This window comes from Rhinatrema bivittatum, chromosome 11 (genome assembly GCF_901001135.1).
Source record: "Rhinatrema bivittatum chromosome 11, aRhiBiv1.1, whole genome shotgun sequence".
Classification (NCBI taxonomy): Eukaryota; Metazoa; Chordata; class Amphibia; order Gymnophiona; family Rhinatrematidae; genus Rhinatrema; species Rhinatrema bivittatum.
In genome coordinates, this window is record NC_042625.1 from 1103100 (window position 1) to 2218378 (window position 1115279).

Here is a 1115279-nt window from a genome sequence, read left to right on the forward strand (position 1 = left end):
CACTCACAAGGCAGGACACACATTGGACCTCATCTTCATCAACGACAGCTTTTCCATCTTCTCCTATCCCAATTGCTCGCCAGTCCCCTGGTCAGACCACCAAGTCATTCACACTACCCTCAAGATAAAAAACCTCCCAGCCCAAGCCTCCGCCAAAACCACCATACATTTCAGGAAACCATGTCCACTTGACTTACTCAGCGAACAGATCTCCAAAGAACTAAGCCAGCTAGACCTCACAGACGCAACCACAGCAACTACCTCATGGATCAATCTCACCAATAAAATTGCGGATCAAATCTGTCCAACGACCACCAAAGTAATACAACCTACACTTAACAGAAAACCTTGGTTTACCCCGGAACTTAAATCCCTAAAACAAACTCTAAGAAATAAAGAACAAAGCTGGAGGAAAAATCCATCCACTTCATCACATGCTACCTATAAATCCCTCAATACCTACAGGAACGCCATCCACAAAACCAAGAAAGATTTTTCGCAAAAAAAATCCACAATTTCATCTTTGACTCAAAGGCACTCTTCGCATACGTCTCATCACTTACCAAACCATTACCTCCTTTCATTCCAGACCACCAAGCACTTAAAGCCAACGAACTCGCCAAATACTTCAAGTCAAAAATCTCCAACCTAACCTGTTCTTTTACAACCCACAACCTCACACCATCACCCCACCTCACAAACCAGCCTCAACAAAATTTCAGTCTAGAGTCCTTTGAACCCACCTCCGTGCTCGAGGTAGAAAATACCCTCAAGAAACTCAAACCGTCCTCCCACCCTTCAGATCCACTACCAACAAACCTGCTTATCACCATCCCAAATACCATCGCAAAACCACTAGCGGAAATCATTAGTACCTCTTTATCACAAGGCATAGTACCCAACCAGTTAAAGTTAGCAATTCTCAAACCGCTTCTAAAAAAACCAAACGCCTCTCCAAAGGACACAGCTAACTTCCGGCCCATCGCAAACTTACCTTTGATTGCCAAACTGATGGAAAAAACGATCAACAGGCAACTTTCATAATACCTTGAAGATCACAACATACTCTCCCTAGCTCAGTACGACTTTCGTAAATCTTTAAACACCGAATCCCTTCTTCTCTCACTCACGGACACCATCCTCTTAAACCTGGAGAAAAAACAATCCTTCCTGCTGGTGCTTTTAGATTTATCTGCAGCTTTCGACACGGTAAACCACACAATACTCATAGACCAACTAGCAAACATAGGCATCAAAGGTTCTGCTCTCAACTGGTTCAAGTCCTTCCTGTGCAACAGGTTCTATAAAGTTAGGATAAATAATAAAGAATCTCTCTCTGTCCTGTCAGACCTGGGAGTCCCTCAAGGCTCCTCCCTCTCACCCACTCTGTTCAACATCTACCTCATCCCACTCTGCCAGCTTCTCTCAAACCTCAAACTCACTTATCTCTATGCGGATGACATACAGATTCTCATACCGATCACAGAGTCCCTGCAAAAATCTATTACCTACTAGAATGACTGCCTTCAACCAAACACCTACTCTCCAGCCTCAACTTAGTGCTGAACGCCAATAAAACCGAGATGCTCATTATCTCCCATGACTCCCTCACCAACCCAGCAAGCATCGCTCAAACCACAAGCTTAAACAATTTCTCACCTGACGTCAGGAATCTAGGAGCATGGCTGGACAATCAACTAAATCTAAAAAAATTCATAAACACCACCACAAAGGACTGCTTTTACAAATTGCAAATCCTTAAAAAGTTAAAACCTCTCCTTCACTTCAACGACTTCCGCCTAGTACTACAATCCATTGTCCTAACAAAAATTGACTATTGCAACTCTCTCTTATTCGGACTCCCCTCCAACTCAATTAAACCCTTACAGATGGTCCAGAACGCCACCGCCAGAATCCTTACAAACTCCAACAAAAGAGAACATATCACCCCCATTCTCCGCAACCTACACTGGCTACCTATCAAGTACAGGATTCTCTTCAAAGTCCTTACCATCATTCATAAAGCAATTCACAAAATCTCTCCCATCAACTTAAAGTCACAACTTCGACCTCACACATCCTCCAGACCCATCAGAAACGCTTACAAAGGCACACTCTATGCACCGCCTGCAAAAACTTCACTTAGGAAACGAGCTCTATCCGCTGCAGGACCCCACCAATGGAATGCTCTCCCCCCAGACCTACGACTTGAACCTAGCAATCCAGTGTTTTAAAAAAAAGCTAAAAACCTGGCTCTTCAGCCAAGCTTTCCCAGACACTTAAGCAAAATCCAATTGGATATCTCCACTGTATCCTCGTGCTCCATTATTCAGTATCCCTCTCTACTAAACTTGAATTCCTAGTCAAGCAGTAGCTCGAATTCTCCATCAGCAGCCCTCAATTTGGAACTTACTTAAGTCCAGTTATTCTCTCTTATGCCAGCTATATTTCATGTCATAATTACACTCTTATCACATGCTTCCCTCCCTACCACATTGTTCAATTGTTTACGATTTTTTGGTTTACATTTTTCTGTATAATGTGATTTAATTTGTTCAAATCGTTTTTAATGTATTCTATTTATAGCCCCTTGACATGTTTGTATATCTCGGAGAGATTGATTTACTGTTTAATTGTTTTTTATGGAGTTATCCTGTTCAATTGTTTTATGTAAAACCTAGGGCCTCTACTTAGGCCTTGGGCATTTTTCTGTTGTTCTGTTCCATGTAAACCGGTTTGATTTGTATTTCTTACAAGAACTTCGGTATATAAAAATCCAAAACAAATTAATTAATTAATTGTATCTTTATAGAACATGTGGCTCAACATCAAGCATTCAGGGTAGTTCATGTACATCCAAATGAAGATTGGCTAACAAAGAAAATCAGTGGGTGCTCAGTGACCTGAGGCTATGTCTGAACCCTCTATGGTCATCCCAAGAGCATTTCCCTGAATGGTTTATATTTATTTATTTATTTAACACGTTTTTATACCGACCTTCATAGTAATAACCATATCAGATCGGTTTACATAGAACAAGGGTATAACTGAAGCAATAAATAAAAGTAATTAACAAGAGAGGTGAATAAGGCAAAGTTACATTTAACAAGCAGTAAAAACTTGGGAAGCTTAAATAGCTGGAAGAAAGGTAAAGGCAGGAGGTAATTATAACGTAATACAATAAGGAATTTGGGTTAGAGCTTAAGGTGCTTTAACTTGTGAGTGCCAGGGTCCTTCGTTCGAAAGGATAGAGGACCTCTATATATACCTATATATGAACTGACACACAAGAATGCAGAGGAAATATTCCTTTTGCAGTAGAACTCCCGAGTGCTAGGTTTCTTTGGATAGTTTTGCTTCTTCACCAGCATGACAACAGCCCATCAGCATCAGGGTGTGTTAGTACATTTCCAAACTCCCCCTCCCCTGTTCATCCCCACAAAATATCTGAAAAGCATTCTTCTTTCCAAGTCCCACTATTCAAGCAAATGATAAAAAATAAAAAAAGACAGCACAGCCTCATTTCTTTACCTTGTTAAAATTTAATTGAGTGTATTTCACTGTGCAAGAGAAACACACAATGGAAAACGAAAATGAAATTGTACGTGGTATGAGGTTTTATGGCAGGGACCATTAGAAAGTCTGCAACAATGGGTTAACACGATCCAGGACTGGTCTGCTCCATGATGCCCCCACAAAGGTCAGCGGTGGCTGAAGAACCCTTGGGGAAAGTTAAACTTAAAAGGCTTCATCCGACTGGGACCCCTAGGGAAGAAATTAAAAGAAAGAGGGCCTCAAAGGATGGGTAACATTCAACACTGCATCAAACATTTTGATTTATTTATGAAGATTTGATATTCTGCTTTTTGCCAGGTTTGGTCTCAAAAGCAGATTACAAAAAGTAAGACAGTTTTACTCATACACCTGAGAAATTAAACAAAAATGTGCTGAAAGTGTTTGCTTCTGTTTTGGCTGAACGTGTCTATGGCTCAGACAGAATTTTTGAAAACTCTCAGTGTGAACTACACTGTGGTAATACACAAACCCCAATCCAGAAATACCTGGGTCATACCATGGGATACTCCCATCAGGATATGAAAACATATCCTGATGGGAGTATACATTTCTAGTGAGGATTAAAAGAAAAATTATAGAATTAAACCCCAATAGTGAAAAACTGCTGGAAGCTGCCAGACTTCCTCATTGCTTCCTAGATGCCAAGAGGGGACACCCACTTGACAGCAGAGTTGCTTACCTGTAACAGGTGTTCTCCCAGGACAGCAGAATGTTGTTCTCACATATGGGTGACGTCATCAGACTGAGCCCTGTCACAGAATACTTTTGTCAAAGTTTCTAGAACTTTGACTGGCACACTGAGCATGCCCAGCATGCCATAATCCCTGTGGCCACAGGAGTCTCCCTTTTGTCTCATTTGTAGCAAAAGGTGCGAGCGAAAAAATAAAATAATAAAACGGTTTCGGACCCAACTTGGCGGGGTGGCGGGTGAGTTTTGTGAGGACTACATCCTGCTGTCCTGGGAGAACACCTGTTACAGGTAAGCAACTCTGCTTTCTCCCAGAACAAGCAGGATGGTAGTCCTCACATGTGGGTGATTAGCAAGCTACAGGCTGACTCATATTTATGTGGACCAACAGTGTACAACTTGTGCAATGGGCCCAACAACTGGTGTACTGTTGGGAAAAATGAGGCAGCCTGAAAATCACAGCAGATGGATGTGCAAGAAATTGGGATTATACTGGAAATAAGTTTTTCAAGACGGATTGGCCAAAGGCAGAGTCTTGATGTCCTTCCTTGTCCAGGCAGTAATGTGCTGCAAATGTGTGGAGAGAGCTCCATGTTGCAGCTTTACAGATCTCAGCAATTGGTACTGAATGAAAATGTGCTACTGATGTTGCCATGGCTCTTACTGAGTGCGCCTTCACTCGTCCCTAAAGGAGAAGGCCTGCTTTCTCATAGCAGAATTCGATACAGTCTGCTAGCCAGTTGGAGAGAGTTGTTTGCCCACTGCAACACTTAGTTTGTTTTTATCGAAAGAAGCAAAGTGTTGGGTGGATTTCCTATGGACTGCAGTGCGGTCTAGGTAAAATGCAAGTGCACGTTTACTGCCCAAGCTGTGTAAAACTCTCTCACCCTGGTGAGAGTGAGGCCTTGGGAAAAAGGTGGGCAAGACTACAGACTGATTAAGGTGAAAGTCGGTTACCACCTTGGAAAGGAATTTAGGGAGAGTGTGGAGGACCACTCGGTCATGGAGGAACCTTGTACAGGGGAGTATACGACAAGGGCTTGTAACTCACTGACCCTTTGAGCAGAGGTAATGGCTACTAGGAAAAGAACTTTCCATGATTTAACATTACAGGAGTGCAAAGGCCCAAACGGGGAACACATGAGTCTTGTAAGTACTATGTTTAGGTCCCATTCAGTAACTGATGGCCAGAGAGGGGGCTTAAATTGTAGTAGGCCCCTCAAACAGACTCACAAGGGGTTGCACTGTTATTGGGGCATCCCCTATTCTCTTGTGGTATGCTGAGATGGCACTGAGGTGTGCCCGTACTGAGGAAGTCTGGAGACCAGAGTCTGAAAGGTGCCAGAACAGTCTTGTATGAAAGGCAGTCCTTGAATGCATATAGATCATAATGTATGGCTCGAAGCTCTAGGAAGTTGATTTGAAACTTTGCTTCAAGTTGTGTCCAAGTACCTTGAGTTTGAAGGTTGTTCACATGAGCTCCCCAACCCAAGTTGGATGAGTCTGTGGAGAAGGTCACTGGAGGAACTGGTTGCTGGAACTATAGACCTGTCAGCAAGTTGGCTCTGTTTGTCTATCAGGTAAGTGACAGACACAGCTTGTCGGTTACATGGATCAGGGATGAAAGAGGTTGAGTGGCTTGGAGCCACTGAGATTTCAAAGTCCATTGAGTTATTCTCATGGCTAGCCTGGCCATAGGAGTGATGTGGACCATGGAAGCCATGTGGCCCAGCAACTTGAGGAATTGATGGGCTGAGGCTGTTTTGTATGTGCGCAGAGATGTAGCCAGTTTGGAGAGTATGTCTGCACGGTCATTGGGCAGGAAGGCCTTTGCGACTGTGGTGCCCAAATCTGCTCCGATGAAGGTAAGGAGGTGAGATGGATTCAAGTGGTATTTCTGGTACTTGATTAGAAATCCTAGCGAGTGTAGAAGATTCATAGTGAGCTTTAGAGAGTTGAGAGCTCCTTGCTTTATTAGCCAGTCGTCCAGGTAAGGAAACACAGCCGCTGCTAGGCATTTTGTAAACACTTGAGGCGCTGAGGCCAGACCAAATGGCAGAACTCAGTATTGAAAATGTTTGTGACCCACTATGAAGCACAGATATCTGCAGTGATGTGGGAATATGGCGATATGTGCGTAAGCGTCCTGAAGGTCCAGCCAACAGAGCCAATCTCCTTGTTGTATAGGGGAGATTGCGGAGGTCTAGAATGGGGCGGAGACCACCCGATTTTTTTGGAATCAGAAAATAACACGAGTAGAACCCTCTACCCCTCTGTGTCAGAGGGACGGTTTCTACAGCCCTGGTTCGCAGAAGGGTGGAAAGTTCTGACTCTAGAAGCAATGTGTGGTCTTTTCGGGCACAGAGTGGATTGGGTGGAGAGTTCGGGGGGTACTGTGAGGAAGTTTAAACGGTATCCCTGGGCTATGATGGATATTACCCATTGATCTGTTATGAGGCGCCAGTTGTGTTGGAAGTGGCGTAATCTGCCTCCTACGGGTATTTCTGGGTTTGGTTTCATTGACGATTGGCCACTGTTCTCTGGAAACGCATCAAAATCCAGAGGCTGGAACAGCTTGTGGGGCTGGTGGTGCTCTGGGTGCTTTGGGCTGGTGTGTATATTCCCTCTGAGTGGCTCTGGCTGGTCTCGCTTGAGATGCAGGAGGATAGTATTTGCGTGAGCGGTACAATGACCTTCTGGGGTCCCTTCTCAAGCTTTTGCGGAATGAGGAGGGAGTGTCCGTGGTAACTGTAAACAATTGATGTAGGGTCTCGTGGTGGTCCTTCAACTGAGCCTCTGCGTCCTATATTTTATCTCCGAAGAGATTGTCTCCAGTGCATGGGAGATCAGCAAACTTATCTTGGACCTCAGGTCTTAAAATCAGAAGCTTTCAGCCAGGCCCATCTTCTAGCACTGATTTCTGTTGCTGACAACCGGGAAGCAGTCTCGAAGGAGTCATATGCCGCTCTTACCTCATGCTTCCCTGCTTCGAACCCCTTTTTGGATGATGGCAGTCAGGCTTTCTTGCTGTTGTTGAGGCAAGGAGTCCACAAAATCTTGGACTTGCTTCCAAAGGTTTCTCTGATACTGGGTCAAATACAGTTGGTATGAAGCTATCCGGGATACCAACATGAAGCCTTGGAAGATCTTTTGACCCAGTCCATCTAGGAACTTCTGGTCTTTACCAGGGGGAGCTGAGGAATGCGGATGTAATCGTTTAGCTTTCTTCTGTGCGGATTCCACCACAACAGATTGATGAGGCAGTTGTGGTTTCTGAAAGCCTGAGGCATGTTGTACTAGGTATGTTGCATCTGTTTTTCTGTTGACTGGTGGAATACTGCCAGGATGCTCCCATAGGCGGTGCAGGAGATCCAACAAGACTTCATGCACTGGAATGGCCATAATTTCCTTGGGGGCATCAACAAACTGCAGAACCTCCAAAGTCTTGTAACGAGTGTCCTCTTCCGTCACTAGGTTGATGGGGATGGTTTCGGACATTTCCTTGATAAAGTTGGTGAAGGAAAGGTCTTCGGGAGGAGAAGGCTCTGAGAGCAAGTCCTCTGATGTGGAGGTATCTGTGTCCACATCCTCCCATAGGTCATAGGGAGTTCCTGAATGAGGGAGAATGTCCAACATTCCAGGGTGTGTGGGCATCGATGGAGGCCTCGATGGAATTGATGGCATCGAGGGGAAAGGTGGACTTTAGGTCCCAAGAGCCCCGATGAACCTGGAGTCGGACTAGAAGTTGTGTCGTCTTCCTCCGAGGAGCCCGGAATAGGTATTGGGAGCTGCGGGTGCCGATTGTACAGGCTGAGTCGGGAAAGCACTAATGAGTATATTGAGTCGATCCAGCAATGGTGCAAACATCGATGGTTCCGGGGTTGGTGCCGGTATGGGGGCCGGCATCGATGGAGGTTACAGGTTTTGGAAGGCATTGAGCACTGCCTGGCGAACAAGGATGTCCAGTTCCTCCCTGAAAGCTGGTGTGAATAGTGCAGCTACAGGGGGAGACAGGCTAGGCGTTACTGGCCCTTCCACAGGAATTTGTGGAGGCTCAGTACCCAGCACCGATGTCGGTGGGGAATGCCTCAGGGTCTCGGGTGCAGAGGAGAATGGGGGCTCCTCTCCCATGGCCCTTTTCGAAAGCGGGTTGATGGCCATCGATGCCAGCACCGGGCATGGAATTGCGTCTGTGCCGGTGCTTCCCTTGGTGCTCGGTCCGGTCTTTCCCCTGCACTGAGGTTGACACTACCGATATCCCGGATGGCATTTGTGACGGACGGTCACCGTCTCCCTGCTACCTTTACTCGCCAGTGATGACTGGGCAGAAATCGATGGAGTTAACTTTAATTTAAAGAGAGTCTCCCATCTTATCAAGACGGGCACATCTGCCTTTTGGAGTCATTTGGGCGCAATCGGGGACACTGGCGGACATCGTGCGATAGGCCCAGGCACAGAACACAGAAAGTGTGAGAGTCCGTAATTGACATTGTTCGCAGACACTCTGGGCACTTTCTGAACACGGTCACCATGCCAGGGAAAAAAAAAAAAGGGACGTGAAACGGTCAGTGACCTGAGGGAACCGAATGGTAAGGCGGCAGGAACCGACCGGAGACACAGGAAAAGTACTCACAGAGCGGAGGGAACGAAGTGCGATGGGAGACCCCTGTTAGGGAACTTTTAAAGAAGTAAACTGAGTTTTCCCGTGAGGAAAAAAGGTGAGAAATCTCAGAGAGCTCCTAACCCGCGAGGCAAACTGCAGTGCGGAAAGAAAGACTGAAGGGAGACCCCTGTGCCCACAGGGATTATGGCATGCTGGGCATGCTCAGTGTGCCAGTCAAAGTTCTAGAAACTTTGACAAAAGTATTCCATGACAGGGCTCAGTCTGATGACATCACCCATATGTGAGGACTACCATCCTGTTTGTCCTGGGAGAAAAACTACATAGCATGTGTGAAATATGCATACTCTTTTTATATGTGATTTTGCTTTTCTCAGCTAGTCAACATAGAGCATTGCTATGTTCTCTAGGCCTTTTATGCCGACAGCACCTTTTCCCAGTGCAGCAGAACTAGTTCAGGGTAAAACCCTACATCCCTGGACCCAGGCTCAGTTCTTTTGGAGTTGGGTTTCTGTGCTTTTACTTTTAGACTGAATGCAAGATATAAAAATGGAACAAAGGTTCTCTCATTAGGCATCACAAGGTAAAAATCTGTAGTTACTGTTTTGAGAAGCACACTGAAGATCACTGCAGCACCCAGTCAACAGTAATCCCTTTCCTCTTACACTTGTATTTATTTTACCCATCTTAACCCTTTCTGCCAGGGCTCAACAGCTGAGATGAAGCATTTAATTCTGCTCTATGCTTCCTCTTTTACAGTATGATATGGCTCTCTGGCTTAGGGGCATGGGAGTGAAGGAAGGCAGTGGCAATGCTGAACCTACCTGACCAGGCGCAGGCACATCTTCTCCTGGGGGAACTCCTTGGGCCCCTCCACGCTATTGTCATGACTTTCTGTTTCCAAGTAGACGTCAAGCCCCATGCATAGACGCTGCAGCTGATTGGTCAGGAGCTGGTAGCCTGGCTTGGGCCTACACAGCTCCTTGTAGTAGACATTAACTTCGCTCTCTAGGGCCTAAATTGAAACAGATCCATCATTACTTTATCAGCGAAAAAAGATTTTTCTTTTAAGATCAAGAAAGAAAGAAAAAAAGAAAGGTAAGCATCAAGATGTGTCCTTCCCCCATCTTCCTTTCATACCTCAACATATCCAAGAGGATATCCAACTGCACAATTCTCTTTAAAGCACTAATCTCAGGCCTTTCCTTCTGTCCTGTTACATCTATACACAAAGCTGCCTTTGCAGGTGTTTCACTAGACTGAAGTATATATATTTAACCATGATCTATTTTATAACGTATAAGAAAATTGGTTCTTACCTGATAGTTTTCGTTCCTGTAGTACCATGGATCAGTCCAGACCATGGGTTATGCCTCCCTTCTAGCAGGTAGAGACAAAGAAAAACTTGAAAGGCACCCTCACAATCTGGTGTGTCTCCTGCATCCCTTCAGTATATAAAGTATCAAAGCAGAATAAGACTAGCAATGAATCAAGCACGAACAGAACTTTAAGAACGAACATATTTATTTATTTATTTATTTAAAGGCTTTTATATACCGGAGTTCATGTACTAGTACATACCACTTCGGTTTACACAGAACCAATATTGGAAAATTACATCAAACAAGTGGGTATAAAATAACAAGGCTAACTTTGTAGGAACTTAGAACTTGAGGTAAAGGAGAGAACAGGACCAAGTGGTAACATGTAACCATAGCTTTCTTTCCTTGTGACCCTTCCTGGAACCGCTCCATAGGACAAACAAACGATTTGAGAGTCTGAAAGAATTTGTGACTTCCAAGTAACATAACAAGGAACGCCGAACATCTAGCAGACGAAGTTCTCGTGCATGTGGAACATCATTCGACAAATTAGGAAAAGCCGGAATCTCAACAGATTGGCTTAATTGAAAAGATGAGACCACTTTGGGCAAAAAGGACAGAACCGTTCGGAGAGAAACTCCTGAGTCAGAGATTCTCAAAAAGGGTTTCCTACAGGAGACAGCCTGCAACTCAGAAATTCAGCGAGCTGGGCATATAGCTACCAAAAACACCGTTTTCAAGGTGAGGTCCTTCAATGTCACCGACCTAATGGGTAAAAACTGCGGATCACACAATACGCGAAGAACCAAATTAAGACTCCATGACGGACATACCGGACGGACAGGGGGCTTCAAATGCCTTACTCCTCTGAGGAAACACACCACATCTGGATGTGACGGCACCGAGCTACAAACCAAAGTGCCTAAGGCCGCCACCTGTACCCGGGAGTTAAAAGGCAAGCCCTTGGCTAAACCACATTGCAAAAAGCTTAACATCTGAGCAATCGTAGTGTGTCTGGGAAAAATCTCTCGCTCACGCCACCACGTCTCAAAAAACCTCCATACTCTAATGTATGAGAGAGAGGTAGATGTTTTCCTGGCTTGTAGCAGTGTAGTGATCACCTCCACATAATACTCCTTCTTTCTTAATCTCCGCCTTTCAAAAGCGAGCTGCCTGGTTGAAAGATATAGGCCCTTGACGGAGAAGACGCAGAAGATGCCAGAGTCGTAGAGGGCCATCCATGGCCAGATTGATGAGATCCGCAAACCACAGATGTCGGGGCCACTCGGGAGCCACGAGGATTACCCTCCCTGGGTGGACCTCTATTCTGCGAAGCACCTTGCCTACCAGAGGCCAAGGAGGGAACACGTACAGGAGAACTGATGTTGGCCAGGGAAGTACTAGCACATCAACCCCCTCTGCGCCATGATCTCTCCTGCGACTGAAAAAGCGAGGAGCCTTGGCATTTTCCCGCGTTGCCATCAAGTCCATGTGGGGAGTCCCCCATCTGCGAAAAATGAGATCCATCGCTCTGTCCAAGAGTTCCCACTCTCCGGGATCTATGTGCCTCAGACTCAGGAAGTCCACTTGTATATTGTCCTTCCTGGCGATGTGAGAAGCTGCTAGCATCGCAAGATTTTGCTCCGCCCAAACCATGAGTAGCTCCGCCTCGTTGGGTACAGCCTCCTTGACGGTTGATATAGGCCACCACCGTCGCATTCTCGGATAGGACGAGAACCACCTGATGGCGTAATCGGGGGAGAAAATGTTGCAAGGCAAAGCGAACCGCTCTGGTCTGCAGGCAATTGATCGACCATCCGGACTCCTCCGGGGACCAGCTGCCCTGAACTGAAAGATACTGGCAAACAGCTCCCCAGCCAGAGAGACTGGCATCCGTGGTCACCACTATCTAGTTCGGAACTTCTAGATTTACCCCTTGAGATAGGTTGTGTGGGCAAAGCCACCACCCAAGACTGGACCTGGCGTGATCGGTGAGTGGCAGAGTGAATTGGAAATTCTCCGACTTGGGTTCCCACTGGGAAAGCAATGCTCGTTGTAACAGTCTCATATGAGCAATGGCCCTGCGTACCACCTCCAGAGTAGATGCCATCGAGCCGAGAACTTTAAGGTAGTCCCAGGCCCTGTGCAGCGGGAGTGCCAACAAGCGACGAACTTGCCCCATCAATTTGTTCATTCGGTCCGTCGGGAGAAAAACTTTCCCGACCAGAGTCGAACCGGACTCCCAGAAATTCCAACGTCTGAGAGGGGACAAGATTGCTCTTGGCCTGAATGATTACCCAGCCGAGGGATTCCAAGAAAGTGGTGACCTTAAGAACAGAAGAACATGCCATACTGGGTCAGACCAAGGGTCCATCAAGCCCAGCATCTTGTTTCCAACAGTGGCCAATCCAGGCCATAAGAACCTGGCAAGTACCCAAAAACTAAGTCTATTCCATTCTACTGTTGCTAGTAATAGCAGTGGCTATTTTTTAAGTCAACTAAATTAATAGCAGGTAATGCACTTCTCCTCCAAGAACTTATCCAATCCTTTTTTTAAACACAGCTATACTAACTGCACTAACCACATCCTCTGGCAACAAATTCCAGAGTTTAATTGTGCATTGAGTGAAAAAGAACTTTCTTTGATTAGTTTTAAATGTGCCACATGCTAACTTCATGGAGTGCCCCCTAGTCTATTATGCGAAAGAGTAATTAACTGATTCACATTAACTCGTTCTAGACCTCTCATGATTTTAAACACCTCTATCATATCCCCCTTCAGCCGTCTCTTCTCCAAGCTGAAAAGTCCTAACCTCTTTAGTCTTTCCTCATAGGGGAGCTGTTCCATTCCATTTATCATATTGGTCGCCCTTCTCTGTACCTTCTTCATCACAGCTATATCTTTTTTGAGATGGGGCGACCAGAATTGTACACAGTATTCAAGGTGTGGTCTCACCATGGAGCGATACAGAGGCATTATGACATTATCTGTTTTATTCACCATTCCCTAATAATTCCCAACATTCTGTTTGCTTTTTTAAGAACATAAGAACATAAGAAAATGCCATACTGGGTCAGACCAAGGGTCCATCAAGCCCAGCATCCTGTTTCCAACAGTGGCCAATCCAGGCCATAAGAACCTGGCAAGTACCCAAAAACTAAGTCTATTCCATGTAACCATTGCAAATGGCAGTGGCTATTCTCTAAGTGAACTTAATAGCAGGTAATGGACTTCTCCTCCAAGAACTTATCCAATCCTTTTTTAAACACAGCTATACTAACTGCACTAACCACATTCCAGAGTTTAATTGTGCGTTGAGTAAAAAAGAACTTTCTCCGATTAGTTTTAAATGTGCCCCATGCTAACTTCATGGAGTGTCCCCTAGTCCTTCTACTATCCGAAAGAGTAAATAACCGATTCACATCTACCCATTCTAGACCTCTCATGATTTTAAACACCTCTATCATATCCCCCCTCAGTCGTCTCTTCTCCAAGCTGAAAAGTCCTAACCTCTTTAGTCTTTCCTCATAGGGGAGTTGTTCCATTCCCCTTATCATTTTGGTAGCCCTTCTCTGTACCTTCTCCATCGCAACTATATCCTTTTTGAGATGCGGCGACCAGAATTGTACACAGTATTCAAGGTGCGGTCTCACCATGGAGCGATACAGAGGCATTATGACATTTTCCGTTTTATTCATCATTCCTTTTCTAATAATTCCCAACATTCTGTTTGCTTTTTTGACTGCCGCAGCACACTGAACCGACGATTTCAATGTGTTATCCACTATGACACCTAGATCTCTTTCTTGGGTTGTAGCACCTAATATGGAACCCAACATCGTGTAATTATAGCATGGGTTATTTTTCCCTATATGCATCACCTTGCACATATCCACATTAAATTTCATCTGCCATTTGGATGCCCAATTTTCCAGTCTCACAAGGTCTTCCTGCAATTTATCACAATCTGCTTGTGATTTAACTACTCTGAACAATTTTGTATCATCTGCAAATTTCATTGCCTCACTCGTCGTATTTCTTTCCAGATAATTTATAAATATTTTGAAAAGTACGGGTCCCAATACAGATCCCTGAGGCACTCCACGGCCCACTCCCTTCCACTGAGAAAATTGTCCATTTAATCCTACTCTGTTTCCTGTCTTTTAGCCAGTTTGCAATCCACGAAAGGACATCGCTACCTATCCCATGACTACTTTTCCTAGAAGCCTCTCATGAGGAACTTCATCAAACGCCTTCCTAAAATCCAAATATACCACATCTACTGGTTCACCTTTATCCACATGTTTATTAACTCCTTCAAAAAAGTGAAGCAGATTTGTGAGGCAAGACTTGCCCCGGGTAAAGCCATGCTTTGTTCCATTAAACCATGTCTTTCTATATGTTCTGTGATTTTGATATTTAGAACACTCTCCACTATTTTTCCTGGCACTGAAGTCAGGCTAACTAGTCTGTAGTTTCCCGGATCGCCCCTGGAGCCCTTTTTAAATAAAGGGGTTACATTTGCTATCCTCCAGTCTTCAGGTACAATGGATGATTGTAATGATAGGTTACAAATTTTTACTAATAGGTCTAACATTTCATTTTTGAGTTCCTTCAGAACCATGGGGTGTATACCATCCGGACTAGGTGATTTACTACTCTTCAGTAGTAAATTTACTACTCTTCAGTTTGTAAATCAGACCTACCACATCTTCTAGGTTCACCATAATTTGGTTCAGTCCATCTGAATCATTACCCATTAAAACCTTCTCCGATATGGGTATCTCCCTGACATCCTCTTCAGTAAACACTGAAGCAAAAAAATCATTTAATCTTTCTGCGATGGTCTTATCTTCTCTAATTGCCCCTTTAACCCCTCGATCATCTAACGGTCCAATTGAATCCCTCCCAGGTTTTCTGCTTCGGATATATTTTTAAAAGTTTTTACTGTGAGTTTTTGCCTCTTCGGCCAACTTCTTTTCAAATTCTCTCAGCCTTTCTTATCAATGCATTATCCTGTTTTCTTCTGTTGAATCCTTCTTCCAATTTTTGAAGGATTTTTTTGGCTAAAATAGCCTCTTTAACCATGCCAGTGATCATTTTGCCTTCTTTCCACCTTTTTTATTGTGTGGAATACATCTGGACTGTTCTTCTAGGATGGTTTTTTTTTTTTTTTTTTTTTTTTTTTTTTTAACAATGACCATGCCTCTTGTACTTTTTTACTTTTGTAGCTGCTCCTTTCAGTTTTTTCTATTTTTCTCATTTTATCAAAGTTTCCCTTTTGAAAGTTTAGCACGAGAGCCGTGGATTTGCTTACTGTCTCCCTTCCAGTCATTAATTCTAATTTGATCATATTATGATCACTATTGCCAAGCGGCCCCACCACCATTACCTCTCTCACCAAGTCCTGTGCTCCACTTAGAATTAGATCTCAAATTGCTCCTCTCTTGTTGGTTCCTGAGCCAATTGCTCCATAAAGCTAATTTATTCCATCTAGGAACTTTATCTCTCTAGCATGTCCCAATGATACATTTACCCAGTCAATATTGGGGTAATTGAAATCTCCAGAAATCAGCAGAAGCGACCTTGCACATAAGCAAGCACTCACATAAACATAGTGCAAGAACAAAGATACAGTTCCATCCAAACTTCACAATTATTTTTATTGTAAGTTCAGGTATTTATAGTTCATTTAAGTAAGGCAACTCCAATCAAGTGAACATGAAGAATACTTATAAAGTCCCCCGACGCGGTCCGCGTTTCGGGTGAGCTGCATCAGGAGGGACCACAGCAAAATTTTTGTCTTTAAAGTTGACATCAGGAGCGTAATTGAAATCTCCCATTATTTCTGCACTACCAATTTGGTTAGCTTCCCTAATTTCTCTTAGCATTTCTCTTAGCAGGCTGTCTCATCATCTTGACCAGGTGGACAGTAGTATACTCCTATCACTTTAGTCTTCCAGAACACACAAGGGATTTCTACCCATAAAGATTTGATTGTGCATTTAGTCTCATGCTGGATTTTTATCCTGTTGGACTCTATGCCATCTCGGACATAAAGCGCCACACCGCCTCCCGGGTGCTCCTCTCTGTGTGGATTGCTTCCACACTGCATTCCCTTGACTTTGCCCTGATGAGCCAATCATCCAGGTAGGGATGAATGAGGAGGCCTTGTCTTTGGAGGGAAGCCGCCACAACCACCATGACCTTGGTAAACGTACGGGGTGCGGTCACGAGACCGAAGGGCAGAGCGCAGAATTGGTAATGCATTCCCAGGACCATGAAGCGAAGGAACTTTTGAGGATCTTCGCGGATGGGAATGTGCAAGTATGCCTCCATCAGATCCAGAGAAGCCAGGAATTCTCCCTTGCATACAGTCGTGATGACTGAACGCAGAGACTCCATGCGAAAGTGCGACACCTTGAGACTTGTTTACCTTCTTGAGGCCCAAAATTGGCCGGAAGGATCCCTCCTTCTTTGGCACTACAAAGTAAACAAAGTAGTTTCCTTTCCTCCAGTGTTCTGGAGGAACCGGCTTTACCGCTTCCAAGGCTAGGAGACATTCGAGAGTCTGATGCACAATCTGGCGTTTGGCTTGTGGACCTCGTGGAAATATTAAGTAGAAGTCTCTGAGAAGCCGAGCAAATTCCAAAGCGTAGCCTTGTTCTATTATGCTTAGCACCACTGATCGGAAGTAATTCTGGCCCATGCCTCGTAAAACTGGTGCAGGCGACCCCCAACCCGAGGGATCGAGGGATGGGCTGGCCCCCATCTCATTGTTTAGTTTTGGAGACAAGAGAGGAGGAAGGACCCCCTCTCTAGAGATTCTGCGTCCCCGAAAGTACAAGGACCAGGCTTGGCTCCTGGCCAACGGATGCCGCTGACCGGCTGCTTGCTGCCTGTTCTGCCGAAACATCCACTGCCCCCGAAAACGAGAGCGGGAGGATGGGAAATCTCTAGAGGGTTTCGGTCTGTGCGCTGGTAACTTGTGTTCTCCCCCAAGTACTTTATCAATTGCTCCAAATCATCCCCGAACAAACAGACACCTTTAAACGGAATAGCCCCAAGCTGAGGTTTGGAGGAAACCTCCGCTGACCACTTGCGGAGCCACACAAGTCACCATGCCGACACTGCCGACAACATGGTGCGAGCGGAGGTGCGGAGCAGGTCATATAGTGCATCCGCCCCATATGCCATCGCAGCTTCCAAATGCTGCACCTGCTCGGACTCTCCCGGAGGAAGAACTCTAGACATTAGCAATTGCTGGATCCAGCGCAGGCTCGCTCGCAGCATATAACTGCTACACACCACCTCCCGGATACCCAGGGCTGACACCTCAAAAATGCGCTTAAGCAGGACTTCTAGCTTGTGGTCCCTGAAGATCCTTGAGAGCCGCCGAGCCTGTGACTGGAATAGTGGTCCACTTGAAAGAACTGCAAGAATAAGGAGTTCTAATTCCTCTCTCTGGAACAGATGAACCACCTTGGGGTCATCTCCATTCAAGGGGTTCTGTTTCCCCTGGTCATCATCCAATTCCCCCCCACCCCGGGAGGAGAGACCCCTGCATCTACAGCCGCACTACCCAGAACCACCGGAGCGGCTGAGCCTCCCGAAGCCACAACGCCTTTTAACTTCGCGACCCTTAGAGACGTGGACACATCCGTGCACTTGGCTACCTTGCGGGATGATCCCTGCGCAGGTCTCAACAGCAAAGCAGCATCTTGCGGAGCAAAAAATGCTTTATGCATAAGGAGAACAAAATCTAAAGAAAAGGAATCAGAATCAACATCCTGTCCCCCTGGTAAAGCAAATGTTGCTTACCTGTAACAGGTGTTCTCACAGGACAGCAGGATGTTAGTCCTCATACATGGGTGACATAGGATGGAGCCCAATCACGGAACACTTCTGTCAAAGTTTCCAGAATTTTGACTGGCCCCTACTGGGCATGCCCAGCATGGCACTAACCCTGCAGCCAGCAGGGGTCCCCCTTCAGTCTTCTTTTTTCCACGCAGCAGTAGCTGTTCCGTGATTGGGCTTCATCCTATGATGTCACCCATATGTGAGGACTACCATCCTGCTTATCCTGTGAGAAAACAGGATCCTCCTGTAAAGAATCCTGGTCCTGATCTAAAGTATCCTCAGGATTGGCAGGGACCGGTGAAAGCGCTGGGGGAAGCTCCCCCACCCCCATAGCTCTTGCCTCAGCTTCAGGAAATGTGTTTAAGATGGCTTCCGTCCCTGCACTGAGGGGAAACTGATCAGCCAGAAGCTCCCACGGAGCAGAGCATTTTTGAGCCCCTCGAGGCTTGGCTAATGCTGCAGACCCTGAAAAGGAGCTGCCATCCCCTTCAAGTAGGCAGCGGGAGCAAATACCAGCCCTACAAAGCCGCGCGGATGATTCTCCACATGCCACACACAAAGATGGCCACTGCATCGTGGCGGGGGACGGGGGGGGGGTGTCCTGGATTGCAGCAGAACAAAAAAGAAAATTTTTGAAAAATTTCGATCAATCACCACGGGGTAAGAGAGGGACTGCACCACCAGAAATCTCTTCCCCAGCACCTTACCTGGCTGGAGCCCCGCGGAGTTACCAACCCCAGCTCCAATAACCTGCCACCAGAGAGGATGACCCCGCAGGATCTAGCAACCCCTCTGGCAGGATAGGGAAAACACTCCCCTGTAGAACAGCTTCTCTCTCTTTTTTTTTTTTTTTTAAACTTGCTTGATTCAAAACTTATAGCTAGTTCACTCAGTTAATTTTAAGGGATAGCCTAACCCCAGAAACAGGGCAAGACTACAGGGTTTACATCACCTCCATCTGCTGGAGACAGAGAAATACTGAAGGGATACAGGAGGCACACCAGGTTAAGTGAGGGTGTTTCCACCTGCTGGAAGGGAGGCATAACCCATAATCTGGACTGATCCGGGTAACGTAGAGGGAATACCCATTACACATTATTGACTCCTCCCCAGATGTATATCTTCATCTCCTTCCACTATATTATAGAGTCAATGCTCTCGCTCTCTTTCTCTCTCTTTATATATATTTATATATCTATATCTATATATATGGAGACATTTTCTTACCTGTTAATTTCCTTTCCATTAGTCCTTCTACACTGAACCAGTACCATACAGGTGTGTTGTTTCCCCTTTACCAGCAGATGGAGGAAGAGAATCCTGTTTTCCTCACATGACATCATCTCTACTACTTAAGGGTGGTGCAGTGCAGCAGGGATCCAGTATACCTCTGACAAAGCTCCAGATCAGATCCAACAAGCTAACCACATTAGAAAATGTTGAGATTACTTACCTGATAATCTCGTTTTCCTTAGTGTAGACAGATGGACTCAGAACAAGTGGGTATAGTGTGCTCGTGCTAGCAGTTGGAGACTGATCTGACGTCAGCACGGGTACATATACCCCCACAGGAAGTGAGACAATTCAGTAATCTTCCTTGCAAAAGCTGTTATGGATATATGTGTACTGACGATCAATGAAATAGTGAAAACAGGATTCCCCTGACCGATTGATAGTAGCTGGAGACCGCCAGCATTCCCAACTGGAAGGCGTCGACCCCTGGTAGAGTGGACGCACTCATGTAAGAAGTGATAAGGCTTACCTTGAATCGGTGAAACCCCTGTATACCGGCAGCCGGGCGGGATGCTGAGTCCATCTGTCTACAGTAAGGAAAACGAGATTATCAGGTAAGTAATCTCAACATTTCCTAGCGTGTAGCCAGATGGACTCAGAACAAGTGGTATGTACAAAAGCTACTCCCGAAGTGGGCGGGAGGCTGCCTGAGGACCGCGTAGGACCGCCCTCGCAAATGCTGTGTCCTCCCTGGCCTGGACATCCAGACGATAAAACCTGGAGAAGGTATGGAGGGGGAGGACCATGTCGACGCTTTACATATTTCTGCGGGTGACAGCATCCTAGATTCTGCCCAAGATGCTGCTTGGGCTCTGGTAGAATGAGCCTTGACTTGTAGAGGTGGTGACTTCCTGGCCTCTACGTAGGCCGCTCTGATAACTTCTTTAATCCAGCGGGCGATGGTGGGCCGAGAGGCCGCTTCTCCTTGTTTCTTGCCACTGAGAAGGACGAACAGATGGTCTGTCTTTCGTACTGTTTCTGTCATTTCCAGATATCTGGGCAGCAATCTGCCGATGTCGAGATGGAGTAACAAACGCCCTTCTTCTGATTTCTTCAAACCCGCCATGGTTGGCAAGGATATGGTTTGGTTGAGGTGAAATTGTGAGACTACCTTAGGCAAGAAGGATGGAACCGTGCGAAGATGGATAGCCTCTGAAGTGATTCTAAGAAAGGGATCACGGCAGGACAGCGCTTGTAGTTCCGAAATGCGGCGTGCTGAACACACTGCCAGCAGGAACACCATCTTCAAAGTGAGAGAACGGAGAGACAGGCCCCGAAGGGGTCTGAAGGTGGATCCCACGAGGAAATCCAAAACTATGTTGAGGTTCCACAGGGGCACTGGCCACTTCAGTGGCGGACGAATGTGCTTGACTCCTTTCAGGAAGCGGGAAACATCTGGGTGAGTGGCAATAGTCTTGCCATCCCTCCGGGGACCTTAGCAAGACAGCGCAGCCACTTGGACCTTGATGGAGCTGAGGGAGAGACCCTTCTGAAGCCCATCCTGCAGGAAATCCAAAACAATAGGGATTGTGGTTGCATGTGGATTGGTGCCGTGAGTGTCGCACCAGGCTTCAAATACTCTCCAGATCCTTACGTAGGAGAGGGATGTGGAAGACTTGCGAGCTCGGAGGAGTGTATTTATCACCGGCTCCGAGTAACCTCTTTTCTTCAGCCTAGCCCTCTCAATGGCCAGACCGTAAGAGAGAATTGAGCCGGATCCTCGTGGAGGATGGGACCCTGACGTAGCAGGTCCCTGAGAGGAGGCAGGGAAAGGGGCTCCCCCTGCCAGTAGTCTTCTCATGTCCGCGTACCAGAGTCTTCTTGGCCAGTCTGGTGCCACTAGAAGAACTAGGCCCTTGTGATTCTGAATCTTGTGTATAAGGGCGCCCAGCAGGGGCCACGGAGGAAAGGCGTATAGCAGAGTCCCTGGAGGCCATGGCTGAACCAGGGCATCGATCCCGTGAGAGAACGATCTCGCTTGCGGCTGAAGTACCTGGGTACTTGAGCATTGGACCTGTCTGCTAGTAGGTCCATGTCCGGAATCCCCCACTGATCCACAATCATCTGGAAGGCTGTGGGGGACAGCTGCCATTCTCCCGGATTTAGGCTTTCCCTGCTGAGGAAATCTGCCGCGGTGTTGTCCCTTCCGGCAATGTGGACGGCGGAGATGTCCTGGAGATTTGCCTCTGCCCAAGCCATCAGCGGGGCTATCTCTAGGGATACCCGTTGACTTCTGGTTCTGCCCTGTCGGTTGATGTATGCCACCGTGGTGGCGTTGTCTGACATCACTCTGACTGCTCTGTTCCTCAACCTGTGGGCAAATTGCAGGCAGGCTAACCGGACTGCCCGAGCCTCTAGACGGTTGATGTTCCACCCCGACTCTTCTCTGTTCCAACGCCCTTGGGCGGTGAGCTCTTCGCAGTGTGCTCCCCATTCGCTCAGGCTGGCATCTGTGGTGAGCAGAATCCACGTGGGGGAGGACATCTTCGACCCCCCTGCTCGTGTGGTTGGACTGCAACCACCACCGTAGCTGAGTCCGCACTCTGGCTGGTAGAGGTAGATGCATGGAGTAATTCCGGAAGCGGGGGCTCCATCGAGAGAGCAGGGAGCGTTGTAGAGGTCTCATATGGGCCCTTGCCCAGGGTACCACTTCCAGGGTGGATGCCATGAGACCGAGAACCTGCAGATAATCCCAAGCTATGGGCCGACTGGCTCCCATCAAGGACCGTAGACGGTAGTGAGACTGACTTTGTCTGCCTGGGTGTCGAACTGGACTCCCAGGTATTCCAGTGATTGGGAAGGCTGTAGGCAACTCTTGTTCAGGTTGACTACCCATCCCAAGCTTTCCAGAAGGGCGATCACTCTGTTGGTTGCCCGATGGCTCTCCTCTCGGGATTTTGCCCTGATCAGCCAATCGTCTAGGTAGGGATGGACAAGGATTCCTTCCCATCTGAGCGCCGCTGCTACCACTACGATCACCTTGGTGAAGGTCCGCGGTGCTGTGGCTAACCCAAAGGGCAAAGCCCGGAATTGGAAGTGTCGTCCCAGAACCTTGAAGCGTAGGTAGCGCTGATGATCCGAATGGATCGGGATATGCAGGTAGGCTTCTGACAAGTCTAAGGCCGTGAGGAACTCCCCTGGCTGTACTGCGGTCTTGACTGAGCGCAGACTTTCCATGCAAAACCTCGGGACCCTTAAGTATCGGTTGACTGACTTGAGGTCTAATACGGGCCGGAAAGTGCCCTCTCTTTCTTGGGTACCATGAAATAAATGGAATAGTGTCCAGAATCCATTTCCCAATCAGGTACTGGGATTATGGCTTTCAAGGACAGGAGCCTCGCCAGCGTAACTTCTAATGCCGCCTTCTTGTGGCTTGGACACGGAGACTCCACAAACCTGTCCGGAGGGGCGTGATGGAAGTCCAGATAATAGCCCTCTCGGATGATGGCGAGGACCCACTGGTCCGACGTTATCTCGACCCATCTGGGGTAGAAGAGGGTTAACCTGCCCACTATGGCTCCGTCCCCTGGATGGATCAGCTGATTCTCATTGGGAGGCGCGGCCGGGACCTGAACCCGAGCCGGCTCCCCTCTTGTGCTGCTTGGTCCGAAAGGACTGGTTCCTGGCCTGAGGACGAGGTGCCTGGTAGCGAGTCCTATAGGGAATGAAGCGTTGGGAGCTTCTGCCTCTGGATGGCCTTGGAAAGGTGCGCTGGTTCCTTTTGAACCTGTCTTCCGGCAGTCGAGGTACTGGAGAGGCGCCCCATGTGCTGGCCAGTTTATCAAGGTCGCTGCCGAACAGGAGAGAGCCCTTAAAGGGCATTCTGGTGAGGCGTGTCTTAGAAGGAGCATCGGCTGACCAGTTCCGTATCCAGAGCTGCCTCCTGGCTGCTACTGAGGATGAGACCCCCTTGGCTGTTGTACGGATTAGGTCGGATGCAGCATCCGTGAGGAACGAGAGAGCGGACTCCATATCCGCTGCCGGCGCATTGTTCCTGACCTGTGACAAACAGGAACGTGTCACCACTGTGCAGCAGGTTACGATCCTCAAAGATAGAGCTGCCACCTCAAAGGTCTGTTTCAGGATGGCGTCCAGTCGCCGGTCGTGATCCTCCTTGAGGGCCGCCCCCACCTCAACTGGAATGGTAGTGCGCTTGACCACAGCGCTAACCAAGGCGTCCACCTGAGGGCACGCCAGCATATCCTTGATTGCCGGGTCCAGGGGGTACATGCCCGTCAGGGCCCGACCCCCTTTGAAGGAGGCCGCTGGCGCAGCCCACTCCAAATCTATCAGTTGTTGTGCTGCTTGCAGGAAGGGAAAATGGCGGGCTGTAGGACGAAGACCTTCCAGCACGGGGTTCTGTGTAGCTGCCTCCATAGTGCTGGGGCCTGGAATAGCCAACTCCGTCAGGCACTGAGATACCAGGTCGGTGAGATCTTCCTTGGGAAAGAACCGCCTCATAGTTCGATATGACTCTATCCCCGAGGGAAGTTCCCCCTCCTCGGGGGGTTCGGACTTGTCCTCCGAGACATCAGGGTCCACCTGAGCTGGACTGCCCGGAGGCGGCTGCCCATGATAAGGGCGAGAGGGTCCAGGGGCAGGGTCAGCTGGAGTGGCAGCAGGGCCTGGACGGGAAGCTGACTGCATTTTGTACAAAGGCATGGATCCCTTTAAACAAATCCACCCAGGAAATGGAAGCGGTCTCTAGTCGTCTGGGTACCAGGTCCCCCGGGATCCCTGGTTGTTCGAGACTGCCTGCTAAGTCCGGGGTGGCCCCCGGGGAACTGTCGACAAACCTCGGTTGAGACTGGTCCTGGCCCGAGGCTCCCACGGCCTCCTCACATTGGGCACAAAGGGAGTCTGGCTCCTCGCTCTGCGTGGCTCTAAGCTGGCATGCTGAGCAGAGGCCGAGAGCTTTCACGCCGGAATCAGGAGGCGCCGCCGCGGGAGACACCGGGGCGTTTAAATGTTCCATCGCGGCTGGCGAATGCAGGACGCTGGCGCTTAATAATATGCGCTCAATAATATGCGCTCAATAATATGCGGTCAGCAATATACCCTCAATAATATACAATACGCGCTCAATAATATGCGGTCAGCAATATACGCTTAATGATAGACAACATGCGCTCAATAATATGCGGTCAGCAATATACGCTCAATGATAGACAACATGCGCTCAATAATATGCGGTCAGCAATATACGCTCAATAATATACGATGTGTGCTCTATAATATGCGGTCAGCAATATACTCAATAATATACAATACGCGCTCAATAATATGCTGTGAGCAATATACACTCAGTAATATACAATACTCGCTCAATAATATGCGGTCAGCAATATACTCAATAATATACAATACACGCTCAATAATATGCAGTCAGCAATCTACATGCAATAATATACAATATGCGCTCAATAATAGGCGGTCAGCAATATATGCCCATCAACAGGCGCCTATCATGGGCGCTCAATACCTGAACCAGGCCAACAAAATGGCAACCTCCACGGCGTGCCGCATGCAGGCAACGCCGCCGATCCTCGTACCTCGGAGACCAAAAGTAAGAGATATATGCCTTACCTGATCCTCGGCGCTTCCCGGGCGGTCTCTGGCTGCAGGGGAGAGGGGAAATACCTTCACCGCCGCGCTTGAGGAAATGCACCCGCTGCCTCTAAGTCCCCGCCGGGACCGAGGCGCCTCTCAGCCACGCCCGAGCCCTTCTCGCTCGGGGGCTAGATCCCTGCCGTGATTCGGCCACCGGACCGAGGCGTAGACCTCCGAGGGATCACGGAAATCACCCCGGGAAACTCAACTGGGGGAGGGACCAGAGGGTATCACCGCAGGACTGCAGGGCTCGTTGTTCTGTAGAAATTTAGCAAGTAGAATATAGAAAGTAGAAAGTAGTATTGGAAAACACGCTCAGCGAGCGTGCAGGCTCTCCAAACTGTTTTGGAGACGGAAATTACTGAATTGTCTCACTTCCTGTGGGGGTATATGTACCCGTGCTGACGTCAGATCCGTCTCCAACTGCTAGCATGAGCACACTATACCCACTTGTTCTGAGTCCATCTGGCTACACGCTAGGAAACTGCAAATTTAACTTGAGAAGACTTTCTGCGGTTTCCAACTTAACTGGAAAATAGATGGAAAGAAAACTATGTAAAGCTAGGCTGCAGACAGAAGAAAACCTAGCCCCTGAGATGAGTCATCCCCGCTTCCTGGAAGGGTCCTGGCCTGGTGCAGCAGGACTAATGGAAAGGAAATTAAAGGTAAGAAACTTTCTCCTTTCATCTCGTCCTGCTACACCAGTCCAGTCCCAAACAGGAAGAACCAAAGCCCTACCTATTTGGATGGGAAGAAGCAAGGGCTGTCTTGAGAATCCTGGCTCCGTATGCAGAGTCCTTCCGGGCCAAAACATCTAGCCGGTAATGTTTCACAAAGGTATGCAAGGAAGAATAAGGGGCCGCCCCACATATGTCCGTTGGTGAAACTACCTGCACCTCCTCCCAAAAGGACGACTGCACTCTTGTGGAGTGTGTTTGAATCCAGTCGAGAGGCCTCTTGCCCTCTAGCACATAAGCTGAGACAACAGTCTCCCTTATCCAGAAAAACCAGAGTGGCCTTAAAGACCGCTTTCTCCCTTATATGGACCTCTAAGGACTACAGTCTATCAGACTTGTGAAAAGCATTTGCTACCTCCAAATAAAGATTGATTAGCTGCTGAACATCCAAACTAAGAGGTCTGAATTTGTCTCTTTGCTCTTCATGGGAAAAGGCCAGGAGAGACACTGCTTGATGAACATGAAAAGCAGAACTTATCTTTGGGGAAAAAGGAAGGAACTGGGCAGAAGGTGACAGCATTTATAGAAATAATCAGAAAAGTATCATGAGAAAACAAAGTTTGAAGCTCTGAAATTCATGGAGTGAAACAGATATCTACCAAGAAGGCCACCTTCAGGGAAAGATCATTCAAGAATGCATTTTCAAAGGTTGGAAAGGAAACCTCAACAGGGCCCTCAACACCAAATGAAGATCCCATGAAGGGACAATTAACTCAAAAGAGGGGACCAAAATCTCTTGAATCTCCTAAGGCAGCGCTTCTCAACCGGTGTGTCGCGACACACCAGTGTGTCGCCAAGCACTGGCAGGTGTGTCGCGTGCTCCCGGTCTCCCCCGCTGCTCTTCCTTCCCTGCTGCCGTTGCCACTGGGCTATCAGTACGTTCAAGCCCAGTGGGAACGGCAGCGGTGGTAGAAGCAGCAGTGTGGCACCTGCGGCTGGCCTTTTCTTCTTCCTGCCCCCCCCCAGTGACCTGGAACAGGAAGTGATACGTGGTGCGCGGGAAGAAGAAAGAGCCGTGCCGAGTGGAAAAACAGCAGCAGCAGTGGCAGCAGCATCGGCCCCCGAGCAATCGAAGCAGCCGGTAATCGGGAAAGGAGACAGCAGCATGAGCCTCCCGCAGCTGATGGGATTCTTCTTTCTTGGCCTGCGGGGGCCGGAGGAGGAGGCTGCTGCAGCTACCATTTGTGCTGGGGGGGGGGGGGGGGGGGGAGTAAGTGAGCCAGCCTGTGTGTGATTGAGAGAAACTGGTCAGAGAGCTGATGTGTGTGTATATGTGAGAGACAATGAAAGTGACTGCTCAGGGAGGTGACTGATGTGTGTGTGTGTGTGAGAGAGAGAGAAAAAGCATGGAAGTGAGAAATCTAGGTATGTGAGAAAGCATGGGTGTAAGAAGCCTGGTGTTATTGGGGGGGGGGGGGGGGGGTGTGAAAGAAAGCATGGGAGTGAGAAGCCTGATTATCAGATCGATACGGTAACGTGCGGTTGAAGATTTCCCGTCCGTAACACGCTGTGGGCGCACAATTCGGACGCGTAAGGCGATCCTGCGATACAGTCTCCAGTTTCACGCGTCCTTAGCGCTTCTTAAAACAGACACATAACCCTTTCCGCACCCAGCATGTATATATGTAAATGAACAAATTAGCTGTTTAATGAAGGAATTAGCTATTCCCCTCCGATACTGTGACGCGCGCTCAGATTATCTCCTTAGTAACCCGCTATTTTGCTGCGGACTTAACGTGTTAGTTTACCGCCTACCCTCTACTAGGTGTTAGTGTGGTGTTCGAACAGCTACATAGCGGAATGTACCATGGACGACCTCTATATATATATAGTTGCAGCGTAAAGTGTAAAAAAACAAAAATATGTATAAATACCTGTCACTTTCCTAATCCCCCAGGCGTGCGGTCATCCAGGCGGTGGCGGGAGCTGGCGGGCGGGCGTTGGGTCCAGGCGGCCGGGTGGGTGCCCGTTCATCCAGGCGGTAGCGACGGGAGCCGGGGGACGGGTGGGCACGCGTTTGATCAAGGCGGCGGTGGGAGCCGGCGGGCGGGTGGGTGCGCGTTCGAACAAGGCGGCGGTGTGGGCCGGCGGGCGCGTGTTCGATCCAGGCCGCGGGCGGGTGGGCGCCCGTTCATCCGGGCGGCGGCGGCGGGAACCGGGTGGGCGCACGTTGGTTTCAGGCAGCAGGCGGGCGGGCGCCCGTTCATCCGGGCGGCAGCGGGAGCCGGCGGGCGCGCGTTCGAACAAGGCGGCGGTGTGGGCCGGCGGGCGCGTGTTCGATCCAGGCCGCGGGCGGGTGGGCGCGCATTCATCCAGGAGGAGGGAGCCGGCAGCGAAAGCGGCCTCCGGCAGCCCCCGCCGGCAGTGAATGAATGCGCGCCTGTGCGACCCGTGCGATTTCGGCGCTCAAGGCAGTCAAGATGCCGTGACGTCGGGCGTCGTGACGTCACGCCTTGAGCGCCGAAATCGCATGGGTCACACAGGCGCGCATTCATTCACTGCTGGCGGGGGCTGCCGGAGGCCGCTTTCGCCGTCGGCTCCCTCTGCCTGGATGAATGCGCGCCCACCCGCCCCCGGCCTGGATCGAACACGCGCCCACCCGCCCACCGGCTCCCACCACCGCCTTCATCGAACGCGCGCCCACCCGCCCGCCTGAAACCAACGTGCGCCCGCCCGCCTGGACCCAACGCGTGCCCACCCGCCTGCCGGCTCCCGCCGCCGCCTGGATGACCGCACGCCTGGGGGATTCGGAAAGTGACAGGTATTTATACATATTTTTGGTTTTTGGTTTTTTACACTTCCTGGTGCCTGTCATTTCAATTGTCAGTTGAAATGACATTTGAAATGACAGGTACCAGCGCACCCAGGTTACTGTATAGGCGCTGTATTAAGCGCCTATACAGTAAAATGGGTTGCGCGGGCCTAACCCTTCGCCTAGCGCTTCACAGACGGGGCATGCATTTGCATGCAATTAGAAGAGAGTATCGAGCGCTAGGTGAAGAGAACTGTGCGTGCGGGGAACGAGGGTGCGCCTGGCAATGCCGCACTCTTTCAAACGCGGCATAACTGTATCGACCTGCTTGTGAGAGAAAGCATGGGAGTGGGAAGCCTGTGTGTGTGCATGCATGAGAGAGAAAGACTGGTTGGTAAGGTGACGGTGTGTGTGAGAGAAAGACTGGTGTGTGTGAATGTGAGAGAAAGACTGTGATTCAGGGAATAAGCCTGTGCACGTGGAGAGCGAGCATGGAAATGAGAGAGGGACTGGTGTGTGTGTGTAACAGAGAGAAAGTGATTATGGGAATGAGAAGCCTGTGCATGTGAAGAGTGAGCATGGGCGTGAGAAACCTGGGTGTGTGTGAGACACAGCATGGGAGTGGGAAGCCTGTGTGTGTGTATACATGAGAGAGGTCAGGTGACTGGTGTGTGTGTGAGAGAAAGTGATTATGGGAATGAGAAGCCTGTGCATGTGAGAACAAGCATGGGAGTGAGAGACGAGTGTGTGTGTGTGTGAGACAGAGAAAGTGATTATGAGAGTGAGAAGCCCATATATGTAAGTAGAACACGGGAGTGGGAAGCCTGTGTGTGTGTATGGCATGAGAGAAACTGTTCAGGAAGGTGACTGGTATGTGTGTGTCAAAGACTGTTTGGGAGATGATTGGTGTGTGAGAGACAGAAACTGGTCATGGGGGCATGACTGGTATGGTGTGTGTGTGAGAGACATGGGCACTAAGGAAGAGGACCATGAGTATAGAGCTTAGCTTCTACTGCTGCTTCTGGTTTGAGCCATGGCCTGCATGGAAGGGAAGTAGGAGAGCTGCTGGAGGGGGTAAGTAAAGGTGGCTTTTTAAGTTTATTTTTCTTGATTGACTGCCATTTTAATTATTTAATATTATGTGATGTCTGCTTTTTGAAATATTTTATTGGTGTTTGGAGAATGTTTAATAGTTTTTATGAGTTTTTAATTGTTGGATGTTATTCTGTTCATAGCTGTTTTGAAACATTTATTCTGCTTATTAGTAAAGTTTTACAATTATTTCTGTGTGGGGATCTATAGCTGCTTGCTAGTTCTGCTTTCCTAATAAGAGGTGTATTGGTTTTTCGGGCCTGATTTAATATTTGTAGTGTTGCCTTTTTATAGATAGGATTGCTCCTGTTTGAGTGTATTCCATAATACAGGTGTAACTGTGTGCGGATTAGTTTATGTGCATTACTACAGATCCTGGGAGTATGTTAGGTTGGTTCAGTGTCTGTTTGGAGATGAGATATTTTACTAGCATGTAAGCATTTGTATCAAGTCTTATTTGTTGTGTTTTCTCAAGAGGACACGCATTGGTGGTAAACTGCTGTCTTTTCATAAGTAGGGCTATTGAGCCTGGAAGTAGAAGGAGTTTGAGTTGCTGTTACTGAGATGACACGAGAACCAGAATATCTTTTTTGTAGGGTGAGTTGTATGGTGTTGCAGTCTGGGAAGCTGCAGTCCAGGTGTGAACCCTTGAACCGAACTACCCTGGTTAGAGTAGCTCGGGAGGCGGAGCTACAGGCACAGGTCTTCACCCGGGAACCAGGAACCCCCCAGGAGGAGCCCGTAGGGTCCTAGAACCTTGTCACTTAGGAGCACAGATACAGTCTCTATAGAGAAGGCCTGGGCAAGAGTAATCCACAGAGTCCAGCAGCAGGAAACAGGAAGGCCCGGCGAGAGCGGGGCAGTAGATAGAGTCTGTAGCCTGCTGAACAAGCAGTAAAGAGCAGGCCCGGGATCCGTAGTATGCCGCGGAGCGGAGCAGACAGGTAACAGGAACAGAGTCTGTAGTGGAGCGTAGGCTGTGACCTGCTGAAGGCAGGACCGGGGTCAGTAGCGTGCAGAGAGCCAGACCGGGCAGAGAGTAAGGAAGAGAAACCCGAGTCAGGCTGACAGCCAGTCGATGCAGTCTCAGGTGCAGGCCAAGATCGGAGGCTGGCGGCAAGCAGGAGCGGAGTTGGGCACAGCTGAGGTCAGTGGCAGGCGGCAGGCAGAAGCGGAGTCAGGAACAAGCTGAGGTCAATGGCAGGCGGCAGGCAGAAGCGGAGTCAGGAACAAGCTGAGGTCAATGGCAGGCGGCAGGCAGAAGCGGAGTCAGGAACGAGCTGAAGTCAACCGGGAAGCAGAACAGCAGAAACGCAACTAAGAACTACTAACAGTAGCGACCCTCGTTGCAAGGCAATGAGAAGGCAGATGAACGCCGGTTAAATCAGGCTTGGGGCGTGGCGTAGTTAGCCCAGGCGGGGCCAGACTTCCGGTGACCGTACGTCCATAATGCGCGTGCGCGTGGCAGCAGCGAGATGACCCGGTAATGGCGGACGCCCCACGGGCCCAGCAGAGCCGCGGAAGCGGCGTTCCTGGCATCGGAGGTGAGCTCTAAGTTCAGCAAAAAGAGGGGAAGCGGTGGAGACCGCAACATATGGGGAATGTCATAATTCTGCTTTACATCCATTGTTGTGGGTCAGGAGGGTTCCTGTGGATGCAAACTGTACTTTTACATCTAGCCCCGTGACGATCATGTGTCATGCATGTGAGAACCATCTGTCAGGTGTGTCCCAACAGAAAAAAAGGTTGAGAACCAGTGTCCTAAGGAACCTAGAAACATCAGGGTGAGCAGCTATAGTCACATTGCTCAGCCTCCCACAGAAGCAGGAAACAGCTACTACCTGGACCTTCAGGAAATTTAAGGAAGATATTTGTCCAGCCCTCTCTGGAGAAAAGCTAGGATGCAGGGAATCACAGCCTGTCAGGGGATTCTGACCTAGCCTCACAAAAGGCTTCAAACAAGTAAAAAACACAAATGTAGGCCAAAGAGGTGGATGATTTTCATGACTTCAAAATCACAAACAGGAATATTCCTTCTTAGTTTCAACGGGTCCTGAGGGGCTCGTCCTGAGCCACCACAGGGAGGTCCTGCAGAGAGTAACACTGCAGTAAAACTGTACAAACATTTGTAAGACATCTATATCTCCAAGCCCTCTCCCCCCCTCTCCTTCATCCACCCTTACCCAATATAAATGGATAACAGTCCACTGTGTGGCAATCTTCCATCGTCTGCAACCTAGGTCAGTCATTCAAAATTAGACTCCTAGAACAATGAGGTAATGTTTGCAGGTAATAGGTCCACACTGACAAGAACCTCTGTCGTTGCTGAGGAGAGATTCGAAGGCCATATTGTCTATCTGCATCATGCGGTGCATAGAAGTTCAGCACATCCAAAAGAAGAAGAATTAACCGCTTCCCAACCATAGTCGCCTTTTTTTTTTTTTTTTATAAGGTGGTGAGGTCCCTGACCCCGTACCAGCAATGGGGAGGATACAGTCAAATAAAAGTAGCTTTGGGGATAGGGGAAGTGTAAATAATTAACAATACAGCCCCAGAAGTGCTTAATCAAAGGGCATTCCCAAAAAAGGTGAGATAAAGTCCCTACAGCCGTATGACATTTTATACATGACTCTAAATCTAATATTTTAGATAGATACATATGCTCGACACAGAAACGTAAATTGCATTTCCCTGTAATACATATTAATAGATGTTGCTGAGATTTGCATAAAACTGGACCCAAGGACTGACGTAGCAAGAGAAAACAGACCATCCTTGCCCCATTGTTCCGCCAGAACAGAACAGATATCAATTTTGGCCTTTTTTTTTTTTTTGAGGCCTCTATAATAGGCCACTAGGGAGAGCAGTTTCTGGTTATCAAAAGAAAACAAATTATCCAAAGCACGAAAGACAGTGGACAAGGAGTTAACGTAATGTTGCACCTGGAGATAGGAAAATAGGTGAGAGGACAACTCGTAAAGATCTCTCAGGTCCTGGAAAGGAAGAATTCCTTCTTCTTGTTCCAGGATATGCCCCAATTGGATGATACCCCGGTCCTCCCAGTATCGAAAGGCAGCTGAATGTAATCCTGGGGAGAACTCAAAATTACCCCTTATCGGAAGTAATTATGAGTATAATCGTGGTATGCCGAGCATCTTGGTTGAATGGATCCAGGCTAAACGAATGGGCTCTAGTAATACATGATGTTGTATGTTCCGCATCTTTCCCTCAGCCACTGCAAGGGTATATGCGGCTTTTTACCACGCCAAAGAAATAAGCGCTGGAGTTTATCCAGAGCCCTCAGATCCTTAACTTTAAACTGTAGCGGATTATTCTGGAGCACATAGAGCCATTTGGGGAGAAAGGAAAATTAGTTTCTTACCTGATAATTTTCGTTCCTGTAGTACCAAGGATCAGTCCAGGACACCTGGGTTGTGACTCCGCACCAGTAGATGGAGACAGACTAAAACTTGTGGGCGGAGCCATATATAAGCCCCTGTGCCAGTCACAGCCCCTCAGTCATACGTAATGTCAAAGTAGAAAAATCCAAAAGCCAACATAGCTAACCATAGAAAACTTACTAAGTAAACGAAAATAACTCCAACACCCCTACAGGAAAACAGACTCCCCAACCGGGAGAGCGAACAAAACAAGGGGTCAGCGTATTATAAAAACAACAATGAGCGGACTCTCCGTTACTATAGCGCAACACTGCGGGCGGGATCCTGGACTGATCCTTGGTACTACAGGAACGAAAATTATCAGGTAAGAAACTAATTTTCCTTTCCCTGTACGTACCAGGATCAGTCCAGGACACCTGGGATGTACCAGAGCTAAGTTATCGAGGGTGGGAAGCAGAGAGTCCCGCTCGGAGTACCCTCTCTCCAAAACCCCCAGCATCAGTAGCCTGAACATCCAACCGGTAATGTTTAATGAAGGTATGCAACGATTTCCAGGTAGCCGCCCTGCAAATCTCTTGAGGCAACACCTGAGAAGATTCCGCCCAAGACGCAGCATGAGACCTCGTCGAATGAGCACGAAGACCCACCGGCGGTGATTTACCGCGCAAAATGTACGCGGAACCAATGGCCTCCTTGAGCCAACGGGCGATCGTCGTGCGGGACGCAGCAGAACCTTTCTTCGGACCCGACGTCAACACAAACAGATGATCCGACAACCAAAAAGAATTTGTAACCTCTAGATAGCGCAGAAGAGACCTCCGCACATCTAGTTTTCTCAAGTCCCTCGATTTTGGATCTGAAGACTCCCCTACCGCGAAAGCGGGAAGTTCAACCGATTGATTCAAATGAAAAGCCGATACGACCTTAGGCAGAAACGAGGGAACGGTCCTCAAGGAAACCCCCGAATCGGAAATGCGCAAGAAGGGCTCCCTACAGGACAGAGCCTGCAACTCGGAAACTCGGCGAGCCGACGCAATCGCTACCAGGAATACAGTCTTCAACGTGAGATCTTTGATCGTAGAACGCTTCAGAGGCTCAAAAGGAGCTGAGCATAAAGTCGAGAGCACCCAGTTGAGGTTCCAAGACGGACAAGGAGGCCGCAAAGGAGGACGGAGGTGTTTCGCTCCCCTAAGAAAACGGGAGATATCTGGGTGGAGAGCCAGGGAGACTCCCCGGACTTTACCACGCAAACAACCAAGCGCCGCTACTTGGATCCGAAGGGAACTGCACGCTAAACCTTTTGCCAGCCCAGCCTGGAGAAAAGATAAAATATCAGGAATAGTAGCGGAAGTGGGATCTAGACCCCGCTCTACGCACCACTCTTCAAAAACTACCCAGACTCTAACATAAGCCAAAGACGTAGACTGCTTCCTGGATCTCAGCAACGTGGCAACTACCGCATCTGAGTAACCTTTACGCTTCAATCGATTCCTCTCAAAAGCCATGCCGCGAGACAGAAGTGATCCGCATCCTCTAAACAGACGGGGCCCTGACGAAGGAGCCCCGGAAACCCCTGTAGACGAAGGGGCGCCGCCACCGACAATTGAATCAGGTCCGCAAACCACGGACGGCGCGGCCACTCCGGCGCCACCATGATCACGTTGGACGGATGCAATTCTATGCGCCGTAGGATCTTGCCAATCATGGGCCACGGTGGGAACACGTACAGGAGCACCTCCGCCGACCAGGGAAGCGCTAATGCGTCGACCCCTTCTGCTCCCCTTTCTCGGAGTCGACTGTAAAATCTCGGAGCCTTTGCATTGTGCCATGTGGCCATTAGGTCCATGTGGGGCATTCCCCAAGTTCTGCAAATGTAAAGAAACGCCTCGTCCGCCAGCTCCCACTCTCCGGAATCCAGGTGGTGCCGGCTGAGGAAGTCCGCCTGGACATTGTCGACCCCTATGTGAGACGCAGCGAGATCGCTGAGATGCCGCTCTGCCCAGGCCATCAAGGAACGCGCTTCCTCCGCTACTTGAGGGCTTTTCGTCCCGCCCTGGCGATTGATGTAAGCCACGGTGGTAGCGTTGTCCGACAATATCCGGACCGCCTTTCCTCGTACTAGGGGTAGAAAAGCTTGCAATGCCAGACGGACCGCCCTGGACTCCAGGCGGTTGATAGACCACCGGGTCTGATACTCTGACCACAGACCCTGAACCGATTTCCCTTGGCAAACTGCACCCCAGCCGGAAAGACTGGCATCGGTGGTTACCACCATCCAGTTGGGAACCAGAAGAGATACTCCACAGGAGAGATGCTTGGAATCCAGCCACCAGCTCAGGCTGGAGCGCGCGTGACTCTCGAGAGGCAGTGGAAGATAAAACTCCTCTGAAACCGGCTTCCAGCGGGAAAGCAGTGAAGACTGCAGCGGCCGCAGATGAGCGAACGCCCAAGGGACTAGCGCCAGCGTGGAGGCCATAGATCCCAGAACCGTTAGGTAATCGCAAACTCGCAGACGGCGTAGAGACAAAAGACGCCGCACCTGAGACTGCAGTTTGCATATCCGTTCCTGAGAGAGAATCACTCTGCCCCGTTTTGTATCGAAAACGGCTCCAAGATATTCCAAGGACTGAGTGGGTTCCAGATGACTCTTGTTGTAATTGACCACCCAGCCTAGGGACTGCAAGAATTGTATCACCCTGGCTACAGCCTGCCGACACAACCTCTCTGACTTCGCCCGAATCAGCCAATCGTCGAGGTAAGGGTGAACCAGGAGGCCTTTCCGACGCAACTGCGCCGCCACCACCACCATCACTTTCGTGAATGTCCGAGGTGCTGTCGCCAGGCCGAACGGAAGAGCCCGGAACTGGAAGTGTCTTCCCAGAATGCAAAAACGCAGGAACCGCTGGAACGCTGGTTGGATGCCCACATGAAGGTATGCTTCTGTGAGATCTAGTGACGCCAGGAATTCGCCTGGCCGCACTGACGCGATCACCGAACGAATGGTCTCCATCTTGAAGTGAGGGACCCGAAGGCATCTGTTGACTCCTTTCAGATCCAGTATGGGTCGGAAAGTGCCGTCTTTCTTGGGGACTATGAAGTAAATGGAATAACGGCCCTTGCCGTACTGATCGGCCGGAACCGGAGAGATGGCCCCCAAGCTTTCTAGTCTTTGAATGGTATCTAGCACCGCCGCTTTCTTCTTGGGATCTTTGCAGGGCGAGACCAGGAATTTGTCCACTGGGATGCGAGCAAAATCTAACTCGTAACCGTGTCTTATCACATTGAGGACCCACTGATCCGACGTAATGCTGGCCCATTCCTTGAGGAACAAGGATAGACGCGCCCCCCACGTTTGGGACAACGTGCTGAGGACGCAAGGAGGGATGGGCCGGCCGAACTTCATTGCGAAGGCTTGGACCCCGCACCCGACGGGGCTCCTCCGTGCCTGCCAAAGCGTTTGCCTCGAAAGGACTGCTGCCAGTGAGTGTTTCGAGAAGAGGACCCGGTGGATCTTTGCGGCCTGGACTTTCGGGGTCCCAGGAAACGAGCTCTGCTGGAAAACGAAGAGCGCGCCCGGGCCCTATCCTCTGGCAGCTTAAACGCTCGGTTCTCACCTAGTGAAACCATTAAGTCATCTAACTCCTTTCCGAACAGCAATTTCCCTTTGAAGGGTAACGCCCCGAGGTGAGCCTTGGACGAACCATCCGCTGCCCAGTTGCGTAGCCAAAGAAGACGGCGTGCCAACACCGCTGCTACCATGGACCTAGCTGAAGTGCGTAAAAGATCATGGAGCGCATCAGCCCCATATGCAATAGCCGCTTCCAACCTATCTGCTTGGGAAGCCTCCTCCGGAGAGAGACCCGCATTAGCCTGCAGTACCTGGGCCCAGCGCAGACTAGCACGCATAGCAAAGTTCGTGCAAATGGCAGCTCGCACTCCTAGGGCGGAAACCTCAAAAATCTTTTTGAGTTGAACCTCCAACTTTCGGTCTTGAATATCCCGGAGGGCTGTTGCTCCCGTGACCGGGATGGTAGACCTCTTCGTGACAGCGGACACTGCCGAATCCACCTTCGGGAGTCTGAGGAGCTCCAACGCCTCCTCCGGTAAAGGGTAGAGCTTATCCATGGCTTTGCTGACTTTCAAACCCAGCTCTGGAGTATCCCATTCCTTGAAGAGGATATCCGTGGATGAGAAATGAAAAGGGAAGGCGACCGCCGGCCCTGTGAGGCCGAGCAAAACGGGATCCATGTTCGCCTCCTGGCGGACCACCACCGGGGGAGCCTCAATCCCCAGCTCCTGGAGAATGGCTGGGATGAGAGGTGACAGTTCCTCTCTGCGGAATAGCCGCACCACCTTGGGGTCATCCCCATCTAAGGCTTGTGCACCTTTCCCTGCACTAGGCTGTGCCGTTCCATCCGGTGCTGCCGTCCCGGCCCCCATCAGGGGCTCTTCGGAGGCCTCCGTATCCGTCCCGGGGGAATCCTCGGAATCCAATTCCTGCGGCAGCCCCCGGGGAAGCCGCTTCCCCCGGGACGAGCCCTGGGCGATCTCCGCACCCTTCCTGGCCTTCTTTTTCCGTGGCGGGGACTTGCGGATAGCAGTACGCGAGACATCCCCCCGTATGCGCTTGCTGCGCTTATATCTGAGGACTTTGCGCAGCAACAGCGCAAAGTCCTCAGAAAATTCTCCGGAACCCGCTGAATCGCTACTCGAGTCCCCCCGGGACCGAATCCCCTCCGAGGGGACCTCCCTCGCCTTGTCACGCTGCGGGGAAAGCGCGGGAGGTAGAGACGAAGCCCCCACCGTTTCCCTGGAAATTTCCCGGCCGGTGGCCAAAATGGCCGCCACTCCCGCGCTAAGCGGGAACAGGTCCTGAGGTGTGTCAGAGGGGCCCCCACCTCGCGGCGGCGATCGCGCGACCCGGGACCGAGCCCCGCGAGGTGCTGCTGAGGTACCCTCATCACCCGGGACACAAGCCGAACAAAGGCTGTCCCGGGAGAGACGCGAGCGCGCCGAGCCGCAGGCCCTGCACTGCGAACCCCGAGGCATGCCGACGAACGCGGGAAAATAGAGACGCGCTGACCAAAATTACCACAGAGGAAAAATATTTAAAATAACTAAGACGGCGCAATTCGGCGACCTCCCCCCTGCTGGCGACGCCCCCCCACCGACAGAAACGGAGCGGCAACGCCAAGCAATGGAGAGCCGGAAGAAAATAAAAGTAAAACTTTTTTTTTTTTTTTTACACAAAAAAACGCGCTGTCCCTGGTTCTGAAAGCCCTATTTCCTGCAGGGGTGAGTGAACCAGGCTCCCTGGTGTCACCCTTGTCGCTGCCACTAGCTCAGCCGGGTCCTCAACCCTGGCAGCAGCCTCAAACGGGGGAGGGTAGTCCCCTCAGGACCTCTCAACTCCCCTGGGAGGCAGGGCACCCGGGAAAGAATTAAAAAACAAAACCCAATTTAGCACAGAACAATTAAAAACTAACAAAACTAACTCAAAAATCAAACCTGACTAACCACCAGAATCAGGTCAGGCAGGGCTGTGACTGGACCTGCACCATCTACTGGAGACAGAGTAAGACTGAGGGGCTGTGACTGGCACAGGGGCTTATATATGGCTCCGCCCACAAGTTTTAGTCTGTCTCCATCTACTGGTGCGGAGTCACAACCCAGGTGTCCTGGACTGATCCTGGTACGTACAGGGAATAACCATTTTAAATAAGTTTATCTGATCCCCCAAGGAGTGTGGTAAATCCTTCCAGGCTAGCAGCCTCTCCTATGTGGCCTGCAGCAACGGAGAAATATTCCACAGATATAATTTGGACAAATCGGTGGAGAGTTGGACTCCAAGATAACGAATCGTATCCACCACCCAGTGTAGGGGGAAGGAAGTACCCCACCGCTCCTTAAGGGTGTCTGGGAAGGCAAGGGCTTCCGATTTGTCCCTATTTATACAGAGACCAGAAAAGGTCCCAAAAGCCTGGAAGGACTGCAACCAATATGATAGGGAGTGCTGGGGATCTGTCAAAAAGACCAATATATAATCTGCGAATGCCGCATATTTAAATATCGCCTCGCGAAATTTGATCCCCTTTATCTCCTTGGCTGCTTGAATGAAAAGAAGAAGGGGTTCTAACGTGATGAGAAAAAGTAAGGGGGATAAGGAGCAGCCCTGTCTAGACCCTCTCTTTATCGGAAAGGGCTCGGACATTGCTCTCTTCACTACAACGACCGCCATTGGGTCTATATACAGCAAGCAGATCGTGTCATGAAAAAAGCCCTCTACACCTATATCCTGTAAGCACTGAAAGAGGTAACCCCAGTCAACTCTATTGAACGTCTTTTCGGCATCAAAACTCACCACCAAGAGGGCTCCTCCACCCTTCCAATCAGAGCCATTGCGTTAAGCACCTTACTTATGTTAGTAGAGCATAAAGTTTTCGGACAAATCCCACCTGGCCAGGGGCAATCAGCGATGGTAAAATCTCTGCCAAACGGTCAGCTAAGATCTTTGCCATCAATTTTTGATCGAAGTTCAATAAAGAAATGGGATGATATGAGGCTGGGGATAATAGATTTTGCCCATTTTAGGAATAAGAGTAATATGAGCGGCATTGGTATGCGCCGGATAAGCGCCTGACTTAATTAAGGCATTAAACGCTAGTGTCAATGGAGCCCCCAGCAGATCCATTGTGCATTTATAAAATTTGGCAGTGTATCCATCAGGACCTGGGACTTTGAAGCATTTCACTTGCCTAATTGCTGCTGAAACCTCAATACTAATAGGATCATTCAACCAAGAACGCTGTTCGGGAGTAAGGAGAGGTAAAGTAATCTTAGAGCAAAATTTTTCTGAAGCATACAAATTCATATAGTATTTCCGGAAGCTACTTAATTTGGTAGGAGCGTCATTGACCATCCTGCCCAGAGGGGACTTCAAGGCCATCATGTATCTAGGGCTCTTTGAAGCTGTGATCAAATTAGCCACCAGCTTCCCTGATTTATTACCATACTGAAATAACTTAAATTGATAATATATTAAACTCTTTTTTATCCTTTGGTGAATCAGGGAGTTCAGCGCTACCTGAATTGACAGGAAGCGCTCTTTATTGGCTCGAGTGTGTGCTGTAATTAAAGACTGTTTTGCACGCTGTAGTTGAGCTCCCAGGGCCACTAAGCGCTTATCCATCATCTTCCATTGGTGGGCTAGATAAGAGATAATATCCCCTCGTATCACTGTCTTGGCAGTGTACCAAAATAATATAGGGTCGCTCACCTGTGCACTATTGAGTGCGGCATATTCCCATTTGGTCCGCAATAAGTTTTGAAATTGAGGATAGTCAGCCAAAAAGTAGGAGAAACGCCAGGGAAGCAGTGGATTTTTGGCATCTGGCCCCAAGAGCTCAAGTCAAACAGGAGAGTGGTCTGAAATAATAATATCGTCAATACCCGTATCTACAATTTTAGAAAAGGCATGGGAGCTTACCAGGAGGTAGGCCAGTCGAGAATGAGTGGAGGGGCCCTAGATACATGCTTGAAATCCCTCTCTGATGGATGTAAAGTCCACCACACATCTATCAGGTGTAGAGAATGCTCCAAAAAAGCAATCCCTTTGCTAGGCCCTCATTCCTTAGGATTAGGCTGGGACTTATCCATGAGGGGATCCCTTACTGCTTTGAAATTGTTCCCCATCTATCAAAGTATGCATAGAATAGGGGAGTAAAAGATTGTAAACCTCTCAAAAAAATCTTGGGTTGTAATTATTTGGGGCATAGAGATTACCCAAAACCACCAGGGTGAGATGTAAATCTGCAATAAGAATGATATAACGGCCCAGTGGGTCTTTAGTTTCCCGCTGTACAGTCAGTGGTAAATTTTTGTGGATCAAAATGGCCACGCCCGCCGACCATGTGGATGATGGACTGCCCCTGCCCACGACTGGCATAATTTTTTGTGTTCCGGGTCAATAAGGTGTGTTTCTTGTAGGAACACAAAATTGGCAGATCTCCTGCTCAACCTAGTGAGATTTTTAGACCTCTTTACAGGTGAATGAATACCACAGAGACAATGCGGGTCCCTTGCTTAGTCATCCAGGTTGTGAAAAGACATCAACCAAGTTGTTTCCCCACTAAACAGAGGAAGGGAGACCCTCCCAGCTGGAGTCTCCCTCCCATCCAAACAGATCGGTTGCATTCCAAAAGAATAAGCAGAAATATCAGCAGCACAGTGTGAAAACCCATCAGTTAACTGTTCTAAACCCCCTCTCGTAACCCACCCCCTATTCCCCTCCCTCCCTCCCCATTACTACCATCCCCCCTTTAATCATTATCCCCAATGTAATCAAGATCACCACTATGCCTACAGGTCACAGGTCCACCATCCAGCCCCATCCAATAAGGCAGTGACAGCATAGCAAAAAAGAACAGTAAGTACAAAAAGTGTCAAATAGCTTAAAAAAAGAAGAAAAAAAAAGGAACTGGTGCAAGTTACCCATGCATGTGTGCTAAAATTATAGCCAACACACAAAAAAACAATCCATAGCCCAGGATCCACAGGGCTCAGGAAAAATTGTAGGATCTGTTCAGAGAGTCCTGGGGAAAATAGTAACAGCAACAACAGGTCAAATGCCGAGAACAAAAATGTCACTGTTTCCAACGCTGGATCGAGTCATCTGTGGCTTGCACCTTCCAGCACTAAGGACACATACAAAGATAAAAGGATAGCTGCACCTCAAGGGATATCTCCTTCGGTTTCATCAGGAACGCTCGCCCCTCGTATCTTCCGGTCACTCAAGAAGTTTTGAAGCTCTCCCACTTCTGTGAACCACTTCACTCCCTCAGGGGCCTGCACTCATACCCTTGCAGGGTATACCATGACTGCGCGGATCCCCATAGCAAAGAGCTTGGTGCAGATAGGGGGAAAGCCCAGCGCTGAGCAGCCAAGGTTGCCGAGAAGTCCCGGAACACTAGCACCTTTTTATTATTATAGGCCAGGGATTTCCCAGATCTTAAAACACGCAAAATTTCAGCTTTATGGGCAAAATTGAAGATCTTGGCAATTACCATGTTAGGTTTGCTAGCACTTGCCCCTTTAGGCCCCAGCCTATGAGCTCTCTCAATGTGAAGGGGACCATGGGGGCGTGACAGGCCCAGTTCTCGGGAGAGCCAAACCTCAAGAAAGGAAGCTAGGTCCTTCTTCTCCAGCAACTCTGGCAGACCCACGAAACGTAGATTTGAGCAGTGCAAATGATTTTCCAAATCATCACGGCGATCAGCGTGCTTAGCCAGTGCTGCTTTTAATTGCACTATTTCCGTCTGAGCCATGTGGAGGCCATCTTGATCATCCGACACCCGCTGTTCTATCTGGCCAAAACGAGCCTCATAGCCCGCGAAGGAATCAAAAAGTTCATTTAATTTGGCAGATATTTTTTTGTAAATTTTGGCTCTAGGGCACCTACCACTGCTGGTTTGATATCGGCGGCTGCTGTCACGTGTGCCGCATTGGTGGGCCAGATATCATCTTACGGTGGTGGTTCGGCCGGTCGGGCCTTCTCCCTCTCTTTATTTTTCTTTGCTACCTGTGACGTCATTTGACCCAGGTAAGCAATTTTCCAGGGCAGCAGGGTCTCGGAGAGCAATGGATGTCGCTGAAGTAGTCAGGGAGCCGCGATGGATGGGGCTGGATTAGCGAGCACGGACCCGGGAGGGGAGCTCATATCCACTCTCCTCAAAGCATCACCGGAACATTCCTTCTTATGTAACAGATTCCGTTCAAGTGCCAAGCCGTAAGACAAATTGGAGACATATCGTCCCTGAGAGAAAAAAAAAACAGGATTCCCTGGGAGATGCAAGGGACGATCCACCTGGAGATGCATCCAGGTCTGAGTTACCAATCCTTTGTGAACAGGATGACGCAATTGTATTCTTCCACCTGAAGGATCCTTCCTATGAGGGGCCATGGGGGAAAGATGTAAAGCAATTCACTTTTCAAGCGATGTGTGTTGCCAACAGAAGATTTTCCTCCACCCATGGGAAAAGCAGTCATAAGAAAATTATTCCTTACCCGTTAATTTTCGTTCCTGTAGTACCATGGATCATTCCAGACAGTGGGTTATGTCCTCTGTCCAGCAGGTGGAGTCAGAACAAAAAATTCCCTGGGGAGGTTCTATATAACCACACCTCCCCTGACTCAATTCTCAGTAAATAGACTATCAAAGCCAACAGAGAAGAGAAAGACCAGAGGGATCAAGTTAACGAACAAAACAATCTCTGGAACAAATGTCCAGGAAGTAATTTTAAAATTAACAAACCTTAAACATTGAAACTTGCAAACAGTACTGCGTGGAAGAACAGTTCCACAGTACACGAAGAACAGAGAGCAAAAGAGATAGAAACAGGTAAGCAGGGATGTCCCACAACAAAGTACCCCCAAGTCTAGGGAGGGTGTCTGGAATGATCCATGGTACTACAGGAACGAAAATTAACGGGTAAGGAATAATTTTCTTTTCCCTGTACGTACCAGGATCATTCCAGATAGTGGGATGTACACCAAAGCTTTCCCATCATGGATGGGCCATGGACAGCCCTGCCCGAATGACCCTGTCTCCTAGACACCCATCCGAAGGCGCCCGAACATCCAGGCGATAATGCCTGGTAAAAGTGTGGATAGACTTCCAAGTAGCCGCTCTGCAGATTTCCTGGGCGGGTACGGAGGAACTCTCAGCCCAGGAAGTTGCCTGAGCACGGAGAGAATGAGCCTTTAGAACCAACGGAGGAGACTTACCTGCGCCTAGGTATGCCGCTACGATCGCTCCCTTCAACCAGCGAGCAATAGATTGCTTCGAGGCCATGTTACCTCTCCGAGGTCCTGACCAAAGAACAAACAAATGATCAGAAAGTCGAAACTCATTCGTAATCTCCATATAGTGCATTAATACTCGTCGTACATCGAGCTTGTGGAGATCACCAGAGTCTGTGGAGAGAAAGGAAGGAAGTTCCACCGACTGATTAAGATGAAACCCAGATACCACTTTAGGTAAAAAAGAAGGAACCGTACGCAAGGAAACTCCACTCGGAGAGAAGCGGAGGTATGGCTCCCGGCAAGATAGAGCCTGTAACTCCGAGACCCGTCTTGCTGAACTGATCGCCACCAGGAAGACTGTCTTGAAAGTAACATCTTTAATGGTAGCTGAACTCAAGGGCTCAAAAGGCGGACCGCAGAGGGCCCAGAGTACCAGGTTCAAATTCCACGATGGGCAGGGCGGACGGATTGGAGGCTTCAGATGTCTCACTCCCTTCAGAAAACGGAGAATATCCGGATGGGAAGAGAGAGAACTTCCCTTCGTTTCCTGAAGGAAGGCTCCAAGTGCCGCCACTTGAACTCGAAGAGAATTATAGGCCAGACCCATATCCAAACCCTCCTGTAGGAATGAAAGAATTTGTGCCAACGAAGCCTGTGGGGCCGAAATGGCTTTTAAGCCACACCACTCCTCAAAAACCTTCCAAACTCGAACATACGTAACCGAAGTAGACGTCTTACGCGCCCGTAGCAGAGTGGATATGACAGACTCAGGGTAACCGCGACGCCTCAGCTTCCGCCATTCAAAAGCCAGGCCGCAAGACAGAAGCGATCTGCCGCTGGAAAAAATATTGGTCCCTGACGCAGGAGCCGCGGAAGGTGAGCGAGGCGGAGCGGATCCCCCACCGCTAACTGGAGAAGATCCGCGAACCACGGTCACCGGGGCCATTCCGGAGCCACGAGAATTACCGGGCCCTGATGAGCTTCTATTCTTCGAATAACCTTTCCCACCAGTGGCCACGGTGGAAAGACATACAGAAGACACTGACGTGGCCAAGGAAGTACTAGCGCATCTACTCCTTCCGCTCCGTGCTCCCTTCTTCGACTGAAGAAGCGAGCGGCCTTTGCATTTCTGGCGGTTGCCATGAGATCTAAGCGTGGAGTTCCCCAGCGCTTGATTATCAGGGCCATCGCGTCCTCCGAGAGTTCCCACTCTCCGGGGTCCAGGTGGTGCCTGCTGAGGAAATCCGCCTGAATGTTGTCGACACCCGCTATGTGGGAAGCTGCCAGACGAAGAAGATGAATCTCCGCCCATTCCATCAGTCTGTCTATTTCCAAGGACACCAGATGACTCCTTGTTCCTCCCTGCCTGTTGATGTACGCCACTGTGGTGGCGTTGTCCGACAGTACCCGAACTGCTCGGTGGTGAACCAAGTGTAGTAAGTCCTGAAGTGAGAGTCTAACGGCTCTTGACTCCAAACGGTTGATGGGCCAGGTCGTCTGTTCCTTCGACCACCGTCCCTGAATCGAGGTGTCCAGACAGACCGCTCCCCAGCCTGAAAGACTGGCGTCCGTGGTCACTATCATCCAGTCTGGAGACTCCAGAGACACTCCTTGAGCTAACTGGTGAGGGTCCAACCACCAGTCGAGACTGTACCTTGCAAAGTCTGGGAGGGGAAGCTCCACTTGATAATCCTGGGACATCGGCTTCCAACGGGAAAGCAATGCTCTCTGAAGGGGCCGAAGATGAGCAAAGGCCCATGAAACCAGGTCGATGGTGGAGGCCATGGTTCCTAGGACCTGAAGATAGTCCCACGCCCTTGGAACCTCGAGTCAGGAAAGTGAGGATCTGCTCGCATAGCGCCTGAGCTCTCTCCGCACTGAGAAAGACCATGGCTTTTCCTGTGTCGAAATGAGCTCCCAGAAAATCCAGTGTCTGAGATGGATGCAGTCTGCTCTTTGTAAAGTTGACAATCCAAGCGAGCTCCTGAAGGAGCTGGACTACTCTTTGGACTGCTTGAAATCCCTGTTCCCGAGATTTCGCTCTGATGAGCCAATCGTCTAGATAAGGATGCACCAGGATTCCTTCTCTCCTGAGCGCAGCCGCCACTACCACCATGATTTTCGTGAAGACCCGGGGAGCCGTGGCCAGTCCGAAAGGCAGAGCCCGGAACTGAAAATGCTGTTCCAAGATCTTGAACCGAAGATAACGTTGATGAAAATGGTGGATCGGGATATGTAGATACGCCTCCGTGAGATCCAACGAGGCTAGAAACGCCCCTGGATGTACCGCTGCCAGAACCGAGCAGAGCGTCTCCATGCGGAAACGAGGGACCCTGAGGAAAAGGTTGACAGTCTTGAGATCCGAAATGGGTCGATAGGTTCCCTCCTTCTTGGGAACTATGAAGTAAACAGAATAGTGACCCCGTCCCAACTCGGAAGCCGGAACCGGCACTATCGCTCCCAAAGCATGGAGACGATCCAAGGTCTGACGTACGGCCTGACGCTTTGCGAGGGATCCGCAAGGAGAAAACAGAAACCTGTCTGGTGGCGTGTGTACAAAATCCAACACGTAACCTTGTCTTAGGATGTTGAGGACCCATTGGTCTGAAGTGATTCGGACCCATGCCCCGTAAAAGAGCGAAAGTCGACCCCCCAGCCGAGGAATCGACTCGAGGGTCCTCCTGGCATCATTGCGGTGACTAACGTGGTCGGTCCTCTGGTAACTTATGAACTGTATTCTCGTTAAGTGTCTTAATGATCTGATCCAGATCTTCCCCAAAGAGGAACTTACCTTTGAAAGGGAGAGACCCCAAACGGGTCTTGGAGGAAGCATCTGCAGACCAATTCCTTAACCAAAGGAGACGGCGCGCAGAAACCGCAGCTACCATGGCTCGTGCCTGTACTCTGATGAGATCATACAGGGTGTCCGCTCCATAGGCTACCACGGCCTCTAACCTGTCCGCTTGTTGAGCCTCGGCATCTGGAAGAGTCTGCGAAGTGAGAAGTTGTTGTACCCACCTGAGTCCTGCACGTTGAGATAGAGAACTTCAGATAGCCGCTCTCATGCCCAGAGCAGAGACCTCGAACACCCGCTTCAGGAACACCTCTAGCTTCCTATCTTGAAGATCCTTCAAAGCTGTGCCCCCGGTGACAGGGATGGTCGTGTGCTTTGTTACTGCCGAAACCGCCGAATCCACTGCGGGCACTCGAAGCAGCTCCAAGAAATCTGCCGGTAAAGGATATAATTTATCCATGGCTCTACCCACCCTGAGATTGGCCTCTGGAGTGTCCCACTCTCTGGCAATTAGCTGTAAAATACTGTGATGGGTGGGAAAAGCCTTTGCCAGAGGTCGAAGGCCCGCAAGAAGTGGATCCCCCTTCTTGATATTCGGGTCTGGGACCACAGGCTCAGGTGGAGGGTCAATATCCATCTCCTGTTCATCTCCAACCCCTCCTGCCGCTGGCTGCGGCGGTAGTGGAGGGACAGGGAAGGACTTAGAAGTTCCTGGAAGCCCCTCAGAGAAAGACCCGGTAAACTGTGTGAAGAGTCCCCGTAAGGGAGGAACCGGGCATGGTCGTTTGCTCGGAGGAGGATCCCCCCTCCTGACAGGGAGTCTTTGCAATGCATGAAAGCCCTGTTCATTAGGACTATAAATTCAGGAGAGGAAAAAAAAAAAAAAAATTACCTGAGTTCACAGAAAGTTGACTCTCCGATAGTGCTCCGGTAACTGGTAGAGAGGAAGAAAGTTGAGTCTCTGCGCCCTCAGATGAAATACCAACGCATGAAGGAGGAAGCAAAATGGCCGCCGTTCCCGCGGTCTGCGAGAACGGGGCTTGCCTCTTTCTACCCCCGCGGTCCTGAAGCCGCTCTGAATCTCCAGGAGCGGGGCTGTCCTCCCCCTCAGACGACATGAGCAGTACAAAAAAAAAAATCTTTCTTGAGAAGAAATTTGCTCAGATAAGGACATCGCTACCCACTACTGCCGCTGACTCAGTGAGGAGAAAGCGAGGGGGGGGAGGGGGGAGGAAGTGAGGTGCAGTTTGCGCCGAAATCGCTGAAAGAAAAAAGCAGCGAAAAACGCCGGCACGGCTCTGAAAACCACCCACCGGCCCCGAGAAAACCGTCGGGGAATGACCCTTCCCGACGGCAAGCGGCCCCGGGGAATATTACGTCGCGGGGCCGCGGACCGGGTAATTCCTCACACCAAAAAAGGCGGGGTGGGTTCGCACCAACACAAGTAAGTGGGGAGTGAAATGGCACTACCGATATGCACCCTCAGCCGTGAATGCTGTTACAAAAACTTCCACGAAGCTGTAAAACAGAAAAGACACTTACCTTCAGCCCTATAAAAAATAAAAAGAAATAAATAGGGGGAAGGAGGAATATAAGTGAAGAGAAAAGAGAAAGCCTGTCAGCAAGTCCCTGTTCACTGAGGAAAGGGTTTCCTGTCCTGGCTGTCAAGCTATACAAAACTAAATCTTTAAATTTAATAAAACTTGATCCCTCTGAAAGAAGAATTAGAAAATTTAAGACCTTAAAGGCCAAATGCTGGGGACCTCAAAGTCCCCTGCTCACACCTGCTGGAGTCAGAACTATACTGGGAATTGAGTCAGGGGAGGCATGGTTATATAGAACCTCCCCTGGGAATTTTTTGTTCTGACTCCACCTGCTGGACAGAGGACATAACCCACTGTCTGGAATGATCCTGGTACGTACAGGGAACTCCTCTGATACACCTCAGCTTCTAGTTCCCCCCTGGCGAGTCACATAAGCCACTGCTGTTGCATTGTCTGACAGAACCTGGACAGCCTTGCCCTGGAGCAAAGGGAAGAAATATAATAGGGCCAATTGGATGGCTCTAGTTTCCAACCTGTTGATGGACCATGACGCTTCCACTGGAGTCCATTGGTCCTGGTGCCCATCATCACCAGAACCCAGGAAGGCATAACTAAACTTCAGTAATTGTGAGGGAACCAGCCACCAGTGGAAGACTTGCAAACAAATGGCCTCAAGGGAAGCTTCACTCCATAATCCTGGGACTGAGAAGACCAATGGGTAGAGAGGCCTGCAGAAGCCTCATGAGAGCTCTGGCCCAGGGAACCAAATCCAGTGTTGCCGCCATCACCTCGGGTACTTGCAAATAGTCCCAAGTGATGGGAACTGGGAGATCCAACAACCTCTGAACCTGCAGAACTACCTTGGTTGCTTTCTTGTTCGTAAGAAATGCCTGGCTGCTCTGTATATCAAAGCATGTCCCCAAGTATTACAAGGATGGTATGGGCTGAAGGTTGCTTTTTGCAAACTTGACCTTCCAGCCCAAGCCTTTTAAGACATGAAACACCCTGCTGGACACTTGATAGGCTTCCGGAAGAGACGATGCCCATATCAGTCATTAAGGTATGAGGGGATCATGACGACTTAACGCCTGAGAGCTGATGCCGCCACCACCATCATTACCTTGGTAAATACACAGGGCACAGTTGACAGCCCGAAAGGTAACTTGCAGAACTGAAAATGCTCCTGCAGCACACAGAACCATAGGTATTTCTGATCCTCTAGACGGATGGGGATGTAAAGATAAGGCTCTGACAAATCAAGGGAACTGAAGTATTCCCCCTGTCGGACTGTTGCAAAACAGGGCAACATTTTCATTTGAAAGCAAGTAACCTGAAGACTGCAGTTCACCCCCTTTGAGGTCCAGAATAGGATGAAAGAACTCGTCCTTTTTGGGCACCACAAAATAGATGGCGTAACGACCCTAGCCCCACTTGGAGGCAGGGACTGATACCACTGTAAGAGTTAAAGCTCCAGAAGGGTTTCATGAACTGTCCACTGCTTGGCTGGAGAGGAACAAGGGGAGACCATGAATGCATTGTGAATAGGCTGCTGCACCTCCAGTGCAGAGTATCTCCAGTACCCACTGATCTGAAGTTATTTTTATTTATTTAAAGCTTTTTTATACCGACTTTCTTGATACAAATCAAATCAATTCGGTTTACATGGAGCAAAGACCTTAAAAATAACCATAAACATTAAACCATAACTAGATGAAGTGAAAGTTACAATAAAACAAGGAAGTACAACTGGGAGATGGAGATGTAGAGGGGGCAGAAATAGAGAACTAAGTAAAATTGTGTATTTGGGGAGAGCTACGTAGGCCTACGTCTGAACTATGACTAGGTTATGCTATAGTAATGATAGTCTAGGTACAGGGGAAGGCTTGACCAAACAACCATGTCTTACGTTTTTTTTTAAAGTCAGAAGACAGGATTCCTGCCAGAGGTTTGGGGGTATGGCATTCCAGATGGAAGGACCTACTGTTGAGAATGCCCGTTCTCTGATGGTTGATCGGTGCACGACTTTGTTTGGGGGAGCATATAGAGAACCCTTGTAAGCTTCCCTCATAGGTCTAGCCGTGGTGTGTAGTTTGAGTGGAAATTGCAGGTCAAGGGGGGCCTGATGGTAGATGCTTTTGTGAATAATAGTGAGAGATTTGTGAAGGATTCTAAAGTTAACTGGGAGCCAGTGCAGATCCTTGAGTATAGGCGTGATATGATCTCTCCTATTAGTATTTGTCAGTATTCTCGCCTTCGCATTTTGGAGCATCTGGAGGGGTTTTATGGTGGATGTTGGGATACCTAGAAGAATAGAATTACAGTAATCTACCTTGGAGAACAGGATATTTGGGTCCACTCTCTGTAGAACGCCTGCAAGCGACTGCCCATCAGGATTAAAAGCGAATGGACCCGCTTACCCTCATGAGGCAGACTTTCCAGACCCGAAAGACAGGCCAAAATCTGGCTTGGGCTTCCTAAAGCCATAAGGACTGACTCTTGCCTCTCACTGACTGAAAATTATGGGAGTAGCTGCTGAAGGACTGCCAACCTGGCCTGTAATACATGGAATCATGAAACTGCCATAAGAACATAAGAAAATGCCATACTGGGTCAGACCAAGGGTCCATCAAGCCCAGCATCCTGTTTCCAACAGTGGCCAATCCAGGCCATAAGAACCTGGCAAGTACCCAAAACTAAGTCTATTCATGTTACCATTGCTAATGGCAGTGGCTATTCTCTAAGTGAACTTAATAGCAGGTAATGGACTTCTCCTCCAAGAACTTATCCAATCCTTTTTTAAACACGGCTATACTAACTGCACTAACCACATCCTCTGGCAACAAATTCCAGAGTTTAATTGTGCGTTGAGTAAAAAAGAACTTTCTCCGATTAGTTTTAAATGTGCCCCATGCTAACTTCATGGCGTGCCCCCTAGTCTTTCTACTATCCGAAAGAGTAAATAACCGATTCACATCTACCCGTTCTAGACCTCTCATAATTTTAAACATCTCTATCATATCCCCCCTCAGCCATCTCTTCCTCCAGCTGAAAAGTCCTAACTTCTTTAGTCTTTCCTCATAGGGGAGCTGTTCCAGTCCCCTTATTTTGGTAGCCCTTCTCTGTACCTTCTCCATCGCAATTATATCTTTTTTGAGATGCGGCGACCAGAATTGTACACCGTATTCAAGGTGCGGTCTCACCATGGAGCGATACAGAGGCATTATGACATTTTCCGTTTTATTCACCATTCCCTTTCTAATAATTCCCAACATTCTGTTTGCTTTTTTGACTGCCGCAGCACACTGAACCGACGACCTCTACTGGCCCAGTAGAAGGACCATCTCTTATTTTCTGGAAGTTGCTGTGGCTTAGGATCCCCCAGGTTCTTCACCAACTTGTCTAGATCCTCACCAAGCAGCAAGCTTCCCTTGAAGGGTAATTTGCCCAGTTGCGTCTTGAGCCAAAGTAATCAACTAACAGCGACACAGAGGGCCACTGAATGAGAAGAACTATGGAGCAAATCTTAGACAGTGTCCACCAAAAAGGTGGTGGCCGACTCCATCCCTCACCATCTCCTCATTCTCCGGGAGCTGCTGAATCCAGTGCAGAAGAGCGCACCACAACCAAGGCAGAAGAAATAGAAATTTGAATAGCCACCACCAAGGAAGTGAACAAGTTTCCCAATGGGGACTCCATCTTGCAATCCTGAGAATTCTTCAGTGAAGTCCCCCTTCCACTGGAATGGTGATATGCCATATCTCCATTGTGACCAGGGCATCCACTGCAGGAGTTTGGAAAAACTTCTTGCTCATGGTGGAGGGAGGGGATTCAATTGCGAGTTTCACTCCTCTCAGTGCTGACTCAGGAGATTCCCACTCCACCAGAATCATCTCTTCTACCTTGGGGTGAAGGGATAAGGCTCTAGTGGACTTCTCCTGCCCCTTAATAACAAGATGCCATATCGGTGAAGAGACTTCATCTCCTTGAGGTGGAGACAAATAATCACTTATTTAATCAAAAATCTGAAAACTTCAGATGACAAGTCCCCCAGGTTCACAAACATTAACGGACCTAAGGGGAAATTTTCAGGAACTAGGATGGGAGGCACCTCAGCCCCCCAACCTGCCTGACTCCAAATCAAGGAGGCCCGCAGTTGCGGGAATCTCAGATAAAATGGCCTTCCAGATGCACTTGCTGCTGCCCAAGTGGTAGGCCTATCAGCTGTTGCTGCTGCCTGGCATGCAGTACAAGGAAAAGAGCTAGCCTACACCATGAGAACGGACCAGGAACACTCATCTAGAACTTCATTCAGGAAGAAGCAGGAAAGGCAGGCAGGGCCCTTTTCAGCTGCCGTGCAGCACGTACCCCACAGGCCCTGCATCAGAGAGCATGGTTGGCTTTGTATATCATGGGCGCTCTGCAACTCTCTCGCACGCATCTCTGCAACATTCGCAGCTTTCTTTGCCCCTGGAGTTGGCCTTCTGCTGTGTCCCAAGAACAATCAGCCCTCCTGGCAAACAACGACAGGTACCTTTTACTCTTTCTTTACCCATAAGAATATAAGAACTTGCCATACTGAGTCAGACCAAGGGTCCATCAAGCCCAGCATCCTGTTTCCAACAGTGGCCAATCCAGGCTCAAGTACCTGGCATAAGAAAATAAGAACATAAGTACCCAAACACTAAGCAGACCCCATGCTACTGATGCCAGTAATAGCAGAGGCTATTCCCTAAGTCAACTTGATTAATAGCAATTAATGGACTTCTCCAAGAACTTACTCAAACCTTTTGTAAAGCAAATGTTGCTTACCTGTAACAGGTGTTCTCACAGGACAGCAGGATGTTAGTCTTCACATATGGGTGACATCACAGCATGGAGCCCAATCACCGAACACTTTCGTCAAAGTTTCTAGAGCTTTGACTGGCACCTACTGGGCATGCCTAGCATGGCACTAACCCTGCAGCCAGCAGGGGTCCCCCTTCAGTCTTGTTTGAAAGCTACAGGAAGTGCCGAAAAATAAAATAAGAAAACGTAACAAACCCAACACCGCGGGGTGGCGGGCGGGTTTCGTGAGGACTAAACTCCTGCTGTCCTGTGAGTACACCTGTTACAGGTAAGCAACATTTGCTTTCTCACAGGACAAGCAGGATGGTAGTCCTCACATATGGGTGAGTACCGAGCTGAGGATGTCCTAGAAATGCACCAAATATACCCAAGATGTGCAATAGGCATAAGGACTGGGGAAGAATTTGGAAGAGGGCATCCTGAACCCTAACGGGCAGGCAGAAGGGTGTTGGTACGTCAAGTTGTAAAAAGGTTGCGCAAGACACTGGCAGAAGATGGAATCTTGTCTTCCTGCCTTGTCTAAGCAATAATGGGCTGTAAAGGTATGGCGATAACTCCAGGTAGCAGCCCTGCAAATGTCAGGAAGCGGCACAGAGTGTAGGTGTGCTACTGAAGTTGCCATGGCCTTCACAGAGTGTGCTTTAACACGGTCTTGAAGTGGAATGCCTGCTTGCTGATAGCAAAAGGATATGCAGCCCGCTTACCCACAGGCTGCCCCAATTTGATGGAATGGAAAGAGACAAATAATTGAGTGCTTTTCCTGTGGGCAGCTGTACGGTCTAGATAGAACGCTAGAGCCTGTTTACAGTCAAGGGGTATGCAGAGTCTGTTCTCCTGGACTGGAGTGGGGCCTGGGAAAGAAGGTAGGTAGTATAATGGATTGATTAATGTGAAACTCCGATACTACCTTAGGTAAGAACTTAGGATGAGTGCGGAGTACTGCCCAGTCCTGCAGAAGTTTAGTGTAAGGCGAATAGGTAACTAGGGCCTGTAACTCACTAACTCTGTCAGCAGATGTGATTGCCAAAAGAAAAATCACTTTCCATGAGAGATAGCGAAGATCACAGGATTCCAGAAACCTCAGCTGGATCACCAATCTGTGGTTGTAGAATCGGCCCAAAAGAGGGCAAAAAGGTAAGGAACAGAAATTCCTGGATGCCATTGGCCAGCGTGTCTTCCAGGGATCAATGCTTATCTCTCGGATCGCCTTTTACCAGCTGTATATGACCCAGTACAACAGGGTCTTATTCAAACAGATACAGGACTTTGCAGAGTCCCTGCCTCAACAATTCCAGGAACAGCTTCAAACCCTGGTACACAAGGGTTTCGAGGTAGGGAAGCATGAAATAAGATCCTCTTATGATATTTTCGACACAGTCTAGAATTTCTTTTTGAGAAGATCCAAAAGAACCTGGTAAATAGGGATGGAGGTTATTTCCTTGAGAGCATCCAGGAATTGTAACAGCTCCATAATTTGGTGCCTATCATCTTGCTCAGTCTGTAATTCGAAGGGAACCAATTCAAATATTTCCTTCACTAAATTTATGAAGGACAAGTCCTCTGGAGGAGAACGCTTCCTACTTTCAGTAGGAGAAGGTGGCAATGGTAAATCATCAGTGTCTTGAGATGAATCGTCAGTCCAGGTGTCATAGGGATCAGCACCTGTCACTGTAGGAACCTGAGAAGGACGGGACGATGGTATTCCTGAAGATCCTGGTCTAGGATCTGAAGGCATCGAGGGAAGTACTGCAGGCACCGATGAAGGCATTGAGGGCATCGATGGATGGATCGGTGGCGCCGATGGGCACATCGGCATCGATGGTTGAGGCATCGGAAGGACTCCCGATGGAGGAATGCAGAACAGTGTTTCCCCTCCCAATAACAGGGTAAGCAGGGAAGGCACTGGAGCCATCGGTGATCCAGGATTCATTGGTGGAAAAGAACATAAGAACATAAGAAAATGCCATACTGGGTCAGACCAAGGCTCCACCAAGCCCAGCATCCTGTTTCCAACAGTGGCCAATCCAGGCCATAAGAACCTGGCAAGTACCCAAAAACTAAGTCTATTCCATGTAACCATTACTAATGGCAGTGGCTATTCTCTATGAGTGAGTGAGCGGCTATGAGTGCTTCCATCTTCGAGAGCAGCGGTGCCAATGCTGCCGGAATGGGATCGATGGTCTGTTCCACAACCAGCACAGATTTCGGCGCCAGGGGACCTTGGAGTCTGCATCGCCTTATCGATGGCCTTCTGAACCATCCGGTCCAGTTCTTCACGGAGACCTGGAGCAAGCAGCCCCGGCTCCGGAAGGTAAGAAGGAGGCAGAGGCATAGCCGGAGGGACACCATTAAAGGCGGAGTCGCAGCTCCCGATACCCATCCTGGTGAGGGTTGCCTCAGTGACCCGGTCGCAGAAAGGGTCGGGGCCTTTTCTGGACGGGGTTTCTTCAGTGGCGGCTCGGACGATGGTGAGGTTGATGATTTTCCTTCATCGATGGTCCGAGACTTCCGGTGTCGATGCCAATGTTTCTCTCTATGATCCCCTTGGTCCTGAGGGGAGTAGAGGTAGTCAAAGGCCGAGATGTCGTCGACGCCGGACGGTCACCGGCCGGTGGCCGATACTGGCACGAAGTGGACGGTGCCAGTTCAGACGTCGATGCAATAGACAGCGTAGGAGTTTGAGAATGGAAGAGAAATTCCATTTTCTCCATTCTGGCCTTGAGACCTTTTGGTGTCATTAAGGCACATTTGGTGCAAATCAGGACATCATGCTCGCACCTGAGAAACATTACACAGACTTTATGCGGGTCTGTAATGGACATGGTGCGAGTACAGTCCAGGCAAAGATGGAACCCCCGACACCATGGCCTTTGAAAAAATTTAGCCGCGGTATGGTCAATGGCCAGTAGGCCGCGAGGGCCAAACTAGACGGGAATAGACTGAAAACGGGTAAAAACTTACCGGAGCACCACGGAGTCAAAAATTCGAAGGAGGGACCCCTGTGGGGTATGAAAGTATTTAGTAATTCCGTGAGGAAAATTCATGTCAGTAATCTCTGTGGAGCTCCTTAACCCGAATGGCTACTGCTGCACGGAAAAAGGAAGACTGAAGGGGGACCTCTGCTGGCTGCAGGTTTAGTGCCATGCTGGGCATGCACAGTGGGTGCCAGTCAAAGTTCTAGAAACTTTGACAAAAGAGTTCTGTGATTGGGTTCCATCCTGTGATGTCACCCATGTGAGAACTACCATCCTGCTTGTCCTGTGAGAAACCCAGTTACATTAACTGCCCTAACTGCATCCTCTGGCAACAAATTCCAGAGCTTAATTGTGCACTGAGTGAAAAATAATTTTCTCCGATTAGTTTTAAATGTGCTACTTGCTAAAATCATGGAGTACCCCCTAGTCCTTCTATTATACGAAAGAGTAAATAACAGATTCACACTTCCCTGTTCTAGACCTCTCATGATTTTAAAGATCTCAATCATATCCCCCCCCTCAGCCATCTCTTATCCAAGCTGAACAGCCCTATCCTCTTTAGCCTTTCCTTATAAGGGAGCTGGATCTATCCCCTTTATCATTTTGGTCGCTCTTCTCTGTACCTCTGCAGCTCTGAGCTCGATGGCCGCATGGAACACTGTCCAACCGTGTGATTCAAAGCAGCAGTCAGGCCATATAATGCAGAAAGAAGACCTGCCCAAGGCACCACTACTCTCTCCACCTCCTGCTGCTGATCAGCAATGGGAGTGGAGAGAAGAAGAGAGAGAGAGAAGGGATGGGGGAAGAGAGAGAGATCACAAGAATGGCCAAGCTGGGTCAGACCAATGGTCCATCTATCCCAGCATCTTGACTGACAGTGGCCCAGCTTCATCAAATGAAAGCCAGAGTTCATGTAAGTACTCCCTGTCGATCTCAATACGTGTGACGTCTTGGCCTCCACCTTATCTCAATATCCATATCTTTCTTTGTCTTCCAGGAATGCATCCAGACCGCTCGAACATTAATCTGCTGCTTGTCGTGACTACATTTGGCAGCAGATTCCATAGTTTAACTACCTGCTGACTACAGAAATACTTTCTCATGGTTGTCTTGACCTGCAAGCATTTACTTCATTAGATGTCCCCTGGTTCTCATATTTTTGGACAGTGTAAATAACTGCTTATTTGTTCTTTTCTATTCAAGATCTTGTAGTCCTCCATCATGTTCCCCCCTCCCCCAATTTCAGCCTCTCTTCAAATAAGATATGCCCCAATCCCCTCACCATTTTGGTTGCTCTTCTCTGGGTTCCGCCACATCCTTTCTGAGATGAGGCGACCAGATCTATACATAGTACCCCAGGTGTAGTCACACCAGAACCCAATACAGAAGCTTGATATCTTCAGATTTGTCATGGGCACCTTTCCAAATTATTTCTAATATACTGGTTTTTTTTGGGTCATTGCTGAACACTGTGCTAGAAGCAGGCAAGGGCTGAGAGGCGGGGGGGGGGGGGGGAGTGTGGAGGAGGGAAAAGGAGAAGAAGAGCAGGACACCTTCCTCTCAGGAAAAAGAGAACTCCTTCCCTTCACTTCTTTTTATCCCCCTCCCCCCGAGCTCAACCAAAGTCCCCTCTGGGACTGGAAGTGTGCCACTGAGCTCACACTGCTGGTTGTGGCCTGGCTCTGGGTCCAATCCCTAGATCTACAGATGATCTGCTGCACCACCCAGTATTACCATCCTGCTGGAGACAGAAAATACTGGTTTCCTGCTGTACTGCATAACCCCTAAGTAGTAGAGATGATGTCACATGAGGAAAACTGTGTTCTCTGCCTCCATCTGCTAGTAGGGGGAAACACCCAACCTGTATGGGACTTGATTCGTGTAGGACAACGAGATGGAAATTTTTTTTTAGTTGTCCTATCCCCACTGGAAGTTCACTCCCCTCCCCCAGACCATAGTACCTCACAGCACCTTACCCTTATGTTATCATCATTGCTGGAACTTCTCTCCCCCTTCCAGTGCAGGCACAAACTGAAGATGGGGGGGATGGCAGAGTACCCTGGGTTCATTGCCACCACTGCTTGCAGTCTGGCTGAAGAGACAAATCAGGAATACATATCAAGTATTTAACCATAATTATTACCCAGAACTTTCAAACATATCAACAAAACAGTAAGCATGATTCTGCTGAGCATCTAATTAAAAGCATCAGTACATCTTTTACTAGATGTCTGCTCAGCCTGCTCTCTATAAAAATGCTTTCAGCTCCCAGAGGATAAACACTAATTAATTGACCAGAAGGAAACAGAGTACATAGAAATTGTGGAAATTAACACATTATAGGTGCCCTCTAGAAGCAACTTCATTGCCCAAATCAGGTCATATCACTTGAGAAAAGTCCCAAGTCTTGATCTTTGGCTGAGAAAGCAGGCTCATCTGCCTGTCCTTGGAAGAAAATCAGACCTGTATTATGAACACTGAGGGAACTGAGCTACAGCCAATGAGTAGACACGCTTCATACCCCTTTTATTTTTGCTAAAAAATAGGATTCACTGCTACAAATGATCAACCCCTGAAGGGTCTGCAGCCCACTCAGGCAAATGGAACAAAAAATATGTCATCAGTAACTTCCAGGCACCATGTCTGTATCTTCTGGCAAATTTAGTAACAAGTATGGAATATCTATATGCAACAAATGAACTTCTCTGTAAATCAGTTCTTTCTTCCCGTCCACTCATTTCATGACAGATTCCCAGTCAGTGATAAAGGGAAGAAAGACCACTATGATTAGAATACGCACCCCTTTTCAATAATGGTTTTTTTTAACTTATTTAACAAATGTTTCCAATACACAGGAATATAGAGCAAAGTAAACACACTGCTTCAGTAAAACATCAACAAACATTACAGGCAATAGCAAGTAATGACTACCCCTTATAACAAAGCATTAATCAGCCATTCTGGTAATAAGTATGATAAGGGCCCCAAATGTTTTGGTACTTAAAGTTTCCATTCTTAGAAGCAAAACCTACACACTCAATATCCGCTATTTCCCCAGGGCTAGATTTCCAAAAGGTGGCCATAGTGAATCTAGCAGCCAAGAGAAGCTGACCTACTAAAGGTCGATGCTTCCTTGGTACCATAGAGTCCACCTATCTACCAAGTAAGCCAAGTTTAGGAGTAATACCAATAGGGAAGCTCAGTATATCAGCAACTTCCTGCGTTACTTGATTCCAAAAATGACACACACTTTGGCATTGCCAACACATATGCATATATGATCCCACTTCATCACAGCCAAGCCAACACAACACTGCTGCATCCCCATATATCCTCCCATAAAAAAAAGAGGTATCCAGCGCCATCAACCAAATGAGTTTCTAAACCTTGGAGTCGTAAGCAGTCCCCAGATCCGTGTTCAATTTCTGAGATGTTTCTTCACCAAACCTACAAAGGAGTATACATAGAAACATAGAAATGACGGCAGAAAAAGACCAATCGGCCCATCCAGTCTGCCCAGCAAGCTCCCACACTTATTTCCCATACTTATCTGTTTCACCGACCACCATGTTCAGGGCCTTTGTTGGTAACTGATTCAAATTTCCTGCCACCCCCCTGCCATTGATGCAGAGATTAAAAGAAAATTGGTTCTTACCTGCTAATTTTTGTTCCTATAGTACCAAGGATCAGTCCAGAGAAGTGGGTTGTGTATCCCTACCAGCAGGTGGAGTCAGAGAGCAAAAACTTTGTGCACTGCCATATATACACGAGTGCCACCTGCAGTCCATCAGTATTGACCTGTACCCAAGACAAACAACCAACACTAACGGGCAAAAGGTCGACCAAAAACCACTTTCCCCGGCTTCACCCCAAGGAAACCTCATAAGGAAATCAACCGTTAGAAAAAAACAGCTCCAACAATCGTATTCTGCAAAAAAGGAGCTCCATGAAAAACCAGGCAAATTCTAGCCAACACAGTCTTTCAGCAACTGAAGTAAGGGGTGGACCTCTGGACTGATCCTTGGTACTATAGGAACGAAAATTAGCAGGTAAGAACCAATTTTCTTTTCCCTATTCGTACAAGGATCAGTCCAGAACAGTGGGATGTACCCAAGCCACTCTACACTGGGCGGGAACCCGAAAGACCCGCACGCAGAACACTTGCACCGAAGGACACTTCATCAGAAGCCTTAACGTCCAATCAATAATGCTTAGTAAATGTGTGCAAAGAGGACCACACTGCCGCCTGGCAGATCTCCTGAGGTGATAGTAACTGACACTCCGCCCAGGAAGTAGCCTGAGGCCTGGTGGAATGAGCTCGAAGACCCAAAGGCACTTGGCGTCTGCAGACTAAGTAGGCTGAAGTAATAGTCTCTTTGGGAAGAATAGCCTAGTGGTTAGAACAGTGGGCTATGAACCAGGAGACCAGCATTCGAGCCCCGCTGTCGCTCCTTGTGACTTTGGGCAAATCACTTTACCCTCCATTGCCTCAGGTACAAAACTTAGATTGTAAGCCCTCTGGGGGATAGGGAAATATCTACAGTACCTGAATGTAAACTGATGTGATATCTCAGATCGAATGTCGGTAAATTAAAAAAATAAAATAATAATTTAATCCATCGAGATATGGTCGCCTGTCCCCTTTCTTTGCGCCCCCGAAAAGAATGAACAAATGATCGGAGCGTCGGAAGTCATTGGTAACCTTTAGAGAATGCACTAAGACCAGACGCACATCCAAAAGAAGAAGATCCTTGTGTCCTGAGGCAACCCCCTGGAACCCTGCGGGAACCCCGGAAGCTCCACTTTCTGATTTACATGGAAGGCTGAAACTACCTTAGGAACAAAGGAAGGAACCGTGCATAACGTCACCCTATCGTTGTGAATCCGCAAAAAAGGGTCACGGCACGACAGGGCCTGCAATTCAGAAATCCGACGCGCCGAACAAATGGCCACCAAGAACACAGTCTTCAACGTCAGATCTTTCAGGGAAGCTGTGCGTAGAGGTTCGAAAGCAGCGCCACAGAGCACACACAATATGAGATTTAAACTCCGATCTGGACACACCGCACGGATGGGAGGCCGTAAATGTTTAACTCCTTTGAGAAATTGGGAGATATCCGGGTGAACTGCAAGCAAACGACCATTAACTCTGCCCTGCAAGGCACCCAAAGCCGCTACCTGTACCCTAAGGGAATTGAACGCTAGTCCCTTAGTGAGCCCTGTTGCAGAAAGTCCAGCACCCGAGAGATATCCATAGATAACGGATCGCAGGACCACTCATGACACCATGACTTAAAGAACTTCCAGACTAACATAGGCCATAGAAATGGCCGGGCGCCGAGCCTGAAGAAGGATGGAAATGACCTGCTCGAATAACCCTTCAAGTGTAAACGTCGCCTCTCAAAAGTCAAGCCGCGAGAGAGAAGTGATCCTCCCGATCTGAAAATATGGGTCCCTGCCGAAGAAGATGCAGCAGCAGATGAGCGAGCTGCAATGGACCTTCTAGACTCAAAATAATGATCCAGATAATACCAGACACTTCTGTACTCAACAAAAAATATTAATAGTCTGGCTGGAAAATGGATTGTATATGTTTGAACTGGGGAAACCTCATAAAGTGCCTAAAAGGGCTATATGGATATGCCCAATGGCTACTAATGAGACTCTAGCTCCAACTTAGTGGTTGTTAGAGAAAAGTTATTTATAATCATTGGAAAACCCCAGAATGTACAAGTTGCTCAATCTATTATTCTGATGGCTAACTTGATAGTCCAGTGCGAGTCAGCTGTGGTGGTATACAAAAATTAAATGTTATACCATAAAAGACTCACAGTTATGACGCCAAGATATTGTATACATAACTTCATGCAATAAGTATTGTAATCCCGACAGTGCAGTGTTTCGAGTAAATCCTCTATGACTCAGCTGTGAAAATGTGCCTGGAACGATATTCAAAGTTATACAATCTTTATCATGATGTGATAATACATCTATGTACAAAATGGCAACTTATAGATGATTAAGAACTCACTCTTTAGGTGATGGCAAAATTTGCTCCTTCACATTGAGTGCTGTGCTGACGCTGAAAATGTCGCAGTGATTATATCTTCTTGGTCAGAGTGCTTTTTCTCTCTTAGACTAATATAGCATGAAATGAAAAACATTTTTGATGGACCTTCTAGAACCATGCGAACCAGATCCGCGAACCATGGGAGTCGAGGCCACTCCAGTGCTACCAGTACCACTCTGCCCGGATGGAGTTCTGTGCGACGGAGAAGCCGCCCGATGAGGGGCCACGGCGGGAAGGCATAAAGCAGAATCCCCATGGGCCACGGACACACCAGAGCGTCGAGACCCGCTCCCACCGGCAGCTGAAGAATCGGTCTGTCTTCGCATTCGCCTGAGTTGCCATCAGATCTAATTGTGGAAAACCCCATCTGGCGCAAATAGGTTCCACGCTTTGGAGGACAGTTCCCACTCTCCTGGATCGAGTTGCTGTCTGCTGAGGAAGTCCGCCTGAACATTCTCCACTCCGGCGACATGAGAAGCGGCAATTCCCTTGAGATGACGCTCCGCCCAGGCAAACAGGAGTCATGCCTCGAGAGCCACCGCGGGACTTTTTGTTCCTCCTTGACATTTGATATAAGCCACTGTCGTCGCATTGTCGGAGAACACTCTAACCATTTTGCCCCGAACCCAGGGAAGGAATGCTTGTAGGGCAAGTCGAACAGCTCTCATCTCGAGACGATAGATGAACCAAGATCCCTTCGTTGGCGACCATAGCCCTTGGGCTGATCTGTCTGCATACACCGCGCCCCAACTGGTAAGATCTAATTCTCAGTGGAGCACAGGACTTGGTGAGAGAGGTAATGGTGGTGGGGCCGCTTGGCAATAGTGATCATAATATGATCAAATTTGATTTAATGACTGGAAGAGGAACAGTGTGCAAATCCAAGGCTCTCGTGCTAAACTTTCAAAAGGGAAACTTTGATAAAATGAGAAAAATTGTTAGAAATAAACTGAAAGGAGCAGCTACAAAAGTAAAAAATGTCCCAGAGGCGTGGTCATTGTTAAAAAAAAAAAAAACAAAACATTCTAGAAGCACAGTCTAGATGTATTCCACACATTAAGAAAGGTGGAAAGAAGGCAAAACGATTACCGGCATGGTTAAAAGGGGAGGTGAAAGAAGCTATTTTAGCCAAAAGATCTTCATTCAAAAATTGGAAGAAGGATCCAACAGAAGAAAATAGGATAAAGCATAAATGTTGGCAAGTTAAATGTAAGACATTGATAAGACAGGCTAAGAGACAATTTGAAAAGAAGTTGGCTGTAGAGGCAAAAACTCACAGTAAAAACTTTTAAAAATATATCCGAAGCAGGAAGCCTGTGAGGGAGTCAGTTGGACTGTTAGGATCAGGGGTCCCCAACCACCGGTCCGCGGACCGGGACCGGGCCGTGGGAGTTTTTTGCCGGTCCGCGGCGCCAAGCACCGGCAGGTGTGTCGCGCGCTCCCGGTCTCTCCCGCTGCTCTTTCCCTGCTGCCGTTGCCGCTGGGCTATCAGCACGTTCAAGCCCAGCGGGAACGGCAGCGGTGCAAAAAAAAAAAAAAAAAGCTGTGGCATCCGCAGCTGGCCTTTTCTTCTTCCCGCCCCCCCTCCCTCTGACCCGGAACAGGAAGTGATACGCGGTGCGCGGGAAGGAGAAAGAGCCGTGCCGCATGAAAAAATAGCAGCGGTGACAGCAGCATCGGCCCCCGAGCAATCGAAGCAGCTGATAATAGGTAAAGGAGACAGCAACGTGAGCCTCCCGCGGCCGATGGGATTCTTCTTTCTTGGCCTGCGGGGGCTGGAGGAGGAGGTGGTGCAGCTACCGTTTGTGCTCGGTGGGGAGGGGAGAGGAAGTGAGTGAGAGAAAGAGAGAGAAGCAGGCAGCCAGCCAGCATGTGTGTGATTGACTGGTCAGAGAGCTGATGTGTGTGTGTGTGAGACACAATGAAAGTGATTGCTCAGGGAGATGACTGATGTGTATGTGAGAGTGTGAGACATTAGTCAGGGAGGTGACTGATGCGTGTGTGTGAGAGAGAAAAACCATGGAAGTGAGAAGTCTGGGTATGTGAGAAAGCATGGGCGTAAGAAGCCTGGTGTTGTGGGGGTGAAAGAAAGCATGGGAGTGAGAAACCTGGGTGAGTGTGCATGCATGAGAGAGAGAGACTGCTTGGTAAGGTGACGGTGTGTGTGAGAGAAAAAGACTGGTGTGTGTGAATGTGAGAGAAAGTGATTATGGGAATGAGAAGCCTGTGCATGTGAAGAGAAGTGAGCATGGGCGTGAGAAACCTGGGTGTGTGAGAGACACAGCATAGGAGGGAGAAGCCTGTATATCTGAAAGAGAACATGGGAGTGGGAAGCCTGTGTGTGTGTATGCATGAGCGAGATCAGGTGACTGGTATGTGTGTGTGAGAGAGAGAGAGAGAGAAATAAAGTGATTATGGGAATGAGAAGCCTGTGCATGTGAAGAGTGAGCATGGGAGTGAGAAACCTGGGTGTGTGTGAGACACATCATGGGAGGGAGAAGCCTGTATATCTGAAAGAGAACATGGGAGTGAGAGACTGGTGAGTGTGTGTGTGTGTGAGAGAGAGAGACAGAGAAAGTGATTATGAGAGTGAGAAGCCCATATATGTAAGTAGAACACGGGAGTGGGAAGCCTCTGTGTGTGTGTATGGCATGAGAGAAACTGTTCAGGAAGGTGACTGGTGTGTGTGTGTGCCAAAGACTGTTTGGGGGTGTGTGTGATTGGTGTGTGAGAGACAGAAACTGGTCATGGGGGCATGACTGGTATGGTGTGTGTGTGAGTCATGGGCACTAAGGAAGAGGACCATAAGTATAGAGCTTAGCTTCTACTGCTGCTTCTGGTGTGTGCCACGGCCTGCAGGGAAGGGGAGTAGGACAGCTGCTGGAGGGGGTAAGTAAAAGTGGCTTTTTAAGTTTATTTTTCTTGACTGCCATTTTAATTGTGTGATGTCTGCTTTTTTGAAATATTTTATTGGTGTTTGGAGAATGTTTAATAGTTTTTATGAGTTTTTAATTGTTGGATGTTATTCTGTTCATAGCTGTTTTGAAACATTTATTCTGCTTATTAGTATAGTTTTACAATTATTTCTGTGTGGGGATCTATAGCTGCTTGCTAGTTCTGTTTTCCTAATAAGAGGTGTATTGGTTTTTAGGACCTGATTTAATATTTGTAGTGTTGCCTTTTCATAGATAGGGTTGCTCCTGTTTGAGTGTATTCCATAATACAGGTGTAACTGTGTGCAGATTAGTTTATGTGCATTACTACAGATCCCGGGAGTATGTTAGGTCGGTTCTGTGTCTGTTACCGAGATGAAATATTTTGCTAGCATGTAAGCGTTTGTATCGGTCTTATTTGTTGTGTTTTCTCAAAAGGACATGCATTGGTGGTAAACTGCTGTCTTTTTATAAGTAGGGCTATTGAGCCTGGAAGTAGGAGTTTGAGTTACTGTTACTGAGATGACACCAGAACCAGAATATCTTTTTTGTAGGGTGAGTTGTATGGGGAATGTCATAATTCTGCTTTACATCCATTATTGTGGGTCAGGGGGGTTCCCGTGGATACAAACTGTACTTTTACATCTAGCCCCATGATGATCATGGGTCAGTGTGCCATGCATATGAGAACCTATGGTGAGTTGAGTCACATTCACATTATAAATGTCATAATTAAATAAGTGTGCACTAAAATCCAACCCCCTCCATAACCCCGCCCTCATATGACCAAAGCCCCGCCCCTGCCCCGCCCTGCCATGGAAAAATGGTCTTGCTTGAAGCCGGTCCCTGGTGCAAAAAAGGTTGGGGACCACTGCGTTAGATGATCGAGGGGTTAAAGGAAAATTAGTTTCTTACCTGATAATTTTCATTCCTGTAGTACCAAGGATCAGTCCAGACACCTGGGTTGTGACTCCGCACCAGCAGATGGAGACAGAGCAAAACTTGTCGGGCACTCCTACATATAGTAAGGCGCCACCCACAGCTCGTCAGTCTTACGTAATGTCAAAGCAAAATTGCAAAAACTCCAACTAACTATACCGCCCGAAAACTCCGGGCCGAATCAAAGAACCCTCCAGCTGGATCAGAACTTCCAGAACCAGAGGTCCAACAACATACAAGAAACGTACGGTAGAGCCCAATCGAGCGGACTCTCTTCATCAGAAACACAACTACAGCTTACGTGGGCGGGATCCTGGACTGATCCTTGGTACTACAGGAACGAAAATTATCAGGTAAGAAACTAATTTTCCTTTCCCTGTATGTACCAGGATCAGTCCAGACACCTGGGATGTACCAGAGCTGAATTACTGAGGGTGGGAAGCAGAGAGTCCCGCTCGCAGTACTCTCTCTCCAAAAACCCCCCGAATCCAGGCCCTGAACATCCAATCGAGAGTGTCTAGTGAACGTATGCAATGACTTCCAAGTCGCTGCTCTGCAAATTTCTTGCGGCGACACCTGCGAAGATTCCGCCCAAGAGGCGGCTTGTGCTCGCGTCGAGTGAGCCCGAAGACCCACAGGGACAGCCTTCCCCTTCAGTATTTACGCCGAAGCAATGGCTTCCTTGAGCCAGCGCGCAATCGTGGTAAGTGACGCTGCCCTCCCGCGTTATGGGCCTGACCACAGCACAAAAGATGGTCCGAAACCCGAAAAGGGTTCGTCACTTCCAGATAACGGAGCAGCACTCTGCGGACATCGAGCTTCTCCAACATCTTAGCGTCAGGATCAGAACGCTCCCCCTCCGGAAAAGCGGGCAGCTCAACCGACTGGTTCAAATGGAAATCTGACACCACCTTCGGGAGGAAGGAGAGAACCGTCCTTAGGGAACCCCAGAATCAGAGAAGCGTAAGAATGGCTCCCGACAAGATAACGCCTGCAATCCAGAAACTCGTCTCGCCGACGCGATAGCCACGAGAAACACCGCCTTAATAGTGAGGTCCTTTAGCGGCGAACGCCTGATGGGCTCAAAGGGCGACGTACACAGCGCAGAAAGAATCCCATTGAGATTCCATGAAGGACAGGGATGATGTAATGGGGACCGCAAAAGCTTAGCCCCCCGAAGGAAACGCGCCACATCCGGGTGATGCGCTAGAGAAAAACCGTGCACCTTACCTCTGAGACAACCAAGCGCCGCTACCTGGACCTTAAGCGTACTGCAAGATAGACCTTTAGCAAGTCCCGTCTGGAGGAAGGCTAGGACATCCGGCACGGATGGCAGCACAGGATTTACCTCACGAGTTCTACACCAATCCTCAAATACCGCCCAAACCTGAACGTAGGCGAAGGACGTAGAACGCTTCCTAGAACTCAGTAAGGTGGGTACCACCGCGTCCGAATACCCCTTATTCCTCAAGCGTTTCCTCTCAAAGCCAGGCCGCGAGACAAAAGTGATCCGCGTCCTCCAAACAAACGGGTCCTTGCCGTAGAAGAGCCGCCGCCTCTCGAAATCTGAGGGGGGGTTCCCTTGCCAACTGCCGGAGATCCGCGAACCAAGGGCGCCGCGGCCCCTCGGGCGCCACCATGATCACCTCCGCCGGATGCATCTCTATTCGCCGAAGGACATTGCCTATCAGTGGCCAAGGAGGAAACACGTACAGGAGAACGTCTGTGGGCCAAGGGAGCACCAAAACATCTACCCCCTCGGCTCCCCTTTCTCTCCTTCGGCTGAAGAACCGCGGAGCCTTGGCGTTCTGAGCGGTGGCCATCAGGTCCATGTGTGGCCTTCCCCACCTTTTGCAGAAGAGGTGGTAGGCACCCTCCGTCAGTTCCCACTCTCCCGGGTCCAACCGGTGTCGACTGAGGAAATCCGCCTGGACATTGTCTACTCCGGCGATGTGGGACACTGCGATGTTGCTGAGATTTCTCTCCGCCCAGTGCCTTAACTGCCGGGTGTGCTCCGCAAACGCCCGGCTCCTCGTTCCCCCATGGCGATTGATGTAGGACACTGTAGTCGCATTGTCCGACAACACTCTGACCGCCGTCCCTCTGAGCAACGGGAGGAACGAACGCAGCACCAACGTGACCGCCCTGGTCTCCAAACAATTGATGGCCACTGCGACCGAGCTTTGGACCACTGTCCCTGCACTGAGCGGCCCATGCAAACCGCCCCCCAGCCGGAAAGACTGGCATCCGTGGTGACTACCGTCCAGCTGGGCATGAGCAGGGACACTCCGCGAGTCAAATTGTCGGAACTGAGCCACCACTGTAGACTGGACCTCGCCTGCTCCGTGAGTGGAAGAGGGAGATGAAACTCTTCCGACACCGGCCGCCAACGGGAGAGCAATGCGGATTGCAATGGGCGCAGATGAGCGAAAACCCAGGGCACTAACGCGAGCGTTGACGCCATTGACCCCAGTACCATCCGGTAATTGCAGACCTGAGGCATCCGCAGGGACAACAGACGACGTACTTGACCTTGGAGCCTGCAGACACGCTCCGTGGAGAGAAACACCCTGCCTCGCTTCGTGTCGAACAGTGCTCCCAGATATTCCAAGGCCTGGGTGGGCCCCAGCCGACTTTTGGCAAGATTGATCACCCATCCGAGGGAGCGTAAGAGCTGCAGGAGCCTGTCGACGGCCTGCCGGCATTGAAGCTCGGATTTGGCCCGGATCAGCCAGTCGTCCAGATAGGGGTGCACCTCCGTGGGGCGGTGGCCAGACCGAATGGGAGAGCCTTGAACTGATAGTGTCTGCCCAGGATACGAAACCGAAGGAACCTCTGATGACACGGCTGGATGCCGATGTGAAGATAAGCCTCTGTAAGGTCCAAGGATGCTAGGAATTCTCGTGGACGAACCGAAGCTATCACCGCCCGGATCGTCTCCATTTTGAAGCGTGGAACGCGCCGACACCTGTTGACCCCTTTTAGGTCTAGGATGGGTCTGAAAGTACCCTCTTTCTTTGGCACAATGAAGTAAATGGAGTACCTGCCTCGACGGTGCTGCCCCGGGGGAACGGGCATTATGGCTCCTAGGTCCTCGAGCCTTCGCAGCGTATCCTGGACTGCCACTCGCTTGCCGTGGCCCTTGCAAGGGGAGACAAGGAATTTGTCCGCCTGAATTCGTGCAAAATCTAAAGCGTAACCTTGTCTTAGTACGCTGAGGACCCACTGGTCTGACGTTATGCTGGTCCATTCCCTGTAAAAACGAGCCAGCCTGGCTCGCACATTTGGGACAAGGGATGGAGCCGGAAGAGGAGAATGGACCTTCCTCATTTCATTGAGAGGCTTTGGGACCCGATCCCGCCGAGGGGCCGTCCCGTCTCCCAAACTTTCTCCCTCGAAAGGACTGAGACCACGACTGCGACTTTCCGGGACCCGAATGGTAGGAGGACCCTGACGACCTCTGCGGCCGCGATTTTCTGGGCCCCCGGAAACGGGCCCTGTTAGAGAAAGATGTCCGGGACCGGTGCCTGTCTTCCGGAAGCTTGAAAGCCCTGTTCTCTCCAAGCGACAGCATCAAATCGGCCAAGTCCTTCCCAAACCATAACTTTCCTTTGAACGGAAGCGAGCCAAGCTGAGCCTTCGATGAGCCATCCGCCGCCCAATTGCGAAGCCAAAGGAGCCGGCGCGCTGAAAACGCCGAGACCATGGCTCTCGCCGAGGTCCGCAGAAGGTCATGCATAGCGTCCGCGCTGTACGCGATCACCACCTCAAGATGGTCCGCCTGTGCAGCCTCTTCCCCCGAGAGACCTGCATTGGCCTGAAGCACCTGAGCCCAGCGCAAACCTGCCCGCAAGGCAAAATTACTGCAGATAGCCGCGCGGACCCCCAGGGCCGAAGCCTCGAACACCTTTTTAAGCTGGACCTCCAGCTTTCGATCCTGAAAATCCCTAAGGGCCGTGGCACCTGTTACCGGTATCGTGGACCGTTTCGTGACGGCGGACACCGCAGCATCCACTCTGGGAAAAACGCAGAAGTTCCAGCGCGTCAGCCGGCAATGGGCACAGCTTCTCCATGGCTTTACTCACCTGAAGTCCCAACTCCGGGGTATCCCACTCCTGGAAGAGGATATCGGTCGCCGAGAAGTGAAAAGGAAAAGCCACCGCAGGCCCTGTAAGGCCCAGCAGCACCGGGTCCATTTTGGCATCCGTTCGAGACCCCACTGGGGGAGCATCCACTCCCACTTCCCGGAGGATCGCCGGGATGAGAGGCGCCAGCTCCTCTTTCCGGGAACAAGCGCGCCACTTTGGGGTCGTCACCTTCCACCGCCGGTCCTTTGGAGTTCCCAGGATGCACCACGTCCTCCTCGGAGGGCCCCCCAGTTCCCCCCGGGGGCCTTACATCCTGATCTTCCTCCACGGACGAAGCCGACACGGATTCGGTGTCCTGGGGAATTCCCCGTAAAGGGCGCTGCTCTCTAGGCGGGTCCGTGGGCCTCTGAGGACCCTCCCCCGCCCTCTTCTTCCGGGGCTCACCTATCGCCGATCTTCCTCTTTTCTTCTTAGACTTCTTATATTTAAGAATCTTTTGAAGCAAAACCGTGAAATCAGAAGAAAAGGAGGCCTCCGAATCCAAAGAGGCCTCCTCAATACAGCGCTCCGTCGGCGAAGCAGCCCCCCCCCCCGGGGAAGCCCCCCCGGGGGCCCGCTGCTGCGGGGAAAGCGCAGGAGGGAAGCCGGGCTCTGCCGCGGCCTTCCTCGTTGCTTCCCTCACAGAAGCTAAAATGGCCGCCGTTCCCGCGCTCAGCGGGAACGGCTCAGCAGAGACATCTTCCCGCGGGCCCTCACGTGGCGGCGATCGTGCCGGCCGAGGCCGGACCCCCCGACCGACCTCAGACGGCCCCTCGCCACCCGCCACGCAATTCGAGCAAAGGCCCTCGCGCGAGGTCCCCGCACGCGCCGAGCCGCACACGCGGCACGAAGTTCCCCTCGGCATTCGCCGCACTGCCGCGGCCCACAAAGACAATTTAATTAAACTAAAGTAAATTAAGGAACCTCAGCGGCACTGCCCGGAGGACGGCCCACCCCACCCCGCGACCGAGACGGAGCGAGAGGACGGCGAACCGGACGACAACCAAAAAAAATTTTTTTTTTTCAACTTTACTTGTTGCTGGCCCTGGTCCTGATCCTTCTGGTCCAGCGGGGGTGAGTGAACCGGGCTCCCCGGTGTCACCCCCGACGCTGCTGCCAGAAATCGGCTGGGTCCTCAACCCCAGCAGCAGCCTCAACCAGGGGGGGATGGTCCCCTCAGGACCTTGCAACCCCCCTGGGAGGCTCCCAGGACCCAGGGAACGTCCTCTTCAGACTTGCTGCTTTTGAGAAATATAGATGTCCTTTCCCTTTTTTTTTTTTTTTTAAGAATCAAAATCCCTGACTAGCTAAACCGCACTAACCAGGATCACCAGAGACTGTGGGTGGACCTGCCCCATCTGCTGGAGACAGAGAAAGACTGACGAGCTGTGGGTGGCGCCTTACTATATGTAGGAGTGCCCGACAAGTTTTGCTCTGTCTCCATCTGCTGGTGCGGAGTCACAACCCAGGTGTCTGGACTGATCCTGGTACGTACAGGGAAAGGGGCACTTAGAGAAGATAAGACCATCGGAGAAAGATTAAATGATTTCTTTGCTTCGGTGTTTACTGAAGAGGATGTTGGGGAGGTACCCGTAATGGAGAAGGTTTTCATGGATAATGAAAGCAATCAGGACATGAGAAACTGGCTCCGAAAGGTTGAGAGGCTAAAGAATTAACCTTTCAACATCCAGGCAGTCAGGGACAAGGCCTGAAGATTGGGGTGGCGTAGGCACCCATCGTTCTGAGTGATCAGAAGCGGGTCCTCTCCCAGGGGAACGTGCCTGCGAATGGAGAGGTCCTGAAGAATCGGAAACCACACTTGGCGTGGCCAGTGAGGGGCTATCAAGATCATGCGTCCCTTGTCCTGATATAGTTTCACGAGAGTCTTCGAGAGAAGTGGAAGTGGAGGGAATGCATATAGGAGACCGGCTGCCCATGAGAGGGAGAACGCATCTCTTGGTATTGAGTGTTGGCTGCGAGTGAGAGAGCAAAAGTTCTCTACTTTGCGGTTTTGAGGTGACGCAGAGGTCTATGTGAGAATAACCCCAATGTTGGAATATTGAGTCAGCTACTGTGGGGTTGAGGGACCACTCGTGTGGTTGAAAGGTGCGACTCAGCTTGTCTGCCAACACACTGTCCACTCCCGGCAAGTAGGTGGCCTTGAGGTACATCGAGTGGGAAAGGACCTCCGCCCAAATCTGTGCAGTTTCCAGACACAGGAGGTAGGAACCCATTCCTCCTTGTTTGTTGATGTACCACATGGCCACCTGGTTGTCTGTCTGAATCAGGATGACCTGGTTGGAAAGGCAATCCTGAAACACCCTGAGAGCATATCTGATTGCTCGTAGCTCCAGGAAATTGATTTGGTGTTTCGCTTCCTCTGGAGACCAGGACCATTGAGTTTGTTCATTGGCAACATGTGCTCCCCAGCTGAGGTTGGAGACATCGGTTGTAAGGGTTATTTGAAAATCTGGAGATTGGAACGGAAGGCCTTGGAGGAGATTGGCCTGATTTTTCCACCAAGCCAGAGATAGGAGAAGTGAGTTGGTGATGTGGACAACAGCTGACAGTGGTTGAGATGATTGAGTCCGCTGCATGACTCTCATGGCTAGACGAGCCATGGGAGTGACATGTACGGAGGATGTCAAGTGTCCTAGCAGAACCAGAAAGTGATGTGCAGTTGAGCGTTGTCGGGACTGCAGGTGATGGGCGAGAGAGGAGGTAGTGAGAGCTCGTTCTCAAGGAAGAAATGCTTTTGCTTTGAGTGTCCAAGTCTGCTCCTATGAATGATAGGGTTTGTGATGGGACCAAGCTGGACTTTGGATAATTGTTGAGGAGCCCTAGGGAGATTAGGGTATGCAAGGTAGGACGTAGGACGTCAAAGCAGCTTGCTGGGTGGGAGCCCTGATCAACCAATCGTCGAGGTAGGCGTAGATGTGGACACCTTGAGTTCTGAGGAATGCTGCAACTACTACGAGGCACTTGGTGAAGACTTGTGGTGCAGATGCCAGGCCGAATGGTAGCACTCTGTATTGATAGTGCTTTGGGCTACGAGGAATTGCAGAAATTTGCAATGAGATGGGGTTATTGCAATGTGTGTGTAAGCATCCTGGAGGTCTAGAGAGCAGAGCCAGTCTCCCCTTTGCAGAAGGGGAAGGAGGGAACCCAAGGTTACCATCGTGAACTTTTCTCTTTGTAGGTACTTGTTTAAGGCATGAAGATCTAGGATTGGGCGAACGCCACCTAACTTTTTTGGGATTAGAAAGTACCGAGAATAGAATCTGAGGCCCTATTGGGAGAAGGGCACTGGTTCAATTGCTCTGGACTGGAGGAGGAGGGAAACCTCCTGTTCCAGGAGTGGTGAGTGGTCGGATGTTCCTCACGTCAGCCGAGGTAGGGAGTCCGGTGGAATGGCTAGAAAGTTGAAATGATAACCTTGAAATTATGGTAAGAACCCATTGGTCTGAGGTGATTGTGAGCCAGATGTTGCTGAAGTGGTACAATCATCCTCCCACTGGTACATGCATCAGTGGAAGCTGCATGCTGCTCTCTAGGAAAGAGTCAAAAACCAGATGCAGGACCTGGTTGAGGGATTGTCTGTGGTTTGTGTCTGCGAGGCTGTCTGGATTGACCTTTCTGGTAAGGCTTAGCAGAGCGACCTTTGGACGGTGGAGGATAAGAATTCTTTTGGCAGTAGAAAGACTTTTTGGGATCCTTTCTAAAGGTTTGCTTAGCAGGATATTCAGAAGGCAACAAGGAGAGTTGGCGAAGAGTCTCATGGTGATCTTTGAGTTGTGCCACTGCTTGTTGTATCTGTTCACCAAAAAGATTGTCACCAGTGCAAGGCAAGTCTGATAGTCTGTCGGACCTCAGGACGAAGGTCTGAAGATTTTAGCCAGGCCCACCTCCTTGCAGAAATAGCTGTTGCTGATATCCTGGAAGCGGTGTCAAAAATGTCACATGCTGAACTTACTTCATGTTTGCCCGCTTCCAACTCCTTTTGAGCCAGGGCAAGTAATTGCTCTTGAAATTGCTGAGGGAGGGACTCGGCAAAGTCTTGCATTTGTTTAAAGAGGACCCTATTGTACTGGGTCATATAAAGTTGGTAAGAGGCAATGCGGGATATAAGCATTGACCCGTGAAAGACATGCCAACCTATAGAGCCCAGGAACTTTTGCTCCTTCCCTGGAGGGAAAGAAGAGTGAGGCTTGGTGCGTTGGGCCTTCTTTTGGGCTGACTCAACAACCACTGAATGGTGATCCAATTGGTTTTTTTGGAAACCTGGAGTCGACTGGACCAGGTATGTGGTATCTGCTTTTCTGTTAACTGGTGCCACCGAACCAGGATGCTCCCAATTTCTCTTTAGAAGATCCAAGAGGACATCATGGATAGGGATAGAGGTGATTTCTTTCAGAGCATCTAGAAATTGCAGAATTTCCATCATCCGGTGTCTATCATTTCTGTCTGAAGCTGGAATGGAACCAGTTCAGACATTTCTTTCACAAAATTGGAGAAGGACAAGTCTTCTGGTAGGAGAGGGTGGTGCTGGTAAATCATTGGTGTCCTGGGAGGAGTCATCGGTCCAGGTATCATAGGTCTCATCACCAGCACCCCTAGGATCCTCCAAGGGATGGAATGTTGGTATCCCTGAAGGTCCTGGGCTGGCCACCGAAGGCATTGAGGGAGTCACCGGTGGTATCGATGGCAGCACAGAGGGCATCGATGGACGGGACGGTGGCACCGATGGCAGCAAAGACTGAATCGGTGACATCAATGGCCGGGGCATCGGTATGACTCCTGATGGAGGGAGTAACTGTGTTTCTCCTTCTTCTGCTGATGAAAGAGGGATTGGAGAGGAGGGCACTGGGTCCATCGGTGCTTCCGGATCCATTGGTGGATAGTAGCGGTGCCAGCACTACTGGAATTGGATTGGTAGCCGGTTCAGGAATCGGCACCATCATCGGAGGAATCTTGAAGCCTTGCATCGCTCTGCCAATGGCCTCTTGATTCATTTGATCCAACTCCTCTCGGAAACCTGGAGCGTGAAGCCCCGATATCTAAGGAGGAGGCAGAGGCGTAGCTGGAGGGACCACCGTTGGAGGTGAAATCGCGGCTCCTATCACTGGTCCCGGTGAAGGTTGCCTCGGTGACCCGGAGCCAGATAGGGATGGCGCCTTTTCTGGATGGGCTTTCTTTGGCGGTGGCTCAGATGATGGCGACGTCGAGGACCTGCCTGCGTCGACGGTCTGAGACCTACAGTGTCGATGTCGATGCTTTTCTCGAGGATCTCCCCGGTCCTTTTCCTGAGGAGGAACAGAGGCCATCAATGGCTGTGACGTCGTCAATGCCGGACGGACACCGGTCGGTGCCCGATACTGGCGCGATGTAGACGGAGTTGGTTCGGATGACGTCGAGGCTATGGATGGTGTCGGAGTTTGTGACCGAAAGAAGTTCCATTTTCTCCATTCTGGCCTTGCGACCTTTTGGTGTCATAAGGGCACATTTGGTGCAAGTAAGGACATCATGCTCGCTCCCAAGACACATTGCACAGACCTTGTGAGACACATTACACAAACCTTGTGAGGGTCAGTAATGGACATTGTGCGAGTGCAGTCAGGGCATCGATGGAACCCCAATGCCATGGCCTCTGAAAAAATTTAGCCGCAGTGCGGTCGACGGCCAGCAGGCTGCGAGGGCCGAACTCGACAGGAATCGACCGGAATCAGGTAAAAAAAACTTACCGGACCACTGCAGAATCAAAAATTGAATAGGGGGACCCCTGTGGGGTAGTAAATTATGAAGTAATTCCATGAGGAAAATTCCTGTCAGGAATCTCTATGGAGCTCCTTAACCCACATGGCTACTGCTGCACGGAAAAAAGACTGAAGGGGGACCCCTGCTGGTTGCAGGATTAGTGCCATCCTGGGCATGCCGAGTAGGTGCCAGTCAAAGTTCTAGAAACTTTGACAAAAGTGTTCAGTGATTGGGCTCCATCCTGTGATGTCACCCATATGCGAGGACTACCATCCTGCTTGTCCTGTGAGAAACCTATGTCAGTAAGGCGATCAATTAGGATGTTATGACTGACGGTGTCAAACGCTGAGGAGATGTCTAGCATGGCGAGGATAAATGATTGGCCCTTGTCCAGACCTTTAAGGTATCAGTTAGGGTTTCTGTATTGAAGAGTTTCCGCAAGCCAAACTGAGATGGGTATAGGTGGTTATGTTTTTCGAGGTGATCTATAAGCTGCAAGTTGACTACTCTCTCCAAATGTTTAGCAAGGAATGGAAGGTTAGATACTGGTTTAAAGTTAGCTGGGTCTGAAGTGTCTATGTTCGGTTTCTTTAAGATATGTTTGAGGATGGCTCGTTTCAGAGCAGAGAGGACCAGCCCTAGGGTGAGAGAACAGTTAATTTCTGATAAGGGTTTGGCTATTATGCCCGGAATGGTAAAGAGTGATTTTGTAGGGATAGAGTTCTCAGGGTGAGTAGGTGGTTTCATTTTGTGATTTGTGATTTTATGGATTTGTGATTTTATGGATAATTGTCAGTGATTTGTGAAGGATCCTTCAGGATCCTTCACAAATCACTGACAATTATCCATAAAAATATTCACCATCAAACTCCATTAGATCTTTCACACCCTCTCAAATTGCACTCGACGACCAGACCCTTAAGAGATGCCTACAAGGGATCCTTACAAGTTCCCCCTATCAAAATAGTTCACCACTCAAACATCAGAGACAGGACATTCTCTATCACAGGACCCTCCATATGGAACGCCATGCCTCCGGACCTCAGGCAGGAAACCTGTCTACTAACTTTTAAAAAGAAACTAAAGACATGGCTATTCTGCCGAGCCTTCCCAGATACTAGTTCTACAGTCTGATTTAAAATCATATCACTTATGTAAATTATCAAACGCTAATTTTGCTCACAACTTATCATGAGGTTTGGCCTCTGCCTCCATCCCATACTCCATTGTATATAGTAATTTATTGTATATAATAATTTCTCTTTCGTTCTCCCCCTCTTTTTTTCCTTCTCCCAGTTAAGGCAACCTTGTTATAATGTAACTTTTATGCTCCTTCTAAATGTCTCTTGTTGAATTGTTGGTTATAGTTCTGCTTAGTTCGATGTAAACCGAGTTGATTTGATCTGTATCAAGAAAGTCGGTATAAAAAAGCCTTAAATAAATAAATAAATTTTCTTTAGTAGTATTGATGATTTATGTAATCGTCATTTAATCTATTGTTGAATTTTGTTATTTAATCTCAGTTTGAGATCTGTATTTTCATGGCCTTTCCTTGGTTATTGTTATCCTGTTTCCCCACTATCCCTTGTTATAATGTACTTTCCACTCCTTTTGTTAAAATGTGAACCAGCATGATGTTTCTGACTAATGCCGGTATATAAAAGCAGTTAAATAAATAAATAAATATCTCAGAAACGGAGGTGGTTTCAAAGGAGTCTAGGGAGATGCATGAGTTTTTGTGAGTGGTATAGGAAGGGGGGAGGGGAACTTTGAGATGAGGTTGCTGATTTTGGTATGGAAAAAGGATGCTAGTTCATTGCATTTGTTTTTTGCATCGTTGTCTGTGAATATGGGGGGGGGGGGGTGCTGACTTTGTGAGGAGTGAGATGTAGGCGAAGAGGGCTTTTGCATCGTATTGGTAGTTGTGGATTTTTTGAGAGTAGCAATCTTTTTTGGTTTGCAGGACTGAAGTTCTGTAGGAGTGGAGAGTGTGTTTGTAGTCTGCTAGAAGGATAGGGGAAGGGTCCTTGCGCCATTTCCTTTCTTTGGTTCTTAATTGTTGTTTAAGAGACTTAAGTTCTGCAGTGAACCAAGGTTTTTGTGTAAGTGAATTTATTTCTTTAGAACCAATAGGACAGATTTTGTCCGCAATGTGTTTGGTAATCCTGTTCCAAGAGCGGTGGGCTCTTGGAGACTGGATCAGGAGCAGAGGCTGGAGCAGGAGCAGTAGCTGGATCTGGAATGGATGTATGAGGGGCTGTTAGTGAGGTCCAATTTCTCAAGTTCGTTTGTGAGAGAGTGGATTAATTCTTCTTGAGAGCATGGTTTCCTGTAGTTGATGATGTTGCTTTGTTTTTTGTTGGGACGGAGAGCTTTATTTATGGTAAACTTGGAAGTTATGAGCAAGTGGTCCGACCAGGGAACTGGGGTGCAGGTGAGGGCTTCCGCAGTGATGAGGTGGGAATTAGTGAATATTAAATCTAAGGTATGGCCGGCTTTGTGTGTAGGGCTGGATATGATTTGGGTAAAACCCAGGGCTGAGATAGAGGATAGGAAGGATTCACAGGAGGGGTATAGGGGAATGCGGTCAACGTGGAGGTTGAAATCCCCAAAGATGATGGCAGGAGTGTCCATGTCTATCTTATCTGCAATAAATTTGATGAGAGGGGAGACACTGCTGTTGAGGAGACCAGGGGGAGTGTAAACAAGGCAAATTTGAAGTTGCGGGGATTTGAAAAATCCAATTTCAAAATTATGGGGGGAGTTAACCGACTAAGGGATTAGTTTCAATTCTTTCTTTGCAGCCAATAGGAGACCACCCCCTCTTTTTTTTGCCTGGGGAGGGAGTGAATATCGTAGAGGTCAGTGGGGAGTTGATTCAGTAGTACTATGTCGGTTTGTTTGAACCATGTTTCTGTAATAGCATAGATGTCTGGCTGAGTGTCTAGTAAAAAGGTCATTCAGAATCAGGGTTTTTTTATTTAGAGATTGGGAGTTGAAGAGAAGGAGTGATAGTGTGGTTAGGCAGAGGAATTGTGCTGGGGGGGGAGATCATAATGGGTACTAGTGATCTCAGGTTGGAAGGGGAAGAGAGGGGGTAAAAAAATTTTCGGAGATAGGGTTGGTGGCTAAGTATGGGAATGGGGTAAGATTCCATGTTGGGGGTAGGAGTGGGTGAGTTAAGAAGTTCGGGTGGGGAAGAGGAAAGGAAGAGCACTAACCCAGATGCTGGGGGGGGGGGGGGGGGTGTGAAGTGTATAGCAAGGGGAAGTGAGGGACGATGGTGGACAGACAGACAATCAGTCTTTCGGAAAGGTTTAGAAACCTCCAGATACCTCAAGACATCTCTTGACCTCCAAGGGACGCAACAGGCGATATTCTTCCACATTTCTATCCTTATCCAAGGACAGCAAGGAAATGGACTGATTCAAGTGAAAATCTGAGACCACTTTAGGCAAGAATGAAGGAACAATATGCAGCTCTATCTCTCCTGGAGTCACCTGAAGGAACGGCTCCTAGCAAGACAAGGCCTGAAGCTTGGTAATGCTTTGCGCATAACATATTGCCACCAGAAACACTGTTTTCAAGGTCAGTAACCACAAGGAAAAGCTAAGCAACAGTCAAAACTTAGGGCCTGACAAAAAATCCAACACCAGGTTAAGACTCCACAAGGGAACTGTAAACGCAAGGGAGGATGAAGATGTTTCACTCCCCTCAAGAAACGAGCCGTATCAGGATGAGATAAAGATTCACCATTCACCTGGCTCCTGAAACAGGCAAGAGCTGCAACCTGTACCTTCAAGGAATTAAGGGCCAACCCCTTATTTAACCCATCCTGCAAAAATTCCAAAATGAATGGGATCTTAACTGAACAAGGAAGAACACCTTGATCCTCACACCAAGCCTCAAACACTCGCCAAACCCGCACACAGGCTAAGGAAATGGAGAACCTTTGAGCTCGTAGCAAGGTGGCCATCACCGCAGAAGAATATCCAGCCTCTCCCGAGCCCTCTCCAGGGCCATACTGGAAGACAAAACAGAGCTGGATCTTCGTGAAGGACAGGCCCCTGCTGCAACAGAGTCTTGTGCGGTGGAAGATGAAGGGGGGAGTCTCTACCAGAAGTCTTTGCAGATCTGCAGATCATGGTCGTCTGGGCCAATCCAATGCCACCAGGAGCACCATCCATCCCCCTGTGGCCTTTGATCCTGCAAACTATTCTGCCCAATATGGGCCACAGGGGAAAAACATACAGCAGCTTGTCTTCCGGCCAGACCTGAATGAGAGCATCTATATCCAAGGACTTCAGATCTCTCCTGCGACTGAAGAATCGAGGAACTTTCGCACTACAATAAGTCACCAGCAGGTCTATAAATGGAAGGCCCTCAGCAATCCACTAACAGCTGGAATGCCTCGTCCGACCATACCCATTCTCCAGGGTCCAGACTCTCCCTGCTGAGAAAGTCTGCTCTTACATTGTCTTTTCCTGCAATGTGTGATGCTAAAATCACCTGAAGATGCATTTCCACCCATTCCATAAGTTGGTCTATCTTCTGCAATAAATGCTGACTCTTGGTTCCTTCCTGCCGATTGATGTAAGCCACCGTTGTTACATTGTCAGACATTATTCGGACCACTCAACCCTGCAGTCTGCTGCTCAACTGCAAGCATTTTATTTATTTATTTATAAACTTTTTTATACCGACATTCGTGGGAACATCACGCCGGTTTACAAGTAACTTTGAAAGATTAGAAAATACAATGAACAAGGAGGGGGGAAGGTGGGGCAGGCTGAAGAAATAGGAGGCAGCAGTTGGGAATTCAAGAGAGTTAGTGGAGAAACAGATAGGAACAGTACCATTACAAGGTACAGACGGGTGAGTAATCTTAACAAGTGAACAAAGTGAAACCATGGAGTATGCACAAAATTATCATGGGATATGTACAATAACAATAATTTTACAAAACTGTCATAATTTGGGGGAGCAAGGTAAGCACCATACAATGGGAGATACAGTAGCCAATTTACACACTATATTATAAGGCTGAGGGGGAAGAACTAAATTAAACATCGGCAGGAATTCTGTATTATTCTGAGGGAACAAAGTGAGTACCGTACAATAGGGGGTACATGTTGTAAAGGGAATATGCTAAAGGACGGTATGAGGGGCTGTATGAAATTGTAACTAGCCTGACCGCCCGGACTTCCAGCTGATTGATGTTACAGAGAAACTCTTCTGTATTCCAGTGCCCTTGTGCCTTTAGCTCCTGAAAGTGAGCTCCCCAATCTTGGAGGCTCACATCTGTTGTGAGTACTAACCAGTCTGTCCATTTCTCAGATGATCCGCTTGCAACCACCACTGGAGGTGAAAGCAGGCTTCCATCGGCAGTTGAAGCTGAATCGAATACCCCTGAGACTGCGGATTCCCACGAGAGAGAAGGAAAGCTCTGAAGTGGATGCATATCGGCACCACTTCCAGGGTTGATGCTGGGGGGGGGGGGGGGGGGGGGGGGGGGAGTGAAGTGGTTGATGCTGGGGGGGTGAAGCTAGTAACTCTGTTTGATGCCATCAAACAGAGTAACCAGCAGATGAGACTACACTGTTGGGCGTATATGCTCTTCAAGAGAAGCACCAGAGATACTAATTTTTGAACGCAAATTTCTTGCAGAAAATCTTTGCCCTGCATTATGTCAAATCACACCCCCAGATGCACCAATGACTGAGCTGGCTGAAGATTGCTCTTGGCTAAGTTATCCCCCCCAACAGAGCTCCTGTAACAGGGAGATCACTGGGTGGGTCACCAGATGGCTCTCTTCCAGAGACTTGGCCTGAAGCAACCAGTCATCTAAATACGGGTGTACCAGTAGCCCATCCTCTCTCAGTTCTGCAGTTACTACCACTATAATTTTGGAAAAGGTTCTGGGAGCGCTGGCTAGACCCAAAGGTAGCACCCGAAACAGATAATGGCACTCCAACACCGAAAATGCAGAAAACGTTGGTGCTCCACTCAGGATTATGGAGGTAAGCCTCGGACAGATCCAAGAAAGTCAAGAATTCCCCTGACTGCACGGCCATTATTACTGAACGCAATGTTTCCATGCGAAAATAAGTCACCTGCAAATGACTGTTGACTCTTGAGATCTAGGATGGGACGAAAAGAGCCCTCCTTCTTGGGCACAATAAAATAAATGGAATATCTACCTGTATTTTCTTGAGATGTGGAACTCAGACTGAGAAGCCTTGACAGTGTACACTCAACCGCCTGTCTCTTCTGCGGGGCATGACAGGAAGACACCATGAACACATCCCAAGGAATACTGAAAAATTCTAGTGCCTATCCTTCTCGTATCACTTCCAGGACCCATTGATCCAATGTGATCTCGACCCACTTTTGATAAAAAAGAGAGAGGCCTTCCCCTATCTCCTGTTCCCGGGGGTGCAAGTCAGCATAGGGAGGGTCAGGAGCCCCTTGTCCCCCCTCAGCTGTCAAGGACGAAAAGACTGAGACCTGCCAGAAGGACGAGTCCTCTGAAAGGTCGTCCCTCTGTAGGGACAAAAATGCTTGGAACCTCTGAGACAACCCCTCATACCAAAGGGGCGTTGTAATTGCTTCTTATCCTCCGGCAACCGAGGAACCGGAAACTTGCCCCACTTACTGGTCAGTTTCTCCAACTTGCTCCCAAACAAGAGTGAGCCTTTAAAGGAAATTTCATAAGACTGCTTTTTGGAGGTCACATTGGCTGACCAATTCCTCAGTCATTACTGGCATCTGGCCACTATTATCAAAGCCACTCCCCTGGCGAAGATGTGGACCAAAGCACAGCCTGCATCTGCTAAAAAGGCAGCAGCGGTTTCCATAACTGTCCTTGAAGACACTCCAGATTCATCAACATCCTGCTATCTGCTGAGTCATTGCCTCTGCTTCAAATGCTTGCTTAAGGATGGCCTCAATTCTCCTAGGATGTAGATCCTTCAAGGCTGCTCTCCTCCCTTCACAGGGATATTTGTCCGTTTAGAGACAGCACAGACAAGCGCATCCACTTTCAGAAAACGCAGATGCTTTCTCGCCACTGGATCCAGGGGGAATAGGCCTTCCAAGATCCGACCCCCTTTAAAATTTGCCTCTGGGGCATCCCATTCAAGATCAATCAATTCTTGAATGGACTCCATAACCAGGAAAAACAAAAGGCTGTATGCAGACACACCAAAATGGGATTTTTCCTTGGCTCAGACATGGAATCTGCTCCAGGAATTCGCAGCATTTTCAGTGTCTGGGAAATCAGGACTGGCAATTCATCTCTATGAAAGAACCGCAACATAACCCTATATGGTTCTAATCCTGGAGGAATTTACCCATTCTCCAGGTAGTCTGAATCTGCCTCTTCATCCATGCCCTCTGGATTTCCTGTCAGAAGCACCTGCAGCTTGATGAGTACTTCAGCATTTAAACGTAGAATCAGAAGAGGGAGAGGCCACCACCTGAGGAACTGACCCGACAGGATTGGAAGGAGCTGAGGACTGTGCCTGAAGAAAGAATTTTTTCAGGGATTGAAATCCTACCCAAGAAAAGGCAGAAGGATCCATGCCAAAACCAGGAGGCACCTGTGCTGTGCCCACTGATTTGCTGTCTCCTGCTGAGAAACCAGTCAAAGGAGTTCCAATATCAGGTGTTTCTCCTGACCCATCTTTACCCATAACCTCATCAGGCTGGGAAGAACCAGGCAGTAAAATCAGAGGAAGATAATTCTCCCTGAGCTTCTAAACAGTGCTGACACAAGTTAGAGGGCATGCTAGGCTGAGACATCCGAATATGACAAGCTGCACACAAGGCAAGGCGCTTAGGTATCTTAGCTATAGGTGCCATCATATATTAAGATTTTTTTTTATATATATGCGTCCAAAGTTTAGGCTTCCAAGAACTAGGCGTCCCAACTTAAGCGCATACGAACGTACATCCAATTTGTGAGCAGATAAGCAAGCATCCAAGCCAGATGCCACTCAACCTGGACGCCCAAGCAGATACTCAACTAAGCATCCAAAATCTGGACGCACAGCCTGGATGCACACTGAGACGCACCACTGAACTGACATCCTATAAAAGGCAGCCGAACACACAGGCAAAAGCACGCAAAAACACTGTTGCAGCCTACCACATGGCGCACAGTGGCCTCCGAGCAGGGCCTAGGCAAAGAGGCTGCTCAACCTGCTAGGCTGCCCCCGTCCCTGAACCTCCCTTGGGGCAAGACGAACGTCAGAATGTCGTGCCGAGCTTGGAGACCGGGGAAGGGGAATCCATAAACAACCCCCCCTTCACTGTCTTTGTAAGTATCTTATTTTTTTTTAAACTTACCTGAGCTCAGCCCTTTCAGGCTGAGTACAGAGATGGTCTCCAGCTGCGGGGGGGGGGGGGGGGGGGGGGTGTATCTGCTGTCACTGCTGTGCTTGGCTTCCTGCATCCACTGCCTTTAAGCTGTACAATCAGCTAAGTCAGGAAGCTGATCAAACAAAGGTAGACAGGTAGTCTTAGTTGCAAGAATAATTTATTGAGGACAGAGGTTGTACAAAAAAACATAGAATGCTCAAATGGCCCATAGAAGCACTATAGTGCTGTTGATGTACTTTTAGCATTACAATCTTTTTTATGTTTATGCAGTAACTGAGTGTTTCCTAGTTTGCATACACAATACATAATTCTGTTTCCAACAATTCCCTGTTTTTACTACATTCAGCGGAGTTGCCATTACTTGAATAAAGGAAAATTAGTTCCTTACCTGATAATTTTCGTTCCTGTAGTACCATGGATCAGTCCAGATTCCTGAGTTTTACCCCCCCCCCCCCCCCAGCAGATGGAGACCGAGAAGTTTTCAAAACAAAACTCCGCCTTATATTGGATGGTGCCACCTACAGTCCGGCAGTATTACTCAATGTCAAAGCAGAATGGCTCTCAAAAAACCACCATAACTATGTACAATAAAACTTCAACAAGAAAAAGAAATAACCGGTTCACTTAACCCTCCTAGGAACGGAACCTATAGAATCACTTGAGGACAGTCAATCCAATTTCTGAAGATCTGAAAACAAATCAATCAATAACTGAGTGGACTCTCCCTTACTTCCATGCGTTCCCCAGGCGGGACTCTGGACTAATCCATGGTACTTCAGAAACAAAAATTATCAGGTAAGAAACTAAATTTTCCTTTCCCTTGTAGGTACACGGATCAGTCCAGACTCCTGGAATGTACCAGAGCTTTCTTACCTGGGATGGGATCTGGAGAGGCCCGCTCTAAGCACTGCTTCTCCAAAGTCTCCTTCACCCAGTGCCTGAACATCCAGTCTGTAGTGTCTGGCAAAGACTTCCAAGTCGCCACTCTGCAGATCTCCTGCGGTGAGACCATTTGACACTCCGCTCAAGAAGCCATCTGCAAACGGGTAGAATGAGCCTGAAGACCAAACGGTACAGGCTTACCACGCAGCAAATATGCCGAGCCTATAGCCTCTTACAACCAGCGTAAAATCGTAGCTTTAGATGCCATATTTCCTCATTTTGGACCAGTCCACAGCACAAAAAGATGGTCCGTCACACGAAACACATTAGTAACTTCCAGATAATGCAACAACGCCCGAACATCCAGCTTCCGTAAGTCTTTAGACATAGGGTCTGACCGATCCAAAACGGGAAATGACGGAAGCTCCACTGACTGATTCCCGTGAAAAGCAGACACCACCTTTGGAAGAAAGGAAGGAGCCATCCGCAAGGACACACCAGAAAACAAAATTCTCAGAAACGGCTCCCTACAGGATAAAGCCTGGAACTCCGATACCCTGCGAGCAGATGTGATAGCGATAAGAAAAATCACCTTTAATGAGAGATCCTTTATTGTAGCCGTTTTCTGAGGCTCAAAGGGTGCCGTACACAGAGCTGAGAGAACCAAGTTCAGATTCCAAGAAGGACAAGGGTGCCTGATCGGGGGACGTAAATACTTTGTCCCCTTTAGGAAACAAGCCACATCAAGGTGAGCAGCCAACGCCACGCCTTGAATGGAACCCCGCAAACAACCAAGAGCTGCCACCTGAACCCTCAGGGAACTACACGATAAGCCCTTGGCGAGTCCGGATTGTAAGAAACCTAAAATATCTAACACTGAAGACAGAGTAGGAACAATTGCCAGGTCCACGCACCAAGACTCAAAGATTCTCCACACATGCACACATGCAAGGTTGGTGGATGTCTTGCATGACCGGAGAAGTGTTGCCACCACAGCGTTTGAATACTCTTTGCTCCTCAGGTGGCGCCTCTCAAAAGCCATGCCGCTAGACAAAAGCGATCGACCTCTTCCAAACACAAGGGCCCTTGATGGAGAAAGTCCGGGATCAGTGGCAACCGCAGGGGAACCACCACTGCCAGATTGACCAGGTCCGCAAACAAAGGCCGTCTCGGCCACTCTGGAGCTACGAGGATGACTTCTGCTGGGTGTATCTCCACTCTCCTGAGCACTTTGCCTATCAGCGGCCAAGGAAGGAAGGCGTATAGCAGCACCAGGGCATCTACCCCTCCTGCTCCTGTTTCTCTGCGGCAACCAAAGAAGTGCGGAGCCTTGGCGTTCAGAAACGTTGCCATGAGATCCATGCGCGGTATGTCCCATGTGTCGCATATGAGCTGGAAAGCTTCGTCTGCGAGATCCCATTCCCCGGGATCGAGGCGGTGCTGACTGAGAAAGTCTGCCTGAATGTTGTCAACTCCTGCTATGTGAGATGCTGCAATACTTACTAAATGCTTCTCCGCCCAGCTGATCAGCTGCCGGGCTTCCGTGGCCACTGGCTGGCTCTTGGTTCCCCCATGGCGATTGGTATAAGCCACCGTGGTCACATTGTTGGAAAGAATTCTGACTGACTTCCCCTGGAGGAGAGGGCAGAACGCTTGCAACGCTAACTACACTGCCCTGGTTTCCAGACGATTGATAAATCACTGAGATTCTTCCTGGGACCATTACCTGCTATTAAGTTCACTTAGAGAATAGCCACTGCCATTAGCAATGGTAACATGGAATAGACTTAGTTTTTGGGTATTTGCCAGGTTCTTATGGCCTGGATTGGCCACTGTTGGAAACAGGATGCTGGGCTTGATGGACCCTTGGTCTGACCCAGTATGGCATTTTCTTATGTTCTTACTGTCCCTGCACAGACTTCTTCAGGCAAACTGCTCCCCAACCGGAGAGGCTGGGGTCAGTGGTCACCTCCAGGGGAACTCCTCGGGATAAATTGTCCGAGATGCCACCAAACAAGACTGGAGTACGCCGTATCCGTAAGAGGGAGAGGTAAATGAAACTGTTCGGAGACTGGATTCTAACGCGAAAGCAACGCTGACTGTAAAGGACGCATATGAGGAAAGGCTCAGGGCACCAGCTCCAGGGTGGAAGTCATGGAGCCGAGAACCCGCAAATAATCCCGCACACTCTGGGGAGACGGTTGGCCAATAAGTCCCACACTTGTGCGTGTAGCTTGACAATTCGGACCGAGGTAAGGAACACTCCCCCATGTTGAGTGTCGAATAGAGCCCCTAAAAACTCCAAAGACTGGGTGGGCACCAGTCGGCTCTTAGCTACGTTGATCACCCAACCCAGTGATCGCAGAAGTTGAAGCACTTTGCGAATTGCCAACTGGCCGAGTGACTCTGAATTTGCCCGAATTAGCCAGTCGTCCAAGTATGGATGCACCAGGAAACAAAACAAATAAATATACAGTGGAGAAATTACATTCAGTCATAAAAGATAAAAACAGCTAATTTTAAAAGAAAAAAATTACAAAAATATAGCTTCAAATCCAGAATGGGTCGGAAGGATGCCTCTTTTTTGGGGACTACGAAGTAAATGGAATAACGCCCTTTTCGCTGCTCCTCCTGAGGAACCGGGGTGCTGGCGCAGAGTTGCAGAAGGCGTTGCAAAGTATCTTGTACTGCCTGTTTCTCTTCATAACTGCATGGGGAGACCAGAAACCGCCCCGGAAGGTGTTGTGCAAAATCTAAAGCACACTGGTCCTACATCACCCTGACCCATTCCTCATAAAGCAGGGACAATCTGCCCCCGACAGCTGGAATGGGTCGGCGCCCCTTCTTTGGGAAGACTTGGCCCCAGATGCGACTGGGTAGCCCCGGTTCTGCCAAAGCATCTGCACGAAAGGGCCGAGACCAGGACTGTTGGCGACCAGACGCTTGCCGAAAGGAAGAAGCTGGAGTTCTGGCCGGACGAAATCTCCGATTCCCTCTGAATCAAGACCGTGAAGAAAAGAAGCCCCTCGACTTGGGCCTATCCTCTGGCAGTCTGTGAACCTTGTTCTCCCCCAGGGATTGAATCATATCCTCGAGGTCCTTGCCAAAAAGCAATTTACCCTTGAAAGGCAACGACCCCAGCTGAGTCTTGGAGGAAATATCCGCCGACCACTTTCTTAACCACATGAGCAGACGAGCAGAGACTGCTGACACCATGGATCTGGCTGAAGTCCGTAACAGATCATAAAGTTCATCCGCACTATAAGTGATCGAAGCTTCCAGATGCCCTGCTTGCTGTGCTTCTGCATCGGAAAGACCAGCATTAGCCTGTAACCGCTGAACCCAGCGAAGGGCCGCTCGTAAGGCTAAATTGCTGCACATAGCTGCCCGCACTCCCAGTGCCGAGGCTTCAAAAATTTTCGTGAGCTGCAGCTCCAACTTTCTATCCTGCAGGTCCTTCAGGGCTGTAGCACTCATAACCAGGATTGTGGTCTTTTTGGTGACTGTGGACACCGCCGCGTCCACCTTGGGCACCCGCAGTATGTCAATTACTTCCTCCGGAAGAGGATATAGCTTATCCATAGGCTTGCTAACTTTCAATCCCAGATCTGAGGTATCCAATTCTCTATATAGCAAGTCCATGGCAGAAAAATGAAAAGGAAAGGAAGTAGCCGGGTCCCTCAGACCCAACAACACTGGATCCATGGCCCCTAGCTTGGACTCCTCTGGCGGCCCATCTATGCCTAGCTCACACAGTATGGCAGGAATAAGCGGAGCCAACTCCTCCCTCCTAAACAGACTGACCACCTTAGGGTCATCTCCTTCCACAATGTGAGAGCCTCGTGCTGGATCCTGTGGATGTTGATCAGGGTCTATATCCACCCCCATAGGAGGCTTGCCCTGCGGGTCCTGGTCCCCTGGGTCCGTATCCTGACCCGTGGAATCAGTATCGGTCTGATGAGCCCCTGTATGCAAAGGGTGCTTAGCTTTGGAGGACCCAGAGACTCCCTTAGACTTAGACCTCTTTCGGGAAAGAGACTTAAGACCACTAGAGGAAGTTTTACTCCCAGCCTGCAGCTTCCCTTCCCTCCTGGCTTTAAAAGTCTTAAGGAGAAATAAAATAATCTCCAAGGAGAAGGAGGAAGAGGAGGAGGAGTCAGAAGCCCCCTCGGGGCTATCCTCCATTGTAGGTGAGAGAGGCTGTAAAGGTTTGCTCCCCTCCAGGAAACCCTGGCTGAGGAGAGAGAGGAGGAAGGAGAATCCTCTCCCCCAGGGCTGCACAAGTCACTGATCTAAAACAGGGGTCCCCAACTACCGGTCCGCTGACCAGGACCGGGCCATTGGGGGTTTTTTGCGGATCCGTGGCGCTGCAGAAGAGGAGCAGCGCGGCCCGAGAAGACCAGGGCCGCTGCAGAGCCCATCCTGTGGCGACCCATAAAGAAGAGGCCCAGAGGTGAGAGAGAGGCTGAGGGCCTGTAGAGTGCGTATATGTGCGCGTATGAGATGAGTTGAGAGATTGTTTGCGAGAGTGAGTTGAGAGACTGTGTGTGGGAATGAAGACCTGAATGTTTGCAGAGAAAGCATGTGAGAGCCTCTGTGTGTGTGAGAGTCAGACAGCATGTGCCAGTGAGAGACTGTGTGTATGAATGATTGTATAAGACAGACATGTGAGACAGAGCGATCGCTCGTAAGAGAGAGAGAGAGAGAGAGAGAGAGAATGTGAGAATGAGAACCTGACTGTTTGAAGGAAGAAGACAGATGGAGAGAAAAGAAATAGAAAAAAAAGACAATATAAAAGGAATTGGCAAAAAAAATAAGAAAGGGAAGGTGGAAAAAAAAAGCTGGTGACCAACCGATTAGAAAACTAAGATCAGACAGCAAATGTAAAAAAAATAAATTACTTTTTACTGATTGACACATGTAATCTTTGGGAATGTGCAAGAGTAGCACTTTCTCTATGTGGATCTCACAATGTACAAGATCAGCATGGAGGAACTGGAAGCCCTCGGGGCCTGCACAGAGGAGGCAGCAGAATGGGCTTCAGTGCCAGTAGCAGCAATCAGCACCTCCTCAATAGCCATGTGGCAGAGGAATGAGAGAGGCTCTGAGGTTGCTGGCAAAAGAAAGAGAGGGGGTCTCTGCCTTTAGTGTGTGCATGTGTATGAATGGGAGTCTGCCTGGGGGTGTGTATGTGTGTGATTGCATGGGTGCCTGCCTGAGGGTGTATCTGTGGATGAGAATGAATGGGTGTCTTCCTGGGGTTTGCTCACAGCCAGGGGAGGTCATGAGAGGGAAGGCGTCAGGTGGAGGAGAGAGATGTGAAGTTTGGAAAACAAGGGAAACAAGCCCGGTGCTCCCACTCATTCTGAACCTATGGTGAGTTGAGTCACATTCACATTATAAATGTCATAATTAAATAAGTATGCACTAAAATCCAACCCCCTCCATAACCCCGCCCCCATATGACCAAAGCCCCGCCCCTACCCTACCCTGCCATGGAAACATGGTCTTGCTTGAAACCGGTCCCTGGTGCAAAAAAAGGTTGGGAATCACTGATCTAAAAGACTCCAAAATGGCCTCCGTTCCCGCTGAGTGCGGGAACGGAGGCCATTGATCTCGGTGTAGCTAACACTGAAGGAGCTCTAGCAGCCTTGCCTTTAACCATTTTCGCGGCCCCAGAGTATTCCCCCCGGGAAGACCCGCTGAGCACAGCCCCTCCCGAGAAAGACATGTCCGGGCCGAGCCACGCCACATGCACGGCAGGCAGATGAGCGCAGCATCGGGCAGCGGGCCTGAGAAAGCTAAAATTCAATTCTGTAAAAAATAGAAAAAGAATTGCGGTCTGCCCAAGCGCCGAGTCAGGGAGGGAAGAGAGCTGCAGCGCCAGTGACACTGACAGAAAATCAAAACTTTTTTTTTTTTTTTTTTTTAAACTTGCCCAGCAGTGGTCCATGGTCCTGATCTGGCAGGGTGGAGTGAATAGGGCTCCTCGGTGTTGCACCCAGCTGCTAGCTTGGAATAAGAGGGCCCTCGACCCTGTATTGCAGCTGCCTCAACAACCAGCGGGGGATGGTCCCCTCAAGACCTTACAAACCTCCCTGGGAGGCTCAGGACAGGAACTGCTCCTTTTTTTTTTTTTTTTTTTTAAATCAAATTTAAAAAGTTTTACAGACCGAAAACTCTCTAAACCTCACAGAACTCACTACTCTAACTCCAATGAACAATCAGCAGACTGTAGGTCTTGCACCTCCACATCTGCTGGAGACAGAGAAATACTGCCGGATTGTAGGTGGCACCATCCTATATAAGGCGGAGTTTTGTTTTGAAAACCTCTCTATCTCCAGGCGAGGGGGGGGGGGGGGGGCCAAAACCTAGGAGTCTGGACTGATCCGGGTACGTACAGGGAATACATTTTCTTGAGGATATTTATTTATCGAGTTTTATATACCGCTCAGTTTCGCCATCACAACGGTTTACAAAGTTTCGATGATTAACAGAGTTTCCAAAAGGTACATATGGTTGCTAACATAAAAAGATATTAATTTATAAACTTAGTTTAGATGTTACTCTTTACATATTTTAGTTCATTGTTATATCATCTTGGGTTGAGTTCACTAGGTTTTTAGCATTGGAGTTCATCGAGTCATTGGTTGAGGTGATATGCTTTGGTAAACATGTATGTTTTTAGCTCTTTTTAAAATGTTTTTAAGTTTTCTTGTGTTCTGAGTTTGATTGGGAGGGTGTTCCAGAGTTTAGGGCTTCCTAGAGAAATTGCTCTATTTTGCGTTGAGGTGAGTTTATAGCAAGTAGGTGGAATCTTTAAAATACCTTTATTTGCTGATCTGAGGTTTCTGTTTGGAGTATGCAATTTTATGAATGGACTTAGCCAGTTTGTTTGTTTTTCATATATTATTTTATGTAATATGGATAGTATTTTGTATTCTATCCTAAATTTTATTGGGAGCCAGTGTAGTGATATAAATGTAGGAGTAATGTGATCATGTTTTTTTAGATCCAGTGAGAATTCTTACCGCGTGTTCTGCAGGATTCAACTTACCTCTTAACACCCGGATGGTGTTAAGAGGTAAGTTGAACAGGAAGGAGTTACAATAGTCCAGGTTGGAGAAGATGAGTAGTTGGAGTATTGATCTGAAGTCGTTGGGGGCGAGGAAAGATTTTAATTGTCGTAGTGTTAGGAGTTTATGATATCCGTCTTTGATTTTAGTTGTGATGTGGTTCTTGAAGGAAAGTTCCTTGTCGATTATGATTCCTAGATTGCGGGCATAATTGACTGGAGAGATAGTCACATTTTGGTTTATTAGGTTGAGTGGTGGAAGTTGAGGAGTGCTGCTCTTTCTATTCAATACAATTATTTCAGTTTTATCGAAGTTAAGGATGAGTTTCATGTTGGTTAGTATTTGTTTTATTCTGTGGCTATTTTTTTGTAGGTTTCTTCTAGTGAGTTGTGTATTGGGATTAATATTTGTATGTCATCTGCATATATAAAGTGTGTCAGATTAAGGTTTGAGAGGAAGTGGCATATCAGAAGCAGATAAATATTGAAGAGTGTCACTGATAAAGCGGAGCCTTGGGGTACTCCGGTGTCTAAGTTGTTTTTTTTTTTAAAGGGTGTTGTTGATTGACACTTGGTAGGTTCTTTGTGATAGGTAAGATGTGAACCATTGTAGGTTTTTTTCTTTTGCACCAATTTCTGATAGCTGTTCAATCATGGTGGAGTGGTGGATGGTGGATAGGCTGATGCTACCGTGGCTCCAGTATTATTAAAAGAAATTCACATTCAGACCGAGCAAACCTATTTCCATTCATTACAATCCATATACTCACAAGCCCCTGATGCAGCCCTGTTCTCGGGTGAAACTCAGCCAGAGTCTGGCCATTTGAGCATTCTATTTTTATTTGTACAACCTCTGTCTCCTCAATAAATTATTCTTGCAACTAAGACGACTGGTCTGCGTTTATTTGATCAGCTTCCTGGCTCTAAAAGACCATCTGCCGTATTGTTTTTTGCAATCAGCTAAGTCTACGCCAACTGAAAAACCAGCTACCGGACCCAAGGCATCTGCTGATAGAGGTGCCTAACCCACTAGTCCTGAATCCATCTATTCACATGCTAGGAAATCTCACCATATCACCTTCTCCTATACACTTCTCTCCTGTACCTGTTCCTCTTTCGATCACTGTGGAAAAGTACATGTGTGTAGCTTCAGCCAAACCAGCTTCCATAACCTCCTTTGTGAAGGACAGATCCTACAAGAGTGGACAGAAGAGGAATATCAGCTGGATCAGAGATGTCATGACAGTATCCCACTGTCGTACAAGAGTGAAAGAGTACCTTGGTGGTTAGAGCAGGGGGCTGTGAAATCAGGTATGCCAGGGTTCAAATCCTGCTGCTGCGCCTTGTGATCTTGGGAAAGTCATTTCAACCTCCATTTCTTCAGGTACAAACTTAGGGCCTCATTTACAAAGCTGCCATTAGGCTGGTTACCGCAGGCAGAGTTAACACTATATTTAAAATAATATGCGTTATTCTGCCACAGTACCTCATGTTTACTAATCAGCTCATTAGCGTTTTCCAAAATGGTGCCAGCCAGCAGCTTTCCTTTGCCCCATGACATGACGGGCAGTCAGTTTCACTGGGAAAATGGCTGCCATGAGATTCAGAGCCACCAGGGTTAGCTTGGTAGGTCTGGGGGGAAAGGGGAGGGGGACACTTTTTTGTCAAAGCATAGAGGTTGAGGGTAGGGGTTTTAAGAAATGTAACTTTTTTTTTGTTACAAATTTGGCCACCTCAGAGGTGGCAGGGGAAAACAATGGGTCTAAGGAGACCCAAGGGGTTTGTAACACTTTGAGGGGATATTAGTCAAGGTCGATCAGCTCCTTTAAGGCATGGTGTCCCCACAGTTCTGAGGTAACCATCATGCGGAATTATGATTTTATGAATGTTTAATGCTAAGTCACCTATGTAAGAAACCACAAAAACAACGCACACACTGTTTTTAGAGGGATATGAATATCAGAATTACACAAAACATGATATCACCTCAGAAAAATGTTCAAATGATTTTTTTTGACATTATTGCAAACCGGAGAAAAATCTCTCACTATTTAAAAAAACTATCAAATGCAGTAATTTATCCACCAACAAGGCAAAACACAAATTTTTAGGGGAAGAAGAGGAAGGTTTCATACAATTTCATATCATCGCATCCAGCAATGTATGGCATTTTTAATCATGAACCAACCTCCTCCAACCCGTGAATGTTTTTTTTATTTTTAACATGATTAAATTTAGTGAAAAAAATCTTAAAACTTTTCCTTAGAATATTTCTTCAAGTTTTTTGTCACCCACAATTGGGCTTTTTTTTCAACCTTCAATTTTTCAAGAAGCACCAAGACCACTCTCAATAACGCCGACACACAGTTTTTTCAATCTTACAGCAGGGAACCACCCCGTCACTTATCTGTGTTAGAATATTTCTTAGAGCTTTTCCACCCACAATTTGGCTTTTTTCAAGAAGCACCCAAACGATTCTCAATGACGCCGACACACAGTTTTTTTTAAATTTTACAACGGGGAACTTGCCCTTCACTTATCTGTGCACGCTTAGAATTTTAAATCCATGTCCATATCCCGACAAGGCCTCATTTCGAATCGTGGATTCTTCATCGGGGAAGAGAAGTTCTAATCCAAAAATTGAAAATTGTCCGGCGTCTTCACATATTTTAAAACGCCAAGTAAATGGTTACCATTTTAATTTAAAGCCCAGGCTGACATCACTCTTTTATTCACACAAAGCCGCTTCAAATTGAACCATTCACCAGAGACGCTTACAGCGTGATTACGTGGATTATACGAATTGACTTGAAATCACAGCAAGGTATTCCATTCCAGATCTTCATTTAATCCCCTAGGGGATTGCGTACCCAGAGTAAAAATCCAATAGGCTTCCCTTAAGTCCAATAAATGTTTGCGATCACCTCCCCGCGAGGAAACAGTTACTTGGTCTATAATAGTCCATTTTATCTGTGAAAATGAATGTTCCTTTTGAATACAATGTGAGACTATAGGAGCAGTTAACGTCGCTCTTTGTAATCGGGATTTGTGCTCATTCAATCTAGTTTTTATGTTTCGAATAGTTCTTCCAATGTATATAATCAATCTCCAGTTTACAGCTCAATGGTCAGATAACACTATGACATTCTTGGATGTTTTAGTGATTCGTCATGGGGAAACATTAACCACTACTGTATTCAGGAAACCATCAGATCGTAACAATTTGTTAATGTTTCACAGTCACCATGCTTATTCATTTAAGTGTGGGCTGCCTACCAGTCAATTTTTTCGTATACGGAGAATCTGTTCGACTCTTGCAGAATTTGAAATGCAAGCAGTCAAACTTAAGGAGAGATTTTTATCCCATGGATACCCACAAAAAATTGTAAAAAGGGCTTACAGGGCAAAGTATTCCGACAGACAAGCTCTGTTGTCATATAGACCTAAAAAACAAGAACCAAACTTAGTATGTGTCCTTAAACAAACTACAGCTATTGCTAAGTCTATTAGAACAGTGGTTCTCAACCTTTTTTCTGTCGGGACACACCTGACAGATGGTTCTCACATGCGTGACACACTGACCCATGATCGTCACAGGGCTAGATGTAAAAGTCAGTTTGCATCCACGGGAACCCCCCTGACCCACAATAATGGATGTAAAGCAGAATTATGACATTCCCCATACAACTCACCCTACAAAAAAAGATATTCTAGTTCTGGTGTCATCTCAGTAACAGCAACTCAAACTCCTTCTACTTCCAGGCTCAATAGCCCTACTTATGAAAAGACAGCAGTTTACCACCAATGCATGTCCTCTTGAGAAAACACAACAAATAAGACTGATACAAACGCTTACATGCTGGTAAAATATCTCGGTAACAGACACAGAACCGACCTAACATACTCCCAGGATATGTAGTAATGCACATAAACTAATCCGCACACAGTTACACCTGTATTATGGAATACACTCAAACAGGAGCAACCCTATCTATAAAAAGGCAACACTACAAATATTAAATCAGGCCCTAAAAACCAATACCCCTCTTATTAGGAAAGCAGAACTAGAAAGCAGCTATAGATCCCCACACAGAAATAATTGTAAAACTATACTAATAAGCAGAATAAATGTTTCACAACAACTCTGAATAGAATAACATCCAACAATTAAAAACTCATAAAAACTATTAAAAATTCTCCAAACACCGATAAAATGTTTCAAAAAAAGCAGACATCACATAATATTAAATAATTAAAATGGCAGTCAATCAAGAAAAATAAACTTTAAAAGCCACCTTTACTTACCCCCTCCAGCAGCTCTCCTACTCCTCTTCCATGCAGGCTGTAGCACACACCAGAAGCAGCAGTAGTAGCTAAGCTCTATACTCATGGTCCTCTTCCTTAGGGCCCATGTCTCTCACACACACACCATATCAGTCATGCCCCCCATGACCAGTTTCTGTCTCACACACCAATCATCTCCCAAAGTCTTTGACAAACAAACCAGTCACCTTCCTGAACAGTTTCTCTCATGCCATACACACACAGGCTTCCCACTCCCGTGTTCCACTTACATATATGGGCTTCTCACTCTCATAATCACTTTCTCACACACACTCACCAGTCTCTCACTCCCATGCTTGTTCTATCCACATGCACAGGCTTCTCATTCCCATAATCACTTTCTTTCTCTCACACACATACACAAACACACACACCAGTCACCTAATCTCTCTCATGCATACACACACACAGGCTTCCCACTCCCATGTTCTCTTTCAGATATACAGGCTTCTCACTCCCATGCTGTATCTCACACACTCCCAGCTTTCTCACTCTTCACATGCACAGGCTTCTCATTCCCATAATCACTTTCTCTCTCTCACATACACACAAACACACACCAGTTACCTGATCTCTCTCATGAATACACACACACACAGGCTTCCCACTTCCATGTTCTATCTTACATATACAGGCTTCTCCCTCCATGCTGTGTCTCTCACACACCCAGGTTCTCACTCCCATGCTCACTCTCTTCACATGCACAGGCTTCTCATTCCCATAATCACTTTCTCTCTGTTACACACACACACATACACACCAGTCTCTCTCTCATTTCCATGCTCACTCTCCACGTGCACAGGCTTCGCATTCCCTGAATCACATTCTCTCTCTCACACATTCACATACACACCAGTCACACCATCACCTTACCAACCTGTCTCTCTCTCATACATGCACACACACACAGGCTTCCCACTCCCATGCTCTCTCTCACATAATCAGGCTTCTAACTCCCATGCTTTCTCACATACCCAGATTTCTCACTTCCATGCTTTTTCTCTCTCACTTACACAGAAGCTGGCTGGCTGCTTCTCTCTCTCTCTCTCATTCACTTCCTCCTCCCCCCCAAGCACAAATGGTAGCTGCAGCAGCCTCCTCCAGCCCCCGCAGGCCAAGAAGGAAGAATTCCATTGACCACGGGAGGCTCATGCTGCTGTGTCTTTTCTCGATTACCTGCTGCTTCAATTGCTCGGGGGCCGATGCTGCAGCGGCCGCTGCTACTTTATCATGCGGCACGGCTCTTTCTTCTTCCTGCGCACCGCGTATCACTTCCTGTTCCGGGTCCGGGGGAGGGGGGGGGGGGGAGGGATGCAGGCGCGGGAAGAAGAAAAGGCCAGCCGCGGGTGCCACAGCTTCTTTTAGCACTGCTGTCGTTCCCACTGGGCTTGAACATGCTGATAGCCTGGTGGCAACGGCAGCAGGGAAGAAAGAGCAGCGGGAGAGACCGGGAGCACGCGACACACCAGCCGGTGCTTGGCGACACACCAGTTGAGAACCGCTGTATTAGAACACACTGGCACATACTGAGTATTCATGATGTGTTTCAAGAACCCCCATTGATTGTTACCTCTAGGGGTAGCAACATTAGGGATTACTTAGTGCATGCTCAGTCACGGGCACCATTTTCAGATGTAATCAGTGTTGTCATTGTGACACTTGCATAGAGAGGGATGAGTGGCAAGATCCAGTGTCCGGTTACAAGATTAGGAGGAAAACACATACCACTTGTAACTCGAATTATGTGATATATGCTTTATGGTGCAGTTGTCCTAAAGTATACATTGGAAGAACTATTCGAAACATAAAAACTAGATTGAATGAGCACAAATCCCGATTACAAAGAGTGACGTTAACTGCTCCTATAGTCTCACATTGTATTCAAAAGGAACATTCATTTTCACAGATAAAATGGACTATTATAGACCAAGTAACTGTTTCCTCGCGGGGAGGTGATCGCAAACATTTATTGGACTTAAGGGAAGCCTATTGGATTTTTACTCTGGGTACGCAATCCCCTAGGGGATTAAATGAAGATCTGGAATGGAATACCTTGCTGTGATTTCACGTCAATTCGTATAATCCACGTAATCACGCTGTAAGCGTCTCTGGTGATTGGTTCAATTTGAAGCGGCTTTGTGTGAATAAAAGAGTGATGTCAGCCTGGGCTTTAAATTAAAATGGTGACCATTTACTTGGCGATTTAAAATATGTGAAGACGCCGGACAATTTTCAATTTCTGGATTAGAACTTCTCTTCCCCGATGAAGAATCCACGATTCGAAACGAGGCCTTGTTGGGATATGGACATGGATTTAAAATTCTAAGCGTGCACAGATAAGTGAAGGGGAAGTTCCCCGTTGTAAAATTTAAAAAAATAACTGTGTGTCGGCGTCATTGAGAATCGTTTGGGTGCTTCTTGAAAAAAGCCCAATTGTGGGTGGAAAAGCTCTAAGAAATATTCTAACACAGATAAGTGACGGGGTGGTTCCCTGCTGTAAGATTGAAACAACTGTGTGCTGGCGTTATTGAGAATGGTCTTGGTGCTTCTTGAAAAATTGAAGGTTGAAAAAAAAGCCCAATTGTGGGTGACAAAAAACTTGAAGAAATATTCTAAGGAAAAGTTTTAAGATTTTTTCACTAAATCTAATCACGATAAAAATAAAAAAAACATTCACGGGTTGGAGGAGGTTGGTTCATGATTAAAAATGCCATACATTGCTGGATGCGATGATATGAAATTGTATGAAACCTTCCTCTTCTTCCCCTAAAAATTTGTGTTTTGCCTTGTTGGTGGATAAATTACTGCATCTGATAGTTTTTTTTAAATGGTGAGAGATTTTTCTCCGGTTTGCAATAATGTCAAAAAAAATCATTTGAACATTTTTCTGAGGTGATATCATGTTTTGTGTAGTAGTTAAGTCGCCTGTAGCATTGCACCAGCAACTAATAAATAATTTGCAGGGATAGTAAAGCTGGGGTATTTCCCCCCCCAAGAGTATTTTACCATAGGGAAAAATACTGTGGGGTTTACAAAGCAGCGGTACCAAAACATATTGTGATTTAGTGAATGAGCCTTCTGGGGATAGGGAAATACCTATAGTGCCTGAATGCAATCCTCTTTGAAGTGCCACAAAAAAGGCAGAATGTTGAGATTACTTACCTGATAATCTCCTTTTCCTTAGTGTAGACAGATGGACTCAGAACGAATGGGTATAGTATGCTTGTGCTAGCAGTTGGAGACGGATCTGACGTCAGCACGGGTATATATATCCCCACAGGAAGCGTAGCAACTCAGTAATCTTCCTTGCAAAAGCTGTTATGGATGTGTGTGTACTGACGCTCAGTGAAATAGTGAAACAGGATTCCCCTGACCGATTGATAGTAGCTGGAGACCGCCAGCATTCCCAACCGAAAGGCGGCGACACCTGGCCAAGGGGATGCTCTTATGTAAACAAATGACATGGCTTACCTTGAATCGGTGAAACTCATGTACACTGGCAGCTGGGTGGGATGCTGAGTCCATCTGTCTACACTAAGGAAAAGGAAATTATCAGGTAAGTAATCTCAACATTTCCTAGCATGTGGCCAGATGGACTCAGAACGAATGGGATGTACAAAAGCTTTACTCCCAGCCCGGGCGGGAGGCTGCCTGAGGTCCTTGTAGGACTGCCCTCGCAAATGCTGTGTCCTCCCTGGCATGGACATCCAGACGGTAGAACCTGGAGAAGGAATGGAGGGAGGACCACGTCGCCGCTTTACATATTTCTGCAGGCGACAGCATCCTGGATTCTGCCCAAGATGCCGCTTGTGCTCTGGTAGAATGAGCCTTGACCTGTAGAGGCGGAGACTTCCCGGCCTCTACGTAAGCTGCTCGGATAACTTCTTTGATCCAGCGGGCGATGGTGGGCCGAGAGGCACATTCACCTTGTTTCTTCCCGCTGTGCAGGACGAACAGATGGTCCGTCTTTCGTAATTCTTGTCTCATTTCCAGATATCTGGGCAGCAATCTGCCTATGTCGAGATGGCGTAATAGACGCCCGTCTTCAGATTTCTTCAAACCCGCCGTGGTAGGCAAGGATATGGTTTGGTTAAGGTGAAACTGTGAGACCACGTTAGGTAGAAAGGAGGGAACCGTGCGAAGATGGATAGCCTCCGGAGTGATTCTGAGAAAGGGATCACGGCAGGACAGCGCTTGTAGCTCTGAGATGCGGCGTGCTGAACACACCGCCAGTAAGAACACCATCTTCAAGGTTAGAGAACGGAGAGACAGGCCCCGAAGGGGTCTGAAGGTGGATCCCGCGAGGAAATCCAAAACAAGGTTGAGGTTCCATAGGGGCACTGGCCACTTCAGTGGCGGACGAATATGCTTGACTCCTTTCAGGAAGCGAGAAACATCTGGGTGCTTGGCAATGGTCTTGCCGTCCCTCCTGGGACCATAGCAAGACAGCGCAGCCACCTGAACCTTGATAGAGCTGAAGGAGAGACCCTTCTGAAGCCCATGCTGCAGGAAATCTAAAACAATCGGAATTGTGGTCGCATGTGGGTTGGTGCCATGAGTGTCGCACCATGTTTCAAATACTCTCCAGATCCTGACGTAGGTGAGGGATGTGGAAAACTTGCGAGCTCGGAGGAGTGTATCTATCACTGGCTCCGAGTAACCTCTTTTCTTCAGTCTAGCCCTCTCAATGGCCAGACCGTAAGAGAGAATTGAGCTGGATCCTCGTGGAGGATGGGACCTTGATGTAGAAGGTCCTGGAGAGGAGGCAGGGGAAGAGGCTCCCCTGCCAGTAGTCTTCTCATGTCCGCGTACCAGGGTCTTCTTGGCCAGTCTGGTGCCACTAGAAGAACTAGGCCCCGGTGTTTCTGAATCTTGTGGATGATGGCGCCCAGCAGAGGCCACGGAGGAAAGGCGTATAGCAGAGTCCCTGGAGGCCATGGCTGAACCAGGGCATCGATTCCGTGTGAGAACGGATCTCGCTTGCGGCTGAAGTATCTGGGTACTTGAGCATTGGACTTGTCCGCCAGTAAGTCCATGTCCGGAATCCCCCAGTGATCCACAATCATCTGGAAGGCTGTGGGTGACGGCTGCCACTCTCCCGGATTTAGGCTTTCTCTGCTGAGGAAGTCTTCCCGGCAATGTGGACGGCGGAGATGTCCTGAAGATTCGCCTCTGCCCAAACCATCAGCGGGGCTATCTCCAGAGATACCTGTCGGCTTCTGGTTCCGCCCTGACGGTTGATGTATGCTACCGTGGTGGCGTTGTCGGACATCACTCTGACTGCTCTGTTCCTCAGTCTGTGAGCAAATCAGAGGCATGCCAATCGGACTGCCCGGGCCTTTAGACTGTTGATGTTCCACCCTGACTCTTCTCTGTTCCACCGCCCTTGTGCAGCGAGTTCTTCGCAGTGTGCTCCCCAGCCGCTCAGGCTGGCATCTGTGGTGAGCAGAGTCCACGTGGGGGAGGACATCCTCGACCCCCTGCTCATGTGGTTGGGCTGCAACCACCACCGTAACTGGGTCCGCACTCTGGCTGGTAAAGGTAGATGCATGGAGTAGTTCTGGAAGCGGGGACTCCAGCGAGAGAGCAGGGAGCGCTGTACAGGTCTCATATGGGCCCTTGCCCAAGGTACCACTTCCAGGGTGGAGGCCATAAGGCCGAGAACCTGCAGATAATCCCAAGCTATGGGCCGACTGGCTCCCATCGAGTACCGGAGACGCGTCTGGAGTTTTAACCTCCGCTTGGTAGTGAGACTGACTGTCTGCCTGGGTGTCGAACTGTACTCCCAGGTATTCCAGTGATTGGGAAGGCTGTAGGCAACTCTTGTTGAGGTTGACTACCCATCCCAGGCTTTCCAGAAGAGCGATCACTCTGTCGGTCGCCCGATGGCTCTCTTCTCGTGATTTCGCCCTGATCAGCCAATCATCCAGGTAGGGATTGACAAGGATTCCTTCCTGTCTGAGTGCCGCTGCTACCACTACGACCACCTTGGTGAAGGTCCGCGGTGCCGTGGCTAACCCGAAGGGCAGAGCCCGGAATTGAAAGTGGCGTCCTAGAACCTTGAAGCGCAGGTAGCGCTGATGATCCGGATGGATCGGGATATGCAGGTAGGCTTCTGACAAGTCTAAGGCCGTGAGGAATTCTCCTGGCTGTACTGCGGTCTTGACTGAGCGCAGAATTTCCATGCGAAACCTCGGGACTCTTAAGTATCGATTGACTGACTTGAGGTCCAATACGGGCCGGAAAGTACCCTCTTTCTTGGGTACCATGAAATAAATGGAATAGTGTCCAGAATTCGTTTCCCAGGCAGGTACTGGGATGATGGCTTTCAAGGACAGGAGCCTCGCCAGGGTAGCTTCCAATGCTGCCCTCTTGTGTATGGGGGCACGAAGATTCCACAAACCTGTCCGGAGGAAGATGATGAAAGTCCAGATAATACCCCTCTCGGATGATGGCGAGGACCCACTGGTCCGACGTAATCTCGACCCATCTGGAGTAGAAGAGGGTTAACCTGCCCCCTATGGCTCCGTCCCCCGGATGGATCGGCTGATTCTCATTGTGCGGCACGGCCGGGACCTGAACCCGGGCCGGCTCCCCTCTTGTGCTGCTTGGTCCGAAAGGACTGATTCCTGGCCTGAGGACGAGGTGCCTGGTAGCGACTCCTATAGGGAATGAAGCACTGGGAGCTTCTACCCCTGGAGGGCCTTGGAAAGGCGCGCTGGTTCCTTCTGAACCGATCTTCCGGCAGTCGAGGAACTGGAGAGGCGCCCCATGTGCTGGCCAGTTTATCAAGGTCACTGCCAAACAGGAAAGAGCCCCTAAAGGGCATTCTGGTGAGGCGTGTCTTCGAAGGAGCATCGGCTGACCAATTCCGGATCCAGAGCTGCCTGCTGGCGGCTACGGAGGATGAAATCCCCTTGGATGTGGTCCGGACTAGGTCTGATGCAGCATCCGTGAGGAACACGAGAGCAGACTCCATGTCTGCTGCTGGAGCATTGTTCCTGACTTGTGACAAACAGGAACGCGTCACCACTGTGCAGCAGGTTGCGATCCGCAAAGATAGAGCTGCCACCTCAAAGGTCTGTTTCAGGATGGTGTCCAGTCGCCGGTCATGAGGCTCCTTAAGGGCCGCCCCCCCTTAACTGGAATGGTAGTGCGCTTGACCACAGCGCTAATCAAGGCGTCCACTTGAGGGCACGCCAGCAGTTCCTGGATAGCCGGTGCCAGGGGGTACATGCCCGTCAGGGCCCGACCCCCTTTGAATGAGGCCGCAGGTGCAGCCCATTCTAAATCGATCAGTTGCTGTGCTGCTTGCAAGAAAGGAAAATGGCGGGCTGTAGGACGAAGACCTTCCAGCAGGGGGTTCTGCGCAGAGGGTACCGTAGCGCTGGGACCTGTAATATCCAACTCCGCCAGGCACTGAGATACCAGGTCGGAGAGATCCTCTTTAGGGAAGAACCGCCTCATGGTTCGGTATGGCTCAATCCCTGAGGGAAGTTCCCCCTCATCCTGGGGTTCAGACTCGTCCGGTGAAGCATCAGGATCCGTCTGACCCGGACTGTCTGGCGGTGGGAGGTCCTGCCCACGATAAGGGTGCGAAGATCCAGGGACAGGATCCACAGGAGCTGCAACAGCAGCAGGAGCCACAGCAGCAGCAGCAGGGCCTGGACGGGAAGCTGATTGCATCTGTACAAAGGCATGAATTCCCTTAAAGAGATCCACCCAGGAAATGGAAGCGGTCTCTAATCGCCGGGGTACTAGGTCCCCCGGGATTCCAGGTTTGTCGAGATGGCCCGCTAGATCCGGGGTAGCCCCTGGGGAACTGTCAGCAAACCTCGGTTGAGACTGGTCCTGGCCCGAGGCTCCCACGGCCTCCTCACATTGGGCACAAAGGGAGTCTGGCTCTTCACTGTGCGTGGCCTGAAGCTGGTATGCTGAGCAGAGGCCGAGGGCTTTAATGCCAGAATCAGGAGGCGCCGCCGCTGAAGACGCTGAGGCGTTCTGTTCCATCGTGGAATATATGCCAAATACAATAGGCACACAACAATATGCGACAGCAATGTGCGCTAAATAGAAGAAGCGCGCAATCGTATGCGGCAGCAATATGCGCTTAATACAACAGGCGCTGAATACAACAGGCGCACAATATTATGCGGCAGCAATATACGCTTAATACAACAGGCGCGTAATACAACAGGCGCTCAATAATATGAGGCAGCAATATATGCTTAATAGAACAGGCGCTTAATACAACAGGCGCTCAAGAATAGGCGGCAGCAATATACTCTCAATGCTATCCAATATGCGCTCATCAGTATGCGGTCAGCAATGGAAGCTCTATGCTATCCAATATGCGCTCAGTAGTCTGCGGTCAGCAATATACTCACAATGAAATACAATATGTGCTTAAGCAGAAACAGGCGCCTATCATGGGCGCTCAATACCTGAACAAGGCAGACAAAATGGCGACCTCCACGGCGTGCCACATGCAGGCAACGCCGCCGATCCTCGTTCCTCAGAGACCAAAAAGTAAGAGATGTATGCCTTACCTGATCCTCGGCGCTTCCCGGCTGGAACCCGGGCAGTCTCCGGCTGCGGGGGGAGAGGGCAAGTACCTTCACCGCCGCGTTTGAGGAAATGCACCCGCTGCCTCGTCCACGCCGGGACCGAGGCGCCTCTCTCGCCACGCCCGAGCCTCACCAGGGGGCTACGTCCCTGCCGCGATTCGGCCACCGGACCGAGGTCTTAAACCTCCGGGGGATCGCGGAAATCACCCCGGGAAACTCAACTGGGGGAGGGACCCCAAGGGTATCACCGCAGGAGTGAGGGGCTCGATGTTGCTGTAGAATTTAGTTAAGAAGAAAGTAGAAATAGAAAGTAGATTGGAAACACGCTCAGCGAGCGTGCAGGCTCTCCAAACTGCTTTAGAGATGGAAATTATTGAGTTGCTACGCTTCCTGTGGGGGTATATATACCCATGCTGACGTCAGATCCGTCTCCAACTGCTAGCACGAGCATACTATACGCATTTGTTCTGAGTCCATCTGGCTACACGCTAGGAAATATAAAGAAATCATCAAAGATGCCTGGAAAATATTGTGGCACAGAAGAGAGATTTTCTGAAAAAATCGCGTACTAGCCAAAATGTTTATTTATTTATACACTTGATATTCTGCTTTTTCTCAAAGCAGATTATAATCTAATTGCAATTAAATACTTAGTATAATAGTGCAAAATTAACAATCTAATATGGAACAGGGAGGAGGGCTATAATGATGATCAGAAATATATGAGAGATTAATTTGAATATTTATGGGGGGAGGGATGGATAGGGGAATTGGGGTAAGTAACTCAGTTCCATAGGATAGAGCCATTAAGACAATCTTCTGTGGTGACTAGAAACCAAGGGACAATATTTTTTCCCCTTTTTTACTTGTGTCGATTTGTAATTTTTTTTAATACTTTTTTGGTTTTACAGGATTTTTAAAAAATGTTTTGCCTTTGTTTATTCTCCCTCCAGGTCTCTCTCTCTCCACTCCTCCCTCTCTTTCTGATCTCTGCACTTCTTATTCCCTATCTCTCTCTCTCTCCAACCTTACCAAATTTTTCCCCCAGACCCACATTGCTGGCAACAACAAAGGCATCTTTCCCACCAGGCTCATTGCAGCTGCAGCAAGAGCAGACATATCTTTCACTGGGCCCAGGGCAGCTGTGACAGGTAACAAGTTAACACATTTTAGGCACCCAAGATTTTTCCAGCTCTGCCAATTTCAATAAGAAATTGGCAGAGCTGGAAAATTTCAATAAGAAATTTCAATTTCAATAAGAAATTGAAATAAGAAATTTCAATTTCAATAAGAAATTTCAATAAGAAATTTCAATTTCAATAAGAAATTTTTTCCAGCTCTGCCAATTTCAATAAGAAATTACTACTTACTTGATAATTTCCTTTTCTTTAGGACAGATGAATCCAGAACAAGTGGGTTGTGCACCTGTACCAGCAGATGGAGATGGAGCAAACTGATGTCATGGTATATATACCCCTGCACTGACAGCCTGCCAGTATTTTCTTCAAAAGTAACTGTGGACAGACTAGCAAAAAACTTGATTAAAAACAGATAACCATTTCAATACCCAGCCAACAGGCAACACTGAGCTCAGATAAGACTGTAGTAACACTAGTCTAAGGACTGGAGTAACACTTACCAGTAATCCCTGTAACACATAAGCACCCAGGAGGATCAATATGCAATCATTCGACAGCCAAGGGAGGGAAGCTGGATTCATCTGACTCTCTTAAAGAAAAGGAAATTATCAGGTAAGTAGTAATTTCTCATTTTTTAGCATCCAGTCAAATGAATCCAGAACAAGTGGCATATATCCAAACTACTCTCAAATAGGGTAGGACGATGCCCATGGTCCAGTCAAAACCGCATGAGCAAAGGCTGTGTCCTCCTGAGCCTGCAAATCCAGACAATAATACTGGAAAAGTGTGTAAGGAGGACCATGTCGCAGCTTGGAAGATGTCGACGGGAGACTTCTGCAAATGACACTGCCTGAGCCCTAGTGGAATGAGCTCTAACCTGACAAGGCAACGGTTTCCCAGCATCCATGTATGCAGCCGTGACTACCTCCTTAATCCAGCGAGCTACTGTAGCTCACGAGGCTGGCTCTTCCTGTCTAGTACTGCCATGAAGGACAAACAGGTGATCCGACTTCTACAAAGGCTCAATAACCTCTAGATACCTGACAATATGTCTCTTGACATCCAAGGATCGCAACAGATGATACTCCTCTGCATCTCTCTCTCTATTCAGAGATGGACTGATTCAAGTGAAACTCAGTGACCAACTTTGGTAAAAAGGAAGGAACAGTATGCAGCTGTACTGCCCCTAGAGTCACCTAGAGAAATGGCTCCCGCTAAGGCAAGTTCTGCAGTTCAGAACAAATTGCCACAAGGAACACCGTTTTCAAGGTCAGCAACCGCAAGGACAGAGTATGTAGTGCCTAAACGTAGGACCTGCCAAAAAATCCAAAGCCAAATTAAGACTCCATAGGGACACCGGAAACCGCAAAGGATGAAGAAGATGTTTCACTCCTTTCAGAAAATGGGTCATATCAGGATGAGCAGACAAGGATCCACCATTTACCTTACTCCTGAAACAGGCGAGAGCTGCTACCTGTACCTTTAAGGAATTAAGAGCCAAGCCTTTATTCAAGCCATCCTGCAAAAATTCCAAAATGAGCGGAATCTTGACCAAGGAAGCAAGAGTACCTTGATCCTCACACCAGGCCTCAAAACTCTCTCCAAATCCGCACATAGGCCAAGAAAATGGAGAACTTTCTAGCTCTGAGCAAGATGGAAATCACTGCTGCAGAGTATCCACGTTTCAGCAAGCGAGCCCTTTCAAGGGCCACACCGTAAGACAAAATAGAGTTGGATCTTAGTGAAGAACAGGTCCCTGCTGCAACAGGTTTCTGTGTGCTGGAAGTCAAAGAGACAAATCCACCAGAAGCCTCCGCAGATCTACATACCACGGTCTCCTGGGTCAATCTGGTGCATCCAAGAGCACCATACCTCTGTGGCGTTTGATCCTTCAAATCAATATGCCCAACATGGGCCATGGAGGAAAGGCATACAGTAACCTGTCTTCCGGCATAGATTCCCAATGACTTTGGATCTCTTCTGCGGCTGAAGAATCGCGGAACTTTCGCATTGCGCAAAATCGCCAACAGGTCTAGAAACTGGAGACCCCAGCAATCCCGAATCAAATGAAATGCCTTGTCTGACATCTACTCTCCTGGGTCCAGACCCTCCCTGCTGAGAAAATCTGCTCTTATTTTTATTTTTTTTTTATTTTTAATTTTTATATACCGAAGTTCTTGTAAGAACTACAAATCAATCCGGTTTACATAAAACGATGAAATGCCCAAAATAGAGAAAGGGGCTTTACATGGAACAATAGAACAGAATGCCAATTTAACATAGTAATAATAAAATATTACAATATAAATACAATGTAAATACGAGAAACGTTTGAACTCAAAATCGTTGTACAGTTAAAAAGCCATAATGGTAAAACTCGGTGAGGTGTCCCATAATTTAGGTTTATCCTCCCGTCTAGGCAGCATTAAGAGTCTGGGAAGGCTTGGTGGAAAAGCCAGGTCTTCAGTTTTTTTTTTTTTTTTTTTTTTTAACTCTTGATGACTTGGTTCTAGTCTTAGATCTGGGGGGAGCGCGTTCCATTGGTGGGGGCCTGCTGAATATAGTGCTCGTTTACTCAATAATGATTTTACCTGTGGGGCATGCAGTGTGCCTTTGTATGCGCTTCTAATTGGTCTGGAGGATGTATGCGGTTGAAATTGAGTGCTTAACCTGATAGGAGCCAGTTTGTATGTCGCTTTGTGAACGATTGTGAGTACTTTATAGAGGATCCTGTGTTTAATACGAAGCCAATGTAGGTTACGAAGGATTGGGGTGATATGGTCTCTTTTGTTAGAGTTTGTGAGGATTCTAGCGGCAGAGTTCTGTACCATCTGTAATGGTTTGATGGTATTGGTGGGGAGACCGAGAAGAAGGGAGTTGCAATAGTCGAGCTTAGATAATATGATAGAATGGAGTACTAGCCTGAAGTCGGTGAAGTAAGAGGGGTTTTTAGTTTTCTGAGGACTTGCAGTTTGTAGAAGCAGTCCTTTGTGGTAGTGTTTATTAACTTTTTTAGGTTTAGATGGTTGTCTAGCCAGGCTCCAAGGTCCCTGACGTCAGCCTTGGAGCCTTACATTGTCTTTGCCTGCAATGTGCAAGGCTGAGATCATCTGGAGATGCACCTCTGCCCATTCCATAAGTTAGAAACATAGAAATGACAGCAGAAAAAGACCAATAGTCCATCCAGTCTGCTCAGCAAGCTTCCCATGGTAGTATCTGCCGCACTGTGCATGTTACCCCCATGTATCAGTCAGTTTTGCTTGATATGTTTTGCTTATGTTTTTTCCTTAAAGTCTGAGCATCAGAACCCCAGACAGTTGGGCCACCATCTCCTGGATTTTTTCACCAAAGAGGTTATACCCTGTGCATAGGAGGTCAGCTAAACGATCCTGTACCTCTGGGTGGAAATCGGAGGACTTCAGCCAAGCCCATCGGCAAGCGCTGATACCAGCTGCTGATAATCGGGAGGCCATATCGAAGACATCATATGCCGATCTGACCTCATGTTTTCCAGCGAAGCCTTTTTTAATGGAGTACAGCTGTTCTTGAAGCTGCTCTGGGAGGGACTCACTAAAGTCGTGTAGTTGTTTAAACAGGTTTCGGTTTTACTGTGTAATATATAGCTGATATGACGCAATATGCGAGATGAGCAAAGCCCCGTGAAACACCCTGCGGCCTAAAGCATCAAGAAACTTCTGCTCCTTCCCAGGCAGTGCTGAGGAATGGGGCTTTGGACGCTTGACCCTCTTCTGGGCGGACTCCACCACCACCGACTGATGTGCCAATTGTGTCTTTTGGAAGCCCGGCTAAGGCTGGACTAGGTAGATTGCATCCGTCTTACGGTTCACTGGAGGAACCATTCCAGGATGCTCCCAGTTTCGCTGAATCAAATCCTGTAGAACCTCATGGACTGGGATGGACATGATTTCCTTTGGAGGATCTAGGAACTGAAGTACTTCCAGCATTTTATGCCTGGAATCCTCCTTCATCTGCAGTGTGAAGGGAATAGTCTCTGCCATTTCCTTGATAATGCTAATAAATAAGAGGTTTTCTGGCGGAGACTTGCGCCTTTCCTCTGGAGGTGATGGCTCTGACCGGACCTCAGTTGAGTCCTGGGATTCAGAGGAATTGTCTGTCCATGGATCATAATGTTGATAACCCTGCATCCATCGGTGGTCTTATTGGAAAAACTGGAACTCCTCCGGCTGGAGGAGGTCTTGGCATCGGTGCTGGCATCGATGGACCTGGCCTTGATAAATTGAGGTCCGGTATCTGTACCGGTCGCAATGGCACCGATGGCATCGGGGACTTCACCGGTGTCCTCTATGCGGGCACACCCGAAGGCCCCGTAACAGGCTCCGGCCTCGACGCGTCTTCTTTTCCCGATGAAAGTGGCATGGGCGTCAATGGAGCCATGGGGATCGGTGATTTTCTCGGGCACCGATAAGCAAATCAAGCTTATCCACGAGAGAAAGCAGCATCAGTCCGGCACGGGCACCGATGCTGGCGTTGGTGGTCTCGGTAGGCTTTGGACAGCCTGAACCACTGCCTCTTGCACCATCCTGTGCAATTCCTCTCGGAGGGCTGGGGTGGTGAGCCCCAGGTCCGGAGTGGGAGGCAAGGCAGGCAATACCAGAAGGTCCACCGGTCCCGGTGGAGCTTCGATAGCTACGCCCACCGAAGGCGAGGGACGCCTTGGTACATCCGGCTTCGAGGGCAATTTATGCTCCTCAGCCCGGGTCTTCTTCTTCGGTGGCTCGCTCAATGATTACATCGAAGGCACCGGTCTCTGATGTTTGTGTTGGTGCTTCTCCCGGTGTTCCGCTTTACCAGACTCCGGCATCGATGAAGGAGATGCTGAAGATTGAGACACCAATCGGGACTCTTCGGCCTCGGAGCGACGCCGATCTTCACCGGGGATGGAGGCGATGGCGCCTGTGGAGATGGACGCTGAAATAAAAGCGTCATTTTTTTCCAGCCATGCCAGACGGCCCTTTGGGCACAATTGGTATATGTCTCTATGTCGTGCGACACTCAGAGACATAATACACAGACCAGATGAGGGTCCATGATTGACATAGTCCTCGAACAGTCAGGGCACTGACGAAAATCCATCGCCATCGTGGCCGTCGAAAAAATTTTTAGGCTGGTCACGGACGGTGCCGACAAGGCCCACAGCGGTCCCCACTGGGAACAGACCGAAAAACGGGGCAAACTTACCGTACAACTCGGCAATCGACGGTGGAGAAAGGAGACCCCTAGGGGTATAAATGTTTGCAAGTTTTGAAGTAAATTTCCTGAGGAGAAAATTCCTGTCAGGATCTGTGAAGGGCTCCAAAATTCTGCATGGCAATAGCTGCGCGGAAAAAAAAAAAAAAAGAGACTGAAGGGAGACCCCTGCTGGATGCAGCGTTAGTGCCATGCTGGGCATGCCTAGTAGGTGCCAATCAAAGTTCCTGATGTCACCCATATGTGAGGACTACCATCCTTCTTGTCCTGTAAGAAATGTTTTGTCACCTCGCTTTACCTGTTTGGCAGTCCTTTACTTGACCTTCTGCTTTCCTGATTTCTTTCTTCATCTCCCTCAGTTTCACCAGGTATTCTTCCCTGTGTTCTTTTTGGGATCTTTTATTCTTCTTGAACTCTTGTTCATTTTGCCTTTATTTTTTTCAGCCACTTCCTTTGAGAACCAGATCAGTTTCTTTTCCCTCTTACTTGTGTTTACCTTTCTAACATATAGAATTGTTGCCTTTGTAATAGTTCTTTTCAGTTTGGTCCACTGTTCCGCCTCAACCATTTTCTCCCAGGTTTCCAGTTTTCCTCTAGGAACATTCCCATTTTGACAATGGTTATTTGAGAAATTCAAAATTCGGGTCTTTGTATGTCTTTTACAATATCAAACCATACTGTCTGATGGTCACTGATGCTCAGGTGGGCACCTACTCGGATATTTGAGACACTATCCCCATTTATAAACCACCAGGTCAAGTATCTCACCCTTCCTCATGGCTTCCATTACCATTTGTTTGAACAGGGGCCCTTAAAAAGCATCCACTATCTCTCTACTTCTTATAGATTCTGCAGATGGGATGCTCCAATCCATATCCGGCAGATTAAAATCTCCTACTAGCAACACATCTCCCTTCTTTCCCACCTTTTGCATGTCTTCAACCAGATCTCTTTCCAGTTCTTCTGTTTGAGTTGGAGGCCTGTAGACCACACTGATGTAAATGGAAGCACCATCTTTTTTTTTTTTTTTTTAAGGACAGCCCATAATGCTTCTTCCCTACCCCACGTCCCTTGTATTTCAGTGCTTGGATATTGTTTGACATAAAGAGCTATTCCTCTACCTTTTCTGTACTCTCTGTCCTTCCTAAACAAGTTATAGATAGGGATGGCCTTATCCCAAACATGAGACTCCGTGAACCATGTCTCTATAACAGTAACAATATCCAAACCCGCTTCCACCATTAGAGCTTGAAGGTCTGGGATTTTATTGCCCAGACTACGGGCATTTGTGCTCATAGCTTTCCAGCTTCTCTCCTTGGACATTTTTCTGCCTTATTCAGCTGATTTTTGTTAATTTGTTCACTCATTTCTTGAAGATGTTGGGGGTGACATTTCAATTTCCTTTTGCCACTCCTGTCCTCTAGTTTAAATGCCTTGTGGTAAATGATTTGAATTTTTCACTTAGGATCTATTTTCCTGTACAGAGAGATATAAGCCATCTTTGATATAAGGCTCTTACTGTTCCAAACATGACCCAGCCCCCAATATATCCAAAACTTTCTTCCTTACACATGGTAAGATGTGTAAGGAAGATGGCAGCCATTAAACCGTTAAAGCCATTAAATTTAAGCCATTAAATCAAGATGGCAGCCATTAAACCGCTTCTAAAGAAGCCAAACGCGGATCCCAATGACAAACAACTTCAGACCGATCGCAAACCTACCATTCTTAGCCAAGATAATGGAAAAACTAGTCAACTCGCAAATTTCAGACTACCTCGAAGACAACAAACTCCTCTACCCCTCACGATACGGGTTTCGCAAAGCATCCAGCACAGAATCCCTCCTGGTATCACTAATGGACCACCTGATCCTGGGCCTGGACAAAGGCCATTCATTCCTACTAATCCTGTTGGACCTTTCAGCTGCCTTCGACACTGTCAACCACTCCAGCCTCATAAATCAACTCTCATCCATTGGAATTGCAGGTACCGCCCTAGCCTGGTTCAAAACTTTCCTTAACAATAGAGGATACAAAGTGAAAATACACAATAAGGAATCCTCCTGTTTCAATGCCCCCATAGGAGTACCACAGGGATCCTCCCTATCACCTACCTTGTTCAACATATACTTACGCCCACTGTGCCACCTTCTAACGGATCTCAACCTCAAACACCTGATATATGCAGACGATGTTCAGATAGTGATTCCCCTTAAAGAATCACTAGTCAAAACACTTGAATACTGGGAATCTTGCCAATCAAAAATCAATGACCTCCTCTCCAGCCTAAATCTCATCCTAAACCGAACTAATTCTCATTACTCCTGAAAACAACAATCTCCACACTCACACTTCAAACATCCCCCTATCTTCTCAAGTCAGAGACCTAGGAGCCATTATTGACAATTTGAACCTGAAAGCTTTTATAAACCGCACCACCAAGGACTGCTTTTATAAACTACAAGTATTAAAAAGAATTAAGCCTCTATTCCACTTTCAAGATTTCAGAACCATACTTCAAGCAATAATCTTCGCAAAATTAGATTATTGCAATGCCATACTTCTGGGCCTTCCATCTTCATACACCAAACCGCTACAGATGGTACAAAACACAGCGGCTAGAATCCTTACAAATTCCAATAGAAGAGACCACATCTCACCCATCTTAAAAAATCTTCACTGGCTCCCCATCCAAGCCAGAATCCTCTACAAATCCATCACCATCATCTACAAGTCAATCCATCACCACACCTCCCTGGACCTTCAACATCCGCTTAGCCTTCATATCTCTCAAAGACTAATCAGAGAAGTCCACCGAGGATCCCTCCAGGTACCGAACACAAAATCCACCCGACACACAACGGCAAGAGATCGGGCATTCTCGACAGCCGGACCCTCACTCTGGAACTCCATCCCCACAAATCTGCGCCTAGAACCCTGCCTACCAACTTTCCGCAAAAGATTGAAAACCTGACTATTCAAACAAGCCTTCCCCGGACAACTCATAACCACCTCCAACTCCTGCAACAATGTTACCATTTGGTACTGTAAATAGTCATTAAGTTATTTATCTTATCCCCACACAACTCTTTTTACTCCCCACTGTTCCTCTTTTTTCTCTTTCCCAGTTATTCTACCCCTGGTTTTTTGTAACTGCTTCCCCTTTGCACCAGTTTAGTTCTACTGTTCTATGCACCCCTTGTTTCTATGTAAACCAGCATGATGTGACCTGTTCATGAATGCCGGTATATAAAAAACCTAAATAAATAAATAAATAAAAATGGTTTTGAGCCATGCTTTGAAATTATTTATACAACTTAGCCTATCCTTCCCCTTTCCATGAGCAGGTAATACTTCTGAAAAGGCAGTCTTCACCAGGTGCCTAATCTGCTTACCCAGAGTCTGGAAATCTTGATTGCCTTGAGTATCTGATTAGCATTTCTATCAGCTAAAGATCCTGGAAGGCATTTAACTATAATGTTCCCCTCACAAAGAGTTCACAAATTAGTGCCTCTGATGACAGTCTCCCAGCACAATGAGCTTCTTCTTATGGTTTTTGGTTGTGTTATGGAATTTCTATGCGCATTGGGTTTCTTCTTTCCTTTCCACATCAGTCCCCATTACTAGACCTTCTTCATTTTCCAATATAGAGAATGAATGTTGTACTTGTGTCACTTGAGAGTGTCTCTACATCACAGGTCTTATCCTACCACTGTAATCCATTTATTCTTGGTTTTCTGGATGCTCTGTGCAAATGGAGGGCATCTGGGCTACACTATTGTGAAAAATGGGAGTCTTTGGGTCACAGGTCTTATCCTACCTGAACCAACTTTAAACCCTTTGTTTCTGAATCTTTTTTGGGGGAGGCGAGGAGGGGGGCGGGAAGATTCCTGAATGCTGTAAAATGGGTGAGGCTTCCTTGGTTCCATTTTTATTGTAGCTAATTCAGCTTTAAGGTGAGCTAACACCATTCTCATTGAGGAGACTTGTGAACAAATGAGGCAAATCCTAAACTTACAGATGGTTTGCTTCAAGGTAAAGGTTCCACAGTTGTTACATTGAATAATAGTCATCTTGTTCATTTGATTTGATAGAGAACTCCTTTAATACAGCTGCAAGGTTGATCTATTTCCTGCAATACTTGTTGGCTCATAGTACCACTCTGCCAACTGATGTAAGCCATTACACTGTCTGACATTATTAGGACTGGTCCACCCTGCAGTCGAACTGTAAATATGCCAACTGGACCGCCCTGGCTTCCAGCCGATTGATGTTGCAGAGAGACTCTTCTGCACTCCAGTGCCCTTGTGCTGTCTGCATCTGACAGTGAGCTCCCCAACTAAGGAGACTCGCATCCGTTGTCAGTACTAGCCAGTCTGGTGGGGAGAGGGAAACTCCCTTCCACAGACAAGAACATAAGAATATGCCATACTGGGTCAGACCAAGGGTCCATCAAGCCCAGCATCCTGTTTCCAACAGTGGCCAATCCAGGCCATAAGAACCTGGCAAGTACCCAAAAACTAAGTCTATTCCATGTTACCATTGCTAATGGCAGTGGCTATTCTCTAAGTGAACTTAATAGCAGGTAATGGACTTCTCCTCCAAGAACTTATCCAATCCTTTTTTAAACACAGCTATACTAACTGCACTAACCACATCCTCTGGTAACAAATTCCAGAGTTTAATTGTGCGTTGAGTAAAAAAGAACTTTCTCCGATTAGTTTTAAATGTGCCCCATGCTAACTTCATGGAGTGCCCCCTAGTCTTTCTATTATCCGAAAGAGTAAACAACCTATTCACATCTACCCGTTCTAGACCTCTCATGATTTTAAACACCTCTATCATATCCCCCCTCAGCCGTCTCTTCTCCAAGCTGAAAAGTCCTAACCTCTTTAGTCTTTCCTCATAGGGGAGCTGTTCCATTCCCCTTATCATTCTGGTAGCCCTTCTCTGTACCTTCTCCATTTTATTCACCATTCCCTTTCTAATAATTCCCAACATTCTGTTTGCTTTTTTGACTGCCGCAGCACACTGAACCGACGATTTCAATGTGTTATCCATTATGACGCCTAGATCTCTTTCTTGGGTTGTAGCACCTAATATGGAACCCAACATTGTGTAATTATAGCATGGGTTATTTTTCCCTATATGCATCACCTTGCATTTATCCACATTAAATTTCATCTGCCATTTGGATGCCTAATTTTCCAGTCTCACAAGGTCTTCCTGCAATTTATCACAATCTGCTTGTGATTTAACTACTCTGAACAATTTTGTGTCATCTGCAAATTTGATTCTCTCACTCGTATTTCTTTCCAGATCATTTATAAATATATTAAAAAGTAAGGGTCCCAATACAGATCCCTGAAGCATTCCACTGACCAGATGATCCACCTGCAGCCACCACTGCAGTTGGGAGGAGACCTCTATCAACAGAAGGAGCCGAACTGAATAGTCCTGAGACTGCGGATTCCACAGAAAAAGCAGGGAGTGCTGAAGAGGGTACATATGCACCCTAGCCCAAAGTACCACTTCCAGAGTCGCTGCCTTTAAGCCAAGGACCTGCAGGTAAAACCATACGGTCGAGCGCAGAGTGTTCAACAACAGATGGAGTTGAACTTTTGAATTTGGGCTTCAGGCAGAAACATCTTACACAGAAATGACGGCAGAAAAAGACCAATCAGCCCATCTAGTCTGCCCAGCAAGCTTCCACACATTTTCCCATACTTATCTGTTTCATCAACCACCAAGTTCAGGGCTCTTGTTGGTAACTGTTTGATTCAAATTTCCTGCCATCCCCTGTCATTGATGCAGAGAGTAATGTTGGAGTTGCATCAAAGGTGAGCATTAAGACTTAATGGTTAAGGGTAGAAACTGCCGCATCAAGCAAGTTACTCCGATGCTTGTTTACCCAGACTGCACAGATCAATGCCTTTTAGGGTGTTGTCTGAATGTAAATCCTGTGTTCCACATTTCCCCCTGCCATAGCAGCACAAAGCAGAACTGTATATGCATTCAAAGTGATGTATCAGGCTTAATTGGTTTAGGGTAGTAACCGCCGTAATAAGCAAGCTACCCCCACACGCTTATTTGTTTACCAGATTGTGAAGTTCAGTCCTTGTTGGTTGTTGTCTGAATGCAAATCCTCATTTCCCCTTGCCGTGGAGCAGACAGCAATGTTGGGGTTGCATTAACCGTGCGAAGGCTTATTGAGTAAGCGTAGTAATCACCAGGTAGTAGCCACCATTCCAGCAAGACCCTTGGTCTGACCCAGCATGGCAATCTCTTATGTTCTTAAGCCATCCCCCATGATGCTACTCTTCATTCCTATCCTCTAGCCTTTATAGATCCACAGTGTTTATCCCATGCCCCTTTGAAATCCTTCACAGTTTTAGTCTTCACCACTTCCTCCGGAAGGGCATTCCAGGCATCAACCACCCTTTTTATGAAGAAATACTTACTGACATTGGTTCTGAGTCTTCCTCCCTGGAGCTTCAAATCATGGCCCCCGTGCCTTTTACCTGTAAATAAAATTTGTCATGAAATCTGAAATAATTGTGTGTTAGGGCTAAAGATGCCAGCGTGACTAACAATGAAGTTGGAGTCATAGTTTGTATTCTTAGTCGGCGTAAGTCCTATATAGCATCCTGACGTTATGTTCAATTTGTTTTAGCTTTCTTATTGAGAAACCCTGTTGGTGTTACCCTCCCGATGCAGCCCTAGGCGAAACACGGGACCGTGTCGGGGGACGCCGTAAAGCATTGCTTTGGATTTGAATCAGTGGAGTTGCCTCATAAATGAATAAAAATCTTTATTAACTTTGAAATCCATTTGGAGTCTTTTGTCAGGATTGACCTTCTACCTGCACTTTTCGTTTGTGGTAATTGAAGTCTCCCATTATTACCGCACTACCAATTTGGTTAGCTTCCCTAATTTCTCTTAGCATTTCACTGTCCGTCTCACCATCTTGACCAGGTGGATGGTAGTATACCCCTATCACTATAGTCTTCCCCGACACACAAGGGATTTCTATCCATAAAAATTCAATTTTGCATTTAGTCTCATGCAGGATGTTTATCCTGTTGGACTCTATGCCACCCCGGACATAAAGCGCCACACTGTCCCATTGGTTATCCTATTTCCACCATGTCTCTGAGATGCCAATTAAGTCTATGTCATTCACTGCTATACATTCTAATTCTCCCATCTTACTTCTTAGACTTCTGGCATTAGCATACAAACTTTTCAAAGTTTGTTTTTTGTTTGTATTTTCATTCTGCTTTTTAATTGATAGGGATAAGTTAGAATATTTTAGCTCAGGTGAGTTTTTAGTTACAGGCACTTGGACTACTTTTCTAATTACTGGAACCTCACTGTCAGGATGCCCTAATTCTAATGCATCATTAGTATCCTTTGAAGATACCTCTCTCCGAACCATGCGCTGCTGAGCGACTGTCGGCTTTCCCCTTTGTTCTAGTTTAAAAGCTGCTCTGTCTCCTTTTTAAAGGTTATCGCCAGCAGTCTGGTTCCACCCTGATGTGATTTCGACCCCCTCTGATAAAAGAAAGAGAGAAGTCCCCCTATCTCCTGTTACCGAGGGTGGGTCGGCAAATCTTCATTGGGAGGTTCGGGAAGTTCCATTATCTGAACCTGCGAAAGGACTAAGACCTACTGAAGGGTCGAGACCTCTGAAAGATCACTCCTCTATAGGATCGAAAACGCTTGGATTCTCTAGCACGACCTCATGTTAAGGGAGCGCTGCTTCTTATCCTCCGGCAAATGAGGAACCAGAGATTTGCCCCACTTACTGGCCAGTTTCTTCAACTCGCTGCCAAACAAAAGCGAGCCGTTAAAGGGCAATTTGGTGAGATTAGCCTTGGAGGTCACATCGACCAACCAATTTCTCAACCATAACTAACGCCTGGCTGCTACTATCGAAGCCACCCCTCTGGCTGCAGTGCAGACCAAATCATAGCCCGCATCTACCAAGAAGGCAGCAGCTGGTTCCATAACTGCCCTGGAATTTACCCCAGAATCATCGACCTCCAAGCAAACAGCAGCCAGCCACCAAGGAACAACAAGAAGCAATCTGCAAGGTCATTGCTACCACTTCAAATGCTTGCTTAAGGATAGTCTCAATCTTTTTATCATGAGCATCCTTCAAGACTGCTCTTCTTTCCACAGGAATAGTGGTCCACTTAGAGACTACACACACAAGTGTATCTACCTTCGGAAAATGTAAACACTCTCTTACCACTGGATCCAGAGGGCGCAGGCCTTCCAAAATCCAACCCCCTTTGAAATTAGCCTCTGGTGCACCTCACTCAAAATCACAGGGAAAAAAACAAGAGGCTTTATGCAAGGAAACCAAAATGGGATTTCTTTTTGGCTCAGACACTGAATCTGCCCCCAGGAACTCCAAGCATTTTCAAGGTCTAGGAAATCAGAGCTGGCAGCTCATCTCTATGAAACAACTGTAACAAGTTCTATATGGTTCCAATCCAGGGGAATTTCACCATTCTCAAGAGAGGCAGGATCAATGTCATCATCAGTGCCATCTGGCTCTCTATCCAGAGGTCTTGCTGCCGCTCTAGGAGTACTTCGGCGCTTAACGGAAGGTCCAGGCAAGGTTCCTACCTGCTCCTCTGCCCATGGAGCATTGGACAGGGCCAAGCACTATGCCTGAAGAAAGGATTGCAACCCCTGGAAAAACTCTATCCATGAAAACAGAGAGATATCCAGACAGGAGGAACCTGAGTTGTATTCACTGAGTTACCTTCCCTTGCTGAAGGAACCAGTTAGGGGAGTTCCAAAATAAGGTGCTCCACCTGAGTCGTCTTTATCCAGACCCATATCTGGCTGGGAAGAACCAGTGAAATCAGAGGAAGACAATTCTCTCTGAGTATCAAAACAGCACTGGCACAAATCAGCAGGCACACCTAGCTAAGACACCCGAATATGACAAGCAGTGCAAAAAGAAAGACGCTTAGGACATTATGGCTGACAGTGCACTGAGCAGCGGCCAGCGTTTAGCTGTTTTAGGTTTTTTTTTTATTTTTATATGCTCGTTCAACTAGGCGCTCAAAAATTATGCGCCCAACACTTAAGTAAGCACCTAGTTGTGTGCACCTAAGTGGCCAAAACTTAAGCACACAAAAAACTTAAGCGCACAGTACCATTTGTGTGCAGAGGTACGCATTGCTTAATGTGAGTGCACAGATTACAAGGCTGCACAACCTGGACGCACAGCTAGGTGCACATGCCGGACAGACAATCCTGTAGATGGCAGCCTTAGAAGCGGGGCAAAAACCCATTGCGGCCAACCACGCGACGCACAGGGAAAAGCCTCGGCGTGGGGCCTAACTTAAAGAAGCTGCTCAATCTGCCTGGCTGCCCACGTCCCTTGACCTCCCATGGAGCGGGACAAATGTTGGACCGGCATGCCGCGCATGGAGACCACGAGAAGAGGAAGTCCTACACAACAAAAACCCTCATAAGTCTCTGTATAATCTTTTTAAAAACTTACCGGAGCTCAGCCTTACCTAGCTGAGTACAGAGATGGTCTCTGGCTGCGGGCGGGGAGAGGGCATGTGCTATTACTGCCACGCTCGGCTTCCTGCACCCGCTGCCTTTCAGCTGCTCAAGCAGCTAAGTCCAAGTTGGCTGAAAATGAGCTAACAGACCAAGGCACTCATCTGAGGGACCACGGAAACCACCTCAGGAATTCTCAACTGTGGGAGGGACCATTTGGTATCACCGCAGGAGAGCGGGGCAAATTTACTTCCTGAATTCTCCTTTTCTTTAAAATGAATCCCCAGTAGGGAGAAGCACATCCACCATCTGCTGGAGACTGAGAATACTGACAGGCTGATGTCGCTGCAAGAGTATATATACTGTGACATTAGTTTGCTCCATCTCCATCTGCTGGTAGAGATATACAACCCACTTGTTCTGGATTCATGTGACTGGACACTAAGAAACAAAATGTACCTGGAACTCTGAGGCTTGAGAACATTAGAAATGTTCCATGCATATTTCATTACCAAATTTCCACAAAAGGAAAATCATTTCCATGATGCTCCTGTTCTCCGACACCTGACACTCCCCCAAAATGGAGCCAGAATGCCATATCCTAAGACAGCAAAGAACGAACATACTTGTATTGCCATTCACCTTATAATCTTCATAGGTGATTGCACTCCACTTCATCAGGCGTGACATGATCTTTGTGGGAAAAAGATGTAGGCATTCACTGGAGAGTGGCACAATGCCATGCTCTAAAAAGTAAAGAAAATCAACCAGAGGAGTAACAAGCACAGAATCTAACCATGTAGGAACCCATGCTGCTCGATGGATTTTAAACCCTGCTCCTTCAAACTGCTTTGGAGAGTCCAGTGCGAATGAGATAGTGAGATGAAATTATAGCAGGATTACACAGAGCAGTGAGACAAGGTATAAAAGGAATTTTTTTTCACCTGCTAATGAACTGGCCATAGATGTAGTGTGGTTTTTTTTTTTCACCTTTCCCTGGATTAGCAAGGACAGCAAGTTTTTAAGGCAGTCAGACGGTTGGACTCAAGTTTTTGGTCTTCTATCAATTTGACAGACTATAGAGCTAAGTAACTGCTCCCCTTTCCCCTTCCCCCACTAGACACATGCTTAAGAGAACCACAGCTTATTCCCTCCTATTGGAAAATTCCACTATTACCTCTCCCTGAGTTGTGAAATTTTGGCCCACCTCCACCTTAGCACATTAACAGAGCTGAGCCTGTTGAAGAATGAGGGACAGAAAAGTTGCTGGAGTAAAGAACACCAAATGAACAAGACAACACATGAAGCATAAGCCTGAAATCTGCTCCTTATACCCATACGCCACCTCAGACCCAATGCTCTTCATTGGGATGCAGAGGAGTTGGCTGAGAAGGGGATGAAAAAATGTATTTACCAAGCGAAGAGAACTGTTTGTGTAGAGCAAGACGGGACATCAGCCGTGTCCTCAGTAACTTTATGGTCTTCTCCATATGACTGGCACTCAAGGAGTTATCGGCTGTCACTACAAACTGGACGGGGAAGAACAGAGCGACCCATTACACACAGAGTTTATGAAAACTGTCTCACCCTCCTCCTAGTACTACTGTCATCCTGACCATTTAAGTCCACCTGTCAGCAAGCCTGTCAGCCCTTCAACTAGAGGATGGTCTGAAGGAAACAGAAAAGGGGCATAAAGCTGGGATACTCTGAATGCCCTTACTAAATTTGCAGATCGTAAAGGGTCATAATTAAAGTAAACCCAGACATGCTGAGCAGTGTTTGGACAATGCCTCAGCACAGCACCTATTCTCTGCCCTTCTGTTTGGTGTGCTATAAGAGCTGATGCATTCTTAACAAGATGCAAGAGGATGACTTGCCCAGCAAGAGACTGGAATCTCCTATGTCACAGCAAAAAGAATGGCAATACCTTAAAACAATTCAGCTTCTAGAAGCAACTATCCTTTCCTGCTCTTTACCCCCACCCTCCTCTGGGATGTAGTTGACTGAGTCAGAAAGAAGCAGCTACACAGGAGAAGGGCTGGAGCTTTGCACCTGGGGATGATCTTTGGGAAAATGCAGGCCACCCAACTTCTGTACCCAGCTGTAGGGATGTCCCAGCTCTGACACATAATCACTCAGGCTCAAAATGCTGAAATACAAAATAAACAAATTTAAAAAGGTAATATAACACAGAGCTATGCTTTTCATTTCCTACTCATTTTCTTTGCAGAATGCTGGGGTTTGGGAAGAGGAGATTGGATTGATGTGGACAGCAGATAGGTCAGACATATGTTTATTTAAAAAATGTTTAGACTACCTATTAACATTACTTAGGTGGTTTACAAAAGAACATTCATAATTTGAAACAAATAAGTAAAACACAATTTAAAACTCTTCTATACTAAAACAAACAAGCACACAAAATGGATTCTTGTAAAAGCAAAAACAAAATCATAAATCAAATACTTGAAAGACAAAAACATGCTGCTGTCAACAGGTTCCATCAATGTCTCATTTCCTCTTTGAACCTTTTTACACTAAAACAGGGAAATGATCATGATGAAATCAAAAACCAATTCATTGGGCTCTACCATAAGCTCTTTATTTTGAATAAAAGTCAGTTGGGACTGATACAAAAGTTGTTCAAACTTTTTTTTAAAGAAAAATAAGGCCACCCTGGTGACTCACTGCCATGCGGAAAGACCTGGGTTTGATTTGAGTCAGGTCTTCCACTCTCTGGGTTGGCAGAGGAGGCAGCATTCACAGACCCTGGAAAGGACTAAAAAGGGCGTGGCAGTCATTGTGCAATGACGACATCTAGTGGCTGAATTTAGGGCCACTGACTGGAGGGTTCAGAAGGAGCTCTGGTGCATGGCCCTCTCAACCGAGGGCTGACTCTGAAGACTGGACTAGGAGAGTTGATATAAGAGATGGAGAACACTCCCTAGGTATTTGTGAATGAGAGCTTGTGGTGCTGTATCCCAAACCCCAGTTCTGCTTGAGTGGGAAGCCCAAAAAGAGCACAAGAAAACTATAGCATTGAGGCATAGAAGATTCAAGTTTAAAGTCTCCTGTTCAACAAGATTGGTTGGGGTACACACACCATGAAGGTAATATGCTGATTCCAGGGCAGGAGGGAAGAAAGTTGCTGGGGCGACCTCTCCCAGTCAAAGGAGGGGTGTTGAGGGCAACTATTCGCGATTTTCCCCTCAGTGCTCTTGGCTGTGGGGGCATGTGAAAGGTACAATTTTTTCCCCATCTTTCTAATAAACTGGACTTAATCAAAACATAGAAGTGAACCCAAGAAAACACTTCTCTCATCCTCCCACGCGAGAAGTGTTTGAGGAAAGACCATGAACAACGTGGCCAAGTCCTCAATACTTAAAAGTCTAGGTGTTAGTCTGCATTACAGCCTGCTGCCTTATGCCACAGGTCCTCCACTGCCTCTCTTTTCTCTCAGTATTTCCCCCCACCACGTTCAATATAAGAACACCACAACAGTAGACAAATCTGGATTATTAAAAAAAAATGTAGCAGCCAATCGGCTTACCCAACTTTGTCAAACTGGTAGAGGTTGGCTGGATTTGGAGTTTTCTTCCCATGGTCCCCTGGGTAAAGACAGCTTAAAAAAGAGTCTGGAGACAACAAATCCCTGTTGGAAAGGAAGAAAAGGTTTAACAAAGTAACATTAACTTTGGAACATAGTATGTTTGCGGATAAGGATCATTTGACCTAGTCTGCCTGGTTGTCCCTGCCAACACTAACCTAGTTCTGGTCTTCACCCAATTTCTCCTAAATGCTAAGGGAGATCTCCCAACTGTCAGCCATACAAGTTTAACTACTTGCAGGAGGTTGCTCTGTATTGCGTTTGCTTTTAACCGGGAATGTAGCCAAGTCATCCTGCCATCTCTCCCAGTTGTATTTAAAAAAACAAAACGAATCCAAGCCCAACCACTGCTCTGTACTGGGAGATCCTTCCAGTTTTTTCTGGGAGCTTGTTCAAGACACATCCTTTGGTCAGTGTAAATAGGCTTTGACAATTCCCCCTTTTAGCCCACTATTGCGCATTATATATGGACCCAAAGTCTCTAACAAGTTTGTGTTCTCCCACGGACCAACATCTCTGACAATTGAAAAGAAACTCTTGAGAGGGATGCCATGTCACCGGAAATGCTGATTTAAAAAAGTCGGAATGTCATTTTTAATAGGTGAGTGGGCTGATCCTCTCCTCACCAATGTTAATCCTGTCAATAACACATGCACAGGACATTTTATGTTCGGAAGACAAACCATGTGGTTAGGATCACAATGACTGAACGTCAGAGTTCTCTTAACACCTCACGTATGACAGCTCCTTTAGTCATACACCATGTAGAACACTCATGTTTTCTGTTACTTACAGTATATGTTGACAGGATTGAAACTTGACTGGCACGAGGAGGGGAACGAGTCTCTTGCCTACTAAAATTAGAACAGTGATGGAAGGAAGCTCAAAACATTAACATAGACTGGCTAGAATTCAGAACAGAATATATCTGTCTTCTTGTAATTCTGTTATGGAGCTTTTTAAAATTATATTAGAGATACATTTTTTATTTCAAATAATATGAAAAAGTTTCTTTATTCATGCATACAATTTTATTTGCAGACACTTCCAGTGACATCAGTACGTATTTATGACCATTTCGGCTTTTTAATTTGCCAGAGAACACAAACTTGTTACAGACTTTGGGTCCGGACACCATTATTGGATAAGAAAGAACGTGATCAGATAAGTGATGTTTATGTTTATTATTTCTTGATTAATCGCTATATTTGTAAAACAGAGCAATGTATATACCTAGATAGGATTTTAGACAGTGCTGGGGAGGAGCCGGCTGTCGTGGTACATGTGGGCACCAACGACATAGGAAAATGTGGGAGGGAGGTTCTGGAAGCCAAATTTAGGCTCTTAGGTAGAAAGCTTAGATCCAGAACCTCCAGGGTAGCATTTTCTGAAATGCTCCCTGTTCCATGTGCAGGTCACCAGAGGCAGGCAGAGCTCCGGAGTCTCAATGCGTGGATGAGACGATGGTGCAAGGAAGAGGGATTCAGTTTTGTTAGGAACTGGGGAACCTTTTGGGGAAGGGGGAGTCTCTTCCGAAGGGATGGGCGCCACCTTAACCAGGGTGGAACCAGACTGCTGGTGCTAACCTTTAAAAAGAAGATAGAGCAGCTTTTAAACTAGAACAAAGGGAAAGCCGACAGTCGCTCAGCAGTGCATGGTTCGGAGAGAGGTATCTTCAAAGGATACTAATGATGCATTAGAATTAGGGCATCCCGAAAGTGAGGTTCCAATAATTAGAAAAATAGTCCAAGTGCCTGTAACTAAAAACTCACCTGAGCTAAAAAATTCTAACTTATCCCTATCAATTAAAAAGCAGAATGAAAATACAAACAAAAAACAAACTTTGAAATGTTTGTATGCTAATGCCAGAAGGCTAAGAAGTAAGATGGGAGAATTAGAATGTATAGCAGTGAATGATGACATAGACTTAATTGGCATCTCAGAGACATGGTGGAAAGAGGATAACCAATGGGACAGTGCTATACCGGGGTACAAATTATATCGCAATGACAGAGGAGCACCCGGGAGGAGGTGTGGCGCTTTATGTCCGGGATGGCATAGAGTCCAACAGGATAAACATCCCGCATGAGACTAAATATAAAATTGAATCTTTATGGGTAGAAATCCCTTGTGTGTCGGGGAAGACTATAGTGATAGGGGTATACTACCGTCCACCTGGTCAAGATGGTGAGACGGACAGTGAAATGCTAAGAGAAATTAGGGAAGCTAACCAAATTGGTAGTGCGGTAATAATGGGAGACTTCAATTACCCACAAATCCAGCATGCAAGGAAAAGGTAACAAAGTCCACCGTAGAGATTATAATAATTTTTTATTCAACTAATTTTCTTCAGCATTATTAAATGGCAACTCCATACATCTTCAAAAACAATAGTTAAAGTCCCCCGACATGGTCCGTGTTTCACGGTGGCTGCATCGGGAGGGACCCACAATCAGTATCATCTATAACATAGAAAACAATAACACTGATGGACCTTATAAATATGGCTATATAACTTTTAACAGGTTTACACAATCAAACATACCTTCTGTGTACATCATGGAGCGCATCGGCTCACACAACTCATGAACTATTTGAAGAGGTAGTCTTGGCGCCAAAAACAGCAGCTATCGCGATAGGTTCGTCAGTTAAGCCCCGCCCCCACTGTAAGCGGTTCAACCAAACAGATGCCATTCTACGTCCTTGTTTAGACCCTTAGGATGGACAGAAGACAGTGTAAAAATCCACTTCTGTTCCTGTCTACCCAAAATTTCAGAGTAATCCCCTCCCCTATATGGGGGGACAACCACCTCTAAAACTGAAAACCACAATTCAGCAATAGTGTGTTGGTGTTGAACCCAATGCGTGACCAAAGGTTCATCCATCCTAAGGAGACGAATGTTTGAACAATGTTCTATAATGCGGGTCTTCACCATCCTAGAGGTCTTCCCAACATACAACAGAGGACACGGGCATTGTATCACATACACAACGCCCTTAGTAGTACAATCTGATGTGTTTCGAAGTTTGAAGTAATACCCAGTGTCAGGATGAGTAAACGAGTCTGACTGGCTGGTATGGTTACACATTGTACAGTGCCCACAGGGGCCATGTTGACCACCCCTGGTATCCCTCACTTGTTTATTAAAACTAGCATGTACTAATTGATCCCGGAGATTACTACCTCTCCGGAATGTAAAACGTAATGGTCCCTGAAAAAGCGAGGCTAAAGATAAATTCTCCCAATGTCTCCTTATCATTGTTGCTATAGCCTTACTCGCTATTGAAAATGGTAAAATACAATTGAGACATTGATTATCATCATCTGGTGAAGGAAGAAACAGCCAGTCTCGATTGGCATATAATGCCCTTTTAAACGCCTTTTTCACCACTCGCGGAGGGTAACCCCTATCCAAGAAACGCTGAGACATCAGCTGAGCTTGCCCTAAAAAATCACTCCGGGATGAACATAAGCGTTTCAATCTTAAAAATTGTCCTGTAGGGATATTATCTTTAAGGGGTTTAGGATGACAACTCGAATAGGCCAATAGTGTATTTCTATCAGTCTCTTTCCTAAATAGAGTAGTGACGTACTGATCCTGTTCTACCGAAATAATATCAAGAAATGCAATTTCTGAAGCGTGAATGCAAAAATTAAATTGTATGTGTGGGTTTAGGGAGTTAAGCCAGTCATAAAAAACAAAAAATTGAATATCTGATCCTGTCCAAATGATCAGAATATCATCAATGTACCGTAGCCACAAAGCCACATGAGAAAACCATTCTGAAGGGTATACCAACGAAGATTCATAGTGATCCATGTACAGACAGGCAAGAGAGGGGGCCATCGTGGCCCCCATTGCCGTCCCTTTAATCTGTTGATAATAGTTCTGATCAAACATAAAAAAATTCTTGGTAAGAGCTAAAGTAGCAAGTTGTACCAAAAATGAGGTGGACAGCCGGCGTGGAGCCGGTCGTCAGTCCAAAATATTTTCAATTAATTGTAGTGCCTCTGATTGGGGAATGTTCGAATACAACGAAATAACATCAAGGGTCACAAAGAAAAAACCACCTGACGGGACAGTTGAATTAGACAAAATCGTAATAAGGTGTGCAGTGTCCTTAACATAAGATCGAATCTGGGCAACAAACGGCTTTAAGAAAATATCAATGAATTTTGATAATGGCTCTAGCAATGAATTAATTCCAGAGACTATGGGGCGGCCCGGGGGGTGCACCAAAGTCTTATGGATTTTAGGCAAAATATAAAATAAGGGCATAACCGGAGTGGAGTTCACCAAGAATTTAGCTAAATTGTGCCTAAAATCCATAAGACTTTGGTGCACCCCCCGGGCCGCCCCATAGTCTCTGGAATTAATTCATTGCTAGAGCCATGCGATGCGCTCCATGATGTACACAGAAGGTATGTTTGATTGTGTAAACCTGTTAAAAGTTATATAGCCATATTTATAAGGTCCATCAGTGTTATTGTTTTCTATGTTATAGATGATACTGATTGTGGGTCCCTCCCGATGCAGCCACCACGAAACACGGACCGTGTCGGGGGACTTTAACTATTGTTTTTGAAGATGTATGGAGTTGCCATTAATAATGCTGAAGAAAATTAGTTGAATAAAAAATTATTATAATCTCTACGGTGGACTTTGTTACCTTTTCCTTGCATGCTGGATTTGTTGATATTTATTGATGTGCAAGGCATTTTGCTTCATGTCTTTGCTTGGTTCAGACTTCATTTACCCCAATATTGACTGGGTAAATGTATCATCGGGACACGCTAGAGAGAGAACGTTCCTGGATGGAATAAATGATAGCTTTATGGAGCAATTGGTTCAGGAACCGACGAGAGAGGGAGCAATTTTAGATCTAATTCTCAGTGGAGCACAGGACTTGGTGAGAGAGTTAATGGTGGTGGGGCCGCTTGGCAATAGTGATTATAATATGATCAAATTTGATTTAATGACTGGAAGAGGAATAGTGTGCAAATCCAAGGCTCTCGTGCTAAACTTTCAAAAGGGAAACTTTGATAAAATGAGAAAAATTGTTAGAACAAAACTGAAGGAAGCAGCTACAAAAGTAAAAAATGTCCAAGAGGCATGGTCATTGTTAAAAAATACCATTCTAGAAGCAAAGTCTAGATGTATTCCACAATTAAGAAAGGTGGAAAGAAGGCAAAACGATTACCGGCATGGTTAAAAGGGGAGGTGAAAGAAGCTATTTTAGCCAAAGGATCTTCATTCAAAAATTGGAAGAAGGATCCAACAGAAGAAAATAGGATAAAGCATAAACGTTGGCAAGTTAAATGTAAGACATTGATAAGACAGGCTAAGAGAGAATTTGAAAAGAAGTTGGCTGTAGAGGCAAAAACTCACAGTAAAAACTTTTTAAAATATATCCGAAGCAGAAAAGCCTGTGAGGGAGTCAGTTGGACCGTTAGATGATCGAGGGGTTAAAGGGGCACTTAGAGAAGATAAGGCCATCGGAGAAAGATTAAATGATTTCTTTGCTTCGGTGTTTACTGAAGAGGATTTTGGGGAGGTACCCGCAATGGAGAAGGTTTTCATGGGTAATGATTCAGATGGACTGAATCAAATCACGGTGAACCTAGAAGATGTGGTAGGCCTGATTGACAAACTGAAGAGTAGTAAATCACCTGGACCGGATGGTATACACCCCAGAGTTCTGAAGGAACTTAAAAATGATATTTCAGATCTATGAGTAAAAATTTATAACCTATCATTGAAATCATCCATTGTACCTGAAGACTGGAGGATAGCAAATGTAACCCCAATATTTAAAAAGGGCTCCAGGGGCGATCCAGGAAACTACAGACCGGTTAGCCTGACTTCAGTGTCAGGAAAAGTAGTGGAAATTGTTCTATACATCAAAATCACAGAACATATAGACATGGTTTAATGGAACAAAGTCAGCATGGCTTTACCCAGGGCAAGTCTTGCCTCACAAATCTGCTTCACTTTTTTGAAGGAGTTAATAAACATGTGGATAAAGGTGAACCGGTAGATGTAGTATACTTGGATTTTCAGAAGGCGTTTGACAAAGTTTTCATGAGAGTCTTTTAGGAAAAGTAAAAAGTCATGGGATAGGTGGCGATGTCTTTTCGTGGATTGCAAACTGGCTAAAAGACAGGAAACAGAGAGTAGGATTAAATGGACAATTTTCTCAGTGGAATGGAGTGGACAGTGGAGTGCCTCAGGGATCTGTATTGGGACCCTTACTTTTCAATATATTTATAAATGATCTGGAAAGAAATACGACGAGTGAGAAATCAAATTTGCAGATGACACAAAATTGTTCATAGTAGTTAAATCACAAGCAGATTGTGATAAATTGCAGGAAGACCTTGTGAGACTGGAAAATTGGGCATCCAAATGGCAGATGAAATTTAATGTGGATAAGTGTGAGGTGATGCATATAGGGAAAAATAACGCATGCTATAATTACACAATGTTGGGTTCCACATTAGGTGCTACAACCCAAGAAAGAGATCTAGGCATCATTGTGGATAACACATTGAAATCATCGGTTCAGTGCTGCGGCAGTCAAAAAAGCAAACAGAATGTTGGGAATTATTAGAAAGGGAATGGTAAATAAAACGGAAAATGTCATAATGGCTCTGTATCGCTCCATGGTGAGACCGCACCTTGAATACTGTGTACAATTCTGGTCGCCGCATCTCAAAAAAAGATAATTGCAATGGAGAATGTACAGAGAAGGGCTACCACAATGATAAGGGGAATGGAACAGCTCCCCTATGAGGAAAGACTAAAGAGGTTAGGACTTTTCAGCTTGGAGAAGAGACGGCTGAGGGGGGATATGATAGAGGTGTTTAAAATCATGAGAGGTCTAGACCTGCTAGATGTGAATCGATTATTTACTCTTTCGGATAGTAGAAAGACTAGGGGGCACTCCATGAAGTTAGCATGGGGCACATTTAAAACTAATCGGAAAAAGTTCTTTTTTTACTCAACGCACAATTAAACTCTGGAATTTGCTGCCAGAGGATGTGGTTAGTGCAGTTAGTATAGCTGTGTTTAAAAAAGGATTGGATAAGTTCTTGGAAAAGTCCATTACCTGCTATTAAGTTCACTTAGAGAATAGCCACTGCTATTACTAGCAACGGTAACATGGAATAGACTTAGTTTTTGGGTACTTGCCAGGTTCTTATGGCCTGGATTGGCCACTGTTGGAAACAGGATGCTGGGCTTGATGGACCCTTGGTCTGACCCAGTATGGCATTTTCTTATGTTCTTAATCTAACTTTAATCTGTTTTCCCAAAATAATTTGCTTTCACTCTGCTGAATACGAACATAAGAAATTGCCATGCTGGGTCAGACCAAGGGTCCATCAAGCCCAGCATCCTGTTTCCAACAGAGGCCAATCCAGGCCACAAGAACCTGGCAATTACCTCAAGCAGCTTGTCTACTAACTTTTGAAAAGAAACTAAAGACATGGCTGTTCTGCCGAGCCTTCCCCGCCACTAGTCCAACAGCCTGACTTAGTATTGTTCCAGCAATCATGTAAATAAACAAGCGCTAAATCATGCATATAAATTATTATAAGGATGCTTACAAGTTATCATGAGGACGGCTCCTTGCCTCCCTCATATTCTCCCGTGTATTTTATACTCTATCTTCATTTCCCTTCTTACTTCCTACTCCAAGTTAACACATCCTTGTTATAATGTAACTTTATACTCCTTCAAACTGTTTCTTGTTATTGGTTGGTTATAGTTACTGCTTGTTCGTTGTAAACCGAGTTGATTTGATTTGTATCAAGAAAGTCGGTATATAAAAGCCTTTAATAAATAAATAAATAAGCAAGCAGCTGCAGTGGGAACTAAACCTATCTGTTTCCTGTAGCAACTTGGATCTGAGACCTCGCATCCAGTCCGTCACATTTTTGTGCTGCATACCAAACAGACAGATCGATACTCTAAGGCCGCGGTAGAAACAGTGCGGCAGTGCCAGGCGCACCCTTGTTCCCCGCATGCACAGTTCTCTTCACCTACCGCTCGATACTCTCTTCTAATTGCATGCAAATGAATGCCGCGGCTGCGAAGCGTTAGGCAAGCGTTAGGCAAGCGTTAGGCCTGCGCAACCCATTTTACTGTATAGAGCGCCTATACAGTATCCTGGGTGCGCGGGCCTAACGCTTCACGGCCACGCTGGTATCTGTCATTTCAAATGACATTTCAAATGACATTTGAAATGACAGGTACCAGGAAGTGGACAGTTATGTTCTCCGATGCTCGGCAAACTTTCCCCCAGTCCCCGCTCACCTGCCCTGGCCGCGTCCGGTCTCCGGTGCAGCCCCAGTCCTGTCCCCTCCTCCCGAAGCAAAAAAAAACCAAACCGAAAAAGTAGCAAGAGAGCGAGGGGAGAGACGGGCAATCCTAGGCTCAGGCCTGCTAGTCCCTTCTCCTCTCCTCCCGAAGCAGGGCGCGAAAAGCAGCCTTGCTCCGGGAGGAGGAGGGGGGGGGGGGGGCAGTTTAAAGCGACGAAGCGACTTACTTTTGCAGCCCCCCCGGACATCGGCGATGACCTCGGCTCCAGCCTCCAGCTGTCAGACAGACGCATCGCACGTGGGAAAGCGGCCCCTATGCGTGCAATTGGCTGCTCAAGACGTGACGTCACGACGTTTGGCGTCACGGCACGTGACGTCACGTCTTGAGCAGCCACTTGCACGCATAGGGGCCGCTTTCCCACGTGCGATGCGTCTGTCTGACAGCTGGAGGCTGGAGCCGCGGTCGTCACCGATGTCCGGGGGGGGGGGGGCTGCGGCGCAAGGGGAGAAGACGCAACTTACTCCAGCCAGCCCCCACTTCGGCAGCTCCCCTTCGGCAGCCCCCCTACGGCGGAGACGGCAGTGTAAAGCGAGACGGACCTTCGGCGGAGACGGCACTGTAAAGCGAGACAGACCGCGGCTCAAGGAGGAGGAGGAGAGAGAAGACGCAACTTACTCCAGCCAGCCCCCACTTCGGCAGCTCCCCTTCGGCAGCCCCCCTACGGCGGAGACGGCAGTGTAAAGCGAGACGGACCTTCGGCGGAGACGGCACTGTAAAGCGAGACAGACCGCGGCTCAAGGAGGAGGAGGAGAGAGAAGACGCAACTTACTCCAGCCAGCCCTCCTCCGGACAGCGGCTCCTCTGCCTCCCAGCTGCCGGCGAAGATAGACGCCCGAACGGGTAGGCCCCTCGTGCAATTTGACCTCAAGGCGTGACGTCGCATGCCGTGACGCCAAACATTGTGACGTCACGCCTTGAGGTCAAATTGCACGAGGGGCCTACCCGTTCGGGCGTCTATCTTCGCCGGCAGCTGGGAGGCAGAGGAGCCGCTGTCCGGAGGAGGGCTGGCTGGAGTAAGTTGCATCTTCTCTCTCCTCCTCTCCTTGCGCCGCGGTCTGTCTCGCTTTACAGTGCAGTCTCCGCCGAAGGTCCGTCTCGCTTTACACTGCCGTCTCCGCCGAAGGGGGGCTGCCGAAGGGGGGCCGCATTGGATTTTTTTTTCGCTTTTTTTTTTGCTTCGGGAGGAGGGAGAGGACTGGGGCTACCCCGGAGACCGGCACCCATGGACGCGACCAGGGCAGGTGAGCGGGGGCTGGGGGAAAGTTTGCCGCTTACCCTTACTCCTGCCTCTAACGCAGGGGTAGGGGTAGGCGGTAAACTAACAGGTTAAACGTGCGGCAAATCGGCAGGGAAAAAAAGCGATAGTCGGAGCGCGCGTCACAGTATCGGAGAGGAATAGCTAATTCCTTCATTATACAGCTAATTCGTTCATTTACATATCATATACATGCTGCGTGCGGAAAGGGTTATGCGTCGGTTTTAAGAAGCGCTAAGGACGCGTGAAACTGGAGACTGTATCGCTGGATCGCCTTACGCGTCCGAATTGTGCGCTCCCAGCACGTTACAGACGGGAAATCTTCAACCGCACGTTACAGTATCGACCTGAAGGTAAAGGCTCAAGCCATTTCAGCCAGGGAATCTCTACATACTCATTCGATGTATACGTGGTAATGCATTCCAATAGCAGCTCATTTATTCTATATATAACCATGTAAGTCACCAGTAAAGACTACATTTTAATTCTGTAATACTGCACATTTATTCTACACATCAGTGTTTTTCTTTGCTATAGTTAGTGAGCACTTTACTTATATATTTACATTGCCTGCATTCTGATATTTACTAAATATGAAATATGCTATTTTATTTATTACTTGGATTCCCTGTACGTACCTGGATCAGTCCAGACAGTGGGTTATGTCCCCAATCCAGCAGATGGAGTCAGCCCAAAGCTTCGAGGGGGCGTCACCTTAAGTACTACTACCCCCTCTGCAGGAGTTCAGTATCTTCTGACTCCAGCAGATGCGAGTAGTGGAATCTGGGCTTGCTCCCGTTTCCTATCACCTATTTCTTTTGCGTCCCTTGTTTGGGGCTCTATTTTCTGTAGGTTTGGTTAGATTGTTTGGATCAAGTTGTATTTAAAAAAAAAAAAAAAAAAAAAAAAAGCCAAAAGTTAATTGAGTAATTGGAGAGGCGTGGCTTTCTTCTTGCTCTCTGTCTCTCCCTTTCCTCTCTACCGGCGCTAGTCGTTGCTGCTCCGGGGTAAGTGAGATTTTGTTTTGGGCTGTTTTTCTTTTCTTCTCCTTACAGCTAGGTTGCACGCGGCTGCCGGTCCTCCGGCCTGCTAGCGTCTTCACCCTCTCCCGCGGCCATTTTGCGGCTCCTCGTGGGCTGCAGCGGGGAGAGGGCTGATCGTCACCAGCGGGTTGTGCGGCCAGGAAGGCCCCCCCGCGGCGCCGTTTTTCTCTTCGGCGGGTAGCGCAGGCCACCAGGGCCCCCCCGCAGCGGCGATCCGTCTCGCGGCCCCCCCCCCCCGGGTTTCCAGGCGTTCTGGGCTGTCGGGGACTGTTTCGAAACTTGCGCTCCGGATGCAGAGGCCAGCGCGTTGCTCGGCCTGTGGCGACCCTGGATCGCGCGTCTCAAGGGAGGGAATTTGTGCGCGGTGCCTCCCGGGGGGGAAGGCACTTCTCGGTCCCTCACTCTTCGGTCCTCCATGACAGCCTTGCCCCGGGCGGCGCGGGCCGGCCCCTCCCCCATTCCTGGCGGGAACGGCGGCCATCTTGCATGCGCTGCGCCCTGAAGGGGCCCAGGCAGCGCGGGGGGATGAGGAAGCTTCGGAGGGCTCACCCCCGAGGTTAATACCTGAGACAGACCCGGAGGAAGGCCCGCTGGGGCAGGGTCCCCCGGGGCCCCCACCCGCGGAGGTCCCCCCGACTAGACCGGGGTTTTCCCCGGAGTTTATCCGTCTGATGCATACGGCTTACCTACAGGACCTGGCTGCGCTCTCGGATCCGCCACCACCCAAGCTACCGCGACCTTCGTCCTCCTATCCGGCCCCCCCCGCTCCGGCGGGCGTGGGGGCCCCACAGCCCCCCAGCCAACCACGGCTCCCGGTGGGCTCGGGGGGACTTGGGTCGGCACCAGCTTCCCCTGGGTCGGACCCTGCGACGGCGGGTCAAGGGGACTCCACTTCAGAAGGTGAGGATCCGCGCACGCTACGTCTCTTCCAGCGGGAAGAGCTGGATGACCTGATCCCCCAGATCATTCAGGGGTTGGACCTTGATCCTCCGCCGGATCCGCCAGCTCCCGTCGCGCCCGCTGTAGTCACCTCCTCAAAGAAGGGAGACCCGGTGCTGGCAGCCCTTCGCCCGAGGGCTCGGGCTTTTCCCATTCACGAGTCGTTCCTGCAGCTTCTCACCAGGGAATGGGATGCCCCGGAAGCCGCGCTGAAGGGCAGCCGCGCCATGGAGAGGCTGTATCCGCTGCCGGAAGATTTTCTGGATCTCATCAAGGTACCCAGAGTGGACTCCGCGGTGTCGGCGGTCACGAAGAGAACGACTATACTGGTGACGGGTGGAGCAGCGCTAAGGGATACGCAGGATCGCAAGTTGGAAGTCTTCCTCAAGCGGGTCTTCGAGGTCTCCGCAGTGGGGCTGCGGGCTGCAATGTGCAGCTCGCTTGCCCAGCGGGCCAGTCTTCTCTGGGTGCAGCTATTGCTCACGTCCCAGGCGTTGCCACCCGAGGAAACCGCCCAGGCGGATAGACTGGAAGCCGCGGTGGCATACGGGGCGGACGCTTCCTACGATCTGTTTCGGGTCCTTGCCCGCTCCATGGCCTCGGTGGTGGCGGCACGTCGACTCCTATGGCTACGCAACTGGGCGGCGGACACGTCCTCCAAGTCGAGTCTGGGTTCCCTGCCATTCAGGGGTAAGTTCTTGTTCGGCGAGGATCTGGACCAGATCATCAAGTCTCTGGGGGGAAAACGCGGTCCATCGCCTGCCGGAAGACAGATATCGCTCCACCAGGGCTTTTTCGTCCTCCAGGACCAGAGCCAGAGCGCAAAGGCGCTATAGGAGTTATAGGCCGGCGACGGCTCGGCCCCCTGCCCCCAGGTCTCAGCCCTGGTCTCGCTCCTTTCGCGGGCGCCGCCCCGCGCGCCCCGCTTCCACGGCGGGACAACCTTCACCCAAGTCCTCTCAATGATGTTCAGCTCGCCCACTCCGCCGTCCCCAAGATTGGAGGGCGGCTGGCGTTCTTCTACGAGGAGTGGGTGCGGATCACCTCGGATCAGTGGGTCTTGGACACCATAGGACGCGGCTACGCTTTGGAGCTTGCCCGCGCTCCGAAGGGTCGGTTCATCTTCTCGCCCTGCGGCTCGGCCATCAAGCGAAGGGCGGTGCAGTCGACGCTGGACAGACTGTGGGAGATAGGCGCCATTGTGCCCGTACCCTCCGGAGAGGTGGGCTCGGGCCATTATTCCATCTACTTCGTAGTACCAAAGAAAGACGGCTCCTTCCGCCCCATACTGGACCTGAAGGAAGTCAACAAGTCCCTCAGGGTGATCCGGTTCCGCATGGAAACGCTGCGTTCGGTGATCGCGGCGGTACACCAAGGGGAGTTCTTGGCCTCCTTGGACTTGACGGAGGCCTACCTTCATATCCCCATTCGCCAGGAGCATCATCGGCTTCTACGGTTCAAGATTCTGGATCAACATTTCCAGTTTGTGGCGCTTCCGTTCGGCCTGGCAACGGCCCCACGCACCTTCACCAAGATCATGGTAGTTGTGGCGGCTGCCCTTCGGAAGGAGGGTATTCTAGTTCATCCTTATTTGGACGACTGGCTCATACGGGCGAAGTCTTTTCGGCATGGCCAGGCGGCAGTGGCCAGGGTGATAGAGTTCCTGCAGTCCCTGGGTTGGGTGGTGAACTTCTCCCTCGTGCCTTCGCAGCGCTTGGATTTCTTGGGGGCGACCTTCGACACCCGTCTGGGGGCGGTTTTTCTACGACAGGACAAGGCGCACTCCCTGCGGGAGCACATACAGCGGTTCTCTGCATTACCAGCTCCCACCTCCTGGGACTATCTACAGCTCCTGGGGGTGATGGGCTCCACCATCGACATGGTTCCTTGGGCATTTGCGCACCTCCGGCCGCTACAGAGAGCACTCCTATCCCGCTGGAAACCACTCTCGCAGGACTACCAGGTGATACTCCCGCTGCCCCAGTTTGCACGGAGCAGCTTGGACTGGTGGATGGTCCCGGAGAATCTGGCTCGCGGCGTGTCCCTCGAGCTACCAAATTGGGGTAGTTGGTTACCACCGACGCCAGTCTCGTAGGCTGGGGGGCAGTTTGCGACCGCAGCGCCACGCAGGGGACGTGGTCCGCGGAGGAGTCGACGTGGTCCATCAATCGTCTGGAGACCAGAGCGGTCAGGCTGGCGCTGCTTCACTTCCTGCCGCTCCTTCGGAATCGGGAAGTCAGAATCCTGTCGGACAACGCGACCACGGTGGCCTACATCAACCGACAGGGCGGCACCCGCAGTCCGCAGGTCGCGCTCGAGGCGGCGATGTTGATGCAGTGGGCGGAACGGCACCTGGCCCGTCTGGCGGCCTCGCACATAGCGGGCGTGGACAACGTCCAGGCGGATTTCCTCAGTCGCCAGTTTCTGGATCCCGGAGAGTGGGCCCTCTCCGACGCGGCCATGCAGCTGATCGTTCGGCGGTGGGGTCCCCCCCACCTGGATCTTATGGCATCCGCTCAAAACACCAAGGCGCCTCGTTTCTTCAGTCGCCGGAGAGAACGGGGGGCAGAGGGCGTCGATGCTCTCGCGCTCCCGTGGCCGGCCGATCTGCTTCTATACGCGTTCCCCCCGTGGCCACTGGTGGGAAGGCTACTACGACGGATAGAGGCTCATTGGGGGACCGTCATCTTCGTCACGCCAGAGTGGCCGAGACGACCTTGGTTTGCGGACCTCCTTCACCTAGTAATCGACGGACCCATCCGGCTGGGACATCTTCCCCGCCTCCTCCACCAGGGCCCAGTATTTTTCGACCAGGCAGAACTCTTCTGTCTTGCGGCCTGGCTTTTGAGAGGCGTCGCCTCCGACTACGGGGATACCCGGAGGCGGTAGTGTCCACGCTGCTGCACTCCCGAAAGACCTCGACGTCGGTCGCCTATGTGCGGGTCTGGAAGGTGTTCGAGCTGTGGTGTACCGGCCTGAACACAAGACCCTCGGAGGCGTCTGTCTCTCAGATCCTCCAGTTCCTACAAGACGGGGTGGACAAGGGGCTCGCTTACAACTCACTTCGGGTTCAAGTGGCCGCTCTTGGCTCCCTCCTGCGCGACGGAGGATCTCTGTGGCGACACCCGGACATCGCCCGTTTTCTCAAGGGGGTCAAACATTTGCGGCCTCCACTGCGGAATCCTTGTCCCTCTTGGAGTCTCAATCTGGTACTGCGTTCCATGTCAGGACCTCCGTTTGAACCGCTGCGGAATGCAACAATCAAGGATCTCACCCTCAAGGCGGTGTTCCTGGTGGCCATCTGCTCCGCACGGCGTATTTCGGAGCTGCAGGCCCTGTCGTGTAGAGAACCTTATCTTCGGTTCTCCGATTCGGGAGTCTCACTTCGCACTGTCCCCTCCTTCCTTCCGAAGGTGGTGTCCACTTTCCATGTGAATCAGACGGTGGAACTTCCATCGTTCTCTTCGTCGGAGCCGCGGTCTCTTCGTCTCCTTGACGTCAAGCGCACTCTGAGGCTCTACCTGGAGGCTACGAATGATTTCCGGACTTCTGACCATCTCTTCGTCCTTTGGTCCGGTCCCCGGAAGGGATCTCAGGCCTCGAAGACGACCATTGCCAGATGGCTGAAGGCCGGCATTGCCGCCTCCTATATTGGGGTGGGGCGGACTCCCCCACCCGGCATCGTAGCACATTCCACACACTCTCAGGCGGCCTCCTGGGCTGAGAGCCGCTCGGTATCTTCGCAAGAAATATGTAGAGCGGCCACCTGGAAGTCGTTGCACACGTTCTCGAGACACTACAGACTACATCTCGCCTCGTCTGTCCAGGGACACTTTGGCGAACAGGTCCTCCGAGCAGGCCTCGCAGGATCCCACCCGGGTTAGGGAAGCTTGGGTACATCCCACTGTCTGGACTGATCCAGGTACGTACAGGGAAAAGAAAATTATTACTTACCTGCTAATTTTCGTTCCTGTAGTACCATGGATCAGTCCAGACGCCCACCGCATTTGGGTCCTAGGTCCTATTCCTGCTCGGCTGTATGTGGATGCTGATTCTGTTCAACTGTGTCTCCCGTTACAGTAGTGTCCTTACTGCTGCTGTTTGTGTTTCACGTGTTTCCAGTTTTGTCACTGTTCTTTTCATCGTTCTCTTGGAGGTTGACACGCTATGTTCGTGCCCGACCACTCGTTGGTGGGTCGGTTTCAGTTTCCTACGTTAACATTCAGCGGCTTATTGTTGCCGTCTTGTTTCAACTTGATCCAAGCAGGGGGTTTCTGTTTACTCGGGCTTTGATATACTCGATACTGAACTCCTGCAGAGGGGGTAGTAGTACTTAAGGTGACGCCCCCTCGAAGCTTTGGGCTGACTCCATCTGCTGGATTGGGGACATAACCCACTGTCTGGACTGATCCATGGTACTACAGGAACGAAAATTAGCAGGTAAGTAATAATTTTCTTTTAATATCCCACTTTTTTGAATATATAAATTCACTCAGCATATTAGAAAAATCTGCTTAGAAATGGATCCTTTGTGGCCTCATATTTTAAAGGAGTAAACAGGTTTGAATAGTAGCAGGATCTCAATACAACCGGACAATAAAGTAAAAAAGTGTGCCTTAAGGCCTAACTCTAAATAATCTGCAGTCACAAGGGAGCTCTAACTAATATATAAGTACAAGTGACTAACCTTCCGCTTAAGATGTCAGTAAGGACAAGAGTTTGAAAAGGAAGAACGTTCTTACAGTTATTTGTAGGAAAGTGCAGGGGAACTGTGCATTGTAGATTGTGACGCAGAGAATGCCAGAATGACTGAGGTGCAACGTACTAATCTGCAGCCGAGCTCCGACCAGTGCTAATCTGTAGCTGTGCTCTGAATAGAATCTGTTCTTGTGGCGGGCAGGATTACTGTTTTCCAATAGACATTGCTGAATTCTCCTGTTCTGTTTGTGGCTGAATAATATTACAAAAAAATAATTATCCAATAGATAGTAATCTTATTTCTGCTGGTTCTTACTCTTTTTGGAGTGTTATGGTATTATTTTGCTAGTTTATTATTTTTGAAATCCCTGTGTGTTTTTAAAAGAGGGACTTAGGACTCTGCGGGTATAGTGTAATCAGTTGCTTAGCAAGTGGTAATCAAGCCAAGCACTATTAAGTCCAGTTACACATAATGGGCTGGATTTTAAGAGGTACGTGTGGGCTTACATTTGTGCGCGCAACCCGGCGTGCACAAATGTACGCCCGATGCAGCTGCACGCATGTTATAAAATTTGGGGACGGTGTGCGCAAGGGGAGCCCCGATGGCTTTCTCCGTTCCCTCCGAGGCCGCTCCAAAATCGGAACGGCCTCGGAGGGAACTTTCCTTCCGGCCCCCCACCTGACCCACCCCCAGCCCTACCTAAACCCCCCCTCACCTTTGTTTTACAAGTTGCGCCTGCCTCTGGGAAGGCGTAGGTTGCGCGTGCCGGTGCGTGATCCCCCGGCCTAGCAGCCCTACAAAGGCCTCTGGCTATGCCCCTCTCCGCCCCTTTTTTCAAGCCCTGGGACATACACGCGTCCCGGGGCTTGTGCGCGTCACCGGGCCTATGCAAAATAGGCTTGGCGCATGTAGGGCTTTTAAAATCTGCCCCAATATTCTAGTACAATGTACCTGGTTCTAGCACCGCTTCCCTGTTCCTGCTTTTGGCTAAATATAAAAGTCTAATTTAATCTAACTTTACTCTGTATTTTCCCCTATATAATTTGCTTTCTCTCTGATGTTTATTTCCACTCACCCTCCCACCCCTAGTGTGTTTTCTTTTACAATATTTCTTCCAAGGGCCTAGGGTAATTGAATAATATAGGCCTGAAGTACCAATCTCTTAACTAGCTTATTATTCTCTATTAGCAAAATGGCTTTTATTCAGTGCAACGTTGTGATGCTTATATCCCAGGGCCTATCGTTTGGAGAATTGAGGGCCGTCTAATTTGCCTTCAGCTGTCTGGCATTAATAAGGAACTAATGTACCTGAAGGAGATATTATACAAGATTAAAATAATCTTCCCTTCCTTGTAGCATCCTGTGTGTGTCTCAACTCTCACAGAGGATTCAGAGACCCAGGTATAAATGGTTTACAATGGGCTCTGGTAGAACAAGACCTGTCACTCTGAGTCACCCAGTTTCCCCAACTTTGAAGCATCTACCACCACAGAGAAGCCTGACATCTAGGATTCAGAATCCCATGAAAAACTGGATTACAGTGGACTCTGGTAGAATAAGGCCTGTGACAAAAATATCCATTCTCCCCGCCGTACCCTTACATAATGCATTTTCTGCATTGGAAAATGAAGAAGTCCAAATAACAGAATATGAAATGTCGTCTGAAAGGGAGGTAGTCACCCAATGAACCCAGAAACCCTTCAACATGATTAAATGTCCTAAAAGAAAGCTGCTTCTGCTGGAAGATTCAAAGGAATCAATTGGGGAACTCATTATGATGGGGACACAATAGCTAAATGTCTTCCAGGATCCTCAGCTAACAAGGTGGTCAATGTATTATAGAAGAAAGAAATCTGATATCAGTGTTATAATACATCTGGGGACCAATGACCTTGCCAGAAACTATGCCCATAAAGTACAGTAAGATTTCCAAAATCTAGGGAAAAAGATTAGACATATGGCAAAGACTATTGCCTTTTCAGAAGTATTACCTGTTCATGGAAAGGAAAGGTCATGCCATATAGATAACTTCAATGCCTGGCTCAAAGCCTGGTGTAAAAGAATGTGGATTTGGATACATTGGAGGCTGGGACGGTGTATGGAGCAATAAAAGATTATATGGTAATAATGGCCTATATTGTCAATGAGAGGAAAGAGAATGCAAAGTGAAAAATTGAAATGTATTTTATTTAATTTATTTAACTTTTTTTATACCGACATTCGTGGGTACATCATGCCGGTTTACATGATAACTGAAAGAGGGAAAATACAAGGGGGGGGGGGAAGTAGCAAGGAAGATAAGAGGAGCGAGCATAGCAAGGGGAAAATCAGACAGAGAAAAAATTAGGAACAGTACCTGAAGGAGAGCAAGGTACAGAGGTGGAGGAATAACCGAAAAAAAGAAAATAAATAACATTGCAAAAATATACATACAACAAGGCACTAATCATTGCAGATTATAAGTTCAGGGAAAAGATATATACCATCTAAAAGGAAACTGAGGTATACTATCAAAAGCACTAAATAAAAGCTATATACAATGTTGCTGTCAATAAAGGTAAGGTGGGCTAGGAACAGGAGGAGGGAGGGTAAATGAGTTGCAGGAGTGGGGGAAACAAAATAGGTTACAAGGAGGAGAGGGGAGGCAATGTGTCTGATAAAAATAGGGCTCTTTCTCAGATGGAGAAAGGGAGAGGAGGGACTAGGTAGGGTCTGGATCAGGATAGGCCAGTCTGAAGAGCCATGTCTTGACCCCTTTTTTAAATTTCCGGATGCAAGGTTCTAGTCGGAGCTCAAGTGGCATGGTGTTCCAGAGGGTGGGGCCTATGATGAATAGGGCTCTTTCTCTGGTGGAAGTGTGGTGTGCAATTTTAAGGGTGGGGGTGTCGAGAATTCCTGTGAGAGCGGTTCTGGCAGGTCAACTGGAGGATTGGAAGTGGAGCGGCTCTTCGAGCCAGGAGTGATTGTGGTTTGTGCAGGGAGCTGTGAATAATGGTGAGGGTTTTGTATCTGATGCGGGAGGAGATGGGTAGCCAATGGAGCTCTTTAAGAATGGGGATGATGTGGCTGGCTTTGCGGGCGTTTGTGAGGATTCTGGCCATGGCATTCTGTAACATTTGCAGGGGTCTAATTGTAGAGTAAGGGAGGTCTAGAAGTAGGGAGTTGCAGTAATCTATTTTTGATAGCATGGTCGCTTATAGGACTGTGCGGAAGTCTTGAGTATGGAGCAGAGGTTTGAGTTTTTTTGAGGATGTGGAGCTTGTAGAAACCACCTTTTATAATTGTTGATGTGGTTTTTGAAGTTTAGTTGTTGGTCTAGGGAGACACCAAGTCTTGCACTGAATAGGGAAAGGCTTATGGGGGTGAGGTCACAAGCCGGGGGGGGGGGGGGGGGGGGGGGGGGGGGGGGGGATGTGTTCCAGGTGATTTGATATGAGGAGGAGTTCGGTTTTAGAGGAATTTAATGCAAGGTGGAGGTTGGAGAGGAGGTTGTTAATGGAGGTTGTTGAAGGATTTGGTGAGAGATTCTTGAATGGGGATGATGATTTGGACGTCGTCAGCATATAGGAGAAACTTAAGACCAAGATCAGAGAGGAGATGGCAGAGTGTGGAGGAGAGGGAGGAGCCCTGAGGGACACCTTGTGCAAGGGGGATGTGTGATTCGGATTTTGCAATTCTTAGTGTGGCCTCTATTGTTGAGGTAAGAGGAGAACCAGTGGAAGGCGGTGCCTGAGATGCCAATCTCAGTTAGGCAGGTAAGGAGGATTTTATGACTTACTGATAGTGTCAAAGGCTGACGATATGTCAAGGAGGGCAAGGATAAAGGATTGTCCGTGGTCCATGCCCTTGAGGAGGGTGTCAGTGAGTGAGAGTAAGAGGCTTTCCGTGTTTCGAGACTTGCGGAACCGAATTGAAAAGGGTGGAGGATGTTATGGCCTTCCAAAAAGTCAGAAAGCAGGGAGTTGACTACCTTTTCCATAAGTTTGGATATGAAGGGAAGGTTGGATATGGGGGGCGGGTTAGTTTGAGGGGTTAGTGGGGTCAAGGGTAGGGGTTTTTTTTTTAGTAGAGGCTTGAAAACTGCAAGTTTGAGGGGGTCTGGGACTTTGCCGTGGGAGAGGGAACAGTTGATTATGTCGGCAAGAGGTTTCGAGATGGTAGAGGGAATGGACAGGAGTGCTTTAGTGGGGTGGTGTCGGAGGGGTGGGTAGCAGGTTTAATTTTTTTTTTTTTTAGAATGGATTCGATTTCCTTGGTGGAGGTTTTATGAGAGAAAAAATGTGTGAAGCTTGCTGGGCAGACTAGATGGGCCGTTTGGTCTTCTTCTGCCGTCATTTCTATGTTTCTATATTAAATCAATGGATCCAAAGTTAGCATAGGGATTATTTTTGGGGAGAGGAAAGGCTGGGGTGGGGTTAGTGGTGAAGAGTAGGAGGATGTTTGATATTTTATTTTTGAAGTATAGAGAGAGTTCTTCGCATTTAGTATTGTCTTGTTCATCTATGGCGGGGGGGGGGGGGGGGGGGGGATAGGTTTAGTGAGTTCTGCCACATACGAGAAAAGAGCATTTGCATTGAATTGGTAATCATGGATTTTTGCAGAGTAATAGTCATGTTTGGTTTGGAGTGTGGAGCTGTTATTATTTAGGAGAGTTGTGGGTGGATCCTTGGGCCGGTGGCAGATGACCACGCCCCCGGGGGAAGATCCCGAGAGGGACCACAGGTCAGGCTCAGAGTTATAGAAACATAGAAATGACGGCAGAAGAAGACCAAACGGCCATCCAGTCTGCCCAGCAAGCTTCACACTTTTTTTTCTCTCTCATACTTATCTGTTACTCTTGGCTCTTAGTAACCTTTTGGTTCTATTTCCCTTCCACCCCCACCATTAATGCAGAGAGCAGTGTTGGAGCTGCATCTAAGTGAAATATCTAGCTTAATTAGTTAGGGGTAGTAACCGCCGCAATAAGCAAGCTACACCCATGCTTATTTGTTTACCTAGACTATGTAATTCAGTCCTTGTTGGTTGTTGTCTGTATATAGGTCCACTTTTCATTTCTCCTGCCGTTGAAGCAGAGAGCTGTGCTGGATATGCATTGAAAGTGAAGTATCAGGCTTATTTGGTTTGGGGTAGTAACCGCTGTAACAAGCAAGCTACTCCCCACTTTTTTGTGAATGCAAATCCTTTTTTCCATATTCATTGACATCCTCTAGACTTTATGGATCCACAGTGTTTATCCCAAGTGCGTATATGAGGCAGATTTGTAACTCTTTAGATTTAAATAGGCCGATTTCAAGCTTGTGGGGGGCTTTGATGTTTAGTAGTTTGAGTTTAAGATTTTTTTTGTGGCAATGAGGCGGCCACCACCTCTTTTTATAGGTCTTGGGATGGAAAAAAAGTCATAGGCATGCGTAGGCAGCTGGTTTAAGAAGACATGGTCAGTGTCTTTGAGCCAGGACTCTGTGACAATGCAGATATTGGAGCTGGAGTCATTGAGCATTAAAGAGAGATATAGCAAGGGTGGTGAGGCCAAGAAACCGTGTAAGTGGTGAAATCATAATTGGTAGCAGAGATTTGCGCTGAGCAAGGGGGCAGAGGGAAGAGGGTATGGGATGTCTGTGGGAGGGGTGAAATAAGCGAGGGATGGCGTACATATTCAGGGGGGCCAGTCCAGTGGGGATGGGGGGCGCAGGATCCTTGGTCGTGCTCCTTAGGCGTGCGACGCCTTGGGTCGTGGCCTTAATGTAAAGAAGATGGGTGGGAACGCCTCCTGATGATGTCACCACGTGGGGGGCTATCAGCGGCTGGTGGGAGGTGCAGCTTTGGTCGGTGCGGCCAGCTCTGGACCCTGACGGGTCACTCGTCGATTGCGAGAGCAAGGGACCGGGCTCGGGCAGGTCACAAGGGCAGCGAGGCAGCGGCGAAAAGGAAAGTAAGTAGGTCAAAGTCTTACTTTAAAGCTGTTCGATGGGAACACCTCCTGATGATGTCACTACGTGGGGGGCCATCCGCGGCTGGTGGGAGGTGCGGCTTTGGTCGGTGCGGCCAGCTCCGAAATCATACATTATCAGGCATTTAAACTAAGGAATGGGGCTTGCAGGAGGTGGCCAGGGAACTTGGCATGTTAGCCCCAAGCAAAACAGGAAAAGGGAAGAGAAAGTAACAATCAGTTCAAAAAAATGTAGAAAAGTTGACTGGGAAGAGCAGCTGGAAAGCTATGACTACAAGTACTCATAGTCTGGGTAACAAAATTTCAGACTTGCAGGCGCTAATGGTTGACGCGGACATAGTTCACTGATTCTCATGACTGGGATACGGCCATCCCGGGCTATAACTTGCTAAGAAAGGCCAGAGAACAGAAAAGGGGGAGGAGTAGCTCTTTATGTCAAAAACTATTTAAGCAACTGAATTACAAGGAAGGTGGGGTTGAGAAGCAGCATTGTACCTGAAGACTGGAGGATAGCAAATGCAACCCCAATATTTAAAAAGGGCTCCAGGGGCGATCCGGGAAACTGGCCTGACTTCAGTGCCAGGAAAAATAGTGGAAAGTGTTCTAAACATCAAAATCACAGAACATACAGAAAGACATGGTTTAATGGAACAAAGTCAGCATGGCTTTACCCAGGGCAAGTCTTGCCTCACAAATCTGCTTCACTTTTTTGAAGGAGTTAATAAACATGTGGATAAAGGTGAACCGGTAGATGTAGTATACTTGGATTTTCAGAAGGCATTTGACAAAGTTCCTCATGAGAGGCTTCTAGGAAAAGTAAAAAGTCATGGGATAGGTGGCGATGTCCTTTTGTGGACTGCAAACTGGCTAAAAGACAGGAAACAGAGAGTAGGATTAAATGGACAATTTTCTCAGTGGAAGGGAGTGGGCAGTGGAGTGCCTCAGGGATCTGTATTGGGACCCTTACTTTTCAATATATTTATAAATGATCTGGAAAGAAATACGAGTGACATAATCAAATTTGCAGATGACACAAAATTGTTCAGAGTAGTTAAATCACAAGCAGATTGTGATAAATTGCAGGAAGACCTTGTGAGACTGGAAAATTGGGCATCCAAATGGCAGATGAGATTTAATGTGGATAAGTGCAAGGTGATGCATATAGGGAAAAATAACCCATGCTATAATTACACAATGTTGGGTTCCATATTAGGTGCTACAACCCAAGAAAGAGATCTAGGCGTCATAGTGGATAACACATTGAAGTCGTCTGTTCAGTGTGCTGCAGCAGTCAAAAAAGCAAACAGAATGTTGGGAATTATTAGAAAGGGAATGGTGAATAAAACGGAAAGTGTCATAATGCCTCTGTATCGCTCCATGGTGAGACCACACCTTGAATACTGTGTACAATTCTGGTCGCTGCAACTCAAAAAAGATATAATTGTGATGGAGAAGGTACAGAGAAGGGCTACCAAAATGATAAGGGGACTGGAGCAGCTCCCCTATGAGGAAAGACTAAAGAGGTTAGGACTTTTCAGCTTGGAGAAGAGACAGCTGAGGGGGGATATGATAGAGATGTTTAAAATTATGAGAAGTCTAGAACGGGTAAATGTGAATCGGTTATTTACTCTTTCGGATAGTAGAAAGACTAGGGAGCATCGCCATGAAGTTAGCATGGGGCACATTTAAAACAAATCGGAGAAAGTTCTTTTTTACTCAACGCACAATTAAACTCTGGAATTTGTTTCCAGAGGATGTGGTTAGTGCAGTTAGTATAGCTGTGTTTATAGGTTTATTTATTTTTATACCGCTATTTCAGTAAAACCATCATAACGGTGTACAATAAATTAAAGTAAGAAAATACAATGCATCATCAAATCATATAAAATAACAATAACTAAAACATAACACTAAAAATTATTAATTACTTAAGGCAAAGTTAAGATAAGATAAAATACAAAAGTAGAAAAGTGCTGCAATGATGTCATATTCCGCTGTCACTGTGAGTCCAAGTACGCACGTTTAAAAAGCCATGTTTTAAGATCTGCTTTAAATTTCTTAGTATCTGCTTGCAGTCTAATTTCTTCAGGCAAGGAGTTCTACAGTTATGGGCCTGCTATCGATATTGCTCGTTCACGAACCTGACAAAGATTTGCAGTTCTTATTGTTGGTACTGTTAACAGACCTCTATTAGCTGAGCGTAAATTCCTCTGAGGGACATACAACTGAACTGTTGTGTTAAGCCAATCAATATTTGTACCATGAACTATATTATGAATAATGCATGCCATTTTATATTGAATACGATAAATTAATGGTAACCAATGTAACTTGATCAGTATAGGAGTTATATGATCACTCTTTTTTGTACCTGTTAGGACGCGGGCCGCAGCATTTTGCAGAATTTGTAATGGTCGAATGACACTCTGTGGTAACCCTAATAAGATAGAGTTACAGTAGTCTATGTTTGCAAAAAGAAGGGCTTGCAATGCTGATCTAAAATCATTTGGTTCCAATAATGGTTTAAGTCTTCGAAGTGTTAATAATTTAAAATAACCATCTTTTAATTTTGTTGCAATATGCTTGTTCCATGACAGCTCTGCATCAATTGTAACTCCTAAATCTCTAGCATGCACAGATGGGATAATTGTTGTATCCTTATCAATAACTAAAGGTGGAAGATTTTGTTGTTTACTTTTTCTAATAGAATTATTTCTGTTTTTTTCATATTCAACACTAATTTCATATGTCGCAGCAGTTGTTGTAGGGTGGATAAATAAAGAGTTATAATTTTATAAGTCTGTTCCATTGTGTCTCTAACAGGTACAAGAAATTGTATGCCATCCGCATACATATAAAAATTCAATCCCAGCCCACTTAAAGGTGACAAGTAGGTAAAACATAAATGTTAAAAAGGGTGGCCAAGAGAGCGGAGCCCTGAGGTACTCCTGTTTCAAGAGGGTATTTTTCAGATAGTGTATTATCAATTTTGACCTGAAATGAGCGATTTTTAAGAAAAGATACAAACCAATTTAAAACTACACTAGTAATTCCGAGTTCTCTCAGGCAGTCCATTAAAATACAATGATAAAATAAAGGAAAAGCCAGATCCTGTAGAAGAGGGAACCAGATCTAGCGCAGCCAAAAGGGCGCAACCAGGATCATGATGCCTCAGTCCTGCTGGAGTTTCTGAAGTGTCTTTGAGGTCAGCGGTAGGAAAGGGTAAGCGTACAGTAGACCGGTGCCCCAATGATGTGAAAAGGAAGACATCAATCCACCTTCTTACTCTCTGGGGAAGCAAACAGGTCTATGTCTGGGGTCCCCCATCCAGTCCGCAATCTCCTGGGGTTTAGGGACCATTCATGGGGTCAGAAGACCCGACCTCAAGTAGTCAGCCAGGATATTGTCCGTCCCCAGGAGATATACTGCTCGGAGAAGATGCCATTCTGGAGAGCCCAGGACCAAATCTGGACTGCCTCTTGGCAGAGGAGGAACGCTCCTGTCCGTCCTTGCTTGTTCAGGTACCATATCACCACTTGATTGTCGGTCTGTACCAGGTCCACCTTGTTGAGCTTGTGTTCCCTGAACGCTCTCAGGGCATAACGGATCTCCCGCAACTCCAGGACGTTTATCTGAAAATACCTTTCTTGCACGGACCACAGATCCCTGAGTGTTGAGACCCGCAACATGGGCTCCCCAACCCGTACGAGGTGCATCCATGGTGAGAACAACCTGGGGCTGAGGGACCCAGAAGGGCATTCCCCTCTCCAGACTGAATAGGGCTTCCCATCACGCGAGGGATTGCCGAAGGTGAGTGGTGATCAGGACATGAGCCCAAAGGTCCTGAGTAGCTTGGCACCACTGAGAACACAGTGTCCACTGTGCCCATCGAATGGAATGACGTGAACCGTCGTTGCCATGTGCCCCAAGAGGAGCAGAAACTGGTGTGCCGAGACATGAGGGCAACCGGAGACTACCCGGGCCAGGGAGGCAAGGATCAGTGCTTGGTCTCTTCTCAGGACAGTATCCAGCCTGGCCCCAAAGAAGTCTAGCTGTAGCGAAGGTTGGAGATAAGATTTCAGACAGTTTATTAAAAATCTCAGACCTTCCAATGCCTCTCGTCTGGAATCACTCTTGATGAGCCAATCGTCGAGGTAAGGGAAGATATGTACTCCCTGCCTCCAGAGATGGGCTTTCACTACTGCCAGGCATTTTGTGAAGACACAGGGTGCCGATGCTAGGCCGAAAGGCAGCATGTGATACTGGTAGTGTTCTTCCTCTACCAGGAAATGCAGATACCTCCGATCCATAGAAAAAATGGGGATATGGGCATATGCGTCTGAGATTGAGGGAGCAGAGCCAGTCCCCAGCCCTGAGGAGAGGAATTACTGTTCCCAATGAGACCATCTTGGATCTTTCCTGAACAATAAAACGGTTTAACGCCCTCAGGTCCAGTATGGAGTGAAGGCCACCAGTTTTCATTGGAATCAGGAAATAAGAGTAGAATCCATCTCCCTGTTGGCCAGGTGGGACCGGTTTGAACGAGCAAGCCATTAAGAAGATGGCGAGCTCTACTTGGAGTATCTGCTGGTTCTCTACGGTTCTCCCCTGAAGACAGAGGAGAATAAGTAGGAGTTTGTTGGAAATGCAATCTGTACCCCTGCCTCACGAAGGAGAGGACCCAATGGCCCAGGTAACTGAAATTCATTGCTCGGCAAAGAACTGGCTCGAGCTCCCTGGCCACCAATCAAAATTTCATGACAAGAGTCTGAGGAGGGGCTGGGGCTGGACGGGGTGCACCGGGTTGCTGTGACCTCGGCCTAGCTGGCACCTGCTAGGTTCTCATTCTGGACACTGGCGGATAATATTTGCATGGCCGGTAAAAGGGCTATCTTGAGTATTGCCTGGCAGGCTTCTTGCCAGAAGGCTGGGTGTCTGAAGTGCTGGCTGACAACTGTTGAAGGATCTCGTGATATCCTTCAGTTGTGCACCACTTCTTTTTGTCCCCATAAAGGTTCTCCTCGTACAGGAAAGACCTGCCAGACAGTCCTGCACTTTGGGCTGGAGGTCGGAAGCACGTAGCCAAGCCATGTAACAAGCACCAATGCTTGCTGCTGCAACCCTCAAAGCTGTTTCAAATGCATCATACGTCGAGCTTACATCGTGTTTGTCACAGTCAAGGTCTTGTTGAACTATTCTCTGAAACTCCTCCCGAAATTGTTGCAGGAGACATTCCCCTAATTCCTGAACCTGTTTCCAAAGATTTCTGGAATACTGGCCCATATAAAGCTGATATAAGGCAATCCTGGCTGCTAGCATTGAACCTTGGAATACCCGGCATCCAAGAGCATCCAGAGCTCTGTGCTCATAGCTGGTGGGGCCGAAGCATGAGTCCAGAGCCTCTTTGCCTTTTTTAGGGTTGATTTCACCACCACCGATTGGTGAGGGAGCTGTCGGCGCTCAAAGCCGGTGGTGGGTTGGACCACAGACTGCATCCGTTTTGCGTTTCACTGGAGGAATGGAGATAGGTCGCTCCCAGAACTGGTTGACCAGCTCCTTAAAAATATCATGCACTGGTACTGCAACAATCTCCTTAGCAGCATCAATAAATTGCAGGATTTTTAGCATCTTATGGCGAGAATCCTGTGCAGTTAATAGTTGGAAAGGCACAAATGCCACCATGGCCTTGACAAATCCCTCAAAGGACAGATCCTCTGAAGGGGATTTCCTTCTTTCCTCTGGCAGGGAAGGTTCGGAAGGTAAATCTTACGATTCCTCCGTGGAGGAGAAAGACATATCACCTTCCCAAGGATCATATGGGGCCTTTCCCTTTACTCTGAGATGCAGGAGGTGGAACCCCGACCTGAGCCCTAAGTTTTGAGCCGGAATGACTCGGGGGCATTGATGGAACTGAAAATAGCACTGGAGGCACTGGTGAAATCTGGAGCCGTGGCGGCACCGATGGATCCTCAGGCATCGGTAACGCTGGGGGTATCGAGAGCACTGGTCCCGATGGCCACGGGAGTGCTAGAGGCTGGTGGGGTGTCATGCGCGGCTTGGGTGCCATCGACCCCAATGGACGCTCCTCATCCGAGGAGTCACTCACCAGAATAGGAGCCAATGGAGGCAGCATGGATGCTCCCTTCAATCATGAAAGCGGTCAGGGCATCGGCCCTGGCTGCATCAGTAGGACACCGAGCAGCAAGTCCAGTCACTCCAACAGAGGCACAAGCATCAAAGGAGTTGGCTCTTGCAGCGGTTGCTGTCTCAGTGGAACCAGAGGCTCGATGCCCTGCAGGGCACGGCTCACCCACAACTGCACGCGCCTCTCCAACTCCTCCTTGAAGGCTGCCGAGGACAAGACTGCTGAAGGAGGCAGTGGCAGCAGATCACCCTCGGAATCACGGTTGGGGGGGGGGGGGACCGAACCTTCCACCGGCATCAGTGGGGAGCGCCGTGGTTCCTCAAGAGGACTGGAGAGTGCGACTTCCTCAGCACGGGACCACTTTGGGGGAAGCACAGAACCAGTCGATAACTTCCCGTAGTCTGATGGCTTCGAGGAGGAAGGCCAGTGTCTGTGCTTCCTGGACTTCTCCCGGCATTCATCTTGGTCCTTTCCTGGGACTGACACAGATGGAGAGGAACCCGATCTGGACCGCAAAGATATAGATCGTGATCAGTCCTCTGCCACTACCTCGGGATTGAGGAGCGGTAGTGGAGGAGATACTAAGGAGGTCAAAGCCAAGACTTGTGGAGTAGAAGTCCTGGACCAGACAAGGGTTCCGATTTTTTGGCACCAAACAGCTTCTCCATCCTGTCCAGGTGTGCCCGGCAACCTTTTGGGATCACCTGGGCACGAAGGTCACAGACATGGACATCTTGTGCCACCCCAGGTGTAGGACATAGACCTCGTGGGGGTCTGTGATGGACATCGTCAGGCCGATTAGCTTGGGCACATTGGGCAAAAGCCCAATGATGTCTTGGCAAAAAGAATGCGGTGCGCAGTCGATGACCGGCAGCCACCAGGAGGCGACGCCGTCAGCAACTGCAAAGAACCGAAAAACAAATCTTACCAATACCAAGGGAAAAACTTGAGAAAAACAGGCAGAGGGACCCAACGGGACTCAGAAAGAAAAAGATTTGATCGAAAAAATGCAAGCTCCACAGTTGCGAGGTTTCAGCTTCGCGGAAAAAAGACTGAAGAGGGACCCCGTGTGGACAGTGGCATGCTGGGCATGCTCAGTGTGTCAGTCAAAGTTTCATGTGCTGGACTCCAACTAATGTCACCCATGTATGAGGACTACCAAGCTCCTTGTCCTTAGGGAACCATTTTTACTGGTGTGATCTACAGGCCACCGACTCAAACAGAAGAACTGAACAGAGAACTCATAGAAGACATCCAAAAGGTGGGAAAGAAGGGAAAAGTGTTTGTAGTTGTATATTTTAATCCTCTGGATGTGGATTGGAGTATCCCTTCTGAAAAATCTATGAGAAGTAGAGAGATAGTGGATGCTCTTCAAGGGGATCTGCTCAAAGAAATGGTAATGGAACCCATGAGAGAGGGTGTGATACTTGATCTAGTGCTTATTAATGGTGATAATGTCTTTGATGTTTGGATAGGAGGCCACCTGAGCACCAGTGATCAACAGAAGGTATGATTCGATTTTGCAAATAAGATACAGAATAGACACATGAAGACCCGAGTATTGAATTTAAAAAAACAGACTTTGTCGAAATGGGGACGTTCTTGGAGGAAGAACTGGAAGATTGGGAGAAAATGGGTGAGGTGGAACAACAGTGGGCCAAGTTAAAAGGAGCTATTACAAAGGCAATAACTCTATATGTTAGAAAAGTAAACAAGAGTAAGGAAAAAGAAACCAATCTTGTTCTCTAAGGAAGTGACTAAAAAAAACCAAAGGCAAAAAGAACAGCATTCGAGAAGTATAAAGGATCCCAAAAAAGAAACAGAGAAAAATGTTAAAACTGAGGGAGACGAAGAAAGAATTAAGGAAAGCAAAAGGTCAAGCAGAAGAAAGGATGGCCAAAGAGGTAAAGTGAGAAGACAAAACATTTTTCAGATATATCAGCGAAAGAAGGGAGATCAGAAGTTGTATAGTGAAACTGAAAGGTGACAAGAAGCAATATGTGGAGAGTAACGAAGAAATGGAAGAAATATTTAACAAATATTTCAGTTTGGTATTCACTAAAGAAGAACCTGGAGAAGGCATGATGCTGATTAACAAAACCATAGATGGGGTTGGAGTAGACAAAACTCTGTTTACAGAAGAGAATGAATGGGAGGAGCTAGGCAAACTGAAAGCAAACAAGGCCATGGGGCCAGATAAAAATCACCAGGATACTGAGAGCGCTCAGAGATGTGCTGGCAGGTCCACTTAAGGAACTATTCATAGATCCCTGGAAATGGGAGTGGTGCCGCGGGACTGTAGAAGCGAGGTGGTAGTCTCACTTCACAAGAGTTGTAGCCTTGCTTCACAAGAGTGGTTAGAGAGAGGTGGCCAGAAACTATAGGCCGATTAGCTTCACATTGGTGGTGGGAAAATTAATGGAGACTGCTTAAGTAAAGGATAGTGAGCTACCTACAATCTGGTGGGTTGCTGGACCCGAGGCAGCATGGATTCACCAGAGAAAGGTCCTGTCAGACAAATCTGATTGATTTGTTTGACTGGGTAACTTGAGAATTGGATCGAGGAATAACTTCCCATGTTATTGTTCCCCCCTCTCGTTAATGCCTTGTTATCATGTTTTTACTGTTCAATGTAAAGCGCCATGCCGTGCGTTTGTTTTTGCGTTACAATGTGAACCGATATGATATCCTGGATGAATGTCGGTATATAAAAATTTTAAATAAATAAATAAATAAATAAATAAATAAAGAGTGCTAGATGTGATTATTTATTTATTTTTCAGCAAAACCTTTGATATGGTCCCACATAGAATGCTTGTGAATAAAACGAGAAGCTTGGGAGTGAGCGCCAAGATGGTGGTGTGATTTACAAACTGGTTGATTGATAGAAGTCAAGTGTGTAATTGTAAATGGAACCTACTCTGAAGAGAGAGCTGCATTAAGAGAAGTGACACAGGAATCTGTTCTGTTCAATATCTTTAAGAGTGACATTACAGAAAGGATAGAAGGTAAAATTTATCTAGTTGTGGATGATACTATGATCTGAAATACAGTGGATACACCTGAAGGGGTAGCGAGAATTAAAATAGATTTAAGAAAGCTGGAAGAGTGGTCGAAGATTTGATAGATGGGATTCAATGCTAAGAAGTGCAGAGTCATGCATCTGGGGTGCAGTAATGTGCATGGACCAGGAGAGAGATCTTGGGGTAATAATGTCTGGAGATCTGAAGATGGTGAAACAATGTGTCAAGGTGATAGCTAAAGTCAAAAGAATGCTGGGCTGCAAGGAGAGTGGAATAATCAGTAAGAAAAATGAGGTGATAATCCCCTTGTACAGGAGCTTGGTGAGACCTTATTTGGAATACTGTGTTCGGTTCTGGAGTCCATGCCTGAAGGGGGATAAAGAAAGAATGGAGGCAGTCCAGAGAAGAGAGACCAAAATGGTGTGGGGTTTGTATCAGGAGACCTATAAGGAGAGGCTGAAGGATCTGACTATGTATACCCTGGAAGAGAGGAGATACAGGGGAGATCTGATACCTGAAAGTTTTTAATGATGCACAATCAAATCTTTTCTGTTGGAAAGAAATCAGTAGAACTAGGGGTCACAAAATGAAACTTCATGGAGGACAACATCAGGAAATATTTCTTCATGGAGAGGGTGGTGGATGCCTGAAATGCCCTTCCTCCGGAGGCAATGAGGATAAAGACAGTGAAAAAATTCAAAAGGTCATAGGATAAACACTGTGGATCCGTAAAAACTAGAAGATGGAAACGACGAAAAGAGTGCATGGGAGTAACTTGCTGCTGCAGCGGCTACTACTATTAACCAATAAGCCTACATACTGTTAATGCAACTCCATTATCACTCTCTGCTTCAATGGCAGGGGGTAACAGGGATTCAGACAGTAACAGAGGGCCCTTACCTTTACGCTTTGGGAAACTGATAAGTATGGGGGTAACCTGCATGGCAGATACTACCATAAGTTTGCTGGGCAGACTGGATGGACCATTCGGTCCTTTTATGCCGTCATTTCTAGGTTTGTGTTAATTTCTCTTTTCTTCAGACCGACTGCAGGCTTTGCATCTCTACCAACTGCTGGAGACAGAGAATACAAACTGACTGCAGGTGGCACACCGTCTTATGTACCACTGGTATAGTAAAAGCTTTTCTTCTCTATCTCCATCTGCTTGTAGGGGAGAAAAACTCATGTGTCTGGACTAATGGGACAATAAGAAACCCTGAATTGTGTTAACGAAGCCCCCAGCAGTGGCTAGCTGGTAGACAGAACCACAGAGTATACCAGTAGCCTAGTGGTTAGAGTAGTAGGCTATGGAACCAGGGAAACTAGGGTTCAAATCCCACTGTGGCTCCTTGTGACCTTGGACAAGTCACTTCACCTTCCATTGCCTTAGGTACAAAAAATTTGGATTGTGAGCCCTATGGGGCTCACAATCCAAATTTTTCAAACAGCTCCTAAACCAGATGGAATTGGTTATAAACACTGACAAAACTGAATTCTTACATCTTGAACGTAAAAACACTCACCACACACAACCAACATTCACAATCAAAAATATTCAAACCACCGAGTTAGCAACAAAAGTTAGGGATCTAGGAGTAATAATTGACCCTGAGCTAAACATGGAACAACACATCTCACAGAAAATAAAAGAAGGTTATGCAAAACTAATGATCCTAAGAAGACTAAAACCTCTTAACGATTAACAATTTTCGCACAGTTCTACAAGCAATGATATTCGCTAGCACAGATTATTGTAACTCCCTGCTGTTAGGACTACCTCAATCTACAATTTGGCCTCTGCAAATATTGCAAAATTCCGCTGCCAGAGTTTTGACAGGCAAAAAAAAAAAAAAAAAAGAGTGATCATATTACAGGAACACTTGCTGAACTCCACTGGCTTCCAGTTTAACAAAGAATACAATATAAAGCACTTTGTATAATCCATAAACTAATCCACGATGATAAAGCCAACTGGCTTAACACGGCACTGCGCGTGCATGTACCACAAAGAAACCTGAGATCTGCAAATAAAGCTCTTCTAACTGTCCCCTCTGTCAAATCAGCACATCTCACGCAAGTAAGGGAAAGAGCACCGTCACTGGCTGGCCCCGTGCTATGGAACACCATGCCACTCGAAATAAGACTACAGAGAAATGTGAGATCTGCTAATAAGGCTCTTCTAACCATCCCCTCTGTCAAATCAGCACATCTCACGCAAGTAAGGGAAAGAGCACTGTCACTGGCTGGCCCCGTGCTATGGAACACCATGCCACTCGAAATAAGACTACAGAGAAATGTGAGATCTGCTAATAAGGCTCTTCTAACCATCCCCTCTGTCAAATCAGCACATCTCACGCAAGTAAGGGAAAGAGCACTGTCACTGGCTGGTCCTGTACTCTGGAATACCATGCCACTCGAAATAAGACTACAGACAAATCTGAAATTATTCAAAACTAATCTGAAAACCTGGCTTTTTAAACAAGCATTTTATAAAGATAAAGAAAAGGAGAAAAATAGTTGAGCAATAAGGATGCACCAAGCTAGAAGTTTTTAGTAACCTACATAAGCATATTAATGTTAAAATCAAACTGCCTAATTTGTTCCTAACAATCAGGTTTAATTTACACACCTAGTTTATTATTTTACATTGTTACCGTACTATGATGGCACACGAGTAATTTGTAATCTATACCACCCATATTTCTCTTTATCGTGCCCTTCTGTAAACCGTCGTGATGGTATTTAACTTAACGACGGTATAGAAACATTTTTAAATAAATAAATAAAATAAATAAATACTGTATAGCGCTCTATACAGTAAAATGGGTTGCGCGGGCTTAACGCTTCATGGATGCAGCTTGCATTTGCATGACATTTCAATACGGTATCGAGTGGTAGGTGAGCCGGATTGTGCGTGCGGCAACCGTGGGTGTGCCCGGCACCAACGCAGCTCTTCCTACCGCTCCTTACTGTATCGGCCTGTTAGGAAGCCACCAGACGGACTGCATCAGCCTTTACAACAGGCTGATGAGTTTCACATCACTGTCTAATCTTTTGGCTAGGATACAGCTCCTTCTGCTGGAAATCTCTCAATAAGTCTTACTAGTGCTTTCATGGCCCATGCACAGTATAGGACTGATCTAGGCAAGATTGCATAAACATCTAATTATTAAGTGAGACAGAATCTAGCCCTAAAAAATAAACCACTGTGAATGCTCCTTTCCTGTTGCAAAACCATGAGCAATAAGAATGCATTTTAATTTTTTTATTCACATTTTCCCTCTGACCCTTCACATCCCAGATGGCATACCCCAAATGACTCGTTCCCTTTCTGTCTAAGAAGGAAGTCTCTTCTCAGTCTTCCCCTCAACTCTGCTTCTTTGGCTCACAGGTTCACTACAGTAGTGGTATTCATTTCCCCCCCCTCTGTGCACTTCAGCTCATTCCTCCCATAGTGCATCTGATCCTTATCCATGCCAGACAGATATGATGCACACTGGACCTTGAGCCAAGGGGCTGGCCCCAAGACAGAAATTGTATTCAAAGTTCAACTGTAGGCCACAATAGGAGATTCCAACAGAAAATGCACTGCCTGTCCAGCAGAACTGAAGCACCAAACTGGGGCCTCTCCCAACCTTGCATGCCTTGAAGCAGCTTACCCAGCACTGACAGCCATGGCCAGATCTGAAGCAGTCGTAACTTTGGATTTTACAGTCATTATGTTCAGGTTCATGAGGTAATAGAAGGTCAGATGGAGAATGCTGTCATCTGCAAAAACAAGACAGTACCAGATTAATCTCAGGATTTTAAAATCCTGTATCACAGTTTGATATCATGCACCACAACATATGCTGGTTCCCCTTCTCTCAGATCAAAATGTACAAATTTATAACAAATCAGAAAGTATGCAGCTCAAACTATTAAGATTTAACGGACCTATTTAAATTATGCCTCTTAGATACCCACAGACAAAAAAAAAAAAAAAGTAAAAATCCCTAATCTGTCACTTAAAAATAAAAACATACTGATCTGATAAGGTGATCCCTCCACAGCAAAACTATGCAGATTAATAGCAGGCGAGAGATTCCTACTCTCTGTACATCAGGATACAGAAATGATCAATTTACAGAGCTTCAACCCTTCCGCAGCCCCCCTTCCCTCAAGGAGATTTTTTTTTTATATAATTGTTTCTTTATTCACTCAATATCCTCATGAGCAATAATACAACAACTTCCTCTTGAATACAATGTTTTGTCATATAAGTAACCCTTTACCTTATCTGTCTCTCCCCTCCCTCATCTTCAATTACCCCCACAATGTTATCCAAGCCCAGTTGTCAAAACCAAATTGAAGCCCACACTGTACAATGAACAGTGACTATCACGAGTCTAGTGCTTAGAAGTTTGAATGTTATTCTTCTCCAATCAAGAGTGGAATGGATCCCTTATCACTTTAAATCTAGGGATAGTATCATGCAGCAGAGCAGTCAACTTTTCTATATAATGTATCATCTTCACCTGGTGGTAGACCACAGGAATTGGTAGTGGTTCCACTTTTTTCCACCATGCTGCTAAAATACAGTTAGCAGCTATTGCCGAGTAGGTGAATAGTCTGTTTAGAAGGTTGCAAGTACAATGTAAAAAGTTATACCAAGGACAACAACAGAGACTGTATGTTTCTCAGAATTAAAAGTTTTTTATTCTTATGCGCATAAAGAAGTCAGATCCAAAGTTGGAGAGCCTGATTTAATCAGATATCTAATTGACTTTACTTAAATACACTTCTTGCCCAGGAGAGTAGTACAACACTCCTTTGATTTAAGATCACAAGGTGAAAAACATTTGCTGACATTAACATTCCCCTAAGTGTCCTGAGAATACTAACCAACCTTGAAGACATTTTTTTTATAACTCTTCATTGTGGTATCTAACACTACAAAGAGATACATTTGTCTTTCTGTTATCTAAGTGTGAGACAGTTTCAGACACAGTTTCAAAACTTAGCAATGCCTCCTGGAACTCTTCTGGTAATTTTTCCACTAACAGATGCCTCTAATAAATGTTATCACAGTCCCTCCTTAGGGTCCAGGGGGCAGTGCTTGTCTTAAATTTCTATTATACCTTCACTCATAGTGCATAACCTATTAAATTATTCATCTGAGGATACATTCTGGGGCACTGTAACGGGCCGATACAGTAAAGTCCGTGGGAGAGCGGACGAACACCCGCTCTCCCGGCATGCGCGATTCTGTATTTAAATTAGGTGACTCGGTAAAAACGGGGAAAAGGAGGTGCTAGGGACACTAGCGCATCCCTAGCGCCTCCTTTTTGACAGGAGCGGCGGCTGCCAGCGGGTTTGACAGCCGACGCTCAATTTTGCCAGCGTCGGTTCTCGAGCCCGCTGACAGCCACGGGCTCGGAAACCAGATGCCGGCAAAATTGAGCGTCCGGTTTTCAACCCGACAGCCGCGGGCCGAATTCAAAATTTTTTTTTTTTTTTTTACACTTTCTTTTACTTTTTGGGACCTCCGACTTAATATCGCTATGATATTAAGTCGGAGGGTGCACAGAAAAGCAGTTTTTACTGTTTTTCTGTGCACTTTCCCGGCACTGGAAAAAATTAGCACCGACCTTTGGGTCGGCGCTAATTTCCGAAAGTAAATGTGCGGCTTGGCTGCACATTTTACTTTCTGTATCCCGCACGCATACCTAATAGGGCCATCAACATGCATTTGCATGTTGAGGGCGCTATTATGTGCCGTGGGTTGGACGCGCGTTTTTCTCCCCTTACTGAATAAGGGGTAAGGGAAAACGCGCGTCCAAGAGCAGGGTAACTGTATCGGCCTGTAAGGGATGCTGAGACCATTATTTTTAGGCATGCTTCTCTTACATAACATAAAAATGCATTGAATGGATACACATAAAAACAAGAAGGAATACTAATATTGTTATAAGTATTATTAGTAACCTTTGGCCCAAAAGTCTTAGCATTTTTTTTCCCCAAACCAAAGACATCCCATGAGGGATTTTTGTGTGTCAGTAAAGTGAGTAAGGTGTGATAGTAGAGTATCTATGGCTTGCATGTGATTTTCTAATACTGCCATCATTATTAATATAGGAACAAGAAGAATTTATAAATTGACAAACCCCCTCCTTTGTTAGCAAGCAACATATCTAGCGCCATATGATTATCTAAAACTATTTCTTTAAGAGACTTAATCTCTTGTTGCATTAGTCGCATAATCTTCATTGTTTCGTTCATTGTGACTTCCACAGTGGCAGAAAGATTTTTTTTAAGTACTTTCAAGTTCAAAAACTCCTAAACCAGGAAAAAGGTTCTCAAGTCATGAGGCGGAATATTCAACAAAAGAACTTTGAATCTTTTACAACAGTACATCCCACTATATCCATAATAAAAGTAGAGACTCAATCCCAGAACTTTTGTATTACAGGACACAACCACCATATATGGAAGAACATCCCGCATGCCCCACAACCACATCAACATTTACCATTGGTAGTTGGATACATGCTTTGCAACTATGCAGGGGTCAAATACCATTGATATAATAATTTATATCAATTCTCCACTAATGAAGAGGATGAAGAGCTACATCCTATAGAAAGAAAGGTGAAATTACTTCTTACCTGATAATTTCATTTCCTCGAAGTAAGACAAGATAGACCACACCAGTGGGTTGTGCAGCCAACCAGCAGATGGAGACAGAACAAGGACTCGCTAATAGTCATCCTCATATAACTCTGCTCAGGCACCAACCAGCCAGTATTTCTCCAAAAGCAAACTGTGGACACTAACCACTAAAGATTTACAATATTATCACATCCTACAAACACTATTCAACTTAACCTTGTGGATTTTCAAAATTTTTTTTTTTAAACAGAAACATTGGACTCAGCTCTGCTAACAATAGTCCCTTAGGACAATCGGAGTATCTTAGAAGAATGGAACTCACTTACCCAATTTGTGGGCAACCAGCTGCATGAAAATTCCTGGAACCTCATTTCTTTCTGAACAAGGATCTAGCAACATAGAAGAAAGTTGGCCATCCTCAAGGTAGCCCAGGGCAGGAAGGTGGACTGGCTTGATTTACTTCGAGGCAAAGAAATTATCAGGTAAGAATTAATTTCACCTTCTTCTTCATCCCAGGCATGCCAATCCACACCAGTGGGATGTACCAAAGCTATTCTCCCAAAGGGCAGGAGGCTGCCTGAGGCCCAAGCAGCAGTATCCAAGCAAAGGCAGAATCCTCTCGCGCTGCCACATCCAGTCGGTAATACCTGGCAAATGTATGCAAAGATGACCACAATACTGATCTACAGATTTCTACCAGAGGAAGCAAACGCAATTCTGCACATAAAACCGCCTGAGCCCAGGTTGAATGTGCTCTGACTTGTTTCAGAGCTTCCTGGAATCCACATAGGCCGCTGTCACTATTTCCTTAATCCAATGAGCCACTGTATCCCAAGAAGCTGCCTCCTTTTTCTTCTTCACCCCCTGGTGAAGAACAAAAAGCCTATCAGATTTCCGAAACTAGTTTGTAACCTCTACATAATGCAATAAGTGCCACAGAACATCCAACAGCCACAATTTCCTGTATTCCTGACCATCCATATCCTTATCCATGGATGGTAACACAAATGACTGGTTTAAGTGAAACTCCGAAACCACCTTCGGAATAAAGGCAAGTATTGTCTGAATCTGCAACTTATCCACAGTGATAATCAAAAAAGGATCTCTGCACGATAAGGCTTGCAATTCCGAAATCCGGAGCAACCAAAAACACCATCTTCAGAGTCAGTAATCGTATGGAAATACCCAGAAGAGAACAAAAGGTCGAACTCGCCAGAAAGGAGAGAACCAGATTCAAATCTCACAAGGGTACTGGGAAACGCAAGGGAGGTCTATGGTGTTTTACTCCTCTCAAGAACCTAGATACATCTGGATGAGAAGAGAGTGGTCTCACCTGCATGTGGCCCTGATTACATGCTACAGCAGCCACCTGCACCTTCAGCATGTTCAAAGTTAATCCCTTACTCAGACCTTCTTGCAAAAATTCTTGTTTCCATCTGAAAATGTGTAACCCCTTTGAGATCCAGAATAGGTTGAAATGAACCCTCTTTCTTGGGAACCACAAAGCAAATGGAATAGTGCTCTGTGCCCTCTTGATCCTCTAGAACTGGAACCATCGCTTTTAGGGCAAGCAACTGTTGCAGCGTATACTGGAACGCTGACTTCTTTTCTACTGAATTGCAGGGGGAAGCCATAAAAGTGTTAGAGAGGACGGATAAGTTCCAAAGTGCATCTATCGCGCACTACTTCCAAAACCCACTGGTCAGAAGTGATGTGGGTCATCTCTGATAAAATTGAGACAGGCGACCACCTGTCTCCAGTACCAGGGGATAGACCCCTAAAATTTAAGTGGGAGGAATGCAAGGTTCCGGAAATGGAGACGCAGTCTTTCCCTGGCCAAAAGGACTGAGATCTCCCAAACGTCTGAGACCTTCGCTACTCGAACCTCTGGAGGAGCGAAAACGCTAAGTCTCTGAAATCGCCCCTTGGCTTGAGAAATCTGGGGTGGGGGGGGGGGGGGGGTTTCGACTTCTTATCCTCCAGTAACAGAGGAAATTTTGATTCTTCCCATCAATCCCCCATCTTCTCTAACTCCTCTCCAAACAAGCAGCACCCCTTAAAAGGTAACTTTGTAAGGTTCGATTTTAAAATAGTATCAGCAGACTAGTTCCATTGCCACAGGAGCCTTCGAGCTGCAATCACAGAAGCCACCCCTTGAGCGCCATGTGCAGCAAATCAAAGCATCTGCCAGGAAGGCAGCTCCTGGCTCCAGGTATGAGCAATTCTCTCACAGAGCTTCCTGGGCTAACTATAAGCCGGACCTGGCCATCATACAACAGCAAGTGACGATTTGGAGATTCATGGCCATCACTTCAAAGGCCTGCTTAAAATAGCCTCAATTCTTCTGATCACAAGTGTCTTTTAAAGCCGCACCTCCTTCCACCAGAATGGTTGTCCTCTTGTCACAGCACAGACTAATCCGTTCACCTTAGGAAACTGGAGAAGCTCCCTTGCTTTAGGGTCCATAGAATACAATCCTGCTAAGGAGCAACCTCCTTTAAAATTAGCCTCAGGTGTACTCCATTCCAAATCTATCAGTTCCCAGACAGCCTCGTTCAGATTTAAAAACTATGATGCCTTGTGCAAGCTATTACAGGGTTCCAACTTTGGATCTTTGGCCACTGCCAGAAAGTTCTCCTCACAGCAAAGGGCTTTTAAGGTCTGTAAAATTAAGTCTGACATCTCGTCCCTCAGAAAAAGCTGCAGCATAGTTTTATGAGGCTCAGCATCTGGGGGAATCTCCTCTTTCAATAATGGATCATCGGGATCCTCCACCCGAGGATTCCGACTCCCCATCTGAGTCTCCTAAAAGATCCCTGCCCTCGCCTTCCCCCTCAATCTGCTTCCTTCTCTTCTTCCTCCTGGAAGGAGACAAAGACTCCCAGGAACACTTTCTAGGTCCTAAGGAGGGAGACTTCTGAAGCGGGTGACCCCTAGTCTCTTCCCGATGAGCTCCTTGCTCCTGACAAAAGGCCTGGAGACCACCCATGAAATGGCATAAAAATCCATCCCTGGGGTAGACAAAACCCTCTCGGAGCCCACTCCTGAGGGAATTAGTAGAAGATGAGGTGGGGAAGACTCCTCAGCCATTCTGGTAGGAGGCGCCACCATAACCTCTGCCTGTAAAGCAGGGGCCTCTGAAGTCCCTGCAGGAACAAACTCCACTGTAGAGACATTCCCCTAGGCCTCCACACACTTGACACACACTCAGTGACCTCCTGGGAATATGGACCCTCATATGGCATGCTGAGCAGATGTGAAGCTTCTTCCCGTGCTGCTCCCCCAATGCCATGTCACACTCTCTCTCTTCTTGTAAAAGCTGAGCAAACGTGTCCCACCATGTGCCTCAGCAGTTCCTGCCAATGAAAATGGCACCTACCACGTATGGCTTTGCCGCTGAAACTTTGCAGATTCTAAAATTAGCACCGCAGCACTCCTGAATAGCACGGCTGTGATTGCAGCTGTCTGCTACCCGGCCTACAAAGGATCGCGACGGCACCTGCCCCCAGCACTGCTCGACATGTGTAGGGGGTTTTTTCTCCAATAAACTTTCCTCAGACAAAACCGGCAAAATAAGAAAAGGCAGGGAAAGAGTAAAGGAAAAAACAGCAGGACCAGACAGAGAAGAGGACTATGCAGCAAGGCTGAGCCCAAGGTCTTCTTATCCTACCGGATCTCTTCTGCTGCCTGGAGAAGGGCTAGAGCCACAGTCTTCATCTCACTCCTGTCCTATTTTTTTTACTTGTCTCCTGAGATAGTTTCTCACATACTCAGATGGCGCTACTGCTTTCACCACAGGGGTTCAAACTGGCCTATTCAATCCAGGCAGGCCAGGATCTACAAGCACAGATGCATGTCCATGACCTCCTGGAGGCAGGGAAAAACTGGTTGGCTGGCGCCTGAGCAGATGACGGTGATGACAGCAAGTCTTTGTTTTCCGTCTCCATCTGCTGGTTGGAGTGCACAACCCACTGGTGTGGACAGGCTTGCCTGTATGAAGAACAAAAATTCCACACATCTTCATTCCATACTTCTCTAATATAAGATTCCCATGCCTCTATATGACTAGATTTAGCTGGCAAAGCTTTATCTATCATCGAATATATTTTTTATATTATCCTCTTAAGTCTATCAGCCTTATCGCAATACCCCTCAAATAGCGACTTCCCCTATAATAGATCAGCTTTCACTTTCCCTGAGTTTATGAAGTGTGCTATTTGTATATATGCATAAAAATCCTCTGCAGAAATCTAATATTGTTCCAAAAAATCTTTAAAATTCCTTATCCTCTGGCCATTCCATAGTTGTTCCAATTTGTCTAGACCATTTTTTCCCCATATTTGGAACACACCATCCTCATTAGCTGGCGGGAATTTAGGATTATATGTTAGGGGTGTTCTCAAAGTACATCGGGAAACAGAATCCTTATTCCATTCCCGTTTACCAGAAATCCAAAATACGGCCTGTAGAGGGATTACCCCTGCAAAGGCCTGCTCTATCACCACCCACTGTTTTCTTTCAACTACCTTGTGACACTCCACCACTGCTTTGAATTAGTATGCCACATAAAACCGCCACCAGGATCAGTGCAATACGGAGGCTTGTTGAGCACCGGGGAGTTGAATAGTTATAGAAGAAATTACTTTTTGAAAAAGGATGAAATGAGAATGAATAAACCCTGAGGAAGACAGCATTTGTCGAAACTTGCGCAAGTCGGGATTATTCGAGACATTTCAAAGCTAAGTACATCAGTTATATTTCCGACGGTTGAATGAATGGTTAAAGTGTGTTTTACATGAAGAAAAATATATGGACACAGAATTGAAGTTTAAATAATATATAATAAAAATAAAGAGAGGGGTTTCTCTGCAGCCCATCTCATAAGATTTTTAAGAAAAATACATTTCGAATAAAAACAATGGAGGCTGGAGGGTGTGTTTATGATTAAATTATTAAAACAACAATGGCACCAAGGGGGGTAGCCCATTAATATATGAAACCATCCCCTGCTCTCCTATTAAATTTAATTGAAGTATAAATTTCGAGTAAGGCAGCAGAGAATATCCTAAATAAATATAAGTACCAGGTGGAGGGGTTTTGTTTGACATAAAATTTCTTAACATCTGGGACCCCTAATCCCCTAACCATTTTAAAATGATATAGTATAGATTTGGCTAATCTCAGCATCCTACATTTACAAATTGCAACAAAGACCTTCCTTTGAAAGCACTTCTATACAGCATCCGAGAAGGGGCAATGTAATGTCAGAAATAAGAAGCAAGTTTGGGTAGATTTTTCATTTTTACTGCAGCCACCCTACCCAACCGGGATAATGAATATTTTTCCCATTTATCCAAATGTCCTATGTAAATATAAATGGTTTGCATTATATTTCAGTTATGCTAGACCTCCTTACCTCTCTGTTTCTTGTAATCCAATACTATATAATCACAATGTTTATTGTAAATGTTTCAGATGAAATTTAATGTGGTTAAGTGCAAGGTGATGCATATGGGGAAAAATAACCCATGCTATAGTTACACAATGTTAGGTTCCATATTAGGTGCTACAACCCAAGAAAGATCTAGGCGTCATAGTGGATAACACATTGAAATAGTCGGTTCAGTGTGCTGCGGCAATCAAAAAAGCAAACAGAATGTTGGAAATTATTAGAAAGGGAATGGTGAATAAAACGGAAAATGTCATAATGCCTCTGTATCGCTCCATGGTGAGACCGCACCTTGAATACTGTGTACAATTCTGGTCGCCGCATCTCAAAAAAGATATAATTGCGATGGAGAAGGTACAGAGAAGGGCTACCAAAATGATAAGGGGAATGGAACAGCTCCCCTATGAGGAAAGATAGGATAGAGGTGTTTAAAATCATGAGAGGTCTAGAACGGGTAGATGTGAATCAGTTATTTACTCTTTTGGATAATAGAAAGACTAGGGGGCACTCCATGAAGTTAGCGTGTGGCACATTTAAAACTAATTGGAGAAAGTTCTTTTTTACTCAATGCACAATTAAACTCTGGAATTTGTTGCCAGAGGATGTGGTTAGTGCAGTTAGTATAGCTGTGTTTAAAAAAGGATTGGATAAGTTCTTGGAGAAGTCCATTATCTGCTATTAATTAAGTTGACTTAGAAAATAGCCACTGCTATTACTAGCAACGGTAACATGGAATAGACTTAGTTTTTGGGTACTTGCCAGGTTCTTATGGCCTGGATTGGCCACTGTTGGAAACAGGATGCTGGGCTTGATGGACCCTTGGTCTGACCCAGTATGGCATGTTCTTATGTTCTAGAATATCGTTTAGTATCTGAGTCTTTTTTTTTTTTTACAAGAGATTGGGCACTGAATAGAATTAAGGAGAAGTGAGTGGGGCTTTGGAACGAAAGTAGGCAGCACTATAGATTGATTTAAATGAAACTCAAATACCACTTTCAGTAGAAATTTAGGATGAGTGTGAAGGACCACCCGATCATGAAGAAATTTTGTGTAAGGGGAATGTGTGACCAGCGCCTGTAGCTCACTGATCCTGCGAGTAGACATTAACGCCAGAAGGAAAAGGACCTTCCAAGTTATATGCCACAACTCGCAGGAATGCAGAGGCTCAAACGGAGGTTTCGTGAGCTGCGCTAAAACCACATTAAGGTCCCAAGACAGGGCCGGTGGACGGAGAGGAGGCTTCAGGTGAAGCAATCCCTTCATAAAGTGCACCACCAGGGGTTGTGTCGAGATAGACACATCCCCTGTACCCCTATGGAAGGCAGCCACCGCACTTACATGCACTCTGATGGAAGAGGCTTGTAAACCCGACTCAGAGATGCCAGAGGTAGTCTTAAAAACTGATTTGTGGGGTGGTGAACCCTAGGTCCGGAGTGGGAGGCATGGCGGGCAATACTCGAGGGTCTACCGGTCCTGGTGGAGTCTCTGTAGCCGCGCCCACCAAAGGTGAGGGACACCTCTGTGCATCCAACTTCAAGGGCAATTTATGCTCTTCAGCCCGGGTCTTCTAATTCGGTGGCTTGCTCGATGACGCCACCGGTGTTGCGGAAGTTGAAGGCACCATTCTCCGATGTTTGTGTGTGCTTCTCCCGGTGCTCCGCTTTACCCGACTCCGGCATCGATGAAGGAGATGCCGAAGATTGAGACACTGATCGAGACTCTTCGTCCTCGGAACGATGCTGATGCTTCGCCGGGGATGGAGTCGATGGCACCTGTGGAGACTGACACGGAAATAAAAGCGCCATTTTTTCCAGCCATGCCCGACGGCCCTTCGGGGTCAATTGGGTACAATTGGTACATGTCTCCACGTCGTGCGATGGCCCAAGACATAATACACAGACCAGATGAGAGTCCGTGATTGACATAGTCCTCGGACAGTCAGGGCACCGATGAAAATCCGTCGCCATCATGGCCGTCAAAAAAATGTAGGCTGGTTGCGGACAGTGCCAACAAGGCCCACAGCGGTCCCCACCGAGAACAGACCGAAAAACAGGGCAAACTTAACGTACAACTCGGCAATCAACTGCGGAAAAGGGAGACCCCTAGGGGGTAGAAACCTTTGCAAGTTTTGAAGTAAATTTCCTGAGGAGAAAATTCCTATCAGGAACTATGAAGAGCTCCAAAACTCCGCGTGGCTATAGCTGCACGGAAAAAAGAGACTGAAGTGAGACCCCTGCTGGATGCAGGGTTAGTGCCATGCTGGCCATGCCCAGTAGGTGCCAGTCAAAGTTCTAGAAACTTTGAAAAAAGTATTCCTTGATTGGCTCCATCTTGATGATGTCACCCATATGTGAGGACTACCATCCTGCTTGTCCTGTGAGAAAGACCAAAACTGTGAAGGACTTCAAAGGGGCACGGGATAAATACTGTAGATCCATAAAGTCTAGAGGATGTGAATGAAGAGAGGGTGGCTTGCGAGAATGACGGCTACTACCTGGAGATAATACCCTTTTTCAATAAACATACACACGGTTAATGCAACTCCAACACTGCTCTATGCTTCAACGGCAAGAGGAAATGTGGAAAAAAGGATTTGCATTCACAAAAAAGCGGGGAGTAGCTTGCTTGTTACGGCAGTTACTAACCCAAACTAAATAAGCCTTATTCTTCACTTTCAATGCATATCCAACGTAGCTCTCTGATTCAAAGGCAGGAGGGAATAAAGAAAAGTGGATATATATTCAGACAACAGCCAACAAGAACTGAATTGCACAGGCTGGGTAAACAAATAAGCGTGGGAGTAGCTTGCTTATTGCGGCGGTTACTACCCCTAACCAATTAGGCTAGATTCTTCACTTAGATGCAATTCCAGCACTGCTCTCTACATTAGTGGCGTGGGTGGAAGGGAAATAGAACCAAAACGTTACTAAGGGCCAAGAGTAACATATGTATGAGAAAAAAAAGGTGTGAAAGCTTGCTGGGCAGACTGGATGGGCCGTTTTGTCTTCTTCTGCCGTCATTTCTATGTTTCTATGATATTCTCCATTATCTTAAAAAGTGCATCCCATCGAAGGCTTTCAAGGCATGGACATCAAATAAGATAGTGGAAAGATGTTGATTTCTTGCATAATGGATCAACCTCTGACGTCATCTGAGTCATCCGAGGGCGTTGGGGGGGGCCATAAGCATCACTAGGACGCTTGGGCTGCTCCTGCTCATCTTGCCTCTGACAACTGAGGCTCTATCTACTGCCTCACTGTGCTGCCGTATTCTAAGCGCCCCGGGACATCCAGCGTTGCTGTTACCCCCCTGAATCGCAGAAGCCCGCCCTCTGATGTCATCCGAGGGTGTCGAGGGCCATAAGCATCGCCAGGAAGCTTGGCATCGCACGCCAAAGGCGTGCGGTCAAGGGGCCTGCCCCTTGATGCGCCCCTTTTTGCGAACAGATTCATCACACGAATGACCGATACCTTCAAGATTTTATTTATTTTTTTTATACCGACCTTCATAGTAATAACCATATCGGATCGGTTTACATTTAACAAGGGTATAACTGAAGCGTAACTAAAGAAAATTAAACAAAAGAAATGAATAAGGCAAAGTTACATTCAACAAGGATAAAGAACTTGGAAGCTTATGTAGCTGGAAGGAAGTAAAGGTGGTAATAATTAAGAAATACAATAGAGGATGCGGGTTAAAGCTTGAAAGTGCTTTAACCTAGAGGTGCCATGGTCCATCGTTCATGAAGATCAAATGCCGACCAAGAACGATCATCCCATTCCAGTCAACATGTACCATGGAATTTACATCCCAGGTTACTATAGATCAACTAAGGTAAAGGTGTACAAGGTAATTCTCAACAAACAGAAACAGAAATGTGACGCAAATTCCGCTAAGACTATCACAAATTGTCTTTTTCTCTCTTTTCTATTAATTAATGTACAATCACTAACAAAAAAAGTATGTTTATATCAGACATGCTGATAGATTATAAACCGTATTTCTTAGCCATTACTGAGACATGATTAAAAACCAGCGATATGGTTACTGTTAATCAGATAGATTAATAGAATACGATATATTCTCTGTGCCAAGACTTTTGCGCAGAGGAGGCGGCCTAATGTTAATTATCAAAAAAATATTTAAAATGAAGCTTGTTCCAATCCAAATAAGTCAAAACTATGAAGTAGCTATATTTGTTTCTGATCACCTGCAAATATGTTTAGTGTACTGTCCTTCAGGACTCTTAGAACATAACGTATCGCCGATCATTGAACTGTTCGTTGCTAACCTAGATCCTCGAAAACCCTCCATAATCCTTGGATATTTTAATGTACACTTTGATGTTCATCTGTGACATGCCAAACATTGATAGATGCATTACTATCCCTGGGATACAAGATAGAATCCACAAAACCATCACACAAAGCTGGTCACTCATTGGATGTAATTTTCACCAACTTTAACCTAGTGAAAAAAATACAGACGAAGATATTCACCAGCCCTGTGGTCAGACCACTTTCTAATTAAGGCGAATATTACTTTTAACAAAAATAGGGCACATAATTACGCTAATAAATTTTCTTTTATCGGCCTCCCTTTAACATTGATACAACACAATCTTAGAACAGCAATTGCCCTCTATAGACATTTCGAATACAGCAAATGCGATACAGTCATGGTTTTCAACTATAAACAAAATAGCAGATGACACAAATCTGCGAAAAACTAAATACATTAAAACTAACAAAAGATCAAACCCATGGTATAACAACATTAAAGAAACTAAACAAAAACTTAGGGCGAAAGAACAAGCGTGGAGAAAGAAAAAGTGTACTCTAACTTACTATCTGGTATATCTTGCCCACTACAAGAATTTAATAAATAACACAAAAAAAGGATATTACAGTAATAAAATTAAAACATTTTCAGGAAACCTGAAAATATTATTTGAAATAGTTAAATTAACCACAGACCCAACTCAACCTGACAGATACCAATGAAAATCTTAGCCAAGAATTGACTATGTTCTTCAAAAATAAAATTGACCTGATAATCTCAAGTTGTGATAAAACTCCAAATGAAGACATTAAGATGAACAAAAAAAGACATCCCAAGTTGGTCAGGATTTAAGGAAACATCAGTAGACAAAGTGACTAAGCTGATCCAGAAAAGAAATCCCGCACAACACCCTATTGACGTGATTCCAATTCTAACGCTAAAACAGATGGTGCAAACAATTGCCCCAACCATCTCTGTCATTACTAGCCTATCCTTATGCGAAGGTTTTTTACCTACAAAATTAAAACAAGCAATCATTAAACCAATTCTGAAAAAGAAAAATCTTGACAAAATATTAAGCAACTACAGACCAATCTCGAATCTTCCCTTCATTGCGAAAGTAATTGAAAAAGTTGTCTTAAAACAATTAAACTAACATCTAGAAAACGATGTTCTTATCCTACACAATTTGGTTTCCGGAAAAATTTAAATACAGAAACTTTGCTAACTTTCCCTACATGATTTTGCTCTAAGAGGTTTTGATACCGGTAATACATTTCTACTGCTATTGATTGATCTCTCGGCAACATTCGATACCGTTGACCACAAAATGATGATACACAGATTAAATTAAATTGGAATAAGCTGTGACTCTAAGTCCCGGAGCTCCCAAAACACCAACCCCGCCAAGGGGCATTGCGTCGGCCACTGTACCAGGCTTGATACCAACACGGATGGCGTTATTGGAATCAAGCCCGATCGAGGAGGTAAAAGATGGAGAGACGCTATTGCTTGGAAGGGCAGGAGGAAATGCCCCTCCTGCCGTTGAAAGGGGCCTCTGTTCAATTGGTAACAGAGTGTTAACCGGCGAAAGAACTGCTCCGGTTAATGGACTTGAAGGTTCTCCCTCATTAGTTGGCATAGATACCTCTAGGATCTCTGATGTTCAGCCATTACAAAATGTGGGGGATCCATTTAGTGGAGATACTAGTAATGTAACGTTGGAAATGATATGGAAGGCAGTGAATGTAATTCATAAAGATATTGGGAAGTTAAATTCAAGTGTAAGTGATATGCAAAAAGTAATATCAAATCTGAATCCCTTGGTTGTTAATAATGAGTTGGCAATAAAAAAAGTGGAAGATGAAATGACCCAGTTAAAACAAATTCAGACTACTATTATACAGGGGGAAACAGTGCTCTCTAGAAAAGTAGAGATGCTGGAGAATAACATCAGACAAGTAAATTTGAGGATGGTCAATTTTCCTAAGTGTAGATTGACATCCCCAAAGGAACAACTGAAAAATTATTTCCAGGAGATTTTACTTTTATCTCCAGAGAAAATACCAAAAATAGTAAGTGCTTATTTTATAAACTGGAAAAGTGCTGAGGTAATACTAGATCAGCAAGAAACAACATTAAATGTAACAGCATTAATAGAGACATCTTTTAGTGCACAAGTTGAAAGGAGGGGTACATTGTTGGTAAAATTTTCCCTTTCGTCTGAAAGGGAAAAAATTTTGAAAATATTTTTGGAGAAAAGATCCTCCTTATATCTTGGCCAAAAGATATGGGTATACCCTGATGTTGCTAGGGAGACTCAGCAGAGAAGAAAAAAGTTCCTAGTATTAAGCTAACCAAGCGAGAACATTCGGAATTAACATCGCTGTTAGATTTCCATGCAAAGTAGTAATGTATGTTGAGGGTAAGAAATATATTTATTTTGAGCCAGAACATCTTGAGAAATTCCTGCTGGAATATCAAAGTCAAAAGAGGGAAGCTTCATCTAGTCCAGATACATTGGGAATGTAGTTGAAATCTGCCTAACCCTTATATTTAGCTTTGTTTTAAAGGAAGTTCCTTGATCTTTTGGTCTATAACTTGCTTAATTTCTTTTCCCCAAGTATCTAGTTTAATACCTTGGAAATAAGGAAGATAGGTAGTCAATTAATAAAATGGAACAAATAAGATGTATGTATTATAATACCTTATTTCCTTTCTGAAAGTTCAATTGTATTATTGAATTATGTAATTTGAAAATTTCAGAAATTAAAAAAAAAAAAAAAAAAAAAAAGAAATTGGAATAAGCGGTAAACCATTAAAATGGCTAACACTTTTAAGTAACAGAACATACCAAGTTAAGATCAATAACGTCTCATCTGAAACTATAAATCTTGATACTGGAGTCCCGCAAGGGTCCACGCTATCAGCGACATTATTCAACATTTATTTAATTCCACTATGCCATCTGTTATCAGGACTCGGATGAAAATATTACTTGTACGCTGATGATATACAGATTATAATTCCTGTCACCAATACATTTGAGAAATCTTTCCAACTGATATCAATATACTTAAATATAATCAAACTTCTAAATCAAACTCAGTATTAATATTGCAAAAACAGAAATAATCTTGTTAGAAAGAAAAACATCACCAAACAACATTAACCTGCCATTTAACTATGAGCATTTTCAAATTAACCTAGCACCTTCAATTAGAGACCTAGGGGTCCATTTAGACCAAGATTTAACTTTCAAAAACCATATTGCCAACAAAACAAGAGAAGGTTATTATAAACTGCTAATACTGAGGAGATTAAAACCATTATTAAATTTAAAAGACTTCAGAACAGTCCTACAGGCATTAATTTTTTCATCCACCGATTACTGTAACGCCCTATTTTTTGGACTACCTTATTCCACAATCTGACCGTTACAAATCTTGCAAAATTCTGCCGCAAGAATATTGACAGGTACTAATAGAAAAGAGCACATCACCCCAATCCTAAGGGAACTGCATTGGTTACCAATCGAACAGCGGGTACAATTTAAAACCCTATGTATTCTCCACAAGGCGATACACGGGGATAAGGTTGAATGGCTGAATGGACGATACGCTTACATACACCGCAAAGAAATTTAAGATCTGCCAATGAAGGCCTGCTATCTATTCCATCCATGGTGTCAGCAAAATTAACAGCTGTTAAAGACAGAGCCCTGTCATTTGCCGGCCCTAAAATCTGGATCAATCTGCTGTGGACCTACGATTAGAAACAATTATAGCAATGTTTAAGAAAAAAATCAAAACATGGCTTTTTCAACAGGCATTTAATGAAGGCGACAATAGAAAATAATATAATCAATGAGTAGCAGGTACTTAACCAAGGAAAAAACAGGAAAAAAAAATGGAAGATGAGTAAGCCATGTTTGTCAATAGTTGTGGTGTGTGTTTTCTGTTTAGGAATTTTGAACACAAATTGTAACTGAATTTAAAAATGATTAGTAATATTGTTTTATTGATTTTAGTTGATGTATGTTATCTGTAAACGAATGTGAACTGATGTAAACAGATATGACTGTTTTACCAAATACCAGTATAGAAATTCCAATAAATAAATAAACCTTTATAATCTTGTGGACATTATCCACATCCATATGGCCTGGCATAAATCCAGACTGATCTGTATGAATAATTAGGTAAATTACTGCCCTTAAAACAGTGAGCTAAAATTTTAGCTAATATTTTCAGATCTATATTTATAAGGGATATTGGTCTGTATGAATTACACAAAGTATGACTTTTCCTGTCCTTTGGTAACACCCGCTACATTTGCTGATCGCCCTCAAAAAAATTAAACACTCGTTCCAAGGGTTTAGCTAGCAACTCTTTAAAAGTTTTATAATATTTAGGTGTAAATCCGTCTATTCCTTTAACTTTTCCCCCTTTTGTATATATGTATGTTACAGCTTAAATACATGGGCATGTTTTGTGCAAGTACACACGGCGTGAAGGCAGCCTAAGAAACAACGAGGATGGTGAAACTGTACAGAGAAACGGGATATTTGAGTCATGAGGAAAAACCCACGAAACATAGAACAAGGCGGTTCAGAGACTGTAGATAAAGAAGGAAAGGAAAAAGCAGTGCATCATGGACTAGAAAATAAAAAAAGTATATAAACAGCGAACCTACGTAAAGGAACTAGAGTAGGTTTTGGGACTTCCCCTGAGTTGGTGGAGCCCGCTACTCCCAAGAAACTCTATTATTTGCCTCTCTTGTTATAATAAAAGCTTCAGTATTTTTTTTTATTTTAAAAATTGAGTCGGTTGCAGATTTATTTCAGACGTGTTAGCGAACATTTTGGTGACCCCGACGTGATCACATGATAACGGGTAAGCTTAGACCTACCAGACCGCCGTGATAGGGGTAAGTATTAGTTTTGTATATGCTTTTTATGTGCCTGCTTTTTTAGTTTAATACAGTGTTGTGTTGTGCTAGTGCCCTATTGTGTAGAAATGCTGAAGCGTTTAAAACGAGATAAGGATATTGCTAATGCAGATCAAGTGGCAACTCCAGTACGCCGTGTTATTACTTTTCATAAGCCCAATAAAAAATTGATTCAGAGAATACATGACAAATGGCGATGCATTTCTAGCCTGGCCAGCTGGGAGTTCATTCCAGATGCCGCACTTGATGCAGATGTTGCAATTTATTCAACATAGATATAGCATGAAAGAGAAAAAATTAGCAGAACATATTCAGCTACATAGTTGGTTTATAATGACCAAAACGTACCTGGAAAAACAAGGGAAAGTCCCGTCTGATACCCCACAGCCCGAAGAGAAGGGAGACTCAACGAGGGATTTACCCTGCCCCCCCCTCCCGTTATGCGAGTAGTCTCCACCTTGATTCTTTGCCGTCCGTCTCAGTCCTTGTGGCACAGACCCCCGATAGAACTGAGCTCCAGTCACCGCATCCCCCCATAACCGCTGCCGGCTATAAGCATTTATATCCAGATCTGCCTACCGCAGGGATAGATGGAGTAATAGGAGGAAATGGAAGGGTAAAGCAATGATTCCCAGAACGACGTTCAAGTGCGTGTATAAAGGGGAGCGATGAGGAATTGTGGCTTGATGTTGAGGGATACGTGACGTGTACCCCACTTTGTTCTCTGATGGGGGATATCTCGAAAAGATGGCAAGTCAGGAAGGAGGAAGGGTATGAATCAAAAGGCGAATGGGGGAAGAATGAGTTGAGAAGTTTGGATACTGAACTTCCGAAACACCAAGTTGAGATGAAGAAAAGTTATGATTCACAGTGTAAATCTCCGTTTCAACCCTTATTGCTTATTCCTCGTACCCCTGAGGGAGACACTGAGGGTGTTGATGCCCAGGGTGGGGAGAAACCAAAAACACATAGGATGCATTTAAGAAATAAGACTCCTAGCGACGTATCTGTTCATCTTTAATTTTGTACATATTGTAAATATTATCTTGTAATTTTGTTTTTTGTACCTATTGCTATATTTTTCTTCTTGCTTCCTCCTCTCCCAGTTGTATTTTTCCTGGTTTTATTGTAACTGCTATTCCTGCACCAGTTCAATTCATTTAGTTTTATGTTCATTACACTAAATGTTAAATGTAAACCGGGTTGATGCGACTACTAGTCGTGAAAGCCGGTATAGAAAAATATTAAATAAATAAATAAATAAATCTTGTCTAATGAGTTACGTAAGCAGTGAACCACTCCTGCCTAGGGATTATGTTGCGAGGGAGGAGGCATCATATTTTTATGTAGATCCTTGGGTTAGTCATTTAAACGCTTGGACTTCATGTCTGGCCCCCCAAATGGCAGTTTACCCGATTGAGGGCGATCTGACTCATGAAGTGATAAAAACGGCCTGTAGCACTATCAGGGGATCCCCGAATCCGGATTGGTCGTCTAAATTGCAGTCATATATGACTAAGGGGCTGATGGTCTGGGAAAAGTACGAGGATAAATATCCGATAGATCTTACAGAGTCCGTTAAGGCTCTGCCCATTTTAGTTAAGCAAACCTCTCCCACCCAAGCACCTATGAATATTTATCCATCCCTGGTCATTTGCTGATTTGCAGATTTTGTTAGCCAAGTTACCTAGCATCTTGAGGGGAACAGGTCCTTGGATCTGTGAGTTCGAGAAACACACCAGTGGCTATCAATTAGCACTGGGAGACTAGAAGGCAGTTATAGCTCAGACCCCAGGTGTAAATACCACGGTCGTCTGGACCACTGCCGGCAGGGTGGGAGCTATTAATTCAAATCAAATCAATGGGGATGGGTTTAATCGGCATAGATCCACCTTATGGCAGGCTCTACGACAGCTATACCCTCAACAAAGGGATTTTGCACGATTGACTGCAGTTAAGTGAAATCCAAAGTCAGGAACGTTTGATGCCCATTTACATGTATTTCAAGCAGTGTATCAGCAGAAAATGGGGGGGGGGGGGGGGGGGGGGGGGGGGGGGGAGGCGTTCAGCTTCCCAAATCAGCTGCCCATTTTCAGCCATATGTTTGTGCAATCATTACCAGAAAAATTGTGAACTCCCCTTTTAAATGTGGTAGGATTACAAAATATGGATTGGCCTACTATGCATAGTCATTTCTTACATTATTTGCAGAAGTTTGAGGAAAGTTTGGCAAAACCGGGGGAGGAGTTAATTAAAATTACAGACAAAAATTTGTTCACTGCAAATTGCAAATACTGAAACCCGCCCACGCCCAGCGGTAGCTCAATCCGAGGCACCATGAAGGCATACTAATGGATGATCAGGGGAGGAAAGGCCCACAAGTAATGTATGTAAATTCTTCATCTATGTATCCCAACGAGGAGGTGGTATGCGGGGATGTGGCTATGATAGGAGGCAAGAGGGGAGGGGACAATGGGATCCAATCCCTGATTGGCCCTCTCCACAGAGATGCAACCCCCAGTTGCAGTGCTGGCAATGCGGTGACTTTGGCCATCTTGCCCGAGAATGCCAAGGGAATAATGGTACTAATCAGCCCCGCCATTGGAACCCTGATTCCTGGCAGGAGGAACCCAGTAGAGGACAGGGAAGAGAAAACCCATATGGGAGATCCAGGGAATGTCCCCAATGATGCACAGAATCTACCATCGTATTAAGTACTATCCACATAGGTTTAACTGATGTGCAAGTTACATTGCACGTTAACAGGAAGTCTACCTCTTTCTTGGTAGATACTGGGACAGCATATTCAGTATTACAGAATCTCCTTCCTACGATAGAATTGTCCCGACGGACGTCTCCCATTACTGGCTTTACAGGAGTAACTTAACATGCCTTTCACCCAGGAATGCCAGGTAAAGTAGCAAGGTAAGGTACGGACGGGGACCTTTATATATGCACCGCAGTGCCCAATTTGTTGGGGAGGAATCTACTAGCAAAATTCAAAGTACAGTTAAAATGCAGGGAAGATCAAGGAGAATCTTCACTTTTAATGGGCTTTGCGACAGAGGCACAAAGGGCCAGGGACCACATTCTGGCTCAGATACCTCCGAGGGGTGGGGGGTCAACCCCAGAGATGGGAGAAATAGGACTAAGTATAAATGCCCCAGCTCAGAAATGTTGAGATTACTTACCTGAATCTCCTTTTCCTTAGTGTAGACAGATGGACTCAGAACGAATGGGTATAGTATGCTCGTGCTAGCAGTTGGAGACTGATCTGACGTCAGCACGGGTATATATACCCCACAGGAAGCGTAGCAACTCAGTAATCTTCCTGGCAAAAGCTGTTATGGATGTGTGTGTACTGACGCTCAGTGAAATAGTGAAACAGGATTCCCCTGACCGATTGATAGTAGCTGGAGACCGCCAGCATTCCCAACCGGAATGCGTCGACACCTGGCAAAGGGGACGCTCTTATGTAAACAAATGACATGGCTTACCTTGAATCGGAGAAACCCATGTATACTGGCAGCTGGGCGGGATGCTGAGTCCATCTGTCTACACTAAGGAAAAGGAGATTATCAGGTAAGTAATCTCAACATTTCCTAGCGTGTAGCTAGATGGACTCAGAACGAATGGGATGCACAAAAGCTTTACTCCCAGCCTGGGCGGGAGGCTGCCTGAGGACCCTGTAGGACTGCCCTCGCAAATGCTGTGTCCTCCCTGGCCTGAACATCCAGACGGTAGAACCTGGAGAAGGTATGGAGGGAGGACCATGTCGCCGCTTTACATATTTCTGCAGGCGACAGCATCCTGGATTCCGCCCAAGATGCCGCTTGTGCTCTGGTAGAATGAGCCTTGACCTGTAGAGGCGGAGACTTCCCAGCCTCTACGTAAGCTGCTCGGATAACTTATTTAATCCAGCGGGCGATGGTGGGCCGAGAGGCCGCTTCACCTTGTTTCTTTCCGCTGTGCAGGACGAACAGATGGTCCGTCTTTCGTACTTCTTGTGTCATTTCCAGATATCTGGGCAGCAATCTGCCTATGTCGAGATGGCGTAGTAAACGCCCTTCTTCAGATTTCTTCAAACCCGCCGTGGTAGGCAAGCATATGGTTTGGTTAAGGTGAAATTGTGAGACCACTTTAGGTAGAAAGGAGGGAACCGTGCGAAGATGGATAGCCTCCGGAGTGATTCTGAGAAAGGGATCACGGCAGGATAGTGCTTGTAGCTCTGAAATGCGGCGTGCTGAACACACCGCCAGTAAAAACACCATCTTCAAAGTTAGAGAACGGAGAGACAAGCCCCGAAGGGGTCTGAAGGTGGATCCTGCGAGGAAATCCAAAACAAGGTTGAGGTTCCATAGGGGCACTGGCCACTTCAGTGGCGGACGAATATGCTTGACTCCTTTCAGGAAGCGGGAAACATCTGGTTGTTCGAGACTGCCCGCTAGAACCGGGGTAGCCCCTGGGGAACTGTCAGCAAACCTCGGTTGAGACTGGTCCTGGCTCCCACGGCCCGCTCACATTGGGCACAAAGGGAGTCTGGCTCTTCACTGTGCGTGGCTCTAAACTGGCATACTGAGCAGAGGCCGAGGGCTTTAATGCCGGAATCAGGAGGCGCCGCCGCTGAAGACGCTGAGGCGTTCTGTTCCATCGCGGCTTGAAAATGCAATATGCGCACATCAATATGCAGCAGCAATCTGTGCTTAATAGAACAGGCGCTCAATAGTATGCGGCAGCAAAATGGTGCTTAAGAGAACAGGCGCTTAACAATATGCGGCAGCAATATGCGCTTAATACAACAGGCGCTTAACAATATGCGGCAGCAATATGCGCTTAATACAACAGGCGCTCAATAATATGCGGCAGCAATATACGCTCAATGATATCCAATATGCGCACATTAATATGCGGTCAGCAATATATGCACAATGATATACAATATGCGCTTAGTCATAGACAGGTGCCTATCATGGGCGCTCAATACCTGAACAAGGCCAACAAAATGGCACCCTCCACGGCGTGCCACCGATCCTCGTCCCTCGGAGACCAAAAAGTAAGAGATGTACGCCTTACCTGATCCTCGGCGCTTCCCGGCTGTAACCTGGGCGGTCTCCGGCTGCGGGGGGAGAGGATAAGTACCTTCACCGCCGCGCTTGAAGATTTTCACCCGCTGCCTCTGAGCCGCCGAACTCGTCTCGCTTGGGGCTAAGTCCACGCCGGGACCGAGGCGCCTCTCAGCCCGACCCGAGCCTTTCACACTCGGGGGCTAGATCCCTGCCGCAATTCGGCCACCGGACCGAGGCCTGGACCTCCGAGGGATCACGGAAATCACCCTGGGAAACTCAACTGAGGGAGGGACCTTAGGGTATCACCGCAGGAGTGCGGGCTTGATGTTCCTGGAGAAAGTTTAGTAAGTAGAATAAAGAAAGTAGAAAAATAGAAAGTAGTATTGGAAAACCCGCTCAGCGAGCGTGCAGGCTCTCCAAACTGCTTTGGAAACGGAAATTACTGAGTTGCTAAGCTTCCTGTGGGGGTATATATACCCGTGCTGACGTCAGATCCGTCTCCAACTGCTAGCACGAGCATACTATACCCATTCGTTCTGAGTCCATCTGGCTACACGCTAGGAAAATATCATTGAAACAAGAGGGGAGAGGACCGTTTCAGGAACAATACCCCCTACCCGCTGAAGCGTTGCCTCATATTCATAAGGAAATAGAATGGTTAGTTTGGGAAGGGGTGTTTGAAATCTCGAGATTACCCTTTAATACCCCGCTTTTTCCAGTACCTAAAAAGGATGGGAGATGGCACATGGTGCAGGATTTGCGTGCGCTGAACGATTTGACTGTACCTCTATTCCCGAATGTAGCCAATCCAGCCACTTTGTTACATAACACCCCGATTCATCCCTATAAGACTACTATTGACTTGTCAAATGCTTTCTTCTGTATTCCATTGGGTTTGGAGTCACGCCCCCTAACAGCTTTTCAGTTTGGACCTCATGCCTATCAGTGGACTCGTTTACTGCAAGGGTTTTGAGACAGCCCCACTCTTTTTAGCACCCAGTTGAGTCAGGATTTGGCCAATTTTAAACAAACTCTACCTAGTTTTGTTACTTTGTGGCAGTATGAGAATGACATAAGCGCTGAGAGACAGAAGCGCTCTCTTTGCAGTATATGAAATAGTTACTGTTGCTTTTATATGAATGTGGGTAAAAGATAAACCTGAACGAATTAAAAGTAGTGCAACTTACTATTACCTTCCTACGGGTTCAGCTGAATCCCGGCTCGCGTATGATAAGTAGTGATATAGTTAAAGCCCTGGTAAACAGGCAGGTCCCTGAGACTGTTACTGCGATTCGTGCCATATTGGGACTTTTGAATTTCTGTAGTTTGTGGATTCCGGGTTTTAGTGAGCGAGCCCTCTTTTTATATGAACATATCAAGGGAGCTGGTAAGTTCCCAATTTCCCTAACTGAAGGGGAGCGGCAACAATTACAGCAGTTGATCTCAGACGCATGCGCAGTACCTCCTTTGCATCTGTATGATCATGCACAGCCTCTTGACTTATGGGTGACGCACAGGTCTAAGACTTGGGAGGCAGTAGGTCAGCAGGCGAATAGAACTGTCATGTATTTATCAGGGAAATTCTCTCCAATAGAATTAGGAATGACTACTTGTGAACGCAGGATAGTGGCCGCTGTTGCAACAAGAGAAAAGACCCAACACCAGATTCTGTATGCGGAAGTAGTCCTGCATATATCACATGACGTGGTGTTCTTACTTAACTCCAACCAATTGATGTTGACATCCTCTCGAATGGGAAAATATACGGCATTATTATTGTCCTCTAATACCACCTTGCGTCCATGGGAAAGTAATGCCAACCGAAGTGGCCAAGTTGCAGGACATTTTAAAAACAGCACCTGCAACTGATCATGTCTGTACTACTGCCGAAATGGATGATTTGATCCTTTTGTCTAACGCTATCCCTGATGGTCATCACTGGTTTGTTGATGCAGGGGAAGGACTAGGTTCTGGGACTGGTTTTGGGGCAGTTCAGCTAGAGTATAACAGTAGCTATGTGATTCACCAAGAATCCTTTAATTTGCCAGATGAGTGGACGGCCCAGGAAGCAGAATTATGTGCTGTAACATGGGCATGTACCCACCACTTAGAAACTTATTCAGCAACGAATGTCCCAGCCCTAACAGTTTACACAGATTCCCATTATGTATACGCTTCTATTCATCATTATTGGAAAAAATGGCAACGTAGGGGAATGTTATCCAGTTCTGAGGCGACACTTACCTCGTTGGATATGTAGCATAAATTGTTTATCACTCTTCTAAATTATTCATCAGCTCATATCCCAGTAAGTATAGTTTGGGTTAAAGCTCATCAAAACCCATCTCTTTCATGGGAAGCATATGGGAACCAATTAGCAGATGAGGCCGCTAATCTCATCTGGTGGTGTTCTTACTTAACTCCAACCAATTGATGTTGACAGCCTCTCGAATGGGAAAATATACGGCATTATTATTGTCCTCTGATACCACCTTGAGGGGAATACCATCAATTCAGCTGAAACCGCACAATGCGGTTTCAGCTGAATTGATGGTATTGATGAGGGCTCAAATTCAGAGAAAAGAAGTTGGGAAGAGGACCCAAGAATATGTTATTGGCCCTGTGAGTCCCCTGATGTAGGTGAAACCACCCCTGAGGAAGAGGAATTGATCAATAGGAAAATTCCCATTCAGATTGTATATTATTTACAGCAGCAATACATGCAGGAAGAGATACAAATGTTGGAAATGGCAGAGGCAGTGTTCCAACTGTATCCACATGAAGATTGTTTGCTGTATATTCACCCTTCAGGAAAGCCATGCTTACCATTGGCTGCTATTCATCAACTGTAACCGTATTTACATTTACCAACACATACTCCGGCATCGCAACTAATACAATAGTTTCAGGAAACCTGGTGGATCCCACAGTTAGCGTGCATTTGTCATGATTATGTCCAGACATGTACTATATGTCGTACAGCTTTTCCAAGGAAAGGATGTAAGATTTCACCAGGGTCTATCCCACGACCAATGGGACCAGGTTTGGAATGGCATTGTGATTTCACGGATATGAGCGAACTAGTGGGCCCTTATAGATATTTACTTGTTTGTGTGGATGCTTACTCTCAGTGGGTAGAGGCCTTTCCATGTAGGAAAGAAACAGGTGCAGAAATGGCAGAGATAATTCCACGTTTTGGTTTTCCCACTGCCATTGTAATGGACAATGGATCTCATTTTGCTCACCAATTAATGGAAAGTCTCACTTGTTATATGCAGTGCATTCACCGTCGAGTGTCAACATATCGTCCTACTAGTAATGACCTAGTAGAGAGATGCAATGGGCTCCTGAAAATTAGACTTAGAGTACTGATGATGGATTTGAAAATGGATTGGTTAACGTGTTTGTCACGGGCCCTTCTGTATCTGCGATAGGCACCATCAGCTAAACATAATTTGTCTCCTCAGATTTGTACTGGACGACCAAAGCCATGGAAGCAGTTAACAGACATTATGGGTCCAGATAAATTTCCAGCTTACTGGAGAAATGTTTTGTATGCTTTACGATATATTTTTTCTATTTTAACAGCTCCTAAAGGAAATCCATCTCCACCTGAGCCCACGACCATCAAGAAGGGAGATCTGGTGTGGCGTACTCGTTTCACCCACAAAAAGTGGAAGGATCTGGTTTATTTTGGCCCTTTTCAAGTAGAATCTGTAACCCCCACTGCAGTGCATTTGAAGGGAGAGACTGTTTGGACATATATCAAAGATATTCGAACTGAGGGAGACAAAGAAATTAATCAAGATGGCAAAAAGTCAAGTGGAAGAGAGGATTGCCAAGGAGGTAAAGAGTGGTAACAAAACATTTTTCAGATACATCAGTGAAAAGAGAAAAGTTCAAAGTGGTATATTGAAATTGAAAGGTGGAAAGGATCAATGTGTGGAGAGAGACGAAGAAATGGCAGAAATATTAAATGAATACTTCAGTTCTGTGTTCACTAAAGAGGACCCTGGAGAAGGACCGTCACTAGTTAACAAGAAACTGGAGGGGAATGGAGTAGATGTAACTCCATTTACAGTAGAAAATGTATGGGAAGAGCTGGTGAAACTGAAAGTGGACAAAGCCATGGGGCCTGATGAAGTTCATCCCAGAATACTGAGGGAGCTCAGAGATGTGCTGGCGGGTCCGCTGTGTTACCTGTTCAATAGATCCCTAGAAACGGGAGTGGTGCCGAGTGATTGGAGGAGAGCGGTGGTGGTCCCGCTTCACAAGAGTGGGAACAGAGAAGAGGCTGGTAACTACAGACCAGTTAGCCTCACTTCTGTGGTGGGAAAAGTAATGGAGTCACTGTTGAAAGAGAGAATAGTGAACTATCTACAGTCGGGAGAATTGCTGGACCAGAGGCAGCATGGATTCACCATTGGAAGATCCTGTCAGACAAATCTGATAGACTTTTTTGACTGGGTAACCAAGGAATTGGATCAAGGAAGAGCACTCGATGTCATCTACTTGAATTTCAGCAAAGCTTTTGACACTGTCCCGCACAGGAGACTGGTGAATAAAATGAGAAGCTTAGGAGTGAGTGCCGAGGTGGTGGCCTGGATTGCAAACTGGTTGACAGACAGAAGACAATGTGTGATGGTAAATGGAACTTTCTCTGATGAGAGAGCAGTTTTAAGCGGTGTACCGCAGGGATCGGTGTTGGGACCGGTCCTTTTCAATATCTTTGTAAGCGACATTGCGGAAGGGATAGAAGGTAAGGTATGTCTTTTTGCGGATGACACTAAGATCTGCAACAGAGTGGACACGCCGGAAGGAGTGGAGAGAAAGACGGGATTTAAGGAAGCTGGAAGAGTGGTCGAAGATATGGCAGCTGAGTTTCAATGCCAAGAAGTGCAGAGTCATGCATATGAGGAGTGGAAATCCGAATGAACTGTATTCAATGGGGGGAAAAAGGCTGATGTGCACGGAGCAGGAGAGAGACCTTGGGGTGATGGTGTCGAATGATCTGAAGTCGGCGAAACAATGTGACAAGGCGATAGCTAAAGCCAGAAGAATGCTGGGCTGCATAGAGAGAGGAATATCGAGTAAGAAAAGGGAAGTGATTATCCCCTTGTACAGGTCCTTGGTGAGACCTCACCTGGAGTATTGTGTTCAGTTCTGGAGACCGTATCTCCAAAGAGACAGAGACAAGATGGAGGCGGTCCAGAGAAGGGCGACCAAAAAGGTGGAAGGTCTTCATCAAATGACTTATGAAGAGAGATTGAAGAATCTAAATATGTACACCCTGGAGGAAAGGAGAAGCAGAGGTGATATGATAAAGACTTTCAGATACTTGAAAGGTTTTAATGATCCAAAGACAACGACAAACCTTTTCCGTAGGAAAAAAATCAGCAGAACCAGGGGTCACGATTTGAAGCTCCAGGGAGGAAGATTCAGAACCAATGTCAGGAAGTATTTCTTCACGGAGAGGGTGGTAGATGCCTGGAATGCCCTTCCGGAGGAAGTGGTGAAGACCAGAACTGTGAAGGACTTCAAAGGGGCGTGGGATAAACACTGTGGATCCATAAAGTCAAGAGGCAGTCAATGAAGAGTGGGTGGCTCGCCAGAATGATGGCTACTGCCTTGAGATAATACCCTTATTCAATAAACATACACATGGTTACTGTGACTCCAACATCGCTCTAAGCTTCAACAGCAAGAGGAAATGTGGAAAAAAGGATTTGCACTCACAAAGCGGGGAGTAGCTGGCTTGTTACGGCGGTTACTACCCCAAACCAAATAAGCCTGATACTTCACTTTCAATGCATATCCAGCATAGCTCTCTGCTTCAACGGCAGGGGAGAAGAAAAACTGATACTTCACGCATAGCTCTCTGCTTCAACAGCAGGGGAGAAGAAAAACAACCAATAAGGGCTGAATAACATAGTCTGGGTAAAACAAATAAGCATGGGTGTAGCTTGCTTATTGCAGCAGTTACTACCCCTAACTAATCAAGCTTGATATTTCACTTGGATGCAGCTCCAACACTGCTCTCTACATCAATGGTGGGGGTGGAAGGGAAATAGAACCAAAGAGCTAAGAGAAACAGATAAGTATGAGAAAAAAAAAATGTGTGAAGCTTGCTGGGCAGACTGGATGGGCCGTTTGGTCTTCTTCTGCCGTCATTTCTATGTTTCTATATTCGTCGATAATTGGAGTTTAAGTGCCCAAAAGGAAACATTTCATAATGAACGTACTATTACTGTTTGGTGTACTCAGTTTTCCCTATTGTTATGCATACCCTTTACCTCTAATGAATGTTCTAGAAAACTTGTGGGTAACATTTACTGTGGCAAATTGAACAACTTAATATTACCAACTATCTGGAATGTGCTCCCCATTTATTTTATTTATTATTTTTATATACTGACATTCGATCTCAATTGAGATATCACACCGGTTTACATTCAGGTACCGTAGGTATTTCTCTATCCCCAGAGGGCTTACAATCTAAGTTTTTGTACCTGAGGCAATGGAGGGTAAAGTGACTTGCCCAAGGTCACAAGGAGCGACAGCAGGACTTGAACCCTGGTCTCCTGGTTCATAGCCCACTGCTCTAACCACTAGGCTATTTCTCCTCCCTGTTACCCCTAAATTAACAAACATACAAGCAGTTCCCCTGTCAAACATACTAAGTCCTGAAGATTTCTTTGTGAGAAACGGATCCATTTGTACTTGGGTCTTGCTGAATGTTCATTTCCCCTCTTTGCCTGCGCAATCCCCTCTGATTTGGGTATTGTTCCCATGTGTTTTCAGGGCAATGTATCAAATGTGACACCCCCATGGCAATGTAATTACACCTATAATGTAATGAATCAACAGTGGCAGGCTGGCCCACGAACCTGCATTCCCCAGGTTTTACCCTTATCTCCATATACTACTGCCTCGCCCTTTACCACCACCTCCTTGCCAACTCCAATGTTCCCAGTTACTTATGACAGATCCCCTGAGACAACTTTGTCGTCACCATTTAATGTCACATTAAGCTTGCCAATGCCTGCTCTAAAGTGGATAATGGACCAATTGAAAATGGGAGTTTTTCAGACAATCGGACCTATATGGTATGAATGTAATGGGAAAACAAATTGACAAATGCCCAGGGTACCACTCTTTACACAAACACAATTGTCCATGGAAATTTTTTTTACTCCTTACTGCCCAAACGGTCAAGATGGATTACAGACGTTTCGTTATCCCATAATAGGACATTATTGGCTATGTCAACAAGAGAGTAAAGTACAGTATTTGGCACACACTGTGCTTCCCGTCCATTTCCAATATTGTGCTCTAGTAGAGGCTCCAGCTTTTACTAAATTAATTCCTTTAAACCCCAGCCATCAGAATCGTTTAAAAAGAGATCTAAGTGCTCCCTCTGCAGTCCCTGAGGATGAGGCCATACAGCTTTCATTAGATTACATAAATTCAACGTACCCATTGACAAAAACTTGTCTGGATGCCCTGTCTTGGACAGCTTGGATACCAATTTTCCAAACTCCCACCAGTGTAGCCAAATTAGGTATGGCCATTAGACGGGCACAATCTCTATTGCATGTTATGGCTTATGAATTGGGAAATGCCCTTTCAGCTGTGGATAAAACCTTGAATGAATTAACCTTAATGACTATGTATAATCGACAAGGATTAGATTATGTTTTGGTAGCCCAAGGTGGTCTCTGTACAGTACAGTACATAGTTCTGAATGTTGTACTTTTTTTTTTTTCGCCCACCGGAGAGAGACCTTGCAGGCTCGCGCTGCCGGCGCCACCCATCGGGGTAAGAGCCCCCTCTTCTCCCGCCGCCGACCGACCGCTCCAAGGCCCCCCAACATCCGGTGCCTCCCGACCGCGACAAGAACAGGACCCGCCCGCCGACGCACCTCCCAGCCAATCGGACGCCTGCGCTGCCCACCTACCTCACCACCGCGACGCCGAGGGTCTTAAAGCAAGGCCCGTGTGCCGGGCATCGCGCACCCGAAGGAGCGCGACCTAAGGGGCCTGCCCCTTGGTGCGCCCCGGCCCTTCGGGCCAGAACAGACCTCCCATCCCATAGATTCACTGGCTCCTCAAGCCATCCCAACCATCCCAAGGTTCCCTCCCTGTTCTAGACCTACCAACCATTTAATATGCAGAACCCAAGGATCCCTTAGATCCCTCCTAGCCCCCACAAGGCCTAGACGAAGGCCAGACTACACCGGATCAACTAAGATAGCCCCCCCTCGTAATGCCTCTGAAAGGCGGACCCCCTCCCTCCTCCCCCACCCACATTATGGATACAGGACACCCACGAGCCGCTCAACGCTTCTACCCTCCCTACAAACCCTACCCATACTACACACCAGCTGGAAACACATACACAGAAGACTCCTCCAGATCCCCCTACTACAAACCCCCCATATGGCCGCCCTATCCATCCTCACCCTCTTACTACTAAACGCACAGACCATTACAAAGAAAATCCCCATCCTAAACGACCTCCTTTGTGACCTACATCCAGACATCCTATGCATCACAGAATCATGACTCAAAGACACAGACACCCCGCTCATTAGTCAACTTCCAAAAAACGATTACAACATTTTCTCTATACCCAGACACAAGAAAAAAGGAGGCGTCTACTGTTCCTAGCCGCCAAAAAACTCAAATTCAGCTCGCTCCCCATCAATTCCCTACTGCCTGTTGAAATCAGTCACTTCGAGTCCAAATCCCTTCAAATCCTGCTGATCTACGCCCCCCCCAGGCGCCCTCAACTAAGATCCCTGCCCCCTCATCGAAACCATCGCAGCCAGTATGAACACCAGCCACCCCACCATTATCCTAGGAGACTTTAACCTCCACCTTGACAAGTCTCCCTTCTCCCCTTCATGTGAACTCTTCCTCAATTTGCTAACAGCGATGGGCTTCATACATATAATAAATTCCCACACACAGAGATCAGGCCACATCCTGGATCTGATCTTTATTAACAACAAGTTGGAGGGTTTTTCTCCTGGTGGACGTGTATATTACATTGTGAACTCTGCATTGTGGCTAAGTATATTTTTTGATTATTGCAAGGTTTTTGATTATTGCAAGGTTCTGTGATTATTCCTGTGGGTTTTAATTTTCTTAGTCTGTTTCATTTCTTTATAGTTATTACTATTACTGTAGAAAGTAATTACTATTACTGTAGAAAGGTTCTGTGATTATTCCTGTCTGTTTTTAATTTTCTTTATAGTCTGTGTTTCATCTCTTTATAGTAAGTTATTAATCTAGTAAGTTGATTTGCTGTTTGAATAAAGCTAGAAGGAAAAAAAAAACAAAAAACAAAAAAAGAAACCTCCAAGTAGACAGCTCTCCAGCTTTTAAAACACCTTTTAAACTCTCCCTTGGAGTTAGTTGGCACAAAAAATCGGTTCAAACTAAAAATTGGGGCATAAAGACTGTTTTTTAAAACAATTGACCAAAAGCAAAGGCAACAGTCCAGAAGTGCCCTACTTTACCCAGCTTGTCCCAGGCTAAACTGTTTGACTCCATCCCTCCCTACCCCTCTACCCGCCCACCCCTGGGGCTTGTTTTCTAATAAAGACTGCCTAACTTCCCATTGGCAGCGAGATAAATTAGTACATTGGTAACAGTCAAGGAAATACAAATCACAAACTACCAAGATGAGGACTATCCAATGTAACTGCTGTAGAGCCTTTATTCTGAGGGAAAGCATCTGGAAACTTAGAGCTTGCCCAATTTGTGCACAACTCTCTTCCTTGAAAATGGAGCTGACAGATAAAAGCTCAATTAGCTTCAATTAAAAGTATTACACCCACATTGCATTACACAGATAATAATTCCCCAATATCACGGAAAAACCAGGAGTCAAGAAAAGGAGATCCATTACCCTCAGGTAGGACCCAAAGTCATCCATTCTTGACAGATGAGCAGCCAACAGGTACACCCTCCCACTCAAACAGGTCATTAAGAAATTCTTTACAATCCAGGATTACAGTGGGCTCTGGTAGAATTAGACCTGTGATAAGGAGACACACAATGTACCAAATGCAAAAAGAACAAGCCCTCTCTATATTAAAAACTGAGGAAGTTCTTGAAAAAAACATTGCAGTATTACCAGAAAAGAGAGAAAAAACACAATGCATGCAGTATTTCAAGATCCATAACCAAAAGAAAAATCTAATTGAGATGGATAACTCTGTCAACAGTGGCACAACTACAAACAGAAAGAGTAAAGTGAATAACAAATCTCAACTAATATCTCATAAGGAGTCCAGGAAAAGCAATAACCTTAAAGAGAGTACCTGGAAGGCTATGACCACAAATGCTCATAGTTTGGGAAATAAAATCCCAGATCTGCAGGCCCTAATGGCTGAGGCAGAATTGGACATTGTTGCTATCACAGAAACATGGTTCACAGAATCTCATGAATGGGATACAACAATACCAGGCTACAACTTGTTAAGGAAGGACAGAGAGGATAGAAAAGGGGGAGGTGTGGCTCTTTATGTCAGAAACAACATCCAAGCATCTGAGCTACAAGGAAGTTGGGGTAAAGAAGAAGCTCTATGGGTCGACCTAAAAAAAGATGACGGAGTGTCCATTTATATTGGAGTGGTTTACAGGCCTCCAAACCAAAAGGAAGAGCTGGACAGAGATCTGATTGAAGACATCCATAAGATAGGTAAGAAGGGAGAAGTGGTGATCGTGGGTGACTTTAATATGCCAGATGTAGACTGGAAAATCCCCTCTGCAGAAACTAAAAATAGTAGAGCAATAATGGATGCCATGCAAGTATCTTTGTTCAAACAAATGGTGTTGGAACCCACGAGAGAAGGTGCTATACTCGACTTATTGCTCAATAATGCAGATAATGTCTCAGATGTCCAGGTGGGCGCCCACCTCAGCAGCAGTGATCATCGAACGGTATGGTTTAATATCACTAATAGAATAGGGAAAAGAACCACAAAGACCCGAGTTTTACAGTTCAAAAACACAGACTTTGAGGAAATGGGAAAGTACCTGGAGGAAGAACTTAAAGGATGGGAGAACGAGAGAGATGTGGATCAGCAGTGGACCAATCTAAAAGGAGCAATCACCAAGGCAACTGCTCTATATGTTAGAAACGTAAAGAAAAGCAAAAGAAAATTGAAACCTATCTGGTTCTCAAAGGAGGTGGCTGACAAAATTAAAGCTAAAAGAACAGCATTCAAGAAATATAAAGGATCCCAAAGGGAGGAGCACAAAGAAGAATATTTGTATCAACTAAGGGAGACGAAGAAAACAATCAAGTTGGCAAAAAATCAAGCAGAAGAGAGGATTGCCAAGGAGATAAAAAATGGTGACAAAACATTTTTCAGATACATCAGCGAAAAGAGAAAGGTCCAAAGTGGTATAGTGAAATTGAAAGGTGGTAATGATCAATGTGTGGAGACAGACGAAGAAATGGCAGAAATATTAAACGAATACTTCAGCTCTGTGTTCACTAAAGAAGACCCTGGAGAAGGACCATCTCTACACAACAAGAAACTGGAGGGAAGTGGAATAGATGAAATCCTTTTACAGTAGAAAATGTGTGGAAGAGCTAAAGAACCTGAAAGTGGACAAAGCCATGGGGCCTGATGGGATTCATCCAAGGATATTGAGGGAGCTCAGAGATGTTCTGGCGGGTCCGCTGTGTGACCTGTTCAATAGATCCCTAGAAACGGGAGTGGTGCCGAGAGACTGGAGAAGAGCGGTGGTGGTCCCGCTTCACAAGAGTGGGAACAGGGAGGAGGCTGGCAACTACAGGCCGGTTAGCCTCACTTCGGTGGTGGGAAAAGTAATGGAGTCTCTGCTGAAAGAGAGAATAGTGAACTATCTACAGTCCGGAGAATTGATGGACCAGAGGCAACATGGATTCACCAGGGGAAGATCCTGTCAGACAAATCTGATTGACTTTTTTGACTGGGTAACCAAGGAATTGGACCAAGGAAGAGCGCTCGATGTCATATACTTGGATTTCAGCAAAGCTTTTGATACGGTTCCACACAGGAGACTGGTGAATAAAACGAGAAGCTTGGGAGTGAGTGACAAGGTGGTGACCTGGATTGCAAATTGGTTGACGGACAGAAGACAATGTGTGATGGTAAACGGAACCTTCTCTGAAGAGAGAGCGGTTTTAAGTGGTGTACCGCAAGGATCGGTGTTGGGACCGGTCCTGTTCAATATCTTTGTGAGCGACATTGCGGACGGGATAGAAGGTAAGGTTTGTCTTTTTGCGGATGACACTAAGATCTGCAACAGAGTGGACACGCCGGAAGGAGTGGAGAGAATGAGACGGGATCTAAGGAAACTGGAAGAGTGGTCGAAGATATGGCAGCTGAGATTCAATGCCAAGAAGTGCAAAGTCATGCATATGGGGAGCGGAAATCCGAATGAACTGTATTCGATGGGGGGGGAAAGGCTGACGTGCACGGAGCAGGAGAGGGACCTTGGGGTGATAGTGTCTAATGATATGAAGTCTGCGAAACCAATGCGACAAGGCGACAAGGCGATAGCAAAAGCCAGAAGAATGCTGGGCTGCATAGAGAGAGGAATATCGAGTAAGAAAAGGGAAGTGATTATTCCCTTGTACAGGTCCTGGTGAGGCCTCACCTGGAGTACTGTGTTCAGTTCTGGAGACCGTATCTACAAAAAGACAAAGACAAGATGGAAGCGGTACAGAGAAGGGCGGACCAGGAAGGTGGAGGATCTTCATCGCATGACGTACGAGGAGAGATTGAAGAATCTAAATATGTACACCCTGGAGAAAGGAGGAGCAGAGGTGATATGATACAGACTTTCAGATACTGAAGGTTTTAATGATCCAAAGGCAACGACAAACCTTTACCATAAGAAAAAAATCAGCAGAACCAGGGGTCACGATTTGAAGCTCCAGGGAGGAAGATTCAGAACCAATGTCAGGAAGTATTTCTTCACGGAGAGGGTGGTGGATGCCTGGAATGCCCTTCCGGAGGAAGTGGTGAAGACCAGAACTGTGAAGGACTTCAAAGGGGCGTGGGATAAACACTGTGGATCCATAAAGTCAAGAGGCCGCCAATGAAGAGTGGGTGACTCGCCAGAATGATGGCTACTGCCTGGAGACAATACCCTTAGTCAATAAACATACACATGGTTACTGTGACTCCAACATCACTCTAAGATTCAACAGCAAGAGGAAATGTGGAAAAAAGGATTTGCACTCACAAAGACGGGAGTAGCTGGCTTGTTACGGCGGTTACTACCCCAAACCAAATATCCAAATTACTACCTCCACCTTCCTCTATTCCTGATGCCTTTCAACTAGCTTGATCACTCCATTCTTATACTTCACTTTCAATGCATATCCAGCATAGTTCTCTGCTTCAACAGCAGGGGAAAAGAAAAACTGTTACTTCACACATCCAGCAGAGCTCTCTGCATAAACGGCAGGGGAGAAGAAAAAAGGGTTCGCACTCACAAAGCGGGGAGTAGCTGGCTTGTTACGGCGGTTACTACCCCAAACCAAATGTACCTGATACTTCACTCTCGACGCATATCCAGCATGGCTCTCTACTTCAACGGCATCGGAGAAAGACTGATACATCACGAATTTCCAGCATAGCTCTCTGCTTCAACGGCAGGGGAGAAGAAAAAAACTGATACCTCACGCATATCCAGCATAGCTCCCTGCTTCAACGGCAGGGGAGAAGATAAACAACCAATAAGGGCTGTATAACATAATCTGGGTAAAAACAAATAAGCATGGGTGTAGCTTGCTTATTGCGGCGGTTACTACTCCTACTACCTCTAACTAATCAAGCTAGATATTTCACTTGGATGCAGCTCCTCCACCGCTCTCTACATTAATGGCGGGGGTGGAAGGGAATTAGAACCAAGAGCTAAGAGAAACAGATAAGTATGGGAGAAGAAATGAGGGAAGCTTGCTGGGCAGACTGGATGGGCCATTTGGTCTTCTTCTGCCGTCATTTCTATGTTTCTATGTTTCTATGTAACTCCCCGCCCACCACCTCCACAGTTCCCTGGTCAGACCACATGTTAATAGAAACTATGCTCCAAGTGGACCACACCCACATCCACACGCAAAGAGACTATAAACCTATAATCTTCACCAAGTCATGCTCCAGCGAGACCCTAGAAAAAACCTTACCTGGGGCCCCTCAAGCACCTGGACACCACTAATGCCATTAACGCAGTCAACTCATGGACCACAATCAACATGGAGACAGCGAAAAAGATCTGCCCAACCATTGAAAAAGATATCGAAACCACAGCAAAAAACAAGTCACCCTGATACAACTAGCACCTCAAAAACATAAAACACCGACTAAGACAAGCAGAAAAAGCTTGGCGAAGCAACCCCACAAACCAACTACGCGACAGATATAGAACACTCCTATACATATACACAACAGACATCAACGAAGCCAAACGGAACTTCTACTCCCAAAGAATCCACAACTACCAATACAACCCGAGAGTCCTATTCAACTATGTAACTCAGCTGACACGACCCATCGACAACCCAATGTCAAAAGAAACCCCAGCCATATTCAGTCACAGCTTCGCCCAATACCTTATAGACAAAACAGCAAAACTCAATCCAAAAGTCTCACCAATCAACCCGGAACCCTGCCCACAAACACTTACAGCAGCAACATGGTCGCAGTTCGACACAGTCGCCTCCATCGAGATGGAAAACATGATTCGAAAGATCAACCCAGCAGCACACCCACTCGACCCCATCCCAACAAAAACCCTTAAGCTAATTCCGAACTGCCTAGCCAGACCCATCGCAGACATCACCAATCTCTCCCTCGAACAAGGAATGCTCCCGGATGCCCTGAAATGCACTGTATTCAAGCCCATTCTAAAAAAAACCCAACTCGACCCTTCCATCCCATCAAATTACCGACCCATCTCGAACCTACCGTTCTTGGCCAAGATCATCGAGAAGACAGTCAACCAACAACTCTCAGAATTCCCAACAACTCTCAGAATTCCTGGAAACTCGCAACATACTGGCTCTCGCTCAACACGGCTTTAAAAAATTCCATAGCACCGAATCACTACTCCTCACCCTCACTGACACTATACGATGAGGATTTGACAAGGGCACATCCTTCCTCCTGTTCCTACTGGACATTTCCGCTGCGTTTGATACCATCGGCCATAAGATTCTAATTCACAGACTCAGCGGCACCATTCTCCAATGGTTTCAATCATTCCTCACAAACAGATCTTTTAAAGTAGTCCAAGGAAATACAACTTCAGAAGTAATCTCCCTCCCACAAGGAGTCCCACAAGGCTCCTCCCTATCCCCACCCTCTTCAACGTCTATATGCTTCCACTATGCAAATACTTAGACAAAACATGACTCACATATTTTCTGTATGCCGATGACGTACAGATCCTGCTCCCCATCAAGGACAACATCGGCAATACCTTAAAACAATGGGAAACACACCACACAGACATAACCTCCATCCTCTCAAAAATGGCACTGACACTTAACCAGAACAAGACAGAAATCCTTCACCTCTCCAGAAAAGCCACAACACCCACCCCCGATCCCACAACTCAATCCAACTACAACATGCTCTCAGCGGTTAGAGACCTCGGAATTACCCTGGACCAGGAATTAAACTTCAAAATTCACATCAAGACTGATAAAAGAAAGATTCTATAAACTCCAAATCCTGAAGAAACTCCAACCTCTACTTCACCCCCCAGACTACCGGACAGTACTGCAGTCCCTCCTGTTCACCAAGATAGACTATTGCAATGCCCTCCTAACCGGCCTCCCAGCGTCCACCCTCAAGCCCCTCCAGCTCCTACAAAATGCCGCCGCGCGGTCACTAACTAATAAGAAAAAGTCAGACCACATCACGCCAGCACTCAAACAACTCCACTGGCTGCCCGTCCCCTTCAAATCCCAATACAAAATACTCATGCTCATACACAAAGCAATCCATAATGACAAAGCCAGCTGGCTACAAGGACCACTGACCCCCCCGCAATCCCACCAGAAATCTCCGCTCATCCAACACATGCCTACTCCACATTCCCCCCCACCAAAGAAACGCCATAGAGTCTCCACTAGAGAAAGCACTGCATCCGTAGCAGGCCCCTCACCTCTGGAACAACCTTCCACCTGCCCTCAGGACTGACCCCTCCACACCTACCTTCCGAAAGACCTCAAACCTGGCTCTTCCGGAAAGCATTCCCCCCAGAATAAATAATCCCGCCACGGCCACGGCCACCCCCCCACCCCCCACCAACAATCCCCCTTACCACCACCCCCCCAGTTCCCAGTCCAGCCTTTGTACATAATTAACCTAAATCTGAATATATTCTGTAATAAGTTAAGTTAACAAGCATGTTATTTTATTATACCATCAGTTAACCTGCTGTATATAGTTAGCTAAGTTCTCAATTTAATATGTTATACTGTATCTTGTCATCAAGGCCAGCCTTAGACATTCTGTTATATGTAAACCGATGTGATATACCATATCGAATGCAGGTATAGAAAAATAAACAAACAAATAAATTGTGACTAATCATTTTCATATAATAACCAGTGCTATTGAAAAGATACAGATACTCGCTAAGTTTAAGGTTTTTTTTTATACCGGCATTCTTGAAATCGTTCACATCATGTCGGTTGAAAGTTGAAAGTAGAAGACTTCCAAGATGGACTTAATACAGATTGGCTGTCATCAATTGTTTCATGGTTTTCAGGATTAGGATCTGGACTACGTGGCCTCATAAGCTTTGCAATAGGTTTGGGAGGGATTTTTCTTCTAGAATGTTTGTGTATGCCTTGTGTCTGTTCCTTTATTTCACAATATCAAAACCAATTATCAGCAACAATGACTCAAGCCACTGAAACCGAAATTATGTCTACTTATACAGCTCTAATGGTTGAAAATGGAGAGAAATATACTAATATGCATTCCTCTCAGGAGAAAGAAAGGGGACTCTGTATAAATAGTATACTGAGCAATGACGGGTAAGATCTCTTGGGGATGTTAATAGAACACCCTGCAGGGGACGACCTAAGACAGCCAGATACGGGCCGAGTCTTCTAGTGAACAATCTCCAGGCAGAATTCTTCAAGAGGGGAATGTATAAATGTATGTTAGAGCTTAAATACATGGGCATGTTTTGTGCACGTACACACGGCGTGAAGGCAGCCTAAGAAACAACGAGGATGGTGAAACTGTATAGCGAAACGGGATATGCGAGTCATAAGGAAAAACACGCACAACATAGCACAAAGGACAAGGCGAGGTTAGACAAAGAAGGAAAGGAAGAAGCAGTGCATCATGACTAGAAAGTTGTCAATAGACCGCCCTCACCTCATGCTTTCCGGCTTCTAGGCCTATGTTGACTATGGCCTGTGCTGGTTCCTGGAATTGCGTAGGCAAAGAAGTAATAATTTCTTCCATTTGCTTCCATAGGTTCCTCTGATATTGTGTTATATGCAATTGGTAAGCAGAGATTTTTGTGTTCAAGATGGCACTTTGATACACTTTTCTGCTTAATGAATTGAGAAACCTATGGTCTTTACCAGGCGGAGTTGATGAGTGTGGGCGGGTACGTTTAGACTTTTTCTGTGCAGACTCTACTACCACAGACTGGTGTGGTAGCTGTTTATGATATCCTGGAGCTGTCTGCACTAAATAGGTTGTGTCCACAAGCTTATTCACTGCGGGGACAGAAGATGGATGCTCCCAGATGCGGCGTTGAAGATCCAAGAGAACCTCATGGATTGGAATAGCCAACACTTGTTTAGGCGGGTCTACAAACTGTAGAACCTCTAGAGTTTGTTGCCTGGTATCTTGTTCTGCTGTTAGTTTGAAGGGAATGGAGTCAGCCATGTCCTGTATGAATGTTGAGAAAGAAATCTTCTGGAGGTGATTTTTTTCTCTGATCTGGAGGTGAAGGTTCAGACATGAATCCCTCAGAAGACTGCTGGTCATCCCAGGAATCTTCTGGGTCATCTCTATAAGGAGACCTTGGAGGAGATCTGGGAGGGTAACGAAGGCCTGAAGGGCCTGGTTGTGGATCATCAGAAGAAAACAAATGTGAAGTGTCCTGAGGCTTTGTTGTTGGCAGGTTGTCGATGACATTTTGATATCTTTGTAAAAGACGTCGATAGAATGCGAGATCCTGAACTTCAGGAGGCTCAGATGATGGTTGCCTCGATGATGTAGTGGTTGTCATCGATGTAGTCGTCGGTAGAAGTGTTCGAAGACTTCGACGTTGTTGGAATTGAGATCGGCATCGAAGAGCCAGATGGTATCTGGGCGAAGAAGGACGTCGATGACGTGATGAGTCTCGGTGTCGTAGTGATTGACTCCATGGTTGTCCTCGGTGCCAACAAGGACACCGGCATCAGCGGGATCGCCAGAGGTGCTTGATCCTTTAAAGCCTGAATGACCGCTTGTCTGATTAGATCAGACAATTCCGGCTGTACAACTGATGGAATCAGAGCAGTTGTAAGCGGTGGCAGAGGCTGCGATGATAGATCCTGTGCAGACATCTGTGGAGGATCTGGCATCGATGGAGGCAAAGGCCCAGGCGTTGAGGGGACCGCTATTTCCTGGGTCCGTGGCCGCTTTGCTGTCGATTCCTCCTGGGACGTCGATGCGGACGACGATGGTCGACGATGCCAATGGCCGATGCTTTAATTTAAGTTGGTCGGTTCGACTTCGTTGATGCTGTGGACGATGGCGAGGATGGACGATCGCCCGATCCGTCCGGACGAGATTTCTTAAGTAATGCTGCTTAGTCACTCCGGCCGGAGACGACTTCGTTGATTTTGAAGGGAAGGAATCAGTTGCAGTTGGAACCAAATGTTCCATTTTTTTCCTGCCTAGCCTTTCGCCGTCATCTCAGCGCATTTAGGACAAGTATTCACGTCGTGCTTTTTCACCAAGACAGAGGACACATTCAAGATGTGGGGTCGGTGATCGACATGGTTCTGTTACATATAGGGCATTTTTTGAAGCCCGTAGCCATTTTGTTATCGACGGCAGTCGAAAGAGAATGGGAACTCGTGAGAAAAAAAGTTTCCAAAAATGAGAAATCGAGACCGAGGGTACTCACCAGCCAGTGAAAGGAACCCCCTGAGACTTCTATGAGAGAATATTCGAAAACTATGGTCAGTCAGAGAATGTTGTGAAAACTCACAACGGCTCCTGTCCCGCGATGCCTGTAGCAGCGCGGAAAAGCGAAGACTGAAGAGAGACACCCTGTAGCAGAGAATATCATGGCATGCTGGGCATGCTCAGTGGCCTCACAGGGCCAGTCAAAAGTTTCTAGAAACTTTGACAGAAAGTTTTCCGGCACTAGGGCTCTGTCGGTGACGTCACCCATATGTGAGGACTAGCATCCTGCTTGTCCTGGGATAAATAGTTTTTTACTCCCATTCTTTCAACAGTCACATCAGTGATGGATAAGCTAGCCACCTGTATGACAAAAATCAAGGCGTGGATAACAGACAATATGCTGGCCTTTAACATCAGAAAAACGGATATCATGCTCCTTTCCTGATCCTTTTTTTTTTTTTTTTTTTTAGTAATGTCCCCTTATTTGAAGGCATGAAACTTGGGGGCTGTCATTGATTTTTTTTTTTCTCGTCTCTGAGGCCTCATATTGGGTCTCTGGTTCAATCTTATTACAAGCTTTGCCTGCTGCGCCCTTTGAAACTGCTTCTGTTATTCTGATTTTTGCACTATCAATCAATCCCTAATCTAGTTATCCCTGGATTACTGTAATGGTCCGTTCTTGGGACTGCCCAACTCTCATCTTCATGCTCTTCAACTAATTAAAAATTCTGCAGCTCATCTAATGCCTGGTGCCCTTCTACGTAGTCACATTTCTCCGGTTCTCTCCGAGTTGCAATGGTTGCCCATCATATTTTATTTATTTATTTTATTTATTTAAGGTCTCTTTTATACCGACATCCGTTGACACATCGCATCGGTTTACAAAAAACAAAAACATTTGGGCAGAGCCCTTACATATAACAGCGGAACAAGATTAACTTTTGGGCGGGGCCCTTACATATAACCAATAGAGTACATTAAACAGGGGGGTGAAAACTAGCTATAAATATAACTCAATATGAGTAAACCAACTATATACACAGATAGGAGAGTTCAAAGTACAAAAAACAGCAGGCAAATTCTTAGTCTTAGGCACGCACAATTCAAAACTTTAATTTGTATGCTTATCTTCCTCTGTTTAGATATACCAGCCTGTAGTCTCCGCTCTACCTCCCAGCTTACACTAGAAATTCCCTCTCTCAAACAAGCATGGTTCTCAGAGTACAGCAAACATTTTTTCTACTGCGGGCCCAGCCCTATTGAATAGTCTCCTGCTGTAAATTAGAGAAGAGAACCTGTTTCCTTTTAGAAAGCTGCTAAAGTCTTATTTATTTGTTTACCCTGGTCTTTCCTGACTGATGTGATTCCCTTCCATCTCCTACATTTTATGTTTCTGTAGCTTTTGCTCCTTAATTGCTAGTGCTTCTTAATATTAAGTTATTGCTTGTTCAATTTTATTTTGTATGGTTTTTTATACTCCGTTGAGCTGATATAAGGTTGTATATATAAACTAATAAGGTGGCCAGACCACCTACTTCCTCAGAACACAAGTCAGAAATTACTTTGAGAGTACAGTAGGAAATAATAGATCAAGAGTATGCTTCTTATGAAGTGTAAGGAACATAACAAGCTGAGATAAGCCAATAGAAGAAACCGAAGCCAAAGGTGTTTTACTATCCTGACTTTAGAATAATAAAAACATACCATACTGTCAGGCCGATACAGTACAGTGCGCTCCGGCAGAGCGCACTGTTAACCCGCGATTGGACGCGCGTTTGACGCACTAGCTTTATCCTTTAGTCAGTAAGGGAGGGGTAATAGCGTGTCAAAAACGCATGTCGAAACCCCCCCCGAACCTAATAGCGCCCGCAACATGCAAATGATATTGATAGCCCTATTAAGTATTCCCGTGCGATTCAGAAAGCAAAACGTGCAGCCAAGCCGCACATTTTACTTTCAGAAATTAGCGCCTACCCAAAGGTAGGCGTTAATTTCTACGGGCACTGGGAAAGTGCACAGAAAAGCAGTAAAAATTGCTTTTCTATGGACCCTCCGACTTAATATCATGGCGATATTAAGTCGGAGATCCCGAAAGTAAAAAAAAAGTTTAAAAAAAAAAAAAGTGAAATCTGCTTGCAGCTCGAAAACCGGACACTCAATTTTGCCAGCATCCAGTTTCTGAACCCGTGGCTGTTAGCGGGTTTGAGAACCGACGCCGGCAAAATTGGGTGTCGCTGTCAAACCCACTGACAACCACCGCTCCTGTCCAAAAAGAGGAGTTAGGGACGCGCTAGTGTCCCTAGCGCCTCTTTTTTCCCCGCGGGCCCTCATTTGAATACAGAATCACGCGCACAAGCCACTCTCCTGTGCGCGCGCCGGGAGAGCGGGCATTCGCCCGCTCTCCCGCAACTTTTACTGTATCGGCCTGCGTGTCAGACAGAGTCCATCAAGCCCAGCATCCTGTTTCCAACAGTGGCCAATCCAGGCTACAAGTACCTGCCAAATACCAAAAAACTAAGTATATCCCATGCTACTGATACAAGTAATAGCAATGGCAAGTAATAGCAGTGGCTATTTTCTAAGGCAACTTCATTTAGAGCAGATAATGGACTTCTCCTCCAAGAACTTATCCAAACCTTTTTTAAACCCAGCAACACTAACTGCACTAACCACATACCCTGGCAACAAATGTTGAGATTACTTACCTGGTAATCTTCTTTTCCTTAGTGTAGACAGATGGACTCAGAACAAATGGGATAGTATCCGCGTGCTAGCAGTTGGAGACGGATCTGACGTCAGCACGGGGTATATAGCCCCACAGGAAGCGTAGCGATTCAGTAATCTTCCTTGCAAAAGCTGTTTTGGATGTGTGTACTGACGCTCAGTGAAAAGTGAAAAAGTGAAAACAGGATTCCCCTGACCGATTGACAGTGGCTGGAGACCGCCAGCATTCACAACCGGAAGGCATTGACACTGGTAGAGTGTACGCTTGTATGGAAACAAAGGCCATGGCTTACCTGGAATCGGTGAAACCCACATACACAGGCAGCTGGGCGGGATGCTGAGTCCATCTGTCTACACTAAGGAAAAGAAGATTACCAGGTAAGTAATCTCAACATTTCCTGGCGTGTAGCCAGATGGACTCAGAACAAATGGGATGTACAAAAGCTTTAGCTGAAGACCATGTAGTACCACCCTCGCAAAAGCAGAGTCCTCCCTGGCCTGGACATCCAGACGGTAGAACCTGGAAAAGGTATGGAGGGAGGACCACGTCGCCGCTTTACAGATTTCTGCCGGCGACAGCATCCTGGATTCAGCCCAAGATGCCGCTTGTGCTCTGGTAGAATGAGCCTTGACCTGTAGAGGCGGAGCCTTCCCAGCCTCCACGTAGGCGGCTCTGACAACTTCCTTAATCCAGCGGGCAATGGTGGGCCGAGAGGCCGCTTCACCTTGCTTCTTTCCGCTGTGTAGGACGAACAGGTGGTCCGTCCGTCGCAGGTCTTGTGTCATTTCCAAATACCTGGGCAGCAATCTTCCGATGTCGAGATGGCGTAATAAACGACCTTCTTCAGATTTCTTCAAACCTACCGTGGTAGGCAAGGATATGGTTTGGTTAAGATGAAACTGTGAAACCACTTTAGGGAGAAAGGAGGGAACCGTCCGAAGATGGATAGCCTCCGGAGTGATTCTTAGAAAGGGATCACGGCAGGACAGTGCTTGTAGCTCAGAGATGCGGCGTGCAGAGCACACCGCCAGCAAGAATACCAACTTCAAGGTTAGAGACCGGAGAGACAAGCCCCGAAGGGGTCTGAAGGTGGATCCCGCGAGGAAATCCAAAGAAAGATTAAGGTTCCATAAGGGCACAGGCCACTTTAGTGGCGGACGAATATGCTTGACCCCTTGCAGGAAACGAGAAACATCTGGGTGCTTGGCGATGGTCTTGCCGTCCCTCCTGGGACCATAGCAAGACAGTGCCGCTACCTGAACTTTGATGGAGCTGAGGGAGAGACCCTTCTGAAGCCCATCCTGCAGGAAACCCAACACAATAGGTATGGTGGTGGCATATGGACTGGTGCCGTGAGTGTCGCACCATGCTTCGAATACTCTCCAGATCCGTACGTAGGTGAGGGATGTGGAAAACTTGCGAGCTCGGAGGAGTGTATCAATCACGGGCCCCCGAGTAACCTCTCTTCTTCAGTCTAGCCCTCTCAATGGCCAGACCGTAAGAGAATTGAGCTGGATCCTCGTGTAGAATGGGACCTTGACGTAGAAGGTCCCGGAGAGGAGGCAGAGGAAGAGGCTCCCCTGCCAGTAGTCTTCTCATGTCTGCGTACCAGGGTCTTCTTGGCCAGTCTGGTGCCACTAGAAGAACTAGGCCCCGGTGCGTCTGAATCTTGTGGATGATGGCGCCCAGCAGAGGCCACGGAGGAAAGGCGTACAGTAGAGTCCCTGGAGGCCACGGCTGGACCAGGGCATCGATTCCGTGGGAAAACGGGTCGCGCCTGCGGCTGAAGTATCTGGGTACTTGCGCATTGGACTTGTCCACCAGTAAATCCATGGCCGGAATCCCCCAGTGATCGACAATCATCTGGAAAACTGTGGGGGACAGCTGCCACTCTCCTGGATTTAGGCTTTCTCTGCTGAGGAAGTCTGCTGTGGTATTGTCCTTCCCGGCAATGTGGACGGCGGAGATGTCCAGGAGAGTCTCCTCCGCCCAAATCATCAGTGGTGCGATCTCCAGAGATACCTGTCGGCTTCTGGTTCCGCCCTGACGGTTGATGTAGGCCACCGTGGTGGCGTTGTCGGACATCACTCTGACAGCTCTGTGCTGCAGTCTGTGAGCGAATCGAAGACATGCCAATCAGACTGCCCGGGGCCTCCAGGCGATTGATGTTCCACGTTGACTCCTCCCTGTTCCATCGCCCTTGCGCGGTGAGTTCTTCGCAATGTGCTCCCCAGCCGCTCAGGCTGGCATCCGTGGTGAGCAAGGTCCACGTGGGCGAGGACATCTTTGACCCCCTGCTCAGGTGGTTGGACTGCAACCACCACCGCAGCTGGGTCCGAACTCTGGCCTGTAGAGGGAGGTGCGTGGAATAGTCCCGTCGACGGGGGCTCCAGCGAGAGAGCAGGGAATGCTGTAGCGGTCTCATATGAGCCCGCGCCCAAGGCACCACTTCCAGGGTGGATGCCATGAGACCCAGAACTTGCAGATAATCCCAGGCCATGGGCCGACTGGCTCCCATCAGATACTGGATACGCTGCCGAAGTTTCAACTGTCTCTTGGTCGTAAGACTGACCGTGTCTGCCCGGGTGTCGAACTGCACTCCCAGATATTCTACTGACTGGGAAGGCTGTAGGCAGCTCTTGCTGAGGTTGATTACCCAGCCCAAGCTTTCCAGAAGGGCGATCACTCTGTCGGTTGTCCGAAGGCTCTCCTCTCGAGATTTCGCCCTGATCAGCCAGTCGTCTAGGTAGGGATGGACCAGAATCCCTTCCCGCCTGAGTGCCGCTGCCACCACTACTACCACTTTGGTGAATGTTCGTGGGGACGTGGCCAACCCGAAGGGTAGAGCCCGAAACTGGAAGTGGCGGCCCAGAACCTTGAAGCGCAGGTAGCGCTGATCTGGATGGATCGGAATATGAAGATATGCTTCTGACAGGTCTAATGCCGTGAGGAATTCTCCGGGCTGGACTGCGGCTTTGACGGAGCGCAGAGTTTCCATGCGAAACCTCGGTACCCGTATCGATTGACTGACTTGAGGTCCAGAACAGGCAGAAAAGTGCCCCCTTTCTTGGGCACCATGAAATAAATGGAATAGTGTCCAGAATTCACTTCCCAGGCAGGTACTGGGACGATGGCGTTCAAGGATAGGAGCCTCGCCAGGGTAGCTTCCAACGCTGCCGGCTTGTGCAGGGGGACACGAAGAGTCCCACAAACTTGTCCGGGGGAAGATGACGAAAGTCCAGATAATATCCTTCCCAGATAACTGCGAGGACCCACTGGTCCGACATGATCTCGACCCATCTGGGGTAGAAGAGGGTCAACCTGCCCCCTATGGCTCCGTCCCCCAGATGAATCGGCAAATTCTCATTGTGGGGCGCGACCGGGACCCGCGCCCGGACCAGCCCCCCCACTTGCGCTGCTTGGTCCGAAAAGACTGATTCCTGGCCTGAGGACGTGGTGCCTGATAGCGCCCCCCTATACGGAACAAAGCGCTGTGAACTCCTGGCCCTGGAGGGCCGTGGAAAGGAGCGCTGTCCCCTCCTGGATCGATCTTCCGGCAGTCTAGGCACAGGAGAGGCACCCCAGGTAGTGGCTAGCTTATCAAGGTCACTGCCAAACAGAAACGAGCCCTGAAAGGGTAACCTGGTGAGGCGGAGACTTAAGAGGCGCATCAACTGACCATGCCGGATCCAGAGCTGCCTCCTGGCGGCTACGGAGGATGAAATCCCCTTAGCTGTAGTCCGGACCAAATACGACGCGGGCATCTGTGAGGAAGGAAAGAGCTGACTCCATGTCAGCCGCTGGAGCGTTGTTCCTGACCTGAGACAAACAGGCACGTGTCACCACGGTGCAGCAGGCCGCAATCCGCAAAGAAAGAGCTGCCACCTCAAAAGTTTGTTTCAGAATGGCGTCCATTCGCCTGTCATGAGGCTCCCTGAGGGCCGTCCCCCCTTCCACTGGAATGGTAGTGCGCTTGACTGCCGCGCTAATTAAGGCGTCCACCTGAGGACACGCCAGCAGGTCCTGGAGAGCCGGTGCCAAAGGGTACATGCCCTTCAGGGCCCGGCCCCCTTTGAATGAAGCCGCCGGCGCCGCCCACTCCAAATTATTAGTTGCTGAGCTGCTTGCAAAAAAGGAAAATGGCGGGCTGTAGGACGAAGACCTTCCAGCAGGGGGTTCTGCGCAGAAGGTACCGAAGCACTGGGACCAGTGATATCCAACTCCGCCAGACACTGAGACACCAGGTCGGAGAGGTCCTCCTTAGGGAAGAACCGCCTCATGGTTCTATATGGCCTCAATCCCTGGGGGGAGGTTCCCCCTCGTCCGGGAGTTCGGACTCGTCCAGCGAAACCTCCTGGTCTGATTGATCTGGACTGTCCAGTGGCGGGAGGTCCCGCTCCCGATAAGACTGGGAGGGCCCAGGAACAGGATCCCTAGGCGCTGCCACCGCAGCGGCAGCAGGTGCCACAAATGCAGTCACCACAGGAACAACAGGAGCAGCAGGGACAGCAGGGCCGGGACAGGAAGCCGTCTGCATCTGGACGAAGGCATGAATCCCCTTAAAGAGATCCACCCAGGAAATGGAAGCAGCCTCTAATCGCCGGGGTACAAGATCCCCCGGGATTCCCAAGTGCCCGAGACTGCCCCCCAAATCCGGGGTAGCCCCAGGGGAACTGTCAAGAAACTGCGGCTGAGACTGGTCCTGGCCGGAGGGTCCCCCGGCCGCCTCACATTGGGCACATAGGGAGTCTGACTCAGGACTGCGCGTGGCTCTAAGGTGGCATGCAGAGCAGAGGCCAAGGGCTGTAATGCCTGCGACAAGCGGCGGCGCCGCTGAGGATGCGGCCGCGTGCTGATCCATTGCCAAGTATAACAATGCGCGCAAAAATATATGCGGCAGCAATAGGCGCTTAATACAACAGGCGCACAATAGCAATAATATGCGGCAAGCAATAGGCGCTCAATACAACAGGCGCACAATAGCAATAATATGCGGCAGCAATAGGCGCTTAAGACAACAGGCGCACAATAGCAATAATATGCGGCAGCAATAGGCGCTGAATACAACAGGCGCACAAATAGCAATAATAAGCGGCAGCAATAGGCAATAGGCACTCAGCACTAAGCAGTTAGCAACATACGCGCAATGGCATTCAATAGGCAATCAGCAGTAAGCAGGTTAGCAATATACGCTAAATGACCTTCAATAGGCTTTCAGCAGTAAGCAGTGAGCCCAAATTACGCTTAATGGCAGTCAATAGGCTCTCAGCAATATGCGGCTAACAATATACTCACAGTGGCAGCCAATATGCGAAAACAATACAATATACGCACAAGGAGGAAGAAAGCCGCGCCTATTACGGGTGCGGAATACCTGAATAAGGCCACAAAATGGCGTCCTCCACGGCTTGCCACGCCGCCGATCCTCTAGACTTCGGAGACCCGGAAGAAGAGATGTACGCCTTACCAGATCCTCGGCGCTTCCTGGCTGGAACTTAGGCGGTCTCCGGCTGCGGGGGGAGGGGCCACCTCACCGCCGCGATTGAGGAACTGCACCCGCTACCTCGTCCATGCCGGGACCGAGGGCCCCGAAGCCACACCCGAGTCTCCCCCGGGGGGCTGTGCCCCTGCCGCGGTTCGGCCGGACCGAGGACTTTCACCTCCGGGGGACCACGGCAGTCACCCCGGGAAGCTCAACTGGGGGGAGTGACAGAAACGTCCCCTGAGGAGCGCGGGGCTTAAGAGTCGTGTATAAAGGTAAAGTAGAATCTAGAATGATAAGAAAGAGAAAAAAATTAAAGTAGTCTTGGAAAGCACGCTGAACCAGCGTGCAGGCACTCCAAACTGCTTTGGAGACGGAAATTACTGAATCGCTACGCTTCCTGTGGGGCTATATACCCCGTGCTGACGTCAGATCAGTCTCCAACTGCTAGCACGCGGATACTATCCCATTTGTTCTGAGTCCATCTGGCTACACGCCAGGAAATTCAAGTGTTTAATTGTCCGCTGAGTGAAAAAGAACTTTCTGCGATTAGTTTTAAATGTGCTACATGCTAACTTCATGGAGTGCCCCCTAGTCCTTCTATTATCCACATTTACCCATTCTAGACCTGTCATGATTGTAAACACCTCTATTATATCCCCCCCTAAGCAGTCTCTTCTCCAAACTGAACAGTCCTAACCTCTTTAGTCTTTCCTCATAGGGGAGCTGTTCCATTCCTTTTTTTTTCATTTTGGTAGCCCTTCTCTGAACCTTCTTCATCGCAATTATATCTTTTTTGAGATGCGGCGACCAGAATTGTACACAGTATTCAAGGTGTGGTCTTCACTATGGAGCGATACAGAGGCATTATGACATTTTCCGTTTTATTTCAATGTTCCCTTCCTAATAATTCCTAACATTCTGTTTGCTTTTTTGACTGCCACAGCACACTGAGCCGACAATGTCAATCTATTATTCACTATGACGCCTAGATCTCTTTCCTGGGTGGTAGCTCCTAATATGGAACCTAACATTGTGTAACTATAGCATGGGTTATTTTTCCCTATATGCATCACCTTGCACTTATCCACATTAAATTTCATCTGCCATTTGTATGCCTAATTTTCCAGTCTCACAAGGGCCTCCTGAAATTTATTACAATCTGCTTGAGATTTAACTACTCAGAATAATTTTGTATCATCTGCAAATTAGATTACCCCACTCGTATTCCTTACCAGATTATTTATAAATATATTGAGAAGCACGGGTCCTAGTACAGGCCCCTGAGGCACTCCATTTCCCATCCCCCTACACTGAGAAAATTGTCCATTTAATCCTACTCTGTTTCCTGTCTTTTAACAAGTTTGTAATCCACGAAAGGTCATCACCACCTATCTCATGTCTTTTTACTTTTCCTAGAAGCATCTTGTGAAGAACTTTATCAAATGCCTTCTGAAAATCCAAATATACTACATCTACCGGTTCACCTTTATCTACATGTTTATTAACCCCTTCAAAAAAGTGAAGCAGATTTGTGAGGCAAGACTTGCCTTGGGTAAAGCCATGCTGACTTTGTTCCATTAAACCATGTCTTTCTATTTATTCTGTGATTTTGATCTTTAGAACATGTTCCACTATTTTTCCTGCCAATGAAGTCAGGCTAACTGGTCTGTAGTTTCCCGGATCACCCCTGGAGCTTTTTTTTAAATATTGGGGTTACATTAGTCACACTCCAGTCTTCAGGTACAATGGATGATTTTAATGATAGGTTAAAAATTTTTGCTAATAGATCTGAAATTTCATTTTTTAGTTCCTTCAGAACCCTGGAGTGTATACCATCCAGTCCAGGTGATTTACTACTCTTTAATTTGTCAATCAGGCCTACACATCTTCTGGGTTCACCGTGATTTGGTTCGGTCCATCTGAATCATTACCCATGAAAACCTTCTCTGGAACGGGGTATCTTCCTGTGACGGGGTCACTATGCTAGACTGGATAGGAAGAATAGAGCTAGGAACCAAAGTTCTAGAAGGGGGGGAAGGAAAATACAGCAACACCAGGCTAGAGACGTCCCTTGGTTCCTTCCCCCGGATGTTACAAGGACAGAAGAACCACAGGTGTGGGAGGTTAAGGGTGGGGACTTCCCTGGAGCCAATCAGCTGGCGGAGGAGGAGGACTTTCCACAGGATAAAAAGGACTCCCTAGTAGAGTAGACTCAGTCTCCTGCGGGGGACCGAGGAGGAAGGATCGGATTTCCTGTCTGCTCTGGGAGACTTTGGGGCTGGACATTCCCCGACCGTGTGAAGGACTGCCGCAAGTATCACAGAGAAGGTGAGCGCAGGGACTTCTGTTGTTGGACGTACGACAAGGATACTTTGCCTGGAGGACTGCCGGTGGGTGGCTGTATCTCTGGGGAAGGGTTGAGGTCCCAGAGGTATGGAGGGAGGTGGCAGTTAGGCCCAGTGGGGCCGGACATTTGAACTATGGACTTTGAGAGGGACTTCTGAAGCCAGTGGTTGGAAAGTGAGTTGCTGGCTCAGTGGGGAAGGCATCTGCCTTCCATCCAGGTGGTGAGGGTTTAAATCCACCTGGGGACATTTAAACTACTATTTGAATTTCCAAGGGACCAGGGAAGCTCGGTCAAGGTTTGGACCCGGGAACGGACGCAAGCAGAGGGTGTACAGACCGGTGAATGCGTCTCACTTCCCAACATCCTCTTCAGTAAACACAGAAGCAAAGAAATCGTTTAACCTTTCCACGATGGCCTTATCTACTCTAAGTGCCCCTTTAACCCTTCGATCATCTAACGGTACAACTGACTCCCTCGCAGGTTTTCTGCTTTGGATATATATATATTTTTTTAAGTTTTTACTGTGAGTTTTTGCCTCTATGGCCAACTTCTTTTCAAATTCTCTCTTCACCTGTCTTATCAATGTCTTACATTTAACTTGCTAATGCTTATTCTTTATCCTATTTTCTTCAGGTGGATCCTTCTTCCAATTTTTTAATGAAGATCTTTTGGCTAAAACTGCCACTTTCACCTCACATTTTAACAATGCTGGTAATCGTTTTTTTGTCTTCCTTCCACCTTTCTTAATGCGTGGAATACATCTAGATTGTGCTTCTAGGATGGGGTTTGTTTTTTTAAATATCGACGCCTGTTGCACACTTTTTACCTTAGTAGCTGCACCTTTCAGGTTTTTTTTCGGTTCTCAGAGGGGTTATCCACCGAGGGTTATTAAGAAGGCGTTCAAGAGGGCGCTATACACGCACCGGGAATGGCTTTTCACACCACCCATGGTCACTGATGATACGCCCCTTAATTGTATCCTTCCCTTCTCTGTTGTTGGTAGGACCATAGTCAACATGATTAAAAGGACACTGGGCAGCTCTTTCCCTTACTGAACTAATGCACGGATCACTCCGGTTCACTTTTAAAAGAGGGGACTAACTTACGGGACCGGCTAGTGCACACAGCGGAGTCGATCTAATGACCCGCGTCCAGATGTGAGAGGTCAGCATTCCCCCTGTGGCCATTGCACTATGTGCCGGCACACGGAACTGTTTACAGAATTTACACACCCCAAGACTGGACGAGTGTTCAAACTTTTTTCTAAAACTGACTGTACTACCAGAGGAGTTGTTTATGTGGTTAAATGTCCTTGCCCTCTGTTATACGTGGGCAAGACCTCGCGCATGATCAAGACAAGAATTATTGAGCATTGCTGTAATATTAGATCTTCTAGAATTGATGAGCCCCTAGTATCGCATTGGCTCCAGGCTGGCCATTCCATCACTGCTCTCTCCTTCCTGGTCCTGGAGGTGGTCTCATGCCCCCGGCGGGGGGGGGGGGGGAGACTTTGCCGGGATACTAGGTCGGAGAGAGCAACGCTGGATCTTTACCTTAGATACAGTCTTCCCCAATGGCCTCAACAAGGAGATAGAATGGCACCTATTTTACTAATTGGCTATTAATTCTACATGTGTGGTACTGTGTGTTCCTGTTTTCAGCATCTCGCGAGAGTTTCCCTTTCGCGCCTTTTTGTCCTTTAAATGGCTGTCACTGTTATAGGGCGCTTGCGCTCCTGAGGTTAACTACAAAGGTATGTACTTTCCATTTTACACTCTTCTGTTTGCAGCCTTACCTGTTCCATACCTTATAGATGTTGTTTTATTGTAGATCATAATATGCTGTGGTCCTTCCTGATGCAGTTAACACGAAACACGGACCGTGTCGGGGGACTTTAAAATTTCCTTTTGTTCACTTGGAATGGAGTTGCCTTATTGAATGAACTATGATGGTTTGGACATATAATAAAAATATTTCTGAATTTTGAATGGGACCTTATTTCCTTTCCTGCACCAGTTTATCTGGGTAATTGAAATCTCCCATTTACTGCACTACAAATTTGGTTAGCTTCCCTAATATGTCTCTTAGCATTTCACTGTCAGTCTCACAATTTTGGCCAGGTGGACAGTAGTATACTCCTATCACTATAGTCTTCCCCGACACACAAGGGATTTCTACCCAAAAAGATTTGATTGTGCATTTAGTCTCATGCAGGATCTTTATCCTGTTGGACTCTATGCTATCCCAGACAAAGTGCCACCCCGCCTCCCAGATGCTTCTCTCTGTCATTGAGATAATTTGTACCCCAGTATAGCACTGTCCTATTGGTTATCCTCCTTCTTCCATGTCTCCGAGTTGCCAATTACGTCTGTCATCATTCACTGTTATATATTCTAATTCTCCAAACTTACTTTTTAGACTTCTGGTATTAGCATACAAACATTTCAAATTGTGTTTTTTGTTTGTATTTTCATTTTTGCTTTTTAATTGTTAGGGATAAATTGGAATCTTTTAGCTTAGGTGAGCTTTTAATTACAGGCACTTGGACTACTTTTCTTATTATTGGAACCTGTTGGGATGCCCTAATTCTAATGCATCATTAGTATCTTTTGAAGATACCTCCCTCCAAACCATGTGCTGCTGAGGGACTGTCTGCTTTCCCCTTAGAGCAGCTTTTAAACTAGAACAATCTCCTTTTTAAAGGTTAGTGCCAGCAGCTGTTCCACTCTGGTTAAGGTGGAGCCCATCTTTTCGGAAAAGACTTCCCTTCCCCAAAAGATTCCCCAATTCCTTACAAAACTGAAACCCTCTTCTTGCAACATTGTCTCATCTACGCATTGAGGCTCTGGAGCTCTGCCTGCCTTTGGGGACTAGCACGTGGTACAGGGAGCGTTGTGATGGCCAGTCTGAACGACAGTATATAAGAGCTTAATAAATAAATTTTCAGAGAATGACACCCTGGAGATTCTGGATTTCAACTTTCTAATTAAGAGCCTTAGTTTGGCTTCCAGAACTGCCCTCCCATATTTTCCTATGTCCCTGGTGCCCACATGTACCACGACAGCTGGCTCCTCCCCAGCATTGTCTAAATTCCTATCTAGGTGACGCGTGAGGTCCTCCACCTTCGCACCAGGTAGGCATGTTACCAGGCGATCCTCATGCCCACCAGCCATATGACTGGAGAAATGACTTACCTGAATTTCATTTTCCTTAGTGTAGACAGATGGACTCAGGACCAATGGTATAGTGTACTCCTGACAGCAGTTGGAGACTGATCAGATTTCAATCTGACATCAGCCCCAGTACATATACCCTGCAGGAAGTGCAGCTCTCAGTATTCTCCTCGAAAAGCAATTTGTGGATATATGTATGACTGAATAATTTGGTTAATTTGAACTGGTTGAATTGGTTATAGCTGGAGACCATCAGTGCCCTCAACTGAGAAACGTCGACAACCGGTAGGATGGGTGTCCTAGCTGGAGGAAAGTATAGCTTACCTGTGAATCACTCACACTCAGGGATGTCACTCGAGGATTCCATGAATAACGGCAGCTGTGGGTAGGATGCAGAGTCCATCTGTCTACACTAAGGAAAACGAAATTATCAGGTAAGTAATTTCTCCATTTCCTAGTGTGTAGCAGATGGACTCAGGACCAATGGGATGTATAAAAGCTACTCCCGAACTGGGTGGAGGCTGCTCGTGGCCCACTTAGTACTGCCCTTGCAAATGCTGTGTGCTCTCGAGCCTGAACATCCAGGCGGTAAAACCTGGAGAAGCTGTTGATGGAGGACCATGTCACCGCCCGACAGATCTCGGCGGGTGAAAGCATCTTGGTTTCCGCCCAGGACACTGCCTGGGCTCTAGTGGAATGGGCCTTGACTTGCAAAGGTGGTGGCTTGCCTGCTTCTACGTAGGCTGCCTTGATGATTTCTTTGATCCAGCGGGCTCTGGGTGCTCATGAGGCCACTACCCTTTGCTTCTTCCTGCTGTGAAGGACGAACAGATGGGGGTCGTACGGATTCCCACCTTTCCAGGTATCGACTAGGAGTCTGCCGACGAGGTGGCGTAGACTGAGGACTCTTCCGAATTCTGGCGTTGGTAGTGAGATGGAAGTGAAAAACCACTTTGGGGAGGAAGGATGGGACAGTGCGTAACTGGATGGTTCCCGGGGTGAGTCTGAGGAACGGCTCCCTGCAGGAAGTGCCTGTAGCTCGGAGGATACAATGGGCCCGAACAGACTGCCACCAGGAAGGCTGTCTTCAATGTTAATAGTCGGAGAGACAGGCGCGACAAGAGGTCTGAAGGAGGCTCCTGCTAAGAAATCTAGGACCAGGTTGAGGTTCCAAAGAGGCATCGTCCACTTTAGGGGTGGTCAGATCTGCCTTGACTCCTTTCAGAAAGCGGGAGACATTCGGGTGGGAGGCTATGCTGCCGCTCTCGCTCTTGGTTCCGTAGCATGACAATGCGGCCACCTTGATGGAGATGAGAGACAATCCCTTCTGTAGTTCCATTCTGCAGGAGTTCCAAAATCGCATGAATTTTGACTGAGCAGTGGAACGATGTCGCGGTCCTCACACCAGGCTTAGAATACTCTCCAAATCCTTATGTATGTTAGGGATGTGGAGAATTTGCGTGCTAGGAGCAGAGTGTCAATTACTGCCCAAGTATCCGCTCTTCCTCAGGCGAGTCCTCTCAATGGCCAGACCATAAGAGAGAATCGAGCTGGATCCTCGTGGAGGATCGCTCCTTGTTTGAGCAGGTCTCTGTGTGGATGGTAACCCTGTCAGCAGCCTTCGCATGTCTGCTTGCCACGGTTTTCTTGGCTAGTCTGGAGCTACTAGAGTACTGGTACCCTTGTGGGTTCTATCTTGTGGATGATTGCGCCCAATAGGGGCCATGGCGGGAAGGCGTATAAGAGTCTCCTGTGGCCAGGTCTGTACCAGGGTATTGATTCCCTGGGACTGGGGTTCCCGCCTGTGGCTGAAGCTGGGCACTTGGGCGTTGGACCAGTTTGCCAGGAGGTCCATGGTTGGTGTTCCCCAACAGTTTACTATCAATTGGAATGCTGTGGTTGACAGAAAGAAGGGTCTAGACTTTCTCTGCTGAGATAATCCGCAGCGATGTTGTCTTTCCCCGCGATGTGGACGGCCGAGATCTCTTGAAGGTTTGCTTCCGCCCATGACATTAGGGGGGTCTATTTCCAGAGACACCTGTTGGCTTCTGGTTCCTCACTGACGGTTGATGAAGGCCACTGTTGTGACGTTGTTCGACATTAGTCAGACTGATTTGTCTGAGTCTGTGTTCGAACCCGTAGGCAGGCTAGTCTGACTGCCCGGGCTTCTAGGCGATTGATGTTCCAACCTGGCTCTTTGTTCCATTGCCCCTGGGTGGTTAGCTTTTGGCAGTGTGCTCCCCATCTTGTGAGTCTCGTTTTGGAAGACAACTCTGGCCGACCAGTTTCGGAGCCAGAGGTCTTCTGGCCTGCCACTGCTGATGACACTCCTCTAGTTGTGGAGCGCACCAGATCAGAAGGGGCATCTGTGAGGAATGATACTGCTGGTTCCAGGGCTTCCCCAGGAGTGTTGTTCCTGGTCTGTGATAAGCAGGCACGCGTCACCACGGCACAGTAGGCCGCGATCTGTAGAGTCATAGCGGAGATGTCAAGACTGTTTGAGATGGATTCCAGACGTCTGTCTTGAGCATCCTTGAGTGCTGCTCCTCCCTCAACCGGGACGGTAGTGCGCTTCGAGACCAACGGCATCCACTTTCGGACATGCCAGGAGATCTTTGGCAGCTGGGTCCAGAGGGTACATGGCTGCCAGGGCACACCCCCCTTTGAACGTAGTCTCCGGGGCATCCCATTCCAGGTCAATTAGCTGCTGGACGGCTTGTAATAGTGGGAAATGATGGGAGGTCTGACAGAGTCCTTCTAGTATGGGATTCGTCTTAGGTTCCCCCGAGGCACTTGTGCCCGGGATAGCGAGCTCTTTCAAGCTGTGTGTGACCAGGTCTGGAAGTTCGTCCTTGGTGAAGAAGCGCCTCATGGTTCAGTGGGGCTCTGTCCCCGGAGGGAGCTCCCCTTCCTCCAGTGGTTCTGATTCATTATCAGAGTTGCCCGTGCCCCGAAGGTGGGGCTTCTGGGCGTTGGAATCACTTCCCTGGGCATAGATGGTCCCAGGATATTGAGGTCCTCTGGCAGAGGTTGTGGCTGTATCATTGAGGCCCCGGTTGCATGTGGACAAAGGTATGTAGGCCTTTGAAGAATTCCACCCAGGAGATAAATGCTGGGTCTAAATTAAGAGGCGCTCTGTCCCTAGTGAGCCCCGTTTGAGGGAGGGTCCCGCTGGGGGACGCTAGGTCCGGTGTACTGTTCGAGAAGCTAGAAACTGGTACCGGCTGGGGATGGCCATGGGCTGGATCCCCAGGGCCTCCTCGCACTGTATACACAGGGCCATGGCCTCCCTCATGCTGCGCAGCTCTAATGTGGCATGCAGGGCAAAGGCCCTGAAGCCTTGAGCTTCTTTTCCGGTGGTGCCATGGTTTTGCGCGCGTAAAATAAAGGGCCCAGGTGGCTTAGTTATGCGCTCGGTGCATGGTAAGGTTGGTACGCACTCAGGGAGATGTGCGTGCTGTTATAGTAAACATAGAAATGACGGCAGAAGACGACCAACCGGTCCATCCAGTCTGCCCAGCAAGCCTTACACTTATTTTTTCTCATACTTAACTGTTTCTCTTGGCTCTTAGTAACCTTATGTTCTAATTCCCTTTTCACCCCCACTATTAATGTAGAGAGCAGTGATGGAGCTGCTTCCAAGTGAAATATTACGTTTGATTAGTTGGGTAAGCGGCAGCATAGCTCTCTGCCATGAAGCAGAGGGCAATGCTGGAAATGTGTGAAGTATCAGTTTTTCTTTTCCCCTGTCATTGAAGCAGGGAGTCATGCCGGACATGCACTGAAAGTGAAGCATGCCTTGAAAGTCACATTAACTATCATCAAATATTGAAAAGCCTAATAATTGGTAATACCTATAGCCCATGAACCCATCCCTGCTTTTTTTTTTTTTTTTTTTTTAATTGGGAGATGGATGCCCTTCATCCTTCTACTCTGTGAAGGTGGACACCTACCACCGCCACTGGCATCCCGCTCCGTTAATGCCTCTGTGGCTACTGCCGCTCCATGCAGTGTTTTACTACCTGCTCTTTATATGCGTCCTCTAGAACTGATGGATCCCATCCCTGGTTTTTTTTATTATTTATTTAATTGGGAGATGACAGCCCTCCATCCTTCCACTCCGTGAAGGTGGACACCTACCACTGGCATCCCGCTCCGTGAATGCCTCTGTGGCTATATGCAGGCATATCAAAGTTTATGGCCCAGCACAGTAAGCACGTGGCTATGCGCGTTGCTTGGGTGCACGGTACTTAGGCGCGCACATGGTAGTTGTGCGCACGGCTCGCCTCTGTGCGCACGGATCGGGGCGGCGAACAGATCAAAATGGTGCCAGCGACCACTGCGGACAATATGGCGACCACATCGGAGGGTCTCCATGTAGGAGGACCCTCTGATCTGACCGGGGTCTAGCCCTGCTAGGGCAGATCAACCCAGTGGCACTGGTCCCGGCTGGTGACCTGTGCGACTCCTCGAGCTTCAGAGACCGGAGGACTTTAAATGGATTCTACCTTACCTTGTCTCAGCGCTTCCCAGTCTCGTTCTGGGCAGTCTCCGGCTGCGGGGGGAGAGGGAAAATACCTTCACCGCCGCGCTCGAATTTGCACCCGCTGCCTCTCAGCCTCACCCGAAGCTAGGGGGGCTAGGTGCCCGCCGAGGGTCGGCCGCCGGACCGAGGCTTACCTCAGAGGGATCGCGAACATCACCTTGGGAATTCTCAACTGGGGGGGGACCCAATGGGTGTCACCGCAGGAGAGTGGGGCTTGTCTGTAGAGGTAAGATTTCTTCTTGTTTTGGTTTTCTTTGCTAAAATACTCTAACGCTGTGCTAGCGTGCATAGAGTGCCGAACTGTTATGGAAACGGAAAATACTGAAGAGCTGCACTTCCTGTAGGGGTATACGTACTAGGGCTGACGTCAGATTGAAATCTGATCCGTCTCCACCTGCTATCAGGAGTACACTATACCCACTGGTCCTGAGTCCATCTGCTACACACTAGGAAATGTCTACATTCCTAATAATCGAATCACCAGTTATGACGGTTGACCTAACCTTTCCCTCCTGGGCAGTAGCCCTGAGAGACACATCCTCGGTGTGAGAGGACAATGCACCACCTGGAGAGCAGGTCCTTGCTACAGGATCCTTTCCTGCTGCACCAGGTTGATGCTCTACGAACATGAGACCATCTTCCTCCAAGGCAGCACCAGGGCTGCCAATCTGAAGTTGGGACTTGGCTACTATGTCCCTAAAAGTCTCATCTATATACCTGTCTGCCTCAGCTCCTCCAGGTCTGCCACTCTAGCCTCCAGAGATCAGACTCGTTCTCTGAGAGACAGGAGATCTTTGCATCAGATGCACATGTACAACTTCGCACCGGAGGGTAAAAACTCATACATGTGACACTATGCAAAAGACTGGGAGGCCCCCCTGTTGCTGCTGGACTGCTGCCTTCATATCAGATTTGTTCAGTTCCTAGTTAAGTTTTAGGTTCCAATGGGAGTAGGAATTTTCTAATTAGGGTCCTTTAATGTATTAGTGTATGCACTATATGTCTGGTAGTGGCCTACAGGGGAATGATCAAACTCATTAAGATATAGGGAATTTATGAAGTAAGTTAAAAGGATATTTTCGGGGGGGGGGGGGGGGTTGTTATTAGTGTAAACGTGGCACCTGCCTATAAATTAAAGGATGAGAAAGGGGTGGGTGGGTTGGAATATACAAGCACACTAACTTCTGTTTATTAGCTGCCTTACTGACTATTAAAGCACAAACACACTAAATAATATACCCCAATAGTTTACTTCTCCCCAATAAGTTTAAAAAAAATTTCCCAAGCAAACTTACTGATTCCTTTCAGCCACCAGCAAGGTGATCCTTTCCTCTCAATGCTCCCACTGGATTGTGGGTTACTGAGCTCTTCCCTTGCATCTTGTGCTTCTAATATTGAAATACCCTATATCCATCAACTTCCCATAGTGCAAGTATAAGGAGGAAATAAAATTTAATAAAACCTCAACAGGGTATGCACTCACATCCTGGGTATAATATAATAATGCAAAAGCCCAATAATCTACAAGGACCATTAAACCTTCGCTACCATGAGCAACTTTGTTAGGTGCCCTCAGTCACACATGCAAAGATCCAGATCCCAAAAGCCCCTGATCGCAAAGCTAGGCTCGGGGGGGGGGGGGGGGGGGGCGCAGTAGACTGTTGCCCCAGGAGCTGCTCTACTGGGGGAAGGAAGTGCAGTGACTATCACCCCAGGATTATTCCCAACCCAATAGACTTCACCTAGCATAAAACCAGGACTCAAGTCGCAGCATGGGATGCTTACCTACATCCCCTGGAAACAGAGAATACTGGCAGGCTGAGTGGCAGTATGGGGACCCTATAAGTAGTGATGTCAGTAAACGTTGTTCTCTTTCTCTCCCTGCTGGCTGGCAAGCAACAACCCATGGACTGGTCTAGCTGAAGAGAAAAGTAAGTTTGCTTATCGTAAATGGCGCTTTCCATAGACAGCATGATGATTAGCCATGATCTGTGGGTGACATCATCTAGAGGCACCACCAAACAGATGTTTCTCCATGCTAGTAGAGCTTTGAACTCAACTGTGCATGTGTGGGAGTTCCTGTGCAAGCATTGCCCTCAAGCCTCCTCAGTCTAAACAAAGTTAATATATTTAGGGCTAATTCATCCCATCTCCAGAAAACATAGGTTATGACAAAAAAAACTTCTTTTTTCCCCCATTGATAAGCAGGCTAAATTAGCCATGATCTGTGGAGAGCCCCAAACTGAGGATTGCATCAGAGCATTTTCTGGACTAAGCAATCCAGATTCCTTCGTGGAGAACAGGTTATGTAAAATTGCTTGTCGAAACTTACTGTCCTTACGAGGTTGTTCAGATAGCAATGGGACATGAAGGTGTGAACTGATGACCAAGGTGCAGCTTGCAAATGAACTTTAAGGGTGCTACTCTAAGATGAACCACCGCAGAAGTCAGAGCTCTGAGATGAGGTTGGACTAAGTCTGTTATTAGCAACCTTGCTAAGATGTAGCAGAGCTGAAACACATTCTGCTAAGCTGGTGGACAATGTATGATAGGCAATTTTGACATCAAGTTTATTAGTGTTACATGTAACCATTAAATGAGAAGCCTGGTGATGTAAATGAGGTTTTTTTTATACTAGATGAAGACAACTTCTATAATCTAAGCTATGAAGGATTCTTTCAACCTTTGGTTGAAAATGTTTTGGTTGAGTGGGGAGGACCACCTAACCATACATATATGTATGGTATATAGCGGTCATCAGCTTGATGTTGCAGACTCTCACAGCTAAAGTAAGTTATGTGAGGAACTAATAATTCTTCTGCATTGAACTGAAAAGGCGGCTCCATGGGTTTGAAAAAGGATAACCTTCAAGTCAGATGGAAAGGGGAAGTAGTTCTGCCGAGGGCTAAACAGCACAAGCCTTTGCAAAATCAGATATCAGTGGATGAGTAGAGAGGGATTTAGCATGAACTTTGAATGTGATATCCACTAAAACATTAAGATATACTTTCACCAGCAGTGTGATAGGCCTGAATCAAGTACGTTAGCATGTGCTTGGACTCGGAAGAAAAATCAGTCAAAGGTTTTCTGTTGGTACCATTTGGAATAGGATCCATGAGAAGGTTTAAAACTCTCTGGTGGATTGCATTCTATTTAGAACCAAAATGACCTCGATTGTTCTAGACAAGATGAGCAAGTACTGAACGATCAACGTCCAAACCATCAGATTGAGGTACGGAAGACTTGGATGATATATTGTTCTTTCATTTTGAGTTACCAACCTAGGATGTGTCCCGGGTTATGCTGAAGCTATAAGTAAGGAAGTACGGTTGTGAAGCAGCATTCGCAATCGGCAATAGTAACAGAAAAACAACCCTAAGGCTTGTCCCCCAATGGAGGAGGAAAATGCTCTAAACCAGCCTGAGATTACTGGGTAGAAATAAGAACAAACCAATCTAGTTATCTGTACTGTATCGATGCAAAATAGGTCAAACAGCAGCTGAGCCCCTAAAAGAAATAATTGACTGGTTAATTGTTATAAGGACCACTGACACAGTTGGAACACTGAGGTAATCTGGCAACATTTTGGATATTTCTGGAAGTTACAAGGTTTGTAGGAGAAGCCAAAGTCTGGTTGCGCACTCCTCAATCTTGAACATTTCCTTGCAGAGAGGCTACGAGTCTGCACCTCCCTGTTTCCTGTCACAAAACAAGCAACCTGATAGGCTATTTGAATTAAGATGCCCTTCCCTTGAAGACAATGTGTGAACTTTGAAAGATCGTATCTGAACACCCTTAATTTGGCAGAATGATTTCATAGTAGTTCCATTTCTGAGACTAGGTGCCCTAGGATCAAAATGATCCCATGTGAGTGCCTCCTCCCTATTGAGGTGGCATCCTTCTTCAATAGGGAGGAGACACTTAGCAAGAACCGATGAGGAAGAGCACAAGGCAATGTGCTGTCTTGAATTACGAGGAAGTTTTACCACTAGAAAACACTTTCACCTTGGAAACCTGGACGGTGGCAGTTAATGGTTGATGGGTCAGCTGATCTCACTGAGAGCAGAGACTCCTGTGTAGATAATAGAGATAAAGACGAGTCAGTGGGACCATATAGTTGCTGCCATATCTATGTACCAAGAATTGCTCTAGCTGTTGCACACTGGGCGGTCAGTAACTTTGTAAATGAGCAATATCACCGTGTATGTGAGAATATTCACTCCCTGCAGTGACCATAAAGTCTGAATTTTGCAGATTACAGGCCGTTTTGTGCAGGAAAACACAATGCTTATTCTTGAGTTAATTGACATTAGCCTGTGGTCCAGGTACAGGAAAGAACTTTAATCTCCTGCGACAGTGTACAGTTACTACTGTAAGGCATTATGCAAAGCCTCTTGAGGCTGCCGATAAGGCAAATGGGAATACCGATTGGAGCTGCCAATAAGGCAAATGGGAATACCCTGTGTACTAGTAGTTGGAAGAATCTACCTTGAAAGGAAGGTAGTGGTGAAGTGAAGCATGGACAAGTATATGAGCATTTACATCCCTCAGCTTGAGAATGCATATCCATTCCTACTTTTGGATATAAAGGAAACATATACAAAGGGAAGATGATGTTTGTTCAAGACCTCAGATCCAGAAATGGGCCTCAATCTTCAAGATTTCTTAAGGATTAGGAAATATGGGGGAGTAGAAGCTTCAGCCATGCTGGGACCCAGAGACTGGTTTTATCATTGGTTGATGAAAAAGTGAATGCACATTATGGTTAGACTGTGTCAAGTGACACAGATATGGATAAAAATTCAAGCAGTGTGGAGGAGAGCTGGGAGAAATGCAAATAATATCTAGACTCCACAATTTGGAAGACCTAGAGGTCCTTGGCTATCTGATGCCATGCCGCAAAGAAGATTTGGATCCTGTCCTGCTCCAGAACAGAGTTCAGAGGAATGAAAAACCGGGCCTGGGCATACACTAGGCTTGTTGTGTAGACTTAGGTTAATGGCATTCATGCTGCCAGGGTGTGGCTGGAGGTGGTTGCCAATGTTGGGCTGGAAGATGCAGAGGTTGTATTGCTGAAAAACCAGAATTGTCTCCTATGAAGGTATGACTGTTGGTAAGAGTAGAAAGCACTCAGGGACCAATAATAGGGTTCTTAATTTACCACAGAGACCAGGTACATCCAGTGACTTCTCATGGAAATTATCTTGGATGTTATTTGCCTTGATTTATGTCATATGCTGAGCTCCAGCTGAAGCATGAAAGAGTTGAAAAGGTTCATAGATAGAACTAAGAAGGTGTCGAATGCACTCTTCCACCTTCAAAAGCGGTTGTGGGTAATAAAACCCATCTTCCACACATTGCATACCAGAGCTTGAGTCTCTAATCAGGAGCTTTCTGCTCTCAGCTTAGAATGAATAAGGGCTGTAGTAGTTGAAAGGTGTAGATACGAAAAGCCCTTTAGCAGTTGGCCTGCATACACCTTCTCCCAATGCATTGGTGCGCCATGCATCGAGCATGTCCCTCAATGTGCCACGTGTCAAGTGCATCCCTTGATGTGCATCCATCAGTGCACTGTGTGATTTTGACTCATTTCCTCGATATGGGCTTTGACTACTTCATCTTATCATGGATGTCGTTCTGCAGCCATTTTGAGGCAGCACAAATTTGTTCATTATTTTTTGCAACACTGAAAATTGCAGATCTGGGTGCTGCATAGCAGCAAGGCAACTAAAAGTGAAGAAACTGAAGGAAAAAACAATTTTAAAGGATTTTGGAAAAAATACCTGGAGAGACCATACACGTCTGGGCTGTGCTCAGACAAAAACAGACGAGGCTCTCGAGGCCAACACCTGTGTGGGAACTCCTGCACATGTTCGGTAGAGCTCAAAGCTCTACTAGCTTAGAGACAAATCTGTTTGGTTTGCTGGATGACGTCACCCACAAATCATGGCTAATTTAGCCTGCTTAATCGACAAACAAATTTCTCCATGGTTTTCCACCTGTAAGGGTGCTTTGAAAAGGTTTCCTTTGAAGCCAGACTAGTTTGATGGAAGTAAAGAAATAATACAGAAATGAGACTGCACTGATCAGACTTGTAAAAACTCTGCAAGGCTGCTGAAATGCTAGAAACATATGCTAAAGTCGTCATATGCTATCTGACGACTTGTTTCAATATAACGCCATAGCCGCGATTGTTCAGTTTACAATGGAAACCGATATGATTTGATATTTTTTTCAAGAATGTCGGGTATATAAAATTCTAAATAAATAGTTAGAAAAGTATGTTAAGAGTCAGCACTGAGTTTCATTTCTGACTTCTGGGGTCAATTTACAAGAATCCTATCTCAGCATATGTGAGATAAAGCGCAGTTGCTTACCTGTAATAGGTGTTCTCCTAGGACAGCACGATATTAGTTCTCACAGATGGGTGATATCATCAGATGGAACCTGACATGAAAAACTTTTGTCAAAGTTTTAGAAGCTGTGACTGGCACACTGAGCATGCCCAGCATGCCATTATCCACATGTCCACACAAGGTCCCCTTTCAGTCTCGTAACATAGCACAGTTACAAGCAAAAAAATAAAACAAAAGGCAGGATGACCCAACTCCGCAGGATGATGGGCAGGTTTCCTGAGGACTAACATTCTTCTTTCCTAGGAGAACATCATTACAGGTAAGCAACTGCGCTTTCTCCTAGGACAAACAGGATGGTAGTCCTCACAGATGGGTGAATATCAAGCTCCAGGCTGCTCCCGGCAACAACTAAGACCAACAGTTACCGAACAAAGTGCCGACAGGCACAACTGTGGTGCTGTTGGTCAGCAGGGGGACAGCCTGGTTCCCAATCGGGGGCCTTAGGTAGGAAGAGCCGAAGGCACTGTTGTCTACCATCCTTGTCCAAACAGTAGTGGGCAATGAAAGTGTGCAGGGAACTCCACGTCGCTGCCTGGCAAATGACTGTGACCGCTCACAGGTGGGCTACCGATGCCACCATGGCCCTCAGAGTGAGCTTTGATTCGGCCTCTAAGCTGAAGGACCGCTTGTGCATAGCAGAAGGCAATGCAGTCCTCCAGCCAATTAGAGAGTCTGTTTATCCACCGCAACTCCCAGCTTGTTATCGAAAGACACAAATAGCTGAGTGGATTGCCTATAAACTGCTGTGCATTCCAAATAGAAGGCTAGAGTCTTCTTGCAATACCTCATTCCCATCCTCTGGATGGGAATGAGGCCTCAGAAAAAAGGTGGGAAAGACAACAGACTGACGTGAAAGTCAGTTACAACCTTAGGCAGGAACTTGGGGTGTGAACGCAGGCCTGAAGCTCACTATGATCTGAAGGGATCGCCACTAGGAATATAACCTTCCAGGTGAGGAACTTCGTGTCACAGGAGCACAAGGGCTCAAAAGGAGGGCACATGAACTGCACCAGGACAATGTTAAGGTCCTAGGACACAACAGTAGGCCAGAGAGGGGGCTTTAGTTGAAGCAGACCCCTCAATAAAGCGACCTGCGATAGGCTGCAATGACATGGGTGTGCCAGTGCGTACCACCGGGGTGTTGCTAACAGCACTTAGATGAACCATGACGGAGGTGGTTTTAAGGCCAGACTCGGAAAGGTGCCACAAATAGTCTAGGAACCTGGGAAGGGGGCAGGTGAATGGATCTAAGCCATGCCCCACCTACCAGGCAGCAAACCTCTTCCATTTCAGCCTGTAAGACTTCCTGGTGGAAGGCTTTCTAGAAGCCACCAGCACCTGGGAGACACTTTCGGAGATAAGGGGCTGAAAGATTAGGCGCTCAACATCCAAGCTGTCAAGGCTAACGTCTGGAGGTTCAAATGGAACAGGGCAGCCTGGTTCTGAGTTATCAGATTGGGTGCGGTCCCCAGTCTGATAGGATTCCTGATCCACAGATCCTGAAGGAGAGGGAACCATACCTGCCTGGTTGAAGTTTTAGGAGAGTCTTCAAGAGGAGCGGAAGAGGAGGATTAAATGGACAGTTTTCTCAGTGGAAGGGAGTGGGCAATGGAGTGCCTTAGGGATCTGTATTGGGACCCTTACTTTTCAATATATTTATAAATGATCTGGAAAGAAATAAGACGAGTGAGATAATCAAATTTGCAGATACAAAATTGTTCAGAGTAGTTGGATCACAAGCAGATTGTGATAAATTGCTGGAAGACCTTGTGAGACTGGAAAATTGGGCATCGAAATGGCAGATGAAATTTAATGCGGAAAAGTGCAAGGTGATGCATATAGGGAAAAATAACCCATGCTATAGTTACACGATGTTAGGTTCCATATTAAGAGCTACCACCCAAAAAAAGATATCTAGGCGTCATAGTGGATAACACATTGAAATCGGTTCAGTGTGCTGCGGCAGTCAAAAAAGCAAACAATGTTGGGAATTATTAGAAAGGGAATAGTGAATAAAACAGAAAATGTCATAATGCCTCTCTCTCCATGGTGAGAGCGCACCTTGAATACAGTATTCAATTCTGGTCGCCGCATCTCAAAAAAGATATAATTGCGATGGAGAAGGTACAGAGAAGGGCGACCAAAATGGTACGGGGAATGGAACAGCTCCCCTATGAGGAAAGACTAAAGAAGTTAGGTCTTTTCAGCTTAGAGAAGCGAAGGCTGAGGGGGATATGATAGAGTGTTTAAAATCATGAGAGGTCTAGAACGGGTAGATGTAAATCGATTATTTACTCTTTCAGATAATAGAAAGACTAGGGGGCAACTCCATGAAGTTAGCATGTGGCACATTTAAAACTAATCTGAGAAAGTTCTTTTTCACTCAACGCACAATTGGACTCTGGAATTTGTTGCCAGAGGATGTGGTTAGTGCAGTTAGTATAGCTGTGTTTAAAAAAGGATTGGATAAGTTCTTGGAGGAGAAGTCCATTACCTGCTATTGTTGACTTAGAAAATAGCCACTACTAGCAACGGTAACATGGAATAGACTTAGTTTTTGGGTACTTGCCAGGTTCTTATGGCCTGGATTGGCCACTGTTGGAGGCAGGATGCTAGGCTTGATGGACGCTTGGTCTGACCCAGTATGGCATGTTCTTATGAGGGTACGCTTACAGGAGACCCTTCCCCCAATGAAGGGTGAAGGTGCCGGAGGCTAGACAGCCTTCCCCATTGAACAGGGAGCAAAAGCTGTTCACCTTGCAGTTGTACGGGGAGGTGAAGAGGTCCACATCGGGGTTTCCCCACCGGTGGAAAATCCAGGCCCCAACCTCCGGATTCAGAGACCACTCTCATGTGGCTTAAAAGAGCAGCTTAGGTGGTCTGCCAGCATGTTCAGAGACCCGGGCAGGTACGCTGACAGGACCCAGGACCAGATCTGTACCACCTCCTGATAGAGGAACAATCCCGTGCTTCCTTGCTTGTTGATATACACATCACGACTTGGGTGTCCATCTGAAGTGGAAAGCCCAGAGAGCGTAGCGAATCGCTCGAAGGCCTAAGAAGTTTATCTGGCAGAGAGCTTCCTAAGCAGTCCAGTGACCTTGTATGTGAAGGCTATTCACATGGGCTCCCCCAGCCCTGAGGGGAGGCATCTGTGGTAAGCACCACCTGAGGCGGGGCAGCTTGGAAGGGAATCCCCTTCTCCAAATTGGAGAGATTCTTCCACCAGGATGGAGATATCTTCAGAGGTTATGTAATGGAGACACAGGCCTTGAGGTCCTGGGATGGCTGCTGCCACTGCGATCAGTTTCCATTGAGCCCTGCACATATAAAAGCAGGCTAACGGTGTAATATGTACTGAGGCTATGTGACCCAACAAGCAAAGCAGAAGGCAGGCACTCAGACTGCTGTGCACAAAGGTTGCCAACGAGGCTAGGGCAAGGGCCCGATCGCATGGCAAGACTGCTTTCACCTGGACCGTGTCCAGCCTGGCTCCTATGAAATTCAGCTGGGGAGACAGGCAGAAGTGAGATTTTGGGTAGTTGATAACAAAACCCAAGGACTGTAGCGTTTGCATTGCTTTTGACAAACCAGTCGTTCAGGTATGGGAAGATGTGCACACACAGCGCCTGAGATGCATGGCCACCACTGCCAGGCACTTGGTGAAGACGCGGGGGGGCTAAAGCCAAGCCAAAAGGCAGCACCCTGGGCTGGTAGTGAGCCTTCCCCACCACAAAGCACAGATACTTTCTGTGGTCGGGGAAGATGGCAATGTGGGTGTAGGTGTCCTTGAGATCGAGGGAGCAGAGCCAGTCTCCACTTTTGAAGAGGGAAATCATATTGCCCAGAGAAACCATTTTGAACTTTTTTCTTGTGAGAAATTTGTTCAACACCCTGTGGTCGAGGATGAAGCGCAAGCCCCGCAGTTTTCGGTATGAGGAAATACCTCGAATAGAACCCTCAGCCCTTCTGGGGGCAAGGAACGGACTCTACCGTTCCTGCCGTGAGAAGGGCAGACAGCTCTATCTGAAGTATGACTTGGTGGATGGACATGGGGATGAGTTCTCTAGGATCCTTCTGAAATTGAGACAATACCTCCAACTATCTACTGAGATGACCCATTGGTCTGACTTGATGGCCACCCAGTGGTGGGCAAAGTAAATAAGTCTGCCTCCCACTGGGGGATCTAGTGTCAGGAGTGTGTCTTGCTGACTTATGGTTCCTCGCCTCTAGTCAAAAGCCCGTAGCCGAAGCTTGATGGGGCCTAGGTGATCGCTGTTGACAAGAACGGCTCCTAGAGCTACACGGGGTGTGCGAGTCCGAGAGGTGGGGGGGATAATATTTCCATTGCTGGTAAAAGGAATTCCTGGAACTTGGCCTGGAAGATTTCCTGGCAGAAGATGGAGGATCTGAAGCACTAGCGGAGAGTTGAAGGGTTTCGTGGTGATCCATCAAATGAGCTACCACTTCCTCTGACCTTATCCCCAAATAGGTTTTCACCTGTACATGGGAGGTCAGTCAACTTCTCCTGCACCTTTGGTCGAAGGTCGGAAGCACGGGAGCCAGGCCATCCTACGGGCGCCAATGCACATCGTAGGTGGATCTCATATTGTGTTTTCTGGCTTCCAGACCCTGCTGGACCACAGCAGAGAACGACTTCTGTTGCTGCTGTGGCAGGTGTTCTCCGAGTTTCTGGACCTGTTTCCACAGGTTTCGGTTGTACAGGGTCACATACAACTAGTAGGAAGCGATATGGGCGATGAGCATAGTGCCCTGAAAACCTTCCTACCCAAGGCATAGAGCTCCCTATGTTCTCACCCGGGAGGAGCAGAGGCATGGGTGTGGCAGCGTCTGGCCTTTATCAGGGTGGACTCCACAACTATCAATTGGTGAGGGAGATGATGCCTCTCAAAACCTAAGGCCTGCTGAAGAAGGTAGGCGGCATCTGCTTTCCTATTCACTGGAGAGATGGAGATAGGGTGTTCTACATCTGGAGAAGAGCCTCAAAGATGTCATGAATGGTGACAGCCACTATCTCTTTAGGGGCGTTGACAAATTGGAAAGCCTCCAACATTTTATGTCACGCATCCTCCTCAGTTAGAAGCTGGAAGGGTATAGCTTCAGCCATGGCCCTGACAAAACCCACAAAGGAGAGGTCCTCTGGAGGAGAAAGACGCCTTTCCTCCGGTGAAGAAGGCTTTGACAGGGGGTCGTCCAAGATCTCAGAAGAAGATTCTGAAAAATCGTCCCCCCCAACGGGTCAAAAGAGCCTTCTTCCGGTGAGGTGGAGAGAGAGACCTGCACGCTGGGATCCTCATCCGGTTCTACTCTTGGGTAGATTTGAGACACAAAAGAACTTTTTCCTGGTCGAGAGGGGGAGGTGGAACTCCGCCCCAGTGACGTCATCGGTGAGTGCCCCGGGACAGCTATAAAACAAGGGCACAGCGGCGCGCAGCCACCGGCGCGCGCCAAAGGGGCGCACTGCCGAAGCCGCACACCCCTGGAAGAAATTATGGGAAGGAAGAGAAAATAAAAAACATACGCCTCCTCGCCTACTACCCCCATGACAAAGAGAGTCGGCCCAATGGACTCCCACGTGGTGTTTGCTGGTGAGTCTGCTGATGGGGAAATAATTGAGAGGAATGCCTTGCTAGGAACCACTCAAACCCCCATGGCCATACAATCTTCCCCATCCCCCGCACGAGAAGCAACAAATGCAGCCAATGAAGTTATAGTCCATACGGGGGGGAGTGACACAAACCCTTAGAGGTAATGGATCACCACCGGAACAGACTATACATTCAGAATTGATAACTTTGGGTGGCGAGGCAACTGATGCTTGTGTTAAGGTTAAATGCCCATCCATCATTTCTGAAATAAATGGAGAAGAAAATATTGTTGAACCAGAAAAGGTAACATTGCTAGATGTATGGAAATTGTCTGTTAAACCCTGACATTTTCTTGTCTATCTTATGTCAAATGTACAGACCTTTTCAGTGGAAGAGAGGGAAAAATTTGTAGAATTGGATAAAAGAACTGAGAGACTAGAGCAGGAAGTTGCAAAATTGAACCCTGTAGAAAACAAGTTAGACTGTAAATGTTGCTTCTATTAAAGACTATGATATTGCATAGTAGATTAGAAAGCCTAGAGAATGAATTAAGATCTGGTAATCTTAGATTACTAAATTTTCCTATTTCTAGACTGCTGTCGGCAGAGGAGTTATATAAAAAATGTGGTGGAAGTATTGCAGTTTAAAGTAGAGAAAATACCTTTAGTCTCTAGACTATATTTACCTATAAGAAAGATATAACAGAACCAGGAGGGTGGTGTGGACAATTTAGAAATTTCTGCGGACAGAAAATACAAGTCTTCCCAGACGTTTCTCATGAGACTCAAGCACGGAGGAAACTTTTCCTATTGATGAAACAATCGGTGCTAAATATTGGGGCTAGTTTTTTCCTAAAATTCCAGTGTAAATGCCAGATTTTGTTTCAAAATAATAAGTTTATATTTCTTGATCCATCCCACCTGCAACGCTTTATCTTAGATAAATCTCAAGCTTTATGAAAGAGTAGTGAGGGGATATTTGATTGTATAAGAGAAATGTCAATGTTGCAGAGTCAGTAACTCTTCTCAATGTGGGCTGGAATACACTATTTTCTTTTTAAAAGTTGTGATGTAAGAAATGTTATACTTGATCATTTCATTGTAAATGTTATAATTTGAAAAAATATTAAAAAAAAAAGCCTTCTTCCTCGCTGAGGCCACTGCAAGTCCTGCGAAGGTGAGACCTGTGTAAATCCCTGTTTCTGAGCTCAGAGGGAATCTAAGGCACTGAGAACACAGTGGGAATCAATGGTCCCACCGGTAACGGGGAGACTGGGGGTTGAGGGAAGTCAGAGGGCCTAGCAAAGGCTTGGGGAACAGAGGCTTCGGGACTGCAGCACCGGACGCCTCTTCCTCCTCAGTGGACCCAATGATGGGGATTGCTCCCAAGGGAGGCATTGGTGGCTGCTGGGGAATCAGAGGGTCCCTCGGGCACTGGCTGCGTCGGGAGGGTGCCCAGGACGACATCCAGATTGTGAAGCAGGGGCACCAAGATAAATGGCAGAGGCTCCGGCAGCGGTATGAGGGCCGGTGGCAGGAGCAGCTCAATGCTACGCGGAGCTCAGAGCACCACACTCTGCAGTCCAATTCCTCCTGAAAGTCCAGTGAGGAAAGGGCTGAGAGAGGGGGGGCACGGTGCCTGGCACCAATATTGATGGGGAATGCCTGGGCCTGCTGGGTTTATTAGAGGATGGGACCTCTAGGTCATGGAGTTGCTTTGGTAGCAGTACAGCAGCTGCCGGTATCGCACCGGAACCAGAGCCTTGCGCAGACTGTGACCGGTGTGTTTGCAGGATTTCCCATTGTGCCTGGCCCAGTCTTTACCTGGTGTAGAGGAAGCAGAGGATCCTGATGTCCTGGAAATCAGTGAGATCATGGAGGACTGGTCACCGTCCCCTCGATCTTTGGAAGATGACACCGGGGGTGTGGCGAGGAGGAGTACTTCAAGTGGCTCTTCTTGACCCCTGGGTGTCAATGACTGACATGAGTTTTGATGGAGTAGACTTTTTGGGTCCAAAAAGTTTCTCCATTTTATCGAGTCCAGCACAAAAGCCCTTGGGAGTCATCTGATCGCACGTCATGCGATGCCCCCAGGCAGAGGATGCAAACCTCAAATGGATCCATGACAAACATGGTCCGTGGGCACTGGGGGTACCAATGGAAGCCGGAAGCCATGAAAAACAGCCAGCACGCAGTCAATGACCAGGGGCCACCATTAAGTTGGACGCCGGGAATCAACTGCTAAGATGGAAGAAAAATGTTAACATACTGCGCAGAGGAGGTACACAGACCGCGAAGAGGGACCCAACAATGAACTAGGAGAAAAAATTGCGAATTTAAGTGCAATAAAGCAGAGCTCCAAACACCGCAAGGCAACTGCACCATGGAAAATGAGAGACTGAAGGGGGACCTCGCGTGGATGTGCGGATAGTGGCATGCTGGGCATGTTCAGTGTGCCAGCCAAAGCTTCTAGAAACTTTGACAAAAGTTTTCCATGCCAGGCTCCATCTGATGATGTCACCCCCATCTGTGAGGACTACCATCTTGCTTGTACTAGGAGAAAATTATAAATGCTAACCAGTTAAGAAATGTTATGCAAACAAACCAATTAATTCACTGGTATGTAAATTAAAGGAGCTGACCTATTTAATCTATTGTATCACCTTATCAAAAGACTGCTCCTGAATTGCCTTGGTGGTAACTGTACTCATATCTCAATAAAGATCTTTTTCTTTTAGCTGTTGGTATTAGGTGTTTATTTATAACCCACAAGTTCACAACATACCTAAGCATGTAAGGATGATCACAAATGCTGTTCCCAACTCTCAACTGACTTTGCATGCAAATCTCATTGATGCAGCAAAAATTCCCGCATTCCAATTCCTTCATTACCTTTGCACTTGAGAATGAGAGAGACAAAAAGCGGGTGCCTCTTCAGCATCTCCTTCCGTTTGTCATCAAGTTGAACACCCAGCGTTGGGCGCCTGCGTTTCTGCAACACAAAACCACCACGCCATCATTTTAATCGCACAGTCTCCCTCCACATTCCAGTAAATCATGACCCTGCCTACACACTGGACAGTAAAGATACCAAGACACTTAACAAAAGCAAACGTGTCAGGAATACTCTTTCTACTGACATCTGCTAAAAATTCCTGTATAGAAAAAAAAACCCAAAACAAATTAAACTTAGAAGTAACTCAGCTCTGTACTCTCTACTAGGGATGTGAATCGTTTTAGGACGATTAAAATTATCGTCCGATAATTTTAATATCGTCTTAAACCGTTATGGAACACAATACAATACAGATTCTAACGATTTATCGTTATAAATCGTTAGAATCGTGAGCCGGCACACTAAAACCCCCTAAAACCCACCCCCGACCCTTTAAATTAAATCCCCCACCCTCCCGAACCCCCCCCAAATAACTTAAATAACCTGCGGGTCCAGCGGCGGTCCGGAACGGCAGCGGTCCGGAACGGGCTCCTGCTCCTGCATCTTGTCGTCTTCGGCCGGCGCCATTTTCCAAAATGGCGCCGAAAAATGGCGGCGGCCATAGACGAAAAAGATTGGACGGCAGGAGGTCCTTCCGGACCCTCGCTGGACTTTTGGCAAGTCTCGTGGGGGTCAGGAGGCCCCCCGCAAGCTGGCCAAAAGTTCCTGGAGGTCCAGCGGGGGTCAGGGAGCGATTTCCCGCCGCGAATCGTTTTCGTACGGAAAATGGCGCCGGCCATACGCGTATGGCCGGCGCCATTTTCCATACGGAAAATGGCGCCGGCAGGAGATCGACTGCAGGAGGTCGTTCAGCGAGGGTTCCGGCGCCTCGCTGAACGACCTCCTGCAGTCGATCTCCTGCCGGCGCCATTTTCCGTACGAAAACGATTCGCGGCGGGAAATCGCTCCCTGACCCCCGCTGGACCTCCAGGAACTTTTGGCCAGCTTGTGGGGGGCCTCCTGACCCCCACGAGACTTGCCAAAAGTCCAGCGGGGGTCCGGAAGGACCTCCTGCCGTCCAATCTTTTTCGTCTATGGCCGCCGCCATTTTTCGGCGCCATTTTGGAAAATGGCGCCGGCCGAAGACGACAAGATGCAGGAGCAGGAGCCCGTTCCGGACCGCTGCCGTTCCGGACCGCCGCTGGACCCGCAGGTTATTTAAGTTATTTGGGGGTGGGGGATTTAATTTAAAGGGTCGGGGGTGGGTTTTAGGGGGTTTTAATGTGCCGGTTTTTCGATTTTTCACGATATTTTACCCCCCCAAACGGCAACAATACGATTCCCTCCCCCTCCCAGCCGAAATCGATCGTTAAGACGATCGAGGACACGATTCACATCCCTACTCTCTACACACAGTTTCCTGTGGAAGATTTTTCAAGATTCTGCAGCAGTTATATATGCAAATTTGCATAAATTTTCCATAAACCTTTCACATCACTATGCAAAAGAAATCAATTTTTCTATTGAAAATTTTTCACATTGTTTAAAAAAGGAACTATATATAAATACAAAATTCACAATGTACAAAAATCAACTATTTATCAAGTAAAGAGAAGTTACAAACTTAGGGCCTGATTTACTAAGGCATTTCTCCCATTCTGTGTCTATGGGAAAAAACCTTTGTAAATGACTCCCTTAATTTGTGAAATGTCACTTGTCTTACAATTATCTTTTTTATATTTTCTTGAAAAAATCCTTGTCATATCTGAGCACATGAGCTTATTTATGCTAAACCTGCGCTCAGAGGTTTTTCATGCTATTAATCATCTACAGCCATTTTTGCAAATTACATGACATACATACATATACACATACATACAGACACATATATACCTGGTGCAGGCGTTAATAGCCGAGTGCTCTTAAAACTAGTACAGAAAAGCAGAAAACTGCTTTTCTGTACTGCCTCCTACTTAATATCGCTGCGATATTAAGTAGGAGGAAAAGCAAAACTAAATAAAGTTTAAAAAAAAGTTAAAAAAAAAAACCCACCAACAGTCGGGTGCAGGAAATGGATGCTCAACTGACAAGTGTCCATTTCCTGAACCCCCTGGCTGTGCAGCTGCACGGCGTTTAGGAATATAGACGCCAATAAACTCTGTATCGGTTTTCCTAACCGGACGACAGACGCTAATCGGGTTCTTGTTAGCAAGGAGGTGCTAGGGACGCACAAACGACCCTAGTGCCTCCTTGCTAATGCGACCCCCTAATTTAAATAGTGCATGGCGCCCCCTGGGGGGGTCGCCTGGGGCCATTTCCAGCCACCACCGACCTGGAACCCAGCGGAGACCACGTGAGCAGTGCACCCTTTCCCCGAGCTCCACTGCCCAATCAAAGGGCCTGAGCCACACTGACGCAAGCACCGGGAAAAGCAGATCTCAGCCCTTTAAATTCAGGGCTCCTCTCTGCGACTTTCCTTTGTCTCCTGCTCTCTTCGGCTCACGCGATCAGCATCGCCTCTTCGGAGCAAGAGCCACACGAACCAACGACCGCCATTTCCAGCCACCACCGACCCGGAACCCAGCGGAGACCACGTGAGTAGCGCACCCTTTCCCCTGAGCTCCACTGCCCAATCAAAGGGCCTGAGCCGCACTGACGCAAGCACCGGGAAAAGCAGATCTCAACCCTTTAAATTCAGGGCTCCTCTCTGCAGCGCCGCACACCGGGCGTCACGCGCACGAAGGAGCGTGACCTAAGGGGCCTGCCCCTTGGTGCGCCCCTTCATGCTCCCTTTTTCTCCCCTCCCCCCCCTCCCTTCTGACCTCAAATTCCGCCTGTCGCACCATTGTACCTCCATCAATTTCTTCATAATATTTCTCGCCGAATTCACCATTTGCTCTGTCTACGCTGCTTGCACTCCATCACCAAAGCTCTCCAAGCCACTCATTTCTCACACAGCTACGCTTACTCCCCCCCCCCCCCCCCAGGGGACTGGTATGCGCTTAACTTCTCAGTACTCCACCTCTAATGCCAACTGCTCAGTACTGTATCTAACTCTGCTATGTCTTATTGTTAGTATTGCTCTGTATTTTATCAGCTGTTGTACCTGGTACCATCGCTCTGTAATATAGCTATCAAATGTTTATTTACTGTTCTGTACCAATCCCACAAGTCAACTTCAATCCGCTGCTCACCCACCCCTCCTCTTCCCTCTCCTCCCCCGGAGGTCTCTCCCACCATGCCCCCATACTCCCACCCCACTCCCACATTTTTCCCCATACCCAGACCTCCACCTCTTCGCCTTAACCCACAAGCACAGCGCAAATCCCTCCTCCCCATCCTTATCTCCCCTTTAACTCATCTCCTTGGCCTCACCACTTTAACCCTCATGCTATTTAATGCTCACTCCATTACCAAAAAAACCCACATTCTAGATGACCTCATCCACGATTACAAACCAGAAATCTGTGCTGTTACGGAGACCTGGCTCAAGGACACAGACACTGTTATACTGAACCAGCTCCCTACATTATCCCATGATATCTTCTCCATCCCCAGACCAAAAAAGAAAGGAGGTGGCATCCTCCTTATCTCTAAAAAAACACAAACAAAAAAAAAACCCACCTCAAACTCAGGCCCATGAATATCAACCCCCCACCTAAACTGGAAGTCAGTCTATTTAAATCTACCAACCTCCAAATCTGCCTCATCTATGCCCCCCCCCCCCACCCCCCGTCTCCTGGAACAAAACCCCTTCCCTCTCATCGAACTCATATCCAATAATATAAACAATGAAAAACCTGCCATAATACTGGGAGATTTCAACCTCCATGTAGACTTCACTCCCCTCTCACCGTCCTGTGAAACCTTCCTCACTGCCCTGCAAGCCCTAGGCTTCACCCAAACAATTTCAGCCCCCACACACAAAGCGGGGCATACACTGGACCTCATTTTCACCAACTCCTGTATCCAGACCCCATTGCCCCCTACCTGTACCGTGGTCTGACCACGCTCTTATTGACACCCGTATTACCCTTAGTGCCACTAACCCCTGCAATCACTCACAAAATAACAGCTCCTTCTCCTATCGCAACACCTGCAATACTGAGGAGCTCACCTCTTCTCTCCGAATCCATGAACAACCTTGACTGCTCCTCTCCTGACATTGCACTCAGCTCTTGGGTCAGCATCACTCAAGACATAGCCGATAAGATATGCCCCATCATCACCCGTAAGCAACGCACCTCTCCTTCCAATAACAAACCCTGGTACACAACGGAACTTCACCAAATGAAGTACAACCTTAGACTCAAAGAAAGAGCTTGGCGTAAAGACCCTACCCCACAGCACTCCACTTCCTACAAATCCTACCCTCACACCTACCGCCTTGCCATTCAAAATGCCAAACGAGACTACTATGCCTCTAAAATCCATCAGTACACTTTCAACCCTCCTATGTCGCAGCCCTCACCAATCCCTCCACCCCCATCATCGCTGAGGAAGAAACTAGCATGAAATGCGAAGAACTCGCTTGTGTCGTCCACAACAAAATAGCTAACATACTCCTCAGGTTTCCCCCTGCAGCTACCCACATGCCCCTCACTCCCAAGCCCAACCACAACCCTCCCTCCCCGAAAACTTCGACACCATTGACCTCATCTCATCTAAGGAAATAGAGGCAATTCTCAAAAAATCCAAGCCTGCATCCCACCCATCTGACACTATACTCACGAAAACGCTACTCTCCATCTCTACTATTATTGCACAACCCCTTGCAGATATTAACTGCTCCCTGACCACTGGCGCAATCCCGGATCTCCTCAAACATGCTGTAGTCAAACCCCTCCTAAAGAAGCCCTCCCTTGACCCCAAAGACCCCTCCAACTATCGTCCTATCTCCAATCTCCCTCTCATTAAAAAAATTATGGAGAAGGTAGTAAACACCCAGCTCATGGAATACCTTGACGACAATAACATACTCCACTCCTCTCAGGTTGGCTTTCGCAAAAATCTAAGCACTGAAACCCTCCTATCTCTCACGGATTTCCTCCTCACTGGCCTTGACCAAGGTCATAATTTCCTCATCACTTTCCTTGACATTTCAGCAGCCTTCAACACGATAAGCCATGATCTGCTCATCTCCCACTAGTCGACATCGGCATTTCTGGCACTGCTCTCCTGTGGTTCAGATCCTATCTTACTAACAGACGCTTCTCTGTAAAACTTGGCCCCTCAGAATCCTCCCTTTTCACCCTATCGCAAGGAGTAGCCCAAGGCTCCTCCCTCTCCTCCACCCTATTTAACATATACTTCCTCCCCCTCCGCCATCATCTATCTGATCTCGGACTCAGATTCTATATCTACACAGATTATGTCCAAATCATCATCCCTATCCGTGAATCTCTAACTGCCACCCTTTCCTTCTGGGAGAAATGCCTTGCCTCTATTAACACATTGCTCACCTCCCTTCAACTCACCCTCAATTCTACTAAAACTGAGCTCCTCCTCATCCATAACCAGCAGACCCTTATGCCGACCCCGTCTAACGATACCTCATCCACCTCGCTCAGCTCACAATCCTCTGTACGAAACCTAGGCGTTCTAATTTACCCTCATCTGAGCCTCAAGAGCCACATTAACTCAGTCATAAAAGGAGGTTTTTATAAGCTCATGGTCATAAAAAAGCTCAAGCCCCTACTCCATACTCATGATCTCAAAACTGTTATCCAAGCTACCCTAACATCCAAGTTGGATTACTGCAACTCATTGTGCCTTGGCCTCCCCTTCTCCACCATCAGACCTCTCCAGATACTTCAAAATGCGACAGCAAGGATAATCAGTAACGCACGTAAATCAGACCATATAACCCCCATCCTCAAAGACCTACACCTATCCTTGCTTCTTTTGTCGTCCGCTCTTTTTCTGCGCGTGGTTTATGAACCTCTGGTTTCTGATTGGAGATGATCTGCGGGTTGGGAGCCCCAAGGCAACTGGAGGTGGTAGGCTTCGAGCCGTGGGGTTTAGATCCCAGGTTTGGGCGGCGCCGCGGGGGTCGAGAGTGGCCCGGTAGTGCAGTGGGTGGGTAAGCCACTAGGATGGTGGGATTGGAGGCAGCCGAGATGGATAGGAGCTAGGTGCGGTTTAGGCGGGTAGTGGTAAGATGAGTTTGCGGTGATGGTGTAGTGGCTTCTCTCCGGGGCTGCACGAAGGGGCGCACAAGGGGGTTTGCCCCTTTGATGCACGCCTTTGGCGCGCGGCGCCAGTGCTTCAATTTAAAGCCCTTTCGGGCCGCGTGTGATGGGCTGGCCGGGATCGCTGTGATTGGCTGGATTCAAGCTGGCCGGCCACACGATGGGCCTTGGAAGGAAGCCGGATGTAGCCGAAGCGTCTCGCGGTCGGTGTCAGCCTGTATATAGTTTTATTAACATATATGCTATTTCCTCCCCAACGCATCTATTGTAAATAGATCCTTGCAATCTATGCAATTCCTCCTTTCCCTCCCCCATGCAACCCTTTCAACTCTTCATTCCCCTCCCTATATAAAATATACAACCCCTCTCCCCTTATACTTTCCGTCCATCTTCATTCCCCTCTACCCCCTTTCTTTCCCCCAATCATTTCTCTCAATACCATTCCCAGTTATCCAACAACCTCTATTTAAGTCTCTCTATTTAAGCATCGTTCATTGTATAGTTTATTTAATTTATTTTATTCACTGTTTTCCTATAAGTTCTATGTAAAGCCTCTGTTTTGCTGATTTTGAAGTTATAATGTAAACCGAACTGATGTTTTCCTACGAAGTCTGGTATATAAAAACCATAAATAAATAAAATACACTGGATCCCCATCTCCTCCCGTATCCTGTTCAAAACCCTCACCATCATACATAAAGCTATCTACAAGCCTAACTCCCTATGGCTCAATGAACCACTTCAACCTGCTCAATCCACCCGCCCCACCAGAACAAACCTCAAATGCACCCTACAAGTCCCCACACTTAAGAAAGCCCGACTCTCAGCAACAAGGACCTGTGCCCTCTCCATTGCGGGCCCCACTCTTTGGAATTCTCTTCCTCCCAACCTACGTCTGGAGCAATGCCCATTTAAATTCCGAAAATTGCTAAAAACCTGGCTTTTTCACCAGGCCTTTCCAGATTAACACTTTTGACACCACCGTCCTGCCCACCCCCCATCTCCAGCCTACTTAATCTAATAAACTTGTAACCCTGTTAAACCCTATGTAATCAGTATAAAACAACCCTATAGACCATGTAATTCCTGTCAGTTCCATTTGTAAATCTGTAAATCATGTAATCCTGTATATTATGTATATTCCCATACTTGTTAATCATGTTACCTCTATCCTGTTTCTCTCCATTTGGTTTGTCAGGTTCGCTGTTATGGAACCTTCTTTCAGTTGTCCTCCCCCCCATCCCTGTTAATTGTACTTTCCACCTTTTGTTTTCATGTAAACCAATATGATACGTACTTTAATGTCGGTATAGAAAAGCTGCTAAATAAATATTAAGAAAATGGGCGCTGACTGTTCAGTGCCCACGTTCTGCGCATAATTATTGCATCAGCTCCTAAGCTCGTACCCTCTTGATCCCTGCATGCTGCCTGGGAGGGGCAGAGTTGGAGCATGAAGCCTTGAATCAGTCCTGCAGAAACAAAGTAGCTTCTTTCAGGTGACTGAATTACTTGATAGGAAAGAGCATTTGTTGATTTAGGACAGATTGTAAATTATGAGGCAACAGACTAATTATACAGGAACAGCAGGAGCCTTGGGGCACTGCCTGCACTGTTACAAATCTCTTGCAATTTAACTCTAGAGCAGTGGTTCCCAACCTGGGGTCCATGAGAACATATCAGGGTTCCTCCAGAAGGAATGCCAGAAAGTTTAGCTAGGAGAAAATGAGCCGGCTACTGCTACCTGGATTAGTTGAGCTGCTGCCACAGGCCAAGAGCATGAGAATTGTTGAGATTACTTACCTGATAATCTCGTTTTCCTTAGTGTAGACAGATGGACTCAGAACAAGTGGGTATAGTGTGCTCGTGCTAGCAGTTGGAGACGGATCTGACGTCAGCACGGGTACATATACCCCCACAGGAAGTGAGGCAATTCAGTAATCTTCCTTGCAAAAGCTGTTATGGATATATGCGTACTGACGATCAATGAAATAGTGAAACAGGATTCCCCTGACCGATTGAAAGTAGATGGAGACGGCCAGCATTCCCAACCGGAAGGCGTCGACACCTGGCAAAGGGGACGCTCTTATGTAAGAAGTGATAAGGCTTACCTTGAATCGGTGAAACCCATGTATACCGGCAGCCGGGCGGGATGCTGAGTCCATCTGTCTACACTAAGGAAAACAAGATTATCAGGTAAGTAATCTCATTTCCTGTCGTGTAGCCAGATGGACTCAGAACAAATGGGATGTACAAAAGCTTTACTCCCGGACTGGGCGGGAGGCTGCCTGAGGACCGTGTAAAACTGCCTTTGCGAATGCTGTGTCCTCCCTGGCCTGGACATCCAGACGGTAGAACCTGGAGAAGGTGTGGAGGGAGGACCACGTCGCCGCTTTACATATTTCTGCAGGCAACAGCATCCTAGATTCCGCCCAAGATGCTGCTTGGGCTCTGGTAGAATGAGCCTTGACTTGTAGAGTCATCAGAGCGGCCTCCACGGAGGCCGCTCTGATGACTTCTTTAATCCAGCGGGCGATGGTGGGCCGAGAGGCCGCTTCTCCCCGCTGTGAAGGACGAACAGATGGTCAGTCTTTCGAACTGTTTGTCATTTCCAGATATCTGGGCAGCAATCTGCCAATGTCGAGATGGCGTAGCAAACGCCCTTCTTCTGATTTCTTCAGGCCTGCCATAGTTGGCAAGGATATGGTCTGGTTGAGGTGAAATCGTGAGACTACCCTAGGCAAGAAGGATGGAACTGTGCGAAGATGGATAGCCTCAGGAGTGAGTCTGAGAAAAGGATCCCGGCAAGACAGTGCTTGTAGCTCCGAGATGCGGCGTGCTGAACATACAGCCAGCAAGAACACCATCTTCAAAGTGAGAGAACGTAGAGACAGGCCACGAAGGGGTCGGAAGGTGGATCCCGCGAGGAAATCCGAAACTAAATTGAGGTTCCACAAAGGCACTGGCCACTTCAGTGGCGGACGAATGTGCTTGACTCCTTTCAGGAAGCGAGAAATATCTGGATGCTTGGCAATGGTCTTGCCATCCCTCCTGGGACCATAGCAAGACAGCGCAGCCACCTGAACCTTGATGGAGCTGAGGGAGAGACCCTTCTGAAGCCCATCCTGCAGGAAATCCAGAACCATAGGGATGGTAGTCGCATGGGGATTGGTGTCATGAGCATCGCACCAGGCTTCAAACACTCTCCAAATCCTGACGTAGGTGAGGGATGTGGAGAACTTGCGGGCTCGGAAGAGTGTGTCTATCACTGGCTCCGAGTAACCTCTCTTCTTCAGTCTAGCCCTCTCAATGGCCAGACCGCAATAGAGAATTGAGCCGGATCCTCTTGAAGGATGGGACCTTGACGGAGCAGGTCCCTGAGCGGAGGCAGGGGAAGGGGCTCCCCTGCCAGTAGTCTTCTCATGTCCGCGTACCAGGGTCTTCTTGGCCAGTCTGGTGCCACCAGAAGAACTAGGCCCCGGTACTTCCGAATCATGTGGATAAGGGCACCCAGCAGGGGCCATGGAGGAAAGGCGTATAGCAGGGCCCCTGGAGGCCATGGCTGAACCAGGGCGTCTATCCCCTGAGAGAACGGATCTCGCCTGCGGCTGAAGTATCTGGGTACTTGAGCATTGGACCTGTCCGCTAGTAGGTCCATGTCCGGAATCCCCCAGTGATCCACAATCATCTGGAAAGCTGTGGGGGACAGCTGCCACTCTCCCGGATTTAGGCTTTCTCTGCTGAGGAAGTCTGCCGTAGTGTTGTCCCTTCCGGCAATGTGGACGGCGGAGATGTCCTGAAGATTCACCTCTGCCCAAGCCATCAGCAGGGCTATCTCGAGGGACACCTGTTGGCTTCTGGTTCCGCCCTGTCGGTTGATGTATGCCACCGTGGTGGCGTTGTCTGACATCACTCTGACTGCTCTGTTCCTCAGTCTGTGAACAAATTTCAGGCAGGCTAACCGGACTGCCCGTGCCTCTAGTCTGTTGATGTTCCACCCCGACTCTTCTCTGTTCCACCGCCCTTAGGCTGTGAGTTCTTCGCAGTGTGCTCCCCATCCGCTCAGGCTGGCATCTGTGGTGAGTAGAGTCCACGTGGGGGAGGACATCTTGGACTCCCTGCTCATGTGGTTGGACTGCAACCACCACCGTAGCTGAGTCCGCACTCTGGCTGGTAGAGGTAGATGCATAGAGTAATGTCGGAAGCGGGGGCTCCATTGAGAGAGCAGGGAGCGTTGTAGAGGTCTCATATGGGCCCTCGCCCAGGGTACCACTTCCAGGGTGGATGCCATGAGACCAAGAACCTGCAAGTAATCCCAAGCTGTGGGTCGACTGGCTCCCATCAAGGACCGGAGACGCGTCTGAAGTTTTAATCTTCTCTTGGTGGTGAGACTGACTGTCTGCCTGGGTGTTGAACTGGACTCCCAGATATTCCAAAGATTGGGAAGGCTGTAGGCAAATCTTGCTGAGGTTGAATTCCCATCCCAGGCTTTCCAGAAGGGCGATCACGCTGTTGGTTGCCCGATGGCTCTCCTCTCGCGATTTCGCCCTGATCAGCCAATCGTCTAGGTAGGGATGGACCAGGATTCCTTCCCGTCTGAGCGCCGCTGCTACCACTACAATCACCTTGGTGAAGGTCCGCGGCGATGTGGCCAGCCCGAAGGGCAAAGCCCGAAACTGGAAGTGGCGTCCTAGCACCTTGAAGCGTAGGTAGCGCTGATGATCCTGATGAATCGGGATATGCAGGTAGGCTTCTGAAAGATCTAAGGCCGTGAGGAATTCTCCTGGCTGTACTGCGTTCTTGACTGAGCGCAGAGTTTCCATGCGAAACCTCGGGACCCGTAAGTATTGGTTGACGGACTTGAGGTCCAGGACGGGCTGAAAGGTGCCCCCTTTCTTGGGTACCATGAAATAAATGGAATAATGCCCAGAATTCATTTCCCGTGCAGGTACCGGGACTATGGCTTCCAGGGACAGGAGCCTCGCCAGGGTAGCTTCCAATGCTGCCTTCTTGTGGATCGTACACGAGGATTCCACAAACCTGTCCGGAGGGAGATGATGGAAGTCCAGAAAATAACCCTCTCTGATGATGGCGAGGACCCACTGGTCCGTAATCTTGACCCATCTGGGGTAGAAGAAGGTTAACTTGCCCCCTATGACCCCGTCCCCCAGATGGATCGGCTGAATCTCATTGGGAGGTGCGGCCGGGACCTGAGCCCGAGCCGGCTCCTCTCTTCTGCTGCTTGGGCCGAAAGGACTGGTTCCTGGCCTGAGGACGAGGTGCCTGGTAGCGACCCCTATAGGGATTGAAGCGTGGAGAACTTCTGCCTCTGGAGGGCCTTGGAAAGGCGCACTGGTTCCTTTTGAACCTGTCTTCTGGCAGTCGAGGTATGGGAGAAGCACCCCATGTGCTGGCCAGTTTATCAAGGTCGCTGCCGAACAGGAAGGACCCCTTAAAGGGCATTCTGGTGAGGCGTGTCTTCGAAGGAGCATCAGCAGACCAATTCTGTATCCAGAGCTGCCTCCTGGCAGCCACAGAAGATGAGATCCCCTTAGCTGTTGTACGGACTAGGTCGGATGCGGCATCCGTGAGGAACGAGAGAGAGGACTCCATGTCCGCTGCCGAAGCATTGTTCCTAACCTGTGACAAACAGGAGCGCGTCACCACTGTGCAGCAAGTTGTGATTCGCAAAGACAGAGCTGCCACCTCAAATATCTGTTTCAGGATGGCGTCCAGTCGCCTGTCATGAGCCTCCCTGAGGGCCGCCCCCCCCCCCCCCCCTCAACTGGAATGGTAGTGCGCTTGACCACAGCGCTAACTAAGGCGTCCACCTGAGGGCACGCCAGCATCTCCTTGATAGCCGGATCCAGGGGGTACATGCCTATCAGGCCCCGCCCCCCTTTGAATGAGGCCACCGGTGCAGCCCATTCCAGATCTATCAGTTGCTGTGCAGCTTGCAAGAAGGGAAAATGGCGGGCTGAAGGACAAAGACCTTCCAGCAGAGGGTTCTGTGTAGGTGGCACCGCAGAGCTGGGCCCCGAAATATCCAACTCCGCCAGGCACTGAGATATTAGGTCGGAGAGATCTTCCTTGGGAAAGAACCGCCTCATGGTTCGATATGGCTCCATCCCAGAGGGAAGTTCCCCCTCCTCGGAGGGTTATGAGTCTGTCTCAGAGACATCAGGGTCCGCCTGAACCGGACTGCCCGGAGGCGGTGCACAATAAGGGCGCGAAGGTCCAGGGGCAGGGTCCACTGGAGCAGCAGCAGGAGCAGCAGCCCCTGTAACAGCAGGGCCTGAATGGGAAGCTGATTGCATCTGTACAAAGGCATGGATCCCCTTAAAGAGATCCACCCATGAAATGGAGGTGGTCTCAAGTCGCCTAGGTACCAGATCCCCCGGGATTCCCGGCTGTTCAAGACTGCCTGCAAGATCCGGGGTGGCCCCTGGAGAACTATCCACAAACCTTGGTTGAGACTGGTCCTGGCCCGAGGCTCCCACTGCCTCCTCACATTGGGCACAAAGGGAGTCTGGCTCCTCGCTGTGCGTGGCTCTGAGCTGGCATGCTGAGCAGAGGCCGTGAGCTTTCACGCCGGAATCAGGAGGCGCCGGCGCCGCCGCCTGGGACACCGGGGCATTCGATTGGTCCATTGCGCTAAAGTAATATGCGGCAGCAATATGCGCTTAATACAATAGGCGCTCAATACAATATGCGCTCAATGCTAAGCGGCAGCTATATACGCTCAATACAATATGCGCTCAATGCTAAGCAGCAGCTATATACGCTTAATACAATATGCGCTCAATAATATGCGGTCAGCAATATACGCTAAACACAATATGCGCTCAATCACATGCAGTCAGCAGTATGCGCTCAATACAGGCGCCTATCATGGGCGCTCAATACCTGAACCGGGCCAACAAAATGGCGACCACCGCGGCGTGCCGCATACAGGCAACGCCGCCGATCCTCAACTTCGGAGACCAAAAGTAAAAGTTGTGCGCCTTACCTGATCCTCGGCGCTTCCCGGCTAGAATCCGGGCGGTCTCCGGCTGCGAGGGAGAGTGGAAGTACCGTCACCACCGCGCTTGAGGAATGCACCCGCTGCCTCCCAGGTCCACGCCGGGACCGAGGCGCCTCTTAGCCCACAGGCTTGGTCCTTGCCGCGATTCGGCCACCGGACCAAGGCCTAAACCTCCGAGGGAGCACGGAACTCACCCCGGGAAGCTCAACTGGGGGAGGGACCAGTGGTATCACTGCAGGAGCGCGGGGCTCAATGTTCCAGTAAAGATTTTAGTAATAGAAGTAGAAAAGTAGAAGTAGATTGGAAACACGCTCAGCGAGCGTGCAGGCTCTTCAAACTGCTTTGGAGACGGAAATTACTGAAGAGCTTCACTTCCTGTGGGGGTATATGTACCCGTGCTGACGTCAGATCCGTCTCCAACTGCTAGCACGAGCACACTATACCTATTTGTTCTGAGTCCATCTGGCTACACGACAGGAAATATGCGCCTAATACAACAGGCGCACAATAATAGTATGCGGCAGCAATATGCGCTTAATACAACAGGCGCACAATAATAATAATATGCGGCAGCAATATGCGCTTAATACAACAGGCACACAATAATAATAATATGCAATATGCTCTCAGCAATATGCAGTTAGCAATACACGCTCAATGGCATTCAATAAGCTCTCAGCAATAAGCGATTAGCAATACACGCTCAATGGCATTCAATATGCTCTCAGCAATATGCGGTTCGCAATACACGCTCAATGGCATTCAATATGCTCTCAGCAATAAGGCAATATACGCACAAGGAGGAATAGAGCCGCGCCTATTACGGGCGCTCAATACCTGAACAAGGCCCACAAAATGGCGCCCTCCACGGCGTGCCACGCCACCGATCCTCTGTTCCTCGGAGACCAGAAATAAGAGATGTACGCCTTACCTCTCGCTTCCCGGCTGGAACACGGGCGGTCTCCGGCTGTGGGGGGAGAGGGCAAGTACCTTCACCGCCGCATTTGAGGATATGCACCCGCTGCCTCGTCCACGCCGGAACAGAAGCACCTCATATGCCTCACCCAAACCTCGCCCGGGGGCTATGTCCCTGCCGCGATTCAGCCACCGGACCGAGGACTTAGACCTCCGGGGGATCACGGAAGTCACCCCGGGAAACTCTACTGGGGGAGGGACCTTAGGGTATCACTGCAGGAGTGCGGGGCTCGATGTTGTAGAAGTAGTAGTTGAAAAAAAAAGTAGAAAATAGAAAGTAGATTTGGAAAACACGCTCAGCGAGCGTGCAGGCTCTCCAAACTGCTTTGGAGAGGGAAATTACTAAGTTGCTACGCTTCCTGTGGGGGTATATATACGCCCGTGCTGACGTCAGATCCGTCTCCAACTGCTAGCACGCAGATACTATACCCATTCGTTCTGAGTCCATCTGGCTACACGCCAGGAAAAGCTACTTTGTCTAATTTTCAATCATTAATTGGGTCCTTGAATTTTGCGTGTCGGTTATAAAAATGGGGAAGGTTTTTTTCTGTCTATTGTCCAGGGCCACTGCAGGGGTTCACAGGAAATTTCACCACATTCACAATACTAAATGCATTCGTGCTGATCTCCATGTGTGGCACACCTTTTTGCAGCCACAGAAGATGATGGGTCACTATTTGGCTGGATGCTCCCGTGTTGAGTCAGAATTGTTCACAGTTATGTCTGGGGGTTAGGAATTTGGGGTTTATCAGGGCTCTTGATGTTCTGCCCCCTGGCCCCAATCATTCTGTATTTGATTGCAAAGAGCCTTTTCAAACATTGATAAAGATATGGTTCCTACTGAAAATTTGGGGTTAGCACACTTCCTTCTACCATAATGATTTGATTTGTTTCCTTTCCTTCCCTAAGGAAACTCGCTGACTACAGACTTAACTTCTCATGCCGCGTCGGCTTTCCCCTGCCGACCCACGGCATATAGCGCCTGACCCAGTCATTATAAACCACTGATTTCATATGCAAAAGCCCGCTCTGTGTCCTATTTATAAGATCTGATAACTCTTATGCCAAGGTCTGGTTTCCTTTGCCAGCCTGCAGCAAAAATCACAAAAAGCGCTCTGCGTCTATTTATAAGCATGTGTACATCTTTATCTTGGTTCCATTTTACACAATTATAGTGTTCCCTATCACATACAGTCACCTCCAAAGTCTGTTTGCACTGAAAAATTCCCGTAAGATTTGCACAGTGTCTGGTCCCCCTGACACAGCCCTGATGCGAAACACAGCTGTGTCGGGATCCTTGTTTCTACACCATTAACCACAACTTCCTTGATTTATGTGTACCATTGATATGACTATCTACAATAAAGATTTTTCTTGTTAAGACATATTGACCAGTGATTTTTATTTGCCACACATTAACTATGTTGCTTATGAAGAAAATAACATTCCTAGAGTTGTTCCCCATAGTTGTTGCTTTGTTTGGGGGAATAGACTAAAGGATAAGAAAGTGATTTTCTGGTGTAACAATCATGGGGTGGTTGAATCAATTGATAGACAATTGGCAAAATACATGTTAATATCAAACTTATTACTGAGGCCTTATTACTTATTGCTGTTCGGCGGGATCTGGACGACTGAGGCCTTACCGTCGGGGGTAAGGCCTCAGTCGTCCCGATCCCGCCGAACAGCGCACGCCGCCGATCCGCCCCCCGCTCGAGCTCCGCCCCCCTGACGCGGAGAACAGGGAAAGGCCTTTAAAGCCTCCTGCTAGGCCCAGACGCCGCGCGTTGCGCGCCAAAGCAGCACAACTAAAGGGCCTGCCCCTTAGTGCGCCCCTTCGTGTCGCCCTGCTGTGCCGCCCCCCCTGCTAACTCCCTCCCTACAACCCCTTCCCCCAACTAAGCTTTAACCATACAGGACACCGCCTGCCCACCTCACTCTCCCACAATGGAGACACCACTCCACCTTCCCAAACGCTACCACCACCTCCATCAACTCCCCCCTACCCATAAAAACATCCCCTTCAGACGCCTCACTAACATCCCGACCAATCCCAACATCCTAAGATCCACACTCACCTTTCTCACCCTCCTCCTCATCAATGCCCAGTCCATCACCAAAAAAATTCCCATCATACACAACATCCTCTGACTCACTACCAGACATCTTCTGCATCACAGAATCCTGGCTGAAAAGCACCGACACGGTTCTCCTAAATCAACTACCCAAAAACACCTATAATATATTCTCTATCCCCAGACCCAAACGAAAAGGAGGCGGCCTACTTTTCCTAACCCACAAAAAACACAATTCACATCCCACTCACTAAACCTTCCTCCCCCCTTCGAGACCAACCTAAATCTAAAAACCTTCAAATACTACTCCTATACGCACCCCCCGGTCTCCTTCAGCACAACCTCTCCCCCTTAATCGAAACCATAACCACACATATCAACCTACAGGAGCCAGCCATCATTCTGGGGGATTTCAATCTCCACATAGATACCATCCCCCCCATCAGCCACCACTAAACTCCTCCTTCTCAACTATGTCCGCCATGGGCTTCTCCCAAATTATCAACACTCCCACTCAAAAATCCGGCCACACTCTAGACCTACTCTTCATCGACAACAAAATCTCATCACCAGACTCCCCCACTACAACCCCCATCCCATGGTCGGACCACAGTCTCATCCAAGCCAAGCTACAACTCCGGCGCACCCCAACAATTCCAAACAAATGCATCATCGAATACACCAAGCCATGCTCCAGCGATGACCTCGCCAAGTTACTACCGGAAGCATTAAAGAACCTCGACAAAAAATGACACCAACACTGCCACGAATGCCTGGATATCCATAAATGAAGAAATAGCAAAATCACTATGCCCCACAGTAACAAAAGAAATCAAGACATCAACGAACCACAAATCCCCATGGTACACCCCAGACCTAAAAAACACAAAGCGAATCCTACGGCAATCTGAAAAACAATGGAGAAAATCACCAACCACAGAGCTAAAGGACAAATACAGAACCCTCCTCCAAAAATACACAGCAGATATCAACACAGCTAAGCGAAACTTCTATTCAATAAAAATACACGAATACCAATTTAACCCCAGGACACTCTTTTCCTACGTCAAAGAACTAACCAACTCAAATCAAAATGACTCAGCCATGGACGTCACCACCATCTCCAGCGAAAAGCTAGCTCAGTACTTCAAAGACAAGGTCAACACCATCATCGCCAAGATTCCACCACCTCCAGCCCAACCCGAAGCAACACAAAATCACTTAACGCTACGTGGTCAAAATTCACTCCGGTTGCATCAACTGAAATTGAATCCATCATCAAAAAAACCAATCCTGCATCCCACCCCGTAGACCCCATCCCCATTAAAACCCTAAAGCTTATCAGCTCGACCATAACCAAGCCCATCACCGACATAATCAACCTTTCACTCGAACAAGGAATATTCTCGGACAAGCTCAAAGACGCAATAGTCAAGCCAATCATCAAGAAACCACAACTTGATAAATCTGATCCAGCTAACTACAGGCCGGTATCCAATCTCCCATTCTTAGCCAAAATACTAGAAAAAACAGTCAACAACCAACTGACAGAACACATTGAAACCTTCGGCATCCTACAATCTGCACAGCATGGCTTCAGCAAACTATTCAGCACGGAAACCCTCCTTCTTACACCGACTGATACCATTCTCAGAGGACTGGACCAGGGTCAATCATACCTCCTGATACTCCTAGACATATCCGCCGCATTAGACACCATCAACCACAGAACCCTCCTCACCAGACTCAAAGAAATCGGACTACAAAACACTACATTCAAATGGTTCGAATCTTACCTCACAAACAGCTCATACAAGGTAAAGATAAACACCTCGAATTCCTCCAAAATATCCATCACACATGGTGTCCCGCAAGGATCATCCCTATCATCCACCCTTTTCAACGTATACCTCCTTCCCCTTTGCAAACTTCTAACAGACCTCCATCTCACATTTTGTATACGCAGACGACATCCAAATATTACTCCCAATAAACAAAACCATTGAAAGCACCCTAGACAGATGGAACCAAATTAGCACAAATATAACGCTTCGACTATCACAACTATCCCTCTGGCTCAACCAGAACAAGACAGAATTCATACTCATATCCAATGATCACCCCTCCGCCTCCCTCAAAATCAACACCTCCATAAAGAACACTGGGGTGCAACTCACACCAGCCACAAAAAATCTGGGAGTTACTATCGACAAGGAACTCAACTTCAAGCACCACGTCTCCAACATGATCAAAGATGGTTTCTTCAAGCTGCAAACACTGAAAAAGCTCAAACCCCTTCTCCACGCTCACGACTTCAGAACAGTCCTGCAAACAATAATCTTCGCGAAAATAGACTATTGCAACACAATACTCCTCGGTCTCCCCGAAGCCACCATCAGACCCCTTCAACTACTACAGAACGACGCAGCAAGGTCAATTACAAACATAAAAAAATGCAACCACATCACTCCCACACTAAAAGAGCTTCACTGGCTTCCCATCAACCAAAGAATTCAGTACAAAACCCTCACCCTCATCCATAAGAAGATAAACAACAAGGATATGACTTGGTTAAACAATGTCATACTCCCTCATTCCACACACAGAAACCTCAGGTCCTCAAACACTGGACTCCTAGCCGTCCCAAACTCTAAAACAGCAAACCGTTCATCAACCCGCAAACGTGCCATATCCATGGCAGGCCCCGCACTCTGGAACTCTGTCCCACCCCCCCCCCCCCCCTCAGAAATGAACCCTCCACTCAAGTCTTCAAAAAAACATCAAAACATGGCTCTTCAAAAAAGCCTTCCCACCAGACACCTAACTCACCCCCCTCAGCACGCAACTCTCCCTGAAAGCAACTCCACCTACAGCCTCCCACAACCCCTCCCTCTCCCGGTCTCACTTTATACCACCACTGCTGTGCAATTTTAGAGCAATCCTGTAAATATCGCTTTCCTCATCGTTAGCAGTTATCTGCTTTCATTGTAAATAAGTAGATCTTGCTACCTAGTTAGCCACATGTTCAGCCTATTGTTTGTTCTCTTCAAATACCATGTATAGTCTCTTGTTCTTCCCTTCCTGTTACCAAGTTACAAACAGTTACCATGTTATAATGTAAAATAAGCAAGTCATGCCTTATTTGTTTTAGTTACATGTAAATCGATGTGATATCTCGATCAAATGTCGGAATATAAAAATAAATAAATAAATAAGTTACGGGAATTTGTCTTTTGCTGTATTCTCTTGACATTGACTGTTTGGCCCAGAGACATTCCTAGTGTGGATAATTGTATTGTCGATTCTCTATCATGTTTCCAGCTTTCTCAATTCCAGGAGTTCGTGCCAGATGCAGACCCTTATGGCTTTCCAGTCTTAGGTTACCTATGGAAGTTTGGGTCCCAGAAGCATGGTGTTTGTTGCAAGCATCACTAGCTCCTTCGACACAGAAGGCCTATATTCAAGGACACAGGAGGATGTGGTATTTTCTGACAGGATACTCATTCAGGTACTGATGGTCCAGTACCTGAACGAGTTATTGTTGGCTTATATTGTTTCAGCTCGCTGCTCGGGAATGTATAAAGTGAGAGAGTTTCTTCCCACATGGCTTGTTTTTCCTTCTTTATGAGGGCTCATGGCAGGAGTTTTCTGGCATTGAGATTTGTCATATGTCAATTGGGCTAGGAATGCAGGGTCTACTGGCTGGCGGCACCCAATCACCCATACGGTCTTGCTTGAACGTGGCTGGTACTGGTTGATGTGTGCCTTTCGAAGAATGAAACTGCTTTTTTGGTTTGCTTTTGGACTAATATTCTATGGTATGTGTATTAGTGAACTTGTTCCACCCTCGGGAACCAGAGGGATTCCTGGTGGAGCATGTATAACTTCAGGGCCAGCAGGTTGTCCTGTTTATACATTGTTCAAAAACTGATCAGCTCGGTCATGGGGGCTCTATAGTTCTAAAGCTACTGAAGGTCTGGCGACCTGCCCTGTTAGCAATGTTTGTCGTTATTTGAAGTGCTGCCTGCCTGGAAGGGCTCATTGTTTGATACATTCCGATGGTCCGCCTTGATTAAATACCGGTTCTGTATGGTTTTGAAAATATATTGTCTGTAGCTGATTATGCTGTGGTTAAGTACGAAACATTCTTTTTGAATTGGTGCAGCCACCAGAACTGCAGAGGCTGGCCTCCTCGTTTCCATTAGTCAGTAGATTGGACGATGGCAGTCAGGGATTTATCACTCCTATGTTAGGAAGAACATTCATGATGAGTGAGTAGTCTAACACTCTTTTTGCTTTTCAGATATGCTGTTTTGTTGTATCCACCTGGATCTTTGGCCATTCCTTTATTCATTGAGCGGCCAAGTGAGTTCGTGTGCACCCCTATGGTTTGCATCTGGGTTTAGATGAAGGAATCCAGGTGGGGGAATCATGGCATGTGCTGGGACTAGCTGCTACCACTACTCTCTTCCGTGATTTGTTCCATGGCTCCTCCTGAGATCCTAATTGTGCATTTAGGTGGCAATGATCTAGGCCAATGGACTTGTAGGAGGCTGATCGACGTAGCTCACAAGGAATTTGAATTGCTTTTGCGCATGTTTTCACTCTCAGTGGTGTGTTGGTCAGATATCATCACTTGGCCTAAGTTTAAAGGTCAAGCTATGTGGGGCAGATGTCTTAGGAAATTGAAGCAGCAGACTGGCTCCTTGCTGCATTCACAAGGGGGTTTTCACATTCATCATGATTGATCATGGGATGATTGTCCTGGTTTATTTTGACTGGACTTATAAATCTGTCTGACATTGGTCTTAATCTGTTTAATAACTCACTGCAAGAGGCCAATGGTGTTATCACCCAGTGTAGATCAAGGTTCGCATCTTTGGGGGGGGCTTCATATAGTTCTTCGACTGTACTTGTTTGTGGTGGAGTACCCACGTGATAGAAGAAAGCTTTAGTATTTGGAGTCTCTGGTGGAGGTGATGGATTGTGGGCTGGGTTTATACTGTGGATATTTGGCTCCTTGCCTGTGGCAGGTGCCAGAGATTAAACTAGCCTAAACAAGGATCTCAGGAGGAGCCACTGACATGTGACCTGGGGGTAGTCTTAACTTGCTGGTTGTGATGGTTGCATAACCAGGGCTAGTGGGGATGGATTAATTGGATACAGTTATGTTATTTTGCTCTGGTACTGAATTCTGAGCATTTAACCTCCTATATTATTTATTTTTAATTTTTATATACAGACATTCTTGTATAATATACAAATCATATTAGTGTTGTGCAACTATTTGCAGTGGATAAGAGGGGAAGGGAGCAGGTTGAAGGCTAGTCCAGGGTGTCTTCATATGACAAAAAAAAGGTGGAAAGAAAGGACTGACACATTGTACACAGACAATCTATGGCAACCTCAAAGAAGGATCAGTCCAAGCTGTACAATCAGGCATGGTAATGTCAGTAAACATGTTAAAAAGTTTAGTTACTTAGAAAGCTAAAGCACTGTTATGGGTAAGCGGTGTTTGGGTAGATTCTTGGTACTGAGGCAGATGACCACGCCCTGAGGGGAAGAGCTCGATGAGGCAGCACTGTACTGGGGTAAGCGTAGACACACAAACACAGTGTTAGTTATTTTATTAAACAGCTTGAAGTGTACCACCAGAGGTGGCAGTAGTAAAGTAGTCTGGATATAGCAGTCTCAGGACCATCGGCAGAGAGGACCCTTCTCACGTGGTTGGTATAGGAGAATTCCGGTGTAGGTTTCCCAGTAAAGCAGCACGGTGGATGAGATTACTCACTAGATAGTTGCTGTTGGTATGCAATTCCACCAGGTTGAAGAAGTTGGTAACGGCACAGAGGGAGGGAGAACAGGCCCCAAGGAGCGAGTACCTGATGCCTGTAAGGCACCTGAAATAAAACAGAGGGCCCCCAAGGAGCAGGTACCCAGGTTAGCAATACACCGAAGGGCAGAGAGAGCTTCCAGTGGCAGCACCGAAGCAGCAGAGTAGCTTAGACCGGCCGAGACCAATCCTTTGCTAACTCAACGAGTTAGCAATATAGTACAGGCTACATACCTGGATGGCGCGACGTCAGTAGAAGGGAATGCCCGCGAGTTTCGCGCCAATGCTGGAATAAAGACGTGGGTGGCGTGCACACGCACACCCTAGTAGACCTTTGGGAGGCAGCACCATAGCCGTTTCCGGGGACGCCGGAGAGGTCAGCTTGTAGACGCGGCAGCAGCCAGAGCCTGAACAAGGTAAGGCAAATAGGGCAAAGCCCTTTAGCACCGGACACAACAGTACCCCCCGTCAAAGGGCATCCTCTGGACTTCCTACCTGGTCTTGATTTCTGAGGATGCATCTTGTGGAATTCTTGTAGCATCTCTTTATCCAGTATATTAGCCAAAGGCATCCAAGAGTTATCTTCAGGTCCATAACCTTCCCATGACAGGAGGTATTCCCATACTCTGCCTCTTTTTCTTATGTCAAGGACAGCATCTACCTTGTACTCGATGTTTTCTCTAACAAGACACCTGCAACTACACCAATAGACGCAGAAGAACTCACTAAGGATCAATGGCTTCAATAATGAGACGTGGAACGCATTATGAATCTTCAATGTAGGTGGTAGCTTCCTAATAGTCTGAGAATGGGAAAAGGTCCAACGAAGCGTGGAGCGAAGCAAGCTGAAGGTATTTTAAGTCTAAGTGGCTAGCCAGACTTTGCAACAGGCTGGAAATCTGAAGCCTTGCAGTAGTGAGCATCGTATCCTTTCTTAGCTCGAAGTCCTGCTTTGAGAAGTATCTCTTTGGTCTGAGTCCAGAGTTGTTTAATATCTTTGGCAGTAGATTGAGCTACCAGGGACGACACAGTGGAAGGGGCAGTGGTGGCAATGGTAGTCGTCCATAAACCACTTCAAATGGTGTTAATCCAGTGGATGTTGCTGGATGAGAGTTGATGGCAAATCCAGCCCAGGGCAACAGTTCTGCCCAATCATTCTGGCAAGTGTTCACATAGGCACAAATGAACTACTTGAGTGTCCTATTCATCCTGTTAGATTGAGGATGGTATGCTGAGGTGAAATCGAGAGAAATGTCCAACTTCTTGCACAATGCCTTCCAGAATTTAGCTGTGAATTGGACTCCGCGATCGGAGACTATGTGCTTAGGCATGCCGTGTAGGTGGAAGATGTGCTTGATGAAAAGCTTGGCAAGCGCCAAAGCTGTGGGTAAACCAGGGAGAGCCACAAAGTGAGCCATCTTTGAGAACCGATCTACGGTTACCCAAATCATGTTTCCTCCTGAAAGTGGTAAGTCCACCACAAAGTCTGGCAATGCATGTCCATGGCTCGTCTGGTACTGGTAAGGGTTGGTAGACCCCAAGGACGACTGGGTGGCGTCTTCTGTCTGGCACAATTTGCGCAGGAAGCAATGTAGGAGAATGTGTCTTCCTTCATGGTGGGCCACCAGTAAAACCTTTGTAGTTTAGACAGAGTTCTGCGTTGACCAGGGTGTCCAGCCAGTTTAGAGTCATCAGCCCATGTTAACTTTTTTCTGAGGTTCTTGGATACAATGGTTTTACTTGCAGGTACTAGGTGGGTAACTGCCAAAATGATTCTTTGCGGGTCAATGATGTGTTGAGGTTCCTCTGGGATATCCTCAGAGAGGAATGAGTGCGATAAGGCATCTGCTCTGATGTTTTTATCTCCAGGGCGGTATTTCAGCACAAAGTTGAATCTGTTGAAAAACACAGAGACCATCTCGCTTGCCTATGGTTTAGGCACTGTGCGTGGCGGAAGTACTCCAAATTCTTATGGTCTGTAAAGACTGACTTGATGTTGCATTCCTTCGAGCCAAGGGCCCCACTCAGAATGCCATCTTTATTGCCAGAAGCTCTTTATCTCCTATTCCGTAATTTTTCTCTGCAGGAGAGAAGCAACAAGAGAAAAATGAGCATGGTTGTAAGGCCTTGGAAACCCCAGCTTGGTTTAGCATGGCCCCTACGCCAACAGAAGGCTTAATGGGATCTGGGTGTCAGACACGGCTTGCTCAAGAAGGCATCCTTTAATTTCTGGAATGCAGAAATTGCCTCCATGGACCAATTAGCAACATTGACACCTTTTTGTCATAGCTGTAAGCGGAACAGTGAGCAAGGATTAGTTCTTGATGAAAGACCTGTAATAATTGGTGAAACTTAAAAACGTCTGAGAGCCTTCAGACCCGTGGGTTGAGCACAATTCTTTATGATCTCCAGCTTCTGTGAATCCATCTGGAACCCATGGTTGGAAACAATATAGCCCAGGAAAAGCACTGATTCCTTGTGAAATTCGCACTTAGACAACTTAGCATAAAGATGGTTCTCACGAAGTCTTTGCAGCACTCTTGACATCCTCCATATGAGTGGTCATGTCTTGAGAGAAAATCAAGATGTCATCTAAGAATATGACGACACATTTGTAGAGAAGATCCCTGAAAATGTCGTTCATTAAATTTTGAGAGACAGCCAGGGCATTGCAAAGGGCATCACTAAATATTCAAAGTGACCATCCGAGGTGTTGAAGGCAGTCTTCCATTCATCGCCTGCGCAAATGCGAAGATGTAGGCTCCTTTAAGATCAAGCTTGGAAAAGATCTTGGCTCCTTGTAGTCTGTCAAATAGCTCTGAGATGAGAGGTAGCGGGTAACTATATTTCACAGTTATCTCATTGAGACCTCTAATCTATACAGGGACGTAATGTTCCGTCCTTCTTCCCCACAAAGAAGAAGCCTGCACCAGCAGGAGACTTGGAGGATCTTATGAAGCTTTTTTGAAGGTTTTCCTGAATATATTCGGACATGGCTTTATTCTTTGCCACAGAGAGAGGGTACATCCATCCCTTGGGTAGTTCAGTATTCAGCTTCAGATTAAAAGCGCAATCATAGGATCTGTGAGGCGGCAGTATGTCTGCAGCTTCTTTAGAAAAAACATATTGGAATGATGCATAGTGAGGCGGCAACCCCAGCATCACTGGGGTAGTTGGCATGCAGGATATAGGAGCGACCTCCATCAGGCATTTACCATGATAATCAGAGCCCCATCGTGAAAGCTCCAGCGTAGCCCAATTGAATTGAGGTATATGCTGCTGCAGCCATGGTAGCCCCAGCACTATAGGGTGCATGACCTTCTCTAAAATAAAGGAGGAGATAGTTTCAGAGTGGAGAGCACAGGTCCGCAGACATACTGGTTCGGTGAGCTGGGTTACTTCACCTGGCAAGGGCTCTCCATGAATTGAAGATAGGAGTAGCGGAGACTTCATAGTGGTAGTGGGAATCTGCAAGTGCTCCACTAATCGTGGAAGAATGAAGTTACCTCCTGCCCCTGAGTCTACTAGGGCAAGAGTCTGATACTCTAAATCAGTGGTTCTCAACCTTTCTAATGCCGTGACCCCGCAATACAGTTCCTCATGTTGCGGTGACCCCTCGCCCCGCCCTCGCCCCGTGAGGGTGGGGTGAGGGCGGGGCTTTGGTCATATGGGGGTGGGGTTATGGATGGGGTTGGATTTTAGTGCACACTTATTTAATTATGACATTTATAATGTGAATGTAACTCAACTCACCATAGGTTCTCACATGCATGGCACACTGACCCATGATCGTCACGGGGCTAGATGTAAAAGTACAGTTTGTATCCACAGGAACCCCCCTGACCCACAATAATGGATGTAAAGCAGAATTATGACATTCCCCATACAACTCACCCTACAAAAAAGATATTCTGGTTCTAGTGACATCTCAGTAACAGCAACTCAAACTCCTTCTATTTCCAGGCTCAATAGCCCTACTTATGAAAAGACAGCAGTTTACCACCAATGCATGTCCTCTGAGAAAACACAACAAATAAGACCGATACAAACGCTTACATGCTAGCAAAATATCTCATCTCGGTAACAGACACAGAACCGACCTAACATACTCCCAGGATCTGTAGTAATGCACAAACTAATCCGCACACAGTTACACCTGTATTATGGAATACACTCAAACAGGAGCAACCCTATCTATGAAAAGGCAACACTACAAATATTAAATCAGGTCCTAAAAACCAATACACCTCTTATTAGGAAAACGGAACTAGCAAGCAGCTATAGATCCCCACACAGAAATAATTGTAAAACTATACTAATAAGCAGAATAAATGTTTCAAAACAGCTATGAACATCCAACAATTAAAAACGCATAAAAACTATTAAACATTCTCCAAACACCAATAAAATATTTCAAAAAAGCAGACATCACACAATTAAAATGGCAGTCAAGAAAAATAAACTTAAAAAGCCACCTTTACTTACCCCCTCCAGCAGCTCTCCTACTCCCCTTCCCTGCAGGCCGTGGCACTCACCAGAAGCAGCAGTAGAAGCTAAGCTCTATACTTATGGTCCTCTTCCTTAGTGCCCATGTCTCTCACACACACATACCATACCAGTCATGCCCCCATGACCAGTTTCTGTCTCTCACACACCAATCATCTCCCAAACAGTCTTTGGCACACACACACCAGTCACCTTCCTGAACAGTTTCTCTCATGCCATACACACACACACACAGGCTTCCCACTCCCGTGTTCTACTTACATATATGGGCTTCTCACTCTCATAATCACTTTCTCTGTCTCTCTCTCTCTCTCACACACACACACTCACTCACCAGTCTCTCACTCCCATGCTTGTTCTCTCCACATGCACAGGCTTCTCATTCCCATAATCACTTTCTCTCTGTTACACACACACACCAGTCTCTCTCATTTCCATGCTCACTCTCCACATGCACAGGCTTCTCATTCCCTGAATCACATTCTCTCACATTCACACACACACACCAGTCTTTTTCTCTCACACACACCATCACCTTACCAAGCAGTCTCTCTCTCTCATGCATGCACACTCACCCTGGTTTCTCACTCCCATGCTTTCTTTCACCCCCACAACACCAGGCTTCTTACGCCCATGCTTTCTCACATACCCAGACTTCTCCCTTCCATGCTTTTTCTCTCTCTCACACACACACATCAGTCACCTCCCTGACTAATGTCTCACACACACATCAGTCATCTCCCTGAGCAATCACTTTCATTGTCTCTCACATACACACACACATCAGCTCTCTGACCAGTCAATCACACACAGGCTGGCTGGCTGCTTCTCTCTCTTTCTCTCACTCACTTCCTCTTCTCCCCCGAGCACAAATGGGAGCTGCAGCAGCCTCGCTGGCCAAGAAAGAAGAATCCCATCAGCCGCGGGAGGCTCGTGCTGCTCTCTCCTTTCTCCATTACCGGCTGCTTCAACTGCTCGGGGGCCGATGCTGCAGCCGCCGCTGCTACTTTTTCGCGCGGCTCTCTCCTTCCCGCGCACCACGATTCACTTCCTGTTCCGGGTCACGGGAGGGGGGGGCAGGCGCAGGAAGAAGAAAAGGCCCAGCCGCGGGTGCAGAGCTTCTTCTAGCGCCGCTGCTGTTCCCGCTGGGCTTGAACGTGCTGACAGCCCGGCGGCAACGGCAGCGGGAGAGACCGGGAGCGCGCGACCCCTGCATTTTGGGCGTTCGACCCCCGCCGGGGTCGCGACCCATAGGTTGAGAACCGCTGCTCTAAATGTCCGCAGATAAAGGATACAGGAAGAGAGAGCGGAGGAGAGGGGGCAGTAAGACCTAAGAAGAGTCTTCCCGCAAGACTTAGGTCTGTCAGTTTCCCGGGCATATAGAGCATGTTTGAACAGCATGACCAACTTGTCCACAGTACATACACAGCCCCAGTTTCTTCCGTGTTCTTCTCTCTTTAGCTGTCAGATGGCTGCGGCCTAGTTGCATTGGTTCTTCCTCGCCAGCCCCTGGGACCGGAGGAGCAGGCCTGGGTGTGGACTTAACTCGAGTTCCACCCTGAAAGGGTCTTCTGGGAGTCTTGGTCTCTTGAACCTTGTCACGAAGTCGGCGATCAATCCTCGCCAACTTCACTAGTTCAGTTAAGGTCCCAGGCATTTCACGAGCAGCGAGCTCTTCCTTCAGACGAGAGTTCAGTCCTTCAAAGAAGAGGGTCCTCAGGCATTTAGGGTCCCAATGTAATTTAGATGCCAGTGTCTTGAATTCGATAGCGAAGTCAGCCAAAGATTTATTACCTTGCTTCAGGTGAACCAGAGAAGATCCTGCAGTGGTATAGTGGGCAGGGTCATTAAAAACTGATTTGAATAGCTCAAGAAATCCTTCAATGTCATGTAGAATAGGATCCTTGTGCTCCCACAGCGAAGAAGCCCAAGTCAACGCTCTTCCGTCCAGATAAGACAAGATATAGGTGGTCTTGGCATAAGCTGTGGGGAAATGGCTAGGTTGCAAGGAGAAGTGCATGCAACTCTGCATCTCCAAACTTCCCGCGAGAAGCGAGTAGGAGCAGAGATGTACAATAGTCTTGACCATCACTTCTGGCGGTGTAGCTTCTTTACCTGTGGTGGTAGGTAAATTCATCTGTGTGTGCAAGTTGAATGCAGTAATCAAACTCTCCAGCACACTCTGCTGTTCGGAGATTCACTGGGCCAGGCCTGGAATGGCCTGAAATGCGGTGAGGTGAGCCAAATCCATGGAGTTAGCAATCTGTTATGGTTATTTGGGTGGATTCTTGGTACTGAGGCAGATGACCATGCCCACGGGGAGCAGCCCTGTGAAGAGCCACAGTACTGGGCTAAACGCAGATTCACAAACAGTGTTAATAATTTTATTAAACAGCTTGAAGTGTACCACCAGAGGTGGCAGTAGTGAGAGTCTGGATGTAGCAATCTCAGGACCCTCTGCAGAGGGGACCCTTCTCACCCCGTTCGTATAGGGGAATTCCAGTTTAAGTTTCCCAGTAAGGCAGCACTGTGGATGAGACAGACAGAGTTAGACTACTCACTAGATGGTTGCCTTTGGTATGCGATTCCACCAGGTTGAAGAAGTTGGTAGCGGCAAAGAGGCAGGGAGAGCAGGCCCTGGAGGAGCGAGTACCTGATCCCCGTAAGGCACCTGAAATAAAACAGAGGGCCCCCGAGGAGCAGGTACCCAGGTTAGCAATACCCCGGAGGGCAGAGAGAGAGAGAGCTTCCAGCGGCAACACGGAAGCGGCAGAGTAGCTTAGACCGGCCGAGACCAAACCTTTGCTTACTCAACAAGCTAGCAACATAGTACAGGCTATATACTCGGATGGCGTGACATCAGTAAAAGGGAACGTCCCCGAGGTTCGCGCCAATGCTGGAATAAGAACGTGGGTGGCGTGCGCACCCTAGTAGGCCCTTGGGAGGAGCATGGCGGGGGGCAGCACCATAGCCATTCCGGGGACGCCGGAGAGGTCGGCTTGTAGATGCAGCGGCAGCCATTTTCCCAAGGGAAGCGGGAGGAGCAGTGAACAAGGTGAGGCAAGCGGGGTGAAGCCATCTAGCATTGATGGACAAAACAACCACATCTGATGGAAAATGTGATCACAAGGTCAAAAGGACTGCAATTACCAAAAATATTTTCCAGAAAATGAACATTTAAGCATAAAGCTCACCATCCAAACAAGGAGGATATGATGTTGCTATATCTAAGTTATCTTACTATATGGATCTAACAAGACATTGATAAGACAGGCTAAGAGAGAATTTGAAAAGAAGTTGGCTGTAGAGGCAAAAACTCACAGTAAAAACTTTTTTCAATATATCCAAAGCAGAAAGCCTGTGAGGGAGTCAGTTGGACAGTTAGATGGAGGGGTTAAAAGGGCGAGAAGATAAGGCCATCGCGGAAAGATTAAATGATTTCTTTGCTTCGGTCTTTACTGAAGATATGTTGGGGAGGTACCCATAATGGAGAAGGTTTTCATGGGTAATGATTCAGATGGACTGAATCAAATCACGGTGAACCTAGAAGATGTGGTAGGCCTGATTGACAAACTGAAGAGTAGTAAATCACCTGGACTGGATGGTATACACCCCAGAGTTCTGAAGGAACTAAAAAATGAAATTTCAGACCTATTAGTAAAAATTTGTAACCTATCATTAAAATCATCCATTGTACCTGAAGACTGGAGGATAGCAAATGTAACCCCAATATTTAAAAAGGGCTCCAGAGGCGATCCGGGAAACTAGAGACCGGATAGCCTGACTTCAGTGCCAGGAAAAATAGTGGAAAATGTTCTAAACATCAAAATAACAGAACATATAGAAAGACATGGTTTAATGGAACAAAGTCAGCATGGCTTTACCCAGGGCAAGTCTTGCCTCACAAATCTGCTTCACTTTTTTGAAGGAGTTAATAAACATGTGGATAAAGGTGAACCGGTAGATGTAGTATACTTGGATTTTCAGAAGACGTTTGACAAAGTTCCTCATGAGAGGCTTCTAGGAAAAGTAAAAAGTCATGGGATAGGTGGCGATGTCCTTTCGTGGATTGCAAACTGGCTAAAAGACAGGAAACAAACAGTAGGATTAAATGGACAATTTTCTCAGTGGAAAGGAGTGGACAGTGGACTGCCTCAGGGATCTGTATTGGGACCCTTACTTTTCAATGTATTTATAAATGATCTAGAAAGAAATACGACTGAGATAATCAAATTTGCAGATGACACAAAATTGTTCAGAGTAGTTAAATCACAAGCAGATTGTGATAAATTGCAGGAAGACCTTGTGAGACTGGAAAATTGGGCATCCAAATAGCAGATGAAATTTAATGTGGATAAGTGCAAGGTGATGCATATAGGGAAAAAATAACCCATGCTATAATTACACAATGTTGGGTTCCATATTAGGTGCTACAACCCAAGAAAGATCTAGGCATCATAATGGATAACACATTGAAATCGTCGGTTCAGTGTGCTGCGGCAGTCAAAAAAGCAAACAATGTTGGGAATTATTAGAAAGGGAATGGTGAATAAAACGGAAAATGTCATAATGCCTCTGTATCGCTCCATGGTGAGACCGCACCTTGAATACTGTGTACAATTCTGGTCACCGCATCCCAAAAAAGATATAATTACGATGGAGAAGGTACAGAGAAGGGCTACCAAAATGATAAGGGGAATGGAACAGCTCCCCTATGAGGAAAGACTAAAGAGTTTAGGACTTTTCAGCTTGGAGAAGAGACTGCTGAGGGGGGATATGATAGAGATGTTTAAAATTATGAGAGGTCTAGAACGGGTAGATGTGAATCGGTTATTTACTCTTTCGGATAGTAGAAAGACTAAGAGACACTCCATGAAGTTAGCATGGGGCACATTTAAAACTAATCGGAGAAAGTTCTTTTTTACTCAACGCACAATTAAACTCTGGAATTTGTTGCCAGAGGATGTGGTTAGTGCAGTTAGTATAGCTGTGTTTAAAAAAGGATTGGATAAGTTCTTGGAGGAGAAATCCATTACCTGCTATTAAGTTCACTTATAGAATAGCCACTGCCATTAGCAATGGTAACATGGAATAGACTTAGTTTTGGGGTACTTGCCAGGTTCTTATGGCCTGGATTGGCCACTGTTGGAAACGGGATGCTGGGCTTGATGGACCCTTGGTCTGACCCAGTATGGCATTTTCTTATGTTCTTATGTGATATCTACTATGGAAAATTTAATCGAGGCAGCAGAGATATGGGTAGAATTTAATATATAAATGGGGATGTTCTTTATAGAACAAGAACATAAAGGGCAATTACAGTTCTTAGGACATATTTTGAGAAAGTAAGTAAAAACCTCATCCTATTGGGTAAATAGTAGATAGTACAAAACTTTGCTGTACGCCTACTGACTGGTGCAAGGATGAGTGACCACATTACCCTGGTCCTTGCATCCTTGCAGTGGCTTCCACTGAGCAGCAGAGTACAATACAAGATTCTCACAATAATTCATAAATTACTCCATAATGATTCAGTCCCATGGTTCAATGCTATACTTTGCTTCTATAAACAGATTTGTACACTAAGGTCAGTTAAAAAGCCAGGAGATTCCATCAATTTAGGCTGCTCACCTTGAGTCAACCAGGGAGAGGACCTTCTCAATTGCAAGTCCAAAACTATGGCACTCCCTTTCTGAATCTCTCCGTTCTCTCATGGGGAAAACCATTCTTTAGAAAAACCTCCTTTTAGAGCATTTCACCATTCAGAAATGTGTTGAACTGGTACATTGTAATCTAGAATTAGGGGAAAACTGTTTCATTGTCAAATGGCATGGCTGTATATATGTCCTATTTGATTAGGAATGTTTAATTTGTTATGTTTGTTTAATGTGAGTGTTATCTCTATGTATGTTTAGGGACTTTCATTTTTGGTTTTTATTGTTCATTATTTTTCCTGGGAATTTATCTGGGTTTATTATGACAAGAACAAAAACAGGAGAAAATCAGATGAAAAAAATGACATTTTTCCAGGTAAATATCAGAGTTTATTTTGGTTGACAGAAGCCAGGACAGTAAAATATTAAACAGTTGCTTCTGGTGGACAGGGCCTGCTTTTAAAACGCCTTTATAGCACCGGGTAGCTGGTACTTTGGCTCAATGTTCCCTCCAAGGTGTGACTAGGTGTGCGCAAATTGTTTTGTGTATGAGCAACAATTTTTTTCAAACAATTTTTGAGTGCCAGAATTAGTGTTGCGTTTCTGTATATAGCACAAAGAAAAATTTATGTGAGCGACTATGTAAAACTTATGAGCGATGCTCCGAAATATATGAGCGATCGCTCACATGCTCAGCTTAGAAGAAACTATGCTTTGGTTGCTTAATGGGCGAGGAAGCCAGACTTGAAACTTGGTATGGGTGGCACTGAAGGGCAAGTGCTTTCACTGATACTGAGACTGAAACACAGCATGCACTTTGGCCCACAGTGGCTGGAGGCCTTGAAACACTGCATCTGCAGCTCTGAAGCAGTTTTTTAATCATCCTAAAATCCAGGCATCTTCACAGATCTGCATACCACGGACACCTGGGCCAGTCCAGTGTCACTAGGAGTACTAGCCTTCTATGGCCTTCGATCTTGCGAATTATCCTGCCCAGCAAAGGCCACTGAGGAAAGGCATAAAGTAATGTCTTCTGGCCAGACATGTATGAGAGAGTCTATTCCCAAGGACTAAGCATCTCTGTGACTGTAGAATTGAGGAACCTTCGCACTGCAAGAAGTCACCAGCAGATTTAGGAATGGAAGGCCCTAGAGATCCACAATCAGCTGAAACTCCTCAGCCGACAACACCCACTCTTCTGGGTCCTGACTTTCCTTGCAATGTGAGAGGCCGAGATTATCTGCAGATGACCTTCCGCCCTTTCCCATAAGCTGGTCTATTTCCCACAACACTTGCTGATTCTTGGTTTCTCCCTGGTGATTGATATAGGCCACTGTCGTCACGCTGTCAGACATCATGCGAACCGCTTGATCCCGCAGTCTGTGGCTGAACTGCAAGTATGCAAGCTGTACCACCTGGGCTTCCAGGTGACTGATGTTCCAGCGGGAGGCTTTGGCATTCCAATGTCCTTGGGATTTTAACTCCAGACAGTGAGCCCCCCTCCCCCACAACCATGGAGACTCGCATCTGTCTTGAGTACCAACCAGGTCGGAGAGGACAAGGGAACTCCCTCTCTGAGATGATTCTCCTACAACCACCACTGAAGGTGGGAGCAAATTTCCATCGGTAAGTAGAGCCAAACTACATAGTCCTGAGACTGTGATTTCCAACGAGACATGAGAGAGCGCTGAAGAGGACGCATATGCGCCCTTGCCATTGGCACGACTTCCAGAGTTGCGCCATCAAGCCGAGCACCTGTAGGTAGGACCACACCATCAGGCGCATGGTGTTCACCAACTGGCGCACTTGAGACATCAATTTCTGAATCTGAACTTCCAGTAGGAAAACTCTGTCCTGCCCCATGGCGAACCAGACCCCCAGATACTCCCAACAACTGGGATGCCTGAAAATTGCTCTTGGTCAGGTTCACTACCCAACCAAGCTCCTGCAATAAGGAGATCAATTTGTGTGTCACCAGGCAGCTCTCTTCCTGAGACTTGGCTTGAATCAGCCAGTCGTCCAAATAAAGATGCACCAGGATCCCTTCCCATAGCAAGGCTGCTGCTATGACTACCATAACCTTGGAAAATGTTCTGGGAGTGGTGGCTAGACCAAAAGGCAGCACCCGAAACTGATAATGGCATCCCAGTACTGCAAAGTGTAGAAAGTGTTTGTGTTCCAATCTGATGGGACTTCGAAGGTAAGCCTCTGACAGACCCAGGGAGGTCAAATTCCCCTGACTGCACTGCCATAACCACAGAATGTAAGGTTTCCATGAGAAAATGAGTCACCTTCAAATGATGGTTGACCCTCTTGAGATCCAGAATGGGAAGAATGGAGCCTTCCTTCTTGGGCACAACAAAATAAATGGAATATTGCCCCATGCTTTCTTGAGAAGTGGGCACCAGAACCATAGCCCTCAGCCTGAGGAGCCTTTGAAGTATGAACACCACTACCTGCTTCTTCTGTGGGGAGTGACAAGGGGACACCATGAACGTGTCCCCGAGGAATACTGCGAAATTCCAGCACATACCCTTCTTGTATCATCTCCACGACCCACTGGTCTGACGTGATCTTGACCCACCTCTGATAAGAGAGAGACGCCCCCTATCTTTTGTTCCTGAAGGTAGGTTGGCAAACCTTCATGGGAAGCTCGGGAAGGTCCGCCACCTAAGCTCGCTCCTCTCTTGGGCTGTTGGGGACAAAAGGACTGAGACCTACAAAAAGGCAGAGTCCACTGAAAGGTTAACCCTCTGTAGGGACGAAATCATTTGGAACCCTGGACACAACCCCTCATACCAAAGGGGCGCTATAACTGCTTCTTATCTTCTGGCAACTGAGGAACTGGAGACTCGCCCCACTTACAGGTTAGTTTCTCCAACTTGCTCCCAAACAAGAGTGATCTTTTAAAGGGCATCTTGGTAAGATTAGCCTTGGAGGCTGCATCAGCTGACCAATTTCACAATCAGAGTTGATGCCTGGCCACTATCACAATCCACTTCTCTGGCCAAGATATGGACCAAATCACAGCCTGCATCTGCTAAAAAGGCGGCAGGAGGCTCCATAACCACGCTGGAATTCCCTTCCAACTGATCAGCTTCCTCAGAGAGAAGCAGACAAAAGTGTGCCACTAGGGCACAACAGGAAGCAATCTGTAAAGTGATCGCCAATGCCACAAAGGCTTGCTTGCTTAAGAATAGCCTCAATCCTTCTAGGCCGCTCCTTCCTAGATGGGGATAATCGTCCCCTTAGAGATGACACATACCAGTGCATCCACTTTGCAAAACTGCAAACACTCTCTCACAGCTAGAACCAGGGGGTACAGGCCTTTCGATATCTGACCCCCTTTAAAATTTGCCTCTGGGACATTCCATTCCAGATCAATCAATTCTTGAATGGCATCCATCACAGGGAAAAAACAAGAGGCTTTACATAAGGAAACCAAAATGGGATTCTTCCTCTGCTCTGACATGGCATCCGAACCAGGGACACCCAGCATCTGGGAAATTCAGGGGCGGCAGTTCATCTCTATGAAAGAACCACAACATGGTTCGATACGGTTCCAGTCCTGGAGGAATTTCTCCATCTTCCAGAGAATCAGGATCAACCTTATCACTGCCACCCGGATTCCTGTCAGGAACACCCATAGGGAGAGAGGTGAGCTCCCGTCCTTAAGCACAGAACCAGAAGGGGAGGGTGCCACGAGCCGAGGGTCCAACCGAAAAGGAATGGGGGAAGCAGAGGATTATGCCTGAAGAAAAGCTTTAAGCCTTGAAAAAATTTCACCCTAGGAAAAGCAGAGGGATCCAGACCAAGCCTAGAAGGAACTGGAGGAGTCAGACAAGGGTCAATCAAGGTCTGGTGTTCCTCCAGTCAAGGACATAACCAACCCATCATCAGAATGGGAGGAGCCAGGCTTAGCAAAATCCGAGGAAGACAACTTTCCTTGAGTGTCTGAGCAGCGCTGACACAGGTTAGAAGCCAGGTCAGGCTAAGGAACCCTAATATGATCTGCAACACAAATAGGAAGGCGCTTAGGCTTCTTGTTTACCAGTGCTATCACAGCAGTAAAAGTGCATCTGAAAGGCTCGCACTCAAAAGGGCTATGTGCACAAAAAATAAGCGCCTAGAAGGAAGTGCGGCAAGGAGCATGCACAACTTGCGCGCCAAGCTAAACGTGTGAACAGTTAAACTTGTGCGCGTAAAAAGCGCGCCCAAAAACCGAGCACACAACGCATGCTCAGAGCCAGTGGATGGCGTTTAGAGGGCAGCAGAGTGAAAACCGCTGCTGCGGTCTAACATGCAGCATGCAAGAAAAAAGCCTAACTGTGGGGCCTAGCCCACGGAAGCCGCTCAACCTACCAGGCTACCCAGTTCTCCAACTCCGAGAGCGGGAACGAACATCGGTATGGCACGCAGAACACGGAGACTGGAGGAAGTCCGGAAACCTCTCTGTGTTTCAATGGTAAAAACTCATTTTTTTTCAACCTTACTAAGCTCAGCACTTATTGGCTGAGTACAGAGACAGACTGTCTGGCTGCGGGGGGAGAGGGCATCTTCCGTCACCGCTGCGCTTGGCCTCCTGCACCTGTTGCCTTTCAGCTACCGGACCAAGGCACACCTCTGAGGTACCATGGAATTCACCTCAGGAATTCTCAAATGGGAGAGAGACCTTTAGGTATCACCACAGATAGCAAGGCTTTCTTTTTCTTAATTCAGATTTCAAAATTCTCCTTCCAAAAAATTTGAAGCAATCCCCATAGGGAGATGCATGTCCACCATCTGCTGGAGACTGAGAATACTGGCAGGCTGGGGTCACTGGAGGACTATATATACTGTGATGTCAGCTTGCTCCGTCTCTATCTGCTGGCAGGGGAGCATAAACACACTGGTCCCAAGTCCATCTGTCACGAGTTAGGAAATAGTTTTCTCTGTTTTACTAAATCCATATCCATGTGCTGTTCTCAGAAACTCTCCTTCTGAAAAGTTGGAAGGGATATTTCCAATCCCCCATTGCACAGCCAAGATGGACAAGTAGGGACAAAAATCACATGAATGGAGGAAAGGGAAAATTCAATCAGCACATACAGCAAAACACAGCTCCCCATCCTTTTGAGAAAGATGTTCCATTGTTTCTATACATCACTGCACACAACAAATTGATTCCTTACCGTGGTCTGTTCCTCCTCTGCATCAGAATCACTCTCATCATCTATACAGCCAAAACAAAAAAGAAAAAAAAGAATCTTAAAGAGGAAGCATGAAATTCCTGTTGACAGCACAACTCTGCACATTTCCTTTTGCATCTAACAAAAATTCTCACATCCTCTGTTTAAGCAAGCCTTGCTGGGAGCCAAAGCAAAAAACCTCATGCAAAAAACCCACAACAGTTTTACCATAAGGAGAAATTAGTTCTTACTCGATAATTTCATTTCCTTGAATCCAGCCAGTCAAGATACATGAGTTATGCCTCCCAACCAGCAAATGAAGACCAAGTATTTGGTTTGCTGACACCACCTCTTATAGGCTCCCCGGCTGACCTTAGCCTGCCAGTATTCTATGTAACAAGCAAAGATAAACATTTTTAATATACAGTGGGCCCTCGAGTTACGAGCGCCTCTGGTTACCACCAAAATTTCCGGTTTTGAGTTATGATCAAATTTCAAGTTACGACCCATGTCACGTGCATGAGGTTTGTTTGTTTTTTTTCGCGGATTGGTTGTAATTGGCCCTTTGTTACTGCCTATATCACATTTTTTTTGTCTTGGAAGGCAGGACTTCTACAGAGATTGGCTGGCTGCTGCTACCAATGGGTCCATCTCAGGTGCACGTGGGCAGACCCGGCACAACATTGCAGCAAACAGCACTCAGCTGGCAAGGTACAGTAGATGTGCTCAGAAGTGGTGGGGAGGGGGCAATGAGTGTCTAGGGTTGGTGGGTTTTTTGTTGTACACCTTTTTAGATTTCTTAAAAAAAAAAAAAATTTCTTCTCCCTGCAGAACAGCACTTTTATCAAAGAAGTGTTCAAAATGGCCCCAAAGATAAAGAAAGCAATCACAATCGAAAAGGAAATTGTGCAGAAATTTGAGAGTGGCTTTCGAATGACTGGTCTCGCTCTCATAATACAGCATGTCAAAATCCATTTCAACAATCTTACAAAGAAAAGATTTGTACAAGGAAGTTAGTGTGACTAGAGGTGTCACTCAAATTAGTAAGTCACGATCAACAGTGACAGAGGAGGTAGAAAGCCTATTGCTAGAGTGGATAAACGAAAGGCAGATGGCAGGTGATTGCCCAAGTGTCTAATTTGTGAAAAAGCTAGGGCTATAAATGCAGATATCAAAGGATAAGCCATCAATAAGTGAACATGGCGAAATATTTTGTGCCAGTAAGGGGTGGTTTCACAATTTTAAAGCGAGAACCGGGGTTCATAGCGTAGCTAGGCATAGTGAAACTGCCAGTTCTGATAAAAAGGCTGCTGAAAATTACATACCTCACTTCGAAACAATGACACAGAGAAATGGCTTTTCCTGTAAGCAAGTTTTCAACTGTGATGAAACAGGACTTTTCTGAAAGAAAATGCCCAAGAGAACATACATTACCCAGGAAGAGAAGAAAATGCCAGGCCACACGCCAATGAAGGATAGGCTAACCTTATTGCTATGTGCCAATGCGAGTGATGACCTCAAGATAAAGCCTCTCTTGGTTTATCACTCTGAGACCCCTAGAGAGTGTTCAGAAAACAATGTCGTGAATAGGTTAGGGGTTATGTGGAGATCTAACAGAAAAGCCTGGTGGCCGTCCTTTTTCTTGAGTGGATTAGGGAGGTTTTCTGTCCTACTGTACAGACATATTGAGGACAAAGGCTTATTACTCAAGGCTCTCCTCATCATGGACAATGATCCTGCTCACCCATGAGACTTGACAACAAGTTGGCTGAAGAATTCCCATGGCTCACAGTAGAGTTCCTCCCAACTCCTCTTCTGCAGCGTATGGACAAGAAGGTCATAGCTAAATTTAATTTTAAAAACTTTTCTATACCGTCGTTTAGTAGAGCACCATTACAACGGTTTACAGTTAGGCACAAATATGTTTGGTTTCTAAATTATCCAAAAGGTGCCAGTATTATACGGTTACATAGTTCAATAATATACACTAAATGGGGAATGGGTGTGGTTACCATTTATGATTGTTAGCATAATCATATGTTTATACTGTCTTTCTAATATAAGAAGCTATACACCAAGGAACTGTTCCAGAAGTGCTTCCAGATGGTTTCAGATACGGATTTAACCCTTAAAGAATTCTGGAAGGAACATTACAGCATCCTTTCATGTGTGGGGTTAGAGAAATCCTGGACCAATATCTCTCAAAGGACATTGAGATCTGCCTGGAAGAAAGTGTGGCCTAAAATTATGGAAGAGCGAGACTTCGAAGGAGAGGAGCCTGAGCCTGCAACTGACCCTGTGGTTAATGACATTGTCACTATAGCCAAGTCCATAGGCTTGCAGGTTGACAGTGCTGATGTTGAGAAACTGGTGAAGGAACACTCAGAGGAATTGTCTACAGAAGAACTTCAGCAACTTCTGGCTGAGCAACAGCGAATGGCAGCCGAGGAGATTTCTGAAGAGGAGGAGGAGGATCAACAATTAGTGCAGCAAATTTCCTCTTCTGGAATTAAGGAAATCCTGAAAAAATAGACAGAGCTACAAACATTTGTAGGGAAGACCCACCCAGACAGAGCAAAAGCCAATCATTGCATTCACTTGCTTAATGATGTCATGTCATACTACAAACAGTGTTGAAGTAAAGACAGAAACAGACCTTAGACCCGTTTCTAGTTGCGAAAAGGTTGAGACCAAGTGAGCCAGAATCAGGTTCTAGTGGGCTACAGACTCCCCCCAAGGAGAGGAAGGACACCAGAGACACATATTCCAGATGTTCTTATAGAATGGGACTCTCCTTCCGAGCAATAACAACCTTCCATTTTGTCCTCCCCTTCTCCCTTCCTGCAAACCAAAGATGTCAACTTTTAAATAAATAAATAATAAACTTGAATTGTTGTTTCTGGTAGGCTAAGCACATTTTATAACTTTTTGGTGAGTACACTAGGGAAGTATTGGTGTTTGTTAATTACAGAGTGCGGGGCTCATCTTCAGGTAGGTTTCTTCTATGAATTTAGTCGTGTAGAATTTGGAAACACGCTCAGCGAGTGTGAGGGAGCTCCAAACTGCTTTGGAGACTGAAATTACTGAATTGCTGCACTTCCTGCTGACGTCAGATCCGTCTCCAACTGCTAGCATAAGCACACTATATCCCACTTGTTTTGAGTCCATCTGCTACATGCTAGGAAATGGATGATTTTAATGATAGGTTACAAATTTTTACTAATAGGTCTGAAATTTCATTTTTTAGTTCCTTCAGAACTCTGGTGTGTATACCATCCGGTCCAGGTGATTTACTACTCTTCAGTTTGTCAATCAGGCCTACCACATCTTCTAGGTTCACCGTGATTTGATTCAGTCCATCTGAATCATTACCCATGAAAACCTTCTACATTACGGGTACCTCCCCAACATCCTCTTCAGTAAACACCGAAGCAAAGAAATCATTTAATCTTTCTCCGATGGCCTTATCTTCTCAAAGTGCCCCTTTAACCCCTTGATCATCTAACGGTCCAACTGACTCCCTTACAGGCTTTCTGCTTCGGATACATTTAAAAACGTTTTTACTGTGAGTTTTTGCCTCTACGGCCAACTTCTTTTCAAATTCTCTCTTAGCCTGTCTTATCAATGTCTTACATTTAACTTGCCAACGTTTATGCTTTATCCTATTTTCTTCGGTTGGATCCTTCTTCCAATTTTTGAATGGAGATCTTTTGGCTAAAATAGCTTCTTTCACCTCCCCTTTTAACTATGTCGGTAAACGTTTTGCCTTCTTTCCACCTTTCTTAATGTGTGGAATACATCTAGACTATGATTCTAGAATGGTATTTTGTTTAACAATGACCACGCCTCTTGGACATTTTTTACTTTTGTAGCTGCTCTTTTCAGTTTTTTTTCTAACAATTTTTCTCATTTTATCAAAGTTTCCCTTTTGAAAGTTTAGCACGAGAGCCTTGGATTTGCACACTGCTCCTCTTCCAGTCATTAAATCAAATTTGATCATATTATGATCACTATTGCAAAGTGGCCCCACCACAGTTACCTCTCTCACCAAGTCCTGTGCTCCACTGAGAATTAGATCTAAAATTGCTCCCTCTCTCGTCGGTTCCTGAACCAATTGCCCCATGACAACTAAATATATCAATCCAAACAAAGACAACAGGAGACCCTGGTTCACACCAGAGCTAAAAAAACATAAACACGAGTTGAGATGCAAGGAACAAAATTGGCGAAAAAACCCATCTTCAACCACCCTCCTCATCTACAAATCATGCCTTAACTCATATAGAAACGACATCAACAAAACCAAGAGAGTATTCTTCTCCAAAAAAATCCACCACCTCATTTTTGATTCAAGAGCTCTTTTCTCCTATGTTTCAACCCTCACAAAACCCCCGGCGCCTACCATTCCAGACGATCAGGCTCTCAACAAAGCGAACGAACTGGCAGACTTCTTTGACAATAAAATCACCTCACTCCTAGCCCCCCTCAAGGAACCATCTACACACCCAAACCACGTAATCAACCTCAGCTCCCAATCATCGCGATCAACCACTCAACAACCATCACACTCAACAGATCAACAATCATCGCACCCAACCGTCCAACAACCCAACACTTCAACAGTGCTCGACACTTTTGAGCCCACATCCACATTAGAAATAGAGAATATCCTCAAGAAGATAAAACCATCCTCTCATCCATCAGACCATATTCCATCCAACATACTGAGTCTGATCACCAACACCATAGCCAAACCTGTAGCAGACATCATTAACTGCTCTCTCACCCAAGGACATGTCCCGAACCAACTCAAGTTAGCCATGCTCAAACCGCTCCTCAAAAAACCCAACCTGCCCACCTCAGACCCAGCTAACTTCAGACCCATAGCAAACCTCCCTATGATAGCCAAAGTTATGGAGAAAGTTGTTAAACAACTTACAGAATTTCTTGACGAAAACAATATCCTCACCTCAAACCAATTTGGCTTTCGTAAGACTATGAATACCGAATCGTTAACAACATCATTATCAGACACTATTATCTTCAACCTAGAAAAGGGCCAACCTTGCCTCCTCGCTCTCCTGGATCTCTCATCAGCGTTTGATACCATAAACCACCCGTGCCTCCTGCAACGCCTAATGGACATTGGCATCACAGGAGCAGCTTTCAACTGGTTTAAATCGTTTTTGGAGAACATATCATACAAGGTCAAGATAAATAACAAAGAGTCTCACACCATCGAATCCAAGAGGGGAGTACCACAAGGATCATCACTCTCTCCGACTCTCTTCAACATTTATCTCCTCCAGCTCTGTCAACTACTCACCAACCTTAAGCTAAGACATTACCTATATGCGGATGATATTCAAATCCTCATCCCCATAGAAGACTCCCTACACAAAGCCATGTCATACTGGAATAAATGTCTGTCAGCTATCAACAACCTACTCACCAGCCTCAACTTGGTCTTAAACACAAACAAAACAGAAATCCTCATAGCACCGGAAAACTATGCCCCTCCCACACCTTCTAACACTAGCCAACACCCGGTTACCTCCATGCACTCCACCCCGCAACAAGTAAAAGACCTGGGAGTCATCATGGACAGCGGACTCAGTCTCAACAAATTCGTTAACACAACAAAAGAATGTTTCTTTAAACTTCAAACATTAAAGAAACTTAAACCACTCCTCCTATACAGAGACTTCCGCATGGTATTACAAGCCATCATACCCCCAAAACTGGACTACTGTAACTCTCTCCTCCTAGGCCTACCAGCATGCACCACCAAACCACTTCAGATGGTCCTGAATGCCTCGGCAAGAATTCTCTCAAATGCCAAAAAAAGAGATCATATCACCCCAATTCTCCACCACCTCCACTGGCTTCCAATTAAATACAGGATCCAATTCAAGTCTCTGATGATGATACATAAGGCCTTATACAACAACATCGCTCCGCTCAACTTAACGTTTCAAATTCAACTACACACATTCGTGAAACCGACTAGAAGCACGTATCAGAACAGACTAATCACCCAACCAGCGAAATCCTCTCTGAGGAAACGTGCACTATCTACAGCGGGCCCTTCACATTGGAACTCGCTCCCTCCAGACCTTCGCCAGGAACCATGCCACGCTACATTTAAAAAGAAACTTAAGACTTGGTTGTTCAAACAAGCATTCCCTTAGAGCTAAGAACAGGAAGAAAGTCACTTTCATTTTATTCGCTCTTTTCCCCAGCCCTAGCATATAACTCCCTGAAGAGACAAACAAATACTGAACTGTACTTAATAATCATGTTCTGGCGCCTTTATATAATCAGATATACATATATTCATGTTGATATAATATTTTTCACGATGATATAATCAGATTACTTATATCCATCCTTTATACAATCAGATATACATATATTCATATTGACAAACATATAACCATGTTATTTATTTATTAACTTGCTTGTTTATTAACAGTTTAGTATTATATACTATTTTGCTTACTTCAATTAATTTGTTCAATGTAAAAATTTGTTTACTTCGTTTAATTTCTGTTCAATGTAAACCGCTAAATGAAGCGATAGTTACGGTTCCTTGTAAACCGGGGTGATATGTATATTATACAGGAACCTCCGGTATATTAATTTTTTAAATAAAAAATAAAAAAATAAAGCTGTCATTTATTCCATCCACGAACGTTATCTCTCTAGCGTGTCCCGATGATACATTTACCGAGTCAATATTGGGGTAATTGAAGTCTCCCATTATTACTGCACTACCAATTTGGTTAGCTTCCCTAATTTCTCTTCGCAAGCAGGCACATGTCACCACGGTGCAGCAGGAGGCGATTTGCAGGGTCATTGCTGCGACATCAAATGATTAAGGATGGATTCCTGACGTCTGTCCTGAGCATCCTTGAGTGCAGTTCCTCCTTCGACTGGGATGGTAGTGTGCTTTGAGATAGCGCAGACCATGGCGTCCACTTTTGGGAACCCTAGGAGTTCTTTGGCCGTTGATTCTAGGGGGTATAAGGCTTCTAGGGCCCGTCCTCCTTTGAAGCTGGCCTCCGGGGCATTCCATTCCAGGTCAATCAGTTGTTGTACGGCCTGCAGCATTGGAAAATAGCATGAGGCCTGACGAAGACAGAACAGAACTGGGTTAGTCTTTGGCTCCGCTGTGGAACTTGCGCCAGGAATGGCCAGCGTCTTCAGGCTCAGAGACACAAGACCTGGCAGCTCGACTTTGGAGAAGAACCGCATCATGGTTCTGTATGGTTCCATCCCTGGGGGGGGGGGGGGGGGGATTACCCCTTCCTCCAGCGAGTCAGGCTCTTCCCCCCCGAGGTGTCTGTGTCCCCCAGGGGGAGGTTTTTGCCCGGCTGGGACACGTCTCGGGGGTCTGAGAGGGGCTTGGAAGATCTTGCACTTCTGGTGGAGACTGTGGCTGTCTCGCAGGCAGCACAGATTGTGCCTGGACAAAGGTTTGTAGCCCTTTGAAGAATTCCACCCAGGAAAAGGTCCCTGGGACCATATTAAATCCAGTGGAGTACCCCGAGGAGCCCATCTGAGGAGGATCCAAGCCGGAGATAAAGAGGTCCGGGGTACTATCATTGGTAGAGCCGGATACCTCTACTGGTTGAGGGGGGCCTTGCTTCAGTTCCCCCCCGAGTTTCTTTGCACTGCAGGCATAGGGCAGAGGCCACTTCGAGTTGCATAGCTCTCAGGTGGCAGGCTGGGCAGAGAGCTTGTCCCTTGGTTTTCTTGGCCGGCGGTGCCATGACTTGTGCGCGTGGAGCGGCTCAAAACCTGTCTGTGCGTGTAGGTATGCACGCCAGGAGACAGTTGTGCGCTCCGGGTGCACCGACGATGTGCGCGCAGGCCTATCTGTGCGCCCGGCACCATTGTGCACATCGCTGTGCGCACAGCACAGATGCGCGCAAGTCCTTTGTGCGCCTGGTTCGCCGCTGTGCGGACAATACGGCGATCAAGGGGGGGAAATGGCGCCGAAGACCACGCGGGCAAGATGGCGATCCCCCCAGAGGGTCTCCACGTGTGTGAACTCTCGCGCCGGATCGGGGTCTAGCCCATACAGAGCTACTCAATCCGATTAAAGATGCCGGAAGGAAGATCTGTGTGGCTATCAGAGCCTCAGAGACTTTAAGAAAGTTTTCTACCTTACCTTGTCTCGGCGCTTCCTGGTCTCGTGCTGGGTGGTCTCCGGCTGCGGGGGGAGAGGGAAAATACCTTCACCGCCGTGCTCGGTATTGCATCTGCTGCCTCTCAGCCATGCCAGGGGCTACGTCCACGCCGGGAACCAGCTACTGGACCGAGGCTTGCCTCTGAGGAATCTCGGAAATCACCTCAGATATTCTCGACTGGGGGGGGAGGGACCCTTAGGTATCACCGCAGGAGAAGTGGGGCTCGTCTCATAGAGGTAAGATTTTTCTTTCTTTGGTTTGGATTTTCTAACGCTGTGTAAACGTGTGTAGTGTCCCTAACTGCTTAGGGGACGGAGACGAAGAGGTTAAGGCTGTTCAGCTTGGAGAAGAGACGGCTGAGGGGGGGATATGATAGAGGTGTTTAAAATCATGAGAGTTCTTGAACGAGTAGATGTGAATCAGTTATTTATACTTTCGAATAATAGAAGGACTAGGTGGCATTCCTGAAGTTAGCAAGTAGCACATTTAAGACTAATCGGAGAAAATTCTTTTTCACTCAACGCACAATAAAGCTCTGGAATTTGTTGCCAGAGGATGTGGTTAGTGCAGTTAGTGTAGTTGGGTTCAAAAAAGATTTGGATAAGTTCTTGGAGGAGAAGTCCATTAACAGCTATTAATCAAGTTTAATTAGGGAATAGCCACTGCTATTAACTGCATCAGTAGCTTGGGATCTTCTTAGTGTTTGGGTAATTGCCAGGTTCTTGTGGCCTGGTTTGGCCTCTGTTGGAAACAGGATGCTGGGCTTGAAGGACTCTTTGTCTGACCCAGCAAGGAAATTTCTTATGTTCTTATGAAATACTGAAGAGCTAAGCTTCCTGCATGGGTATATACCTTCACCGCAGACAGATTGAAATCTGACTGTCTCCCAACTGCCATCAGGAGCACACTATACCCATTGGTCCTTAGTCCATCTGGTACACGCTAGGAAACATTTATTATATTCTATTTTTAGAATTATTTTATATTTCTCGAGGAATGTATAAATAGAAATGTGGAGACAAAAACTGAACTAGAAACAGCAAGAAGCCAAACTCTGTATGCAGTGCAACAACACAAAAACTTTAGCTTTATGGTCACTTTTTTCTGTATTTGGTGAGGCTGTTCGTGTTCTGCGTGTGTGATCCAGCTAAGGGTGTTCTGCAAGCTTCTAGTTTCTTGGTAGGGATCTATAGCAGCTTGGCTTGTTCTGTTTTCCTAATAGGAAGTGTTTTGGTGTTTAGGGCCGGGAGTAAGTTTTTCAGTGCTGCCTTTTCATAGGTCGGGTTATTACTGTTTGAGATCCATAATGCAGGTGTTACTTTGTGCGCATTAGTTTGTGTACATCATTGCAGATCCTGGAAGTCTGTTAGGTGCTATATTTCTGTTTTGCACAGAATGCAGAGTGGCTTTTTTGGGTTTCCATATTTGTAATTTGTGGTGTCTGTTCTTGGTGAAGGTCAATTCTATGTGTGTGACAGAGGTGAAGTATTTTACTAGTATGTAGGCATTTGTATCAATATTATTTGTCATGTTATCTCAATAGAACATGTATTGGTGGTAAATTACTGTTTTTTCATAAGGAGGGCTATTGCACCTGGTAGGAGAGAATCTTTATGTTGCTGTTACTGAGATGACACCAGAAATATCTTTTTTGTATGGTAAATTAAACGGGGAATGTCATAGTTCTGTAGCCATTGTTGGGAGGGTCAGGGGGGGATCCTGAAGATACAGAGTATATGTTTACATTTAGCCCGTGATGGTCATGTGTTCAGTGTGTCACGCACGTGAACCATCTTGTCAGGTGTGTCCCGACAGAAAAAAGGCTGAGAACAACTGGTTTAGAGCACAGTTATTACATGTTTTTCTTTTTATAATTTAGACAGTCAGCTTTGACTAGAATTAAGGCCAAGAAATACACAAAGGTAACCAAGAGAAAGATACAAATGCAGGAAGTGGCAGAGAAAAGCTAAAACATCAAGCAGCAACTTGTTTACCTTGAGAATCTTCTGGGGGTTTGAAGAGAGCCTTGGCTTCTTCCACGCTCCCTTCAATAGCAACAGTCAGTTTCTTATCTGCAGAGAGGCATAAGGCTTGAAATTACCGTATAGGAAAATAAAGACATAAATCTAGAGCTGGAAAGAATGTGGCTCAGGACCCAGGTAACTCCCTAAAAAAGGGGACTGCTGGAGAAAGGCAATGTTACCAACAGGGAGGAGGGAACGTATGTAGGACATAGAAAACTCTCTTAACCAAATACTTCAAAAAGAGGATGAATGCATATCTCAGAACTCATAATTAACACCCTCTCTTCCAAACTCTCCTCTACAATCTCCCCCCTTCCCTGCCAAAACTGTATTTGGATCCCAAATTCAGAGTCTGTTTCAGGGTTCCTGGTATGACCACTGTCAGCACACAGTCTCCAACAGCATATTATGATGCAGCTGACAGAGAAAGCTCTCTCACTTCTTAGTCTGAGAACATTATTCACTCTCTCGCCTTAACACATTGTTTTCACTACATACAGTGACAATTCCTCCTCAGACAGATCTCAAGCACTAAGACAAGCTGTACAATTCTAAGGATTTATAGCTTTAAAGACACAGCAGGACCAGCAAAAACAGTGAAGAGGGCACAAAAATGGTGCACTGATACCAAGAAATCTCAGCTCCACACACCTCCCACTCCCTCTGTGCTTTTACACACAAGAAAAGACATATACTCACCCTGCCTATAGGGCTGGGAGGAGTGTTTCATCTGGGCTGATGTAAGGAAAAATGAAGATTGAGAGGGAAGTAAAGACATGAGAAAGATGGCAGAAATAGGGGAACACAGAAAGGACAAAGATAAGGCAAAATGATAAAGCGGAAAGTTGGAAAGGAGAATAGAAAGTAAAGAGAAGTGGGAAAGGAGAGACATGGAAAAAGACAGACGAAAACAGCAGTAACAATCAGAGAGACTATGTTTAAACATGACATATAACCCTGGCCAGACATGCCTTCTGACATCGCACTCGTTTAAAGGGGTTATGAGGCATGCTGAACATGACTGACTTTACAAGAAGATCTGAAGCTAGATTTGAAAGGCAGCACACAAAAAATAATGCATCTTGGAATACTGCTGAACTATGTAAACAGATTTGACGCTTTCTGGATTGTGCAAACACGCAGTGACCGCACTAACAGAACAACATCTATAATGCAGCTAAAAACCACGTTCCAGTTCTGGACACTTCAGGTTGCAAACTGTGTTAAGATATTCTAATGATATCGCACAGACTGATCCAACAGAGCTTTCAGAACAATGGGAGTGATTCCTGGAGGGACAGACTTCTAGGGCAATGAGACTTCATTACAATATTCCCATCTCTGAATGACACAGAGTACAAAACCTCACATCATACACACTGCAGATACAGGAAACAAGATAAGAATGTTTTAATTAGGCTGCTTCAGAGAAAAGGACTGTGATAGCAGCTTTTTGTAACTTATTCATTATCTTTCACTTTCATCCAGGCTGCAGTCTCACACTCAAAAGGTAGAACAGAGAAAAGGCTTTACTCTCTTCCATTTTCACCTCAACTGTCTGGGGCATTCAGAGTTTCTGCAGAGTCCTGGATTTAGGAAGCACTTGAGCAGAGCAAGTTTCATACCATCAAACCACCACTAATGCCCTCATTGACTCTGCAGTGAGAAAGAGCTTGGATTCCAGACTAAGCCTGGCTGTGCCAAGATAACCAGTCAGATGGCAGAATCTGGCCAGGTGGTATATCATAGCTGGGATTTCCAATGCATTATGAATATCAATAACTCCTACCCTCTTGCCCCACCCTCATCCTTTTTTTCCTCCCATCCCTCCATTTCCCTGTTTCCTCCCTTGTGCCAATACTCACCACAAGCCTGATTGTAGGAACTGGCCTGGACAAAGAGCACATAGAGAGGAGGTGGCAGGTGTTGAGCAATCTCATACTGCTTATGCGCCTGGTCAAAAGGCATGGCTAGGTATTCCTGTACGGACAGCGAAGCCTGGTAGAGGTACAGGAGAAGGCAAATATTACATAAAACAAAACATAAGTATGGGAGGCTGTGACCCTTTTTTCCCTTTTTAACATGTGCGGTACCAGGTATTTAGCCTGGGCCACCTTAAATCCTACAAAGAGAGAAAGCTCTGTGGGCAGAACCCTGCTGGGATGGGGATAAGAGTATAAGCCCAGCTGGAATCAGGAGACACCAGCTTCTGTAACATATTCTGACCTAAGTTGAAGTTGCATTGTCAGTACACTGCAAAGGTAGGTAGTCTACTGGCATGTTGATTTTCTGTTTATGTTAATAAAAATTAAGATTGCATTAGAAAAAGTTGGTCAGTGTGGTTTTCTGTTCCAGCCCAGAAGATTTGCTTGGTCATCCTCACAGAGGCAAAGAACAAAAACACACATATAAATCTTACAAAAGATTAAGTGTGTCAAACATTTTATGACACACTGGGATAAAGGAAAATTAGTTCTTACCTGATAATTTTCGTTCCTGTAGTACCAAGGATCAGTCCAGACCATGGGTAAAGCCCCCGTTCCAGCAGGTGGAGACAGACCAGAGTTCTGAGGCTGCCCATATAAGGACGGAACCCACCCAGGAACCCTCAGTATAACCATTGTCAAAGCAGAAAGGTATAAGATCAAGCAAGTTAACAGGATAACTATAAATGTAATTTAAACCAATAAATAACAGTACAACTGAATGAACTGTGTAAACTAAACGCTCTTGTATAACTACCCTTGATCATCGTAACGATGCTTCCGGTGGCTATAAGCAAAATCCAGGAAGCCGATGCAGGAATCAAAGAAATCCTATAAGAAGGAAAAAGACAAAAAATACCTGGAAAAAGATTCGAGCGGACAGAAAAGAACGGGCGGGTGTCTGGACTGATTCTTGGTACTACAGGAACGAAAATTATCAGGTAAGAACTAATTTTCCTTTCCCTGTACGTACCAGGATCAGTCCAGACCGTGGGATGTCCCAAAGCTTCCCTACATAGGGTGGGACCTAGATAGTCCCGCTCGAAGAACCTGCCGACCAAAGGAACCAAAGACTGGAGCCTGAACATCGAGGCAGTTGTGACGAGCAAAAGTATGAAGGGATTTCTATGTAGCTGCCCTACAAATTTCCTGCGGCGACACAGATTGAGACTCCGCCCAAGAGGTCGCTTGAGAACACAAAGAATGAGCTTTTAGGCCTTCAGGAACTGCTCAGCCCTTGCAAATGTAAGCAGAGGAAATCGCATCCTTCAACCAGCGAGCGATCGTAGCTTTAGAAGCTTGCTTCCCCCTGTTGGGTCCACTCCACAGGACAAAAAGATGATCAGACACACGAAAATCATTGGTGACCTCAAGATAACGCAATAAGACTCGCTTAAGTTCTAGATGACGAAGATCACCACCACCAGAGGCTGCGATATCCTCTGGAGAAAACGCGGGAAGTTCAACGGACTGGTTAATATGAAAAGACGAAATAACCTTAGGTAAGAAAGAAGGTACAGTCTTGAGAGAGACGCCAGAGTCTGAAAAATGCAAGAAAAGGTCTCTACAAGATAAAGCTTGAAGCTCGGACACTCTCCTGGCTTAACAGATAGCAACCAGGAAAACAGTCTTGAGAGTGGCACGACGAAGAGGTTCGAACGGAGCCGTACAAAGAGCTTGAAGAACCAAATTTAAACTCCACAAAGGACAAATAGACCGGATAGATTCCAGGAGATCCAAAATGGCGTCCAGCTAGGTGGTAGCGTGAGGAAGCACTCCCAGAGTTGAAACTATTTCTTAAGAAAAATGCCTCACACAAAAAGAAAAGGGAGACTTCGAGGGGAGGCTCCGATAACCCCGATTTCAGCCCTACCTCAATCTGTGATAGAGGGCTTCTTCTCGCCGGTCAGTCGTTCTCCGGGTGAGGTGTCCGCGATAGCCGCTGGACTGGAGCAGGTTTCAGAGGCTTGGGCCTTGAATACCACTCTAAGATCCCGGAGCTCCCGTGGCTCCCCAGCCTCCGACCTACATACAATCCCTCCTTCCGGGTCAGAATGCCCAGTCCGAAGTGTGTGCGGCACCTGGCCCCCACGGAGTGGAAAAGAGGGATACAAATGGGGAGATAGGTCCGGAAGCAGCGATAGCAGCGAATCCTCGGCAATTGCGGCCGAGTGAGGCTGGAGGAAAAGATCCTAAAGCTGCACCGCAAACATCAACGCCGGAGAGGCTGGAAGAAATGGCGGCGGCCTTGGAAGATAGGCATGAACGCCGCCGAGAAGCTCCGGTAAGCATTATTCTACCTACTTTCTCGGATCAAGTGCAAAATATCACCCTGGAGAATGTCTGGACAGTGTTATTAGAACTAAAAACCCAAATAGTGAATATGTCATCTATGATTTCATCTACGCAGTCGCAAATACAAAGATTGGACCCTGTTGTTAATCAACATATAGAAAAAATTGAAAATGTACAAGAACAAATGGATCAAACAAATGGACATCCAGATCGTGATACCCATTAAAGAATCCTACACAAAAACATTGGTTCACTGGGAAAACTGCCTCTTCGAAATTAAACATCTCCTGGCTAACCTAAACCTAGTTTTAAACTCCTCTAAAACAGAACTGCTTCTCATCTCCCCAGATAACAATGCCATCTCTAATCCTCCAACTATCCCAACTACTACACAGGTGAGAGATCTAGGAGTATTAATTGATAACCGGATGAACCTTAAAGCTTCCATCAACAGAACCACCAAGGACTGTTTCCACAAACTCCAAGTTCTGAAAAGAATTAGACCACTCTTCCACACTCAGGACTTCAGAACCATTCTACAAGCCATCATTTTTTCTAAGATCGATTACTGTAACTCTATCCTTCTGGGCCTACCTTCCTCCTATACTAGACCCCTCCAGATGTTACAAAACGCTGCAGCAAGATTACTGACAAACTCCAGGAGGAGGGACCATATATCTCCAATCCTAAAAGATCTCCACTGGTTGCCTGTTCACTTTAGAATCCTCTACAAATCTCTTTCCATAATATACAAAACCATCCATCAACTCACCCCACTCGACTTACAAGTCCCATTCCAAATTTATAACTCCTCCAGACCAACAAGAGACACACTCAGAGGATCTCTTCAAGTGCCCCCAGCCAAAACTACCAACACATTACCTTGAGAGATCGGGCCTTTTCAACAGCCGGCCCCCTTCTATGGAACTCCATCCCACCGGACCTTAGACAGGAGCCCAGCCTCCCAACCTTCAGGAAGAGACTCAAGACCTGGCTGTTTAAAAAAGCTTTCCCGGACACAGATTAATTCTATTCAGCCAGATTCTACCACTTCCACATGTAAAAATGTTATTACTAATGTAAATACCTATACCTAATGTTATTCTCTCCCTTTTCTTCTCTCCTCCCAGTTCTATTACCTTGTTATTTGTAACTGCTTCCTTCTACACAAATAGGTTATTGAATTGTTCACTGTACACCCCTGTTATATGTAAACCGGCATGATGTGTTTGCAACATGAATGCCGGTATATAAAAATTTTAAATAAATAAATAAAATAAATAAAGGAAGTCCAGTCTGGATTAATAAAATCTGATAAGAATAACACAAGGAAAATTGAAAAAAATGGAGAACCAGGCCAGGTATAAAAACCTGAGAATATTGAACTTTCCTTGTGTAAAGTTGATTTCGCCTCTGGAACAACTTAAAAGATATTTACAGGAAAATCTGCAATTACCTATGGAAGGTATACCACCTATTGAAAAGATTTTTTATGTAAACACTGGGAAGAAGGCAGGAAAACAACAGGATATGGAGATACAATCGCAAGATTTTGGAAATCTAACAGGCTTCCTGGAACAGTCAATGGAAGAACAAATTGAGTTTCGGGGAACTCTTTGTATTAGATTTGTTTTTTCCTCAGATAGAGACACTATTTTGAGGTTATTCTTGAGAAATAGGGATAAAACCTATTTAGGTGAGAAAGTTTGGATCTATCCGGACTTATCCAGGGATACGCAAATTCGTAGAAAACAATTTCTTCGTATGGCCCAGGAAGTTAAAAACCTGGGTGCATATATGGTTGTTCGCTATCCTAGTAAATGTGTATTAAAAATTAACTCTCAAAGATATGTGTACTTTGATCCGCAAGATTTACGTAGTTTTCTTGATTCCCGAATTGCCTTAAATAATGCTACCTGAACTTCCCACGGGTTATAGAGGTATATACTGACCTACCTCCCTTTTTTTTTTCTTTATTATTTATAATTTCTTGCTTGCCTAGAATTAAGAATTATGGATCTCCCCATTACCTTATAAATGGATGTATAATCATAGAAATGTTTTATTTCTACAAGAAATATGATTCTTAAATAAGGATGTTAATTTCCGAATGATTATACGAATTATTATATTGATATGTATATTTTCTTTTCTTGTATTATTGTGTTGTTAATGCAGTGTGAAAATCAATAAAAATTATAAATTAAAAAAAAAGAATAGACCGGATAGGCGGCTTTAGATGCTTAGCGCCTCTGAGAAAACTAACATCCGGATGAGAGGCTACTGGCTGACCTTCAATGGAACCCAGGAGGGAAAAAAGCGCAGAGACCTGAACACGCAGGCAGCTGACCGAAAGACCCTTGGAGAAACCTTGCAGAAGAAAAAAAAAAAAAAAAAAGTGTATCACCGCAACAGAAGGGGAACGAGCGGATGCGCCCAAATCCTCGCAGACGTTTTCAAAAACCTTCCAGACCCGGACATAGGTAAGCGAAGTTGACTGCTTACGAGCCCTAAGGAGGATAGCAATGACTTCTTCCTTATATCCTCTGCGTCTCAAACGTCTCCGTTCAAAAGCCATGCCGCTAGACAAAAGCGATCCACCTGGTTGAAAAATATGGGACCCTGATGCAGGAGATGGGGCAGATAACTGAGACGAAGAGGGCCGTCCGCAGTGAGATTCACTAGGTCCGCGATCCACGGCCGTCAGGGCAGTTCGGGTGCCACGAGAATGACTGGTCCGCAATGGAGCTCTATTCTCCGAAGAACCTTCCCCACTAACGGCCACGGTGGGAACACGTAAAGAAGAACATCGGAGGGCCAGGGAAGAACCAGCGCATCCACTCCCTCTGAGCAATGCTCCCTCCACCGGCTGAAGAACCAGGGAGCCTTGGCATTGGCTAGCGTCGCCATGAGGTCTAGGTGAGGGGGACCCCACCTGCGCACGATTAGATCCATCGCTACGTCTGACAACTCCCACTCGCCGGGATCGAAATGTTGTCGACTGAGGAAGTCGGCTTGGACATTCTCCTTGCCTGCTATGTGGGAAGCCGCCAGGCGATCCAAGTGCCTCTCTGCCCAGAGAAAAAGCTTGCTGGCCTCTAGCACCATTAGACGACTTCGAGTCCCCCCTTGTCAATTTACGTAAGCCACCGTGGTGGAATTGTCTAATAGCACTCGGACCGCTTTGTGGCGAATCAGAGGAAGAAAAAACTTGAGAGCCAGGCGAACTGCTCGGGCTTCTAGACAACTAATGTGCCACAGAGACTGGGACAGGGACCAGAAACCTTGAGTCACATGGGATTGGCAGACAGCCCCCCATCCGGAGAGGCTGGCATCCGTCGTTACTATGACCCAGGAGGGAGTCAAAAAGAGGCATCCCCTTGAGAAGGTGAGCCGGGGAGAACCACCATTGTATATTGGCGATGGTAGAGTCGGAGAGAGGGAGAATCTCCTGATACTGTTCTGACTTCAGCTTCCAATGGGACAACAATGCTCTCTGTAAAGGACGCATATGAGCAAACGCCCAGGGGACGAGATCGATTGTGGAAGCCATGGTCCCTAGAACCTGCAGGTAATCCCACGCCGTGGGAAGCGGAAGAGTGCCGAAAGTGTTCAACTGATCGATCAAGTTGAGTGTTCGCGAGCCCGAAAGAAAAACTTTCCAGACCCGAGTGTTGAAAAGAGCGCCCAGGAATTCTAGCTCTTGTGAGGGCCGAAGAGTGCTTTTGGAGTAGTTGACTATCCAGCTGAGAGATGTGAGAAGGGCTAAAACTCTGTCTACCGCGAGCGTACAGAGAGCGGCGGACTTAGCCCTTATCAACCAATCGTCCAGGTAAGGATGGACTAAGATCCCTTCCCGACGGAGAGCTGCCACAACGACTACCATGGTCTTGGTGAAAGTGCGGGGGGCGGTGGTAAGACCGAATGGGAGAGCCCGAAACTGGAAGTGCTGGCCTAGGATCTGAAAACGAAGAAACTTTTGATGTTCCTGACGAATGGGAATGTGAAAATAAGCCTCCATGAGATCTAGGGAAGCAAGGAACTCGCCGGGACAGACCGCCGCAATTACTGCCCGTAGAGTTTCCATCTTGAAACGGGGAACCTTGAGGGCCTGATTGACCCTTTTGTGATCCAGAATGAGGCGAAAGGAATAGTCCTTTTTTGGAACAATGAAGTAAAATGAATACTGGCTGGCGCCTTGTTTTTGCACCGGAACCGGAAGGATCGCTCCCAAATCCTGAAGTCTCAAAAGGGTGTGACAGACCGCAGGCCATTTGGAAAGGCCACAAGGGGACACGATATATAGATCCGGCAGGTCCCTGGCAAACTCTAATGCGTATCCGTGTTCTATCACATCGAGGACCCAGAGATCGGAAGTGAATTTGGCCCACTCCTCGAGAAACAGAGAAAGACGCCCACCTAAATTTCGTGCAGAGGAATGGACCGGCTGAATTTCATTGGGGAGCTGATTTAGTGGTAGTGAGTTGCTGATGGCCATCTCGGAAACCTAGACGGCCACGAAAGGAATGGAACCAAGACTGGGACCTGGACACGCCTCCCCTGGGAAAGGAGCCGCGGGCTCTGCTAGCGTAACGGCGGTTCCCCCTGAAGCGAGAGCGAGTCGGGAAAAAAAAAAAAAAAAAAAAAGCTTATGGACTTTGTTTTCACCCAAGGACTTAATAAGCTGTTCCAGGTCCTCACCAAAAAGCAACTTGCCCTTAAAAGGAAGAGTGCCCAACTGAGCCTTGGAAGAAGCATCAGCGGACCAATTGTGTAACCAGAGAAGACGCCTGGCCGAAAAAGCAGAAACCATAGCCTTAGCTTGGACCCGAAGCAAGTCATAAAGGTCATCGGCACCATAGGCTATAGCACCCTCTAAACGCTCAGCCTTCGCAGACGGGAGGTCCTGGGTGCTGAGTAACTGTTGCATCCACCTAAGGCTTGCCCGCTGCATGAGACTGCTGCAAATAGTCGCCCGGACTCCAAGCGCTAAGACATCAAAAATGCGTTTCAAATAAAATTCAAGCTTACGGTCTTGTACATCTCGCAATGCAGTAGTGCCCACCACGGGAATGGTAGTACGTTTTGTAACAGCAGTGACAGAAGAATCTACTTTAGGGATTTTTAACATGTCCAGGCAGTCCTCAGGGAGCGGGTATAGCTTATCCATAGCCCTACCAACTCAGAGGCCCGCCTCTGGGAACTCCCATTCCCTGAGAAGCAGGCGGTGCATAGGGTGAAATGGGAAAGTATGCAGTAACGCCCTGAGTCCCGCCAGGACCGGGTCCGCATTTGGTGACATTGCAGCTGCCACAGAGTCATCTGGTGGGGCATCAATTCCCAACTCTTGGAGAATGAAGGGAATAAGGGGCTCCAATTCTTCCCACTGAAATAAGCGCAGGACACGAGGGACGTCGCCCTCCAGTGGGGAGGCTTGGGTCGTATTATCAATATCCCCTAAATCAAGCGGGTCAGAGGGAGGCGGGGGGGGGGGGGAACACCCGGAACCACCCGAACCCTAACTGGACCCTGTGGGTCCGGAACCATATCAGGAGACCACACAGGGGGGAAGGAAACCACTGAGGGGGGGGGGGGGTCTACCTCCCTTTGTAAACTTGCTAAGACTCATGTAATAAAAGCACAAAATCAGATGAGAAACGGGTCCGTGCTGATTTTTTTTTGTGGAAGGGGGAGAGGGGGCAGGAGAGGTGAGGGGGGGTCCGAGCCACCCCCCCCCCCCCCCCGAGATCGAACCGGGCTCAAATCAGGGGGAAAATCGGATCCCTAGCCCCCAGAGAAGCAGGAAGTGTTTCATCTGAAAACACCCAAAATGGCCATTGCTGACGCGCGTTCCCGGGACGGAAACGGCTTTGAAATTCATCGGGGAGCCCTTCCCCGAGGTCTAAAAGGTGGCGGTTCAATAGAGGAGCCCTCACCCCCTGAAATGCACCTTGAACATACCCCTTCGCGGGAGACCGGCTCTCCACAGCCTCAACAGCAAGATGGCCGCAGCATACAGCAGGGAAGCAGCCGCTAAGGTAATTAAAAACAGCTGAGCAGGGAGCCCCTGAGGAGCTGGGCGGGAGATTGAACCCCGCTCCCTCCTCACAAAATAAACTGCTGCCTTTTATTTGATTAAATAAAGTATATAAAATATATATTCTGTGAAAGTGAGTTTTCTTTTTTTGTAAATAAATAATTTACAGAAGCAGGGGCATGAAAGTCATCCCTGAAGGCTCAACCGAGGCACGTGCATCTCGGGGCACGGCAGCAGTAAACGTGGGGAGAGGGACTGGCACCACCAGTATCACCCACACTAGGTCACCAGGAAGGGAACCTAGGCTGACAGAAATCAAGGGGCAAAGCCCCCCTAGGAACCCTAAGAGCGAGGGAGACAGAACTGTCTGCCCTGACACAGTTAGTCAGAGAAAACTGACAAAAAGAATTTTTTTTTTTTTTATTATAATAATTAAGAAGTAAACTAAAAATGTACTTGCGTGAGCTTGCCCCAGAGAAAGAAGAAAGACAGACTACGGAGGGCAAGCTAAACAGGGAACCAAAGGGTGAGCTGTTCCACCTGCTGGAGAAAGACAAATACTGAGGGTTCCTGGGTGGGTTCCGTCCTTATATGGGCAGCCTCAGAACTCTGGTCTGTCTCCACCTGCTGGAACGGGGGCTTTACCCATGGTCTGGACTGATCCTGGTACATACAGGGAATAAATTATTTTGGAGTGTGCCTCCAATATGAGTGAAAACTCAGAGCTGAACTAGTTTTAACTTTAGTCACCTCAGAGCTTGATTCTTATAGTATCAAGCTGTCTACCTCAGCTTTTTTCCACCTGCTTTCTTTTTTTATCAACATCTTTTTTTAAGTTTGCACGTATTCTTAGAATAAAAAGCAATGCTTCCCAGTTTGAGAACTTTTCTGCCTCATGTCCCCCATTTGTGTTGTGGTCATATTTTGCATGTATTCATGTGATATACGCAAGGAATTCTTTTAAGAAAGAGGCCAAATATGTAAGTTCTCTTTAATAGTTTTCCTGTATACTTGTGTTAATGTATTCTGCCTTGAGGCGACTGTTCAGTTCCTTGTAAACCGGTGCGATATGTATTCTTTACAGGAACATCGGTATATAAAAATTAAAAATAAATAAATAAGAGGAACTTAAAAAAAAACCAATATTGCCTCAAGAATTACATCAGAATGCTAAGAGATTCTTAAAGATTTTAATCTGCCAATTAAATTAAAATCAAAGTGAATGTTTGTGGTTTAAGACACATCTGTAAACTGAGTGACTGGACTAGAAAATGCAAAGTAGAAAACAGGTGTAGAATGTAGGCATGCCATTCAAGCTGCACTTCCTCAGGAGGCATCAAAACTGGATGCAACTGGAAAATCTCTCATGCTGGGGTCCCCAAGCAGTTCAATGATTAATTGAAATAGGAGCTCGCCAGGCACATTATAGGTAAGGAACATGATTTACATACTACACAGTCCAACATGTTGGTCCCATGCCTGATGACAGTCCTGGCAAAGGACTAAAATGTTTGATTGCATGTTATGTAATTAACTAATATTTATTTATTTTTTTTTTTATTTTACCTATAGTATGCCCAGCTGGCTATTACAATTTGACTAGAAATGTTGGCTCCTTTGATATTTATTATCAGTTAGAGAAACTATCTACTGTATAATGGTGACAGCTGTGAATGAAGGTCACTAAGAATAAACTGGACAACAATAGTGATGTATGCCTGTACTATGAACACAATCAAATATTTGTGGAAAAAATAGATTTTTTAGAAAGCTGGCTCATTTCGAATTTGTCAGTCTTTTTCTTAACCCAGTAGTTTCTATCTCCTCCTGTAGGGGTGAGCCTGGAAAGGACAGCGTCTTCAGGCTCAGACACACGAGATCTGATAACTCGTCTTTGGAGAAGAAACATCATGGTTCAGTATGGTTCCGTTCCTGGAGGAATTTCCCCTTCCTCCAAGGAGTCTGGCTCTTCCTCCGAGGTGTCTGTGTCCCTTAACGGGACGCTTTTGCCCAGAGGAGGCACATCTTGGGGAGGTCGAGAGGGGCCTGGAAAGTTTTGTTCTTCCGGTGGAGACTGTTGCTGTGTCACAGGTGGCATTGATTGCGCCTGGACGAAGGTTTGCAGCCCTTTGAAGAATTCCACCAAGGAAAAGGTCCCTGGGTCTATATTGAATCCAGCGGTGTTCCGAGTAGCCCATCTGAGGAGGGCCCGAGCCGGGGATAGAGAGGTCTGGTGTACTATCATTGGTGGAGCCTGATTCCTCTACTGGCTGAGGGGGGCCTTGCCTCTGTTCCCCCAGAGCCTCTTCTCACTATAGACACAGGGCAGAGGCCACTTCATGTTGCACAGCTCTCAGGTGGCAGGCTGGGCAGAGAGTTTGTCCCTTGGCTTTCTTGGCCGGAGGTGTCATGATTTGTGCACGTGGAGTGGTTCAAAACTCGTCTATGCGCTTATGTGCGCGCGCCGGGAGGCTTATTTGTGCGTGCCAGGTGCACCAACGCTGTGCGTGCCAGGTGCACCAACGCTGTGCGTGCCAGGTGCAGAAGATGTGCGCGCTGCTGTGCGCACAAGTGCGCCGGGCACCGATGCACGCACAAGTAGTTTCTGCGCCCGGCTCACCGCTGTGCGAACAGCTTAGATGTGCTGACAATACAGCGATTGGGTTGGGGGGGGGGGGGGAAATGGCGCTGACGACCATGCGGGCAAGATAGCAACTCCCCCCCCCCCAGAGGGTCTCCACATGGAAGGACCCTCACACCGGATCGGGGCCTAGCCTGGACGGGGCTGCTCAACCCGATGGCCCAGACACCAGATGGTGATCTGTGCGGCTCACCGAGCCTTGAAGACCGGAGACTTAAAGTTTTCTACCTTACCTTGTCTTGGCGTTTCCCGGTCTCAGGCTGTGGGAAGAGAGGGGAATACCTTCACCGCCGCACTCGGTATTGCACCCACTGCCTCTCAGCCACTCAGGGGGCTACGTCCACGCCGGGAACCGGCTATCGGACCGAGGCTTACCTCTGAGGGATCTCAGAAATCACCTCAGGAATTCTCGACTGGGGGAGGAACCCTTAGGTATCACCGCAGGAGAGCGGGGCTCGTCTTGTAGAGGTAAGATTTTCTCTTATTTTGGTTTGGATTTTCTAATGCTGTGCAAGCGTGTGTAGTGTCCCAAACTGCTAAGGAGACTGAGAAATACTGAAGAGCAGAGCTTCCTGCATGGGTATATGTAGGCTGACGTCAGATTGAAATCTGACTCAGTCTCCCAACTGCTATCAGGAGTACACTATACCCATTGGTCCTGAGTCCATCTGCTACACGCTAGGAAATTAATGTTTAGGTACTTGCCAGGTACTTGAGTCTTGGATTGGCCACTGTTAAACAGGATACAAGGCTTGATGGACCCTTAGTCTGACCGAGTATGGCATATCTTATGTTACTGGAACAGCCTGATGGATAGGCTGGCAATGGAGTTGCTGCAGACTTGGTGATTCCAATTTAACTTGAAAACATTTTGGTGGAGGGGGCACGGATACTAGAACCACATGAATTATCTTGTATAGGGCTTATACAAGGATAGGACTGTACAAACATCAAACAGTGGCAAGTCAGACACGTAGCGCTCAGTTTCCTGCTGTGTCACACTCTGCAGACACAGCAGGAGAATCTGAGGACAGACTCAAAACCAGGGTATTACCTGCATGATAGTGTTGAGACGGGGCTGCAAGCTGCTCAGGTACTCTTTTTTCACATCAATTTCCTTCAGGATCTTCTCCTTGTTGGCCAGACACTGCTTGTACTTCTCTGCCAGCCTGCACATGGGGGAATAAAAGAAGAGACTGAAGAGGGACTCTGCATGGAGGTGTGGTATAGGGCATGCTGGGCATGATCAGTGTGCCTGTGCCTAGTCAAAGTTCTAGAAACTTTGACACAAGTTTTCCACATTGGGGCTCCTTCAGATGATGTCATCCATGTGTGAGGACTACCATCCTGCTTGTCCTCGGAGAATGATAGTATTTTATTGTCATACAGGAAATGCTGATTTCTTCAGCATTTTGGTTTCCTTTAACCAGTTGGGATACAGTGGGTCATACCAGCTGATCCTTTCCCTAGGAATCATATGGCGTGAGACCAGGAACTTCCCAGATTTCTTTCAGTAAATATAGGAAAACTGGTTCTTACCTGCTAATTTTCGTTCCTGTAGTACCACGGATCAGTCCAGACCGCTGGGTTATGCCTCCCTTCCAGTAGATGGAGACAGAAAAAAAACTTGTGAGGCACCCCCTCAGTCTGGTGTGCCACTGAATGAACATATCAAAACCAATCTTAATAACCAATGGCTATATCAAACAGTTGCTTAACAAAAACGGTGTAAACTATGTACAAGGAGGGAGTAATTTGATATTCAACTTGAATCCTGTCCTCCTCTTCAAAATATTCTGCAGAATGAAAAGGACAAATAACTCCGAACGGACTCTCCAGACTCGAATACCCTGGGCAGGCGTCTGGACTGATCCGTGGTACTACAGGAACGAAAATTAGCAGGTAAGAACCAATTTTCCTTTCCCTGTACGTACCTGGATCAGTCCAGACCGCTGGGATGTACCCAAACTGCCCTAAATGGGGTGGGACCTGGAGAGTCCTGCTCGAAGAACACTGCTGCCAAAACAGTCTACATCCGGAGCTTGGACGTCTAAACTGTAATGTTTAGCAAAAGTGTGTAGAGATTTCCAGGTAGCCGCTCTACAAATCTCCTGCGGCAAAACAAACTGACTCTCAGCCCAAAACGCCGCCTGAGATCGGATTGAATGAGCCTTTAAACCCTCCGGTACTGCGCATCCGTGACATATATATGCCGAAGCTATGGCGTCCTTCAACCATCGGGCAATATTAACTTTAGATGCCTTATTACCCTTCTTAGGACCACTCCCATAAGACAAAAAGGTGGTCAAAACAACCTAAAAACACTGGTCACCTCCAAATATTGAAGCAGAATCCGCCAGACATGCAATCTTCGCAAATCACGAGCCTGAGGGGAATCCTGATCCAAGTCCGTGAAAGCCGGCAACTCCACAGTCTGAGGTGAAACCCCGATACGACCTTCGGTAGAAAAAGAGGGCGCCGTCCTAAGGGACACCCCTGAATCTGAAATCTGCAGAAAAGGTTCCCTACAGGACAATGCTTGAAGCTCAGATATACGTCTCACCGAAGTGATAGCCACCAGGAAAACCGCTTTGAGCATTAGATCTTTCAAAGTGGCCCGTTTTAGAGGCTCAAAAGGAAGGCCGCACAACCCAAGGAGAACCAGATTCAGACTCCAAGAAGGACACACTGGTCGAACTGGGGGGTTCAAATGTTTAGTACCTTTCAAGAAACTCACCACATTAGGATGAGCTGCAAGAGATATTCCATTAATCTTACCCCTTAAACAGCCCAGAGCCGCTACCTGAACCTTGAGAGAACTACACGCCAAGCCTTTCTTCAGCCCCTCCTGCAAGAACACCAAAATATGAAAATGGAGGTACAACTCGAGGACACATTCAACCCGCTACACCAGGAATCGAAAATCTTCCGGACGCGAACATACATGAGCGAAGTAGAAGTCTTCCGTGCCTGTAGTAGGGTGGAAATGACCGAATCAGGATAACCTTTCTTCCTCAACTGCCTCCTCTCATAAGCCAACCAGGCCGCTAGACAAAAGCGAGCCGCTTGATTGAAAAATACTGGACCTTGTCGAAGAAGATTCGGGAGATGACAGAGCCGGACAGAACCGTCCACCACTAAGTTGATCAGATCCGCGAAACACAGCCTCCGTGACCACTCCGGGGCTACAAGAATGATCAACCCTGTATGGGCCTCTAAAGACCTTGCCCACCAACGGCCAGGGAGGAAAGATGTAAAGCACAATGTCGCAGGGCCACGGAAGGACCAGAGCATCCACTCCTTCTGCCCCTTGATCCCATCTGCGTCTGAAGAATCGAGCCGCCTTTGCATTTCTGAGTTGCCATCAAGTCCAGGCGAGGCACCCCCCACCAACGAGATAAAAGATGAATCGCCTCCTCGGAAAGTTCCCACTCTCTGGGATCTAACTGCTGGCGACTGAGAAAATCCACCTGGATGTTGTCGACTCCGGCTATGTGAGAGGCCGGTCCACCCAGACCATTAGCCTTGTCCACCTCCGCGAACACCGGACTACTTCTCGTTTCCCCTTGACAACTGACAGAATTCGCACCAAATGATAGAATTCACACAGATCGATGTAGCACGAGAGGGAGAAAACTGCGTAATGCCAGGCGTACTGCTCTGGTTTTCAAGCGATTTATGGACCATTTCGCCTGCTGACCTGTCAATCGCCCTTGCGCCCCCCCTACCAGAGAGGCTGGCGTCTGTCGTTACAATCACCCACTGAAGTTCCTCCAGGTCCATCCCACACCGCAAGTGGTCCAGGACCAACCACCAACTGAGACTGGTCCTGGCAGGTTCCAAGAGCGGTAATGGGATCTGGAATTCTTCCAGCTTCGGATCCCAGCGAGAAAGCAACACCCTCTGCAAAGGTCTCATATGAGCGAAGGCCCAGGGGACTTACTCCAGAGTAGGCACCATAGAACCAAGTACTTGCAAGTAATCCCAAACTCGGGGCAGCAGGGACAATAGACGCAGAATTTGCGCAGTTAGCTTGTTCTGAATGAGAAAGACTTTACTGACCGACATGTTGAACCAAGCGCCTAAGAAGTTCAGGACCTGGATGGGACTAACTGGCTCTTGGTAAAATTGACGACCCATCCGAGAGTGAAGACTGTGCAAAACCAACCGAATTGCTATCCTGCAAAGCTCCTCCAACTTTGCTCGGATGAGCCAATCATCCAAGTAAGGATGAACCAAAATCCCCTCCCGCCTGAGAGCCACTGCTACAACCACCATTAACTTGGTGAAGGCACGGGGAGCCTTCGCCAATCCGAACGGGAGCGCTTGAAACTGATAATGTTCGCCCAAGATCATGAACCGTAGAAACTGCCAATGACGCTCACGGATCCCTGTGTGAAGATACGCCTCCGTCAGATCTAAGGAAGCCAAATATTCGCCAGAGTGGACGGCCACGACTGACTGACCGCAGGGTTGCCATGCAAAAATGAGGCACCCGAAGTGCTCTGTTCAACTTCTTCAGATCCAATATTGGATGGAATGAGCTTTCCTCCTTGAGAACCACGAAATATATGGAGTATCTGCTGGTAGTGTGCTCCGCCGGAAGAACCGGGATTATGGCTCCCAGGGCTTTCAACTGGGATAGGGTTTGATTCACCAATGACCGTTTTCGCACAGGACCCGCAGGGAGACCCCAAAAACAGGGCGAGCAAAAATCTAAAGCGTAGCCATGTTCGATGATGCTTAGAACCCACTGGTCTGATGTAATCTTGACCCATTCCTCGAAGAACAGAGAAAGGCGACCACCAATCACCGGAACTGGGGAGTGGGTCATTGGTAAGACTTTATTCTGGAAGATCCCTGAGGGCCTCCGTGCAGGGAGGCCTGCAGCCACGAAAGGAATGAGTCCAAGCCTGAGACCTCGCAGACGGCTGACGTGGAGTAAAGGAAGGGGCTCTGCCCTATCGAAAATGGTGCTGCCCCTGAAACAGAGGGAGAGCTGAACTGAAGGCACTGGAGGGTCTAGGCTTATCCTTCAGTAACTTGTACACCAGATAGTTCCCAAACAAGAATTTCCCTTTAAAGGGAAGATTGCCCAACTGGGACTTGGAGGAAACATCAGCGGACCAGTTGCGGAGCCAAAGAAGTCTCCTGGCCGAAACTGCCGAAGCCATTGTGTGTGAGGAAGCACGAAGAAGATTAGGCATCTGTGGTGTATGCAACAGCCTCCATGTGATCTGCCTGCTCCGCCGGAGTCAGCTCCTGCACGGTGAGCAACTGTTCTACCCATCTAAGGGTTGCCGTTTGCATGAGGCTACTGCATACTGCCACCCAAACGCAAAGCGCCAAAACTTCAAAAATCCGTTTAAGAAGGACCTCAAGCCTTCGAACCTGAAGGTCCTTAAGAGCAGCACCTGCCACCGGAATAGTCGTCCACGTAGTGATGGCTGAAACGGCTGTGTCCACCTTAGGAACCTTAAGGATATCCAAAGACTCCTCCAGCAGTGGGTAGAGCTTTTCCATAGCTCAACCCACAAAGACTGGCCTCCGGAGCCTCCCACTCCCGGGTCATGAGCTGCAGCAGCTTTGGGTGAAAAGGAAAAGTCTTAGGAGGGGCCCACAGTGGTAGCCTCCGAACTCTGCTGCGGAGCCTCAATCCCTAATTCCGTCAGAACATGAGGGATCAAAGGATCAAGGCTCCTCTCTTCTAAATAATCTGAGGACCCGCAGATCATCTCCCTCCACTGGTGCGGACTCAACATCCCCGGTCCCTATTCCCGATGAGAGGGTCCTGCGAAGGGGGATTCGGATTGGAAACCGGAGTCCCCGATTTGTCCGAAGCTGCATGGCCCGTCCGCATCCTGGAAGAATCTTGACCCTTAGAAAGTCTGGCAACCTTTGCTGGAGCCGGTCAGATGGCTGTAATTCAGCCTCAGCCTCTAAAAATGCTTCGTGCATCAACAGCATGAACTGAGAAGAAAATGGGTGCTGCCTCTTTAAGGTGACCCCCCGGGGGGGGGGGGGGGGGGGGGGAGAGGTCAGAACCAGGGGGGAATCAAGCACTAAGTTCAGAGGCCTGACAGGGCTCAGATTCGGTGGGGAAAGCAGAGGAGGGAATTCCACTCCCCCTGCATTGGAGCGTGGTGGAGGCAAAATGGCCACCGTTCCCGCGCCGGACGGGGCAGCCTGAGGCCTGCAAGTGTGCAGATTCTTCCCTGAACCTCGGGACCGCGAGGAAAATGCTCAGATATAGCTCCCAGACAGACCTTCACCACCCGGAAGGCATCTTGAGCAAAGGCCATCGCGGGAGAACCGCACCGCTGGCTCCCCACATGCTGAACAGGACTAATCCCGCAGCATTCCCACACGGTGCTGCAATAGCAAGAATCCAAAAAGTAGCGAAATTGCTCCTCCGGAGCCCCGGGAAACCTGGCTGCAAGTACCAGCTTTTTTTTTTTTAAAGACAAATGTCGCACTCAACCAGGGGAAAAAAACAACCGCCAAGACGCCCCTGGGGCAGCAATAGTGGCACAGGTCACACCCGAGGAATTACAGCATCTCTGGGTGCTAAGGGGAGGGTCCAGCCCACCGGTAAAGAGTCAGCTCCGGGTAAGTCGGCTCACGGGATATCCAACCCCAGCCGTGCCTCTACCAAAGGAATAGCCTTAGGAGGGCTTATACTGCTCACCTCCAGAAAAAACAACTTTTTTTTGCCAAAGGCAAAAAAATAAAGGCACAACACCTTGTATCTATTTATTTATTTTAAAAGGATCGGGAACACAGTTTCTGCCACCTTCCTCTGCTGGAAATAAGAGAAATACTGAAGGATCGCAGGTGGCACATCAGACTAAGAGGGGGTGCGCCTCAAGTTTTTCTCTGTCTCCATCTGCTGGAAGGGAAGCATAACCCAGCGGTCTGGACTGATCCAGGTACATACAGGGAAACAATTTTTTTTGAATACCATTATTGAAGAATTACACTTCACAAAGGAGAAAACACACAATAATAAAATGAAAGAGAAGCTGAGCACAGAAATTAGTTTTGAACTTGTGTCATCAAGGCTGCTGAGTAAACACAAAATATAGACGGTTTCCATTTTATTTTGCTGGGAATGTTACAGCATAAACCTCCATATGAATGTGAGAAACCCATTTCTCTGTGCCCAAAGGTTCCTAAATCATTATAATCCTTTTGCCTTGAAAAGTGGCAGGGTCCCACAAAAGTAAGAGGATGTTCCATTTAATAAGAAGAACAAGTTAATGAATTTTATCTGCTAAAATCTTCCAAGTCCATTGAAACAGTCCTAACTGTTTGGGCACCACGTGCCTGCTTAAAAACGAACATCCAAGCTCACCTTGAAATGTCACCTCCAACAACATTTGCCCCTGGGGAAGTGAGAGGTGGTGAATGCTGAAGGCTTGTATGTGCTGAACTTTCTCAGGGTAGATACAAGTGTATTAGGCACCCTAGGTGAATCTTACAGCCTTGTGTCTCTCCCCTCCAATACGCACAATAAAGGAAAATTGGTTCTTACCTGCTAATTTTCATTCCTGTAGTACCACGGATCAGCCCAGACTCCTGGGTTCTGTCCACTCACCAGCAGATGGAGGTAGAAAAAGTTCCAACTGACTCCACCCCTTCAGTGAGGTGCACCAACAGTATGTCAGTATTTAAATGTAACAATGCAGAAGAACTAAAAAACCCAATTAAGTAGCTAACTGCTAAAAACTGGGAGAACATTCCATAAGAACCAGAAGCACTGACCCAAATGGAGGCAGAGCACTTAACATAAAAGATGATATGGGAAAATACTTATTTGCAAAGTAAATAACAAGAACGAGCGGACTCTCAGTTACCCTTAAACTGAAATGAGCGGGACTCTGGACTGATCCGTGGTATTATAGGAATGAAAATTAGCAGGTAAGAACCAATTTTCCTTTCCCTGTACGTACCCGGATTGGTCCAGACTCCTGGGATGTACCAGAGCTCCTTTACACAGGGTGGGGACCCTGAGAGACCCGCTCGGATAACCTCTTCACTGAAACCCCCAGATCCTGGAGCCTGAACATCCAGGCGATAATGTCTAGCAAAAGTATGTAAAGACTTCCAAGTCTCTGCCCTACAAATATCTTGCGGAGATACTTGCTGACACTCCGCCCAGGAAGTTGCTTGAGAACGGATAGCGTGAGCACGAAGACCAGACAGAAGCAACCGACCATGAAGTAAGTATGCTGAACCAATAGCTTCTTTTAGCCATTGGGCTACAGTAGCCCTAGATGTTTTGTGCCCTCTCATGGGGCCACTCTAGAGCAAAAAAAGATGGTCTGACAAGAAAACTATTAGTGATCTCGAGGTAATGCAATAGACTGCCACACATCTAGCTTTCTCAAGTCTCTAGACTGAGGATCCAAAAGCTGTGAAGCAGGAAAAGATGCCAGATCAATCGACTGATTCAAGTGAAAGGAAGAAACCACTTTTGGAAGAAAAGACGGAACAGTTCTCAAAAAAACTCCAGAATCTGTAATCCTTAAAAATGGCTCCCTACAGGACAAAGCCTGAAGCTCAGAAGCTCTACGAACTGAAGAAATAGCCACCAGAAAAATCACCTTTAACGTTAGATCCTTAAGAGTAGCCCTTCTCAGAGGCTCAAAGGGCGTCGCACAAAGAGCTTTAAGAACTAAATTCAAACTCCATGAAGGGCAAGGATTTTTAAAGGAGGTCGCAAGTGTTTTGCTCCCCGAAGAAAATGAGCTACATCAGGATGAGAAGCCAGAGCGACTCCTTTAATCTTCCCATGGATGCAACCTAGAGCTGCTACCTATACCCTGAGAGAACTGCAAGATAAGCCCTTAGCCAGACCAGCCTGCAAAAAAGATAAAATGTCAGGAATCAAAGTCTGAGTAGGAACCACGTGATTGGAAAACTCCTCAAACCCTGACATAAGCCAGGGAAGTAGAGGTTTTTCTTGACCTGAGAAGAGTAGTGACCACCGCATCACAATAACCCTTATCCTTCAAACGACGCCTTTCAAAAGCCAAGCCATTAGAAAGAAGTGATCTGCCTCTTCCAAACAAATAGGACCTTGGCAGAGAAGATTCGGAAGGTCCTGAAAGCGAAGCGGACCGTTCACTTTGAGGTTGACAAGGTCTGCAAACCAAGGACGTCTCGGCCATTCTGGAGCTACCAGAATCACCTCCAAGGATGAGATTCTATGCACCGAAGAATCTTGCCGATGAGAGCCCAGGGAGTAAACAGTGGAAAAGGGTAAATAGTGGAGTGCCTCAGGGATCTGTTCTTGGACCGGTGCTTTTCAATATATAATATAAATGATCTGGAAAGGAATACGATGAGGGGGGATACAAAATTATTCAGAGCAGTTAAATCACAAGCGGATTGTGATTCATTACAGGAAGATCTTGCAAGACTGGAAGATTGGGCATCCAAATGGCAGAAGAAATTTAATGTGGACAAGTGCAAGGTGTTGCATATAGGGAAAAATAACCCTTGCTGTAGCTACACGATGTTAGGTTCCATATTAGAGCTACCATCCAGGAAAAAGATCTAGGCATCATAGTGGATAATACTTTAAAATCGTCGGCTCAGTGTGCTGCAGCAGTCAAAAAAGTAAACAGAATGTTAGGAATTATTAGGAAGGGAATGGTTAATAAAGTGGAAAATGTCAATGCCTCTATATCGCTCCATGGTGAGACCGCATCTGGAATACTGTGTACAATTCTGGTCACCGTATCTCAAAAAAGATATAGTTGCGATGGAGAAGGTACAGAGAAGGGCAACGAAAATGATAAAGGGGATGGAACAGCTCCCCTATGAGGCAAGGCTGAAGAGGTTAGGGCTGTTCAGCTGGAGAAGAGACAGCTGAGAGGGGATTTGATAGAGCTCTTTAAGATCATGAGAGGTCTTGAATGAGTAGATGTGAATCTGTTATTTACACTTTCGAATAATAGAAGGACTAGGGGGCATTCCATGAAGTTAGCAAGTAGCACATTTAAGACTAATCGGAGAAAATCTTTTTTCACTCAATGCACAAAGCTCTGGAATTTGTTGCCAGAGGATGTGGTTAGTGCAGTTAGTGTAGCTGGGTTCAAAAAATGTTTGGATAAGTTCTTGGAGGAGAAGTCCATTAGCTATTAATCAAGTTTACTTAGGGAATAGCCACTGCTATTAATTGCATCAGTAGCATGGGATCTTCTTAGTGTTTGGGTAATTGCCAGGTTCTTGTGGCCTGGTTTGGCCTCTGTTGGAAACAGGATGCTGGGCTTGATGGACCCTTGGTGTGACCCAGCATGGCAATTTCTTATGTTCATTGGCCAGGGAAGAACCAAGGCACCTACTCCTTCTGCCCCTGGCTCCAGACGTCAACTGAAGCAGCATGGAGCCTTGGAGTTCCAGAATGTTATCATCAGGTCCATGCTCGGCGTGGACCACTTTCCGCATACGAGATGAAATGCTTGCTCGGAAAGTTCCCACTCCCCGGGATCTAGACGATGACTACTGAGAAAGTCTGTTTGAAAGTGGTCGAGCCCGGCGATGCGAGACGCTGCAATGCGAAGGAGATGTTGTTTCACCCATGCTATCAGGAGCTGAGCCTCGAATGCCACCACTGTCGTCGCATTGTCGGAAAGGATTCTGACTTCTCCTGAAGAAGCGGGTGAAAAGCCTGTAAGGCCAGCCTCAACGCTCTGGTCTCTAAATGATTGATCGACCAACGAGATTCCTCTGGCCCTGAACAGACTTGTCGGGACAAATTGCCCCCCAGCCGGATAGACTGGCATCTGTAGTGACTACTATCCACACTGGAGCCACTAGGTCTACTCCACGATGCAAATTCTGCAATAGGAGCCACCAATTGAGACTGGAACAAGCAGAGTCTGTAAGAGGAAGGGGAAGATGAAACTGTTCAGACACCGGATTCCAGCGGGAGAGCAATGCTGACAAGCATCTCAAATGAGCAAAGGCCCACGGAACAAAGTCCAAAGTGGAAGCCAAGGAGCCTAGAACCTGTAGATAATGCCAGACTCTGGGAGAAGACTTGGACAACAAGACTCAAATCTGACCCTGTAATTTGATGATCGTTCTTATGTGAGAAAAATTTTCCCCAGTTGGGTGTCGAACAGGGCACCCAGAAACTCCAAGGACTGGGATGGCACTAAGTGGCTCTTCGCCGGGTTGACAACCCAGCCTAATGACTGCAGTAGCTGAAGAACTCTAGACACAGCTGAGTGACAGATGTTCCGACTTCGCATGAATGAGCCAATCGTCTAGGTAGGGATGAACAAAGAATCACTCTCTTCAGAGCTGTGCGGCTACTACAACCATTATTTTGGTAAAGGTTCTGGGCACCATGGCGAGACCAAATGGGAGAGCGCAAAATTGGAAGTGGTCCCCCAGTATCGAGAACCGGAGAAATTTCTGATGTCGGAATGAATTCCTATGTAAAGATACGCCTTGGTGATGGTCCAAGGAAGCTAGAAACTCATCTTTGTGGACAGATGCTAAGACTGCTCTTATGGTTTCCATGAGAAACCTTGGGATTCGCAGACATTGATTGACTCTTTTTAAGTCCAGAATGGGACGAAGTGTGCAGTCTTTCAGGTATGAAGTAGATGGAATAACGGCCTTTTCGTCGCTCCGGAGGTACTGGCACAATGGCCCCTAGCTCGCTTAGGCGATGTAAGGTGTCCCACACTGCCTGACATTTGAGCGTAAGCGCAAGGAGATATGAAAAAACGGTCACGAGAGCGCTGTACAAAATCTAAAGCGTAGCCTTGTTTTATCACAGTAAGGAGCATTGATCAGATGTAATTTTAGCCCATTCCTCGAAATAGAGAGACAATCTGTTTCCCACTACCGGAACCAAGGAACGGACCGGCCTCATCTCATTGAGAAGTTTCGCTCCACCAGAGGAGGTCCTCAAAAGGACTGAGGCCAAGATTGCTGTCTAGCTGTTTGTTGCAGAAAAGAAGAACCTGAAGAGCCGGAGAAGCGAAACCTGTGGTTTCCTCGGAAACGGTATCTGGAAGGTAATGATCCCCTTGTCCTCAGGCAGACAATGTACCTTATTTTCTCCTAAGAAATGAATCAAGTCTTAAAGATCTTTCCCAAAGAGTATACCCTTAAAAGGTAAAGATCCCAATTGAGCTTTGGAAGAGACATCCGCAGACCAGAGTCTTAAACCAGAGAAGTCTGCGGGCAGAGACAGCAGAAATCATCGATCTGGCTGAGGTATGTAACAAATCGTAAAGAGCGTCAGCACGGTAAGCAACAGCGGCTTCCAAATGCCCAGCTTGAATAGCTTCGGACTCAGAAAGAGAAGAATTATTCCGCAGGAGCTGAACCCAACGGAGTCCTGCTCTTAAAGTGAAACTGCTGCACACAGCAGCTCGGACCCCAAGAGCCGAAACTTCAAAAATCTTTTTTTTTTTTTAATTGACAATTTTTATTGCAATAAACTTACATACATAACTCATTGTCAACTTATAGTACTGACACGTAGTCAACTTCAGATATCATTCAACATATTCGCCAATGAAACATAGCTATCGAAACTATACAACCAAAGTTTGTCATTTGCCCCTCCCCCAGTATCTCCCCGCCTAAATCCCCATCCCTCCCAACCACTACCCTCCTGTGGGGCCAGTGTGATGCCCATTTACCATATCATTCCTGTAAATACTTTATGCGGGCCCAGGTCCTATAAAACAGATAGGGAATCTCTTCTAATAGCCGTCAGATATTCCATTTTATAAAGTTTCCATCATTTAACTAGTACAGAGCTTTCCAAAGTGTTTCGTGACACTTTAGTGTGTTGCCTGCAGTGTGCCGCGCAAGTCCGGTGCACGTGAGGGGGCAGAGCAAGTGGAGGTCAGGGGGAGCCAATGCGGCAGACGATGGACTCATCTCACTGGCGGCTGAGAACTACCGCTGTGCGCCGGACACACACAGCGGGAAGATCGGCAGGGCCGTGGTGGAGCTCATGTCACCATGGCCCGAAGAAAAAAAGGTTGCGTCCAAACCTGCAGGTGCTTCTCCTTCCTGCCCGCACGGCCCCGGAAGAAAACATTGCCGGAGCTACGCGGGCAGGGAGGAGTAGCATCAGCCGCGTGCAGAGGAGCAGCACTTACAGGCCGCCGTGAATCTCGTCACAGCAGGCTGCGAAGAAGCGGCGGCCTGGTAGCAGGGCCACTGCAGAGCCCATCCTGTGGCAACCCGTGAAGAGGAGAGGGAGAGAGAATATGCAACAGTGAGAACCTGTGCTTGAGCAAGTCAGCATGTGGGAGTGAGAGAGAGAGCCTGGGTATGTGAGAGTCAGATAGCATGTGCAAGAGAGAGACTGTATGAATAATTGTGTGAGAGTGAGAGCATGAGAGAGAGAGTGAGAGCATGTGAGAGAGCGAGAGAGAGAGTGAGAGAGAGAGTGAGAGAGAGTGAGAGAGAACCTGTGTGTTTGAGGGAAGATAGATGGAGAGAAAAGAAATAGAAAAAAAGACAATATAAAAGGAAATGGCAAAAAAATAAGAAAGGGAAGGTGGAACAAAAAAGCCTGACACTAACCGATTAGAAAACTAAGATCAGACAGCAAAGGTATAAAAAAAAAAAAATTATTTTACTGATTGGCACATGTAATCTTTGGTAATGTGCAAGAGTAGCACTTTCTCTATGCGGCTCTCACAATGTATGAGATCAGATAGAGGAAGTGGAAATCCATGGGGCCTGCACAGAGGAGGCAGCAGAATGGGCTTCAGTGCCAGTAGCAGCAATCAGCGCCTCCCCAATAGCCATGCGGCATCAGTGACAGTGGCAGCAGAGAAATGAGAGAGGTTCTGAGGTTGCTGGCAAAAGAAAGAGGGGGGGGGGGTCTGTCTTTAGTGTGAGAAAGATTGGGAGCATGCCTGGGTGTGTGTGTTTGTGTGAGAAAGATTGGGAGCATGCCTGGGTATGTGTGTTTGTGAGGGAGTCAGTGACAGTGAGAGCATGAGTGTGTGTATGAGAAAATCCAGGGGAGTTAAGAGTTTGTGTATGGGGGGCAGGTGTGGAGGGGGAGAGTGTCTCAGTGTCTGTGAGAGGTTATGGTGGGTATAAGAGCATGAATGTGTATGTATGTGACAATGTATGTGTGAGAGAGAATGGACATGTGAGTATGTGTGAGAGAGAGGATAACCTCCTAATCCTCAATACCAGGGTGACTGGAAATCAACAGCTCCCATGCATGGACAGCAGGGGCTTTTTAAAATCCTTATTAGTTTTAATTATTGGGTGTTATTTGATATATGTGCTGTTTTTAAATATTTTCTTGGTGTTTGGGAAATTGTAAAAAATATATGATTTTAATTAATAGAAATTCTATTTATCGGTAGTTTTAAAATATTCTTTTATTAGTATGGTTTTACTATTATAACTGATGCTTTATGTTTCTTGATTTTATTTGTTTTATATGAGGAAAGGAAAATTAGTTTCTTACCTGATAATTTTCGTTCCTGTAGTACCAAGGATCAGTCCAGGACACCTGGGTTGTGACTCCGCACCAGTAGATAGAGACAGAGACAGAGCAAGATCTGTCGGACTTGGCTATATATAGCCACGTGCCTCACCCAGCCCCTCAGTCTTACGTAATGTCAAAGTAGAACAAGCTAAATAACTAACCCCAAAGGGTCCCAATTCAAAAACCCCAACAGGAACCAGGCTCCTCAACCGGAGAAGCAAACCAAGGAAAACCAGAAATTACATATCAGATTAGGTGAACAATCAAATAGCGAGCGGACTCTCCATTACTTCAGAAACACGGGTGGGATCCTGGACTGATCCTTGGTACTACAGGAACAAAAATTATCAGGTAAGAAACTAATTTTCCTTTCCCTGTACGTACCAGGATCAGTCCAGGACACCTGGGATGTACCAGAGCCAAATTACCGAGTGTGGGAACCAGAGAGTCCCGCTCGGAGCACACTCTCTCCAAAACCCCTAGAATCAATGGCCTGAACATCTAACCGATAATGCCTAGTGAAAGTGTGCAGCGACTTCCAGGTAGCCGCCCTGCAAATCTCTTGAGGCAAGACCTGCGAGGACTCTGCTCATGAAGTCGCGTGCGATCATGTAGAGTGAGTCCTAAGACCCACGGGCACCGGCTTACCCCGTACCACATATGCCGAACCGATGGCCTCCTTGAGCCAACGAGTGATTGTAGTCCGGGAAGCCGCCCCACCTCTTCTCGGACCTGAAAATAGAACAAAGAGGTGATCGGAAATCCTGAAAGGATTAGTGACTTCCAGGTAGCGAAGGAGGACCCTCCGCACATCTAGCTTCCGCAGTTCCCTGGATTTCGGATCAGACAAGTCTGTAACCGGGAAAGCAGGCAGATCAATCGATTGATTTAAATGAAACGCCGACACAACTTTTGGTAAGAAAGAAGGAACTGTCCGCAAAGAAACCCCTGACTCAGAGATCCTCAGGAACGGTTCCCTACAGGACAACGCCTGTAACTCCGATACTCGCCTCGCCGGGGCGATCGCAACTAGGAACACCGTCTTCAACGTGAGATCCTTGAGTGTCGACCGCTTGATGGGCTCAAAAGGCAACGAGCACAAGACGGAAAGTACCCAGTTGAGATTCCAAGACGGGCAAGGATGGCGCAATGGAGGACGCAAATGCTTAGCCCCTCTAAGAAAACGCGCTATATCCGGGTGTAGTGCCAGAGACACCCCATGTACCTTGCCCCTCAGGCATCCCAGTGCCGCCACTTGAACCCGTAACGTGCTACACGAGAGACCCTTAGCAAGGCCAGCCTGAAGAAATGCTAGGATATCGGGGACGGAAGCCGAGATAGGATCCAGGCTACGCTCTACACACCAGTCGTCAAAGACCTCCCAGACCCGGACATAAGCCAAGAACGTGGACTGCTTCCTGGCCCGCAGCAACGTGGAAACCACCGCATCCAAATACCCTTTTCTCTTCAGACGCTGCATCTCAAAAGCCATGCCGCGAGACAAAAGTTATCCGCATCCTCCAAACAAACGGGGCCTTGACGGAGGAGCCCTGGAAACCCCTGAAAACGAAGGGGAGCATCCACCGAAAGTTGGATGAGATCCGCGAACCATGGGCGTCGCGGCCACTCCGGCGCCACCATGATCACAGTGGACGAGTGCAGCTCTATGCGCCGAAGCACCTTGCCTATGAGCGGCCACGGAGGGAACACATACAGCAACACGTCCGGCCAAGGAAGAACCAACGCGTCGACGCCCTCGGCCCCTCATTCCCGCCTTTGGCTGTAAAATCGTGGGGCCTTCGTGTTCTGGAACGTGGCCATCAGGTCCATGTGTGGCGTCCCCCACCTTTCGCTGATAACACGAAAAGCATCCTGTGCCAGTTCCCATTCGCCGGGATCCAAGTGATGACGACTGAGGAAGTCCGCCTGAACATTGTCAACTCCGACGATGTGAGACGCCGCGAAGCTGCTGAGGTGGCGCTCCACCCAGCTCATCAAGCGCTGCGCCTACTGCGCCACTTGTGGACTTTTTGTCCCGCCCTGGCGATTGATGTAGGCGACGGTGGTAGCATTGTCTGATAACACTCGGACCGCCTGTCCCCGAATCAGGGGAAGAAAGGAGCGCAGCTCCAGGCTTACCGCTCTGGTTTCCAGGCGATTGATATTCCACTGAGATTGAGCCAAGGACCACCGGCCCTGCACTGACCTGCCCAGACAAACCGCTCCCCAGCTGGAGAGACTGGCATCCGTAGTGACCACTGTCCAGTCGGGCACGAGCAGAGACATTCCACACGTTAAGTGATCCACTTCCAGCCACCACTGCAGACTGACTCTCGCTTGAGCCGTGAGCGGCAGTGGAAGATGGAACTCCTCAGACACTGGCTTCCAACGGGAAAGCAATGCTTATTGCAACAGATGCAGGTGGGCGAAAGCCCAGGGCACCAAAGCAAGCGTCGAGGCCATAGAGCCCAAAACAGTCAGATAATCGCAAACCAGTGGGAGCCGAAGCGACAACAAGCGGCGCACCTGACTCTGAAGCTTGCAAACCCGCACCCTGGAAAGAAACACCTTGCCCTGCTTGGTGTCGAACCGGGCGCCCAGGTACTCCAAAGACTGGGTGGGAACCAGATGACTCTTGCCGAGATTGACCACCCAGCCCAGGGAGCGCAACAGATGGAGGACCCTGACTATCGTTTGCCGACATCGACTCTCGGACTTGGCCCGAATCAGCCAATCGTCTAAGTAGGGGTGCACCAGAAACCCCTCCCGTCGGAGCTGAGACGCTACCACTACCATTACCTTCGTGAATGTGCGGGGAGCCGTAGCTAGACTGAAGGGAAGGGCCCTGAATTGGTAGTGCCTGCCCAGAATGCAAAACCTGAGGAACCATTGATAAAACGGTTGAATGCCAATATGGAAGTACGCTTCCGTGAGGTCCAGGGACGCTAGAAACTCGCCCGGGCGGACCGAGGCTATTACGGACCGAATCGTCTCCATTTTGAAACGGGGAATGCGAAGACATCTGTTTACCCCATTTAGATCCAAGATTGGCCGTGACGTGCCGTCCTTCTTTGGTACAATGAAATAAATGGAGTAACGGCCCTCGCCTCGTTGGCCGGGAGGTACTGGAAGTACTGCCCCCAAGCATTCCAGGCGCCGCAGAGTACCCTCCACGGCTTCACACTTCCGTGGACACTTGCAGGGGGACACCAGGAACTTGTCTGTGGGCGTCCTTGCAAAATCTAACGCGTAGCCTCTTCTTATCACACTGAGGACCCACTGATCCGATGTTATTTTGGCCCATTCCTCGTAAAACAATTCCAGCCGAGCTCCTACGTTTGGGACGAGCGACTGGAGCTGATGCGAGGTATGGACCGGCCGCCTTTCATTGGAAGGGCTTGGACCCCGAACCCCCCCCCCCCCCGGGGCCCCCCCTTGCCTACCGAACCGTTTCCCTCGAAAGGACTGCGGCCAGGAAGAGGATCAGGAAGAACCCGCACGGTAGGAGGGACCGGAGGACCTCTGGGGCCGAGATTTCCTGTTCCCCCGGAACCTGGACCTACTAGAAAAAGAAGATAGAGTCCGAAACCTATCTTCAGGTAGCTTAAAGGCACTGTTTTCCCCGAGGGACATCAGATCATCTAACTCCTTGCCGAACAACAACTTGCCCTTGAACGGTAGCACCCCGAGGTGAGCCTTGGACAACCCATCCGCCACCCAGTTGCGGAGCCAAAGGAGACGCCGCACCGAAACCATGGATCTGGCTGAAGTGCGAAGGAGGTCACATAGAGCATCAGCGCTATAAGCTATCGCCACCTCCAGACGGTCGGCCTGCGTGGCTTCTTCCTGTGATAGGTCAGCACTGGCCTGGAGAACCTGGGCCCAGCGCAGGCTCGCCCTCATGGCGAAGTTACTACAGATGGCCGTTCGGACCTCCAAGGCCGATACCTCGAAAATCTTCTTCAGCTGCAGCTCAAGCTTCCTGTCTTGTATGTCCCTGAGGGCCGTGGCCCCTGTGACCGGAATTGTCGACCTCTTCATCACCGCCGACACTGCCGTATCCACCCTCGGCAACCGGAGAAGCTCCAGGGCATCCTCTGGCAGTGGGTAAAGCTTATCCATGGCCTTGCTGTCCTTCAGACCCAGCTCTGGCGTATCCCACTCACGGAACAAGATATCGGATGCCGCAAAGTGGAACGGGAAAGCCACGGCTGGTCCGGTGAGACCCAGGAGCACCGGATCCATGTTTGCGTCAGGCCGAGATACCACCGGAGGTGCTTCCACCCCCAGCTCCTGGAGGATAGCCGGTACGAGGGGGACCAGCTCATCCCTCCAAAATAGACGGACCACCTTAGGGTCATCGCTGTCGGCCTGCGCGCCTTTGCCAGTCCCGGGCTGAGAGGAACTGTCCCCCGTAGCCCCATCGACCCCCCCCCCCCCGGGGGCTCTTCGGCCAAATCTTCCTCGTCCTGTGACGAGGAATCCGAATCCGTGTCCTGCGGCACGCCTCAAGGGACGCTTTTCCCTAGGGGGTGCGAGGGTTCTTCTGGAAACCGCTCCGGATTTCCTCCTCCGGGATCCGGAGCCTCCTCCGGATCCCTTGGCACGAGATTTTCCCTTTCCGTGCTTGCGGCCCTTGTACCTTAGGACTTTGTGCAATAAAAGCGCAAAGTCCAAGGAAAAGGAGGAGTCCGACTCCGAGAAATCACTTCCGCTGGCCTCCACCGGTGAGTCAGCCCCCCCCCCCCCCGAGGGTGCCCGTTGCGGGGAAAGCGCGGGAGGCATGCCGCCATCTGCCGCGGCCTCCCGCAAAATTTCCCGGGCTGACCCCAAAATGGCCGCCACTCCCGTGCTGACAGGGAAGAGATCTGCAGGCCCATCTGCAGCCTTCCCTGCACGCGGCGGCGATCGCGCCGACCGGGACCAGCCCTCCCGACCGGCCCCGGACGGTCCCTCACCGCTGGCCACACACGCAGAACAAAGCCCGTGGCGCGGCAGGCCGACCCTCGTGGCATCCGGCGGGACCGCAAGTCAGAAGAAAGAACCTGAAATTAAATTAATTTAAAAATAAAAACCCGCGCTAAACAGCCCCCCCCCCCCCCCCCGGCGAAGAGAGCCCGCGAAGAACGGAGAGCTGGTGCAACAAAAATAAAGGAAACCTTTTTTTTTTTTTTCTTACTGACTTGGTGCTGTCCTCAGTCCTGAGGCCTGAGCTCCTGCGGGGGTGAGTGAACCGGGCTCCCCGGTGTCACCCCCAACGCTGCTACTAGCAAGCCGGGTCCTCGACCCTAGCAGCGGCCTCTACCAGGAGGGGATGGTCCCCTCAGAACCTTCAGACCCCCCTGGGAGGCAGGACAGCCGGAGGATCTTCCTGCTGCTGTTCCCCAACAGCAAAATCTATCTTCCTCTTTTTTTTTTTTTTTTTAAACTTACAAGAAAACACTAAAGAAAACTAAGCCTAACTACCTACCAGGCCTCGCCAGAGGCTGTGACTGCACCTGCACCATCTACTGGAGACAGAGTAAGACTGAGGGGCTGAGTGAGGCACGTGGCTATATATAGCCAAGTCCGACAGATCTTACTCTGTCTCCATCTACTAGTGCGGCGTCACAACCCAGGTGTCCTGGACTGATCCTGGTACGTACAGGGAATGGTGGTTCTCTTTTTCCATTGTTATACACAGAGTCTGGCTTCTTGGGGTTTCCATTTCAGTTTTTGTCTAATTTGTGCTCCTTTATTTTGTACTCTGTATTTGGTGAGGGTCTGTCTCTGCTCTGTGTGTGTGAGACCATGATGAAAGATTCTGCTAGCATAGAGATCTATAGCAATCAGGTTTGTTTTGTTTCCTCCTCTGCCGTTGAAGCAGAGCGCTATGCTGGATATGCATTGAAAGTGAAGTATGCATTGAAAGCCAACTATCAACAAATACTGAATAAGCCTAATAATTGGTAATACCTATAGCCTATGAACTCTCCGTTAATTTTACAAACTCTTACCCACCCATGTTTGTTTTTTTTGTTTGTTTTTTTAATTTGGAGATGGCAGCCCTCCATCCTTCCGCTCCGTGAAGGTAGAACACCAACCACTGGCCACTGGCATCCCGCTCCGTGAATGCCTCTGTGGCTACTGCCGCTCCGTGCAGTGTTTTGCTGCCTCCTCTTTATACGTGTCCTCTAGACCTGATGGATCCACAGTGTTTATCCCATGCCCCTTTGAAGTCCTTCACAGTTTTGGACTTCACCACTTCCTCGGGAAGGACAAATTATCACTTACAACATATATATCATATTTGCATACACTATTGTGGTGCAAACAAGGAAACCCGCAAAAGAAACTTGGAATCCATATGGTATCAGGCCTATTGTAAAGTATGTTAGGGTAGGCACTTGGCCTTCAGCCAGCCATAAATCTACAATTACAATATACTAAACCTCCCAAACCAAAACACTAACTGCCAGCATTCAAACAGTAAGAACCCTAACCCATGGAAATGCAAAACTGCAAATATAGCTCCAGTCCTTAAAGCTCCAATTCACATCCTATTAGGAAAACAAAATAAGTTAGGTTGTTATAAATCGCTGCAAAACTACACAGTAGCAGAATACCTCACTTTCGTCACTCACGCAGAGCACAGATAGACACTCGCCAATTACAGAATAGAGAGACCAAAAAGTACAAACAGAAATTGTCACACAAAAACTGAACCAGAAATCAATGGAAAAAAATCACCATTCCTCATAAAACAAGCAATACAAGCTTCTAGATATGCTCAGTAAGTAGGGAGTCCAATGTTGAGATTACTACCTGATAATCTCCTTTTCCTTAGTGTAGACAGATGGACTCAGAACGAATGGGATAGTATCCGCGTGCTAGCAGTTGGGTATATATATATCCCCACAGGAAGCGTAGCAACTTAGTAATCTTCCTTGCAAAAGCTGTTATGGACGTGTGTACTGACGCTCAGTGAAAAGTGAAACAGGATTCCCCTGACTGATTGATAGTAGCTGGAGACCGCCAGCATTCACAACCGGAAGGCGTTTGACACCTGGTATAGTGTACGCTCTTATGTAAACAAATGACATGGCTTACCTTGAATCGGTGAAACCCATGTACACAGGCAGCTGGGCGGGATGCTGAGTCCCATCTGTCTACACTAAGGAAAAGGAGATTATCAGGTAGTAATCTCAACATTTCCTGGCGTGTAGCCAGATGGACTCAGAACGAATGGGATGTACAAAAGCTTTACTCCCAGCCTGGGCGGGAGGCTGCCTGAGGACCGCGTAGGACTGCCCTCGCAAATGCCGAGTCCTCCCTGGCCTGGACATCCAGACGGTAGAACCTGGAGAAGGTATGGAGGGAGGACCACGTCGCCGCTTTACAGATTTCTGCAGGCGACAGCATCCTGGATTCTGCCCAAGATGCCGCTTGTACTCTGGTAGAATGAGCCTTGACTTGTAGAGGCGGAGACTTCCCGGCCTCCACGTAAGCTGCTCTGATAACTTCTTTAATCCAGTGGGCGATGGTGGGCCGCGAGGCCACTTCACCTTGCTTCCTCCCGCTGTGCAGGACGAACAGATGGACCGTCTTTCGTAGTTCTTGTGTCACTTCCAGATATCTGGGCAGCAATCTGCCAATGTCGAGATGGCGTAATAAACGCCTTTCTTCAGATTTCTTCAAACCCGCCGTGGTGGGCAAGGATATGGTTTGGTTAAGATGAAACTGTGAAACCACTTTAGGTAGAAAGGAGGGAACCGTACGAAGATAGATAGCCTCAGGAGTGATTCTGAGAAAGGGATCACGGCAGGACAGTGCTTGTAACTCTGAGATGCGCCGTGCTGAACACACCGCCAATAGGAACACCATCTTCAAGGTTAGAGAACGGAGAGACAGTCCCCGAAGGGGTCTGAAGGTGGATCCCGCGAGGAAATCCAAAACAAGATTGAGGTTCCATAAGGGCACAGGCCACTTTAGTGGCGGACGAATATGCTTGACTCCTTGCAGGAAGCGAGAAACATCTGGGTGCTTGGCGATGGTCTTGCCATCCCTCCTGGGACCATAGCAAGACAGCGCAGCCACCTGAACTTTGATGGAGCTGAGGGAGAGACCCTTCTGAAGTCCATCCTGCAGGAAATCCAACACAATAGGGATTGTGGTCGCATGTGGATTGGTGCCGTGAGTGTCGCACCATGCTTCAAATACTCTCCAGATCCTTACATAGGTGAGGGACGTGGAAAACTTACGAGCTCGGAGGAGTGTATCTATCACGGGCTCCGAGTAACCTCTTTTCTTCAGTCTAGCCCTCTCAATGGCCAGACCGCAATAGAGAATTGAGCTGGATCCTTGTGGAGGATGGGACCTTGACGTAGAAGGTCCCAGAGAGGAGGCAGGGGAAGAGGCTCCCCTGCCAGTAGTCTTCTCATGTCCGCGTACCAGGGTCTTCTTGGCCAGTCTGGTGCCACTAGAAGAACTAGGCCCCGGTGTTTCTGAATCTTGCGGATGATGGCGCCCAGCAGAGGCCATGGAGGAAAGGCGTATAGCAGAGTCCCTGGAGGCCACGGCTGGACCAGGGCATCGATTCCGTGTGAGAACGGGTCGAGCTTGCGGCTGAAGTATCTGGGTACTTGAGCATTGAACTTGTCCGCCAGTAAATCCATGTCCGGAATCCCCCAGTGATCCACAATCATCTGGAAAGGCTGTGGGTGACAGCTGCCACTCTCCCGGATTTAGGCTCTCTCTGCTGAGGAAGTCTGCTGTGGTATTGTCCTTCCCGGCAATGTGGACGGCGGAGATGTCCTGAAGATTCGCCTCTGCCCAAGCCATCAGTGGGGCGATCTCCAGAGATACTTGTCTGCTTCTGGTTCCACCCTGATGGTTGATGTATGCCACCGTGGTGGCGTTGTCGGACATCACTCTGACTGCTCTGTTCTTCAGTCTGTGAACAAATCGAAGGCATGCCAATCGGACTGCCCGGGCCTCTAGACGGTTGATGTTCCACGCTGACTCTTCTCTGTTCCACCGCCCTTGTGCGGTGAGTTCTTCGCAGTGTGCTCCCCAGCCGCTCAGGCTGGCATCTGTGGTGAGCAAGGTCCACGTGGGTGATGACATCTTCGACCCCCTGCTCATGTGGTTGGACTGCAACCACCACCGCAACTGGGTTCGCACTCTGGCCGGCAGATGAAGGTGCGTGGAATAGTTCCATAGACGGGGGCTCCAGCGAGAGAGCAGGGAGTGTTGTAGAGGTCTCATATGGGCCCTCGCCCAAGGTACCACTTCCAGGGTGGATGCCATGAGACCAAGAACCTGCAGATAATCCCAGGCTATGGGCCGACTGGCTCCCATCAAATACTGGATACGCTGCTGAAGTTTCAACTTTCTCTTGGTAGTGAGACTGTGTCTGCCCGGGTGTCAAACTGTACTCCCAGGTATTCCAGCGACTGGGAAGGCTGTAGGCAGCTCTTGCTGAGGTTGATTACCCAGCCCAAGCTTTCCAGAAGGGCAATCACTCTGTCGGTTGTCCGAAGGCTCTCCTCTCGAGATTTCGCCCTGATCAGCCAGTCGTCTAGGTAGGGATGGACCAGAATTCCTTCCCGCCTGAGTGCCGCTGCTACCACTGCGACCACCTTGGTGAACGTCCGTGGTGACGTGGCCAACCCGAAGGGCAGAGCCCGAAACTGGAAGTGGCATCCTAGAACCTTGAAGCGTAGGTAGCGCTGATGATCCGGATGGATCGGGATATGCAGGTATGCCTCTGACAGGTCTAATGCCGTGAGGAATTCTCCTGGCTGTACTGCGGCCTTGACGGAGCGCAGAGTCTCCATGCGAAACCTCGGTACCCGTAAGTATCGATTGACAGACTTGAGGTCCAGCACAGGCCGAAAGGTGCCCCCCCTTTCTTGGGTACTATGAAATAAATGGAATAGTGTCCAGAATTCACTTCCCAGGCAGATACTGGGATGATGGCTTTCAAGGACAGGAGCCTTGCCAGGGTAGTTTCCAATGCTGCCTTCCTGTGTATGGGACATGAAGATTCCACAAACTTGTCCGGAGGGAGATGATGGAAGTCCAGTTAATATCCCTCCCGGATAATGGCGAGGACCCACTGGTCCGACGTGATCTCGACCCATCTGGGGTAGAAGAGGGTTAACCTGCCCCCTATGGCTCCGTTTCCCAGATGAATCGGCGGATTCTCATTGAAAGGCGCGGCCGGGACCCGAGCCCGGGCCTGCTCCCCTCTTGCGCTGCTTGGTCCGAAAGGACTGATTCCTGGCCTGAGGATGTGGTGCCTGGTAGCGACCCCTGTAAGGAACAAAGCGCTGTGAACTCCTGCCCCTGGAGGACCTTGGAAAGGCGCGCTGGCCCCTTCTGAACCGATCTTCCGGCAGTCTAGGCACTGGAGAGGCACCCCATGTACTGGCCAGTTTATCAAGGCCGCTGCCAAAGAGCCCTTAAAGGGCAATCTGGTGAGGCGTGTCTTTGAAGGCGCATCAGCTGACCATCTCCGGATCCAGAGCTGCCTCCTGGCGGCTACGGAGGATTTATTTATTTATTTAGCAGTTTTTTATACCGACCTTCATAGTAGATAACCATATCGGATCGGTTTACATTTTAACAAAGGGTAAAACTGAGGTAACAATTCTGGTAAATAATAGATAAAGGAAAAGGAATAAGTCAAAGTTACAATCAACAAGGTATGGAAAACTTGGAGGCTTAAAGACAAGCTGGAAGGAAGATAGAGGCAGGTAGAATAAATATAACATGAAATCCCCTTAGCTGTTGTCCGAACCAGGTCTGATGCAGCATCCATGAGGAACGAAAGAGCGGACTCCATGTCAGCTGCTGGAGCGTTGTTCCTAACCTGTGACAAACAGGCACGCGTCACCACTGTGCAGCAGGTCGCGATTCGCAAAGATAGAGCCGCCACGTCAAAGGTCTGTTTCAGAATGGCGTCCAGTCGCCGGTCATGAGGCTCCTTGAGGGCCGTCCCCCCTTCAACTGGAATGGTAGTGCACTTGACCACAGCACTAATCAAGGCGTCCACCTGAGGGCACGCCAGCAGGTCCTGGATAGCCGGTGCCAATGGGTACATGCCCGTTAGGGCCCGGCCCCCTTTGAATGCGGCCGCTGGTGCCGCCCATTCTAAATCTATCAGTTGTTGTGCCGCTTGCAAGAATGGAAAATGGCGGGCTGTAGGACGAAGACCTTCCAGCAGGGGGTACCGTAGCGCTGGGACCTGTAATATCCAATTCCGCCAGACACTGAGACACTAGGTCGGAGAGATCCTCCTTAGGGAAGAACCGCCTCATGGTTCTATATGGCTCAATCCCTGGGGGAAGTTCCCCCTCGTCCGGGAGTTCGGACTCGTCCGGTGAAACCTCCTGGTCTGATTTATCCGGACTGTCCAGCGGCGGGAGGACCCGCTCACGATAAGGGCGTGAGGGTCCAGGAACAGGATCCCCATTAGCTGCCACCGCAGCGGCAGCCGCAGCCACCGCAGGGCCTGGACGGGAAGCCGTTTGCATTTGTACAAAAGCATGAATCCCCTTAAAGAGATCCACCCAGGAAATTGAAGCAGCCTCTAATCGCCGGGGTACAAGATCCCCCGGGATTCCTGATTGGTCGAGACTGCCCGCTAAATCCGGGGTAGCCCCTGGGGAACTGTCAGCAAATCGTGGCTGAGACCGGTCCTGGCCTGAGGGTCCCACGGCCTCCTCACATTGGGCACATAGGGAGTCTGGCTCTTCACTGTGCGTGGCTCTAAGCTGGCATGCAGAGCAGAGGCCAAGGGCTTTAATGCCTGAGGCAGGCGGCGCCGCCGCTGAAGACGCTGCGGCGTTCTGATCCATTATAGAAACATAGAAACATAGAAATGACGGCAGAAGAAGACCAAATGGCCCATCCAGTCTGCCCAGCAAGCTTCCCTCATTTCTTCTCTCATACTTATCTGTTTCTCTTAGCTCTTGGTTCTAATTCCCTTCCACCCCCACCATTAATGTAGAGAGCGGTGATGGAGCTGCATCCAAGTGAAATATCTAGCTTGAGTAGTTAGAGGTAGTAGGGGTAGTAACCGCCGCAATAAGCAAGCTACACCCATGCTTATTTGTTTTTACCCAGATTATGTTATACAGCCCTTATTGGTTGTTTATCTTCTCCCCTGCCGTTGAAGCAGGGAGCTATGCTGGATATGCGTGAGGTATCAGTTTTTTTCTTCTCCCCTGCCGTTGAAGCAGAGAGCTATGCTGGATATGCATTGAAAGTGAAGTATCAGGCACATTTGGTTTGGGGTAGTAACCGCCGTAACAAGCCAGCTACTCCCCGCTTTGTGAGTGTGAATCCTTTTTTCTTCTCCCCTGCCGTTTAAGCAGAGAGCTCTGCTGGATGTGTGAAGTAACAGTTTTTCTTTTCCCCTGCTGTTGAAGCAGAGAACTATGCTGGATATGCATTGAAGTGAAGTATAAGAATGGAGTGATCAAGCTAGTTGAAAGGCATCAGGAATAGAGGAAGGTGGAGGTAGTAATTTGGATATTTGGTTTGGGGTAGTAACCGCCGTAACAAGCCAGCTACTCCCGTCTTTGTGAGTGCAAATCCTTTTTTCCACATTTCCTCTTGCTGTTGAATCTTAGAGTGATGTTGGAGTCACAGTAACCATGTGTATGTTTATTGACTAAGGGTATTGTCTCCAGGCAGTAGCCATCATTCTGGCGAGTCACCCACTCTTCATTGGCGGCCTCTTGACTTTATGGATCCACAGTGTTTATCCCACGCCACTTTGAAGTCCTTCACAGTTCTGGTCTTCACCACTTCCTCCGGAAGGGCATTCCAGGCATCCACCACCCTCTCCGTGAAGAAATACTTCCTGACATTGGTTCTGAATCTTCCTCCCTGGAGCTTCAAATCGTGACCCCTGGTTCTGCTGATTTTTTTCTTATGGTAAAGGTTTGTCGTTGCCTTTGGATCATTAAAACCTTTCAAGTATCTGAAAGTCTGTATCATATCACCTCTGCTCCTCCTTTCCTCCAGGGTGTACATATTTAGATTCTTCAATCTCTCCTCGTACGTCATGCGATGAAGATCCTCCACCTTCCTGGTCGCCCTTCTCTGTACCGCTTCCATCTTGTCTTTGTCTTTTTGTAGATACGGTCTCCAGAACTGAACACAGTACTCCAGGTGAGGCCTCACCAAGGACCTGTACAAGGGAATAATCACTTCCCTTTTCTTACTCGATATTCCTCTCTCTATGCAGCCCAGCATTCTTCTGGCTTTTGCTATCGCCTTGTCGCATTGTTTCGCAGACTTCATATCATTAGACACTATCACCCCAAGGTCCCTCTCCTGCTCCGTGCACGTCAGCCTTTCCCCCCCCATCGAATACAGTTCATTCGGATTTCCGCTCCCCATATGCATGACTGCGCTGAATGCTTAATAGAACAGGCGCACAATAATTATAATATGCGGCAGCAATATTCGCTTAATCCAACAGGCGCACAATAATAATAATATGCGGCAGCAATATGCGCTTAATTCAACAGGCGCACAATAATAACAATAAGCAGCAGCAATATGTGCAATATGCTCTCAGCAATAGGCGGCCATGAAAACAGCTCAATTGTATGCAATATGCACTCTGCAATATGCAGTTAGCAATACACGCTCAGTGGCATTCAATATGCTCACAGCAATAAGGCAATATACGCACAAGGAGGAATAGAGCCGCGCCTATTACGGGCGCTCAATACCTGAACAAGGCCCACAAAATGGCGCCCTCCACGGCGTGCCACGCCGCCGATCCTCTGCTCCTCGGAGACCAGAAATAAGAGATGTACGCCTTACCTGATCCGCGGCGCTTCCCGGCTGGAACCCGAGCGGTCTCCGGCTGCGGGGGGAGAGGGCAAGTACCTTCACCGCCGCGTTTGAGGATATGCACCCGCTGCCTTGTCCACGCCAGGACTGAGGCGCCTCGAATGCCTCACCCGAACCTCGCCCGGGGGCTGTGTCCCTGCTGCGATTCGGCCACCGGACCGAGGACTTACACCTCCGGGGTGATCACGGAAATCACCCCGGGAAACTCAACTGGGGGAGGGACCTTAGGGTATCACCGCAGGAGTGCGGGGCTCGATGCTGTAGAAGTTTTAGTAAGTAGAAAAAGAAAGAAAAAGTAGATTTGGAAACACGCTCAGCGAGCGTGCAGGCTCTCCAAACTGCTTTGGAGACGGAAATTACTAAGTTGCTACGCTTCCTGTGGGGATATATATACCCCGTGCTGATGTCAGATCCGTCTCCAACTGCTAGCACGCGGATACTATCCCATTCGTTCTGAGTCCATCTGGCTACACGACAGGAAATGGAAATTTAGAAGGGGGGGTGCAGTTGTTGCCAGCAGTGGTTGAATTTTGGGGGGCCCATGGCTCCCCCTTTCCGCTGCCTATGCATCAAGACCATATGATGCCTGTTCCCACCCAAGAAACAATCCGAGAAATCCTTGAACTGGAACTTGCATTTCAATACACATCACTATATCCTATACTTGAGTTGGCACAGTATTTCAAAATCATGTGGCAATGCCCACCTCCTCTACCTACTAAAATATATGAATTCAAGAAAGCAAGAAATAAGTGTAGGGTATTTCTGAGGGAGTCCGAGATTATAGGGCTGAGCAGTTGTGTAGATGGGCAGACTAGATAGGTGCATGAAGGCAGAAAAAGGCCATCCGGCCTATGTAGCACTGGAATAAGAGAAAGAGAATCAACTGTTGTGTGAGAAAGCAGAGCATCAAGAAAGGACAGCAGCTTCCAAGGCTCAGCACAGCTTGCCATACTTTACCTTTTTCGCTGCTCCAGTTCCCAGTCCAAACGAGCCAGGGTTTGCTGGTGGGGATCTCCGATTGTGAATTCAGGTTTGCTGATCTCAACAGGAGCTTCTTGATAGAACTCCTCCACACTTACCAGGTCAATCTCCTCATGCTTTGACCTGCAGAAAAGTAAGGAAGAAGTGAATCAAACCTAGACAAGCAGGAAAATCCCTCCATTGTCTCAGGTACAAACTTACAGGTCAATCCAGTACCGAGCAGTAGGAAGAGCTGCGTTAGTGCCTGGCGCACCCGCGGTTGCCGCACGCACAGTGCAGCTCACCTACCGCTCGATCCTGTATGTAAATAGCTTGCAAATGCAAGCTGCATCTAAGAAGCGTCCGTGAAGCGTTAGGCCCGCGCAACCCATTTTACTGTATAGAGCGCCTATACAGTAACCTGGGTGCGCGGGCCTAACGCTTCACGGACACACTGGTATCTGTCATTTCAAATGTCATTTGAAATGACAGATACCAGGAAGTGGCCAGTTCTCCGACGCTCGGGATTGTCAGCCCTCTCCCCTCCTCCCGAAGCAAGGCACGAAAAGCAGCCTTGCTCCTGGAGGAGGGGAGACAGGACTGGCAGTGTAAAGCAAAAAAAAAAAGTAGCAAGAGCCAGGGGGGAGAGGACGGGCAATCCTACGCTTGGGATTGCCAGTCCCCCCTCCCAAAGCAGGGCGCGAAAAGCAGCCTTGCTCTGGGAGGAGGGGAGGGGGGACTGGCAGTGTAAAGCGATGAAGCGACTTACTTTTTGCAGCCCCCTCCGGACATCGGCGAGGACGACCGCGGCTCCCCTCTCCTGCCTCCAGCTGCCCGCGAAGATGGACGCCTGCACGGGTGAAAGCGGCCCCTGTTCGTGCAATTGGGCCGCTCAAGACGTGACGTCACATGCCATGACATCACGCCTTGAGCGGCCCAATTGCACGAACAGGGGCCGCTTTCACCCGTGCAGGCGTCCATCTTCGCGGGCAGCTGGAGGCAGGAGAGGGGAGCCGCGGTCGTCCTCGCCGATGTCCGGAGGGGGCTGCAAAAAGTAAGTCCGCTTCATCGCTTTACACTGCCAGTCCCCCCTCCCCTCCTCCGGGAGCAAGGCTGCTTTTCGCGCCCTGCTTCGGGAGGAGGGGAGGGGGCACTGGCAGTCCCGAGCGTAGGATTGCCTGTCCTCGCCCCTCTCTCTCTTTTTGGCGTCCATCATCGCAGGCAGCTGGAGGCAGGGGAGGGGAGCCGCGGTCGTCCTCTCCGATGTCCAGAGGGGGGCTGCTGCTCTCCTCGCTGCTTCGGGAGGAGGGGAGAGGACTGGGGCTGCCCCGGAGACCAGCACCCATGGATGCGGCCAGGGCAGGAGAGCGGGGGCTGGGGGAAAGTTTGCCACCTACCCTTACCCCTGTCTCTAACGCAGGAGTAAGGATAGGCGGTAAGTTAGCAGGTTAAACGCGCAGCAAAACGGCAGGGAAAGAGAGCAATAGTCGGGGCGCGCGTTACTGGATGGTAGGGAATAGCTAATTCGATCGTTTACATGCAATATACATGTCGCATGCGGAAGGGGTTGCGCAGGGATTTTAGGACGCGGTAGGAGTAGGTTAAAGGGGATAGTGTATCGCGGGTTGGACTAACGCGGCCAAAAAGTGAGTAGAAAGCCGGTTAGGAGCAGGGTAACCGTGGCCGCCCTTTACTGTATTGAGCTGTTAGATTGTAAGCCCTCTAGGGATAGGGAAATACCTACAGTACATGAATGTAATCTGCTTTGAAGTGCAAAAAGCAGAATATAAAAAATCTAAATAAATAAATAAATCTAAATAAATTTCAACACTGATGGTTCCCTCAGACTTTTGGATTCCAAAATACTAAACAGAAAAATGGCATGATGATAGGGACAAATTAAGGGCATCTCATTTCTGTTGAGATCCCATCTCTACTTATTAGAAGGCCACAGAAACTGGACAGATCTACAGCAGATGTTTACCACATAAAAAAAACAAAATGATGAAATTACACAAAAGATAGGAGAAGGGAGGGTAAGGAGGATCTTTTCTCCTGCACAGCTCACCATATAACCACAGGAAGAACATATAAAATGTTAGTGCCCAACTAGAATGCTGGAAATTAGTGCCCTATAAAGAAAACAAAAATAAAAGCATTCACCACAACGCACTGAAAAAGTGCACATTAGAAGTTTTGAAAGAAAAAAAAACTCAGATCAATAGCAGAGGGTGCTCTGTGAAAGAAAGGGGACAGCAAAGCCTCTCAGGGTGGAACACACTTCAGGACAAGCTACGTATGATCAGGTTTAATAATTAGCTTTGGCACCTCCGCTAGATCCTTTGGTTCAATGTTAAACGTTCTCCAGCTAGGATGTGCTGGCAACCATCATTTTTAATTTGAAGCACCAGAACTTTAGGAAAATGGATTCTTACCTGCTAATTTTCGTTCCTGTAGTACCATGGATCAGTCCAGACCGTGGGTTGAGCCTCCTGTCCAGCAGGTGGAGACAGACCAAAACTGTGAGGGTATCCTCTATCAGGACAGAGCCTACCCTACACCCCCTCAGTATAAAGTACTTTCAAAGCAGATATAACTTCCCAAAGATCAAGCAAGCAATAAGAAAAAACAAATTGAACAAGTGAACAATTGAAAGGATTCTGTATGAATAAAATCGCTCTTGCATACAATTTTATTTTCATCTGTTAGATGCTTCCATTGCCTTTAGTAATAGTAGACAACAAATCAGATAATTGAAAAAACCTGTAGAAAAAGACAGAACATTCGAGCGGACGTATCAGATCTAGTACAGGCGGGTGTCTGGACTGATCCATGGTACTACAGGAACGAAAATTAGCAGGTAAGAACCAATTTTCCTTCCCCTGTACGTACCCGGATCAGTCCAGACCGTGGGATCTCCCAAAGCTTCCCTAAACCAGGTGGGACCGAGATAGCCCCACTCGAAGAACCTGCCGCCCGAAAGAGCCAAGAACTGGAGCCTGTACAGCCAGCCAGTAATGACGAGCAAGAGTATGCAGGGATTTCCATGCAGCTGCCCTACATATTTCCTGCGGAAAGACAGATTGACTTTCCGCCCAAGAAGTAGCCTGAGACCATAAGGAATGAGCTTTTAAGCCTTCCGGCACTGGCCGACCCATACAGATGTAAGCCGATGCAATGGCCTCCTTTAGCCAACACTCTATAGTGGCCTTGGAAGCCTTATTTATTTTATTTATTTTTAACTTTTTTTTATACTGACGTTCCTGTAAAAAATACAAATCACACCGGGTTACATTGAAACTGCAAAGTCGCAAGGAGCATTACAAGGAACAAGGGATACAAATAACGGAGCAGGGAAGTAAAACTAAAACTGCAAATCTACACTAAATTCGTCCTTAAATATAATCGTTAACTACAGAAAAGATTAAAGTACATTTGAAAACAGAATGACAGATACAACCTTAATGTTGAGATTACTTACCTGATAATCTCGTTTTCCTTAGTGTAGCCAGATGGACTCAGAACAAGTGGGTATAGTGTGCTCGTGCTAGCAGTTGGAGATGGATCTGACGTCAGCACGGGTACATATACCCCCACAGGAAGTGGGGCAATTCAGTAATCTTCCTTGCAAAAGCTGTTATGGATATATGTGTACTGACTATCAATAAATTAATGAAACAGGATTCCCCTGACCGGTTGCCAGTAGCTGGAGACCGCCAGCGTTCCCAACCGGAAGGCGTCGACACCTGGCAAGGGGGACGCTCTTGTGTAAGAAAATGACATGGCCTACCTGGAATCGGTGAAGCCCATATATACCGGCAGCCGGGCGGGATGCTGAGTCCATCTGTCTACACTAAGGAAAACGAGAGTATCAGGTAAGTAATCTCAACATTTCCTAGCGTGTAGCCAGATGGACTCAGAACAAGTGGGATGTACAAAAGCTTTACTCCCGGACTGGGTGGGAGGCTGCCTGAGGACCGCGTAGGACTGCCCTCGCAAATGCTGTGTCCTCCCTGGCCTGGACATCCAGACGGTAGAACCTGGAGAAGGTATGGAGGGAGGACCATGTCGCCGCTTTACATATTTCTGCAGGCGACAGCATCCTAGATTCAGCCCAAGATGCTGCTTGGGCTCTGGTAGAATGAGCCTTGACTTGTAGAGGCGGTGACTTCCCGGCCTCTACGTAGGCCGCTCTGATAACTTCTTTGATCCAGCGGGCGATGGTGGGCCGTGAGGCCGCTGCTCCTTGTTTCTTCCCGCTGTGAAGGACGAACAGATGGTCCATCGTTCGTACTGCTTCTGTCGTTTCCAGATATCTGGGCAGCAATCTGCCGATGTCGAGACGGCGTAACAAACGCCCTTCTTCTGATTTCTTCAAACCCGCCGTGGTTGGCAAGGATATGGTCTGGTTGAGGTGAAGTTGTGAGACTACCTTAGGCAAGAAGGATGGAACCGTGCGAAGATGGATAGCCTCAGGAGTGATTCTGAGAAAGGGATCACGGCAAGACAGCGCTTGTAGCTCTGAGATGCGGCGTGCGGAACACACTGCCAGCAGGAACACCATCTTCAAAGTTAGCGAACGGAGAGACAGGCCCCGAAGGGGTCTGAAGGTGGATCCCGCGAGGAAATCCAAAACAAGGTTAAGGTTCCACAGGGGCACTGGCCCCTTCAGTGGCGGACGAATGTGCTTGACTCCTTTCAGGAAGCGAAAAACATCCGGGTGCGTGGCAATGGTCTTGCCATCCCTCCTGGGACCGTAGCAAGACAGCGCAGCCACCTGAACCTTGATGGAGCTTAGGGAGAGACCTTTCTGAAGCCCATCCTGCAGGAAATCCAGAACAATAGGGATAGTAGTCGCATGTGGATTGGTGCCATGAGTGTCGCTCCAAATCCTGACGTAGGTGAGGGATGTGGAAAACTTGCGAGCTAGGAGAAGTGTATCTATCACCGGCTCCGAGTAACCTCTTTTCTTCATCCTAGCCCTCTCAATGGCCAGACCGTAAGAGAGAATTGAGCCGGATCCTCGTGGAGGATGAGACCCTGACGTAGCAGGTCCCTGAGAGGAGGTAGGGGAAGGGGCTCCCCTGCCAGTAGTCTTCTCATGTCCGCGTACCAGGGTCTACTTGGCCAATCCGGTGCCACTAGAAGAACTAGGCCCCGGTGCTTCTGAATCTTGTGGATAAGAGTGCCCAGCAGGGGCCACGGAGGAAAGACGTATAGCAGGGTCCCTGGAGGCCATGGCTGAACCAGGGCGTCGATCCCATGAGAGAACGGATCTCGCTTGTGGCTGAAGTATCTAGGTACTTGAGCATTGGACCTGTCCGCTAGTAAGTCCATGTCCGGAATCCCCCAGTGATCCACAATCATCTGGAAGGCTGTGGGCGAGAGCTGCCATTCCCCCGGATTTAGGCTTTCTCTGCTGAGGAAGTTTGCCGTGGTGTTGTCCCTTCCGACAATGTGGACGGCGGAGATGTCCTGAAGATTCGCCTCTGCCCAAGCCATCAGCGGGGCTATCTCTAGGGACACCTGTCGGCTTCTGGTTTTGCCCTGACGGTTGATGTATGCCACCGTGGTGGCGTTGTCGGACATCACTGACTGCCCGGTTCCACAGTCTGTGAGCAAATTGCAGGCAGGCTAACCGGACTGCCCGTGCCTCTAGACAGTTGATGTTCCACCCTGATTCTTCTCTGTTCCACCGCCCTTGTGCGGTGAGTTCTTCGCAGTGTGCTCCCCATGCGCTCAGGCTGGCATCTGTGGTGAGCAGAATCCACTTTGGGGAGGATATCTTCGACCCCCTGCTCGTGTGGTTGGCCTGCAACCACCACCGTAACTGGGTCTGCACTCTGGCTGGCAGAGGTAGATGCACGGAGTAATTCCGGAAGCGGGGGCTCCAGCGAGAGAGCAGGGAGCGTTGTAGAGGTCTCATATGGGCCCTTGCCCAGGGTACCACTTCCAGGGTGGATGCCATGAGGCCGAGAACCTGCAGATAATCCCAAGCTATGGGCCGGCTGGCTCCCATCAAGGACCGTAGACGGTAGTGAGTGACTTTGTCTGCCTGGGTGTCGAACTGGACTCCCAGGTATTCCAGTGATTGGGAAGGCTGTAGGCAACTCTTGTTCAGGTCGACTACCCATCCCAGGCTTCCAGAAGGGCGATCACTCTGTTGGTTGCCCGATGGCTCTCCTCTCGTGATTTCGCCCTGATCAGCCAATCGTCTAGGTAGGGATGGACCAGGATTCCTTCCCGTCTGAGCGCCGCTGCTACCACTACGATCACTTTGGTGAAGGTCCGCGGCGCCGTGGCTAGCCCGAAGGGCAAAGCCCAGAATTGGAAGTGGCATCCCAGTACCTTGAAGCGTAGGTAACGCTGATGATCCCGATGGATCGGGATATGCAGGTAGGCTTCTGACAAGTCTAAGGCCGTGAGGAATTCTGGCTGTACTGCGGTCTTGACGGAGCGCAGAGTTTCCATGCAAAACCTCGGGACCCTTAAGTATCGGTTGACTGACTTGAGGTCCAGTATGGGCCGGAAAGTGCCCTCTTTCTTGGGTACCATGAAATAAATGGAATAATGTCCAGAATCCATTTCCCATGCAGGTACTGGGATTATGGCTCTCAAGGACAGGAGCCTCGCCAGGGTAGCTTCCAATGCTGCCTTCTTGTGGATTGGACACGGAGATTCCACAAACCTGTCCGGAGGGAGGTGATGGAAGTCCAGATAATACCCCTCTCGAATGATGGCGAGGACCCACTGATCCGACGCAATCTCGACCCATCTAGGGCAGAAGAGGGTTAACCTGCCCCCTATGGCTCCGTCCCCCGGATGGATCGGCTGATTCTCATTGGGAGGCGCGGCCGGGCCCTGAACCCGAGCCGGCTCCTCTCTTCTGCTGCTTGGTCCGAAAGGACTGGTTCCTGGCCGCGACTCCTATAGGGATTGAAGCATTGGGAGCTTCTACCTCTGGAAGGCCTCGGAAAGGCGCGCTGGTTCCTTTTGAACCTATCTTCCGGCAGCCGAGGTACTGGAGAGGCGCCCCATGTGCTGGCCAGTTTATCAAGGTCGCTGCCGAACAGGAGAGAACCCCTAAAGGGCATTCTGGTGAGGCATGACTTTGAAGGAGCATCGGCTGACCACTTCCGTATCCAGAGCTGCCTCCTGGCAGCTACAGAGGATGAGATCCCTTTGGCTGTCGTACGGACTAGGTCGGATGCGGCATCCGTGAGGAACGAGAGAGCGGACTCCATGTCCGCTGCCGGAGCATTGTTCCGGACCTGTGACAAACAGGAACGTGTCACCACTGTGCAGCAGGTTGCGATCCGCAAGGATAGAGCTGCCACCTCAAAGGTCTGTTTCAAGATGGCGTCCAGTCGCCGATCGTGAGCCTCCTTGAGGGCCGCCCCCCCCCCTCAACTGGAATAGTAGTGCGCTTGACCACAGCGCTAACACCAAGGCGTCCACCTGAGGGCACGCCAGCATCTCCTTGATTGCCGGGTCCAGGGGGTACATACCCGTCAGGGCCAGACCCCCTTTGAATGAGGCCGCTGGTGCCGCCCATTCCAAATCTATCAGCTGCTGTGCTGCTTGCAAGAAGGGAAAATGGCGGGTTGTAGGACGAAGACCTTCCAGTAGAGGGTTCTGCGTAGATGGCATCGTAGTGCTAGGGCCTGTAATAGCCAACTCCACCAGGCACTGCGATACCAGGTCGGAGAGATCTTCCTTGGGAAAGAACCGCCTCATGGTTCGATATGGCTCAATCCCCGAGGGAAGTTCCCCCTCCTTGGGGGGTTCAGACTCGACCTCCGAGACATCAGGGTCCGCCTGAACCGGACTGCCCGGAGGCGGGTGCCCACGATAAGGGCGCGAAGGTCCAGGGGCAGGATCAGCTGGAGCAGCAGCAGGGCCTGGAAGCTGATTGCATCTGTACAAAGGCATGGATCCCCTTAAAGAGATCCACCCAGGAAATGGAAGTGGTCTCTAGTCGGGGTACCAGGTCCCCCGGGATCCCAGGTTGTTCGAGACTGCCCGCTAGATCCGGGGTAGCCCCTGGGGAACTGTCGACAAACCTCTGTTGAGACTGGTCCTGGCCCAAGGCTCTCACGGCCTCCTCACATTGGGCACAAAGGGAGTCTGGCTCCTCGCTGTGCGTGGCCCGAAGCTGGCATGCTGAGCAGAGGCCAAGGGCTTTCACGCCGGAATCAGGAGGCGCCGCCGCAGGAGACGCCGGGGCATTCGAGTGCTCCATTGCGCGCTGAAGAATCTGCGCTCAATAATATGTGCCAGCAATCTGCGCTCAATGATATACAATATACGCTCAATGATATTTATTTATTTATTTAACATTTTTTATATACCGAAATTCTAGCAACAATGTTGCTAATCATTTCGGTTTACATATAACATTGGAGTGACTTAACATGTGAGTCTTACATGGAACAGGAAAATGAACTTGGAGAAAATTGAATAAATATTAATAACAAATAACATTAAAACAACAGTAGAATAGACATGTTATATACAGGCGATTAAAATGAATCAGTTATGAATAAGATATCTGCAAAATAGACAAGAGGGATTGGAAATTAATTCTTTAGTTGTTGAGCTAACAGGTATTATATGGCATAGACCTGGAGAAGGGATTTGTGGAAAGTACTCAATCGTAGGCTTGAGAGAAAAGCCAAGTTTTAAGTCTTTTTTTAAAAGTGAGGGGGCATTGTTCAAGCCTAAGATCCGAAGGTAGAGAGTTCCAGTGGATCGGACCTACAGTGGAGAAGGCTCTTTTGTTTGACGAAATTTTAAGTGGAGGGATTTTCAGAGAGCCTTTTTGCGCAGTTCTCAGTGGACGGGATGAAGTATGTGGCTGAAATGGGATCCTGAGGTCTAGGTATGAGGTTTTGTAAATGGTATGATATACAATATACGCTAAATGATATACAATACACGCTCAATAATATGCGGTCAGCAATATACGCTCAATAAGATACAGGCGCCTATCATGGGCGCTCAATACTTGAACAAGGCCGACAAAATGGCGACCTCCGCGGCGTGCCGCATACAGGCAACGCCGCCGATCCTCGTACCTCGGAGACCAAAAGTAAGAGATGTACGCCTTACCTGATCCTCGGCGCTTCCTGGCTGGAACCCGGGTGGTCTCCGGCTGCGGGGGGAGAGGGGAGATACCTTCACCGCCGCGCTTGAGGAAATGTACCCGCTGCCTCTAGGTCCACGCCGGGACCGAGGCGCCTCTCAGCCAGGCCGAGCCCTTCTCGCTCGGGGGCTAGATCCCTGCCGCGATTCGGCCACCGGACCGAGGCCTACACCTCCGAGGGATCGCGGAAATCACCCCGGGAAACTCAACTGGGGGAGGGACCCGAGGGTATCACCGCAGGAGTGCGGGGGCTTGTCTGTAGAAGTTTAGTAAGTAGAAAGTAGAAAGTAGTATTGGAAGACATGCTCAGCGAGCGTGCAGGCTCTCCAAACTGCTTTGGAGACGGAAATTACTGAGTTGCTTCACTTCCTGTGGGGGTATATGTACCCGTGCTGACGTCAGATCCGTCTCCAACTGTAGCACGAGCACACTATACCCACTTGTTCTAAGTCCATCTGGCTACACGCTAGGAAAACTTGTGTTTCGTAGAGGTGAGGTAAAGGGAGGGGGGAGGAGGCAAGGGGTTGGATGTTGTAAGGGGGGCGGTCAGCTTGATGATTTTGTTCTCGAAGTATTTGGCAAGTTCAGTGGCTTTGCTAAGTGCTTGGTCATCCAGAATGATGGGTGGGGATGGTTTGGTGAGAGCTGAGACATATAACAACAGGGCTTTAGAATCAAAGATTAAGTGATGGATTTTTTTTTGCAAAGAAATCTCTTTATTCTAAGGATGGCGTTCCTGTAGGCATTTAGGAGGGATTTGTAGGAAGCTAGTGTTGTGGTAGAGGAGTTTTTACGCCATCTAAGTTCTTTGCTTCTTAGATCTTGTTTGAGGGACTTCAGTTCTGGGGTGAACCATTGTTTCCTGTTGTCTGGGGAAGGTTGTAGCACTTTGGAGATGGTTGGGCAGGTTTGGTCTGCAACTTTATGTGTAATATTGATCCAGGAAGTGATGGCTGCACTTGCGTCTGAGAGGTCGAGTTGGGCTAATTCCTTGGAGAGCTGACTACTGAGGTGGTCTGTAGAGCAGGGTTTCCTGAATTGAACTGTAGTTTTTGGGAAGGATTGGAGTGGGTGTTCTTTGATCTCTAGAACCGTGGAAATGATCCGGTGGTCCGACCAAGGGACCGGTGAGCATATGGGCTTAGTGGAGATAGAAATGCCTTCATTTATGAAGATAAGGTCCAATGTGTGGCCAGCTTTGTGGGTTGGTCTGTTGACAATTTGTCTGAATCCCATGTAGCTGCGTGAGGATAGTAATTTTATTTATTTATTTATTTATTAACTTTTATTTACCGACATTCGTGAAGCACATCATGCCGGTTTACAAAGAACTCAGGCGGGAAATACAATGAAACAATATAACAATATAACAATAACACATTAATAACAGAACCAACAATCTGAATACAAAGAGAACCAAAGGATCAATGATAACGGGGGGAGGAAGGGGGAGGGAGCGATGGAGGAGGATAGGCAGGGGGCAGGGTATGGGGAGGGAGGGAGGGTATTCACTAGGAAATAGTTTATTTAAGGGGAAACTGGAGGTGCAAAAGAGAGAGAGGTGTACTCGGGGAGATGATAACGGCCAGGAGGCCCAAGGATCTAGGGATGGCTAGGGGGGTAGGGGTAATGTTTCACAGTTGGGGGATTTTTGGGAAGCATCAACGTGCATGTTAAAGTCACCCATTATTATGGCTGGTTTGTCAGAGTTGATATGTTTAGCGATGCATTCAATAAGGGGAGAAGGGTCAGATTCTAGAATTCCTGGAGGAGCGTAGATTAAGCCGATTTGGAGGTGATCGGATTTGAAGGAGAATTCGAGATTGGGTGTTGTATTTGCCTGTTGTATGGCTAGACCCAATCCTTTTTTTGCAGCTAATAGAAGCCCTCCTCCTCTTTTTTTGAGTCTGGGGATTGAGAGGTGGTCATATAATTGAGTGGGAAGCAGATTCTTCAGTACTGTATCCGTGGGTTTCAACCATGTTTCTGTGATAGCACAGATGTCTGGTTTATTATTATTAGAAAATAAATAGTCATTAAGAATGTGAGTTTTTTTTCGTGAGAGATTGGGCATTTAATAGTGTAAGTGAGAAGAGTGAGAGACCAAGTAGTTGCGTGACCGGAGAGATCATAATTGGAATTAGCCTCTGTTGTCGGATGATGTGAGGTGAAGAGGGTTTAGAGTGACTTCTGAAGTGATTACTGATTATGGGGATAGCGAAGGTGCACATCTTTGTGGAGATAAGGGGAAGATATGGGTGAGACTCCAAGGAGAGAGTGGAACTGCTGAGGTGCAGACGGTGGCAAGCTCAGGCCAGAGAAAGCCTGCGTGGGAGTGTGGGTTTTGTGCAGGAATGACCAGGTTTAGACAAAGATCTGCTCTGCGAGGTTGAACTTCGGGGTTGCACGAAGGGGCGCACAAAGGGGCAGGCTCCTTTGTCACGCGACGCCTGGAGGAGGAACTGGGATTAAATCCCTGGCGGTCGGGTGAGGTCACCAGCGCGTCTTAAATTTGATTGGGTGGTGTCTGGCTGAGGCTGGGCTCAAGCGCCGGCCGTGCAGCCCTATCTCCCAGCTCCTACTGTTCCTTTGGATGTCCGTCGGGTCCTGAGGATCGTGGTGAAAGGGGTCGCCTGGAGGAGGAACTGGGATTAAATCCCAGGCAGTCGCGGGCACTCCACAGAACAAACAAGAGGTCAGAGATCCGGAACTCATTTGTAACCTGAAGGTAACGCAGCAAGACCCTTTTCACATCGAGGTGCCGCAGATCATCCCCAGCTGTATTTGCTACTTCTGACAAAGAAAAAGCGGGAAGTTCCAGGACTGATTGACATGAAAAGACAAGACCTTCGGCAAGAAAGAGGGTACAGTCTTAAGGGATACCTCTGAATCCGAGAAACGTAGAAAAGGCTTTCTGCACGACAACGCTTGGAGCTCTGAGATTCTTCTGGCTGAACAAATGGACACCAAGAAGACTGTTTTGAGTGTCAAATCCTTGAGCGTAGTCCTCCTTAAGGGCTCAAAAGGAGTTCGCAGAGAACCTGGAGAACCAAGTTAAGACTCCACAAGAAGTAACCCGGACCGGAGGATTCAAGTGCTTGGCTCCCCTGAGGAAACGGATGACATCCGGATGAGCCGCCACTGAAAAACCATCAATGGTGCCTAAGAGGGAACAGAGAGCGGAGACCTGCACTGGCAAGAAACTGAACGATAACCCCTTGGCGAGACAAATCTGGAAAAAAGAAAGGACCTGGGGAAACGAAGCCTTACGAGCAGAGATACCAGAGGCGACACGCATTTTCAAAAACCTTCCATACCCTTACATAAGCAAGCGAGGTAATCTGCTTCCTGGCCCGCAACAGAGTGGATATAACTTCTTCCTTATATCCCTTCTTTCTCAATCTCCACCTTTCAAAAGCCAGGCCGCTAGACAGAAGCGATCCGCCTGATCGACAAGTACGGGACCTTGCCGAAGAAGAATGACAGGCCCGCGATGAAGCTCGATTCTTCGAAGTACTTTGCCCACTAACGGCCAGGGAGGGAACACCTACAGAAGAATGTTGCGGGGCCAGGGCATCCACCCCTTCCGCGCAATGTTCCTGCCTGCGACTGAAGAACTGAGGAGCTTTCGCATTGGTCATGGTGGCCATCAGATCCAAGTGAGGGGGACCCCACCTGCGAATGATCAGGTTCATCGCTGCATCTAACAATTCCCACTCGCCTGGGTCTAACCAATGGTGACTGAGGAAATCCGCTTGAACGTTCTCCTTCCCCGCAATATGGGACGCTGCTAAGTGCTCTAGGTGATGTTCCGCCCATGCGAAGAGCCTGTTGGCTTCCAGAGCGACTAGGCAACTCCTGGTGCACCCTTGTCGATTGATGTAGGCTACAGTGGTGGAATTGTCCGACAGGACCCGCACCGCCTTGTGTAGGAGTAGGGGAAGAAAGACCTTGAGAGCCAGTCGGTCCGCTCGATTGATGTGCCAGCGAGATTGGGTTGGAGACCAATACCCCTGAGCAGACTGGGTCTGACATACAACTCCCAAGCCGGAGAGGCTGGCGTCCGTTGTTACCACGATCCACTGCAGTGTAGGAAGGGATATCCCCTTCTGAAGATGGGCAGGAGATAGCCACCACTGCAGTTCTGCGATGGTAGACTCAGAGCGGCAGAGGCGTCTGAAACTGTTCCAATACTGGTTTCCAGCGGATAGCAAAGCTTTCTGTAACGGACGCATATGCGCAAAAGCCCAGGGGACCAGACCGATAGTGGAGACCATGGACCCCAGAACCTGGAGATAATCCCAGGCCGTTGGCAGGGCAAAAGAAAATTGTGCACTTGGACCCGGTCCTCCAGAAGAAACACCCTGCCTACTCGAGTGTCAAATCACGCCCCCAGAAATTCCAATGTCTGGGAGGGTTGAAGCTTGCTCTTGGGAAAGTTGATGACCCACCCCAGAGAGGTCAGACACGACAGGACCTTGCTGACCGCCAGCTGGCAAAGAAACTTTGATTTGGCCTGGAGAGCCAATCGTCCAGGTAAGGATGGACTAGGACTCAGTCTCGATGCAGGATGGCCGCCACTACTACCATTACCTTGGTGAAAGTGCGTGGCGCCGTGGCAAGACCGAAGGGGAGTGCTCGAAACTGAAAATGTTGGCCTAGTATCTCAAACCGAAGATACCGCTGGTGATCGCAGTGAATCGGGATGAGTAAGTAGGCTTCCATCAGATCGAGCGAGGCCAGGAATTCTCCAGATCGAACTGCCGCTATCACCGCCCTCAAGGTTTCCATCCAAAAATGGGGAACCTTGAGAGCCCGGTTGACGCGCTTGAGATCCAAAATTGGACGAAAGGAGCCCTCTTTTTTGGGCACGATGAAGTAGATGGAATATTGGCCGGACCCTTGTTCTTCCACTGGGACTGGAACTATGGCCCCCAGTTCCAGCAGCCTGCGCAGGGTTTGTTCAACAGCAGGCCTCTTTCGACTTCCGCAGGGGGAGACCAGGTGAAGATACGGTAGGTCTTGAGCAAAATCTAATGCGTAGCCTTTTTCTATCAGCTCTCGGACACACTGGTTCATTGTTATGGTAGCCCATTCCCCGAGTAACTGGGACAGTCGTGCACCTAAGTCTCGAACAGAGGAATGAGCCGGCCCCATCTCAATGAGGATGACGACTTGGTGTTAGAGTGTTGCTGGCTACTCTCCCTGAAAGGCCAAAGTCCTCGAAAGGAATGAGGCCAGGATTGAGATTGGAAAGCATTACCCCTCGGGAACGAGCCCCTTGCCCTGGTGGAAAAACGGAGTTGCCCCCTAAATCTAGTGCAAGATGGTAAGAAGGACTTAGACTGTTTCGGGCGGTCCTCTGGCAACTTATGAACCTTATTTTCTCCCAGGGATTTGTTAAGTTGCTCTAGGTCCTCACCAAAAAGCAACTGGCCCTTGAAGGGAAGGATTCCCCACTGCGCTTTGGAAGAGGCATCCGCAGACCAATTTCTCAGCCAGAGGAGGTGCCTGGCCGAGACCACGAAGACCATTGCCTTGGCTTGCACTCGCAGAACATCGTACAGGGCATCCGCCCCATACACGATCGCTCCCTCCAAGTAATCCCCTGCTCTGCCTCTGCAGACGGGAGGTGTTGGGTGCTGAGTAATTTTTGAACCCACCTGAGGCTTACCCGCTGCATGAGACTGCCGCAGATTGTCGCCCAAACTCCCAAGGACAGGACCTCAAATATGCGTTTGAGGTAAAATGTAGAGATTACTTACCTGATAATCTCGTTTTCCTCAGTGTATGCAGATGGACTCAAAACAAGTGGGTATAGTGTGCTCGTGCTAGCAGTTGGAGACTGATCTGACGTCAGCACGGGGTACATACACCCCCACAGGAAGTGCAGCAACTCAGTAATCTTCCTTGCAAAAGCTTTATGGATATATGTGCGACTGACTGATCAATTAAATGAACAGGATTACCCTGACTGATTGATAGGAGCTGGAGACCGCCAGTGTTCTCAACCGGAAGGCGTCGACACCCGGCAGGGTGGATGCCCTATATAAGAAAGCATGGCTTACCGTGAGTCAGTGAATCCCCATGTATACCGGCAGCCGGGCGGGATGCTGAGTCCATCTGCATACACTAAGGAAAATGAGATTATCAGTAAGTAATCTCTACATTTCCTAGCGTGTAGCAGATGGATTCAAAACAAGTGGGATGTACAAAAGCTACTCCCGGACTGGGCGGGAGGCTGCCCGAGGTCCATTCAGGATTGCCCTCGCGAATGCTGTGTCCTCCCTGGCCTTGACATCCAGACGGTAGAATCTGGAAAAGGTATGGAGGGAGGACAACGTCGCCGCTTTACAGATCTCTGCAGGCGACAGCATCCTAGTGAGCCTTGACCCGTAGAGGTGGTGGCTTTCCTGCTTCTACGTAGGCAGCCTTGATAACTTCTTTGATCCAGCGGGCGATGGTTGCCCGTGAGGCCGCTTCCCCTTGCTTCTTCCCGCTGTGAAGGACGAACAGGTGGTCCATCTTTCGTACTGCTTCTGACATTTCCAGGTATCTGGACAGTAGCCTGCTGATGTCGAGATGGCGTAGTATTCGACCTTCTTCCGACTTCTTCAAACCTTCCGTGGTAGGCAAGGATATGGTTTGGTTGAGGTGGAAGTGTGAGACTACTTTGGGTAAGAAGGAAGGAACTGGGAGAAGATGGATAGCCTCTGGAGTGATTCTGAGAAACGGATCATGGCAGGACAGCGCTTGTAGCTCTGAGATGCGGCGTGCTGAGCATACGGCCAGCAGGAGCACCATCTTCAAGGTTAACAAACGGAGGGACAGGCCTCGAAGGGGCCTGAAGGCGGGTCCCGCTAGAAATTCCAAAACTAGGTTGAGCTTCCACAGGGGCACTGGCCACTTCAGTGGCGGGTGAATGTGTTTGACTCCTTTCAGAAAACGTGAAACGTCTGGGTGCGTGGCGATGCTGTTGCCGTCACTCCGGAGACCGAAGCAGGATAGTGCTGCCACTTGAATCTTGATGGAATTGAGGGACAGACCCTTCTGAAGTCCATCTTGCAGAAAATCCAAAATGATGGGATCTTGGTGGCATGTGGATTGGCGCAGTGCGTTTCGCACCAGGCTTCAAATACTCTCCAGATCCTTATATATTTTAGCGATGTGGAGAACTTGCGTGCTCGGAGGAGTGTATCTATTACCGGCCACGAGTATCCTCTTTTCTTCAGCCTAGCCCTCTCAATGGCCAGACCGTAAGAGAATTGAGCTGGATCCTCGTGAAGGATGGGACCTTGCCGCAGCAGGTCCCTGTGTGGAGGCAGGGGTAATGAATTCCCTGCCAGTAGTCTTCTCATGTCTGCGTACCAGGGTCTTCTTGGCCAGTCCGGGACCACTAGAAGAACTGGGCCCCTGTGCTGCTGAATCTTGTGTATAATGGCACCCAGCAGGGGCCATGGAGGAAAGGCATATAGCAGGATCCTGAGGCCATGGCTGTACCAGGGCATCGATCCCCTGGGATAGAGGATCCCGCCTGCGACTGAAATATCTGGGTACTTAAGCGTTGGACCTGTCCGCTAGTAGGTCCGTGCCCGGCATCCCCCACTGATCCACAATCATCTGGAAAGCTGTGGGAAGTCTGCCGTGGTGTTGTCCTTCCCGGCGATGTGGACGGCGGAGATGTCCTGGAGATTTACTTCCGCCCAAGTCATCAGGGGGTCTATTTCTAGGGATACCTGTCTGCTTCTGGTTCCGCCCTGTCGGTTGATGTATGCCACTGTGGTGGCGTTGTCAGACATCACTCTGACCGCTCTGTTTCGAAGTCTGTGGGCAAATCGCAGGCATGCTAACCGGACTGCCCGTGCCTCTAGTCGGTTGATGTTCCGCCCCCCTTGGGCGGTGAGTTCTTCGCAGTGTGCTTCCCATCCGTTCAGGCTGGTATTTGTCGTGTCCAGGTTGGGGAGGACATTCTTGACCTCCGGCTCATGTGGCTTGGCTACAACCACCACCATAGCTGATTCCGCACTCTGGCTGGTAGAGGTAGGTGTACGGTGTAATGCTGTGATTGTGGGCTCCATCGAGATAGGAGGGCGCGTTGTAATGGTCTCATATGGGTCCGTGCCCATGGTATTACCTCCAGGGTGGATGCCATAAGGCCGAGGACCTGTAGGTAATCCCAAGCTGTGGGTCTGGTGGCGCTCAGCAGTGCCAGCAGACGATTCCGGAGCTTTGATCTCCTCTTGGAGGTCAGACTGACCTTGTCTTCCTGGGTGTCGAATCGGACTCCTAGGTATTCCAGCGACTGAGAAGGGTGTAGGGAACACTTGTTCAAGTTTACAACCCATCCTAGGCTTTCCAGAAGAGCTATAACTCTGTTGGTTGCCTGGTGGCTCTCCTCTGGTGACTTCGCCCGGATCAGCCAATCGTCCAGGTAGGGATGGACGAGGATTCCCTCCTTCCTGAGGGACGCTGCCACTACTACTATGACCTTGGTAAAGGTCAGCGGCGCGGTGGCTAAGCCGAAGGGTAAATATCAGAACTGGAAGTGTTGGTCCAGGACCTTGAAGCGTAAATAGCGCTGATGATCCCGATGGATTGGGATATACAAGTAGGCTTCCGACAGATCTAGGGATGTGAGAAACTCCCCTGGCTGTACTGAATTTTTGACAGACCGCAGAGTTTCCATGCGAAAGCTGGGGACCCGTAGGTATCAGTTGACTGACTAAGGTCCAGGACGGGCCGGAAAGTGCCCTCCTCCTTGGGCACGATGAAATAAATGGAATAATGCCCAGAATTCATCTCCCTTGCAGGCACTGGAGTTATGGCCTTTAGGGACAGGAGCCTCCATAAAGTAACTTCTAGGGCCGTCCTCTTGATGGGCGAACAAGGAGATTCCACAAACCTATCCGACGGGAGTCGAAGAAAATCCAGGTAATAGCCTTCTCGGAGGTAATCTTGACCCACCTGCGGTAGAAGAGGGATAGCCTGCCCCCTATGGCTGCTACCCCCGGATGGGTCGGCTGATTGTCATTGTGGGGTACAGCCGGGACCCGAACCAGAGCCGGTTCCCCTCTTGTTGTGCTTAGGCCGAATGAGGTGCTTGGTAGCGAGTCCTGTAAGGGTTGAAGCGCTGAGAGGTTCTACCTCTGGATGGCCTGGTTCCTCCTTGACCGGTCTTCCGGTAGACTGGGTAATGGAGAGCCGCCTCATTTATTGGCCAGTTTCTCAAGGTCGCTGCCGAACAGGAGGGATCCCTCAAAGGGCATTCTCTTGAGGCGTGTCTTGGAAGAGGAGTCGGCCGACCAATTACGTAGCCAGAGCTGTCTCCTGGCCGCCACTGAGGATGACACTCCTTTGGCTGCCGTACGGACTAAGTCAGAGGCTGCATCCGTGAGGAACGAGAGGGCTGATTCCATTTCTTCTCCCGGGGTGTTGTTCCTATAGCCTGTGATAAACAGGAAAGTGTCACCACGGTGCAGCAGGTCGCAATTCGTAGGGACATGGCTGCCACCTCAAAGGCTTCTTTCAGAACGGTGTCCATGTGCCGGTCATGTGTATCCCTGAGGGCCGTCCCCCCCCTCCACCGGAATGGTGGTGCGCTTCACAATTGCGCTAACTATGGCGTCTACCTGGGGGCACGCCAGCTTCTCCTTGGTTGCCGGGTCTAAGGGGTACATGCCAGCCAAGGCCCGACCCCCTTTGAATGAGGCCTCTGGTGTATTCCATTCCAGATCGATTAATTGCTGGGCTGCTTGTAAGTGGGGAAAATGGTGAGACGTTTGGCGCAGGCCCTCTAACAGGGGGTTCATTCTAGGTTCCTCTGGGGCGTCATAGCTCGGGATAGCCAGCTCCGACAGGCATTGAGAGATCAGGCCTGGGAGATCCTCTTTCAAAAAGAAGCGCCTCATGGTCCGATCCCCGAGGGAAGTTCTCCCTCCTCGGGGGACTCGTCTTCCTCAGGGCAATCTGAATCCCCATAAATGGGGGTTCCGGGTGGCGAGTGGCCGTGCCTAGGCCTTGAGGGTCCAGGGTCCGGGTCATCCGGTACGTATGGACCCGCTCGGGGAGCAGCCTGCATTGTGACAAAGGCATGAATCCTCTTGAATAATTCCACCCATGAGAGCGAGGCAGGATCTGGTCTGAGGGGTACCAGGTCCCTCGGGTTCCCCAGCTGCTCACTGCTGCCTGCTAGGTCCGGGGTGTTCCCTGAGGAACTGGCAAGTACGCTGGGCTGAGACCGGTCCTGGCCTGGAACTCCCAGGGCCTCTTCACATTGGGCACATAGGGAGTCTGCTTCCTCGCACAGTGTGGCTCTGAGGTTGCATGCCGAGCAGAGGCTCATGCCTGATGCTGGAGGGGCCGGCTCCGCTGACGCATGGGCTCTCTTACGCTCCATGTGCGCCTAGGAACAGACGCTTATCAGCGGGCGCCTATGAACGCGCACCTAACAGCGTGCACCTAACAGCGTGCACCTAACAGCGTGCACCTAACAGCGTGCACCTAACAGCGTGCACCTAACAGCGTGCGCGTAGCAACAGGCGCCTATTGCGCGGTGACGAACCAGGCAGGAAAATGGCGACCTCCGTGGCGGATTGCCACATAGGCAGACTCTGCTAATCCTCGCTTCCTCGGAGACCAACAAGTAAAGATGTACGCCTTTACCTTGTCTTCGGCGCTTCCCGGTAGCGACCCGGGCGGTCTCCAGCTGCGGGGGGGAGAGGGTGAGTACCCTCACCACCGCGCTCGAGGAAGTGCACCCGCTACCTCTGGGCCGCGCCCAAACTCATCTCGCTCAGGGGTCCAAGTCCACGCCGGGACAGAGGCTGCCTCTATGCCACGCCCGAGCCCTTCTCACTTGGGGGCTAGGTCCCTGCCGCGAGCCGGCCACTGGACCGAGGCACTTACCTCCGAGGGACCACGGAAATCGCCTCGGGAAACTCAACTGGGGGAGGGACAGACTGGTATCACCGCAGGAGTGCGGGGCTCGTCTTCAGGTAGGTTTCTTCTATGAATTTAGTCGTGTAGAATTTGGAAACACGCTCAGCGAGTGTGAGGGAGCTCCAAACTGCTTTGGAGACTGAAATTACTGAATTGCTGCACTTCCTGCGGGGGTATATGTACCCGTGCTGACGTCAGATCCGTCTCAAACTGCTGGCACGAGCACGTGATAAAACTACTTGTTTTGAGTCCATCTGCTACACGCTAGGAAAATGTAGATATTACCAGCAAGATGAATGAATCGGGATATGCGCATATGCATCTGGAAGGTCCAGGAAGCACTTTCAATCTCCTTTCTGGAGAAAGGGAAGACCGTACCGATGGGATACATCTTGACCTTTTCCTTCTGAAGGTGAATGTCCAGTTGTAGGAGATCTAATATTGGTCAGAGGCGTCGACTTCTTGGGAATGAGGAAATATCAGGAGTAGAATCCCAATTCTCTTTGTGATTGAGGAACTACTATGGCCTGGTGAAAAAATAGCCCTTGTATTTCTGTTTGAAATTGTCACTGATGTTGACAGTCACCAAATGAAGTAGTTGGGGGAAGGTAGGCAAAATTGAGATGGTATCCCCATTGCACAATGGAAAGGTTCCTTCATAATGGATTGCCATCATGAAGGACCAATGGAACCAATCCTCACTCTATGCAGCCCAGCATTCTTCTGGATTGCCATCATGAAGGACCAATCCTGCCCCCCAACCCCCACCAGAATTTGCTTCTCGAGGGTCAGTGGCGTTAAACTGTGCAGGGGGAGACCAGGAGGGAGTGCGGCGAGTGGGGCTGTCTAGAGGAGACCGGAGGCCTGTCGGGGCCGGAGGAATCCTGGAGTGCAGACGAGGCAGGCCGAGGACATGCCCCCAGTGACGTCATCAAGGCCGACGCCGGAGGCGGCATAAAATCGCCTCCCTGAGATTCCTTACTTGGGAGACCAGGAGGGAGTGCGGCGAGAGGTACCTGTGGCTGTCTAGAGGAGACCGGAGGCCTGTCGGGGCCGGAGGAATCCTGGAGTGCAGACGAGGCAGGCCGAGGACACGCCCCCCTGTGACGTCATCAAGGCCGACGCCGGAGGAGGCATAAAATCGCCGCCCTATGGCGCGCAGCCGCCTGCGCGTCGCCGAAGCCGCGAGCGCCAAAGGGGCGAGCGCCAAAGGGGCGAGCGCCAAAGGGGCGAGCGCCAAAGGGGCGAGCGCCAAAGGGGCGAGCACGGCTTTGCCCAGGAAATCTGGACTTCTGTACCAACGAGCGGCTACCCCTCCTATCTCCACCGGGGGATTCCATTAAGAAACGATCCACTCAGCTAAGTACAAATAAACTTTTCTTTTTGAAGTTTTCTTTGCTATGCCTCACTCTGCCCGTAAACGAAGGGCTAGAGAGAGGCCTATGCTAGAACCACTAGCGAGTCCGGTGCTGGGCCCCATGGACGCCCACATCAGAAGGGGAGTTATAATACCGGGTGATGTTTCATTTGAAGGAGTGCAGGAAGGCACAGCACCCCTTCGTGACTGGGAGCTCTCATTATCCCCGGATCAGAGGTCCCCCTCTGAAAACCCTGCAGTGGTAAGAACTGTACCATTTAAGGACACTCTGGCACCAGTGCAAGATGGTGACCATGATGTAGTTCCAGGGTCAACTATGGACCAAACTGCAGTGATGGCCAGTAGGGCTAATACTTCAGAGGGGGGAGTTATAGATGAGTTGCTGATGTCTCAGGAGAATATAATAAGTTGTGATGTTCCTGAAATTATTTCAATTGATAGACCATCTGAATTTTCTTTAGAAATCATATGGGAAACCTTGGTTGTGTTAAATAAAAATGTTATTTTATTTATTTATTTATTTATTTTTAATTTTTATATACCGAAGTTCTTGTAGGACTACAAATCACTCCGGTTTACATAAAACAAAGAACTGCTCAACAGAGAGTGGAGCTTTACATGGAACCGTAGAACATATGGAACAGTATAAATGGATGACAGTTTAACATAGTGAAAAATAAATAAAAATAATAGTTTAACTGGTAATAAATAAAGAATTATATTATTTACTATAAGCGGTATAACTGTTTAAAGTAGAAATAAATATTAACAATGCTAAGTATATATATGAAATAAAGTGAATTTTTGAACTCAAAGATAGTTGTCCAGTTGCAGATTCATAAAAGTAGTACTTAGTACAGTGTCCATAATTAAAGGATACCTAGTAATTAGGAAGTCTATCAGTCTCTGTAAATTGAGCGTCTGGGAAAGCTTGTTGGAAGAGAAAAGTCTTCAGTCTTTTTTTGAATTCTTGGTGACTGGGTTCTAGTCTAAGATCTGGTGGAAGTGTGTTCCACTGGTGTGGGCCTGCTGAAGATAGCGCTCGTTTGCTCAATGATGATTTTATTTGCGGAGCATGTAGTGTTCCTCTGTATGCGCTTCTGATTGGTCTGGAAGAAGTGTGTGTTTGGAGTTGAGTGCTTAATGTGATGGGAGCTAGTTTGTTTGTCGCTTTGTGGATGATAGTGAGAACCTTATAGAGTATCCTTTGTTTAATCGGAAGCCAATGTAAGTTCCGAAGGATTGGGGTGATGTGATCTTTTTTGTTCGTGCTAGTTAGAATTCTAGCCGCTGAATTCTGAACCATCTGTAGTGGTTTGATAGTGTTGGCGGGTATACCTAGTAGCAGGGAGTTACAATAGTCGAGCTTAGAAAGAATGATAGATTGTAGTACTAGCCTGAAGTCGGAGAAGTAAAGGAGGGGTTTAAGTTTTTTTGAGGACTTGCAGTTTGTAAAAGCAGTCCTTTGTGGTGTTTACGAACTTTTTTAGGTTTAGATGATTATCAAGCCATGCTCCAAGGTCTCTGACGTCAGATGAGAACGTGTTGTTTGCGTTTGGTAGAGAGAGGCTGGAAGAGATTGTGAGTGGATCCTGGGAGACAATGAGCATTTCGGTTTTATTAGCATTCAATACTAAGTTGAGGCTTGAGAGTAGGTTTTTGATAGGCTGTAGGCATTCGTTCCAGTACGTGATGGTTTTTTGAAGGGATTCTGTAATCGGAAGGAGGATTTGTATGTCGTCTGCATATAGGTAATGGGTAAGCTTAAGGTTTGAGAGTAGATGGCAGAGAGGGAGGAGGTAGATATTGAAGAGGGTGGGTGAAAGTGAGGATCCTTGCGGGACTCCTTGCTCTGTAAGGATTGGATGCGATTCTTTGTTATTTATCCTTACTTTGTAGAATCTGTTGCTTAAGAAGGAATGGAACCATCTGAGGGCTGTACATTTGATCCCTATGTTGGCTAGTTGGTCTATAAGAGTAGAGTGTTTTACTGTATCGAATGCAGCGGAAAGATCCAGAAGAATGAGCAGGTAAGATTGTTTTTTCTCCAGATTAACGAGGATTGTGTCAGTGAGAGATAGTAAGAGAGATTCGGTGTTTAGGCGTTTTCGGAATCCATATTGAGCTGGGGATAGAATGTTGTGGTCTTCCAAATAATCTGACAGTTGCTTGTTGACAATTTTTTCCATCAGTTTGGCGATGAGTGGTAAGTTTGCGATAGGTCTAAAGTTAGCTGGGTCTGATGGGCATGCGTTTGGTTTCTTTAGTAATGGTTTCAATATTGCCAATTTTAACTGGTTATATCACAATTTTAACTGGTTATATCACAATTAAAACCTATTGTGAAAAATATAGGAATATTGGAAACTAAGATTAATAGAGTAATACTTAAGGATAAGGTGAGAGATCAGAAAAATGTTCAGGACTTAAAAAAAATATCCCTTCAAAACGAATTCATCATAAAAGAGAACCAATTCTTGATTAGGAAGATGGAAAACTTAGAAAATCAAACACGAAGTAAAAATTTAAGATGATAAATTTTCCTAAGTCACCAACTCTATCAGCAAAAGAAATGTGGAACAAATTTGCTTTAGAATTTCTTAAGATTCCACAAACAGCACTTCCTCCCTTAACTCAGATATATTATGTTCCAGCTTGGAAAATTGATTCCGAGAAGGAACAGGAATATCAGTCTGTAATGCCATTGAATATTACTGAAATTCTGGAATCTACTAATGAAGAGATGGCTCAACCAGCCACTATGATAATTTCCTTTCTTTTAAATTCAGATAAAGAATGGGTTCAGAAATTGTTCTTTAGGAACATTAAAGAAAAATTCTGTCATTTAGATGTCAGAGTGTTTCCAGATGTTACAAAAGAAACACAAAGAAGGAAAGAATTTCTTAATCTAAAACCTAAATTACTTCAAATGGGTGCAATATTCAAATTAAAATTTCCGTGCAAATGTTGTATCACATTCAAAAAAGTAAAATATTACTTTTTTCAACCGTCTCAATTGGTGAACTTTATAGCTAGTAAACAGATTGAGTTAACTTAGGGACTGAAAACAACTCTGTAATAACACGTAAATTCTCTGTATAATGAGGAAGCAACCCTAGTGAGATCGTTTATTTCATGAATTCTTATGTAATGTAGATGCCTTAATAATTATTTCTGGTTTGTAATCCCCTATTAGTGAGGACTTAGAAATATTTGGTTGTTGCAACAGATTTCTTCTATATATTAGCAGTATGATAGTGCTTACGAATGTTATGCAAACCATACATGTACTCCAAAATATGTTTGTTGTATTTTGAAGAAAATTATTAGAAATAAAGAATTTAAAAAAAACAAAAAAAACCCAAAACTGTGCAGGGCTTTGGCCTGTGGCTGTTGCACAAGCTTCGGCAACTTATGATCCATTGGTCTTCCCCTTGTAGAGGGATGATGGAAAGGGTTACGAGGCATTTGTAGTTTAGGTAGCTGGTATTATTGGAAAGGCCTACAAGGATTCCTGGAATACGGCTTTTTACATTGAAAAATAGAAATGACGGCAGAAGAAAACCAAACAGCCCATCCAGTCTGCCCAGCAAGCTTTCACACTTATTTTTCTTCTCATATTTATATGATACTCTTGGCCCTTAGTAACTTTTTGGTTCTATTTCACTTCCACCCCCGCCAGCGCTGTAGAGAGTAGTGCTGGAGCCAGGGCCGGTGCAAGGGTATTTGGCACCCTAGGCAAACCTTACAGTCTGGCGCCCCCTCCCCATACACAATTTTAAATTATGCATTTATAACATTTTACATGAAAAATGACATTCTGAGGTAAAATTAATATACAAGTTATGATAATTTCATGCACTGTTGTGATGCCAACAAGAAAACTTTGCATCTTGGAATTCATATGGCATCATACCTATTATGATATATTTCAGCATGGTCTTCCCGTACCAACACAATACTATCTGCCAACACTCAAAGAATAACAACCCTACCTATGAAAAAGAATACCAAAAATATTACACCAGAATTTAAAATATCAATACACCTCCTATCAGGAAAACAGAACAGGCCAAGCTACTACAGATCCCTACAGAGAAACCACATGCTAAAAGAATGCTTCATCTCAGTCTTTGCATGCAGAACACAAACCCTCACCAAATACAGAATAAAGCCACATAAAGTATAAATACAAATGTGCAGACAAAAACTGAACTGTAAAACGCATCATGCCAGACTATATTTTTGTTTTTCCATTGTTACACTAACAATGGAAAAACAAAAATGTCACCATTCCTCGTGAAACAAATCAATAAAATAAAGATATATAAATCATTAATCAATTATAAAATCATACAAATAAAATAATTTCAAAACAGCTGATGAATAGAATATCCAATAATTAAAGATGCATTCAAATTTTGAAAGCTTTACCAAACACCAATAAAATATTTCAAACAGCAGACACATCGCATACTACTCAATAATTAAAATGGTAGTCAATCAAGAAAAATGAACTTAAAAAGCCACCTTTACTTATCCTCTCCAGCAGTTCTCCTACTCCTTTCCCTTGCAGGCCATACCAGAAGCAGCAGTAGCTGCTGAAGCTGTCCTCACAGACCTCTTCCTTAGGGACCACAACCAGTCTCTTCTCTCTCTCACATACATACCAGTCACACCCTCAGGACCAGTTTCTGTTTCTCACACACCAATCTCTCCCCAACCAGTCTCTCTCTCTCACACACACACATCATCTCCCTGATCAGCCGTTCTCACACATACACACGTCACCTCTCTGGCCAGTCTCTCTCAATCACACATGCTCTCGTTTGCTCTCACTGACAAACAGGCTCAATCCCACACATGCCCTCTCTCACAGTCCTCCCTTTGGGATCTTTTATATTTCTTAAACACTGTTCTTTTATCTTTTATTTTATCAGCCACCTCCTTTATGAACCAGATAGGTTTCATTATTTTCTTGCTTTTCTTTACTTTTCTAACATATATATATTAGTCGCTTCAGTAATTCCAAAGGGACACCGCAGCTCAAGTTGTCCAAGAGGAGCCACATTCGAGACTGGAACGAGCATATTCTGGAAGAGGAAGATGAAATTGCTCAGACACCGGGTTCCAATGGGACAGCAATGCTGATTGTAAAGGACCCGAAGATAGTCCCAAATTCTAGGAGGGTGTTTGGACAAAAATTCTCAAGCTTGTCCCTGTAGCTTGACAATACATTCCCCTATCAGAAAAAAAAAACTCTTCCTCGGCTCATGTCGAACAAAGCTCCTTGGAATTCCAAAAGACTGGGAGGAAGTCAGATGGCTTTTGGCTAGGTTGATCATCCAACCTCTTGATTGCAGCAGCTGAATAAGTCTGTGAACCGCCGCACGGCAGAGAGTCTCTGACTTTGCTCGAATCAGCCAATCGTCTAGATACGGATGAACATCATAAGAACATAAGAAAATGCCATACTGGGTCAGACCAAGGGTCCATCAAGCCCAGCATCCTGCTTCCAACAGTGGCAAATCCAGGCCACAAGAACCTGGCAAGTACCCAAAAACTAAGTCTATTCCATGTTACCATTGCTAATGGCAGTGGCTATTCTCTAGGTGAACTTAATAGCAGGTAATGGACTTCTCCTCCAAGAACTTATCCAATCCTTTTTTTAAACACAGCTATACTAACTGCACTAACCACATCCTCTGGCAACAAATTCCAGAGTTTAATTGTGCGTTGAGTAAAAAAGAACTTTCTCCGATTAGTTTTAAATGTGCCCCATGCTAACTTCATGGAGTGCCCCCTAACAGATTCACATCTACCCGTTCTAGACCTCATGATTTTAAACACCTCTATCATATCCCCCCCTCAGTCGTCTCTTCTCCAAGCTGAAAAGTCCTAACCTCTTTAGTCTTTCCTCATAGGGGAGTTGTTCCATTCCCCTTATTTTGGTAGCCCTTTCTCTGTACCTTCTCCATCGCAATTATATCTTTGAGATGCAGCGACCAGAATTGTACACAGTATTCAAGGTGCGGTCTCACCATGGAGCGATACAGAGGCATTATGACATTTTCCGTTTTATTCACCATTCCCTTTCTAATAATTCCCAACAAAAATTCCTTCCTTCCGCAGCTGTGCCGCTACCACAATCAAGACTTTGGTAAAGGTCCTGGAGCCGTGGCAAAACCGAACGGCAGAGCCCGAAACTGAAAATGATCTCCCTGGATCGAAAATCTCAGGAACCTCTGCTGGTCGGGCCAGATACCGATGTGTAAATAAATACGCTTCGGTGAGATCCAGAGACGCTAGGAACACTCCCACGTGCAAAGCAATGACTGATCTTAGGGTCTCCATGCAAAAATCGAGGTACTTGAAGGCATCTGTTGACTCTTTTCAAGTCAAGAATGTGTTGAAAGGTGTCTATGAGGTAAATAGAATAATGGCCCTTCCGCTGTTCCGCAGGAGGCACGTGAACGATGGCTCTCAGCTTGAAAAGGCAGTGTAATGTATCCTGCACCACCAGACACATTTCCGCATGGGGAGACGAGAAAGCGGTCTCAAAGGTGCCGAACAAAATCTAAACCGTAGCCGTGCTTTATCACATTGAGGAGCCACTGGTCCGATGTCAGCTTGGTCCATTCCTCGTAAAACAGCGACAGTCTGCCTCCCACATTTGGAACAGAGGAAGGGACTGGCCTCATCTCATTGTGAGGACTTAGGCACTCCTGCGGACTGGGTTGACCCAGGCCTGCTGAAGCGATGGCCTCGAAAGGACTGCGACCAGGACTGCTGCTGGCTGGAAGACTGCCTAGACGTGGAACACGACGATCTAGAAGACCGAAATCTCCGATTCCCCCTGAACCGGGGTCAAGGAGTAAAGGAAACTCTAGTCTTGGGTCTATCCTCTGGTAGCTGATGGACCTTGTTCTCCCCTAAGGAATGGATCAGATCTTCCTTTCCAAACAGCAGCTTGCCTTTAAACGGTAGAGATCCCAACTGAGATTTGGAGGAGACATCTGCAGACCAGTTTCTCATTCAGAGCAGTCTGCGCGCCGAGACAGCTGACAACATAGATTGGGCCGATGTACGGAGGAGGTCATACAAGGCATCCGCACTGTAGGCCAAAGCGGCTTCCAAACATCCTGCTTGAGTGGCCTCCTCTTCCGAGAGAGACGAAACACTTTGTAATCGGACCCAGTGAAGGCTTGCTCGCAAAGAGAAGCTGCTGCACATGGCAGCCCGAACTCCCAGTGTGGAGACCTCAAATATTTTCTTAAGCTGAACCTCTAGCTTACGATCTTGGAGATCTCGAAGTGCCGTCGCTCCTGTCACTGGGATGGTGGTCTTTTTTGTTACAGCAGACATAGCCGAATCCACCTTGGACTCGAAGAAGGTCCAGGGCTTCCTCCAGTAACAGATATAGCTTATCCATCACCTTGCTGACCTTCAATCCCAAATCCAGGTTGTCACATTCACGAAAGAGCAGGTCGGTTACTGAGAGATGAAAAGGGAAGGATTTGGTTGGCCCTCGAAGGCCCACTATAACAGGATCAATATTCCCCATCCGAGAATCTTCCTGCGGAGTCTCAATACCCAATTCCTCCAGAATTGCCGGAATGAGCGGCTGGCTGGCCGGCCGGCCCGCCCCCCCCCCCAAATCCTGATCATCCAGTTCAGAATCCACCAAGGAGTCATCCAGTGGACGGGATGGCACAGGCCGAAGGGGGAAGCTGCAGCCTCTGCATATCCACTTTCTCAGGGGGTCTAGGCAGTTTCCTAGGAGGGCCCGACAGATGACACGGCCCTGGAACCTCTCTTTGCGGGCCTTAAAAGCCTTATGCAACAACATAATGAAGTCAGAGGAAAAAGAAGATAAAGAGGAATCAGATGCCCCCTCAGGGCTGTTCTCAGCCACATCAAGTGAAAAATCTGACGGGCTGATGGATGCTGCGATAATGGGAGGAGGAGACTTCCCCTCCCCCCCACGCTGAACTGGAACTGGTCTGGAGCGTTGCACTGCAGCGTCTCCCCTGCTTGCGGCGCGGCTTAGACTTCTTTATTTTGGCAGCTCCGGATGTTCCCTCCCCCCGAGAGGCAAGCTGAGCAAAGGCCTTCCCTAGAGACGCGCAGGCACGTGCCTCCGCACACTCTACAGGCCAAACCACGTGGAATTGAAGCGGCTGCCGACGGCAGAAAAACAGCAAAGGAGCAAAAATAAACTTTTAGCGCGGCTCACCCCCAGCGATAGCACTGCACAGCAGGACAAATGGAGAGAACGGCCCTGTCAGCGAAGCTCTGCTTCCTAAAGTAATTTTAAGCAGTCATCATTGGGTCCGGTGGCTCCTGGGGTGAGTGATCTGGGCTTCCCGGTATCACCCCAAAGCGCTAGAGGATGAAGTAAAGAACAGGGTCTGAGGCCCCCACTCCAATTGCCTCAGATACCAGGGGGGATGGTTACCTCAGGACCTGCCAACCCCCTGGGAGGCTGTTTTGAGCTCGTAGAAAATTATTTTTTTGGGGGGGGGGATGGAAAGGGTTACGAGGCATTTGTAGTTTAGGTAGCTGGTATTATTGGAAAGGCCTACAAGGATTCCTGGAATACGGCTTTTTACATTGAAAAATAGAAATGACGGCAGAAGAAAACCAAACAGCCCATCCAGTCTGCCCAGCAAGCTTTCACACTTATTTTTCTTCTCATATTTATATGATACTCTTGGCCCTTAGTAACTTTTTGGTTCTATTTCACTTCCACCCCCGCCAGCGCTGTAGAGAGTAGTGCTGGAGCCAGGGCCGGTGCAAGGGTATTTGGCACCCTAGGCAAACCTTACAGTCTGGCGCCCCCTCCCCATACACAATTTTAAATTATGCATTTATAACATTTTACATGAAAAATGACATTCTGAGGTAAAATTAATATACAAGTTATGATAATTTCATGCACTGTTGTGATGCCAACAAGAAAACTTTGCATCTTGGAATTCATATGGCATCATACCTATTATGATATATTTCAGCATGGTCTTCCCGTACCAACACAATACTATCTGCCAACACTCAAAGAATAACAACCCTACCTATGAAAAAGAATACCAAAAATATTACACCAGAATTTAAAATATCAATACACCTCCTATCAGGAAAACAGAACAGGCCAAGCTACTACAGATCCCTACAGAGAAACCACATGCTAAAAGAATGCTTCATCTCAGTCTTTGCATGCAGAACACAAACCCTCACCAAATACAGAATAAAGCCACATAAAGTATAAATACAAATGTGCAGACAAAAACTGAACTGTAAAACGCATCATGCCAGACTATATTTTTGTTTTTCCATTGTTACACTAACAATGGAAAAACAAAAATGTCACCATTCCTCGTGAAACAAATCAATAAAATAAAGATATATAAATCATTAATCAATTATAAAATCATACAAATAAAATAATTTCAAAACAGCTGATGAATAGAATATCCAATAATTAAAGATGCATTCAAATTTTGAAAGCTTTACCAAACACCAATAAAATATTTCAAACAGCAGACACATCGCATACTACTCAATAATTAAAATGGTAGTCAATCAAGAAAAATGAACTTAAAAAGCCACCTTTACTTATCCTCTCCAGCAGTTCTCCTACTCCTTTCCCTTGCAGGCCATACCAGAAGCAGCAGTAGCTGCTGAAGCTGTCCTCACAGACCTCTTCCTTAGGGACCACAACCAGTCTCTTCTCTCTCTCACATACATACCAGTCACACCCTCAGGACCAGTTTCTGTTTCTCACACACCAATCTCTCCCCAACCAGTCTCTCTCTCTCACACACACACATCATCTCCCTGATCAGCCGTTCTCACACATACACACGTCACCTCTCTGGCCAGTCTCTCTCAATCACACATGCTCTCGTTTGCTCTCACTGACAAACAGGCTCAATCCCACACATGCCCTCTCTCACAGTCCTCCCTTTGGGATCTTTTATATTTCTTAAACACTGTTCTTTTATCTTTTATTTTATCAGCCACCTCCTTTATGAACCAGATAGGTTTCATTATTTTCTTGCTTTTCTTTACTTTTCTAACATATATATATTAGTCGCTTCAGTAATTCCAAAGGGACACCGCAGCTCAAGTTGTCCAAGAGGAGCCACATTCGAGACTGGAACGAGCATATTCTGGAAGAGGAAGATGAAATTGCTCAGACACCGGGTTCCAATGGGACAGCAATGCTGATTGTAAAGGACCCGAAGATAGTCCCAAATTCTAGGAGGGTGTTTGGACAAAATTCTCAAGCTTGTCCCTGTAGCTTGACAATACATTCCCCTATCAGAAAAAAAAACTCTTCCTCGGCTCATGTCGAACAAAGCTCCTTGGAATTCCAAAAGACTGGGAGGAAGTCAGATGGCTTTTGGCTAGGTTGATCATCCAACCTCTTGATTGCAGCAGCTGAATAAGTCTGTGAACCGCCGCACGGCAGAGAGTCTCTGACTTTGCTCGAATCAGCCAATCGTCTAGATACGGATGAACATCATAAGAACATAAGAAAATGCCATACTGGGTCAGACCAAGGGTCCATCAAGCCCAGCATCCTGCTTCCAACAGTGGCAAATCCAGGCCACAAGAACCTGGCAAGTACCCAAAAACTAAGTCTATTCCATGTTACCATTGCTAATGGCAGTGGCTATTCTCTAGGTGAACTTAATAGCAGGTAATGGACTTCTCCTCCAAGAACTTATCCAATCCTTTTTTTAAACACAGCTATACTAACTGCACTAACCACATCCTCTGGCAACAAATTCCAGAGTTTAATTGTGCGTTGAGTAAAAAGAACTTTCTCCGATTAGTTTTAAATGTGCCCCATGCTAACTTCATGGAGTGCCCCCTAACAGATTCACATCTACCCGTTCTAGACCTCATGATTTTAAACACCTCTATCATATCCCCCCCTCAGTCGGTCTCTTCTCCAAGCTGAAAAGTCCTAACCTCTTTAGTCTTTCCTCATAGGGGAGTTGTTCCATTCCCCTTATTTTGGTAGCCCTTTCTCTGTACCTTCTCCATCGCAATTATATCTTTGAGATGCAGCGACCAGAATTGTACACAGTATTCAAGGTGCGGTCTCACCATGGAGCGATACAGAGGCATTATGACATTTTCCGTTTTATTCACCATTCCCTTTCTAATAATTCCCAACAAAAATTCCTTCCTTCCGCAGCTGTGCCGCTACCACAATCAAGACTTTGGTAAAGGTCCTGGAGCCGTGGCAAAACCGAACGGCAGAGCCCGAAACTGAAAATGATCTCCCTGGATCGAAAATCTCAGGAACCTCTGCTGGTCGGGCCAGATACCGATGTGTAAATAAATACGCTTCGGTGAGATCCAGAGACGCTAGGAACACTCCCACGTGCAAAGCAATGACTGATCTTAGGGTCTCCATGCAAAAATCGAGGTACTTGAAGGCATCTGTTGACTCTTTTCAAGTCAAGAATGTGTTGAAAGGTGTCTATGAGGTAAATAGAATAATGGCCCTTCCGCTGTTCCGCAGGAGGCACGTGAACGATGGCTCTCAGCTTGAAAAGGCAGTGTAATGTATCCTGCACCACCAGACACATTTCCGCATGGGGAGACGAGAAAGCGGTCTCAAAGGTGCCGAACAAAATCTAAACCGTAGCCGTGCTTTATCACATTGAGGAGCCACTGGTCCGATGTCAGCTTGGTCCATTCCTCGTAAAACAGCGACAGTCTGCCTCCCACATTTGGAACAGAGGAAGGGACTGGCCTCATCTCATTGTGAGGACTTAGGCACTCCTGCGGACTGGGTTGACCCAGGCCTGCTGAAGCGATGGCCTCGAAAGGACTGCGACCAGGACTGCTGCTGGCTGGAAGACTGCCTAGACGTGGAACACGACGATCTAGAAGACCGAAATCTCCGATTCCCCCTGAACCGGGGTCAAGGAGTAAAGGAAACTCTAGTCTTGGGTCTATCCTCTGGTAGCTGATGGACCTTGTTCTCCCCTAAGGAATGGATCAGATCTTCCTTTCCAAACAGCAGCTTGCCTTTAAACGGTAGAGATCCCAACTGAGATTTGGAGGAGACATCTGCAGACCAGTTTCTCATTCAGAGCAGTCTGCGCGCCGAGACAGCTGACAACATAGATTGGGCCGATGTACGGAGGAGGTCATACAAGGCATCCGCACTGTAGGCCAAAGCGGCTTCCAAACATCCTGCTTGAGTGGCCTCCTCTTCGAGAGAGACGAAACACTTTGTAATCGGACCCAGTGAAGGCTTGCTCGCAAAGAGAAGCTGCTGCACATGGCAGCCCGAACTCCCAGTGTGGAGACCTCAAATATTTTCTTAAGCTGAACCTCTAGCTTACGATCTTGGAGATCTCGAAGTGCCGTCGCTCCTGTCACTGGGATGGTGGTCTTTTTTGTTACAGCAGACATAGCCGAATCCACCTTGGACTCGAAGAAGGTCCAGGGCTTCCTCCAGTAACAGATATAGCTTATCCATCACCTTGCTGACCTTCAATCCCAAATCCAGGTTGTCACATTCACGAAAGAGCAGGTCGGTTACTGAGAGATGAAAAGGGAAGGATTTGGTTGGCCCTCGAAGGCCCACTATAACAGGATCAATATTCCCCATCCGAGAATCTTCCTGCGGAGTCTCAATACCCAATTCCTCCAGAATTGCCGGAATGAGTGGCTGGCTGGCCGGCCGGCCCGCCCCCCCCCCAAATCCTGATCATCCAGTTCAGAATCCACCAAGGAGTCATCCAGTGGACGGGATGGCACAGGCCGAAGGGGAAGCTGCAGCCTCTGCATATCCACTTTCTCAGGGGGTCTAGGCAGTTTCCTAGGAGGGCCCGACAGATGACACGGCCCTGGAACCTCTCTTTGCGGGCCTTAAAAGCCTTATGCAACAACATAATGAAGTCAGAGGAAAAAGAAGATAAAGAGGAATCAGATGCCCCCTCAGGGCTGTTCTCAGCCACATCAAGTGAAAAATCTGACGGGCTGATGGATGCTGCGATAATGGGAGGAGGAGACTTCCCCTCCCCCCCACGCTGAACTGGAACTGGTCTGGAGCGTTGCACTGCAGCGTCTCCCCTGCTTGCGGCGCGGCTTAGACTTCTTTATTTTGGCAGCTCCGGATGTTCCCTCCCCCCGAGAGGCAAGCTGAGCAAAGGCCTTCCCTAGAGACGCGCAGGCACGTGCCTCCGCACACTCTACAGGCCAAACCACGTGGAATTGAAGCGGGCTGCCGACGGCAGAAAAACAGCAAAGGAGCAAAAATAAACTTTTAGCGCGGCTCACCCCCAGCGATAGCACTGCACAGCAGGACAAATGGAGAGAACGGCCCTGTCAGCGAAGCTCTGCTTCCTAAAGTAATTTTAAGCAGTCATCATTGGGTCCGGTGGCTCCTGGGGTGAGTGATCTGGGCTTCCCGGTATCACCCCAAAGCGCTAGAGGATGAAGTAAAGAACAGGGTCTGAGGCCCCCACTCCAATTGCCTCAGATACCAGGGGGGATGGTTACCTCAGGACCTGCCAACCCCCTGGGAGGCTGTTTTGAGCTCGTAGAAAATTATTTTTTTTTGGGGGGGGGGGGGGGGGGGGGTTACTATTCCCACAGATCTGACATGACCTAGACCTTTAAAAAAAAATAAATTGTTAAACTGACTTAAGACTGTAGGGTTTTGCACCTCCACCATCTGCTGGAGACAGAGAAATACTGACAGGCTGTAGGTAGCACCTCGGGGTATAGGACAGAGTCCACCAACACTTCTCTGTCTCCATCTGCTGGAGGGGAGACAAAACCCAGGAGTCTGGACTGATCCGGGTACATACAGGGAACACACACTAAACAGCAATGTAGGAGACCCGTGGCTGAGGCATGTAAAGGGATCTAGAGGGCCCTTATAAGGGAAAACGTTGAAGTCATCAAGGGGTGCCACAGCTCTTTTCAATAAGTTGATGTCAGGCACCTGCGTACCGAAATAAGAGTGGCAGAGGCAGCAGTCCCAACGGCATCCTGCAATGAGAGAGAGCTCCAGCAAGGTAGATCTGGCTATTTGTGGCAACAGAGGCAAGTACGGCAGCCTGTGGGAATGTCTCACAGGCCACCAAACGTAACAAGTGGCTTAATGGGGAAGAACCTTAATGGCTTTAGCAAAGTGAGGTCATGCTTTACTAACATTCGAATTCTTTGAAGGTATGAATAAGTATGTGGATAAAGGTGAGCTTACGTGTATAGTGTATTTAGATTTTCAAATGTAACAGATCTGGATGGTGGACCCTTAATGACAAGGAGTGGTTGATGCAACCTAATGGAAAACCCGCTAGGTCCACTGCATTGGCAGGGGGGCACACCCTGTGATAGGATGGATTGGAACGTCACCTATACCAACCGCCTTCCCCGCAGGTTGAGCCCTTGAGTTCTGGTGGCCAAGTCTTAGGTAGGTCCCTAGGGAAGTAGTAAGAAAGGAAAATTAGTTTCTTACCTGATAATTTTCGTTCCTGTAGTACCAAGGATCAGTCCAGACTGCTGGGTTGTGCCTCCCCTCCAGCAGATGGAGTCAGAGAAAAGCTGAAAGGCACCCCCTAGATATACCGGTGTGCCTCCTGTGATCCCTCAGTATAATTGATATCAAAGCAGAAGGAAATAATTAAATACTTCCGCTGAATAAGTAACCAATTCAACCCAACCACTGACCAGATCAAGTAGAAACAGTGCCCCGAAGGACATAACACACACAAATCCCTATGTGTCTAAACAGAACGGATGCCTCGAACCAGAGACGAAACTTAGAACAACTTACCGTATAAGATGCATTCATACTTATTATCCAACATGGCAATGTAAAACACTGTGAATAAAGTAAGCAGACACAGAACAAGGTACGAGCGGACTCTCCTGAAAAAGACTTGGGCGGGCGTCTGGACTGATCCTTGGTACTACAGAAACGAAAATTATCAGGTAAGAAACTAATTTTCCTTTCCCTGTACGTACCAGGATCAGTCCAGACTGCTGGGATGTACCCGAGCCGCCTTAAATGGGGTGGGACCCCGAGAGTCCCGCTCGAATGACCGTGCTTCCAAAGAACTCTCTGGCGGACCACGAACATCCTAGCAAGGACTTCCATGTGGCCTCCCTGCAAATCTCCTGTCTAGACACGAACTGGCTATCAGACCAGGAAGTCGCCTTAAGCCCATCAGGGACAGACTTACCGCAACCAATGTAAGTGGACGTGATTGCGGCCTTCGACCAGCGTGCGATAGTTGTCCTGGAGACCGGAAGACTCTTCTTGGGCCCATGCCACAACAGAAACCGGTGATCCGACGGTCGAAACTCATTAGTTACCTCCAAATATCGCAGGAGAACCCGACGGACATCCAACCGCCTCAAGTCCCGACCTTGCGAGGACTGTAACTCCTCCTCGGAAAAGGAGGGCAAATCCACTGTCTGATTAACGTGAAAAGGCTGACACCACCTTAGGCAAGAACGAAGGTACGGTACGCAGGGACACTCCAGACTGAGAAATACGCACGAACGGTTCTCTGCATGAAAGAGCCTGAAACCCCAAGACACGACGCGCCGACGAAATGGCCACTAGAAACACCGTCTTGAGCATCAATCCTTCAAGGTAGCCCTCTTAACCTTCTTAAAAGGGGCCGAACAGAGACCCAGGAGCACCAAGTTCAAGTTCCAGGAAGGGCAAGGGCTTCTCACCGGACGCAAATTCCGAACTCCACGCAAAAAAATCAAGCCACATCCTTTAACCTTGCCCCTCAGGCAGCCTAGAGCCGCCACTTGAACACGAGAACTGTAGGCCAATCCTTTTTTCAAACCATCTCGAAAAGGAGGTAAGGATATGGCCCACTGAAGCCTGCCGTGGTGCAATATGTAAGTCACGACACCCTGAGTCAAAAACCTTCCCTACCCTCGCATAAATCAAAATTGTGGAGGATCTGCGCGTCCGAAGGAGGGTAGATATCACCGCTTCCGAATAACCTTTCTTCCGCGACTGTCGCCTCGCATAAGCCAAGCCACTAGACAAAAGCGATCCGCTTGATCGAAAAACACCGGACCCTGGTGAGGTAGATTTGGGAGATGACCTAGACGCAACGGCCCATCCACCGCTAGAGTGACTAGATCCGCGAGCCATGGGCGTCATGTCCACTCCGGCGCCACGAGAATCACCGGACCGCAATGGGACTCTGCGCCTCAACACCTTTCCCACTAGAGGCCACGGAGGAAACACATAATCCGTGCTCTCATCTTCGGCTGAAGAAACGTGCCGCCTTGGCATTTAAACGAGTCGCCATCAAATCCAAGTGCGGAGTTCCCCATCACTGAGTTATGAGATACAGCGCCTCGGCCGACATCTCCCACTTTCCCAGGTCTAGTTGCTGTCGACTGAGATAATCGTTGCTGTCGACTAAGATAATCCGCCTGAAGGTTGTCCACTCCTGCAACGTGGGTGGCCGCAATACGGGATAAATAGCGTCCCGCCCAGGCCATTAACAATGACGCTTCGGCCGTCACCGGACAACTCTTCGTGCCTCCCTGTCGGTTTATATATGCAACAGTAGTCGCGTTGTCCGACAACTCGCACCGCTTGACCGTGAATCATTGGAAGAAGGTGACGCAAGGCCAGACGGACCGCCCTGGTCTCCAGACTGTTGATGGACTAGGAGGTCTAGTGAGGAGACCACTTTCCCTGCACCGCTTGGGAGTGACACCCAGCCCCTCCAGCCGGACAGACTGGCATCCGTCGTCCCGACTATCCAAGGTGGAGGTTCCAAGTCCACCCCCTTCAAAAGATGGTCCGGGATCAGCCACCACGCAAGGCTGGACCGGGCCGGCTCCAGCAATGGTAACAACATGTCGTCCGCCTCGGACTTAAGTGTCCCAGCGAGAAAGCAGCGCTGTTTGGAAAAGCTGCATATGCGCCAAGGCCCATCTCCAGAGTAGACATCATATGACCAATGACCTGTAAATAAACCCAGGCCGTAGGCAGCTGCAGATCCAACAGAGATTGAACTTGCGCGATCAGATCGACCAGCCGCTGATGGGGCAGGGAAACTTTGCCCAGCTCAGTATCGAATTGGGCTCCGAGAAACTCCAAGTGCTGAGTTGGTTTCAACTGGCTCTTCACGAAGTTGACTACTCAACCTAGTGACTGAAGCTGCTCTACCACTAACCAAACCGCTTGCTTGCACCACACTTCCGATTTTGCTTGGATGAACCAATCGTCGAGATAGGGATGAACCAGTATCCCTTGACGGCGCAGAAAAGCCGCGACGACCACCAGAACCTTGGTGAAACCCTTGGGGGCAGTCGCTAACCCGAATGGAAGGGCTCAAAACCCAGCCCCATGAACCTCAGGAGCCTCTGGTGGCATTCCTGGATGCCAATATGGAGATGCGCTTCGGTTAGATCCAAAGAAGCCAAAATTCTGCCTTGTGGATGGCCGCAATGACAGACCCCGCAGTGTTTCCATACGAAAACGGGGAACCCGTAAGACCTTGTTGATCTGTTTTAACTCCAAAATCGGCCTGTAACGCGCCTTCCTTCTTTGGAACTATGAAGGAAATCGAATACAGGCCAGTGCGACGCTCGGCTGGCAGGACTGGGACCACCGCCCCTAGCGCCCGTAATCGGTTCAAGGTTTGTGCCACAGCTACCCTCCTTTCCGGAGGGCCGCAGGGGAACACCAGGAAAGTATCCCGGAGCGGACAAGTAAAATCCAACACATAACCGCAACTTCCCACGTCGAGGACCCACAGGTCAGAGGTTATCTTGACCCATTTCTCCCAAAATAGGTACAACCGACCCCCGATTCGCGGAAGCGAGGAATGGGTCTGCACGCCTTCATTGAGTAGCCTTGGTAGGGGGTGAAAGCCTGCGAGGATCCCGCTCGCTGCTGTCTCTGGGAAAAGGCCCCGCCCCTCCCCAGGCGGAACCGGCGCTGGCTACGAGCTCGACCCCTGGAATTCCCAAAGGAGAACCGGCGCTGGCTACGAGATCGACCCCTGGAATTCCCGAAGGATCGAGACTGCCGGGGCTTGTCTTCAGGTAGCTGATACACCTTGTTGTCCCCCAAGGTTTTGATGAGTTGATCCAGCTCGTCCCCAAACCACAATTTTCCCCGGAAGGGAAAGGAACCCAGACAGGACTTAGAGGAAGGATCTGCCGCCCATCGACAGAGCCACAGCTACCGCCTGGTGGCTACAGCAGAAGACATAGTACGAGCTGAAGTCCGGAGAAGATCATATAAGGCATCCGCCATATAGGCCACCGCAGCCTTCCTGCAATTGGCCTGCTCCGCCTCATCCGGCGGAAGATCCTGGACTGTAAGCATCTGCTGAATCCAGCGAAGCGTGGCCCGCGGTATGAGGCTACTACAGGCCGCCGCCCGGACACCTAGGGCCGGCACCTCAAACATACGTTACAATAAGACCTCCAACTTTCGGACTTGGAGACCTTTCAAAGCTATCCCCCCTGTCACGGGGATGGTAGTATGCTTTATTACGGCCGTGACCGCCAAATCCACGAATTTTGAGAAGGTCCAAGGACTCAGGCGGCAATGGGTACAGCTTATCCATGGCCCTGCCCGCAAAGAGGCTTCAGGAATTCCTGTATTCCTTATATACCCCCCCCCTCCAGTTGACCGCCCTCCCCTTATTCCAAGGAGATACTCAATGTAAATTGTAAATTGTTAATTTATTATCCTCTTGTTATGACTTACTTGTTTTCTTTCCTTCCTACTGCTTCTTGGTTACCCCCTCGCCCAGTTACTCTCCCTGTTGAAATGTACTTTCCAAGCTTTCAGTTATTATGTGAACCGGTATGATGTCCCCACAATTACCGGTATATAAAAGTTTCTAAATAAATAAATAAATATACAATCTGCAGGGGTGAAAGGGAAAAGTTCACAGGGGTCCCCTCTTCAAAACATGCTGTATTAAAAAAAAAATTCAATTCGTCCTTCCCAATAAAGGAAGGACCTGGGGGTCAGCCCCTTCTACAGCCCCCTGACTGTAGGGATCCGGTACCTCCAGAACTGCCGCAGCCCCCTGCGTGTGAGGACTTCGAACCCCCTTTCCCCCCAGCTCTGGTATGGACCTGGGAATCCTTGGGGGGCCCCCTCTCCCCCCAGCTCCGGTGCCGACCTGGGAATCTTCGGGGGAGAGGGTCCAGCTGCCTCCCAACCCGTCTCTGCCTCCAAAAAGGGCTTGTGCCTTAAAGGCACAAACGTCGAGGAAAATGCCCTTACCAGGTTTTTTTTTGTTTTTTTTCCTGCGGGTCGGGAGGAAGGGGGGGGGGGGGGGCGAGGAACCTCAAACCCGGTTGTGCTCTGTGGGCTAAGCGCCTGCGGGGAATCCTCCTCCTCCGACGCTATACCTACTGATTTCAACGTGTTCAAAATGGCCGCCGCCTCCTCCTCTATGGGAGGCGGGGCTGCCGACCTTATTCCAGCAACCCTCCGGGGCCACGCCGAAGAAGCAGGGGAAGAAGACCTGCGGGCAGCGCTCGGCCCCCAAGAGGGTCCCTCGCCCCCGGGAAGGCATCGGGAGCAGAGACCCTCTCGGGAGAGTCGCACCCCCGCCTCCCCACCGGCCATGCAGGCCGAAGAACGCAGTATGGCGACACGAGGAGAGAAGCTGCCACAAAAAGTGCGCCAAAAAGGTAAGCACTACACAGTTGCAGAATCGCGCCGGGTGAACCAGCCACCCCCTCCGGAGTCCCGGGACCGATCGATGGCAGGCTGGGGCTGAAATGAAAAGGCTCACTGCCTGCCCCCAAGCAGGACTCATGCGGCCGCAGAGCACAAAGGTTTTTGTTTTTTTTTTAAAGATGAATTAAATCTGAGTACAAGCCCCCTTCAGAGGAATCCTCTGGAAGATGTGCACTGTGGGGGGAGGGTGACCGGCCCACCAGTAAGCTCTCCCCCTGTCCCCTGGGACTATCCTAGCTCCGGGTAACTAGTTAGAGGGCAGTGCCCTACAAGCCTGCCCGCAAGATTGCTACCTCGCTGCGCAAATACCCCAACAAACAAGACCAGCTTCCCTTAATCCAAAATCAATTTTTTTTTTTTTTAAACTAGACAGACAAGGAAGGAACAAACTACTTGATCTAGTCAGGGTTAATTCCAACAAACAAAACCTGTAAATAATGTAGAAAACAGAGAGATCAGGACCGCAGGTTATGCCTCTCAATCTGCTAGAGTCAGAGAAAATACTGAGGGCTGGCAGGTGGCACACCGGTATATCTAGGGGGTGCCTTTCAGCTTTTCTCTGACTCCATCTGCTGGAGGGGAGGCACAACCCAGCAGTCTGGACTGATCCCGGTACGTACAGGGAACAAGAGTCTGAGGCCAGACGGAAGTGGGGGCAAATAGACCAGGAGTACCAACAGAAGGGTCCAAGATCAAGGCAGGGAGCAGACAATGAGAACCATGAGACGAGTCAGTCAGAGCAGGCAGTAGACAAGGCAAGGTCAGGTCCAGGAAGCAAGAGAATGGTCAAGATCGAGAACCAAGGTCAGAACTCAGGAAATCAGGCTGAGAAAGGACAAGACAAGACTAGACTGAACAAGTACAAGATGGGGCAAGGTAGGGACTCAAGAACAAGGCAAGAGACAGAAACAGGAACAAGGAACTCTGAGCAAGGCAAGAACAAAGAAACAAGGGAACACGCACTAATGAGCAAAGCATGACAGGAGACCTGTTGCTGAGACAGGGAACTGTGAGTTTAGATTCCTCAAATAGGCCAAGCATGCGACAGCATACCAGGGCACCATGAGCCTTTCCTGCTATGGGCCATTTGTTTAAGTGCACCATGCCCGCATATATACAGGAAGGCCCGGAGGAGACTGAGCAGGATGATGGTGTCTAGGAATGGCAGGCCACACTCCTCTGCATTCCCTTTTGTCAGCGTCCGTGCCAGGAAGGAAGACCTACTAGGTCTGGGTGCGTGTGGCGGGACCATCCCGTGGGTCACCAAACCTAACATCAGAGGGCATCTAAAAGTCTTTTCTCAAAAAACTAAAAAGTCATGGGATAGGATGTGATGTATTATTGTGGATCGGAAACTGGTTAAAAGAAAGGAAACAGAGTAAAACTAAATGCAGAAAGGTAAATAGTGGAGCGACATGGATCTACCCAGACCAGTATTTAACATTCATTAACTATCAGGAAAAGGGAGCTATGAATGAAGTGATCAAATTTGTTGATGACATACATCCCTCTCCCGCTAAATAACTGATGGTGCACATGCTGCCTCCCACTCACTTAAATTCCAGACACTTGGTGATCTCTTTCTGCAGGTGCATCACTTCATAGAGCAGATTCTGTAGCTGCAAGTGATATGCATCCACTTTTTGTTTTGCCTGCAATGAGAAGGCAGCAGGGTCACTAAAAAGATGAGAAAGTTTATAGAAATGCACCAATTACAAAGAAGGTTGCAGTGAGCTTTCCTTTTATAAAATACTTAACCATGTTCTCTCCCCTATGAGATTGACCCCCTTCCACTGCCCACCACTCTCACCTCGTGGGACCAGCCTTGCCCGGGCCCCCGCTCTCACCTATTGGGGCCAGTCTTGCTCTTCTCACCCAGACCCCCACTCTCACCTTGTGGGTCCAGCCTTGCCCCCACTTTCCCAAGCCTCACTCTCACCTCGTGGGTCTGATCGCGTCCCTTTTTCAATCTGATGTGAGCCAAGCGATTCAGCTTCTTTAAGCTCATGAAGTGCACACAGCTCTGAATGCGCCGTTCCTCAATTTCAGCAGTCTGAAGGACAGAAAAGAAGCTTGAAAGAACAATGTTTTAAATTCATATCATCTCAGTACATTAGATATCAGTGCTTTTTCTGTACTACATCAAAGAAACCAACCACTTACTGCCTTCTTTTCCAAAAATAAAGTAGTCTTATTGCCATATTATTGTTGCTAATTAATGTTTATTGTAAACCGAGGTGATGTTATTAACGTGCCGCGGTATATAAAAAAGAAAATCACTAAATAAATAAATATCCAATCAATAAAAAATTCCACATTAGGCTGGCTCAGTGGCAAGAGCTGTGCAGTGTCATGCATATCCAAGCTCAAGTTACAGACCAGTCAGGGCTGGGAATGCCAAGGCAGCATTCACAGCCCCTTGGGAAGGAAAGAGCTGCAGCCCAGCATTGCGCAAGCTAGATGGGTCTTGCAGACCGCATATGCTATATTGCTGTTAGTTCAGAAAGCTGTAGTGAAAGCAACAATTGGCATATGAAGGACAGATTGTTAAACTAACAATCTAACCAGTTATTCTTTCCTATCTCTTCCTTCTTCTCCAAGTTCTGTGACCCTTGTTAATTGTAACTGTTTCCTTCGATCACCACAGTTTTAGTTTGATGTATTTAATGCACTCCCGTTTCATGTAAACCAGCAAGATATGTCCTCATGATTGCCGGTATATAAAAACCTTAAATAAATAAATAAAAAATAAACTGATCATGAAATGCAACTTCAGGACCAGATGGGGTTATGGACAGGAAAACTGGTTCTCATTTGCTAATTTTCGTTTCTGGAATACCACAAATCAGTCCAGACTCCTGGGTTTTGTCTCCCTGTTAACAGGAGACAGAAGAAAAATTTTACTGGCACCACTACCCAAGCCAAGATGAGAATAACTAACAATAACTGAGACCCTCAACCCCCCCCCCCCCCAACAAGCAGAAGGGAGGCGAAGCCTCTATGTAAAACTCATTCCAGCATCATTAAGTAGATCATGTGGCCAAACAAACTGCCATGACAAGCAGACGGGGTTCTGGACTGATTTGTGGTATTTCAGGAACAAAAATTAGCAGAAACGAACCAATTTCCCTTTCCTGTTCATATCCCATATCAGTCCAGACTCCTGAGATATATCCAATGTGATAGCCCCACTCGTAATACACTCTCTCCAAACCCCTCAGAGTCTGGATCCCGGAGAAAGTATGCAACTACTTCCAAGTAGCTGCCCGTCATTTATTATGAAGAAACCAGCTGACTATGAGGTTGCCAGAGCCAAGTGAGCCCCTAGACCCTACGACACCAGATGGCCTTTACAAATATACAACGTAGTTAATGTGTGGCAAATATAAATCACTGGTCAATACGTCTTAACAAGAGAAGTCTTTATTGCAGATAGTGTCACAGTGTTACACATAAATCAAGGAAATTGTGGTTAATAGTGTAAGAGCAAGGTCCCCGACATGGCCGTGTTTCGCTTCCCTGCTGCGTCAGGGGCTAGACACTGTACAAATCTATAAACAAAAAATATAACAGTATTGAGCAGGATGGCGAGCAAACTTATAATAAACGTTTAAATAACTTAGGCCTGGATTCATCATTGAATGATGAATCCAGCAAATACGGGGGGGCGGGCCTGCGAAAGCCCGCAGCCTTCGCACCACCGTGGTGTCTTCGCTGCTGGCTTTCACACCGAATAGCGCCACAGTGAAAGGTGGTGCTATTCGGCGCGCTACTGGCGATGATAATGTTACTAACCTTACTGCCGCCAGCGAAGACACCGCCGAGTCTGCCCCCTCGCTGCCCCGACTCCGCCCTGAATCGATTTTGCATCGTATCATGTGCGATAAGTCTTTAGAAAATCCCGTTAGTGAGGAAGAGTAGAGCAAGTGAGAGGGAAAAGAGAAAAAAGGGTAAAAGGTGACATTTGAAACAAAGCAGACAGATGAAATAGCAATTGGATTGAATTAATTTTTAAAGTTGATGAACCAAAAGGGTGGGGGTGGAGTTGAAGGGGGGAGGGGGAGAAAAAGGACAGGGAAAAGGGAAGATGGATGAAAGAAAGGACAGAAAGTAGATGAGGGGAGAGGAGTTGTGATTGATATACCTTACATACAGAAACTTTTCAGATGAGTGTATATGATCTAAGGAACACAAAAAAGCAAAGGTGAAAACAAATGTATGACTAAATGGATCTAAAAACGGAGAATAGGAGATAAAAAATAGGAATGATTTACAGGGAACACTATAATTGTGTAAAATGGAACAAAGATGTACACATGCTGAAAAACAAACATGAAATTAAAGAAATTACAGAAATCAAACCAGAATATAAAATAGAAGAAATTCCTGAAAGAGAAAAATACCTTATAAACAGAGATGCAGAGCGAGTTCTTGCATTTAGAAAAAGTTATTATAATGGCATGGTCAAGTGCTTTTTGCTGCAGACCGGCAAAGGAAACCAGACCATAGCATAAGATCTAAGAGACAAGAAAGAATATGAGAAGCATGAGATTAAAGAAATCCAAACAGAAAATATATAAAATCGAAGAAAATTCTAAAGGAAAATTTACCTTATAGATAGGATGCAGAGTGGGCTCTAGCATATGAAACAGTGGTTTATAATCACGGGGTCAGATGCTGTTTGCCGCAGGTCGGCAAGGGAAAGCAGACTGCGGCATGAGAAGTTATCAGGTCTGAATAGATGAGAAGGAATGTGTTAAAAGGAATATATTTTAAAAAAGATGGGGTAACTGACCCAAAATCGGCATTAAAGCAAAGAACCCAGGAAGGCGAGAGTGACCGCAGGTCGGCTAGAAACACAGATCCCAACAAAACTTAAATATATAAAGACAGTCCAAGAGGGAAATTAAACTGTAGAAAAAACTAAATATAGTATGAATGCCGTACTTGATGGGTGAAGGTGCAGAGAGACAGCTTAGAACATTTTTAGACAGTAGAAACTGTCTTTATCAATGTTTGAACTGTCAAGAAGGAAAAAAGGGGAAGAACATGAAAAGTAAAACCATGAGAAAAAAAACCAAACCTAACAAACGTTATGGATACCAAGGCTTACAAGGCTTTGTACAATCGAATAAAGAATAGCGATACTGCAAACAGAACTGTACAAATTGGCTTTAAATAAAGGAAAAAACGGCACCAAAAAGGATTAAGAACATAAGAAAATGCCATACTGAGTCAGACCAAGGGTCCATCAAGCCCAGCATCCTGTTTCCAACAGTGGCCAATCCAGGCCATAAGAACCTGGCAAGTACCCAAAAACTAAGTCTATTCCATGTTACCATTGCTAATGGCAGTGGCTATTCTCTAAGTGAACTTAATAGCAGGTAATGGACTTCTCCTCCAAGAACTTATCCAATCCTTTTTTAAACACAGCTATACTAACTGCACTAACCACATCCTCTGGCAACAAATTCCAGAGTTTAATTGTGCGTTGAGTAAAAAAGAACTTTCTCCGATTAGTTTTAAATGTGCCCCATGCTAACTTCATGGAGTGCCCCCTAGTCTTTCTACTATCCGAAAGAGTAAATAACCGATTCACATCTACCCGTTCTAAACCTCTCATGATTTTAAACATCTCTATCATATCCCCTCTCAGCCGTCTCTTCTCCAAGCTGAAAAGTCCTAACCTCTTTAGTCTTTCCTCATAGGGGAGCTGTTCCATTCCCCTTATCATTTTGGTCGCCCTTCTCTGTACCTTCTCCATCGCAATTATATCTTTTTTGAGATGCGGCAACCAGAATTGTACACTGTATTCAAGGTGCGGTCTCACCATGGAGCGATACAGACGCATTATGACATTTTCTGTTTTATTCACCATTCCCTTTCTAATAATTCCCAACATTGTTTGCTTTTTTGACTGCCGCAGCACACTGAACCGACGATTTCAATGTGTTATCCACTATGACACCTAGATCTCTTTCTTGGGTTGTAGCACCTAATACGGAACCCAACATTGTGTAATTATAGCATGGGTTATTTTTCCCTATATGCATCACCTTGCACTTATCCACATTAAATTTCATCTGCCATTTGGATGCCCAATTTTCCAGTCTCACAAGGTCTTCCTGCAATTTATCACAATCTGCTTGTGATTTAACTACTCTGAACAATTTTGTGTCATCTGCAAATTTGATTATCTCACTCGTATTTCTTTCCAGATCATTTATAAATATATTGAAAAGTGAGGGTCATGTGACTGTAGCTGGTCCAATGAGGAAAAAGATACAGTAAGGGAAGAGAGGAAGGGGAGGGAAAGAAGGGTCAAAACAAAAGGATGGCTAGGTAGGGGGTGGGAGTGGGGAGGAGAGAAAAAAAGGAGGGGAAAGGAACAAGAAAGAATTGAGAGAACTGCAAAGGCATCAAAAGGTATATAAGAGGGACATACGAGGAAAAATGTAAAAGAAAGACCATTCAATCTCATGGTTGAGACCATGGGGATTTCAGAGTCTAATTCATAAATCCGAAGCCATGAGCATCACTTCACCTGGGTGTCTATTTGCCGTAGCACCCTGCCCAGCAACAACCATGGGGGAAAGACATACAGAAGAATCTCCAGTGTCCACGGTAGCACCAGAGCATTGATTCCTTCTGCTGTGTTCTTGCCTACGACTGTAAAAGCACACCGCCTTGGCATTTTGTCTTGACACCAAATGTGAACCGGAGTGATATTTATTTTATTTATTTAAGTTTTTTATATACCAACATTCAAGACAAAAGTCCCATCATGCTGGTTCACATGAAACAGGAGTGCAAAATAAACTTAAACTTGAACAATAGTGCGGAAAAGCACTATTGCTTTTCCGCACTATTGTATTGTATACAATAGAGATATGTATTGTATACAGGAACTTCCGGTATATAAAAACCAAAAATAAATAAATAAACACCATCAAGTGCATGCAAAGCGTTCCCCACATGGCCCAAACAATACATATTGCTTCATCTGACAGCTCCCATTCTCTGGGCTGTAATTTTTGCCTGGTGAGAAAATACACCTGCACTTTGTCCGCCCCAGCTATGTGAGATGCTGCCAGAACTGTCAGGTGCTGCTCCACCCAGTGAACCAAAATTGAACCTCCTGAGAAGTCATCTAACTTTTGGTCTCTCCCTGTCAGTTGATATAAGCCACCATTGTCTGACAGAACTCACACTGACTGATTTTGTAACCATGATAGAAAAGAAAACAAGGCTAAATGCACCACTGTATTCTCTAAACAATTGATAGACCACAATGCCTCTCCTCCTTTGTCTACTGACCCTATGCAGTCTGGCCCTGCAATCCCTATCACCCAATCTGGGATTTCCAACACCATCCCCCATTCCAGATTGACCCAACCAAGCACTCCCCACCCTGAAGAGATAAGGAATTTTCAAATCCTCTGATAACAGAATCCAACAGGAAGGGAGCGCTCTTGAAGGGGCTGCATATGCACAAACTCCCAGGGAACTAGATCACATCCAAGGAACTAGATCTAGCATTGATGCCATAGACCTCAGACCTGCAAATAATCCCACACTCTGGGCACCTTGAGTCACAACATGTAGTGAACCTGACTCCGCGAGAAACATCTTGCCATTCCGGTTGTCAAATCAAAGTTCCTGGGTACTTCAAGGAATGGGATGGCATTAGATAGCTCTTCACTAGGCTCACCACCCAGCCCTCAATCTCTCTAGGATCTGTGGACCGCCAGCTAACAGAGGTCCACCGACTGTGCCTGAATGAGCCAGTCCTCCAGATAAGAGTGTACCAACATTCCTTCCTTCCGAAGGGCTACTGCCACCATCACTTTGATGAATGCACATGTCACAGTCACCAAACCAAAAGGAAGGGTGCAAAAGTGAAAATGGTTTCCCAGAATCATAAACTGCAGGAACTTCTGGTGCTCCTGCTTGATTGGGATATGTAAGTACGGCTCTGAGGTCTAGTGACGGCAGGAACTCTCCATTGCGAACTGCCACTTTGACCACGAAATAAATGGAATACCGACCTTTTCCCCATTCTTCTCAGGGAACTGGCACAATCACCCTCAACTGTCACAAGCGGTCCACTGTGTCGCGAACTGCTGTTTGGTGCAAGTAGCGCAGGGGGAGACAACGAAGGCTTCCCAGATTGGGCATGTAAAATCTAATGCGTAGCTATCATTTTATCACTCCCAAGACCCCATTAAGTCCTTTGTGATTCTGGTCCACTCCCCATAAAAATGGGCCAATCACACCCCCCAAAGAGCCAGAAGAGAAGAGAGGACTGGCCTCATTTCAATGTGAAGACTTACTGTAGCTCCCCCAGTTCCTTGAGTAGGGGTATGTTGGGTCAGCTTTCACCCACCTTGTTAGGAATGAGGTAAGCGAGAACAAGGTAAAAGTAAAAATAATATGTTCATTGATATACAATCTTAGTAAAAGTAACAATTAAGCATTAAAGATAAACAGTTCTAAGCATTGAAATAGTGCTAAGAATATACATGTGTGTACACTGTATCTCGGCCAATACTCACAACACCCTTTTAGTCATCAGCCTGGAAAGGAGAGAGCGCATCACAGGCGAAGGGGTCTCATCACTTTGCATGTCTGCAAAGGAAATTTCTCTCTCTCTCTGGGCCATAGCTGTTTGTCTTTTATAGCCTAGTGTAAACAAGTGTGCGTGCCAAACTAGACTGTGTGTATGTGGGACAGGATTACTCACTATCCTAGAATCAGATCTATGCCAACAGTCCCAGGCTAAACTATGCATTCCAGACTCAAGCATGGTTTAATCAGGTCATCTTTTCTCTGGGAGAAAAAACATGCTGTGCATAGCTGATTCTGCAGTTTCCCTTACACACCTTGAAAAGACTAGGTCCTGCCTGAGCTTTGCCTCTGTACTGCTGATATCATCTATACTCTTTAAAGCATGAATGGGTGGGAAATGGAGAAATTACTTACCTGATAATTTCGTTATCCTTAGTGTAGACAGATGGTCTCAGGACCAATGGGTATTGTGCTCTTCTGCTAGCAGATGGGAGACGGAGTCAGACTTCAAAGCTGAAGTCACGCTATATATACCCATGCAGGAAGCTCAGCTCTTCAGTATTCTCCTTGAAAAGCCATTGTGGATGTATGTTTGCTTAAATAACTTGATTAAACTTATTTGAACGAACTGATTCAACTGAATTTTTTTTTTTTTTTAAACTGGAGACTGCCAGTTCATTCAATCAATCAACACAGACACAAGACAAACTTTGGGTGTCTTGAACTAGGGGTAGGCATGGCTTACCCATATTAGCTTAGTCTCGAGGTTTGTTATCAGAGGTTCTCGTTTTCTGGGGCAGCCGTGGGCGGGATTGCTGAATCCATCTGTCTACACTAAGGAAAACGAAATAATCAGGTAATTAATTTCTCCATTTCCTAGCATGTAGCCAGATGGACTCAGGACCAATGGGATATACAAAAGCTACTCCTGAACAGGGTGGGAAGCTGCCAATAGCCCACTTAGTACTTCCCTTGCGAAGGCTGTGTCCTCCCTGGCCTGAACATCCAGGCGGTAGAACCTGGAAAAGGTGTGTATGGAGGACCACATCGCCACCCGACAGATCTCGTTTCCGCCCAGGAGACTGCCTGGGCCCTCGTAGAATGAGCCTTAACCTGTAGAGGGTAAGGGTTTTCCTGCCACTATAAGAACATGCCATACTGGGTCAGTCCAAGGGTCCATCAAGCCCAGCATCCTGTTTCCAATCCAGGCCATAAGAACCTGGCAAGTACCCAAAAACTAAGTCTATTTCATGTTACCGTTGATCCAGCGGGCTATGGTTGCCCGCAATGCCGCTTTCCCTTGTTTCTTCCCGCTGTGAAGAACAAACAGATGATCCGTTTTGTTCACAGGTTCAGATCTTTCCAGGTATCGGACCAGGAGTCTGCCGACATTCAGATGGCGAAGAAGGCTCGAGTCTTTTTAAAGTTAGTATTGTTTTCAAAACTGAGAGAAAATTCTGAACAGTATATAGCCACAGCGGCATTCAAACACTGCACGGAGCGGCAGTAGCCACAGCGGCATTCAAACACTGCACGGAGCGGCAGTAGCCACAGCGGCATTCAAACACTGCACGGAGCGGCAGTAGCCACAGCGGCATTCACGGAGCGGGATGCCAGTGGCCAGTAGTTGGTGTTCCACCTTCACGGAGCGGAAGGATGGAGGGCTGCTATCTCCAAAAAATAAACAAACAAAAAAAATAAAAACAGGGGTGGGTAAGAGTATGGGACAAGGGGGTGGCCTGCTTGTTACAGCGGATGCTACCCCCAATTGAGCTGGATGTCACTTGGATGCAGATACAGAGCTGCTCTCTAAATTGGGTGGAGGGGAATTAGGGCTGGAGGGTACTGGAAGCCAATAGTAACAGGTGGGAGAGAGAAAAAGGGAAAAAAATGGATAAAGTGCGTAGCTTGCTGGGCAGACTTGATGGGCCGTTTGGTCTTCTTCTACAGTCATTTCTATGTTTCTATCTATTGTATCACAAACCAATTATCTTGTTTAAAAAAAAACTATGTACCAAAACATTGTGGCACCTGTGTAAATTGATATATTTCGGCATCCTTATTTTATGTGCCCTATTGTAAACCGTTGTGACGGACCCTTAATGATGGTATAAAAAAAGATTTAAATAAACAAGTAAATAAATAAATAAATAAATAAATATGGAGATGGTAGTGAGATGGTTTGGTTCATGGGAAACCACTTTTGGTAAAAAGGAGGGGACAGTGCACAGTTGTATGGTTCCAGGCGTGAACCTAAGGAACTGCTCCCAACAGACTAGTGGCTGAAGTTCGGATATGCGACGAGCTGAACATATTGCCACCAAGAATGCTGTATTTAAGGTTAAGAGGCATAGTGACAGACCGTGTGTTGGTCTGAAGAAGGCCCCTGCTAGGAAGTCTAGTACTAGATTGAGATTTCATAGAGGCACCGGCCACTTTAGAGGTGGTTGGAGTTGTTTAACCCCTTTCAGGAAGTGGGACACATCTGGATGAGTTGATAGTCTGATACCATCCACTTCGGCTCTGATGCAGACCAGTGCAGCAACCTGGACTTTGAGGGAGTTGAGAGACAACCCCTTCTTCATCCTGTCCTGTAAGAATTCCAGGATCATGGGAATTTTGGCTGTCCGCAGGGGGATCCCGCGGTCTTCACACCAGGCTTCGAACACTCTCCAGATCCGTATGTAAGATAGGGATGTGGAAACTTGCACACTGAGCAGGGTGTCAATAATGGCCTTTGAGTAACTGCGCTTTCAGGTTAGTCCTCTCAAGGGCCACACCATAAGAGAATCGAGATGGGTCTTCATGGAGGATCGGGCCCTGCTGGAGAAGGTCCCTGTGTGGAAGTAGGCACAAAGGGTTCCCTGCAAGTAGTCTTCGCATGTCTGCGTACCATGGTCGTCTTGGTCAGTCTGGGGCAACTAGTAGGACTAGCCCCCTGTGATGCTCTATCTTGCGGATGACCCTGCCCAGTAGTGGCCAGGGTGGGAAGGCGTACAGGAGATCTTCCTCTTGCCAGTTCTGGACGACAGCGTCGATTCCCTGGGATTGTGATTCTCGTCTGCGGCTGAAGAACCTGGGAACGTGGGTACTGAGACGGGTTGCCAGTAGATCCATGGCTGGGAGGCCCCAGCGATTTACTATCAGTTGGAAGGCTGTGATCGACAGTGTCCATTCTCCCAGGTCTAGGTTCTCTCTGCTGTGGTAGTCCACAGAGATGTTGTCTTTTCTCGCGATGTGGGAGGCCGAGATCGCTTACAGGTTTATTTCCGCCCATGCCATGAGGGGGTCTATCTCTAGAGACACCTGCTGGCTCTTGGTTCCTCCCTGGCTGTTGATGTAGGCAACTGTTGTCGTGTTGTCAGACATTACTCTGACTCGCCCCGGAGTCTGTGGCTGAATCATAGGCCCACTATTCTGACTGCTCAAGCTTCTAGGCGGTTTATATTCCATTCCGTCTCTCTCGTTCCATTGTCCCTGGGCCATCAGTTCCTGACCGTGTGCTCCCCACCCTCGTAGGCTCGCATCCATGGTGAGCAAGATCTAGTTCGGTGGGGATAGGTTCACTCCTCTGTTTAGGTGGTCTTTCTGTAGCCACCATTGGAGCTGATCCTGAACCCCTGCTGTTAATTGGAGGTGAATTGAGTAATTCTGGGACAGTGGGTTCCATCGTGACAGTAGGGGGTGCTGGAGCGGTCACATATGGGCCCTTGCCCATGGAACGACTTCCAGGGTTGATGCCATGAGACTGAGGACTTTAAGGTAGTCCCATACACTGGGTCATGCCTTGGTCATCAAACTTCACAATTGTCCCATCGGTTTCCTTCTCCTTGGAGGGGGGAGGAAGACCTTGTTCTGTTTGGTGTCGAACCGGGCCCCCAGAGAGGGCTCTAGGCAGCTCTTGGCCATGGTTCACGACTCAGCCAAGCTCCTGCAGTAGGTTCTCGACTCTAATGGTCACCTGCCGACTCTCCTCCAGAGACTTTGCCCTGATCAGCCAATCGTCCAAGTAAGGATATACCAGGATCCCTTCTTTCCTCAGTGTTGCTGCCACAACCACCATAATATTTTGGTGAAGGTCCTTGGGGCGGTTGCTTGGCCAAAGGGTAGTGCCCAGAACTGGTAATGGTGACCCAGTATCACAAAACGCAGGAAGCGCTGGTGATCCTGATGGACTGGGATGTGAAGATAAGCTTGGGAAAGGTCCAGGGAGGTTAAGAATTCTCCCGGTTGTACTGCCATTATAAATGGAGTATAGAATTTCCATGTGGAAGTGTGGTACCCTCCGATAACGGCTGACGTTCTTGAGGTCCAAGATGGGCTGGAATAATCCTTCCTTCTTGGGGACGATAAAATAGATGGAATAGTGGCCAGTATTTTGTTGGGGCATGGGCACCGGGGTTATTGCCTTCAGACTGAGTAGTCTTGCAAGTGTGGTTTTCTACTGCCAGTCTCTTGGAGTGGCAGGGTGATCTCAAAATTTGTCTGGAGGGATACTGTGGAATTCCAGAGAGAGCACCCTTCTCGAATGATGTTTAGGACCCACTTGTCTGATGTTATCTCGACCCATCTTTGATAAAGGGGGTCGACTTGCCCTCTTCTATCTTCTTCCTGTGGATGAGTCAGCCTCTTCTCATTGTGGGGTACGGCTGGAGCCTGCCCCTGAGCTTGCTCCCCTCTTGGTGTGTCTGTTCCGAAAGGACAGGGACCTTCCTGAGGGGCAGGGTGCCTGGAACTGTGTGTTCTTGTAGGATCTAAAGCACTGCGATCCTCTGCCCTTGGTTCTTCTGGGAGAGGAACGCAGAGGTCTTTTATTCCTATCTTCTGGTAGTCTGGGCACCGGAAATTTGCCCCATTTGTTGGCTAACTTCTCCAATTCGCTACCGAACAAGAAAGATCCTTTAAAAGGTATCCTCGTGAGATTCGCTTTGGATGTTGTGTCCACCGACAAATTCCGTAGCCATAGTTGTCTTCCGGCTGCCACTACTGAGGCAATGCCCCTGGCTGGGGTGCACACTAGATCTGAGGTAGCGTCAGTGAGAAAAGAGGCTGCGGGTTCCATCGTTTCTCTGGACGTAGTTGCGCCTCTGGAGAGGAGCAAGCAGGAACGTGCTACCAGTGCGCAGCAGGAAGCAATCTGCAGTGTCATTGCTGTTGCGTCGAAGGCCTGCTTAAGGATGGACTCCAATCGTCTGTCCTGCGTGTCCTTTGGTGCTGCTCCTCCCTCAACGGGAATAGTTATTCACTTCAAGACTGCACAGACCATAGAATCCGCTTTCAGGAAATGCAGGCATTCCTTAGCCACGGGTTCCAGAGGATATATGGCTTCCAGGGCTCCCTCTGAAGCTGGCCTCCGGGGCATTCCATTCTAGGTCAATCAGTTCCTGGATGGCTTCCATCATAGGAAAGTAGCATGAGGCCTTACCGAAGGGACCCCAAGATGGGGTTCTTCTTTGGTTCCGCCATAGGGTCAGTGCCTGGAATTCCCAGCATCTTCAGAGTCTGGGAAACAAGGGCTGGTAATTCGTCCTTGTGGAAGAATCAAAGCATGGTTCTATATGATTCCATTCCTGGAGGGATTTCTCCTTCCTTCCAGGGAGTCACTCTTCATCTGAAGTGTCTGGATCTCTATTAGGGAAGTTCTTGGTTAGGCGAGGCATGTCTCGAGAAACCAGGAGGATCTTGTGCTTCCGGCAGTGGTTGAGCCAGGTGCGCAGCAGGGGCTGGTTGCGCCTGATCAAAGGTTTGCAGCCCTTTAAAAAATTCCACCCAGGAGAAAGTCCCTGGATCCATGTTGATACCAGGAGGAGTTAGAGTAGGGACCCCAGAGGAGCCTTCCTGTGGGGGGAGGGGGGGCCCCCCCGAGTCGGAGATACATAGATCTGGGGTACAATCGTCAGTGGTTCAGGACCCCTCTCCTGGCCGTAGGGGACCAGGCTTTGGTTCCCCTTGGGCTTCTTTGCACTGCTGGCACAGGAAGGACTCCAGGTTGCGCAGCTCTTATGTGGCAGGCTGTGCAAAGGGAGTGTCCCTTGGCCTTCTTGGATGGCGGTGCCACTGTTTGTGCGCGTGGAAAACTTCAAACGAGGCTGTGCGTGTAGCTATGCGCACGGATACGCTTAATTGTGTATGCTGAATGTGCACGTCTCAGTTGTGTGCGCAGCTCTGCGTGTGCCTCTATGGTCGCATGGCTGGCTTCGCATGTACCACAAGTCAAGGAAGAGATATGGCGCCACCAACCACGCTCGCAAGTTGGCGCGCCCCCCCCCCCCCCGAGGATCTCCACTTGTGTGGACCCTTGCACCAGATCGGGGCCTAGCCCAACTAGAGCTGCTCAACCCGATCGGTGCCCCTTTAAACCTTGCCAGAAGAAACGCTCAGTACAGCTATTCGAGCTCTGGAGACCGGAGACTTAAATTTAAAGGTTTTTACCTTACCTGGTCTCGGCCCTTACCAGTCACGTGCCGGGCGGTCTCTAGTTGCAGGGGGGGTGGGGGGGGAAGAAGAGGGAAATATCTTCACCGCCGTGCTCGATTCTGCACCCATTGCCTTTCAGCCACCCTGGGGGCTAAGTCCACGACTGGAACCGGCTACCGGACCAAAGCTCACCTCTGAGGGATATCGAAAATCACCTCAGGAAATCTCGACTGGGGGAGGGACCCTTAGGTTTCACCACAGGAGAAGCAGAGCTCAACCTTCTTTAAAGGTAAACTTTCTTTCTTCTTTGTTACACTATTCTAGTGTGTGGGATAGTGTCCGTATCTGCTGGAAACTGAGAAATACTAAAGAACTGAGCTTCCTGCACAAGTATATGTAGAGTGATGTCAGCTTTGAAATCTGACTCAGGACTCCCATCTGCTAGCAGAAGAGCACAATACCCATTGGGGTCCTGAGTCCATCTGGCTACACGCTAGGAAAGGATTATTTTACACAATTTTGGCTTGTCCTCTGGCAATATATGTTCCTCGACTCTCCCAGATGCTTCACCAGCTGCACTAAATCCTCCCCGAACATGTCTGATCGGGAAGGTCCGTAGCTGAGACTTTGACCAACATCTGCAGATCAGTTTGTTAACCAAAGCAGCCACCTGGTCGAAACTGCCATCATAACTCTGGAAGATGTCTTGTCATACAAGGCATCCACCACATAGGCCACTGCTGTCTCCAAATGCTCCACTTGCTTCATGGAAGATCTCGTTCACCTGCTACTACTGAACCCAGTGCAAACATTCTCCGCATAAAACTGCTGCATATTGCAGCCCAGATACCCAAAGAAGAAATCTCACAAATCCTCGAGGTGAATGTCCAGTTTCCAGTCCTGCACATCTTTCAGCAAGGTGGACTGTCATCGGAATTGTGGATTTCTTGGTCACTGCTGAGACCAAAGCATCTACCTTCGGAAGCATCAAAAGCTCAAGTGTTCTCTCTGGTAACTGGTACAACCTCACCATTATCTCAGGAGTGTCGCACTCCCCAACAACCAGCTGCTTTACAGACTTGTGGAAGGGAAAGGCCTTAGCCAGACCTCTCAAGCCTTCCATGACTGAGTATAGCCTTTCCTGGTCCAACTCCACCTGAGAAAGTTTGATGTCTAGCTGTTTAAGCACATGTGGAATCAAGGAAGACAACTCTTCCCTCTGAAACCGTCGGACCACCTTAGGGTCGTCCCCTTTAGTCACCAGCATATTTTCCAGATCCAGATTTGAAAAGTCCTGCGGAGACCCATCTGGTGAATCATCATCGCCTTCAGAGTCTTAAGAGTCCTCAGACTCCTCCATGGGGCTATCTTGTTGCCCAGCCAAGCCTAGCACCCTCCAGTTGTGGAACGATGTCATTTTGCAGAACTCTAGTCACTTTGCAGCTGACCCTGGGTATGAGAGTGCTTCTACCCTATTGCCTATCTAACCAGATAGGCTCTGTGGAGGATTAACACAAATTCTGAGGAAAAGGCCTGAGATTCCTTCAAATCTTCCTGCATTAAGGCCTCCTCATCTTCTGAGGTTTCCAGCCTTCCACTGGACTCCGCACAGAAGGCAATAAGGGAAGCAGGGGATTTTCCTCCTCGGGAGCCTCCTGTGCTGCCATGACTGCACTCAAGATGGCCATTGTATCCAAGCGCACGGGAAAAGGGTCTGCGGTGGTTCTCGACAACCTCTTAGGCCTTTTTTGTGTTGAAACAGAGTCTGCACTCTTACAGTCCAAAAACGAAGTCTGCACTGGCCAAGCTGCCTTCTCCCCTGGAGATGCAGCATGCACACATATTCCCAAACGAGTGGAAGGCCCTGCCATGATCCTTGGCCGGTGCCATGAGTCCCACACATACGTGCTGCCTCCTTGGCACTCGCCACAGCAGACTTGGCAACGCCAGGATCCCCAGCTACCACCAGCTCTCATCCATGTCTGGCGTGATCACCGACCACTCACTTAACCAGCCGAAGTCAAGAAACCTTCTCCAAGCCCCTGTGTAAAACAAATCAGGTCATTTCTAAATTACAAACTTACTGGAGTAAAATACAATGATTGTTGGAAAGAGTATTAAATACTGACATAGAATGGTCAGGTAAACCATTGTATTTACGTTTGTATGAATAACCTAGTACATTATACAGTGGAGAAAAAATTGTGTATATTACTTTTATTAGCTAAGAAAAATATATTGTCATAGAAGGAGGAAGAGGGCCCCATTATATGAAACATGGAGTGGATTAATATGTCAGACAGCATTTTCTGAAATTCAAAGAGATAAAGATATCCCATATCAGACAAAATTAAAATAAATATCTCCAATTGTGGAAAGATTTGAAATTATATATTAAAATGTATTTACAGGGAAATGATTTTAATAGAAAAAATTTATATAAATTGTTGAAACCTATTCTTTTGGGTTTCATATAGATGTGGGGGGAAATAGTTGGGGGGATGGGTGAAAAACTGCAGATATTGTTAATGTTATATAGAGTCCATCAAGCTAGGGTGAGAGAACATTTGGAGTGAGGAAGGTCTCAAAAAGATGCCATTTCTATGAAGTCAGACCTTCACCAAGGTGTACTGTGCTGTTTGTACATCTAACTCTACAGGCGAAACTGGCCCCTAAACCCTAAAGCACCACCAACACCTCACCTCGACCTATTAGATGGCCCTCCTATAGTGATATAGCCTTATAGATAGGCTCGCTCGCTCTCTATCTCCACAAGATGCGAAAAATAGGGCTTATCGCAGGGGTGCAATAAGTTTACAACACCACGCGATACTACCAAAGTGAAGCGGGTATGTTATCGAGTGGTGCAATAATTCTAAAATTTCCCTAAACATGCCCTTTTCTTATTGCGGGCGATATCAATATGTTAACGCATTTTGTTGAATCTAGGGATAAGTTAGCCAATTTTCCAGATTTATTTCCCCATTGTTGTAATTTATAAAACCATAAATTTGCCTGTGCCTTTTTAACAATATATTTAACTCCTGCTTTGTTTTAAATAATCTTGAATTGTATCAGTCATATTCAATATGAATTCTACGTAGTCCAGCCAATTGTTTTGAAGGAGCTAAAAATGTTCCTACCATTTTTTTCTTCGTTTATTAATGCAAAATGAAATAATGTGATGCTTTAATACTACCTTAGCAGCATTCCAGAACAACCTGCTTCTATTTTGTCTAAAGAATTAAATTCTTTATATTCATCCCATTTTTCTCTTGAAAATGTAAACAACCATCTTCAGCACAAGCCAAGGAAGCATTCCCCAAGATCCATACCCAAAGATATAGTTATGAAAACCAACATAAGATTAGAGAATGCAATATCTAGCATCTCACTAGGAATCAATTTATCAAAAAATCACTCAGATAATATAATCAATTCTTGAATAAACTTTATGCGAATGTGAAAAAAAAATATTCTTGAGCATCTATATGAATAAAACAGGCATCAATTAAATGCAATTCTTGCATCAAAAATCCTATTCCTATATCAGCCTGATATTTTTTTTTGTATTTTTGCTGGCTTACAATTTACAAGTGGGTTGCCTGTAATATTAAAATCACCTAATATTAAAATCACCACCTAAAATCAAAGAATGTGTTTCCCATTGGATCTTTTTGGCTACCAAAAAGGAAAAGAAATTATGAGAACAGTTTGGTGCATATACATTAAGTAAAATATATTCATACAGTTTACCCACATATCGGCCCCTTGGATCCAGTAGTTTATATTCTATTTTTACTTATTAAAACAACTCCCCTTTGTCTACCCAAGTATGATGCAAAATGACACCGCCTTACCCATTCGACAATTTCTGATGTTCTAAATTTGTGAGATGTGCATCTTGAAGAAATGCAATATTCACCTTTGTCTTAATTCAGAAAGCATTTTTCCCCTTTTTATTGAAGAATGAAGACCATCTATATTAAGTGAACTTATTTTTAAATCGCAATATTCTATAAGTATATATCTATATAAATAAAAATGTTAAATAGTTTGGACAAAATCACTAATCTCAGAAACCACTGAACCGATTGCTTTCAAATTTGGACACAAACTTCATTTCGCATACAGGAAGGTTCTTCTGTACTTACATTACAGATAAGTCACACCTGTGACAGGTAAAATAGGTTTAAAGATTTTTTCCAGAAAACAGTGACATCTGCTGGACGTAAGCGCCATCTGTTACACCTTACACTAACAAACGCTACACTAATCATTTCGCCAGTCCAGGTCCACGTTTCACTTCCATTTTAACACATTCGCGCACTTTTTTCACCGGAAGATAACTATTTCCTTTACAGATAAAATACACCCACCACCCTCCTCACACCCCCCACACACATGCCAAATTGATTTACTTTCCAGGCCCTCACAACACACACAAAACCTGACAGAAGTCCGGGAGGCTCCAGCGGGGGGCCAGGACTGGTCCGGGACACATCTCCTGCACTACGGCCGTCGGCTGCCAGCAATCAACATGGTGCCGATGGCCCTTTCCCTTACTATGCCACTCGGGGACACCAATGGCGGCAGCAGCCCATGTGACATAGTAAGGGTGAGGGCCCCTCGGCGCCATTTTCAGGACTGGCAGCCGGCGGACCTTTGCCCTTACTATGTCAGAGGACCTACCGCTGCAATTGCTCCACCCCACTGACATAGTAAGGGCAAAGGGCCATCGGAACCCGTTTCAGTGCTCACAGCCGACGGACCAATGCCAATACATCGCTCCCGGACCACTCCACAGACTGACATTTTTATCAGGTCTTGGGGGTATGGAGGGTGGTAATTAATTTATTGCGAACATCTTGGGGAGGGGTCACAAGGGGGGGGGCAGGTTTCATTCATTCGGCAACTCTGGGGGGGGGGGGCAGGAGAGTGTGGGGTGGTTAGTTTAAGAGAAAGTTTCTCATAGGGTTGTTTTTTGGGGGAAGGGAGAGGTTCACACACAAATGCATACACTAAACTTGCACGATCTCAGGAATGCACCAAAATAGCCCTCCCCAGATCACAAAACAAATTTGGGAGTGCAAATTTGGTTAGGCACTCCCCTATTTGGCTACATAACGTGCACAGATGCCCAAGGACAGACCACATGTAGCATCAACAATAGAGAGATTACTTACCTGATAATCTCGTTTTCCTTAGTGTAGGCAGATGGACTCAGAACAAATGGGTATAGTGTGCTCGTGCCAGTTGGAGACGGATCAGACGTCAGCATGTAGTACATATACCCCTGCAGGAAGTGCAGAAGCTCAGTAATCTTCCTTGCAAAAGCATTATGGATATATGTGTGACTGACTGATTGATTAACAGAACATGATTAACCTCACCGATTGACAGAAGCTGGAGACCACCAGTGTTCTCAACCGGAAGGCGTCGACACCCGGCAGGGTGGATGACCTATATAAGAAAACATGGCTTACCTTGAATCGGTGAATCCCCATGTATATCGGCAGCCGGGCGGGATGCTGAGTCCATCTGCATACACTAAGGAAAACGAGATTATCAGGTAAGTAATCCCTCCATTTCCTAGCGTGTAGCAGATGGACTCAGAACAAATGGGATGTACAAAAGCTACTCCCAGACTGGGAGGGAGGCTGCCCGAGGTCCATTTAGGATTGCCCTTTCAAATGCTGTGTCCTCCCTGGACTGGACATCCAGACGGTAGAATCTGGAGAACGTATGGATGGAGAAGAACGTTGCCGCTCTACATATCTCTGCAGGCGACAGCTTCCTAGTTTCTGCCAAGGAGGCCGCTTGTGCTCTGGTAGAGTGAGCCTTGACCTGTAGAGGTGGTGGTTTTCCCACTTCTACATAGGCCGCCTTGATGACTTCTTTGATCCAGCGGGTGATGGTTGGCCGTGAGGCCGCTTCTCCTTGCTTCTTCCCGCTGTGAAGGACGAACAGATGGTCCGTCTTTCGTACTGCTTCTGACATTTCCAAGTATCTGGCCAGTATTCTGCCAATGTCGAGATGACGCAGTATTCTACCTTCTGACTTCTTCAAACCTTCCGTGGTTGGCAAGGATATGGTTTGGTTGAGGTGAAATTGTGAGACTACTTTGGGTAAGAAGGAAGGAACCGTGTGAAGATGGATAGCCTCTGAAGTGATTCTGAGGAACGGATCACGGCAGGACAGTGCTTGTAGCTCTGAGATGCGGCGTGCTGAACATACAGCCAGCAAGAACACCATCTTCCAGGTCAACAAACTGAGAGACAGGCCTCGAAGGGGTCTGAAGGCGGATCCCGCTAGAAATTCCAAAACTAGGTTGAGGTTCCACAGGGGTACTGGCCACTTCAGTGGCGGGCGAATGTGTTTGACTCCTTTCAGGAAACATGAAACGTCTGGGTGTGTGGCGATGCTGTTGCCGTCACTCCGGGGACCGTAGCAGGATAGCGCTGCCACTTGAACATTGATGGAACTGAGGGACAGACCCTTCTGAAGTCCATCTTGCAGGAAGTCCAAAATGATAGGGATCTTAGCGGCATGTGGATTGGTGCCGTGAGTTTCGCACCAGGCTTCAAATACTCTCCAGATCCTTATATATGTTAGTGATGTGGAGAACTTGCGTGCTCTGAGGAGGGTATCTATTACCGGCCCCGAGTTTCCTCGTTTCGTCAATCTAGCCCTCTCAAGGGAAGGACCATAAGAGAGAATTGAGCTGGATCCTCGTGGAGGATGGGACCTTGCCGCAGCAGGTCCCTGTGTGGCGGCAGGGGTAGTGGATTCCCTGCCAGTAGTCTTCTCATGTCTGCGTACCAGGGTCTTCTTGGCCAGTCCGGTGCCACTAAAAGAACTAGGCCTCTGTGCCGCTGAATCTTGTGTATAATGGCGCCCAGCAGGGGCCATGGAGGAAAGTCATATAGCAGGATCCCCTGAGGCCATGGCATCGATCCCCTGGGATAGAGGATCCCGCCTGCGGCTGAAATATCTGAGTACTTGAGCGTTGGACCTGTCCGCTAGTAGGTCCATGCCCGGCGTCCCCCACCGATCCACAATCATCTGGAAAGCTGTGGGCAACAGCTGCCATTCCCCTGGATTTAGGCTTTCTCTGCTGAGGAAGTCTGCCGTGGTGTTGTCCTTCCGGGCGATGTGGACGGCGGAGATGTCCTGGAGATTTGCTTCCGCCCAAGTTATCAGGGGGGCTATTTCTAGGGATACCTGTTGGCTTCTGGTTTTGCCCTGTCTGTTGATGTATGCCACCGAGGTGGCATTGTCTGACATCACTCTGACCGCTCTGTTGCGAAGTCTGTGGGCAAATCGCAGGCACGCTAGCCTGACTGCCCGTGCCTCTAGTCTGTTGATGTTCCACCCCGACTCTTCTCTGTTCCACTGCCCTTGGGCGGTGAGTTCTTCGCAATGTGCTCCCCATCCGTTCAGGCTGGCATCCGTAGTAACCAGGGTCCAGGTTGGGGAGGACATTCTCGACCCCCGGCTCATGTGGCTGGGCTACAACCACCACCGTATTTGATTTCGCACTCTGGCTGGTAGAGGTAGGTGTGTGGTGTAGTTCTGTGATCGTGGGCTCCATCGAGCTAGGAGTGCGCGTTGTAATGGTCTCATATGAGCCCGTGCCCATGGTATCACCTCCAGAGTGGATGCCATAAGGCCGACGACCTGTAAGTAATCCCAAGCTGTGGGCAGAGTGGCGCTCAGCAGGGCTTGCAGACTATTCCGGAGCTTTGATCTTCTCTTGGAGGTCAGGTTGACCTTGTCTTCCTGGGTGTCGAATCGGACTCCTAGGTATTCCAGCGACTGAGAAGGCTGTAGGGAACTCTTGTTCAAGTTTACAACCCATCCTAGGCTTTCCAGAAGAGCTATAACTCTGTTGGTTGCCTGGCGGCTCTCCTCTGGTGACTTCGCCCGGATCAACCAATCGTTCAGGTAGGGATGGACGAGGATTCCCTCCTGAGGGACGCTGCAACTACTATTATGACCTTGGTAAAGGTCCACGGCGCGGTGGCTAATCCGAAGGGTAAAGCTCAGAACTGGAAGTGCTGGTCCAGGACCTTGAAGCGTAAATAACGCTGATGATTCCGATGGATTGGGATATGCAGGTAGGCTTCCGACAGATCTAGGGATGTGAGAAACTCCCCTGGCTGTACTGAATTTTTGACAGACCTCAGAGTTTCCATGCGAAAGCTGGGGACCCGTAGGTATCGGTTGACTGACTTGAGGTCCAGGACGGGCCGGAAAGTGCCCTCCTTCTTGGGCACGATGAAATAAATGGAATAATGCCCAGAATTCATCTCCCTTGCAGGCACTGGGATTATGGCCTTTAGGGACAGGAGCCTCCACAAAGTGACTTCTAGGGCCGTACTCTTGATGGGCGAACAAGGAGATTCCACAAACTTGTCCGGCGGGAGCCGAAGAAAGTCCAGGTAATACCCTTCTCGGATGATGGCGAGGACCCACTGGTCCGAGGTAATCTCGACCTACCTGCGGTAGAAGAGGGATAGCCTGCCCCCTATGGCCGCGACCCCCGGATGGGTCGGCTGATTGTCATTGTGGGGTACGGCCGGGACCCGAGCCGGTTCCCCTCTTGTTGTGCTTAGGCCGAAAGGACTGGTTCCTGGCCTGCGAACGAGGTGCTTGGTAGCGAGTCCTGTAAGGGTTGAAGCGCTGAGAGTTTCTACTTCTGGATGGTCTGGGGAAGGGGCGCTGGTTCCTCCTTGAACGGTCTTCTGGTAGACGGGGTAATGGAGAGGCACCCCATTTATTGGCCAGTTTCTCAAGGTCACTGCCGAACAGGAGGGATCCCTCAAAGGGCATTCTCGTGAGGCGTGTCTTGGAGGAGGAGTCGGCCGACCAATTACGTAGCCAGAGCTGTCTCCTGGCCGCCACTGAGGATGACACTCCCTTGGCTGCCGTACGAACTCGGTCAGAGGCTGCATCAGTGAGGAATGAGAGAGCCGATTCCATTTCTTCTCCCGGGGTGTTGCTCCTAGCCTGTGATAAACAGGAACGTGTCACCACGGTGTAGCAGGTCGCAATCCTTAGGGACATGGCTGCCACCTCAAAGGCTTGTTTCAGAATGGTGTCCATGCGCCGGTCATGTGTATCCTTGAGGGCCTCCCCCCCCCCCCCACCGGAATGGTGGTGCGCTTCACAATTGCACTAACTATAGCGTCTACCTGGGGGCACGCCAGCTTCTCCTTGGTTGCCGGGTCTAAGGGGTACATGCCAGCCAAGGCCGGATCCCCCTTTGAATGAGGCGTATTCCATTCTAGATAGATTAACTGCTGAGCTTCTTGTAGGAGGGGAAGATGGTGAGACGTTTGGCGCAGGCCCTCCAACAGGGGGTTCACTCTCGGTTCCTCTGGGGCACCATGGCCCGGAAGAGCCAGTTCAAACAGGCATTGAGAGATCAGGCCTGGGAGATCCCCTTTCAAAAAGAAGCGCCTCATGGTCCAATATGGTTCAACCCCCGAGGGAGGTTCTCCCTCCTCGGGGGACTCGTCGTCTTCCTCAGGGCAATCTGAATCCCCATAAGTGGGGGTCCCCCGGTATGTATGGAGCCGCTCGGGGAGCAGCCTGCATTGAGACAAAGGCATGAATCCCCTTGAATAATTCCACCCAGGAGAGCGAAGCAGGATCTGGTCTGAGGGGTACCAGGTCCCTCGGGGTCACCGGCTGCTCACTACTGCCGGCTAGGTCCGGGGTGTTCCCTGAGGAACTGGCAAGTACGCTGGGCTGTGACCGGTCCTGGCCTGGAACTCCCAGGGCATCTTCACATTGGGCACATAGGGAGTCTGCTTCCTCGCTCTGTGTGGCTCTGAGGTTGCATGCCGAGCAGAGGCTCATGCCTGATGTTGGATGGGCCAGCTCCGCTGACGCCGGGGCTCTCTTACGCTCCCATGTGCGTCTAGGAACTGACACTTATCAGCAGGCGCCTATGAACGTGCGCTTTACACCGTGCGCCTAACAATGTGCGGCTAACAGAGGGCGGCTAACAAACCAGGCAGAAAAATGGCGACCTTGTCTTCGGCGCTTCCCGGTTGCGACCCGAGCGGTCTCCGGCTGCGTGGGGAGAGGGTAAGTACCGTCACCGCCGCGCTCGAGGAAGTGCACCCGCTGCCTCTGGGCCGCACCCGAACTTGTCTCGCTCGGGGGCCAAGTCCACGCCGGGACCGAGGCTGCTTGTATGCCGCGCCCGAGCCCTTCTCACTCGGGGGCTAGGTCCCTTCCGCGAGCCGGCCACAGGACCGAGGCACTTACCTCCGAGGGACCACGAAAAACCGCCTCGGGAAACTCAACTGGGGGAGGGACCGACTGGTATCACCGCAGGAGTGCGGGGCTCGTCTTCAGGTAGGTTTCTTCTATGAATTTAGTCGTGTAGAATTTGGAAACACGCTCAGCGAGCGCGAGGGAGCTCCAAACTGCTTTGGAGACTGAAATTACTGAATTGCTGCACTTCCTGTGGGGGTATATGTACCCGTGCTGACGTCAGATCAGTCTCCAACTGCTAGCACGAGCACACTATATCCCACTTGTTTTGAGTCCATCTGCTACATGCTAGGAAATTTCATAATGCCTCTATAATCGCTCCATGGTGAGACCGCACCTTGAATACTGTGTACAATTCTGGTCGCCACAAATGCAGACATGCGAAGACTGCTGACAGGGAGCCCCCTCCCGCTACCTCCACACAGAGACTTGCTCCAACAGGGACCGATCCTTCACGAGGAACCAGCTCTATTCTCTCTTACGGTCTCGCCTTTGAGAGGACTCACCTGAGGAAAGAGCGGATGCTCGGGGGCAGTAATTGACACCCTACTCAGAGTACGCAAGTTCTCCACATCCCTAACATACATAAGGATTTGGAGAGTATTCGAAGCCTGGTGCGAGGACCGCGACGACATACCATACTCAGTCAAAATTCCTGCGATTTTGGAATTCATAAGAACATAAGAAATTGCCATTGGGTCAGACCAAGGGTCCATCAAGCCCAGCATCCTGTTTCCAACAGAGGCCAGAACCAGGCCACAAGAACTTGGCAATTACCCAAACACTAAGAAGAACCCATGCTACTGATGCAATTAATAGCAGTGGCTATTCCCTAAGTATAATTGATTAATAGCCATTAATGGACTTCTCCTCCAAGAACTTATCCAAACCTTTTTTGAGCCCAGCTACACTAACTGCAATAACCACCTCCTCTGGCAACAAATTCCAGAGCTTTATTGTGCGTTGAGTGAAAAAGAATTTTCTCCGATTAGTCTTAAATGTGTTACTTCCTAACTTCATGGAATGCCCCCTAGTCCTTCTATTATTCGAAAGTGAAAATAACAGAGTCACATCCACTCGTTCAAGACCTCTCATGATCTTAAAGACCTCTATCATATCCCCCCCTCAGCCGTCTCTTCTCCAAGCTGAACAGCCCTAACCTCTTCAGCCTGTCCTCATAGCAGAGTTGTTCCATCCCCCTTTTTTCATTTTGGTTGCCCTTCTCTGTACCTTCTCCATCGCAACTATATCTTTTTTGAGATGCGACGACCAGAATTGTACACAGTATTCAAGGTGTGGTCTCACCATGGAGCGATATAGAGGCATTATGACATTTTCTGTTCTATTAACCATTCCCTTCCTAATAATTCCTAACATTCTGTTTGCTTTTTTGACTGCTGCAGCACACTGAGCCGACGATTTTAAAGTATTATCCACAATGATGCCTAGATTTTTTCCTAGGTGGTAGCTCCTAATATGGAACCTAACATCATGTAACTACAGCAAGGGTTATTTTTCCCTATATGCAACACCTTGCACTTGTCCACATTAAATTTCATCTGCCTTTTGGATGCCCAATCTTCAAGTCTTGCAAGGTCCTCCTGCAATGTATCACAGTCTGCTTGTGATTTAACTACTCAATTTTGTATCTGCAAATTTGATATCCTCACTCGTCATATTCCTTTCCAGATCTTATATATATATATATATATATATACAGATCCCTGAGGCACTCCACAGTTTACCCTTTTCCATTGAGAAAATTGACCATTTAATCCTACTCTGTTTCCTGTCTTTTAACCAGCTTGTAATCCACGAAAGGACATCGCCTCCTATCCCATGACTTTTTAGTTTTCGTAGAAGCCTCTCATGAGGGATTTGTCAAACGCCTTCTGAAAATCCAAATACACTACATCTACATTGCAGTACATGTACTACAATTCAATAAACTATAAATTGAAAAAAGAACAAACCAAAACATAACCGTGCTTTAGAATATCCAGGACGCACTGATCCAATGTGATTTTGACCCACTCCTCGTAAAACAGGGAGAGTTGTCCCCCAATTCTGGGCGGCAAGGAGTGGCCCGGCAACCCTTCATTGGGTTGACTTGGAAGCAGATCCTTGTGGCAAGCCCCCTCGAGGGGGATCTGCGGCCACGAAAGGAATGAGACCAAGATTGAGACTTGGTAGAGGGAGGACGTTGAGAAACAGGTCTTGACTGTGAAAAATGTTGTCTTCTGAAACGGGCCCTAGAGGAATTGAATGTCCGAAAGCTTGTGTACTTTATTCTCCCCAAGGGATTTGATAATCTGCTCCAATTCTTCTCCAAACAACAATTCACCCTTAAAGGGGAGAGAGCCCAGCTGCGCCTTGGAAGAAGAGTCTGCTGAACAATTGCGGAGCCAAAGGAGACGTCTGGCCGAGACTGCCGACACCATCGACCTGGCCAGGACCCTCAAGAGATCATAAAGCGCATCCGCCGAATAAGCAATCACCGCCTCCAGGCGTTCTGCTTGCTGCGCTTCTCCAGGCGGCAACTCCTGGGTACCGAGCAACTGCTGTACCCATCTCAGACCTGCAGACCACTGCTCTGACACCCAATGCGGACACCTCAAAGATCCAGTTTTTGATCCTGCAGGTCACGCAAAGCTGTCCCCCGTCACCAGGATGGTGGTCCTCTTAGTGACCGCCGACACCGAAGCGTCTACTTTTGGGACTTTAAAAAGTTCTAAGAATTCCTCCAGGAGAGGATATAACTTATCCATAGCTCGGCCTCCTCGGAGATCCCATTCCTGGAGAGCAGCTGCAGCAGCATGGGATGAAAAGGAAAGGTTTTTGCAGGCGGACGCAATCCCGCTAACACAGGATCACCTTTTGACGCCCCCGTTTTCAAGCCTGAGGGGTCCTGAGGTGCATCTACATCTAATTCAGAAAGTACATGGGAAATAAGCGGTTCAAACTCATCCCTTTTAAAGAGCTGCAAGACTCTGGGATCATCCTCCTCCATGTGCATACTGGAGAAAACTCCATCCGGGTCTGCAGCACCATCTTGGTCTGGATCTGGGTCGACCGGAGCTGGGTCTGGTAAGTTGGGAATGGGAACTACTCGAGCCAGAGAAGAACCTGAGGGAGTCCACGAAACATCCCGGGCACCCTCCAATCTGGTTACCTTAAGGGGGGGGGGGGGCGCCCAGAAGGAACGCTGTTCTGCTGAAACATGTGGGCCAGGTAAGTGTTATGCATTAATAAAATAAAATCAGCCGAAAAAGCCAGTGGGGGATGGGCCTCATCTAGGGGAACAAAAGAGCTAAGCCCTGGAGTTATCCCCGAAGTTGAGGGGTACCCCGGGGGGGGGGGGGGGGGGGTCCACCGGAGTCAAAACGGGCAGAGGCCAAGCAAAATCGGCATCCAGGCTGCCCTGTGGATGCGCTGACAGATGCATCTGCATTCAAAATGGCCACCGTTCCCATGCTCAATGGGAACGGGGCCGACGCCCCCAGGAGGAAGACTGGCTGAAAAATGACTGCTCGGTCTGCTGTCTGCTCTCGAAGAGCCCTCCCCGCCAGGGAGGCATTTGGTGCAAATCCCCTCACAGGAGAGCAGAGTCCCAGGCTCCCCAAAGGCGGCACATCGTGTCCCTCGCAGCATGGGGGAAGGGAAACAGCTGAGGCGCTGACAAAAAAAGAAAAACTGCCCCCGAAAGCGCTCCTGGCAGCCGCCAAATGAAATGGAGCCAAAAACATCTCTGCGGACGACCACAACGGCCCGTCTCACTTTATTTTATTTATTTTAAATAGAGCTGAGGAATGGCGCCTCAGCCCCCAGAACCCAGAGGAATGGCGCCTCTCAGGTCAGCCAGCCTTAGGGTAGGGGGAGCGGCTGGACCACCAGCTTACACCCCTAGGGCCAGGAACGAAGGAAAAAAACCTTAAAAGAAAAGAAAACCTACCTTGCTATAATTACACAATGTTGGGTTCCATATTAGGTGCTACAACCCAAGAAAGAGATCTAGGTGTCATAGTGGATAACACATTGAAATCGTCGGTGCAGTGTGCTGCGGCAGTCAAAAAAGCAAACAGAATGTTGGGAATTATTAGAAAGGGAATGGTGAATAAAACGGAAAATGTCATAATGCCTCTGTATCGCTTCATGGTGAGACCGCACCTTGAATACTGTGTACAATTCTGGTCGCCGCATCTCAAAAAAGATATAATTGCGATGGAGAAGGTACAGAGAAGGGCAACCAAAATAAGGGGAATGGAACAGCTCCCCTATGAGGAAAGACTAAAGAGGTTAGGACTTTTTAGCTTGGAGAAGAGACGACTGAGGGGGGATATGATAGATAGAGGTGTTTAAAATCATGAGAGGTCTAGAACGGGTAGATGTGAATCGGTTATTTACTCTTTCGGATAGTAGAAAGACTAGGGGGCACTCCATGAAGTTAGCATGGGGCACATTTAAAACTAATCGGAGAAAGTTCTTTTTTACTCAACGCACAATTAAACTCTGGAATTTGTTGCCAGAGAATGTGGTTCGTGCAGTTAGTATAGCGGTGTTTAAAAAAGGATTGGATAAGTGCTTTTTCTGCACTAATGTTCAAGTTGTTAAGTTTATTTATTATATTCTGCACTCCTGTTTCTTGTGAACCAGCATGATGGGACTATCGTCTTGAATGTTGGTATATAAAAGACTTAAATAAAATAAATAAATAAATAAAGTTCTTGGAGGAGAAGTCCATTACCTGCTATTAAGTTCACTTAGAGAATAGCCACTGCCATTAGCAATGGTTACATGGAATAGACTTAGTTTTTGGGTACTTGCCAGGTTCTTATGGCCTGGATTGGCCACTGTTGGAAACAGGATGCTGGGCTTGATGGACCCTTGGTCTGACCCAGTATGGCATTTTCTTATGTTCTTACCTTAGAAATAATACAAGCTTATTTTCAAGGCAGCAACACATGCAAGCTTAAGAGCCTTCTATTAGTTTCCTGACTAAAAAAAAAAAGTTTGTTTTTTAAACTTGATCCATTCAAAGAAAAAAAAAAAGCACTGTGAGAGGAAAGGGAAGAAAAGAATTCTACAAACTTTCCTTAAAGATTTGAAAATTTAAGTGGGAACCGCAGGTTCAAACAACCTTTATCTGCTGGAGACAGAAGAATACTGATGGGACGTAGAGGGTGCTCATGGGTAACTCCGAGCACCTCACAAGTTTTTCTTCTGTCTCCATCTGCTTGAATGGGGTTATAACCCATGGTCTGGACTGATCTGGGTACGTACAGGGTAAAGTCTATTTCTGAGGAGAACATGTTGCTTTTTCCTGAGCTTAGGATCGTGAAGTAAGGTGTGAGGGCAACTGAAAGTATCCTGTAGCAGACAGGTCCCTGCACCCCTAAACTTGCTTACATAAAAGTACAAGCTGGTTGGAACCATATCTCCCAAGTCACCTACTATATCTATCCAAAGGCCAAGCCCCAATACAGGCAAACACCAGCACCTTACTTTTTTTTTTGATGCTTCTTTAATCACTGGTTTCCCCAATGTTGCTTAAGAGCTGTCTCTTAAGCTTTACAATGTGAGTCAAAGCAAGACTTCAGGTCTGTCAGAATGGGAAGTGATATCAAGTGGTTATACCATGTTTCAACACATGGCCCATTTTATTGCCTTCAAGAATACCACAGACTGCTGTATTTTACAACAGGGTGCACATAGGTTTTTCAGAAAAACTCACTGTTACCTAGCATAGCATTCAACGCTTCATTGCTCCTCACAATTATTCAGCTACGAGCTTGCTAGAAAGAGTATTTGCTGCTTACACTGTTGCCTTTATTCTTTAGGTCTTGGATTTCGGCCATTAGTCTCTGCAGATCCTGGCAGGTTTGCTTATAGAGTTCATAATCCTTGCTGGGGTCCCGTAAATCCACTTCTGCCTCCTCGCTGTAGTACCTTCCCTCCTGCAAATGCCAGCACATACAGACACTTCAGAAAAAAATCCAGTTCCCCATCCTCCATCACCTTTTTATCTTGTTCTCAGTAAGTATTCCATCATAAGAACATGCTGAGACTGACCAATGGTTCACTAAGCCCAACATCCTGTCTTCCACAGTGGCCAGTCTGGGTCACTTGGAACAACCAAGTAGATCCTAACAGGAAAGTTCATTCCCTATTTTAAACGTCATGTACTGAAATGGCTAAAACCATTATTAGAATTTAATGACTTCAGAACTATTTTACAATCCCTAATATTTTTGACACTCGACTACTGTAATTCTATTTGGTTTACCATCTTCTAGGGGGCATTCCATGAAGTTAGCAAGTAGCACAATTAAGACTAATCTGAGAAAATTCTTTCACTCAATGCACAATTAAGCTCTGAAATTTGTTGCCAGAGATTGTGATTAATGCAGTTAGTGTAGCTGGGTTCAAAAAAGGTTTGGATAAGTTCTTGGAGGAGAAGTCCATTAACGGCTATTAATCAAGTTTACTTAGGGAATAGCCACTGCTATTAATTGCATCGGTAGCATGGGATCTTCTTAGTGTTTGGGTAACTGCCAGGTTCTTGTGGCCTGGTTTGACCTCTGTTGGAAACAGGATGCTGGGCTTGATGGACCCTTGGTCTGACCCAGCATGGCAATTTCTTATGTTCTTATGTTCTTACATCCAACCTCTTCAGATATTGCAGAATACAACTGCCAGAGTTCTGTGTGACGAAAACTTTAGATTACACCAACACTTATTGAACTTCACTGGCTCCCAATCAAATTTAGAATTACAAAGTTTTATGTCTAATTCACAAATCCATCGCAGGCCCTAAATTATGGAATCAATTACTGAGTGAACTAAGGACACAAAAAAACATTAAAGCCTTCAAGAAGACCATGAAAACCTAGCTCTTTAAAAAGGCATACAACACCTGAATTAGATGACAGGCGCTTGACCATCAGCCTTATATTTTAGTTTAAATTTTATTTTTTTACTTTTATTGCAATATTGTATTGAATAATTTAATTTTTAGATTTAGTTATATTTCTGCTTTTTAATGTCCATTGTATGAAGAATGTTTTGTAATTTACTGTTTTATGACCGTTAAGAATGAATTAACATGTAACAAATGGGTCGATACAATACCATGCGCTGGCTGCAGCGCATGGCTCAACCCGCAATTGGAAATGCGTCCATAACCTCCGATGCAAAACGGGAGTTAGCGCGCATAGGTAATAGCGCTCATCACATGCAAATGCATGTTGATAAGGCTATTAAGTGTGCTTGAGGCACACATTTTTACTCACCAAAATTAATGCCTACCTAGAGCAGGTGTTAATTTTGGAGGAGCCCAAAACGTTTTCAGAAAAGCAGAAAATACTGCTTTTCTGTACTTCCTCCAACTTAATATCGTGGTGATATTATATGTCAGAGGAACTACAAAATTATAATATCCCAAAAAAAAAAAGGGTGTGCCAGCAGACAGGTTAGGAAATTAACGAGCATCCATTTTCCTAACATGTGGTTGTTCACAGGTTAGGAAAAACTGAAGCTCTAGAATGGAGCATCCGTTTTCCTAAGTTGTTGACAGCCACCTCTCCCAGGCACCCGCTGCCGAGGAGGTGCTAGGGGCACGCAGTTTCCCCTAGCACCTCCTTTTTACTGCAGCAGCCCATTTGCATTTCGCATTGAGCATCCCAGAGAGGTGGATCAAGAGATTAAGGGGGGTAGGTGCTCAATCATGAGCGCCCCTTTAAAGTGCGCCGTAATAGCATCGGCCTAAAAATGGAAAATATTAAAAAGGAGAAATTACTTACCTGATAGTTTCGTTTTCTTTAGTGTAGACAGATGGACTCAAAACCAGTGGGGTTATGTGCTCTTCTGCTAGCAGATGGGAGACGGAGTCAGATTTCAAAGCTGACGTCACCTTAGATATAGCCGTGCAGTGACCTCAGCTCTTCAGTATTCTCTTCGAAAAGCCATAGTGGATATATATTTGCTTAACTAATTTGATTAAATCTGATTCAACTGATTTCAAAAACTGGAGACCGCTAGTGCACTCAATCAATTAACGCCGATACCGGACATTGTCTTTTTCAAAAGTATTGGGACAAAGTGAACTATTTGGGAATATTGTTTAGTGTGGGTGTTTTTAATAGTCAGTAAGGCAGCGAACAAACAAGTTAGACTGTATTTTTAAATGGTCAGTCTGTAAGGCAACTAGTAAGCAGAACTGAATGTTTGTATTAAAAAAAAAAAAAAAAGTAGCCAGAAGCTAGAAATAAGCTAGGAGCAGTGCATACCTAAGTAACGGCTCGATACTGTAAGACCGCGGCAGAAAGAGTGCGGCATTGCCAGGCGCACCCTTCCTCCCCGCACACACAGTTCTCTTGACCTAGCGCCTGATTCTCTCTTCTAATTGCATGCAAATGCATGCCGCGGCTGTGAAGCGTTAGGGAAGGGTTATGCCCGCGCAACCCATTTTACTGTATAGGCGCTTCATACAGCACCTATACAGTAACCTGGGTGCGCTGGTACCGGTCATTTCAAATGTCATTTGAAATGACAGGCACCAGGAAGTGTAAAAAAAAACAACAAAAAAACAAAAATATGTAAAAACCTGAGTTATAAAAAAAAATAAATTTTTAAATACCTGTCACTTTCATGCGGTCATCCAGGCAGCGGCGTGGGTCCAGGCGGGCGGCGGCGGGATCCGGGGGGCGGGTGGGCGTGTGTTCAAACGAGGCCGCGGGCGGGTGGGCGCCTGTTCGATCGGGCGGGCGGCGGCAGCGGGATCCGGGGGGCGGGTGGGCGCGTGTTCAAACGAGGCCGGGTCGCACAGGCGTGCATTAATTCACTGCCGGTGGGAGTTGCCGGAGGCCGCTTTCGCCGCCGGCTCCCGCCGCCTGAATTAATGCGTGCCTGTGCGACCCGGCCTCGTTTGAACACGCGCCCCCCCGCCCCCCCGGATCCCGCCGCCGCTGCCAGCCGCCCAATCGAACAGGCGCCCACCCGCCCGCGGCCTCGTTTGAACACGCGCCCACCTGCCCCCCCGGATCCCGCCGCCGCGCCGCCGCCCGCAGCCTCGTTTGAACACGCGCCCACCCGCCTCCCCCGGATCCCGCCGCCGCCCGCCCGATCGAACACGCGCCTACCCGCCCGCGGCCTCGATCGAACACCCGGCTCCCGCCGCCACACGGCCCTCCGGCTCCCGCCGCTGCCTGGATGACCGCACGAAAGTGACAGGTATTTAAAAAAAAAAATTTTTCTGACAGGTTTTTATGTGTCCCACAGCATTACATTTTCTCCCTCATCTCTATATCGGGTTTTTTTTTTTTTTATTGTGTTTTATTGTGTTTGAGTATCTTAAGTGGTGTCGATGGATTTGTTACTAGACTCACAGTCCTAACACCTACTAGGGGGAGGCGGTAAACTAACACGTTAAGGCTGCGGCAAAACAGCGGGTTACAAGAAAATTATTACTTACCTGCTAATTTTCGTTCCTGTAGTACCATGGATCAGTCCAGACCGTGGGTTATGTCCCCAATCCAGCAGATGGAGTCAGCCCAAAGCTTCGAGGGGGCGTCACCATAAGTACTACTACCCCCTCTGCAGGAGTTCAGTATCGAGAATATCAAAGCCCGAGTAAACAGAAACCCCCTGCATTGGATCAAGTTTAAACGAGACGGCAATAACAAGCCGCTGAATTTAAAACAGAGAGAACTGTACCATCCCACCAACGGATGGGAGGTCACAACTCGTGTCGACCCCTAAGAAAAACAGTCACAGACAGTGAAACGGGGAACACGTGAAAGAACATAGTAGGAGAAGAAGAAGAAGAAGACACTACCATATAACAGCTGAGTCAAATCAGACCCCGAAGGCAGCCGAGCAGGAGTAGAACCCAAATGCGGTGGGCATCTGGACTGATCCATGGTACTACAGGAACGAAAATTAGCAGGTAAGTAATAATTTTCTTTTCCCTGTACGTACCTGGATCAGTCCAGACCGTGGGATGTACCCAAGCTTCCCTAACCCGGGTGGGATTCTGCGAGGCCTGCTCGTAGAACCTGTTCGCCAAAGTGCCCATGGACGGACGAGGCGAGGTGTAGCCTGTAGTGTCTCGAGAACGTGTGTAACGATTTCCAGGTGGCCGCTCTACAGATTTCTTGCGAAGATACCGATCGACTCTCCGCCCAGGAGGCCGCCTGAGAGCGTGTAGAATGCGCCACAATACCGGGTGGAGGAGTCCGCCCCGTCCCGATGTAGGAAGCGGCAATGCCGGCCTTCAGCCATCTGGCAATAGTAGTCTTCGAGGCCTGGGATCCCTTCCGGGGACCAGACCAAAGGACAAAGAGATGGTCAGAAGTCCGAAAGTCATTCTTAGCCTCCAGGTAGACCCGCAGAGTGCGCTTGACGTCGAGGAGACGAAGAGCCCGCGGCTCAGACGAAGAGAAAGAAGGCAATTCCACCGTCTGATTCACATGGAAGGCGGACACCACCTTCGGGAGGAAGGAAGGCACAGTACGAAGTGAAACGCCCGAATCGGAGAATCGTAGATAAGACTCTCGACAGGACAGAGCCTGCAGCTCCGAAAAACACCGAGCGGAACATATGGCCACCAGGAACACCGTCTTGAGAGTGAGGTCCTTGATCGTCGCACTCCTCAGTGGTTCGAACGGAGGTCCCGACATGGAACGTAGTACCAAATTGAGGCTCCAAGAGGGACAAGGATCCCGCAATGGAGGCCGCAAGTGCTTGACGCCCTTGAGAAAACGGAGGATGTCCGGATGGTGTAACAGAGATCCCCCTCCTCGCAGGAGGGAGCCAAGGGCGGCCACTTGAACCCGAAGTGAGTTGTAAGCGAGCCCCTTTTCCACTCCCGCCTGTAGGAACTGGAGAATCTGCGGGACAGACGCCTCCGTGGGTCTTGTGTTCCGATCGGTACACCACAGTTCGAACACCTTCCAGACACGCACGTAGGCCACAGACGTCGAAGTCTTCCGAGACCGCAGCAGAGTTGACACTACCGCCTCCGGGTACCCCCGGAGGCGGCGCCTCTCAAAAGCCAGGCCGCAAGACAGAAGAGTTCTGCCTGGTCGAAAAATACCGGTCCCTGGTGTAGTAGGCGGGGAAGATGTCCCAGCCGGATGGGTCCATCGATTACCAGGTGGAGGAGATCCGCAAACCAAGGTCGCCTTGGCCACTCCGGTGCGACGAAGATCACAGTCCCCTGATGAACCTCTATTCGTCGGAGCAATCTTCCCACCAGCGGCCACGATGGGAACGCATATAGGAGCAGATCGGCCGGCCACGGGAGCGCGAGAGCATCTACGCCCTCCGCCCCCCTTTCTCTCCGGCGACTGAAGAAGCGAGGAGCCTTGGTGTTCTGGGCGGACGCCATGAGATCCAGGTGGGGAGTGCCCCACCGCCGGACGAGCAGCTGCATGGCCTCGTCGGAGAGCGACCACTCTCCGGGATCCAGAAGCTGGCGACTGAGGAAGTCCGCCTGGACGTTGTCCACGCCCGCGATGTGCGAGGCCGCGAGGCGGCGCAGATGCCGTTCCGCCCACTGCATCAGCATCGCTGCCTCGAGCGCGACCTGCGGACTGCGAGTGCCGCCCTGACGGTTGATGTAGGCTACCGTGGTTGCGTTGTCCGATAAGATTCTGACTTCCTGATTTCGAAGGAGTGGCAGGAAATGGAGGAGTGCCAATCTGACCGCTCTGGTCTCCAGGCGATTGATGGACCACTTCGATTCCTCCGCGGACCATGTCCCCTGCGTGGCGCTTCGGTCGCAGACGGCTCCCCAGCCGACGAGACTGGCGTCGGTGGTCACCACCACCCAATTTGGTAGGTCGAGGGACACGCCGTGAGCCAGATTCTCCGGGACCATCCACCAGTCCAGGCTGTTCCTGGCAAACTGGGGCAGCGGAAGAACCACCTGGTAGTCCTGCGAGAGCGGTTTCCAACGGGATAGAAGAGCTCTTTGTAGGGGACGAAGGTGCGCAAAAGCCCAAGGAACCATGTCGATGGTGGAGCCCATCACCCCCAGGAGCTGAAGATAGTTCCAGGAGGTGGGAGCTGGTAATGCAGAGAATCGCTGTATGTGTTCCCATAGGGCGTGCGCCTTGTCCTGCCGTAGGAAAACCGCGCCCAGACGGGTGTCGAAGGTTGCCCCCAAGAAATCCAAGCGCTGCGAGGGCACGAGGGAGCTCTTGGAGAAGTTCACCACCCATCCCAGGAACTGCAGAAACTCTATCACCCTGGCCACCGCCGCCTGTCCATGTCGAAAAGACTTCGCTCGTATGAGCCAATCGTCCAAATAAGGATGTACTAGAATCCCCTCCTTCCGGAGGGCAGCCGCCACAACTACCATGATCTTGGTAAAGGTGCGCGGGGCCGTTGCCAATCCGAACGGAAGCGCCAAACTGGAAATGCTGATCCAGGATCTTGAACCGTAGCAGACAATGATGCTCCTGGCGAATGGGAATGTGAAGGTAGGCCTCCGTCAGGTCCAAGGAGGCCAGAAACTCCCCTCGATGTACCGCCGCGATCACCGAACGTAGCGTTTCCATGCGGAACCGGACCACCCGAAGGGATCTGTTGACTTCCTTCAAGTCCAGGATGGGGCGGAAGGAACAGTCTTTCTTCGGTACGACGAAGTAGATGGAATAATGGCCCGAGCCCACCTCTCCGGAGGGTACGGGCGTAATGGCGCCTATCTCCCACAGTCTGTCCAGGGTCAGCTGCACCGCCCTTCGCTTGATGGCCGAGCCGCAGGGAGAGAAGATGAACCGTCCCTTCGGAGGGCGGGCAAATTCCAACGCGTAGCCGTGTCCTATGGTATCCAAAACCCACTGATCCGAGGTGATCCGTGCCCACTCCTCGTAAAAGAACGCCAGCCATCCCCCGATCTTGGGAACGGCGGAGTGGGCGAGCTGAACATCATTGAGAGGATTTAGGCGAGGGCTGCCCCGCCGTGGGAGCGGCCCGTGCTGAGCGGCGCCCGCGAAAGGAACGGGACCAGGGCTGAGCCCTGGAGGGAGGAGGACGGGATACCGCCGGCCTGTAACTCCTGTAGCGTCTTTGCGCCCTGGCTCTGGTCCGGGAGGACGAGAACGCCCTGGTGGAGCGATATCTGTCTTCCGGCAGGCGATGGACCGCGTTTTCCCCCAGCGACTTGATTATCTGGTCCAGCTCCTCTCCGAACAGGAACTTACCCCTGAAAGGCAGGGAACCCAGGCTCGACTTGGAGGACGTGTCCGCCGCCCAGTTGCGGAGCCATAGGAGTCGACGCGCCGCCACTACCGAGGCCATGGAGCGGGCGAGGACCCTGAATAGATCGTAGGAGGCATCAGCCCCGTATGGCACTGCGGCTTCGAGTCGATCCGCCTGGGCGGCCTCCTCAGGAGGCAGCACCTGAGAAGTGAGCAGTAGCTGCACCCAGAGAAGACTAGCCCGCTGGGCAAGAGAGCTACACATCGCCGCCCGCAGTCCCACTGCGGAGACCTCGAAGACCCGCTTGAGGAATACTTCCAACTTGCGATCCTGTGTATCCCGCAGTGCCGCTCCACCCGTCACCGGAATGGTCGTCCTCTTCGTGACCGCCGTCACCGCGGAGTCCACCCTGGGTACCTTGATGAGATCCAGAAAATCTTCCGGCAGCGGGTACAGCCTCTCCATGGCTCTGCTGCCCTTTAGCGCAGCTTCCGGGGAATCCCATTCCCTAGTAAGAAGTTGCAGGAACGACTCGTGGATGGGAAATGCCCGCGCCCGCGGACGCAGCGCCGCCAGGACCGGGTCCCCCTTCTTTGAAGAAGTAACGACAGCAGGCGCGACCGGAGCTGGCGGGTCCGGCGGGGGATCGAGGTCCAACCCCTGAATGATTTGTGGGATTAGGTCATCCAGCTCTTCCCGCTGGAAGAGGCGCAGCGTGCGTGGATCCTCTCCCTCTGAAGTAGAATCCCCTTGTCCCGAAACGGCAGGGTCCGATCCCGGGGAAACTGGGTCCGAGCCAGCCCCCCCCGAACCCACAGGGAGCCGGACGTGTGCGGGGAGCTGTGGGGCCCCCACGCCCCCTGGAGGGGGGGGGGGCCGAGAAGAGGGACGAAGGTCGCGGTAGTTTGGGGGGCGGAGGCCCCGTGGGAGCTGCCAGCTCCTGCAGGTACGCTGTGTGCATCAGACGAATAAACTCTGGGGAGAACCCCGGCCTACTCAGGGGAATCTCCGCGTGGGAGAGTCCCGGAGGGCCATGCTCCTGTGAGTCCAGCTCCGGATCTTCCTCCGGCAGCAAGTTCGGGGGAGAGTCCCCTGAAGCCTCCCCATCCCCCAGCGCTGTCCGATCTCCCTCGTGGCGCAGCGCGTGCAAGATGGCCGTCGTTCCCGACAGGAATGGGGGAGGGGCCGGCCCACGCCACCCGGGCAAGGTTGGCAACGCTGAAAAACGAGTGCGGGGCCCGGACGTGCCTTCCCCCCCTGGGAGGCACCTAGCACAGATGCCCTCCCTGGAAATGCGCGAACCGGGCTCGCCGCAGGCCGAGCAACGCGACGGCCGCGGCATAGCAGGCGGTCAGAAAAAAAAAAACCACCCCCGGCAGCTAAAATCACTCGGTGAGCCTCGGGGCGGGAGGGGGGGGGGGGCCGCGAGACGGCGCGCCGCTGCGGGGGGGCCCGGACGGCCTGCACAACCCGCCGAGAAAAACAAGCGGCGCCATGGGGGGGCCTGTCCTGGCCTCACAACCCACTGAAATCACTCCCCCTGCTCCCTGCAGCCCACGAGGAGCGTGCAAGATGGCCGCGGGAGCGAGGGAAATCGCTGGTAGGCCGGGCACACCGGCAGTCTCAATCAGCTAGCTGAAAATAAAACTACAGCCCAGCAAACCCAGAAAAAACAACTTACCCCGGCAAGAACACAGGCTCGCGCTGAGGAAACAAGGAGACAGAGAGCCAGCACAAGGAAGGAGCCCCGCCTCCCCAATTAATCAATTAACTATCTTTTTTTTTTTTTTAATTTTTTTTTTTTTTTTTTTTTTTTTTTTTTTTAAGTACAACTTGATCCAAGACAAAACAGAGACAGATAAGAAAGTTCCACCCAAGGGAAAACAGAATAGGTTATAGGAAATCGGGAGCAAGCCCAGATTTCCCTACTCGCATCTGCTGGAGTCAGAAGATACTGAACTCCTGCAGAGGGGGTAGTAGTACTTATGGTGACGCCCCCTCGAAGCTTTGGGCTGACTCCATCTGCTGGATTGGGGACATAACCCACGGTCTGGACTGATCCAGGTACGTACAGGGAATAAGGAGATATCTGTGCCCGTTACAGTATCGGAGGGGAATAGCTAATTCCTTCATTATACAGCTAATTCGTTCATTTACACATCATATACATGCTGCGTGCGGAAAGGGTTATGCGTCTGTTTTAAGAAGCGCTAAGGACGCGCGAAACTGGAGACTGTATCGCTGGATCGCCTTGCGCGTCCGAATTGTGCGCTCCGAGCACGTTACAGACGGGAAAATCTTCAACCGAACGATACTGTATCGAGCCGTAAAAAGGTTGAAAATTTCAGTTCAGTTACTCACCTTCGAAAGATGTTGAGGTAGTGTGATGTGGTTTGATTAGGTACCAACGTTTGATAATCAAGAGCAGTGAGTCACTCTGGCTGACTAACTGAAGTTAGACTGTTTGGATTTTCCAACCCTCCCACCCCTCGCCCACCCACAGCTCATCCTTTAATTTATAGGCAGGTGCCAACTTTCAAAAAAAACAAAACAAAAACAAAACAGAGTTTGATCAGTCCCTTGTAGGCCACTACCAGACATAACACGAATTCACTAATACATTTATAGGACGTTAGACACATTCCTACTCCCATAGCAACCTAAAACTTAAGTAGGAACTGAACAAAATTGAGATGAAGGCAGCAGCCCAGCAGCAAGAGGGGGACTTCCCAGTCTTTTGCATCGAGTGTCACATATATGATTTTTTACCCGCCGGTGAGAAGTTGTACATGTGCATGCGATGCAAAGAGCTCCTGGCTCTCAGAGAACGAGTCCGATCTCTGGAAGCTAGAGTGGCAGACCTGGAGGAGCTGAGGCAGACAGAGAGGTATATAGATGAGACCTTCAGGGACATAGTAGCCAAGTCCCAACTTCAGACTGGCAGCCCTGGTGCTGCCTTGGAGGAAGAAGGTCTCATGATTGGAAGGCATCAACCTGGTGCAGCAGGAAAGGATCCTGTAGCAAGGACCTGCTCTCAAGGTGATGCATTGTCCTTTCACACTGAGGATATCTCCCCCAAGGCCCACTGCCCAGGAGGGAAGACTTAGGTCGGCCATCATAGTTGGTGATTCGATTATTAGGAATGTAGATAGCTGGGTGGCTGGTGGGCGTCACCTAGATAGCAATGGTAACATGGAAGAGACAGTTTTTGGGTACTTGCCAGGTTCTTATGGCCTGGATTGGTCACTGTTGGAAACAGGATGCTGGGCCTGATGGACCCTTGGTCTGACCCAGTATGGCATTTTCTTATGTAGATCCAAGATGGGTCGGAATGATCCTTCTTTCTTGGGAACGATAAAATAGATGGAACAGCGCCCCGTATTTTGTTGGGGCATAGAAACTGGAGTTATTGCCTTCAGACTGAGTAGCCTTGTCAGAGTGGCTTCCACTGCAGTCTCTTTGTGTGGGAGTAGTAGGGTGACAAATCTGTCCCGAGGGATGCTGTGGAACTCCAAAGAGTAACCTTTTCGAAGGGTGTTTAGTACCCATTTGTCAGATGTGATCTCGACCCATCGTTGATAGAAGAGGGAAAGTCTATTCCCTATTTCCTCTTCCTGTGGATGGGTCGTCCCATTCTCATTGGGAAATATGGCTGGAGCCTGCCCCCGGGCCTGTTCCTCTTGATTTGAAGGTTCTGAAAGGGCTGAGACCTTCCTGAAGGACGAGGTGCCTGGAACTGTTAGTTCCTGTAGAGGCGAAAGCATTGAGAACCTCTGCCCCTAGTTCTTCTTGGGGAGGGGAGCTGGGATCTTATACCCCTGTCTTCCAGTAGCCGAGGTACTGGAGATTTGCCCCACTTGCTGGCTAACTTCTCCAATTCGCTTCCGAATAAGAGATCTTTTAAAAGGCATCCTTGTGAGATTCGCTTTAGAGGTCACATCAGCAGACCAATTCTGCAACCATAACTGTCTTCTGGCCGCCACTACCGAGGCTACTCCTCTAGCTGAGGCATGCACCAGGTCTGAGCTTGCATCCATCAGGAAGGCTGCTGCAGGTTCAATTGTTTTCACCGGTGTATGTTCCTGCATTGTTTGCCTCTCTCAAGAGGAGCAAACAGAAACATGCCACCAGAGCGCAGCAGGAAGCAATCTGCAGTGTCATTGCTGTTGCGTTGAAGGCCTGCTTAAGGATGGATTCTAATCATCTATCCTGAGTGTCCTTTAATGCAGCCCCTCCCTCAACAGGAATGGTTGTTCACTTTGAGACGGCACAGACCATGGTGTCCACTTTCGGAAAACGCAGGCGCTCCTTGGTTCCTGAGGATACAAAGGCTTCCAAGGCCCGACCTCCTTTAAAGCTGGTCTCCGGGGCATCCCACTCCAGGTCAATCAGTTCCTGGATGGCTTCCATCATTGGTAAGTAGCATGAGGCTTTACGAAGGGACACCAAGATGGGGTTCTTCTTTGGTTCCGCCATAGGGTCCATGCCTGGGATCCCCAGAATCTGGGAAACAAGGGCTGGTAATTCATCCCTGTGGAAGAAGCAAAGCATGGTTCTGTATGGTTCCAGGCCTAGAAGGATTTCTCCTTCTTCCAGAGAGCCACCATCATCTGAGGTATCCGGGTCCCCGTCCGGGAAATTCTTGGTTAGGCGAGGCATGTAAGAAAATTATTCCTCACCTGCTAATTTTCATTCCTGTAGTACCATGGATCAGTCCAGACGGTGGGTTATGTTCTCCGTCCAGCAGATGGAGTCAGAATAAAAAACTCGAGAGGGGGCACTATATAAGCCCCTCCCCTTTCCTCAATCTTCAGTAAACTAGACTAGCAAAGCCAACAAGAGAGGAGATAGAGGGATCAAGTAAAGAGAAGCCTGAAAACAAGGCCAAAAGTGTGAAATTTGACTAAACATTACCCCAGAGGGAACTTGCCAACAGAACGTGAACCATAACTAACACTGGAAAAAATCCCAGGAAACAGAGCGAAATAACAGAAAGACTGACCTTCGAGCGGAGTCAACAATCCCAACTGAGAAGAGAAAAACCCCGTAAAATACAGGGAGGGCGTCTGGACTGATCCATGGTACTACAGGAATGAAAATTAGTAGGTGAGGAATAATTTTCTTTTCCCTGTACATACCAGGATCAGTCCAGACGGTGGGATGTACCAAAGCTTCCCTTACTATGGGTGGGCCACAGACAGCCCTGCTCGAAGGCCTCTATCCCCAAAAGAATCCAAACCTGGCGCCCGGACATCTAAACGATAGTGCCGCGCGAAGGTGTGGAGAGACGTCCCCGTGGCTGCCCTGCAGATCTCCTGGGGAGATACCGAAGAACTTTCCGCCCAGGAAGTCGCCTGGGACCGAAGTGAATGTGCCTGAACAGAAATTGGAGGGATTTTCCCGGCCCCAAGATATGCGGCTGAGATCGCCCCTTTGAGCCAACGGGCAACAGTTGCTTTGGAGGCCAGGTGACCCTTCCGAGGACCAGACCAGAGTATGAATAAGTGGTCCGAGAGACGAAACTCGTTAGTGACCGATAGATATTGAAGGAGACACCTTCTGACATCAAGCTTGCGGAGTTCCCTGGGTTCCGTCGAAGCGAAGGAAGGGAAATCGACAGATTGGTTAATATGGAAAGCTGAGACTACCTTTGGTAAGAACGACGGGACCGTGCGTAAAGAGACTCCTTCGTCAGTAAAGCGAAGATATGGCTCCCGACAACACAACGCCTGAAGCTCCGAAATACGACGGGCCGAACAGATAGCCACCAGAAATATTGTCTTGAGGGCGAGATCCTTGATAGAAGCCGACCTAAGAGGCTCGAAAGGCAGCCCGTTCAGTATACGAAGTACTAAGTTAAGATTCCAAGACGGACAAGGCGGCCTCAAGGGTGGCTTCAGGTGTCTAGCACCTTGCAGAAGACGTACAATATCTGGGTGAGCCGACAGCCTTGAGTCCTGCCCATTGTGCAGGAAAGCCCCTAATGTCGCAACTTGTACCCTAAGTGAATTATAGGCTAACCCCAAATCCAGACCGGCCTGCAAGAAGGAAAGGACTTGCGTCACCGAAGCAGAGACCGGACGAATAGAACGCTCCTGGCACCATACCTCAAAGACTTTCCAGACGCGCACGTAAGTGACAGAGGTAGGCGTCTTGCGTGTCCTTAGGAGAGTGGAAATCACTCCCTCGGAGTATCCATGGCATCTCAACTTGCACCTCTCAAAAGCCAAGCCGCAAGACAGAAGCGATCTGCCTGCTCGAAAAATATAGGACCCTGTCGCAGTAGGTGGAAGAGATGATTGAGCCGCAGGGGTCCCTCCGCCGCTAGATGAAGAAGGTCCGCAAACCAGGGCCGTCGGGGCCATTCCGGTGCCACTAGAATGACTGGACCCGGATGGCTCTCTATGTGACGGAGAACCTTCCCCACTAGGGGCCAAGGAGGGAAGACATACAGTAAGATCTTCCGAGGCCACGGTAGAACGAGGGCATCGACTCCTTCCGCCCCGTATTCTCTTCGTCGGCTGAAGAATAGAGGGGCCTTTGCGTTTGCGGCCGTGGCCATGAGGTCCATGTGAGGAGTCCCCCAGCGGGAGGTTATTAGACTCATCGCTTCCTCGGAAAGCTCCCATTCTCCGGGATCTAAGCACTGTCGGCTTAAGAAGTCCGCCTGTATATTGTCCACGCCCGCAATATGAGAGGCTGCCAGGCGACTCAAGTTGACCTCCGCCCACTGCATCAGTCTGTCCGACGGTACCGGGAGAAGGATTCGCGAACCGTGGGTCGGTAGCGGCTGAAACTAATTTAAAATAACGGGGGAGGGAGGGGGAGTGACTAGCACCACTAGTATGCACCCCGAGTCCGGCCCGAATACAGAGAGTACAACAAGAAAACCTGAGGAAAAAAATGTCTTTTTTTTTTTTTAACACATGAAAATTCCCCAACACTTCCCCAATACCCAAAGAAGGGTGCCCTGAAAAAACGGAGGGGAGAGAATAAAAGAAACGAGGTACAGACCTGGCAGCAAGCACCTCACGACTCAAAAGGCAGAAACCTGCTGAGTCTCCTCAGAAAAACTAAATTGTTTCAAAATTATACCTTTTACTTATTTACTTGATCCCTTAATGAGAAAAAAGCAAAAGAAAACAGAAAACCTAATCTCCTGCACTGGGGACCGCAGAGTCCCCTGCTCACATCTGCTGGAGTCAGAAAAATACTGAAGATTGAGGAAAGGGGAGGGGCTTATATAGTGCCCCCTCTCGAGTTTTTATTCTGACTCCATCTGCTGGACGGGGAACATAACCCACCGTCTGGACTGATCCTGGTATGTACAGGGAACAAGGCATCCGATCTTGTGCTTCCGGCAGAAGTTGAACCTGGGTTGCAGTCAGGGCTGACTGTGCCTGAACAAAGGCTTGCAGCCCCTGGAAACATTCTAGCCAGAAGGTGGTCCCTGAGTGCATGTTAACCTCAGGGGGAGTCTGAGTAGGGGTCCCTGAGGTGCCTTCTTGTGGAGATGCCATTTCAGAGTTGCGTAGATCCAGGGTGCTATCATATATAGTAGTTCCGGACCCATCCCCCAACAATGAGGGACCAGGCTTTGGACCCCCCCCCCCCCCCCGGGCTTTTTCGCAATGACGACACAGGCAGGACTCCAGTTCAGGCTGTGCAGCTCTGATGTGGCAGGTTGTGCAAAGAGTGTGCCTTCTGGGCTTCTTGGACGCCGGTGCCATTGCCTCTGTATATAGTTTCACAGGTAATGTGTTGTAATATGCGCGCGTTTAATTTTTTGTGCGCGGCAATGAGTGTAGATATGCGCGCGGTGCATTCGGTTGTGCGCGCATATATGCTAGAGGCGCACAAGTTGGGCGCATTGACCTTCCAGCCTGCCCCGCGCGTACTGATGGCCGAGAAGGGAAGATGGTGCCGACGCCCCCTGCACGTAAGATGGCACCCCGGAGGGTCTCCACATGGCTGGATCCCCTGCACCAGACTGGGGCCTAGCCCAATCAAGGCTGCTCAACCCAATCGGTGCTCCTTTCTAACTTGCCGGGTGAGGAAACTGAGTCAGTAGGGCACTCTGAGCCCTGGAGACCTTAAGTTAAAGTTTCCTGCTTACCTGGTCTCGGCGCTTACCATTGCATGGAGGTGCGGGGGGGGGGGGGGAGGGCTTTACCTTCACCGCTGCCTCGGATGCGCACCTGCTGCCTTTCAGCTGCTCCAGGGTCTATGTCCACGCCGGGAGCCAGCTACCGGACCAAGGCACACCTCTGAGGGACATCTGAGATCACCTCAGGAATTTTCAACTGGGGGAGGGACCCTTAGGTATCACTGCAGGAGAGCGGGGCTTGAGAAGTATGCCAACATGGAGAAGGAAATCCCCAGAACCCTCTGCATGTCTTTGGCCTGCCTGGGCTGAATGGACTCAGAGTGACTTACAGAATGTCCCTGGATATCTGTGGAGGCAAGCTGGCACCAGACAGGTGATGTCTATTCATAGAGTCACCACAGGGGAGCTTCAGGCACTATTCTCAGGAGTTTGTAATCCACACAGTTACAGACGTGTTGATTGTCTTGACCAGCAAGAGTTTACCAGAACAAAGAAAGTCATGGGAAATGGGCTACACATCCTGGGAAGCCAATCAGGATAGTTAGCGAATAGCGATGATTTAATCATGCAGTTGACATCACAACTTATGTAAATGATCCTTTGGGCAGTCATGCAAGTCCCTAGAACCTTCTATCCTTTTCCTCTATTTGAATGTTACCTATAAAAGAAGGATCACTTCCTGTAGCCAGAGAGATGCTGGTCAGATTGTAAGACTAAGGGCGCCCAGTACCCAGCATCTCCCGAGAACACTTATATTGACTAATAAAAACACATTATACTTTTACTGAGTCTAAGTGTTCTTGTGTCCCTGGCCATAAGCATAGAGGAAGCTTTAACAGGCTCGATCCTCTTTAATGTAAAAATGTTCTTCTTTGCTGTAATTTCCTAACACCATGCTAGTGTGTGGGGTAGTGTCCACATCTGCTAGGAGACAGATACTGGAGAGCTGAGGTCACTGCAGGGGTATATCTAGGGTGACGTCAGCTTTGAAATCCGACTCAGTCTCATCTGCTAGCAGAAGAGCACATAACCCACTGCTCCTGAGTCCATTGGCTACATGCTAGGAAAACTGAATTAACACAAACGTTTTCCAAACTAAAGACCCATATTAGTAACAGAAGTGTATTCTACCTGTTCAGAATCGGGTCTAGTCCTTTTGCCTTCCTGAGGACACCCATCAGTGCGAATGACCTTAGGTTTTCTTTTCTTACTCGATTCAGACATTTTGGTTTCTTGCTGTGAAAGTTAAAAGAAAGGAGACACACACTGGGGGTTTAGTAGTTGATTCAATGATCTTGCACAAAATAATTTTTCAGCTCCATTCACTGTGTATTTCATTGAACACAATCCATTGCACTGGGGATCGCTTCTGCCCCTGAAAGACCTGGATCCCCAGAGTAAGGGCCAAGGTGGGGGGAGGGCATGGGGCTGATCAAACCACTTAAACAAGGGCTTCGTGGGTGAGGTATCTTTATTTACCTTTGATTTTATCTGGGATTTTTTTTTCTTTTTCATTTTACCTAATGGGAAGAGGTTGAGCGTGCAGGGGTCAGGCATGGGAGGACAGGAAATCCTGGGTTTAGTTTCATAGAGAAGCACAGGATGCTGGACCTCAGCTGGGAAGGGGGTCAGAACAGTGAGGAGAGAGAGAGAGTATGCTGGATCGGGCTGGTGAGGGGGGGTAGGAGCAGAGCGTGCTGTGATTGGACCAATTGGGGGGGGGGGGGGGGGGGGAAAGAAAGAGTGCTGAAATGTGGTTGATGATGGAAGTCAAGAGTGTACAGGGATCAGGCTGTACTGGGTGTGTGGAAGCACATAGGCCAATACAGTAAAGTGCGCTCATCTGAGTGCACTCTTTAACCCGGATTGGACGTGCATTTTTGGACGCGTGTCCACAACCCCTTAATACCTTAAGGGATTTAGTGTGTCCAAACCCCCCCCAAAACTAATAGCGCTTATCAACATGCAAATGCATGTTGAGCGCTATTAGTCATTCACCCCAGATACTGTAAAAAAAAAAAAAACAACCCAAAAAACATGCACCCGATCTGCACATTTTACACTCAGAATTAACATTTGCCCTCGGGAGGCACTAATTTCTGAGCAGCCCAAAAAAGTGTACAGAAAAGCAGAAATTACTGCTTTTCGGTACATTCTCCATTTAATACCATATTAAGTCTGAGGAACCAAAGATTAAAAAAAATAATAAAAAAAGTGAGCCAGCAGGTCAGGGTAAGAAACCTGTGGAGGTTAGGAAAATGGACGCTTGTAAAATTGATTATCCGTTTTCCTAACCCGCTAACAGCCATCTCTCCTGAGCCAAGGGGACGCGATTGTCCCTAGCGCCTCCTTTTAGCTCGACCCATTTGAATGCTGTATCATGTGCCCAGGAGAGAGGGTTGTGCGGGCACTAGTGAGCGAGGAAGTGAATGCTGGCAGTATTGCCAACCTCGCTTATTTCCTGCGAATTTGGGCTTTTTTCCCCTAGTGATTCACTTTTTTTTTTCAATTTGCAGGTTGCTTATTATTGGGCCTTTTTTTGTCAATCGTGTTTTTTTTGGGCTTGGTCCCAGCTGTCCATGAGGTCTGCCCCCCATCAGAGAAGCACGTGGGCAGACAGCACTGATGGCAACCAACAGAATCTGGTGACAAAGGAAGATTTTATGCAGCACAGCAGGCTTGAACGCTGAAGGGAATGAAGCACTTAAGTGGCAACAATCAAAAAAAAGGGGGGGGGGGGGGGGAAGAGAGGAATAAATGTGAGGGGCTGTTTTTATTTTTCACTTTGAAGGAGCTAGAGTTCAGTGGCTGAAACTGGAGTGGTGGGGCACCAGTCAAACCATGTAACTGGCCTCGACCATATAACTGGCCTCGACAAAGGAAACTCTTTCCTATTGATCTTGTTAGACCTATCCGCAGCGTTCGACACGGTCAACCACACCATCCTCCTAAACCAGCGGCACCGTCCTATCCTGGTTCAAAACCTCTCTCAATAACAGAGGCTACAAAGTTAAACTCCAAAACAAGGAATCCTCAAGATTTGACGCTGTCATAGGAGTCCCACAAGGTTCTTCATTATCTCCGACTCTATTCAATATTTACCTTCTTCCTCTCTGCCAACTTCTCACCGACCTCAATCTAAAGTATTTCCTATATGCAGATGATATTCAAATCATCATCCCCATCAAAGATTCATACTCTAAAACTCGTGACTACTGGGAATCATGCCACCAGAAAATCAAACAACAACTCAACAGCCTACACCTCATCTTAAACTCCTCCAAGATAGAAATCCTACTCATCTCTCCTGAGAACAACAGCTCTAACACTACTCTTCCTACCAACCTACCTAACTCACAAGTTAGAGACTTAGGAGTGATAATAGACAACCGGCTAAACTTCAAAGCACATATCAACAAAACAACCAAAGACTGTTTCTATAAACTCCAGGTCCTGAAAAGGATAAGACCTCTTTTCCATGCTCAAGACTTCAGAACGATCATCCAAGCAGTCATTTTTTCAAAATTAGACTATTGCAATTCCCTATTGCTAGGTCTGCCTTCATCCTATTCCAAACCATTACAAATGGTTCAAAATTCAGCAGCCCGACTACTAACAGGCACAAGAAAGAGACCACATATCTCCCATCCTGAAAGAGCTACATTGGCTACCCGTATACTTCCGTATCATCTTCAAAACTATACATCAATGCATTTCCCTCTATCTACAAATCCCTCTCCAAGTGTACAATTCGACAAGACCTACCAGAGATGTTTACAGAGGCGCCCTCCAAGTTCCCCCTGCGAAAACGACCAGACATTACCCTAAGAGATCGTGCCACCTCCACAGCTGGCCCTTCTCTATGGAATTCCATTCCTACAGATCTCAGACTGGAACCCTGCCTAACTTTTAGGAAAAGACTTAAAACTTGGTTATTCAAGCAAGCTTTCCCAAACACAATCTAATGACACAATCCAAGGACACAATCCAAGGACTCCTTATAACATTCAGCCATTAACCATGCCATTTGTACATAGTATTTAATTTAATTTGTATATTGCCTAACCATTTATTCTTTCCTATCTCTTCCTTCTTCTCCAAGTTCTGCAACCCTTGTTAATTGTAACTGTTTTCTTCGGTCACCATAGTTCTAGTTTGTTGTATTTAATGCACTCCCGTTTCATGTAAACCAGCAAGATATGTTCTCATGATTGCCGGTATATAAAAACCTTAAATAAATAAATAAAAAAAAAAAAAAAATTACTGAATAATGAATTTTGAGTTTAAAAATTTACTTTTAGCTCATACTGACTGGAACAATCTGTGTAATGTCATGTAATCCAAAACAATCTGATGGACATTTTAGGGGATTAAATACTATTGCAAGCCACAATATTTCCTCTAATACGCTCACAAAAGTATTTAAGTGTTTTCTGTGTATAAAGGAAAATTGGTTCTTACCTGCTAATTTTTGTTCCTGTAGTACCACGGATCAGTCCAGCCTGCTGGGTTTTGACTCCCTTACAGCAGATTGAGACAGAGAAAAACTTTGAGAATGCCCTCTCTTAACCTGGTGAGCCACCTGCTGCTTCTCAGTATTTACTCATACCCAAGCAGAAACAATTTTGTAGACCAAAAACACTGACGAATTAACCTAATTTTTTTCCCATCACCCGTAATGAGCAGAGGGTGAAAACACAGAACTTTGATAACAGACCAAAGAAAAACAGATTAAGCCTATACCTCTTCAGAAAAGACTAGAAAGCACAGACCAGTTTGAGCAGACTCTACTTCTACACCCCCCAACCCCACAAAGGGCGGGCATCTGGACTGATCTGTGGTACTACAAGAACAAAAATTAGCAGGTAAGAACCAATTTTCCTTTCCGTGTGCGTACCCGGATAAGTCCAGGCTGCTGGGATGCATCCACGCTTCTTCTAAACTGGGTGGAACTGCGAGAGTCCCGCTCGAACACCACTGGCCCCCAAAATTGCTGGAGGTCCAATCGGTAGTGTCAAGCAAAAAAGTGTGCAGACTTCCAGGTAGCTGCCCTGCAGATTTCCTGCGGAGAGAGTAGTTGACATTCCACCCAGGAGGCCTCCTGTGCTTGAGTAGAATGAGCCTTCAGTCCTTCTGGAACTAAGCAACCACAACAAAGATATGCTGATGCAATGGTTTCCTTTAACCAATGAGCAATAGTGGCTTTAGATGCCTTTTGTCCCTTCTTCACACCATGCCATAAAACAAGATGATCCGATAAACAGAATCCGTTGGTAGCCTTCAAATAATGCAACAGAGCCCGTCTGACATCCAGTCGCTTCAACTCTCTAGAATGAGGATCCTTCAACTCTACAGACTGATTCAGATGAAAGGCGGAAACCACTTTTGGCAAAAAAGATGGAACTGCACGAAGCGAAACACCGGAGTCCGAGATGCGGAGGAAAGGTTCCCTACAGCAGTGGTTCTCAACCAGTGCGTCACCAAACACACACAGGTGTCTCGCCACACTCCCCAGTGCCCCGTTGACCAAGCTGCTCCCCCTAGTCACGCAAAATAGGTCCTCCGCCCAGGCTTAAAATGCAGATAGCCCGGGCGAAACGCAGGACAGCAAGAGTCAACGGCACCGGCATGCTCTCTTCTTCCCACCCCCGGAAGAGGAAGTGGTGAGCAGCGGGTGCATGCACGGGGAAGAAGAGACCATGCTAGTGCAGGCAGCATCGGCCCAAAGAAGAGAGGCGCCCAACCTGAGGAATGAGCAGTGCGGCTCGGAGAAAAACAAAGAACAACATCAACCCCCGCGGCAGATGGGACGCCTTCTCCGCAAGGGCTGATAGTGAAGGAGGTTGCTGCTGTCGCTAGTTCGGGGGGGGGGGGGGGGGGAGTGAATGAGCAAGCATATGTATTTGAGGTGCTGTGTGCGAGAGAGAGAGAGAGACAGCATGTATGTGAATGAGCATGTGTGTGACTGAGTGATTGAGAGCCTGTGTGTGAGAGATAGCATGAATGGAATGCATGACTGAGAACCTGTATGTGTAAGTTTGTGGTTTGTATGAAAGAGTATGCATGTGTGATTGAGATCATGTGTATGTATGATTAAGAACCTGTATGTATAAGTAAAAGAGAGAGCATGTGAGTATGTGATTGAGAGCCTGTGTGTAAATAAGAGAAAGAGAAAGTGTAAACATGTGAAAGAGTGTGTGAGAGAAAGAGACAGTGTGTATGTGTATGATTGAAAGCCTGTATGTGTAAGTGTGAAAAAAGAGACAGCATGTGAAAATGTGTAATTAAGAGCCTATAGAAGTGAGAGAGAAAAAGCATGTGAATAGGTGAGTGACTGAGAGCCATTGTGAGAGAGAGAGAGAGGAGGAGGAGGAGGAGAAAGTTGCAAGCAAATCATCCCTCCTCCTGCTAATTCAAAACAATCTCAGGGCACCCGGATATCAAACATTCCCAGGTATGCAGGCACCCGGATATCAAACATTCCCAGGTATGCAGAAAAAAAAATTTTTGTATCATTTTTCATTATTGGGCCTTTGTGTGTTATTTTGAAATATTTTATTGGTATCTATTTATTTATAGCTTTTATATACCGAGGTTTAGCACAAGCCTTCACCCCGGTTTACATTGAAACAAAACAATTATACATAGAACAAGTTGTGAAACGAAAGTATATGCATATAGCAGGTCATGGAACAGGTTGTAACAGGAAATAACTAAAATATCTTAAGTCAAATAACGAAAATGAATATAGAAACGAAAAACGAGGAAGGTAGATACAAACGCGTGCTCTAAACACAAGAAAGTATGAGTGGGAAATGAAAGGAAAGAGGGGGGAGAGAGGTAGAAGGTAGGGGGTCGGATGGGGTAAAGAAGAGAAGAGAAGAGGGGAGAAGGAGGGGTGGACTAAGGCATCACAATTGTAATTAGCCTAAATTATCGTTGAAAGTCTGGCTGAAGATCCAAGTTTTCAGTTCTTTTTTGAATGATTTATTATCGCTGATAGTGGTGAGGTAGCATGGTAGGGCGTTCCAAAGTTTTGGCCCCGCTATGGAGAGAGCTCTATTTCTGGTGTTAGTAAGCTTTGCCATGGGGTATGCGGGTATTTCGAGTAGTCGTTTGTCGGAAGTTCTGGTGTTCCGTTGAGGTTTGTGGGGGTGGAACATTTTACTGACTGCGGAGTTATCTGTGTTGTGTACTGCGTTGTGGATGATCGTCAGGGTTTTGTATTCTATTCTCTGAATGATTGGTAGCCAGTGTAGACTTTTTAATACTGGGGTGATGTGATCAGATTTTTTATTTCTGGTCAGAACTCTAGCAGCGGCATTTTGCAGTAACTGTAGTGGTTTTATGGTGGATTTGGGGAGACCTAATAACATTGAGTTGCAGTAATCTAGGCTGCTGAAGATCAGGGATTGTAGTACTGTTTGGAATTCCTGATGGTGGAGGAGCGGTTTTAGGTGTTTTAGTACATGAAGTTTATAGAAACCTTCCTTTGTTTTGGTTGCTATGTTTGTTTTTAGGTTGAGATCTTTGTCGATCCATACGCCGAGGTCCTTTGTTGAGCTTTTAGAGGTATGGAGATGTTGTTGATTAGAAGAGAGTTGTGGGAGATGGTTTGGTCTGAGACGTTTCGTCCAATGAGGATACATTCAGTTTTATTCATGTTTAGGCATAATTTTAACTTGTTGAGCATGTTTCTAATTGTGGTTAGGTGTTTGGCAGCTGTGCAGAGAGCGTCTTCTATTGAGTTGGTGACAGGGATGATGAACTGAATGTCATCGGCGTACAGAAAGAAAGTTATTCCAAGACTGGAGATGAGGTGGCAGAGAGGGATTAAGTAGATGTTAAAGAGGGTGGCCGAAAGGGCGGATCCTTGTGGTACACCGGTGTCTAGAGAGAGGGGTTTTGATGAGATGTTGTTCATGGTGACCTTGAAGGATCTGTTATTTAGATAGGAGGTAAACCATTTGAGGGTGGTGCCGGAGAGGCCGATGTTTGAGAGGCTAGATAGAAGTATTTTATGATCTACGGTATCGAATGCCGCAGAGAGGTCTAGGAGTATTAGGAGGTGGTTAATCTTGATGTCAGCACTTCTTAGAATATCGTTAGATAGGTTGGCGAGAAGTGTTTCCGTGCTGTGATTTTTTTCTAAATCCGTGTTGATTCGAGTGTAGTATGTTGTTTGATTCAAGGTGTTCGTTTAGTTGGGATAAAGCAGCTTTTTCTGTCAATTTAGCTAGTAGGGGTAGATTGGAGATGGGGCGGTAGTTATTCGGGTCTGACGGATCTAGGTTCTTCTTTTTTAGAATGGGAGTGATGGTTGCTGATTTTAGTTCGGTTGGGAGTTCGCCTTCATCTAGTGATTTGTTCATGATGGCGGCTAAGGTAGGGGCGATGATATGTGCCATATCTTTAAGGTACCGCGTTGGGATCTAGAAATTTGATATGAGTTTTTAATGATTGGATATTCCATTCATCAGCTGTTTCGAAATAATCTGTTCTTTTTGTTAGTATGGTTTTGCTGCTATTGATTTTATATTTCTTGATTTAATTTAGAAGGACTGGTGATGTTTCTCTTTTTCGTTTGTTACACTGCATACAGAGACCCTGGCTTGTTGCAGTTTCCAATTCAGTTTTTGTCTGCATGCTTCTAGTTATGCGTTTTGGTCTCTTTATTCTTTTTAGGTGACTGTCAGCACATGTGATTCAGGTGAGGTTTTCTGCTGGCGTGTAGTTTCTGTGTAGGGCTCTATAGTAGCCTGGCTTGTTCCGTTTTCCTAATAGGATGCTGCGCTTGGAGGTGGACCCTTGTTCTGGAGCAGTGTAGGGCGGCTCCCTGGTCGAACCCAGGAAGCACCTGCCACCAGGAGGCGGAGCACAGGAGGAGACAGAGGCTAGCTGGATTCACCACTGGAAGTCCGCGGTCCCCCCGGGTGGAGCCCTTGGGACCAGAGCCTCAGGGTCTCTCAAAGGAATTTCAAAGGTCTGCCCACCAGGATCAAGGGTGCACGGTCAATGTCTAGGCCAGTACAGTGTCTGCGATGACAAGGTTAGGAGCAGGACCAGAATCCAGGAGGCGTGGTCAGTAGTTGCAGAGGTCAGGTTCCAAGGATCAGTCCGAGAGTAGTCAGCCAAAGCAGGGGTCAGGTTCCAGAGATCAGACGTGATCAAGTAGGCAGGCAGAGGTCAGTATCCGGGCAGCAATGAGACACGGAGGCAAACTAGTACACACACGGTGTCAACCCAATTGCCTAGGCAAGGAAGTGCAGGCAGGCACTTCCTCTTGTACTGCGTTCAATCAAGGCGCACCGCAGAGCTTGGACCCGCCCCTGGCGCTATAAGAGACCGGGCGGTCTGCGCACGCCTAGGGGCGGGGCCGACGCCACGGAGGACACAGAGGCCTGGATGAACTTGCGGCTGCTGCTGGAGAGGCCTACCCAAGACCTGCAGAGGAGTTGGAGAGGTACGCGGATGGGGTGCACAACATAGAAGGTGTATAGGAAAATTAGTTCTTACCTGATCATTTTATTTCCTGTAGTACCAAGGATCAGTCCAGACTGTGGGTAAAGCCCCTGTTCCAGCAGGTGGAGACAGACCAGAGTTCTGAGGCTTGCCCATATAAGGATGGAACCCACCCAGGAACCTTCAGTATAACCATTGTCAAAGCAGAAAGGTATATCAAGCAAGTAACAGGATAACTATAAATGTAATTTAAACCAACAAACAGTACAATTGAATGAACTGTGTAAACTAAACGCTCTTGTATAACTACCCCTGATCATCGTAACGATGCTTCCGGTGCCTATAAGCAAAATCCAGGAAGCTGATGCAGGAATCAAAGAAATCCTATAAGAAGGAAAAAGACAAAAATACCTGGAAAGATTCGAACAGACAGAAAAGAACCGGCGAGTGTCTGGACTGATCCTTGGTACTACAGGAACGAAAATTATCAGGTAAGAACTAATTTTCCTTTCCCTGTACGTACCAGGATCAGTCCAGACCGTGGGATGTCCCAAAGCTTCCCTACAAAGGGTGGGACCCACATAGTCCCGCTCGAAGAACCTGCCGACCAAAGGAACCAAAGACTGGAGTCTGAACATAGAGGCGGTTGTGACGAGCAAATGTATGAAGGGATTTCCATGTAGCCGCCCTACAAATTTCCTGTGGCGACACAGATTGGGACTCCGCCCAAGAGGTCGCTTGAGAACACAAAGAATGAGCTTTTAGGCCTTCAGTAACTGCTCGGCCCTTGCAAATGTAAGCAGAGGAAATCGCATCCTTCAACCAGCGAGCGATCGTAGCTTTAGAAGCTTGCTTCCCCCTGTTGGGTCCACTCCACAGGACAAAAAGATGATCAGACACACGAAAATCATTGGTGACCTCAAGATAACGCAATAAGACTCGCTTAAGTTCTAGATGACGAAGATCACCACCACCAGAGGCTGCGATATCCTCTGGAGAAAAAGCGGGAAGTTCAACGGACTGGTTAATATGAAAAGACGAAACAACCTTAGGTAAGAAAGAAAGTACGGTCTTGAGAGAAGCCAGAGTCCGAAAAACGCAAGAAAAGGTCTCTACAAGATAGAGCTTGAAGCTCGGACACTTTCCTGGCTGAACAGATAGCAACCAGGAAAACAGTCTTGAGAGTCAAGTCTTTGAGAGTGGCACGATGAAGAGGTTCGAACGGAGCCGTACAAAGAGCTCAAAGAACCAAATTTAAACTCCATGAAGGACAAATAGACCGGATAGACGGCTTTAGATGCTTAGCGCCTCTGAAAAAACGAACATCCGGATGAAAGGCTACCGGCCGACCTTCAATGGAACCCAGGAGGGAACCAAGCGCCGAGACCTGAACACACAGGGAGCTGACCGAAAGACCCTTGGAGAAACCTCGCTGAAGAAAAGAGTATATCACCGCAACAGAAGGGGAACGAGCAGAAAACGCCCAAATCTTCGCAGACATTTTCAAAAACCTTCCAGACCTAGACATGGGTAAGCGAAGTTGACTGCTTACGAGCCCTAAGGAGGGGAGCAAGGACCTCTTCCTTATATCCTCTGCGTCTCAAACGTCTCCATTCAAAAGCCATGCCGCTAGACAAAAGCGAACCACCTGGTTGAAAAATACGGGACCCTGACGCAGGAGATGGGGCAGATGACTGAGACGAAGAGGGCCGTCCGCAGTGAGATTCACTAGGTCCGCGATCCACAGCCGTCGGGGCCATGAGAATGACTGGTCCGCGATGGAGCTCTATTCTCTGAAGAACCTTCCCCACTAACAGCCACTGTGGAAACGCGTAAAGAAGAACATCGGAGGGCCAGGGAAGAACCAGCGCATCCACTCTCTCTGAGCAATGCTCCTTCCACCGGCTGAAGAATCGGGGAGCCTTGGCGTTGGCTAGCATCACCATGACGTCTAGGTGAGGGGGACCCCACCTGCGCACGATTAGATCCATCGCTACGTCTGACAACTCCCACTCGCCGGGATCGAGATGTTGTCAACTGAGGAAGTCGGCTTGGACATTCTCCTTGCCTGCTATGTGGGAAGCCGCCAGGCGATCCAAGTGCCTTTCTGCCCAGAGAAAAAGCTTGCTGGCCTCTAGCGCCATTAGATGACTTCGAGTCCCCCCTTGTCGATTTATGTAAGCCACCGTGGTGAACTGTCTGATAGCACTCGGACCGCTTTGTGGTGAATCAGAGGAAGAAAAAACTTGAGGGCCAGGCGAATCGCTCGGGCTTCTAGACAATTGATGTGCCACCGAGACTGGGACAGGGACCAGAAACCTTGAGTCACATGGGATTGGCAGACAGCCCCCCATCCGGAGAGGCTGGCATCCGTCGTTACTATGACCCAGGAGGGAATCAAAAGAGGCATCTCCTTGAGAAGGTGAGCCGGGGAGAACCACCATTGTATATTGGCGATGGTAGAGTCGGAGAGAGGGAGAATCTCCTGATACTATTCTGACTTCGGCATATGAGCAAAACGCCCAGGGGACGAGATCGATCGTGGAAGCCATGGTCCCTAGAACCTGCAGGTAATCCCATGCCGTGGGAAGCGGAAGAGTGACGAACTGTTCAAATGATCGATCAAGTTGAGTGTTCACGAGTCCAAAAGAAAAACTTTCCCGACCCGAGTATTGAAAAGAGCGCCCAGGAATTCTAGCTCTTGTGAGGGCCGAAGAGTGCTTTTGGAGTAGTTGACTATCCAGCCGAGAGTTATGAGAAGGGCTAAAACTCTGTCTACCGCGAGCGTGCAGAGAGCGGCGGACTTGGCCCTTATCAACCAATCGTCCAGTTAAGGATGGACTAAGATCCCTTCCCGACGAAGAGCTGCCGCAACGACTACCATGGTCTTGGTGAAAGTGCGGGGGGCGGTGGCAGGACCGAATGGGAGAGCCCGAAACTGGGAGTGCTGGCCTAGGATCTGAAAACGAAGAAACTTTTGATGTTCCTGACGAATGGGAATGTGAAAATAAGCCTCCATGAGATCTAGGGAAGCAAGGAACTCGCCGGGACGGACCGCCACAATTACTGCCCGTAGAGTTTCCATCTTGAAACGGGGAACCTTGAGGGCCTGATTGACCCTTTTGAGATCCAGAATGGAGCGAAAGGAATCGTCCTTTTTGGGAACAATGAAGTAAATTGAATACTGGCCGGCGCCTTGTTCTTGCACCGGAACCGGAAGGATCGCTCCCAAATCCTGAAGTCTCAAAAGGGTGTGACAGACCGCAGGCCGTTTGGAAAGGCCGAAAGGGGACACGATATATAGATCCGGCAGGTCCCTGGCAAACTCTAATGCATAGCCGTATTCTATCACATCGAGGACCCAGAGATAGGAAGTGATTTTGGCCCACTCCTCGAGAAACAGACGCCCACCTAAGTTTCTTGCGGAGGAATGGACCGGCTGAATTTCATTGGGGAGCTGATTTAATGGTAGTGAGTTGCTGATGGCAATCTCGGAAACCCCGACGGCCACGAAAGGAATGGGACCAAGACTGGGACCTGGACACGCCTCCCCTGGGAAAGGAGCCGCGGGCTCTGCTAGCGTAACGGCGGTTCCCCCTGAAGCGAGAGAGTGTCGGGGGGGGAAAAAAAAAAAAAAAAAAAAGACTTCGACTGTTTGGGTCGGTCCTCTGGCAGCTTATGGACTGTTTTCACCCAAGGACTACTTAAGCTGTTCCAGGTCCTCACCAAAAATCAACTTGCCCTTAAAAGGAAGAGTGCCCAACTGAGCCTTGGAAGAAGCATCAGCGGAACAATTGCGTAACCAGAGAAGACGCCTGGCCAAAAACGCAGAAACCATAGCCTTAGCTTAGACCCGAAGCAAGTCATAAAGGGCATCAGTACCATAGGCTTTAGCACCCTCTAAACGCTCAGCCTCCGCAGACTGGAGGTCCTGGGTGCTGAGTAACTGTTGCATCCACCTAAGGCTTGCCCGCTGCACGAGACTGCTGCAAATAGTCACCCGGACTCCGAGCGCTAAGACCTCAAAAATGCGTTTCAAATAAAATTCAAGCTTACGGTTTTGCACATCTCACAATGCAGTAGCGCCCACCACGGGAATGGTAGTACGTTTTGTAACAGCAGTGACAGAAGAATCTACTTTAGGGATTTTTAACATGTCCAGGCAGTCCTCAGGGAGCGGGTATAGCTTATCCATAGCCCTACCAACTCTGAGGCCCGCCTCTGGGGACTCCCATTCCCTGAGGAGAAGCAGATGGTGCATAGGGTGAAATGGAAAAGTACGCGGTAACGCCCTGAGTCCCACCAGGACCGGGTCCGCATTTGGTGTCATTGCAGCTGCCACAGAGTCATCTGGTGGGGCATCAATTCCTAACTCTTGGAGAACAAAGGGAATAAGGGGCTCCAATTCTTCCCGCTGAAATAAGCCCAGGGCATGAGAGTCGTCGCCCTCCAGCAGGGGGGGCTTGGGTCTGCTGGGGGAGGGGGAACACCCGGAATCACCCGAACCGGACCCTGTGGGTCTGGAACCATATCAGGAGACCTCACAGGGGGGAGGGAAACCACTGAGTGGGGGTCTACCTCCCTTTGTAAACTTGCTAAATAAGACTCATGTAATAAAAGCACAAAATCCGATGAAAAACTGGTCCGTGCTGATTTTTTTGTGGAAGGGGGAGAGGGGGCAGGAGAGGTGAGGGGGGGTCCCGAGCCCCCCCCCCCAGAACAAACTGGGCTCAAATCGGGGGGGGGGGGGGGGGGAAATCGGATCCCCAGTCCCCAGAGAAGCAGGAAGTGTTTCATCTGAAACACCCAAAATGGCCGCTGCTGACGCGCATTCCCGGGACGGGAACGGCTTTGAAATTCGTCGAGGAGCCCTTCCCCGAGGTCTAAAAGGTGGCGGTTCAATAAAGGAGCCCTCACCCCCTGAAATGCACCTTGAACATACCCCTTCGCGGGAGAGTCAGGAGGCCGACTCTCCACAGGCTAAACAGCAAGATGGCCACGACAGAGCAGGGAAGCAGCCGCTAAGGTAATTAAAAACAGCTGAGCAGGGAGCCCCTGAGGAGCTGGGTGGGAGATTGAACCCCGCTCCCTCCTCACAAAATAAACTGCTGCCTTTTATTTATTTGATTAAAGTATATAAAATATATATTCTGTGAAAGTGAGAGTTTTTTGGGGTTTTTTTGTAAAGAAATAATTCACAGAAGCAGGGGCATGAAAGTCCTCCCTGAAGGCTCAACCGAGGTATGTGCATCTCGGGGCAAGGCAGCAGTAAACGTGGGGAGAGGGACTGGCACCACTAGTATCACCCACACTAGGTCACCGGGAAGGGAACCTAGGCTGACAAATCAAGGGGCAAAGTCCCCCTAGGAACCCCAAGAGCAAGGGAGACAAAACTGTCTGCCCTGACACAGTCAGAGAAAACTGACAAAAAAATGTTTTTATTATAATAATTAAGAAGTAAACTAAAAATGTACTTGCGTGAGCTTGCGCCAGAGAAAGAAGAAAGACTACGGAGGGCAAGCTAAACAGGGAACCAAAGGGTAAGCTGTTCCACCTGCTGGAGACAGACAAATACTGAGGGTTCCTGGGTGGGTTCCGTCCTTATATGGGCAGCCTCAGAACTCTGGTCTGTCTCCACCTGCTGGAACGGGGGCTTTACCCATGGTCTGGACTGATCCTGGTACGTACAGGGAATGATATCTTAAGGCCTGGTGTAATATTTTCAGTGTTGCCTTTTCTTAAGTAAGGTGTTTACTGTTTGAGTACTGAAAATTGGTGCTGTTTTGATGTGGGATGTTTACTATTTATGCAATTTCTGTTCAGACAGTATATGTATCTTTCCCTTGTGTCATTCTTAACTCCGGACCTCCGTTGCCGCTGCTGCGCCTTGAGGGAGGTAGGGCCTGCGCGATCGGCGCCCAGACCTGTCGGGGTAAGGCCTCTTGTCTCCCCTCCCCCCGGCGAGCCCAGCCACCGATCGCGCCTCCAGCCTGCCGCGCCGTCCTTCCTTTCGGAGCAGGGACCCTCCCACCAACCAGGGAACCACCAATCAGGAGCGGAGAGGGCGATTTAAATTTTACAACTTGCAGGCGCCATGCGCCTGCGTCGCACGCCGAAGGAGCGCAACAAAGGGGCTGGCCCCTTTGTGCGCCCCTTCGTGCAGCCACTGAGTCCAAGAAGAAGTGAGAGAAAATAGTAATAAATAAAAGTAAGTTCATCACCCGTTCCCGACAGTCTCTCACCCTTCCATCTGCTGAGATTCGTGCCACCTCTAAGCGGATTGAACCCGCTCTCCCTTTGTTCTGGGACTCTCTCTGTGGTAACCCACAATTCCTTACCGCAGCTTAGAGCACTAAGTCAAATCTAAGTGCTTTTAGCCTCCTTCAACCTCCAGTGTCCACCACTCGGACTGCATTCAACCTCCAGTGTCCACCACTCTGACTGCATTCAACTTCCAGCATCCACCATTCGGCCCCTACAGTCTCTTTCAATTTTTGGTACCCCTCACCCGATTTCCTTCTTCCTCTCCCTCACCCAAAGATGACAACTTTCTCCAACTCTTATTTCCAAAACAGACACAGCCACCTTATTAACATCCCCCTATTGAAAAACAACAAAAACTTATGTCTCACCTTTCTTCTCATCAATGCGCAGTCATTGTCTAAGAAACACATGTTAATTTCTGACATACTACACGAAAAAAATCCTGACTTCTTCGCCATAACTGAATACTGGCTAAAAAACACTGATCAAGTAATTCTGAACCACCTTAACCACAATGACTACGATACCTTTTCAATTCCCCGTAACTACAAAAGAGGAGGAGGCCTGCTACTTATCATAAGAAAACACTTTTCAATGAAAATAATCCCACACAACCTCCCTAAACAATTTGAAGTTACTCTCTTCGACTCCCAACATCTACAAATCTGCCTCGTTTATTGCCCCCCTAAACTACTAGACAACAACATTTCTCCGCTCATTTAATTTCTCATCTCTAACATCAACATAAAAAAACCTGTGATCATTCTTGGAGACTTCAACCTCCATACAGACGCCAACCCCAGTTCTCCTAGCTGCGAAACTCTTCTCGACATGCTATCAAGTCTAAACTTCATCCTTCAAGTGAACAACCCTACACACAAAGCAGGTCACACTCTCGACCTGATTTTCACCAACAACTTCTTCATGAACTCTTCTATTTCTCACAACCCAGTCCCATGGTCTGATCACCATCTCTTACTCTGCAAATCCCAAACGAACCTCAACAACCCAACAAATAATAACTCTACAAAAAAATCCTTCAAATTCCGTCCACCCTATCAAATTAATCTTCTCCTTCAAGAGCTGGGTCTACAACTAGCGAATCTTGACTTATCAAACATAAATAACGCTATCCAATCATGGTCCTCAATCACTGAAACAACCACTAACATCATTAACCCGGAGAAGATCAAACACCTAAAGAACAAAAAAGAAATACAAAACCCATGGTTTAACACCACCCTAAAAAACATGAAATCAGCTCTCAGGAAAACAGAGAAAGATTGGCAAAAAAATAAGCTGCCTGCTACACTACAAAAATACCGTTCACAATTAGCAGCCTACAAGAAATCAATCCAAAACACACAAAACGGAACTACTTCGGCAATAAAATTATAAATTCCTCCAACAAACCCAAATCCTTATTCAACCTTGTACACAACCTCATCTCCGATATCCACATCTCCAACACTACTATTACCAAAAAAAACCTAAGCCAAGATTTAGCCATCTACTTTAAGGATAAAATCTCCAAAATAACAAACACCTTCATCACCTCTTCTTTCTGCAAGTTACAAACTTCTTCAATTAACATCCCTCCTTGGCTCGACTTCAGACCTATTTCCATCACTGAAACTGAAAAAATGATGAAGAAAATCAACCCTGCTCGTCATGAACTCGACACCATTCCCACCCGAGTTCTTAAAGAAATTGCCTATCCTTTAGCTCCAACAATTTCAGCAATCATCAACAAATCGCTCTAGGAAGGCGAGCTGCCTCCCAAGTTAAAAATTGCCACCGTCACTCCTTTATTAAAGAAAAAAAACCTCAATCCAGATGACCTAAACAACTACCGCCCAATCTCCAACCTACCCTTCTTTGCAAAAATGATTGAGAAGGCGGCATTGAAACAACTCAACGACCATCTAGACGATAATAAAATTCTTTATCCTTCCCAATTCGGCTTCAGAAAAAACCACAGCACTGAAACCCTCCTCAAACTCTCCAATACCATCCTAAGAGGTTTTGACAACAAAAAAGGATACCTTCTGATTCTCTTAGACCTCTCTGCTGCCTTCGATACAGTGGATCATAAAATTCTCATCTCCTGTCTAGAATCCATTGGGCTGGCTGGCAAAACTCTCAGTTGGTTCTCATCCTTCCTCACTAACAGTTTTTCACAACAATAGCTCTTCTTCTCCTATCCCCCTCGATACAGGTGTGCCTCAAGGATCAGCACTTTCACCAATTTTATTCAACATCTACCTGACCCCTCTTTGCCATCTCTTATCTAGTCTTGACATAACGTATTACATGTATACAGACGATATTCAATTACTCATTCCTATTTCTTCCTCGATAGAAGATGCTATGTCTAAAGCAGCCTCACACTTGGATACTATCAGAAACTTGCTAATTCATCTTAAATTATGTCTAAATACAAGCAAAACCGAATGTATCCTAATTGCCAAAAAAAATCCTGGACATTTAACAATTCCACCCTTCTACTTTGACAAGACCCTCGTCCTTCTCAAAGAGAGCGTTAAAGACCTGGGTGTCTGGTTAGACACTGACCTAATCTACAAAAAACACATCTCCACAAAAATAAAGGAAGGCTTTCACAAACTTCAAATAATAAAACATCTAAAACCCCTACTCCACCCCCATGATTTCAAAACTGTCCTTCAAGCCCTCATTTTTTCAGGTTTGGATTACTGCAAATCCCTATTGATTGGCCTTCCAAAATCTTCCTTGAGACCCTTGCAGCTCCTTCAGAATGCTGCAGCCAGAGTTCTAACAGGTACAAGAAAAGCTGATCACATTACACCTGTTCTCAACCAATTACAGTGGCTCCCTATTGAAAAAAGAGCAGAATTCAAAGTCCTCACCATACTCCACAAAGCAATATACAATGCCGACTATTCCGCCTTTGATGACATCATTCACATCCATTGCTCCCAACGTACTACACGAACTGCCAGCAAAATTAATCTAGTGATTCCCTCACTACCACAGGCTAAATTATCCTCCACCAGAAACAGAGCCTTTTCCATCATCGGCCCTAAGCTCTGGAACTCGCTTCCTCATTGCCTCACCAATCAAGATAACTTAAAATCCTTCAAAAAAGACTTAAAACCCTGGCTTCTCAGCCAATCTTTTAAAGATAGCACTCAATGACTTTAAAATTCTTTTATATATTCTGCCATTTTTCAATCTTCAATCTCCCTGTTACAATGATACAGATGCCCTTCAATGCTTCATGAGATATATGTACATCTATTCAGGGTTCTATCCTGTGTTATCTCGTTATACATTCTCCTGTTGTATTTACTATCGTTAATTTTAAATTGTAATCTTCATACATCGTTCTATGTAACATGTTGTTTCTGTATGTAAACCGGAGTGAAGGCAACTCTGCTATACCTCGGTATATAAAAAATGCTAAATAAATAAAAATAATACTGGGCCTTTATTTTTTTTATTTCCGCCGTGAATTGTAATGAGCAGTGTGTCACATGTGAGCGTAGTCTGTCAGATGTATAATGATGGGAAAAAGGTCAAGAACCACTGCCCTACAGGATAGGGTTTGAAGCTCCGACACCCTCCTGGCCGAAAAGATTGCCACCAGAAACACTACCTTCAAGATAGCCCTATTAATAGGCTCGAATGGTGCTTCGCACAAAGCCCAGAGAACCAAATTCAAGTTCCAGGAGGGACATATCTGTCGGGTCGGCGGTCGCAGGTGCTTTATTCCGCCAAAAAAACGTGTAATGTCAGGATGAGTCACTAGAGAACAGCCCTAGATCCGGCCCTGCAGGCAGCCCAAAGCAGAGATCTGGGCTTCGTGGGAATTAAAGGATAACCCTTTCTCAAGCCAGTCTTGCAGAAAGGAAAGGATCAAGGGAAGTGAGGACTTCGAGGATTCACCCTCAGAGGCTCACACCAGGACTCAAAGATCTTCCAGACCCGAACATAGGCTAGAGATAGAAGTCTTCCGAGCCCTTAGTAGAGTGGAGATCACCTCCTCCTGATATCCCTTTTTCCGTAACCTACGCCTTTATAAAGCCAGGCTGCAAGACAAAAGCGAGCCACTTGATTGAAAAATATGGGACCTTGTCGAAGAAGACTCGGTAGATGACTCAATTGCAGGGGTCCGCTCACACACAGGTTCACGGGATACACGAACCAAGGACGACATGGCCACTCTGGAGCTATGAGAATGACTCGACCCGGGTGAAGTTCGATTCTCCTGATTACTTTCCCCACCAGAGGCCACAGAGGGAATACATACAGGAGAACGTCATGTGGCCAGGGAACCACCAGAGCATAGACTCCTTCCACACCATGTTTTATCCTGCGACTGAAGAAGTGTGACGCCCTGGCATCTGCGTGGGTCGCCATGAGATCCACATGAGGCTTGCCCCACCGGCGAGATATCAGTTGCATGGCGACGGACAACTCCCATTCCCCCGGGTCTTACTGGTGGCGACTGAGGAAGCCCACCTGTATGTTTGTCATACCCACAATGTGCGATGCTGTCAACATCTCTAGATGGCGCTCTGCCAAGGCCATCAATAGATCCTCTTCGAGAGCTACGGGGCGACTTCTTGTTCCTCCTTGCCTATTGATATAGGCCACTGTCGTTGCATTGTCGGATAGGACTCGCACTGCCTGGTGGTACAAGAGAAGAAAGGAACACTCCAGAGCCAAGGGAACGGCCCGTGTCTCCAGGCGATCGACCATGATTACTCCTCTGGAGACCACTGGCCCTGCACCACCTGATCGTGACATACTGCTCCCCAGCCGGAGAGACTGGCATCGGCCGTCATCACTATCCACTAGCCATCACGACTGACTGGACCTGGCAATGTGAGATAAAACTCCTCAGACAGAGAAGGGCTACCAAAATAAGGGGAATGGAACAGCTCCCCTATGAGGAAAGACTAAAGAGGTTAGGACTTTTCAGCTTGGAGAAGAGACAGCTGAGGGGGGGATATGATAGAGGTGTTTAAAATCATGAGAGGTCTAGAACGGGTAGATGTGAATCAGTTATTTACTCTTTCGGATAATAGAAAGACTAGGGGGCACTCCATTAGGTTAGCATGTGGCACATTTAAAACTAATCGGAGAAAGTTTTTTACTCAATGCATAATTAAACTCTGGAATTTGTTGCCAGAGGATGTGGTTAGTGCAGTTAGTATAGCTATGTTTAAAAAAAGGATTGGATAAGTTGTTAGAGGAGAAGTCCATTTCCTGCTATTAAGTTGACTTAGATAATAACCACTGCTATTACTAATAACGGTAACATGGAATAGACTAGGCTTGATGGACCCTTGGTCTGACCCAGTATGGCATGTTCTTATGTTCTTACAATAAAGCCGCTTGTAAAGGTCTCGTATGAGCAAAGCCCCATGGAACGAACTCCAAGGTTGGAGCCATGGAAGAGGACATGTAAGTAATGCCAAAGTCTGGACACGGAGACTCACAGTAGGGACTTACTTGCCCTGGCAACTTGATTCTGTCCCCGGAAAGGAAAACCTTGCCCACTTGAGTGGCAAAGCAGACTCCCAAAAACTCCAGGACCTGGGAAGGGACAAGATGACTCTTGGTGAGGTTGACCACCCAACCGAGGGAGCGCAGACAGCGAAGGACCCTGTCGACTGCTTGCGAACATAGGGCCGCCAACTTCGCTTGAATGAGCCAGTCATCCAGATAGGGATACACCAGCACTCCCTACTTCCTCAAGGACGCCACCACCACCACCTTGGTGAATGTCCACGGAGCTGTCGCGAGGCCAAAAGGCAGGGAACAAAACTGAAAATGTTGCCAGAGGATCATGAATCTGAGGAACCTCTGGTGGTCCCGAATGCCTATATGTAAATAGGCTTCTGTCAGGTCCAGGGACGCCAGCTACTCGCCCTGCCTTACCGCTGTAATGACCGACTGGAGCGTCTTCCATGTGGAATAGAGGCACCTTGAGGGCTATATATTGACCTTCTTTAAATCCAGGATGGGCCGAAAAGTTCCTTCTTTCTTGGGGACGATGAAATAAATGAAATAACATCCTCTTCCCTGTTCCGCCGGAGGAACCGGTACAATAGCCCCTAGACTCTGGAGGCGCCCCAGGGTCTGGCGAACAGCCAACTCCTTTGCTGGGGAACTGCAAGGGGACACCAGAAAAAGGCTTTGGATCGGGTGAGCAAATTCTAAACGTAGCCGTGTTCTATCACACTGAGAACCCATCGGTCCTACGTGATATGGACCCACTCCTGGAGAGAGAGACAGCCATTTCCCTATCCCAGGATCTGCGAAGTAGCACTCCGCAGCAGCTCCAACACGTCCTCAGGCAAGGGATACAACTTGCCCATAGCCCGGTTAACCTTGAGGCCTATTTCTGGGTAATTCCACTCCCGCAGTATCATCTGCCTTAACATGTCATGCAGAGAAAAAGTTCTAGTAGGATCGCGCAAGCCCGCTAAGACAGAATCCACTGTGACCGGACTTGGATCAACAGGAAGGTCCACGTTCCCCAGTTCGGCCAAGACGAGGGGAATCAAGGGCACCAGCTTGTCTTTCGGAAATAAACAGATCACCTTCAGGTCGTCGCCCTCCACTGGAGGGACCTGGTCCGACATGGCACCAATGCCCGTGTCATCCAAGGGAGTTGTCGGAAAAGTGCTCCTGGGGAGCGGCCCACGTCCCCGGGACCTGTACATGACGAATCCACATCGCCACAGTGTCTCCCTTCTAGGGATCTTGCATGGTGGGCCCTTCTAGGGATCTTGCATGGTGGGCCCTTCTAGGGATCTTGCATGGTGGGCCCTTCTAGGGATCTTGCATGGTGGGCCCTTCTAGGGATCTTGCATGGTGGGCCCTGTAGAAGAGAGGGTCCCCTTTTGTCTCCACCACTAGCCAGAAAAGCCTGAAGCATTAATAAAAAACTGTGGGGAAAACATTGGGAGCCCGGCAGAAGTACCCTCTAAAAGGTAAGGATCTGCAACAGGAGAGCCCCCAGGGGAGCCCCCCCCCCCGCAGCTCCCCGGGCCAGGAATCAGCTGGGGAGAGAGCCAGAGAGAGATCCCCTCCCCCCAACACTCTGTTCTCCGCAGCACAAAAAGCACCCAAAATGGCCACCATTCCCACGCTGAGCAGAAACGGGTCACTCGGAGCCTCCCAGGCGGAGAGCAGCCTCCCGGCGCTGTGCTGCTGTGAATCTGCCATCGCGGTCCCGCCAGAGCTCTCCTCCCCACAAGGGAGGCACTGGCAACAAACTCCCGAAGAGGCTCAGCGAGAGAGCCGATCACCGCAGCGGGAACAGCAGCCTGTGCACGGCATGACTGAGGGGAAGAACGCTGCGAGGCAGCTGCCGGCCGGCCTGGCAGAGAAAATCAAGAAAACTAAAAAAAAAAAAACCCCGGAGCTCCCTGCTTTGGAAAATCTCCTGCCCTACCTGCTGCCAAGGCGAACACGAAGAAAAACTCCCTGCACCGCTCTTCCTGTCTTTTTTTTTTTTTAAACTAAATAAAATACAAATACTTCCCTGAAGAGTCTGGTACGGTAGAGGAAGCAGTAGAGGAGAGAAGAAAGGGGGGAGGGAGCTGGACCACCAGCTATCACCCCACTGCCGACTCAGGGACAAAGATCAGGGTTCCCAACCCCTCCAAATGCCTACAACCAGGGGGGATGGTCTCACCAGGCACTCTCAACCCCCTAGGAGACTACAAGATAAAATCAAATCCCTCTATTTTGTTTTGTTTGGATTAGAACCACAGGAGACAGAGAAATACTGGGGAGCAGCAGGTGGCTCACCAGGTTAAGAGAGGGGGCTCTAGAAGTTTTTCTCTGTCTCCATCTGCTGGAAGGGAGGCAAAACCCAGTAGTCTGGACTGATCCGGGTATTTACATGTGGTTTGGGCTTTTTGGGGGCTTGTTTTTTTGGAAAGTAGCGCTTGTTCTTTCATAAAAACCTGGCAACCCTGAATGCTGAGGACAGGCCGATGAGAGAGATGTCAGTGTGCGCTAGGGCTGGGCCGGTCAGACAGGCTGAGCTAGGATTTAGAATGGGAAAAAAAAAAAAAAAAAAAAGACAGTAAATCTAGGAAATTTCAACAGCTTTCCACTAATTATTAAAGCAAGTCCTCAATTTAGCTGAGGTAACCGGTCTCCCGCGAAAATGTAATCCTCGGCTTACCGCAGAACCAGGCAAAGTGCCGCGGGAGACCGGGAACCTCTTTCAGCAAAAGCATTGGCGGCAGTGAAATAGTGATGTTTCCTTCTTTCACCCGCCCCCCTAAAGAGAAACACTGGTGGCAGAGCATAGCAAGGCACATTTACCCCCTCTCACCCGCCCCGCAAGAGAAACACTGGTGGCAGAGCATAGCAAGGCACATTTACCCCCTCTCACCCGCCCCCTAAAGAGAAACACTGGTGGCAGAGCATAGCAAGGCACATTTACCCCCTCTCACCCGCCCCGCAAGAGAAACACTGGTGGCAGAGCATAGCAAGGCACATTTACCCCCTCTCACCCGCCCCGCAAGAGAAACACTGGTGGCAAAGCATAGCAAGGCACATTTACCCCCTCTCACCCGCCCCCTAAAGAGAAACACTGGTGGCAGAGCATAGCAAGGCACATTTACCCCCTCTCACCCACCCCCTAAAGAGAAACACTGGTGGCAGAGCATAGCAAGGCACATTTACCCCCTCTCACCCGCCCCCTAAAGAGAAACACTGGTGGCAAAGCATAGCAAGGCACATTTACCCCCTCTCACCCACCCCCTAAAGAGAAACACTGGTGGCAGAGCATAGCAAGGCACATTTACCCCCTCTCACCCGCCCCCTAAAGAGAAACACTGGTGGCAGAGCATAGCAAGGCACATTTACCCCCTCTCACCCGCCCCCTAAAGAGAAACACTGGTGGCAGAGCATAGCAAGGCACATTTACCCCCTCTCACCCGCCCCCGAAAGAGAAACACTGGTGGCAAAGCATAGCAAGGCACATTTACCCCCTCTCACCCGCCCCCTAAAGAGAAACACTGGTGGCAGAGCATAGCAAGGCACATTTACCCCCTCTCACCAGCCCCCTAAAAAGAAACACTGGTGGCAGAGCATAGCAAGGCACATTTACCCCCTCTCACCCGCCCCCTAAAGAGAAACACTGGTGGCAGAGCATAGCAAGGCACATTTACCCCCTCTCACCCGCCCCCGCAAGAGAAACACTGGTGGCAAAGCATAGCAAGGCACATTTACCCCCTCTCACCCGCCCCCTAAAGAGAAACACTGGTGGCAGAGCATAGCAAGGCACATTTACCCCCTCTCACCCGCCCCCCTAAAGAGAAACACTGGTGGCAGAGCATAGCAAGGCACATTTACCCCCTCTCACCCGCCCCCTAAAGAGAAACACTGGTGGCAGAGCATAGCAAGGCACATTTACCCCCTCTCACCCGCCCCCTAAAGAGAAACACTGGTGGCAAAGCATAGCAAGGCACATTTACCCCCTCTCACCCGCCCCCTAAAGACAAACACTGGTGGCAGAGCATAGCAAGGCACATTTACCCCCTCTCACCCGCCCCCGCAAGAGAAACACTGGTGGCAGAGCATAGCAAGGCACATTTACCCCCTCTCACCCGCCCCCTAAAGAGAAACACTGGTGGCAGAGCATAGCAAGGCACATTTACCCCCTCTCACCCGCCCCCTAAAGAGAAACACTGGTGGCAGAGCATAGCAAGGCACATTTACCCCCTCTCACCCGCCCCCTAAAGAGAAACACTGGTGGCAGAGCATAGCAAGGCACATTTACCCCCTCTCACCCGCCCCCTAAAGAGAAACACTGGTGGCAGAGCATAGCAAGGCACATTTACCCCCCTCTCACCCGCCCCCTAAAGAGAAACACTGGTGGCAGAGCATAGCAAGGCACATTTACCCCCTCTCACCCGCCCCCTAAAGAGAAACACTGGTGGCAGAGCATAGCAAGGCACATTTACCCCCTCTCACCCGCCCCCTAAAGAGAAACACTGGTGGCAGAGCATAGCAAGGCACATTTACCCCCTCGCACCCGCCCCCTAAAGAGAAACACTGGTGGCAGAGCATAGCAAGGCACATTTACCCCCTCTCACCCGCCCCCTAAAGAGAAACACTGGTGGCAGAGCATAGCAAGGCACATTTACCCCCTCTCACCCGCCCCCTAAAGAGAAACACTGGTGGCAGAGCATAGCAAGGCACATTTACCCCCTCTCACCCGCCCCCTAAAGAGAAACACTGGTGGCAGAGCATAGCAAGGCACATTTACCCCCCTCTCACCCGCCCCCTAAAGAGAAACACTGGTGGCAAAGCATAGCAAGGCACATTTACCCCCTCTCACCCGCCCCCTAAAGAGAAACACTGGTGGCAAAGCATAGCAAGGCACATTTACCCCCTCTCACCCGCCCCCTAAAGAGAAACACTGGTGGCAAAGCATAGCAAGGCACATTTACCCCCTCTCACCCGCCCCCTAAAGAGAAACACTGGTGGCAGAGCATAGCAAGGCACATTTACCCCCTCTCACCCGCCCCCTAAAGAGAAACACTGGTGGCAGAGCATAGCAAGGCACATTTACCCCCTCTCACCCACCCCCCTAAAGACAAACACTGGTGGCAGAGCATAGCAAGGCACATTTACCCCCTCTCACCCGCCCCCTAAAGAGAAACACTGGTGGCAGAGCATAGCAAGGCACATTTACCCCCTCTCACCCACCCCCTAAAGAGAAACACTGGTGGCAGAGCATAGCAAGGCACATTTACCCCCTCTCACCCGCCCCCGCAAGAGAAACACTGGTGGCAGAGCATAGCAAGGCACATTTACCCCCTCTCACCCGCCCGACAGAAAACATGTGGCAGTGGCGCGCAGGAACGATTCCCTCTCACCCGTCCGAGGAGAAACATTAGCCGCAGTGCACAGTGTACGCTGCCTTCCTGGGCCACCCTCAGGCACTCACCAGCTCCTTACAACAACTCCCCAGGAAGCGGAGGAGAGGGGTCCGGCAGCGGCTTCCAATGCCCTCGCGCCTCCCCTAGCGGAGCCTGAATGGCTGCTTTCAAGCACGTGGTCCAAAGCCTGACACGCGGGCCTGCTAGAGAGTCCTCTCTTCCGTCCGTAGGGCTGCGAGAAGTGCCGGCGAGTGAGGAGGCGCGGAGGGAGACACGGGAACGAACGGTGAGTGAGGAGGCGCGGAGGGAGACACGGGAACGAAGTGACCGGGAGTCAGGGTGAAAACGTTTTGTGAGAAAGGAAGAGAGGGAATGGGGGTCTGAGTGTGGGGGGGTCTGAGTGTGGGAGGCTCTGCGACTTCCTTTTCTCCTCCACACCCTGCTGCTGCTGCAGAGCCAATCTCGCAGCTCTTACCGCGAGAACAGCCGCTATGGCAGCAGATGTATTTATTTTATTTATTTATTTATTTATTTATTTCTTTTGTATACCGACATTCGATCGAGATATCACATCGGTTTCCAGAAAACAGGTTGAATAGAGCCGGAACTGCCCTATTTTACATTGTAACAAGAGAACAGTTGATTAAACAATAAATATAAGGAACATTGTAACATATGAATAAAATTAAAATTAAATATTAGATGTGGGTATATAGAAATGGCATATAGCCTATGTACAATATGTACAATATGTAGCTCAATTAAACGCGATTTTTGCTGCCGCCTTTGCCAGAACCCAGCAGGGCCCCTGTGAAACCCACTCTGCTGCTGCTGAAGAGAAAGAGGCGTCAATGGGCCCCATCCTCCTGGCAGCTGAATAAAAGGACCCGGCCCGAAAAGCCTTTATGTATGGGTAGGGGCGAGAAGGGGGGCCAGGTGTCTGTGTATATTATTTATTTACTAAAAGTATTTATTGTTCGCTTATATCGGAACAGCCGTACTAGGCATTAACCATAAAACTTCTTATAAATAAAATTCGAATATACAATAAAATGCAAAGTGAATTAGACAAGGATGAAAACAACATAGAAACAACGCTTTCAGTGTAGCCAAACCACCGCAAACACAACATCACGTTACTGCTGAAGTCAAGACCAACAATAAGCTTCTTGGAACACGACCCAGGGTTGCCAGATTTTCATAAAAAAAACAAGCCCAAAACACATGATACTAAAACTAATTTTATTAGAAGCTATTTATACACCAAAACACTTACATACTGTTGTGAGTGTAATGGAGGAAATACAGTAGCTTGCAATAGTATTTAACCCCCTAAAATGACCATCAGATTTTTGTGGATTTCATAATGTTACATAGATTGCTGCAGACACTATGCGCTAAAAGTAAATGTCGTAGCGTGTAGCAGATGGACTCAGGACCAGTAGGTATAGTGTACTCCTCATAGCAGTTGGAGACGGATCAGATTTATTTTTATTTTTATTTGCTTGTTTTTATATACCGAAGTTTAGCTAGAGGCCTTCACTCCGATTTACATTTGAAACAACGAAATATATGTGTGCAAACCATTGGTAAAGCATAACAGTAAACTGGTAGAACCAGGAGTTAAATATGACGAGATAACAAGTAACCCAACATGGCAGCTATAAATAAATATAAGAGATTTATTTATTTATTTATTTATAAACTTTTTTATACCGGCATTCGTAGGACACATCATGTCGGTTTACAAAAAACTGAGAAGGAAAGGAAATTACAATGAACAGGGGAGGGGGTAACTGGAAGATATACATAAGTACAGGAGAGGAGAGTCAACAGGCAGCGTTACAACTATTTGCATTGGATTAGGATTATATATGCAAATGAACTAATATACAATGTTAAGTGGCATGTGCACTTGATACACTTAGTATATGAGGATATTTACATTAATACAGGTGCAAGTAGTACAGTAATACAGGAGCGTGCAAGAGCGATAAGAGGCTGGTAATGGGGGGAGGGTGGGGAAGGAGGGAGGGGGAGGGAGGAGAAGAGGGGGTGGAGGGGCGGAGTAGGGGGGAGGGAGGGCGGGGGTACAGTGGGCAATGGGGGAGGTGTAGACGGGGTCTCAGTCATTTTAGGACTTGTAGCTTGAAAAAACAGTCTTTTGTGGAGGGGCGGAGTAGGGGGGAGGGAGGGCGGGGGGTACAGTGGGCAATGGGGGAGGTGTAGACGGGGTCTCAGTCATTTTAGGACTTGTAGCTTGAAAAAACAGTCTTTTGTGGTGTTATTGACAAATTTTTTGAGGTTGTCCATGATGACACCGAGGTTTCTTACATGGGCGGAGAAGATAGGTGGAGTGGTGAGCTGATTGTCGTCTATGAAGATGAGGAGGAGTTCTGTTTTATTGGTGTTAAGGACTAAGTTGAGGCTTGTGAGAAGGTGGTTAATAGATTGAAGGCAGTTGTTCCAGAAACAGTAAATTAGCTGACATGTACTATAAAACCCTTCATACGGTGGTGCAACTTATAAAACAATCGTACCTGAATGAAATCTAAATCGGTGTATTCATAGGTGTGCTCAATCCATTGGACTCCACCAAAGACTTAATTGGAAAATATCATTAATATAAAAATGTTGTTGGTAATAAAAAGAGGAGAGGCGGGGGAGGGGGGGGGTTTATAATTAAAATTGTTAAAAATAAACAAAATTAAGAAAAGTAGTTACTTCTCATAGATGCCATCTCTTCTCCAAGTTGAACAGCCCTAACCTCTTCTCATAGCGGAGTTGTTCCATCCCCTTTAACATTTTGGTTGCCCTTCTCTGTACCTTCTCCATCACAACTATATCTTTTTTTGAGATGCGGCTACCAGAATTGTACACAGTATTCAAGGAGCGGTCTCACCATGGAGCGATACAGAGGCATTATGACATTTTCCGTTTTATTAACCATTCCCTTCCCAATAATTCCTAACATTCTGTTTGCTTTTTTGACTGCTGCAGCACACTGAGCCGACGATTTTAAAGTATTATCCACTATGATGCCTAGATCTTTTTCCTGAGTGGTAGCTCCTAATATGGAACCTAACATCATGTAACTACAGCAAGGGTTATTTTTTCCCTATATGCAACACCTTGCACTTGTCCACATTAAATTTCATCTGCCATTTGGATGCTCAATCTTCCAGTCTTGCAAGGTCCTCCTGTAATGTATCACAGTCTGCCTGTGATTTAACTACTCTGAATAATTTTGTATCATCTGCAAATTTGATAACCTCACTCATTGTATTCCTTTCCAGATCAGTTATAAATATATTGAAAAGCACCAATCCAAGTACAGATCCCTGAGGCACTTACTGTTTACCCTTTTCCACTGAGAAAACTGATCATTTAATCCTACTCTGTTTCCTGTCTTTTAACCAGTTTGTAATCCACGAAAGGACATCTCCTCCTATCCCATGACTTTTTAGTTTTCGTAGAAGTCTCTCATGAGGGATTTGTCAAACGCCTTGTGAAAATCCAAATACACTACATCTACTGGTTCACCTTTATCCACATGTTTATTAACCCCTTCAAAAAGTGAAGCAAATTTGTTAGGCAAGACTTCCCTTGGGTAAATCCATGTTGACTGTGTCCCATTAAATCATGTCTTTCTATATGTGCTATGATTTTGATCTTTAGAATAGTTTCCAATATTTTTCCCGGCACTGAAGTCAGGCTCACTGGTCTATAGTTAACCGGATCGCCCCGGAGCCCTTTTTAAATATTGGGGTTACATTGGCCACCCTCCAGTCTTCAGGTACAATGGATGATTTTAATGATAGGTTACAACTTTTAACTAATAGATTAGAAATTTCATTTTTGAGTTCTTTCAGTACCCTAGGGTAAGAATTATCTATTTACAGATCCAGATCATCTTAAAAGTCTCCTCGCCAATTAAATTCCGGTTTAAGTAGAAGGCAAGGGGTAGTTATTGCAGTATTACTTGTTGAATAAATTTGTTCCCTGTTAATCTTCGCTCTTGATTGTGAGGTTTCACTTAATTTTACTTTTTTTATTACAGAAGCTGATTGGATAAATTACTAATAAAATGGAGTATATTGCAGTCTTTTAAGTTTTGGAATAAGTAATCAGTTTTTTCTGTTATTGCACTGTACAAGATTTTCTTGTAATGTACTGTGAAAATTCAATAAATAAAAAATTAGAAAAAAAAAAGGGCAAGAGTTAAACACAGAGAATACCTAGTAGCAAGAGGATAGAAATGAAACCCTGGAATAACATGTAGTAATTTTTCTGAATGTGGTTAACCGGCAAGGAGTGGCAGTTATAACCCTAATCACCTTGCTGGACAAACTGCATGGATCTTTATCTGTCATCATTTACTATGTACATCAGAAGACTCACTTCAATACAATAGATATACCTATTAGGGATGTGCATTCAACGAAATTGCCTAATTCGTCCTGGTTCGGGGAGCCTGAAACCCGAATGAGTTTTTCCCAAAATTTCTAGAAAAATTCATTTTCAGGTTTAGTGCGCACTAACAGAGCATGTTATAAAATCGGGGGTCGGCGTGCACAAGGGGGTGAACAGTTGTGCACCCTGCGCGCGCTGACGCCCATGGGCTTCTCCCATTCCCCAATCTTCCCACCTCTTTCTCCAACCTTTCCCCCTCCAGCCCTACTCTAACCCCCCCTCAAATTGTAATTCTATCTTTTGCGCTTGCTGGCACGCGATCCTCCAACACAGCAGCAGATGCCCTGCCCCGCCCCCAGACTGCCCCTTTTGTAAAGCCCTGGGACTTAGATGCATCTTATGCACATAAATCCTCTGAAAATCAGCCCCTTAATACCACATCATTCACCTCCACTATCTTTAATAGTATCACCTTCAAATCTTAAATATCAAAATTACTCCATTACAAGTGCTGAGCCATAAAACTCTCAGCCATTGATTCAGCAGGCTGAGAGATTTGAGGTTAAGTCCATGAGTCTCCCCTTATACCCTGGAGGGATAGGAACATATGTTTCTTCTGATATGGAGCTAGCTTGCAACCCTACCTCCTTCAGAGATCTCAGTTACCAACCTGCGCTCAGAGTAGGACACCATCCAAAGAAAGATATAAAAAATGTAATAAGAGGCAGTTTGTATAATTTGAAACATTTTATTACATTTGCAATCAACAGACTTGATCAATGTGAACAGCTCACTACTGCAATTCACCCGATTTTTTAAAATTCACCCTGCTCCTAATTTGATCAAAGATCTTGGGTTAGGCAAGGTGCCTTCTGTTTTGCTAAATTCCAAATTAGACAACAAAGTGAGCCATATGTTGGCCCAATGCATAACACAGACTACAGACTCTGATTTCATTTTCACATTATCTCAGTTTATGGTGGGATGCAAGAGGTATCAGATGCTGAATGAGTAACAGCACAGAGGATGGAATAAGTTTTACCATCCCTTCCCTCTCTGCCCTGTTCTTATTCAGTACAAGGAATCAGTCAGATCGTACAAAGCTGTCCTCTGAATCCTATACTTCCCGCCAACTCGATCATGCTATATATATATTGTCCTGGATTCAGAGATTAGAACAGGAGATGGTATCTGAGATAGAGACTTGACAGAAGCAGAGGAATAACTGTACTGGGTGACAGAAAAGGAGAGGAGTTGTTACAGGAGTAAAACCAGAGAGGCCCCAGTATAAGGTCAGAGTGACAGTCAGCAGGACATGGATCCCCCAAATGCACCTGTAGACTGCAGCACAGCTGAGCTTGGCTCCTGCTAACTGGGTATTTTCCTACATAACTCCTTGGCAAAGTGAAATTAAGAGAGGCAAACAGAGAAAAGCGGGATGCCTCATTTTGTCCATTGGTTGAGCTCTGGTGGAATAGAGGAACATCAATGAGATGTCACTGAAGGGGAGAGATCTTCAAAGGAATCATTATCCGAGACTCCATGCTCCGAACCAGTGGGACTGCAAGAGTAAACAAAACAATGACAAAGAAAGAGGCCTCAGAATTTGCAAAGAATTGAGTGCTCTCACCCAGGGGAGTAGGGAATAGAGATGTGAATTGGAACTGGAATCGGTTCGGTTCCAGTTCCGATTCAAATCGTGCATTTTTTTTCTTCCGGCCTAATCGTTTTTTTTGGGGGTTTTTTTTTTATCGGCTGCGCCTGATCCGATAAACAAAAAACCCACCCCGACCTTTAAAACCGCTCCCTTAGCCTCCACCACCCTCCAGACCCCCCCAAAACATTTTAAAATTACCTGGTGGTCCAGCGGGGGTCCCGGGAGTGTTCTCTAGCGCTTGGGCTGTCGGCCGATAAACAAAAAACCCACCCGACCCTTTAAAGCCACTCCCTTAGCCTCCACCACCCTCCCGACCACCCCAAAAACGTTTTAAAATTACCTGGTGGTCCAGTGGGCCCCGGGAGCGATCTCCCGCTCTCGGGCCGTTGGCTGCCACTAATAAAAATGGCGCCGATGGCCCTTTGCCCTTACCATGTGACAGGGTAACTGTGCCATTGGCCGGCCCCTGTCACATGGTAGGAGCACTGGACGGCCGGCACCATCTTTAAAAATGGCGTGGGCCATCCAGTGGACACCCGGCGCCATCTTTAAAAATGGCGTGGGCCATCCAGTGGACACCCGGCGCCATCTTTAAAAATGGCGCGGGCCTTCCAGTGGACGGCTGGCGCCATCTTTAAAAATGGCGCGGGCCTTCCAGTGGACGGCTGGCGCCATCTTTAAAAATGGCGCGGGCCATCCAGTGCTCCTACCATGTGACAGGGGCCGGCCAATGGCACGGTTACCCTGTCACATGGTAAGGGCAAAGGGCCATCGGTGCCATTTTTATTAGTGGCAGCCAATGGCCCGAGAGCGGGAGATCGCTCCCGGGGCCCACTGGACCACCAGGTAATTTTAAAACGTTTTTGGGGGGGTCGGGAGGGTGGTGGAGGCTAAGGGAGTGGCTTTAAAGGGTCGGGTGGGTTTTTTGTTTATCGGCCGACAGCCCAAGCGCTAGAGAACACTCCTGGGACCCCCGCTGGACCACCAGGTAATTTTAAAACGTTTTTGGGGGGGTCGGGAGGATGGTGGAGGCTAAGGGAGCGGTTTTAAAGGGTCGGGGGTGGGATTTTAGGTTGTGTCCTAACTCCCATTAGTGTGCACTAACCCGATTAACAATTTTTTCAAAATAAATTGGTGGAATTTCTATTGTATCGCTCTCTTTAATGATTAATGATGATTTAAAAAATATCGGACGATATTTTAAATCGTCAAAAAACGATTCACATCCCTAGTAGGGAATGGTGCAGCAAGTTTGGTAGTAAGGAAACTCACCACTTCTGCAGTCCTAGGAATCACTCTAGGAAACAGTATAAGAGTGCTGGTTGAGCAACCACCTCAGTTTCTCCCAAGAATTACTCTACAGTGTAGGAGCGTTGGCTGTGGGAGAGCTCCTTAACTTTCCCTCCAGAAGTCACTGTAGGGAATGGTGCAGGAGCATGGGTTTCAGGGAAGCTCACAGCTCTTAATCTCAAAAGCATGGCTGTGGGAAAGTGTGCAGCTCCTGCAGTCCCACCCTTTCCCAGAAGTCACAGCTTTGGCTTTGACACCCTTGGAGTGCTATAAGAAGCTCTCCTTTTCTCACCTGTATAATATACATTCTCATCCCAGCCTCGTTTGGTCCACGCTGCATTTCGAGTCTCCTCTCTGGATTGCAGGTCCCTGTAAGCTGAAATGAGAAGTCGTAGCTCTTTCAGAGTTTGAATCGCAGATATATACAGGTTAATGATATGCCTGACCTGTCCATTCCATGCTGACTGATGAATAAAGCCGCATGTAAAAGTAATCTTCTTAAGAAGAAGTCCTTGCAAATGAACCTGACATTTGGAGTTCTTTACTTGGAGACAAGCACAGTAGATTATGGGGGTAAGTGGAAGCATGAGCAAGGAAAAAGCAACAAATTTAGCAAATGCAGTGCAAGCTTGGTGTCCTGGAGTGTAGCTGAATATACCCAATCTTATTTTTTTTGAAGAAGATGTGGTTTTATGGAAAAGGAGAATATGAGAATCAAGCAAGTTATTTATATTCCACTTTTCGGCACGTCAAAGCGGATTATTTTCAGGTACTTTAGGTATTTCTCTATCTCCAGAGGGCTTACAGACTAACTAGGACATGCATCACTCTGCGAGTAGGGCTCTAATGGGTGTTGCTTATATTGCTTGATGTATACGGTATTTTGCAGAGCCCAGATTCCCTCCCCTATTACAATGAACTGTTTTGATTTGATTTGCATTGCATGGATTTTGCAAATCCATGCAATGCAGCTCATTAATAGGCAATTTGATGTTATTAACTTATCCCAGCCAACTTGTAAAGTTGTCAGCCGCGATAAGTTAACACCTCGGGAAACTGTAATCTAATGTGGCAGCCTTGAGACCCTGACGTGGGCTCTAAATCGTTGGGGTATAAGGCCCCCAATACCTCCACCATCCCCCAAGTGTACAAGGAAGTCATTCGTTGAAGTGGAAACCCTATTCCTCGGAACCCCCAATGTCAGAAGAGTCAAAGCGAAGAAGATCACTTTGGCTTTTTTAAGGTTGGGGGTGTGTGGGGGGAATATAATTCCCACTTTAAACTGATTTATTTATTGGGGAATGGGGGAAGATAGGGGCTGGCCCCAGACCCCAACGATTCAGAATTAGCATTGGGGCTTTGGGAGGAAGGGGGCAAATGCCAACACATTTTTGTAAGGAAAGGGGGATGGGGGGAACATACTTTATTTTATGCAGTCAGGGTTAGGGGGGCCATCATTGCAGGACTATTTAGTGATTTGGGCCACCTTGACAGGCAGTCTCGGAACGAGCAACGGGTCAGCTTTGACCCCCACACCCTTTTTACTTTTTTGAGCAGGCCTTTTTTTTTGGCATGGTCCTTTAAGGTGAGAGCAGTCCCGTGAGCTTGGGGCCGCCACTGCGCCTAAAGGCCAATCCCGTGTTGTTTTGCCCCACAGTGTTTACCGCGAAACAAAACAACACCGTGATACAGCTGCAATGCTTTGTGAGGGAAGGGCCCACTATTATGGCGGCAGCCCTCTGCGATAGTGGGCATCCTCCCATAAACATACTAGGCCTAAGTTTAAACCTGAGGCAACAGAGAGTAAAGTGACTTGTCCAAGGTCACAAGGAGCAAGAGTGGGATTTAAGAATATAAGTTGCCATATTGGGTCAGATCCAGGGCTCATCAAGTCCATCAACCTATTTCCACAGTGGCCAATCAAGGATACAAGTACCTGGCAAGTACCTGAACATTAAATAGATCCCATGCTACTAAAGCTGGTAATAAGTAGTGGCTATTCCCTAATTCAATCTGATTATTTATTTATTTTAAAGTTTTATGTACCTCATCCCTTCAATAAGTATTGATCGGGGTTGTTTACAGCGTCACATTCATAATATAACAGCATAAAATCAATTTAAAACATGGATAACATATACAAAAAGAAAATAAAACAGCATAAAAGTTTTACATTTATAGATCGGTTCAACAAAGGTACCTCTGCATAGTTTGGTGTAAAAAATGGTTCAGTTCTTTTTTTAAAATATTTATTTATTGCCTTTAAAATATTATCAAGACAAATCTTGTATAGAAAATGGAAATACAGTACAAATATATCATTATTCAACAAAGAATACATAGAAGAAAACATTTTTTTACTTAGATAAGCAGCTGAATTAGCCATTCTGTCTGGGTATGTCCTCCGTGCCACTAGGTGGATGAGCTCTCTTAGATCACCAAAGTCTTTCAGTGAGGTGCTCCCTCTTGTATCTTCCAGCATTTGCCTGAGGCTCCTCAGTCCGTTTTTTCCTTGCAATTGATCGCATGCGGAGCTCTCCTCTCCTGAGAAAATTCTTAGTTATGAGGTAAAAACCAAAACAAAACATCAAAAACCACAGGAAAGGGCTATACCAGTCAGGATGCCTCGACCAGGATTTAAATTCTGTGCCTGTGGCAAGATTATGTCGGTCACTGATGGCCACAAATCTTGTTATCTCTGCCTCAGTCCTGACCATGACCAGGCAAACTGTGGGGACTGTGGCCATATGACCCCAAGAGCACAGCGCCAGCGAGCTGCCTGGATTCAACAGTTAAAAGCAGGACCATCGGGCTCTTATGCCTCTTCTGAGGCCTCAACAAGATCCTCTCCAGGCCCAAAGAGAAAGAAGAAGTCCCCCTCTCATCGATGGGTCTCTTCTGTAGACCCCCCAGGGTTAAAACACCCACCGCTGATGCCCCGTCAAAAATCAACACAGAGCACGGGGGATGAGTCTAACACTGTGGCCACATGCTGCTTCGACGCCACCGATTCACCGACAGCCATCGTTACGGCTCTCATATGAAGCATCGACGCACTTCCGAAGAGACGGTGCACTGAAGCAAAGAGAAAATAGCGTCGCAATCACATCCTGCTGACGCACCACCGACGCCATCGATGCACATCGGTGCAGATCCTATTACTCCGACACTGCCGACTCTGCTGACGCAGCCGAAGCCTAAAAAGCATACAACGGGTCATAAAAGACCTAGAGAACCATCACCTCTATTAGTAGTAGATTCTGACCAAGATATCTCTCCGCCAAGGTTCTCTGGCAGCACGTCATCTTCCTCAGAGGTGCTTTCGGGGCTTTCTACGGTCTCTCTATGCCGTACTGATTCTAGTCTCCAAGACCCTTTTACTCCGAAAGTTGTCCAACCTCCAGCAATTGTTATGCGTCCCAGGGGCCCAAACACTGATATACTACTGGCCGCCCTACCGCTTGTAGAAGCCCTATTGCCCACTCCTTCTACTTCGGGGTTAGCTTCACAAGCTATTTCCCAAATCGCCACAATATTATCACAATTCTTACAATCAATGGAGCAGACATATCAGCCACCACTACATATTCCAGCCGTAATACCAGTGGTTCCAGAAGTCCCCTCTATCCTGAGTGCAGCCCCAAAGGACCAATCAAAAAGGCCTTCATTGCCAGTGGAAGATCTCCTAGACACATCTTCCTCAGCAGACTCATCAACAGGCTATCTGTCAGACCCAGCTGAGGTCTCACCTGAACCCGCCTCTCCATCAGTAGACCTTACCTATTCCCAATTCTTGGAAAAGGTAGGATTAATGCTAAATATAGAAACGAGGAAAATACCAGACCCCTGTCAAGAAATGTTAGGGATCCTAAAAATTTTTGACAATCCCATTGAGCCCATAGCACTTCCACAATACTTCATGCTAAATGCAGTGATGATAAAGACATGGGATACCCCTCCCTCTACTCCACCAACATGGAGGAAAATAGACCTCAAATACCACATGAGGGACTCCCCCTTTTACTCAGCAGTTCAACTCCCACATACTTCTATAGTAGTTGAATCTGTGATGCAGAAACCAAGGAAGTCACAACTACACTTGAACACACCACCAGCTTGAGATGCAAAATTTCTGGATGACTTCGCAAAGAAAGTGTTTCAATCCAGCATGCTAAATGCTAAGATCCAAAATCATCAATTTTTCATAGCACAATATCTGTTTGAAAATCTACAGACTCTAAAGCCTCATTTACAACAGGGATCCTCAGAGACCAACTTGCCTGCAGAATATCATAATATGGAAGAAGGTCTCAGACACCTCCTTCTCTCAGTTTATGAGGGGTTTGAGATTTCCTCAAAAACTTCTGCGAACACCATAGCAGCGAGGAGGCTTGCATGGCTTAGATCCAATGCCATTAGGGACGACATCCATGACAAATTAGCCAATCTTCCATGCCATCCTGACAATTTGTTTGGAGATAAGTTCACCGAAATGGTAACAAAGCTTAAGGAAAAAATGACAGCAGTATTATCACTGATCTCTCCTCACCAGCCTTCATCATCTAGGCGACAGTATTCTTCTTACAGGAAAACCAGCTATCCCAAAACGTACAAGCCTTACTCTTTTTACAGGCCTCCCCCTGTCAACCTACCAGACAGCAGCCTTACCAGCAACAAGGACTGCAACAGCGCCCCAGAGCTCCTCGCCAGTCCCATCAACAAACTGATCCTCAACCCTCAAAGACCCAGCAAGGGTTTTAGAAGTACTTTCACCACCGGCTCACACATCTTTGGTAGGGGGCAGGTTGTCCAGGTTCCTCCCAGCCTGGGACAACATTACATCCGACCATTGGGTCCTGATTATAATAAAGGAGGGTTCCTCCCTCAATTTCAAATCCCTTCCGACCCTCTCACACTTATTTTGTCAAAAACACCAAACTGCACATCGAGGATCTCTCCTTCGGGAAATCGAAATACTCCTCCAACAAAAGTGCATTCGGGAATTAACTTCTCCACAACTTCATCAAGGGTTCTATTCACAATACTTCCTTATTCCCAAAAAGTCAGGAGGGCTACATCCAATATTGGACCTATGTTCACTCAACAATTACCTTCACAAAGAGAAATTCAAAATGACTTCTTTCAAGTCCATTCTTCCCTTCCTTCGACCCAATGATTGGATGTGTTCACGGGACTTGAAGGATGCATATGCCCACATACCAATGCATCCCAACTCCTGGTGTTACCTCTGTTTCCAGATGGACGACAAACACTTCCAGTACAAAGTTCTTCCATTTGGCCTCTCCTCTGCCCCGAGTCTTCACCAAATGTCTAGCAGTAGCGGTGGCAGACCTTCCTCAACAGGGGGTTCAAATATTTCCTTATCTGGATGATTGGCTTCTAGTAGCACCCAACCAGTCTCTCCTACTAATTCACATGATTTCTTGCGTAGACAATCTGGGTCTACACAAACCTTACAGTTCATCAAGGCCTATATCGACACCATTCAAGACAAGGCATTCCTGCCAAAGCCGCGAGCACTAGCTCTCTCCACACTGTCTTCAGTTTTACTACACAGTACAACTGTTCCGGCCCGCCAAATCCTGACTATTCTAGGACACATGGCAGCATCTATCTATGTAGTCCCACACACACGACTACACATGTGTCACTTACAATGAGGTCTGAAGAATCAATTGGACCCCAGTTCCTTCATCCACTGTCAACTCCATCACCCTATCAGCATGAAAAAAGACCTGCAATGGTGACTACTCCCATCAACATTAACAACGGGATCACCTCTACGACCACCTAGACATCAACTAATATTCACCACAGATGCCTCTCCCAAGGGATGGGAGGGCTCACCTAGACAACCTTCAAACTCAGGAACTATGGTGTACGACAGAATTCAATCAACACATAAACCTTCTGGAACTTCGAGCTGTATGGAACGCCCTTCGAGCCTTCAAAGAATTCCTGCAAGGGAAAACGGTGATGATTCACACAGACAACCAAGTGACAATGTTTTACATAAACAAGGAAGGAGGGTCAGGTTCTTGGAACCTCTGCAGGGAAACAGTCCAGATCCTGGAATGGGCTCACAACAGGTCTATCTCCCTACAGGCAACTTACTTACCCAGAATCAGCAATTCCAGAACAGACAAACTGAGCAGAATATTTCACCCCTACAAATGGGTGTTATGAACCCTCCTGTAGCGGCGCTACGGGAGGCTCCTTACCACTTCCTGGAGGCCACTCCAAAGCCGGGGTCTCGCCTCCAAACTATCCAGGATTTGCTCCAGGGCCTGGGAGGCCTCAATGTTCTTGGGGCCTGCCTGAGGCTGCTTGTGATTGCATGGACTTCCTCGTTTGAGCCACGTCCTTCTCCCTAGGGGCCGGCCCGCAGCACTCCTCCGTAGTTATAGGGCCAGCTAGGTGTGGGCCGTCCAAACTCCTCCCAGGGAGTCGCCGGTCTGCAGCCCTATAAAAGGATTTCAACTTCCAGTCAACTTTGCCTTGCATCGGAGTTACTTCGTCTCTGGAAGCTCCTGCTGTCCAGTGCTCAGACAGGCCTTTGTCTTCTTCGTGGAGCTCCTCGTCTGGTCTGTGTCTTGAATTATGTCTTCATTGCCTGAGGTCCCCGTCCTGGTGTTTCAGCTCCTGATGTCTCGCTTCCTGATGTCCTTGCCCTCCTTGGTGTTCGTGCTTGCTCCGGAGCCTTCTGTTCTGCCGGCCGTGAATCTCCGGGTGACAGAGCTTCGTCATGGGAGATGCTGGCAGTGGACTGGTGTCCTGTGCTCCTGAGCTGTCATGTCTTGCCAGCCTTTGTGGTGCTTCGGGCGACATCTGGCTTCATCGTCGGAGTCCCACTTCAACTGGATTCTTCCCTAGCGCTTGTCCTGTTCATCAGCGTGGTCCGTGACCAGCCTCCTCGGGCTGTGTAGGGCACGCAGTGGGACAGGGGTGGTCCGTGACCAGCCCATTGGGTCCGCCCGTGAAGGTGGGCTGAGTAGGGCACCCTGAGAGACAGTGCCAATGTCTTCCTTCCCAGCTTCTCGTCTCGTCTGGACTTTGTCAAGTTCCTCGTCACTGATGCCGTTGCATCAGCCCTGGTGTCATGTCTTCGTCTGCGATGCCGTAGCATCGACCTTGGTGCATTCAAATAGTACATATCACCAAAACTCACTCATTTTGCTCACCCTTCATCTTCTTTGCCAACAAACTCTCTCCCTGCCACACAATGCCTCTACCCTCACCACCCCTCCTCTCCCGCGTCCCTGCCCCTAACAGATCCCTCAGTTCTAACTTTACGATCCCTCATAAGATAACTCCCTCTCTTTCAACTTCATGCCTTGACTTACATATCTTCAATAATGTACACTTTGTATATAGTTTTATAATCATATATGCTATTTCCTCCCCAATGCATCTATTGTAAATAGATCCTTGCAATCTATGCAACTCCTCCTTTCCCTCCCCCATGCAACCCTTTCAACTTTTCATTCCCCTCCCTATATGCAATACCCAACCCCTATCCCCTCTATACATTCCGTCCATCTTCATCCCCCCTCTACCCCCTTTCTTTCTTTCCCCCACTCCATCCCCAATCATTTCTCTCAATACCATCTCAGTTATCAACAACCTCTATTTAAGTTCTCTCTATTTAAGCCTCGTTCATGTATAGTTTATTTAATTATTTTTATTCACTGTTTTCCTATAAGTTCTATGTAAAGCCTCTGTTTTGCTGATTTTGAAGTTATAATGTAAACCGAACTGATGTTATTCTACGAAGGTCCGGTATATAAAAACCACAAATAAATAAAATAAATAATGTCTTCGATTCAAGGCCCGTTTGCCCTTGACCTCAGGCCAGGCCTGCTGCTCCATGCCGATCCAAGCGGCAGGTTCCGAAAGGGCTTGGAATGGTCGGAGAGGACCATTACATTCCAACATTATCCTGTTGTTGCTTTGGGAGCTTGCAGGCCTGGCAGAGGGTAAGACCGTCAGCCATGCTGGAACACGCCGTCAACCCTCAGTTTGGTCTGGATTCATCTGGGTTGGGCTGAGGCCCATGGGGGCACCACTAAACACCCCCTTACGTAACAATGGGAACTACATCAGGAGGTAGCACAATCGCATTTTTCCTCCAACTTGGGGTCTTCCCTGCATCGACCTTTTCACGACATAGCGCAACGAGAAAATAAGGAGTTTTGCTCAGTGTATCCAAGCCCACACAGACTAGCTCAGACGCGTTCCTCAAAAACTGGTCATAGAGTCTTCTGTACGTGTCCCCTCCGATACCACGCATCTCTCGCACAGTCCAAAGATGCATTGAGGACGAGGCAGATTTGATTCTCATCGCGCCAGCGTGGCCAAGACAACCATGATACAGTTACCTGATACAATGTTCAATACACAATCCAATTCCCCTAGGCAACAGCCCTCAACTACTTACCCAGGAGAACATAAGAACATAAGAAAATGCCATACTGGGTCAGACCAAGGGTCCATCAAGCACAGCATCCTGTTTCCAACAGTGGCCAATCCAGGCCATAAGAACCTGGCAAGTACCCAAAAACTAAGTCTATTCCATGTTACCATTGCTAATGGCAGTGGCTATTCTCTAAGTGAACTTAATAGCAGGTAATGGACTTCTCCTCCAAGAACTTATACAATCCTTTTTTAAACACAGCTATACTAACTGCACTAACCACATCCTCTGGCAACAAATTCCAGAGTTTAATTGTGCGTTGAGTAAAAAAGAACTTTCTCCAATTAGTTTTAAATGTGCCCCATGCTAACTTCATGGAGTGCCCCCTAGTCTTCTACTATCCGAAAGAGTAAATAACCGATTCACATCTACCCGTTCTAGACCTCTCATAATTTTAAACATCTCTATCATATCCCCCCTCAGCTGTCTCTTCTCCAAGCTGAAAAGTCCTAACCTCTTTAGTCTTTCCTCATAGGGGAGCTGTTCCATTCCCCTTATCATTTTGGGAGCCCTTCTCTGTACCTTCTCCATCGCAATTATATCTTTTTTGAGATGTGGCGACCAGAATTGTACACAGTATTCAAGGTGCAGTCTCACCATGGAGCGATACAGAGGCATTATGACATTTTCCGTTTCATTCATCATTCCCTTTCTAATAATTCCCAACATTCTGTTTGCTTTTTTGACTGCCGCAGCACACTGAACCGACAATTTCAATGTGTTATCCACTATGACGCCTAGATTTCTCTCTTGGGTTGTAGCACCTAATATGGAACCCAACATTGTGTAATTATAGCATGGGTTATTTTTCCCTATATGCATCACCTTGCACTTATCCACATTAAATTTCATCTGCCATTTGGATGCCCAATTTCCAGTCTCACAAGGTCTTCCTGCAATTTATCACAATCTGCTTGTGATTTAACTACTCTGAACAATTTTGTGTCATTTGCAAATTTGATTATCTCACTCGTCGTATTTCTTTCCAGATCATTTATAAATATATTGAAAAGTAAGGGGTCCCAATACAGATCCCTGAGGCACTCCACTGCCCACTCCCTTCCACTGAGAAAATTGTCCAATTAATCCTACTCTGTTTCCTGTCTTTTAGCCAGTTTGCAATCCACGAAAGGACATCGCCACCTATCCCATGACTTTTTACTTTTCCTAGAAGCCTCTCATGAGGAACTTTGTCAAACGCCTTCTGAAAATCCAAGTATACTACATCTACCGGTTCACCTTTATCCACATGTTTATTAACTCCTTCAAAAAAGTGAAGCAGATTTGTGAGGCAAGACTTGCCCTGGGTAAAGCCAAGCTGATTTTGTTCCATTAAACCATGTCTTTCTATATGTTCTGTGTTTTTGATGTTTAGAACACTTTCCACTATTTTTCCTGGCACTGAAGTCAGGCTAACCTGTCTGTAGTTTCCAGGATCGCCCCTGGAGCCCCTTTTTAAATATTGGGGTTACATTTGCTATACTCCAGTCTTCAGGTACAATGGATGATTTTAATGATAGGTTACAAATTTTTACTAATAGGTCTGAAATTTCATTTTTTAGTTCCTTCAGAACTCTGGGGTGTATACCATCCGGTCCAGGTGATTTACTACTCTTCAGTTTGTCAATCAGGCCTACCACATCTTCTAGGTTCACCGTGATTTGATTCAGTCCATCTGAATCATTACCCATGAAAACCTTCTCCATTATGGGTACCTCCCCAACATCCTCTTCAGTAAACACCGAAGCAAAGAAATCATTTAATCTTTCCGCAATGGCCTTATCTTCTCTAAGTGCTCCTTTAACTCCTCGATCATCTAACGGTCCAACTGACTCCCTCACAGGCTTTCTGCTTCGGATATATTTAAAAAAAGTTTTTACTGTGAGTTTTTGCTTCTACAGCCAACTTCTTTTCAAATTCTCTATTAGCCTGTCTTATCAATGTCTTAAATTTAACTTGCCAATGTTTATGCTTTATCCTATTTTCTTCTGTTGGATCCTTGTTCCAATTTTTGAATGAAGATCTTTTGGCTAAAATAGCTTCTTTCACCTCCCCTTTTAACCATGCCGGTAATCGTTTTGCCTTATTTCCATGGATCACTACTTCATTCACTTCATTCATCACTGCACGTCATGCATGGAGATTGAAAGGCTCATTTTCCAAAACTTGAACATCACTCCTCCTCTTCAGCACATACTAGTCTCCTCCAGAAAACCATCGACTAGACTCAACTACCAACGAAAATAGTCACATTACTCTTCCTGGTGCTCAAATACACCTGCCCACTCACCTGCCCACCAGAGCGCCTTCTGGCCTACCTCCATCTACTCTACAGTGAAGGCCTAGCCACTGCCTCACTCCAAGTACATTTACGCGCCATAGCAGCTTACCATAAACCCTGAATGGGGAACCCATTTCATGTCATTCTCTCATATCCAGGTTCATGAAAGGAGTCGTGCTTACGTCCCCCGACAAGGAAACCGCCAGTGCCGTGGGATATCAATATAGTCCTAGAACAGCTCATGTTACTGCCTTTCGAACCCTCACATCAGCTCATGCTACTGCCTTTCGAACTGCCCTCACATCAGCAACGCGGGTCAGTGAACTACAAGCCTTGGTTCACGATCCTCCTTATCTTCAATTTTACCATGATAAAGTTACACTACGTACACACCCCAATTTTCTGCCAAAGGTGGTTTCGGTTTTTCACATTAACCAAACCATCACTTTACCCACTTTCCATCCAAAACCACACACCAATGATAATGAACAAAAACTTCACACCCTGAATTGTAAACATGTGCTTGCCTATTACAAAAAACGCACCCATTCTCCCAACAGAGCCTCACAACTCTTCCTCTCCTTCAATTCAAATGTGCCAGGACGTCCAGTATCAAAAAGAACATTATCCTTCTGGATATCCAACTGTATACAATTCTGTTATCAAAAGCGTTCGGAAACCCAAGGGTATTCGAACATGGGATCATGGGTGGGGAAATAGAGACATAGCTACCTTTCAGGATCTGCAATTGAAATTTGAATTGTCCAATTCTGATATTTATCCGTACCTACAACTGCGACATTTCGCTCATGCTTCCCTGCTTCGAGGTCACTTACAATAAGTTTGATTTTGAAATTTTATGCCAGAAAGCTGACCAGGCCACCAAATTATTATCAATAATTTATACATTACTGGGATGGGAACAGTTCACCAAGTCCAACCATATGATAGCCTGGGAAAATGATCTGCAGACAAGCTTTTCCCAGATGGAATAGGAGGGGATATTCAAAAGAGTGGGAAAAGGATTGCAATTTAGATGGCACCATTGCCTGGTTAAATTACATAAAGTGATACCTACTATATCTGATAATTGTTGGAGAGGCTGCCTTATGGCAGGAAGTTATCTTTATATGTGGTGGGATTGCACGCCAATCCGATGTCTATGGTATGATACTGAAGCCTGGATCAGTCAGTTATTCAAGACTACTTTGGTGATTAACCTACAACATTGCTTTAATGGGTGTTCCACTTTTCCCAAATTTGGAGTATGATAATAGATTGCTCAATTATATTTTTACAGCTACTAGAGTTGAAATCGCTAGGAAGTGGAAATCATCCATCTCACCTACATTAAGTGATATTCAACACCAATTAGGGAAAATATACATTTTAGCTGAAATCACAGCACACAAACAAAAGTCCATTGGGTGGTTCCAGAAAACATGGCAGAATTATCGAACATGGCGAGAGAACTCATAGTGATGATACACAGTGGCAGATTAACTCGCAGTAACCTGACAACCAAAACATCATTATACATATCATCTCTATTACTTTACTTTAGTTTTATTTCAGGGAAGTATTAGGGAAGGGAGGGGGTGGAGGGGAAGGGAGGGTGATTTTATGGGGACATGAAACGAAAATCATAAAACACAACACCCTGTTTTGATATGGAGTCCTTTCATTGCAACCAAATTTAATCCCATACACTTTTCAGGATTTGGGTGATTGTTCTTTTTAACACTCCATTTAAGGGATGTACATACAGTATGTTTGGTCATACTACAAGGTTGTTCTTATGACCATATCATTTACTTAATATTGTTCTATGTTATCTGTATTTATTGGTGTCTCTAATAAAACTTTATATAAAAAAAAAAAAAGCATTCGGAACAACTATCTGCAACGTCTAAAGCGCATCAAGTCCGTGCAATGGCTGCTTCAGTTGCCCACCTCCATGAGGTGCCTCTCATAGACATCTAAGGCAGCCACGTGGTCATCACTACATACCTTCACATCCCATTACTATTTGGACAAACAAGCTGCGGATGATGCACGCATGGGGCGGACTATTCTGCAGAAAGGCACATACTGAACCTTCATAAGAACTGTCCTCCTCTACGTCACAGTATTGAGCAAAAAAAACCCAAACAAATTTACTCATAACAATAAGCTCAATACGACAGCTGGGGACTCCCAGACAGCATGGCTAATTCAGCTGCTTATTTACGTGAAAAAAGCAAGTTTGCTTATTGTAAACGGTGTTTTCCGTAGATAGCAGATGAATTGGCCATGCTAACCCGCCCGCCTCCCCGGACAGTTCCGACATGGCATACTAATTTGCTTTGATATGGACTGAGGAGCCTCAGGCGAACGCGGAAAGATACAAGAGGGAACACCTCACTGAAAGACTTTGGTGATCTTAGAGAGCTCCACTACCTAGTGGCACGGAGGACATACCCAGACAGCATGGCCAATTCATCTGCTATCTACGGAAAACACCGTTTATGGTAAGCAAACTTGCTTTTACTTCTTAGCCCACTAACGGGTCGATACAGTAACGTGCGGTTGAAGATTTCCCGTCTGTAACGTGCTGGGAGCGCACAATACAGACGAGTAAGGCGATCCAGCGATACAGTCTCCAGTTTCACGCGTCCTTAGCGCTTCGTAAAATAGACACATAACCCTTTCCGCACGCAGCATGTAAATGAACGAATTAGCTGTATAATGAAGGAATTAGCTATTCCCCTCCGATACTGTAACGGGCGCTGATATTATCTCCTTAGTAACCCGCTGTTTTGCCGCGGCCTTAACGTGTTAGTTTACCGCCTCCCCCTAGTAGGAGTTAGGACTGTGAGTCTAGTAACAAATCCATCGACACCGCTTAAGATACTCAAAAACAATAAAACACAATAAAAAAAAATAAAAAATTTTAAATAACTGTCGCGTGGGTCCAGGTGGCCGGCGGCGGGAGCCAGGTGTTAAATCTAGGCTGCGGGCGGGTGGGCGCCTGTTCCAGGCGGCGGCGGGGGCGGGTGGACGCGCGTTAGTTTCAGACGGCCGGCGGGCAGCGGCGGGAGCCGGGTGGTTGCGTGTTAAATCTAGGCCGGGTCGCACAGATGCGCATTCATCCAGGCGGAGGAGCCTGGATGAATGCGCGTCTGTGCGACCCCTGCGATTCGGCGCTCAAGGCGTGACGTCACGACGCCCGACGTCACGGCATGTGACTGCCTTGAGCACCGAATCGCAGGGGTCGCACAGACGTGCATTCATCCAGGCGGAGGAGCCTGGATGAATGCGCGCCTGTGCGGCCCCTGCGATTCGGTGCTCAAGGCGTGACGTCACGACGCCCGACGTCACGGCATGTGACTGCCTTGAGCACCGAATCGCAGGGGTCGCACCGATAGTGAATGAATTCATTCATCCAGGCTCCTCCGCCTGGATGAATGCGCGTCTGTGCGACCCGGCCTAGATTTAACATGCGACCACCCGGCTCCCGCCGCCGCCCGCCGGCCGTCTGAAACTAACGCGCGTCCACCCGCCCCTGCCGCTGCCGCCGCCGCCGCCTGGAATAGGTGCCCACCCGCCCGCAGCCTAGATTTTAACACGCGACCACCCGCCCCCCGGATCCTGCCCGCCGACCGCCTGGACCCACGCGGCCCTCCGACAAGTATTTAAAAATTTTGTTTTTTACACTTCCTGGTGCCTGTCATTTCAAATGACATTTGAAATGACAGGTACCAGCGCACCCAGGTTACTGTATAGGTGCTGTATTAAGCGCCTATACAGTAAAATGGGTTGCACGGGCATAACCCTTCCCTAACGCTTCACAGCCGCGGCATGCATTTGCATGCAATTAGAAGAGAGTATCAGGCGCTAGGTCAAGAGAACTGTGGGTGCGGGGAGGAAGGGTGCGCCTGACACTGCCGCACTGTTTCTACCGCGGCCTTACAGTATCGACCCGTAAGTAAGGGGTGCATTACTCAATATTGAGAAGAAATTTAAATAAAAAATAGAAGATAACATTAAAGTCAGCCTAGCACAATATAATTTTAGCCATATATCTTGAGGAGATGATATAGTAGAAAGTGAACCTGGCAAAGCAACTATTAGTTAATTGTTGTGGATCCAAAAAAAAAAATTTGACCCCTTACAACTTAATCATGCATTTACAAGGAAAATTTAACAAAAATAAAGCTCTTGAGTTGTAAAACATCAGGACTTAAAAGCAGAAATCACTTTCTTCTAAGCTGGGTTGCTTTTGCTACATCAGGAAAGACATTTACTCGATGATTTAGAAAAGGGGTAACTATATTACAAAAACAATTATCTCATCACAAGATCCCGATCAGAGTCCAAAACAAACATAACCAACAAGGTTGAAGTAGACGTAGGTACAGAGTCAGAGCTTTCCAAAAAATCAGTAATTTTTAACACATCAAAGGAAGGTTGGCAAGTAGAATCTGGTTGAGGGTCTTTCTTAGCAGAGGGTACAGAGTAAACCTTAGCAATAGGTGGTAAAATGCTCTCCGGTATTTTCAATATTTCCATGAAGTATCTCCTCAACATTTGCACAGGTGGCACTATTTTCTGCTTGGGAAAATTAATCAGTCTAATTACAATTCTGAAATGCTTCCTGTTCCACGTGCAGGTCTCCAGAGGCAGGCAGAGCTCCAGAGTTTAATGTGTGGATGAGACGATGGTGCAAGGAAGAGGGATTCAGCTTTGTAAGGAACTGGGGAAACTTTTGGGGAAAGGGGAGACTTTTCCGAAAGGATGGGCTCCACCTTAACCAGAGAGGAACCAAGCTGCTGGCACTAACTTTCAAAAAGGAGATAGTGCAGCTTTTAAACTAGAACAACGGGGAAAGCCAACAGTCACTCAGCAGTGCATGGTTCGGAGAAATGTATCCTTGAAGGATACTAATGAAACAGGAGAGTTAGGGCATCCCAACAGAGAGGTTCCATTAAAAGCAAACATAGTCCATATGCCTATATGTAAAAAATCACCAAAGCTAATGATTTCCGAATTATCCCAAACAACTGAAAAGCAGGTTGTTAATGCTCGCGGCTCCTCCCACTCACGTCCGGGTATGGCAGGGCTGTTCCGGTCCTAGAAGGGGGGCCCAGCAGCCTGGTCTCCGCTCTCCACGAACGCCGCCGCGGCGATGTAAATGCTCGCGGCTCCTCCCACTCACGTCCGGGTATGGCAGGGCTGTTCCGGTCCTAGAAGGGGGGGCCCAGCAGCCTGGTCTCCGCTCTCCACGAACGCCGCCGCGGCGATGTAAATGCTCGCGGCTCCTCCCACTCACGTCCGGGTGTGAAGGCTTCTTTTATGAGGCGGTTCAGTTACTGTATAGGGACCCCCAAGCGACTATATCAGCCAATTGAGAACAGTTGGTGCCCTTCCCCATTTTGAGGGGTACGCGTGAAGGCTGCCCCTTATTCCCACTCCTCTTCATTCTGCAATTAGAGCCTTTGTTGGCTATATTTATTTATTTATTTAACATTTTTCTATACCGATCTTCATGAAAAGGATTCATATCAAACCGGTTTACATGGAACTAGGGGTCTAAGTAAATGAAAAACCAATAATAATTATATAATTAGGTAATCAAATAACAAGTAGGTCAAAGCAAGCAAAGTTACATATAACAAGGAGATAGAACTTGGGAGGCTAGAGTAGCCAGGAAGTAGAAAGACAGCGGAAAAACTATAAATTAAATACATATGAAGTATACTGGGCCTGGTGAGAGCATCTCGTCAGTAGGGCTGAGTCTGGATTGACCTTGTAGATTTTAGGGGAAGGCTTGTAGGAATAGCCAAGTCTTAAGTTTTCTTCAGAAGGTAAGAAGGCAGGGTTCTAGTCTAAGGTCTATCGGTAGATTGTTCCAAATGACGGGGCCTGCGGTGGAGAATGCACGTTCTTTGGTTGAAGTTAGGCGGGTGGATTTAGTTGGTGGGACTTGGCTATACAGGCGACACCCGCGATCCGGGGAGTACATTTCAATACGGAGATATTTAAATGTGCCGCTTTTGCAGATGACCTCCTCGTTTTTTGAACAGATCCTGCTTCCTCTCTATCTTCTCTCCTCAGAGTGTTTGGTGTCTTTGGGGCCTTCTCAGGATTTTGGCTGAATGAAAATAAGTCCTCAGCGTTGGCCTTCCCAGATACATTGCGGGAACATTGGTGTGATCCCTTTCCATTACAGTCGGTGAATGATTCTTTCCGTTATCTGGGGGTCAACATACCAACTGACCCATCGGTTTATCAAGTCAATGTCCCTCGTCTCCTACAATCTACGCAGGAGACTCTTGCTGCGTGGAAAAATCTCCCCTTATCTTTATGTGGCCGTGTGAATTTGTACAAAATGGTCATCCTCCCTAAATGGTTATACCTCCTTCAAAATCTACCCATCCAACTATGGCCTCGGGACGTAGCCTAGATTGATCGCTCTTTACGGCAATTTCTATGGAGTTGGGTAGGGCACGCCGATCCCTCTCATGGTTGCAGGAGCGTTGGGGATCGGGAGGCCTGGGAGTGCCGAATTTGGCGTTGTATACATTGGCTAGCAATCTACGAATCATTCGGATACTGGGTACTTCGTCCCATACTAGTTTCATCACTGAGATTGCCTTGACTGCCCCCATCGATGTACGATATGCACTCCAGGTAGAGCCGACAAAACTCTCTGCCTTTTTGACTCAATCTAGAATAGTGCAGCCGATTCGGCAAGCCTGGGTCAAATTGACCAAATTCCTTCAAGTGCCCCGAATCAGCGCTTACCTGCTACCAGTGGCGGGCAATGCAGAATTTTCCCCGGGTTCTCATTCGTCGGCATTTCAGTTATGGCGCAGGGTGGGTATCACTTATCTGGGGCATTTGCTCACAGAGAGGGGACTCCGATTTCCTTCTCCGAAATGCGGGAGTACTATGGTGTGGGTGCTTCTTTTACATTTCCTTATTTGCAAATTACTATATTATGGCCTTGCCTTCGGCGTTTCTACAACCCTTGGCCTTTCAGAAACTAGAGAATTTGGTGAATTGCAAGAGATGTATGAATGGTGTGTAAAAGGATCAAGGGAAATGGGACAGTAATGTCCGAAGAGCAAGAGAAATGCACAGGCCCAAAATTAATGCCTTCTTAGGTAAGAGGATCCAGACCTTAAAAAGCAGTTACGACGCTGACAGATAAGAAATGAATTAGTGTGTATAAACGTGGTCAGTCAGTGGGAGGTTGTGATCCTTAGGGATAAAAATAGGGGAGTGCCTCATCCACCTAGTAATGTGTCTGTAGAGAAGTTTCTTTTGGAGGGCTAAACGCTAGCTTTCAGAGATCAGTAAAGGTTATAGTTTGTGTGTTTTGTTTTTTTTACCCCAAATGAACAGCACCAGCAAAGAACAGTTTAAATATGCAAGCACGCCTTCCTGGCCCCACCCCCCCCAACCCGGCAAAATAGAGCAACCCATGCTACAGCCCCCCTCTCGGGAGATGTGGAAAATGAGTGCCCCCCCCTGTGAAAAACGCGTGGCGGAAAATGAGAACGGTCCCCCACCGTGCTCCTCCCCGGCTACCTGTGTAAACTGCCAGCCGGTGGCGAGGGAGTGTGCTAGGGTTTGTTCCGCCGGCTGCCATGTGTGCGTCAGGATTCCTGACCTAGTAAGGGCAAACGTCCGCTGAGGTTATGGCGCCGACGGGCTGATGCCTTCTATGTCACATGGTGTACTGACGTCATTGTTGTCTCCGTATAGCATAGTAAGGGCAAGGTCCGCCGGCGCCATTTTTGTTGCTGGCATCCGACGGCCCTACTGAATGCGATGTGTCCCAGACCGTTCCTGTGGTGCCGGCGGAGAAGCACGGACTTGTTTCAGGTGTAGTGTGTGATCGGAGTGCAGTGCGTGGGTGGGGTGGAAGAGGGTACTTTAATTTAAAATCGGAGGGTGTGTGAAAATGCGTGGCTTCCCAATGAGCAGCCAGGAATTCGTGTTTTGGTGTGTTTTGGGAGGGTGGGTGAAGTAAGTGACATTGGCAGGCGTGTGGGTGGGGGGGTGTGGTGTGATGAGTGTGGATTTCTGTGTGTTATGAGGGAGTGTGAATGAAAGACAATAGCCCTGTGTGGGGGTGGGGTGTGTGTGGGTGTGAAGGTGTAAGAGGTTGCGCTTGCACCAACGGCCACCAGATGTCGCTGTTTTGGTGTAAGCGATTTTTAAACTTGTATTACCCTCTCACAGGTATGACCTATATGTAATGTAAGTATATAAGATCCTTCCCGTATGGAAGTGAATTTTGTGTGCAAATTTGAACGCATTCGGTTAAGCGGTTGGCGAGATTAGCGACGACGTACAAACTATTAACATTTTTATTTATATAGATATATATATATATATATATATATATATAATTTACATGCACACACACACACCTCAATCATACTCCTTCCCTCTCCTGGCTGATCTTCCTTAACAGGAATCCCACAGATACCAATCCAGCATGGAACTTCAGCAGACTTCAGGTCTGCAGCCAACCTTCCTCTATGCGGCACGGATTCCTTGGACAGCTTCGTCCTGCAGCCTCCCTCTAGCTCTCCTAACCCCTTCGTTGTCAGAAGCAACTGGGACCCCTTCTGTGATTGGTACATCATGCAAAGGCCTCCATTTGGCGCCTTCTGATTTTTCCCCACTACCTGCCTCCTCTTTATTGGACCCATAGGGTTGCTACCGCAGTATCTTAGGCCTTTGGCCAAGGCTGGGACCCAGAGACAATGGTGGTAAAAGGGAGCGTGGAGGCAGCTGCACAATGTCCGGGGCTGCCTGCTGTTTGCCTATATCTGTACCATTGGTAGCAGTGGCAGGCGTCGCCGCTGCCATGCCAAAAAAATGGTCTTGCATGCCATAGGCTGGCAACTTTAGCTTTCGAAAAGCAACCCCTGAATGCACCTGCATTATGGAAAGCAAACTCCCATCAAAATGTGTTCTTATAAGCGCAATCATTTTTTATTCTTGGTGATATTTTTCAAGTCTTTCTCTTTTGACTTCCATTGTTCATCATTGATATTTCTGATGGGTTTATTGAAAAAAATTCTCAACTGTCCTTAAATTCTTTTTATTGGGCCAACATAAGAATGAACCAAAAAATAATGTGGCACATGAATCTTCGAGAACCCTTCTTTGTAAAGGAAGATACAATGGACCCATCAGGGTTTGAAAGCCTGTACAAAACATCTTTTTGGCAATTTTTATTCTGGCCTGATCGCGCAAATAATCATTTTTTCCAGGTACAATACGGCTACTAGAACTCTGCACCATTCTTAAGATCCGAGGCTCATATGCTAGAAAACATGCAATGTAGGAAATCTAGTAACGGGAAGGAAAATTAACAATAAAGAAAAATCAAATGACCTACCCCAGAGGTGATGTACAATGTAAAGTTCGCCAATCTGGGAGAAGAAGCCGCCTACGGCTTCCTGGTTCTCCTGCCGGTGCTGAATGGCTCGTGCCCTGGTATAAACAGTAGGAGAGAACCAATCAGATGAAAACATTGCATTTAACTCTGAAACTAAGCTCAAGTGTGTTGACCTGGACATGTTACTAATGCAGCTTGAGATTGGACAGAATCCTTCCCCCCTAACCCATCAAAAGCTTAGTTCTTGGTGTAGAAGTGATAGAACTACATTTCCCTGTACGTACCAGGATCATCCAGGACACCTAGGTTGTGACTCCGCACCATAGATGGAGACAGATTAAAACTTGTGGGCGGAGCCATAATAAGCCCTGTGCCAGTCACAGCCCCTCAGTCTTACTCTGTCTCCAGTAGATGGTGCAGGTCCGTCACACGCCCTGCCTGACCTGATTCTGGTGTTGGTGTTAGTCAGGTTTGAATTTTTGGGCTAGGCTTTTCTATTAGGCTTTAGTTGTTTATATACCAAATTGGGGTTTTGTTTCTTTTAATCTCTTAGTCCCGGGTGCCCTGCCTCCCAGGGGAGTTGAGAGGGTCCCTGAGGGGACACCCTCCCCCGTTGAGGGCCGCTGCCAGGGTTGAGGACCCGGCTAAGCTAGTGGCAGCGTCAGGGTGACACCAGGGAGCCTGGTTCACTCACCCTGCAGGAATAAGGGCTTTTCAGAACCAGGGACAAGCGTTTTTGTTTGTAAAAAAAAAAAAAAAAAAAAAAGTTTTTACTTTTGTTTTTGCGGCTCTCTGTTACCTGGTGTCGCCGCTGTCCCGTTTTCTCGGTGGGGGGGGGCGTCATTGGCAGGGGGGAGGTCGCCGAATTGCTCTGTTTGTTTATTTTAAATTTTTTATTTTTGTGGTAATTTTTTTCGCGCGCCAGCGGCCCCGTTTTTCATCCCGCGTTTTCGCCAGCATGCCGCGTGCTGCACAGTGCAGGGCCTGCGGCTCGGCGCGCGCTGCGCGTCTTCTCTAGGGACAGCCTTTGTTCAGCCTGCGTCCCGGGTGATGAGGGACCCTCGGTAGCGACGCGGGGGGCTCGTTCCCGGGTCGTGCGTTCGCCGTCGCGCGGTGGTAGCTCCGCTGACAGGCTCAGGATCTTTTCCCGGTTAGTGCGGGAGTGGCGGCCATCTTGGCCACCGGCCGGGAAATTTCGCGGGAAACGTGGGGGCCTCTTCCTTTCCTCCTGCGCTTTCCCCACAGCGTGTCACGGCGGGGGGGTTCCCTCGGAGGGGCTTCGGTCCCGGGAGGCTTCCGAGAGTGATTCCTCGGATTCTGGTGATTTTTCTGAGGATTTTGCACTGTTGCTGCGCAAAGTCCTCAAATACAAGCGCAGCAAGCGCATCCGGGGGAATGGCTCGCGTGCGGCCGACCACGGGTCCCCTCCACGGAAAAAGAAGACCAGGAAGGGCGCGGAGATCGCCCACGGTGCGTCCCGGGGGAAGCGGCCTCCCAGGGGGGTGCCGCAGGAATCGGATCCCGAGGATTCCCCTGAGATAGATACGGAGTCCGCCGAGGAGCCCCTGACGGGGGCCGGGAAGGCAGCAGTGGATGGTACTGCACAGCCCATTGCAGAGAAAGCTGCACAGGCTGCAGAAGGGGATGACCCCAAGGTGGTGCGGCTATTCCGCAGAGAGGAACTGGCACTTCTCATCCCGGCCATTCTCCATGAATTGGGAATTGAAGCTCCTCCGGTGGTGGTCCGCCAGGAGGCGAATATGGATCCTGTTCTTCTCGGCCTCACAGGACCGGCGGTCGCCTTCCCTTTTCATTTCTTGTCCACGGATATCCTTTTCAAGGAATGGGATACTCCGGAGTTAGGTTTGAAAGTCAGTAAGGCCATGGATAAACTCTATCCTTTACCGGAGGAGGCGCTGGAGCTCCTCCGACTTCCAAAAGTGGATTCGGCGGTGTCCGCTATCACGAAGAGGTCTACCATCCCTGTCACGGGAGTGACGGCCCTCCGGGATATTCAAGACCGAAAGTTGGAGGTACAGCTCAAAAAGATTTTTGAGGTTTCCGCCTTGGGAGTGCGAGCTGCCATTTGCACGAACTTCGCTATGCGAGCTAGTTTGCGCTGGGCCCAGGTACTGCAGGCGAATGCAGGTCTCTCTCCGGAGGAGGCTTCCCAAGCAGATAGGTTGGAAGCAGCTATCGCATATGGGGCCGATGCGCTCCATGATCTTTTACGCACTTCAGCTAGATCCATGGTGGCAGCGGTGTCGGCACGCCGCCTCCTTTGGCTGCGCAACTGGGGCGGCGGATGGTTTGTCCAAGGCTCACCTCGGGGCATTGCCCTTCAAAGGGAAATTGCTGTTTGGTAAGGAATTAGATGACTTGATGGTTTCCCCTGGGTGAGAAACCGAGCGTTTAGGCTGCCAGAGGATAGGACCCCCGGTCGCGCTCTTCGTTTTCTGGCAGAGCCTGTTTCCGGGGGTCCCCGGAAGTCCAGGCCGCAAAGATCCACCGGACCTTCGTACAGGCCGGCCTCTTCTCGAAACACTCACTGGCAGCAGTCCTTTCGGGGCAAACGCTTTGGCAGGCAAGGAGGAGCCCCGTCGGGTACGGGTTCCAAACCTTCGCAATGAAGTTCGGCCGGCCCATCCCTCGTCGCGCCCTCAGCACGCTGTCCCAAACGTGGGGGCGCGTCTATCCTTATTTCTCGGGGTATGGGCCAGCATGACGTCGGATCAGTGGGTCCTCGACATGATAAGACACGGTTACGAGTTAGATTTTGCTCGCATCCCAGCGGACAAGTTCCTGGTCTCGCCTTGCAAGGATCCCAAGAAGAAGGCGGCAGTGCTAGACACGATCCGAAGACTAGAAAGCTTGGGGGCCATCTCTCCAGTTCCGGCCGATCAGTACGCAAGGGGCCGGTACTCCATTTACTTCATAGTTCCCAAGAAGGACGGCACTTTCCGACCCATACTGGATCTGAAAGGAGTCAACAGATGTCTTCGGGTCCCTCACTTCAAGATGGAAACCATTCGTTTCGGTGATCGCGTCAGTGCGGCCAGGCGAATTCCTTGCGTCACTAGATCTCACAGAAGCATACCTTCATGTGGGGCATCCAGCCAGCCTTCCAGCGGTTCCTGCGGTTTTGCATTCTGGGCAGACACTTCCAGTTCCGGGCTCTTCCGTTCGGCCTGGCGACAGCGCCTCGGACATTCACGAAGTGATGGTGGTAGTGGCGGCGCACTTACGTCGGGAAGGCCTCCTGGTTCACCCTTACCTCGACGACTGGCTGATTCGGGCGAAGTCAGAGAGCCTGTGTCGGCAAGCGGTATCAAGGGTGCTACAATTCTTGCAGTCCCTCGGCTGGGTGGTCAACTACAACAAGAGTCATCTGGAACCCACTCAGTCCTTGGAGTACCTTGGAGCCGTTTTCGACACAAAACGGGGCAGAGTGATTCTCTCTCAGGATCGGATATGCAAACTACAGTCTCAGGTACGACGTCTTTTGTCTCAACAACCGTCCGCGAGTCTGCGATTACCTGACAGTTCTCGGATCTATGGCCTCAACGCTGGCGTTAGTCCCTTGGCGTTCGCTCACCTGCGGCCACTGCAGTCTTCATTGTTGTCCCGCTGGAAACCGATTTCAGAGGAATATTATCTTCCACTGCCTCTCGAGAATCAGGTGCGCTCCAGCCTGGGCTGGTGGCTGGATTCCAAACATCTCTCCTGTGGAGTATCTCTTCTTCTTCCCAACTGGACAGTGGTGACCACGGATGCCAGTCTTTCCGGTGGGGGTGCAGTTTGCCAAGAGAAATCGGTTCAGGGTCTGTGGTCAGAAGATCAGACCCGGTGGTCTATCAACCGCCTAGAGTTCAGGGCGGTCCGTCTGGCATTGCAAGCTTTTCTACCCCTTGTACGAGGAAAGGCGATCCGAGTATTGTCGGACAACGCTACCACCGTGGCTTACATCAATCGCCAGGGCGGGACGAAAAGTCCTCAAGTAGCAGAGGAAGCATGTTCCTTGATGGCCTGGGCAGAGCGGCATCTCAGCGATCTCGCTGCGTCTCACATAGCAGGAGCCGACAATGTCCAGGCGGACTTCCTCAGCCGACACCACCTAGATCCCGGAGAGTGGGAGCTAGCGGAAGAAGCGTTTCTTCTCATTTGCAGGACTTGGGGAACGCCCCACATGGATCTCATGGCCACGTGGAACAACTCAAAGGCTCCGAGATTTTTCAGTCGACGCCGAGAAAGAGGAGCAGAAGGGGGTCGACGCATTAGCACTTCCCTGGCCGGCGGAGGTGCTACTGTATGTGTTCCCACCGTGGCCCATGATCGGCAAGATACTGCGGCGCATAGAATTGCACCCGTCCAACGTGATCATGGTGGCGCCGGAGTGGCCGCGCCGTCCGTGGTTTGCGGACCTGGTCCAGTTGTCGGTGGCGGCACCCCTTCGTCTACAGGGGTTTCCGGGGCTCCTTCGTCAGGGGTCCCGTCTGTTTGGAGGATGCGGATCACTTCTGTCTTGCGGCATGGCTTTTGAGAGGTATCGGTTGAAGCAAAAGGTTACTCGGGACGCGGTAGTTGCCACGTTGCTGAGATTCAGAAAACAATCTACGTCTCTGGCTTATGTTCGAGTCTGGGTAGTCTTTGAGGAGTGGTGCGTGGAGCGGGGTCTTAATCCCACTTCCGCTGCTATTCCCGATATTTGGCTTTTCTCCAGGCTGGGCTGGCCAAAGGCTTAGCGTGCAGTTCCCTACGGGTCCAAGTCGCGGCGCTTGGTTGTTTGCGTGGTAAGATTCGGGGAGTCTCCCTGGCTCTCCACCCGGATATCTCCCGTTTCCTTCGGGGGGCGAAACACCTCCGTCCTCCTTTGCGGCTCCCTTGTCCTTCTTGGAACCTCAACTGGGTGCTCTCGTCCTTATGCTCAGCTCCTTTTGAGCCTCTGAAGCATTCTACGATCAAAGATCTCACGTTAAAGACTGTATTCCTGGTAGCCATTGCTTCGGCTCGCCGGGTTTCAGAGTTGCAAGCTCTATCCTGCAGAGAGCCCTTCTTGCGCTTTTCTGATTCAGGGGTTTCCTTGCGGACCGTTCCCTCTTTCTTGCCTAAGGTCGTATCGGCTTTTCATTTGAATCAATCGATTGAACTTCCCGCTTTCGCGGTTGGTGATTCTTCCGACCCGAAGTTGAGGGATTTGAGAAAACTAGATGTGCGGAGGTCTCCTTCTTCGCTATCTAGAGGTCACAAATTCTTTCGTTTAATGGATCATCTGTTTGTGTTGACGTCGGGTCCGAAGAAAGGTTCTGCGGCGTCCCGCACAACGATCGCCCGTTGGCTCAAGGAGGCCATTGGTTCCGCGTACATTCTGCGCGGTAAAAAACACCGCCAGTGGGTCCTTCGAGCTCATTCGACGAGATCTCATGCGGCGTCCTGGGCGGAATCTTCTCAGGTGTCGCCTCAAGAGATTTGCAGGGCGGCTACCTGGAAATCGTTTGCATACCTTCATTAAACATTACCGATTGGATGTTCAAGCTACTGATGCTGGGGGATTTGGAGAGAGGGTACTCCGAGCGGGACTCTCTGCTTCCCACCCTCGATAACTTAGCTCTGGTACATCCCAGGTGTCCTGGACTGATCCTGGTACGTACAGGGAAAGGAAAATTAGTTTCTTACCTGATAATTTTTCGTTCCTGTAGTACCAAGGATCAGTCCAGGATCCCGCCCGCAGTGTGGCGCTATAGTAATGGAGAGTCCGCTCATTGTTGTTTTTTAATACGCTGACCCCTTCTTTTGTTCGCCTCTCCCGGTTGGAGAGTCTGTTTTTCCTGTAGGGGTGTTGGAGTTATTTTACTTAGTAAGTTTCTATGGTTAGCTATGTTGGCTTTTGGATTTTTCTACTTTGACATTACGTATGACTGAGGGGCTGTGACTGGCACAGGGGCTTATATATGGCTCCGCCCACAAGTTTTAATCTGTCTCCATCTACTGGTGCGGAGTCACAACCCAGGTGTCCTGGACTGATCCTTGGTACTACAGGAACGAAAATTATCAGGTAAGAAACTAATTTTCCTTTGTTTGCCTTGCAAAGCTTCCAAAAACATTCATCCTGGTAACTGAAGTGAAATATGAGGTCCAAAAGTAAGCTGCTTACCAGTTATTTCCCCACTCAATCATAGTCCCTGGCTGAAAAACAAGAAAAAATATATATTACTATAGCCATTTATTTATATTACTGTAAGTTTAAACCAGATTCCTTCCCTATCACAGTTTATATAGCCCACTGGTAAGGCCCTTTGACTCTGCCAGAGCAAGCAAGAAGAGCCATGTAAGGGGCCAGATTTGAAAGCTAGAGACTTTCAGTACTGAATGGTCATGAGCATTAGCTTAGCATTAGTCAGTCAGGTTAAGGGCTGTCAGCTTCTATCCCCTTTTGTATCAGCATGCAGAAACACTTCTAGATAACATCAGGAACACAGTTACTTTCCCACAGAAGAAAAAAAGAAATTATGCCTAGCTGATGCAATGACACTTGACATGAAACATGGAGATCTAACAATCACCAGCAAAATGATACTCCCTCCAGCATGCTAACAAGCTATACAGCAACACCATAAATGATGGCAGATAAAGAGCAAATGGTCCATCCAGTCTGCCCAGCAAGCTACTTATGGTAACAACTGCTGCTCCATGGTTAACCCCATGTCTTCTGTTAAGTGTGGCTCCCTGTAGGTTACAACCCCCCCCACCCCATGCAGAATTGTTAACACCTGAAGATAAAATAGGTTGCCCTATTTCTTCATTTCTATCCTCTAGTCCAGAGCTTTCCAAACTTTTCATGTTGGTGACACACTTTTTAGACAAACATAATTTCGGGACACAGTAATTCAGTCTACCAGCAAACCGGAGGTTAAAGGTTAAACGAATGAAATGTATTTCGACAATTTACGTATGTTTCCTTAAATATATACATAATAAAATGTTTCATGACACAACCTATCTTGTGAAAACCTTTCATTTATATTAAAAATATATAATATTCCAAGATTAATGTTATTGTTCTAATTTATGAATAACAATAATAAAACAAAGTTATTGTGTTATTCAATTTACCTCTTTAATGAGATATATGAGCTTGTTGGGATGAAAACAGCTTTTGAATATTTGGTGTTAATAAAGTCCAAAGGGTCTTCTGCGTAATTTTAAAAAGCTGGCCAGTTTCACACTATATAATTATTTGATAGCCTCATTCAACTAATTCTATTTGGCTATGAGAGTGAAGTCTGGAATTTATAGGAAGGGACAGAATATCAATATAAATCCTGCACCTCCAGTTCTGTAACTCTGTGCATCCACTGAAATTCCCTTAAACAATGGAGCTTGGATGTTTCCCTTACAGCTCATCATAGTAAAAGATATTTTCAAATGCTGGTGTCACCTCACAGTAACAGCAGCACAAACACCTTCCTCTGCCAGGCACATTGTGAACTAAAATAAAACCTCGCAAAAAAGACACTCAAAATCTATACTGCAATCCCATTGTAACATAACAGTAATAACACCAAGGACTCAAACAACAATAACCCTACCTGTGAAAACGCAAAGGTAAATATTACACTGGGTCCTAGAATACCAATACACCACCTACTGAGGAAACAAAACAAACCCGATTGCTATAGATCCCTATGCTAGCAGAATCTCTCATCATGGTCACACACACACACAGAGCAGAGACAGACCCTCACCAAATACAGAATACAAAATAAAGGAGCACAAATTAAACAAAAACTGAAATGGAAACCCCAAGAAGCCAGACTCTGTGTATTAACAATGGAAAAACAGAACCACCATTCCTCATAAAACAAATAAAATCAAAAAACAAAGCATCAGTTATAATAGTAAAACCATACTAATAAAAGAATATTTTAAAACTACTGATAAATAGAATTTCTATTAATTAAAATCATATACATTTTTTACAATTTCCCAAACACCAATAAAATATTTCAAAACAGCACATATATCAAATAACACCCAATAATTAAAACTAATAAGGATTTTAAAAAGCCCCTGCTGTCCATACGTGGGAGTTCTTGATTTCCAGTCACCCTGATATTGTCCAGGATTAGGAGGTTATCTTCTCTCACACAGACTCACATGTCCATTCTCTCTCACACATACACTGTCACATACATACACATTCATGCTCTTATACCCACCATAACCTCTCGCTCTCACAGACACTGACACACTCTCAGGCTCTAAGACACTCTCTCCCCCTCCACACACAAACTCTTACTCCCCTGGATTTTTTCATACACACTCGCTCTGGCTCCCTCACATACACACACACCCAGGCAAGTTCCCAATCATTCTCACACAAACACACACACCCAGGCAAGCTCCCAGTCATTCTCACACACTGAAACTGACCCCCAGGCAGGCTCCCATTCATTTTCACACCACTCCCTCACCATCCCCCAGGCATGCACACATTCATTCTCACACACACACACACATACACCACACACAGGCCGGCATCTATTCTCACACATACAAACCCCAGGAAGACACCCATACATTCTCATGCACTGACACATCCTCAGGCAGGCACCCATGCATTCACACACATACACCCCCAGGCAGACTCCCATTCATACACATGCACATACTAAAGGCAGACCCCCTCTCTTTCTTTTGCCAGCAACCTCGGAGCCTCTCTCATTCCTCTGCTGCCACTGTCACTGCTGCCACATGGCTATTTGGGAGGCGCTGATTGCTGCTATTGGCACTGAAGCCCATTCTGCTGCCTCCTCTGTGCAGGCCCCGTGGGCTTCCACTTCCTCCATGTTGATTTCGTACATTGTGAGATCCGCATAGAGAAAGTGCTACTCTTGACATTACCAAAGATTACATGTGCCAATCAGTAAAAAGTAATTTATTTCTTTTTTTTAACCTTTGCTGTCTGATCTTAGTTTTCTAATCTGTTTTGTCACAGGTTTTTTTTGTTCCACCTCCCCTTTCTTATTTTTTTGCCAATTCCTTTCATATTGTCTTTTTTTCTATTTCTTTTCTCTCCATCTATCTTCTTCCCTCATACATTCAGTCAGGTTCTCATTCTCACATGCTTTCTCTCTCTCTCCCTCACACACACACAGGCTCTCACTTGCTCTCTCTCATACAATCATTCATACAGTCTCTCTCTTGCACATGCTGTCTGACTCTCACACACCCAGGCTCTCTCTCACTCCCACATGCTGTCTTGCTCAAGCACAGGCTCTCACTGTCACATGCTCTCTCTCATACAATCATTCATACACAAGTCTCTCTCTTGCACATGCTGTCTGACTCTCACACACCCAGGCTCTCTCTCACTCCCACATGCTGTCGTGCTCAAGCACAGGCTCTCACTCCCACATGCTGTCTTTCTCACACACACATACACACACACACACATGCTGTCTCTGCAAACATTCAGGTCCTCACTCACACACCCAATCTCTCAATTCACCTCATACAGGCACCCAATCTCTCAACTCACCTCATACAGGCACCCAATCTCTCAACGCACCTCATACACGCACACAACTCATCGGGCCCTCAGCCTCTCTCTTACCTCTGGGCCTCCTCTTCACGGGTTGCTGCAGGATGGGTTCTGCAGCGGCCCTGATCTTCTCTGGCCGATCGCGGCGACTCTGATCTTCTCGGGCTGATCCGCGGTGGAGACCCTGCTACCTGGCCTGCTCCTTTTCTGCACGTGGCTGATGCTCCACCTCCTTCCTGCCTGTACGGCTCCGGCAACATTTTTCTTCCGGGGCCGCGCGGGCAGGAAGGAGGCGGAGCACCTGCTCTTCCTCTTTTCTACCCGCGCGGCTCCAGCAACATTTTTCTTCCGGGGCCGCGCGGGCAGAAAGGAGGCGGAGCACCTGCTCTTCCTGCTTTCTGCCCGCGCGGCTCCGGCAACATTTTTCTTCCGGGGCCGCGCGGGCAGAAAGGAGGCGGAGCACCTGCTCTTCCTGCTTTCTGCCCGCGCGGCTCCGGCAACATTTTTCTTCCGGGGCCGCGCGGGCAGAAAGGAGGCGGAGCACCTGCTCTTCCTGCTTTCTGCCCGCGCGGCTCCGGCAACATTTTTCTTCCGGGGCCGCATGGGCAGGAAGGAGGAGGAGCACCTGCGTGACATTTTTCTTCGGGCCGTGGTGACGTAAGCTCCACCACGGCCCCGCCGATCTTCCTGCTGTGCGTCTCCGGCACACAGCACAGCAATACTTTACTACTCAGCCGCCAGTGGGATGAGGTCCACCGGCGGCCGCATTGGCTCCCACTTGCCGGTGTGTCACGTGCACCGGGCTTGCGCGACACACCAGCACACTGCAGGCGACACACTAAAGTGTCGCGACACACACTTTGGAAAGCTCTGCTCTAGTCTCTAGGGATCTGCAGTGTTATCCCATGCCCTTTTGAATTCCATTACTATTCTCATCTTCACCATCTCTTCTGGGAGGCATTCCAGGCATCCACCACCCTCTTTGTGAACAAATATTTTCTGATGTTGGTTCTCAGTCGTCCCCTCTGAAGTTTCATATGGTGACCCCTAGTTCTACAATTTCCTTTCCAACAGAAAATATTTGAATTTTGTGTATCAGTAATACCTTTCAGGTAACTGAATGTCTATCATATCTCCTCTGCACATCCTCTCCTTCAGGATATATATATTTAGATCCTTCAACCTCTTCCCAAAGGTTTTCCAATACAGACTCCACACCATTTTGGCCACCACCTTCTGGACTGCTTCCATCCTGTCTCTATTCTTTTTGAGATACAGGCTCCAGAACTGAACACTGTACTCCAGGTGAGGCCTTCAGGCATGTCCACTCTGTTGCATATTTTAGTATCATATGCAAAAAGACAAATATTTCCTTCTAACCCCTTTGTAATGTCACCCATGAAAATACTGAACCCAGAACCAGTCCCAAAACTTCTGGTCTGTACCAACAGTGGTGGGCTATGCCTGAGATGCCAATCTCAGTAAGGCGGGTAAGTAGGATTTTGTGACTGATGGTGTTGAAGGCAGGAGATGTTGGAGGCTGAGGATATAAGATTGTCCATGGTCCATGCCCTTAAGGAGGGAGTCAGTTGGTGAGAGTAAGAGGTGCTCCGTGCTACGGGACTTACGGAAGCCGAATTGGGCAGAATGGAGGATAAGGTGGTCTTCGAGATAGTCAGACAGCTGTGAGTTGACTATTTTTTCCAAAATCTTGGAGATGAAAGGAAGGTTAGAGATAGGCCGGTAGTTTGATGGGTTAGAGAGGTCAAGGTGTTTTGAGAAGGGGCTTAACCACAGCAAGTTTAAGCGGGTCTGGGACTTTGCCGTGTGATAGGGAACAATTGATTATGTCGGTGAGGGGTTTTGCAATGATGGAGGGAATAGAGATGAGGGCTTTGGTAGGGATGGTGTCGGAGGAGTGTGAGGCAGGTTTCATTTTTTTTAGGGTAGATTTGATTTCGTTGGCAGTGGTTAACTCGAGGGCTTCAAGTTTGTGGTTGGGATTAGTGGGCAGGGGGTTGGCAGGAGAAGGGTTGGTACGGAGGCATAGGAGGATGTTAGCTATTTTGTTTTTAAAGTGCTGTTATTTTGTTCTTCGGTGGTGGGGGGGGGGGGGGGGGGAGGAATTAGTGAGTTCAGCCACATATGAGAATAGGGCCTTTGCGTTGAATTGGTAGTTGCAGATTTTTGCAGAGTAGTAATTGCGCTTAGTCTGATTGGTAGCGAGTCTGTAGGCGTGGAGGGCAGATTTATAAATGGCTACATGTTTAGGGGTAGGAGTTTTATGCCAAATTCTCTCTTTACTTCTCAGGTCATTTTTTAGGTTTCTTAGATCAGTAGTGTTCCAGGGTTTTTTGGCTGACTGACTATGACGTAATTCTTTATTAATGATGGGGCAAATATCATTGGCTATGGTGGTCATGACTGTGTTCCAGGAGGAAAGGGCACTTCAGGGTTGGTGAGGTCAAGGTTGTTAGGGAAGTTCTCGAAGGCAGAGATAAAGGCTTCAGTGGAGCATGGTTTACGAAAGGAGATTTTGGTGCTGAGTGAAGGAGAGCAGGTGGGGGGTAGCTTTATAGAGAGGTGAGCATTGATGAGATAGTGGTCAGACCAAGGGACAGGGGTACTGTTAGGTGAGTGGATTGTGTGTATACTAGAGTTAATGAAGATGAGGTCTAAAGTATGTCCGGCTTTATGAGTGGGGGAGTGGGGGAGTTGATAAGTTGCTTTATGAGTGGGGGAGTGGGGGAGTTGATAAGTTGCCTGAAACCAAGGGCAAGTAAGGAATTATTGGGACCCTTACTGTTCAATATATTTATAAATGATCTGGAAAGAAATACGATGAGTGAGATAATCAAATTTGCAGATGACACAAAATTGTTCAGAGTAGTTAAATCACAAGCAGATTGTGATAAATTGCAGGAAGAACTTGTGAGACTGGAAAATTGGGCATCCAAATGGCAGATGAAATTTAATGTGGATAAGTGCAAGGTGATGCATATAGGGAAAAATAACCCATGCTATAATTACACAATGTTGGGTTCCATATTAGGTGCTACAACCCAAGAAAGAGATCTAGGTGTCATAGTGGATAACACATTGAAATCGTCGGTGCAGTGTGCTGTGGCAGTCAAAAAAGCAAACAGAATGTTGGGAATTATTAGAAAAGGAATGATGAATAAAACGGAAAATGTCATAATGCCTCTGTATCGCTCCATGGTGAGACTGCACCTTGAATACTGTGTACAATTCTGGTCGCCGCATCTCAAAAAAGATATAATTGCGATGGAGAAGGTACAGAGAAGGGCTACCAAAATGATAAGGGGAATGGAACAACTCCCCTATGAGGAAAGACTAAAGAGGTTAGGACTTTTCAGCTTGGAGAAGAGACGACTGAGGGGGGATATGATAGAGGTGTTTAAAATCATGAGAGGTCTAGAACGGGTAGATGTGAATCGGTTATTTACTCTTTCGGATAGTAGAAAGACTAGGGGGCACTCCATGAAGTTAGCATGGGGCACATTTAAAACTAATCGGAGAAAGTTCTTTTTTACTCAATGCACAATTAAACTCTGGAATCTGTTGCCAGAGAATGTGGTTCGTGCAGTTAGTATAGCTGTGTTTAAAAAAGGATTGGATAAGTTCTTGGAGGAGAAGTCCATTACCTGCTATTAAGTTCACTTAGAGAATAGCCACTGCCATTAGCAATGGTTACATGGAATAGACTTAGTTTTTGGGTACTTGCCAGGTTCTTATGGCCTGGATTGGCCACTGTTGGAAACAGGATGCTGGGCTTGATGGACCCTTGGTCTGACCCAGTATGGCATTTTCTTATGTTCTTATGTTCTTAAGGAAACAGAAACAATAGATGCCAGGAAATGTCAATTAAGATCCTTTATTAGGAGACTTGTAAATCCAATATAAAATTGCCCGACTCAGGCCGTGTTTCGCCCCCCTCTCTTGGGGGCTGCGTCAGGGGCTTTGTAAGAATGTCATAAGTATATCTGAAGATAAACTTTTGTCAATCAATTTTTCTGGAAAACTGTAAGTTGTAGTCAAACAGCAATGCAAGGGTCTCCTGCAGGGCGTGACTAGGAGTTTTATCGAAGCGCTGTTTTATGCGCCGGGGCTGGCTGGCACTTAGGGCTTGTGAGGATATAAACCTAAAAACTGTATGGAACGGCGCACCAGTCTCCTACTCAACTCATATTCACGCCCTGCAGGAGACCCTTGCATTGCTGTCTTATGACAACAACTTACAGTTTTCCAGAAAAATTGATTGACAAAAGTTTATCTTCAGATATACTTATGACATTCTTACAAAGCCCCTGAGGCAGCCCCCAAGAGAGGGGGGCGAAACTCCCTGAGTCGGGCAATTTTATATTGGATTTACAAGTCTCCTAATAAAGGATCTTAACGGACATTTCCTGGCATCTTTTTTAGATCGCCTTCCTCCTTGTTTTATCAACCCAGTGTTTTTGGATTTTCAGAAGACGTTTGACAAAGTCCCTCATGAGAGGCTTCTACGAAAACTAAAAAGTCATGGGATAGGAAGCGATGTCTTTTCGTGGATTACAAACTGGTTAAAACACAGGAAACAGAGAGTAGGACTAAATGGTCAATTTTCTCAGTGGAAAAGGGTAAACAGTGGGGTACCTCAGAGATCTGTACTTGGACCAGTGCTTTTCAATATATATATATATAAATGATCTGGAAAGGAATACAACGAGTGAGTGAAGGAATACAACGAGTGACATTATCAAATTTGCGGATGATACAAAATTATTCAAAGTAGTTAAATCACAAGCAGACTGTGATACATTACAGGAGGACCTTGCAAGACTGGAAGATTGGGCATCCAAATGGCAGATGAAATTTAATGTGGACAAGTGCAAGGGGTTGCATATAGGGAAAAATAACCCTTGCTGTAGTTACACAATGTTAGGTTCCATATTAGGAGCTACCACCCAAGAAAGAGATCTAGGCGTCATAAGAACATAAGAAATTGCCATGCTGGGTCAGATCAAGCCCAGCATCCTGTTTCCAACAGAGGCCAAAACCAGGCCACAAGAACCTGGCAATTACCCAAACACTAAGAAGAACCCATGCTACTGATGCAATTAATAGCAGTGGCTATTCCCTAAGTATAATTGATTAATAGCCATTAATGGACTTCTCCTCCAAGAACTTATCCAAACCTTTTCTGAACCCAGCTACACTAACTGCACTAACCACATCCTCTGGCAACAAATTCCAGAGCTTTATTGTGCACTGAGTGAAAAAGAATTTTCTCAGATTAGTCTTTTTTTTTTTTGTAATATATATTTATTATTGCTCACAATTTAACAATACCAGAATAGCAAAATCCAGAATACAACTTGCAAACGTGCGAGGGTACATTTCTGATTTTGTGTTGCACAAAAAGCCAACAACGTAAACAGTGAGTGAAGAATATGAACTATCAAAAGCAGGTACAAATAAAAACTCGTAAGATCATACATATTGTTAAACTAATGGCTTCATTCAGAGCAAAATATGACTTATCCCTTAGTCTCCCACCCCAACCAACCCTACCCTATATAGATATACCTAATCCCCCCCCGGTGTGTCCTTATAACTCTACTAAGCTACAGTGGGCTCCGGTGTTAGATACCTGCGCAGCGGATCCCATATTTTCTCCATCTCCGTCTTACGTTTGGTGGGACTGCCTTGGTAACTTTGAAATTCTAATGTGTACATATGAACTAAAATCTGAAACCAACACTCGTGGTTCGGTGCACACTCTGAGGTCCATTTAGATAATATGACCTTTTTACCCACAAGACTTGCTTTCTGGAGAAATTGTAAGTAAGACATAGCGAGCGTTTTAGGTGCGTCAGATACCACTCCAAAAAGCCAGAGCATGGGTCCTGATGGCAAGGGGGTTCCCAGCAACTTTTCGCACGTCTCCCTTATGTCCGCCCAGAATTTCTGTAACTCGTGGCAGTCCCAAAAACTATGCTCAAACGTGCCCACCTGGGAGTTACATTTAAGACACATAGAAGAATTAGTGATCCCCATCTTATATGCTGTATCTTGGGCTAAATAGAAATGTCGGAGGAATTTATATTGAAGTTCTCGAAAAGCTACACAAGTAGACCAGTTAGGCAGAGTTTTAAAACCATTAAGGTTCTCCTGTTCAGTAAGAGTGAAGGCTTCCCATCCTTCCCACCTCTGTTAGGCCAGCATATGGGCATCATATTTCATATACGAATGAAGACTTTTACTATATGATGCTATTCGTGGTCTAGCCGTGGGGGGAGTAAAGACCAATTCCAAAAGATTCCAAAATGGGCGAGACATCTCAAACTCACGTCCCTTTGCCCTTAAGAAACTACTGAGTTGCATATAGGCATACGCATCAGTCGCTGCCAGCAGAAACTCAACCTGTAGTTCTGCAAAAGCTTTCAGGTGGTCGGAGCCCTTAACATAGCATTGATAGACCCAAATCAGTCCCTTATGTTTCCACTTATGAAACAATGAGGTGGTAGCAGCGGGGGGAAACAGCGGATGATCACAAATGGAGATAAGAGCAGTCAGTTTCGAAGATAATCCCCCTTTAGTACATAGATAGGCCCAGGCCCTCCTACAAGCCTGAAGGAGAGGTTGTGCCTGTACATCCTGTGGTATTTTATTCTTCGGGACCTGAAGTAGATAATTCAAAGAGCCCACTCCCCACCATGCCCTAAGGGAAACTGACGGCGTATAATATGATGACCCTGCTATAAAATCCCTGACATGACGTAAGGCGAATGCTAAATTATATAATCTTATATTCGGGCAACTGAGGCCACCCTTAGAGAGTGGTTGCATCAATGTAGAGAGTGCTACCCGGGCCTTCTTGCCATTCTATATAAATTTACGGAATATCTGATTTACCCTTGCATAGTCCTTTGCTTTGAGCCACAATGGGGCCATTTGTAAAATATACAACCACTTGGGTAGTATCATCATTTTTATCAACTGAATCCGGCCAGAAATCGATAAAGGTAAACCTTGCCATTTGCAAAGAAGGCGAGATGAGGTTTGCAACAGTGGTTCAATATTTACCTTGTAAAAATCTGAAATTACTGCCGGTATTTTAATGCCCAAGTATTTCATCGTCTGGTCCACCCACTTCAACGGGAAAGGGCCCTTCCAATTAGGTCTCACCCTATGGCCTACATCTAAGGCCTCCGATTTGTCATGATTGATCTTTAGGCCAGCAAATCTACAATACTTAGTTTGAATATCTAGTAACGGGCGTAGAGACTGCTGCGGGTTAGTAAGAAATATCAATATGTCATCCGCAAATACGGCGATTTTAAATATACGCGGCTCATCTCCAAAGCCCTCTATCTCCGGTGCTTCACTTATTTTCCGTAATAAGGGATCAATGGCCAAGATATACAGCAACGGAGACAAAGGGCATCCCTGTCTGACCCCCCGTTGGATAGTAACAGCCCCCGATTTGGTCCCATTAGCCACAATATGAGAGGTGGGGTCCTGGTACAGTAAGGCAAGATATGTCAGAAAATTCCCTTGTATCCCATAACGTTGGCCAGGCCACTCGATTGAAGGCCTTTTCTGAATCGAAGCCTATGGCCAAGGCCGGTGTTTTTAAAGTGAGAGAGGCAGACATAGCTGACAGTAACCGTATAATATGCCCGCAGGCAGGTCTATTCTTAACAAATCCCACCTGGTATTCGGAAATCAACTGCGGGAGCAGGTGGCTTAGTCTTTCTGCTAAAATTTTGGCTAACAATTTACGGTCATAATTTAATAGAGATATAGGCCTGTAGGAACTTGGCAGCAACGGGTCCTTCCCTGGTTTCGGTAGAACCGTAATATGTGCTGTGTTAAAGTGCTTCGGGAGGTGTTTGGTAAGAACAGCTGTATTGTAAAATTGGGTCAACGGGTCACTAACACGATATTGCAATAGTTTATAAAAATCAAAAGAAAAGCCATCCGGCCCTGGGGCTTTCCCCGGTTTACTGGTAGAAATGGCGCTCAGGACTTCTAAAGCCAAAAGGAGACGATTAAGAAATTCCCGCTGTGATGTCGAGAGTGACGGGAGATTGAGCCCTTTAAAAAAAGTCCTCCTCTTTGCTCGCAGCTCCCAGCGTATCGTCAGTATATAGGGATTCATAGAACTTTTGAAAAACTGCACAGATTTCCCTCCTTGACGTCACTAAATGTCCAGTGTTGGTTTTCATAGCGGGAATGAACGTTTTCCCCTTATGGGTACACACTAAATTAGCCAGGTGTTTGCCGGCCTTATTACCAAATCTGAAGAAATCCCTTTCTGCTACTTGGAAGGCTTTCTGAGCTCTTTGATGCAACAGACCGTTTAATTCACTTAAGACCCCAAAGTAGGCGTTGCGTGTTTCCTGGGACGGCCGGGGTAGTAGGGCCCTTTTCAGAATGCCCAATTTGGTTTCTGATTGCAAAATCTTAGAATTTAATTTTTTCTGACAGGTTGCTACAAAGGAGATGATTTCGCCCCTCAAAACTGCCTTAGCAGTTTCCCAGTATAGTTGGGGGTCGTCCAAATGCTGACAGTTAAAGGTGCGAAAATCATCCCACTTCTGAGAAAGAAATTTCTTAAAACCCTCGTCATTTCTGAGAAAACTGGGAAAACGCCAGAACTTCTCGTCAGGTTCTCTGTTATGGAACCGCAAGTCAATCCATATCATGGCATGGTCCGATACCGTTTGTGGGCCTATAACCGCCGCAGTAACGGCATGAAAGCCATCTCTGGGAACCAGTATATAATCAATACGTGATAAAGTTAGGTGTGCTCTAGATACATGTGTATAGTCACGCTCCGTGGGATGCAGCGTGCGCCATGAGTCTAGCAGGGCAAACTCTGAACATAGAAAGGGGACCCCCTTACTCTCATGAGTGTGGGTAGAATGACCCTCAGGAGTTTTATCAAGGGTGGGGTCTGCCACATAATTAAAGTCACCCGTTACTATGACATAACCTTTAGCATGTTCCACTAGTTGAGACAAAATATAAGTATAAAAGGTATGAGAGTAAGCATTGGGAGCATATAAGCAACAAATGGTGATATCAGAGCCCTGAAAGTTTCCTGTGATCAATACCAGTCGACCATCGGGGTCAGAGATAGTATTATAATGTTTAAAAGTGGCATTCTTGTGAACTAAAATAGCTACTCCTCCCTTCTTCCCTTGTGCCGGCGTAAACCAACAAGATCCCACCCAGTTACGCTGTAACTTTTGACTTTCTGGGGCTGTAAGATGGGTCTCCTGGAGACAGGCTATGGTGGGGTTCGTTTTCTTAAGTTGTTGCAGGATCTTATACCTCTTAATCGGGGAGCCTAGGCCGTTCACATTCCATGAGACAATTCTAAGACGATCTCCCATGATGATTGATATTAGAGATCTTACCCTGCATGGACCCTCTCATGGAAGTAGATTTGTATGCCCTGGCTGCCACTGATAAGGACACTCCCTTGGTTGCCGTACGCACTAAGTCGGAGGCAGTGTCAGTGAGGAATGAGAGAGCTGATTCCATCTCTTCCCCCGGGGTGTTGTTCCTGGCTTGTGACAAACAGGAACGCATCACTACGGTGCAGCAGATCGCGATTCGTAGGGACATAGCGGCCACCTCAAAAGCTTGCCTCAGGATGGCGTCCAGGCGCCGGTCGTGCGCATCCCTGAGGGCCGCCCCACCCTCAACTGGAATGGCCGTGCGCTTCACCATTGCGCAGACTATGGCGTCTACCCTAGGGCACGCCAGCAGCTCCTTAGTTGCCGGGTCCAGGGGGTACATGCCGGATAAGGCCCGACCCCCTTTGAATGAGGCCTCTGGCGCATTCCACTCCAGATCGATTAACTGCTGTGCTGCTTGGAGGAGGGGAAAATGGTGGGTCGTCTGACGAAGGCCCTCTAGCAGGGGGTTCATTCTGGGTTCCCCTGGGGTGCCCTGGCCCGGGATAGCCAACTCCGACAGGCATTGAAAGACCAGATCCGGGAGATCCTCCTTAATGAAGAAGCGTCTCATGGTTCGATACGGCTCGTTTTCCGAGGGAGGCTCACCGTGCTCGGGAAGCTCACCTTCTTCCTCAGAGCAATCTGAATCCCTATAAATGGGGCTCCCGGGTGGCGAGTGGCCGTGCCTAGGCTTCGAAGGTCCAGGGGCCGGGTCAGCAGGTACATATGGGTCTGGTCGAGGAGCAGCCTGCATTTGGACAAAGGCATGAATCCCCTTGAATAATTCCACCCAGGAGAGGGAAGCAGGGTCTGGTCTCAGGGGCACCAGGTCTCTAGGATTCCCCGGCTGTGCACTTCGGCCTGCTAGGTCCGGGGTGTTCCCTGAGGAACTGGCACTTAGTAGGGGCTGGGATCGGCCCTGCCCTGGAAGTCCCAAGGCCTCCTCACATTGGGCACATAGGGAATCTGCTTCCTCGCTCTGTGTAGCTCTGAGATGGCATGCTGAGCAGAGGCCTAGAGCTCTAATGCCTGATTCTGGAGGCGCAAGCTCCGTGGGCGCCTGGGCTCTCATACGCTCCATTGCGTATCATATCGCTATGCGCGAAAGCTGTGCGCCTATGAATGCGTGCCTGTCAGCGAGCGCCTAACCTAGCGGCGTGTACGTAGTCATGCTAGTAACGTGCGCCCAACTTTGTGCGTGTAGCAGTGTGCGCGTAACAACGTGCGCGTAACAGCATGCGCGTAACTATGTGCGCTCTACGGCCTGCGCCTAACCAAACGCTGCGCGTAATGATGTACATGTAACAGCGTGCGTGGAACAACGTGCGCGGAACTATGTGCGCGTAACACGGAAGTGAACAGGCAGGCAAAATAGCGGGCCGCCACGGAGGCCGACCCCGCTGATCCTCGTCCTCCGGAGACCAAAGAAAGATGTACGCCTTACCTGATCTTCGGCGCTTCCCGGTTGTGACCCGGGCGGTCTCCGGCCGCAGGGGGAGAGGGTAAGTACCTTCCACCACCACGCTCGAGGAAGTGCACCCGCTGCCTCTAAGCCGCGCCAGAGCCCTTCTCACTCGGGGGCTAAGTCCTCACCGCGCACGGGTCGGGACCGAGGCCGCCTCTACGCCGCGCCCGAGCCCTTCTCACCCGGGGGCTAGGTCCCTGCCGCGATTCGGCCACCGGACCGAGGCTCTCACCTCCGAGGGACCACGGAAATCACCTCGGGAAACTCAACTGGGGGAGGGACCAAAGGGTATCACCGCAGGAGTGCGGGGCTCGATCTTCAAATGGAAGTCTTCAAGAATCTAGTCGAGTAGAATTTGGATGAACGCTCAGCAATGTTGGAAGCTCCAAACTGCTTTGGAGACAGAAATTACTGAGTTGCTGCACTTCCTGTGGGGGTATATGTACCCGTGCTGATGTCAGATCCGTCTCCAACTGCTAGCACGAGCACGCTATACCCACTTGTTTTGAGTCCATCTGCTACACGAAAGGAAATTAAAGATTTTGAAAGTGTTGCATGCTTAACCATTTCTGCTTTTTTAAATGTAAATAAATAGGGACATTGGATGGGACAGTATCCAAATTCAAGAAAGCATGGGCAAGCACAGGGGATCTCTGAGGGAGCGGTAGGGATTGTCGAGTTGAGCAGTTGTGGGGATGAGCGGACTGGATGGTCTTTATTCTGCCGTCATGTTTCTATGTTTCAAACCAGACTTGAGTCTGACACTTGAGTCAGTCAGTCAAACTTGGTTTACCTGATTCAACTATCCGTCTCCTCCAACTAGTTCAAAATGCTGCTGCTCATATACTATCTGGTACTTCATTGAAAAATCATATATCTCCAATACTCTATTCTCTTCACTGGCTTCCCATTAAATTCAGAATCCAATATAAAATGCTGTCCATTATTCATTCATTCATACATAACTCATCTTCAACTTGGTTGTGCTCCATTCTGCAAATTTATAAATCAACACGACACTTAAGATCTCTAAATAAAAACCTACTGGATGTTCCTTCGGTTCGTCTTACAAGGTTGGAAATCACTCAAAACAGAGCTTTCTCGGTTTCGGTTGCAGGTCCATCTATTTGGAATTCCTTACCATATTCTTTTTGTCAAATTTCAAACTCTCAACAATTCAAGAAATCACTAAAAACTTACCTATTTCAATTAGCTTTTTGCATGAGAACACAATCACCCTCGACTATCATCCTCCCTCATTCTCCAGCTACTTCTTTTAACAATATTTGTGGTTTGGTACTCTGAATACTAAGCCTGGATATTAATTTTAGTTTTTATTAGTTTGTCCTTCCAATGTGGTTTTTGTTGTTATTTAGTTTTTATACTATACTGCTCTGAGTTTTGTATTTTCTTAGGTATGTATCGTATGTAAACCGTTTAGATTAATTTTTATATCGTAAAAGCAGTATATAAACATTTTTAAATAAATAAAAGTAACATTTGCCCAGGGCATCCTTTTGCCCAGCAATTGCCCAGTTAGCAGTTCATATTTTTGAAACATTTTAAATTATATCACCCCATAATACCATTCCAAACACCTCCTTAAAAAAACAAAAGGAATAAAGGATCCTCCCTCCTGCCCCAATGCCTTCCTTCTCTTGAAACCCCCCCCCCCCCCCAACACACATTCAAGCTTGTGTTCTTCTCTTATTCCATAAGTAGCTATATGTAGCCTATTTACCATTTCTTATTTTCACCACTGGGCCATAACACCATTAATCATCCTATTGTTATCAGTTTGTTATTGGGTTTTACAAGAGATACAGCAAAACATCAGCGGAAGGTAAAACGGGATTCTAGTTCAGAATTACACAACACAAACTGCACTTCAAGAAACCGCTTCCTGTCTGCCCTGTTATCCCACCAATCTGGTATCCTAAACCAATAGAGGAAAGGTAAGGTAAGATGCTAGCAGGTGACACAGAGGAGGGTAAAAGTGCTCAAGACAGTGGCAAGTATAAGGAGGGAACCACACCCCAGCCGTTCAAGAAAACAACCCTCTAAATCACAGGGATGCTGTGGTTTCTTTTACCATCCGAGGAAGGCTTACAATATATGTTGCCAAATTTTAAAAACTGCTTCATGCTTGGTGAGTGGCAAGGATTTGGCTGAGAGGTATTCAAACGTCAACAACCGGATCATTCTAGTTTCCCAATACTTCAGACATGGAGTTTCTTCTTCTATCCATACTGCTGAAATTGCTTTCTTGGCTATCAGGCTTGCTTTATCCAGAAACAACATTTGACTGTTATGGAGAGTATATGGTTCAGTATCATACAGCCCAAATAACCAAGGTCTGAGGTGATCTGTGAGAGATCCCTAAAATTCTCACTGCCTTCCAGAAAGAGGCGCAATCCGTGTAATAATCGCTAGAGGGAGCGTCGCATTTCGCACAGTTTGATGTGGCACACAGTCGGGCTTGGTATGCTCTTTTCAATGAGTAAAATAACTGCCATAAGAATTTAAATTGTAATTCTCGTAATTCCACGTTTTCAGTAATGCTAGTTATATGTTGCAAACAATGCTGCAGATCTGCGCCTGTTAATGGAAAAGCCAGTTAAAAACCTTTAAATTAATCATCAGTATTCAATTTTAAAAAGCTGGACTACATCATAATCATTTCAAAGTTATTTACCCTGGCAATTAAATGTTTCCTATGCAGCAGTGACAGAAATCAAATTATACCATTCTTGATAAAGATCTAGATAGATTAAGACATTTTGCAGTGTCTTAACATGACATACTGTGTACAGATAATTACAAGATAGCACCAATTCCAGGAATATTTTTTTTATTGCACTTTGTAAAGAAATATCCAAAGCCAAAGCAGGGATCCTATGAAATAGTTACCCAATGACACTTTGTGGCTCTGATTTCAAATGCAAGATGCAGGACTACAAATACCACAGTGCACTGGGAAATAATTTTAAAACCCAGGACTGGATCAAAAACTGTCACTGGGCAAATATGAGTTTAAAAGAGTCAAGTTGATTTCTCAAATCACTGTAATACACCCTTCTGCTTTCATCCAGCAAAGAAAAGGGTTCATAAGGGAAAGGGATACTCTGGAAATTAAGAGAGAAAAAAAACCAACCTTTAATCTGTAGGTTCTCAGCTCATAGATGTTCGGTCCTTTTCGTGGCAAAGGCTCATTCCAGAAACTGAACTCCAAAAGCAGCTGATTCCTTCGTGACAGCAGCATTTTACTCCGCTCTTTACGGAATTCTAGGTATTCCTACACAGACAAGGAGGGAATCACTGCTCAAGTACTTCACTTGGAGGGGCTGGGAGAATGAATCTCAACATTAGTGGTGCACAAATCCTATTGCATTCACAGAGGCAGCAGAGGCTCAGAGACGGGAATGCTGAGGAGCCTAGGGAGAGATATAAGCAGTTGAAATAAAGGAGGTGATAATGCATGACAAAATCTCATCTTGGGTAGTGGGTCCAGTTCTGGAGGCCATACCTCAGAAAGGATATGGACAGATTGATGGCAGTACAGTCTGCACCAAAAGCCCTATTAAATTAGATTTAAGGACTTAAATATGTATACCCCAGAGGAGAGGAGAGAATGGGATATGATAGAGATATTCAAATACATCAAAGATACAAATGATGTTGAATAAACAAATATTTTTCAGTGGAAAGAAAGTTCTATAATTAGAGATCATGATAAAAGGCTTAAAGAGATGGATTCAGAAATAACATTAGGAAATATTTCTCCTCGGAAAGGGACGTAGATGGAAAGAACAGTCTCCCAAGGGAGGGAGAAAATTCAAGAAAGCCTGGGAAAAGCACAGATGATATTTAGGAGTGCAAAAGTGAAGGGGAAGTCAGGGATCAACTGTAGAAAAAGGATATAAATTAGGCAGACCAGACAGAATATGATAGCAGATAAAGACTATAAGGCTTAAGTTTTTATGAGGGAAGAGTGTGAATCCTGACAGCAGCTTCTCAAATCCTGCAATAGGGTAGGCATTCAGGAAGATGTGGAAAACACGTGAAACTCAAGGAATGGTCTAGAGCCTGGCAGCCAAGATTTAATGCTAATTATAAGCTTAGTTCTCTACTTCAAACTGAGAGAAAGAGACATGGACAGGATTCATTACGTTTAACAATGAACATTGATCACAAACTATGTTACCGAACCTTATGGCACCTATGTAAAGGGACACATTGTAGTATCATTACTTTTTATGTGCCTTGATGTAAACCGTTTTGACGGTATAGAAAAGACTAAAGAAATAAAAATGCAGAATCATGCATTTGGGCTGCAAAACCCCAAGGAGCAGGATCTAGGACAAACTTATCCGATGACTTCAAGGTGGTCAAACAGGTTGCTAAGGTGATGGCAAATGCCAAGGTTGCTTGGGTGCATAGAGAGCAATGGTCAATAGAGAAAAAAACACATGATCTTGCCCCTACTATTTTATTTATTTATTTATTGTTTTTGTTATACCGAGTTTCATGATAGGCATCACATCAACCCGGTTTACAAATAACAAGGAGTGTAAAGCATAACGTAACGTAAAAAACAATATTTTCAATAAGAACCTTGAACTTTAAATACAGTGAATCAGAGAAAGGGAGAGAGAAAGTTACAATAAAACAAGGAAAATAAACTTGGGATGGAAGGGGAGAAATTGAACAGCACAATATTTACATTTCAGCCTATTGATACATTAGAATAGCAAGTGAAAAAATAAGACTATGAAACGGTACATAGGTAATCAAATGAATAAATATGGCACAGTTGTGAATGGTAATAGTATTATTATACTATTACCATTATGATAGGTAATAGTATAATAGCGGACTCGGAGGGAACTTTTTTTCTACCCCCCTGCACCTTCCCTTACCTAAACCCCCCCCCCCCCCCCCCCGGCCCTATCTAGACCCCCCCTACCTTTATCGGAGAAGTTACTACTGCCTCCGGGCAGTAGTAACTTACGCGCGCCGGCGCGGCAGGCCCCGACACAGGCCGCTGTGTTGGGGCCCTTGGCCATGCCCCCGGACCGCCCACATGCCCCGGACACGCCCTGATCCCTAACCGTGCCCCCTGGCCACGCCCCCGACCACCCCTTTTTGCAAGCCCCGGGACTTGCACGCGCCGCCAAGCCTATTTTGCATAGGCTCGGCGCGCGCAGGGGGGGGTTGGGGTAGGTTTTCGGGGCGCGCATACCCCTTTGAAAATCTACCCCTTTATTTACATGCACTCCAGTGGTGCCAACCAGAATACTCTGCAAAAAAGACACTTGCAGTTCCTATGGAATTAGAATATTGTAATGCGTGCTGCATGTGGACTTGGCCCTCAGAAAGCCATGAATAAACAGAAATACCATAACACTAAAGTAAACTTCCATACCAAAACAACTCTAAGAGCCTTATATATGAAAAGGCAACACTGCACATATTTCACAAGGCCCTAGTACATCAATAAAATTATTAGGAAACCAGGTTGCTATAGATCCCTACACAGAAATTACATGCTAGCAAAATACCTCAACGCAGTCACATATGCAGAACGTGGAGAGCCCCTGACTAAATACAGAATAAACCCCCTCATTTATCAAAATGCGGTAAGGCGTTTTCGCATGCGTTAAGGGCTTATCGCATGTGGAAAGCCCTGTTTGCGCATGCGATAGACCCTTAACACATGCGAAAATGTCTTTTACGCAGGCGATCGCACCATATCGTATGGTGCGATGCAAATTCCCAAAAGAGGAGGAGTTAGGGGCGGGGAGTGGGCTGGACATGCCACTGTGCGAAATGCTATCGCACAGACTTAACGTTGATTTTAACTACACCTCTTTGAATCGCGTTAAGCTGTGCGATAGCCTGTGTTGCTGGGTGGTAAGGTTTTCTCGCAAGTAGTGATGTCTCTGGAACAGCCTATGAGAGAGAGAGAGAGAGAACAAGCCTAGCCATAATGTCCTCTCCCAAGATAGGTATTTGTATCCCTATGAGAGGCCCACCTAGTAACTCGGGGCGAGGGTTAGGTGTTAGTGTAGGGGGTTAGGGGCCGCTTTGACAGTCAATGTGAGACGTACGAACAGGACAGTGGTCTCTTGTGAAGATTGGATGGCCTTCGGAGTGAGGAAACTCTCTCCAAGATGAGATTTGGGCAATGTTCTCTCCCCCTAGCTTGAGGCCATCCAATCTTCACAAGAGACCACTGTCCTGTTCGTATGTCTCACATTGACTGTCAAAGCGTCCCCAAACCCCCTACACTAACACCTAACCCTCGCCCCGAGTTACTAGGTGGGCCTCTCATAGGGATACAAATACCTATCTTGGGAGAGGACATTATGGCTAGGCTCTCTCTCTCTCGCTCTCTCCCTCCCTCCCTCCCTCCCTCCCCCCCCCCCCAATGGTTGAATGTAGGAAATAATTCCTAACTCTGAAAAGGTTATCGCTATTTACACTCACTTAGCTCTTCACATAGATAAGTAGTGCAAAGTGCAATAAATTGTATATTAGCATAAAACACACCCTTTTTGCTATCACATGCGATACTTCCCGCATTTTGATAAATCCAGGCCAAAGAGATCAGAAAGTATAAACAGAAACATACTGAGAAGAACTGAACTGGAATCCGCAACAAGCCAACCTCTATTTGCAGAGCAATAATGGAAAACTAGAAACATTACCATGCTTCATAAAACATTAACCCCTAGATTAAGCAAAATGCGATAATAATGCATGCATAATGCCCGTGCTAAGAAAAAGGGGAGTGTTTATGGTAATTTTAGGATTACCACACGATAACATACTGCTTCGCACTGAAATTTCTACTATGTTTTCTCACCCTAGCTTGACGGACTCTATAACAGCGTACCATCAAGCTAGGCCGATATAACATAGTACAAAATTTCATCTCTGTGAGACTTTCCTCACTCCAAATGAAGTCTAATCTTCACAAGATGTACTGTGCTGTTTGTACGTCTCACTCTGCATGATAAACTAGCCCCTAAACCACCACCAGCACCTCACCTCAAGCTATAAAATGGCATAAGAACATGCCATACTGCGTCAGACCAAGGGTCCATCAAGCCCAGCATCCTGTTTCCAACAGTGGCCAATCCAGGCCATAAGAACCTGGCAAGTACCCAAAAACTAAGTCTATTCCATGTTACCGTTGCTAGTAATAGCAGTGGCTATTTTCTAAGTCAACTTAATTAATAGCAGGTAATGGACTTCTCCTCCAAAAACTTATCCAATCCTTTTTTGAACACAGCTATACTAACTGCACTAACCACATCCTCTGGCAACAAATTCCAGAGTTTAATTGTGCATTGAGTAAAACATAACTTTCTCCGATTAGTTTTAAATGTGCCATATGCTAACTTCATGGAGTACCCCCTAGTCTTTCTATTATCCGAAAGAGTAAATAACGGATTCACATCTACCTGTTCTAGACCTCTCACGATTTTAAACACCTCTATCATATCCCCCCTCAGCTGTCTCTTCTCCAAGCTGAAAAGTCCTAACCTCTTTAGTCTTTCCTCATAGGGGAGCTGTTCCACTCCCCTTATCATTTTGGTAGACCTTCTCCATACCTTCTCCATCGCAATTATATCTTTTTTTAGATGCGGCAACCAGAATTGTACACAGTATTCAAGGTGCGGTCTCACCATGGAGCGATACAGAGGCATTATGACATTTTCCGTTTTATTCACCATTCCCTTTCTAATAATTCCCAACATTCTGTTTGCTTTTTTGACTGCCGCAGCACACTGAACCGAAGATTTCAATGTGTTATCCACTATGACGCCTAGATCTCTTTCTTGGGTTGTAGCACCTAATATAAGCATAAAAATAGTTGCAAACTGTGAGGGCCTCCCCAGAGGCCTTTCTCTCTCTCTCTCTCCTCTCTACTCTACTCCACTCCACACTCCTCTCTTCCCAAGCACAGAAATGGCCGAAATACAATTCTAAAAATTTATCGCAAATTGCGTTTACGGCAGTTTTGGGCATATTGCACAGCTTAGTGCCAGGAAAAAAGGTGTAGTTATTTCTGGCATTAAAACCATGCGATAGCATGCGTTATGCTATTGCACGGTGCGATAGTGCCCCTCATTTTAATAATTCCTGCTCAACCTCCTCCCTAATCCCACCCCTTTCCAAAATTTGCATTCGAGCCATGCGATAGCATTATTATCGCATGTGTTAACGTGTTATTGCGTGCGTTAACGCCATAACGCATTTTGATGAATGACCCTGTAAATAATAAAATCAAGAAATATAAAACAATCATAATAGTAAAGTCATATTCATAAAACTAATATTTCAAACCAGTTAATGAATAGAATATCGAAAATTTCCCAAACACCAATAAAATATTTAAAAAATCCGTTGAATAAAAAGTCCAATTAAAAATGTTCCTTCCCTCCCCACCCCCCAAAAAAAATTAATATTTCAAAAGAGCAGAATCATCAAATTACACCCAATAATTAAAACTAATAAGGATTTAAAAATATGCTCTCCATACCTGGGATCTGATTTCCAGTTACCCTGAGATTGTCGTGGATTGGGGGACATAGGGCTGCAAAAATGTTATCTTCTCTCTCCCACACATGCACAATAACGCATTAATTCTCTCACACATTCTCCCTCTCTCTAACATATACAGGCTGCCTCTCCCTCACTGATACATTATATGTGTGTGTGTCTGTGAGAGCCTATATGTGACACATAGGCTCTCATGGGCAAAGGTCATACGGCCATATGGCCCACTGATCTTCCTGTTTGGAGTGGGGAGGGGAGAGGGAGCAGAAGCTGTGCGGGGGCAAGTGCGTGTGCGCACACATGTCCGTACATGGAAGACAGGCCTCTCTGTTGGTCGCCGGCGCTCTTTCTTTCTTTGGCCGTTGGCTAGTTAGGCTCCTCTGTCAGCCCGCCATCTCCCTTGGTGTACCCCCGTGCAAATGCATGGTATATAAACCCTGTCACGCCGGGCCTGGGTCTGGAGACCACACCTTGAAAAGAATGTAAACTGGATGGAATTTTCCAAAGGGTGGCTCCTAAACTGGTCAGTGGTAAAGCATATGTATGGCGGCAAATTTAAAAGATCTAAATATGCATACTCTAGAAGAAAATCAGGCTAGGGGAGATATGAGAGAGACATTTAAATACCTCCAAGATACCAATGTATAGTTAGGTGGGTTTCTTAATGGAAAGGGGGCTCCAGAATGAGGTGTCATAGGATGATGGAGAAAGGAAGTAGACAGAGTAATTTAAGGAAATATTTTTTTATAGAAATGCAGTGGATGCATGGAACAGTCTCCCAGTGGAGGTGGTGGAGACAAGGGCAGTACCTTCCTGTTTAAGAGAGCATACACAGGCCGATACAGTACAGTGAGCTCCGACAGAGCGCACTGTTAGCCTGCTATTGGACGCGCATTTTCCCTTACCCCTTATTCAGTAAGGGGCGGAAAACGCGCATCCAACCCGCCAAATCTAATAGCGCCCTCAACATGCAAATGCATGTTGAGGGCGCTATTATGTATTCGCCCGCGATTCAGAAAGTAAAATGTGCAGCCAAGCCACACATTTTACTTTCAGAAATTAGCGCCTACCCAAAGGTAGGCGCTAATTTCTTCCGGCATCGGGAAAGTGCACAGAAAAGCAGTAAAAACTGCTTTTCTGTGCACCCTCCGACTTAATATCATGGCGATATTAAGTCGGAGGTCCGGAAGAGTAAAAAAAAAGTTAAAAAAAAAAAAAAAAAGAAGTTGGCCGGCGGCTGTCAGGTCGAAAACTGGACGCTCAATTTTGCCGGCGTCTGGTTTCCGAGCCCGTGGCGGTCAGCGGACTCGAGAACCGACGCCAGCAAAATTGAGCGTCGGCTGTCAAACTCGCTGACAGCCGCCGCTCCTGTCAAAAAGGAGGCGCTAGGGACGCACTAGTGTCCCTAGCACCTCCTTTTACCCATTTTTACCGCCAAGCCTAATTTAAATACTGAATCGCGTGCGCCGGGAGAGCAGGCGTTCGCCCACTCTCACGCGGACTTTACTGAATTGGCCTGATACAGGAATCAGTCATTCTGATACTGTCTAATTGGTCAGAAGCATAAAGGCACTTTGCTTTTCCTCTCTGAGATCAGTATTATGATTACTATGTTTTGGCGGGTTATGTTTTTCTTTATGTGTGATTCTTTTTTAGCGTTTTGTATTTGATCATGGGATTGTGTATGTTTTATTTTTTAATCTGCCTCGGACAATAAATTTTAATAAATAGAAATAGAATGTCATGGTGTGTGAGCCCTTAGGCTGCGGCATCATTGGTTCTGCCCAGCTAGCAAACTGACAGCTAGCAAACCGACAGCAGGCAGACACACTCAAGCTGGGACAAGGACTAGGCTTCACTTGAACCAGCCTCTTCCCTAGCAGGTTGAGCCTTTGGGTTCTGAAGCTGGCATGATGTAGATGATGTTCCTTCAGGAAGTGGTCAGATGGAATCAAGAAACAGGTTGAGGTTCAGTCAGGCGGCGGTCAGGTAGAGTTAGTATCCATGCAGAGGTCAGGCAGAGTCGGTGTCCAATCTGAGGTCAAGATCAAGGAGGACAAACAGAGAGGAGAGAAGGAACAATGAAGGGAGTCAAGGAACCAGGAAAAGGCAAGAGAGGGGCAGGACAGAGCAAAGGCAAGGGGTGGAATGGGAGCTAGGCGGGCGAAGAGCAACACATACTGCATGCAAGAATGGCAGGAGACCCATTGCTGAGACATCTGCTGTCTGCCCGGTGGTGCTTTAAATTGGCAGAGACCGATGAGGGTCATTCAAAGGTGCCACAGCCCTTTTCCTGTCACAGGGCCTTTAAGCACTGGAAACTCTTGCACACTTAAGAGAGACCCAGCTGAGCAGGAGAATTGGCAGCATCGAGGCTGTGTCAGTGGTGTAGATGAGTGGGGCCAACGGCAGCGGCCGCACGTTACAGTACCTCTCCTTCTAAGCCCCCTCCCCAAGCCTCTAGGTTTGAGCTTATGGAAACAGAGCCGATGGAACTCTTTGTTGAGGAGAGAAGCTTGGACGTTCAAGGCAGGTTCCCAAGTGTTTTCCTCTGGTCCAGAACCCTTCCATGAAATGAGATAGTGAAATGAGATAGTGTAAGTTCAGAATTGCTCAGACCTCGTAATCGGTGTCCTCCTCAGAAATTGCCTCAGTAGGCTTAGGGATGGTCTGAGATGGCCAAGATAACAGCAGTGGTTTTAACAGAGACACATGGAAGGTATTATCTATCTTCAATGCAGACGGTAACTGGAGTTGATAACTGACTGGCCGTACTTGGTGGACAACCAGATGAACCGAGGAGAGAACTTCATGGAGGGAGTCTTTAAGTGTAGGGTCCAGGTATTGAGCCACACTCACTGGGTGGCGTGTCTTATCAGCCTGTTTCTTATATCTTTCTGTTGCCAGGATGAGGAGCCAGCGAGTCTTTTTCCAAAGTTCTCCCAGGTTCTGAGCAGCTGCCTATGTCGTGGGGCATAGGACTGTCAGAGGAACAGGAAATGGAATTTGTGGATGTCAGCCGTAGACTATGTTGAAGGATGAGGAGCCCGATGACTCTCCAGCATGGTTGTTTTGGCAAAATTCTGCCCATGGCAGCAGGGAAACCAGTCATCCTGCCGGTCATTTACGTTCACCCTCAGGAAGGCTTTAAGAATCTTTCAGGCTGTTGGTCTGTGGATAAGCAGAGGAGATGTCTAGAGAAACCTTGAATTTCCTGCAAAGGTTCTTCCAGAAATTAGCAATGAACTGGACTCCCTGGTCCATGACCATGTGTTCAGGTAAGCCATGGAGATGAAAAACTTGCTGGAAGAAGTGGTGGGCTAGCTATGGAGTAGAAGGTAATTTATTTATTTATTTATTTTATTTATTTAAAATCTTTTCTATACCGTCGCTAAGTTATATACCATCGCAACGGTTTACATGTAGGCACATATTTAATGTAAGTAAAAGTGTACTATAGTACATTCTAACAGGTGCCGTCAAAGGTTCGGTTACAATATATCATTAGACAAAATAATTTTTAGAGAAGTGGGTCATGACCGAGTGTACTGAAAGTACTTTTACGGGTAAATTTATTCTACATAGTGTTATCAATATGCTAGCTGTGATGTGGGGTTCATAGACTACTCTACTGTATTGTCATAAGTACTGTGTGTCGGTGTTTATCTGCTTATTCCTGAATAATTTCTATTCTCCTGTCTCCTTGTTAAATGCTTGTTTAAAAAGCCATGTTTTTAAACTTTTCTTAAATGCCTTGAGATCACTTTGTAATCTGATCTCTGGAGGCATTGTGTTCCAAATTGTGGGTCCTGCTAATGATAAGGCCCTTTCTCTCACTTGGGTTAGTCTTGCTGTTTTAACTGAAGGGATGGTTAAGAGTGCTTTATTTGCTGATCGAAGATTTCTGTGTGGGACGTGTACCCGTAATGCTGTGTTTAGCCAGTCTGATTTCTCATCATGAATTAGTTTATGGATGGTACATAGGGTTTTGTATTTAATTCTGTGTTCAATCGGTAACCAATGTAGTTCCGCTAAGGTTTCGGTTATGTGGTCCCTCCTCCTTTTTCCGGTTAGTATTCTAGCTGCTGTGTTCTGAAGTATTTGAAGTGGTCTTAACGTAGTATTTGGTAGTCCTAGCAGCAAGGCATTACAGTAATCCGTGCTGGAGAAAATTAGTGCCTGTAGAACTGTTCGGAAATCATTTTGAGTTAGTAGTGGTTTTAGTTTTCTGAGTACCATGAATTTTGCGTATCCTTCCTTTACATAGAAACATAGAAACATAGAAATGACGGCAGAAGAAGACCAAACGGCCCATCCAGTCTGCCCAGCAAGCTTCACACATTTTTTCTCTCATACTTATAACTTTACTTTTAGTGATATGTGCCTTTTTCGAGAACTGATCCACTATGATCCACATTACTGTACAACCCTTTGAGGGTGGCAGGTCTGTAATGAAGTCCATTGCTATATGGGACCATGGCTTCTCGGGGACTGGCAAAGGCTCAACAAGCCATCTCATTCCCAAGGTCAGGAATGCGATGGCTTGTTGGCAGCTCAATTAGGACAGGATTTGACGTAATGACTAATATCTTGCACCTTCCGGGGCCACCAATAATGTCAGGACAGTAGTTATAGAATTTTCCTGGTGCCTAGGTGCCCTATTTGTGCATCATGAGTTCAGTGCAGAACCTTTTCCTTGAAGGCACTTAGGAAGTGCCAGTCGGTACTGGAACCACTGAGGCTGCCAAGACCCTTGCAGGATCAATAATACGGCAAGGAGGTTTCTGCGTATTTGATCTCTCGAGGAATAAGCATCAGCACAACAATTCTCGGATGATATTTAAGCTCAAAGTCAAAACGATTGAAGAATAATGACCACTTGGCCTGTTGGAGGTACTGAAGGGTTTTATGGTCTGTGTATATAGTGACGGGGTAAGTGGCTCCCTCTAGCAAATGTCGCCACTCACTCCTCCAGAGCGAGTTTTATCACCAATAGCTCTATGACTCTTATAGTATAGTTTCTTTCAGGGAGTGTGAACTTCTTGGAATAGAAGAAGCAAAGGGTGAGTACTCCTTTGTCATTATGTTGATAGGATGGCCCCTACCCCTGTGGCGGAGGCGTCTACCTCTATGATGAAGGATCTCTGATGAACTGGGTATTGTAATCAGGAGGCCTTGAGAAATACTTCCTTGAGTTGATTAAAAGATTTCTCATAACTTTCTGGCCAATTCTTGGTGTCAAAATCCTTCTAAGTAAGGGAAGTGAGAGGTGCCACTAAGGTGGAATAGTTGTGAATAATCCAACGGTAGTAGTTCGTGAATCCCAAGAATCTTTGAAGAGCTTTAAGGGCTATAGGCCTGGGCCACTTTTATATAGCAGTTAACTTATCTGGATCCATTCACAGACCCTGATGGGAAATAATATATTCCAGAAAGGATAGTTATGCCTGCTCAAATATGCATGTCTCAAACTTAGCGTACAGATAATTGTCTCGGACTCTCTGTAGTACCAATTTCACACATTCATGGTGCTAGTCAATGGAATGAGAAAAAAAATGAGAATATCATCCATAAAGTGAGTTCACAGGACTGCAGGAGATTTTTGAAAGATTTCGTTAATCATGTGCTGGAAGTCTGCAGGGGCATTATACAGGCCAAAAGGCATTACCAGGTATTTGTAGTGCCCATCATGGGTATTAAGCACCTTCTTCCATTCATCCCCTTCTTGTATGTGGAGGAGGTTGAAGGCACCCAGGAGGTCTAGTTTGATGAAAGTCCTGGCACTTTGCATGCAGTTGAATAGTTCGGCTATTAGTGGCAATGGATACCAGTTCTTACAAGTGATGGTATTGAGGTCCCAGTAAACTATACATGGTTTAAGACTTCCATCTTTCTTCTCCTCGAAAAAGAATCCAGCCCCTGCTGGGGATGAGGATGGTCAGATGAAGCCAAGCTCCATGTTTTCTTTAATGTAATCGTACATGGTTTTGGTTTCTGGAATGGAAAGTGGATAGATGCATACTCTGGGTGGAATCTTCCCTGGCAAGAGGTCAATGGCGCAGTCATAAGATCTGAAAAACACCTAAGAAAACTTGAAAAACAATGGCAAAAAATCCCTTCAGACAAATCACTTGTTGCGCCCAGTTGCAGGCGGCTGCGACCTCTCATGCTCACCTCTTTTTTCCCTGCACCATCAATCATTGGGAGAATGGCGGCCTCTGCTAACCAATGCCAACCTCCCTGGGACGGCGTAGGCGCTGCTGACCGCCATCTTACTTCCAGAATCACCTAGGCGCATGCGCAGGACTTCCTTATGGCGGGAACCTTGGGGGTGTCCCCTCCTGATGACGTCAATCCGCTGTGTACTTAAATTGAATGGCCCATTGCTAAGACGAGTTAGCAAGGAATTCTCTCGTTGTTAAATCCACTCCACATCGGGATCCTTTGTTCCAGTATCTCCTCGTGGCATTGGACGCTCTGGGTACCCGCTCCTCGGGGGCCCTTTCGCGTCTTGGCTATCCGCTCCTCGGAGGGCCTTCTGCCTTGGACTTCTCCTGATCCGATCCTCGGGTTTCCTTTCCTGGGACTTCCTCGTGTGAGTACCTTCTTCAACTTCCTACGATATCTACATTGCTGGACTTCCAAGGTATACCCCGTGCCACAGGCCACTATCGTTCTTCAGCATAACTTCTGCTTATACTGAGCTACAGGGTATGGCTGCTACTTCTCAAGATCCTCGGCATACCCTGCGCTGCGGGCCACTACCGGATCTGCACTCTGAGGTATCTACATCTACCTACAGGATTCTCCTGATGTACCCTGCGCTGCGGGCCACTACCAAACCTGCTCATCCACAACATCACTCTGAGTTCATTCTGCTCAAGAACTGTGTTTATTGCATTCCCCGCTCCTTGGGTTATGCATTATTCTTTTCTCCCTAATAAAGTCTCTCTCACAGTTGGGTCCTACGTTGCTGAGACCACGCCTACTGATGGTGAGGCTCACGGGACTCCTCCCTATGGGCGGAGACATCTCACCTTTGCCCGGGGTTCACAATTACCTTCAAAACCATAACATCACTAAGAAGAAACAAATCATACATGTCTCATTACCGAACAGCTGAGAAACATAAGACTTGATGGAAATGTACTAAGATGGTTCACTTCCTTGCTTGCAGATAGATCATTCCCGGTAAAACTAGACAATCACATATCCAACACATTCTAATGCACAACAGGTGTTCCACAGGGTTCAGCGCTTTCAGCAACCCTATTTAATATATACATGCAACCATTGTACAAATTACTAACAGAGCTTGGAATTAACTTCTTTTTATACATGGAAGATCTTCAATTCTTCATCCCTTTCAAAAATTCATTTGAGAAACAGCTTCACTCATCTCAGATTATATGATCACAATAAATGAAAAACTTGCACAACTCAAACGCTCGATGAACCCAAAAAAAAACTGATTTTGATTAAGTTGTAACCCACCAAAATCTATCCCTCCAGGTATTGATCTTGGAAATCACCATTTAAGCCCTTTAACTCAAGTAAGAGACCTTGGAGTCCAAATCGATAATAATTTAACAATGAAAGCCCACATTAGCAAACTTATCAAATCTGGTTTCTACAAGCTGCGAATTCTAAGTCAACTGAAACCCCTACTATGCTCTATTGATTTTAGAACAATTTTACAATTTCTTATATTCTCTAACCTAGATTACTGTAACTCCCTACTTCTAGGGCTCCTGGCTATTCACTTAAAACCACTATAATTACTACAGAATGCCACAGCCAACCTTTTTACAGGAACAAGGAAATACAACCACATCACCCCAATTCTGATTGCATTGGCTCCCTGTACAGTCAAGAATATTAGAGGAAGGCGATCTATTTATTTATTTATTTATTATTTTTATTATACCGAGTTTCATGATAAGAATCACATCAACCCGGTTTACAATTAACATGTGTGTGGAGGCAGGGAGTAACATAGTGATAAACATTTCCCAATTCAACATTAAATATAGTGTGAAACTTAAAAAATATTAAAACAATAATTAGGACGTGAGAAAGTTACAAAAAACAGGGAATAATAACTAGGACCAGAAAGGGGGAGGGAATTAAAAAAGAGAATATTTACATTTCAGCCAACTGTTTCCAAATTAATAAATATGTATAATGTTATAAGCAAAAGATGTGTTGATGGGATGAAATGTGGAGAATTTAATCCAGTTCTGGGAAAGCTTTTTTAAAAAGCCAAGTTTTTAGTCTTTTCCTGAAAGTATGAACGCATGGTTCTTGTCTTAAGTCCGGTGGGATAGAGTTCCAAAGGGTTGGACCTGCTGATGAGAGAGCTCTAGAACTGTAGGATTTATGTTGGAAGGTTTTAGCATGTGGAACCTGAAGTGATTCTTTGTAGTGTTCCCTGATGGGTCTGGCGGATGTGTGTTTTTTAAAAGGGATTTGTAGGTCAAGTTGAGTGTATTGGTGGATGTTCTTGTAGATCATCATGATGGTTTTATAAATGATTCTGAAGTGGATCGGTAACCAATGAAGGTCTTTGAGGATGGGAGAGATGTGTTCGATTTTCCTGGAGTTTGTAAGGATTCTGGCTGCTGTGTTCTGGACCATCTGCAGAGGCTTGGTGTAGGAAGCTGGGAGGCCTAGTAGTAGAGAATTGCAATAATCTAATTTGGAGAAGATTATTGCTTGCAGGATTGATCTAAAGTCATGTGCGTGGAAGAGAGGATTTATTCTTTTCAGAATATGTAATTTGTGGAAGCAGTCTTTGGTAGTTCGGTTAATGAATGTTTTGAGGTTGAGACGGTTATCTAAGATGGCTCCTAGATCTCTTACATGGGTGGTTTGAAGGAGGGTTGGTGGCTTTGAAAGAGTGTTGTTTTCAGGAGCTATTAGGAGATATTCCGTTTTCGACGCATTAAGGACTAAGTTTAGGCTGTTTAGGAGGTGTTTGATTTCTAATAAGCAGCTGTCCCAATATTCCATTGATTTCGAGATTGATTCTTTTATAGGGATCACAATTTGTACGTCGTCAGCGAAGAGGAAGTGTTTCAGGCTTAATTTTGTGAGTAGTTGACAAAGTGGTAGAAGGTATATATTAAATAGAGTAGGTGAAAGCGATGAACCTTGTGGCACCCCTCTGGTGGAGGGGTGATATTGGGATTCTGAATTGTGAATTTTGACCCTATATCTTCTGTTTTCCAGGAAGGTTTTGAACCATGTTAGTGCGGTACCTGTCACCCCAATATTTGCCAGCTGTTTTAGAAGAAGGTAATGGTTGACGGTGTCGAAGGCCGCCGAGAAGTCTAGGAGGATTAGTAAAAATGCTTTACCTTTATCGATTCCGGAGAGGAGGAAGTCTGAGAGAGAAAGAAGTAGAGTTTCTGTGCTAGCCGCTTTTCTAAAACCATATTGGTTTGGAGACAGAATGTTGTGGTCTTCCAAGTAGTTGGAAAGTTGAGTGTTCACTAATTTTTCCATTATTTTAGCTATGAATGGAAGGTTAGAAATGGGGCGGAAGTTGTTGGGATCATTTGGATTTAGATTCGGTTTTTTTAGGAGGGGTTTAATTGAAGCTGATTTTAGTTCATCTGGGTAGATACCCTGGGTCAAGGAACAGTTTATAATTTCAGCAAGGGATTTTGATATAGTATCAGGAATGAGAAGTAGCATTTTGGAAGGAATTTGATCAAAAGGGTGTGATGAAGGTTTCATTTTCTTGAGCACTGATTGTAACTCTGAGATCGTGATGTGTTCAAATGCGTTAAGTTGGATATTTTTGTTTGGGAGATGGTATGTATTATCTTGCGAACTAGTGGTTAGTGACAACTGATTGAAGAGGTCAGAGATTTTTTTGCTGAAATGAAGAGCCAGTTCGTCTGCTTTGGTCTGAGCGAGTTCGGGAGGTATATCTGGAGTGATAGGTTTAGTGAGATTGGAAACGAAGGCGAATAGAGCTTTAGAGTCAAAGATAAGGTGATGAACCTGACGGGCGTAGTAGTCTCTTTTTGTTTTTTGTGTACTGCTTTTGTATTGGTGGAGCGTGCGTTTGTAGTCTGAGAGTGAGGCCTGTGAAGGGGCTTTGCGCCATTTTCTTTCTTTCTGCCTGAGTAGTTGCTTGAGCTTTCGCAGTTCATCATTAAACCAGGGTTGTCTTTTGGATGCCTTTGAAGAGTGTTTTTTGGAGGTCAGTGGGCAAAGAGTGTTTGCTACTGATTTTGTTATTTTGGACCATGTTTGAAGAGCTGAGTTAGGTGTGGAAACATCGATGGATGGTAGTTCTAGGGCTAGATGATTGCTGAGGATTTCGGGTTTACATGATTTTCTATAAATAAAAGTGGGTCTTGAGTCAGGCTTAACATCTGGTTGTTGTAGGGAAAAGCTGGTGGAGATTAAGGAGTGGTCTGACCATGGGACTTGTTGACAATCAGGTTGATTTGATTGAGAAATGCCACTGTTTGTGAAGAATAGGTCGAGAGTGTGTCCTGCTTTGTGAGTGGGTTTGTTGATTTGTTGTTTGAAACCCATTGCTGACATTGCGGTAAGGAAGGCTTCGCAGTTCGTTGAAAGGGGAACTTTGTCAACATGTAAGTTGAAGTCGCCCAAGATTATTGCTGGGGAGTCTAGGTTTAGGTGTAGTGTTATGGTTTCTAGAATAGGAGAGGTGTCTGACTATGATAGTGGTGTCTATGATAGAGGTGTCTGATCTATGATAGCCGTGAGGGTAAAAACAGAAGAAATAGATACCAGATATCCTTTAATCGTGTTTATTATGGTGGAGACGTGTTAAAAATGCCCGACTCATTCGAGTTTCGCCACTCTTTAAGTGGCTGCCTCAGGGGCTTTGAATATTGAGTTTGGACCTAATGTATTCATAAACCAATCTTATTTGAAGTATATGTTTTTGATTTAAACGAGCGGAGAGAGCACCTCCGGTCACGGCAAAAACGATATGCCCCCACTGCATTGGGCATTTTTAACACGTCTCCACCATAATAAACACGTTTAAAGGACATCTGGCATCTATTTCTTCTGTTTTTACAGTCAAGAATATTATACAAAGTTCTAACAATTATATTCAAAAACATTAATACAAACAACGACATTATGGGAGTAACAACGACATTATGGGAGTAACATTTAAACCACATATCCCCTCTCGAACTCTTAGAAATCCCGACCATAAGAAACTCTTAGAAATCCCGACCATAAGAAACTCTCAACTTACTCAAACAAGAGACCGAGCAATATCAATTGCTGGCCTAAAGCTTTGGAACTCAATGGCAGAGAATCTTTATACAATAACTGACAATAAGAAATTTAAGAAAGATCTGAAAACCTGGCTATTCACTAATGCATTCTGCCTGACTGATACTTCCAATTCACCTTGACTCAGTTAACCGAAATTTGTCCCAATCATTACCCCCCTCTCTCCCTTTAATATAGCTATGATTGCTCTTATGAGCTTTTATGTGCTTGACTTTGAAGTACACCCTTAGTCTTAGAATGTTTCTCCTTGTTCACCTGTGTTCCTGCCTACCTTTGTAATTCATCCTACGTTGTACGAGTGTCAACCCTGTACACCATTGTGGACTAGTGATTCTCACATGGAACAACGGTATATAAAACACTCAAATAAATAAGAGTCTCGGCCTGTTTGTTTTTGTCTTTTTTTACTGAAAACATCAGTGAAGGTGGCATACTCTGGTGGGAGTCCTTGAGGCACTGGGATGGGTGTCCAAACAGTGGGCAATAGTGGCAGAACTGGAAGAGTTCCTAGATGGGATTATGCTCAATTAGCCAGAGAAGTCCCAAATTAACCAGGTTCACCATCCTAGGAAAGATAAAAAGAGTGATCTGTTCCCAATGTAGTGCTCCTGTTTGTAAGACCAATGTAGTGTTTGTCATTGCCAAATGACCCGGGAGAGGATCCCCATATACAGACAAGATTCTCACAGAAGGTACCAATGGATTTACAGGCAGGTTATTATATCTTTACATCAAGGCCTCTTCAATGAAGTTGCCTGTTGCCCCCGAATCAGGAATGCTTCAGTGGTATTGGAACTGAGGTGGACTGGCACTAGCAGTTGTGGAGAGGAAGGGGAATGACCTAGAGACGCCTCTCTGACCAACCCTAGGCTCATGAGTTTCCTGACTTCTCAGGACACTGCGTGGTGTAATACACTCGGCCGGCACAATATAGACATAAGTTGAGACATCTGCTTTTCTTCACTGGTCAATCTAGCTCTCCCGAGCTGCATGGATTCCTTAGAGATAGGAGCAGCGAAAGGCGGGTACCAGTGGGAACTGGAATCTGGGGGCCAGTCTCAGATGTCATCAATAAGTCTTGTTCTCTTGCTTGCTCCTAGAAGCGGACATCAATCTTAATGCAGAGAGCAATAAGATTGTCCATGCTTGGTGGTACCTCTTTTCCCGCAAGCTCATCTTTAAGGTGGTCAGTCAAGCTTTGCCGAAAGATGGACATTAAGCTCTCTTTGTTCCATCTGAGCTCAGAAGCTAAGGTCCTAAACTAGATGGTGTAATCGCCAATAATCTTGGCTCACTGTTTAACATAGAAACATAGAAATGACGGCAGAAGAAGACCAATCGGTCCATCCAGTCTGCCCAGCAAGATTCACACTTTTTTTTTTCTCATACTTATGTTACTCCTGGCTCTTAGTAACCTTTTGGTTCTATTTCCCTTCCACCCCCACCATTAATGAGAGAGCAGTGTTGGAACTGCATCTAAGTGAAATATCTAGCCCGATTAGTTAGGGGTAGCAACCGCCGCAATAAGCAAGCCACACCCACGCCCACCCAGACTAAATAATTCAGTCCTTGTTGGTTGTTGTCTGTATATAGATCCACCTTTCTTCATTCCCCCTGCCGTTGAAGCAGAGAGTTATGCTGGATATGCATTGAAAGTGAGGTATCAGACTTTTCCCCCTGCTGTTGAAGCAGAGAGCTATGCTGGATATGCATTGAAAGTGAAATATCAGGCTTATTTGGTTTGGGGTAGTAGCCGCCGTAACAAGCAAGTTACTTCCCACTTTTTTGTGAATGCAAATCCTTTTTTCCACATTTCCTCTTGCCGTTGAAGCTTAGAGCAATGTTGGAGTCACATTAACCGTGTGTATGTTTATTGAATAAGGGTATTATCTCCAGGTAGTAGCCGCCATTCCCGCGAGCCACCCACTCTTCATTCACGTCCTCTAGACTTTATGGATTGACAGTGTTTATCCCACGCCCCTTTGAAGTCTTTCACAGTTCTGGTCTTCATCACTTCCTCCGGAAGGGGATTCCAGGCATCCACCACCCTCTCCGTGAAGAAATACTTCCTGATATTGGTTCTGAGTCTTCCTCCCTGGAGCTTTAAATCGTGACCCCTGGTTCTGCTGATTTTTTTCCTGACTGAAAAGGTTTGTCGTTGTCTTTGGATCATTAAAGCCTTTCAAGTATCTGAAAGTCTGTATCATATCACCTCTTCTCCTCCTTTCCTCCAGGGTGTACATATTTAGATTCTTCAATCTCTCCTCATAAGTCATTCGATGACTTAAGGTGAAACAATTCCACAGCTGTGGAGGAGCAGTGTCCTGGCTCATTGAAGATGCAATAAATTGTTTCAAAATCTCCTCTAGGTTTCCCATGAAGGGTTCATTTCATTCCCAGAGGGGAGACGCCCAGGCTCAGGATGGATCCGCCAGTAGGGACAGAATGAAAATGACCTTGGTTCAGTCAGAAGAAAAATTTGCTGCTTGCAGCTCAAAATGCATGAGGCACTGGTTAATGAAGCCTCTGCAGGACCTGGGATCTCTATCATATGTGGCACTGGTGGAGGCAGCAAGGGAGATGCAGGTGCAGGCCTGTAAAGCATGCATGTGGATGGCTAGATGTTGTTGGACCAGGTGGGCCAGTCAGGGGATGTCCTCTGAACTTATGGTCTCAGTAATCTGTAATGGCATGTGAGTCCTTAGGCCGTGGCATGGTTGGTGCTGTCTGGCTAGTGAACCAACTGGGCAGGTAGCCATGCTCAACCTGGGGCAAGGACTAGGCTTCACCTATACCAACCTCTTCCCCAGCATTGGGCTCTGAGGCCAGGGGTCCAGTAGAAAGCAGTCAGGTGGAATCAAGAACCAGGCCAAGGTGGAGGTCAGGCAGAGTCAGCATCCACGCAGAGGTCTGGGCAGGCAGAGTCAGTGTCCAAGCCGAGATCAGGCAGACTCTGTGTCCAAGAAGAGGTCAGGGCAGGTAGAGATCAGGCAGAGTCAGTATCTAATCCGAGGTGAAGATTTATTTATTTATTCTTTTTTATATACCGACATTCGATCTGAGATATCACATTCAGTTTACATTCAGGTACTGTAGGTATTTCTCTATCCCCAGAGGGCTCACAATCTAAGTTTGTAGCTGAGGCAATGGAGGGTAAAGTGACTTGCCCAAGGTCACAAGGAGCGACAGCAGGACTTGAACCCTGGTCTCCTGGTTCATAGCCCCCTGCTCTAACCACTAGGCTATTCCTAGTAGAACAGGAGCAAAGGAACAATGAAGGGAGAAAAGTAACCAGGCAAAGAGAGAACAGGAAAGGGCAAGAGAAGGGCAGGACAGGGCAAAGGTAAGGCAAGGAATGGAATGAGAGCTAGGCCAGCATGGAGCAGGACTGGAATGAGGCAGCCACAGAGCAAGACTGGAACAAGGCAAGTGAGGAGCAACATGTTCTGCAGGCAAGGCATGGCAGGAGACCCATTGCTGAGGCATCTGCTAGTTGCCTGTTGGCGCTTTAAATAGGCAAAGAGCGATGACATCATTCAAAGGCGCTGCGGTCCTTTTTCCACAGTGGGGCTTTCAAGAGCTGGGAACGCATGGGCGGGCCTAAGGGAGACCCACCTGAGCAGGAGCATGGCGGCATCCGGGCTACGCTGGCAGCCGAGGTGAGTGGGGCCAACTGCAGCAGCCATCCATTACATAGAAATAGTATCTGAATTCAAGAAAGCATGGGATAACTATAGAGGATCTCCGAAGAAGTGGACTGAACAGCTGAGCAATTGGTATGGATGGGCAGACTAGACAGGCCATATGGTCTTTTTCTAGTGTCATGTTTCTAGGTACAGGAAATAAAGGTTAACAAACAAATATATATAATATATATATATATAATTCTTTTGTATCAGGTGATACCTTTTAGTTTAACTAAATGTATTTCTTGACTAGCTTTCGAGAACTGAAACTCTTCTTCAGGTCAGAATTTGAATTAGCAAAAGATGATGGTGCTGGAAAATATAAAGCAGGGTGGCCTCCATAAGTGAACCATGAAAGACATTCCAGTGATAGGGGGAAGGGGAAGGGGTGGGGAGAGGGTTGATGGAACTGACAAAAAAAGATTCAGAGACCTAGGCTTCCTATCACATTATGAACCATAAAAGTTTTACTGTTTCACATACTGATCACTCATAAACCCCCACCTTCCCTCCTTCCTCTTCATTGTATTATTGAAATGTCTTTTATGGCACATTTATGGTTGCCATACTGCTTCTTATTTTCAGGTAAAATCTGTAAGGATCTGTTTTCAAATTCACCTTCAGCCTGTGGATAGTGCAATGAGCTGCTTGGACTATCTGTCTAGTCTTCCCAGCCCGTACCCCTCGCTTCTCTCCAGTAGCCAGCTTGTTTCCTGTATAGATTTGTATTTATACTGAGGTAGACTTGTCAGAGCTTGGTCCTAACTTCCAATCCTCGTACTGTTGTGGTGCTCACAGACATGAAAGCAGTGAAACACTTTTTGACATGACACACATGAAGTCATTATTCTTGTTCCCCTAAGTTTTTTGATCATAAGCAGTTTTGTAAGTATTAAGAACATTATAGTTTCAATTTTGTACTTGTTTTCCTAGACAAACAGACGCTGTAAGTTAGATAAAAGATGCAGAACTACAGGGTTATAGAGCATTTTTGAACAGATATAAGGCCAGTTTACATTCTAATTGTGTAAGGGATATTGCAGAATCAGCTGCAGCACTGACATTCGGCCTGGAATGGAGATGACCTATCCTTGAACTGCAAGAACAGATAGTGAGCAATCCTGTCCTGGCATAAATAAGTTTGCACTTCGCATGAACCCTTCGGCACCTGGCATACAGTAGGCTATAAATAAGCTTGCACCTGGCATAAAGATAAGATTACTTCGCACGCACCCTTCGGCACCTGGCATACAGTAGACTATAAAAGAAAGGTAACTTTGGACGACAAACTGAGAGAGAATTCCTTTGCAGAAGAGCAAAGTGATGTTTTGTCCTTTGTAGACGTACAAAGTGAAGATCCCTTCTTTTTTCGCCTGTGATGTGCTCTCTCCTTGCCAGGCTGATGATGAAAAGGGTGTAGTGAGTATTGGCCGAAATATTGTGCACGGATACAGATGTATATGCTTAAGCTTAGAACTGTATATGCTTAGAACTGTATATGCTTAGATACTTAGAATTGTTAAGATTGTATACCAATAAACATTATTTTACTTTTACCTTATCCTCGCCTACCTGATTCCTTACAAATTGCAAGCCATAAATAACTTCATTTACATACAAGACTGGGATAATTAGAATGGAAGCCAAAACCAAATTACCATATGTCCATTCAGATTATTTGTTTGTAATAGAAAACCAATCATAGTAATTTTGGGAATTATGTAATCTAGCTTAGGGGTGCATGAAACAAGTGTAGAAATCCTATAAATAGTCTTGCTATCAGTAAAACCACTTGAATAATATATCGGTGCTTTGTATAGCATGCTGTCTCTCTCTCCGATATACCTTAAATTATTTTGTAGCATTTTAATAAAATAAGTTTGTTATCTCTATAGCTGTTGGCTTTAAGCATTCTTATTTCAGTGAACCACAATACTCTTGACTCCGTTCCTATATCCAGAAGACTTCTTTGTCTCCGGATACCTTCAGCTTTCCTGTCTATTTTCCTTCCTGGTGTTCTGGTGTGCTCTGGTTCCTCACTCTGATTTCAAGCTTCATACTTCTTGCTGGTGTTGGGACTACTCCTATTTCTCATGCTTCACCAGCCATCAGCACAGAAGACTCAACCCGAGGGAAAGGTGGTTGGTGTAGGGGGAAGAGATTCAGGTTTCTTGTTTTTACTGTCATTGGCCTGAATTTGCCTCTCTAGACATTAGGCCACTCATTATTGTGGCAACACACAGATGCAACTGTCACATCAAGCTCTGGCTGATATGGATCCCACTGAGCTTGGCAGCCCAAGGTAAGACCTGGGGGAGCTGAACACTTGATAAGTCTGCAGGAATAAGTTAAATGTGCTTGCACAAAATCTCCCACCCTGGGGCTTCAAGCTCACAGTCACAACAAGTGCTTCCTTTGGCTTTTATACCTCTTGTAACTGTGGATCATTTGCTTATGGCACCCTGGATATAAACCCTCCTGTACTTTTCTGCAGTTCCAAAATCCTGCCAGGGCTTTCTGAATCAGTGCTCTGTAGTTTTTAGTCTGCATGCCTCCTGTTTTCCTGACCATAAGTTGAGACTGGCATATATAATATTACTACTGACTGGGAAGGCTCTATCCTGGGCCTCCCGATTCTAGGAAAAACAGGACCCTTTGACTTCGGACAATGATGCTTTTATCATGGTATTTAAATGCATTTTTGATAACTCGGGATGCCTGATTTCAGGTCTACCTTTCTTTTCCGTATGTTATAAGGGACCCATACTGTGGGGTAATATACTAAGGATGTTGTGAATCTGCCCGCGGCATGCGGGCAGATCCCCTACCTTTCCTTAACGCGGCAGGATGCCACTGACTCTGTCCTCCGCGGCTGGGCAATGCCCACGCCGGGACCCATGTGACAGGGCCGCCGCCAGCACCATCTTGTTGCAGCCCTGATCTGCCGCCGAGACCCGTGGCCTGGAGGCCGTGACATTCCACCTCTTCTGCAGTGTGGAGCCGCCCGGCCTGTCTTTGCGGCACGGGCCACTGACGCGATCGCTGGGGTGCTCATCGGATGGCAGGAGGCCATCCTGAAGCTTGCCTGCTCCTCCCTGCTTGGTTTCATCCTGTGCGGCTGGTTGCCGCTGTCCGTGGTGCTGCTGCTTCTCGGGGCCTTCCCTTAGGCGCCGGCGAATGCCTCTTCACAGTATTTAAAGGGCCAGTGACAGGAAGTGCTGCTGGCCCCACCTGGCCCTTCCTGTTTTAGCCCTATAAAAGGGGTTCCTCTTCAGTCACTCCTGGCCTTCGGATTGGGTTCCACAGTTGGCTGTGTCTTCTCTCCAGTCCAGGTCCTCCATGGTCTTCTCCTGCTTTGACTGCTTCGTCTTCATGTTCCTGATGTCCTTTGTCCAGGTCTCCAGTCGTCTTCATGTTCCTGATGTCTTTCATCAGGTCTTCAGCTATCTTCATGTTCCTGATGTCCTTCGTCCAGGACTTCAGCTATCTTCATGTTCCTGATGTCCTTCGTCCAGGACTTCAGTTATCTCTTTTCTTCCAGCTACCTAAGCTTCCAAGTTCACGGTCCTCGTTTAATGTAACTTTGTCTCTTCCTTTACCTAATTATTTTTATCCCTGTTCGATGTAAACCGTCCTGATATGGTATTTAACCATGAAGGTCGGTATAGAAAAATGTTAAATAAATAAATAAATAAATCTTCATGTTCCTGATGTCCTTCGTCCAGGACTTCAGTTATCTTCATGTTCCTGATGTCCGTCATCCGTGCCTCCAGATGTCTTAAGGTTCCTGACGTCCTTCGTCCGTGTCTTCAGATGTCTTCCTGTTCCTGATGTTCTTCGTTTGTACCTTCTGATGTTTGATGTCCTTCTTGATCCCTTTGTCTTCGCCTCTGCCTTCATGCCTTCGTTCCCTGATGTCCACTTTCCTGGCGTGCCGTTGTCATGGTTCGCGACCAGTCCCACGGGTGGGCTGTGTAGGGCGCCTCACAGTATAAAGGCCACCCTCATCTCCGCACTGCAACACTCCGGAAGACTTCTGCTTCAGTCCTAAGTTTTTATCGTTGAATCCTGTGCTTGAATCTTATCTCGGTCTTCGGAGCCTACTGGTAATTGCCTCTGTCCATATCAAGACTCTGTTCGACCCTGCTCCATGCCAGCGTGGTCCACGACCAGTCCCGTGGGGGACTGTGTAGGGCATGCCCCGGTGCAGGCCTCTTCAGTATCTTTGTCATGTTCCGGTATCAGCTTCCATTATCTCTCCTTGAGTCTGCTACGAGCCCAGCATGGTCCACGACCAGTCCCGCGGGTGGACTGTGTAGGACGCGCTGTGTCGCAGTCTCGACCCAGCGCTTTGACCTCCTTGCCTTTGTCTAAAGTGCCTTGATCCTTGCCTTCGTCCACAGTGTCCTCGCTTCAGCCTTCGTCTATATTGTTCTCGCTTCAGTCCTCGTCTACAGTGTCCTCGCTTCAATCCTCGTCTAAGTCTTCTGTGTTCTAAGGACCCCGTCTGCCCTCGTCCTCTGTCCGGCCTGCCGCCTCTTGCCATACCCAGTGGCAGGTCCGAAAGGGCTTGGAATGGTCGGAGGACTGTTCATCGATCAACATTGCGTTGTTGGTCATCCTGGGGCGTGCTGAAATATCGCCCTGGTGACAAGAATGTCAGAGCAGACGCATTATCTCGCTCTTTCCTCTCAGAGGACGTACCTGATGAACCCCAGCATATTATTGACCCAAAGGGAGTGGTTCTCACAGCTACACATCCAGTACCCCCAGGCAAGACCATTGTACCCTGCAATCTAAGAAAGAAATTGCTAAGATGGGCTCATGATTCAAAACTGACCGGACACCCTGGTCAACGGCTAACAATGGCCAAGCTACAAAAGTATTAGTGGCCCACCATGAAAGAAGACACTCTAGCTTACGTAGCCTCCTGTTCCAATTGTACCAGACAGAAACCTCCACCCGGACATCCTTGGGGCCTGCTTCAACCCTTGCCAGCACCGGATGAGCCCTGGACCCATATTGCAACAGATTTTGTGCTGGACCTGCCACTTTCTAGAGGTAACAATACTATTTGGGTTACAGTGGACCGATTTTAGAAGATGCCTCACTTCGTGGCTCTCCCTGGCTTGCCATCAGCCATGGAACTTGCTAAGTTATTCATCAGTCACATCTTTTGCCTACATGGCATGCCTAAACATATTGTTTCTGACAGAGGAGCTCAATTTACAGCAAAGTTCTGGAAAGCCTTGTGTAAGAAATTCGACATCACACTTGACTTCACCTCTGCGTATCATCCTCAGTCGAATGGCTAAACTGAGAGAATTAATAGAACTCTCAAACAGTTCCTCTGCGCTTACGTCAGTTCACGACAGAATGACTAGGTTGAACTGCTGCCCTGGGCTGAATTTGCCATCAATTTGCATCCAGTGTCATCTACTGGATCTACTCTATTTGAAGTGGTCTGCGGACGACAGCCTTTACCACCTTTACCACTTCCACTTTCTGTGTCATCGCTGGCAGCTCAATCTACTGCCAAAGATATACAGCAGCTCTGGAGAAAGACTAAAGAGATGCTCCAAAAAGCAAGACAAAGAGGAAAGAAAGGCTATGACGCTCACTGAAGCAAGGCTCCTGAATTCCAGCCTGGAGATAAAGTTTGGCTTTCTACTAAACATCTGAGACTTAAGCTTCCATCTGCTCGATTTGCTCCATGCTTTGTCGGACTCTTTCCTATTCTCCGACGGTTGGGCTCACTCACCTATAGTCTGAGACTCCCTCCAGCTATGAGGATTCACAATGCATTCCATGTTTCGCTGCTGAAACCGCTTGTTCTTAGCGAGTTTTCCACCAAGACACCTGAACCTCCCCCAGTTGATGCAGAAGAAGACAACGAATATAAGGTTGATGCCATCCTTGATGTAAGAAATAGAAGCAGAGTTTGGGAATATCTCCTGTCAAGGGAGGGATATGGACCAGAAGAAAACTCTTGGGAATCATTGGCTAATATCATGGACAAAGAGATGCTTTGTCAAGTTCATTGATCACATCCTCAAAAACCTAGACCAGATAGGGGGTCTGGAGGAGGCCTTTTGAAGGGGAGTACTGTTGCGTCCGTTGGTCTTAGACGGCTTCGATCTCTGTGCCTCACCTAACTTTCTTCGCTCGCCTCAAGTCTTGGGAAGATGGCTGCTGCCGCGTTTTCATGCCGCTCTCTCCGGTGTCTCCGAATCGGCAACGGCGATGGTGTTCGCCATGATTTTCCTGAGGGCCTCCTAGGGTGCACGCGCGCACGCAACCCACGTCTATATCCACATCATGGCGGGAACCTCGGGGGCGTCCCCTCCGAGTGACGTCATCACATCCTGGTATTTAGCCTGTCCTTTGCTAACAAACAGGCCAATACAGTAAAGTGCGGCCGCGGTTACCCTGCTTCTAACCCGCTTTCTACTCACAATTTGGCCGCGTTAGTCCAACCTGCGATTCACTATCCCTTTTAACCCATTCTTACCGCCTCTTTAAATCAACGGGAAACCCTTTCCGCCCGCGGCATGTATATGAGATGTAAACGATCGGATTAGCTATTTCCTCCCATACAGTAACGTGCGCCCCGATTATCGCTTTTTAAACCTGCAGTTTTGCCGCGCGTTTAACCTGCTAATTTACCGCCTACCCCTACCCCTGCGTTAGTGTGGAGCGTCAGGCAAACCAAGATGAAATTTCATGGGCCACGGAGCAGCCCCAGCCAGCCCCGCTTCACTGCCTGAACCCCTAACTCCCCAGGACAAGACCGAAGTGAATCGGGCAAACTTTCCGCCAGCCCCCGCTCACCTGCCCCGGCCGCGTCCATCTCCCGCGCTGACAGCTCCGGAGCAGCCCCAGTCCTCTCTCCCCTCCTCTCGGGGACAGCCGGCGGCGAGAGCGGCTTCAGCAGCCCAGGGCGGATCGGGTGCTCCCCGTCCACGGCGTGCACTCATTACCTTTTAGAGAATAGGGAGCCATGGGGAGTGCCCGATCCGCCCCGGGCTGCTGAAGCCGCTCTCGCCGCCGGCTGTCCCCGAGAGGAGGGGAGAGAGGACTGGGGCTGCTCTGGAGCTGTCAGTGCAGGAGATGGATGCGGCCAGGGCAGGTGAGCGGGGGCTGGCGGAAAGTTTGGGGGGAGTTAGGGGGAAGTTAGGAGGTCAGTCAGCCCTTTTCCTGTATCCACTTCCTGGTACCTGTCATTTCAAATGTCATTTGAAATGACAGGTACCAGCGCACCCAGGATACTGTATAGGCGCTATACAGCGCCTATACAGTAAAATGGATTGCGCTTCATGGACGCGCATTGGACGCGGCTTGCATTTGCATGCCATTTAAATACAGTATCGAGTGGTATGTGATCCTGACTATGCGTGCGGCAAACGTGGGAGCGCCCGGCACTAACGCACCTCTTTCTACCGCACCTTACTGTATCGGCCCGAAACTGAGTTAGCAAGGATCGAGATTGGATTGGATTGCCTCCGGTCTAAGCTACTCTGCTGCTTCCCAGCTGCCGCAGGAAGCTCTCTCTGCCCTTCGGGGTATTTCTTCACTAACCTGGGTATCCGCTCCTCGGGGGCCCTTCTGCTCTATTTCAGGTATCTATCTTGGGATACCGGGTACTCGCAGCTAATCTGGTGCCTGCCACGACTTTCAACAATACAGCTTTCTGCTTCAGTGAGTACTAACCCTTTCAGTCTGTCTCACCTTCAGCTTCAGCGCTCTGTATCTACATCCAGGACCTGTCCCTGCTACGCCGCGCTGCCTATCACCTACTTGAGTGTGAGACTGGTCTCCTCTGCTGAGGACCCCCTGGACTACTTCTACTGGGTTACCTTCACTGTTGCCCGCTCCCCGGGCAGTACCATCGAGCTGTACAATAAATACAACTTCTCTGTGTCTGTGTGTATAGAGTCTAGCCTAGTACTGCGGTTCCTCACGGGGCTCCTCCCCGTGGGAGTGGCCATAACCGCGGTACCCAAGAATCCACTCCAACACCTCTTAACCATAACACCATCAAGCTTGCATTGGAGGAATGACGCCAATGGCTAGAAGGGGCTCAGCACTGTATCACTATCTACATGGCTCATAAGAACCTTGAGCTCCTCCACTAGGCCCAGCATTTGAATTTATGACAGGCCCGTTGGGCATTCTTCTTCACCCATTTTGATTTTGAACTCCAGTACAGGCCCGCAGCTAAAAACCTCCGAGCCGACACCCTCTCTCACTCCTTCAAGACCAAGGATTTGGTTGAACCTCCCCAGCATATCATAGATCCACCTCGGGTTCTCCTAGCAGCCACCATGACCGTCCCTCCAGGGAAGATGATTGTTCCTTGTAAGCTCCTAACAAAGTGCTAAGTTGGTCCCATGACTCCCGTGTTGCAGGCCACCCTGGACGAGCCAGGATACTTGCATTGCTCCAGCAAATCTACTGGCGGCCTGATATGCGAAAGGACGTCCGGGCTTATGTGGACTCATGTCCTGTCTGCGAGCAGCAGAAACCTCCAGTGGGACAACCTTGGGGGCTGTTACAGCTGTTGCCGGCACCCAATGAACCTTGGACTCACATCTCCACAAACTTCGACGTGGACTTACCCCTCTCTAATGGCAACACGGTCATCTGGGTGGTAGTTGACCGCTTCTCTAAGATGTCACATTTCACTTCCTTCCGCACCGCAACTAGCGTAACTCTTTGTTCAGCACATGTTCCATCTCCATGGACTTCCCAAACATATCATCTTGGACCGTGGTACTCAATTTACAGCAAGATACTGGAAGGCCCTCTGTAAAAAATTTAATATCCAGTTAAATTTCACCTCTGCGTACAATCCCCATGCAAACGGGCAGTCCGAAAGGACCAACCAGACCCTGAAACATTTCCTTCAGGCTTATGTCAATACCTGACAGGACAACAGGGCCGCTCTGCTTTTCTGGGTGGAATTCTCTCATAACTCCCATCCCTGCACTGCCACAGGGGCGTCACCATTCCAAATAGTATATGGCAAGCAACCTCTACGTCCTCTACCACTTCTGCTAAGTGTTCCCTCTCCAGCAGTTCAGTTGACTGCAGAGGAATTGAAAAGACTATGGACCCACATGCAACAGATGTTGCAGGAGGCCAGCTGAAAAGCTAAAAAATTCTATGATCTCCATCGAAGACCTGCACCCCAATTCAAAGGGGAGAGAAAGTATGGCTCAGTATTCGGTACATTAGGCTCAGACATCCATCTATGTGGCTGGCTCCTCGGTATATCCGTCCCTTCAAGGTGCTCTGCCAATTAGGTCCAGTGACCTATCAGCATCATTTGCCCACTTCACTAAAAATCCATAACTCCTTCCATGTCTCTCTCCTGAAACCCCTGGTACTCTCCTGGCCCTCTCGCAAGATGCCTGAACCACAGGAGACAGTCGCGGAGAGTGATATGACGTACCAGGTGCATGAAGTGCTAGATGTGAGAAAATGTGGCTGAAGGTGGTAGTACCTCCTCTCTTGGGAGGGATACAGTCCGGAGGAGAACATCTAGGAGCTGGCCATTTTGGATAAAGGTCTAATCAAGCAATTCCATGCCTCTCACCCCTGGAAGCTGAAACTCTCAGGAGGGGGTACTGTTACACTCGCTGGCCATGGGTTCTCAGGGCTGGCCTCACTCACCTGCCACTGCGCTGCAGCGGTGGCAGGCCCGGGTTCCCTGGCAGCAGCGGGGAATTGCTGCCGACTTGGCGTCCCATCTTTAGCCCAAAGCTGCCAACACGACGCAGTGGGCTCGGCAGGCTCGAGCCATTGGGCTGACAATGCCTACTTCTCCTCCTCTGCAGCTGGGACACCGCCAACTTCCTCCTGCATGGGACTTCCTCCTAGGCACGCACACCGCTTTCGGACATTTAAAGGGCCCGCGATGAGAAAATGCCATCGGCCCTCCCTGATGACATCAGCCCTTCAGTGCTATATAAGGCTGGATCCTGCTTCCAGCCTTTGCCTTGGCAATAGGTCTTTTCACTTGGCCTGAGTTCCTGTCCCCTTTGTTTTGCCTGACTGTCTTTGGCTTAGACTTTGGACCAGACTAGATGATGAGATACGCTGCCTGCCACGAACCTTGCCTGGATACTGACTATGAGATACTTCACCTGCCTTAACCTCTGCCTGGACACTGTGAGTCCACCGCCATTTCGATCCTTGCATGGATCACTTCAGGCTCATTTCCCAACTCCAGACTTGGCTTACGCTGCTACCTTATGCGCCTCTTCTGGACTTACATCTTCGCAGATGTTCCATGTAAGTCCTGCTGGCCCCGGCACCCGAAGGCTCAACCTAAGGGGAATGGGGGCTGGTAGTGGTGAAGCTCCAGCGGGGTCTCTGCTTCTTGTCCCCTTTGCCTACCGATGGTTGGGGCCTGTGGGGTTCTTCCCCACAGGCAGTGCCAACTCCCCCTCGGTCCAAGGGCCCACCACCATAACAGTATCTTGGTGCTATTAGATTTAACAGCAGCATTTGACACAGTCGACCACACTCTGCTATGCCATCTGATGAAAAAATGTGGAATAAATGGAAGTGTACTCAAATGGTTCTCCTCCTTCCTAGCTGATAGGACTTTCCAAATCAAACTGGGCAACAACCTATCTCACACATTCCCAATTGATACAGTTGTTCCTCAAGGCTCTGCACTGTTAGCTACACTCTTCAACATCTATATGCTCCCTCTATGCAAATTACTAGATCTAGGCATCAACTTCTTCCTATATGCTGATGACATACAATTCTACATTCCTATTGACAAATCAATTGAAAATACAGCAGCAATTTTCTCAACATACATGAAAGCAATACTGCAAAAGCTATCTCAGCTAAAACTAACACTAAACAAAAATAAATCTGAACTCATTTGGCTAAGGAGAAACCAATCTGTAAATAAACGACCATCCCTAGACCTGGGTTAACTTCCTCATCACACCCTCTGAAGAAGTACAGGATCTAGTAATATAAATCAATGAGAACATCACAATGAAAAAGCACATAAACAAATTCATTAAAACAGGATACTCCAAGCTATGAATCTAACATCGATTAAAGCCTCTAACATTCCAGGATTTCTGAACTGTTTTATAAACACTAATATTCTCAAACTTAGATTACTGCAACTCACTATTACTAGGCCTACCCTCAGGACAACTGAAACCATTACAGCTACTACAAAATGTCTCGGTTAGACTACTGTTAGGGAAAGGGATATTTGACCACATCACCCCGTCGCTAATAGATCTACACTGGCTACCAGTAAAAGCAAGAATACACTATAAAGAACTAACACTCTTCTTCAACATAATCAATGACAGTAAATCCAGCTTATTAGGTGTAACTCTCCAACCCTACACATCACAACAAAAACTTCGATCACAAAACAAAGGACTATTAACAGTACATACACCAGGAAACATCCATCTAAGACAAGAGATCAAATGTTCTTTATAGTGCGCCCCAAATTATGGAAATCTCTACCTAAGGAGTTTCATCTTACTATTGAAAGAGCTTCAAATACAAACTAAAAAATGTCTCTTCAAAAAAGCATATGATCTATTATAAAATTTACAGCTGTAGTAAACTACACAGATATGGATCAATGAACGATTGACTGTTATTAAAAGACTTAAAGAAATTTAAGACATCTCACTGACTACCTCATGAAGATTACCTAAAAGAATCTAATTCATCATTTATTTATTTTATTTTATTTATTATTTTTATTATACCGAGTTTCATGATAGGAATCACATCAACCCGGTTTACAATTAACAATGTGAGTAAAGGCAGAGAGTAACAAAGTAAAACATTTCCCAATTCAACGTCACATATAGAATGAAACTTAACAGATATAATAACAATATTTAGGATGTGAGAAAGTTACAAAAAACAAGGAAAAATAACTAGGATCTGAAAGGGGGAGGAAATCACTATCACTGAAAGGGGGAGGAAATCATGAATCACTATTTAACAATGCAGCTAACGTTTTGATGTTGTAATGACTTACAATGTGAATGTTGCATGTTCTGATGTTGTGTGGACCAATAATGTGAATGTTGCTTTTGTAAACTGTTGTGATCTTTTGGAATGACGGTATATAAAATGCATAAATAATAAATAAATAGGTTTGCTTCTCTAAGATTCTCCATTACCTTGTTTCTTTTTAGTTTGTTCATGCAGTCCGTGAGTGCGGCGTAACCACCGGAGAAGCGCCAGAGATGCACTGAAATGTGAAAGCAGAGACAATGTCAGTTGAGCTCATTATCCCAGGAGTGCACTTAGGACTGCTTAGGATGTGTCTTTCAATCTGCAGACTTTCTTCTGCCTGGCTCCGTCCCTCCCATGCCTGCCTTTAATTCTTCTGCTAGAATGTCCATCTGCTTCCAAGCCACTCAAGCTGATGGCCTGCTGACATGCCTCAACTTACTTCATGTGCCCTTTTAAGATCCTGGTTCCCCCTCCACTCTCACTTGATTTGGCCCCAGCACTTGTTTAATGGCTCCATTCTCCCTCCTTTCATCCTGCCTGATTGCCTTCTCTGCTCCTGCCCATTTCATCTGCTTGACTGCCCTAATCACTTTTGTGATCCTGTCCCCATTATCTGCCTGATCCTTCTACTCTCTCCTGATCCTGCCCTCTCACCCAAGCAATTGTCTCAAACTCTTGTCTGACCCTGCATCATCACCAGCAGACAACCCCTCACCTGCCTGGTCTTGCTCTCCATACCAGGTGTTCCAATTCCCAACCAAGTCACATGGATAATCTGCAGCATGATGCAGTTTTGGCAGCACCTCTTCCCTGCAAAGGAAAGAAACCATCAACATAGTAGCATAGTAAATGACAATTGATTAAGACCAACTGGCCCATTCTGTTTGCCCAGATGGTTTTCTATCACTTTGGGTAGATAAGCACATAAATTCTAAACCAGGTAAAACCAACATCAGCTCCCTCCCTCCCCCATTCCCCCAATCCTACTCCCAAAAACATCTTCCATTCCAAATCTATCTCTCTCATTTCTTCTACCTCTTACTCGCCACCAGCCCTTCATCATCATGTTCACTTTCTGTCCAAAATATTTTTAAATCCCATCAGTTTTGGTTGCCTATAGTCTATGTCAGGTATAAACCACTTTCTCTGTAAAAGGAAAATGTTCTCATATTTGCTCTACATCTTCTCCCCTGCAGCTTCATATCTTGACCCCTGTTCTTGAAATTTCTCTTCTATGGAAGATTTCATCTTCCCATACTATATATGAATATTTGACACAGTGTCATGCTTGGCTGACCATGGCAGTAATGGCATGGTCAGCCTCACTCACCCCGAGATACTGCCATGCTACTCCTCTTCCAGATCCTGCAGCAGGCAGTGCCTTCACAGTGCCAGTTGATGTCGCCATCCCAGCCAGGGTTTTAAACCCCGATAGTGCAGATAGCCAGCATCTTGACACTTTTGCGCTGGACTGACGACCTCACCGACCTGCCAGCATAGCGCCACCCGCTCCCACCCGGCTCAGTACGTTCGGCAGCCCTACCCGCACAACGCCAGCTGACCGCCCACTCGGGGTACCTCACTTCCGGCGGAAGAGGCATTTCAAAGTCACAAGGCAATCCCTCGGCATCTCGCGCCGAAGGAGCTTGACTAAGGGGCCTGCCCCTTAGTGCGCCCCTTTGTGCTCCATCTTTGGGCCTCACCCTGCCACTAGTACCTCTTCAGACTCTCCACCTGGCTCTATTCACCCCCCCTGCTTTTCCCCATTACGCCCGATTTTTCCCTCCAGTGACGCTCCTCTTCCCACACACCCCCCACTCTCCTCATCTACAGGCTCCTACACTCCCCACTTTTCTACGACCATGCTCTCCTATCCTATCCCCATCCTCAAGCACTATACCACCAAATATAGTGCCCCCCAGCATTATACCTCTCTTGAACACAGCAGATCTCTACTCCCCATTATGGTCTCCCCACTCACCCAACTAATTGGATTTACCACCTTCACAATCCTCCTCCTAAATGCACAAACTATTATTAAAAAAGCAACTATACTCAATGACATCCTCACTGACAATAGCCCCGACATCTGCGCAATCACAGACACATGGCTAAAGGACACAGACACAGTCTTAACAAACCAACTCCCAACGAACCTGTACAATATCTACTCTATTCCCAGACTCAAGAAAAGAGGAGGAGGCCTTCTTCTTGTCGCTAAAAAGAAATTTAGACTTACCCTACAACCTATTACACCCCCTTGCAAACTGGAAATCGGTCTATTTAAATCACCCACCCTCCAAATCTGTTTAATATACGCTCCCCCAGGGACCCTTGAGAATAACCCCTCCCCCTGATTGAATACATCTCCAAACATTTAGATATAACTTCACCTGCTATTATCCTTGGGGATCTGAACCTCCACGTGGACACCATTCCCCCATCCCCATCCTGCAATTCCATTATGGCCTCCCTGAATGCTCTAGGCTTTAAACAAATAATCAGCAACCCTACACACAAGGCACGCCACACCCTTGATCTCATCTTCACCAACTCCCTAATTCAACCTGACCCCCCTACTTGCACACCCATCCCTGGTCTGACCATTTCCGCATTGAAACCAGTTACACAATAAAAAACTCATTCACCCCCACACTCACCAAAAAAAACATCCATTTCCATAGAACATGTAAAACAGACGACCTCATTGCAGCCCTCTCGGATGAACTTCGCAAACTCAACCTTACAGATGCCGACTCCGCCCTTTCCTCTTGGCTTCAACTTACTAATACTGTCACCGATAACATCTGCCCCACACAATCTCGAGAAATCAACCCTGCCAATAACAAAAAGAAACCGTGGTACACCCCTGAGCTCAAAACCATGAAATATAATCTCAGAAGACTTAAAAAAAGATGGCGCAAAGAACAAGCCCTGACCATACAATCTAAGTTCCGATCTTACCTCCACACCTATCGAGAAGCCACTGACAAAACCAAAAAAGATTTTTACACCCAAAGAATTCATCAGCTACAATTTAACCCCCACGCCCTCTTTCAATATGTTTTACTACTAATTAAATCCACCCACACTCCCTCCCCCGACTCTGATAACCAAGCCAAATGCGAAGAACTTGCGCAATATTTCCACAACAAAACAGAGAATCTCATGTCATGCTTCTCTACCCCCCCCCACCCACCAATACTCTAACAGCAAGCACCACCCACCTCTCCCATACCCAATACTACCCAAGCAGCAAACACCACTGCAATACTAAATTCATTTGAAACCACTACCCCTATAGAAATAGAATCTACCCTCAAGAAAATCAAACCTGCAGTGCATCCCTCAGACACTATCCCTACTAAAACCCTCCTCACTATTCCCAACATTATATCCAAACCCATAGCCAATATCATTAATAAATCTATATCCCTCGGCTCAGTCCCAAACCAACTTAAACACGCCATAATAAAACCTATTTTAAAAAAAAATCCTCCCTTGACCCTACCGAACCTGCCAACTATCGCTCCGTTTCCAACCTTCCATTCCTATCAAAAATCCTAGAAAAAATAATTAATCGGCAGCTGACAGATTACCTTGACGATCATCACATTCTTTTCCCTCACAGTATGGGTTCTGCAGACACCATAGCACCGAAACCCTCCTCATCTCCCTCTCCGAATGCATACTGAAAGCTCTTGACAGAGGGCAATCTTACATTCTGGCCCTCTTGGACATTTCATCCGCATTTGATATAGTCAATCATAATATCCTAATAAAACGTCTTAAAGAAATCGTCATTTCTGGAACCCCCCTCCGCTGGTTTCAATCATATCTAAACAACAGGGTAAAAATTGGGCACTGTGAATCAAAACCTATTGACCTGTCACAAGGGGTACCTCAAGGCTCCTCACTGTCTTCCACCCTCTTCAATATATACCTCCTCCCACTTTGCCATCTCCTTTCCAAACTTGGTCTTCCGCACTTTATTTATGCTGACGATGTGCAGATCCTCATACCCATAACTGACACTATACCTAATGCCATGAAGACCTGGGAATCAGCCCTCGCAGACATCAGCACCCTTCTCTCAGACAACGTCTTGGCACTTAACACCACTAAAACAGAGCTCCTTATCATCTCACCCTGCAATAGCACCCTCAACCCACTCATACCACACACCCAATCCCTCTCCACCACCGCTTCTTAGCATGTACGCAGCCTTGGTGTCACCCTGGACAACTACTTCAACCTAAAAAAGTTCATCGCTGCCACCCTTAAAGATGGCTTTTTCAAGCTTCATACTCTAAAAAAAAATTTAAACCGCTTCTATATCTACATGATTTTCACACCATTCTCCAGGCCACTATTCTAGCCAAAGTTGATTACTGTAACGCCATCTTACTAGGCCTACCTAAAAATGCAACCCAACCCTTGCAGATGCTCCAAAACACTGCTGTCCGTATTCTCACAAATGCCCACCGTTATGAGCACATCACTCCTGTACTCCAACACCTACACTAAGAACATAAGAAATTGCCATGCTGGGTCAGACCAAGGGTCCATCAAGTCCAGCATCTTGTAACCAACAGAGGCCAAACCAGGCCACAAGAACCTGGCAGTTACCCAAACACTAAGAAGATCCCATGCTACTGATGTAATTAATAGCAGTGGCTATTCCCTAAGTAAACCTGATTAATAGCTTTTGCCCTCCCCTCACCTTCCCCTCCCTTCCCCTACCTAACCCACTCGCCCGGCCCTGTCTAAACCCCATCCTTACCTTTGTCGGGGGATTTACGCCTCCCTCTGGGAGGCGTAAATCCCCGCACGCCAGGACGCAACCTAGGGGCGGGTCCGGAGGGCACGGCCGCGCCCCCGGACCCACCCCCAAAACGTTCCCGACACGCCCCCAAAATGCCGCGCCGACCGGGCCCGCCCCCGACACGCCCCCTCAGAAAACCCCGGGACTTACGCGAGTCCCGGGGCTCTGCGCGCGCCGGTAGGCCTATGTAAAATGGGCGCACCGGCGCGCAAGGCCCTGCTCGCCTAGATCCGCCCGGATTTAGGCGGATTTGGGGGAGCAGGGCTCTTAAAATCCGCCCCTTAGAGAATAGCCACTGCCATTAGCAATGGTTACATGGAATAGACTTAGTTTTTGGGTACTTGCCAGGTTCTTATGACCTGGATTGGCCACTGTTGGAAACAGGATGCTGGGCTTGATGGACCCTTGGTCTGACCCAGAATGGCATTTTCTTATGTTCTTATGTTCTTAATGGACTTCTCCTCCAAGAACTTATCCAAACCTATTTTTAAATCCAGCTATACTAACTGCACTAACCACATCCTCTGGCAACAAATTCCAGAGCTTTATTGTGCGTTGAGTGAAAAAGAATTTTCTCCGATTAGTCTTAAATGTGCTACTTGCTAACTTCATGGAATGCCCCCTAGTCCTTCTATTATTCGAAAGTGTAAATAACAGAGTCACATCCACTCGTTCAAGACCTCTCATGATCTTAAAGACCTCTATCATATCCCCCCTCAGCCATCTCTTCTCCAAGCTGAACAGCCCTAACCTCTTCAGCCTTTCCTCATAGGGAAGCTGTTCCATCCCCTTTATCATTTCGGTTGCCCTTCTCTTTCCCTTCTCCATCGCAACTATATCTTTTTTGAGATGCGGCAACCAGAATTGTACACAGAATTGTGCGGTCTCACCATGGAGCGATATAGAGGCATTATGACATTTTCCGTTCTATTAACCATTCCTTTCCTAATAATTCCTAACATTCTGTTTGCTTTTTTGACTGCTGCAGCACACTGAGCCGACGATTTTAAAGTATTATCCACTATGATGCCTAGATCTTTTTCCTGGGTGGTAGCTCCTAATAGGGAACCTAACATCGTGTAACTACAGCAAGGGTTATTTTTCCCTATATGCAACACCTTGCACTTGTCCACATTAAATTTCATCTGCTATTTGGATGCCCAGTCTTGCAAGATCCTCCTGTAAAGTATCACAGTCTGCTTGTATCATCTGCTTTGTATCATCCGCAAATTTTATAACCTTACTCGTCGTACTCCTTTCCAGATAATTTATACATATATTGAAAAGCACGAGTCCAAGTACAGATCCCTGAGGCACTCCACTGTTTACCCTTTTCCACTGAGAAAATTGACCATTTAATCCTACTCTCTGTTTCCTGTCTTTTAACCAGTTTGTAATCCACGAAAGGACATCGCCTCCTATCCCATGACTTTTCAGTTTTCGTAGAAACCTCTCATGAGGGACTTTGTCAAATGCCTTCTGAAAATCCAAATACACTACATCTACTGGTTCACCTTTATCCACATGTTTATTAACCCCTTCAAAAAAATGAAGCAGATTTTTTGGCAAGACTTCCCTTGGGTAAATCCATGTTGACTGTGTTCCATTAAACCATGTCTTTCTATATGCTCTACGATTTTGATCTTGAGAATAGTTTCCACTATTTTTCCCGGCACTGAAGTCAGGCTCACTGGTCTATAGTTACTCGGATCGCTCCTGAAGCCTTTTTTAAATATTGGGGTTACATTGGCCACCCTCCAGTCTTCAGGTACAATGGATGATTTTAATGATAGGTTACAAATTGTAACTATCATTAAAATTTGGCTGCCAATCACCTCCAGGATAATATATAAGTCTCTCTCCATCATACATAAATCCCTACACAACCAAAACATGCATTGGTTCAAAGAGCAGTTCCTATTTCGCACACCTGAAAGACCCACCAGAACTCAACATCAGGCAAAGCTACAAACACCCTCGCCTAAACTCACTAAACTTGTATCCACCAGAGAACGCTCGCTCTCCATAGCAGGGCCTGCTCTTTGGAACAAGATGCCTACGCCAGGAAATGTGCCCTAGGAAATTGAAACAGAACCTCAAGACCTGGCTCTTTAAACAGGCATACACTTGAATTAACCTCACCTGTAACCCCCCCTTTCTCTCTACACTTCCTATCCTCCTTAGTTGACTCCTTTTCCTCTCTCAGCTTTCTCGCTTGGTAAATTCTCTGGTTTTATTCTTGCCTGATAGCACTTCCTGTAACCCACTCTGATAAAGCAATGCTGTTATCACCATATTTTACTGTACATATTTCCTGTTATTTAGCTCCTGTACTAACCACATCCTCTGGCAACAAATTCCAGAGTTTAATTGTGCGTTGAGTAAAAAAGAACTTTCTCTGATTAGTTTTAAATGTGCCATATGCTAACTTCATGGAGTGCCCCCTAGTCTTTCTATTATCAGAAAGAGTACATAACTGATTCACATCTACCCGTTCTAGACCTCTCATGATTTTAAACACCTCTATCATATTCCCCCCTCAGCCGTCTCTTCTCCAAGCTGAAAAGTCCTAACCTCTTTAGTCTTTCCTCATACGGGAGCTGTTCCATTCCCCTTATCATTTTGGTAGCCCTTCTCTGTACCTTCTCCATCGCAATTATATCTTTTTTGAGATGCGGCGGCCAGAATTGTACACAGTATTCAAGGTGCGGTCTCACCATGGAGCGTTATGGAGGCATTATGACATTTTCCGTTTTATTCACCATTCCCTTTCTAATAATTCCCAACATTCTGTTTGCTTTTTTGACTGCCGCAGCACACTGAACCGACGATTTCAATGTGTTATCCACTATGACGCCTAGATCTCTTTCTTGGGTTGTAGCACCTAATATGGAACCTAACATTGTGTAACTATAGCATGGGTTATTTTTCCCTATATGCATCACTTTCATTTATCCACATTAAATTTCATCTGCCATTTTGATGCCCAATTTTCCAGTCTTACAAGGTCTTCCTGCAATTTATCACAATCTGTGTTGCGCCCCTGGCCGGGGAAAACCCTCGGCCAGGACCCCCTACCTCTCTCGACGCGGCGGGGCACGTTTCTTCTTCGGCACGGCAAACGAGCCTTGCCCGGCAACGCGAGTTCTCCGGCGTCAAGATGGCCGCCTCGGGGAGATTGCTGGAGGTCCCACCTCTTAAAGGGGCCGGGACGCGAGGGGTGGGTCGGCCCCGGAAGATGAGGTCATCACCCAGGGAGATTTAAACCTCTCCCTGGGACTCTGCAGTGCCTTTGCAACAAGGTTCCAGAGTGGTTGCTTTTGTACTTCTCTGTGCTGCCTGTATCGACCCTGTTTGGACCTGGACTTGCCTTGCCTGCCGCCTGCCTTGACCACTGTTTGAACCTGGACCTGCCTTGCCTACCGCCTGCCTTGACCACTGTTTGGACCTGGACCTGCCCTTGCCTGCCTTGACCACTGTTTGGACCTGGACCTGCCTTGCCTGCCGCCTGCCTTGACCATTGCTTGAACCTGGACCCGCTCTTGCCTGCCGCCTGCCTCGACCTCTGGTTGGATTTGGACTTGAGTTGCTTAACCTTCGATACTCCCCCTTCTAGAGAAGAATCCACCGAGCGGCTGCCTTGGTGAGTACCCTCTGGACTAAGGGTCCACATTCTGATTTATTTGCATTGCGAAGCAGAACAATCTGCTTGTAATTTAACTACTCTGAACAATTTTGTATCATCTGCAAATTTGATTACCTCACTCGTCGTATTTCTTTCCAGATCATTTATAAATATATTGAACAGTAAGGGTCCCAATACAGATCCCTGAGGCACTCCACTGCCCACTCTCTTCCACTGAGAAAATTGTCCATTTAATCCTACTCTCTGTTTCCTGTCTTTTAGCCAGTTTGCAATCCACAAAAGGACATCACCACCTATTCCATGACTTTTTACTTTTCCTAGAAGCCTCTCATGAGGAACTTTGTCAAACACCTTCTGAAAATCCAAGTATACTACATCTACCAGTTCACCTTTATCCACATGTTTATTAACTCCTTCAAAAAAGTGAAGCAGATTTGTGAGGCAAGACTTGCCTTGGGTACAGCCATGCTGACTTTGTTCCATTAAACCATGTCTTTCTATATGTTCTGTGATTTTGATGTTTAGAACACTTTCCACTATTTTTCCTGGCACTGAAGTCAGGCTAACTGGTCTGTAGTTTCCTGGATCGCCCCTGGAGCCCTTTTTAAATATTGGGGTTACATTTGCTATCCTCCACTCTTCAGGTACAATGGATGATTTTAATGATAGGTTACAAATTTTAACTAATAGGTCTGAAATTTCATTTTTTAGTTCCTTCAGAACTCTGTGGTGTATACCATCCAGTCCAGGTGATTTACTACTCTTCAGTTTGTCAATCAGGTCCACCACATCTTCTAGGTTCACCGTGATTTGATTCAGTCCATCTGAATCATTGCCCATGAAAACCTTCTCCAGTACGGGTACCTCCCCAACATCCTCTTCAGTAAACACCGAAGCAAAGAAATAATTTAATCTTTCCGCAATGGCCTTATCTTCTCTAAGTGCCCCTTTAACCCCTCGATCATCTAACGGTCCAACTGATTCTCTCACAGGCTTTCTGGCTTCGGATATATTTTTAAAAGTTTTTACTGTGAGTTTTTGCTTCTATGGCCAACTTCTTTTCAAATTCTCTCTTAGCCTGTCTTATCAATGGCTTACATTTAACTTGCCAACGTTTATGTATTATCCTATTTTCTTCTGTTGGATCCTTCTTCCAATTTTTGAATGAAGATCTTTTGGCTAAAATAGCTTTTCACCTCCCCTTTTAACCATGCTGGTAATCGTTTTGCCTTCTTTCCACCTTTCTTAATGTGTGGAATACAATACATCTGGACTGTGCTTCTAGAATGGTATTTTTTAACAATGACCACGCTTCTTGCACATTTTTTACTTTTGTAGCTGCTCCTTTCAGTTTTTTTCTTACAATTTTTCTCATTTTATCAAAGTTTCCTTTTTGAAAGCTGTGCATTTATCACAGCTTATATTTAGGAAACTTCATAACTGCTATTGTGGCATTCTCTGTTCCATTTAGAAAGTGGAAGCAATAGTCTGTGTTTAACTTGCACTAACTTTCCCATTTTAGGGAAAAATGAGAGGCTCTAAAATCTGACACACAGCCAGCAATACCTTCAGTCCCCTGTCATCCTTTTTCTTACCTTCTGTTTTCTCCTCAAGATTCTTGAGCCATCGCCTACTTTTTCTCCCTGAGAATTTACTACTTTTCTTTCTAATCTGTTCTGTGCCTGTTGAAAAATGTAGACTCATTTTCTCTCTGTATTTATGTCTTGGGCTTCCTATTTCTGATATGGCTGTGAGCGATAAGAAGGTTTAAAAAGCAAACTAGCCTCAGGTGTTCCCCATGCTCCTCCTGAAAGAAGCCCATGGAGCAGAACCAGCAACAGAATGCACTGTACTGACTGAAGTGAGCACTGCAAGCTTCTTCTGGCCCACTCTGTCACTTGCTCTACCTCACAGGCTTCATCCTGTGCAGCAGGGGCTTCAGCTTTCCTTAGGACTGGGGGCATCTTCTGACCTGCTCTGTCACAACACTGGCTAAAAAAAAAAAAAGTTTGAGACACCAAGCTACTCACACCTTCTACGAGTTTGGGGCCTAGCATGAAGCACATCAGCGCAGTTTGGAATTGATTGTCGTATAGCAGCAGCAGCAACCTACCAGCTTACTCGCCACCTCCCGCCTACAGGCCTCTAAGAACACCAGGTTGAGAAACCGCTGCCATAATACACAGAGCTCAATCCTGACACAGACACTAGCTGGAACACACACTGCTCTGGCTGCTGAAGATACGAGGGTCCAGAGAACAAACCATGTCTGTTATGACACTGTACTTACCATCGCGGCACAGAGCCGCAGTCAGTCTCTCTTCACCGCGGCAGGGAGCCACAGACTTCGGCGTCCTTCAGCGCGACAAGGAGCCGCTGTTACCGGGACCTTCTCGCGGAAAATCGGTATAAAAAAACTTTAAATAAATAAATAAATAAATAAATAAATCTTCAGCTTCGCGGCCCGGAGGCCGTGGACCCTGGGCTTTCCTGGCGGCTGGAGCCACCCTCCATTCTTCCTGCAGCGGCAGGAGCCACTGCTGACATCGGGGTCTGCTCCTCGGCCCAGCCCTGCTCCTCCATCATCAGCATCTGTGCAGGGCCGCTGACCATGGTGCTGCATTTCCTGTTTCCTGCTTCCTAAGGCGCGGACCGCGCCTCCTGCACTGCTTTAAAGGGCCATGGCCGGAAATGCCATGGACCCCACCTGGACTCCTCCCAGGGCACCTCCTGATCTTCAGCCCTATATTAGGGCCCAGCTTCCAGTGCTTAGTTGACTTTGCAAGGAGTTAGTTCGTCTCAAGGACTTCTTGCCTTCACTCCTGCTGGTATTTCCTTTTCTTCATGGGATCCCTCATTGTTCTTCATGTTCCTGGTCTCTTCTGGATTCTCCCTTGTCTTCCTGATGTCTCGTGGTCTTCCTGATGCTTCGTCTCCGCTTCTGCTTCCTGGACCCTTGGTTCCTCATCGCTACCTTCTCTGTTGTGTCACGTCGTGTCTCGTCACCTCGTGGCATGGGCCTGCCTTCTCGTTTCGCAGCACTAGTCTCCGGAGGGTCATCTTCACTTGAAGCCAAATCTCGTCTTGGTCCCATGTTTCATGCCTAAAGCCAAGTCTCGACTTGCCCCCCTACCCTATGCTCGAAGCCAAGTCTCGTCTTGCTCCCTTATCCTGGAATTCATCTCGGCCCTCGGATGTTCTGGTGGCTGCTCCGTTCATGCCTAAGTCTCTGACTGAACCTGTGCCATTCCAGCATGGTCCGTGACCAGCCATGGGCGGCTGTGTAGGGCACGTCTTGGTACAGGTTTCTACTGAATCTTCGCCATGTTCTGGCTTCAATTACCACAAATTCGTCTGGAGTCCACTTCGCTCTCAAGAGTGGTCCGTGACCAGCCCATTGAGTCCGCCCGTGACGGTGGGCTGTGTAGGGCGCGCTGCGTGGCAGCCTCAATCCAGTATTTGTTCCTAAACCTTGATCCTGAGTCTTCATGCTCAAGCTTCTCGTCTGAGTCTGCATGCCCCAAGTCTCCTGTCTCAGTCTTAATGTTCCAGAGCCTTCGTGCATCCTTGTCTCCTGTCTGGCCTGCTGCCATTGCCGTTCCCAGCGGCAGGTCCGAAAGGGCTTGGAGTAGTCGAAGGACCACTCAGAGACCAATCAAGGGTGGTTGGTCTCACTGAGGTATGCAGGTCGGCAGGGGCCTGGGCTTGGTCTCGACCTAGACACAGATTTGTCTCACCAGCCTCGGTGTTTCCCCAGAGCTCCTCTCTGGGTTCACCGAGGTCCAAGGGCACACATTTCCTATTCTCGTGCAGCAGTTGCTCATGGCATCTCTTGCTACATCTAGCCAAAGCCTGCGGGCACATAACAGATCACAAAGGTCTCCTAAGGCCCCCCTTCTGTAACAATGTCTATCATTTAAAAATAATTTACCTCTTTTAAAATGATGGTAAACCTTTCTTCTCCTTTTAAAGAATGAGGAAACCCTTTGGAGGAAAATCAGACTTTGAATTTTTATATTGTAGATCCAATAGCCCTAATACTTCTCCTCTCTGCAGGCTGCGATACCTTGCAAACTGTCACACAGTGATAATATCATGGTTTTCCTATTCAAGCAAGCTATTTAGTCAGCAGCTATCCAACATAGCTTCTTTTAAGCAACTGAGGTTTGCTGGTAGTGCTTCATTATTACTTTCCACATTAGAATGTTATTTATAACCATAGTGGAGGGAAAAGGGGGTAGTAAGCAGCCTGAAGCAATACATTTGAAAGGTCTCTCATACTGATCCTGACTTGTTCTATGCAAGGTGGGGGTTGGACAGATCCTCCCAGGGCCTGAATACTGGGTCTCTGATGCCCAGGTCAAGAGCACCAGCTCCTGTGTTGCGGTCTGCACCGCTTCCTCTCCCTTGTGCCTGACCAGTGCCTACCTTCGCGGTTGGAGACGCTGCGCTCCGCGACCCCAGGATCCCAAGACGCCGATGGCTCCACGTGGTGTCCGCCATTTCCTGCCTGGTTCACCGTGGCCTCGCGCGAGTGCGCTCACTTTGTACGTCCAGCACCCGGAAGTCGAGCCCCGCCTGCAATCATGACGTCACGCACCCAGGGCGATATAACCAGCGCCCAGACGCCGTCTCATCGCCTTGCAACGAGGTTCACTACTGCCTTGTAGTTCTGAGTTGCGCATCGTGTTCACTGTGTTCCTGTCGCTGACCTTGGATTGCCTTGACTACGCTTTGCCTGCTGCCTGCCTCTGACCCTGGTTTGTTCCTGACTACGCTCTGCCTGCTGCCTGCCTCTGACCCTGGTTTGTTCCTGACTACGCTTTGCCTGCCGCCTGCCCTGATCTTGGCCTGTTCCTGTTTGCCCAGCCTGCTGCCTGCCACTGATCTCGGCTCGTCTCTGGTCCTGCTTCAGTCTTCAGCTTGCTCCAGTTCCTGCTTGCTACGGAACCCGTTCCAGGTTACAGCTTGCACCAGCTCCGGCTCGTCACAGACTTTGTTTCAGGCTACGCCTGCTCCTGTTCCCGCTGGCCACAGAGACTCTGTTACTATCCTCTGCCTGCCTCAGTATCCGGTCTCCTGCCTCCCAAGTACCTTTGGACTTCCTTGCTCCCATCCCTGTCACTGGACTCTCTCTATTGCCCAAGTCCCAAGGAGCCAGAACCCTACTGGCTCCTCCTGGGGGGTTCCTGGTTCCCGGGTGAACACCTTGAGCCTCTGGTTCCGCCTCCCGGCCTACCCTATCACTCGAGGTAGGCCGGCCCAAGGGTCCACTACTTCGCTTGCAGTATCAGACTGCAACATCCTGCTTGCAAGCAGCCCAGGTATGCTCCTACCATGCAAAGAATGTGAAAAGAGACTCACGTCAGATTGTTGTAAGCATCCAGGCATTCGGGTTTCACATTGTGAACTGAAAGAGGAAACACAGAAAATGGATCACAATGGAAGCAACTGACACCTAGTCTCACAATTCCAGTAGCCTAGGTCTTAGGGTACAAAAATGGCAGCTCTACTTAATGCAGAGCATGTAGTGAGTTACCAAACTCAGTCAAGCAGTAAACCTACCCCCAGCTTTCCCCATACTGTAACAGTTTAAAAACGTTTTCACATTTTAATGAACAGCAACATTTTTTCTCACCTATAGTAATCTCTCAATCGGATGAACATAAATTAGCCATAGATTCCAATTTAACAGGCCGATACAGTTAACCCGCAGTTGGACGCGCGTTTTCAACACGCTAGCTTTACCCCTTATTCAGTAAGGGGTAATAGCGCGTTGTAAACGCGCGTCCAAACCCCCCCCCCCCCCCGAAACTAATAGCGCCCGCAACATGCAAATGCATGTTGATGGCCCTATTAGATATTCCCGCGCGATTCACAAAGTAAAATGTGCAACCAAGCCGCACATTTTACATTCACTAATTAGCGCCTACCCAAAGGTAGGCGTTAATTTCTCTCAGCACCGGGAAAGTGTACAGAAAAACAATAAAAACTGCTTTTCTGTACACCCTCCGACTTAATATCATGGTGATATTAAGTCGGAAGTCCCAAAAGTAAAAAATAATTAAAAATAAAAAAATTTAAAAGCAGCCCGCTGACAGCCGCCGCTCCTGTCAAAAAGGAGGCGCCAGGGACGCGCTTAGTGTCCCTAGCACCTCCTTTTACCGCGGGCCCTAATTTGAATAATTTTATTTACTGTATCGCGTGCACAAGACACTGGCCTGTGCGTGCGCCGGGAGAGCGGGCGCTCGCTCGCTCTCCCGCGTTTCTTTCTGTATCGGTCTGCTAGATAGTGAAGAACGCTATGTTATCAAGTCATTGAGGGTGGGAAAGGCTCCTGGACGTGACAGTTTTGGCCAGAGTTTTACAAATTATGAGAGGATCAAATAATTCAACTGCTTAAAAACATGTTGTTGAGAGCTCGGGAGGTGGGACATTTTTAGCCTGGCCAAGCTTTGGCTAGGGTGGTCCTGCTTCCTAAACCAGGTAAGAACCCCTACTATCTGAGTCCTATCAACTCATTTCTCTCCTGAACCAAGATGTAAAAATATTGGCATCTATTTTGGCTAGCAGACTGGAGTAAAACAGATTGATAAATCCTGTTTGACCTGAAGATATAACTAAGGGTGCTATGCATTGTCCAATCTATTTAAAGCAGTACTTGCACTACAGTTAGCTAGTCAAGAGTTGAAAGAAGCTATGCTGGTCAGCCTAGATGACAGAAAAGCATTTGACCAGGTAGAGTGATCGTAAATTTGGTCTTGGTGCTTCCTTCCTGAGTTGGGGTCAATTACTATATACTAATCCAACATCACAAATTTAATGGGTGTTTATCTAGGGTTCACTATTGGTAGAGGTACCAGACAAGGGTGACCCCTAACACCATTATTATTCATCTGTTACAGGAACATTGGAGGCGATCCCATTTCTGGGAGATTGTGTACCCTTGGGCCACGATGCAACTGCAGAGGAGCTCCGGGAATGTGCCGAGACAGGCGAGGAGTGCCCCTAGCATGGGCGGACAACTGGAGATACAGGACCCTGGCCTCTGCCGAGCTTGAACACATCGAAGAGACCCAGCAATGCAATGCTTTTCAAGAGAATACTAGAGGGCTGATGTTACTGCAGGGGTGTATATATACTGTGATGTCAGCTTGTTCTGTCTCCATCTGCTGGCAGAGGTGCATTACCCACTTGTCCTGAGTCCATTGGTCTACACTAAGGAAACAAAATTATCAGGTAAGTAGTAATTTGTCCATAATATCTGTGCACCACCTGAGTGGAAACAAACCCCTCCATATAATCACACAATGTCAGATCCAGAGATAAAACTTCAGATTTTCCATAATTAATCCTCAGTCCCGAAAATGAACCAAAAAGATCCTTTACTTGCATTATTTATTTGTAGGGTTTTATATACTGTTATTTGGTAGAGCCATCATAACGGTTTACAAATCTGCAATTATCATCCAACATATGCAATTATCTTACAATCAAATGGAGTTAACATAGTAGTTGGGAACAGTAGGGTTTTGTGAACAATCAACATATTTTTCTTAGTAGTTGAATAACAGAATATTGCGGAGAACATTTTCAGAGAACTTAACGGATCAAGTGAGTGAGCAGGGAGGGGAAGAAAAGGAGGGTACATCAGGAGAGCATGAAGGAGGAGGATTATGCTTGCAAGTTCTGTTGAGTGCTGGGATGATCAGATGTCAGATAGTTAGAATAGAGTTTGCGGAATAAAAATGTTTTTAGGTCTTTTTTAAATGTTTTTTGGATGTGCTGGGTCCTCAGTTCTTTGGGTAGGGTGTTCCAAGTTTTGGGGGAAGCAATGGAAAATGCTCTCTCGTGTAGTTGAAAGATGAGCGTCTCTTAAGGTGGGGATGTTTAGGAATCCTGTGTTGTTGGAGCGTAGGTTTCTTTGTGGGTTTTGGGGGGTTATGTTTAAGCCTTTTAGTCCATGAAGATCATCATTTAAGATTTTATGAATGATGGTCATAGATTTGTAGGTAATTCGTGCAGAAATAGGAAGCCAGTGAAGAGAGGTCAAAATGGGTGTAATGTGTTCGTTTCTTTTTTTTCCGGTAAGGATTCTGGCAGCTGAGTTCTGCAGTATTTGGAGTGGTTTGAGGGATGATGAAGGGATTCCAATAAGTAATGAGTTGCAGTAATCGAAGGTGGAGAAAATAAGCAGTTGGAGGACGGTTCTGAAGTCAGAAGGGTTGAGAAATGGCTTTATGTGTCTTAGGGTTAGTAGCTTGTGGTATCCTTCTTTCGTTTTATTTACAATGTGGGGTTTGAAAGAGAGTTCAGCATCGATGGTAACTCCAAGGTTCCTGGTATGGGTGGTAGGGATTATCGTTGTCATTTGTTTATCTAGGATTGTCAGGGGTGGCGGAGTTGGATTGGGTTTTTTAACCATGAGTATGATTTCAGTTTTGTCGAAGTTGATTATGAGTTTCAGGGAGTTTAGTAAGTGCTTGATTGAGATAAGTAGATCTGATGTTTTTTTGTATGCATCTTCAATTGAGTTTTGTATGGGAATTAGAAGCTGAATGTCATCAGCGTAGAGGAAATGTGAGATTCCATGATCTTTTAGTAGTTGGCAGATGGGTAGGAGGTATATGTTGAAGAGGGTAGCGGATAAGGCTGAACCTTGTGGAACTCCAGTTTTGAGGTCAATCATTTTTGATGGGGTGTTGTTGATCTCTACTTGGTATGAACGATCAGAGAGGTAGGATGAGAACCATTGTAATGTAGTACCAGAAAGGCCAATGTTTGACAGTCGTTCTAACAGTATATTGTGGTTTACTGTGTCGAAAGCGGCTGAGAGGTCAAGGAGTATGAGTAGGTATTTTTCACCTTTGTCAAAGCCTCTGATGATAATGTCATTTAGGGAGATGAGGAGAGATTCTGTATTTAGGTTTTTTCTAAATCCATATTGGGATGGATGTAGGATGTTGTTTGTCTCCAGATAATCATCTAGTTGAGTGTGTACAACTTTTTCAAGGGTTTTGGCCAGGAATGAAAGGTTTGATATAGGGCGGTAGTTGGTGAGGATTTCTGGATCTAGGTTGTTCTTTTTGAGGATTGGTTCGATGATAGCAGATTTGAGGCATTTGGGGTAGTAGCCTTCAGTCAATGATAAGTTGATGATTTTGGTGATGGTTTTAGAAATGGTTGGTTCAATTGTTTTGAGGGAGGTTATTGGGATGGTGTCCAATGGATGGTTGGCTGGGTTCATTTTGTTTATTATAGTTTTATTTTCAAGAGCGGAGGAGAAGTCAAAGTTTGACCAGGATGAAGATATCATGCTGTTGAGTTTGATGTTCTGGTTGTTGTTGGTTATGTTGGATTGGATGAGATGAGCTATTTTGTTGTTGAAGAAGTCCGCAAAGTCATCACTTCCATGTTTGGTGCAAGTAGAGTCTTGGGTGGTTTTGGTAAGTTTTTGAACTATTGTGAATAGCATTCTGGGGTTATGATGAAATTTGGAGAGTTTATTGGAGAAGAAATTCTTTTTTGCATTGTTGATGATATTTTTGTATTGAGTAAGATTGTTCCGATAGTTATTTAGTGTGGTAGGGTTTTTGTTTTTCCACCATTCTCTTTCTTTTTTTCTGAGTAGACGTTTGGCAGTTCTGATATTTTCATTGTACCACTGGTTGTTGTGTTTGGACTGTTGTTTATATTTTGTAATGGTGGGATTAATGTTGTCTGTTACTTTTTTTGTGATATTTAGCCATGATAAGATAGCATTATCGGTGTTAGATAGGTTGATGTTTATTAGTTCTGATTGAAGAGTTTTTTGTAGGAGATCTGTGTTAAATGGAGGACGGTAAGATATTACTTTTGGGGTGCTTTGAGGCGTTTTTAGGTTGAGGTTGGCGAGTAGTTCAGCTTGGATTAGGTGATGGTCAGACCAAGGTATTTCTTTAGTGTGAGTAGAGAAAGATTTCCAAATTTCAGTATTGATAAAGATGAGGTCAATTGTGTGGCCTGCTTTGTGAGTTGGAGATTGGATTATTTGTTTAAGATTTAGAGCTGATAGTGCATCAATGATCGTTTGGCAGGTTTTAGATTGGGAGGGTAAGTTGAAGTGTATATTGAAGTCGCCAAGTAAGATGATGGGTTTGTTGAGGGAGATGTTATTTATTAGAAATTCAATTAGAGGTGAGCAGTTTTTCTCACGTGCTCCTGGTGGAGAGTAGACGATGCACATCTGAAGTTTTGGTGAGTCATATATAGCAATTTCAAAAGGTGGAGGAATGGTAGATGGACGAAGTTTTAGCTGAAGGTTTTTTTTTTAGATGTAAGCATTAGGCCACCTCCTTTTTTATTTTTTCTGGGAATTGAAGAGATGTTGTAGTTCTGGTTGGATAGTTGGTTTATTAGGACGGAATCTGTGTTTTTTAGCCAGGTTTCCGTGATTGCAATGAAATCTGGTTTGCAGTCGTTGAGTAGGTCATGGAATAGAGGGATTTTTTAAATTATTGAGCAAGTATTGATTAGTATGAATGAGAGAAGCATATAGCTTGAGAGTTGGATATGCGTGTTGTTTTTGATGGAGGTTGGCTTTTTTACATTGTGTAGAAGTTTCGAAGAAGAGTGTTTTTTTTGTGTTGAGAGTTCCTTAGAAGAAGAGGGAGGGTTGATTGGAGAAGAGATCTTGTTCATTTTCAAGATTTTTAGTGTTTGGAAGGAGCAGGAAGAGGAAGGTAGGCATTAGAAGTGGTTAGGAATAGTGGGCTGAGTTGAATGGGCTGCGCGAAGAGGCGCGCAAAGGGGCCTGCTCCTTTGGACGTGCTCTTTCGGCGCGCGGCGCCTGGGGTGAGTGTAAATTTAAAATTCACTCACCCGGCCCCTCCGTTAACGTTAGTATATCTATTTAGACGTTGCAGATTTTTTCTATATAAAGCAGCAAATAAACTGAGCTTAATTTGCTTCCTCCCTACCTGAATGCCCTTGAAAATTTCCATGCTTCGTAATTTGATAGCCAAAGGCTCTAAAGTTAAGATGAGGTTACGATTCTACCCACGGCCAGAGCCACGAGTAGCCTCTCACCTCTTTTTTTCAGCTCCTTTTGCGGCCCAGAGGCTGCCGACGTTCCTCATACGCGGCTGGAGCCGCTCTGTTGCAGCCCAGAGGCCGCCGACGTCCTCTCCATGTGGCTGAAGCCACCTGGGTGCTGCCCTTGCGGCCAGGAGGCCGCCAGCGGCATTTCTACGTGGCCTGGAGGCTGCCGACATCATCTTCTCCCCTCCGGGGCGGGGGGGGGGGGGGCCTCCACTGTCGGCTTCTTTCCTGCAGCAGGGAGCCGCTCCCAGCTTCTTCTTTGTGGCTTGGACGCTGCCGCTCCAGCGTCGGGGTCTGTTCCGTGGCCCAGCCCTGCTCCTGCACTGTGCCGTGGCAGGGACGCAGTTCTCCAAGGTCCTGCCCCTTCCTCCTTAGGTGCAAGGCCACGCCTCTCTTCATTTTTTAAAGGGCCCGCAGTGGGAGGATCCTGCAGCCCCTCCTGATGACTTCATCTTGGATGTGCCTTTTCAGCCCTATAAGAAGGGCCTGTCTTCATTGCTTCATTGCCTTTGCAAGGAGCCAGTCCTCCTTAAGACTTCTCTTCAATCCAGCTTCTCCTAGGCACTCTGTTCCATGTTGGAATTCCATGTCTTCGTCTTCATCTTTGTCAAGGTCTCTCGTTGGATCCCGTGTCTTCGTCCATCCAGTTCCTGATGTTCAGACGTCCTTCTCTTCAGATCTCCTGATGTTCCGTCCTTCAGATCCCCTGAAGTCCTGATGTCCTGTTCTCCTGATGTCTTCATGTCCTGATCTCCTTTTCTCCAGATGTCCTTCTCCTAGGCAGCATAAGCCTCCAGAAGATCCTGGCTTTTAATGTTCCTTGCACCGAGCCCCGTCTCAGTGTTCCTTGCACTGAGCCCCGTCTCAGTGTTCCTTGCACAGAGTCCCGTCTCAGTGTTCCTGGCTCCGAGTCCCATCTCTGAGTTCCTGGCTCCGAGTCCCGTCTCTGAGTTCCTGGCTCCGAGTCCCGTCTCCGAGCTTCTACTTTGAATCCTGAATCCTGTCTGGATCTTCGGAGTCCCTTGCGTCTGCCTCTGTCTTGCCTAAAACTCTGCCTAAACCTGTTCCATGTCAGCATGGTCCGTGCCTTGCTTTGACTGGCTGTGGAGGGCGTGCTTTGGTGCAGGCCTCGACGGAGTCTTCGTCTTGAAACTTCCAAGCAACCTGAGTCGAGAACCACCAGAGTGGTCCATGATCTGCCTTGACTGGCGTGGTGTGGCAGTACCAACTCAGAACTCTTGATTTGTGACTCTGTCTGATTTCTTCAAACAATCCCCTGAGTCTCAGGCCTTCAAGTATCCTAAGTCTCATCTCATCCTTCAAGTATCCTGAGTCTTCATCTGAATTTATTCATTCCAGCCCTCAGCCTCTGTCCATCCTGTACCATCTGCCGTTCCCGAACGATAGGTCCAAAAGGGCTATCGAGTGGCCGGAGATATTATGGAGAAATTACTACTTACCTGATAATTTTGTTTTCCTTAGTGTAGATCAATGGACTCAGGACAAGTGGGTAATGCACTCTGCCAGCAGATGGAGACAAAACAAGCTGACATCACAGTATATATACACCCCGGCAGTGACATCAGCCCTCTAGTATTCTCTTGAAAAGCATTACATTGCTAGGTCTCTTCGATGCGCTCAGGCTCAGCAGAGGCCAGGGTCCTGTATCTCCAGTTGTCTGCCCATGCTTGGGGCACTCCTCGCCTGCCTCGGCGCATTCCCGGAGATCCTGTGCAGTTGCGTCGTGGCCCAAGGGTACACAATCTCCAAGAAATGGGACCGCCTCCAGCGTTCCTGTAATAGACTAGCAAAATCGTGATTAAAATCAGTCAACCATTACCACACTCAACCAACAGGAAACACTGAACTCAGGTAATGAATGTATGTTCCCCAATCTAGGGACTGGATGAACACTTACCAGCAGTCCCTTGGAACACTTAGCCCCACTGGAGGACCATTAAACCAATCATTCAGCAGCCTAGGCGGGAAGCTGAGTCCATCTGTCTACACTAAGGAAAATGAAATTATAAGATAAGTAGTAATTTCTCCTTTCCTGGTATGTAGACAGATGGACTCAGGACCAGTGGAATGTACCCAAGCTACTCCTGACTAGGGTGAGAAGCTGTCAGCAGTCTAGTCATCACCACACATACAAGAACTGCATCCTCCCGGGTCTGCACATCCAGATGATAATACCTGGAAAAAGTGTGTAAGGAGGACCATGTTGCAGCTGAACAAATGTCAAAGGAGACAACAATCTAACCTCTGCCCATGACACTGCCTGAGCTCTAGTGGAATGAGCCCTAACCTGAGTAAACAACAAATTTTCAGTCTCTACATACACAGTCATTACTACATCCTTAATCCAGCGAGCTATTGTATCCTGCGAAGCTGGTTCACTCTGCTTTCTTCCACCATGAAGAACAAAACAGGCGATCCGTCTTTTGGAAAAGTTTAGAAACCTCCAAATACAACAGTACATGTGTCTTGACATCCAAAGGATGCAACAGGCGATACTCTTCTGCATATTTTCCCTTATCCAAGGATGGCAAGGAAATGGACTGATTCAAGTGAAACTCCGAGACCACTTTAGGCAAGAAAGAAGGAACAGTACGCAGCTGTATCTCTCCTGGAGTCACCCGAAGGAATGGCTCCTGGCAAGACAAAGCCTGAAGCTCAGAAATTCGGCGCACAGAACATATTGCCACCAGAAACTATTTTCAAGGTCAATAGCCACAAGGAAAGGCTACACAGGGGTCGAAACATAGGGCCCACCAAGAAATCCAACACCAGGTTAAGATTCCACAAGGGACTGCAAGGGAGGATGAAGATGATTCACTCCCTTCAACAAATGGGCCTCATCAGGATGAGATAAGGATTCACCATTAACCTGACCTCTGAAACAGGCAAGAGTCGCAACCTGTACCTTCAAGGAATTAAGGGCCAACCCCTTACTTAACCCATTCTGCAAAAATTCCAAAATGAGTGGGATCTTCACTGAACAAGGAAGAACACCTCAATCCTGAGTTCCATAAGTACCCTAGGATGCATACCCTGGACCGGATGGTATGCATCCTAGGGTACTAAAGGAACTCAAAAATGAAATTTCTGATCTATTAGTTAAAATTTGTAACCTATCATTAAAATCATCCATTGTACCTGAAGACTGGAGGGTGGCCAATGTAACCCCAATATTTAAAAAGGGCTCCAGGGGCGATCCAGATAACTATAGACCAGTGAGCCTGACTTCAGTGCCGGGAAAAATAGTGGAAACTATTCTCAAGATCAAAATCGTAGAGCATATAGAAAGACATGATTTAATGGAACACAGTCAACACGGATTTACCCAAGGGAAGTCTTGCCTAATAAATCTGCTTCACTTTTTTGAAGGTGTTAATAAACATGTGGATAAAGGTGAACCGGTAGATGTAGTGTATTTGGATTTTCAGAAGGCATTTGCCAAAGTCCCTCATGAGAGGCTTCTACGAAAACTAAAAAGTCATGGGATAGGAGGCGATGAACTTTCATGGATTACTAACTGGTTAAAAGACAGGAAACAGAGAGTAGGACTAAATGGTCAATTTTCTCAGTGGAAAAGGGTAAACAGTGGAGTGCCTCAGGTATCTGTACTTGGACCGGTGCTTTTCAATATATATATATATATATATATATATAAATGATCTGGAAAGGAATACGATGAGTGACGTTATCAAATTTGTGGATGATAAAAAATTATTCAGAGTAGTTAAATTACAAGCAGACTGTGATACATTACAGGAGGTCCTTGCAAGACTGGAAGATTGGGCATCCAAAGGGCAGATCAAATTTAATGTGGACAAGTGCAAGGTGTTGCATATAAGGAAAAATAACCCTTGCTGTAGTTACACGATGTTAGGTTCCATATTAGGAGCTACCACCCAGGAAAAAGATCTAGGCATCATAGTGATAATACTTTAAAATCGTCGGCTCAGTGTGCTGCAGCAGTCAAAAAAGCAAACAGAATGTTAGTAATTAGGAAGGGTATGGTTAATAAAACGGAAAATGTCATAATGCCTCTATATCGCTACATGGTGAGACCACACCCTGAATACTGTGTACAATTCTGGTTGCCGCATCTCAAAAAAGATATAGTTGAGATGGAGAAGATACAGAGAAGGGCAACCAAAATGATAAAGGGGATGGAACAGCTACCCTATGAGGAAAGGCTGAAGAGGTTAGGGCTGTTCAGCTTGGAGAAGAGACGGCTGAGGGGGGGATATGATAGAGGTCTTTAAGATCATGAGAGGTTTGAACGAGTAGATGTGACTCGGTTATTTACACTTTCGAACAGTAGAAGGACTAGGCCGCATTCCATGAAGTTAGCAAGTAGCACATTTAAGACTAATCGGGGAAAATTATTTTTCACTCAACGCACAATAAAGCTCTGGAATTTGTTGCCAGAGGATGTGGTTAGTGCAGTTAGTGTAGCTGGGTTCAAAAAAGGTTTGGGTAAGTTCTTGGAGGAGAAGTCCATTAACGGCTATTAATCAAGTTTACTTAGGGAATAGCCACTGCTATTAATTGCATCAGTAGCATGGGATCTTCTTAGTGTTTGGATAATTGCCAGGTTCTTGTGGCCTGGTTTGGCCTCTGTTGGAAACAGGATGCTGGGCTTGATAGACCCTTGGTCTGACCCAGCATGGCAATTTCTTATGTTCTTATATTCTTATGTTCTAATCCTTACACCAAGCCTCAAACATTCGCCAAACCTGCACATAGGTTAAGGAAATGGAGAACTTGTTACGGTCGTGGACCCTTGGGCCGGTTGGGACAGAGGATGCTATGCTATGGAAGGCCACAGTTAGCGTCCCAGCCGGGAGGCGGCTCGGAAGAGACTCAGAGAAGACTTCACCCCTGGAAGTCCGAGGTCCCCCCAGAGGGAGCCCGTAGGGACCCGGACCTCTTGGACTTAGGTGGAGTCCAATGCAACCAAGGATCCAGGCAGCGGCTGAAGAGACGGATGATGGCTGGACCCAAGTGGAAGAAGAGTCTTCACCCTCGGAAGCCCACGGCTCCCCCAGGAGGAGCCCGTGAGAGACCGAGCCGCTGGGACTTAGGAGAAGCCTCTGGGCCAGCGAGTACCAGATACCTGAGAAGAGGAGGAAGCCGAAGTCAGAGTCGGAATCCAGGAGCAAGCTGGGTCGGGAGCCGGAAGGTCAGAAGACCAAGCCAGGGACAGAAGCTGAAGACGGTTTTGTGGAATGGAGCCGGGTCGGAAGCCAGAAGATCAGACGACGAAGCCAAAACCAAGGGGCGGAAGCAGGAGACAAGTCAGGAAACAAGCCGGGTCGAAGACGAGAGCAGTCCAAGTGTTTGCAGCAACTAGCAATCAGGAAACCTGAAGAACCTCGTTGCAAGCGAGGTCCTGTAGTAGCTGCCGGGTTAAGTAACCCAGCAGCGTCTGATGTCACCCGGGGAGCTGACCAGCATTTCCCACGCTGGCCCCTTTAAATGAAAGCTCCCGACGCACGCGCGTGCACGCCTAGGGGGCGGGGCCAGCCGCGGGCCGTCGACGGCGTCTCCCTCCCCTGGGGAGCGCTGCAGCAGGCCGCGAACCAGGCCCAGTCGCCCTTGGAAGATCCCTTGCGGCTGGGACAAGCCGAGAGAGGTGCGCTGCGGCCGGTCCGGGCCGCAAGGTAGGGGAAGGTCCCGGGGAACGGCCCGGGACCATAACAGAACTTTTGAGCTCGTAGCAAGGTGGCAATCACCGCAGAAGAATAACCATGCTTCAACAAGCAAGCCATTTCAAGGGCATACCGTAAGACCAAATAGAGTTGGATCTTCATGAAGGACAGGTCCCTGCTGCAACAGATTCTTGTGCGGCGGAAGAGAAAGGGGGGTCTCTACCATGAGTTTTCGCAGATCCACATACCATGGTCTTCTGAGCCAATCCGGTGCCACCAGGAGCACCATCCCCCTGTGGCCTTCAATCCTGCGAACTATTCTGCCCTATAGAGGCTAGGGGGAAAAGGCATACAGCAGCTTGTCTTCCAGCCAGATTTGTATGAGAGCACCGATACCCAAGGACTTCGAATCTCTCTTGCGACTAAATAAATGAGAAACCTTCGCATTGAGAGAAGTCGCCAATAGGTCTAGGAACAGAAGACCCCAGCGATCCAATTTCAGCCAAAATACCTTGTCCGACAAAACCCATTCTCCCAGGTCCGGCTGAGAAAGTCTGCTCTTATGTTTTCTATTCCTGTAATGTGAGAGGCCGAGATCACCTGGAGATGCCCTTCTGCCCATTCCATAAGCTGGTCTATTTCCAGTGACACTTGCTGGCTCTTGGTTCCTCCCTGACAATTGATGTAAGCCACAGTCATTGTGTTGTCCAACATTATTCTGCCCACTTGACCCTACATTCTGTCGCTGAACTGCAAGCATGCCAACTGGACCGCCCGGGCTTCCAGGCGATTGATGCTCCAGAAAGACTCTTCTGTATTCCAGTGCCCTTGTCCATTAGTTCCTGCCAATGAGCTCCCTAACCCTGGAGACTTGCATCTGTCATGAGTATCAGTGTCGTCAGGGAAACTCCCCTTCTCAGATGATCCTCCTGCAACCACATCTGCAGATGAGAGATTTCTATCGACAAGTCGAGCCGAACAGATTAGTCCTGAGACTATGGGTTCCAATGAGACAGCAGGGAGCACTGAAGAGGATGCATATGTGCTCTTGCCCATGGCACCACTTCCAGGGTTGCCACCATAAAACAAAGTACCTGAAGATAGGACCACACCGTCGGGCGTATTGTGTTCACCAAAAGACACACTTGCAACATCAACTTCTGAATCCAAGCTTCTGGCAGAAAAACTTTACCTTGCCTCATGTCGAACCAAACACCCAAGTACTCCAACGACTGGGAAGGCCAAAGACTGCTCTTGGCCAGGTTCACTGCCCAACCGAGCGGGTCACCAAGCAGCTCTCTTCCAGAAACTTGACTCGAATCGGCCAGTCATCCAAATATAGATATACTAGGATACCGTCCTTTCTCAACTCTGCCGTCACCACCACCATAACCTTGGAAAAAGTTCTGGGAGCAGTGGCTAAACCAAAAGGCATCGCCCAGAACTGATAATGGCGTCCTAGCACTGTGAAACGCAGAAAACGGTGCTCCAACTGGATTGGAATATGGAGGTGGACCTTGGACAAATCCAGAGAGGTCAGATATTCCCCCTACTGAACAGCCATTATCACAGAGAACAAGGTTTCCATGCGAAAATGAGTCACTCACAAATGACGATTGACTCTTGAGATCCAGGATAGGATGCAAGGAGCCCTCCTTCTTGGGCACAACCAAATAAATGGAATATCACCCCCTACTTTCCTGAGACGTAGGCACTGGAACCACAGCCCTCAGACTAAAGCGCCTTGACAGGATAGATTCCACTGTCTGCTTCTTCTGCAGGGAGTGGCAAGGAGACACCATGAACACATCCCAAGGAACACTACGAAATTCCAGCGCATATCCTTCTCATATCATTTCCAGGACACTCTGATCCAATGTGATCTCGACCCACCTCTGACAAAAGAGAGAATGTCTTCCTATCTCTTGTCCCCGAGGGTGGATCGGCAAATCTTCATTGTGAGGATTGTGAGGATCCACCACCCGAGCCCGCGCCTCTCTTGGGTTGTGTGGGCTGAAAGGACTGAGCCCTGCTGAAAGACCAACCCTCTTTAGGGATGAAACTGCATGGAAGCCCTAAGATGACCCCTCATACCAAAGGGGCGCTGCAACTGCTTCTTATCCTCTGGCAACCACGGAACTGGGTATTTGCCCCACTTATTGGCCAGTTTCTGCAACTCGCTCCTGAACAAAGAGATCCTAGCTTAACAATTACGCAGCCATAATTGGCATCTGGCCACTATTATCGAAGCTACTCCCCTAGCCAAGTTACGGTCCAAATCGCAGCCTGCATCTGCTAAAAAGGTGGCGGTGAGTCCCATAACTGCTCTGGAATTCACTCCAGAATCATCAGCCTCCTGAGAGAGAAGCAGACAAGAGCGAGCCACCAGGGAACAACAGGAAGCGATCTGCAATGTCATTGCCACTGCTTCAAATGCTTCTTTGAGGATGGCCTCAATTCTCCTATCATGCACAACTTTCAAGGCAGCTCCTCCACGGGAATAGTCGTCCGCTTAGAGATGGCGCAGACCAGTGCATCCACTTTCAGAAAACGCAAATGTTCTCTCACCGCTGGATCCAGGGGGGTGCAGGCCTTCCAATGTCCAACCCCCTTTGAAATTTGCCTCCGAAGCATCCCAGTCAAGATCAATCAATTCTTGAATGGCATCCATAATAGGGAAAAAAAGAAGAGGCTTTATGCAAGGAAACCAAAATGGGATTCTTCTTTGGCTCAGACATGGAATCTGCCCCAGGTACCCCCAGCATCTTCAAGGTCTGGGAAATCAGGACTGGCAATTCATCTCTATGAAAGAAGCGCCACATGGTTTGATACGGTTCCAGTCCCGGAGGAATTTCCCCATTTTCCAGGGAGTCAGGATATGCCTCATCATCAGTACCATCCAGGTTCCTGTCGGGAATACCCGCTGCTAACTGAGGCATGCTTCGGCGCTTAAACATAGGATTGGAAGAGTGGGGGCCACTGGCTGAGGATCTGACCTGACAGGATTGTTCAAAGCTGAGGACTGTGCCTGAAGAAAGGATTGTAATCCTTGAAAAAAAACAACTCTACCTAAGAAAAGGCAGAAGGATCCAGGCCAAAACCAGAAGGTACTGGAGCGGGGCCCACTGAGCTGCCATCTCCTGTGGAGGAACCAGTCAAGGGAGTTCCAAAGCCGGGCATTCCTCCAGGCACGTCCTTAACCAGACCATCTGGGATGAACCAGGCTTAGCAAAATCAGAGGAAGATAATTCTCCCTGAGCCTCTAAGCAGCATTGACACATGTTAGAGGGCACTTCAGGCTGAGATTCCCGAATATGACAGGCAACATACACAGAAAGGTGCTCAGGTTTCTTGTTCACCGGCGCCATTAAGTTCGTTAGTCGACTGCGAATGTGTGTTTAGCCAGTTCGTGCTGAAAAATTTCAGGTGCACAAATTTTATGCACCGCAAAAAACAAATGCACAACAGTGCGCACCACCAAAATGCTTAAAAAAATGTACGCAGAAGAAGTGCACCCAAAACTGGGCGCACAATTTGTATGCAGAGCCGGACGCACTGCACACACCGACATTCCTGTAGAGGGCAGCTGAGCATGCACAGAAGCGTGTGAAAAAGCTTACCATGCGGCGCGCAGAAAAAAGCCTAATAGTGGGGCCTAGCCCACCCAGGTTGCTCAATCCGCCAAGCTGCCCAGGTCCCTTAACCCACACGGGAACTGGAACGAATGTCGGAAGGGCACGCTGAGCACAGAGACCGGAGAAAGTCCTGAAAACCCCTCTACATTGTATTGGACTTTAAAAAAAACCCCACTTACCTGAGCTCAGCCCTTCCCAGCTGAGTACAGAAACGGTCTCCAGGACATCTGCCATCACTGCTGCATTCGGCTTCCTGCACCCGCAGCCTTTAAGCTGTACAATCAGCTAAGTCCTCGCTGGAAAAAAACAGCTACCGGACCAAAGCACACATCTGAGGAACCATGGAAATCACCTCAGGAATTCTCAACAGGGGAAGGGACTATCTGGTTTCACCGCAGGAGAGCGGGGCTTTTCTTTTTATAAAATTCTCCTTCTAAAATCTGACGCAATCCCCATAAGAAGATGCACATCCACCATCTGCTGGAGACTGAAAATACTGGCAGGCTGGGACCACTGCAGGGGTATATGGACTGTAATGTTGGCTTGCACTGTCTCCTGTCTGCTGGCAGAGGTGCATAACCCACTGGTCCTGAGTCCATCTGTCTACACGCTAGGAAAGTGCTATCTGGGCATAGGACTAGTTTGTACAACTGAGAAATTATATTATATTATATTATAATAACATTCTAAAGAGTCTTGATTCCATTAAAAAGTTACTTCACAAATGGAAGTTATATCTGCTGTCCCTCATGGGAAGGTGTACAGTTATAAAGATGATGATTTTGCCAAAAATATTGTACCACGTGCAGGCTTTACCTGTTTGGGTGAAAAGATCTAAGGTCCAAATGTTTAGATCTATAGTGTCATCCTTCCTCTGGAGTAATAAATGTGATAGAATTAGTTATAACACTCTGAGTGAAAATAAAAAACAAGGGGGCCTGCCATTACCGGACCTCCATATATATATAATGTAGCTTTCTTGTTATGTCATATTCAGGACATCATAAATTTGATAATGAAGGTTTGCACCCATATGATCCTGTTCATGTTCTCCATTTTCCAAAATGGAGGATGACTAATACGAGGACACAACGTTTCTGGTTTTCAGCGTTTAAAAAAACCTAGACATGGTGGAGAGATTCTGTACAGTGTCCTCGAGCTATTTTTCCATTTATTTTCTTACGGGCCGAAGCAGTAAAAACCGCGGGAGAGCCGGCGCTCCGAGGCGAGCACCCGCTCTCCCGACATGCGCCCAGGCCACTCTCCTGGGCGCGTGATCGAGTATTTAAATGAGGGCCTGTGGTAAAAGGAGGCGCTAGGGACACTAGCGCGTCCCTAACGCCTCCTTTTTGACAGAAGCGGTGGCTGTCAGCGGGTTTGACAGACATTGCTCAATTTTACCAGCATCAGTTCTCGAACCCGCTGAGAGCCATGGGTTCAGAAAACAGACGCCGGCTAAATTGAGCGTCCGTCTTCCAACCCGCGGACTGCACGCAGATTTAAAATTTTTTTTTTTATTTTGGGGCCTCCGACTTAATATCGCTATGTTATTAAGTCGGAGGGTGTACAGAAAAGCATTTTTTTCTGCTTTTCTGTACACTTTCCCTGTGCCGGCCGAAATTAACTTCTGCCTTTGGGCAGAAGTTAATTTCTGAAAGTAAAATGGGCGGCTTGGCTGCACATTTTACTTTCTGTATCGCGCTGGAATAACTAATAGGGCCATCAACATGCATTTGCATGTTGCGGGCGCTATTAGTTTCGGGGGGATTGGCCGCGCATTTTCGACGCGCTATTACCCCTTACTGAATAAGGGGTAAAAATAGCACGTCGAAAACACGCGGCCAAACCGGGGCTAATGGAGAGATTACTTACCTGATAAACTTGTTTTCCTTAGTGTAGGCAGATGGACTCAGAACAAATGGGTATAGTTTGCTCGTGCTAGCAGTTGGAGACGGATCTGACGTCAGCACGTGGTACATATACCCCTGTAGGAAGTGCAGCAACTCAGTAATCTTCCTTGCAAAAGCTTTATGTAGGACTGACCGATTGATTAACTAAACATGATTAACCTGACCGACTGACAGTAGCTGGAGACCACCAGTGTTCTCAACCGGAAGGCGTCGACACCCGGCAGGGTGGATGCCCTATGTAAGAAAACATGGCTTACCTTGAATCGGTGAATCCCCATGTATATCGGCAGCCGGGCAGGATGCTGAGTCCATCTGTCTACACTAAGGAAAACGAGATTATCAGGTAAGTAATCTCTCCATTTCCTAGCGTGTAGCAGATGGACTCAGAACAAATGGGATGTACAAAAGCTACTCCCTGACTGGGTGGGAGGCTGCCCGAGGTCCGTTTAGGATTGCCCTTGCAAATGCTGTATCCTCCCTGGCCTGGACGTCCAGACGGTAGAATCTGGAGAAGGTATGGAGGGAGGACCACATTGCCGCTCTGCATATCTCTGCAGGCGACAGCATCCTAGTTTCTGCCCAGGAGGCCGCTTGCGCTCTGGTAGAGTGAGCCTTGACCCGTAGAGGTGGTGGTTTTCCCGCTTCTACGTAGGCCACCTTGATAACTTCTTTGATCCAGCGGGCGATGGTTGCCCGTGAGGCCGCTTCCCCTTGCTTCTTCCCGCTGTGAAGGACGAACAGGTGGTCCGTCTTTCGTACTGCTTCCAACATTTCCAGGTATCTGGACAGCAGCCTGCCGATGTCGAGATGGCGCAGTATTTGACCTTCTTCCGACTTCTTCAAACCTTCCGTGGTTGGCAAGGATATGGTTTGGTTAAGGTGGAAGTGCGAGACTACTTTGGGTAAGAAGGAAGGAACCGTGCGAAGATGGATAGCCCCTGGGGTGATCCTGAGAAACGGATCGCGGCAGGACAGCGCTTGTAGCTCTGAGATGCGGCGTGCTGAGCATATGGCCAGCAAGAACACCATCTTCAAGGTTAACAAACGGAGGGACAGGCCTCGGAGGGGTCTGAAGGCAGGTCCCGCTAGGAATTCCAAAACTAGGTTGAGGTTCCACAGGGGCACTGGCCACTTCAGTGGCGGGCGAATGTGTTTGACTCCTTTCAGGAAACGTGAAATGTCTGGGTGTGTGGCGATGCTGTTGCCGTCACTCCTGGGGCCGTAGCAGGATAGCGCTGCCACCTGAACCTTGATTGAATTGAGGGACAGGCCCTTCTGAAGTCCATCTTACAGGAAATCCAAAATGATGGGGATTTTAGTGGCATGTGGATTGGTGCTGCGAGTTTCGCACCAGGCTTCAAATACTCTCCAGATCCTTATATAAGTTAGTGATGTGGAGAACTTGCGTGCACGGAGGAGTGTATCTATTATCGGCCCCGAGTATCCCCTTTTCTTCGGTCTAGCCCTCTCAATGACCAGACCGTAAGAGAGAATTGAGCTGGATCCTCGTGGAGGATGGGACCTTGCCGCAGCAGGTCCCTGTGAGGAGGCAGGGGTAGAGGATCCCCCGCCAGTAGTCTTCTCATGTCTGCGTACCAGGGTCTTCTTGGCCAGTCCGGGGCAACCAGAAGAACTAGGCCTCTGTGCCGCTGAATCTTCTGTATGATGGCACCCAGCAGGGGCCATGGGGGAAAGGCATATAGCAGGATCCCCTGAGGCCATGACTGTACCAGGGCGTCGATCCCCTGGGATAGAGGATCTCGCCTGCGACTGAAATATCTGGGTACTTGAGCGTTGGACCTGTCCGCTAGTAGGTCCATGCCCGGCGTCCCCCACTGATCCGTGATCATCTGGAAGGCCGTGGACGACAGCTGCCATTCCCCCGGTTTAGGCTTTCTCTGCTGAGGAAGTCTGCCTTGGCATTGTCCTTCCCGGCGATGTGGACGGCGGAGATGTCCTGGAGATTCGCTTCCGCCCAAGCCATCAGGGGGGCTATTTCTAAGGATACCTGTCGGCTTCTGGTTCCGCCTTGTCGATTGATGTATGCCACCATGGTGGCATTGTCCGACATCACTCTGACTGCTCTGTTGCGAAGTCTGTGGGCAAATCGCAGGCATGCCAACCTGACTGCCCATGCCTCTGGTCGGTTGATGTTCCACCCCGATTCTTCTCTGTTCCACCGCCCTTGGGCGGTTAGTTCTTCGCAGTGTGCTCCCCAGCCGCTCAGGCTGGCATCTGTAGTGAGCAGGGTCCAGGTTGGAGAAGACATTCTTGACCCCCGGCTCATGTGGCCGGGCTGCAGCCACCACCGTAACTGATGCCGTACTCTGGCCGGTAGAGGTAGATGCACGGTGTAGTTCTGTAATCGTGAGCTCCACCGAGATAGAAGGGCGCGTTGTAACGGTCTCATATGAGCCCGTGCCCATGGTACTACTTCCAGAGTGGAGGCCATTAGGCCGAGGACCTGTAGGTAATCCCAAGCTGTGGGCCGGGTGGCACTCAGCAAAGTCTGCAAATGATTCCGGAGTTTTGATTTCCTCTTGGAGGTCAGGCTGACATTGTCTCCCTGGGTGTCGAATCGGACTCTGAGGTATTCCAGCGACTGCGAAGGCTGTAGGGAACTCTTGTTTGTGTTGACTACCCATCCTAGGCTTTCCAGAAGAGATATAACTCTGGTGGTTGCCCGGTGGCTCTCCTCCGGTGACTTTGCCCTGATCAGCCAATCATCTAGGTAGGGATGGACGAGAATACCTTCCTTCCTGAGTGACGCCGCCACCACTACTATTACCTTGGTAAAGGTCCGTGGCGTGGTGGCTAACCCGAAGGGTAGAGCCTGGAACTGAAAGTGTTGTCCCAGGACTTTGAAGCGTAAGTAGCGCTGATGATCCCGATGGATTGGGATATGCAAGTAAGCTTCTGACAGATCCAGGGATGTGAGATACTCCCCTGGCTGTATGGCACTTTGGACTGACTGCAGAGTTTCCATGCGAAATCCTGGGACCCTTAAGTGCCGGTTGACCGACTTGAGGTCCAGGACGGGTCTGAAGGTGCCCCCCTTCTTGGGTACGATGAAATAAATGGAGTAATGGCCACAATTTATCTCCCATGCAGGCACTGGGATTATGGCTTTTAGGGACAGGAGCCTTCCCAAGGTAGCTTCCAGTGCCGCCCTCTTGAGGGGTGGACAAGGAGATTCCACAAACTTGTCCGGAGGGAGGTGAAGGAAGTCCAGGTAATACCCTTCCCGGACAATGGCGAGGACCCACTGGTCCGAAGTAATCTCGACCCACCTGCAATAGAATAGGGTTAGCCTGCCCCCTATGGCTGCCTCCCCCAGATGGGTCGGCTGATTCTCATTGTGGGGTGCGGCCGGGACCCGAACCCGAGCCGGTTCTCCTCTTATTGTGCCTGGCCCGAAAGGACTGGTTCCTGGTCTGAGAACGAGGTGCTTGGTAGCGAGCCCTGTAAGGGTTGAAGCGTTGAGAGCTTCTACCCCTGGATGGCCTAGGAAAAGGGTGCTGGTTCCTCCTTGACTTGTCTTCTGGTAGACGGGGCAATGGAGAGGCACCCCATTTGTTAGCCAGGTTCTCGAGGTCGCTGCCGAACAGGAGGGATCCCTTAAAGGGCATTCTTGTAAGGCGCGTCTTGGAGGAAGAGTCGGCTGACCAATTTCGTAGCCAGAGCTGTCTCCTGGCTGCCACTGAGGATGACACTCCTTTGGCTGCCGTACGGACTAGGTCGGAGACAGCATCCGTGAGGAACTAGAGGGCTGATTCCATTTCTTCTCCCGGGGTGTTGTTCCTGGCTTGTGATAAACAGGAACGCGACACCATGGTGCAGCAGGTTGCGATTCGTAGGGACATGGCTGCCACCTCAAAGGCTTGTTTCAGAATGGCGTCCATGCGCCGGTCATGTGCATCCTTGAGGGCCGCCCCTCCCTCCACCAGAATGGTGGTGCGCTTCACAATCGTGCAAACTATGGCGTCTACCTTGGGGCACACCAGCAGTTCCTTGGTTGCCGGGTCCAGGGGGTACATGCCAGACAAGGCCCAACCCCCTTTGAATGAGGCCTCCGGCGCATTCCACTCGAGATCGATTAGCTGCTGTGCTGCTTGTAGGAGGGGGAAGTGGTGGGCCGTTTGACGAAGGCCTTCCAGCAGGGGGTTCATTCTAGGTTCCCCTGGGGTGTCGTGGCCCGGGATAGCCAGCTCCAACAGGCATTGAGAGACCAGGTCTGGGAGATCCTCTTTAAGAAAGAAGCGTCTCATGGTTCGATACGGCTCTATCCCCGAGGGAAGTTCTCCCTCCTCGGGGGGCTCGCCTTCTTCCTCAGAGCAATCTGAATCCCCATAAGTGGGGCTTCCGGGTGGCGAGTGGCCGTGCCTAGGTCTTGATGGTCCAGGGGCAGGGTCATCCGGTACGTACGGGTCCGTTCGGGGATCAGACTGCATCTTGACAAAGGCGTGAATCCCCTTGAATAATTCCACCCAGGAGAGCGAAGCAGGTTCTAGCCTTAGGGGCACCAGGTCTCTAGGGTTCCCTGGCTGCTCACCGCGGGCTGCTAGGTCCGGGGTGTTCCCTGAGGAACTGGTAAGTACGCTGGGCTGGGACCGGCCCTGGCCTGGAACTCCCAGGGCCTCCTCACATTGGGCACATAGGGAGTCTGCTTCCTCGCTCTGTGTGGCTGTGAGGTGGCATGCTGAGCAGAGGCCTAGAGCTCTTATGCCTGATTCCGGAGGTGCCGGCTCTGCGGACTCATGGGCTCTCATACGCTCCATCGCGTCTGTTATCTCTATGCGCCAGTGCGCTACCAGCCGAAGTATGCGCCTTGTAATATGCGCGAAAGATGTGCACCTAGCAACGTGCGCGTAGCAACGTGCGCTTAGCAACGTGCGCCGATCAACGTGCACTTAGCAACATGCGCCTAATCAATGTGTATCAAGGTGCGCCCTTCAATGTGCGCCTCTATCAAATATGCGCCCAATTATTTTCGGGCGCCTAACATATGCGCCCGTCGCCTGTGCGCCTAGTCTGGGCTGAGCGCTAGAGCGAGGCGACGAACCAGGGCAGATGGCGACGGCGAGCAGGCAGGCAAAATGGCAAACTCCTTGGCGGGCTGCCACGCAGGCGGACCCCGCTAATCCTCGCTTCCTCGGAGACCAGCAAAAGTAAAGATGTACGCCTTACCTGGTCTTTGGCACTTCCCGGCTGCGACCCGGGCGGTCTCCGGCTGCGGGGGGAGAGGGTGATTACCATCACCGCCGCGCTCGAGGAAGTGCACCCACTGCCTCTAGGCCGCGCCCGAACTCGTCTCGCTCGGGGGCCAAGTCCTCACCGGGACCGAGGCTGCCTCTATGCCGCGCCCGAGCCCTTCTCACTCGGGGCTAGGTCCCTGCCGCGAGTCGGTCACCGGACCGAGGCTCGTACCTCCGAGGGACCACGGAAATCACCTCGGGAAACTCAGCTGGGGGAGGGACCCGAGGGTATCACCGCAGGAGTGCGGGGCTCGTCTTCAGGTAGGAGTCTTCTATGAATTTAGTCGTTAGAATTTGGAAAAACGCTCAGCGAGCGTGAGGTAGCTCCAAACTGCTTTGGAGACGGAAATTATTGAGTTGCTGCACTTCCTGCAGGGGTATAGTTTTTGGGTACTTGCCAGGTTCTTATGGCCTGGATTGGCCACTGTTGGAAACAGGATGCTGGGCTTGATGGACCCTTGGTCTGACCCAGTATGGCATTTTCTTATGTTCTTATATGTACCACGTGCTGACGTCAGATGCATCTCCAACTGCTAGCACGAGCACACTATACCCATTTGTTCTGAGTCCATCTGCTACACGCTAGGAAAAGGTGCGCTTGGCCGAGCACACCATACTGAATCGGCCCATTAGTGGGAACCCCTGAACCTGTGTTTCAGTCATGGAAGAAAAAAGGCCTATTCTGCTTGGGACAATGAGTTCAGACAGAGTCAGAAGGCTTATATTCATTCCAACAGCTGCAAGAAATGTGGCAAATCCCCAAGATGAATTTTATTTGCTTATTCACAAACCAGACATTACTGAGCTATATTGGATGATAATGAAACTTTCCTAAAGACCATCCCCAAGTTCAATAAAATTAGAATCTGTGTCTCACATATTAAAGAACCTCTTCCTGACTCTCATCTGAATAAACTGGTGATTTTGTGGGGCCAGGACTTTGGTGTCCAGCTGGAAGATTTTGATATACCGTATGTCTTGCCTTCTTAATGTTATATAAATATCTTCTATCAGTCAATTTGAGAGAAATATCATTTAAAATTTTACATAGAATTTACCTTACTGGAGACTTGGGAGCTAAGATGCAGCTGTGGGAATCCAATCTATGTTTAAAATGTAAACATTGTATTGGTAATTTGTGTCATATGATACAGATATTTTGGGGACAAGTCCAGGGGTTTCTTGACTGCTTGGTTAGCAGATTGAGTAGAACGGAAGAATATTGTATTTATATTTCTTTGCTAGATTGTTGGCCTTACCTGTTGGAGCAACTAAGTTTTTTTTTGTGGGGTGGGGTTCTCTTACTCTAGTGAAAAAAGTAATATTGTCTATTTGACATAATGAAGATCTGCCTGTCTTTAATATATGGAAAATGGAAAGGAAACAACTTGATCTACTTGAACATTTGAGAAAGAAAGAATTGCATGGTGAGAAATCCTTGTTGCATCTGATCGACTATTTTCGATTGTGGGAACATGTACATAGTAATGTTTAAGCAGATATAACATCACAAACATATTCGTTCTTTTTCATATTTTGGTGGGATTATGTTGTGTATAATATGAATGGTTTGGATGTGTAAAAACAGTGAGCTTTCTTTTTTTCTTGGCTGGTGGTTAAGAATCTTACTGTTGAATGATATTTTCATTGTACTTTTGGAGATGGTGATATTTTTCACTTATTGCTCACTTAAAATATATTAAACATCTTTCATTCTGCCTTGTACATTTTTTCAAAATGCAGCATTCAGCAAGAGTAAATAGCAGGTGCTCAGAATACTACAACAGCAAAATAATGAAAGACAATGTGCGAGAGTTCCATTACTGAAATAGCAGAGGAAGCCGCAGTGAGCGTGCGCCCCAGTACTGGGTGAGCAGGGAGAGGGGAACATGCATAGGAAAAGCACTACCGAATAAGAGCGTATTGGCACCTGGTGCTAAGGTGCCTGGGCAGAAGGGGAAGGAAAGACTCACACTGGATCTTGTACAGGCCACTAGTCTCTTTCTTTGCCAGCAGGGTTGAATGTGCATCCTTTCGGGGATCAACTTTGTGGACAAACAAGGAGCGGAACCAGCTACCCTCACTGTCTTTAGAGTAGTTTCTATAATAAAAAGGTCAAAAAGTCAATGCCAAAAACACAGACCACATCTGTGATAACTTCCTACAAAACAGCATGCAAGTGGGTTGCCCTTAGATTTTCAAATGTCATCTTGCTTGTGAAATAATGCCTTTGCCATTAACACAGGTCTAATGACTTTGTAATTTCTGAAATATTTTCCCATTTCTATAGCGGTCGATGTCCATATACCATTCTCCTGAAAGAGAAAAAGGGGTGGCAGAGGACATCAGCACACAGAATGAACAGCTTTGTTTTCGGAGAACCATCTTTACTTCAGCCTGCAATAAGAGACAATTCCCCTGCTAATGCTGACGTTTCACACTTCTGCTCTCTTGTGCACTGATACCTGCCCAGATCAGTCAGTACTGAGAACAGAAGGCACAGTATTCTGTAACACAAGACAGCATGTAGGCAGGCTACTGAAAAAAGAAATATGCTGAGGGCAAAGCTGACCCTAGGGGTGCAGGGCCCAGGGGGCTTCCCTTTTCTCCTCCCCAATCAGGTGCAATACCCTTCCGCTAGAGAAGGCGAGCACAGCTTCTTACCAATGTCTGCCTCACTCTAAAATCTGCATACGGGGGGCTAGAGAAGTGGTTCCCAACCCTGACTTGGGGACCCCCCAGCCTGTCGGGATTTCAGGATATCCGCAATGAATATGCATGAGAGAAAATCTGCACACACGGCCTCCATAACATGCAAATGTTCTCTCATGCATAATTCATTGCGGATATCCTGAAAACTCGACTGGCTGGGGGTCCCTTGCATGTTCAGACTTCAGTATGAAGCTGGCAGAGGGAGAGAGGGGGGAGGATCTCGATCAATGTTGGGGAGTCCAGAGTTTGTCATGGGCCAGCTGGAAGATGCTGATATATGGAGCCCCCCCCCTCCCAGCAAAGCACAGGCTCTAGGTAGTTTCCCCAATTTTTTCCCCTCTTTACCATCCCCATCTCCAGGGACAGTCTTGTCTGGGGGACTAGGGGTAAAATGTTGTGGTGCATCAACAATTGTTTTTTTTTTTAGCATTTCTTAAACAAAATATTTGTGCAGAATAAATTTGTGCAGTTTGTGACTCATTAACCCAGGCCATTTTCACCCCAGTGTAAACAAATGGATGCACAATATTACTTTTCTCACTAATGCATTTAATATTTTATGAAAACTAAGTGGGTATTTCTCTGCTGTGAATCAGAGGGAATGACTAAACACTCTACTGCTTGCTAAGACCTTTGCCCCTTCACAGCCTGCAATAATCCCTTGGATCACTTATTAACATCCTAAATTCAAAGAGGAAAAACAACTCTATTTTTACTTCAACAGGTGTATGCCATGCCAAACAAACTTTTCAGAATTTAATTTTAAGATTAAAACCCATGAAACTACAGCACCATGACTCTTAGATTATATTTTTCTAGAGCCCGCTGATTCTGATCCCTAGGATCTTCTATCCAGTGCTCTCTAGTGCTATGACTTGAGGAGCTTCCATCCAATGCTATCACTCCAAGGAGTCTCCATCCAGCGCTCCCTAGCACTACAGCTCTAATGCTAGGATCCCCCTCTCCAAAGCTCTTCCTTCCAGAGCCCCCTGAAGCTATGACCCAGAGGCCAAGTGTTCTTAAGCTCTGGTTCTCAAGGGCCACAAAAAGGTTTGGCTATCAGGATATCCACAATGAATGTTCATCAGGAGCATCTCCAAACATTTAGTCCATGAACAAGGCTAATTTACAAAGCCTGGTTACCCTGAAGCCAGCGCTGTTTGCAGGCCCTTGAGGGGGCCTGGGTTGAGAAACTCTGCCCTAGACTCTAGTTCCTATAATCCCTAGACACTTTCCTCCTGCTCCCCAATCCCTATAACCCTTGACTCATAATCTGCTATTTCTTCCAGATCCTATAAAACTGGAAGCTAGGATGACTATCTGGCTTCAGGTAATAAGAAATATGCAAGTCTGACCTGTTTGCTCATCTAGGCCAGTGACAAGCACAAAGACAAAAAAACAAATAAATAAATAGAAATGGGAAAAATCCCACAGGAGTGATTCACCTGTTCCTTTTTACCTAGAGCCAAGTACTCTCTTTCCTAACACACAGACCCTTCAACCCTCCTAACTCCCAGACAGTAATCCTTCTGGTGGCACTTTTAAGATTGGCAGCATATCTGTGGTAACGTTTTACCCATGGACTTTGCACTAATTTTCAAAGTGTGACAGTATACATGTACTTTGACTTTGAAAACTGCCTAAGGACAAGTGCCCACACACATTTACATCTGAAAATTTAAAAGAAATGCTCACAGTTTCAAACCCAATCCCCAGCAATACTCCCCCTACTGTGAGTAAAGTTGTGGGTGTAACGGACCTATGTGTGTACGTTTACCCGCAGATAGTGCAGGAATGCGCAGCCAAAACAAGTTTACTTTGGTTTTCGTTTAGAGGCTTTCTTTTCATGTTTTCGTGGGCACTAAATCCCATTTAATGCCCACTAATCAAAATGAAAAAGAATGACAGCACATTCCTAATACAGGGTGGGCAATTTTAAAAAGCTCATTTCTGCAGGTAAAGCACGGTTTTATCTCTGGAAATGGCTTTGAAAAGGGTCCATGTTACCCTTTGAAATTTACAATTAAAAATGTAATCATTTCTAATTCAATTTCCTTCAGTCTGGGAATCATTTTTCATGCACTAGAATTTTCTGCAGTAGTTTGTTCACAGACCTGAGGTCATACTATTTAAAATTTGTATCACAAAATGCAATACAAGTTGTGATTTTGAAATCCCCAACTCAAAAAAGAGCCACAAACAGTATCCACAAAGAGAAGAGAAAGTTAAGTAACTTGTTTAAAGTCAAAACATAACATTGTAATGACGGTCCATCCAGACTGCTGTTGCATGCAGGTTACCCCCAAGCCTTATGTTACGAGTAGTAATATTAAAAATCAAAACCAAGCAACTGACAAACCCATATCAAAATTACTGCTAGCAACATTTTTACAGGGTGAGCAGCCTTCCTGATAATTCATACAATGCTGTTGCTTGAACGTACTTTCCTGTTAGACTTGGCAATAGAAGCAGTCCTGCACTTTTTCCTTAATGGCTGCGTATCAGTATCCTGACCATATGTCAGAGCCCAGCATTGGTGTTCATCAAATCCAATTCCCCTTCCCCCCACCCCACCGCCGAAGCAGAGAGCGATGCTGCGCTTCTGTCAAAATCATGAAAGCTAATTGGTTAAAGGTAGTAATCCCCATGCCTTCTGATAGGGGTAGTAGCTGCCGCTCCATGCTTACACCTCATGCACCCTTTTCTTAATTTCCACTGCTAGCATTGGAAATTAAGGACCCACAGTATTTATTCCATTCACCACCTCTTCTGGAAGGGCATTTCAGGCATCCACCAACCTCTGTGAAGAAATATTTCCTGACATTGGTTCTGAGTCGTCCCCTCTGAAGTTTCACATCGTGACTCCTAGTTCTACTGATGGTTTCCAATGGAAAAGGTTTGAGGAACATGCATCATTCAAACCTTTCAGGTATCTGAAGGTCTATATCATATCTCTCCTGCACCTCCTTTCTTCCAAGGTGTACATATTTGGATCATAAGAACATAAGAACATGCCATACTGGGTCAGACCAAGGGTCCATCAAGCCCAGCATCCTGTTTCCAACAGTGGCCAATCCAGGCCATAAGAACCTGACAAGTACCCAAAAACTAAACCTATTTTATGTTACCATTCCTAGTAAGAGCAGTGGCTATTTTCTAAGTCATTAATAACAGGTAATGGACTTCTCCTCCAAGAACGTATCCAATCCTTTTTTAAAACACAGCTATACTAACTGCACTAACCACATCCTCTGGCAACAAATTCCAGAGTTTAATTGTGCGTTGAGTAAAAAAGAACTTTCTCCGATTAGTTTTAAATGTGCCTCATGCTAACTTCATGGAGTGCCCCCTAGTTTTTCTATTATCCGAAAGAGTAAATAACAGATTCACATCTACCCGTTCTAGACATCTCATGATTTTAAAGACCTCTATCTTATCCCCCCTCAGCCGTCTCTTCTCCAAGCTGAAAAGTCCTAACCTCTTTAGTCTTTTCTCATAGGGGAGCTGTTCCATTCCCCTTATCATTTTGGTAGCCCTTCTCTGTACCTTTTTTGACATGTGACGACCAGAATTGTACACAATATTCAAGGTGCGGTCTCACCATGGAGAGATACAGAGGCATTATGACATTTTCCGTTTTATTCATCATTCCCTTTCTAATAATTCCCAACATTCTGTTTGCTTTTTTGACTGCCGCAGCACACTGAACCGACGATTTCAATGTGTTATCCACTATGACGCCTAGATCTCTTTCTTGGGTTGTAGCACCTAATATAGAACCTAACATTGTGTAACTATAGCATGGGTTATTTTTCCCTATATGCATCACCTTGCACTTATCCACATTAAATTTCATCTGCCATTTTGATGCCCAATTTTCCAGTCTCACAAGGTCTTCCTGCAGTTTATCACAAACTGCTTGTGATTTAACTACTCTGAACAATTTTGTGTCATCTGCAAATTTGATTATCTCACTCGTCGTATTTCTTTCCAGATCATTTATAAATATATTGAAAAGTGAGGGTCTCAATACAGATTCCTGAGGCACGCCACTGCCCATTCCCTTCCACTGAGAAAATTGTCCATTTAATGCTACTCTCTGTTTCCTGTCTTTTAGCCAGTTTGCAATCCACGAAAGGACATCGCCACCTATCCCATGACTTTTTACTTTTCCTAGAAGCCTCTCATGAGGAACTTTGTCAAACGCCTTCTGAAAATCCAAGTATACTACATCTACCGGTTCACCTTTATCCACATGTTTATCAACTCTTTCAAAAAAGTGAAGCAGATTTGTGAGGCAAAACTTGCCTCAGGTAAAGCCATGCTGACTTTGTTCCATTAAATCATGTCTTTCTATATGTTCTGTGATTTTGATGTTTAGAACACTTTCCACTATTTTTCCTGGCACTGAAGTCAGGCTAACCAGTCTGTAGTTTCCCGGATCACCCCTGGAGCCCTTTTTAAATATTGGGGTTACATTAGCTATCCTCCAGTCTTCAGGTACAATGGATGATTTTAATGATAGGTTACAAATTTTTACTAATAGGCCTGAAATTTCATTTTTTAGTTCCTTCAAAACTCTGGGGTGAATACCACCCGGTCCAGGTGATTTACTACTCTTCAGTTTGTCAATCAGGTCTACCACATCTTCTAGGTTCACCGTGATTTGGTTCAGTCCATATGAATCATTACCCATGAAAACCTTCTCCAGTACGGGTACCTCCCCAACATCCTCTTCAGTAAACACCGAAGCAAAGAAATCATTTAATCTTTCCGCGATGGCCATATCTTCTCTAAGTGCCCCTTTAACTCCTCGATCATCTAACGGTCCAACTGACTCCCTCAAAGGCTTTCTGTTTCGGATATATTTAAAAACGTTTTTTACTGTGAGTTTTTGCCTCTACGGCCAACTTCTTTTCAAATTCTCTCTTAGCCTGTCTTATCAATGTCTTACATTTAACTTGCCAACGTTTATGCATTATCCTATTTTCTTCTGTTGGATCCTTCTTCCACCTTCTTTTAACCATGCCGGTGATCGTTTTGCCTTCTTTCCACCTTTATTAATGTGTGGAATACATCTGGACTGTGCTTCTAGAATGGTATTTTTTTAACAATGACCATGCCTCTTGCACACTTTTTACTTTTGTAGCTGCTCCTTTCAGTTTTTTTCTAACAATTTTTCTCATTTTATCAAAGTTTCCCTTTTGAAAGTTTAGCACGAGAGCCGTGGATTTGCTTACTGTCCCCCTTCCAGTCATTAATTCAAATTTGATCATATTATGATCACTATTGCCAAGCGGCCCCACCACCGTTACCTCTCTCATCAAATCCTGTGCTCCTGTGATCCTTCAGCCTCTCCTCATAGGTCTTCCAAAAGAGACCCCACACCATTTTGGTCACCCTTCTCTGGACCGCCTCCATCCTATCGCTAATCTTTTCACAAAACTGTCTCCAGAACTGAACACAATACTCCAGGTGAGGCCTCACCCAGGACCTTATCACTCCTTTTATTACTGGTTATACCTCTCTCTATGCAGCCCAGCATTCTTCTGGCTTTAGCTATCGCCGTGTGTGACTTCTGGTTATGGCGCATGTTTGATCAGATATCTGGAGAAAGAGTTCCAGCACAACCCCTCAAAAAAAACCCCAAAAAACATTAAATTAGAACACCTGCTGCCTTCGAATCACAGGCTGGTGAGATCAAACTGCTCTAAAATCTTTAGAGCAGCAGATCTGCGGTTAGCCAGGCTCTCTTCATATGGCTATGAGGGTGAAAACACCACCGTGTAGCCGCAAAAAGAAAGCCACTGAATTCAAAATGATGGAGCCAGCGAGCGGTGAGAAAATCTTCGCAAACATTTCAGAAGAAATGCTCCAGCAAATATTGAATAGTGTTACCTCTGCGCTTGATGAAAGGTTGATAAAAATCCAGACTGCCATGGGAAAAATAAAAGGCAGGCTCGAGTGCCAAACAAAGCGGGTGGATCATGCGGGACAGCACATGGCGCTGCAGGATGACAGGCTGATGGAAGCAGAAAGACATATTATGGAGCTTAGTGAGAAAAACGCTGGATTAATGGATTGTATAGAAGAGTAGGAAAATAGAAATAGACATAATAATATTAAAATTGTGGGGCTGCTGGAAAATTAGAGAAGCCAAACTGCACACATTTGTTGAGAAATGGCTCCCTAAATGTCTAGGCCTAACTGCGTCAGAACATGAAATCTGTTGTGAAAATGTTCACCATGTGGGACTGCTCCGTGATAAAAATGGGAGGCCTAAGCCAGTGATGGTGAGAACATTAAATCGGGCAGATATATCCAAGCTCCTAAGGGCCTATCGACAACAAGGGTAGGTAGAATACTTGGACAATAACAAGTCGATTTTAAAAGGCCCCCGCGCGCAAATACCGGGGGTTACACGAGTGGCCTGGCCCTGTGCACGCCGAGCTCATTTTTGAAAGGTTGCGGCCATGCACGTAACCTCCGATACACGCATGTTGCAAACGTGGACCCTTGGCACAAGGTGGTATTGGCGCTACCTGTGAGGGAGACCCCTGCAGGTCCCCACCGTCGGGAGGTGAGGTCGGATGGGAAGCAGAGACCAGCAGGAGCTTCATCACTACCAGCCCTCGTTCCCCACAGGTTGAGCCCTTGGGTGCCAGGGCCTGCTGGTCTTAGGTGGGTCTTTGCGTGGACAATCCCGTAGGGTGCGGCCAGACGAGGCAGACGGTCACAAGGGACCGAAGGTCCGAAGCAGGCAGAAGAAAGACGTGGTCGGCTCTGATCCAGAGGTCAGAGGCAGGCGGCAGAAGACGAGGTCAGGAAGCAATCCGGGTCAAGAACCAAGGTCAGTCCGAGGGAAGAGAAGAGAGGAACAGGAACTGGAACACAGGATCAGCTAAATGAGCATGCTGGAGAAGACAGCGAGGAAACCTGTTGTCAAGCAGCCTGCTGGGAGTCCGATGCAGCCTTAAATAGGATGGAGGTGGATACGTCCTTGGGAAGGGCCGGCAGCAATTTCCTGCCACCAGCCCTTTAAGACCCGGGAGGAGGCATGCATGCATAGGAGGACCCCATAAGGGAGTGGATGTCAGCGGTGTCCCAGCTGCCGGAGAGGAAGGAGAGACTCCAGTGGCCCCAGGGAGGGACAGCCGACGTCGGCAGCAGCTCCCCGAGGCTGCCAGGGAGCCTAGGTCTGCTGCTGCGGCAGTCGAGTGGCCAGAGGTGAGCGATGCCGACCATGGAACCCCGCGGTCAGCGAGTGTAACAACGCAGAAGTGCCAGGCCTGAAGAAAGGGGCAAGCTGGGACAGCGACATTAGACACTGTCCTGGGGAAGCGTGCGCCAGCAGCTGGCCGGTGCACGGAGTTTACTTCTGCTCCAAAGGAGTAGTAAGTATTAAAAAAAATAAATTGGGGATAGATAGGTTTAGTTTAAGGGTCATGGAGGAGAGAGGAAGGATAGGGCTAGGGTTAGGGGAGGGAAATGGGCAAAGGCCCGATCATGTCGCCGTGTGATTTTTTAAAGATCTCCTGCCCTCCCCCCTGCGAGCAGAGGAGGCCACGCACCCGCACAGACATTAAAATCTGGCATACATGTGCATGCGGGAATCGCATTTTATAACGCGTGCATGTTATAAAATAGCTGTGTCCATGTGTGCGCACTGGGAACCGCACATCATTGTGTGCACACCGGGAACCACGATGGCTCAGAGGAGAGAGATGGCGCCAACATGTATGGAAAAACACCATAGAGGCTTTAGATTTGCCCTGTTGTTCCCTGCTGAACTCCGAGTACACTACAACAACAAAGTGTTATTTTTTGCATTGAAAACCAAGGCTCATTATTTGTGACCTCCCTGGATGCTCCAGTGGTGGCTGCATAGCTCTGATTTGCTGTTTGGATGCATTGAAAACATAGCACACTGTCCAGGATAGACTATATTCTTCTGGCTAATCATCTCTTTTCCAAAGTGGAGACAGCTGACACAGGCTCCATTGTCGTAGCTGACCATGCGCCAATATGGGTGGACATATGGTTTTCTGCTGAGCAAAATACTCGGAAAACTTGGCAGCTCCCAGGGCATCTTAATAACGATAAAGACTTTCACCAGTACTTAAAGACTAAATGGGAGGAATTTCAGGATAACAATAAGCAACATCTTAAGGACCCGTCATTATTCTGGGAAACCGGTAAAGTAGTAATGCGGGGTGAAAAAATAGCGTATACCATAAAAAAAAGTAAACAACTAAATAAAACCATCCTAATGTTAGAATCTCAACTACAACAAGCAAAAACGCAGCTAGCTACCACACCTTCTGTCTCCAGCAAAGCAGCTTATTGGGCATGTTTAAACTCGGTCAATGCACATTTACATCTTCGGGCACAAAAATCACTCCAGGCTTCTGAGCATTACTTTTACCGGTTTGGAAATAAATCCAGCAGACTGATATCTCGGCTGGTGGCTATTAAGAGGAAAAAACCCTACATCAATGGCCTGAAAACAAGTACAGGCGACTATGTGACAAAAACAGCAGAGGTCCTAGATACCCTCCGCCAGTTCTATGAGTCTCTCTATCGAGAAGACAGAGAAGGGGACCAGCTTGACGAGACTGATTTCTTTCGGGATATTAAAGTGCCTAAAATCACCGATGCACAAAAGGAGTTTTTGGCTAGACCCATCACATCAGGGGAACTGCTTGGCGTGATAAAAACTGGCAAGTGTAATAAATCTCCCGGTCCAGATGGATTTCCTGCTGAGTACTATAAGATTCTTGGCCCCGGTATCGCGGACAAATTAGCCTCTTTCTTTAACTATGCGTGGCAGGGGCATGGCTTCCCATCAACTTTTTACAGCGCCTATATCACAGTCTTACCCAAACCTGGGAAGGACCCTCTCCAAGCAGCGTCATTTAAACCCATATCCCTACTAAATTACGATCTAAAGCTCTATGGGAGGATTTTGGCCATTCGAATGGGGGCAGTACTACCATCTATTATATCCCCATATCAGGCTGGATTTGTTGGCGGTAGGAATGCAGGAGCCCATGTCCTCAGATTAATGACTGCACTTGAGACATCCCATCATCTTCGAGTGCAAGCAATGGCTGTGGGTTTCGACTCAGAGAAGGCCTTCGATCGGGTATCCTGGGACTACATGTTCTCTGTGATGGCATGCTTCGGTTTTCCAAGTCATATTATTAATGCCATATCTACATCATGGCGAATGACTCCATTTCCGTGGAGATTCTGATTCAGAGAGGAGTCAGACAAGGATGCCCGCTGTCTCCTATTCTTTATATTCTTTCACTGGATCCCTTGCTTCAGAAACTAGCCCAAGCATCAGAATTACAAGGGCAGCAGATAGGTGGCGATACTTTCACAGTAGCAGCCTTTGCCGACGATATGTTGTTTTACCTAACCAATCCAATTTCAGCTTTGCCTTATGTCCTCAATATCCAGCAGGCCTTTGGCAGATTTGCAGGCTTAAAGATAAATGTGGAAAAATCTGAAGCCCTGGTTGTTTTGGGTACACTTAAGTCCACTTGGCCCGGGACATTCCCCCTAAAATGGGTTACTACCTCCTTAAAATACTTAGGAATCTGGCGGGACGAGAGTGCTGCAAGTAAATGCAGGTCTGGTCCCGTTTTCACTCTGGCCGCCATTCTCGCCACGGGAAAATAACAGCTAGCCTCCCGACATAGGCCAGCCGGGGCAGGAGTTTTTGAATAAATACATACAGCACAAAAAAATAAAACCAAAGAAGTGCCGATTACCGTGGAACGAGTAGGCTGCCAGCGCTCGAAGTTCCTGCACTGCCTGCTTCCGGGCCGCCATTCTAACCGCGGGAAAAACTTTAAAGGCAAAAATTAGAACAATTATTGATTTATTTATTTGGCATTTTTTTTATATACCGACAACTGTTTGCACATCATATCGGTTCACAATTAACTTAGAAATTGTAGGCAAGGCCTTTACATGGAACATATAACAGAAGGTGTAAAATAGAGGAACAAGAAAAGAAACCAAAAATTACATAAAATTACTGAAAAATATAGAACTTATTTACATAATTACAAAGATCATCACTGGCAAAAAGCAGGGATTCCAGATTATAATTATATGGTGGGGGTAGAGGACGGGTAGGCTTGTAGGAAGAGCCATGTTTTAAGTTGTTTTTTTTAACTTAGGAGTGGATATCTCAGAGCGCAGATCTGGAGGGAGAGAGTTCCAGAGAGTAGGGCCAGCGAGGGAGAAAGCTCTGTTCAAAGTTGAGATAAGCTTGTAGGGTTTGATAGAGGGAGTGCGGAGAGTTCCTTGAAGGGCTGGACGTGTGGGTCTAGTGGAGGTGCGCAGATGAAAAGGAGGGCAGAGCCAGTTGAGGTTCTCGTTCATAATACTTTTGTGGATGAGGGTTAGTGTTTTGAAGAGGATACGAGATTGTATTGGTAGCCAGTGTAGCTCAATAAGGGTTGGTGTAATGTGATCTCTTTTTTTAGTGTTTGTAAGTATACGTGCTGCAGCGTTTTGTAGGAGTTGCAAGGGTTTGGTATGCGTGGGGTGGAGGCCAAGAAAGAGGGCATTACAATAGTCAATTATGGAAAGAATAATAGACTGAAGTACTGTGCGAAAATCTGAGAAATGCAGTAGGGGTCTGAGTTTTTTGATAGTTTGTAACTTGAAGTAGCAGTCACTTAGGATAGATTTGATGAAGGGTTTGAAAGTGAGTTGGTTGTCAAGAAGGACACCCAGGTTTCGTGTGTGCGAGTGGAAAGTGGTGGAGGCGTAGGAGGGTGGGGACGGAGAGTGAAGGAAGTTTAGTGGAGATGATGAGGAGTTCGGTTTTTTGAGGGTTAAGGGCGAGGTGCATGCCTGTGAGGAATTGGTTGATGGCAGAGAAGCAGGATTCCCAGTTTTGGAGAACGGATTGGAGGGAGTCAGAAAAGGGGAAGAGAATTTGCACATCATCTGCGTAGATGAAGTGTCTGATACCAAGGTTGGAGAGGAGGGTGGTGAGGGGAAGCATGTAAATGTTGAAGAGGGTAGAGGAAAGAGAGGAGCCCTGGGGAACGCCATGATCTAAATTAATGGCATCCGATTCGTTGTTGTCAGCGAAGACTGTGAAATGGCGATTTTGTAGATAAGATTTAAACCAGGAAAGTGCGTACCAGTAATACCAATATTACTAAGGATGTTGGTAAGGATAGTGTGGTTAACTGTGTCGAAAACCACAGAGATATCTAACATAGCAAGGAGATATGAAGTGCCTGTGTCAAATCCTTTGATTATGGTGTCAGTAAGTGAAAGTAGTAAGGTCTCGGTGCTAAGGTGCTTCCGGAAACCATATTGGGTGGAGGGTAGGATGTTGTGTTGTTCGAGGTAATCAGAGAGGCGAGTGTTTACAAGTTTTTCTAGAATTTTAGCTAGGAAGAGGAGATTGGAGATGGGTCTGAAATTAGAGAGGGTGAAAGGGTTGAGATTGGGTTTCTTGAGGATGGGTTTCACTACTGCTTGTTTGAGAATGTTGGGTACCGTACCATGTACCAGAGAGCAGTTGAAGATGTCAGCGAGAGGTTTGGAAATAGTTTTAGGAATGGAAAGGAGAAGTTTGGACGGGATGGTTTCAGAGGGATGGGAGGAGGGTTTCAACTTTGTCAGGATATTTTCTATTTCTTGGGTGGAGGGTGGATCAATGGTAGATAGAGAAGCTGATAAGTTGAAGGATGGCAGGGCAACGTTGTTGGGGCAAGGAGCAAATTGTGCGGTGAGGGAGGAGACCTTGTTTTTAAAGAAGTGTGCCAGTTCATTGCAGCGATTCTTAGAGGAGGTGGGTTGGGGTTGTATGGAGGAGGGGTTGGTGAGGCCGGTAATCAGAGAAAAAAGGGCCTTGGGGTTGTATTGGAAGCCATGTATCTTTTTAGAGTTGTATTCTCTTTTAGTGATATTGATGGTATTTCTGTATTCATGCATGAGTTGATAGTAAGTTGTTTTGGTTGCTGGGGAGGGGAGTTTGCGCCAACGCCTTTCTGCAGTTCTAAGGCGGGATATGAGAATCTTGAGTTCAGGAGAGAACCAGGGTTTTTTGTTTGGGTGGGCTGGCTTGATGGTTTTTGTCACCAATGGGCAGTGTTTGTTGGCAATGTTGAGAGTGAGGTCAAACCATGAGGCAAAGGCAATGTCTGGTGAGGAGAGGTCAAGTTGGTTAGAAATATTTGCGCATGCCTGTGAAAGGGTTTCTGAGGGACATAATTTGCGGTATATGATGGCTAGGTTGAGGGTTGAGGTGGTAGGGGTTGGAGGCGGTAGTGCAAGGGTTGTTTGGATAATGGAGTGATCAGACCATGGTACAGTAAGACAGGAAGGAGAATTGACGGTTTGGATAGGGGAGTTAGTAAAAATGAGATCTAAGGTATGGCCTGCTTTGTGAGTGGGGGAGTGAATGATTTGATTAAAGCACATGGCTTCGAGGGAGGAGATAAAGGTTAGCATCAACATGTAGGTTAAAGTCTCCAAGGAGGATCGTAGGAAGGTCTGGGGAGAGAGAGTTGGCAAAGAATTCTATAAGGGGAGAGGAGTCTTTCTCTAGAAGACCAGGGGGTGTGTAGGTGAGACAGATTTGTAGGGCTTTTGATTTGAAGAAACCAATTTCATACTGGTTGGGAAGGTTGCATTTATGGGATATCAGCTTAAGTTTCTTCTTTGCCGCCAGGAGCAAGCTACCTCCTCTTTTCTTGTAACGGGGTATAGAGAAAAAGTCGTATATGTCGGTGGGAAGCTGATTGTTGAGATTCCTACCTTCTCCAAACAATTTCTGCCGCAGTATCGGGTTGTGCAGGAGTGGGTGATTCAAAATTTAACAAAAAGCGGCAGCATGACTTGCAAAGCAGCAGGGGAGCTGAGGGAGATTTCTGCCTAGGCACAGCCTTCTCCCTGGCAGCCATTTTAGCAGCGCAAAACACAGCAGGGGTACAGGAACGGGGAAAAAAGACGTCGGAACCTTGCCACAATCTGCCGAGTGAGAGCCGCTATTTTAAAGGGGACTTTCAATATTAAGTATCCAATCTTAAAAGGAAACAAAAAGAACAAATATCTACAACTTTAAACCTGGTGAGCTGTTCCCTGCGGTCCAGAAGCGCTGCTACCGTTGTGAGACCCTCTCAGCGGTCCCTCCGAGAGCTACCATCCTCTCTTTGCAGCAAAATTCTAATGGGAATTTAAAAAAAAAAAAAATTTAATCAGTGATGGGGCACTGTTCGCCACACGGCAAGAGGGATGCTAGTTCCTAATGCACCCAGCCACCCTCCACTCTTACTGCCTATTTGAAAGAGAATAGCAAACCTGCGACCACCCTATAACTTGCATAAGCCCCTCAGGAGACTTGATGACTACGAGGAAAAGAAACCTGAACTTGCAAAAATTCTCCTTCACCAGAGCGGCAGCTGAACTCCGGAGATCGGGGCCTAACAGCATGGCGGCCGAAATGAGGGAGATGGACGGATCAGACACAGAAGCTCCGATATTAGCCCCCAAAGTTTGAGCGCCAGTCAAGCATCACTACCTGATATTCCCACAACGGCGATTTTGAGAGAATGGTTTATGGAGCTGCGAGCGGAGATTAAGCAGCAAACAAAGGAGATCATGGACTCTTTCTCTGATCTTAGGGGGGACATGGCTTCCCTGGGTCAGCGTGTGGACAACATGGATGTCCAGATGGAGGATCAGGAGATTCATATTAAGGAGATAACGTCCCAACAAACATCCGTGTCCTCAGAACTCTCAGACCTGCATGAAAAAATTGAGGACCTCGAGAACCGGTCTCGATGGCAAAACTTAAGGATCAGCGGCGTTCCCGAATCGGAGTATTTCGCTGATTGCCTGACAACGGCGAGAGCAATCTGCTTATTACAAAAAGTATCAGGAGCGAGCCCTCAAAATACAGACAGCGGTAACATTAATATTCAGATTGAACGTGCCCACAGGGCACTGGGACCGTGAAGAGAGAGCAGAGCACGGGACATCATCATTAACTTCCTCAGTTATAAGCAAAAAGAGGACAGTTTAAGGATCGCTAGAACACAGCGCGTGTGGTGCTGGCAGAATGTGGAAATTTCAGTTTACCAGGACCTAGCACCTAGTACACTGAAGAAACGCTATGATTTGCGTGCGGTCACTCAGGCTCTACAACAAGGCGAAATACGCTATGAATGGACCTTTCCATTTTCCTTGTTATTTCAAGTTAAAGGTATCTCCTACCGGGTAAAAATGGAGAGGGAAGCTGCTACAGCATTTCAGCAAGCGGGAATCGCAGCGAATCTTCCAGTACAGCACCAGGCTGCTGAAGCACGCAAGCCGGCCATGTGCTCAAGATGGTGCCGAGTCGGGAAGATGAAGCAACGCAACGCGCTATCCTCAACGGAGGGATCGCAGGACGCCGTGGATAAGGGCAAAAGCTATGCGAGGGACTGCACGCTGGTTCGATTATACCTAATTGTTTATTGATCTCAGGTCATTAAGGGTAATAGCATCTATGCAGACTGACAGTTTTGCTATTTGTAGAATCGTTGTTAATCTGTTATGTTGTTCTAGGAGCAGGGAAGCTATAACAGGGAGGAGGGGGGGGGGGCCGGGCAAACTGAAGGACTAGCAGTTACTTTGTCTGACATGGAGAAACCCCCTCAAGACAGGATCCGCAAGAGGAGGTCAGAGGATCAGTAAAGGGAAGGGATTTATTGTCCAGGGCAGGAACTTGCACTGGGGTCAAGGAGTCTATAATAATATTCTATGGTATGCAAAAGTCAAGGTCACCAAAAGCAAGAATACCAGCGGGATGAAGAATAAGCAATTTAATTGGAGGGGGGGGGGGGTTATCTCTTATGATAGTTTTAATTAAATGTAAGTACTCATGATACGATTAGTTACACTTAATGTAAAAGGGCTCAATTCTCATAAGAAATGAGCGCTGCTTAAAAGGGAACTGCAAAATTTGAATGCTCATATTGGTTTTTTTGCAAGAAACATATTTAAGAAAGCACCATGAACAATTATTAATCATTAAAGAATTCCCCCATGTCTTTTTATCCGCAGCAGGGAAGAATGCTAGATATGCAGGCACTGGGATTCAGATTACTACCAGCTTAACCTTTATGGTGTTGCTTCAGATCTCAGATGCTAATGGCAGATATATGCTTGTAAAAATTAAATTAGGAAATTAGATTATCACTTTACTCTCCGTGTATGTTCCAATAGGGAATCAAACCATGTTTTATCAGCTCATAAAACATTTACTGGACAAACATGGAGAGGGTATACGAATTATGGGAGGAGATTTCAATTTGGCCCTACGTCCCGAGCTCGATAAATCTGCTAACGGTCCATCAGTTCCACCTCCACATAGTACCAAACCACAAAATATACTACATTCCATAATGGGTGAGTGGGCACTAGTGAATGGATATATGGAGACACTTATACCCTACCTCCCGAGTTTACACTTTTTATTCAAGACCGCATAACACTTATTCACGCATTGATTATGTGTTAGTGGATAAGCAATTGCTGACTAGGGTGCGAGGCTCTGATATCGAACCTGTAATATGATCGGATCACAGCCCGGTTTGGGTAGACATCGATATACAAGGAGGGCAGGGTGGACAGCGGTACTGGAGATTAAATACAGTTCTTTCACGAGATGAGGCTTTCGTTCAATCTGTTAAAGAGCAATTAAATGAATATTTTCAGATAAACTCCCAATTCCGATATCACACTAGTGTACTCTGGGAATGTTCCAAGACAGTGAATTAGGGGTCAATTTATTGCCAGAGTCAGCAGCTCTTAAGGAAAGAGAGAGAGTCAAAGCGGGCAGCACTTACTAAAGAGCTGGCTGAGCTTTCTAGAACACATTTGAGAAATCCCACTCCCCAGCTGAGGGTACAATTGGAAGAACTGCGAGCTAAAATTAGGAGCATTGATGACAATCAAATATTGCACCAGCTAGAACTAATCAAACAGCAATACTTTGAAGGGAGCAACAAAGCCAGCAAGCTTTTAGCCACCAGCTTAAAGCAAGGGTCTCACAAAGTGTAATCTCCAAAATTAAAAATGGACAGGGGAACTTAGTGACAGACCCCACGGACATACAGAAGGCCTTTTCAGACTTCTATGTCTCCCTGTACAGCCAAGAACAGAACGTAACACATGAGTCTATTATGGAATATCTCAGTACTGTAGCACTCCCAACATTAACTGCTGAGCAACAACAATTTCTTGACAGGCCTATCACAGAAGGGGAAGTTCATATGGTTATTAAAGCTCTAAAGGCTAGCAAATCCCCCAGTTAGACGGATTCTCAGGAGAATATTATTGGGGCTTTTGCAGAGGAAGGGGCTGCACATCTGGCTACTCTCTTTAATCAATCAGAGTTGGGGGGACATTCCAGCAAACAGGCTGGTATAAACGATTCTATCTAAACCAGGAAGGGACCCCACCTTATGCGGGTCGTATAGGCCTATCTCCTTAATAAACCAGGATTTAAAAATACTGGCCAGAATATTAGCCCTACGATTAAATAAATACCTCCCCACTTTGATACATTCTGATCAGGTAGGATCTGTGCCACATAGAATGGCTGCAGATAATCTGTGCAAAATTCTCGATTTGATGTGGTGGGTTAAAAGAGAGAAGATCCCGGCAGCCTTATTGGCAATCGACGCAGAAAAGGCGTCGTCCTTGTGCACTGGCCTTTTCTGTTCCACACCTTGGAGAGTATGAATTTAGGCCACCATTATCTTACCTGGATCCGATAGTTGTATAACTCACCGAGAGCCACTGTGAAGGTGAACGGAGGATATGGAGACCCCTTCGTGATTGGCCGGGGCACAAGACAAGACTGCCCTTTATTGCCCCTTTTTGCCCTGTTTCTAGAGCCTTTTGCCATTCGAATCAGAGCCTCCAATGAAATACAAGGCATACACTTAAAAGACCAACAATTCAAACTATCATTATTTGCCGACGATATAATGTTCACATTATCCAATCCAAAGCAGTCATTGCTTGGGGTGGAACAGGAATTAAAGCTATTTAGTAAGGTGTACGGATTCAAGGTAAACTTTGAAAAATCTGAACTTATGAATATTATCCTGTCACAGTCTGAAATTACGGAAATTACACAGATGTTCCCCTTTCAATGGGCTAAAAAAGCATTGAAATATTTAGGGGTTTATTTACATCCTTCTTTGGAAAAGCTGTATGCCTTTAACTATGATTCGCTGATAAAAGCTGTAGACCGTGACTTGGATACATGGCATAGGGGGCTCCATTCCTGGTTCGGTAGAATGGCCATCATAAAAATGAATGTCCTACCTTGCTATCTGTATTTATTCTCCATGCTTCCGATTTATCTCTCAGCCGCTCTCTTGCGGCGCTTGCAGAAGAAAATCTTTTGACTTCATTTGGCGTAGACATCCTCCCAGGGTAACTAGAGGTACTCTGTACCTACCCAAAGCGCACGGGGGAATGAGAGTTCCCAACCTACAATTATATTATGCAGCTTCTCAGTTGAGGGCAGTGCTGGATATACACAGAACCCAAGCCACCAAACAATGGGCTAAGGCAGAACAGTTAATGATTTTATTTTTATTTATTTAAAATATTTCTATACCAGACTTCTTGAATGGGATTCATATCAGGCCGGTTTACATGGAACAAGGGATGATGGGCTCGATGCCTATAGAGGCGACTCTGTGGCAGCCCAGACATACTTGGCGTCACACAGATTCCATCCCATGGTCTTTTCAAACAACCCTTAAAATTTGGAATAGATGGAAAAAGAAGCTAGTGGGTAATTTTAACTATTACTACCAATCCCATTTTTTCCATAATAGGGAGTTCCCGATGGGTTATCAATCTGGGTCCTTTAAATTATGGCAGCAGGCGGGTGTCTGCACGATAGGGCAATTGTTCCAAGAGGGAGCCTTGCTTAGTCTACCACAATTGGCTCACAAATATGAACTGGGAGCAACTACTTTCTGGCTATGTGCAGATTAGACACTTTGTCATGCAGCTAAGCACTTCCCAGGCAATTACGAAGCAACAGATCTCTGTTTGAAAATCTATGTATGAAAGCTGACTTCCACTGCAAAGTAATAGCCAAAATCTATGGGTTACTTAACAATTCAGGGGAACATATCCCGGTGCATAGATGCAAATAGGAGGCGGATATAGGCCATACACTCACCAAACATGAATGGGACCATATTTATAGGAGGATGGGCAAAGGGATCCAGTTCTGTTAGCTTACAAGGAAATGGATATAAAAGTTGTACCAGTGGCAATTAACCCCAGACAAACTAAACAAATTATATCCGGCAGTGTCCCCGCAATGTTGGAGAGGATGCGGTAATGTTGGCACCTATTGGCATATATGGTGGGAGTGCCCCAAGATCCAACCCTTTTGGCAATCAGTTTTGGATTGGCTACATAATCTATTGCATTCATATTTTTCATGGGATCCTCTCAACACCTTATTATCGGTTCCGGTGAGGGACTTAGAAGTGCACCAGCAAAAGTTCTGCCAACATGTGGTAACCGCCGTGCATCTTGCGATAACGCAGCACTGGAAATCTGGAATGGGGCCCTCCCTTGCAGCCATGTTGCCTGGGATGCGTAGACTCCGTCGGTTGGCCTACCTAACGACGGCAAAAACGAATCAGCTAGCTACTTACTATAAAACATGGAAAGTGTTACCAGACAGTAACATATCACAAGTCTGAGGATACGGCTATGCTCCCCCTGGGACAATTTCAAAGAATATGAAAAGGGAGCGATGAGTCGCCTCAAATGGGCTTTTAGCTCTATTAAGCTCTACTCAGCCCATTCAAATCTCATTTTCAACCATGGCCAAGCCCCTAATGAGAATTAACACACTGCCAGCTATGCTGCACTTACTTCTATGCCCTAGCACTTATGTATGTAACTTTGTTTTGGAGCTTTCATTATGTACTTTTGTACTGTTACTTTTTGATATTGTCTTGACATCCTCTGGTTTTCTTGAAGTTTTCTTGGTGTTCCACTGTATTCTGGACAGAGCATCTGACTAAAGCTGTTTGACACCATGCTGATCCACTTATGATGACTGCAAGCACTATCTGCCTTGGAGGGGAAGGGAAGGAGATAATATTGCAATTCAATGTACACTAGATATGTTTCTTGTGTTTACCAGATCTGAAATATTTATTGTAAAAGTAAACATATTGTTTGTATCTTTTGCAAAAAAGTTAAATAAAAAAAAACAAAAAAAACTTAGGAAGCCATGTCCCAGCAAATCCAAAGGACATCTATTCCCTTAACGTTACTCCATTGAAACAGAAATTAATACACAAAGGGGCGGATTTTAAGAGCCCTGCTCGCCGGTGCGCCTATTTTACATAGGCCTACCGGCGCGCACAGAGCCCCAGGACTCGCGTAAGTCCCGGGGGCGTGTCGGGGGGGGGGGGGGCCCGGTCGGCGCAGCGTTTTGGGGGCGTGTCGGCAGCGTTTTGGGGGCGGGCCTGGGGGCGTGGTTACGGCCCGGGGCAGTCCGGGGGCGTGGCCGCGCCCTCCGTACCCGCCCCCAGGTCATGTCCCAGCGCGCCAGCGGCCCGCTGGCACGCAGGGATTTACGTCTCCCTCCGGGAGGCGTAAATCCCCTGACAAAGGTAAGGGGGGGTTTAGACAGGGCCGGGCAGGTGGGTTAGGTAGGGGAATGGGGGTAGGCTGCGCGGCTCGGCGCGCGCCGGCTATACGGAATCGATAGCCTTGCGCGCGCCGATCCAGGATTTTATGCGGCTAAGCGCGTATCTACTAAAATCCTGCATACTTTTGCTGGCGCCTGATGCGCCAGCAAAAGTACGCCAATTCGCGCGGTTTGAAAATCTACCCCAAACTGCAGACATGGCAAACACAATCACTATCTTTATCCAGGAAAATACTGCTATTATAGATCATGGAAATCTCACAATGGCTATATCTTTTCAGCATGTTACCTATTTGTGTTACGAGCGGGCACGGGCGCGGTCGTCTCAAGCTGGTGGTGAGCCCTTAGGCCACGGCAAGACTTAGGGAGCCCCAAGCCACACCGTGGGAGGTGAGCCGAGCAGGCATGGTGAGCCAGGCGGAACAAAAGCAGGGAGTAAGGGGTGGAGTCTGACCCTCAGCCGGACCTGCACGCCCATGGCAACCAACATTGGGAAGTTGATTGATGAACGGTCCTCCGACTGTTCCTGGCCCTTTCGGACCTGCCGCTGGGTACGGCCATGGGCGGCAGGCCGGACAGAGGCGAGGGCAGACAGAGTCCTTACACAGAAGACGTCAGACGGGGGCTGAAGCAGACATCCAAGACAGGCTGAAGCAAGACGTTGAAGACATCAGGGCAAGGGCTGAAGCAAGACATGGGCACTGTCTCTCAAGGCGCCCTACACAGCCAGCACGGCTGGACTGGTCACGGACCACCCTGTCCCACAAACGCGGGAGCGTGACACGCGCAGGGAAGAGGAAGCGGTGGGTTGCTGCACTCCTGGCAGCCGAAAGCAGGAAGGAAAGACGGGAACTGGATCAGGCAATGGGTTTCAGGAACAGACAACATGGCACATCCGGAACAGACATCAAGGCAGAGACACTGGACAGGGACCCATCAAGGCATAGGCGATCACGGAGGACCTGGATCGGCAAGGTTACAGGCAACTGTAGAGCCCGATCCGGAGGCCCGTTGCAAGTGACAAGAAGGTCCTTATATACTGGAGGTTGTAGGCAACTCCCTGGGAGGAGTTTGTCTGGACCGCCCCTCGCTGGTCCTATAAGTAAGGTGGAGAGCTGCGGGCCAGCCCCTAGGGAAACGGGCGTGGCTGGAAACCAGGAAGTCCAAACAGCCAAGCAAGCTACAGGAACAGCTAGGCCTCTCAGGCCCTGGAGCAAGTCCTGGAGGGAACACAGGCGAGGCCCTGGCTTCGGAGCGGCCTCCGGTGGAAGGTGAGAGACCACCTGTAGCGCAGCAACAGGGGGGATCGTAACAATTTGGCTGCAGATGCAAGATGTGGAGGATATTCACAGAGAACTTACCCGGTATTTATGGAGGAGAAAGTGTGCACGGATACCTTTACAGGTCCTTATGAGGTTCAAACAAGATGGGGGTTTAAATTGTCCTAATTTAAGGGCTTATAACTATGCCAGTTTGCTGCGACATGTACGGGACTGGACTTTCGACTCAGAAGGTTGTTCCCCTATGGGGTATATTAATCACTGGTTGGCCCCGTTAACACCGAGTGCTGTTTTACAAAGACCTAACAAACTGATACCAAACTACTATACATCCAGCATAATTATACGCCCACTGCGACTGGCATGGAAACACGTCTGCAAACTCCTCCAAGTAGCACCGGAGTGCACTGTGTGCCAACCGACTCGAGGTAACCCAGTGTTAGTGTTCGTGGTAGTTGTGGGTGGATCCTTGGGCTGGTGGCGGATGACCACGCCCTCGGGGGAAGATCCCGAGAGGGACCAGCGGTCAGGCTCAGAGTATGGAGACAGACACACACTAGTTCTTTTATTAAACAGTATATTGAACCACCAGAGGTGGCAGTAGTGAGCTGGAAGAGCCCGGCAGGGCTGTAGTCCTCAATACTGGAACAGTGATCCTGGATAACTGAGCTGTAGAGAAACTGAATATAGTGAGTAGGCAGGGTATGCAGAGTTCAGGAACAGAACCTTGATGGTAACACACACACACAATAGTCTCTTAGAAGCAGACCAGGACCTGGAATGGATTAGGCCCTCGAGGAGCGAGTACCTGGTTCCAGGGAAAGCTCTGAGACAGAGATGGTAACTCATTGCTGTTGTAGGCAGCAATGACTTTCTGGCAGAAGTGGTATTCAGGAGCAAGTCAGGGAACGTAGGCCCTCGAGGAGAAAGTACCGGTTCCAGACTGCGATCTGAAAAGCAAAAGAGAAAGCGAGGCCCCCGAGGAGCGGGTACCCCTGGTAAGTCCGAGGAGGCAGAGTAGCAAGGTATGCGGAGAGCGAATCCCATCCGCCGATACCTGAAGGAAAGCCCTTGCTAACTCAATTCGTTAGCGTTTTCAGAGACCTTAAATATCCGGAGCGGATGACGTCACCTCAGCGGGACGCCCCTGAGGTTCGCACCATTGCTGGTACTTGAGTCGGGGCCGCGCCGCACGTGCACCCTTAGGCTGCTGGGAAACATGGCGGTATGCAGCGTCTAGCCGGTCCAGGGACGCCTGAGGGGAGTGGCAAGAGGATGCTGCGGCAGCCAAACTTCCAACAGGCAAAGAGGGAGTCGCCAAAGAGGTAAGGTGGGCGTAGTGGAGACAGCGGGCAGCGACGGTCCCAACACCCAGTTTTCAACCAGACTTGACACAAGCTCTATTCAATCGCTGGGCACAGTCGGGACTGAAAACTCTCTCACAAATGCTAAACCTCGCAGCTGCTCCAGTACATGTATTTAGTTTCCAGGAGATTCACGAAAAGTATCACATACCACACGCGGACTTCTACAGGTACCTCCAGCTGCGACACTTTTTTAATGAAAAATTGCAGGTTAACCCATCATTTATGTGTTCGCAAGGTCTCCTTTCTTTCCTACAGGGACCAAAGGGCAAGCGTTTTAAGTGTTCGCAGTTTTATACCGCGATTATGCAATTGGCACATTCACCGGAGCTCTCAATAATCATCCAAAAATAAAATAGATGGCTCCCTCGCAAGCTCTTGCAGAAAGACCTTTGTTCTTGCCTTCAAAAAATTCCCACAATCATGGAAAATGTGGCATTATGAGACAAACAGTATACATTTTATTATCAAGCATATTACTCGCAACATACCGCCTTCCACATGGGTCTAATACAAGATTGCCTTTGTACCTTATGTTCGGCCGCCAACCTGGACTTTTACCACAGTTTTTGGTCTTGTGCAGTAGTGCAGGAATTCTGGCAATATCTACAAGAAACATCGATGAAAATGTGGGGTGCATCCTTACAAATGGATCCCCTGATATGGCTATTTGGTCTGGTCAAGGGTGTTGATAGTGTCTTGGACAAATTCTAAATCCACTCTTAAATACCAAAGGCGGTAGGTCTTGTCACCCAGATGTCCAGGAGGAGCCCCGGAGCCCTTTAAAGGCCAGAACACCTACCCGGCGGAGCTCTCGCCTTCTGCCCCACGTGATCGACACTGACGTGCCGGAGTCAGGGGCACCTCTGGCCACCACGTGGCCCTAAAGAAAAGGGAGTGCAGGAAACCAGCAGCAACTCGCACCCGACCACTGCCCCGACGTCACCCAGACATCCAAGAGGAGCCCCGGAGCCCTTTAAAGGCCAGAACACTTATCTAGGCATCGTGCGCCTGGTGTCGCGTGCCTAAGGAGCATAACAAAGGGGCCTGCCCCTTAGTGCGCCCCTTTGTGCACTCTCACATGCCCTCCCCCCTCGCAGATCTACTCCATCTTCAACAATCTACCCATACTTCCAACTCATACACCACCTAACACAACCATACTCACACTAAGTCCATTCCCCACCGCAACTCAAACATGCACCTACATCCCAACGACCCTCTCACACCACACCACGCGACTGCACCTCACATACTCACAAAACCTCACAACCCTCACTCACATTTCACCATCCGCCAAACACACACACTCCCATACAACGTCAACCCCAACCAACACAAATACCAACAAACAAAACACCACACTAGCATATCCACAAACCCAAACAAGCACGTGGCAACATTCTCTCTCCTATCACTCATACTAATCAATGCCCAAGCTGTATCCAAAAAAATCCCCATCCTACAAGACCTCATAACAGACAACCAACCTGACATCCTCTGCATCACAGAATCATGGCTCAAGAAAACCGACACTGCACTAATCAAACCAACTACCACACTCAGCATACAACATTTTCTCAATACCAAGACCAAAAAAGAAAGGAGGTGGTCTACTTTTCCTAGCATTAAAAAAATTCAACTTATCGCAACACAAACTTAACATATCACCACCACTGGAGATAGGCCTATTCAAAGCCAAAAACCTCCAATCATCTTGGTATACGCCCCCACCCAAATCCTTAGAACTACACCTATCCTCTCTCATAGAAATCATCCCCAACTCACATCAATATGCACATGCCAGCAATAATACTAGGAGACTTCAACCTCCACATAGATTCCAACCCCCAATCCCCCACATGCAAACTATTACTTGACACTATGACCGCCATTGGTTTCAAAACAAAAAGTAAACACACCAACCCAGAAATCCGGACACACAATTGACCTCATATTTATAAACAACAAAACAGCATGCACTAACACCCCACTCACATCAACCAACATCCCATGGTCAGACCTCAAACTCATCCAAACAACACTTCAACTCATAACCAACCACACAGAAATCAACAACAACAAAAAATACATCATCTTTCACAAACCATGCCCCAGCGAAATCATCGCAAAAGCACTCCCCATGACATTAAAAAAACCTTAACCTCAGCACAGCAAACTCAGCCACAAACTCATGGCTCAATATCAATACAGAAATCGCAAAATCTAACTGCCCTATCATCACAAAAGAAGTCAAAACTGGAAACACCCACAAGGCACCTTGGTATAACCCTGAACTAAAGAAAACAAAGCGACTACTCCGCCAAGCTGAAAAGAAATGGAGAAAACACTCCACCCCAACACAACTGGACAGATACAGGACAATACTATACATCTACAAAATGGACATAAACAAAGCCAAACATGAGTTCTACGCGAAGAAAATACACGACTACCAATTCAACCCAAGAGCACTTTTCAACCTCATCACCAAGCTAACCCAACCTAGCCAAAACTCAACCGACAATGAAAACAACGCTATAACATGTGACACGCTTGCACAATTCTTTCTTTCTTTCCGCGCATTAAGAAAGGTGGAAGGAAGGCAAAACGATTACTGTCATGGTTAAAAGGTGAGGTGAAAGAGGCTATTTTAGCCAAAAACAATCCTTCAAAAATTGGAAGAAGGATCCATCTGAAGAAAATAGGATAAAACATAAGCATTGTCAAGCTAAGTGTAAAACATTGATAAGACAGGCGAAGAGAGAATTTGAAATGAAATTGGCCATAGAGCAGTGGTTCTCAACCCTGTCCTGGGGACCCCCCCCAGCCAGTCGGGTTTTCAGGATATCCACAATGAATATGCATGAGAGAAAATGTGCATGTTATGGAGGCAGTGCATGCAAATGTTCTCTCATGCATATTCATTGTGGATATCCTGAAAACCCGACTGGCTGGGGGGATCCCCAGGACAGGGTTGAGAACCACTGCCATAGAGGCAAAAACTCATAATAAAACTTTTTAAAATATATCCAAAGCAAGAAACCTGTGAGGGAGTCGGTTGGTCCATTAGATGACAGAGGGGTTAAAGGGGCTCTTAGGGAATATAAGGCCATTGCAGAAAGACTAAATGAATTCTTTGCCTCCATGTTTACTAATGAGGATGTTGGGGAGATACCAGTTCCGGAGATGGTTTTCAGGGGTGATGAGTCAGACGAACTGAACAAAATCACTGTGAACCTGGAAGATGTAGTAGGCCAGATTGACAAACTAAAGAGTAGCAAATCACCTGGACCAGATGGTATGCATCCTAGGGTTCTGAAGGAACTAAAAAATGAAATTTCTGATCTATTAGTTAAAATTTGTAACCTATCATTAAAATCATTCCTTGTACCTGAAGGCTGGAGGGTGGCCAATGTAACCCCAATATTTAAAAAGGCTCCAGGGGTGATCCGGCTAACTATAGACCAGTGAGCCTGACTTCAGTGCTGGGAAAAATAGTGGAAACTATTCTCAAGATCAAAATCGTAGAGCTTATAGAAAGACATGATTTAATGGAACATAGTCAACATGGATTTACCCTAGGGAAGTCTTGCCTAACAAATCTGCTTCATTTTTTTGAAAGGGTTAATAAACACGTGGATAAAGGTGAACCGGTAGATGTAGTGTATTTCGATTTTCAGAAGGCATTTGACAAAGTCCCTCATGAGAGGCTTCTACGAAAACTAAAAAGTCATGGGATAGGAGGCGATGTCTTTTCGTGGATTACAAACTGGTTAAAAGACAGGAAACAGAGAGTAGGATTAAATGGTCAATTTTTCTCAGTGGAAAAAGGTAAACAGTGGAGTGCCTCAGGGATCTGTACTTGGACCGGTGCTTTTCAATATATATATAAATGATCTGGAAAGGAATACGACAAGTGAGGTTATCAAATTTACGGATGATACAAAATTATTCAGAGTAGTTACATCACAAGCAGACTGTGATACATTACAGGAGGACCTTGCAAGACTTGAAGATTGGGCATCCAAATGGCAGATGAAATTTAATGTGGACAAGTGCAAGGTGTTGCATATAGGGAAAAATAACCATTGCTGTAGTTACAAGATGTTAGGTTCCATATTAGGAGCTACCACCCAGGAAAAAGATCTAGGCATCATAGTGGATAATACTTTAAAGTCGTCGGCTCAGTGTGCTGCAGCAGTCAAAAAAGCAATTAGAATGTTAGGAATTATTCGGAAGGGAATGGTTAATAGAACGGAAAATGTCATAATGGTGAGACCACACCTTGAATACTGTGTACAATTCTGGTCGCTGCATCTCATTAGTTCCAATCTCCCTGTTATATGTAACTGCATTTTCCGCACCATTGTTTTTAGTTATGTTTACGATGCACCCCTGTTTTATGTGAACCAGCATGATGGGACTGCGTTCTCGAATGCCGGTATATAAAAACCCAAAATAAATAAAAATAAAATAAAATATAGTTGCGATGGAGAAGGTACAGAGAAGGGCAAACAAAATGATAAAGGGGATGGAACAGCTTCCCTATGAAGAAAGGCTGAAGAGGTTAGGGCTGTTCAGCTTCGAGAAGAGAAGGCTGAAGGGGCATATGATAGAACATAAGAACATAAGAAAATTCCATACTGGGTCAGACCAAGGGGTTAATAAACATGTGGATAAAGGTGAACCGGTAGATGCAGTGTATTTGGATTTTCAGAAGGCATTTGACAAAGTCCGTCATTTATTTATTTATTTATTTGTTGAGTTTTATATACCGTCATTCGGTAGAGCCATCATAACGGTTTACAAAAGTATACATTTTTCTTAGCAGTTGTGTAGCAGAAAAAAAACACAATTTGAACAATATCAGAAATAAGCATATCAAGTCCAGAGAGCATTATTAGGTTAGATGGGGAGGGTATGCAGTTCAGGGTGAAGAGAATATATTAAGAGGTTTATAACTGAGAGTTGGGATGATCAGATGTCTGAGGGTCAGTGTAGAATTTGCGGAACATTAGTGTTTTTAGGTCCTTTTTGAATATTTTTAGGTCGTGTTGGGTTCTCAGAACTTTAGGTAGGGTGTTCCAAAGTTTAGGTGAGAAAATTGAAACGGCTCTTTCTCTTGTGGTTGCCAGATGTGCATCTTTGATAGGGGGAATGTTTAGGTAACCTGAGTTATTAGAGCGTAGGTTTCTTGGAGGATTTTGAGGGATTATGTTTAGGGTGTTAAGACCTTGATGATCATTGTTTAGAGTTTTGTAGATTATGGTCATTGATTTGTAAGCAATACGTGCAGTAATAGGGAGCCAGTGAAGTGAGGTCAATACTGGTGTTATGTGTTCACTTCTTTTTGTTCCAATTAGGACTCTGGCGGCTGAATTCTGCAATATTTGGAGTGGTTTGAGGGATGAAAAAGATATTCCAATTAGTAAGGAGTTACAATAGTCGAAGCTGGAGAAGATAAAAAGTTGAAATACAGTTCCGAAATCGTAAGGGTTGAGAAATGGTTTCAGGTGTCTTAGAGTTAGGAGTCTGTGGCATCCTTCTTTAGTTTTATTTGCTATGTGGTTCTTGAAAAAAAGTTCTTTATCAATGATAACTCCGAGGTTCCTGGTGTGGGTGGTAGGGAGTATAGTTATCATTTGTTTGTCAAGTATTGTCATGAGAGGCTTCTAAGAAAATTAAAAAGTCATGGAATAGGAGGTGATGTCCTTTCGTGGATTACAAACTGGTTAAAAGACAGAAAACAGAGAGTAGGATTAAATGGTCAATTTTCTCAGTGGAAAAGGGTAAACAGTGGAGTGCCTCAGGGATCTGTACTTGGACCGGTGCTTTTCAATATATATATAAATGATCTGGAAAGGAATATGATGAGTGAGGTTATCAAATTTGCCGATGATACAAAATTATTCAGAGTAGTTAAAATAACAAGCGGATTGTGATACATTATAGGAGGACCTTGCAAGACTGGAAGATTGGGCATCCAAATGGCAGATGAAATTTAATGTGGACAAGTGCAAGGTGTTGCATATAGGGAAAAATAACCCTTGCTGTATTTACACAATATTAGGTTCCATTTTAGGAGCTACCACCCAGGAAAATGATCTAGGCATCATAGTGGATAATACTTTAAAATCGTTGGCTCAGTGTGCTGCAGCAGTCAAAAAAGCAAACAGAATGTTAGGAATTATTAGGAGGGAATGTTGCACCCATCGGTCACAGACGGCTGCTCACCTCTCTTTTCCCTACACCAGCGATTCTCAAGGCCATGGCGGCCTCAGCCTGCAAACGCTGCCTTCCCCGGCGATTCCGGGACGGCGTGGGCGATCCCGTCTGCCATCTTGAATCAAGGATTTACCTAGGGCACGCGCCAGGCCCTCTCTTATCCACGTCATGGCGGGAACCTCGGGGGCGTCCCCTCCGCATGATGTCACCCTCCAAGTATATTTATACCATCCAGCCTATGCGTCTTATGAGTTAGAAGGACTTCCTTCCTGCTTATTTCACTCCATTTGGAGATACTTCGCTTCACTACTTGAACTGGTTCCTGAACTCCTGGACTTAGAACGCCTTAGGTACCTGCTCCTCAGGGGCCTTGTTACGTTCTGGCTATCTGCTCCTCGGAGGGTCTTCCTGCCTGGAGAATCCATCTATCCTTGTTTGGGATCCTTCCTGTTCAGCCTTGAGTGCTGTTCTTGTTTCTACTATCTTGCTGATGGAACCGCCGGTGTACCCCATGCCACTACCGTGCTCATTCCAGTTACCTTCCTATACTACACAGTGAGTACCATTATCTACTCTGCTCACCTCCTGCACCTCTCTGAACTATTGCTCACTGATCCTCAGTGTACCCCGCGCTGTGGGCCACTACAGGATCTACCAAGAAGAGGTGTGTCTTCAAGAGAGGAGTTTCCTGGCGTACCCCGCTCTGCGGGCCACTACCAGGGATATCATTGAGCAGCCTTACTACTCTGGACTGTTTTCTCTCCATGCTGTGGGTACTACCCACATTTCCAGTATAATAAAGTCTCTTACATCTGTATCTGTCTCAGCTGAGGCTACGCCTATCGTAATGAGTCCCCACAGGGCTCTTCCAGCGTCCACAACCATACCAGATTATAATAGGGAATGGTTAATAAAACGGAAAATGTCATAATGCTTCTGCATTGCTCCATGGTGAGACCGCACCTTGAATACTGGTTGCCGCACCTCAGAAAAGATATAGTTGTGATGGAGAAGGTACAGAGAAGGGAATGGAACAGCTCACCTATGAGGAAAGGCTGAAGACATTAGGGCTGTTCAGCTTGGAGAAGAGACGGTTGAGGGTTGATATGATAGAGGTGTTTAAAATCATGAGAGGTCTAGAACAGGTAAATGTGAATCGGTTATTTACACTTTCAGATAATAGAACATAAGAACATGCCATACTGGGTCAGACCAAGGGTCCATCAAGCCCAGCATCCTGTTTCCAACAGTGGCCAATCCAGGCCATAAGAAGGACTAGGGGGCATTCCATGAGGTTAGCAAGTAGCACATGTAAGATTAATAGGAGAACATTCTTTTTCACTCAACACACAATTAAGCTCTGGAATTTGTTGCCAGAGGATGTGGTTAGTGCAGTTAGTGTAGCTGGGTTCAGAAAAGGTTTGGATAAGTTCTTGGAGGAGAAGTCCATTAACTGCTATTAATCTTTACTTAGGAATAGCCACTGCTATTAATTGCATCAGTAGCATTTAATTGCCAGGTTCTTGTGGCCTGGTTTGGCCTCTGTTGGAAACAGGATGCTGGGCTTGTGTTATTAATCTGATGCTAGGAGTTAGCAATCTGTTATGAATCTGCTTTTAGTTAGATTGCGGAGTAGCAATCTGTTATTATTGGCTCCTAAAGAAGGAGGAGTCAGCAATCTTGTAGTGTCTCAGATATCGACTTGCTACGTGGTTAGCAATCTGTTCAGGATCTGATATAGTTGTGGGTGGATCCCTGGGCTGGTGGCAGATGACCACGCCCCTGGGAGGATATCCCGAGAGGGACCACCGGCTAGACTTGAGTATGGAGACAGACACACATTAGTTCTTTTATTAAACAGGTTTTTGAAACCACCAGAGGGTGGCAGTAGTGAGCTGATATGCCCGGCAGGGTTCTGGTCCCTCAGGCACTGGAACCGAGATCCAGGATGGCTGAGCTGTTGAGAAACTGTAGAAAGTGAGTAGGCAGAGTAGACAGAGTTCATGAACAGAACTAGATGATAAAACTCACATAAGGTCTCAAGGAAGCTCAGGAGATGGAAAGTTTTAGGCCCTCAAGGAGTGAGTACCTGGTTCCAGGGAAAGCTCTGAGAGAGCGATGGTAACTCACAATTGTTTGTAGTAGCGATAGCTTCCAGGCAGTAGAGAATCTTCAGAGTGTCCAGGAACATGGGACCTCGAGGAGCGAGTACCGGTTCCTATCTATAATCTGAAAGTAAAGAAAAAGAGCGAGGCCCCAGAGGAGCGGGTACCTCTGGTAAGTCCGAGGAGGCAGAGTAGCTTGGATAGCCGAAGCGAGTCCTTATCCTTGCTAACTCAATTATTTATTTATTTACTCACTCAATTAGATAGTGAAATAGAGACCTTTAAATATTGGAAGCGGATGACGTCATCTCAGGGGGACGCCCCTGAGGTTCGCGCCCTTGCTGGTAATTCAATCAGAGCGCACGCGCCCTAGGTCTTCAGGCAACATAGCGGATCTGCAATGTCGAGCCGGTCTGGGGACGCTGGAGGGAGACGGCATGGAGACGCAGCGGCAGCCAGCCGTCCATCAGACCCGGAGGAGTTGCCACAGAGGTAAAGAGGACGGAGTGAGGATGTTGAGCAGCGACGGTCGCAACAGTTTGGTCTGACCCAGCATGGCAATTTCTTATGTTCTTATCTCTGGTAGACACATGCTTGAGCACATCTCACCAGATCTTTTTGATCTAATTTGGCTTCCCTTTTAGTGGAGAGTAAAGTATAAGGTGTTTGTGATGGTACATCATCTATTCCAAATTAATTCCTTCCCATGAGTTAATGCCTTGTTGAAGGTTTATAATCCAATTCATAATCTAAGATCTCAGAATACAGGTCCACTCAAAGTCCCATCCCATAAGCAAGCATGGATTCATGAAACAAGAGAGAGAATGTTCTCCATTGCTGTTCCACAGTTCTGAATTCCTTATTTAGGCTTGAGACATACTATGACCTTCAGAGCTGGACTCAAGACTTATCTGTTTAATTTGGCTTATGCCTGATATGGGTGCTCTATTGAAAACTTTAGAGCTGGCAGAATGAACAGTTTTACTGTATGTTTTTATTTGTGCTGTATTTTGTGGTTGTAATTATGTATGTTTTTATTTACATCGCCTAGAGTCTTGCATAACTGGTAAGAAATTTTAATAATGATATGATACAGCAAGTAACTACTCTAGTCATGCTTACTTTTTTCACTATAGGTTCACAGTTCTCTCAGATCTGAAAGATCTTGTTATGTTTTTGTAAGAATGTGAACCCTGAGCTGAGATGTGTCTCCCCCCACAGGGAGGAGCCCTGTGAGCAGGCCTGTGAGCCAGTCAGCAGGCATAGTCTCAGTGGCGTGGGACACAGTTAGAAATAGAGACTTTATTATGAAGGAAGGAAAAAGTAATGTCCACAGCTGGAGATGTAATAGTACAGTCCTGAGCAACGGGGAATACCCAGAGCAAGGCCACAGATGAGAAGATCCGGTAATGACCTGCGGAGCGGGGTACACCGGGGATCCCCTCTGACGAGTGTAGGCACCTCAGGAATACAGATCCGGTAGTGGCCTGTGGAGCGGGGTATGCCGAGGATGTCTGTACAGTAGATGTTGAAGAACTGGTAGAGATGCTGGAACTCGGAAATGGCTCTGGTAATTGGTGTGTCAATACTCTGCAGCGCAGGAAAAGCTGAATAGTCTCTACTGAAGGAAAGGCGGTAGTGGCCAGAGGCTCGGGGTACACCGCGGGAAATCCTCAATACGGTTCGTATAGTAGAAGTCAGTAGAGGTACTCACAAGAGATGGTTCCAGGAGAGAGAGAGACCTGAGAAGCAGGTCTGGTAGCAGTCAGGCAGGCTATCCGAGGAGCGGGTACTCGGAGCATTAGATGCCAAGACCAAGGTCAGGAATAGGAAGTCCTTGAATGAGGCGGATTCAGCAAGACGGAACTCCTTGCTAACTCGTAGAAGGCAAGGGCTGGTCAGGCTAAATACAATAGCATAAGAACATAAGAACATAAGAAAATGCCATACTGGGTCAGACCAAGGGTCTATCAAGCCCAGCATCCTGTTTCCAACAGTGGCCAATCCAGGCCATAAGAACCTGGCAAGTACCCAAAAACTAAGTCTATTCCATGTAACCATTGCTAATGGCAGTGGCTATTCTCTAAGTGAACTTAATAGCAGGTAATGGACTTCTCCTCCAAGAACTTATCCAATCCTTTTTTAAACACAGCTATACTAACTGCACGAACCACATTCGCTGGCAACAAATTCCAGAGTTTAATTGTGCGTTGAGTAAAAAAGAACTTTCTCCGATTAGTTTTAAATGTGCCCCATGCTAACTTCATGGAGTGTCCCCTAGTCTTTCTATTATCCGAAAGAGTAAATAACCGATTCACATCTACCCGTTCTAGACCTCTCATGATTTTAAACACCTCTATCATATCCCCCCTCAGTCGTCTCTTCTCCAAGCTGAAAAGTCCTAACCTCTTTAGTCTTTCCTCATAGGGGAGTTGTTCCATTCCCCTTATCATTTTGGTAGCCCTTCTCTGTACCTTCTCCATCGCAATTATATCTTTTTTGAGATGCGGCGACCAGAATTGTACACAGTATTCAAGGTGCGGTCTCACCATGGAGCGATACAGAGGCATTATGATATTTTCCGTTTTATTCATCATTCCTTTTCTAATAATTCCCAACATTCTGTTTGCTTTTTTGACTGCCGCAGCACACTGAACCGACGATTTCAATGTATTATCCACTATGACACCTAGATCTCTTTCTTGGGTTGTAGCACCTAATATGGAACCCAACATCGTGTAATTATAGCATGGGTTATTTTTCCCTATATGCATCACCTTGCACTTACCCACATTAATTTCATCTGCCATTTGGATGCCCAATTTTCCAGTCTCACAAGGTCTTCCTGCAATTTATCACAATCTGCTTGTGATTTAACTACTCTGAACAATTTTGTGTCCTCTGCAAATTTGATTATCTCACTCGTCGTATTTCTTTCCAGATCATTTATAAATATATTGAACAGTAAGGGTCCCAATACAGATCCCTGAGGCACTCCACTGTCCACTCCCTTCCACTGAGAAAATTGCCCATTTAATCCTACTCTCTGTTTCCTGTCTTTTAGCCAGTTTGCAATCCACGAAAGGACATCGCCACCTATCCCATGACTTTTTACTTTTCCTAGAAGCCTCTCATGAGGAACTTTGTCAAACGCCTTCTGAAAATCCAAGTATACTATATCTACCGGTTCACCTTTATCCACATGTTTATTAACTCCTTCAAAAAAGTGAAGCAGATTTGTGAGGCAAGACAATAGCGGATTGACGTCATCGGGAAGGGACGCCCCTGAGGTTCCCGCCATGATGTGTACAAAGGAGGCCCTTGCGCACATGCGCGCCTAAGTAATTCTGGATCCAAGATGGCGGCCGGCAGTGCCCACGCTGTCCCGGGTACGTCGGAGAAGTCGGCGGGGATTAGCAGAGACCGCCATTCTTCCCACACTTGATGGTGCAGGGAGAAAAGAGGTGAGCATGAGAGGTCGCAGCCATCTGCGACCAACAGGCGTAACAGATCTGCTGTTGTCTGAAAGCAGCGTACTATCTATAATCTTTAGAGTATTAACTGTATGGTTTCCTATCTAATTCTTATTCCTAGGCCTTCTTTATTTTTGTTCCACTATATGTAATGTCTTAAATTTACAGTTTTTAGAATCAAAGCTGTTCACAATTTATTAGTGTCACATGCCCTGCTTGTAAAAGTCTATCCCAGGCCATTCTTTATTTTGTACACATTATAATCACAGTTTAAACATATACTGGCAGAATACCTGCATAGAGCTCTGATAAAAACCAATGCAATAACACTTCTATGAACTTACCCAGGGATGAGAATTAACTCAAACCCAGGATAGTATGTATGGCTAAAGAGGTGGAGCATTCAAACTCTTGTAATACTAATCTCACATGTTATGAAATAAAGCCAGAAGGAAATAGCGGTAGTCTAATTATTTTGCTGAATTGCCTACTGATTCTTTTGAAAATAAATATCCCTAGCATTGCTACTTTAAACAGTTCTAGAAGCAGATGCACGTACTCATGATTTCCCACTCTCCGGCTATCACCTAGACGAGGTAGTACAAACCGCAGACCTAGGGACCAAATATTACAAAATGCATCGATCTTGATTACCTGTGTGTAAAATCTGGGCATTCTGACTGTACCCCAATTGCACCAGTTTCGTTTTGTGTCACCTTTCACTTCCTGCAACATCTGCTGGTAGTGCCCCGCGTGCACCTTGAGTCTCCCCCAACCCCCAAATCCACGGCTTCATATTTCCAGCTCCCTTCACGTTCATGTCCCCGGATCTCAAGCCCGATGCCCACAAATCCCGGGCTTCATGCGTGATCTCGGCTCCCTTAGTCCCAGCCCTACTACTAACATTTCTATAGTGCTGTTGGCCGAATGTACCCCTCCCCACATGTTCCCCTCGTACCTTTACCGGAATTCCAGCGGTCGCCCACCTTACCTGCACAAACCCTGAGCCGGGCATCGCAGGAACCAGGAGATTCGGGGGAATCGAAGCGCCATTTCCGGCTCTTTCTGCAGTTGCTGAGACTGAGTTGCCAGATGTAAGCCGAGCAGCAGTCTGACAGCCTTGAGCAAGAGGTTGTGGGCGGGGCAGCTGGCAGGGAGTTTGTAGTTGTAGGTGCACTATAACCAGCTAAAATCTTTTCTGCAATCCATATGATTTGACTGTTTTTCTGGGGTTTTAGGTACGGGAAAAGGCTGATAAGTGAAGTCAATCCTTTTTCCATTTCAAATCGGCATTAGTTCACCATTAAAATCTCCAGAAAATGGATCCCTTGCCAGTTCTGCAACACTAGCCACAACAGCGAAAGAAAATCTGATTACATATCCGATCCTATTAAATTACATTTATGTCCCATTTAGTGTGAAAGGAAATTTTTTCTTAAATAGAATCCATTGATTACAATGCCACAAGTTCCGGAACTTGCATTGTGAAACTGAATGCAAAGAAAACGTAAAAAAGTAAATTGTCCTATAATCTAGCGCAATGACAGGACAAACCAAAGTATAATTTCCTATTGGAGTAAATAAAAAATTAGAAGACAATAAACATCTAAAAAATACAGTAAATAAATACTAAGCAGAGGTTGTTGTCAGTGGCAGCAGTAAGTAGGAGATGATCCGCACCCATGCAAGCCAATGAGCTACAGGTTTGCAATCAATGTGGCGGGTAAAGAGGTAGAAAGGGACTGCGCTCTGCCCACTCGCTTTCCTGGTGAACGAATCATTTGAAAGATCTTTCAAAGGGGCGGGGATAGGGGTGCTCTGCCCAATAAAAAAGAGCGACGGTGGGTGAGTGAGGCTTGGGGTAGCCATTCAGAGAGTAGTATGCAGTTTGTGTGCGCGCACTGGGGGCTTGCAGGAGGCCTCGCTGGTTTCCTGGCTGATTTTGCCGGCCTAGGCGCTCCCCCAAGCGGACGGAAGCGCGCCTCGTTGCCGGTGGGCATCATGATTTGGGGCCGCTAGTGCAAGATCTCCCAGGGGTTGAAGGTCTGCTTCCTGGTGCTTGGGGAAGAAAGCTGCTTGGCCCCGGCCGAGGCCGAGCGGAGGTGAGGGGCTCCCGGTCACCCCACTGCTTGCTACCCTGTGCGCTGGGTGAGTACCTGGAGCTCCCGCGGACATGGAAAATCCTGAGGCCTGGTAGAAACTAAAAAGTTGAAGCCCTCAAAAAGTAGGGGTCTTGGAAAACATTTCAAGCATATTCTCTTAAAAAACTAATTAAGAGACTGCACCGTGTCAGAGAGAAGAAAAGAGAACCCCTTCCCCCAAGATAGTAACTATAGCGAGAGAGAGACATCCCAAGACAGTAACGTGGAGACTGCAAAGTGTCTCACACAGAGAGAGAGAGAGAGACAGATACTCCAAATAGCCTCAAGATTGCAAATATCCCAGAAAGAGAGACCCCAAGACAGACAGAGACGATCTAAAATTAGTAAACAACAGATGGCAAGTTTCACAAATGGACTTTAGAGAATACGCAAAGTGGTAGAACAGTAGCCAGGCCATCTAATAAAGATCAATAAGGTTGCTGGTTAGACAGACTGTGCCTAAAGCATAAAGTATTAATATTGAACAGTAGTCGTCTTGAATATTTTGTCATTTGCATCCTTTATCCATTTTTTTCATGGTAGTTTCTTCATAAAGTGTTTCACGATGGCTGGCGCAATCGCATCCAGAATGACTTTCAGTTCCCTGAAAAGAAAACAACCTAAAACCTTCACAGTACGGATAATAACCATGGATGCTGAGATGGAGTTCAGTTGTGAGGTAAGGCATCTACATGCAGACTAGTTCCATTTTTGCCCAAAATCTTTGTTTATGATAAAAAAAAAAAAGTTTACATCTCCTTCAACTTTAATTGAGATAATACAATTATATTTCATTGTTGGAGATTCAGGGATATTGTACTGACAAAATGTTTTTCCTTGGTTCTGGGAGTTCTTGGGTCTTGTGCTGAGATTTTAACTGAAGTAATACAGTCATCTCTCAGTGCAGTGGGCTTCTGGCTCTTGTGCAGCCAGTAAGAGAAAAATCTTTAGTCTTTTTAACATTCATTTATTTATTTATTTACTTATTTGAAGCCTCTTTTATACCGATATCCGTTGACACATCGCATCGGTTCACAAAAAAACGAAAACTTTTGGGCAGAGCCCTTACATGTAACCAAAAAGAATACATTGAACAGGGGGAGGGTATGAATACTGATTAGGCGAAGTAGTATTCCAAATCAGTAAAAGGATACCACCAACTATATACATAAATAGGAGAGTACAAAATCAGCGGGCATTCTTAGTCAAAGATCGAAGAGTAAAAATTAAAAAGGAATTCTATGTAGTGGGGGGTGACAAGGAGTAGGCTTGCCGGAAGAGCCGGGCTTTCAGTTTTTTTTTTTTAAATTGGGTGTGTATGTCTCTAGGTGTATATCATGGGGTAGGGAGTTCCATAATGTGGGGCCGGTGAGTGAAAAAGCTCTGCTTATAGTGGAGGAGAGTTTGAAAGATTTGATGGGTTGGGCACGAAGGGTTCCTTGGAGGGCTGGGCGGGTGGGTCTGTTGGAGGTACGGGGGAGGAGGGGGGGGGTTGATCCAGTTGAGGTTGGTGTTCAACAGACTTTTGTGGATGATGGAGTGCTTTGTAAATAATTCGTGAGTGTATTGGGAGCCAATGTAGTTCTATAAGTGTGGGAGTGATATGGTCTCTTTTTTTTGAGTTTGACAATATCCTAGCGGCGGCGTTTTGCAAAAGTTGTAACGGCTTAGTATGAATTGCAGGGATGCCAAGAAAGAGTGCGTTACAATAGTCTATTTTAGACAAAATAATAGACTGGAGAACAGTGCGGACATGGTGTAGTTTACCAAACAAGACAAAGTAAACCCTAGCTCAGAGCTTCAAGCCGTTCCAGTCAGTTAAACGTCACCTCCCCTAAACTTGAACACCCATAGGTTAGTTTGTTTGCATAGCATTTTCCAAATGGTTGGCATTATAATTTTATCTCATATTTTAAGAAGACTAGGATTTTGTAAGTCATGATTTCTTGTAAATTGAGCCCAGAAGACAGAAATGAAAATCAGTGCTTTTTAGCATTTCAGCAGTCTTGGATAGGTTTTGTTTATGAGTCTGATCAGTGCAATTTTATTGTGATGTAATTAGCTTCATTCTTCACTGCCACCAAACTAGTCTAGCTTCATAGAAAATCTTCTCAAAACACCCTTACATTCTCCTTGCCTTTGTCACATTTAGTAAGACACTATATGTTCCTAGCTCTTATGTAGGCTCTTGTTGGCCTACATTTCGTGTCTTAGATTGCTTCTAGGAAGCAGATCAAACAAAGGTAGACCGGTCATCTTAGTAAATAGAATATTTTATTGAGGAGACAAAGTTATACACGGAGACATAAAGTTTCCAAATGGTCCAACTCTGGCCTAGTTTCACCCAAGATTAGGGCTGCATCGGGGGCTACAAAAAGTAAATGTAACAAAAATCATATAGTAAAATGTTTAGATATGGTAATAAATCTGGTAAATTATCACATCTTATTCATGGCGCCAGACCACAACCTTTTATTTGTCATATGCTAAACAAGCAAGGTGATGACATTACTGATATTGCAGGAATTTTTATTCTAGTCTGTATTCAGCACAACCTGGAACTATGATGTAAGGGAGAAATCTTTTTAGGAATCTCCCTTTATGAATGTTAACAGAGGCACAGTAATGATTTTTGAACTCTCCCATTTAAACCTTGGGAGATTTATTATGCTATAAGGCAATGGTTCTCAACCTTTTTTTCAGCCAGGACACACTGAACATGTGACCGTCACAGGGCAAAATGTAAATATATGTTCTGCATACTCAGGAAACCCCCTCGACTGTGGGGTGCAGAGCAGAACTAGGGCATTACCTGTTCAACTCACCATACAGAAAAAGATATTCTGGTTCTAATGACATTTCTTTTGGTCTCCCTGGATATATCTTCAACCTTCGACACTGTTGATCATGATATACTTCTTTTTCGACTTTGTGAATGCGGTATTACAGGCTCTGTTCTTTCATAGTTTGCCAACTACCTTGAAGGTCATTCGCAATCCATCAGTTTCAACAATCAGTTTACGCCAGCTTCCTCCTTAAAATCCAGAGTGCTGCAAGGTTCTGCATTGTCTGCAACGCTTTTTAATATATACCTTGCGCCTATTACTAAGTTGCTGGCCAGTGTTTGGATGGTTTCAAAATATATGCGGACGATATACAGTTTATCAAATTCCAGATTTCCTGGCAAGAAACACTTGAACATCTTCAACTATGTTTAACAAGTATTAAACAATGGTTAAATCAGAATAAACGTTCCCTCACTACCAAAAAAACAGAGTTTTTGCTTATACATCGCCCTCATTCTGAACCTCATAAAGACACTATCACACTTGATGATTTTCTTTCTTACTTAACAAACCCATCAAAAGTCTTGGCATACTTCTTGACGCCACTTTATCCTTCAAACCTGATTAAAGCCCTTGTCAAAACCGGATTTTTCAAATTACGTTTCATATCTGGATTATGTCATTTGTTGTTCAACTCTGATTTTCATACCATCGTACGAGCCATTATTTTTCCACATTTATATTACTGTAATATTTTGTTTTCAGGATTACCTTTACAATTATTACTCAATTCCGCTGCCAGATTAGTGTCCAACTCAAAACGATTCGATCATATTACATCTGTTCTCTCATTTAAAATGGTTATCAATGTTCTTTATAAAATTGTCATGACTGTCTACAAATTAGTGAGTCCAGACTCCCTTCTTAGAATATACCAACCACTCTGCAATTAAGGTCCATCCGTCATGCCCATCTCGCTTCAATACGAGAAACTGCTTTTCCCCTGTACGTACCGGATCAGTCCAGACTCCTGGGTTCATTCATCCATGCCAGCAGGCGGAGACAGTTTTACTTTCTCTGACACTGTTTTATATATCCTGATGCCCCCTGCAGCTCCTCAGTATTTCTCTGTCTCCAGCAGTGGACTGATGCTTGAACCCTGCAGTTTGGTCCAGTATTTTTTTTTCTCTCTGTATTTCTTGATTCTAGGTTGAGTCTGCCTTCCAGGGGGTCGGGGTTGCTAGTGAGTAGCCTCTACCCATTTGGTTGAGGAGGAGGGGCTGGGGGGTCAGTGACCCTTTTGTACGTCCACATCCCAAGAAACCGTGAGGTGCACATCCGGTGGTCCGGATCCCTCCCTGTCACGAGTTGGCTCCCAAATTGATTTTTTTCCCTTTCCTTTTTAATTAAACTGCTGAATTGAGCTGAACAGCTCTCTTCAGTGCTAGGAGGGAAATCTTCGTGAGGCTGCTTTTAGAGCAGTAAAGTTTCTTGTAAAAAAAACCAAAACAAACTTAAGAAAAATAAAGTTAGGAGCAGGTAGGACAGCTTGTGTCGGCTCTCTCTCCTCTGGCCCGGTTTTGGCTTGTATTTCGGGGGGAGGGTCCCTCGGAGCTCCCTAGGCAGGCGAAAAGGAGAACTGCTCCTGCCCCTTCCCCGACAGCTCCGGGCCTGGCAGTGGCCACGAGGTGTCCCAGCGTGGTATCTGCGGGAACAGTGGCCATCTTAGATCCCCCGGTGGTTGGGACCGCGTTGCCTCAGCCTGTAGAGGATACCCCTCCAGTGCTTTTCCCGGGGCGGGGGCCCTTTTTTCTTTTTTTGCCTCCAACTGATAGTGGGCGGACTCCAGCCCCTTTTTCTCCTGAATTTGTGCTCTTGATGCAGAAGGCTTTTTTAGCTCAGTATGAGGAGAATGCGCCTGGCGGAGGGGGTCAGCATCCCCATCCTTTGCTACCGGAACCTGGCTTGTCTCAGACCAGACCACTGCCTGACTCTGCTTCAGGTCAGAGGAGGCAGGGAGTGGCGCAGGGATGCGGCGACCAGAATTGTACACAGTATTCAAGGTGCGGTCTCACCACTGGTCAGAGAGCGGGTGTGTGTGTGTATGAGAGACAGTGAAAGTGACTGCTCAGGTTGATGACTGATGTATATGTGAGAGTGTGAGACATTGGTCAGGGAGGTGACTGATGTGTGTGTGAGAGAGAAAAAGCATGGAAGTGAGAAATCTGGGTATGTGAGAAAGCATGGGAGTAAGAAGCCTGGTGTTGTGGGTGTGTATGTGAAAGAAAGCATGGGAGTTGGAAGCCTGTGTGTGTGTGCATGCATGAGAGAGAGACTGGTTGGTAAGGTGACGGTGTGTGTGAGAGAAAGAGACGTGTGTGTGAATGTGAGAGAGAAAATGTGATTCAGGGAATGAGAAGAGTGAGCATGGGAGTGAGAAACCTGGGTGTGTGTGAGACACAGCATGGGAGTGAGAATCGGGAGTGGGAAGCCTGTGTGTGTGTGTATGGCATGAGAGAAACTGTTCAGGAAGGTGACTGGTGTGTGTGTCAGACTGTTTGGGAGATGATTGGTGTGTGAGAGACAAAAACTGGTCATGGGGGCATGACTGGTATGGTGTGCGTGTGTGTGAGAGATAAGGAAGAGGACCAAGAGTATAGAGCTTAGCCACTACTGCTGCTTCTGGTGTGTGCTACGGCCTGCATGGAAGAGGAGTAGGAGAGCTGCTGGAGGGGGTAAGTAAAGGTGGCTTTTAAAGTTTATTTTTCTTGATTGACTGCCATTTAAATTATGTAATATTATGTGATGTCTGCTTTTTTGAAATATTTTATTGGTGTTTGGAGAATTTGTAATAGTTTTTATGAGTTTTTAATTGTTGGATGTTCTGTTCATAGCTGTTTTGTAACATTTATTCTGCTTATTAGTATAGTTTTACAATTATTTCTGTGTGGGGATCTATAGCTGCTTGCTAGTTCTGTTTTCCTAATAAGAGGTATATTTATTTATTTTAAGTTTTTCTATACCGGCATTCGCGATGAGTATCGCATCATGTCGGTTTACAATTAACAAGTAAAGAGGTAACAAGAGGTCATAAATAACATAAATTAAAAAGGTAGTAGTAATAGTAACAATATACAAGTGAAAGTTAAGGGTTGCAGTTACAATAAAACAAGGTAGTAATATAACTTGGAACAGAGAAAAGAAGCTGGGGTTTTTAACTAGATACATATGATACATATATGCCTATATTGGGTTTTAGGGCCTGATTTAATATTTGTAGTGTTGCCTTTTCATAGATAGGGGTTGCTCCTGTTTGAGAGTATTCCATAGTACAGATGTAACTGTGTGCGGATTAGTTTATGTGCATTACTACAGATCCTGGGAGTATGTTAGGTCGGTTCTGTGTCTGTTAGAGATATGAGAGATATTTTACTAGCATGTAAGCATTTGTATCAGTCTTATTTGTTGTATTTTCTCAAGAGGACATGCATTGGTGGTAAACTGCTGGCTTTTCATTAGTAGGGCTATTGAGCCTGGAAGTAGAAGGAGTTTGAGTTGCTGTTACTGAGATGACACCAGAACCAGAATATATTTTTTGTAGAGTGAGTTGTATGGGGAATGTCATAATTCTGCTATACATCCATTATTGTGGGTCAGGGGGGTTCCCATGGATGCAAACTGTACTTTTACATCTAGCCCCATGACGATCATGGGTTGCTGTGTCATGCATGTGAGAACAATCTGTCAGGTGTGTCCTGACAGAAAAAAGGTTGAGAACCACTGCTGTAGAGGTCTCCGGATCTACCAGCGAGACTACCCCCGGACCTCTTTATTCCTGATTTGGCCCCCCTCAGTGGGCGCCCTCGGGGAGCGCCACTGGACCCAATGCGGTCTCAGGCAACTTCACCTGGGTGGGAATCTTCGCCGAACTGCAAACCTACATCCACGCACAGACAGGACCACCAGCGGCACAACCACAACCCCCGCCAGTGGCCCAGAACCTCCCACGGCCCTCCCAGCCTCCACCAGATGAGCCGCCCCTGGACAAGTACCTCCCCTTAGGGGACACAGATGATTCGGAGGCGGAACCAGAACCCCTGGAAGAAGGGGGAACTCCCTCTAGGAACGGAACCGCATCGCACCATGACGCGCTTCTTCCCAAAAGACGAATTATCAGATCTCGTAGCCACGAGTCTGAAGGCATTGGCCATTCCGTACACATGCAACACAGCAGAGTCCAAAGCGAGCCCCTTCCTGGCCAGGCTCTGCCAAACCTCACGCCATTTCCCTACACTATAGGCCGTACAACAACTGATTGACCTGGAATGGGACACTCCAGAGGACACCTTCAAGGGGGGGTCGAGCCCTAGAAGCTCTCTACCCCTTGGACTCCGCGACGAAGGAGCTCCTGAGGTTCCCCAAGGTTGACGCCTTGGTCTGCACCACCATACCAGTCGAGGGTGGAGCTTCCCTCAAGGTGGAGCAACCCTTGTTAATTAGTCTCTCATGTAAATAATGCTACGTTCCTTTTACCTTCTCAGCTGCTATCTTTTTCCTCCTTTTACCTCCCCCCCCCCCCTCTTTTCGCTCCTGCTCCATCTCCCACTCCCTGTTTTTTGTAATTTCCTCCTTTCTCAAGTTTATTGTAAACCGGCGTGATGTGCCTGCACGAACACCGGTATATTAAAAGCTGTTAAATAAGGATGCCAATGACAGACGGCAGAAATCCATCTTCAAGCAGTCTTACATGCTGCTTGCTGCGCCATGGTATCACGCACCTGCCTGGCGATGGCCAGGGACGCAACTATGCCAATCAAGGCATTAGACCCGGCAGTATCATTCTTCACGGATGCGACCTCAGACTTGGTGCGCACCTTAGCCAGGAGCCTCTCGTCCATAGTGGCAGCCAGAAGACAGCTCTGGCTCCGAAGCTGGTCAGCCGACGCGTCCTCTAAGACGAGGCTCATGAGAATACCCTTTAGAGGATCATTCCTCTTCAGAAGCAACCTGGACAAACTAGCCGACAAATGGGGCGAGTCCCCGGTACCCCATCTACTGGAGGACAGGAACAAGAGGAACCAACGGCCCTCTCCCCGGGCACCCAAGGGCAGAGGATCCCAGCATGTTAGACCATACAAAACCATTTGCCAAGCCCCCTGCCCCACCGGCAAGGGGCAGTCCTTTCGAACAGACACAACAAAAGAGTCGGCTCAGGGCCAGGCCCCAGCCGCAATACGCAATGAGAATCAGCAGACCCATCTACAGGAAGATATCATAGAGGGCTGGCTTGCCCTTTTCTACCAAAGATGGGTCGAGATAACGTCTGACAATTGGGTCCTATCCATCATCTTAGAGGGATACTACCTGGACTTCCACAGCATCTCTCCAGACAGGTTTCTGATTTTTCCATGCCACGACCCCTCCAAGAGGAAGGCAGTGGAAACCACTCTATCAAAACTACTTGCAATAACACCGGTGCCTCCGCACCAACAAAATTCGGGGCACTATTCCATCTACTTCATCGTGCCCAAGAAAGAGAGAACATTTTGGCCCATACTGGACCTCAAGACCGTAATCGCTACCTGAAGGTACCCCGCTTCCACATGGAAACCCTGCATGTGGTCATAAAGGCGGAACAACCAGGAGAATTCTTGACCTCCCTGGATCTGTGTTAAATGATTGATCCCTTTTGGTATGCAACTCACTGTCAATGGAGAAACCGTGAGGGTGAAAAATGTGGAGGAGGCAAGGAAAGTTTTATCTATCGCCGGTTTAATCGCAGTAAGCAGTGCGGGAACTACTTCACCAACTGGAGCAGGCAACAGGGGGCTACCCCGAAGATGGCAGAGAGTATCGCATGGCAGAAAACAGCTGAGAAGAAATTCTGGAGGATCGACATCTTCAAAGGAGACAGTCAGTTGAACGGACATGAGACAGATATGTGGGCTTTGAATAAGTGGAACTTCTAGTTTAAGGGACACTAAAATGGCAATCAGACAGGGTGCAGCAATAATATTTGACAATTTAATGTATAATGTAAAAAGCATGCTATCCCTTGGATTCAGGGGATTGGAATATCAAGTGGGTGGGATGGGAACTGGGCAGCCAGGGGCAGTCTGTGGTGTCATTCCTCGAGGGCAAAGGAGTAGGAGGTACACGAGGGCAGGGGGGAAAATGGGAGGGAGAGTGGGGATGGATGGGGAGTTCACTAAGGGAAAAGGGGTTAAGATCTGGAGGGTTTGGGACTACAAGAAAACGTTTAGGAGGGCATGTCTGTACAATGGCGTCAAATCATACTGCTGAACTATGGAGGGGAGAAACTATATTCATATAAATGATGGGGTGGGGGTGGCGGCTAACCATAATATCATGGAATGTTAAGGGGCTTAACACTCGGCTTAAAAGGAAAACATTATTTAATGATGCTATCTCCCTTAAGGCAGATATTTGTTGTGCCAAGAAATGATTCTTAGAAAACGACATGAAAGGGTTATGGCTTCACATCAGTATCCTGTCCAATTTTTTGCATCTGCTTCCAAATTAAATACTGTGCTTTCGGTGATGAGATATAAATGGCCGATATATAATTATAAAATTTAGACTGGGAAATGTATACTGCCATAACAAGGGTCAGGGCCCTTTTTTGGAAGGATTTTCAAAAACACTGCAACAGGGGGCAGAAGGCCATATTGTAGGTGGTGATTTTAATGACAAAGTAACAATTCCTGGACCATAGTGGTGGGGGAGGGGTAACGTCGAGGGCAAATAGGGCAGGCCTGGAATCTTTAATGTCAGATTTATTTATTTATTTATTTTTATTTTTTCTATACCGATGTTCCTGTATACAATACATATCGCACCGGTTTACATGGAACTGAACTGTCGCCTCAGGGGCGGAATACATTATAACATTATAACATGTTGACATAGAACTTAAGGGAGAACGTTAATGAACAAGGTATACAGAGGCAGGGTGAAAAAACTATGTACATTCTGGGTTTGAGAAGGTGATACTGGGTACACCGTCATACAGAGAATATAAAGTGATGTAGATAGAGGATGACCCTTGTCATGTAGATTGGGGGTTGGGATGTAGATTGGGGGTTAGTAGATATTTGGTGCTTACTTCATCCATCAGAACGTAACTATACCTTCTCTCAGGCACATCAGATATATTCATGTATTGATTTTATCTTAGTAAACAAGCTGCTAGTTAGCGGTGTTCAACAGGCTGAGATTGAACCAATCTTATGGCCGGATCATGCGGCAGTGTGGATTAAGCTGGATGGAATATCTGATCAGACCACTAATAGGGGCTGGAAGTTAAATGAAAGTCTGCTAGATGATCACTCTTTATTTTTTTTTTTTTTTTTTTTTTACAGAATCCCTATGACTAGATATAGAAAGATATTTGGAGGAGAATGAAACAGGGGAAGTATCTGCGGGGATGATATGGAATTGTTTTAAAGTGGTGGCAAGAAGTCACTTAATAGCAAGAGCCTCGTTTGTAAAAAAGAAAAGGGAGATGCAGAGGGTCGACCTACTATCCCAAATTGGTCATCTGGAACTTAGACACAAACGCTGCCCAGACCCTACTATAGGAAAGAAGTTAGAAACACTCCAGGGAGAATTAAATACCTTAGATGCACAGTACATAGCCTACCAATTGGGCAGGATATGGCAAGAACACTTTGAGGGAGATAAAGCCAGCAGAGTGTTAGCAGGATCACTCAAAAATAGAATTATGAATAATCAGATTGTAAAAATAAAGGCTAACGATGGTAAGATAGTATTGGTGACGGAGGATATTAGAACATGATTCTCGGAATTCTATAAAGAACTGTACCAGCAAAGATTAGACATCACCACAGCTATAATAAGGGACTACCTTAGTGAAATTGTCATCCCCAGTGCTAGCACTAGTCATCAGAACAGTCTTAATAGAGATATATCGGTCATTGAAGTAGCACAGGCAATTAAGGAACTAAAGATGGGAAAATCTCCGGGGCTAGACTGTTTTCGGCAGGTTTCTACAAACAACTGGGACAAGTTATTGTGTCTCCGCTGGCAAGGGCTTTTAATGAATTACTAAGAGGTGGCTCTATTGAAGATGCGACTAATAAGGCTGGCATCACGGTGCTGGCCAAACCGGGAAAAGAGACTACCTTGTGTGGCTCATATAGGCCCATTTCTCTATTAAACCTAGACCTTAAGATTCTGGCAAGAATTCTAGCCAAGCAATTAGGTAATATTGTAGGAAACCTGATTCATTTTGACCAAACGGGATTTATACCTGGAAGATTGGCAGCTGACAGTGTTAGGAAGGTGACGGATCTAATATGGTGGGCTGGGGAAAGGGGAGTTCTTTTGGGCCTTCTCACAATCGATGCAGAAAAAGCATTCAATATTGTTCATTGGGATTACCTTTTTGAGAGATTTGGGCTAGGAGGGAATTTCACTACATGGATCAAGAAGCTATATTCCAAGCCGAGTGCGTGTATTCGGTGGTTATTCGGATGTTTACCCGATAGGCAGAGGGACTAGGCAAGGGTGCCCACTTTCCCTGTTATTATTTGCTTTATATTTAGAACCTTTAGCCATCAAAATTAGAGCTGTCCATGACATACAGGGGGTACAGGTGGGGCAGCACGAGTATAAACTTGCTATGTTTGCAGATATCTTATTTACAGTGGTCCATCCAGAGCAGTCCTTGATATATCTCATGCAAGAGTTGAAAAAATTTAGCAGTGTATCAGGCTACCAGTTGAATGCGGAGAAGTCGGAATTCTTGAATATCATGTTACCAGTGGACCAAGTTGTAAGGATCAAACAGTCATTCCCCTTCAAAATAGCGACAAGGGAAGTTAAGTATTTAGGGGTGAAAATAGGCGCTAATCTGGATAACCTTATGGAGGCTAATTATAATGGGGTCTGGGAGATACAAGGGGACTTGCACCTTATTCTTGGATAGGGAGAATTTGTATAGTCAAAATTAACATTTTACAGAGGTCGAGTTATTTATTTCAGACACTACCAATATATGTTCCAGAGGCCAGGTTTCAGTTGTGGCAACGTAAACTCTTCCATTTTATATGGAGGCGCAGGCCACCACAGGTCAGCAGGAGGGTTATATATCTTCCGTGAGCAAATGGGATGGGAGTCCCTTGGTTGGTGGGATACTATGTGAGTGCACAGCTGAAAGTTGTTGTAGATTGGCATTTGGGAGGGAAAAGAAGGTGGGTGGAGTTAGAGCAATCAATGCTGCAGGAGGCACCTCTTTCTGGCTTGGTATGGCTTCCCGCCTTGAATAGAACTCTCACTAAGAAGATACCACCTATTATTGCATTAACTTTGAAAATCTGGGATAAGTGGAGGGCGAAATTGGTGGGGAATCGTCAATATTTCCATAGCACGCCTATATTTTTCAATACTAGGTTTATACCAGGATGCTCCAAAGTAGGGGAGGGGCAAGGGATGCTGGACGTTGGGCCATATGGGATGGAGAGCATGTGAAGCCCTTTGAGGACGCGAAACAAACTTACCATTCCTGAACATACCCAGATCAGTCAGAAAAGTGGGTTGTGTATCCCTACCAGCAGGTGGAGTCGGAGAACAATTAGAACTTTGGGTACTGCTACATAACGAGAGTGCCACCTTCAGTCACTCAATATTTCTCTGACTCCAGCGGGTGGTACAGATGCACACCTGCAGTCTTTAGTTATATTTTTTATTAATTAGTTTGAATTTAATTTTTTGCTTTTCGGTCGCTTCCTGAGGTGTTAGGCGCCTTCGTGGACCGGGCGTATGGGGAATTGGATATTCCTGTCAAAATTACGCCCGCCACAGTTCGGTGTCTGACGACCAGGAGCTCCTGGCTACTTACCACCCTCTCTGCTATAGCTGCTCCCTTGTCTCCAGCACTATAAATATGACTCGAGGGTGGCTGAAAACAAGAATCAATCACAATAAAGATTCAGCTATAGAAAGAGGAACTCAATGGGAAGTGGTATCTAGGAACCGTCATATATTGCCACAGTGGACTATATGGCTTATATTGTCAAGCCCGTGGAACACTGGGCTTGTCTAATCATAGGTTGCACAGATGATAGAATAAACTCCTAAACAAGGCTGTATGACAGGGGCAGGCACTGCGAAAATTCTACTAATGCTTGCACTTATCTTATTCCACCAATGACAGGATAGTACATTCAGTCCTGACTCTCCTGCAGAGGGGGATGACCCCAGTGTGGAGCATGCACTTCAGGACTGAATGTACTATCCTGTCATTGGTGGAATAAGATAAGTACAAACAGTCTAACTTCAGTTAGTCAGCCTGAGTGACTCACTGCTCTCTTGATTAATAAATGTTGGTCCCTATTCAAACCCAATCACACTACCTCAACACCTTTCCAAGGTGAGTAACTGAGCTGAAGTATTCAACTTTTTTACTTAGGTATACACTGCTCCTAGCTTATTTCTAGCTTCTGGCTACTTTTTGGGTTGGGGTTTTTTTGTTGTTTTTTTTTTTGTTGTTTTTTTTGTGGGGGGGTTTTTTTTTCAATACAAGCACTCAGTATTTAAATACAAACACTCAGTTCTTTAAAAGCCTGGAGAACACTCAGTTCTGCAGACTTTTAAAAATAAACACACTACCTACTCCTACCTTATTGACTATTTAAAAATACAGTCTAACTTGTTTATTCACTGCCTTTCTGACTATTAAAGGCACAAACACACTAAATAATATTCCCAAATAGTTAACTTTGCCCCAATACTTTTAAAAAAGACAATGTCCCAAGCAAAAACTTACTGATTCCTTTCAGCCACCAGCAAGGAGATCCTCTCTTCTCAGTGTTCCCACTGGAATGTGGGTTACTGAGCTCTTTCCTTCTAATTTGTAATGTGCTTCTAAGGTAAATTAGTGCAAAACAATCCCTTAGGAGATGTATACTTCATTAATCTTGGTTCCAATATGTTTCAGCCCTTTGGGTGGGGAGAGGGATCATATTATTTTTGCCTGCCTCTATTTCTTGAGGGAAGAGTTTATTAGCCTATTTTCCAAAGGAAAAGAAGGGCTCTGAGATCACTCTGTGTGTGTGTCCATAATTACTCTTGTTTGGTATCCTATCCACATTGGACTTTCAGGACATGTCTGGAGGCGTATGAGGACTCTGATAGGGGGGTGTGTCTTCTTTTTTTTTTTTTTTTTTTTTTTAATCCATATACATTGGGCAGGGTGTGGAAGAATGCATTCACATGTCCCAGGAAGTAGGCTCCTTAAGTTCTGGGTGGATATTCTCATTGCTTTCTATACTGATCTCTTTCTGTTTATTTGCTTTTCTGTAGGTGAAATGGAAGGGGAAGGATCTCTTTGACTTGGTGTGCCGGACCTTAGGGCTCCGTGAGACTTGGTTCTTTGGACTCCATTATACTATCAAAGACACTGTGGCTTGGCTCAAAATGGACAAGAAGGTTAGAAACTGTCTGTTTAAAGCAAAGGCTCTTTTTGACTTGGTATGCTGGACCTTTGGGCTCCGTGAGACCCGTGATAGAATTAACTAGCAGCTGAGCTGGATCTGTCTAGCGGGCTAAAAGTACAGAAATAACAAATCTTTATAGAAACACAGATGCTCATGTAGTTGGTAGCCCACCTAAGTGACTAGATGTTTGTGCAGCACTCCCACTAATATTGGTAACTCTTTGGATTATTGCATAGCTTTGTGGTTAGACATGGGCTGGGAGAGGTCCTGGGCATGAACTAAATCAGGGAGCTTTCACGCTCATCTGCTGAAGATGGTAGAGTACAAATGAGGAAAGATGTTAAAAGCTGTCCTGGATAAGGAGAAAGACCTTACAAGTAGTCCTGTTCTTCGACTGACAGCTGGGATATATCCTTGCGATGCAGGCAGAAATAACTTGACAGGCCGGATGACCCATTTTAGTATTTATATGCTGACATCTACTATGCTACTGAGTTCTGTTATGCTGACCATTTATGCAGTGGCATACGTAGGAAGATATACAAAAAATGTAGGGATTCCAGTCCTATATGCTAATATTAATGATCAAAAATAGTCTCTAGTGGTTCCAGTCCTTGAACATGGTTACAAATAGAGCCTATGTGGTGTGATATGAGAAGCTGGGCTGAGTGAAGGGGTAGGATGAGGTAATATAGTGAATGATTGCTGAGGAGCTTTCCGTCTATCTTGGCAGGTCCTGGATCACGATGTTCCTAAGGAGGAGCCTGTCACTTTTTACTTCCTGGCCAAGTTCTACCCAGAGAATGCTGAGGAGGAGCTGGTTCAAGAGATCACCCAACACCTCTTCTTCCTGCAGGTGTGATGTTTGACCTGTCTTCACCTCTGTCTTCCCTTTTTCCTTCCCTGTCTCTCTTTCTCTCTTCTTTTATCTGCCAACCCATCTTTTTCTCTCTCCCAATCACGCTCATGCACTAGCCTGACTATTCCTCTTACTATCTGCCTGTCAGCCTTTCGCTATCTTTCTTTCCCTTGCTCTTGATTTGAGCATTTTATTTATATACAGTTAGTCATATTATAAACCAATATCTTTTATTGGGTTTCATGTAAGTGCTGGCCATAAACATTGAGTACAACATAGAAAAAAAATGCAAAAAATAATTATAGATAGCAGGGATGGACAGAGAGAGGAAATAGATTCCAACAGAAAACAATGATAAAGCTGCTTTATTGTAACAATTTTTTTTTTATAGTGTCAAGAGCTGTCCCAAGCTGGAAAGCTTGTACTGTTTCTCTGGAAATGTGATAACTGAGCAAATGGACCTGTTTCTAGTGGTTGCCATCTGCCACCATGGCTGTGTGTGTGTGTGTGCTAACTGATGTAAACTGACCCTCTGCCTTTCTCATTTGCTATTGCCACTTTTTCTCTTTAAGCCAACTGTTTTCTTCAGCTTTTCTCTTTTTACTTTCTTACCCTCTGGTACTTTCTCTTTATTGTGCTGTCACTACTTTTTCTCTCCTTTCTTTCCTTTGTCGTCTTCCACCACGCTTCCACACCTTGCTTTATTCTTCCTTGTTCTTTCCTTCCCCCCACCCCCCACCCCCTGTCTACCTTTCCATCCCTCACTTGCTCTTTTCTTTCTTCCATCTATTCAGGTGAAGAAGCAGATTTTAGATGAGAAGATTTACTGCCCTCCTGAGGCCTCCGTGCTACTGGCATCCTATGCCGTTCAGGCCAAGGTAGGTATGGAAAGAGCGCACATACTTCCTGTTGATATGACACTGCCACTTGCACTTATGCTAGCATCATATTATTGTGTTTGAAGAGGGCTCAAATATTTATCCTGCTCATTCCCTAACATAAAACAGAAAATATAAACTTTCCATGTCTCCTAAGCTTCATGGGCAAAATCCCTTCCCAATCCTAGTGAATACAGTTACGGCTTATCCCTTGAATCTGTGTGCTTCTAAACCCCAGAAAACGTAGTGACAGTGGAACCCCTGGTTCCCTGTATGTACCCGGATTAGTCCAGACTGCTGGCTTTTGCCTCCCTTCCAGCAGATGGACAGAGAAAAACTTGAAGGGCACCCCTTCTTAGTATGGTGTGCCACCTGCGATCCTTCAGTATTTCTCTGTCTCCAGCAGATGAAGGTGGCAGAACCTGCGGTCCTAATCTTTTAAGGGCTTTTCCATTTAAAGAAAAACAATAAGTCATCTTACCTAAGGCTAGATCAAGCAGGTCTTTAAAAAAATAAAATAAAATACAATAAATCGGAGTGGTAGGCAGGGGGGGGGGTTGCAGGCACGGCTAGGGGTTGGGGACCCTGATAGCCTCAGTTCCCACAGAAGCGAGGACAGCACTACCTGTTCCCTGTACGTACCAGGATCATTCCAGACGGTGGGTTATGTTCCCTGTCCAGCAGATGGAGTTAGAACCAAAAATTCCAAGGGGAGGAGCTATTTAGCCACGCCTCCCTCGCCTCAATCCTCAGTATAGTTCTAACTCCAGCAGATTGAGCAGGGGACACGGTGGTCCCCAGCACTTTTCTAGTTTTATTTTTTCTTTGAGGGATCAATTAAATAATATTAGATAAAGGTTTTCTTCTAAGGGATAGGTTCTGTAGTGTTCTGACAGGACCACTCCGTTCAAAGAGAGACACTGTTTTCCAGTCAGGAACTTGCTGACAGGCTGTGTTTTTTGCCTGTCACTTTATTTTTCTCTTTGTTTTTCCTCTTCCTTGCCCGGCTACAGTGTGGTAAGTGTTGTTTTTATTTTACTTACAGTCATTGGGAGGAACAGGAATTTGTGAGGGGTGAAGTTGGTAGTGCCGACCGCTCCCCCCTAGCCCCGGAGTTTGTACTTTTCCCCTCCTCCCCTTCGGGGAGTGATTGGAGTCCCGTCCTGCAGCTCTGCGACGACACATTCCCCGGAGCTGCTTACCGTCGGGACGGCGCTTTCCCCGACTGCCTCTTGGGGACGGTGAGGGGTCCAGAGGCCGGATAGCTCTATTGCTGCGCCGCTTCGGTTGTTGCCGCGTGCCGCAGCCACCCCTCCCCCTCCCTCCCGCCGCGATGCAGAGATCGCCTAACGGCTCCGGAGCTCGGCAAGGGGTTCAGCAGCCCTCAGAGGGATTTTCTTCGGCTTTTCCTGAGGGGGAGTATAGCTTACCTGGTGGGCAGCTTGGAGGAGAGTCGGACCGCGCCGGCAGGAAGCGGCATGCCCCGTTTCCCCTCAGCGCGGGAACGGCGGCCATTTTGTTAGCTGACTCGGAGGCAGCTCTCTCTGAGGAGGACGTCGACGCTCCGCTCCAGGTTTCCTCTCACAGTATGGGGTTTCTGAGCGCAACAGACCAGGGCAGGCAAGGGGACGACACCTCGGGGGGCCCTTCATCAGCACTTCCTGCTTTTTCGCCAGAATTCGTCGTTTTAATGCACAAGGCATTTTTACAGAGCAGGGATCCGAATCTTGGAAATTGGGGTCCCCCTCCTCCCAAACTGACTTGCTTGACCCAGCTTTCGATGGCGGACCCTCCCTTAGGGAAGGCTTCTTTGCCCACAGGGGGTGCGGGGTCTGCTCTGCCCCCTCCCGTGGTCCCTACACCGCTGCAGCAACCGTCGGGGGATTCATGGCAGGACCCAGATGCGGATGATCCCTCCCTGGCGGCCCAGGTAGAGGGTGACGACCCGAGGGTTCTCTGCATTTTTCAAGCAGCGGAGTTGGATGATCTCATTCCCCACATCCTGCAGGAAATGGACATCGACCCTCCTCCGGATCCTGTGGCTCAGGATCCAAAGATTAAGAAAGGGGACCCTCTGCTAGCGGGCTTGCGACCCCTAGCGAAAGCTTTTCCCACGCATCACAATATCTTGCAATTGATTTCAAGGGAGTGGGATACTGGCGATATCCGCGGTCACGAAGCATACCACCATCCCGGTCACGGGTGGAACGGCGTTGAAGGATGTCCAGGATCGCAAGCTCGAGGTGTATCTCAAGCGTATCTTCGAGGTCTCAGCGTTGGGGATGAGGGCTGCTATCTGCAGTTCCCTAGCACAGCGAGCAGCTCTGCGTTGGGTACAGCAGCTTCTCACATCCCAATCTTTGCCACAGGCTGATAGACTTGAAGCGGTGGTTGCCTATGGAGCTGATGCTTTTTATGATCTGTTAAGGGTTCTCGCTCGATCCATGGTGGCGGGGTGTCCGCTCGCCGTCTTTTGTGGCTTCGCAACTGGGCGGCAGATGCTTCGTCCAAGACACGCCTGAGTTCTCTTCCTTTCAAGGGCAGATGCCTGTTTGGGGAAGATTTGGATCAGATAATCAAATCTCTTAATGAGAATGCGGTGCACAAGCTACCAGAAGATCGTCCACGTTCTTCTAGATCTTTTTATTCCTCCAGGAACAGGTACCGGAATCAATGGAGGTCGCGTCCTGCCAGACAGCAAACACCTCGAGCGCCTTCTACACGATCACACACTGGAACCGGTCCTTTCGTGGACGCCGCCACGGTAAGGATACTCAAGGGGCAGGTGTCTCCTCAAAAGCTTCACAATGATGCCAGAGGGTCCCACGAGGGGATCCCCCACCTGGGGGGTCGCCTTACTCTCTTCTACAAAGAGTGGGTCCAAATTACGTCTGATCAATGGGTGCTGGACATCTTAAGTCAAGGCTACGTATTAGATTTTTTACACGAACCCCGAGACCGTTTTCTGTTTTCTCCTTGCGGTTCCCGCCTCAAACAATTAGCAGTTCGACAGACTCTCGATAGTCTGCTACAGCTGGGGGCGATAGTCCCGGTAGCGGCCTCCGAACTGGGAAGAGGACATTATTCGGTCTACTTTGTGGTTCCCAAAAAGGAGGGCACGTTTCAACCTATCCTGGATCTCAAGTCGGTCAACAAGTGTCTCAGAGTTCCTCGTTTTGTATGGAAACGCTCCGGTCAGTGTTAGCAGCTGTGCATCTGGGAGAATTCTTGGCCTCGTTGGACCATACAGAAGCATACCTTCACATCCCAATCCATCACCATCATCAGCGCTTCTTACGCTTCAAGATTTTGGGACAACATTTTCAGTTTCGTGCTCTCCCCTTTGGCCTGGCGACGGCTCCGCGAGTCTTCACCAAGATCATGGTGGTGGTAGCGGCGGCGCTCCGCAGGGAGGGTATCCTAGTACATCCCTATCTAGACGACTGGCTCATTCGAGCAAAGTCGAGGGTGCAGGGCTACCGTGCTGTCGACAGAGTGGTACAGCTTCTTCAATCTCTGGGATGGATCGTCAATTTCTCAAAGAGCAAACTGATACCGTCCCAATCGCTGGATTTTCTGGGAGCACACTTCGACACCAACCAGGCCAAGGTGTTTCTGCACCCGGACAGAGCTCGGGCTCTACGCGCTCAAGTAACCGGTTTTATGGCTCTCGTCACTCCCACGGCATGGGACTATCTTCAGGTACTGGGAACCATGGCTTCAACCATCGATTTGGTACCGTGGGCCTTCGCTCATCTCCGACCTCTCCAGAGGTCCCTACTTTCACGATGGAACCCGGTGTCTAGAGATTTTCAGGCAGTGCTGCCCATTCCGAGTGTCGTCTTGAGCAGTCTACAGTGGTGGCTGGACCCTCAACGATTAGCTCAGGGAGTGTCTCTGCAGAACCCGAATTGGGTGGTCGTCACCACGGATGCCAGCCTCACCGGCTGGGGGCGGTTTGTCAAGACAGGTCTCTCCAAGGCCGATGGACGGTAGATCAGTCCACTTGACCCATCAATCGGCTGGAGACCAGGGCAGTCCTAGTGCTACAGGGGTTCTACCCACTGGTACGCAGTCGAGCGGTTCGGATTCTCTCGGACAATGCGACCACCGTGGCGTATATCAATCGCCAAGGGGACACCAGAAGCCATCTAGTCTCCTTGGAGACCGACTTGATGGTGTGGGTGGAGCTACACTTGCAGCGTCTAGCGGCTTCGCACATAGCGGGCGTGGACAACGTGCAGGCAGATTTTCTCAGCCGGCAACACCTGAATCCAGGAGAGTGGGAACTCTCAGAAGACGCAATGCGGAGGATAATACAGCGTTGGGGGATACCCCATGTGGATCTAATGGCAACCGCGACAAATGCAAAGGCCGGCTGTTTCTTCAGCCGCAGGCGAGAACACTGCGCGGAAGGAGTCGACACACTAGTTCCTCCCTGGCCTCGACAGTGTCTTCTGTATGTCTTTCCTCCATGGCCTCTAGTGGGCAAGGTCATCTGACGGATAGAGACGTATCAAGGTTCGGTGATCCTAGTTGCGCCAGAGTGGCCTCGACGTCCATGGTTTGCAGATCTTCTCAATCTGGCAGTGGAAGGCCCGCTTCGACTCAGTCACCTATCACGTCTCCTTCGCCAAGGGCCAATATTTTTCAGAAGGCAGATCGCTTTTGTCTTGCGGCCTGGCTTTTGAGAGGCGCCAATTAAGAAGGCGCGGATATCCAGAGTCTGTTATCTCGACGCTCCTGAAAGCTAGGAAGACTTCCACGTCTGTTACCTATGTCAGAGTATGGAAGGTTTTTGAGGAATGGTGTGAGTCAAAGACGATTCTGCCAACGCAGGCCTCAGTAGCGCATGTGCTTTCCTTCCTACAGGCGGGTCTGGATTTGGGCCTGGCCTATAATTCTCTTTGTGTTCAGGTAGCGGCTTTGGGAGCTTTCCTACGGAGTAATGACAGGGAGCTCCTGGCCTCACATCCGGATATTCTACGTTTTCTAAAGGGGGTAAAACACTTGAAACCTCCCCTTAGACCGCCTTGTCCTTCATGGAATCTCAATTTGGTACTCCGGGCTCTATGTGCACCGCCTTTTGAGCCTCTGAGTTCGGCCACACTCAAGGATGTCACCCTTAAGACCATTTTCCTGGTGGCGATCAGCTCAGCACGTCTGATCTCTGAACTACAAGCTCTATCATGTCGGGAGCCATACCTTCGTTTCACGTCAGGGGGAGTATCCCTGCGGACAGTTCCATCTTTTCTGCCGAAGGTGGTCTCGACTTTCCATCTCAACCAATCGATAGAGCTTCCGTCATTTGTATCCTCTGATTCTTCTGACCTGCGTCAGCCTCTGCTCCCAGAGTATTCACAAAATGTCTGGCAGTAATAGCAGGACACTTGCACAAACAGTGTCCATGTCTTTCCATATCTAGACGACTGGCTCATCAGAAGTCAATCTCAACAAGGAGCTCTCAGTCGAACGATTTCCCTACTTTACTCCATGGGTTTTCTCATCAACTATCAAAAGTCCCATTTCACTCCGTCTCACCTACTTCAATTCATAGGTGCAGATTTGAACACTATCCATTCCAGAGCCTTTCTACCCGAAGATCAGGCAAGGACACTTTCACTCCTGGCAAATCCATTTACTCACAGAAACAGGCAACAGCTCACCAGTTTCTAACCTTACTAGGCCACATGACCTCCACAGTTCATGTCACTCCTATGGCACGGTTCGCCATGAGAGTTACCCAATGGACTCGAAGATCACAATGGATCCAAGCCATTCAACCACTACATTATCCAATTCAAGTGACCCACCAACTAAGATTATCTCTACTTTGATGGGAAAACATGGACAACTTGCACAAAGGCCTACCTTTTCAGCAACCAGTCCCACAGATAACTTTAACTACAGATGCATCCACTTTGGGTTGGGGAGCTCACATAGACAATCTCCAAACCCAGGCTACTTGGACAAAACTCGAAGCAACATTTCAAATCAATTTCTTGGAACTTCGAGCTATACGTTATGCGCTGCATGCGTTCAAGGACTGCCTTTCACACAAGACTGTTCTGATCCAAATGGACAACACAGTAGCCATGTAGTACATAAACAAACAGGGAGGTACGGGCTCGTATCTCCTTTGTCAAGAAGCTGCACAGATTTGGGCCTGGGCTCTAACACACTCAATGTTTCTCCGGGCCACTTAACTGGCAGGCATTCACAACGTAGTGGCGGATCGACTCAGTCGTCAGTTCCAACCACACGAATGGTCCCTGGATCTCTCAGTAGTGACCAGGATATTTCAACGCTGGGGTCAACCGACAATAGACCTCTTTGCATCACACCTGAATCACAAAGTGGACAAGTTCTGTTCGCTACACAAACAGAAAAACCAGCCAGCCAAGGATGCCTTTGCTCGCCCTTCATTGGTACATGCGGAATGTCGTCTTCATTGCAGAAAATGTCATATGGCAGAACCATAAGGCATCGGATGTATTCACGCAATAGTTATCTATATAAGAGCTGTTCTTGGACTGTTTTCAAGTTTACATTATATTGTTCCTGTTTGGTTGGTTACTTGATCTTATTTGGATTCATTTTCAATTCTGTTTCTCTGCTTTGATAATGTTTATACTGAAGGGCACAGGGTGATCACTGTCCTGATATAGGATACCCTTTCAGTTTTTCTCTGTCTCCATCTGCTGGACAGGAGGCTCAAACCACTGTCTGGACTGATCCGTGGTACTACAGGAATGAAAATTAGCAGGTAAGAACCAATTTTCCTTTACATTTCAGTCTGTGTGTTCTGAACCATAAGGGAGTTAATATTCTTTACCTTTAAATCTAACAGCATAACTCAGAGCTTGCTCACTCAAACTGAATTTGGTAAACTTAAATCATAGATGGTAAAAGATTGGAGCAAATCAGTTAAAATGAGAAACATCTGGGATTATTTGAGTCCTCTTTGTTCTGATTTAAACTTGGTTTTACTGGTGCGGCTTCTCTGTAGCTATCCAGTTATTCTTCTGCCTGCTAATATCCAAAGATGTATTATTTGGCTGCTGACATGGAGCGTTCCAGAGTGAATGGGGATGGATCACTTGTTCATGAATTTGCTTTTGTAATGTTGTTAAGGTTTGCATCACCATTGTCTTGTCTTGCTTGGCGCTTTTTGCGCTCCTCTCATTGCAGTATGGAGACTATGATCCTTCGGTTCACAAGCGTGGTTTCCTAGCGCAAGAAGAGCTTCTCCCAAAAAGGGTAAGAAGGAGAATTCATTGCTAAAGAAACCACATTCTGTTGGGCTACTTCTGTGTTCACAGGGAGATTAGCCAAAATAAAAAAAAAGGTACTATGTTATTTGCTAGGTAATAGTTCAAAAGTATGTGACAAAGGGGAAAAGTTTGCATACCATTGAAAATTGCATTTAGTTCAATAAAAGTGTATCTAAACTTAACTTAATGTTTGTGACTGCGTTACTGAAAAATGAGCCCGCCAGCCATACTGCTTTACCATTAGTTTTGACATTTGTCAAGCAGGGCTGAAAATTCCCTGCTTCTCTTAGAAAGAGCCATGTTAAATTTTTTATTTATTTTTATTTTATTTTTTTTGCCACAAATTACATCACCTTCATTGGATGTGACTGGTCTGTATTAACTATGATGGCATACATCATACAGACAAATTGGATCTTGTGTGCAGGATGGAATTAATGGTGGTTTATCAAGACGACCGCTCCAGATGTGATGGAGCTGTCGTAAAGAGTTACAAAATACTAAAACTTTAACATCCATTTTGTTCATATACCCAGTTGATTTAGTATGCACATCTTCATTGTTTTAGGTAATAAATTTGTATCAGATGACTCCAGAGATGTGGGAGGAGAGAATAACTGCATGGTACGCAGAACATCGAGGTCGGGCCAGGTGAGTCTCTTCCCTTCTCCATTTTCCCTGGTTATTTTCTTTGCAGCTCTGTGAGGGTGAGAATTGTCTATTAAACTCCATGCACAGGACAGGCTTTCCTCATGAAGTAAGATGTGCGGGATGTTAACCAGTTCATTTTGTTTCAATCCTCGTTAATTGTTTTCTCTTTTCTGAGAAGGGATGAAGCAGAAATGGAATACTTGAAGATTGCACAAGATACAGAAATGTATGGTGTGAACTACTTCACGATCCGGGTGAGTCAGCAGGAGAAATGGTATCTTGTCATGTAACTGTGTTTCCCTGTATGTACCAGGATCAGTCCAGACTGCTGGGTTATGCCTCCCCTCCAGCAGATGGAGTCAGAGAGAAAACTGAAAGCACCCCCTAGATATACTGGTGTGCCACCTGCCATCCTTCAGTATTTCCTCTGACTCCAGCAGATTGAGAGACATAACCTGCAGTCCTGTCTATCCTGACACAAAATCTTTTTCAGGTGTCATTTATTAATTTCTTGACTTGTACTGTCTAGATCGATTAGTTATTTCTCTGTTTAGTTTAAAAAAAAAAAAAAAAAAAAGTGGGACTGTTTTAGTTTCTTGTTGTTTCCCTGTTTTCAGCGCAGCATGCTATTCTTATACAGGCAGGCTGAGAGAGCTTTGCTCTTCTTTATTTTCCCGGTTGGTGTCCCTTTGGTCGGGGGGAAAGTCTACCGGTGGTCCGGTCACCCTCCCCCGTCTGTTCCTGCTTTATTCCAGGGGTTTTTTCCTCCTGAAGAGGGCTTCTGTTTTAAAAAAAATAAATAAATAAACTAAAGGCTATTTTAAATTCAGCGTGAGGACCCGTAAGTCCTGTTGGTGACAGGCTGTGGTCCCTTGTAGCCCTAGCCTGCCTCGCGGACCAGGGACTCCGGAGGGGGTGAGGTCTCTTCACCCGGCGATTTTTTTCCCCTTGCTGTTTTTTGGCGCGAATCCCTGCTCCCAACCAGATACTCACGGTTCTGCCATAGGATGCCCCGAGCTTCGGCCTGCACGGCCTGTTGCAAGGCGGGGGCGCGACTCTCCAGGGAGGGTCTCTGCTCCCATTGCATTCCCGGGGGCGAGGGACCCTCCCGGGGGCCGAGCGCTGCCCGCAGCGCAGCTTTTCGTCCCTCTTCAGTGCAATCAGGGAGCCTGGCAGCCGCGCGGTCATCAGCCCCGCCCCCCACTGTTAGGGAGCCGGCGGCCATTTTGACCACGCGGCAGCCTGCTGATTCGGCATCGGAGGAGGAGAATTTTGCTCATATCTCTCCTCCTGCCTTGAGGAGACCAGAACAGGCAGGTATTCCATTTACTTTCTGGTCCCAAAGAAGGAAGGTACTTTTCGCCCAATTTTGGATTTAAAAAAAGTGAACAAGGCATTGCGGGTTCCCCGGTTTCGGATGGAAACGCTAAGGTCTGTTATTGCGGCCGTCCACAAGGGAGAATTTTTGGCTTCTTTGGATCTGGCCGAAGCGTACCTTCATATCGGGATCAGGGAACGTCACCAGAGGTACCTCCGGTTCACAGTTCTGGGGGAGCACTTCCAGTTTTGCGCCCTTCCGTTCGGGCTAACCACAGCCCCGAGAGTGTTCACCAAGGTTCTCGTCGTAGTTGCAGCTTATCTGCGACGTCAAGGAATTCTGGTGCATCCCTATTTGGATGATTGGCTCATCCGGCCAAAGTCTGAAGAGGCGTGCCGACGAGCAGTCCAGTCGGTCTTGCAGCAACTTCAATCGCTAGGTTGGGTCATCAACTTTGCGAAGAGCCAGTTGGTCCCGAGTCAACAGTTGGAGTTTTTGGGGGCAATCGATACCTTAGAGGGCAAAGTATTCCTCACGCAGCAGCGCCTAGAGAACCTGATGTCTCAGGTGCAGACCTTGCTAGCTCTACCGTTGCCTACGGCTTGGGATTATTTACAGGTCATTGGACATATGGGGGCGGATTTTAAGAGCCCTGCTCGCCGGTGAGCCTATTTTACATAGGCCTACCGGTGCGCGCAGAGCCCCGGGACTCGCGTAAGTCCCGGGGTTTTCGGAGGGGGGCGTGTCGGGGGCGGGGCCGAGCGCCGCACCGTTTTCGGGGCGTGTCGGCAGCGTTTTTGGGGCGGGCCCGGGGGCGTGGTTACGGCCAGGGGCTGTCCGGGGGCGTGGCCGCGCCCTCCGTACCCGCCCCCAGGTCGCGTCCCGGTGCACTAGGGGCCCGCGGGGATTTACGTCTCCCTCCGGGAGGCGTAAATCCCCCGACAAAGGTAAGGGGGGGGTTTAGACAGGGCCGGGGGGGTGGGTTAGGTAGAGGAAGGGAGGGGAAGGTGAGGGGAGGGCGTTAGAGGATTCCCTCCAAGGCCGCTCCGATTTCGGAGCAGCCTTGAAGGGAACAGGGGGTAGGCTGCGCGGCTTGGCGCGCGCCGGCTATACGTAATCGATAGCCTTGCGCGCGCCGATCCAGGATTTTAGCGGATACGCGCGACTACGCGCGTATCTACCAAAATCCCGCGTACTTTTGCTTGCGCCTGATGCACCAGCAAAAGTACACGAACGCGCCGTGTTTGAAAATCTACCCCATGGTTTCTACTCTGGAAATGGTGCCGTGGGCCTTTGCTCATATGCGTCCTTTACAGCGAGCTCTCCTCTCCCGCTGGGACCAGAAATCGGAGGATTACGGTGTCCAATTGCCGCTGTTGGAGCCAGCTCGGTCCAGTTTGGCTTGGTGGTTGATCCCAAACAATTTATTGCAGGGGGTGGACCTAGAGCCGCCCCCGTGGATCGTAGTGATGACGGATGCCAGTTTGACAGGCTGGGGAGCGGTTTGTCAGTCCAGCGCGGTGCAAGGCCTGTGGACCCCTCTTCAGGCAGCTTGGTCCATCAACCGTCTGGAGACCAGAGCGGTACGTCTCGCCTTACGCCACCTTCTTCCGTTGGTTCGAGGTCGGGCGGTGCGAGTTCTATCAGACAACACAACCACGGTAGCGTATATCAATCGTCAGGGCGGCACAAGAAGTCGGCCGGTGGCGGACGAAGCGTCGCTGTTGATGGCCTGGGCGAAACGTCACCTATCCCGCATAGTGGCTACCCACATAGCGGGCGTCGACAACGTACAAGCGGATTATCTCAGTCGTCAATACTTGGATCCCGGAGAGTGGGAGCTCTCAGCCGAGGCGATGGGCCTCATCACCCGACGATGGGGAACTCCGCATCTGGACCTGATTGCGACTCGGCAGAATGCGCAGGCGGCGCGTTTCTTCAGTCGACGGCGAGAGCACGGGTCGGAAGGGGTGGATGCCCTGGTGCTTCCATGGCCTCGGCACATCCTCCTCTATGTGTTTCCCCCGTGGCCCCTAATAGGAAAGGTGTTAAGACGCATAGAATCCCATCGAGGCCCAGTGATTCTAGTGGCTCCGGAGTGGCCAAGGAGACCGTGGTTTGTGGATCTCATCAACCTGGCACAGGAAGGTCCTCTCAGATTGGGTCATCTTCACCACCTGCTTCGGCAGGGACCCGTATTTTTCGATCAGGCGCACCGCTTCTGTCTGGCGGCTTGGCTTATGAGAGGCGGCAGTTGAGGAGGAAAGGATACTCAGAACCGGTCATTTCCACGCTCCTTCGGGCGCGCAGACCCTCCACTACGCTAGCCTACGCCAGAGTGTGGAAGGTGTTTGACTCCTGGTGCTCTGCATCAAAAATCCCGCCGCGAAAGGCCTCGGTAGGGGATATCCTTACGTTCTTGCAGACGGGCTTAAAAAAAAGGGTTAGCTTACAGTTCTCTGAGGGTTCAGGTGGCGGCCCTGGGCTGTTTGAGGGGCATGGTGGACGGGTACTCGCTCGCTGTCCACCCAGATGTGGCTCGTTTTTTGCGGGGCGTTCGGAACTTGCGTCCACCATTTCGACCCCCTTGTCCTTCCTGGAATTTGAATTTGGTGCTCAAAGGTCTCGTCAAGGCCCCCTTTGAGCCCCTCAGGAGGGCATCGCTAAAGGATCTCACGCTCAAAACCGTGTTCCTAGTGGCAATTGCGTCAGCCCGTCGGGTGTCGGAACTCCAGGCGCTTTCGTGCAGGGATCCGTTTTTACGGATTTCCAGTGCCGGCGTGTCGCTACGTACGGTCCCGTCTTTCTTACCAAAGGTGGTGTCGGCTTTTCACCTTAATCAGACCGTAGAATTACCTTCGTTCTCAGAGTCGGACCTAAAGTCTTCGCACGATTCCGATTTGAGGCGTCTAGATGTGCGGCGAGTGCTCATGCGGTATTTGGAGGTAACTAATGCATTCAGAAGGTCGGATCACTTGTCTGTCCTATGGCAGGGGCCCAGAAAGGGCCTACAGGCATCCAAGGCAACTATTGCTCGTTGGCTGAAGAGTTCGATCGCATCCACATATATTGGCTGTGGTAAGTCTGTTCCTGAGGGGCTCAAGGCACACTCTTTGCGTTCTCAGGCGACTTCCTGGGCAGAAAGTCGTTTGGTTTCTAGCCAGGAGATTTGCAGAGCAGCCACGTGGAAATCATTGCATACCTTCGCTCGTCATTATCGGCTTGATGTTGGCGGCACATCAGCTGATTCCTTTGGCAGCAGTGTCATTCGAGCTGGACTCTCTGGGTCCCACCCCAATTAAGGGGGCTTGGGTACATCCCAGCAGTCTGGACTGATCCTGGTACGTACAGGGAAAGGAAAATTATGTTCTTACCTGATAATTTTCGTTCCTGTAGTACCAAGGATCAGTCCAGAAGCCCGCCCGTTATTGTCTATCCAGAGAGTCTGCTCCACTAGCCAGTTCTTTTTCAATATATTCAGCACGGTAGGTACCAATCCCTTTTCTTTGATTTTAGAGGGTGGTGCCTTTTTGAAGTTCTGTTAATGTTCGCCAGTTTTTGGCATGTGAGAGTTTAACTATTTGATCTAGACAGTTGCCATGGTTTATTCGTGGTTAAGTTGGCGGAGGATTGTTTTGGCTTTCTTCTGCTTTGTTATACTTTATACTGAAGGATGGCAGGTGGCACACCAGGCCATCAACAGCGACGCTTCGTCCGCCACCGGCCGACTGCTTTCAGTTTTCTCTCTGACTCCATCTGCTGGAGGGGAGGCATAACCCAGCAGTCTGGACTGATCCTTGGTACTACAGGAACGAAAATTATCAGGTAAGAACATAATTTTCCTATCTCTGGTCTTTCTGCATCTTGTGTGTATGGAGAGATTGGAAGGGCAGGAAGGAGTGCGAGGTGGAGGAGCAGTGAGGAGATGTGGTATCAACAGCTGAACGTATCCTGTCTTTTTTTTTTTTTTTTAATTTTATTTCAGTTTTAACAGAAACCTAGACCAAACATGTAGAAATTACAAGCAGTGCGCCAACAATTTACCCCTGATCCTTCTCCTCCCATTGCACCCGAACAGTGATATCTGTTACAAGGAATACAGATCTTCTTCTCACTCCAAGGCCATTGTCCCAGTCTGGTTAACACATCGCTAGAATGTCATTGTGGGCTTTAGTCGACAAGAACATAAGATAGTCCTGCCATAAATTTAGCATAAGATTTAGAAGAGTCCGGTGCCTTTGATCTGCAAACATAAGAACCAGCCATACTGGGTCAGACCAAAGGTCCATCAAGTCCAGCATCCTGTTTCAAACAGTGGCCAATCCAGGCTACAAGTATCTGGCTACTACCAAAACACTAATTTCCTGGCGTGTAGCCAGATGGACTCAGAACAAATGGGATAGTATCCGCGTGCTAGCAGTTGGAGACTGATCTGACGTCAGCACGGGGGTGTATATATCCCCACGGGAAGCGTGGCTATTCAGTAATTTCCGTCTCCAAAGCAGTTTGGAGTGCCTGCACGCTAGTTGAGCGTGCTTTCCAAGACTACTTTAATTTTTCTCTTTTCTTATCATTCTAGATTCTACTTTGTTTTTCCTGTCTATTCGACTTTAGAGCCCCGCGCTCCTGCGGTAGATACCCAAGGGTTCCTCCCCCAGTTGAGCTCCCGGGGTGATTGCCGTGCTCCCCCGGCGGTGGAAGTCCTCGGTCCTGCCGAAGCGCGGCAGTGACACAGCCCCCGGGCGAAGTTCGGGTGAGGCATACGAGGCGTGGACGTGGACGAGGTAGCGGGTGCATATCCTCAATTGCGGCGGTGAGGTGGTCCCTTCCCCCGCAGCCGGAGACCGCCTGTGTTCCAGCCGGGAAGCGCCGAAGCTGGTAAGGAGTACATCTCTTCCTACGGGTCTCCGAAGCGCAGAGGATCGGCGGCGTGGCACGCCGTGGAGGACGCCATTGTGGGGCCTTGCTCAGGTACTCCGCGCCCGTAATAGGCGCGGCTTTCTTCCTCCTTAGGCGTATATGGCTTTGTTTCGGTGAATTGCTGAACGCCTATTGAATGCCACTGAGTGTATATCGCTAGCCGCATATTGCTGAGAGCCTATTGCATGCAATTTGAGCGTATATGGCTAACCGCTTATTGTTGAAAGCCTATTGAATGCCAATTGTGCGTATATTGCTGACCGCTTATTACTGAAAACCTATTGAATGCCAATTGTGCGTATATTGCTGACTGCTTATTGCTGAAAGCCTATTGAATGCAAATTGAGCGTATATTGCTGACCGCTTATTACTGAAAGCCTATTCAATGCCAATTGTGCGTATATTGCTGACCGCTTACTGCTGAAAGCCTATTGACTGCAAATTGAGCGTATATTGCAGACCGCTTATTACTGAAAGCCTGTTGAATGCAAATTGAGCGTATATGACTAACCGCTTATTGCTGAAAGCCTATTGAAGGCCATTGAGTGTATATTGCTAACTGCATATTGCTGAGTGCCTATTGCATACCATTGAGCTGGTTTCTTGGCCGCCTATTGCTGTGCGCCGGTTGTATTAAGCGCCTATTGCTGCCGCATTGTCTTACTGAGCGCCTGTTGTATTAAGCGCCTATTGCTGCCACATATTATTATTGAGCGCCTGTTGTATTACGCGCCTCTTGCTACCGCATATTATTATTGGGCGCCTGTTGTATTAAGTGCCGGTTACAGCCGCATCCTTTTATTGAGCGCCTGTCGCATTCAGCGCATATTGTTCAATGGATCAGAACACTGCAGAGTCTTCAGCGACGGCGCCGCCTGCTTCAGGCATTTCAGCCCTTGCCCTCTGCTCTGCATGCCACCTTAGGGCCACGCGCAGTGATGAGCCAGATTCTCTGTGTGCCCAATGTGAGGGGGGCCGTGCGACCCTCGGGCCAGGACCGGTCTCAACCACGATTTGTGGACAGTTCCCCAGGGGCTACCCCGGAGTTAGGGGGCAGTCTCGACCAATCAGGAATCCTGGGGGGAGCTTGTACCCCGGCGATTAGAGGCTGGTTCAATTTCCTGGGTGGATCTTTTTAAGGGGATTCATGCCTTCGTACAGATGCAAACGGCTTCCCGTCCAGGCCCTGCGGTTCCTGTGGTTCCTGTGGTGGCTGCACCTGCGGCGGCTGCTGCGCCTGCTGCTGCAGTGGCGGCTCCTGCGGATCCGGTTCCTGGACCCTCACAACCTTATCGCGAGCAGGACTTCCCACCGATGGACAGTCCGGATCAGTCAGACCAGGAGGTCTCACAGGACAAGTCCAAACTCCCGGATGTTGGAGCTCTGATTCCTCGCCTACAAGGTGCCCTTCTCTCGTCCCACCCGGACATAGTCCGTTTTCTGAAGGGAGTGAAACACTTCAAGCCACCAAGTGCATACAGTTGCGCCGTCGTGGGATTTGAATCTGGTTCTTCGGATCCTTGCCGGACCACCTTGCGAACCTTTGAAGAGAGCATCTCTGAAGGATCTCACACTCAAGACGGTGTTTTTAGTGTCCATTTCCTCTGCCAGGAGGATTTCGGAGATTCAAGCCTTATCTTGTCGGGAGCCTTATCTTCGTTTCACAGACAGGAGTCTCGCTGACCACAGTGCCATCCTTTCTACCTAAGGTCGTGTCGACTTTCCATTTGAATCAGTCGGTGGAGCTTCCCTCCTTCTTGGATGAGGATTCCAGGGAGCTTAGGCGCCTCAATGTCAAACGGGTCCTCATTCGATACCTGGAGGCGAAGAATGATTTCCACCTCTCGGACTATCAGTTTGCTTTATGGCACGGCCCTAAGAGGGGACACAAGGCGACAAAAACCACCATCACTCGGTGGTTAAAAGAAGCTATCACCTCGGCCTACATCGGCGCAGGCAGTTCTCCTCTGGAGGGTAATAGAGCTCAATCACTCCAGGCTGAAATGGCGTCTTGGGCAGAAAGTCGTTCGGCTTCTCCACAGGAGATATGTCGTGCGGCTACTTGGAAGTTGTTTTGCACGTCATTACCGGCTGAATCTCCAGGTGCCGGTATTTGGCTCTTTTGGTGCTTGAGTAATTCGAGCCGGGCTATCAGGGGCCCACCCTGTGTAAGGGAAGCTTTGGTACATCCCATGGTCTGGACTGATCCTGGTATGTACAGGGAAAAGAAAATTATTCCTTACCTGCTAATTTTCGTTCCTGTAGTACCACGGATCAGTCCAGACACCCACCCTAAAGTTAAGAATCTACTGGGGTTCCGAGTGTTGGCGTGACTAGCGGCTCGATTACTAAGCTCAGGTTATTCAGTACTGTTCAGCAGAGTTCTGATCATTCTTTTTGCAAGTTGATGTTTCTGGATGTTTAGTTACTTGTTCCAGGTTACCAGTTTTGTTGTTGAATATCTTGATCTATCCACTACATTCTTTCTTGCTTTGATATACTCTATACTGAGGGGACACAGAGAGTGCACCTGCTTATAAGTGGGTGTCCTTTCTGTTTTTGCTCTGACTCCATCTGCTGGAAGGGGGGACATAACCCATCTTCTGGACTGATCTGTGGTACTACAGGAACGAAAATTAGCAGGTAAGGAATAATTTTCTTTTCTCTGAAAACATAGACTGTCTCCATCTGCTTATGTGTATATATGTAACACATTGCTTCTTAAGGTTTGTGTTCTTTTTGATTTAATTTTGTTTGAAATGTTTTTCTGTATAATTTTTTTTGTTTTATATACTTTTTTGGTGTGTAGATTTGGAAAGATAGGCCTATGTATATGTGAATTACAATTTTTGGGAAAACGGATCAGCATTTCTGACAGAGAACAGAGGTTTTTATGCTTTTAAGATTGAAATATACAAGAACCCAGACTTAATCTGTGATTTAAGAATATCGTGGACTCCTCTGAAGAAGCTTTGTATAGCGCAACATTTTGGGAGAAGTTTTTTTTTTGTTTTTTTTTTAACTTGTTGTTTTTTTTTATGGTGTTTGGTGTGTAGTTTTATAGATATTAGGTGGGTACAGTTCTTGTATATAATTTGTATCTTATACATTTTTATTTTTGTATGAATAAAAGTGATTTATATATGAGTTGTTATATCACTTCTTTGTTTGGCTTATGGTATATGTGATAAATATTATTAATTGCCTTTTTTGTTAAATTATATTATAGTAGCATAGCTGAGGTCAGATTCTTTACAGCTGGAGATTACCAACAAAATTCAATCAAGTAATCTCTCATTTTTCTTCCTTTTGACTCACACAGAATAAGAAGGGAACAGAACTGCTACTTGGAGTGGATGCTCTTGGGCTCCATATATACGACCCTGATAACAGACTGACTCCCAAAATTTCCTTTCCCTGGAATGAAATCCGCAACATCTCATATAGTGACAAAGAGGTGAATAAAGCTGTGTAACTCCCAGGATGCTCCAATCTGTCCTTACAAGAAAGGATACAGAATGGCTTAGTTCTTAAAAAAAAAAAAAAATTTAAACCAGTCCACATCCCCTCACCTTTCCTCTCTGTCTTCTCATTTTGTTTTTTTCTTCCTGTCTCATCCCTCTTCTACCTATGTCTCACATCCTTGGCCTCTCATGCGCTATCATCCTCCTTATTAGTTCTCCATCCCCTTCCTCTACTCACCTTTTTTTTTTATTTATGGTATTTTTTAATAGGTTCCCTTTCACTATTTCTTTCCAAAAGGTTTTGGAGGACAATACTTGTGCTTTCAGTATTTGGCAAGTATACCTGTGCTTGGATTGCTGAACTCTGCTTTTTCCCTTCTTTACATTCTTCTCTATGTTTGATTTTTTTTTTTTTCCCCTTTTGCGTTCATGCTCTCTTTGGGCTATAGTTCTTCTAGGACAAGCAGGATGGTAGGAATGGAGGAGTAGCCTAGTGGTTAGAGCAGCAGGCTATGAACCAGGAGACCAGTGCTTGAGTCTCACTGTCACTCCTTGTGACCTTGGGCAAGTCACTTTACCCTCCGTTGCCTCAGGTACAAACTTCCAGGCCAATACAGCCTGCTCTTGGACGCGTGTTTTCCCTTACTCCTTATTCAGTAAGGGGAGGAAAACGCGCATCCAACCCGCGGCACCTAATAGTGCCCTCAACATGCATGTTGATGGCCCTATTAGGTATGCGCGCGGGATACAGTAAGTAAAATGTGCAGCCAAGCTGCACATTTTTCTTTCAGAAAGTACCCTCCGACTTCCAGCACCCTCCGACTTAATATCATGGCGATATTAAGTCGGAGGTCCCTAAGAGTAAAAAAAAAATTAAAAAAAAAATTGGAATTCGGCCCGCGGCTGTCAGGCCGAAAACCGGACACTCAATTTTGCCGGCGTCCGGTTTCCGAGCCCGTGGCTGTCAGCGGGCTCAAGAACGGACGCCAGCAAAATTGAGCGTCGGTTGTCAAACCCGCTAACAGCTGCCGCTCCGGGCTAAAAGGAGGCGCTATGGATGCGCTAGTGTCCCTAGCGCCTCCTTTTGTCCGATTCTACTGCACCACCTCTTTTGCATACTGTATCGCGCGCACCGGCGAGTGGGCATTCGTCCGCTCTCCCGTGTTTTTACTGAATCAGCCTGTTAGATTGTAAGCCCTCTGGGGATAGGGAAATACCTACAGTACCTGAATGTAATCTGCTTTGAAGTGCTGAAAACAGTGCGAAAAGCAGAATATAAAAATCTAAAAAGAATCTAAATGGTTGTCCTTAAAGTGGGCGACATCATCAGATGGAGCCCGGCACGGAAAACTTTTGTCAAAGTTTCTAGAAGCTTTGACCAGCACACTGAGCATGCCCACCATGCTGATATCCGTACATCCATGCTAGGTCCCTCTTCAGCCTCTTCTTTTTCGCGGTGCAGTTGCCTTCGTGGAGCTCTACTTTTTTTTTTGTACTAAATGTGTTGATTCTAGTTTTGCATCGTCTGGTCCCCCTTCGCGGTCAGTGCCTTCTTGACATCTTAGGTAAAGTTGCCGTTTTTGTTCGCTTCTTTGCGGTCAATTCCCAACTTTTTCATCTTCGGTGACCACCAGTTATCGACCTGCATGCCAGGTAATTTTCATGGTGTCTGGTTTTCGCTGGTGCCCCCAAATGCCTTCGGACCATGTCCATCACTAATCCGTGTGAGGTCTGTATCCTCTGCCTGGGGGCCTCGCATGATGTCCAGGGGTGTCGCCTGTGTTTTCAGATGACCCCCAAGGGCTGTCATGCGCTTGTTAAGATGGAGAATCTTTTTGGTTCTTCCAAGTCTGCTCCATCCATTCTAGTGTCGGATTCATTGACACCCAGAGGTCATGGGGAGCCCCTCGATACACTTCCCCTCTCTACTCCTCTCTCCACTTCCTTAAAAGTTTGCGGGGATGGTGATCTATCCTCCATGTTCCCTGTACGTACCCGGATTAGCCCAGACTCCTGGGTTTTATCTCCTTTCCAGCAGGCAGAGACAGAGAAGTTTTTGTGGACTCTGTCGTATACCCCTGAGGTGCCACCTAGAGTCTGTCAGTATTTCTCTGTCTCCAGCAGGTGGAAGAGTTGCTCTCCTTTAGTCTGGTACCTTGTGTCGTGATTTAGGATTTTTGGTTTAATAGTCTGATAGTCCTTATTGTAAGAAAAAGAGCCAAGAAGGATAGTTTTTTAGTCTTCAGGCTAGGATTCCCCTTTTTCAGCCTCCTGGGGGGTTGTCAGGTCCTGGTGGGGCCATCCCCCCTGGTAATAGAGGCTTCGGAGCAGAGGGTTGAGAACCCTGTAACTGCCCACTGAGGGGTGATACCATGGGGTCTGGGTCTCTCACCCTCAGTAAGACCTTTCATAGGTTTAAAAAAAAAAAAAGGGTACTGTTTCTTTAATTTCTCCTGCTCTGCCAGCCTAGCCTTCTCTCCGCAGGTGTGTAGCGACCGATCCGCTTCAGACAGCGGACAGCTCCCAGTCGTTTAGTTGCTTTGTTTTCGCTGCTCTTCTCTCCCAACGGTCTAAATTTAGGACGCTGCTCATACCGCGTGCGGTAGCGCACGCAGCTCTCCCGTGCCGGCATTTGCACAGGGTATTTGTCAGGGAGAAAAGGGTCCTTGGGGGACAGTGGCTTGTGATCGCATCAGGGGGCTGGGGTCCCAGTTTTGCCACGGCAGGCCCCGGATCCGTTCTTGCACAGCGCGGGAACTGAGGCCATTTTAAGAACTTTTAGAGAGCAGGAGAGAGCTGCTATGGGGGGAGGGCTCTCCCCTCCCCCGTTGTCTCCACAGCCTAGTACTCCTGGGGGAACCGGCTTGGCTGGAGCTGCGGAGGATTCGAAGGGGACGTCGCAGGGGACTACTCCGAGGGGTCATCTTCGTCATTCACCTCCAATTGTGTGCTATTAATGCACAAGGCTTTCAAGGCTCGTAAGGCTCTTAAGTCTCGGGTCCAAGGCAGTGCGCAAGGCAACCGCGTCATCAGGACCTGGGGAGGGGTCCTCTTCAGCCCGGAAGCAGGTTCAGGCGCCGAAGGAAAGCGGAGCGCCTAAGGAGAAGCATCCGCTTCGGTCCTTGGTCTGTCCGGGGGACAGCAACTCTTAGTCAGATGAGGGGGAGTCTTCGCCACAGGCTCCTGATAAGGGTCCAGAGGGGGATCAGAATACCCAGCCCCAACCGACCAAGCACGTGGGCTCGCCTCCGGTGGAGGGTGATGACCCCAAGGTGGTTCGCTTGTTCCAGAAGGACTAATTGGGACCCCTTATCCCAGTCATCCTGGAGGAACTGAAAATTGAGGTCCCTCAGGAAGATTCCTGGTTTGGTGCTATGGATCCGGTAATGGTGGGACTCCGCGGTCTTTACCATTTCATTTGTCGGTGTCTGATCTCTTGTTTAGGGAGTGGTACACTCCTGATCTGGGTTTGAAGGTAAGTCGGGCTATGGATAATTTGTACCCGCTTCCAGAGGACGCGCTGGATCTCCTCAGGGCGCCGAAGGTGGATGCTGCTGTCTCAGCAGTGACGAAGTCTACCATCCCAGTGACTGAGCCATGACCTTGAAGGACTTGCAGGACTGCAAGTTGGAGGTCCAGCTCCATCTACAGGACTTCCGTACGGTTCTCCAAGCTATCCTCTTCTCGAAAATTGATTACTGCAATTCCATCCTTATCGGCCTTCCTGCAGTTACTACAAAGCCACTACAAATGATACAAAACTCCGCAGCCAGGATCCTGACCAACACCAGCAGATCCGAACACATCACCCCTATACTTAAGAGCCTACACTGGCTCCCCATTAAGTTCAGGATCCTCTACAAAGTGCTATTATACACAAAACCATCCACTCACAAACAGCACTCAAATTAAATCGCCCTCTACAAGTTCATACAGCCTCCAGACCCATTAGACAAATGTATCTTGGCACCCTTTATGTACCACCAGCCAAGTCTTCAATGAAGAAACGTGCCTTCTCTATAGCCGGTCCCACGCACTGGAACAATCTACCATCAGACCTCCGCCTAGAACCCTGCCTGCGGACATTCAAGAAAAAATTGAAAACATGGCTCTTTACGGAAGCCTTCACTTAAAGTATTTTGCTTTCCTGAAAGGCCCACATTGAAACTGTACTTTTCTCACCTAATACTTGTAATCACATATTACTCCTAACATCCTACGTTCGAGTTTTTATCCAATTCCACCAGTTTAAATAGTTCTCTATTTCCACACAGTTACACCTACTGTTTACCTCTTATTTATTCTTTATTATTATTATTATTTATTGTTATATGCATGTTTACTGTTTGTTTCTATGCATCATGTTTACTGTTTATTGATTTCTGGTTATTAATCTTTGTTCTATGTACACCATATCCATGGTAATTAACAATCTGGTTATATGTAAACCGAAGCGATATGTACCAGTACATGATCTTCGGTATATAAAAGTCTTTAAATAAATAAATAAATAAGATTTTTCGAGGTGTCAGCTTTCGATGTCCGGGCCGCCATATGCAGCACTTTCGTGCAGTGGGCCAGTCTCCGCTGGGTCCAGGATTTGCAGGCAACCGTAGCTCTTTCAGATGCCCAGGCACAGCAGGCCAGATGGTTGGAGGCCGCAGTGGCTTACAGTGCAGATGTGCTTTATGATCTTTTGAGGGCCTCTGGGAGGATGATGGTGTCAGCCTGCCGGCTCTTATGGTTGCGGAATTGGTCGGCCAATGTTTCCTCTAAAGTGCATTTGGGTTCTCTACCCTTCAAAGGGAGACTGCTTTTCGGGCAGCAGTTGGAATATATGATAAAGTCGCTGGGGGAGAGCAAGGTCCATAAGCTGCTGGAGGACAGGCCCAGGACGGGAGGTTCCTTTCCTCAGTGGGCAAGGTTTCGGGGGAATCGACGTTTTCGCTCCTCCAGGTCCACCGGTTTGTCTTTTCGTCAGGGGCAAGGCCGCCAAAATTCGTGGAACCACTCCTTTTGGGGCCAGCGGCCTTCCAGGGAAGGAGCCACCCAGTCTCATGGGGGCCCCAAGTCCTCGCAATGAAGTGCGGCCGGTTCACTCCTCTGTTCCAAGAATTGGGGGCAGGCTGTCCTTATTCCTGGAGGAGTGGGCCACCGGAACATCGGATTAGTGGGTCCTAAGCATAATCAAACACGGCTACGCTTTAGATTTTGCACGTCCGATCTACGACCGCTACATGGTTTCTCCATGCTCTTATCAAAAGCGGCAAGCGGTACAAGAGACTCTGCAGCGCTTACAAGATCTGGGCGCCATCGTTCCGGTTCCTACAGGAGAACTCAGGTGCGGGCGTTACTCCATCTGTTTCATTGTGCCGAAAAAGGAGGGCACATTTCTCCCCATTCTCGACTTGAAGGTCAATCAGACATTGAAGATGCCTCGTTTTCGGATGGAAACTCTGCGCTCGGTGATAACATCCGTGCACAAGGGAGAGTTTCTAGTGTCGTTGGACCTGATGGATGCTTACTTGCACATACCCATCTGTCCAGATCATTAGAAATATCTACAATTTGCGGTCCTTGGACGACATTTTCAATTTTGCACACTTCCGTTCGGCCTAGCGACGGCACCCAGGTTTTTCACCAAGGTGATGGTAGTAGTGGCAGCGGCTCTGCGATGGGAGGGCATACTGGTGCATCCCTACCTGGACGATTGGCTGATTCGCACAAAGTTGGAAGACCTATGCAAAGCGGCGGTCCAGAGGGTACTGCAGAGGCTGACCTCATTAGGCTGGGTGGTCAATCCAGACGAGCCATCTGGTTCCTTCCCAGTCGTTGGAGTTTCTGGGTGCCAGGATCAAATCAGTCTTGGGCAAGGTTTTTCTTACAGAAGAGAGGCTATCCAAGTTGGTTACCCAGGTGGAGTTATTCAGGTCCATGCTTCGACCCAGGGCCTGGGATTACTTACAGGTTCTGAGGTCGATGGCTTCCACACTCGAGCTGGTCCCGTGGGCGTTTGCGCATATGTGTCCTCTTCAATCAGCATTGCTCTCCCGCTGGAGTCCTTTCCCAGCAGTTTCAACTTCGCATACCGCTGAAGGGCTCGGCACGTTCCAGTCTCCACTGGTGGCTTTGTCCAGAACACTTGCATCGAGGAGTGGACTTGGAGATTCCCACATGGATAGTGGTTACTACCGACGCCAGCCTCTCTGGATGGGGAGCAGTATGTCTGGGATCGGTGGTGCAAGGTCAATGGACAAAGATGGAATCCTCCTGGTTGATCCATCATTTGGAGACCAGGGCGGTGCGGTTGGCGTTACAAGCCCTTCTACCTTTAGTAGAGAGGCGGTTGGCGAGGATACTGTCCAACAATGCCACAACTGTGGCTTACATCAATCGTCAGGGAGGAACCAGGAGCCGTCCAGTGGCAGCGGAAGCACGGCTGTTGATTGCCTGGGCAGAGCAACATCTTTACAAGATTGCAGCCTCTCACATCGCCGGGCTGGACAATGTGCAGGCCGATTTTCTCAGTCTGCACCAGTTGGATCTGGGGGAGTGGGAACTCTCTGAGGCTTTTCATCTTCTGTGCAAGCATTGGACCATGCCCTCCATGGATCTCATGGCGAAGTACCGCAATGCCAAGGCTCCTTGATTTTTCAGTTGGCGACGAGAACTAGGAGCGGAAGGAGTAGATGCCCTGGCCAAGGGACATTCTGTTGTACGTCTTTCCGCAGTGGCTGTTGGTCGGAAAAGTGCTGCGCCGAATCGAAGTTCATCCGGGCAAGGTGATTCTAGTGGCTCTGGAGTGGCCACGGTGACCATGGTTTGCAGATCTCCTGTCTAGCAGTTGACGGTCCGCTGAGGTTTCGTCCGTCTTCGAATCATCTGCATCAGGGCCCTGTCTGTTTCGTCGAGGTAGATCGCTTCTGTCTAGCGGCATGGCTTTTGAAAGGCAGAGGTTGAAAACGAGCCAGCGGTTATCACCACGCTCTTGCACTCCCGTAAAACTTCTACCTCCAGAGCCTGCGTTAGAGTTTGGGGAGTGTTCAAATCCTGGTGTTTGGATCGTAAAGTTCGTCCTTCCAGGGCCTCAATTCCGGAGGTTCTGGAATTTCTGCAGGCGGGATTTTCTAAGGGTTTGGCCTTTAATTTCCTGCAAGTTTAGGTGGTGGCGTTAGGTTGTTTTCGAGGTAAAGTACAGGGTGTTACGCTAGCTTCGCATCCAGATGTGGCTCGGTTTCTGAAAGGGGTTAAAAACTTGCGCCCTCCAGTCCGGAATCCCTATCCTTCATGGAAACTTAATTTGGTTAGTATTTCAGAACTCCAGGCTTTATCTTGAAGAGAGCCTTTCTTAAGGATTTCTGAAGCAGGTGTTTCATTGAGAATGGTTCCCTCCTTTCTCCCGAAAGTGGTCTCTGCTTTTCATTTGAATCAGTCAGTGGAGCTTCCTTCCTTCGTGGGTCTGGACTCCTCTACACCAGAGGCCGGAGATTTGCGGCAGCTGGATGTAAAGAGGGTGTTGCATTACCTGGAGGTCATGAACAGTTTTCGTCTTTCGGACCATCTGTTCGTCCTATGAAGTGGACCCAGAAGGGGTCATAAAGCTTTCAAGGCCACTATCGCACGTTGGCTGAAGGAGGCTATTGTTTCGGCATACCTTGTATAGGGTTGTCCAATTCCGGTTGGGCTTAAGGCTCATTCAATGTGCTCGCAATCGACTTCGTGGGCTGAATGTCAACAGGTGGCGCCACAAGAGATTTGTAGGGCAGCTACCTGGAAATCTACACGTACTTTCACGAGACATTATCGACTATGTCCGGGCACCAGAGCCCGGTTCATTCGGAGCTAGTGTCCTCCAAGCGGGACTCTTGCAGTCCCACCCTGGTTAGGGAAGCTTGGGTACATCCCAGGCATCTGGGCTGATCCGGGTACGTACAGGGAAAGGAAAATTGGTTCTTACCTGCTAATTTTCGTTCCTGTAGTACCACGGATCAGCCCAGAGTCCCACCCAGGGAGAGTCCGCTCAGCCGGTGGTTAGCCAATTGTTTGCTGTAAGTTACATAATGCCCCCTTTTCAGGGTAAGGATTCCAGGGCATAGTTTCGTTTTTTCGTCAGTTACATGTTTTTCATTATTTCTGCTCTTTGGGGGGGGGAGGTTGTTCAGGTAAAGTTGTGGTTTTATTATCGTTCTGCTTGGGTACAGTGGAATACTGACAGACTCTAAGTGGCACCTCAGGGGTATACGACAGAGTCCACCAAAACTTCTCTGTCTCTGCCTGCTGGAGGGGAGGTAAAACCCAGGAGTTTGGGCTGATCCGTGGTACTACAGGAACGAAAATTAGCAGGTAAGAACTAATTTTCCTATCTTACTGTTGTCTCAAACATCAGGATCCTCTATCTCTTCGGCACCAGGGAAAGACCGGGCTGAGCACCATAGGAGATCCTGTAAGCATCGTCACCGATTGCTGTTGGCGCATGGCCATCCCAGAGGTAGTGACCGAACTGTTTTGTCGGGGTCCACCAGAGGTCGACCTCTTCGCCTGCCCACACGATCACAAGGTGATGAGGAAAGACTAAAGAGGTTAGGACTTTTCAGCTTGGAGAAGAGACGACTGAGGGGGGATATGATAGAGGTGTTTAAAATCATGAGAGGTCTAGAACGGGTAGATGTGAATCGGTTATTTACTCTTTCGGATAGTAGAAAGACTAGGGGGCACTCCATGAAGTTAGCATGGGGCACATTTAAAACTAATCGGAGAAAGTTCTTTTTTACTCAATGCACAATTAAACTCTGGAATTTGTTGCCAGAGGATGTGGTTAGTGCAGTTAGTATAGCTGTGTTTAAAAAAGGATTGGATCAGTTCTTGGAGGAGAAGTCCATTACCTGCTATTAAGTTCACTTAGAGAATAGCCACTGCCATTAGCAATGGTAACATGGAATAGACTTAGTTTTGGGGTACTTGCCAGGTTCTTATGGCCTGGATTGGCCACTGTTGGAAACAGGATGCTGGGCTTGATGGACCCTTGGTCTGACCCAGTATGGCATTTTCTTATGTTCTTAGGTACTATTCCCTGTTGTCGGGGGCGGGCATCTCCCCTGCAACGCCTTCCCCCTCCTCTGGGGAAGAGGTCTGCTGTACACATACCCCCCTCTCCCGCTCCTCTTGAAGACCCTGCTGAAATTAACAGGACAGAGGGACCATGATCCTCGTGGTGCCCGTTTGGCCCCGACAGGCTTGGTTCCCTCTACTGCAGGACCTGTCGATCAGGCCCCCCCATCCGGTTGGGGACTGTGCCCAATCTGATCACGCAGAACCAGGGCACCCTGCGCCATCCAAAACTTTGAGCAAGGGCCCTGAGGGCTTGGATGTTCAGCACCTAGTCTTTCAGCCCTTGGCCCTCTCGGACAGCGTCTCTCAGGTGCTTGTAGCTTTGAGGAAACCTTCCACCAGAAAGTCCTATAGCTCGAAATGGAGAAGATTCTCTGTCTACTGTGTGGGGCAGGGTTTGGATCCATTCTTATGCTCCCTTCCCTAGCTGTTGGACTACCTGTGGCACTTTTCCGAGTCTGGGCTTCAAAGCAGCTCAGTCAGGGTCCATCTCAGCACTGTGAGTGTGTATCATCGAGGCGTCGCTGGCACACCCATATTGGTACAGCCTTTAGTAGGTCGCTTTATGAGGGGTCTGCTCCAGCTGAAGCCTCCTCTTCGACCTCCTATTGCGGCCTGAGACCTTAACATTGTCCTGGTGTGGTTCATGCGGCCTCCTTTTGAGCCACTGCGTTTTGTGACGTGAAGTCCTCACCTTGGTTCTTTCACGATCATGTGGTCTTGCGGTCACACCCTAAGTTTCTGCCTAAGGTTGTGACTGATTTACACCTCAATCAGACCATTCTTTTACCCACCTTCTTTCCCAGGTCTCATTCCCACCCAGGGGAACGGGTTCTTCACTCTCTGGACTGCAAGAGGGCCCTGGCATTCTATTTAGATCGCACAGCCAGTCAGACAGTCCACTCAGCTCTGTGTCCTTGGACACCAACAGGTTGGGAGTGGTGGTGGTGGGTAAGCAGACTTAATCCAACTGGATGGCAGATTGCAGCACCTTCTGCTATGCACAAGCAGGCCTTCCGCTGGCCGGCAGGGTTAAAGCTCACTCTGTGCGGGCCATGGCAACGTCTGACACTCATCTGTGATCAGTCCCCGTTGTTGAGATTTGCCGGGCCAGCCAATGGAGTTCTCTTCACACGTTTGCGGCTCATTACTGCTTGGATAAGGATGGGAACAGTGCCTTTGGTCAATCCATCCTGCGCAATCTATTCCAGACCTGAACCCAACTCTTCCAGCTTAGTAACCCTGGTGGAAGCCAGTCTGTCCCCTGCCGACCAACAGCATTGCAGTTGTTGTGCCTGTTGGTACCTTGTTCGGTAACTGTTGGTCTCACGGAGACAGTCTGGAGTTTGGTACTCGACCACTTGTGAGGACTACCATCCTGCTTGTCCTGGGAGAAAACACAGTTGCTTATCTGTAACAGGTATTCTCCTAGGATAGCAGGATGTTAGTCCTCAGGAATCCCGCTCGCCACCCCACAGAGTTGGGTTCTCCTTCCGGTTTGTTTTTCGCTCGTATTTTTTCTTTGGTACGAGACTGAAGGGGGACCTCACGCGGATAGCAGCATGCTGGGCATGCTCAGTGTGCTAGTCAAAGCTAGAAACTTTGACAAAAGTTTTCCGTGCCGGGCTCCATCTCATGTCACCCACTTGGGAGGACTAACATCCTGCTATCCTAGGAGAACACCTGTTAAAGGTAAGCAACTGCGCTTTCCCTTCTCTCTACTCTGAGCAAGCCCTTCCAACCTCATTGGCCCAAAAGTTTGTTCTGACTCCTTTTGCTTTGCTTTGAGTCTATGGATTACCTGTATTGATGCTTCCTGTTCCTACCCCAAATCAGTCCAGACAAGTGGGTTTTGCATCCCTAATAGCAGATGTAGGCAGAGAACGGAAAGCTTTTCAGACACTACTACTTAACTGAAGGTTCCATCTGTAGTCCCTCAATATTTCTCTGTCTCCAGTAGATGGTAGAGGTGCAAACCTGCTATCTAGCCAAAAAAAGACTAGAGAAGGAGAAGACATTAGCCGAGCACACCATTTAGCCCCTGTTTAGCCACGCGTTTTGAACACGCTATTATTACCCCTCATACTGTTGGTGAGCCTATTAGTGTTCTGGGGGAATAACTGAAAGTAAAATGTGTGGCCAAGCCACACATTTTACTCTCAGAAATTAACACCTGGCCTTGAAAGCACCGGGAAAGTACCGTGAAAAGTGTACAGAAAAGCAGAAAAAAATGCTTTTCTGTACACCCTCCAAATTTAATATCATAGCGATATTAAGTCGGAGGCACCAAAAATACAAAAAACCCCCAATCTGCCCACCAGTCAGCGGGTATGAAAATGGACACTCAATTTTGCCAGCGTCCGTTTTCCGAACCCGTGGTTATCAGCGGGTTTGAAAACACGCTGGTAAAATTAAGCGTCAGTTGGACCCACTGATAGCTGCTGCTTACGCTAATAAGGAAGCACTAGGGACGCGCTAGTGTCCCTAGCGCCTCCTTATTAGTGCGCACCTAATTTGAATACAAAATCGTGTGCCCAGAAGAGGTGCTTGGATGCGCATTGGGAGAGGGGGCGCTCAACTCGGCGCACCGGCTCTCCTGCACGTCTTATTGCATCTGCCTGAAGGAAAAGATTAGAGGTGTTAGGTTCTTTCGTGGGCCATCTTTCAGGGCGAGCAGGGGGTTGGCAATCCTTGTTTGGCTTTAGCCCACAGCATCCAGGGGTCAGAAAGCCAGGGGTCCTGGTTCCTCCTTCCCCTGAGATCTTCTTCCCCAAGTCTTCAGTCAGATACCAGCACAGGAAGTAAATCTTTTATTCTGGGGTTTTTTTTTTTTTTTGTCTGTGTCTTTAAGAAAAAAAAAAGGAAGTTTTGCAGCATAGGTCCTGCTGGCATTGCAGGCTGCTGCTCAAGGGATTGAAGAAGTTGGTGAGCGGTGCTATGTTGATTTCGGGGCAGTTACTGAGGTGACCCGTGCTGCAGCATTTGTAAGTTTGGAATAGCAGGCAGACTGAGCCATCTGTGCTCCCTAATGGCGCCAATTTCAGAGCGTGCCAAAATTTGTCGGGCCTGTGGCGGCAGCCGCTCTGTTTAATTTGGCTGCATTTTGTTCTGATTGTGCCACGGGGGGAGGGACCCTCCTTGGGGCTGGCAGCTGACAGAAGTTCTCCCCAATCCCAGGGTCCTGTCACAGAGGCCTCCAGGAGAGGATTTGCTGCGACAGGCAGGCGGGCTGCACATGGCAGGAAGCAGGTGCCTTTTCATGAGCCTCGAGATTCCCCTCCCACTTTGTCTCTGGCAGTGCAGGGTTGAGGATCAAGAGGAGGAAGTCCTGGAGGCGCCAGATTGTGGAGGAATTCTCCACAAATTTGTTTTACTCCTGCACAAGACCTATTTGACCAGAAAAGGTGCAGTGGTAAACGGCTTCTGAGTCAAAAGTTGCAGCAAAATTCAAAAAGGTCTAAAGGATCCCCAGCCAAGAGTTTGGGGGACTACTCCACCAGTTAGGTCTTAGTCATCCTACTGGATATGGGGATTTGGATGATTCAGAGGATTTGCAGGATGATCCATGTGAAGATCTGGCAGGTGTTGATCCTGGAGATGATCTAAGGCAGTATTGGTGATTGTCAAACCCAGAGAAGATACCAGTTGAGGAGGAGAATGACCCGTGTGTGGTCTGGCTGTTCTGCAAGGAAGAGTTGAGACCCAATATTCCCCATGTCTTGGAGGAACTGGGGCTTAAGGTGCTGCAGGAGGAATCTGATAATGGAGTAGATCAGTTCTGGATAGCCTTCGATGTTCCCCAAAGGTTTTTCTGTTCCCCAAGAATGTTAAGAAGCTGATTAACTGGGAGTGGAATGCTCCGGAAGCTGTTCTTAAAGTAGCCAGGATGATGGCAAAGTGTTATCCTTTAACCAAGGATATTTTACAGCTTTTGGTGCTGCCCAAGGTGGTAGATGCTTCAGTGTTGGCGGTCACCAAGAAGACAACCATCCCGGTATGGGGTCAGCAGTGCTAAAGGATGCTCAGGACCAGAAACTGGAAGTTTATTTGAAGATGTTTGAGGTCTCTGTCTTAAGCCTTCGAGCAGTGATCTGTGGTAGCCTGCTTGCACTGAGTGCAGAAAGCCCAGCAGAAAGCTGGGTGTTTATCTGGTGATTCTAAGCAGGCAGCTGGAGTTGTATATGTTGCCAACGCGCTATATGATTTGATCCAGGAGTATGGTATCAGCGGGATCAGCACGATTTCTGCTGTGGAATTGGTTAGTGAATGTGTGGTCCAAGTCTCAGCTCTGCAATCTTCCCTTTTAAAGGAAAGCTGCTATTGGGAGATGACCTGGAGCAGTTAATGAAGGAGTTGGGGGAGTCAAAGGGAAACAAATTGCCAGAGGATAAGAAGAGTGTCGGGGAAACCTTTCTTGTTCGTTCTCATTTCTGGGATGTGAGACATTTACATCCCAACAAGAGTACTTTTGGTGAATTTGCAGAAGCAAGGATTGGGAAGGCATTGGTTCTTTCGGGGTTCTCAAAGACCTTCCAGAAAAGGTTCCAATCAGGATACCGGAGGTCATAAGTCCTCGCAATGAAGTCAAATTGGTCCACTCTCCAAAGGAAGCGGTCAGGGGACACCTGACATTTTACAGAGGCATGGACTTTGCTCACCTCAGACCAGTGGGTTCTAGAGGTGATAAGAGATGGCTGTATGTTAGAATTTTCTCACCCTGTCAGGGAAGCCTTCATGGAATCTCATTGCATATCCTTAAGCAAGCGAGAGGTGGTACTGGATACATTGCTTCAGCTTCAGAGGTTAGGTGCGATTGTTCCGGTGCCGGAAAAGGAGCAAGGTCAAGGGATGTACTCTACTTACTTTGTGGTTCCCAAGAAGGAAATTATCTTTCGGCTCATTCTCAATCTGCAGAGAGTCAATGCAGTGCTGCAGGTTCTGCGTTTTCGTATGGAGACGCTGTGAACAGTGATAACGGTAGTTCATCTGGGAGAATTTCTGGTCTCATTGGATTTAACGGAGGCCTATAATCACATCCCCATACGCACGGAGCATCAGAGATTTCTTTGTTTCATGGTGCTAGGTCAGCATTTCCAGTTTTGGGCTTTGCCTTTCGGATTAGCAACAGCTCTGCGGACTTTCACGAAGGTGATGGTAGTGGTGACAACTGCGTTGTGAATGGAAGGTGTTCTGGTTCACCCTTATCTGGATGAATGGCTTATTCAAGTGAAGTCAGAAGTAGAATGTTGCCGATCGGTTCAGAGGGTGCTGGAGATGTTGCATTCATTAGGCTGGGTGGTGAACTTAGCAAAGCGTAATCTTGCTGTGAGCCAGTCTTTGAAGTATTTGGGGGTGAGATTTGACACTTTTGCAGTCACAGGTAGCCCATCTGTTATATATGCCAGTGCCCAGGGCCTGGGATTACCTGCAGGTTCTGAGTTCTATCGCATCTACCCTAGATTTAGTTCTATGGACCTCTGCTCATTTGCGTCCACTTCAGAGGGCACTTCTGTCCCATTGGGATCCATTTGTTGGAGGAGTTTCATCGATAAGGGGAATGGAACAGCTCCCCTATGAGGAAAGACTAAAGAGGTTAGGACTTTTCAGCTTGGAGAAGAGACGGCTGAGGGGGGATATGATAGAGGTGTTTAAAATCATGAGAGGTCTAGAACAGGTAGATGTGACTCGGTTATTTACTCTTTCGGATAATAGACTAGGGGGCACGCCATGAAGTTAGCATGTGGCATATTTAAAACTAATTGGAGAAAGTTCTTTTTCACTCAACGCACAATTAAACTCTGGAATTTGTTGCCAGAGGATGTGGTTAGTGCAGTTAGTATAGCTGTGTTTAAAAAAGGATTGGATAAGTTCTTGGAGGAGACATGCATTACCTGCTATTAATTGAGTTGACTTAGAAAATAGCCATTGCTATTACTAGCAATGGTAACATGGAATAGACTTAGTTTTTGGGTACTTGCGAGGTTCTTATGGCCTGGATTGGCCACTGTTGGAAACAAGATGCTGGGCTTGATGGACCCTTGGTCTGACCCAGTATGGCATGTTCTTATGACCCTTACTGCTGCTGGGGTCTCCAGATCCAGTTTCTGGTGGCTGTCGCAACCCATTTTGGAGAAGGGTGTGGATCTGGAAATCCTGGTCTGGGTAGTGGTGACCACGGATGCCAGTCTCAGAGGCTGGGAGACAGTCTGTCAAGGGCAGAAGGCCCTGAGGCGGTGGTCGCCAGTAGAGGTGACCTGGTCTATCAATCGCTTGGAAACTAGGGCAGTTTGCACTGCATTGGTGTTCTTTCCTCAGATGTGGAGTCGATTGGTGAGAGCTTTCTCAGAAAATGCGACAATGGTGGCAAATGTCAATTATTGAGGTGGGATGAAGAGTCGAGAAGTGACTGGAGCCCAGAAATTATTTGTCTTGGCGGAGCAGTACCTACAAGGGATTGCAGCATCTCATGTTGCAGGAGTAGACAATGTACAGGCAGATTATCTCTGCAGACAGCAGTTGGACCCAGGAGAATGGGAGTTGTCAGTGGAGGCCTTGGAACTCATCCGGGCCAGATGGGGCAATCTCCGATGGACTTGATGGCATTGTGTAACATTGCCAAAAGCAAGGAGATTCTTCAATCGCAGAAGTCAGGAGCTGAAGGGATCCACACTCTGGTTCTACCATGGCCAATGGGGATTCTGCTGTACATGTTTCCTCCATGGCCTCTTGTAGGGTGGATCTTATGGAACATAGTGACATCCAGGCAGGGTGGTGGTGGCGCCAGAGTGGTCGCGGTGACCGTGGTTTGCGGGGCTGTCCACGACAAGATGAAGCAGATCTATCAGGTTGGCTTATCTTCAAGGTCTGCTCAGACAAGGACCTATCTTCTCGGATCGGGTGGATCACTTTTGTCTCACGGCTTGGCTTTTGAGAGGAGACATTTAAGATCAAAAGGATATTCTGAGTCTGTTGTTATTACATTGCTTCAGGCATGGAGACCTGCCAAGTCTTATGTCAGGGTGTAGGGAATGTTTGAGTCGTGGGTGCGCCATACATCCTAGCCTATTTATTTATTTATTTATTTATTTATTTATTTAGGGTTTTTATATACCGACATTCTCGATATAAATATCAAATCAGGTCTGTTTCCATAGAACAAAACTGTCGCGGGTAAGGCGTTACATTAAACAGAGTTTTGAACAAAAGAACGTAAATCATTAAATATTAAATATAAAATAGACAACAATAATTCATCAAATAACATGAATAAATGATAAGATTAGCTACAAATAATTTTTACAGCAGAGCTTGACTAAGGACCTCACCTATAATTCACTGCAAGTACAGGTGGCAGCCTTGGGATGTCTTCGGGGAAAGTTGTAAGGAAAGCTGTTATTATCTCAGCTGGATATCATTTGATTTCTCAAGGGAGCCAAGCATTTACGATCTCCAGTGCGGAGGATATGTCCTCCTTGGAACTTAAACTTGGTATTGTGGGGTGTTTGAGGACCTCTGAGGTGCTGCAGAAGGTGTCATTGAAGGATCTTACTTTAAAAGCAGTGGGTTTTTTGGTAGCGATTTGTTTGGCCAGAAGAATTTCTGAACATCAGGCTTTGTCCTGTAGTGTAGAGAACCATTTCTGCGGCTTTCAGGCTATGGTGTATCGCTGTGGATGGTTCCCTCGTTATTGCTGAAGGTTGTTTCGTCGTTCCACCTCAGCCAGATGGCAGAGCTTCTGGCTTTCCCGAGTTTGGCTGTGGAGAGACAGCAGGCAAGGGACTCACTTCCTGGATGTTTGTCGGACTCTGTGATATCTCAAGGTCACTAATAGCTACTGGCTGTCAGATCACCTCTTTGTCTTGTTTGGAGGTGCAAAGAAAGAAACTAAGGCTTCTAAAGCCACCATTGTTCATTGGATGAAGGAAACTATTTTTTGACCTATATGTAAGGGTCGGACAGTCCCGGAGGGATTGCAGGCGCATTTGACTAGAATGCAGGCAACTTCCTGGGCAGATTGCCAATTGGTGTTGCCACAGGAGATTTGTAGTGCAGCCATTTGGTCCTCACACCAGGCATTATCGTTTGGATGTGCGAACGGATCTTTCGGGTTCCTGCCCTGTGTAGGGCAGACATCCTATATATTAGGTATCTCCTAATCATGGACACCACACCAAGTCCTTTTTTAAGACTCTGCAACGGAACAACTATCTTTGAGTTCAAAAAATGCATTTCTATATATATATTTGGCACTGTTAATACGCCTTTATTCTACATTAAATAGTTATACTGCTTATATTAAATAATATAATTTTTATGTATTACCAGTTAAACTATAATTTATTTTATCACTATGTTAAATTGTCATCTAGTTAAATTGTCATCTAGTATTACCAGTTAAACTATAATATTTATTTATCACTATGTTAAATTGTCATCTAGTTATATTGTTCCATATGTTCTACTGTTCTATGTAAAGCTCCGCTCTCTGTTGGGCAGTCCATTGTTTTATGTAAACCGGAGTGATTTGTAGTCCCTACAAGAACTTCGGTATATAAAAATTAAAAATAAATAAATAAATAAATAAATAGGGGAACTTGGGTACATCCCACTTGTCTGGACTGATTTGGGGTATGAATAGGAAAGAAAAATTTGGATTTTACCTGCTAATTTTCATTCCTGGAATACCCCAGATCAGTCCAGAGACCCATCCCCTGGATTCCAAAAGACTATTATTGGAGTTACTTCCTTAGAGCAGAAATTAGCTTCTGTCCAAAAGTTCCAACTATATACAAAGAGTTTTTCTGTGTCCTTGGATGTGAGTTTCTATGTCTGCCCTAGGCGGGGTGGTGGTTACTTGAGTTGATTGGCTCTACATTGGCTTCGGTACAGGTCAATACTGAGGGACTGCAGATGGCACTCTCGGTTAAGTAGCAGTACCTCCAACTGCTGGTAGGGATGCTAACTCACTTGTCTGGACTGATCTGTGGTATTCCAAGAATGAAAATTAGGTAAGAACCAATTTTCCTATTCTCTTTCAGTTTACGATAAAGCCTTTGGATAAAAAGATTGATGTCTTCAAGTTTAATTCCTCAAAGCTCCGTGTAAATAAACTGGTGAGTGTACTAAACCAATGATTTGTGTCTACTCTGTACCAGAAGCAGATATGCCTCTTGTAGTGGTTCCCAAACCTGTCCTATTTACTCCACAGCCAATTAGGTTTTTCATTTATCCACAATAAGAATATAAGAAATACCATACTGGGTCGACCAGAATTCAACAAGCCCAGCATCCTGTATCTGACAGTGACCAATCCGGGTCACTTGAAGTACCCAACAGATCCTAATGGAGAGAGCCATTTCCTGATGTTCACTCTCAGTTCCTTGAAAATAGGAGATAGCATTCCTTAGCCATACCTGACTAATAGTAGTTAATGGACCTGTCTTCTAGAAACTTATCCAAAACTTTTAAAACCCAGCTTTCTTAGAGGACAAGCAGAATGGTAGTCATCACACATGGGTGACATCATTTGATGGAGCCCCGGTCTGGAACTTTGATCTCAAAGATTCTAGAACTTTCAGGCATGCCCTGCTGAGCATGTGCAGCTGTACTTATAAGCCTGCTCCCTGTACTTATAAGCCTGCTCCCTAGGCAGAGTCCCAGAGTGTCTTTTTTTTTTTCTTCTGTAGAGCCATGTGGTCACAGGAGCCGTATATGTCATGGTATTCAGTTTTGCTTTCTCCTCACAGTTTTTGTAAGTGATTTTTTTTTTCCAAGAGCTGCAGCTGTTTTTCTTCCCCTTACTGTATGTTAGTTTATATATATTTTTTTTTCTTTTCCTTTTTTCCTCCTCTTTCCACTATCTGCCAGCTGCATAGCAGGCTTTAGTCACTGTGCAGCCTGACAGAATCTAATGCTATCCGTTATTAAATACTGCACCTGTAGTTTTGATATGTTTCCTCTCCTTGCTCTGTTTTTTAACCTTTGTGAAGTGCTGGCAGGACTGACAAAATGCAGTCTGTGGGTGATCCGTGTAGGCCGCTGAGCCTGGGGACTTGCCTGAGTCCTACATGGGCAGAAGTTCCATGTCATTTCTTCGATCGATCTTCATTGATGGAGGTTCAGACAGCAGGATGTCAAGGACCACACCATTCCTTGGGTGGGGGGAGTTCATCCTCCCCACATACAAAGGAACTAGTCGCCGTGGGCAGGAGCCCTGGATGACATAGCCTTCCCTCCTGTTTGCTTGTGATGGCATTGCACTCTCCTTGTGAGAGAGGGCAAGCAACTTGCTGCCTCATCTTCAGTACCATGCCCAGTAACAGTTGCACGCGCATGTCTGTGACCAGTGCACTGATCTGACACATTGATGTCAGGACCGCTTTGGAGACCAGGACTGCCATTGAGCATCATGATCACCCTTGAAGCCATCAAGGTGCATGATCGCCCTCTATGCCTTAAGGGCCTTCTGTGACATAGGTATCTGTGGACTCTATGCACCGGAGTCATTGAGTGCCTTGGGCCTCGATGTGGGGGAGTAGCAGCACCAACCTCTAGTGTTGGGGACCAGGATTGCCATCGAGCACCATGATTTCCCCCCCCCCCAAACGCCATTGGAGCTGCCCTCAGGGCCATCAATACCATTGATGCCCTCGATCCCATCGAGGTGAGTGACCTTGTTGCAGTGCATGGCCTCGAGGCCATCGCGGTGTGGAGCTGCCTCAATACCCTTCATGCTATCAAAGTGCGGGGCCTACATGGAGGACATTGGGTGTGTTAGCCAGCGATGCCATTCATTGCTGCTCTCGACTGTCGAGCACCATCAGAGGCATTGGTATCGCCATTGAGCAACTTAGTTGCTCTCGAGTCTATCGACTACTGGGGCATGAGAGCCCTCGAGTTCTACTGAAGCCCTCGGGCAACAGGGGTTTCGACCTTGGACAGACTTGGAGCTGTTGGATGCCGGATTCTCCAACTACTCAAGGCATCCTGGAGCACTGAGGCATCCAGGGGTAGTGTTCCGGTGCCTACTGCTATCGGGCACCATGGATGCTGATGATCTCGGGGGCCTTGAGCCGATGGAATCAAGGGGCATTTGAGGCCTCACCTGGCTTCATGCACCATCAGTGCTAATGAGAGCTAGCATAGCTAACGTCAGCCATAGCCACTGATGAGGGATGCCATCGAGCTTGCAGCATCGACAACCTCTGACATATAGGTGAGCCAAGGGAGAACTGTAGATGGCGCTAGCAGTCATTGGTTCCTTTGGGCACCAATGAAGTGTGTTGGGGCTGCAGAATCTCTGCTGCAGACACCCCTGGCATCCTCTGTACCGCCGGTCCATCGATGCCTTCGGGCACCTGGGCCTCTGTGCCACCGGGCTCTTGATGTCTGCAGACACCTATGGCACTGGGGATGGTGCTATATACCATCTAACTGATCAAAATACATGAAGAACTGTCAGAGTCTCTGGGTGCTGCATCATTTGGTGCCATTGATGTGATCCATTGTCTGAGTACTATGGGCCCTATGGATGCTGTCACCATGGTGGGCAGTAGTGGATGTGGTCAGGTGCTGCAGGACATGACCACAGAGCACCAGGGGCACCATCAGTCAGCATGGACTTCACTGCTGCCGATCCATAAGGGAAACTGTGGTGAGTCATTCCCGACTCAATCTCAAGGGCTGTGTCCAGCTTCTTGGACTGTTAGCAGAACAGGGGGTACCATGGGGGTGATGCCATAGATCGCCACCCACCACCATGCCATAATCTGAGCCCAGTGGTACTGGGGAGCCATCTGCACACTGTTCCTATCCACTCCATTGGGAGTTACTGTGACAGTGGAGTGCAGCATGCGCGGTTGGGTACAGCGGGGCATCTACTCTAAGCATCTTGGCGTTGGCAAGCAGCATTTTCCCTGCCTGTGCAGTACACACCCATGCCAGGGTTCTGCCATCATCACGCCATGGTATCAACCTCTTCAACTGTTCTGTAACTAGGGAGGAAGGTGCCATCACACAGTCTGATTGCTTTTTGGCAGTACACTGCCACGGACTCTTAACAGGTGGTGCTCGGTCCTAGCTGTGCTGTGGGATTCTACCTACAAGCACAGAGAGAGGATTTGTAGGTGTGCTGCCATACATAGGTTGGGACACCACTGTATGAGTACTAGTTAGCGTGCTTTTACAGCAGAGGATGCTATTCTTCCAGTTACCTTCTACTGTATGGGGGTGGGTGTGTGTGTTTCCCTCATGGCGAGCACAACAGGTTGTGCGCTGCAGCCACAGGACTGACTTAAAACTGTGTCCGTGGTCAAACTCCTGCGGGAGTGGATACCAGGAGGGTAATGTCAGGAGTCTTGCTCAGAAGAGGAATGTCTTTCGACCCCTTCCGTGTTAGAAATCCTCTTTATGGGAAAGTCCCTGGGGCTCTGTCTCTTGCTGGTTTATCGCTGAAGTGGAGCCTCGATTCTTTTCTTTTCGATCTGTGTATCTCCTTGTAGGCCAGGACCAGGGGACAGCAGCGGTGATCATTGGACTGTTTTTACTGGGGTCCCTCCATTAAATACTGTGGTAGCCTACCCCATCTTAGGGTGGCAGATTTGTTGCTTCTGAACCTAGTCGATCAGTGACTGTAACTCAACTCTCACGGTTTTTCAGGATCATGAGGCCCTGATTCCCATTGCTTTCCTGTCCCTTCAGGAAGGGGAGATATGACTGGGTTTGCAGGGCAATCCTTATGGGTCCCCATCTGGATGCTTGGCTGCCCACCCTTACAAGGGGTGTCCCTTGTTCATTTCCCAAAGGAGGGATGTCACTGCTTCTGATTTGGCAAGCACTCTCGATTCCTCGTGGAATCCAAGAGCCGGTCAGGCGGTAGCGCTCTTCTTAGGTCATCCTAATGCCCAGCAGGTCTAGTTCGCAAGGGAGCTATTCCAGATTTGGTCTCCCCGTCATACTAGGAGTCTCTGCTTCAGGGTAGCTCCCCAGTGAAGACTAGTGCCTGTCCAGGAGTCACCTTTGATACCTGCTGAGCTTAATGGGTGTTTTATATGGAGGGCCACTATTGCTAGTCATTCTCGCCTGTCAGATCGTACCTTAGTGAGGAGGGTTTGTCCATCTAATTGGCAAATATGCCTTTCAATTTATCGCCATATCCATGAGTGAGGGAGTAGGGGGACAAAGGATCCTGCAACAGAGATATTACTTTTTAGTTGCAGTGGCTTGAGGATAGCAGTGCTGGATCATGCATTGTTCCATTTACTGGACTGCATGCTTCCTTGGGGGAAATATATCATGGTGGAGGTATTAATACCTAAGCCAAGTTCATGGGCAATCTGTTTAGAGATCACTCTGACCCTGCCCTGGTTCCTTTAGGGTTTCCAGGCCAGTGAAGAAATCCTGTTTGACAAGGGTTTGCACTTACGGTACCCTGGCTTCCTGTCTCGTGGTGGAGTGTTTCTGGATTTCTTCCCTGGAAGATTTCCCTCTGTTTCAGCTGTTCCAAGCAGGCTGAGGGCTCTATCTTGGTGGATAACTCCCTACTGGAATCGGCGGTCAGTTATTCACTTGGCGTTGAGATGTACAATATAGCAACTTGTTCTTAGCCCTGCAGTTTAGCAGTCTGCCTCCTTGTGTTCTTCATGCCTTCTGACCCTGCCATTGTTGCTGATTATTCTTCCAAGTGTTGCTTTGTTTTTTCTGTCTATTGTGCCTGACAGCTGAACATAGGCACACTTCTGCAGATGCATTCTGTCCTTCAGATGCCAGTGGACCGCAATTTCTTTCTGGGGAGCTCTCAGTTGTCTTGTAACAACGAAAACTAAAAAGTCATGGGATAGGAGGCGATGTCCTTTCGTGGATTACAAACTGGTTAAAAGACTAGAAACAGAGTAGGATTAAATGGTCAATTTTCTCAGTGGAAAAAGGTAAACAGTGGAGTGCCTCAGGGATCTGTACTTGGACCGGTGCTTTTCAGTATATGTATAAATGATCTGGAAAGGAATACGAGGAGTGAGGTTATCAAATTTGCAGATGATACAAAGTTATTCAGAGTAGTTAAATCACAAGCAGATTGTGATACATTACAGGAGGACCTTGCAAGACTGGAAGATTGGGCATCCAAATGGCAGATGAAATTTAATGTGGACAAGTGCAAGGTGTTGCATATAGGGAAAAATAACCCTTGCTGTAGTTACAAGATGTTAGGTTCCATATTAGGAGCTACCACCCAGGAAAAAGATCTAGGCATCATAGTGGATAATACTTTAAAATCATCGGCTCAGTGTTCTGCAGCAGTCAAAAAAGCAAACAGAATGTTAGGAATTATTAGGAAGGGAATGGTTAATAAAATGGAAAATGTCATAATGCCTCTATATCGCTCCATGGTGAAACCACACCTTGAATACTGTGTACAATTCTGGTCGCCACATCTCGAAAAAAGATATAGTTGCGATGGAGAAGGTACAGAGAAGGGCAACCAAAATGATATGGAACAGCTTCCCTATGAGGAAAGGCTGAAGAGGTTAGGGCTGTTGAGCTTGGAGAAGAGACGGCTGAGGGGGGATATGATAGAGGTCTTTAAGATCATGAGAGGTCTTGAACGAGTAGATGTGACTCTGTTATTTACACTTTCGAATAATAGAAGGACTAGGGGGCATTCCATGAAATTAGCAAGTAGCACATTTAAGACTAATCAGAGAAAATTCTTTTTCACTCAACGCACAATAAAGCTCTGGAATTTGTTGCCAGAGGTTGTGGTTAGTCTAGTTAGTGTAGCTGGGTTCAAAAAAGGTTTGGATAAGTTCTTGGAGAGAAGTCCATTAACGGCTATTAATCAAGTTTACTTAGGAATAGCCACTGCTATTAATTGCATCAGTAGCATGGGATCTTCTTAGTGTTTGCATAATTGCCAGGTTCTTGTGGCCTGGTTTGGCCTCTGTTGGAAACAGGATGCTGGGCTTAATGGATCCTTGGTCTGACCCAGCATGGCAATTTCTTATGTTCTTATGTTCAGTCTTCATCAAAGAGTCCTTGTTTACATCTCTAGACTTTTTCCTGAATCCAGGAGGTTCTAGATCTACTGTTATTGTCGGGGTTTACTGATCTGAAACCCTGCCTGTAATGTTTTCCATGATGCGGACTATGTTTCTGACACTCTCATCACTCCCCTGTCTTAGTTGCCTCTGCTACGCATCGGGGTTTTGCCTCTGTCTTTTCTATGGTTTATTTTTTTCTGTTTTTGTTTTGTAGAACCCAACTCTTTTCCTGCCTAAAGCCCCTTGTGGGTTGGCTGCCTCAAGGCAAAAGGGAAGAGAGGTGGTGCTTACAGCACCGTGAGGTTTCCCACTTTGACCTGCTCGGACAGCCTGTAGCTTTTCCTGAGACTTAGTTTTTGGGTACTTGCCAGGTTCTTATGGCCTGGATTGGCCACTGTTGGAAACAGGATGCTGGGCTTGATGGACCCTTGGTCTGATCCAGTATGGCATTTTCTTATGTTCTTATGCTTACTTGTAACAGGTGTTCTTCAAGTACAGCAGGATGTTAGCCCTCATGGAAACCCACCTGCTTCCCCTGGGAGTTGGTTTCTTTTTGTATGAGCTATATCATGGAGTAAGGGACTCTGCCTAGGGGGACAGGTGATAATTACAGCTGCACATGCTCAGTAGGGCATGTTTGAAAGTTCTAGAATCTTTGAGATCAAAGTTCCGGATCGGGGCTCCATCCGATGATGTCACCTATGAGTGAGGACTAATATCCTGCTGTCCTAGGAGAACACCTGTTACAGGTAAGCAACTCTGCTACGCTACTGGCTATAAATATGCAGTAACATTGAAATTCTTCTGTTAGCCAATAGATTGTGCTACAGACACCTTTAGGCTGTCCTTCAGAGACTGAGCAGCTTCTCAGTAACCACCTTCATTAAACTGAAGTGCCACAGCACAAGGCCAGCACACTGTTACCTGTAGACTGTGGGGTAGATTTTCAAAAAACGCGAATAGGCGTACTTTTGCTGGCGCATCAGGCGCCAGCAAAAGTACGCTGGATTTTAGTAGATACGCGCGGCTCCGCTAAAATCCTGGATCGGCGCGCGCAAGGCTATGAATTCTGTATAGCCGCGCGCGCCGAGCCGCGCAGCCTACCCTCGTTCCCTCCGAGGCCGCTCCGAAATCGGAGCGGCCTCGGAGGGAACTTCCTTTTGCCCCCCCTTACCTTTGTCGGGGGATTTACGCCTCCCAGAGGGAGGCGTAAATCCCCGCGCACCAGCGGGCCGCTAGCGCGCCGGGCCGCGACCTGGGGGCGGGTCCGGAGGGTGCGGCCACGCCCCGGGCCCGCCCCCGAAACGCCACGACGACCGGGCCCGCCCCCCAACACGCCCCCCTCGGAGAACCCCGGGACTTACGCGAGTCCCGGGGTCTGCGCGTGCCGGTGAGCCTATGTAAAATAGGCTCACCGGCGCGCAGGGCCCTGCTTGCCTAAATCTGCCCGGATTTGGGCGGATTTAGGCGAGCAGAGCTCTTAAAATCCGCCCCTGTATGTCCTTCCATCCTTCTTTCAGAAATGTGCAGGTCATAGGGAATGTTTTGTGTATGCGTGTGCAACCATGTACCATCCTGCTCAGCTATCTTTTCACCAGCCCATCTCTAACCCACTCTTAACCTTTTAATTCAGCCATGCAGGTTCCCCTGGTATTGCTTGGTAACCCATTGAGCTGGCCAGTGAAGCATGCAGATTCTGGTATTGTGTGTGAAATTTCTTCCTGTGCTTCAGCTCACCTGAATGTGTATATTCCATTTGCACACATTCCATGCTCATGCCAATCAGCTGTGGGAATTCCTTTCCTGAATTTATGATTGGTGCAGATCCTGCAGCTGTGCATCGGGAATCATGACCTGTTCATGCGCAGGAGGAAGGCTGACTCGTTAGAGGTGCAGCAGATGAAAGCCCAAGCCAGAGAAGAGAAGGCCAGGAAACAGGTGAGGCAACTGGTTGTATTATAGAATGAAAATTAATAAATAGAAACTTCATATTGTCAAGCTACACCATTCTCTGAGGACAAGCAGGATGGTAGTCCTCACACGTGAGTGATGTCGAATGGAGCCCGTCATGGAAAACATGTCAGAGTTTCTAGAACTTTGACTTGGCATCATTGAGCATGCCCAGCATGCATCCACGCCGATCCCTTTCAGTCTCTTCTTTTCTGCAGAGCCTACAAATTTGCAGTGAAGTGAGCCTAGCTCTTTTGGACCTACTTGGCATGTGCTGGAAAGCTTCACGCGTTTTTGTCTCTGCGTATTTCTTTGTATTTTTGTGCGTGTTTCTTCTCTGCCTCGTGCGGTTGGTGCCAGGTCCCCTTTGGTTTCCCTTCTAGCTCCCTATATAGGGTTGGTAAGTTTATTTTTGTCTCTGTCCCCCAGGGCAGCAATGCGCTTGGTGCCCACTGGCCATAGACACCTGTTGCCATCAATTTCAACATTGCATTACTTTTATTTTGTACCATCTCCAGTTTTAAACGATGCCCCCAGTGCACGAGGACTATGTCTATCACAGACCCCCATGATAGATGTCATGCAATGCCCGCAGGCAGAGGACACATCTGAGGTTGCAGCAAATGCACCCAGATGATCCCGAAGGGACTCTGGCTCCATATTATCGAGTTGGATCCGCTCTTCGGGTCAGAGAAGACCAGGTCATTGGCATTGAGGGACAACGGAGCCGCACCGATGGATACCGAGCCATCAACAGTGGGAGCCGTCCATGCCATCGGCAGATAGGAGCACTGGAGACCAGCCATAGTTCGGTTCCTAGTCATTGGCCTTGGCACCGGGACGGACCATGTTGAGCATCAAGGGAAGCTGAAGAAACATTGACATAGTTCGCCATCGATGCACAGTACCGGGTACAGGGATATGCCAGCTCACGCTGTGATGCCCCCAAAGCAACCCTGGAGCGAGGAGAGCCAGTCCTCCATTAATGCTTGGGGGTACATCAAGGACTCCATCGGTCCCAGTGCCAGCCACCGATCCTCCTCTCAGTTCCGAAGAGGATCTGGTCACTCCTCCTTTGTCCCAGTTGGTTCTAGTTTCGGCAATGTTAGAGGTGAGTACATCTGGCGATCAAGAGGGCAATGCAGAGCATCGCCACTGCAGCACAGATGCCGGCACAATCACTCTTGGAGCCGCTGTTAGAATCTCTACACACGCTTATTTGTGTGATAACGACCCAGACTGTGTCAGTTCAAGGGATGGCATTGATGCCTGTCGGGGCACTGCCGCCTCCACCTGCCGATATGGTGGTTGTGGCTGGTTCCTCGGAGGAGGAAGCTCTGTCCAGACCAGCTGAGACATGAAGGACTGCAGACACCCCTTCCAGTTTCTTTACTTCCAACATTGCTGGACAAAGGCCAAGCACCAAGGGCCCCATCCCTGGTTGACAGTGGGGATGAGGGGTACCTGTGACTCCTGAGGGGGTGACTCAACAAAGGTATCAGACAATGCCTCCAATGGTTTGCCTTCGGACCAGTTTCCTCTAGAGGAGCGAAGGAAGTCCCCCACCTGAGGATCTCTCCTTTGCAGGTTTTGTTAGGTTGGTGGCTGAGGCCATCCGCTTTCAGTTATTGACAGAGGAGGATGCCAGGTGCAAAAAATTCTCCAGTTCGTGGAGCCTCCTAAAGAAATTGTGGCAGTCCCAGTGCACAAAATACTTAAGGAGCTGCTGTTGAGGATGTGGGAACACCCCCTCACAGTGCCTCCCTTGACCAAGAAGGTAGACCCAGTTTATCTCATCCAGAAGGTTCCCGGATTTGACATTTGACAGCTCCCCACCAATCTGTGGTGGTCAAGTCCATTCTCAAAGAGCCAAGCGTTCTAGGACCCATTCTGCGGCACCCCTGGGGAAGGATCACATAACATAATGGATGATCTTTTTTGGGGGGGGGGGGAGTTTTTCATGGGACTACATGACTTCTTACCAGTTCTGTATGAGTCAATACTTGTGGGACATTTGGAAGCAATTGCAGGAGGTGGCCGAGCAGTTGTTCAGTAGCAGCAGGACACTCTCTTTTTGCTGGCGCATAAGGGCCTGGAGTGCAGAAAACACTAGGTCCGCGTGATCTACAATGTTTTTGAAATGGCATCGAGGGTCTATGAAGCGGGAATCTGTGCCTGCAGAATGGCATGGCTGCAGGCTTCTGCTCTCTAACCAGATCTCTGATATGCTGTGCACTGGAGAGAATCTCTTTGGAGATAAGGTTAAGGATGCAGTGGCCCAGATTCTGGAACATCATGAAGATCCTTCAACAACTCTCCGCTAGCACTCCAGACCCATCCTCCTGATCTAGGAAGTTGGCGCGATCGGGGCAGAAGCCTTTCTTTCGCCAAAGAAAGTACTATCCTCCACCCTTTCACTCCCGTCAGCAACATCAGAGCTCTCATGGTTGTCCCAGGCAGCAAAGAGCTCCAAAGTCCCAGTCAGCTTCAGGAACGGGGTTTTGACTGGGTCAAAGGGAGGCATAGTCCAGTTACCTGTACCCAGGGCAATGGATCTGCCGGTCAGGGAAGGGCTGTGATGTTTCATGGCCCAGTGTAACCTCAGACCAGTGGGTTATTTCCATCGTTCATCAAGGGTATCGACTGAACTTATTGGATGCCCCACCAAATTGCCATCCGAACCCATTTTGGGGTCCAGTAGCGCATCAAAGGTTACTGCTAATGGAGCTCTTCTCCTCCTTAATGGCCAGAGCAGTCAATCTGTTCCACCAGGGCAAAGAGGGTGCAGATTTTAATCCAAGTACTTCCTGATTCCAAAGAAAACAGGACTTGTCCCATCCTAAACCTAAGGACCTTGAACAGGTTCATTAAGAGAGAAAAGTTCAAGATTGATTCCTTGGACACTTTGATCATCTTTCTAAAACAAGGGGACTGGCTATTCTCTCCTGATCTGAAGGATGCATACACGCATCTTCCCCAGTCACCAGAAGTATCTCTGATTCATGATGAGGAAATCAGCACTTCCAGTATCGAGTTTTGCTGTTTGGGCTCATGTCAGCCCCTTGTGTCTATACAAAATGTGCTGCCCTACGGCCAGGTATCTTTATAGACTGGGAGTACATATTCCCTTACCTGGACAATTGGCTGGTCGAGAGCATTTCTTGAGCAGGGGCTGTCGGGTCCATGCGCTTGACCATCCAGGTGTTGGAATCACTAGGGTTTGTCGTTCACTACCCAAAGTCCCATCTCAGTCCGTCACCTCAATTGGACTTCATAGAAGCCCTGCTAGACACAGCTCAAGTCAAGGCCTTTTCTGCCTCATCAAAGGGCCATTAACTTGATGTCCATCGTGGCAGAAATTCAACAGAGCCAACAGGTGTCGACTTGACACATGTTGAGGATTTTGGGCCACATGGCTGTGATAGTTCACGTCACTCCCTTGGCAGGCTTATACATGCGACAGGCCAAATGGACTTTGAGATTGCAGCGGCATCAGGCCACAAAGTCTCTAGGACCGTATCTGAGTCACCTTCCCTTCTGGGACTCTTGTCCTGGTGGCAGGTAATTTCAAATCTGGAACAAGGGATCCCTTTTCAAAGCGCACCCCCCCCCCCCCCCCCCAATTGTCCTAACTACAGATGCATCCACCCTGGGTTGGGGAGCTCATGTAGATGGTCTCAGCAGTCAGTATCTGTACACCCAGGAACATTATAGCCAAATCAAATTCCTGGAGCTCTGGCGATCAGGTATACACTATGGGCTTTCAGAGATCAGCTGTCCAACAAAATTGTCCTGATTCAAACAGTCAACCAAGTAGTAATATGGTATGACAACAAGCAGGGAGGCATGGGCTTGTTCCTCTTGTATCAGGAGGCAGTTCAAATGTGGTCCTGGGTCCTCTTTCATAGGTTGCTGCTCAAGGCTATGTACCTGGCCAGAACAGAGAATGTGTTAGCTCGGCATCTTTTGAGCCTTTTGAAGAGATCAACTCTAAAAGATCTTACCTTGAAAGTGATTTTTCTTGTGGCCATCACATCGGCTTGTAGGGTGTCGGAACTCCAGGAGCTTTCCTGTAGGGAACCCTTTTTGCGGATTTCGGATTCGAACGTTTCTTTAAGGACGGTTCCGTCTTTCTTGCCAAAAGTGGTTTCCTCCTTTCATGTCAACCAATCTGTGGACCTGCCGGCCTTCATGGAGTTAGACCGTTCAGATCCTTTGGCTGGCGACTTGCGGAAGCTCGATGTTTTCAGAGCTTTGCTGCGTTACCTAAAGCAGTGGTTCTCAACCTTTTTTCTGTCGGGACACACCTGACAGATGGTTCTCACATGCATGACACGCTGACCCATGATCATCATGGGGCTAGATGTAAAAGTACAGTTTGCATCCATGGGAACCCCTTGACCCACAATAATGGATGTAAAGCAGAATTATGACATTCCCCATACAACTCACCTACAAAAAAGATATTCTGGTTCTGGTGTCATCTCAGTAACAGCAACTCAAACTCCTTCTACTTCCAGGCTCAATAGCCCTACTTATGAAAAGACAGCAGTTTACCACCAATGCATGTCCTCTTGAGAAAGCACAACAAATAAGACTGATACAAATGCTTACATGCTAGTAAAATATCTCATATCTCTAACAGACACAGAACCGACCTAACATGCTCCCAGGATCTGTAGTAATGCACATAAACTAATTTGCACACTGTTACACCTGTACTATGGAATACACTCAAACAGGAGCAACCCTATCTATGAAAAGGCAACACTACAAATATTAAATCAGACCCTAAAAACCAATATACCTCTTATTAGGAAAACAGAACTAGCAAGCAGCTAAAGATCCCCCACACAGAAATAATTGTAAAACTATACTAATAAGCAGAATACATTTTTCAAAACAGCTATGAACAGAATAACATCCAACAATTAAAAACTCATAAAAACTATTCAAAATTCTTCAAACACCAATAAAATATTTCAAAAAAGCAGGCACATCACATAATGTTAAATAATTAAAATGGCAGTCAATCAAGAAGAATAAACTTAAAAGCCACCTTTTCCTAGTGTGTAGCCAGATGGACTCAGAACAAGGGGCGGTGGAGCAGAGAAGAGTCGGGGTGGAACATCAACCGTCTAGAGGCACGGGCAGTCCGGTTAGCCTGCCTGCAATTTGCTCCCAGACTGCGGAACAGAGCAGTCAGAGTGATGTCCGACAACGCCACCACGGTGGCATACATCAACTGTCAGGGCGGAACCAGAAGCCAACAGGTGTCCCTAGAGATAGCCCCACTGATGGCTTGGGCAGAGGCGAATCTCCAGGAAATCTCCGCCGTCCACATTGCCGGAAGGGACAACACCGCGGCAGACTTCCTCAGCTGGGAAAGCCTAAATCCGGGAGAATGGCAGCTGTCCCCCACAGCCTTCCAGATGATCGTGGATCAGTGGGGGACTCCGGACATGGACCTACTAGCGGACAGGTCCAATGCTCAAGTACCCAGATACTTCAGCCACAAGCGAGATCCGTTCTCTCACGGGATCGACGCCCTGGTTCAGCCATGGCCTCCAGGGACCCTGCTATACGCCTTTCCTCCGTGGCCCCTGCTGGGCGCCCTTATACACAAGATTCAGAGGCACAGGGGCCTAGTTCTTCTAGTGGCACCAGACTGGCCAAGAAGACCCTGGTTCGCGGACATGAGAAGACTACTGACAGGGGAGCCTCTTCCCCTGCCTTTGCTCAGGGACCTGCTGCGTCAAGGTCCCATCCTCCACGAGGATCCAGCTCAGTTCTCTCTTACGGTCTGGCCATTGAGAGGGCTAGACTGAAGAAAAGAGGTTACTCGGAGCCGGTGATAGATACGCTCCTCCGAGCGCGCAAGTTTTCCACATCCCTCACCTACATAAGGATCTGGAGAGTATTTGAAGCCTGGTGCGACACTCATGGCACCACTCCACATGCGACCACAATCCCTTTTGTTCTGGATTTCCTGCAGGATGGGCTTCAGAAGGGTCTCTCCCTAAGCTCCATCAAAGTTCAGGTGGCTGCACTGTCTTGCTACAGTCCCAGGAGGGATGGCAAGACCATTGCCACGCACTCAGATGTTTCCCGCTTCCTGAAAGGAGTCAAGCACATTCGTCCGCCACTGAAGTGGCCAGTGCCCCTGTGGAACCTCAACATAGTTTTGGATTTCCTCGTGGGGGCCTGTCTCTCCGTTCTCTAACTTTGAAGATGGTGTTCTTGCTGGCTGTGTGTTCAGCACGCCGCATCTCGGAGCTACAAGCACTGTCCTGCCGTGATCCCTTTCTCAGAATCACTAGTTTGCGGGCTCAGTCTACTCGATCGCATGCAGCCTCATGGGCAGAGGCTCAATTGGTGTCGCCACAGGAAATTTGTAGGGTGTCAACATGGAAATCATTGCATACCTTTTCGCGTCAATATTGCATAGACGTCCGGGATCCGGAAGCTCGCTCTTCTGGTGAGAGTGTTTTGCGAGCGGGACTCTCCAGGTTCCACCCTGAGTAAGGAGCTTTGCTACATCCCGGAGTCTGGACTGATCTGGGTATGTACAGCGAAAGGAAAATTGGTTCTTACCTGCTAATTTTTGTTCCTGTAGTACCACGGATCAGTCCAGAATCTGCCCATTCTAGCTGGTGGAGAGTTAGCTGCTCGATTCTGGTTGCTTTCAGTGCTGTAAGATTTGTTTTTGGGATATTCTAATACATTTTTAAGCTGTTTGACTTTTTACCAACGTTTTTTACCAGATGTTTTTTCTGGCTTGGGTACAGTTCAATACTGAGGAACTGCAGGTGGCACCAGTGATTATAAAACCATTTCAGTTAAACTTTCTCTGTCTCCATCTGCTGGTGGGGAGGCAAAACCCAGGAGTCTGGACTGATCCGTGGTATTACAGGAACGAAAATTAGCAGGTAAGAACCAATTTTCCTCTTGTCTTCATGCTAGGAAAGCAAATAAGTGAATGTATGGAAGGCTGCATGAGCTTCAGGATCAGAAGGAGTAAAGAATCAGGAGCATTTCTCTGTGCCATAGAGTTGTGTGTTTGCAGATTTTCTTCTATTTGCACCTGCTATACCCCCCCTCCCCTGCCAGTCTCCAGGCCAAACTTGGGTTCTAACTTTTTGTTGCTTTCTCTCATCACCTAGATGGAACGGCAGCGCTTGGCTCGAGAGAAACAGCTGCGAGAAGAGGCCGAGCGGACACGGGATGAGTTAGAAAGGAGGCTGCTGCAGCTAAAGGAGGAGGCACAACTGGCCAATGATGCCTTGGTAAGTCCAGCTGCCTCTGACACAGTAACCACAATATTAAGTGTATAATGCAGTGCATCCTTCTAGCTGCAGGAGGAACATTTTGCATGGAGTAGTAGGAACAGGATATTGTCCAGAAGCAAAATGTTCTCCTCAGCCTAGTTTTACCCAGTAAGCCCAACAAATCTTTTTCTCTCTTAAAAACAAAATTGCACAAATTGATAGACCTTGGGTCTGAGAGAGTGTCTGGCAACTGGCTTTTCCTCTGCTTTCAGTTACCGTGAACCATGACCTTCAGGCAGGACCTGCTTGGTGGTTCAGTCTATAACTGATCCAAGGAAGAAGACATGGATATGTCAGGGCCTTCTGGTTTGGCTTTTCTTTGCATCTTGTATTTTCACTGCTCTAGTAAATGTGTTGATCCCCAGAGAAAACTGAATTCTTTACAGTTTGTGATACCTTTTTATTGACCAGCATGAAAATTATCTAGAGCTGATGTTGTACATGAGATGATATATGAAGAAGGGTGTGGAGAACTCCTGTACATCATCTTTGGGTTAGTCTCCAACTGGTCCAGTAAAAGGCATCACAGCCGCAGAGCACGTGTCTCTCTTAAACCCAGTGAAAAATTGAAGGATGCCCCAAGGCAGCAGATACCAAGTTAGTGGCAAGGGCAATAATTGAAGCCAAAATCCCATATCTAAAAGAGACAAACATGAGCAAGGGAACAGGAAATCCATATAAGATGCTGTTTTATTTCTCAGTGTACCCCAAGAGAAAAGAAACTATTTTAAATCAAAATTTATTTATTTTTTTTAAATCCTTACCCAGTAGGTGTTTCCAGTTTGCTGTGTATATTAATTTCTCTACACTGTAAATGTAAGTGGACTCTGATATTGTAGTTAAAATTTATAGTTTGAGGAATTTTAAAAACAAAACCCAGTCTATTACAAGAATGTTACAATGTTATTACAAGAATAGAGGTCTTTCAGGGCTCATCTAAATTCTGGTTCTATGGATTCTTTCATTGTTTGTTCTGGAATATTATTGAGTTAAGAGAAAATGGTATCCTTTCTACCTCAATTTTAGAGCTGGAGCTGAAGGGAGGGTCCATTCATGTGAGAGCTGGAGCTGGAATTATAATTTTGAGAGATTTCCCTATGTGAAGACCCGCCCCCCCCCCCCCCCCCCCCCGACGTCATGACGACCAGCCAGCGGCGACCCGATTAAGGGCGCTATTACACCAGGCGTCGAGCGACAAAGGGGTTTTCCCCTTTGTGCTCCCCTTCGTGCTAACCTTTGTGCTCCTTCTAATATAATTGTATTTATGTTTTTGTTATCAATTTAACCTTTATTAATGCTGTTCAGCTTTTTGCTTTGTTTAAAATTATTTCGTTATTAACGTTTAAATGTATTAGACTAAGGAATTGTACTTCCTGCTTATTCTGTTTCATTGTAAACCGGTTTGATATGCATTCTATGCAGGAAAATCGGTATAAAAAGAACTAAAACTAAAAATAAATAAATAAAATAAAATGTGAGTGTTGGAGGCAGAAGTGTGAGGGGCTCCCCAACTGTGAGAGCCAGAGCAAGTCTGAGGTGGGGGCAAGGGGAAACCCACTCAAGTGAGAGCTGGAGTTGGAAAGGTGAGGCATTCTGTTGTGTACTAAGTATGCTTTCCTCTTTCTGTCCAGATGAGATCTGAGGAGACAGCAGACTTACTAGCAGAAAAGGCCCAGATCACAGAGGAGGAGGCCAAGCTCCTAGCACAGAAAGCAGCAGAGGCAGAGCAGGAGATGCAGCGCATAAAAGCCACAGCAATACGGACAGAAGAGGAAAAGCGACTGATGGAGCAGAAGGTGCTGGAGACAGAGATGTTGGCACTAAAGATGGCAGAGGAATCAGAGAGGAGGTTAGAGTGCTTGTGTTTGGTATGTCTTTTCCCTGGCCCTCCCAATTTAGCACATCCTTTATGCCCTACCCGCTCAATCATCCTTTTGTTGACCTCAGTACAGAATCCAAGATTGGCCGCAGGAGACTTGGGATAGTATTGCCACTTTAACCCATAACCCTGGATGGAGAAAGTGAATAAAACACAGTAAGCATCTCTGCCATTTATGGAACAATCAAGCATTCTGAATGGGAGTAAATATATAGCTGTTGGGAACTCTTCGGTGTTTACTGAAGAGGATGTTGGGGAGGTACCCGTAATGGAGAAGGTTTTCATGGGTAATGATTCAGATGGACTGAATCAAATCACGGTGAACCTAGAAGATGTGGTAGGCCTGATTGACAAACTGAAGAGTAGTAAATCACCTGGACCGGATGGTATACACCCCAGAGTTCTGAAGGAACTAAAAAATGAAATTTCAGACCTATTAGTAAAAATTTGTAACTTATCATTAAAATCATCCATTGTACCTGAAGACTGGAGGATAGCAAATGTAACCCCAATATTTAAAAAGGGCTCCAGGGGCGATCCGGGAAACTACAGACCGGTTAGCCTGACTTCAGTGCCAGGAAAAATAGTGGAAAGTGTTCTAAACATCAAAATCACAGAACATATAGAAAGACATGGTTTAATGGAACAAAGTCAGCATGGCTTTACCCAGGGCAAGTCTTGCCTCACAAATCTGCTTCACTTTTTTGAAGGAGTTAATAAACATGTGGATAAAGGTGAACCGGTAGATATAGTATACTTGGATTTTCAGAAGGCGTTTGACAAAGTTCCTCATGAGAGGCTTCTAGGAAAAGTAAAAAGTCATGGGATAGGTGGCGATGTCCTTTCGTGGATTGCAAACTGGCTAAAAAACAGGAAACAGAGAGTAGGATTAAATGGGCAATTTTCTCAGTGGAAGGGAGTGGACAGTGGAGTGCCTCAGGGATCTGTATTGGGACCCTTACTGTTCAATATATTTATAAATGATCTGGAAAGAAATACGACGAGTGAGATAATCAAATTTGCAGATGACACAAAATTGTGCAGAGTAGTTAAATCACAAGCAGATTGTGATAAATTGCAGGAAGACCTTGTGAGACTGGAAAATTGGGCATCCAAATGGCAGATGAAATTTAATGTGGAAAAGTGCAAGGTGATGCATATAGGGAAAAATAACCCATGCTATAATTACACGATGTTGGGTTCCATATTAGGTGCTACAACCCAAGAAAGAGATCTAGGTGTCATAGTGGATAACACATTGAAATCGTCGGTTCAGTGTGCTGCGGCAGTCAAAAAAGCAAACAGAATGTTGGGAATTATTAGAAAAGGAATGATGAATAAAACGGAAAATGTCATAATGCCTCTGTATCGCTCCATGGTGAGACCGCACCTTGAATACTGTGTACAATTCTGGTCGCCGCATCTCAAAAAAGATATAATTGCGATGGAGAAGGTACAGAGAAGGGCTACCAAAATGATAAGGGGAATGGAACAACTCCCCTATGAGGAAAGACTAAAGAGATTAGGACTTTTCAGCTTGGAGAAGAGACGACTGAGGGGGGATATGATAGAGGTGTTTAAAATCATGAGAGGTCTAGAACGGGTAGATGTGAATCGGTTATTTACTCTTTCAGATAGTAGAAGGACTAGGGGACACTCCATGAAGTTAGCATGGGGCACATTTAAAACTAATCGGAGAAAGTTCTTTTTTACTCAACGCACAATTAAACTCTGGAATTTGTTGCCAGAGAATGTGGTTCGTGCAGGTAGTATAGCTGTGTTTAAAAAAGGATTGGATAAGTTCTTGGAGGAGAAGTCCATTACCTGCTATTAGGTTCACTTAGAGAATAGCCACTGCCATTAGCAATGGTTACATGGAATAGACTTAGTTTTTGGGTACTTGCCAGGTTCTTATGGCCTGGATTGGCCACTGTTGGAAACAGGATGCTGGGCTTGATGGACCCTTGGTCTGACCCAGTATGGCATTTTCTTATGTTCTTATGTTCTTATGTTCTATCAGAGCTCTCAACACCTATCTCTGACTCACACTGTTGGTACTTCTCTTTCTAACTCTGGATGGTTGAGTTCATCCTGAGGCTGTAGATTTTAAGCTGTTTTCCCCTCCAGCTAATCTTAGAAACAGAAGCATGACGACAGAAAAAGACTATGACCCATCCAGAGAATGCCCATCTGTCCAAATAATTTAGCATTATAATTCTTATCACTTTCTTAGAGAGCTTGAATAAATACAGGGGATATCTTGAATTCAAATACTGTTTTTGTCTCTACCACTTCCACTGGGAGGCTGTTCTATACATTCACCACCCTCTCTGTAAAGAAATATTTCCTAGGATTACTCCCGAGTCTACCTCCTTTCAACATCTCATGACCCCCCACCCCCCGCCCCCCCTTGTTCTAGCTTGCCTCCTGTGCATGGAAACTTTTGAGATATTTGAATGTCTCTATCATATCTCACCTATCTTGCCTTTCCTCTAGGGCAGAGCTTTCCAAAGTGTGTGTCGCCACGCTTTAGTGTGTCGCCTGCAATGTGCCGGTGTGTCGCACAAGCCCGGTGCACGTGACACACCAGGAAGTGGGAGCCAATGCGGCCGCTGGTGGACCTCATCCCACTGGCGGCTGAGCAGTGAAGTTTCGCTGGGCTGTGTGCCGGAGACACACAGCAGGAAGATCGGCAGGGCCGTGGTGGAGCTCACGTCACCACGGCCCGAAGAAAAAGGTCACGTTTAAATGTGCAGGTGCTCCACCTCCTTCCTGCCCACGCGGCCCCGGAAGAAAAATGTTGCCGGAGCCGCGCAGGCAGGAAGGAGGTGGAGCATCAGCCGCGTGCAGAAGAGGAGCAGCGTTGTTGCAGCGAGCTAAGAAGAGGAGGAGTCCTGGTAGCAGGGCCGCCGCTGCCACGGATCGGCCCGAGAAGATCAGGGCCGCCGCTGCCGCGGATCGGCCCAAGAAGATCAGGGCCGCTGCAGAGCCCATCCTGCAGTGACCCGTGAAGAGGAGGCCCATAGGTAAGAGAGAGGCTGAGGGCCCCGTAGAGTGTGTGTATGAGATGAGTTGAGAGATTGTGTGTGGGAGTAAGGACCTGAATGTTTGCAGAGACAGCATGTGAGAGCCTGTGTGTGTGTGTGAGACAGCATGTGACAGTGAGAGCCTGTGTGTATGAATGATTGTATGAGAGAGAGCATGTGACAGTGAGAGTCTGTGCTTGAGCAAGACAGCATTGGGAGTAAGAGAGAGCCTGGGTGTGTGAGAGTCAGACAGCATGTGCAAGAGAGAGACTGTGTATGAATGATTATATGAGAGAGCATGTGTGTATGTGAGAGAGAGAAAGCATGTGAGAATGAGAACCTGACTGTATGTTTGAGGGAAGAAGATAGATGGAGAGAAAAGAAGTAGAAAAAAAAGACAATATGAAAGGAATTGGTAAAAAAATAAGAAAGGGGAGGTGGAACAAAAAAGCCTGTGATCAACCGATTAGAAAACTAAGATCAGACAGCAAAGGTAAAAAAAAAAGAAATAAATTACTTTTTACTGATTGGCACATGTAATCTTTAGTAATGTGCAAGAGTAGCACTTTCTCTATGCGGATCTCACAATGTACGAGATCAACATGGAGGAAGTGGAAACCCACGGGGCCTGCACAGAGGAGGCAGCAGAATGGGCTTCAGTGCCAATAGCAGCAATCTGCATCTCCCCAATAGCCACGTGGCAGCAGTGGCAGCAGAGGAATGAGAGAGGCTCCGAGGTTGCTGGCAAAAGAAAGAGAGGGGGGTCTGCCTTTAGTGTGCATGTGTATGCATGGGTGCCTGCCTGGGGGTGTATGTGTGTGAATGCATGGGTGCCTGCCTGAGGGTGTGTCTGTGTATGAGAATGTATGGGTGTCTTCCTGGGGTTTGTATGTGTGAGAATAGGTGTGTGTGAGAATGAATTGGTGCCTGCTTGGCGGTCTGTGTGTGTGAGAGTGCCTGGGATGGTGAGGGAGTGGTGTGAAAATGAATGGGAGCCTGCCTGGGGGTCAGTTTCAGTGTGTGAGAATGATTGGGAACTTGCCTGGGTGTGTGTGTTTGTGTGTATGTGAGGGAGCCAGAGAGAGTGAGAGCATGAGTGTGTATGAGAAAATCCAGGGGAGTAAGAGCTTGTGTGGGGGGGGTGTGTGGAGGGGGAGAGAGTGTCTTAGAGCCTGAGAGTGTCAGTGTCTGTGAGAGCGAGAGGTTATGGTGGGTATAAGAGCATGAATGTGTATGTATGTGACAGTGTATGTGTGAGAGAAAATGGACTTGAGTATGTGTGAGAGAGGATAACCTCCTAATCCTCGACATTATCAGGGTGACTGGAAATCAAGAGGTTTTAAGTGGTGTACCACAAGGATCGGTGTTGGGACCGGTCCTGTTCAATATATTTGTGAGCGACATTGCGGACGGGATAGAAGGTAAGGTTTGTCTTTTTGCGGATGACACTAAGATCTGCAACAGAGTGGACACACCGGAAGGAGTGGAGAGAATGAGACGGGATTTAAGGAAGCTGGAAGAGTGGTCGAAGGTATGGCAGCTGAGATTCAATGCCAAGAAGTGCAGAGTTATGCATATGGGGAGTGGAAATCTGAATGAACTGTATTCGATGGGGGGAGAAGGGCTGATGTGCACGGAGCAGGAGAGAGACCTTGGGGTTATAGTGTCTAATGATATGAAGTCTGCGAAACAATGCGACAAGGCAATAGCAAAAGCCAGAAGAATGCTGGGCTGCATAGAGAGAGGAATATCGAGTAAGAAAAGGGAAGTGATTATCCCCTTGCACAGGTCCTTGGTGAGGCCTCACCTGGAGTACTGTGTTCAGTTCTGGAGACCGTATCTCCAAAGAGACAGAGACAAGATGGAAGCGGTACAGAGAAGGGCAACCAGGAAGGTGGAGGGTCTTCATAGGATGACAAACGAGGAGAGATTGAAGAATCTAAGTACTCCCTGGAGGAAAGGAGGAGCAGGGGTGATATGATTCAGACTTTTAGATACTTGAAAAACTTTAATGATCCAAAGACAACAACAAACCTTTTCAGTCAGAAAAAAATCAGCAGAACCAGAGGTCACGAGCTGAGGCTCCAGGGAGGAAGACTAAGAACCAATGTCAGGAAGTATTTCTTCACGGAAAGGGTGGTGGATGCCTGGAATGCCCTTCCGGAGGAAGTGGTGAAGTCTAAAACTGTGAACGACTTCAAAGAGGCGTGGGATAAACACTGTGGATCCATCAAGTCTAGAGGGCATGAATAAAGAGGAGGCAGCAAAACACTGCATGGAGCGGCAGTAGCCACAGAGGCATTCAAACACTGCACGGAGCGGCAGTAGCCACAGAGGCATTCACGGAGCGGGATGCCAGTGGCCAGTAGTTGGTGTTCCACCTTCACGGAGCGGAAGGATGGAGGGCTGCTATCTCCAAAAAAAAAAAAAAAACCAAACAAAAAAATAAAAACAGGGGTGGGTAAGAGTATGGGGTAAGGGTGTGGCCTGCTTGTTACAGCGGTTGCTACCCCTAATTGAGCTGGATGTCACTTGGATGCAGATACGGCGCTGCTCTCTAAATTGGTGGTGGGGTGGAGGGGAATTAGGGCTGGAGGGTACTAGAAGCCAATAGTAACTGGTGGGAGAGAAAAAAAGGAGGAAAAAAATGGATAAAGTGCGTAGCTTGCTGGGCAGACTAGATGGGCCGTTTGGGCTTCTGCTGTCATTTCTATGTTTCTATGTAAGAGCTCCCATGTATGGACAGCAGGGGCTTTTTAAAATCCTTATTAGTTTTAATTATTGTGTGTTATTTGATATATGTGCTGTTTTGGAATATTTTATTGGTGTTTGGGAAATTGTAAAAAATGTATATGATTTTAATTAATAGAAATTCTATTTATCAGTAGTTTTAAAATATTCTTTTATTAGTATGGTTTTACTATTATAATTGATGCTTTGTTTCTTGATTTTATTTGTTTTATGAGGAATGGTGGTTCTGTTTTTCCATTGTTAATACACAGAGTCTGGCTTCTTGGGGTTTCCATTTCAGTTTTTGTCTAATTTGTGCTCCTTTATTTTGTATTCTGTATTTGGTGAGGGTCTGTCTCTGCTCTGTGTGTGTGACCATTATGAGAGATTCTGCTAGCATAGGGATCTATAGCAATCTGGTTTGTTTTGTTTCCTCAGTAGGTGGTGTATTGGTATTCTAGGACCCAGTGTAATATTTACCCTTGCTTTTTCAAAGGTAGGGTTATTGTTGTTTGAGTCCTTGGTGTTATTACTGTTATGTTACGATGGGATTGCAGTATAGATTTTGAGTGTCTTTTTTGCGAGGTTTTATTTTAGTTAGACTTTCAATGATGATTTAAGCAATCCACAATTGTGATGCCTCAAGCTTCCCATCCTTCTCCCCTCTTCTCTTCTCCGCTTACCTACCCCTTCCTCCTTCCATTACCTACCCCATCCCCCCCTCATTTCCTACTTTTCCCATTCAGACTTTCTTGTATTCAGAGCACGAGTTTGTACATACCTTCCTCGTTTTTCGTTTCTATTTTCTTTTTCGTTATTTGAATTAAATTATTTTTTAGTTATTCCTGTTACTTCCTTCTCCATATGCTAGTTGCATATACTTTTGTTTCTCAAATTGTTCTATGTATCATTGTTTCGTTCCAATGTAAACCGGGGTGAAGGCATGTGCTAAACCTCGGTATATAAAAGCTTCAAATAAATAAATAAATAAAAATAGTTCACAATGTGCCTGGAGGTGGAAGCTGTTTGTGCTGCTGTTACTGTGAGGTGACACCAGAATTTGAAAATATCTTTTAGTATGATGAGCTGTAAGGGAAACATCCAAGCTCCATTGTTTGGGGGAATTTCAGTGGATGTACAAAGTTACAAAACTGGAGGTGCAGGATTTATATTGACATTCTGTCCCTTCCTATAAATTCCAGACTTCACTCTCATAGCCAAATAGAATTAGTTGAATGAGGCTATCAAATAATTTTATAGTGTGAAACTGGCCAGCTTTTTTAAATTACGCAGAAGACCCTTTGGACTTTTTTATTAACACCAAATATTCAAAAGCTGTGTTCATCCCATCAAGCTCATATATCTCATTAAAGAGGTAAATTGAATAACACAATAACTTTGTTTTATTAATGTTACTCATAAATTATAACAATAACATTAATCTTCGAATATTATATATATTTAATATAAATGAAAGGTTTTCACAAGATAGGTTGTGTTGTGAAACATTTTATGATGTATATATTTAAGGAAACATACATAAATTGTCGAAATACATTTCATTCGTTTAACCTTTAACTTCTGGTTTGCTAGTAGACTGAATTTCTGTGTCCCGAAATTGTTTGTCTAAAAAGTGTGTCACCAACATGAAAAGTTTGGAAAGCTCTGCTCTAGGGTATACATGTTTAGAGCTTTAATTTCTCGTCAATAGCAGGTTGAATTAGCCATGCTGTCTGGGACATCCCCCGATGGCCTTGAGGCAGAGTTTCTCTCATAGATCACAGAGCTCTTGCTCTGTGTGGCTGCGTGCGTCTTTTCGCGCAATCGCCATCTTCTCCTCAGTCCTTTTTTTTACGTTACCAGTCACACGTGGAGTTTCTTTTCTCTCTTTTCCTCAGAGGATTTTCTTAAAAAAAAAAAAAAAGGCACTTTTCAGCGCTCTCATGGCGCCCAAGCCGCCTGGCTTCAAGTACTGCCAGTGCGGAAAGGTAATGTCCATCACCAATGGACATAATTATTGTTATATTTGCCTTGGGCCCGAGCACGACCAATCTAAGTGCCGGGATTGTGGTCTCATGTTGCTCAGGTCCCAGAGGTCTTTGCGCCCAGAAGACACAGACTCCTATGCCCCAGTGTCTGAGCACCACAACCCCAGGGCCGAAGATGGATAGCCTGAAAAAGTGAAGGAGGGCTTCTTCCCTGGTGCCCCAGGGTAAGCAACCAGGTCAGAGCCGAGTGGGTCAGGTTCCCCCCCCCCCCCACCGTGCTTCTCACTCCCATGACCTACAGAAACACCAGGCGTCGGGAGATGCGCCATGTCTGCGTTGGGGAGCAGCCACAGCACCAGAACGGCAGCACAGGCGTATGTATCGAAACAGAGCAAGGATGACACTCCACACAGGAAGGACTTTGCACTTGCGTCGAACACGTGTCCTGATGTACGGCACAACAATACGTCTAAGAGCCACGACACTCTGAAGCATGCTTCTCTGGGCCCACTCCCATCGATGCAGATACCTGCAAAACGCGTTCACCGGACGTCCATGACTGGGTGAGCCAGCCCATTATGCACCCGACACCGATGAGGCATGTGTCGAACCCAAAACCACAGGGGGAGGCTGACCAGTACAAACCTTCATGGAAAAGGCCCTCAAAAACAGAAGCCGCAGCAGGATCCTCAGGTCATTTTCTCGCAAAGAGAGACCAAAATGATAAAGGGGGTGGAACAGCTTCCCTATGAGGAAAAACTAAAGAGATTAGAGCTGTACAGCTTGGAGAAGAGACGGCTGAGAGGGAATATGATAGAGGTCTAAAATCATGAGAGGTCTAGAACGGGTAAATACGAATCAGTTATTTACTCTTTCGGATAATAGGAGGACTAAGGGGCACTCCATGAAGTTAGCTTGTAGCACATTTAAAACTAATCAGGGAAAATCCTTTTTTCATTCAATGCACAATTAAACTTCTGAATTTGTTGCCAGGGGATGTGGTTAGTGCAGTTACTGTATCTGGGTTTAAAAAAGGTTTGGATAACTTCATTACCTGCTATTAATCAGGTTGACTAGGAAATAGCCACTGCTATTACTAGCATCAGTAGCATGGGATATACTTAGTTTTTGGGTACTTGCCAGGTATTTGTAGCCTGGATTGGCCACTGTTGGAAACAGGATGCTGGGCTTGATGGACTCTTGGTCTGACCCAGTATGCAATTTCTTATGTTCTTCTGCTTGAACTGAGGTTGTCTGATGTGGACCCACTATCTGATTATACCTTGTTGGGGGGGCTCCTCCAGGGTCATACCAGAGGGTATTCTCTGATGTATCCTCAGTGTCCCGGAAGAAGAGGTATGAGCCCCTGTTGAAGAGACTCGGACCATCCAACAAGGTTGAGCCTGCTAAACACTGCAGTAAGGGCCCTGACTCCAACTTCCTCTTGGCTGTGCTACCGCCACCGTCCAGGAAGTCCAAGTCAGGCCTGGACGGGGCAGGATGGTATCCCAGCTACTGCCCCAACGAGGGAACAGTGTACCCCTGCAGAAGCACTAGCTTCCCAAGTGATGTCCCAGATTTCTATGAGTCTGAGCAACTTCTTCACATCCCTGAACAAACAAAGACATTCTCCTCCAAGCCCCTCATCAGAAGAGTTGTCCTTGGGGGGTGCATCCCTTCCTCCGCAGCAGGAGGTCCATAGCCTGCAGGAAAAGAGGGGATCCCATCCACAGTTCTCCTCACAGCTGGTCTTGTAACCAAGCGACTCATGCCCCCCCCTCCCCTTCTCCAGGGTCATCTACAGGAATACCATCACTCCCCCCTTCCTGAGGAACCTCTAGAGCCGTCTTCACCATCAGAGGACCTCTCCTATTCCAAATTCATCGAAGATGGGGGTTCTTCAAGGTTGAGACCAAGAATGTGCCGAACCCTAGAGCGGAAGTTCTCTGCATTTTTAAAGATCTTTGAGGCCCTGTCCGAGCCGACAGCGCTGCCTTCCTATGCTGTCCTGGATGCTGTCATGGAAAAGACCTGGGAGTCCCCCTTCTCAGGACTGACGACATCCAGAAAAACTTACCTTAAGTTTTGGATGAAGAAGTCCCCCCTACTACTGTACAGTGCAGCTGCCTCATGCCTCGATTGTGGTGGAGTTAGCTATGAAAAAGGCGATTAAATCTAGGCTCCATTCCAGTTGAGGTTGAGGGCCAGTGTCATCCATGAAGACATCCATGAAAAATTGATGAGCTATCATGTAGGGGTTTGTGGATAAACTGCGGGAGACAGTCTCAGAAACGAAAGAACAGAACATGGTGGTCCTGTCCCTGGCTTCTCCAACTGAGCAATCATCTGCTGCCAGGAGATATTAGCCCAGCTTCCGGAAATTCAGTTATCAGAGATGCCCTTTCAGGCCATATACATCTTATCATGCACAGACTTTTTCGCAGCCCAGGGTAGGCCAAGGGGCCAGTGCCAGCAGAGGCAGCCATTGATTGCTGGCCAGAAACCGCTGCACAGTTTTCAAGGATGGCTAGCCGCAACTACTGCTATGTGTAGGGGGGGCAGATAGTCAATTTTTTCGACTCTTGGGAAGCAATCATGTCAGATCGTTGGGTTTTGCGCATTGTCCGCAAGGGTTACCAACTGAATTTGAAGAGAACCTGAACTCTTCTGTACCTTACACCTTCTCTGCGGGAAGCTCAAGCACACTTTTGCAGGAAGAAGTGAATTCACTGCTGCAACATGCAATCCAAGTGCTCAGGTGCAACAGAAGTTTCTATTCCCAACACTTTCCTCATTTGGAAGAAATTGGGTGGTCTCCACTCAATCTTGGATTTAAAGGTCCTCAAGTTCATTCAGAGGGAGAAGTTCAAGATGACATCCCTAAAATCCATTCTGACTTTTCTACAACCCAAAGAATTGGATATGCTTGATTGATCTCAAGGATGCTTACTCCCACATTCCTCCTGGCATTACCTGTATTGCCAGGTCAGTGGATGCCATTACCAATACAAGGTGATCCCTTTTGGACTATTGTCCGCCTCGAGAGACTTCACTAAGTGCTTAGCGGTATTCAACTATTTCCTTCTCTGGGCAATTGGCTTCTTGTGGCTCCAGAAGCGAGAACTCTTCAAACTCACTTAAGGGACACAAATTGCTTAGAGGCACTAGGCTTTGTAATAAACTACAAGAAGTCCAGCCTTTAGCCAATGCAAGTTCTTCAGTTCATTGGGGCCAAGCTAGACAGCGGTAAAGGGGAAAGCTTGCCTGCCAGAGGGCAGATCTCAAACCCTTTACACGCTGGCTGTGAAATTACGGAACTGTGCACGCCCCTTGGCCCACCAAATCTTAGCCCTTCTGGGTCTCATGGTGGCGGCAATATACGTAGTGCCACAAACCCGACTCCATATGCACCATCTACAGTTAGGTTTAAAAACTCAATGGACTCAATTCATTCAACCGATAACCAAACCAGTGTTATTGATGAGGGCCATGCGAAAAGACATAGCATAATGGCTGTTCCCCACCAACCCTCACAGGAGGAACCCTATTCCGGAGCCCGGTGCACCAACTCATTCTGACCACAGACGCTTCCATGAGGGGCCGGGGTCGCGAATTTGGACCACCTGAAAACACAGGGAGGGGCTATGGTCGCCATTGGAGAGCACTTGCCAGATAAATCTGCTGGAACTGAAGGCAATTCGGAATGCCCTTCTCACTTTCTTCGACCACATTCGGGGAAAGTGTCATAGTCCACGGACAACCAAGTGGCTATGTTTTACATAAACAAAGAAGGAGGGTCAGGTTCTTGGATCCTGCGCAAGGAAGTGATTCAGATCCTCAAATAGGCAGAGGTGCACTTCATCTCCCTGCAAGCGACTTATCTCCCGGGTATTGCAAATACTAAAGCTGACCAACTTAGTGTTCCACCCACACGCATGGTCTCTAAACCAGTGGGATCTCCCTTCCATGGACCTCTTTGCAACTACACAACAAAGTTCAAGCATTCTGCTTGGTTTATCTGAGCCGGGAGCAGTTCGCACAGGATGTGTTCCTCATCCCTTGGACGAAAGGGCTATTATATGCTTACCCTCCAATACCACTCATCTCTTGAACCATACAGAAATGTGTTGTGGACATTGCAAACCTGATCCTTATTGCTCCAGTGTGACTGAGACAACCTTGGTAAACCTATCTAGTTCGGCTGACCATTGCTCCTTCTATCTCGTTGAGAGACAGTACAGATCTACTGACTCAAAAGGGGGGGGGGGGAATGACATTGCTGCACCCTATGCACTTCTCACTTCATCTTGCTGCTTGGAGATTGAAAGGAGAGTATTAGACCACCTGCAGTTATCGACAGAAGTCCAGGATATTCTAATATCATCACGGAAGTCTTTCACACGGAGGAAGTATTGGGGCAAGTGGCACTGTTACACGACCTGGTGTCAGGACAAGGGGATAGACCCATTCTCCTGCTTGCCAGAAACTTTTCTAGAGCATCTGCATATGCTCTATCAATCAGGATTGGCAATAGCCTCCATCAGGGTTTATGTGAGCGCTATTTCAGCATATCACCTATACAATGGCCTTCCAGTTTCAAACCATCCCTTGATTTCCCGCTTCATGAAAGGGATTTTGAGATTGAGGCCACCAGTTGCCAAACCTTTTGAACCCTTGGGACCTTAACCTGGTTTTGGAACAGCTCATGCTTCTGTCCTTTAACCCATGGACGGTAGCCACATGAAATATTTGACCTGGAAAGTGGTGTTCCTGGTTGCAATGACTTTGGCAAGGCGAGTCAGCAAGCTTCAGGCCCTAGTTCACTACCCTCCATATATGCAGTTTCATCATAAGGTGACCTTATGCACTCACCCCTCCTTCTTACCTAAGGTGATCTCCATTTTCCACCTGAATCAAATCATCACGTTGCCAACATTCTTCCCAAAGCCACATAACAATGACAGGGAACATCTCCTTTCACACCTTAGACTGTAAAAAAAGCTTTAGCTTACTACAAACGGAGGACACATTCAGACAAGGACTTAAACTCTCTGTCTTTCAGGCCGAACACTTCTGGCCTACTAGTGGCGAAGAGAACTCTGTCAAACTGGATATCTCAATGCATTCAGTTTTGTTACTCAGGTCAAGAGCACTTCCCGACAGGGTCAAAGTGCACCACATTCGGGTGTTTGCTGCTTCAATTGCGCATCATCACATGGTACCGTTGCTGGACACTTTGTAAAGCAGCCACATGGTCATCTCTGCATACCTTCACCTCACACTAGTGTCTTGACCAGCAAGCATCTTCAGACACAGCGCTGGGTTCGGCAGTGTTGGCTTCTTCAACAACATAATGAGGCTGCCCACATCACTGGCAAGTTGTGCACACAAGACTCGTCTACCTCTGAAAGGGGTGGCCATTCTCCAATTCAGTGTGTGTAAGTGGTGGAACACAACCCTAAGCTGGGGACTCCCACACAGCATGGCTAATTCAGCCTGCTATTGACAAGAAAAAGCAAGTTTGCTTACCGAAAACGGTGTTTCCTTAGCAGGATGAATTAGCCATGCTGACCTGCCCACCTCCTTGGACAGCCTCTCCAAGACCGCTCCACTGGATATGCTATGTTATAGACTGAGGAGAAGATGGCGATCAAGCAGGAAGATGCACAGCAGCACAGAGCAAGAGTTCTGTGATCGATGAGAGAAGCTGTGCCTCAAGGCCATTGGGGGACGTCCCAGACAGCATGCTAATTCATCCTGCTATCTACATAAACACTATTTACGGTAAGCAAACTTGCTTTACTATCCCTATATGCTTTAAAATGAAGACCACTGACCATTTTCGTAGCCACCCTCTGGATCGACTCCATCCTGTTTATATCCTCTAGAATTGTTCACAGTATCCAAGTGAGCTTTCACCAAGTATCTATACAGGGGCAATATAGTCTCCCTTTTTCTGTTGACTATTCCTCTCCCTAAGCAGCCAAGTATCTTTCTGACTTTTACCTTCGCTTTATCCACCTGTTTGGCCATCATCGTCAGATACAATTACCCCCAGATCCTGCTCTTCCTTTTTTGCTTAGAAGATTTTGATCCCCCAGTATTGTACCTTTCCCTTGGGTTTTTGCATCCTAAATGCCTTACTCTGCCTTTTTTAGCATTAAATCTTAGCTTCCCAACCTTAGACCATTCCTCAAGCTTCACTAGATTCCTCTTTATGTTTTCCATTCCTTCCTAGATGTCCACCCTGTTACAGATTTTGGTTTCGTCTGCAAAAAGACAACGATTTTCCAATAACCCTTCTGTTATGTCGCTCAAAAGTTTTTGAAAAGAGCCAGTCCAAGGATAGATCCCTGAGGCACCCCGCTAGTAACTCCCTCCTCTGAGAAAACTCCATTTCCCACTACCCTTTGTCATCTCCCACTCAGTCAGTTTCTAATCCAGTCAGTTACTCAAGGATCCATACCAAGGGCGCACAATTTATAAGTCTTCTGTGCGAACCATGTCAAAGGCCTTGTTGAATTCCAAGTACGCTATGTCTAGCATTCTCCCTTGGTTCCAACTCTCTGGTCGCCCAATCAAAGAAATTGATCAGATTGTCTGACAAGATTTACCTCTGGTAAATACATGCTGCCTCAGATCTTACAGTCCAATGGATTCCAAAAATTGCACTATTTTTTGTTTTAGTAGTGATTCCATTAGTTTGCTCACCACATAGGTCAGACTAACTGGCCTATAGTTCCCAGCTTCCTCCTTACACTTTTATGAATAGGAAACATCTTCTCAGAGGACAAACAGGATGGCAGTCTTCACACATGGGTTATATCATTGGATGGAGCCCAGTACGGAAAACTGAGCCTCACCAAGCATGCTCACGCATGCAGTATACCATGCATTCACGCAAGCTCCCCTTCAGTCTTTTCTTTTCCGCAGAGTCTCTCATCTCACGGTCAGGTTATTCTCATTTTTTTTCTCATTTTTTAGCCTACTTTAAATGGTCTTTTAAGCACTATTTTTTTTTTCTTGTTTCCTCGCCCAGTCAACCGGGGTCCCGCCTGGTTATTCTGTTAGTGTCCTAGATAGGTTTTTCAACATTTTTGGGTAAGTTTAATTTCGTTGTCAATCCCCCTGGGGCAGAGGTGCACTCTGTGCCTGTTGGCCAACAATGGCCAACACCATAGATTTCGATCTGGCATCCCTCTTGTTTCGCGACATGTCCGCTTTGGGTTTAAGTGGTGCCCCAGGTGAACGAGGACCATGTCTGTCATGGATCCCCATGATAGATGTGTCCTCTGCCTTGGGGCATCGCATGACCTCCAAGGTTGCAGCAAGTGAACCAGGATGACCCTGAAGGGACGTAAGATCTGGTTCAACAAGATGGAGTACCAGGCATAAAATGCTACATATCGTCCAGTTTGTGGATGTCCATCACTATGGGAAATCAACAGAGCTAGTAAGCCACTCAGTACCTCAGATTCGCATCCAAGTAACTCCGTCTCTCCAGGACTCTTTGTCCTGGTGGTGGAACGTTTCAAATCTAGAAAGGGGGGGGGGGGTGCCCTTCCAAAATCCTCGCACCCAAATTGACCTAACTACACATACATCCATTCTGTGCTAGGGGGCTCAAGTAGATGGGCACAGCACCCAGGGCCTTTGGTCCGCCCAGGCACGTCTTACCAAATCAATTTCCCAGGAGCTCTGGGCAATCAGGTATGCGCTATAGTCTTTCAGAGATGGGCTGTCCAATAAAATTATTCGATACAGACAGGCAACCAAGTGGCAATGTGATATGGCAACAAGCAGGGAAATACAGGCTCATACCTCCTGTGTCAAGAAGTGGTCCAGATCTGCTCGTGGGCCCTCTCAGGGCTATGTACTTGACCAGCACGGAGAATGTAATAGCAGACAGACTGAGTCTTGCCTTCAGACCCCACAATTGGTCTCTAGACCAAAGTCGTGAATCGGAATCTGCCTCTGGGGAAGCCCGGATGTGAATCTTTGTAGCACCCTGGAACAGAAAGGTTCTTCAGTTCTGCTCCCTGTACAGGGCATGTGGCAAACCAGCCTCAGATGCCTTTGCCCACCATTGGGATGAGAGACTCTTGTATGCATACCCTCCAGTTCCACTGGTAGCGAAGACACTCTTGAAGCTTCATGAGGACAGAGGGGCTGAGATCATCGTAGCAGTGGCATAGCCACAGGTGGGCCATGACCCACCCACTATACACTCAGGCCCGCCCAATCCTGCCCTTTTGTGAAGTTGAGCTGTGCAGGGACAATGGGAAAGGAAGCAGAATCAGCATTTTGGCAGCATCCAGTCACTGATGAGTAGCCTGTGATGCAGCCCTGTGTGACCAATAACAAGGAGGGAGCAAGTGGCCTAAGCATTGTGATTGCTCGAGGCTGAAGAGAAGACTGGATATAGTGTGGGCACTGCACAGGCTTATGCAAAAGAGAGAGAGGCAAGAAAGAACATAAGAAAATGCCATACTGGGTCAGACCAAGGGTCCATCAAGCCCAGCATCCTGTTTCCAACCGTGGCCAATCCAGGCCATAAGAACCTGGCAAGTACCCAAAAACTAAGGGATTAGCATTTGTACAATGCAGGGAGCAAGAGAAGAGGCAGTGTTGAGCATTTGATTTGTTGGTGTCAGTACTTCCATAAAAGAATGAGCAAGGAAAAAAAACTGTCTAATCTTGAAAGAAATGGGGGAAAAGCAGCAAAAGCAAGTTTGCTTACCGTAAATGGTGTTTTCCATGGATAGCAGGGGGAGTTAGCCATGATATCTGGGAACGTCCCTCCGGTCCGTCCTTTAGGTGGCAGAACTCCAAAAAGCAGAGTTGAGCTCTGTGTGCCTGCCTGTGCATATCACCATGTGGCTCCCAGCCTGCCTCAGTCTGTTATCCAAGCTTGCAATTGCACTGTCCGGAGACTGTCCAGGGAGGTGGGTGGGTTAGCATGGCTAATTCACCTTGCTATCCACGGAAAACACAGTTTACGATGAGCAAACTTGCTCTTTTCTGCAAATAAGCAGATTGAATTAGCCATGATATCTGGGGAGTCTCAAGCTGAGTAGTTTGAGCACCCGCTGGCGTTGGAGGTGGGGTATCGTCCATTCCGGGGTTTTTGAGTGGTGTGCTCAACCTCCTTAATTGGAGTGGCCTGGGAGGGAACTGGGGAAGCCCGCAATGCGAATTTACACAATTTTACCCCTCCCCTTTTCATGGATTATAAAATCTGGTGTGCATGTGCGTATGGCCCGCCCTATTTTATAACATGCGCGTACCCAAAAGCTACCAGTTAGTGTAAGGTGGATAAGTCACTACGTTTTTTCATGACAGTGGTCTTGCATATGCACTCTAAATTCCTGCCTAAAGTAGTGTCGGACTTCCATCTTAACCAGTCCATCGTCCTGCTAACATTCTTTCCCAGGCCCCATTCGCACCAAGTCAAACAAGTATTGCACAGTTTGGACTGCAAAGCAAGCCTTATCCTTCTATCTAGAGCAGACAGAAGCCCATAAAACAGTCCACCCAACTCTTTGTTTCTTTTGATAGGTTGGTTATGACGTTACTAAGCAGACTCCTTCAAATTGGCTAGCAGACTGCATCTCCTTCTGTTATGTCCAGGTGGGCTGCATCTTGGGGGCCATGTCAAGGCTCACTGTGTTCGAGCCATGGCATTGTTGGTGGCCCACTTGCAATCAGTTTCCATGGAGATCTGCAGAGCTGCAATGTAGAGTTCTCTCCACACATTCACATCCTATTATTTAGATAGGGATGGCCAATGCGACTAGGTTTGGCCAATCTGTCCTTCAGAACTTGTTTGAGGTGTAGAATCCAACTCTGTTCCCGCCTAGGGCCCGTTTTGTGTGTGTGTGTGTGTGTGTGTGTGTGTGTGCAGGTTACCCCCTCCTCTGCTACCAACAAAATGGGTTACTGTTGTGCCAGTTGGCATTTGTTGTGTTTTGTTGGTCCCTTTTTTATGTTGGGGGGGCAACCTGTTGCTAGGAATTCACCCATGTATGAGGACTGCCATCCTGCTTGTTCTTGGAGAAAGCAGAGTTGCTTACCTGAGGCAGGTGTTCTCTGAAGACAGCAGGATGGCAGTTCTCCCAAAACCTACCCGCCATACTGCGGAGTTGGGTTTCCACTATGTGGGTTTTCTCATTTATTATTTATTCTTTAGAGTTCTATGTTATAAGACTGAAGGGGACCCGCATGGACACGTGGTATTGCATGCATGAGCATACTCAGTGAGGCTCAAAGTTCTAGAAAGTTTGATAAACGTTTTCCGTGCCAGGTTCCATCTGATGTCACCCATGTGTGAGGACTCCATCCTTGGAAAACACCTGTTCATACCCAGATGAGTCCAGACAAATGGGTTTTGCATCCCTACCAGCAGATAGAGGCAGAGAACAAAACTTTGAGGTACTGCTACATATCTGAGAGTGCCACCTATAGTCCCTCAGAATTTCTCTGTCTCCAGCAGATGGTAGAGGTGCAATCCTGAAGTCTCTTTATTTTTTAACAAACAAGAAAAAAGAATTTAATGCAGTGCTTGCTGAGGTATTAAGTACTTTTGTGGACCATCCCTCAGGTGGAGCTGGGGGGTTGGCTATCCGTGTCTGGCTTTAGCCCACTACTTCCGGAGAGTCTGACAGCCAGGGGACTGGCCCACTCGTTCCCTTCAGGCTGCCTTCCTCCTGGCAGGGAAGAATTCCTTTTCTTGAGTAACTAAGTTTAAAAAAAAAAAAGTTAGTATTTGGAACACAAGCTTTGGTTGGGGCGGCTCCGTGGCAGTCACTGTTTTCGTTTCAGCGGGAGCTGTCAGCAATAGAAAGAGGGAGAGTTTAAGTTGCTGTGGCTGTCGGGGAATCCCGGAGGGGGGGGGGTTACACAACAGGCAGGTGGCTCAGACGTGTTTTTCTCCTCCGTGCGCTGAGTGGGGCCGGTGTAGTCATGCGGTTCTGGGGACAGACCATGAGCGCACTCTGCGTGTGAGTGCCTGAACGGAGTTTTTTCCTCCCGCTCTGCCACCGTTTCTCTGGGGGACCCAGGAAGGCTGACAAGTGGTGTTTTTAAATCACGTTTTTGATACTTCTGTGCAGACGTGTGTTTCTGCCGGCAGACCACGTGCACGGCCTATGTGCAAGCACTGGACCAGGGTTTCTTCTCCCGCTAGGCCACTGCTTTCTCCTGTGGTTTAATGTTGCCAAAATCTCGCATGGCAGCCTGTAAAAGCGTGTGGGTTGTGGTCCGCATGGCTTAATGAGGCATCCCTGTGCTCCGGCTGTGCTGAGGGGGGGAGGGGGGTGAGAGGGCCACCAGATCTTCGGGGCCTGCGGCAGAGGTCCCATTGAGTCCGGAAGGAGCAACCATGGCCTCTGAGAGTAGGAGGCTGCCAACTCCAAGGTGCCCAGGTATTCTCTTCCAGCTCTTTCTCCCATGAGACCGTCGGCAGCATGGGATCTTGGTACAGGTGGAGAGTCAGATGGAAACGACCTTGATGATGATCCAGAGGAGTTTTCACCGGATTTTGTTCTCCTGCATAAGGCCTTTCTAGCTCGGAATGGGGCAGGAGGGAAGCATTCCAGGGAACGACAGTCATGAGGTCCTTCCAAGAGACCTAGTGTGGTCTTGTTGAGAGGTTCGGGAGGCTTGCTCAGACGTCTGGGCCTGGGACATGGTTCGGGATCCGAGGGTGATCCAAGGAATTTAGACGACTCGGATGATCTTCAGGAAGATCCTGCAAGTGCCCCTACAGGGGGTGATCCCAGTGGGGTGGCCTCATATGCGGATCTGGATACAGACAAGAATGACCCTGAAACGGACGAGATGCCGGTGGCAGAGGGAGATGACCCGAGAGTCATCCACCTGTTTTGGAAAGAGAAGCTGCGCCCCTTGATTCCTCAGATTTTGTAGGAATTGAGTATTAAAGTCACTCAAGAGGAGTCAGACAGTGAGGGAATAAATCTGGTCCTGGAAGGACTGAGGGGAGATCCTAGTGCCTTCCCGTTACCTAAGAAGATAAAGAAGTTGGCTAACCAGGAATGGGATTTCCCAAAGGCAGGTTTTAAGGTGGGCAGGACGATGGCGAAGCTATACCCATTGACAGAGGAGACCTTAGACCTGTTCAAGCTGCTGAAGGTGGATTCAGCAGTCTCTACTGTCAGCAAGAAAACAACTATTCCAGTGGCGGGTTCAGCCACTCTGAAGGATGTTCAGGACCGTAGACTGGAGATGCAGTTAAAACGGATGTTTGAGGTTTCTGCCTTGAGCCTCCAGGCAGCGATCTGCAGCAGTCTGATGCAGAGGACCTGCTTATGCTGGGTGCAGAAGGCGCAAGAACAGAGTTCTACTCGACCCAACAGTTCCATGCAGTCGGCGCATTTGGAGGTTGGAGTGGCCTATGTGGCGGATGCGCTATATGATTTGATGCGTACTTCTGCAAGAAGCATGGTCTCAGCAGGGATGGCTCGCAGACTGTTGTGGCTACAAAATTGGTTGGCAGACACATGGTCCAGGTCCCAGCTGTGTAATCTCCCCTTCAAAGGGAAACTTCTGTTTGGGGAAGATCTGGACCAACTGATGAAGAGCGTGGGAGAATCGAAAGGGAATAGGTTGCCTGAGGATAAGAAGGATGACAAGAAGAGCTTCACTTGCCCGTTCCTGGTTTCAGAATACGAGACATTTTCATTCAGGCAAGAGTTCCTCCTCTTTAGGACACAAGAAGACTTTGGGAAGGCAACTGTCCTTTGCGAGTTCTCGCAGATCCTCCAGAGATTCCGCCGGTGGACCGGGGGGAAGAAAGTCAGCGCAATGAAGCCAGAGTGGTGCATTCCTCCATGGAGGCAGGGTGGGGGGGGGGGGGGGGGGGAAAGATTAGCACTTCACTGTTTACCCTTTTCCACTGAGAAAATTGACCATTTAATCCTTCTCTCTGTTTCCTGTCTTTTCACCAGTTTATAGTCCACGAAAGGACATCGCCTCCTAGCCTGTGACTTTTTAGTTATCTTAGAAGCCTCTCATGAGGGACTTTGTCAAACGCCTTCTGAAAATCCAAATACGCTACATCTACCGGTTCACCTTTATCCACATGTTTATTAACCCCTTCAAATAAATGAAGCAGATTTGTTAGGCAAGACTTCCCCTTAGTAAATCCATGTTGACTGTGTTCCATTAAACCATGTCTTTCTATATGCTCTACGATTTTGATCTTGAGAATATTTTCCACTATTTTTCCCGGCACTAAAGTCAGGCTCACTGGTCTATAGTTACCCTTTTCGCCCCTGAAGCCTTTTTTAAATATTGGGGTTACATTGGCCACCCTCCAGTCTTCAGGTACAATGGATGATTTTAATGATAGCTTACAAACTTTAACTATTAGATCAGAAATTTCATTTTTTAGTTCCTTCAGTACCCTAGGATGCATACCATCCGGTCCAGGTGATTTGCTACGCATTAGTTTGTCAATCTGGCCTACTACATCTTCCAGGTTCACAGTGATTCCGTTCAGTTCGTCTGACTCACCCCTGAAAACCATCACCGGAATGGGTATCTCCCCAACATCCTCATTAGTAAACATGGAAGCAAAGAATTTATTTAGTCTTTCTGCAATGGCTTTATCTTCCCTAAGAGCCCCTTTAACCCCTTGGTCATCTAATGGTTCAACCGACTCCCTCACAGGTTTCTTGCTTCGGATATATTTTAAAAAGTTTTTATTATGAGTTTTTGCCTCTATGGCCAACTTCAATTCAAATTCTCTCTCTGCCTATCTTACACTTAACTTGACAATGCTTATGTTTTATCCTATTTTCTTCAGAAGGATCCTTCTTTCAATTTTTGAAGGATGTTTTTTAGCTAAAATAGCCTCTTTCACCTCACCTTTTAACCATGACAGTAATAGTTTTGCCTTCCTTCCACCTTTCTTAATGTGTGGAATACATATGGACTGTACCTCTAGTATTGTATTTTTAAACAATGTCCATCCCTGTTGAACACTTAACCTTTACAGCTGCACCTTTCAGTTTTTTTCTATTTTCCTCATTTTATCAAAGTTTCCCTTTTGAAAGTTTAGTGTTAGAGCTGCAGATTTACTTATTGTCCCCCTTCCAGTTATTAGTTTAAATTTGATCATGTTATGATCACTGTTGCCAAGTGGCCCTACCACCGTTACCTCTTTCACCAAATCCTGCATTCCACTAAGAATTAAATCTAAAATAGCTCCCTCTCTTGTTGGTTCCTGAACCAATTGCTCCATGAGGCAGTCATTTATTGCATCCAGTAACTTTGTCTCTAGCAAGTTCTGATGTTACATTTACCCAGTCAGTATTGGGGTAATTGAAATCTCCCATTTCCTAGCGTGTAGCAGATGGACTCAAAACAAGTGGGTATAGTGTGTTCGTGCTAGCAGTTGGAGACGGATCTGACGTCAGCAAGGGTACATATACCCCCACAGGAAGTGTAGCAATTCAGTAATTTCCGTCTCCAAAGCAGTTTGGAGCCACCTCACGCTCGCTGAGCGTGTTTCCAAATTCTAACGACTAAATTCATAGAAGAAACTTACCTGAAGACGAGCCCCGCACTCCTGCGGTGATACAATTCGGTCCCTCCCCCAGTTGAGTTTCCCGAGCTGACTTCCGTGGTCCCTCGGAGGTAAGAGCCTCGGTCCGGTGGCCGATTCGCGGCAGGGCCCTAGCCCCCGAGTGAGAAGGGCTCGGGCGTGGCATAGAGGCAGCCTCGGTCCCAGCGAGGACTTGGCCCCCGAGCGAGACGAGTTCGGGCGCGGCCTAGAGGCAGCGGGTGCACTTCCTCGAGCATGGCGGTGAAGGTATTCACCCTCTCCCCCCGCAGCCGGACACCACCCGGGTTGCAGCTGGGAAGCGCCGAAAACAAGGTAAGGCGTACATCTTTACTTGTGGTCTCTGAGGAAGTGAGGATTAGCGGGGTTTGTCTACGAGGCAGCCCGCCAGAGAGGTCGCCATCTTGCCTGTCTACTCTCCTTCGCCATCTGAGCACACGTTGCTGAGTGCACGCGGATAGGCGCACGCTGTTAGGCGCACATTGCTGAGCGCACGCGGATAGGCACCCATTATTAGCCGCCGGTGGGTAGGCGCACGTTCATAGGCGCCCGTTCATAAGACGCCTGTTGATAGGCGCACGTTCCTAAGACGCCTGTAGGTAGGTGCACGTTCATAGGCGCCGGTTCCTAAGACGCCTGTTGGTAGGCGCACGTTCATAAGACGCCCGTTCCTAGGCGCATGCTGCTAAGCGCAGGCTGATAAGTGCGCATTCATAGGCGCACGTTGATAAGCGCACATTGGTAGGCGCATATTAGTAGGCGACACATATTACAAGGCGCATACTCCGGCTGGGAGGAAATAACAGGCGAAATGGAGCATAAGAGAGCCCATGCGTCCGCAGAGCCGGCGCCTCCAGAATCAGGCATCAGAGCCCTAAACCTCTGCTCAGCATGCAACCTCAGGGCCACACAGAGCGAGGAAGCAGATTCCCTATGTGCCCAATGTGAGGAGGCCATGGGAGTTCCAGGCCAGGACCGGTCCCCGCCTTGCGTACGTGCCAGTTCCTCAGGGAACACTCCGGACTTAGTGGGCCGCGGGGACCAGCCAGGGAACCCAAGAGACCTGGTGCCCGTAGGGCCAGATCCGGCTTCGCTTTCCTGGGTGGACTTATTCAAGGGGATTCAAGCCTTTGTCCAGATGCAGTCTGCTCCTCGAAGGGGCCTTTCCGTTCCGGATGAGCCGGCCCCTGGACCCTCGAGACCTAGGCACGGCCACTCGCCACCCGAAAGCCCCACTTATGGGGAGTCGGATTGCTCCGAGGAAGATGAGGAACCCCCCCTAGGAAGGAGAACTTCCCTCGGAGATAAAGCCATATCGGACCATGAGACGCTTCTTTCGGAAAGAGGATCTTCCGGGCCTGGTCTCACAATGCCTATCAGAACTGGCTATTCCGGGCCAGGACACCCCAGGGGAGCCTAGAATGAACCCCCTGCTAGAGGGCCTGCGTCAAACGGCTCACCATTTTCCCCTCCTACAAGCAGCACAGCAGCTAATCGATCTGGAATGGAACGCGCCGGAGGCCTCATTCAAAGGGGGTTGGGCCTCGTCAGGCATGTACCCTCTGGACCCGGCGTCCAAGGAGCTGCTGGCGTGCCCCAAGGTAGACGCCATAGTTAACGCAATTGTGAAGCACACCACCATTCCGGTTGAGGGGGGAGCGGCCCTCAAGGATACACATGACCGGCGCATGGACACCATTCTGAAACAGGCCTTTGAGGTAGCAGCCATGTCCCTACGAATCGCGACCTGCTGCATAGTGGTGACGTGTTCCTGTTTATCACAAGCTAGAAACAACACCCCGGGAGAAGGCATGGAATCAGCTCTCGCATTCCTCACTGACGCAGCCTCCGACCTCATCCGTACGGCAGCCAAGGGAGTGTCATCCTCAGTGGCAGCCAGGAGGCAGCTTTGGCTACGTAATTGGGCGGCAGACTCTTCCTCCAAGACACGCCTCACAAGAATGCCCTTTAAGGGATCCCTACTGTTCGGCAGCATTCTCGAGAAACTGGCCAATAAATGGGGCGCCTCTCCATTACCCCGTCTACCAGAAGACAGGCCGAGGAGCCAGCATTCTTTTTCTAGGCCATCTAGAGGCAGAAACTCTCAGCGCTTCAACCCCTACAGGACTCGCTACCAAGCACCTCGTTCTCAGGCCAGGAACCAGCCCTTTCGGGCTAAGCACAACAAGAGGAGAACCGGCTCGGGTTCTGGTCCCGGCCACAGTCCACATTGACAATAAGCCGACCCATCCGGGGGTAGCAGCCATAGGGGGCAGGCTAACCCTCTTCTACCGCAGGTGGGTTGAGATTACCTCGGACCAGTGGGTCCTCGCCATCATCTGAGAAGGGTATTACCTGGATTTTCTTCGGCTCCCGCCGGACAAGTTTGTGGAATCTCCTTGTTCATCCCTCAAGAAGGCGGCGCTAGAAGTGACCTTGCAGAGGCTCCTGTCCCTAAAAGCCATAACCCCAGTGCCTGCAGGGGAGATAAATTCTGGGCATTATTCCATTTATTTCATAGTACCCAAGAAGGAGGGCACTTTCAGGCCCGTCCTGGACCTCAAGTCAGTCAACTGACACCTACAGGTCCCCAGCTTTCGCATGGAAACTCTGCGGTCCGTCAAGAATGAAGTACAGCCAGGGGAGTTTCTCACCTCCCTAGATCTGTCGGAAGCCTACTTGCATTTCCCAATCCATCGGGATCACCAGCGCTATTTACGCTTCAAAGTCCTGAGCCAACACTTCCAGTTCCGAGCTTTACCCTTCGGGTTAGCTACTGCGCCGCGAATCTTTACCAAGGTCATAGTAGTAGTGGCGGCGGCACTCAGGAAGGAAGGAATTCTCGTCCATCCCTACCTGGACAATTGGCTGATCAGGGCAAAGTCACCAGAGGAGAGCCACCAGGCAACCAACAGAGTTATAGCTCTTCTGGAAAGCCTAGGATGGGTAATAAACTTGAACAAGAGTTCCCTGCAGCCCTCTGTCACTTGAATACCTAGGAGTCCGCTTCGACACCCAGGAGGACAAGGTCAGTCTGACATCCAAGAGGAGAGCAAAGCTTTGGAATCGTCTGCAGGCCCTGCTGAGCGCCATCCGGCCCACAGCTTGGGATTACCTACAGGTCCTCGGCCTTATGGCATCCACTCTGGAGGTGATACCATGGGCGCGAGCTCATATGAGACCATTACAACGCGCCCTCCTATCTCTGTGGCGCCCACGATCACAGAACTACACCGTACATCTACCTCTACCAGCCAGAGTGCGGAATCAGCTACGGTGGTGGTTGCAGCCTGGTCACATGAGCCGGGGGTCAAGAATGTCCTCCCCAACCTGGACCCTGCTCACTACAGATGCCAGCCTGAACGGATGGGGAGCACACTGCGAGGAACTCACCGCCCAAGGGCGGTGGAACAGAGAAGAGTTGGGTGGAACATCAACCGACTAGAGGCACGGGCAGTCAGGCTAGCTTGCCTGCGATTTGCCCACAGACTCCGAAACAGAGCGGTCAGAGTGATGTCGGACAACGCCACCACAGTGGCATACATCAACCGTCAAGGCGGAACCAGAAGCAGACAGGTATCTCTAGAAATAGCCCCCCTAATGACTTGGGCGGAATTACATCTCCAGGACATCTCTCAAGACTGTATCCATTCTAAGCCAATCTTAAACCCCATAAATCAGTCGTCTTTCTCCCCCCAGGTGAGAAACCTGGGAGTCATTATGGATGATCAATTAAACCTAAAGAGATTTGTCAACAACACTGCTAAGGAGGGTTTCTATAAATTACAAGTCCTCAAACGTCTGACCACTCTTACACTTCCAAGATTACCGATCAGTACTCCAAGCAATTATTTTTTCCAAAATCGATTACTGCAATTCTCTGCTAATCGGCCTTCCAGCTAACACCATTAAACCCCTTCAAATGTTGCAAAACGCCTCTGCCAGGATACTGACTAAGACCCACAAGAGAGATCATATTACCCCCATCTTAAGAAACCTACATTGGCTCCCAATCAAATACAGAGTACTATACAAAACACTGACGATCATTCACAAAACCATCCACAAGCTCATTCCACTGGAACTCAACATCCCACTTCAACCACATCTTCCAACCAGACCGACGAGAACAGCCTAAAAAACACTCTACTAACCACATATATCAAAACCTCTCTAAGCAAACGAGCCATGTCAGTAGTAGGTCCTACTAAATGGAACTCTCTACCGCCAGATCTCCACTCAGAACCTTGCCCTATCAAATTTAAAAAGAGACTAAAAACCTGGCTATTTGAGCAAGCATTCTAAGTACGACATCAACATACATCAACACCATCACACCTTCCAACTTTCTAAATTAAGACTATCCAATCATGCCACCCTTACAATTTAATAACCTTACTCTTCCTCAGCCTAAAACATAGCTTTATTCGTCTTATATTATATTAAGTGCCTTGTAATTTTAATATGCGTTTGTTCTCCCCCCTTTAATTATGTGCTAAGTTTCTACCCATGTAACCTGAGCCAAGTTTTATGCCTTGTTCTTTGTAATTGCATTTCACATGCCTGTTTTTCAGTTACAATGTAAACCGAGACGATATGTAAAATTTACATGAATCCCGGTATAAAAAAAAAATGTTAGATAGATAAATAAATCTCCGCCGTCCACATCGCCGGGAAGGACAACACCACGGCAGACTTCCTCAGCAGAGAAAGCCTAAACCCCGGGGGAGTGGCAGCTGTTGCCCACAGCCTTCCAGATGATCGTGGACCAGTGGGGGACGCCGGGCATGGACCTACTAGCGGACAAGTCCAACGCTCAGCTACCCAGATATTTCAGCCGCAGGCGGGATCCTCTATCCCAGGGGATCGATGCCCTGGTACAGCCATGGCCTCAGGGGATCCTGCTATATGCCTTTCCTCCATGGCCCCTACTGGGTGCCATTATACACAAGATTCGGCGGCACAGAGGCCTAGTTCTTCTAGTGGCCCCGGACTGGCCAAGAAGACCCTGGTACGCAGACATGAGAAGACTACTGGCAGGGAATCCATTACCCCTGCCTCCATACAGGGACCAGCTGCGGCAAGGTCCCATCCTCCATGAGGATCCAGCTCAATTCTCTCTTACGGTCTGGCCATTGAGAGGGCTAGACTGAAGAAAAGAGGATATTCGGAGCCGGTAATAGATACACTCCTCCGAGCACGCAAGTTCTCCACATCACTAACCTATCTGGAGAGTATTTGAAGCCTGGTGCGACACTCACAGCACCAATTCACATGCTGTGCTAAGATTCCTATCATTTTGGATTTCCTACAAGATGGACTTCAGAAGGGTCTGTCCCTCAGCTCCATCAAGGTTCAGGTGGCAGCGCCGTCTTGCTACGGTCCCAGGAGGGACGGCAACACCATTGCCAAACACCCAGACGTTTCACGTTTCCTGAAAGGAGTCAAACACATTCGCCCACCACTGAAGTGGCCAGTGCCCCTGTGGAACCTCAACCTAGTGTTGGAATTTCTAGCGGGACCCGCCTTCAGGCCCCTTCGAGGCCTGTCTCTCCGTTTGTTAACCTTGAAGATGGTGTTCTTGCTGGCTGTGTGTTCAGCACGCCGCATCTCAGAGCTACAAGCACTGTCCTGCCGTGATCCGTTTCTCAGAATCACTCCAGAGGCTATCCATCTTCGCACGGTTCCTTCCTTCTTACCCAAGGTAGTCTCACACTTTCACCTCAACCAAACCATATCCTTGCTAACCACGGAAGGTTTGAAGAAGTCGGAAGAAGGTTGAATACTTCGTCATCTCAACATCGGCAGAATGCTGTCCAGATACTTGGAAATGTCAGAAGCAGTACAAAAGACGGACCATCTGTTCGTCCTTCACAGCGGGAAGAAGCAAGGGGAAGCGGCCTCACGGCCAACCATTGCCCGCTGGATCAAAGAAGTTATCAAGGCGGCCTACGTTGAGGCAGGAAAACCACCGCCTCTACAGGTCGAGGCTCATTCTTCCAGAGGGCAGGCGGCCTCTTGGGCAGAAACTAGGATGCTGTCGCCGGCAGAGATATGTAAAGCGGCGACGTGGTCCTCCCTCCATACCTTCTCCAGATTCTACCGTCTGGACGTCCAGGCCAGGGAGGACACAGCATTTGCGAGGGCAATCCTACACGGTCCTCGGGCAGCCTCCCGCCCAGTCCGGGAGTAGCTTTTGTACATCCCACTTGTTTTGAGTCCATCTGCTACACGCTAGGAAATGTGGAGATTACTTACCTGATAATCTCCTTTTCCTTAGTGTATGCAGATGGACTCAGCATCCTGCCCGGCTGCCGGTATACATGGGGATTCGCCAACTCACGGTAAGCCATGTTTTCTTATATAGGGCATCCACCCTGCCGGGTGTCGACGCCTTCCGGTTGAGAACACTGGCGGTCTCCAGCTACCATCAATTGGTCAGGGTAATCCTGTTCATTTAATCGATCGGGCAGTCACACACATATCCATAAAGCTTTTGCAAGGAAGATTACTGAATTGCTACACTTCCTGTGGGGGGTATAAGTACCCGTGCTGATGTCAGATCCGTCTCCAACTGCTAGCACGAGCACACTATACCCACTTGTTTTGAGTCCATCTGCATACACTAAGGAAAAGGAGATTATCAGGTAAGTAATCTCCACATTATTATTGCACTACCAAATTGGTTAGCTTCCCTGATTTCTCTAAGCATTTCATCATCTGTCTGACCATTTTGTCCAGGTGGATGGTAGTATACTCCTATCATTATACTCTTACCCAACACGCATGGGATTTCTACCCATATAGATTCTACTGAGCATCTAGTCTCTTGTGTGATCTTTATCCTGTTGGACTCTATACCCTCCCGGACATAAAGTGCCACATCCCCACCAAGTTGATCCTCCCTATCATTGCGATATAATTTGTACCCTGATATAGCACTGTCCCATTGGTTATCCTCCTTCCACCAAGTTTCTGTGATGCCAATTATGTCAATCTCATTATTTGCTGCTATACACTCTAACTCTCCCATCTTACTTCTTAGACTTCTGACATTGGCATACAGACATTTCAAAGTGTGTTTTTTGTTTGTATTAACAACCTGCTTTTCAGTTGTTAGGGATAATTTGGAAATCTTTAGCTTTGGTGATTTTTTACATATAGGCACATGGATTATGTTTGCTTTTAATGGAACCTCTCTGTTGGGATGCCCTAACTCTCCTGTTTCATTAGTATCCTTCAAGGATACATTTCTCCGAACCATGCACTGCTGAGTGACTGTCGGCTTTCCCCTTTGTTCTAGTTTCAAAAAGGAGATAGAGCAGCTTTTAAAGTTAGTGCCAGCAGCTTGGTTCCACTCTGGTTAAGGTGGAGCCCATCCTATCGGGAAAAGTGTCCCCTTTCCCCAAAGGTTTCCCCAGTTCCTTACAAAGCTGAATCCCTCTTCCCTGCACCATCGTCTCATCCACGCATTGAAACTCCGAAGCTCTGCCTGCCTCTGGGGACCTGCACGTGGAACAGGAAGCATTTCAGAGAATGCCACCCTAGAGGTTCTGGATTTCAGCTTCTGACCTAAAATCCTAAATTTGACTTCTCTCCCACATTTTCCTATGTCATTGGTGCCCACATGTACCACAACAGCCGGCTCCTCCCCAGCACTGTCTATAATCCTATCTAGGTGACGCGTGAGGTCGGCCACCTTCGCACCAGGCAGGCAAGTTACCAGGCAGTCCTCACGTGCACCAGCCACCCTGGTATCTATATTTCTAATAATCAAATCACCAACTATGATGGCCGGCCTAACCCTTCCCTCCTGGGCAGTAGCCCTGGTAGACTTGTCCTCAGTGCAAGAGGACAATACATCACCTGGAGAGTAGGTCCTTGCTACAGGATCACATCCTGCTACACCAGGGTGATGTTCTCCTACTGGGAGACCTTTCTGATCCAAGGCAGCACTGGGGCTGCCAGACTGGATTTGGGACTTGGCCACTATGTCCCTGAAGGTCTCATCAATGTACCTCTCTGTCTGCCTCAGCTCCTCCAAGTCTGCTACTCTAGCCTCCAGAGATTGAACTCGTTCCCTGAGAGCCGGGATCTCTTTGCACTGAGTGCACACATACAATCTCTCACCGGCGGGTAAAAAAATCATACATTTATTTATTTATTAGGTTTTATATACTGGGGTTCCTGTATGGGATACAGATCACCTCGGTTTACAGTGAACGTTAACTTTGCTCATGGGCTGTACATAGAACAATAGAAAACAAGAACAATGGAAAACTTCGCTCGTATAGAAGATAACGGGAATTGGCACAAACTGGTACAATGGGTACAAGAACAGTAGAAAACTTCGCTCGTATAGAAGATAACGGGAATTGGCACAAACTGGTACAACGGGCACATTAACTTCGCTCAAGGGCTGTGCATAGAGCAATATGAGCCAAAACAGAAGAAAACTTCGCACGCAGGCGGAGCAGATAACAGAAGAAACAAGAAATTGACAAAAGCTGGTACAACCGGTACAATTGGTGCAACTGATAGGGAGGAATACAAGAACTTGTCCAGTTAGTATCTAGAAAGAGAGAAATATAGCAGGGGACAGGTAATGGGGTTGGATGTAAAGAAAGGAAAGCAAAGGTGGGACCAGACTGAGGAATCCCAACGAGGAAATGGAGGAGGGGATACTACAAGAGAAAGGCAACAGAAGACAAATGAAGGTGAAGTAGAAAGCTTCATGGAAGGTGATGGGGTAGTAGTCGCACACACCCAGATGATGAGGGAAGAGACGGGGAGGGGCACGGCTGTTAAAAACATGTGACACTCAATGCAAAAGACTGGAAATCCCCCCTCTTGCTGCTGGACTGCTGCTTTCATCTCAATTTTATTGAATTCCTAGTTAAGTTTAGGATACTAAGGGAGTTGGAATGAGAGTACTTTAAATTTACAGGTGAATTTACTAATTAATCAGCTAGTGTCCTACAAGGGGATGATTAAACTTTCAATAAGGGCTGGTATAATAGTATGATTTAGATAAGACCCTGATTGATTTTTAATCAGAAATTGTCTCATGCCAAAAAATCAAGGGTTGAGTGGGTGGGAAAGACAGACACTAGAATTAACTATCTCTGGCTTGCTTATTACCTCAGACACACTCACTCTAAAGAATATATCCCTTAATTTCACTTTTCACCAAACTTTTATAAGCCCCAAAATTTCTGAAAACTGTACTTACCCAATCCTCTTTAACCACCTATAAATTAATCTTCACTCAGTTAATCTTCTCTGTTTGAGATTCGGCACACGCTTCCGCTCCTCCTCTACTGCAAAGGGTGCGGGGCCTCTGGAAGCTGGGGCTGTGGCAGTCAATCCCTGGATCGCTTGCGGTGACTGCTGGACTCCTCTCCTGGGGGTGCTGGGAGCAGTATGCAGATGCGCCTTCTGGTCCTCCTCTACTGCAAGGAGTGCGGGGCCTCTGGAAGCTGGGGCTGTGGACGTCAATCCCTGGACCGCTTGCGGTGATTTCTGGACTCCTCTCCCAGGGGATGCTGGGAGCAGTATGCAGATGAGCCGTTACCAACAAGGGCCCTGAACTTGGTGGTCTGTGAAACAGCTAAGTATGGGAAAATATGTGTGGGAGCTTGCTGGGCAGACTGGATGGGCCGATTGGTCTCTTTCTGCCGACATTTCTATGCTTCTATGAATCTGTTGTCAGAACAGTATCAACTGCCTTTACCACTACAGGGGAGTCCAGTTCCAGTCTCTTGTGCCGCAACTTAGAGAAGGGAGTAGATCTAGAGTCTCTGGACTGAGTAGTGGTTACTACAGAAGCCAACCTCAAGAGTTTGGGGGATTGGTTTGTTAGGGGAGATTGGCTCAAGGTCTGTGGATGCCAGAAGAGGTGGCGTGGTCGATCAATCGACTGAAAACTAGGGCAATCTGCCGAGCCCTAAAAGCATTCCTGCCATGGGTCAAGGGTTGGATGCTGAGTCTTTTCGGACAATGTGACAATGGTGGCATACATCAATAATCAAGGAGGGATGAAGAGTCACACTGTGGCTGTGGAGGCCCAGCATCTCTTTGCGTAGGTGGAGCTTTTCCTCAAGGGAATAGCAGCTTCTCAGATTGAGGGAGTGGACAATGTGCAGGCAGACTTCAACAGGCAGCAGTTGGCTCCGGGGGAATGGGAGTTATCTCCAGAAGCCTGGAGGATCTTATGGTCACTCGAGGCATTGCCAAAGTGTCCTGATTCTTCAGTCACAGGCAAGAAGTTGGGTCGGAAGGAATAGATGCGCTGGTGTGCCCATGGCCGAGAGGAGTTCTGCTGTACATATTCTCTCCCTGGCCTCTCGTCAGATGCGTCTTGCAGTGCATAGAGACACACCTGGGGAGAGTTGTTCTGGTAGCGCCGGAGAGGCTGCGTCAACTGTGGATCTGGTGTCTTGCGATGGACGGGCCTCTGAGATTGGCCCATCTCCCTGGGGTTCTTCATCAAGGGTCCATATTCTCGGATTGGAAGGATCACTTTTGTCTCGTGGCTTGGCTTTTGAGAGGCAGTGATTATGATTATGATTAAAAGGATATATAGAGCCGGTTATTTCCACCCTGCTCCAGGCTAAAAGGCCTTCTACTTCTCTGGTTATATTAGGGTCTGGAAGCTTTTTGAGTCTTGGTGTTTGGATCAGCTGAGCATGGACATGCCTCACATTTTGGTCTTTTTGCAACAAGGGTTCCTGACATACTCACATCATTCCAGACCAGTGGGTTGTGTATCCCTACCTGCAGATGGAGTCCGAGAACAAAACCTTTGGACACTGCTACATAAGAGAGAGTGCTACCTGCAGTCCCTCTGTATCTCTCTGACTCCAGCAGATGGTAGAGATGCAAACCTGCAGTCTATTTTTATTTATTTATTTATTTGGAGCTTTTATATACTGACATTAGTGGGGAAACATCATACCGGTTTACATTTGAACTAAAAGGTGGAAAGTACATAAAACAGGAAAAGGGGGAGAGAATAGAGAGAAGCCGAAGGGGTAACCAGGAACATAACAAAGAGGAGGAAAAAAGCAAATAACAATGCAAAAATAACAGGTAAAGTATTGCAGTTAACATGAAGGAGTAACAAAAACTTTATACAAGCTCAGTTCATTAAGGAGGATTAGCAAGAAAATGGGGTGGTAAGTGACTAGTTTGGGTAAGCCTGCTTAAAGAGCCATGTCTTCAATTTCTTTTTGAATTTGGTGGTACAGGGCTCAAGACTAAGAAAGGAGGGAAGTGAGTTCCATTGTGTGGGACCAGCAATGGAGATGGTGCGATCTTTAGTAGAGGAGAGGTGTGCCTTTTTAAGAGAGGGTACATGGAGGGTTCCTTTATTGTTAGCTCTGCTGGGTCAGTTAGAGTAAGACAGAAGGGTTCGTCGAGCCAGTTAGAATTGTGGCAATGGATGGCTTTGTGAATGATGGATAGAGTTTTATAGAAGATACGTGAGAGGAAAGGGAGCCGATGGGGGTGATATGGGCAGATTTCCGGGCATTTGTGATGGTCCTCGCTATTGTGTTCTGGAGCATTTGAAGAGGTTTTATTGAGGAGTTGGGAAGTCCTAGCAGGAGGGAATTGCAATAATCTAATTTGAAGGAGAGGGTGGCCTGAATGACAGAGCGGAAGTCTTGAGGGTGGAGTAGGGGTTTGAGTTTTTTTAAGACCTTGAGCTTGTAGAAGCCTTCTTTGAGGGTAGAATTAATATATTTCTTTAAGTTCAGTTGCTGGTCGAGGAGTACCCCGAGGTCTCTTACATGAGGCTGAGAGGATATAGTACTGTAGGCAGGATCCGAGGTGATCGAAGGTTTAGGGGTTTGGTGTTGAGATATAAGGAGCAGTTCAGTTTTGGTGGGGTTTAAGGCAAGGTGGAGGTTAGTGAGTAAATTGTTGATGGAAGCAAGGCACGTGTCCCAGAGCTTCAGGGCCTCATAGTGAGTCATGGATGGGAATGATGATTTGGACATCGTCAGCGTAGAGGTATAACTTAAGGCCGAGGTCCGATAGGAGATGACAGAGGGGTGTGAGGTAGATGTTAAATAGGGTGGAGGAGAGGGAGGAGCCCTGAGGGACACCATGGGAAAGGGAGTAAAGAGTAGATACTGAGTTACCCATTTTGACAGAGAACTTTCTGTTGGATAAATAGGATTTGAACCACAGGAGGGCTAAGCCTGAGATGCCTATTTCCATCAGATGGGTGAGGAGAAAATTGTGGTTGATTGTCAAATGCCACGGAGATATCCAGTAGGGCCAGAAGGTAGCACTGACCTTGATCCATACCTCTGATGAGGTGGTCAGATAGGGTGAGTAAGAGGGTTTCTATGTTGAGGTACTTGCGAAAACCAAACTGGGACGGGTGGAGGATATTGTTTTCAAGATAGTCAGTAAGTTGTGAATTAACTATCTTTTCCGTAATTTTAGAGATAAAGGGAAGGTTTGAGATGGGTCGGAAGTTTGAAGGGTCAATAGGGTCTAGCGATGGTTTTTTGAGAAGGGGTTTAACCACTGCTTGTTTGAGGGTGTCTGGGACTATGCCAGAGGAGAGCGAGGAATTAATGATATTAGCTAGAGGTTTGGCGATGGTGTTGGGTATGGAAAGGAGTGTTTTTGTGAGGATGGTGTCGGTGGTGTGGTTAGCAGGTTTGATTTTTTTAAGGATTGATTCGATTTCCTTGGTAGAGGTTAGGTCGAAGGAGTCAAGGGTGGCCATAATTGGGTTAGGGCAAGGGTGGGTGGTGGGTGAGAAGGGCAAGGGTGGGTGGAGGGTGAGAAGTTTGAGAATCTAAGGAGGTTAGCGATTTTCTTATGGAAGAACAGAGCTAGTTCTTCACATTTAGCTGAAGCTTTGTTGTCCGGGATGGGGGGCAGGGTAGACTTGGTGAGGTCAGCAACGTAAGAGAAGAGGGCCTTGGGGTTGTCCATGTACTCGTGTATTTTGGATGCATAAAAATCACATTTAGATTTGAGTGTGGAGAGTCTGTAATGGTGAAGGGCAGATTTGAAGCTAGAAGCATGTTGCGGAGAGGGGTCTTTATGCCATACTCTCTCTCTCTGAGTTTGTTTTTCAGTATTTTTAGTTCAGCGGTGTACCATGGTTGGGGGTTTTTGGAGGATGATTGCAACTCATGTCTAGAGATAGGACGTAGTTTATTAGCGATGTCAAGGGTGAGGTTGCTCCAGAGGCCAGGGCTGCGTCAGGGTTAGAGCAGTCAAGATCGGATAGGGCGTTGGATAGAGCTGAAGTTAGGTCCTCATTGGCACAAGGTTTTCTGAAAATGATAGTTGTGCTTTGTGCCAAGTTCTGTATGGTTGAGGCATTTATGGAGAGCAGCGTTTCAATGAGGAAGTGGTCAGACCGGAGTGCAAGTGGGTGTGTTGGGAGAGTGAATACATGAATTGATGAAGATGAGGTCTAGAGTGCCCCACTTTGTGGTTGTGGGCAGAGATAATCTGATTAAAGCCTATGGCTTGGAGGGAGTTGAGAGAGGTTTTGCAGGAAGAGGTAAGGCGGGAAGAGTCTACGTGGAGATTGAAGTCTCCTAGGACAATAGCTGGGATTTCAATGTTAGAGATAAATTCAATTATAAGGGAGGGATTAAGTTCCAGGAAGCCTGGGTAGCATAGATAAGGCAGATTTGAAGCTCAGGGGATTTGAATAAGCCGATTTCCAGTTTGGGGGGGGGGGGGGGGGTGTCAATGTGGACAGGCTTTAGGTTTAGGTGCTTTTTGACTCCCAGGAGGAGGCTGCCGCCTTTTTTTTTTTTTTTTTTTAAGGTCTTGGAATGGAGAAAATCTCATAAGATTGGGTAGGAAGTTGATTGAGGAGGATGATGTCAGTATCATTGAGCCATGTTTCTGTGATGGCGCAGATCTCAGGCTTACAGTCGATAAGAAGATCGTTGAGGATGGGAGTTTTTTTGGAGAGGGATTGCGCATTGACCAGGATTATTGAGAGAGTAGGGAGTCCTAGAAATTGTCAAGGGGGTGATGAGGACAGGAAGAATGGACTTATGAAGGGGAGGGGATTTGTGGTGGTATTGGAGTGGCAGTTTGTTGTGTGGGTGGTGAATGCGGGGGATAGGGTGGGATGCCATTGCAAGACCAGATTGGGATGGAGAAGGGTAAGATTTAGGGGGGTGCTGGTCAGCAAGGTGAAGAGAGGTAGGAGACCAGTTTAAAGAGTAAAATAGCTGTACAAATGAAACAGAGCAGTACAATACAATACAGATTATGGCGCCAAAAGCAAGAGAGAAACAGTAGAAAACACGGCAGCTGTGGTAATTAAGTTAGGCTATAATTATTATAGGCACAAGAGGTCACCACAAGATTGCATCAAGGTGGGTCGCTCCGGTGATCAAACAGTTGTGTTGTAGGGTGAGAGGAACCCCTAGAGAAAGGTTGGGTCAGTTATTAGATGGTACGATGGAGTACTGATGGGACGCGCCAAGGGGCATGCCCCTTTGTCGTGCTCCTTAGGCACGCGACGCAGGCGTGCGGCGCCTGAGGCTTGCTCAGGCTTCTTAAGAATGCAGGTCCCACGTCGCCGCCTGGATTGCATCGGTGGGCGGGGTCTAAAAGGCCACGGTGAGGAAAGAACTTCCTGTCCCTTGCTTTGACTGGCAAGGGGTCCAGCGAGGCTGCAAGTCCCTCCGGTGGACGGTCGGATCGGCGCTGTCGGGGCTCACCGTGGAGGTGGGTCCAGGCACGGAGGGGCCTGCTGTGTGGGCCAGTCAAGGGGATTCGTTTTGGGCTCCTTTCCGGCGGGACCGAGTGGCGTGGAGCGCGGCAAAGCCTACCTTGCAGGTAGGGGCATCAGGGTTCTGGTGCGCTGCGGTCCGGTGCTGCGATCCGGGGCGAAAGGGTTTAGTTTAAAAAAAAAAAAAAAAAAAGCATAGTTAGTTTAGATTAGCTGAGCTGAGATTTTGCTCCTTGAGGTGTAAGACACCATTGCGGGCCATCCCTCCAGTGGAGCCGGGCGTCCGGAGGGTTAGATACCCCTGACTGTGTTTCGCCCGCTCCCTGCCAGAGGGCCTGATAACCAGAGGCTTCTGTTTCCCTCAGCCTCCGAAGCTGTTCCTGATTTCCTCTGGTCCTGCTGAGGTTGGCTAAAATTTTTATGGTTTTTTTTTTAAATAAAGTGATTTCATCAGATCCTAAGAAGTTCATCAGGTAGGCCTCTGGTCTTAGTCGGGGCTTGGCTAGGACAGTGAGTACTGTGGCCCGAGGAGACCAGTCAGTGTCTGGGGCGTGAGGTTCGGCAGACCAGGGCTCCAGGCGGGTGCAACATCAGACGCAATTGCTTGCTGAAGGGAGGGGGCTCAACTCTTTCGAGGCACATGCTGGTTCTTTCTCACGTCCCGCGGTGTGAGTGACTCTTTCGGGGCAGGCAGCTTCGAGCCCCGGAGCCTTGCTCCGCAGGTGCTTTGGTCCACCGGCAGGTGGCAGAGTGTGGCTCTTTTTCGGCGGGTGCTGTTTTCATCGGAGCTCACCCGTGGTTTGCTGCATGGCGCCGAAATCCAAGATGGCCGCCTGCCATGCATGTGGCGCAGCAGAGGGCAAGTTGGATTCGCGCTCTCTCTTCGTTAACTGCAGATGGATTCGGTTGTTTCGGCAGTCACCAAGAAGACAATCCCAGTGGCTGGGGCGCCTGCTTTGAAAGACATGCAGGACTGCAAACTGGAAATTCAGCTGAAACGTTTGTTATGAAATCTCCGCGCTCGGCCTACACGCGGCGGTGTGTGCCAGCGTGATGCAGCGAGACTGTGTTGGGTCCAGAAAGTTGCGGAGGTGGTAGCAGCAAGCAACATTTTGCCCTTGCAAGCAGCCCGCCTTGAGGCAGGAGTAGCTTCTGTGGCTGATGCTCTCTATGATTTGGTTGCACCTGTGCGCATAGTATGGTTTCCTCTGAGGTGGCTTGGTTATGGGTCGGCGGACTTGTCCTCTAAGGCGCAGCTCTGTAACCTCCCCTTCAAGGGAAAACTCCTGTTTGGGGAGGATTTGGACCAGTTGGTGACGCTATTGGGGGAGACTAAGGGCAATAGGTTGCCGGAAGATAGGAAGCAGAGTAAGAAGGCTTTTCCTTCATGAACTCGTTTTAGGCATTCTCGGCATTTTCGTTCTGGTAAACCTGTTCCTCCCCCGGGTCCAGGCAAGACTCTGGTCATTTGCAGTCCTTTCGTGGAGGTTGTCAGACTCCCAGAGATGGTACAGGTCAGGGCTCAGGAGGCGATAAGCCTCCCCAATTAGGCCAGGGGCCCCCACTCCCATGTAGAAGCTGTAGGAGGCAGATTATCCAGCTTCTACGAGGAGTGGGAGAAGATTATCTCAGACAGGTGGGTCTTGGAGGTAGTCTGGCACGGTTACGCTCTAGATTTCTTGTTTCCAGTTCAGGATGCCTTTGTAGAGTCTCATGTGATTTCTCAGGGCAGGCGAGAGGCCGTGTGGGCAGCTCTCCAGAGGTTACTCAATCTCAACACCATTTGTCTAGTCCCTCCTGCAGAGCAGGGCCAGGGTCTGTACTCTGTGTACTTCGTGGTTCCCAAGAAGGAAGGGTTCTTTCGTCCTTTCCTTGACTTGGAAAAGGTGATTATCCCAGGACAAGCAGGATGCTAGTCCTCACATATGGGTGACGTCATTGAACGGAGCCCAGGCGGGAAAACTTTGTCAAAGTTTCTAGAAACTTTTGACTGGCCCCGTGAGGCCACTGAGCATGCCCAGCATGCTATGATATTCTCTGCCACAGGTGTCTCTCTTCAGTCTTCGTTTTTTCCTCGCTGCAGCAGCATTGCGGAACCGGAGCTGTTGAGATCTTCTCAACCTTCTTGTGACTATTATAGTCTAAAAAAAGTGATATTCTCTCTCACAAAATCTCTCGGGGTCTCTCCTTAACGGCCGGTAAGTAACCCAGTCTTGAATTTAATTTTCGGAGAGTAGAAAAATTTACCTCAGTCGAATCGACGGCCGTCATTTGATAAAATGTCGACAGGATTTAAAAAATGTCCTGTTTGTGCTAGGAAAATGTCACTCACAGACCCGCACACCGAATGTGTGATGTGTTTGGGTGACAAACATGACGTACAAAATTGTCCGCAATGTGCAGAAATGACGCCGAAATCGAGGAAAACCAGGCTTGAAAAAATGGAACATTTGTTCAGCCTGCAACTGATACCTTCCCCGTTGCAGTCGTCGAGGTCGTCTCCGGCTGGAGCGACTAAGCAAGTGATTCTTAAAAAACCTCGCCCGGGACCGTCTCTTTCCTCGTCTTCGACGTCACCAAAATCGTCCGAAAAATCGAAGTCAAAACATCGACATCGACACAGAAGCCCCCCGTTGTCTGACTCTACTTCCCAGCAACCTTCGACAGCGAAGCGGCCTAGAACACAGGACACTTCGGAGTCTTCAACACCTCGGCCTACCTCGACTCCGTTGATGACGCCAGATCCCATACAAACTATGTCTCAGGAACTGGTACCTCAGCCTGCGCCACCGCCCGCAACCGCTCTGCTTCCAACGGTTGTGCGGCCGGAATTGTCCGATTTCATCCGACAAGCGATTTCTCAGGCTTTCAAGGAACAATTTACAATGCCGACTTCATTGTCGATGCTGATGATTTCCACATCGATGCCGGCAAATTTGCCGATGCCGGTGGGCACACCGATGCCGGGGCCATTTTTGACCTCGACGGGACAAAGGGACTCGACGTCGACACCGAAGATCATCACGTCATTGACGTCCATATACGCACAACTTCCAGCGATTTCTTCGATATCCTTACCTTCCATGGTACCACCGTCGACGGACTCGACACCAATGGCGCCACCCTCGACAACTTTATCGAGGACACCCATTCGTCCCTCGACAATACATGAGCAAGACATTAGTGATACTCAAGAATTGGCACTTTTTCAGCGCCTTTTGAAAAAATATCACAAAGTTGTCGACACAGCTCCTCAAAAATCCCTGGAAGTGACTCCTCCCACAATATCCATCGATGACCCATTACCTGGGCCTTCGGGTGTTTTCACAAGGAAAATCCCAAGAACTCCTTAACAGCCAGAAGAAGAAGATTCTTGGGATGATCCAGGCACAGATACTTCTTCTGAGGAGTTCATGTCCGAACCATCACCTCCTGAAGAAAGGAAAAGATCACCACCTGAGGACTTATCTTTTTCAAGTTTTGTCCAAGAGATGGCGGATACAATTCCATTTAAGCTCTCATCAGAAGATTTATTTATTTATTTAAAGGCTTTTATATACCGGAGTTCATACACTAGTGCATACCACTTCGGTTTACACAGAACAAGGAACAGAAAATTACATCAAACAGATTGAACAATTAAACAAATATACAATTACATCCAACGATTGGGTATAAATAACATGGCTAACTTAGTAGGAACTTAGAGTTTGAGGTAAAGGAGAGAAATAGTACCGAGTGGTAACAGAACAATGTTAATAGCTAAATAATAAATATAAATAGTAAATACAAATTCTTATAATAAATACAGGTGCTTACAGATTACAGTCTTCATGAAAAGTTTACGTCTACAGAATAGGGTTAAGTAAATAAGAACTGGCAGTTATTTCTATAGGAGTGAAGACTTCAAAAACTGAGGTTACATCTGGATTAAGAGGTATTGGTGTAGCATGCTCAAATATTTAATGATTTGGAATTGTGAGACCAAGGATAAAAATTAGGAGTTGTTTGATATGATTATAAAAGCGAGAATGATTCAAGTTCTGGGACGTGGTTCTGAGCTAGACCTTTAAGTGTAGGCTTTTGTAAAGAGCCAGGTCTTGAGTTTCTTTTTGAATGTTCGAGTACACGAAGATGTACTCAAGACAGCATACACGAAGATGATTCAAGACAGCATACTTTAGAGGTCCTGCAATTCGTGGATCCGCCAAAACAAGTTCTGGCAATCCCCATCCATGAAGTCCTGTTGGATTTGCAGCAACGAGTGTGGGAACACCCATGCACTGTTCCAGCAGTCAATAAGCGTCTAGACACTACCTACCTAGTGCAGCAGGCACCAAGCTTTCAAAAGGCACAGCTACCACATCAATCGGTGGTAGTAGAATCTGCCCAGAAAAAGTCTAAAAGGGTACGTCCACATTCTTCAGCTCCTCCAGGGAAGGATCATCGTTTTCTGGACTCCCTAGGGAAAAAAGTGTACCAGGGTGCACTTTTATCTTCCAGAATCTCTGCCTATCAACTGTACATGACACAGTACCAAAGGGATCTCTGGAAGCAAATGGAGCACTTCACAAACTCTCTCACAGAGCAGTTTCAAGAATCTGCACAGTCCATCATCACCAAGGGCCTCGAGGCTGGGAAACATGAGGTAAGGGCTGCTTATGACAACTTTGACACAGCCTCAAGAACAGCAGCAGCTGGCATTACAGCAAGAAGATGGGCCTGGTTGAAGGCATCAGATCTCAGGCCTGAAGTACAAGACAAGCTAGTAGATCTGCCATGCCGTGGAGATAACTTGTTTGGGGAAAAAGTGCAGGATGCTGTTCAACAACTAAAGGATCATACAGAGACCTTAAGACAGCTATCACAATTGCCTCAGGAACCAACCACCCAGGCCCCTAGATGTTTTCCACGAAGGGAACCTAGACGTCCATATTACAGGCCGAGAAGGTACTACAAACAGCCTGCTAGAACTAGACCTTCCAGGCCTACCCAGTGCTCTCAGGCCAGACAACAAAGACCAGCCTGTGCACAGCCTCCTCTACAGACTGGTCCAGCTAGGGGTTTTTGAACACAAATCCAGAGATCAGACCCACCCTCCAAAACCCCAAATGGCACATACCAGTGGGAGGAAGGATTTCCTACTTCCAATCAAATTGGGAAAACATAACCACAGACCAATGGGCACTTTCCATTGTAGCTCACGGTTACAAACTAAATTTTCTCTCAATTCCTCCAGAATTCCCACCAACTTCCTACCCACAACAAAATTCCCAAATAATTCAGTTACAAATAGAATTATCCACCCTTCTGACAGCCAGGGCCATTCAACCAGTGCTCAGGTCTCAGCAGGGCAGAGGATTCTACTCCAGATATTTCCTCATTCCAAAGAAAACTGGAGGCCTACGTCCCATCCTAGACCTCAGAAATCTCAACAAATTTCTAAAGAAAGAAAGGTTCAGGATGGTTTCACTAGGCACAATGCTACCACTTCTTCAAACAGGAGATTGGCTCTGTTCTCTGGATCTTCAAGATGCTTACGCCCATATACCAATATACCCTCCTCATCGCAAGTACCTACGCTTCAAGGTGGACATTCATCATTACCAATACAGAGTACTGCCATTCGGACTAGCTTCTGCTCCCAGAGTGTTCACCAAATGTCTGGCAGTAATAACAGCACACCTACACAAGCAAGGTGTACATGTTTTCCCATATCTGGACGATTGGCTCATCAGAAGCCAATCTCAGCAAGGAGCAATACAGTCTCTCAACAAAACTATTGCTCTACTGCACTCCATGGGATTTCTCATCAATTATCCAAAGTCCCATCTCACTCCGTCTCACCTACTTCAATTCATAGGAGCGGATTTAAACACCAGCCTCTCAAAGGCATTTCTACCAGAGGATCGAGCAAACACACTGTCTCTACTAGCAAGCTCGATTCACGCCAAGAAACAAGCAACAGCTCATCAGTTTCTAACATTACTAGGCCACATGGCATCCACAGTTCATGTCACTCCCATGGCAAGACTGGCCATGAGAGTAACTCAATGGACTTTAAGATCACAATGGATCCAAGCCATTCAACCACTTTATTCTCCAATTCAAGTAACCCACCAACTACGCTCTTCTCTACTATGGTGGGTGAACAAGGACAATCTGTGCAAGGGCCTACCCTTTCAACAACCAGTCCCACAAGTAACTCTGACTACAGATGCATCCACCTGGGGTTGGGGAGCTCACATAGGGACTCTCCAAACACAAGGAACATGGACAAAGCTCGAAGCAACATTTCAAATCAATTTCCTGGAACTTCGAGCTATACGTTATGCTCTACATGCCTTCAAGGACAGCCTTGCAAACAAGACTGTGCTGATCCAAACAGACAACACAGTAGCCATGTGGTACATCAACAAACAGGGGGGGACAGGCTCGTACCTCCTTTGTCAAGAGGCAGCTCAGATATGGGGTTGGGCCTTGAACAACTCCATGTTTCTCAAGGCCACTTACCTAGCAGGCATTCACAATGTAGTGGCGGACAGACTCAGTCGTCAATTCAAACCACGCGAATGGTCACTAGATCCCACAGTAGTGACCAGGATATTTCATCGTTGGGGACAACCAACAGTAGATCTCTTTGCATCACATCTGAATCACAAAGTGGACAACTACTGTTGCCTATACAACATAAACAGGCCATCCAAGGACGCCTTTGCTCGCCCTTGGAACTTAGGCCTATTATATGGGTATCCTCCGATACCACTCATAACCAAAACTCTAGTGAAGCTACAACAGGACCAGGGGACAATGATACTCATAGCCCCATATTGGCCTCGACAAGTATGGTTTCCCACACTTCTAGACCTCTCAGTCAGAGATCCCATTCGCCTGGGAGTAGCTCCCACTCTCATAACTCAGGATCAGGGTCGGTTGAGACATCCCAACCTTCAATCCCTATCACTGACAGCTTGGATGTTGAAAGCTTGATCTTACAGCCACTCAATCTTCCCGCTAACATTTCCCAAGTACTTATAGCTTCACGTAAACCTTCCACAAGGAAGAACTACGCTTCCAAATGGAAGAGATACACTTTGTGGTGCAGGCAAAAAGACATCAATCCTTTCACTTGCCCCACAAGGTCTTTATTGGACTACTTGTACCATCTTTCAGAATCTGGTCTACAAACTTCCTCTGTAAGGGTACATTTAAGTGCAATTTCAGCTTACCATAATCAGGTATCAGATGCACCTATTTCTACACAACCTCTCATAAAAAGGTTTGAGAGGTTTAATACTTCTTAAACCACCAATTAGACACCCAGTCACTCAATGGGATCTAAATTTGGTTCTATCTAGACTCATGCGTTCTCCCTTTGAACGCATTGATTCCAGTGACCTAAAATTTCTTACATGGAAAACTATCTTCCTCATAGCCATTACATCAGCTAGAAGGGTTAGTGAGTTACAAGCACTAGTCACATATGAACCCTACACTAAGTTCTTACATGACAGAGTGGTTCTCCGTACTCATCCTAAATTCCTTCCTAAGGTAGTCACGGAATTCCACTTAAACCAATCTATAGTTTTACCCACTTTCTTTCCAAGGCCTCATGCTCACCAAGGAGAAAGGGCCTTACACACCTTAGATTGCAAGCGTACTCTGTCTTTCTACTTAAACCGCACTGCAGTTCACAGGAAATCCAATCAACTCTTTGTTTCCTATGGCCCAAACAAACCAGGGAAAGCAGTGGGTAAACATACCCTATCCAACTGGTTAGCAGATTGCATACAGTTTTGCTATGAGAAAGCAGGCCTTCCTCTCCAAGGGTGAGTAAAAGCACATGCAGTAAGGGCAATGTCAACTTCAGTTGCACACTATCGTTCAGTGCCAATACTGGACATATGTAAAGCAGCAACATGGAGTTCTCTTCACACATTTGCAGCTCATTACTGTTTGGACAAGCAAGGACGACAAGATTCAGCCTATGGACAATCTGTCTTAAAGAACTTGTTTCCAGCTTAAACCCAACTCCTACTACAACCGAACTGCTGTGATCTTCGGCTGACTCATTCAACAAAAAATATACCACTACACAATGACTCAGCCTCTAGCTCGCTATTCACCCATATGTGAGGACTAGCATCCTGCTTGTCCTGGGATAAAGCAAAATTGCTTACCTTGTAATAGGTGTTATCCCAGGACAGCAGGATGTAGTCCTCACAGAACCCACCCGCCACCCTGCGGAGTTGGGCCTTTTTATTTTTATTATTCTTTTTGCTAAAGCTTTTGCTACATACTAGACTGAAGAGAGACACCTGTGGCAGAGAATATCATAGCATGCTGGGCATGCTCAGTGGCCTCACGGGGCCAGTCAAAAGTTTCTAGAAACTTTGACAAAGTTTTCCCGCCTGGGCTCCGTTCAATGACGTCACCCATATGTGAGGACTGCATCCTGCTGTCCTGGGATAACACCTATTACAAGGTAAGAAATTTTGCTATCTGTTGCTTCTTCTTCAGGAACCAAGACGCAGTCTCTCTTGGTGGCTGTTGCGTCGCAACCTGGAGAAAGGTGTGGAGTTGGACCTCCCGGCTTGGATGGTTGTCTCTACGGATGCCTGCCTTTCCAGATGGGGAGTGGTGTATCAAGACAAGACTGCTCAAGGCCTGTGGCGAATGTTGGAGAAATCTTGGTCCATCAGCAGACTCTAAACCCGGACAGTTTGCTGGGCCCTTCAGGTGTTCCTCCCCTTATTCAGGGGTCGGATGGTGTGCGTCTTGTCCGACAACGTGACCACAGTGGCATATACAACAGGCAGGGGGGAAACAGGAGCCCTGCACTGGCGCTGGAAGCGCAATGTTTGTTTGCCTGGGCAGAGATTCATCTTTGGGGCATAGCCGTGTCTCAAGTCGTGGGAGTGGAAAATGTGCAAGCAGACTTCCTCAGCTGACAGCGTTTGGACCCCAGAAAGTGGGAGTTGTCCTCCTCGGCGTAAAATCACATTTGCGCCAGAGGGGTGCTCTGCAATTGGACCTCATGGCGACTTGAGCCAACTTGAAAACTGTTCCGAGCTCTGGAGTGGCCCAGGCGTCCCTGGTTCGCGGATCTGGTACGACTGGCAGAGGACAGTCCTCTTTGTCTAGCTCATCTTCTGCGTCAGGGGCCTATATTCTAGGATCAGGTTGATCACTTCTGTCTCGCAGCTTGGCTTTTGAGAGGCGAAGGTTACATCTGAAAGGGTATACTGAGTCGGTAATTTCCACTCTTCTTCACGCTAGGAGACCAGCTACATCGATGGCGTATGCCAGGTGTTTGAAGGTTGGTGCTTGCAGAGGAACCTGAGCCCTGTGGCTGTGGTGGTGCCCCAGATTTTGGATTTCCTGTAGCAGGGGTTAGCTAAGGGCTTAGCTTTTGACTCTCTTTGAGTTCAGGTAGCTGCTTTGGGAGCCCTCCGAGATGTTGCTCAGGGTCAGAAGCTGACGATTCATCCAGATATCATCAGGTTCTTAGAGGAGCAAAGCATTTGCGTCTGCAAGTGCGCAAAGTATGCCCAGAGTGGGGCTTAAATTTGGTACTCCTTGTTCTCTGCGAAGCACCATTTGAACCGTTGAAGAGGGCATCATTGAAGGATTTGACTCTGAAGATGGTGTTCCTGGTGGCTAGCTGTTCAGCATGGAGGATTTCGTAGCTGCAAACCTTATCCTGTAGAGACCCTTTTCCTGAGAATTTACTGGGATAGGGTATCCTTGCGAACAGTTCCTTCCTTCATGCCCAAAGTGGTCTCTTCTTTCCATGTCAATCAGACGGTGGAACTTCCAGCTTTTCTGGACTGGTCCCGTGATTCCTCCTGGGAGAGGAAACTGCATTTGTTGGATGTGTGGCGCATCCTTCTCTATCTGGAGGTTTCTAATGCTGTTCGGTCAGACCACCTCTTTGTCTTATTTGCCGGGGCCAAGAAGGGAGACAAAGCATCGAAAGCTACCATTTCTAGATGGATTCAGCAAATTATCACTTCCATGTATATTTCTAAAGGAAAACAGGTTGAGAGCCCACACCACAAGGGCACAGGCAGTCTCCTGGGCAGAGTGTCAGCTTCTTTCTCCGCAGGAGATTTGTAGGGTGGCTGTCTGGTCCTCCCTTCACACTTTCACCAAGTTTTATTGTTTGGATGTCAGGGCGCAGGAGGAGGTGTCCTTTGAGAGGGTTCTACGAGCGGGTCTTTCGGAGACCTGCCCAATATAAGGTGGCTTGGGTACATCCCACTGGTCTAGAATGATCTGAGTATGTACAGGAAAGGAAAATTGATTCTTACCTGCTAATTTTCATTCCTGTAATACAACATATCATTCCAGAGGCCCACCCCGTTCTGACTCCGAAAGACAGTCTGTGGAGCTTTTAGTTTTCTGAAGGAATGATTGGATATTAAACAGTAGGGCTGGTGGCTTATCAGTGTATGTTTCGTTGGTTTTGGGCAACCTAGACCTCTGGTTAGTTGGGAGGGATCAGTCGCCCTTGGTTGAAGTTTAGTTGGTGTTTACTTTCAAGGGCTTGGGTACAGGCTGATACTGAGGGGACTGCAGGTGGCACTCTCTCTTATGTAGCAGTGTCCAGAGTTTTTGTTCTCTGACTCATCTGCTGGTAGGGATACACAACCCACTGGTCTGGAATGATCTGCTGTATTACAGGAACGAAAATTAGCAGGTAAGAACCAATTTTCCTTTATCGAAGGGGTTGGCCTATAGCTTGCTCAGTGTGCAGGTGTCAGCCTTGGGTTGCCTTAGGGGCAAGATGTGGGAGAGCTCCTTGGCTTATCACCCTGAATTCATTTGTTTTCTGAAGGCCGTTAAGCATTTGTGTCCTCCAGTGCATAAGGTTTGCCCTGATTGGAGTCTTAATTTGGTTCTGAAAGTGCCCTATTGTCCTCAGTTTAAGCCCTAGTGAGGATCTTCATTAAAGGACCTCATCTTGAAACAGTGGCTTTGGTGGCCATTGTTTGGCAAGACAGATTTCGGAGCTACAGGCTTTGTCCTGCAAAGATCCGTTCTTGCGGATTTCCAGTCAAGGGATTATGCTGCGCACGATTCCATCCTTCTTGCCAATTTATGTCAATCAGATGGCTCCAGAGGCGATCCGGGTAACTATAGACCAGTGAGCCTAACTTCAGTGCCGGGAAAAACTATTCTCAAGATCAAAAATCGTAAAGCATATAGAAAGACATGATTTAATGGAACTCAGTCAACACTGATTTACCCAAGGGAAGTCTTGCCTAACAAATCTGCTTCATTTTTGAAGGGGTTAATAAACATGTGGATAAAGGTGAACCGGCAGATGTAGTGTATTTAGATTTTCAGAAGGCGTTTGACAAAGTCCCTCATGAGAGGCTTCTATGAAAACTAAAAAGTCATGGGATAGGAGGCGTTGTCCTTTCGTGGATTACAAACTGGTTAAAAGACAGGAAACAGAGTAGGATTAAATGGTCAATTTTCTCAGTGGCAAAGGGTAAACAGTGGAGTGCCTCAGGGATCTGTACTTGGACCGGTGCTTTTCAATATATATATAAATGATCTGGAAAGGAATACGACGAGTGAGGTTATCAAATTTGCGGATGATACAAATTTATTCAGAGTAGTTAAATCACAAGCAGACTGTGATACATTACAGGAGGACCTTGCAAGACTGGAAGATTGGGCATCCAAATGGCAGATAAAATTTAATGTGGCCAAGTGCAAGGTGTTGCATATAGGGAAAAATAACCCTTGCTGTAGTTACACGATGTTAGGTTCCATATTAGGAGCTACCACCCAGGAAAAAGATCTAGGCATCATAGTGGATAATACTTTAAAATCGTCGGCTCAGTGTGCTGCAGCAGTCAAAAAAGCAAACAGAATGTTAGGCATTATTAGGAAGGGAATGGTTAATAAAACGGAAAATGTCTTAATGCTTCTATATCGCTCCATTGTGAGACCACACCTTGAATACTGTGTACAATTCTGGTCGCCGCATTTCAAAAAAGATATAGTTGCGATGGAGAAGGTACAGAGAAGGGCAACCAAAATGATAAAGGGGATGGAACAGCTCCCCTATGAGGAAAGGCTGAAGAGGTTAGGGCTGTTCAGCTTGGAGAAGAGATGGCTGAGGGGGGGATATGATAGAGGTCTTTAATATCATGAGATGTCTTGAATGAGTAGATGTGACTCGGTTATTTACACTTTCGAATAATAGAAGGACTAGGGGGGGCATTCCATGAAGTTGGCAAGTAGCACATTTAAGACTAATCGGAGAAAATTCTTTTTCACTCAGCGCACAATAAAGCTCTGGAATTTGTTGCCAGAGGATGTGGTTAGTGCAGTTAGTGTAGCTGGGTTCAAAAAAGGTGTGGATAAGTTCTTGGAGGAGAAGTCCCTTAACAGCTATTAATCAAGTTTACTTAGGGAATAACCACTGCTATTAATTGCATCAGTAGCATGGGATCTTCTTAGTGTTTGGATAATTGCCAGGTTCTTGTGGCCTGGTTTGGCCTCTGTTGGAAACAGGATGCTGGGCTTGATGGATCCTTGGTCTGACTCAGCATGGCAATTTCTTATGTTCTTATGAGTTGCTCACCTTTCCGGAGTGGTCTCTGGATTCACCACAGTCTAAAGAACTTCTTTTATGAATTCTGTTATGGTATCTCAAAGTTACTGTTTTTGGCAATTGGATCATCTTTGTGGTGTTCGGTGAGACAAAGAAAGGAGTCAAAGCTTCTAAAGCCACGATTTCGCTGTGGCTGAAAGAGACCATTTGTTTGGTTTATATTCGTAGAGGTCGAGAAGCACCATCTGGTCTCCACGCGCATTCTGCTAGAGCACAGGCTGCTTCCTGGGCAGAGTGTCAGTTTCACCCCAGGAGACATGCAGAGCCATGACATGGTCATCTCTCCATACTTTCACCAGACATTACCGTTTGGATGTTCAGGCACAAAAAGATAGTGCATTTGGTGAAAGTGTTTTGCGTGCAGGTCTTTCGGGTTCCCACCCAGTGTAGGGGTGCCTGGGTACATCCCACTTGTCTGGACTGATCTGGATATGAACAGGAAAGGAAAATTGGTTCTTATCTGCTAATTTTCATTCCTGTAAGATCACAGATCAGTCCAGAAACCCATCCTCTTGCTGCTGAAAGATCGAATTTCCTGTTTATATTCTCAGAGCGTATCCACAGATTGTAAATAAGTTGAGCTGTAGAGATTAAGCAGTTATAGTTCCTTGAGAGGAAGTGAGGACTCCAGTTATGGAGGGCTCCAACCCTGAGTTAACTGTTCGCCCTGGTTGGGGGATCAATTTTGTCTACAATTGGCTTGGATACATACAGGTCAATACTGAGAAACAGCAGGTGACACTCTCAGATATGCAGCAGTGACTCAGAGTTCTGTTCTCTGCCTCCATTTGCTGGTAGGGATGCAAAACCCACTTGTCTGGACTGATCTGTGGTATTTCAGGAATGAAAATTATCAGGTAAGAACCAATTTTCCTTTACAGATAAGCAACTCTGCTCTCCCTTTTCCAGTCCTCTGGAACTAGACTCTCAAGAAGCATTGAAAAGGACATCTAACGCAGTTCCTTTAGTACCATCAGATGTATCCCATCTATTTCTATCGCCTTATGTGCTTTTAGTTATCTCCTTATGAACCCACTTGTTCTTAAAATCAATCAAGGTTTACCTCTTTCAATCTTATTGGTGTTTTTGTGGTCCTGCTCCCTGCCCTTCCACAGTGAACTCCAAATAGAAATATTTGTTAAGCAATTTTGCCTTTCCTTCCCAGCCTCTACATATTCCTCCCCTTCACCTTTGAGTCTTACAATGCCACTTTTGCACGTCCTTCTATCACTAATATAACTGACATATCTAAATTAGTCTTCCCTCTTCTCAGTTCTGGATTCCTCCCTTCCCCTTTTGCTTTTCCACTGCAGTCTTTGAATGCCTTCTCCAGCTGATGAGTCCTTCTGTGCCTTCTCTCTTTACTCAGGGTTGGTTCACACTTTTCTCAATTATTTCTTCTGTCCCATATAGAGCAAAAGAGTCTGATCAACTGAAGCAGGACCTGCAGGAGTCACGTGATTCAGAGCGTCGAGCAAAACAGAAGCTGCTGGAAATCACAACCAAAACTTCATATGCTGTAAGGGGGATGAGAAGGACGATAATATGAGCAAGCCCAGGAGAATCCAATATCTGTTGTTTTGTACAGTGTTGGCAGTGGGTGGGAATGGTTGATGGTATTATCCTTTATAAACTTGTCAGACGTGCTTTCTGCATGTCTTGTTCATAACAGATTGACAGATATAGGTGTCTGTAAATGCACACTTTGTCTTCCTTGTTTGTTTCATTACTGCCTGCTCTTTCTTTTCAATCCTACAGTGATGCCATTACAGTTTCCCATGCCAGTCTAAAACTATTAGAGCTGGGATTACATCAGGTCACGGTTTCTCAAATTGATGGTGTCTGAGATGCAAGGAAAAGAAAGAACTAGTAATTTCCCCTCTGCTGCAAAGCTCAAATCCCACCTCTGTACAAGGCAACCTGCTGTGCTCTCATCGCAGCACTTCTGAGATATTTGGGTTCCTCTGTAATTTTAGCCACTGTGTTTAAGAAACTGTCTTGTTTGTTGTCTTTTTCCTGTGAGAATGCTGTGCTTACAGTCCATGAAAAGAACTGGAATATTAAGTTTGCCCAAAGACAATTAAAATGAGTTCCCTGTACGTACCCGGATCAGTCCAGACTCCTGGGTTTTGCCCCCCCCCCTCTAGCAGATGGAGACAGAAGTTTACAAACCAAACTCCGCCTTAACTAGGCTGGTGCCACCTACAGTCTGGCAGTCTTCTTCTGTCTCCTAGCAGGTGGAGGGGGTGCAAATCCTACAGTCTGAGCTGAGGCCTAGTTTTCTGGATAAAAAAAGATACAAAAAAGAAAGAAATCAGATTTTTGTTTTGTAGTTTGGTTTGAGAGGTTTTAGGTAGGTAAGTAGGGGCTGAGACCGCAGTGGGGTGCCTGCTGGTCCGCCCATCCCTCCTCCCAGGTCCCTGGGGGTTTGAGACCGCTGAAGGTGGGCTGAGGGCCCTTGCCAGTGTGTTGTCTGCCTGGGGGTGACACCGGGGAGCCCGGCTCACTCCCCCCAGGTGGTCCCGGAGCCAGAGGTAATTAAAAAAAAAAAAAAAAAAAAATTATTTAATTTGTTTGTCGTTTACCGTGGTGGCCGTCTTTCTGTTTTTTTTTTCTGTCCCTTCTGTCGCGCCGTTCATGATCGCGGGGGCAAAGGGAACGGGGAGCAGCTGTATTTTGTTTTTGGAGTCGCCGGGAGAGCAGAGAGCATGCCGCGGCGTCCTGTGTGCAGGGCCTGCGGCGCGGCCCGGCGCCTCTCCAGTGACAGCCTCTGTTCGGGCTGTCTCTCGGGGGGGGGAAGGAGGCTCGGCTGCTCCACCGCCGCGGGGAGCACGGCAGGCACGAGCCGACGCTCCGGGGAGCTCGTCGGGGGTGAAGGCTGGCCTGTCCCTGCGAAGCGCGGGAACGGGTGCCATTTTGAGCCCGGCGGCGGCGGGAAAGTCTGCCATTTTGTCCCCTGCAAGGCCGGGAAATGCGGCGTCCGGGGCAGTGAGGGGGAGGGAGGATTTGCCTCCCGCGTTGTCCCCACAGCGGTCAGTCCCTGAAGGGAGCACGGCACCGCGACCGGAGGATAGCGATCCGGGGAGGACCCGGATCTTAGTTCTTCAGACTCCTTTAATTCGGAGTTCATGTTGGTGATGCATAGGGCGTTTAAAGCGCGGCACATGGCCAGGAAAAGAGCGCGGGGTTCGCAGGAAGCGGACCGGGGGTCAGAATCCCGGAAGAGAGTCCGGTCCACTCCGGTGTCGGATCCCCCGGGGGGGGGTCCAACCGCTCAGGTTGGGAGCGCCCCGGGGGGACCCGGATACCGAATCTGAGTCAGATGAACCGGACGAGCAGGATCCGCAGTCCCAGCCGCGAGGTATTGAGGGGGACGGGGATCTGGGAACCGTTGGTCCCAGCATTGTCCACGGGGACGGGGATGACTCTAAGGTAGTGCGCTTGTTTCGCTGGGACGAGCTCGCGCCGTTGATTCTGGCTATCCTGGGGGAGCTAGCGATCGAGTTGCCGCAGCAGGAGTCTCGGCTCAGGCGCACGGATCCAGTGGTGCTGGGTCTTAGGGGGCCTCTGGCGTTTCCATTGCATTTTTCAGCATCGGATCTGCTGTTTAAGGAATGGGACACCCCAGATTTGGGGTTGAAGGTTGCTAAGGCCATGGATAAATTGTATCCGCTTACGGAGGACGCGCTCGAGTTGTTCAAAATCCCGAGAATAGATTCGGCAGTGGCGGCCGTGACAAAGAGGACTACCATAAGAACATAAGAAAATGCCATACTGGGTCAGACCAAGGGTCCATCAAGCCCAGCATCCTGTTTCCAACAGTGGCCAATCCAGGCCATAAGAACCTGGCAAGTACCCAAAACCTAAGTCTATTCCATGTAACCATTGCTAATGGCAGTGGCTATTCTCTAAGTGAACTTAATAGCAGGTAATGGACTTCTCCTCCAAGAACTTATCCAATCCTTTTTTAAACACAGCTATACTAACTGCACGAACCACATTCTCTGGCAACAAATTCCAGAGTTTAATTGTGCGTTGAGTAAAAAAGAACTTTCTCCGATTAGTTTTAAAGTTTTACCATTCCGGTAACAGGTGGGACGGCCCTTAAGGATTTACAGGATCGCAAGCTGGAGGTACAGCTCAAGAAGATTTTCGAGGTCTCCGCTCTCGGGGTTCGAGCGGCTATTTGCAGCAATTTCTCTTTGCGGGCAGGACTTCGGTGGGCTCAGCAGCTCTCCGCTAATGAAGCTCTGTCGCAGGAGGAGGCGCTGCAGGCCGGTCGTTTAGAGGCGGTGATTGCTTATAGTGCCTATGCGTTTTATGATTTGCTGCGCACCTCGGCACGTGCCATGGTGTCGGCGCGGCGCTTGTTATGGCTGCGACATTGGGTGGCGGACGTGTCTTCTAAAGCTAGGTTAGGGTCCCTACCGTTTAAAGGAAAGTTGCTCTTTGGGAAAGAGTTGGAGGATTTGATTGAGTCGTTGGGCGAGAACAAGGTCCATCGTTTACCGGAGGATAGACCGCGGACTAGGGGGGCCCCAGCGGCGAGATTCCGCTTTCGGGGTGGTCACAGACCACGGACTTCCCGGGGATCCACATCGTCGTTTCAACACAATGCTTCTAGGCAACAGTCGTATGCACAATCCTTTCGAGGGCGCCGTTTTGGCAGACCGGGCGCCGGTACAGGGGCGCCGGTCAGTAAGCCTTCGCAATGATGGGCGGCAGGTCCACTCCTCGGTTCCGGAAATCTGCGGCAGGTTGGTGCAATTTTACGGGGAGTGGGCCAGAATCACCTCGGATCAGTGGGTCCTAGAGGTGATAAGTCAAGGTTACGCGTTAGATTTTGCACGGCGGCCCCGTCCGTGTTTCATGGTGTCGCCATGCGGGTTTTCGGAAAAGAGGCGAGCGCTGCGAGAAACGATGTGTCATTTGCGGGAGCTAGGTGCGATCGTTCCGGTACCGTTGCACGAGCTTCGCAGCAGTCGATACTCAATCTACTTTCTGGTACCAAAAAAGGAAGGCATGTTTCGGCCTATTCTAGACCTCAAAGGGGTGCTTGCGGATTCCCCATTTTCGGATGGAAACCCTGCGGTCGGTGATTGCCTCGGTGAGACAGGGGGAGTTTCTGGCGTCTCTGGATCTCACGGAGGCATATCTGCATATCGGAATCCGCAAGGAACATCAACAGTACCTCCAGTTCGCGTTTTTGGGGCAGCACTTTCAATTTCAAGCTCTACCGTTCGGATTGGCGATGGCTCCGCCGACGTTCACCAAGATCATGGTCGTGGTGGCTCCCCACCTTCGCAAGGAGGGGTGTCTGGTCCACCCGTATCTGGACGATTGGTTGATCCGGGCGAAGTCCGAACGACTGTGTCGGTTAGCGGTCCAACAGGTGGTCGGTTTACTGCAGAGGCTTGGCTGGGTTATCAACCTGGCCAAGAGTCATCTGGATCCTTCGCAATCACTGGAGTTTTTGGGAGCTCTGTTCGACACTCGGAAAGGCATGGTGTACCTAACGCAGGAGCGAATGATCAAGTTGCAGGAACAAGCCAGGCGGTTGTTGAGCAAGGCCGTTCCAGTCGTCTGGGATTACTTGCAAATTGTGGGATCCATGACGTCCAACCGAGAATTGGTTCCTTGGGCGTTCGCTCATATGCGTCCCTTACAGTGGGCGTTGCTGTCCCGTTGGAATCCGGTGTCAAAAGAGTTTTATCTCCCCTTGCCGCTACCGCAGTTGGCACACTCCAGCATGGCTTGGTGGCTTTGTCCAGGCAACTTGGCACGAGGAGTTTCGTTGGCAGTTCCCTCGTGGACGGTGGTTACCACAGATGCCAGCCTGTATGGCTGGGGCGCGGTGTGTCTCAGTCGGTCCAGGGCACGTGGTCACCGACGGAAGCGTCTTGGTCCATCAATCGGTTGGAGACCAGGGCGGTGCGTTTGGCTCTCCGGGCGTTTCTTCCGCTGGTGCGGGGAAGGCGGTAAGAATCCTGTCGGACAATGCGACGACTGTGGCGTATATCAACCGTCAAGGCGGTACTCGGAGTCAACCGGTGGCCGCCGAAGCTCATCAGCTCATGCACTAGGCCGAGAGGCACTTACAGTGTCTAGCGGCGTCACATATTGCCGGCGTGGAGAACGTTCAGGCGGATTTCCTCAGTCGTCATCGTCTAGACCCCGGCGAGTGGGAGCTCGCGGACGGGGCGTTTCGGCTCATTTGTGCTCGGTGGGGAACACCGGCCTTGGATCTGATGGTGACATTTCAGAATGCCAAAGCTCCACGGTTCTTTGCTAGCCGCAGGGAAACGGGAGCGGAGGGCGTAGACGCCCTGGCACTTCCCTGGCCGACGGAAGTACTTTACGTGTTCCCGCCATGGCCGCTCATCGGACTGACAATCCGACGCATAGAACTACATCAGACGCCCGTTGTGCTGGTCGCGCCCGAGTGGCCTCGGAGGCCGTGGTTCGCGGATCTCCAGAATCTGGCGCTGGAGGATCCCATCCGGTTCCCGTATGTGCCAGACCTACTCCATCAGGGGCCTGTTTGTTTCGACCGGGTCGAATGCTTTTGTCTAGCGGCATGGCTTTTGAGAGGCGTAGGCTGAAGGCACGGGGTTATTCGGATGCGGTCGTTTCGACGCTGTTACGGTCCTGCAAGGCATCCACGTCGCTGGTCGTGGTCAGGCGGCGTCCAAGACGACTATTGCCCGCTGGTTAAGAGGCGATTGGTTCGGCGTACCTTCTTCAGGGCAGGTCTGTGCCAGTGGGCTTAAGAGCCCATTCGACTCGTTCCCAGGCTACCTCCTGGGCGGAGTGCAACCACATTTCTACGGAAGAGATTTGTAGGGCGGCAACGTGGAAATCGTTGCATACATTTGCTCGGCATTATCGCCTGGATGTGCATGATTCCAGCACGAGCAGTTTCGGTGCCGGGGTGCTCAGAGTGGGACTCTCCAGTTCCCACCCCAAGTAGGGTAGCTCTGGTACATCCCAGGAGTCTGGACTGATCCGGGTACGTACAGGGAAAAGAAAATTAGGTCTTACCTTGGTTAATTTTCGTTCCTGTAGTACCACGGATCAGTCCAGAGTCCCGCCCGTATCTGCTGTGAAGAGGGAGAGTCCGTTGTCGTGGCGGTGTTCTTTCTCTCTGTCCTGTTTCTGTTGTCTGTTTGTGTTTATCAATGGCTCGGGTTCTGGTCCCATTTGGGGGATAGTTGAGCCAGTAGTTTGGTTGGTAGGTTCCTGTATATAGTTCGTTTGTGGTGAGATTTGGGGCTTCATGTGCTTTGACATTAAGTAAGACTGCCAGACTGTAGGTGGCACCAGCCTAGTTAAGGCGGAGTTTGGTTTGTAAACTTCTGTCTCCATCTGCTAGAGGGGGGGCAAAACCCAGGAGTCTGGACTGATCCATGGTACTACAGGAACGAAAATTAACCAAGGTAAGACCTAATTTTCTTATCTTTGTTTTAGCAGCCAATGAACATAAATACGACGACGTTACCCATTGAGCTTCCCAACTTCAACCTCATCAGCGAGGGTCTGTCCTTTGACTTCAAGGACACAGACATGAAGAGGCTGTCCATGGAGATTGAGAAGGAGAAGTATGTAGGCTGGAGCATGTGCAGGCACTCTTGCGTCCTCATATACACTTGTTTGTTTGCCATCCAAACACACTCTTCTGTGCTTTTTCTTATTCAGACATGAGTAACTATCTGGTCACAGCAAAACGTTTCTTTGGAAGGAAGTGACTCTGATGAAGAAGATTGTTTGTAGACTGTTTGATGTATGCTGTGGACTGATTATCTGTAGGGAATGCCCTGTTTTTTCCTGGTATCAACACACAGACACGCACATACACCCTCCCTTTGTTTCCAGTGTGATCATAGGCTGAAAGTTTCCCTTTTTTGGTTCTAGTTTTAAAAATATTCAGGCTTACTTTAGTTTTAATTTATTTAGAATTGTCAGATTTATGTCTGCAGCTGTTCATGAAAAAGCTGTTTTGTTGCTGTATAGAAACAGTAGCAGGGTCTTGGTTTTCATGTGAATAGAAATACTGGGTAGCGTCAGGCAGTGCATGGTATAAATGATTCACTTTGCATAAGTTACAGTTTAGAAATAAAGGTTACCATTTATAATTGGCACCATTTTTACTTGAATAACATAATACACTTGTGACAAATTATTTCAGTAAACAGGTATCACCTACAATTTATTTGTTCTTATATTTGTGTTTCCCTGTACGTACCCGGATCAGTCCAGACCGTGGGTTGAGCCTCCTGTCCAGCAGGTGGAGACAGACCAAATTGTGAGGGTATCCTATATCAGGACAGAGCCTACCCTACACCCCTTCAGTATTCGTCTGTCTCCAGCAGGTGCAGGCAGCTGAACCTACGGTTTCCCTTCTTTTTCTTCCCTTAGTTTCCCTGAGGGGATTTCCTTTACTTTTGGTGTGGATCAAGCAAGTATTAGAACATAAGAAAATGCCGTACTGGGTCAGACCAAGGGTCCATCAAGCCCAGCATCCTGTTTCCAACAGTGGCCAATTCCCCCCCCCCCCCCCCCCCCCCCCCCGGGAAGTCTAAGTCTTGTTTCTCCATGGAGTTTGTGCTTCTTGTGCACCAGTCCTATTTAGCCAGCTTACAGCAGGAGGAAGATCCATCCCTGGCCCCCCCCTCCCCACCAAAAAACCCCATGAATTTCTCCTTTGCAACCTCTGAAGGCGTCGGAGGGCCAGGGCTCGGTTAGGGTGGTCCTGGGAGTGCCACAGCCGCCCCCGGTCCCTATTCCAGTTCCAGATGTTGACCTGCTGCTTCCTACCCCCCCCCCCCCCCCAAGGGTGGACAATCCTCTGGTGCTACGCTTATTTCAAAAGGAGGAACTGGGAATTGAGTTGCCCCTGGCACATATGGTTACGGCCGCAATGCCTGCCAACATGGACCCGGTCCTGGCGGGACTTAGGGCTCTTCCATGTACTTTTCCTTTTCACCCTATGCATAAGCTGATGCTCCTTAGGGAATGGGAGTCCCCGGAGGCGGGACTCCGAGTGGGGAGGGCTATGGACAGGCTCTACCCCCCTTCCTGAGGACTGCTTGAATCTACTTAAGATGCCCAAGGTAGATTCCTCTGTCACGGCGGTTACCAAACTCACCACCATCCCGGTGGTTGGGGCTATGGCTCTAAAGGATGTCCAGGACCGCAAGTTGGAATTTTTATCTCAAACGCATATTTGAGGTCCTGTCCTTGGGAGTTCGGGCGACAATCTGCGGCAGTCTCATGCAGCGGGCAAGCCTCAGGTGGGTTCAACAATTATTCAGCACCAAAGACCTCCTTTCTGCAAAGGTGGAGCAGACGGATCGCTTGGAGGGAGCGATCACGTATGGGGCGGACGCCCTGTACAATCTTCTGCGAGTGCAAGCCAAGGCAGTGGTCTTCACGGTCTCGGCCAGGCACCTCCTCTGGCTGAGAAATTGGTCTGCGGACGCCTCTTCCAAAGCGCATTGGGGAATCCTTCCCTTCAAAGGCCAGTTGCTTTTTGGTGAGGACATAGAGCAACTTATCACATCCCTGGGAGAAAATAAGGTTCATAAGTTGCCAGAGGACCGCCCGAAACAGTCGAAGTCCTTATCCCTGTACGTACCAGGATCAGTCCAGACCGTGGGTTATGTCCCCCTTCCAGCAGATGGAGTCAGAGCAAAAACTGGGAGGGCAGTCCCTCATGACTGGTGCGCCCTCTGTAAACCTTAAGTATTTCTCTGACTCCAGCAGATTCAGGTTGCACCTTCGGTTCTCCCATTTTCTTTCTGTGAGAATAGTCTTTGTTGATTTATTTCTCCTGTCTTCTTGTTAACACTTTTTACTTGGATGGATCTTATTTAAAAAAAAAAAAAAAAAAAAGAAAGGCAAAGCTTTTCATTGTAGCTTTGCTCTACTTTCTATGGGCTGTCCTGCTGCAGGCTTGCAGGCAGAGCTTTCATTCAGTGGCAGACCTGTCATCTTTTTTATTTACTGCTGTATAGTAAGTTTGATTTGATTTGTATCAAGAAAGTCGGTATATAAAAGCCTTTAATAAATAATAAATAAATAATATAGTTTTGGGGGTAAGTTTGTTAACTTTCCTTTTACAAGGCTGTCATTTGCTGCCTTTAGGGGTGAAGTTGGTGGTCCAACATCTCCCCCTCGATATCGACCCACTGCCTGGAGATGTCGTTTTCTCAGGGCAGCCCCACAAGCTTCAGAGACGCGACATCCCTCTGGCTTGAAAAAAAAAAACAAAAAACGGAACAGGTCATTAAAGTTAGTCAGGCAGCGCAGGACTTTGATTTCTTTCCTGCTATCGAAGGTTTTCGGAGGTCTGGGTTCCAAGCCATTCTTTACTTGCCTCCATGCTGCGGCTGACACGATGCAGCGCCTGGGGGGAGCCCGGGTCATGGCTCTCCCGGGAAGGCCTGTGTGCTCGGTGCCTCCCTGGCGGGGAGAGTACCTTGAGCCCTAGAGGGTGGTCTATTTCGCGTGCAAATGCGCGCCAGGCTCTGAGGAGGTCGGCCCCATTTCCGTCCAACACGGGAACGGCAGCCATCTTGGATCCACTACTTGCTGCTCCAGCACTGCCTCCCGGGGATTCAGACCCGGACGGACCTCATTCTCCTCCGGTTCTCTTTCCAGCGCACCTCCCCGACGCAGAGCAGCCCTCAGAGGACCCTCCGGCCATCCCTCCCCCGGAGTCTTTTTCCACAGAATTTATTCTGCTTCTGCATGGGGCTTATTTGGCAAGGCTCAGCCAGCACCAGGATGCGGTTTTGGCTTCCCCTCCTCCTAAAGTAGTCAGTCTGGGGGAACTCCCGGACGTGGCAGGGGGGGCCTCGGGGATCGGTATCGTCACAGCCTGGTACAGCACCAGTATTCTGGTCCTGCCATTCCAGTGGCCCCTTCGGGATCCTCTAGGGTTCAGCCGGTTGCTCAGCCAACCAGTCCTGACCCTCCACCCAGACAGACCCTGTAATGGACCTTGATCTAGATGACCCGACGCCCTCGGCGCAAGTCGAAGAGGATGTTCCTCGGGTTCTACACCTTTTCCAGAACAATGAGATGGTTCCGCTTATCACACATGTCCTGGCCGGAATAGATATTGAGGCCCCCCAGGATGCTCCTGCCACCAGCACTGCACTGAAGAGAGGGGATCCTGTCCTACCAGGGCTCAAGCCACCTTTGAAGACTTTCCTTTTCATCCTATGCTCCTCCAATTGCTGTCCAGGGGGTGGGAGACTCCGGAGGCCTCTCTGCAGGTTGGCAGAGTGTTGGACAGACTGTATCCACTCCCTGAGGAGTGTATTTGAAGAAAGTGTTTGAGGCGTTCGCCTTGGGAGTTCGGGCTACAGTTTGTAGCTCCCTGATGCAGCGTGCATGACTCTGGTGGGTCCAACAACTACTCGGGACTCAGAACCTGTCTCCAGGGGAGGCACAACAGGCAGAAAGGCTAGAAGCCGTCATAGCGTATGGCGCGGATGCGCTGTATGATCTTCTCCGGTGCTGGCCAGATCTATGGTTTCCGTAGTCTCAGCTCAGCGCCTCCTCTGGCTCAGGACCTGGTCCTCGGATTCCTCCTCCTAGTCTCAACTCTGCTTCCTTCCCTTTAAAGGGTAAGTTGTTGTTTGGAGAGGAGATGGAGCAACTTATTAAGTCACTCCAGGAGCATAAGGTACTTAAGTTATCGGAAGATCGTCCTCGGAGATCCAGAACGTACAGCTCCGCGCAAACCATTTCAGAGGACAATGGCGCTTCCGCCAGGTGCGGCCAGTGTCCCACAGGCCTCCCTCGTCTAGATCACAGTCCTGGTCTCATTCCTTTCGGGGATGAAGATCAGCCTGAGACACCCTCACCCAAGGGACTGCACTACATCTTCCCAATGAAACATTGCCGGCCCACTCTTCGATTCCCCGGATAGGAGGACGCCTGTCGCTCTTCTACAAGGAGTGGGTCACAATCACCTCAGACCAGGGCATCCTGGATATTCTACAGCACGGTTATGCTTTAGAATTTGCTCGACCTCTCAGAGACAGGTTTGTCTTATCTCCGTGAGGACTAAGGAAACAGGGCGCAGTACATCAGACGCTAGACCGCCTCCTAGATCTGGGAGCCATTCTTCCGGTGCCACTACCGGAACAAGGACTCGGCCATTATTCTGTCTACTTCGTAGCCCCCAAGCAAGAAGGCTCCTTCCAGTTGATCCTGGATCTCAAGATGGTCAACAGGATGCTCAAGATACCACATTTCAGGATGGAAACTCTGTGCTCAGGGATTGCTGCCGTGCACCAGGGAGAGTTCCTGGCGTCCTTGGTCTTGAAGGAGGCTTATCTTCATATCCCCATCCTAAAGGAGCATCAGCGCCTCCTTCGCTTCAAGATTTTGGGGCAGCACTTACAGTTCCAGGCCCTGCCATTTGGCCTGGCAACCGCTCCTCGCACCTTTACCAAGGTGATGGTAGTGGTGGCTGCAGCCCTGAGGAAGGACAGATCCTGGTCCCTTGACTTTCTGGGAGCTCATTTCGACATCAAAGTAGGCACAGGCTCTCTTCGTCTGGAGCGGGCCCAATCGCTCCTTGCTCAGGTTCAGCGTTTCGGGACCTCTGACTTCCCACAGCCTGGGACTATCTCCAGTTGCTAGGTTCCATGGTCTGCACTTCAGATGTTGTGCCTTGGGCCTTTGCCCACATGCGTCCCTTACAAAGAGCATTACTCTCCCGTTGGAAGCCGGTATATCAGGAATTTCAGGCTTCTCTGCCGATACTGCCCCTACCCAAGGACAGCCTGACCTGGTGGCTCGACCTGGATCATTTGCTTCGAGGAGTAGAGCTAGAGGTTCCACAATGGGTACTCGTTACAACAGATGCCAGCCTTACTGGCTGGGGCCAGTGTGCGGTCGGCACTCGACACAGGGTCAGTGGACACCAGAACAGGCAACTTGGTCAATCCACCGTCTAGAGACAAGAGCGGTCCGTCTTGTGCTGCAGCGTTTTCTGCCTCTAGCACAAGGCCGAGCAGTCCGGATCCTCTCCGACAACGCCACGACTGTGGCGTACATCAATCGTCAGGGGGGAACAAGAAGTCTCCATGTGACTCTGGAGACAAACAAGCTGATGCCTTGGGCGGAACTCCATCTGGCGGCGTCTCACATTGCAGGGGTGGACAATGTTCAGGTGGCTTTTTTAAGTCGCCAGCGCTTAGATCCCAGAGAATGGGAACTGTCCCAGGAGGCAGTAGCGCTACTCGTCACGCGTCAGGGGACTCCCCCATCTGGATCTGATGGGAACGCAAAGGCTCCATGCTTTTTCAGCCGCAGAAGGGAGCATGGAGCAGAAGGTGTCGATGCCCTAGCCCTCCCGTGGCCGAGGAACATCCTATGTTCCGTGTTCCCGTCTTGGTCCCTGGTGGGAAGAGTGCTCCGAAGAATAGAGGGTCACCAGGGGCCCGTGATCTTCGTGGCTCCGGAGTGGCCTTGTCGGCCGTGGTTCGCAAATTTAGTCAACCTAGCGGTGGATGGCCCGCTGCGCCTGGGGCATCTGTCGAATCTCCTACAGCAGGGACCAGTATTTTTCGACCAGGTAGATCACTTCTGTCTAGCGGCCTGGCTGTTGTAACTGCGCCAGCTGCGGAGACGAGGGGATCCACTCTTCTGAAGACTAGGAAGCCTTCCACCTCCTGGTCCTTTTTCCGAGCTTGGAAAGTTTTTGAGGCTTGCTGCCAGTCTTCACGTCTCTCCCCACAGCATGCGACCGTAGCCCAGATCTTGTCATTCTTACAGCGAGGGCTGGAGAGGGGATTAGCCTACAATTTGCTCCGAGTTCAGGTGGCAGACTTAGGTGCTCTAGTTCATCACCGGGATGGCCCTCCTATTACGACACACCCGGATGTGGTCCTGTTCTTGAAGGGAGTAAAGCATGTGAAACATCGATTCGCAATTTATGCCCCTCGGGGAGTTTTGATTTTGATCCTTCGTATTCTTGGCGGGCCATCTGTTCCGCTCGCAGAATCTCGGAGCTGCAGGCCTTGTCATGTAGAGAGCCTTATCTCCGCTCTACGGATCCCGGAGTATCCTCTGGTATCGTACCTTCTTTCCTTCCAAAGGTGGTCTAGTCTTTTCATATGAATCAGTTGGTGGAACTGCCATCATTCCAGGATGAGGATTCCAAGGAGCTCAGGCGCCTAGATGTCAAGTGAGTCCTCCTTCGATATCTGGAGGTTACTAACGACTTCTGCTTATCAGATCACCTTTTTGTCTTCTGGAGTGGTCCCAAGGAGGGGAACTAGGCTTCAAAGACCACCATTGCTCGATGGATGAAGGAAGCAATCTGTACCGCGTATGTTGGCAAGGGGTGATAGCCCCAGATGGTATTAAAGCTCATTCTCTCCGAGCTCAAGCAGCTTCCTGGGCAGAAAGCTGAGTGGTCTCTCCGCAGGAATTTTGCCGAGCGGCCACTTGGAAGTCTTTGCACACTTTTGCGCATCACTATCGCTTGCATCTGCAATCAGCGACTTCGGGTTCTTTTGAGGCCCAGGTCATTTGAGCTGGGATATCAGTGGCCCACCCTATTTAAGGGAAGCTTTGGTACATCCCACGGTCTGGACTGATCCTGGTACGTTCAGGGAAAAGAAAAATTTCCTTACCTGCTAATTTTCGTTCCTGTAGTACCATGGATCAGTCCAGAACCCCATCCTAAGGATTTTGGGGTTTTTTCTTTGGGTTAATCCTTCAGCTCGACTGTGTAATCATTTCAAGATCTGTTTGGGACTGACTGAGAGTTCACATTGCAAGTTTGCCTTTTCAGATTTATAGTTTGATGTTCAATTTAGTTGATCTTCATTTTTGTATTGATCCATCCAAGGGGTTTTTCTTTGTTGCTTGGATATTCTTAATACTGAAGGTTTACAGAGGGTGCACCAGTCATGAGGGACCGCCCTCTCAGTTTTTGCTCTGACTCCATCTGCTGGAAGGGGGACATAACCCACGGTCTGGACTGATCCATGGTACTACAGGAACGAAAATTAGCAGGTAAGGAAATAATTTTCTTTTACCTTCTCGCACTAGATTTAGGGGGCATTACCGTTTTTCCACCAGGGCAAGGGGCTCATTCCCGAGGGGTAATGCTTCCCGATCTCAATCCTGGCCTCATTCCTTTCGGGGACGTCGGCCTTTCAGGGATAGTAGCCAGCAAAACTCAGTCACCAAGTCCTCCTCTCAATGAGATGGGGCCGGCTCATTCCTCCGTTCGAGACTTAGGTGGGAGACTGTCCCAGTTTCTCGGGGAATGGGCCACCATAACGACAGACCAATGGGTCCTAGAGGTAATAGAAAAAGGCTACACGTTTGAATTTGCTCGAGACTTACCAGATCTTCACCTGTCTCCCCCTGCGGAAGTCTAAAGAGGCCTGCGGTCAAACAAACCCTGCGCAGGCTGCTGGAACTGGGGGCCATAGTTCCAGTCCCAGTGGAAGAACAAGGGTCCAGCCAATATTCCATCTACTTCGTCATGCCCAAAAAGGAGGGCTCCTTTCGTCCAATTTTGGATCTCAAGCGTGTCAACCGGGCTCTCAAGGTTCCCCATTTTCGGATGGAAACTTTGAGGGCAGTGATAGCGGCAGTTCGATCCGGAGAATTCCTGGCCTCGCTCGATCTGACGGAGGCCTACTTACACATTCCGTTTCGCTGCGATCATCCGCGGTATCTTCGGTTCGAGATACTGGGTCAACATTTTCAGTTTTGAGCACTCCCCTTCGGTCTTGCCATGGCGCCACGCACTTTCACCAAGGTAACGGTGGTAGTGGCGGCCACCCTGCGTCGATACGGAGTCCTAGACCACACTTACCTGGACGATTGGCTCATCTGGGCCAAATCAGTCTCTTTGCCAGCTGGTGGTCAGCAAGGTCCTGTCATGTCTGACCTCTCTGGGGTGGATCATCAACTTTCCCAAGAGCAAGCTTCAACCCTCCCAGACATTGGAAATCCTGGGGGCGTGATTCAACACTCGAGTAGGCAGGATATTTCTTCCGGAGGAACGATCGCTCAAACTCGGGGGCCAAGTGCGCAATTTTCTCTCTTGCCCTGCCAATGGCCTGGGATTGTCTCCAGGTTCTGGGGTCTGTGGCCCCCACTATCAATCTAGTCCCCTGGGCTTTTGCACATATGCGTCCGTTACAGAAAGCCTTGCTATCCCGCTGGAAACCGGTATCGGAACAGTTTCAGATGCCCCTGCCGCTCTGAGTCTACCGTCGCAGAACTGCAGTGGTGGCTATCGCCTGCCCATCTTTAGAAGAGGGATGTCCCTTCTGACACCGCAGTGGATTGTGCTAACAACGGACACCAGCCTCTCTGGCTGGGGAGCTGTATGCCAGACCCAGTCTGCTCAGGGGTATTGGTCTCCAACCCAGTCTCGCTGGCACATCAATCGACTGGAAGCTCGAGGGGTCCGACTGGCTCTCAAGGCCTTCCTTCCCCTACTCCTCCACAAGGCGGTGTGGGTCCTGTCAGACAATTCCACCACTGTAGCCTACATCAATCGACAAAGGGGCACCAAGAGTCACCCAGTCGCTCTGGAAGCCAGCAGGCTCTTCGCATGGGCGGAACGTCACCTAGAGCACTTAGCGGTGTCCCATATTGCGGGGAAGGAGAACGTTCAAGCGATTTCCTCAGTCGCTAGAGGTTAGACCCAGGCGAGTGGGAATTGTCAGATGCAGCGATGAACCTGATCATCCGCAAGTAGGGTCCCCCTCACTTGGATCTGATGGCCACCATGACCAATGCGAAAGCTCCTCGGTTCTTCAGCCGCAGATGGGAACATTGCGTGGAAGGGGTGGACGCCCTGGTCCTTCCCTGGCCCCACAACATTCTTCTGTACGTGTTCCCTCCCTGGCCGTTAGTGGGCAAAGTACTCTGAAGAATCGAGCTTCATCACGGGCCTGTCATTCGAGTGGCTCCGGAATGGCCTCACAGACTGAGGTTTGCGGACCTCGTGAATCTAGCCACAGACGGTCCCCTACGCCTCTGTCATCTTTCCCATCTTCTTTGGCAGGGTCCCGTATTTTTCAATCAGGTGGATCGCTTCTGTCTAGTGGCCTGGCTTTTGAACGGCAGAGATTGAGAAAGAAGGGATATAAGGAAGAAGTTATATCCACTCTGTTGCGGGCCAGGAAGCAGACTAACTCGCTTGCTCATGTCAGAGTATGGAAGGTTTTTGAAAATGCATGTGTCTTCTCTGGTATCTCGGCTCGTAAGGCTCCGGTTTCCCAGGTCCTTTCTTTTCTCCAGAACGGTCTCGCCAAGGGGTTGTTGTTCCATTTCTTGTGATTGCAGGTCTCCGCTCTCGGTTTCCTCTTAGGCACCATTGACGGTTATTCAATGGTGGCTCATCCGGATGTCGTCCGTTTCCTCAAGGGAGCCAAGCACTTGAATCCGGGTTACTTGTCCTTCATGGAGTCTTAACTTGGCTTTTCGGGTTCTCTGCGAAGCTTCTTTTGAGCTCTTAAGGAGGGCTATGCTCAAGGATTTGACTCTCAAAACAGTCTTCTTGGTGTCCATTTGTTCAGCCAGAAGAATCTCAGAACTCCAAGCGTTGTCGTGCAGAGAGCCTTTTCTACGTTTCTTGGATTCAGGGTATCCCTTAAGACATTACCCTGTTTCTTGCCAAAGGTCGTGTCTTCTTTTCATGTCACAGTCCGTGGAACTTCCGGCTTTTTCTTTGTTAGAAGTAGCAAATTCAGCTGGGGGTAATCTGCAGTGCCTCGATGTGAAAAGGGTCTTGCATTACCTTCAGGTTACAAATGAGTTCCGGGTCTCTGACCACTTTGTTTATTCTGTGGAGTGGGCCAAATAAAGGTAAAAAGGCTTCCAAGGCCACTATCGCGCGTTGGCTAAAGGAGCCATTGAGTCTGTTTATATCTGTAAGGGTCAGCACGTGCTGGAAGGCTTAAAAGCTCATTCCTTAGGGTCTCAGGCTACTTCTTGTGTGGAGAGTCAATTGGTCTCTCTGCAGGAAATATGTAGGGCAGCTATTTGAAAATCCCTGCATACTTTTGCTCGTCATTACCGTCTGGATGTGCAGGCTCCAGTTTTTGGCTCCTTCAGGCATCAGGTTCTTCGAGCTGGACTATCTCTGTCCCACCCTGTTTAGGGAAGCTTTGGTACATCCCACGGTCTGGACTGATCCAGGTACGTACAGGGAAAGGAAAATTGGTTCTTACCTGCTAATTTTCGTTCCTGTAGTACCATGGATCAGTCCAGACACCCGCCTGTACTAGATCTGATAAGTCAGCTCGAATGTTCTGTCTTTTTCTACAGGTTTTTTCAATATTCTGATTTGTTGTCTACTATTACTAAAGGCACCGGAAGCATCTAACAGATGAAAAAAAAATTGTAAGCAAGAGCGTTTTTATTCATACAGAATCCTTTCAATTGTTCACTTGTTCAGTTTGTTAGTTTATTTCTTATTGCTTGCTTGGAGGCAGAAAGGAGACACTATTACCTGCAGCAGAGGGACCCGGGGGTAAGCGCTGCTTGCTCTTATGGTAAAGATCTACCCCAGCTGATTGAACTGACTGCTTTGGTTTTACTGAGGCAGAAAAGAGACGCTATTACCTGCAGCAGAGGGACCCGGGGGTAAGCACTGCTGGCTCCTATGGTAAAGATCTACCCCAGCTGATTGAACTGACTGCTTTGGTTTTACTGAGGCAGAAAAGAGAAGCTATTACCTGCAGCAGAGAGACCTGGGGGTAAGCGCTGCTTGCTCCTATGGTAATGATCTACTCCAGCTGATTGAACTGACTGCTTTGGTTTTACTGAGGCAAAAAAAGGGGCGTTATTACCTGCAGCAGAGGGACCCGGGGGTAAGCGCTGCCTGCTCCATACGGTAAAGATCTACCCCAGCTGATTCCTCGATTGAGGGGCGGGGCCTGAGCCCGGAAACGGACTACAAATCAAACTGACTGCTTTGGTTTCACTGAGGCAGAAAGGAGACTCTATTACCTGCAGCAGAGGGACCCGGGGGTAAGCGCTGCTTGCTCCTATGGTAAAGATCTACCCCAGCTGATTGAACTGACTGCTTTGGTTTTACTGAGGCAGAAAAGAGACACTATTACCTGCAGCAGAGGGACCCGGGGGTAAGTGCTGCTTGCTCCTACGGTAAAGATCTACCCCAGCTGATTGAACTGACTGCTTTGGTTTTACTGAGGCAGAAAAGAGACACTATTACCTGCAGCAGAGGGACCCGGGGGTAAGCGCTGCCTGCTCCATACGGTAAAGATCTACCCCAGCTGATTCCTCGATTGAGGGGCGGGGCCTGAGCCCAGAAACTGACTATAAATTCAAGCCATAAGCGGCGCGCAGCAGAGCCGGCGCGCTGCTAAAGCCGCACGCGTTTAAGGGGCGCGCGGCTAAGCACGTAGGGCTTAGCCGGGCTTCGCCGGGATTTGCCGTGTTTGCCTGAAATTGTTCAATTAAAGATTTACCTCAGGTAGGATTGTTAAATGTTTAATATGGTGTGTCTCCTTTAAAAAAGCCTCCAACAAGTGATTCTCTTTTTTGTTATATGCATTGTTCCATTCTGCTCAGTATAAGTCCTGGTTTAGTTATTTTTCCTTTCAGTATTTTGATATAAATATGCCACACACCAAACGGAAAGCCAAGTTAAGGCCTCCAGCTGGAGTGATTATGGCAGATTCCGGACAGAGAACTGTAACAGAATGGATAGACTCTAACTTAAATACCCCTGTAGGACAGACCGCTGGAGGAGAAGCATTAGAACGGAATGCCTCCTCCCAGGCCCTAGAAATATCTCTAAGTCCAGGGGCGCCGGATACGCCACCTCCCCCTGGAGGAGCTGAAGGTTTCACGTCAGTAAATCCAGGGGATCCGCAGATGGAGTCCCAGAGACCTAGTGAGCGGGTGAATGAGTTCGTGTATTCTGCTAAGGAGACAGATATATCTGCGCAATTAGGACAACTGAGTGTGTTAGAAAAATCTGTGCCGACCCCAAAAGAAACAAGCACCCCAAAGACTTTTTTACCATCGGTAGATAAACAGGATAGTATTGAAGTGTTAATAAAAACGGATTCTCAAATTAAAAAACCAGTTAATATAACGTTAGAAAGTTTGTGGAACTATTTAGTGAAATTAGATGACTCAATTAATAAATTAACTGGTGCAGTTTTGAAAACAACTAATTCGGCAGTACAAAATACCCTCGAACTGGAGAAACAAAATAAAGAAATTAGCACACTGACTAAACGTGTTTCTCAGATTGAAAAAGTTCAGAGCTATCAGGTTACAGCAGAAGGAAATATAAATAAGAGATTAGAAATTCTTGAATACTCTATAAGATCCCTAAATTTAAGGGTAAATAACTTTCCAATTTTAAATAAAATAGACTCGGTGGAATTATTTAGGGAATATATGTTGCAGATATTAAAAATACCAGAGAAATGTTTACCAGTTATAGTGAAAGCTTTTTATTTGGGGATCATGAAGAAAGTGTTGAGAAGAACAACTTGTAGAGAGCGCTAAAGAAAAGGAAAAATTAGAATTAGAGGTAGTTCAAAATAGTTCTATAAACTTATCTGATTTACTGCAAAAGTCTCAACAAGACTTGGTTGTTAAAGAACGAGGAACATTATTAATCCAGTTTGCTTTTGCAACTGATAAGGAAAACGTTTTGAAATCCTTTTTTCGAAATCGATCAAGTACTTTCTATGGGGAAAGAGTATGGATCTTTCCAGATCTAGTTAAGACGACTCAATTACGCAGAAAGAAATTTCTATCTTATAGGAAAGAAGTAATAGATAAAGGTGGATATCTTATTTTAAAATATCCATGCAAGTGTACTGTTAAGTTAGAGGGGAATACCTACACATTCACAGAGCCAGTAGGTCTTAGGGATCTCCTAGCAGGAAAATGATCGGCTTATATGATTAGTAGAGTATTGACAATGCATTTTTCCTTGACAAATCTTTTTTCTATATCCGTTCAAATATCTTGAGACTCACTTGAATTTCCTTAAGTATAATAATGACTGAATTGTATGCTAAATGTTAGGTTGAAAACAATATTTTTCCTGTTTCTTATTAAGGACTCAGTCATTATGAGATTTCTTAAATGTTTTGTTTATTGTAAACATTTTGAAAAAGTAATAAATAAAGAATTCTTATTGCTTGCTTGATCTTTGGGAAGTTATATCTGCTTTGAAAGTATTTTATACCAAAGGGGTGTAGGGTAGGCTCTGTCCTGATATAGGATACCCTCATCGTTTTGGTCTGTCTCCACCTGCTGGACAGGAGGCTCAACCCACGGTCTGGACTGATCCGTGGTACTACAGGAATGAAAATTAGCAGGTAAGAACCAATTTTCCTATTCTAGTGGACTAACACAGCGACCCACTACTAAATCCAAGATATTAATTAAAAATCAAACTTCAGTGGTTTTCAATTTTAGGATGTATGTTTGGAAAATGAAGTTTTTGTAACTAAATATATTTAATTAAAATCCAACTGTCTGTATGTGCTGAGTGATTCCTTCCTTGCTTCACCTTTTGCACAGTGGTTCCCAGTCTGGTTTTCAGAATATCCATAGTGAAATTTGCATGCCCCGCTTCTATTGGCTACAAGTACATCTCATGTATATTCACCATGGATATCCTGAAAAACCTGACTGGGGTTGAGAAGCACTGCTGTAACATTTTTTCCTTGCGTGTTGGGCACACTCCACCAGTATGCTGAGCCCTAACCCTGGTTATCCCTGTGGCAGGGTGGAATACATGGAGAAGAGCAAACATCTGCAGGAGCAACTGAATGAACTGAAGACTGAGATTGAATCACTGAAGCTAAAAGAGAGAGAGACGTCGCTGGATATTTTGCACAATGAGAACATCGACCGAGGTGGCAGCAAACAGAATACTATCAAAAAGGTATCGCAGCCTCCACACATTTCGAGCTCTACCTCCCACACATGCCTTCTTCCTTATTACATAGTGCCCCCACCTCACACAGATATATCTTATGCTTATTACTCCATCAAATACATAACTTCATCCTTTCTTCTGTGATTGAGATTTGATTCATGCCTCCCTCCCTACAGACTGCCACAGCTAATAATCACATCTCCATATCCTTTTAAATACTGCCTGCCTCTCCTTCTACCATACTTTGGTACTGAGGGAATCAATCCAAGGAAGAAGTCTATTTCCCTGTACGTACCCGGATCAGTCCAGACTCCTGGGTTTATTTCCCCCTGCCAGCAGATGGAGACGGAGAAGAAGCTTCGCTGACACCGTATATAACCAACAGTGCCCTCTGCAATTCCTCAGTATTTCTCTGTCTCCAGCAGATGGCAGAGGGTGTGAATCCTGCAGTTCTGCAGTTTGATAATATTTTTCAGCTAATTTTTTCTTTTGAGCCTTCCTTTCTGGGGTTTACTTTGGTTTTTTTTTAGAATCTTTGAAGGTTCTGCCTGGTCCGGTTGAGGCGGCCGAGCTGGACGTTGGTACCCTTGTGTGTGCTTGGTCTGTACTATATTTTTTACTCTGTTTTTTAGACTTCCTTTTTTGCTTTGCCGATATTTCAGGGCAGATTGTTTTTTTCTGTCAAGCTAATTTTGAAGAAAAAAAAAAGTGTTTTCCTGGCGTGTAGCCAGATGGACTCAGAACAAATGGGATAGTATCCGCGTGCTAGCAGTTGGAGACGGATCTGACGTCAGCACGGGGGTGTATATATCCCCACAGGAAGCGTAGCTATTCAGTAATTTCCGTCTCCAAAGCAGTTTGGAGTGCCTGCACGCTAGTTCAGCGTGCTTTCCAAGACTACTTTAATTTTTTTCTTTTTTCTTCTCATTCTAGATTCTACTTTGCTTTTTCTCGTCTATTTGACTTAGAGCCCCGCGCTCCTGCGGTAGATACCCAAGGGTTCTTCCCCCAGCGAGCTCCCGGGGTGATTGCCGTGCTCCCCCGGCGGTGAAAGTCCTCGGTCCTGCCGAAGCGCGGCAGTGACACAGCCCCCGGACGCAGTTCGGGTGAGGCATACGAGGCCCTCGGTCCCGGCGTGGACGAGGTAGCGGGTGCATATCCTCAATTGCGGTGGTGAGGTGATCCCTTCCCCCGCAGCCGGAGACCGCCTGTGTTCCAGCCGGGAAGCGCCGAAGCTGGTAAGGAGTACATCTCTTCCTACGGGTCTCCGAAGCGCAGAGGATCGGTGGCGTGGCACGCCGTGGAGGACGCCCTTGTGGGGCCTTGCTCAGGTACTCCGTGCCCGTAATAGGCGCGGCTTTCTTCCTCCTTGGCTTTGTTTCGGTGTATTGCTGAGCGCCTATTGAATGCCACTGACCGTATATTGCTTATTGCTGAAAGCTTATTGAATGCACATTGAGCGCATATTGCTGGCCGCATATTGCTGAAAGCTTATTGAATGCACATTGAGCGTATCTTGCTGACCGCTTATTGATGAAAGCCTATTGAATGCAAATTGAGCGCATATATTGATGCCCGCTTCTTGCTGGAAGCCTATTGAATGCACATTGAGCGTATATGGCTGACCGCTTATTGCTGAAAGCCTATTGAATGCAAATTGAGCGCATATTGCTGACCGCTTATTACTGAAAGCTTATTGAATGCCAATTGAGAGCATATTGCTGACCGCTTATTGCTGAAAGCTTATTGAATGCACATTGAGAGCATATTGCTGACCGCTTATTGCATGCACATTGAGCGCATATTGCTGACCGCTTATTACTGAATGCCTATTGAATGCAAATTGAGCGTATATGACTAACCTCTTCTTGCAGAACGCCTATTGAAGGCCATTGAGTGTATATTGCTAACTGCATATTGCTGTGTGCTTATTGCATACCATTGCGCTGGTTTCTTGGCCTCCTATTGCGGTGCACACGTTGAGCGCCGGTTGTATTCCGCACCTATTGCTGCCGCTTATTGTTGCCGTGCGCCTGCTGTATTAAGTGCCTATTGCTGCCGCATATTATTATTGAGCGCCTGTTGTATTAAGCGCCTATTGCTGCCGCATATTATTATTGAGCGCCTGTTGTATTAAGCGCCTATTGCTGCCGCATATTATTATTGAGCGCCTGTTGTATTAAGGGCCTATTGCTGCCGCATATTATTATTGAGCGCCTGTTGTATTAAGCGCCTATTGCTGCCGCATATTATTATTGAGCGCCTGTTGTATTAAGTGCCTATTGCTGCCGCATATTATTATTTAGCACCTATTGTTCAATGGATCAGAACACTGCAGAGTCTTCAGCGACGGCGCCGCCTGCTTCAGGCATTGCAGCCCTTGCCCTCTGCTCTGCATGCCACCTTAGGGCCACGCGCAGTGATGAGCCAGATTCTCTGTGTGCCCAATGTGAGGGGGCCGTGCGACCCTCGGGCCAGGACCAGTCTCAACCACGATTTGTGGACAGTTCCCCAGGGGCTACCCCGGAGTTAGGGGGCAGTCTCGACCAATCAGGAATCCCGGGGGAGCTTGTACCCCGGCGATTAGAGGCTGCTTCAATTTCCTGGGTGGATCTCTTCAAGGGAATTCATGCTTTTGTACAGATGCAAACGGCTGCCCATCCAGGCCCTGCGGTTCCTGTAGTTCCTGCGGTGGCTGCGCCTGCGGCGGCTGCTGCAGTACCAGCTCCTGCGGATCCGGTTCCTGGACCATCACGACCTCATCACGAACGGGACTTCCCACCGATGGATAATCCGGATCAGTCAGACCAGGAGGTCTCACAGGACGAGTCCGAACTCCCGGACGAGGGGGACCTCCCTCCAGGGACTGAGCCATATAGAACCATGAGGCGGTTCTTCCCTAAGGAGGATCTCTCCGACGTGGTGTCTCAGTGCCTGGCAGAATTGGATATTACAGGTCCCAGCGCTTCGGTACCCTCTGCGCAGAACCCCCATTCTTACAGGCGGCGCAACAACTGATCGATTTAGAATGGGCGGCACCAGCGGCTGCCTTCAAAGGGGGTCGGGCTCTGAAGAGCATGTACCCATTGGCACCCGCTATCCAGGACCTGCTGGCGTGCCCTCAGGTGGACGCCTTGATTAGCGCTGTGGTCAAGCGCACTACCATTCCGGTTGAAGGGGGGACGGCCCTCAGGGAGCCGCATGACTGGCGACTGGACGCCATTCTGCGTCAGGCCTTTGAGGTGGCAGCTTTGTCTTTACGGATCGCCACCTGCTGCACGGTGGTGACGCGTGCCTGTTTGTCACAGGTTAGAAACAACGCTCCGGCGGCAGACATGGAATCCGCTCTTTCGTTCCTTACAGATGCGGCATCTGACCTGGTCCGGACAACAGCTAAAGGGATTTCATCCTCCGTAGCCGCCAGGAGGCAGCTCTGGATCCGAAGATGGTCGGCTGATGCGCCTTCTAAGACACGCCTCACCAGATTGCCCTTCAAGGGCTCTTTTCTATTTGGCAGCGACCTTGATAAACTGGCCAGTGCATGGGGCGCCTCTCCAGTGCCCAGATTGCCGGAAGATCGGTTCAGAAGGGGCCAGCGCGCCTTTCCAAGGCCCTCTAGGGGCAGGAGTTCCCAGCGTTTCGTTCCTTACAGGGGTCGCTACCAGGCACCACGTCCCCCGGCCAGGAATCAGTCCTTTTGGACCAAGCAGCGCAAGAGGGAAGCGGGCCCTGACTCGGGTCCCGGCCGCGCCTCCCAATGAGAATCCACCGATTCATCTGGGGGACGGAGCCATAGGGGGCAGGTTGACCCTCTTCTACCCCAGATGGGTCGAGATTACATCGGACCCGTGGGTTCTCGCCATTATCCGGGAGGGATATTATCTGGACTTTCATCATCTCCCTCCGGACAAGTTTGTGGAATCTTCATGTCCCATACACAAGAAGGCAGCATTGGAAGCTACCCTGGCGAGGCTCCTGTCCTTGAAAGCCATCATCCCAGTACCTGCCTGGGCAGTGAATTCTGGACATTAATCCATTTATTTCATGGTACCCAAGAAAGGGGGTACCTTTCAGCCTGTCCTGGACCTCAAGTCGGTCAATCAATACTTATTTATTTAATAACTTTTATATACCGACGAACGTTGGGAACATCTCGTCTGTTTACATAGAACAGAACTTAGCAACAGGCTTTACAATTATTGCATAATTAAATAAGGAACATTCAGAACATACAAATAACAGATTAGATTATATAAGTAAAATTATCAAAGTGGGAAACGTGAAAGAGGTTATCTAAATGGGGGGGGGGGGGGGGGGGGAGATTCTGATATATAGGAGGGTATCCACAATTAAAGGAGGTATATATACACGTGATTGGGAACCAATTTTTATATACAAATTTTTTTATATACAATATGAAGTCCTGATAAAATTCACTTTATGGGAGGTAAGGGGGAAGAGGAAGTTTAAAGTAGAGGGAGGGGGTAAAAAGGAGGTGGAAAATAGGTGGGGGGAGCGGGAGAGGTTAGGAGTTGGAGGGGTTGGGGTGAGAGTGGTTGTGTGAATATTAGGGGTAGGAGTAATTGAAGAGCCAGGTTAGGTGACCCAGGTCTGCGGGGGGGGGGGGTGTGTGCGAGTGAATGTGTGAATATTAGGTGTAAGAGTGTTTGAAGAACCAGGTCTTCAGGTTTTGCCTGAATATTTTTGGGCAAGTTTCTTGGCGGAGGGAGGTGGGTAGCTTATTCCAAAGAAGAGGGCCTGCTAGGGATAGGGCCCTTTCGTTTGTGGTGCGGAGTTTAGTAAGCTTAGGTGAGGGTGTGTGTAATGTAGCTAGATATTGTTTTCTAGTAGGTCTATTGCTGTTCTGAAATGAGAAATGTTCTTTGTACCAGTGCATGTTCTGGTTGTGAAGAGATTTGTGTATTAGGGTGAGGGCTTTGAAGGCAATTCTAGATGCTACGGGTAACCAATGTAGATGTTTGAGAACCGGAGTTATGTGATCATTTTTGTGGGTGTTGGTGAGTATCCGGGCGGCTGCATTCTGGAGGAGTTGTAAAGGCTGTATGGTGTTTTTAGGCAATCCTAATAACAAGGCATTGCAGTAATCTATTTTCGTTAATATGAGGGCTTGTAATATGGTACGGAAGTCATTGAGATGTAGGAGAGGTTTGAGTCTTTTAGGGTGTGCAGTTTGTAGAAGCAGTCTTTGAGGGTATTATTGATGAATTTCTTGCAGTTGAGGTGACAGTCAATGGATACGCCGAGGCTCCGAACATGGGTGGGAAAGGTGAGGTTAGTGGTAGGAACATTGTTGTGTGTGACAGTGGGGGTCATAAAGAGGGTGGGGGTGATATTGGGGGGTGATATGTGGATAAGTTCCATTTTAGTAGCGTTGAGGGCGAGAAAGTTGTTGGATAAGAGGCTGCTAATTTCAGAGAGGGCGGATTTCCAAATTTCCATAGCTTTGTGTATTGAGTCTTTAATGGGAATAAGTATCTGCACATCATCGGCATATATGAAGTGCGGAAGGTCAAGTTTAGCAAGGAGATAGCAGAGGGGGAGGAGATATATATTGAAAAGCGTAGAGGATAGAGATGAGCCTTGCGGTACTCCTTGAGCGAGGTTGTGTGGCTTGGAGGTGGAGTTTCCCATTTGTACGCTAAATTGTCTATCAGCTAGGTATGAGTGGAACCATTGTAGGGCCAGGCCTGAGATGCCAATGCTGCTAAGACATTCTAATAGGATTTGATGTTTAATGGTGTTGAATGCAGCGGAGATGTCTAGGAGAATGAGGATGTGTGAGAGACCTTTGTCAAGACCTTTCAAGATTTGGTCGGAGAATGAAATGAGTAAGGTCTCTGTGCTATGGTGTTTGCGAAAGCCAAACTGTGAGGGGGAAAGGATGTTGTTTTCATCTAAGTAGTCTGATAGCTGATAGCAATACTTACGGGTCCCGAGGTTTCGCATGGAAACTCTATGCTCCGTCAAGGCAGCAGTACAGCCAGGAGAATTCCTCACGGCATTAGACCTGTCAGAGGCATACTTGCATATCCCGATCCATCCGGATCATCAGCGCTACCTACGCTTCAAGGTTCTAGGCCGCCACTTCCAGTTTCGGGCTCTGCTGTTCGGGTTGGCAACGTCGCCACGGACATTCACCAAGGTGGTAGTAGTGGTAGCGGCGGCACTCAGGCGGGAAGGAATTCTGGTCCATCCCTACCTAGACGACTGGCTGATCAGGGCGAAGTCACGAGAGGAGAGCCTTCGGACCACCGACAGAGTGATAGCCCTTCTGGAAAGCCTGGGCTGGGTAATCAACCTCAGCAAGAGCTGCCTACAGCCTTCCCAGTCACTGAAATACCTGGGAGTACAGTTCGACACCCGGGCAGACAGTCAGTCTCACAACCAAGAGAAAGTTGAAACTTCAGCAGTATATCCAGTATTTGATGGGAGCCAGTCGGCCCACAGCCTGGGATTATCTGCAGGTTCTTGGTCTCATGGCATCCACCCTGGAAGTGGTACCTTGGGCGAGGGCCCATATGAGACCTCTACAACACGCCCTGCTCTGTTGCTGGAGCCCCCGTCTACGGAACTACTCCACGCACCTACTTCTACCAGCCAGAGTGCGGACCCAGTTACGGTGGTGGTTGCAGTCCAACCACATGAGCCGGGGGTCGAAGATGTCCTCTCCCATGTGGATCTTGCTCACCACAGATGCCAGCCTGAGCGGCTGGGGAGCACACTGCGAAGAACTCACCGCACAAGGGCGGTGGAACAGAGAAGAGTCAGCATGGAACATCAACCGTCTGGAGGCCCGGGCAGTCCGATTGGCATGCCTTCGATTTGCTCACAGACTGAAGAACAGAGCAGTCAGAGTGATGTCCGACAACGCCACCATGGTGGCATACATCAACCGTCAGGGCGGAACCAGAAGCAGACAGGTATCTCTGGAGATCGCCCCTCTGATGACTTGGGCAGAGGTGAATCTTCAGGACATCTCCGCCGTCCACATTGCCGGGAAGGACAATACCACAGCAGACTTCCTCAGCAGAGAAAGCCTAAATCCGGGAGAGTGGCAGCTCTCACCCACGGCCTTCCAGATGATTGTGGATCATTGGGGATTCCGGACATGGATTTACTGGCGGACAAGTCCAACGCTCAAGTACCCAGATACTTCAGCCGCAAGCGTGACCCGTGCTCACACGGAATCGATGCCCTGGTTCAGCCATGGCCTCCAGGGACCCTACTGTACGCCTTTCCTCCGTGGCCTCTGCTAGGCGCTGTCATCCGCAAGATTCAGAGACACCGGGGCCTAGTTCTTCTAGTGGCGCCAGACTGGCCAAGAAGACCCTGGTACGCGGACATGAGAAGACTACTGGCAGGGGAGCCCCTTCCCCTGCCTCCTCTCCGGGACCTTCTACATCAAGGTCCCATTCTTCACATGGAATGGACTTAGTTTTTGGGTACTTGCCAGGTTCTTGTGACCTGGATTGGCCACTGTTGGAGACAGGATGCTGGGCTTGATGGACCCTTGGTCTGACCCAGTATGGCATTTTCTTATGTTCTTATGTTCACGAGGATCCGGCTCAATTCTCTCTTACGGTATGGCCCTTGAGAGGGCTAGATTAAAGAAGAGGGGTTACTCGGAGCCCGTGATTGATACCCTCCTCCGAGCTCGCAAGTTTTCCACATCCCTCACATACATCCGGATCTGGAGAGTATTTGAAGCATGGTGCGACACTCATGGCACCAATCCACATGCAACCACAATCCCTATTGTGTTGGATTTCCTGCAGGATGGGCTTCAGAAGGGTCTCTCCCTCAGCTCCATCAAGGTTCAGGTGGCTGCGCTGTCTTGCTATGGTCCCAGGAGGGATGGCAAGACCATCACCAAGCACCCTTGGCGATGGTTTGGCCAGACATATGGTGGCTTGGGGAGCTCCACAGCTGCAGGCTCTGCCAGTCCAGTCCACTGAGGGTCCCTCGGGGGGGGGGGGAGCCAGGAGGTCTGCAATGCCCAGTAGTAGGGTTTCCTTAGCGCAGGGCTTGATTTTTCTCTCCTGAAGGTAGACGCAGCAGTTTCAGCTGTAACTAAGCAAGCCAAGATTCCGGGTGATTGGTTCTGCTGCATTAAAAGATGTACAAGATCATAAGATGGAGTTACATCTTAAAAGGATTTTTGAGGTGGTGTCCCTGGGTTTGCGTGCAGCGGTTTGTTCCAGTTTCTTGCAGTGTGCTTGTCTTCAATGGGTTCAGCAGCTTCAAAGTAATTTGTTACAGTCAAGTGTGGACGCGGACATGGCTGAGCAGGTGGAAGTGGCTGTGGCTTACGGTGCAGATGCCCTCTATGATTCGGTGCGTACCTCCTCCAGGGTGATGTCATCAGCAGTGGCCACTCAAAAGTTGCTCTGGCTCCGTAATTGGGCGGCGGATGTTACCTCTAAATCGCAACTGACACCCTTGCCTTTTAAGGGTAATTTCTTGTTTGGCGAGGACCTCAAGCAGTTGATGCAGTCTCTTGGAGACAATAAGGTCATCAGATTACCAGAGGATAGGCCTAAAGCTAAGAGATTTTTTCAATCAAGATCTCGTTTTTGGTTCGACAGAAGATCGCGGCCGCAGAGACAATATTTTTCGCATGGTCAGGCATGGGGACAATCCTTTCGTGGAGCCAGGAGGTCCTTCAGTGGATCCTCTGGCTCCTCAGCAAGAGTCAAGTCTGTCCAATGATGCCATACCGGTCCAATCCATCATTCCTAGTATAGGAGTTCGCTTATGGCAGTTTTACGACGAGTGGGCAGGATCACTCAGGACCAGTGGGTTCTCAGCGTGGTAAGAAACTGCTACGCTTTAGAATTTGCTCGTCCTGTGCGAGAGCTTTTTCTAATATCCCCATGCGGCTATCCAGACAAGCGGTTGGTGGTTCAAGTGACTCTAGACTGGCTATGTCATTTAGGTGCGGTGGGACCAGTTCCCCAGTCGGAGCTCCATCATGGGAGATACTCCATTTATTTTCTGGTCCCCAAAAAGGAGGGCTCGTTTTGTCCGATACTCAATTTAAAGAAGGTCAATGCAAAGCTCAAGGTGCCACGTTTCCGGATGGAGACCCTCAGGTCGGTCATAGCGGCTGTGCGCAAAGGAGAATTCCTTGCTTTCTTGGATCTCATGGAAGCTTATCTACATGTTCCCATCCATCAGGACTCTCAGCGTTTTCTCCACTTCATGATTCTGGGACAACATTTTCAGTTTCAGGCCCTTCCGTTTGGTCTCGCTACAGCTCTGCGGACTTTCACCAAGGTGTGTGTTGGTGGTGGTGGCAGCTTTCCTTCAAAAGGAGGATATTCTGGTACATCCATATTTGGACAATTGGTTGATCAGAGCTAAGTTGGAGTTTCTGTGCCGCAAATCGGTTCATCGAGTTCTCGAAGTCCTTCAGTCTCCAGGTTGGGTAGTAAATCACACCAAGAGTCAGCTGTCACCAACACAAACTTTGGAGTATTTAGGGGCTTGGTTCGACACTCTGATAGGCAGGGTTTTCCTCTCCCAAGATAGAGTCCTGAAACTTCAGGCCCAGATCCGGTGGTTTTTGCAGTTACAAGTGCCCAATTTCTGGGACTACTTACAGGTTTCGGCTCAATTGCCTCCACTCTGAACTTGGTTCCGTGGATGTTTTCCCATTGTTGTCCCGCTGGAGGCCAGTGTCGGAGGAGTATCAGATCCAACTGCCTCTTGAGGGTTTGGCGAGAGAGAGTCTGTCGTGGTGGCTTCAGGCTTCCAATCTTGTTCGGGAACTGGACTTCGAGGTTCCGGATTGGATGGTGGTCACTACCGATGCCAGTCTCTCTGTATGGGGAGCAGTTTGTCAGTCTCATTCGGTTCAGGGATCTTGGTCCATGAGAGAATCTGCATGGTCTATCAACAGTCTGGAGACTAGGGCGGTTCGCTTGGCCTTGAAGGTGTTTCTGCTGCTACTACGGAATCGTCCGGTTCGAGTTCTGTTGGACAATGCGACAGCAGTTTCAAATATAAATAGACATGGCGGAACCAAGAGCCAGGCGGTGGCGCAGAGGTTGGTGCTCTGGGCGGAGCAACATCTGGCACTATTAGCAGCATCTCACATTGCAGGAACAGAGAATGTTCAGGCAGACTTCTTGAGTCGGACTCACTTGGATCCAGGCGAGTGGGAATTGTCAGAGACAGCCATGCATTTGATTCGAGATCGTTGGGGAGTGCTGCATGTGGACCTTATGGCGACCTTTCGGAATGCCAAGGCGTTCCGGTTCTTCAGTCCACGAAGGCATTACGGGGCCGAAGAGTTCAACGCTCCGGTTCTACCATCGCCTCAGGGGATTCTTCTGTATGTGTTTCCTCCTTGGCCGCTGGTTGGCAAGGTTCTACATTGCATAGAAAAGCATTGCAGCGAGATGATTCTGGTGGCTCTGGAGTGGCCTCGCCGCCCGTGGTTTGCAGATCTGGTCAACCTGGTGGTGGACGGCCCGTTTCGCTTCGGCCACCTGATGCGACTTCTTCGACAGGGTCCCATATTTTTCGACCAAGCTGCTCGCTTTTGTCTAGCGGTATGGCTTTTGAGAGGAGGCGTTTGAAAAGGAAAGGTTACCTGGACTCAGCCAAAAGATCTTCATTCAAAAATTGGAAGGATCCAACAGAAGAAAATAGGATAAAGCATAAACATTGGCAAGTTAAATGTAAGACATTGATAAGACAGGCTAAGAGAGAATTTGAAAAGAAATTGGCTGTAGAGGCAAAAACTCAGTAAAAACTTTTTTAAATATATCCGAAGCAGAAAGCCTGTGAGGGAGTCAGTTGGACCGTTAGATGATCGAGGGGTTAAAGGGGCACTTAGAGAAGATAAGGCCATCGCGGAAAGATTAAATGATTTCTTTGCTTCGGTGTTTACTGAAGAGGATGTTGGGGTGGTACCCGTAATGGAGAAGGTTTTCATGGGTAATGATTCAGATGGACTGAATCAAATCACGGTGAACCTAGAAGATGTGGTAGGCCTGATTGACAAACTGAAGTGTAGTAAATCACCTGGACCGGATGGTATACACCCCAGAGTTCTGAAGGAACTAAAAAATGAAATTTCAGACCTATTAGTAAAAATTTGTAACTTATCATTAAAATCATCCATTGTACCTGAAGACTGGAGGATAGCAAATGTAACCCCAATATTTAAAAAGGGCTCCAGGGGCGATCCGGGAAACTACAGACCGGTTAGCCTGACTTCAGTGCCAGGAAAAATAGTGGAAAGTGTTCTAAACATCAAAATCACAGAACATATAGAAAGACATGGTTTAATGGAACAAAGTCAGCATGGCTTTACCCAGGGCAAGTCTTGCCTCACAAATCTGCTTCACTTTTTTGAAGGAGTTAATAAACATGTGGATAAAGGTGAACCGGTAGATATAGTATACTTGGATTTTCAGAAGGCGTTTGACAAAGTTCCTCATGAGAGGCTTCTAGGAAAAGTAAAAAGTCATGGGATAGGTGGCGATGTCCTTTCGTGGATTGCAAACTGGCTAAAACACAGGAAACAGAGAGTAGGATTGAATGGGCAATTTTCTCAATGGAAGGGAGTGGACAGTGGAGTGCCTCAGGGATCTGTATTGGGACCCTTACTGTTCAATATATTTATAAATGATCTGGAAAGAAATACGACGAGTGAAATAATCAAATTTGCAGATGACACAAAATTGTTCAGAGTAGTTAAATCACAAGCAGATTGTGATAAATTGCAGGAAGACCTTGTGAGACTGGAAAATTGGGCATCCAAATGGCAGATGAAATTTAATGTGGATAAGTGCAAGGTGATGCATATAGGGAAAAATAACCCATGCTATAAGTACACAATGTTGGGTTCCACATTAGGTGCTACAACCCAAGAAAGAGATCTAGGTGTCATAGTGGATAACACATTGAAATCGTCGGTTCAGTGTGCCGCGGCAGTCAAAAAAGCAAACAGAATGTTGGGAATTATTAGAAAAGGAATGATGAATAAAACGGAAAATGTCATAATGCCTCTATCGCTACATGGTGAGACCGCACCTTGAATACTGTGTACAATTCTGGTCGCCGCATCCAAAAAAAGATATAATTGCGATGGAGAAGGTACAGAGAAGGGCTACCAAAATAAGGGGAATGGAACAACTCCCCTATGAGGAAAGACTAAAGAGGTTAGGACTTTTCAGCTTGGAGAAGAGACGACTGAGGGGGGATATGATAGAGGTGTTTAAAATCATGAGAGGTCTAGAACGGGTAGATGTGAATCGGTTATTTACTCTTTCGGATAGTAGAAAGACTAGGGGACACTCCATGAAGTTAGCATGGGGCACATTTAAAACTAATCGGAGAAAGTTCTTTTTTACTCAACGCACAATTAAACTCTGGAATTTGTTGCCAGAGGATGTGGTTCGTGCAGTTAGTATAGCTGTGTTTAAAAAAGGATTGGATAAGTTCTTGGAGGAGAAGTCCATTACCTGCTATTAAGTTCACTTAGAGAATAGCCACTGCCATTAGCAATGGTTACATGGAATAGACTTAGTTTTTGGGTACTTGCCATGTTCTTATGACCTGGATTGGCCACTGTTGGAAACAGGATGCTGGGCTTGATGGACCCTTGGTCTGACCCAGTATGGCATGTTCTTATGTTGTTACAGTCTAGAAGTCTACTAACTCGTCTTATGTTTGGGTATGGAAGATTTTTGAGACCTGGTGTGCCATCAGGGGCTTTCGCCCACTTAAGGCCTTAATTCCCAAAAGTTTATCATTTTTGCAGGATGGCTTAGCCAAGGGATTATCTCTGTTCTCTTAAGGTACAGGTAACTGTACTGGGCTCTCTCTGTGGCAAGATTGATGGCTCCTCTATTTCCACTCATCTGGATGTGTTCGTTTTCTTAAGGAGACTATGAATCTTAGTCCTCCGATTCGGAAATCTTGTCCATCCTGGAATCAATCTTATTCTTAGAGCTCTGTGTGAAGCTCCTTTCGAGCCGCTCTGAATGGCTACGCTGAAGAATTTGACACTTAAGGTAATTTTTCTGGTGGCCATTTGTTCGGCTAGAAGGATTTCTGAATTACAAGCACTATCTTGTCGAGATCCTTTCCTTCAGATTTCGGAATCCGGAGTTTCCTTACGGACAGTACCTTCCTTTTTACCAAAGGTGGTTTCAGTGTTTCATGTCAGTCTGTGGAGCTTCCAGCCTTTCCTGCCTTACAGCCGTCAGATCCTCATGCAAGGGAGCTCAGACGTTTAGATGTACAGAGTAGGGATGTGAATCGTTTTAGGACGATTAAAATTATCGTCCGATAATTTTAATATCGTCTTAAACCGTTATGGAACACAATACAATACAGATTCTAACGATTTATCGTTATAAATCGTTAGAATCGTGAGCCGGCACACTAAAACCCCCTAAAACCCACCCCCGACCCTTTAAATTAAATCCCCCACCCTCCCGAACCCCCCCCCAAATAACTTAAATAACCTGCGGGTCCAGCGGCGGTCCGGAACGGCAGCGGTCTGGAACGGGCTCCTGCTCCTGAATCTTGTCGTCTTCAGCCGGCGCCATTTTCCAAAATGGCGCCGAAAAATGGCGGCGGCCATAGACGAAAAAGATTGGACGGCAGGAGGTCCTTCCGGACCCCCGCTGGACTTTTGGCAAGTCTCGTGGGGGTCAGGAGGCCCCCCACAAGCTGGCCAAAAGTTCCTGGAGGTCCAGCGGGGGTCAGGGAGCGATTTCCCGCCGCGAATCGTTTTCGTACGGAAAATGGCGCTGGCAGGAGATCGACTGCAGGAGGTCGTTCAGCGAGGGTTCCGGCGCCTCGCTGAACGACCTCCTGCAGTCGATCTCCTGCCGGCGCCATTTTCCGTACGGAAAATGGCGCCGGCCATACGCGTATGGCCGGCGCCATTTTCCGTACGAAAACGATTCGCGGCGGGAAATCGCTCCCTGACCCCCGCTGGACCTCCAGGAACTTTTGGCCAGCTTGTGGGGGGCCTCCTGACCCCCACGAGACTTGCCAAAAGTCCAGCGGGGGTCCGGAAGGACCTCCTGCCGTCCAATCTTTTTCGTCTGTGGCTGCCGCCATTTTTCGGCGCCATTTTGGAAAATGGCGCCGGCTGAAGACGACAAGATTGAGGAGCAGGAGCCCATTCCGGACCGCCGCTGGACCCGCAGGTTATTTAAGTTATTTGGGGGGGGGTTCGGGAGGGTGGGGGATTTAATTTAAAGGGTCGGGGGTGGGTTTTAGGGGGTTTTAGTGTGCCGGTTTTTTGATTTTTCGATTTTTAACGATGTTCCGGCGAGGGATGGGGTTCGGGAGGGTGGGGGATTTAATTTAAAGGGTCGGGGGTGGGTTTTAGGGGGTTTTAATGTGCCGGTTTTTCGATTTTTCGATTTTTCACAATATTTTACCCCCCCAAACGGCAACAATACGATTCCCTCCCCCTCCCAGCCGAAATCGATCGTTAAGACGATCGAGGACACGATTCACATCCCTAGTACAGAGAGCCTTATTGCGTTACCTTGAGGTTACGAATAACTTTCGGAGGTCCGATCACCTTTTTGTGTTATGGAGTAGTGAGACAAAGGTTCCAAGGCTTCTAAAGCCTCTATTGCACGATGGTCGAAGGAGGCTATTTCTTCTGTGTGTATCACACTGGGTAGTCCAGTTCTGGAAGGGTTGCGTGATCATTCCATGCGTTCACAAGTGGCCTTGTGGGCGGAATCTCAGCTTGTTTCTCCACAGGAAATTTGCAGGGCAGTGACTTGGAAGTCACTGCATACTTTCGCAAGGCACTATCGCTTTGATGTGAGGGCTCCGGCAACCCCTTCCTTTGGTGAGAGTGTTCTGTGAGCGGGACTCTCCAGGTCCCACCCTGGGTAAGGGCTTTGTTACATCCCAGGAGTCTGGACTGAGCCGGGTACGTACAGGGAAAGGAAAATTGGTTCTTACTCACTAATGTTCGTTCCTTTGTACCATGGATCAGTCCAGAGCCCATCCAATTAGAGAAGGGGTATATTAGGGGGAGAGTCGTCCGCTCCGCTTTAAGTTTCTCTGTTGCATTCCATGTTGGTGGTGTTTATTGTTTAAAGGTTCAATAGTTTTTGCTTTTATCTGCTTTGATTATAGATATACTGAGGAACTGCAGGGGGCACTGTTGGTTATATACGGTGTCAGCGAAGCTTTTTCTCTGTCTCCATCTGCTAGCAGGGGGAAACGAACCCAGGAGTCTGGACTGATCCGAGGTACTACAGGAATGAACATTAGCAGGTAAGAACCAATTTTCCTTTATTTTAGAGTAGAATTAGACTCCTGTGTTATTGCCCTGTTGGAGTAAATTGACCCCTGGCTTCTGTGTAGAAACTGGAACCCAGTTTTTCTTTGGTTTATTCTGTCAGGGAATCGCTTATTTGGGAATGCAGTATTGCTAGTATACAAAGTGTAATCCAGAGTTCACATGCTTCTGTTGTGTTTTTACTTGTGAAATTAACAGAAACCAATTTATTAAATCGAGTTTGAGTAGGAAACGCCTTGCTTAGTATTTTCTTAAAAATAATCTGGGGTCTTGAACCTATCATTTCTTAGCATCTAGACAGATGAATCCAGAACCAGTGGGTTATGCACCTCTGCCAGCAGATGGAGACGAAGCAAAGCTGACATTTTAGTATATATACCCCTACAGTGACATCAGCCCGCCAATAATGGGAATTCCTGCTGAGGATTGCTTTTAAAGTATAGGAGAAAAGAAGGAAGTTAATTTGTCCCACTTTCTTGTGGTGATATCTTAAGATCACCTCCCTCAGTTGAGAATCCTGAGGTGATTTCCATGGCTCCTCGGATGAGTGCCTTGGTCCGGTAGCTGGCTTTTTAGCTGTCATGGTTTAGCTGTTAAAAACAAAAAACTGAAATGCAGTGGGAACAGGAAGCCAAGTGCAGCGGTAGGTATATACCCTCTCCTCCAGCAGCCGGAGACCGTGCTTGTACTCAGCTGGGACGAGCTGAGCTCAGGTAAAGTTTTAAAATTTCTTGAGAAGAGATGGTGAGTTGAATTGGGTCCGCCCCCCGTCTTAGTGCTTAGCGAGTGCTCCGGCAGCTATTCCCACCTCTGGTGTTCGGGGGCAGCCTGGCAGGTGGAGCAGCCCTTGCAGTTAGGCCCCACTCCGAGCCTTGTCTGGTTTGCTGCGTGGTAGGCCGTGGCAGCACTTTCATGCTCTTTTTTTTTTTTTAATGCGCCTTATACTGTTCTCAGTTCTGTTGGATCGTGCTTTGTGCGCACGACTGTGCAGCCTGTTGTGCGTTTTGGTTGTGCGCCTAGTTAGGAGCATAGGAGCACTTACCTGGGCTCCCATTTGTGCAGGCAAGTGCCCTTTTTACATGCCTATGCACACTATATCTTTTTTGAGATGCGGCGACCAGAATTGTACACAGTACAATGGCAGGAGCAGTAGAACCCATTCCCTTCTGCCAGCAGGGCCAAGGTTTCTATTCAAGGTTTTTTCTGATACCAAAGCGAACTGGGCACCTATGCCTCATTCTCGATCTCAGAGCCTTGAACAAATTCCTTCAGAAGGAAAAGTTCAAAATAGTCTCTCTGGGCACCCTGATCCCACTCCTCAGGAGACTGGCTCTGTTCCCTCGACTGAAGGATGCCTATGCCCACATTGTGATCTTCCCAAGTCACAAGAAGTATCTTTACTTTGTGGGAGGAGAAGCTCACTACCAGTATCGAGTACTGCCATTTGTTCTGGCCTCAGCCCCTCTGGTCTTCACCAAGTGCCTGGCAGTGGTGGGGGCACACCTAAGACGTCAGGGAGTATGTATTCCTCTACTTGGATGACTGGCTGGTCAAGAGCGCCTCTCAGAAGGGTGCACTGCACTCTTTGTCTGACCATCTGAGGGCTGCAATCTCTGGGGTTTGTCATCAATTACCCATCATCACCCCATCTGGACTTCGTAGGAGCCAGACTGGACACGATTCAGGCCAAGGCGTTTGTGCCCCGTGATTGGGCGCTTGCCCTGTCGTAGGTGGCGAGCTTGGTCCATAGCCGTCAACAGGTTCCTGCTTGTCTGCTGCTTCATCTTTTGGATGACATAGCTGCCTCTGTCCATGTCACTCCCTTGGCTGCCTCTGCATGCACAGGCCACAGTGGACAGTACGGTCGTAATAGCAACAGGTATCCCAGGACCTCTAGGCACGTGTTTACATCATACCACCTCTGCAGGTCTCCCTGTCCTGGTGGGAGAATCTCTTCAGCCTGGAGCAGGGAACTCCTTTTTAGGCTGCCCTGCCTCAGGTAGTGCTTACCACCAATGCCTCCCCTCACGGTTGGGGGTGCATGTGGCGACCTCTATATGCAGGGTTGGTGGACGGCTTAGGATTCTCTATACTAGATAAACTTCCTGAAGCTTTGGGCGATTCATTACGCTCTTTGGGCATTTTGAGACCACTTGTCCCACAAGGCAGTCCTGATTCGGACAATCAGGTGGCAATGTGGTACATAAACAGGGAGGCACGGGATTGTTCATCCTTTGTCAAGAGGTGGTACAGATTTGGTTCTGGGCTCTTTCGCAGGGCATGTCCCTGAGAGCGAGATATCTAGCCGGAGCAATGAAAGTGGTGGCCTGAGCCATATGTTTCAGCCACACGAGTGGTGACTGAATCTGGCAGTGGCAGCCCAGATTTTCAGCCAGTGGGACACTCCAGATGTGTATCTCTTTGCCTCCCCCTGCATCAGCAAGGTGAGCAATTTCTGCTCCCTGTTCAAGACGGATGGACTTTCAGCCTCGGACGCCTTTGCCGAGCATTGGGGCACAGGTCTCCTGTACGCGTATCCTCCTCTTACGCTGGTCATGAATACTCTCTTGAAGCTGCAGCAAGACTGGGGAACCATGATTCTCATGGCCCCATACTGGCCCAGATAGGTCTGGTTCCCGCTTCTTCAGGACCTGTTGGTCAGAGAGCCTACCAGTCTGGGTACCGCACCCAATCTGATAACGCAGGATCGGGACAGACTGACCTTGATGGCCTGGATGTTGAGCGCTTAGTCTTGCAGCCCCTGAACATCTCTGACATATCTCAGGTGTTGGTAGCTTCCAGGAATCCTTCCACCAGGAAATCGTATCGACTGAAGTGGTGGAGATTCTCCATCTGGTGCGAGGGTCATGGCTTAGATCCATTTACCTGCCCCACTCCAAAGTTGCTGGATTATTTGTGGCACCTCTCCAAGGCTGGGCTGAAAACCACCTTGGTTACGGTCCACTTGAGCGCCACCAGGGCTTACCAGCAGGGTGTTGCTGGCATGCCCATAAGAACATGCCATACTGGGTCAGACCAAGAGTCCATCAAGCCCAGCATCCTGTTTCTAACCGTGGCCAATCCAGGCCATAAGAACCTGACAAGTACCCAAAAATTGTCTATTCCATGTTACTGTTGCTAGTAATAGTCAACTAAGTCAACTTAATAGCAGGTGATGGACTTCTCCTATCCTTTTTTAAACACAGCTACACTAACTGCACTAACCACATCCTCTGGCAACAAATTCCAGATCTTAATTGTGCATTGAGTGAAAAAGAACTTTCTCTAATTAGTTTTAAATGTGCCACATGCTAACTTCATGGAATGCCTTCCGAAAATCCAAATACACTACATCTACTTGTTCAACCTTATCCATATGTTTATTAACATATGTTATTAACATATTACTATTATTACATTATTATTATTATTACATATTTATTAACATATGTTTATTAACATATTACTTTGTCCTTCCGTTGTAACTATGGTTTCTGTTATAGTTTCCCCTTTTCGATGTAAACCGACCTGATATGGTTCCTACCATGAAGGTCGGTATAGAAAAAGTGTTAAATAAATAAATAAATTAACCACTTAAAAAAAAAAAAAAGAAGCAGATTTGTGAGGCAAGACTTCCCTTGGGTAAATCCATGCTGATTGTGTTTCACTATTTTTCATGGCATTGAGGTCAGGGTCACTGATCTATAGTTTCCCAGATAGCCCCTGGAGCCCTTTTTTAATATTGGGGTTACATTGGCCACTCTCCAGTCTTTCAGGTACAATGAATGATTTTAATGATAGGTTACAAATGTTAACTAATCTGAAATTTCATTTTTTAGTTTCTTCAGAACCCTAGGATGCATACCATCCAGTCCAGGTAATTTGCTACTCTTTAGTTTGTCAATCTGGCCTACTACATCTTCCAGGTTCAGTTCATCTGACTCATCACCCTTGAAAACCATCTCTGGAACTGGTATCTCCCTAACATTCTCTTTAATAAATACAGAAGCAAAGAATTAATTTAGTTCTTCTGCAATGGCCTTATCTTCCCTAAGATCCCCTTTAAACCCCTCAGTCATCCATCGATCCATCCAACTCCCTCACAGGTTTCTTGCTTCGGATATATTTAAGTTTTTGCCTCTACTGCCAACTTCATTTCTAATTCTCTTAGCCTGCCTTATCAATGTTTTACACTTAACTTGACAATGCTTATATATTTTCCTATTTTCTTCAGATGGATCCTTCTTTCAATTTTTGAAGGATGATTTTTTGACTAAAATAGCCTCTTTTACCTCACCTTTTAACTATGCCTGTAATTGTTTTGCCTTCTTTCCACCTTTATTGACATGGAGAATACATCTGGAATGCATAAGAACATGCCATACTGGGTCAGACCAAGGATCCATCAAGCCCAGCATCCTGTTTCCAACAGTGACCAATCCAGGCCATAAGAACCTGGCAAGTACCCAAAAACAGTCTATTTCATTTTACCATTGCTAGTAATAGCAGTGGCTATTTTCTAAGTCAACTTAATAGCAGGTAATGGACTTCTCATCCAAGAACTTATCCAATCCTTTTTTAAACACAGCTATATTAACTACACTAACCACATCCTCTGGCAACAAATTCCAGAGTTTAATTGTGCGTTGAGTGAAGAAGAACTTTCTCCAATTAGTTTTAAATGTGCCACATGCTAAATTCATGGAGTGCCCCCTAGTCTTTCTATTATCTGAAAGACTAAATAACCGATTCACATCTATGCGTTCTAGACCTCTCATGATTTTAAACACCTCTATCATATCCCCCCTTAACCTGCTCTTCTCCAAGCTGAAAAGTCCTAACCTCTTTAGTCTTTCCTCATAGGGGAGCTGTTCCATTCCCCTTATCATTTTGGTCGCCCTTCTCTGCACGTTCTCCATCGCAATTATATCTTTTTTGAGATGCGGCGACCAGAATTGTACACAGTATTCAAGGTGGGGTCTCACCATGGAACGATACAGAGGCATTATGACATTTTCCATTTTATTCACCATTGCTTTTTTGTCTGCCGCAGCACACTGAACCGACGATTTCAATGTGTTATCCACTATAACGCCTAGATCTCTTTCTTGGATGGTAGCACCTAATATGGAACCTAACATTGTGTAACTATAGCATGGGTTATTTTTCCCTATATGCATCACCTTGCACTTATCCACATTAAATTTCATCTGCCATTTGGATCCCCAATTTTCCAGTCTCACAAGGTCTTCCTGCAATTTATCACAATCTGCTTGTTATTTAACTACTCTGTGTCATCTGCAAATTTGATTACCTCACTTGTCGTATTTCTTTCCAGATCATTTACAAATATATTGAAAAGTAAGGGTCCCAATACAGATCCCTGCGGCACTCCACTGCCCACTCCCTTCCACTGAGAAAATTGTGTATTTAATCTTACTTTCTGTTTCCTGTCTTTTAGCCAGTTTGTAATCCACGAAAGGACATCGCCACCTATCCCATGACTTTTTACTTTTCCTAGAAGCCTCTCATGAGGAACTTTGTCGAACGCCTTCTGAAAATCCAAGTACACTACATCTACCGGTTCACCTTTATCCACATTTTTATTAACTCCTTCAAAAAAGTGAAGTAGATTTGTGAGGCAAGACTTGCCTTGGGTAAAGCCATGCTGACTTTGTTCCATTAAACCATGTCTTTCTATATGTTCTGTGATTTTGATGTTTAGAACACTTTCCACTATTTTTCCTGGCACTGAAGTCAGGCTAACCGGTCTGTAGTTTCCCAGATCGCCCCTGGAGCCCTTTTTAAATACCGGGGTTACATTAGCTATCCTCCAGTCTTCAGGTACAATGGATGATTTTAATGATAGGTTACAAATTTTTACTAATAGGTCTGAAATTTCATTTTTGAGTTCCTTCAGAACGCTGGGGTGTATACCATCCGGTCCAGGTGATTTACTACTCTTCAATTTGTCAATCAGGCCTACCATATCTTCTAGGTTCACCGTTCACTGTTAAATCATGCAGAGACCATATTTATCCTGTTCTGTATTCATTGATTGGTTACCCATCGAATTTAGAATAAAATACAAAATCCTTAAACTATTCATAACCTTTTATACAACAATTCATCAACTTGGTTAAGCTCCCAACCCCGCATATATAAATCATCAGAAGTTTACCCTCTGCACATAAAAATCTGTTGCAGGTACCCACCATCAAAATTGCTCAGATATCACAAGAAGATGTGCATTCTCAGTCGCTAGCCCCCAACTGTGGAATGCTATTCCCGAAAATCTGAGTCATCTTGCCAACTTGAAAGAGTTCCAAATGAATTTTAAAACTTTCCTTTTCAGATGTGCTTTTGATCTATGTTCCCTGTACGTACCAGGATCAGTCCAGACGGTGGGTTATGTCCCCCGTCCAGCAGATAGAGTCAGAATAAAAACTTCTGGGGGAGGTGCTATATAAGCCCACCTCCCTTGACTCAAACCTCAGTATCTTTCTGACTCCACCAGTTGGGAGCAGGGGACCATCAGTTCCCCAGCACTGTAGCTTAGTGTGTTCTCTAGGCTTTTATTCTTTCTCTTTTGTTGAGGGATCAAGTTAAAAAAAAAAAAAAAAAAAAAAAGGTAGCAAAGGAAGGGGGTTATCTTTGAGCCTGGGAGAGTCATTGCTTTTGGCTCTCCCCTCGGGCGCTTGCTGACAGGCCTGGTTTCTGTTCTCTTACCTTCTGTCTTTCTGATTTTACTGCTGTTGGGGGGTAAGTGTATGTTTAATTCTTTTTTTCCAGGTTTGTCTTTCCTTGCGCCTGACCGCCGGGATGCACATTAGAGGCTCTCCCCCCCCAGTCGTTTTGCCGACCCGCGACGTGCCATTCCCCGGGGCCACCGTCCGCCGGGAAGTCCCATTCCCCGGCAGCCTTTTACTGTCCGGGTTGGTGGGGCATTCAGGGCGGTCCGTGATCTCAAGCATTCTCTTAGGCGCCGAAGAGTTTAGCCCGCGCTTTCTTGCCCCTCCCCCTTGGACATAGCATGCCGTGATCGGCGGCCTGCATGGCTTGCGGCCGGCTCGGGGACCGGCTTTCATGGGAGGGGCTGTGTACGAGCTGCCTCCCCGGTGGGGAGGGCTGCTCGCAGCAGGGGGATGCCACCGGAGCCCGCGGACAGGACCATGCTTCTAGGCAGCAGCAGGCCTTGTTCCCACTGAGCGCGGGAACGGTGGCCATCTTGTTTTCAGACGCCACTGACGCCGGCATTTCAGAGGAGGACACAGAGGCCCCAATATCGGCGCTGCCACCTGTTTTGGCTCCCTTTTCGGAGTCGGAGCTGCGATCTCAGGTAGGGGAGGCCCCGGTTTGGCCCCCCCCCCCCCCCCCCCCCGGGGGTTCCAGCGTTTTCCCCGGATTTTGTGGTTTTAATGCACAATGCATTTTTGCAGAGAATGGCTCAGCCTATGGATTTCATCCTGGGACCTTCACCTCCCAAGTTGGCACGTACGGATCCACTCCCGGGGGGGACTCCCTCCCAGGGCAGTATCCAACTGGACGGGGGAATGCCGGGTCCATCCTGTGATGGACCCGGTCACCCCAAGGATAGCCCTCGACTCCGGGGAGTGATCCGCTTCTAGATCCGGCCTGGGACGACCCCCTCTTGGTGGCCCAGGTGGAAGGAGACGACCCTCGGGTTCTCCGCATTTTTCAACCGGACGAGCTGGACGACCTGATCCCGCATATCCTGCAGGAAATGGATATCGATGCCCCCCTCGGAGCCACCAGGGCCCAACCCCAAGGCAAAAAAGGGGATCCTCTTCTGGCGGGTCTACGACCGCCGGCTAGGGCCTTCCCTACCCATCCCATGTTCTTACAGTTAATTTCACTGGGCAACAATGAAAGTGTTACTGACCTAAAAAGGTCCTACTCTGTAGTATCTTGATGTGCTGAACACGAATATGACCATGAAGTTTTTATTGGCTCTCGTTTTGAAGATATTTAATATAGTTCACTTTCTATGTTTAGTCATGTAAATTTATCCAGTAGGACTGTAAATAAGCCCAGAATGATGTAATATTGCATAATACCATCATGCATACATCATCCAGAGTTTATTACATCATTTTCTGATGCAATGCAGTTCTTCTGCCATGCTGCTGCTGAGTAAGCTGACGTCAGCAGTGTACTATATGAAGCCCAGTCAGAAAGGGTGAGCATTTGAAATATTCATGCTGGCTGACTGCTGCTGGACACTCCGCAGAGATGCTCCCGAACAGGTGTACAAGAGACAAGCAAAGAAATCTAAGACTTAGTCTATGACTTCATTTTTCAAACGGTATTAACCGTAGGTCTCCTACTATTGGCATACAATTCAAGATGTAATTATATTATTGCATAATACAAAAAAACTAGAGCCAATTTTGCATTTTCACAGTCACATTCGTGTTTAGCACATGGAAATGTATAAGAATTGACTAATTTAATTTCCGTAACATGACTTTTGTGAAAATTTGTTGCCCAGTGTTTCCAGAGAATGGGTTTCACCTGAGGCCACCCTAAAGGTCAGCAGAGCAATGAAAAAGCTCTATCCCCTCCCGGAGGAGTTGCTAGAGCTTCTCAAGGTCCCGGCGGTGGATTCCGCGGTCTCGGCAGTCACTAAGCGTACCACCATTCCAGTCACAGGGGGCACGACGCTAAAGGATATCCAAGACAGAAAGTTGGAGGTTTACCTCAAGAGAGTTTTTGAGGTATCAGCGCTGGGGGTCCGGGCGGCCATCTGCAGCTCACTGGCACAAAGAGCAGGTCTTCGTTGGGTACAACAGCTTCTCGCCTCCCAGGATCTGCCTGCAGCGGAGGCCCACCAGGCGGACAGATTGGAGGCTGTGATTGCCTACGGAGCGGATGCTCTATATGATCTTCGGGTCCTCGCCCGGTCGATGGTGGCTGCGGTCTCGGCCCATCGCCTTCTGTGGCTTCGTAACTGGTCGGCGGATGCCTCATCAAAGACTCGTCTGGGATCGCTTCCGTTCAAGGGCAAGTTCCTTTTCGGGGGAGGATCTGGACCAGATCATCAAGTCTCTCGGTGAGAACACAGTACATAGACTCCCGGAGGATCGTCCTCGATCCACAAGATCCTTCAGTTCCTCCAGAAACCATTTTCGCACACGTCTGTTTTGTAATACGAGGCAGCAGACTCCCCGGGCACCGTCCTCCCGCTCGCATACCTGGAGCCGGTCCTTTCGAGGGCGCAGGCCTGGCAATGAAGGACCGGGCCACAGCGCGTCCTCAAAACCAGCTCAATGATGCCAGGCCGACCCATGCGACGATCCCCAGGAATAGGGGGCCGGATTGCGCTCTTCTACGAGGAGTAGGTCCAAATCACGTTGGATCAATGGGTCTTGGATATTCTAAAACATGGCTACGCTTTGGACTTTGTACGCGCCCCCAGGGACAGGTTCCTCTTCTCTCCATGCGGGCCCCTTCACAAGCAAAGGGTTGTTCGCCAGACTCTAGACCGGCTCCTCTCGCTGGGGGCAATAGTTCCAGTACCCGCCGCCGATTTGGGCCGGGGCCATCTATTTCGTGGTGCCTAAAAAGGAAGGCACTTTTCGACTCATCCTGGACCTCAAGACGGTCAACAAATCTCTCAGGGTCCCACGTTTCCGGATGGAGACTCTCCGCTCAGTACTGGCGGCAGTGCACCAAGGAGAATTCCTGGTCTCGTTAGACCTAACGGAAGCGTACCTTCACATCACGATCCACGGGGCACATCAACAATTCCTCCGTTTCAAGATACTAGGACAACATTTTCAATTCCAAGCCCTTCCTTTTGGTTTGGCAACAGCCCCACGTGTCTTTACACAGGTCATGGTAGTGGTGGCGGCCGCTCTATGCAGGGAGGGAATATTTAGTCCATCCCTACCTGGACGACTGGCTCATATGGGCGAAATCTCTAACCCAGGGTTATCGGGCGGTCAACAGAGTGGTACAACTACTCCAATCTCTGGGGTGAATCATCAACTATACCAAGAGCAACCTCATTCCATCCCAGTCGTTGAATTTCCTGGGAGCGAGGTTCGACACGGAGGGCAAGATGTTCCTGAGGCCAGAGCGGGCTCAAGCATTGTGCGATCAGATTCATCGTTTCTCTGCGCTCTCTTCACCCACAGCTTGGGACTACTTACAGGTCCTGGGGTCCATGGCATCAACTATCGATCTAGTACCATTGGCTTTTGCGCATATGCGTCCTCTCCAGAAGGCTCTACTATCCCGCTGGAAACCGGCATCGCTGGATTTTCAGGCTATCCTTCCGATTCTGCGGACAGCAGAAGTCAGCCTCCTCTGGTGGCTGGACCCTCACCACTTGGCTCAGGGAGTATCCCTGGAAGTTCCGGACTGGGTTGTAGTTACCACGGACGTCAGCCTCTCGGGCTGGGGAGCGGTATGTCAGTCGAGATCACTACAGGGCCTGTGGATGAAAGATCAAGCGCGGTGGCCGATAAACCGCCTGGAGACCAGAGCGGTCCGCTTAGCATTGAAGGACTTCCTTCCCCTGGTTCGCCATCGGGCGGTCAGGGTACTCTCGGACAACGTGACCACGGTGGCGTACATAAATCGCCAGGGAGGCACGAGGAGCCATCACGTCTCACTGGAAGCAGACAAGCTGATGCAATGGGCGGAATTCCACTTACTCTACCTCGCAGCCTCACACATTGCAGGAGTGGACAACGTTCAGGCAGACTTCCTAAGCCAGCAAAATCTAGATCCTGGAGAATGGGAATCTCTGAGGAAGCAATGCGCCCGATAGTGCAACATCGGGGGCCTCCCCACATGGATCTCATGGACACAGCCTGCAATGCAAAGGCTCCTCGCTTCTTCAGCCGCAGAAGAGAGCGCGGCGCTGAGGGAGTCGATGCACTGGTGTTACCGTGGCGTCAGCAGATTCTATTATATGTCTTCCTTCCGTGTCCCCTGGTGGGCAAGGTGCTTCGGAGAATAGAGGGTCACCAGGGTCCCATTAATCCTGGTGGCGCCAGAGTGGCCTCGGGGGCCGTAGTTCACAGATCTGCTCAACCTGGCGGAGGATGGCTCCATACGCCTCAGTCATCTCCCACACCTACTCTGGCAAGGACCAATATTTTTCGACGAGGCAGATCGCTTCTGTCTTGTGGCTTGGCTTTTAAGAGGCGCAAGTTGAGACAGCATGGGTATCCGGAGGCTGTGATATCGATCTTGTTGCAAGCACATAAGATGTCCACTTCCGTCGCCTATGTCCGGGTGTGAAAGGTTTTCGAGGCATGGTGTGTGCCACATGCCATTCAGCCGACTCGCGCTTCAGTGGCGCAGATTCTCTCATTCTTACAGGCAGGCCTGGAATAGGGTCTAGCTTATAACTCTATACGAGTTCAAGTTGCAGCCTTGGGAGCCTTGCTTCGCCGCGGGGACAAGTCACTGCTCTCGTCTCATCCGGATATAGTTCGTTTCCTTAAGGGGGTGAAGCACTTGAAGCCACCGCTGCAAGCTCCTTGTCCTTCTTGGAGCCTCAACCTTGTACTTCGTGTTCTCGGCGGGCCTCCTTTTGAGGCTCTACGTACCGCTACCCTCAAGACTATCTTCCTGGTAGCGATTAGTTCGGCGCGTCTCATTTCTAAACTACAGGCGTTAACCTGCAGGGAGCTGTATTTAAGGTTCACCGACACGGGGGTCACCTTACGCATGGTATCCTCTTTTATACCCAAGGTGGTTTCGGCTTTTCACCTCAACCAGACAGTGGAATTGCCTTCCTTCTCGTCGGCGGATTCTCGAGATCTTCATTACCTGGAGATCACCAATGAGTTCCGTCTCTCGGATCACCTGTTCATCCTTTGGTCGGGACCTAAGAAAGGATGTATGGCTTCCAAGCAGACTATCGCCCGTTGGCTGAAGGAAGTGATTGTCGCCGCGTACATTGGCGCTGGACGGAATCCGCCACTGGGAGTCAAGGCCCACTCTCTTCGTTCTCAATTTGTGTCTTGGGTGGAGAGTCTTTCGGTCTCCTCGCACGAGATCTGCAGGGCGGCCACTTGGAAATCTCTCCATACCTTCGCGAGACACTATCGCCTGGATGTCCGGGTGCCAACCTTCGGTTCTTTCGGGGACAGAGTCATTAGAGCAGGGCTGTCTACGGCCCACCCATAGTAGGGAAGCTTTGGTACATCCCACCGTCTGGACTGATCCTGGTACGTACCGGGAAAAGAAAATTATTCCTTACCTGCTAATTTTCATTCGTGTAGTACCAAGGATCAGTCCAGATGCCCTCCCTATATCTTTTGGGGATTTATCTGGGAAGCCTCTGCTCGACTCTTAACTCATACTCATCTCTGAACTCTCTTGTGGTCTAGGGAGTTTTCTTACAGTTTTGTCCGCAAGTTCCAGTTGGGGATTCTAGTTCAGTTACAGTTTTGACTTAAGATAGCCTTGTGTGCGTTTATTTACTTGATCCCTCCGTCTCTTATCTGGTTTTATGGCTTTGTTAGTCTAGTTACTGAGACAAGAGAGGTGGGCTTATATAGCACCTCCCCCAGAAGTTTTTATTCTGACTCCATCTGCAGGACTGGGGACATAACCCACCATCTGGACTGATCCTTGGTACTACAGGAACGAAAATTAGCAGGTAAGGAATAATTTTCTTTTCTGCTACTTAACATCCCTTCTCACCCTAACAGACACCCTCCCCCCCCCCATCTCTTTGCATGTTCTCCCGACTTTCTTTCCTTTTTGTTCTCCTTGTTGCTGATATTTGTATATTTTAACTTTTTAATTTATTTTAATTTACTTAAATTATGTGTTTAGAGTTTTATTATGTATGTTTTAATTTTGTAAACCGCTTTGACTACGTTTACGTATAAAAATGGTGTATAAATAATTTTAAATAAACCTAAGGAAGGGGGTTTCTCTAAATTCAGCAGATTGGCTACTACTCACAACAGATGCGAGCCTCCAAGGCTGGGGTGCTCACTGTCGAGCCGACAGCTCAGGGGCACTGGAACATCAATTGGCTGAAAGCCCGGCGGTCTGGATGACATGCTTGCAGTTCGGCGACAGGTTGCAGGGTCGAGCGGTCCAGATAATGTCAGACAATGCAGTGACAATAGCCTACATCAATTGACAGAGAAGAACCAAGAGCCAGCAAGTGTTGCAAGAAATAGACCAACTCATGGAATTGGCAGAAGTGCATCTTCAGGAGATCTCAGCTTCGCACATTGCAGGAAAAGACAGTGTACGAGCAGACTTTCTCAGTAGGCAGAATCTGGACCTAGGAGAATGGGAGTTGTCAGATGAGGCATTGAAAACGTTATTTCTTGTGGCGATTTGTTCTGCGCGTAGAATATCTGAGCTACGGGCCTTGTCTTGCCAGGAGTCGCTCCTTCGAGTAACTCCAGAGGTGATACAGCTGCGTACTATTCCTTCTTCCTTTTTGCCAAAAGTGGTCTCGGATTTTCGCTTGAATCAGTCCATTTCTCTGCCATCTCTGGATAGAGAGAGAGGCAGAGGAATATCGCTGGTTGCGATCCTTGGATGTTAAGAGACATATCATGAGGTATCTGGAGAATTCTAAACATCTCAGGAAGATGGATCGCCTGTTTGTCCTCCACGGTGGAGGTAAACAAGGTGCGCTGGCTTTGTGGGCACCAATAGCTCGCTGGACTAAGGAGGTAGTCACAGCCATGTATGTGGATGCTGTGCAGCCGTTGCCTAGTCAGGTTAGGGGTCATTCCACTAGGGCTCAGGCAGTATCATGGGCGGAGGAGGAATAGCCTAGTGGTTAGAGCAGTGGACTATGAACCAGGAGACCAGGGTTCAAGTCCTGCTGTCACTCCTTGTGACCTTGGGCAAGTCACTTTACCCTACATTGCCTCAGGTACAAAAACTTAGATTGTAAGCCCTCTGGGGATAGAGAAATACCTACAGTACCTGAATGTAAACCGGTGTGATATCTCAATTGAGATGAATGTCGGTATATAAAAATAATAAATAAATAAATAAAATAAATGATCTCCCATCGACATTTGCCGAGCTGCGACATGGTGCTCCTTACACACCTTTTCTAGCTGTTATCGTCTGGATATGCAGGCCCAGGAGGACACAGCCTTTGCATGTATGGTTTGACTGGACCATGAGCAGCCTCCCGCCCTGGTTCTGGATTCATTTGCCTAGAAGCTAAGAAATAAGAAATTGTTACTTACCTGATAATTTCTTTTTCTTTAGAATAGACAGAGAATCCAGCTTCCTGTCCTTGGCTGCCAAATAATTGTGCTATGGTCCTCCTGCATGACTCCGAGGTCCAGAGTTACTGATAAGTGTTAATCCAGTCCCTAGTCTAGTGATTAATACATTCTTTGAGTTTAATGTTTCCTGTTGATTGTGTACTGGAATGGTTGTTTGGTGTTAATCAAGTTTTATCAGTTTGTCCATAGTTGTCTTTTGAAGAGAATACTGGCAGGCTGATGTCACTGCAGGGGTATATATACTGTGATGTCAGCTTTGCTTTTTCTCCATCTGCTGGTAGATGTGCATAGCCCACTGGTTCTGGATTCATCTGTCTATCCTAAAGAAAAGGAAATTATCAGGTAAGTAGTAATTTCTCATTTTGTAATGCTTCTACTGCAATACTTGCAGGCCGATACAGTAAAGTGCGGCCGCGGTTACCCTGCTTCTAACCCGCTTTCTACTCACAATTTGGCCGCGTTAGTCCAACCCGCGATTCACTATCCCTTTTAACCCATCCTTACCGCTTCTTTAAATCAACGGGTAACCCTTTCCGCCCGCAACATGTATATGAGATATAAACATTCGGATTAGCTATTCCCTCCCACACAGTAACGTGCACCCCGATTATCGCCTTTTTAACCTGTAGTTTTGCCGTGCGTTTAACCTGCTAATTTTCCGCCTACCCTTTCCCCTGCGTTAGTGTGGAGCGTCAGGCAAGTCCTGGCAGAGAGAGACAGTAATAGGCAGGCTCCGGTCAAAATCGACTCGGCATGTTATTAAAGCAAATGTGAATAAAGTGCCACAAAAGTAAACTTACTGCATGTGAATGACAAACAGCCCTCTCTCCCCTCCTCCCGAGGCGTGCACCGCGGTTCCCCTGCCTCCTGGGGGCAGCCGGCGGTGAAAGCCACTTCCAGCAGCCCCCGCCGGCGAAGGTGGATGAACGTGCAATTTGGGCGCTGAAGGTAGTGAAGGCGCATGAGCGCACGCTGATCACGGCGTTCGGTCATGCACTTTTGCTGGCTTGAGCACCCAAATTGCATGTCAAGGCGTGCGTTCATCCACCTTTGCCGGCGGGGGCTGCTGGAAGCAGCTTTCACCGCCGGCTGCCCCAGGGAGGCAGGGGAACCGCGGTGCACGCCTCGGGAGGAGGGGAGAGAGGGCTGTTTGTCATTCACATGCAGTAAGTTTACTTTTGTGGCACTTTATTCACATTTGCTTTAATAACATGTCGAGTCGATTTTCGCCGTGCGCCTTACTTCGGGAGGGGGGGGGGAGAGAGGACTGGCAATCCCCGATGCCCGAGCGTAGGAGAACCATCCACTTCCTGATACCTGTCATTTCAAATGACATTTGAAATGACAGGTACCAGCGCACCCAGGATACTGTATAGGCGTTGTATAGCGCTCTGTACAGTAAAATGGATTGCTCAGGCCTACCGCTTCATGGACGCGCTTTGGACGCGGCTTACATTTGCGTCTAATTTAAATACTGTATCGAGCGGTATGTGATCCAAACTGTGTGTGCGGCAAACGAGGGTGCGCCCGGCACTGCCGCACTCTTTCTAACGCGTCCTTACTGTATCGGCCTGTTGGTTAAGGAAACTCCTTTCAGGGTGTGAAAACCCAGGGGAGTGAAACATGATGATGGTGAGAGAATACTGATAATCATGAAATAAACGTGATCTGATGTTTATCATATCTGATAAAGTTTGCCAAACAGTGTGACAAGGTAATGAGAAGTTGCAGTGAAACACTAAGAGAAGTGCACCCAGCAGTCAATGGTAGTGGTAATACCTCTATATATATCTTTGGCGAAAACTCCTCTTTAGGAGCATGTCCAGGTTTGGAAGCTATGCTTGTGGATTGATACATGAGTAAAAGCAATCTAGAAGAGTGTTACCAAAATGATTTAGGCATTTGTATGTCTTAGTAGAGGAGTTTGAATAGTATATGATAGACATTCAGATACCTCAGATACATAAGTAACGCACAGGCAGCAAGCATATTTCTTTTCATTGGTTGAAAATGACGGGAGGACCAGAGATTTAAAAAAAATGATCTGTTGTAGTAAATGAGCTGGAAGCTCTGAATTTACCATCATATTCTGTTTCTAAGACTTGCTGCACTCCTATGCAAGTTGCCAAGCCAAAGTGGTAGCTTTATTATGTATTTACATTTATCACCTATTCCTGGCTTAAAATCTAATTTGCTAAGCTTTGGGCTCTGTTTGTACCTGAGGCAATGGAGGGTGAGGTGACTTTTCACAAGGAACAGCAGTAGGATGTGAACTATGGCTTCCTTGGTTCTCAGCCTGCAACTCTAACCATTACGTTGCTTCTCCATGCCAACATCTAGAATGTGGTGTTCCCTGTATGTACCCGGATCAGTCCAGACTCCTGGGGTTTATTCATCCCTGCCAGCAGATGGAGACAGAGAAAAGCCTTGCTGACACTGCTTGAAAAGCCCTGGTGCCACCTGCAGTAGTTCAGTGTTTCTCTGTCTTCAGCAGATGGCTGGTGCATAAACCTGCAGTTCTTCTTTTACCCATGCTTTTTTCTAGATTTTTTTTCTCTTTTCAGGTGAGCCTTCCTTGGGACTGGTTCCTTTTGGGAACCATTCTCTGTTCAGTTGAGGTGGACCAGTTGAGGTCCAATTTGTTCCGTGGGGTGTACATCTGGTGGTCCAGATCCCTCCCCTCACGAGGCCGGCCGTGCGGCTTTCAGCCTTTCTTTTCCTTTCAGGGGTTTTCCTTTTTATTCAGTGGCTGATTTGAGCTGGACAGCTCCTTTCAGGTCTAGGAGAGGAACTTCCCTGTTTTTGTTAGTTTGCTAAAGTTTAAAAAAAAAGAAAGAAGTTGGCTGACTGGTAAGGCTCCAGGGTGACACACCCCCCCCCCCACCACCCCGCTGTTCGCGCCGGTTCTTTTTGTGTTTTCTTTGATTTTTATTTTGGTTTGTTATTTTGTCGGCATGGTTCGCGGCTCGGCTTGCCACGCCTGTGGGGCGGTTCCGGCGCGCCTCTGTTTGGGGTGCGTTTTCGGGGGGGGGGGGGGGGAAAAGGGCCCTCCCTCCCTCCCTCCCTCCTCCCGGGAGTCTCCAAACGTCGGTGCCTTTACAAGCACGCAGCTGCCGCGGTCTGGCCGCTTTTTGAGGCTCCTGCTGACTCCGGGTCTGCTGGCTCCCTCGGGACGGGAGCTGCGACCATTTTGGCTCCGGATTCGCACGCACCGCCAGTTTTGAGGGGGAGGGAGATCTTCCTCCACTGCTCTCCCTGGACCATCCTGCCCCCCCCCCCCAGGGCAGGGGCCCTCCGGAGGTGCAAGCCAGCAGGTCCCTTTGCCTCAGGGGCCTGGGGGAGACCAGGTCCCAGTTTTTCCTCTGGGTTCGCACCCCTTTTCTCCAGATTTTATTCTACTGTTGCACCAGGCCTATCTGGCGCAGCAGGAAGGTTTAGGGGGTCCACAGTTGCCTCTGGCACCTCAGTCTGGGCCTGCAGCCTCCGGGGACCAAGTCAGGGTCCACGCGGGACTCGGGGATCCCGTTTGTACCCAGCCCGAGGGGGGGGGGGCAGTGGGGGGGCTTACAGGTCCCAGTCCCTCCGGCAGGGGCAGCGACATTGTCCTCAGCATAGGATCTGGCATACCCAGACGTGGATCAAGGGGATGACATGGAGATACCGTCGGTAGAGGGTGATGGCGCCAAAATTCTCCGGTTGTTCCGGAGGGAGGATTTGGACCCTCTGCTTCCTCAAGTTCTTGAGGAGCTTGGTTTGAAAGCTCCTCAGGAAGTTCCGGAATTGGATGGGGCGGAACCTGTCCTGGGCAGTCTTTGGGCTCCTCCTTCCGCCTTCCCTTATCATAGGTCGGTGCGGCAGTTGGTTGAACGTGAGTGGGATTCCCCAGATTCCGGCTTGAGAGTGGGTAGAGCTATGGCCAAACTCTACCCCTTGCCAGAACAACCATTGGAGCTTTTTGCACTTCCGCAAGTGGATGCAACGGTTTCCGCGGTCACTAAGACTAAGATTCTGGTGGCGTGGGCCACAGCACTCAAGGATGTCCAGGATCGGAAGTTGGAGCTTCATTTCAAGAGAATTTTTGAGGGGGCAGCCTTGGGGCTCCGGGCCGCCATTTGCTCCGGCTTTATGCAAAGAGCATGTTTATGCTGGTTACAGAACTTTTAGGATGGCCAAGCGCTTCCTGGATCCGACACGTCAAATGCAGCTCATGTGGAGGCATCAGTCGCATATGTGGTTAATGCGCTTTATGATTTGGTGCGTTCGCTGTCTCGAGTTATGAGTTCTGTGGTCGCGGCCCGACATTTGCTGTGGCTCCATCACCGGTCTGCGGATGTGTACTCTAAGGCCCAGTTAGGTTCCTTGCCTTTTAAGGGTCATCTCTTGTTTGGGGAGCAGCTGATCAAGCAATTGAGTGAAATGAAGGTACACAAGTTGCCGGAGGACAAGCCTAGGAATCGCCAGGCGTTTCAGTCCCGGTCCTGTTTTAGGGACGGCAGACTATCTCGTCCTTCTAGAGGTCCTGTGGGGTCGCAGTCATAGAAACTTTTTCAACCGCGGGGCTCGGATTGGGATCAGTCGTTTCGCGGCAGATGAAAACCTTTCAGGGCCCCCTTGGCTGGGGGAGCAGCTGCGGTCATCCTCCCAATGAAGCGAGGCCGGTTCACTCTGCCGTTCCCTATATAGGGGGCCGTCTGGCAGGTTTTTACGGGGAGTGGACCAATGTTACACAGGATCAGTGGGTCCTCTCTGTGATAAGAGACGGTTACGCGTTAGTTTGCACGTCCCATTCGCAACCTCTTCTTAGTCTCCCCTTGCGGGTTCTTGGTGAAGCATTATGCGGTTCGGGAGACTTTGCGCAGGTTGCGCGAGTTGGGGGCGGTGATCCCAGTACTTCCACACGAATGGGGCAGGAGTCGTTACTCCATCTATTTCGTGGTGCTGAAAAAAGAGGGAACGTTTCGACCCATCCTGGACCTCAAGTCTGTCAACGCGTCCTTAAAGATACTGCGCTTCCAAATGGAGAATTTACATTCAGTAATTGTGGCGGTGCGCTCTCGGAAGGTTTTGGCCTCCCTGGATCTGACTGAGGCGTATCTGCATATTCCCATTTGTCCGGAGCATCAGCATTTTCTGAGGTTCGCAGTGATGGGTCAGCATTTCCAATTTCAGGCTCTCCCCTTTGGACTGGCCACGGCTCCTCGCACGTTCACCAAAGTAATGGTGGTGGTGGTGGCGGCAGCTCTTCGGCGAGAGGGGGTGTTGGTGCACCCTTATCTCATTGATTGGTTAATTCGGGAGAAATCGTTGGATGGCTGCCGTTCTTCAGTTCAGAAAGTTATTTGTCTGCTAGAGTCTGTCGGCTGGGCGGTCAATTGGGCAAAGAATCATTTAGAGCTGTCCCAGACACTAGACTATCTCGGGCTCGTTTCAACATGAGGCAAGGCAGAGTGTTTCTCACAGAGGAGAGTTCACAGTCACAAGTTCACCGCTTGTTGGCGTTGAAGATACCCCGAGTCTGGGATTTTTTGCAGGTTCTGGCCTCAACGCTGGAATTTGTACTGTGGGCCTTCGCGCGTATGCGCACACTTCAGAGGGCCCTGTTGGAGAAATGGAATCCTCTGTCGCAGGCTTTTCATTTACTGGTCTTGCTGGATGCATCGGCACGGACCAGCCTCTCGTGGTGGCTACAGTCGTCCAATCTGCAGCGTGGTGTCAGTCTCGAGGTTCCGGAGTGGGTGGTTCTCACTATCGATGCCAGTCTCTCTGGTTGGGGGGTGGTCTGTGAGCGGCAGTCGGCCCAGGGCACTTGGTCAGCGATAGAAGCCTTGTGGCCTATCAATTGGTTGGAGACCAGGGCGGTGCAGCTGGCACTTCAAACCTTTCTCCCCCTCATTCAGGGTCGTTCGATCAGGGTTCTGTCGGACAATGCCACAACGGTTGCTTACATCAATCGTCAGGGTGGCACCAAGAGCCAGGGGGGTGGCACTGGAAGCTCAGGAGCTGTTTCAATGGGCAGAGCTGTACTTGGTTCAGTTAGCTGCGTCACATATCGCGGGTGTCGACAACGTCCAGGCCAATTTTCTCAGTCATCAGTGTTTAGATGCAGGCGAGTGGGAGTTGGCAGAGTCTGTGATGTGGCTCATCCGGAAAAGGTGAGGTTGTTCTCACGTCTATTTGATGGCAACTCGGCTCAATGCGAAAGCTCCTCGGTTTTTCAGTTGCAGGAGGGGGTACGGGGCCGAGGGAGTTGACGCTCTAGTAGTGCCTTGGCCTTGGGGAATTTTGCTTTGTTTTCCCTCCGTGGCCTCTGGTGGGCAAAGTGTTACGCCGAATAGAAAGACACCCCGGGAAGGTGATCCTAGTAGCTCCAGAATGGCCGCGTCAACCATGGTTCGCAGATCTAGTCAATCTAGCGGTTGAAGGTCCACTGCGCCTCAGTCATCTTCCGGATCTTCTCCGTCAAGGTCCTGTATTTTCCGACCAGGCAGATCGCTTTTGTCTAGCGGCTTGGCTTTTGAAAGGCATCGCTTAAGGTGGAGAGGATATCCAGAGCCAGTGATCGCTACGCTTTTGCAGGCTAGGCGGCAGTCTACTTCCCTCTTTCGGGTTTGGAAAGTGTTTGAGGCTTGGTGTACCGACCGTGGGATATAGGCATTTCATGCCTCGATTTCTCAAGTCTTGTCTTTCATACAAGAGGGTTTAGCTAAAGGCCTTGCCTTTAATTCCCTTAGGGTGCAGGTAGCGGCTCTAGCCTGCTTACAAGGGAAGATTAAGGGTTATTCCTTATCTTCTCATCCGGACGTACAGAGGTTTCTTCAGGGAGTTAAGAATTTGCATCCTCCGGTGCGGAAAATTTGTCCTCCCTGGAACCTTAATCTTGTTCTGTGAGTATTGTGTGATGCTCCATTTGAACCAACTCGGAGAGTGACCCTTAAGGATCTGTCTCTCAAGGTTGTGTTCTTGGTGGCCATCTGTTCCTCCAGGAGGATATCTGAATTGTAGGCCTTGTCGTGTAGGGACCCGTTTCTTCAAATATCTGATTCTGGAATCACGTTGCATATGGTTCCTCCCAAAGATGGTCTCTGCCTTTCGTGTTAATCAGACTATTGAACTCCCAGCATTTACAGAGTTGGATGATTCTATACAGCATGCTCTGGAGCTTAAGCTGTTGGATGTCCGCAAGGCCTGTTGGATGTAACCTTAAGACCTATCTTAAGGTTACTAATGATTTCAGAAGGTCTGATCATCTTTTCATTTTATGGAGCGGATCCAAGAAGGGTACCCATGCCTCCAAAGCAACTGTTGCCAGGTGGCTTAAGGAGGCTATTAGGTCGGCGTACATTCTCAAGGGTCGTCAAGTCCCTGAGGGTTTGCGGGCCCACTCGACGCGGGCTCAGGCCACTTCATGGGTGGAGGCTCAGTTGGTGTCTCCGCAAGAGATTTGCAGGGTGTGACTTGGAAGTTGCTGCATACCTTTGCAAGGCATTACCGATTTGGATTTTCTGATTCCCGATCTTTTGGTGAAGGTGTCATGCAAGCAGGACTCTCCAGATCCCACCCTCTCTAGGAAGCTTTGGAACATCACAGGAGTCTGGACTGATCCGAGTATGTACAGGGAAAAGAAAATTGGTTCTTACCTGCTAATTTTCGTTCCTGTAGTACCAACGGATCAGTCCAGAACCCATCCGGGTTGGAGGGGGAGAGTCTTCCGCTCAGCTATAATCATTTCAGCAAACTTCCGTTATTTATTTTTCATAACTTACAAATCTTGACAAGTTTTTTATTCAGTTTCTTGCACATAGTGTTTTTAGCTTGGGTACAGATTAATACTGAACTACTGCAGGTGACACCAGGGCTTTTCAAGTAGTGTCAGCGAGGTTTTTCTGTCTCCATCTGCTGGCAGTGATGAATAAACCCAGGAGTCTGGACTGAACCATTGGTACAACAGGAATGAAAATTAGCAGATAAGAACCAATTTTCTTATCCATGATCAAATTCATAATCCATTGCACCATTGGAGTTCTAGCATTGCTTAGACAGCACAAATGATGATTCAGATTGTTAATGCTACAGAGATGTTTTTATTTTACTTTATTTTATTGGTTTAGCCTCAAGCCCAAGGCAGAAGACCTATCTGCATATGAGCCTTCCAAGTAGGTTATTCTGTGTGTGTGTGTGTGGTGACGGGATGTCCCCTTCCACCCATGTAACACTAACCTATGCATGAGTTCACTTGCAAAACCTGCTGACATCCCTTCGTAATCTCTAATCTCTGTTCAGCCCACCAGCCTCCACTGTACCACTGGGGAGAGGATGATGAGAAGGAATAGGGAGAAGTGAGTCTGCAATGCAGGACCAGCTGTAACTTTCTTGGTCTATCTGTGTTCCTGTGTCTGTGCAGTGCAAAGCTTGTGTGCCTTTGGTTCTGTCTCAGATCCAGTTTCCTCATGTTTTCTGCTATGTTGAATTGGAAAGGGAAAGAGGAGAGAGGTGAGTTAATAGCTAGAATGAGGGTAATCGCTCCTCTGTTCAATTTATAACAGGTAAATTGCTTGCTATATATTTCTTTGCAGAAATTAAATACTGCTTTGCTCAGAGTGAAGTGGGACTTTTCTGCAAGACTGACTTCTTGCAGTGCTGTGTGAAGGACGTAGATACAAAACCATTGCAGTGAGGGACCATTCTGAAGCAAAGCTGTAACAAGAGTTTAATGTGTACACAAGATGCTGAAATGAGCTAGCAGTTATAACAGATGTGTGTCAGAGAAGAGGAAAAATAGTTGTGCCATGAGTTAGCAATATCTGTAGAAATGGACAGTGCATTAATGAAGTAGAATTTAGTAGTAGTGCAGCAGGGCAAGAGGAAATGGGCTCGGATAAGGTGGCAGTGCAACCCATGGACTCAAATGTCTGATTGCTGTAAGGAATTGCCACAAACACTTGAAACCAGGCACCTCATTAGCTATGGAGTCATTTGGTTGCCTTTTAGTTTCTTTTTTTATTTTTTTTATATTTTATTTATCAGAATTTTCAAAATTACAAACAAGCAATCTTGACAGCAATAAGGGCCTCAATCTATTCAAGTCCACAATACGTGAGGAAAGGTTACAGACATTTTTAAGGCAATTTACAATCCAAACATAGTATAAGTAATAATAGACTATCAACTAGGATAACCATGTAAATACTATTTATTACTGAGAGTTGCCAGCTTTTTCACTAGGGGGGATATCCATAGCACCTGTGGCTTGTTTTTCCGTAATAAATCTTTGCAAATGCGAAGATTAGAAAAAAACAATATTTTACCTTTATTATATATAATATCGCATCTACATGGATATCTTAACTTGAATATAGCACCCATTTGCAACAGTTCCGACTTGAGTGCTAGAAATTCTTTCCTCCTATTCTGGGTATCTCTCGTCACATCCGGAAACATTCTAACTTCCATCTGACAAAATTTCTCTTTAATGTTACGAAAGAAAAGCTTTTGAACCCACTGTTTATCTGTTTTTAATAAAAAGGATATTATCATAGTTGCTGGTTGAGCTTCTTCTAAATCAGTGGATTCAAGAATATCAGTTACATTCAGTGGTTTTAAAGATTGATAGTGATCTTCTTTTTCAGTTAACTTTTTCATAGAAGGTACATAATATATCTGTGACAATGGGGGTAACGCTTGTTATGGGATTTTTAAAAACTCCAATGCAAATTTATTCCACATTTCCTTCGCTGACAAACTTTCCATTTTAGGAAAGTTTATTAGTCTTAAATTGAGAGAGTTGAGAGAGAAAGGACTGCCTACCATTTTGTTTGCCAGGGTAAGAGGAACCTCAGTGCCCCGAAGTTTTGTCTTGTACCACGTGACTTCTTGGACTGAGGGCGGACCCGGAAGCAGCCATATAACATCGGGCTGCTGTATTCTCCCTTCGGGTTGAGAGAGAAAGGACTGCCTACCATTTTGTTTGCCAGGGTAAGAGGAACCTCAGTGCCTCAAAGTTTTGCCGTGTACCACGTGACTTCTTGACGGAGGGCAGACCCGGAAGCAGCCATATAACATCGGGCTGCTAGCGGCGCGCAATCGACGCCACCAAAGCAGCGCGCGCCTAAGGGGCGCTCGGCATTCGGGCTTTGCCGGGCTTCGCCGGGAATCACTGGGAGTCGCTGGAATTTGCCTTATTGGACTTTATTTATTTATTTATTTATTTATTTATTTATTGGTTTTTATATACCGAAGTTCCTGTATACAATACATATCACTCCGGTTCACATTTAACAGATATAGCTATCGCCGGGTAGGCGGTTTACATGGAACATATCAAATATAATATAATGAACAGAAGAACTATAATACAGTGTAATATATTATATTAAGAAACAACTGAGATCAACTTAGGTAACAACTTGGAACAAAAAACTGACTCAATGTGAGCATTACATTATTGTGGTAAGACAAGGCTGGAAGTTTGTACTTCCTGCTTTAGCTCTCTGGGAAAGCTTGAAGGAAGAGCCAAGTCTTGAGTTTCACCTTGAACGTTGTATGGCACGGTTCTAGTCGGAGGTCCGGTGGTAGTGAGTTTATGGTAGCCCATTTCTCAAGATCCCACATGAGAAAACAGGAGAGACTTTCAACTCAGTTAGGTCCCCTTTTTTCCTCTTCCCTTTCGTCTGTTTGTTATTATGCCTCACTCTGCCCGCAAACGTAGGGCAAGAGAGAGAATAGTTATAGAAGGAGATTTAGCAAGTCCAATATTGGGTCCTATGGATGCCCATATCAGAAGGATTCCCATATTACCAGGCGGACTGTCGCTTGAGGGAATGCAGGAAGGCAATGCAAACCGTCGTGACTTTGAGATCTCTTTGTCCCCGGACTGTAGAGTACCTCCTGATAATCCTGCTTCCTCAAGATCTGAACCTACAGAGAACACTATGTTGTCCCTGGTGAAGAGTGACAATACAGAGGGTTCTCTGGGAAACATCTGAGGTTCAGGTGGCAGAAAGATTAGAAGGACCAGCTATGATAGGGGATATATCTCAAGATCCTGTGGTACTAACTGAAGAACTTGAAATGATACCCATTATTAGACCGCATACATTTTCACTTGAAGCAATCTGGGAAACGCTTGTTGTACTGGATAAAAATGTATCTCTTCAATTAAAACCTTTAGTAAAAAATATGAAAAATTTGGAGGTTAAGGTAAATCAAATAATTTCTGATGATAGAAAGAGGGATTTAGAAATTGGAAAGAATTCCTAGGAAATAAAAAAATTTGAACAATCAAACTGGCTTAATAATGAGGGAAAATCAATTCCTAACTAGAAAATTGGAGAATTTGGAAAACCAAATTAGAAGTAATAATTTAAGCCTTTTAGTTTCTTAACATGCCATCTATGTTCATATTTATATGGTTAAGTACAATTTAATACGTTTTTAAATATTTTTGCCATTTAGAATGTTGTACAAGAGAAAAAGATATGTTAGAAAACAATCTTTTGTTCCCTGTATGTACCCGGATCAGTCCAGACTGTGGGTTGAGCCTCCTTTCCAGAAGGTGGAGACAGACTAAAACTGAAAGGGTGTCCTATATGAGGACAGAGCCCTTCCTGTAACCCTTCAGTATTTGTCTGTCTCCAAGCAGGTGGATCAGCTCACCCTTTGGTCTCCTGATTTCGGCTAGTTAGCCGTTTCTTTTTCTTCTTTCTTGGATCAAGCAAGTACTTAAGAACATAAGAACATAAGAAAATGCCATACTGGGTCAGACCAAGGGTCCATCAAGCCCAGCATCCTGTTTCCAACAGTGGCCAATCCAGGCCATAAGAACCTGGCAAGTACCCAAAAACTAAGTCTATTCCATGTAATCATTGCTAATGGCAGTGGCTATTCTCTAAGTGAACTTAATAGCAGGTAATGGACTTCTCCTCCAAGAACTTATCCAATCCTTTTTTAAACACAGCTATACTAACTGCACGAACCACATTCTCTGGCAACAAATTCCAGAGTTTAATTGTGCGTTGAGTAAAAAAGAACTTTCTCCGATTAGTTTTAAATGTGCCCCATGCTAACTTCATGGAGTGTCCCCTAGTCCTTCTACTATCCGAAAGAGTAAATAACCGATTCACATCTACCCGTTCTAGACCTCTCATGATTTTAAACACCTCTATCATATCCCCCCTCAGTCGTCTCTTCTCCAAGCTGAAAAGTCCTAACCTCTTTAGTCTTTCCTCATAGGGGAGTTGTTCCATTCCCCTTATCATTTTGGTAGCCCTTCTCTGTACCTTCTCCATCGCAATTATATCTTTTTTGAGATGCGGCGACCAGAATTGTACACAGTATTCAAGGTGCGGTCTCACCATGGAGCGATACAGAGGCATTATGACATTTTCCGTTTTATTCATCATTCCTTTTCTAATAATTCCCAACATTCTGTTTGCTTTTTTGACTGCCGCAGCACACTGAACCGACGATTTCAATGTGTTATCCACTATGACACCTAGATCTCTTTCTTGGGTTGTAGCACCTAATATGGAACCCAACATCGTGTAATTATAGCATGGGTTATTTTTCCCTATATGCATCACCTTGCACTTATCCACATTAAATTTCATCTGCCATTTGGATGCCCAATTTTCCAGTCTCACAAGGTCTTCCTGCAATTTATCACAATCTGCTTGTGATTTAACTACTCTGCACAATTTTGAGTCATCTGCAAATTTGATTATCTCACTCGTCGTATTTCTTTCCAGATCATTTATAAATATATTGAACAATAAGGGTCCCAATACAGATCCCTGAGGCACTCCACTGTCCACTCCCTTCCACTGAGAAAATTGCCCATTTAATCCTACTCTCTGTTTCCTGTCTTTTAGCCAGTTTGCAATCCACGAAAGGACATCGCCACCTATCCCATGACTTTTTACTTTTCCTAGAAGCCTCTCATGAGGAACTTTGTCAAACGCCTTCTGAAAATCCAAGTATACTATATCTACCGGTTCACCTTTATCCACATGTTTATTAACTCCTTCAAAAAAGTGAAGCAGATTTGTGAGGCAAGACTTGCCCTGGGTAAAGCCATGCTGACTTTGTTCCATTAAACCATGTCTTTCTATATGTTCTGTGATTTTGATGTTTAGAACACTTTCCACTATTTTTCCTGGCACTGAAGTCAGGCTAACCGGTCTGTAGTTTCCCGGATCGCCCCTGGAGCCCTTTTTAAATATTGGGGTTACATTTGCTATCCTCCAGTCTTCAGGTACAATGGATGATTTTAATGATAAATTACAAATTTTTACTAATAGGTCTGAAATTTCATTTTTTAGTTCCTTCAGAACTCTGGGGTGTATACCATCCGGTCCAGGTGATTTACTACTCTTCAGTTTGTCAATCAGGCCTACCACATCTTCTAGGATCACCGTGATTTGATTCAGTCCATCTGAATCATTACCCATGAAAACCTTCTCCATTACGGGTACCTCCCCAACATCCTCTTCAGTAAACACCGAAGCAAAGAAATCATTTAATCTTTCCGCGATGGCCTTATCTTCTCTAAGTGCCCCTTTAACCCCTTGATCATCTAACGGTCCAACTGACTCCCTCACAGGCTTTCTGCTTCGGATATATTTTAAAAAGTTTTTACTGTGAGTTTTTGCCTCTACAGCCAACTTCTTTTCAAATTCTCTCTTAGCCTGTCTTATCAATGTCTTACATTTAACTTGCCAATGTTTATGCTTTATCCTATTTACTTCTGTTGGATCCTTCTTCCAATTTTTGAATGAAGATCTTTTGGCTAAAATAGCTTCTTTCACCTCCCCTTTTAACCATGCCGGTAATCGTTTTGCCTTCTTTCCACCTTTCTTAATGTGTGGAATACATCTGGACTGTGCTTCTAGAATGGTATTTTTAACAATGACCACGCCTCTTGGACATTTTTTACTTTTGTAGCTGCTCCTTTCAGTTTTTTTCTAACAATTTTTCTCATTTTATCAAAGTTTCCCTTTTGAAAGTTTAGCACGAGAGCCTTGGATTTGCACACTGTTCCTTTTCCAGTCATTAAATCAAATTTGATCATATTATGATCACTATTGCCAAGCGGCCCCACCACCGTTACCTCTCTCACCAAGTCCTGTGCTCCACTGAGAATTAGATCTAAAATTGCTCCCTCTCTCGTCGGTTCCTGAACCAATTGCTCCATAAAGCTATCATTTATTCCATCCAGGAACGTTATCTCTCTAGCATTACCCGATGATACATTTACCCAGTCTATATTGGGGTAATTGAAGTCTCCCATTATTACTGCACTACCAATTTGGTTAGCTTCCCTAATTTCTCTTAGCATTTCACTGTCCATCTCACCATCTTGACCAGGTGGACGGTAGTATACCCCTATACTTAGCTTGTTTGGCTCTTCTTCCTGACAAAAAAAGGTAAGGTTTTTATCTTTAAATCAGTAGCTAGTCTTTTTCTGTGCAGGAGACGCTAGCCGTCTCCTGGTTCTTGCCGGACTCAGGGGGGCTTCTCCCCTTGTGCGGAGCATAGCCTGAGTCCGTGGGCGCTTCCAGATGTGGGGACAGAGGCTGGTGGTCCAGTTCTCGTCTCCCCCTCCTCTGGCTGCCTGAGGGGCTTAGAACCCTACTGCTGTGCTCAGTCTCTTTAAAAAAAAAAAAAAAAAAGGTATTAAGTGTTTAAAGTTCAAGCTTTACACTTTTCCTTTTACAGCAGTAGAGCTTCTTTTTCATTAGGCTCTTCAGGGGGATCGAACCGGCAGCCAGATAGGCAGGAGTCAGCAGGTTTCTCCCCTGCTTCACTCCGGGCCTGCAGGCTGCCAATCAAATCCTTTTTTTCTTCTGTTTTTTTCCTCAGTGCGGCTCTCCCTATGCCGCGGCAGGCAGCCTGCCTCTCCTGTGGTCAGCCCTTGTCGTGATTTTCGCGAGGGGGGGACTCTGCTCAGCCTGCCTGCCGGGTAGGGAAGGCCCCTCCTCAGTAGGGCAGGCAAATTTAGCATGGGGATCTAGTCCCCAAAGCATGGCCAGGCAGCTCCTGGGTTGGCAAAGCCCGGAAACAGTGGCCATTTTGGATTTTTCAGCAGCTCCGTTTTCGGAGCTGCCTGGGGCTGGGGGGCTGATTTTTTCTGAGTCACCCCCTGATTTGAGCCCCGTGGCCCCCCAGGATGGGATCCCTGACCCCCACCCCTCTCCCCCCCCTTTCCCAGGAAATCCAGGGCCAGTTTCTCCACAGAATTCGTTCTCCTCCTGCATAAATCCTATTTAGCTAGCCTGCAGGAGGAGGAGGACGGGCCCCCACTTGACCCACCCCCAGCTAAAATTCCTCGCTCCGCGCCGTTGACTGGTGGCCCGGCTGCGGAGCCCCAGGGGCTGCTTCGGGTGCGGGTGGTCCCGGGGGAACCCCCCCGATGGACCCGGTACTCCTGGATCCTGATGCCATCCCGGATCCAGAGGGTACCCTTCCATCCCTGGAGGGGGATGATCCCAGGGCCCTCCATATGTTCCGCAGGGAGGAGTTGGAGCCCCTCATCCCCTTTGTCCTCCAGGAATTGGGGTTGGAGGGGCCCCCCCACGGATACCCTTACAGCCTCTTTGCCTAAAGATATGGATCTGGTCCTGGCGGAACTCAGGGCTCCGAGCGCTTTCCCTTTTCATCCCATGCACAAGCTCTTGCTCCTGCGGGAATGGGAGGCTCCCGAGGCGGCACTCCGGGTGGGGCGTGCCATGGACAAACTTTGCCCCCTCCCGGAGGAATGTTTGGAAATATTGAAAAATCCCTCTGTGGACTGCTCCGTCTCTGCGGTCACCAAGCATACCATGATCCTGGTAGATGGATCGACAGCACTAAAGGATGGACGGGACCGCAAGCTCGAGGCACACATGAAACGCATCTTTGAAGTCCTGGCTCTAGGGGTCCGGGCGACTATCTGCAGCAGTCTTATGCTGCGGGCAGGTCTCAGGTGGGTTCAACAGTTGCTCTGCACCCAAGACCTACCGTCTGCAGAGGCAGAGCAGGCTGAGCGTCTGGAAGCCGTTGTCTATTATGGGGCAGATGTACTCTACGACCTCCTCCGTGTCCAGGCGATGGCTTCGGCAGTGTCCGACAGACAACTCCTCTGGCTACGCAATTGGGCGGCCGACCTGTCCTCCAAAGCCCAGTTAGGCACGTTGCCTTTCAAAGGTAAGCTGCTATTTGGCGAGGACCTTGAGAAGCTTATGGATTCTTTAGGGGAAAATAAGGTCCATAAGCTCCCGGAGGACCGTCCTAAACCATCCCGCTCCTTCACACCCTCTCGTCCTCGTTTCCAGGGCCAGAGATGGTATACCCCACGCAGACGGGGTGGCTCCTCGAGCGATTACTCTTCTCGGTCTCAGTCTTGGTCACAGCCCTTTTGTGGGCGGCGGCCCTTTCGCGAGGGCCAGCCGTGCGCTCCATCCCCAAGCCTACCTCACAATGAAGTTCAGTTGACTCCTTCCTCGGTCCCCTTTCTAGGTGGCCACCTCTCCCTTTTTTTTCGAGGAATGGGTCAAAATCACGTCGGACCAGTGGGTCCTTGATATTATCAGAGACGGGTACGCCTTCGAACTTGTCCGCGACCGGCCGGATCTCTTTCTGTTCTCCCCATGCGGGCGTTCCAAGAGGGAGGCGGTGGAGCAATCTCTCGCCAGGCTGCTGAGTCTGGGAGCAGTGGTCCTGGTTCCAGAGAAGGAGCTTGGCGCAGGCCAGTATTCTATCTACTTTGTGGTCCCCAAGAAGGACGGATCCTTTCGCCCGATCTTAGACCTCAACAGGGTCAACCGCAAACGGGACTTCCAGTTTCGGGTGCTCCCCTTTGGCCTCGCGACCACACCTCGTACCTTTACCAAAGTCTTGGTGGTGGTGGCGGCGGCCCTTCGGGAAGGCATCCTTGTACACCCCTACCTAGACGATTGGCTCATCAGAGCTAAGTCGGCGGCTCTTTGCTGACAGCGGTGGATCGCGTGTTAGCCCTCCTCTCGTCTCTCGGGTGGATAGTGAATTTCTCCAAGAGCAACCTTCAGCCCTCCCAGAAGTTAGAGTTCCTGGGAGCCTACTTAGACACTCGAGTGGGCAAGGTCTTCTTGCCTCGTGCACGGGCTCTCAAGCTGATCGACCAGTTTCAGAATCTGATTTTGCTGCCTTTCCCAACGACCTGTGATTATATGCAGGTCATGGGATCCATGGCTTCCACCATCGACCTAGTCCCCTTTACAGAAAGCTTTGCTATCCCGTTGGCAGCCGGTGTCGGAACAGTTTCACATAGTCCTCCTGTTCTTGGACTCTACAGTCGCCGATTTGCAGTGGTGGCTTTTGCTTCCTCATCTGCTCCAGGGAATGCCCCTACAAGCTCCACAGTGGACAATAGTAACCACGGACGCCAGTCTCTCGGGCTGGGGTGCGGTCTGTCTCTCCCAGTCCACCCAGGGGATCTGGTCGCTAATTCAGTCTCGCTGGCACATCAATCGGTTGGAGACTCGGGCGGTGCGCTTGGCTCTTCAGGAGTTTCACCCCCTGATCCGAGGCAAGGCGGTCAGGGTGCTGTCCGACAACTCCACCACCGTGGCTTACATCAATTGCCAAGGGGGCACTTGCAGTCCCCTGATGGCTCTAGAAGCCAACCGTCTCTTCACGTGGGCGGAACGACATCTGCCATGCCTGGCGGCCTCCCACATCGCGAGCAAGGAGAATATTCAGGCCGATTTCCTCAGTTGTCAATCGCTCGATCCAGGGGAGTGGGAACTCTCGGACATGGCCATGGATCTGATTGTCGACAGGTGGGGTCCCATCACCTGGACCTCATGGCGACCTTGTGCAATGCCAAGGCAAATCGGTTCTTCAGCCGCTGGAGGGAGCACGGCTTGGAGGGCGTGGGCGCTCTGGCCCTTCCTTGGCCGGCAGATGTCCTTCTGTACGTGTTCCCTCCGTGGCCCCTGGTGGGAAAAGTTCTCAGAAGAATAGAGCTCCACCGGGACCTATGGATCTGGTAGCACCCGAGTGGCCGCGCAGGCCATGGTTCGCAGATCTAATCAACCTGGCGACGGACAGCCCCCTTCGGCTAGGCCATCTCCCTCATCTGCTCCGGCAGGGGCCTGTATTTTTTGACCAGGCCGATCGCTTCTATCTAGCGGCCTGGCCTTTGAACGGCGACGCCTGAGGCGTAAGGGCTATAAGGAGGAGATCATCTCCACCTTGCTACGGGCCTGGAAACAGCAGACTTCTCTGGCTCACGTGCGTTTCTGGAAGGTTTTTGAATCTGTTTGTGCGGAGTCAGGTGTCTCAGCACGCTCCTCCCCAGTCTCGTTGGTCCATTCTTTCCTTCAGATGGGTCTTTCCAAAGACCTTTCCTTCAGTTCTCTGCGCGTGCAAGTCTCCACTCTTGGCTCCCGTCTGGGAGCCGAGAGCCCTTAGCAGGCCCTTAGCGGGCCACCCAGACGTGATTCACTATCTCCAGGTTACCAATGACTTTCGGGTCTCGGACCATCTTTTTGTCCTCTGGAGTGGGCCCAATCGGGGTAAGCCGGCTTCTAAGACCACTATTGCACGGTGGTTGAAAGAAGTGAACTCCTTGGCCTATCTTTGCCAAGGTCGGGGGATTCCAGAGGGCCTAAAGGCTCATTCGCTATGTTCTCAGGCTACCTCCTGGGCGGAGAGTCAATCGGTCTCTCCGCAGGAGATTTGCAGGGCCGCCACATGGACGTCCTTGCATACTTTCGCTCGACACTACCGTCTGGATGTGCAAGCTCTGGTCTTTGGGTCTTTTGGGCGGCAAGTGCTTCGAGCGGGACTGTCTCGGTCTCACCCAGTTTAGGGAAGCTTTGGTACATCCCACAGTCTGGACTGATCCGGGTACGTACAGGGAAAGGAAAATTACCCTGTTAATTTTCGTTCTGTAGTACCACGGATCAGTCCAGACGCCCTTCCCTGTTTCTTTTTTTCTGTCCTCTCGAAGCTTGTTGCTTGCAGATTCGCAGATTCTTTTTTTTTTTTTTTTTGTCAAGATCCTTTTTTTATTAGAGAGCAACACAGGTACAATCCAGAACCCAAACTTAAAAGAATAGTGCACAATTGAGATCAAATATTATCAAGATGACACATTTCAAGAACAATTTCCAAGGATAACGAGGTCAATTATAACAATACCCCGTGGACTCTCCTTTTGTGGTCCTCCGGACCAAGAGAAACAGATTAAACTCCAAGCATAACCCACCACCTAATCACACCACAAACATCCACTAACATTCCACACACTACACATACCACCCCCCCCCCCCCCCCTTTTTGCCCTGAGAGACACCCTTCCCATAACTAGTACAGTCCAACATCGGTTAAAAAGAAACAACGTTACATGCCCTTGCAGAGTTCAGTCATCCTTGTAATATACAAAGATCTCAAAGCAAGTCATTTCCAAGAGGGATGATAACCAGCAGCGGTTAAAGTAGATTGAAGGTCTGACGGCAGTAGGCCATAACAAACTGACCAACAAGACTGGTATAGCATATCCCTCTCTCTCTCACTATCCATGGCAACCAGTCGCTCCATTTGCATTGAAAGGCCAGCCGCCCAAACCACGCCCTCAGGTTGGGCACCTTATCTGGTGTTATCCAGTCAGCTAAGATCGTACGGCATGCCAGTAATATGGCCGTATGGCCAAATTTATCTAAAGATAGTTTGTAATAGGTAAGAGTTCTTCGTAAACCAGAGAGAAGTAACTTGCCCGTCCAACCAATAGACGAGCCAGTGCATTGAGCTACTACTGCAAGGTCTCAAAACAGGGCATAGGAACAATCTGTGTGCCAAAGTACCTGTCACCTGATGACAGCTACCCAACATTTTGGGTTGGGTAGCTGTCCCATCCGGCAACGACGAACATCATCACAAAAACATAGAAACATAGAAATGATGGCAGAAGAAGACCAAACGGCCCATCCAGTCTGCCCAGCATGCTACGCACTTTATCCTTTTTTTTTTCTTCCCTTTTCTCTCACACCAGTTACTCTTGGCTTCCAGCACCCTCCAGCCCTATTTCCCCTCCACCCCACCACCAATGAAGAGAGCATCTCCGGATCTGCATCCAAGTGAACATCCAGCTCAATTAGGGGTAGCAACTTCCGCAACAAGCAGGCCACACCCCTGCCCTTGTCCACCCAGACTATACGATCCAGGCCCTGTCAGTTGCCGTCCACACCCAGATCCTCCCTTCCACACTCCCCCTGCCGCTGAAGCAGAGAGCCATGCGTTGAAAGAGAAGTATCAGACTCTCTCCCTCGCCGAAGCAGAGAGCTACACTGGACATGCATTGAGAGTAAAGTATCGGCCCAGCTACACCTCGCTTCCCTGTGAATACAAATTTTTTTTTATTTTTCTTCCACATTACCTCTTGCCGTTGAAGCCCAGAGCCATGATGGAGTCTCATCAACCCCGTGCATGTACACTGAACAAGGGCACTATCTCCAGGTAGCAGCCCCATTTTCGCGAGAGCCACATTAACTATCAACAAATATTGAACAAGCCTAATAATTGGCAATACCTATAGCCTATGACCTCACCGTTAATTTTACATACTCTTACCCACCCCTGTTTTTTTGTTTTTGTTTGTTTTTTTGGAGATGACAGCCCTCCATCCTTCCGCTCCGTGAAGGTGGAACACCAACCACTGGCATCCCGCTCCATGAATGCCTCTGTGGCTACTGCCACTCCGTGCAGTGTTTTGCTGCCTCCTCTTTATACACATCCTCTAGACTTGATGGATCCACAGTGTTTATCCCACGCCCCTTTGAAGTCTTTCACAGTTTTGGACTTCACCACTTCCTCCAGAAGGGCATTCCAGGCATCCACCACTCTCTCCGTGAAGAAATACTTCCTGACATTGGTTCTGAGTCTTCCTCCCTGGAGCCTCAGCTCGTGACCTCTGGTTCTGCTGATTTTTTTCTGACGGAAAAGGTTTGTCGTTGTCTTTGGATCGTTAAAGTTTTTCAAGTATCTGAAGGTCTGAATCATATCACGCCTGCTCCTCCTTTCCTCCAGGGTGTACATATTTAGATTCTTCAATCTCTCTTCGTATGACATCCGATGAAGACCCTCGACCTTTCTGGTCGCTCTTCTCTGTACCGCTTCCATCTTGTCTCTGTCTCTTTGTAGATACGGTCTCCAGAACTGAACACAGTACTCCAGGTGAGGCCTCACCAAGGACCTGTACAAGGGGCTAATCACGTCCCTTTTCTTACTCGATATTCCTCTCTCTATGCAGCCCAGCATTCTTCTGGCTTTTGCTATCGCCTTGTCGCATTGTTTCGCAGACTTCATATCATTAGACACTATAACCCCAAGGTCTCTCTCCTGCTCTGTGCACATCAGCCTCCCCCCCCCCTCCCCCCCATCGAATACAGTTCATTCGGATTTCCACTCCCCATATGCATGACTTTGCACTTCTTGGCATTGAATCTCAGCTGCCATATCTTTGACCACTCTTCCAGCTTCCTTAAATCCCATCTCATTCTCTCCACTCCTTCCGGCGTGTCCATTCTGTTGCAGATCTTAGTGTCGTCCGCAAAAAGACAAACCTTACCTTCTATCCCGTCCACAATGTCGCTCACAAAGATATTGAACAGGACCGGTCCCAACATCGATCCTTGCGGTACACCACTTAAAACTGCTCTCTCTTCAGAGAAAGTTCCATTTACCATCACACATTGTCTTCTGTCCGTCAACCAGTTTGCAATCCAGGTCACCAACTTGGCACTCACTCCTAAGCTTCTCGTTTTATTCACCAGTCTCCTGTGTAGAACCGTATCAAAAGCTTTGCTGAAATCTAAGTAGATGACATCGATATGGTGCAAAATCTTAAATTGTAATTCCTGAAGAGAGAGATCTGGTAGGCTTTTGGGCATAAGCTTAAAACATGAAAGCAGATAAGAAGTAGATATATCCATTTTCCACGCCTCTGTCCAATAGCGCGCCAAAGAAGCCACATGCGTCGCAGAGTGATATGATTTACCAAACTCGCATCAACCTTTGATGGAATTACGCTTTAATGTCCTATCAAAAAAAAAGCCGTGTAAAGGCTGACTCCCGACAATATGACTCCTCAGTCCAATGAAAGGATTGGAGATAGTGACGGGTCTGTAAATATGCATAGAAATGTTTAGCTGGTAAGTCATATTCTCGGGCCAAAAATGTAAAATCATGTACCATTGGCGAATCCGGAACATAGAAGCAAAAAATGAACGCTAAGCCTTTCTGCAGCCATGTATCAAAAAGAAAGTAGTTGTCACAGCCTGGAAGAAAGTCCAAGTTGCTCATTAATGGCATGAAAAGAGAAGAAAGACCCGACAGTCCTCCTCTGGACCTTATCCATCGCCAGGCCTGACGACATGGTTGTACCAGAGTACGAAGGATATTTAATGTCCTATAAGCCCCAGAACTAGCCTGAATCAAGTACAAATGGGACCAAGGGGCAACCATACTGATAACCAACCTATCCTCACAATATGCATATTCATCAAGGATCCATTCCCCCACAAATCGAAGTTGGCAGGCCGCGTTGTATAACCGAACATCCAGCAGGCCAAGTCCACCCGCCCTTCTCTGAGACATCAACACCTGATATTGTAACCTCGCTTTTTTCCCTGCCCAAAGAAATTTTTGAAAAGAAGACTGCAACCACTTTAAATCTCTGCTAGAAAGCCAGCAGGGCAACATATGCAATTTATAAAGGAGCTTAGGCATAAGGACCATCTTAATAAGAGCACCTCTACCAAAAAGAGAAAGGGGCAGAGAGCGCCAAGCCTTCAGTTAAGCATCAAAGTCTACCAGTGTGCTTTTTATATTCAACGCATAAAGATCCAAAGGGTCTCGAAATCCATACCCCCAAAAATTTCAGTTTATTCGGAACCCACGTGAACGGGAACCCTCCCTGCCAATTTTGTTGTACCCCAGGGTCAAGAGCGAGCACTTCTGATTTAGAAACATTAATGGTCAGGCCCGAAATGGAGTGAAAAACATTAAAACATTGAATAATGACGGGGATGCTAGTCTGAGGTTGCCCCACAAACAACAAAATATCATCAGCGAACATTGCTAACTTCATTTGGTGACGGCCTATACGGATGCCTCGAAACCTATCCTCCAACCGCAACTTAATAGCCAAAGGTTCCAAGGCTAATACAAATAATAGAGGGGACAAAGGGCATCCCTGGCGCACCCCACATAGTATAGGGAAAGCTTCTGACAAAGTACTGTTGATAAGTAACCTGACACTCGGATTAGCATACAGGGCTTGCAACCAAGATAAAAAGGAGCCTGATATGCCATATGCTTGCAAAGCCCAAAATAAATAGTCCCACGAAAGGGAGTCAAAAGCTTTTTCCGCAGCCAAGCTCAGCACCAGGGCTTCGGTGTTAGAGTGAAAATTTAATAAGCCAATCAGGCGCCTCACATTTTTAACGCCTTGACGCCCCTTAATAAAGCCGGTTTGGTCACCATGTATTACGGAGGGCAAAAGGAGACTCAATCTGGCCGCCAGCACTGCTGCCAATATTTTTAAGTCTCCATTTATAAGAGATTCGCAGATTCTAACATTTCATTTTTGTGCAAGAATACTGAGCAATGACACCGGAAGCCTTGGTTGTTCAAGTATCAAGTACATGCAAGAGCTGTTTAGGTTATACCAGGTTTCTTACATTGTTCTACAGTTGCTCCATTGATCTTTATGGTTACTTGCTTGATCCTATTCTGGTTTTTGTTATTTTCTGCTTTGACACTGGTTATACTGAAGGGTTACAGGATAGGCTCTGTCCTCATATAGGATATCCTTTCAGTTTTAGTCTGTTTCCACCTACTGCAAAGGAGGCTCAACCCACAGTCTGGACTGATCCATGGTACTACAGGAACGAAAATTAACAGGTAAGAACTAATTTTCCTGTGCTGCTGATGTATGCTGCCAAACTATCAGGCATTCAATTAGATGGCTGTTGGTGATGCCTAGTATAGAAAAAATCCTTGCAGAATCATTTCAAAAAACATAACAAAAGGGGGCCGTATTTATTTTTAATACATGTTCTGCCAAAACAGATGGTCTAATCTAAGTAAACCTTGAAATGGGAAACAGAATGAAGCATTACAAAATTACATTGATAAACAGAGATAATTTAACTGTAATACAAGCACATACAACAGCATAGGACCATGGTTTTTTTTGGGTTTTTTTTACTGGAGAATTTTTTCTAGTTACACTTAAACTTTTATGTTGAATTTTAGTTGCAACACTAAAATTGATCTCTTTTCTTGGGAAAAGAGCCACCAGACCTTTTAATGTCTCTGTAATAAACGGGGTCTTGGTTTAGCTTTTCATCTGAAAAGCAGCACCTTCGGTAGTGAGGTAACTCTATTGCTACTAATTCACAGGCCAATACAGTAAAGCGTGGCCGCAGTTACCCCGTTTCTAACCCGCTGTGTACTCAAAATTTGGCTGCGTAAGTCTAACCCGCGATTCACTATCTGTTTTTACCGATCCTTACTGCTTCTTTTACACGAACCGTATCCCTTTCCGCCCGCGGCATGTATGTGTATGTAAACGATCCGATTAGCTATTCCCTCCCATACAGTAACGTGCGCCCCGACTATCTCCTTTTTAAGAACATAAGAACATAAGAAAATGCCATACTGGATCAGACCAAGGGTCCATCAAGCCCAGTATCCTGCTTCCAACAGTGGCCAATCCAGGCCACAAGAACCTGGCAAGTACCCAAAAACTAAGTCTATTCCATGTTGCCATTGCTAACTGCAGTGGCTATTCTCTAGGTGAACTTAATAGCAGGTAATGGACTTCTCCCCCAAGAACTTATCCAATCCTTTTTTAAACACAGCTATACTAACTGCACTAACCACATCCTCTGGCAACAAATTCCAGACATTCTGGTTATTCCTCATTTCCTCATTTCCAGCCTTCCTGCCCCTCCCCCTTTTTTGAAATGTCACCTTTCATATGTACCTGTCCTATCTCCAAGCAATGGAAACACCCCTCCAAATATCCCCCCTCCCCCAACCTTCCCTACCAGTTGCATAGAAGACCCACTCCTATCATGATATCTCCATTCACTCAATTCCTAGGTCTCACCCTAATCTCACTACTCCTCTTTAACACCCAGTCTCTTAAAAAAAAAAAACACACTTACTCCACGACCTCTTAACTGACTCCAAGCCTGAAATCTGCGCTATAACCGAGACATGGCTTAAACCCACTGACATGTCCCCTCATTAACGAGCTTCCCACTGACATCTATGATATCTATTCCATACCCCGCAAAAAGAAAAGAGGAGGAGGTCTACTCCTCATTGCAAAAAAAGAACTAAAACTTATACCCCAAAAGTGTAACCCTCCCAATCGACATGAAGTTGGTTATTTCAAATCAAAACAACTTCAAATCTACCTTATCTACACCCCCCCTGGTCTCTTAGAAAAAGACCCTTCTCCTCTTGTTGAATTCCTTGCTGATTCTCTCTCCCCAGACCTCCCTACTAATCTCCTTGGTGATTTCAACCTTCATGTTGACTCCAACCCCCAATCCCTAGCTTGTGAAGCCCTCATTTCCTCCCTCGAAGCGATGGGCCTTACACAAATCTTACACGCTCCTACTCAAAAGGCAGGCCACACCTTAGATCTTATATTCACAAGCTCAACCATTAACACTATCCACTCCCCATCATGCCGTGCCATACCATGGTCCGACCACTTCATTATTGGAACCACTCTTGCATTACAGCCATCAACCCCCTCTTCCACCACTCAGCCCCAATCCTTCAAATTCCGTAAGACCTGTACCCTAGACTCCCTTGCAACAGCATGCTCTGACATTCCAAACATTCTTGACCTTTCATCTGCCAACAATGCCGTCTCCTCCTGGTCTGAGATTACCCTTAACATCGCCAACCAACTATGCCCCCTTGTAGTAAAATCTATTAAACCTGCACATCCAAACAAAAAACCATGGTTTACACCTGAACTTAAGAAACTTAAAACCCTCCTCAGAACTGCAGAAAGACGCTGGCGCAAACTCCCCTCTCCAGCAACTAAAACCTACTACTATCAACTTATGCACGAATACAGAAAAGCCATTCTGGAAACCAAACGTGTATATTTTGCAAAAAAAATCCACCAATTCCAATACCAACCCCAAGGCCCTTTTCTCCATGATTTCCACCCTTACCAGTCTCACCCCTAAACTACCACACGAGCCTACCTCTAACATACGATGCAATGAACTGGCACTTTTCTTTCAAAACAAAGTGACCTCACTCCTCGCACAATTCTCCCTAAACACCGACAACATACCATTTCCCATCACTCACCTTTCTGCCTCACTTTCATCCTTTGAACTCTCCTCCTCCATTGAAATTGAAAACATCCTAAAAAAGATGAGACCCTCTTCCCATCCCTCTGAAACTATGCCTACCAAACTCTTACTATCTATTCCTAAAACTATTGCCAAACATCTTTCTTACATCTTCAACTGTTCCCTTGAAGAAGGCTTGGTCCCCAACATACTAAAACAAGCTGTGGTTAAGCCCATCCTCAAAAAACCCAGCCTGGACTCAGCTAACCTATCCAATTTCAGACCCATCTCTAATCTCCCTTTCCTTTCCAAAGTCCTTGAAAAACTAGTCAACTCTCGTCTGTCTGACTATCTCGAACAACACAAAATCCTTCCTTCCTCTCAATATGGTTTCAGGAAACACCTCAGTACTGAAACACTACTCCTCTCCCTAACTGATACCATAATTAAAGGAATAGAGTCTGGTCACTCCTACCTCATTGCCATGTTGGACATCTCGGCAGCATTCGACACTGTCAATCATAACATCCTTATCAACATCCTAATCAGCATTGGTATCTCTGGTTCTGCACTCTCCTGGATCAAATCTTATCTACAAAATCGTTACTACACTGTTTCATAGACAACACACAATCTGACCCGGTCAGCCTTGAACGTGGTGTCCCCCAAGGTTCTTCTCTCTCCTCCACTTTGTTTAACATCTACATGCTCCCTCTCACCACCCTCCTTACTAACCTCGGTATCAAGCACTTCATCTACGCAGATGATGTGCAAATTATTTTCCCATTCACAGATTCCCTCCATACTGCTCTCCAAAACTGGGAGGCATGTCTCACTTCTATCAACCATCTCCTCACCAGCATGCACCTGGCTCTCAACCCTCATAAAACTGAGCTCCTAATCATCTCCAATAAACATTTTTCACCTTCCATTCCACCCTCGTTTTCATCCTACACCTTCCCAGCCCACACTCGAAGCCTAGGAGTCCTGATTGACAACCAGCTCTCCTTTAAACCCTTCATTAAATCTATCCTCAAAGAATGCCACTTTAAACTACAAACAATTAAAAAACTCAGACCTCTGCTATATTTCTCTGACTTTCGTACAGTATTGCAGTCTATTATCTTTTCCAAACTAGATTACTGCAACGCTCTTCTTCTTCGCCTCCCTTCTACTCACACCAAACCCTTACAACTCTTACAAAACGCTGCAGCACGTATTCTCACAAATTCTAAAATGAGGGACCACATTACACCGACCCTTATTGATCTACATTGGCTACCAGTACAATCACGAATCCTTTACAAAACATTATCTCTCATTCATAAAAGTATCATAAATGAGAATACCCACTGGATCAACCCTCCACTTCTTCCTCGTACCTCCACAAGGCCAACCCGCTCTGCCCTCCAAGGGACTCTCCACACTCCTTCAATTAAGTCCACCAAACTTATTTCCACAACAAACAGAGCTTTTTCTCTTGCAGGTCCCTCCCTCTGGAACTCTATGCCTCTTGATTTACGCACTGAAACCTCCACACCCAAATTCAAAAAAATACTTAAAACCTGGCTATTCCTACAAGCCTTTCCGTCCATCTCTACCCCACCTCTGTGACTATTCATTAAACATCTGCTGTATATTTACTGAATAACTGCTAACAATTGCCAATGTCTGTCCTGCAAGATCCAATTTGTCCGTTTGGAAAACTGTTGTATACTTTTGAACCCTGCTTAGACATGATCCTGTCAATCTCCCACAACCTTGGTGCGAGAGACATCTCCGTGGGTGTCCCCCCACAAACTGTTCCCTATGACCTTCCCTGTCAACCTCTTTACCCTCCCCCTTCCCCCCTCATGCCTTATCCCTTTATCCCTCTTATCCTTTTATCCCTCTTATCCTTTTACCCCCTCTAATCCTTTACCCCTCCTTACCTCTTCACCCTCCTCCCTCTTCTTCCCCCCCTCCTACCTTTTCCCTTCATCCCTCTTATCTTGTTACCCCCTCTAATCCTTTTAACACAACCTTGTACATAGTTTTTTATATTATTTGCTATAACCAATATCCCGTTTATTCTGTACTTTCGTAATTTATTTTATATATATTCCAATATTCCATATATATTCCATAAGAGTTCTTATGTAAAATTGTTAATTGTTCCCTGTAAAGGCCATGCCTAATTGATAGTTACACTATCATAGTTTTAAGTTATCTGTAAACCGATGCGATGTGCAAACGGTTGTCGGTATATAAAAGTTTCAAATAAAATAAATAAATAACTGTGAAACCTTTTTTAATACCATGTTTGCTTTAGGCTTCCAGCAACTGATCAGTCTTCCCACATATAGGGCTGGTCATACATTAGATCTCATATTCCTTAACTCCCACGTTGATAATATCACATCTCCAGCTATTACAACAATTCCTTGGTCTGATCATTGACTTATTTCTACCAACCTTAAAATTAAACACCCAAGTGGTATAACATCCCATAACAAAATAACCATAGAATTTAGGAAATCTTGTAATCTAGATGATCCAACCGAACATTTCTCTAAAGCCCTGGAAAATTTAAATTTAACAAATACCGATCTGGCTATACAAACATGGTATGCTCTTAATAACGAGGTCGCCATCATTTGCTGTCCCAAAATCAAGAAAGACATTTCTATCATTAATAAACAGAAATCACCTTGGTACACGCCCAAACTAAAGCAAATGAAGCGTTCTTTGAGAAATGCTGAAAAGAAATGGAGGAGGAACCCTTCCATCCACTCTTTGAGTAATTATAGAGTTCTCCTGCACAAATATAATTCATCTACAACTAAAACAAAAAAAGACTTTTTTGCTAATAAAATACACAACTATCAATATATTCCAAAAGCATTATTTTCACTAAGCCTGTAGAGAATTTTAATTCACAAAAAATCACCATTGAAAAATGCATTGACATCGCTCTTTTCTTTAAAGAAAAACCCCTGAATTTAGTTAATAATATCCAAACAAACAAACCAAGTCAAATAGTTCTTCCAGCTAATCCTGAAATTGAATGGACGACATTTGAGATTGTTTCCTCAAATGAAATTGATAATATTATAAAAACATTGCATCCTGCAATGCACCCTATTGACCCTGTCCCCATCAAATTGCTAAAAACAATCCCTAACATAATCTCCAAACCAATAGCCGACATTGTTAATCTTTCTTTAACTGAGGGCTCTTTCCCGAATCAACTCAAATGTGCAATAATAAAACCAATCCCAAAAAAGCAACAGTTAGATTTCTCTGAACCCTCCAATCTCAGGCCTGTATCGAATTTACCTTGTTTAGCTAAAATCCTAAAAAACGTGAACAATCAACTTTCGGAACATTTAGAAACGCACAATTTTCCTTTTCCCTCTCAATACGGATTTAGAAGGTACTATAATACAGAAACTTTATTAGTTGCACTACATGACACTCTACTGAGAGGAACGAATAGTGGACAAACCTATTTTTTGATGATGTTGGACATTTCTTCAGTGTTTGACACAGTGAACCATTCGACCCTATTAGATAGACTGAAAGAAATAAGCCTACAAGATATCACGTTATGTTGGTTCAAATCCTAGAAAATAGGTCATACAAAGTTAAGATGAACAATGTTGAATCTGATCAACTTAACATCCCTCATGGCTTACTTCAAGGATCCTCACTCTCTGCTACCCTTTTTAATATTTATGTTTCCACTATGCAAGCTTTTATCTGGTCTTAATCTTATTTTATCTATGCATACGATGTGCAGATTTTAATACCAATTGAAAATTCTATAGACTCAACACTGAAGCTATGAGACATTTATTTAGCAGCCATTAAAAAAGTTCTAATAAAAACACTGAAATTTTATACATCTGCCCAAAATTAAGTCCACCAAAAGAACTAGAAATTTTGGAAGCTGCAAAGAACTATCCCATCTCATTTGACGTTAGAGGTTTAGGGATTATATTAGATTGTGAAGTGAGTCTTAAAAAATGGGTTAACAGTATAGTTAGAGATGGATATTTTAAACTGAATATTTTAAAGATGTTAAAACCTCTTTTATAGCCGAATGATTTTAGGACTGTGTTACAAGCTCTTATTTTTACTAAATTGGACTATTGTAATACACTTCTGCTGGGCCTACCTACCACTACCACAAGACCATTGTAACTCCTTCAGTATTCAGCCGCCAGACATTTAATCAAGTCAAAAAAATTTGAACACATCACGTCCATACTAAAAGATCTTCACTGACTGCCTATTGTACACAGCTCTCAGCATAAAGCACTTTTCTTAATGCACAAAGTCCTCTACAATGAGAAGGTTGAATGGCTCAATGTAGCCTTACATTTTCATATACCAACTCGAACAACGAGATAAACTAATACTGGTCTTCTTCCAATTCCGACACTGAAATCTGCCCATTTGAACACTGTCCGTGAAAGAGCATTATCCATTGCCGGGCCTAATTTATGGAACTCCCTGCCACCACACTTAAGGATGGAATCTAACATCAAAGCCTTTTAAAAAGGAGTTAAAACATGGCTATTTAACCAAGCCTTTCAACAATAATATCTGATTTTGATTTTATTTGTTTTTAGTTCTATATGTTTTTACGATTTTTATGATTTTAGTTTGAAGCATTGATTTTAGCTGTTTATTTAATAGATTTTATGAAAAGTTATTATGTATTTATACTCTAGGCTGCCAATTTTTAACTGCAAATGATATTTGCCAATGGATGTACACCGTCGTGATATATTTTTACATGATTGCTGATATACAAAAGCTAATAAATTAAATAAATCATAAAGCATTTAGATAGACATGGTTTGATGGAACATAGCCAACATGGATTTACCCAAGGGAAGTCTTGTCTCACTAATCTCCTGCGTTTTTTTGAAGGGGTGAATAAACATGTGGATAAAGGTGATCCAGTAGATGTAGTGTATTTTGATTTTCAGAAGGCGTTAGACAAAGTTCTGCATGAGAGGCTTCTAAGAAAACTAAAAGTCATGGGATAGGAGGTGATGTCCCTTTGTGGATTGCAAGTTGGTTAAAAGACAGGAAACAGCGTAGGTCAGTTTTCACAGTTGCAGAAGGTAAACAGCGGAGCGCCTCAGGAATATGTACTTGAACCGGTTCTTTTCAATATATTTATAAATGATCTGGAAAGGGTTAAATGAGTGAGGTGATCAAATTTGCAAATGTCACAAAATTATGCCGAGTAGTTAAATCTCTAGTGGATTGTAATGAATTGCAGGAGGACCTTGCGAGACTGGAAGATTGGGCTTCCACATGGGAGATGAAATTTAATGTGGACAAGTGCAAAGTGATGCATATAGGGAAAATAACTCTTGCTGTAGTTTCAGAATGTTAGGTTCTGCCATAGGAGTTACCACCCTGGAAAGAGATCTAGGAGTCATAGTGGATATATTGAAATAATCTGCCCAGTGTGCTGTGGTGATCAAAAAAGCAAACAGAATATTAGGAATTATTAGGAAGGGAATAGAAAATAAAACAGAGGATATAATGCCTCTGTATCACTCCATGGTGAGACCGCACCTTGAATACTTTGTGCAGTTCTGGTAGCCGCATCTCAAAAAGGATATAGCTACACTGGAGAAAGGGCAAAGAAGGGCGACCATAATAAGGGGCATCGAATGGCTGCCCTATGAGGAAAGGCTAAAGAAGTTAAGGCTGTTCAGTTTGGAGAAGAGACGAAGAGGGGGGGATATGATAGAAGTCTACAAAATCATGAAAGGACTTGAACAAGTTAATGTAAATCAGTTATTTATTCTCACATATAATAGAAGGACCCGGGGCATTCCATGAAGTTAGCAAATAGCTCATTTAAAACAAATCGAAGAAAATTCTTTTTCACTCAGCGCATAGTTAAGCTCCGGTATTCATTGCCAGAGGATGTGGTTACAGCAGTTAGTGTAACCAGGTTTAAAAAAGGTTTGAATAAGTTCTTAGAGGAAAAATCCATCAACTGCTATTACGGTAATTAATAAGCAATAATAGCTTGTGCTTTATCTAATATTTTCCTAGCGTGTAGCCAGATGGACTCAGAACAAGTGGGTATAGTGTGCTCGTGCTAGCAGTTGGAGACGGATCTGACGTCAGCACGAGTACATATACCCCCACAGGAAGTGAGGCAATTCAGTAATTTCCGTCTCCAAAGCAGTTTGGAGAGCCTGCACGCTCGCTGAGCGTGTTTCCAATCTACTTTCTACTTGCTAAAATTCTACAACGAGCCCCGCACTCCTGCGGTGATACCCTCGGGTCCCTCCCCCAGTTGAGTTTCCCGGGGTGATTTCCGCGATCCCTCGGAGGTCTAGGCCTCGGTCCGGTGGCCGAATCGCGGCAGGGACCTAGCCCCCGAGCGACAAGGGCTCGGGCCTGGCTGAGAGGCGCCTCGGTCTGGGCGTGGACCTAGAGGCAGCGGGTGCATTTCCTCAAACGCGGCGGTGAAGGTATTTCCCCTCTCCCCCCGCAGCCGGAGACCGCCCGGGTTCCAGCCAGGAAGCGCCGAGGATCAGGTAAGGCGTACATCTCTTACTTTTGGTCTCCGTGGTACGAGGATCGGCGGCGTTGCCTGTATGCGGCACGCTGCGGAGGTCGCCATTTTGTCGGCCTTGTTAAGGTATTGAGCGCCCATGATAGGCGCCTGTATCGTATTGGTACATCATTTAGCGTATATTGCTGACCGCATATTATTGAGCGCCTATTGTATTCAGCGTATATTGCTGACCGTATATTATTGAGTGCATATTGTATTCAGCGTATATTGCTGACCGCATATTATTGAGCGCATATTGTATTCAGTGTATATTGCTGACCGCATATTATTGAGCGCATATTGTATTAAGCGCATATTGCTGGCCGCATATTGTTGAGCGCATATTGTATTGAGCGCATATTGCTGCCGCATATTATTGAGCGCATATTGTATTAGGCGCATATTGTATTGAGCGCATATTGCTGCCGCATATTATTGAGCGCATATTGTATTGAGCGCATATTGCTGCCACATATTATTGACCCATAAATAAGGAGAACCTTATAGAATATAACAAAAATAATTTAAAACACACATTTATTAAGAAAGACACATCTTAATGTAACCCCACTAAATACATACACAATCATACATTTAAAAACATCAAACATGAATATCATATAGGCAGAGAATATTTTTAAATGTAATATAATCATAAACAATATGAGACTTCATATATATTGTATTAAAGTGCTCCTAAATACAGATTCTCGTAGCCTTCAACTTCGCAGCTCTCCTCCATTAGTCACTGCCGTAATGAAATTCAAGTGAGTACTACCCGACACTACTCCCGATACTACTCCCGACGAAGATCTCCGTTTCACCTGACAAGCAGGCTTCCTCAGGGGAAACTTCTAATATCCCATATGCGTCCAACCAAGGGACACACAAAAATTCTTATCCAAGTAACGAATTTTTCGAAAATCTTTGATACACTGCAATTTCATCAAAGCCTTATATCAGTTCTTCAATTTGGTCACGAAACTTCAAAAAACGGAAGTGACATCATCACTTCCTTTCTGCAAGGATCTCATGGAGATCCTTGCAGAAAGTTTCATGACCAAATTGAAGAACTGATATAAGGCTTTGATGAAATTGCAGTGTATCAAAGATTTTCGAAAAATTCGTTACTTGGATAAGAATTTTTGTGTGTCCCTTGGTTGGACGCATATGGGATATTAGAAGTTTCCCCTGAGGAAGCCTGCTTGTCAGGTGAAACGGAGATCTTCGTCGGGAGTAGTATCGGGAGTAGTGTCGGGTAGTACTCACTTGAATTTCATTACGGCAGTGACTAATGGAGGAGAGCTGCGAAGTTGAAGGCTACGAGAATCTGTATTTAGGAGCACTTTAATACAATATATATGAAGTCTCATATTGTTTATGATTATATTACATTTAAAAATATTCTCTGCCTATATGATATTCATGTTTGTTTTTAAATGTATGATTGTGTATGTATTTAGTGGGGTTACATTAAGATGTGTCTTTCTTAATAAATGTGTGTTTTAAATTATTTTTGTTATATTCTATAAGGTTCTCCTTATTTATGGGTGATTACGTGTATTGGGGAACCAATATTTGATTATTTTCCCTCAAGTTATTGTATACCTTGGTGGCCACATATTATTGAGCACATATTATATTAAGCGCATATTTTTCAGCGCGCAATGGAACATTCGAACGCCCCGGCGCCTCCTGATTCCGGCGTGAAAGCTCTCGGCCTTTGCTCGGCATGCCAGCTTCGGGCCACGCACAGCGAGGAGCCAGACTCCCTTTGTGCCCAATGTGAGGAGGCAGTGGGAGCCTCGGGCCAGGACCAGTCGCAACCAAGGTTTGCTGACAGTTCCCCAGGGGCCACCCCGGATCTAGCGGGCAGTCTCGAACAACCTGGGATCCCGGGGGACCTGGTACCCCGACGACTAGAGACTGCCTCCATTTCCTGGGTGGATCTCTTTAAGGGGATCCATGCCTTTGTACAGATGCAATCAGCTTCCCGTCCAGGCCCTGCTGCTGCTCCGGCTGATCCTGCCCCGGCTGATCCTGCCCCTGGACCTTTGCGCCCTTATCGTGGGCAAGAACACCCGCCTCCGGGCAGTCCGGTTCAGGCGGACCCTGATGTTTCGGAGGACGAGTCCGAACCCTCCGAGGAGGGGGAGCTTCCCTCAGGGATTGAGCCATATCGAACCATGAGGCGGTTCTTTCCCAAGGAAGACCTCTCCAACCTGGTATCTCAGTGCCTGGCGGAGTTGGCTATTACAGGCCCCAGCACTACGGTGCCATCTACACAGAACCCTCTGCTGGAAGGTCTTCGTCCTACAGCCCGCCATTTTCCCTTCTTGCAAGCCGCACAGCAACTGAAAGATTTGGAATGGGCTGCACCAGCGGCCTCATTCAAAGGGGGTCGGGCCCTGACAGGCATGTACCCCCTGGATCCGGCAATCAAGGAGATGCTGGCGTGCCCTCAGGTGGACTCCTTGGTTAGCGCTGTGGTCAAGCGCACTACCATTCCAGTTGAGGGGGGGGGCGGCCCTCAAGGAGCCTCATGACCGGCGACTGGACGCCATCCTGAAACAGACCTTTGAGGTGGCAGCTCTATCTTTGCGGATTGCAACCTGCTGCACAGTGGTGACGCGTTCCTGTTTGTCACAGGTCAGGAACAATGCTCCTGCAGCGGACATGGAGTCCGCTCTCTCGTTCCTCACGGATGCCGCCTCCGACCTAGTCCGTACAACAGCCAAGGGGATCTCATCTTCTGTAGCTGCCAGGAGGCAGCTCTGGATATGGAATTGGTCAGCCGATGCTCCTTCTAAGACACGCCTCACCAGAATGCCCTTTAAGGGCTCTCTCCTGTTCGGCAGCGACCTTGATAAACTGGCCAGCACATGGGGTGCCTCTCCAATACCTCGCCTGCCGGAAGATAGGTTCAAGAGGAACCAGCGCGCCTTTCCAAGGCCATCCAGAGGCAGAAGCTCCCAAAGCTTCACCCCCTATAGGAGTCGATACTAGGCACCTCGTCTTCAGGCCAGGAACCAGTCCTTTCGGACCAAGCAGCATAAGAGGGGAGCCGGCTCGGGTTCAGGGCCCGGCCGCACATCCCAATGAGAATCAGCCGATCCATCCAGGGGACGGAGCCATAGGGGGCAGGTTAACCCTCTTCTACCCCAGATGGGTCGAGATTACGTCGGATCAGTGGGTCCTCGCCATCATTCGAGAGGGGTATTATCTGGACTTCCATCATCTCCTTCCGGACAGGTTTGTGGAATCTCCGTGTCCAATCCACAAGAAGGCAGCATTGGAAGCTACCCTGGCGAGGCTCCTGTCCTTGAAAGCCATAGTCCCAGTACCTGCATGGGAAATGGATTCTGGACATTATTCCATTTATTTCATGGTACCCAAGAAAGAGGGCACTTTCCGGCCCGTACTGGACCTCAAGTCAGTCAACCGATACTTAAGGGTCCCGAGGTTTCGCATGGAAACTCTGCGCTCAGTCAAGACCGCAGTACAGCCAGGAGAATTCCTCACGGCCTTAGACTTGTCAGAAGCCTACCTGCATATCCCGATCCATCCGGATCATCAGCGCTATCTACGCTTCAAGGTTCTGGGACGCCACTTCCAATTCCGGGCTTTGCCCTTCGGGCTAGCCACGGCACCATGGACCTTCACCAAGGTGACCGTAGTGGTAGCAGCGGCGCTCAGACGGGAAGGAATCCTGGTCCATCCCTACCTAGACAATTGGCTGATCAGGGCGAAATCATGAGAGGAGAGCTATCGGGCAACCAACAGGGTGATCGCCCTTCTGGAAAGCCTGGGATGAGTAGTCAACCTAAACAAGAGTTGCCTACAGCCTTCCCAATCACTAGAATATCTGGGAGTCCAGTTCGACACCCAGGCAGACAAAGTCAGTCTCACCACCAAGAGACGGTTAAAACTTCAGACGCGTCTCCGGTCCTTGATGGGAGCCAGTCGGCCCATAGCTTGGGATTATCTGCAGGTTCTCGGCCTCATGGCATCCACCCTGGAAGTGGTACCCTGGGCAAGGGCCCATATGAGACCTCTACAAAGCTCCCTGCTCTCTCGCTGGAGCCCCCGCTTCCGGAATTACTCCATGCATCTACCTCTACCAGCCAGAGTGCGGACCCAGTTACGGTGGTGGTTGCAGTCCAACCACACGAGCAGGGGGTCGAAGATGTCCTCCCCCACATGGATTCTGCTCACCACAGATGCCAGCCTGAGGGGATGGGGAGCACACTGCGAAGAACTCACCGCACAAGGGCGGTGGAACAGAGAAGAGTCAGGGTGGAACATCAACCGTATAGAGGCACGGGCAGTCCGGTTAGCCTGCTTGCAATTTGCTCACAGACTGAGGAACAGAGCAGTCAGAGTAATGTCCGACAACGCCACCACGGTGGAATACATCAACCGTCAGGGCGGAACCAGAAGCCGACAGGTGTCCCTAGAGATAGCCCCGCTGATGGCTTGGGCAGAGGCGAATCTTCAGGACATCTCCGCCGTTCACATTGCCGGGAGGGACAACACCACGGCAGACTTCCTCAGCAGAGAAAGCCTAAATCCGGGGGAATGGCAGCTGTCGCCCACAGCCTTCCAGATGATTGTGGATCACTGGGGGATTCCGAACATGGACTTACTAGCGGACAGGTCCAATGCTCAAGTACCCAGATACTTCAGCCGCAAGCAAGATCCGTTCTCTCACGGGATCGACGCCCTGGTTCAGCCATGGCCTCCAGGGACCCTGCTATCGCCTTTCCTCCGTGGCCCCTGCTGGGCACCCTTATCCACAAGATTCAGAAGCACCGGGGCCTAGTTCTTCTAGTGGCACCAGACTGGCCAAGAAGTCCCTGGTACGCGGACATGAGAAGACTATTGGCAGGGGAGCCCCTTCCCCTGCCTCCGCTCAGGGACCTGCTACGTCAAGGTCCCATCCTCCACGAGGATCCAGCTCAATTCTCTCTTACGGTCTGGCCATTGAGAGGGCTAGGCTGAGGAAAAGAGGTTACTCGGAGCCGGTGATAGATACACTCCTCCGAGCTCGCAAGTTCTCCACATCCCTCACCTACGTAAGGATCTGGAGAGTATTTGAAGCCTGGTGCAACACTCACGACACCAATCCACATGCGACCACAATCCCTATTGTTTTGGATTTCCTACAGGATGGGCTTCAGAAGGGTCTCTCCCTAAGCTCCATCAAGGTTCAGGTGGCTGCGCTGTCTTGCTACGGTCCCAGGAGGGATGGCAAGACCATTGCCACGCACCCAGATGTTTCCCACTTCCTGAAAGGAGTCAAGCACATTCATCCGCCACTGAAGTGGCCAGTGCCTTTGTGGAACCTCAACATAATTTTGGATTTCCTCGCTGGATCCACCTTCAGACCCCTTCGGGGCCTGTCTCTCCGTTCTCTAACTTTGAAGATGGTATTTTTGCTGGCAGTGTGTTCAGCACGCCGTATCTCGGAGCTACAGGCACTGTCCTGCCGTGACATCTTTCTCAGGATCACTCCAGAGGCCATCCATCTTCGCACGGTTCCATCCTTCTTGCCTAAGGTAGTCTCACAATTTCACCTCAACCAAACCATATCCTTGCCAACCACGGCGGGTTTGAAGAAATCTGAAGAAGGGCGTTTGCTACGCCATCTCGACATCGGCAGATTGCTGCCCAGATATCTGGAAATGACAGAAACAGTACGAAAGACGGACCATCTGTTCGTCCTGCACAGCGGGAAGAAACAAGGAGAAGCGGCCTCTCGGCCCACCATCGCCCGCTGGATTAAAGAAGTTATCAGAGCGGCCTACGTAGAGGCTGGGAAGTCACCGCCCCTACAGTCAAGGCTCATTCTACCAGAGCCCAAGCAGCATCTTGGGCTGAATCTAGGATGCTGTCGCCTGCAGAAATATGTAAAGCGGCGACATGGTCCTCCCTCCATACCTTCTCCAGGTTCTACCGTCTGGATGTCCAGGCCAGGGAGGACATAGCATTTGCGAGGGCAGTCTTCCGCGGTCCTCAGGCAGCCTCCCGCCCAGTCCGGGAGTAAAGCTTTTTGTACATCCCACTTGTTCTGAGTCCATCTGGCTACACGCTAGGAAATGTTGAGATTACTTACCTGATAATCTCGTTTTCCTTAGTGTAGACAGATGGACTCAGCATCCCGCCCGGCTGCCAGTATACATGGGTTTCACCGATTCAAGGTAAGCCTTATCACTTCTTACATGAGTGCGTCCACTCTACCAGGTGACGATGCCTTCCGGTTGGGAATGCTGGCGGTCTCCAGCTCCTATCAATCGGTCAGGGGAATCCTGTTTCACTATTTCATTGATCGTCAGTACACATATATCTATAACAGCTTTTGCAAGGAAGATTACTGAATTGCCTCACTTCCTGTGGGGGTATATGTACCCGTGCTGACGTCAGATCAGTCTCCAACTGCTAGCACGAGCACACTATACCCACTTGTTCTGAGTCCATCTGTCTACACTAAGGAAAACGAGATTATCAGGTAAGTAATCTCAACATTGGGTACTTTCCAGGTACTTGTGACTTGGATTGGCCACTGTTGGAAACAGGATACTGGGCCTGATGGACCCTTGGTGTGACCCAGTCTGACATATCTTATGCTCTTATGTTCAGAGAGAGCAAAGCCCAGAAATCTGTGTACATTCTGCACTGATACTGGCTGTTGGCTGTATCTGCAGTAACATTTGCTTAGGCTAATCGGACCCAGTAATTGCATTTATTTATTTTATTTTTATTTATTTATTTTTATATACCGAGATTCAATCTGACATATCACATCGGTTTACATTCAGGTACTGTTTTGTTAAAGAAGCAGATTTCAGGCATGAAGGAGTATTTAATTTTGTTTTATGGATGAGGGTTGAAAGAAGGCAGCTGAAGCTTTGGAGGTAATGACCTCAAGTGACCACCTTCAAGCTGGGAAGATGTCAGAGTTTGTCAATTGGCAAGTTCGAGAAATTCTACAGTCTGACTGCATCGTGTGGGGTCCTGCAGCAGCGGAGGGGGACCTGTCAGAACAAATTGGAAAAGCCCAGAAGCGCATACAGAGGAACACTGCATGCTCCGCAAATAAAATCTTCATTGAGCAAACGAGCGATTTCTTCAGCAGGCCCCCACCAGTGGAACACGCTTCCCCCAGATCTAAGATTAGAAACTAGTCACCAAGAATTCAAAAAAAGACTTAAGACCTTTCTTTTCCAACAAGCCTTCCCAGACGCTTAATTCTACTCTGACGGACAGACATCCTAAATATTAGGTATCTCCTAATCATGGACACCACACCAAGTCCTACTTTAAGACTCTGCAACTGAACAACTATCTTTGAGTTCAAAAAATTCATTTTTATATATATATTTGGCATTGTTAATACGCCTTTATTCTACATTAAATAGTTATACTGCTTATATTAAATAATATAATTTTTATGTATTACCAGTTAAACTATAATATTTATTTTATCACTATGTTAAATTGTCATCTAGTTATATTGTTCCATATGTTCTACAGTTCTATGTAAAGCTCCGCTCTCTGTTGGGCAGTTCATTGTTTTATGTAAACCGGAGTGATTTGTAGTCCCTACAAGAACTTCGGTATATAAAAATTAAAAATAAATAAATAATAAATGCTTGAAACCACTAGCAATAGCCTGATGTTTTAGGAGATTTCTGCTTTAAGTGGCAGTGCCTGGGCTTGACTCTGGTTCAGCAGCATGGAGGACCTGAAATTGATTTCTGGATCAGATCTTGTACTCTATAGGCAGGGCTTTCAGTTCTACCAGGAGTGGTGGTCTCATTGAGCAATGATGACATTTAGTGGCCAGAATTAGGGCCCATGATCACAGGATTCTGGAGGGAGTTCTGGTACATGGACCCCAGCCAAAGACTGCTGTTGTAATGACTGGGCTTAATATGCTGGGAGGAGATATAAAATGGCAGAAAAAATACTTGGTAGTTGGAAATGAAGGGACATGTTGCCATAGCCCAGCAGAAAGCAATTCCAATTTGAAATGAAAGCCCAATGGAGCATGAAAAAATCAGGAATAAATCTGTTGATTGATTGAAAGGAAAAGGACAATACATTTATTTATTTATTTTACTTATTTAAAGGCTTTTATATACCGATGTTCATGTAATAGTACATATCGTGTCGGTTTACAGAGAACTAAGGTTAGAAATTACAATGAACATAAGGGATACATGAAAGCCTTGGAAAGTTGTGCTAAATTACCAGTGTTTTAGAGAGCTCTAGGAGTGTCCTGGTCAGATAGCAATATTATCTGAAGAAACATTGGTCCTTCTGTGCTGTTTCTGCACATGATCTCACTAGATGTGAGAAGGCAGATGGACAAAACAATTAGGTAGGTTTATTATATACAGAGAGGACTGGTGAAATTCTCGGATCAGCCATACTGGTACTAAAGTCGCTGTTAGAATAGATGCAAGCTCCATCTGGCACCTTGTTCTTGTCGTTTCCTACACTGAAACTAATCTGGTCCCCGTGTCCTTTAAATGCATTATTCTAGGTCTAGTAACATGCAGCACATGCTTTTTATGTAGGACAAAATGGTCTCATTAATGGTTTTTGCATTATACAAATTGCATTGTAATTAGTTCCTGAGGCGTTTAAAACCACCTCCTTGTTAGCCCTATAGATTGGTACTGTTAGTGTCTCCCAGAAATATCCAATATATATTACTTGAGCAGGAATTTGGAAAGGAGACTACCAAAGTGTAATAGGACAGCCATTATTGGAGCAACATAAATTATAACATTAACCTAGAGCTGTCATACAAATGGTTAAAATGAAGAGTTCATATTGCCAAATTAATGCTGGTGGCTTCTCCTAAGCTACTTATTTCTTGATTCTAAAGCTGTGACCTATGCTTCAAAATGGGAGTGGATGGGGGATAAAGGCACAAGATAGATTTGGGAGACTTGTACTCCCTGAGTGGCAAGGCCTTCATTTCCAAACAAGGATAAGCTCTTTGATTAAAAAAAAATAGTAATGCTTAGGAAAGGGCAAACTGCTCATTTGTCAGATCTGATTAGGTTGTTAGGAATAGATACTTTCTTTTTTTTTTTAATTTCAACCAACTATGCTAAAAGTTATCACAACCTCCAACAGATCCAGTTTTCTGCAGGTCCATTGAAGCTTCTAGAATGCTACAGCACAGAGGGAGACTCACCTTTGATAGTGTTAACATCCTGGAATTTTTTGTTCTCTCTCTCGCTCGGCCATAATGCACCATTATGTCACTCCTGATATCTTGATAAGGCTTCACTGCCCACATCTTCCTTACTGATGAGGCATTGTATCTTCCCTCTTGAGTGTTGCAGTATACCTTCTGCTATAGCCAGACATGTCAGTACTGAAGATGTTTGTGTTTGCAGTCAAAGAAAACACCTTAATTGTGGTTTTATAGAAAACATACCAACTTGAAGCTGTCTGTTGTGGATGACGGGATTAACGATGGAGGTTAAAAAAAAAAAAGTGATAGAGCAGGAGCTAAAGAAGAGGCATGCAGTTTCAACTGTTTTTCTTGATCTCTTACAGCTCACTCTTCAGAGCACCAAATCGCGAGTGGCCTTCTTTGAAGAATTGTAGGATGGAGCCCGGTAACATGACTGCTATTGCTCCACCAGCACCGAGCCCTCTCTGAGCAAATGCGCTGTCACCGGAACAGAGAGATCTCCACCTGCTCGGGACTGCTCCCAATTTCAAAACATGCCCCTTGCAGGGAAGACAGCTCCTCCTGCCTCAGCAAGATTGGAGCTCATCAGGAACTGTCAAAAAACCTCCTCTTTATCTTCTGGAAGTTGTATTTGTCCCCTTGTTCATTATTTACTCTTTTGGTATACTATCTCGCTGCATCAATGTGATGACTTATAACTGCTTCTTAAGTCACAGTCCCATTGTCATTTTGTTGGTTTTCCTTTTCAGCATGTTTTCATTAATTCTCTTGTGTTCTAGTTGAATGTCTTCCCTGCTTTACAGGAGCATATGGACTGTGCTTACTACTGGATCGACTTGTGGTAGTGGCTTTGTTACTGTTCTTCATAAGTAGTTACAAAGGGAGGGGTGGAGCGGTGTATGAAGCACAAAGCGATAGCTAGGAGCCATTTTCTGATTCTTTTGGAATAGACTCCCTGAAACTGCTGCTCAGCATTTGCAGTGTGAGTGAACAGGAGGCTGTCCTGTGCCATACAGACGGTGTCGCTGAATGCCAGCAAGGCATGCTGCCCATTCTGGCACAGCCCACATGCAAGACTTTAACTGCTCACTGAACAGGGAGAAATGAAAACTGCAAATGCTTATAGGAGACTGGAAAGTGCATTGGAAGCAACTAAGCCCTCCTCTGCCTTTGAGATAGGCATGGACATGCTCGATGTGATATGGAACTTGGCAGGTGAGAACAAGTAGCAGCAGTATAAACTACTGCGACAACTTTGGTTCCTGTACGTACCCGGATCAGTCCAGACAGTGGGTTGAGCCTCCTTTCCAGCAGGTGGAGACAGACTAAAACTTGCAGGATGCCCTATATCAGGACAGAGCCTATCCTTTCACCCTTCAGTATTCGTCTGTCTCCAGCAGGTGCAGCATCTCCCCTTCGGTTCTCTGCTGTAGGCTAGTCAGCCTCTTCTTTCTCTTTAGGCTCAAGCAAGTACTTCTTTTGATTCTTGTTTTAAAAAAAAAAAAAGGATCTCTGAAGCAAATTTCTGCCTTCTTTAGTGCTTTTCTGTTTTTTGTGTGGGAGACGTCCATCTCCCAGCTCTTGCCCGGCTCAGGGGGGCTTTGCCCCTTTTGCAGGAAGGGGTTCCCTGCATAGTCCTGAGTCCGTGGATGCTTCCAGGTGTGGGACTGATGCTCTCTGGGCCTCGTTCCCCCTCTGGCTGCCGAGAGGGTTTTGAACCCGCTGCTGCGCTCAGTAAAAAAAAAAAAAAAAAAAAAGAGTTAAAAGGTGTTAAACCTTCAATAACTTATTCGCAGCAGTTGACCAGCTTTTTTATTTTTTTCTGGTCAGAGTAGGGCTAGAACCGGCAGTCAGAGAAGCAGAAGGCAGCAGGTTTCCCGCCTGCTCTCTCCTGCTGTGCAGGCTGTCAATCAAGCTTTTTTTCAACTTTTTTTCTTCAGCCGAGGTTTAGCTATGTCCCGACTGACAGCCTGTCTTTCCTGTGGGCTGTCCTCTTCGCGTTTTTCGCATCAGGGCCTCTGCACTGCTTGCCTGCCGGGTGGGGAAGGTCCCTCCTCGGCAGGACAAGCAAATTTAGCCCGGGGCTCCACTCCTCCCGGCATGGCTAGGCCTTTCCCAGGTCGGCAGAACCTGGGAACGGCCGCCATCTTGGATTTTTCATCGGAGCCGATTTCAGTGCTCCCTGGGGCTGGGGGGCCGGATTTTTTTTATTTAACCCCTGATTTGGCCCCCGCGGGTCCCCAGGAGGGGGGTCCTGACCTTCCCTCGCCCCCCTCTCTCCCCCCCCCCCCCCCCCCCCCCCCCCCCCCCCGGCAAATCCAGGGTCCCTTTTTCCGCGGATTTCGTCGTCCTCATGCACAAATCTTATCTAGCTAGCCTGCATGAGCTGGATGAAAGGCCCCCCCCCTGCCAAAAATCCCTCATTCAGCGCCGTTGACCACTGGACTGGCCACGGAGCCTCAGGGACCAGTTCGGGTGCGGGTGGTCCCGGGGGTGCCCCCCCCCCCCCCCCCCGGTGTCTCCCGGGTCCTCGGACCCCGCTGCTTCCTCTGATTCGGCGGATGCCCCCCCTAGAGGGGGATGACCCCAGAGCCCTTCGTCTTTTTCGTAAGGAGGAATTAGAGCCCCTCCTCCCTTTTGTTTTGGAGGAGCTGGGTCTGGAAAGTCCCTCCGTGAATAATCTCATGGCCTCACTCCCTAAGGATATGAACCCAGTTTTGGGAGGGCTCCGGGCTCCGGCCTCGGCCTTTCCCTTCCACCCCATGCTTAAGCTCCTTATCCTGCGGGAATGGGAGGTTCCTGAGGGTGCGCTCCGGGTGGGGCGTGCGATGGATAAGCTCTATCCCCTCCCAGAAGAGGGCTTGGAGCTGTTGTGATATCCATCGGTGGATTCTTATGTTTCTGCAGAGGCCAAGTACAACACGATTCCAGTGGAAGGTTCCATGGCCTTGAAGGATTCACAAGATCGTAAGCTGGAGGCTCACCTGAAGCGCATCTTTGACGTCCTGGCCCTCTGGGTTCGGGCGTCTTGCTGTAGCAGTCTCATGATGCGGGCGGACCTCCAGTGGGTCCAACAGTTACTCTGCACCCGGGAGCTTCCGCCAGGTGAGGCAGAACAAGCCGAACGTCTGGAGGCGGTAATCGCTTACGTGTCAGATGCCCTCTACGATTTGGTCCGTGTGTAGGCGAAGGCGATGGTTTCAGCAGTGGCGGCCCAGAGGCTCCTTTGGCTATGCCACTGGTCGGCTGATCAGTCCTCGAAGACCCAGCTGGGCACGCTTCCCTTCAAAGGTAAGATGCTCTTTGGCGAGGACCTCGACAAGCTTATGGACTCCTTGGCTGACAACAAGGTCCATAAGCTTCCAGAGGACCGCCCTAAGTCTTCTCGGTCCTTCGCGGCCTCTCGCTTTCGCTTCAGGGGTCAGCGTCGCTCCGCTTCTCGCGGGCAGGGCGGTGCTGCGAGGGGGTCTTCTCGTGCGCAGTCCTGGTCACAGTCCTTTCGTGGCAGGCGGCCTTTTTGCGAGGGCCAGCCCGTGCGTACCACGGCTAAACCTGCCACGCAATGAAGTTCAGCCAACCCATTCCTCGGTCCCTTACTTCGGCGGACGCCCCTCCCTGTTTTTCGAGGAATGGGTCAAAATCACGTCGGATCAGTGGGTCCTCGACATTATCAGAGACGGGTACGCTTTCGACCTCGTCAGGGCACTTCCAGATCTCTTTCTGTTCTCCCCTTGCGGCCGGGCCAAGAGGGACGCAGTGGTCCAGACTCTCTCCAAGCTTCTGGATCCTGGGGCGGTGGTCCCAGTCCCAAAGGGGGAAATTGGCGCCGGCCAGTATTCTATTTACTTCACCATGCCAAAAAAGGACTGGTCCTTCCGCCCAATCCTGGACCTCAAGATGGTCAATCGGGCCCTCAAGATCCCCCACTTCCGCATGGAAACACTACGGGCAGTCATTGCGGCGGTCCGTCCCAGAGAGTTCCTTGCTTCCCTCGATCTTGCAGAAGCATATTTTCATATTCCCATCCACCGCGACTACCACAAGTATCTCCGATTCCACATTCTCAACCAGGATTTCCAGTTTCGAGCTCTCCCCTTCGGCCTCGCGACCGCTCCTCGCACCTTCTCGAAGGTCATGGTAGTAGTGGCAGCGGCCTTGCGCCGGGAGGGGATTCTCGTCCATCCCTATCTGGACAATTGGCTCATCAGGGCCAAGTCGGAGACCTCTTGCCGGCGGGCGGTGGATCGCGTCTTGGAGCTCCTTGCCTCTCTCGGGTGGATAGTGAACTTTTCCAAGAGCAAGCTTCAGCCCTCCCAGGAGTTGGAATTTCTGGGAGCACACTTCGACACCCGAGTAGGCAAGGTATTCTTACCTCGGGCGCGAGCCCTCAAGCTGATCGATCAGGTCCAGAATTTGATTGTGCTATCTTCCCCGACAGCCTGGGATTATCTCCAAGTCCTGGGCTCCATGGCTTCTACCATTGATCTGGTCCCCTGGGCCTTTGCTCATATGCGTCCGTTACAGAAAGCTTTGCTGTCTCGTTGGCAACGAGTGTCTGAGCAGTTCCACGTAGTCCTTCCGTTCTTGGAGTCTACAACCGACAAATTACAGTGGTGGCTGTCTCTTCCTCATCTCCTGCAAGGGATGCCTCTTCAAGCTCCACAGTGGACGATAGTAACCACGGACGCCAGCCTTTTGGGCTGGGGTGCGGTCTGCCTTTCTCAGTCCACCCAGGGGACATGGTCCCAGACTCAGTCGCACTGGCACATCAATCTACTGGAAACTTTGGCGGTCCGCCTGGTCCTTCAGGAGTTCCTTCCCCTGATCCGCGGCAAGGCGGTACAAATCCTGTCCGACAACAACACAGTCGCCTACATCAATCACCAAGTGGGCACGCGCAGTCCCCTGGTAGCCTTAGAAGCCAGCCGTCTCCTCGCTTGGGCGGAGCCTCACCTACAGTGCCTTGCGGCTTCTCACATCGCCGGAAAAGACAATGTTCAAGCCGACTTCCTCAGCCGGCAGTCGCTCGATCCGGGAGAGTGGGAGCTCTCGGACGCGGCCATGGCTCTGATAGTGGACAGGTGGGGTCCTCCTCACCTCGACCTCATGGCGACTCTGCGCAATGCCAAGGCCAATCGGTTCTTCAGCCGCTGGAGGGAGCACGGCGCAGAGGGCGTGGATGCTCTGGCTCTACCTTGGCCAGCGGACGTCCTTCTGTACGTGTTTCCCCCGTGGCCACTGGTGGGGAAAGTTCTCAGGAGAATCGAGCTCCACCGGGGACCGGTGATTCTCGTCGCTCCTGAGTGGCCGCGAAGGCTGTGGTTCGTGGATCTCATCAATCTAGCGGTGAACGGGCCCCTGCGCCTCGGTCATCTCCCTCGTCTCCTCCGGCAGGGGCCTGTATTTTTCGACCAGGCCGATCGCTTCTGTCTTGTGGCCTTGCTTTTGAATGGCGTCGCCTGAGGCGCAAAGGTTATAGGGAGGAGGTCATCTCCACTCTGCTGCGAGCCTGGAAGCAGTCGACTTCTCTGGCCTATGTGCGCATCTGGAAAGTTTTTGAGTCCGTGTGTACGGAGGTGGGGAGTCTCTGCGCGCTCCGCCTCGATTCCTTTGATTTTTTCTTTTCTTCAGAAGGGTCTCTCTAAGGGCCTCTCCTTCAGTTCTCTACGTGTTCAAGTCTCGGGGCTCGGCTCTCTCCTGGGTCGGGTGGACAGTCATGCCTTAGCAGCTCACCCTGACGTGATTCGTTTCCTGAGGGGCGTTAGACACCTCCGTCCCCCCTCTCGGGCCACGTGTCCGTCGTGGAGTCTCAACCTAGTCCTTCGTGCTCTCTGTGCGGCTCCCTTCGAGCCTCTTCGCCACGCTACGTTCAAGGATCTTACTCTAAAGACTGTCTTTCTGGTCTCTATTTCCTTTGCTCGCCGTATTTCCAAGCTTGAGACGCTGTCCAGTCAGGAGCCCTTCTTGCGTTCTCCGATTCCGGGGTTTCTCTCAGGACGGTTCCTTCCTTCCTTCTTGCCTAAGGTTGTCTCTGCTTTTCATATCAACCAGTCGGTCGAACTCCCAGCGTTCTCTCCGGAGGAGATTGCGGGTACGGCGGGTGGCGACCTTCGTCAGCTAGATGTGAAACGAGTCTTGCTTCGCTATCTCCAGGTCACCAATGACTTCCGGGTATCAGACCATCTCTTCGTCCTTTGGAGTGGTCCCCTTCACTAGAAAATCACCATGTTAAAACAATCCTATAGATCATTTCATGCCACCATCAATTGAGGACTTAGCCACTGCTTTATTTTCTCCTCCCTATCCCACAGTGCCATGCACAGCAAGAAAATGAGTTGAAATGTCATTTGATTTTCCACTTTCCCCCATGTAGGTCAACAGTGAGCTTATGGACACTTAATCCTGTGGAAAGAACCATTCTTAGCCACCAGCTATTCTGTGTGATTTTTTTTCTACCCTGAAACCTACAGTGTGTTATAAAACTGCTCCTGTGCTGCTGCATACTGTGCCGTTTAATGCAGCCATTACCATATACTCATGTCTAAGGGAATACTGTTAAATAAGCTTACCTATTTCTTAAAGCTGTTATATTTTTAACATATGTCTACAATATTTCATTATTTATTCATTTATGAGCACTTTTAAGTCAAAGTGTTGTACATAGTTATTTATCATAACTATAAAACAAATCCCTTTAAACTAGCCATAGGAGGTAGTGTAGGCAAGTAAAGCAGGAACTTGCTCCTGGTCTTACATCTTTGGAATTAGAGCCCAGGTCTTCAGGCTATACAGCTCCACTAGACTCTGCCATATTTAAGCATCTTTGCCCTCTCAGTGGAGATCCAAGGGTTACTGTGCTATTTTTGTTTTGTCTCTCGTCTCTCTTTGACTGGCAATAGTAATTTGCTTAATGCTGTCTCTTTATTCAGCATAAACCATAGAGAATAGTTCTTTCCCCAAGTTGCATCTGAAAACATAGTTAAGTGAACTGCTCATAGTTGGGGTGCTGGTCATTGAGGGTCGTGCATTAGTCGGCTGTCAAGGAGCAGAGAAACAAAATGCACAAACTACAGCATGAGCCCCACCTCTGTTCTACATTCCCACTGGTGACACCAAACCTGGACTGTGAATGTGGGATACTCCAAATTTACCCCCACTTCAAGCGAGAGCAAGTAAAAGTTGTATATAATAGTTTCAAACAGATTGAGTCTTCTGAATATATTCAAATGGTAAATATTTTACTAGAACATTCTGTAACGTGTTCATCTGGACTACAGTGTTATGTCTGCTGCTATTTAAGAATAGTTCTGCCTTTTTTCTGGTGCATGTTGGCTGCAGCTTGGAAGTGTCGCAGAGGGGAGAGAGGCCAAAGCCCTTCACTACAAATAGAAGCTGTGTGACAACATGCCTACAGAGAGAGAAGCAAAAGCTTAAAATGCTCTGCTCATCAGGTTCTGTAGAAATGGTTTCAGTTGCCTCCAGAAACAGAGATGGAAGAGCATGGTAGCCCTTAAATTATAAGCACCTGAGGCTATGAAGGTCTGTGACTGCATGAGGCTAAGACAGAGTGGAGGTAAAATTAAAGGGCACTCAAAGGACCACACTTGCTTCTGTTGGATATCCAGAACATTGACTGTAAATACAGTAATGATCAGCTGGGGAAGCCCAGTTTGAAAGTGATTATATGCATTAATTGGCTGCCTGAAAACTGCATGCCCACCCCCCATGTAGCTAAAAGTCCTTCTTTTTTTCAGCCAAACTCTACCTGCAGAAAAAGCAGGTGCCAGTGACCTTGCCCTTAGCAAGTTTCAAAGCAAAAATGATTATGCATGTCAAATGTTAGTGCAAAGTCTGCGGGTATAAAGTACCCATCAACTTTATCCCAATGTGGACACTTTTTGAATATTGCCCCTTCTATCTTAGTCCCGATCTATAGTTACTACTCAGAAATGTAATGTTATAGCCACATACAACAAAACTTCCCCTAGAGATATGATGTTGCAGCCATGCTCAAATCACAACCTTTCCAAATCTGTGATGATGCAGCTATCTGCAAAATAATACCTGCCAACCTCATCCTTCATGGTACAGTGTCACAGCCATGTAGAACAGGAACCTGTAAGCAGTAAAGGGAAGATGCATCTCAGTTCAGCTGATCAATTTTGGCAACCACCAATATAAATAGAATACCTTGGTCAATGTGTAGAATAGGCCGAAGTAATAGAGCAACCTTATTCTGCACTTTTACCTATTCCTGCCCCATAAAAGAAATCCATGCTTGGAAGCATCCGAATGCGGGGCTTCAGTACTAAATGGAAACAGCTCCCCCAATCCTTGTTGATGCTTGTCCTACAAGCTGCAGGTAATGAGAGCGCTATAGAACCAGCTCCACAAATGTGAACACTAAGTGCCACATTTATCAAAACTTTTTTCCCCATTCTGCGTTGGTGGGAAAGGTTTTGATAAATTGGGGCCTAACGGTTTAAGAGTCAAGCTGTAGTATAGTTTTTCCGTAGCTTTGTGAATATTCTACTGCGCACAATACTCTGAACACTCTTTGCTGAGGCTGGTGTGAGCTTATGAGCTGCAGTAACCTGTTGTAGGAATTTTATATCTGTCTGTGTATTTTACAGTCTGCAAAACTATGTCTGAAATTCAGATTTGTGAAATGGATCAAGAGTGGTCTGAAAGGGAAAGACACTAAGAACTGAAAATGGCCATTTTTCTGTTGTTAGTAATTGTTACTCTTCACAGAAATGTTTAATCTGTTTTAATTAAAAAAAAAAAAAAAAGCTTAGAAGTAGCTGTTGTGTGGTTCATTTATGTTGGTTTGTAAGATGGAAAAGGAAAACCAGTCACTGTAATCACATAACACCACATCCTGCAATTTTGGTACAGACTCAACTGGATTTTTTACTGACATATCAATAATTGGACCTAGAATTCTCCAAGGACAGTAGGATTGTAGTTCTCACATATGGGTGACATCGGATGGAGCCCGGCTCGGAACTTTGATCTCAAAGATTCTAGAACTTTCAAACATGCCCTACTGAGGAGCATGTGCAGCTGTAGTTATCACCCTGTCCCTGAGTCGAGGCAGTTTCTCAGTCTCTTTTCCACTGAGCTGTGTGGTTACTGTACTCAGCTTTGCTCTTTCCTTACAGTTTTTGTGGTTTTTCGGGAGCTGCAACTGTTTTTCTTTTTCTTTTCCTTACTTTAGCTTCTTTTCAACTTTCTGCCAGCCGCTTAGCGGACCTTGGTCACTGTGCAGCCTGGCAGGGTCAAATTTTATATAATTTTTAATAAAAAAAATACTGCATCTGCAGTGTAATTTCTGTGTCCCCTATCTGCTTTTGTGCCTTTGTCTGGTGCTGACAAGACTGACAGAAGGAAGTCCATGGGAGATCCTTGTAGGCAGCTGAGCCTGGGGACTTGCCTGAGTTCTACCCAGGCAGGAGTTCCATGGCATTTTATTGATCGATCGGCATTGATAGAGACTTGTACAGTGCAGGGATTGAGGACCACATTGTTCCTATGGGGGGAAAAGTTCATCCTCCCCACATTCTAAGGAACCAATCGTCACAGCAGCAGCCCTGGACAACATAGCCTCCCCTCCTGCTTGCCAAAGCTGGCAGTGCAGTCTCCTTGTGAGAGAGAGTGAGCAGTAGCCTAGACAAACAGCATTACTGCTGCACCTCTGGGCCATGCCCAATAACAATTGCCCATGTAGACCCATGCCAACACACCAATGGTCTGATGTATCGATTGTCAGGACCATGTTGGGGCTTAGGTCTGCCATCAAACGCCACAGTTACCCTTGACACCATCGAGCTGCAGGACAACCCTCGACGCCAATTGGGCCATTGAGCACTATGCACACTGTTGGTTGCCCTGGTTGCATGCCCTTCTGTGCCATAGGCATCAGTGGGCACTCGTGTGCCCTAGATACAAACTGGAGAAACAGCATCGAGCCGAGTGTAGAGTGCCATGGGCATTGAAGCGGTGGAATAGTGGTCCTCGATGCCATTGAGGTGGACGACTGCCCTTGATGCCATTGAGCGCCATGGAGGCTATTTGGCATGTTTGCCAGTGAGGCCATTTGTGGCTAGTCTCGCTGTCTAGCACAGCACCAGGGGGCACCAGAATCACCATCGAGCACCAAGTCACCTTTGAGGCTGTCGACCGCTGAAGTACAGCGATCCAGAGAGCCCTCAACCGCCATGGAAGCTTTTGGCCGACATGGACTTTGGGCCTGGGGTGGTCACTGCACTATCGAGCGCCAGGGTCACCATCAACCCAAGGCACCCTGGAGCACTGAGGGTGCGTCAGTGATGCAGAGCCTTTGCCTTTGGGCACCGTGGGCATAATCGGCACTCCAGACCATCAATGCCTTCATGCACTGATCTCTTATCGGTTTCACTGACCCTCAGACATTTTCGGCTTGTGGTGTTTGTGAGTCATCTACGCCTTTGGGTACCGTGTATACCATGGGTGCCTCTCTGCTGTCGACATCTGTAGGAGTTTGGGGCACCATTGATGGTGCTGGATGCTGGTACCTGTGGCTGTCAGAGCCCTGGGTATGGCGTCATTGGTGCCATAAATGAATCCATCGCTTGTGAGCACCAGGACGCTATTGGCATTACATAAGAACATAAGAAAATGCCATACTGGGTCAGACCAAGGGTCCATCAAGCCCAACATCCTGTTTCCAACAGTGGCCAATCCAGGCCATAAGAACCTGGCAAGTACCCAAAAACTAAGTCTGTTCCATGTTACCATTGCTAATGTCAATGGCTATTCTCTAAGGGGTAGATTTTCAAAAAACGCGAATAGGCGTACTTTTGCTGGCGCATCAGGCGCAAGCAAAAGTACGCTGGATTTTAGTAGATACGCGCGGAGCCGCGCGTATCCACTAAAATCCTGGATCGGCGCGCGCAAGGCTATGAATTCTGTATAGCCGGCGCGCGCCAAGCCGCGCTGCCTATCCCCGTTCCCTCCAAGGCCGCTCCGAAATCAGAGCGGCCTTGGAGGGAATCCTCTAACGCCCTCCCCTCATCTTCCCCTCCCTTCCTCTATCTAACCCACCCGCCCGGCCCTGTCTACACCCCCCCCCCCCTTACCTTTCTCCGGGGATTTACGCCTCCCGGAGGGAGAAGTAAATCCCCGCGCGCCAGCGGGCCTCTTGCGCGCCGGGCCGCGACCTGGGGGCGGGTACGGAGGGCGCGGCCATGCCCCCGGGCCGTAGCCACGCCCCCGTACCCGCCCCCAAAACGCTGCCGACACGCCCCCGAAACGCCGCGACGACCGGGCCCGCCCCCCGACACGCCCCCCTCGGAGAACCCCGGGACTTACGCGAGTCCCGGGGCTCTGCGCGCGCCGGTAGGCCTATGTAAAATAGGCTCACCGGCGCGCAGGGCCCTGCTCGCCTAAATCCGCCCACAACCGGGCGGATTTAGGCGAGCAGGGCTCTGAAAATCCGCCCCTAAGTGAATTTAATAGCAGGTAATGGACTTCTCCTCCAAGAACTTATCCAATCCTTTTTTAAACACAGCTATACTAACTACACTAACCACATCCTCTGGCAACAAATTCCAGAGTTTAATTGTGCGTTGAGTAAAAAAGAACTTTCTCCGATTGGTTTTAAATGTGCCCTATGCTAAATTCATGGAGTGCCCCCTAGTCTTTCTACTATCCGAAAGAGTAAATAACCGATTCACATCTACCCGTTCTAGACCTCTCATGATTTTAAACACCTCTATCATATCCCCCCTCAGTCGACTCTTCTCAAAGCTGAAAAGTCCTAACCTCTTTAGTCTTTCCTCATGGGGGAGTTGTTCCATTCCCCTTATCATTTTGGTAGCCCTTCTCTGTACCTTCTCCATCGCAATTATATCTTTTTTGAGATACGGCGACCAGAATTGCACACAGTATTCAAGGTGCGGTCTCACCATGGAGCGATACAGAGGCATTATGACATTTTCTGTTTTATTCACCATTCCCATTCTAATAATTCCCAACATTCTGTATGCTTTTTTGACTGCCGCAGCACACTGTACCGATGATTTCAATGTGTTATCCACTATGACACCTAGATCTCTTTCTTGGGTTGTAGCACCTAATATGGAACCCAACATTGTGTGATTATAGCATGGGTTATTTTTCCCTATATGCATCACCTTGCACTTATCCACATTAAATTTCATCTGCCATTTGGATGCCCAATTTTCCAGTCTCACAAGGTCTTCCTGCAATTTATCACAATCTGCTTGTGATTTAACTACTCTGAACAATTTTGTGTCATCTGCAAATTTGATTATCTCACTCGTATTTCTTTCCAGATCATTTATAAATATATTGAAAAGTAAGGGTCCCAATACAGATCCCTGAGGCACTCCACTCTCCACTCCCTTCCACTGAGAAAATTGCCCATTTAATCCTACTCTCTGTTTCCTGTCTTTTAGCCAGTTTGCAATCCACGAAACGACATCGCCACCTATCCCATGACTTTTTACTTTTCCTAGAAGCCTCTCATGAGGAATTTTGTCAAACGCCTTCTGAAAATCCAAGTATACTATATCTACCAGTTCACCTTTATCCACATGTTTATTAACTCCTTCAAAAAAGTGAAGCAGATTTGTGAGGCAAGACTTGCCCTAGGTAAAGCCATGCTGACTTTGTTCCATTAAACCATGTCTTTCTATATGTTCTGTGATTTTGATGTTTAGAACACTTTCCACTATTTTTCCTGGCACTGAAGTCAGGCTAACCGGTCTTTAGTTTCCCGGATCGCCCCTGGAGCCCTTTTTAAATATTGGGGTTACATTTGCTATCCTCCAGTCTTCAGGTACAATGGATGATTTTAATGATAAGTTACAAATTTTTACTAATAGGTCTGAAATTTTATTTTTTAGTTCCTTCAGAACTCTGGGGTGTATACCATCCAGACCAGGTGATTTACTACTCTTCAGTTTGTCATTCAGGCCTACCACATCTTCTAGGTTCACCGTGATTTGATTCAGTCCATCTGAATCATTACCCATGAAAACCTTCCCATTACGGGTACCTCCCCAACATCCTCTTCAGTAAACACCAAAGCAAATAAATCATTTAATCTTTCCGCGATGGCCTTATCTTCTCTACGTGCCCCCTTTAACCCCTCGATCATCTAACGGTCCAACTGACTCCCTCACAGGCTTTCTGCTTCGGATATATTTTTAAAAGTTTTTACTGTGAGTTTTTGCCTCTACAGCAAACTTCTTTTCAAATTCTCTCTTAGCCTGTCTTATCAATGTCTTACATTTAACTTGCCAATGTTTATGCTTTATCCTATTTTCTTCTGTTGGATCCTTCTTCCAATTTTTGAATGAAGATCTTTTGGCTAAAATAGCTTCTTTCACCTCCCCTTTTAACCATGCCGGTAATCATTTTGCCTTCTTTCCACCTTTCTTAATGTGTGGAATACATCTGGACTGTGCTTCTAGAATAGTATTTTTTAACAATGATCACGCCTCTTGGACATTTTTTACTTTTGTAGCTGCTCCTTTCAGTTTTTTTCTAACAATTTTTCTCATTTTATCAAAGTTTCCCTTTTGAAAGTTTAGCACGAGAGCCTTGGATTTGCATACTGTTCCTTTTCCAGTCATTAAATCAGATTTGATCATATTATGATCACTATTGCCAAGCGGCCCCACCACCGTTACCTCTCTCACCAAGTTCTGTGCTCCACTGAGAATTAGATCTAAAATTGCTCCCTTTCTCGTCGGTTCCTGAACCAATTGCTCCATAAAGCTATCATTTATTCCATCCAGGAAAGTTATCTCCCTAGCGTGACCCGATGACACACCCACCCAGTCTATATTGGGGTAATTGAAGTCTCCCATTATTACTGCACTACCAATTTGGTTAGCTTCCCTAATTTCTCTTAGCATTTCACTGTCCGTCTCACCATCTTGACCAGGTGGACGGTAGTATACCCCTATCACTATAGTCTTCCCCGACACACTAGGGATTTCTACCCATAAAGATTCAATTTTGTATTGTCTCATGCAGGATGTTTATCCTGTTAGACTCTATGCCATCCCGGACATAAAGCGCCACACCTCCTCCCGAGTGCTCCTCTCTGTCATTGCGATATAATTTGTACCCCGGTATAGCACTGTCCCATTGGTTATCCTCTTTCCACCATGTCTCTGAGATGCCAATTAAGTCTATGTCATCATTTACTGCTATACATTCTAATTCTCCCATCTTACTTCTTAGACTTCTGGCATTAGCATACAAACATTTCAAAGTTTGTTTTTTGTTTGTATTTTCATTCTGCTTTTTAATTGATAGGGATGTTAGAATTTTTTAGCTCAGGTGAGTTTTTAGTTACAGGCACTTGGACTACTTTTCTAATTTTGGAACCTCACTGTCTGGATGCCCTAATTCTAATGCATCATTAGTATCCTTTAAAGATACCTCTCTCTGAACCATGCGCTGCTGAGCGACTGTCGGCTTTCCCCTTTGTTCTAGTTTAAAAGCTGCTCTATCTCCTTTTTAAAGGTTAGTGCCAGCAGTCTGGTTCCACTCTGGTTAAGGTGGAGCCCATCCCTTCAGAAGAGACTCCCCCTTCCCCAAAAGGTTCCCCAGTTCCTACCAAAACTGAATCCCTCTTCCTTGCACCATCATCTCATCCACGCATTGAGACTCCGGAGCTCTGCCTGCCTCTGGTGATCTGCGCGTGGAACAGGGAGCATTTCAGAGAATGCTACCCTGGAGGTGCTGGATTTAAGCTTTCTTCCTAAGAGCCTAAATTTGGCTTCCAGAACCTCCCTTCCACATTTTCCTATGTCGTTGGTGCCCACATGTACCACGACAGCCGGCTCCTCCCCAGCACTGTCTAAAATCCTATCTAGGTGACGCGTGAGGTCCGCCACCTTCGCACTAGGTAGGCATTGGGTGCGCCGTTGCCACTGTGGGGAAAGGTGGATGCAGTTGGTTACCACAGGGCACCAGTACAAAGCACCATGGGCACGGTCAGTTACCATGGGTTTCTTTTTCACTGTTATGCGATGGAAAGGGTGTTGAACCATTTGTGACCCCATTTCAAAGGCTGCAGTTAGCCTCTTGGAGTGATGTCAGGTACTTTTTTATATTAAGAACATAAGAAATTGCCAAGCTGGGTCAGACCAAGGGTCCATCAAGCGCAGCATCCTGTTTCCAACAGAGGCCAAACCAGGCCACAAGAACCTGGCAATTATCCAAACACTAAGAAGATCCCATGCTACCGATGTAATTAGCAGCAGTGGCTATTCCCCAAGTAAACTTGATTAATAGCCGTTAATGGACTTCTCCTCCAAGAACTTATCCAAACCTTTTTTGAACTCAGCTACACTAACTGCACTAACCACATCCTCTGGCAACAAATTCCAGAGCTTTATTGTGCATTGAGTGAAAAAGAATTTTCTCCGATTAGTCTTAAATGTGCTACTTGCTAACTTCATGGAATGTCCCCAAGTCCTTCTATTATTCGAAAGTGTAAATAAGAGTCACATCTACTCTTTCAAGACCTCTCATGATCTTAAAGACTTCTATCATATCCCTCCTCAGCCATCTCTTCTCCAAGCTGAACAGCCCTAACCTCTTCAGCCTTTCCTCATAGGGGAGCTGCTCCATCCCCTTTATCATTTTGGTTGCCCTTCTCTGTACCTTCTCCATCCCAACTATATCTTTTTTTGAGATGCGGCGACCAGAATTGTACACAGTATTCAAGGTGTGGTCTCACCATGGAGCGATATAGAGGCATTATGACAATTTGCGTTTTATTAACCATTCCCTTCCTAATAATTCCTAACATTCTGTTTGCTTTTTTGACTGCTACAGCACACTGAGCCGACTATTTTAAAGAGTCTACTATGATGCCTAGATCTCTTTCCTGGGTGGTAGCTCCTAATACGGAACCTAATATCGTGTAACTACAGCAAGGGTTATTTTTTCCCTATATGCAACACCTTGCACTTGTCCACATTAAATTTCATCTGCCATTTGGATGCCCAATCTTCCAGTCTTGCAAGGTCCTCCTGTAATGTATCACAGTCTGCTTATGATTTAACTACTCTGAATAATTTTGTATCATTCGCAAATTTGATAACCTCACTCGTCGTATTCCTTTCCAGATCATTTATATATATATTGAAAAGCACTGGTCCAAGTACAGATCCCTGAGGCACTCCACTGTTTACCCTTTTCCACTGAGAAAATTGACCATTTAATCCTACTCTCTGTTTCCTGGCTTTTACCAGTTTGTAATCCACGAAAGGACATCATCTCCTATCCCATGACTTTTTAGTTTTTGTAGAAGCCTCTCATGAGGGACTTTGTCAAACACCTTCTGAAAATCCAAATACACTACATGTACCGGTTCACCTTTATCCATATGTTTATTAACCCCTTCAAAAAAATGAAGCAGATTTGTTAGGCAAGACTTCCCTTGGGTAAATCCGTTTTGACTGTGTTCCATTAAATCATGTCTTTCTATATTTATTTATTTATTTATTTATTATTTTTATTATACCGAGTTTCATGATAGGAATCACATCAACCCGGTTTACAATTAACAATGTGTGTAAAGGCAGAGAGTAACATAGTAAAAACATTTCCCAATTCAACATCAAATATAGTCTGAAACTAAGAAATATTATAACAATATTTAGGATGTGAGAAAGTTACAAAAAACAAGGAAAAATAACTAGGATCTGAAAGGGGGAGGAAATTGAAGAAAGAAAATTAACATTTTAGCCAACTGTATCAATTAATAAATATGTATAATATTATAAAAATATAGATGTGTAGCAAAAATGTCCAAATATGATACTGTTGTGAAGTATAATATGTTGCTGTGACTGCGTGGGAAGTTAGTGGGTTTTTTATTACAGTTCACTAACTTTTGTGTTTGTGCTGATGGGTGGAGAATTTAATCCAGTTCTGGGAAAGCTTTTTTAAAAAGCCAAGTTTTTAGTCTTTTCCTAAAAGTTGGAGCGCATGGTTCTTGTCTTAAGTCCGGTGGGATAGAGTTCCAAAGGATTGGACCTGCTGATGAGAGCTCTTGAACTGTAGGATTTATGTTGGTAGGTTTTGGCATGTGGAACCTGAAGTGATTCTTTGTAGTGTTCCCTGATGGGTCTGGCGGATGTGTGTTTTTTAAAAGGGATTTGTAGGTCGAGATGAGTGTGTTGATGGATGTTCTTGTAGATAATCATGATGCTATGCTCTACGATTTTGATCTTCAAAATAGTTTCCACTATTTTTCCCGGCACTGAAGTGAAGCTCACTGGTCTATAGTTACCCGGATCGCCCCTGGAGCCTTTTTTAAATATTAGGGTTACATTGGCCACCCTCCAGTCTTCAGGTACAATGGATGATTTTAATGATAGGTTACAAATTTTAACTAATAGATCAGAAATTTCATTTTTTTAGTTCCTTCAGTACCCTAGGATGCATACCATCCGGTCCAGGTGATTTGCTATTCTTTAGTTTGTCAATCTGGCCTGCTACATCTTCCAGGTTCACAGTGATTTCGTTCAGTTCGTCTGACTCATCACCCCTGAAAACCATCTCCGGAACTGGTATCTCCCCAACATCCTCATTAGTAAACACGGAAGCAAAGAATTAATTTAGTCTTTCTGCAATGGCCCTATCTTCCCTAAGAGCCCCTTTAATCCCTCGGTCATCTAATGGTCCAACCGATTCCCTCACAGGTTTCTTGCTTTGGATATATTTAAAAAAAGTGTTTATTATGAGGTTTTGCCTCTATGGCCAACTTGATTTCAAATTCTCTCTTCGCCTGTCTTGTCAATGTTTTACACTTAACTTGACAATGCTTATGTTTTATCCTATTTTCTTCAGATGGATCCAATTTTTGAAGGATTTTTTTTTTAGCTAAAATAGCCTCTTTCACCTCACCTTTTAGCCATGACTGTAATCGTTTTGCCTTCCTTCCACCTTTCTTTCTTTATTTATTTATTTATGGTTTTTATATACCGGAGTTCCTGTATACAATACATATCACTCCGGTTCACAGTTAACAGTAATAAATACTGCCGGGTGGCAGTTTACATGGAACAAGTCTTGGAACAAAAAACAGAAAAATTGGTCTAAGTAAATAAGAAAAACAAACTAACTAGGCTAACTATAAACATATGAATAAGGCAATTTATAATCTTGGATAAATAAGTCATAGGGATAAATACATTAGAACAAAAGGACAGGGATTGTATTTCCTTCTAGATCTTAGCTCTCTGGGAATGCTTGCAGGAAGAGCCAAGTCTTTAGTTTCGCCTTAAAAGTAGTATGGCACGGCTCAAGGCGGAGGTCAGGTGGTAGGGAATTCCAGAGGGACGGGCCCGCCGTTGATAGAGCGCGTTTTCTCAGGGAAATGTATTCCACACATTTCTTAATGTGTGGAATACATATGGACTGCGCCTCTAGGATTCTATTTTTTAACAATGTCCAAGCCTGTTGAACACTTTTAACCTTTGCAGCTGCACCTTTCAGTTTTTTTTCTATTTTCCTCATTTTATCAAAGTTTCCCTTTTGAAAGTTTAGTGTTAGAGCTGCAGATTTACTTATTGTCCCCCTTCCAGTTATTAGTTTAAATTTGATCATGTTATGATCACTGTTGCCAAGTGGCCCCATCACCGTTACCTCTCTCACCAAATCCTGCGTTCCAGTAAGAATTAAATCTAAAATAGCTCCCTCTCTTGTTGGTTCCTGAACCAATTGCTCCATGAAGCAATCATTTATTTCATCCAGGAACTTTGTTTTTAGCAATTCTGATGTTACATTTACCCAGCCAATATTGGAGTAATTGAAATCTCCCATTATTATTGCACTGCCAAATTGGTTTGCTTCCCTGATTTCTCTTAGGATTTCATCATCTGTCTGACCATTTTGTCCAGGTGGACGGTAGTATACTCCTATCACTATACTCTTACCCAACACACATGGATTTCTACCCATATAGATTCTAGTGAGCATTTAGACTCTTGTATGTTGGACTCTTATACCCTCCCGGACATAAAGTGCCACACCCCTGCCAAGTTGATTCTCATCATTGCGATATAATTTGTACCCTGAAATAGCACTGTCCCATTTCCTAGCGTGTAGCAGATGGACTCAGAACAACTGGGTATAGTATGCTCGTGCTAGCAGTTGGAGACGGATCTGACGTCAGCACGGGTACATAAACCCCCTCAGGAAGTGTAGCAAATCAGTAATTTCCGTCTCCAAAGCAGTTTGGAGCTACCCCACGCTCGCTGAGCGTGTTTCCAAATTCTAACGACTAAATTCATAGAAGAAAGCTACTGAAGACGAGCCCCGCACTCCTGTGGTGATACCAGGCGGTCACTCACCCAGTTGAGTTTCCCGAGCTGACTTCCATGGTCCCTCGGAGGTAAGAGCCTCGGTCCGGTGGCCGGTTCGCGGCAGGGACCCAGCCCCCAAGTGAGAAGGGCTCGGGTGCGGCTTGGCCCCCGAGCGAGACGAGTTCGGGCGCGGCCTAGAGGCAGCCTCGGTCCCGGCGTGGACTTGGCCCCCGAGCGAGACGAGTTCGGGTGCGGCCTAGAGGCAGTGGGTGCACTTCCTTAAGCATGGCGGTGAAGGTATTCCCCTCTCCCCCCGCAGCCGGAGACCGCCCGGGTCGCAGCCGGGAAGCGCCGAAGACAAGGTAAGGCGTACATCTTTACTTGGTCTCCAAGGAAGTGTGGACTAACAGGGCCTGCCTACGAGGCAGCCCGCCTAGGAGGTCGCCATTTTGCCTGCCTACTCATCTTCTCCAATTAAGCGCACGTTGTGCGCCAGGTTCTGCTAAAGCTAAGGGAGAACCGCCTGTATGCCAAGCTGGAGAAATGCCAGTTCGAGGAAGAATCGTTGCCCTTCCTGGGGTACATTGTCTCTTCGACCGGCTTCCGCATGGATCCCGATAAAGTCGTGGCTATCCGGAACTGGCCACAACCCGTGGGAGTTAAGGCGCTCCAGCGTTTCCTAGGCTTCGCCAACTTTTACCGCCACTTTATCCCGCACTACTCCTCCTTAGTGGCGCCTTTAATGGCTCTCACCCGCAAGGGCGCTGACGCCCGGAATTGGTCCCCCACTGCGGTACAGGCCTTCCACGATCTTAAGGAGGCCTTCCTCCAGGACACCTGCCTCCGACACCCGGACCCTCTACGCCCGTTCATTGTGGAGGTGGATGCCTCCAATGTTGCCGTGGGGGCTGTCCTGTCCCAGACTTCCAAGGACGGTAAAACTCGGCCATGTTCCTACTTCTCCCGCAAATTTTCGCCTGCCGGAAAAAACTACGGCATCGGAGACAAGGAGCTACTGGCCATCAAGTTGGCCTTTGAAGCCTGGCGCCAGTGGTTGGAGGGGGCCCAACATCCGATCATAGTTTACACGGACCACAAGAACTTAGAGTTCTTGTCCCAGGCGCAAAGGCTTAATCCCCGGCAGGCACGCTGGTCCCTCTTTTTCAGCCGGTTCGATTTCACCCTTCGGTATCGACCAGCGGCCAAGAATACTAGGGCAGACGCCCTCTCACGTATTTCTGAGATTGAGGACACCTCCGAACCCCCTCAATACATTTTGGATCCAGCTAAAATCCAACTGGCAGCCACCGAACTTGCACCGCCGGGGAGGGTGGTAGTCCCGGTACGTGCAAGAAGGAAGGTCCTAGCATGGGCACACGACTCCCTGACGGCGGGTCACCCCGGGATCGCCCAGACTCTTCAATTACTGACGGAGTTCTATTGGTGGCCACGGGTGAAGGAGGATGTCCGCCTGTACGTACAATCCTGTACTACGTGTGCGCAGCAGAAAGCCCCGCCTGGTCGTCCCTGGGGACTCCTCCAGCCACTCCCTGTACCCACGGAGCCGTGGACGCACATCTCCACGGACTTCATCGTTGAGCTGCCCCGTCCCAGGGTAAGACTGTGGTTTGGGTCACTATTGACCGCTTCTCGAAAATGGCTCATTTTGTGCCACTTGCCAAGTTACCTACGGCTCCTGAGTTAGCTGAACTATTCATCCAGCATATCTTCCGACTGCATGGTTTGCCTCTACATATTGCCTCGGACCGAGGGCCCCAATTCACGGCGCAATACTGGCGGGCACTCTGCAGGAAATTTGGGGTTCAGCTAGACTTAACCACGGCGTTCCATCCCCAGGGCAATGGCCAAGTTGAACGCACGAATCGAACTCTGAAAGCGTTTCTCCGAGCCTTTGTAGGAGAGCAGCAGGACAACTGGGTTGCTCTCCTCCCTTGGGCCGAGTTCTCTTACAATCGCCATTGACACTCCGCCACGCTACAGTCTCCCTTCCAGCTGGTTTATGGAAAGGTTCCCAAACCTCCACTACCGTTACCAGTATCCACCTCCTCGCCAGCGGCGCAACTGACGGCCAATCTGATTCATCAGCTTTGGCACGCCACACAAGAGAAGCTCCACCGCTCCGCCGCCCGGTTCAAGGCCTACGCAGACAAGTCTCGGCGACCCGCTCCAGTGTTTCTGCCCGGATCTAAGGTATGGCTCAGTACTAAGAACATCCAGCTTCGGATTCCTTCCATGAGGCTAGCGCCCCGTTACATTGGACCCTTCCGGGTGGCCGAGCGAGTTGGAGCGGTTTCCTACCGCTTAAGTCTTCCATCCACCCTTCAGATACATGACGTCTTCCATGTGTCTCTTCTCAAGCCTGTGGTCCTCTCTCGCTTCCGACCTCTGCCTCCGGAACCCACTGAGGTAGCTTCTGACCCTGGGGCCACGTACACGGTGAAGGAGGTATTGGATGTCCGCTTCTGTCGTCATCGCTGGGAGTATCTCCTCTCTTGGGAGGGATACGGTCCTGAGGAGAATTCATGGGAGCCCTCCTCGCACATCCTGGATAAGGACCTCCTTCGTCTATTCCATGTGGAGCATCCGGACAAGCCGAGACCCCCCGGCAGGGGGCGTGGGGGGGGGGTACTGTTGCGATTCCGGGGCGGCCCCGGAATCGCCACTCACCCCGCCGCGGCTCCGCGGTCACCTCTCCTCCCTCGGGACCCCGGGTGTGGCTCCCTCCTCGCGGTCCGACCCCGCGCGGGCCTGCAGGGCCTTCAGGCACCATGCGCCGGCTCCCTCTTCGCCGCTGGCGTCCTCCCGCGGCTAGCCCCGCCCCCTAGGCACGCACGCGCGGCTGAGCCCTGGCCTTAAAGGGCCCAGCGCGGGAAAGCACAGCTCCTCCTTTCCTGACGTCAGACGCTGCAGGGCTATTTAAGCCCTGCAGTTACTAGCCTTCCTTGCCTTGCAACGAGGTTCCCAGGTATTCCCTGCTTCTAGTTGCTGCGTTCCTGTGCTCTCTTGGTCTTCTTGGTTCCTGATCCCGGATTGGCTTACGGCGTTCCCTGGCTCTCGACTCTGGACTGGCTTACAACGATTCTCTGGCTTCTGACCCCGTTTTGGCTCACGGTGATCCTCTGGCTTCTGACCCTGGACTGGCAAGCGGCGACCCTCTGGCACTTGACTCCGGACTGGTGAGCAACGACCCTCTGGCACTCGACCTTGGATTCTGTCTGACTCTGCCCCCGCGGGCTCTCCTAAGTCCCAGCGGCTGGGTCCCTACGGGCGCCTCCTGGGGGGACTCCGGCTTCCAGGGTGAATCTCCTAAGTCCCAGCGGCCGAACTCCTACGAGCTCCTCTCGGGGGAGGTTCGGCTTCCAGGGCGAAGACTTCCTCACCACTGTGTCAGCTCCATCCGTTCCCTGCTTCCTTGCCAAGGCCCTTGGTCGCAAAGGGCTTCCCAGGGTCCTCCTTGGGCCAGCCACATCTCCGTCCTTGCCGCCTACCGGTCGGGGCCTCTCCTGCTACCCTGCAGCAGTACACCGTTCGGTCCCGATCGGCTCAAGGGTCCACGAATCCAACAAAATCCAATGAATGGCCTGCTTGGTGTGTTGACGAATTAACAATTTGCGTAAAACCGAGAGATTCCAAACTTATTAAAAATTGTTCACATGTGTCGGAAAGGGGAAAAACATCCACGTGCAAATTAAAATCACCCAGAATTAAGGCCGGTTTGTCTGAATCTAAGGTTGTAGTAATTAATTCAATAAGCGGAGAGCAATTTAGCTCCAATAGACCAGGAGGGGTATATACTAAAAAAATCTGAAGCTCTTTAGATTTAAAGACGGCAATTTCATATTGTGGAGAAATGCTAATATTTTGTTGTATTAGATGTAAGTGTTTCCGAGCTATTAACATTGTTCCTCCACCTTTTTTATTAGATGATCTAGGTGTAGAAAAAACATCATATAATGAATTAAGTATTTGATTAGTAATCACATTATCAGTGATGCAAAGGCATCCGTGGGTGGCACGCTGTCTGTCCTGGTAAGAGAGCAGTACCGGGGCACCTTCACGTTGCTGGAGGATGCAAACAGATCCACATCCGGAGTCCCCCAGATACTGAAGAGCTGATCTGCTATCTTCTGTTTCAGAGACCACCCATGAGGTTGGAAGGTGCAGCTCAGCCGGTCTGCTAGGGTGTTCTCTGCACCTGCCAGGTACACGGCCCAGAGAAACATCCCCTGTGCAGTGCCCAGCTCCAGATTTGCACTGCTTCCTGACAAAGGAGGAAGGACCTGGTATCCCCGTTTGTTGATATACCACATGGCCGCTTGATTGTCTGTCCAAACAAGGATGACCTTGTTGGCCAAGTGATCACAGAAGCCCATAGGGCGTACTGGATCTCCCTCAATTCCAAGAGGTTTATCTGGAACTGCAACTCCTATGTAGTCCAGAAACCCTGGGTACAGAGGCTCACCACCCCAGGTGGGTCGTGTCCATGGTCAGCACAATCTGGGGACACCTGTATGTAGACCTGGAAGCCCTGGGTGGCCTGTCGCCACTGGGAGAGCAGGGACCTCTGGGCTCGGTGCATATGGAGACGGGCAAAAGGAGTGACATGCACGGCTGTGGCCATGTGCCCTAAAAGTTCCAACATTTGCTGCACCAAAACCAGCCTGCTCACTTGAATCTCCCTCACCAGAGAGGCCAGTGCACACGCTCTGTCATGTGGCAGGAAGGCCATGGCTTGTGATGCATCCAGGACAGCCCCAATGAAAGCCTGAAGTGATGAGGGGTGGAGGTTTGACTTTGGGTAGTCATTAAAAACCCTAGGTACTCCAGTACCTGAATGGTACTATATAGTGCCCGCAGTGCCCTGGCCCGCATATCGCTTTGCACGAGCCAGTCATTCAGGTATGGAAACACCTGGACTCCGAGCTGGCGCAGGTAAGCCCCCACCAAGGTGAGACATTTTGAGAAGACCCGTGCCGCAGAGGCGAGGCCAAACAGGAGCACGTGGTACTGAAAATGCTGGAGCCTCACCACAAAGTGAAGATATCTCCTGTGACTTGGGAGGATCGCGATGTGTGCGTACATGTCCTTTAGATTGATGGAGCAAAGCCACTCCCCCTTGGTTCAACAGGAGAATTATGAAGCCCAAGGATACTATCTTGAATTTTTCCTTGTTTAGGAATCTGTTCAAGGCTTGCAAATCCAGAATGGGATGAAGGCCTCCTGTTTTCTTTGGAATAAGAAAGTAAAGGGAGTAAAGCAAATGTTGCTTACCTGTAACAGGTGTTCTCACAGGACAGCAGGATGTTAGTCCTCACATATGGGTGACATCACAGGATGGAGCCCAATCACGGAACACTTCCGTCAAAGTTTCCAGAACTTTGACTGCCACCCACTGGGTATGCCCAGCATGGCACTAAACTTGCAGCCAGCAGGGGTCCCCCTTCAGTCTTGTTTATAGCTATAGTAAGTGCCAAAAATAAAATATGAAAATGTAATGAACCCAACACCGCGGGGCGGCGGGCGAGTTTCGTGAGGACTAACATCCTGCTGTCCTGTGAGAACACCTGTTACAGGTAAGCAACATTTGCTTTCTCACAGGACTTGACCTTCGCTGGGTTTGTCCGTGTGATGGCCAAGGCTATTCCCGTCTAACTTAAGATGGAAGAGGATGTCTGCCATAAAATGCTTGAGATCCTCCAGTTTGTTGATGCCCCAAAGGAGGACATAGCCATCGCATGGACAAACCCAGCGAAGGTCAAGTCCTCCAGTGGGAAACGCTGATGTTCCTCCGAAGGGGAAGTATCTGACGGAAGGTCATCCGAGTCCACTGATGAGGCATCTGAGGTATACTGGCCCCAGGGGTCATAGGAGCCCTCGGGCTTTTTGTGACTACCTGGAGAGGAGAGATGTGGAGCCTTGGGCATGGCCTTAGGTGCAGGCGCCAAGAGGCTCAGGGGAACCACTGGTCCCAGAGGACTGAACCCTGGTCCCGGAAGTGCTGGGCATGTCACTTAGGTACCTCGAGGTGCAGATGGCACTGATGGCCCTTCATCCCCCAAGGAATCCCCCACGAGGATCAACTCAGACGCCTTGCGTTTTTGTGCCCTACGAGTCACCGAGGGATCGCAAGGCACTGGCATCAACTGCATTGGGAGGGCACCAAGGAGGATGTTGAGGCGATCCAACAACGGTTCCAGCCCAGTCATCGCAGTTGGCATCAGTGCAGGCGCCAGCCTCAAAAGTGTCGGCGAAGCACCAGAATCGGGGAAGGCACCGGTATCGGTGGTGGGGCCGCTGGCTCCTGTTTACATAAAGTGTGATCCAACGCTAGGCACACCCGACGCTCCCGCTCCGCCTCGAAGGCCTCTGACGAGAGAGGAGGGTTGGACTGAATTCCTCCTCGGGGCCCGAGGAGGGTAGATGTCTGATACCATAATCGATGCGGATGGCCCTGGAGCAGCGATATCGAGGAAAGATGGGGCCTCCTCGTGTTGAGGCCTCCTAGGCAGCAGAGCAACAAGCACCATGGTCCTCACATGGCCGGTCCCGTGCGCAGACTGGGACTGGTGCTGATGTTTGTGGGATCTCCTACGGTGCTTGGCCCGGTCTTTCCCCGGTGCCGAGGATGATGAAGATGATCCTGAGGACACCAAGACCAGCCAATCCCTGGAGCTTCCCTGTCCTGAGGGCTATTGGTTTCCCTCGGTCTCTAGGCATTGAGGGCGCCGACGCTAAAGTAGAGGGCTTGGATTTGCTAGAGCCGAACACCTTCTCCATTATATCCAGCCAGGCCCGATGACCCTTTGGGTCATCTGGGCACACAAGTTGCAGCCATGGACATCATGCTATGTCCCCAGGCAGAGGATGCACACTTCATGTGGATCCATTAGGGACATAGTCCAGGGGCACTGGGGGCATTGGCAAAAGCCCGAGGCAGCCATGATGTGCACAGAGACTGCAAGGGCATGACTACCGGCAGATAAGGGAGAAGTGAAAAGTATTCACCAACCGAGAAGAACCCAAGGGGACCGAAGAAAGATCCAGAAAAATTATGCGAAAAAGAAAGTTTGCAAAGAAAACACAAGTTTACGACCAAAGAGCATGAGCTCCATCTTCACGAGATGATAGCTCCGCAGAAAAGAAAGGACTGAAGTGAGACCCCGTGTGGACACAGGGATAGTGGCATGCTGGCCATGCTCAGTGTGCCAGCCAAAGTTTCTAGAAACTTTGACAGAAGTTTTCCGTGCCAGCTGCCAGGCTCCATCTGATGATGTCACTCGTGTGAGGACTACCATCCTGCTTTTCCTAGGAGAAACCTTATTTATGTACACAAAATATACTTTGTATGTGCAAAGCATGTTTCTGTGCATTAATCCTAATTACAGGTCCTGGTTTTGGAATTTCAGCTTTTGCCCATAGACCGAGAAAAACATTGAAATCTTTACTCCATTTCTGAACAAGAATAAACTTTCTAGCTAAGAAAACCTGCGTTAAGCCAGCACACCTCTCTGCATTGAGGGGCAATAGTTAGTTAATGCCTTCATTTGCATGGGATTTCCATGTGAAGTCACTAAGCAGAACGCACAGTTTTTACAAGCACATTTTTTTGTGTGTAAAACTCCTTGCTGCATCGGGAGTAACATTTGCACACAAAAACCGTGTGTACAACTGAGGGTAAAACTGCGCTATGCTGAATGCACCTTATTGCATTGGCCTCTGATTTCTAAGAATAGCCTTGTACATGTTTGGGTGACAGGAATGGTGAACTTGAATTTGTAGATCTCAAAACTTATAAAAGTGCATGAGATATTTTACAAGCATTAGAGTAACTGAGAAGCTCCAACAGGTAATCTAACTGCTTATACACATTTAAGCTAATTTTAAGATGAACATATAGGAACGCAAGCAGAGATATGCTGGGATATTAAATCAATACAAATATAAATGGATCCACAGGTCTCAGGAAATAATTGACATCAACAATTTATAAATGGTTCCTGACTATAGGAGAGCGGTGGGAAGCTCGTGGAGACCTCATATATTGAATGCCCAAGGGAAGGCTAATACAAGCTCATATAGCGTAAGCTTATTTTAATTTATAATCATCGGTCTCAAGGAGTATTTGAGGGGGCGCCATAGAAGTATAGCTGCCCCAATTATGCACTTAGTGTCAATTGTATCATAAATTTGTACTTAACTTGCAAATTTGAATATCCGGCATCGGGGTCCAAATGCTACTGAAGGTGATGGTAAAAGTGGAAAACACCAACTTTGATCCGACACGCCGTGTTTCGGAGGAAACCTCCTTCTTCAGGGAGTCGGGTACCACTGTTACCTGCTGTTGTAACAGACCGGAGATGCTTGCTACTGTTAGAAATAGAATGGGTACAAGAGAACAAGTGCATAATATGAAGCCCACCACTAGAAAAAGATGGCAGTAACAGAGGAAAAAACACTTACTATATGTGAAGCGTTAACTCAGTTTGTCGCGCCCTAAGGCGGCTCTGTGTGATTCTGCAGGAGAAACAATACATAATCAAATGTTATGACCTTGTATTGAGTGTTTTAGCCCGGGGAACCTAACCCATATCGATGTTACCTTGTCGCGATCGTAGAGTCACTCGCTGGACCGTGTAATTACTATCGGCCGCGGGGGACGTCTGGACTCTGACTTTTATAGACACTAAAGGCGCCAAAAGTATGGGTGTGTCCAAATAAGGATACATACGTCACAGTGGAGGCCATTTTAAAACAAGAACTGTCCATAAAAGGGAAGTGACGATATCGGCGGCCATTTTGAAAAACTTCAAATGAGGAGGTGCCCCTGACGCGACTATCCATGAAAGGGAAATGACGTGAAAGGAGGCCATCTTGAAAATAAGAGAAATGCCTCGGCCTATCCTTGTATGGATTTTGACGACTGCGGCAGCCATATTGAAAAAAATTTTTGAATGGGGAATTCTCACGGCGCAACTATCCATAAAAGGAAAATGACGTGGGATGGGGCCATCTTGAAAGCGGTTTACCGGGGGTTACCCGGGCCTATCCTTTTGTGGATAGGCCCGGGTAACCCCCGGTAAACCGCTATCGATGTTACCTTGTCGCGATCGTAGAGTCACTCGCTGGACCGTGTAATTACTATCGGCCGCGGGGGACGTCTGGACTCTGACTTTTATAGACACTAAAGGCGCCAAAAGTATGGGTGTGTCCAAATAAGGATACATACGTCACAGTGGAGGCCATTTTAAAACAAGAACTGTCCATAAAAGGGAAGTGACGATATCGGCGGCCATTTTGAAAAACTTCAAATGAGGAGGTGCCCCTGACGCGACTATCCATGAAAGGGAAATGACGTGAAAGGAGGCCATCTTGAAAATAAGAGAAATGCCTCGGCCTATCCTTGTATGGATTTTGACGACTGCGGCAGCCATATTGAAAAAAATTTTTGAATGGGGAATTCTCACGGCGCAACTATCCATAAAAGGAAAATGACGTGGGATGGGGCCATCTTGAAAGCGGTTTACCGGGGGTTACCCGGGCCTATCCTTTTGTGGATAGGCCCGGGTAACCCCCGGTAAACCGCTTTCAAGATGGCCCCATCCCACGTCATTTTCCTTTTATGGATAGTTGCGCCGTGAAAATTCCCCATTCAAAAATTTTTTTCAATATGGCTGCCGCAGTCGTCAAAATCCATACAAGGATAGGCCGAGGCATTTCTCTTATTTTCAAGATGGCCTCCTTTCACGTCATTTCCCTTTCATGGATAGTCGCGTCAGGGGCACCTCCTCATTTGAAGTTTTTCAAAATGGCCGCCGATATCGTCACTTCCCTTTTATGGACAGTTCTTGTTTTAAAATGGCCTCCACTGTGACGTATGTATCCTTATTTGGACACACCCATACTTTTGGCGCCTTTAGTGTCTATAAAAGTCAGAGTCCAGACGTCCCCCGCGGCCGATAGTAATTACACGGTCCAGCGAGTGACTCTACGATCGCGACAAGGTAACATCGATATGGGTTAGGTTCCCCGGGCTAAAACACTCAATACAAGGTCATAACATTTGATTATGTATTGTTTCTCCTGCAGAATCACACAGAGCCGCCTTAGGGCGCGACAAACTGAGTTAACGCTTCACATATAGTAAGTGTTTTTTCCTCTGTTACTGCCATCTTTTTCTAGTGGTGGGCTTCATATTATGCACTTATTCTCTTGTACCCATTCTATTTCTAACAGTAGCAAGCATCTCCGGTCTGTTACAACAGCAGGTAACAGTGGTACCCGACTCCCTGAAGAAGGAGGTTTCCTCCGAAACACGGCGTGTCGGATCAAAGTTGGTGTTTTCCACTTTTACCATCACCTTCAGTAGCATTTGGACCCCGATGCCGGATATTCAAATTTGCAAGTTAAGTACAAATTTATGATACAATTGACACTAAGTGCATAATTGGGGCAGCTATACTTCTATGGCGCCCCCTCAAATACTCCTTGAGACCGATGATTATAAATTAAAATAAGCTTACGCTATATGAGCTTGTATTAGCCTTCCCTTGGGCATTCAATATATGAGGTCTCCACGAGCTTCCCACCGCTCTCCTATAGTCAGGGATATTAAATCATGCATATGTTTATGCATGAAAGATTTAAAATAGTATTTATTTATTTATTTATTTAGCGCTTTTCAATACCGGCATTCATGATACAATCATATCATGCCGGTTTACAGATAACAGGGGGTGCAGTAACTTCGTACATATAACAAGTGCATAAGAAACAAAGAAGTTACAATATAACAGGGTTGCTAAAACTGGAGGAGCAAGGAGACAATAATTAAAGAATTTATACAGAAGTAAATTATTTACATTGAGCAGTATTTACATTGTGCAGCTATGGTCTATTAATGGATATTGGACTCGGAAAAGGCTTGTTTAAATAGCCAAGTCTTAAGCCTTTTTCTGAATGTTCCCGCATATCCAGCATTGCTCTCTGCTTCAATGGCAGGGGAGAAGAAAAACTAATACTTCACGCATATCCAGCATAGCTCTCTGCTTCAACGGCAGGGGAGAAGAAAAACTAATACTTCACACATATCCAGCATAGCTCTCTGCTTCAATGGCAGGGGAGAAGAAAAACTAATACTTCACGCATATCCAGCATTGCTCTCTGCTTCAATGGCAGGGGAGAAGAAAAACTAATACTTCACGCATATCCAGCATAGCTCTCTGCTTCAATGGCAGGGGAGAAGAAAAACAACCAATAAGGGCTGAATAACAGTCTGGGTAAACAAATAAGTATAGGTGTAGCTTGCTTATTGCGGCGGTTACTTCCCCTAACTAATCAAGCTTGATATTTCACTTGGATGCAGCTCCATCACTGCTCTCTACATCAATGGTGGGGGTGAAAGGGAAATAGAACCAAGGGTGGCTAAGAGCCAAGAGAAACAGATAAGTATGAAAGGAAAGATGTGTGAAGCTTGCTGGGCAGACTTGCTGGGCCGATTGGTCTTCTTCTGCCGTCATTTCTATGTTTCTATGTTAATAAGCATGGTTCCAGTCTGAGATCAGGTGGTAATGTATTCCAGAGAGAGGGGCCCACCATGGAGAAAGCCCGGTTTCTGAGTGCTAGATGGTGTGTGTAGATTTAGTAGGGGGGATAAGCAGGGAACCTCTGTAGGCTTCTCTGATGGGTCTGGATGATGTGTGTAGTCTAAGGGGGATTTGGAGGTTGAGAGGGGCTTAGGAATGGATGGTTTTATGGATGATGATGATGGACTTGTGTAGAATTCTGAAGTGTATTGGTAGCCAGTGTAGATTTTTTAGAATAGGAGTGATGTGGTCTCTTCTTCTGGAGTTTGTTAGGATTCTAGCTGCCGCATTCTGGAGCATCTGAAGTGGTTTTATGGATGAGGACGGGAGACTTAGCAAGATAGAGTTGCAATAATCTATCTTGGAGAATATTACGGCTTGTAGGACTGTTCTGAAGTCATGAAAGTGTAGGAGTGGTTTCATCCTTTTTATTACCTGTAGCTTGTAGAAGCAATTCTTGGTAGTATTGTTGATAAATGTTTTTAGATTCAGGTGATTGTCTATTACTACTCCTAGGTCTCTTACATGTGTGACAATGGTGTTAGATGGGGCACTTTGCGGGGAGTTGCTGTTTTCGGGAGTGATGAGGAGTTCTGTTTAGGCTGAGTTTAGTATCAGGTTTAGGTTAGCGAGGAGGTGGTTGATCTCTCGAAGGCAGTTTTCCCAGTGTTTAAGTGTTTTGGTGATAGATTCTTTGATGGGTATCAGAATTTGCATGTCGTCGGCATATAGGAAATGTTTTAGTTGTAGGTTGGTTAACAGTTGGCATAGAGGAAGAAGGTAAATGTTGAATAGTTAAAATTTGTAACCTATCATTAAAATCATCCATTGTACCTGAAGACTGGAGGGTGGCCAATGTAACCCCAATATTTAAAAAAGGCTCCAGGGGTGATCCGGGTAACTATAGACCAGTGAGCCTAACTTCAGTGCTGGGAAAAATAGTGGAAACTATCCTCAAGATCAAAATTGTAGAGCATATAGAAAGACATGATTTAATGGGACACAGTCAACATGGATTTACCCAAGGGAAGTCTTGCCTAACAAACCTGCTTCATTTTTTTGAAGGGGTTAATAAACATGTGGATAAAGGTGAACCGGTAGATGTAGTGTATTTGGATTTTCAGAAGGCGTTTGACAAAGTCCCTCATGAGAGGCTTCTACGAAAACTAAAAAGTCATGGGATAGGAGGCGATGTCCTTTCGTGGATTACAAACTGGTTAAAAGACAGGAAACAGAGAGTAGGACTAAATGGTCAATTTTCTCAGTGGAAAAGGGTAAACAGTGGAGTGCCTCAGGGATCTGTACTTGGACCGGTGCTTTTTCAATATATATATCAATGATCTGGAAAGGAATACGATGAGTGACGTTATCAAATTTGCAGATGATACAAAATTATTCAGAGTAGTTAAATCACAAGCAGACTGTGATACATTACAGGAGGACCTTGCAAGACTGGAAGATTGGGCATCCAAATGGCAGATGAAATTTAATGTGGACAAGTGCAAGGTGTTGCATATAGGGAAAAATAACCCTAGCTGTAGTTACACGATGTTAGGTTCCATATTAGGAGCTACCACCCAAGAAAGAGATCTAGGCGTCATAGTAGATAATACATTGAAATCGTCAGCTCAGTGTGCTGCAGCAGTCAAAAAAGCAAATAAAATGTTAGGAATTATTAGGAAGGGAATGGTTAATAAAACGGAAAATGTCATAATGCCTCTATATCGCTCCATGGTGAGACCACACCTTGAATACTGTGTACAATTCTGGTCGCCGTATCTCAAAAAAGATATAGTTGCAATGGAGAAGGTACAGAGAAGGGCAACCAAAATGATAAAGGGGATGGAACAGCTCCCCTATGAGGAAAGGCTGAAGAGGTTAGGGCTGTTCAGCTTGGAGAAGAGACGGCTGAGGGGGGATATCATAGAGGTCTTTAAGATCATGAGAGGTCTTGAACGAGTAGATGTGACTCGGTTATTTACACTTTCGAATAATAGAAGGACTAGGGGGCATTCCATGAAGTTAGCAAGTAGCACATTTAAGACTAATCGGAGAAAATTCTTTTTCACTCAACGCACAATAAATCTCTGGAATTTGTTGCCAGAGGATGTGGTTAGTGCAGTTAGTGTAGCTGGGTTCAAAAAAGGTTTGGATAAGTTCTTGGAAGAGAAGTCCATTAACTGCTATTAATCAAGTTTACTTAGGGAATAGTCACTGCTATTAATTGCATCAGTAGCATGGGATCTTCTAGGTGTTTGGGTAATTGCCAGGTTCTTGTGGCCTGGTTTGGCCTCTGTTGGAAACAGGATGCTGGGCTTGATGGACCCTTGGTCTGACCCAGCATGGCAATTTCTTATGTTCTTATGTTCTTAGAGTAGGGGATAGGGAGGAACCTTGAGGAACTCCTAGCGAGGAATTGTAGCGGGGGGATTCTTTATTATTGATTCTAACTTTGTAACCTCTGTTACATAGGAATGTTTTGAACCATGTGTGGGCAAACCCTATTATTCCAATGTCTGATAGGCGATTGAGGAGGATGGTATGGTTTACAGTGTCAAATGACGCCGACAGGTTTAGGAGAATTAGTAGGAAAGATTGTCCTTTGTCCATACCCATGGTGAGGTGGTCTGTTAGCGATAAGAGTAGGGTTTCAGTGCTTAAAGCCTTGTAGAACCCATATTGGGAAGGGTATAGTATTTTGTGATCTTCTAGGTTGTACGAGAGTTGTGAATTGACCAGTTTTCCCAAAATCTTTGCTACAAAAGGCAGGTTGGAAATTGGGCGGAAATTGTTTGGATTCTTGGGATCCAAATCTGGTTTCTTTAGTAGTGGTTTAAGATAGGCAATTTTTAGGGCATCAGGGAAGATTCCCTGTGTTAAGGAACAGTTTATGATGTCTGCTAAAGGTTTGGAGATGGTTTCAAGTATTAGCAGAAGGAGTTTTGACAGTATTATGTCAAGGGGATGGGAGGAAGGTTTCATTTTCTTTAATAGAGAATGGATCTCTGAAGCGGTGGTAGGTTCGAACGCATCCAGCGAGGTTCTTTTGTTGAGGAGGTGGTAGGAGCTAATCGGCGATGTGGGGCTCAGGGGCAGGAGGGTTAGGAGATTGGAGATTTTGCTTTGGAAGAATAGGGCTAGTTCATCGGCTTTGGCTTGTGCTTGTTCATTAGGGATAGGTGGAGTGTTAGGTTGAGTTAGTTCGGATACGTAGGAGAAGAGGGCTTTTGCGTCGAAGGTAAGGTCGTGAATCTTGTGTGCGTAGAAATCCCTTTTTGCCTTTAGGGTTGAGATCCTGTAATGAAGGAGGGCGGATTTGTAGGCGGAAAGTGTGTTGGGACAAGGAGTTTTGCGCCATTTGTTTTCCTTTTTTCTGAGGATTTGTTTGAGTTTCCGTAGGTCATTAGTGAACCATAGTTGTCTCTTTAGGGAATTTGGGTTGAGTTTTTTTTGTTGATAGTGGACATAATTTATTTGCTATTTCCTCTGTGATGTTGTTCCATGATGATAAGGCTGAGTTGGGATCTGAGAGATTTAAGTGTGGAAGTTCTTTAGCCAGGTGGATGCTGAGGTCAGCAGAAGAACAAGATCTTCTGAAGGTGAACGAAGATTGAGGGGGGTGAGGGTTACAGGATTCAGATATTGAGAAAGTAGCGGAGATTAGTGAGTGATCCGACCAGGGGACCGGTGTGCATGCATGAGGGGACAAGTGCTTGATGCCAGAGTTTATGAAAATGAGGTCCAGAGTGTGGCCTGCTTTGTGGGTGGGCTCGTTGATAATCTGTTGGAAGCCCATGGCTGTAAGTGTGGAGATTAAGGATTCACAGTTGGTTGTGAATGTAGTGTTGTCGACATGTAGGTTGAAATCTCCTAGTATCAAGGTGGGAAAGTCCAGGTTTATGTGTTTTGCAATTAATTCTACTATGGGGGAGGCATCTGAGTCGAGGAGTCCTGGTGGGGCATAGACTAAGAGGATTTGGAGTTGGTCTGTTTTGAAGAGGCCCGTTTCTAATTTTGAAACTGATTTTATTGGAAGTTGGAAGACTCTCAGTTCTTTTTTGGTTGCTAGAAGGAGGCCCCCGCCCCTTTTCTTTGGTCGTGGGAGAGAAAAGAAGTCGTACGTCTGTGTGGGGAGTTGATTTATTAGGGCTATGTCTGTTGGTTTCAGCCAGGTTTCTGTTATGGCGCAGATGTCTGGTTTGGCGTCTAGGAGATAGTCATTGAGGATCAGAGTTTTTTTTGTGATGGATTGTGCGTTGAATAGTGTCAGGGAGAATATAGTGAGACCTAGGAGTTGGGTAAGAGGTGAAATCAAGATCGGAATGAGAGATTTAGAAGAGCGTGGATGGTATTGCATTGTTGCTTTTCCTGTGTTGTAGAAGTTGTGGTGAAGGATAGGGACTGGGAGTCCCGGAAGCATTATGATCTAGTTGTGCGGAAAAGGATGGGTTGCGTGCTCAATGATTGCTGAAAGAGGCTGGATGAATGCTGGATAAGTGCTGGAAGAGGCTGGATGACTGCTGGATGAATGCTGGAAGAGGCTGGAAGAGGCTGGGTGAATGCTGGAAGAGGCTGGAAGAATGCTGGATGAGTGCTGGAAGAGGCTGGATGAATGCTGGATGAATGCTGGAAGAGGCTGGATGAATGCTGGATGAATGCTGGCAGAGGCTGGTGGAGTGCTGGTAGAGACTGGAGGCGGGTGACGGTGTGTTGGCTGTGAGTCGAGTGTAGCAATGCTGAGGCGAGGGTGTCTATCAAAGAGTGGCCTTTGTCCTGATTCCTTAGGCTCACAAAGGGGCGCACTAAGGGACAGGCCCCTTAGGTCGCACTCCTTCGGGCGCGCGATGCCCGGCATGCGACGCCGCTGGGATTGAGCCTGCATTTAAAGGGACAATAGGCGCCATCCGATTGGCCCTGTGGCTGCTTTGGGGGCGCGGCTCCCTCCCCATGAGGCTTTCTGGGCCTGGAGCGGGTTTTTACTTCTCAAATTTTTTTTTCTTTTCCCTTTCACATCCTGTCTCCCCTGCGCGGCTCACCTGATCGAAGATCGGAGGGAAGGTGAGCAGGCTCTCGCCCCGAATGGACTGCGCGAGCCTCGGCAGGGGAGTGGAGAGAGCTGGTAGTCGGGAGCAGGTGGGCGCCAAAAAGGCGCCAAAAATATGTCTACTGCCCGTAAGTATGCTCCTAATTTTAAGAGGTTATGCGAGCAAACCTACTTTGCTGGCTTTAACGCATGTAACGGGTTTTAAAACATGCTTGCGCATGAGGCATTCTCAATTTTTCCAATTAGTCCACCAGTTTGCCCAGTCAATCCCGAGGTCATCCAGAGCCCTTTGGTTCTTCATCCTGCATGCTCCCCAGTTGACCTGGACCCTTCAACCTGTCATGTAAGCCGACTTGCTCCTCATCAAGAGCAGCAGGAAAGTTACACGGATAACAAGCTGCCGCTCGCTGCAATGGCCGGTTTTAAAATATGGACTTGCATGTGTAACAGTTAGCCCCGCCCGGAATGCCCATGCCCTGCTCCTTTTTTACTTGCGCATATGCAAATTGTGGCTTTTAAAATAGCTTTGCTCACGTGCAGCCAAAATACTAGTGAATAGGAGCTTTTTTTGCGCAAGCAACTTTTTAAAATGAACCCTATAGCACATACAAAACAATCCATAAGCACACTTATGCACAACATCGTCTGTTTCCCCTTCTCTAAGCTCTGTGAAGTTTAATTCAGTTCCTCATGCTGTCTGAAGAATATTAAACAAAATGCTGACAGTATTTCTATTCCTAAAGCCTCCTAAATCTGTATGAGTCTCCAATGACCTGGAATAATTCAGTAAAGCCTTCAGCTGTGCATTGCTGCTGCCTTGCTATAAATCTGAGCAGCACAAAGCTTCCCATTCCTGGAGAATTTCCATCTGCTGGAATGACAGCTCTGCAGTGTACATCAAGCCAAAGTGATATAGACGGGGGCTGCTGACAAGACTGCCATTTCTGTCCCCTGAAAAACAGCAAGGGTGGAGGAGGGCATTTCTCAACAAAAAAGAGGATGAAAAGGGAGATTTCTATTAAGAAAGGACAGCGGGAGAGAGGAAAACTAGGAGGGGGGAGAATGGCAGTTGAAGGAGTGGGAATAGGTCTGTTCTTCACGGGAGAATCATGAGATGCTATAATTTGTGCAAAACATCCCTAAACAAGACCTCAAATCTGACTGAATAGCCCATTAAGAGAACAGCCACTCTGAAATGCACTCTTTTTTCCAAGATGGTAAAGATCTGTTAAAGCCTTGGCAAGAGGAATGTGGAGTTCTGCTTAAGTATAAAACCTTCCCAGCCACAGAGCCCCAGATCACGGATTCTTGTTACAGCAGTCCACAAGGTCATTACATATTTGAGTAACTTGGTGGTTAAACGTCTGCCACCAGACTAACCCAGTTTAATTGCAGCAAATAAGTCACAGGAGGTCTCCTTTTCAGAATGGATAGCACTAGCAAAAAATATAACACTTTCATTATTCCTCAGCCTTGGAAATGGGAAGAGACTCATTTCACTTCAGCATCAGAGAAGAAGAAAAGAACATACTCTTTATTTAAAAATACTAATACAAAGCCCTAAGCGGTGTAAAAAAATTAAAATACTAATCAGATGGCTGTTTAAGCAGGATTTTTATTAAGCTACGGCATTATTGCAAACATCTCCTGAGCTGGCTATTGTCTGTCCATGTTCATTTGCTGATACATGTATGTAATGTATAATCATGATTTTATGTATGTTTTATGGTGTACATTGCCTAGGTCATTTATTTATTTATTTATTTAAAAACTTTTCTATACCGTCGTACAGTGATATACCATCACAACGGTTTACAGATAGATTCCATTTATATGAATAATAGAATATCCATACATAAGATATGCTGTACTTTTCTTTAAAGTAATACTTAAGTATGAGAAAAATAATAAAGAAAGCATATATTTGGTGACTTTTAACTGTTATGCTCGGCTTGTGAACCCTTGGACCGACGGGAGGATGGTATACCTTAGGAGAAGATCCGTAGGTTCTCCTGTCGGGTGGCGAGGCAGAGCAGGAGGCATCACCAACTGACCCTCGGCACTGGAGACTGAGGCGACTGTGGAGGCAGACGCAGAGACGAGAAGAAAGGAGCTGTGTCTTCGCCACTGGAAGTCTGTGGGCCCCCCAGGAGGAGCCCGTAGGGACCCAGACCGCTGGGACTTAGGTGGACCTTTGAGAGGTCACAGAGCTTGGTGCAAGGGCTGACTGGAGTTTCACCCCTGGAGACCCATGGTCCCCCCGGGAGGAGTCCGTAGGGACTCGGGCCGCTGGGACTTAGGCGGGCCCTTGAAGACGACGGTCAAGAAGGAGTCCAAGGTCAAGTGCCAGAGGGATGTCTCTTACCAGTCCGAGGTCACACACCGAGGGATCACCACTTGCCAGTCCGAAGTCACACACCAGAGAATCACCACTTGCCAATCCGAAGTCAATACCAGGAATCACCGCTAGCCAATCTGAAGTCAGGAACCAGGAACACCAAGACAAGACAGGAACGCAGATCCAAAGCACAGGAAGACTCACCGAAGCAAGCAGACCTGATGAACAAAGGACGTTGTCAAGGAATGAGCAGAGGAAGCTGGCTTTTATACTTCCCCTGCTCTGGCTGATAGGGAACAGCTGCAGCTGGTTAAAGGGATCAGGTCCCTTTAAATCAGCCAAGGAGGCGCGGCCTCGCGCCTAAAGATGGTGGCGGCCATCTTGGATTTCCTCCGCGGAGGAAAACGCTGCTGGACGCCGCGAGGGGAGCAGGAACAGCTCCCCCTGCAGCGAGCAGCACAGGGACCCGTGCCAGAGCGACGGGCCTCAAGTCGGGACCTTCCCCCGGGACTCCCGCGGGGATTCGCCTTCGCGGGCAAGGTAGTGGGACCGCGGTCGTGGCCTACCACGACCACAGAACACAACAGTACCCCCCTCTTTAGGGCGCCTCCCCGGAGGCCTGGGTTTAGCCGGATGGTCCTTGTGGAATTGCTCCAGCAGATTCCGGTCCAGGATGTTAGCCAATGGCTCCCAGGAGTTTTCTTCTGGACCGAAGCCCTCCCACGCTAACAGGTACTCCCACTTCTTCCGATGTTTCCTCACATCTAAGACCTCTCAGACTTGATAGGTGAGGTCATCTTCGGAGGCAATCGTTTGGGGAGTCGGAGGCATCCTGGAAGGCCATGATAAGACCAAGGGCTTCAGGAGGGACACGTGGAATGTATTGTGTATCTTAAGGGAAGGCGGAAGACGAAGTTGATACGAAACAGCACCCACTTGCCGGAAGATGGAAAACGGATCGATGAATCGTGGAGCTAGCCGTGCTGATGGTAGCTTCAGGCGGATGAATTGCGTGCTCAACCAAACTTTTTGGCCCGGCCGGAGAGGCGGGTATGGCCTTCTTCGTTGGTCAGCATACCTTTTCGCTGCCTGACTGGCCTTGATCAGGGCACGTTGAGTGGATACCCACAGGCGGTGGAGCTCGTCTGCAGAGAGCTGGGCTACCGGAGACGTAACTGAGATGGGAACAGGCAGTGGCGGACGTGGCTGTTTCCCATACACTATTTGGAATGGGGAGGACCCAGTAGCTACGGAGAGATGGGAATTAAGAACAAATTCGGCCCATGGTAGCAGGTTTGCCCAGTCATCTTGTTTTTTATTGACGTAAATGCGGAGGAACTGTTTCAGCGTCTGGTTGGTTCTCTCCGCGAGAACATTGGTTTGTGGGTGATAAGCTGACGTATAATCTAAAGTGACGTCGAACTTTTGGCAGAGGGCCCTCCAAAACTTGGCAGTAAATTGAGGCCCTTGATCTGACAGGATGCTTTTAGGTAGGCCATGTAGCCAGAAGATGTGCTGGACAAACAGCTGGGCCAACTGTGGAGTGGACAGCAATCCTGGCAATGGCACAAAATGCGCTATTTTACTAAAACAGTCGACGACCACTCATACCACGGTGTTGCCACTGGATAGTGGCAGATCAACCACGAAGTCAGTTGCTACATGGGTCCACGGTTCTGAAGGCGTGGGCAAGGGCTGAAGTAATCCTGGGGTCGAACTGGGGATCCTCTTGTGGCGGGCACATGCCTGGCACGACTCCACATACGCCCGGACATCTTTATTAATCTTAAGCCACCAGTAGTACCGGCGCAGGGTCTGTAACGTCCGGGATTGTCCAGGGTGGCCGAAGCAGCGTGAATCATGAGCCCATGCCAAGGCTTGTTTCCGCATATGCGGCGGAACTAGGGTCTTCCCGGGTGGGATGGTCGTAGTGGCTGACAGCAGGATGCGGGATGGTTCAATGTTGAACTGCGGTTCATCGGAATCTTCCTTGGACTGAAACACCCGTGAAAGGGCGTCAGCTTTAACATTCTTCCCGGCCGGTCTGTACTGGAGGATAAAATTGAAACGGGTAAAGAACAGGGCCCAATGGGCTTGTTGTGGATTGAGTCGCTGTGCCCGATGCAAGTACTGTAAGTTCTTGTGATCTGTGAAGACTGTAAACTGGTGTTGTGCCCCCTCTAGCCATGGGCGCCACTCTTCTAAGGCTACCTTGATGGCCAAGAGCTCCTTGTTGCCAATGGCATAGTTCCGCTCTGCCGGCGAGAACTGGTGGGAGAGGAAGGCACACTGGCATAGCTTATGGCCTTCGGAGGCCTGGCTCAGAACGGCCCCCACTCCTTCTGAGGATGCGTCCGCCTCGATAAAAAATGGCCACTGCAGTTTCGGATGTCGAAGGCACGGTTGTTGCATGAACACCTCCTTGAGGCGACGAAAGGCGGCTTCTGCTCCCGGAGGCCAATTCTTGGGGTCCGCGCCTTTCCGGGTCAGGGCTGTCATCGGGGCATTGATGGACGTGTAGTGAGGAATAAACGAGCGATAATAGTTTGCAAAGCCCAGAAATCTTTGGAGTGCCTTTAGTCCAGACGGCTGTGGCCATTCCCGAATGGCTTTTAGCTTCTGAGGATCCATGCGGAACCCCTGGCTGGAGACTATATATCCTAGGAAAGGAAGGGACTCCTGCTCAAAAAGGCACTTTTCAAGCTTCGCATACAATTTATGTTCCTTGAGGCATTGTAAAACTTGGACGACGTGCTGGCGGTGTGCGGCCAGAGTGTCAGAGAAAATCAAGATGTCGTCTAAGTATATGACCACGCACTGGTACAAGAGATCGCGGAGTATCTCATTCATAGTGTTCTGAAATACTGCGGGGGCATTACAGAGCCCGAACGGCATCACCAAATACTCATAGTGGCCGTCTCGGGTGTTGAAGGCTGTCTTCCATTCATCATCCTCCCTGATTCGGATGAGGTTGTAAGCCCCTCGGAGGTCCAACTTGGAAAAGATCCTCGCACCTTGTAGCTGGTCAGAGAACTCAGAGATGAGAGGCAAGGGATAACTGTCCTTGACCGTTATAGCATTTAAGCCCCGGTAGTCAATGCAGGGGCGAAGAGTTCCATCCTTCTTCCCGACTAAGAAGAACCCAGTCCCTGCGGGGGACTTTGACTTCCAAATGAAGCCCCTCTCCAGGTTTTCCCTGATGTACTCATTCATGGCCTGCGTCTCTGCAGGTGAGAGGGCATAGGTGCAGCCCCGAGGAGGCTCAGTGCCAGGGAGGAGGTTGATGGCACAATCGAATGATCGATAAGGTGGAAGTATCTCGGCCTTTTGCTTCGAGAATACATTCTCGTACAATTGCAGCATTGCATGGATGTTCTTGCAGCAACTGTAGAACGACTTGCTAATTGTCTGGACGCCATGCTTCAGCGGTAAACATTGGTTCAATTACTCAGCTACCGGCACCGTCACGTTACGCTGGAGAGGCTAAGACTTGCCGAGGTTTTCTGAACCTGCCGAGGTTTTCTGAACCAGTGTTTTATACGATTCACACTGCTTCCTCAACAGTTTCCTACTGATGCCGTAAAGGTGGCGTACATTCTGTCGTTGCTTGATGGGAAGGCTCTAATTTGGGCGTCTCCACTCTGGGAGCAGAATGATCCCTTGCTCAGTAATTTCTCGCAGGTCATCTCTAATTTCAAGTTAGCCTTTGATGACCCGGCTCGCTTAACCACCGCCACCTCGGAACTACTGCAGTTACGCCAGGGTTCCCGCCCTTTAGCAGATTATGCCATGGATTTCCGCACGCTTGCTCTTGAAGTTAGGTGGCGTGATGACAGCCTCCGGGCTGTGTTTATGGAGGGCCTGTCCGGGCGTATCAAGGATGAGTTGGCCGCCCGCGATCTTCCAGAGGATCTCAACGGCCTTATAGATTTGGCTGGTCGTATTGATCGTCACCTCCAACAAAGGGCAAGAGAACTAAGACCCACTCGATGTACCCCGTCTCTAGCTCCTGTATTCTCCAGACCACTATCTTCAGTCCCTTCTCCAGGAGCAACATGTCCTGATTCTGCTTCTGAAGAACCCATGCAGTTGGGGCATACTCCGCTTACCGCAGAGGAGAGACAGCGCCACCGTACTCTAGGCTTGTGCCTCTACTGCGGTCAAAAAGACCATTTCCTCACTCGTTGTAAAGAGCATTCGGAAAATGCCAGAACCTAGGAGGTCGTGAGGAACTCCTCCTAGGTTGTGCTGGTACCGCTCCTCAATGTAATGTACCCATCACACTCGAATACCCAGGGGGATCATTGGAGACCCTTGCCTTTTTGGATTCTGGAGCAGGGGGCAACTTCATCCTGGAGGATTTGGTACGCCAGTTACAGATCCCCACTCGGCTTCGGGAGGTACCGCTGCGGATTACCTCCATCCGGGAACACTTCTTCCAGGGAGAATCTCTGCTTCCACGATACCCTTGACTTTACGCACCGGAGCGATCCACTCGGAGGAGATTGCCTTCCTTGTTCTGGAAAAAGCCGTCCACCCCGTGGTGTTAGGCCTACCATGGTTACAGAAGCACTCTCCGATTATCCAAGGGGACACATTACAGATCATGAAATGGAGCCCCTTCTGCTTCGCTAACTGCCTGAAGGTTCCGAGAGTGTCCGTTCTCCCTCTCTTGCACACCACCATTGCTCTACCTGCACCATATGCCGACGTCTCCGACGTATTTTCCAAGACGAAGGCAGAGATCCTGCCTTAACATCGGCCGTTTGATTGTGCCATTGAGCTTTTACCAGGAACGACACCTCCTCGGGGAAGAGTATACCCCTTATCACTACCAGAGACTCGGGCAATGTCCGAATACATCTCGGAGAACCTGGCAAAAGGATTTATCCGACCTTCAAAATCTCCAGCAGGGGTAGGCTTCTTTTTTGTAGGTAAAAAGGACGGGTCGCTAAGACCATGCATTGACTATCGGGGTCTCAATGCCATCACCAAGCGAGATCGTTATCCACTCCCACTGATTCCTGAACTCCTGGATAGATTACAGGGAGCCAGGATCTTCACAAAGCTGGACTTGCGGGGTGCATATAACCTTGTCCATATTCGACCAGGGGACGAGTGGAAGACTGCCTTTAATACCAGGGATGGGCACTATGAGTACTTCATCATGCCCTTCGGACTATGTAATGCCCCGGCAGTATTTCAACATCTCATGAACGAGGTACTTCGTGATTTACTGAATACGTCTGTCATCGTGTACCTGGATGATGTATTAATCTACTCACGGGACTTGTCTTCTCATCGCCTACATGTCCGTCAGGTATTACAGTTACTCAGAGACAACGGATTATACGCCAAGTTGGAGAAATGCTGCTTTGAGAAAGAGTCTCTTCCCTTTCTGGGATACATAGTTTCCGCCACCGGATTCAAGATGGATCCTGAAAAGGTAGCCACCATCAGAGACTGGCCCCAGCCGAGGGGGCTAAAGGCGGTGCAGCGTTTCCTCGGCTTCGCAAATTTCTATAGACATTTCATTCCACACTATTCTCGTATCGTGGCTCCTCTCACCGCCCTAACTCGGAGAGGAGCGGACGCGGTGGATTGGCCTGATTCAGTCTGTCAAGCGTTCAAAATCCTCAAAGAGGCTTTTCTACAGGATACGTGTCTTCGTCACCCTGATCCGCTTCGTCCATTTGTCGTAGAGGTGGATGCATCAAACATCGCAGTGGGAGCTGTGCTTAGTCAATGCACTGACTCCGGTCAGCTCATGCCATGCTCATACTTTTCCAGGAAATTCTCTGTTGCCGAGAATAATTATAGTATTGAGGATAAGGAGTTACTAGCTATCAAGCTCGCCTTTGAGGAGTGGAGACAATGGTTGGAGGGAGCCATCCATCCCGTTACAGTATATACGGACCACTAAAACCTGGAGTTCCTGTCACAAGCCCAATGCTTAAACCCTCGACAGGCCCGCTGGTCTCTATTCTTCAATCGCTTCAATTTCACACTATGCTACCGGCCGGCTGCCAAGAATGTTCGAGCGGACGCACTTTCGTGCTCAACAGAGCTGGAGGAAGAGCAGGACCAGCCCCAATACATCCTAGACCCCGCAAAGATCAATCTTTCTGGGACCACTGTATGTTCTCTTGGTAAGATGGTGGTTCCCCGACGGTCTCGAAAGGCGGTCTTGCTCTGGGCCCACAATTCTCTTACGGGGGGTCATGCTGGCCGCGAGAAGACTCTTGACTTGGTAAACCACTTCTACTGGTGGCTAACCTTGAGGAAAGATGTCCGCACTTTCGTAGACTCCTGTCCCACCTGTGCGATACAGAAGCCGTGGACGGGAAGCCTTGGGGTCTACTCCAACTGTTGCCCATTCCAGTGGGACCATGGACCCACATCGTGGGACCTTCCAGCCTCAGAAGGGAATACAGTCATCTGGGTAACTATAGACAGGTTCTCCAAAATGGCCCACTTTGTTCCCCTATCCAAGTTACCGTCGGCTCTCGAACTAGCCAGCTTGTTCACTCAACATATCTTCAGGATCCACGGTCTGCCCCAGGACATTGTCTCTGATCACGGGCCGCAGTTCACCGCCCGGTATTGGAAGGCATTATGTAAAAAGTTCAATGTGCAACTCAATCTGTCCACCGCCTTTCACCCCCAAAGCAATGGGCTGACGGAGCGCACCAACCGCTCTTTGAAGATTTTCTTCGCTCCTTCGTCAACAAAAGACAGAATAACTGGGCACAGTTATTACCGTGGGCAGAGTTCTCATATAGCAACCATTCTCATGCAGCCACAGGCAGTTCACCCTTTTTCATCGTTTATGGGAAACAGTTACGACCACCTCTGCCACTGCCGCTTCCTAGTGCAATTCCAGCAGTACCAGCATCTGCCCAGCAGTTGCAATCTCTGTGGACGTCCATCCAAGGGAGACTTGCCAAAGCAGCCAGGGCCATGAAAAATTGGACAGATCGTCACCGACAGCCGGCACCCATCTTCCTTCCCGGAGATTGAGTGTGGCTCAGCACAAAGAATATGCAACTCCAAATCCCATCCCGGAAGTTTGCTCCGAAATACTGTGGCCCTTTTTGTATAGTTGAGCGTGTGGGGGCCGTTTCTTACCGGCTACGCCTACCCTCCTCGATGCGTATACATAATGTATTCCATGTCTCCTTGTTAAAACCTCTCATCCTCTCCAGGTACCATCATCAAGTTCCTGATGCGGCGGATCCTTCCGTGCCCAATGAGCCAACCTATCAAGTTCAGGAGGTTCTGGATGTCCGCTTCCACCAACGACAATGGGAATATCTACTTGCCTGGGAGGGTTGTGGCCCAGAGGACAACACATGGGAACCAGCTCGTAACATTCTAGATAAGGAACTACTGCTCCAATTCCATCGCTAGCATCCCGACCTGGGTCTTCGAAGAGGAGGCATAAGAAGGGGGGGTACTGTTGCGGCCCCAGTCACAAGTGCTGCGACCGGGACCTTACCTTCGCTGCATTAGCCCCTCCTCCCTGGGGGTGCGCACATGTGAAAGGCCAGGAGTTAAAGGGCCTCCTCCCTGGATGTGCACGCGCGAAAGGCCAGGAGTTAAAGGGCCTTTCCTGCCTTGGGCGCCCCGCCTCCCTTTCTGATGTCAGATGCCCCGTCTCCCTTTTCTGAAGTCAGAACCTGGCAAATACTTAAGGCTGGTGCCTGCCTCAGCTTACTGCCTTGCAACAAGTTTGCTTATCATTACAGTGTGCCTCTGGAGTTTCTGCTTGTAATTATTCCAGTTGCCTGCTTCAGTTCCAGCCTTGATCCTGGTTCCTGTTCCAGTTGCCTGCTTCAGTTCCAGCCTTGATCCCGGTTCCTGTTCTAGTTGCCTGCTTCAGTTCCAGTCCTGGTTCGTGTCCGCCTTCAGTGCCAGTCTTGGTCCTGTTCCTGACTTGCCTGCCTTGACTTCGGATCTTCTTATCGGATTCTCTTTTCGCCTAAGTCCCAGCTGCCTGGCTCCTACGGGCTCCTCCTGGGGGAGCGCGGGCTTCCAGGGTGAAGATCCTTCTCTTCAATCCGTCCAGTATCTGCCTCCCGGCCTGTTCCACTAGTCCGGAGACTATTTCCATCTTCTCCGTCAGGCCGGCCTAAGAGTCCACTAAACCGCTTTAACAGCATGGTGGCAAATGGCGAGGGGATCAAGGTCGCAGCACAGATCTTCATAGAGGAAAAGGATTGCCCGTGAGTTCAGCCAGTAGGTTTGGACTACATCTCGCTCCGACATGCCAAAGATAGTTGTCCGTGGGCGAATGATACGTCCTAGTCTGCCGATGACTCGGTCCTGTGCCTGCATGAAAAGCAACACAAGAAAATCCAATTTATATAGGCACAAGAGACAACAGCGGCACGAAGGAAACAGTCCCAGCGGTCCGACTGGCTGCGGAAGGTAAGGGACCTGCCCGCGCTCTTCGTGGGCAGGTTCACAACACCATGTTTAGCGAAGGTACCTTTAATGTGGCCATTTCAGCTGTTTAAGTTGGGTCCCAGCCTCCCATCAAATGATACAGTAATCCTGGAGTATACAGTAGGTCAGAAGCTCCCCAGCCTGAGCCTCGTCCTGCACAGAAAAACATTACTTTTTTATTGGCTCCTGTGGCCATCCCACTTCTTCAGTTGGTCTCCCTTGGTTACTCCCTTGCCCTTCCCTGACCTCTCCCCCCAGCTGCCAGCAATCTTCAGACACACACACACACACACACACTCTTCATATATCCATCCTAACATGATCCCCAGAACCACATTCTACGCTCCAAGAGGCACAAGGTGCCCACCAGTCCCATGAACATGGGACTCATAGGCCCTTCCTCTAGCCCCCCCCTCCTCAACCCCCGCCTTAAAGAGAACCATCCAAACAGCAGGATCTGACCAAAAAGTAAAACATATTGAGTATGAACTATCAATAGACTATAACTTGAGAAAGCATAAAAACAGGTTAATTTCAATACTGTCTAAAAGAGTATGTACTGCGACCTTCAGCACTTGATAACCACTTCAGGGGTCGAACATAACGAAGTATACAGCATAACACTACTGTTTGCACCCCCCTTAATGAGAGCAGACAAGTCCCAAAGGAAAAGGCCTTTAAAGCCTCCTGCTAGGCCCAGGTGCCCCACCTTTTCCTCGATCATGCCGCTCCCGAGCCGCCTGACCCAGCCGCCGACACGAGCCACCAGTCCTAGCCACCGGACCTGAGCAGCAAAACACAGCTGCAGGACCCCACCGTGGGACCCGACTGCCAGACACGATCACCGCTGTAACCCGCGCCCCGGCGAGCACCATCCAGACGGAGCCTCCCCGACAGACTCATCCCATGGAGAGACACCGGAAAGGAACCGCAGCCTTACCGGGGGGGGGGGGAGCCAGAAAAAGGAACTGCACAGGGACTCCAGGCCGCGCGATCAGTGCCATCCCGTCGGGGTAAGGCCTTCCCTCGAGCCGGCCACCCAGAGCCGCATGCGCTGCTGATTCGCCCCTTAGCCTAGCTCCACCCCCGGGAGGCAGAGAGCAGGAAAAGGCCTTTAAAGCCTCCTGCTAGGCCCAGGTGCCACCCCGCGTGCCCCACTTGAGATCCTCCCACTGACCCCCTGAAGTCCAGGACGGAGCCCATGACATCCTTGCACGGAGGGCTGTAAAATCACCAGCTTTTTGGGCAAATTTGACCAGTAGAAGGCGCGATATGTGCCATCGATCCTCGCGTGGTCTTCCTGGGACCTGCAGTAACATGGCCAAGATGGCCGCCGAGGCTAGCAGCAGTAAGCATCTCATGGCTATTTCAGCGGAGGCTCTCCTTCAGATTTCTGACAGCGTTTCTGCAGCGCTTGATGAGAGGATATTGAAAATACAGGCATCTATGGAGGACATTAAATCTGCTGTGGAGGATCAAGCCCGGAGGATTGAGATGGCTGAAATTTCTGATCAGGAAGACAGGCTGAGCTCCACAGAAAGGCAAGTGCAAACCTTAAACACCTAGCAAGCCAATAAACTCCCCAATAAACTAGGCCTGGTGCTGGCTCCTGACTGCTTACGTTGTGAACGAGTCCATAGGGTGGGCCCCCTGAGGGAAGCAAATAGCAGACCTAGACCAGTAATGGCTCAAATTTTGAAATGGTCCCACAAAGTGCAACTGTTAAAAGCTTACTGGCAACACCTAAGATATCAAGATATCCAGTTAAGACATGCAAGGCTGCATAACCTACATATACAGCCTATTAGGTTTTTTGTTATCTGGCTTATGTAGCCGGATAACTTTAGGCTGGTATTTTCTGCAGGAAGTTTCTCTCGCTGAATATATAGGACAAGTTATCCGGTTAACTTTAGCTGTCCACTAACTTTAGCTTGTCCACTAACCGACCTACTGATTATGGACCTTAAAGATTGCTGGAGGTAACTGGGATTATTTTTGATAGCCTAGGACACAGACTGAATGAACTTGGTGGGGGGGGGGGGGGGGGGGGAGCAGCACAGTAATTGTTCACATAGAGCAGCAAAAAAGCTAGCACTGACCCTGCAACTATATGGGGAGTGAGGAGAGCAGCATAGAAGGTACAATTTTGTGTGTGGCCTTAGATAGGATTATGGTGCTTAAGGGAGGTAGTTAATTGGCAAGTTCTCCATTCCAAAAGTTCCCCCTTCCTCTGGCAACTTGGTCTATAGCAAAACTGAAGCAGCATCCCAATTTGCTCAGTTAGCACAAAACACTGTGGTGTAAATTCAGTCTTTAGAAAGCAAACAAGGAAGAGTGGGCTGCATAAATAGATACACACGGACACACACACGTTGTCATCTACATAAACAATGAAATCTCAGATTTGTGAGTGTCTGTAAGCATTTAAGTGTGTCAGGATACATCCAGTTGCTAGCACATGGTACATTAGGAAAAGGCTTACCTGAAGAGGCTGGATGAGGCAAAGCTAGTATAGCTTGGGAGGCATTGTGGCACGAGGCTGAAACACTGAAGCAGGCTCAGGATAAGGAGCCCAGGAGAGAGGTATGGAGCAGGAAGACTAGAGCAGGACTGCAAAGCTGGATGTGCAGTAGGACCAAGGCCAGTCAAGCAGAGGCTCCAGAGAATGTATGGAAGGAGACTCTTTTCCAGCCAAGGAGAGGCTCTGTTGATCTCCTTATTTAGTATCACCAATCAGAGCATGCTGAACCAATGGGACATTCCAAAAGCTTGTCTAAGTACCTGGCTACCAGAGAGTAAATATCCCCTGGCCTCTTGGTCATTCCCTGACTCTATGGCTCCTCTGTAACTTCCTGGCCTCTGCCTTCAAGAATCACTAGTTCAAGCCCAGTTGATCCTGACAGGGTGTTGGGGGATGAGGTGTGTGTGGGAGGAGGAGAGTTTGTGTTGTGGGTTATTAATTATTTCTTTTTTACAGTATTTATAGCTTCTGAGTACATTTTTTATATCAATGAGCATTTTAATTACTAATAATAACATTGAACATTTAGGAATTTAAGGATCTATGTTAACGAGCATTTTTAACTGCTAAGAATAACAATGAGTACTTAAGGCACTTTATGAATTCACTTACTGTTCTATTCATTGTTTTAATGTGTTATGTTTTTACTGCCCTATGTTTTAATGTATTTATTTTAGTATTATCATATTTTTGATTGTCTATCGTAATTATTATGTCTGATTTATTGTAACCTGCTTAGTATTTTAGATAGGAGGGCTATAAATGAATAAGTAAATCTAACTAGATAAACGATGCTTGACCGACGTGCCGCAAATGCGCAGTAGAGAGCAGCTCTACTGCGCATGTGCGGGCGAGCACGTCGGTCTTAGGCAGCGTCAGGAAAAAAAAAACATGGCAGCGGCGGGCGGCGGTGGCAGCGGGCGGCGGCGGCGGGCGGCAGTGGCCAGTAGCGAGCGAGGGAGGGAGGAGAGAGAGAGAGAGGGAGGGACGGACTGAGTGGGAGGGAGGGAGTGGGAGGGACGGAGAGAGAGAGTGGGAGGGAGTGACTGAGTGAGAGGGAGGGAGGGACTGAGTGGGAGGGAGGGAGGGATTGAGTGAGGGGGAGGGACTGGGAGGGAGGGACTGAGTGAGAGGGAGGGGGAGGGAGGGACTGAGTGAGAGGGAGGGACTGAGTGAGAGGGAGGAGGAGTGGGTGAGTGTGTGGGAGGGAGGGAGGTACGGGGTGGGGAAGAGTGAGGGGAGAGGGAGAATGAGGGAGAGGTGAGAGTCAGGGATGTAAGTGGAAGGGGGAGAGGGAGAATGAGGGAGAGGTGAGAGAGGGATGTGAGTAAGTGGAAGGGGGAGAGGGAGAATGAGGGAGAGGTAAGAGACAGGGATGTGAGTAAGTGGAAAGGTAAGAAGTTGTGGAGCAGAGAAAAAGGGAGTGGAGGAGGGCTGAGGGGGAGGGGATGGGATTGAGAGAGGGTGGGGAGTGACTGAGGGAAGGGGAGAGAGGTGGGAGTGACTGAGGGAAGGGGAGGGAGGTGAGAGTGAGGGGAAGAAGGCAGTGGGAGACTGAGGGTGAGTAAGACTGAGTGGAGGAAAGGGGAGGAGTGAACGAGGGGAAGGGGGGAGAGAGGGAGAAAAAGTGTAGAAGGGTGCTGTGTTAGAAAATGGACTGAAAACAAAATGTAATGTAGCCCGTTTTAACGGGCTTAACGGCTTGTAAATACATAAATAAATGATGCTCTTATCCAGGATGCCTTCACTTTTAGAGCAGCAGCAGGTGCCCCTCACCCTCTCCCTCTCCTTGCTGCTTCTGGATTATGGACTTTATGCAGAGAGATTACATAAAACAGAGCGAGGAAAAGCCAGAAGGGAGAGAGGAAGAAAGATGCAAAGAAAGAGTACATTCCATGGAGAGACAACAGAGCTCTGTGAACTATTGCAGAAATTCAGTGACAAGCGGTGAGTGGCCATTATAAAAGCTAACTGTAATTTGTCTAATATTTTCATCATCAGGTGATGAAATGGCCACTATAAACTTGGGATGGCTTTCTGCAGCTCTGCTTCTGTGATCCCAGAGAGAGGAAGTACAGTGCCTTGTATAGAGCTGCACACATCTGGTAAACAGTATAAGACTCAACTTTGTGTGATTCTGTCTCAGAAAGCAATAGATGAAGGTACAGAGGGAGAAAGGAGAACAAGAGCTACAGACTCCCATAGGCTGAACGCTTCATAGTAACTCAGAAATCAATGAATGGTGTTTTTGTTGTGACTTTGTGGGATGAGTCCCCACCCTCTAATCACTGTGCTAGAATTAATCATATAGTCGTCTCTCACTTCTGTTTATTAGTTCTCGCCAAGGAGCTGGAAGGCACTCTTGAAGAAGAGGGGGGTGGAGGGGGATGATTTTAATACTACTCTGGCTCAAAGCCAAGCCCTTCACCTTCTCTGCCCCTCAACTCCCCTCCCTCCTCAACAGATTTTTAATTACAGTCTTCAGTTCCCTATGTCTGTGGAAATCACTGAGTGGTGAAATTCCAGGAAGCAAAACCTGCAATCACACAGTGGCTCAGTCACCTTTCTCCAGCAACCATCCATCACTGTCTCTTTCTCTGCTGTTCCACCCTTTCAGTTAGCCTGGATTGGTATTGCAGTAATGTGATATAGTGTGTGTGTGTGTGCTGAGGATGAAACAAATGTTAGTGTAGGTAAAGCAGGGACAGGCAGTAAAGAGGGAGCGACTGTGTGTTAAACAGAGGCAGCATGAAGCATGAGTGGCAATTGCCTACAGTAAACGCCTCAGTCACTGTGTTCATACTTGCTGCAGTATATATAGTCTATGCTTCTATGTGTGTGCATGCATATTTACTTTATAAAATGGACAGAATTAAGGAAGCTTTCTGATTGGCTGAGAGTACTACATGGTCATGCATCATTTCTTGAGGGCTGCACATTTCATTTCTAGTTTTGACTCATCCCAATGTCTGTATCGTCGGGAATGAAAACAATTCCATTGGCCAAAGTAGCTGTCAATCAAAGTGACCCAAAGTTTCATCACAAAACTTTTCAGCAGCCATCTTGGAAAGCCAACAGCCAGAGAAGGAATGAAAACAGTGTCGCCTTCTCCTTTCATTTTTCCACATTTTGTTTGCTTATTGTTTACTGAAGTGTCAGGATCCTTCTCTGATTTAAGCATATGTTCTGCATTACTGCACAAAACCATCTTTAATGCACAGTATCAATATTCTAGGAACTGTTTGCCTCATGGATTCATTGATTCATATCTTTCAAATGAAATAAGCTATGTGTGTGTGACAGAAGAGGTCTGAGCAATCGGCTCAGAGATTGTAGCTACAGAGACAAAAGGCGCACCCTGCTGCCTTTTTACTGTGAGCAGAAGCCAGAGACAGAGCAGCTGTCTGTCTTCTATGAGAAAAGCTTTCAAACACCACTTCTGGGTGCAAAAGAAAGGTTAAAAGCCTTATTTTACAGGTTCTCTTAAAGTCTGTTTTAGATTTGCCAGTTGACTCAATTTTTTTCCTAACATGTTGATCCAGTCCTGGATTTACCTCACTACCAGCAATTTCAGAACTGGAATAATACAATCTAGGCTGCGTGATCTGTAGATGAATTTTCTGAGCGCTGAAAATGTTATAAGCTTTTGCATCACAAGGGCCCTTCCTCAAGTATCGTATCGGGGACATTTGTTCACAAATGAATTAACCGATGCGGTCTCAAAAGCTCATGTATTCTATCATCCCTCAAAGCTATTGGTTTCACACAGATCGTCACTGACCCTACTCATCAAAATGGTCATACTCTAGATCTGATTTTCATTAACAAACCCATCATCTCCAGTGACCCTATTAGCACAGCTGTTCCATGGTCAGATCACCACCTCCTGCACACTACCCTCACCCTTAAACGAACCACCTCACTCCAAATCCCAGAACCTAAAACTATACAGATCCGCAAATTATGTTCTATCGATGAGCTCACTGTTGCATTTAACAAAGAACTTCATAATCTTGAACTAGCTGACATCAACTCAGCAATCACATCATGGTATTCTATCACTGGGAACATTGCCAATGACCTTTGCCCCCTTTGCACTAAAAAAATTGGCCACTCCAAATCTTCACTTAAACCATGGTACACCCCTGAATTTACAGCTCTAAAACGCATCCTCAGGAAATTAGAAAAAGATTGGCGTAACAACCCCTCCCTCACAAAAAGAAATACTTACAGAGCAACCCTACGTATCTATCGTGAGCAAACCCTCAACGCAAAAAAAAATTACCATGCAAAAAAAATACATGACCTGCAATTTAATGCAAATGCTCTCTTAACGTATGTAACACAAATGACTAAAACCAATACCATCCCACCTGTAATAAAGATGCCCAAGCCAAAAATGAGAACTTAGCTAAATACTTTCACGAGAAAATAGTTAAAATCATGGCACGGTTCCCTGGCAATAATCCCCTGACCAAAACCATCCTACATGATTCCTCTGCTATATTTAATGCCTTCGAACCCACCATGTCCCTAGAGATTCAAAATACCATTAAAAAAATGAAACCTTCCACACATCCAAGTGACACTATACCCACCAAACATCTTCTCTCCATCCCTGAAATCATAGCACCCTCAATTGCTAAAATTATCAATTGCTCACTAGCTTCCAGAGAAATCCCTAATACGCTTAAACAAGCTATCATCAGACCTATTCTAAAAAAGCCCAAAGCTGATGCCTCTGACCTAACCAACTACCGACCTATTTCCAACCTTCCCTTCATAGCAAAAATCCTTGAAAAAATTGTAAACACGCAGCTCACTGAACACCTGTAAAAATGTAAAATTCTCTCACCATTGCAAAATGGTTTTCGTAAATGTATGAGCACCGAAACTCTACTCATCTCTCTCTTATCAATACCATACTTACTGGGTTTGACAAAGGTCAATCCTTCCTACTAGTCATGCTTGACATTTCTGCGGCCTTCGATACTATTAATCACAACATTCTCATTACACGGCTCAAGGAAATCGGCATATCTAACACCCCACTGCAATGGTTTGAAGCTTTCCTACAAGGACGGCAATATAAAGTCAATTTTGAAAACCATGAATCGCAACCATACAATATAAATCACGGAGTACCACAAGGATCTGCCCTCTCCTCTACTCTCTTTAATATTTATATCCTCCCTCTTTGTCACCTACTGACAGAACTTGGCCTTATGTACTTCATCTATGCAGATGATGTACAAATTATTATCCCCATCACTGACTCCCTTAATGATGCCCTTAAAACATGGGATACTGCCCTCACCGCCATTAGTAACCTCCTTACTAGCATCAATCTGGCCATTAACCTCGATAAAACAGAACTTATGGTCATTTCCCCACAGAATCACAAAAACACAATTGCTGCCACTCACACATCACTCACTTCTCCTTGACTTCACTAACACTGTTAAAAACCTTGGAGTCACATTAGACAACCACCTTAATTTTAAAAAACATATCAACAACATTATTAAAGATGGGTTCTTCAAACTACACACTCTAAAAAAAATTAAGACCATTACTCTACCAACACAATTTCCGTACTGTACTGCAATCCCTCATTTTTTCGAAAGTTGATTATTATAATGCCCTTCTCCTAGGCCTTCTCCAAAACTACCATTCTACCACTACAAATGCTTCAGAATGCAGCAGCACGCATACTCACCAACACCAGAAAATTGGAACATATTACTCCCATACTCAGAGATCTGCACTGGCTCCCCATTGTGCAGAGAATCATGTTCAAAACCTTATCTCTAATACACAAGACCCTACACAATGAAAACATGACATGGTTCAATAATGAACTTTACTTCCACAAACACTCCAGAACCCCTAGAACACAACATGCAGCCACTCTACACACCCCTACACATAAAAACACCACACTTGAGTCAACTAGGACGCGTGCGATAACCATAGCCGGACCGAACTGTTGGAACAATATGACACCGGAGTTACGGCAAGAACATGCCCAATAAAATTTAAGCAAAAACTGAAAACATGGCTTCTCCTACAGGCTTATACTTAACCCTTACGCTCTCCTCTCTCCCTTACTCATACAGCCTTGCCCACTAATGTACTTAAATGCACATCCCCTATTTCTTTATCTCCACACCTAACTTTTTCGATTGTATATCCCCAGCGGGGGTCCGGAACGACCTCCTCCGTCGAATCGTTTTTGTCTATGGCCGCCGCCATTTTGCGGCGGCCATTTTGAAAAATGGCGCCGGCTGAAGACAACACGATTCTATTGAGGGGACCGTTCCGGACCGCCGCCGTTCTGGACCACCGCCGGATCCCCAGGTAATTTAAAGCATTTGGGGGGGGGGTTCGGGAGGGTGGGGGATTTAATTTAAAGGGTCGGGGTGGGTTTTAGGGGGGTTTAGTGTGCCGGCTCACGATTTTAACGATTTTTCACGATAGTTTATACACCCAAACGGCAACAATACGATTCCCTCCCCCTCCCAGCCGAAATCGATCGTTAAGACGATCGAGGACACGATTCACATCTCCATTAAGTCTATCTTGGAACTATATATTTATATTTTAAAATTTTATTTGTTTAATATGTATAGTTTTATTCTGTCTTTTAGTAATCTTATCTTTTAAGCTATTTCTCTAAGCTAGTAATTTCACTTTATTTAATTTATAAACGATTGTAACTTTCTTATTATGTTTTTATTGTAATGTAAACCGTCATGAAGGCTACCGCTGAGATGACGGTATATAAATAAAATAAACCTTAAACCTTAAACCGTAACTTGTTGTTAAGGCCCAGAATATTTTCACTGATTTAACTTGGCCAGTGAGCGACCATTTTCCTGCACATTTGAGAAGTGGTGACAGATTAAGCTACTGTCCAAAAAAAGAACTTTGCTGGATTTATGAATTAGAACAGTATCCCTGAAGGGATTACATTTCAAAACTTATTGGGCTATACAGTTGTGATTTCAAGGCATAGTATTTTGTGATTGGTTGTAGATGATTGTATTAGTATATTTTTAAATCTATGTGCTTCCTTCAGATTGGTTGGCAGCAGAAGAGAAGATGATGTCATTAATCTTTTGGAAAATATTACAGCGAAGTCTCAGATGCAGGTAATTTACTGTCGAAACATAGCTGTGCCGGGAACTATGAACAATTCTTATACACATGGATTCGCTGACCATCTCAAAGGTAAGTAGCATTTGCAACCGCTTTCCATTTGATTGGGAAACTGTTTAACTAAATGATTTTGTAATATATTTTTGATCTTCTAGAATGTATGCTGGTATTAATAAAAAGAATGGGATATACAAGTAGATTTCAACACAATTTTAGTTAGGAACACTTTATAGTTCATAATCAAAAAAGGAGGCTATGATTATAGCAGAAGCGTTGGTGGATTTATAAGAGCCTTGCAGCTCTAGAGAGTTATCTCTGCACAAATGAAAGCCTCTTAAGAAAAGCATTAATTTTTATTAAGTTAAGAGATCCTTGGTATTCTACACATACAATGACATAGGAAAATGTGGGAGGAAGGTTCTGGAAGCCAAATTTAGGCTCTTAGGTAGAAAGCTTAAATCCAGAATCTCCAGGGTAGCATTCTCTGAAATGCTTCCTGTTCCATGCGCAGGTCCCCAGAGGCAGGCAGAGCTCTGCAGTCTCAATGTGTGGATGAGACGATGGTGCAGGGAAGAGGGATTCAGTTTTGGGAAAGGTTAGTCTTTTCCGAATGGATGGGCTCCACCTTAACCAGGCTGCAGGTGCTTTAAAAAGAAGATTTTATTTATTATTTATTTATTTTGTGTTTTTCTATACCGGCATTCGTGAAAGGTTTCACATCATGCCGGTTTACAATTAACAAAGGGGGTGTACGAAGAATAAACAATAACAAAACAGGTGCGTAACGAAGCCCAATAAGTTTTGAAATGTAATGGTTGCCAAAACTAGTGCACTGTCTGTTAAAAAGAAGCACAACTGAAATAGAAATTTGGGAGTGCTGTTAGTCTGATTTACCTGTTCCAGCCATTAGTTCAAAGCAGACCCTTCCTCCTCAGCCAGTGTTTGTGGGGGAGGCAGTAATTGGATTAAAATTGCCAGAGTCTCATGTGCTTTGGGAACTGAATCAATTTGGAGCTGGGATCTTCATGAGACAGAGCCTTTTCTGCTAAAGTTAAGTCCATTTTTGGTTGTTATCTGTGCTTAGAAGTAGGGCATTATATTTGCCAAAACCAGTGCACTGTCTGTTAAAAAGAAGCACAACTGAAATAGAAATTTGGGAGTGCTGTTAGTCTGCTTTACCCGTTTGCCACCCTCCCACCCTACCCCTCTACCCACCCACCCCTAGGTTTGTGTTTCTTATATAACCTGCCTAAATTCATAAATGGCAACAAGGTAAATTAGTATTTCCATAATTGCTATTCATCAGACAAATTACCAAAATGAGGTCTATCCAATAGAGATGTGAATCGTGTCCTCGATCGTCTTAACGATCGATTTCGGCTGGGAGGGGGAGGGAATCGTATTGTTGCCGTTTGGGGGGGTAAAATATCGTGATATATCGTTAAAATCGTTAAAACCCGCTAAAACCCACCCCCGACCCTTTAAATTAAATCCCCACCCTCCCGAACCCCCCCCAAATGACTTAAATTACCTGGTGGTCCAGCGGCGGTCCGGAACGGGCTCCTGCTACTGAATCTTGTTGTCTTCGGCCGGCGCCATTTTCCAAATGGCGCCGAAAAATGGCGGCGGCCATAGACCAACAGGATTCGACGGCAGGAGGTCCTTCCAGACCCCCGCTGGAATTTTGGCAAGTCTTGTGGGGGTCAGGAGGCCCCCCCCAAGCTGGCCAAAAGTTCCTGGAGGTCCAGCGGGGGTCAGGGAGCGATTTCCCGCCGCGAATCGTTTTCCGTACGGAAAATGGCGCCGGCAGGAGATCGACTGCAGGAGGTCGTTCAGCGAGGGTTCCGGCGCCTCGCTGAACGACCTCCTGCAGTCGATCTCCTGCCGGCGCAAACGATTCGCGGCGGGAAATCGCTCCCTGATCCCCGCTGGACCTCCAGGAACTTTTGGCCAGCTTGGGGGGGGGCCTCCTGACCCCCACAAGACTTGCCAAAAGTCCAGCGGGGGTCCGGAAGGACCTCCTGCCGTCGAATCCTGTTGGTCTATGGCCGGCGCCATTTTGGAAAATGGCGCCGGCCGAAGACAACAAGATTCAGTAGCAGGAGCCCGTTCCGGACCGCTGCCGTTCCGGACCCCCAGGTAATTTAAGTCATTTGGGGGGGGGGTTTCGGGAGGGTGGGGGATTGAAGGAGGTAGGATTTGGCAAGGAAATGTTTAAGTTATTTGGGGGGGGTTCGGGAGGGTGGGGGATTTAATTTAAAGGGTCGGGGGTGGGTTTTAGCGGGTTTTAGTGTGCCGGCTCACGATTCTAACGATTTATAACGATAAATTGTTAGAATCTCTATTGTATTGTGTTCCATAACGGTTTAAGACGATATTAAAATTATCGGACGATAATTTTAATCGTCCTAAAACGATTCACATCCCTACTATCCAATGCAACTGTTGTGGAGCCTTTATATTGAGGGTAATCATATGGAAATTTAAGGCTTGCCCCATTTGTTCACCACTCTTTACCTTGGAAAAGGCACTGGCTGAAGGTAAAGCTGAATTAGCTTCAATAAAGAAAGTCTCAGCCACGGTACATTATTCAGAAATTAATTTCCCATTACCACTGAATAACCAAAAGTCAAGGAAAAAAGATTTACTGTAGGCTCAGGTAGGATAAGACCGGTGACCCACAGACACCCATTATTGACAGCTGTGCAGCCCACAATTCTACCCCCCCCACTCACACAAGGCATTGAGAAGCTTAAAAAACAGTATTACAGTGGGCTCGGGTAGAATTAGACCTGTGATCCAGAGACACACACTGTATCAAGTGCAACAAGTACAAAATGCCTTCTCTGTATTAAATACTGAAGAAGTTCTTGAGGAAAAGATTGAAATGTTATCTGAAAAGAGAGAAAAAAACCCAATGCATACAGAAATTCCAGATCAGAAACCAAAGGAAAAAGCTCACTGTGATGGATGACTCTGCCATCAGAGGCACTAATCCTTTCCCTTGCACAAATGCAAAGGGAAATGTGGATAACAAAACTCAACTAAAGAGGTCACAAAAGGAGTCCAGAAACAGCAGTAACCTGAATGAAGAAAGCTGGAAAGCTATGAGCACAAATGCTCGTAGTTTGGGCAATAAAATCCCAGATCTGCAAGCCCTAATGGTGGAGGCGGACTTGGACGTTGTTGCTGTCACGGAAACGTGGTTTACGGAATCTCATGACTGGGATACGGCAATACCAGGCTATAATTTGTTAAGGAAAGACAGAGAGGACAGGAAAGGGGGAGGAGTGGCTCTTTATAATCAGAAACAATATTCAAGCATCTGAGCTGCAAGGAAGATGGGGCAATGAAGAAGCACTATGGGCTGACCTAAAAAAAGATGGGACATCCATTTTTATTGGAGTGGTTTACAGGCCTCCAAACCAAAAAGAAGAGCTGGACAGAGATCTGGTTAATGACATCCACAGGATAGGAAAGAAGGGAGAAGTGGTGATCATTGGAGACTTTAATATGCCAGATGTAGACTGGAGAATCCCATCTGCAGAATCTAATAGTAGAGAAATAGTGGATGCCCTGCAAGTAGCTTTGTTCAAACAAATGGTTATGGAACCCACAAGAGAAGAAGCTATACTTGACTTAGTGCTCACTAATGGAGATAACATCTCTGATGTCCAGGTGGGCGCCCACCTCAGCACCAGTGATCACCAAACGGTATGGTTTAATATCACAAAAAAGATACGGAAAAGAAGCACAAAAACACAAACTTTGATGAAATGGGGAAGTACCTGGAGGAAGAACTAAAAGGCTGGGAGAATGTGAGAGATGTGGATTAACAGTGGACCAATCTAAAAGGAGCAATTGCCAAGTCAACTAATCTATATGTTAGAAAAGTAAAGAAAAGCAAAAGAAAAATGAAACCTATCTGGTTCTCAAAGGAGGTGGCTGACAAAATAAAGGCTAAAAGAACAGCGTTCAAGAAATACAAAAGATCCCAAAGAAAGGAGCACAAAGAAGAATATCTGGTAGAACTGAGGGAGATGAAGAAATTAATCAAGAGAGCAAAAAGTCAAGCAGAAGAGAGGATTGCCAAGGAAGTAAAGAGAGGTGACAAAACATTGTTCAGACACATCAGTGAAAAGAGAAAAGTTCAAAGTAGTATAGTGAAATTGAAAGGTGGAAAGGATCAATGTGTGGAGAGAGACGAAGAAATGGCAGAAATATTAAACGAATACTTCTGTTCTGTGTTCACTAAGGAGGACCCTGGAGAAGGACCGTCCCTAGTTAACAAGATACTGGAGGGAAGTGGAGTAGATGTAACTCCATTTACAGTAGAAAATGTATGGGAAGAGCTGGGGAAACTGAAAGTAGACAAAGCCATGGGACCTGATGAGGTTCATCCCAGGATACTGAGGGAGCTCAGGGATGTGCTGGCAGGTCCGCTGTGTGACCTGTTCAATAGATCCCTAGAAACGGGAGTGGTGCTGAGTGATTGGAGAAGAGCTGTGGTGGTTCCGCTTCACAAGAGTGGGAACAGAGAGGAGGCTGGTAACTACAGACCGGTTAGCCTCACTTCGCTGGTGGGAAAAGTAATGGAGTCACTGTTGAAAGAGAGAATAGTGAACTATCTACAGTCGGGAGAATTGCTGGACCAGAGGCAGCATGGATTCACCAGGGGAAGATCCTGTCAGACAAATCTGATTGACTTTTTTGATTGGGTAACCAAGGAATTGGATCAAGGAAGAGCACTCGATGTCATCTACTTGGATTTCAGCAAAGCTTTTGATACGGTCCCACACAGGAGACTGGTGAATAAAATGAGAAGCTTAGGAGTGAGTGCCGAGGTGGTGACCTGGATTGCAAACTGGTTGACGGACAGAAGACAATGTGTGATGGTAAATGGAGCCCTCTCTGAAGAGAGGGAGGTTTTAAGTGGTGTACCACAAGGATCGGTGTTGGGACCGGTCCTGTTCAATATATTTGTGAGCGACATTGCGGACGGGATAGAAGGTAAGGTTTGTCTTTTTGCAGATGACACTAAGATCTGCAACAGAGTGGACACGCCGGAAGGAGTGGAGAGAATGAGACGGGATTTAAGGAAGCTGGAAGAGTGGTCGAAGATATGGCAGCTGAGATTCAATGCCAAGAAGTGCAGAGTCATGCATATGGGGAGTGGAAATCCGAATGAACTGTATTCGATGGGGGGAGAAGGGCTGATGTGCACGGAGCAGGAGAGAGACCTTGGGGTGATAGTGTCTAATGATATGAAGTCTGCGAAACAATGCGTCAAGGCGATAGCAAAAGCCAGAAGAATGCTGGGCTGCATAGAGAGAGGAATATCGAGTAAGAAAAGGGAAGTGATTATCCCCTTGTACAGGTCCTTGGTGAGGCCTCACCTGGAGTACTGTGTTCAGTTCTGGAGACCATATCTACAAAGAGACAAGGACAAGATGGAAGCGGTACAGAGAAGGGCGACCAGGAAGGTGGAGGGTCTTCATCGGACGACATACGAGGAGAGATTGAACAATCTAAATATGTACTCCCTGGAGGAAAGGAGGAGCAGGGGTGATATGATTCAGACTTTCAGATACTTGAAAAACTTTAATGATCCAAAGACAACGACAAACCTTTTCCGTCAGAAAAAAATCAGCAGAACCAGAGGTCATGAGCTGAGGCTCCAGGGAGGAAGACTAAGAACCAATGTCAGGAAGTATTTCTTCACAGAAAGGGTGGTGGATGCCTGGAATGCCCTTCCGGAGGAAGTGGTGAAGTCTAAAACTGTGAACGACTTCAAAGGGGCGTGGGATAAACACTGTGGATCCATCAAGTCTAGAGGGCGTGAATAAAGAGGAGGCAGCAAAACACTGCACGGAGCGGCAGTAGCCACAGAGGCATTCAAACACTGCATGGAGCGGCAGTAGCCACAGAGGCATTCACGGAGCGGGATGCCAGTGGCCAGTAGTTGGTGTTCCACCTTCACGGAGCGGAAGGATGGAGGGCTGCTATCTCAAAAAAAAAAAAAAAAAAATCAGGGGTGGGTAAGAGTATAGGGTAGGGGTGTGGCCTGCTTGTTGCGGCGGTTGCTACCCCTAATTGAGCTGGACGTTCACTTGGATGCAGATGCGGCGCTGCTCTCTGGATTGGTGATGGGGTGGAGGGGAATTAGGGCTGGAGGGTTCTGGAAGCCAATAGTAACAGGTGGGAGAGAAAAAAAGGGGAAAAAATGGATAAGATGCGTGGCTTGCTGGGCAGACTGGATGGGCCGTTTGGTGGTCTTCTGCCGTCATTTCTATGTATTTCTATGTTTCTATATTTCAGTTACAATAAATATTGCAGTTACAATAAAACAGGGAAATACACAACTGGGAGCAGTGAAAAGTCGATAGGAAATTAACAGAAGGAACAAATTTACAAATTTATGGTATTTACTAAGTAATTGAATATAACCATGATGATGTTTATCATGTTAAGGTAAGGTCGGAAAGTTAATGGTGAGTTAAAGGTTCAGTTGGGGTCTGGGAAGGCTTTCTTAAATAACCATGTTTTGAGTCTTTTCCTGAATGTTGGAAGGCAGGGTTCCTGTCGCAGATCCGGTGGTATGGAGTTCCATAAAGGTGGTCCTGCAGTGGGAGAAGGCCCTGTCTTTGAAGGTTATATGCTGAGAAGTTTTGGAGGGTGGCACCTGTAGAAATTCTCTATAGGACTCTCTGATGGGTCTGGAGGAGGTATGTTTTCTGAATGGGATTTGTAGGTTAAGCGGAGAGTGTTGATGGATATCTTTGTAGATCAAGGTGATGGACTTGTATATGATTCTATAGTGAATTGGCAGCCAATGTAGGTCTTTGAGAACTGGAGATATGTGATCTCTTCTTCTTATGTTTGTCAATATTCTTGCCGCTGTATTTTGAACCATCTGAAGGGGTTTAGTGTGAGATGAGGGGAGACCTAGTAGAATAGAGTTGCAGTAATCTAGCTTAGAGAAGATTATTGCTTGGAGGATAGTTCTGTAGTCGTGCAAGTGGAAAAGAGGTTTTATTCTTTTTAAGACATGCAGTTTATGAAAGCAGTCCTTTGTAGTTTGGTTAATAAATGGTTTTAGGTTTAGCCGATTATCAATGATAGCTCCTAGGTCTCTAACTTGAGGTGTTGGCTGGTGGATTTGTGAAGTAACTGTTTTCCAGAGATATGAGTAGGAGTTCGCTTTTTGAAGAGTTTAGGATTAAGTTTAGACTGGAGAGGAGGCTGTTGATTTCTAGAAGGCACTTTTCCCAGAATTCTAGCGTTTTTGTAAGGGATTCTTTAAGGGGGATGACGATCTGGACATCATCGGCATATAGAAAGTGTTTTAGGTTCAGTTTGGTTAACAATTGGCAAAGAGGGAGGAGGTAAATGTTAAAGAGTGTGGGTGAGAGGGAGGAGGCCTGGGGAACTCCTAGAGAGGAAGGATAACGCTGTGATTCTTTGTTGTGTATTTTAACCTTGTAGCCTCTGTTGCCAAGGAAAGTTTTGAACCAGGCCAGTGCCGTGCCTGTTATGCCGATGTTAGCTAACTGATTTAGGGGGATGGAGTGGTTAACTGTATCAAATGCTGCAGAGAGGTCCAAGAGGATCAGAAGGTAGGCATGACCTTTATCGAGACCCATGATGAGGTGATCTGTCAGTGATATGAGTAGTGATTCAGTACTTAATGATTTTCGGAAGCCATATTGAGTAGGGAACAGGATTTTGTGGTCTTCGAGGTATTCTGATAATTTGGTGTTAACTAATTTTTCCATTACTTTGGCTAGGAAAGGGAGATTGGAGATTGGACGAAAGTTAGTAGGATCTTTGGGGTTTAAGTTTGGTTTTTTTAAGAGCGGTTTGATGGAAGCTATTTTAAGATAGAGCAGCTTTTAAACTAGAACAAAGGGGAAAGCTGACAGTCGCTCAGCAGCCCATGGTTCGGAGGGAGGTATCTTCAAAAGATACTAATGAAGCATAAGAGTTAAGGCATCCCAATAGAGAGGTTCCAATAATAAGAAAAGTAGTCCAAATGTTGGGAACATTTAGGCGGTTTGGTTTTATAGGCTGAGACCTTGTGCATAAAGATACCAAACTGAAGCACAGGACACTTCTCAGTCACCTAAAGAGCCAAAAACCCTCACAACCCTTTTGGAGTCAGCCAAGTCTTCACTAATATGTGGAACTTAAAAAAATTTAGTTCTGAACTTATATTGCTAGGAAGACTATTCCATAAAGCAGGGGCAGATGTTGAGAAAGGTCTTTGGAAATGGGATAGTTGTGAGGCTTTCTTCCTCTGTGTATCCTTCAGTTTCTCTTTCTCTGTTTATAAAAACCATTCCTTTATCCTTTGTATGTTTTCAAAGCAATCTGCTCAGCTGGCAATAGCACCGCAATTAGATCACCTTCGATTATAGCTGCTGTTCATATTCTTACAAATCTCCTTCTCTGAGTGTATTCTTCACTTATTCATGCTATATTCCTGTGTTATGTTTATCATCCTGTTGTTAATGTTGGATTTTGATGAGGATGACGGGAAAAGGGTTTGGAGGAGATGACACTATGAAAAACTATTGATTTAGTTTTGCTTCCATCAGTATCAAAGTGGTTTAAAAGAGAACAAATCATGATTTAAAAAAACGTTAATACATAAAATAATTCTGTATAACATTAAAATCTAAAATAGAATTCTTAAAATGAAAATTAAATTCAGTGGCTAAAGGTGACCATCACCTTTGGGATTGGGAAGGATGTTCTTGTCATTTTTCTGATCATAGATGCACAGAAGGGAATTTTACCAGCCCTTGCTTACTCCCAGAGAATTGCTAGGCAGTTAGAAAAAGGATGAACTTACTAGTGGTTCCCTGGGTTTCTTTCAATCTAATTAACTATGCAGCTATGCTGTATGCAGTTTCATAAAGGTGTAAGTAGGCTGAGACATAAGAATAAAATACAAAGCAGAATTAAAAGAGCATTTAGTGTTTGTCTACTGAATCAATGCTTTTTTTAAATCTAATACTAGTACTTTAAGCTAACTATAAAACCTGCAAGGACTGATAAAGTAGGGGTGTGGAATAGACCTGTGCTGAAGGAGGTAGTGGTAGGGAAATATCAGTAAGAATTCAAAATTGTGGCACAAGTTGACCATAAGAGGCTTTTTTCATGGCTGAACCCTCTGGTCAATTTGCTTTTATTTCTACAGCAATACTAATCAGAGGCTGCAGTGGGAGAATATGTAAGGCTGGATAAAATGAGGACGTGAAGGTGAGTGATATTTATACTGCTGGGGAATGGTGAAAGGAGGCGTGCATCTCTGTCCTGCTGCAGGAGTGTGTGTGTGTGTGTGTGTGTGTGTGTGACATAAGAACATTAGAACATGCCATACTGGGTCAGACCAAAGGTCCATCAAGCCCAGCATCCTGAATTTAACAGTGGCCAGTCCTGGTCACAAGTACCCAGCAGGATCTCAAAGAACAGATCCAATACATTACTGATTAATATTCGCTGTTGTGGAAGGCACAAATTCTGCTGCACTATGGAGCCAGTGGCTATTAAGTAGCATTGCTATTCCTCTACATGCTGCCTTTTTCTCTGATCTTTTAGATGACAAACTGCCAAAATCTGACATATATATGTGTGTAGGGTAAGTCAGCACATGCACACAAGTCCGATTGTGCACACAATGTTATGCCTATGTTTTATAAACTGGGAGCTGTACAGTTTATAAATACACCTGTATTTCAGAAAACGCACAATTTGTTAATGCAGGGAACACATATTTTCCAAACCTATTTTATAAATGTAGATGCATATATTTGACGTGCAAAAAAATTGTAATATGTGCAAATTTACCACAGTTTATGTGCGGAGGCAGTTATTGTCTAAAATATGCACATACTCTGCTTGTGAAAATAGCTATTTGTGTATATAGTTTTAATCACCAGCTTGCTGACATCTCCATAAGGATCATAAGGACTAGTGGATAATTCTTCATCATGTCTAAGACTTTCAAAGCAGTATTTGATAGTTGACAGTCTCATATGCCCCTGAGAGGTCAATGAATGCAAAGTCAGTTTATTTGGCATTTCTCAAAGCCATCAGTGATGTACTGGATGAGATTTCATATCTCAACTGCTCATGACTTGCTTGGCCGAGAGCTAGCTTGTTTGGTGATTCATTTTTTTTCCAAATTAATGAGAGATGATTCAGGATGAGGGAATCAAAGTTTGTAGAGGTGGCAAAGCAAGGAAATTGGATGAAAACTCTTCCGATCTAATAACACCCTGATTGTGAAATTATCCTGGGACAGGCGGCTAATGACACACCCTGGTTGTGAAATTATTCTGAGACAGGAGGATAATGACGCACCCTGGTTGTGAAATTATCCTGGGACAGGTGGCTAATGACACACCTTGATTGTGAAATTATCCTGGGACAGGTGGCTAATGACGCACCTTGATTGTGAAATTATCCTGGGACAGGTGGCTAATGACGCACCTTGATTGTGAAATTATCCTGGGACAGGTGGCTAATGACGCACCTTGATTGTGAAATTATCCTGGGACAGGTGGCTAATGACGCACCTTGATTGTGAAATTATCCTGGGACAGGTGGCTAATGACACACCTTGATTGTGAAATTATCCTGGGACAGGTGGCTAATGACACACCTTGTGAAATTATCCTGGGACAGGTGGCTAATGACACACCCTGATTGTGAAATTATCCTGGGATAGGAGGATAATGACGCACTCTGATTGTGAAATTATCCTGGGATAGGAGGATAATTACACACCCTGGTTGTGTACTTTATCTTGGTACAGGAGGATAATAGCAGCCTGATTGGACAATACAGTTTATCCCAGGATAGGAAGTCAATAACACCCGTTAGTACACTTTATCCCAATTCCAGAGGATAATAACACTCTAACTGGGGTCTTTATTCTGAGAAGGGAGGGTAATAACTCTCCTGGCACAGAAAGATTAAGTTGCCTTCAGCCGTAAGAGTCATGTAATGAAAGACAGACCTCTTGTCATTTCCTGCAGTCACTCGCACCTTGTGCTGAGATCTTCCAGCAGGTTCAATTAATTCTCTCAAGCCATCAATTAATTTCTGGTGGATATTTAAGGCAGAAAGTGGCAGAAGAGAATCTTGGCAGGGCTACTGTCTGCCTGCATTACCACCTCGTTGGTATGCAGGTGGCTCACCATAGGTACTTCCACAAAGTGGCATTAGCTAATGGGCCTTCAAAGACCAGGGGACCAAAATATTTATGATTGAAATCATGGCAGAGGAAGACAGAGTTTCTCTCTATCTTGAGTACGCGTCTTAAAAAAGCCATCTATTAAAGACAAATAAATCACTAGCAGTTGGTAGCGATCTGCAAAGGCAAAAAAAATGAGGTTCACGTATATGTGTGCTGAAGGCAGTGAGCATATCGTTGTGAAACTGTGTATGGACAGGCCAATTTTAAAAGTGTCTGCAAGCCAGTTTTTAAAGGTCCTTTTCCCTGGGGTAATCCCTTTGAATATAGTCCCCACTGTCTGCAGATATCTGTGATGTATGTTTGTGTGAGTTGGTATATTTTCCCAGTGTGCAACACCTCAGCCACACTCCTTTAATGTGGTTGTGGGTGTGAATGTGTATAAGTGCCTTCACTGTATCTAAAAGTGTACCAAGTGGCCAGTTGCACTGGGATTTCTATTGTTGCAGTATGAGCAAACCTGTTTTGCTGGCATCTATATATGTGCAAGCATGAGTGATTCTTCAGCTTCATCTTTTCCTAGAGTAGGCCCATGCAGTTCTCCATACCACATGCATTTCTGTGAAGTGGGGGTGGGGGTGGGAGGAGGGTTGCATACATTTTTGGCAGATCAGAAAGGAGAAAGTCTGTGCAGTGGGAACCTGTCAGAAAACCAGCTCTGAATTTGTAGAAGATGCAAGTTTTCAGCTCCCTTCCACCGGCAGGAAAATACCTCTGTACATTACCTAGGCTCATGAATCCTGCTCTTCTGTGCAGATGAGCTGAGCTGTGCTGCATCTCACTCATATGGTTTATTCTTAGTGAATCTTATTCTTCAAGTAGCTAAGGGAGCCTCATGCCCTCCATTCCATATCACGTAAAGCAAAAATCCAGTTACAGTTCAGTTCTCTGAACAAGAATTCCCCCATGTTTCCCTACTCTAATCTCATCTGTTATAACCACCTCTTTTGTCATGTCCCTCACTTTTCCCAGTGCTGCAGACAGGGCATAGATGTGTGACATAAGGTAGGTATTTGAAACAGAGAACTTCTCTTATATGGGGGGAGTTAATGTGCTGCAACATGAACTCATTGAGTAGACAAAATCGCATTATGATTATTGTCTAAGCAAGAGGATTAAATGACTTACTTTAATTTTAAAAAGTAGTGCAAATTTGTCCTGGTGCAAATTAGAATCTTTGTAGGTTTTGATATCTCTTAAAGGACCACCCTAAAAAGATGGCATAATGCATGAGCTTGCAGTGTTTTCCAACCCTTTCCTGGAGGCACACCTAAAGGCCTGGTTTTCAGGATATCGGTATTGCAATGCATTTCAACCCAGCCCTCAAGGCATACCTAACTAGTCTGGTTTCCAGAATATCCACAATGAATATACATGAGACAGATTTGCCTACAATGGAAGCAGTGCATGCAAATCAGACTCATACATATTCATTGTGGATATCCTGAAAACCTGACTTGTTAGCAGGCTGATTCAGTAAGGATTGCGGGAGAACGGGTACTGCATGTTGAGCACCTGCTCTCCCAACATGCGCTCAGCCACCTCTCTTGGGTGCGCGATCCTATATTTAAATGAGGGGTTGCTCTAAAAGGATGTGCTAGCGGTGACTATGCGCCCCTAGCCCAGGAGCGGTGTCTCTGTCAGCGGGTTCAGGAAACCGAAGCTCAATTTTACAAGCGGCGGTTTTCCAAACTCACTGACAACCATCAGTTAGGAAAATGGACACCAGTAAAATTGAGCATCCATTCTCTTAACTGGACCGGCTAGCACTTTTTATTTTTAATTTTTTTACATTTTTGGTTCCTTCAACTTAATATTGCTAGGATTGGCCACACTTTCAGTATCCCGGGTGACTAATAGCCTCATTAACATAAATTTGCATTTGCATGTGATGAGCGCTATCAGTTTCCAGGGGGTTTGGCCGCATTTTTTCGATGCTCTAAACCCCTTACAATATAAGACGTAATACACGCGCGTCAAAAACACGCGCCCAAACGTGTGTTAAACAGGGTACATAGCCGAGCTCACTTTACAGAATCGGCCCATAGGTGTGCCTCCAGGATAAGAACATAAGAACATAAGAAATTGTCATACTAGGTCAGACCAAGGGTCCATCGAGCCCAGCATCCTGTTTCCAACAGAGGCCAAACCAGGCCACAAGAACCTGGCAAGTACCCAAACACTAAGAAGATCCCATGCTACTGATGCAATTAATAGCAGTAGCTATTCTGAAAGTAAACTTGATTTATAGCCGTTAATGGACTTCTCCTCCAAGAACTTATCCAAACCTTTTTTGAACCCAGCTACACTAACTGCACTAACCACATCCTCTGGCAACAAATTCCAGAGCTTTATTGTGCATTGAGTGAAAAAGAATTTTCTCTGATTAGTCATAAATGTGCTATTTGACATTATGACATTTTCCGTTTTATTAACCATTCCCTTCCTAATAATTCCTAAGATTGTTTGCTTTTTTGACTGCTGCAGCACACTGAGCTGACGATTTTAAAGTATTATCCACTATGATGCCTAGATCTTTTTCCTGGGTGGTAGCTCCTAATATGGAACCTAACATCGTGTAACTACAGCAAGGGTTATTTTTCCCTATATGCAACACCTTGCACTTGTCCACATTAAATTTCACCAATCTTCCAGTCTTGCAAGGTCCTCCTGTAATGTATCACAATCCGCTTGTGATTTAACTACTCTGAATAATTTTGTATCATCTTTCCACCTTTCCAGAGCACCTTTCCAGATCATTTATTTATATATATATATATTGAAAAGCACCGGTCCAAGTACAGATCCCTGAGGCACTCCACCCTTTTCCATTGAGAAAATTGACCATTTAATCCTACTCTGTTTCCTGTCTTTTAACCAGTTTGTAATCCATGAAAAGACATCGCCTCCTATCCCATGACTTTTTAGTTTTCTTAGAAGTCTCTCATGAGGAACTTTGTCAAACACCTTCTGAAAATCCAAATACATTACATCTACCGGTTCACCTTTATCCACATGTTTATTAACCCTTTCAAAAAAATGAAGCAGATTTATTAGGCAAGACTTCCCTTGGGTAAATCCATGTTGACTGTGTTCCATTAAACCATCTCTTTCTATATGCTCTACGATGTTGATCTTGAGAATAGTTTCCACTATTTTTCCCGGCACTGAAGTCAAGCTCACTGGTCTATAGTTACCCGGATCGCCCCAGGAGCCTTTTTTAAATATTGGGGTTACATTGGCCACCTTCCAGTCTTCAGGTACAATGGATGATTTTAATGATAGGTTACAAATTTTAACTAATAGATCAGAAATTTCATTTTGAGTTCCTTCAGAACCCTAGGATGCATTCCATCTGGTCCAGGTGATTTGCTACTCTTTAGTTTGTCAATCTGGCCTACTACATCTTCCAGGTTCACAGTGATTTCATTCAGTTCATTGGACTCATCACCCCTGAAAACCATCTCCGGAACTGGTATCTCCCCAACATCCTCATTAGTAAACACGGAAGCAAAGAATTCATTTAGTCTTCTGCAATGGCCTTATCTTCCCTAAGAGCCCCTTTAACCCCTCGGTCATCTAATGATCCAACCGACTCCCTCACAGGTTTCTTGCTTCGGATATATTTAAAAAAAGTTTTTATTATGAGTTTTTGCCTCTATGGCCAACTTCATTTCAAATTCTCTCTTTACTTGTCTTATCAATGTTTTACACTTAACTTGACAATGCTTATGTTTTATCCTATTTTCTTCAGATGGATCCTTCTTCCAATTTTTGAAGGATGTTTTTTTTGGCTAAAATAGCCTCTTTCACCTCACCTTTTAACCATGATGGAAATCGTTTTGCCTTCCTTCCACCTTTCTTAATGTGTGGAATACATATGGACTGCGCATCTAAGATTGTATTTTTAAACAACGTCCATGCCTGTTGAGCACTTTTAACCTTTGCAGCTGCACCTTTCAGTTTTTTTCTAACTATTTTCCTCATTTTATCAAAGTTTCCCTTTTGAAAGTTTAGTGTTAGAGCTGCAGATTTATTTATTGTCCCCCTTCCAGTTATTAGTTTAAATTTGATCATGTTATGATCACTGTTGCCAAGTGGCCCCACCACCGTTACTTCTCTCACCAAATCCTGCATTCCACTAAGAATTAAATCTAAAATAGCTCCCTCTCTTGTTGGTTCCTGAACCAATTGCTCCATGAAGCAGTCATTTATTACATCCAGGAACTTTATGTCTCTAATAAGTACTATTGTTACAGTTATCCAGTCAATATTGGGGTAATTGAAATCTCCCATTATTATTGCACTGCCAAATTGATTATTCCCTGATTTCTCTTAGCATTTCATCATCTGTCTGACCATTTTGTCCAGGTGGACTGTAGTATACTCTTATCACTATACTCTTACCCAACACACATGGGATTGCTACCCATATAGATTCTATTTTATTTATTTATTTATTTATTTATTTAAACTTTTTTTTATATCTACCTTCATGAAAAATATCATATCAAATCGGTTTACAAAGAACAGTGTGATAAGAAACTTTAACCTTAACATAAACAAGTTGCAAGAAAGTTACAATAAAACAGGGGTAATGGGGTTGAGGAGAGGAATGCACTAGAGGCGGAAAGAGTAACTCAGTAACAATAACGGTGCAGTAACAGTGACTCTGCTGAGGATTGTCTAGTTACATGACTAGTATCTGTGAGCATTTAGTCTCTTGTATGAATTTTATCTTGTTGGACTCTATACCCTCCCGGACATAAAGTGCCACACCCCCCACCAAGTTGATCCTCCCTATCATTGCGATATAATTTGTACCCTGATATAGCACTGTCCCATTGGTTATCCTCCTTCCACCAAGTCTCTGTGATGCCAATTATGTCAATCTCATCATTTGCTGCTATACACTCTAACTCTCCCATCTTACTTCTTAGACTTTTGGCATTGGCATACAGACATTTCAAAGTGTGTTTTTGTTTGTATTAACAACCTGCTTTTCAGTTGTAAGGGATAATTCGGAAATCATTAGCTTCAGTGATTTTTTACATATAGGCACATGGACTTTATTTGCTTTTAATGGAACCTCTCTGTTGGGATGCCCTAACTCTCCTGTTTCATTAGTATCCTTCAAGGTTACATTTCTCCGAACCATGCACTGCTGAGTGGTAAAAACTGCTTTAGAGAATACATAGGTTGTCTGAAGAAGGGACCTGTGCAGTGACGTTTTCCACAGAAACAAAGGCTTGTCCATTTCTGTAACATCGCAAGTGAATCTTGTCACTAGTGCACTGGTGTGTGCATCCTATTGTGATGAAAGACTAAGGTAGGATTTCTGACATTAGTACACTAATGTGAGGATCTTGCTATGCTAAAAGGCTCAGGTGCAAATCCTTTCTGTAGTATGTGGATCTGGTAGTGCTTGGAGGCTGAGGTATGAATTCTGCAACTAGTGTGCAGGTATGCACATCCTGCAGTGCTCAGTGGCTCCATTGTGAATTCTGTCACTACTGCACTGGTGTGTGGATCCTGCTGTTCTCAAAAGTGTAAGTTTGAATCATTTCACTGATGTGAGTGTGGATCCCACTGTCCTCAGGAATGAAGTCTTGGCTATTCACCCAAGCCTTCCCTGAGAGCTAAATCTTGATGAAGCGATAGACGGTATCCATACCTCTGTACATACTTTTTCTGATTTTGTACCCTGTTTCAGTTAATCTTGTTTATGAATGTCTCCCTAAAAGTTCCTTGTCAACATGTTACAATGTATTCCGCCCCTGAGGCGACAGTTCAGTTCCATGTAAACTGGTGCGATATGTATTGTATACAGGAACATCAGTATATAAAAATTAAAAATAAATACATAAATAAATAGTGGATAACACATTGAAATCGTTGGTTCAGTGTCCTGCGGCAGTCAAAAAAACAAACAGAATGTTGGGAATTATTAGAAAGGGATTGGTGAATAAAACAGTAAATGTCATAATGCCTCTGTATCGCTCCATGTTGAGACCGCACCTTGAACACTGTGTACAATTCTGGTCGCCACATCTCAAAAAAGATATAATTACGATGGAGAAGGTACAGAGAAGGGCTACCAAAATGATAAGGGGAATGGAACAGCTCCCCTATGAGGAAAGACTAAAGAGGTTAGGACTTTTCAGCTTGGAGAAGAGACAGCTGAAGGGGGATATGATAGAGGTGTTTAAAATCATGAGAGGTCTAGAACGGGTAGATGTGAATCAGTTATTTACTGTTTCGGATAATAGAAAGACTAGGGTGCATTCCATGAAGTTAGCATGTGGCACATTTAAAACTAATCGGAGAAAGTTCTTTTTTACTCAATGCACAATAAAACTCTGGAATTTGTTGCCAGAGGATGTGGCTAGTACAGTTAGTATAGCTGTGTTTAAAAAAGGATTGGATAAGTTCTTGGAGGAGAAGCCCATTACCTGCTATTAATTAAGTTGACTTAGAAAATAGCCATTGCTATTACTAGCAACGGTAACATGGAATAGACTTAGTTTTGGGGTACTTGCCAGGTTCTTATGTCCTGGATTGGCCACTGTTGGAAACAGGATGCTGGGCTTGATGGACCCTTGGTCTGATCCAGTATGGCATGTTCTTATGTTCTTAAGGACAATTGGTCCTCTGAATCTGGGCTGTCAGTACTCTAGAGGTCTCTCTTTATTGCTCTGGGGCCATTCCAAGAGCAGAAGTTATCAGTGCTCTGTCAGATGTGAACAACTGGCAGTCATCAGGCTGACCGCTTGGAGAAAGAAACAAAGGACCTGGAAAAGGGCACGAAAATTTCAAAGCCTTAATTGTAAATTCATCTGACTCTGCATGAAGCTACTGAATTATGCATAGGTAAGCCCTTAATAGCAGCAGGGTGCAAGCACTCAGGGTCATTGTCATTCAATCGTTACTCGTCCAAAGAGGAATATGACCCATTTCAGTGCTGCTGCTGCCTCCCTGTTTCCTGGGCGTAAGAAACTTGCAGATACAAAGGGCACAGCAGAGCAGGCCCCACACGTTACAGGTATCCAGACTGGAGATCTGAACAGCCCCTGTTGCTGCAGTGACAGAGGCCATCCTTTCTACCTCCTCGCTGAAGATCTGAGAAGGGAGAGACCACTAGACCGAGAACTCAGAGAGTGTGTGTCACTGCAATTTCTGTATTGGTAAGAAACTGGGCTCTAATCCTGGTTTAGTGGGTTATAAAGTTAAGGCTCCTTAACACTTTACATATGCAAGTTCAGACTAGAGGGATGTGATGCTAGCATTTATTCTGTAATCTGATAAGCACCATATGTCAAGCATGCTTTTGTAACTATTGTTTCTTATTTTTTGTTTCCCTAATGATAAGTGCTGGCCCTGAATTAGTGTCATTATGGTAGCCCTGAATAAATAAGATTTTCCTCAAACAAACTATGATAAATTCTCTATGCAGACAAACAGAGGGGTTGCTGATAAATAAGGAAGTAGATAAAGGGAGGTGGGGTAGAAAATCCTAACTCTTCTCCCTACAGAATCATTGGCCCAGTGCAATATTCGCTTGCAGAGATGTTGCAGCACCAAGGTCTTCCCTGGTGGGACTGGTACTGTGGCCGCTATGAGAATCCTTGCTGGGTCCATGATGTGCCATGGTGGCTCCTTAGAGTCCTTGGTGTCAAAGGAGCAAGATAGAGCATCAGCCAATTGGGTTTTCTCTACTGGGTGGTATTGTAAATTGAAGTTGAATCTATTGGAAATACAAGGACCATATAGCCTGTTAAGGATTCAGCTGCTGGGCCTGCATCTGATGCTCTAGATTTTTATGATCAATGTAAAGGGTCACTGTATGTCTGGCACCCTCCAGTATGTGCCGCTATTCTTCAAATGCTAGCTTGATAGCCAACAACTCATGGTCCCCGACCATGAGTTGGTGTAGTTCCTTTTAGCTGGGGAAAACTTCTTGGAGAAGTAGGAACAAGTTACCAGAGTTCCCTGGTTGTTCTTCTGTAAGAGGACAGCCCCTACTTCAAAGGTCGGGTGCGGTCTGGGTGTTTAGGTAAGGATTCTGAGTAAACTCCTATTTCAGTCATTCGAATGCCTAGATGGCCTTGTTGTCCCAGCTCTAGGTTTTAGTGCTATTTTTAGTAAGGGCTATAAACGGTACGGCCAGAGAGGAGTAGCTGTGGACAAATTGTCGATAATAGTTTACAAATCCAACGAACCGCTGCAAAGCCTTGAGGCCTACTGGGCGAGGCCAATCCAGAATAGTCTTTAGCTGGATCCATTCGGAGACCAGTTTTGGGAGATAATATATCCTAAGAATGGCAGCTTCTGCTGCTCAAAAGTGCATTTTTCTAATTTTGCATAAAACTGGTTCTCCCGAAGTTGTTGAACTTGTTTCACATGTTTTCATTGCTGATCCAAGGTTTTGGAGAAGACAAGAATGATGTTAAGGTGCACAACTATATGGGAGTGGAGAAGGTCCCAAAAAATCTCATTAACTATGAACTGGAAAACTGTGGAGGCATTGCACAAACACAAGTCCAACTTGGGCGTTGAAAGCAGTCAAACAATTAAGCCTGGGACAAGCTGGGTAAAGCAGGGCACTTCTGGACGGCTCTCTTTGCTTTTAGGTCAATTGTTTTAAAAAACAGTCTTTATGCCCCAAGTTTTAGTTTGAACAGCTTATTTGTGCCAGCTAATTCCAAAACAGAGAGACTTAAACAGTTTACAAGCTGGAGAGCGATTTGGTTTGGGGGGGTGGGGTTTTTTTTTTTGTTTTTCAACTTATGCAGCAGACAGCAAAATTAACTTACTAGAATAATATCTTACTATCAAGAACTGAAACACAAACTATAAATAAAATTAAAACACAGACAGGAATTAAGAACAGAAGCTTTCTACACAACTTCTAAGCAATAAGCAGAAATACTTAGCTCAATGCAATGTACACTGCCACCAAGAGAACTCACTCTAGCGTGTGCACAGGACCACAATGGCTCTCCTGCTGATTGCCTTCCTCAAGGTCTGAGTCACACCCAATTCAGTTAGATTACGTCACTTCTGGACGGCTCCTTGCTTTTTGGTCAATTGTTTTAAAAAACAGTCTTTATGCCCCAATTTCTAGTTTGAACAGCTTATTTGTGCCAGCTAATTCCAAAACAGAGAGACAAACAGTTTACAAGCTGGAGAGCGATTTGGTTTGGGGGGGTGGGGTTTTTTTTTTGTTTTTCAACTTATGCAGCAGACAGCAAAATTAACTTACTAGAATAATATCTTACTATCAAGAACTGAAACACAAACTATAAATAAAATTAAAACACAGACAGGAATTAAGAACAGAAGCTTTCTACACAACTTCTAAGCAATAAGCAGAAATACTTAGCTCAATGCAATATACACTGCCACCAAGAGAACTCACTCTAGCGTGTGCACAGGACCACAATGGCTCTCCTGCTGATTGCCTTCCTCAAGGTCTGAGTCACACCCAATTCAGTTAGATTACGTCACTTCTGGACGGCTCCTTGCTTTTTGGTCAATTGTTTTAAAAAACAGTCTTTATGCCCCAATTTTTAGTTTGAACAGCTTATTTGTGCCAGCTAATTCCAAAACAGAGAGACTTAAACAGTTTACAAGCTGGAGAGCGATTTGGTTTGGGGGGGGTGGGTTTTTTTTTTTTGTTTTTCAACTTATGCAGCAGACAGTAAAATTAACTTACTAGAATAATATCTTACTATCAAGAACTGAAACACACACTATAAATAAAATTAAAACACAGACAGGAATTAAGAACAGAAGCTTTCTACACAACTTCTAAGCAATAAGCAGAAATACTTAGCTCAATGCAATATACACTGCCACCAAGAGAACTCACTCTAGCGTGTGCACAGGACCATCTTCCCTATAAAGAGATCATTGAGGCAATCATAGGTGTGGTGTGGCGGAAGGGTCTTGGCTTGCTTCTTGCTAAAAACATTGCATAAGCCTGATATTGCAAAGGCAGCCCGGGTAGGTTTGGAACATCCACTTGGACTGGTAGGGTGGCCGACTGGATCCTGGAGAGACATCGCTCATGGCAGAAGGTACTCCATTTGGCGATCTGCAGGGTTCCCCAGTCGATATGGGGACAGTGTTGTACCAGCCAAGGCAGGCACAAGATGACCTCGTTGACAGCCTTAGGCAGAACGTAGAGGATACTGGTTTGCATCTGGAGCAGTGAGGTGGTCCTGGTAACTTAACCAGACAAGGTTTCTCTACAGATCGATGATACGGTCAGTGCAGTCTTCTTCTGCTCCATCAGAATTTCATGTTCATTGATGAAGTTCCCAGTGGCACGTGTCCAGGAAGGCCTGCTCGTGGATGTGAGTGTCTCCAAAGGAGACTAGGGGGGTCAACAAGGCATCTATCTGGGCCATGAGCCTCTAGAACCTCCGTTACCTAATCCGGTATGCCTGCTGCTGTTGAAGATGATGGGCCATACCCAGAATGGCTTGTAAGTCGGCATAACTACTAGATCAATGGCCTCAGCAACCTGTGATATATCCAGTAGGGGTGGACCCTTGGTACAGTGGCATGGCTGGCACAGTCTAGTTAGTAAGCCCACTAGGCCCACACTGATGGCTGGCAGACATGCTCTGCAATGAGACCAGCAGGAGCTTTGACTATACCATCCGCCTCCCCTGCAGATTGAGCCCTTGGGTTCTGGGAGTTGGCAGGACTTAGGTGGGTCCCTAGGGTGGTCAGAAGATCGAGAGTCCAAGGCCAGGTGAGGATCAAGGCAGGCCGCAGACAACATACAAGAAAAGGCAAGCAAGAGGTCAGGGAAGGCGGCAACCAGCGGATCCAAGAAACAAGCCAGGGATCAAGACAAGGTCAAGTCCAAGGAGGAAGATCAGGTCCGGGAGGCAATCAAGGTTGGTCTGAATCCGGGAAGCAAGCCAAGGGACATACAAGACAAGAACAGATATTGCTACAAGGATATAGCACAACATGTGAGCAAGCGATAGGCAAGCAAAGGACAAGGCAAAGCAGACGAGAACAGAGAGACAAGATACAGGGGCAGAAACACCAACACACAGGAACTGAGAAACAGATAGGAATTCAGGATCAAAACAGGAGCACAGAACAAAGCAATATGCACTGAGGCTGAAAAACATACCAGGGGACCTGTTGCTGAGGCATCGATGAAGTGCCCAGGCCAATCTTAAATAGGAGGAGGCCTCTGATGTCATCAAAGTCCGCTGATTGCCACCTGATGTGGTGATTTTTCTGCCACAGCCCCTTTAAGTGCAGGAGCATCAGGTGCGCACATGCCTAGGAGGAGATGGGAGGCGCAGCAGTAGGGCAGCAGGAGAGCTGCTGAGTGACCATTGAGGTATTGAGTGATGTCCTAGCCAGGAAAGAGTTCCAGCAGCATCTGTTTTGAGTGGGGTGTCTTTCAGGGCTGTCCCGTGAACCAGCAATTGTAACACTAACTTTATTATTCACAAACATAACAAATGTCACCACTTAATAATCCTCAAGCAATTTTCTAAGATATAATTATAAGCTACCTTAACATAAAAAAATAGAGAGCTACAGTAAAACAAAATATTTAGAGGATGCATGTGAGAGCCTAGATAAAATACAAAAAAACACACATAAAAGACAGAGAGAACAAACAAAATGCAAGATACCACCCCACTCCCCACATAAAACAAAAAATCTAAAAGAAAAAACAAAAACAAATCACACAAAAAAAGGGAAGACAAAAAAAACATAAAGCATCTCCATAGTTGTTAAAACATTTTTTTCACAAGTTCAGCAACAGCTACTTTGTTTAGAAAGCTGATGGATAGAAACAGTTTACTCCATTATAACAGTTTTCATCCTCCACATTTAAGAGTAAATATTCCAGGTGGACACATTTTTCTGAATATGGCGGGTATGTACTATGACTGGGGATTTTAAATACAATGATCATATTTTGTGTGAATGCTTTCTGCAAGTACGTTTGGTATTGAGCATTGCGGTCATTGTAAGATTTGTGATCTCTCTCTTTCAATTCAGTTTTTTATTCATTCTCATATGGGTAAAAGTTACTGACTGCAATTTTTGACTGATTGCACCTCTTGTCAGGTTGTGTACCTTATTTTATGTTCTTGTAACCTGATATATGTGAGTAAAACTATGAGAGCCATTAAGATCTGCATTATGGAGCATTGTAGCAATATTTGTACCAACCATATTGAGGCTCCATTGACAGAGCATTGGGTACGACAGGAATATAATGTGGAGGATATCAGATTTTCTGTATTAGAACAACTTTTGGGAAAGAGGAGGTGATATCAATGTTATGCTGCTCCAAAATGGACTTATGAGTTGGATTCCTTTACTCCTGATGTCTTGAATTATAGGATTGAATAGGGAGTTTTCTTGTGAACCTGTTCCTTTAAATTGTGTGTGACCATCTGATTGGCTGAGAACTTTCAACATTATACACTGATTTCTAAGATGGTGGCATGACCTGCTGTGAAGTGTTTGCATGATTGTTGAAAATATTGTGAATTATGGTTTTTGTCTTAGGGGTATTCTTGTATGTTTTCTATGTTTCATTACATTTTTTATATGTTTTACATGTTTCTTTTTAGCGATGATGCTGGTGGGGCTCCTAAAGAACATTAATATGTTTGACATCTATGTATGTTTACCCCTAATGAAACCATTTGGTGAAACATATTGGGTAATGCTGCAATCTGACAACCATCTATGCAGGAAAAGAAAAGTTCCTGTTTGTATGGAGGTTCACCATTACCTTTGTTGTTGGATGCTTTCTGGCTGTGACGGAGAAGATTGTTGATGTTTGGTCTTGGTTTTCCTCTTTTTTAGCAGACCATGCCTACAGGGTAATCATGGGGATTTCTATTCACAATCAACTCCTTTGTCTATGGGTGTACCACAAGGATCCTCATTTTCAATATTTATTTGCTTCCTCTCTGCAAGATCTTATCTCAATTGGATATTATTTTTAAACTTTATGTGGATGATATAGGTTTTCTTTCCCATTTCATCCTGGGACTTAGCACTGGAGAAGCTGTCTGCAGAAGATTAATACATGACTCACAGATAACAGTTTAATCCTGAATGTCACCAAGACTGAAATTCTTCTGTTATCTCGCTCTGAGGTACGTGATGTCCCCACATCTTGGTCTTTTGCGGGTTCTATGATTTCAATCAGGTCCCAAGTCAAAGACCTGGGAATAGTTATAGAATCTGTTCTCTCTCTCTTGATCCACATGTTCAGGCATTGGTTTATAGCTCTTTTTTTAAGCTCCATCTCTTACATAAATTTAAACCATTTCTTGGATATGCAGATTTTGGGGTAGTTACTCAGTGCTTAATTCTATCCTTGCCAGATTACTATAACTCCCTTCTTGATTTACCTCAGACCATAGTGAAGGCCCTACAACTAATACAGATCTCTGGAGTCCACTTGATCACAGGTTGTCCACTGTGATCCCATATTACTCCAGTAATAACAGACTTACACTGGCTTCCAATCTCCTGGTGGGTCCGGTTTAAGATTTTATCTTTGGTATTCAAGTCACTTCATGGATTGGCCCTCCTTTGCTCTTCTTCTGAACTGGTTGGCCATTGTCTGTCACGTACTCTGCACTCCTCGTGTAGGAAACTCCTGGAGGTCCTTTCATATAAAGAGGTTCAGCTGTAGGAATCATGAAGGTGATTTTTGGGGCAGCAAAATGAAGTCTCTTATTCTTTTCTTTCTCACTTTCTGCCTCAGTAGTATGTTTGAAAATATGTGTATATGTTTCTTGATTATGCTGTTACTCTATCGTCTTATTGATATTGCACAGCTTGATTCTCTGCATGTTGTATAGCTTTTTCTCTTCATTGGTTGTCTTTGAATGATTCCAATCTTCTTACTGGATCTTTCCTGTTTTGCTTTGTTGCTCTGTCTGCTTTCTCTTGCCTGCTCTCATTGGCCTCTTGCTGCTAGGAATGCTGGGGACAGTTTGCTTCCTGTGATTTCCTTCAATTGGAACTGAGCTCTCTGCAAGCTAGCTTCCTCTTTCTCCTGTTCCAAGTTATGCAGAAGCATTCCTTTTCACCATTCATACTCCATAGCTTCTTTCTCAGCTCCAGTTGCCTCCATTGGACTGCTAAGCTTCCAGACAGTACTTATCACATCCGCAACAGGCTCTCCTTCCTGTGTGTCTACTCTTGATGCCTCCTCATTCTGTGAGTGTAATGTTCATCATTCAAATAAATGTTTGGTTTTCAAGACTGAGTGGTATTTGAAGCTGGGAGAAAGATTTAACTGACTGTTTAGGCACTCAAGCTAAAGATAAAGAGTTGAGAACAGTACCCTCATATTTAAGAAAATTATTAAAAACTGACCTTTTCTGTCTTGCTTATGATGTGAATGCTGTTTCATAACACTTGAGATGGGTTTGCATTTTATACAATTAGAGAGGGTTGTTGACATTTGCTCTGATTACCTCAATATAGTTATGAAGTAATTTGCTTTATATTTTAGTTTTTCTTAATATTTTAATGTATGCTGTTGGCCATGTTTTGTTATTATAATATTGGGCTAGATATTGAAAGTGCATTCAGTGCTCGATAGCCAGATAAGTAGGACTTTTATATTTAGTGGGTCACGGAATATTAGCAGCTCCTAGATAGCCGAATAAGACACTTATCTGGCTATCTTTTAGCTGGCTAGATTGTGGGCGGACAGTAGGTAGATCAGGGCAGTGCTACTTAACCGGATAACATCTGGCTAAGTAACGATATTTAGTTTTAACTGGATAAGTTATGCGGGTAAATTATACCTTTAATGAGCAGGTTTAATTTAGCCGGATATAACTTATCCGGCTAAGTAACAGCTTGTATGCAAATATTGAGTGGACTGGAAAATTCGGCATCAAAATGGCAGATGAAATTTAAAGTGGATAAGTGCAAGATGATGCATATAGGGAAAAATAACCCATGCTATAGTTACACAATGTTAGGTTCCATATTAGGTGCTACAACCCAAGAAAGAGATCTAGGCGTCATAGTGGATAACACATTGAAATCGTCAGTTCAGTGTGCTGCGGCAGTCAAAAAAGCAAACAGAATGTTGGGAATTATTAAAGGGAATGGTGAATAAAACGGAAAATGTCATAATGCATCTGTATCGCTCCATAGTGAGACCACACCTTGAATACTGTGCACATTTCTGGTCCCCGCATCTCAAAAAAGATATAATTGCGATGGAGAAGGTACAGAGAAGGGCAACCAAAATGATAAGGGGAATGGAACAGCTTCCCTATGAGGAAAGACTAAAGAGGTTAGAACTTTTCAGCTTGGAGAAGAGACGGCTGAGGGGGGATATGATAGAGGTGTTTAAAATCATGAGAGGTCTAGAACGGGTAGATGTGAATTGGTTATTTACTCTTTCAGATAATAGAAAGACTAGAGGGCACTCCATGAAGTTAGCATGTGGCACATTTAAAACTAATCGGAGAAAGTTCTTTTTTACTCAACGCACAATTAAACTCTGGAATTTGTTGCCAGAGGATGTAGTTAGTGCAGTTAGTATAGCTGTGTTTAAAAAAGGATTGTATAAGTTCTTGGAGGAGATAGAGATGTGAATCGGAACCGGAATCGGTTCGGATTCCGGTTCCGATTCACATCGTGGGTTTTTTTTCGTCCGGCCCAATCGCGGTTTTGTTTATCGGCTGAGCCGATAAACAAAAAACCCACCCCGACCCTTTAAAACTAATCCCTTAGCTTCCCCCACCCTCCCGACCCCCCCAAAACATTTTACAGGTACCTGGTGGTCCAGTGGGGGTCTCGGGAGCAATATCCCACTCTCGGGCCGTTGGCTGCCACTAATAAAAATGGCGCCGATGGCCTTTGCCCTTACCATGTGACAGAGTATCCGTGCCATTGGCCGGCCCCTGTCACATGGAGGGAGTTTTAAAGGGTCGGGGTGGGTTTAGGGGTTATTTTTGTGTGCCGTTTTTCCCACCCTCCCCCAAAAGGATAAGAGAACCCCCACGAACAATATCGTGGGGTTTTCCTATCGTTTTGGGGGATCCCCCGATTTCTGACAATTTTGAAAATATCGTACGATATTTTCAATAGTCCGAAGCCCGATTCACATCCCTACGAGGAGAAGCCCATTACCTGCTATTAATTAAGTTGACTTAGAAAATAGTCACTGCTATTACTAACAACGGTAACATGGAATAGACTTAGTTATTGGGTACTTGCCAGGTTCTTATGGCCTGGATTGGCCACTGTTGGAAACAGGATGCTAGGCTTGATGGACCCTTGGTCTGACCCAGTATGGCATTTTCTTATGTCCTTAGCTATGCCACTGAATATCCCTTATAACTTAGCTGGATAAGTCATATACGGCTAACTTACTTAAACGGCCAGCTTTCTATTTTGAGCCAATTATGTTTGTATTTTGTAATCGCTGAGATTTGTGGATTGGTGGAATATAAATGTAATAAATAAATAAATTCATATCATCTAGTAGTTTAATTTTTGGCCTTATAAAGACTTTCTTCAGGGTCTTTTTAAGTTAAGTTCCTTGCCCTTAGTTAACTGAGTGCTGTTGCTTGTAAGTGTGGAGATACTTTGTTTTTTTTGTCATCCCTTTTGCAGATTTTTAGACTATTTTTGGATTTTTTTGGATTTTTTTGCGGTTTGTTTTTCTTTACAATTTCTTTCTTTTTTATTTTAATTTTTTAGGTGTGGGGTAGTTGTCTTGCATTTGTTTGTTGTTTTTTATGTTTATCTTTTATGTGAGTGTGTTTTTTTATTGTGTCTAAGCTTTCACTATTATCCTCTGTAAATTGTTTTGTTGTATTTGTCTATTTTTCTAAATTAAGATAGCTTATGATTGTAATGGAAAATTGCTTATGAGGATTATTAAGTTATGTTTGTGAATATTAAAAGTTAGTGTTTGTATGGTTAACTTTTATAGTTGTTGCTACAGCTTTTTTATTATCTTGTTTATGCTAACAGCTGTACCTTTAAAACCTTTTTCTATTTCATTAATGGATTACAGCAAAAACTCTTCCATGTACTCCAGACACAGTTTTCTTTATCCTGCCAGTAGATGGCATTTAGCTTGCGACCTTGAAAGAAAATTAATGACTCATCTCTTTGTGGCTTCTAGAGTGACGAGCATCTAAATTGAAAAATATGCCCTGCACCCCATCCCAGTACAAAGAATTGGTTTGTGAAAGTTTGTGCTATTCATGCATAGAAAAATTAACAGCCAATATGGTCAGGTAAACATAATAAATATTATAACATAATATGTAGTATAGTAAGTGTTGGCAGATATGAACCTATGGGCCTATCCAGTTTACCCAGTTGCCTTTCTCTTTGGTTCTCTGCTACTTTAGATAGATAAATATAAATTCCCCAAACTTAAAGAATTCTGGTTGCCATGTTAGTCCAAGGGTTAACAAAGGGTTTAAAAAGTTAGCCCAATTACATACAACTTATTTGTTGACCCTTAATTGTACATATCCATATACTTTCTAGGACGGAAACTTGGAATATTTTAAAAGGGTATGTCCTCCATGTAGGAATTTTGAACATGTTTGGTTATCCAAGTGTTTTTCCTAAAGTTCTATTAAACTTTGGAGGCAGTGCGTTGACCTTATGCTCATGTTATGAACAGAGGATTCTATTCCACTACATGCTTTCTTAATGGCTTAATGCTTGTAATGTCAATTTACAGTTTTCTTTTGAGGCATGTACACCATCCATGCATTTCTTGGCTATCACTATCTCCTCTTTAAATGGATGCTTCTATTTTTCTATCATTAGGAAACCCACGAGAGGAATAGTTTTTTTTTAAATATTCACATCTTCTTCATCCCAGAAGGTTAGGCCATAATTTGCTACTGGCTAATTTCTCCACCTGTGGAGGTTGCATTCTACTACAAATCTGAGTATAACGTAAAAATAAAATTACAAAAAAACAAAATCTAAGCTTCAGTAATCAGGACAAACACAGCCTATAGACCACCTCAAATACAAGGTAGTCCTCCACTCAGTATTACTTACTAGAGATGTGAATTGGAACCGGAATCGGTTCGGATTCTGGTTCCGATTCACATGTGGGGTTTTTTCCATCGGGCCCGATCGCGGTTTTGTTTATCGGCTGCGCCCGAGCCGATAAACAAAAACCCCACCCCGTCCCTTTAAAACTAATCCCTTTGCTTCCCCCACCCTCCCGACCCCCCAAAAAACATTTTACAGGTACCTGGTGGTCCAGGGGGGTCCCGGGAGCGATCTTCCGCTCTCGGGCCGTCGGCTGCCACTAATAAAAATGGCGCCGATGGTCTTTGCTCTTACCATGTGACAGGGTATCCATGCCATTGGCTGGCCCTTGACACATGGAGGGAGCACTTGATGGTCGGCGCCATCTTTAAAAATGGCGCGGGCCATCCAGTGCTCCTATCATGTGTCAGGGGCCAGCCAATGGCACGGATACCCTGTCATATGGTAAGGGCAAAGGGCCATCGGTGCCATTTTGATTAGTGGCAGCCAACGGCCCGGGAGCGGGAGATCGTTCCCGGGACCCCCACTGGACTACCAGGTACCTGTAAAAAGTTTTTGGGAGGGTCGGGAGGGTGGGGGAAGCAAAGGGATTAGTTTTAAAGGGTCGGGGTGGGTTTAGGGGTTATTTTTGTGTGCCGTTTTTCCTGCCCTCCCCCAAAACAATAAGAGAACCCCCACGATCAATATCGTGGGGTTTTCCTATCGTTTCGGGGGAGCCCCCGATTTCTGATGATTTTGAAAATATCGACGATATTTTCAATTGTTCAAAGCCCGATTCACATCCCTATTACTTACCTCAAGGGATAGCATTCTGTATAAGGTCAAATCACCCCCTATTCATTCCTTAAGGAGCTCCCCAAGGGGAGTCCCAAAGTCCCCATTGGGACTCCCCTTCAGAAACATCCCACCCCCAATGTGGGTCACCTTTTCAAGTTGACTTAGGATGATGTCAATGGGGGGTAGGATGTGTAGTGTTAAGGAGTCTCTCCAGATGGCAGGAAAAAGGTCTAGGGACATCTGATGGGGGAAAGCAAGATGTCAAGAGCTTCCCTCTCGCTGTGCTTCTTGACTGTGCTGTACTGAAATAGAACATAAGTCTCTTCCTAGATTTAAATGAATGTAATTTTATTTAAAAGGTGCTTCTTTATGTGTGCAATACATTATTCATGAAATTCCTCTTCCCAGTGCCCTATATTTCACTGTACAGGGATTCTATATCAAGAATGTTTTTTATTCTAAAAAAAAAAGATTTACTTTAACACTTTAACTCACACACAATTGCACACATACATATATGCATTCAAAGAAGAATAATTCTCCTGACTGCACATCATAAATAGAGCTTTTTATTTTAGGTTTTAACTGATAAAACAGCCCTAGTGTGAAAAAATTAAAATAGTTGTTTATTAGATAAACACTGGAAAAACACTTTTCGGTTATTTACTCTTTCAGATAGTAGAAGGACTAGGGGACACTCCATGAAGTTAGCATGGGGCACATTTAAAACTAATCGGAGAAAGTTCTTTTTTACTCAACGCACAATTAAACTCTGGAATTTGTTGCCAGAGAATGTGGTTCGTGCAGGTAGTATAGCTGTGTTTAAAAAAGGATTGGATAAGTTCTTGGAGGAGAAGTCCATTACCTGCTATTAGGTTCACTTAGAGAATAGCCACTGCCATTAGCAATGGTTACATGGAATAGACTTAGTTTTTGGGTACTTGCCAGGTTCTTATGGCCTGGATTGGCCACTGTTGGAAACAGGATGCTGGGCTTGATGGACCCTTGGTCTGACCCAGTATGGCATTTTCTTATGTTCTTATGTTCTTCTACTCTCTCATCCATCCTATGGCTGGATCCTCTCCTTTTTTTTTGCCTTTCCACCTTAAAGGTTCCTCAGCTGCACAAATGTATGGTTTTGATTCAACCAGAAAAGATACGCAACAGTAATACCGGTGCCATGAAAATACTGATAAACATCAATTTTTGCCTGGATCCAAGAGGGCGCCATAGAGCAGATCATGGGAGCGTCGGCGATTCTCTTTCCTGAATCTACTCTGTACTGATGTCGCATACAGCCCGGAAGCATAGGGCTAAGGAGGGGACTGACCCCGCAGTCCTCTCAGGAACCCCCATTGCGGGCCCCATGGATGCCCACATACAGGGCCGGATTTTAATACCTACGCGCGGGCGTAGATTTGTGCACGCAACCCGGCGCGCACAAATCTATGCCCGATTTTATAACATGTGCGCGCAGCCGCACTTGGGCACCTTGCGAGCGCTGAGCCCTAGGGGAGCCCCGATGGCTTTTCCTGTTCCCTCTGAGGCCGCTCTGAAATTGGAGCGGCCTCAGAGGGAACTTTCCTTCTGCCCCCCCACCTTCCCCTCCCTTCCCCTACCTAACACACCCCCCAACCCTACCTAAACCCCCCCAACCTTTGTTCCATAAGTTGGCCTGCTTCCGGGCAGGCGTAGGTTGTGCGCGCCAGCCGAGTGCCGGCGCGCGATCCCCCAGCACAGCCGCTGTGTCTGAGACCTTGGTCCAGCCCCGCCCAGCCCTCACCCCGCCCCTTTCACAAAGCCCAGGGATATACACCTGTCCCGGGGCTTGCGCGCATCGCTGGGCCTATGCAAAATAGGCTCGGCGTGCGTAACCCCCCTACGCACATAAACAAGCTGGATTTATGCATGTAGGGATTTTAAAATCTGCCCCACAATGAGTGGGTAAATCGGAAGCACTGTCTTTGGGGGAGGCGGTTGGAGGAGAGCTGCCGACCTCTCCCCCGGACCTTTCGAAATCTTTATCCCCGATCTATAGGGCTCCACTGGCAAACCTGGCTGCCTTCAGAACCCAGGTCGAGCTGGCGGAGAGGGCGGATGCTGAAGATGTTGACGCTCTGCGACTCCGTGCGGGCTCAGAATGCCCTGGAAAGCCTGGAGGAGAAGCTGGAGTTGACCCCATTGTGGGTAGTGCTGGCTCACCGAAGGAAGGAAGATTTTTGAACCAGAATGAACAGGTTTCTAGTGCAGTTTTAAGTCCTTTAAGCAATTTTTCTGCACCTACCCTGGTAAGACCAAGTTTAATTACTCTTGATTCGATATGGGAGGCTATCGCAAACTTGGGGACTTCTATGGCATTGCAACTTAATCCAATTGTGGATAAAGTTAACAACATCCAAGACAGAGTTGTCCTGCTGGAAAACTCCAAAATATCTTTTTAAAAAGAAATTGAGGATTTAAAACAAAATACACTAAAACTGAAGCCTACTCATGATCTACTTATAAAGGAGAATCAACAGCTTCAGATTAAAATTGAGAATCTGGAAAATGTCATGTGAGGGAAAAACCTCAGATTTATTAATTTTCCTAAGCTTCCTCATATATCGGCGAAGGACGTTTAGAAAATATCTTTTGGAAATCCTTAAAGTTCCAGCAGCGGCAATACCACCATTATCAAAGTCATATTATTTGCCTCCATATAAGAAACAAGAGATTCAAGAAAATCAAGATGGTGTTCAGGGTATGGATTCCCTAACCTCCAAATTGGATGTATTTCAGTTATTGGAAACATCTGATAGCGCCCTGGTACAAGTGGCCACATTGGTAGTCACATTTGCATTAGAACCTGATCGTGATTGGGTTTTGAGGTTATTCTTTAAACATCGTTCTGAAGTGTTTTTTTCACTTAAATGATAGGGTATTTTCAGATATCTCCAAGCAAACACAAAAGAGGAGACAACAATTTCTTCTGTTGAGACCTAGAACTTTGCAGATAGGGGCCTCCTTTGTTCTGAAATACTCATGTAAATGTAATGTAAAATATAAGGGTCTTTCATATGTTTTTTTTTTCTCCCCCTCAATTAACTTTTTTCCTTAGGGATAAACCAATAGTTGATACATGTGAAAAGATCTGGTTTTGTTTATTTTGCCTCCTGAAAGTTGAGTACCCTATATATAATGTATTATATTTGCTGTTAAATACTGCTCTTTTACTTTAATTAGCTTGGGATTTTTCCTTTATAACTTTTTTCGCAATATGATTCATTATTGTGGACTTGTGGAATAGAAGAAGTATTTATTTATTTCCTTTATGACAACTTATGTTATGACTTGTATAATTCTCTTTATTCTTCTTTTCTTTTCTGATCAAGACTGTTTACTGAAAATGTATTGGAACATGCATAAAGAATTAAAAAAAACAAAACAAAAAACACAATTTTTGATACTCACAAAGAACTCCTCATTAGCTGGTAATTTATAAACACCTAAAATCAGAAGCCCTAATCAAAAAATAGAATTATTGTTCATGTTTGAATGCCTGGTATCCACTTAGAACAGGTCCTGGTATTAGGCGGAATACAAATTATTGTAAATAACTAAATAAATACACAAAGGCCTACACAAATAGACAACAATGTTTCAGAAAAATGGTGAAGATACATCCTCTCAACAGACTTTCGACACATGATGTTGTATTTCATATTTTGCTATATACTGAGGTTTGTGGTGATATTGGATAGGTGAGCATTGATTTATAATCTTGGAGGGATGTTGTATTATGTTATATGCTACATGTTATATGTTTTATAGACTTATGTAATTTGTACTGGGTTTATGCAATGTGTTATGTTTTAATGAAGGTTTGATATTTATATTTTTAACAGTTTTTTGTATTTATTGATTTTTAAATTGCTTTTATGAATATATTTTTTGTAACTTGCTTAGAAATGTTGATAAGCGGTCTAGAAATTTCTTAAATAAATGTCATCTGCCATTTGAATGCCCAGTCTCCCAGTCTCATAAGGTCCTTTTGCAATTTGTCACAGTTCTCTTTTGTGTTAACAACTTTGAATAATTTTGTATTATCAGGAAATGTGATCTCCTCACTCATCATCCCATCTCTAGGTCATTTATAAATAAGTTAAAAAGCACTGGTCCCAGTATAGATTCTTGGGGCATTCCACCATTCACTGTTGCACAGGAGGTGGACCCTTGGGCCGAGGTGGGGTTGACGCTACCCGTAGGAGGGATCCCATGGGTCCCCACCGTCTGCAGACGAAGTGGGCCGACTGACGTAGACAGGCTGGCGCTTCGCCAATACCAGCCCTCATTCCCCGTGGGTTGAGCCTTTGGGTACCGGGGCCAGCTGGACTTAGGTGGGCCTCTGTATGTAGTCGTTGGAGAAAGGGTGATGCGATCAGCCCAGAGACAGCAACAGCTGAACTAGAGAGCCTGTACTGGACAAGGTGGAGTCCTGGAGACCCGGGCGCCAATAGGAACCAAAGTCTGACAGGGGGCGCCCAAGCAAGAACAGGCCAAAGCCTGAAAGGCAAGTCCAGGACATAGACAGTAGAGGCGTCATAGAACAAGCTGGAGTCAGGGTTGGTGGCAATCGTAGAGTGGTGGCAAGGCTGAGGTCAGGACTAGGAGATGATCAGTAGCGTAGTCAGGTAAAGCGGAGGTCTGGACTAGGAGATGATCAGTAGCGTAGTCAGGCAAAGCGGAGGTCTGGACTAGGAGATGATCAATAGTGTAGTCAGTCAAAGTGGAGGTCTGGACTAGGAGATGATCAGTAGCATAGTCAGGCAAAGCGGAGGTCTGGACTAGGAGATGATCAGTAGCGTAAGGCAAAGCGGAGGTCTGGACTAGGAGATAATCAGTAGAGTAGTCAGGAAAATCGGAGGTCTGGACTAGATGATCAGTAGTGTAGTCGGGCGAAGCAGAGGTCGGGTCCAGGAGAACATCAATGGCATGGTCGGGCGAAGCAGAGGTCGGGTCCAGGAGAACATCAGTGGCGTGATCTGGCAAAGCAGAGGTCAAATCCAGAAGGAGATCAGCCCGTATGGGAAGCTGGGTAGCAGGAACGCAGGAACAGGAATTCGAAGGAAACAGGAACCAGGAACACAGAGGAATCATCAGGAGGCAACGAAGTACACGACCAGCATGGAGACCTGTCGCAAGGACAACTAACAGGAGCTGAGCCCGGCCTTATATACCGGAGCTTCAGCGACGTAATCATCCGGGGCCGCGGCCAAGTTCCCACCGCGGGCCTTTTAAAAGTAACAGTGATGTGCACTCGTGCGCCTAGGGAGGGGTGCGGCACTGAACGGCGGCATCTCTCCGCAGGCCACACGGAGAGGCCCGCCACGGAATACAGGAGCTTGTCGCAGTATCAGGAGCACCGGGGGGTGGTCCGAGGACGGAACCGGTGGCCTACTACTGTGAGGGATGTGGAGCCAGATGCTGGATTTGGCAGCAGAGGGGAAGAGGGCCTGGGCGTGGGCCTGCCACTGCCAGCACATGCAACAGTACCCTCCCTTACGCCCCCCCCTTGGAGATCTGGGTTTGCCCGAATGGACACAATAAAACTGGAGGAGGAGGTTTTTATCGAAGATGTTACAAGCTGGTTTCCACAAATTTTCTTCTGGGCCGTAACCCTCCTAGGAAAGGAGGTATTCCCACCAGTGGCCCCTACGGTGAACATCTAGAACTTCATGGACCTTGTAAGTAGTGTCAGACTCTGAAACCAGCTGAGATGACTCAGGAACTTTACGCGAAGGCCAGGATTGGATTACTGGCTTCAGAATTGACACATGGAATGTATTGCAAATTCCCAAAGTAGGTGGCAGCTGAAGCTGGTACGTATCAGGTCCAACATGATGAATGACTGGAAATGGCCCAATGTATCTTGGTGCAAACCTTTGGGAAGGTATCTTAAGCCAAATATACCGTGTACTCAACCAGCCTTTCTGGCCAGGAAGGAACTCAGGAGCAGAGCAACGATGAAGACTCACAGACTTCTTGGTCTGGGTTGCAGCTTGGCGTAGGCAAAGATTCATCTGATTCCAGACTGCCTTGAGGGCATCTGCAGTAGCTTGCGCAGCAGGAGGTACTGATAAGGGTATGGGTAGTAGTAGTGTTCGAGGAATCTTACCATAAATGATGGAAAAAGGAGACGTACCTGTGGCAGCGGCAATGTGGGAGTTGTGGGAGAACTCCGCCCAAAGAATGAGTTCGTACCAGTTGTCTTGACGTTCGTTTATGTAGGCATGAAGGAAGGATTTTAAGGAGCGATTCATTTGCTCAGCTTGTCTGTTGGCCTGTGGATCGTAAGCTGTGGTTAAGCTGATGTGAATGCCAAACTTATTGCAGAGAGCATGCCAGTATCGTGTGACAAACTGTGGACCTCTGTCTGACATGATGTCCTTGGGTAAGCCGTGCAGCCAAAATATGTGGAGGAAGAACAGGCGTGCCAATTCTGGAGCGGAAGGTAGGCCTGGTAATGGAACAAAATGGGCCATTTCTGAAAACCTATCGATGGTAACCTATATGACCATGTGACCCTTGGATGGTGGCAAGTCCACAATGAAATCCGTGGAGAGGTGCATCCACAGTTCCTCGGGAGCTGGAAGTGGTTGGAGCAAACCCCAAGGTCGACCAATCGAGGGTTTCTGTTGAGCACAGGTATTGCAGGAATCGACGTATGCTTTAGTGTCAGAGACCGTAGTGGGCCACCAGAAGAACCGCTGGAGCAAGGCTAGAGTTCGTACTTGCCCTGGGTGGCCAGCAAACTTGGAATCATGTGCCCATCAGAGAACTCTTTCACGGAGGCGATGGGGCACAACAGTCTTCCCAGCTGGGACTGGGTGAGTTGCAGACAAGCAGATACAAGCTGGATCAATGATATGACCGGGTTCTTCGGGAATATCTTCGGGTTCGAAGGAATGTGACAGGGCATCTGCCCAAAGATTCTTTCCCGCTGGGTGATAGCGAAGTTCGAAGTTGAAACTAGAGAAGAACAAAGTCCATCGAGCTTGATGGGCATTAAGATGCTGGGCATGACTCAAGTGTTCAAGGTTCTTATGATCCATGAATATTATAAATTTGTGCTGAGTGCCCTCTAACCAGGGACGCCATTCCTCCAAAGCCAATTTAATAGCAAGCAGCTCTCGGTCTCCAATACTATAGCTTTGTTCTGCCGGGGAGAACTTGCAAAAGTAGAACCAACATGGAACCAACGATCCAGATGTTGAATGTTGGCTCAGAACCGCCCTGGCCTCAATAGCAGAGGCGTCCACTTTGACCAGAAAGGGGCAGTTTGGGTCGGGATGATGAAGGCAGGGTCCGGCAAGAAAGGCCTCTTTGAGGAGCTGGAAAGCTGTAACGGCTTCTGGAGTCCAGTTCTGTGTATCTTTGTCCTTATGGGTCAATGCATAAGAGGAGCCGCCAAGGTTGAATAATGGGAGATGAAATGGTGGTAATAGTTTGTGAATCCAAGGAATCGTTGCAACGCTTTGAGGTCTACGGGCTGAGGCCAATCTGGGATTCCTTTAAGCTTTTCAGGATCTTTGGAGAATCCTTGCTGCGAGATTATGTACCCCAGGAAGGGTAAACTGTACTTTTCAAAAAGGCATTTATCCAATTTTGCAAAGAGATGATTCTCACGAAGACATTGCAGGACCGTGTGCACATCTGCATGGTGCATAGCAAGATCCTTAGAAAAGAGAAGATTGTCATCAAGGTATGCTACAACCTTGACATACAGTAGGTCTCTGAAGATCTCATTAATCATCTGTTGAAATACTACTGGAGCATTACAAAGGCTGAAGGGCATCATCAGATATTTGTAATGCCTGTCTCTGGTGTTAAAGTCAGGTAATGGACTTCTCCTCCAAGAAATTATCTAATGCTTTTTTAAATACAGCTACACTAACTGCACTAACCACATCATCTGGCAACAAATTCCGATTCGTTTTAAATGTGCCACATGCTAACTTCATGGAGTACCCCCTAGTCTTTCTATTATCCGAAAGAGTAAATAACTGATTTATATTAACCCGTTCTAGACCTCTCATGATTTTAAACACCTCTATCATATCCCCCCTCAGCCGTCTCTTCTCCAAGCTGAACAGTCCTAACAGTCCTAACCTCTTTAGTATTTCCTCATAGGGGAGCTGTTCCATTCCCTTTATCATTTTGGTCGCCCTTCTCTGTACCTTCTCCATCGCAACTATCTTTTTTGAGATGCGGCGACCAGAATTGTACACAGTATTCATGGTGCGGTCTTACCATGGAGCAGTACAGAGGCATTATGACATTTTCCGTTTTATTCACCATTCCCTATCTAATAATTCCCAACATTCTGTTTGCTTTTTTGACTGCTGCAGCACACTGAACTGATGATTTCAATGTGTTATCCACTATGACGCCTAGATCTCTTTCTTGGGTGGTAGCTCCTAATATGGAACCTAACATTGTGTAACTATAGCATGGGTTATTTTTCCCTATATACATCACCTTGCACTTATCCACATTAAATTTCATCTGCCATTTGGATGCCCAATTTTCCAGTCTCACAAGGTCTTCCTGCAATTTATCACAATCTGCTTGTGATTTAACTACTCTGAACAATTTTGTATCTGCAAATTTGATTACCTCACTTGTCGTATTTCTTTCCAGATCATTTATAAATATATTGAAAAGTATGGGTCCCAATACAGATCCTTGAGGCACTCCACTGTCCACTCCCTTCCACTGAGAAAATTGTCCATTTAATCCTAGTGTTTAGAATTTGATCGTCCCAGGTGATAAGAAATACCAAATGTCATTGCCTTTGATGTTCCCATGGGCACCAAATGTTCCTTGGGGCCTTCCCTACTCTTTATCAGCACATTGGAGCCAGGAAGTCTCAGCAATGAGGGAAGAAATGGTAATAGTGTCATGCCTTTGTACCATCCCTGCACTCAAATCATATGCAATATATTGATTTATACTTATCAACCATTGGAGTCTGTTCTGATCCATAGCTATCTATTCGCGTTACAAAGTCTTCCGGAGATCTAAGTAGCTTGCCTAAAATTATCCTTACACAATTGAAGAAATAATAAAGTGTCCAGATACATCCAGGTTTCTTATCCAAGCAGGAGTATAGATTTTTAGGGTCTCTTTCTCTATGGATATTTCCCAGGGCAGGGCTTGGAACTTGGTTATCTTCCATGGGGTGCAGAGACAAATGTCCCAAGTTGGCTGGGGTTATCCTAGTGGTGGATGCCCCCTTCCCCCACTGTACCTGAGGTCCAAAGGCACTCCCGATCTTCATCCTGTCTGGCCTGTGTCCCCGGGGTGGAAACTCCTTTGGGAGTCTCCAGATGTCCTTCTTTTCCCTCCCTTGGATTTCTTTCCAAACTACAGGCAGAATTTCCTGAATGAAAAGTTTTTGCTGGAAACTTTCTAGGTAAGAAAGGGGGCAGCAAAATATTTCATTACCACTTAGATGGAAAAAACACACTTTTGGCAAAAACAATACATTCCCTTCAACTTCTGGATCTTGCAATCTCCAACTGATTTGGGTGAAGAGGTATACAGATCCGTCTTGTATTTCTAGAGAGGGTATTTTTCTTTCCCAGAAGGCACAGGTCTCCAACCACAAAAATATCACCAAACTTGGCAAAAAGGCAAAAAAGTCTTCCTCTGTCTCTTCACCTTGCCAGCCCTGTTCCAGGCAATGAAGTGTCTTTCCTCTTCCTGCTCTAAGCTGGGGGCCTAAACTGTGAAAGCACACCACATGCGTCCTACTCTTTCAAAACAAAATCCACTCTGTCCCCACGCTACCCTAGGCTAAGCCCCCTTTCAGGATAACGATTACAGCACCTCAGACATCCGTAGGGGGAGGTGCTGTAGGGATGCTATTCCCCTACTAGCTGACTAACTTACAGAAGGACCCAAGAAACAGTGAGGAAGGCAATCTATGAAAGCCGTGAAGGTAGAACAAAAAGAAATAGATGCAGGATGTCCTTTAAAATGCTTTATTTTGGTGGAGACATATTAAAATTGCCCAACTCTGGCCGTGTTTCACCACCTATTGAGTGGCTGCCTCAGGGGCTATGATAAATAAAAATTAGAAAATTATTTTGTCATAATTAAAACATGTATAACATTAACAGTGTCAGCAACAAACACAGATAGATGGATCGGTGTAAAACAGGATTTTATTGAAGCTTGCCCGACTCTGGCCGAGTTTCGCTCAAAGAGCTGCCTCAGGGGCTTTCAAACCACTTCCATTGGCTTAGACATCGCGTGACAGAGTCAGAAAGGATTGAACCAGCTGGCTTTTTAAGAAAAATATATTGATCAAATACTTTTAAAAAAACGTTTTAAAAGTATCGGTATTGCATTGTTAACCTAAGCTGAACGGCAAGTGGGTATGCAATACCGATACTTTTAAAATGTTTTTTTAAAAGTATTTGATCAATATATTTTTCTTAAAAAGCCAGCTGGTTCAATCCTTTCTGACTCTGTCACGCGATGTCTAAGCCAATTGAAGTGGTTTGAAAGCCCCTGAGGCAGCTCTTTGAGCGAAACTCGGCCAGAGTCGGGCAAGCTTCAATAAAATCCTGTTTACACCGATCCATCTATCTGTGTTTGTTGCTGATATCCATCTGGATCGATTACCAGTTTGTTTTCTTGGACCTAACATTAACAGTGTGACTTACAAAATAAATAACTTTCAAAAATAAAACAACTTAAAGTTTTGACATCAATACACCAACATATAAAATGATAACATATAAAATGATGACATATAACCGTGTGTAAGTATTCTTCAAACATCAAACTACAAGCAAAGGTAACAATATTGACTTAAATTAAAACAATACCTGTATACGTTAGGAAATGAAGAATCAAGTTGAAGTAATGTCAATTAAAAACACCTAAAGTAACATAAAAAATATATAGACTTAATGCAAACTAGAGGATACATCAGATTTCATATATACATTTTTTTTTTATTTTTTTTTTTTTATTGCATTTCAATTTAATTACAAACAAATTATAAGATGTATGCAATACAAAGACTAAAAGAATAATGCATTTCTCAACATAATAATATTGCATAACATCCAGTCACTAGAAATATAAAGGAAAAAGGAGATCGTCCTCAACAGCCAAGTACATGGAGCAATTTAAAAGAAAAAAACATTTTTACCCAACACTTCTATACAACTCCCCCACTTTCATAACATTGATTCTCCGCATAAAACAATATCTACGGGTGTGAATCCAAATAGTTCTGGGGGTATTGAAGACATACCTATTGTCTCCATGCTTAATGAAGCATCTACAAGGGTATTTTAAAGTAAATTGTATCCCTTTTTCTACCACTTCTTTCCTTAAAGCAATGAAGTTTTTTCGTCTCACTTGAGTTACCTGGGTTACATCTGGGAAGATTCTAACAGGAAACCCATAGAAATTTTGACTTTGGTTTTTAAAGTGTTGTTTCAATACTGCATCTCTCTCAAGGAGAGATGTGAATTGAACCAGCAATGTTGCCCTATTTTCTATCTGTGCTTCAAAAGACTTTTCCAAAAAGTTTGTTAAATCCAAACTTCCATGATTTTGCTGTTCTTTTTCTACTTGTGATTGTTGTAAATAATGAATTTTTGATAATATAGGGATAGAACTGTCCGAATACTTCAAAATATTCTTCAAGTAGCTGTTAAACAAGTCTCTAGGTGTCATTAAGTATGTTTTAGGAAAATTTAATAATCTCAAATTGTATTTTCTATTTTGATTTTCCAGAAATTCAATTTTACCTTCTGTTTCTGTCACAGATTTGATCAAATTTGTTTGGACATTCTGTATTTTCACAAGTTGTGTATCAATAGATCTAGATTTCACCTCTAGTTTGCCAATTTTTTCTTCTATTAGAATATTATTTTTTAAAGCTTCCTGAACAGTTCTAGTCAGATTATTTATTGACTTCTGGACATTCACCATCATTAAACCCAGTTCCTCCATTGAGAACTTTGTTGGAACTATTATAGGTATGTCCTCAATTTCTATTTGTTTCACAACCCGTTGTTGCTTTAATATCCCATTCTCCCCTTCAGATGACAAAATGGAGCAGTCTTTAATTTCAGCATGTGAGCATTCTCCCATGCTCTCAGAGACTTTGGTTCCATTTGAACTTCCGTCCTGGTTAATTGTAGAATCTTTCAATACAATTTGAGTTTCAGCTGCCCTATCAGATGGTGGGATAGGTCTCTCTGGAGCACCGGGTGACAGAGATATTTCACTAGCCTGATAACATTTCTCTTGCTCCACAGCTCTGTTATCTGCGGCTCCCTCCGGTGTATTTGTGGGGAAGATTTGAAAATACTCCTTAATGCTGGGTTGAATCAGCTTATTTGGAGTTGATGACACAGAGGTTTCCCTCACTTTCGCTTTCCTCTTTGTATGAGGCATAGCGATTATCTTCCAAATAGTCAGATTCCCCAAGGTTAACCCAACAAAGAGCTTTCAAATTATGTATTAGAAGAGGATAAAACTTAGCTTTTGATGATCTCCTGGCCGCTACTGACAAAGAACAGTCCCAATCCGGGCTAAGGCGGGCAAAGGTGCACGCCCCTTGGCTGCGCGCGGCTTAGCCGTCGCGCCGGTATAGGCAGATTTAAATACCTATCCGGCTCCTCCTCCGATGGATGACGTCACCAGGTCTCCGCCCCAAACAGGAAGCAGGTATTCCTCCAACCTCTCAGCGGAGAGGCTACGGGCAAGAAAATGTTCACGGGCCCTCTCGGACCCAAGAAATGAGTCAGAGCGCAGCGGCGTCGCGCCGGTATAGGCAGATTTAAATACCTATCCGGCTCCTCCTCCGATGGATGACGTCACCGGGTCTCCGCCCCAAACAGGAAACAGGTATTCTTCCAACCTCTCAGCGGAGAGGCTACGGGCAAGAAAATGTTCACGGGCCCTCTCGGACCCAAGAAATGAGTCAGAGCGCAGCGGCGTCGCGCCGGTATAGGCAGATTTAAATACCTATCCGGCTCCTCCTCCGATGGAAGACGTCACCGGGTCTCCGCCCCAAACAGGAAGCAGGTATTCCTCCAACCTCTCAGCGGAGAGGCTACGGGCAAGAAAATGTTCACGGGCCCTCTCGGACCCAAGAAATGAGTCAGAGCGCAGCCCATATATAAATATTTAAAAAAAAAAAGTTTAATTAAATATTTAGTCAAAAGTTGATTAATATATAAAAAATATAAAAAGCTTTAATAGCATATCTCCCGTATTAATCAAATGTTATTAACCTATTGTTGATTAATATAATCATTACCTTCTGACATGATACTGAACCACAAGTATTCATTCAGAAAACATGTAACTAGAGGAGAAATATAACTGATTGCGTCATCCACAACGGGGACATATCTAAAACAAATTGGAAAATTAGATTATGAACACCAAAAATCGCCCGTATATGTTTAACTGAAGAAAATTACTATCTCAAACTTTGAAGAACTATTCTTTCAAGTTCAGGTTTTTTTTTAATCAATGTGGTACTGGCTAACAGTGTAGATAGATAGTTCGAAATAAAATAAATTACTCCGATGTTACTGCTGTAAATGTGGACCCTTGAGCCGGAGCGAGAGGTGTTGACTGCCGAGGAAACCCCTCAGTGGGACTCGTCTCCGGGAGGTGGCGAAGGCGAGCAGAAGATTTACAAGACCTGGTTCTGAAGAATCAAGCAGGACAGCCCTTCGAGGAGCAGATAGCCTATGAACGCAGAAGATCCCCCTGAGGAGTGGGTACTCGGAGCATTCACCCAGCAAGATAGGAACCAATCTCTTGAAGAGACAGTGTAGTCCAGGCAGAAGGTCTGTGACAGATAGTGAAGAGACGAAGTGACGGTCACAGGAACATGGAGACGCTAGAGGCATGAAGACACAGGAGACGCTGGAGGGACGATGACATAGGAGACACTGGAGGCACGGCACCGAAGCACAGGGAATGCAGCCTAGCAGCAACAGAGGAAGTCTGTTGCAAAGACCAAGAAAGAAAGCAGTTGTAGGGTTTAAAACCTCTACTGTGGTGATAACATAATCAGACATCATAATCCAGAGCTGGCTTAGCTCTCCAGCTGCAGTCCCCTTAAAAGGACATAACAGTACCCCCCCCCTTACACCTCCTCTTAGAAGGGCCAGGCTTGTCCGGGTGTGTACAATGGAAGTGCTGAAGCAAGGATTTGACCAAGATGTTCGAGGAGGGTTCCCACAAATTCTCCTCATCACCAAATCCCTCCCAGGAAATTAGATACTCCCAATGATGTCTTCGGATATCCAGGACCTCCTGGACTTGGTAGATTGGGTCATCATCTGAAGCTATTTCTGGAGGGTTAGATGATGCGGTATGGTAAGACGACAACACCAAGGGTTTTAACAAAGATACGTGGAAGGAATTGTGTATTCAGAGATTGGATGGTAAACTTAGGCAATAGGTCACCAGACCCAAGTGTTCAGAAATCGAAAAAGGACCAATGTATTTTGGTGCCAGCCACATAGATGGAACTCGAAGGCGGATGTGACGGGTGCTGAACCAAACCCGGTGTCCCGAGTTAAAAAGAGGAGCTGGCTGTAGATGTTTATCAGATGTGCACTTGGCGGTAGCAGCAGCTTTAATCAAGTTGGCATTGATGGTCTCCCAAAGTTTATGCATCTCCTCAGCCATAAGTTGGGCTGCGGGAGAGGGCACTGACAGAGGTAGTGGAAGTGGAGGTTTCGGATGCCTTCCATAAACCACCTGAAATGGAGATGACCCTGTAGCAGAATGAATGTGGGAGTTATGGGAAAACTCTGCCAAGGCAAGAGGGAAGACCAATCATCTTGGCGACTTCCTACAAAAGAACAAAGAAAGATCTTCAATTCCCGGTTAATTCGCTCGGCTTGCCCATTACCCTGTGGGTGGAAGGCTGTGGTAAAATCTAATTGCACTCCAAACTTCTTGCAGAGGGCCCACCAGAACTTGGCTGTAAACTGGGGACTATGATCAGAGGCGATATGTAAGGGAAGACCATGCAATTGGAATATGTGTGACATAGTCGTGCCAACTTTGGTAAGGGAATAAAGTGCGCCATCTTGGAAAATCTGTCAATAACAACCCAGATTACGTGATTACCAGAGGAGAAAGGTAGATCGACCACAAAATCCATAGAGATATGTGTCCAGGGCTGCCGTAGAACTGGGAGAGGCTGGAGTAACCCCCACAGCCGACCAGACAAAGGCTTTTGCTGTACACACGTTGGGCAGGACACATAGACTCGTACATCTTGAGCCATCCGGGGCCACCAATAATATCGGGATAGGAGCTTCAAGGTTTGGGCTCTGCCCGGGTGAGCAGCATTAAGGGAATTATGCGCCCATGCCAGTATTTTAGGTTGTTGATGAAGGGAAACCACCGTCTTCCCCTGTGGTATCGTGTCGGTAGTCGCTAGTTGGATTTTGGCAGGATCCAAGATGTAATGGATAGTTTCTGGTACATCTTCAGCCTCATATAGCCTGGAAAGTGCGTCAGCCTGTATATTCTTATCCGCAGGATGGTAGCGTAGTACAAAGTCGAATCGACTGAAGAAGAGCAACCATCTGGCCTGGCGCGGATTTAGTCATTGAGCCCTACTGAGGAACTCAAGGTTCTTATGGTCGGTATATACCATCACAGGGTGTTGTGCCCCCTCAAGCGATTATCTCCATTCTTTGAAAGCCATCTTAATGGCTAGCAACTCCTTGTCTCCAATTTCATAGTTCTTCTCAGTGGAGGAAAACTTGCGGGAGAAGACAGAGCAGGGCAGGAGAGTCCCTTGAGGGGAGCATTGGCTGAGTACCACTCCTACAGCGAGGTCCAAAGCGTCTACTTCCACGATGAATGGATGAGCTGGATCAGGATGATGAAGACATGGCTGTTGTAGGAATGCCTCCTTCAATTTGTGGAAAGCGTGGATGGCTACTTCCAGCCACTGTTTAGAATTGGCCCCCTTCTTGGTTAATGTCGTTAGGGGTGCTACTATACGTGAAAAGTGAGGGATGAAATTTCTAAAGAAATTGGCGAAGCCAAGAAACCTTTGCAACGCATGGAGTCCCACCGGCTGCGGCCACTCCCAAATACTGGTTAACTTGTCCAAGTCCATACGAAACCCTGAGGTAGATACAATGAAGCCCAAAAATGGCAAGGACTCCCGTTCAAAGAGGCATTTTTCCAGTTTAGCAAATAGACAATGTTCTCTTAGACGTTGGAGAACCTGACGAACGTCCATGCGATGTGTCTTCAAGTCTTTGGAATAAATTAGAATGTCATCAAAGCAGATGATCACCCCCTTGTGTAACATGTCCCAGAATATCTCATTCATTAAATTTTGAAACACTGCAGGTACATTGCATAGTAGGGATGTGAATCGTTTTTTGATGATTTAAAATATCGTCCGATATATTTTAAATCGTCAAAAATCGTTAGGGCCACGATACAATACCAATTCCCCCGATTTATCGTCAAAAAATCGTAAATCGGGGGAAGGGGGAGGGCAGGAAAACCGGCACACTAAAACCCCCTAAAACCCACCCCCGACCCTTTAAATTAAATCCCCCACCCTCCCGAACCCCCCCCCCCAATGCCTTAAATTACCTGGGGGTCCAGCGGCACACTAAAACACCCTAAAACCCACCCCCGGCACACTAAAACCCCCTAAAACCCACCCCGACCCTTTAAATTAAATCCCCCACCCCAAATGCCTTAAATTACCTGGGGGTCCGTAGCGGCGGTCCGTAGCTTAAATTACCCCCGGGTCCGTAGCTAAATCGGGGGAAGGGGGAGAGCAGGAAATCCGGCACACTAAATCGTGGTGTCTTCAGCCGGCGCCATTTTGCAAAATGGCCGCCGCAAAATGGCGGCGGCCATAGACCAATACGATTCGACGCAGGAGGTCGTTCCGGACCCCCGCTGGACTTTTGGCAAGTCTTGTGGGGGTCAGGAGGCCCCCCCAAGCTGGCCAAAAGTTCCTGGGGGTCCAGCGGGGGCCCTGGAGCGATCTCCTGCCGCGAATCGTTTCCGTACGGAAAATGGCGCCGGCAGGAGATCGACTGCAGGAGGTCGTTCAGCGAGGGTTCCGGACCCCCGCTGAACGACGGGGGATAGGAACTAGTCCGGATCCCCCAGAGTAGGCCTCAACCATCAAATTGTCTCAGCTTTGTATCATAAAGAGATCCCTTTATCTGTCATAAGAAGGACAACACCCTGAAAACTTCAATATGTCCAACATCCCATCCCCTCCCCTAACCCCCATTAGCCAACCCCACAACAAAAGAACAAAGAATATCAGCTCAAGTATGAGCAAATGGGGGCACATGGGAAAACTTATGAAGGGGCCCCCACTCCCTGGTATTAGTAGAAAATTCTCCCCCAACCATCCATATACCATAAGATACAAAGCCCACTGATCACATTCAGGCCGATTCAGAAAAAGTCACGCGAGATTCAGGGGGGAAGAATATGCTAATGAGGGCCCATGGTTAAAAAGACACTAGTGCGTCCCTAGCACCTCCTTTTTGACAGGAGCGGTGGCTGTCAGCGGGTTTGACAGCCGATGCTCAATTTTGCCAACGTCAGTTCTCAGACCCGCTGACAGCTATGGGTTTGGAAAACCGGCATAATTGAGCGTCTGTCTTCCGACCCATGGGCTGCCGGCCGATTTAAATTTTTTTTTTTTTAATTTTGGGGCCTCTGACTTAATATCGCTATGATATTAAGTCAGAGGGTGTACAGAAAAGCAGAAAAAAACTGCTTTTCTGTACACTTTCCCAGTGCCGCCAGGCATTTTCTGTACACTTTCCCGGTGCCGCCAGGCGTTAATTTCTGAAAGTAAAATGTGCGGCTTGGCTGCACATTTTACTTTATGTATCGCGCTGGAATAACTAATAGGGCCATCAACATGCATTTGCATGTTGCGGGCGCTATTAGTTTCGGGGGGGGGTTGGACGTGCGTTTTCGACGCACTATTACCCCTTACTGTATAAGGGGTAAAGCTAGCGCGTCGAAAACGCGTGTCCAAACGCGGGCTAACAGTGCGCTCCACCAGAGTGTACTGTACTGTATCGGCCCGATTATCAGCAAAATTCTGAGACAAACAAGAGAGAGTTTCAGGCTATATGACATTAGAGAAAGCAGCAGAACTGTATAATGAACAAGGGCCGAGCAGACTTGTCATACTTCCCCCTCATCAGCAGACTCTGGCGTGCGAACAGCTTGCTCTGGACGGTGTTTCACAGATCCCAGCCGAGAAAAGAAGAAATCCTGTGCCGTGGTGCTGATTTAAAAGTATGTGTGGTATTTTGATAGGTCACTCAAAGTATGGCTGGGTACTGGGGAATGAAGCGAACTTAATGCTGCATCAACGTAGAGCATATTCTTGCAAAACATTTCCGTTTCGCTAACACAGCCACTGAGTAATCAGTGAAAAGCAAGATGTGATGACCCTCATATTCTAAAGACATACTGATGGTATTGCTGCAAAACCTCTTTTTTATGAGAAAAATTAGAAATTTCGCGATGACAGGTCGGGGTCACATGCGATTCTCAGGCCTCATGCCCTTGTGGTTTGCTCTCTCAATGCGAATGGCAGCTGACACTGCAGAAAAAGTAAAACATTTTGGGAGACAGGACTCCAACATCCCCTGAATATCTCTATCAGCTATTTCTTCTGAGAGCTCAATGAACCGAAGATTGCTCCTCCAAGAGTGATTTTCGCGATCTTCTAATTTTGCCTCTAGTTTTTCCGCAACAGCCTTGACTGCCGCCATTTATTTTTCTAGCTCTTGCATGCTTCAGACCCACCCCCCAATCCTCCCTGACAGCAATACGTTGAGTGTGATCTGCCAAAATATCATACAGTTCGTTGAATCTGGAATGGATTTTACTTAGCTTCTCATCCATCGCTGTCAAAATCACTGAGGCTGGCGGGGGTGGGGTGGGGGGGAGGGGGCAAGAATGCCATCTGCTATCTTATTCATCCCCGACTTACCCTTCTCTTTGCGGAGCAATTTTGTTCATATAAAGCAACACTAGTTCTCATAGAAACATAGAAATGACAGCAGAAGAAGACCAAATGGCCCATCCAGTATGCCCAGCAAGCTTTCGTACTTATTTTTCTCATACTTATCTGTTACTCTGACCGCTGAGGTCAGGGCCCTTATTGGTAACTTATTGGTTCTAATTTCCTTCCACCCCCGTCATTGATGTAGAGCGCAGTGCTGAGCTGCATCAATGTGAAGTATCAAGCCTAAATGGTTAGGGGTAGTAACCACTGCAATAAGCAAGCTACTCCCATGCCTATTTGATTACCCAGCCTGTGCAATTTAGTCCTTGTTGGTTGTTGTCTGAATATAAACCCTCTTTTCTTCATTCCCTCCTGCCGTTGAAGCAGTGAGCTGCGCTGTATATGTATTCAAAGTGAAATATCAGGCTTGATTGGTTCAGGGTTGTAACCGGCGACCGCCGCAACAAGCAAGTTACTCCCACGTTTATTTTAGTCCTTGTTGGTTGTTTGAATATAAATCCTTTTTTCTTTGTTCCCCCTGCCATTGAAGCAGAGAGCTGCTTGGATATGCAATGAAAGTGAAGCATCAGGCTAATTTGGTTTGGGGTAGTAACCGCTGCAACAAGCAAGCTACTCCCACGCTTATTTATGAATGCAGATCTTTTTTCCCACATTTCCTCTTGCTGTTGTAGCATAGAGCAATGCTAGAGTCGCATTAACCTTGTGTATGTTTATTGAATAAGGATAGTAGCCATCATTCCCACAAGCCACCCCATGCCTCTTCTCTTCATTTCATTCCATTCACATCCTCAAGACTTTATGGATCCACAGCATTTATCTCATAAATCTGTTTTGATCCACAGCATTTATATGCTGTATGGATCCATACAGCATATAAATGCTGTGGATCCATACAGCATTTATATGCTGTATGGATCCACAGCATTTATCATAAATCTGTTTTGAAATCCTTCACAGATTTGGTCCTCACCACTTCCTCTGGAAGGGCGTTCCAGGCATCCACAACCCTCTCCATGAAGAAATATTTCCTGACATTGGTTCTAAGTCTTCCTCCCTGGAGTTTTAAGCCATGACCCCTGGTTCTGCTGATTTTTTTCCAACGTCGTTGACTTTGGATCATTAAAACCTTTCAAGTATCTGAAAGTCGGTATATCACCCCTGTTCCTCCTTTCCTCCAGGGTATACATATTTAGATTCTTCAATCTTTCGTCATAAGTCATTCAATGAAGACCCTCCACCTTTTTGGTCGCCCTTCTCTGGACTGCCTCCATCCTGTCTCTGACCCTTCTGAGATACAGTCTTCAGAACTGAACACAGTACTCCAGGTGAGGCCTCACCAAGGACCTGTACAAGGGGATAATCATTTCCCTTTTCTTACTCGTTATTCCTCTCTCTATGCAGCCCAGCATTCTTCTGGCTTTAGCTATCGCCTTGTCGCACTGTTTCGCCGACTTCAGATCGTTAGACAGTATCACCCCAAGGTCTCTGTCCTGCTCCGTGCACTTCAGCCCTTCACCCCCCATCGAATACATTTCTTTTGGATTTCCATACCCCATATGCATGACTCTGCACTTCTTGGCATTGAATCTCAGCTGCCATATCTTCAACCAGTCTTCCAGCTTCCTTAAATCATGTCTCATTCTCTCCATCCTTCCAGCGTGTCCACTCTGTTGCAGTTCTTAGTATCATCTGCAAATAGACAAACCTTACCTTCTATCCTGTCCGCAATGTCGCTCACGAAGATATTGAACAGGACTGGTCCCAACACCAACCCTTGCGGCACTCCGCTCATCACCGCTCTCTCTTCCGAGTAAGTTCCATTTACCATCACACATTGTGATGGCCATCGGTGCTCCTACCATGTGACGGTCCGGCCAATGGCACGGATATCCTGTCACATGGTAAGGGCCAACGGCGCCATTTTGATTAGTGGCAGCCGACGGCCCTGGAGCGGGAGATTGCTCCAGGGACACCCACTGGCCCACCAGGTACCTGTAAAAAGTTTTGGGGGGGTCGGGAGGGTGGGGGAAGCTAAGGGATTCGTTTTAAAGGGTCGGGATGGGTTTAGGGGTTATTTTTGTGTGCTGTTTTTCCCGTCCTCCCCAAAAAGATAAGAGAATCCCCATGATCAATATCGTGGGGTTTTCCTATCATTTTGGGGGAGCCCCCGATTTCTGACGATTTTGAAAATATCGTCCGATATTTTCAATCGTCCGAAGCCCGATTCACATCCCTAATATATAAAGCTGATTCCAAGCTCTCTACTCACTGGGAGAATTCATTCGTTTTATAGTTCTACAATTGTCCATCAAAGCTGTTCTTGTAATCTTTTGTGCACAGATATTACAGACTGCATGAAGAGAGCTAGTTTATATTAGACTTGCTGAGGAAGGACAGCATGGAGCTTTGCAATGACATGCTGGGAGATAGAGCAGGTACAGATAACACTTTGCTGTCACTCTGCAGGATGGAATGTGCTCTACCACACAGACATGGGCTCTCTCCATAAACCACCCTTCTGCCAGTCTCAAGGATGCAGCCTGTGTCAGAATTAATTTTCCATTTATGTAATTTGCAGCCAGGAGAAGTGAGTACCACATCCTAATTCACCAACAATCAGACAAGAGATGAAGCATTCCCTCCCCCGCAGTAATCCCTGTGTTTGGGATTCACCTTACTGGGTCCAGCCCGCATGCAGTGTCCTCGCCAGAGAATGAGATCAACACTTTACAGCATTTTCTCTAATTAGGGGGCTATAAAATTGGAGTTTATCACTATCCAATTAGTAACACTAGGACTGCTGTGTCCAGGCTGTGAATTACCAATTAAACTGCTGTCAGTCGATCATCAGTTACCGACAACAGTTGTAAGTGTTTTGATGCTTCCAGGGAGATATAGAAATCCAGCAAAGCAGCTCAGTGCCAAAGACTCTCCAGGGCTCTGTCTTTTCCATTCTGGAAACAGTTCAGTTGGACATTCTCAGCTTTTGGCAAAATGTTTGTAATTAACTGTAACCGTAGCAATACTATAGAATCAGTACAGTATGGGCCATACCATATGGCATATCACAGAATTACCATATCATAGTATTTCCACAGAATCATCATTCCATAGTGTGCCAAAGACATAGCACTAATACAATATTGCCACTGTATACTGCAGCAGACCCCTAGCATTACCATGGCAATATGGCACTGCCATGTGTCAGATCACCAGAATTATTAGAAAAACACACAGTGGCTGGACCAGACCAGACCAGGAGTATGGTGTGCTTCATAGCATCATATTCGTGATTTAAACCAGTATTCCCCTGGCATAAGCAACATATCCCCCATATACTGTCAGATTCAGAGTTTGGAAAGGACCACTTTGGTATAAAGAGTTAAGGTACTCATACAGGTCCACATGTACACACACAGAGGGACAATGAGAAATATAGGACATGTGGACACAAAATCACAACAATATATACAGACACATTTATTTTTATATACTGACATTTAATCTCAATTGAGATATCACACCAGTTTACATTCAGGTACTATAGGTAATTCCCTATCCCCAGAGGGCTTATGATCTAAGTTTTGTACCTGAGGCAATGGAGGGTAAAGTGACTTGCCCAAGGTCACAATGATCAACAGCAGGACTTGAACCCTGGTCTCCTGGTTCATAGTCCACTGCTTTAACCACTAGGCTATTCCTCCATTTGCACAAAGTACAGTAGTACTGACAAAAAGATACACAGAGACAGACACACATACATTTTTAAATAAAGAGAGATGGGGGTCAGCCCTGTGGCTCAGGCCATAGTGCTTCTCATCACAGTGCAGCATACACAAGGCTGACTCTCCTGTCTGGGGCCAGCAAAATTCAGGTGCATCACAGAGACAATATGGTCTAGCAGGAAGGGAGTAAAGAAAGCCAACACAGTAGAGTGGCACTGAGGACCAGTTTCAGAGGAGACTTTTCTTCAACCCATGGGACTGGTGAGCGAGTAGCTATGCCTCTTGGGCATGCCATCTAAAGTGTATGTTATGTGTATGTGGGGGGAGGAGGGGAAAATAACAAGGGGAAAATGGAGAGAAAAAAGACAGATATACATAAGACTAGGTACAGGACAACAAAATACAATCATACAGACACATACATACATACATGAAAAAACAAATAAACACAGACATACACTCCCATACTGACAAATGCAGCAACAAAAACAGACACATCATCAGCATATACATTTACACTGATACAAACACATAAAGAAGTATATCTGCACAACCTAGGGGTGTGCATTCGTTTTTAACGTATTGGCATTCCGCAACGTATATGTCCCTATTCGTTATATTTGTGGGGAAGCAAAACGTATCGCGACTCTCCACGAATATAACTTATCATCCATTTCATCCATTGAACGGCGCTCGGTGCTCACGCGCGCTTTTCTTCGCCGCCATTTGCAATAGGAGAACACCATTTCGGTGTATCCACTATCCAGAGCCAAACACCAGCCCTTTCCTGTGAGTCATCAGTGACTCACAGGAAAGGGTCGGACAGGTTGGCACAGATACCGGAATGCAGCGTATCAGTGATAACATTTTGTGAAATGCACTGAATGCAGCTGATCGCGCTGTCATTCAGTGCTTGGTGATGATTTTCCTGATAACCCAGCACTATATATACTTAAGCACGCGGCGTGCCATGCACTTTCTATGCAGGGGTGATGTGTTGAGGTGGTCTCTGTGGAAGCAGACTGCACTCAGAGCTAGTCTGAATTCAGAAATCTCTATTGAATTGCTAGCTAGGCTAGTAAGTAGGGAAAAAAAGCTATTTATTCTTTATTTGGCTGCAGTGCCTGTGCCAGCTAGCCCTGTTTGTTTTTTAAGCAGGTGATCTGAGACAGTCTCTCTGTGCCAGGGAGAGAAGCTGCTAGCAGTGCCATTTTGTTTCATTCACCCTCTGGGCTAGGCTGCAAGCAAGCACCATTTGGGTGTTGTGACTAGGAGAGATATATTCAATTTTGCTAGAATCTCCATTGGAAAATATATTTCATCGATTTTCCTGCTGTGGCAACAATTCCAGCTTTTTTTAACTGAGTTTGTTTAATTCCTCACTCAGTCTCTCTGTGCACTGGGCTTCAGTGGGCTGGCAGTTTAGCGACTGAACTTTATTATTGGGACAGTCTGTGCAGTGAAATCCCCAGTCTGCCTCTTTTGTGCTTACAAGCAAGCTACGTGTGTGTGCACACCACACACGTTACATTAGTGCATAGCAAGGCACTGTGACAGTGGGTAGTTTAACAGACTGAACTTTATTATTGGGACAGTCTTTGCAGTGAAATCCCCAGTCTGCCTCTTTTGTGCTTACAAGCAAGCTGCATGAGTGTGCACACCACACACGTTACATTAGTGCATAGCAAGGCACTGTGACAGTGGGCAGTGGGTAGTTTAACAGACTGAACTTTATTATTGGGACAGTCTGTGCAGTGAAATCCTCAGTCTGCCTCTTTTGTGCTTACAAGCAAGCTGCGTGAGTGTGCACACCACACACGTTACATTAGTGCATAGCAAGGCACTGTGACAGTGGGCAGTGGGTAGTTTAACAGACTGAACTTTATTATTGGGACAGTCTGTGCAGTGAAATCCCCAGTCTGCCTCTTTTGTGCTTAAAAGCAAGCTGCATGTGTGCGCACACCACACACGTTACATTAGTGCATAGCAAGGCACTGTGACAGTGGGCAGTGGGTAGTTTAACAGACTGAACTTTATTATTGGGACAGCCTGTGCAGTGAAATCCCCAGTCTGCCTCTTTTGTGCTTACAAGAAAGCTGCGTGTGTTACATTAGTGCATAGCAAGGCACTGTGACAGTGAGCAGCCAGTAAGCACTAGGCAGTGACATTAAATCCATAATGTCAGGGAAAGCTAGATGTAGTCAAATGATTGGGACTGGCAGAGGAGACACTTCAAAAGGCACTAGTGCCATTCCCCCATTAAAAGCTAGATGTAGTCAAATGATTGGGACTGGCAGAGGAGACACTTCAAAAGGCACTAGTGCCACTCCCCCATTAAAGTTAAAAAGGCACCTGTCGCAATCTAAACTCTTTGGAGGGGCAGGCAGTTCCATCCCGAAAAAAATGAAATCTGACCATAATGCATCACCATCGCCACCACCTGTTTCTGACCCTGTACTTTTGGAGGTGAGGGAAGGGGAGGCTGAGTCATACCAGACAAAATGTCAACACCCAAAAGCAGCAGAGGGACAGAAGTCTCGACTAACACTTAGCGTTGACAATGTAGCGCAGTCACTGTTTGCTTCTGATTCAGATGAAGAATCATCTTGTGTGGGATTCTCATCAGAAACGGAAGAAGTAATAGCTGACGAAGCTTTCGGAGGATCAGTTAGTCCTGTCTTAGCCTCCACTTCAGTGCAGCAGGGGAGAGATGAAACTGATGATGATGAGGAGGAAGAGCAGTCAGCGCAGGCACAGAGGGTGACTGAGGCTCCTGGCATTGCTTCTCAGGGTACACCCACTACTTCAACTCCAGTGCCAGCATCCACCCCCAAGGCTTTAGAGAAGGGAGGATCACGAAAGACATCTGCGATCTGGAGCCACTTTAAAGTGACGGATGGCCCACGTTTTGCTCGGTGTAATTGCTGTGGCAGGGATATTAGTAGAGGCAAGCAAATGGGACATCTATCTAATTTTGGTATAACACATCATATGAAGAGGCAACACCCAACAAGAGTACTACCATCTGGAGATGTGTGGCAGAAGCGACAACCCACCATGGAGGAAATGGTGTGGAGTGCGGTAACACTATCCTGGGGTAGGAGGCAGGCAGCCTCAAAAGTTGTAACCAGGAGCATTGGGGAAATGATTGCCCTTGATGACCAGCCCTTGCAGTTAGTGGAGAATGTGGGTTTCAAGCGTTTTCTGAAGGTCATAGTTCCAAATTACAAAGTCCCCTTCAGAACCACATTTAGCAGAAAGGTTATCCCCAGCCTGTACAAGCAGTGTTGCAGTAGCATGCAAGCACTGCTAACTAAGGCAGAGGGGAGAGTACATTTCACCTGCGATATCTGGACCGACATGAATGCTGCACACTCTTACCTCTCCCTGACAGCACACTGGTGGGACCTAGCTGAGGCAGGGGCAGCCAGCAGCTCTATTACTGAACAATTATTAGGGTAGAGGTGGGCTTTACTGCACACCCATCTGACGAACCAGGCCCATACCACAGCCAATATTCTAGCATGCATCAGACAGATGCTGGAGGGCTGGCAACTACACCAGCGAGACAGGAAACCTCAGGCAGGGTTTTTTATCACAGACAATGGTGCAAACATGGTTAAGGCAATAAACGACGGACACTTTAAGAACATCCGATGTTTTGCACATACTCTGCACCTGGTAGTGAAGTCAGCTCTGGGGTTGGATTCCAATGACAAAGAGAATAAATACCTGCAGGAACATAGCAGCGCACACAGAAGTGTGAAGGCGGGGCAGGTTCTCCGACAAAAGCAGACTGATATGGAGATGCCTCACAAGCATCTCATTCAAGACATTGCCACCCGGTGGAATTCCACCTTTATGATGCTGGAGAGGTTAGTGGAGCTGCAGACACCCCTTCATGAATTTTCTGGTACAATGGACATAGGTGTGCAGAATCCCCTAGGGCATCATGATTGGTTAGTCATGAGTCAGCTGGTAAAAATCCTGCAGCCCTTCAAGGATGTCACGGAGGAGCTGAGTTCCAGAAGTGCCACCTTGGCTGACATCATCCCTGTCTGGATGTTTTGCAGCAGCAGGTGGAAGAGAGATTAAGGCCTTTATCAGAACAGAACACATACATGCTCGCCACAGTCTGTGATCCCTGTGTGAAAGGGAAACTCGCCCTACAGTATGATTGTCTCTTATTGGTGAAGGACCTGCTGTAAGCAAAAGTCCGTGAACAGGAGCGCCATAGGCTGAGACAGATTAGGCGTGAAGCAGAGGTGGAAACAGCGGGCACTTCAGAGAGTTGTGCTGCTAGCCCAAGCAGGAGCATCACTCTGTCAGCAACAGATGGTACCTCCTCCTCCACTTCAGAACACCAAAGGCATGTTGCCCATAAAGATTCATCTGTTGTGCGACGAGCGAGAGAGAAAAACAGCTGGCATGAGTGACTCTCAGCCCACCCAAGCAAAGGAGACACCAGCACAGCTGTCAGTGACATGGTATCTCTCAGAGCAGACAAAGAACATGCAGACAGATCCGCTGGCATATTGGGCACACAAGTCCACTGTCTGGCCACACCTAGCCAAAGCGGCTCAGCGATATCTGTCATGTCCACCAACCAGTGTGCCCAGTGAACCTGTCTTTTCAATGACAGGGGATATCATGAGACCTCACCACTCAAGGCTGGCACCAGAGTTAATGGAAATGCTAGTGTTTTTGAAAGTAAACCTGCCTTTGCTTGGGTTTCAAAATTTTCCTTGTGAATGGCAAGATGAATAAAAGCAATTGAAAGCCTTGCAGCAGTTCCAACTGCCTCATTTGCTCCAGATAATATAAACACTGCAGCACATGTATCTGACCTGAAACGCTGTGCCTGTCCGTCCACTGTCCAGGCCATATGTCCCTAAAAGGGCCTGACCTCTAATGCTGTGCCTGACTGTCCACAGTCCAGGCCGTATGTCCCTACAAGGGCCTGACCTCTAAGGCTGTGCCTGTCTGTCCACATTTGGAATGTAAGAATTTAAAAAGCTGACTTAAGATGTTTGGACCTTGCATATTTCATATGCTCAATATTTTCATGACCTTGCCAACAGTAATGTTTAAAGTACTATTGAAAACTGGTGGTAGTTGCACTCTAGTTCATCCTCTGTGTTCCCATTGTTTACAGAGGCACTGTGTAAACCACAAAGTCAACATAGGTTGATATTGTAGATTTTGACTTGAGTAGCGGTTTTCTTATTTCTGAGAGCTCTTCTTGTTCCTTTGTCATCAGCTGAAGTGCATAAGTACAGTTAATAGCTTCTGGGTATTCAAAAATAATCTCCAGATCAGTTCTTGCTTCACAAATGGCAGTCTGTATTGCTCTAAAAGCATCCTCTGTTGAATTATCTTTTAGAAATGAAAAAGATGCCATTTTCTTTTGGCAGTGAACCAGTTCAGGAAGAAGTGACAGGTCAAACCACAACATACCTGCACAAAGGAAATCCTCTATTGCTGTGCCTGTTCGTCTAGGCCTTATGTCCCTAGGTGGGATTGACTCTGCCCTGTATTGCTGTGCCTGTTCTTCCAGGCTTTATGTTCCTACCTGGGCTTGACCTCTCTCCTTGAATGCTGTGCCTGTCCGTCCAGACCTTATGTCCCTACGTGGGCTTGACCTCTGTCCTCGACTGCTGTGCCTGTTCGTCTAGGCCTTATGTCCCTAGGTGGGATTCACCTCTGTCCTCGACTGCTGTGCCTGTTCGTCTAGGCCTTATGTCCCTAGGTGGGATTCACCTCTGTCCTCGACTGCTGTGCCTTTCTGTCCAGGCCTTATGTCCAGTCCTACCGGCTGAACCCTCATTGCAAAGGGAAACCTCAGTCTTTGGCAATTCAAACTATTAATCCTTCACAGCATGGATCCTTAAATAAAACAAACAGTTTTCTTTAGTTTCAGGGCAGAGAAGAGAACTTCCTCCGTCTGGCTTATGAAGTCATGATCTGTTTGCAAATGCTTAAATTCTAACAATTTGTACCATTATACACTCTATGGGCCAACCCATTCCTGGGAGCCCTTTCCTGCTCAAAGGAATGGGAACTTTCCCCATTGTTGCAGCCTATCTCTTACCACCTGTTGACCCATGTTCAGACCAAGAAAAGATCTCCAAGGTACTTAGACTGTGGCAAACACAACACAGTGAGACCATGCTCACAGTGAGACCCTGCTCCAGGTCGCCACACTTTGAAGGCTCGTGCTCCACTCTAGGGGCCAACCCATTCCGGGGAGCCCTTCCTGGCTCAAAGGAAAGGGAATTCTCCCCGGGTGTAGCCAGCCTGTATCTACCCTCTGACCCATGTTGAACCGCTGTTTACATGGTAACCTCCTCCGCCTCGGCCTTGAAAATTCTCTTTTGTATATCTGCTAACTCTACCAGATTTTAAAAGACCAGCGAGAGCTCACTAGACGCCAATGGAAACTCCCCACTCTAGGGGTAAACCCATTCTAGGGAGCCCTTTCCTGCACAAAGGAAAGGGAACTCTCCCTGGGTGTAGCCAGCCTGTATCTACCCTCTGCCTCTATGCCTTGCTGCCATACACCAGAAGACTCACTCAACTCCTTGTGGTGTTCTGGCCATTATCATGGTTGCTCAGTGTGTTGGTGCTAGTCTTTCTGCTTGCTATGTTCCTCCTTCATTGTGCTGTAGGATGTCGATGCCACTTGTCTTGCCTCTTTGCCTGTCGTGCTGCCTTTGAGGGTTCATGCATCTGTTATTGGTGCTCTCTTTTGAAGCTGTGGTGTGTTTTTGACTCTCTTGCTGCTGCTTTGTGCCTCTATTAAAGCACTCTTCTTGCCACTCCTGGTACCCCTTTGCCCCTTTAAAGTACCTTAGGCTATTCATGCCACTTTGGTGCCACTTTGCCACAGTCTAAGTACCTTGGAGCTGTTTTGTTGTTCTGATGATTGCTCCCCAGAAGTTTCATCAAAATTGATAATAAAACCCCAATTCTGCAGCCAAAAATAGGCTGCAAATACTTCCCCCATTGACTTTAATGGGAACCGGAAAACGAATGCACGTATGAACGTATCAGGGCGCCAATGAACAAATGCAACGTATCTGGGCCCCGACGAATACGTATCCCGAATCCAACGAATACTTTCTGGCTGCTCATCCCTAGCACACACACACACACACACACATGGAGGTAGAAGATCACCACATACAAAGCAATGCAATCAGAGCTCAGGAAAATATGGCAAAGACACAAAAGTTGTTTTAGTTGTCATGGGTGCTATCAACCGAATTAAAAAAACCCTTATATTCGAACTCCAGATCAGATCTTCTTCTTCATCAATCCTCTGAGCTGGTGATGCTGCAGAGGAAACATTCACAACTCCTGGAGGGAAGTGTTATCATGCAATGGTGGCATTAGTAGCCTGATTTAGGACCATGATTGCAGGGTTCTGGAATCTTGGCTCTTGGCTGAGGACCATCACTGCAAAGACTGGACTAAAGGAAGTTGAGAGAGGATAAAATAGAAGAAAAAGACCCTGGATAGTTGCGAATGAAGGCTCATGGCACCAGTTCCCAAACCTGGTTCTGACTGAGCTAGAAAACCAAAGGAGGAGGAAGAAACTGCTGGGTAAAAAAAACAAAACTTCAGATCTCACCTGTCTGTGTATATATATATTACATATTATGAGCTCCAGAAGGAAACTCTCTTCAGCACATGGTAATAGGGATGTGCTTTTTTTTTTTTTTTTTAAAGAAATGGGTAAAATGCAATAAATTAGACCATTTTTGTTTCATTTGTGGACCCCTGAAAAATGTAAATGAAAATTTTTGTTTTGTTCATTCATATTTCCCATTCAAGTGTATGGCACATTTGAAAGTGCTGTACTGAGAAAGCTGCAGTGGGACTGGTAACTAATAGCATACAACCATTTCTTGAATGAGGTCGCACCTAGGCCGGAGCAGGTAAATAGTCAGGATGGAGGTCCAATTAAGGTGAAACCTTTTTTTTTTTTTTTTAACTAAAGTTGTCCTCTAGATCAAGTGATGCTGGTGTCTTCCTACTGAAAGGTCTGAGCATGTGCAAAGACACTCCATTTTCTCTGTTGGATTTTGTGGAAAAACAGCAGCTCAGTCAACAAAAAGCTTTGAAAAGGAGAGAGAAGAATTTTGGCATAGCAAAGGACTTTTTCTGATCTTCACTGCTACAGACACAGTGGCATCACTGTGAGAGAGACAGAGGCATTTCTTTTCACCTCTTCACTGGGGTGGAGAAGTGGACTGGAGATATAGAAACAGTGAACACTGATTTTTTTGTGACTGACTCTGCATAGTGCAGTGTACAGTGCACTATGCAGAGTGCACTGTACAGTGCATAGTGCACTGTACAGTGCACTATACAGGTTACAGTGAAGAGAAGCACAGCCATGCCAGCCTTCTATTCTCTTTCTGACAGTATTTTTAGTGTGTGCAACAGTACACACACACTGTGTGCGTGTGTGTGCGTCTGTGTGAGAGAAAGAGAGAGAAATGTTTGCCTACACTGGGAGGATGTTTGTGTTACTAGCAAGCTGCTAACTCTGAGGGGGATTGATGAAGCCATGATATTTTACCATGGGAGGGGTGAAATATTATGGGGGAAGGGGAGGTGTTCCTATGATATTTTGCCTCTTCCTGGGAAAATATTGCAGCAGCATCGCATTACTTTTTCTAGCAGAAAAACACTACAAAAAAAAAAAATTGCATGACAAGGCCCCAAAAAAGGGTGATGGTGGCCCACTTTGTATCATTTTAAATGGCTCTGGGGCAAAAACAATTACCCTCCCAATGTTCCAAAATCCTCCCAGGATCTTGTGAGATCCCAACCTACCCCCCTCCCCACACCACCTTTGTGGTGGTCCATAAGTTTAAAAAAAACCCCCAAAAAACTTTTAAGTCGCACAGTGACACCCTGCCCCTTCCCCTTAGTGCAGCCCTCCCCCAGCTCCCCAACGTGCAGCATAATCTATGCTGCCTTCCCTCTCTCTTAATAGGAAATATGCGCTGGTATTCTGGGAGGTCCCTGGACCCCGCCTCACTTAAAGAAAGAATCCCTGATGTCTGGGGAGTGCCTCGGAGCCAGGGGGCTCTCTGGGCTGCCCGCCATACACTAGGGATTCTTTGTTTAGTTAAGTTGGGAGTCCAGGGGCCCCCAAACCTCCAGAGTATATTTTCTCTGAAGGGGAGGAGGCACTACTGGACAACTAGGATTATGGTGTATGTTGGGAGCCTGGAGGGGGATGGGGGGCTACTACTGGTGGTAGTGGGGGGTGGATACAGAGAGTCTTTGATTGGGTTTGGGAGACAAATATGAAAGAAGGTGAGGGATTTAGGAAGGTAGTGGGGTATCACCAGGTGACTTGAAAGTGTTTTTTTATTTTTTTACTTATAGGTATCCTTGATAGACAGTGGGTAGGGGTGGGTGTTTAGGTGGGCAGGGGTCTCGGGATGGGTGGGGGATATTTTGACCTCAGGGCCCTGTAACAAACATTCTTGATATAAACCTCCCTACCAGGGGAAGCCTCTTCCGCTACCTTGTCTGCGTGGCTAGAGACTTAGGATGGAGCTGACAGGGGACAGTATCAGCAGCCTTCTCTCTGATTGGGTGCTACAGGTGAGGGGTTAGACCTCATCCAATATTGTTCCCCACAGGTAGGGAAGGAGAGCAGGGGTAAAAGAAAGAAAGGGGGAAGCGGAATACTGAATGACTGGATTTCTTCTGCTGTATAATAAACAAGATTTATTAGCAAGAACACTAACAAAATGTGTGATCATAAATAATGATGGTAACCATAATGAAAATTTCTTTTATATACCATACAGATATCTTTGTATATTCTAAAGATATAACTACACCTGAGATGTTAGTATTTGTACTGTCCTTCAATCAGGAATAACAGTTCAAGAACAACTGTCAGATAAGTAGCTGTAGATACTATTCGGGAGGCGAAGGGAGAAAATAAATAAATAAATAAATAATTATCCGCACCTGATAGAAGAACCAGGCCCGCAGGACGCAACGTGGTGAGTGAGCCGCGCCCCAAAGCAGGCATCAGGCCTATCAGAGGGCGGCTACTGCCCCCTTTAAACTCCGGCGCATCTCGGCAGCATCCATTTCGGCGGCTTCCATCTCGGCGCCCACCCGCTCCCAACTGCTTCCACCTCCCTGCCGAGGCTCGCGCGATCGGCGCGGCCCATCCGGGGCAAGAGCCTGCTCACCAGCCTACATCGAGGTGAGCCGCACAAGAGAGACGGGAGGCGAAGGGAGAAAATAAATAAATAAATAATTATCCGCACCTGATAGAAGAACCAGGCCCGCAGGACGCAACGTGGTGAGTGAGCCACGCCCCAAAGCAGGCATCAGGCCTATCAGAGGGCGGCTACTGCCCCCTTTAAACTCCGGCGCATCTCGGAGGCGTCGCGCGCCCGAAGGAGCGCGACCTAAGGGCCTGCCTCTTAGCACGCCCCTTGGAGCGTCCCAGAGCCAGGGCCGTTACACCCTCCCAATCAGCCATTGAAAATCTACACTAGTACCTCTAGCGCTCACTCTAAAACCTCCAAGGTCAGGACGACACATCCAGAGGCATACGGGCACACCTCAGCCTTCATTAGCGTGCCTAGTACATTTCACACCAAGCGCCGGCAATCACCTTTATCCTATCCAGCAATCTTCATCGCAGTCTCCAGCAAGTATTCTTTCGTCACCCAGAAACCACGCAACCATCCTTCATCTAGAAGCCTCTCATACATCCTTCATCCGGCATACACTCATCCAATCTTCATCAATCAGCCACTCTTCCATCCCTCATCCGACATCCACTCATCTAATCTTCATCAAGCAGCCACTCATCCAATCTTCATCCAACAGCCACTCATCTAATCTTCATCAAGCAGCCACTCATCCAATCTTCATCCAACAGCCACTCATCTAATCTTCATCAAGCAGCCACTCTTCCATCCCTCATCCGACATCCACTCATCTAATCTTCATCAAGCAGCCACTCTTCCATCCCTCATCCGACATCCACTCATCTAATCTTCATCAAGCAGCCACTCATCCAATCTTCATCCAACAGCCACTCATCTAATCTTCATCAAGCAGCCACTCATCCAATCTTCATCCAACAGCCACTCTTCTAATCTTCATCAAGCAGCCACTCATCCATCCTTCATCCAGAAGCTACTCATACACCCTTCATCCGGCAGCCACCCATCCAATCTTCATCCGGCAGCCTCTCATCTAATCTCCATCCAGAAACCACTCTTCCAATCTCCCACTACTTACAATATCCTACTTCAGCAGCTGACAGCCTACCTGCGCCAACCTAGGAGACAGCTCCAATACGCCTCACCTCTCCACAGGAGCCTACCACTATCCAGACCCGGAAACCTCTTGCCCATAAATTAAGAATTAACGGGATCAGACTATCACAGATTTAACCAATCTCCATCTAAACCTTCTCTCAGGCTCCCAATTCCCGGTATTCCCAACCCAACCTCAACCCCTGACTTCACGCAAGGATACAATACAACACACTAGCACTTCAACATGCACCCTATCCCTATACCTACAATCCCTTACACTCCCAAACTCACATCTAACAAACCAAGGATTCTAGGCATCCGACACCAGAGATTGATTCCAATTATGATCTCCCCCATCTCTCAAACGATAGGATTAACACTATTCACACTCACACTATTCAACACGCAATCGATTACAAAAAAACTCCACCTTCTCAATGACCACCTGACGGACAACAACCCCGATATTTGCGCCATTACTGAAACATGGCTGAAACCCACTGACACAGTTCTATTAAACCAGCTCCCCAACCACCTCTATGACATACAATCAATCCCCAGAATCAAAAAAAGGGGTGGAGGGATCCTGCTAGCTTCTAAAAAGGGCCTTGGACTAGCACCACAACTATCTACTACAATAAACAATACTGAAATTGCCTTTTTCAAATCGGACCATTTACAAATAGCCTTAGTCTACTCACCACCAGGAACCTTAGATACAGACCCCTCACCATTAATTGAATTCACAACCAAACATTTTAAGCAGGACAAACCAGCTATCTTGATGGGAGACTTTAACCTACATGCAAACAGCGCTCGTCTAACCCATAACTGCGACATCCTTCTCACAGCACTCAATCACCTAGGCTTCAATCAGATTGTCAAAGATCCCACGCACAAAGCGGGACACACCCTAGACCTGATCTTTCTCAACGATGGAATAACTTCAACCAATAATCCTACTAGCGTCCCGGTCCCATGGTCTGACCATCACTTCATCTCTGCCGAACTTCAAATTAAAGACCAGCCTCGTCCCATATACCCGGCAACCACTATACGATACAGGAAACCCTGCTCCATAGACAGACTTAGTAATCTGCTCACCAAAGAACTCGACCGACTGGATCTCACAGACGCTTCCTCAGCTATCAACTCCTGGCTAAAGATAACAAACGAGGTCGCTGATCTATCCTGTCCCTCCATCACCAAATCCTTGAAACCACCCCAAGCCAATAGACATCCGTGGTACACTCCGTCACTTAAAATCCTTAAACAAGAACTTCGGAAAAAAGAAAACAGTTGGCGCAAGTCTCCTTCCACCATCACAATTCTAAGTTACAAATCCCACCTCAACACATATAGACTAGCCATCCTCAAGGCCAAAAAAGACTTCTTTGCAAAAAAAATCCACAACTTCGCATTCGACTCCAAAGCCTTATTCTCATTTGTATCATCCCTAACAAAACCCTCTCCACCTATCATCCCGGACGAACAAGCAGCCAACAAAGCCTCGGAACTAGCAATCTACTTTGATAATAAGATCACCAACCTCCTTAAGCCAATCTCCACCCAACAGCCAACAGCAACGCACCCCAGCACCTCATCAATTAACAAAGAATACAGCTTATCATCGTTCGAGACCCCATCATCATTGGAAATCGAAATCATTCTCAATAAGCTCAAACCCTCCTCTCATCCACTGGATACCATACCCTCCAATCTTCTGCTATCGACTCCTAACACCATTTCCAAAGCATTAGCAGACATCATCAACTGCTCTTTAACTCAAGGAAAGGTCCCAGATCAACTCAAAATAGCCATTCTGAAACCCTTACTAAAAAAACCTAACCTTTCAACTGCTGACCCTGCAAACTTCCGCCCTATCGCTAACCTTCCCCTGATCTCAAGAGTGATGGAAAGATTCGTCAACAAGCAACTGTGTGAGTACCTGGAGGAGAACAACATACTCTCCCCTTTCCAGTTCGGCTTCAGGAAATCGCAAAACACAGAAGCATTACTAGCATCGTTATCTGACACCATCCTCCTCAATCTTGAAAGAAAACAACCATACCTTCTCGCTCTTCTCGACCTATCCGCCGCATTCGACACAGTCAATCATGCCATCCTTCTTGAGCGGCTATCCGATATAGGAATTCAAGGAGAAGCTCATAGCTGGTTTCAATCGTTCCTGGAGAATAGATTCTATAAAGTCAAGATCAATAACGAAGAATCGCCTCCTATTAAATCAATCCGAGGAGTACCACAAGGATCATCTCTCTCCCCTACTTTATTTAATATTTACCTGCTTCCACTCTGCCACCTACTTTCTAGCCTCAAACTAAAGCATTATATTTTCGCTGATGACATTCAGATACTCCTTCCAATCACAGAATCACTGCAAAAAACTTGGGCACATTGGAATAATTGCTTACAATCTATCAATACGCTGCTATCCAGCCTGAACCTCATACTCAATTCAAATAAAACAGAAATCCTCATCATCTCGCCAGACGAAAACCATACTCTCATCAACTCCCAAAGTGCAACACAATTCGCAAAATCATCTATTAACCACTCCCCTTCCGTCAGAGACTTAGGGGTGCGTCTTGACAATCAATTCAACCTTAAATCCTTCGTTATCAACACAACTAAAGAATGTTATTTCAAACTTCAAGTGCTAAAAAATCTGAAACCACTCCTCCACTTCAGTGATTTCCGTCTAGTCTAAGTTAGACTACTGCAACTCTTTACTGCTAGGTCTTCCGGTCTTATCTACAAAACCCCTACAGATGGTGCAGAACGCTGCGGCGAGGTTACTCACCAACACAAATAAAAGAGCCCACATCACACCAATTCTACACAGCCTTCACTGGCTTCCTATAAAAGCCAGAATTACCTTCAAGACATTATCGATGATCCACAAGGATATTATGGGCATTGCCCACCTAAATCTTAACTCGCAACTCCGCCCTCACACATCACAAAGACCTATCAGATACAATTACAAAGGTTCATTATATGCTCCCCCGATCAAAACTTCACTAACAAAATGAGCACTCTCCACAGCCGGGCCCACCCTCTGGAACTCTTTACCGCCGGATCTACGCCAAGAGACATGTCATCTAACTTTTAAGAAAAACCTAAAAACGTGGCTCTTCCGGCAAGCCTATCCAGAATCGCAGGAACACTCCGACACCGGTCAAAAAGCATAATAGTCCACTATAAGTTCCATGACCGCCCATATCCCCCCTAGGCCTGATTACGCCTTATCTGGACAGCCCAATTGTTTTGAAAGACTCCTTTGTTGATGCATTAGTTCTTTAGCTCATGCATTACTCATGTTTATGCCCATCAACATTGTTCTCTGTTACCTGTATATCTCTACTTAGCCTACCCTCTATTTTTAGCTATTCCCTACATTTATTCACGTTATTTTGACGAGTTATTGTTGTCTATTTAATATTTAATATTTATGTTCTTATGTTCAGAAACTCTGTTTAATGTAACGCCTTAACTGCGACAATTTTGTTCTATGGAAACCGACCTGATTTGATATTTGTATTGAGAATGTCGGTATATAAAAATCCTAAATAAATAAATAAATAATTATAATATATCAACCAAAATATGACTAGTAAATAAATTCAAGAATTTGAAGCTTTGTGTTCACCATCCTTTTGCAGGTATTCCTGTTCTTTCTTCCAGGCAATAGCAAGGAGGTATCTCTACTTCAAGACTAGAGTTGTGTCTCATTGTTTATACTTGTCTGTGTTAAACAATCTTGTTTTCTCTCACTCAGAATGGCCTTTTTTTTGTACACTTTTTTTGTTTGAATCTTTGTGTTTCTGGTGAGTTGGTCTAGCTAGATAGTAGACTGTGGTGCAAAGAGACTTAGCTCAGGTTTTGTAGCTTGGTTCCTGTAGGTGCTTCCTGTAGCTAGCTGGTCCTTTCCAGGTCCTGCAGTCTGTGTGGATGCTGAATCTGTGATCTGTACATTTTCTTTTCTTCTTTGTTCTTCAGTGTGTTATCCTTTGCTTTAATTTTTTTTTAAATGGGAAGGGACTAACTTCTTAACAATCTTCTGAAGGTTTACCTTCGTATTACCTCCATGTGGTTTGGAAGACTTGTTGGCACTGAATCTCTGTCTAAAGGGAAAAATAAAATGATAAGAAATGTTCCCTATTCTCAGGGGCCAATGCAATAAAGTGCACCCAGCCTGGTGCACGGGTTTACATGGAGTTGGACGAGTATTTTGGATGTGCTAGATTAGCACCCAATAGTACAGTAAAGATATTAGCACATACAAAACGTATGCCCTAACAATATGTACCCAACAGCGTCCATCAGGTGTAAATTCCATGTAGATGAGGGCATTAGCTATTACCCCTAATGCAGAACACTGGTGGGCTCCCAAAGTACACTTTTTAATTCAGCAAATTTAACTCCACCCTCGGAGGTGGAGTAAAGTCGACCCATAGTCAAGGGCTCACTAAATAAATAAATAAATAAATAAATAAAATAGGTTCTCTGTGTTGCGATAAGTCAGTCCTCCTCCTTAGTATCATTGTGAATGATAAAGATGAGCAACTTGGTGATGAGGTGGTACTTTATGTTCGGGATGGCATAGAGTCCAACAGGATAAAGATCCTGCAAGAAACTAAATGCAAAATCAAATCTTTATGGGTAGAAATCCCTTGTGTATTGGGGAAGAGTAGAGTGATAGGAATATACTACCGTCCACCTGGCCAAAATGATGAGACAAGCTGGGAAATGCTAAGAGAAGTTAGGGAAGCTAACCAAATTGGTAGTGTAGTAAAAATGGGAGATTTCAATTACGCGCCAACTCCGTGAGGTTTAAATGCCTGTCTGTACGTAAGATGGACGCGCTCCCTGCCAATTTTGAAACTGCTGTGCATTCAGGTATGTTAGATATTTGTGAAATAAGATATGTGTCGGTATTTTGCAGCTCTAAGTCCTAACCTGTATATACTTTATTTACAGTGCCATGTAAAAATTGTTGCTCCCCCCCGATGCAGCCCTAGGCGAAACACGGGACCGTGTCGGGGGACGCGGTCTAAATTGGTATTTTGTGAATCAGTGGAGTTGCCGTTCAAGAATAAAAACTGTTCACGCTCTGTAGAGCTTTTTGAACTACGTGGTTTGGACTAAATTCTTTTCTGCACTTTTGGTGTTTGGAGATTTCAATTACCCCAATATTGACTGGATAAGTGAAAGATCAGGATAAACAAGAGAGATAAAATTCTTGATGGAATAAATGACAGTTTTATGGAGCAATTGGTTAGCAATTGGATAGCTAATGTAACTCAAATATTTAAAAAGGGCTCCAGGGGTGATCCGGGAAACTACAGACCGGTTAGCCTGACTTCAGTGCCAGGAAAAATAGTGGAAAGTGTTCTAAACATCAAAATCGCAGAACATATAGAAAGACATTGTTTAATGGAACAAAGTCAGCATGGCTTTACCCAGGGCAAGTCTTGCCTCACAAATCTGCTTCACGTTTTTGAAGGAGTTAATAAACATGTGGATAAAGGTGAACCGGTAGATGTAGTGTACTTCAATTTTCAGAAGGCATTTGACAAAGTTCCTCATGAGAGGCTTCTAGGAAAAGTAAAACGTCATGGGATAGATGACGATGTCCTTTCGTGGATTACAAACTGGCTAAAAGACAGGAAACAGAGAGTAGGATTAAATGGACAATTTTCTCAGTGGAAGGGAGTGGGCAGTGGAGTGCCTCAGGGATCTGTACTGGGACCCTTACTTTTCAATATATTTATAAATGATCTGGAAAGAAATACGACGAGTGAGGTAATCAAATTTGCAGATGATACAAAATTGTTCAGAGTAGTTAAATCACAAGCAGATTATGATAAATTGCAGGAAGAACATGTGAGGCTGGAAAATTGGGCATCTAAATGGCAGATGAAATTTAATGTGGACAAGTGCAAGGTGATGCATATAGGGAAAAATAACCCATGCTATAGTTACACAATGTTAGGTTCCATATTAGTGCTACTACCCAAGAAAGAGATCTAGGTGTCATAGTGGATAACACATTGAAATCATCGGTTCAGTGTGCTGCAGCAGTCAAAAAAGCAACAGAATGTTGGGAATTATTAGAAAGGGAATGGTGAATAAAACGGAAAATGTCATAATGCCTCTGTATCGCTCCATGGTGAGACTGCACCTTGAATATTGTGTACAATTCTGGTCGCCGCATCTCAAAAATGATATAATTGCGATGGGCTACCAAAATGATAAAGGGAATGGAACAGCTCCCCTATGAGGAAAGACTAAAGAGGTTAGGACTTTTCAGCTTGGAGAAGAGATGGCTGAGAGGGGATATGATAGAGGTGTTTAAAATCATGAGAGGTCTAGAACGGGTAGATGTGAATCATTTTTTTACTCGTTCGGGTAATAGAAAGACTAGGGGGCACTCCATGAAGTTAGCATGTGGCACATTTAAAACTAATCGGAGAAAGTTATTTTTCACTCAACGCACAATTAATCTCTGGAATTTGTTGCCAGAGGATGTAGTTAGTGCAGTTAGTATAGCTGTGTTTAAAAAAGGATTGGATAAGTTCTTGGACGAGAAGTCCATTACCTGCTATTAATTGACTTAAAAAATAGCCACTGCTATTACTAGCAACAGTAACATGGAATAGACTTAGTGTTTGGGTACTTGCCAGGTTCTTATGGCTTGGATTGGCCACTATTGGAAACAGGATGCTGGGCTTGATGGACCCTTGGTCTGACCCAGTATGGCATGTTCTTATGTTCTTATGTACTTGGACAGGCACCTTTACTTGGATGGTGAAGCTTGCAGGGGATTCCACAGAAGAGATCGCTGGTTTTGAGCTCGGGGTGGTGAGCGAGGCAAGCATGTGGTAACTGAGAGTACTGAAGAAGCTGAGCAGGAAGAGCAAAGAAATCTGCTGGTTCAACTTGACGAAGAAATGACCGATGCTCCAGGCCCCATTGGACGAATGACAACATCTGGGGTGTAGGCGTCTCCTGCAGGTCGTCTGGAGAGAAGCGCCACAGGCTGGCGAGTTGAAGACATCTCTTGCAAGATGGTGAACTTGATAGACGAGATGCGCAGGATTCCAGCAAGTTAAACTCTACGGAGCAGTCGAGTCCTGTGAGTGGAACAAGAGTGCTCAGAGGGAAAAAATAAAAAATTCTGGACAAGATGGTCGTGCAGAACAGGAACCAGATGCTGCAGCTTGGAAGATGATGGTGAACCTGGGCGCAGGCGCCGCCTGCAGGTTGTACAGCAAGTGTACCCAGGCCAAACAAAGTCTCAAGAAGGCACTTGGTGGAAACAGATGCTAGAGCCTCTAGCGGTGTGGAAAAAACAAAAAATTCAAGCAAGCTGGCACCTCCAGCAGGTCAGTAGATTTTCAGCAAAAAAACTGGAACAAAAGTTTTTTTCCTAAAAATAAAATTCTTGGCGAAGAAACTCTGGAACTTGACATGGCCCATCACAGGGACATGAACACCGAACACATGGCCTTCGCAATCTGTTAGGAAGCGCTAGGAGAGCAGTTCCACTTTCCAGGGATTTGTATGTTCTTGGACCACAGCTCAACCCCAGAGGAACTCCAAAGAGGTGTGGCGGCAGGCGAGGCATACCCGAGCATGGGCTGGACAGGAGCGAGGCTGGACCGGAGACAAGGATAGCTGAAGATACTTAGCCTCCTTTAGACCTACCCGCCTCGAGAAGACCATTAACACAATGGTGGTCTTATGAACAGTCCTCCGACTGTTCCAAGCCCTTTTGGACCTGCCGCTGGGTAACAGCAAGAAGCGGCAGGCCGGATGGAGGCCAGGGTAATGAAGACTGGAACATGGAGATTCAGACGAAGACTTAGAAACGAGGTACTTGGATGCACAGACGAAGACTGAGGAACGAGATACTTGGATGCACAGACGAAGACTCAGGAACAAGGTACTTGGAAGAAGCTTCAAGGTATACAGAGACTCAGGCAAGGTTCAAGGTATTCAGGAGAGTCAATCAAAGTACTGGGTTGAGACTGCGATGCAGCACACCTTACACAGTCCATCCGCGGGACTGGTCGTGGACCACGCTGGACTCGAAGAGCCTCTAGACGAAATGTAGAGTAATGAAAGGAACATGTCTCAGAAGCTGTAGAGGCCTGCACTGGGGCGTGCCTTACACAGAAGCCAGTGGCTGGTCTCGGACCATGCTGGGATGGCACAGGTTCTGGCAGAGTCTTTGGCATGGACGGTGCAAGCACAAGGGACTCCGTAGTCCAGGGACAAGGACAGAAACGGAAGTTTCCCGGAGCTTGTGCTGCAGAAGTGAGGAAGGCATTGCACCACGAGGCGCCCTACACAGCCCGCCCGTGGGGCTGGACGCGGACCACGACGTGGCCCGCCAAGAAGGGTGGCAACAAGGAACCAGGGGTTCAGGACATCTGGACTGGATCGCGGACATCAGGAATAGGAGGACAAACATATGAACTGGATCACGGACATCAGGAATAGAGAACAAACATCTGGACTGGATCACGAACAACAGGAACAGCAGGCGGACATCTGGACTGGAACATGGATGAGGATTAGGAGACAGATCTCAGGACTGGATCACGGACATCAGGAACAGAAGGCGGTCATCTGGACTGGGACATGGACAACAGGAACTGGATCACAGACATCTGGATGAGACATGGAGCTCCAACGAAGAACAGGAAACACAGGACCTTGAAGAAGTGCTGGAACAGGGACAACTCCTGGAGCAAAGGATAGAAGGATCCCAGGAGTGTCTAACTCCTTGCGGGCAATGCTGGACTGAACGCTGGGCCCTTTTGTAGGGCTGAAGAGGCCAATGCCCGGGGAGGAGCTAGGAGAGGACCACACCTGGCTGGCCCTTGAAAAGGAGAAGAGAGGCGCGCCTGCGCCTAAGAAGAGCTGGAGGAGAGAAGCAGGATTGTTGGTGACGTCCTTCCAGCCACGTGGAAGGCCCAAGAAGCAGGCAGGTAGTGGGAGCAGCCCTGCCAAGAAGCTGGAGGAAGGCAGGCTGCAAGAGTGGCTTCCAGCCATGAAGAAATCAAGCAGGGAGAGTAGGAGGATTGCAGGCAACGGCAGGGATGGCTTCCCTGCCGGCTGAAGACCCCAGCACGGCAAGGACTGCTTCCTTGCCTCCCGAGGACCCTGGGAGCGGCTGCAGTGCGTCGAGGAGAGCAGGAGCTGCAGCGGTGGTCCCGACCGCAAGGGAGAGCTCCCAGCGGCTCGGCCCTGCTGCTCAGAGCAGGAGGCAGCCAGGGAGGAGCCCGGACACAGCGGCACGACTGCCATGGAGGGAAAGATGTCAGCGGCCCGACTGGCTACGGGAGGTAGGGAGCCTGCCCACACTCCTCGTGGGCAGGTTCACAACAGGCAAAGCAATGTGACAAGGCATAGCTAAAGCCAGAAGGATGTTGGGCTGCATAGAGAGAGGAATAACCAGTAAGAAAAAGGAAGTGATATTGCCCTCGTACAGCTCCTTGGTGAGGTCTCACCTGAAGTACTGTGTTCAGTTCTGGAGCCTGTATCTCAAAAAGGATAGAGACAGGATGAAAGAAGTGCAGAGAAGGGCAATGAAAATGGTGTGTGTGTGTGTGTGGGGGGGGGGGGGGGGTCTATAGTGCAAGATTTATGAAGAGAGGCTGAAAGATCTGAATTTGTATACCCTGGAAGAGAAGAGGCGCAGGGGGGGGATATGATGCAGACATTTAGATACCTGAAAAGATTTAATGATGCACAAACTTTGAATCTTTACATTGGAAAGGAAACAGTAGAACTAGGGGTCACAAAATGAAAATCCAGGGGGGGAAGACTCAGGACTAACCTAAGGAAATATTTTTTCATGGAGAGGGTAGTGGATACCTGGAATGCTCTTCCAGAAGAGGTAGTGAGGATGAAAAAGGTAAACAAATTTAACAGGGCATTGGATAAATACTGTGGATCCCTAAAGACTTGAGGATGATAATGAAGAAAAAGGTGCATGGGGCTAAGCTGCGTGGAGCGGCAATTAGTACACTTAACCAGAAGGCATGGGGGATTACTACCCTTAACCAACTGTCCTTGATGATTTTGACACAACTGCAACATCGCTCTCCACTTTGATGGCGGGGCGGAGAAAAAAGTGTATTGGATCCTGAAGACAGCCAACGCTAGGCCCCGACTTATGATCTGGAGTACTGATATGCTGTCATTGGGAATAAAGCTTCTCTGGCCAAGTCCAAAAGCAAAGAACTTTCAAGCAGCATTGTCTGAATTAACAGGAAGGCTGCTTACACATAAAAATGTTGCCAAAATATTGTTATTTTTATTTATTTATTTAACAGTTTTTTTATACTGACCTTCATAGTAAATAACCATATCGGATCGGTTTACAATTAACAAGGGTATAACAGGGGTCACAATTCAAGTAAACGAAATAGGTAGGAATGAGTCAAAAGTTACAATCAACAGGGAAGAGAACTTGGAAGCTTGAGACAAGCTGGAAAGAAGATAAGGCAGGAAATAAATATGAAGTGATGCCATAGGGCGTACGGGTTAAAGCTTAATGGTGCTTTAACCTGGAAGAGTCAGAAGTGCTTTAACCTGGAAGAGTTATGGGTTTGACAGTTGCTTGGTTTTGCTTATAAGTATTATTATCCTTAACAGAAGGCATGAGAGTAACCTACACGGAGCAGTTACTACCCTTAACAGACACTTGAGGGTAACTTTCACGAAGCGGCAGTTGCTTTTCAGAGCGGCAGCAGAAGACTGGATGAACCATTTGGTCTTTTTCTGCCAACAATACTATGTTTGACTATGTTTGACTCTTACAGTAGTTGAAGACCAATAAATTAAATAATTAGTATTGATATGAATTTTTTTATCTGGATTGTCTGATTTCACTTTATTAATATTAGATACTTATAATGCCCTGTTTGTGGTTTGTTCCATTTAGGGACACATAGATAGTAAATCAGGCCAGCAGAGTCAGTATCGGTTACATTAAGTAGCGAGGTAATTCAAGTTAAAAAAGTCGCCCGCAACTTAGGAATACAAGCTGATACGAATCTATCCTTAACACAGCATGTTTCCCTTTTAGTAAAGAATTCCTTTTTTAAGTTACATACTTTAAAAAGATTGAAACCATTACTTTTCAAAACTGACTTTCAAACAGTCCTTCAATCACTTATTTTTGCTGGTTTAGATTATTGTAATAGCTTATTCTTGGGTCTTCCTGAATCCACCTTAAAACCGTTGCAACAGATACAGAATTCGGCCGCCCGATTGTTAACAGGTTTGCCCATGAGACATCACATTTCCCCCATTTTGTCCAAGTTACATTGGCTTCCGATTAAATTTCAGGTAAAATATAAAGTTCTTTCATTGATTCATTCTCTAATACATGACCCAGACTCAACTTGGCTCTGTACATCCCGACGATTATACAAACCGACTAGGCATCTTAGATCTGCTAATAAATATCTACTTGATGATCCTACAGTTAGACTGGCGAGACTGAATATGACCAGAGAAAGAGCCTTTTCAGTGGCAGGACCTTTGTTGTGGAACTCACTTCCCAACTCTTTAAGGCAAATTCCTAGCCATAAAGAGTTTAAGAAGGCAGTAAAAACTTATCTATTCAAGATAGCTTTTGGAGACCCTGTCAGTTTGAATACCTAACCCTAATAGGTATATACCACCTACTCATATTGAAAGTTTTATTACTTGTTCCTTAGGGTTCCGGTTTCTATGAGACATAGTCCCTAGGATATCTAATTTTTATCTTTTCTGGCTTTCTACTTGTTTTTGTAAAAATAGTATAGTTATGTTTAAAAGAGTAGGGTTTATAAAGATATATTGTATTTTTTTCCTCCTATTATTTTACTTTGTTATTTTTGGTTTTGTTTTTTATTTTTATTGTTTCTTAGTTAAAAATAATTTTTAGTTACTTATTTTTTGATGCAATTTTTAATTTAATGTTGTAAACCGTTTTGGTCAAACTTTGATTGAAAAGACGGTATAGAAATATTTTTAAATAAATAAAATAAATAGTATAAGACTGTAAGGAAAGGCAGCCCCTGATCTGACACCTGATGGCCAAAGAGAGTTTCTCTTCTCTCAGCTTCAGCTTGTTTGACTTTCTGAAATGTTCATGAAATGTCTGACTCCGAGTATCAGTTAGTGCACTGTGTACCTTGTTATGCTTCACTCTGAAAGAAAGAAAAGCTGTTCCAGAACAATATGGCTTAGGAGAGACAACTGCTGCCATAGTGACAGCCCCAAATTTTCTGAGTGGGAAAAAAAATTAAATCAAATATCCCATCCTGTATGACAGCATGAAGAGCAGTAATGGAATGGTGCAGGAGTGCCAACCGTGCGGGAGCTCATAGCCACTGTTGATGCTACTGCTAATAGTTTAGTTTATTTAATTTATGTATCACCTTCTACTATGATTTATCATTTCTAAAGCACTATTAGACAGATGCAGCACTGTACCAATACACACAATTTTTATGTATTTATTTTATTTATTTTACAGGCCTTGAATTCCACAAAAATCTATAACAATATTCTGTGTAGATTACAACCAAGTATTCATAATTATCACATACTTAATGGTCAACATAAAGGACAGGTAAATAATATGACAGACTATAACTAAAAGCATCTAAATAAAAGCATGCCTAAACAAGAGTCTTTGCTGCTTTTCTGCATGCCAGTAAATCTGGCTGTGCTCTCAGCTTTACGGATATTAAGTCCCAGAACTGTGGAGCTGCAGCCAAGAAAGCTTTGTGACGTGTTTCATATAATCTGGCCTCCTTTAGGTTTGGAATCGCTAACTGTTTTCCCTAAGTCACTCTTAATTGTCTTTATGCTATGCGTCTCATAATCAGACTTTTCAACGATGAGCATCTTCGCTGTATATGATTTTATGAATGAATGCACAGGCTCTAAAGAACACCCGCTGTTGATCTGGCAGCCAGTGAACTTCCACCAATTTAGGGGAATATAGTAAGCCATCAACATGCATCAGTAATCAACTTGAGGCAGCATTCTGAACTATCTTTCACGTCTGCAGCAATGATGGGGGAAGCGCCTAAATGTAATGAGTTGCAATAATCAATAAGCAGCAACACCATTGCTTGCACAACCAGCTTAAAATCAGCTCTGGAAATAAACTATTTCAGATGCCTTAAGAGATGCAATTTATAAAATGTAGACCTTGCTACTCCCTTGGCTTGCAGCTCCCACATCAATTTTGAATCCAGTTACTACAGGTAAAACAAAATTTAAATTGGGCAACTTTACTATTTTTTTCTGCTCTAGGACAGTCCCTGTTCCATGGAGCTTACATGACAGACTCTTGTTTGTCATGCATGTAAAGACAAACATATATGACAAACAAGAATCTGTAGGAAGTCTATTTATTATAGAGAAATGGTTAGGAATTAAAAGCAGGCTTAAAAAGGTGAGTTTTTAGAATGGATTTGAATGTGGCCAGAGAAGGAGCATGATGCTCTGACTTAGGGATTCTCAGCTCCTGCAGGCCCAGTCTCTCTGAGCTGGAGTCTCTCTAAGGAATGGTGCACAAATGCTGGTGGTGGTGTTGCTCACAGGTCTTGCAGTTCCAGCATCTCCCAATAGGGAAGCCTTAGGGATCGGTGCTGGACTGCTGGCTGAAGGAGAGATGACAGCTCCTGCAGTCTCAGCCTTTCCCCAGCAAGAATCACTTTAGGAACAGCTATAGAAACCACTGGCTGAGGGGGGTAAGTCTCAGGTACTGTAATCCCAGCAGGAGGTGCTCCAGAAGTGCTGATTGTGGGCAAGGATATGTGGTTCTCATATCTCATTATGCAGGGAGAAAACCAGGAACAATAATAAATATGTTAAAAAATTCAGTTTTGTTACCATAGTTCTCCTGTAATTTATCAAATCTTTATAATAAAGTAAAATGTCTAGTAACAGTTGGTTTCATGCTCAGTTTGTAAGACTGTGACATGGCTGTAGTGTGCAGCAAGAGAGGAAGTTACATGGAGCTCGGGAGGGAAGGCTTGGTTATCTCACTTGCTCCTTAAAAATTCCTGAAATTAGTAACTTTCCAGTTGCTTGGATCTCTGACTTTCTATCTTGATTTGATTCATCTCCATCTTCTTTTGTGTCATAATTTTTTTCTTTGTTACAGTACTATTATATTTGGTGTGTACTTATAATTATGACCAAACTACATTTTTTTAAAATACACCCTCCTCTGATCCTTTCCTCAGCTTTTAATGTGATGCCTGCACGATCAGGTTGGCAGCATTCCTATTGATTTCTTGTCATAATAGTAAGAAGTGGCTAAGCAGGTGAAGCTTTCAAATTGTAAAACCTCCATATGTCCTCAGGACGGAAACAGAAATCTGAATGAAAAGGACAAAATAATGATTTTTGTTTTGACTGTCTCCTAAATTTTCTTCTGAATAGATGTTGCTATTTGTGCTGCTTTAGTTGCTTGCCCTTATTGAAAATAAACTTGTGAAAGAAACCTCGGCACATGAGAGGCTGTTGAAGGTCTCTGGCATGCTGAGGTTTTGTTTGCTTGGTGAGATAAAGGTTCAAGGGGGATTTTCTGACCCATAGAGCAACCTGCATGTTTCAATCTCTAGGTTTTTGGTGTTCAGCAAGAGTAGCACGAAACAAATCTGCAAAGCTTGTGGCTAGGCTTGGAAGACTCACACACAGGCATCCTGCTTACTTCTTTCTCCCTCTAATTTACTGGAGTGGCAAATGCACTGAAATCCCTCAGACAGGATGTAGTGTCCCTTCTGAACCTTGAGCTGGCATAGCTCAGTCTTAGGGCCTGATTTACTAAAGCTTTTCTCCTATTCTGCGTCTATTGGAAAAATGCTTAGTAAATGAGACTTAGTGAGATGTAGCGCAGACCCCAGGCACATTTGCTGTTAAAAGTGGCCTGTGCTCAGAACAGCAGGGGAAGATCACTTCTAGGCAGTGCTGGAAGAACAGCTCCAGTCTGGGAGGTGTGTGTGCGGGGCAGGGGGTCCTCCCTCCATCTCGCCTTTGTAATGAGCTGAGTATAACATTTTTGCAGAATACACTGGATGTATGAAAGCAGTGAGGTGGTGCAATAGAGGGTGTAGGTCAGGGACATCTTAAGGTAGAGAGGTAATATGGTAGATTATGACAACGGGAAAGGAACATTTGACCCACCCAGTCTTGCCCAGTTTTTCCTGCCTACACTGTCTGCACTGACAGTCAGACAAACCTGAGCGCCCGAAGGACTTTGTTGCACTGATTGATGTGACACCTGTCCATTAAAGGTGTCCCATAGAGGGAAATGAAGAATATGTCTGATTAAGAATACCCAGATGCCTCTGCTGTACTAGCCTGTCAGAGGTGAATGAACTTTGAAAGACTTTCTGACTATCACAGATTCAAAGGATGCAGAAGATTTTGGGAAACTTGTAAGCTCTGCAAAGCCTATAATTACAGGCCAGGAAGGCATCAATGACAACATTTGCTTTACAATGCAGAGAAACTGAGTCTTGGATGCAAGCTTTTATCTTGCAGATGCTGGTTTCAATGACCTGAAACCAATGTGAAAAGGAGATCTTGTGAGGTGATAGTTTTGAATGAATCCTGGTGCCAAGAAGTGGAATCCAAGTCTAGCTCTATTCAAAACCCAGACTGCAATGTATTTACATAAACAAAGAAGAACAACAGAAGAAAAGAAGAATACAGTGCATCAAAGCCAGTATGATACAGGAACTTGTTTACAGTGGGAGGAGGAACAGGGTTAGAAGAATTCTTAGTTGAGGGAGGTCCTCACAAGCATTTCCTATACAGGATAGATTGTCATGACAACAGTATACGGTATTTTGTCTTTGGCCAGTTACGTCATTCATTCTGGAAGCTTCGAGAATGTTGTATTTTGATTATATAAGTCAGGGCAGGTCAGAGATTTACGGAGATGCTAGTTATTACAGATAGAGGGCAGTTATATTGCATCTCACAGGAACATTTGACTTTTAAGAAGCCAAATAAACTAAATTTGAAAACCTCTTGTTGATTTGAAATGTTCTTGTTGCCCTAAAGCTTTGAGTCCAGCAAAAATTATACAGGTAATATGGTAGATTATGACAACGGGAAAGGAACATTTGACCCACCCAGTCTTGCCCAGTTTTTCCTGCCTACACTGTCTGCACTGACAGTCAGACAAACCTGAGCGCCCGAAGGACTTTGTTGCATGCCTAAGTCGGTTTTGCTGTTCCCTGTCTGTGGTTGTCTAGCATTTTGGGTGAAAGAACATACAAGTTTCCGCACCTGAATCTACACCCCGGCTCTTTACTACTTTCACCCATCCTGGAGAATATGTTGTATTACTCAGAAGGGAATAGTGCAGTGATGTGCAGCACAATTTAAAGTTCCCACTGAAGACATTAAGTAGAAAAGAGAAAAGCAATGATATTCCATGTGCTAATAAAAACTGGGGAGCAGACAGAAGGCCAAGAATGAATTGAAGTCTGTGAAACAGGAAGGGTTTGCTTTCTTCCTTGTTTTATTTTTCTCTCTCCTCCTCCATCTTTCCATCATCCCTTAGCAGGATGGGGGAGAAATTCTATGCAGCATGACTGCAGAATATTTGAATGGCACTAGAGAGATAATATATAGAAGCAATAAAATAAAAAGCATACAGAGCTGCTAGAACCATTAACTTTTCAGCGATACCTAGTGATAAATTGTACAAAACTGTTTGGATAAAGTCTCTGCAATCTTCCATGAGGTGGATCCATCTTCTTTGTTTCAAAAGTCAAGGAAGATAAGAAAATGAGTTTCAACTTCTTTCCCCCACCCCTGTTTTTTTGTTTTGTATGAGCATTCGACTGCTAAGAAAAATCAAATAAACCATCTGGTACCTTTTAAACAAAGCAGCAAAGAAACAAAATGTTAGAATGTATGCATCAGAAAACCTTGCCTGCACAGGAGACCTGAGTTTGATTCCCAGATGTGGATCCGTGGATTGCTGATGCTGTGGAGGGCTGTGTAAACAGGCTTGAGATGGGGAGTGGGCTATCGATTGCTCAGTGCCATGGCGCATGTCCATTGGATTCACGGGCCCAGGATTGCTGTTGCAACGGAGAGGGTTAAAGATTGGAAGAAAAGAAAATCCACTCCAGGTAGTTGTTAATGAAAGCTCATGGTGCCAGAGCTCCAGTAAAGATCAGTTCCAATTGAACTAGAAAACTAAAGGAGCAAAAGGATGCTGTCAGGGCAGGGAAAAAAGACAGCAAGGCTGGTGGGAGGAGTGCTTAGAGATTATGGTATCTTGTCAGTCACTATCTCCATCCCCTAATTTGTCCAAATTCGTTTTGGTCTCTGGAGGCCAAATAGCATGAAATTTGTTTTGCTTGTCAAATAGCAAGTCTTATAAAATGAGCTGATATTCACTAGTTGCCAAACATAATTGGCATGCATTTAAAAGGATATTTGGGGCACACAGAAGAAGAAGCTGTTAACCTCATGCCATCTCTCTACAAATACCTATGCACCCAAATACATATATACCTTCTATTCACCTTCAGCATCCCTCAGACCCAAATAGATTTACTCCTCATCAGGCTTGCTGGAAGTTTTATTACTTTCTAAAAGAGCAATTTGAACATCATAAAAATGTATGTTTTGGGAAAAATAGGAAAATAAACAGGAACAAACTTTATTTATACACACCTAATACATTTTAACAACTTTTCCCTTTGTTTAAGAACAGTATGTTTTCTCATACAAAAGTCACTTGTAAAGGGCAGTGCCAAATTTTCATACTACTTTTTCAAAAACACTTTGGTCTAGACTTGCACCTACATTACTCTATACAAACATTCACATCACGTCTCTTCTCCCAGTATAAACTTCTGTTTCATTTCTAACTTTGTTCTTTCTTTGTCTCACATATTTATACTATTACACCTCACACACAAACACACCCACTCTCTGAACTTTCTACATATATACTTTACATAAGAACATAAGAACATGCCATACTGGGCCAGACCAAGGGTCCATCAAGCCCAGCATCCTGTTTCCAACAGTGGCCAATCCAGGCCATAAGAACCTGGCAAGTACCCAAAAACAAAGTCTATCCCATGCTACTGATGCTAGTAATAGCATGGGCTATTATCTAAGTCAACTTAATTAATAGCTGGTAATGGACTTCTCCTCCAAGAACTTATCCAATCCTTTTTTAAACCCAGCTACAATAAGGGTTAGATTTTAAAAGGGTATGCGCTGGTGTACATGTGCGTGCGCTACCCGGCGCGCACACATGTACACCCGATTTTATAATTTGCATGCGCAGGTGCACACAAGTTATAAAATCAGGGGTCGGTGCGCGCAAGGGAGTGCACAATTCTGCACCTTGCACCCGCCGATCCACGCTGCCTTCCCCCGTTCCCTCCCAGGTCCCTCCCCGGACCGCCCCACTCCTCGTACTGCCCCTTTTTGCAACCTCCGGGACTTACACGCCCCTGGAGCCCTTTTTAAATATTGGGGTTACATTAGCCACCATCCAGTCTTCAGGTATAATGGATGATTTTAATGATAGATCTGAAATGTCATTTTTTAGTTCCTTTAGAACCCTGGGGTGTATACCATCCAGTCCAGGTAATTTACCACTCTTCAGTTTGTCAATCAGGCCTTCCACATCTTCTAGGTTCACCATCATTTGGTTCGGTCCATCTGAATCATTACCCATGAAAACCTTCTCCGGAATGGGTATAACCCCAACATCCTCTTCAGTACGCACCGAAGCAAAGAAATTGTTTAATCTTTCTGTGATAACCATATCTTCTCTACGTGACTCTTTAACCCCTCGATCATATAACGGTCCAACTGACTCCCTTGTAGGCTTTCTGCTTCGGATATATTTAAAAAAGGTTTTACTGTGAGATTTTGCCTCTATGGCAATCTTTGTTTTAAATTCTCTTTAGCCTGTCTTATCAGTGTCTTACATTTAACTTGCCAATGCTTATGCTTTATCCCATTTTCTTCTGTTGGATCCTTCTTCCAATATTTGAATTAAGATCTTTTGGCTAAAATAGCCTCTTTCACCTCAACTTTTAACCATGCTGGTAATCGTTTTGCCTTCCTTCCACCTTTCTTAATGTGTGGAATACATCTGGACTGTGCTTCTAGGATGGTGTTTTTTAACCATGTCCACACCTCTTGCACACTTTTTACCTTTGTGATGCTGCTTTCAGTTTTTTTCCAACTATTTTTCTCATTTTATCAAAGTTTCCCTTCTGTAAGTTTAGAATTAGAGCCATGGTTTTGCTTACTGTCCCCCTTCCAGTCATTAATTCAAATTTGATCATATTATGATCACAATTGCCAAGTGGCCCCACTACCGTTAACCTCTCTCACCAAATACTGTGCTCCACTGAGAATTAAATCTAAAATTGCTCCCTCTCTCATCGGTTCCTGAACCATTGCTCCATAAAACTGTCATTTATTCCATCCAGGAACCTTAACTCTCTAGCATGTCCCGATGATACATTTACCCAGTCAATATTGGGGTAATTGAAATCTACAAAATAGTAACAGTTAATATCAATATACAACGAGCCACACAATATCTCTGATAAATATGTTGCAGGCAAAAGATTTCTTTTAACTTCTATGTGCAAAATCACTTTAAATTTGAGAATAGGACCATCATAACACCCACGGTATACAAGCAAGTTAGCCTGAATTTTAACCGCTATGGGTCATATATAATCATCGGTCCAAATTTATCCAAAGTCTCTTTTTTTATTAACAAAAATATTTTAAATTTTTTATAAGAAATGTGGAACTGAACTTCCCTTATTCATTGATGGCGCTATCGCGCTTCAGAGATCCAGTCACTTTAACAAAAGCAAGTCCTTCATTGATGGCACTACCGCGCTTAGATGATCCGATTGTCAATTGCCCATGTCCACTAATATATGTGGGCATGACAAAATGTCCCATACACACTAGATTAACAGAACATAAATGCTGCATAAAAACAGGTAGAATGGAAGAACCTCTGGTGGCTCATTTTAAGGAACAAAATCACACATTTTTGGACATCCAATGGACAATATTAGAAATTGTTCCGCCACATTGGAGACGAGGAGATAGGATTAAACGTCTCTGCCAATGTGAACAACAATGGATACATCAATTACAAACAGTAACTCTGCATGGGCTCAATAGAGAGATAGAGTGGATTCACATCATGTGAATTCTATCTCGTCAGATGCGCCTGATACACAGCTGCATCATGGTAAATTTACATATAATTACACTGATCTCGCAGCTCTTCCACTAAGACGCCGGCAAGAGGAAAAGGCGCCATGGAGTGGTGAGTCGCTTGCTTAAATATACCCTTGGGATGTGCAGCATTTTTTGCAAAAGCATATGTGCGATAAAAAGTTTTGACTTCACTTTTAGAGTATAATTTAAGGACCGGAGTGAAATCTAAGGATTGAATATTATGTGGACATAATCATTTAGACTTCTCAGAAGGTATCACAGGAGAACCAAGTCGACAACAGTCCCTGAAGCAGCAGCCCTGTGAAACGTACGTCGGACTGGACTGGGATTGACAATCGGATCATCTAAGCGCGGTAGTGCCATCAACGAAGGACTTGCTTTTGTTAAAGTGACCGGATCTCTGAAGCGCGATAGCGCCATCAATGAATAAGGGAAGTACAGTTCCACATTTCTTATACAAAATTAAAAAAATTAAAAATATTTTTGTTAATAAAAAAAGAGACTTTGGATAAATTTGGACCGATGATTATATATGACCCATAGCAGTTAAAATTCAGGCTAACTTGCTTGTATACCGTGGGTGTTATGATGGTCCTATTCTCAAATTTAAAATGATTTTGCACATAGAAGTTAAAAGAAATCTTTTGCCTGCAACGTATTTATCAGAGGTAATTGAAATCTCCCATTATTACTGCACTACCAATTTGGTTAGCTTCCCTAATTTCTCACCATCTTGGCCAGGTGGATGGTAGTATACTCCTATCACTATGCTCTTCCCCAACACACAAAGGATTTCCACCCATAAAGATTCGATTGTGCATTTAGTCTCATGCAGGATGTTTATCCTGTTGGACTCTATGGCATCCCGGACATAAAGCGCCACACCTCCTCCTGGGTGCTCCTCTCTGTCATTGCGATATAATTTGTACCCCTGTCCCATTGGTTATTCTCCTTCCACCATGTCTCAAAGATGTCAATTAAGTCTATGTCATCATTCACTGCTATATATTCTAATTCTCCCATCTTATTTCTTAGACTTCTGGCATTATGCAAACATTTCAAAGTGCATTTTTTGTTTGTATTTTTATTCTGCATTTTAATTGATAATGATAAGTTAGAATTTTTTAGCTCAGGTGAGTTTTTAGTTACAGGCACTTGGACTACTTTTCTAATTATTGGAACCTCACTGTCGGGATGCCCTAATTCTAATGCATCATTAGTATCCTTTAAAGATACCTCTCTCCGAACCATGCGCTGCTGAGCGACTGTCTGCTTTCCCCTTTGTTCTAGTTTAAAAGCTGCTCTATCTCCTTTTTAAAGGTTAGCGCCAGCAGTCTGGTTCCTCCCTGGTTAAGGTGGAGCCCATCCCTTCGGAAGAGACTCTCCCCCTTCCCCAAAAGGTTCCCCAGTTCCTTACAAAACTGAATCCCTCTTCCTTGCACCATCATCTCATCCACGAATTGAGACTCCGGAGCTCTGCCTGCCTCTGGTGACCTGCGTGTGGAACAGGGAGCATTTCAGAGAATGCTACCCTGGAGGTTCTGGATTTAATCTTTCTACCTAAGAGCCTAAATTTGGCTTCCAGAACCTCCCTCCCACATTTTCCTATGTCGTTGGTGCCCACATGTACCACGACAGCCGGCTCCTCCCCAGCACTGTCTAAAATCCTATCTAGGTGACGCGTGAGGTCTGCCACCTTCGCACCAGGTAGGCATGTTACCAGGCGATCCTCACGCCCACCAGCCACCCAGCTATCTACATTCCTAATAATCATATTCATGTTAAAATGTTTAGCAATAAATTCAATCACTGGAGAGGGGTCCGAATCATGTTAAAATGTTTAGCAATAAATTCAATCACTGGAGAGGGGTCCGAATAAAGATTTCCAGGGGGTGCATAGATGAGGCCGAGTTGGAGATGATTGGATTTGAAAAGGGCTAGTTCGAGGTTGTTAGATACTGTGGATAGTTGCAAAGAGAGGCCTAGACCCTTTTTTGCTGCTAGCAGAAGACCTCCTCCTCCTCTTTTTTTCCCGTCTAGGGATTGAATGGATGTCGTAAAGATGATTGGGGAGCTGGTTCAATAATACTGTGTCCGTTGGTTTCAACCAACGGACACAGTATGTGATTGCACAAATGTCTGGTTTGGAGTTTATCAGATGGTCTTTGAGTAAATTAGTTTTTTTGGTGATGGATTGGGCCTTGAATAAGGTTAGTGTGAAGAGGGTGAGACCGAGCATTTGGGAGACTGGAGAAATCACGATTGGGATTAATCTTTGTTGTCGGAGGCCTATTGCCTAGGCCTGTTGAACCTGTAATTGAAGGTTATGGGTATCTTGAAAGTACGCATCTTGGGTAAGGGGGTGATGGTAAGACTGGAGTGAGAGCTCAAAATGCTGGAAGAAAGAAAGAACGGTGTGCCAGGTAGGGGAGGACTCGCTGGGTCCGGCATCTATGTAGTCTGTTAGGTGCACCCTATCGGTCGTGCTTGTTAGTGTTGCTGGTCAATTTAACTGGCGGTGGAGAGAGAGCTTAAAGGCAGGGGAGGTGACAAGCCCTGATTAGATAGTTGTCAGGATGGAGAGAAGCGAGCTTAGAGTGGCACTAATAGTCAAAGAGGATCTAGAGTTCCTTTGATTGGTGGTAGTTGAAGCGCGGGCGAGAATAGAGTCTCTGGGTTGCACTCAGGAGCTGCACGAAGGGGCGCACAAAGGGGCCTGCCCCTTTGTTGCACTCCTTCAGCGCGTGCCGCTCGGCGCGCGGCGCCTAGGTGGGACTTTAAATTTAAAGCCCCGCTGTTCCTCCGCTGATTGGCTGTCTTGCAGCCGTCGTGTGTTAGGCCAGTTCTGGTGGGCGGGCTTCAGCCGCGCGGATCGGGAGGGCCGGGAAACGGAGCCTTGGTTTGCCTCGCAGTCAGCGGCGGCCCTGCCCGGGTGAGAGGAAGTAAACAGGCCTTACCCCGGAGGGACGCCGGCGCCGATTGCGCAGGCCTGATCGTCTGCAGCCACTGCTTCCAAGGTGAGTCGGGCAGAGAGGGAGCTTCGCGGGCTGGGACTTTAAATTTAAAGCCCCGCTGTTCCTCCGCTGATTGGCTGCCTTGCAGCCGTCGTGTGATAGGCCGGTTCTGGTGGAGTAAGTAGGTTGAAGCGAAAAGTGCATACAGCACTGAATTAGAAAGCTCCTATATAACAGGGGGTCACCTGTAAATTGTGTAGGTGCTGGCAAGGGCACGGAAAGACGTACTGGCATCATCTGAGAGCAGAAATGGCCTTGTCAGGTGTTCCTGTGGAATTCAGCCAAGAGTTTAGCTGATTAAAGGTGTTAGCCAGAGTCTCTAATGTCTTTTGTTGTTCTGCAAGATGTTGGGCCAAGCCACGAATGGCCTGAAGGGCTGAGAGCTGAGCCGGGTCCATGGAGTGTTGTGGGTTAGACTACGTAGTTAGCAATCTGTTATAATCTGTTATAATCTGCTCCTCCAGAGGGGAAGAGTTAGCAATCTGTTAGGGTCTGCTATGCTGATGAGAGTTAGCAGTCTGTTGTGCTCAGCTCCAGAAGTGGGAGGAGTGAGCACTCTAATGTAAATAGGTGAAACCTTGGGCCGATGGCAGATGACAGCGCCCCCAGGAGGATATCCTGAGAGGGACCACTGGCTAGGCATGGGTATGGAGACAGACACAGATAGTTCTTTTATTAGACAGGTTAGTAGAACCACCAGAGGTGGCAGTAGTGAGTAGATATGCCCGGCAGGGCTGAAGTCCCTCAGATACTGGAACTGCGATCCCAGGGTTACTGAGCTGTAGAGAGACTATAGTGAGTAGACAGGGTATGCTGTATACATAGCCAGTAGTAGATGACAATCTCACATAGATTCTTAAGAAGGTTCAGTAGCTGGAAAGAGTTAGGCCCTCGAGGAGTGAATACCTGGTTCCAGGGAAAGCTCTGAGAGAGCGGTGGTAACTGTCTGTATCTGTAAGGGCTTCCAGGCAGTAGAGAATCTTCAGTGTATTCAGGAACAAGAGCCCTCAAGGCGAGTACCGGTTCCTATCTGTAATCTGAAATAGTAACACAATGTCTGTATTTGCGATCGCTTCCAGGCAATAGAGAATCCTCAGAGTGTTCAGGAACATAGGCCCTCGAGGAGCGAGTACCGGTTCCTGTCTGCAATCTAAAATCAAGAAAAGAGAGTGAGGCCCCCGAGGAGCGGGTACCCCTGGTAAGTCCGATGAGGCAGAGTAGAAACATAGAAACACAGAAATGACGGCAGAAGAAGACCAAATGGCCCATCCAGTCTGCCCAGCAAGTTTCGCACTTTTTTTTTCTCATACTTATCTGTTACTCTTGGATCTTAGTAACCTTTTGGTTCTATTTCCCTTCCACCCCCACCGTTAATGTAGAGAGCAGTGTTGGAGCTGCATCTAAGTGAAATATCTAGCTTAATTAGTTAGGGGTAGTAACCGCCGCAATAAGCAAGCTACACCCATGCTTATTTGTTTACCCAGACTATGTATTCAGTCCTTGTTGGTTGTCTGTATACAGATCCACTTTTCTTCATTCTCCCTGCTGTTGAAGTAGAGAGTACATATCCATACACCTGGATATGCATTGAAAGTGAAGTATCAGGCTTTCTCCCCTGCCGTTGAAGCAGACAGCTATGCTGGATATGCGTGAAGTATCAGTCTTTCTCCCCTGCCGTTGAAGCAGACAGCTATGCTGTATATGCATTGAAAGTGAAGTATCAGGCTTATTTGGTTTGGGATAGTAACTGCCGTAAAAAGCAAGCTACTCCCCGCTTTTTTGTGAATACAAATCTTTTTTTCCACATTCATTCACGTCCTCTAGACTTTATGGATCCACAGTGTTTATCCCACGCCCATTTGAAGTCCTTCACAGTTCTGGTCTTCACCACTTCCTCCAGAAGGGCATTCCAGGCATCCACCACCCTCTCTGTGAAGAAATACTTCCTGACATTGGTTCTGAGTCTTCCTCCCTGGAGCTTCAAATCGTGACCTCTGGTTCTGCTGATTTTTTTCCGAAGGAAAAGGTTTGTCGTCTTTGGATCATTAAAACCTTTCAAGTATCTGAAAGTCTGTATCATATCACCTCTGCTCCTCCTTTCCTCCAGGGTGTACATATTTAGATTCTTCAATCTCTCCTCATAAGTCATTCGATGAAGACCTCCCACCTTTTTGGTCGCCCTTCTCTGGACCGCCTCCATCTTGTCTCTGCCTCTTCGGAGATACGGTCTCCTGAACTGAACACAGTATTCCAGGTGAGGCCTCACCAAGGACCTGTACAAGGGGATAATCACTTCCCTTTTCTTACTTGATATTCCTCTCTCTATGCAGCCCAGCATTCTTCTGGCTTTAGCTATCGCCTTGTAGAGAGAAGCGGTTCAGAAGAATCCCCACAATCAATCTTCCTTGCTAACTCGAATCGTAAGAGTAAGTGAAGACCATTTATGTTGGAAGCGGATGATGTCAATACAGGGGGAAGCCCCTGAGGTTCGCGCCCTTGCTGGTACATAATTCGGAGCGCACGCATGCGCACGCCCTACGTCATCAGGAACATGGCGGATCTGCAGCATCGAGTCAGTCCAGGGACGCTGGGGAGAAGCGGCATGGAGACGCTGCGGCAGCAAGCTGTCCATCAGGCCCGGAGGGAGTCGCCACAGAGGTAGAGAGGGTGGAGCGAGGGCGAAGAGCAGGCACGAATGCAACATGGAGTTAGCAATCTGTTATGAATTAGTAGGAAATTGTGAACCCCGGGCCGAGATGAGAGATGTCTCCGCCGACAGGGAGGAGCCCCATGGGCCTAACCATCGGTAGGCATGATCTCAGCTGTGAGAGAGACTTTATTAGAGAGAAAAGATAAAGCATAACCCGAGGAGCAGGAAATGCAATAAAGACAGTTCTAGAGCAATGAGAAATACCTAGGGTGGTACTGTAGATGAGAAGGTCTGGTAGTGGTCTGCAGTGCGGGGTACACCAGGAGGTTCCTGCAGGCTGGTGGAGATACCTCAGAAGTGCAGATCCGGTAGCAGCATGCAGCGCGGGGTATGCCGAGGATGACTGTACTGTAGGTGATGAGGTTGATGGGTCTTGAGATACAGGAACCAAGCAGAGGATCTTGAATAGCTGCAGCTCAGGATAGGTAGAAGTGATAATGCTGAAGAATGGTAGTGGCCCGTGGCATGGGGTACACCGTGGAGACTTCAGCAATGTTGGTTTCGTAGGAAACTGAAGAAGGTACTCTCACAAGGAAGTTCCAGGAGATAAAACCGAGGATTGGTTCAGGTGAAGACCAAGGCAAATAGGCCTGCCGAGGAGTGGATAGCCAAGACGCAGAAGGACCCCCGTGGAGCGGGTACCCAGAGCATCCAAATGCCGCGAGGAGATACTGGAACAGAAGATTCCAAAGTGGAGCGGATTTAACAACGAAAGAACTCCTTGCTAACTCGTCTTAGCAATGGGTGGGTCAGCTTAAGTACACCAGCGGGTTGACGTCATCGGGAGGGGACGCCCCCAAGGTTCCTGCCATGACATATACAAAAAGAGGCCTGAGTGTGCGTGCCTAGGTGATTCTGGAAGTAAGATGGTGGTCGGCAGCACCCATGTCATCCCGGCGATGCTGGGTAGGTCGGCTTTGGTTGGCAGAGGCCGCCATTCTTCCAATGATTGATGGTGCAAGGAAAAAAGAGGTGAGCATGAGAGGTCGCAGCTGACTGTGACTGACGGGCACAACAGTGAAGAGGAGGATTCCAGAGGAAAGTTCTAGATATTGCCTTAATCCTTGCCTCATCATCAATTTCCTACTAATTATGTTCTTATACCTGCTATTAAGTTCACTTAGAGAATAGCCACTACCATTAGCAATGGTTACATGGAATAGACTTAGTTTTTGGATACTTGCCAGGTTCTTATGGCCTGGATTGGCCACTGTTGGAAACAGGATGCTGGGCTTGATGGACCCTTGGTCTGACCCAGTATGGCATTTTCTTATGTTCTTAAGTATAACAAAATTATTTAAAAATTCTGTTTTTTGATGGCATCAAAATATATAGTGCTTATCTTAAACCTCAAGCTACAAACCAGTTCCCCCCCCCCAAAACTTGAAATTGGTCTTTTTAAATCCAAATCCCTGCAGGTCTGCCTTGTCTATGCCCCCCCCCCCCCCCGGTATACTTGAAAAGGACACATCCCCCCTCATTGAATACATCACCGACAACATAAAGCCGGACACACCCGCAGTTATACTCGGAGATTTCAATCTCCATGTAGACACCCACCCCATTACGCCTGCTTGTGAAACTCTACTTGTCACCCTCAAAGCCCTGGGCTTCAGACAGTTAATCTCTGAGCCCACACACAAAGCTGGCCACACACTCGACCTCCTTTTTGTTAACACCTCGGCATTGACAATTGTCGTATGTGTATTCAAGTTTCATATCACCAAAATGCCAGGAAGAGTGCAGATGATAGCACATATCAAATCTTGATTCTTCTAAAGTATACTTCATCTGTATGTACTCTCTTCTATCTGTGTTGCTAGGTGCCAAGCACACTTTATTAGTACTTCTTCTTAGCTTCGGAATAGTAAAGTTCTTCAAAGCCTCTGTTTCTACTAAAACAACAGCTGGTATTTGGGATTTTACTTCACTTGATGAAGTCCTTTTTATTAGTGTTTTACCTCCAATCGTTTCTTCCATTTTGAAATCAACCTCTTTCTATGCCAAGCTGTACTCTGACTGCTTTCCAGCCTACCTGTCTTTTGTCAAGGATATTCTCACACTACAGTCCCTCAGGGTCCCGTGTGTAGCCTGCCTGTATCTGCCTTCTGTCCCATGTTGAACCGCTGTTTAGGGGTGAACCCATTCTAGGGAGCCCTTTCCTGCTCAAAGGAAAGGGAACTCTCCCCAGGGCTCTTGTTTGAATATTTGCTACTACCACCAAAATCGGCACCCGCAGATGCTCCACTCCACCCAGGCATAGTTAATCATGTTTCAGGTCCTAGCACTCGTGTTAGGCTACCTGGTCCCTGTTTCAAGACGAGTTGGGTGCACAGTATTCACAGTTGACAGTCCCACCACATGCTGAGCCTCGTCTTGTCTTGCCTCCTTGTCCTTCCCTTATCAAACCACAGGGAACTGACTACCTCGGCTCTGCCAGCCTGTCTTGCCCCTATCAACTTTCTGCCACTCACCAGATGACTCACTCAACTCCTTGTGGTATTATTGCCACTATCATGGTTCCTCAGTGTGTTCGTGCTAGTCTTTCTGCTTGCTATGTTCCCCCTTCATTGTGCTGTAGGATGTCAATGCCACTTGTTTTACCTCTTTGCCTGTCGTGCTGCTTTCGAGGGTTCATGCATCTGTTATTGGTGCTCTCTATTGAAGCTATGGTGGTGTTTTTGACACTCCTGCTGCACTCTTGTCACTTCTGGTACCCTTTTGCACCTTTACAGTGTGTTAGGCTATTCATGCCACTTTGGTGCCACTTTGCCACAGTCTAAGTACCTTGGAGCTCTTTTGTTGTTGTGATGATTGCTCCCCAGAAGTTTCATCAAAATTGATAATAAAACCCCAATTCTGCAGCCAAAAATAGGCTGGAAATCCTTCCCGTATGACATAGTGAGGGCAAAGGTAGCGCCGGCGCCATTTTGAAGATTGGCAATACGGCCCACATGCAGGAGGTCGCTCCCGGACCCCCGCTGGACTTTTGGCAAGTCTTGTGGGGGTCAGGAGGCCCCCCCAAGCTGGCCAAAAGTCCCTGGGGGTCCAGCGGGGGTCCGGGAGCGATCTCCTGCACGCGTGACATCGGGAACCAGGAACCAAAATGGCGCCGGCACTGCCTTTGCCCTGTCACATGATAAGGGCAAAGGGCCATCGACGCCATTTCTCAACGCAGCCGTGGCCCGAGAGCGGGAGATCGCGCTGGGGACCCCCCACTGGACCCCAGGTAATTTAAAACATTTTGGGTGGGGGTTCGGGAGGGTGGGGGATTTGTTTTAAAGGTTCGGGGTGGGTTTTAGGGTTGTTTTGGTGTGCCGGTTTTCCCACGCCCTATTTAACGATACAATACAAATGCCCCTGACGATAATTCGGGGGCATTTGTATTGTATCGTGCACTCTAACGATTTTGGACGATTTTAAAATTATCTGACGATAATTTTAATCGTTCAAAAACGATTCACATCCCTACAAATTCACATATCAACGTATCGGGGGCGCCATACGTCCGAATGCAACGGAAATGACCCCCGACAAATACGTATCAAGAATGCAACGAAAATTTTTTGGCTGCACATCCCTACAAAATTGAATCTTTATGGGTAGAAATCCCTTGTGTGTCGGGGAAGACTATAGTGATAGGAGTATACTACCATCCACCTGGTCAAGATGGTGAGATAGACAGTGAAATGCTAAGAGAAATTAGGGAAGCTAACCAAATTGGTAGTGCAGTAATAATGGGAGACTTCAATTACCCCAGTATTGACTGGGTAAATGCATCATCGGGACACGCTAGAGAGAGAACATTCCTGGATGGAATAAATGATAGCTTTATGGAGCAATTGGTTCAGGAACCAACGAGAGAGGGAGCAATTTTAGATCTAATTCTCAGTGGAGCACAGGACTTGGTGAGTGAGGTAACTGTGGTGGGGCCGCTTGGCAATAGTGATCATAATATGATCAAATTTGATTTAATGACTGGAAGAGGAAGAGTGTGCAAATCCAAGGCTCTCGTGCTAAACTTTCAAAAGGGAAACTTTGATAAAATGAGAAAAATTGTTAGAAAAAAACTGAAAGGAGCAGCTACAAAAGTAAAAAATGTCCAAGTGGCGTGGTCATTGTTAAAAACAATACCATTCGAGAAGCACAGTCCAGATGTATTCCACACATTAAGAAAGGTGGAAAGAAGGCAAAGCGATGACCGGCATGATTAAAAGGGGAAGTGAAAGAAGCTATTTTAGCCAATAGATCTTCATTCAAAAATTGGAAGAAGGATCCAACAGAAGAAAATAGGATAAAGCATAAACATTGGCAAGTTAAATGTAAGAAATTGATAAGACAGGCTAAGAGAGAATTTGAAAAGAAGTTGGCTACAGAGGCAAAAATTCACAGTAAAAACCTTTTAAAATATATCCGAAGCAGAAAGCCGATGAGGGAGTCAGTTGGACCGTTAGATGATCGAGGGGTTAAAGGGGCACTTAGAGAAGATAAGGCCATCACAGAAAGATTAAATGATTTCTTTGCTTCGGTGTTTACTGAAGAGCATGTTGGGGAGGTACCCATAATGGAGAAGGTTTTCATGGGTAATGATTCAGATGGACTAAATCAAATCACGGTGAACCTAGAAGATGTGGTAGACCTGATTGACAAACTGAAGAGTAGTAAATCACCTGGACCAGATTATTTACACCACAGAGTTCTGAAGGAACTAAAAAATGAAATTTCAGACCTATTAGTAAAAATTTGTAACCTATCATTAAAATCATCCATTGTACCTGAAGACTGGAGGATAGCAAATGTAACCCCAATATTTAAAAAAGGCTCCAGGGGCGATCCAGGAAACTACAGACCGGTTAGCCTGACTTCAGTGCCAGGAAAAATAGTGGAAAGTGTTCTAAACATCAAAATCACAGAACATATAGAAAGACATGGTTTAATGGAACAAAGTCAGAATGGCTTTACCCAAGGCAAGTCTTGCCTCACAAATCTGCTTCACTTTTTTGAAGGAGTTAATAAACATGTGAATAAAGGTGAACCGGTAGATGTAGTATACTTGGATTTTCAGAAGGCGTTTGACAAAGTTCCTCATGAGAGACTTCTAGGAAAAGTAAAAAGTCATGGGATAGGTGGCTATGTCCTTTCGAGGATTGCAAACTGGCTAAAAGACAGGAAACAGAGAGTAGGATTAAATGGACATTTTTCTCAGTGGAAGGGAGTGGACAGTGGAGTGCCTCAGGGATCTGTATTGGGACCCTTACTTTTCAATATATTTATAAATGATCTGGAAAGAAATACGATGAGTGAGCTAATTAAATTTGCAGATGACACAAAAATGTTCAGAGTAGATAAATCACAAGCAGATTGTGATAAATTGCAGGAAGACCTTGTGAGACTGGAAAATTGGGCATACAAATGGCAGATGAAATTTAATGTGGATAAATGCAAGGTGATGCATATAGGAAAAAATAACCCATGCTATAATTAAACAATGTTGGGTTCCATATTAGGTGCTACAACCCAAGAAAGAGATCTAGGCGTCATAGTGGATAACACATTGAAATCGTCGGTTCAGTGTGCTGCGGCAGTCAAAAAAGCAAACAGAATGTTGGGAATTATTAGAAAGGGAATGGTGAATAAAACGGAAAATATCATAATGCGTCTGTATCGCTCCATGGTGAGACCGCACCTTGAATACTGTGTACAATTCTGGTCGCCGCATCTCAAAAAAGATATAATTGTGATGGAGAAGGTACAGAGAAGGGCTACCAAAATGATAAGGGGAATGGAACAGCTCCCCTATGAGGAAAGACTAAAGAGGTTAGGACATTTCAGCTTGGAGAAGAGATGGCTGAGGGGGGATATGATAGAGGTGTTTAAAATCATGAGAGTTCTAGAACGGGTAGATGTGAATCTGTTATTTACTCTTTCGGATAGTAGAAAGACTAGGGGGCACTCCATGAAGTTAGCATGGGGCACATTTAAAACTAATCGGAGAAAGTTCTTTTTTACTCAATGCACAATTAAACTCTGGAATTTGTTGCCAGAGGATGTGGTTAGTGCAGTTAGTACAGCTGTGTTTAAAAAAGGATTGGATAAGTTCTTGGAGGAGGTGCCACTTTCATTAAAAAAAAAAAACAACAACAAAAACTTTATTGAGAATTTGATCAGACCACTGAAGGCCACTACCAGACAAATAGTGAATTCACTAATATATTTTGAAGGACATTAATTAGACACATTCCTACTCCCATAGCAACCAAAAACTTAACTAGGAACTGATTAAAATTGAGATGAAGGCAGCAGTCCAGCAGCAAGAGGGGGGCTTCCCAGTCTTTTGCATCGAGTGTCACATGTATGAATTTTTACCCACCGGTGAGAAGTTGTACATGTGCATGCGATGCAAAGAGCTCCTGGCTCTCAGAGAACGAGTCCGATCTCTAGAGGCTAGAGTGGCAGACCTGGAGGAGCTGAGGCAGATAGAGGAGGTTTATAGATGAGACCTTCAGGGACATAGTAGCCAACTCCCAACTTCAGACTGGCAGCCCTGGTGCTGCCTTGGAGGAAGAAGGTCTCATGATTGGAGAGCATCAACCTGGTGTAGCAGGAAAGGATCCTGTAGCAAGGACCTGCTCTCCAGGTGATGCACTATCCTTTCGTACCGAGGATATCTCCCCAAGGCCTACTGCCCAGGAGGGAAGGGTTAGGTCGGCCGTCATAGTTGGTGATTCAATTATTAGGAATGAAGACAGCTGGGAGGCTGGTGGGCGTGAGGATCGCCTGGTAACATGCCTACCTGGTGCGAAGGTGGTGGACCTCACGCGTCACCTAGATAGGATTTTAGACAGTGCTGGGGAGGAGCCTGCTGTCGTGGTACATGTGGGCACCAACGACATAGGAAAATGTGGGAGGGAGGTTCTGGAAGCCAAATTTAGGCTCTTAGGTAGAAAGCTTAAATCCAGAGCCTCCAGGGTAGCATTCTCTGAAATGCTCCCTGTTCCACGCGCAGGTCACCAGAGGCAGGCAGAGCTCCGGAGTGGATAAATGCAAGGTGATGCATATAGGAAAAAATAACCCATGCTATAATTAAACAATGTTGGGTTCCATATTAGGTGCTACAACCCAAGAAAGAGATCTAGGCGTCATAGTGGGTAACACATTGAAATCGTCGGTTCAGTGTGCTGTGGCAGTCAAAAAAGCAAACAGAATGTTGGGAATTATTAGAAAGGGAATGGTGAATAAAACGGAAAATATCATAATGCCTCTGTATCGCTCCATGGTGAGACCGCACCTTGAATACTGTGTACAATTCTGGTCACCGCATCTCAAAAAAGATATAATTGCGATGGAGAAGGTACAGAGAAGTAGAGATGTGAATCATGTGCCAGATCGTCTTAACGATCAGATTCGGCTGGGGGGGGGGGGGATCTGATCGTTAAGATATGTGAATTGGAATCGTTTCCGATTCCAATTCACATCGCTAATTTTTTTTTTAGGGAGGCCCGCGCCGCTAAAAAAAAACAACCCACCCGACCCTTTAAATCGACCCCCCCCTCCCGACCCCCCAAAACCTTTTAAAATTACCTGGTGGTCCAGGGGGGCCTCGGGGGGAGGAGAGATCCAGGGGGGCCTCGGGCAGAGATTTCCCGTTCCCAGGCATCAGCTGTTCTAAAAAAAAAAAAATGGCGCCGATCCCCCTTTGCCCTTACCATGTGACAGGGTATCCGTGGCATTGGCCGGCCCTTGTCACATGGTAGGAGCACTGGTGCCATCTTTACTCATCAGCCCCTATTATACTATACTCTATAATAGGGGCTGATGAGTAATGATGGCCGGCGCCATCTTTAAAGATGGCGCCAGCCATCCAGTGCTCCTGCCATGTGACAGGGGCCGGCCAATGGCACGGATACCCTGTCACATGGTAAGGGCAAAGTGGCATCGGCACCATTTTTTTTTAGAACAGCTGATGCCTGGGAACGGGAAATCTCTCCCCGAGGCCCCCCTGGATCTCTCCTCTCCCCGAGGCCCCCCTGGATCTCTCCCCGAGACCCCCCGAGGCCCCCCTTGACCACCAGGTAATTTTAAAAGGTTTTGGGGGGGTCAGGTGGGGGGTTTTTTTTAGCGGCCTGGGCCTCCCTAAAAAAAAAGGGTTGGGAGGGTGGGGGAGGCTAAGGGGGGTTGATTTAAAGGGTCGGGTGGGTTGGTTTTTTTTATCGGGCCATCGGCACAATTTTAATTAGTGGCAGCCAAAATGGCACCGATGACCCGAGAGCGGGAGATCGCGCCGGGACCTCCCCCCCCCCCCCCCCCCCCCACTGGACCACCAGGTAACTTAACATTTTGGGGGGGTTCGGGGATTGTTTTGGTGTGCCGGTTTTCCCGCCCTCCCACAAATAATTCCCATGCCCTATTTAACGCTACAATACAAATGCCCCTGACGATAAATCAGGGGCATTTGTATTGTATTGTGCACTCTAACGATTTAGGACGATTTTAAAATTATCTGACGATAAAAAAACGGAGGAAATTTCACTCAAAATGGACTCTATCGAAAAGCAATTACATTTGAGGGGAACAGAACAATTGCAAGAACTACAGCAAGTAAAAACAGATTTAAAACAAATGTCTGATATTAATGCTGTATGTGTGAAAGACCAGGTAGTCCTAACACGACGGCTAGAATCTGTGGAAAATTACCTTAGACAGTTAAACCTAAGGGTTTTGAACTTTCCAAAAGTGGTGGGGGAAATCCCTTTACTGACTTTTAAGAGATATCTGAAAGAAATTCTACAGATTCCAGAAGAGCAGATACCGGCTGTAAAAAAGATTATGTTCTTAAGACAAAGACAGAGCCAAATACAGATATCCCCAGTAGGGGATGTTGGGAACTTTAATAACTTATCCGAATATTTGGAAAGCTCTGGATTTGAAATTAGTGAAAGAACTATACTCTTTGTGTCTTTGTTTTCAGAGTTTGATAGAGCCCTAATTATGAGATATTATTTCAAAGCAATCAATGTAACATATTTGGGTGGATTAATCCGTATTTTTCCTGATCTTTCCAGGGTTACACAACTACGCAGAAAATCCTTTATAATAATGCGCCCTGAAGTTATATCTCTTGGTGCAAATTTTCTTTTACGATATCCAGCGAGATGCGTAGTAAAGTATTCTGGGAATACATATATTTTCTTCAACCCAGAACAGTTAAGAGGCTTTATAGATGCCAGAAAGGTACCCCCTGTAACCTAAAAGATCTGGTTCTAATTTATAAGTAGGAATGGATAGTTAAGAGAGTAGTGGTTTAATTCTCTCTTTTTTCTTTATTATTTTTCTTCTGTTTCTCCTTCCCAATTACCAAGAATTAATGGGGATAACTTTCTTAGTTTAAAAAATGGTTGTATTATTACAATGTATGGTGTAATATTTTACTTTAACATATTCCCTTAGATTGTACGCAAAGAATTCTTTGTTTATAAATATGAAAAATTTGAATAAACAAATAAAACAAAAAAAAAACAAAAAAAACAAAATTATCTGACGATAATTTTAATCGTTCAAAAACGATTCACATCCCTACAGAAAAGGGCTACCAAATTGATAAGGGGAATAGAACAGCTCCCCTATGAGGAAAGACTAAAGAGGTTAGGACATTTCAGCTTGGAGAAGAGATGGCTGAGGGGGGATATGATAGAGGTGTTTAAAATCATGAGAGTTCTAGAACGGGTAGATGTGAATCGGTTATTTAATCTTTCGGATAGTAGAAAGACTAGGGGGCACTCCATGAAGTTAGCATGGGGCACATTTAAAACTAATTGGAGAAAGTTCTTTTTCACTCAACGCACAATTAAACTCTGGAATTTGTTGCCAGAGGATGTGGTTAGTGCAGTTAGTATAGCTGTGTTTAAAAAAGGATTGGATAAGTTCTTGGAGGAGAAGTCCATTGCCTGCTATTAAGTTCACATAGGGGTAGATTTTCAAAAAACGCGAATAGGCGTACTTTTGCTGGCGCATCAGGCGCCAGCAAAAGTACGCTGGATTTTAGTAGATACGCGCGGAGCCGAGCGTATCCACTAAAATCCTGGATCGGCGCGCGCAAGGCTATGAATTCTGTATAGCCGGCGCGCGCCGAGCCGCGGTGCCTACCCCCGTTCCCTCCAAGGCCGCTCCGAAATCGGAGCGGCCTTGGAGGGAATCCTCTAACGCCCTCCCCTCATCTTCCCCTCCCTTCCTCTATCTAACCCACCCGCCCGGCCCTGTCTACACCCCCCCCTTACCTTTCTCCGGGGATTTACGCCTCCCGGAGGGAGAAGTAAATCCCCGCGCGCCAGCGGGCCTCTTGCGCGCCGGGCCGCGACCTGGGGGCGGGTACGGAGGGCGCGGCCACGCCCCCGGACCGCCCCGGGCCGTAGCCACGCCCCCGTACCCACCCCCAAAACGCTGCCGACACGCCCCCGAAACGCCGCGATTACCGGGCCCGCCCCCGACACGCCCCCCTCGGAGAACCGCGGGACTTACGCGAGTCCCGGGGCTCTGCGCGCGCCGGTAGGCCTATGTAAAATAGGCTCACCGGCGCGCAGGGCCCTGCTCGCCTAAATCCGCCCGGTTTTGGGCGGATTTAGGCGAGCAGGGCTCTGAAAATCTGCCCCTTAGAGCATAGCCACTGCCGTTAGCAATGGTAACATGGAATAGTCTTAGTTTTTGGGTACTTGCCAGGTTCTTATGGCCTGGATTGGCCACTGTTGGAAACAGGATGCTGGGCTTGGACCCTTGGTCTGACCCAGTATGGCATTTTCTTATGTTCTTAGAGACGAGGGATCAGATGCTGGAGTACTTTGAAAGAGGTGAGGGGGCTGAGCCACAGGTCTGCCACAATCAGCGCTCGTCACAGTACTGGTAATATTAAAGGAGTCTGCTTAATGCTGAGGGCAAGGTTTGCAGTAGTGCAATGATGTGCTGTGGTAAAGTTAATTGAAGGTAAAGTTAGTGACAGAGCAGCAATTTGTCCAATGTAAAGCAGAGAGCATGAGAAAACTCATGGAACCAAGGTACTGATATATTCACAATAGATGCTGAAGGTGAGGTTGGTGAGATGCAGTGATGGGGTGCTGAAGATGAGTAGATTAAGATGTTCTGGTGTGGTTAGATCAGTGATGGCCATTAGATTGACATATACAGAGTGAGTACTGAATACTAAATGGATCATGGTTAGTAGTTGCCGGTAGATTGAGAAGGTCAGGTGTGGTGCTGAAAATTAGGTTGTGACATGCAGTGATGGCCATTATATTTGTCTATTCAGAATGAGTACTGAAGGTGAGATTGTGGTCAGTAATTGCCTGAAGATTAAGATGTTCACGTGAGATCAGTACCTCCAATCTATGAACAAAATAGAGAACAATATATAAAATATTATTGGACCATCATATTAAGCACAACCGGTAAATGACCTTCATTGCTTTTCATATAACCATCGGTCCCAGAAGAAGTTCCTTATTTTTTAAAATTTTAGATACAAATAAAATATCAACCAACTTATCTTTTGTGTGGACTCGCTACCTGGGTAACATCAAGCTAGGTTGAGAGAATATTGCACAAATCTCATCTTTGAGTTTCCTCACTCAGAGGGTCATCAAATCTTCACAAGAGAGCACTGTCCTGTTCGTACGTCTCACTTTGATTGCCAAAGTGGCCCCTAACCCCTACACTAATACCTAAACCTCACCTCGAGTTACTAGGTGGGCCTCCCATAGAGATATAAATACCTATCTAGTGTTGGGGTATTAAGGCTAGGTGCTCTCTCTCTCTCTCCTCAGTAAACATGCTCCCCCCCCCAGTGGTTGTATGTAGGAAATACCACACTTATCTCAAAGTGCAAAAAAGTTATCATAAAACACACCCCTTTTTCTATCACATGCGGTATTTAGTGCATTTTGATAAATCCAGGCCTTAATTATTTAACTAATGCATGTGATTTTATTTTTTTAACACTGTTCTAACATATCTAAAACCTTTTTATGAAGTAATGTTATAATTATTATGTATTTACTGTATCTTTTCCCTTTTATGATTACTTTTATTGATTTTGAACTTTTTGTAAATCGCTGTGATGGAATATATCTTAATGATGGTATATAAAACCTGATACAATATTTATTTTTTTATTTATTTATTTAATTCCAAAAGGTCCAGAAGTGCCGTGTTTGGAAAATTTGTTCTGCATCAGGGGGATTATTATAATACAGTATAAATGGAAAAAGCTTGTAGCTCATCGTGTTAATAATTGCACATACAGTTCTTAGTAGTGGAGTACAAGAGCATCCATTCCCTTCAGTTCAATTCCAATCATGGAAGTTAAAGAAACCATATTATATCACCCAAATATTTTTTGAAAGAGATCAATAATAATTCTATACAGGTCATGACATCATGAGTATCTAATGTGATTTCACAAAAAAATATAGAGCAAATCAAAAAAAGGAAAAATGATGAAATCATTAGTATCTGCAAAAACCAGGATTTTAAATGAAAGAGTACCAATCAATTTCCACATTTAAGCCATGGGGGGGGGATGATAGAGTTCACAGTATATATCCAAACTTTCTCTCAAAAATGTAAATCATATTCTCATTCTGATGCAACAATTTGTTGGTTAATCCACCACCGCAAATCTGCAAAAGTATATGAGAATTGTGCACACTGGGAAACTATCAAAGTCTGCAATTTTTTCCATGGATATACAACTCTTGTGTTCAATCGGTCAAGTTTTCATCATTCTTTTCATATGTCCAAGTTTTCATCATTCTTTTCATATGTCCAATGTCCAATAAGCTACAGGGGCATTGAATAGCATATACTACATGCTTGGATGTGCAATTCATATGTCCACGGATGTCAAAAGAACATCCAGAGCTTGGATCTTGCCAAGTTGAAAGGGTGGATGTAAGAGTAATCACCACAAGGGCTATCATCTCTTGGTTGTCCACTTTCAATGACTTTAGCTTCTGATAATATAGAATGGACTAAGACATCTCTCATACTTCTTCCTTTTACAAAGGCCACCATCAGATGTTTATCAAATAACATATGGAGGCGTAATACATGCCAGTGTTTATGCAAAATTGCAGTGTCAAAGTAGTGCATGGTAATTACCAAATGACTCATGGTAGATTTTGAATTATCCAGGAGTTGCCATTCTCTTTCTGCACTTAGAGTCTTTTTGGATGTGGGCTTAATCATGCACATAGGATAGTCTTTGACATAATTCCTAAGCATGTATACAAAAATTACTTTTTGTAGAACAGATCTGATGTAGGCATAAAAATTGCCCAATAGGTAGGTAAACTAGATTGTAAAGAATATGGCGGAGATGGTAAATGTCCATATACCACTTCAAAAGGTGTTGATCCAGTGAATGTTGCAGGATGAGAATTAATGGCGAATTCAGCCCATGGTAACAGTACAGCCCAGTTATTTTGATGGCAACTCACATAGGCCTGAATGAACTGTTTCAGGGTCCTATTCATCTGTTCTGTTTGGCCATTTGATTGAGGATGATAGGCTGATATATGGTCTAGAGAGATGTCAAAAAGTTTGCACAAAGCTTTCCAGATTTTTTCCGTGAATTGTGATCCTCAATCCGATACTATGTGCTTCGGTAGGCCGTGAAAGCGAAAGATGTGGATTATGAAGAGTTTCGCAAGCTCCAAGGCTGAAGGTAAGTCAGGCAGTGCCACAAAATGGGCCAAGTTGCTGAAACGGTTGACTGTGACCCAAATGGTATTCATACCTCCAGAGAGGGGAAGATCAACTACAAAGTCAGTAGCGATATGTGTCTAGCGCTGCTCCGGAGCTGGAAGCAGTTGCAGCAATCCCCACGGTTGGCCAGAATAGGTTTGTGCTTGGCACAGTTGGCACAAGAAGCTATGTAGGAGAATGTAGCTTCCTTAATAGTTGGCCACCAATAATACTTCTGGAGCTTCAGCAGGGTACGGTGTTGACCAGGATGGCCAGCCAGCTTGGAATCATGAGCCCAATAGAGCACTTTCTTCCTGAGATGTTTAGGCTCGATGGTTTTACAAGTGGGCACAGAATGGGTAGCACTCAAGATGACTTTCTTCGGGTCGATTATATGCTGAGGTTCTTCTGGAACATCCTCCGAGAGAAAGGAGCATGACAGGGCATCAGCTCTGGTATTCTTGTCTCTGGGGTGATATTTGAGCACAAAGTCAAAATGGTTAAAAAATAAGGACCATCTGGCTTGTCTATGTCTAACTGAGAGTTATTTTCGATTCAATAATGTGATTTACAAACAAGTGAAGGGTATTCCCATGGGCTCTCCATTGGCACCCACGGTTGCGGGATTGTATGTGGCTCAGTATGAAGACCAGTTTATATATTCTTCCAAGTTTTTTGAGCATATTACTATTTGGAAGCGTTATATAGACAATTTGTTTTTCCTGTGGACAGGGGATGAGGAGTTGTTAGCGGAATTTCAAACATACATGAATCAATGTGATGTTCATTTACAGTTCACATTTGTTAGAGACACCATTTCAGTTCCATTTTTAGACATTAAGGTTATTAGAGGTGCCACCCAGTTTGATATTACTGTGTACAGGAAGTCTATAGACAGAAACACGCTACTCCATGCTACTAGTTTCCATCCCAGGAAACTTAAGGAGAACATTCCATGTGATCAATTCTTGAGATATAGGAGATTGTGCTCTACTGATAGAGAATGTAGATCTAAGGCTCAAGAACTCTCAGAAAGATTTGTGGAACGTGGTTATGATAAACGCCTTGTCAAGAAGGCATATAAAAGAGGTCTTTATGCAAATCGTGATAATTTGTTAAGAGTTCAACAGAAGGCGAGTATTTCAAGAATGTTTGTACATTACCTTATTCTTCTAAGACTTCGGCCATTAAGCAATGTATAATGAGACATTGGACAGTTATATCTGAATTGCCTAGTTTCTCAGAGTTACCTATCTTTGCCATCAAAAAAGGTAAAAATCTAAGAGATAGACTGAAAAGGAAAAAGCATCCTATAATTGAAGAATCATCTTTGGGCCAATTTCAGTGTGGCCATTGTTCTGTATGTAATAATGTTCTACAAGTACATCAATACCAATTTAAAAAATCTATGCGTCCATATACGTTGTTGGGACACTATACTTGTTCGTCAGAACGTGTTGTGTATGCAATAGTGTGCCCGTGTGCACTAGTATATATTGGCCATACTAATAGATCTATAAGACAGAGAATTATAGAACATAAAAGCTGTGTGTGAACGAAAAAAGAAGCAGCTCCCTTGGTGAGCCATTGGATACAGTATGCCCATTCTATTGACGATATAAAATTTTTTGTAGTCAGACAATGTTTGAGCCCTGAAGGGGATACTCAACGTTTATTGACACAATGGGAACAACAGTGTATTTTTGAATGGCAGACTTTGATTCCTCAGGGTTTGAATGCTGAAATAGAATGGATTGCTTTTGTCTAAATAAAGTTGGTTGAAATAGACGCTATTGGTTGTTAGAATTTTACAGAACAATTGGTATGAATGATTTTGCCATTAATCTAGTAGATTCAGGTGAATGAATGCGGTGCTTTTTTATTTTGGTATATACATTAATGTGAATGGGGTATAGATGATTATTAGGTTGACGGAATATGCAGTTTTGAGGACATGACGACGTCATGCCATTGCGTTTGTTTCAGAATACCAGGATGTGTTAGCACGTTAGGATAGAATGTTTCGAGACAGGTTATGTAGTTGCGTTTGATTGGGACGTTGGGGCGTGTTATTCAGCACGGCAGGGCGGAAGCCCTCGAGAAACGCTTTAAAATGTTTGTGGGATTAGTGAAGAATCATTTGGTGAAATCCTTGTAAAAATACCAGGTGAAGTTGGAAGTCCTAGCGAAAGGAAAAACCTATGGATAGTGTATACATCGTGGTGTTTAACGAAATATCTTTATGAAACGGGTAAGCGTGAGATATTTTGGTGAGTCCATTCCATTGAAAACATCTTTTTGGATGGTTTTTGAGTTCAATATATGTGTTTGGGTTTTTGTAGATCCTGTGAGTTGATAAGAACAGTTCTTTGGGAGACATTTGCCTTGAAATAAAGCGATCAGTTCTTTGAGTGTTAAGTACTTAAGTCATGAAAATGGTTGAAAAGAAGTACATATATGCAGCTTGGAGAAAAAAATCTTTGAATTCAGACAACTTTGAGGTAAAAAAATTGGTATAATTAGTTGAGCAACAATATGAGTCCTATGATCCTGTTTTAAATATCTAAATTTGGTTTTCTCAGTGGTTGCAGTCCCCCTGAGGAAGCATATGCATGTGAAACAGGGGCCGCTTGTTGGGGTCAGACCACGTGAACTTGTACCTGAAGTTGGAAACGGATCAGGAATCAGAATTGCACACCAGCGACCAGTGTCTTTATTAATATACATTCTTTAATGTGTTGAACTGACAGAGTTTGCTTATGAAAATTGGATAATGGAGGAGTAAGTTAGATATACATAGAGTGTAAGTGGAAAATCCCACAGGGAATTTGAGTTACATCTGAAAGGGTTTTGTATAATTATACAGGCTCAGTAGAGTCTTATATACTGGCACTTGGGTGTATTCTGTGATGTTTTAAGGTGTGAATGAGTGTATGTGTGATTTTTAACCCGTATGGACACATTTTCTAAAATGTTTTGATAATTGTGATAATAAAGTTTTGCACTTTTCTCTTATTGGATGTGATGATTGTCTATGGTAAAGACATTGCGCAAGGCGGAGATACTCTGGATTCTTATGATCCTTGAACACGGTAATTTGATGTTGAGCGCCTTCGAGCCAAGACCGCCATTCCTCGAATGCCAACTTAATAGCCAGGAGCTCTTTATCTCTGATCCCATAGTTTTTCTCTGCCAGAGAGAAACGTCGTGAGAAGAAATAGCAGGGACGTAATGCTCTGGAGTCTCCGGTTTGGCTCAAAACAGCACCCACACCGATGTCAGAGGTGTCGACCTCCACAATGGGAGGTCTGGATGACGCAGGCATGGTTCGGTGGAAAAGGCAATCTTTAAATTCTCAAACATAGAAATGGCCTCCGCAGACCATTAGAAGCATTGGCCTCCTTCCGGGTCATTGCAGTTAAGGGCACAGTTAAAGAAGAGTAATTCTTTATGAAGCTTCTATAATAATTGGTGAACCCCAAAAATCATCTCAGGGCCTTCAGGCTGGTAGGTTGGGACCAATTTTTAATACTCTCTAGTTTTTGGGAATCCATCTGGAAGCCATCTTTAGACACAATGTAGCCAAGAAAAGGCACAGAGTCCTTATGGAATTCGCACTTGGATAGCTTGGCGTAGAGCCGATGTTCTCATAATCTTCGTAGTACTTGTTTAACGTCCTCAAGATGAGTAGACAAGTCCTGAGAAAATATCAGGATATCATCTAGGTACACCACGACGCTCTTGTACAACAGGTCCCACAAGATGTCGTTCATCATGTTCTGGAACACGGCGGGTGCGTTGCACAGGCCGAAGGGCATTACTAAGTACTCGAAATGATCATCTCGAGTGTTGAAGGCTGTTTTCCATTCATCGCCACTGCGAATGCACACTAAGTTGTAGGCCCCCTTCAGGTCAAGTTTCGAGAATATTTTAGCACCTTGAAGCCAGTCGAACAGCTCTGAGATTAAAGGCCAGGGATATCAGTCTTTGATCGTAATCTCATTCAGATCTAGATAGTCAATACAAGGACGCAAGGTACCATCCTTCTTCCCCACGAAGAAGAAACCTGCACCGGCTGGAGACTTTGATGGTCTAATGAATCCCTTCTGTAAATTCTCCTCAATGTACTCGGACATAGCCTTGTTCTCTATAGCAGAGAGTGGATAGACACGTCCTTTAAGAGGTTCAGTGTTAGGTTTCAGCCTTATGGCAGTCGTAAGATCTGTGTGGAGGAAGGATGTCAGCAGCTTCTTTGGACAACACATTACTGAATGATGCGTATTGAGGTGGCAGTCCTGGCATCACTGGAGTTGTAGGAATGCAGAGGACAGGAGAAACCTTCTTAAGGCACTTGCCATGACAACCTGGGCCCCAGCGGGAGAGTTCCAAGGTGGCCCAGTCGAATTGAGGCTAATGCAACTGCAACCAGGTTAACCCAGAACAATAAGGTGCATAGTCTTCTCTAACACAAAGAAGGAAATTGACTCACTATGGAGGGTTCCGGTGCGAAGGGTTACCGGTTCAGTACGCCAAGTCACGTCACCCGGCAAAGGCTCTCCATGGATAGATGATAAGAGCAGTGGAACTTCCAAAGTGACGAGGGAAATCCTCAAATGTTCCACTAGGCGTCGAAATATAAAGTTGCCTCCTGCCCCTGAATCCACCAGGGCAAGAGTTTGAACTTCGGATGGTCCGCAGATCAGGGAGACTGGGAGAGAGAGCGGAGGAGAGGTCGTGGTAAGACCTAAGAACAGTCCTCCCGCAGGACTTAGGCCCGTCCGTTTCCCAGATGAATTGGGCATGTTGGGACATCGTGACCAGTCTGTCCACAGTACATACACAGGCCATGCCTCTTCCGAAGTCTTCTCTCTTTAGAAGTCGGGTGACTGCGACCAAGTTGCATCGGTTCTTCTCCACTGGCGACAGGTATTGCTGGAACAATTTGGAGTGCAGGTTTAGCAGGAACCTCCTTCTGAACCGGTCTAGTGGTAGGCTTGAGTTCTTTCACCTTATCACGGAGCCGGTGGTCAATTCTAGTAGCCAAAGCCACTAGTTCATCCAGCAAGTCAGGTGTCTCACGAGTGGCCAGCTCATCTTTCAAGCGAGTATCCAGACCTCTGAAGAAGAGGGTTTTCAGGCATTTGGAATCCCAGCATAGTTCCGTAGCAAGAGTCTTAAACTCTATTGCAAAATCATCCAGTGGTCGGTTGCCTTGCTTCAGGTCCACCAGAGTAGAACCAGCAACAGTCACTCGAGCAGGATCGTCAAAAACGGACTTAAACAAATCCAAAAATCAGTCAATATCCTGCAGAATTGGATCCTTACATTCCCACAGCATTGAGACCCAAGACAAGGCCCTTCCATCAAGATACAATATAAGTGGTCTTGGCGTAGGCCGTGGGGAAGTGAGAAGGCTGTAATGCAAAATGAATGCAGCACTGATTTAGAAAACCTCTAGTCCTTTGAATCTCTCCAGAGAAGCGAACTGGAGCAGCTACAGATACAGTAGTCTTTATAGTTACTTCAGGTAAATGACCTTCATTACTGGATGCAGCACTTTGATTCTTCTGTGCGTATAGCTGATGGAATGCAGAAGTGAGTTTCTCCAATGCATCTTGTTGTTCAGCAATGCGCAAGGCCAGGCCTGGAATGGCCTGCAGAGCATTGAGCTGTGCCGGATCCATGGAGTTAGCAATCTGTTATGTTTTGTAAGGTTTGGGTGGACCCTTGGACACTGTGGCAGCTGACCACGCCCATGGGGGAAAGTCCCGTGAGGGGCCACAGGTCAGGCTCAGCTCTGGACACACAAACACAGAATATATCTTTATTTAGACAGTTTGTGAAGCCACCAGAGGTGGCGGTAGTGAGTAGAAGATGGAGCCCGGCTGGGCTAGTATTCCTCAGGGCGCTGGAACAGCGGTTCCTCCGGTAGCAGTGCTGTAGTGAAAAGAACTGAGAGAATAAGTACAATAAGATATTCACAGAGTCCTCAGTATGGAGAAGCCCCAAGATAGGAAGAGCTGGCCCTCGAGGAGTGAGTACCAGATCCCTGGGAGCAGAGACTCTTTAGCATGTACTCAGGCAGAAGTTCCACATAGGAGATGGCACTGGCGCTGGAATGGAGGCAGGCCCTTGAGGAGCGAGCACCTGGTTCCAGGGAAACAGCTCTGAGGATTAGATGGTAGTAGTACTCACAGATGGTGTCTGTAGCGAATTCTTCCAAGTAGAAGAGGAGATAGACACAGGCAGCGAATCAGGGAACATGGGCCCTCGAGAAGCGAGTACCGGTTCCTGATAGCGACCTGAAAGAAGCAGAGAGGCCCCCCGAGGAGCGGGTACCCTGTTAGCAGAAAAGAGTCCAATAGAAGTTAGAGGCAGAGTAGCTGGGTATGGAGAACAAATCCCATCCATAGGAAATCCCTTGCTAACTCAACGGCTAGCAATAAACAATAGGCTTAAATATCCAGGCAGCGTGATGTCATCACAGGGGGACGCCCCTGAGGTTCGCGCCATAGAGGAAATAAGAATGAGGGCCACGCAGCGCACGCACCCTAAGGTACCCGAGGAGCATGGCGGGAGGCAGCGCCCAAGCCGGTTCGGGGACGCTGGAGAGGATGGTGTTCCTTGATGTCCATGTCTCCAAGTTGTTCCAGATGTTCTCCTGATGTTCCATTCATGTCCTTACGTCTTTGCCTATTCCAGATGTCTGTTTCTGATGTCCTGATGCCCATCTGTTCCTGATGTTCCGATGCCCGCCTGTTCCTGATGTCTGCACCCGGATGTCTTCAGCTCCGCTCTGACCTGACCCTCGTGGTCCGCGACCAGCCTGACTGGGTTGAGTAGGGCGCGTAGTGGCCCAGTGGTCTGCGATCACACCCGCTGGGGTGTGTAGGGTGCTGGTGGGTCATTCCATCCGACGGTGCTATGGATGCATCTCATCTCTCATCTGACCTGCCTTGTTACTGTTCCTGACCTGTTTCCTGATTGGCAGCTCAAGTCTCCGGGACCTTCTGTTGCTCCTGGTTCCAGGCTCGGTTCTGGCCTGTCTCCCAGCTTCCGCTCAGAGTTCTGTATGCCGAGCCTGGGGTTCTGAAGAGTCTTCGAAGGGCTTGTCCCTGCTTCTGCCCTTGCCTCTGTCCTCGAATGAACTCTGTCTTGTCTGTCCAAGGTGTGGTCCACGCCTGGCCTTAGTTGGCTGTGGAGGGTGCCCTTCGGCATTGGCCCTAGAGTCTTTGTCTGCCCTGCCATGCCTGAGTCCTCGTCTGCCCTGCCATACCTGAGTCTTTGTCTGCCCTGCCATGCCTGAGTCCTCGGCTGCCCTGCCATACCTGAGTCCTCGTCTGCCCTGCCATGCCTGTCTTAGCTTCCTCAACACCTGAGTCTTCGTCTTCATCAACGTCTGAGTCTTCATCCTGTATCATGTCTTCAACTGCCCATGACCTTTGTCTGGCCTGCTGCTTCTCGCTGCTTCCCAGCGGCAGTCCGAAAGGGCTTGGAATGGTCAGAGGACCATTCAGAGACCACCATTGCACTGGTAGTCTCATGGAAGTGTGCAGGTCCGGTAGAGGGTCAGGGTCTCCAGAGATATCCAGTCTTCCCAGCAGGGACGTCTCACCGCAAGGACACACATCCATCGTCCCGCAATGGAGAGCGCCCCCTAGTGCTCTCTCCCATCGTGACAGCTACAGTCATGGTCCTGTGGAATTGATATGTATAAATTAGGTGCAGAAGATGAGGTTGGTCATGTTGGTGTTGTGCAGTCACATCAAGACTTGGGGAGCTTGGCATTTGCTCAGTGAAGTGTTTGTGGAATTGAAACCTCTGAGCAGCAGGTTTGCATGAAAGAGAATGTGTCTTTGTGGTATCAGTGTGGGTGACAGTTCTACTAGAAAACATTATGTAGAGGCTCAGGTCAGCCACAGTCCTCTTTGTATATGTCTATGTGAGTATATAGCTTATTTGTGCATGTGTTGTGCATACACCTAAGCTACCTCTGCAGAGGTAGCTTAGGTGTATGCATCACTTATATATATATATATATATATATATATATATATATATGAAAGGATATTTGCATATGTGTGTTTAAGGTTTTCGTGGTTGGCAAGAATATTGTCTGTCAAAAAATGAGAGATTGTATATTGATTTATCCATCAGCAGAGAGCTGGTGTAGCAGGAGGGTGAGGGTTGTGTACGTGTGTGCTAATGATATGGGACTCTTATTATGTGTAAACAGAGAACATTTGGCTTCCTGTGTGTGCGGGTGTGTTAAGGATAATTTTGTGGCTATGAGGAGCAGCAGGTTGTGCACTTGGTGTGTGTGTTTTGGAGCAAGGTTTTGTTGTCTCATTTTCTAGCCATTTCTTCTCTGCCTGTGTGTGTGTGGTTTTTTTTTTTTTTCTTTCTGCCTGTTTCATCTCTCTAGCGCTTGGTCTCTTTGGCAGTGGGAGGAGAGCATGTGTTCTGTACTGTACGTGAGAGGGAGGCAGCAGCAGCAGCACTGCTACACAGAGAGAGCGAGAGCAGTGCTCAAGTCCTGCTGGGGAAACTTAGCACCAGGGCAGTCCATGCTCTATCTCGCAAGCCATGCCCGTCCCCAGGGGGGCAGACTGCAATTCGGCAGCCAGGCAGAATCCCTTCCTGTGAGTACCTGAGGGAGTAACATTTGGAAGTAATGGACAGCCGGAGCAGGCTATCTTCCTAAGGAAGGAAGAGGGGGGCAATGAAGATGCATGGATTGTCACTTCTCTGACCTGGACCTGTGGCGCAATTTCTATCCTGACCTCCTTCTCGTTTTTCTTCCATGGGATTTAAGAGGAAAATGTCCCAATGAGGTTGTGACCTCTCCTCCTGCTTCTTCGCCCTCCTTCCTCAGCAAAGACACCCAGCAAAATCCACAGATTCTTTTCCAACACGCTGGGAAGATCGGTGAAATCAGGGAGAAGGATCGTCCACCTGTTCTGGTATCCTGCTTCGCCTTCCCCTCTTCAAGATTTCCATCCAGGGGTTTTCTCTGCTCTTTGGGTTTCATATGAAAATAGGAGGTAAAGTTTGGGATTGTGTGAGCTGCAAAGATGCCTTTCCATCCAGTGACAGCTGCTTTGATGTACCGGGGTATTTACACCATCCCTGACATCTTCACCGAACAGCACCCCGTAGATATACCTGAGGACGAGCTAGAGGGTGAGTAGGAACTGAAACGCAAGCTTAGAGGGGAGATTGTGAAGTTAATGCATGCACAGTGCACCTGAGCAGGAAGAGCCCAGCGCAAAGAAAGAGGCAGAGAAGCAGAGGAGGGAGGAAGAGAGACTGTAGAGAGATAGAAGGAAGAAGAGCAATAAGAGGGGGAAGCGGGAGAGATAGAAAAGTAAGAGGAAGATGGGGAAATGGAAATAGAAAGAAGGAAAGGTACAGTTCATCGTGTACAGAAAACGGAGAGAGAAAGAGCAAGAAGGAGAGACGGAAAGATGGGAAAACAAGCATTCCTGAGATCTCTGAATTTGTATTCAAATTTGCATTGATGAATAGAAAAGAAATGGCCCTTTTTGGTGTGGCTCTTTAGACTGTGTTTGCGGATGTTAATGTTGCTGTGAGGGTCCCTGAGAGGTGGGAGGCAGCATTCAGACCTGAGCCGGAGTCTCCACTGACGCAAGGTCTGCGGAGCACAGGGACAGACTGACAAGGTGCAGTATAAACAGACAGCAGAGGACTGAAAGGCCAGGTCTGGGAGCGAGCGAGTCGAGCTCGCGCCAGCCTCTGCTGCTGAGCCGAGCCGGGCTGCGCTCCCAAACCATTCGCCGAGAAAAGTGGCCGCCAGGAGCCGCCTGCAGGCTCCCCTGCTGGGAAGCCCGGACCGGGGGAGAATGCGGAGACCGCTCCGGAGTTGCAACTTGTGAGTGCCCCCCCCCCCCCCCCCCGGCTGATGGGAGCCGGGATCTCGGGGCTCTCTGCTGCCCTATTCACATTCCGCCTGTGTCTCTTCAAAGAATTCAATCTGCTAGCGCCAGATGCAGACAAGAAAGAGGGAGAGCCCCTCTCCCCGCTCAGCTGCTCTGTCCATCTATCCACCTTCCCCAAAGTCAGAGCAGAAGCAGGGGCGGCAGGGCCACCTCTCCAGCCCTCTCTGATTGTAGGAAGTGTGGGGCAAAGAGCCAACAAATAAGAGGTTGGGGGAAGGGCAAGGAGCCCGGAGACTGGGGGGAGGGAGGAGGATAGGGTGCGGAGAAAGAGGAGATGGGAGAAAAGGAATGGAAGAGGGAAGATGGGAAGGAAACAAGGCATGGAAGGAGGGAGGCAGGTTATTATGCTGGTGCTGGGGGAAAGCAAGCAGAGCTGGAAAAGCAAGGCAACAGGTTTGAAATGTGAGCCAAAACGTGTGCAAGAGAATGGAGACTGGAGGCACTGACTCCTCACACAGGTCTATTTCATTTGCTAATAAATTGCAGTAAATCAATAGGAGCTTGTATATTAAAGCAATGATAATTACACTGTTATTATTTTCTGTCGCACTTGCCAGTCTAGAGGTAGCACACATAGAGCTGCAAAAAGCTGGCCTCTCACCACCACTTATTCCTCAACTGACCTAAAAGTCACTTCATCGCCTTTTGCCTCTGTCATCTCTTTGTGCTTGCTTCCATCTATCTATATCCACTCTCCCTGCGCTGGTGCAGCATGATTGCATACAAATAATTGATAACTTAAGCTTGTTTCCATCCCAGAAGTGGCTGCATCTTCCGCACAACTGCTGCTAGAGGGATTGTTCCTTGCATTGTATACCTGGTGTTGAATGAAAACCTCCTACACTCGCACACACACACTGGATGGCAGATAACTACCAAAAGGAGCCTCCATTATGTCAAGGCCCCTCCATTCTGTGCATTTCTCCTACACACACACACACACACACACACACAATGACATATAACCACCACAAGGCCCCTCCATTCTGTGCATTTCTCCTACACACACACACACACACACACACACACAATGACATATAACCACCACAAGGCCCCTCCATTCTGTGCATTTCTCCTACACACACACAATGACATATAACCACCACAAGGCCCCTCCATTCTGTGCATTTCTCCTACACACACACACAATGACATATAACCACCACAAGGCCCCTCCATTCTGTGCATTTCTCCTACACACATACACACACACACACACACACACAATGACATATAACCACCACAAGGCCCCTCCATTCTGTGCATTTCTCCTACACACACACACAATGACATATAACCACCACAAGGCCCCTCCATTCTGTGCATTTCTCCTACACACATACACACACACACACACACACACACAATGACATATAACCACCACAAGGCCCCTCCATTCTGTGCATTTCTGCTTCCTGTTTGGTCTCCCTGCAGTGCTTTTTCACATTATTTTGTTTGTTCAGTGGATTTTGTTCCATTTGAAGAGGCTGCAGGTAGTAAGAGCCTTGAGAAAAAAAGATGTGAAATTTCAAAACTGTGCAAACAGACTTCTTTGCAGGCTCTTTGATATTTTCATACCCTCTCTTTTCCCATTCCTTATATTAAAGCCATAGAGCACATGCACAAACACTCACGCACATTGTATGAACTCAGTACAGGGCTCTTTATAGTTGGGAATTATTTTAAGAGTCCCATTACATAGCAGTTTGAGTCTTGGCAGCTTTTACTATAAACAATCACTTACTCCAAGAAAGAAGACCTAAAATGATAGGTTTGTAAGCAGAAAGCTCAGGCACTCCTAATTCAGCTCAGTGTAAATGATGGAATGGCTTAAACTGTTCTCCCCCCTTTGACAGCTGCAGAAGGTACTTACTGGACTTAGCACGATCACAGGCAAGTCTGTCCTGATTCTTCAGTCCCTGTTTCAGATTTATTTGCAGCAGGCTTCAAAACAAGAGCTGAAAATCCAAGACAGACCTGTACCTGTTCCTTATGAACCTGAGTCACTACCTTGTGTCCATCTGTGCAGTCTTCTCCGAGAACAAGTTGTCAGTGCCATCCTAGAGCCCATCAGATGACCTGTAATGAGTACGGCCACAATCCCAAGAGTCCACATCCACAGTGCAAATATATCATATATTTCTCACTCCACCTTGATCAAAAGCCATGAGACAAGAGATGGGAACTCAGATCCTCTCTACCTGCCAGATCGTCTGCTTTAATTTAAAAGAACAAAGTGTTAAAATGTGGACCATTTTTCCTAATTAAAACTCTAAAATTAGCATAATCAAATGGGGTAGTTAATTTCCCATGACTTCTGCTCATTTTGTAAGGAGACCTCTGCCTTTTGATTGATTTAGTTCAGTGTTTCATTGGAAATCCTACAGCCCCAGAACAAAACATTTCTAGTAAAGAATATATTATTTAAAACTCTATATTTTAACCTCTTTCTTTCATTTGTAGTAGAATAAAATTAATCACCCTGATTAATAGACATGGCTAAACTCCAGAATTAACTCTTCCCATGCCTCACACAATAGTGCAATTTGAGGGATCTTGCTTTTTTTCAATTTGTTTTAAATTTGCAACCAGTTATTTTTTATATTCCTACTTCTGACACTTGAAAACAGATTATATTCAGAAACTGTAGGTATTTCCCTATCCCCAGAGGGCTTACACTCTAAGGGCCTCATTTACTAAGTATTTATCCCATTGACACAGAATGGGAGAAAGAGCCTGATTTACTTAAGCTTAAATTCATACCTGAGACAACAGAGAGTACTTTGATTGCCTAAAGTCACAAAGAGTAGCAGTGGGATTTGAATCCTAGCTTCCCTGGTTTGCAGCCTGCTACTCTAACCTCTAGGTTACTCTTCCACTTTTTAAAAATTTTATTTTGCATTTCGAAATTAATTACAAGCAGACTTGCACGAAGAAAACAAGGCAATATCCAATAATAAAACAATGCTGAATATGAAAAAAAAAGGAAAATTTACAGTACACCTTAAAAAGACCACAAGATGAGGCGATCCAAGAAAATCCTGAGTGCACAAATTACAAAGAAAAAAAAGATAAAGGAAATTCTCAGAAAGAGAAAATCAGCAATTAAATGCAAGTTCATTAACACTTTAAAGGATCTTGCCAACATATCTAAGACATCTGCAACTTTTTAGAGCCCAAAAAGAAACAGAGCTGTGATGGCTCAAAAAAATACTTAACAATTTGCAAAGTTAATAAACTTTTACACCACTCATGATTTTCTAAGCCTCCATCAAGTTACCTCTAAGTCATCGCTTCTCCAAGCTGTAACCTGTTTAATCATTCTTCACAAGGGAGCATTCCATTCCCCTTTATCATTTTGGTAACACTTCTCTGTACCTTTGCAAGTTCTGCTTTATTGAGATGGGGTTGACCAGAACTGCACACAATACTCAAGGTATAGTTACACTATAGAATTGTTATCTCACAATTGTTTTAGTACTTTTTTGTTTAATTATTTTAAAATTTATATTGTATATCAATTCATACAATTTGAATGCTTGTTTTGTTTATGTTATTTTAAATTTTTATTTTATATCACATTGGTTTACAAATTGTAAGAATTGAGATTAATTACAATATAAATAAATTAAACTAAACTTATAGAGAGGCATTATGATATTCTCAGTTGTGCTTTTTATTCCTTTCTGAATAATTCCTAACATTCTATTTGCCTTTTTTGGCCATTGCTGTACAATACAGAGTAGATACAAATCATTTTTTAATGCATCTTTTTACTATGTAATCTCTGGACAACAAGATGGTGGGTTTAGTTCTTGGTATTCATATATCTAGCTCATACAAAAAGTTAAAGATATACTGTGGCCTGAATGTTAGCATTATGTCTGCTTACATTTCTATGTTCTCTATTACCTAAATCCTCTAATTCCATGACTGGGGCCATGTTCTAGTTATTGTTTTCCTAGGAGATGATTAGAATTAGTTCTGGCCATCATGGGACTCTATATCATCTTTCCAAGTGAGAGCAATGAGGCTAGCGGATTCTGCCGTCTAATTGGATTACAGAACCACCAGGCAATCCCAAGTTGTGTGACTCTCTGAGCCTGTCCTGGTCTTTTTTGTTATCTTTCCCTGCACATTTGTACTGACCAAAACAAAAGTCACAAGAAATCTCAAAATGCCGAGAGAAGGACTGGCAGAAAGAGTTCATTGACAGCTCTGTGGTTAGCTAGGTGTGCTGCAGCTCTAGGGATGCCAGCTGGCTGATTCGGTCCTGCTTTTACTTCCCCCTTGAATCACTGAGTTCCCTAAGAAAAGCAGGACTGCATTTTTAGGCATGCAACGGGGTAAAACCAGGACTGAATCTGCCTATTGTGTAAAGGCAAGAGCCAGATGGCAAGCTTGCATGGCACCCTGTTCAGCATTCAGATCCATCCTGTAATTCATTTCTCTGACACCAGCTAATTGGAAGGTGACTTTAATAATGAGTGATGACATCACAAAGCTGTTCTACAGCTAAATAGAGACATTCACAGTGCAACAGCCCAACACATAGCATCACTCAGCTCTGTTTAAACCCTTACCAAGTATCCATTTTCATCTTATTTATGCCTTTTATTATTTTCATTCATTGTTCTAAAATGTTATTTCTCTGTTGAGGCAAAATAAAGTGAAAAATGATTCATTTGTTAAACACAGGACATGGTACATTCTCTCCAAGGGCTGTATGGTTGCATTTTATTCCTGTCCCTGATATTAAAATAGTATTCCCCCTGTAAGAGGGCAGCTCTGACTGCAGTGAGAAACCTGGCAATTGCTGTTCTAAAACCACCCTTTTTACATAAGGTATTTAAAATGCAATGAAGTAGGTGCTCAGAAGATGTCCTCCACGCCCTCTGTCTTTCTCTACCACCTTCTCTTCTAGTCATGCACCATCTCGGAAGCATTTAGTTTGAGGCCAAGAGCAGAAAAACAAGAAGAGAAGGAGCTGGGGATATGCGTACTTTTGGTCATTTTCTCAGCTTTTAATTAAATTTTAGGGGCCCTTCAGAAAACTTAGTCCTCATTAGAAAAGCTAATCTCCTCCATCACTGGGAAATTAAGTTCCTCAGGAAGGAGGTCCTGATGTTTTCAGACAAAACAATGGTGTGCTGATTGGGAGGAAAATCATATTGGGTCTAATTCAAATTCTAGCTGTGGCACCTATCTACTGCTGATAGGTTGCCTGAAAAATTCTAGTTGGATATCTACTCTAACCTGTTATGGCAATAACCTCTAGCTGCAGAAGAGGGGCACCAGAGCTGCTGTTTCAACTAAACGTATGCAATCTATTAGCAATGTTGATTTTTAAAGCATATTTGAATGCTTTTTTACATTTCAATTGTAATCATTTTGGTGTCTCATAAGTAGAGCATTATTTTGAAGGGTGCAAAATTAGGTTAATTTCCCATTTCTCTGCTGGTTATGCGAGTTTGGGGTCCATGTGTGTTGCATATTTGTTGATTGAGTGATCCATGGATATATGTGGTGGATGTTTATGTTGTGGGTCTGTGTTTGGTGGTATAGTTAGATTTGTGTGTGTGTGTGTGTGTGTGTGTGTGTGTGTGTGTGTGTGTGTGTGAGAGTGCATGCACTTAGACTGTATGTTGTCTCTGGGTGGTAGGGATAAATATGTTAGTAGACAAGACAGAGATACAGATTGTATATAAATAAGGAGATATACAGGGTGAAATGAGCATATCTGTTTTCTGAATCCAAATAGTGTGCTGCAGAGCAATGAATTTGACCAGTCTAGGAGAGCCAGGCTTGATGTGCAGGCCTTGTTTTCTTCAGCAAAATACTGGGAGAATCCGAATTTACCAAATCCTTTTGATACAGGAGTGTAGGCACACTTAGGGATACATATTTGCAATAATTACCTAAAATGAAGATAGCATATATTAGCATATTTTAAGATTTTTAAGCACCATAAGGCCAAGTAGAAACTTGAATATTAACCAAAGCAGCTTTCTACCCTGCTGAGGAAGTGGGACATGCCTTCACTGTTTTGTGAAGGATGGAAATAGTGGTAGTCTTGAGACCCCCACAGACAGAAGAGCAGGAAGTAATGGTAAGCCTTACTCTCACAGGACCATCACACTTTCCAGCAAGAATTTATTGCCCTTCGAACAATAAGCCCCAGAATGCATGGGAGAGAAATGAAGTAAACCAGGAATAGATCAGCCTGTCATTCCTAATCGCTGTCAAGTGGAAATGTTACTTTTAGAAGGACTTTCCAGAGCTGCAAGTCCAGTTAGGAACACAGTGGTAAAATAGGACCTTTTCTTAACTGCAAGCCATACTTACAGCTGTCAAACATATGCACACAAGACGGCCAGCTTGATTCACGTTCTCCAGTGCTGCATCCAGACCTGATTTTCATAAAACCAAAACTTTCAAGATAAGCATATAATTATTTAAATTAGGGTCCTTGTGCACAAATGTATCTCATGAACATTCGGGTGTAGATTTTCTAAATCTACGTGTGCGCATACTTTTGTTTGCCCCTGCGCGCGCTGCCCGTTCCCTCTGAGGCTGCTCCAAAATCGGAGCGGCCTCGGAGGGAACTTTCCTTCTACCCCCCCCCCCTGCACCTTCCCTTCCCTTCCCCTACCTAACCCCCCCCCCCCGGCCCTATCTAGACCCCCCTACCTTTATCCGAAAAGTTACTACTGCCTCTGGGCAGTAGTAACTTACGCACGCCGGAGATATTTTCAAAATTGTCAGAAATCGGGGGCTCCCCCAAAACGATAGGAAAACCCCACGATATTTTTCATGGGGGTTCTCTTATCGTTTTGGGGAGAGCGGGAAAAACGGCACACAAAAATAACCCCTAAACCCACCCCGACCCTTTAAAACTAATCCCTTAGCTTCCCCCACCCTCCCGACCCCCCCCAAAAACGTTTTACAGGTATCTGGTGGTCCAGTGGGGGTCCCGGGAGCGATCTCCCACTCCCGGGCCGTCGGCTGCCACTAATCAAAATGGTGCCAATGGCCCTTTGCCCTTACCATGTGACAGGGTATCCGTGCCATTGGCCGGCCCCTGTCACATGGTAGGAGCACTGGATGGCCCGCGCCACATGGTAAGGGCAAAGGCCCTCAGCGCCATTTTTATTAGTGGCAGCCGACGGCCCGAGAGCAGGAGATCGCTCCCGGGACCCCCACTGGACCACCAGGTACCTGTAAAATGTTTTTGGGGGGGTCGGGAGGGTGGGGGAAGAGAAGGGATTAGTTTTAAAGGGTCGGGGTGGGTTTTTTGTTTATCGGCTCAGGCACAGCTGATAAACAAAACCGCGATCGGGCCGGACAAAAAAAAAAGCACGATGTGAATCGGAACTGGATTCCAAACCGATTCCAGTTCTGATTCACATCTCTAATCATCGCCATTGAAAATAGATTCTGGCACATGAATCTCCCCAACATCCTCTTCAGTAAATACCAAAGGAAAGAAATCATTCTTTGTGATGGCAATATCTTCCCTAAGTGCCCCTTTTAACCTCTCAGTCATCTAGTGATCCAACCGATTCCCGCACAGGCTTCTTGCTTTGGAGAAACTTTTAACAATTTTTATTGAGCTTTTGCCTAAAAGGCCAGCTTCTTTTCAAATTTTCTTTTAGTCTGAACATAACATAACATAACATAAGAATTGCCATACTAGGTCAGACCAAGGGTCCATCAAGCCTAGTATCCTGTTTCTAACAGTGGCCAATCCAAGGCAGAAGTATCTGGCAAATACCCAGACATTAAATAAATCTCAAGCTACCATTGCGTATTAATTAATAGCAGTTTATAGATTTTTCCTCTAGGAACTTATCCAAATCTTTTTTAAACCCAGTTATACTAACTGCTGTAACCACATCCTCTGGCAATGAATTCCAGACCCTAACTATGTGCTAAGTGGAAAATAATTTTCTTCGATTTGTTTTAAATGAGCTTCGCCCAAAAGTTTTTGTTTTTTGTGAACCGATACGATGTGCGAACGGCTATCAGTATAGAAGAGACTTTAAATAAATAAATATTTGTTAACTTCATGGAGTGCTCCCTTTTCCTTCTATTATCTGAGAAAGTAAATAACTGATTTACATTAACTTTTTCAAGTCCTTTCATGATTTTCTAGACCTCTATCATATCCCCTCTCAGTCGTCCCTTTTCCAAACTGAACAGCCTTAACCCCTTTAGCCTTACCTCACAGGGCAGCCATTCCATGCCACTTATCATTTTAGTTGCCCTTCTCTGTACTTTCTCTAGTGCAACAAGATCTTTTTTGAGATGCGAAGACCAGAATTGCACACAGTATTCAAGATGCGGTCTCACCATGGAGTGATACAGAGGCATGACATCCATCATTTTATTTGCCATTCTCTTCTTAGATATTTATTTTAAAACAGTTGTTTTATAATTTTTAATATAATTTTATGATTGTACTTTTTCTATTTTTCATTTTTGTTTGCTTATGTTTATTGTACACCATTTTGATCAATATTTTATTGATAGACGGTATATAAATAATTTTAAATAAATAAAATAAATAAATAATTCTAACATTCTAAATATTATCTTGTAATTTTGTTTTTTGTACCTATTGCTATATTTTTCTTCTTGCTTCCTCCTCTCCCAGTTGTATTTTTCCTGGTTTTATTGTAACTGCTATTCCTGCACCAGTTCAATTCATTTAGTTTTATGTTCATTACACTAAATGTTAAATGTAAACCGGGTTGATGCGACTACTAGTCGTGAAAGCCGGTATAGAAAAATATTAAATAAATAAATAAATAAACATTCTGTTTGCTTTCTTGATTGCCACAGCACACTGAGCTGACAATTTCAATGTATGACACCTAGATCTCTTTCCTAGGTGGTAACTCCTAAGATAGAACCTAACATTGTGTAACAACAGCAAGGGTTATTTTTCCCTATATGCATCACTTTTGCACTTGTCCAGGTTAAATTTTATCTGCCATTTGGAAACCCAATCTTCCAGTTTGAGATTTAACTACTCTGCATAATTTTGTGTCATCCACAAATTTGATCACCTCACTCGTCTTACTCCTTTCTAGATCATTTATAAATATATTTAAAAGCACCGGTCCAAGTACAGATCCCTGGGGAACTCCACTGTTTACCTTTTTCCACTGTGAAACAGACCATTTAATCCTACTCTCTATTTCCCATCTTTTAACCAGCTTGCAATCTACAAAAGGACATCGCCTCCTATCCCATCACTTTTTAGTTTTCTTAGAAGCCTCTCATGCGGAACTTTGTCAAACGCCTTCTAAAAATCCAAATATACCACATCTACCGGTTCACCTTTATCCACAAAAAAAATGTAGATTTGTGAGGCAAGACTTCCATTGGGTAAATCCATGCTGGCTGTGTCCCATTAAACCGTCTATCTAAATGTTTTGTGATTTTATTCTTTATAACAGTTTCCACAATTTTTCCCAACATTGAGGTCAGGCTCACGCCTGAAGCCCTTTTTAAATATTGGGGTTACATTGGCCATCTTCCAGTCTTCAGGTGCAATGGATGATTTTAATGATAGGTTACAAATGAAGTGAAATAGGTCTGAAATTTCATTTTTTTAGTTCTTTCAAAACCCTGGGGTGTATGCCATATGGTCCAGATGATTTACTACTCTTCATTTTGTCAATCTGGCCTACCACATCTTTCAGGTTCACCGTGATTTGGTTCAGTTCATATGAATCATCACCCTTGAAAACCATCTCTGGAACGGGTATCTCCCCAACATCCTCTTCAGTAAACACTGAAACAAAGAAATCATTTCATCTTTCCGCAATGGTCTTATCATCCCTAAGTGCCCCTGTTGTGGAGTGGACCCTTGGGCTGAGATGAGGTTGGTGCTACCAAGAGAAACTCCAGCAGGTCTTCGTCATCAGCAGGTAGAGTTGGTTGGTGCGGAGACACAACTGGACCTTCACCACTACCAGCCCTCGTTCCTCGCAGGTTGAGCCCTTGAGTGCCAGGGCCGGCTGGACTTAGGCGCAGGTCTCCATTGAAGAGGAATCCCATGATGAGAGAAGATGAGGTTGGGCAGTCCATGGTGAGGGCAGGCAGCGATCAAGCGGAGTTCAGGCAATGTTTAGAGGATCAGGGCAGGCGGCCAGCAAGCAAAGTCCAAACAATGTTCCAGAAGTCAGGGCAGATAGCAGGCAAGCAGAATCTGGAGAAGGAACCAGGGGTCAAGACCAGAAGACAATCCAGAGTGCGGAGGCAGGAACTTGGAGTCGAAAGAATGAACCAGGGGTCAGAAGCCAGAAGACAATCCAGGAGGACACAGAGTCGGGAACAGATTCAGGAACACAGAGTCAGGAAAATGGCAACTAGCAGCTCCAAAGGAGTTCGACCTGTTGCTGAGGCATCTGATGGTTACAGGGCCTGAGGTTAAATAGGCCCCGGGTCAGACTTCATCAGGATGGGCCATGGGCATTTTCCCGCTGCTGGCCTTTTAAAGGAGGTAGAATGGCACATGCGCGCTGCTAGGGAGAAGGCCAGGAGTTGCCACGATGATGGCATCCCTGACGTGGCAAGCTGGGGAGGATATTGGGGCCGGTGCTGCCCACGTGTGGCGAGGACGCTGGTGAGGGTTCCCCGCCATGACAAGGGAGCTGGAGGATTTCCTTGCCATGACAGTGAGCGGGGCTGCTTGTCGCCTAGTGCGGCCAGCCTGCATAACAGTACTCCTTCTTTTAAGCCCCCTTCCTGAGGATTTGAGCTTCTGTGGATGGCAGGTTCCCTTGTGTTTTCTGCAGGATGAAAGCCTTCCCAGGAAATAAGATAATCCCATCTTTGATTCTTGCATCGTATGTCTAGAACTTCCCGGACTTGGAAAACTTGGTCTTCTTCAGCAGATACCTCTGGTGGTTCAGGCGCCCTGTGTGATGACCAAGAATGGATTAAGGAGCAAGGACATGTGGAAAATGTTATGGATCTTTAATGAGGCTGGTAACTTTAGTTGGTAAGACACAGGACCAATCTGTCAGGCGATAGAAAAGGGTCCAATGTAGCATGGATCCAATCTCATAGATGGTTGTGCTGCATACTCAGCCAGACCTTGTTTCCTGGTTTGAATCATTGGGCAGGCTGCCTATGTCGGTCTGTCATTCTCTTGGTGCTGAGGGCCACGTCCTGGATCATCCTCTCAGTCTGTTTCCAGAGGTCATGCAGTTCTTCAGCTGTTAGCTGGGCTGCTGGTGAGGCAACTAAGGGTGGTAACAAAAGTAGAGGAGCTGGTTGTCTCCTGTAGACTATGAGGAATGGGGAAAGCCCGTGGCAGTGTTGATGTGAGAATTGTGGAAAGATTCTGCCCATGGGAGGGGATCTGCCCAGTTTTCCTGTAAGGCATTGGTAAAGGCTCTTAAAAAGGTCTTTACGATGCAATTAGTCCTTTCTACCTGGCCATTAGCCTGTGGGTGGTATGCGCTGGTGAAGCCCAGATGGATATGAAATTTCTGGCAGAGAGAGCGCCAATATCTCGCAGTGAATTGAATGCCCCGGTCAGAGACTATATGTTGAGGGAGACCATGCAGCCGGAAAATATGAAAAGTGAAGAGACGCGCTAACTCTGGCGCAGAGGGAAGGCCCAGGAGTGCCACGAAATGGGCCATTTTAAAAAATCGGTCAATCACGACCCAAATTACACTGCAGCCATTAGAAAACGGAGGTCCACCATAAAATCGGTGGACAGGTGGGTCCAGGGTTGCTGGCAATGGCTGTAACAGCCCCCAAGGTCATCCCACCACAGGTTTGTGTTGACCACAGTTGGGATATGATTCCACATAAGCCTTGACATCATTCCCCATGTGGGGCCTCCAGTAGTACCGCTGGAGGAGGCCTAGGGTGTGGACCTGACCAGGTTATCCTGCCACATAGGAGTCATGAGCCCATTCTAGGACCTTTTGCTGGAATCGAGTGGGAACTACTGTCTTCCCAGGTGGGACAGTTTGGGAGGCAGCCAGGAGAACTCGAGCAGGGTTGATAATATATGCCAGTGGGTCCGGGACATCTTCCACCTCAAAGGAGTGAGACAGGGCATCTGCCTGGGTGTTCTTCTCAGCAGGATGATAGCATACTTTACAAATATGTTAACGAACACATTTGTATAAAGGTGTGAATCTCAACTGCTTAGAATGATTACAGTGTTAATTTGACACTTTAAATCTGTATGCTGATGATTACTCAAGGTTCTTCACTTAGCGATCTTTTCTCTCAATTTTATCAAAAACTGGAAAGCAGTGCGATTTCGTCCACACACAAGGAGGGTAATCATGCTAAGTAGTTGAGATTCACACCTTTATACAAATGTGTTCGTTAAAATATTTGTAAAGTATGCAATCATAAGCCCCTGATGCAGCCGAAAAGGCAAAACTCAACCTGAGTCAGGCGTTATTGTATTCAATAAATTCTCTTTCCAAGGCATCTTGCTTTTGTTTTTTCAAATCGGTAATTATCTAGTCACAGGCTATGTAGGAAGATCCGTTAGAGTGGGTTTTTTTAGCTCCTGGGTCATGGCAGGAGTTAAATGAAAGAACTGGGGCTCCAGGTGGTGTCAGTGCCGTCTGTAGCCCCCAGAGATTGCCGGTTCATCTGTCCTAGCTCCTGCTCTCTCCCGGTGAGGCTGATCCATGCTGAGCGGCCCCAGGCGCCCGGTGAGGAAAAGGCTGCATGAACACACAAGAACACTAATGCCAGCAATGCAGTAAAAGGGCCAGTAGGAGCTGAAACTATTTATTTTTTAATAACGTGGTTCTGATGAAATCAGCAGTAAGTTAGAAATATCCCTCATGAGTCTGCAACATTTTTTCAATTGCGCCTATTTTAGTGTGGGCTTTTCCTGCGCTTTCTGCATCTGGACTTTTTTGCGGGTATTGGTGTGATTTGGTCTTGCATGGGTTTTTTTGCATGTATCTAATTTGCATTCTGTCCCCTTATTACATCCCACGAAGGCGCCTGCTTTTGCTGTGTGCACTAAAAAAAATGCACAGAAATTTTGCTCCGATTTCAATATGAGTCTTATTACATTGGCCTCAAAGTGAGCCATTGCCTAACCTTGGATAAGGCAGAGAGAAACTACATTAGATGTTTCAGTCCAAGATGGTCGTACTGGGAAATAAAATTGTATGGCATCTGCATACAATCTGAATCCTGCACAGATGTCTAAGAAACACAGATTTATTGGCAATAAAAGAAAAAGGAGAGCTGGGAAGACGAACAAAACATTGGACAGATCCAAGAAACAGGTGAATTGAAATTTGGAAGAAGTGGGTCTGCTGAAAGCCATAGCTGGGGGAGATGGGCTGTGGTGGTGGCACAGCGCATGTCTTTGAGGAGGGCATGCAGAGAAATAATATGCAGCAGCAGAACTGTTATTGCCATCACCTTTGCCAGCTGCTGCATCTGTATTCTTGCATCTTACAACCTCTCTGACATCTGTCCCCTCCATCCCACCCCATTCCCCAATGTCTGAGCATTGCATTCAATGCAATCGTAGTAACTTATTACTATTATTACTTTGATATATATTCCACTTTTCAGGCACTTCTAGTGGATTACATTCAGGTACTGTAGATATTTCCCTGTCCCCAGACGGCTCACAATCTAAATTTGATTCTCAAAATTAAGCCATAATACTGCAAAAGTCAATACATAACCAGTACCCCATATCAATTCAATCAAGCAGATAATATATGATCTTATCTACTTGATTGATGTTGATTGGTGTATGTGGGTCATGTGGTTTTATGCAACATTTATTAGTGGGCTTAATAAGGGAGCTTCGGACAAGCAATCTTTTGAAGCAATATGTTACTATCTGCTGAGAAGAACTGTTGCTGTTACTTGAGTGACTAAATTTAAATGTGATTCCTCTTTAGGTATGTTGTTTGGTATTTAAGATATTTTGATATGGGTGTTTTTACTTGGTCCCTTTTGATATGTTGGGGTTTTTAAAACTTTTATTTATGCATTTTACAATACAAAGGAAATTTTAACAAAACAGACATCTTGAATTCTAGAATTATAGTATTGATTACAAATCACTTAGATATTTATCTGTGTAAAAGTAAGAAGCAATCCTCAAGAAGTAAAGAAGAACATAAGTGATTAAAGGAAATCGGTGGATAACTCCACTAAACAACTGAAAAATGAGATTTGCACATAGATTATTTTTACTTTGCCTCTGTTGGATTCGTGGACCCTTGAGCCAGCTAGAACTGATGATAGCGCACCGTGGGAAGGCCCACTGTGGAGGTTGTAGCCAGGAGGCCGTCCAAGCCAGGAAACCAGCTGAATCTTCACCACTGGAAGCCTGAGATCCCCCCCGGGAGAAGCCCTTGAGGACCCAGGCCACTTGGACTTACGTATGGTCTCCTGAGGGCAAGTATCCGAAGAGAAGTCCAGGAGTGCTGAGGAGAGAAGAAGCTGGAACCAGGAAGCCAACCGGAACTTCACCACTGGAAGCCCGAGGTCCCCCCAGAAGGAGCCCGTGAGGACCCGAGGTACTTGGACTTAGGCGAGGCTCTGTCCAGGAGGGACAGAGCGGTCCGGACAAAGAACAGAAGGAAGGAACCAACCAGGGTTTAGGGCAGGCGGTTGACAGCAGAAAGTGAAGAAGAACCAAAGTCGAGGCAGGCAATGAGCGGGAAACCAGGAGACTAGCCGAAGTCAGAAGCCAGAGGACGAGCCGAAGTCAGAAGGAAGAGCAAGGCAGGAACAGCAACTAGCACACTCCAAGGGATCAACCTCGTTGCAAGGCCAGGAGTGTAGCTAGTTGCAGAGTTTTAAACCCTGAGAACATCTGACGTCATCCTCGAGGCTGTGCTACATTTCCCGTGCTGGTCCCTTTAAATACTGAGCCCCTGCATGCGCGCGTGCTATGGGGGCAGCTGCAGCGCATCAGCGGCGTCTCCCTCGAGGAGGGACACCGTGGGCAGAAGCCAGGCAGGCCACACTAGGCCCCAGCAATACCGCAGCGTCCCGTACCGGCCCTGAGGTAGGAGGAGGGACCAGGGTATGGCCCGGGACCGCAACAGCCTCCATTTCCAAGACGAAAGACCCTTGGGCAAGAGAATCCAAAAACATTCTTAATTGTGAAATTTCATAGAAAATATATTTCTGATTTTGACGCAGTATCTCGCACCTACACGGGAATTTTAATATCATTTTTCCCCCCACGCTTTGATATGTTTTCATATATTTTAGTTTTAATTTTTAACAGGGCTGTCCCTCCCAATGCAGCCTAATGGCGAAACATGGTCTGTGGACGGGGACTTAATGTGGCTGTATTATTTTTTGAGGAATTAAGAAGATGTTGTAGAAGGAATAAAGAATGTTTATTTTCTAAGAATTTTTGGGATTGATCTTTATTACTTGTCATCTCACAGTTATTAGTAATGCAACTTGTCTCAGGTCACGCTGAAAGGAAGTGGTGACACCAGGACCAGATCTCCATACTCTAACAGTTATAACATATCCCCCTACTCTTGTTTTATTTCATTATGATGGAAAGGAATATGGGATTAGTGAGATAGGAAGAAGAAGCCTCTCTTCCCAAGCTTGAACAAACTCACACTCCTTTTTTAATCCTTTTTCCTCTGCTTCTTCCACCCGCTCAATCCCACCTTCTTGATCCTTTCCGCCCGACTTACCCCTCCCTCCAATTTCACCTCCCTTTTACGCCCCCCTTACTCCCCTGAATCCTAGCTTCAAGTCTTTTTTACAATATTACGGCATTAATGTCATATAATTATCTCGCATTCAGTTTATAAGGTTTCCATTTGTTCCTTGCATTCTCCAAATGTTCCCAATGTTCTGATGCTCCGATATTTTATGTACAAAGTGTTCCGATGTTCTAACGTTTTATGTTCTATGTAATCGCCACTCGCGACAGTTCTGTTACACTGTAAACCGGTATGATCTGTACACTTTACAGGAATGTCGGTATATAAGAATTCAAAATAAATACATAAACATAACAGACAACACAGTTTCTCAGCAGCTTATATATCCATGAGATACATCTTGACAGAATACATAGGCTCTTGGATGTTTGCATAATAATAATAAGATATTTCATACTCTTTAATGAGAGACTTTTCCAAAATTGCATATTTTATTAGCTTAATTTAAAGCACCCACAAATGATGCATTCACAGGTACAATTTCTCCTTGCTTGATGCAGCTGATATATATACAATAATTGCTGATCCCCTACTTGACAGCACACTCTAAAAGGGTATGTACTCTGTGATTACATGGCTAAGTGGCTAGCCCTCTGCAAACTATTAATTTTGGGGTAGATTTTATAACATGCACGCGTGCGTCCATGGGTACGCAGTTCCCAGCAGCATGCGCATGTTAAAAAACCTGATGGCCGTGTGCACATGTGCGCCGGATTTTATAATCCGCACGTGTATGTGCGGGCAGTGCATGCAAGGGGGGGATGAATTTATGCAAACCCCGCGTGGCAATGTATTCGGGCCTTCCCCAGTTCCCTCCCAGTCTGCTTCCCTAACCCACCTGCCTAACCTTCCTTCCCCTTCCCTTCTCCTCACCACCCCCTAAAGTTTCCCTACCTGCCCAGACTTTTTTTATTTCATTACTTGCTGCTCCTCGTGGTCAGAAGTAATTTACGCACACCGGCCAGCTCTCAGTGCGCACTTCCCCGGGACAACGGCTAATGGCTGCTGTCCCAGGCAGCCTCCGTCTCGCCCCTCCCTGCTCAGAACACCCCCCCCCCCCCGGCCTGCCCCTTTTTCAGGGCCTGGCACATGTGCACGTATCGATGTGGCTACACCTTTTGAAAATTACACATGTGGCTGGCCCTTTTGAAAATTCACGCGGCGCACACAGGGCCCAACCACGTACAAAAGTACCGATTTTTATGCACATCGGGCGTTTAAAATTCGGCTGTAAATGCATAATCGCTTGTTGGGCCATCATACCATTCAATCTAAAGTCTGATACAGAAGATCACGGACCTAATTCATCCATTCCTCTCCCAGTCTGCTTGTATAAATCAGACCGAAGGTGGGCCATGCTCCACAGCTTTAATGAACCACTTTCTTGAGCTAAATTAGTCTAGATTCAAACTGCTATTCTGGCCCATCCCAACACCATGCCCATATTTCACTAGCTTCCTTTTTTTAAATCCTTGTTTAGGGCAGCAGTGTCCAATATTCTCTTGGTGCCTCAGAGGGAGAATATACTGCCCTTCTGTAGAGAGACAGAGAGAGCGAGCATCAAATTAGGTATCTTCAAAGGATACTAATGATGCATTAGAATTAGGGCATCCCAACAGTGAGGTTCCAATAATAAGAAAAGTAGTCCAAGTGCCTGTAACTAAAAACTCACCTGAGCTAAAAAATTCTAACTTATCCCTATCAATTAAAAAGCAGAATGAAAATACAAACAAAAAACAAACTTTGAAATGTTTGTATGCTAATGCCAGAAGTCTAAGAAGTAAGATGGGAGAATTAGAATATATAGCAGTGAATGATGACATAGACTTAATTGGCATCTCAGAGACATGGTGGAAAGAGGATAACCAATGGGACAGTGCTATACCGGGGTACAAATTATATCGCAATGACAGAGAGGAGGAGCACCCGGGAGGAGGTGTGGCGATTTATGTCCAGGATGGCATAGAGTCCAACAGGATAAACATCCTGCATGAGACTAAATGCACAATTGAATCCTTATGGGTAGAAATCCCTTGTGTGTCGGGGAAGACTATAGTGATAGGAGTATACTACTGTCCACCTGGTCAAGATGGTGAGACTGATAGTGAAATGCTAAGAGAAATTAGGGAAGCTAACCAAATTGGTAGTGCGGTAATAATGGGAGACTTCAATTACCCCAATATTGACTGGGTAAATGTATCATCGGGACACGCTAGAGAGATAACATTCCTGGATGGAATAAATGATAGCTTTATGGAGCAATTGGTTCAGGAACTGATGAGAGAGGGAGCAATTTTAGATCTAATTCTCAGTGGAGCAAAGGATTTGGTGAGAGAGGTAACGGTGGTGGGGCCGCTTGGCAATAGTGATCATAATATGATCAAATTTGAATTAATGACTGAAAGGGGGGCAGTAAGCAAATCCACGGCTCTCGTGCTAAACTTTCAAAAGGGAAACTTTGATAAGATGAGAAAAATAGTTAAAAAAAAAAATGAAAGTAGCAGCTACAAAAGTAAAAAGTGTGCAAGAAGCATGGTCATTGTTAAAAAATACCATTCTAGAAGCACAGACCAGATGTATTCCACACATTAAGAAAGGTGGAAAGAAGGCAAAACGATTACTGGCATGGTTAAAAGGGGAGGTGAAAGAAGCTATTTTAGCCAAAAGATCTTCATTCAAAAATTGGAAGAAGGATCCAACAGAAGAAAATAGGAACATAAGAACACAAGAATATGCCATACTGGGTCAGACCAAGGGTCCATCAAGCCCAGCATCCTGTTTCCAACAGTGGCCAATCCAGGCCATAAGAACCTGGCAAGTACCCAAAAACTAAGTCTATTCCATGTTACTGTTGCTATTAATAGTAGTGGCTATTTTCTAAGTCAACTTAATTAATAGCAAGTAATGGACTTCTCCTCCAAGAACTTATCCAATCCTATACTAACTGCACTAACTACATCCTCTGGCAACAAATTCCAGTTTAATTGAGCGTTGAGTGAAAAAGAACTTTCTCCGATTAGTTTTAAATGTGCCACATGCTAACTTCATAGAGTGCCCCCTAGTCTTTCTATTATCCAAAGAGTAAATAACTGATTCACATCTACCCGTTCTAGATCTCTCATGATTTTAAACACTTCTATCATATTCCCCACCCCCCCCAGCCGTCTCCTCTCCAAGCTGAAAAGTCCCAACCTCCCTAGTCCTTCCTCATAGGGAAGCCGCTCCATTCTCCCCATCACCCCAGCAGCCCCTCTCTGCACCCTCTCCATCGCAACCACATCCCTTTTGAGATGCGGCGACCAGAACAGCACACAGCACTCAAGGTGCGGTCTCACCATGGAGCGATACAGAGGCATTATGACATTTTCCATTTTATTCACCATTCCCTTTCTAATAATTCCTAACATTCTGTTTGCTTTTTTGATTGCAGCAGCACACTGAACCGACGATTTCAATGTGTTATCCACTATGACGCCTAGATCTCTTTCTTGGGTTGTAGCACCTAATATGGAACCTAACATTGTGTAACTATAGCATGGGTTATTTTTCCCTATATGCATCACCTTGTACTTATCCACATTAAATTTCATCTGCCATTTTGATGCCCAATTTTCCAGTCTCACAAAGTCTTCCTGCAATTTATCACAATATGCTTGTGATTTAACTACTCTGATAATGCATAAGCATTGGCAAGTTAAATGTAAGACATTGATAAGACAGCCTAAGAGAGAATTTGAAAAGAAGTTGGCTGTAGATGCAAAAACTCACAGTAAAAACTATTTTAAATATATCTGAAGCAGAAAGTCTGTGAGGGAGTCCGTTGGACCGTTAGATGATCGAGGGGTTAAAGGGGCACAGAGAAGATTCAATGATTTCTTTACTTCGGTGTTTACGAAAGAGGATGTTGGGGAGGTACCCGTACTGGAGAAGGTTTTCAAGGGTAATGATTCAGATGGAATGAACCAAATCACGGTGAACCTAGAAGATGTGGTAGACCTGATTGACAAACTGAAGAGTAGTAAATCACCTGGACTGGATGGTATACACCCCAGAGTTCTGAAGGAACTAAAAAATGAAATTTCAGAACTATTAGTAAAAATTTGTAACCTATCATTAAAATCATTCATAGTACCTGAAGACTGGAGGATAGCTAAAGTAAACCCAATATTTAAAAAGGGCTCCAGGGGCGATCCGGGAAACTACAGACCGGTTAGCCTGACTTCAGTGCCAGGAAAAATAGTGGAAAGTGTTCTAAACATCAAAATCACAGAACATATAGAAAGACATGGTTTAATGGAACAAAGTCAGCATGGCTTTACCCAAGGCAAGTCTTGCCTCACAAATCTGCTTCACTTTTTTGAAGGAGTTAATAAACATGTGGATAAAGGTGAATCGGTAGATGTAGTGTACTTGGATTTTCAGAAGGCATTTGACAAAGTTCCTCATGAGAGGCTTCTAGGAAAAGTAAAAAGTCATGGGATAGGTGGCGATGGCGATGTCCTTTCGTGGATTACAAACTGGCTAAAAGACAGGAAACAGAGAGTAGGATTAAATGGACAATTTTCTCAGTGGAAGGGAGTGGGCAGTGGAGTGCCTCAGGGATCTGTATTGGGACCCTTACTTTTCAATATATTTATAAATGATCTGGAAAGAAATACGACAAGTGAGGTAATCAAATTTGCAGATGATACAAAATTGTTCAGAGTAGTTAAATTACAAGCAGATTGTGATAAATTGCAGGAAGACCTTGTGAGACTGGAAAATTGGGCATCAAAATGGCAGATGAAATTTAATGTGGATAAGTGCAAGGTGATGCATATAGGGAAAAATAAACCATGCCATAGTTACACAATGTTAGGTTCCATATTAGGTGCTACTACCCAAGAAAGAGATCTAGGCGTCATAGTGGATAACACATTGAAATCATCGGTTCAATGTGCTGCGGTAGTAAAAAAAAGCAAACAGAATGTTGGGAATTATTAGAAAGGGAATGGTGAATAAAACGGAAAATGTAATAATGCATCTGTATCGCTCCATAGTGAGACTGCACCTTGAATACTGTGTACAATTCTGGTCACCGCATCTCAAAAAAGATATAATTGCGATGGAGAAGGTACAGAGAAGGGCTACCAAAATGATAAGGGTAATGGAACAGCTCCCCTATGAGGAAAGACTAAAGAGGTTAGGACTTTTCAGCTTGGAGAAGAGACGGCTGAGAGGGGATATGATAGAGGTGTTTAAAATCATGAGAGGTAGAACAGATAGATGTGAATTGGTTATTTACGCTTTCGGATAATAAAAAGACTAGGGGGCACTCCATGAAGTTAGCATGGGGCACATTTAAAACTAATCAGAGAAATTTCTTTTTCACTCAACCCACAATTAAACTCTGGAATTTGTTGCCAGAGGATGTAGTTAGTGCAGTAGTATAGCTGTGTTTAAAAAAGGATTGGATAAGTTCTTGGAGGAGAAGTCCATTACCTGCTATTAAGTTCACTTAGAGAATAGCCACTGCCATTAGCAATGGTAACATGGAATAGACTTAGTTTTTGGGTACTTGCCAGGTTCTTATGGCCTGGATTGGCCACTGTTGGAAACAGGATGCTGGGCTTGATGGACCCTTGGTCTGACCCAATATGGCATGTTCTTATGCTCTAATAGCACCACCGTGAAAGGTGGTGCTAATGGGCACTTTATTGACGGCAGTAAGCGGTCTTCGCTGCGTCTGCCCCTACTCTTCCCCTTCCGGTGCTGACTCCCCCTCGATCTAGCTATCGCACACGAAAAGGGACTTTTCACATGCAAAAGCTATGGAAAATAATAGGGATGTGAATCGTTTTTTGACGATTTAAAAAAATCGTCAGAAATTTTTTAAATTGTCAAAAATCGTTAAGAGTCGCGATACAATAGAAATTCTCCCGAATTATCGTGAAAAATCATAAATCGGGGGAGGGCGGGAAAACCGACACACCAAAACAACCCCTAAACCCACCCCGACCCTTTAAAACAAATCCCCCACCCTCCCGAACCCCCCCCCCCCCCAAAACTTTTTATGAGTACCTGGTGGTCCAGTGGGGGCGCGGGGACTGATCTCCCGCTCTCGGGCCATCGGCGCCATTTTGGCTGCCACTCAAAAATGGCGCCGATGGCCCGATAAAAAAAACCTCACCCGACCCTTTAAAAATGACCCCTTAGCTTCCCCCACCCTCCCAAGCCCCCCAAAACATTTTAAACTTACCTGGTGGTCCCGGGAGCAATCTCCCGTTCTCAGGCCATCAGCTGCCACTCACAAAGATGGTGCCGATGGCCCTTTGCCCTTACCATGTGACAGGGTATCCGTGCCATTGGCCGGCCCCTGTCACATGGTAGGAGCACTGGCTGGCCGGCGCCATCTTTGTGAGTGGCAGCCGACGGCCCGAGAATGGGAGATCGCTCCCGGGACCACCCCTAGACCACCAGATAATTTTAAAATGTTTTGGGGGGCTCGGGAGGGTGGGGGAAGGTAAGTGGTCAATTTTAAAGGGTCTGGCCTCTCAAAAAAAACATTTACAATGTGAATCAGAACTGATTCCGATTCATCGATCAGATTTTTTTCTCCCTCTAGCCAAAGGATCAGGCACACAATTCACATCCCTAGAAAATAACCCTCTAAGTTTGTACCTGAAGCAATGGAGGGTAAATTGACTTGCCCAAGGTCACAATGAGCAACAGCAGGATTTGAACTCTGCTCTCCTGGTGCATAGCCCACTGCTTTAACCACTAGGCTACTCCTCTACTCAACATTTATTTATTTAACATAAATATACAAGAAATTAAGTTCACACACCATTTCCAGTACTGTATGGTACAATATAGCAGATTACAAGATTAATAGGCAAATTAATTCAGAAGTGCATCAGATTCTGAGTTGAATATTCCATTCTGCCAGTGCAATTAACTGAATGGGTAAGGAAGTGAATTTAAAACATAATTACATTAGAACAAATCATTGCACAGCGTCTGACAGTACAGTTGTTTTTTGAGGGGGTAGCACTGGGATTTCCCTATATTGAAAGCATGGTGTCACCAGTATGTCCTTTTTTGGGGGAAAGGGACCAGAGTTTGTTGTTGCGGTTTTATTATTCTTATCAAATTTAAAATAATACCCGAGTTTCCAAATTACTCAATTTTAGGAGGGATACTTTTCCACTACTCCTGATTTTAAATCTAAATCCCAAAGCAATGGGTTAATCCCTGACTCTACCCATTGAAATCAGCGTTGCAGGTCCCAAAATGCATTAAGGTAGGGTTGTCAAAAATCCTCTCCTGGAATTGGGATAACAGCAGTTCTGTAATACATTTCCAGCTATGAGGTTGGTAAAAATAGTCGGAAATGAATTTATTGATGTATCCAAACAAAACATTAGTAATTGAAGTGACTAGATAGTTCTCTGTCATAAGGGACTTTAATATTCAATTCTACTTTTACTCTGTTGTAGAAATGTGAATCGTGTGCCAGATCGTCTTAACGATCAGATTCGGCTACGGGGGGGCTCGAATCTGATCGTTAAGATATGTGAATTGGAATCGTTTCCGATTCCAATTCACATTTTTTTAGGCGGCCCGCACCGCAAAAAAAAACAAAAAACCCATCCGACCCTTTAAATCGACCCCCCCAAAACCTTTTAAAGTTACCTGGTGGTCCAGGGGGGCCTCGGGAGACCTCGGGGAGAGATCCAGGGGGGCCTCGGGGAGAGGAGAGATCCAGGGGGGCCTCGGGGAAAGATTTCCCAGGCATCACCTGTTCTAAAAAATGGCGCCGATGCCTTTTTGCCCTTACCATGTGACAGGGTATCCGTGCCATTGGCCGGCCCCTGTCACATGGTAGGAGCACTGGATGGCCGGCGCCATCTTTAAACATGGCGCCGGCCATCAGCCCATAGTATAATATGGGCTGATGAGTAAAGATGGCGCCGGACATCCAGTGCTCCTACCATGTGACAGGGGCCGGCCAATGGCACGGATACCCTGTCACATGGTAAGGGCAAAGGGGCATCGGCGCCATTTTTTTTTTTTTTAGAACAGCTGATGCCTGGGAAATCTTTCCCCGAGGCCCCCCTGGATCTCTCCTCTCCCCGAGGCCCCCCTGGCTCTCTCCCTGAGGCCCCCTGAGGACCCCCTGGACCACCAGGTAACTTTAAAAGGTTTTGGGGGGGTCGATTTAAAGGGTCAGATGGGTTTTGTTTTGTTTTTTGCGGCGCGGGCCTCCATAAAAAAAAAATAGCGATGGGTCGGGTCAGGTCGATTTAAAGGGTCAGAGTGGGTCAGGTCGATTTAAAGGGTCAGAGGGGCTTTTTTGGTGTGCCCTATTTAACGATACAATACAAATGCCCCTGACGATAAATCGTGGGCATTTGTATTGTATCATGCACTCTAACGATTTTGGACGATTTTAAAATTATCTGACAATAATTTTAATCGTTCAAAAATGATTCACATCCCTACTCTGTTGCATGTATGAAGGTACAGTTCTACACAGGAAAATCTGAGCTGCATTTCCATGCATGCAACAGGGATAAAACCAGAAATGTAGCTTTGGTTATAGTTTATATTATTACAAAGCATAGATGTAAGACATGGGTGGGTGTGTGTGTGCACGTGGATGTGTGATAGATTTAGGTCTGAGATCCTTTATATTAATCTACTAAGGAGGGAAGAGAACCAAGAAGGAAGAGAACAAAAGACTGATTGAATAAGGAGTGCTGTCCTATAAACTGAGATATATTTTTGTAGTGTAGCTAGGAATAACTAGGCAACAGCCTCTTGAGTTTTGGTAGTTTAGGTTATTCCAGTGCTTGGATGTAAGACTTGGAGCGTTGGATGTTGGATTAAGTATGAGTTCCTCTATTAATATGTAATGACTTGCTCAAGGGCTACATTCCTGAATGGTCTTAGAATTCTTTAAAATGTAGTTGAGCAGATGCCTGGTGTAGAGGACCATGGGTGAAAGCATTCAAAAACAAGGGTGACGAGATCCTCTCCATGGTAGCTTTGATTTATGTTAGTCAGGACCTGAAATGACTGAAGACAACACCAATATCTACATTTCCAAGTAGTATGACTTTTTATTTACAGGGCCGGAGAAGATTCTGTCCTCCATAGGGAGGTCCAGAGTTCTGGTGAAGGGGGGTTGGAGAAGCAAAAGTGCCATGATGGTGCCCTTTTGAAGAGGCACTAATAAGAAAGTAGGAACAGGTTCTTCTTTTGCCCAAGTATTTGGCTCCTTAAAACTTTCATGCCCTACTCAGTTGTCTATGTCTATGATTAAATTCAGACCTGGCTGCAGGCACAATTTGAGTATACACATGTTTTAATCATCTGGTTTGAGCGTAATGGTTTCCATTTCACAGTTCACTGGTTTTACAAAGCCTTCTTCGTGAAGCCTTTCTCTTAGTAAGGATTTAAAACTTGGAGCTTTGTAATCACAGATCTCAGTCCAATAGACATATCATTGATACATATTACTCAAATTTATATGCTACTCAGGTCACACTGACCTAGAGGGCTCATGTATTAATTTGTAGCTCTCTAGATCATTAAGGAGCTTGGGGGATGGGGGTCTGAGTGTTGGACTGAAGATGGGATCTTGTGTAGTTATCTACCCAGAACATAAGAACATAAAATTTGCCTTACTGGGTCAGATGAAAGGTCGATTCAGCCCAGTATCATCTTTCAATCAGTGGCCAATCCAAGTTACAAGTACCTGGCAGGATCCAAAAGGGTAGATAGATACCATGCTACTTATCCCAGAGATAAGACGTGGATTTCTGCAACTCCACCTTAATAATGTTTTATGGACTTTTCCTCCAGAAACATTTCCAAACATTTTTTTTAAACACAGCTACACTAACAGCTTTCACTACATCCTCTGGCAATGAATTCCAAAGTTTAATTATGCATAGAGTGAAAAAATGTCATGGTCTGATAGGCTGTAGTCAGAGAGCACCCCTGCAGAAGTGATACAGGACCACAGAGCCAGACTGGAGCTGGTCTTCTGCCTAATGATCCTCTCCCCTGCGGATTGAGCCATTGGGATCTGGGGGCAAATGAGACTTCTCTTCTGCTGAATATCATAACTGGAGTCAGGCACAGCCTGAGGGCTGGCATCAGGCACAAGCTGGGAGATGAAACCAGGTACTGGCTGGAAGATGACACCAGGAACTGGCTGGGAGCTGGAACCAGGTACAGTGTGGGCTGGAGTCAAGGCTGGAATTGAGGGCAAGGCCAGGACCAGAGGCAAGGGGAAGGCCTACAAAAACATACAAGGGACTGGACTGGACAGGGCAAGATAAGGACAGGACTGGATGAGAACTGGACTAAATAAGGACTGTAGGCAAAATAAAGGTATTCTGTAGCTTATGTGGATATCTGCTTTACTCTCCCCTCTTGTCTCTCCTTGTCTCTAGGGGTGGGGGGTGGGAGCAGCACTACTGAAGTGTATCCCTTATCTCCCTTACATGTGATATGAAAGCCTCAGGAAAGGACACCTGTTTGTCTCAGAATCAGATGGCTTTATTTTCAGACATTTCAGATTTAACATAGAACAAAACAACATCTTATGCTAGGCAAGAAACTTATAATAAATCCTTAGCATAGAATACACTTCTGATAATTAACTTAGCAGATATGAATAAATAAGAAGAACTATAACACATCACCTTGGCTGCAACTTGCTCATACTTTAAAACATTTCTAACTTGCCAGCCCGTAGACAATAAGCCAGGAATTAACCACTTCTCACTACTTTTTGAAGGACTCAGTATGTAAGCACAGGCTTGCTTGAGCTCGCTGCTCTGTTTGCTGACGTTATCAGCGGTGCATGAGCTGGAGCTCATCCCAGCTTAAGAAGGGGGGAAATGAAGGAATAAAAACCCCAAGTTACTATTCTACATGCAGCAAAATGGATTCTCTGACTTCAGTGGAGAGGTAGAGACACAAAAATGCTGAATTTCTTTTTTTTTTTCCAATGAAAGCTTTATTGAATTTTCCATTTATACAACTTATCATAAACAATAAGAAACAAGGAATGGCAATCCTTGCACATGAGTTATCATATATGTTTATCAACTCCTAGCATTACAGTCAGAGGTATACAACTAAAATTGTATTACATAGGATAGGAGAAACAATTGTATCAAATATTTATTGCTGACACTCGTCTAACTTGCACTGTTTCCTTCCAAGCTGGCATAACCCTCATCCCTTGTCACCCCCCCCCCCCCCATATGCCATTATTCCATTGTTATACCAGAGATGAGAAGATAACAAAATTAAGTTAATTATATTAATCAAAGGTGTTTGCTCTCTTATTTACCCCTAATGAGCCTGCAAGTTGTACATGAGTACATTAAGGTGAAGTGAGTCTGGGAGGACGACTGGGCCTTGTGCCCGATCATGTGGTGCCAGAATTCACTCAGGGAGCAGGCCCGGGGGGTGGGTTATGCTGCGAAGGGGGAATCTGAGCAGATTCCCAGCTTGGGTTGGCGGGAGAGGGGAATGGGGGGGGTGGGCTGACACAAGCCGACAGTCTTTGCTTTTGTCTTGCCAGCTGTTAGTTCAAAATATGTGCTGGCCGTGTGCCATTGGTGGCCTAGGGGTTGACTCACGGGTCAGGGACGAGGTTTTAGCTGAGAGATGCCAGTTGGGACAGTCGACCAGCATCTCTGCAGCTGCTAGGTCGCTTTTTGTGGCGGGCTCTCTCTGCCCTTCCTTTTGTTTTTTGGGCCGTTTTTTCCTTTTCTCTCTTTCCTTCCCCTCTCCCTTTTCTTCGCGATTTCCCCCCCCCCCCCTTTTTTTTTTGCTTGGGCATTTTTGCAGTCTTACCTTATTCCAGTGTTCCCCCTAGTGTGCTCCTCCGGTGTTTTTCTCCGGCACTTTTCTCTCTCCCCTCTCTCCTTCTTCCCTCTGCCCCTCCTTGGCCACGGGTTTGTTCGCGCGGCTGCTGTCATGGAATCGGAGGAGGCGGCTGTGGCTTCCGAGGACATCATTGAGGAGTGTGGAGTCGACCCGGTCCCAGGCTGCGTCGGTTTTGAGAGGCCAGGTGCTGTGGTGAGTGCGTCCTCGGCCCTTCCTCCTCCGGCCACTATGGGTGGGGTGTTCCGCCCTCCCCCCTTTGCTGCTTCTTTGTCCGGGGTTGAAGGGACGGGAGGATCGGGCCAGGCTTCTGCTGTCGCAGAGACTATCTTGGAGAGTTCCAGGATTGATTCAGGATTGATTCTTGTAAACCGTTTTGATAAAATTTATTTTTAAAAAACGGTATATAAATGCTTTTAAATAAATAAATAAAATAGTAGTCACGTGGTAAAGGGGCGTCAGCGGCTGGATCAAAAGATAGCGAGTCCATCAGATCTAAGAAAAAGGAGAAGTCCAAGCGCAAGAAGAAGCGCAACAAGTTGAGCTCTTCCGATTCCTCATCTTCTTCTTCGTCTTCATTGGCTACTTCATCGAGTTCAGCGGTGTCATCTGTGGCTGGGTCCAAGGATGGGGGTTCGAACAGAGGCACTCTGGCATTGGTGACTTTTATAGAACTTTGGGAAGAGGTACCAAGATTGTTGCGGAAGAAGATACGGCATCGCGAGCTCATCAACATTTTCCAACTATTAGAAGGTCGCCGGGGCAAGAGGAAGGAGAAGAAGAACAGAGAGGGAGTAGATTGTTTCCTTGGAACGCAGAAAAAAGTCTCGCAGAACGTGCATAATTGGATATGATCCTTCCTGCATTTGGCGAGTGTTATAGGTCATCGGGACCCTTCGCAATATGGTCCATTGTTGTCCAATGCCGATGCTATCTTAGCCGCGAGCAAGGAATATGAGGGATGGTCGTGGTTGAACTACGACGAGAAGTTTAGGGATCGGATGGAGGAAAACAGATTCATGTCCTGGGGTACCCAGGATGTGGGTTTATGATTCACACAGATGAATACCAAAGTGCCCTCCACTGATTCGGGATCCGTGTTTGGTCAGAGTGTGGGTACCAATCGGTCTTTTCGTTCCGGATTCTCCACGAGTAGTGCAGATAAACCAGGTCAGGGAACCGGTGACATTTGTTGGCGCTTCAATCAGTCCACGTGCATCTTCCCGGATTGTAAATTTAGACATGCCTGCACCAATTGTGGAACCGGACACCCCGCTTCTAAATGTGTCAAGCATTCGGGTGCTGAGTCAACTATTATCCCCAGCCCAAAAGGTATGTCAAAATGAGACTTTTGGTCAGGCGGATTTCCCTGTTCGGTTTTCATCCTTAGTACCATGGTTAAAGATATACCCTGGGGGAGGAGCCTAAAATAGCCATTTGTGTGTAGCGCATTTCGGAAGCTCCCGCTAGAATTTCTACTTTGTTTCTACTCTATTGCACCATGCACCCTAAGCGAAAGGGGAAGGTGAGGTTTTTCCCTCTGTACCCCCCTCCCCCACGGGACAACGTACAATCTCCGAATGCGCTACCATTTACCCGAAACAGGAGGAGCCGGTCCCCACTGACGAGTTCGGTAAGGGAGCCTCCATCTCGTCGGGAATTTTCGTTGAGCCCTCCAACTCTAAGGACTCCGCAAGTGATTTCCTCAAGCCTGCTGCCAGAATCTGCGTTAACAACTCTGAGAATGGAAAGCTCGGAGCAGTAGCGAGTGATCTGGCACGAGGAGAAACATCCAGGCAAGGAAGTGATTCAATGCCAGTCTCGGTAAACATTTTGAAGCCAGTTTCCTCTATAGGCGGTAAGGCCGTTTTGATTCCTACAACACATGTTACTTCTATGGCTTCTGTGTCGACACAGGAAAATTGAACTGTGCTGGTATCACTACCTAAACCCGCTGTGGTTACACTGGACTCCCTCTGGGAACTGATGGCCCACCAGAATTTGGCCCTACATAGTTGTGTAACACAGATTACCCAGATTTCATCTAAATTAGAAACTGTGACTCAAGATCATGATACTCGATTATTGGAGCATATTAATAAGATACAAGTGCTTGAGAGTCAAGTGAAAGAAATACAAAAAGTTCAGACAGTTACGATTCAGGACTATGTTACTCTCAATAAGAAGACAGAGTTGCTTGAAAACCGCCTAAGACGTCTCAATCTAAGATTATTAAATTTTCCCAGGATAGTAGGTGAACAAGCACGAATTACTTTGCATAGATATTTGAACGAGATACTACAAATTCCTTTGGACAATATTCCATCTTTTAACAGAGTTTATTTCTTACCTTTTCCACATTCAAGAGATAACTTGATATATAACCAATTAGATCTGGGGAATTTAACAGACCTATTGGAGTCCTCAACTACAGAGATATTTGAGAGAGCGACTTTGTTAGTCTCATTTATTTATGAACAGGATCTGGGTATGGTTATGAGGAATTACTTTCAATATTTGGGGGTCAACCTTATTGGCCAGTTTGTCCAGATCTTCCCTGATCTGGCAAAATTCACACAGAAGAGGAGAAAAGAGTTCCTGGCATTATACCAGGAAACCCAATCTCTGGGTGCAACCAATCAACTTAGATACCCGTGTAAATGTATCATTAAGTTTAATAATGAAACTTACATCTTTTTTGTTCCGGAATAACTTAAATTGTAGCTGAACTCTCATAGAAGGTTGCTGACCACCTCGTCACCCACTGAGAGTCCTATTACTTAGATTAATATAAATGGGTAAAATGTTTCAAGCTCTTGGCATTTTCTTCTTTGATTTCTGATTTAGTTTGAATTATCAGCTGAGGTTCCCTATTTCTCTGTCTCCCCCCCCCCCCCCATTGAGTATATTGGGGACTAAGTTTCTTTTTTCAGTACAAAGATGATATGCTTTGTAGTAAATTAAAATGCAATAAAAATAAAATGAAAAAAAAAAAAGATATACCCATTGGCTGAGGCAATCCTTTTGTTATCACAGGGGTTTTCGTATCCCGTGTGTTGCGTCGGGATTGATTGGGGGGGGGGGGGACTGCTCTTCGGTTAGGAGGAGTCTTAGTGTGGTCAGTGCTAAATTGCAGAGCAAGATTGATTTGGGTAGAATTGCTGGCCCTTTCGCTTCTCCCCAGTTCCAGAATTTGGTGTTTTCTCCGTTGGCGGTAGTTCCGAAGAAGGAACCCGGCAAATACAGATTAATTCATAATCTGTCATTTCCGGAGGGGTGTGCGGTCAATGATTTCATTCCTCGGGAGTTGTCCATTGTCCATTACGCTTCCTTTAATTCAGCTATTCACATGATTAGGCGATGTGGCCAAGGAGCTTTGATGGCTAAGGTCAACATCGAATCTGCCTTCCGATTGTTGCCAGTTCACCCCAATAATTTTCACATACTCTGTTTTCATTTCAATAACTTGTTCTACTTTGACAAATGCATGCCTATGGGTTGCTCGATAGCATGTGCCTATTTCAAGGCTTTTAGTAAATTTGTTCATTGGGTTATCAAGCGGCTCTCCGGTTCTACTAACATACGGGCTGATACAGTACAGTGCGCTCTGGTGGAGCGCACTGTTAGCCCGGGTTTGACACGCATTTTCGATGCGCTAGCTTTACCCCTTATACAGTAATGAGTAATAGTGCGTCGAAAACATGCGTCCAAACCCCCCCCCCCGAAACTAATAGCGCCCGCAACATGCAAATGCATGTTGACGGCCCTATTAGCTTTCCCACGCGATACAGAAAGTAAAATGTGCAGCCAAGCCGCACATTTTACTTTCAGAAATTAACACCTGCCCAAAGGCTGGCGTTAATTTCTGCCGGCACCGGGAAAGTGTACAGACTTAATATCATAGCGATATTAAGTCGGAGGCCCCAAAATTAAAAAAAAAATCAAAAATTTGAAAAAAAAATTTTTTAATTGGCCGGCGGCCCACCGGTCGGAAGACGGATGCTCAATTATGCCGGCGTCCATTTTCCGAACCCGTGGCTGTCAGCGGACTCGAGAACCAATGCCGGTAAAATTGAGCGTCGGCTGTCAAATCCGCCGCCGCCGCTCCTGTCAAAAAAGAGGCGCTAGGGGCGCACTAGTGTCCCTAGCGCCTCTTTTTACCACAGGCCCTCATTTGCAAACTAAATCGCGCGCACAGGAGAGTGGCCTGTGCGCGCGTCGGGAGAGCGGGCGCTCGCCTTGGAGCATCGGCTGTCCCGTGGGTTTTACTGTATTGGCCTGATATTGTGCCAGTCTCCTGCACTGCTTCTTCCGCTGGCTCCTGGCAAAACTGAAGATCCATGCACAAGGTTAGTATTTCTGGGGATCGAGGTAGATTCTGTTGCTATGATTTCTCATTTGCCTTCAGACAAGGTTGAACGGATGTGGGCTTTGGTAAGCATAGCTTTGCATCGGACGAAGTTGTCTCTTCAGCAGTTCCAGTCACTGTTTGGTAGTCTTAATTTTGCTTGCAGGGTGATTCCTATGGGCAGGGCTGGAGTGAGCAGGAATTAGGCCCGTGCCAGCTAAGAAAAGTAGGCCCCTATGCAAGGTTCTGATGTGATACTTAATAAGAGAAATCGTTTTCTAAATTTCCCAAAACCTTTTTTTATTTAAGAAGTCTTTATGAGCTTTTTTGTTAGCAAATACTTCAATTACAATTGAAATTTTTATTTATACTTGTTAGAAATAGATATATTTAGCTTTTAAAAAAATTTGCCCAACAAAAGTAGGCACCTTGAACATTGTAGGCCCTAGCCAAATAGCCATGCTGGCACCCCTTCTCTCCTGGAGTGCCTATGGGCTGGGTGTTCTTACGTAGACTTTCGTGTGCCATGTCTGGTGTAACAAAAAGGAATCACCGTATTCGAGTCACTGCTAAGATTCGCAAGGATTTGTGAATTTGGGACACATTTTTATCTAACTTCAATGGTTCTTCGTTCTGGCAGGCTGATGCGTTGTCGAACCAGGAGCTTGAGCTTTTTACAAATGCCGCCGGTTCTCTTGGTTTTGGGGCTTATTTTCAAGGTTCTTGGTGTGCGGCCGGTTGGCCGGAGGATTGGGTGTCATCAGGTACTACGAAGAACATTACATTCTTGCAGTCATTTCCTTCTGTGGTGGTGGTTCATGTATGGGGCGAGCATTTAAGAAATAAGAGAGTCGTATTCTGGTGTGACAATTTGGGCATCGTTGAAGATATTAATAAACAATCTGCTAAATGCCTAATGATTTCTGAATTGTTGCGGGAACTTATACTTCGCTGTATGTTGCTAAACGTGACAATTTGGGCACGGCATGTCCCTGAAATGGCTAATTGTGTGGCTGACTCTCTTTCTTGTTGCAAGTGGGACCTGTTTCGGAAGCTGGCTCCAGAGGCGGACCCATGTAGAGCTTCGGTACCTCCTTTCCTATAGAAATTTGGTTCCCTGAAGCCTGGAAATTGCTGTGAGCATCATTAGCTCCCGCCACGTGGAAAGGTTATGTAGTCAGCGCTCAAAAGGTGGCGTCGTTCCTTTCCTCTTTGAGGTGGACTTGGAGGCCTGTTTTGGATGTGTTACTTTTGCATTTTTTAGAACACGCAAGAGTTGAGGGTTGTTCCAAGGCAACAGTCAGTAAGCAGCTTGCTGGTTTCTCCTTTTTTATGAGATTCCATGGTTGGGGTTTTCCGGTTGGTCGTTTCGTGATTCGGCGTTTGCTGACCAGGTAGGCTAGAGAATCAGTGTGCAGCGTAGATAAGAGGCTGCCTATCACACATGATATTCTTTTGAAGTTGTGGGATGTGCTGCCAGGTGTTTGTTCATCTTAGTACGAGAGCATTCTTTTTCGGGTGGCTTTCGCATTTGCCTTTTTCGGGGCTTTTAGGATTAGCGAATTGGTGGCTAGGTCGACAAAAGGTGCTGAAACCATGGGCCTTCTGGTTAAACACATAGTATTGTCAAACACGTCAGTAATCTTATTCATACCTAAGTCCAAGACGGACCAGGGGGGCAAGGGGCTTTCGGTGTCCTTATGGGCAGTTCCAGGTTTGCGCTCATGTCCGGTGGCTAATGCTTTACAGTTTTCGTGCATTCGTGCCCACGGTTCTGCCCAGTTCTTGGTTCATGCTGACCTTCGTCCGCTTACTAAGTATCAATTCGAAATGGTTCTTCGGTCTTCACTAGCTGCGGTCAGTTTGGATGTCTGTTGGTTTGGGACTCATTCCTTTCAGATCGGTGCCACTACCTCAGCAGCTTCTGCGGGCTTGTCGGGTGGGGTGATACGGAGGATTGGTAGGTGGACATCCGACACATATGAGGGTTATATTCTCTTATGCGTCGGATGTTATGCGTTGGATCTTATGCATCAGATCTTATTGTGTTATGCGTCGGATCTTATGTGTTGGATGCTATTCCTACTTGTATCTTAGGAGGAATAGCCTAGTGATTAGAGCAGTGGGCTATAAACCAGGAGACCAGGGTTTGAGACCTGCTGTTGCTCTTGGACAAGTCACTTTACCCTCCATTGCCTCAGGTACAAAACTTAGATTGTAAGCCCTCTAGGGATAGGGAAATACCTACCTAAATGTAAACTGATATATATAGAAATGATGGTAGAAGACCAAATGGCCCAGCAAGCTTTCACACTTTTTTTTTTATCATACTTTTCTGTTACTCTTGTCCCTTTAAATAATTTTTTTGGTTCTATTTCCCTTCCACCCCCGCCATCATAGATAGCAGTGCTGGAGCTGCATCTAAGTGAAGTATCCAGCTAATTGGTTTGGGGTAGTAACCGCCGTAATAAGCAAGCTACTCCCACGCTTGTTTACCCAGCCTGTGCAATTCAGTCCTTGTTGGTTGTTTGAATATAAATCCTATTTCCTTCATTCCCCCTGCTGTTGAAGCAGTGAGCTGTGCTGGATATGTATTCTAAGTGACGTATCAGGCTTGATTTGGGGCAGTAACTGCCGTAACAAGCAAGCTACACCCATGCTTATTTGATTTACCCAGACTATGTAATTCAGTCCTTGTTGGTAGATGTCTGAATATAAAACATCTTTTCTTCATTCCCCTGCCATTGAAGCATAGAGCTATGCTGGATATGCATTGAAAGTGAAGTATTAGGCATTTTTGGTTTGGGGTAGTAACCGCCGTAACAAGCAAGCTACTCCCCTGCTTTTGTTGTGCACTTGGTTCATGCTGACCTTCGTCCGGCCAGTTGTGCACTGCTCTAGACCTACATCTAGAGCAGTGCACAACAACCTTCAAAAAAAAAGTTGAAAACCTGGCTGTTCAAACAGACATTTACCTAATCGTAGCATCCCTGGACAACTTAGCTCTGTAATAAAGTCTGTAATTGCAATGTAATATAATGTAATATACCTTCGGATAATGTTATACAATTCACTACCTCTGTACTGCATTATAATGTGGCTGTAATGTAATATAGTTGCTTTCTCTTAACTTTAATTTTAATCTTCCCTAAACTCTGCTTTTATCTTCCTCTCTATCCCGTTCCTTTTGAATTCCCCTGTTAGATGTAACTATTATTTTCCTCCTTCTGTTGTTAATTGTTACCCCTGTTATTATGTAAACCGATGTGATATCCATTTGAACGTCGGTATATAAAAGTTTTAAATAAAAATAAATAAAATAAAAATCCTTTTTTTCCACATTTCCTCTTGCCGTTGAAGCATAGAGCAATGTTGGAGTCGCATTAACCGTGTGTATGTTTATAGAATAAAGATATTCATCTCCAGGTAGTAGCCGTCATTCCCGCAAGCCACCCCCATGCCTCTTCTCTTCATTCACTTCCTCTAGATTTTATGGATCCACAGTATTTATCCCATGCCCCTTTGAAATCCTTCACAGTTTTGGTCTTCACCACTTCCTCCGGAAGGGCGTTCCAGGCATCCACCACCCTCTCCGTGAAGAAATACTTCCTGACATTGGTACTGAGTCTTCCTCCCTAGAGTTTTAAATCGTGACCTCTGGTTCTGCTGATTTTTTTGCAACTGAAAAGGTTTGTCGTTGTCTTTGTATCATATCACCCCTGCTCCTCCTTTCCTCCAGGGTGTACATATTTAGATTCTTCAATCTCTCCTCATAAGTCATTTGATGAAGACCCTCCACCTTTTTGGTCGCCCTTCGCTGGACCGCCTCCATCCTGTCTCTGTCCCTTCGGAGATACGGTCTCCAGAACTGAACACAGTACTCCAGGTGAGACCTCATCAAGGACCTGTACAAGGGGATAATCACTTCCCTTTACTTACTCAATATTCCTCTCTCTATGCAGCCCAGCATTCTTCTGGCTTTAACTATCGCCTTGTCACATTGTTTCGCCAACTTCAGATCATTAGACACCATCACCCCAAGGTCTCTCTCCTGCCCCGGGCACATCAGCTCTTCTTCCCCCATCGAATACAGTTCTTTCGGATTTCCACACCCCATATGCATGACTCTGCACTTCTTGGCATTGAATCTCAGCTGCCATATCTTCGACCACTCTTCCAGTTTCCTTAAATCCCGTCTCATTCTCTCCACTCCTTCCGGCATGTCCACTCTGTTGCAGATCTTAGTGTCATCCGCAAAAAGACAAATCTTACCTTCTATCCCATCCGCAATGTCGCTCACAAAGATATTGAACAGGACTGGTCCCAACACAGACCCTTGCAGCACTCTGCTCAACACCGCTCTCTCTTCAGAGTAAGTTCCATTTACCATCACGCATTGTCTTCTGTCCGTCAACCAGTTTGCAATCTAGGCCACCACCTTGGCACTCACTCCTAAGCTTCTTATTTTATTCACCAGTCTCCTGTGCGGAACCGTATCAAATGCTTTGCTGAAGTCCAAGTAGATGACATCGAGTGCTCTTCCTTGATCCAATTCCTTGGTTACCCAGTCAAAAAAGTCTATCAGATTTGTCTGACAGGATCTTCCCCTGGTGAATCCATGCTGCCTCTGGTCCAGCAATTCTTCCGACTGTAGATAGTTCACTATTCCTTCTTTTAACAGCGACTCCATTACTTTTCCTACCACTGAGGTGAGGCTAACCGGTCTGTAGTTACCAGCCTCTTCTCTGTTTCCACTCTTGTGAAATGGGATCACCACCGCTCTTCTCCAATCACTCGGCACCACTCCCGTTTCTAGGGATCTATTGAACAAGTCACACAGTGGACATCTCTGAGCTCCCTCAGTATCCTGGGATGAACCTCATCAGGCCCCATGACTTTGTCCACTTGATGTGGTATCTCAGATCAAATGTCAGTATATAAAAATAATAAATAAATAATAAATAAATAAATATCCGTCCTGGGGTTTGGTAGTCTTGCACAGTTCCTAAATGTCTTTTCTTTCTTGGTGCAGCTTGTACTTGGAAGCATGCATGGATTATTGGACATTCTTATACCGCTTGGGCACACAAGCTTGCAATCGGACACCCTTATGGGCTTCATCTGAACCTAGACCGTCAGGGGGTATGGGTTCATTGGTTGGGGGTGTAGGGGAATGTTATGGGATGATTTGATCCTATGTTTGTGTTGGGGGTTAAGAATAACTTAATTTGGCATAGAAGTAGGTTGGAGTTGTTTGGGCAGCCACAAGTGCTGGTCATTCACCTCAGGGGTTATTACTGGGGAAAAATGTCAAGCCGCAAATTTATTAGCACGTGTGGAAGGACTTAATGTTAGCATCCATATTGATTCCTGCAGTGGTAATTTGCTGGTCTGACATTATAGCAAGTCCTGCTGAGTTGAATAACTTAATTTGGCATAGAAGTAGGGCTAAAGCTAACCAACAAATTGGATCATGGTTGGTGCTCCTCGGCGGTCGTCATATACAACATGAATGGTCATGGGACGTGGAGCAGGGGCTATTTGGCCGGGATGGGATCCACTTATCTCCATAGATAAGTTCATACTATTTTACTTGTTTATTTGATCCCAGTTCCTGTAACCCTGTTCGATGTAAGGCTCTCGTTTTATGCTTCCCTGTTTCGCTGTAAACCGATATGATATGTACTGTTTGCACATGAATGTCGGTATATAAAAGTTCAAAATAAATAAATAAATAAATTTATCGGGTTGGATCTTTTTCTTAATTCAGTTCAGGAGGCCTTGGAGGAATTGTTTCCATAGGAAGCGGGGCCGCATCTTTGGGGGTCACAGAATACTGGGTGTCTGTGGCAGATGGCCCAAGTCACTTGGGTTCTGATTTATTTAAATTACTGTTAAGCTTCGTTCCTGTTACGACTCTCGAAGACAACTGGGTGCAGTTGTTGACTATGGGTCCTTGCTGGGAGGTGGCGGGGGTCCACTGGCTCGGCTCCTTGCTGGGAGGTGGCAGGGGTCACAAGTCTGTGGGAAGACTTTCAGAAACGACTAGCCGGGCGGCTAGTGCTGGCCATCTTGCTGGGTGGTGGCGGATGGTTATTGAATGTTAATTAATGTGATGTAAATGGCTCAGGCTTCTCCTGGGTTTTGTATTAAAGCTGAGGCCCTGTTGTTTCCAATCCACTGTCAGTGTATTATTTAGTTGTAAAAGGGGGCGGATGCGAGCAAGTGAATGTCCTGGCTGCCTATATTACCTCTTTCCTCATCTTCCATCTGCTGTATTTGGACCATAATTTGTCAAAGTGGGACTTCCTCCCTTCCTTGATAGCCATAATTTTACTCAATGTATAAATTTGTTCCACCCTCGTTATGACTAAACTTAATTGTGGTACCTTTGAATCCCACTATAACCTGGCAGTTTCAATCCTGGCTGCAACCCATATGAATTTTACTAATTTCTCTTCATATTTGTTGCCATGTAATATGGGGAAATTCAGCAAGACATGTTGAGGTAGTAGGATGAACGAACACTTAAATATGCTCTCTACCCAGCAATTAATCTCATTCCAAAACTGTTGCATTAAGGGACAGTTCCACCAGATGTGTAGATAGGTTCCTTCTGTTCCACACCCTTCCCAACATGCCTTGGAGCCAATTAATCCCATCCTGTATAGTCAGACCGGTGTTAGATACCAACGATAAAGAGTTTTATATCCATTTTCAATTAATGATGCTGAAATTAGCCCTTAACCCACTGTCTGGTATAAAAATGTTAGCTGTTCCTGTGTCAGCTCTGTCCTTAAGTCAAGTTCCCATGCCTTGACAAAGGTTGGCTTATTATCCAGGTCTTTATTGACAATGGTATAAATTTTGGATAGAGTTCTGAGGGATTTATTTGCGTTTCTACACATTGTTTCGAAATATGACACCCCTTTGTCTCAATGAGGTCCCCATATTTATACTTTGTGCAAAATGTCTAATTTGCATATAGGTAAACTGATCTTTGTTGGGTATATGGAAAGTCACCTGCAATTCCCCAAAACTCAGCAGGCCCTGCTGTCCCCACAAGTGTTCCCATCTGCAGATCCCAAGTTTACCCCAGGTTCTAAATGTGGAATTCATGCTTCCAGGAGTAAAATGTATATTGCAGGTTAAAGAAGTGCTATAAAGATATACTCTGGAACCCACTAGAGCTCTTTTCCACTTATTCCATACCTGAAATGGTATCTCTAGCGATGGTGGCAGTTCGATCAATGTTCTCCATGCTTTATTAGGTAACAATATAATATATGATATGGGAGGAAAACTTAGAATCTCCTGCAAGAGGGCTGCCCAGGGTTTGGTCGGCTGTTGTCTCTGCCAATCTACTATTACTTTAAACTGGGCAGCCGCATAATACCAGTTGATATTAGGGATTCCCAGACCCTCCCCCCCCCCCCCCTAGATTTAGGTAAAAACAATACTCTCCTGGATACCCTATGTCTCTTTCAATGCTAGATAAAGCTCATTATTTTGTCCTGCCACTCTTTCAGCTTTTAAACTAGAACAAAGGGGAAAGCCGACAGTCGCTCAGCAGCGCATGGTTCGGAGAGAGGTATCTTTAAAGGATACTAATGATGCATTAGAATTAGGGCATCCTGACAGTGAGGTTCCAATAATTAGAAAAGTAGTCCAAGTGCCTGTAACTAAAAACTCACCTGAGCTAAAAAATTCTAACTTATCCCTATCAATTAAAAAGCAGAATAAAAATACAAACAAAAAAAAAACTTTGAAATGTTTGTATGCTAATGCCAGAAGTCTAAGAAGTAAGATGGGAGAATTAGAATGTATAGCAATAAATGATTCAAACCTCAAAAACGGAACCTTCAAATAAATATAACAACTGAAACATTGAAATCCTCAAAATGAGAGTGAAAAAATTCAACTATTAACAAAACCAAAAAATTTTGTTTGGAAGGAGAGGAATGTTTCATATACATAATCATAAATCCCCAACCGGGGTAATATGACTGTAAATTGTAATCATAAACATCCCTCCTCCAACCAATGTGTGCACTGTGTGTACAAAACAATATTGCTATTCAAAATGCTTTTTTTTGAAAAAAAAATTTTCTATTAATCTGAAAAAACTTTTACTGTATTAATAACGGTGCAAAAATACACTCAAGTGTTGAAATTATTCAAAATGTTATCAAGTGAACGCTCATTGCAGCCTTATAAACTGATCCCAAAGAAGGGTATAGATATTGAAAAACCGCTGATGGCACGACCTAAGTAGGCTTAACCGGCAGTCTCTTATGGCTTGAAAAAGCTCCTACAACACGCCGACTTATCTGGTGGTTTGGTGGGTCACCGACGCAGCCGCGTTTCAGGTCTGCACTGAGACCTTTCATCAGGGAGTTGGTCCTCTTCCGATGTCTCGTCGGTCAGTGTTGGGCCCTTGCCTGCTAGGTTCGAAGCGTAGGTCTTACGACTCTGTAAGGCTGAAAACGCTATGGGCTAACAGAAGCGTCCTTTTAAACATAATGTTGACATAGCTGAGCAGCCAATCTTAGCAATATTGTTTTGTACACACAGTGCACACATTGGTCGGAGGAGGGATGTTTATGATTACAATTTACAGTCATATTACCCCGGTTGGGGATTTATGATTATGTATATGAAACATTCCTCTCCTTCCAAACAAAAATTTTTTGGTTTTGTTAATAGTTGAATTTTTTCACTCTCATTTTGAGGATTTCAATGTTTCAGTTGTTATATTTATTTGAAGGTTCCGTTTTTGAGGTTTGAATTAGTATAGTAAGGATCCTTCTCAAATTGATTGGGTGCCCATTGATAATAGGTTGGTATTTCACAGATTTACGCACCTATTGAGGAAATTATCTTCTATGGAAATGTGGAAGCACGTCTTTAGCTTCTCTGAAGCTCAGCTAGCTGATGCGAAAACTCTTCCATCATTGCTCTCTGACACTGATGAACAGATCATTAATACATCATGGGACGAGTTCCTTCGGTTGAGTAAGAAAAGTATCCGTGCTGAACTGCATGGTACTACCCTGGTAGAGTACATAAAACATCAACTTATACCCCGCGGGTTGCGGGTCCAGAAGGAACCTTTATTATTCACAGATGACAAATTATTTATGCAAACATGGACAGCTATCCTTAACAAGTGTGCACTTGACTTGATGCTACTGATAGTAGGACAGGTCAAGAAGTTCACTGCAGAGATAGCAGTGCCGATTCAAGAACAGATTGATCAGTTGAAACAAAACTCTGCTGTTGAGTTGTTTGAAGAGAAATTACAAGAACATCAGACCATCTTGGACAAATTTAGAGAGAACATCAAAGAAATGAAAATCAGTAAATTCCGCCGTGATCAAACTGATTATAAAGCCGATCGGGTATATAAGTGGTTGGGCAACCGAGCTGAACAGAGACGTGTCAGATTTAATTTTTCTTCTGATGAAAACTCTAGTGGGTCTGACGAAGTGGATGGCACTGTTTCAGTGCCCAAGAACCAAGGCCAGTCGGATTTTCGGCCGGACCGCGGCAAAGTATCTACGCGACCGAAAGGCCGCTCCCGTCAAGACAACACCTCAGAAGGCCAGCCATTACCCAGTATCAGTACCAGAACGAGAAACAAATAACATCTACTATTAGCCCTGAGCATGTCCAGAATGTTGCACAGACAGCATCTGCTGTTGTTAATCTCTCTTCCACTCAACTATCGGCAGATCAGACATCAGTGTTAAATCATGGCTTGTCATTTGTTCCGACATCAAAACATTCTCCGTTTGAAGCCCGGATTATGTTTCAGCGATTTATACGCAAATTGAATTTAAAAGTTTTCTTTGCTCAAGCCGATCATCCCACGGGTTCAGATATGTCCATTGTCCACCTTAAATCAACTTGGAGTCCTCCTGGACCCCTTGATCCTCACGTTAAAACCTTCGAACAGTTGGTTCTACGTGATATCAATAGTTATGAGAACCAAGATCATCATTGGCAACACAACCTATCAGCTCCATTGAGGTCTGCTTTACGATCTCTTGCTCAGAATTCTGATTTAATTATCAAGCCAGCTGATAAGGGGGGAGGGGTGGTTTTACAGGATAAATCAGTGTATAATCAGGTCATGCTTCAACATTTGAATAATTCTCAGTACTACAAAAAGTTGACCAATGATCCCACCACAGGATTGTCTAAAATATTGCAAGCCATAATTGATAACACCACATGTTTCACTGACAAAGAGAAGAAATTTTTGTTCAACATCCACGGCTCCCTGTAATATACTCGCTCCCCAAAATTCATAAAGACCTTCAAAATCCTCCCATACGTCCGATCGTCTCGTTAAACGATTCAGTATTGGAAGCCCCCGCGGCATTATTGGATAGATTATTACAACCTTATGCTACGTCATCAGCTTCATACATCAAGGACACCATTCACTTATTACAGAAATTGCAATGTATCACCTTGGATGATCAGGTACAATATATATTGGTCACTATGGATATTAGTGCTTTGTACACTAACATCCCCCAGTTACAAGCGTTTCAAGTTATTGAACAATGCTTATCACAGAGACTGTCACATCAAAGGATTCCCAACTCAGTCATTTTACAATTGTTAGAAGTGGTGTTATACAATAATTATTTCTTGTATAATGATCAATTGTTTGCTCAAATACATGGGATCCCTATGGGCTCTCCATTAGCCCCTACTACTGCTAACATCTATGTAGCCCACTTTGAACATAATGTGGTTTACACTTCTGAATGGTGGCGAGATGTCGTGATTTGGGTCCGGTATATCGACGACATTTTCTTTGTGTGGAAAAACCCTGAAGAGAATTTAGCACTGTTCTTTGAGTGGTTAAACCAGCAAGATTCTAACCTACAGTTTACTCGACAACAATCATTTACTCAAGTACCTTTTCTTGATGTTCTGGTGGGTTTAAAGAATGGTCAATTCACAACTACAGTGTATCGCAAACCAACTGACAAGAACAATCTTTTAAGATTTCACAGCCATCATCCGCCATCGTTTAAGCGTGGCTTACCTGTCAGTCAGTTTTTCCGAATCAAACGAATTTGTTCGGATCAGCATCAATTTGAACGTCAAGCTCAGATTCTTAGCAATAGATTTTTGGAACGGGGTTATCCGAAATCGGTGATAAAACGTGCATATAAACGGGCAAAATTTTCCGATCGACCATCACTGTTATCTTACAAACCCCGCAAACAAGATCCCGGTCTTGTTTGTGTGTTAAATTATTCAGTGGCTACTTCCGCAATAGCGGCGTCTATCCGGTTACATTGGCCAGTCTTGGCGCTCCATGAAGTTTTCAAAGAGCTTCCATTGATAGTTACGACCCGTGGCAAGAATATTCGTGATACATTGATACATGCAACTATAGACGGTAGTAGCCGTGAACTAGGCGGTAGTCACAATCAATGCGGTCATTGTGCTCATTGCACACTGAGTATGAACGGAGACACATGGATCGACCCCGTCACGGGATATAAAGTATATCGTAAGACTCACACCACATGTGAATCAGACCATGTGGTGTATGCTATAGTATGTACCTGTCCTAAGGTATACATTGGTCGAACCGTTAGGAAAATCAGAATTCGTCTAAACGAACACAAGTCCAAATTACACACGGCTACTTTAACTGCACCAATTGTTTCACACTGCATCCAGAAATGTCATGCTTTCGTGGACTTGAAATGGACTATTTTGGACCAAGTCCGATCACCCCCTCGTGGGGGTGATCGGACCCGTTTTTTAAACAAGCGAGAAGCCTTTTGGATTTTCACTTTGCAATCTCAAACACCAACAGGGTTAAATGAATTATTAGACTGGAATTCAATTTTGTAATTGTCGAAGTTTAAATAATCGCGCCTTGAACGGAGTTTGTTGCTTTTCCTTTTTTGTTTACTTTTCTGATTGGCTGGATTTCTGCACACGTCATTGTTCAGAGCTGGATGGAGATTGGCTGCTCAGCTATCTCAACATTATGTTTAAAAGGACGCTTCTGTTAGCCCATAGCGTTTTCAGCCTTACAGAGTCGTAAGACCTACGCTTCGAACCTAGCAGGCAAGGGCCCAACACTGACCGACGAGACATCGGAAGAGGACCAACTCCCTGATGAAAGGTCTCAGTGCAGACCTGAAACGCGGCTGCGTCGGTGACCCACCAAACCACCAGATAAGTCGGCGTGTTGTAGGAGCTTTTTCAAGCCATAAGAGACTGCCGGTTAAGCCTACTTAGGTCGTGCCATCAGCGGTTTTTCAATATCTATACCCTTCTTTGGGATCAGTTTATAAGGCTGCAAGGAGCGTTCACTTGATAACATTTTGAATAATTTCAACACTTGAGTGTATTTTTGCACCGTTATTAATACAGTAAAAGTTTTTTCAGATTAATAGAAAAAATTTTTTTCAAAAAAAAGCATTTTGAATAGCAATATTGTTTTGTACACACAGTGCACACATTGGTCGGAGGAGGGATGTTTATGATTACAATTTACAGTCATATTACCCCGGTTGGGGATTTATGATTATGTATATGAAACATTCCTCTCCTTCCAAACAAAATTTTTTGGTTTTATTAATAGTTGAATTTTTTCACTCTCATTTTGAGGATTTCAATGTTTCAGTTGTTATATTTATTTGAAGGTTCCGTTTTTGAGGTTTGAATTAGTATAGTAAGGATCCTTCTCAAATTGATTGGGTGCCCATTGATAATAGGTTAGCAATAAATGATGACATAGACTTAATTGGCATCTCAGAGACATGGTGGAAAGAGGATAACCAATGGGACAGTGCTATACCGGGGTACAAATTATATCGCAATGACAGAGAGGAGCAGTCGGGAGGAGGTATGGCGCTTTATGTCCGGGATGGCATAGAGTCCAACAGGATAAACATCCTGCATGAGACTAAATACAAAACTGAATCTTTAAGGGTAGAAATCCCTTGTGTGTCAGGGAAGACTACAGTGATAGGGGTATACTACCGTCCACCTGGTCAAGATGGTGAGATGGACAGTGAAATGCTAAGAGAAATTAGGGAAGCTAACCAAATTGGTAGTGCAGTAATAATGGGAGACTTCAATTACCCCAATATAGACTGGGTAAATGTATCATCGGGTCACACTAGAGAGATAACGTTCCTGGATGGAATAAATGATAGCTTTATGGAGCAATTGGTTCAGGAACTGACGAGAGAGGGAGCAATTTTAGATCTAATTCTCAGTGGAGCACAGGACTTGGTGAGAGAGGTAACGGTGGTGGGGCCGCTTGGCAATAGTGATCATAATATGATCAAATTTGATTTAATGACTGGAAAAGGAACAGTGTGCAAATCCAAGGCTCTCGTGCTAAACTATCAAAAGGGAAACTTTGAGAAAATGAGAAAAATTGTTAGAAAAAAACTGAAAGGAGCAGCTACAAAAGTAAAAAATGTTCAAGAGGCGTGGTCATTGTTAAAAAATACCATTCTAGAAGCACAGTCCAGATGTATTCCACACATTAAGAAAGGTGGAAAGAAGGCAAAACGATTACCGGCATGGTTAAAGGGGAGGTGAAAGAAGCTATTTTAGCCAAAAGATCTTCATTCAAAAATTGGAAGAAGGATCCAACAGAAGAAAATAGGATAAAGCATAAACATTGGCAAGTTAAATGTAAGACATTGATAAGACAGGCTAAGAGAGAATTTGAAAAGAAGTTGGCTGTAGAGGCAAAAACTCACAGTAAAAACTTTTTAAAATATATCCGAAGCAGAAAGCCTGTGAGGGAGTCAGTTGGACTGTTAGATGATCGAGGGGTTAAAGGGGCACTTAGAGAAGATAAGGCCATTGCGGAAAGATTAAATGATTTCTTTGCTTCGGTGTTTACTGAAGAGGATGTTGGGGAGGTACCCGTAATGGAGAAGGTTTTCATGGGTAATGATTCAGATGGACTGAATCAAATCACGGTGAACCTAGAAGATGTGGTAGGCCTGATTGACAAACTGAAGAGTAGTAAATCACCTGGACCGGATGGTATACACCCCAGAGTTCTGAAGGAACTAAAAAATGAAATTTCAGACCTATTAGTAAAAATTTGTAACTTATCATTAAAGTCATCCATTGTACCTGAAGACTGGAGGATAGCAAATGTAACCCCAATATTTAAAAAGGGCTCCAGGGGCGAACCGGGAAACTACAGACCGGTTAGCCTGACTTCAGTGCCAGGAAAAATAGTGGAAAGTGTTCTAAACATCAAAATCACAGAACATATAGAAAGACATGGTTTAATGGAACAAAGTCAGCATGGCTTTACCCAAGGCAAGTCTTGCCTCACAAATCTGCTTCACTTTTTTGAAGGAGTTAATAAACATGTGGATAAAGGTGAACCGGTAGATATAGTATACTTGGATTTTCAGAAGGCGTTTGACAAAGTTCCTCATGAGAGGCTTCTAGGAAAAGTAAAAAGTCATGGGATAGGTGGCGATGGCGATGTCCTTTCGTGGATTACAAACTGGCTAAAAGACAGGAAACAGAGAGTAGGATTAAATGGGCAATTTTCTCAGTGGAAGGGAGTGGACAGTGGAGTGCCTCAGGGATCTGTATTGGGACCCTTACTGTTCAATATATTTATAAATGATCTGGAAAGAAATACGACGAGTGAGATAATCAAATTTGCAGATGACACAAAATTGTTCAGAGTAGTTAAATCACAAGCAGATTGTGATAAATTGCAGGAAGACCTTGTGAGACTGGAAAATTGGGCATCCAAATGGCAGATGAAATTTAATGTGGATAAGTGCAAGGTGATGCATATAGGGAAAAATAACCCATGCTATAATTACACAATGTTGGGTTCCATATTAGGTGCTACAACCCAAGAAAGAGATCTAGGTGTCATAGTGGACAACACATTGAAATCGTCGGTGCAGTGTGCTGCGGCAGTCAAAAAAGCAAACAGAATGTTGGGAATTATTAGAAAAGGAATGGTGAATAAAACAGAAAATGTCATAATGCCTCTGTATCGCTCCATGGTGAGACCGCACCTTGAATACTGTGTACAATTCTGGTCGCCGCATCTCAAAAAAGATATAATTGCGATGGAGAAGGTACAGAGAAGGGCTACCAAAATGATAAGGGGAATGGAACAACTCCCCTATGAGGAAAGACTAGAGAGGTTAGGACTTTTCAGCTTGGAGAAGAGACGACTGAGGGGGGATATGAGAGAGGTGTTTAAAATCATGAGAGGTCTAGAACGGGTAGATGTGAATCGGTTATTTACTCTTTTGGATAGTAGAAAGACTAGGGGGCACTCCATGAAGTTAGCTTGGGGCACATTTAAAACTAAGCGGAGAAAGTTCTTTTTTACTCAACGCACAATTAAACTCTGGAATTTGTTGCCAGAGGTCGTGGTTAGTTCAGTTAGTATAGCTGTGTTTAAAAAAGAATTGGATAAGTTCTTGGAGGAGAAGTCCATTACCTGCTATTAAGTTCACTTAGAGAATAGCCACTGCCATTAGCAATGGTAACATGGAATAGACTTAGTTTTTGGGTACTTGCCAGGTTCTTATGGCCTGGATTGGCCACTATTGGAAACAGGATGCTGGGCTTGATGGACCCTTGGTCTGACCCAGTATGGCATTTTCTTATGTTCTTATGTCAATAGGGAGAGCATGAAAAAGATAGCTGAGCTTTGGTAAGATGTTCATCTTAGCTGTTGCTATTCTCCCCAAACAAGATATAAATATCTATTCCATTCCTCCATATCCTGTTTTATTTTTGTCCACAAGGGGATATAATTTAACTGCAATAGGTTCTTATCAATCTCTATGTTGACCCCCAGATACTTTATTTTGTGTGTGGCCCATTTAAAAGAGAATTTGCTATGTAATATCTTTTCATCTGCATTTGAGACTGCAGTATTTAGGATCTCAGACTTGTCCCAATTGATACAAAATCCTGATACTCTGCTAAACCTCTCGATTTCCTTTACAATCCCTGCCATGGACTACAAAGGTTCTGTAAGTGTAAATAAGACGTCGTCAGAAAAAAGGAGATTTTTGATGTAAACTTTCACACCTCCACTCCTTTGATATCAGCGTTCGCCCTTATACTATTGGCAAAGGGTTCAAGAAATATTGCAAATAAAGAGGGAGACAGAGGGCATCCTTGTCTACTCCCTCTTTGAACTTCAAAGCTATCCATGTACCCTCCATTCACCTTTTTTGCAAGCTTTAGGATTTGTATAGAGTTGAGTCAGCCATTGTAAAAAATTGCTCCCAAAATTAAATTTATGGAGTGTTTTGAACAAATATGGCCAGTGTACAAGGTCGAACACTTTTTCAGCATCTACTGTTAAAAATAGGGATGGGATCTTTCTTTTCTTCAACCACCATAGAATGTTAATTATTTTGTAACATTGTCTGCTGTCGTACATCCCGTTATGAATCCCGCCTGGTCGCTGTGGATAATTTGTGCTATGAGTCCATTTAGTCTGTTGGCCGAGATTTTTGCCAGGATTTTTTAATCTAGCTTAATTAGAGAAATGGGTCTATATGACCCACAACTCGCGGGGTTTCAGCCTGGCTTAGCCAATATGGCAATACTGGCCACATTAGCAAATGGTGAAAGTGATGTCCCTGTACCCAGAGAGTTAAACATTCGTGTTAGCAAGAGTGTTAAAATTGGCTCAAATTTCTTGTAAAAATGGCTGAGAATCCGTCCAAACTGAGTGACTTCCCCTGTTTGAAGGATTTGATTGCAGATGCCACTTCCATTTCAGAAATATTTTTATCCAGGTAATCCCTTTGACTGGGGGAAAGCTCAGTGAGAGTCACTGTGTCTGAAAAGGAATCAATACTATCTTCCTGAATGGAGTCATTTGATCTATATAGATCAGCATAGAATGCCAAAAAGCATCTGTGTATGTGTTGTACTTTGGAAATTGAAGCATGGGCCCTTGGTTGCTGTAAGAAATGACACCTCCCACAGGGCGGAGCCCTGTGGGGACTTGCAGCGATAGGCTACCTCTAGGCAGAGATGGACACAGAGATATATCTTTATAGTACTGCAACGTAGATGGTAACCCGAGGATCGGGTGAGGATTCCAGCTAGGAGAGGAGAATCAGATGATAATTTTCCGTCTGTATGTAGCAGAGTGGAATGGCAGTTCCACAGTCTCACCAGGCCAGCGGTGCAGGGTAGTTCGAGAGTCTATGGAGAGAGAGATGAGACAAAGCAAAGACAGAACTGGAGCAGCAGTACTCACTCTGAAGCTGGTAGTTGTAGTAGGAGAGAGCCCCGAGGAGCGGAGGTCTCGGACGAACAAGGGCCCTGAGAAGCGGATACCGTAGGCATCCTGGTAATAGGTAGGCAACCCCGAAGGGTAAATAGGAGCAAGGCAAGGCTCCCGAGGAGCAGGTACCTTAAGCGTCCTTGTTGGTAGCAGATATCCCGGTAGGTAAAGAGGAGCGAGGCAAGGCCTCCGAGAAGCGGGTGCCTTAGGCATCCTTGTTGGTAGCCTAAGGCACCCGCTCCTCTTTACCTCAGAGGGTAAAGAGGAGCGAGGCAAGGCCCCCGTGGAGCGGGTACCTAAGTCGACCTGGAGCAAGAGTACACAGAGCGTGAGGATCTGGTAACGAGGAGAGATCAGCATGGAGGATTCCTTGCTAACTCATAGCTAGAATTGTGAAATGGGTTTAAATATCCTGAGCTTGTGACGTCATGCGGTGGGGACGCCACCGAGGTTCCCGCCATGATGCACGTAAAGGACGGGGAGAAAGATGGCGAATGCAATCACCCATGCCGGTCCGAAGACGCCGGAGGGGTCGGCGTAGAAAAGCGGAGGCAGCCATCTTCCTAAGATGAACGGAGTCAGGCTGAAAAAAGGTAAGCAATAGAGGGCGCAGCCGTCTGCGACCGGGCGCAACAGTATGTCTTTATTTTGAGTTAATATGTCCCCATTGCTTTCTTTAATTTTTGTTATATTATTTTGGAACTGTCTTTTCTTTTTTTCTTTTTTTTTTTTTTTATTCTTTATTTATCAACTTTTCAAAACAAAATACAAAGTAATTTGCATGGAATCACAAGAGATTGAGAAATTGTTCTTTACATGAAATTCTTATTTGAAATTTGAAATTAAATCTATTGAAACATGACAAAATCTTACAATCTCTACCTTTCGTAGGTAACTTAGGAGGAAGAGAGTAAAAAGGAGAACATAAGAAACAATTTAGAAGTAAGGCTGGGTTTAAACATCAGATTCATTTACTGGATCCGGCTCTATAGGCTGCGGGGTCTGCTCTCGTGCCTCTAGAAAGGCTTGAAGTTGTTCTGGACTGAAGAACACATAAGTATTCCCCAAAAGTTTATGCACCTACAGGGGTACCTTAAAACATAGGTCCCCCCTAGTGCAAGCACTTTTGGGCGCAATGAAATAAACTTTTTCCTTCACATTTGCGTTGGTTTTGCCAAATCTGGAAAGATACGAACTTGGCCACCCATAAAAGAAACATTTAAATTTTTGAAATAATTCTTCATAATTATTCCAACGTCAATTTCTGAATAAAGAGTCACAAACAAGGCAGACCTTTCTATAATTTCTTCCGTTGTTGTTTCCAGAAAATTGGTTAGATTTTCCATATCTATCCCCATACCAGGCGATATTAAGGCTCCTCCCTGTCTTAAGAAGAATATTTTTTTAACAGGCGGAACATTCTCTGGTGGTATCTTTAAAATTTCAATAGCAAATTTCTTGAAAGTCTGCAAAGGCAACTCACCCATAACTTTGGGGAAATTCAAGAGTCTTATATTTAAGTGCCTTAGATAATTCTCTACTGACTCCAATCTTCTCAAAGACGATAATCTCTCATTAACAGAGACTGCACTTAAATCTTGCAATTTTTTCACATCCACAGTTACCTTTGTCAAGGCCTTTTCCAGATTCGTGTGGTCAGTTTCAATCTTAGTCATTCTCTTGGAAACTTCCTCCAGTTTACAAGCCTGTCTGTCGAGCTTCGCAGCGTTCCCCGCGACCAAATCCCAAAGGGCATCGAGCGTTACAGTCGCTGGTTTTGTTAATCTCTGTGGGAAAAGTGGAGTAACCGGCTCTGCTGTTCCTTCTCCGCTGGTTTCATACTCCTCCCCTCCTGTAGCCTCAGCGGAGACACGAGCACTGGCTGCCCCCCCATCTGCTTCGTCCCTGGGCTTGCCTCCCAACTGAGCATGCCCGAAGGAAGTTCCTGCCGGCGTCTCAGCAGGCACAGAGTCGAGCAGTAGAGCTGATTGAACCAGCGTTTTGGGATCCGGAGGCGTCAGCGATAGTTTCCCGGGTGAGTACTGGGCTCCTTCCCCTGACTCACCAATGGGGGTAGACGTCCTCGTTGCTGATGTCAGGGTTGCATACTGGTAGATCAACCGCTGCCCTTCCAAGTTATCCGGTAAGGGAGGATATATCCGGATTTTCCCTTTTCTCTTGTGTGGCATTATAGAATTCGAAGAAAAAAGGCTTAAAGGAAATTTTTAGGGAACGAGGGTACGGAGCTACTCAATATGCGTCCGCACCCACGGCCATCATGGTTCCCCTCACTGTCTTTTCTTTAACCTCTGAGCCAGCAGTTTCCCTGCTTTGTTTTCTCCTTTAAAAAATTGTTGGCGTGTTAATACTAAGGAATGTGCTCTGGACGCTGAATCTAATCTTTCCAATTGGGATCTTAAATCCCTTATTATCTTATAGTCAGAAGATAACCGTCTGCTCTTCTGTATTTTTTCCACTGCTGCTATTTGTTCTATGAGTTTTTGACATTCCTTCTCTTTTTTCCATTTAACATATGTAGCCCTGGCTATCAACCTTCCTCTAGCAAAGGCTTTTAGACAATCCCAAACTATTGTGGGTGCCATTTCATCTTTATTGTTGCTATCTACATATTCTTGTAATTCCTTATTCATTTGGCTAATATATTCACTATCTCCAAGCAAGGACTCATTTAAGCGCCAATAGTTATGGCCCCTATCATTATTGCCCAAAGTTATGCTGACCCATATCGGGTTGTGGTCCGACCAGGCTATAGGCTCAATATCAGTCTGAAAGACTTTATTTACGGAATATCGAGTAAGAAAAGGGAAGTGATTATCCCCTTGTACAGGTCCTTGGTGAGGCCTCACCTGGAGTACTGTGTTCAGTTCTGGAGACCATATCTCCAAAGAGACAGAGACAAGATGGAGGCGGTCCAGAGAAGGGCAACCAAAAAGGTGGAGGGTCTTCATCAAATGACTTATGAGGAGAGATTGAAGAATCTAAATATGTACACCCTGGAGGAAACATAAGAACATAAGAAAATGCCATACTGGGTCAGACCAAGGGTCCATCAAGCCCAGCATCCTGTTTCCAACAGTGGCCAATCCAGGCCATAAGAACCTGGCAAGTACCCAAAAACTAAGTCCATTCCATGTAACTATTGCTAATGGCAGTGGCTATTCTCTATGTAATTAGAAATTATAACAAAATAAGATAAATACTGTAGTTCTCACACAGTGCATACTGTAGGAACATGAGGTAATGACATAATTCTTAGATTTCAGGTATGATATCTGTGTGTGTGCAAAACTACTTATTTCTAATCTAAATGATTAATTCTGTCACTCATATCCCTAATTAATTACTTCCATAACAATATGTAAGTATGTTAAGCCAAGCTACAGTTCCAGAGACTTCGGTGGTGGGAGGTCACGCAGGTGCATGGCCTTGTAATGAGAGTTTCCCTGTGTGTGTCTGACTAGGGCCATTACTCTTCTAAAAAAAGAAGATAGAAAATATCAGGTGGACAACTGATATTTTTGCTAGGACACGAAAGGCATAAGTCAGAACATAGGCCTAGATTCCTCAAACTATTAAATGCGATAGGAAGAGGGGCGTGTTTTATGGTAATAGCTTATTTATTGCAAAGGGTGATAACTTTTCACACTTTGCAGTAAGTGCCACAACTGCTGTAATTCCTACCTATAACCACGGGGGGGGGGGGGGGGGGGGGGAAGGGAGAGAGAGAGAGAGCTTGATGTTACCCAGGTAGAGAGTCCATCAAGTTAGATGTAGAGAACATTGCACAAATCTCATCTTTGGGTGAGTTTCCTCACACCGAAGGTCATCAAATCTTCACAAGAGTGCACTGTTCTGTTCGTACGTCACACTCTGAATATCAAAGTGACTCCTAACCCCTACACTAATACCTAAACCTCACCTCGAGTAACTAGTTGGGCCTCATATATAGTCTCTCTCTCATATGAGGACCCTGATAGTTAGGCTGGCTCTCCAGCAGCTTAAAATACTAAAATTGGTATTTGCAAAAACATCACAAAGCACAATAAAGCCATATCGCACAGCTTAACACAAATGAAAAAGGTGTAGTTAGAAGCCATGCAATATGGCTTCGCAAATTACAAAGCCAGCCCACTTGGCTACAAATCCTGCCCCTAACTCCTCCCCTTTTTCTAATTTACATCGCAGTATGCGTTATGGCATTTTCACAAGCGTTAAAGGTGTTTTTTGCATGCGAAAACGCCATATAGCACTTTGATAAATGACCCCCCTTAGTTTTTCATTCCAGGAGTCTTTGGAGTTCCAACTTTGCTTCTTCAAGGTCTCTTCTTCTTCGTGGGAACTCCTCTATGTTCTTTGTCCTGGTCTCTCAATGGTCCTTTTGTCTTCAGCCTGTTCTGGTGTCCTGATGTTCAAGTGCTCGTTCTGTTATTCCAGTCTTTGCTTCCTCACCCTGCTTCTAGGTCTTCTCCTTGTCCACTCTTCCAGGTGTGCCTCTGTCGTGGTCCACAACCAGCCCATGGGCTGTGTAGGGTGCTTCATGGCACAAGAACTGCCTTCAAGTCTGCTGTTCAAGTCTCCAGAAGGCCCTTGCTTTTAAAGTTGAGGTCTCTTTCTGGTTCCGAGTTCCTGAATCCTGAATCCTTGAATCCTGCTGTGGATTATCTGAGCATGTCCTTCCTGAATCCTTGAATCCTGTTTCCAGTCTTTGGAGTGCCTTGTTCCAGCATCCGTCCATGTCCAACAGTCTAGCCTGAGTCTGCTTCGTATTGCATGGTCCGCAACCAGCCCACAGACTGTGTAGGGCACGCATCGGTGCAGGCCTCTCCTGAGTCTTTGTCGTGTTCCAGTTCCAGGTCTTCATCATGTCTTAAGTCTGGAGTCTGCTTCGCATTCGGTGTGGTCCGCGACCAGCCCATGGGCTGTGTAGGGCTCACTGTGGTGCAGGGCTCTATCCACATTTGAATCTTGAATTTGAGTCCTGATCCTGACCCTAAATCTGGGTCCGAATCCTGAACCTGTATCCGTAGTAAATCAGTTTCAGAACCTTTGTCTTGTCCAAGACTCCTAGTGCCTTCCTCTCGTCCAAGCCTCTGGGTGCCTACGTCATGCCTTGTCTCGTCCAAGCCTCCAGGTGCCTACGTCATCTTCCGTCCTCGACCTCCGTCTGTCCTGACGCACACACCGTTCCTATGCAGCAGGTCTGAAAGGGTTTTCGAGTGACCGGAGGGTTATCCCAGAGACCAGCATTGCATTGCTAGGTCTCACCCTGGTGCGTTCAGGTTAGGCGGAGGCCTGAGTGCTCTAAGTCTTCAAGCTTGTCCAGCCCATGCTCGGATAAGTCTCACCTACCCGTGGCGTTCTCCCCAGAGCCTTGCCCTGGGGTTGTGCTGTGGCCTAAGGGCACACTCTCTCAAACAAGCAACCGCGCCCCCCATGCTCCCAACACATGCCCTACAGCAATTTATACAGCTAACAGTACAGCAGCAAGCTATGCATACTGATTGGATTCTGGATGCTGGGGTATAGCTGAGAGAATCACAGGAGTGACTCTCTTCATAGACTATTCCCCCTCCTTAGACTAATTTGTGGTTTGTTTCAGATTCCAAAGTCAAATCCAGTTTTCTCTAAGGAGTGCAATCATGTAAATCAACCAAAATCGGAGCCACAACACTTTTATGACCTTGGACAATTTAGAAGAGTGAGTGTCCAGGAAGCGATTTTGCTGCTGGAGACCTGACCAGCTTTGATTTGGTCCTGGGCTAAATGTTTAGAAACTGAAGACATGCCTGCACGATTAGTTATCTCCTTGCCCATAACTCCTGAAGGGTTTAAGAACCCATACTGTGATTAGAAGGGATTTCTCACATTCAGAATATTTCTTTTCAACATCTGTTAGAATTTGCTGGCATATGCCATGACTCTCTGGTCGGTATCAGGTTTTTGGTACAAGACAGTGCTCATGCAGTCGAGAATAAAAGCTAATTCCAGGACAAACTCTTTGCTGCTCTCCGGATTAAGTATGACAAGGGCTCCACCTAGAATTCCCTTCAATCAACCATTGCAGCTTGCTGCTCAGCATTGGTTTATGAACTGACAGAAGTAATTGCTTATTCCCAGGAAAGAAAGTAGCTCTTTCAAATCAATATACCATGATAACACTGAATGGCTTAACGCTTCACTGCATTTGCATACCCCTGAAAGAAACTTAAGAACTGCCAATAAAGAACTACTATCAGTCCCTCTATTAGATCTGCTCATTTATCAGAAGTCAGAGAGAGAGCTTTTTCAATTGCCGGCCCAAAACTGTAGAACCAATTACCATGTGAACTAAGGGTGCAGAAAGATCTAAAAGCTTTCAGCAGCTTTTGACACCATAAATCACACCCACCTCCTTGCCCGCCTAACCGACATTGGCCTTTCCGGCACAGCCCTTAAGTGGTTCTCATCCTACCTCGACAATAGGAAATTCACCGTGAAAATAGGCAATGCTGAGTCCTCCCACTACGCCCTCACCCAAGGAGTCCCCCAAGGCTCCTCCCTCTCTTCTACCCTCTTTAACATTTACCTCACCCCCTTGTTCAAACTCTTATCAGAACATGGCCTCAAAATCTTTCTCTACGCTGATGACGTGCAAATCATCATACCCATTCAAGGCTCCCTATCTGACGCCCTTGAATCCTGGGGAAACTATCTCGCTGCCATCAACTCCTTACTTACCAACCTCCACCTTGCTCTAAACACTGCCAAAACTGAACTCCTCCTCATATCCCATCACCCCCCTACCAATCCCACACTCACAATTGACTCTGCTATCAAGATTCCTCATGCACAGCCCTGCGCAAGGAACCTGTGGGTCCTAATCGACCAACAACTGAACTTCAAAAAATATATCAGTGCCATACTCAAAGAGGGTTTCTTCAAACTTAAAGTCTTAAAAAACCTGAAACCTCTCCTTCACGCTAGTGACTTCCGCACTGTCGTCCAGGCTACACTGGCATCCAAGATGGATTACTGTAACTCCCTCTTACTTGGCCTACCCTACTCCTCCTTAAAGCCCCTCCAAATGCTACAGAACACTGTAGCCAGAACCCTCTCCAACGCTCACAAATACGACCATATTTCCCCTATACTGAAGGACCTACACTGGCTCCCTATTCCCTCCCGTATCCTCTTTAAATCCCTGACCATTATCCATAAAGCCTTATAGTCCCATCACTCCAACTGGCTGGTAGATCCCCCTCCAATTTGCCTGCTCAAATCGACCGACAAGGACCACTAACAAAGGGTCCCTCCATGTGCCATCCCTAAAGAAAGCACACCTCACAGCTACAAGGGATCAGGCGCTCTCCATTGCTGGACCTATGCACTGGAACTCACTCCCAACCCACCTCAGACTTGAACCTTGCATCACCAAATTCAGAGCCCAGCTCAGAACCTGGCTATTCAAACAAGCCTTTCCCCAACACCCTTGATGAATATTGAATTGTGATGGATCATGACCTGAATTTGACTATGACCTTGTTCTTATGACATTATAGTTCACTTGTTAATTGTTCCTATGCTTCTCTGCTCTCCTATTGGTTTTTTGTACCCCTTACCCTTCCCCTGTTACTTGTAATTTCCGTTGCTTTTGTTCCATGTAAACCGAGGTGATGTTTCGACTAACATCGGTATAGAAGACTCTTTAAATAAATAATAAATAAAAAGATTTTTAAAACTGGTGTTCTGTCCCCATTAAAGGGTACATGTTTGTGTCTGTATATAGTGCAGCCCACCTGTGTTTACCACAGCCCCTCCTTCCCAGTACTTGTGACACTTTCTGTAACCCAGCACAAAAGTCTGAGAGCCCTGCCTTTAAAGGGAGTTTGTCTTTAACAGAAGCCCCCCCCCCCCCTTCATGTTCCCTCCTGTGTCACTTGGGTCCTGGGCTCTCTGCTATTGGCTCTCGCCCCTTACCTCAGCCTGAGGAGATTTCTCCGTTAACACTTTCCAAGACGGTGGGTCAGTCTCAGCTAGGCCAGTAGAAGACTCACGTGCCTGTAACCTTTGTTACACAAACAGCTTTTTAAGTTCCTCCTACCGCTTTAATTATAAAGACTAATCAGCTTCAACCCCTCGTTCTCTTACCCTGTGTCCCAAGAAACTTCACCTCCCTTCCCCTGCCTTCCTCCAGCCACAAGGATGTCTGCCAGTGGCATAGACGTTTGAAAGCAACACTTGTAAGTAATAAGAAATTATCTTTACAATAAATGACTTCAAACATTAAGATCTTTGTTTTGGAGACTGATTGGTGGAACGTTAGCTGCTTTGGATGAGGAAACTTGGGAAGTTTCTGTGAGACAAAACAGTAAAAAAGCTGTGCAGTACAAGGCTGTACAGTAAAAAGAACTGTACACTTGGCTTTTTAAAAAGGCATATGATAGTTGAAACAGCAGCCCTGGCATGCTCTTATTTGTATGTTAGGATTTTATTTCAGTTGTTTTTAAGTTTCTAATATTTTACTTTTTATTTTTTATTTTTAATACTTAATTTTGCTTTTATTTACTATATTAAGGATATTATATTTGTAATTTATTATTTTATGACTATGTCTTACTACCCTGTACACAGTTAAGATTGTAATGCAGATTGACGGTATATAAAAGCAATAAATAAATTAAATTAAATATAGTGGGTTTTTGTTTTCTTTATTCTCTTCCTTTGGGGTCGTAGTCCCTCAGCCGACTTTGTATCCTAACTATTTCATGCCTTTCTACACCACTGACATTTAGAGAGGAACCTTTTAGCCCCAGCTACCTGTAAGTGGGCCAAATAAGTTCAGTTTCTCTTAAGTGTTCCTGGAAAGTGATATTTTTAATTAGGATATCCTCCAGGTACCCCAGAGTACCTTGAGCATCCTCTCTATGCAGTTATTCACCATCTCCTCGAACCCCAGGACAGGTTCGTTTGGAGTTACCTCACTCACTCTTCTATCTCTTTTGAGATGGAGCGAACTGGAAATGCCCAAACAGTTCTGACATTGTTGGCCTGGACTTCGTACATCTCGCTTTCACCAATCTTCCTTGATGATAGGAAATAATGGTTTTCCAGTTGCACTGGAGAAGCCTGATCATCATAAGGCCAACAAATTGTAAAGTGATCAGGCCTTTGGGCAGGGTTTTGCAACACTTAAGTGGGTCTTCCCCGGAATATAGGTAAGTTACCTATGTTTGGGGGAATTTATCTCCAAGTCAGTCAATGATTCATTGATGAAGGGACCTAAGGTTTCCTCCCCCCCGGACCAGTATTAGCCATTTACAAGGACAGTTATGTGTCAGACATCTCCCCCACAAGGTGTGGCACCCATGGACAACCCAGACTTGCGAAATCTGGTTAGGGTAAAGAAAGCCAATTTGTCTAATGTTTGGTTGATCCTTGGCTATTATAGACTTGAGGGAGTAATTCTGCACTCTGTCAGGGATAGGCACTTCTTCAGTGCACGTCATCTCTCACACCTGTGGGCTACCTGGTGGAAATCAAACGACTTATCCATCAGGGATATCTACAGGACCACCCTCTGGTCAACTCCAGAGGACATAATTCACAAGGTCCACATAAGCTCCCTGCCTTATGAGACAGTTTGCTCCCAAATACAGTGGTGAATCTAGACCCCTGAAGATTGAGAATTCATTTAAAGTTTTCCCCATCTAACTTAAATACAAGGTTGCAAGCTCCTACTAATAGTTCTGTTTCTGATTCTGGTGTTGTTACTAGTGCATTACTGTATTTCACTGTATCCATTTCCTTTTTACCTTTTATTTTGCGAAAAAAGGATTCTCTAATAAGGGAGTTTTTCACTACAGAGCAGCAGGGCACCCGATTGTTCTGTGTGTCTGTTAGTTGGACATACACAGAAGTGGTGCCACCACTTTGCTGGATGAGGGTTCGCTTCCTAGGGTGTTCCAGGTGTTCCTGGGTTAACAGATGGTCTTACCTGAGTCTGATTTGCTCTGGTCAGTCAGAGGTGGGGACTGGTTGAAACATATCTCAAGTTGGTCAGTATCCAGGACAATGCTGAGTATGGCCTCCTTTTTCAAGAAGATAACATTGTCATTATTATTGTCTTCCTCCTCAGCTATTTTATACCTGAGCATTAGTGGGATCTGCAGACCTCTGGAAATTTATTCTGAAAGTGGTATCTTTCTGCTCTATGGGGCAGGAACTACAAGTCCCCTTCCCCCCTTGAGCCACCCCCCATAGAGGAGGGGGAGTCTGACCTGAGTCACATGACCTTACTTACATAATCAAGAATGGGGACAGCCTCATGAGATGTTCACGCCCAATCAGAAATTCCTCTCCAGGGCTCTTTGTGACTAGAATTGGGTGCTTTGCTTTCTCCTTCCCTAACTGAATCGTGAACCAGACCTTACTCTGATCTCCACAGCCAGTCCTACATCGGCCCTAGGATCAAATCACATGGGACTATCTTCAGAGCAGACCCACTCTTTAACAGGCCGATACAGTAAGGAGCGGTAGGAAGAGGTGCGTTACGGCTGGGCGCACCCGCGTTTGCCGCACGCACAGTTCGGATCACCTACCGCTCGATACCGTATTGAAATGTCATGCAAATGCAAGCCGCGTCCAAGAAGCGTCCGTGAAGCGTTAGGCCCACGCAATCCATTTTACTGTATAGAGCGCTGTACAGTATCCTGGGTGCGTTGGTACCTGTCATTTCAAATGACGTTTGAAATGACAGGTACCGGGGGGATTGCGAGTCCTCTCCCCCCCATCCTGAAGCAAGGCAGCACGAAAATTAAAACAAAAGTGAATAAAGTGTAATAAGAGTAATAAAAGTAAACTTACTACATGTGAATTTTCTTTGAACAGTCCTCTCTGTCTCCTCCTCCTCCCGAGGCGCGTACTGCGGCTCCCCTGCCTCCTGGGGGCAGCCGGCGGCGAAAGCGGCAGGCAAAAATGTACAGGCGAAAGTGAATGAATGCACGCCCGTACGCGGCGGGAGCCGGCGGGCGTGCATTCATCCAGCAGAGGGAGCCGGCGACGAAAGCGGCTTCCAGCAGCCCCCGCCGGCGAAGGTGAATGAATGCAATTTGGGCGCTCAAGGCAGTGCATTAGCGAACGCCGACGTCACACGCCGTGACGCCAAACATCGTGACGTCACGCCTTGAGCTCCCAAATTGCACGCACAGGCGCGCATTCATTCACCTTCGCCGGTGGGGGCTGCTGGAAGCCGCTTTTGCCACCGGCTCCCTCCGCTGGATGAATGCACGCCCGCCGGCTCCCGCCGCTTTCGCCCGCCAGCCCGTACGCTTTTGCCCGCTGCTTTCGCCGCCGGCTGCCCCCTGGGAGGCAGGGGAGCCGCAGTACGCGCCTCGGGAGGAGGAGGAGACAGAGAGGACTGTTCAAAGAAAATTCACATGCAGTAAGTTTACTTTTATTTCCTTTTATTTACTTTTCTTTTAATGACATGTCGATTTTCGCCCTGCACCTTGCTTCGGGAGGGGGGGATTTTGACCGGAGCCTGCCTATTGCTGTCACACAACACTAACGCCAGGGTAAGGGTCCCGGGGGGTGAGGGGGTCGTTTGCCCATGAAATTTCGTCTCTCTGACCCGACGCTCCACACTAACGTAGGGGTAAGGGTAGGCAGTAAGTTAGCAGGTTAAACGCGCGGCAAAACTACAGGTTAAAAAGGAGATAATTGGGGCGCACATTGCTGTATAGGAGGGAATAGCTAATTGGAGCGTTTACATCTCATATACATGCTGCGGGCGGAAAGGGTTACCCGTTGATTTAAAGAAGTGGTAAGGATGAGTTTAAAGGAGAAGTGAATCGCAGGTTGGACTTACGCGGCCAAATTGTGAGTTAGAAGCAGGGTAACTGCGGCCGCGCTTTACCGTATCGGCCTGTAAGGAAGCAGAGACCTTGTTAACCCATATCCAAGAGATCCTCAAAACTGAATACATCTTGTATTCTGACAGGGGTCGTACACTGGATTCCCGGAGGTTCCCCTTTTTCTAAGGAATACTTGTGCTTCTGGACGGGGTCCACATCCAAAACAGGGGCAGCGCTCCTGTGGAAAAGAGGGTCACCTTGAGCTGTGGAGGTGATGGCAGGGGAGGGGAGAAAACCTCCCTGCTGTTTTTCTGATCAAGGAGCCTGGCATCTGACCTTCCAGCATTTCTATGAAGTGAGATTCCTTTGCACCGGAAGGTAGGTAACTGGGAAGTAAAAACGTGATTAGTCATTGTGAGGTATTATAAGACTCAGAGGAGCTGACGTCTGCTTTGGCAGTGCCAGGTCCTGTGCTGATCTTGGGGTCCCCAGACTTTTTCTGATTTTCCTGGGACCCTCAGGAGTCACCAGTGTCATTTCCCACTGGTCACTGAGTCTCCAGGGGTCCTGCGGATCACCTGAGCCTATGTCTTAGTTTTCTGCCAACTCAGCAGATTCCTCCTTGGGAGACATTCTAGGCCTGTCAGATTTTAAATATCCATACTGAGTCAGACCAAGGGTCCATCAAGCCCAGCATCCTGTTTCCAACAGTGGCCAAACCAGGCCATAAGAACCTGGCAAGTACCCAAAAACTAAGTCTATTCCATGTTACTGTTGCTAGTAATAGCAATGACTATTTTCTAGGTCATCTTAATTAATAGCAGGTAATGGACTTCTCCTCCAAGAACTTATCCAATCCTTTTTTAAACACAGCTATACTAACTGCACTAACCACATCCTCTGGCAACAAATTCCAGACTTTAATTGTGCGTTGAGTGAAAAAGAACTTTCTCCGATTAGTTTTAAATGTGCCCCATGCTAACTTCATGGAGTGCCCCCTAGTCTTTCTACTCTCCGAAAGAGTAAATAACCGATTCACGTCTACCCGTTCTAGACCTCTCATGATTTTAAACACCTCTATCATATCCCCCCTCAGCCGTCTCTTCTCCAAGCTGAACAGTCCTAACCTCTTTAGTCTTTCCTCATAGGGAAGCTGTTCCATTCCCTTTATCATTTTGGTCGCCCTTCTGTGTACCTTCTCCATCGCAACTATATATCGGTTATGGATAAGGATGGGGGGCGGGCTGGAGTACTAAGAGGAGCTAGCTAGTAGGGATGTGAATCGTTTTTTGACGATTTAAAATATCGTCCGATATATTTTAAATCGTCAAAAATCGTTAGAGCCGCGATACAATAACAATTCCCCCGATTTATCGTTAAAAAATCGTAAATCGGGGGAAGGGGGAGGGGAAGGGGGAGGGCGGGAAAACCGGCACACTAAAACAACCCTAAAACCCACTCCGACCCTTTAAAATAAATCCCCCAGCCTCCCGAACCCCCCCCAAAATGCCTTAAATTACCTGGGGTCCAGAGGAAGGGTCCCGGTGTGATCTTTTACTCTCGGACCTCCGTGCGTTGTAGAAATGGCGCCGGCACTACCTTTGACCTGTCATATGACAGGTCAAAGGTAGTGCCAGCGCCATTTTGTTTTTTTTGTCCCCCGACGTCAGGAGTGTAGGAGATCGCTCCCGGACCCCCGCTGGACCCCCAGGGACTTTTGGCCAGCTTGGGTGGGCCTCCTGACCCCCACAAGACTTGCCAAAAGTCCAGCGGGGGTCCGGAACGATCTCCTACCGCGAATCGTTTTTCCCTACGGAAAATGGCGTATGGCCGGCGCCATTTTCCGTACGGAAAAACGATTCGACTGCAGGAGGTTGTTCCGGACCCCCGCTGGACCCCCAGGGACTTTTGGCCAGCTTGGGGGGGCCTCCTGACCCCCACAAGACTTGCCAAAAGTCCAGCGGGGGTCCGGAACGACCTCCTGCAGTCGAATCGTGTTGCTGTACGGCCGGCGCCATTTTGCGCAAAATGGCGCCGGCCATACGGCAACACGATGGCCAAAAGTCCCTGGGGGTCCAGCGGGGGTCCGGAACGACCTCCTGCAGTCGAATCGTTTTTCCGTACGTGCTATTGTAAGACACAAACCTTATTCAAATGGGATGATCAGCGCTATGAGGGTCTGAATTTTCTAAACTAAATTTGTGTGCTCCACAGCACCTGCTAGTGGCAGCTGGTAGCATGGCAATCTAGGTGGAAGGCTCCATCCTGGCTCCTAGCTAGCTCCTCTTAGTACTCCAGCCCGCCTCCCTTATCCATAACCGAAAGTGGTACAGCTCCCTGCTCATCTCTGTCATTTGTTGGGGGCTTGATGCATTCCCAAGTCTGTCTAGGGGGTGAGTTCCAGCCTGCCAGCTTGGCTAGGTCTGTTTGAATCTCTGCTACCTGATGTACAAACAGATCAAATGCCTCTTCCAAGCTATTCAGCTATTTGCATTTCACTGTCTGCTAATTGTTTAAACAAGTTAACTTTAAGCTGTGAACTCCTTACTTCAGTGGCAAGTTGATGCCTGTCATTCTCCTGGCTAGTGTGACCTGTCTGACAAAGCCCTTTTCGTGATTGGAGGGTCCCGTCTCTAGGATGAACTGAGCCATGCTGACAGGTTTCAGTCTGTTTCTGCACATACACACCTGCTCTGTATTGTCTTTCTGAGCCCTCTTATTGAAGGACTCAGCACGTAAGTACAGGCTTGCTTGTGCTCGCTCCTGTGTTTGCTAAGACAAGACTCCTGTCGTTATCAGTGGCCCATGTACATAGTGCCTGCTTGGCAATTAGATAATTCATCAATGTTCAGAAACATTCTTTTTGCTCGGTTTGATTCCTACCCCTGGATGTTCAAAGATGTCTTATATGACCTCAAGTTCTTTTTTTGGAAACCAATTACAATTTTATCTAAATCTTAACATCATCAGTATCTAACCTGATTTTTCAAATTGTTTTAGACTAATCAAAAAGAAGATGGTAAATGATGTCATCAGGATCTATCAAGGTGTGATTTCTAGAGATGTGAATCGTGTCCTCGATCGTCTTAACGATCGATTTCGGCTGGGAGGGGGAGGGAATCGTATCGTTGCCGTTTGGGTGTTTAGAATATCGTGAAAATCGTTAAAATCGTGAACCGGCACACTAAAACCCCCTAAAACCCACCCCCGACCCTTTAAATTAAATCCCCCACCCCCAAATGCCTTAAATTACCCTGGGGTCCAGCAGCGGTCCATAGCTAAATCGGGGGAAGGGGGAGGGCAGGAAAACCGGCACACTAAATCCCCCTAAAACCCACCCCCGACCCTTTAAATGAAATCGGGGGAAGGGGGAGGGCAGGAAAACCGGCACACTAAATCCCCCTAAAACCCACCCCGACCCTTTAAATTAAATCCCCTCAAATGCCTTAAAGTACCCTGGGGACCAGCGGCGGTCCGAAACGGGCTCCTGCTGTTGAAGCGTGTTGTCTTCAGCCGGCGCCATTTTGCAAAATGGCCGCCGCAAAATGGCGGCGGCCATAGACCAACACGATTCGACCGCAGGAGGTCGCTTCCGGACCCCCGCTGGACTTTTGGCAAGTCTTGTGGGGGTCAGGAGGCCCCCCCAAGCTGGCCAAAAGTCTCTGGGGTTCCAGCGGGCGTTCGGGAGCGATCTCCTGCCGCGAATCGTTTTCCGTACGGATAATGGCGCCGGCAGGAGATCGACTGCAGGAGGTCGTTCAGCGAGGGTTCCGGACCTCCGCTGAACGACCTCCTGCAGTCGATCTCCTGACGGCGCCATTTTCCGTACGGAAAACGATTCGCGGCAGGAGATCGCTCCCGGACGCCCGCTGGACCCCCAGAGACTTTTGGCCAGCTTGGGGGGGCCTCCTGACCCCCACAAGACTTGCCAAAAGTCCAGCGGGGGTCCGGAAGCGACCTCCTGCGGTCGAATCGTGTTGGTCTATGGCCGCCGCCATTTTGCGGCGGCCATTTTGCAAAATGGCGCCGGCTGAAGACAACACGCTTCAACAGCAGGAGCCCGTTTCGGACCGACGCTGTACCCCAGGGTACTTTAAGGCATTTGAGGGGATTTAATTTAAAGGGTCGGGGGTGGGTTTTAGGGGGATTTAGTGTGCCGGTTTTCCTGCCCTCCCCCTTCCCCGGATTTAGCTATGGACCGCCGCTGGACCCCAGGGTAATTTAAGGCATTTGGGGGGGGGGTTCGGGAGGGTGGGGGATTTAATTTAAAGGGTCGGGGGTGGGTTTTAGGGGGTTTTAGTGTGCCGGTTTTCCTGCCCTCCCCCTTCCCCCGATTTACGATTTTTTGACGATAAATCGGGGGAATTGGTATTGTATCGTGGCCCTAACGATTTTTGACGATTTAAAATATATCGGACAATATTTTAAATCGTCAAAAAACGATTCACATCCCCAGTGATTTCAAATCAATGAATACCATTCTATCTCCGCATCTGAACCATGTGAGGTGATAGAATTTACAATATATATTTCCATGTTATGATTCTGCTCATGGTAGGCCTGTGAGCAGTCTCTCACCTATCTCTCATTGCCAGCTTGCCTGCTTTCCCTGTGCTCTACAGCGGTTGGAGCCATCGTGCCTCCACATGGCAGGGAGCTGCCATCCTCTTTCCTCCGGGGTCTGGAGACCACCCTCATCATCTTTCTGCACAGCGGGCTGTGCCGCCGTGCTCCCATGCGGCCTGGAAGCCACCGACGCTGTCTTCATGCGGCAGGAGCCGCCGCCGTCTTCCGCGGCGGGCCAGCTGCCGTCACTTCTCCACCTTGCAGCCAGGAGGTCGCTATTTTCTGTCTTCCATGCAGCCCAGAGGCCGCCAACATTCTCCCCTTTCCAGCACTGGCAGGGCCGCCATTTCCAGCTCCTTCTATGTGGTGTGGAGCCGCCCCCAGCTTCTCTTCTGCGGCAGGAGCTGCCTCTGACGCCTCAGGCCTGCTTCCTCTGCTTCACAGTATGGCTGCCGCTGTCCCTGGTCCTGCCTCCTTAGGCGTGGGGCTGCACCTCTCCTCCTGAGTTAAAGGGCCAGTGGTGGGAGTAGTCCCTGGTTCCTTCTGGTGATGTAATCAAGTCATTTCCTCTTCAGTCCTACAAAAGGGATCAGCCTTCAGTTCTTCGCTGCCTTCGCAAGGTGTCAGTCATGGATCTGGACTGCTCCTGGATCCCCCGTTCCAGCTCTTCGTCCAGGAGACTCCAATGTCCACCTCCGCTTCTTCAAGGCACTCTGTTCTTCATGGTAATTCCCTTGTCTTCATCTGTGGTTCCTGATCCTTCGTCTACATCTTTGTTTCATGTTTTGGTCTGTTGCCGGATCCTACATCACTGGATCCTACGTCCTTGTCTTCAGATGTCCTCGTTGTCCGACCTTCCTGATGTCCTCGCCTTCAGATCTTCCTGCAGTTTTCGCCTTCTGATGTCATGTCTCTACTGAAGTCCATCATCCTGTTGTTCTGCCTCTCGGTGCCTCCTCAATGCTCTTGGTTGAGTGACCTGGGGTCTGATGTCCAGATGCTACAGATGTCTTGTTCTCCAGTTCTCTTGACACCTCCGCAATGCTCTTGACTGAGTGTCCTGGGGGTTGAAGTCCAGATATTCTGATGTTCCAGATGTTTTCATGTCCAGATGTCCTCATCTTCAGATCTTCTTGACATCTTTGTCTTCAGATCCTTCACTGTCAAGCGTTCAAACCTTTAGGCTCCCTTGTCACGGTAGCCTTCTTCTCGGATGTCCTGGTTCTGGATGATACCTCCTAGTGGGCCGTCCTCTCTTCAAACTTTGGGATGACCTTCTGATTCGTCTTCTGTGCTAGGTCTGAAGCCTTCGTTTCTTCAGCTTGGCCTACGTCGATCACGCCGGGTATCCGAAGCTCAGTCCAGGACGGTTGCCGCTATGAGTCTTGGCTGGATCCCTATTCATACTGAGTTTTAACTCTTCTGTCGTCTTTCCACTCATCAAGTGTCTTCAGCAATGTTCCTGATGTCCTCTTCAGCCTTGCCTCAACCTTATCAAGTATCGTCTGATCATGTCTTCAAGAGTCCTCGTCTGATTATGTCTTCAGTCTTCAAGTCTTGTTCTGGTACCATCACCTGTCCTCGACTTCTGTCCATCCTGACACATTTGCCGTTCCTGTACGGCAGGTCTGAAAGGGCTATCGAGTGGCCGGAGGGCTACCTCAGAGACCAGCATTGCAATATTGGGTCTCTTCTGATGCGTCAGGTTCGGCGGAGGTCAGAGTCCCTGGTCTTCAGCCTATCCACCTGTGCTTGGACACGTCTCACCTGCCTCGGCACTTCTACAGAGCTCTCTGCAGTCACGCCATGGTCCAAGGGCACACAACTCTCCCCGGAATCGGGATCGCTCCCTAGCGCTCCCGTAACAATCCAGAATTGTTCTATGAAATATAATTGAAAAGTCATTAACACATAGTGCTATAAACTAGTATTCAATTATTATGCTTCTTCTTTTTCTTTCAAGTATAATCAGATAATTCAGTCACAACTTCAACTAGTTAGAAATTCAGTATTTCTGTCTGTCTCTGAAATACTAGTCTACCTCCCATTGAAATCAGAGAATCCATTTTGCTGCATGTACAGTAGTAACTTGGGGTTTTTATTCCTACAAGATAGGACTGGACATGGACTGGACTAAACAAGGACAGGCCTGAACAGGGAACAAGAAAGCCCAATAGGGCAAGGTAATTCTAGTAAGCTCAGAGGCTGCAAGCCAGGACAGAGAGGCCCAGGAGGCCACAGAGCAAGGCAAGAAAGCCTGGAAGGCTACAAAGTAGAACATGGAGCCAAGATAGACCACAGAGCAAGGCAAGAGGCCAAGAGAGGCCACAAGACAAGGCAGAAGGCCTGCATAGACCACAATGCAATGTAGACGGCCTGGATAGGCCACAAGGCAAGGAAGAATAGTGAGAAGGAGGTGGCCAGGTCATGGAGTCAAGGTGACTCAATGAAGAGGCACCGAGGGACTGGACAGGGTGGGTTAAATAGGCCTGGGGCTGAGGCATCAGGCAATCAGTGGGTGACTTGTGCAGCTGGAAGCGGGGCTCACTGAAGACCCCTGGTGGAGGAGAGGCTACACAGTAAATGAAACCATGGCATAGGGAGGCTGCATAGTAGGCATAACTATGACAACAAATATTTTCTCTTAATAGCTATAAATGTACAACTTAGTAACTACATTGTGTGTCCCCTAGTCTTTGTACCTTTTGAAAAAATAAACAACCGATTATAAGGAAGTGAACAAAATATGACTGGCAAAGCAGTTACGGCCTATAAGAGGTCAAGATTCTACAGCTGGGATATATCCCTGCAGCAGACAGAAATAACTGAGTAGACTGGATGGGCAATTGGTCATTTCCTGCTGTCAGTTTAGTATATTACATACTATTTATGTGAGAATATTACATACTATTTATGTGAGAATGTGAGTATATTACATACTATTTATGTGAGAATATTACATACTATTTATGTGAGAATGTGAGTATATTACATACTATTTATGTGAGAATATTACATACTATTTATGTGAGAATGTGAGTATATTACATACTATTTATGTGTATGCTTTCGCCACAGCTTAACCAAGGTATGGATCTTCTGACTCATTCTCTACAGAACACTTCCCTTTCTTAGAAGGTACTACCCAGATATCTTCCAGATGTAGAAGGCTCTCACATTTATTTTAGAAAATGTGTTAAGAGGATCCCTTTTTATCTACTGACTAATAGTACTCATTGACTAGAAACTCTCACAGATGGGTCTCCATAATCCTTCCAGGAACTCAGGGTTTTACTAGGAAATTGGCATTCTTTCTCCAGTCATTTCTCCTGTGGATTCTCTTACTTTCATTTGTACTCACTGCAGCTGTTTGCACAATCTGCTACACACCAATACCAACCCTAGTCTGACAGAAATGAATACAGTCCCAGAATATACTCATAACATTTCTTGGTCTAGCACTAGGTATCAAGACACAGAGGTTTGTGACCTCTGGGACATATCATGTGGCAGAAGTGCTACACTCATCTACCCAGGGAGGGGGAGGAGGGACAGTGGAGAACCAACAATAACTGATAGGATAAAGAGTCATATCCTACAAGCAATCATGTTTTTTATGGCTGGCAGCGAGAACAGGGATAACTGAGCCCACTGGATGTGCCAATTGGTCTTTTTCTGCCATCACATATGTTATTATGACTACATCTCTATGCATGTAGTATTATAAAACCAGGACTGGCTCTGCCTGTTCTAGGTGACATGAAGTTATCTTGTAACCTTACCACTAGATATGGTTGTTAACTTACCAGGGATTGAGCCAACCAGCTGATCCAGTCCTTGTTTTTTCCGTTTGTATGGCATGATAGTGCTCATTGTACCATTGATTTTCCTTAGATAATCAGAACTATAACTTCATGCATGCAATGGGGTAAAACCAGGACTGGATCAGCCTGTTTGGTCAACCTGGGGTGAGTTGGCCCCTACCATTCTACAACTAGAAGCACTAGAACTTTAATCATCCTCCATGTGTAATCAACTTCACTTCCAAAAATATACAAAAACTACCAATTGCAAAATGGGGACATTGACTTCCAAAATGACTCTCTTTTTTATTGTAACATTTGGGGACTTATTAATATTTTGACTCAAAAATAAAATACACAGCTCTAAAAAAACAAAAAGTGTCTGCCGTACTCAAAAAGGTGACCAGCAGACACTGTAATTTCACATCCAACCCTGGTTTTTACCCCATTGTATGTGTAAATTTATGATTTCTCCTTAGTAAAACTAGGACTGACTGTGCCTGCCCCAAAAATCAGAGCCAGCTGATCACCTACCTCTACCATCTGCCTCTAGCTGGTGATGATGGGAACTCTCTTGTCCCTCATCATGCACTGACAATGTGGCTGCAACTTCAGCATCCAGTCTTGTGTCCTACTCTAGCCCCCATGGTGACTGATTTAAACTTTAACAACTTTCCTATTTTGGGATCTATTTAATAGCTTGTGATTCTTTCCTGCTATCAGCGGCAGCTTTGTGCAAGTGGTATGTCAAATTTATTTTGAAGAACTGCAATAGCAAAGAAGAGAAAAAAAGTACTGTATAAATACAGTTTCATTTTTTTTTTACTAATATTAATATAGCCTGAACAATTTTGTCTCTTTGGGAGTTTATGACAGAATACGATGCTGCTTCACGTGCTGCTACCCATTTGATAACATGGAAAACCTAAAAACAAGTCCTTCTGTTGTAGCCTTCAGGTTTTTCTCTGTTAATCAAAAGAGGGAGAAGGAACTGGTCAATTCAGGAAGGAATGGATGCAGATTATTGCTGTCTGCTGCATACTCCTCATAGCTGCAAACTGGCTCTACTTTTTCAGGGCAGGTTCAATCCAGTCCTGGTTCTGCCCCGTTGCATGCATGGAGTTCCTAAGAAATAACATGTAGTCAGGGTAATACCAGGACTGGAGCTAAGTGGCAATGCTATATCTATTACTGTCAGAGCAAGAGAGAATTGTACAGTTTTGGCCCGAAGCTCCTACAGAACTGGATATGAGATATAGCAGGGCCTCGCAACTCCTGTGATTCTGTGGCTCTGGGAAGGGCCCCCAAAATCTGGCTCTCGCTGCAAAACTCCCTCTTCTCCACAGAATCTCTGTGGGTGAGCAGGCACCCTGTGGAAGCATAAGTAGAAGTGGCCCTGCGCTGATCTGGGTTCAGAGGGAGGACAGCAGTGGCAATAGAATAACACAAGACCAAAGAGGGGAGAAAACGAAACTGAATGGGTAAGGTGGCTGCCAGCTAGGAAATGCTTTTATCCCCCATTATGCTAAGAGTAGGAAAGGATGATGGCCAGAGCTAGAACAGCGTAGGAGGTCAAGCTTGTATGGTGATAGATGGGATGTAATTCTAAACTAAAGCAGGGTAGGCAGAGTAACTAAGCAGATTGGGTGGGAGAATTTGTCCTTATCTGCTAACATCTACTATTCAAATAGAATTCTAAGCCATGGGATATAGAGACAGAGTGCTATATCATGAGGACCATTGCTTGCTATGAGATGATTTGGTACAGCCATACAGAATGTTGTTCCTCATTTGCCATGGGATAATGACGGTTTTGCCAGGACTGAACCCTTTGCCAGAGAAGATTAGTCAGCCCTCACCCACCGCTGACCCAGAATTATTTCACAAAGAAGATGCAGAATGTTTTTACTCTTATAGGCTCTGATTCTCCAAAGGTTTCTGTGCATAAAATTGAAAGTTCCACATTATGTAGCATTTTCTTGTGTAAGTAGTATTTGGGAAAAGCCAGAAGTATGTGCGTACTATACGTACTAGCAGTGTCATGCATTAATACTAAAGAGAAAAAATAGGGGGCAGCTAAGAAGCATTCCACAGTGGAGTTTAGAAGTTTGTACACAAGTTGGTATTTTGTAAGTGGTATATGTGCATATATTCCAAATTTGTACACAGGATTTTACACCTGTTAATTGAATCATGGAACTGAACTTGCGCTTGTCTTTTGTCTGCTGTTTTTGAGTGTGTGGTCTGGGTTAATGTTACGCTCCGCGGCCACAGACAGCTGCGGCCCCCATTGCTCATCTCCCTTTTCACAACATTGGCTCCGTTGGGTGAACTCGCGGCTTCAGCCAGCTACCACCGGCCTTCTGGCCTCCGTTCCCGGGCCTATCCGAGCAGCATGGAAGCTCCCGACCGCCATCTTACCCGTGGGGTTCCTTAGGCGAGTGTGCTTGCTTCCCGACTAGCTTTAACCCGTCATGGTAGGAATCTCAGGGGCATCCCTACCAGATGACATCACTCTGCTCTAATATTTACTCCGGCCTGCCCAGTCAGCCGGCAACGAGTTCACTTGCTGTTGCTCCGGCTTCTACTCAGCTTGTTCCGGTTTTGCTTCCGTGGTGTGGGACTACTGGGTGCCCGCTCCTCGGGGGCCCTCCTCGTCTCTTGGCTATCCGCTCCTTGGAGGGCCTCTCACCCGGTTTCCAGCCTGCCTTCTCCTAAGGCCTTCTACGAGACTTCTGCTTACTTCCTGTCACTGTGAATACCACTTCCGAATCACTGCTTTGATTGCTACGTGGGAATCCTCACCGGTGTACCCCGCTCTGCTGACCATTGCCATGAGGACTCACTTCTGGGTTCCCCCCTGCTCTGCGGACCCATTCAGTGATATCATCTGAGGAACCCTCGCTGGTGTACCCCGCTCTGCGGACCATTGCAATGAGGATTCACTTCCGGGTTTCCCCCTGCTCTGCGGACCTGTGCTGTGTATCATCTGAGGAACCCTTGCCGTTGTACCCCGCTCTGCGGATCACTACTGTGTTCTTCCACCAAGGAACCTCCCTGCATTTCTCCACTACTGATTCAGTGTATTACAGTGACTGTAATTCTCGACACCCCCGCTCCTCGGATATTGCTGCTTCCTCCTATGACGCTTGTCTCAAGCAAGACTGACGTCAGCAGGTTGCTGCCGTTCCATGGCCCACCTCCAGGAGTCACCCTCTATGTCTCCACCTCTACATCTGCTGTTTTCCCATCCCACAGCTGAGACTACACCTCCCGACGGTGAAGCCCAGCAGGGCTCATCCCCCTGGGTGATTCCACCTCTCACCTCAGCCAAAGGGTTCACTCACTTACTTATCCTAACAGATTGCCAAGTCCATGGACCCAGCACAGCTCTCGGTCCTCCAGGCCATCCTCGGCCTGGCCCAGCGAATTTTTGATCAGCAGAAAGTTTTGGAGAACTTGGCTAATGCCATAAATATTTTAAATAACCAGCTGGACACCACTGCAACATCTGCCAAATTGAGTGCTACTCCTCAGATGCCGCTGTTCCGGCCACCTGTGCCCCTGCCGGCACCTCTTCAGTTTTCAGGTGACCCCCTTCTCTTGTAGGGGCTTCCTGAATCAGTGCAACATGCACTTTTCTTTACAACCCACATACTTTCCTGACGTGGCTATTAAGACGACGTATATCCTCCCCTTACTGGAGGGAAAGGCATTGGCCTGGGCCTTACCCTTATGGGAATGAGTGGACCTGATCCTCCAAGATCTAACAGGCTTCCTCACCCTTTTCCGCTCTGTCTCACAAGACCATCGCCGGCTCCACTTTGCTGCACTTACATCAAGGTTCCAGATCCCTTTCTGAATATGTCATCGAGTTTAGAACCCTTGTGTCTGAACTACACTGGGATTTAGGCTACCTGCGTGTGATTTTCCTTGAAGGGCTGAGTCCGCTTATCAAAGATGAGCTGGCAGCTCGAGAACTTCCAGAGACCCTGGATACCCTCATAGATCTCGCTGGACGCATTGACCGCCATCTTCGTGCATGCTCACAAGAGATCCGAGCACCCAAGAGGGAGTCTGCGGGTACCCCCCGCATGCATCCTGCTCCTTCTACAAAGATCACTGCTCCGCTAGAGGCCAACGAAGAGGAACCCATACAGATGGGCCGCAAATACTTATCCTTGAAGGAGAAACATCGCCGTCTACGTTCAGGGCTATGTATGTACTGTGGTCAACCCGGACATGCGGTACTTGCCTGCCCATTCATTCCGGGAAACTCCCAGGCCTAGGTTCCGCTGAAGGACTCCTCCTAGGCCTGACATCGCCCTCTCCTCCATTAACCTTACCCGTCTCTATCAACTCAGGAACTTTGGAATTTTGCATGCTAGCCTTAGTGGATTCCGGGGCTGGTGGTAATTTTATTCTACAACAGCTGCTGGAGCACCTCCGGATCCCCACTGTCCGCACTCCTACGCCACTCTTGCTTTCCTCAATCCACGGTGAGCCATTACCTAAGGCGAAGTTACTTGCTCCACAGTTCCTATCCAACTGCATACTGGATCCATGCACACAGAGACCATTTCTCTTCTCGTACTAAACAAAACTATTCATCCAGTGGTTCTTGGACTTCCATGGTTGAAACTCCATACTCCACAATTCAACTGGGACACCTTATAACTTTCCTGATGGGGCAACTCCTGTCATAAAAGTTGCTTGGAAGTTGTGTCACCGCTGCCTTGTTTAACCACCACGATTTGTCTTCCTGGTCTCCCACTGCAGTACTCCACGTACGTCAATGTGTTTACTAAAAAGGCTGCAGACACATTACCACCACACCGGTCCTTTGACTGTGCGATTAAGAACATAAGAAAATACCATACAGGATGCTGGGCTTGATGGACCAAGGGTCCATCAAGCCCAGCATCCTGTTTCCAACAGTGGCCAATCCAGGCCATAAGAACCTGGCAAGTACCCAAAAACTAAGTCTATTCCATGTAACCATTGCTAATGGCAGTGGCTATTCTCTAAGTGAACTTAATAGCAGGTAATGGACTTCTCCTCCAAGAACTTATCCAATCCTTTTTTAAACACAGCTATACTAACTGCACTAACCACATCCTCTGGCAACAAATTCCAGAGTTTAATTGTGCGTTGAGTAAAAAAGAACTTACTCCGATTAGTTTTAAATGTGCCCCATGCTAACTTCATGGAGTGCCCCCTAGTCTTTCTACTCTCCGAAAGAGTAAATAACCGATTCACATCTACCCGTTCTAGACCTCTCATGATTTTAAACACCTCTATCATATCCCCCCTCAGTCATCTCTTCTCCAAGCTGAAAAGTCCTAACCTCTTTAGTCTTTCCTCATAGGGGGAGCTGTTCCATTCCCCTTATCATTTTGGTAGCCCTTCTCTGTACCTTCTCCATCGCAATTATATCTTTTTTGAGATGCGGCGACCAGAATTGTACACAGTATTCAAGGTGCGGTCTCACCACGGAGCGATACAGAGGCATTATGACATTTTCCATTTTATTCATCATTCCTTTTCTAATAATTCCCAACAGTCTGTTTGCTTTTTTGACTGCCGCAGCACACTGCACCGACGATTTCAATGTGTTATCCACTATGACACCTAGATCTCAGTTTCTTCCACTGAGAAAATTGCCCATTTAATCCTACTCTCTTCCAAATTCTGAGCCTCCTCGCGGAAGGTTGTACCCACTTTTGCTGACTGAAATCAAGGCTATGTCTGACTACATACAAGAGAACTTGGCTAAAGGGTTCATTCGACCTTCTAAGTCTCCCGCCGGAGTGGGTTTCTTTATCGTCGGGAAAAAGGACGGTTCCCTCCGACTGTGTATAGATTACTGCGGCTTAAACAAAATTTCCCAGAAGGACCGATATCCCTTGCCGCTAATCTCTGAACTGTTTGACAGGCTCCAAGTGTTGCGGAGCGCTCGGAGAGCGATCCCACTCCTGGGAGATATGTGTGCCCTTGGGCCGCGGCTCGACGCCAGAGATATCTGAAGAGGTGCCGCGGGAGGCGTGGCATGCCCGAGCATGGGCTGGACGGAAGCAAGCTGGAGTGAAGACTGGCCGACAGGCCCTCCTCCGGACCTGCATGCTTCAGAAGACCCAACAACGCAATGTTGGTCTTGTGAACAGTCCTCCGACCGTTCCCAGCCCTTTCGGACCTGCCGCAGGGTACGGCACGAAGCGGCAGGCTGGATGGAGGCAGGGCAGCGAAGACTGGAACATGGATTCAGGCGAGACTCAGGAACGAGGTACTGGAAGTGCAGACGAAGACTCAGGCATGGGTACTGGGAACATAAACACAAACAATAGATGCCTGATCTTTTTCCAAATGTTTATTAAGCAGAGACGTGTTAAAAAATCGCCCGACTCAGGCCGAGTTTCGCGGTTCAAAAACCGCTGCCTCAGGGGCTACAAACAAACCAAACATAAATTAACAATAATATCTAAAAACAAATTAGCAACATCTTTAAGATCTTATAAATATTAAAAAGTCATTATCACAAAATAAAAACTTTTTTAATCCTTAATTAAGATCTCAGATATTGATAAAAAATATATTATTTAAAATTAAATTAATAAATTCTTAAAATGATGACAAAAATCCAACAGTATATCAAACATACCCACAAGAATACTTTATCAATTCCTGCTTAAGAATTAAATATTAACAATATATATACTTCTCAGCATGTTTAAAGATAAATTTACCTTCAACACTCCACAGTTATGAAAAATTCTCAGTAGTGTATTTCTCATCCGATGTACAGTCAATTACTGTCAGCAATGCTTAAGATAACCAGAGAAAATGTGTGACAAACTTAAAAACTGAAATCTCATCATAGTACATATTAGTCATTCTGAATCATTTCCTGATGGTAAAATGGCAGAGAAACAAATAAAAACAATGCTACATAAAAATATATATAATAAAAACCTTCTATTTGGACATATTACTTTACCATGAATCAAACTGTATAAACTGTACTCATTTTTGATTTGTTAAACATAATAATAAACCATTTCAAATCATTATAAATATTAAAAATACTAAAAAACTAAAAAATTAAAAAATGTGTATATTAGAAAAAATATGCCAATGAGGGTGTTAAAAACAAACATATCAGTTCTACTCTCTGCTGTCATAGTGAACACTTGCCAATTGAAATCCTTAACTTAACCCCCGCTGAACGACCTCCTGCAGTCGATCTCCTGCCGGCGCCATTTTCCGTACGGAAAACGATTCGCGGCAGGAGATCGTTTTCCGGACCCCCGCTGGACCCCCAGGGACTTTTGGCCAGCTTGGGGGGGGCCTCCTGACCCCCACAAGACTTGCCAAAAGTCCAGCGGGGGTCCGGAACGACCTCCTGCAGTCGAATCGTGTTGGTCTATGGCCGCCGCCATTTTTCGCTGCCATTTTGAAAAATGGCGCCGGCTGAAGACAACACGATTCGCGGCAGGAGGCCGTTCCGGACCGCTGCCGTTCTGGACCGCTGCTGGACCCCCAGGTAGTTTAAGGCATTTGGGGCGGGGGGCTTCGGGAGGGTGGGGGATTTAATTTAAAGGGTCGGGGGTGGGTTTTAGGGGGTTTTTAGTGTGCCGGCTCATGATTTTCACGATTTTCACGATACTTTAAACACCCAAACGGCAACAATACGATTCCCTCCCCCTCCCAGCCGAAATCGATCGTTAAGACGATCGAGGACACGATTCACATCTCTAATACATATATTTACCCCACCTATCACTATAAACCCCACACCACCACCTGCACCCCATCCCCTTCACATGCCCTTACCCACTGAATGCTCCCTCTACATCGCATTCCCCAGGTTCTATACTTCTACTCGACTATGTATCCAATCTCTTGCTGCAGGTCTCATGTGACTATTCTGATGTGCTATTTTGTTTTTGTTTTTGTTTATACTGCTAAATGAGGCTTTTGAGCCTATATGCCTATATTACAATGTTAATTTTGAATCTAGTTACCCTTTTCCAAGTTCCATAACCTTGTTCTTTGTAATGCCTCTTGGCAAAAATTTATGTTTCTGTTTCAATGTAAACCGATGTGATCTGTATTCCATACAGGAACACCGGTATATAAAAATCTAAATAAATAAATACACACAAACACACACACAGACATCTACCCCCATTCTTCCACCCCCAACACAGCAAGTACAAAACATCAATAATGTAAACATCCAGCTAATGGAGTAATAAAGCTTGCTTTTTGACGTTGCCATGCAATTATCACTTTCTCTTTTTTTGGGGGTCCCTTAACATCCACGCACACTCAGTCAAGGGGGAATAAAGAATTCTATAGCTCTCTCCCCGCCCTTCATTTCATTAAAGTCACTTGTCCTAAACAGCCATTCCTTGTATTTTCCACCTAGGCACAAACATAGAGTCTAGAGTGGAAAGCCCACTGGCAGGTTTGGTGCGTGAAGTGAGCAGGGGCACAGCTCCTAGTAATAAATATTATAAACCCTCACCCATTTCTCTTTGCAACATGCCAAGTCTTGTCATTGCAGCAGCGGTCCTGGCCCAGGCTCATACTGAGCCCTGCAATCATGGGCCCTGAATTCAGCCACTAAGTGTCACTCTTGAGTGATGACCACGACTCCCTCCTCTCTTGGGGGGGCTGTGAATCCACAGTATCCCCAACCTCAGCCGATTCAGGCAGCAGAAGACCAGACTCAGGGATTAAGCTGGGGACAACATGGTGCTGCTGCTGAGGCACTGGTCTTTCGAGGGATACTGATTTAATAACTAAAAACACACATCACTTCTGTAAAAGCCAGCCTTTTACATTGCTAGGATGTGACTGCTTCTTCTCCCCTCACTGGCACTATCTTCTCCACTTTCTGGTTTGAGTCTGCCCTTTTTCCCTGGCTTCTCTTTATTTATTTTTTTTTACCCGCTCTGTTCATATTCATTGACAACAGGATGCTCTGCTGACGATGCATCTCATTCTGCAGAGCTGATGCCATTAGGCAGTTAGCTGCTATCACAACACAATTACCACCCTATTGTCTGAACACAGCAAAAAATATTCTGGACTTCATGTTCCATTTTTTTACTGTACGAGGACAGCTTGAATACAACAGACTGGATGACGAAAACCATGCATCATCAAGGTCTTATTTTTCTGAATCCCTTTTTGTCACTTGCCCTGCATAGGGCTCCCCGGAAGGAGGGGATAATCTGCATGGATGGAGTGCACTGACTAACCTTTCTCTAACTCTTGCATAGGCCATCTGCAAATAAAGAGACTGATTTTCTAAACAGCGCAAAATTGCATAAAGGCATCCTCACGTGCTAAAAGGGCAAACACTGCACACTGTTTGCCCTTTATGTTTAAATCTTTTTTACTAATTTTTCCAATATATACACATAATATAAAAGTCAACCCTATGATAGTGTGTCTGTCCTTCACACAGCCATAAGGGCAAATAGTGTGCAAACTTTTATTTAAATTCTTAGTTAATGAGTCACTGTGCTGCAAAATTATGCAAAGCAGCTCATTAACAATGAGCACATAGTAAAACTACACACTCAAATAGCTTTGTAAATGTGATTTCACAAAATGTTTAAAGTACACCTCTGGGTGTGGCTAAAGATTTTGCAAAAAAATGTATAGCAAAAATACAAGCACTTTCAGGCTCATTTGCATGGAAATCACAAATAGAAAAAGTAAATAGTGAATACTAGAGATGTGAATTGGAACCGGAATCTGATCGGTTCCGGTTCCGATTCAAATCTTAAAATTTTTATCGTCCGGCCCGATTGGGTTTTTGTTTATCGGCCGCGCTCGATCCGATAAACAAAAAACCCACCCTGACCCTTAAAAACCGACCCCTTAGCTTCCCCCACCCTCCCGACCCCCCCAAAAACGTTTTAAAATTACATGGTGGTCCAGTAGGGGCGCGGGGAGCGATCTCCCGCTCTCAGGCCATCGACTGCGCTAATAAAAATGGCGCCAATGGCCCTTTGCCCTTAGCATGTGACAGGGTATCCGTGCCATTGGCCGGCCCCTGTCACATGGTAGGAGCACTGGATGGCCGGCGCCATCTTTAAAAATGGCGCGGGCCATGGCCAGCCATCCAGTGCTCCTACCATGTGACGGGCCGGCCAATGGCACGGATACCCTGTCACATGCTAAGGGCAAAGGGCCATTGGCGCCATTTTTATTAGTGGCAGTTGATGGCCTGAGAGCGGAAGATCGCTCCCTGTGCCCCCACTGGACCACCAGGTAATTTTAAAATGTTTTTGGGGGGGTCGGGAGGGTGGGGGAAGCTAAGGGGTTGATTTTTAAAGGGTCGGTGGTTTTTTTTTTTATCAGGCCATCGGCGCCATTTTTATTAGTGGCATCAAAATGGCGCCGATAGTCCGAGAGCGGGAGATCGGTCCCGGGGCTTCCACTGGACCACCAGGTACTCGTAAAATGTTTTGGGGGGTTCGGGAGGGTGGGGGAAGGTAAGGGTTTAGTTTTAAAGGGTCGGGGTGGGTTTAGGGGTTGTTTTGGTGTGCTGGTTTTCCCGCCCTCCCCCCAAATCCCCGATTTACGATTTTTCACAATAAATCGGGGGAATTTCTATTGTATCGCGCACTCTAACAATTTTTGACGATTTAAAAAATATCGGACGATTTTTTAAATCATGAAAAAACGATTCACATCCCTAGTGAATACCATTTTTCTCTTTTTAGTAAATCAGCCTCAAAGGCTGCTGGCAATTATTATATTGTACATCTAATTAATGAAGACCATGTAGACACTTTGGGTTTCACAAAACCCCTTAGAACCTTTTACAAAATATGTAGGTGTTTTGTAAAACATTCTGGGTTTTATAAAATAGTATAGAACCTCAGAAACCTTTTAAAGCAAAAATTGTTTATGTTGTAGCAAGAAGCTGGAAGCTATAGAAATTGTTGATTTAAACTAAATGACAGCTTGTTTCATTCACAAAATATCCACCACTTGATCTCTGGCATTGTTTATTTAGATTTTTACCTGCTTGCTCACCAGAAAAGCACCAACAGGCCAGTTTAGCAATCTGGGCATTAAAGCACTGTGCATTGGATTTCAGCACATGGTTTTAATGCTCAGATTAAGTTTTATTTTTAAATCCCAATGCAGCAAGCTAATAATATGCTAATGCATCAGGAATTTTAAAAAAGCGGGTTGCCTGTAAAATGTGCTTTCAGTACAGGCCGAACACACATTTTAACTCAGGAAGGGAGGGGGGAGTATCCCTGACAGGCAGATCGTGCAGCGGCAGCTGCCGCCACTTAGTCGGATAAGTACTAATTTATGCAGCTAACTAGTAAGATTCACTGCTGCCAGTTAACCAGATAAGTCAATACATATCCTGCTATCTGGCGTGATTTGCCGCTGCTTAGCTGGAGGTTGAAAGTGGGTAGACTCAGGAATAATCTTAGGAAATATTTCTTTACAGAGAGGGTAGTGGATGTGTGGAACAGTCTCCCACTGAAAATGGTGGAGACTAAAACAGTATCTGAATTCAAGAAAGCATGGGATAAATACAGGGGATCTCTAAGGAAGTGATGAGAATTATAATGCTAAATTAATTGGATGCATGAAAAGACGGGTTGGGCCATACTTCCATCATATTTCTATAATACTTAAAACCCATTAAAAAACAGAAAATTAAAAAAAATGTCAAATACATTTCATGGATATGTACTTATCTGTCATTTCTTATCTGCGAAGTGTATTTGACACTTAAAAATTTTTTTAATGGGTTTTTAAGTGCCAACGCAGTAGCCCTGGAATCTTAACTCCATCTCTGACCCTGGAGTTAAGTTTCCAGCACTAGGAAAATCCTGGCCAGGCCAATGCACTTCTCTGCATCAGGGAGTAATGTTCCCATTTTAGAGTGTTCATTTTGTGAGCTTAAAGCTCCTTGCTGCATCGCAGTAAAGTTTACGCTCCCAAAATGAGTATTCAAATTTAGGAAAAGTGGTGCATTGGGCGGAATGTATCTTTCTGCAATGGCCTACAAATAAGGAACATCATCATAAAAATTGCAATTCAAAGCAATCAATCAAAATACAAATTCAAAGTAAACTAAAAGAATAAAAACAGTAATAAAAAAATGTTGAAACAACAAAATATAAATATAACAAACACTCCCCACCAAAGGTTCCAACATAAACATAGCAGTTACAATCTTAGCAGTACTACAACTTAATGGCAATAAAGCTAAAAACTAACTAATACAGCCAAATCTTTATAGCCTTACAGGACTTTAGGTAATCCTTCAGAGACCTAAATTCCAAAGGAAAATGATTCCAAAGTATACAGCCAATACAATTAAAGGATCTGTCCATAGTATTCTTTAATCAAACTTCCTTAAATGAGTGCACCTTAAATAGGGAGCCCTGGAAGAATATCAACAGGCGTGTTGGCGGATAAGATGAAATATGTGACTGCAGGTGCCCACTGTCTTTAGGGGTGAATTTTCAAAGAATTATATGTGTAAAAATTAACAAATGTATGTAAGTAGCTTGTACTTGCACAATCACTATGTTATAAATATCAAAAGTGTGTTTACTTTGGGTTTCATGCACACATATACACATTAAAAACGGAGATAGTCTAGGGGCATTCCAAGGCAGGGCCAACAGTTATGCGCTTAAGTTGCTATTTTATAAGAGTCGTATGTGTTGTGGATACGGGGCTAGTGGACCCTTCGGCCGGCCTACAGGAGAGTTGGGAAGAACTTCAGTGGTCTCGACTGAACAGGCCGGGAGGCAGACTTCAGGCGGGCAGGTCAAAGCGGTTTCACCCTGGAAGCTGGTACTCCCCCGGGAGGAGCCCTTGGGAGTCCAGCCGCTGGGGCTTAGGAAATTCACCCTGGAAGTCGGAGCCTCCCCGGGAGGAGCCCGTAGGGGCCCGACCGCTGGGACTTAGGAGAGACGATCGATGGAGAAGAAGCAGGTGAGTATCAGGCTTGGCTGAGGCAGGCAGGAACGAAGACAGGCAGGAATCCGGCTCGGGCTGTAGGCAGGCAGGAACCCGGCTTGAGCAATAGGCAGGCTTGAGCTGTAGGCATAACAACACAAAGGGCAATTTTAAGTAGCACTCCCTAATTCACTATCATCAACATATAAAAATTAGAGAGACAACAATTTCCAACTCATCAATGTTATGTTTATTTATATAGAAAACCCCACAAAACCCTACATAGACAAATTTAAAACTAAGCTAGCACATTCATACACACACACCACAATAAAAATCACATGAAGTTTGAAATGTTCATAGACCCAATTTTTAGTTATACATATAATTTATACATTTAACACAAGCCGATTTAATACAATCATCTATTCATTGACGAAAGTATATTACTCCATCAATATTGTAAACAGGAATCCATTATTCAATACGTCCGACAAAAGATATCTTCGTTTCGCCTCACTATTTAGAGGCTTCCTCAGGGACTGTGTTTATAACATTTCATTTGCAGTTATGCACTACAAAAAATCATAATAACATTAAACAATTTCTAACGGGATCAATCAATTATCAATATAATATTTCCCAACAATATTCAAAAGTCATATTGTAAACAAACCTCTACACTGGCCCGGCCCCACAAGACTCACTTATCTTCCTAACCCAACTAACTCCACACTGCCACTCTAATTTCAAAGCGCATTCCGTACATAAATTACCCTCACCTATCCAGCCAAACTGAAACCCACGCTTTAAACCAGTAAAAACCCAAATGAATAACTCAAACTAGCTGAAAAGAGAGAGCACTCACATTTTGATATTACTTTACTGTTCACTCTGACCTCACTGGGCATCCCGATATTCCAGCATATCTTCAAAAGTATCATCAAATGAGTTTAATTATTCACCATGCTGCGTGGGTTTCAGTTTGGCTGGATAGGTGAGGGTAATTTATGTACGGAATGCGCTTTGAAATTAGAGTGGCAGTGTGGAGTTAGTTGGGTTAGGAAGATAAGTGAGTCTTGTGGGGCCGGGCCAGTGTAGAGGTTTGTTTACAATATGACTTTTGAATATTGTTGGGAAATATTATATTGATAATTGATTGATCCCGTTAGAAATTGTTTAATGTTATTATGATTTTTTGTAGTGCATAACTGCAAATGAAATGTTATAAACACAGTCCCTGAGGAAGCCTCTAAATAGTGAGGCGAAACGAAGATATCTTTTGTCGGACGTATTGAATAATGGATTCCTGTTTACAATATTGATGGAGTAATATACTTTCGTCAATGAATAGATGATTGTATTAAATCGGCTTGTGTTAAATGTATAAATTATATGTATAACTAAAAATTGGGTCTATGAACATTTCAAACTTCATGTGATTTTTATTGTGGTGTGTGTGTATGAATGTGCTAGCTTAGTTTTAAATTTGTCTATGTAGGGTTTTGTGGGGTTTTCTATATAAATAAACATAATATTGATGTATTGGAAATTGTTGTCTCTCTAATTTTTATATGTTGAGCTGTAGGCAGGCAGGCAGACAGGAACCGGCAGGCAGGCAGGCAGGAATGGAGTAGCCAAGACGCTGGCAGACTCCAGAGCTCGGAGCAACGGGGGACCGAAGGAACCCTGTTGCAAGGCACTGATTGGGTGTCCGCGGTGGCCCTAAGTAGGCCGCGGCGCCTGACGTCAGACTCGGGGCGGAGTCACCCTCCGGTGGGAAACTGTCTAGAAAAGCGCGGGGCATTCGCGCGCGTGCGCCTAGAGGCCTGCCTAGAGGCGCCATTGCTGGCGCCTAGAGGCAGGCCTCTAGGCGCCAGCAATGGCGTCTCCCCCGCAGGGACGCCCAGATCCCGACCCTGCTTTGTTCCCAGCCGGCAAGAACCCTCGAGGTAAGGACCGGGATGTGAGCTTCACGGACCGGACCGCAACAATATGCACATAATTTTAGCCCTGCTAATTATCTTGCGTAAGTAATATCAAACTTCTTTATTGTGTACTACTGGCTGGGTGGGAGTTCTTGTTGAACTTGGGGAAGTTCAGACTGAAGAACCAGGAAGGTCTTGACCTGGAGAAGGACCGAATGAACTGGTGGAGGAATGGGAAAACTGGTAATTCCAATTACTTGCAAATGTTTTAAAACATACCGAGATACGTATAAATCGTGTTTTACACAAGCAAGTCCTACTTTATATTTGTGCATAAAATACATACTCATATTTTTTTTATTGGTAGGAAAAGTACATGCGTTCAATGCATTGACATATTCACTTTCAATGCATTGCATGTATTCGCATGTTAGCATTCTACTCCTGGGGGAATTCCACATAACTGCACAGCGCAGAATTTGCGTAGAATTCCCCTCCTGCGCAGAATTTAGAATGGAGCCCATCCCACTCGCAGTCAAGGAGCAGGACACCCTGCAGGTCACGAATGGAGTCTCTTCCACTCACGGCTGAGAAGCAGCAACACCCAGTGGGCTATGAGCAGAGCGAGTAAAGCATAGTCCAGGTCCAAAGCAGAGGTCCGTGGTAGGCGGCGGCTAAGAAAGTAGTCCTGGATCTAAGGCAGGGTAAAAACAAGAATCAGGCTGAGAAGACAGGACAGGGAGAAAACAGACAGGAAGAACCAGGACAGGGAAGGATGGGCAAGACAAGGCAACAGAGGCAGGGCAATAGCAGGAACAAGGCAAAACAGGCAAAACAACAAGGCAAGGAACGAACAGTGAAACAAGGGACAGAAAAATAGAAAGACGCAGAAGGATCTGTTGCTGAGGAATCAATGAAGAGCCGTGCTGGCCCTTAAATAGGAAGAAGCTGTTGACATCATCAGAAGGCACTCTCGTGGCTTTCCCACCATGGGTCCTTGAAAGGTTGGCAACATCAGCGGTAGAAAGGAGTCAGAGAGAGTAGCAGCATCCCTGCCGCACCAAAGGAATTCCTGTATTGGGGCTGGCTGAGAGAACATAAGAACATAAGAAAATGCCATACTGGGTCAGACCAAGGGTCCATCAAGCCCAGCATCCTGTTTCCAACAGTGGCCAATCCAAGCCATAAGAACCTGGCAAGTACCCAAAAACTAAGTCTATTCCATGTAACCATTACTAATGGCAGTGGTTATTCTCTAAGGGGCGGATTTTAAGAGCCCTGCTCGCCTAAATCCGCCCAAATCCGGGCAGATTTAGGCGAGCAGGGCCCTGCGCGCCGGTGAGCCTATTTTACATAGGCCTACCGGCGCGCGCAGAGCCCTGGGACTCACGTAAGTCCCGGGGTTTGGCGAGGGGGCGTGTTGGGGGCGGGCCCGGTCGGCGCGGCGTTTTGGGGGCGTGTCGGCAGCGTTTCGGGGGCGAGCCCGGGGGCGTGGTTACGGCCCGGGGCGTTCCGGGGGCGTGGCCGCGCCCTCCGTACCCGCCCCCAGGTCGCATCCCGGCGCGCAAGAGGCCTGCTGGTGCGCGGGGATTTACGCCTCCCTCTGGGAGGCGTAAATCCCCCGACAAAGGTAAGGGGGGGGGGTTTAGACAGGGCCGGGCGGGTGGGTTAGGTAGAGGAAGGGAGGGGAAGGTGAGGGGAGGGCGTTAGAGGATTCCCTCCGAGGCCGCTCTGATTTCAGAGCGACCTCGGAGGGAATGGGGGTAGGCTGTGCGGCTCGGCGCGCGCCGGCTATACGAAATCGATAGCCTTGCGCGCGCCGATCCAGGATTTTAGCGGCTACGCGCGTATCTACTAAAATCCCGCGTACTTTTGCTTGCGCCTGATGCGCCAGCAAAAGTACGCCTATTCGCGGTATTTGAAAATCTACCCCTAAGTGAACTTAATAGCAGGTAATGGACTTCTCCTCCAAGAACTTATCCAATCCTTTTTTAAACACAGCTATACTAACTGCACTAACCACATTCTCTGGCAACAAATTCCAGAGTTTAATTGTGCATTGAGTAAAAAAGAACTTTCTCCGATTAGTTTTAAATGTGCCCCATGCTAACTTCATGGAGTGCCCCCTAGTCTTTCTACTATCCGAAAGAGTAAATAACCGATTCACATCTACCCGTTCTAGACCTCTCATGAGCATCCTAGGCTGAATGCAGCTGGTCATGGGACATCCCTGTGACCGGCCAAACATTACACTCTGCATCTTTCAGTAATTACTTTTCTGTATTACAGTTTTGTTTTGTTTTTTGTTTTTTTTGTTTTTTAATTCTTTATTTATAGATTTTTAGAATAATACAAACAGAAAATCACATTTCTTCCTGTTAATAGGTAAAAGGAAAATTAAAGAATCTCTGGGCAATAATGGAACATATCATAGACATAAAAATAAGAATACAGTACAAAACAACAGTGGAGATAACAACAGCCTTATTACTTCATTTAAACCTGCTCTAATTAAACTGTGCCAGCTTCATCTTTGCAATTATCTAGAAATTTTCTAAGCTGATTTGGTTCGTAGTAAACATAACTTTTCCCCTTATATTGCAATAAACATTTGCATGGATATCTTACATTTATCTGAGCACCTAATGCTCGTGCTTTATTACACATCTCCACAAAAGCTTTCCTACGAACTTGCGTATCTCTCATCACGTCAGGATATATCCAGACTTTTCTCCCGTAAAATGTCTTATTACGGTTTTTTAAGAACGTATTTAAAACTAAATCTCTATCAAAGGAGTGAATAAATGATACTATTAAAGTTCCCCAATATTCAATTTGTTCAACAGACGGGGCTTCCAAAAAGGCCGTCAAATCTGTTTGAAGATTTACCTCAGGGGATCGTTTTCCCTTATCATCTACTGATTTAGTTATTGGCGCATAATAAATCTTGGAGAATAACGGTAAAGACTCAGTTGGTAAAGACAAAATCTCTGTTAAATATTTCTTAAATTGCTCTTTAGGGGAAATTAAACTTATATATGGAAAATTCAATACCCTTAAGTTTTGATAACGCATTCTGTTCTCAATATTTTCTAACCTCCTTCTCACCATACTGTCTGATTGAATCAAATTAGTTTGAACTTCCTGCACTTGTGTTATTTTTCCAGATATATCTTTAATATTACTATCATGATTATTAATCTTAATTTCCATTTGTTGGATATTATCCTGAGATGTAGTTATCAAACCAGCTAATGATGAAATGGTATTTTCTAGTTTTGTTATAGCATTCCATATTAAGTCAAGTGTTACTACTTTTGGTTTCTGTAATTTTTGCACGGTGAAATTGGCACCTTTCCCACCTTCGCGGGAAATTTCAGAAATCTTGTTGATTTCTGCTTCCGAATCCCCACCCTCTCCTTTTTTTTTTAGTTGTTCCCTGAATCACATTTTCAGTTAAGTTCTTACTCTCATTCACATTTTCCTCAATCACACCATGACTAATCAAATGCGAATTGTCCATTAAGCTCCCTTCATTTTCCCCCTCCGAAACTAAGTTACCACCGGTTGATAACCGGGTAACTCCATCGGGTCCTTGCTGGGTGCCGCTGGTTGGAGGAGAGGGGGTTGCAGGCGCTCCTGGGCTCAAAGATGTATGGATGCCTATGAGGGACAGGTTATGTTCCTCCCCTGTTCCCTCTGCAGACTTTGCACCAGGTGTCGAGGCTGCGGCCGGGGCAAAATATCCCTCAATTAGTGGCTGCATAGGAGCGAGTGCGACTGGGGCGGAGGACTCAGTACGTAGTCGCCCCTTGCGCTTTGTATGAGGCATCGCGTTAATTATTTAAGTTAGAATTAAATATTGAGGGCTTACCCACACAGCAACTCCTTCTTTATTATGTCCAGGATCCTTTATTGGAGGGTCGAGGAGGATTACAAACTTTTATGCTGGGGAATTAGTCCTTGCGCCAAGTCAGTCCTTGGGCGCGCGGGGCTTTGGCAACGCGCCGGCAGTTGCGACGCGGCGTAGAGGGGCTGGTTTTAAGGACCCGACCAGTCCCGCAGAAATGACATCAGACGGGAGGGCAGTAGCTTCACCGTAGGGGCCCGGAACAGCAAGGCTCTCACCCCCGGTAGGCTCTGCAGCTGTTAAGCACTCCTTCTCCTCCTCTCCTCACAAGTAAGTCTCACTAGGCTGGCTTTAAGGACCCGACCAGTCCCGCAGAAATGACGTCAGACGGGAGGGCAGTAGCTTCACCGTAGGGGCCCGGAACAGCAAGGCTCTCACCCCCGGTAGGCTCTGCAGCTGTTAAGCACTCCTTCTCCTCCTCTCCTCCTGTATTACAGTTTAAATTAATTATTCAAAGAATAATCTATATTGTGTTATTTTGACCAATATAAAGTGTGCAGAATATGAAATATTTTGTGTGCAGAATTTTAAACTTTTGTGCACAGAATTCCCCTAGAAGTAATATACATATGTGCATATGTTGTATTTTATAATCTGCGTATATCTGATACGTGTGGGCTATAAAATACTTTTACAGATCTCTGCATAGCTATAGAAACACATATATGTGGCCTCCTGGAGTTGTTTGAAAGTTACGCTCTTAGCCTTAGAAATTAGGCAGAGGATCTTAAATTAAACATAGAAAATAACTTTCAATATTGGGGTCATTCAGTCTCTATAAGATGCACAGTGTTTTGAACTTGCTGCAAGTAACATACATAGAAACATAGAAATGACGGCAGAAGAAGACCAAATGGCCCATCCAGTCTGCCCAGCAAGCTTCACACATATTTTCTCTCATACTTATCTGTTTCTCTTAGCTCTTGGTTCTATTTCCCTTCCACCCCCACCTTTAATGTAGAGAGCAGTGATGGAGCTGCATCCAAGTGAAATATCTAGCTTGATTAGTTAGGGGTAGTAGCCGCCGCAATAAGCAAACTACAACCCATGCTTATTTGTTTTACCCAGACTATGTTATACAGCCCTTATTGGTTGTTTTTCTTCTCCCCTGCTGTTGAAGCAGGGAGCTATGCTGGATATGCGTGAAGTATCAGTCTTCTAGTGGGAATACTTCATAGGGAGTCCAAGTAATAGACTGTAAGAGTAGTCCAACTGTGTCAAAATTAAGGCTTGGATTACCTTTTTTAGATCATCACATTTCATAAAATGTTGGGCTGGCAAATCAGCCAGAGTTGAGCAAAACCACGAGTGGCAAACTGAAGATATAGGACTGTGAAGGAATGTTTGTTAGAATCTCCTTAAAAGCTGAAGACTAGGCATTCATCCTGGTCTGCCTTAAACCACAGACAGGAAGGAAGTTCTGCACAGAAGAGAATAAGAAGCGAGGCCTAGCGAGAACACAGGGGCCCCGAGGAAGAGAAGAAAGCCTAGAGAAGGCTAATACTGCTGAACTGTGAATTATATTACTGTCTTTAGTTTGTGGACTGCAAAGGTAAGCAGAGCTGCTTCTGTTTTATTTTCTTGTTATTAAGTTTATGAAAGAACAGCCAGAGTCCACCCTGAATCACAGACAGTGTCAGGTACCACTTCCAAGTTCCTAATATCCGTATTGACAGAAAGCTCATGCTGATCTATAAATAATTTGTCCATCTATGCCTACCCACAGGACCTTAGTTTTGTCTATTTTCAGGTGCTGCAAGCTCCCCTTCAGCCAGGCAGACAATTAAAAATTGTAAAGCCACACTCCAGTCCTCTCCCAAGGATAGATAGGGGCAGTTCTATAATTTGGAAGGGTGAGGCACAAAATTCTGGGGTGGCAGCAAATATCCCACAAAATATGTTGCTGGCGGCTAAAATATCCTGCACTTTGGACCTGCAGACAGGAGTGAAATGAAAAGCTGGCGTGGTTTCCATATCCCATATCCACAGGAAGAGCTGTGCCATGTCGCTAATTAAAGATTCCCAAAGAGTCCCCTGCAGCAATGCCATTTTATGACACGATAGCAAATTTCCCAAACCCCACCAGTAAAAATCCCCATACAACGGCACTTGATGATGAGTTGCCAAAGAAGATAGGCAGTGGGCCTGATGTCTTGATGACCTGCTGGCAGACTTCCTTCACCTGGTCAACAGGAAGAAGAAGAAGTAGAGGATGACCTGGGTGGGGGTGAGAGTCAAATGGTGGATATGATTGAGAGGGAAGGGGTATGAGTAAGGGAAAGGAAGAGAAGAAAAGGAGGGTGAGAGTGGGAAGGAGGAAGAGTGTGGATGAGGGAGGGAAGGGAAAGGGGGATGAATGAAAGGGTGATGAAAGTAATGGAAGGAGTGAGTGGCAGGGAGTGAATGAAAGTTGAGTGAAAGGGAAGGAAAGGGGGAAGGGGTGTGTGGATATGGAAGAGGGGAGAGAAAAAGGTGATTGTGCATATATGAGAGAGAAGTAAGTCTGTGTGTCCACTCCTTCTCCTTCTCCATCCCCCACCTCCTAATCCACGACAATTTCAGGGTGAGTAGATGTCAAAAGTTCCCAGGTTGGGGAGAGGGAAATTTTTTTTATCTTAATAGTTTTAATTATTGGGTGTTATTTGATATGTCTACTGTTTTGAAATATTTAATTGAATTTTGGGCTATGTTTAAAGTTTTATTTATCCTTATTCTTAATTATTAGATGTGGTTCTAGTTGACAACTGTTTCGAAATATTCTTTGCATTAGTATCATTTACTATTATGACTGATGATTTATATTTCTTGATTTTGTTTTATAAGGAATGATGATGTTTCTGTTTTTGCATTATTTCACTGGCTATGAGTCTGGCTTGTAGTGGTTTTCAGTTCAGTTTTCATGTTTCTCTACTGCTACATTATGATCTTTTGTTCTGTATTTAATGAGGGTCTATCTGTGTTCTGCATTTGTGACTGAGGTGAGGTATTCTACTAGTATGTAAATTTGTGTAGGGATCTTTAGTAGCCTGGCTTGCTCTGTTTTCCTAATAGGAGGTGTATTAGTGTTTTAGGGCCTGGTGTAATATCTGCGTGTTGCCTTTTTTATAGATAGGATTGTCACTGTTTGAAAGCTGGCAATTCAATTAGTGCTGTTTTTGTAAGAAAGATTTACTATATTGTAATTCTGTTTATCCATAGGTTTCTGAGGGCCAGGTTTACACCCATTGGGCCGGATTTTAATACCTACGCGCAGGCGTAGATTTGTGCACGCAACCCGGCATGCACAAATCTACACCCAATTTTATAACATGCGTGCACAGCCGCGCGCATGTTATAAAGTCCGGGGTGGGCGCGCGTAAGGGGGTGCACACTTGTGCACCCCCTTGCGCGCACCGAGCCCTAGGGGAGCCCCAATGACTTTTCCTGTTCACTCCGAGGCCGCTCCGAAATTGGAGCAGCCTCGGAGGGAACTTTCCTTCCACTCCCCCACCTTCCCCTCCCTTCCCCTACCTAACCCCCCCCCCCAACCTTTGTTCTATAAGTTGCGCCTGCCTCTGGGCAGGCGTAGCTTGCGAGCGCCGGCCGCTGTGCCGGAGGCCTTGCTCCCGCCCCCACCCCACCCCTTTCACAAAGCCCTGGGACATAGGCGCGTCCCGGGGCTTACGCGTGTCGCCGGGGCCCGTAACTCCCCTACGCGCATACGTTCAGCTGGATTCACGCGCGTAGGGCTTTTAAAATCTGCCCCAATCTGCTTTACAATAGGCCTAATACCCTGTGGGTTGCAAGTGCTTTTTTTCAGGGTTTTCTGTTTGGTAGCACAGCAGTACATCATATAAATATAATAATCATGTTGTAAGGGATAGTTATATTACAGAAGACTGTACTCTGAATATCCTTTTTCATGTAACATTTCCCTTTTGGTGTTGGGGAAGTGGATAATAAGAAACTTTAAAATACATGTATAATTTTTAATTGTGTGTGTGTGTGTGTGTGTGGGGTGGGGGGCTGAAAAGGGTGGCATGAGATTGTAAAGTTGGCCTAGGGCACTTAATACCCTTGCACAGACTCCCACCATTCACCCATCTCCCAAATTCCCAGGTGGCAGATGCTGGGGAAAGGTGGGAGACAGGTGGTAGGGTTGCTAGCTTCCTAGAAATATTATTACTATCTGCCATGGGATTCCTGACCCCTGCCTTCCCCCTTTCCCCAGCATTTCAAATCACTGAAAAGGGACCCCTCTCTGTAATTTGACTTGTGCTGCACCTTGGCAGGGGACCCTCTCATCCCGCATCTCAGGCAGCAGATTTTCTTAAGCCACTGCTCGGGATACATACATCTTTAGAACATTATATGAAAAGTACATATATAGGGTGATGCAATATAGTGTGTTCAGTCGAGTGCACAGCTTACATGTGCTTGAACGCACGTCCAAAACCCCTCTTGCAATAAAGGGATTACCGCATCCAATATGTATGTCCAAACCAGCACATAGCTAATAGCGCTCATTACATGTAAATTCATGTTGATGAGGCTATTAGCTATTACCCCCAATGCAAAAAATTGCCACGTGGCCATGGCATCCATTTTAACACTGCACATTTAATGCCTGCCCAGGAGCAGGCATTAAAGCATGTGGCACTTTAAGGGTTGACGAAAAAAAACAAAAAATCCTGCTTTCTGTGATTCCTTCTATTAGTATCCTAGCGATACTAAATAGTAGGGATGTGCTCTGATTTTTTTTTTGTGTCGTTTTCATTTCGTGTTGTTATCTGTTTGATTTCATTTTCAAACGGCCCATGGGGTGTTTATTTCAGGTTTCCCTAATTTCAGAGTTAGTGCGCACTAACTGAAAATGTTACAGTAAGTAAAAAGTGTCAATTGGGGAGCAATTGGTTAGCTGGAGGTATGGTGCTACATTCCCATGGGTTGTCTCCTTAGTTACTTGTTTGTGCTGCCAAGATTGCATGGTGGTGTTGGTGGGGGGCATGGCCAGTGCTTGGTAACAAATATAAACAAACAAGTAATGTAATAATAGCATCAGGTTCTAGTCAGCAAAAGCAAAAGCATGTAATGCAAATGCATATTTTGAATTTGCCAATCCCTTTGTATTTTAGGAAAGGGGACCTGGCATTTTGGGACATGCATACTTTGAATTCCCCGGGTGTGTGTTTATGTTTGGGTGGGGATGGGGTGATGAATGGTGTTATGATTCTGCACTTACCTCTGCAGTGCAGGAGCCATGGACCTTAATCTTGAGCGCGGCTTGGAGCCACGCCTATCAGGACCCTCTTGCAGCACGGAGTGCCGCCGACCCTCTCTTCAGCTTCATGGCCTGAAGGCCACAGCTGGAGCCACCCTCTGTGCTTCCATCAGCGGTAGGAGCCGCAGCTAACATCGGGGCCTGTGTAGAGGCTCCTGCAGCATGGCTGCTGGCCATGGTTCTGCATTCTTCCTGCTTCCTGTCTCCTAGGGCGCGGGCCGCGCCTCCTTCAGAGATTTAAAGGGCCAGCCTCCTGGCCCCACCTGGACTCCTCCTAGGACATTTCCTGATCTTCAGCCCTATATAAGGGCCCAGCTTCCAGTCCTTGGTTGCCTTCGCAAGAAGTTAGTAGGTCTCAAGGACTTCTCGTCTTCACTCCTGCTGGTATTTCCTGTTCTTCATGGGATCCCTCATTGTTCTTCATGTTCCTGGTCTCTTCCTGATGTTTCGTGGTTTTCCTGATATCTCATGGTCTTCCTGTGATGTTCCAGCTCCTCGAGTCCTCCAGATGTTCATCCCGAGGGTAAATCTGTTTCGTCCGGTTCCTGTTCTCGGACATTGGAGCCTTGGTCAGTTGGGTTCCTTCCTGATGCCTCATCTCTTCTTCCTGGACCCTTGGTTCCTCATGGCTACCTTTTCTGGTGTGTCATGTCATGTCTCGTCACCTTGTGGCATGGGCCAGCCTTCTCGTCTCTCAGCATTAGTCTCTAGAGTCATCTTCACTTCGAAGCCAAGTCTCGTCTTGGTCCCATGTTTCATGCCTTAAGCCAAGTCTCGCCTTGGCCCCCTTCCCTTTGCTCGAAGCCAAGTCTCATCTTGGTCCTAGGGGTGTGCATTCGTTTTGAACTTAAATGTAAAACGCAACTTTTTTTTTTTTAACTTAAAAAAGTGATGAGGCGAAAACGATCGGATTTCCAACTTATTCAACATAGCTATGTTGAATAAGTTGGAAATCGCGATTGTTGATCCTAAATAAAAATTTAAACCCCTCACCCTCCTTAATCCCCCCCCCCCAAGACTTACCAAAACTCCCTGGTGGTACAGCAGGGAGTCAGGATGCCATTTCTGAAGTCCTTTGCGAGGAGCACGTGACGTCGGCGTCACGTCGGAGTGACGCGGCGTCACGTGATTCCCCGCGCGATCGCCTCCTGACCCCCCCAAGCTGGCCAAAAGTTCCTTTTGGGTGCAACGAGGATCCCAGAGCAATCACGCGGGGAATCACGTGACGCCGCGTCACTCCGATGTGACGCCGACGTCACGTGCTCCTCGCAAAGGAGGTCAGAAATGGTGTCCTGACTCCCTGCTCTACCACCAGGGAGTTTTGGTAAGTCTTGGGGGGGGGATTAAGGAGGGTGAGGGGTTTAAATTTTTATTTGCACATATGGACATAGACTCAACTTATGGAATTCTCCATATGTCCATATTGACCGCAAATGGGACCCCCTTTCGACTTATGGACTTATGAACATAAACTTTTGCTCTGCACATCCCTACTTGGTCCCTTACCCTGGAATTTGTCTCGGCCCTCGAATGTTCTGGTGGCTGCACCGTCCATGCCTAAGACTCTGATTGAACCTGTGCCATTCCAGCATGGTCCACGACCAGCCACAGTCGGCTGTGTAGGGCGCGCCTTGGTACAGGTTTCTACTGAATCTTCGCCATGTTCTGGCTTCAACTACCATGTATTCGTATGGAGTCTGCTCCGCACTCAAGCGTGGTCCGCGACCAGTCCATGGGCTGTGGGCTGTGTAGGGCACGCTGCATTGCAGCCTCAAACCAGTACTTGTTCCTAAAACCTTGATCCTGAGTCTTCGTGCTCAAGCTTGTCGTCTGAGTCTTCACGCCCCAAGTCTCCTGTCTCAGTCTTCATGTTCCAGAGCCTTCGTCTGCCCTCATCTCCTGTCCGGCCTGCGGCCATTGCCGTTCCCAGCGGCAGGTCCGAAAGGGCTTGGAGTAGTCGGAGGACCACTCAGAGACCAACCAAGGGTGGTTGGTCTCACTGAGGTACGCAGGTCGGCAGGGGCCTGGGCTTGCTTTCGACCCAGACACGGATTTGCTCACCAGCCTCGGTGTTTCCCCGGATCTCCTCTCTCGGTTCATCGAGGTCCAAGGGCACACATCTCCTATTCTCACACAGCAGCTGCTCATGGCATCTCTTGCTCTGTCTAGCCAAAGCCTACGTGCGCATAACAGAGGGCTAAGGCCTCTCAAGACCCCATTCTCTGTAACAAATAGGAATGCATAACCATACTTCTAGCTAACAAACTGCTCTCCCAAATGACCCATTTTAACTTATTGGTAACATTTTCAGATAGTACACGCTAACATCTAGTTAGCACGCACTAAGTCCCGTTAGTACTCACCAACACGAAATACTAATTTTTACTAAATTTTGTCTTTTTTTTAAATTTCATGGCGCTCCTGAAACAAGACAAAATAGATAATTTTGTTGCCATTGTCTATTTCGTTTAAAATTAATGCACATCCCTGCTAAATAGGAGGAGCCACATAAAGTAGAATTATGTCCCGTTTAAGGGCTTAAAAAATCCTGCTTTCTGTGGTTCCTCATAGGGGGAACCACAGAAAGCAGCATCCCTAAGGTCTAGCCCAATTGGAACCCCTGCCAGCAGTTAGTGAAGGAGTGAATACATTAAGTGTTGGGCACTTGATATTAATGTATTCACGCCACTTCCTGCCGACTGGGCCATTTACTGTCACATGTCAGTGAAAAGGACCAATCAGGAACAGTCCTGCTGGTGGTGGGTTGGGTGCTCTCACCAGGCTGTTCTAGATGCACAGCCACTTCTCCTGGGTGCCCAATGCAGAATACTAGGGATGCACAAATTACCTATTGCGCATCCCTGTTAGCGCAGCAGCTCATTTGCCTATTGTATTGAGTGCCCAGGGCAGGTGGATATGCACATGTTCAAAAACCGTGCATCCAGTTTGGATGCATGTTTTTTATGTGCTGATATTGCATCGGCCTGATAGTGTGTCCTGCAGGGAAAGATAAATATTAAACAGAAATGGGCAGATGATGGATCCCTGAAGTACCTCACAAGTTACATGGAAAAACACACGACCATAGTTTGGGTCTGATCTTTTAAAAATTAACTAAGATATTTTCATGAGTTCCAAGGCCATTCACTAAAGTAAGATAGCATGACCAACAGGGTTGAATGCTGATGAAAGACTAACAGGACCAATAAACAGTCATTTCTTCTATCCAACTTTGGTTAAAGGTCATCAGACATAGCTAAAAAGTGGTATTGTTTACCCTATGCCTATCCAAATGACTGGAGCTGAGGTGAGGTGTGCTGGGAGCATCTTCAAAAGAAACTGAGGAAGGGATGCTCTTAGAGGCTGTGTAAGAAAGTACATGCAGCAGATAATGCTCTCTCTTCTATTGGATGGAGACAATGGAAGGATGTATAGCTAGATGGAAAAATTCTTCTGGATGAAGGCTGTGGAAGGGAGCATGGACAGATAGTAGAACTCTTCTGTTGGATGTAGGTAACTATGGAAGGGAGTATAATTGAGTTTTTCTATTGAATGGAGACTGTGGAAGGGAGCCTGGACAGTTGGTAGAGCTCTTCTATTGCATAGAAGAAGTTTTACAAGGGAGAATGGAAATATAGTCATGCTCTTCCATTGGATAAAGGCTACGGAAGAGAGCATGATAGATAATAGAGCTCTTCTGTTGGGTGAGGGCTTTCAAAGGCAGCATAGACAGGGTGATCTGGGGAGCAAACAGGCATGGCCATCCTGGGGCCCACATTTAGGGGAGCCCCATACCACCATATGGCCCCATTCCCAACATTATGATTTCCTGTCAGCTTGGAGTTGAAGCCATGCATGTCAGCACTGTTGTTGATTTGTTCCAGATTCCAGGTTCCAGGTTTGGCCTTGTCTTCAGTATTTTTTAATATTTACCTGCAGCCATAAGGAAAAATGTTAATCTTTGCTTGGTACACAAATTTCTATATTGAACCACTTCCTAATTACTACACACCATTTGACGCAATTGAGCAATTATATTGTGACCGTCATACTAGGTATCATTGTGTGGTTTTTCAGCCATGATCACTCCACCTTATATATAATCATCGGTCAGTCCATGTAAAACATTAATTTTTTAAGTATTTTCTTGATTTGATTACACCCGTGCAAAACAATTCCTTTTACTTTCTTCATAAATCTCAATACACAAGAAAATACTTAAAAAATTAATGTTTTACATGGACTGACCGATGATTATATATAAGGTGGAGTGATCATGGCTGAAAAACCACACAATGATACCTAGTATGATGGTCACAATATAATTGCTCAATTGCGTCAAATGGTGTGTAGTAATTAGGAAGTGGGTCGATATAGAAATTTGTGTATTAATCGTGACCTCTCCGAACTATACTCGATCTTGCTAAGCATCGTTTTTGAGAATCTTTGCTTGGTGCCATTTACTTCATCAGCGCTGATGATATACAGACCGATACTTCACGTATATCCAATATAGCTCTCTGCTTCAAAGGCAGAGGAGGAAGACCGATACTTCATGCATATCCAGCATAGCTCTCTGCTTCAACGGCAGGGGAGGAAGACCAATACTTCACGCATGTCCAGCATAGCTCTCTGCTTCAATGGCAGGGGAGGAAGACCGATACTTCACGCATATCCAGCATAGCTCTCTGCTTCAACGGCAGGGGAGGAAGACCGATACTTCACGCATATCCAGCATAGCTCTCTGCTTCAACGGCAGGGGAGGAAGACCGATACTTCACGCATATCCAGCATAGCTCTCTGCTTCAACGGCAGGGGAGGAAGACCGATACTTCACGCATATCCAGCATAGCTCTCTGCTTCAACGGCAGGGGAGGAAGACCGATACTTCACGCATATCCAGCATAGCTCTCTGCTTCAACGGCAGGGGAGGAAGACCAATACTTCACGCATGTCCAGCATAGCTCTCTGCTTCAATGGCAGGGGAGGAAGACCGATACTTCACGCATATCCAGCATAGCTCTCTGCTTCAACGGCAGGGGAGGAAGACCGATACTTCACGCATATCCAGCATAGCTCTCTGCTTCAACGGCAGGGGGAATGAAGAAAAGTGGATCTATATACAGACAACAACAACAAGGACTGAATTACATAGTCTGGGTAAACAAATAAGCATGGGTGTAGCTTGCTCATTGCGGCGGTTACTACCCCTAACTAATTCAGCTAGATATTTCACTTAGATGCAGTTCCAACACTGCTCTCTACATTAATGGTGGGGGTGGAAGGGAAATAGAACCAAAAGGTTACTAAGAGCCAAGAGAAACAGATAAGTATGAGAAGAAAAAAAAGTGTGAAGCTTGCTGGGCAGACTGGATGGGCCGTTTGGTCTTCTTCTGCCGTCATTTCTATGTTTCTATGTTTCTATATACCCTGCAATGATGACGGGCATTTTCCTAAGGAATTTTTTGATAACTATTTACATACTTTAATGCAGTAGCTTCATGAGAATAGATTAATGTTGAATTCGCAAAAGAGTAAAGACCACCTTATTGTGGATTGGTTTAAAGGTGCCATGATGCAAATTGTATCTGAGGTGCAGATTTTTATTTAAATCACAGATTCTGCCAAATTTTTTCAAATTAAAAATTTTACACCCTGTAAAATTCATTCTCTCTTAGAGCTTATTTAAATCAGTAGTACAGGCTATGGTGATCAGACAAATAGACTATTACAATAATCTTTATGTAGGACTGCATCAGAAGCAACTCTGAGAACTGCAATTAGTACAACAACATGCAGCTGCAAGAGTTATTACAGGCAAGAAGTTATCATTGTTCTGCCTTCGCAATACATTTAAATATGTTTAAATAGATAGAGAAACTACTAGAAATTAGGCAATATGTATATTGTATAAAGTGCTCAATAACAAAGGAAAACATCCCAAAGGGATGAAACAGGAGCACCAATGTTCAATGTTCATACGTAAAAGTTCAGTCTTTCTTGAATTCTTCTCAATAGATAAAATAAGAGAACAACTATAGTTAAACCATTGCCTAAGCACAAAATTCATCTATACATACTATCTAACTTTGATGTGATTCGCTGTGGTTTCGACTCAGGTACAAATATGTTCTTATTTTGTTAGACATAACATCAGCTTTCAAGACTCTCAGTCAGGATCTATTGCGCCATCACTTGGTATTTGGTGCAAAGTTCTCTCCTGGTTCTTCTCTTTTCTCTGTCAGTGGCAATACTAAGTGACAATAGGGGATACTTCTATGCCGTAGCCTCTTACCACCGGGGTCCCTCAGGGTTCATCCCTTTCTCCAACTCTTCTCAATATTTATCTTGCACCGCTTTGTGCTGTGCTCTGAAAGTTGAAGGTGTCATTTAAACTGTAAACCTCCCAATCTCGTCTTTCACCACGGCAGTGGAAATATTATCCACATGTTTGATGGTTGAATAATAGATTAGCCCTTAATCTATAGAAAACAGAAATTGTGCTATTATCTCAGAGTTTGCCAGGGGAATTTCCTTCACATTTCTGTTTTGATGGACATACTATCCCTATCCAGCTGAAGGCATGTAATCTGGGTGTTATTACTGGGGATGCTTCTTTATCTATGTGTTTGCACATTGATAAGTTGGTTCAGTCATCCTACTATAAACTTCACCTACTGCATCCGTTAAAACCACTACTCAGTTACTCTGATTTCCATACTATTACACAGTCTCTTTTTATATTGTCGCTGGATTATTGTAATATTTTGTTTTTGGGTCTTCCCAATTCTTACTTGCAAGTGCTTCAATCATCTCATTACTGGTACCCCACTGTGCAGTCACATTTCCCTAGCTCTAGTGAGTCTACACTGGCTATCCATCAGCTGGCATATGAAGTTTAAAACACTGATGTGGGTATTCAAGACTCTTCATGAGCAAGCTCTTTTTTTGCTTAGCTACGACCATTCAGAAATATTGACCGGCTCATTGCCTTTGCTCTTCCTTGCAACACCTAGTGAAGATTCCATCATTAAGTCAGGTAAACAGATTTTCTATATAGCAGGCCCCATTCTATGGAATAGTCTTCCTGAGGAGTTAAGATGTGAAACAGATTTACTGAGCTTTAGAAAACTCCCCAAATCGTGACTATTCACCTTAACTTTCCGAGATGATCCAGCCTAGTCTCACCTGGGTTTTTCCCTTTTTTCCTTCTCCTGGTTTGTCATTATTACATACAGGGGCGGATTTTAAGAGCCCTGCTCGCGTAAATCCGCCCAGATTTACGCGAGCAGGGCCCTGCGCGCCGGTAAGCCTATTTTACATAGGCCTACCGGCGCGCGCAGACCCCGGGACTCGCGTACGTCCCGGGGTTTTCGGAGGGGGGCGTGTCGGGGGCGGGTCGGGGGGCGGGCCCGGTCGTCGCGGCGTTTCGGGGGCGTGTCGGGAGCGTTTTGGGGGCGGGTACGGGGGCGTGGCTACGGCCCGGGGCGGTCCGGGGGCGTGGCCGCGCCCTCCGTACCCGCCCCCAGGTCGCGGCCCGGCGCGCAGGAGGCCCGCTGGCGCGCGGGGATTTACGTCTCCCTCCGGGAGGCGTAAATCCCCCGACAAAGGTAAGGGGATGGTTTAGACAGGGCCGGGCGGGTGGGTTAGGTAGGGGAAGGGAGGGGAAGGTGAGGGGAGGGCAAAGGAAAGTTCCCTCCGAGGCCGCTCCGATTTCGGAGCGGCCTTGGAGGGAACGGGTTAGGCAGCGCAGCTCGGCACGCGCCGGCTATACAAAATCAATAGCCTTGCGCGCGCCGATCCAGGGATTTTAGTGGATACGTGCGGCTCCGCGCGTATCTACTAAAATCCAGCGTACTTTTGCTTGAGTCTGATGCGCAAGCAAAAGTAGGCTGATCGCGCTTCTTTTAAAATCTACCCCAAAGTGTACAGTAATTTTGTAGTTATTTTGTTAGTGTTGGGAATCCCGGCCACGGGTCACCGCAGCCATGCTCCCTTACCTTCCCTAGCAGTAGCCGACTTCAGCCTTCCTCCTCGATGCACAGGGCAGCCCTCTCCTAGGCCCTGCCACAGTGTTCCTCCCACGCGGCCTCAGATGCTGCCGACATCCTCCCCGCGCCCGCCTTCTTGCCGTTTCTTAAAGGGGCCACGGCGGGAAACCTCGACCTGGCCCCCGAAGATGATGTCATCTCTTCCGGCTATTTAAGCCCAGCTCACTGCACTGTTCCTTGCCTTGGCAACAGGTCCTGCTCGTCTTAGTGCGTTGTTGCTGTGTTCCAGTGTTCCTGATCCTGAGTTCCTGCCTGTTCCTGATCCTGAGTTCCTGCCTGTTCCTGTGCCTGTGGTTCCGCTTCCTCCTGTTCCTGGTTCTTTGCCCCTCGTATTGTCTTCTTGGTCTCGACTTCGGCTTGTTTTCCTGATTCCGCTGTCTGCTGCCCGTCCTGACTCTTGGCTTGTTTCCTGGCTCCTGCTTGTCCACTGTCTGCTCCGACCTCCAGCCTGGTACCTCGTGCTGCTTGTTCGCCGCCTGCTCTGACGTCTGGACCATCCACGATACTTTGGGCCTCCACCAGCCTTGACCCAGACTCCCAGACACTGGTTTCTCTCTTGGACTTCTCTACACCAGGAGACCCCCGCCTATGCCCTGCCAGCCCCAGTACCCAAGGGCTCAACCTGAGGGGAATGTGGGTTGGTAAAGGTGAAGTCCCTGTCAGGTGTCCTGGTCCTGCACCGCCTCCCGGCAATGAGGTCCACTGGGGGCCATCCCTCGGTGGTAGTTCCATCTCTCATGCTGGCCCAAGGGTCCACAGCGCTAACAGTTAGTGGAGTGTGTCATTAATATGTATGTTTGTTGTAATCCGCTGAGACCGGAGGATAGCAGAATTTAAGTTTTGGAAATAACCAAATAAATAAATAAAATTAACATATAAAAAAAGTCAATGTGGCTTCACAAATCACAAAACAATCACATTAATATTAATTATTGTAACTGTGTACAAGAATACATAATAATCAGTTCACACTCATCTCATACATCAGAATCATCAGATACCACAATTAAACAAAATCTTGATGAGAACATTAGCTAGTATATCTCTAATCAAATATCTTAATGAGATATCACAACACAGTAGAATTACAACTTAATAATCAAAATGTACTATATTTCCTAAATAGAATGCAGAGTTACTAACATTTTTACTGCCTTCTAACATGAATACATGTAATTATGAGCCGGTGTACTGCATGTCCTGAGTTGAATGTGAAATCCCCGACAAGGACCTTGTTTCACTGAAACCCCTGACACAAAGAACGTCATATAATCTGTGAATAACAGTCTTTAAAGATATATATAAAGACGAAATGACAAAGAAATCTATTGTGCTGGAGCACACCAATGCAAATATGTTTAAAAAGAGAAACTTACAAGGGGTTCTCTCAGAAGTTTAGTAGCTTACTAACAGACCGATACAGTACAGCGCCCTCCGGTGGAGCGCACTGTTAACCCGCGATTAGACGCGCTGGCTTTACCCCTTATTCAGTAAGGGGTCGAAAATGTGCGTCCAACCCCCCCCCCCCCCCCAAACCTAATAGTGCCCGCAACATGCAAATGCATGTTGATGGCCCTATTAGTTATTCCTGCGCGATTCACTAAGTAAAATGTGCAGCCAAGCCACGCATTTTACTTTAAGAAATTAGCGCCTACCCAAAGGTAGGCGTTAATTTCTCTCAGCAGCGGGAAAGTGTAGAGAAAATCAGTAAAAACTGCTTTTCTCTGCACCCTCTGACTTAATATCATGGCAATATTAAGTTGGAAGTCCGAAAGTTAAAAAAAGTAAAAAAAAATTTTTTTTTTAATTTGAAATGGGCTCACGGGTTTAAAACCGGACGCCCAATTTTGCCGGCATCCAGTTTCCAAACCAGTGTCTGTCAGCGAACTCGAGAACCAACACCGGCAAAATTGAGCGTTGGCTGTCAAACCCGCTGACAGCCGCTGCTCCTGTCCAAAAAGAGGCACTATGGACGCGCTAATGTCCCTAGTGCCTCTTTTTACCGCCGGCCCTAATTTAAATAAATCTAATTACTGTATCGCGCCACAGAAGAGCGGCCTGTGCACGTGCTGGGAGAGCGGGCACTCGCCTGCTCTCCTGCGATTTTTACTGTATCGGCTCCACTTGGTGAATGTGGGCAAACGGATCCGTCTCACCAATAGGATTTAAACTACAATTGAAGATCCAAAGCAGATGAAAACTGAAAGTGAAACAAAAAACAGTCTTAGAATAATAAAACGCTAAAATATCACTTGCATGTAGATCAGCCATTGCCCGCAAGCAAGGAACTGGAATCAGCATCCCATCACAAGAAGGGACATGAAACAAATGAAAATGAGAGAAAAACGTTTTTTATTCCAGACGCTATACTGCACTTATTCTTCCGGGGTTACCTTCCCACTAATGGCCAGACCCCTTAAGAGTTATTGTATTTAGAACACAGATGTGGCCAGCTGCACCCCCCCCCCCCCCTCAGAATGATGGCTCTAGGCCTTAGTGCCTGGGATGTCCATGCCAAGCTTGGTACCACTTTGCCTCACTCTTGGTGTCTTGTGGTGCTGTTCCTTCTGCTGCTGATGCTTCCCTATTCATTTCATTAAACCTAGATAAACATTTCCAATTTTAGAGCCCAAAATAGGATGCACTGCTTTCCCCCATTGACTTTAATGGAAAATGAATGACCAAATGAATTAAATAAATGATGAAATTTTGGGACCCAAACAAACAGAAATGAATCACGGAACCAAATGAACCAAATGAGTGAATCAAAACAAAAATATTTCCACGTTCCAGGTACCAAAACATGGAAAGTGCCAGTGAGGGAGAGTCTGTAAAAAGTACACTGCTAGGATATGAAAGAAAAAGAACTTGTAGTACTTCAGATTTTGTGCCTATAAAACCATTGACTTTGTGTTGTATTTTGATTTTTGTGATTCTACTGCATTCAGCTTACATGGGTACATTCTACATGTCTTTTGATTTAATGTCATCTTTTACATCAGTAAGCAGTTTTGATTTTGGAATATCACCAGCTGTTGTGGACAATGGATATTTTTCCCAGTATGGTGCTTTCTTCCTAACCCTGTGTGTCCTGAAATTATTCCTTCTCCCCATTAAAAAGCCCCAGGGACTGAAGTGAACTCTAATGTGCCCCTTTTACCTTGCCTGGAGTGGAAAGGGAGATTACTCACGCCCCTTACTTTGAACTCCCAAATGCAGTTAATAAGCCCATTGTGGATCACTGCATATACTTCTAGGTGGATTGAGATAAGGCAAATTTCAGACACCATTTTATGTGGGTAATTTGCTATTACCTCCTTAAATGGCTTTGAAAATTTTCCTCCACAATATTAGTTGTTGATTCTTTCTTGGCCTGTCTTATTAATGTTTTACATCTAATTCACTAGTGCTTATTCTTTTTCTTATTTTCCTCATTAGGACCTGCTTTTCATTGTTTTAAAGAATCCCTTTTAGTCTCTAATAGCCTCTTCATACCACCATTTAGCTATGCTAGCAGTCATTTGGTTTTCTATCTACTCTTAATTTGTGGATATTGCTAACATGAAGGCAATTAAAAGTAGAGCCAACAAAACAGTGGATGTAAGCCATATGTAAAGAAATAAAGATGTCGTTTCTGAAAGAAAGAAGGACAGGGAAGGTACTGTATAATACAAATATTGAAGTATCTAGCAAGCTTCAATAGGTACCAGAAGGAAGCATTTCCAAAAAAGAAAAAGTTGAAGGGCAGAAGATCCTTTTTACAAAGCCTCATGTTTTCAAACTTACACTACTGCAATTCTCTCCTGCTCGGAGCACCTAAAGATCTTGTTTAAAAACTAGCACTACTACAGATTGCTGCAGCGAGACTCCTACCAGGATCCTGGAAATTCAATCACATCTCGCAATCACTGATGGCTCTGCACTGGTTACCAATACAATCCTGGAGCCATTACAAAGTCTTAACATGAATACATTCCTCCCTCCATTCTTACAGTACAGGCTTGGTAGGGGTGGCATTACAACCATACACGCCGCAGAGATCACTCAGATCTCATAATAACGTATTACTACTTGTGCCATCGTTATAGAACACACATCTGACAAAAGTAAGAGACCGCATGTTCTCCACTGCAGGCCCTTCACTTGGAACTCTCTAACTGAGCACTGAAAGTAAGAAACTCAAAACGTGGTTATTTCAAAATGCCTACCATCTAACTTAACCTTCCTGAAATCTTCACATGCTGAATATTAATTGAATTACAGATTCCATCTCCACTCCCTTTATAACCCAGCCCTGTGATGTATATCTGCTGCACCTTCTCTCATCCCTCTCCTCTATATCCCATTAGCACCTCTTAGCTACTCTTGTGATAAACATGTTTCCTCTTCCCTGTTACCTCATCATTGTATCCCTCTCCTTCCAGGACCACCCTAAGCAATGTACGTGGCCATCGCTGAATATATGATGTATGATCACTTTGAAGTACTTTAATTGGCTACTTATAATATTTGTGTCATAATGTAAACTGTTGTGATCTTCACTTGGAACGACGGTGCATAAAATGGCTAAATAAATGAAGCTAAAGGGAGGGAAACTCAAAAGTTATATGAGAAAATACTTTCACTGAGAGTGTGGTATACATTTTGAACAGAATTCCAGAAAAGAGGATCAAAGCCAGAATTCAAGCATGGAAAAGACACGCACCAAGGATCTTTAGTGGTGAGAAAAGGGAAGGAGAAGAACACAGGTTGCATAGGATCTGTGGCAACCCAATGGATCTTCTAGGGGGTCATGAAACGAAACTCCAAAAGGGACAACTCTGGACCAATATCAGGAAATATTTCTTCATGGAAAGGGTGCTGGATGCCTGGAATGCCCTCCCAAAAGAGATGGTGAAGACAGGAATGGTAATGGAATTCAGAAGATCATGGGATACAAACTGTGCTTCTCTAGAGGCAGAGGATGAAATTAAGAAATGTGATAGCTATCTTTATTTATTTAATACATTTGTAGTCCGCTAATCCGAAGATCTTAGCAGATAATAAAATTGACATATTAGTGTAACATTTCTGCATGGAGCAGCAGTTACTGCTTTTAACATAAGGCATGGAGTGACCTGTACAGAGTGGCAGTTACTACCCTAAGCAACTTACTGGGCAGACTGGTTGGAACATTTTAGTTTTTATCTGCTGTCTTTTACTGTGTTATTGCGTTACTAGGGAAGCACAAATGGGCAGACTGAGTGGTTCTTCTCTGCTAACGTATTTTATGTTTCTGTATTATATAGTCAGACTGGTACATGTAACCCCAACAGCACCTGGTCTGTAGATTCAAATTTAGTCAGATTGATGGTGGATTACACCAGGCGTAGGGTTTGAGGAGAGTATGAGGGTCTCTTATTGGATATGGAAACAGTAAAATAAAACATTTTCTTTTTGTGTCTCCAGATTACTCTCCTAAGCATAAAACTGACTGCTGTCTTTAAGCTTTCCTTGGCAGACCCTGGATCATGAACTCAAAGCTTGGGATCAATTAACTCTAGCCCTCACAGAAGTTTGGTGATGCCAACTTATTTATTTATTTATTTATTTATTTAGATTTTTTTTATATACAGCCATTCATGAACAGGTCACATCATGTCGGTTTACATAGAAAACAAGGGGTGCAATGAACAGTAGAATTAAACTAGTGCAAGGGGAATGCAGTTACAAAAAACCAGGGGTATAATAACTGGGAGAGAGAGAAATAGGATTCAAAGCTGGCTGTTAACCATATAAGACTTATTGGCTAACTTACGTGAGATATTTCAGCAGCATGGAAATGCTATTGAATATCCCATAAGAAATTGCTACTTAGCCAGATGTTTGACCTGCCATAGAACAAGGTTTAAGTTAGCTGGATTTAATTTATCTGGTTAACTTCACCGGATAAGTTTGAATATCGTCAGTTAAGATAACCAGATAAGTAGCCCTCGCCCTGATCTGCCTATTCCCTGTCCCGAAGATACCTGGCTATCTACTTTGCTACATAAATAATTATCTGGCTGTGTGGCAGCCGCTGAACATAGCTTTAAAAATCGGGTGGACTGCATGCACATCTCCCAATTTTGGTGCATGCCCGGTTTTTAAAATTAAACTTTTAATGTGGATGAGGTACAATCACCTATAAAGTGGAAAAAGTTCTTAGATCTATTCTGGAAGGTTAAGGCTTAATTGGTGTTCTTACAAGAAATGCATTTCACCCCAGAGGAACATAGGAAATTTAAAAAGGATTGAGTTCATCAATTGTTTTCTCCTCTTTTACAAATGGCCACTATATATTTGTAAGTGGATCTCTATAGAAAAGAAGCTTTTATTGAGAAATGTTTATGCCTCAAATTTATATAATCATGTTTTTTTATTATCCATTTAGTGACTATCATTAGCAAATGTAGTGATCATGCTTTTATTCTTGGTGGAGATTTTAATATGTTAATGAAGAATTCAATTGATGCTAAGCCTCGCAAACATGAAAAGCTGGCATCTGGAGTTGAAGGATTTTCATTTTTGGTCAAGGAGCTACACTTGTTGCATCCACATGAGCTGAACTATACCTTTTATTCTGTGCCACACTCCTCCTACTCTCACACTGATTATATTTTTTTCATTTGCTTTATTTTCTGCTTTATGGACTGGCACTATTGGTGTTATGTCCGTATCTGATCATGCTCCTGTTTATGTGGAGATCCACACGGGTGAGCCAAATACTACTTTTTCTCTATGGTGGTTCCCCACCTACCTTCACAATGATATATAGGTTAAAGTTTTTCTTGAGAATAAATGGCAGCTTTATCTGGAGTAGAAGGTTTCCCCTGATATTTCTCCTCATATTTTGTGGGAAACTGGTAAGGCTGTCATGCCTGGTGAAATTATTTCCTATGTGGCTAGAAAGAATAAATTGAGAAATACTCAGGATTATTCAAGCGCTACAGGATGCTAAACAGTGGCATATCAAATCAGGGAAGGATACTGATAAATTTGAACTAGATTTTCTAAAAAATCAGCTCAACTATTTGTTATTTCTAAGGGCACAAAAATATAAGCAAAATGTGAAAGCTAAATTTTTAGACAGGCAAATAAAGCTAATAAAGTCTTGATGGGAGTCGCATCCAAAACATTATATTACAGATGTATGTAATGCTCAAGGTGTGGTTCTAGCAAATATTGAAGCTATTCTTAGAGTCTTTTTATATTATTATAAGCATCTTTATGCAGAACTTCCCCTTTGATACCCAATGGGGAAGGCTTTATGGAAAACCTGGCCTTGCCTAGATTCAAGGGGGTCACAGAAGGCCACTTTAAATCAGCTGCTATCCAAACTGGAACCTGAGGTTACCCTTAATAAGCTAAAAAGAGGGGAAAGCCCCAGGAATAAATTAATATTATAAAATGTTGAAACCCACACTATTAGAAGCTTTATTGCAAATTTACAATTTCTCTTTAGAACAAGGCTTATTTCTCCCTGAAGCTAGTACGGCTCTCATTGTAGTCTATCCTAAAAAGGGAAACCTGAGATGGCTATCAGTCAGTAGCTCTAAACCTGAGAGCTATCAACCGATATCTCTTCTAAATGAGTGCACATGTGTCCATAAACGTGCATATATGTGTGCTCCTAATTTTAAGCCGTTATTCGAGCAAACATGCTTCATGTATTTTCTAAGGACTTTGTCAGCTTTAATTCACACAGGTATTGTTACGATCCCTCCTGTTCTGCGCCACAGGAGGCATCTCACCTTTTCCTCTGGAGGCCGCTCCGAAGCCAGGCCCTCGCCTGCGTACTATCCAGGATTTGTTCCAGGGCCTGGGAGGCCTCTATGTGCTTGGGCCCTGCCTGAGGCTTGCTTGGCTTTGCTTGGACTTCCTGGTTCGGGCCACGCCCTCTCCCTAGGGGCCGGCCCGCGGCACTCCTCCTCAGTTATAGGGCCAGTGAGGGGCGATCCATGTGAACTCCTCCCAGGGAGTTGCCTGCATACAGCAGTATAAAAGGACCTTCACTTCAGTTCCTGTTTGCCTTTGGATTGAGTTTCACAGTCGTCTGTGCTTCTTCATCAATCCAGGTCCTCCATGGTCGGCTCTTGCTTTGATGGCTCCCTGTCCTGTGTCTTGCCTATTACCTTGATGTTGGTTCCAGATGTTCCTAGATGCTTGTTCCTACTTGCTTCAGACTGCCAGGAGAGCAGTAACCTGCTTCAGACTGCCAGGAATGCAGTAATCCACTTCTTCCCTGCGCTTGTCCCGTTCTCAGCATGGTCCGTGACCAGCCTCCTCGGGCTGTGTAGGGCACGCAATGGGACAGGGTGGTCCGAGACCAGCTCATTGGGTCTGCCTGTGAAGGTGGGCTGAGTAGGGCGCCCTGAGAGACAGTGCCAATGTCCTCCTTCCCAGCCCTCCTCTGTTGATGTCTTCGCTTCAGCCCTCCTCTGTTGATGTCTTCTCTTCAGCCCTCCTCTGTGATGTCCTCGCTGCAGCCCTCGTCTGTGATGTCTTCTGTGTTCCAAGGACTCCGTCTGCCCTTGTCCTCTGTCCGGCCTGCTGCCCAATGCCGATACCCAGCGGCAGGTCCGAAAGGGCTTCTAACAGTCAGAGAACTGTTCATCAATCAACATTGCATTGTTGGTTGCCGTGGGCGTGCAGGTCCGGTTGAGGGTCAGACCTTGTTCTCTATTCCTTGCTTCAGCTATGCCTCGCCTAGCTCTCCATGCTTGCACCGGCTCACCTCCCATGGTGTGACTTGGGGCTCCTCCCTGAGTCTCGCTGTGGCCCAAGGGCTCACTACACCTGCTCTAGAGGTGACCGCGCTCCTCGCGCTCGCAACAGAATCCGAAGGCCTCCAAGCCCTCGGTTCATCAGCAGCGTGGAGGACGCGCTCGTAACAGGTATGCAGATTTTAAAACATGCTTGCATGGAGGACATTCCCAGTTTTACCAAGTAGTCCACTTGCTTGCCCAGTCTATCTCTGTATCATTCAGACCCCTCTGGTTCTGCAGTCTGCACTCCCCCAGTTGACCCAGATCCCTTACCCTGTCATGTTAGGCCTAAAAAGTGATTTCTACAGACTTACACTTCATCAGGAGCAGCAGTAAATATACATGGCTGATAGCTTGCCGTGCGCTGCAGCCTTTGGTTTTAAAATACAGATTTATGCACATAACTGTTAGCCCTGCCCCGGAATGCTCATGGCCCACTCTTGCCCTGCCCCATTTCCACCTCCACACGCACATACACACTTATGTGACACCTTTTTAAAATAAAACAAAAATCTATACACCTCAAAAATGTGCTTCGGAGACACTTATGCAATGTAAGCAATATTCCAAACTCAAATATAAAGTGTCCGTATATTTTTTCTCAAAAATATATTCAATACTTAGGGAACCAACTCTCCTGTGATACTGTATGCTGCTTATAATAACAAAGTTTATCAGCGACAATGTTTAAAGGGAGAAGTGGAATGTTTCATACATTTTTCGGGCATTACTGAATTGTAATGCCTTTAAACTGGTTTAATCATAAACTTTCCACCTCCGACCTTTTTTAGTTTTTTTAGTGAATTTATAAAGTGCGCTGTAGAAATCTCTAAGAGATTGATTACTGTGGTTGCATGTCTAAATCATAGTGATAATACCGACTTGTGTGAAAAACCATTTCTAAAAGTCCACCCGACAAGGCCTTGTTTCTGACCGTGTTCCGGTCTTTCTTCAGGGGATGTAAATGGACTTATTAAATAGTCGGAATTACTTATCTGAAGACGGGTTACTGAAGACTCTCGCTGGTGATTAAACTGCTCTTTCGTTATCCGTGATGTAACTTCCGTGAATCCACATCCATTCAGATATTATATAGGCTGATGAGCTCTTAGGTCTAAGAGCTTTAGATGGAAACCGGGCTTGTGGTCATCAGCGGGATGCAACAAAAATCTCCACTCTTCGCGAGCCGGTAATCACTTCGCTGTTCTTCCGTGTGAAACTCTGTTTTTTGCTCTCGGTAACGTTCTATGTTGCCAGGGATTTTTAAAGGGATTCAGATCCTCCCTCAATGAGTATTGAGACGTAAAATGACGCAGTAATGTGCTTACGTTCAGATCAAAGTGCTCCAGTCCAGTTCTTCATTGAGTCCCTGTGGGGATTGTGTCTTTAAAGTAAATATCCAAAATGCTTCTCGGCGATTCAACATTGAGACTCGATCACCCCCTCTGGGTGACTCTTGGACTTATCGATTATAGTCCATTGAAGATCTTTAAACGTATGGTGTAATTGCAGACAATGAGTCACTATTGGAGCTTTAACATTTTCAGTTTTTATACGGGACTTGTGTTCATTTAGTCTGAGTCATATGCATCTGGTTGTTCTACCTATATATACCAAGGAACACGGGCAGATAATGGCATATACACTTCTGGGAACTGTGCGTACATAGTGTGCGTCCTCGCGCGGGGAGACGGGCAAGCAATGGCGGCCACCACGAGGAACCAGCAGAGCCGTAGGCGTCCCGGGCATGCGGAACGCGGCGTTTCCAGCAGCAGAGGTGAGCCCTGTTCAGAGCTATAGAGGGGGAAGCGGTGGAGACCGCAACAGTACCCCCCCCCTTTACAGCCCCTCTTGAGAGGACCTGGTTTTCCTGGATGGTCCTGATGGAACTGTTGCAAAAGGCTCTTGTCAAGGATATTGCGGCTGGGTTCCCAGGTGTTATCTTCATCACTGCAACCCTCCCACGCCAGTAGGTATTCCCATCTACGGTTGTGGAAGCGGACATCAAGAACCTCTCGCACTTGATACGTGGGGTCATCGTCGATGGCAGTAGCCATAGGATCCGGAGGCGTACGATGATAACGAGAGAAGACCACAGGCTTAAGCAGGGACACATGAAAGACATTGTGGATTCGGAGAGAAGAAGGTAGTCTCAGCCGATATGACACCAGACCCACTCGCTCAGCAACTCGAAATGGCCCACAGAACTTGGGTGCGAATCTCCGTGATGGGAGCCGGAGGTGGATGTTCTTGGTGCTGAGCCAGACTCGATCCCCGGGCTGGTAGATGGGAGCTGGTCGTCGGCGGTCGGCCGCTTGCTTGGCGGACACGGCCGAGCGGCTTAGCTGTTTCTGCGTCGTGTGCCACAATGTCTGTAGTTGCCGAGCCGTTATCTGAACGGCCGGTGAGGCGCTGGGGGCCTCCAGCGGCAGTGGAGGTCTCAGTGGTTTCCCGTAAACCAGTTGAATGGGGATTTGCCGGTAGCAGCGTGAACTTGGTTGTTGTAAGCGAACTCGGCCCATGGCAATAGTTCAGACCAATTGTCCTGTCTCTCGTTGATGAAGGCCCGAACATAAGCCTTCAGTGACCAATTCATTCTCTCGGTCTGTTCGTTGCTCTGCGGGTGGAAAGCTGTGGAGAAACTGAGCTTTACCTTAAAGCATCTGCAGAGAGCTCTCCAATAGCGGGCAACGAACTGGGGACCCCTGTCTGAAACTATGTCTTGAGGAAGACCATGTAGCCTGAAGACATGCTGGGTAAAGAGGCGGGCCAGTTCGGGCGCTGAGGGAAGTTTCGGCAGAGGAACCAGGTGCACCATCTTTGAGAAGCGGTCAACTGTGACCCAGATGACCGTATGCCCACAAGACGGGGGTAAGTCCACCACGAAGTCCGTGGCTATGTGGGTCCATGGTTCGGTGGGGACCGGTAATGGCTGTAGAAGACCACAAGGAGACCCAGGACTGGGCTTCTGGCGTGCGCAGGTGGGGCAGGAACTTACATAGGAAAGGACATCCCGCCGGATGTTGGGCCACCAATAGAACTGATTGACCAGCTCTAAAGTCCTCTCGCGTCCAGCGTGTCCTCCTATGAGGGAGTCATGAGCCCAGCGTAAGGCAGTTAGCCGATCCCGGCGGGGAAGTACAGTCCTATCCTGGGAGAGGACTGTTAATGCAGTCAGGCGGACTTTAGACGGGTCCAGGATAAATTGAGGGGGTTCTTGATCCTCCTCGGCGCATGAAGTGCGAGAAAGTGCATCCGCTCGGAGGTTCTTGGCTGCTGGGCGATATTGTAGAATGAAGTCAAAACGACTGAAAAACAAAGCCCAGCGGGCTTGACGGGGGTTCAGTCGTTGAGCCTGTGACAGGAACTCCAGGTTCTTGTGATCCGTATATACGGTAGTGGTATGCCGGGATCCCTCGAGCCATTGCCTCCACTCTTCGAAGGCGAGTTTTATCGCTAACAGCTCCTTGTCCCCGATGGAGTAATTGCTCTTGGCTGGAGAAAACTTCCTGGAGAAGTAAGAGCAGGGAAGGAGCTGGCCAGAGTCGGAGTGTTGGCTGAGAACCGCCCCAACCGCGATACTGGAGGTGTCGACCTCCACGATGAATGGTCTGGAGGGGTCCGGATGCCAAAGGCAAACATCGGAGAGAAACGCCTCTTTGAGGTCGGAGAAGGCTGCCACCGCAGCATCAGGCCAGTTCTTGGCGTCAGCTCCCTTGCGGGTCAGGGCCGTGAGCGGAGCCACTCGGTGCGAGTAACGCAGGATAAAGTGTCTATAAAAATTAGCGAAGCCCAGAAACCGCTGGAGGGCCTTGAGTCCCGTGGGCTGGGGCCACTTAGTAATGGCCGCAACTTTCTCTGGGTCTATGCGGAAGCCAGTAGAGGAGATGATGTAGCCCAAGAAGGGCAGAGACTCTACCTCGAAGATACACTTCTCCAGTTTGGCATACAAGTGGTTGCCTCGGAGGACCTGAAGAACCTGCGTGACGTGATGGCGATGGGAGTCCACATCTTTAGAAAAGATGAGCACGTCGTCCAGGTAGACTATGACATGTGAATGGAGCATGTCTCGGAGAACCTCATTCATGAGGTGTTGAAAGACGGCGGGGGCATTGCAGAGCCCAAAGGGCATCACCAGGTACTCGTAATGCCCGTCCCTGGTGTTGAACGCCGTCTTCCATTCGTCCCCTGGGCGTATGCGGACGAGGTTATAGGCCCCTCTGAGGTCCAGCTTCGTGAAGATACGGGCACCCTGGAGGCGATCCAGAAGCTCTGGGATGAGCGGGAGAGGGTACTGATCCCGCTTGGTGATGGCGTTCAGGCCGCGGTAATCGATACACGGCCGGAGGGAGCTATCCTTCTTGGCCACAAAGAAGAATCTGATGCCAGCCGGTGAGCGAGACGGGCGGATGAACCCCTTGGCTAGGTTCTCCGTGATATATTGGGACATCGCCCTTGTTTCAGGAACTGACAAAGGATACACTCGGCCACGAGGAGGCGTGGTGCCCGGCAGAAGGTCGATGGGGCAATCGAACGGCCGGTGCTGGGGAAGGATCTCCGCCATCTCCTTGGAGAAGACATCTTGAAAGCCTTGATACGGTTCAGGGAGAAGGTGTGAAGAGCAGAGGTGCAGAGGCCTGGGTGGACGTGGGAGGTGTAGACAGCGTTCAAAACAGGCAGGACCCCAACGGACCAGCTGGAAGTCATCCCATTGGATTACGGGAGAATGCTGACGTAACCAAGGGAGTCCCAACACAAGCGGGTGCACCGCTCGTTCTAGGACGAGCAAGGAGATCTCCTCAGAGTGGAACAGACCTGTTTGCAGAGTCACTGGGGCCGTGGAGCAAGTGATAACCCCTGGGAGCAAGGTCCCTCGGATTGAGGAGATCCGTAGAGGAGGAACCTTCTGTAGTGTAGGCAGGGCAAGTTGGGTCACCAGATCGGCCACAATAAAGTTCCCTTCAGCTCCGGAATCAATGAAGGCACGAATCTGGATCTCCCCACCTGGGTATTTCAGGGTTACTGGTAGCGTGCAGAGAGGAGCTGATCCAGTAGCGCCTAGGTGTAGCTCCTCAGTATAACCTAGGCACGAGCGTTTCCCGGACGCTCTGGGCATGAAGAAAGAAAATGTCCTTTGCCCCCACAATATAGGCAGAGGCCTAGAGAGCACCGTCTCTTCCTTTCTTCCGGGGTGAGTGGAGACCTGCCCAGTTACATAGGTTCCCCAGTAGGCATAGCAGAAGGAGGAACCTTGGGAGCCGGTGTTCTGGCGGAGGCAGACGGATGTGATGAGGCTCTGCGACTCGAGCGAGTCTCACGATCCCGCTGCTGGAGACGGCGATCCACTCTACCAGCAATGTCCATTAGATCATTTAAATCCTCAGGAAGCTCCCGACCTGCCAGTTCATCTTTGATTCGGCCTGCCAAGCCTTCAAGGAAAATCCCCTTAAGGCAATCATCCTGCCAAGCGAGTTCCATGGCCAGGGTCCGGAAGTCTATAATATAGTCAGACACCGGGCGTGTCCCTTGTCGAAGGTGTAGGAGCTCTGAGGCCGCGGTGGATCGGCGTGCTGGGTCATCAAAGGCCAGGCGGAAGTTGAGGAGGAAGTCTTGTAGGTTCTGTAGCAGAGGGTCGGAACGTTCCCACAAGGGTGAAGCCCAGTCGAGGGCTTTGCCATCCAGCAAGGAGAAGATAAAGGCTACCTTGGCTGCATCTGAGGGAAATTGGGATGGCAGCAAGGTGAAGCGCACTTGACACTGGTTCAGGAAACCACGACATGCCTTGCTGTCCCCGGCGTACTGAGTAGGCGTGGGCAGCTGAGTACTGGAGGTAGAAGCAGGTGCAGGAGGCAACTGCCGAGTGGAAACCTCAAGGCGAGAGACCAACTGTTCCACCGTGGCAGCGAGAGAGTCAATGCAGTGTTGCTGTTGCTAGAGACGTTGAGCCATCCCCGGAATGGCCTGTAGGCTTGGAGTCTCCGCCGAGTCCATGGCCTTGCAAACTGTTGCAGTTGGGTGCTGCAGGCAGGATAGTGGACCCTTGGGCCAGACTACCCAGAGTGACCGGGTAGGCCGGGAGGCGGATCCACAGGCTAGTGGTGTTCACCCGGGAACCAGGAGCCCCCCAGGAGGAGCCCGTAGGGTCCTGGAACCTTGGGACTTGGGATATCAGCTCAGAGTCAATGGCAGATAAGCCTGGGCAGGGAGTGTAGTAAGAAAAGTCCAAAGAGTGAAGGATAGTCTCTAGGCCGGCAGTGCAGGTCGAGGGCCAGCTGATGACAGGACAGCGGGCGGCAGCGATACCTGTAGTAAGCCGGACCGTGAGGCAGGATTCGATAGTAGACTGAGGACTGGAACAGGCTGTAGACTGGAACGAAGTCTGTAGCTGGCTGTGAACTGGAGCAGGCTGTAGCCTGGAATGGAGTCTGTAGCTGGCTGTGGATTGAAGCAGGCTGTAGACTGGAACGGAGTCTGTAGCTGGCTGTGAACCGGAGCAGGCTGTAGACTGGAATGGAGTCTGTAGCTGGCTGTGAACCGGAGCAGGCTGTAGACTGGAATGGAGTTTGTAGCTGGCTGTGAACCGAAGCAGGCTGTAGACTGGAATGGAGTCAGTAGCTGGCTGTGAACCGGAGCAGGCTGTAGACTGGAATGGAGTCTTTAGCTGGCTGTGAACTGGAGCAGGCTGTAGACTGGAACGGAGTCTGTAGCTGGCTGTGAACCGAAGCAGGCTGTAGACTGGAACGGAGTCTGTAGCTGGCTGTGAACCGGAGCAGGCTGTAGACTGGAATGGAGTCTGTAGCTGGCTGTGAACCGGAGCAGGCTGTAGACTGGAATGGAGTCTGTAGCTGGCTGTGAACCGGAGCAGGCTGTAGACTGGAATGGAGTCTGTAGCTGGCTGTGAACCGGAGCAGGCTGTAGACTGGAATGGAGTCTGTAGCTGGCTGTGAACCGGAGCAGGCTGTAGACTGGAATGGAGTCTGTAGCTGGCTGTGAACCGGAGCAGGCTGTAGACTGGAATGGAGTCTGTAGCTGGCTGTGAACCGGAGCAGGCTGTAGACTGGAATGGAGTCTGTAGCTGGCTGTGAACCGAAGCAGGCTGTAGACTGGAATGGAGTCTGTAGCTGGCTGTGAACCGGAGCAGGCTGTAGACTGGAATGGAGTCTGTAGCTGGCTGTGAACCGGAGCAGGCTGTAGACTGGAATGGAGTCTGTAGCTGGCTGTGAACCGGAGCAGGCTGTAGACTGGAATGGAGTCTGTAGCTGGCTGTGAACCGGAGCAGGCTGTAGACTGGAATGGAGTCTGTAGCTGGCTGTGAACCGGAGCAGGCTGTAGACTGGAACGGAGTCTGTAGCTGGCTGTGAACCGGAGCAGGCTGTAGACTGGAACGGAGTCTGTAGCTGGCTGTGAACCGGAGCAGGCTGTAGACTGGAACGGAGTCTGTAGCTGGCTGTGAACCGGAGCAGGCTGTAGACTGGAACGGAGTCTGTAGCTGGCTGTGAACCGGAGCAGGCTGTAGACTGGAACGGAGTCTGTAGCTGGCTGTGAACCGGAGCAGGCTGTAGACTGGAACGGAGTCTGTAGCTGGCTGTGAACCGGAGCAGGCTGTAGACTGGAATGGAGTCTGTAGCTGGCTGTGAACCGGAGCAGGCTGTAGACTGGAATGGAGTCTGTAGCTGGCTGTGAACCGGAGCAGGCTGTAGACTGGAATGGAGTCTGTAGCTGGCTGTGAACCGGAGCAGGCTGTAGACTGGAATGGAGTCTGTAGCTGGCTGTGAACCGGAGCAGGCTGTAGACTGGAATGGAGTCTGTAGCTGGCTGTGAACTGAAGCAGGCTGTAGCGGAATCAGGAACGGACCAAAGTCGGAGGCAGGCGGCAGGTTGAAGCGAAGTCAGGAACGGACCAAGGTCGGAGGCAGGAGGCAGGCTGAAGCGAAGTCAGGAACGGACCAAGGTCGGAGGCAGGAGGCAGGCTGTAGCGGAATCAGGAACGGACCAAGGTCGGAGGCATGCGGCAGGCTGAAGCGAAGTCAGGAACGGACCAAGGTCGGAGGCAGGAGGCAGGCTGAAGCGAAGTCAGGAACGGACCAAGGTCGGAGGCAGGAGGCAGGCTGAAGTGAAGTCAGGAACGGACCAAGGTCGGAGGCAGGAGGCAGGCTGTAGCGGAATCAGGAACGGACCAAGGTCGGAGGCAGGAGGCAGGCTGAAGCGAAGTCAGGAACGGACCAAGGTCGGAGGCAGGAGGCAGGCTGAAGTGAAGTCAGGAACGGACCAAGGTCGGAGGCAGGCGGCAGGCTGAAGCGAAGTCAAAGGCAATCCAAAGGTCAGTCAGGAACGAGGAACAGACGAAGCGCAACTCAGAACTACTAGGCAGTAGTGAACCTCGTTGCAAGGCAAAGAGAAGGCGTCCGGACGTGGTGTAATTAGCTCAGGCGGGGCCAGACTTCCGGGAACTGTGCGTACATAGTGTGCATACTCACGCGCGTGCGAGGCAGCGGGGAGACGGGCAAGCAATGGCGGCCGCCACGAGGAACCAGCAGAGCCCTAGGCGTCCCGGGCATGCGGAATGCGGCGTTTCCAGCAGCGGAGGTGAGCACTGTTCAGAGCTATAGAGGGGGAAGCGGTGGAGACCGCAACACTATGTCCAAGCAGACTGAAGAGGAATTAATTCCCTCCTGCTATGCACTATGTCTGTTGCCAATAGCTGTTAACCACTCCCGTTTCTTTGTAGTTTTCTCTTTTGATTAGACAAACAGCACTTTAAAACAGCAATAGCATATAACTAGAAAAATATAACTAGAAATATACAGATAATATTAGCACTACCCAAAAACAGTAAATTTCTATAATAAGGATGAAATAAAGTGAAATAAAGTTTAAATTCCTTAGCTTTGCCCAAGGAGAGGGACTTCTGTCTCCTTCTATGTCCAAGCAGACTTACTGATTCCTGTTGCTATCTCCTCGGACCATGATTCCCGTATCCTGCTCTTCCTGGAGTGAGACACTCTTCGGGTACCCACTCCTTGGGGGCTCTCTCCTATCTCTGGCTATCCGCTCCTCGGAAGGCCCTGCGCCTCGGAAGCCTTGCCTGCCATCTTCCCCGCTCCTTGGGGTCGCTCATGGAACTACACTGCTTCTTGGAGACTCAGCGTTGGTGTACCCTGCTCTGCGGACCATTGCCTTTCTACTTCAGCGATTGTGCCGCCCTCCCCTGCTCCTCGGGGCAGCGCCCTGTGTTCTTCAGTGACTGTGCCTCGCTCACTCGCTCCTCGGGGCAGTGCCTTGTGTTCTTCAGTGACTGTGCCGCCCTCCCCTGCTCCTCGGGGCAGCGCCCTGTGTTCTTCAGTGACTGTGCCTCGCTCACTCGCTCCTCGGGGCAGTGCCTTGTGTTCTTCAGTGACTGTGCCATGCTCCTCTGCTCCTTGGGGCAGCGCCTTGTGTTCTTCAGTGACTGTGCCACGCTCCCCACTCCTCAGGGCAATGCCTTGTGTACTTCAGTGACTGTGCTGCGGTTTCCCGATCCTCGTGGCAGTGCCCTGATTCACTTCAGAGACTGTGCCCACACTTCCCCGCTCCTCGGGGTAGTGCCCACGAGCATTGCCAGAGACTCCATTGAACTTCCCTGCTCTTCGAGTAAGCCTACGTCATTTCTCCTGTACTGACTCACCACGTGGCTCTGCCTCTCGGAGTTCTCCCCTCGGCACTCCTGCAATACTTTGTCTCGTATTCCCCGCTCCTCGGGGCCTGCTCGGTGCTCCACCACAGTGAGTTCCTACTCTGGCACTTGCACCCACATCCCAGTCTCTCTCTCTCCGTACTCTCTGGGCTATGCTACAGACCTCGCCTCCCGATGGTGAGGCCCAGTGGGGCTCCTCCTGTGACCTAAAACCTGCCTGTGACCTAAAACCAATGGCACATCCCAAATGTGTCCCAACCCATATATTCCTTCTTCACTTTTTAGCATGGCATTTACCTCCTGCTCCTTTCTGCTCCCAGATAAAAGTGGAAGCAGCCTCCTCTGGGCCATGCTGTTAGGAAGAGTAGCCTGGTTAAGGTCCAAAATATCCAAGCAAAGAAAAGCCTTTTCCTTTTGATTTAGTGATTCAAATATGGCAGCTTTGGGAATGTGAAGGTGCAGCATCTCTAGCTTTGTAGTTTTGCATGGTACTGGAGGAAATGCGTTTCTGTTTCTGTTTCTCCAGTGTTGCACTGCATGAAGAGTCTGGTTTCTAGTACAGTTTTTGTCTGCATATTTCTTGAGGTCATTTATTCTGTATTTGGCGAGGATCTATATATCATTTGACTGTGATCAGCGTGAAGTTTCTGTGTACTGATCTGTAGCAGTCCAGAATATACTGTTTTCCCAATAGGAAATGTTTTGGTGTTCTGATATTCAGTGTATTATTTGCAATGCTCTCAGTTCATAGGCTCTGCAGTCAGCTTTATTTATTTAGATTTATATTCCACTTTTTTCAGTGCTTCAAAGTGGATTACATTCAGGTACTGTAGGTATTTCTCTATCCCCAAAGGGCTTACAATCTAACGGGTCGATACAGTAAAGCCGCGTTAGAAAGAGTGCGGCAGTGCCGGGCGCACCCTCGTTTGCCCCACGCACTGTTCTGATCACACACCGCTCGATACTCTATTTAAATTGCTTGCAAATGCAAGCCGCGTCTGCAAAGCGTTAGGCAAAGCGTTAGGCCTGCGCAACCCATTTTACTGTATAGGCGCTTAATACAGCGCCTATACAGTATCCTGGGTGCGCTGGTACCTGTCATTTCAAATGACATTTGAAATGACAGGTACCAGGAAGTGGATCCCAACTTTAACCCAGGAAAACCTAAAAACCGAAAATCCCCTCCTCCCGAAGCGGCTCGACATGTGCCAACTTACCTTTTGTTGCTTTTCAGCCCCTTCCCTTCTCTGCCGCCCTCCGGAGGGGGCAGCCGGCGGCGAAAATGGCTCGCAGCGTTCCCCCCCGCGCAGGTCCCGGTTCTCCTGGCTCGGTCCTCATCAAATGGTCAAAATATGCAAATTAGCCTAGTTTCTAACCTGCTGTCCTAGAACTTTTTTTAATATGCATTAGAAAATCACAAAAGATTTATATTAATCCCTGTAGTGTTGATCTATAGTATGAATGTTACTTTTGTAAACTGTTGTGATCTTCATTTGAAACGACGGTGTATACAATGTCTAAATAAAATAAATCTTATGAATATTGTTTATTATTTTGTAATTACATACTGAACTATGATTTTGTTTCGATAATTGTATTTAATTGAAGTATATAGATTATGCTTGTATTGAATTTTATGGTATTTTTATGTACTGATTATTTTGCAGATTGCTTTGGGTTAAAGCTTGCTTTGAGGAAAGCAGTATATTTTGGTATTTTTCCCATCCTTATGAAACCACTCACAGAGGGTAGCAACAGAAACAAAAACGGTACAGCAAATACTCATTGAACAAAGCATACAATAAAATTATAAAAACAATAGCAGTAATGCAATACATAATAAAAAATTATATTTTTTTAAACAAGGAGATCATTTCTAAAAAAAAGTCCCTTAGCCGCGGTTAAATAAAAATGTTTTCAAAGCTGTTCTAAATGATAACAGCTCTGATAACAGATGCCCTGAATATCATCAGGAATATCCTGGAAAGCAGATTTTTGTGGTCCTTGAGGACTCAAATTGCTTATTTCTAGCAACTCCACAAAACAATTCTCTTTATGGCAGTGGGCAAGACAAATAAAATCTAGTGCATCTGGAAAATTAGAATATAGTTTTTGTTTAATTACATGATTTTGTTATTATCTTGCCACACATACATGATTAGAAAAAGGTTGATCTTGCTAGACCACTAGTTTTCTTTCAGCCCAACCAACCACCTATATAGTTATAATTATAGCTTCAGGACCTTCTCTGAACAGCTGCATAAAAATGAAACATTTCTTTTACATTTCTTTTATTTCAGTTTTTGATAAAAGGTTTGGAAATAAAGGTCAATAAACAAAAAATAAGTCGATTGCCTTTTTATTGGACTAACAAAACATTTCTCAATTTGCTTTTGGGAGCCACACTTCCTTCAGATCAATAAAAAAATTAAAATACAGAATATTTTGAAATGAAAATCTACCCAGTAGTCCCAACCTTATCAAAATGAGGATAACTTTAAAACAAGTCCATGTGCATGCCCATGTACACAGCTATATATGGACGTGTGCACATATGCATATGTATTTTTATGTTGTGCACTCAAATGCACGTACACTATATAAAATACACTTAAATCTACCCAACATACTTTTGCATCTAAAAGATGACTGAAATGTATTTTCAACATAGCCAGATAAATTAGACAAAGCCACCCCGTAACAGAAAAGTCTCAAAAAAATGCTACTCAATCAGCTAAATAGCACTGTAAGACTTAGCCAGCTAAGTATGATAGCTGAAAAAGTAAAAGAAAAGCACTAATGAGACAGATAAGTAAGATATCTGGATAACTAGCATTTGAAGACTTATCTGGCTATCTTGCTATAAGATTTGTGGACCCTTATTGCTGTGATAAGGTTGGTTCAACTTTACCTACACCTGGTGGAGCTATGCAGAGGAGAGACAAGTCGAGTCTGGAGCTTCACTTATAAAAACACTTTTCCCCTTGAATTGAGCCTTTGGGTTCCTGGGGCTGGCAGGTCTTAGGCAAGAGTCTCTTAGGAAGCCATGGGGGCGTAGGTCCAGAGTCAGGCTAGGATCAGAGGCAGGCAGCAGGCAAGAATGGTCAGGATCAAATCCAGAAGTCAGTCCAAGTGCAGGGCGCAAGCATAGGGAGCAAGGAGAAGGACTAACACAGCCTCTGTCTTCCTTCTTACCCTACTGATTAAAACTAGGCTGGGGAGACATGGTAGGCTAGGATCAGGAACGCAGGAAGAAGTAGCTACTCACACTATATGGGAATGTAGGTAACCCGTGCTGAGGTGAAGCGAGGAAGTCCTGGGAAGCCCTATATAGGGCTGAGGCAGTGACATCATTGGTGGGCATCTTGGGTACTTTCCCACTGTGGGTCAATTAAGTAGCGTGTGGTCTGTACGCATGCACCTAAGAGCACCCCCAAGGGGCTATGGTGATGGCGGCGTCCCAAGCTGTGAGGGCAAGACCAGCAGGCTAGCAGTGTTGGGCACCTGCCATGGCTTGCAGGGCCTGCAAGCAAGTCGCAAAACGTAACTGTACCCCCTCCAGGTCTGGGGTTTAGGCTTCGAGGGGAATTGATGGTGGAATTTTTACTAGCAAAGTCGCACTAAGATTATTTGCTGGCTCCCAGGAGTTCTCCTCTGGTCTGTACTCTGTAATGCTTCTAAGTGATGAGGTATTCTAGTCTATTGCGTCATCTGTGAGAGTCTAAAATTTCCTTTACCTCCTAGTGCATTTCTTCTTCCGAAGAAACCTCTGTGGGTTTGGGAGGCCATTGAGATGGCCAGGAGAGAACCAATGGCTTCATAGGGACACATGGAATACGTTATGTATCCTCAAAATGGCAGGAAGTTCAAGTTGGTATGTTACTTGTCCAATTTGACACAGGACCGGAAAAAGACCTATAAATTGAGATGCTAGCTGGAGAAAAGGGATGCGGAGGTGCAGATGTTGCATGTTTAACCATGCCAAATTCCCCGCTTGGAACTGTGGAGCTGGTCTGAGTTTGATGTCAGCTAGTTTCTTGACCTGAGCTGCAGCTTTGGAAATAAAATGGATTAATTTGTACCCATAGATCCCAAAGTTCCTGGGCAGTAACTCAGGCTGCTGGGCAAGCCACAGGGAGAGGGAGCATCAGAGGAACTTGTGGAAGCTTTGCTATAAACAACCTGAAACAGTGAAGAGCTGGTGGCACAAATAACTTGGTTGTTGTATGAGAACTCGCAGGATGGCCCAGTTATCTTGTCGCTCATTGACATATAGGCAGAGGAAGGTTATGAGGCTGTGGTTGATTCTCTCCATCTGACCATTGCCTTAGGATGGTATGCTGTGATAAAGCCAAGGGTAATGCTGAATTTTTGACAAAGGCCCTTCCAATATTGGGTTCTGAACTAGATACCTCTGTCAGACAGGATATGAGATGGTAATTCATGCAATCTGAAAACATGCTGGACAAAGATGTGCTAATTCTAGAGCTGAAGTCATGCCAGGAAGAGGTACGAAATGTGCCATCTTAAAGAATCTATCCACCACGACCCATATTGTGGTGGAGCCGTGTGGAAGAGGGAGGTGCATATGCAAGATTAAGGGTTCAGGAACCTGTCTGCTTCTGTGCACTTCATGTCCCCCTCCCTCATACCTACTGGGGCCGCAGTGCTACTGAGAGTTCTTCCCTATTAACTCTGAATCGTTCGGGAATGGCTACATGTTTTATCCACAGAATTAGATGTTTATTTGTCAGACTTTACAGACTTAGCATCTAGAAAAAGATAAACAGTGCATATCTCTAACATCCTTGCTACTAAGCACCAGTTTATATTGAAAAAGGATCTGCATCATTAGAGGCTTTAAACATGCCAGAAACCTTAGCCTGCATAATATATATTAAGACTGATAATTAACTATCCCCAATAACTTAAGGCAATTTCCTCTATTTACCTCTTGAGCTGTCTCTAGCTGGAGATCTCAGGGATTGTCTCGAGTGGCAGGCTTGCTTCCTGGATTGAGGTACTAGATGGCTGAAGAGGCATCTCTCTGCACTGTCGCAGGCTTTGAGGCAGGGTTTTCAGAACCAAGGTAAGGCTTCCCTCTCATCTGTCAGATACCAGGCAAGGCTTTCCTCTCTTCAGTCTCTCGACCTCACCCAGTCCTCTCCTTCCTCAACATGGGGAGCTGCAAGGGATCCTTCGTGTCATCCCGCCTTTGGATAGTCAACTCCTTATACTAGCCAACCTATGTTGCGATGTTGCTCGCGGCCCAACCGCGAGCAGCCTCTCACCTTCCCCAGCCTGATGCCATTGTCCGATCTGTGGCCAGAGTGCTGCTACTGAGGCCCTGCCTGTCTTGCCTCTTGGCGGGTGTGCCGTCGCCGCTCTTTCCACAGCCCGAGTGCCAACACCACTCTGCTTTCTGCGGCGGGGGAGCAGTCACCGTCTTCTTCGCAGCCTGGAGGCCACCAACGTCACTGCTCTCTTTGCGGCCCGGGTGCCGCCTATGCACTTTCCCTCTCACAGCAAGCGTGCCGCCACCAGCCTTCTCTTCATGGCCCAGATGCCGCCGCTGATGCTGTAGACTCCATCCTGGCTCCGACTTCTCCTTAGGCGCAGAGCCACGCCTCTCACTTGTATTTAAAGGGCCAGTGGTGGGAAAAGCTCCGCGGCCCCATCTGATGACATCATTCCTCATTGCATGTTCAGCCCTATAAAAGGGCTTCTCTTCAGTTCCTCATCACCTTTGCAAGGAGCTGCCTGCTCCTGGATTCCTTGGTTCCAATTCTTCGTTCCAGGAGGCTTTTGAGGTCCATCTTCACTTCTTCAAGGTCTGTGTTCTTCGTGGGAGCTCCCTCGTTATGTGTTCCTGGTCTCTTGACGGATCCCGCATCCTGTTCCTGTGTCCAGATGTTCCAGTTTCTTCAGTTCCTGCATCCAGATGTTCCAGTCTCTTCAGTTCCTGCATCCAGGTGTTCTTGAATCTCCAATTCCCGGGTCCAGGAGTTCCAGCCTTGCTTCTTGCTGCCGGATCCAGCCTCTAGATGACCATCCGTGAGTTTAAGCCTGAGTCCGAATCTGAACCTGAGTCCTGTTCCCAGTCATTGGAGCCCTGTTCTGGTTGGATCCTCATTCCAAGTGCTGCCCAGATCTCTCTCCCTTCCTGAGTTCCAGTCCAGAACCTGTCCCGCTCTCCATGTGGTCTGCGACCAGCCTGTTCAGGCTGTGTAGTGCGTACAGTAGGACAGAGTGGTCCGTGACCAGTCCATGGGATGCTGTGTAGGGTGCACTGAGGGGCAGTGCCTAGTTTGACACTTCAGCCCTTGTGCCTTCGTCTTCTCAAGTCTCCAAGTGCCTTCTTCTCGTCCAAGTCTCCAAGTGCCTTGCCTTCTCTTGTCCTTGCTCCAGCATCATCATCTGTCCTCGACCTCTGTCCAACCTGATGCACCTGCCATTACCAGGCAGCAAGTCCGAAAGGGCTATCGAGTGGCCGGAGGGCTACCCCAGAGAACAGCATTGTATTGCTGGGTCTCCTCTTCATGCGTTCAGGTTCGGCAGAGGTCCAAGAGTTCCAAGTCTTCAGCCTATCCGCCCGTGCTCAGATATGCATATCCTGGTTTCTCCTTCTGGGGTTATGTTGTGATCTAAGGGCACACTCTCTCCTTTGAGCAAGCGACCACTCTCCCACGCTCGCAACAGATTGCGAAGGCCATGTGCTTGGTGAGCATGTTCCTGTGACAGGCCCATGTTTTTGGAATTTTGGGAATTTTTGCCAAGACTCCTATCTTATTTTTCTGTGGAATTTTGCTCATCCCTCGACCTGCTGGAGGCGCCAGTCATTGTTCGGGATTTTGTTTTTTCAGCAACCTGCAGGAGGCGCTTGCACCCAGCTTTAATAGCTTCCACAGCCACTTAAGCTTTTGGTTCCTTCGTCTTTGTCTTTTTCAGTTTTGCCGGAAATGACTGCATTTTTCCCTGGGTTTATTTTTTCAACGATCTGCAGCAGTCGCCTGCACTCAGGGTGTTTATTGCAATAGAGATCTCCATGTTTCTGTCCTCAAGCATCATCGACATGTAGGGGGCATCTGCATTCAGTAGTCCCCAGTTTCTACAGTCATTCCAGGCTCCTTGCTCTAAACTACTTGCATCCAAGATCTCCAAATGGGTTCCTGGATAGCGTTGCTCCTAGTCAGGTCTTCAGCCACCAGCTTGGTTCTTCCTTCCTCCACACATGGCATTTTCCAGTTCCAGCCGGCTTCTATGCTTCGGTCCTGTCTCACTACCTCCCTGCATTGTGCAAGCACTCGATTCATCAGTCATGCCTTCTTTCCTCATCTTCTGGGTGATCATGGTCTTGTGGTGAACCCCTGGATGTTCCCTGGCCTCTACTTCTCAGCAGAGAGGAACGCTGTGTTTAGAAGGCATAAACTTTGAGCCTGCCTACCCAAAGTCCTGCAAGACATCATACTATCTCTCACTCTGAAGACCAGTTGCCATCTCTCAGCAGTTCCTTCGTTTCTCAATGCTTCTTCTTGCAACGCTTGAATATAAGCTACCAGTGATGGTGTGGAGACCGTATTGTTGGTTGCTGTCTTGTCTTTAAAAGAGCCTTGAGTTTGCCTCATTGTTCAGCCTAGCAAGGACATCATCCTATGTGCGTCCCTTCTGGTTCAACTATTTCCAGCTTGATTTTCAAATGCCATGGAAGATGCCACACTATCTATTTCTCCATCAATGCCTTAACCCGATGGTCCTTCTTTTACCAAGACCCTAGCCTGCTAAACAACACCTAAGAAATTCTACTTCTGGTCAAGGACAACTCAAGAGTAAGTAATTCACTATGAAACCAAGGGACTCTGATTCCAAGCCTCACCTGAGTGTTCGGCCTTCAAGGGAGACCAAAAGAAAGCCTATGCCTGAAATAGTTTCTATTCTACTTCTAATTAATACTCTGTCCATGTAAAACTATACCTCCAGCAAAAGTGAGTTTAACCAAGCCTACTCTTAACCCTTTATCCATATTACTCACTCCCTGCTAATGCCCAATACATTCTTTTGTAACATTGCATTTGTTTCTCTTTCCTCTTTGTGCTGACACCGTTATCTAATTATTTTTGCCCTTTACCTTGAATCTTCTTAACGCTATTGTTAATAATGCTCCAGTTTATTAATAATGCTCCAGTTTTCATCTATCTGTTTTTTCTCATGTTAATAGATTTTGTTAATAATGCTCCAGTTTCATGTAACTGTTTTTCTCTTGTTAATACTGTTTTATGTAAACCGACTTGATGTACCTACGAATGCCAGTAAATAAAAACTACAAATAAATAAAATAAATAAATAAATAAGCAACACCTATGCTATTGCTAGAATGAAAATCAAATACCAGCAAAGAAGACATTCATGTTAACATTGTTGCCACGAGGGAAGTCCACTCTTGACCACCTGGAAACAGCCACATCCGCAGTAGAATCATTGGAGTTCTAACCTTTCCTAGGATCCTTAGACCCAGCCTCTATTCTATGGTTCAATTCCTCATCTTTCCAACTATAGCTTCAGCCTTGGGAAATTAAAGAGGTGATTTCCTAGCAATCATCAGTCAACCGCTACCCAGGTGCTTTATGGACAATACCTTTCCTATGACCTTTGACTCTCAATATCCAAGCAAGAACCCCAGAAGCAGCCTTGCAATCCAGTATGATGTATAATCTGCACCTTTAGTGGTGTTTGATTCTGCCCTCGCCTATACCTTGTCTACCTCTGTTCCAGGTTATCAGCCTTGAATATTTTGTCGCTTCTGTCCCACTTCAAGGAATTCCGGCTCTGTTTTCAGATCCTTGATCTCCCCCTGATCATATGGATGATATACCTTCGTCCCTTCCAAGCTGAAGAAAGGAGGCTTGAGGAAAGGTTTTAATGATCCATGGTCAACAACAAACCTTTTCTATTGGAAAAAAATCAGTAAAACTAGGGGTCACGATTTGAAACTCCAGGGAGGAAGACTTAGAACCAATGTCAGGAAGTATTTCTTCACGGAGAGGGTTGTGGATGCCTGGAATGCCCTTCTGGAGGAAGTGGTGAAGACTAAAACTGTGAAGGATTTCAAAGGGGCATGGGATAAACACTGTGGATCCATAAAGGCTAGATGATGGGAATGAAGAGAAGAGCCATGGGAATGGCTTGCTGGAATGGTGGCTACTACCTGGTGATTACCACCCTTACTCAATAAGCCTTCACACGGTTAATGCAACTCCAACATTGCTCTCTGCTTCAACGGCAAGGGGAAATGTGGAAAATAGGATTTGCATTCAGACAACAACCAACAAGGACTGAATTACACAGTCTGGGTAAACAAATAAGCATGGGGGTAGCTTGCTTATTGCGGCGGTTACTACTCTAAACCAATTAAGCCTGATACTTCACTTTGAATGCATATACAGTGTTGCTCTCTGCTTCAACGGCAGGGGGAAAAGTGGAAACGAGGATTTACATTCAGACAACATCCAACAAGGCATTGATCTGTGCAGTCTGGGTAAATTAGCATCGGGGTAACTTGCTTGATGCGGCGGTTACTACCCTTAACCATTAAGCCTTATGATTCACCTTTGATGCAACTTCAACATTACTCTCTGCATAAATGGCAGGGGGTGGCAGGAAATTTGAATCAAACAGTTACCAACAAGGGCCCTGAACTTGGTGGTTGGTAAAACAGATAAGTATGGGGAAATAAGTGTGGGAGCTTACTGGGCAGACTGGATGGGCCTTTTGGTCTTTTTCTGCCGTCATTTCTATGTTTCTATGTTTCTATGCTCGCAGGCCCAACCGCAAGCAGCCTCTCACCTTCCCCGGCCCAACGCCATTGTCTGTTCCGTGGACGGAGTGCTGCCACTTAGGCCCTGCCTGTCTTACCTCTTGGTGGGTGTGCCATCGCCACTCTTTCCGCAGCCTGAGTGCTGCCGCCGCTCTGCTCTCCGTGGTGGGGGAGCCATCGCAGTCTTCTTTGTAGCCTGGAGGCCACCGATGCCGCTTCCCCCTCACAGCAGGAGTGCCACCACCAGCCTCTTCTTCATGGCCCGGATGCCGCCACTGATGCTGCAGACTCCATCCTGGCCCCGGCTCCTCCTTAGGTGTGCGGCTGTGCCTCTCGCTTGTATTTAAAGGGCTGAGACTCTTGTGGACATGAATCAGGGAGCTGGTGGAGGGAGGGGGGAGGGGATATAGTGGGGCGGGGGGATTGATAACGGGAACATTGTATAGATTGGCCTTTATGTGCAATGACTAGGGAGTGTATCAGACTACAACACTTCCTGGCTGTTTGTATTTTGTTTATGGAAATGCCAATAAAAATGTTTATACATAAAGGGCCAGCAGCAGGAAAAGCCCCGTGGCCCCATCTGATGACATCATTCCTTGTTGCAGGTTCAGCCTTATAAAAGGGCTTCTCTTCAGATCCTCATCACCTTCACAAGGAGCTGCCTGCTCTTGAATTCCTGAGTCTAGTTCTTCGTTCCAGGGAGGCTTCTGTGGTCCATCTTCTCTTCTTCAACGTCTGTGTTCTTCGTGGGAGCTCCCTTGTCCCTCGCTATGTGTTCCTGGTCTCTTCATGGATCCTGTGTCCTGTTGTTTCTGTGACCAGATGTTCCAGTCTCTTCAGTTACTGAGTCCAGATGTTTCAGTCTCTTCAGTTCTCGGGTCTGGCAGTTCCAGCCTTGTTTCCTGCTGCCGGATCCAGCCTCCAGATGACCATCCATGAGTTTAAGCCTGAGTCCAAATCTGAATCTGAAACTGAGTCCTGTTCCTGGTCATTGGAGCCCTGTTCCGGTTGGATCCTCATTCCAAGTGCTGCCCGGATCTCTCTCCCTTCCTGGGTTCTAGTCCTGAGGCTGTCTCATTCTCCACATAGTCCACAACCAGCCTGTACAGGATGTGTAGTGCGTGCAGTGGGACAGTGTGGTCTGCGACCAGCCCATGGGGGGGCTGTGTAGGACGTGCTGAGGGGCAGTGCCTAGTCTGACTCTTCAGCCCTTGTGTCTTTGTCTCATCCAAGTCTCCAAGTGCCTTGCCTTCTCTTGTCCTTGCTCCAGCATCATCATCTATCCTTAACCTCAACCTCCTGACACACCTGCCGTTTCCACGTGGCAAGTCCAAAAGTGCTATCCAGTGGACAGAGTGCTACCCCAGAGACCAGCATTGCATTGATGGGTCTTCTCTTCGTGCGTTCAGGTTCGGCAGAAGTCTAAGAGCTCCTTTAGCCTGTCCACCTGTGCTCGGATACGCCTCACCTGCCACAGTGCATACCCTGGTTTCTCCTTCTGGGGTTGTGCTGTGGTCTAAAGGCACACTCTCTCCCTCAAGCAAGCAACCGCTCTCCCGCGCTCACAACAGCCTATGCCTTATGCATAAGTTTCATGCATAATCATGCAGTGAGTGGAGGGTGTTTTCTCTGCATTGCAGGTCTTTGCCCCCACTTTAAGCTCTCAGGGGATCTTGCCATGTCTGCAAATTCTTTCTTTGTCCCTGGATGGGGGCACAATCCTGTCCTATGGACTCTCATTGGGCGACTCTGACCTCTGCCTCCGGGAGGCGTAAATCCACGGATAAAGGTAGGGGGGGGGGTTTAGATAGGGCCGGGGGGTGGGTTAGGTAGGGGAAGGGAGGGGAAGGTGAGGGGAGGGCAAAAGAAAGTTCCCTCCGAGGCCGCTCCGATTTCGGAGCGGCCTCGGAGGGAACGGAGGCAGGCTGCGCGGCTCGGCGTGCGCCGGCTGCCCAAAATCGGCAGCCTTGCGCGCGCCGATCCAGGATTTTATAAGATATGCGCGGCTACGCGCGTATCTTATAAAATCCAGTGTACTTTTGTTTGCGCCTGGTGCGCGAACAAAAGTACGCGATCGCGCATTTTTTAAAAATCTACCCCTTAGTGAGAAGTTGTTTTTCTCTTTTCTGCCTTGGTTTATTTACACAGTGGCTTTTAGTCAGAAAAAACAAGCTGATTTTGATATGCTGGCTAAAGTTATCAACTGTTTTTTTTTCTTTCTCTGCTGAGACAGGGTCTCAGCAAGAAGATACCTGTCAATATCCATCTTTTGCATCTGTCTTTCTGTGTCCGAGATTCATCTTTGGGACCTCCAGTGGTAAGATATTGGGTATCCCCCTACAGATCCATGACAAAATCTGGGACAGAAGGGTATAGGGTTCTCTGGGGGCTGGAAACTGTGGTAACAGCCCCCAGGGTAGGGCACGAGTAGGTTTATGCTGTGCACAGACAGGACTCTATGTAACTTCTTATATCCGTCCTCACTTGGGGCCACCAGTAGTGGTGTTGGAGAAGTTCAAGGGTAAGGGCTACTCCAGGATGTCTTGCCAGGTGAGAACTGTAAGCCCATTTTCACACTTTGTCCCGCAGATGTTTGGGTTCTAGCATCTTCCCAGGTGAAACTGGTGTAGCTGTAGTGATGACAACTTTCGCAGGGTAATGATGTGCCAAAGAATCTCTGCTATGTCCTCTGTTTGAAAGAAGCAGGAGAGAGCATCCGCTCTCTGATTTTTGGTAGAGGAGCTTGAAATCGAACCAGTTAAAGAAGAGGGACCAGTGAGCCTTTCTAGGATTGAACTGTTGTGCCTGTCGCAGGTACTCTTAAGTTCTTGCGGTCAGTATAGATCATGATCTGGTGTCTGGCTCCCTCTAAGAAGTGCCACCACTCCTCTAATGCCAGATTCACTGTGAGGAGTTTATGATCCCCAATCTGTGATTCCTCTCTGCTGAATCAAACTTTTTATAGAAGAAGGAACATGGCAGGAGACTACCCCAAGGGTAGCGGCATCTACCTTTAAGATGATGGGGCAATCGGGGTCTGGGTACCAAAGACAAGGTCCTTGATTGAAGGCTTGCTTGAGATCCTGGAAAGTATCAATAGCATCTGTAGTCCAACAGAGTATCAGTGCTCTTTCTGGTCAAGGTGATGAGTGGAACCGCAAGAGTAGAGTACCCAGGAATGTATTGGTGGTAATAGTTGGCGAATCCTAAGAAATGCTGTAAAGTCTGAAGACCAACCAGATGGGGCCAGTCTAAGATAGCCTTCTGTTTTGCAGAATCCATATGGAAGCCAGTTTGAGAAAAGATATACCCCAGGAATGGAAGCTGTTCTGCTGGAAGAGGCATTTCTCGAGTTTCATGTATAGATGATGCCATAGGCGTCGCAGTACCTATTTAACTTACTTCTGATGGGAGTCCAGAGACTAGGAGTAGATGAGTATGTTGTTGAGGTATACAACTATTTGGGAATACAAGATATCCCAGAAAATCTCATTTACCATATTCTGAAATACGGCTGGGGCATTGCAAAGTCCAAATGGCATGATGAGATATTCGTAGTGTCTGTCGAGCATATTGAAAGCTATTTTCCATTAGTTGCCCTCTCTGACACGAATGAGATTATATGATCCTCATAAATCCAATTTGGTGAAGATCTTGGCTCCTCACAAGTGGTCAAACAATTCTGAGGTCAGAGGTAATAGTTAACAATTTTTCTTTGTGATAGCGTTAAGACCCCTGTAATCAATACAAGGGCGGCGACTACCATACTTTTTCCCCATGAAGAAAAAGCTGGCTCCACTGGGGGAAGAAGATGGATAAATAAACCCTCTTGCCAGGTTCTCCTTGAAATGCAGGCTCATTGCCTCAATTTCAGGAACTGATAATGGGCAGATGCTTCCCCAGGGGGGGCACCTTGTCTGGAAGGAGGTCAGTGCCACAATCGCATGAGCAATGCGGTGGTAGCGCCTCTGTCAGTTTAGAGAATACATCTGCAAAATCCGCATATTGTTGTTGCGGTCCCGACCGCTTCCCCTTTGATCGGGCTCAGAACTGCCTACCTCCGTGCCGGCACCCGCAGGTTGCCACATGACCCAGGTTCCGGAGCTCTCCCTGCTCACCCATCTTCCACGTGGCGGATGCCATTGCTGACTCGTCCTTCGCCGGCCTCACACGCGCGCAAGGACGCCCGTCTTGAGCGTCCTGCTCCCGGAAGCCCGGCTCTGCCTACTCTGATGACCTCACGCCCAGCTCCCAATATAACCGGCATCCAGCCGTTACTCAAGCGCCTTGCAATAAGGTTCCCAGCTGCCTAGTTGTTGCCAGTTGCGCTTCCTGATTGTCTCTCTGCGTTCTGCTGATTCCAGTTTGCCTCTGACTTCGCTTCTGCCTGCTGCCCGCCAAGACTCCGGTTTGCCTCCGACTACGCTTCTGCCTGCTGCCCGCCAAGACTCCGGTTTGCCTCCGACTACGCCTCTGCCTACTGCCCACCAAGACTCCGGTTTGCCTCTGACTACACTTCTGCCTGCTGCCCGCCTAGACTCCGGTTTGTTCTGACTACGACTCTGCCAGCTGCCCGCCTAAGACCCCGGCTTGCCTCTTACTACTCCCCAGCCTGCCTACCCTTTAGCCAGGCTACCCGGGTCGCTTTCCATTTCGGGCCTTTCTTCAGTAACTAACTTTCCTGCTAGGCCTCCGGGCTGTTACTGGACTTATATCTATACTCCTCACAGCAGCTCCTAAGTCCCAAGGGTTCGGGCCCCTATGGGCTCCTCCCGGGGGGGTCCCGGGCTCCGGGTGAATCCCTGCCTGCTACTGTCTCCGCCTCCTGGCCTGCCCAGCCACTGGTAGGCCTGCCCAAGAGTCCACCTTCTACATTCAGACCTGCCTAAACCATAACAGTTTGCAAGGCCATGGACTCAGCGGAGAATCCAGGGCTCCAGGCCATCCCGGGGATGGCACAACGCATCCAA

The 1115279-nt window shown here is 46.8% G+C and overlaps 4 protein-coding genes across 12 annotated transcripts; 1 reads left to right on the forward strand and 3 right to left on the reverse strand.

The window, feature by feature from the left end:
• Positions 1–3522: 3522 nt before the first annotated feature.
• Positions 3523–439442, reverse strand: THOC5 (THO complex 5). 3 transcript variants are annotated; one of them, XM_029619746.1, is made up of 21 exons: positions 439122–439442; positions 413558–413662; positions 396933–397070; positions 367781–367894; positions 367396–367493; positions 324640–324786; positions 296377–296491; positions 284230–284362; positions 283064–283099; positions 282335–282412; positions 272149–272189; positions 234680–234779; positions 159585–159693; positions 124434–124535; positions 122936–123032; positions 122298–122412; positions 121526–121629; positions 93179–93266; positions 57888–58003; positions 9710–9900; positions 3523–3765 (listed from the first exon to the last, which is right to left on the reverse strand). In XM_029619746.1, exons 2-21 carry the CDS (start codon positions 413648–413650, stop codon positions 3702–3704), a joined length of 2079 nt encoding a protein of 692 aa, XP_029475606.1. In that variant the 5' UTR covers positions 413651–413662; positions 439122–439442; the 3' UTR covers positions 3523–3701. The 3 variants fall into 3 exon arrangements, with proteins under 3 accessions (XP_029475606.1, XP_029475605.1, XP_029475607.1); XM_029619745.1 differs by having other exon boundaries at positions 439051–439442; XM_029619747.1 differs by lacking the exon at positions 283064–283099 and having other exon boundaries at positions 439051–439441.
• Positions 439443–444198: 4756 nt separating this feature from the next.
• NIPSNAP1 (nipsnap homolog 1) lies at positions 444199–597261 on the reverse strand. 2 transcript variants are annotated; one of them, XM_029619795.1, is made up of 10 exons: positions 596548–597257; positions 560636–560763; positions 536485–536530; positions 523365–523459; positions 522814–522884; positions 490228–490368; positions 472743–472774; positions 466592–466686; positions 446706–446789; positions 444199–445027 (listed from the first exon to the last, which is right to left on the reverse strand). In XM_029619795.1, exons 1-10 carry the CDS (start codon positions 596607–596609, stop codon positions 444963–444965), a joined length of 819 nt encoding a protein of 272 aa, XP_029475655.1. In that variant the 5' UTR covers positions 596610–597257; the 3' UTR covers positions 444199–444962. The 2 variants fall into 2 exon arrangements, with proteins under 2 accessions (XP_029475655.1, XP_029475656.1); XM_029619796.1 differs by lacking the exon at positions 490228–490368 and having other exon boundaries at positions 596548–597261.
• LOC115100835 lies at positions 481429–499953 on the reverse strand. Its single transcript, XM_029619794.1, has 2 exons — positions 499905–499953; positions 481429–487466 (listed from the first exon to the last, which is right to left on the reverse strand). Exon 2 carries the CDS (start codon positions 486687–486689, stop codon positions 485523–485525), a length of 1167 nt encoding a protein of 388 aa, XP_029475654.1. The 5' UTR covers positions 486690–487466; positions 499905–499953; the 3' UTR covers positions 481429–485522.
• Positions 597262–597426: 165 nt separating the features above from the next.
• NF2 (neurofibromin 2) lies at positions 597427–818761 on the forward strand. Of its 6 annotated transcripts, none has more exons than XR_003859163.1 (18): positions 597427–597704; positions 598241–598376; positions 611830–611955; positions 612697–612819; positions 613617–613700; positions 620892–620960; positions 621543–621625; positions 621804–621879; positions 631186–631320; positions 649474–649548; positions 657295–657408; positions 664584–664706; positions 666380–666597; positions 717734–717839; positions 723788–723918; positions 738101–738260; positions 810339–811191; positions 817315–818761. XR_003859163.1 is itself a non-coding variant. In XM_029619386.1 (18 exons), exons 2-17 carry the CDS (start codon positions 598263–598265, stop codon positions 775973–775975), a joined length of 1773 nt encoding a protein of 590 aa, XP_029475246.1. In that variant the 5' UTR covers positions 597427–597704; positions 598241–598262; the 3' UTR covers positions 775976–775984; positions 810339–811356. The 6 variants fall into 6 exon arrangements, 5 of the variants coding, with proteins under 5 accessions (XP_029475246.1, XP_029475247.1, XP_029475244.1 ...); XM_029619386.1 differs by lacking the exon at positions 817315–818761 and adding an exon at positions 775940–775984 and having other exon boundaries at positions 810339–811356; XM_029619387.1 differs by lacking the exons at positions 810339–811191; positions 817315–818761 and adding exons at positions 775940–775984; positions 807644–807927.
• The last annotated feature ends 296518 nt before the right edge of the window (positions 818762–1115279 follow it).

Excerpts from the sequence above, each read along its gene's own strand:
- NF2 (XM_029619384.1), top strand. The coding sequence starts at position 598,263 with ATGGCTGGCGCAATCGCATCCAGAATGACTTTCAGTTCCCTGAAAAGA. Across the intron at positions 612,820-613,616 it reads AACACCTCTTCTTCCTGCAG|GTGAAGAAGCAGATTTTAGA; the intron begins GTGTGATGTTTG and ends CCATCTATTCAG. Across the intron at positions 717,840-723,787 it reads CAACCAAAACTTCATATGCT|CAGCCAATGAACATAAATAC; the intron begins GTAAGGGGGATG and ends TCTTTGTTTTAG.
- NIPSNAP1 (XM_029619795.1), bottom strand. The coding sequence starts at position 596,609 with ATGGCGCTTCGATTCCCCCGAATCTCCTGGTTCCTGCGATGCCCGGCT. Across the intron at positions 522,885-523,364 it reads TGGAGAGCAAGACCAGGCAG|TGCATCTCTGGCGCTTCTCC; the intron begins GTGAGGGGTTGT and ends TTCACATTTCAG. Across the intron at positions 466,687-472,742 it reads ATTGAGTGGGGAAATAACTG|GGCACGAGCCATTCAGCACC; the intron begins GTAAGCAGCTTA and ends TGTTTATACCAG.
- LOC115100835 (XM_029619794.1), bottom strand. The coding sequence starts at position 486,689 with ATGGAGCGTATGAGAGCCCAGGCGCCCACGGAGCTTGCGCCTCCAGAA.
- THOC5 (XM_029619745.1), bottom strand. Across the intron at positions 324,787-367,395 it reads ACCAAGTGTCTGGAATTTAA|GTCAAAGCATGAGGAGATTG; the intron begins GTGAGTGGGAGG and ends ACTTTTCTGCAG. Across the intron at positions 159,694-234,679 it reads TCTCATTCTCAAGTGCAAAG|ATGACAGCATTCTCCATCTG; the intron begins GTAATGAAGGAA and ends TTGTTTTTGCAG.